This window comes from Pseudophryne corroboree, chromosome 1, assembly GCF_028390025.1.
Source record: "Pseudophryne corroboree isolate aPseCor3 chromosome 1, aPseCor3.hap2, whole genome shotgun sequence".
Lineage (NCBI taxonomy): Eukaryota > Metazoa > Chordata > Amphibia > Anura > Myobatrachidae > Pseudophryne > Pseudophryne corroboree.
This window is the reverse complement of record NC_086444.1, coordinates 1,111,779,593-1,112,933,025: the sequence shown is the minus strand read 5'-3', so window position 1 is coordinate 1,112,933,025 and position 1,153,433 is coordinate 1,111,779,593. Positions and strand designations below refer to the sequence as shown.

The following is a 1,153,433-nucleotide window of genomic DNA, read 5'->3' as shown; positions in this document are numbered from 1 at the left end:
GAATGATACTACACTTGCACATGATATCACCCAACACGCATGTACCAAAGGGGTGTTACATATACTTTATCAAGTATAGTTACTATATTGTATTTATTGAGTTCATAAATGTTTTTTTAATTATTTGTATTAATTACTGCACCAAGTTGAAACAAACCTTTTTTAGTATAGTTATGTTGCTCTGATTGACCAAATATGATATAATTTAAGAATAGCTTCATAGACCTTTGGAGTACAGAAAATGCCCGCTATAGGACATACTGGTAAAATGCTGATGATTAAGAGCGTAATATGAAGCAGAGACGTTTGATGATTGAAAGTTGGATTTACCAAAGGGAGGTCATACTAGTTCATTCATACAAATTAAAAAAGGTGTTTTGGAAAGGAGATTCAATTTACATGTTAAATGAGGATAAGGTGATTGGTTGGTTGATTGATTATCTAGTAAATTAAACAGAATGTTTTCAAGAAGAAAATTAGATGTAGGTAAATTACTTTCACATTTATGTTCAGACATAATAGAAATATTTACAAATGTCTATGGTTTCAAGGTTTGAATGTAAATTATAGTTAGATGGCTAATACATAGCTAGGGCATAGGAAATAGCAAGATTCATACTGAACTATTTTTCATGAATTATGTATAGTTATACTTGTCTACTCTCCTGGAATGGCCAGGAGTCTCCCGAAAATCAGGTGGTGCTCTTGGCTGCCCGCAAGATTGGGCAAGTCTTCCTTATCTGGCCTCCTGTGAGGATATGTGCTGATTGGCATCATCGTAGCCAAGCACCCATCTTTACAATGCCGGTAATCGCTGTATTGTATAGGGGGTGTGTGGCCACAAGTATGCAATTGCACAGCCACGTTCCCTCTATAGCCTCCTTAGCCACGTCATGCCCCTGCACCGCCTCCTATACCAAGACTGGTGCCAGAACACTTACAGCTGACTTCCCAAAGGTATCAGGGTTCAGGCTTAGGGCCCAGGAGGGAGGGTTAGGGTTAGGCACTAGGGAGTTAGCTCTAGCCACCACCCCCTGAAGGTTAGCTGTAGCCGCCACCCCCAGAGGGTTAGCACTAGCTGCCACCCACAGAGGGTTAGGGTAGGGGATGGGGGGGGGTAAAAATATATTATATTTAGCCCCTCTGATGTCGGCATCTTCTGTGTTGTGATGCCACGGTCGGTCATGTGACTGCCGCTATCCCGACCGCCGGCAAATAATATGTATCCACCAATTGTTTGGCTCTGTTCAACAATGTTTTCAATTGAAACTGCTGCTAAATAGAACACAACATGGCAGGTTGTCATTTAGAAACTGCCAGTGATCAACAGTGGTTTCAGTTTAGACACAAAAACCACTACTTAGTAAATGCTACTAATTTGAATGCAATCTACCATCAATTGCTGGCAGGTTCTGGCATGGTCTAAATGAAAGCAAACATACAGTACTGTTCAGTTCATTTAGCCCTTGGAGTAAAACACCTATTGTATTTATGGTGGGAGGAACAATTAAATAAAACTGGTCTAATTTTGATGATTATAGGCATATAAAAAGCTTCATGTAGAATTAGACCAATCATTGGCAAGAAAAAAAAAATAGCCAATCAGAGTACAGAATTTACTATCACATGACCCTAGCCTTATAGGAGGATGGCGCAGCCAGTTCATTCATTCCTACTGGTTGTCTGAGCAGAGAAACATTGTGGTGTTAATCTTGTGTTTCCTGTGTGAATCTTGAGCTACCTGCACAGTTCCTTTTATTAAACATATTCACTGGTGCACCCACATTCATTCTACTGTATCTAGGGGTTGCAGTTAAACTACCGGCTGTCAGGATCCCGGCATTCAGGATTCTGGTGTTGAAATCCCGAAAGCCGACAATGCCAACAGCCGGAATCCCGGCCCACCAGGACTTTTTCCACTCGTAGAGTGGGAATAGATCCTGTCTCAAGCGCAGCGAGCCACCTAGCCGCATCATGGCGAGCGCAGCAGAACCTGCAAGGGGACTCTTAGTGCTCGTCCCGCTGCCGGCATTCTGGCGGATGGGATGCTGCTGTCAGGATATTGACAGCCTGCATCCCGTCCACTGGTAAATCGTATGTAATCTGAGACTAGACTTCTCAGATTTGTGAGGTTTCACAGATCGTCACTGAAAGGGCGGCTACATTAGTTGCAGCATCAGCTAAAACATTTCTTCTTGTAGCCTCATTATAGGGTTTTAGATGTGAGATTAATTTAATAACAACAAGAAAAGAATGTAACACTAAGCATAAATTAGTTGTGCAATGCGCAAACCATAGATCTGATGTGCCTACAGAGGTGAGAGATTCTCAGCGATTCTATAAATGTAATTATACATCATCCTAAAGGTGTAGTGATAATTAATCAGCAAAAATATTGATGCAATTTCTTTCTGTCTAGGTGCTTGCACAAAAAGAGAAAATAGGGTCATTGACATGACTTAATAACCTCATGACAGTCACTTTTAACAACTGAAACCTGCTTCTAATTTCTGAGGTGAAACCATAGTTGCCTACCTTACTGCCCCCTCCTCTGGGAGGTGGCAGCGTGGTAAGCACATGGAAGCGTGGCCGGCGGCAAAAGGTGGGCTGTCTGGGAGCATGGCCAGAGACGAGGTGGACTGTCTGGGGGTGTGGCCAGCAGAAAGATGGCCAGTCTGGGGACGTGGTGTCATCGCGTCATCGTGGCTCCGCCCTTGCTATACAGTGCCAAGAAAACAGGCACTGTATGGCGGAGGCAGAGCTACTAGGAAGCGATTCAGCACGAATCGCGTCAGCAGATCCCCACAGACTGCCCACTTGTTCTCTGCAGTGGCAAAGGAGCCCTTAAGGGATTTTCAGTCTCAAAGCAATAATTAGTAAGGTACTGTAACTGGCTAAGGGCTCTGTCTGTCTGTCAGTACCCTCCAATGTTAAAGGCAGCAGGGAGATTAGTTTGTGACTGGGGCCAGGTGTAATACAAATTCCTCCGGGTTGGATGCAGCTAGTGGTGACCCACAAAAGTTGACAAAGTAAAGCAGCTGATTGACCCGTAACACAGTTCTCTATGCCGTGTATACTTTCTCCACATTAGCAATCTCCCTTTACTTTTACACATTGCTGGGAGAGGCTCCCATTGTAGTTTTTCTCCCTACGTGTGTTTTTTAATACATCTTGACGAAACATAATTTATTATTGCTGTGATAAGCGGTGATAAGAAATGAAAATGATTAGGTCTAAAGCTTCATTAAATGTATCATGATCTTCATATTTGGGATTAACAGATGTGTGCTGCACCCAAATCCCTCTTTTCCTGTAGAATTTGATCATGCCTTCTTGGTTAGCTCGCTATGCTCAGGGCCAGATGAAGGGCCACATGGTCCTGGGTCTGAAAATTTTGTATGGGCCTATACTAAGAAAGGGAGGAGTTATGACCAGTGCTGTGGGTGTGGTTAGTGCCATGTTGGTGTGTACACCCCCTTACACTATCAGCCTCACTGGCTCACAAAATACTTAAAAATAGGAAAATTGCAGAAATTTGTGAGAAAATTAGTTAAACAATTTTAATAATAGTGTAAGGTAATGCACTGTAGTAACAAGAACAAAAATAACACCTACATACTAAATGGGGTAATATTAGGGGATTCTGTACTGGAAACAGACTTAAGTGTTCACATAGATAGCAAACTAAGCAGCAATACCCAAAGTAGGATTGCAGCAAAAAAGGCTAATAAGATATTAGCATGCATGAAACGGGGAATTGATGCAAGGGACGAGAGTGTTATACTCCCATTATATAAATCACTAGTGAGGCCACATCTTGAATACTGTGTACAAGTTTGGGCACCATATTACAAAAAGGATATCCTTGAGCTAGAAATGGTTCAGAGGTGGGCGAGCAAACTAATTAAGGACATGGAGACTCTGGAATACGAGGAAAGGCTTGCAAGGCTAGGCATGTTTTCACTGGAAAAGAAGAGACTAAGAGGGGACATGATCAACATCTACAAATATATAAGGGGACCATACACAGAGCTTGTGCGGGACATGTTTTTGATAAGATCAGCACAGAGGACACGTGGACACTCACTTAGGTTAGAGGAGAGGAGATTCCGCACAATGCGGCAAAAAGGGTTTTTCACGGTAAGGGCAATACGTGTTTGGAATTCCCTGCCTGTGAAAGTAGTAACGGCGGACTCAGTCAACACCTTTAAGAATGGGTTAGATAAAATCCTTTTGGATAAGGGTATCCAGGGTTATGGTGCGTAGTCACACACTATAGTTATTAAAACACAACGGCTGACATTAGCATCAGGAAAAATTAGTCCTAAATTCAAACTGCATAGGAGACCACAAATAGGTTGAACTCGATGGACAAATTGTCCTTTTTCAACCTTAGATACTATGTTACTATGTAATACCTATTTATGGTCGACCGTGTGGCCAGCAGTTAGGCAACTTGTTATCATCATACTTTCATAATGATGGTTCTATTTTTATGTGAAGGCCTGGAGCTGTAGATCCATCTGCCCCATTCTTAATCTGGCCCTGACAGTTATGATGTCGATATTTTTGAAACGTTGACATTGAACGTGACAGCATTTGTTGAATGTTGACATGTTCACACAATGTTGACATTTGGAATTCTGCAGGGACAAGAGACTAGTATTAGGCCGTGGCAGTGGAGGTTTAGTGGTAGGAAATGGGATGGGAGGGTTAGACACTAGGGAAGGGTTAGACAATGGGAAGGGAGGGGAGGGCTAGATACTAGAGGTAGGGTTAGGCTGTGGGAGGATAGAGTTAGAGTTAGACACTAGGGGGATGGTTAGGCGTAGGGAATGGGATGGGAGGCTTAGACACAAGGGGGAGGGATAGGGATAGGCAATGGGAGGAGAGAGAGGGTTAGATACTAGAGGTAGGGTTAGGGATAGGCAATGGGATGGGAGGGTTAGACACTAGGTGAAGGGGTCAGGGTAGGCAATGGGAGGAGAGGGGAGGGTTAGACACTAGGGGGGTTAAGGTTAGGCAATGTGAAGGGATGGTTAGACACTAGGGGAAGGGTTAGGGGTATGTAATTGGAGGGGAGGGTTAGATACTATAGGCAGGGTTAGGCAATGGGAGGATAGAGTTAGGGTTAGACACTAGGGAGAGGGTTAGGGGTAGGCAATGGGATGGGTTGGTTAGACACTAGGGGGAGGGTTAGGAGTAGGCAATGGGAGGGGAGGGTTAGACACTAGAGGTGGGTTTAGGGTTAGGCTATGGGAGGATAGAGTTAGGGTTAGACACTTGGGAAGGTTAGGGTTAGGCAATTGGATGGGAGGGTTAGACGCTAGGGGGAGGGTTAGACACTAGAGGTAAGGTTAGGCTATGGGAGGTTAGGGTTAGGCACTATGGGAGGATTAGGGGTAAGGAATATACTTGCCTTCAAAAGCACTGCAGGAATTGCTGGACGTTATCAGGACATCCCTATCAGACCCAGAAAACACCACCACTAGACCACAAGGGACATATTTTCAACATTGTAATCATGTCATTATTTAGTTAGTGTTGACAAAATGAACGTCATTGTGGTCGATTTTGACTTGCCAAGCATGTTGTCATGCTGCATGTTGACATTACAACCATGTCGACATTCTCATGTTGACTAAATATACCACACCTCGTCAGGTCTATAGTCAATATATCAGGATGCTGGTGACCCTATTTTGCCAGTCACTTCCTCCATAACTGTAAGGACATCAATTTTCTAGACAGATGGACTTAGCAAACAAGTCTCCAACTCACTTGGTGGAACACTTAAATTACTGTGGCAAATGACAGTCTTAAGGTGCGTACACAGTAGGCGATATACTCCATGAGCGATGTCGATATTGGTTATTCAGATCATCCTGCCACCACCCCATACATGCAGGTTCTGACGATATCATCAGATTGACCTGCATGTATGGCAACCGAACACCTTGTTAATGACCGGCGATAAAATATCGCCTAGTGTGTATGCACCTTTGTCAGGGATATACTAGCCGGGACTGGTGATTCCGAACTGGGTTCAGGATGGGAGGCGGACTCTCCAGGACGGAAGTGTCCGGGTTGGATGAAGTTCTGTGTTACCACCGAGGTGTCGGCTGGTACTGGTGCTTTCAAACTAAGTTCAGACTGGGAGTCGATCTCTCCGGGATGGAAGCGGGCTGGCTGAATAAATTTCCTTCTCATTAAGTGTATTATTGAAGAAGTTGATGTTAAAGATGAAGAAGAAGAATACGCTGAAGGTACTGAAGATCCAGATAGACTTCGCTGGGATAGGCATAGGAACTGGTTCCCGGTGATCAGAGGTTGAGTCGCTCCTACGCAGACTGAGGTGGTAACGGAGATGGCTGAAGCGGGATGACGTTAGCAGTAGACCGTTCGGATCTAGTGGTGTGGGAGTTTAGGTAGGTAGGAACCGGGATTCAGGTCTGCAGTAACAACAGTAACCAGAAGCAAGGGCTCACACACTGGAAACTGGGAGCACAAAGCTCTAGCATGCAGACTAGCTGCAGAAGACGTTGCACTGGCGTCAGAATGCCCCAGAATGCTACACTCCCCAAGGATTGGCTGCAGCAGGACTTTGCTGAACATGTGAACAGTGCAAGATGGCGGCGCCCTGAGCCCAGCTCCGCCCGCACTGCAGCCGCACAGAGCACCCATGTGACATCACCCGGCCTCCTGCAGCTCCCGGACCTCCGTCCGATCACCTGCCGCCCGCTCCCGCCAACCGCCGCCCGCTGCAGTGCCGCAGGGGAAGCAGCCACAACACCTGGATGGGTAAGCCGTGGCTCCCCGGCACTAGTCTCCCACTGGCCATGACAACCTTAACAAAGACTCATTCAATTTTGAGTTTTGGGTGATTTTGCATTTGATATACATTCGATTTTGCATATGGAGACTTAGTAAAGGCAAAATTTAATGTATAATCGAATATAAAACCAAATCTCACTCAAAGCCCACTCAAAATTGAATATCAGGAAAACAGATGTTTTTCATAGATGAATATAGGATCCCCTGATTTACCAACATTCAACTTGAAAATCGAACACAAAATCGAACTTCAAATCCCCAAAATAATAGACTAATAACAAACAGGCGATTTGAGCTTCTAAACGACATTCTTTTAATTAAACTTTCATTATGATGCAGAGATGTGGGCTTTGATGGGAGAGCGGTAGCACAAACGCAGGCATGTTGTGGTCATTTTTGGGGCTTGTTCCTGGGTGCGCCTGTGAATCCGTACTCAAGCACCATGCCTCTGACATCTCTGTTCAGGATGCTCTGCTGCATGTCCGTTGATTCAATCGAGCTGCCGATTATGGAAGGATGTGCTGGGAATGTGTACGCAGTTGCTGTGCCTTTGCGATTGTTCTGCTGGGCATCTCTGTACTTTTTCAGTGCTGCTGGGTTTTTCTAAATAATTTCTCACATCTTTAACATGCACAATCACAGGTGAAGTCGCCATAGTGTCTGACAATATGTGATATGCCCCCTAGTGGTGGGGTGTTGGTGGTGTCGCACTTGTGGGGGTATCACAAATGAATCAGGCCAGATGTTAATAATACTGCAAAGGCTTCTGGGCATAATTCAGTTTATGCATTAGCAAGTGCGATTTTCTAGGCTACGGAGCTGCTAATGTTAGCAACTACTGCTGCCATCCAGAAATTAAGAGATGCCCACTGGAGCCATCATATACTGATTTGCAACTGCGTACACATTCGCAGACTACACGCAAAAAGGAGGAACTTTGGAGCCACAAGTTGGTCTATGGCAACACAGATTGAGCTCAGCAGTAGCAACTCAGACGCCATGTTTTTGGCATATTCGAGTTCGCAGCCATCAGCAGATACACGCTCCGAAAATGGCCATGACACGCCTAAGTTTTCTCAACCACTCCCCACTAACTCCTCGTTAACACCTCCAAATGGTCACTTCCTATCACTCACTTTGCAATTCAATTCTCATTGCGAGGGGGAGCACATGCAGAGTCTGCTGGTAATCGCTCTGTTGCGTGATAAACGACCATTGAGTACAAACATGTCAGGTCCAAATGACATGATTTTAGATGTTTTATCAGTTTTAAAATAAATCAAGAAACACTTGAGGTTCTGCGCACATCTCTAATAAAAAGGGACCCAAACATGTGGTTCACTATGTGTGTAGGAATTATGGGCTTCATCCAGACATGGACGCAGTGCAGCTCCTGTGTCTTTGGATTCACCTTCCCCATATGGAGACAGACTGTGGCTTAGGGGGCACTGAGTTAGTGCAGTGCAGGTGCCCCACCATCGGAGAAGTACACAAATCCAGTGCAGGTGCCCCACCATCGGAGAAGTACACAATCCAGCGCAGTTGCCCCACCATCAGAGTACACAATCCAGCACAGGTGCCCCACCATCGGAGAAGTACACAATCCAGCACAGGTGCCCCACCATCAGAGAAGTACAAAATCCAGTGCAGGTGCCCCACCATCGGAGAAGTACACAATCCAGTTCAGGTGCCCCACCATCGGAGAAGTACACAATCCAGTGCAGATGACCCACCATCGGAGAAGTACACAATCCAGTGCAGATGACCCACCATTGGAGAAGTACACAATCCAGCACAGGGGCCCCACCTTCAGAAAAGTACACAATCCAGTGCAGGTGCCCCACCATCAGAGAAGTACACAATCCAGGGCAGATGACCCACCATTGGAGAAGTACGCCAATCAGAATTAGAGTAACCACAGCAGCTTCTTGCATGTAATATGTTTGGACCAAAAGAAATAAATGAGAAAGTTATTTTTTCGATTTTGCTTTCGATTTTATTGGTGATTTTATAGGTAATTTTGAAATGAATTTCCTAAACCGAACACAAAATCACTTTTTAAAAAAGGACAACATCGAATTTGATTTTAATATCGAATGCAAAATCGGATCTTAGTAAATGAGGGATTTGATGATTGATTTAGAAGTTTGATTTCATTCTATGTCAGTTGATTTAAACTGACCATAAAATCAAACCTAAAATCAAACATTAGTAAATACACCCCTTAATCTTACCGCTCACTGACTAAAGCTGGCCATATACATATGCAACTTCTCGGAGGGAAGAAGTTGCATACGATCACCCTTGAACTGTATCGTATGCGACCCCAGCCAAGGCTGACGGTACGATATATCTATAGTGCAGTACTTCCAATCTAGGGGCTCCGATCTGATGCTCACGGGACCACACATCGGATCAAATTGGGGGTAAAACACATGCAATTTGCCAGTTTACATCTGATTTATCAGCCCAAAACATCAGTATCGGATGAAATCAGGCAAAATCGCACCTGTGTATGGGCACCTTCACTGACAGTGAGTGATGACTACCAGGAGCGGTTCTAGGCACGGGCAAGCAGGGCGGGTGCCCGGGTTTGTCACCTTGCAGGCGCCTGCTGCACACCTGCACCCCACATCCTACTCCCCGACTGCAGCAGGCGCCGTGGGCTGTGTGGGCACCTGCTGCAACCGGCGCCATTGTCAGACGTTAGAGGTCATGATTGACCTCTAGTATCTGTGCAGTGCTATGGGAGAGACATCATGACGTTTCTCCCATAGAGGGGAGCGGGCGGCCAGAGATGGAGCAGCAGCGGTCGGGAAGTAGGAGCGGGGCTGGTAAGTATTGTTTTGTTTTTCTTGTGTTTGTAAGCGGTGCTACTAGGGGGCACAACTACTGGAGGCACAGCTACAGGGGGCACAGCTATAGGGGGCACAACTACTGGGGGCACAGCTGTTGGGGCAAATCTACTGGGGGCACAGCTACAGGGGGCACAACTACTGGTGGCATAACTACTGGGGCATAACTGTGGCTACGCCCCTTCCCTATGAAGCCATGCCCCTATTTTTGTCCGCACGCCTTCGGCACACACTAACTCTGTTTTACCTGTCTGGGGGGGGACAAAGGAAACTTTCGCCCTGGGCGCCACAAGGTCCAGAACCTGCCGTGATGATTACCCATATACACCCAGTACATAAGGCTGAGAGACTAGACCATACTGAGCTTGTGCGGGCACAGAGTTCCCTCTGGGCATGCTATTACTCAGGGGGTAATATTAATTACGCATAGTATTGATTCCAGGAATAGCCATAACAAATCTAGGAACAAAACATATACAGCACATAGCCAGGGTCGCATCAGGAGAGGAGGAAGCACGTGTCCAGACTCCGTCTGAGCCCCCGCGTCTATAGCTGGCAGTGCCGTTGACTCTGGTCACTAGGGGACCTTAGCGCTGTCTCAGAATCTAGTGTCTATGCACAGATCTCCAGGAAAATGGCGCTGTTGCCATTTTCCCCGTTATATTTCTACTGTGCATGCGCGTAATGCTAGGAAAATGGCTGCAGCGCCATTTTCCCATTGATTTCTGCCAACGCAGGACTCCAGAGGGTAAGTATTGAAAAAAATGGGTGCTGGGTGTGCGGTGTGGGCCCCCCTGGATCCCAGGGGCCCAAGTACACCACACATATTGCACTCATTATAAATACAGTATGCCAGTGCACACAGCTCTTTTAGAGAAATAATGGTGCTATCATTATGTATAGGTGGGTTCAATTTATTAGGTATCAGTAACTAGTTTTGATAGGGGTTAAATAAAATAAAATGGTGCAACTGTGTTTTTATCTCTAGGGTATAAACTACAGATACATCATATGATATTTGAGTTTTAGATAATGATAGTTTAATAATAGTTATAATATAATAAACCAACAAAAATGAAGCCACTGACCAAAACTTAAAAAAAAATCAGATTCAGCAGAAAAACCTTACTAAGCAATAATTTTATGTTCCTTTAAAAATTAGTCAAAGTGCTGTCTCAGCTGCTTTTAATCAATAGGACATCTAATTAAATGGAATGTCATACAGCCGTCCCATTAAGTGGAGTGCATTGGATGGAACATACCATGTGATGGAGGTGACACAGTCTTGCTGATGCTATGGCCATTGATAAATTGGTGATTTCTATTTGGAGGTTCATATTTTAACAATTGTTCTTTAGAAATTAGATAAACTGCTTATTAGATATTCAAAGCATAGAAAATTATATATTTTGGCTTGCCAACATTATTTCTTACGTAAGCTACAACATAAACATCTTGAAGAGGAGCCAGTGTAATAGGATTTACCAAAGTAATAATGATAATGGAATCTAGGAGCTCAAATGTAGCAGAAAAAAACATCTGAGGCTTTACTTACATTAATGTAATCTTCATCCAGCAGAATACTGTCTTGTAATTATTTCTTATCATGCCGAAGTGGACATCAAATGTATATTGCTATCTATCTATCTATCTATCTATCTATCTATCTATCTATCTATCTATCTATCTATCTATCTATCTATCTATCATTTAAAAAATGTGTTTTCAAACTAATGACAGTGACTCAAAATTAATATCTTAGTTAAAGGCATGTAATTAAAGCAGATGTAATTATAACAGACTGTTGGACTAGCTGAGAAAGTCTATATAATTCACCCACAGTATGTGGGTTTATTTTGTACCATTTAACCTACTGTACAGAGCAGTAACAATTACTAATTAGTTCATTATATTCAATGTATAAAATGAAACGGCAACCTATGAATGTATAAAAGAGGTGCTTGACAATACAGCATACTGTAGGTTGCATTTATATGTCAATGCATCAGAAACATTTGATAGTTTTGTACATTTCCATGTTTATTTGTGTGTTGAGCCGTACTGACATTCAGCTGAATGAATGAATGAATTAATTAATTAATGAATGAATGAATGAATGGAAAGATTCAGGCTACAGCATAAAGAATAAAGTATGTTGTATATCACGCAGTTGAATGTAAAATGTATTTTCAACTCTTGGATCCCTTTTGCTATAACTATTTCGACCGGATAAGCAGATAATCACAGTCACAAGATGATTGGACAAGAGTTGGAATTTTTCCGTGGTGAGCACAACGGGATGCGGTTAAAATAACGGCTGTCGGGATCCTGGAAGTCGGAATACCAATGCCAAAATCCCGACACCCGTCAGAATGCCGACATCGGAATTCCAACAGGGTGAGGAGACCGTCAGCTGATATCCCGTCATCCGACATCCCGACTTTAAGTATAGTGGGTGGGTTAGGGATGGAGGTAGAGGGGGGGTTTAGTTTTAGGCTCCACCTGGGGGTCGTTAGGGCTAGGCTTCAGGGGGGAAGGGATTTAGGATGCAGGGAGGGGTGGATAGGGTTAGGCTGCTGAGAGGGGTGGATGGGGTTAGGCACCACTGGGGGCGGGAGAATGTTTAGGTTTAGGCAGTAAGAGGGGATGGGTAGGGTTAGACTGCGGGGAGGGGGGTTTTAGATTTAGGCACCACGGGGTGGGGGTTAGGGTTAGGCACTGAGTGGAGAGGTTAGGGTTAGGCTGCGGGAAGGGAGGGATACGGGGTAGGGAAGAGGGGATAGCATACTTACCTTGCCCCTGTCAGGACTTTAAAGATCGGGATGCTGGCGACAGTGTTGTGACCACCGGCATACCATCTGCAGGTCACACATACCGAACCCAGCACAACAGCTTCTTGAGTCTCTAATATCAAGTATATCAAATTAAATTAATCATGTTGATTTCCTCCCTTCTATCACTCCATTGGCTCACTGCTTCACTCATTATTTCACTGGCTCACTGCTTCACTCACCACTCCACTGGCTCATTGTTTCAATCACCATTTCTCCCATTTCTATGCCTCTGTCTAATTCCCCCACCCACGTCCCCCCACCCACGTCACCTTAAAATGACTAATCTCTTCCTCCTTTAATATCAGATTTACTACCTTATATTAATGTGAGTTTCCACAGGGCTAATGTGAGGGAAGCCACTTTGTCCACTGGTTTTCTGTAGTCATTAGTATGGCCACTTGAACCAGTCCCACACTATGTGCAAGAGATCATCTGAAACAAGATTCCCTTCTCCATATGAATGAACTCTAGCTACACCGCCTTGGTCAGTTTAAGTTGGGATAGTTAGGTTAATAAAGAAACCATTAAGGGGCTGACCTGAAAAAGGCTTTACTTATCTGTAAGCATGACATGAATAGAACAGAACTCAATTTAAACAACCACCTCAGTCCCATGACACTCCAACAAGACAGAACAGCTCTGTGTGATCAGATTATAACCAGTTCCTGTCCCAAAATGCTAATTTCACATAAAAACAGAACTGGCAAAGATCGGTCCATAGGACAGATGTAGGCAATAGTGTATAAATTAGCATCTGTGCATGCATTGTATGCTAAAACTTGCTACTGTATTTGCATCTGTGTAAATAGACCCAGTGTCGGACTGGAGCATGAAGGGCCCACCAGGCGTATGCAGTGGTAGGGGTCCATGATTAGAGGTGTGGCCAGCCTCCAAAGGAGGTGTAACCAGCCACCACAGAGGTTTGGCTAACCATTATAGAGTACCTGGTCTGGACTCCTTGATAATTTATATAGTAATTAATGCTAGTGCATGCATGATAATGTGCCAGATTAATGACAGCAATGTACTGTAGAGAATACATCATAATCCTGTGCAGTATAAGGTAACATATGTATAATATATAATTCAAGTGCACAGTCTAGAACCTGATCCCTAGAGGAGGAGGGTCCCCCAGGCAGTGGGGCCTACCGGTGGTTTCCCCTGTACCCCTGTGGGCCAGTCCGAGCCTGAATAGACCCCTCTGACTTAGATTCAGCCCATATGTGTCATGGCATCCACTTTGTCTTTATATCATGGAGTACTTTAAAAATGAGAAATCTGATGCAAATATGAGGTATTTTTTTTATAATTTTATAACCACAGATGTTCATCAAGATTAAAGCCAGGAAATACTACCAATGCAGCTAGCAAGCAGTACTCTCAAGGTAATTTGTACTGTTGATCATGAACCATTTTTTGTCTAGCAATAGATATGTAGTTCAAACATGAAACAGTATTACTTTTGCCTTTTAGACTCTGATTTATTCCAACTCCCTTACTATGTCTTCTTCCCTGCCCTCCCTTGTTTCGTACACTGCACCTCGGCGGATAATACAGATGTTGTTGGGCTCAGCTGTTTTGTTCTACTAGTATAGGTGTACATAGTCATCCACCACAAATCCCAGGCTTATTATTAAGTCTTCCTAGATGTCTGCTGGTCCACCATCATGCCTAATGCTGTGTGTCATAGGTATGCTGCTGTTGGTGAAAGTGTGTCAGCATGTTTGCATTGACAATAAAAAAAAAATGTATAAAGTTCTGTTTCTTATTTATACATAATACGCACCTCATAAGGTGGTATGATCTTTTACCAGAGGTGGCCCACTGCTTATTGCTACATCAGGATGGCATTCTTACCCCAGCTTCTCTTCTTGATGTGATAGAAATGCTTCCAGCAGTGTGCCAAGTTTCTTCTCATTAGTCTCATTGCATTTACTGGGCCATAGACCTGTGCCCATAGCTTACACTTGTGGGGATTTGAGGTTCTGCCTGCATGCCTCTCCAAAATTTGCTCATAGTAGGGAATGATATTGGAGATGAAGACACTTTTTTTTATCATGCAGGAACTAGAGATGAGCGCCTGAAATTTTTCGGGTTTTGTGTTTTGGTTTTGGGTTCGGTTCCGCGGCCGTGTTTTGGGTTCGAACGCGTTTTGGCAAAACCTCACCGAATTTTTTTTGTCGGATTCGGGTGTGTTTTGGATTCGGGTGTTTTTTTCCAAAAACACTAAAAAACAGCTTAAATCATAGAATTTGGGGGTCATTTTGATCCCAAAGTATTATTAACCTCAAAAACCATAATTTACACTCATTTTCAGTCTATTCTGAATACCTCACACCTCACAATATTATTTTTAGTCCTAAAATTTGCACCGAGGTCGCTGTGTGAGTAAGATAAGCGACCCTAGTGGCCGACACAAACACCGGGCCCATCTAGGAGTGGCACTGCAGTGTCACGCAGGATGTCCCTTCCAAAAAACCCTCCCCAAACAGCACATGACGCAAAGAAAAAAAGAGGCGCAATGAGGTAGCTGTGTGAGTAAGATTAGCGACCCTAGTGGCCGACACAAACACCGGGCCCATCTAGGAGTGGCACTGCAGTGTCACGCAGGATGTCCCTTCCAAAAAACCCTCCCCAAACAGCACATGACGCAAAGAAAAAAAAAGGCGCAATGAGGTAGCTGTGTGAGTAAGATTAGCGACCCTAGTGGCCGACACAAACACCGGGCCCATCTAGGAGTGGCACTGCAGTGTCACGCAGGATGTCCCTTCCAAAAAACCCTCCCCAAACAGCACATGACGCAAAGAAAAAAAGAGGCGCAATGAGGTAGCTGACTGTGTGAGTAAGATTAGCGACCCTAGTGGCCGTCACAAACACCGGGCCCATCTAGGAGTGGCACTGCAGTGTCACGCAGGATGTCCCTTCCAAAAAAACCCTCCCCAATCAGCACATGATGCAAAGAAAAAGAAAAGAAAAAAGAGGTGCAAGATGGAATTGTCCTTGGGCCCTCCCACCCACCCTTATGTTGTATAAACAAAACAGGACATGCACACTTTAACCAACCCATCATTTCAGTGACAGGGTCTGCCACACGACTGTGACTGATATGACGGGTTGGTTTGGACCCCCCCCAAAAAAGAAGCAATTAATCTCTCCTTGCACAAACTGGCTCTACAGAGGCAAGATGTCCACCTCATCTTCACCCTCCGATATATCACCGTGTACATCCCCCTCCTCACAGATTATCAATTCGTCCCCACTGGAATCCACCATCTCAGCTCCCTGTGTACTTTGTGGAGGCAATTGCTGCTGGTCAATGTCTCCGCGGAGGAATTGATTATAATTCATTTTAATGAACATCATCTTCTCCACATTTTCTGGATGTAACCTCGTACGCCGATTGCTGACAAGGTGAGCGGCGGCACTAAACACTCTTTCGGAGTACACACTTGTGGGAGGGCAACTTAGGTAGAATAAAGCCAGTTTGTGCAAGGGCCTCCAAATTGCCTCTTTTTCCTGCCAGTATAAGTACGGACTGTGTGACGTGCCTACTTGGATGCGGTCACTCATATAATCCTCCACCATTCTATCAATGTTGAGAGAATCATATGCAGTGACAGTAGACGACATGTCCGTAATCGTTGTCAGGTCCTTCAGTCCGGACCAGATGTCAGCATCAGCAGTCGCTCCAGACTGCCCTGCATCACCGCCAGCGGGTGGGCTCGGAATTCTGAGCCTTTTCCTCGCACCCCCAGTTGCGGGAGAATGTGAAGGAGGAGATGTTGACAGGTCGCGTTCCGCTTGACTTGACAATTTTGTCACCAGCAGGTCTTTCAACCCCAGCAGACCTGTGTCTGCCGGAAAGAGAGATCCAAGGTAGGCTTTAAATCTAGGATCGAGCACGGTGGCCAAAATGTAGTGCTCTGATTTCAACAGATTGACCACCCGTGAATCCTTGTTAAGCGAATTAAGGGCTGCATCCACAAGTCCCACATGCCTAGCGGAATCGCTCCCTTTTAGCTCCTTCTTCAATGCCTCCAGCTTCTTCTGCAAAAGCCTGATGAGGGGAATGACCTGACTCAGGCTGGCAGTGTCTGAACTGACTTCACGTGTGGCAAGTTCAAAGGGCATCAGAACCTTGCACAACGTTGAAATCATTCTCCACTGCACTTGAGACAGGTGCATTCCATCTCCTATATCGTGCTCAATTGTATAGGCTTGAATGGCCTTTTGCTGCTCCTCCAACCTCTGAAGCATATAGAGGGTTGAATTCCACCTCGTTACCACTTCTTGCTTCAGATGATGGCAGGGCAGGTTCAGTAGTTTTTGGTGGTGCTCCAGTCTTCTGTACGTGGTGCCTGTACGCCGAAAGTGTCCCGCAATTTTTCTGGCCACCGACAGCATCTCTTGCACGCCCCTGTCGTTTTTAAAAAAATTCTGCACCACCAAATTCAAGGTATGTGCAAAACATGGGACGTGCTGGAATTTGCCCATATTTAATGCACACACAATATTGCTGGCATTGTCCGATGCCACAAATCCACAGGAGAGTCCAATTGGGGTAAGCCATTCCGCGATGATCTTCCTCAGTTGCCGTAAGAGGTTTTCAGCTGTGTGCGTATTCTGGAAAGCGGTGATACAAAGCGTAGCCTGCCTAGGAAAGAGTTGGCGTTTGCGAGATGCTGCTACTGGTGCCGCCGCTGCTGTTCTTGCGGCGGGAGTCCATACATCTACCCAGTGGGCTGTCACAGTCATATAGTCCTGACCCTGCCCTGCTCCACTTGTCCACATGTCCGTGGTTAAGTGGACATTGGGTACAACTGCATTTTTTAGGAGACTGGTGAGTCTTTTTCTGACGTCCGTGTACATTCTCGGTATCGCCTGCCTAGAGAAGTGGAACCTAGATGGTATTTGGTAACGGGGGCACACTGCCTCAATAAATTGTCTAGTTCCCTGTGAACTAACGGCGGATACCGGACGCACGTCTAACACCAACATAGTTGTCAAGGACTCAGTTATCCGCTTTGCAGTAGGATGACTGCTGTGATATTTCATCTTCCTCGCAAAGGACTGTTGAACAGTCAATTGCTTACTGGAAGTAGTACAAGTGGGCTTACGACTTCCCCTCTGGGATGACCATCGACTCCCAGCGGCAACAACAGCAGCGCCAGCAGCAGTAGGCGTTACACGCAAGGATGCATCGGAGGAATCCCAGGCAGGAGAGGACTCGTCAGACTTGCCAGTGACATGGCCTGCAGGACTATTGGCATTCCTGGGGAAGGAGGAAATTGACACTGAGGGAGTTGGTGGGGTGGTTTGCGTGAGCTTGGTTACAAGAGGAAGGGATTTACTGGTCAGTGGACTGCTTCCGCTGTCACCCAAAGTTTTTGAACTTGTCACTGACTTATTATGAATGCGCTGCAGGTGACGTATAAGGGAGGATGTTCCGAGGTGGTTAACGTCCTTACCCCTACTTATTACAGCTTGACAAAGGGAACACACGGCTTGACACCTGTTGTCCGCATTTCTGGTGAAATACCTCCACACCGAAGAGCTGATTTTTTTGGTATTTTCACCTGGCATGTCAACGGCCATATTCCTCCCACGGACAACAGGTGTCTCCCCGGGTGCCTGACTTAAACAAACCACCTCACCATCAGAATCCTCCTGGTCAATTTCCTCCCCAGCGCCAGCAACACCCATATCCTCCTCATCCTGGTGTACTTCAACACTGACATCTTCAATCTGACTATCAGGAACTGGACTGCGGGTGCTCCTTCCAGCACTTGCAGGGGGCGTGCAAATGGTGGAAGGCGCATGCTCTTCACGTCCAGTGTTGGGAAGGTCAGGCATCGCAACCGACACAATTGGACTCTCCTTGTGGATTTGGGATTTCAAAGAACGCACAGTTCTTTGCGGTGCTTTTCACAGCTTGAGTCTTTTCAGTTTTCTAGCGAGAGGCTGAGTGCTTCCATCCTCATGTGAAGCTGAACCACTAGCCATGAACATAGGCCAGGGCCTCAGCCGTTCCTTGCCACTCCGTGTGGTAAATGGCATATTGGCAAGTTTACGCTTCTCCTCCGACAATTTTATTTTAGGTTTTGGAGTCCTTTTTTTACTGATATTTGGTGTTTTGGTTTTGACATGCTCTGTACTATGCCATTGGGCATCGGCCTTGGCAGACGACGTTGCTGGCATTTCATCGTCTCGGCCATGACTAGTGGCAGCAGCTTCAGCACGAGGTGGAAGTGGATCTTGATCTTTCCCTAATTTTGGAACCTCAACATTTTTGTTCTCCATATTTTAATAGGCACAACTAAAAGGCACCTCAGGTAAACAATGGAGATGGATGGATTGGATACTAGTATACAATTATGGACGGGCTGCCGAGTGCCGACACAGAGGTAGCCACAGCCGTGAACTACCGCACTGTACTGTGTCTGCTGCTAATATATAGACTGGTTGATAAAGAGATAGTATACTCGTAACTAGTATGTATGTATAAAGAAAGAAAAAAAAACCACGGTTAGGTGGTATATACAATTATGGACGGGCTGCCGAGTGCCGACACAGAGGTAGCCACAGCCGTGAACTACCGCACTGTACTGTGTCTGCTGCTAATATATAGACTGGTTGATAAAGAGATAGTATACTCGTAACTAGTATGTATGTATAAAGAAAGAAAAAAAAACCACGGTTAGGTGGTATATACAATTATGGACGGGCTGCCGAGTGCCGACACAGAGGTAGCCACAGCCGTGAACTACCGCACTGTACTGTGTCTGCTGCTAATATATAGACTGGTTGATAAAGAGATAGTATACTCGTAACTAGTATGTATGTATAAAGAAAGAAAAAAAAACCACGGTTAGGTGGTATATACAATTATGGACGGGCTGCCGAGTGCCGACACAGAGGTAGCCACAGCCGTGAACTACCGCACTGTACTGTGTCTGCTGCTAATATATAGACTGGTTGATAAAGAGATAGTATACTCGTAACTAGTATGTATGTATAAAGAAAGAAAAAAAAACCACGGTTAGGTGGTATATACAATTATGGACGGGCTGCCGAGTGCCGACACAGAGGTAGCCACAGCCGTGAACTACCGCACTGTACTGTGTCTGCTGCTAATATATAGACTGGTTGATAAAGAGATAGTATACTCGTAACTAGTATGTATGTATAAAGAAAGAAAAAAAAACCACGGTTAGGTCACTGGTATATACAATTATGGACGGGCTGCCGAGTGCCGACACAGAGGTAGCCACAGCCGTGAACTACCGCACTGTACTGTGTCTGCTGCTAATATATAGACTGGTTGATAAAGAGATAGTATACTCGTAACTAGTATGTATGTATAAAGAAAGAAAAAAAAACCACGGTTAGGTGGTATATACAATTATGGACGGGCTGCCGAGTGCCGACACAGAGGTAGCCACAGCCGTGAACTACCGCACTGTACTGTGTCTGCTGCTAATATATAGACTGGTTGATAAAGAGATAGTATACTCGTAACTAGTATGTATGTATAAAGAAAGAAAAAAAAACCACGGTTAGGTCACTGGTATATACAATTATGGACGGGCTGCCGAGTGCCGACACAGAGGTAGCCACAGCCGTGAACTACCGCACTGTACTGTGTCTGCTGCTAATATATAGACTGGTTGATAAAGAGATAGTATACTCGTAACTAGTATGTATGTATAAAGAAAGAAAAAAAAACCACGGTTAGGTGGTATATACAATTATGGACGGGCTGCCGAGTGCCGACACAGAGGTAGCCACAGCCGTGAACTACCGCACTGTACTGTGTCTGCTGCTAATATATAGACTGGTTGATAAAGAGATAGTATACTCGTAACTAGTATGTATGTATAAAGAAAGAAAAAAAAACCACGGTTAGGTGGTATATACAATTATGGACGGGCTGCCGAGTGCCGACACAGAGGTAGCCACAGCCGTGAACTACCGCACTGTACTGTGTCTGCTGCTAATATATAGACTGGTTGATAAAGAGATAGTATACTCGTAACTAGTATGTATGTATAAAGAAAGAAAAAAAAACCACGGTTAGGTCACTGGTATATACAATTATGGACGGGCTGCCGAGTGCCGACACAGAGGTAGCCACAGCCGTGAACTACCGCACTGTACTGTGTCTGCTGCTAATATATAGACTGGTTGATAAAGAGATAGTATACTCGTAACTAGTATGTATGTATAAAGAAAGAAAAAAAAACCACGGTTAGGTGGTATATACAATTATGGACGGGCTGCCGAGTGCCGACACAGAGGTAGCCACAGCCGTGAACTACCGCACTGTACTGTGTCTGCTGCTAATATAGACTGGTTGATAAAGAGATAGTATACTACTAATATTATATACTGGTGGTCAGGTCACTGGTCACTAGTCACACTGGCAGTGGCACTCCTGCAGCAAAAGTGTGCACTGTTTAATTTTAATATAATATTATGTACTCCTGGCTCCTGCTATAACCTATAACTGGCACTGCAGTAGTGCTCCCCAGTCTCCCCCACAATTATAAGCTGTGTGAGCTGAGCAGTCAGACAGATATATAATATATATAGATGATGCAGCACACTGGCCTGAGCCTGAGCAGTGCACACAGATATGGTATGTGACTGAGTCACTGTGTGCTGTGTATCGCTTTTTTCAGGCAGAGAACGGATTATAAATAAAAGTGGTGGTCACTGGTCACTATCAGCAAAACTCTGCACTGTACACTACTGAGTACTCCTAATGCTCCCCAAAATTAGTAAATCAAGTGTCTCTCTAATCTATTCTAATTCTAAACGGAGAGGACGCCAGCCACGTCCTCTCCCTATCAATCTCAATGCACGTGTGAAAATGGCGGCGACGCGCGGCTCCTTATATAGAATCCGAGTCTCGCGATAGAATCCGAGCCTCGCGAGAATCCGACAGCGTCATGATGACGTTCGGGCGCGCTCGGGTTAACCGAGCAAGGCGGGAAGATCCGAGTCGCTCGGACCCGTGAAAAAAAACATGAAGTTCTGGCGGGTTCGGATTCAGAGAAACCGAACCCGCTCATCTCTAGCAGGAACCTCTCATTCCTCCCTTGTCTTGCCTACTTTCCTTCTTACCACTGCCCTGTCTCTTCTCCACCCTCCCGTGCCTCCTTTAGTATTTCCTGCTCTACCCTTCACCACAATCCATACGCTCAACCTCCAACTTTCTCATGTCATAGCCTCCAAAGAATGCACAGAAACACAGAGATATATAATATACAAACAAAACATGTACACTAAACAAACTAATCAGGAGAATTGTTAATTGGAAAAATGGTGAGTTTGGTGCGAACCACATGTGGGTTTTTATGGTTTATAAACTGACGTACATCACTGAATATTGGGGGTAATTCCAAGTTGATCGCAGCAGGAAATTTTTTAGCAGTTGGGCAAAACCATGTGCACTGCAGGTGTGGCAGATATAACATTTGCAGAGAGAGTTAGATTTGGGTGGGTTATTTTATTTCTGTGCAGGGTAAATACTGGCTGCTTTATTTTTACACTGCAAATTAGATTGCAGATTGAACACACCACACCCAAATCTAACTCTCTCTGCACATGTTATATCTGCCTCCCCTGCAGTGCACATGGTTTTGCCCAATTGCTAACAGAATTCCTGCTGCGATCAACTTGGAATTACCCCCATTGCCGGAAGTTTCAGTTTTTGAAAGACAAAATCCATGTGGTCTCAAATAGACAATTTAATGTTTCATAAATTCCCCCGAGAGCCAAAATATGTTCACTCTTAAGAACCATGGGGGTATTTCAGAGTTGATTGCAGCAGCAAATTTGTTAGCAGTTGGGCAAAACCATGTGAACTGCAGGAGGGGCAGATATAACATGTGCAGAGAGAATTATATTTGTGTGGGTTATTTTGTTTCTGTGCAGGGTAAATACTGGCTGCTTTATCTTTACACTGAAATTTAAATTTCAGTTTGAACACACCCCACCCAAATCTAACTCTCTCTGCACATGTTAAATCTGCTCCCTCCCCCCCCCCCTGCAGTGCACATGGTTTTGCCCAACTGCTAACAAATTTGCTGCTGTGATCAACTCTGAATCAAGCCCCATGCCTCTCACTGGGCCTGATTTAGCAGTGGACACAGTTTTTATTCGCAATTAGTTTTTCACATTCAGTAGATATGCAAAAATATGCCAATGATACTACAGTAAGGATTATTACAGAGACGCCAACTGTTGGCTCCTCCGCTTGTGAACACAGATGCCACATCAATCACACATTGATCCCTCCGTTACCTCCCATTAATGGTCTCAACTTGTCACTCTCTATGTAAATACATTTTATCTAAGTCCACCATTGCTAATGAATCGCCACGAATGAGCAGTTCAGAAAAAATCGCTCAACTACGCAAACATCAGCATTGTGTTCACCTCTAAATAAGATTCTGGCCCACTGTCCTCAAAACTAATCACAATATATAATCATGTATACAGCACACCTAACGTTACGGATGTGTCCAGACTAACTTATACTTAAATTGCGCAAAATAGCCCCACAGATTATGCGGCTAAGCCCCGCCACACAGTTTTGTTCCAAATATATATCCTAGGGGCAGATGTATTAAGCCTGGAGAAGTGATAAAGCAGTGATAAGCACAAGGTGATAATGCATCAGCCAATCAGCTCCAATATGTAAATTGACAGTTAGGAGCTAACTAGATGGTGGGTTATCACCTTGCACTTATCCCTGCTTTTTCACTTCTCAAGGCTTAATACATCTGCCCGCTGGTCACATCACTAATGAGAAGCTAACCTTGGAAAAAGACAGAGAACTAATAAAAGTGATCCTTGCCATGCTTTCCATCACGCAGCAATTCACTTAATATGTGACTTCCATTGCAAAAAAATAGTAATCCTTAGAACAGGTGTTGTTCATAGGGTCGACCACACTTAGGTCGACGGTGTCTAGGTCGACCACTATTGGTCAACAGTGACTAAGTCGACACCCAAAATATGTTGACACAAGCATTAGGTCGACATGGGTAAGGTCGACATGACAAAAGGTCGACATGAGTTTTAAAAAAACGGTGTCGTTTTTGTCATAGAGTGACCGGGAACCCCAATTAGTGCTCCATGTCCCCTTGCATAGCTCGCTTCACTCGTTATGCTTCGGGCAAGGTTACCATTCCCAATCGTAGTCCACGTGGCTCGTAGTCGTTAAGTATGAAAAAGTTAAAAAAAATTATAAAAAAAAAAATCTTGTCAACCTTTTGTCAATTCAACTTAGTACATGTCGACCTAGTGACCATGTCAACCTAGAAACCATGTCGGCCTAATGCATGTCGACCAATAGTGGTTGACCTAATGACTGTCAACCTAAGTGTGGTCGACCTAGAGACTGGATACCCCTTAGAACTCGTTACACTATAGGTGACTTTGGATGCAGCTACAATGCAACACAGATGTTACATTATTATATAGGTACAAAACCAAGAAACACCATCTGTGGCCGAGTGCCTAAGTTGTGCCATGCATCTTGAGCCATATCACATAAAGAGGATGAATGTATGAGAGCACGGCTGCAGGGCTGCCATCAGAAATTGTGGGGCCCGGGACTGACAAAATAGACAGGGCGCCTCCCACCAGAAAAAAAGATTCTGCCACTCCGCCCGATGTGATGTCACACATCATGACATTACATATAGGTGGAGCACTGCAGACCTGCTGGAACGATTAACAGAGCTAATGCGTAGGGAAGACTTGTTTTAAGTCCTCCCTGCGCATCAGCCTGCTGTTGTTGCGCTGCCTGTGCAGCTCTCCAGGAATTGGCGGTAGGAGCCAGGGGGCGGCCCCCCTCTCTGTAAGGTCCCGGGAAACTAGTCCCTGCAGTCCCCCCCCTGATGGCTGCCCTGCACAGCTGTATTTGATAATGATGTGAATCCCCTATTTGGTAAAACACATGAAATATTTTTCAGTTATTAGAGTTTTTCCCCCTCACGCTTTATACAGTGTAACCTGTAATCTAAAAATAACGGTCATTTTGTAATGGTCTTTTCCTTACAGCAACCTCCATAACCCTGTGCAATGCAGAAGAGAAAGCCTCTGATTAGCTATTGTCCTGGCATGGCTGTTGCAGTACACTTGAAAGCTAAATGCTTTGCGGTCTGTTCTGTAACTCACAATTATTTTGAAAAACACAATAATTGGGATTCCGAATTGAATCAAGTCCTCTGCTATTTCCACATAGTAAGTTGTATGTAGAAATAAAGCCTTGTATATGATGAAAATAAAGCAATTACATCAGGAAATTGCTGGTAATTGGAGAATAATCATTTTCTGTTTCTTGATATTTATCCAACAGAGTTGGTACTTTCTCCTTAATTATTCATACAGTCTCATGGGTTTAGAGTCCTCATCTTCCATTTGTTTATCGTTATCTGAGAGAACAAACATGATATAAGGCAGGCTGACTTTTTGTCAATAACAGATGTCTGTCTGTCCGACCAAATTATACCCTGGCGTTTTATCTGTTTTGGCTTTTTTTGCCAGTCTTGTTATTTTTCTTTAGAACAGCTGACAAGATAGCGAAACGTGAAGTAAACAGAATAAAATAAAGAAATGCATGATGTGTACATCAACAACATGTGAATATACAGCATGGGTATATGTGCAACAAGCTTGTCCACAACATGTACACATGTATGATGTATATAACACACTGATATGAAAATAAAAAAATTGCAAAAAAATAATAATATATTTTTTCACAAGAAAATCAATCCTAGGAAGCTGCACCCTCTATAACATGTGTGGATAGACAGATAACAAATAAATGACCTCCAGTTATATTCAATACTGTGTTAGGACATGTAAATGTGCTTACATTAGGGACACTGAGGATTAAATGCTCATAAATAGATTAATGAATTCCATGAGGTCACATACTTAGGGGTCAATCCAAGTTTTTACACCCATGACTTAGTTGCAGCAACAGGCACACTTTACGGCAGCTTAGAGTCAAACAATTTTGTTTACAGACCCATAGGTCATGGGGAGATCGGGCCACAAGGGGTGCGAGATGAGATGACATTGCTGGCATTTCTACTCTATTGCAATGGCAACTTGCACCCTTCACCCGGATCTGACTGTCTTCTCCTCTCTCTGCTGGATCTGTCTGTCTTTCCCTCTCTTTGCCGTATATGTCTGACTTCCCCGCTTTCTGATGGATCTCTCTGTCTTCCCCTCACTGTGGCGGATCTGTCTGTCTTCCCCTCTTTCTGCCAGATCTGTCGGTCTTCCCCTCTTTCTGCCAGATCTGTCTGTATTCCCCTCTCTCTGCTGGGTCTGTCTGTCTTTCCCTCTTTCTGCCAGATCTGTCTGTCTTCCCATCTCTCTGCCAGATCTGACTGTCTTCCCCTCTCCCTGCCAGATCTGTCTGTCTTCCCCTCTTTCTGCCAGATATGTCTGTCTTCCCCTCTTTCTGCCAGATCTGTCTGTCTTCCCCTCTCTCTGCCGGGTCTGTCTGTCTTTCCCTCTTTCTGCCAGATCTGTCTGTCCTCCCATCTCTCTGCCAGATCTGTCTGTCTTCCCCTGTCTCTGCTGAATCTGTCTTCCCCTCTCTCTGCTGGATCTGTCTGTCTTCCCCTCTCTCTGCCGGATCTGTCGGTCTTCCCATCTCTCTGCCGAATCTGTCTGTCTTCCCCTCTCTCTGCCGGATCTGTCTGTCTTGCCCTCTCTCTGCCAAATCTGTCTGTCTTCCCCTCTCTCTGCCGGATCTGTCTGTCTTCCCATCTCTCTGCCCGATCTGTCTGTTTTCTCCTCTTTTTCTGCCAGATCTGACGGTCTTCCCATCCCTCTGCCGAATATGTCTGTCTTGCCCTCTCTCTGCCAAATCTGTCTGTCTTCCCCTCTCTTTGCCGGATCTGTCTGTCTTTCCATCTCTCTGCCAGATCTGTCTGTTTTCTCCTCTTTTTCTGCCAGATCTGACGGTCTTCCCATCTCTCTGCCGAATATGTCTGTCTTCTCCTCTTTCTGCTGGATCTGTCTGTCTTCCCCTCTCTCTGGCGGATCTGTCTGTCTTGCCCTCTCTCTGCCAAATCTGTCTGTCTTCCCCTCTTTCTGCTGGATCTATATGCTAGTTGTCATGCTTTATTTTGTCTGTGAACTTGGAGTCTGGATCGTGGCCATACACTTATGATGTATCTCACACTGTATGGACTTGATATCTATGTTCCTCCACTGAGGAGAAATCATTTCCCCATTCATCCTCTGTGAAGGAACAGGGGAAATATTGCACATTCGGCTGCAGGAGTGCATTCACTGCCAGATGTGACCAACCCATTATCGCATCTAAAGAACATTCTGACGATTTCAGTATGCCCGACAACTGGACAGTGTATGCCCAGCATTTCTCTCTACCAGATCTCTCTGTCTTCATCCCTCTCTGCTGGATCTGTCTGTCTTACTTTTTCTTGGTCAGATCTGACTTTTTCTTCCCCTCATTCATTGGACCACCACCTGGAAGGTGATAGTCACCAGTGGGCATGTCACCAGTGAGCATGTCACCAGTGGGCATGTGCATGCCATCTCCTCCTTTGTACATGAACTAGATGGAAGTGATAGCCTATTGTATAATAGAGGTTTCATATAAATGTGTACAAGTCTCTAATATCCTGTTCATTATCATTTTATCTTTAATCTATTTTATTTGTTAATTAAAACAAGCCTACAGTATTATAAGGTAATAAATTACTGTATTTCTGAAAACTGGACAAGTTATTTGATTTATAGAAAGATTTGGGTCCTAGCTCGAGGAAAAAAGGAAAAAAAAAATCCTAATAGAAATGACAAGTCAATGACATAAGCGTAATAATAATAATAATAATAATAATAATAATAATAATAATAATTATTATTATTATTAAAATTAATAATATGACAGTAAAAGTAAGAAAAAATATAATTTATTGTATACTTGAATTACATTTTACTTGTAGTCTTGTAAATTAATCAAGAAAAGAAAGTGGTCCTACAATATATATAAGAATCAGGCAGAATACGGTATATTCTGCAGTAAAAGTAAAAAAAAATACCACAAATGAACAGTAACCCCAAACTTTTTTGTTTCTGGCACGATGCTTCCTTTCAAAGTAATTTGATTACCATCAAGTCTGCAAGGTCCAATTATTCATGGCTGCAATGAAATTAGACACAGTCTTTTATCAGCAACACAGTGTACAGAATCAGCATCAAAACAACAACAAACAAGAGACTTTGATTCTGGACTGCATGAAAACCCCTCACAGATAGATAGTTAGTAAACAAGCACAGTTGCGCCTATATTGCAATTACTATTTCAAAACAACTCCACTAGGTGGGCACCTGCCTGCCCAGTGGCAGTTTACTCTGGAAGTCTGAGTCGAACTGTTTCTAATTTGCAGGATGCTCTAAGAGGGCTTATCTAGATGAACCGTTTTGCTACTTGCTTTCTAAACTAACACAATTTGAGAAAACTGCAGGTCAACTCACACAGGCTCGGGATGATTTGATCTTCAGTGTAGTGGCTCAGGGGCAGTAATGAAATACTGCTTACGTGGATACAGCCCTATTTGGGTGATCTTGTGCTATTCTACTGTATGTTCATTCCTTACAGCTGGACACAATTTTAACTGGCAGAATATTAGTAATTGCTGTCATTACTTTATGGACGAATTAACAATTAGCATGAAGATCACTTGTAGTGATTATGTAACACACACTTACCATCCTGGAAAGCTTGTGGATGCTCCTGAATTTGGGTGATCCCCACAGACACCGGAGAAAGAACTGTTGGTCACTTTTTTTGATTCCTGCCTGCTTTAGAGAATTATGTAATCTTGGCCCCACCCCCTCTTAACCATATCATTATTCAACGCATTGTACTATGGGGCTAATTCAGTAAGGATAGCAAATTCTGCTAATCAGCATAATTTGCTATCCTTTGGACCGCATGCTGAGGGCCGCCCATCACTGGGCAAGGCCGCCCAGCATGCTGACTGGCGCCTCCCCCAACCCTTGATGAAGCAGAAATTGCGATCGCCTCGCAATTTTGGTTTCATCGTAAAAATGATTAATGCCTCCTGCTGGCGCAGGAGATCCGGCGCCATCTATCCTATCATGGCAGCTGTGTGCGATGTCACGCAGCCGCTGCGATCACACCCCCGACATGCACCAATTCGTGTTGCTCCTCCCCTCCGCAACGCTCCATCTCCTCCCTGGAAATGGAGCGTTGCCCGCCCCCCTACCCCGCCCCGTGACCGCCTCTGCCTGATTGACAGTCAGAGGCGATCGCATTTTCTGCGGCCCCCCACAGAAAGTGCAGGCGCATGCGCAGTAAGAGCGTTGCGCATACACCCGTGGGCTGACCGCAAAAATTCCATAAACCCTGTCCCTCACAGTGATCCCTACTAAAAGGCAATAATAAAAAGTTGTCCAGTATGAGGCAATATATATATACATTTAATGAGACGGGTTATTCACTCACAGTACATGAACTCTGTGTTATTTGTAAGTTTTACCAGATTTTTTTAACATCTGAGACTTGTAGTACCTGATTCTGAGTTGGACCCAATGTCATTGTCGCATGTAATCCTTTGCCACTTTTGTTCTTATGTCAATCAATAAATATGTCTAAAACTCAGTATTACTGTATGTTAAAATATGGAAATACAGTTTATTGGTGCATATTAGTGATGTTAACAAAACACAGCATGCAATTCCAGAAAAATTATAAGCAAACAAGAATCAATACTCAACTTACAGTATACGTGAAAGTTCCTGAAAATGTCCTTCACATCTTCAATCATCTGAGGAGGATCCATCGTCACACATGTGTTATGCACACCAGTGCCTGCAGGAAAGTACTGGTGTCAGAACTGTTATGCACTCCAGTGCCTGCAGGAATGTACTGGTGTTTGAACTGTTATGCAAAACAAATGGACTCACAGACAGACTGGGGAATATGACATAACGTACACAGAAGGTGATAGGGTAACAAAATACACACAAAGTGAACAGAGAAGCCCAGAGGCTAAGGAACTGGGTATCTCCCTTGTATTAGAAATGCTCAGATGGGAAAAGCAAGATGTTGTGTTTTAATACGTAGAGAACCCGAAATGCTGTTGCTAAGGGCAACAGCAAAACCCTAAAGGGTTACCAACGGGTGTGGCAGTAAACTCCTTGGTCAGAGATGGAATGATAGACACAAGGAGAGTCTCCACAATCCTAATTCTCACTTGCAGTGCACAGGTTCAGCTTACTGCCACTAAACTGACCCCTGACACCTAGCACAGTGAGACAGGATTAGACAGGCAAGTCTTAGAATACAGCCGCAAACTTGCTAAGTTCACAGAGTAGTAACAGAACCCCAGCAAGCTAAACGACTGACTCCAGTCTTACTGCTAGGTCTGGATTGGCAGAGTGTAGTACCAAATCCCCAGGCCTATTTGCAGTAAGCAACAAACAAATACAAAGTTACACAGTACTGGCTAACTTTCAGGAACTGACTAACCAACAAAGATTCAGCAGCATCTGCTTACCCTGAGAAGAGGCCTTATAAAGCAGGTGCTGTCCACGCCCCACTCAGACCTCACAGACTGTGAGCACAAAAGCCAGCACCGGATCCCCTGCCGTGCACAGCGCCTATAACCACTGCACAGCAAAAGACCCGAACCGGAGTATCAGCTGCGCTCAGGTTATTCCGCTAGTACTTGTCTCCCGGTTGCCATGATGACGTGGCAGCACAGGGCAGGAGACCCTAACAGTACCCCCCCTCTGACGAGGGGTCAAAGAACCCCTACCACCGGGTTTATCGGGGAACTGCGAGAAGAAAGAGCGTATCAGTCTGGGGGCATGAAGATCACAACTGCGCACCCACGACCACTCCTCCGGGCCATACCCCTTCCAGTGCACCAAAAATGACAGCCGACCCCGAACCACCTTGGAGTCAAGAATCCTTTCAACAACAAACTCCCTCTGGCCACGTATCAGAAGAGGGGAAGGTCTTCCACTGGAAGAAGGATTACTAATCGCCCGTTTTAAAAGGGAACAATGAAATGTTTTATTGATACCCAAAGAACGGGGCAGATCTAACTGAAATGCCACCGGATTGATAACCCTGGTGATCTTATAAGGGCCGATGAACCGGGGGCCTAACTTATGAGATGGCTGTCTCAACTTCAAATTCTTGGTAGACAACCAGACGAAGTCTCCTAATTTGAAGCTGCAGGGTCTTTTCCGCTTATCAAAAACCCTTTTGGTCACTAATGACACAGACACAAGGGCTTTCTTCACTTTCCGCCAAATACCTCTAAGGACCGAAACCACAGAGGAACCACCAGGCGTGGAGTCCAGGGGGTCAAAAGAATTGGCCTTAGGATGATGCCCATACACACAAAGGAAGGGAGAGATCCCTGTAGCAGAGTGAGCCGCGTTGTTATAGGCAAACTCCGCCATGGACAGATGAGCAACCCAGTCAGTCTGACACTTGGAGACATAACACCTGAGGAACTGCTCCAAGGACTGGTTCACCCTTTCAGTCTGCCCATTAGACTGCGGATGGTAGCCTGACGACAAGCTGACAGAAATCTGGAGATCGGAACAAAATGCCCTCCAGAATTTGGCCACAAACTGGGATCCGCGGTCAGAGACCACATCAAGTGGCAACCCGTGGAGACGCACAACATGCAGCATAAATAATTCAGACAGGCGTCTGGCCGATGGCAGCCCAACCAGTGGAACGAAGTGCGCCATCTTCGAAAACCTGTCAACGACAACCCAGATGGCTGTCATCCCCGAGGATTTGGGTAAGTCCACCACAAAATCCATTGAAATGTGGGTCCATGGCTTAGATGGGATAGAGAGTGGATGTAATGGGCCAACAGGAACCCCTCTAGGAGTCTTATTTCGGGCACAGATGTCACATGCCCGAACCCACTGATCCACATCCTTAGCCACCGAGGGCCACCACACCGCCCTAGATAGCAACTCCCGAGTTCTGGCAATACCCGGGTGACCTGCCGACTTCTTGGCATGGAATTCCAGGAACACTCGCTGTCTTAACCTAGGAGGCACAAACAAAAGACCTACCGGAAGGTCTGGAGGAGCCTGCTCCTGTGCTCTAAGGACTAATGATAAGAGGTCCTGGGTAATGCCCACTTTAATACATGATGGGGAAACAATGGGTAACGGCTCCTCGTGGTCTCCTGGATTGGAGCAAAACTCAGCGAGAGCGCATCAGCCTTGATGTTTTTTGACCCAGGGCGATATGTTATCAAAAAATTAAAGCGAGCAAAAAACAAAGCCCATCGTGCCTGCCTGGCATTGAGACGCTTCGCTGACTCTAAATATGCCAGATTCTTATGGTCAGTGAGAATTGAGACCACAAACTTAGCCCCCTCAAGCCAGTGTCTCCACTCCTCGAGTGCATCCTTAATAGCCAACAATTCCCGGTTACCCACGTCATAATTCATCTCGGCAGGCGAAAATTTACGGGAAAAGTAAGCACAGGGATGAAGGCGATTATCAGACACTCCCATCTGAGAAAGCACTGCCCCAATACCCATCTCAGAGGCATCCACCTCCACCACAAAAGGACGCTCTGGATCTGGGTGTCGCAGCACCTTGGCCGAAACAAATGCCCTTTTGAGACGGGCAAAAGCCGCTTTAGCCTCACAAGACCAGTGAGCAACATCCGCCCCTTTCTTAGTGAGTGCCACCAAGGGCGCCACTATAGACGAAAATCCAGCGATAAATCGTCTATAAAAATTCGCAAAGCCCAGGAAACGCTGAAGCGCCTTCAAACTAGCGGGCTGCACCCAATCCAGGACTGCCTGTACCTTGGAACCCTCCATTTGGAAACCTTCTGGGGAGATAATATATCCTAGAAATGCGATTTGCTGAACTTCAAATTCGCACTTCTCCAGCTTCGCCCCAAGCCGGTGGTCTCTGAGTTTCTGGAGGACTAAGCGTACATGCTTCCGATGTTCCTCCAGGGAATGGGAGAAGATTAGGATGTCATCTAAGTATACAACTAAGAATCTATCCAAATATTCCCTGAGCACATCATTCATGAAATCCTGGAAGACTGCCGGGGCATTACAGAGCCCAAAAGGCATCACCAAATATTCATAATGCCCTGAGTGGGTATTAAAGGCAGTCTTCCATTCATCCCCCTCTCTTATTCGGATTAGATTGTACGCACCGCGTAGGTCAATCTTAGAAAAAATGGTGGCAGTACGAAGCTGGTCAAACAAGACCGAAATGAGAGGCAGTGGGTATGAGTTTTTAATCGTGATACGGTTCAATTCCCTGAAGTCGATGCAGGGTCGCAACGAACCGTCCTTTTTACCCACGAAGAAGAACCCCGACCCAACTGGAGACTGTGAAGGTCTGATAAATCCCTTAGCCAAGTTCTCCTGAATGTACTCTGCCATAGCCTAAGTCTCAGGACGTGACAGGGAGTACAACCTGCTCTTGGGAAGCTTAGCATTTGGCAACAAATCAATGGCACAGTCATAGGGGCAATGGGGAGGTAGTACCTCTGCAACTTTTTTGGAGAACACGTCCGCAAAATCTGCATAACACCCTGGCAATCCTGGCAAACTTAGCTGCGAGAGCCTGACTGGAAGGCTCAAGCAACTCCTGAAACAATCAGTACCCCAACTAAGAATCTCCCCAGAGACCCAGTCAAATTGAGGATTGTGGGCCCTTAACCAGGGTAACCCCAACACCAATGGGGCAAAAGTACAGACAGTCACATAAAAGGACAATTTTTTAGAGTGTGTGGCTCCAATAAACAAAGAAATCTGGCTAGTGCAAGAGGTAATTTTACCTTGGGATAATGGTTCCCCGTTTAACCCACAAATCTCAATTTCCGATGCCAAGGGTACTAAGGGAACAGAGTGTTTCAGGGCGAATTGGCGGTCCATAAAAACCCCGTCGGCCCCACTGTCCACAAAGGCCTCTGTCTTGACAGTTTGACCGAGGATCTTTAAGGTCACCGGAATGATAAAAGTCTTCTTGGGAAATTCTGACTTCTGGCCTGACAGGATATTTCCCATCACCCTCAGGCCCTGAAGTTTTCCGGCTTTTCTGGGCATGATACTACCACATGACCTTTATTCCCACAGTACAAACACAACCCCTGCTGTCTCCTCCGCGTCTTCTCACGCGAGGAGAGGCGGGTAGCCCCAATCTGCATAGGCTCCTCGGAAAATTCCTCAGAGTCTGAGGTTCCCTTGGGAAGGAAGGAAATCTCAGTCTCCCTTTCAAGCCTACGCTCTCTCAGCCGTCTATCCACCCGGATGGATACTTGCATGAGCTGATCCAAGCTATCAGGCAAGGGATATTGTACCAGTTGGTCCTTTATCTGGTTAGAAAGACCTCTTCGGTACTGGTGTCTCAGGGCTGGGTCATTCCACTGGGTATCATGGGCCAACCTCCGAAACTCCGTACAGTAAACCTCAACTGGCCTTTGCCCTTGCTTAAGGATCGAAATCTGAGCCTCGGCTGAGGCCGTCTTGTCAGGGTCATCATACAACATGCCCAGTGCCGTAAAAAAAGCATCAACACTTTTAAGCGACGGACAGTCAGGCTGCAACCCATATGCCCAGACCTGTGGGTCTCCTTGTAGCAAGGAAATCACTATGCCCACCCGCTGAATCTCCGACCCAGAAGACTGAGGCCTAAGCCGGAAGTATAGCTTGCAGCTCTCCTTGAAACAAAAGAACTGCGAGCGATCTCCAGAAAAACGATCCGGGAGATTTACTTTTGGCTCCTTAACCCCTGCAGGTGCTGCTGCTGCGGGAGCTCCGCCAGCAGCCTGGGAGGTGTGCATTTTAATGGACAAATCATTAAATTGTCGAGTCAGGACCTGCACCTGATCGACCACCTGTTGCAACGTATTTTGAGGGGTATGCTCCATATTCCCACAAAATTTCAACAGGAGTATTAGGCTGCTGAATATGTTATGCACACCAGTGCCTGCAGGAAAGTACTGGTGTCAGAACTGTTATGCACTCCAGTGCCTGCAGGAATGTACTGGTGTTTGAACTGTTATGCAAAACAAATGGACTCACAGACAGACTGGGGAATATGACATAACGTACACAGAAGGTGATAGGGTAACAAAATACACACAAAGTGAACAGAGAAGCCCAGAGGCTAAGGAACTGGGTATCTCCCTTGTATTAGAAATGCTCAGATGGGAAAAGCAAGATGTTGTGTTTTAATACGTAGAGAACCCGAAATGCTGTTGCTAAGGGCAACAGCAAAACCCTAAAGGGTTACCAACGGGTGTGGCAGTAAACTCCTTGGTCAGAGATGGAATGATAGACACAAGGAGAGTCTCCACAATCCTAATTCTCACTTGCAGTGCACAGGTTCAGCTTACTGCCACTAAACTGACCCCTGACACCTAGCACAGTGAGACAGGATTAGACAGGCAAGTCTTAGAATACAGCCGCAAACTTGCTAAGTTCACAGAGTAGTAACAGAACCCCAGCAAGCTAAACGACTGACTTCAGTCTTACTGCTAGGTCTGGATTGGCAGAGTGTAGTACCAAATCCCCAGGCCTATTTGCAGTAAGCAACAAACAAATACAAAGCTACACAGTACTGGCTAACTTTCAGGAACTGACTAACCAACAAAGATTCAGCAGCATCTGCTTACCCTGAGTAGAGGCCTTATAAAGCAGGTGCTGTCCACGCCCCACTCAGACCTCACAGACTGTGAGCACAAAAACCAGCACCGGATCCCCTGCCGTGCACAGAGCCTATAACCACTGCACAGCAAAAGACCCGAACCGGAGTATCAGCTGCGCTCAGGTTACTCCGCTAACACTTGTCTCCCGGTTGCCATGACGACGTGGCAGCACAGGGCAGGAGACCCTAACAACATGACTCTCAGAATTAATGGTCAGTCATCGCAGAAATACCATCCTAAGCACAAATATGCGCGTTGCTCTGTGTACATCCCAATTAAACGCAACAAAGACTTCCTTCATATACTATAACTTCTGCTTAAAAAGCTACATTTTGAACTTATGGACTATTCTGCCTTGTTTTAACTGGTATGTCTACCTAATGCTCAGTGTACCCACTATGTAACAACACAATAACTTATTCTCTTATCTTCAAAGTCTAATATCCTCTGTCTCTAGTATATGTACAAACTCCTTCTCAAGGCCTCATTGGGCCCACAAAGTAAACTGCAAGGCATACAGAAATCATTTTAACCCACTGGTAATGCGTACGTCCAGTCTTTGCACACAGTCATAGTTGTGATTGAGATTCATGGTGTCAGAAATGTTTTGAAAATGTGACTGGGGGGTGGCTGTGCACAGAGAAGGTCCATCTCTTGGGTGTGTTATGGAAGTGTCGCAGTTGTGTCACTGAAGTGGTAGCGATCTTAGATACACTATTGCTCACACAGGAGGCCATGCTCTGATGAAGAATCTGCACCTATCATGTTTTGATGGTGCGACTGATGGTGGAGTCTAAAGGTGCACCTAGTACAGTATTTGGTATTTGAGTGTCTAAAGAAGTTCAAAGTGGGCGCCTCCGTCCTTGCACATTGTCACATGCTTGTACAACAGGGAAAGGCTTGTAGCAGTATTTGCACAAATGGATACTGCAGACCCATAGGCTGTTATTTCCAGAACAAAAAATAAATCCTAGATATTTGAGTAATCATTTAAACTAAAGTGAAGATGAGTAAAATGTCCCACTGTGCTAGGGAATACTATATGTGCCTTGTTCTATATTTAGGTGAAGACTTTTGCAAACTTCTCAGCTGAAATTTGGTATTCATTGTTCCAAATAGAATTCACAAGTCCACGGTTTTTTCCTTTTAGAATCCCTCATTTCATTTCTGGACACAGCACAGAGCACAATGGCCTGCCACTGCTGTTGTCCCAGCTTTTGGTATAGTCTACAAATTCAACAGAATGTGGAAATCTTAAATTGTATTGCTAGAAACTTCACAACCCTGCAAAATGATCTGTTACTTTGTACATTCCATTGCAACTTTGCTTATCGCTACTCTGATACATACTTTTTTGTATTATTACTTTCTGTGCAAGTTGGCCTTGAAGCCATCCATTCTGTTGGTATGATGAGAACATCAGTTCTTGAATCTATAGAAAATGCTGAAAATATTTAAGGGATTATTCTTAATCAGATATCTTGTTTTATGTATAGAGGACAGAGAAAAGGCCTTTTATTTTCAAGATGGTGAAGTTAAGTTCAACTCTTATTATATAGACTTATATAACCACCTAAAAGAAGAAAGTAATTCGTACATTTTCCCATTTTTGTAAGCTGTAAAAGTACAATACAGTATGTGTAATCTAATTGTGTAGTGTCCTGTGGCCTACGTGATGAATCTATGCTAGTTTCAATAGCCTCTGGATACATATCTTTATTAGGAAGAAAAAGAAACCTGGCTGATCATTTTCCCTTTATAGAATTCTGGAAATTGATTACTTTCATATCGTTTTTGAAGTGTGTATTATACTAGTGTATCTTTGTAATTGCAGCCTATTATATTACTTTAAACTTTTTCTACAACTCTCCTCACATTTCTCTATCATACTGTACCCAGAATAGGCTTCATCCTGAGAGAAATTTGCTAACAACTTTACTTATTAAGCATAGGGGGAGTCAGTTAGCTGCTGTAATTTACTCTTGGTCCTCTGGGGCTATTCAATGAGCCCCAAAGTGCTGCTGTCGGCAGCTGTATTGGGCATTTTTATTCGGGACTCAAAAAAAGGCTCAAAAAGCAAGGCTCAAATAGAATATGCTCGATAGAAAGCCCGTTTTCGCCAATCCGGAAGTGAAAACATGTAGGTCTGTGAACTTATCACAGATTCTTAGGGCGGGATTCAAATCTTCTGTCCCCCCCTCCCGCCCCCATCGCGCCCGCCGGCAGTATTCAAATGTTACTGCCGATGGGTGTGATATCAGCATTTCAGCTCACCACCCCCAGGGGTGGTGAGCTGAAATGCGCGAAAAGTGACCCGTTTGGACGTCAAAATGGGACTTTTCATGATTACGCCCATGTGTTTAGTCGGGTTTAACTGCTTTACACGGCTAAACCCGTCTCTTATGGGCGCGATCAGTGTGATAACGGGGGGCCATAGAATATTGTCCCGCGATCTCCCGTCACTTTAGACGGGAGATTGGGGGTAATAAAAGATTTGAATCCCGCCCTAAGTGTTTTCACATGAAAACTGATATTTTTCTAGCTAGAAAAAAATGTGGGCTAATTGAATAGTAAACATATTGAGGCTAATTGCATTCCCCCTTAGTCTAATAGTACTTAGTTTTTAAATAATCTTAAACTAGCTGATGTGCCCAGTTTCAACCTGGAAAGGGTTTGCTGGGTGGAAAATATTACGGCTTTTCACCCCCTCAGGAGTTGATACCCCGTTGTATCCCTGATTAGTTGGTGGCTGCAAATAACTGTGACAGTTTCTAGACCGCCCAGCAGGTCACATGTTTCAGGTCACCCGGCAGGTGCACAGGCAGAGTTCACCAACTGTCACATTTTCAAAGAGCACAATGGTGATGCATTGTAATTGTCTGGCTGATGTTTTGCCACCTAACTCTAAAGCGAAGCAACCAATTACAATGCCAATATAAAGCCCTGCTCAGGCAATGGCATCATAGATATAAGTCACTCATAAAAATCGCCCTTATGCTACTAATACATAGTTATACTGATTAGATTTTTTTTTGTGTGTTGAGCAATAATATACAAGGGTGGATCCAAAAGTCGGTGTCCTGACCATTAATAACAGAAAATCTAAGTTAAACTGGCATCGACCACAGACTTCAAAGGTGCTTTCCCAACATTGAAGTCTATGGGGGGAAGTTTGAGTGACAGCGGGGCCGCTCACAGCTGATCACCAGGCAGCACCTACAGAGGTGCATGCTGATTGGCTTGTGGCTCCTCTAATGACAGGAGTCACCCAGGTGCTGCTCAGTTGCATAAAGGAAGTGTATATCATTCTTAACACATACACCTCCTCAGTCCGTAGTGGTGCTGGTCTTGCATTTTTTTTTTAACTCCCAAAATGCCTACTTGGGGTGAAGAAGACCTGATCTTTGCTAGGAATAGGTGAGTATGAATTTTTTTTCTACTGGTTACATGGATGCTACTTGGAGAAGTGAACATTAATGGCTACCGGGATTGTAGGTAAGTATGTGTGAGTTTTAAAGACTGCTTATTAAAGTTGTACTATTACGATGTGTATGTACTGTGATCTTTTAAATATTTCTTTTATAGGTACCAGCAGGCCCTTAATGCCCCACATTCTGGTACTCATGGAACATGTAGACCCTCCTTTAAAGACAATATTTTTTTGAAAACTCAAACAACTTATTAGACTATCAACTCAGGTTTCAACAATTATATATTGGATGGGCACACCTCCCATCATAGAACTATTTAATCACAACAGGGGCCATTTTATAGGATACTTCACTTCCCAGAGCCTAGTAAATTTGGCAAGAAACAGTACCTATAGGTTTTTATGGGGCTGCTATTGCAGTCAGAAACAAGGGGACTGCAGTAGATACAGTATCACCAATATCTGCTTTCAGTGACATAACTAGACATTTTAGTGCTGTGTGCAAGAAACAGCATTGGGGACCCCCCACCAATATTTAAAATAGGGCCAGTGTGCGCTGTAGGTGCGTGTAAAATATATAGGGGCGTGCCTTGACGGAGAAGGGGCATGGCTACAAAATAATACCAATTCATATTATGCTACACAGTAGTCTCCATTATTCAAATTACGTTGCACAGTAGCTCCACTTATACACATTACGCCAGGTAGAGCCCCATTTCAAACATTACGGCAGGAAGAGCTCCGTTTCACACATTACGGCAGGTAGAGTCATCCTTTTTACACATTACGGCATCAGAGTCCCCCTTTTTTACACATTATGGCAGCAGAGTCCCCCTTTTACACATTAGGCAGGTAGAGCCCCCTTTTTACACATTACAGCAGCAGAATCCCCTTTTTACACATTATGGCAGCAGAGTCCAACTTTTTACACATCACGGCAGCAGAGTCCCCCTTTTTACACATTGGGGGGTCATTCCGAGTTGATTGCTCATTGCCGAATCTGTACGCGCGTCAGGACGCTCTCTCTCTTCCCTTCCCCGCCGCGCTGCACCGCTCTCCACCCCGTTCCCAACACCGCAGCGGGACCCGGCCTCCATCCCGACTCCTCATGCTGCTGCGGACAAAATATGAGTTGGTGTCAGTGTATGCCATGTCTCCTCCCCTCCAAGCTAAAGTGTGTGTGTGTGTGTGTGTGTGTGTGTGTGTGTGTCATATCTTCCACCCCCCCTTCTCCTCCTAGCTTGCTAGCTAAAGTGTGTGTGTGTGTGTGTGTGTGTGTGTGTGTGTGTGTGTCATATCTTCCACCCCCCCTTCTCCTCCTAGCTTGCTAGCTAAAGTGTGTGTGCCATGTCTCCCCTCCTAACTAAAGCGTCTGTGTTCCATGTCTCCCCCCTCCCCTCCTAGCTAAAGTGTCTGTGTGCCATTTCTCCCCCCTCTTCTCCTAACTAAAGTGTATGATATGTCCCCCTCCTAGCTAAAGTGTGTGTGTGCCACGTCTCCCCCCCTGTGTTTTTTTCCCTCGCTGCCCCAGTGTAAGTTAATATGGGGGTAGGATTCCCCTTGCCCCCAGTGCCTGCATTATTTTGGCTCATTCAGTGTGCTATAATGTGAATTTCGGCTCATTCAGTGTGCTATAATGTGAATTTCGGCTCATTCAGTGTGCTACAATGTGAATGTCGGCTCATTTGATGTGCTATAATGTGAATTTCGGCTCATTCAGTGTGCTACAATGTGAATGTCGGCTCATTCAGTGTGCTATAATGTGAATTTCGGCTCATTCAGTGTGCTATAATGTGAATTTCGGCTCATTCAGTGTGCTACAATGTGAATGTCGGCTCATTCGGTGTGCTATAATGTGAATTTCGGCTCATTCAGTGTGCTACAATGTGAATTTCAGCTCATACAGTGTGCTACAATGTGAATTTCGGCTCATACAGTGTAATATAATGTGAATTTCAGCTCATACAGTGTGCTACAATGTGAATTTTTGGCTCATTCAGTGTGCTACAATGTGAATTCCGGCTCATTCAGTGTGCTACAATGTGAATTTCAGCTCATTCAGTGTGCTGTAATGTGAATTTCGGCTCATTCAGTGTGCTGTAATCTGAATTTCGTCTCATTCAGTGTGCTGTAATCTGAATTTCGGCTCATTCAGTGTGCTACAATGTGAATTTCAGCTCATTCAGTGTGCTACAATGTGAATTTCAGCTCGTACAGTGTGCTATAATGTGAATTTTGGCTCATTCAGTGTGCTATAATGTGAATTTCGGCTCATTCAGTGTGCTATAATGTGAATTTCGGCTCATTCAGTGTGCTACAATGTAAATTTCAGCTCATTCAGTGTGCTATAATGTGAATTTCGGCTCATACAGTGTACTATAATGTGAATTTCGGCTCATACAGTGTGCTATAATGTGAATTTCGGCTCATTCAGTGTGCTATAATGTGAATTTCGGCTCATTCAGTGTGCTACAATGTGAATTTCAGCTCATTCAGTGTGCTATAATGTGAATTTCGGCTCATACAGTGTGCTATAATGTGAATTTCGGCTCATTCAGTGTGCTATAATGTGAATTTCGGCTCATTCTGTGTGCTATAGAAACATAGAATTTGTCGGCAGATAAGAACCACTTGGCCCATCTAGTCTGCCCCTTTTTTTTTTACTTTATTTTTATCTCTAACCTTATTTGATCATTATTTCTTTGTAAGGAGATCCTTATGTCTATCCCATGCATGTTTAAATTGCCCTACTGTCTTAGCCTCTACCACCCCTGATGGAAGGAATGGCGATTCGCCAGTCTGTATCACCAGTGCGCAGGGTTCTCTCCACTAACTGGCAACATTTTATTAGTAATGGCAACAATAGGAACTTTTAGAAGCGAATGGGAAGGGCATTACTAAGTGGGAGGGGCTATGATTAGGGGGAGGAGTCATCATTCTTAAACCGCCCCCCCCCTAAAAGTTAAGTCTAGATCCGCCACTGCCTCTATGTGCTTCTTTCTCTAGTTAAGCATTTGATTGGATAGCATTTTGTCAGCCAGCCCTAAAACGCAGCTGACTCATCTGCATATGGAGTTACCTTGTGACATACTGTATTACTTGTTTACTTGGAGTCTGAAATTTGCAACATTATAGTTAGTGTTTAAATTGCAACATGGGCTGATAGAGATTTTCAAGTCAGATATTCTTCTTACTGATTAGCGATACAGTACCTTTATTAAAAGGTAACAGTAATTCAATTCAATTAAACTGAATTTAAGAAAACCAGCTTCATCACTACCAAGGCTGTCAGGTACTGTATCCAACCATTCAAGACTGAATGTGATAAACACAAGAACACCCTGTGCACCAATGAGGATAACCCACACTTAGGGCTAAATGCAGATCCGTAACTAGCTGTGTGCCAGTGGTGCCTTGCCCACAGCGCACGCCAGCTTCCGCCCGCACTGCCGCCCGTCCTCATTAGCTGCAGCGCTGCGCATTGTCCCTCATGTAGTGTTGCGCTCAGCTCCTTCTCTGCCAAGTGCACCATTACATACAAAGTAGCGCTGCAGCTTCTCGCTGAATGCTCCGCCCCTTGCCGAGTGTCCAGAGTCCAGGGAGAGAATTGATGATGTCTCTCCCAGCCAGCGCACCTCCATAGTGCCAATTGCCGTGAAGAGCCTCGGCATTTGAGCGGGGGCAGTGGCGTAACTCCTCCTGGCATAACCATTTGCAGCCGGGCACCAGCTGTCACGGGAGCACCACAGTGCGGGCGCTGCCACTGGGACAAATCCGGCCGGTGAAGTTCTATACTGTTTTATCTGCATTTATCTGTATTTTTATCCAATTTTTATTTTTATGTTTATATATATTTTCTGTGTTTAAATTTACACTGGTAATGGTGTAGAAGTGCATTATATGTCTTGGGCTTGATATTAAGGTCTTAGAATATATATTCTGTTTCTTGTTATTTATTATTGCAATTTAATATGCCTTAAATCACAACTGGTTTGGATGATCGTGCCCTTTTTTTTCCCAATCCACCAGAAGCCTATTAAATTTGTAACCCCTCATTTGACTTCAGACGCAGCCCCCGCCTTGACTCTGCCTGCCATAATGTGTATGAGGGGGCTCTACCTGCTGTAATGTGTAATAGGGGGCTCTACCTGCCATAATGTGTAAATAGGGGCTCTACCTGGTGTAATGTGTAATAGGGGGCTCTACCTGGCGTAATGTGTGATAGGGACTCTACCTGGAATAATGTGTGACAGGGGCTCTACCTGGAGTAATATGTGTAAGTGACGTGTAATTTGAAGAATGGAGACTAATGTACAGTGTAATATGAATTGGTATTATTTTGTGGTCACACCCCTTCCCCATTAAGCCATGCCCCTATATTTTTGTAGTGTGTCCTTGCCCTAATTTCAGTATGGTGGGTGGGGCGCCGATGCTGTTTATTGCAAACAGCGCTAAAATGTCTAGTTACGGCACTGGCTAAATGTATTATAGCGGCACGATTATAACACTTCCTGCTTTGCCTCATTATCGAGGTGAAGCAGGAAGGGACATTGACAAGATGAACTAACATCTTGTCTGCCGAAGCCACCTCCGGCGATGTCCCCCGAGCACATCGCTTCAGCTCAGTGCTGAAACGCTGTCTCCCTGTCCAGGGCGGCTCAAGGGCACCTGCGCGGGATCTTGCTACTCACGCGAGATCTCCTGCGCTCTCTGGAGCTGGCACCCGCCACAACCAGGGACAGCTCTGTCCCTGTAGTGGTGAATGGGCACCGCCACCTGCAGCTGTTGAAATTGACAGCTACGGGTTTCGGAACATTGCCCATGCTTATCAGCCTGCTATCTTTTAGATAGCAGCGGCAATAAGGACAGGAGCGCAATATTATGATAGTGTAAGTAGTATTTATTGTTCTGGGGATGTTCCTGCCTTATGCAATAAGTGCTTCAATAGAGAAATTAAGGGAAATTTAAATATACAGAGACGTGACCCATGTTCCATGCCAATGAACTATGTAAGCTGTGAATTCTGATATACACGTAAATTGTTTGTTGAAATGTATTTATTGCTTTGCTGGTGCGTTCCAAAGAGTTCTACCATGGAAATCATGTGCGTTCATGATAAAAAAAGTTATTACTGTAATGCTAATTGTATTTATGGAGTGTGTAAAGTGTTTGGGATTATGGGGGTCATTCCGAGTTGTTCGCTCTTTGCCGATTTTCGCTATGCTGCAATTTGCTGCTAAATGCGCATGCGCATGGTGCGCATCGCGCATGCGCTAAGTTATTTAACTAAAAACGTAGCAGTTTTGCTGGTGTTCGTACGACGCTTTTCAGTCGCACTGCTGATCGGTAAATGATTGACAGGAAAGGGGCGTTTCTGGGTGGTAACAGCGTTTTCCGGGAGTGTGCTAAAATACGCAGGCGTGTCAGGGAGAAAAACGCGGGAGTGTCTGGAGAAACGGGGGAGAGGCTGGCCGAACGCAGGGCGTGTTTGTGACGTCAAACCAGGAACGAAACGGACTGAGCTGATCGCAATCTGTGAGTAGGTCTGGAGCTACTCAGAAACTGCAAAGAATTATTTAGTAGCAGTTCTGCTAATCTTTCGTTCGCTATTCTGCTAAGCTAAGATACACTCCCAGAGGACGGCCTAGCGTGTGCAATGCTGCTAAAAGCAGCTAGCGAGCGAACAACGCGGATTGAGGGCCTATGTGTGTTGCAAATCAGATGCATGCGCTGACAAAAGACATCAGTCCACTGCATATGAATCAGGCTCCCAATGTTGTATAGTAAGCTACAGTGGTACTTGTATGTAAAATGACTAAAAAATGGGCATGTGAAAAATGTCACTAACCTTCTATCTACTTATCTCACTCATTATCAAAATGTGCAGAGGTGCAATAAATACAAAATAACAGCAAAAAATTAAAACTTAAAAAAATAGAAAAAAATAAACTGTTATAATGAATACACCTTCTGCATGGCATTGGGATGTTAGTAGTTAACAGCTGGTGTGACTTTATGGTGAATATCATACCAGACATGCTGCAGTATGCTATGTCATGCACAGCAAATATATCTATCATTTTCTTATATAGATTTAAATAGAATCAGATTCATTTTCTTAGTATGTCACTTAAAAATAAAAAAAGTTTCTGCTTTAGAAAGATAGCTATATAGACAAATAAATGATGAATAGATAAAGTAGACAAACTTCAGTGGAAAACTGCTTGCAGTGTGAATATTATCCCTGCAATAGGATGATCATGTGACAGACTATAAACTGCCACTGTGATGTCACCGCTTGATTGTGTAAGCCATTGTTTGGTAGGCTGAGCATGTGAAAGGCTTACATCACAAACAGTCATCTTTGCTATAACTGTTGTTACTTGGTGAAAAAATAAGAATTTACTTACCGATAATTCTATTTCTCATAGTCCGTAGTGGATGCTGGGACTTCCGTAAGGACCATGGGGAATAGCGGCTCCGCAGGAGACTGGGCACAAAAGTAAAAGCTTTAGACTAGCTGGTGTGCACTGGCTCCTCCCCCTATGACCCTCCTCCAAGCCTCAGTTAGGATACTGTGCCCGGATGAGCGTACATAATAAGGAAGGATTTTGAATCCCGGGTAAGACTCATACCAGCCACACCAATCACACTGTACAACCTGTGATCTGAACCCAGTTAACAGTATGATAAACGTAGGAGCCTCTGAAAAGATGGCTCACAACAATAAACAACCCGATTTTTTTTTGTAACAATAACTATATACAAGTATTGCAGACAATCCGCACTTGGGATGGGCGCCCAGCATCCACTACGGACTATGAGAAATAGAATTATCGGTAAGTAAATTCTTATGTTCTCTGACGTCCTAGTGGATGCTGGGACTTCCGTAAGGACCATGGGGATTATACCAAAGCTCCCAAACGGGCGGGAGAGTGCGGATGACTATGCAGCACCGAATGAGAGAACTCCAGGTCCTCCTCAGCCAGGGTATCGAATTTGTAAAATTTTGCAAACGTGTTTGCCCCTGACCAAGTAGCTGCTCGGCAAAGTTGTAAAGCCGAGACCCCTCGGGCAGCCGCCCAAGATGAGCCCACTTTCCTTGTGGAATGGGCTTTAACAGATTTTGGCTGTGGCAGTCCTGCCACAGAATGTGCAAGCTGAATTGTACTACAAATCCAACGAGCAATCGTCTGCTTAGAAGCAGGAGCACCCAGCTTGTTGGGTGCATACAGGATAAACAGCGAGTCAGATTTTCTGACTCCAGCCGTCCTGGAAACATATATTTTCAGGGCCCTGACTACGTCCAACAACTTGGAGTCCTCCAAGTCCCTAGTAGCCGCAGGCACCACAATAGGTTGGTTCATGTGAAACGCTGAAACCACCTTAGGGAGAAATTGAGGACGAGTCCTCAATTCTGCCCTGTCTGAATGAAAAATTAGGTAAGGGCTTTTATATGACAAAGCCGCCAATTCTGAGACACGCCTGGCTGACGCCAGAGCTAACAGCATGACCACCTTCCATGTGAGATATTTTAATTCCACAGTGGTGAGTGGTTCAAACCAATGTGATTTTAGGAACCCTAAAACTACATTGAGATCCCAAGGTGCCACTGGTGGCACAAAAGTAGGCTGTATATGCAGTACCCCCTTGACAAACGTCTGAACTTCAGGCACTGAAGCCAGTTCTTTCTGGAAGAAGATCGACAGGGCCGAAATTTGAACCTTAATGGATCCTAATTTTAGGCCCATAGACAGTCCTGCTTGCAGGAAATGCAGGAAACGACCCAGTTGAAATTCCTCTGTGGGGGCCTTCTTGGCCTCACACCACGCAACATATTTTCGCCAAATGCGGTGATAATGTTTCGCGGTTACATCCTTCCTGGCTTTGATCAGGGTAGGGATGACTTCATCTGGAATGCCTTTTTCCATCAGGATCCGGCGTTCAACCGCCATGCCGTCAAACGCAGCCGCGGTAAGTCTTGGAACAGACAAGGTCCCTGCTGGAGCAGGTCCTTTCTTAGAGGTAGAGGCCACGGGTCCTCCGTGAGCATCTCTTGCAGTTCCGGGTACCAAGTTCTTCTTGGCCAATCCGGAGCCACGAGTATAGTTCTTACTCCTCTCCTTCTTATGATTCTCAGTACTTTGGGTATGAGAGGCAGAGGAGGGAACACATACACCGACTGGTACACCCACGGTGTTACCAGAGCGTCCACCACTATTGCCTGAGGGTCCCTTGACCTGGCGCAATATCTGTCCAGTTTTTTGTTGAGACGGGACGCCATCATGTCCACCTTTGGTTTTTCCCAACGGTTTACAATCACTTGAAAGACTTCTGGGTGAAGTCCCCACTCCCCCGGGTGGAGGTCGTGTCTGCTGAGGAAGTCTGCTTCCCAGTTGTCCACTCCCGGAATGAACACTGCTGACAGTGCCACCACATGATTTTCCGCCCAGCGAAGAATCCTTGCAGCTTCTGCCATTGCCCTCCTGCTTCTTGTGCCGCCCTGTCTGTTGACGTGGGCGACTGCCGTGATGTTGTCCGATTGGATCAATACCGACTGACCCTGAAGCAGAGGCCTTGCTTGACTTAGGGCATTGTAAATGGCCCTTAGTTCCAGGATATTTATGTAAAGTGACGTTTCCATGCTTGACCACAAGCCCTGGAAATTTCTTCCCTGTGTGACTGCTCCCCAGCCTCTCAGGCTGGCATCGGTGGTCACCAGCATCCAATCCTGAATGCCGAATCTGCGGCCCTGTAGAAGATGAGCACTCTGTAACCACCACAGGAGAGACACCCTTGTCCTCGGAGATAGGGTTATCCGCTGATGCATCTGAAGATGCGATCCGGACCATTTGTCCAGCAGATCCCACTGAAAAGTTCTTGCATGGAATCTTCCGAATGGAATCGCTTCGTAAGAAGCCACCATTTTTCCCAGGACTCTCGTGCATTGATGCACAGACACTTGGCCTGGTTTTAGGAGTTTCCTGACTAGCTCGGATAACTCCCTGGCCTTCTCCTCCGGGAGAAACACCTTTTTCTGGACTGTGTCCAGAATCATCCCCAGGAACAGTAGACGTGTTGTTGGAATCAGCTGTGATTTTGGGATATTTAGGATCCACCCGTGCTGACGTAGCACTACCTGAGATAGTGCTACTCCGACCTCTAACTGTTCCCTGGACCTTGCCCTTATCAGGAGATCGTCCAAGTAAGGGATAATTAAGACGCCTTTTCTTCGAAGAAGAATCATCATTTCGGCCATTACCTTGGTAAAGACCCGTGGTGCCGTGGACAATCCAAACGGCAGCGTCTGAAACTGATAATGACAGTTTTGTACCACAAACCTGAGGTACCCTTGGTGAGAAGGGTAGATTGGGACATGGAGATAAGCATCTTTGATGTCTAGAGATACCATATAGTCCCCTTCTTCCAGGTTCGCTATCACTGCTCTGAGTGACTCCATCTTGAATTTGAACCTTTTTATGTAAGTGTTCAAGGATTTTAGATTTAAAATTGGTCTCACCGAGCCGTCCGGCTTCGGTACCACAAACAGCGTGGAATAATACCCCTTTCCCTGTTGTAGGAGGGGTACCTTGATTATCACCTGCTGGGAATACAGCTTGTGAATAGCGTCCACTACCGCCTCCCTGTCGGAGGGAGACGTTGGTAGAGCAGACTTCAGGAACCGGCGAGGGGGAGACGTCTCGAATTCCAATTTGTACCCCTGTGATACTACTTGCAGGATCCAGGGGTCCACTTGCGAGTGAGCCCACTGCGCGCTGAAATTCTTGAGACGGCCCCCCACCGTGCCTGAGTCCGCTTGTAGAGCCCCAGCGTCATGCTGAAGACTTGGCAGAAGCGGGGGAGGGCTTCTGTTCCTGGGAAGAGGCTGCCTGGTGCAGTCTTTTTCCCCTTCCTCTGCCCCGGGGCAGAAATGAGTGGCCTTTTGCCAGCTTGCCCTTATGGGGACGAAAGGACTGAGTTTGAAAAGACGGTGTCTTTTTCTGCTGAGAGGTGACCTGGGGTAAAAAGGTGGATTTTCCAGCCGTTGCCGTGGCCACCAGGTCCGATAAACCGACCCCAAATAACTCCTCCCCTTTATACGGCAATACTTCCATATGTCGTTTGGAATCCGCATCACCTGACCACTGTCGCGTCCATAACGCTCTTCTGGCAGAAATGGACATCGCACTCACTCTAGATGCCAGGGTGCAAATATCCCTCTGTGCATCTCGCATATATAGTAATGCATCCTTTAAATGCTCTATAGTTAATAATATACTGTCCCTATCCAGGGTATCAATATTTTCAGTCAGGGAATCCGACCAAGCCACTCCAGCGCTGCACATCCAGGCTGAGGCGATTGCTGGTCGCAGTATAACACCAGTATGTGTGTATATACCTTTTAGGATATTTTCCAGCCTCCTATCAGCTGGTTCCTTGAGGGCGGCCGTATCGGGAGACGGTAACGCCACTTGTTTTGATAAGCGTGTGAGCGCCTTATCTACCCTAGGAGGTGTTTCCCAACGTGCCCTAACCTCTGGCGGGAAAGGGTATAGTGCCAATAATTTATTAGAAATCAGCAGTTTTTTATCGGGGGAAAGCTACGCTTTATCACACACCTCATTTAATTCATCTGATTCAGGAAAAACTACTGGTAGTTTTTTCACACCCCACATAATACCCTTTTTTGTGGTACTTGTAGTGTCAGAAATATTCAATGCCTCCTTCATTGCCGTGATCATGTAACGTGTGGCCCTACTGGACATTACGTTTGTCTCCTCACCGTCGACACTGGATTCAGTATCCGTGTCTGGGTCTGTGTCGACCATCTGAGGTAACGGGCGTTTTAGCGCCCCTGACGGTGTCTGAGACGCCTGAACAGGCACTAATTGATTTGCCGGCTGTCTCATGTCGTCAACAGTTTTTTGCAAAGTGCTGACATTGTCACGTAATTCTTTAAATACGACCATCCAGTCAGGTGTCGACTCCCTAGGGGGTGACATCACTAACACAGGCAATTGCTCTGCTTCCACATCATTTTCCTCCTCATACATGTCGACACAATCGTACCGACACCCAGCACACACACAGGGAATGCTCTGAAAGAGGACAGGACCCCACGAGCCCTTTGGGGAGACAGAGGGAGAGTTTGCCAGCACACACCAGAGCGCTATATATATACATACAGGGATAACCTTATGTAAGTGTTTCTCCCTTTATAGCTGCTGTTTTATATTAGCTGCCAATAGTGCCCCCCCTCTCTTGTTTTACCCTGATTCTTGTAGCAGGACTGCAGGGGAGAGTCAGGGAGCCGTCCTTCCAGCGGAGCTGTGAAAGAAAATGGCGCTTGTGTGCTGAGGAGAAAGGCTCCGCCCCCTTCACGGCGGCCTTTTCTCCCGCTTTTTTTTTTAGGAAAACTGGCAGGGGTTAAATGCATCCATATAGCCCAGGAGCTATATGTGATGCATTTCTTTAGCCATATAAGGTTTTTATAGTGTTTTATTGCGTCTCAGGGCGCTCCCCCCCAGCGCCCTGCACCCTCAGTGACCGGAGTGTGAAGTGTGCTGAGAGCAATGGCGCACAGCTGCAGTGCTGTGCGCTACCTTATCTGAAGACAGGAATGTCTTCTGCCGCCGATTTCTCCGGACCTCTTCGCTCTTCTGGCTCTGTAAGGGGGCCGGCGGCGCGGCTCCGGGACCCATCCAGGCTGAACCTGTGATCGTCCCTCTGGAGCTAATGTCCAGTAGCCAAGAAGCCCAATCCACTCTGCATGCAGGTGAGTTCGCTTCTTCTCCCCTTAGTCCCACGATGCAGTGAGCCTGTTGCCAGCAGGTCTCACTGAAAATAAAAAACCTATTTAAACTTTTACTCTAAGCAGCTCAGGAGAGCTACCTAGCATGCACCCTTCTCGGCCGGGCACAAAAATCTAACTGAGGCTTGGAGGAGGGTCATAGGGGGAGGAGCCAGTGCACACCAGCTAGTCTAAAGCTTTTACTTTTGTGCCCAGTCTCCTGCGGAGCCGCTATTCCCCATGGTCCTTACGGAAGTCCCAGCATCCACTAGGACGTCAGAGAAACTGTCAGTTGGGAGAGAGGTAGGAAAGGGGGAGGATGGGAGGGAAGGGATGGATGGAATTAGGGGTGGGTGGGAATGAGGGAGAGGTGTCAGGGGAAGGATGGAAGGGTAGGAGTGGGAGGGAGGGGAGTGTGGGATAGCAGTGTGAGTTGTGAGTCAGAGGTAATTTGAGAGGTAGGGTGAGAGGGTGTATGGGATGGGAGTCTGCGGGATTTAGGTAGGGAGTGTGGGAGGGAAGGGAAGTGGGAAGAAGGTTGGAGTTGTGGTTGGGAGGGAGTGTAATCGGTAGGGTAAGAGGGATTTAGGGACAGAGAAGTACGTTTGTGAGGGAGGTTAGGAGGTACTGTATTTAGAGAGAGCAAGTATGGAAGGGAGGCAAAATAGGCAGGAGCGAGGGAGTGTAGGTGGGAAGTATTTAGGGGTGCCGTTAAAATACCAGCTTTCGGGATCCCGTCATTCAGGAGACTAATGCCGGAATCCCGACAATTGGTGAAATGCCACCAGATGGAATCCCGATCTCTGCAGGGTATTCTTTCTTGGTGGGGCCACGCCATCAACCAAGAGTTAATAAAACCTGTGGCAAGCAAAGCGAGCCACCGGTGCAAAAGCATGGCGAGCACAACGAGCCTGGACGGGTATTTGAAGCCTCGCTGAAGGGATTCTGCCAGACAGAGTGCCACTGGTGGTATACTGACAGCCGTCATCCCATCTGTCAGTAAAACATACCAATTCCGACAGTAAGAGTGTAGTAGGGAAGGAAAGTGGGCAGAAGGAATTTGAAGGGCTGCTGGGAGCTGTACTTTATTTTCAGTTTGAACCATGTAGTGCAGTGGCCCCTCACGAATTCAGCCCTGTTGGTAGGCCCCCTTGGACACGCTCGGCCCGCAGCAACCACTCTATTTGCATATCGGTCAATCCACTACTGTCACTCATATCTCCTGGTTACAATTCTCCCCCGATAATTTCCACAGTCCCCATACTTTAGTATTCATCAAGTTCTGAAAATGCTTTTTTTTTTGGAGAGGTAAAAGGTCTGTGACCTCCATCTGGCAGTCAGCTTGACCTCCAACACTCCTTCCCACACCACTGCACCCTCTGCCACATGCCTAGTCAGTCTGGGCTAATCTGCTGGATATGTTTTCAGTCTGGAAGGAGAGAGAATCCACCATCTAGAACCTGGGGAGAAGCGGCATCAGGGGGTAATTATTATGTCGGTCAGTCCAGATGAGGCTGTGAGGGAGAGGGCAGTGTGGAGAGACTGTGAAGGATCGGGCACTGGGCAGAGGACACTGACAGGGAGCGGGCACTGTGGAGAGGCTGCAGACAGGAGCGAGAACTGGGCAGTGAATACTGCCAGGGAGAGGGTACCAGTGGTGAATCTACATTGAAATTAATTAAGCTTAAGCTTCAGGGCCACTAATCCCGAATGGGCCTTGAATCAACTTTTTTTTAAAGAGATCATTTATCAACAAAATCAATAACACTATAACATCCAGGCTTCTAGTACAACATAGCTGCTATTACAGCTTCTATGCACCTCGCTTACAGGCAAATGTATTATAGCGGCGCGCATTACTGAGGCGAAGCAGGAAGGGACATCGACAAGATGTATCAACATCTTGTCTGCCGAAGTGGGGGAGCAAAATCTCAGCGCTCTGGCGATGTTCCCCTTATCTCACAGCGCATCAGCTCAGAGCTGACGCGCTGTGTCTCCCTACTGGCTGGCTTCCTCTGCGCATGCATTCTACTCCCTTGAGATCCCAAGCGCTGTGAGGAGCTCTGTCCCTGCTGTGGTCTATGGGCATCACAACCAACAGCTGTCGAAATCGACAGCTGCAGGTGTCGGAACAGTCAGCGATGCTGACTGTTCATACACTAGCCGCGCAAAGCGCCGATATGGACAGGGGCACCCTTAGTACTGCAGGAGTTGCTGGGAGTTATATCTAGCTCCATGATTTGAATCAGAATTCTCTTTATTGCCAAGTACATTTACACATATAAGGAAATTAACTTGGTGAGACTGGGCTGTGGGCTTGTTGATGAGCCCTACTGAGATAAGAAACTGTTCATGTGGCATGAGGCTTTGATTTTGATAGACCAAAACCTTTTTCCGATGACAATCTCTGAAAGTGGTGGTGACTGGCGCGGGAATGTTCAGTGATTTTTCTGCATTTTCCTGGCCCTGGAGTGGTATAGGTCTATAAGAGTTGGAAGGTCGCAGCCGATAACCTTCTCAGCTGACCGTATGATCCGCTGCTGTCTGCCTTTGTCCTAGGCATTGGAAGCATACCAGATAGTGATCGATGAGTTGAGGATGGACTCAACAATGGCTGTGTAGAACTGGACCATCATTTTCTGCAGCAGGTTGAATTTCTTTAACCACCTCAGGTAATCATCCTCTGCTGTGCTTTCTTAATGATGGAGGTGATGTTCTCCTCCCACCTAAGTTCCTTAGAGATACAGGAGTCTATGTACTAAGCCTTGGATGGAGATAAAGTGGACTGAGATAAATGACCAGCCAATCAACTCCTAACTGCCATGTCACAGGCTGGGTTTGAAAAATGACAGTTAGGAGCTGATTGGCTGGTCCTTTATCTCCAGCCACTTTATCTCCCTCCAAGGCTTAGAATTAGAAATAGACCCCATAGTCCCCAGGAATCTGAATGACTCCATAGAGTTAACTGGGGAGTCACACATGATGAGAGGGGAGTCAGCGCTGGACTCCTCCTGAAATCTGTTACCGTCTCCACAGTTTTTTGAGCATTCAGCTCCAGGTAGTTCTGTCTGCACCAACAAGCCAAGTAATCAACTTCCCTTCTGTCGGCAGACTCATCCCCTTTGGAGATCAATTTAATTAAGGTTGTGTTGTGTGCAAACTTTAAGAGCTGACTAATGGGTGGCTAGAGGTGCAGCTGTTAATGTAAAGATAGAAGAACAGGGGAGAGAGCACACATCCTTGTGGGGCTCCAGTGCTGATGGTGTGGGGCACTGAGACTAACTTATCCAGCCTCATGTACTGCTTCCTGTCTGCCAGGAAATCCACCTGCACATTCAGGAGTTCCAACAGAATTCCTCTACTGTCTCTTTACTAGTATCATTATTTCTCTTACGTCCTAGAGGATGCTGGGGACTCCGTAAGGACCATGGGGGTATAGACAGGCTCCGCAGGAGACATGGGCACTATAAAGAACTTTAGAATGGGTGTGCACTGGCTCCTCCCTATATGCCCCTCCTCCAGACCTCAGTTAGATCCTGTGCCCAGAGGAGATTGGGTGCATTACAGGGGAGCTCTCCTGAGTTTCTCTGATAAAGAATTTTGTTAGGTTTTTTATTTTCAGGGAGCACTGCTGGCAACAGGCTCCCTGCATCGTGGGACTGAGGAGAGAGAAGCAGACCTACTTAAGTGATAGGCTCTGCTTCTTAGGCTACTGGACACCATTAGCTCCAGAGGGAGTCGGAACGCAGGTCTCCCCTCGCTGTTCATCCCGGAGCCGCGCCGCCGTCCTCCTGGAAGATAGAAGCCAAGTGAGTATAAGAAGAAAAGAAGACTTCAAGGCGGCAGATGACTTCGGATCTTCACTGAGGTAAGCATGCAGCGGTAAACGCGCCATTTCTCCCACACACTACACACACTAGCGGGCACTGATGGGTGCATGACGCAGGGGGGGCGCCCTGGGCAGCAATAAAACCTCTATATCTTTGAGCGGGACCGAAGCCCGCCGCTGGAGGGGGCGGAGCTCGGTCCCTCAGCACTAACCAGCGCCATTTTCTCCACAGAGATCTGCAGAGAAGCTGGCTCCCCGGTCTCTCCCCTGCTGAACATGGTGACACAGGGCTGAAAAGAGGAGGGGGGGCACTTGTAAGGCGCAGTGAGTGTATTAACACAGTAATTAATATAAAAGCGCTATTATCTGGGAGTTTAATTTCCAGTGTCAGTTGGTGCTGGGTGTGTGCTGGCATACTCTCTCTCTCCAAAGGGCATTATTGGGTTTACTGTCTCCTTATAACTAAGGCTCAGCTAAGGAGAAAGTGGAGTAGATGATTTTGGTGTCTCCGTCGGCAACACCGACTCATGATTGGATGGACATGTGGAATGTTTTAAATGCAAATGTGACCTTATTACATACAGTAGCAGATCTTGCCACGGGCAAGCAGGACTTTTGCCCGGGGCTCCGCCTTCCGGAGGGCGCAGGGCGCCATCCGGAGGGCGTCGCACCAGGGCAAGATCCGCTGCTGCTGTGTGCCCCCCGCTGCCCCTGGCCGCTGCCCCCCCCCCGCTGATGACGTCATCGCGCACCGCACGTCATTTCAGTCTGTACAGGGGGCGTAAATTGCCACACCCCCTGTACAAAGCCACGCCCCCTATTGCCGCCCGGGGCGCACAGAGCGCTAGAACCGGCCCTGATTACATTGATTACATAAGAGACTGGACAAAGCAGAGTCCAGGGAAAAAGCAGAGAGTCAATCACAGGGCCCTTCTGGGTCTCAAAAACGTCCCCTATCACAAATTGCAGACACTGATACCGACACGGATTCTGACTCCAGTGTCGACTACGATGATGCAAGGTTACACCCAAGGGTGGCCAAAAGTATTAATTATATGATTATTGCAATAAAAGATGTTTTGCATATCACAGATGACCCCTCTGTCTCTGACACGAGGGTGCGCATGTATAAGGAAAAGAAACCTGAGGTAACCTTTCCCCCATCTCATGAGCTTAACGAGTTATTTGAAAAAGCTTGGTAAACTCCAGATAAAAAACTGCTGATTTCCAAATGGATTCTTATGGCGTATCCTTTCCCTGCACAGGACAGGGTACGTTGGGAATCCTCACCCAGGGTGGACAAGGCTTTAACGCGCCTGTCCAAGAAGGTGGCGCTACCGTCTCCGGACACGGCAGCCCTCAAGGATCCTGCTGATCGCAGGCAGGAGGCTACTTTAAAATCTATTTATGCACATACGGGTGCTTTACTCAGACCGGCAATAGCATCGGCATGGGTGTGTAGTGCAGTTGTAGCTTGGACAGATACCTTGTCAGCTGACCTGGATACCCTAGATAGGGATACCATTTTATTGACCTTAGGCCACATTAAAGATGCAGTCTGATATATGAGGGACGCTCAAAGAGACGTTGGGCTGCTGGGTTCGAGAGCCAACGCCATGGCGATTGCTGCTAGGCGAGCCCTGTGGACCCGCCAATGGACGGGGGATGCCGACTCAGAGAAGCATATGTAGGTTTTGCCATACATAGGTGAAGTTTTATTTGGGGAAGGTCTCGCGGACCTGGTTGCCACAGCTACCGCGGGTAAATCTACTTTTTTGCAGTTTGTTCCCCCACAGCAAAAGAAAACTCCACAATATCAGATGCAGTCCTTCCGGTCGCATAAGTCCAGAAGAGGTCGGGGCTCATCCTTCCTTGCCAGAGGTAAGGGTAGAGGGAAGAGAACACCTGCTTCGGCTAGTTACCAGGAGCAGAAGTCCTCCCCGGCTTCTACTAAATCCACCGCTTGACGCTGGGACTCCGCTAAGGGAGTCCGCACCGGTGGGGGCACGTCTTCGACTCTTCAGCCAGGTCTGGGTTCTGTCCGATGTGGATCCTTGGGCGATGGATATTGTATCCCAAGGCTACAAACTGTAATTCGAAGAGGTGCCCCCTCGCCGATTTTTCAAGTCGGCCTTGCCAGCATCTTCCCCAGAGAGGGAAGTAGTGTTAGCTGCAATTCAGAAGCTGTGTCAACAGCAAGTGATTGTCAAGGTTCCCCTGGTCCAACAGGGAAAAGGGTACTATTCGACCCTGTTCGTGGTCCCGAAGCCGGATGGCTCGGTCAGACCCATTTTAAATCTAAAATCCCTAAACCTGTACTTGAAAAAGTTCAAATTCAAGATGGAATCGCTCCGGGCTGTGATCTCCAGTCTGGAAGGGGGGGATTTTATGGTGTCACTCGACATAAAGGATGCATACCTTCATGTCCCCATATATCCTCCTCATCAGGCGTACCTGAGATTCGCTGTACAGGACTGTCATTACCAGTTTCAGACGTTGCCGTTTGGGCTTTCCATTGTCCCGAGGATTTTCACCAAGGTGATGGCGGAGATGATGGTCCTCCTGTGTAGGCAGGGAGTCACAATTATCCCATACTTGGACGATCTCCTGATAAAAGCAAGATCTAAAGATAAATTGCAGAAGAGCGTGTCGCTCTCCCTGAGAGTGCTACAACAACACGGTTGGATTCTCAATCTGACAAAGTCACAATTGATTCCAATGACTCGACTATCATTCCTAGGCATGATTCTTGACACGGAACAGAAGAGGGTTTTTCTCCGATGGAAAAAGCCCAGGACCTCCAAAACATAGTCAGAGACTTGCTAAAACCAAAAAGAGTGTCTGTTCATCAATGCACTCCAGTTCTGGGGGAAATGGTGGCAGCCTACGAGGCCATCCCCTTCGGCAGGTTTCATGCAAGGACTTTTCAGTGGGACCTCCTGGACAAGTGGCCTGAGTCCCATCTACTAATACATCAGAAGATAAGCCTGTCCCCAAGGGTTAGGGTGTCTCTCCTGTGGTGGCTGCAAAGTGCTCACCTTCTAGAGGGTCGCAGGTTCAGCATTCAAGACTGGGTTCTGGTGACCACGGACGCGAGCCTCCGAGGATGGAGAGCAGTCACACAAGGAAGACATTTTCAGGGGCTATGGACAAGCCAGGAGGCTTGTCTACACATCAACGTACTGGAATTGAGGGCCATATACAACAGCCTTCGACAAGCGGAGAATCTTCTTCGCGACTTACCGGTTCTGATTCAATCGGACAACGTCACAGCCGTGGCTCATGTAAACCGGCAAGGCGGAACGAGGAGCAGAGTGGCAATGGCGGAAGCCACCAGGATTCTTTGCTGGGTGGAAATTCACGTAAGCGCTCTGTCAGCGGTCTTTATTCCGGGAGTGGACAACTGGGAAGCAGACTTCCTCAGCAGACACGATCTCCATCCAGGAGAGTGGGGACTTCATCAAGAAGTTTTTACAGAGATAACAAGTCTTTGGGGAATTCCTCACATAGATATGATGGCGTCACGCCTCAACAAGAAGCTTCGGAGGTATTGTGCCAGGTCAAGAGACCCTCAGGCAGTAGCGGTGGACACCCTGGTGACACCTTGGGTGTTTCAGTCGGTATATGTGTTCCCCCCTCTTCCTCTCATCTCAAAAATATTGAGACTCATAAGACAAAAAAGAGTGAAAACAATACTCATTGTTCCAGATTGGCCTCGAAGGGCCTGGTATTCAGATCTTCAGGAGATGCTCACAGAAGATCCGTGGCCTCTTCCTCTCAGGGAGGACCTGTTACAACAGGGGCCCTGCGTGTTCCGTTTGACGGCATGGCGGTTGAACACCAAATCCTAGCTGAGAAAGGTATTCCGGAGGAAGTCATCCCTACTCTGATAAAGGATAGGAAGGAGGTGACGGCAAAACATTATCACCGTATCTGGAGGAAGTATGTTTCTTGGTGTGAAGCCAAGAATGCTCCTACAGAAGATTTCCATCTGGGCCGTTTTCTCCACTTTCTACAGACAGGAGTGGATATGGGCCTAAAATTAGGCTCCATTAAGGTACAGATTTCGGCCCTGTCTATTTTCTTTCAAAAAGAATTGGCTTCTCTCCCAGAAGTCCAGACTTTTGTAAAGGGAGTGCTGCACATCCAGCCTCCTTTTGTGCCCCCAGTGGCACCTTGGGACCTTAACGTGGTGTTACGGTTCCTGATGTCTCACTGGTTTGAACCTCTTCAATCAGTTGAATTGATATTTCTCACTTGGAAGGTGGTCATGTTGTTGGCCTTGGCATCTGCAAGGCGGGTGTCCGAATTGGCGGCCTTGTCTCACAAGAGCCCCTATTTGACTTTCCATGAGGATAGAGCAGAGTTGAGGACTCGTCCTCAATTTTTGCCTAAGGTGGTTTCTTCATTTCATATGAACCTACCTATTGTGGTGCCTGTGGCTACGGGTGACTTGGAGGATTCCAAGTCCCTGGATGTAGTCAGGGCCTTAAAAATCTATGTAGCCAGAACGGCTCGGGTTAGGAAAACAGAAGCACTGTTTGTCCTGTATGCAGCCAACAAAGTTGGCGCTCCTGCTTCGAAGCAGACTATTGCTCGCTGGATCTGTAACACGATTCAGCAGGCTCATTCTACGGCAGGATTGCCGTTAGCAAATTCGGTAAAGGCCCATTCCACTAGGAAGGTGGCCTCTTCTTGGGCGGCTGCCCGAGGCGTCTCGGCTTTACAGCTTTGCCGAGCAGCTACCTGGTCAGGATCAAACACTTTTGCAAAGTTCTATAAGTTTGATACCCTGGCTGATGACGACCTTGCATTTGCTCAGTCGGTGCTGCAGAGTCGTCCGCACTCTCCCGCCCGGTCTGGAGCTTTGGTATAAACCCCATGGTCCTTACGGAGTCCCCAGCATCCTCTAGGACGTAAGAGAAAATAAGATTTTAAACCTACCGGTAAATCTTTTTCTCCTAGTCCGTAGAGGATGCTGGGCGCCCGTCCCAGTGCGGACAAAATCTGCAAGGCTTGTATATAGTTGTTGCTTACATAAGGGTTATGTTACAGTTGCGATCAGTCTTTCGCTGATACTGTTTTGTTCATGCTGTTAACTGGTTGCACATAGTCCAGGTTATACGGTGTGGATGGTGTGTGCTGGTATGAATCTTGCCCTTAGATTAACAAAATCCTTTCCTCGTGTTGTCCATCTCCTCTGGGCACAGTTTCTCTAACTGAGGTCTGGAGGAGGGGCATAGAGGGAGGAGCCAGTGCACACCCATTCTAAAGTTCTTTATAGTGCCCATGTCTCCTGCGGAGCCCGTCTATACCTCCATGGTCCTTATGGAGTCCCCAGCATCCTCTACGGACTAGGAGAAAAAGATTTACCGGTAGGTTTAAAATCTTATTATCCCCTATTCTGTATTTGGATCAATAATTGTTCACAATTGTCAGCTACAATTTGGTCTTAATTGTTCTGAATTCCCAAGTTAATGCCTCTAGGAATCTCTCATCCATCCCTTCCACACCACAGATCAGAATGACCTGACATTGACAAGCGCTCACCTCTGATTCAGTCACATTATGTCTAAAACTGTGTTCCCTCAAACCGGGTTCCAAAGATACCACCATTTGGGTGCACGTGGTTCTGCAACATGAAACTGCACATTAGCAGGAATAACATCTATATGTGTTGCTACATTTCTATAAACCAATGAAATGAGAATCAGAATCAGCTTTAGTGTGGTAACATATGTCACGTGGAAAGTTCTCTGATTCGCTTTGATTTCTCCCCCTTTCCACAGAAGCAGGTAGCAATGTCTCTTGGCAACATGTTCGGTAAATGCCGGCAGCACCACACTGCACCAGTCAGTTAGGAAATTCTGCCATAGAGGGATTGAGGAGTCAATATGAGGTGAAGTGGGTTTTTTTTAGCACTCTGAATGATAAAAGTAATTTACAACGACTGATCTAAAACATGTACGCTTCCAGTACAGGGCAACTTGGCAATCTTCTTTCTGCATTTATAGTACAGTAATGGCAATCACTCTAGCGTGTTCAGCCAATTACACTAATAATGATACAGAGCTTCCTCTTAGTTCTGTTATACACATCACAGAGTGTACATTAGCATTGCTCCCATCTTGCAGCAATACATTTGCATATGAATGTATGTGAGTGCGCCAAGCTTTTGTCATCTGGCACATTACATTAAAGTGCTAGAATGTGCTTCTTGTCTAAAGGAAAGTTGCCAAATGTTCAGCTGCTATCAAGATGCTTAGAAACACTACACTTTATCTTATTAATTGTGGAAGGTTTTTACTGTGTTTCTTGCATGAAAGGTAATTTTAGAAGTCATGTAGAATGAGAAACATCTGTTGCTCAATAAGCTGTATAAATAGCGCTTGTTTATTTTATGCTGGATACCATGTATATGACGTTAACTATGTGACAATAATACCCCTTTCACATTGAGTGAAAACCCTGAGATATTGCTGCGGCAAGCCAATACAACCTGATTCCTGGTTCAGTCTGAGAGGATGTTATGATTACACTCAGTTCCATAGGTTTATAGGCAGTGTCTTGTAACGCTCATGTAATTACCCACTTCCCAGCAGTCTTCTAGCCTCCTGTAATGCTAGGCTTCTCCTATAGTAGTTGCCTTTCCAGGGTGAATTAGGTCCACCCCGTACTCAGATGCCCCTGGTTCTTACATATGGACAAGGCAGCTATCAGAGGCTGGGCAGGGATAAATGCAGTACGGTGAGACATTCACCTAACACAACCTTACTACTATGCTAAGGCACAGACTGAGGAATAAATAAGGAGTGCATGTGAGTGCAACAATGCTCTAGGTTGGAATATAATATTAACACAATCACAATGTACATGCAACAATGCACAGGGTGTTATGAACAATGAGACTGTAAATACAAATGATTTGTAAATGCAACAATGCACAGGATGAATACAATAAAGAAATGTTGGCAAGACAGTGCCTGTGTGGAAACTCCACACCAAAACCTGAGTACACGGCTAGCTGGATCAGATCAGGAAATCAATCAGGCAGGGTCTCAGAATCACGGGTGTTACACAGGCTGACAGGTTCTTACAAGAGCTGACAGGTTCTCACAAGAGTAGGAACTTTCACCAATGATTTGGGAGAGGCCAGGAAGGGAATATAAATGGTGCTGCACCAATCACTGCTGAGAACAATAATTAATAACTTAGTGCAGCTTCCCTGCTGCACGTACTATAGAACTTAAGCAACGGGAATGCCTTCTGCTTCCGGTGTCACCATTGCCAAGGAGTGCGGTGTCCCCCAGCACCAGCCTGTTTCTAGGAGCTGGGCAGAGACCAGGAGACCTAGCGTGCAGGGTCCATCTGTTGCTAGGTACCAGGTGGGGGTCAGTGGGAGGTTCGGCATCCCAGCTCCTAGGCAACAGGTGGGACACGTGCCTCCCGGCACTAACAGTGCCCCCCCCTTGAAGAAGGGTTAAGAAAACCCTAGATCCAGGTTTCTGGGGATCTTTCTTGAAGAAATCTTTCTTTAATTCAGTAGCATGGAGGAACTTCCCAAGCACCCAGGCTCTCTCTTCAGGACCGTAACTTTTCCAATTAACTAAATAATGTACTTGACCCCGCACAAACTTGGAGTCCAGGATTCTCTCAACAACAAACTCTTGATGTCCCCGAATCATGACTGGAGAAGGTCATCTGAAACCTCTTACTTTACATTTTTAGAAACAAATGCTGGTTTAAACAGAGAACAATGCATGGTATTATTGATTCTCAAAGATCTGGATAATTGAAGACTGAAGCAACAGGATTGATTTTCTGGATGATTTGAAATGGTCCAATGTAACGGGGACCCAGTTTCTGAGATGTCTGGTGGAGCTTGATGTTTCGGGCAGATAACCACATCATGGCCAGTATTTACTAAAAATCCGAGTTTTGCCGATTTGTGTTTTTTTTCTAAGTCCCAATCCGGGAATTCACTAAGCTGAAAACTCGGCAGTGTCTGGTCTATTTGTAATGGTTAGATTAGCAAAGTTCTGAAATACGAATGAATAGACCATCAGTCAAACGCGGCTGTTATTTCATACAATACGGGTATTCAATATTCATTCGTATTTGGGTGTTAGTCTCTGAGTGCTCAAGTGCGGGTCTATTTTTTTTCCGATTCGTTAAAAAAAGCTGGGAAAAAATAGACCTGCTTTTTCCAGTCGAGTTTGGATAACCATGCACGGATCAGTGAGATCTGTGCATGGTTATCTATGGAAAAGGGTGTGTTTAATGTCAAAAGTGAAAAAAAAATTGCGTGGGGTCCCCCCTCCTAAGCACAACCAGCCTCGGGCTCTTTGAGCCGGTCCTGGTTGACAAAATATGGGGAAAAAATTGACAGGGGTTCCCCCATATTTCATCAACCAGCACCGGGCTCTGCGCCTGGTCCTGGTTCCAAAAATACAGGGGACAAAAAGCGTAGGGGTACCCCGTATTTTTAAAACCAGCACTGGGCTCCACTAGCCAGGTACATAATGCCACAGCCGGGGGACACTTTTATAGTGGTCCCTGCGGCCCTGGCATTACATACCCAAATAGTCACCCCTGGCCGGGGTACCCTGGAGGAGTGGGAATCCCTTAAATCAAGGGGTCCCCCCCTCCAGCCACCCAAGGGCCAGGGGTGAAGCCCGAGGCTGTCCCCCCATCCAAGGGCGGCGGATGGGGGGCTGATAGCTAAGTGTAAAAAATGTGAATATTGTTTTTAGTAGCAGTACTACAAGTCCCAGCAAGCCTCCCCCGCAAGCTGGTACTTGGAGAACCACAAGTACCAGCATGCGGTGGAAAACCTCGGCCGCTGGTACCTGTAGTACTACTACTAAAAAAATACCCCCAAAAAAACAGGACACACACACCATGAAAGTATAAGTTTATTACATACATGCACACCTCCATAAATACATACTTACCTATGTTCCCACGAGGCTCGGTCCTCTTCTCCATGTGGAATCCTTGGGGGACCTGTGAAAAAAATTATACTCACATAATCCAGTGTAGATTCTGTCCTTTGTATAATCCACGTACTTGGCAAAACAAAAAAACGGAAACCCGACCACGCACTGAAAGGGGTCCCATGTTTACACATGGGACCCCTTTCCCCGACTGCCAGTACCCCCCTGACTCCTGTCAAAGAGGGTCCCTTCAGCCAATCAGGAAGCGCCACGTCATGGCATTCTCCTGATTGGCTGTGTGCTCCTGTAGTGTCTGTGAGGCAGCACACGGCAGAGATACAATGTAGCGTCTATGCGCTCCATTGTATCCAATGGTGGGAACTTTGCGGTCAGCGGTTGACTGAAAGTAACCTCACCGCTGACCGCAAAGTTCCCACCATTGGATACAATGGAGCGCATAGGCGCTACATTGTATCTCTGCCGTGTGCTGCCTCACAGACACTACAGGAGCACACAGCCAATCAGGAGAGTGCCACGACGTGGCGCTCCCTGATTGGCTGAAGGGACCCCTCTTTGACAGGAGTCAGGGGGGTTCCTGGCAGTTGGGGGAAGGGGTCCTATGTGTAAACATGGGACCCCTTTCAGTGCGTGGTCGGGTTTCTGTTTTTTTGTTTTGCCAAGTACGTGGATTATACAAAGGACAGAATCTACACTGGATTAAGTGAGTATAATTTTTTTCACAGGTCCCCCAAGGATTCTACATGGAGAAGAGGACCGAGCCTCGTGGGAACATAGGTAAGTATGTATGTATGTATGGAGGTGTGCATGTATGTAATAAACTTATACTTTCACGGTGTGTGTGTCCTGTTTTTTTTGGGGTTATTTTTTTAGTAGTAGTACTACAGGTACCAGCGGCCCAGGTTTTCCACCGCATGCTGGTACTTGTGGTTCTCCAAGTACCAGCTTGCGGGGGAGGCTTGCTGGGACTTGTAGTACTGCTACTAAAAACAATATTCACATTTTTTTACACTTGGCTATAAGCCCTTCGATGGGGGAACAGCCTCGGGCTTCACCCCTGGCCCTTGGGTGGCTGGAGGGGCGGGACCCCTTGATTTAAGGGGTTCCCACTCCTCCAGGGTACCCCGGCCAGGGGTGACTATTTCGGTATGTAATGCCAGGGCCGCAGGGACCACTATAAAAATGTCCCCCGGCTGTGGCATTATGTACCTGGCTAGTGGAGCCCGGTGCTGGTTTTAAAAATATGGGGTACCCCTACGCTTTTTGTCCCCCATATTTTTGGAACCAGGACCAGGCGCAGAGCCCGGTGCTGGTTGATGAAATATGGGGGAACCCCTGTCAATTTTTTCCCATATTTTGTCAACCAGGACCTGCTCAAAGAGCCCGAGGCTGGTTGTGCTTAGGAGGGGGGACCCCACGCAATGTTTTACAGAATTTTAAAGACTTTAAACACCTTTTTAAGGTACACAATGAAGCCCTGCACGGATCTCACAGATCCGGCCGGCATTCCTTGTGTTTTGTCAGGCAGTGTTTTACTCATCACTCCCGTAAAACACTGCCTGACATTACGAATCACATCGACATCGGAAAATACGAATTGTGAAAAGTCGGCAGCTTAGTGAATGACTGTATCAGGATTCAAACAGTTGCAGTAAAATGCACCCGATACCATTCGAGATCAAACACCCTTCAAAACGACAAAAACACGAATCTTTGTAAATATACCCCCATGTCTCCTACTTTGAAAGAACAAGGTTTCCGAAATCTGTCAGCAAATCTCTTAGACTGGGCTGCTGCATCCTCCAAGGCTTGATGTACTTCCCTCCAAATCCTCTTGAGGCGATACATGAGAGAAAAAGAAGAACTAGACTGTTGTGATGGAGTGAAAGTATTACATTTAGGATCAATGCTGGAAACAAAAAAAAACAGACATGGAAGTAGAATATTCAGAATTGTTATATGCAAATTCTTCAAAGGGTAGGTAGTCAACCCAATCATCCTGGTATTTAGAGATATAACGTCGTAGATATTGCTACAACGATTGATTAACCCGTTCTGTCTGGCCATTGGACTGTGGATGATACCCTGACGAGAGACTGATATTGATCCCCAGTTCCGTACAAAAAGACCTCCAGAAACGGGCTACAAATTGAGAGACTCTATCCGAGACAATGTCTTGTGGTAGGCCATGAATAAAATATGGAATATGTGTTGAATGAACAATGAAGCAAGAACAGGCAGTTTAGACAGGGGAATGAAATGAGCCATTTTACTGAAATGGTCAACTACTACCCATATGACTGAGCATTTGGAAGATCTTGGCAGGTCCACAATAAAATCCATTGACAAATGGGTCCATGGCTTGGATGGTACAGACAGTGGAAGTAATTGTCCAGAAGGAAGAACACAAGGAGACTTGTTTTTGGCACAGAAATGACAGGCCCTAACAAACTCTGTCTTGATAGTTGGCCACCATACTGAGTGAGAGAGAAGGTGTAAAGTCTTATTAACCCCTGGATGTCCTGAGATCTTGTTGAAATGGAACTCAGATAACACGGCTGCTCTGAGTTTCTCTAGAATGAACAGGAGTCCTGAAGGAGTCTCAGATGGGGTCTGCGTCTGTGCTGACTGAACTTGAGAGGCAAGGTTCATGGTTAGACCAGCAAAAATACATCCTGGGGTAAAATCAGCTCTGGAAGCTTAGAGACTTCATGGCTAGACAGAAAACTCAGAGATAAAGCATCAGCTTTAAAGTTTTTGGAGCCGGGCCTATAGGCAATTACGAAATTGAACTTAGCAAAGAACAACACCCACCTGGCATACTGAGAGTTCAATCTTTTAGCAGATTCAAGATAGACTAGATTTTTGTGGTCTGTGAATACAGTTACTGTATGCCTTGCTCCCTCCAGCCAGTGCCTCAATTCCTCCAAAGAACATTTGACTGCTAAGAGCTCTTGATTTCCTACGTCATAGTAAACTTCGAAAGGAGGGGGGCCCTAGTTTGCACATCATAAATAAGTAATGAGGTGCTACTCTGCTTGAGACTTGATACAGTATACAAGGGGAAAAAAGTTGCAGGTGCACTGTCTCACACCAGCTCAACATGTAATAACCAAAGGCATTTAGCATAATCCTGGCCAGGGCTATGAGCTTACCCTCATTGGATAAGTCCCTAACATTAACTATAGGGGTTCAGGTCCGTGGGGCAGGACACCCCAGAGCCACCCAGCCAGACAACCCCAGGGCACTGCAAGAGTGATACAAATAAAGAGTTAAAGAGGTAGGAGCAGCTGCTGCTGCATGTGTGAGTGATGTGAGGAGTGAAATATTATGTGAAAGTGTTACATATATATAAAACAAACTATAAAGTGTGATGCCCTGGGGACGTCGAGCCACGGCAGGTACAGAGAGCCCTGCACCCCAGAGAATACCCCCAATATTGACTATCATAGTAAACAAATGTAGAAGTCTTACCTCAGTGTGCTCACTCCACATATGTAAGTCAGAGTGCTGGGCTATCTATTTAAAATCAGTGAGGGGTGTGTGGGGCATGGTGCTAAACTAGGCTGAAGATGTCTCATGCCTTCAGATATATGTATAAATACATAGAATCAGTTATGAAAGGATGGGGGTCCTAGTTTGCACACCAAGAAAAAACTGGCTCCAACCAGTGACTTAGAAGGCCTGATAAAGCCTTTTTCTAAACTCTCCCGGATGTATTCCTCCATAGCTTTTGTCTCGGGCAAAGAGAGAGAGTAGAGAGTCTAGCTCCAGGAATAAGATTGATTGCACAATCATAAGGACGGCGAGGAGGCAAAGATTCAACATGCTGTTTGGAAAAAACATCCATAAAAGACATGTACTGGGTTGGTAACCCTTTAGGGAAAGGAAGTGCTGAGTGGACCGGCATGGTCAGGCATTTGGCTGCACAATCCGTGCCCCAGGAAACAAGATCTCCTGTACTTCAGTTGATTACTGAGTTATGAGTTTTTAGCCAGGGCAGACCCAGAACAACTGGAACTAAGGGACAATGAGGCTAATTCAGACCTGATGGCTAGGCCGCATTTTCGTACAGTGGGCGATCAGGTCTAAACTGCGCATGCATGTGCACCACAATGCACAGGCACGTCAGACGGGTACAAAGCGGATCGCTGCTCAGCGATGGGTTTGTGCAAAGGATCCATTTGCATGGACGTTCACAAGGATGTTGACAGGGGGAATGCATTTGTGGGTGGCAACTGACCATTTTCTGGGAGTGTTTGGAAAAATGCAGGCGCGTCCAAGCGTTTGTAGGGTGGGTGTCTGACGTCAATTCCGGTGCTGGACAGGATGAAGCAATCACAGCGGCTAAGTAAGTCTTGGGCTGTGCAGAGGCTGTTTGTACAGTTCTGATACACATGCGTTCGCACACTTGCACAGCTAAAATACATTCCCCCTGTATGCAGCGACTATCTGTTCGCAGCAGTGCAAAAATCGCCTGCTAACAATCAGGTCTGAATTAGGCCCAATATACGAGGGTAAAAGACAACTCTTCACAATGGAATATTCCGACAAAAAACTGGAGGGCTGCAGTCCGGGTGCACACCCGACCAATTTGAAGAGTACTGCCATCTAATTCACAGACGGAAATTGGTGGGCAAAGAGTCTCCATAAGAATTCCTCGGGCACAAGCAAATTCAAAATCCATAAATTTTCTGGCAGCCCCGAAGTCAACAAAAGCAGTTACTTCACTTGGACAAGAAGGGGAAGTTAACCTAACAGGTAATAAAAAAGAATTACTTGGGGAGATGGAAGAGAGACATGAAAAAACTCCCTGAATTTTTCGGGTCTACTAGTTTTCAACTTTCTGTGGACAAGTATTCGCCAGATGACTCTTGGTCCCACAATAAAGACACAGCCCTAGACTGCAACGTCTCACTTTCTCTTGAGGCGTCAAGCGAAAAGCCCCAATTTGCATGGGTTCCTCAGTATTCCCTGCAACCTCTGGCACCATTCAACGAGATGTAGGTATGGGAATCTCTTTCTCCATTCTCTGTTCTCTGATCCGCCTATCTACTTAGATGGCTAACTCCATAAGTGCATCCAGAGTGGCCATGGAAGGATATTGGACAAGAAAATCCTTAATTTGCTCTGTTAGTCCAAAACGTCTCTGACTCTGAAGTGCCAGGTCATTCCAACCACAGTCATTGGCCCATCGTCGAAATTTGGTACAATATACCTCAGCAGAATTTCTCACTTACTTAAGGGAACGAAGATGGGCCTCTGCAGATGCTTCCCAATCTGGGTCATCATACAGGACTCCCAAGGCTTTAAAGAAGGAATCCACAGAATGCAGACTGGGCTGATCTGCTGAAAGGCCAAAGGCCCAAGATTGTGGGTCACATTGCAACAGGGAAATTACGATTCCCACTCGCTGGGTCTCAGAACCTGAAGAGTAAGGCCTGAGTTTGAAATACAGCTTACAACTCTCCTGGAAGTTCACAAACCGTTTACGATCCCCAGAGAACCTATCTGGGAGGTTTAGTTTAGGTTCCCTCGGAGCAGGTGACGAGACGGTCTGGGTCCTACGATTTTTCTCCTGAGTGTCCACATGAAGAGTAAGGTCCCATAGCTGCTGGGTCAAACCCTGGATCTGGTCTGCTAGAATATGTTCCGGATTTTGTGCTGGATCCATCCGGAGACAAACGACCCACGGAGCGACGGTTTGGGGATGGTGATACTGTTATGATTATACTCAGTTCCGTAGGTTTATAGGTGGTGTCTTGTGATGCTCACACAATTACCCACTGCCCAGCAGTCTTCTAGCCTCCTTCAATCCTAGCAGAAGCCTAGCATTGCAGGAGGCTAGAAGCCTAGCATTGCAGGAGTCTTCTAGCCTCCTGCAACGCTAGGCTTCTCCTATAGCAACCGCCTTTCCAGGGTGAATTAGGTCCACCCCATACTCAGATGCCCCCAGGTCTTATGTATGGACAAGGTGACTATTGGAGGCTGGGCAGGGGTAAATGCAGTCCGGTGAGAGTTCACCTAACACAACTTTACTACTATGCTAAGGCACAGACTGAGTAATAAATAAGGAGTACACGTGAGTGCAACAATGCACAGGTTGGAATATAATAGTAACACAATCACAATGTACATGCAACAATGCACAGGGTGTTATGAACAACGAGGCTGTAAATACAAATGATTTGTAAATGCAACAATGCACAAGATGAATACAATAAAGAAATGCTGGCAATACAGTGCCTGTGTGGAAACTCCACACCAAAACCTGAGTACACGGCTAGCTGGATCAGATCAGGAAATCAATCAGGCAGGGTCTCAGAATCATGGGTGTTACACAGGCTGACAGGTTCTCACACGAGCTGACAGGTTCTCATAAGAGCAGGAACTATCACGAATGATTTGGGAGAGGCCAGGAAGGGAATATAAATGGTGCTGCACCAATCACTGCTGAGAACCCTAATTAATAACTAAGTGCAGCTGCCCTGCTGCACGTACTATAGAACTTAAGCAACGGGGAGTGCCTTCTGCTTCCTGCGTCCCCATGGCCAAGGTGTGCGGTGGCCCCCAGCACCCGGCGTCAGCCTGTTTCTAGGTGCTGGGCGGGGACCAGGAGACCTTGTTGCTAGGCACCGAGCGGCGGTCAGCCGGAGGTGCGACGTCCGGCTCCTAGGCAACAGCCAGGACAAGCACCTCCTGATGCTAACAAAGGGTCTTCCCAGGTCAACATTGCCGGGGCATCAACCCTTTTTGCTATCAGGTTTATTCCTTGGTTGCCTCCGGTGTGAAAGTAATGAGCCGTGTCATACCTGAGAGAAGCTGATTGGTGGCCTCAGTAGCTCTTGGAGATGACATCATCTCCAAGCATCCACTGTTAGACTAAATATATGGGTCACTGGAAGACCCAGGTCCCAGTGTGAATGATGACGATTACCGGGAATAACCCGTGTCCATCCGCTAATGTGGAAGGGGTAAGTAACCTAAAACAAGGCTTTAACCTTGCATTTGGTGTCCTGGGTTGGAGCCTTATACTCAGAGTAGCCTTTGCTTTTCAGTTAGATGTCAAAAAACATTGCAAATACTGTATGTGCATTGGTTACTAGTAGAGATGAGCAGGTTCGGTTCTCAGAGAACTGAACCCTACCGAACTTCACTTCTCGAGCCCGGATCCGAGTCAGGCTCGGGTTTTCCCGCCTGGCTCAGAAACCAGAACGAGGCAAAACGTCATCATCCCGCTGTCGGGTTCGTGTCTTGTGCTGAATCTGTCCAGTCACAGTGCTTGTGTCCTCTGCTGCCATATGTCCAGTGCTGCTGTATAGGGTGCTGTGTTGTGCTGCATCAATTCAGGATAGTGTATTGTGCTGCATCAGTCCAGTCACAGTGGTGGTGTCCTCTGCTGCCATATGTCCAGTGCTGCTGTATAATAAGTCCCTTACAGTGTTGCTGTGTTGTCCTGCATCAGACCAGTGATAGTGTCCTGGACATCAGTCAGTCCAGTGACCAGTCACAGTGGTGGTGTCATCTGCTACCATATGCCCAGTGCTGCTGTATAATTTTCTGTGTTGTCCTGCATCAGACCAGTGCTAGTGTCCTGTGCATCAGTCAGTCCAGTAACCATTCACAGTGGTGGTGGCATCTGCTGCCATATGCCCAGTGCTGCTGTATAATTATCTGTGTTGTCCTGCATCAGACCATTGCTAGTGTCCTGTGCATCAGCCATCAGTCATTCCAGTGACCCGGCAGTCACAGTGGTATACGCTGCTGCTATATGTCCACTGCTACAGTATTTTAATAATAATAATAATAACAACAACAACAAGTCCCTTACAGTGTTGCTGTGTTGTCCTGCATCAGACCAGTGGTAGTGTGCTGTGCATCAGCCATCAGTCATTCCTGTGCTGCATATTGTGTTATATAACTCCAGAAAAATAATGGAGAACAAAAATTTGGAGGATAAAATAGGGAAAGATCAAGAACCACTTCCTCCTAGTGCTGAAGCTGCTGCCACTAGCCATGACATAGACGATGAAATGCCATCAACGTCGTCTGCCAAGGCTGATGCCCAATGCGATAGTACAGGGCATGTAAAATCCAAAAAGCCACAGTTCAGTAAAAAGAACCAAAAAAAAGAAATTTAAATCGTCTGAGGAAAAACGTAAAATTGCCAATATGCTATTTACGACACGGAGTGGCAAGGAACGGCTGAGGCCCTGGCCTATGTTCATGACTAGTGGTTCAGCTTCAAATTACAATGGAAGCGCTCATCCTCCCGCTAGAAAAATTTAAAGAGTTAAACTAAAAAATAAATTAAAAAAAGCACAGAAAAGAACTGTGCATTCTGAGATGGTATCACAAATCCCCAAGGAGAGTCCAAGTGTGTCAGCGGTTCCGATGCCTGACCTACCCAAAACTGGATGGGAAGAGGTTGCTCCTACCACCATTTGCACGCCCTCTGTAAGTGCTGGAAGGAGCACCCACAGTCCAGTTCCTGATATTGAAATTGAAGATGTCACTGTTGAAGTACACCAGGATGAGGATATGGGTGTTGCTGGCGCTGAGGAGGAAATTGACTATGAGGATTCTGATGGTGATGTGGTTTGTTTAAGTCAGGCACCGGGGGGGAGAGACCTGTTATCCATGGGATGAAGAAGCCCATTGTGATGCCTGGGCAAACTACCAAAAAAGCAACCTCTTCGGTGTTAAATTATTTCTCAAAAAATCCGGATAACAGGTGTATAGCCGTGTGTTGCCTCTGTCAAACTGTAATAAGTAGGGGTAAGGATGTTAACCACCTAGGAACATCCTCCCTTATATGTCACCTGCAGCGCATTCATCAGAAGTCAGTGTCAAGTTGGGAAACTTTGGGTTTGGGCATAAGCAAAATCCCTTCTTCCACTTGTACCCAAGCTACTGCAAGCCACACCACCAACTCCCTCAACGTCAACTTCCTCCTCAGCCATGAACGTCAGTAGTCCTGCAGGTCATGTCACTGTCAAGACTGAGGAGTCCTCTCCTAACCGGGAATCATCGTGAGGATCCTTGAGTGGTACGCCTACTGCTGCTGTTGCTGCCGCTGCTGCTGTTGTTGCTGCTGGGAGTCGATCATCATCCCAGAGGGGAAGTCGGAAGACCACTTGTACTACTTCATATAAGCAATTGACTGTCCAACAGTCCTTTGTGAGGAAGATGAAATATGACAGCAGTCATCCTGTTGCAAAGCGGATAACTGAGGCCTTGACACTTATGTTGGTGTTAGACGTGCATCCGGTATCCACCATTAGTGCAGTGGGATTTAGACAATTGATGGAAGTATTGTGTCCCTGGTACCAAATCCCATCTAGGTTCCGCTTCACAAGGAAGACGATACCGAGAATGTACAAAGACGTCAGAAAAAGAGTCACCAGTGTCCTACAAAATGCAGTTGTATCCAGTATCCATTTAACCACGGACATGTGGACAAGTGGAACAGGGCAGAGTAGGACTATATGACTGTGACAGCCCACTGGGTAGATGTATGGCCTCCCGCAGCAACAACAGCAGCGGCAACAGTAGCAGCATCTCGCAAACGCCAACTCGTTCCTAGGCAGGCTATGCTATGTATCACAGCTTTCCGTAAGAGTCACACAGCTGACAACCCCTTACGGAAACTGAGGGACATCATCGCAGAATGGCTTACCACAATTAGACTTTCCTGGGGATTTCTGATATCGGACAACGCTACCAATATTGTGCGTGCATTACATCTGGGCAAATTCCAGCACGTCCCATGTTTTGCACATACAATTAATTTAGTGGTGCAGAATTTTTTGAAAAATGACAGGGGTGTACAGGAGATGCTGTTGGTAGCCTGAAAAATTGCAGGCCACTTTCGGCATTCAGCCACCACGTGCCGAAGACTGGAGTGTCAGCAAACACTCCTGAACCTGGAATTCAACACTCTATATGCTTCAGAGGATGGAGGAGCAGCAAAAGGCCATTCAAGTCTATACATCCACCTACGATATAGGCAAAGGAGGGGTAATGCACCTGACTCAAGTGCAGTGGAGAATGATTTCCGTCTTGTGCAATGTTCTCCAACCCTTCGAACTTGTCACACGTGAAGTCAGTTCAGACACTGCCAGCTTGAGTCAGGTCATTCCCCTCATCAGGCTTTTGCAGAAGCAGCTGGATAAATTGAAGGAGGAGCTAAGACGGAGCAATTCCCAAGTATGTGGGACTTGTGGATGGAGCCCTTCATTCGCTTTGCCAGGATTCAAGGGTGGTCAATCTGTTGAAATCAGAGCACTACATTTTGGCCACCGTGCTCGATCCTTGGTTTAAAGCCTACGTTGTATCTCTCTTTCCAGCAGACACAAGTGTGCAGAGGTGCAAAGACCTGCTGGTTAGTAAATTGTCAACTCAAGCGGAACGTGACCTGTCAACAGCTCCTCCTTCAGTTTCTCCCGCCACTGGGGGTGCAAGGAAAATGATAAGATTCCCTAGCCCACCCGCTGGCAGTGATGCAGGGCAGTCAGGAGCGAAAGCTGACATCTGGTCCGGACTGAAGGACTTGCCAACGATTACTGACATGTCTACTGTCACTGCATATGATTCTGTCACCATTGAAAGAATGGTGGAGGATTATATGAGTGACAGCATCCCAGTGGGCATGTCAGACAGTCCGTATGTATACTGGCAGGAAAAGGAGGCAATTTGGAGGCCCTTGCACAAACTGGCTTTATTTTACCTAAATACCCCCCCCCCCCTCCAGTGTGTACTCCAAAAGAGTGTTTAGTGCAGCCAGTAACCTTGTCAGCGATCGGCGTAGGAGGTTACTTCCACAAAATATGGAGAAGGTGATGTTCATCAAAATGAATTATAAATTTCTCCGGGGAGACCTTTACCAGCATTTGCCTCCAGAAAGTACAGAGGGACCTGTGATGGTGGATTCCAGTGGGGACGAATTAATTCTCTGTGAGGAGGAGGATGTACACAGTGAAAGGTGTGAGGTATTGGAGGAGGAGGTGGACATCTTGCCTCTGTAGAGCCAGTTTGTGCAAGGAGAGATTGATTGCTTCTTTTTTTGGTGGGGGCCCAAACAAACTAGTCATTTCAGCCACAGTCGTGTGGCAGACCCTGTCGCTGAAATGATTGGTTTGTTAAAGTGTGCATGTCCTGTTTATACAACATAAGGGTGGGTGTGAGGGCCCAGGGCCCAAGGACAATTCCATCTTGTACCTTTTTTTCTTCTTATCATCATGTGCTGTTTGTGGAATATTTTTTTAAAGTGCCATCCTGTCTGACACTTCCATATATGTACAGTGGTACTGCTATTTAATTCCAGTGATTTGGAGGTATAATTCCAGTGATTTTGCCATTTAATTCCAGTGATTTAGCCATTTAATTTCAGTGATTTGGACGTATAATTCCAGTGATTTGGAAGTATAATTCCAGTGATTTTGCAGTATAATTCCAGTCATTTGGATGTATAATTCCAGTGATTTTGCCATTTAATTCCAGTGATTTGGACGTATAATTCCAGTGATTTTGCCATTTAATTCCAGTGATTTGGACGTATATTTCCAGTGGGAATTGTTTGTGTCGATTGGCTTAGTCATACAGCTACCTCATTGCACCTCTTCAACATCTTTGCATGAGGTGCTGTTTGGGGCCTAGTTTTTAAAAAGTGCCATCCTGTCTGACACTGCCGTATGAGTCCAGGGGTACTGCTGTATTAGTCCTGGGGTACTGCTGTATAACTCCACCAATTGTAGAATTTTAAAAAATGACAGGGGCTTGCTGGAGATGCTGTCAGTGGACCGAACAATTGCAGCCTACTCTCAACATTCAGCCACTGTGTGACACTACTAGATGGACCAGGTGGTTGTGTTGCTTCGCTTAGTCATGCAGCAACCTCGGTGCACCTTTTTTCTTCTATGCATCATGTGCTGTTTGGGGACTATTTTTTTAAAGTGCCATCTTGTCTGACACTTCCGTATATGTCCAGTGGTACTGCAATTTAATTCAAGTGATTTGGACGTATAATTCCAGTGATTTTGCCATTTAATTCCAGTGATTTTGCCATTTAATTTCAGTGATTTGGACATATAATTCCAGTGATTTGGACGTATAATTACAGTGATTTTGCAGTATATTTCTAGTTATTTTGCAGCATAATTCCAGTGATTTGGACGTATAATTCGCTTGGCTTAGTCATACAGCTACCTCATTGCACCTCTTCTACATATTTGCATGAGGTGCTGTTTGGGGCCTAGCTTTTGAAAAGTGCCATCCTGTCTGACACTGCAGTGCCACTCCTAGATGGGCCAGGTGTATGTGCTGCACACTTGTGTCACTTGGCTTAGTCATACAGCAATCTCGGTGCACCTCTTTTTCTTCTTATCATCATGTGCTGTTTGTGGAATATTTTTTTAAAGTGCCATCCTGTCTGACACTTCCATATATGTACAGTGGTACTGCTATTTAATTCCAGTGATTTGGAGGTATAATTCCAGTGATTTTGCCATTTAATTCCAGTGATTTAGCCATTTAATTTCAGTGGTTTTGACATATAATTCCAGTGATTTGGAAGTATAATTCCAGTGATTTTGCAGTATAATTCCAGTCATTTGGATGTATAATTCCAGTGATTTTGCCATTTAATTCCAGTGATTTGGACGTATAATTCCAGTGATTTTGCCATTTAATTCAAGTGATTTGGACGTATATTTCCAGTGGGAATTGTTTGTGTCGATTGGCTTAGTCATACAGCTACCTCATTGCACCTCTTCAACATCTTTGCATGAGGTGCTGTTTGGGGCCTAGTTTTTGAAAAGTGCCATCCTGTCTGACACTGCCGTATGAGTCCAGGGGTACTGCTGTATTAGTCCTGGGGTACTGCTGTATAACTCCACCAATTGTAGAATTTTAAAAAATGACAGGGGCGTGCTGGAGATGCTGTCAGTGGACCGAACAATTGCAGCCTACTCTCAACATTCAGCCACTGTGTGACACTACTAGATGGGCCAGGTGGTTGTGTTGTTTCGCTTAGTCATGCAGCAACCTCTGTGCACCTTTTTTCTTCTATGCATCATGTGCTGTTTGGGGACTATTTTTTTAAAGTGCCATCTTGTCTGACACTTCCGTATATGTCCAGTGGTACTGCAATTTAATTCCAGCGATTTGGACGTATAATTCCAGTGATTTTGCCATTTAATTCCAGTGATTTTGCCATTTAATTTCAGTGATTTGGACATATAATTCCAGTGATTTGGACGTATAATTACAGTGATTTTGCAGTATATTTCTAGTGATTTTGCAGCATAATTCCAGTGATTTGGACGTATAATTCGCTTGGCTTAGTCATACAGCTACCTCATTGCACCTCTTCTACATATTTGCATGAGGTGCTGTTTGGGGCCTAGCTTTTGAAAAGTGCCATCCTGTCTGACACTGCAGTGCCACTCCTAGTTGGGCCAGGTGTATGTGCTGCACACTTGTGTCGCTTGGCTTAGTCAAACAGCAATCTCGGTGCACCTCTTTTTCTTCTTTGCATCATGTGCTGTTTGGGGCCCTTTTTTATATCTGCCCTCCTGTCTGACACTGCAGTGCCACTCCTAGATGGGCCAGGTGTTTGTGCCGCATACTTGTGTCGCTTAGCTTAGTCATCCAGCAACCTCGGTGCAACCTTTTGGCCTAAAAACAATATTGTGAGGTGTGAGGTGTTCAGAATAGACTGGAAATTAGTGGAAATTAATATTATTGAGATTAATAATACCGTAGAATCAAAATTACCCCCAAATTCTGTGATTTTAGCCGTTTTTATGTTTTTTTCAAAAATCATCCAGATCCAAAACCAAAACACGAAAGGGTGGTTTTGGCAAAACCATGCCAAAACCAAAACACGAAAGTGGAATTAGAACCAAAACTAAAACACAAAACACGAAAATTGCCAGCCGCACATCTCTAGCTAGTATTTTTAGACGTTACTAACCAAGCTGCTATATTCGGCATTAACATTTTCTAACTCGTTAACCCAGGTGTCAGTAATGCAATTAAACTCCTTTGATTATTTCAAACAACATGACAGGTCAATACATCTTTTGAACTTGCCAATGGAATGAGATGGAAAATATAATTAATTGGAGGCAGCTGTTTAATTAATGATTTATATTAAGCCATTAAAGGAGACTGTGTTGCTTATTGATTGATACCGTTTATTTAATTTATGTTGTAGGAAGTTAACAAAAGATAAATAAAACAGCATGATATTGATGGGATTCAAAATGTCTCAATATCAATGAATAACCCCTCAGTTTGGAATCACCTCATGCAGTGCCTGATAGAACTATGCAGATCAATGATAATTGTGTGGACACAAACCATTTCGGGACTTGTTTTGTATATATATAAATATATATATATGTCATACAGAAGTGACAGGTATAATGGTGCTTTGAAATATAGTACTCCACAGTTACTGGGATGATTCTCTTTTCTGGGAGATTTCAATGGTAACATGAAAGGAAAGAAAAACCCCCACAACTAATAGTGTAATCCTGTTACATAACACATAATATACAAATAATGTTCAGATTTAAAACTGTCCAATCTTTGTTTTTAATGTATATTCCTAATCACCTACATGTGGATAAAATAGTAAAGTGTTATTGGGGTAGCCCTCACACATTTAACTCACAGCTTAGCGCTAATATGTAGGCATAGCAGATATAGCTTTTGCATCAGAATGTAGACATCAAAATAAGGTATAAATCGAGCTCTGGGTTTCCCCCCACCACACACACACACACACACACACACACACACACACACACACACACACACACACACACATATCACTCACACATATCACTCACAGATTACTGCTGCATACACACTGCCATAAAATTAAAATCACCTGCTTAATATTGAGTAGGTCCCCTCATGTTGCCAAAACAGCTCTGAACCATCGAGGCATGGACTTCACAAGAACTCTGAAGGTGTCCTGTGGTATCTGGCACCAAGACATTAGCAGCAGATCCTTTAAGTCCTGTAAGTTGCAAGGTGGGGCCTCCATGTCTCAGACTTGTTTTTCTAACACATTCCATAGATATTCAAACAGATTTATAGCTGGGGAATTTGGAGGCCAAGTCAACACCTCGAACACCATGTTCCTCAAACCATACCATACACATGATGTAAAACTAAATGTCATTCATAACACCAAGCCAGCAGCGGGACTGTGTCTGATCTGCAGCTACAGAGAGCTATGATGCACTGTGTGTTCTGACACCTTTCTATCATAGCCAGCATTAACTTTTTCAGCAATTTGTGCTACAGTAGCTCCTCTGTGGGATCGGACAGATGGAACAGCATTCATACCCCATGCGCATCAATGAGCCTTTGGCTACTTTGACCCTGTTACTGGTACACCAGTTGTCCTTCCTCAGAACACTGCATACTGGGAACAGCCCACAAGACCTGCCTTATTGTTTCATCATCCCAATTTGGTCCTGGTCAAAGTCACTCAGATCTATACACTTGACCCTTTTATCGGTTTCTAACACATCAATTTCAGGAACTGAGTGTTCACATGCTGCCTAATATATCCACCACTTGTACCGAAATAATCTGTGTTGATCTCTTTAATGTAAGATGGGTTATTGGATTACTTTAAAATGTGGTGTTATTTTATCTGTGCCAATAGACATGATTCAATATTAAATGATTGATCTGCGGTTTCATGTCAGGCCCTATTTTATTTTTTTACCTTACTCCTGTATTTGCTGATGGGTCATTAAGTTAGGGGGTTCATAGGAAACATGACTACAAAATCAGATTAATTTTGAGATTTTTAAGCTTCCTGTCTTCAGCAACATATTCATAGAAAGCTAACCTTGTGTATTTGGTCAGACCCGCAAAAGACCAGTTGAGGTCGAATTGTGTAATCTCTGACACCATTTAGGTCTCCATGCATGGCCTCCCACTCCAGAGTTTCAGATGTAAAACTTGTCATTATCAGTTTGTAAAGATTGCTGTACCAGTCTAACCATATCTCCTCTCTGTTTGTTGCTGTCTTTGTTGTTGGGCTCTTCGTAAGAGCAACCACCTTGGCCTGCAGTGCTGTGTAATTAAAGCACTAATTAAACAAGACAAAGTGGTAAAAGCTACTGTACATATGTAAAATCTGTAGTTTCTGTACTGACTGTTCCATCAGAAAAGGATACAAGTTACTACATATTTTCTGATTAGCCATTGCTGAGTTCTGCTAGTGTCTGACCGTTGCGATGTGATTGCGGGCTGCTCAGTTCTAATGCCTGCTCTTGACAGCACCTCAACCTCCAGTGTTTCAGTGGCAAGTGCAGGATTTCTAGAGGGGGGTTTCCAAATGCAATCCATGTCTCCCACTCTGCGGAACATTGGAGCAAGTGCGGGAGTCTGGGAGAGTGGAAGAAGAACCTAGTAACGGTCCTGGACATTTAGGTAAACATTTTTATACACCGTATACTGTATGGAATACAATATTAATATTTAACACTATAGCTGGTCTATCGTATAGGCTGTATCAAACATATTTAACTAATATAAATAAGATAAGTGGTCAGGAAAAGGTTAAACATCCCATAATAAAGACACAAACATAATAGAACCAGTACTGGACTTTCTAAGCACACATTATCCCATCTCATGGTAAGGCTCCTGTCTCTTCTTCCTGGTAGTTACTCTCTGGTCCATTGCACGGATTAAGGACTCAGATCCACACACGGCAAAGTAGGTAGAATAAGCTGCTACCACTGGCCATATGCAGCAGCTCTGCTCTGTCCCTTAATCTGCATGATGTGTCAGCAGCTCTAGTAATCATATTATATACTATTGCTATTGTGGTCATAATTTGAGTGACTGGCCAAGAGGAGGGGGGTTTCTGGACCACTGGAAACCCCCCTCCCCCCGCATTTGCCTATGTGTTGGTAGTGAGTTACTGATCTGATATGACAAACATGTCTGATTATCCATTTTTTGTTCTCTCAGCACTCTGAATTTAACTGCTCACACCTTCAGTATTGCTATGGAAGACCTAATCGCTGCCTATATCCAAGAAGACTGATAGATTAGGTTCAGGAAGTTATATGTCTGTTATTTTTCACATTGTACACAATGATCTGCAACAGTAGCTGATATGGAATGAATGTGAGTCTGAGGTCCTTTTGTGTGCCAAAGTACTGTGACACTTGACGCGTTTCAATGAGTGACAGTCAGCTTCCTCAGAAGCAAGTCACTGGATGAATGGATGGATACCTGTCAGAGACACATCATCTGCAAAGATCTCTTGCTAAGTACTGTATGGACTAACCACTCGACTATTAGCTAGTAACATACTAATCTTATAATTCTGGAGTTTCCTGACGTTAATTTCATACAGTATTTCCTACATGCTAATGGCATTTATTATATATTACTCCATATGGATCAAAGACTTCGTCCATCAAAGACTTTGAGAGAGGTCAAGCCCATATATTTTATGGTGGCCTCTGCAAGATGAGTTTTAAAACTTTGAAAACTGTTAGTGGCTGTACTTTTATTTGCAAGGAGTACAGAAAGATGTTTAAAAGGTTCATCCTTGGAGTCCTCAAACTGATGAGAAAGAGCAACAGCTTGTGTATCATGTTATCCTGTAGGTCACCACAAAATAAAATTGCAAAAAGAACAATTCCCTACGTGCTTGTCTTAAATTAAGTCTCTTGGCTGTCTTTAAGCTTACAAGGTTTTTGTGAACTGTGAAGATGGTAATGGGTGTGCAAGCCTGTTTTATTCCTTAAGGGCCATTTAGATAGCAAGTATCTCTCAAAATTGATTAAAATTAATATTTTGGAGATAGTTTTTCTAAAAGAAAGCACACGGATGAAGAATACCTTATGCCCCTTGTGCAGAGATAGAATTGGCATTTGCAAAAACATCAACTGCATTATTAAATGTATGTGTGGAAACTGGATGAGATAGCACAAAAAGCTTCTTTTAGAAATGAAATGGCCTGTGAAGCCCGTTGGACAAGACAAAGGTAATTTTCTTCCGAGTTATGTCTGTGAGTCATCACACAACCTTTGAAAGACTTTTAATAAAACATCTATAATAATTTGCACATTTCCTACTGGGCCTCTAGCATGTCTCCTCTGAGGTGGTGGCCACTTTGGGAGGGACATTTTCAGTAGTATTCCATGTGGATGGACAGACTAGGTGGAATTCTGCTGGAGACAGTCACTGCAGGTGCCCCGTGCAGTTATGTAGGTCGCCATGGCTTAGAAATGGCACTGTTACCCACCCCCATGCCTGTTTAAGGGATGCGGAGGGGGCCAAGGCCATCTGTTGAGGGAATCAAATTATCTCCTTTCCAGTGCGCTCCACCAATTCGCTCCGCCGTGCATAATATTTTTTATTTATTATTTTGGAGGAGACATGGCCACACCTCCCACATTTGCCCACACCCCCTCAGTATCACGCTGGCCACATGCCTTGATGGCCCTGGATGTGGCTGGGATGCTAATGATGACTTTTAATTGCTTGCAGTTGGTCAAAGTTGCATATGCTTGGTGGCACGCGCAGAGAAAAATATCACAAGATGTGTCTGCAAAACGGACTTGTGTGCGAGTCTGAGTCAGCTACTACAAGTGTTAAATTCAAGATGGTGAAAGCTAACAAAAAAATGCATTATCATTTTCAGGTGCAGTTTTTATTATGAAAACCTATATGTATATTCCGGCTCTGCTTTTGTAAAAGGTGGATTTATGCCGAAGCAAGAACCGCCAAACATTTCTTGGTGGTGGTTATAAAAAAAAAAATACATACTGTACTTACATACATATACATACATATGCTTTCAATAGAAAAAAACAAAACTTTTTTTTCTGATTTTGGGCTGATTTTAATTGCTCTGTTAGAGGGAATATTTAGACTAAAAATTCAAAGCTTTCTAATTTAATTGATGTTGTAGGAAGACAAGTCCTAAAAGTAATATACAGTAGGGCCTTATTCAGGTTTGTTAGGAAACCAAAAAAGCACACTAATGGGAAAAACCATGTTGCAGTGCAGGTGGGGCAGATGTAACATGTGCAGAGAGATTTAGATTTGGGTGGGGTGTGTTCAAATTGAAATCTAAATTGCAGTGTAAAAATAAAGCAGACAGTATTTACCATGCACAGAAACAATATAAGCCACTAGTGTCCCTTTTTGGTTTGCTAACAAACCTGAATAAGGCCCTTAGGCTCGGCTCCTGTGAGAGAAAAGCATGGCGGCCATGGGGTTAATGATATGCACATTGCAGAAAGTGCCAGGCTAATATTTAAAAAAAAATCCATAAAAAAGCCAGTTTTAATTAATTACTGCAGTTCAATGGGAATGTGATAATAGAATATGGGCCCTCATTCCGAGTTGTTCGCTCGGTATTTTTCATCGCATCGCAGTGAAAATCCGCTTAGTACGCATGCGCAATGTTCGCACTGCGACTGCGCCAAGTAACTTTACTATGAAGAAAGTATTTTTACTCACGGCTTTTTCTTCGCTCCGGCGATCGTAATGTGATTGACAGGAAATGGGTGTTACTGGGCGGAAACACGGCGTTTCAGGGGCGTGTGGCTGAAAACGCTACCGTTTCCGGAAAAAACGCAGGAGTGTCCGGAGAAACGGTGGGAGTGCCTGGGCGAACGCTGGGTGTGTTTGTGACGTCAACCAGGAACGACAAGCACTGAACTGATCGCACAGGCAGAGTAAGTCTGGAGCTACTCTGAAACTGCTAAGTAGTTAGTAATCGCAATATTGCGAATACATCGGTCGCAATTTTAAGAAGCTAAGATTCACTCCCAGTAGGCGGCGGCTTAGCGTGTGTAACTCTGCTAAATTCGCCTTGCGACCGATCAACTCGGAATGAGGGCCATACTGTATATGAAGGAAGATATATTGTTTGGCAATTCTCAATTTGTTAATTCCAACTTCATCCTAGTATGATTTATTACTTGTATTAGTTCTTCATACTACTGCATGTTTATATTATCTAGCCAGGGTGGGGGTGGCCTGTAAGTCCTCTAGGATAATGTAAAATAACCACTACAGTACAGTATATTATCTGCAGAAAATGTATTTCAATTTAAAAAATAATAAAAATGTAAATTAATTGACTCACTTCTGTTAAAATCTCAATAAGAGGGGGCTTAATTAATAATATGGTTCCAAAATGTTAAATACAAGCTTTTGTAAAAATGTATCATAAATTTATTATGCAACTTGATGTGTGAATTGTCCAGCATAAATGGAGTTAAATCTGATTTATCTTTAGTTGCTATGCTTGCCTGCATGGCAGACTATTTTCAAAAATACTTTAATTACATGGTAAATATGCCCAAATAAGTATAGCATGTCCATATACTGTATCTATAACTATCTTAATTATGTACATCTGAATGTCTATGCCAGGCATTCCCAACCACGGTCCTCAAGGCACACTAACAGTGCAGGTTTTAGTGATATCCAGGCTTCAGCACGGGTGACTTAATTAGTAGCTCAGTTATTTTGATTTAACCATCTGTGCTGCAGCCTGGATATCACTAAAACCTGCACTGTTGGTGTGCCTTGAGGACCGCGGTTGGGAATGCCTGGTCTACGGTATGAAGTGTTCCCTTTGATCCTCTATTGCAGATTTTCCCAAACTCTGCCATTTTAGTCAGGGCCATCTTAACAGCATTGTAGACCGTTGGCAAAGGGGCACATAACAACCCATTCACAGGAACAAATACAGTATAAAAAAATTATAACATGCCCCTCCTGTGGTCCTGTGGTGTCTCTCCACGTGCTTCCATACAGTGAATGGCTGTCAGCACTCTGATTTGTGGATAGCTCCAGCCATTCAACAATCAGCATGCTGAGAGCCATTCACTTCTGTCTGCAGGCTGGGAAGCAGAAAGCTGCCTCACTGCTCTGATTATGTGACCACCATCCGCCCCTGTTCAAAGTCCCCTAGAATTGTGGGGTGCTGGGCAGCTGCCCAGTGTGTCTATAAGTTAAGATGACTCTGATTACAGTCCAGTGTGTATATTTACTATTGTTCGATTTTCAGTTTTAAGTCATTTGGAATTCGATTTCCATTCGATTTTCCTTTACATTTTTACTTTCGTGATGTGAAATTGAACATAAAACCAAATTCAACTCAAGTCCCATTCAAAAATATTGATGTTTTCCCACAGTCAAATAAATGATCCTCTCATTTATTAACATGCGATTTGCAAATCAAGCTTATTAATAGAATAATAAGACACAGGATATTTGAGCATCTACGCCATTATATTGGTAGGCAGGCAGATGTTTTGTTACCAACAGCTGACAATGTGAGAACAGAAAAGTGGAAGGCAGATGCTAACTATTTCAGCTATAAGTATTTTTATTTTTACAATTAAATAACACAAAATTATATTCTACAGTTAGGTGTTCATGTATAAAACAGTAAAGACAGATTTTTGGTAATGTTCTTTTTTTTGTATAGGCTAAAAATAATCACTTTACACTTACATTCTTATCTAAAATGAAACAACATTAGTTTTGATGGTTAGGAAAACAAAATAACTCCCATTCACATTTACTTTCAGTTTTCTAGAGTGTGCACAAGTGTTTCCAATTTTTTTCCCTGTTAATTATTGTGCATGTAATACATTTGGCCAATAGGAAGGAATGAAGAAGTTGAGTTCGATTTGGCATTTGATTTAGCAGGTGATTTCATGTTAATTTTTGGAAAAGAATTCCAAAACCGAACACAAAATCCTTTATTAATTTCAACCAAATTTGAATTTGATTTGAAAATCGAATGTAAAGTCGAATATTAGTGAACATCAATGTTTTCCCATAGTCAAATATAGGATTCCTATATGTAATGGATGTGGATCAGGTAAGTGTGCTTTTGCAATACAGGGGAGAGACCAATGTAAAAAATTATATGAATTGTTAATAATATAACTTTCCTTCTCTTAGAGACAAAGAACCACACAGAGATGCCATATCGTGAAGGAAAGTAATTATACTTATTTCTTTATTTTATTTATGCATCTATTAATTTATTATTAACAATTCATATTTTTACATTGGACTCTCCCCTGTATTGCATAAGCGTACCCACCTGATCCACATCCATTACATATAGTCTACATGGGTTATTAGGGTATAACCAGGATCAGGAGGGAACTGCTACTGTGCCCTTATTCTATACATCAGCGCCAAGGAATCTTCCCAACCACTGTTTTACAATTCTAGGATCCCCTCATTTACTAACATTCGATTTTCAAATCGAATGCAAATCTAACTGAAAATCAAACTCCAAATCCTCAAATGAATAGAATTAGAGATGTGCGCTGGAAAATTTTTGGGTTTTGGTTTTGGATTCGGTTCCGCGGCCGTGTTTTGGATTCGGACGCGTTTTGGCAAAACCTCCCTGAAATTTTTTTGACGGATTTGGTTGTGTTTTGGATTCGGGTGTTTTTTGTCAAAAACCCCTCAAAAACAGCTTAAATCATAGAATTTTGGGGTAATTTTGATCCTATAGTATTATTAACCTCAATAACCATAATTTCCACTAATTTCCAGTCTATTCTGAACACCTCACACCTCACAATACTATTTTTAGTCCTAAAATTTGCACCGAGGTTGCTGGATGACTAATCTAAGCGACCCAAGAGGGCGGCACAAACACCTGGCCCATCTAGGAGTGGCACTCCAGTGTCAGACAGTATGGCACTTAAAAAAATTGGCCCCCAAACAGCACATGATGCAAAGAATAGAGAAAAAGAGGTGCACTGTGGTCGCTGGACGGCTAAGCTCAGCGACACGAACACCTCAATATCACAGGAATTATTTGTTCTAATCAATGGTATTATTGGTCCAAATCACTGGAAGAAAATGACAAAATCACAGGAATTATTCATTCTAATCAATGGTATTATTGGTCCAAATCACTGGAAGAAAATGACAAAATCACTGGAATTAAATGGCAGTAATGTTGGGAATTATATCAAATGGCAGTACCACTGGACATATACGGAAGTGTCAGACAGGATGGCACTTAAAAAAATAGTCCCCAAAGAGCACATGATGCAAAGAAAAGAGACAAAGAGGTGCACTGTGGTCGCTGGATGGCTAAGCTAAGCGACACAAACATCTCAATATCACAGGAATTATTAATTCAATCAATGGTATTATTGGTCCAAATCACTGGAAGAAAATGACAAAATCACTGGAATTATAAGTTCTAATCAATGGTATTATTGGACCAAATCACTGGAAGAAAATGACAAAATCACAGGAATTATTCGTTCTAATCAATGGTATTATTGGTCCAAATCACTGGTAGATAATGACAAAATCACTGGAATCATTTGGCAAGATCACTGTAATTAATAATTAATTATAAATCACTGATATTAATTGGTAAAATCTCGCTATCGCCTGCCTAGTGAAGTGGAATTTAGATGGGATTTTCTACCGGGGACACAATAACTTCATCAATTGTCTAAATCCCAGTGCACTAATGGAGGAAAACGGGTGCACGTCTAACAGCGCACTGATTATACTGAGAACTGATTATACTGATCAATCACTGATTATACTGAGCACTGATTTTACTGAGCACTGATGATACTACGGAGAACTGACACTGAGCAGTGAGAACAGCACTGGACTATTGTACTGTAGTATACTGGTCACCACAATGCTGCACTGTACTACTATATACTGCTCACAACAATGCAGCACAGATATGGATACTTGAAGTGACACGGAGCTGCAAGATACAGCAATGGCCTACTGTACTGTACAACTATATACTGTTTGTCATCAAAATGCTGCACTGTACTACTATATATACTGCTCACAAAAATGCAGCACCCATATGGAATGGATACTTGCAGTGACACGGAGCTGCAAGATACAGCAATGGCCTACTGTACTGTACAACTATATACTGTTGGTCACCAAAATGCTGCACTGTACTACTATATATACTGCTCACAAAAATGCAGCACAGATATGGAATGGATACTTGCAGTGACACAGAGCTGCAAGATACAGCAATGGCCTACTGTACTGTACAACTATATACTGTTGGTCACTAAAATGCAGCACACTGAGCACAGATATTTGCAGCACACTGAGCACAGATATGGAGCTTTTCAGGCAGAGATCGTAGCCACGTCCTCTCCGTTCAATCTCCAATGCACAAGTGAAAATGGCGGCGACGCGCGGCTCTTTATATAGAATACGAATCTCGCGAGAATCCGACAGCGGGATGATGACGTTCGGGCTCGTTCGGGTTAACCGAGCAAGGCGGGAAGATCCGAGGCTGCCTCGGACCCGTGTAAAATAGGTGAAGTTCGGGGGGATTCGGATCTCGACGAACCGAACCCGCTCATCTCTAAGTAGAATAATGAGAGACATTAAATTTCAGCTTTTAAACACCATTCTGTCAAGTAGAGGTGTAGCCAGAACTTTGTGGGTCCCATAGCAACATTTTGAGGGGGCCTCTGACCCAATGCTTCTAGAGAGACACCTCTCCACAGCAGTTGTTAATTTTTGTGCCCAATAGTAGTGCCCTAGTTCACATTATGTCACATTGTAGGTCTGCCAGTACACATTATGGAACACAGTACCCTCAATTCACATTATGTCATATAGTGCCCAGTTCATATTATACCACATTACAGTGCCTCCACTTCATATTGTGTCACATTACAGTACCACAGTTCATATTATGTAAGATTTTAATGTCCTCCAGTTAATTTTATACCACATTACAATGAGCAGGTCTAGGGGCGTAACTAGATTTTTGTAGGACCCAAAGCAAAAGTTTGTAAGGCTGTAAGGGCCCCTATACTGTAAATCACTCAATGATGTAAAATGTATATAACACATACTGTATAACGCCTCTCAGCTATGTGCCCCATAACAGCTGCACTCCCTGCACCTATACTAGCTATGCCCTGTATAGAAAACATGTAACTATTACAGGGAAGGTGGGCCCATCTCAGCTCTGGGCCCCATAGCAGCTGCACTCCCTGCTATGTCCTTGCTGTAAAGTGGAAATTGATTATGATGACTTTAAAAGTTCCTTAAAGCTTGTGGCTGTAGGAATAGTGGCAGTCCAAGGCTATGCTATGCTGTGCACTTACCTGTGGTATGCAAATCACCACTTAACTGAGAGAACCTAGGAGCATCAATCAGAGCAACATCAAAAGGTACCCTGCTATCTACGCAGGCCTAGGTTCTTTTATTGTTGGATAATCCTCAAAGCATTGTCTGCTGGTGAGGTCATATAGATGTTCCGCTTATAATATTCCAAAATAATGATGCTGTATGACCTCATCTAGACTCATAATAAGCCAGACACTGTATGGTCACATGCCGTATCAGGCCTGCACAAGCTGCTGTGTGCTTTGCATTTCTTTGCTACTTGCTCCTTTCAGTCAGTTTCAGGTAGAGTGCTAGGTATTTCCCAGCCTACCTTTAGCAGACACCTGATCCAAGTAATGCGGGAACTGATCCCCCTGTGCAACACCTACATCTGCTTTCCCAGCAAGGAGTCACAGTGGCATGAGCTTAAGGTAGCTTTCTATAGTGTCTCAGGCATGCCTAATGTTCTGGAAGATATAGATTACACACACATTTGGCTGAGACCACCCAGGAATACTGCACATCTATACAAATAGGCATCATACCTATTCAATGAATGTGCAGGTGGCCTGTGAAACAAAACTAAAAACATGAGTGTTGTAACTAGCTATCCTGGTTTGTGCCATAATTCCTAAATCCTTAGCAATTCATCCCTGTCTGCAAAATTTGAGGCAGGTCAAATGCCAGAGGGATGGTTGTTGCGTAAATTAACTGTATGTGTTAATGAATCATCTACTAGTACTTGTTAATACTGTATATTGTTTTAATTTGTCCCCCTCCCCCATAGGTGATTTAGGCTGTTGCTCTTGGCTTTTGACTCCATTGTCGGATCCGCAAACTTCTGCTGAGCATATGTATAACGAGGCATATAGCCACCCGTTCCATGACAGAATGCGCCTTTGGGCTATTAAAACCAAGGATGATAAATCGGAAAGCAAATTATTATATCAACCAGCAAAAGTGTCAGATATTGAGTTCTTCTGCTGTCTATTGCATAATCTCGCATTAAATCAACCATTCTCCCCAAATTATTCAATAAACAGCAAGCAGGCAGAAGTTGTTTTTTCCCCCAACAATTGACTATGTGAGCACTGAAAGTGTAAGGCAGGCAGGAAGGCAGATTAGGGCTAAACTTATTGCCAACTATTTCAGCTGTAAGTATTTTTTTTTTTATTAAATACCACAAAGTGTTATTCTTCAGTCAGGTGTTCATGTATAAAACAATGTAAAGAGATTTTCCACTTTAATTAGTTTGCATGTGATACATTTGGCCCTATAGAAATTAATGAGGAAGTTGAGTTCAATTTTGCATTCAATTTTAATGGGGATTTGAGAATCTATTTTGGAAGGGATTTCATAATGAACACAAAATCCCTATTTAAAATTGACCAAAATGTAATTTGATTTGAAAATAGAATCGATTAAAGTTGATTTTATCATTTCATAAAATTGAATCCCAAATCGAACTTTAGTAAATTTACCCTCAGGTTTTAAGGATATCCAGGCATGCACCCAGTAACTTAATTAGTTCCTCAATCCATTGGATTAAACCATCTGGACTCAAGCATGGATATCCTTAAAATCTGAACTGTAATCGCAGCGTTTGGCAAACTTTGCTCTACAGCAGAGGCTTCCAAATGCTGTCCTCAAAGCACTCAAACAGTTTTAGGGCTAAACATGCTTAGACACAGGTAAGTTAATTAGTACCCCGGACATTTGGATTATACCATCTGTGCACAAGCAGGGATATCCCTAAAACCTGGACTGTTGGTGTGCCTTGAGGACTACATTTTGGAACCACTGCTCTACAGTATAAAATGTATTATAAATTATTTTATATGCTCCTTCTTTAGAAGAAAAACACTATATAACAATGGGAGGGCACCTGTTGTTTTTTTTCATTTGTAAATATCATGCAAAGGACTATTTTCCTGCTAAACATAATTGTTTTAAAATATTCTCATCACCAGTCAATTGTGTTACTTTATTTGTAGTCATGAGCACATTAATATAACACCTCGGTTGATGTAGAATATTCATTAATGTGGAGCAGAAGTGCCAATCACAGCAGCCGGCTGCAGTGACCTGCATTCTCTTACCCTGACAGTAACTGACATATTACATAACAGTAGCTATTAGGATTTCAACACAGTCTCTATCTCTCTCACAGGAAGTGGATAGAAAAAACAGAACAGAACAGTACAGGGATGTGCTATGGAATAAATAAATATCTGAGTACTTAATATATGAGTCTGTAATATTGGGACATGGACACTTTCAAGATGACACAAATAAATTAAATTGGGCTTAATCCACTGCTTTATTTGTTAGGATGGCAGAAAACTGTTATTTAAATACTAAGCTAACATAGTTTAATTGGGATGTAGTTATGTGACCGGCGGACAGGAGACCACCGGTCACAATACTGACCACTACATCCCGCCTGCTCAAAATTCCACCGGTCGGCATGCCGACCAACAGGGACTACTCCCACTCGTGGGTGACCACGACACCCATAGAGTGGGGATAGTACCTGTGGGCTTTGTTGCATTCGCTCCCCCCTCCCCCGCCGTCGGTATTGTAACTGGTGGTCTCCTGACTGCTGGTCACACATACCTAACCCGATTAGCTATTAGACCAGCCAGCTGGTCTGGCAACAACCTACATGAACCAGCATTTTTGTAAGGGCTAAGCTAACTATATCTTTTACCCCTTTTAGTCCTACAGCAAAAATTCAGGTTTTTGCCAGTGAACTTGCATCAAGGGTTTTTGCTATGTGTGAACAGAAACGAGCCAGGTCGAAGTCCCATGTCGACGATCCTGCTCTCTACCAGGGTTTTTTTTCAAGGTAATACCTGGGTCTCTTCTAGTGGGAATGTATCCATCTTGGGTTTTCAGACCCGGGTTAGAAGAAAAGTGTCTGATTGACTGTTTGGCTAAGGGCTATAACATAACATGACATAACATAACCCAGCTAAATGTAAATTATTATACTCCTTTCACACTGCAAGCAAGGGTCACACCCAGGAATTGTACACGGGTCCTTCCCAGGTACAACCCACCCTGAGACCTCTTTCAGACTTGCAGCGCAACCTGGGAATATACGGGTTGCCATTGTGGGTGGGGATGGAGGTGACATCGGGGTGCGGGTGCAGAGGCGGCGCTAGGAGATGTAATCAGCTCCACGCCACCTCCACCATAATATGAACAGGTCCTGGATCGCATTGACCCGGGTAACCCATTCACACCACACATGGCCCAGAATTAACCAGGGAATAACCCTGCTTTATTCCTGGGTTGAAATACCAGGTCAGGAGACTAACTGGTTTTTAACTAGGGATCTGTGCCAGCCCAAATCTCGGGTTTTGGGTACTTGTTTTAAATTTGTATCTCCTTCATGTTTTGGATCTGAATTTGTTTTGCCAAAACCTCCATTGCGAGCTTTGGATCTGTATTTGTTTTTAAGTAATAAAACCAGCTGAAATCAGAAAATGTGGGCCTGTTTTTATCCTAAAGTATTATTAACCTCAATGACATTAATTTCCACTAATTTCCAGTCAATTTCGACCACCTCACAGCTCACAATATTGTTTTCATCCAGTTTAGGCCAAAAGGTTGCACCCAGGTAGCTGGATGACTAAGCAAAGCAACAGCAGTGGGCGGAACAAAAGTGTGGTACGTAAACTTCAAACATGGCACATCTAGGAAACAGAATGGCACTGCAGTGGCAGACAGGGTGGCAGTCTAATAAACTATTCAAATGTTTGTCATCTACACAAGAAAACAGCAATGCTCCAAATAGCATATAACGCAAAGAAAAAAGGTGCAAGGTGGAATTGTCCTTAGGCCATCCCACCCACTAGGAATAGTAATTAAACACTGCAGTTTAAATTTCACCAACAGTGTCGCACAATACATGTATGAGTAGGAAATAAAATATATTACTGTGGGACCACCTTCACCCACAGCGCCACACAATACGTGTGTGCATTAGAAATCGTGATTAAGTACTGCGGTTAACCTTCACCAACAGTGTCACACAATACGTGTAGGAATAGGAAATAATATATTGCAGTCTGACTGGCAGTGTGACAGTGCTAAAAGTAAGATATGGGAGCGCTAATGTATATTATGTGTGTGTACCTGCAAAGTCATGATAAAAATTGTTAAAAACAATAGTACTGGTTCTACGTTGCCCGGCGTTCAGAGGAAGACCGCGAGGATGAGTGACCAGCGCCGCAGGGAAGAACGGTAGATAGGGACAGGTAGATAGGGACACCACCTCCCACCTGCAAGAACACGGAAACTCGGACAGCAGCCAACCTCAATACCGGCAACCTGGTCCCCAAAACAACCACTCTGGAAAGAGCTTAAACATTACTGTAGAACCAGTACTATTGTTTTTAACAATTTTTATCTTGACTTTGCAAGTACACACACATAACATACATTAGCGCTCCCATATCTTACTTTTAATTTCACCTATTCTGGAGCAGCTTTCCCCCTTAGTAGTGCGGTATGAACACATATACTTTTATAGTTTGATAGTACTGATGAAAATAAAATAAAAATTGTTTAGTACACTGGCGTACAGTACAAATTAAAAAAATATATCTAATTATATTTTTAGGCTTTTTGTTTTTAGCTTTTATTATTTTAATTTTACACTGGGGCGGAGCCCCTGGATGGACGCACAGATCACCCCTTTCAGATACAGCAGACAGAGCTCCCCAATTTCAGATACAGCAGATAGAGCTCCCCAATTTCAGATACAGCAGACAGAGCACCCCTTTCAGATACAGCAGACAAAGCACCCGCCTGGACTGATACAGCAGAGCACCCCTTTCAGATACAGCAGCCAGAGCACCCCAATTTCAGATACAGCAGACAGAGCACCACTTTCGGATACAGCAGAGAGAGAGAGAGAGCACCCCTTTTCAGATACAGTAGACAAAAGCATCCCGTCTGGACTGATACAGCAGAGAACCTCTTTCAGATATAGCAGACAGTGCACACTTTTTTCAGATACAGCAGACAGAACACCCCTTTTTCAGATACAGTAGACAGAGCACCCACCCCACGCCAGACTACACAGTACTGAGACGGACACATTGTCCTGTACACTCTACACAAGCGGAGTAAAGGTGGCACCAATCACCGGGGACTTTTATAGAATCCAAAGCCCATAAGAATTTGACAGCAGGATGATGTTTTGCCTCGTTTAGGGATCCCAGTAAGGTCGGAAGTCCCGAGCTGGACTTGGATCCAGACTTGGATTGCAAAGTTCGGGTGGGTCCGGTTCGCGGAGAACCAGACCAGCTCATCCCTAGTTTTAACCCCATGTCCAGGGGCGTTTTAAGAGAGGAGGGAACAGCGTGAAGCCTCCATTGTGGGACCCCTACTTTCTGGCAGGTAGTAGACTCTGGCATAATGCCAGAGCCTACTGCTCATGTGCAGATCTCCGGGAACATGGTGCTCATGCCTTGTTCCCTGCGACATCTCCACGGTGGCCATTTTCCAAGTGATTTCTGCCCGCCGCGGAACTCTGGAGGGGTAAGTATACTATATGGGTGCCCGCCGCGGAACTCTGGAGGGGTAAGTATACTATATGGGTGCAGTATGGGACCCCCTCAGACCTAGGGGCCCGTGTGCACCGCACACACTGCACCCATTATAGAAATGCCTATGCCTATGTATTTTCCTTTCCCTAAGACAGAGGTTCTCAAATGTGGTCCTTAATTCACCACAATGGTCTAGGCTTTAAGTTTATCCATGCTTGAACACAGGTGACTTAATTAGCCCCTCAGTCAGTTTTATTTAACCATCTGTCCATCTGTGCTGAGCCATGGATATACCCAAAAACCTGGACTGTTGGGATGCCTTGAGCACCGCATTTGATAACCTCTGCCCTAAGGCTACTAGTTTCCTGCTTTCATATATGAAGCTAATTAGCCCAGGTGCTCTGATTGCATACCTACCACCATGACCAATTCCAGAATGGACAAATTACTCTGTTCCTGGACTCCCCTCTTAATTTAGGATTGTTTTCACGTGTTTTGAACAGGTTACTTGATATCAAAAGTGTTTCAACACAGGTGAGGTAAATCTTAAATTAAGAGGGAAGTCAAAGAACAGAGCATTTTGTCCCTCCTGGAAAGGGTCATGTTGGGAGGGGTTGGGTATGGAATCCCAGCGGCCGGGATCCCGGAGGTCAGAATACCGACGCCAGGATCCCGGCCTCCAGAATGCCGGCAGTCGGGCGAGTGCTAGAAAGCCCCTTGTGGGCTCGCAGCGGGCACGGTGGCTTGCCTCTCTCTCCACAGTTTCTATTCCACTCTATGGGTGTCGTGGACACCCATGAGTGGGAATATCCTTGGTGCAGCTGTCTACATTCTCGGCGGTCGGAATCCTGGCATCGGTATTCTGACCACTGGTATATCAACTACATCCCATTGGGGGGTATGTTATTGACTTGTGTGTAGCTCCACCATGCAGCCAGCCAGCAGTGAGGGATAAACATAAACACACAACAAAAACCGCTTTGGATTACCAAGGATCTCAATTCTCTCCATTTGAAACTGCTACGAAGAACACTGATTTCAGATAAGCAGTTTCACATTTGTTGTGATGCATGGGCAATATGTTTTATTTTTGTATGTCTTTGTGTATAAACAGTTTTTTCTTATCCTCACGTTGAAGTTCCATATTTTATCTGAACAATGGGTTAACACTTAAGGCAACAGATGAGCCCTCAAAAATATTGCATTTGCTATGCACATACTGTATGTAAAGTTGCCTTGCAGCAGTACAGCCCATGGTGGAGAAAGGAAGGTATCATTTAGAGAAATACTGCCCTCTTATTGGCTGACACAGCTGTTACACACACAGAATTGGTGTCGTGTCTCCCTTCCCTCACAACTTTCACCAGCCCCTACTGTAAATCTGTCCAGTTGTGTCTGCTCCTCCCCCCTTTCTCCTGAACTGCCTGCTACCAGGGCCAGACTGCCTATCTGGCACTTCTGGAAAATACCACAAGGGCTGATGGTCTGGTGGGCTGGTCCAGTCCCACAGAGAGCCAGTGAGGCCGCGTGCAGTGCAGTTTCCGGCTCTCTGGTTTGTCTGCCCCCCCGCCCGAAGTGTGTGTCTGTAGAAAAATGGGGGGGGGGGGGGGGGGGGTGTTTCCGCAAGTCCACGTTCCTCTGAATCATGGCACGCCATCGTTTGCCGTATCCGAGTGCTCCCGTCCGTAGTGTGTGTATTAACAAAAAATGGGGGCGTGATGAGAGTCCATGCCCCTCTGACTCGCGGCACACCCCCATGCGCCATGTCCGTGTGGCCCTGTGCCATGCACGCACCCCCTGTGTCATGTTGGAGGAAGAGACGCTGTGAGGAGGAGGAGATGCTGTGTGTGACGCATTCCCAGGACTGGAAGTGCTTGAGCGGGGTGCAGGATGAGCACGTGAGAGAGGAGCCAGGAGCCGGGATCCATAACTGGCGGTAAGGGGGTAAGGTGGAAGGCTGACTACCGGGGCACGGGAATGGAGACTTTGAGAGTTTGACACGGGGTGTGTGCTGCGGTAAGGAGGTGCTGGGAGCCTGACGGGGGTGAGAAGGAGGCAGTAATTATCATAAGTCGCCGACCGGGACTGAGAGCGGGAAGGAGCACTGCTGAGTAGTTCAGGCAGCTGCTCCGTGTTAGGGACCAGAGTGTGTATGTGAGTGAGGGAGGCAGCTACTGGAAGGAGTGGGCTGCAGGTGAAAGAGCCGCTCTGTGTGTGTGTGTGTGTGTGTGTGTGTGTGTGTGTGTGTGTGTGTGTGTGTGTGTGTAGTGCATATGAGGAGGAGCATCGGAGGGAAAGTTCTGTTTTGTTTTTTGTTTGGTTTTGTTCTTCTTTTTTTGTCTATTATTTTGGCACGAGGTGAAGCTGTGAACTTTAAGAATAGGGGACAAGGTGCCATGGGAAGCTGGACAGAGCCAACACAGGGGAAGCAGGGACCTCTGAACAGGTGCTGCGGCAGGAGGTCCTGACACCCCTCAGACAAGTGCTGCTGGGTGACACTGCTGCGACCAGGCCAAGTGCTGCTGCCGCCACAGCCTGACTGCAGACATTGCTGCTGCTAGGGGTGCCTGCTGTACGGGGCCTGGGACTGCTGCTGCATAAGTGAAAAGGATCAGCGCGCGCACAAGGGAAGATAAGTATAAGCTTAACTATATTACTGTTTAGGTGACTATATTGTATTGTCCCCTTTATATATATTGTCTTTTATTTTATTTTTTTCTCCCCACTTCTCATTTTTCACTTTTCCAAAGGTAACAGGGAGTTAGCACTTAGCAAAAATGGTGGTGGCCGTGATTGAGAATCTCACTCAGTGCATATCGTGCATGATGTATGCATACCTGGAACAACAGTCAGAGTGCGGGTACATCTGTGCGAGATGTGAGCGAACGACTGCCCTGGTAGCCTAGGTGACTGATCTAGAGCGGACCGTTTCGCGACTGAGGAGTATTCACAATCTCGAGCAAAGTTTAGATAGAACGGTGGAGGAGTTGCAGGGGGGAACACTGGTAGACGAGGATGACCAGGTAGACAGCTGGGTCACGGTTAGAAGAAAGAAGAAGAGGGGGAGGGGAGACAGTACATCTCAGATCTACCAAACCCAAATAAATTCACCCGACTGGATGAGGATTCTGGGGATGGCAGTGAGAAAAAGCCGGAGGAGACTGTTACCTCTAGCAACCAGAGTAGCGGTCCCTCCGGTACAGAAGGGAAAAAAGATAGTGAAGTACCTACTCAGGTTGTGGTGGTAGGAGATTCTATTATCAGGAATACAGACAGGGAAATCTGCTACCGGGACCGTGATCGTCGTACGGTCTGCTGTCTCCCGGGTGCTTGGGTACGGCACATCGCAGACCGGGTAGACGACAGAGTCTTGGGTAGGGCTGTTAAAGACCCAGCCATCTTGGTGCATGTCGGCACCAATGAGAAAGTTAGTGGTAGGTGGGATGTCCTTAAGAAAGACTATAGGGAATTAGGCAAGAAACTTAAGGCAAGGACATCAAGGGTAATATTCTCCGAAATATTACCAGTACCACGCACTAGTCCAGGGAAACAGAGGGAGATTAGGGAGGTAAATGTGTGGCTTAGAGACTGGTGTAGGAAGGAGGGGTTTGTGTTCTTGCAACACTGGGCGGACTTCTCAGTCAGGCGCCATCTTTTTTGTCGTGCACCTAAATGAGGACGGGGTTGCGGTGCTGGGGGGGCAGGATGGTTAGAAGGTTGGAGGAGCTTTTAAACTAGGAGCCTGGGGGGAGGCTTTAGCTAGAAGCTACGGGTCAAACATTGAGAACAGTATGGGAGCATCCCTAGAAGAAGACCCCCAGAGGGTTAAAACGCATTGGGCATGGACATTTCAACACCAGAACCACCAACCAGCTGATGATAACAAAGCTAGTACCGGTACGAGCCGAATTGGGTCACGTGACGCCCGATAACCGGAAGTAGAGAGCCGAGACTGAAGAGAGGACACGGACGGAGAAGAGAAGGTAAGCCGGTGGGGTACATAGCAAACAGCGGAGGAGGGGGGAGGAGAGGTATACCCAGAGTCTCCATTCCCGGCATACGGTCCATGGTGACAGCCCTGAACAGGCTTACACCAGCGGATCTTTGCCTTAGACCCAGATTGCCTTCAGCTGCATTCCAGCTCCCGGCGCGTTGTCTGTGAACTGACGGGTGCTAGGGGACGGGCACTGCACCCGGCCATCGGCGGTCCGGAGCTCCCAAATCCTCCTTACCCTCCACACGCACGCCTGATACCCTCAACCCCGGGGCAACACCGCAATCACTGTTAGCCGGCACAGCACCAAGCACCATAGACAGTCAGCGGGACGCCGCAAACTGCCTATTCATAGACCTCTCTATGAACTACTGACTTTGTTGTACTTAGCTGGATCACAGCAATACAGGACTTATTTTTCTCTTTCCTTTTGAAACGGACAAATAGAGACTTCACTCCCTGGTCGGGAGTTTGCTGTTATAGACACTGGAATCTAGTTGCCACTTGTCTCAATTAGTTGAGGACCCAACCAGAGGTAATAATATTCTGAACCTAGTTATTACCAATAAAGTGGACATTATATCAAACATTACAGTAGGGGAGACCATGGGAAACAGTGACCACTATATGATCTCATTCGACATTAGTTTCAAGAAACATAGCTATAAGGGATCAACCAAAACATTAAACTTTTGAAAAGCTAACTTCAATATGCTGAGGCAGGCACTAAACGACATTGACTGGGAAGTTGTGTTTCAGGGTAAAGACACTTCGGAAATGTGGGATAATTTAAAAGGGTTGCTTGATAGCAATATTCACAAATTCATTCCCATGGGCAATAAACACGAGTACTAAACACAAACCAATGTGGCTTAACAAGGAGGTCAAAAAAGAAATGGCTAATAAGAGGCATGCTTTCAAAGTATTTAAATCAATTGGAGGGGAGGAGGCATTCCAGTATTACAAGGAATGCAATAGAAGATGCAAAAAGGTAATTAGAGCAGCTAAAATTGTAAACAAAAAGCAAATAGCTGTAGAGAGTAAAGCCAATCCTAAAAAGTTTTATAAATACATAAACAGTAAAAGGTTAAAAAAGGAGAATGTAGGTCCATTAAAAGAAGAACTGTGAGCCTTGATAAACGATGACAAAATAAAACCGGATATGCTGAACAATTTTTTTTCATCCGTACTCACCAAGGAGAATCAGACGGTGACAGTAGTGCATAACGACAGTGACGATAATGATTTATGGCTAGCTACTTGTTTAAGTGAGGAATTAGTCCTGGAGAGACTAAGCAACAAAAAAAGGGAAAGAACTATGATAAGGAATGGGAGGGGGAGGGGAAAGGTAAAGTCAGTTGCACAGGATAAGAACTATAGAAGGAACCCCTAATTCATATATCTCATTAGTTGTTCATATTTTGAAGGGGGTGCTACCACAGATCATATTGTAAATATGCAGCAAGGGGAAAGGAAAGGATCTGTCTTAGGTGCACAAAATTTAAAATATAACTTTTAATTATTGCCGTTAAGAAATTTGTATTATAGCGTATTCTACTGAGTAGCTAATATGCGAAATATTAAAACCACAAATAACAAATATGTGAAAGTATAACAACACTGTGAATTACAGAGAAAGAAAATAAACATAGATTTAAAAAACTGAGCGTCTGTTTGGTGTCTGTTCTGTTATATCCCTGTTTTTGTTAAGTTAAGTCCTTGCGGTAATAAAACGGGGTATTGAGTCTAGGGACGAGGATGTACTCCTGCCTCTGTATAAATCATTGGTACGTCCGCATCTGGAATATTGTGTTCAAATTTAGGCACCATATTATAAAAAAGATATAGGGGAGCTTGAAAGAGTTCAATGGCGAGCTACTAAACTGATTAAAGGGTTAGAGACACTGGAGTATGAGGAAAGGCTTACTAGGTTAAATTTGTATTCCCTTGAAAAGAGGAGACTAAGAGGAGACATTATTAATATCTTCAAATATGTAAAGGGTCAATACAAAGAGTTAGCAGGGGATTTGTTTATTAATAAAACTCTGTATAGGACACGTGGGCACTCACTGAGGCTAGAGGAGAGAAAATTCCGTACACAACATAGGAAAGGGTTCTTCACCATAAGGGTAATAAAGATTTGGAACTCCCTGCCAGAGAAGATAATAATGGCAGACTCTTTAAATGCATTTAAAAATGGATTGGACAGTTTTCTAGCTGAAAAATATCCAAGGCTATATAATTTAATATATTGACATTATTTATATGGGTGTGATACGAAATATAGTTGTCAATAGGTATGAAACCATTATTTTGGCTGGTGCATTATAATATGCACTGCTTAATATGGATACAGGTTGAACCCGATGGGCATTTTGCCTCTTTTCAACCTCACTAACTATGTGTGGTAATTCTGATACAGCACTAGTCCAATAAATCATCCAGATTGATATATCATAAAAGAAATCAGGACAAAGGACCCTGTTCAGGTTGGATTGCAGGTTCTGCTAATAATCTGCAAATGTTTCTATTGCATGCTGGCGGCCACCCAGCACAGGGCAAGGCCACTCAGCGGTCGCAGCAATTGTGGATGACCCCCTGCCTTTGCAGCCTGGCTGCGAAGCCGATGCACTGGGGCCATGTTTTTAGTTGGAGCGGCTGCACGTGACACCACGCAGGCCCCCCCCCCCCCCCCCCCCCCGAAAACAGTACGGCCATGCCGGCGTTGGCTGGGCCACTCTGTGCAATGGCGAAATGCAGGTCCCCGTGATGGCTGCCACTGTCACTCACAGTGTGATTGCAACCTTCGGGGATGCATTAACCCTATGAATGCAAACACGTGTGCTGTGCTGCCTTAGCGCATGCACAGTGCACCAAAAATCGCTCAACTGCGATTTTCGGTATACTGTGATCCAACCTGAATAAGGTCCAAAGACAGCAGGAGAAAGAGAAAACAGTGGGAGAAGAAAATGGTGGTGGTCAATGCCATTGAGATATCCATGCAGAAACAGTATTAAAAAAGGAGAGCAGTAGGATTATGCGGAGACTGGAGAGTGGAAATACAGGAGGTATAGGGGGAAGAAAGGGGGGAGGGGGGAGGAATAGATTTAGGAATATAAGGCATCTGGACGAATTGGGGAGATTAGAGAAATAGGGGATATTTAAGCAATAGGTAGAATAAAATGTAGAGGCAGGTGGAATAGGGTGACATGTGAAGAAATGGGGGAGATAAGAAGAGTAGGGGAAATAATACAGGTTGAGTATCCCATATCCAAATATTCCAAAATACGTAATATTCCGAAACATGGAATTTTTTGAGTGAGACTGAGATAGTGAAACCTTTGTTTTCTGATGGCTCAGTGTACACAAGCTTTGTTTAATACACAAAGTTATAAAAATATTGTATTAAACGACTTTCAGGCTGTGTGTATAAGGTGTATATGAAACATAAATGTACTCTGTGCTTAGACTTGGGTCCCATCGCCATGATATCTCATTATGGTATGCAATTATTCCAAAATACGGAAAAATCCGATATCCAAAATACTTCAGGTCCCAAGCACTTTGGATAAGGGATACTCAACCTGTATGGGGAAATGGGAGGAGATGGGGCAAGTTAAAGGCACGATGAGACTAATACGGGAAAAAATGTGTAATTAAAGTCCACATAATTTTTATCTTGTATTTATAAAGCTCTGACATATTACATAGCTCTTTAACTTGCAAGGACATGAAACAGCAAGTAAAGTGGGCATGCTCAAATACAATTTCTGTTATTAGTTTAAATTTCTAGTTGTCTTTAGTTTCAAATTTATTTAAAAATATATTTACCAAATATATAAATCAGGAGAATCTATGCAACTGTGTACTTACAGCCACACCAAATGAAAATTTTAATTTAAATAATAATAATTTCATTTTACATTGCAAAGACTTGATAAATCTAATAAGTGATGGTTAAAAATAAGAATATTTAAGAATGAGTCAAGCCTAATTTGTCATTCTTTTACATAATTCTTTTGTCATTTAAGTCATGCGTTTCATTACTTGGATGTTAGATCAATCATCTTCTGCAGTAGAATTCAAATTGCCCATTAATAGTAAAACACAAGTTTAGATGATCTGGCTTGACAGATCTCCATATGAGTCATTCAGTGTGGAATCTAACTACACTGGGCCACCTTGAAAGACTAGGTATCTTTCAAGTGTATCCTGTGTACCCCTATAACAGTGACCCTGAGCTTATTAAACATTGAAGTATTAGTGTTTGTGTCATTATCCTAGGCTTCTAGGTTTCAACACTCATAACGTTAATGTCACATCATAATTTCTCTTGGTATGTTTGGAACTTTAAAACTCCATCTTTTTCCAATCTTATTTCTTGAAACTGGTGGAAAGCATATAAATGAGATAGATATTAGTAAAATGATGTGTTCATCATGTTGCTAGAATTAAACATCTTTGATTTGTGATCTCATTAAGGTACAGAAAGTAAAATACTTTCAGATGGATCTATGATGTATTTCTAGTAAAAGTAATTTTCTCACATTTCTCTGTGCCATTCTGTTGCACAGGAACAAGGCAGAATCGCAAATGCATGTCAGTCTGCCTAATAATTAATGAACAGGTTAACTTCCAAGGTCAGCTTTATGATCAATTTGAAATAAAATGTTCTAGTACAGTATGTGTGTTACAGCGTATCTTGCAATTTTGTATGAAGCTTTTTGATATTAATCCTTGTCTGTTGCTTTGTTCCTTTTCAATGCATTTTTATAAATGAGCATATATATGATCATGTTTACAGAATAAATAAAACACTAGAAAGACATAGTTCATGTTTACTCTGAAGGTTGTTTTAAAGTTTTCTACTTTAATGGTGTAGTTTTCCATAATACATAAAAAAGTGTTTCCAGTTTGTGGGCTGAATATGGCAGCTGTTTAAGCTCTGATCTCTGCAACCTTGACACTCCTGCCTCACTCTGAACTGGGCTGTTAGCAGAGGAGCTTCCCTTCATATCCTAACCCCAGAGACCCTGCAGTGCACATGGGGGGTAATTCCAAGTTGATCGCAGCAGGAAATTTTTTAGCAGTTGGGCAAAACCATGTGCACTGCAGGGGAGGCAGATATAACGTGTAGAGAGAGATAGATTTGGGTGTGGTGAGTTCAATCAGCAATCTAAATTGCAGTGTAAAAATAAAGCAGCCGGGGGTATGCAGTGATAGGGGCCCATGTTAGGGGTGTGGCCAGTCTGCAGAGGGGGTGTGGCTTGCCACCTCATTGGTTTGACTAACCATTAGAGAGTTCAATGTCTGGGCCCTTCATAAATATATACAGTAAATTAAGCTGCTGCATGCATGATAATGTGCCAGTGCTACGACGCTGCCATCTATGATGTTCTGGAGTGCAGTACCTTTGGGCTGCCAGGGGTGCTGCTGTTATGGCTCTCACCTGCAGTACCTCTGAGCAGCCAGAGGTGCTGCTATTGGAAGAGCAGTCCCAGCTGGGATAATCAGGTGGAACATGCTCTCTCCTGATTACCTTTTCCTGCTGCAGCACATTGTGTGTATTTGTGTGTGCTCTAGTGATTGGCCCTGACCTATGTTAAGTATGAGCTAGTACTGAGAGTCAGGGCCAGCTATAGTTTTGTTACAGCTCATGTTAACTTATGTTGTGCCTAGTCTGTTCCCAGCCAGTTTATTTGTCACAGTTTTGGAGTCCTTGTTTGCTTGGTCCTGTGCCGGAATCCCTGCTGTAGCCGAAGTCTTGAACCTTGCCTGCACTTAATTTCAGTGACTGTTTTCCTTGCCATTTATGTGTTCAGGTGAAGTTATCCTGATCCTGTATGCCTATGTCATGTTTCTTCAGTTATCCTGTATGCCCTATTTGGAATTATGCTTCAATACAGTTTTATTTTAAACCATCATCACCTGTCATATGTGCAACTCCTGTATTTATCCGTGTAACCATCATCCTATCATCTGTAGTCTGCAACTCCAGCATTAACCCATTAAACACCGTAACATTATAGCTGGCCATAAACAGACTTGCTGGAGTTTAAAAGAACATGGATTCTGTTTCTGTCCTGCTAAGGATCTGATAAGGGAGATTCTGATCTTGACTAAAAGACTCGTTAAAATATCCCTGCGAGGTGAAACTCAGAAGCTAGTCCTAGCCCCAGACGCGGTATCCGATGTTCAAAGTCCAGGAGTGGCATCCGATGTTCTGAATCCAGGAGCCGCAGCCGATGTTCTGAATGCAGGAGCCATGTCCGATGTTCTGAATCCAGGAGCCGCGTCCGATGTTCTGATTCCAGGAGCGATGTCCGATGTTCAAAGTCCAGGAGTGGCATCTGATGTTCTGAATCCAGGAGCGGCGTACGATGTTCTGGCCGCAGGAGCGGCGTCCGATGTTCTGGCCACAGGAGCGGCGTCCGATGTTCTGGCCGCAGGAGCCATGTCCGATGTCCTGACCGTAGGAGCTGTGTCCGATGTTCTGATTCCAGGAACGGCCTCCGATGTTCTGACCGCAGGAGCCATGTCTGATGTTCTGATTGCAGCAGCTGCATCCAATTTTCTGATTCCAGGAGCCGCATCCGATGTTCTGACCGCAGGAGCCGTGTCTGATGTTCTGATTGCAGGAGCTGCATCCGATGTTCTGATTGCAGGAGCTGCATCCGATGTTCAGACTCCAGGAACTATGTCCGGTGCACAGATTGAAGGAGGGGAGTCTGAGGTGTCGACCCCGGGAGGGGTCTCTAAAGTTGCAGCCGCAGGAGGAGTCCCGAGAGCTATAGACCCAGGAGAGGTCTTGAGAGTCTGAGCTCCAGGGGTGGAGGTTCTGCTTGCCCTTGCCTCGCGGTTTGAGGTTCCATTTGCACTTGCCTCGCGGCTTGAGGTTCAGTTCGCCCTTGCCTCGCGGCTTGAAGTTCCATTCGCCCTTGCCTCGCGGCTTGAGGTTCCATTCGCCCTTGCCTCGTGGCATGAGGTTCCATTCGCCCTTGCCTCGTGGCATGAGGTTCCATTTGCCCTTGCCTCGCGGCATGAGGTTCCCTTCGCCCTTGCCTGGTGGCATGAGATTCCCTTCGCCCTTGCCTCGCGGCATGAGGTTCCCTTTGCCCTTGCCTCGCGGCATGAGGTTCCCTTTGTCCTTGCCTCGCGGCATGAGGTTCCCTTTGCCCTTGCCTTGTGGCATGAGGTTCCCTTTGCCCTTGCCTCGTGGCATGAGGTTCCCTTTGCCCTTGCCTCGCGGCATGAGGTTCCCTTTGCCCTTGCCTCTGGGCATAGGGAGGTCGCCGCAGTGTCGGCAACAATTTTGTGTGTGTTTTCTTCCAGGATGGTCCAGTCACCCGGTGTGCCTAGAGATCCAGCCGAGGTCTGCCGAGCCCGAGGGGTTCACCGAGGTCTGCCGGGCCCGAGGGGTTCACCAAGGTCTGCCGGTCCTGAGGGGTTCACCGAGGTCTGCCCGGCCCGAGGGGTTCACTGAGGTCTGCCGGGCCCGAGGGGTTCACTGAGGTCTGCCGGGCCCGAGGGGTTCACTGAGGTCTGCTGAGCCCGAGGGGTTCACCGAGATCTGCCGAGCCCGAGGGGTTCACCGAGGTCCACTGTGCTTGGGAGATCAAAGATTTCTGTTCTACCCGAGGTTTTTTTTTTTTCTTTCTCTGAATTGACTGTTGTCCCAACGGAGCGAAATGTGAACTGTTGCCTTGGAGGAGCATCTGGAATCCACTCCTTAAAGGGGGGGCTATGCTAAGACGCTGCCATCTATGATGTTCTGGAGTGCAGTACCTGTGGGCGGCCAGGGGTGCTGCTGTTATGTTTCTCACCTGCAGTACCTCTGAGCAGCCAGAGGTGCTGCTATTGGAAGAGCAGTCCCAGCTGGGGTAATCAGGTGGAACATGCTCTCTCCTGATTACCTTTTTCAGCTGCAGCACATTGTGTGTATTTGTGTGTGCTCTAGTGATTGGCCCTGACCTATGTTAAGTATGAGCTAGTACTGAGAGTCAGAGCCAGCTATAGTTTTGTTACAGCTCATGTTAACTTATGTTGTGCCTAGTCTGTTCTCAGACAGTTTATTTGTCACAGTTTTGGGAGTCCTTGTTTGCTTGGTCCTGTGCCGGAATCCCTGCTGTAGCCGAAGTCTTGAACCTTGCCTGCACTTAATTTCAGTGACTGTTTTCCTTGCCATTTATGTGTTCAGGTGAAGTTATCCTGATCCTGTATGCCTATGTCATGTTTCTTCAGTTATCCTGTATGCCTTATTTGAAATTATGCTTAATACAGTTTTATTTTAAACCATCATCACCTGTCATCTGTGCAACTCCTGTATTTATCCGTGTAACCATCATCCTATCATCTGTAGTCTGCAACTCCAGCATTAACCCATTAAACACCGTAACAGCCAGATTAATAACAGCAATGCACTGTAGAAAATACACCATAGTCCAGTATAAGGTAACATGTGTATAATGTACAATTCAAATGCACAGACTGGAACCTGATCTTTAGAGCAGGAGGTGGGCCCCCAGGCATTGGGGCCCACCGGTGGTTTCCCCTGTACCCCTGTGGGCCAGTCCAAACCTTGCCACCACCATTTTGGGCTCAAGCCACCACCATCCCACGGACCCTGCAAGGGCTCATTGACCCTGTTACCTGCCCTCTGCATGGCTCTTGACTTCTGCAACTGGCTGGAGACAGACCTCCAAGGGCTTCCACTACCAATTTGGGCCAGTCCTTTGGCTCCTGCATCACCCATCCAGTCTAATATCTGTCCTCCGGGTGGCTCCTGACCCACCATGTTTGCAGCGACTGTGTGTCTGGCACCAGTCGCTGCCTTCTGGGACCTGAGACACAACTAGCCTCCCAGATACTGTAACAGCTTGACTAGCATGTCCTCATCTCACTGGGTTACCCTTGACTCACACAGCTGCCGCAAGTATTCTGAAGCAGGCATTGCTATTTTGGTTTGCACAGCATCACTTCACTAGTGGAGCATGCCAGGACATTTCTCAGTATCTGGCACCTGGCCACTTATCCCTTCCCAAGGGCCCTTATCTGTGGCTACCAATGGCTTCCTGGTTTAATGCACAGGGCCCCTATACCCTACTCTACTTCCTCATCCTTTCTATTCTGGTTCCTTACTCCCTGGGCCAGGTAGTTAGTAATTTTTGCCCTCTTGGAACAACAACCAAGTGCCGTCATCTGCTCAGTGGGACACTTAAGTACAGACAGTGATGCTGTCTACCTGATGCTGAACATACCTCTAGTGCAGGCCTGGCCAATCTGTTGCTCTCCAGCTGTTGTGAAACTACACATCCCAGCATTCCCTAACAGAGTTTTAGTATCTCCTAATAGCAAAACTGTGGCAGGGCATATTAGGATTTGTAGTTTCACAACAGCTGGAGAGCCACAGGTTGGCCAGGCCTGCTCTAGTGAGTTAGTGTAGGTCCCTGCCTCCTCTATCTCTACTCTGCCTGAACTTTCTGTCTAAAAGTTTTGACTCCCTACTGCTGCTGCATCCTTCCCGCACACAGTTACTCCATTTTTTCTCAACCAACAGCTTGTGTTCTAAAATGAGGTATATGTGAGATAACCCTTCCATATACCCTAGGTGTACTTTACTGGACCAGTCTCCCAGTTACTCCCTTGATAACTTGTTTCTTCCTCAGTGGTATATAATGTACGACCTGGCCTATATCCTCTGTTGCACAGTGCTGATCACTTTCATTTCAACCAATCATAGATCAAACTCTAAAGTTAAGAAGAAGGTTGTAAGTGAAATCTCTCACTACTTCTAGAAGAAAAAAAACAACTATACCTGGCTCTCCTCCAAACACCCCTCTCTGCTTACCAATCTGACTAGACCTGTTGTCTCCTCTAACCCAACCTTTTCCACCCAGGATGATATCCAAGCTGTAAAATTGCTTATTATGGCCTTAAGAGTCCCTTAAATTTAAACTTGATAAAGCTATGGCCTCCATTAAATCTGAGGTTTCCTACTTCACTGCCTATAGTTCTAAATTGGAATCTCGTCAAGAGGCCAATAGGAATTTAGACCATATTATGCATGAATTAGAGGAACCAAGATCTGAAAATGAGGATGTTGAAAACTTTGTCAGTAGCAATAACACTCGCATTAGCAACCTTACAGAGTTGATTACTACCAGCCACCTCAAATCTTATTTTCAGAGCCTATTTACGTCCCTCTTTCCTGACATTGGGGGTCATTCCGAGTTGTTCACTCGCAAGCTGCTTTTAGCAGCTTTGCACACGCTAAGCTGCCGCCTACTGGGAGTGAATCTTAGCTTATCAAAATTGCGAACGAAAGATTAGCAGAATTGCGAATAGACACTTCTTAGCAGTTTCTGAGTAGCTCCAGACTTACTCGGCATCTGCGATCAGTTCAGTCAGTTTCGTTCCTGATTTGACGTCACAAACACACCCAGCGTTCGCCCAGATACTCCTCCATTTCTCCAGCCACTCCCGCGTTTTTCCCAGAAACGGTAGCGTTTTTTCGCACACACCCATAAAACGGCCAGTTTCCGCCCAGAAACACCCACTTCCTGTCAATCACATTACAATCACCAGAACGAAGAAAAAACCTCGTAATGCCGTGAGTAAAATACCTAACTGCATAGCAAATTTACTTGGCGCAGTCGCACTGCGAACATTGCACATGCGCATTAGCGACTAATCGCTCCGTTGCGAGAAAAAAATAACGAGCGAACAACTCGGAATGACCCCCATTGGCTCTTGGTCCACCCCACTTGAAAGAGCCCATCAAGTTCTCCACCCAAAGCCCTACAACAACCGTTCTCTCTGAAATATTATTATATGTTTCGTGAGTTTCAAGGATAAACACCAAATCATGTCACTCACACAAAGCAAGTCTCACAAGCTTTGAAAACAGTAAACTGCAGTTCTTCCAGGACTTATTCCCACTGAGCATTGCCAAATTGAGGAAGCTCTGTGATTTCACCCATGACCTTTGTGACCATGGCATTCACTACAGTTGGGGAGTTCCCTTTAATTTAAGTAGGCAACAACCTGCTTTCCAATCTTGAGAAATCTGGCCTTGATATCAGGGAGTGATTTGGTCTGTGTTTTGTACTAAACACTCAAGTAATGTTCAAATTATTCCTGGTTGTGTACCCACCCAGTGTTGTTTTGTTCCCACAATTTATTCTTGTGTCACTAAGGCCCCTTTATCCACCCCCCCACCCTTGTGTTCACTGTTATAAAATATGTACTACATCCACAATGTTGATACTTGATGTTTGACATTTACCCTCTTGTTGTTTCTCTCCTCCCTGTTTTAGTAATCTTTTTTTATGTTCATGACTACTGTTTTAACTTTGGCCTTTCCTATTTTCCTATGTAAACTGGGGTGGGGTCTGACAGATTTACATCATATATATTTTGCTCTGCTTCTACACATTCCATTCGCCATGCAACTCATTCGCCATTAACTGTCATGTTAAATACTAAAGGGCTCAATTCCCCAATAAAATATTACCTTCTGCATCGTACTCTGAGAGCTCTTCATTCAGGAGACCCACTTTCGAGCTGCATACCACCCATTTATTTGCTTCCATTCCAACATATACTGTTCTTGCAGCCCTCCCAAGCACAATAGAGTTGATATCCTTTTGCACAATCCTCTCCCATTCATGCTTTTCTCCATTATATCTTAGGCATTGCATTATCTTGGTGGGCAAACTGGGTCATTAGATATCTCATTTGCTACCCTTTATGTCTAAAATGTTAGTCAAATTGATTTCTTTGTGACGTTCTTATCCTTCCTGCAAAAACTCACCTCAGAGCCTCCTCCTAATGGGCAGTGATTTTAACACTTTACTTGACCCAATTTTAGATAGGACCCTCCCCACTTGTGTGTCAATCTCTTGTAACACCTCCAGGCATCTCTCCAGACATCTTCGAGCAGCTGGTCTTTTTGACTCCTGGAGAGCTGTATAACTGTCCTTAAGTGATTTTACATTTTACTCTTGTCCACACAAGTTATAATCTCAAATAAACATGATTATTGATTGAAGATCTCTTTCAAAACAGCTACTGGACTCTACTATTTCCCTGAATCCATGGTGGGACCACTCTGTACTAGTTTTTCTTTTTGACCTTTTAAGATTTACCTCCAGCTTAGCCTTCTTGGAGATTAAATGAAACTCTTAAAAATCCCTAAATTTCAGTCCAAGATAGTAGACTGTATCAGAGACTACTGCCGACAGGGGATGGGGTAATTCATTTACCCCTCCACTGCCCCCTACCCTAACCCACCTGCGGTGGTGGCTAGGGCTAAGATATTGGGGCGGAGGCTAGGGCTAAGGCACAGGGGGTGGTGGTTAGGGCTAAGATTTGGGAAGGTGGCGGCTACAGCTAACCCTCCCCCTAGTGTCTAAACCTAACCGTTCCCCCGATACTTACCTATAGTATGTCAGCAGTCGGTGTTCCAGCGCAGGGAGTCTGAGTGGTGTCAGGATTCCGATGTTGATCACATGACCATCGGCATCTCAACTACTGGGATCCTGACTGCATCTTGCTGAGACACATCTATAGCCACCTCTCTGTAGGGCCATGTCAGCCTTCTTACTACTTAATGCTGAGGCAATCATCCACCCATCTATGCTGCATATCCATCCATTGCATTTGTTTTCCAATATGCAACCACAGCCTCCATCATTAGTATTAGTACTTAAACCCACCCCATGCTGGATGCATGGGGTGGGTGTAAGATCTGACTGAAACATGTTTTCAATTTCCATCCACACGCCACAAACAAGCTCAGAAATCTGACCACAACAATTTTACTAAACGCCGGTGGCCTTTTCCTGGTGGGATTGCAAACTGCTATATTAATCTCTAAACTGCTTTAAAAATGCAGATAAACCTCACTATGGGGCTGACATCTATTCCATGCTCTGAATCAGGCTCTTTGGAACCACAATTTTACATCCACAGTTTTCCCCATTGACAGGTTAGAAACCCCAAGATTTACTACTCATGCAGAGTTGCTAAACCCACTGCAGAAAACACCCCACAAAATGAGTTGTTTCTGATTGACATATAAAGTTACTTGCAGGGTTTTCCAGGTGACAGCATTACCTAGCAGCCATTTAAATTTAATAAGACATGCTAGCTGGGATATGCCATGTGCCAGTAAAGAGCAATACTATTTCTATTTTCTATTAATCCACACTCACTGCCCAACGTGGTATGCAGAATCTCTAGTGCTATCAGCACAGGATGGTTTTTCCTTGTAATATAGGAAGAGGGCCATTCCACTATGCTGACCACCCTATACGACACCATTACTGTTGCAGTATTGTGTCAGGATTGGGGGTTCAGAAACCGATGGACATTGATACAGATGAATTTAGAAGGTCAAAATGATCTTTGGTAAATTCAAGGATTTTGAGTATCAACCCGCAGTTGATCCTCCAAGACGTCCATTGCTTAAATAAAACATAATAAAAGCCTGAACTTGCTGCTTAGTAAATATTGCCTTTAGGTGGAAATCCATGCCCAAGCATGAAAGAAACAATTTTCAAATCACTTTTAATTCATTTAAATAAGTCATTTTCACTTTGTTCTATGTTGTACACTTGATTGCACTATGCTATTACAGTCTAAATTGAGCAATGGTTTTAGATTAAAAACTGAATGTATTATCATTTATATCTGTAACCTTAATATTATATGACAAGTGTATTTTAAACCAGATGTCTCCATGAGATAATTGCATTAATAATATTCAAATGTTTATTGAAACATATTTAACCTGGAAATTGGCTCAAATATTTAACTGCTTGTCTTGTTGAGTGTAAAGCAATGACAGACATTCTCACAAGCTTGTCTCCTTCACTTTACTAACCAGAGGATTCTGGGAGTTGCGGGAATGTTTCTTTTTCTCTTGCTCATCTACAGTTATGCACATCTTCCATAAAGAAACAATATGATGAATTCCCACCTTCAGCACTAAGTGAAGCTTCAACAGCCCATCACTTTACTCTGAAGGAAGTGATGACAGCCTTGGCACAATGTATGCCCAATATAATGCTCTATGGTGACCTCCCACATGGTCTTTATCTACTTACGATATTTCTAAGTCTGCACCAATTACACATAATTGCGCAATTTAAAATACATATAGTTAATGATAATTAGGTTTGCACATGACTCACCAACACATTTGCTAGTAAACATGCACTATGAGAAGCCATTGTACTTTGTGATTTATGCCTTGCACATATGGTAGTAGGAGTACTAAAACTCATCCAGCCTTAAAAACCACCTTTTGTATTGAAAACAGCATTATGTGTTTAAATTGTAATCTCTGGAGTTGCTGTACAAATATATGTAATATTATTGATAATATACTTTATGAATCATAAGTTTTCAACTGTATAGTCAATCACTCTGGCAATTAGATTGAGGAGATGAAAATAATGAGCATCCCTTTAAACATTGACAAGCACAATAAGAGTATAGCCCTGGAATTTGGCTACTGCAGCATCTCTCTCTGCTGCCTTAACATTTTCATTGGTTGTGAAGCAGTGGTTATCCTAAGTTTTCCCATGCCATTGCACCTCTACTGAATGCTTGATGTATGCTTATAAATAACTGGTAATATATATGTCAAAACTTTACTTTAGTATTTCAGGTCTGACTAAGGGGCCCTACACATTTTACGATGCGCCGCCGAGGTGCCCGACGGCCGATACGGCTGACGAGCGACCCGGCGGCGGGGAGGGCAGTGACGGGGGGAGTGAAGTTTCTTCACTCCCCCCGTCACGCGGCTGCATTGAAGTGCAGGCAAATATGGACGAGATCGTCCATATTGGCCTGCATGCACAGCCGACGGGAGACCAGCGATGAACGAGCGCGGGGCCGCGCATCGTTCATCGCTGGAGTCTCCACACTGAAAGATATGAACGAGTTCTCGTTTATTTATGAACGAGATCGTTCATATCTTTCAGAAAATCGGCCAGTGTGTAGGGCCTATAAGTTATGAAAAAAAAGATTACCGGTAAATCCTTTTCTCGTACTCCATAAGGGATATTGGGGGAGACTTAGTACGATAGGGTATAGACGGGGTCCAAAGGTGCCAGTGCACTTTAAACTTTCTTCACTGGGTGTGCTGGCTCCTCCCCTCTATGCCCCATCCCACAGGCAGTTATAGGTAAAAACGTGCCTGAAGGAGAAAGGACATATAAGAGAGAAGGTGGTGAGATTTATAAACCAGCACACCATGAACATACAACTACCAACAATGGCTGGAAACAACAACAGCAACAGCTGAACAGGTAACCGCATAAAAGAGAACCTGCAGAAAAGTCACCGCACAGAGGCGGGCGCCCAATATCCCTTATGGACTACGAGAAAAGGATTTACTGGTAGGTAATTAAAATCCTATTTTCTCTAGCATCCATAAGGGATATTGGGGGAGACTTAGTATGATTGAGATATCCCAAAGCTTCCAGAACGGGCGGGAACGTGCAGAGACTTCTGCAGCACCGCCTGCCCAAACTGGGTATCCTCTTTGGCCAGTGTATCAAACTTGTGGAACTTGAAAAAAGTGTTCTGCCCCGACCAGGTAGCAACTCGGCATAGTTGCAAAGCCTAGACTCCATGAGCAGCCGCCCAGGAAGACACCACCAATCTTGTAGAGTGGGCCTTCAGAGTCTTAGGAACAGGTAAGGCTGCTGACACATAGGCCTGTTGGATAGTAAGCCTAATCCAATACGCAATGGACTGCTTCGAAACAAGACAACCTTTTTTCTGCGCATCATAAAGCATGAACAAGGAATCCGTCTTTTTGATCCGAGCTGTTCGCCTGACATAGATTTTCAAGGCACGCACAGCATCCAATATCTCTGGAGGAGCAGAAGAACCAGAACCCGATGGAACCACAATAGGTGGATTCAGGTGAAATGAGGAGACAACTTTCGGCAGGAACTGCTGTCTAGTCTGGAGCTCCGCTCTGTCCTCGTAAAAGACCAAGTAGGGACTTTTAAATGATAAGGCCCCCAATTCTGAGACACGTCTAGCAGAAGCCAGTCTTCCACGTGAGATACTTAACTTCTACCGTCATCAGAGGTTCAAACCAGGAGGACTGTAGAAATGTCAACACCACAGTCAAATCGCAGGGTGCCGTAGGCGGCACAAAGTGAGGCTGTATGTGGAGTACCCCTTGCAAAAAGGTCTGAACTTCTGGCAACACTGACAATTTCTTCTGGAAGAAAATGGAGAGAGCTGAAATCTGGACCTTAAGGGAACCCAGACGTAAGCCCTTATCCACACCAGCCTGCAGGAAATGCAAGAAGCGTCCCAAATGGAACTCTGCAGCTGGATACATGTGTTCCTCACACCAAGAGACATATATCCATCAGATATGATGATAGTGTTTTGATGTCACAGGTTTCCCCGCCTGATCCATGATAGCAATAACCTTTTTGGAAAGGCCCTCGTGAGCTAGGATGTTCCACTTAACCTCCATGCCATCAAGCAAAGTCATCGTAAGTCCAGGTAGATGAACGGACCTTGTTGAAGAAGATCTCTTCTTAGTGGTAGAGGCCAAGGGTCTTCGATGGACATGTCCAGAAGATCCGCATACCACGCCCTCCAAGGCCAATCCGGGGAAATCAGAATTGCCTGGACTCCGTGATGTCTGATTCACTTGAGCACCCTTGGAAGCAATGGAATCGGAGGAAAAAGGTAGACCAGCCGGTAAGGCCAAGGCAATGTCAGTGCATCTACTGCCCTCGTCTGAGGGTCTCTGGTGCATGAGCAATACCAGGGAAGCTTCTTGTTGAGACGGGAAGCCATCATGTCTATCTGTGGACAGCCACACCAGTGGATGATCTGCTGGAACACCTGCTGGTGGAGACCCCACTCCCCCGAGTGGAGATCGTGATGATTCAGGAAGTACACTTCCCAGTTGTCTACTCCCGGAATGAAGATTGCGGACATTGTCCTTGCATTTCTTTTTGCCAAGAGGAGTATTCTTGAAACCTCTCACATTCATGCTCTGCTTTTTGTTCCTCCTTTTCGATTGATGTACGCCACTGCTATGGCATTATCCAACTGTACCAGGATCGCGTGATCCTTGAGAAGAGGAGAGGCCTGAAGCAGAGCATTGTAGATCGCCCGAAGTTCCAGAATGTTGATTGGAAGGAGGGCTTCGTTGGCTGACCACCTGCCCCCATCCTCTCAGACTCGTATCCATTGTGAGGAGGTTCCAATCCTGAATACCAAAACTCCAGCCTTACAATTGATTGGAGGATTGCTGCCACCACAGGAGCCGTATCAACCGATGCATCTGAAGATGTGATCCGGACCATTTGCTCAGGAGATCCAGCTGAAAAGTCCTGTCATGGAACCTCCCATACTGGATCGCCTCGTATGAGGTGACCATCTTTCCCAACAATCTTATTCAAAGATGAATGGACACTCGTGTAGGTCGGAGCACCATGCGGACCATCTCCTGAAGTGTTCTCGCCTAGTCCTCTGGAAGGAACACCTTCTGGGCCACAGTATCCAGCAACATCCCCAGGAACAGGTGGGACTTCTGTAAGTTAAGGATCCACCCATGGTGTGACAGACGTTGGATAGTGAGGTAGATATGGAGTAGCATAAGCTCCCTGGATCTTGCTTTGATCAGAAAATCGTCCAGGTAAGGAACAATATTGATTCCCTGGACCCTGAGCAGGAACATCATCTCCGCCAACACCTTTGTGAACACCCTCGGATCTGTGGACAGGCCAAAGGGTAGGGCCTGGAATTGGTAGTGATTTTCCAGCAGCACAAACCTCAGGTACGCCTGATGAGGCGGCTAAATCAGAATACGGAGATGGACGTCTTGATATCCAAGGAAACCATGAATTCCTGGTCTTCCAGTCCCGCAATCACTGCTCGCAAGGATTCCATTTTGAACTTGAACACCTTCAGGTAAGGGTTCAAGGACTTTAAAATGGGCCTTACTGAACCATCCAGTTTCGGAACCACAAACAGGTTGGAGTAATAACCCTTGCCTCATTGTGGAACTAGTACTGGAACAATGAGGTGGGACTGGACCAACTTTTGGATGGCCTGTTGCAATGTAATCCACATATCCTCCAAAGCTGGTAAGCTTGATTTGAAAAATCGTTGGGGAGGAGCACTGTCGAACTCCAGCTTGTAGCCTTGAGAAATGAGATCCCTGACCCAGGTATCCTGGCAGGAGGACTACCAGATGCGGCTGAAGTGACGCAGTCAAGCTCCCACCTCGATATCCCCTCAAGGGTGGGTGGGCACCGTCATGCTGAGGCCTTAGTGAAAGCAGAACTGGTGGTCTGTTCCTGAGAGCTGGTGCTGGCAGGTTTTCTTGACTTACCTCTAGTGCCTCTAGCTGCATTGGAGGCACCTCTGGCCTTAGATCAAAATCTATTAGACCGAAAGGACTGAACAGATGGCCCTGGGTAGGATCGTCTCGCAGGTGGGACCCCAGAGGGGAGAGACGTGGATTTCCCATCCGTAACTTTGGAAATCCATGTATCCAACGCAACCCCAAACAGCCATTCCCCTGAAAAGGGGAGGTTTTCCGCACTGCGTTTGGATTCCGCGTCTGCTATCCACTGACGCAATCACAAGGCCCTGAGTGCCGACACTGCCATGGCAGAAGTGCTAGCATTTAATATTACCCATCTCCTTAAGCAAATCACACAGGACGCATGTAGTGTCCTGAATGTGCTTAAGGAGGGTTACCATAGTTACCAGAGGCATAGCCCCGGAGAGGCCCTCCTGAATTTGAGTGGCCCGGAAATGAATGGCATGGGTCATCCAGCAATCTGCAATGACCGGTCTTTGCGAGCCACCCGCTGCCATATAAATAGATTTGAGCGTGGCTTCTATTTTCCTATCCCCAGGATCCTTTATGGTAAAGTAGCCCGAGGCAGGCAGGTTCCTCCCACAATTTCCTACCTTCAGGAGCCAATGGGAAAGTGCAAACTTTTTTGACATTTGAAATTTTTTGTCTGGATTTTTCCGGGCCAGCTTGAATAGGTCATCTAACTCTGCAGAATCAGGGAAAGTGGCATTAGGCTTGTTTTGTGTAAAGAAAAACAACTGCTGTGATGCAGTGTCCTCTAGAGGGAGCTTAAACATGTCCCGAATAGCTAGAATTAGGGGTTCAATACCCTGAGCCCAATCAGGATCCCCACTAATGGGGTCCAAGTCCTCCCCATCCTCCGGTACATCGTCATCTGTCAGATAGTAGAGCAGGCAAACCACACTTTTGTGGCCCTGCATGAGAGGAGGGGGGCTGTGTAACATCTGCCCTAGCAGCCAAAGCTGCAACAGCTTGTTGTAGTAGCTGAGTTTTCTGCACATTAGCAGTGAGTTGGGATGACATATCAAACATCATACTTTTAAGAGACTCTAGCTATGTGGGCTCTGAACACTCTCCCCCAGCCTCTTCACTGAGTTGTCAAGATTGGCTGCATTTGTCACATGAAACAGAATCCGATGATAATGAAGAGAATCACACACTGCACAGTTTTTGTTTACCCATGTTTCACAGGAAACACAATAACATACACATATACATAGACAGTAATATTAGTAAGCCTGCCCTACTGTATGTGAGAGCAGACAGAGATACGGACACCAGCACACCCTTGAGCTGCACAGCCCCAGTGAGGTTGTCAGCTTACTATATCACAGTAAACACTAATAAATTCTGTCCTGCAGAGGACCCAGATAGTGTACAATAGTGGCTCTCCCCCTTTGCTACACCCTGTACCAGTTTCCCAGTGTGTCTTGTGAGGCAGGAAGCGCTGTGTGTGCTGTCTGTGGCTGCGTTAAGCAGAGGAAGGTGCCAAAATGCCACTGGTCCCGCTCTGAGGTAGCTTCGTTCCCCCAATGGTGCCAGAGCTACAGTGAATATTTATACTGGCAAGGTCTCCATTTTGCTTAAAAACATCACACAAGTGCTAGTTCAAGCAATTTATAGCCAGTCTACATAGGGGACTCGAGCGGGAATCCCCCAGCAGGGTGCCATATGCCATGCCTGCGTTCAGCTGCACTTTCAAATGGGGGACCACCCTAGCGGGGCCCCCCAGGTTGTACTCACAACAGACGTCACCTTCAGGCAGTATTAGGGGTGTGCGGTGTGCTACGGCTGTGACAGCCAAGGCGCAGTGCAACAACCCCTCAGGACGGTGGTCATGCAGCAGGGAAAGCAGCTCTGCACCTTGCAAGGTTGGTGACTGCCCTTCCCCCCCAACTCCCACGGTGCAGGTATGCTGTTGCCCAAACTGCATACCGAAAATAACAAACAAGAAAAAAAAAACTGAAGAAAACTCTCTGGAGCTGTAGAGATGTGCATTCTTGAAGGCATTTTTTTCTAAATTGCCTATGTTAGGACCCGGCAGTGACGTGCTGTGGGGTGAGGCAGGTGAGGCAGAGCCTTTCCTGTCATACTAACGTTTGTGCCAGAGTTTTGACTGCGTAAAGTATATGAAAAATACAAAAAATATGTTTGAAATATCTTCTTTGCATTATTCTATTAATATTTATAGCCAAAACTCAGGAGTAAAAAGTCTATGGCTGGCTAACTTTTCTGCACATCTCTGATCAAAACTCTTCAAATTTCCAGGAGTTTATACTGCTGCACCTGTGTATAATGCCCAGATGTACGTTTTGGCTCATATATTGCATGTAAATCTGGCTCTGGTGCTAGTCAGTGCCTCCTGAGCTATTTAGCTCACCGCACATCCCGGTGTTAGGGGGCATAGAGGGGAGGAGCCAGCACACCCAGTGAAGAAAATTTAAAGTGCACTGGATCCTTTGGACCCCGTCTATACCCTATCGTAGTATTCTTGTACATTGGTGCCATTAAACTCTTATGAAGAGTGTTCTTTGCAATGGGTCTATTGCTCAAAAATGTAACTTCCCTTGTTAGGAATACATGAGTTCATGAAATTTATATTATAAAATGATAATAATTTGTAAAATAATAATAAGCTGTCCAGTATCAGCTGCCAGCAGTTTGGACCAACTCATGCATTTTCCACTACCAACATCCTCATCATCAACCTCCTCATTAATAATCAAAGATAGTCCTTCTAAAAAATTGGTTTGTGGGAGCCCAAACAAACCAAGCACTTCAGCCACAAAAGTGGCAGTCCCTGTCGCTGAAGTGCTTGGTTTGCTAAACTGCATGTCCTTTTTGATATTCAAAATAAGGGTGGATGGGAGGGACCAAAAACAATTCCATCCTGCACCACCTTCAACTTCTGCCACTGCTGTGTAGCAATGTTTCATAGATATGCAATAAACTGCCCTGTGTTTGTGGTGCTGCTTTGTCACTTAGTAACCACCCAGCTCGCTGCAGCCTTTGGCCAATATTTATTTAAACAATATTATGAGTTGTGAGGTGGTCAAAATTAACTGGAAATAACTGGTGTCACAGACCTGGAAGGGGAGAGTTGGGTACTCAGAGATTCTTCTGATGGTTGGGAAGAGGAACCAGAGCTGGGTTGAAATAGAGACGGCCGGATGTAGGTCTTCTTCATGCAGACTTATAGGTAACTAATGCTTTGTGAACGATGCTGAAGAACACTGAATGAAGAGATAAATGTTGACTTGTGAGCGATGCTGAAGGACACTGTATGAAGAAATGAGCGATGACTTGAGAACGATGCTGAAGAGCACTGAGTGAAGAAATGAGCGATGACTTGTGAATGATGCTGAAGAACACAGGGTGAAGAAATGAATGATGATTCGTGAGCAATGCTGAAGAACACCGAATGAAGAAATGAGTGATGACTTGTGGACGATGCTGCAGAACACTGAATGAAGGAAAGAGCGATGACTTGTGGATAATGCTGAAGAACACTGAATGAAGAAATGAGCGATGACTTGTGGACGATGCTGAAGAACACTGAATGAAGAAATGAGCGATGACTTGTGTACAATGCTGAAGAGCACTGAAATGCACTGGTGATGCTGGGAAACACACTGGTAATGCTGGAAATGCTGGAATTCAGTGAGAGCTGGGAAACACACTGGAAATGCTGGAACTCAGTGAGAACTGGGAAACAGGACTACACGGAAATTAGCCTGGGAGTAGCTTGTACAGCGATGATGTTCAGGCACCGGAGCTTTGCCCGACACCTCCTTTTGAACTGCCCACTCTATTCTCGATGGTGGTGGGAGCTCCGGATTGCGGTTTTGTCCATTAGCTAACAAATTTGCTGCTGCGATCAGATCTGAATTAGGCCCATTGTCCTTTTAAATATCGGGCATAGACATAGGGGGTGATTCCGTCATTCCGACCCGTTCGCTCACTGCGTTTTCATGCAGCAGTACGAACGGGTCCCTGCTGCACACGCGCCGGCGCCTTTGTGCGCATGCGGGACGGCCGACGGCCATAGCTGGACAGTGATCGCCTCTGCCTGATTGACAGGCAGAGGCGATCGATGGGCGGGAGGAGCGAAACGGTGGCGTTTGGCCGCCGTTTCGTAGGCGTGGTCCGGCCAACGCAGGCGTGGCCAGACCGAACGGGGGGAGGGCCGCAGCAGTTGTGTGACGTCATACGCAGCTGCTGCCGGCCAGGGAGCGAGGAGTAGCTCCCGGCCAGTGCAAAAAAGTACAAAGGCATCGCTGCTGTGCGATGCCTTTGTACTTCTGCGAGGTGGACTGACATGCGGGGCGGACTAGCCCCGTGCTGGGCATCCCCCCGCATGTCAGGAAAGTTGATCGTAGCTGTGCAAAATTTTGCACAGCTACGATTAACTCGGAATGACCCCCATAGTCAGAAGCACAGGGTTTCACAAAATATTCATATGAAGAAAAACAAAAATATAAAAATAATATTGGTGAAAATAACATTTATTTATGTTAATTTTTTAATATTTTTATTATTCTTGACTTTCATAGTGACAACATTTCATGGTAGATTGTACAGACAAACGGGCGAGTCATGCAATCGCACAGGGCACCCCCAACCCCTGCTGGCTGTTGGCTGCATCTCCCAAAGTGCCCAGTGCTTCGCTCACTGACATGACACCATGATGTGGCCGGGCATGAAAAACACGGCGAGAATCTGAGTAGCTGCCTTTTTTAGACATCTGAAGCCAATAAATGGGTGTGGCCACATGCCACATGTGGTGTGGCCAATGAAAATAGTGGCGTGATACATTTATTGGGGGCCAGATACAGATATGTCCCCACTGTACCATATACACATATGCCCCCCCAGTGCAAGGTACACACATGTCCCCCGTGCCACATATGCCCCCATAGTGCCAGATATGTCCCCACAGTGCCAGATACACATATGCCCCCCCAATGCAAGGTACACATATGCCTCCAGTGCCACATATGCCCCCATAGTGCCAGATATGTCCCCACAGTGCCAGATACACATATGCCCCTCAGTGCAAGGAACACATATGCCCCCATTTCCACATATGCCCCCACAGTGCCAGATATGCTCCCACAGTGCCAGATACACATTTGTTCCCAGTGCAAGGTACACATATGCCCCCAGTGCCACATATGCCCCCATAGTGCCAGATATGTCCCCACAGTGCCAGATACACATATGCCCCTCAGTGCAAGGTACACATATGCCTCCAGTTCCACATATGCCCCCACAGTGCCAGATATGCTCCCACAGTGCCAGATACACATATGTTCCCAGTGCAAGGTACACATATGACCCCTTAGTGCCAGATATGTCCCACAGTGCCAGATCCCCCCCCCCCCGCCACTCAACGCTACTGTGTGAGTGGAGGAGAGAGCAGCCTGCGCCTCTCCTGCCCCTCAGTGCTCATACGGTCTCCGGGAGCTGCATTTCTCTCAAATGAGGCACCGGTTCGTGAGCCAATCAGAGGTCACAGACTTGCAGCCAATCAGGAGACGCAGCTGCTGATCCATGAGCTCTGATTGGTTTATGAACCGGTGCGTCATTTGAGAGACATGCCGATACCGCCAGAGACCAAATGAGCACTCGGGGACACAGGAGAGGTGCGCGCTTGCCGCTCTCCTTCCCTCACACACAGCACAGACAGCAGTGGCTGTAAGCATTACCGTCTGGCAATTTCTTCCCGGTACGCAGTACCGCCCCGCACCGCCATACTTGCAGCACTAGGCATATTGTGGTTTAATGGGCATTACTGCATGGGGCATAATGTGGTGCAACTGACATTACTGTGTGGGGCATAATGTGGTGCAATGGGCATTACTGTGTTGGACATAATGTAGTGCAATGGGCATTACTGTGTGGGCCATAATGTGGTTTTGTGTGCCTTACTTCGTGGGGCATAATGTGGTGCAATGGGCATTACTGCATGGGGCCCTATGTGGTGCAATAAGCATTATTGCATAGGACATAGGGGCTCATTCCGAGTTGATCGCCCGCTACAGATTTTCGCAGTGCAGGGATCATGTCAGAATGGGGTTAATCTGCGCATGCGTATGCACCGTAATGCGCAGGCACATCGTACGAGTACACAGTGGTTCATTACCCAGCGATGGCTTCTATGACGATTCCGTTCGCACAGCCGGTCGCAAGGAAATTGACAGAAAGAGGGCATTTGTGGGTGTCAACTGATCGTTTTCTGGGAGTGTTTGGCAAAATGCAGGCGTGCCCAGGCGTTGCAGGGCGGGTGTCTGACGTCAATTCCAGGAACAAAAACACTGAAGTGATCGCAAGGACTAAGTCCAGAGCTACTCTGAAACAGCACAAAATGTTTTTGCAGAGCTCCGCTGCAAAGATGTTCGCACACTTGCAAAGTGAAAATACACTCCCCCGTGGGCGGTGACTATGCGTTTGCACGGCTGCTAAAAGTAGCTAGCGAGCGATCAACTCGGAATGAGGGCCATAATGTAGTGCAGTGGACAGTATTGTGTGGGGCATAATGTGGGGCAGTGGGCATTACTACTGTTTGGTAGTGAATAAGGGGCACTATTGTGTAGTCATGCTCCTTTCTAGTTACTTACAATACACACCTGTTTTGAGGCGATGCATCTTTTTTGAGACACTTGCAAATGTTTCTCGCTGTACTACATTTTTTAAATATCCAGGGGTATGGGCGCATCATTGGCGTTTTCTATAATGGGTGAAATGTTTGCGGTGCATATTGGCCCCTGGGCCCTAGTGGAACCACACCGCACACATTGCACCCATGTTCATACTTACGTTTCCAGAGCCCCACATCGGCAAAAATCACAGCCAAAATAGCCACCGCGCATATGCAGTAATGAAAATATTCTCTGGAACATGGCGGGCGCCATTTTTCTGGAGACCTGTGCATGCGTAGTAAACTTCGGCATAATGCCAGAGCCTACTGCATCAGGGAGAGGAGGGGGCCCACCTAGAATCTGTACAGGTGCCATCTCCTCTGTTAAAACAACCCTGGGGTGCATTTTTACTGTTTGCACTGGGATCCATAGTGTCTGGAAATGGCTTTGTCCCTACATCCATGGATATATAAAAACACTTGAACCAATTTAGGTGTAAGCCACTTGAGCTACAGTATGTTTTTTATCTTGTATAAGGAATACAGAGCACTCATAGAAAATTTACACAGATATGAAAAGACCATTCAAACACCCAGAGGACAGGACTCTGGTATGAGTTAAACCAAATGACCAGTGCTACAAGACAGCAATGCTAACCACTCTGCCATACTGGAGATGTGCTCAAAGCCTTATTCTGTGGTTTCGGTTTAATGAAATCATCATGTTTTGGTTTTGGCAATACCACTCTCAAGTGTTTTGGTTCGGATTCGGTTTTTGGTTCGGTTTGGATTCCTTTAAAAATCTATAAAAATCAATAAAACAGCTACTGTAAAATCATATAATTTGGACCTGTTTACATGCAATCCTAAACCCAACTTCGGTTGTAAAATAAGAGTTCCGAACTGACAACAGACCCATGCTGGGACTCTGTACCACTCAGAATCCCAAAGTTATTCCGAGCTGGGACTCAATTCAACATGGGGCCCCTAAGTTCTGGTGTTTCAGGAAAACTGGACCACACATCTCTAAGTTGCTGGGTCCGTACAAAGGGTGAAGCATGCAATTTTTTTCTCAAGAAGAACAATGGGCCTAATTCAGACCTGATCGTAGCAGCAACTTTGTTAGCAGATGGGCAAAACTATAGGGGTCATTCTGACCTGATCGCTCGCTGCAGTTCACCGCAGCGCAGCGATCAGCTCAAATCTGCGCATGCGCCGCAGTGTGCCGGTGAATGGCGGAGCTTTGATTGGCTCACGGATCGGCGCTGAATATTGAACTCACCCGCCGGAGACTGAGGGGAAGGATAGGTGCAGGCTGCGCTCTCCTCCCCTCACACAAGACAGCAGCAGCGGTGAGCAGGGTAAGGGAAGGGAGGGGGGGAGATTCTGCTGCTGCTTCACGAATACCTGGCACTGTGGGGGGCAATGTATACCTGGCACTGTGGGGGGCAATGTATACCTGGCACTGTGGGGGGCAATGTATACCTGGCACTGTAAGGGGCAATGTATACCTGGCACTGTGGGGGGCAATGTATATCTGGCACTGTAGGGGGCAATGTATATCTGGCACTGTGGGGGGCAATGTATACCTGGCACTGTGGGGGGCAATGTATACCTGGCACTGTGGGGGGCAATGTATATCTGGCACTGTGGCGGGCAATGTATATCTGGCACTGTGGGGGACAATGTATACCTGGCACTGTGGGGGGCAATGTATACATGGCACTGTGGGGGGCAATGTATATCTGGCACTGTTGTGGGCAATGTATATCTGGCACTGTTGTGGGCAATGTATATCTGGCACTGTGGGGGGCAATGTATATCTGGCACTGTTGTGGGCAATGTATATCTGGCACTGTGGGGGGCAATGTATATCTGGCACTGTGGGGGGCAATGTATATCTGGCACTGTGGGGCATTCGTGAATCTGGCACTGTGGGGCATTCGTGTATCTGGCACTGTGGGGCAACGTGTATCTGGCACTGTGGGGCATTCGTGTATCTGGCACTGTGGGGCAACGTGTATCTGACACTGTGGGGCAATGTGTATCTGTCACTGTGGGGGTCATATGTGTATCTGCCCCTCCCCCATATGTGTATCACACCCACATTTTCATTGGCCACGCCCCATATGGCATTTGGCCACACCCATTTTTTCTACTTGCACCACTGCCCCCATGGTTTGCCCATCTGCTAACAAAGTTGCTGTTACGATCAGGTCTGAATTAGGCCCAATGTACATTACTGATGGGTGTACTAGTTTTGTGCAGTGAGCTCCTTTCTCTGAGTGAAAATATTCATTAATTCCAATCACTGTCAGGACGTCTCACATCTGTGACACATTGCATTTGTTTACTGTCAAATATTGATTCTTTTTTTACTTTTATCTTGACTATAAAAGATAGTCCATGCAACATTTTTGCCCAAGATTATTAAATTTATTACAATTTGTCAGGCATGATATACCTCAAGGGCCAGAGAAACATTTAAATTCAATTTCAGATGGCACTTTTCCTTTGTAAGATTAATTCTGAAAGGTCTTTCACTTCACATTAGATTATTTGTGGCTTCAATCATCTATACATCTCATAAAGGTGCAGCGGACTATTTCATGGTAGACCATATGTACATATATTCACGGTCTCTTTAGTCACGTCCTTTGGCTTATTCTAACATCACATCTTCCCATTCTCTTTCTTTTCTTTCTGATTATTATTAAATCAGACATGCCAGTTTCTGCAGTATGTGTTGTGGTTCTTTATAACTTAATTGTAATTTAAAGGAAGAACCATTTTGATATCTTCAGAGGTGTAGATGGGTATGTAGTTACCAGTGGCGGTTGCAGATGTGGAGCTGCAGTCAAGTCCAAAATTGAAATAAGGGAGGCACACCAACTGCCCTGGGACAATTTGCCCACCCCCAGACTCATTTGTCATAGATAGGGCTGGCAGATAGCTAGCAAATAGAAGTTTTTGGGCTGTGGCGGCTGGGGCGAGGGTTGATGATACAAAGCTGATGTTGCCCTGTGTGCTGCTGCTGCATCTGGTTCCTGGTGGCCTCACGCTGACAGTGAGTCCCAACCGGCAATGTTTGGCAGTGTTTGGGGTGGCAGTTGGTGTGGCTCTCGTATTTGAATTTTGGACTGCGCTCCAGCCCTCCATCAGCAGCTGCCACTGGTAGTTACTATGTTGACGTCAGAATGTCATTACTATAATGTCGAAAGATTCAGAATGACATTATTCTGAATGTAGACATACTGTATTCATTGTGTCATCATTCAACATATCAACATTGACAAATGTTGACATTATGTTTGTCTATATTATGAACATAAGAGCGTTAGAGTTAGACTGCAGTTACAATAGGCTTAAGGATAGTGTTAGGGTTAGGTCAAGGTAATATAGTATTTGCGACATCCTCGCTATTGACATACATAATGACAACATGGTGAACATGTTGCAATTGTGAGTGTCAACAGTGTAAATGTACAACACAAAAAAATGTTTATTAAACTATACAAAGAAAATGTTTAGCTTTCAGTGGCATATGTAATCACTAAGTGTTGAAGAGTCTCAGAAGAGAGATATAAGGGTCTATTCAATGCCTGTCGGAATTGCCGTCAAGTCGGAAAGATGGCACTTTCCGACTTTTTTTGATCGAATCAGGATTCGTCCTATTTAGTGGAGTTGCCGATTTTCCGACTTGTTGGAAAACACAAGGATCGGCGGATTAACCGTGGATCCACGTATATTGTCGGATTTACGAGCATTTCCGACAGGTTTTTGGCCCATTTTCGACAATGCTGATCCGACTTCAAAAAAGGGGCCGAATTCAGACCTGATCACAGCAGCAAATTTGTTAGCTAATGCGCAAAACCATGTGCACTGCAGGTGTGGCAGATATAACATGTGCAGAAAGAGTTAGATTTAGGTGGGTTATTTTGTTTCTGTGCAGGGTAAATACTGGCTGCTTTATTTTTACACTGCAATTTAGATTTCAGTTTGAACACATCCAACCCAAATCTAACTCTCTCTGAACATGTTATATCTGCCCCACCTGCAGTGCACATGGTTTTGCCCATTAGAGAAAAATGTTGCTTCTGCGATCAGGTCTGAATTAGGCCCTTTGAGTGGTGATTCGCTGCATCTGTGATGCTAATAATATGCAAAATTGATAGAAAATTGATAGAAAAAGACAAGAGCTCTTGCTCTGTCATACCCCCGCGCATTTACCTGAGTTTTAAAAAGCTAGTGGAAAAGGGGTATAAATGTGTGAGAACACATCTGAACCTCTGAATTTGGTTGTTAGCAGGATATGGTTGCATCTACTTATTTATTTTTTCATTTTGTTTCTTTTACTGTGATTACCTTAATGTATGTGTGTGTGGGTATATATATATATATATATGTGGGTTGTTTTTTTTAGATGCCCAGTACATCTGGCAAGCACTCGTCCACTACTGTACCTTCACATAATAGAAAACCATAAATTCTATTCTCCAACTTGAGAGAACTTTCCCTTGAACTCTTTCCTGTATGAACATTTTGACAGCAACTGTAAATCAGATTTTTTTAAACCGTTAATCATTAACTGATTTCCGTCACACAAAAAATCAAAAACAAAGAACAATTCAATCAAAGAATTGCAGATGCACCACCCAGACCTATCCTTGCTAAACTGAACACACAATCACCATCAAGCGAGAATCAACTTTAAAAGAGCATTTTCATTCATTTCGTTGCACTGAAAAAAACTCCGACCAATCCTGCTGCACATCATTATGGTAATTCCTGCATATAACATCTGTTGTACAGTACATTCCTTGTTTAATCCAATTCAGGTCAATGCTGGCAACATCTCGAAGGGGGAAAACATTCTGTGTTTTTATTCTGTGAGAGGAAAAATCTGAGATGCTAATGAAAAAAAAACCAATATGTGGAATAAATTTATAAATGTCAAATATATTTTACCAAAGAGGAGTAGCAACCCTCAATTTACCATCTAAAGGGAGTGTTTAAACCAACTTAAAATCACAATGATTTCCCTAGTGATTAATTAGTTTATGATACAGAACGATGCAGGGTATATTGTAACATAGGACATCACAGCATAGTAAATTGCTACAAAGTATGAAAGAATATAATATATTGTTAAAAGCAGCGCACATGAGTTGGGTACAAAATGTCGACAGATAATGTTGACATTCATCATGTAGACAGTGAGGACATGTCAAAATGTCAACATGATGGCCAGTGTTGACTTACCTTCTGTTGGCGGCTGGAGTGGCTTCAGCACCTATCACTACTTTGTCGGCAATGGTACTGAATGTGAGGGCGGGTACTAATTATCTGGGCCAGGGCTTGTTGGAGGCGCTCTGGTATGCGCCCCCCACTTTCCTACCTGTCAGTCTGCAGCTCTGCAGCCCCTCTTCCCAACCCAGCACACACAACAACAAGGCTATGGTTGTGCTGCAGGGGGAGGGTAGAGTTAGGCGTTGCCGGAGGATTAGGTTTATGGCTAGGAATAGTGGTCAAATATCTACCGGAATGCTGGAGGACTGGAGGTCTGACACACAGGGCCATAATTAGCCAGTCAGGGGCCCAGTAATGCAGGGGGAGTTATCTAATCATGGAAATGTGGCCGCATCCTCTTTTTAAAAAAACACAAAAAAGACACATGAAAAAAATCTGTGTACACATTGTTATTGTTGACCATTTTACTATATCCCGTTCTCTTATCTCCTACTATGTCTCTGTGATTGCAATGCTCTTATAACAGCATAATATATGGTACCGCTTTTCTATCAGTTTTTTTTCTCAGATACGTACAATGTGTAGTAATTATGATATGACATGGCCTATGGTGTATGACATATGCAACTTGTGGGACTCAACTCGCTCATATGCTTTGCCAGTTCTGAAGCAATACTTATGGAGCTCAGACAGTCTTGGTGGACCATGTTTCTGAGTAGGTTATTTTAAGAAATATTAAGGTTTATGCCAAATTATAGTATATACTGTACCGTACATGTCAAACGTTATTCTCCCATTTTATATTTTCTTATATATTAAACTCACATTTTCTTAATTCAAAACTAATTTGTTTTTCAGTTAGACATACTGTAGTTTTGGTTGTGGGAGTCTGAAGGCTGGGAGGCTATGTGGGTGGTTGTGGAGTTTGAGAAGCTTGCCTGAAGTGGTGATTGCTTGAAGTCTTGTGTGAAGGAAGGCATTCCACAGTGTGGGCGCAGCTTGAAGAAACTCCACTGGGAATGGGATTAGGTATTGAGTGTGGAGATGTTGGTAGTGGTAAAATACAGGCAACTAATATATAGAATTGACGGAGCGGAGCAACAGTAGAAGAACATCTTGTGTGGAAGATCATACTAGTTGTAGCATTCAAAATAGATTGCATTGGTGAAAGTCTATTTAGGGGAAGTCCAGTAAGGAGACTATTGCAATAACAAATACAGGAAATAATGAGTGGAAGAAAACAGGTTGAAATGAAACCTAAATTTGAATGTGCATATTAGTTTTCCAGGAGAGGTGGGACAGTGAAAAGTTGATACTCAAAATGATAAATGAAGCAGACAGTACAGTAGGTGGATACAAAAAAACAAGCTCTGAAAGAGTGACCTGATGAGTAGGATGAGAACTAGTATAGGATTGTGTCCTGAAACCTAGGGATTGGAGTATTTGTATAAGAAAAGAGTGGTCAGTAGTGCCAATGCAATATTATTATTTATAGCCAATTATTTATATAGCACACACATATTCCGAAGGCGCTTTTACAGAGAATATTTGACCATTCCATGCCTCAGTGGAGCTTACAATCCATATTCCCTACCACATGCACATGCACACACATTCACAACAGGGTTCATTTTGTTGGTAGCCAATTAACCTACCAGTATATTTTTGGAGTGTGGTTGGAACCCGCAAGCATGGGGAGAATATACAAACACACAGATAGGGCCATGATGGGAATCGAACCCATGACCTCAGTGCTGTGGGACAGTAATGCTAACCATTACACCATCCATACTGCCCTAATAGAGAGTTCCAGGGGAATTACAAGTGAGTAATGGTCTTTAGATTTAGCAGTGGTTAAAGCATTCACCACTTTAGTCAGTGCAGTCTCTGTGGAGTGTTAGGAATGATTGCCAGACTGAAATGGATCCAATAGTTTGTGTGAGGGAATAAAGTGTTTGAGGTGATTCTAGGCAAGTCTCTAAAGAAGCTTGGAGGTGCAAGGGAGCTGAGACTTGGACAGTAGTTTAAGAGAGTGTTTGGATGAGAATTATGGTTTTCAGAATAAACATAATCAGTGCATGCTTGAATAATGATGGAATGATAGTAGAGATAGATAGGTTTTAGTTAAGGTTGGAAGGAGTATAGAAGACAAGGATTGGCTGATTTTTGAGTGTATAAGATTAAGAGTAGAGTTATTAGTGTAGAATATAACAAGAGAGTAAATATTCATCTTAATTTGTGTGATCAAATGAATAGACGATTCCAAAGCATTCGGGGAAGGAATTGGGAAGGTTGCTACCTGAAGAAGAGCATACCATTTCATGTTGGGTTTTAGCAATCTTGTCCTTGAAGTAGAAAGCAAGATAACGTGATAGATGAAGGCTGGGAGAGGCCATGTGTCACAAAGTCATGGATGGATCTTGGATGCAAACCCATACCTTGGGATTGTTACAGAGCGTGCATTCAATAAGTAGTGATGTGCACCGGACATTTTTCGGGTTTTGTGTTTTGGTTTTGGATTCGTTTCCGTGGCCGTGTTTTGGATTCGGACGCGTTTTGGCAAAACCTCCCTGAAAATTTTTTATCGGATTCGGGTGTGTTTTGGATTCGGTTTTTTTTTTACAAAAAACCCTCAAAAACAGCTTAAATCATAAAATTTGGGGGTCATTTTGATCCCATAGTATTATTAACCTCAATAACCATAATTTCCACTCATTTTCAGTCTATTCTGAACACCTCACACCTCACAATATTATTTTTAGTCCTAAAATTTGCACCGAGGTCGCTGGATGGCTAAGCTAAGCGACCCAAGTGGCCGACACAAACACCTGGCCCATCTAGGAGTGGCACTGCAGTGTCAGGCAGGATGGCATTTCAAAAAAATAGTCCCCAAACAGCACATGATGCAAAGAAAAAAAGAGGCGCACCAAGGTCGCTGTGTGACTAAGCTAAGCAACACAAGTGGCCGACACAAACACCTGGCCCATCTAGGAGTGGAAAAAAAACAAAGAACGACCGGGCACTGGTCCAAGGTAGATTATGGTTTATGTGTGTAAAAAACCAAAAGTGGACAATTGTGGAAAGAAAATTTATATCTTTTCAATTATAGTCCTAGTTGGTGCACGGTGCGCCCAGAGCCAGAAAGTACAAGTACTAACAACAGGAGAGAAAGAAAGCTCTTGTGTGGGCGCACTCTTATACAAAGAAGAAAGTTCTTCAAATGTGTGTCAGGAAGATATTTAAAACATCCATTTATTATTCAAAATTAAAACCGTTACCCATCTATGATCCAAATGTGAAGTAAGAAAGAGAATGAAGAATATATCAAAAAAAGTGTCAAAAAATGTTAAAAATGTTCTGGTCTTTTTTTGGAGAGGTTGTAGACACTGGATTGTCTAACAGCCGTCTCCCCTGACCAGTACAGAAATTCTGTATTGATGGGACCAAGGAAGGAACAAAGTGTGTGATAGGTGTATCTTCAAAGAACCAATATGGTTGGATCTATGTTGTACACTTGGCTGGCGACCAGTTGCTCGGATTACACACGTATATTAGATATCTGTTACTGTAGTTAGAGTCTGACACTGAACTGTTATGTAACAGAGCAGAGGGAGGAAAAAAGGATATTAGTGGTGATACTGCTGTTGGTGTTCGCCTTTTAAATAAAAGGAGTAGTTCCTACTCTACAACACCGGGTGTTCCCAGGAAGTCTCCTCTCCAGGTACTGACCCAGCCCAACGCTGTTTAGCTTCCAAGATCGGACGAGATCGGGCATTAGCAGCGTGGTATGATAGTAGAGGAACTATATACCAATGAGAGTGCACCTATATAAGCACAGTAAAGATTGTGGTTTGAAAGAAGATAGAGTATAAGGTGTGGATCTGCTTTCCCGTTAGGCAAGGCGCAACGACTACCACCGCCGTGGCGTCGTGCGTCATGGATCGCGGATGAGAGTCCACAGAAAGATAGTAAGTAGGAAAATTTATAAAGAATAGTAATCTTATTTATTTTTTTATTATTTTTAATATTATTTTACATTTAAATAAGAAGTTTGGTAGGAGTAAAGAGCTCCAAGGAAAACTCAAGCGTCAGACAGATTTATAGGTCATATATGAGTTTGGACATATATTCTCCTAGGTGGAGACATCAAGTATTGCTATAACCAGAAATCATACATGAATTGGACACCGTTCTATTGCCAGGACTTATGGCAGAGTTAAGTAACTATAGTATCCCTTATCGAATAAACTGTTAATCTGGACACTATATTAATAATTGTGATCCTTGTGCATTATACACTGTGACACTTATAAGCTACTTGCTGCACACAAAGATAAATGGAACAAAAAATACCTGATAGACCTGGCTACATTGATCTCATATAAATAAATATGTGTATAATGATCACATTTAAGCAATTGTACAACAGATGTGGGTATACCCACATTGTATATGAGGCTATATCCAAGTATACTGATCACACATAAATGAAAAGTGTGTCAGTTATAGGTATATGAGTGTGATTGTGCAGGTTGCATTCACCCAGCGGGTGCAGGCTTACGAGACTCCAAATTTGACAGTCAGAAAGAATGATAGAAATGTCATGTCCTGGGAGCAGTAGATGCCAGCGGATCCTTCCTTGCGTGGAAAACGCGTTTCGCCCGTACGGGCTTGTTCACTTCCGGGATCTGAAATCTAGATCACGGTAAGAGGTTTAAAAATGGTGAAAATTAGATGGCAGCCAATCAGGGCTTAGTGATGTAAGACGGGACGCGGGGGGCGGGAGTGGAGAGACTCCCGTCTTGGTTTGTTTGTCTGCCAGCGCGTCTTGTCCGCTAGCGGCGGCTGCTATTGGATAGATAGACGTGACAGGGGCGGGGGCAAAATCGCTCCTGATCAGAGGCGTCGCACGTCATGCGTGGGTCCTTTCAGGGATGAGGACAGAGACCTTGTGAGAAGGGGATACTGGTCCTTGTTATAAGAGTTTTAAAAACGCCATCTTGAAGAAGGGATATGTTGCCAGTCCTAAGTGTTATCTTATTGGACAGGGCAAGCGGTAATCTTAAAGGGTTTTTCATTACAGATATTCGTTTGGAGTCTCGTAAGCCTGCACCCGCTGGGTGAATGCAACCTGCACAATCACACTCATATACCTATATCTGACACACTTTTCATTTATGTGTGATCAGTATACTTGGATATAGCCTCATATACAATGTGGGTATACCCACATCTGTTGTACAATTGCTTAAATGTGATCATTATACACATATTTATTTATATGAGATCAATGTAGCCAGGTCTATCAGGTATTTTTTGTTCAATTTATCTTTGTGTGCAGCAAGTAGCTTATAAGTGTCACAGTGTATAATGCACAAGGATCACAATTATTAATATAGTGTCCAGATTAACAGTTTATTCGATAAAAGATACTATAGTTACTTAACTCTGCCATAAGTCCTGGCAATAGAACGGTGTCCAATTCATGTATGATTTCTGGTTATAGCAATACTTGATGTCTCCACCTAGGAGAATATATGTCCAAACTCATATATGACCTATAAATCTGTCTGACGCTTGAGTTTTCCTTGGAGCTCTTTACTCCTACCAAACTTCTTATTTAAATGTAAAATAATATTAAAAATAATAAAAAAATAAATAAGATTACTATTCTTTATAAATTTTCCTACTTACTATCTTTCTGTGGACTCTCATCCACGATCCAGGACGCACAACGCCACGGCGGTGGTAGTCGTTGCGCCTTGCCTAACGGGAAAGCAGTGTCAGACTTGGTTTTGTCTGTGTCCCCGGAGGGGGCGCTAGTGGGTCAGTGGAGGTGGATGGGAGAAAACGAGGAGGCTGGATTATGTTTCTGCGCATGAGCGCAATGATATTTATTAAACAGATGGTTCACAAAACGGCAGCAGAAAATAACAGTAGGAAATGCAAATGTCAATTGTACAGCGTGGCAGCTGAAAGTCTATGGTAACAGAATGAATGGTGACTGATGAAATGATAACCGGTAGTGATGATAACAGATGAGTGATAACTTGGCAGAGAATATTCTGGTATGGGAACCAGAGCAGATTAAAACATGGAACCAGCAGAGATGGTGTTGTATGGCAAACCTGGTAGCAGAGGCAGGAGTCTGACTCACAGTGCAGGTGATGAGGCACTGGCAGCAAGCAAGCTGTATCACAGGTGGAGAGATGGAACACACCTGGAGTCAGTCTCTACTGCTAGGATGAAGCACACAGAGATGGTGGTGAGTGTGAAGCCTGTAGATGGAAGCAGGTATTGCTGGGGCTTGTAGTTCCACGGAGCTGTGAGAAGTAACCAGGAGTACAGAGTCTCAGGTAGAAAGCCAGGAACACGGAACAGCAGGTAGGTATCCAGGTACACGGAGGAAACAGGAACCAGATCCTTACACATGAGTCGCAGGAGTGACACAAAGTTCAGGATGCCTGCAGACTGATCCTGCAGCTTCATATATACCCCTTGTTAAACAGTCATTGGTGGAGTGAGGAAAAGTGGGTGCGGCCAAGCACCGGATTGGCCGCCGTATGCTGACTGCTGGAGGCTGTCATGGCGGCGCCCATGCCGCGGCCTAGCGGGGACGCGGCGTGCTACACGCCCGCTATCACAGGAGCGCTCCCAGGCCCGGGATGGCGTCTGATGGCAGAGACGCGGATGACAGATGAACGCAGGGACCCAGGACGGAGTCCGCAGCGGCGGACAGATGTCAGCTTGGTGAGTCGATTCCTGACAGTACCCCCCCTTTAAGGGTGGGCACCGAACACCCACGTGGCTTGGAAGGATGAGTGTTATGGAAGACACGGACCAACCTTGGAGCATGGACATCCAACGAATTTACCCAACTTCTCTCCTCTGGGCCATAACCGGACCAATCGACAAGGTATTGAAGACGTCCATACCGGCAACGGGAATCCAGAATCTTGCCAATCTCGAACTCCACGCCCCGCTGAGTTCGAACTTTGGGGCCAACTGGAAGAGCTCTTTGGAAATGATTCAGGACTAAAGGTCTGAGGAGAGAAACATGAAAAGCATTAGGTATTCGCAGAGAAGGTGGTAACTTCAGCTTGTAGGCCACAGGGTTGATGACTCTTTCGACAGGAAAGGGGCCAATGAAACGTGGTGCAAATTTCATAGACGGGACCCTAAGACGGAGGTTCCGGGTAGACAGCCAAACCTTGTCCCCAGGTTTCAGGCTAGGAACTGCGCGTCTTTTGCGATCAGCAAAGTATTTATACCGGCTGGAGGCCTTTTTGAGAGAAATGTGAATCTTCCTCCAGATTGAAGAAAACTGACTCAGGGCAGTAGTGGCAGCAGGAACATCCATGTGAGGGAGTTCTTGGAAGTCTGGAACACGAGGATGTTGCCCATATACTGCAAAGAATGGAGTTGTCTCAGTAGCAGTGTGGTAGCGGAAGTTGTGGGCAAACTCGGCCCATGGGAGCAGATCAAACCAGTCATCCTGAGAAGATGAAATATACAATCTTAAAAATGTCTCTAGTTCTTGATTTACCCTCTCTGTCTGCCCATTCGTCTGAGGGTGGTAAGATGACGAGAACTTCAGTTTAACCTGCATGGCAGAACAGAGAGCCCTCCAAAACCTCATTACAAATTGTACACCTCGGTCGGATATTATTTCTGAGGGTAGACCATGTAAGCGGAAAATCTCCCGTAGGAAGATTTGGGCGAGTTTTGGGGCAGAAGGGAGACCCTGGAGAGGAACAAAATGGGCCATCTTGGTAAATCTGTCCACTACAACCCAGATGGTATTGTATCCTTGAGAAGGAGGAAGGTCGGAGATAAAGTCCATGGACAGGTGTGACCAAGGGCGACTAGGAATAGACAATGGTTGTAACTGACCTGCTGGAGACTGACGAGGAGTCTTGTGCTGCACACACTTAGGACAGGATGCTACGAAATCCTTGATGTCAGCTTTCATCTTTGGCCACCAGTATGTCTCAGAGAGGAACTTGAAGGTTTTCAGGACACCGGGATGACCAGTGAACTTGGATTGATGGGCCCAAGACAGCAACTTGGGACGGAGTTTTGGGGAAACAAAAGTCTTACCAGGAGGAGGAGCTGGGGAGACTTGAGATGCAGCAAATACCACTGGACTCAGGATGGAATGTGGAACTGAGTCAGGCGTTTCCTCTTCGGATTCCATAGATCGGGATAAGGCGTCAGCTTTAACATTCTGCGAACCTGGGCGGAAATGAAGCTTAAAGTTAAAACGTGAGAAAAACATAGCCCACCTGGACTGGCGAGGATTAAGGCACTGGGCTGCCTTTAAATATAGCAGATTTTTATGATCCGTGTAGATGTTGAACGGATGTTTGGCCCCTTCCAGGAGATACCTCCATTCCTCGAGGGCCAGCTTAATCGCCAGTAGTTCTTGATCTCCAACGGAGTAGTTAGCTTCTGCAGGGAGGAATTTACGAGAGTAAAATCCACAGGGGTGGATTTTCCCATCGGTTCCCTTCTGGGAGAGAACAGCTCCAACTCCAACTGTAGAGGCATCCACCTCCAACTCGAACGGTCTGTTTACATCTGGCTGGGACAGAACTGGAGCAGACATAAAGGCCAGCTTGATCTTCTGGAAGGCCGCTAAAGCCTCTTCTGACCAGTTGGAATGGTCTGCCCCTTTCCGAGTTAAGTTGGTAATAGGAGCGATGAGAGTGGAGAATCCCCGAATAAATTTCCTATAGTAGTTGGCAAATCCCAGGAACCGCTGAATAGACTTGAGAGAATTTGGAATGGACCAATTGGCAATGGCTTCCAACTTTGTCGGGTCCATCTGGAGATCCGATCCGGAAATTATATAACCCAGGAAGGGTATAGAGGAAACTTCAAAGGTACACTTGGATAGTTTACCGTAGAGCCGGTTCTCACGAAGACGTCGGAGGACTTCACGGACTTGTAGACGATGAGAGGGAAGATCTTGAGAGAAGATGAGGATATCATCCAGATAAACAACGAGGTATTTATACAGAACGTCACGGAAGATTTCGTTCACAAAGTGTTGGAACACTGCTGGGGCATTACTCAACCCGAATGGCATTACCAGGTACTCGTAATGACCATCTCGAGTGTTAAAAGCTGTCTTCCATTCGTCACCACTCCGGATTCTGATGAGGTTGTAGGCGCCGCGGAGATCTAGCTTGGTGAAGATGCGGGCTCCTTTAACTCTGTCAAATAATTCGGTAATGAGTGGTAATGGATAACTATTTTTAATGGTAATGTCATTGAGACCCCGGTAGTCAATGCATGGACGCAGTCCTCCATCCTTCTTTTTAACAAAGAAGAAGCCTGCACCAGCGGGTGATGATGAAGGACGGATGAATCCCTTCTGTAAATTCTCCCGGATGTAGTCGCTCATCGCTTCAGTTTCGGGAACAGATAACGGGTAGGTACGCCCCCTAGGTGGCTTCTTACCAGGAAGGAGATCGATGGGACAATCCCATTCTCTATGGGGCGGCAGGACATCCGCGGCCTTTTCACTGAAGACATCAGAGAAATCTTGATAAGCCGCAGGAAGACTTGACTGGGTTTTTACTTCAGTAGACTTAATTGGACAAACTTGGGCTAAACAGGACTGATGGCAATGTGAACCCCATGAAGTAAGTTGTAACGTTGACCAGTCAAACTGTGGATTGTGTAGCTGGAGCCAGGGCATGCCCAAAACGATCTCCTGGGTGGCTTGAGGAATGACTAAGAACTTTATTAATTCTGAGTGTAGGAACCCAACTCCCAAAACCACTGGTGCAGTTTGGTGAGAAATATTCCCCTTGGAGATTCGGCTACCATCCACGGCGGTAATGTAGACTGGGTAAGAAAGTTCACATACAGGCAAGCAAAATTTATTTACCGCAGCTTGGGTGATGAAATTTCCTGCGGCTCCACAGTCCACTAATGCTGATGCAGACTGAAGCCCAACTGAAGTCTCTAAAGTCACAGGAAGGATAAGGTCTTGATTAGAAGGAGCTTGTCTAGAAGATCCCAACTTGACTCCTCCTTTACAAGTCAGGATCTGGCGTTTCCCGAACGCACTGTGCAGGAATTAATCTGGTGACCTGCAGCCGCACAATAAAGACAAAGTCTCTCACGAAGTCTTCTTGACCGCTCCTCAGGAGTTAGGCGGGACCTATTTATTTGCATAGGCTCATCAGAAGGTGGAGACTGGAACTGTACGGAAGGTATCATCCTTGATCTGCATGGCTCACTCCGAGCACGTTCATTGTTGCGTTCGCGGATGCGAGAGTCCAACTTGATGCACAGGGAAATTAAATCAGACAATTGTACAGGAAGATCGCGGGTTGCCAGTTCGTCCTTGATCCGATCAGAGAGTCCATGCCAGAAAGCTGCTACCAGGGCTTGATTGTTCCACTGAATCTCTGCGGCCAACGTCTGGAACTGGATGACATATTGTCCCATACTACGGGTACCTTGACGAAGTTGGATTAGGTCTGCAGAAGCTGATGTTGCACGACCAGGCTCGTCAAAGATCCGTCTGAAGGTTGACACGAATTCTGTATAGTTGTTAATCAGAGGGTCGGCACGTTCCCACAGAGGAGACACCCAACTCAAAGCAGATCCAGAAAGTAGAGAGATGATGTAGGCAACCTTGGATCTTGACGTGGGGAAATTATGTGACAACAATTCAAACTGGATTTCACATTGGTTGAGAAACCCGCGACATAACTTTGGGCTGCCATCATACTTGCTTGGCACGGGCAGGTGCAGACGTGACACTGGAGCTGATGCAGCCGGCATAGAGGAACTCAGAGTACTGGCAGGTGCTGGAGTAACAGGAACTGTAGAAGTGTGTACACTAGGCAGGGATTGCTGTAGTGTATCTATCCGGGAGGACATCCCTTGCAGGAACTGGAACATCTGCTGCTGCGCAGCCTCTTGACCATCCAGACGGGAGACCAGATTTTGCAAGGCCTCTGACCCCACACTCCGTCCACCATCCGAGTCCATCGATCCTGAACTTACTGTCAGACTTGGTTTTGTCTGTGTCCCCGGAGGGGGCGCTAGTGGGTCAGTGGAGGTGGATGGGAGAAAACGAGGAGGCTGGATTATGTTTCTGCGCATGAGCGCAATGATATTTATTAAACAGATGGTTCACAAAACGGCAGCAGAAAATAACAGTAGGAAATGCAAATGTCAATTGTACAGCGTGGCAGCTGAAAGTCTATGGTAACAGAATGAATGGTGACTGATGAAATGATAACCGGTAGTGATGATAACAGATGAGTGATAACTTGGCAGAGAATATTCTGGTATGGGAACCAGAGCAGATTAAAACATGGAACCAGCAGAGATGGTGTTGTATGGCAAACCTGGTAGCAGAGGCAGGAGTCTGACTCACAGTGCAGGTGATGAGGCACTGGCAGCAAGCAAGCTGTATCACAGGTGGAGAGATGGAACACACCTGGAGTCAGTCTCTACTGCTAGGCTGAAGCACACAGAGATGGTGGTGAGTGTGAAGCCTGTAGATGGAAGCAGGTATTGCTGGGGCTTGTAGTTCCACGGAGCTGTGAGAAGTAACCAGGAGTACAGAGTCTCAGGTAGAAAGCCAGGAACACGGAACAGCAGGTAGGTATCCAGGTACACGGAGGAAACAGGAACCAGATCCTTACACATGAGTCGCAGGAGTGACACAAAGTTCAGGATGCCTGCAGACTGATCCTGCAGCTTCATATATTCCCCTTGTTAAACAGTCATTGGTGGAGTGAGGAAAAGTGGGTGCGGCCAAGCACCGGATTGGCCGCCGTATGCTGACTGCTGGAGGCTGTCATGGCGGCGCCCATGCCGCGGCCTAGCGGGGACGCGGCGTGCTACACGCCCGCTATCACAGGAGCGCTCCCAGGCCCGGGATGGCGTCTGATGGCAGAGACGCGGATGACAGATGAACGAAGGGACCCAGGACGGAGTCCGCAGCGGCGGACAGATGTCAGCTTGGTGAGTCGATTCCTGACAAGCAGATCCACACCTTATACTCTATCTTTTTTCAAACCACAATCTTTACTGTGCTTATATAGGTGCACTCTCATTGGTATATAGTTCCTCTACTATCATACCACGCTGCTAATGCCCGATCTCGTCCGATCTTGGAAGCTAAACAGCGTTGGTCTGGGTCAGTACCTGGAGAGGAGACTTCCTGGGAATACCCGGTGTTGTAGAGTAGGAACTACTCCTTTTATTTAAAAGGCGAACACCAACAGCAGTATCACCACTAATATCCTTTTTTCCTCCCTTTGCTCTGTTATATAACAGTTCAGTGTCAGACTCTAACTACAGCAACAGATATCTAATATACGTGTGTAATCCGAGCAACTGGTCGCCAGCCAAGTGTACAACATAGATCCAACCATATTGGTTCTTTGAAGATACACCTATCACACACTTTGTTCCTTCCTTGGTCCCATCAATACAGAATTTCTGTACTGGTCAGGGGAGACGGCTGTTAGACAATCCAGTGTCTACAACCTCTCCAAAAAAAGACCAGAACATTTTTAACATTTTTTGACACTTTTTTTGATATATTCTTCATTCTCTTTCTTACTTCACATTTGGATCATAGATGGGTAACGGTTTTAATTTTGAATAATAAATGGATGTTTTAAATATCTTCCATCTAGGAGTGGCACTGCAGTGTCAGGCAGGATGGCACCTCAAAAAAATTGTCCCCAAACAGCACATGATGCAAAGAAAAATGAAAGAGGCGCACCAAGGTCGCTGTGTGACTAAGCTAAGCGACACAAGTGGCCGACACAAACACCTGACCCATCTAGGAGTGGCACTGCAGTGTCAGGCAGGATGGCACTTCAAAAAAATTGTCCCCAAACAGCACATGATGCAAAGAAAAAGAAAAGAAAAAAGAGGTGCAAGATGGAATTGTCCTTGGGCCCTTCCACCCACCCTTATGTTGTATAAACAGGACATGCACACTTTAACGAACCCATCATTTCAGCGACAGGGTGTTAGGCGCCGGGGTCCGCTCGTCGGTGCGGCCCGGCGCCTAGCAACCAGGGACGCCGTGCGCGTACAGCCGCCGGCTCCCTGGCAACGCTAGACGCCGGGCGCACGGAGCCGCTCTGACCCTAGCAACGGGGACGCCACGTTCGGGCCGCGTTCCCCGTTGCTGGGTCTGTTCTAATTGTATCATGATGTGCTGATTGTATCATGGTGTGCTGGCCGTGCAGCATGCAAGCTGCACGGCATTAATTGTGATGACCCAGTCTGGCTCCTGATTGGGGAGCTCACACTTATAAGCACCCTTTGGACTTCTCACAGACGCCGGTGATAGCTTCCTGTTTGCCTTTGTCAGTTGCAGAGAGTTTCCAGTCCTGCTCAATCCGGTTGTTCCTGTCCTCAGTGGTCCTGTACTCGGATATTTGTCATCTATTCCTGGAGTCTGACCGAGCACCTTTAACATCCTGTGGTGTTCGTGAGTCGCGGCGCAGCCGTGTGTTGCGGCTTGTCCGCTTACTGTTTATTATTTAGTTTATTTGTGTTCTGGAGCTTTTGCGGAGGATTCCGCTCCCACAGATCCACTCTGGTATCCAGCGGTGCTGGATAGGAGTAACGGATCAGTGGATCTTTGGTTGTCCTTTTCCCTGGCGGCTAGTCTGCACATACCTTGGTTTAAGTTAGTTAGCTTGTAACCCCTGGCCTGGTTGCTTAGTCAGAGGGCCCCTTGTTATCACCCTGTCTCGGATTTCCCTTTGTCTCCCATTAAGACCTGAGGGGGCATCGGGGTTGGGCAGACATAATCCGCCCTTCGAACGCGGCTGCCATGGGCTCAAGCAACCATAGTCTCGCAGGGGATTTCTGATAACACGGGCGAGACAACGGAGTTAGGGCGCCAGGGGTTACTAGGCTCTCCTGCTCCCACAACCAGCAAATCTTCCCAGTACTCAGACCTCTGCCATTAGATCTCCTCTGGTCTGGAGTACGGGAATCATAACATTATCACCGGCCAGACAAAAAAAAAAAAAAATTAAAATTAACAGGAGTTGATTTTTTTTTACTTATTCAGTTGGGATATTTTTGTCGGCCTCATGAATCCCACCGGTGTTGGGCCAAATCCTGGCCAGCTTCTAGTTAGTCAGATTCAAGAACTTACTCAGATGGTTCAGGATCTGTCCCTCCGGGTGAGGTCACAGGAAGATCTGTTACGGACTTCCCCGAGGGTCATTCCTGAACCAAAGATGCATCTGCCTGACCGTTTTTCTGGGGATAGAAAACAGTTTTTTAATTTTAAAGAGTCTTGTAAACTTTATTTTCGTTTAAGACCAGTCTCCTCAGGTACGGAGGCTCAGCGGGTTGGAATTATTATTTCTCTGCTTCAGGGGGATCCTCAGACCTGGGCTTTTGGTTTAAAGACAGACGATCCAGCCTTATTGTCTGTAGATGCCTTTTTAAAATCGTTAGGGCTACTGTATGACGACCCTGATAGAGAGGCGTCCGCTGAGAGTCAGTTGCGTGCTCTCAGACAGGGTAGGAATCCCGCAGAGATTTATTGTACGGAGTTTCGCCGTTGGTCGAACGACTGTGGATGGAATGACCCAGCCCTGCGCAGTCAGTTTCGCCTCGGCTTATCTGAATCTATTAAAGACAGTCTCCTTCAGTATCCCGCTCCTGAGACTCTCGATAAACTCATGGAGCTCTCTATTAAGATAGATCGTCGGCTCAGAGAGCGGAGGGCTGAAAAAGGAGCGTCTGTCGGGTCTACTCCTTGTGTTTTTTCCATCCCTGTGGACATGGAGGAGCCTATGCAGATAGGTCTCTCCAAATTGTCTCCTGAAGAAAGAACCAGGAGGCAAAATTCTGGTCTTTGTTTATACTGTGGAGGTAAGGGACATTTTGCCCGTAGTTGTCCGAACAAGTCGGGAAACTTCCCGACCAAGTGAGTTGTGAGGGGGTTCACTTTGGTCTGCAGCTTATCTCCTCAAATAATTCACTGTTAGTTCCTGCTAAAGTTTCCTTTGGCAGCCTCTGTTCCTCGGTCTCTGCTTTTGTGGACAGTGGAGCTGCAGGGAACTTTATGGATTTAACATGGGCCAAGGCCTTAGGTATTCCTCAGTTAACCTTGGGTAGGTGTGTCACCATGCATGGTTTAGATGGGAGTCCCTTGTCCAATGGGGTTATTTCTCTCTGTACACCTCCTGTTTTACTTTCGGTAGGAGCTCTGCATTCTGAAAAGATTGAGTTTTTCCTTACCCATTGTCCAGCAGTTCCTGTGGTTCTGGGTCACCCTTGGCTGGCCTTTCATAATCCCATCATTGATTGGCAGTCGGGGGAGATCTTACAATGGGGTACCATCTGTAATAAAGAATGTATTACGCTTCCTATCCGAGTAGCTGCCGCCGTTCCCGCACCCATTCCTGTGGAATACCAGGATTTTGTTGATGTATTTTCCAAGGGCAATGCGGATATTCTGCCTCCCCATAGGCCTTATGATTGTGCCATTGAGCTAATTCCTGGTGCCACGTTGCCTAAAGGAAGGTTATATGCATTGTCTGGTCCTGAAACTGTGGCCATGAATGAGTATGTGAAAGAAAGCCTTGGGAAAGGATTTATCAGGCCATCCAAATCCCCTTTAAGTGCAGGTTTCTTCTTCGTAGAGAAGAAGGATGGTTCTCTCAGACCCTGCATTGATTTTAGAGCTTTGAATAAAATCTCAGTAAAGAATACTTACCCTCTGCCGCTGATCTCTGTCCTCTTTGATCAGCTACGTTCGGCTGTGATTTTTTCTAAGATTGACCTGAGAGGAGCATATAACCTCATCAGAATCAAGTCAGGGGATGAGTGGAAAACAGCATTCAGTACTCAGTCAGGCCACTATGAGTATCTGGTCATGCCATTTGGCCTGTCTAACGCTCCGGCAGTCTTCCAGGATCTCATTAACGATGTGCTCCGTGAATTTCTTGGAAGGTTCGTTGTAGTCTACTTAGACGATATTTTGATATATTCTGATTCTGTAGAACAACATGTTACCCAGGTGCGTCAAGTTCTAAAAAAATTACGTGAAAATCACCTGTATGCCAAGCTGGAGAAGTGTGAATTTCATGTTACGGAGGTATCCTTTTTAGGGTACATTATTTCCCCTCGGGGATTCTGTATGGAACCAAAGAAGCTCCAAGCCATCCTTAGTTGGGCGCAACCCACCAACTTAAAAGCAATTCAGCGCTTTTTAGGGTTTGCGAACTACTATAGAAGATTTATTCACTCTTTCTCTGACCTAGTTGCTCCCATTGTGGCACTAACTAAGAAGGGAGCAGATCCTACCAATTGGTCACGTGAAGCTGAGTTATCTTTTCAGGCCTTGAAACAAGCCTTTGTCTCAGCCCCTGTCCTCAGACATCCCAACCCAGAATTGCCTTTCATTGTTGAGGTTGATGCCTCGGAGGTTGGAGTGGGGGCTATCCTATCTCAGAAGGATCCGGATTCCCTTGAATTACATCCTTGTGCCTTTATGTCCAGGAAATTCTCATCTGCAGAATCCAACTACGATGTTGGTAACCGGGAATTGCTGGCTATTAAATGGGCTTTCGAGGAGTGGAGACATTGGCTTGAAGGAGCGACTCATACTATTTCAGTTTTGACTGATCACAAAAATCTTCAATACATTGAATCAGCTAAGCGACTGAATGCCCGGCAGGCTCGTTGGGCTTTATTTTTTACTCGTTTCAAATTCATTATCACCTTCAGGCCAGGTTCCAAGAATACTAAGGCAGATGCCCTGTCACGCAGTTTTCTTCCAGTTCAAGACAACAGTCCTGTTACTCCCATACTGCCGTCTTCAACCATTCGGGCAGGCCTCACACAGGATGTATTTACCCAGTTAAAGCTGCTTCAACATCAAGCTCCTGGAAATACTCCTGCTGGTCGTCTTTTTGTCCCTGAGTTTTTGAGAGCAACTGTTTTGACGGAGTTTCATGATAGCAAAGTTGCCGGGCATCCGGGAATCGCTAAGACTTTGGAATTAGTCTCCCGCTCAGTATGGTGGCCTGGTCTTTCCAAAGACATTAAAGAGTTTGTTTTTTCGTGTCAGGTCTGTGCACAGCATAAAGTTCCCCGTTCTTTACCCATCGGTCAACTTATGCCCTTGAATGTTCCTCTTAGGCCATGGTCGCATATCTCCATGGATTTTGTGGTGGACCTCCCTCTGTCAGCCGGAGGCCGAGTCATATGGGTGGTAGTGGACCGTTTTAGCAAAATGGCCCATTTCATTGCTCTTCCCAGATTGCCATCTGCCCAGGGATTGGCAGTCTTGTTCCTCCGCCATGTTTTCAGACTCCATGGCTTACCCACTGATATTGTTTCTGATCGGGGTCCACAATTCATTGCACAATTTTGGAAGTCTTTTTGTGCTTCATTAAAGATGAAGTTATCTTTAATGTCCGGCTATCATCCCCAATCCAATGGGCAGACTGAGCGAGTTAATCAATCTCTAAAACAATATTTGCGTTTGTACTCGGCCAAACTCCAAAATGACTGGTCGGAGTTTCTTCCATTGGCGGAGTTTGCTTATAATAATGCCTGTCATTCTTCCACCAATGTGTCTCCATTTTTTGCAGTTTTTGGTTTTCACCCCAGAGCTAATTCATTTTTTCAACATTCCTCTGTCTCCTCACTGGCCCTGACTTCTCATCTTAAACTTATTTGGAGAAAAGTGCACCTGGCTCTCAGAAAAGCGGCATTCCGGGAAAAAAAAATTTCTGACAGGCTCCGGCGGCCGTGCACTTTTAAAGTAGGAGATAAGGTGTGGTTGTCGACTCGCAACATTAAACTTCGACAAACCTCAGCCAGATTGGGTCCTAAATTTATTGGACCATTTCTCATTATCAAAAAAGTCAATCCAGTTGCTTTCCGGTTACGTTTACCAAAAACTTTACGGATCGGAAATACCTTCCATTGCTCATTGCTGAAACCATATGTTTCGTCCAGTAGATTTCCTCGTAAAATTTCTCAGGGGAGATCACCTATAAATGTACAGGGTCAGCAGGAGTTCTTGGTGGAGAAGGTTCTCGATTCCAAGTTGTCCCGGGGTCGGTTTTATTTTTTGGTACATTGGAGAGGTTATGGGCCAGAGGAAAGGTCTTGGGTCCTGGATGAGGATCTTCATGCCCCGAGGCTCAAAAGGGCATTTTTTCGAGAATTTCCTCAGAAACCTGGCTTTAGGGGTTCTTTGACCCCTTCTCAAGGGGGGGGTACTGTTAGGCGTCGGGGTCCGCTCGTTGGTGCGGCCCGGCGCCTAGCAACCAGGGACGCCGTGCGCGTACAGCCGCCGGCTCCCTGGCAACGCTAGACGCCGGGCGCACGGAGCCGCTCTGACCCTAGCAACGGGGACGCCACGTTCGGGCCGCGTTCCCCGTTGCTGGGTCTGTTCTAATTGTATCATGATGTGCTGATTGTATCATGGTGTGCTGGCCGTGCAGCATGCAAGCGGCACGGCATTAATTGTGATGACCCAGTCTGGCTCCTGATTGGGGAGCTCACACTTATAAGCACCCTTTGGACTTCTCACAGACGCCGGTGATAGCTTCCTGTTTGCCTTTGTCAGTTGCAGAGAGTTTCCAGTCCTGCTCAATCCGGTTGTTCCTGTCCTCAGTGGTCCTGTACTCGGATATTTGTCATCTATTCCTGGAGTCTGACCGAGCACCTTTAACATCCTGTGGTGTTCGTGAGTCGCGGCGCAGCCGTGTGTTGCGGCTTGTCCGCTTACTGTTTATTATTTAGTTTATTTGTGTTCTGGAGCTTTTGCGGAGGATTCCGCTCCCACAGATCCACTCTGGTATCCAGCGGTGCTGGATAGGAGTAACGGATCAGTGGATCTTTGGTTGTCCTTTTCCCTGGCGGCTAGTCCGCACATACCTTGGTTTAAGTTAGTTAGCTTGTAACCCCTGGCCTGGTTGCTTAGTCAGAGGGCCCCTTGTTATCACCCTGTCTCGGATTTCCCTTTGTCTCCCATTAAGACCTGAGGGGGCATCGGGGTTGGGCAGACATAATCCGCCCTTCGAACGCGGCTGCCATGGGCTCAAGCAACCATAGTCTCGCAGGGGATTTCTGATAACACGGGCGAGACAACGGAGTTAGGGCGCCAGGGGTTACTAGGCTCTCCTGCTCCCACAACCAGCAAATCTTCCCAGTACTCAGACCTCTGCCATTTGATCTCCTCTGGTCTGGAGTACGGGAATCATAACACAGGGTCTGCCACACGACTGTGACTGAAATGACTGGTTGGTTTGGGCCCCCACCAAAAAAAGAAGCAATCAATCTCTCCTTGCACAAACTTGCTCTACAGAGGCAAGATGTCCACCTCATCATCATCCTCCGATTCCTCACCCCTTTCACTGTGTACATCCCCCTCCTTACAGATTATTAATTCGTCCCCACTGGAATCCACCATCTCAGGTCCCTGTGTACTTTGTGGAGGCAATTGCTGCTGGTGAATGTCTCCACGGAGGAATTGATTATAATTTATTTTGATGAACATCATCTTCTCCACATTTTCTGGAAGTAACCTTGTACGCCGATTGCTGACAAGGTGAGCGTCTGCACTAAACACTCTTTCGGAGTACACACTGGAGGGAGGGCAACTTAGGTAGAAAAAGATAAAAAATATTGCAGCGCACATAAGTTGGGCAAAAGATTTTTATTCTTATTTATTATTATTTGCCAGTATTATTATTATATTCTAAAATTTACATTCAAAAATCCAAAACCACCGGCCGGTGTAATTAAGCTTCTTTTATATATATTAAAAAAGGAAACAAAACACATAACACAGCCTATAAAAATCTCACATGTAGATAAATACACTGAAATTTGATTAATACAACCACAGTGAATCACTTTCACCTGAAATAATTGTCTAAATAGACACAGGAATGTATAGAGGCTCAGTCAGAAATTGATATCACTAAATTGCTACAATATGTATCAATGTGGCACTCTGAATACTTTCTTTTGTAGCTAGTAATCACACTTCTCTTGAATAGCTTCACACCCTGCTTAGACACATTAAATTAATCAGTCCATTATATCACTGGAAGTCCATTCAGTGTTTAATGATATTATGTCATTATATCAACGTGACATAGAACACTTTGATTCTGCGGCTGATTAGTTTCCCTGATATCCGTGATTGGATGTTTCTAAAACACAGAGTATTATAATGATCCGTTTAACATTCAGATGACCGTAAGAATAAGTCTGACAGGATAGACTTATTTAAATCGTCTGGCCAGACAACGTGATTATTCTCACCGCACTCTCCCGTTTATTATGTCCACAGGACTCCTCCCGGCTGCTGGTGCTGGTAACCTTAGAATGCAGTCATCTCTGGAGAATACAGTCCATATAAAGATGTGGAACGGCTTGGGGCTGCAGTTAGCGGTGAGCGTATCCACTAGCGGTGGTATGGATAAAAGTACCGTGAGTCTTTTTACGCGTTTCTCCGCCTCCCTCCGGGTTCAGCGGCTTCATCAGAAATGAACTCACTGCTCCTTTTTGCTCTATTTAAACCTCGCGGCTAAATACCGCGATGACGTCATCCCGTCATTCTAGTTTCCTTTTAGCGCGTCAAGTCTCTCTCCGGCTGTGAGCCGCATAGCGGTTCTGAGTACGTGGCAACAGTTTCCATTATCTGTCACACCTGTGATCATTATACTCGTGTCTGCAGATCATTGTCCTATGAAGGACTTATACATGATGTTTCCTTATTGATAAAATAGTGTATAAAAACAGTCTGTGCGGGGGCGTGGCCTGGCTGGCATCGAGGGAGGTCAGGATAGTGAAGAGCTCCTGCCAGCAGCTTTTTAAAAGGGACCCCCTGGCCCAAATCTGAGGGCTTCTGTGTAATCACACAGCCCCTAAGCCCTGCTGAACCACCCTGCATCCAGAGGTCGAGGCTGCGGAATCGGGGGGGCCCTGCGCTGCCCCCTGCGGATTGCGGCCTACCTCTGTCCCTGAAGCCGGGGCCTCGATTTTGGGGTGAGGACGGGGGACCGCCGGGCCCGGAGCGGCGGTTGCACGGACTTTCCCCTCCACCTAAGCAGCTCTCCGGAGGTCAGACACCCTGCCCAGCAAACCCCCAAAGACCCAGAGAGGACCAGGGACCGGGCGGCCTGCGGGAGACAGTGGCCGGGACACACGGAACGGACGGACAGCGGCCATCTTGTGGTTGGCGCCGACTAAAACCTCATCACCTGCGCTGCCTCGCCGATCCCCCGGCCACCACGGACGCCTGACACCCGCCCCCCGCCTCACATACCCCCGTTTGACAGCTCCCCCACCCCGCTGACGTTGGATGGCGACCGGGAGAGCTCCGGAGGAACTTGGTCTCATCGACTGGCGGCGGCCATCTTGAGGTTGGCAAAGCACCCATCCTGCTTCATAGCTGGAGATAGGCTGCAATAGGAGCTCCCTCTGGTGGTTGCTTCTGGTACTACAGCTGCTACACATTTATCCCTATAATCCTGCCTGCCCACAGGTCTCCTCTCTGACAACCGGAGGGGAATCATCATCATCATTGTATATCATCTTGAAATGACCGATATGGAGGGGCATGGCTTGACAGCAGACCTGCCTTGGGATCAAATTTTATATTAATCACACTGCTCCCTGGCGACCTGGGGTATAGTCTCCTGTATAACAGAGACCTGCAACAGCTGGTGAGGTCTGTGGAACCGACAGGTGTACCCTACAGATATAAGAAGTGAGGCCTGGGGGGCGTGGCCTGGCACAGGAGAAGAGCAGTCGCAGACTGGAGGTGCTCCTGCTTTAAAACATCAAAAATCCCCTCCAGGACAGTCAAGACCCACTCCTATTCATTACCCCCACCCACTAACCCTCCCCTCAACACCCCGCTCTCATCAGACCCGGACCGCGGAATCGGGGAGCAACGTGGACGCTCCCGCAGATTGCGGCCCAGTCACAGAGCAAAAACCGGGGCCTCAATTTCGGCGGCTATCGCGCCGGAAGCCTGAGGACTCAGCCGACGCCTGCCTCCCTGTCAGATCTTCCTCAACACCCCGCTCTCACCAGACCCGGACTGCGGAATCGGAGCGACGGCTGCTGATAGCGAAAATCAAGCCTATTGCAACTCTTATCCATACTTCTGACAACCTCCTCAACATCAGTCAAGAGATACCCATACCCCCTCACCCTGATCTCTGCTTTAGTGAGCTAGATGCCATATTTGATGAGCACCTGCAACGCACTAAATGAAGACCAGCAATAAATAACCACCTAGCACATGAGACCCACTACATCATTTACTACCTAAGCACCTAGTGTTTCTAGCCTTAACCTCTCCCTCTGGGCGACCCTGCATGGAAAAATTCTTGATACCTCTATCCGTAATGCCCGCAGGGACTGATCAACAAACCCGAGAGGACACCCCGGAAATAGACTCATCGGACTCTGATCACTCTACTACACGCTCACTTTCCAGAAGCTCCCGCAAATCTAAACCGCCTGCCAAACAACCCAAGATGAAGCACAAAGACCTACTGGCGGTACTAGGCCCTCTTCTCGACGAAAAACTAGCGGGCATAAAGGAAGCTATCGAATCATCATCAACTCTATTAACCCAACACTCCACTCGCCTGGATGAGGCAGAGCAAAGGATCTCGGCCCTAGAGGATGACCTGACTGAAGCTCAAAGATCCTTACAGGCGAAACAACTCGAAGTCGCGGATCTCTCGGATAAGCTCGATGACTTGGAAAATCGTAGCAGAAGAAATAACCTACGAGTCATCGGTATCCCCGAATCCGTAAAAGGCCACGAGCTCTTAGATCTCCTCTCGCTAGCCATCCCAGAACAACTGTCCATGAACCTCAAGGGATCCCCCCTGATCATTGAAAGAGCACACAGATTAGGCCCGGAACGGAAAAACACATAAGGCCGCCCACGTCCGGTCATCATGAGGATCTTAAACTACGCAGATAAAACGAGACTCCTAGACCAATACCGAAAAACAGCCAATCTGACGATCAACGGAGAACGCCTTCTCATCTTTCAGGACTTCTCAGCTGCAGTGGCGGCGAAACGCAAAGAGTTTGCCCCCATATGCAGACACCTCTTTGAGGCAAAGATCAAATTCGCACTACTATACCCAGCGCGCCTCAGAGTCTTTGAAGACGGACGTCCGAAGTTCTTTGAAGATCCAGACGAAGCTAGGCTACACTTCGCCCTTCCTTCCACTTGATCACCATGTGACTCTTTTTGATTATGGCTAAACACTATCCGAACCTTCTTTTCGGGTCTCAAATGCAGAATATAAGGAGTGCGAATATCCCGCACTCATGTATATTTTCTGTTGTTTAGGTTTCCATAGTTGGAAACTACTTATGTTATTATTTTTATGTTTTGTCAGTTGTGCCTGCCTAAGTCGGAGCCCCCTCCCCCCACTGGGAAACTCCCCCCCCGTTCGCTGGGTCGGGGTGGGACCCCATCTTATCCTTCCAACCTTTCTAATGATATTTTTCCCGATGGGAGTGGGATAATATGCCCTCCGACTCCCACTCACAAACTCCCATAGACGTAGATCCAGTGGCCACACTACTCCACATGGTATCTTGGAACGTAGAGGGCCTTAATCACCCGGTCAAACGGAAAAAAGTGCTGGCTCATTTGAAACGTTTGTCTCCCCAGATTGTATTTTTACAAGAGACACACTGGTTGGATGATCCTAGACACACCCTCCGTGCCCCGTGGATAGGGAGTTGCATATCTTCTCCCTATCACACGAAATCTAGGGGTGTGGCGATTTTAATCCATGCCAACCTACAACACTCAATCCTCAGAAAACAGCTTGACCCAGAGGGCAGATTTTTATTATTAGATATAAACATACAAAACACGACATACACTCTCCTTAACGTATATGCACCAAATACCTCACCAGATTCTTTTTTTGCAGATCTGCTATCGACCCTTATAACCTGGGGAGGCCAAAACTTGATAGTTGGCGGAGATTTTAACACGGTCGTCGACCCATCCATGGACAGATCCAGGGTAAGTGCTACTACCTCCACTCCCCACACCCACTTGCTCTCCTCCTTCTGTACCCAACTAAACCTCCTAGACCCGTGGAGAATACTCCACCCCACCCAAAAAAACTATTCCTTTTATTCCCACCCCCATTCATCCCACTCCAGAATCGACTACATCTTTACCGGCACCAATCTCCTACCCAAAATCACCTATACATCTATCGAGAATATTATCATCTCGGACCATGCCCCTATATCTCTCCATCTCCAACTAGGATTACCACAACGCACCGCCTTGAGATGGCGATTTCCAGCCTACCTCCGCCAGTCTACTGATTTTATGCTTCACCTCAAACAGTCCTGGCATAACTACACCTCAGACAATAGCGATCAACAATTAGATTCACCAATCTTTTGGGGGGCGGCAAAGGCCGTCCTTAGGGGACACATTATGTCCTATACACACGCCAAACGGAAAAAATTTTCCTCCCAACTGCACGCCCTGAGCTCCACTCTCACCTCAACATACCGCAGCTACACACAACACGACACCCCCGCCCACAAAGAGGCGTACCTCTCAGCCAAGCTTGTATATGATACATTTCTCACGGAACGGGCTCAGCTTTCCTATGACTATCAGCGGAATAGACTCCACAGATGGGGTAACAAATCAGGCAAATTATTAGCAAATTTAATCAAAGGACCCAAATCTCGTAACTGGGTCAACGCGATCATGCATGCGGACAAACTGACCACCACTCCTGACCTCATTTGTTCAGAATTTAGAAATTTCTACCAATCTTTATATACCAAAGGCCCTGATGATCCTGCTGCCAACCAATCATTTTTGAAGGAAGCAGACCTCCCCATTTTGACCCAAGAGGAGAGGGACTCCCTAGATAAACCGATAACAGTGGAGGAGGTGGTGGAGGTCATCAAGACCCTACCAAACAACAAAAGCCCCGGCCCAGATGGATACGGAGCGGAATTTTACAAAATATTAAGAGACGAACTCGCCCCTACCCTCACATCACTCTATAACCATATTCTCACCTCTAAACAGATCCCCATTAGGTTTAACGAAGCCACAATTATTGTCATACCAAAACCAGGCAAAGACCCCTCCCTGCCTGGGTCCTACAGACCGATCTCACTCCTTAATCAAGACTTTAAAGTCCTCACCAAACTGATGGCCAATCGACTACAGCTATGCCTTTCCCGTATTATATCGCCAGCGCAGATGGGATTTCTTAAACATAGACAATCAGTGCGAGGCATCAGAGTGGCGCTGGCAGCCATTACTCACTCCCACACCAATAATATCACAGACAACATCCTAATCAACCTGGACGCTGAAAAAGCTTTCGACAAGATCGCCTGGCCTCACTTAACAAGAGTTCTACTCTACCAGCGATTTGGCGAGACGTTTCGGGGACTGGTTGACTCTCTCTACATTAATCCATCTGCGCAGGTGATAGTTAACAATACCCCCTCCCCACCCTTTCTCCTAGAGAGAGGAACTAGACAGGGTTGCCCCCTTTCCCCCCTCCTCTTCAACATCGCCCTAGAACCCCTTATACGATATATCACCAACTTACCCACCTTTCGTGGTATAAAAATTGGCAACAGGGAAATTAAACTTATGGCGTTTGCAGACGACATCCTTATACTTACCTCCAACCCACGACAGTCGATAACAGCACTACAAGAAGCTATTGACCGCTTCTCCTCTTTTGCAGGCTTCACCGTCAATTTCGACAAGTCGGAAGCATTGGCCATATTTCCCCAGATTACTAAAGGCTGGGATACCCCCTTCCCATTCCGATGGGCTAGCACCCACATTACATATCTAGGCATCATACTACCCGCTGACCCCACCCGTCTATACACCGACAACATCCACCCAATTCTCATTAAGATCCAGACAGAACTCACGCTATGGCAAACACTACCCTTAAATCTCTTGGGGCGCTGTAATCTAGTCAAGATGGTTAGTTTCCCCAGACTGCTCTACGTTCTGCAGATGTTGCCCATCATACTCTCAAAAGTTGATGTATCTCATCTCAATTCCTCGATCTCAAAATTTATCTGGGCCAATAAACGACCCAGGATAAGTCTTTTTAAGTTAACCCAAACAATACAAAATGGAGGGGTGAATCTGCCGAGCGTGGAGCAATACAACCATGCTTGTCTCCTCCGATTCGCTGTGGACTGGATCCACGGAACGTCTACTTTTACCGACTCACTAGTCGACTCCCAATTCTGTGCCCCCCTATCCCTCAGCTACATCCTCCATGCAAACAAATCGGAAATATCTAACCTTCATTTGGATAACCCTCTATTAACCTCTACTATTGTAGCGTGGAGACTCTCCCGCAGATCTCTTAAGCTACACCACACCTACTCACTCTTTCTCCCTTTGGTCGGAAATACACAATTCCAAAATGGTCAGGCCCACATCCCCTTTACCAATTGGCACGCCTCAGGTATCACATGTATAGGAAACCTCCTCGACTCCAACAAAAGAATACTCACCTTCACGGAGGTGTCAACCAAATATGGAGTTAGCCCCCGCCATCGCTTTTATTTCTACCAAATATCACACTACATACGATCGACCCTCTCACATCTTACTGCCACAGACCTGGTTAACTCTCTGGACGCACTTCTGCGCTCAGGGACTTGCTCCATCTCAGCAATATATACCCGCATACGCACGGAACACATACCTACTACAGACCTCACACAAATACAAACATGGTCCACCCAAATCCCGTCAATGTCCCCGGAGAACATAATGGATAGCTTTGCGAGCTCCCTCAAACTTATCCCTGCCAGCCTCTATCAAGAAATGGCATACAAAATACTACACAGAGCCTACATATCACCAAGGAGGAGCCATTTGATGGGCTTGTCCGACTCGGCTAAATGCTTAAAATGCTCTTCATTAATAGCAGATCTTATGCACTGCTTCTGGCACTGCAGCCACATCCAAAAATTTTGGACAGAACTACACACCTACGGAACTGCCGAGTTGGGCTTGCGCTTCCGATGTACTGCCTCTTGGGCGCTATTCGGGTATGTCCGTGACCAAAACGATATTCCCTCTCGAGACACGAAACTAATTATGATCCTCTCAGCGGTAGGCAGGAAGGCCATATTACAACAATGGATATCCAATACCCCCCCCACACTACCTCTAGCTACCGCTAGACTACTATTCCTATTCACAATGGACTGGCTGGAGACTTCCCTTAACAAAGAAATATTAACCCCCACTTTGTTTCACTGCTGGCGACGATTTATCAACACACTACCTATTCCGACAAAAACAGCCATTAAACAAAGCTTTCACTGCACCACCTGATACGGACTCCAAATTCTAGCAGATGACCCCCCCATCGCTCTTCCATAACTACACCCTAGCCCCCTCTCCGCTTCCCTACCTTCTACTCTTCTCTTGTTTTCTTGCTTTCTATTCCCTCTCATCGTCTCAACTCTGATTGCCCGCACCTGACCCTTAAGTTCTTACATCTACCTCCTCCTACTCCCTAACACTGGATATCTATCGTCTATCTCTTCTTACCACACTGTTGATGTCTCCGTGGATGGGTCGGCGGCCCCCGGGTTCTGGCAGGTACGATTAATAATGTTAATAATGTTGTTAATACTGTTAGTGTTTATATTGTTTTAGGATTTAGCGATCCCCAAAGGGGGAGACGCATTAATATGCTTTACTGCTAGGCAAAGAATCTGCTAATTAGCAGGAACACATTAACTGTTCCATCATATTTTATGTTTACTAACTTTGCTATTTGGTTACACAATACTATGATATAACATATATCTAAACGTATCGATGTAAAAAGTGAAAATGTGAGGTTATCTGTTCTAGGCTTCGGATTCTATTTTCTTTTTCTTTTCACACACAACGGTCCCGGGTGGCTAATGTGGCCCCAGGTACAGTTGAATTATATGTCATTATATGTCATCATCTGTTATGATTCAACATGCCTTTTTGACCTCAATAAAAATATTTTGGAAAAAAAAAAAAAACAGTCTGTGCCATCAAAGAACCATCTAATACGAGCGCATAGGAGCCTCAATTATACATATAATGAATAATAAAGTTTTCACTTAAAATCATTACTAAAAAATATATATAGATATAAAAATCAATCAATATCTTAGCCTCATTTTCTCTTATCCGGAAGACATGTCATCTTATCTTAAGGGACATATAAATAAATGCCCTTTAATGTGTACTATACCACTAATTGAACATATAAGCCCAACCAGTAAATATAATCTGAAAATTTTAGATGGCATTAGTATAAGGAGCAGCTATATACATCTATATTATAACATAGCAGCTAATGTATATATATATGTACATCACACATACATACAGACAGTTCTATTTCAAGGGGAGGTGTACTATCCAAAAGGATCTCAAATATAGCAAACTACAGCTTTCATATGCCTATATATATAGCTAGCACATATACACCATGGGAGAGCATAGTAAATTAGATGTTGTTTAATCTGCAATATCGGGAAATAACAAAAGAAAAAATATATATAAAGAAAAAATATATATATGAAGAAAAAATATATATATATAACTAGACAGAGGAGAAAGAGCTCCGCTTCATATAACCTAAGAAGAAAAAGACTTAAGGAACATAACTATATAGCTGGCACATTATCATATGTTATTTAACTCAATGGTATCATTGAGTCCATTAGGCACCATTGAATCCAACTTAAATATCCAGAACGCTTCTCGTCTGCATAAACGTCCAAACCTATCGCCCCCTCTATGTGTAGTCTTAATGTGTTCAATTGCCAGAACTGAGACGTTCTTCATATCATGATTCTGGCAAGATGCAATATGTTTAGACAGAGGGTGTGTCATGATACCATTCTGTATATTTCTCTTATGTTCCATATACCTATATTATAACATAGCAGCTAATGTATATATATGTACATCACACATACATACAGACAGTTCTATTTCAAGGGGAGGTGTACTATCCAAAAGGATCTCAAATATAGCAAACTACAGCTTTCATATGCCTATATATCATGTGTACAGGGGATGACGTCATGTGTGCGGGGGATGACGTCATGTGTGCGGAGGATGACATCATGTGTGCGGAGGATGACGTCATGTGTGCGGGGGATGATGTCACTGAACTATATCGTTCAGTGTGTATGAGCTATACCACTGAACGATATACAGTTCAGCGATACAGCGCTAGTCGTGTACAAGGCTTTACAGTTACATACAGTACTTGCTTTGAAGATCATTGGCTGATAAGAGATGAAAAGAAACTCAGATATGGGAGAGATTGCAATTGTAGTTCGGGTTATTGCATGCCCAGGGATGAAAGATAAGAAAGATGGTTAGGTCTAAATAAGTGATGATGACCTCTTTTCCACTGAGCTGAAAATCCCAGGTTTTTCTGCAGCAACCCAGGATTTAGGTCAGTGGAAAAGGGTTCCTGGGTGGGGATGCAGTTAATTTACCTCCAATCAAAATCCCGACGGTCGAAATCCCGACAGCAATTGACCGACGGTCAAAATCCCGACAAGGTCAAAATCCCGACATGGACAAAATACCGACATTTAAAATACTGACAAGGTCAAAATACCGACATGTAAAATGTCGACAGGTCAAAATGTCGACATGAGTTTTTCATAATTTTTTTCATTGAATTCATACTTTACCATCCCAGTGGACCTGGAGGCGGAATATAATAGTGTGCCGAGCACAGCGAGCACAGCGAGCCATGCGAGGGGACGCGGTACACTTATATGGTGTCCATGTTGACCTATGTCAACATACACACAAAAAACAATGAAAAACGCATGTTTTTCATAAATAGCAACTTGTGGACTGAATGCTACACCTGCTGTAATTAGATTTGTCAATTTTCTCCTGCTCCTGGCAGATATATATTTTTTCAGTGTTTTTGAACGTGCACTAATTTGCTGCAAAAGCCTCTTCTTTTACTTTAATTAGATTCTAAAAAGAAATGCTCTTTAATATATGTGAGCATTTTTGTTGGAACATGACAAGCACAGACTCGCCTCACTTCCATCGCACTAGGACGAGGTGTTAGGGAAAGAAAAAATACCTGTGGGGTTATAAAGAGAAAATAATTGTGTTTTACTGGATGTAAACTGTATTTTCTTTGCTAATAATAAAATAGGTACAAATGTAAAATATAAGGTTCTGGCTTTGATGTGAAGCTAGGGGACAGTTAGGGACAGATACTGACTCAGCTGTGAAGTGATAGAATCTATGTCAGGAATATTTGTTTATATCTGATATTCTTCCTGACATAAGATACCTAGCATTACATCCAGCACCCAATCACGTGGCTGCAATCACATAAAACGTTGGAACGCACTGTCGCAGCATTAGGGAACATTGCCAGCACTCACTGATTAAACAGCTCTGAGCTGAGGGTCCCCTACCTTTCCCAATACAGCATATGTCAACCCATATGCATCCCTGGAGAGAACAGCGCAACTCAGACCGAGAATCCTCTGAACCAGATCTGTCATGATGCTTGAATGATTATTCATCTTAACAAAATGCGTAAACAGACTTTCACAAAAAGTGAAGATCTAATGAACAGTATTTTAAAGTTAATATTAAATTACAAGGTAATGTATTTACTATACATGTGTATGATTAATTGTATAAACTATAGCTTTTTGAGACCTAATATATCAGCACAAACACAAGCTTATGGTACCGGTACTCTTATAGTACAAAAACTGCAGTAACTACAGTAAAGTACAAAATCAGTGCTTATTGTGGCTGGTTACTGCTGAAAATGGCTTTGTGATACTTGTCAGTGCTACATAACACAAAGAAAGCTGTATTATTGTATTGCTATTCAGTGGGATGAGGTTTGTTTCTGCTTAATATGAACGATTCAAGAAAGTGTAATGTATAATCAGTGGTTAAAGTAGGCCGGAACAGGGCAAAACTGCGTTCCGTCACCTCTAATTGCAGGCGGAACTAGTTCCACTTCCACCCAGCCACAGCATCAGGTCCCGGCTGCATTGTAAAATTGGCAGCTGCCCTCAGCCAATCCCGGCTGCAGTACCAATCAAAAGAAGGGCGGCTATTTTAACATCTGGCGTGAGCCAATTACGGCTCGCAGCCCGCTAACTGGAAGTCCGAGATCCGTGAATGGCGCACAATCGGTGCAAGATTCAAAGTGCGGCCTCACTTCTTTTGAATAGCAGCCGGTCCATGAGCCAGGACTGTCTGGTGGCTGCTGCCAGCTTTACACCGCAGCCAGGACCTGATGCTCCAGGTAACAGCCATTGATGCAGGAGACCCGATGCTCCAGAGTCCAGGCTCTCAGGATGCAGGGGGGGAGAGAGAAGCAGGGGGTGAGATGGGGAGGGGGTGAAAGAAGCTGGGGTGAGATGGGGAGAGGGTGAGAAAGAAGCAGGAGGTGAGATGGGGGAGTGAGAGAAGCAGGGGGAGAGATGGAGGAGTGAGAAGAGCAGGGGGAGAGATGGGAGAGTGAGAAGAGCAGGGGAGAGATGGGGGAGTGAGAAGAGCAGGGGGAAGATGGGGGAGTGAGAGGAGCAGGGGGAAGATGGGGAGTGAGAGGAGCAGGGGGTGAGATGGGGGAGAGAGAGGAGCAGGGGGTGAGATGGGGAGTGAGAGGAGCAGGGGGTGAGATGGGGGAGTGAGAGGAGCAGGGGGTGAGTTAGGGGAGTGAGAGGAGCAGGGGGTGAAATAAGGGTGTGAGAGGAGTAGGGGGAAGATGAGGGAGTAAGAGGAGCAGGGGGTGAGATGGGGGAGAGATGGGGGAGTGAGAGGAACAGGGGGTGACATGGGGGAGTGAGAGGAGCAGGGGGTGAGATGGGGGAGTGAGAGAAGCAGGGGGTGAGTTAGGGGAGTGAGAGGAGCAGGGGGTGAGATGGGGGAGTGAGAGGAGTAGGAGGAAGATGGGGGAGTAAGAGGAGCAGGGGGTGAGATGGGGGAGAGATGTGGGAGTGAGAGGAACAGGGGGTGACATGGGGGAGAGATGGGGGAGTGAGAGGAGCAGGGGGTGAGATGGGGAAGTGAGAGGAGCAGGGGGAGAGATGGGGAGTGAGAGGAGCAGGTGGTGAGATGGGGGAGTGAGAGGAGCAGGTGGTGAGATGGGGGAGTGAGGAGCAGAGGGTGAGATGGGGGAGTGATGAGGAGCAGGGGTGAGATGGGGGAGTGAGAGGAGCAGAGGGTGAGATGGGGGAGTGAGAGGAACAGGGGGTGAGATGGTGGAGTGAGAGGAGCAGGGGTGAGATGGGGGAGTGAGAGGAGCAGAGGATGAGATGGGGGAGTGAGAGGAGCAGGGGGTGAGATGGGGAGTGAGAGGAGCAGGGGGTGAGATGGGGGAGTGAGAGGAGCAGGGGGTGAGATGGGGGAGTGAGAGGATCAGGGGGTTAGATGGGGAAGTGAGGGGAGCAGGGGGAAGATGGGGAAGTGAGAGGAGCAGGGGGTGAGATGGAGGAGTGAGAGAAGCAGGGGGTGAGAAGGGGAAGTGAGAGGAACAGGAGGTGACATGGGGGAGAGATGGGGGAGTGAGAGGAGCAGGGGGTGAGATGGGGGAGTGAGAGGAGCAGGGGGTGAGATGGGGGAGTGAGAGGAGCAGGGGGAAAGATGGGGAGTGAGAGGAGCAGGTGGTGAGATGGGGGAGTGAGAGGAGCAGGTGGTGAGATGGGGGAGTGAGAGGAGCAGGGGGTGAGATGGGGGAGTGAGAGGAGCAGGGGGAAAGATGGGGAGTGAGAGGAGCAGGTGGTGAGATGGGGGAGTGAGAGGAGCAGGGGGTGAGATGGGGAGTGAGAGGAGCAGGTGGTGAGATGGGGGAGTGAGAGGAGCAGGGGGTGAGATGGGGGAGTGAGAGGAGCAGGGGGAAAGATGGGGAGTGAGAGGAGCAGGTGGTGAAATGGGGGAGTGAGAGGAGCAGGGGGAGAGATGGGGGAATGAGAGGAGCTGGTGGTGAGATGGGGGAGTGAGAGGAGCAGAGGGTGAGATGGGGGAGTGAGAGGAACAGGGGGTGAGATGGTGGAGTGAGAGGAGCAGGGGTGAGATTGGGGAGTGAGAGGAGCAGGGGGTGAGATGGGGGAGTGAGAGGAGCAGGGGGTGAGATGGGGAGTAAGAGGAGCAGGGGGTGAGATGGGGGAGTGTGAGGAGCAGGTGTGAGATGGGGGAGTGAGAGGATCAGGGGGTTAGATGGGGAAGTGAGGGGAGCAGGGGGAAGATGGGGGAGTAAGAGGAGCGGGGGTGAGATGGGGGAGTGAGAGAAGCAGGGGGTGAGACGGGGGAGTGAGAGGAGCAGGGGGTGAGATGGGGGAGTGAGAGGAGCAGGGGGTGAGATGGGGGAGTGAGAGGAGCAGGTGTGAGATGGGGGAGTGCAGAGCCGGCCATAGGCATAGGCAAACTAGGCAAATGCCTAGGGCATTTGGTATGCCTATGGGCACAAGCAGCTTCTGCTGATTAAAATGATATGCGGCATGCCTATATTCTGTGTGTGACTGCGGCTGTATCTGCATACAAAATGCTACTTTACAGTGTATTCCAGGAAATAACTGTAACATAGTATTTCGTATGCAGATAAAGCCACAGTTGCACAAAGAATATAGATATGCCACATATAATTTTAATCAGCAGAAGCTGCTTGTACATCCTAGCCACATAGTAATGTAAATAAGATGCATTTCCGTAAAAAAAAAGTCGCCAGACATTAGCAGAGCTGCCAGATGACTCACACCAGACATCTCCTGCTGCAGAGCGTATTGAGGAAAGATATATGAGGACTCATCTGTATCCAAGCAGAGGCAGAGGTCACATTGTTAGCAGTCATGTGACTGCTGTGTGCGGTGGGTTAGTTGTGCAGTAGTGTTCGACATATGTGTAAGATGCATTACTGTGTGGTAATATGTGTATAAATGCATTACTAATGTGTGGCATTATGTGTATAAGGTGCTCTACTGTGTGGCATAACATATAGATAGGGCACTACTGTGTGGTCTAATGTGAATAAAGAGCAATCTGGTCTGGTATAATGTGAATAAGGGGCACTACTGTGAGGAGTAACATATATAAGGTAAAGTGGTACTACTGTGTGATGTAACGTGAATTAGGGACACTTGCATGATATAATGTGAATAAAGTTGCACAACTGTGTGGCGTAATTTGCATTGGGGTTACTATTGTGTGGCCATGCCCCTTTCCCAGCAAAAATATGCCCCTTTTTGGGCTGTGCGCCGAATGTGCGCACTATTCCTATTTAAAATATAGGGGTAGGAGCACCAAAATAAGGACTGCTATGGGTTAGAGATGAGCGGGTTCGGTTTCTCTGAATCCGAACCCGCCCGAACTTCATGTTTTTTTTCACGGGTCCGAGCGACTCGGATCTTCCCGCCTTGCTCGGTTAACCCGAGCGCGCCCGAACGTCATCATGACGCTGTCGGATTCTCGCGAGGCTCGGATTCTATCGCGAGACTCGGATTCTATATAAGGAGCCGCGCGTCGCCGCCATTTTCACACGTGCATTGAGATTGATAGGGAGAGGACGTGGCTGGCGTCCTCTCCATTTAGATTAGGGTTGAGAGAGAGAGATTGACCTGAGGCTGTGATACTGTAGAAGAGAGTGCAGAGTTTAGTGACTGACGACCACAGTGACCACCAGACAGTGCAGTTGTTTGTTTTATTTAATATATCCGTTCTCTGCCTGAAAAAAACGATACACACAGTGACTCAGTCACATACCATATCTGTGTGCACTGCTCAGCCCAGTGTGCTGCATCAATGTATATATATATCTGACTGTGCTCAGCTCACACAGCTTATAATTGTGGGGGAGACTGGGGAGCACTGCAGTGCCAGTTATAGGTTATAGCAGGAGCCAGGAGTACATAATATTATATTAAAATTAAACAGTGCACACTTTTGCTGCAGGAGTGCCACTGCCAGTGTGACTAGTGACCAGTGACCTGACCACCAGTATATATAATATTAGTAGTATACTATCTCTTTATCAACCAGTCTATATTAGCAGCAGACACAGTACAGTGCGGTAGTTCACGGCTGTGGCTACCTCTGTGTCGGCACTCGGCAGCCCGTCCATAATTGTATATACCACCTAACCGTGGTTTTTTTTTCTTTCTTTATAGTCATACTAGTTACGAGTATACTATCTCTTTATCAACCAGTCTATATTAGCAGCAGACACAGTACAGTGCGGTAGTTCACGGCTGTGGCTACCTCTGTGTCGGCACTCGGCAGCCCGTCCATAATTGTATATACCACCTAACCGTGGTTTTTTTTTCTTTCTTTATACATACATACTAGTTACGAGTATACTATCTCTTTATCAACCAGTCTATATTAGCAGCAGACACAGTACAGTGCGGTAGTTCACGGCTGTGGCTACCTCTGTGTCGGCACTCGGCAGCCCGTCCATAATTGTATATACCACCTAACCGTGGTTTTTTTTTCTTTCTTTATACATACATACTAGTTACGAGTATACTATCTCTTTATCAACCAGTCTATATTAGCAGCAGACACAGTACAGTGCGGTAGTTCACGGCTGTGGCTACCTCTGTGTCGGCACTCGGCAGCCCGTCCATAATTGTATATACTACCTAACCGTGGTTTTTCTTTCTTTCTTTATACATACATACTAGTTACGAGTATACTATCTCTTTATCAACCAGTCTATATATTAGCAGCAGACACAGTACAGTGCGGTAGTTCACGGCTGTGGCTACCTCTGTGTCGGCACTCGGCAGCCCGTCCATAATTGTATATACCACCTAACCGTGGTTTTTTTTTCTTTCTTTATACATACATACTAGTTACGAGTATACTATCTCTTTATCAACCAGTCTATATATTAGCAGCAGACACAGTACAGTGCGGTAGTTCACGGCTGTGGCTACCTCTGTGTCGGCACTCGGCAGCCCGTCCATAATTGTATATACCACCTAACCGTGGTTTTTTTTTCTTTCTTTATACATATATACTAGTTACGAGTATACTATCTCTTTATCAACCAGTCTATATTAGCAGCAGACACAGTACAGTGCGGTAGTTCACGGCTGTGGCTACCTCTGTGTCGGCACTCGGCAGCCCGTCCATAATTGTATATACCACCTAACCGTGTTTTTTTTTTCTTTCTTTATACATACATACTAGTTACGAGTATACTATCTCTTTATCAACCAGTCTATATATTAGCAGCAGACACAGTACAGTGCGGTAGTTCACGGCTGTGGCTACCTCTGTGTCGGCACTCGGCAGCCCGTCCATAATTGTATATACCACCTAACCGTGGTTTTTTTTTCTTTCTTTATAGTCATACTAGTTACGAGTATACTATCTCTTTATCAACCAGTCTATATTAGCAGCAGACACAGTACAGTGCGGTAGTTCACGGCTGTGGCTACCTCTGTGTCGGCACTCGGCAGCCCGTCCATAATTGTATATACCACCTAACCGTGGTTTTTTTTTCTTTCTTTATACATACATACTAGTTACGAGTATACTATCTCTTTATCAACCAGTCTATATTAGCAGCAGACACAGTACAGTGCGGTAGTTCACGGCTGTGGCTACCTCTGTGTCGGCACTCGGCAGCCCGTCCATAATTGTATATACCACCTAACCGTTGTTTTTTTTTCTTTCTTTATACATACATACTAGTTACGAGTATACTATCTCTTTATCAACCAGTCTATATATTAGCAGCAGACACAGTACAGTGCGGTAGTTCACGGCTGTGGCTACCTCTGTGTCGGCACTCGGCAGCCCGTCCATAATTGTATATACCACCTAACCGTGGTTTTTTTTTCTTTCTTTATACATACATACTAGTTACGAGTATACTATCTCTTTATCAACCAGTCTATATATTAGCAGCAGACACAGTACAGTGCGGTAGTTCACGGCTGTGGCTACCTCTGTGTCGGCACTCGGCAGCCCATCCATAATTGTATATACCACCTAACCGTGGTTTTTCTTTCTTTCTTTATACATACATACTAGTTACGAGTATACTATCTCTTTATCAACCAGTCTATATTAGCAGCAGACACAGTACAGTACGGTAGTTCACGGCTGTGGCTACCTCTGTGTCTGCACTCGGCAGGCAGTCCATAATTGTATACTAGTATCCATCTCCATTGTTTACCTGAGGTGCCTTTTAGTTGTGCCAATTAAAATATGGAGAACAAAAATGTTGAGGTTCCAAAATTAGGGAAAGATCAAGATCCACTTCCACCTCGTGCTGAAGCTGCTGCCACTAGTCATGGCCGAGACGATGAAATGCCAGCAACGTCGTCTGCCAAGGCCGATGCCCAATGTCATAGTACAGAGCATGTCAAATCCAAAACACCAAATATCAGAAAAAAAAGGACTCCAAAACCTAAAATAAAATTGTCGGAGGAGAAGCGTAAACTTGCCAATATGCCATTTACGACACGGAGTGGCAAGGAACGGCTGAGGCCCTGGCCTATGTTCATGGCTAGTGGTTCAGCTTCACATGAGGATGGAAGCACTCAGCCTCTCGCTAGAATAATGAAAAGACTCAAGCTGGCAAAAGCAGCACAGCAAAGAACTGTGCATTCTTCGAAATCCCAAATCCACAAGGAGAGTCCAATTGTGTCGGTTGCGATGCCTGACCTTCCCAACACTGGACGTGAAGAGCATGCGCCTTCCACCATTTGCACGCCCCCTGCAAGTGCTGGAAGGAGCACCCGCAGTCCAGTTCCTGATAGTCAGATTGAAGATGTCAGTGTTGAAGTACACCAGGATGAGGAGGATATGGGTGTTGCTGGCGCTGGGGAGGAAATTGACCAGGAGGATTCTGATGGTGAGGTGGTTTGTTTAAGTCAGGCACCCGGGGAGACACCTGTTGTCCGTGGGAGGAATATGGCCGTTGACATGCCAAGTGAAAATACCAAAAAAATCAGCTCTTCGGTGTGGAGGTATTTCACCAGAAATGCGGACAACAGGTGTCAAGCCGTGTGTTCCCTTTGTCAAGCTGTAATAAGTAGGGGTAAGGACGTTAACCACCTCGGAACATCCTCCCTTATACGTCACCTGCAGCGCATTCATAATAAGTCAGTGACAAGTTCAAAAACTTTGGGTGACAGCGGAAGCAGTCCACTGACCAGTAAATCCCTTCCTCTTGTAACCAAGCTCACGCAAACCACCCCACCAACTCCCTCAGTGTCAATTTCCTCCTTCCCCAGGAATGCCAATAGTCCTGCAGGCCATGTCACTGGCAATTCTGACGAGTCCTCTCCTGCCTGGGATTCCTCCGATGCATCCTTGCGTGTAACGCCTACTGCTGCTGGCGCTGCTGTTGTTGCCGCTGGGAGTCGATGGTCATCCCAGAGGGGAAGTCGTAAGCCCACTTGTACTACTTCCAGTAAGCAATTGACTGTTCAACAGTCCTTTGCGAGGAAGATGAAATATCACAGCAGTCATCCTACTGCAAAGCGGATAACTGAGGCCTTGACAACTATGTTGGTGTTAGACGTGCGTCCGGTATCCGCCGTTAGTTCACAGGGAACTAGACAATTTATTGAGGCAGTGTGCCCCCGTTACCAAATACCATCTAGGTTCCACTTCTCTAGGCAGGCGATACCGAGAATGTACACGGACGTCAGAAAAAGACTCACCAGTGTCCTAAAAAATGCAGTTGTACCCAATGTCCACTTAACCACGGACATGTGGACAAGTGGAGCAGGGCAGGGTCAGGACTATATGACTGTGACAGCCCACTGGGTAGATGTATGGACTCCCGCCGCAAGAACAGCAGCGGCGGCACCAGTAGCAGCATCTCGCAAACGCCAACTCTTTCCTAGGCAGGCTACGCTTTGTATCACCGCTTTCCAGAATACGCACACAGCTGAAAACCTCTTACGGCAACTGAGGAAGATCATCGCGGAATGGCTTACCCCAATTGGACTCTCCTGTGGATTTGTGGCATCGGACAACGCCAGCAATATTGTGTGTGCATTAAATATGGGCAAATTCCAGCACGTCCCATGTTTTGCACATACCTTGAATTTGGTGGTGCAGAATTTTTTTAAAAACGACAGGGGCGTGCAAGAGATGCTGTCGGTGGCCAGAAGAATTGCGGGACACTTTCGGCATACAGGCACCACGTACAGAAGACTGGAGCACCACCAAAAACTACTGAACCTGCCCTGCCATCATCTGAAGCAAGAAGTGGTAACGAGGTGGAATTCAACCCTCTATATGCTTCAGAGGTTGGAGGAGCAGCAAAAGGCCATTCAAGCCTATACAATTGAGCACGATATAGTAGGTGGAATGCACCTGTCTCAAGCGCAGTGGAGAATGATTTCAACGTTGTGCAAGGTTCTGATGCCCTTTGAACTTGCCACACGTGAAGTCAGTTCAGACACTGCCAGCCTGAGTCAGGTCATTCCCCTCATCAGGCTTTTGCAGAAGAAGCTGGAGACATTGAAGGAGGAGCTAACACGGTGCGATTCCGCTAGGCATGTGGGACTTGTGGATGGAGCCCTTAATTCGCTTAACATGGATTCACGGGTGGTCAATCTGTTGAAATCAGAGCACTACATTTTGGCCACCGTGCTCGATCCTAGATTTAAAGCCTACCTTGGATCTCTCTTTCCGGCAGACACAAGTCTGCTGGGGTTGAAAGACCTGCTGGTGACAAAATTGTCAAGTCAAGCGGAACGCGACCTGTCAACATCTCCTCCTTCACATTCTCCCGCAACTGGGGGTGCGAGGAAAAGGCTCAGAATTCCGAGCCCACCCGCTGGCAGTGATGCAGGGCAGTCTGGAGCGACTGCTGATGCTGACATCTGGTCCGGACTGAAGGACCTGACAACGATTACGGACATGTCGTCTACTGTCACTGCATATGATTCTCTCAACATTGATAGAATGTTGGAGGATTATATGAGTGACCGCATCCAAGTAGGCACGTCACACAGTCCGTACTTATACTGGCAGGAAAAAGAGGCAATTTGGAGGCCCTTGCACAAACTGGCTTTATTCTACCTAAGTTGCCCTCCCACAAGTGTGTACTCCGAAAGAGTGTTTAGTGCCGCCGCTCACCTTGTCAGCAATCGGCGTACGAGGTTACATCCAGAAAATGTGGAGAAGATGATGTTCATTAAAATGAATTATAATCAATTCCTCCGCGGAGACATTGACCAGCAGCAATTGCCTCCACAAAGTACACAGGGAGCTGAGATGGTGGATTCCAGTGGGGACGAATTGATAATCTGTGAGGAGGGGGATGTACACGGTGATATATCGGAGGGTGATGATGAGGTGGACATCTTGCCTCTGTAGAGCCAGTTTGTGCAAGGAGAGATTAATTGCTTCTTTTTTGGGGGGGTCCAAACCAACCCGTCATATCAGTCACAGTCGTGTGGCAGACCCTGTCACTGAAATGATGGGTTGGTTAAAGTGTGCATGTCCTGTTTTGTTTATACAACATAAGGGTGGGTGGGAGGGCCCAAGGACAATTCCATCTTGCACCTCATTTTTCTTTTCTTTTTCTTTGCATCATGTGCTGATTGGGGAGGGTTTTTTGGAAGGGACATCCTGCGTGACACTGCAGTGCCACTCCTAAATGGGCCCGGTGTTTGTGTCGGCCACTAGGGTCGCTAATCTTACTCACACAGTCAGCTACCTCATTGCGCCTCTTTTTTTCTTTGCGTCATGTGCTGTTTGGGGAGGGTTTTTTGGAAGGGACATCCTGCGTGACACTGCAGTGCCACTCCTAGATGGGCCCGGTGTTTGTGTCGGCCACTAGGGTCGCTAATCTTACTCACACAGCTACCTCATTGCGCCTCTTTTTTTCTTTGCGTCATGTGCTGTTTGGGGAGGGTTTTTTGGAAGGGACATCCTGCGTGACACTGCAGTGCCACTCCTAGATGGGCCCGGTGTTTGTGTCGGCCACTAGGGTCGCTAATCTTACTCACACAGCTACCTCATTGCGCCTCTTTTTTTCTTTGCGTCATGTGCTGTTTGGGGAGGGTTTTTTGGAAGGGACATCCTGCGTGACACTGCAGTGCCACTCCTAGATGGGCCCGGTGTTTGTGTCGGCCACTAGGGTCGCTTATCTTACTCACACAGCGACCTCGGTGCAAATTTTAGGACTAAAAATAATATTGTGAGGTGTGAGGTATTCAGAATAGACTGAAAATGAGTGTAAATTATGGTTTTTGAGGTTAATAATACTTTGGGATCAAAATGACCCCCAAATTCTATGATTTAAGCTGTTTTTTAGTGTTTTTTGAAAAAAACACCCGAATCCAAAACACACCCGAATCCGACAAAAAAAATTCGGTGAGGTTTTGCCAAAACGCGTTCGAACCCAAAACACGGCCGCGGAACCGAACCCAAAACCAAAACACAAAACCCGAAAAATTTCAGGCGCTCATCTCTACTATGGGTGAGGGGTGCTGGTCCTGGGAAAGGGGTGGAAGGTCAGAGGCGGAACAAGTGGTGATGCTAGGGGGCACCAGCCAAAAACTTGCCTAGGGCATCATATTGGTTAAGGCCGGCTCTGGGGGAGTGAGAGGAGCAAGGGGTTAGATGGGGAAGTGAGGGGAGCAGGGGGAAGATGGGGGAGTAAGAGGAGCAGGGGGTGAGATGGGGGAGTGAGAGAAGCAGGGGGTGAGAAGGGGAAGTGAGAGGAGCAGGGGGAGAGATGGGGGAATGAGAGGAGCAGGTGGTGAGATGGGGGAGTGAGAGGAGCAGGAGGTGAGATGGGGGAGTGAGAGGAGGAGAATGTGAGATGGGGAAGTGAGAGGAGGAGAAGCGAGATGGGGGAGTGAGAGGAGGAGGAGGTGAGATAGGGGAGTGAGAGGCGTCGGGGTGAGATAGAAGCAGAGGCTGAAAGGGTCGCAGGGAGTGAGAGGTACAGGGGATGAGATGGGGGAGTGAGGCACAAGGAGGGAGAGGTGTAGGGGGTAAGTAAAGGAGAGAAAGATTCAGATGATCAGACACAAATGAGAACATATAAGGAGTAAGGGATACCTAGGATGAAGATATGGACACACGAGGAGAGTGACAGACAAAGGAAACAAGAAAGCAGAAGGGACACATGGAAGACATAAGAGAGGCGGACAAACGTTGTTTAACATATACTTCTATATTGTGAATCAAATCTAAAATTAGGAGGGGGGCACTGCTGTGGGCATTGTGTGTGTAAGTAGCTTTGCTATTGTGGGCATTGTGTGTGTAAAGGGCACTAGTATGTGGGGCGGGCAATGTGAATAAGATTGTGCTACTGTGAGGTATTATTTTGAAATGGGGGTACTTTTGTGTGGCCATGCCCTTCCTTGTGAGGCCACACCCCTTTTTGCAATGTGCTTGCTATAGGCGTGCTAAGGGGGAGGGGTCATGGGGGAGATGAGTTCCCCCACCTCTCCAGGACCACTTTAAGCCCGGTGTATAATCTATAATTACCTGCATGACTTTTAAACTATTCTTTTATTAAGTCAAATAGTGTAGATATCGCAGTGGTATAGATACAATCAATCTTAAGTGGAGCTCTCTTGTTCAGTACTCTATATATGAAATTGGGTAAAGCTTTTAAGGCCTGTACACACTGGTCGATATATCGGCCGTTCTCTTGAACGGCCGATATATCGCGGGACCGTATCGCGTCGGCTGCGCGGCACAGCCGACGGCCAATATATCTATCGATATATTGGCACGTCGCTGTGTGTGTACGGGGCGGTCGGCTGACCGCCCGTACACATGCTGCGGCGGCCGACGGTGATTGACAGCTGACGGATCGGGCAGTGTGTATGCTCAACACACTGCCCGATCCATCCATAGATATACTGTATCTGCAGATCAATTGATCTGCAGATATATCTACTATATCTACCCACCTTTAAACACTGAGTCCAAACAGAAGTGTGTCACCACCGTTGCAGGAGAAGGAAGAGACCAGGCTATCCGTCAGAGGACAGAGATTTCCTGGCCACTACTGCATGTACGCAGGGACGTGCAGTCAGGGGAGGCAGTGCCTCCCCTGTCATCATTAATGATTAAATAATACAAAGAAGATACTTATGACACATATTATGTGTCATAAGTATCTTCTTTAGCCTTTACTGTATTTTTATCATTTTTACCTTATTTAAAAATGCTTTTAAGGTATGTCAGAGGCACCGCTCTCGGTGCCTCCCGCTATCTGTGAGAAAGGACCAAAAGCGGGGGGCGGGGCCAAGCATTGGGCGGTGAAAGCCCATTAAAAAAAGATGCAAAAGCGGCACTTACTAGAAGTGCCGCTTTGACAGGGGCGTGCTTTCAGCCCATATGAGAGCACGCCCCTGTCACTAATACACTGCTCCCGAGTCCCTGCCTACAAGCTCCAGCAGCCAGCTCACCCCCTCCCCTCTACTTCTCTACCGGTGTCAGCTCCACCCCTCTCCCCACGCAGGTGCGCACCTCCCCGGCTGATGCCGCTGACCTCACCGGCCCTGCTGCCGGCTCACCTCTCCGCCGGTCCCCGCAAGTACTGACGGTAAGGACCCGCTGACCTCACCAGCCCTGCTGCCGGCTCACCTCTCCGCTGCCGCCGGCCCCCGCAAGTTGTGACAGTAAGGACCCGAGAGGCTGAGCTGAGGCGGGGGCATGGTGCGTGGCGCAGGGCAGAGCCAGGTGTGCTGAGAGGAGGGAGAGCTGCTGCCGGGATCCTATCTTCTAGGGATGCCTGGGGAGTCACACGCACACGCAGGAGGGGGCAAGTAGGAGGCGCTGTCACTCTCTGTATATGTCGGGGAATGGGACAGGCTGTGAGTGCCGTGGTGGAACTGTGCAGTCTGCCTATGAGGGGTGGGGTGGGTATGATCTTGGTGCTTGGTGCCTACACTGTGTGGGGGAAGGGGGTATGATCTTGGTGCCTGCACTGTGTGTGTGTGTGTGTGGGGGATGATCTTGGTGCCTGCACTGTGGGGGGGGGTTATGATCTTGGTGCCTGCACTGTGGGGGGGTGGGGTATGATCCCGATGCCTGCACTGTCTGGAAGGGGGGGGGGGGTGCTGCTGGTGACAGTGATCTTAGTGCCTAAACTGTCTGGAGGGGGTGGGTGGGGGTGATCTTGATATCTTTGCTTTCTATGGAGGGTGGGGGTGCTGCTGGTGGGTGGGTGGGTGTGTGTGTACTTGGTGCCTGACCTGTCTGGAAGGGGGTGGGACTCACGGCAATGTGTTTGGGGCAGACTATAGCTTGTTACATGCCAATTATGCATCTTTCTTGGCCTGGCAACAACAGCACTAAAATCAAATATTTGGAAACCCCCCTACAGAAATCCTGCATTTGCCCCTGTAATCTGCCCGTGTGACTGCGTGTGGTGACCAGGAGACAGCCGACGTCATGTCCCGGGACCCTGAAGCCATGGCCACGATCACCGAGAACACCTACAAGGTGAGGCGGGCACCGTGCAGCCAGGAAGTTGCATTATTGTTTATATAGATAGGCACACGATAAGCCCCTGTAGCTGGCCTGGCCAACCTGTAGCTCTCCACAGGTTGATAGAACTACAATTCCCAGCATGTCTTGCCACGTCACGCTGGGGTTTGTAGTTCCATAACATCACATGTTGGGTAACTTTTTGCCAAGCCACTGTAATCTCCAAATCTCCAATACCTTCAGCGCATGCAGGGACAGCGGCGGTAGTGGGCATCGGCGGGACACGGCGGACATTATGGCTGCAGTGCCTTACCAGCCACTGACCTCACCGCACGCCACTGGCATGTAGCAGCTGCAGCGGATGGCTTGCGCGACCCCATGGGTCACGCAGCCGGCCATGATGTCACAGATGGTCAGACGCAGTTCGGATCATTAATGCAGCAGGAAGCTCTACCATATTGGAGCTATCGCTGCTGCTTCCACATGATTCTAAACACACCTGAATGAGGGCCTCTGTGAATAGATCATACACACTGACTGTTGTTAACATGCAGGTGGTGCAGGGACTAGAGATGAGCGGGTTCGGTTCCTCGGAATCCGAACCTGCCCGAACTTCATTTTTTTTTACACGGGTCCGAGCGACTCGGATCTTCCCGCCTTGCTCGGTTAACCCGAGCGCGCCCGAACGTCATCATCCCGCTGTCGGATTCTCGCGAGGCTCGGATTCTATCGCGAGACTCGGATTCTATATAAGGAGCCGCGCGTCGCCGCCATTTTCACACGTGCATTGAGATTCATAGGGAGAGGACGTGGCTGGCGTCCTCTCCGTTTATAGAGAAGAGAGTGAGACTAGAGTAGAGAGAGACACAGTAGTAATTTTGGGGAGCATTAGGAGGAGTACTACTACTTGCTGAAGTGATAGATAGATAGTGTGACTGTATAATGTATATCTGACTTGTGGGGGAGACACTGACAGTGGGGAGCAGTTAGAGTCTGAGAGCAGGACTCAGGAGTACATATAACGTACAGTGCACACTTTTGCTGCCAGAGTGCCACACTGCCATTGTGACCATACTGACCACCAGTATAATATATATTGTGATTGTCTGCTTAGGAGTACTACTTGCAAGTTGCTGATAGTGTGACCAGTGACCTGACCACCAGTTTAATAATCACCACCAGTTTAATATATATATATATATATATAATTGTATATAATATATATATAATATTGTATACCACCTACCCGTTTTTGTTTTTTTCTTTCTTCTTCTTTACACATACTACTATAGTAGCTTACTGTAGCAGTCTGCGGTGCTGCTGAGCTGACAGTGTCCAGCAGGTCCGTCATCAGTCATTACATAATAAATATATATACCTGTCCGTCTGCAGTACTAGTGATATTATATATATATATTGATTTCATCTCATTATCATCCAGTCTATATTAGCAGCAGACACAGTACGGTAGTCCACGGCTGTAGCTACCTCTGTGTCGGCAGTCGCTCGTCCATCCATAATTGTATACCACCTACCCGTGTTTTTTTTTTTTCCCTTTCTTCTTTATACATACTACTATAGTAGCTTACTGTAGCAGTCTGCGGTGCTGCTGAGCTGACAGTGTCCAGCAGGTCCGTCATCAGTCATTACATAATAAATATATCTACCTGTCCGGCTGCAGTACTAGTGTGATATTATATATATATATATATTGATTTCATCTCATTATCATCCAGTCTATATTAGCAGCAGACACAGTACGGTAGTCCACGGCTGTAGCTACCTCTGTGTCGGCAGTCGCTCGTCCATCCATAATTGTATACCACCTACCCGTGGTTTTTTTTTTTCTTTCCTCTTTATACATACTACTATAGTAGCTTACTGTAGCAGTCTGCGGTGCTGCTGAGCTGACAGTGTCCAGCAGGTCCGTCATCAGTCATTACATAATAAATATATATACCTGTCCGGCTGCAGTACTAGTGATATTATATATATATATATATATTGATTTCATCTCATTATCATCCAGTCTATATTAGCAGCAGACACAGTACGGTAGTCCACGGCTGTAGCTACCTCTGTGTCGGCAGTCGCTCGTCCATCCATAAGTATACTAGTATCCATCCATCTCCATTGTTTACCTGAGGTGCCTTTTAGTTGTGCCTATTAAAATATGGAGAACAAAAATGTTGAGGTTCCAAAATTAGGGAAAGATCAAGATCCACTTCCACCTCGTGCTGAAGCTGCTGCCACTAGTCATAGCCGAGACGATGAAATGCCAGCAACGTCGTCTGCCAAGGCCGATGCCCAATGTCATAGTAAAGAGCATGTAAAATCCAAAACACCAAATATCAGTAAAAAAAGGACTCCAAAATCTAAAATAAAATTGTCGGAGGAGAAGCGTAAACTTGCCAATATGCCATTTACCACACGGCGTGGCAAGGAACGGCTGAGGCCCTGGCCTATGTTCATGGCTAGTGGTTCAGCTTCACATGAGGATGGAAGCACTCAGCCTCTCGCTAGAAAAATGAAAAGACTCAAGCTGGCAAAAGCACCGCAAAGAACTGTGCGTTCTTCGAAATCCCAAATCCACAAGGAGAGTCCAATTGTGTCGGTTGCGATGCCTGACCTTCCCAACACTGGACGTGAAGAGCATGCGCCTTCCACCATTTGAAGGAGCACCCGCAGTCCAGTTCCTGATAGTCAGATTGAAGATGTCAGTGTTGAAGTACACCAGGATGAGGAGGATATGGGTGTTGCTGGCGCTGGGGAGGAAATTGACAAGGAGGATTCTGATGGTGAGGTGGTTTGTTTAAGTCAGGCACCCGGGGAGACACCTGTTGTCCGTGGGAGGAATATGGCCGTTGACATGCCTGGTGAAAATACCAAAAAAATCAGCTCTTCGGTGTGGAAGTATTTCAACAGAAATGCGGACAACATTTGTCAAGCCGTGTGTTGCCTTTGTCAAGCTGTAATAAGTAGGGGTAAGGACGTTAACCACCTCGGAACATCCTCCGGTGATATATCGGAGGATGATGATGAGGTGGACATCTTGCCTCTGTAGAGCCAGTTTGTGCAAGGAGAGATTAATTGCTTCTTTTTTGGTGGGGGTCCAAACCAACCCGTCATTTCAGTCACAGTCGTGTGGCAGACCCTGTCACTGAAATGATGGGTTGGTTAAAGTGTGCATGTCCTGTTTATACAACATAAGGGTGGGTGGGAGGGCCCAAGGACAATTCCATCTTGCACCTCTTTTTTCTTTAATTTTTCTTTGCGTCATGTGCTGTTTGGGGAGTGTTTTTTGGAAGGGCCATCCTGCGTGACACTGCAGTGCCACTCCTAGATGGGCCAGGTGTTTGTGTCGGCCACTAGGGTCGCTTATCTTACTCACACAGCTACCTCATTGCGCCTCTTTTTTTCTTTGCGTCATGTGCTGTTTGGGGAGTGTTTTTTGGAAGGGCCATCCTGCGTGACACTGCAGTGCCACTCCTAGATGGGCCCGGTGTTTGTGTCGGCCACTAGGGTCGCTTATCTTACTCACACAGCTACCTCATTGCGCCTCTTTTTTTCTTTGCGTCATGTGCTGTTTGAGGAGTGTTTTTTGGAAGGGCCATCCTGCGTGACACTGCAGTGCCACTCCTAGATGGGCCAGGTGTTTGTGTCGGCCACTAGGGTCGCTTAGCTTACTCACACAGCTACCTCATTGCGCCTCTTTTTTTCTTTGCGTCATGTGCTGTTTGGGGAGTGTTTTTTGGAAGGGCCATCCTGCGTGACACTGCAGTGCCACTCCTAGATGGGCCCGGTGTTTGTGTCGGCCACTAGGGTCGCTTATCTTACTCACACAGCTACCTCATTGCGCCTCTTTTTTTCTTTGCGTCATGTGCTGTTTGGGGAGTGTTTTTTGGAAGGGCCATCCTGCGTGACACTGCAGTGCCACTCCTAGATGGGCCCGGTGTTTGTGTCGGCCACTAGGGTCGCTTAGCTTAGTCATCCAGCGACCTCGGTGCAAATTTTAGGACTAAAAATAATATTGTGAGGTGTGAGGTATTCAGAATAGACTGAAAATGAGTGGAAATTATGGTTTTTGAGGTTAATAATACTTTGGGATCAAAATGACCCCCAAATTCTATGATTTAAGCTGTTTTTTAGTGTTTTTTGAAAAAAACACCCGAATCCAAAACACACCCGAATCCGACAAAAAAAATTCGGTGAGGTTTTGCCAAAACGCGGTCGAACCCAAAACACGGCCGCGGAACCGAACACAAAACCAAAACACAAAACCCGAAAAATTTCAAGTGCACATCTCTAGCAGGGACCTTGTTTTTGTGTCACATAGCACATAGAGGACAAAATCTCATAGAATGAACCAATCAATAGATTCTAGCAGCAGCAAGAAGTAGGGATGCCAGGAGGGGGTTGGCAGCAGGGCCGGTGCTAGGGTGTTCGGCGCCCCCCTGCAAACTATAAATTTGCGCCCTCCCATATTCCTTTGGCGCGCGCCAGGAAAAGGGGTGTGGTCTCACAAGTAAGGGGCATGGCCACACAGTAGTACCCCCATTTAAAATTACGCCACAATGTAGCACAATCTTATTAATCTTATTCGTAATGCCCCACCCGTAGTAGTAGCGTCCTTATACATAATGCACCCCAGTAGTAGTAGCATCCTTATACATAATGCTCCCCAAGTAGTAGTAGCATTCTTATACATAATGCACCCACAGTAGTAGTAGTAGCGTCCTTATACGTAGTGCACCCCCAGTAGTAGACGCGTCCTTATACGTAATACCCCCCAGTAGTAGTAGCGTCCTTATACGTAATGCCCTCCCGGTAATAGTAGCCTCCTTGTACATAATGCCCCCCCAGTAGTAGTAGCGTTCTTATATGTAATGCCCCCAGCCCCAGTAGTAGTAGCGTCCTTACACGTAATGGCCCCCCCAGTAGTAGCGTTGTTACACGTAATGCCCCCCTGTAGTAATAGCGTCCTTATACGTAATGCCCCCCCAGTAGTGGCGTCCATAGAGCGCGTGCACAGACATACCTCACACACACACACACACACACACATATACACACACAAACACACCCACCATACACACACACACACACACACTTCTCTCTCACCCTCCACTTACCTAATTCAGTCTCCCTCTGTACAGCAGCCAGGTCCGTGTAGCTCCGCCCCTTATGGCCGTTTAGCCACGCCCCTACATGGCCGTGTAGCTCCGCCCCCTTCTGTCCCGTACTCGGCGCTCTCACACAGTTGAGATGAGGTGAGGGGCGGGAGGAGGCGTATCATGCTGCAGGAGCCCGCTGACAGTGCCTGTCATACAGTGACAGACACAGCACTGGCAGCAGCAGCAGGGGGGACAGGACGGCGCAGCAGGGAAGGGATGCAGAGTAGGGGAAGCGCCTATCCCTCCCAGCGCCTCTCTGCACTGCATCCCTTCGCTGAGCGGGTAGCGCCGGGCCTGGTTGGCAGGTACTAATTACCCAAGCCAGGGGCTGTGGAAGGGAACTAAATAAAAGGGAACTAAATAAAACCCCTTCCTCTGAGTGTAAAATGTTGCTCCTGCTTTTAAGCAGTAATGGGCCCAGGGTCTGCTTTGTCGGACACAAACTTCCTGGACTCGGGTGTTTGGACCCTACAGACAGCCTGAGTAAGCTTCAAGTATTGTTACAGGTATTAGTCAGTGTGCTGGGGGGATACCAGGGGGGAGGAAGCACCCCCCTCCCTTTCTGTTTGCTGTGGCCCATCCCCTTTTCTAGAACCTGATAAGTTTCTCCAGAATGATTGAGTTGTTACCACTGTTTGCATGTGTGAGAAGGCATTGAATAAGGGCATTATTTGGAAGGCATGCTGGTCCTTGTAGTGCTAATGGGAGATCTTAGGGATGGCTCTCAGGTAAGCTAGCCCTCATTCTGGATGTATTTTTGTATGATCCTTTATCATGAGGCCTTACTGTAGACAAATCACATGGCCCTATGTGGGCACTGCTGTTATGTAGTGTAGGACTGCTGATATCAGAGAAGCGGTGAAGTTGGGCAGCAGCTTCCCATGTATTTGCAAATTCACGTAACAAATATCTCTGAAATTCTATTACCAGAAAGGTTCAAATATTTTTACAGGTATTAGTCAGTGTGCTGGAGTAGTGGAAAAGTACCCCCACCCCCCCATTTTTTTTCTATTTGCTGTGACCCCTTCATTCTCTAGTACCTGATTAGTACCTCCAGAGTGATTTAGCAGCTGCCATTGTTTGTTTGCAAAAGCTTCAGCTTACACATCCTGGCCGGTGCCTGAATCCAATGTGAGTCTCAACTGATGGTCACGATGGTGATGCAAGGTTGTGTCATCAGGCGCAGCACTTAGATCATCGTTAATGCTTTCAAGAGGTGTCTTCTACAGATGCCTCCTGCTACATTAGAATTTGAATTAGATGGAATTGCACAGTTGCTTCCTTGCGGCTGTATGATTCCATACAAACATGTACCGGGCCCAGAGTGCACTATGCCAAGTTAACAAGTGCACTATGCCACACAAGTATAATCTGTCTTGTTTTTCCCTTCAAAGCAAAATTGCCTAAGGCAGTGCAAACAGTATAGATGGTACTGAGCGATTTATAATAAAGATTATATGCAATAAATATGGTATCTACAATATGTTTCTCTGCATCTGTTTTGTTTTCCTGTGTATTTAAAATTAAATTAAATTAAAATGAATTGGATATTACACTTAATTTTATTTCCGTTTACCCCACAAAACAAGTTTATCAAATGTATTATAAAGTGAAAGCCAATTTGTAGGGTTTGGCGTATTTATCTGCATGAAGCGCTATCACTTAAACCATCTGTTGGGCTGAATATATTGCTGCTATAGAATAAACAAGATTGACATTTTCCTGACTCCCTGCCTTAATTGCAAAATACACTCTGGCAATGTGTCAAAGCAATTCTAAAACGGCATTGATGCAAAAAGCCCTATTTTAATTAGCATCAATATTTAAAGATACACTTCTAATTTTGCCCTGTGAGTCACGGCGCAGTGTTTGCTTGTCATCAGGAGAGGATTGTAAGAGTTTTCTTGACAGGATATTTTAATAAGATATGTAAGTTTCAGCCGTAGTCTGGTTTATTTTACCTCTTACAGGGAATCTGTCAGTTGGATGATAGAAGAGAATCGTGTCTGTCACATTGATGGATTTAGGATTTAGGGGTCTATTTATTAAGTCTTGGATGGAGATATAGTACCAGCCAATCAGCTCCTAACTGCCATGTCATAGGCTGTGTTTGAAAAATGACAGGAGCTGGTTGGTTGGGCTTTTATCTCCTTTCACTTTATCTCCATCCATGGCTTAGTACATAGACCCCTTAATGGTTAATGTTTTGTTTTTATATTAACAATTTACAAACAACGCCATAGTCACTGTTAAAAATATTTATTCATTAAAATGTTACTTTTATCTTTAAGTCTATGTTCATTAATAGATTCATCTTATGCATTCTCTATATGTACTTTAACTCCCAAATGTTAAGCTATGCACAAACTTGCGCCTCACGCCTCTTTGTCTGATCTCTGTCATAATATTGGCACTGCAGTGGCAAGGCCGAAACTAGAATTTCTGTCACCCGGCAAGGCAGTAATTCGGCGCCAACTCCCCCCCCCCCCCCCCCCAAAAAAAAATATATATTTTTTTTTAAATAAAATAAAAAATAACAAAAAAGCATCACCACAACTATAGTCTCTGCCCTGTCAGACATTTTTTTAACCATAAAAGCAACAGTTTTAGCAATGGCTCCGGAGCGCCTTTGTCACACCTTTCACATCTTGACAAAAGGGTCTATAGGCCCTGGAACATTGGCTTATTTAATGCGACACCTGACTAATAAATATATATATATATATATATATATATTAGTGCAAATTTATTTATAGGTATGTATTAAAAATAGCAAATTTTATAGGTTTTTTTTTTTTTAGTATACAGATGGAGCCACGCTCATTTAGAGTGGCTGCATTGCAGGCGGGGGCGAGCGGCATGCCTAGGCGTGCCTGGACCTCGGCACGCCGCCGAACGTACAGAGACGGTCCCATTCACTTTGAATGGGGCACGTGTGCATCTACGACGCATGTGCGCCCTGTTCTTTACCGACTGTCCGCCTCGCCGGGCACGCCCAGGCACAGACTGAGCCACGATTAGCATGGTTCCATCTGTAGTAATGTACTTATCTTTATAAATAAATTTGCACTTTCAATTTTGGAAACCAGTGTCCACCAGCCATTTTCTTTAACATCACAAGGTTCCCCGTTCATATGCCACTTAGTAAAATGTAGGAGCCAGTGCAAATGAGGAAGCAGGCGTCCACTGTAGTAAATCATTTACAGTGCAGGGTAGGTGGACGTCTGGATCCTCATTTGCATTGGCAGCTACTGTGCTCAGAGAAAATGGCAAAACACAGCTCAGTATGACAGTATTCACTTCCCCCACCTTCCTTTTCTTTAAGTGAACCACTGCCAGCACGCACCTTCTTTTATTTTGGGTGCACGTGGGTTCACTCCCGGCTTCGTACTCCCGCCTCCGACTTCTCTCCGTCCCCCGCTAGTTGCGGCTGTGGCATTGGTATATTCTAGCTAGAAGCTTACTTCCAGCGCTATAGTTCATAGAGCAACAGTCATTTATTCATTTATTTCTGTTTTACCTGGCGGTAGTCCTAGCTTAGGATAAGGAAATGGTTAAATGAAAAAAATGGTATCAAGGACCGATTGCTTCTGTGGATGGCTTCTCAGCAGAGGCCTCAAGTGTAAAGCAATTGAGGTAAATCCTACCTACTATGGTGGTGTCTTGACCTAGTTCCAAGTGAGACCTTTACCACTCTGGCACTTATGATCTTGGTTTGGCTACTACTTTTGGAGCAGGTCGTGCTTGCCACACTCCCCTCCCTCCCTCCCTTTCTATTGAGCTTTATTTTGTGGAAAGACCAAATCTATATACCATACCTATACTGCTTGAAGATCTGCTCTCTAAACGGAAGGCCTTCTCTCTAGAAAAGATAGTCAAGGCTTACAGTGAGATTATATAGAAATATAAAGTTTCTGGTTTAATATATTTCATTTACCATAGTTTTTTTTGCCTATACTATAGTCCATATGAAGTTTAAGCAGCACAATAATAGTACAGTAAAGAGACAATGGATAAAATATTAGTTTGGCAGCCTCGTCATTAGAGATTATATTGCCTTTCTTATGTTCTGAACACTGGTGTATTTACAATGGGTGCAGTGTGTGCGATGCACACGGACCCCCAGAATCTGGGGGGAGCCCACACTGCACACCCTGCACCTATTTATTAAATACTCACCTCTGTGGAGTCCCCCGCTGGAGGCAGCATCTCTAAGTAAATCTCCAGTAAATGGTGAGGCGGTCATTTTTCCTGAGATTTGCGCAGGCGCAGTAATGAAATCTCTGGGGAAAATGGCTACCACGCCATTTTCCCGGAGATCAGTGCATGCGCACTAGGCTCTTGGACAGCGCTAGGGTCCCAGTAGTTACCCTAGTGCCCAGAGTCTACAGTGCTGCCGGCTAGAGAGGAGGGGGCACAGACAGAGTCTGCACACGGTCCTTTTCCTCTCTAGAAGCGCCCCTGGTTCTAAAACTGTACCTTTTCCCCTAAGAATGTTTAACCAGGCTTTTTGTTAGTACATTTGTGTCCTCTGTATGAAAGTGTTATGACAGATGAAATACATTTTGTCACTGGTTCCTAAGGCTTTAATACAGGTCATAACAGCGAAAGGCATTGACAAACAAGAAGCACAAAACAAACTTCCATTTATCCTTTTTTTAATTTTAATTTTTACTTTAACACCTGTTTTATACTTATGTGCTTATTTTTGTATGCACTTGTTTTTCAATTCAACCAACATTCTTTAGCATCTTAAATTTGATATACAGAAAGCAGAATGCGTTTGATGTATTGTGGGCTTCCGATGGTTAAAGAAGAAGTCTTTGAGTGCCATCTTGTGGAATATGGTTTCATTGCACTTACAGTAGCAAGTTCGAAATCAAATCTTCATACAGTAGTTGGTGAATAATCTACACACTGCTACGTGTGTTCTCGTTTTATGACCCAGGTTTATCAAGCCTTGGAGAGTGATAAATTGCATGGTGATAAAGTAACAACCAATCAGATCATATCTGTCATTTTTAAACACAGCCTGTAACATGACAGCTGGGAGCTGATTGGTTGGCACTTTATCACCATGCTATTTCTCATTCACCGAGTCGTAATAAATCTGGGCCTACAATATGTATTTAACAGAGGTCCTATAATGATAGCAGGTTCAGCCATATGCCATATAATATTGTAGGGAGCTCATTTTAGTAATACAGATGCTGACATCTGAAATACAGTAGCTGTTTTCCCTCTTGACTGAGGAACTAATTGTGAGAAAACTGATAATATTTGTCTATTATACTGTCTATTAAACAGCACCTTGTCCAGCCCTAACTCAAAGAAAGTAATAAAATATTAGTTTCAGGTATCTTGCCACACATGGTATAAGGGATCATCAATTTCAAGTGACCTATCAAATCAATCAAAATCGTACAGTGTGTAGGCAAATTAATAGTGCAATCACTGTTTTTAGTTGCTTCTTTAGGTTTTAAGAATATATGGTTTAAAAGTATGGTATACTCATATATTTATCATAAAGCTGCAAAATAATAACCCTTGACTTGGCAAGTACCTGTATACTGTGTCTCTGTATTTCCTAAACTAAACTAATGTAATTTGTTCAGGGGGGATGTACCAGCAGTCCGGATGCTGGCGGTCATGTGACCAACTCCAGAATCCCGACACCACTCGGAATCCCAGCGCCAGAACACCAACTGCCAACATCCCGAAGTAAGTATCGTTGTCACTATTAGGGTCTGGATGGGGGGTGGGGGTTGGGTGGTTAAGCACTATAGAGGAGGGTTAGCTATAGCCGCCACCTTCGATGGCTTAGCTCATCCACTCCCGCTGTCTTAGACCTAGCCGTCACCCCAGGTGGGTTAGGGTAGGGGACATGGGGGGGGGGGGTATAATAATTACCCTGTCTCTTGTCGGCATTATCAGTGTCAGTTATGTAACCACCAGCATCCCGACAACCGGGATCTTATTCCCAACTCCTTCAGGGAATGTAAATCTATATTCAAGGGTTCTGTATTTGTACATTTTCTAATTCCTCTCTGTAGGATGTAACAGTAATCAAATACAGTGTTACAAATACTGTATACTCAGAAAAAATTAGAAAGGTAAAAGAAATCAAGCACACAGATGTTTATTGCAGTAAAGTAAAATCAATAACAAACAACTTATTGCTAAATATTATACATACCGTATAATACAGAAAAATATTGCTGTAAGATGGGCTAGCTATAAAACCTAAATAGGTATATAAAGGTTTTTGGACAGATTAGCCTCAGTTTGTACTTTGTACACACATTTGTACATGTTTAAATAAAAGTGTGAGTCAATTGATATCCCCACAAAGGGCCTAATTCAGAGTTGATCACAGCAGCAAATTTGTAAGCTAATGGGCAAAACCATGTGCACTGCAGGGGAGGCAGATATAACTAACATATGCAGAGAGAGTTAGATTTGGGTGGGGTGTGTTCAAACTGAAATCTAAATTGCAGTGTAAAAATAAAGCAGCCAGTATTTACCCTACACAGAAACGAAATAACCCACCCAAATCTAACTCTCTCTGCACATGTTACATCTGCCCCCCGTGCACTGCACATGGGGGGTAATTCAGACCTGATCGCTAGGATGCATTTTCTCACAGCCTGCGATCAGTTCTGAACTGCGCATGCGTATGCACCGCAATGCGCAGGCATGTCAGACGTCTGCATCGGGCATCGGTGCATAGCATCGGAATGGTGCAAAAAAATGCGATTGCACAGGCGAACGCAAGGAGATTGACAGGTAGAGGGCATTTGTGGGTGACAATTGACCGTTTTCTGGGAGTGTCTGGAAAAACTAAGGCGTGTCCGAGCGTTTTCAGGGAGGGTGCCTGACGTCAATTCTGTTCCCGGACAGGCTGAAGTGATCACAGCGGCTGAGTAAGTCTTGGGCTGCGCAGAGACTGCACAAAATCAGTTTGTGCAGCTCTGCTACACATGCATTCTCACACTTGAACAGCTGAAATACACTCCCCCTGTAGGCGACGGCAATCTGATCGCAGCACAGTAAAAATTGCTGCCCAGCGATCGGGTCTGCATTAGGCCCATGGTTTTGCCCATTAGCTAACAAATTTGCTGCCGCGATCAGATCTGAATTAAGACCAAAATCCACTGCCTCTAAACTCCTTAACCTTACATCTTCACTTGGTCTCTCCCTGTGGACCTTCTCCCCCTCCTATATGAATGGGAGCTCACTGGATCTGGTCTTCACTCACCGTTGTGATATTTCTGATTTCTCCAACTCCGCATTTCCCCTCTCAGATCACCACATGCTCTCCTTTAACTTATCTCTCTCTGCTACTCCATCTCTACCTCCTAAGGCTATCATCAGTAAATGCAACATTGAGGCTATCGACACCACTTCCCTATCCTCCGTACTCGACTCGCTTCTCTCTCCTATACTGTCTCTCTCACGCCCTGAACAAGCCACATCCCTATACAATGCTTCCCTTACTTCTGTTCTTGACTCTGGCGCTTCACCAACCACTATTCACCCTTGCAGATTAACACCTTAACCCTGGCACTCCAAGATATTTACAAAAATGCTCACCTACTGCTGAGCGACTGTGGAGGAAATCACGCTCTAAGGCAGACTTCTCCATTTCAACTTATGCTCTCTTCAATCAGTGCTGCCCTTTCCCTCGCTAAACACTCATACTTCAAGAACCTCATATCCACCCAGTCTTCCAACCCCTGGCACCTCTTTGCGACTCTCAACTCCTTCCTATGCCCACCCCTATCTCTTCTCCCCTCCTCACTCTCTGCTCTTGATTTTGCCACTTACTTCACATCCAAAATTGACTCCATTCATCAGGACATCACATCCCACCAAAAAATCAGCAACCAGCCACCTCCTATCTCCTGCCACCCCTCCCCTTCCCTCTTACCAACTCTGACATCTTTCTCCCATGTATCTGGTGAGGAAGTCATGGCTCTCATCTGTTCCTCACCCTCCTCCACCTCCCCACTTAACCCTATCTTCTCCCGCCTCCTCCGCTGCCTCTCTCTCTCTGCCTGTTACCATCTTGCCCACCTCCTAAATCTCTCCCTCTCACCAGGCACTGTCCCCTCTGCTTTCAAACATGCACTCATCTCCACTATTCTTAAAAACCCTACCCTTTATCCACACACTCTCTCCAACTATCGACCCATCTCTCTCCTTCATTATGCCTCCAAACTCCTTGAGCGTATTGTCTATAACCGCCTTCCTGCCTTTCTTTCCTCTCACTCACTGCTTGACCCATTCCAGTCTGGCTTCTGTCCTCTTCATTCCACTGAAACTGCCCTCACAAAAGTGTGGAATGACCTCTTTTCTGCTAAATCCAAGGGTCACTACTCTTTGCTTATTCTACTTGACCTCTCTACTGCTTTTGACTCTGTCGACCACCCTCTCCTTCTGCAAATCCTTCATTTTCTTGGTCTACATAATACTGCCCTCTCTTGGCTAACCTACCTTTCCGACTGTTCCTTCTCTGTCTCCTCTCATGGCTCCAGCTCCCCCCCACTTCTACTAACTGTAGATGTCCCACAAGGTTCTGTCCTTGGTCGTCTCCTTTTCTCTCTCTATACATCCTCTTTAGATGAACGCATTAGCTCTTTTGACTTACAATATCATCTCTATGCTGATGATACTCAAATCTACCTTTCCTCCCCTGACCTCTCTCCTGCTCTCCTCACTCGTGTATACAAATGTCTCTCTGCTATCTCTTCTTGGCTGTTCCAGCACTTTCTTAAACTTAACATGTCTAAGACTGATCATCTTCCCTCCCTCCCGCAAAACCTCACCTCCCACAATTTCATTATCTATAGATGGCACTACTAGTAATCCTTGACTCCTCCCTCTCCTTCAAAAAACACATTCAGCACCTATCACAAACCTGTCATTTTCATCTCAAAAATATTTCCAGGATCAGACCCTTTCTCACCCAGGATCCACTAAGACCTTTATCCACTCACTGGTCATCTCCAGACTGAGCTACTGTAATCTCCTCCTGACTGGCATCCCTAACACATACATCTCTCCACTTCAAATCTATCCTTAGTGTTGCTGCCTGGATCATCTTCCTCACCAAACGCACTACATCCACCTCTCCTCTCTTACTGGCCCAAGCTCACTTTCTACCCCATCTGTGTCACCCCTGTCTGTGTGCCCCTCCCCTTTAGAATGTAAGCTCTCACGAGCAGGGTCCTCTTCCCTCACGTGCTTTTACATCTCTTACTTACTTAACCTATCTTCTTTTCAATACTCCCTTTGATGGCACCAAATCCCTCGGTTTTCTGCAGCCCTGATACCTATTTCAGTGCTGCTTACTGACTCAGCTATGTTTGTATACCCTGTACTTGTCCTATATTGTATTGAATTGTAAGTCACTGTCTTCATGTTATGCATATTTGTGATTGGGCGCTGTGAATCACATGTGGCGCCATATAAATAAGGGATAATAATAATAGTGTTATTCTATGACTTTTCTAGAAAGATGTCTCATGATTTCCATTTATATAGTGTATACCCTGTATATAGTTTTTGGTATAATACTGTAGATATAATTGCACAAAGAATATTTTTTTATATAATTGTGGAGGTGGACAAGTATTTTCAGTTATTTTAACATGTGTACGCAGTTAATATCACTTACTGGCCGTTAAAAGAATCCCCTAGCAAGCTGCCTCAGTAGTTATTTCATTGCATACAAAATTTAAACCTTTGCTGAACCAGACATGTGGGACTCCCATTTTATTTTCATTTGCTCCACAAGATCGCTCCTCCCACTTTTGAGCAAGTGGCGAGCTAAAAGATGGAACTTGTCTGTCGATGTGGGGAGTCTCTTCTTCCAGAGACTCAGCAGTTCATAGATCTGGGCGGACAGGTTATTTGGACTCTTCAGTCTGACCAACTGAATGGTGCTGCGGCGAATGGGGAGAGAAAGTAGCATCTCCGCGGCATCTTCTTCTGATAGCTCATGAGACACCCATTTCAACACGCTGTCCCATAGCAAATCTGGTATACAATAACAGAGAAGGTCACTGTATGTATTTCCCTTTTCTACGTAATGAAGCATTGTACAGTTGGTTGAGCAGGTAGAACGATTTACAAGTCCTAGCTATACAGATATTCCAGTGTTTGCAAACCCCGTCCTCAGTCTAGGTTTTAGTGATATCCATGCTTAAACACAGATGGTAAAAGCAAAATAACTGAGGTACTAATTGAGTCACCTGTGCTCAAGCATGGCTATCATTAAAACCTGGACTGGTAGTGTGCCTTGAGGACCGTGGTTGTGAACCTCTGAGCTGTGCTAAGAAAATAATTTGTTAGACCACCCAAACCCCCTGGGATCCTACTGAAAATCCAGAGTAGAAACTGCTCCTTGCTGATGTAGAAGAGGAGGATACAAGCAGGGTCATTTTAATACAGGAAGTGGCCCTTGTGTAATTTCTGCGGCCACTTGGAAAAAACATTGTACTAACGAAGGCGCAGAAGTTAATGACACTGCACTAGAGTCTTCTGTGCATGCGCAATATCTTTGGAAATATCCCTGGCTCCATGTTTCCAATCATTTCAGAAATACGGTGAAGGTGTCATACTGTATATTCCAAAGGTATCACTGGGAAAATGAAGCGGGTGTCCACAAGGTAAGTAAATGTAATGGGTGCAAGGTGTGCAGTGCAGCCGTGGGCCCGCTTTGAGTCGGGGACCCGAGTGCACTGAACACCTGCACCTTCTATTGATAAAGCACTGAAATATGACATAGACTGGGAAAGTCCAACACACTTATTAAGCTGGGAGCTATAGTAACTCGATCTTAAGAACAATCCTACTGTACATACATTACCTGTAGGTTCACAAGTTATTAATTTTGTACTTGATGGGCGGCTGATGTTTTTCTCCACCTTGGAATGTAAAATAGTGAAAAGAAATTTACTAATGTATATATTGCCAATGATTCATACAAATACTGAAATAAGCCAACAACTGAAATATTAATAACATACAGTTTGTCCGCTCCTTAACATGTACAGATGAATCTCAAAGGTCACCAGTTCAGCCCAGAGCCAGCAGCTTCCACAGCCATGGAGTAATATATGGGTGAGAAGAACCGGTGACCAGATTAACAATGGAGCTGCAGCTCCAGGCCGCCCCATCAAAATAGGCCCAGAGGATCAGATGCGCTGCTGTACACAGGAATCGTTTTCTTTCCTGTTACAGCGGAGGCAGCAAACCCCCCTCCCCCGCTTTCCTGCCCGGGGTTGAAAACCCCTGCTTAATAATTTTGCTGATGGCGGCACAGTGGAATGCTTCAAAAAGACTCCTTGCACCACACACCACACTCTCCAGCGCAACCGCTTCATGACGGAACATTGCATCCCGCCACGTGACATGACAAAAGCGCTGCGCAGCCGCTCCACCACTGTGTAGAACTGCTGTCCAAGTGTGCCCTGTGCAGCAGCCGGCTCAGCTCCATGAAGGTAGCTCTGATGGCTGTGACTGAGCTACCCGGCAGCTGCTGATCAGAGAAGGGGTGTCAGTGTCCTGCAGGGCCTCTGTAAAAGGTATGCACTGTCACTGACTGAAGATGTTACTAATTATATTTTTATACATTACTAATTTACTACACAGAGCTGTGTTGTGTCGTTTCTATGCCGTGAGTGCCGCTGAACATCGTTTGTATGCTGAGGAGCTGCAGCTTCTTGCGGAAGGCACCGGTTTTTATACATCACTGTTCACGCTGGGAAGGAGTGCCGTTGGACTGTTTGTGTGTGTGTGTGTATATATATATATATATATATATATATATATAGTAACGTATTGCTGCCTAGCTTATCCTTTTTGACAAATCTATGCATATTGGGGGTCATTCCGAGTTGTTTGCTCGTTGCCGATTTTCGCTATACTGCGATTAGTCGCTTACTGCGCATGCGCAAGGTTGGCAGAGCGCATGCGCTTAGTTATTTTACACAAAAGTTAGGTATTTTACTCACGGCATAACAAGGGCCCTCATTCCGAGTTGTTCGCTCGGTAAATTTCATCGCATCGCAGCGTTTTTCTGCTTAGTACGCATGCGCAATGTTCGCACTGCGACTGCGCCAAGTAATTTTGCTATGAAGATAGTTTTTTTACTCACGGCTTTTTCTTCGCTCCGGCGAACGTAATGTGATTGACAGGAAATGGGTGTTACTGGGCGGAAACACGGCGTTTTATGGGCGTGTGGATGAAAACGCTACCGTTTCCGGAAAAAACGCAGGAGTGGCCGGAGAAACGGAGGAGTGTCTGGGCGAACGCTGGGTGTGTTTATGACGTCAAACCAGGAACGACAAGCACTGAACTGATCGCAGATGCCGAGTAAGTCTGAAGCTACTCTGAAACTGCTAAGTAGTTTGTAATCGCAATATTGCGAATACATCGGTCGCAATTTTAAGAAGCTAAGATACACTCCCAGTAGGCGTAGGCTTAGCGTGAGCAACTCTGCTAAATTCGCCTTGCGAGCGATCAACTCGGAATGAGGGCCAAAGCTTTTTCATCGCTGTGCTGATCGTAGTGTGATTGACAGGAAGTGGGTGTTTCTGGGTGGAAACTGGGCGTTTTTTTGGGGAGTGTGCGTAAAAACGCAGGCGTTCGAGTTGCAAAATTCAGGAGTGGCTGGAGAAATGGGGGAGTGGTTGGGCAAACGCTGGGTGTGTTTGTGACGTCAAACCAGGAACGAAAAGGACTGAGCTGGTCGCAATGGCTGAGTAAGTCTGGAGCTACTCAGAAACTGCTAAGAAATTTCTATTCGCAGTTCTGCTAATCTTTTGTTCGCAACTCTGCTAAGCTAAGATACACTCCCAGAGGGCAGTGGCCTAGCGTGTGCAATGCTGCTAAAAGCAGCTAGCGAGCGAACAACCCAGAATCACCCCCATTGTGTATATACATATATTTTTTTTATATATATATATATATATATATATATATACAAATAGAAAGCCACAGCACTCGCCACCCCAGAAGCGGGGTACAGCAATGCACTAACCACTCAAAGGGTGGGGTGCACATAACACAGCATTCACCATCCCAGAAGAGGGGTACACAGCTGCACTTACCACTCACAGGGTGGGGTGCATGTAGTTCCCTTTATTTTTTTGAGCAGTGTATATATTGTTTCACACTCCTCAACTCTGTTATATGAGTGGCTGCTAGGAGCAGGTGTTTATATGTGGTTATTAGCCACATACAGGCCCGGCCCTACACATACGCTGACTACACGGCTGCATAGAGCGCTGGATGGGTGAGGGTGCTGCTGAAGTCATCGGTACTCTCTCTGCCGCTGCCGCTTCACCTGGCCGACCTGGACAGTAACAGCCAGGCTCCTCTGGTAAGAGCACAGAGGAAACCTGGAACTGCCTGCTCCGCCTCCCGGGAGACTGCTCTGTCTCCACAGCCCTTCCCCGATGCCAGGTAACAGGGGGAGGGAGACAATGCAGCGTCTTCTAACGAGGAGGAGCTGGAGCTATGACCTATATATGGAACATGGCAGAGGCAACTCCCACTGTACAGTGTGTGTGTGTGTGTGTGTGTGTGTGTGTGTGTGTGTGTGTCAGTGTGACCGTGTGCTTCTGGTTGCTGTACCATATGTGTGTGCCAGTGTGCCCCTATACAGTCTATGTAACATGTATAAGCGCTCTACAGTGGTGTAATGTGTATAAGTGGGTCCTCTGTACTGTAACGTGTATAAGCGGCTCCTCTGTGGTGTAACATGTATAAGCAACTCCTCTGCAGTGTTATGTGTATAAGCGGCTCCTCTGTGGTGTAACGTGTATAAGCGGCTCCTCTGTGGTGTAATGTGTATAAGTGGATCCACTGAGGTGTAACATGTATAAGCAGCTCCTCTGTGCTGTAACGTGTATAAGTGGCTCCTCTGTGGTGTAACGTGTATAAGTGGATCTACTAAGGTGTAACGTGTATAAGCGGGTCCTCTGTGGTGTAACGTGTATAAGTGGATCTACTGAGGTGTAACGTGTATAAGCAGCTCCTCTGTGGTGTAATGTGTATAAGTGGATCCACTGAGGTGTAACGTGTATAAGCAGCTCCTCTGTGGTGTAACGTGTATAAGTGGCTCCTCTGTGGTGTAATGTGTATAAGTGGATCTACTGAGGTGTAACGTGTATAAATGGCTCTACTGTGGTGTAACGTGTATAAACAGCTCTACTGGGGTGTGACGTGTATAAGTGGTTCTACTGTGGTTTAACTGGGGTGTGACGTGTATAAGCGGCTCTACTGGGGTGTGACATGTATAAGCGGCTCTACTGTGCGGGTAATGTGAATTTATACTATTCTGTGGCCACGCCCCTTCCCCACTAAGACAGGTCCTATATTTTCCACACAATAGGCCCTTCATAAATTTCAGCTCCAGGTCAATGGGGACCTTAATCTGGCACTGATGCTGTCAAAGGGGAACTACTGAGGTGAAAAAATATTTTATTAGCTTGAAGCTTCAGCCTGTTGATTGCAATGACTGATGATCCTGTCCAATGGCAGTGACGGTAAAAAAACACTGAAATATTATTGCACACGATCATCTGCCCATCCATCATATAAACTATATTACAGTCTGCAGTAAGCAGCTGGGGCAGAGGGGGGATTTGAGGTCATGGCTGCTGGAGCTCATATGCATCATCCCGGCTCTGGGGCCACACACACTCTCACAATGACCTGGACCCTTACACACTGTCACACTGACCAAGACCCACACCCACTGTCACACTGGCCAGGCCACTCACCAGGGGCCATACACACTATCACACTGACCAGGAGCCACACACAGTGTCACACTGACCAGGCCACTCACACAGTGTCACACTGACCAGGCCACTCACACAGTGTCACACTGACCAGGCCACTCACACAGTGTCACACTGACCAGGCCACTCACACAGTGTCACACTGACCAGACCGCTCACATTGTCACTCTACTCATGCCTTTCCCAATCTGGTGGAGACCTGGGTTGGGGGGCCCTTAAATTTTGTTATAGGGACAACAAAGTTCTAGTTACTTCCCTGCTCACTACATAAGAAAACCTTCATGTTTACATTCTTTTAAGCCGCCTCAGAGCCCTAAAACTGTATTCATTATATATATATATATATATATATATATATATATACTCCCGGAGATGCGGCACTCTGGTTCACTTTAGAAAATACAAAGCGGGTGTAGATCTACAATTGGGAGTCCACACCCGCTTTGTATTTTCTAAAGTGAACCAGAGTGCCGCATCTCCGGGAGTGTATTTAGACTTACATGAAGGCACCGGTGCAGGTGATATGATTAGTTAAGGGGAGTGCCAGACCGACAGGAGTCTTTTATATATATATATATATATATATATATATATATAATACAGCAGCTAATAGCATTAATATTTTACACTTAATATTAGTGAAACCTCTGTACACCTGCCACCAATATTTGTTTATTTGGCCGTGTAAAGGTGTCCATACACCATGGAGAGGTATCACATTCATTTTGGCGCACGCAATACTCCTTAAACTCCCCGCCAGCCGCCGGCAGATCTTGGACTCAGGATATCATTAGTCCAGGTCACCTCACTCACGAGCTAAAGTTAGATTGCATGCGATCTAACATTAAAGCACATCATCGCAAGCGACAGGGCCAGGTCTTACCTGCTGCAGGTAAGATCTGAAAACCCTGGTTACGACCCCCGGGAGCGCGCCTCTGATCGTATGTAGACACGATGTGGTCCACTACGTCGGCCTGATGCCTCATATCATATCGTCCTAGTGTGTGGGCAACGTAACTCCTCTGCTGCTGATAAAGTTTAATATAGTCTGCTCAATCTTATCAAACTCATGTTTATATAAATCTTTAAAATACAAATAAAGCATGCATCAATAACTAGGTTCTCTGCATCCTTCTCAATTTATACAGCAGCTATACTAGCCTACAGACTCCAGGCAGTCAGTCAGGGATAGCTCCCTGGCACAGCTATAGTTAATGTCTGTAAGGTGATTGTGATGCGTTAGTGACATCACATGTGTTTGTGATGCGTTAGTGACATCACAGGCACTGGGACAGCAATACAATCTTGTCACTGCTCCACTGCCAGTCATTGCTCACAGCACCTTACGGTCAGTGCAGCAGCTTTTATTTCTCTGCGAGTTTATACTCAAAGACTTAATCTCTGCGACTTATTGTTCACTAGAACGTGAGTCTGCCAAGGAACATGAGTTCCTGCTTTATTTTATTTATGTGCCTCCTGATTCCTGGGGAGCTTAACGCCGGGCCTTTCCCAGCAGGGTGGAGACAAGCCTCCATGAACGATGCCACCAACAAAAAGCTAATGGAAAGGCGTCATGTACATCCCCAGGATGGGCACCGCCAACAACAACATTATGTGCGGTACCAGGAGCATCATCACGGGGGCTATAAGGAACATCATCATAGGCGCCCCCAGGAGTAGAATGAGGTACACCCCCAGGAGCAGAATGAGGTACACCACCAGGAGCAGAATGACGGACAACCCCAGGAGCAGCCACAGACAAAGTGGATTCGTCCAGAAATTTGTGTCTGGATTGGTGAAGTGGCTCCTGATTGCCGGGGCAGCATTTGTAATATATGCCTGAGCTTGTACTCAGGGGCGTAGGGAGGGTGGTTCCAGTGGAGCACCAGCCCCTTCCCCTCGCATTTCCTCCCCTTTCTCTCTCCCTGTCTCCCCCTTTCTATCTCTCCCACTTTTTCTCTCTCTCTCTCCCTCCCCTCCCCCGCTCCCTCTTACCCCCCTCATTCACTCTCACTATTCTCCTCCCTCCCTCTACTCTCTCGTCCTGGGCTTCACCCCCCACCCCCTTTTCCCTCGCTGCCTCCTCTTTCTCTTTCTCTCTGTCTGTCTCCCCCTTCTCTCTCACCTTTCTCTCTCTCTCTCTCCCCCCTTTCTATCTCATCTCTCCTCTCACCCCTACCACTCTCATACTGTCTCCCGCTTCTCTCCCGTTTCTCTCTCCCCCTACTCCCCCTTTCTCTCTACCCCCTCTCTGTCGCCCCCTTCTCTCTCTCTCTCTCTCTCTCCCTCCCTCCCCCTTCTCTCTCTCTATCTCCCCCTTCACTTTCTCTCTGTCTCAACCCTTCTTCTCTCTCTCTCTCTCTCTCTCTCTCTCTCTCTCTCTGTATCTCCTCTCTTCTCTCTCTCTCTACCCCCCAACCCCCCTTGGTGTCTTCCCTTCTGTCTGTCTCTCCCCTCTCTGTTTCTTCCCCCTTCTCTCTCTCTCTCTCTCTCTCTCTGTTTCTTCCACCTTCTATTTCTCTCCTCTTGACCCCCCATCTCTCTCCCTTTCTCTTCCCCTTTCACATTCTCCCACTCTCTTCTTCCTTCTTTCTCTGTTTCCCCTTCTCTCTCCCTGGGCGCGATGTACTAAAGGGAAAATGCAGTAAAACTCACGTTTTAATGAGGTTTTACCACATTTTCATGTGTACTAAGACCTGGCCTTCGAGTTTTCGCTGCTGAGGGTATCACCAACTTTTTATGGTGATATTCTATAGAAGCATGTGGGCTTCTTTTGCAGCCACCACTCAGATCCGCACCCACTGCTCAGCACCGCACCCGCCGACACCCCCTCAGCTGTGTCCAGGCAGCTGTGCTCCACGATCCCCAACCCAGGGACTCCCAGCACACGTCCCCTCCCGGGGCTGGGAGGTGATGGACCCTGACAGGCATCGTAGGGGACCTCTGTCTCCGCATTGCGATGTTAAGTGCTTATGTTGCATCGATGCAAGGGGCAGTGATTTATTTTAATACATCCCGCCCTCTGTGTCTACCCCATATCTCTCCCTTCTCTTTTTCTGTCTTCCCCTTCTCTGTTTCCATTCTCTCCCTCTTCTCTTTCTCTACCTCTCCTTTCTCTCTATCTCTTATTCTCTCCTTTCTTACTATCTCCCCCCTTTGTCTCACCTCCTCTCTCTCTCTCGTCCCTTTATCTCTTTCTCTCTTACCCTTTCTCTCTTTCCCTCTCTCTCACACCCCCTTTATCTTTATCTTTCCCCCCTTTCTCTCTCTCTCCCTCTCCTTTCTCTCCCCCCTTTCACCCACTTTATCTTCTCTCTCACCCCCTTTTATCTTTCTCTCTCCCCTTTTTCTCTCTTCCTCTCTCTCTCTCCCTCTCGCCTCCCTTTATCTCTTTCTCTACCCCCCTTTCTCTCCCCCCCTTCTCTCTCGCTCTCCTACCCCCTTCTCTCTCTCTCTCTCTCTCCCTTTCCTGAATGCAAGTATGCCAGGGAGGGTTAGGGTTATGCTGCGGGAGGAGTGGATAGGGTTAGGTACCCGGGTGATGGTTAGGGTTAGGCTCTGGGAAGGGGAGGTTAGAACTAAACTGCGGTGTTTTGTTCATATGTTTGGAAATCCAGTCATAAGGACACAGAGACATGCGAGTTCACTGCTGTGCTGTTTTATTCCATCACCAACTCCAGACACACTGCACACTGGACCACCCACTTCCCAGCATCCCCCTGGTCCTAGGGACCATCACTGAAGATTCAGGCTTACACATATTAGTAAGGGAGTGTCTACAAATATTAAGCATTCTAATACACTAACATCACATCCTCTTTTCTTTAAAGATAAGCCCTGTACGCTTCAATGCAACAATTAACAACGTCATATTAAGAACATCATCTAACACGTTTCAATGAGTCTCTCAGGTCTGCGTATTTCCCTTTTGGGTCTTTCATACACAGTCTGTGTTTCATCAACCATGTTGGACCTTTCTAGAATCGTGGTTGGTTCACCATTATCAGGATCATCATACATGTCAGATGAAGGGTATTCTACAGTCATGTTGTCTTCATTATGGTTAGGTTGAGATCTTAAATCCACCCAATTTCTTCTTACTTCCGTTCCACGCTCTGTATGTATAGTCTAAGCTCTTGGTGCTACTTGTGCTTGCACAATACCTTTCTGCACCCAAATACCTTTCCGTGATCTCTGAGACAGACTTGGTCACCCGATTTTAGATCAGATAAGCTTTTTGTTCGCCTGTCATGGAACAGTTTCTGTTTCGCCTGTTGACGTTCCTTACTCAGTGTGACCAACGCTGAGTTATGTGTATTAAGCAGTTCATCATGTATCGAGAGATTTGCTCTAATCCTCCTTCCCATCAGCATTTGTGCAGGAGAAAGTCCATTCTGTAAAGGTGTACTGCGGTAGATTAAAATACTTTTGTAGAAATCTTCTTTACCTTCTTGAGCTTTTTTTCATGAGACTCTTTACAGTTTTTACTGAACTTTCCACCAACCCATTTGAGCGTGGATAGTGGGGACTTGACGTAGTATGGACAAAATCCCACTCACCAGCAAATTGTCTAAATTCAGCACTGGAAAACTGAGGACCATTGTCAGTGAACACTTCCATAGGAACACCATGCCTTGCAAAGATTGACTTCATGCAATTGATTACGGCTTTACTAGTAGTTGTATGTAGTGTTTTCACCTCAGGGTAGTTAGAGTAATAATCAGTCAGGACAATGTACGTTTTCCCATTACAATCAAACAAATCTGCGACAACTTTCTGGTACGGTCTCTCTGACACTGCATGAGGACTCAGTGGCTCGACTTGTTGTTTCGGTCTATACGTAAGACATAATTCACATGTAGCTGTAGTCTGTGCTATGTCTTGGTTCATTCTTGTCCAATACATAACTTCACGCGCTCTCCGCTTACATTTTTCTTCTCCTAAGTGGCCTTCATGTATCTTGCACAGCATAGTTTTTCTTAGTCGTGCAGGTATGACAAACCTATTGCCTTTGTAAATAATACCATCAACAACTGTAAGGTCACTGCGGTACATCCAATAATCATGAATAGACAGCGGGCACACATTTTTTTCTGCTGGCCAACCTTTCAGAATGATATCTTTCAACACTTTAATTGTGTCATCTGTCTCAGTTTCGTTCCTAATCTGTTCTTGTCTTGCAAGAGACACTGGTAGAGAAGCAACAATCAAATTAACATAGGCTTCTATCTCTTCATCCATCAGACTTTTGAAACCGGGACAGTACAGCAAGTGTACATCATATTTCTGTAGTCTGATAAGCATTCGTTGAATTCTCATGGGACATTCATGTAATGATTTAGTCATGATAACTACCAATGGCTTGTGGTCAGTTTCCACTGTAAATGTTTGACCATACACAAACTGATGAAATCGCTCACATGCATATGTGATCGCTAGAAGTTTTTTTTCTATCTGAGCATACCTTGTTTCAGCACTTGTCAGTGCTCTTGATGCATAGATTACTGATTGCCATGTATCCTCATGTTCTTGTAACAACACTGAGCTTAAGCCAAATTGCGAAGCATCTGCTGAAATTCTTATTCTGTTCGCAGGATCAAAGAATTTTAGCACTGGTTGCTCTGTAATGATCTGTTTCAAGTTTTGCCAACTTTCTTCTTGTTCATGTGACCACATCCACTCGTTATCTTTGTCCAACAATCATCTAAGAGAGGCTGTTCATTCAGAGAGTTGAGAAATAAACTTTCCTAAATAAGTAATCATTCCTAGGAATCTTCTGACGTTGTCTTTATTGTTAGGACGTTCCATGTTCACTATGGCTGATATTTTCTTTGGGTCTGGTTTTACACCTTGATCCGAGACCACATCACCCATAAAGGTAAGTGTATTCATGCCAAATTCACATTTGTCCTTGTTTAGCTTTAGATTCACTTTCTTGACAAGTTCCATTACTTGTCTCAATCTAGAATCATGTTCTTCCTTTGTAGATCCCCAGACAATAATGTCATCCATCATTGTTTCAACACCTGGAATATGTTCAAAAATCATGTGTGTCTTTTTGTGATATACTTCTGGAGCAGACAATATTCCATATGGTAGTCGAAGAAATCTGTATCGACCTTCTGGTGTAATAAATTTACAAAGCTTTGAGCTGGCCTCACCTAGCTTCATTTGCCAGAATCCTGAAGATGCATACAATTTACTAACCATTTAGCTCCCGCAAATTGCGACATGATTTCAGCTCTAGTTGGTAGTTTGAAATGTTCCCGTTTAATAGCTTTGTTTAAATCTCTGGGGTCTAGACATATTCTGAGTTGTCCATTTTTCTATTCAACAATTACTAAGGAGCTTACCCATTCAGTAGGCTCATCAACTTTCTGTATCACACCCAAGGCTTCCATGCGATTTAACTCTTGTTTCAGTTTTTCTCTCAGCGCAAATGGCACTTTTCTACAGGGGTGTATCACTGAAGAAACGTGCGTGTCTATACTTATTTTATGCTCTCCAGGCAAGCAACCTAGATCTTCAAACAAGTCTCTGTATTCTGTAAACATCGATTTGCAGTCATCTTCTACTTGTGATGTCACCATAAAAACTTTCATTAGCAAGCTTAGTTTCTCACAGGAACTTAATCCTAGAATCGGTTGCACATTTTTATCCACAATCAGTAGAGATGTTTTAAACTGTTGTCCCTTATATTTCAGTATCACTAAGCATGTACCTTTCACAGGAATTTCCTCCCCAGTGTACCCTGTAACTTTCACTTTGGCTGGATGAATTTTAGGTTTTACTCTAAAAGTCTTATAGTTTTGAAATTATATTAAATTCACCTGCGCGCCAGTATCGAGCTTAAAGGGAATGACAATCTCGTTCACAGTTAAAGGGACAATCCATTTTTTCTTATCTGCACTGCAAAGTTCAATGCAATCCACAAAGAATTCCTCTGTTTAACAGCATGCACTTTGGTTGTTTCACTTTTCATTTTACAGCATTTGGCAAAGTGATTTAGTCTACCACATTTCATGCAGGTTTTACCATAAGCATGGCACATTTTAGGATTGTGAGCATTTCCACATCTACTACAAATTTCCTTATTAGACTGTGGCTTAGACGGCTTCATTCTTGAGAATGGAGGTTTTCTTGGCTCTGTTTAGCACCATCAACTTCCTTGTGTAACGTTTTGGCTTGAATTCTAGTTATTTCTGCAGATCTGCACATAGTCACTGCCTTATCTAGTGTTTGGTCTTTCTCTCTCAGCAGTCTCTCTCTGAGTCCATTATCAGGTATTCCACAGACAATACAATCTCTAATCAGTGAATTCTTTAAATCACCAAACTCACAGGTGTTACTGAGTGATTGCAGCTCTGTAACATACTGATCAAATCCATCTCCAGACTTCTGATCACATGTGAAAAACTTATATCTTTCACATGTCACATTTTTCCTCGGCACAAAGTAATCTTCAAACTTTTGCATTATAGAAGATAGCACAATATTCTGCCCCTCATCAAACTGAAAACTATTATAAATGTCCAGCACATCCTCTCCTATCACATGGAGGAAAATGGATGCCTTAGTTTTGTCAGCCTCTGTATCAGCTCCACATGCTGCAAGATATATATTAAACCTTTGCTTAAATCTTTTCCAGTTTTCAGACAAGTTACCAGACATCAGCATGCCGGTTGGAGGAGCCAGTTTATCCATGGTTACTCACTGTTTGAAGAGAGGAGCACACGGCAGGCTTTGCAGACACTGAGTATCACAGCCTTACAGACTGCTGCAAGATTTTTTCACACTCTGAGAGCACTAGCAGTCTAAGTTAAACTTCTTCTGACACCATGTTTTGTTCATATGTTTGGAAATCCAGTCATAAGGACACAGAGACATGTGCGTTCACTGCTGTGCTGTTTTATTCCATCACCAACTCCAGACACACTGCACACTGGACCACCCACTTCCCAGCCTCCCCCTGGTCCTAGGGACCATCACTGAAGATTCAGGCTTACACATATTAGTAAGGGAGTGTCTACAAATATTAAGCATTCTAATACACTAACATCACATGCGGGAGGTTAGGGGAGGGGTAGGGTTAAGCAGCATGAGGGTAGAGTTAGGGGTAGGCTGAGGGACGGTTAGGGAGAGGGTAAGGGGTAGGTTTAATTTACTTACCAAGAAGTGTCGGGATTCTGACCATGGGGATCCTCACTATTGGGATCTCGTACCCAACCCATAGACGAGCACATACAGATATAGGCAAATAACGACGTAGAGGGGCACATAAAGGCATATTGTAGGCACATATGGACATAGGGGAGTACATACAGGCATACTGTAGGCCCACATGAACATAGAAGACCACCTGAGCTCCAAATTCTAACTTGCCACTGGAATGACTTTACACCACTGGATGCCGCACCACAACACGGGAGACCCGCTCCTCCCACACCACTAGTCACACCGCAACAGCACTGGTCACACTCTCTGTGGTGGCACACAATAGGCCCTTCATCAATTTCAGCTCCAGGCCCATGTGGACCTTAATCTGGCACCGCCTATCGCCACATAATACATCTACCCCCATGTGTCTGAGCTCAGTGTGGTCTTACGACATCCACATACAGAGCTTGATTCTAATCCGGTTCTTGCATCTTTTGCTGCAGTTGCATCTGCGACTTTATGCTAATGCTGCTACAGAGCCCTTCCTTGGTGTACATTTGAGCATGTTAGCAATGTACTAAGGCTTGGAGTAAGATAAAGTGGACGGACATAAAGTACCAACCAATCAGCTCCTAACTTCCATGTTATAGCCTTTGTTTGAAAAAATGACAGGAGATGGTTGGCTGGTACTTACCTCCGTCCACTTTATCTCTCTCCAAGGCTTAGTCGACCTCATAGACCCCTATGTGTTGGAATCAGCACTGCAACTCTGTGTGTAGACAACTGAGACTTATGTGCCATGCGACTCAAATGCATGTGCAGTGAAGAAAAATTGCTCCACTGCGCCCCACATTGGTACTGCGTGGGAACCAGGCCCACAAATTTTTAGTTTGGCCAAAGGGAGGCCATAGTCCAAAGACTACTTTCTAGTGCAGCAAATTTGTTAGCAGATGGGCAAAACCATGTGCACTGCAGGGGGAAAATATAATATGTGCAGAGAGAGTTAGATTTGGGTGGTTTAGTTTGTTTCTGTGCAGAGTAAATACTGGCTGCTTTATTTTTACACTGCAATTTACATTTCAGTTTGAACACACCCCACCCAAATCTCCCTGCACGTTATATTTGCCCCCTCCCCCCCCTCCTGCAGTGCACATGGTTTTGCCCAGCTGCTAATAAATTTGCTGCTACGATCAGGTCTGGATTAGGCCCATAGTTGTAACCACGGCCATAGAGAGCTTGCTCAGACCCAGTATTTTAGGGGGCTTGACCTAATCATGGAGCTGCACTGACCTACACAGGGGGCCCCATGTGCCCCTCAGCCAGGGTCAGATCTGGGACGGGGGGGGGGGTCAATCAGTGCAATCAGTTCCACCCCCACAGCAGACAGAGGAGACTTCCTGGACCAACCACAGCCCAGGACAGAGCAGCGTGTGCTGGGCTGGGGTGAGAGGCGGCTTCTGGGGTAGGGACACATTGTCCTGGCCAAGAAGTACCAGGCCTGGGCAATTAATACCCTCCCCCCTCTTGGCACCACTGTCTATTTGATATACCATACAGTACATGGAATTGTTTGTGCTGTGGTTTGTGTTGTGAGTTTTAAATGGTTGCATTAAGGACGTATTACTGGAGTAAGTTAAAATTATGTAGTGTAGTTTTAAATGGTTGCATTTGTGGAATGCTATACGGGCACATGGCTGCATTGGTAATGTAAGAGCAGAGATGTACTTAGAATGGGTGTGTCCTGTACTGCATACCCTGCACCCAGAGTGTACTTACCTTGTGATGGAATCTTTGGGAAGATGACGCCGTACAGTGATAGCAAAGACACTGGGGGAGATGTGCTAAGCCTTGGTAGCTGACTGGCTGGTAATTTATCTCTCTCCACTTTATCATTCACAAAGGCTAAGTACATCTGCTCCTCTGGCATATTTCCAGAGCCTTTGTTCTTTTGTTCGCATGTATCATCTTCCCTAATATCACTGGGAAGATGGCACCGTAAAGGTACAAGGTAAAATGCAGGGTCCAGAGGGGCTACTAGACACTGGACCTCTCGGGTGTTCATACACCCATGTGAAAGGGTCACAGTGAAGTGAGCACAGTCAGTAGCAATGAGAGCTCATCATGATACAGTACAATGCTGTCTGTGTTTACAGTAATTGGTTACATTTGTGGGTATCCGGACTATAGATCTACACTAAAAAGGTCTACAGGCAATAGGTCTACCACTAATGGTAGACATGCATTAGGTTGACAGGGTCAAAAGGTCAACATGTAAAAGGTAGACATTTCAACAGGACGACAGGGTCAAAAGGCCGACAGGGTCAACAGGTCGACATGACAATGGTCAACACACATATGGTAGGCACACATTTTTATTTAATTTTTTCCATTTTGTTCAACTTTTTCATACTTTACCATCCATATGGACTACGATTGGGAATAGTAACCTGTGCTGAGCGCAGTGATAACAGAGCGAGACTCCTTGCCCGAAGTTCGCTCGCCATGCGAGGGGACGCAGTACACTAATAGGACTTGGTCAGGGAGCGGAAGGACACAAGCACCCCGGTCACCTAGCAACAGCAGGGCACTGCCTATGACATACAGTATATTTAATTATCAAACTACATTTCTAATAGATAAATTCCCATTATATGTACATCTCACCTCGCTGTTTCCAATACAAAGGAAAAGTATGGTTTTACTAGCTACAGTATCTATCTGCAGCCGGAGCCCTTGTGTCTTGGTACTAGTTCTGGCCTGTGGATACCTCGCCTGGTTACCTTCCCTTGTCTACTACAGAGTTACTGTGTTCAGCTCCGTGTCAGCTGCATAGTCTGTCATGTTTATCATCTATCATTTCAGCCAGCATATTCATCATCTGTTTTCAGTGTACTTATGTGTTTCCTCTGCATTTCTTCCGTATCCATACTACCTCTAGCTCCACCTGTTGGTTCAGAGTCCTTAGTGTTCTATGCTCTCTCTTTCTCCCTAAACTCACTAGCTCACATTCCATCGGCCTTGTCTCTCTCCCATCTTTATATCCTTGGCTCTCCCGATGTTCCCTGGCACTGCAGTGTCATTCTATTTCTCTTTTCTCTGATGTCCTAGTGGATGCTGGGAACTCCGTAAGGACCATGGGGAATAGACGGGCTCCGCAGGAGACTGGGCACTCTAAGAAAGAATTAGGACTACTGGTGTGCACTGGCTCCTCCCTCTATGCCCCTCCTCCAGACCTCAGTTAGAATCTGTGCCTGGCTCGAGCTGGTTGCACACTAGGGGCTCTCCTGAGCTCCTAGAAAAGAAAGTATAATTTTAGGTTTTTTTATTTTCAGTGAGATCTGCTGGCAACAGACTCACTGCTACGAGGGACTTAGGGGAGAGAAGCGAACCTACCTGCTTGCAGCTAGCTTGGGCTTCTAGGCTACTGGACACCATTAGCTCCAGAGGGATCGAACACAGGCCCAGCCTCGGTCGTCCGGTCCCGGAGCCGCGCCGCCGTCCCCCTTGCAGAGCCAGAAGCAAGAAGAACGTCCTGGAAATCGGCGGCTGAAGACTCCGGTCTTCATTAAGGTAGTGCACAGCACTGCAGCTGTGCGCCATTGCTCCCTATGCACACCACATACTCCGGTCACTGATGGGTGCAGGGCGCTGGGGGGGGCGCCCCGGGCTGCAATTAGAGTACCTTACATGGCGAACAGCACATAATATAGTCTAATAAACTATATATGTGCAAAAATCCCCCGCCATAATATAAATATAAAGTGCGCCGAGAAGGGGGCGGGGCTATCTCCCTCAGCACACTGGCGCCATTTCCTCTTCACAGCTCCACTGGAAGACAGCTCCCCAGGCTCTCCCCTGCAGTTTCCAGGCTCAAAGGGTAAAAAAGAGAGGGGGAGCACTAAATTTAGGCGCAAAACTGTATTGTATTGCTGCTATAGGGAAAATCACTTTCTGTAATAGTGTAAATCCCTGTTTATATAGCGCTGTGGTGTGTGCTGGCATACTCTCTCTCTGTCTCCCCAAAGGACTTTGTGGGGTCCTGTCCTCAGTCAGAGCATTCCCTGTGTGTGTGCGGTGTGTCGGTACGGCTGTGTCGACATGTTTGATGAGGAGGCTTATGTGGAGGCGGAGCAGGTGCCGATAAATGTGATGTCACCCCCTGCGGGGTCGACACCAGAGTGGATGGATATGTGGAAGGTTTTACACGACAGTGTCAACTCCTTACATAAAAGGTTCGATGACATAACAGTTGTGGGACAGCCGGCTTCTCAGCCAGTGCCTGCCCAGGCGTCTCAAAGGCCATCAGGGGCTCAAAAACGCCCGCTACCTCAGATGGCAGACACAGATGTCGACACGGAGTCTGACTCCAGTGTCGACGAGGACGAGACTAATGTACATTCCACTAGGGCCATCCGTTACATGATTACGGCAATGAAAAATGTGTTGCACATTTATGACATTAACCCAAGTACCACTAAAAAGTAGAGATGAGCGCCTGAAATTTTTCGGGTTTTGTGTTTTGGTTTTGGGTTCGGTTCCGCGGCCGTGTTTTGGGTTCGAACGCGTTTTGGCAAAACCTCACCGAATTTTTTTTGTCGGATTCGGGTGTGTTTTGGATTCGGGTGTTTTTTTCCAAAAACACTAAAAAACAGCTTAAATCATAGAATTTGGGGGTCATTTTGATCCCAAAGTATTATTAACCTCAAAAACCATAATTTACACTCATTTTCAGTCTATTCTGAATACCTCACACCTCACAATATTATTTTTAGTCCTAAAATTTGCACCGAGGTCGCTGTGTGAGTAAGATAAGCGACCCTAGTGGCCGACACAAACACCGGGCCCATCTAGGAGTGGCACTGCAGTGTCACGCAGGATGTCCCTTCCAAAAAACCCTCCCCAAACAGCACATGACGCAAAGAAAAAAAGAGGCGCAATGAGGTAGCTGTGTGAGTAAGATTAGCGACCCTAGTGGCCGACACAAACACCGGGCCCATCTAGGAGTGGCACTGCAGTGTCACGCAGGATGGCCCTTCCAAAAAACCCTCCCCAAACAGCACATGACGCAAAGAAAAAAAGAGGCGCAATGAGGTAGCTGACTGTGTGAGTAAGATTAGCGACCCTAGTGGCCGACACAAACACCGGGCACATCTAGGAGTGGCACTGCAGTGTCACGCAGGATGTCCCTTCCAAAAAACCCTCCCCAAACAGCACATGACGCAAAGAAAAAAAGAGGCGCAATGAGGTAGCTGTGTGAGTAAGATTAGCGACCCTAGTGGCCGACACAAACACCGGGCCCATCTAGGAGTGGCACTGCAGTGTCACGCAGGATGTCCCTTCCAAAAAACCCTCCCCAATCAGCACATGATGCAAAGAAAAAGAAAAGAAAAAAGAGGTGCAAGATGGAATTATCCTTGGGCCCTCCCACCCACCCTTATGTTGTATAAACAAAACAGGACATGCACACTTTAACCAACCCATCATTTCAGTGACAGGGTCTGCCACACGACTGTGACTGATATGACGGGTTGGTTTGGACCCCCCCCAAAAAAGAAGCAATTAATCTCTCCTTGCACAAACTGGCTCTACAGAGGCAAGATGTCCACCTCATCTTCACCCTCCGATATATCACCGTGTACATCCCCCTCCTCACAGATTATCAATTCGTCCCCACTGGAATCCACCATCTCAGCTCCCTGTGTACTTTGTGGAGGCAATTGCTGCTGGTCAATGTCTCCGCGGAGGAATTGATTATAATTCATTTTAATGAACATCATCTTCTCCACATTTTCTGGATGTAACCTCGTACGCCGATTGCTGACAAGGTGAGCGGCGGCACTAAACACTCTTTCGGAGTACACACTTGTGGGAGGGCAACTTAGGTAGAATAAAGCCAGTTTGTGCAAGGGCCTCCAAATTGCCTCTTTTTCCTGCCAGTATAAGTACGGACTGTGTGACGTGCCTACTTGGATGCGGTCACTCATATAATCCTCCACCATTCTATCAATGTTGAGAGAATCATATGCAGTGACAGTAGACGACATGTCCGTAATCGTTGTCAGGTCCTTCAGTCCGGACCAGATGTCAGCATCAGCAGTCGCTCCAGACTGCCCTGCATCACCGCCAGCGGGTGGGCTCGGAATTCTGAGCCTTTTCCTCGCACCCCCAGTTGCGGGAGAATGTGAAGGAGGAGATGTTGACAGGTCGCGTTCCGCTTGACTTGACAATTTTGTCACCAGCAGGTCTTTCAACCCCAGCAGACCTGTGTCTGCCGGAAAGAGAGATCCAAGGTAGGCTTTAAATCTAGGATCGAGCACGGTGGCCAAAATGTAGTGCTCTGATTTCAACAGATTGACCACCCGTGAATCCTTGTTAAGCGAATTAAGGGCTGCATCCACAAGTCCCACATGCCTAGCGGAATCGCTCCGTGTTAGCTCCTTCTTCAATGCCTCCAGCTTCTTCTGCAAAAGCCTGATGAGGGGAATGACCTGACTCAGGCTGGCAGTGTCTGAACTGACTTCACGTGTGGCAAGTTCAAAGGGCATCAGAACCTTGCACAACGTTGAAATCATTCTCCACTGCACTTGAGACAGGTGCATTCCATCTCCTATATCGTGCTCAATTGTATAGGCTTGAATGGCCTTTTGCTGCTCCTCCAACCTCTGAAGCATATAGAGGGTTGAATTCCACCTCGTTACCACTTCTTGCTTCAGATGATGGCAGGGCAGGTTCAGTAGTTTTTGGTGGTGCTCCAGTCTTCTGTACGTGGTGCCTGTACGCCGAAAGTGTCCCGCAATTCTTCTGGCCACCGACAGCATCTCTTGCACACCCCTGTCGTTTTTTAAAAAATTCTGCACCACCAAATTCAAGGTATGTGCAAAACATGGGACGTGCTGGAATTTGCCCATATTTAATGCACACACAATATTGCTGGCGTTGTCCGATGCCACAAATCCACAGGAGAGTCCAATTGGGGTAAGCCATTCCGCGATGATCTTCCTCAGTTGCCGTAAGAGGTTTTCAGCTGTGAGCGTATTCTGGAAAGCGGTGATACAAAGCGTAGCCTGCCTAGGAAAGAGTTGGCGTTTGCGAGATGCTGCTACTGGTGCCGCCGCTGCTGTTCTTGCGGCGGGAGTCCATACATCTACCCAGTGGGCTGTCACAGTCATATAGTCCTGACCCTGCCCTGCTCCACTTGTCCACATGTCCGTGGTTAAGTGGACATTGGGTACAACTGCATTTTTTAGGACACTGGTGAGTCTTTTTCTGACGTCCGTGTACATTCTCGGTATCGCCTGCCTAGAGAAGTGGAACCTAGATGGTATTTGGTAACGGGGGCACACTGCCTCAATAAATTGTCTAGTTCCCTGTGAACTAACGGCGGATACCGGACGCACGTCTAACACCAACATAGTTGTCAAGGACTCAGTTATCCGCTTTGCAGTAGGATGACTGCTGTGATATTTCATCTTCCTCGCAAAGGACTGTTGAACAGTCAATTGCTTACTGGAAGTAGTACAAGTGGGCTTACGACTTCCCCTCTGGGATGACCATCGACTCCCAGCGGCAACAACAGCAGCGCCAGCAGCAGTAGGCGTTACACGCAAGGATGCATCGGAGGAATCCCAGGCAGGAGAGGACTCGTCAGACTTGCCAGTGACATGGCCTGCAGGACTATTGGCATTCCTGGGGAAGGAGGAAATTGACACTGAGGGAGTTGGTGGGGTGGTTTGCGTGAGCTTGGTTACAAGAGGAAGGGATTTACTGGTCAGTGGACTGCTTCCGCTGTCACCCAAAGTTTTTGAACTTGTCACTGACTTATTATGAATGCGCTGCAGGTGACGTATAAGGGAGGATGTTCCGAGGTGGTTAACGTCCTTACCCCTACTTATTACAGCTTGACAAAGGGAACACACGGCTTGACACCTGTTGTCCGCATTTCTGGTGAAATACCTCCACACCGAAGAGCTGATTTTTTTGGTATTTTCACCTGGCATGTCAACGGCCATATTCCTCCCACGGACAACAGGTGTCTCCCCGGGTGCCTGACTTAAACAAACCACCTCACCATCAGAATCCTTCTGGTCAATTTCCTCCCCAGCGCCAGCAACACCCATATCCTCCTCATCCTGGTGTACTTCAACACTGACATCTTCAATCTGACTATCAGGAACTGGACTGCGGGTGCTCCTTCCAGCACTTGCAGGGGGCATGCAAATAGTGGAAGGCGCATGCTCTTCACGTCCAGTGTTGGGAAGGTCAGGCATCGCAAACGACACAATTGGACTCTCCTTGTGGATTTGGGATTTCAAAGAACGCACAGTTCTTTGCGGTGCTTTTGCCAGCTTGAGTCTTTTCAGTTTTCTAGCGAGAGGCTGAGTGCTTCCATCCTCATGTGAAGCTGAACCACTAGCCATGAACATAGGCCAGGGCCTCAGCCGTTCCTTGCCACTCCGTGTGGTAAATGGCATATTGGCAAGTTTACGCTTCTCCTCCGACAATTTTATTTTAGGTTTTGGAGTCCTTTTTTTTCTGATATTTGGTGTTTTGGATTTGACATGCTCTGTACTATGACATTGGGCATCGGCCTTGGCAGACGACGTTGCTGGCATTTCATCGTCTCGGCCATGACTAGTGGCAGCAGCTTCAGCACGAGGTGGAAGTGGATCTTGATCTTTCCCTAATTTTGGAACCTCAACTTTTTTGTTCTCCATATTTTATAGGCAGAACTAAAAGGCACCTCAGGTAAACAATGGAGATGGATGGATTGGATACTAGTATACAATTATGGACGGACTGCCACGGTTAGGTGGTATAAAAAAACCACGGTTAGGTGGTATATATTGTAATACAATTATGGATGGACGGACTGCCTGCCGAGTGCCGACACAGAGGTAGCCACAGCCGTGAACTACCGCACTGTACACTGGTTGATAAAGAGATAGTAGTATACTCGTAACAACTAGTATGACACTATGACGGTATAAAGAATGAAAAAAAAACCACGGTTAGGTGGTATATATTATAATAATACAATTATGGATGGACGGACTGCCTGCCGAGTTCCGACACAGAGGTAGCCACAGCCGTGAACTACCGCACTGTACACTGGTTGATAAAGAGATAGTAGTATACTCGTAACAACTAGTATGACTGACTATGACGGTATAAAGAATGAAAAAAAAACCACGGTTAGGTGGTATATATTGTAATACAATTATGGATGGACGGACTGCCTGCCGAGTTCCGACACAGAGGTAGCCACAGCCGTGAACTACCGCACTGTACACTGGTTGATAAAGAGATAGTAGTATACTCGTAACAACTAGTATGACTGACTATGACGGTATAAAGAATGAAAAAAAAACCACGGTTAGGTGGTATATATTGTAATACAATTATGGATGGACGGACTGCCTGCCGAGTTCCGACACAGAGGTAGCCACAGCCGTGAACTACCGCACTGTACACTGGTTGATAAAGAGATAGTAGTATACTCGTAACAACTAGTATGACTGACTATGACGGTATAAAGAATGAAAAAAAAACCACGGTTAGGTGGTATATATTATAATACAATTATGGATGGACGGACTGCCTGCCGACTGCCGACACAGAGGTAGCCACAGCCGTGAACTACCGCACTGTACACTGGTTGATAAAGAGATAGTAGTATACTCGTAACAACTAGTATGACACTATGACGGTATAAAGAATGAAAAAAAAACCACGGTTAGGTGGTATATATTATAATACAATTATGGATGGACGGACTGCCTGCCGACTGCCGACACAGAGGTAGCCACAGCCGTGAACTACCGCACTGTGCACTGGTTGATAAAGAGATAGTAGTATACTCGTAACAACTAGTATGACACTATGACGGTATAAAGAATGAAAAAAAAACCACGGTTAGGTGGTATATATTATAATACAATTATGGATGGACGGACTGCCTGCCGAGTGCCGACACAGAGGTAGCCACAGCCGTGAACTACCGCACTGTACACTGGTTGATAAAGAGATAGTAGTATACTCGTAACAACTAGTATGACTGACTATGACGGTATAAAGAATGAAAAAAAAACCACGGTTAGGTGGTATATATTATAATACAATTATGGATGGACGGACTGCCTGCCGACTGCCGACACAGAGGTAGCCACAGCCGTGAACTACCGCACTGTACACTGGTTGATAAAGAGATAGTAGTATACTCGTAACAACTAGTATGACACTATGACGGTATAAAGAATGGAAAAAAAACCACGGTTAGGTGGTATATATTATAATACAATTATGGATGGACGGACTGCCTGCCGACTGCCGACACAGAGGTAGCCACAGCCGTGAACTACCGCACTGTACACTGGTTGATAAAGAGATAGTAGTATACTCGTAACAACTAGTATGACACTATGACGGTATAAAGAATGAAAAAAAAACCACGGTTAGGTGGTATATATTATAATAATACAATTATGGATGGACGGACTGCCTGCCGACTGCCGACACAGAGGTAGCCACAGCCGTGAACTACCGCACTGTACACTGGTTGATAAAGAGATAGTAGTATACTCGTAACAACTAGTATGACTATGACGACGGTATAAAGAAAGAAAAAAAAAATACCACGGTTAGGTGGTATATAATTATACAATTATGGATGGACGGACTGCCTGCCGAGTGCCGACTGCCGACACAGAGGTAGCCACAGCCGTGAACTACCGCACTGTACTGTGTCTGCTGCTAATATAGACTGGTTGATAAAGAGATAGTATACAACAATATACTACTATACTGGTGGTCAGGCACTGGTCACCACTAGTCACACTGGCAGTGGCACTCCTGCAGCAAAAGTGTGCACTGTTTAATTTTAAATTAATATAATATTATGTACTCCTGGCTCCTGCTATAACAACCTGCAGTGCTCCCCAGTCTCCCCCACAATTATTATAAGCTTTTATACATTGATGTGCAGCACACTGGGCTGAGCTGAGTGCACACAGACTGAGTCACACTGTGTGACTGCTGTGTATCGTTTTTTTCAGGCAGAGAACGGATATAGCAGAGAACGGATATATTAAATAAAAGTTAACTTAACAACAACTGCACTGGTCACTGTGGTAAACTCTGTCTGCACAATCTCTCTCTCTCTCTCTCTCTTCTAATCTATTCTAATGGAGAGGACGCCAGCCACGTCCTCTCCCTATCAATCTCAATGCACGTGTGAAAATGGCGGCGACGCGCGGCTCCTTATATAGAATCCGAGTCTCGCGAGAATCCGACAGCGTCATGATGACGTTCAGGCGCGCTCGGGTTAACCGAGCAAGGCGGGAAGATCCGAGTCGCTCGGACCCGTGAAAAAAAAAGTGAAGTTCGTGCGGGTTCGGATTCAAAGAAACCGAACCCGCTCATCTCTACTAAAAAGGGTATTATGTTTGGGGAGAAAAAGCAACCAGTGGTTTTTCCCCCATCAGATGAGTTGAATGAAGTGTGTGAAGAAGCGTGGGCTTCCCCTGATAAGAAACTAGTGATTTCTAAAAAGTTACTGATGGCGTACCCTTTCCCGCCAGAGGACAGGTTACGTTGGGAGACATCCCCGAGGGTGGATAAAGCGCTCACACGCTTGTCAAAAAAGGTGGCACTGCCGTCTCAGGATACGGCCGCCTTAAAGGAGCCTGCGGATAGAAAGCAGGAGGCTATCCTGAAGTCTGTATATACACACTCAGGTACTATACTGAGACCTGCTATTGCTTCAGCATGGATGTGCAGTGCAGCAGCAGCGTGGTCTGATTCCCTGTCTGATAACATTGATTCCCTTGACAGGGACACTATATTGCTAACCATAGAGCATATTAAAGACGTAGTCTTATATATGAGAGATGCACAGAGGGATATTTGCCGGCCGGCATCTAGAATTAATGCAATGTCCATTTCTGCCAGGAGAGTATTATGGACTCGGCAGTGAACAGGTGATGCGGATTCTAAAAGGCACATGGAGGTTTTGCCTTACAAGGGTGAGGAATTGTTTGGGGATGGTCTCTCGGACCTCGTTTCCACAGCAACAGCTGGGAAGTCGACATTTTTACTTCAGGTTCCCTCACAGCCTAAGAAAGCACCGTATTATCGGGTACAGTCCTTTCGGCCCCAGAAAGGCAAGCGGGTTAAGGGCGCATCCTTTCTGCCCAGAGGCAGGGGTAGAGGGAAAAAGCTGCACCATACAGCCAGTTCCCAAGAACAAAAGTCCTCCCCTGCTTCCACTAAATCCACCGCATGACGCTGGGGCTCCATTGGTGGAGCCAGGTGCGGTGGGGGCCCGTCTCCGGAACTTCAGTGACCGGTGGGTTCGCTCACAGGTGGATCCCTGGGTTCTACAAGTGGTATCTCAGCGATACAAGCTGGAATTCGAGACGTCTCCCCCTCGCCGTTACCTCAAATCAGCCTTGCCAGCTACTCCCCAGGACAGGGAGGTAGTGCTGGCGGCAATTCACAAGCTGTACCTCCAGCAGGTGATAATAAAAGTTCCCCTCCTTCAACAGGGACGGGTTACTATTCCACAATGTTTGTGGTACCGAAACCAGACGGTTCGGTGAGACCCATTCTAAATTTGAAATCCTTGAACACTTATATAAGGAAGTTCAAGTTCAAAATGGAATCGCTCAGGGCGGTTATTGCAAGCCTGGAAGAGGGGGATTACATGGTATCACTGGACATCAAGGATGCTTACATACATATCCCCATTTACCCACCTCACCAGGTGTACCTCCGTTTTGTGGTACAGGACTGCCATTACCAATTCCAGACGTTGCCGTTTGGTCTGTCCACGGCACCGAGAGTATTTACCAAAGTAATGGCCGAAATGATGATACTCCTTCGAAGAAGGGAGTTATAATTATCCCGTACTTGGACGATCTCCTTATAAAGGCGAGGTCCAGGGAGCAGTTGTTGGTCGGAGTAGCACTATCTCAGGAAGTGCTACAACAGCACGGCTGGATTCTGAATATTCCAAAGTCGCAGCTGGTTCCTACGACGCGTCTGCTGTTCCTGGGTATGATTCTGGACACAGAACAGAAGAAGGTGTTTCTCCCGGAGGAGAAGGCCAAAGAGTTGTCATCTCTGGTCAGAGACCTCCTGAAACCAAAACAGGTGTCGGTGCATCACTGCACGCGAGTCCCGGGAAAGATGGTAGCTTCTTACGAGGCAATTCCATTCGGCAGGTTCCATGCAAGGATCTTTCAGTGGGATCTGTTAGACAAGTGGTCCGGATCGCATCTTCAGATGCATCGCCTGATCACCCTGTCCCCGAGGGCCAGGGTGTCTCTGCTGTGGTGGCTGCAGAGTGCTCATCTTCTCGAGGGCCGCAGATTCGGCATACAGGACTGGGTCCTGGTGACCACGGATGCAAGCCTCCGAGGTTGGGGGGCAGTCACTCAGGGAAGAAACTTCCAAGGACAATGGTCGAGTCAGGAGGCTTCCCTACACATAAATATTCTGGAACTAAGGGCCATTTACAATGCCCTAAGTCAGGCAAAACCCCTGCTTCAAAACCAGCCGGTGCTGATTCAGTCAGACAACATCACGGCGGTCGCCCATGTAAACCGACAGGGCGGCACAAGAAGCAGGATGGCGATGGCAGAAGCCACAAGGATTCTCCGATGGGCGGAAAATCACGTGATAGCACTGTCAGCAGTGTTCATTCCGGGAGTGGACAACTGGGAAGCAGACTTCCTCAGCAGGCACGAACTCCACCCGGGAGAGTTGGGACTTCATCCAGAAGTCTTCCAGCTGATTGTAAATCGTTGGGAAAGGCCACAGGTGGACATCATGGCGTCCCGCCTCAACAAAAAGCTAAAAAGATATTGCGCCAGGTCAAGGGACCCTCAGGCGATAGCTGTGGACGCTCTAGTGACACCGTGGGTGTACCAGTCGGTTTATGTGTTCCCTCCTCTTCCTCTCATACCAAAGGTGCTGAGGATAATAAGAAAGAGAGGAGTAAGAACTATACTAATCGTTCCGGATTGGCCAAGAAGGTCTTGGTACCCGGAACTACAAGAAATGATCTCAGAGGACCCTTGGCCTCTGCCTCTCAGACAGGACCTGCTACAGCAGGGGCCCTGTCTGTTCCAAGACTTATCGCGGCTGCGTTTGACGGCATGGCGGTTGAACGCCGGATCTTGATGGAAAAGGGCATTCCGGTTGAAGTCATTCCTACGCTGATAAAAGCTAGGAAGGATGTGACAGCAAAACATTATCACCGCATATGGCGAAAATATGTTGCTTGGTGTGAGACTATGAAGGCCCCCACAGAAGAATTTCAGCTGGGTCGATTTCTGCACTTCCTACAGTCAGGAGTGACTATGGGCCTAAATTTGGGATCCATTAAAGTCCAGATTTCGGCCCTGTCTATTTTCTTTAAAAAAGAACTGGCTTCACTGCCTACAGTTCAGACGTTTGTTAAGGGAGTGCTGCACATTCAGCCCCCTTTTGTGCCCCCAGTGGCACCTTGGGATCTCAACGTTGTGTTGGATTTCCTAAAATCACATTGGTTTGAGCCACTTCAGACCGTGGAATTAAAATATCTCACGTGGAAAGTGGTCATGCTTTTGGCCTTGGCTTCGGCTAGGCGGGTGTCAGAATTGGCGGCTTTGTCCTGTGAAAGCTCCTATCTGATCTTCCATATGGACAGAGCAGAATTGAGGACTCGTCCCCAATTTCTCCCTAAGGTGGTATCAGCGTTTCATTTGAACCAACCTATTGTGGTGCCTGCGGCTACTCGGGACTTGGAGGCTTCCAAGTTGCTAGACGTAGTCCGAGCCCTGAAAATCTATGTTTCCAGGATGGCTAGAGTCAGAAAGACTGACTCGCTGTTTATCCTGCATGCACCCAACAAGCTGGGTGCTCCTGCTTCTAAGCAGACTATTGCTCGCTGGATCTGCTCCACGATTCAACTTGCACATTCTGCGGCTGGACTGCCGCATCCTAAATCAGTAAAAGCCCATTCTACGAGGAAGGTGGGCTCTTCTTGGGCGGCTGCCCGAGGGGTCTCGGCTTTACAACTTTGCTGAGCTGCTACCTGGGCGGGATCAAACACGTTTGCAAAATTCTACAAGTTTGATACCCTGGCTGAGGAGGACCTTGAGTTTGCTCATTCGGTGCTGCAGAGTCATCCGCACTCTCCCGCCCGTTTGGGAGCTTTGGTATAATCCCCATGGTCCTTACGGAGTTCCCAGCATCCACTAGGACGTCAGAGAAAATAAGAATTTACTCACCGGTAATTCTATTTCTCGTAGTCCGTAGTGGATGCTGGGCGCCTGTCCCAAGTGCGGATTGTCTGCAATACTTGTATATAGTTATTGCTTAACTAAAGGGTTATTGTTATGAGCCATCTGTTCAGTGAGGCTCAGTTGTTATTCATACTGTTAACTGGGTATAGTTATCACGAGTTGTACGGTGTGATTGGTGTGGCTGGTATGAGTCTTACCCGGGATTCCAAATCCTTTCCTTGTAGTGTCAGCTCTTCCGGGCACAGTTTCCCTAACTGAGGTCTGGAGGAGGGGCATAGAGGGAGGAGCCAGTGCACACCAGTAGTCCTAATTCTTTCTTAGAGTGCCCAGTCTCCTGCGGAGCCCGTCTATTCCCCATGGTCCTTACGGAGTTCCCAGCATCCACTACGGACTACGAGAAATAGAATTACCGGTGAGTAAATTCTTATTTTCTTTGTCTTTGTGCTACTTCCTTCCTCTTTTGGGTTCATCTTCCTGTCGGCATTGATTCAGTTCACTCAGGGTTCAGCTCGTACTACCACCAGTGGCGTAAGTCCTGGTGGTATCCCAGTATCGGTAGGCACATCACGCCTTATGGTAAAAGCGGCTATTATAGGCTAGAAGACCTGCTGGTGTGTTCTACGAGTCTTAATCTGGGGTGTACAGGGGTCACTGCCAAGAAGATCTCTGAAGCCTCCTTGGAAAGAAGATTCCACAGTTGTAACAATATGTAGGGGTTTATGCAGAGTTCAACACAAGTTGGCCATAATTTACTTGCTAAAAAGCGTTTGATGCGATCAAATAGTTGCCGGCCAGAAATAAAGGAAAAACACACATTGCAGAAATTGCGATCGTACCGCAATACACGATGTGATCGGATAACCATACGCAAATACAGGAACATCGAAAAGTTTTTCCATCTGCACCAGGCAAAGTCATCCACAATTTTGCATACACAACAGGCTGGAAGTGGTCATTGCTGAGACCCACCCGAAAAACGCCTTGCCACGCCTGCGTTTTTACAAACACACCCACAAAATGCCATATTTCCTCCCCTAAACGCTGGCTTCCTATCAATCAAAATGCAATTGCATCGAAGCACAATGTGTTCGCAGAAATAATAGCAAATCGTGGGTGTGAATGCACAATGCGATTTGCACAATGCGGTTTGGACATTTGATAATCAGACAAATTGCGTTTTCTCAATTTTGAGATCCATGCTGAATAGGGTCTTGAATGTGTACATTCACCAGTATGCCAAGTGTTATGCAACTTTGTGAGAGGATTCTTGGCTTGATAGTTGTCATCATTATCAATGCGCAGGTCTGTGCAAAAAGATTCATGCATATTTATATTTTTGGCCAACTCAGCATAGCCAACGATTCCATTGATATGCCCTCACTGAGCATTGCTTACATGATCTTATTACACTTTATGGAAACAAGATGGTGCTGCGCTTGTAATGGAGTCCTCAGAGTTTCTATCACACTCTGAGACACTCACACATATACTGTACACACAACTGATTGTAATCTGGGGCAGACCTACACACCACACACCTACTACTGTATAGTATGTAAGAATTTGCTATAGAAGATGAATGTTAATGAAAATACAAGATACAGTATCATAAATGAAGCCAAATCTTGCAAGAACTCCATGTTGCTATGCGCAGCATTGTTACTGTCTATTCAGAGCAGAAAAAAGAAATGTATTTTTTTTAAATGTAGCATATTTGTCTCACTATAAGTGCCCCAGCAGTGCACCTTACTTGTCAACTTTGCTGCCCCCTACACAGGGAGGAGGCAGCCAGGTCAGTGCATAGGGTGCATGACGGCTGTGCAGAGGGCATGGTGGCACGATCATCATCGCTCCGCCCCCCCCCCCCCCCCCCCGCTATAAAGTGGAGAGAAAATAGGCTTTGTATAGCGGGGATATGATGACGAGAATCATCACAAATCACTTAATTGGTCCTCCTGGACCACCCAATTGTGCTCTGCAAGTGGGCGGCTAAGGGGAGGGGGGTGCGGCCAGCTCTGGATGGGGTTGTGGGAGACTTGCACATCTTTCCCCGGGTCTGGGAGCACAACCTGATTTCCAGGAACTCCCCGGTCACTCTGTGAGAGTAGGCTATATATTTATTTAGTATAAAGTACTATAATAATACCCTGCAAAAGTTCCAGAAGTAATACTAGGAGATAATTAACCAAACTCACAAGTTTAAACTACACAAAATACAGTACACAGAGTGTTCAACTAAAACTAACAGGACAACTGTTACCTTTGGTAGAGATAACGGAAGTTTGCATACTGGAGTCCTTTGCTGTAAATCAATGGCCAGCCCGGTTTTGTAACTTTCTGTGATGTCCTCTTTGGATAATTTGTAGAACGCGACTGTCCCCTTATAATGTGGAGAGCTATAATTTCCAAACTCATCAACAACTCTGAGATCTAGAGATAGATTCTGCATTCTTTGGGAATGAAATGTGAGTTTGCCATCTGGAAGTTAGTAAACAACAAAAATACTGATAGCATTATAACATACCTGTAGGACACATTTTTGTAGAGTGTGGGTCTGTGTGCTTTGGATAACAGATAACAATAAATGTTCTGCATCATACATGGCTAGGCTGGACATTGACTATATACACTACTCTACTCTAATTACAGTATAAGTACAAATAGAGCTCCTTACCTTTATTAAACCCACTTGAATAGGTAGGGATGGCCATCGACCAATGATAGTTGCCAAACACCTACTGATGGTCAATGGTTTTGAGTGGAATTGAATAGTTTATTTTTCCCCCGGGCATGAAGGTTAGCCCCTCCCCACTGGCAGTCCATTAAGCCCCGTTCCCATTTTTTTTTTTTGCCCTTTGCCCTACCAGCACCTGCTAATGGTGGCCATTGAGTTGTGAAAACCATCGATGGTTCACCATAAATGGTTTATGTGGCAGGAAAACAGACCACTAGTGATGCTAACAAGGTTAATTTTTCTTCAACTCAAAGTAAGTGTGTGTGATATACTTTTGAAAAAATATGCAGTTGTGCTCAACCTTCAATGAGTGAAACAAAGCAGTTCTAATATTTATTTATTTTTGGTTTATATTGTTATAATTAAATGTATACATTTCAGCAATTTCTGGTGCAGAGATGAACAGAACTTGGGTGTGTGTTGTTTCCAAACTGTATGCCATATTCATCCATAATCATCCACGTAAAGGACTGTAGATATCTAGTGGTTTGCCCCAAACTCCCCCAACTCACACACACAATATGTGAGCTCCAGGTTTGCTAATGGTCATCATATCAGTAAGAACCTGCGCCTACACTAGGTGCCGGAGGCACAGCTCCAAAGAGTCCAAACACATATTTACTCTTATGTCCAACAGTGCAGAGTCCACGTATCAGTTGACATGCCCACCCTGAACTAGATAAAGTACCAATCAATCAGCTTATAACTGACATTTTACAGACTGTGGGGTCTATTTACTAAGCTTTAGAAGAGAGGAAGTGGAGTGAAAAACTGTACCAACCAACTACAGTAGCTCCTGTCATTTTTAAAACACAGCCTGTAACATGGTAGTTAGGAGCTGATTGGTTGGTACTTTATGTCTCTCAAACTTTATCTCTCCCCAATGCTTAGTACATAGACCCCTATCTTTGAAAAATGATACTTAAAAGCTAATTTGTTGGTACTTTATCTTTCTCCACTTTATTTCTCTCATAGGTTTGATACACCTCCCTCCCAATGTGTTGAGTGCAATGAGATGTATTTTGTTGTATTGCTACATACTGTAATAGAAAATGTAAAAATCTGGTTCACCTGACGCTGCTATGTTTCCATAGAAATGACAATGAATTTGGTCCCCTTCTTGAAGAACAATTGGTTCAGAAGGCTCAGTATATCCTGACTCCACCAGGGCAGAGATCTCCCAGTTTAGTTCTTTGGAAGGAACCAGTTTAATAATAACTTTCTCTAAGTTCTCTTTCTTCCTGTGCAGCACCACATTGACCATTGAACTACGTAAAGCATTTTCCAAACTCTGAATAAAGCTAATCAAATATACATTGTCCATGGTGGAAGACAGACGAACGATGATAAAGCTGTTAAATGAAAAGAGTTGGAAATAATGACATTATAATAATACTCTTATTCTTGTAAATCTAAAAAAAATCTCATGTATAGTATTATAAAGTTTTATTTATAATCAAAAGGTTTTTGATTGCATTTATTCATAGTTTTTGCTCCTGGTGACATGAGAGTCACATGTTAGAAGCTGGTCATCGCTTACTACTGAGGAGATTAACATTGAATACAAATGCAAATGTGTTTATTTCATATGTCTAACAATAGGACGTTTTAATCTACAGCTTAAAAATGATATCTGCGCTTATGAGAATGCATTGTTGTTAATAAAGTCATCATAGACTATATATATATATATATATATATATATATACATACATACATACATACATACATACATACATACATACATACATCTCCTATATATTAGCCCTGTGACTCTGTGTCTGGGTGGAGTCACAGACCCTGCCCTGTACCAGTGTCAGCACACCTCGGTGGAGTCACAGACCCTGCCCTGTCCCAGTGTCAGCACACTAGCAGAACAGACCACTAGCCAGACACACCACACTGCCAGGTAAGCAAGGAGACCCACACAGCCCTCCCCTGCAAACACCCACCACCACCTACTACACCCACCTTACCCTCCACGGCGCCACACACAGCCGCTACCCAGTCCGCCGCTAGGCCGCCCCCCCCTCCATCTCTTACAGTGCAGCCGCGCCGCGGACCGCGGACATACACTCACGGCTACACGGCCTCCACACATCGCTCCCCACTACCGCTGCACACACACTCACTCACGGAGCCAGACCAAACCGCACAGCCTGGCTCCCTCACTACCACGCCAGCTCCGATTTACGCTGTCACAAGACAGCCGACAGGAGCCTACCACACCAGCTCCCTCCGGCCTTCCCCAGCCCCGTTACCCGCAGCTGTCTTCCGCCGGACCATAGCATTGCACATAACTCTCCTCCCCTCCCCACTACCGCTGCACACCCTGTCTCACGGAGCCGCGACACACCAGCCTCCCTCACTACCACGGTACCTGCGCTTCCCTTACCTCCGTAACCCGCACCATTCTGCCTGCGCCCGCCAGCCCTGTCCCAACTCCAGCATCACCCCGCACAAATCCACCCCCCGCACCCACCACCATCAGTATAGCAGCCAGCAGTAGCGAACGCACCCCGCACCCCAGTTTGGGAGTAAAGCTGATATTGGTGGTGGTGGTGGTGGTGGTGGTGGTGTGTGTGTGTGTGGGGGGGGGAGGGTTCTATTACTTAATGGCTGCTATTGTGCTGGAAGGGGGGGGGAATTGGAAGTAAAGCTGATATTGGTCATCGTGGTAGTGCTGGTGGAGGGGGGGGTTCGATTACTTAATGGCTGCTATTGTGCTGGAAGGGGGGGGGGAGTGGAATGGCTTAGAGAGGGGGGGAAGACACAACACACTCTAAAAAACACCAACACCTATGCCACCTTACAACAAGTCTCACAAACACACACATACAACTGTAACACCTCATAACCCCTCACCACTACACCAAGTTATACAGTCCCCACACCACATCCACCCTCCAAACTCACTGTACTCACCACTCCAATCACACATTTTTCTATACACCATGCACAATCTACATAGCCCTTTCCCATAGACCTTTCCCAGCACACAAACAAAACACACATTGATCCTTCACCCCCTCCACCATGCAGCATCCACTAAATACAACACATACCACGTCCACACTCACCCTCAACACACATTATCTTTAGCCATCACAAGCACACAAACTCCACAACACTACACCTTTACCCTACACACTAACACATTGACAACATACACATTTTCACCCCCCCTCCACAACATCAACTTCACACGCCCTACCACCACTCCAAAATCACCACCACTTTCTTCACCCTGCACACACCCTAGCACAACCCACCAACCACCTACACGCATCACAACGATGACCCTACCCCTAATACACCTACCTACGTTAGACAGGCAGCCACATCATCACAACCCTCATATATATGTCCCGCTACACACAGGAGTACCAACACTCCTGTTGACCAAACCCAGCAAACTGCGGATGGCTGTGCTGTGTACATGCACTAACTACCGCCTTTGCCCTCACGGGGGATACCGGTACCAAACCTTGCACACGGCAACACACATTCACTCACTCACTCACTCACTCACTCACTCACTCTACTACCATTTCCTCTCTAACATTATCATCCTCCACACAGGACACCCACCACCACTGACAACAGCTACATAAGGCATTTTACACTCCAACTCTACCATAACATCCACATATCCCCTTCTTAAACCAGACACACAACACAGGCACAACCCTCCCCTCCATCTAAACACACTACGTGTCACAACCAACATTTACATCCCACATCCAACCCTTAAGACAACTCATCCACCCAAAACCACACCCCCAACAACCATGCATATGCCTCTCCAACAACACCTCACAAGTACAACCCTCAAACACACTAACACCTTATTTCAAAACCAACCTTCACACATACACCACCACTCCAACATCCCATTTACAATAACACAACTTTCAATATCTCTACACAACACTCACCCACAAACACCACCAGTGACCATAGCACACCTTACAATACCCAACACATAACACACTCACAACACACGTACACCTCAACCACACATAACCACTCACCCCTACGAAAAAAACATCTACACACACCAGTACACATACACACCCCTGACCACACCCGCACATCCACAACCCATACCAGCTTTCCCTCCCCTACCACTACCCCCCACCCCTGTATATCAACTGGACACCATCCACAACACGTTCTACACCCTGCCCACTCCATTACATCACCAACCAACCACAAAGACATACACACCATGCCCCTACTCAAACCTAACCATCCCCCAACTACCTCCACCGATATACTACCTCTGCCACACAATGTACCCTCTGCAAACCTACCTTCCACAAAACATTTCCCAATTATCACACACCACTTCCATTACCCAGTACCATTTCCTAAAGGCCCTTTAACAACCCACACATATTACATACAGGACACCCACCACCACTCACAACAGCTACATAAGCCATTTTAGACCCCAACTCTACAATCACATCCACATATCCCCTTCTCAAACCACACACACAACACATGCACAATCCTTCCCCACCAACTTTCAACACTACGTGTCACAACCAACATTTACATCCCACATACACACCTTAGCACAAGCCCTCCAACCAACACCACACCCCCAACAACCATGCACATGCCTCTCCAACAACACCTCACAAGCCCACCCCTCAAACACAGTAACACCTTATTTCCAAACCAACCTTCACAAATACACCACCACTCAAACAACCCATTTACAACAAAACAACTTTCACTATCTCCACACAACACTCACCCACACACACCACCATTCACCATAGCACACCTTACAATACCCTTCTAATACATCACACAAAACACATGTAAACCTCAACCACCCATAACCACTCACCCCTACTACACAACATCTACACACAACAGAACACAGACACACCCCTGCCCACCCCTGCACATCCACACCCCACACCAAATTTCCCTCACCACCCCTATCCCCCTACCCCTGCAAATCACCAGGACACCATCCACAACACTTTCAACACCCTACCCACCCCATTACATCACCAACCAAGCAGATCAACATACACACCATGCCCCTAATCAAACCGCACCTACTCATCCCCCACCTACCTCCACCTATCTACCACCTGTGACACACAATGCACCCTCTTCAAACCTAACTTCCACAAAACCTTTGACAATCATCACACACCACTTCCATTACCCTACACCATTTATTAATGCCCCTTTAACAATCCACCTACAGTACACACCATCTTTAACACAAAAATTTTACACCACACCTACACACAACCAGCCTAGCCACAACACAGCTTTCACACCAAACCCACTCCACTTACGGGTGACAGGCCTCTCGCCACTCCCGCATCACCCAGCGCAACCTTCAACCAACACCCTCCCCAACCACCCGCAGCCCTCACCACCATCAACCAGACAATAATATATGTGGCTTATATACGAGCCAGCAGCAGCGCCCCCCCCTCCCCTTCCCCACCTTGGCACACAGCTTATGCTAATACACCACCCCTGCAGCTCACATGAAACCTCAACAAAACCATCAACCTCCCCCTACCGTACTCTCCACCCCTCCCATGAACACTACAAAGCCCCCCCTACCCTTCACCATCCACCCACACACCCCATGTGGAACTCCATCACCTATGGCAGCCTCGGACATACCCTCCCCAATCCCCCTGCCACACACACCCACAACTCCAACAAGCCCAACACCTCCTGCCCCCTCCACCATCCCTCAGCCCACAGAGGCGTAGCCCCTTACGACGGTGTGAAGAGCGCCCGTAGGGCGCGATGAATCACCTAGTGTGTATATGTATATGTGTATATATATATATATATATATATATATATATATATATATGGATATATATATATGGATATATATATATATATATATATATATATATATATTCAAATATTTAGGCAATAAAATAATGAAAAAAACAATAACTATTAAAAACTTGGTATCTTAAAATGGACATTTTTGGGCGACCATGCAGACACACAGAACTGGTCCATCTAGTGGACGTGTTATGGGTATGCAAGCCAACTTCAGTAGTATGTAGATACACTTGTTTCAGATGGATCTTTTTCACCTAGCATGGAGTAGGTGCAAGTCCAGACACATGATGATGATGATGGTTGCGACCGCAGATGGAAAAAAGTACGTGGGGTGTCACTCCACATGGAGACACATAGATGATTGACATACAGTTCACAAGCGGAATCACACTTTAGCACAAGCTAATAAACTGCGGATGCATAAGACATAGAACGAGCCTCATTAACCATAAAGGATGTTAAAAAAGGTTATACAGTAGCATTACTGAACAACAGTTGCACATCACATTGACCAAGCCTGGCACTTAAAACCACTTGGCTGACTTGTAATATAGGCCCTCATTCCGAGTTGATCACTAGCTGCTTTTGTTCGCAGCACACCCATCAGGCAAAAAACAGCACTTCTGCGCATGCGTATGGGGCGCAATGCGCACGCGCGACGTACTTTCACAACAGCCGATGCAGTTTCACACAAGGACTAGCGACGCTTTTCAGTTGCACTGCTGGCCGCAGAGTGATTTACAGGAAGTGGGTGTTTCTGGGTGGTAACTGACCGTTTTCGGGAAGTGTGTGGAAAAACGCAGGCGTATCAGATACAAATGCATGCATGCCTGGGGTAATGTAGGTGTGGCTGGCCAAACGCAGGGTGTGTTCGTGACGTCAGAACAGGAACTAAATAGTCTGTAGTGATCGCAAGCTAGGAGTAGGTCTGTAGCTACTCAGAAGCTGCACAAAATTATTTTGTAGCCGCTCTGCGATCCTTACGTTTGCACTTCTGCTAAGCTAAGATACACTCCCAGAGGGCGGCGGCTTAACATTTGCACGGCTGCTAAAAGCAGCTAGCGAGCGAACAACTCGGAATGAGGGCCAAAGTGCAATAAGGCTTACATAGTGCAATCTCTAATATACTGAATAATAAAACGTAAAACTGTTAACTTAACTTAAATATGCTCAGATCCTTACCTTTGTATATGTTCATTTATTTCAAATGAGACAATTCCGGTCTGTGTGTTTTTCACCACAATGTCATCTAATATAATCCAGTGATCTTCCTTTAATGCCAGCAATTTCAGTAATTCACTAGGATTAGTCCCATGCTTCCTGACTGAGGCACTCACAGCTCTGTCATATAAACATAAGGTATTGATGGATCTTACTAAGTCCTCTACAAATAAACAATATCTTGCATATGCAGCTCATATTAAAATGATGGTATTTAAAATAATTTGAATAGCATTTTTAAGCCAAAAATAATCTTTATGAACATTAGATCTTCTAGGCATGTAGTTTGTATACCCATCTCAGCATATACAACGAAACAAAAGTAATTGGGGGGAAAGTGGGTATCTTATAAGAATTTTCTAAATATATATACAATGGGTTTGAAATGTCTATTAGTGTTCTAATCTAATGTGCTAATTTGGTGAGTCGTGAATGGTGTGTGGCGCAACAATCATTATCATCTGATCTCTTTACATATCATGAAATTTTGAACCACAGTAGAGTAGAGCCCCTTATACACATTACGCCAGGTAGATCCCCTTATACACATTATGCCAGGTAGAGCCCCTTATACACATTACACCAGGTAGAGCCCCTTATACATATTGTGTGAGGTAGAGCTCCTTATACACATTGTGCCAGATGGAGTTATATACACATTGCACCAGGTAGAGCCTCTTATACACATGTCAGGTAGAGCCCTTGAGAGAGAGTGAGTGTATGTGTCTCTGACTGTGTCACCATCACTCACCAGCTCTCCAGATGCAGCAGTAGGTCCCCCAGCTTCCTACGAAGCACTAGGTCCCATATCAAGCCGCCTCCTCTCCTTTGCTGTCCCTGGAGTCCCGCAGCTGCATCATACTTAGGGGTCTATTTACTAAGCCTTGGATGGAGATAAAGTGGATGGAGATAAATTACCAGCCAATTAGCTTCTGTTATGTCACAGGCTGTGTTTAAAAAATGACAGTTAGGTACTGGTTGACTGGTACTTTATCTCCATCCACGGCTTAGTAAATAGACCCCTTAGTCCTCTCAAAGCTCCTAGAAGTCAGTAATGGCAAGTGAGAAGCGGTCAGCAGGGGCCAGGAGGTGGGAGGCAGCCAGTGTAGTGTGGGCAGCGGGGAGCCACGCGTAAATCAGATAGAGCTGCCTGGGTGACGGCCGTGCCCTCAGGCCATAGCGTCCCAGGTGGCCACCTTGCTAGCCCGCACCTAAAACCACCACTGATTATTATAATATGCTATTTTAGTGTTGTTTTTGTGTTTTTTTTCCCCCAACATATGTTTATTGATTTTTGGCATACAGAAGTAAAAGCAGACAATAATTGATAATACAGAACAAGGACCACAATCAGAAGACAATGAACAGAGGTATATAAAGCAAACATATGCAATTGGTTCATTATCTTGCATACTTTGGTCACCATATATAACCAATTGGTTAGTTCTGCCTAGACAGTAATATACTTCAATATATATGTAAGAAAAGCAAAAGAGAGCAAAAAGAAAGAAGAGATAGATAAACAAGAGAGGAAGGGTAATAGGGTAGGGTTGTGTAGCACTCCAGTTTTCATCTCAAGAAATCAAGAGGAGAAACCTCCTAGCCTTATATTCAAACAGTAAAGATCTGGTTATAGAGCATGTTACCCAAGTTCTAGTCTTTGACCATGTTCAATGAGTATGATTGTGAGGACTTGAAAACAAGCCAAGGATATCATGTAGCTATAAACTCCTGACACCTTTCTGGTGACACCCTAAGCTCTTCCATAGACATGTACATATCAATTCTATTGGAGGTCATTCCGAGTTGTTCGCTCGCAAGGCGATTTTAGCAGAGTTGCTCACGCTAAGCCGCCGCCTACTGGGAGTGAATCTTAGCATCTTAAAATTGCGAACGAAGTAATCGCAATATTGCGATTACACACCTCGTAGCAGTTTCTGAGTAGCTTCAGACTTACTCGGCATCTGCGATCAGTTCAGTGCTTGTCGTTCCTGGTTTGACGTCACAAACACACCCAGCGTTCGCCCAGACACTCCTCCGTTTCTCCGGCCACTCCTGCGTTTTTTCCGGAAACGGTAGCGTTTTTTCCCACACGCCCATAAAACGGCCTGTTTCCGCCCAGTAACACCCATTTCCTGTCAATCACATTACGATCGCCAGACCGATGAAAAAGCCGTGAGTAAAATTACTAAGTGCATAGCAAATTTACTTGGCGCAGTCGCAGTGCGGACATTGCGCATGCGCATTAAGCGAAAAATCGCTGCGATGCGAAGATTTTTACCGAGCGAACAACTCGGAATGAGGGCCTTTAAACCAATACTTCATAGTAGGTGGAGTAATAGACCGCCAGCGGACTGGGATAACCGGTTTTGCGGCGCTATTAAGGAACTTTAATAAGGATCTTCTGTATGTTGCCAGAGAGCCAGGATAAAATTTAAAAAGCCAAAACATGGGCGTGGAAGGTACCTCTGCACCCACTATCGACCTAGAGATGGATAGAACTATTTTCCAAAAAGACGAAGTGATCAACAATTCCACCAGATATCAAGTAGGGAGCCCATTTTACTGTTACGTCGCCAGCATGTATTTGGTACACCAGAGAACATTTTTGCCAGTGTAAGGGGACACCTGTACCAACGTGACAGAACTTTAAATTGGGTCTCAATCACTGAGTAGCTGATACAGCTGACAAATGTAGCCTGAAATTTTTTTCTACAATCTTCGTCTGCTTAGTCAATCTGGAGATCGTGTCTCCAGTCTCTTGCGTATTTAAAAAGGTCAGAGAACCTATGTTTAATCGAAAGCCTGTAGCACTTTGAGAGAAAATGCTCTGGAGTGAAAAATCCAGGCACATATTCTCAAAAAGAGTCAGGGGTCTAGAGGCAGCCCATCAAAGCTCCCTTCCCTGCACAAAATGCTTCACTTGTAAGTACCTCCAGATCTCCGATGGTGGGAGATTCCATTTAGTCATCAGGAAAAGGGGACACTCTCCCCCCATCAACCAGCTGGCTGACACGTTAGCTGGCGCACATTGAGCTTCCATACATCGAACCCCGGACCTGCAACCCAGGAGGGAAGTCAGGATTATTAACTAGAGGTGTCAGAGGGGAATGTTTAGAGGACACATATTGAAGATTCCTCAGTCTATTCCAACACACCAGTGTAGGGCCGATGGTGAGGTGGGAAATAGCAGAGGCCTTAGAGCGCCATGGGTAATGGGTAATTTCTGTCGACAAAGCTTTGTTCTCAGTAAGCAGCTATTGTTTGATATTACTCATCCTAGACCATTCCATTATTCTACTAAGGATAACAGCTTCATAGTACATTGAAAGGTGGGGTTGCTGAAGACCTCCAATATGTCTTTGACAGAAAAGAATGGCATGTCGGAAGCATGGTCTTTTACTCCCCCATACAAATTCTCTGACTGCATTATGCAGATCTCTGAACCAGATTTTGGGGATATGGACCAGTAGAGTCTTGAAAAAATATAAAACCCTAGGAAGAACATTCATTTTGATAACACTGAGTCAACACTGTTTAGAGAGTCTCTTGTTACCCCAGTCCCTGAGTTCAGAGGGAATAGTTCCAAGTAATCTTTTAAAGTTATCATCATAGAGATGCGAGAGTTTAGTATCTAATGTGACACCGTACCTTGGTGACTAGACTAGAAGAGTGCCAAGTAAATGGAAAAGCCCTTTTAAGGAACGAGAAGGAGCCAACACATTCACTGCCACTGACTTTGAAAAGTTAATTTTAAAATTAGATAAAGAACCACATTTTTGGAATTCAATCATCAGGTTGGGGATTGAGACAGTCGGGTTTGCCAGGATGGGCAATAAGTCATCCACAAACAGAGCGAGCTTATATTCTGTTCCACCCACTTTGAGGCCAGAGATGTTTGGATTGAGTCTTATGGAGCTAGCCAGGGCCTCCATGCAAAAAAATTAAAACAAAAGGGGAGAAAGGGCATCCCTGTCTAGTGCCATTTTTAATCAAAACCAGTTTAGAGAGGGCTCTATTTATTTTTATCCAAGCCGTGGGGGAGCAAGAATGTGGTAAAGGCTGACAGGGCCAAGCTCCAGATGTCTCAGGACCCCTTCCATGAAAACCCAGCTAATCCTATCAGTTTTCAGCATCACCACTCTACCCGAGCCTACTGAGGTTAAATATATCAAGTCAATAGTTTTGTTTGTGTTATCTCGTGCCTACGTCCCAGGCACAAAACCCACCTGATCTGAGTGAATCTCTTCAGGAAGCAGCTGCTTCAGTCTGTTTGCAATTAGTTTTGCAAACAACTTAACATCAGTATTAGGAATTGAAATTGGATGGTAGCTGGCACAATGTTCCGGGTCTTAGCCTTCCTTAGGTGTTACTGTGATAAAATCTTCCGAAGACTGAGGTGAGAATCCACCTTCATTGGAAACAGCATTAAAGGCTGCTAGCATTTTGGGTAGGAGAGCATCTTTAAAAAATTTATAATATGAGATTGTGAAATCGCTCAGACACAGACTTTTCCCAGAGGGTGTTTCTTTAAGCGTTAACTCTCTAACTCTAGGAGGGAGAAAGGAGAATCCAACCAAGCACTGTCTTCCTCCGATAGTTTTGGAAACCCAGCATCCTTGAGATATTGAGTTGCCAGTTTCTGGGAGGAAGCTAGGTTTCATTGGGCCCTGAAGGTGACATTGGGCCCTGAAGATTATAAAGTTTGGTGTAATTCTCCAATTGAGAAAATACGGATTCTCAGATCACTCAGGTAAACAGTTTAGTAAAGTGGCAAATGCCCTTTATTGTAAATATACACACACAGTACACTAAAACAGTAACTATTACATGCCAGGATGGTATCTCACTTACTAGGTCCCCACAATAGTATAGAATTACAGATATATGAGCGAGTATCTATATAGCAGAGCCACCAAGTCTGCACTCCCAGGAAAAGCTTGTCATCCAGTGTCCACAATGCGTCCATAGATGATCCTCACTCAGCACACTGGCAGCCTCATCCTCCGTGCACGTCCAGTAGCCTTTTTGGAATGAGAGGATAACAACAATGCTTCTAGGCCTCAGCACACTGGAAGCGCTATGGAATGTGTCAGCTATGTCTCTCGTGAGAGTGTGGCAGACTCCATCTGAATCTTTCATCAGTTGAATATATAGAGTAGCTCTTTGAGAACGCACCGCTCTAGCCAGCAACTTCCCTGGTTTGTTCCCCTACTGGAAGAAGCAATTTCTACAAAGTTTGTAATCTCTCTTAATGTCCTTGAATAACAAGGCATTAAGAGCTAATCTAGTGTCATTCAGTTCGGATAGGACTTGAGATTTATGCATTGTCTCCAATTCTTTCAGCCGCTGAAGCAAGGCGATTTTTTTTGCCTGATTTTTCTCATTTCAGTATTGATCCCAACTGAATGAGCTCTCCATGTAAAACACATTTGTGTGTTTCCCACACCATGACTCTAGCTGAAAAATAATCATCTATTGCCTCAACCAGTTCAGATTTATACTGTGGGTCAGAGAGAATTTGCTCATTTACAATAAATACCATGTGCATTGTTTAAAGAAAGGGCAGGAGGTCTCCAGGGTCAGGGAAATGGGAGCGTGATCTGACCAAGTGATCAAACCTATATCAGTGTTCTAGATTAAATGTCAAAATCTATGAGGAAATAAAAAATAATCTAACCTGGAGTATGTGTTGTAGGGTCGAGAGTAAAACGTATAATCCCTATGCCCCGGGTGTGTTGGAGTCTCCATATGTTGACCAACTGGTGTTCATGGAGAGCACAGTATACCCTATGGTGCAAGGCTAGTGATGGTCTAGCTGGGGTCACTCTATATATATATCTCTGGCTGGAGAGGCCAGTTCAAATCACCCCCCATTATCGGAACACCCTCGACCAATGGAGCAATCCAAATTTAGGGCTGTGATGAGGAAATTAGGTTGTGACTGATTGGGAATGTAAAGGTTAATAAATGTATAGGACTGACCAAACATTTTACATTTAACTAAGAATGTTCTGCCCTCCTCCAGAGTAATTGAGGTCACCTCCTGAAATGGGAGCCGTTTGGATAATAAGATAGCAACCACCAGGGACTTATTTTTACTGTTATTATTATAAAATTAAATTGGATAGTTACAGTCCATAAGAGTCGGGGCAGCGCAGGATTTGAAATGTATTTCTTGGAGGAATGCTATGTCTGCCTTGGCAACAAATAGATCTCTGAGCACTCTGGATCTTTTCTCAGGAACATTCAAGCCCTTCACATTAAGGGAGAAAAATGTAATGGTCATGGCTTAAGTATCAACTGCCATCATCAGTTGAATAGGGCACAATATGGAGGCTAGGGAGGAGGGCAATGACTCTTCCAGAGCCAAGAAGCACATGGGGTAAGAGAAAGGGAAAGGAAGAAAGAAGAAAAACCAAAAACATACAGTGCATGGTGAAAATTCCAATCAGAAAAAATAGCAAACTAAGAGATATGGATGAGAAACAATCTATAAGATAAGTAAACAGCACCCTGCCACCACTTGAGAGCACGGGCCCACAAAACACATCGGAGACCAATAAAACACAGGGCGGCATGGGGGTCACTAGGGATCAGTGACAAAATCAGCCCTAATAACTAAGCGAAAGTGGTAAACAATAATTAGAATAGTTTCTTCCAATCACATAACATTGGAAACAATAAAGAACAAATGTTCTATAGCATTACACATCCCCTGCTATAAATCAATTGAAAAAGTCAATCTGCATGTAACATTATGCAAGATACCCAGTATCATGAGGCACCTTTTTTTTTAATCCAACGCAGTACAGTTTATCAGAAATAGGCCAACTAGAAAAGGCAAAACACGTCTATGAATAATGGCGTCTGATCTGGAACTACTGTAAGGCATTAAAGGCTCCTTGAAAAAGTAAGTGCAAACATCTTGGAGTACGTAAGCCTATCCTCGTGGGGTCGTCATTCTTGGTGCCCGCTGTTTCATGGGTTCTTTTGAACAAGTTGCCAGTCATTATTGGGGTGAGAGAGTTCTAGTGGAACAAAGGCTCTTGCCATTCCGAAAGAGAGATCAGAGGGATCCCAAAGACTTGACAAAAAGGGGGCAAGTCAGCCGAATATTTTAGCATATGTATCTACCCATTGTGCAAAATTTGTAATCTGAAGGGGAAGCCCCATCTGTACTTAAGCCCCAGTTTGCGGAGTTCTGCAGTAAGAGGCTGTAATACTCTGAGCTTTTGGAGGATAACCCAAAATAGATCCTGATAGATCTGGATGTGTTGGTCATCTATATCTATCGTGTCTAAATGACAAACTTTGCAGAGGATACCTTCTTCTGCGAGTAGTAATGCAAGCGACATATAATGTCTCTTGGCCAGTCTTGGCCAGTCAGAGGGGGTTCTTCTGGGTCTCAAAGCCTATGAGCTCTGTCAAACTCAATTGTAGAATTGGGGTCCTATCCTAGTAGTTTGTTGAAAACCCTTGGGAGAAAATCGACAAGGCCTTGGGGCAGGACATCTTCCGAGACCCATATGATTCTTAGATTATTCCTCCTTCCATGATTATCTAAATCGTCTAGGCGATCTTGAAGTTGTTGAAGATCAGTCGCTTGCACAAGGACCGCCATTTAAAAGGCATTAAGAGCCATAGCAGAATCCAATGTAAAACACTCCTAGGTGGTTAACCGGGTTCCAATATGCGACACCTGTTTGAACAGCGGCAATTTCATTTCGGACCTTTTCTCTAATTCTATGTTCCAGTTGAAAACCTGCTTTGTTGGCATGGAGCGTAGTAGGTGTAAGATCTGTGAAACACCAACTGACTCCAGTGTAGTGTCTGGGTCTGCTATATGTTCTCTGGCTTGGGAGGGTGAGTCTGAGGAGGGAGAGAGTCGAGGGTTAGATGGTGTAGAAGTATCATCAGGCTCAGAGCCCTGTGGTAGGAGAAATTGTCTCATGTTGAAGGAGGATGTGGTCCCCATTGGTTGGGTAGGGTTCCCCTTTTGGGATTTTCTTCCTTTGCCTTGAAAGCTGTTCTTGCCTCTCACCATGGGGCAGTAGAATATCAAAAGAAGGCACCAGTGGAATGTTATGTGAATAGAATATTATTCTGTCAGGGTCAGTGTTTACACACTCCCCCAGGAGGTGAAGTGGCTAGCTGAGCATTATCCCGCTGACAGGTATCCACTCACTGTAAACAGAGTGTTTTTCGTGGAGCACATCTTGTTGTATAAAAGAGCATGTGCAGCATGCGGCATAAAACCTCAAGGGCTTCACATACAATTCTGGGGACAAATAAGCCCGGTCACTAAATATTACAGCGGGGAGCTCACCCATCACCTCCCAGTAGTGTCCCATGTGCTGTGGGGGGGATTTTTGTCCAGATTCTGTGGTTCAGAGGGAGCTGCAGAACAATCACTACTGCACAGACTGATACACAGCTAGAGCAAACACTACTTAATCAGCTAGCCGAAGCATTTGGATTAGCTGTCACGGCTCCAGGAGACCAGCAGGAAGTCGTCCATCACGCACCTGTCAAAGGGACTCCGGCGGAGGGTAGCTCGGGAGGCAGTCAGGAGACAGAGTGGTGCCTGCAGGTAATGACAAAGCCACGGTCAGTATATGCACCTCGCTGCATTCTCTCCGTGCTCCCACGGCGGTTGCTGATAACACTATAGACCACAGCTTCTGTAAGGAGAGAAGGCTGCATCCTGCAGGGACAATTATAAGTGTCCATCGGCTCAGCAACACACATCTCTCCACTTGGGATGGCCTGATGTGGCTTTGTAGGCAATCTAGAGGTGCAAGGGGGTTGTCAAAAAGGCATATAAGCCGACATTAGCCTGCATCCAGCAGGAGCTCCGCGGAGACACGTTAGTCCTCCTTGCCAGATGGGCCACGCCCCATTTTTGTGTTTTTTGGGTGTTGTATAAATTTTGTGATCTGAGCTTCAATGGTTTCTGCAATCATATTATACTCTCCGATAGCACAGATCTACTTGTTTCTTTTTCTGTGCAGTGAAAATGGCCATAACTTCATACAAAATTACACTTACAGTACTACCCCTCATAGATGTGTACTTTGTGTATTGGTGTTAAGTTTTCAATCAGTGTTATTTGCTCTATATGTTTGTTGCTTCAGCTTCTCATCATTAAATAAAAGAATCATACTACTATAGAGCTGAAGTATTAAACAGTGAAAAGAGTGGAAACTGGACCAGTGGAGAAGGTGTTCATAGCAACCAATAAGCTGCTGCCTATCATTTTATAGAATGCACTTGATAAGTGCTACCTCAAATCTGATTGGTTGCCATTGGCAACTTTTCCACTGGTAATGATGTTGATATGGCTGACATGTTAACAATTAAAATGCCGATATGGTATGCAGTTATATTCCCGACTGTCGGGATCCCGGTGGTTGAAATCCCAATGCTGAAATCCCAACAGCCATTGAAATGCCGATGGTCGGAATCCTGAACTCCGGCCAGAAACCCCAATGGGTGGGGGTCAGGGAGAATAGGGCGAGTACAGCGAGCCCGCAAGGAGACACGCTGAGCTTGATGTCGGGATTCCGGCTGTCTGGAAATCTTACTGATCCCACCGATATTTGCAAAATATCTCTGATATCTTCTGAGCATACATACATGAGGCCCTAAAATGATGCAGAAGACCTCTGAAAACAAATTAGTTTCATAAATCTCGCCAAAAGTGTTTTCACTACAGAACATTTAGATAAAATAATGTTTTACTGGTAACGTGAATATGATAATGATGACAAGAATGAGAGAAGCCATACACCTTACCGAATCTGATGCGTGACTGCGGAATTTGAAGCTGCAGCACTTGACGCCCTCTTATTTTCCGTGTCATTTACTGACTTTTTTTTCTCTGGGTTTGGAGGGCATGGCAGGAACACAGTGACAGGTTTGTGTAACACATGGACTGCGGGCTGTTTCACATGGATGAGTGGGCTGGTAGATACTACAGGGTGGTATACATCGTGTTTTACTTTCAGTGCGGAGATCAGTGAGGTATCAATTGGTTGGACCTGAAATAATATTATCAAAGAATAAACGATTGGTCAAACAAAAGGAACAAATACTTAGGGCCTGATTCAGAGCCACAGACAATATCAGTGTTCATATAGTTCAGCGACTGTAAATGCACAAAAATTCCTAAAATCTGTGTTACCCATAGTCTACACACAAAGCTGCTGTTGTAATCGTGGCGCACAGTGTCAGAAATGTACAGTAGTGATGGGTCCGTTTAACCACTTAACTGAGCATTCCCCACACAAAAAAACGCTCAGAAATTGTTTTTTTTTTAATGAGTGAATTAGGTGAAGAACATGAATTTAACCTTATCCAAAATGATTTTAGTTAAAAAAAGAAAGAAAATAATTTTAATTTTTTTTTAAAAACATTTTTCTCAAACATCGAAACATCGGTAGGGAAGATCAGTAACATTGGTAACATTACGACCATCATAACGTTACTTTTTACACCCCAGATAGCTGCCAGGTACACAGCAGCAGCGGAGGGAAGTTTCTCTCCCCTGCCGCTGCTAACACTGTTTATCTGACTGGTGGCATCCTGTGCGACCAGGTCAGATAAAACACTTGCTGGTATGGTCGCATCTGATGCCACCATGCCAGGCAAGTGGTTAATGGGTGTGTTATGCATGGTTGCCTTCTCTCCTGGATCCTGTGGGAATTTTTCAGATAGGCCCCTGCAACCCCAGAAAAGTGGGCACCCCGCCACTTCTTAGTAAATCCGTGGTCCAGTCAAAGGGGGAGGGGCCTAATAATGTGATTTTATGGTAATCACCTCAATTAGCTCTGCCCCCTATTGAAATAAGCACTTATCACAGTATTTAACAGTGAAGAACAGGGCCTAATGACACAAATTGTCTAGACCCTTCCCCATCACCACCTATCTGCTTCTCTCCGGCCTTCTCCCGGAGAGGCAACTTCCAAAGTCAGTAAGTATGGTGTTTTGAGTGTCCCAGAAGAGTCAATGAAAATGGCTTCATATGTGTAGACACGCAGCCACAGACATAGGAGGCCATAGTCAGACAGAGAAACTGCACCTGCCATAGGCTAGTGTAAGTTTTGATGAAGGAGTCTAAGAACACACCAATCGGTATTATGCGTGTACAGTAGGCACTGATAGTGGGCACCTGCACATTTGTCCATATGGATATACACAAGGGAAGTTTGTATCAGCATTTGCATAAATTTGCAGATGGGCGACTGCCAAGAGACGCTGCTGCGTGTGCTTCTACAGCCACCTCTGAATCAGGCTCATAACCTGTAGTACTTCTCTATTCAACATCAGAAAGTGTTTCTATATATGAACTTGTGTGTACCATGTCCTAGGATGAAATACATAGATTTTTTTTTTTTTAATGAAACATGTCGAGAGCTGTGGTAAATACTAGAGTTCATTTTGCTATTAGATTTTACATAACAATACATTTTCATATTTTTAGCCTGTAGATTGCCAACGTTTCAATGCAGTTTTTACATTTTTGGTGCAGATGGTCTGGGAGCAGAGGACATATAAGGTACCTATCAGCAATACTGTATATTAGGTGCAAACAGGTGTCTGATTAAAGATCTTATCTAAAAGTGGTAGTAAGTAGCCCTGGAATTATCAGGTGTTACTGTTTGCTGCATAGTGCACTTATGAGTGACAACAAGCTGTTATTACAGAAACAAACTAGAAAGAGAAAGTGTGCTTTCAGTATTTAATACTCAAATATAAATCAGATAAAAGAGGACAATAAAACATCGGCCGTTATTATTACATATTCAAAACATATACACAACGTAAGAAAATATTTCACCAGTAATATCCACTAAAATCAATGTCCATGCACAGGAAAAAATAGTCTTCTTTAGTGAAACAACATTCAGTCTGTTAGTCACAGTGGTTAGTTGTTGGGTATCCGGTTCATAGGTCAACAGTCAATAGGTCAATACCAAATGGTCGATATGCATTTGGTGAACATGGTCAAAAGGTCGACAGTTTCAAATGGTTGACATGAAAAGGTCAACATGATTTTTTTCATGATTCATTTATTCATTTTCTTAACTCTTTGATACTTTACCATCAGTGTGGTCTACGATTGGGAATAGTAACCTGTGCCGAGCACTGCGGTGGGGGAGTGAGGCACCTTGACCAAAGCATGGCAAGCGATGCAAGCCATGTGAGGGGTCATGGTACACTACTTGGGGTTCTATGTGCTGAAAGGTAAAATTTGACAATAAAAAAACATCAAAAACTCATTTCGACATTTTCACGCATCGACCATTCCCATACAGACATTTTGACCCTGTAGACCTTTTCACCATGTCAACATTGTGCATGGCAACCATATGGTGTTGACCTTTTGGCTGTCAACTGATTGATCCATAACCAATTATTGTTAGTAAGGAAGAAGTGTATTAATTTACTTGCTCCGTCCCATCCTTGCCAGGGAAATAACAATTATTCAATAGTATAATTAGTAACTAGTAGCAGTTCTTCTTTACCTCGTCCATTTAGAGTAAAGCAATCTCAGAATAACAATGAAGTACCTCCCAGGTGTTGGTGCAGTCCTAAAATGCCGCCATTTCTAGAGGATCATGTTTCCAATTACTACAGGCTCTCACAGGACCGTGTTTAAAGTATTCAGCTGGTGCTTACTTGAGGTATTGATGCATTTCCCCCAATCCACAACCTGTCGGCGGCTTCATCTCATTTCCGAAGCGTGGCGAGCAAAGCGAGTCCATGGTGGTCAACGTTTGTACTGATGGTGGTTACATATTACCAAACATGCAAAATTTGACCACCAAAAAACTGTTAGAACTTGTGTCGACCATTTGTGTGTCAACCATTGTCATGTCGACCTTTTGACCCTGTCGACCTTTGAACTGTACCTGATTACCTAAACCTCTGCCGACCTTTTGTACATGTCAGCCTATTGTACCTGTTGACCTAATGCATGTTGACCATTTGGTGTCGACCTAACTCGACCAAGATCTTCTATAGCACACCGAGAAGGAGAAAGTTAGGGGAACAGGGGTGACATGTGAGGGATTAAGGCAAGGGGAAATAAAACAGATATGGGGAAGTGATGGATGACCACAGGAGGTAGGGTACACAAGTTGTATAACTTTATATCATATAATATGGTTTCTTTATATTATATACAGTAGTGTTAAAAGGTGTCTAAAATTTATTTCACATTATCAAAACCCATGTGCCCACTTCTAAATTCATACTTCGACCACTATATAGACAATATTATGAATTACCAAAACTTTGGTCTATCATTCAAACTGGGTACTATTCAGTCTGCCTCTTTTTGTGGTTCTTACGTTGTATATTTACTGCACTTAAGGGTCCTACACATTTGCCGATGTGTGCGGCCGATATGAACAGTACTGAACGAAAAATAGTTCATATCGCTCAGTGTGTATTCACCAATGATGAACGATGCACGGCCCCGCGGTCGTTCATCGTTGGTTCTCCGTCGCTTTGCAGTGCAAGTCAATTTGGATGATGAACGATCATCATTCAGATCGATCATCATCAAAATTTAATGCATCGGCAAGTGTGTAGGGGGCTTTATACATAAGTTCCTCTACACAGTAAACATTCAACACAAGGATATTCAACCTGTACATTATTGTAAGTTATTATGCAGTGTGATATGTCTGTTACACTTTTATAATACACATGTATTGTTTAAAGTAAATATTATTAGAGATGAGCGCCGGAAATTTTTCGGGTTTTGTGTTTTGGTTTTGGGTTCGGTTCCGCGGCCGTGTTTTGGGTTCGACCGCGTTTTGGCAAAACCTCACCAAATTTTTTTTTGTCGGATTCGGGTGTGTTTTGGATTCGGGTGTTTTTTTCCAAAAAACCTAAAAAACAGCTTAAATCATAGAATTTGGCGGTCATTTTGATCCCAAAGTATTATTAACCTCAAAAACCATAATTTCCACTAATTTTCAGTCTATTCTGAATACCTCACACCTCACAATATTATTTTTAGTCCTAAAATTTGCACCGAGGTCGCTGTGTGAGTAAGATAAGCGACCCTAGTGGCCGACACAAACACCGGGCCCATCTAGGAGTGGCACTGCAGTGTCACGCAGGATGGCCCTTCCAAAAAACCCTCCCCAAACAGCACATGACGCAAAGAAAAAAAGAGGCGCAATGAGGTAGCTGTGTGAGTAAGATTAGCGACCCTAGTGGCCGACACAAACACCGGGCCCATCTAGGAGTGGCACTGCAGTGTCACGCAGGATGTCCCTTCCAAAAAACCCTCCCCAAACAGCACATGACGCAAAGAAAAAAAGAGGCGCAATGAGGTAGCTGTGTGAGTAAGATAAGCGACCCTAGTGGCCGACACAAACACCGGGCCCATCTAGGAGTGTCACTGCAGTGTCACGCAGGATGTCCCTTCCAAAAAACCCTCCCCAAACAGCACATGACGCAAAGAAAAAAAGAGGCGCAATGAGGTAGCTGTGTGAGTAAGATAAGCGACCCTAGTGGCCGACACAAACACCGGGCCCATCTAGGAGTGGCACTGCAGTGTCACGCAGGATGTCCCTTCCAAAAAACCCTCCCCAAACAGCACATGACGCAAAGAAAAAAAGAGGCGCAATGAGGTAGCTGTGTGAGTAAGATAAGCGACCCTAGTGGCCGACACAAACACCGGGCCCATCTAGGAGTGGCACTGCAGTGTCACGCAGGATGTCCCTTCCAAAAAACCCTCCCCAAACAGCACATGACGCAAAGAAAAAAAGAGGCGCAATGAGGTAGCTGTGTGAGTAAGATAAGCGACCCTAGTGGCCGACACAAACACCGGGCCCATCTAGGAGTGGCACTGCAGTGTCACGCAGGATGTCCCTTCCAAAAAACCCTCCCCAAACAGCACATGACGCAAAGAAAAAGAAAAGAAAAAAGAGGTGCAAGATGGAATTGTCCTTGGGCCCTCCCACCCACCCTTATGTTGTATAAACAGGACATGCACACTTTAACCAACCCATCATTTCAGTGACAGGGTCTGCCACACGACTGTGACTGATATGACGGGTTGGTTTGGACCCCCACCAAAAAAGAAGCAATTAATCTCTCCTTGCACAAACTGGCTCTACAGAGGCAAGATGTCCACCTCATCATCATCCTCCGATATATCACCGTGTACATCCCCCTCCTCACAGATTATCAAATCGTCCCCACTGGAATCCACCATCTCAGCTCCCTGTGTACTTTGTGGAGGCAATTGCTGCTGGTCAATGTCTCCACGGAGGAATTGATTATAATTCATTTTAATGAACATCATCTTCTCCACATTTTCTGGATGTAACCTCGTACGCCGATTGCTGACAAGGTGAGCGGCGGCACTAAACACTCTTTCGGAGTACACACTTGTGGGAGGGCAACTTAGGTAGAATAAAGCCAGTTTGTGCAAGGGCCTCCAAATTGCCTCTTTTTCCTGCCAGTATAAGTACGGACTGTGTGACGTGCCTACTTGGATGCGGTCACTCATATAATCCTCCACCATTCTTTCAATGGGGAGAGAATCATATGCAGTGACAGTAGACGACATGTCCGTAATCGTTGTCAGGTCCTTCAGTCCGGACCAGATGTCAGCATCAGCAGTCGCTCCAGACTGCCCTGCATCACCGCCAGCGGGTGGGCTCGGAATTCTGAGCCTTTTCCTCGCACCCCCAGTTGCGGGAGAATGTGAAGGAGGAGATGTTGTTGACAGGTCGCGTTCCGCTTGACTTGACAATTTACTCACCAGCAGGTGTTTGAACCCCAGCAGACTTGTGTCTGCCGGAAAGAGAGATCCAAGGTAGGCTTTAAATCTAGGATCGAGCACGGTGGCCAAAATGTAGTGCTCTGATTTCAACAGATTGACCACCCGTGAATCCTTGCTAAGCGAATTAAGGGCTCCATCCACAAGTCCCACATGCCTAGCGGAATCGCTCCGTGTTAGCTCCTCCTTCAATGTCTCCAGCTTCTTCTGCAAAAGCCTGATGAGGGGAATGACCTGACTCAGGCTGGCAGTGTCTGAACTGACTTCACGTGTGGCAAGTTCAAAGGGCATCAGAACCTTGCACAACGTTGAAATCATTCTCCACTGCGCTTGAGACAGGTGCATCCCACCTCCTATATCGTGCTCAATTGTATAGGCTTGAATGGCCTTTTGCTGCTCCTCCAACCTCTGAAGCATATACAGGGTTGAATTCCACCTCGTTACCACTTCTTGCTTCAGATGATGGCAGGGCAGGTTCAGTAGTTTTTGGTGGTGCTCCAGTTTTCTGTACGTGGTGCCTGTACGCCGAAAGTGTCCCGCAATTCTTCTGGCCACCGACAGCATCTCTTGCACGCCCCTGTCGTTTTTTAAAAAATTCTGCACCACCAAATTCAAGGTATGTGCAAAACATGGGACGTGCTGGAATTGGCCCAGATTTAATGCACACACAATATTGCTGGCGTTGTCCGATGCCACAAATCCACAGGAGAGTCCAATTGGGGTAAGCCATTCCGCGATGATCTTCCTCAGTTGCCGTAAGAGGTTTTCAGCTGTGTGCGTATTCTGGAAACCGGTGATACAAAGCGTAGCCTGCCTAGGAAAGAGTTGGCGTTTGCGAGATGCTGCTACTGGTGCCGCCGCTGCTGTTCTTGCGGCGGGAGTCCATACATCTACCCAGTGGGCTGTCACAGTCATATAGTCCTGACCCTGCCCTGCTCCACTTGTCCACATGTCCGTGGTTAAGTGGACATTGGGTACAGCTGCATTTTTTAGGACACTGGTAACTCTTTTTCTGAGGTCTGTGTACATTTTCGGTATCGCCTGCCTAGAGAAATGGAACCTAGATGGTATTTGGTACCGGGGACACAGTACCTCCAACAAGTCTCTAGTTGGCTCTGCAGTAATGATGGATACCGGAACCACGTTTCTCACCACCCAGGATGTCAAGGCCTCAGTTATCCGCTTTGCAGTAGGATGACTGCTGTGATATTTCATCTTCCTCGCAAAGGACTGTTGGACAGTCAATTGCTTGGTGGAAGTAGTAAAAGTGGTCTTACGACTTCCCCTCTGGGATGACCATCGACTCCCAGCAGCAACAACAGCAGCGCCAGCAGCAGTAGGCGTTACACGCAAGGATGCATCGGAGGAATCCCAGGCAGGAGAGGAATCGTCAGAATTGCCAGTGACATGGCCTGCAGGACTATTGGCATTCCTGGGGAAGGAGGAAATTGACACTGAGGGAGTTGGTGGGGTGGTTTGCGTGAGCTTGGTTACAAGAGGAAGGGATTTACTGGTCAGTGGACTGCTTCCGCTGTCGGCCCAAGTTTTTGAACTTGTCACTGACTTATTATGAATGCGCTGCAGGTGACGTATAAGGGAGGATGTTCCGAGGTGGTTAACGTCCTTACCCCTACTTATTACAGCTTGACAAAGGGAACACACGGCTTGACACCTGTTGTCCGCATTTCTGGTGAAATACTTCCACACCGAAGAGCTGATTTTTTTGGTATTTTCACCAGGCATGTCAACGGCCATATTCCTACCACGGACAACAGGTGTCTCCCCGGGTGCCTGACTTAAACAAACCACCTCACCATCAGAATCCTCCTGGTCAATTTCCTCCCCAGCGCCAGCAACACCCATATCCTCCTCATCCTGGTGTACTTCAACACTGACATCTTCAATCTGACTATCAGGAACTGGACTGCGGGTGCTCCTTCCATCACTTGCAGGGGGCGTGCAAATGGTGGAAGGCGCATGCTCTTCACGTCCAGTGTTGGGAAGGTCAGGCATCGCAACCGACACAATTGGAGTCGGACTCTCCTTGTGGATTTGGGATTTCGAAGAACGCACAGTTCTTTGCGGTGCTACTGCTTTTGCCAGCTTTAGTCTTTTCATTTTTCTAGCGAGAGGCTGAGTGCTTCCATCCTCATGTGAAGCTGAACCACTAGCCATGAACATAGGCCAGGGCCTCAGCCGTTCCTTGCCACTCCGTGTGGTAAATGGCATATTGGCAAGTTTACGCTTCTCCTCCGACAATTTTATTTTAGGTTTTGGAGTCCTTTTTTTACTGATATTTGGTGTTTTGGATTTGACATGCTCTGTACTATGACATTGGGCATCGGCCTTGGCAGACGACGTTGCTGGCATTTCATCGTCTCGGCCATGACTAGTGGCAGCAGCTTCAGCACGAGGTGGAAGTGGATCTTGATCTTTCCCTAATTTTGGAACCTCAACATTTTTGTTCTCCATATTTTAATAGGCACAACTAAAAGGCACCTCAGGTAAACAATGGAGATGGATGGATTGGATACTAGTATACAATTATGGACGGGCTGCCGAGTGCCGACACAGAGGTAGCCACAGCCGTGAACTACCGCACTGTACTGTGTCTGCTGCTAATATATAGACTGGTTGATAAAGAGATAGTATACTCGTAACTAGTATGTATGTATAAAGAAAGAAAAAAAACCACGGTTAGGTGGTATATACAATTATGGACGGGATGCCGAGTGCCGACACAGAGGTAGCCACAGCCGTGAACTACCGCACTGTACTGTGTCTGCTGCTAATATATAGACTGGTTGATAAAGAGATAGTATACTCGTAACTAGTATGTATGTATAAAGAAAGAAAAAAAACCACGGTTAGGTGGTATATACAATTATGGACGGGCTGCCGAGTGCCGACACAGAGGTAGCCACAGCCGTGAACTACCGCACTGTACTGTGTCTGCTGCTAATATATAGACTGGTTGATAAAGAGATAGTATACTCGTAACTAGTATGTATGTATAAAGAAAGAAAAAAAACCACGGTTAGGTGGTATATACAATTATGGACGGGCTGCCGAGTGCCGACACAGAGGTAGCCACAGCCGTGAACTACCGCACTGTACTGTGTCTGCTGCTAATATAGACTGGTTGATAAAGAGATAGTATACTCGTAACTAGTATGTATGTATAAAGAAAGAAAAAAAAACCACGGTTAGGTGGTATATACAATTATGGACGGGCTGCCGAGTGCCGACACAGAGGTAGCCACAGCCGTGAACTACCGCACTGTACTGTGTCTGCTGCTAATATATAGACTGGTTGATAAAGAGATAGTATACTCGTAACTAGTATGTATGTATAAAGAAAGAAAAAAAAACCACGGTTAGGTGGTATATACAATTATGGACGGGCTGCCGAGTGCCGACACAGAGGTAGCCACAGCCGTGAACTACCGCACTGTACTGTGTCTGCTGCTAATATAGACTGGTTGATAAAGAGATAGTATACTCGTAACTAGTATGTATGTATAAAGAAAGAAAAAAAAACCACGGTTAGGTGGTATATACAATTATGGACGGGCTGCCGAGTGCCGACACAGAGGTAGCCACAGCCGTGAACTACCGCACTGTACTGTGTCTGCTGCTAATATAGACTGGTTGATAAAGAGATAGTATACTCGTAACTAGTATGACTATAAAGAAAGAAAAAAAAACCACGGTTAGGTGGTATATACAATTATGGACGGGCTGCCGAGTGCCGACACAGAGGTAGCCACAGCCGTGAACTACCGCACTGTACTGTGTCTGCTGCTAATATATAGACTGGTTGATAAAGAGATAGTATACTCGTAACTAGTATGTATGTATAAAGAAATAAAAAAAACCCACGGTTAGGTGGTATATACAATTATGGACGGGCTGCCGAGTGCCGACACAGAGGTAGCCACAGCCGTGAACTACCGCACTGTACTGTGTCTGCTGCTAATATAGACTGGTTGATAAAGAGATAGTATACTCGTAACTAGTATGACTATAAAGAAAGAAAAAAAAACCACGGTTAGGTGGTATATACAATTATGGACGGGCTGCCGAGTGCCGACACAGAGGTAGCCACAGCCGTGAACTACCGCACTGTACTGTGTCTGCTGCTAATATATAGACTGGTTGATAAAGAGATAGTATACTCGTAACTAGTATGTATGTATAAAGAAAGAAAAAAAAACCACGGTTAGGTGGTATATACAATTATGGACGGGCTGCCGAGTGCCGACACAGAGGTAGCCACAGCCGTGAACTACCGCACTGTACTGTGTCTGCTGCTAATATATAGACTGGTTGATAAAGAGATAGTATACTCGTAACTAGTATGTATGTATAAAGAAAGAAAAAAAAACCACGGTTAGGTGGTATATACAATTATGGACGGGCTGCCGAGTGCCGACACAGAGGTAGCCACAGCCGTGAACTACCGCACTGTACTGTGTCTGCTGCTAATATAGACTGGTTGATAAAGAGATAGTATACTCGTAACTAGTATGACTATAAAGAAAGAAAAAAAAACCACGGTTAGGTGGTATATACAATTATGGACGGGCTGCCGAGTGCCGACACAGAGGTAGCCACAGCCGTGAACTACCGCACTGTACTGTGTCTGCTGCTAATATATAGACTGGTTGATAAAGAGATAGTATACTCGTAACTAGTATGTATGTATAAAGAAAGAAAAAAAAACCACGGTTAGGTGGTATATACAATTATGGACGGGCTGCCGAGTGCCGACACAGAGGTAGCCACAGCCGTGAACTACCGCACTGTACTGTGTCTGCTGCTAATATATAGACTGGTTGATAAAGAGATAGTATACTCGTAACTAGTATGTATGTATAAAGAAAGAAAAAAAAACCACGGTTAGGTGGTATATACAATTATGGACGGGCTGCCGAGTGCCGACACAGAGGTAGCCACAGCCGTGAACTACCGCACTGTACTGTGTCTGCTGCTAATATAGACTGGTTGATAAAGAGATAGTATACTCGTAACTAGTATGACTATAAAGAAAGAAAAAAAAACCACGGTTAGGTGGTATATACAATTATGGACGGGCTGCCGAGTGCCGACACAGAGGTAGCCACAGCCGTGAACTACCGCACTGTACTGTGTCTGCTGCTAATATAGACTGGTTGATAAAGAGATAGTATACTACTAATATTATATATACTGGTGGTCAGGTCACTGGTCACTAGTCACACTGGCAGTGGCACTCCTGCAGCAAAAGTGTGCACTGTTTAATTTTAATATAATATTATGTACTCCTGGCTCCTGCTATAACCTATAACTGGCACTGCAGTGCTCCCCAGTCTCCCCCACAATTATAAGCTGTGTGAGCTGAGCACAGTCAGATATATATATACATTGATGCAGCACACTGGGCTGAGCAGTGCACACAGATATGGTATGTGACTGAGTCACTGTGTGTATCGTTTTTTTCAGGCAGAGAACGGATATATTAAATAAAACAAACAACTGCACTGTCTGGTGGTCACTGTGGTCGTCAGTCACTAAACTCTGCACTCTCTTCTACAGTATCACAGCCTCAGGTCAATCTCTCTCTCTCTCTCTCAACCCTAATCTAAATGGAGAGGACGCCAGCCACGTCCTCTCCCTATCAATCTCAATGCACGTGTGAAAATGGCGGCGACGCGCGGCTCCTTATATAGAATCCGAGTCTCGCGAGAATCCGACAGCGTCATGATGACGTTCGGGCGCGCTCGGGTTAACCGAGCAAGGCGGGAGGATCCGAGTCTGCTCGGACCCATGAAAAAAACATGAAGTTCGTGCGGGTTCGGATTCAGAGAAACCGAACCCGCTCATCTCTAAATATTATACACATCATGCTAAGACTTGCACATGGGTTCTGTTCAGTAGCGGATCTTGCTACAGGCACACAGGATTCTTGCCCGGGGCGCCGCTTTCTGGAGGGTGCCGGCACCATCCGGAGGGCGCTGCACCATGGCAAGATCCTCTACTGTTGGTCAGTGCCCCCCAGTGCTGTGCAGGAAACTAGACGCTACCCGTCTAGTTTCCCTTCATGGAGAGGCCTTTTGCTGTGTCGTGCGCGATGATGTCATAACGCACCGCACAGCATTGTGGGACTGACACATAGATGCTAGGGGTCATAATTGACCTCTAGTGTCTATGCTGTGCTATGGTAGAGACGTCATGACGTCTCTCCCATAGATCCGAGGAGCGGAGCGGTGCCAGCGGAGGTCAGCAGCGGTCGGGAATCAGGAGCGGGGATAGTAAGTATTAATTTTTCATTTTTTTTTGTAAGCGGCGCTACTCTACAGGGGGCACAAATGGGGGCACAACTCTACAGGGGGCACAAAGTTCTGTTCATGGGTGTGAGATATGTTCTTCCAGAGTTGCATGCACCATTTTGTTAGGGATTAATGATCAATCTCAATGCAAGACTGGTAGTGGATGCAGAATGTCCCATTGTCTTTATATCTGCCTTGGATTTCTCAGTTCCAATAACAGACAATGTCTAATTTAATGAAACAAAAATAAAATACTTTTAAAACTAGGCTGTTGTCACAAAAAGATTCAGATAATAAATACAGTAAAAAATGTTTCACGTTGCACGGCTCAGCCACTTCCTCAGGCACTCAAGTGACTGAGCCGCGAAACTTGTTGCAAGACTCCAAATAAGTGAGACTGTTTTCATTATTTCATGTTTTTTTTAATTTTAATTAATCCACATTGTATTTATTATATGAATTATATTACTTGTAATTGATTTCAGCATGTGAAGAACACATATGTAATTAAAAACTCTCAGCTCTCCAAGATATAGCCCATTTATGATAATGTAGGGGTATTTTGTTAAACACTAGGAAACTCTGACGTCAAGAGAATATATAGGTTGTCAAACTTGAATAAGGGAATGTTGAGTCATTGTTGACCATGGGGGTAATTCAGAGTTGATCGCAGCAGCAAATTTGTTAGCAGTTGGGCAAAACCATGTGAACTGCAGGGGGGTAGATATAACATGTGCAGGGAGAGTTAGATTTGGGTGGGTTATTTTGTTTCTGTGCAGGGTAAATACTGGCTGCTTTATTCTTACACTGCAATTTAGATTTCAGTTTGAACACACCCCACCCAAATCTAACTCTCTCTGCACATGTTATATCTGCCCCCCCCCTGCAGTGCACATGGTTTTGCCCAACTGCTAACACATTTGCTGCTGCGATCAACTCTGAATTAGGCCCAATGTTTGTTTATTGTCTGCGTATACAGTAGCTTGCCCCAAGTGAAGGTTATGAGTGATGTTCCTTCCATTTGTTTGAGTTTTGTGGTTATAATATGAACTGATTATGAACTTTTTAAAGGGGATGAACAATGATGGAGACACTTTCAAGTACCTAAGAGGAAAATTTCCACTTCTGAATGATGCTAAAGATAAGGAAGGAATAATTTTTGGTCTACAAATGTGTCAATTTGTTAAGGATGAAAACTTCACCCAAGACCTCCAGGTAAATGAGAAAGCAGCTCCCTGCCTAACAGAAGAGCTGGAAACTATGTTGAGATTGTGAACAACCTTCTAGGAAAGTATCATCAGTTAGACTGCAAAATGTCACTGTCATCTGACCATCTTCTCTGACAACTGCGGTGCAGTGAGTGACAAACATGGTGAGTGATTCCACCTAGGCATTTCAGCAATTGGAAGGCTTCTATGCTTGCTAACTACTGTTGGGCAGTGACAAGAGGTGCCCCAGAAGAAGAGTAGGTGAAACGATTTGAGAGTTCTTACGGTTGCTGTATGTTGTTCATTTTGTGTTTTCTTACTTGCAATTGATTGAATTGAAAAAAAACTGTTATTATGTTAAATCAAGAAAACATCAGATTATTTAAAATTTGGTTTTCCCTATGACATGAGTAATATGAGAGGATGCCCATGATATTGATGGGAGGTTGCTGAAAATAGCAACAGAAGACAGGGTTCCATTTGCAATAAAATAATAAGATTTTACTTACCGATAAATCTATTTCTCGTAGTCCGTAGTGGATGCTGGGACTCCGTCAGGACCATGGGGAATAGCGGCTCCGCAGGAGACAGGGCACAAAATTTAAAAGTTTGACCACTAGGTGGTGTGTACTGGCTCCTCCCCCTATGACCCTCCTCCAAGCCTCAGTTAGGATACTGTGCCCGGACGAGCGTACACAATAAGGAAGGATTTTGAATCCCGGGTAAGACTCATACCAGCCACACCAATCACACCGTACAACTTGTGATCTGAACCCAGTTAACAGTATGACAAACGTAGGAGCCTCTGAACAGACGGCTCACAACAATAACAACCCGATTTTTTTGTAACAATAACTATGTACAAGTATTGCAGACAATCCGCACTTGGGATGGGCGCCCAGCATCCACTACGGACTACGAGAAATAGATTTATCGGTAAGTAAAATCTTATTTTCTCTGACGTCCTAGTGGATGCTGGGACTCCGTCAGGACCATGGGGATTATACCAAAGCTCCCAAACGGGCGGGAGAGTGCGGATGACTCTGCAGCACCGAATGAGAGAACTCCAGGTCCTCCTTAGCCAGGGTATCAAATTTGTAGAATTTTACAAACGTGTTCTCCCCTGACCACGTAGCTGCTCGGCAGAGTTGTAATGCCGAGACCCCTCGGGCAGCCGCCCAAGATGAGCCCACCTTCCTTGTGGAATGGGCCTTGACAGATTTAGGCTGTGGCAGGCCTGCCACAGAATGTGCAAGTTGAATTGTGCTACAAATCCAACGAGCAATCGTCTGCTTAGAAGCAGGAGCACCCAGCTTGTTGGGTGCATACAGTATAAACAGCGAGTCAGATTTTCTGACTCCAGCCGTCCTTGAAATATATATTTTCAATGCTCTGACAACGTCCAGCAACTTGGAATCCTCCAAATCGCTAGTAGCCGCAGGCACCACAATAGGCTGGTTAAGGTGAAACGCTGAAACCACCTTAGGCAGAAAGTGAGGACGCGTCCGCAGTTCTGCCCTGTCCGAATGGAAAATCAGATATGGGCTTTTATACGATAAAGCCGCCAATTCTGACACTCTCCTGGCTGAAGCCAGGGCCAGTAGCATGGTTACTTTCCATGTAAGATATTTCAAATCCACCGATTTGAGTGGCTCAAACCAATGGGATTTGAGAAAATCCAAAACTACATTAAGATCCCACGGTGCCACTGGGGGCACAACCGGGGGCTGTATATGTAGTACTCCTTTTACAAAAGTCTGGACTTCAGGAACTGAAGCCAATTCTTTCTGGAAGAAAATCGACAGGGCCGAAATTTGAACCTTAATGGACCCTAATTTGAGGCCCATAGACAATCCTGTTTGCAGGAAATGTAGGAATCGACCCAGTTGAAATTCCTCCGTCGGGGCCTTCCTGGCCTCACACCACGCAACATATTTTCTCCAAATGCGGTGATAATGTTGTGCAGTCACCTCCTTCCTGGCTTTTACCAAGGTAGGGATGACCTCTTCCGGAATGCCTTTTTCCCTTAGGATTCGGCGTTCAACCGCCATGCCGTCAAACGCAGCCGCGGTAAGTCTTGGAATAGACACGGTCCCTGCTGAAGCAGGTCCCGTCTTAGAGGTAGAGGCCACGGATCTTCCGTGAGCATCTCCTGAAGTTCCGGGTACCAAGTTCTTCTTGGCCAATCCGGAGCCACGAGTATCGTTCTTACTCCCCTTTGCCGTATAATTCTCAGTACTTTTGGTATGAGAGGCAGAGGAGGAAACACATACACTGACTGGTACACCCATGGTGTTACCAGAGCGTCTACAGCTATTGCCTGAGGGTCTCTTGACCTGGCGCAATACCTGTCCAGTTTTTTGTTGAGGCGGGACGCCATCATGTCCACCATTGGTCTTTCCCAATGGACCACAATCATGTGGAAGACTTCTGGATGAAGTCCCCACTCTCCCGGGTGCAGATCGTGTCTGCTGAGGAAGTCTGCTTCCCAGTTGTCCACTCCCGGGATGAACACAGCTGACAGTGCTAACACATGATTTTCTGCCCAGCGGAGAATCCTTGCAGCTTCTGCCATTGCCCTCCTGCTTCTTGTGCCGCCCTGTCTGTTTACGTGGGCGACTGCCGTGATGTTGTCCGACTGAATCAACACCGGCTGACCCTGAAGCAGAGGTTTTGCCAGGCTTAGAGCATTGTAGATTGCTCTTAGCTCCAGTATATTTATGTGAAGAGACGTCTCCAGGCTTGACCACACGCCCTGGAAGTTTCTTCCCTGTGTGACCGCTCCCCAGCCTCTCAGGCTGGCATCCGTGGTCACTAGGACCCAGTTCTGTATGCCGAATCTGCGGCCCTCTAACAGATGAGCACTCTGCAACCACCATAGCAGAGACACTCTTGTCCTTGTGGACAATTTTATCCGCTGATGCATCTGCAGATGCGATCCGGACCATTTGTCCAGCATATCCCACTGAAAAGTTCGTGCATGGAATCTGCCGAATGGAATCGCTTCGTAAGAAGCTACCATTTTTCCCAGGACTCTTGTGCATTGATGCACAGATACTTTTCCTGGTTTTAGGAGGTTCCTGACTAGATCGGATAACTCCCTGGCTTTCTCCTCCGGAAGAAATACCTTTTTCTGAACAGTGTCCAGAATCATCCCTAGGAACAACAGACGTGTCGTCGGGATCAGTTGGGATTTTGGAAAATTCAGAATCCACCCGTGTTGTTGGAGCACTACTTGGGTTAGTGCTACTCCGACCTCCAGCTGTTCTCTGGATCTTGCCCTTATCAGGAGATCGTCCAAGTAAGGGATAATTAAGACGCCTTCTCTTCGAAGAAGGATCATCATTTCGGCCATTACCTTGGTAAAGACCCGGGGTGCCGTGGACAATCCAAACGGCAGCGTCTGAAACTGATAATGACAGTTTTAGACCACGAACCTGAGGTACCCTTGGTGTGAAGGACAAATTGGAACATGAAGGTAAGCATCCTTGATGTCCAAGGACACCATAAAATCCCCTTCTTCCAGATTCGCTATCACTGCTCTGAGTGACTCCATCTTGAACTTGAATTTTTGTATGTACAGGTTCAGAGATTTCAGATTTAGAATCGGTCTTACCGAGCCGTCCGGCTTCGGTACCACAAATAGCGTGGAGTAATACCCCTGTCCCTGTTGTAGGAGGGGTACCTTGACTATCACCTGCTGAGAATACAGCTTGTGAATGGCCTCCAATACCGTCGCCCTGTCGGAGGGAGACGTTGGCAAAGCAGACTTTAGGAAACGGCGAGGAGGGGACTTCTCGAATTCCAACCTGTAACCCTGAGATACTACCTGCAGGATCCAGGGGTCCACCTGCGAGTGAGCCCACTGTGCGCTGAAATGTTTGAGGCGACCCCCCACCGCCCCTGAGTCTCTTCTGGCAGATATGGACATCGCACTTACTATAAATAAATGCATCCTTTAACTGCTCTATAGTCAGTAAAATACTGTCCCTATCCAGGGTATCAATATTTTCAGACAGTGACTCCGACCAAGCCACGCCAGCACTGCACATCCAGGCTGAGGCGATTGCTGGTCTCAGTATAACACCCGTATGTGTGTATATACTTTTTAATGTATTCTCCAGCCTCCTATCAGCTGGATCCTTGAGGGCGGCCGTATCAGGAGACGGTAACGCCACTTGCTTTGATAAGCGTGTGAGCACCTTATCCACCCTAGGAGGTGTTTCCCAGCGCGACCTAACCTCTGGCGGGAAAGGGTATAATGCCAATAACTTCTTTGAAATTAGCAGTTTTCTATCTGGGGTAACCCACGCTTCATCACACACTTCATTCAGTTCCTCTGATTCAGGAAAAACTATTGGTAGTTTTTTCACACCCCACATAATACCCCTTTTTGTGGTACTTGCAGTATCAGAGATATGCAAAGCCTCCTTCATTGCCGTGATCATATAACGTGTGGCCCTACTGGAAAATACGTTTGTTTCTTCACCGTCGACACTGGATTCAGTGTCAGTGTCTGGGTCTGTGTCGACCGACTGAGGTAAAGGGCGTTTTACAGCCCCTGACGGTGTCTGAGACGCCTGGACAGGTACTAACTGGTTTGCCGGCTGTCTCATGTCGTCAACCGACTTTTGTAGCGTGCTGACACTATCCCGTAATTCCATAAACAAAGCCATCCATTCTGGTGTCGACTCCCTAGGGGGTGACATCACCATTACAGGCAATTGCTCCGCCTCCACGCCAACATCGTCCTCATACATGTCGACACACACGTACCGACACACAGCAGACACACAGGGAATGCTCTGATAGAAGACAGGACCCCACTAGCCCTTTGGGGAGACAGAGGGAGAGTTTGCCAGCACACACCCAAGCGCTATAAATATATATAGGGACAACCTTAATAAGTGTGTTCCCTTTATAGCAGCTCAAATATTATAAATATCGCCAATAAGTGCCCCCCCTCTCTGTTTTTACCCTGTTTCTGTAGTGCAGTGCAGGGGAGAGTCCTGGGAGCCTTCCTCGCAGCGGAGCTGGGCAGGAAAATGGCGCTGTGTGCTGAGGAGAATAGGCCCCGCCCCATTTTCGGCTGGCTTCTTCTTCTCCCGGTTTTTTTGGAACCTGGCAGGGGTTAAATACATCCATATAGCCCCAGGGGCTATATGTGATATATTTTAGCCAGAATAGGTATATTACATTTCTGCCCAGGGCGCCCCCCCCAGCGCCCTGCACCCTCAGTGACCGCTGGTGTGAAGTGTGCGGAGAGCAATGGCGCACAGCTGCAGTGCTGTGCGCTACCTCATGAAGACAGACGTCTTCTGCCGCCGGTTTCTGGACCTCTTCTCTATTCGGCATCTGCAAGGGGGTCGGCGGCGCGGCTCCGGTGACCCATCCAGGCTGTACCTGTGATCGTCCCTCTGGAGCTAATGTCCAGTAGCCTAAGAAGCAAATCCATCCTGCACGCAGGTGAGTTCACTTCTTCTCCCCTAAGTCCCTCGTTGCAGTGAGCCTGTTGCCAGCAGGACTCACTGTAAAATAAAAAACCTAAGCTAAACTTTTCTAAGCAGCTCTTTAGGAGAGCCACCTAGATTGCACCCTTCTCGGCCGGGCACAAAAATCTAACTGAGGCTTGGAGGAGGGTCATAGGGGGAGGAGCCAGTACACACCACCTAGTGGTCAAACTTTTAAATTTTGTGCCCTGTTTCCTGCGGAGCCGCTATTCCCCATGGTCCTGACGGAGTCCCAGCATCCACTAGGACGTCAGAGAAATAGGATTGCATTATACCATTCTGACTTTACCAATATATTCTATAGGAATATACAGGATAGCTGTCATGTCCCTGACATGCACAGTAGGAGTCGGCGTGCTCCCACCCTGAAACATCTTCCATCGCCAGCAAGGAAGACATGACAGAGCAGAAGAGAACACAGCACAGAGCACGTATATTCCATGCCGTAACAGGGCAGCACTGCACCATGTGTCAACCCCACTCCCTGAGCGTGTGACGTCATGACACCCTGCCAAGGGTACGGGGTCACCAGCACTGGGAAGCACTGCACTGTCTGGAGGAATCCGGTACTATATACTGGCAGTCAGGATGCTGGATGTCAGTATAGCTACAGCTGAATCCCGTCTGCCAGAATCCCAGCAGCGGGGCTACGAGTCCCCTCATGGGCTCGCTGTGCTTGACACACTTTGGGTCCGGTGGCGAGCTTGGCTTAGCTCGCCCCAGGTTCTATTCCCATTCAGTTGGTGGAATGGACCCACCAACCGAGTAAGAATTCCGGGCGGGTTTCGGGAATCCTACCACCAGTGTAATGTCGGCTGTCGAGATTCCAGCGTTGGTATCCTGAACGCTGGGATTCCAACAGCCGGCATTTTAACTGCATCCCATCTGAAGCATCCTCAGGGTGGCTTTATATGCTGCAGGGTGCATGCATGGAGCATCCTTTGGACACTGCAGCAGCATTACTGGCTGCAGAGCGCTGTTCCAGCTAACCAGCTGCAGGAGCAGCGATGGTGCCACCCATAGGGTTCTGTTCCCTGGGTGACGGCACAGCTTGCATACCCCTTTGTACTGTCATGAGTATAGTGGGACAGGGAAGAGAACAGGGAAGGGATCAGGGAGGGAGGACAGACGCGGGTAGGTCCAAAACCAATAGTATAATACTTAGAATATAATTCACCAGTATCAATTTAGAAGAGCATTGTGAAAAGTTCATTCCACCTAAGTTTTAATTATAATATTCAATCAATAGTTAAGTTTCAGTGTTTTTTTTTTTTTTTTTTTAATACACAATTTCCTAATAGGATATTATTCGTAAGTAACTATCCCCCTGATGTTGTGTTTTCCACCCAAAAGTATTATGTACTGAAGGTCAAATTGACAAGAACATTAGCTATGATTTTTAGAACTGAAAATGGCATAGTTCACCTGGCAGATCAGTTATCTAGAGGCATCGTAAAATATATATAGATGTTAAGATCCAGGTGCTTACATAAAATTCAGTGTCTTGAAATACTTACACCCTGAAGAGCACTTATCATTGCCAGCACATTATAGAGATTCTAGTTGGCAATAATGTCTTTCCCACTTTTGTCTCAAGGACTGCTGTTTTGGGAAATAACTCAAGATGTATGTTCCAGATGTAACACCTTTTACAGAATAGACACATATTCAGATTTACCTTAAATTGCACAATTACCGAGGAGCTGAAGCAGCCTGGGGGGTAATTTAAGGAGATCCGAGAATCCACGTTCAACTTTAAAGATAATCCTTTTTTAAGAATAGTAAAATTCTCTTTCTTCAGACAGGAAACTACACAAAATGTACCGAGCTTGTACACCTTGACCTCTGCAAAACTTCCCTGCATTAAATAAATAAATAAATATAAAATATACTGAAATGAACTTTGCAGAAAGGTTAATTTCAAACAACTGACTGTACTTAACTTAAAAATCAGACAAAAATGATTTAAAGGAAAAATTAATTACAGTTTGTGTGCTGCACAAGGAAGGGGGGGGGGATTAATGAGAGATATTTATTCATACTTGCCTACCCTCCCCCGAACGGCCGAGAGTCAGATTTACCAATCTCAGGAATTTGATGCATTCTGCAGATGGCGTTAGCTTATAGTAGCCTATGGATAATGTATGGCCTGTCTGCCCCAGATAAAGCATGCACCAGCTGACAACTGACCGTGTGCATTGGCTGCCGGGGACCAGAACCAGGAAGCTGTTTGATAGTGTAAGTAGCCATTAGTGATAGGGTAAGCTTTTTTTTTATTTTTTTTTATCGGAGCCTGTCTCCTGGCAAGAGACACAGAGTAAATTTGCTTGAAAATATAAATTTTCACAATGCAAACTTAGGCAAAAAATATTTAGCACATCCGCATTGATAATGTGGATTGTAATAAATATGCCCAAGAAAGGGGCGAGAGAGGAACAGCATGGCAAGGCTGAACTCATCTAAGGGGTTTAGCAACCTCAACAGTGAATTTTCAATTTTCCAAGTGTCTCTCAAAATAAATTCCTCCATCTGGACACCATTCTAAAGGACAATCATGGATAGAAATTGCATAAGCACACATCACATCACATCACTGCATGTGTTTTTCCTACATTGCCCCAATACATACTGTAAATTTCTTCTAACCATGAGAGATGGCTATATTTGTTTACTGTATGCAAATAGGATTAGTGTCAGCATTATCAGTAAGTGGAAATTGAGGTCTTGAGCTGTCATTTTGCACCAAGAGTTTGACACATGTGCTCACTAAATGAGCACAGAAAAAGACGTACAGTACAGGGCTGGTTCTAGACTTTGTAGCTCCCTGGGCAGAAGTTTACTGTGGCGATCCCCCTCCCCCCAAAAAAATTCAAAATCGAGACAGTGCACAAAAATATAGAGGTGTTGCTTCATGGGAAAGGGGTGTGGCCACAGAATAGTACCAACTCACATTGCACCCCACAGTAGTGTCCATCAGTCACGTTACACCACACAGTAGTACCCCTACACATTATGCCATGGTAGAGCCTCTTACACACATTACACCACAGTGCAGCAGAGTCCCTTAGACACATTAAACCAGGTAAAGCCCCTTTTATAAACATTCCACCAGGTAGAGCCTCTTATACATGTTACGCCAGGTGGAGCCTCTTATAGTGTACACGTTACGCCAGGTAGATCCCCTTTTATACATTATGCTACACAGTAATACCCCCTATACATTATGCTACACAGTAATGTTCCCAATACATTATGCTACACAGTAATGTTCCTTACATGATATTACGGCCACACACAGATGGCCAGTCCGGCGCAATGTCGGACCTGTGTTTGCATTGCCCTTGCCAGAGAAGGAGCCAGGAGCATGAGCTCCAGTGGCGCTGCCCTGGCTTTGCCCTTGCTGACGTGGTGACTGCACCTTGGGCAGCCGCCCTGCTAGCCCACCCCTAAAACCGCCACTGATAATTGGCTATGCTTATTGAGTCAGAAATACCTCAAGATGTGTAGAACTCAGAGCCTGTAATATTTGTGCCTAGAAATTCCACTTGTTGTAAATGCTAAAGTCACATTACTATATTTGTGCATTTATTATTATTATTATTATTATTATTATTATTATTATTATTATAATGAATTGTCATATGACCAAGAGTGAATTGTTAGATTTCTGTGCAAAATGTAATTCAATCCGAAAAACACTTCTAGAACTGTTCAACTCTCAATGAGGCCCAGGTTTTTCACAATACAGTTGGTCTACCAAAAATGGAAAATTTCTAATTAATTTAGTAAAATGCTGCTCAATGGGCCGCCGCCATCTTGTCAATACATTAATGACACACACTAGTACAATACCAACATTACAGCAGCAAAAACATTAATCGAAATAGTGGGGGAGCGATAATTACATTTCACCAATCACTTTAGATGGGGTGATATGCAATTGTTTTGGCGCCCATTATTTCCGCGCACTGATTGTGCCCAGAAGTACTGGGTATAGCCCTGCAAAATGGGTAAACCCGACTAAAGTACCGGGTGCAACATAAAAAGCACTGTTTGAGCACATTTCTGCTCGCCACCTCAGGAGGCTGTGAGCTGATATGATGGTAGCATGCCCGTCGGCATAAATAATTGAATAGCTGTGGGAAGAGGGGGTGATAACAATTGAATCCCCGCCAGTGAGTAAAATAATAAAATAAAAAAAATAAAAATTCACTAACCTTGTGTTGTCCATGATGTCCATCTAAAGAATGAGGTGTTAGGTAACTCGCCTGAAACTTTTTTTCAATTGCTTTAATCATTATATCCTTATAGCTTCCTCTATAATGGCTACTGAATGGGATTGAAATGTTGATGGGAAATGGGATTTTGAGATCAGTGTCAACACTTGAAACACGCAAAACACTGCTGACCAATTCTTCCGAATCTGATACCACCAAGGAGCTGATGTCATCCCTAAACCTACATTGTAGCTTCTGCAAGACTGAAGGAGGGGCTTTGATGAAGCAGGCTAACCTATCATCACTGTCACCCTTTTCCTGCAGGGTATATCTACGAGAAGAAATACATAATTAGGATACAAAGACTGTGACCTCCACTGGGTCAGGTACTGATGTTAATGACTAAATATTCCATGTAAAGCAGTGAATAATTTGTATGTGCCAGAGATGTCTCCTCATACACCTATCATCACATTATGCCAAACACACCCGTTTTTCATGCCAAGTCATGCGTCCCACCACACACAAATTTCAGTTTACGTCTAGCCTGGGTCCTGGCGCTGGTATTGCATGGAGCTTCAGTGGGCGAATCAAACACTAACCGGGGTTTAAAGATGGAAGAACAAGACAAGTGAGTCATGCCACACTTTACACCACACTTTGTTGTGCATAATCAGAGACTTTTTGAGAATTCCTTTGCAACAAAAATACTAATCCTAAATGCCTAGCAGGGGCAAACAAAGGATTTCTGAGGGGGTTTCCAAATGTTAGAGTTTAGAGCGATAATCGCCAGCCCATGAAGGATGCATAATTACCATATAACAAACTATGGTCTGTCCCAAACAAAGTGCAGTACGTAAGACATATGCAGGCCCAATGATCATGGTAAGCCACTTACCAGATTCTCTCCCTGGTGCAATGATTGAGCACACAGGTCCAAAGACACACGCGCGCGCGCGCGCGCGCGCGCGCACGCACGCACGCACACACACACATATGGGGTAATTCAGACTTGATCGCAGAAGCAAATTTGTTAGCAGTTGGGCAAAACCATGTACACTGCAGGGGGGCTAGATTTAACATGTGCAGAGAGAGTTAAATTTGGGTGGGGTGTGTTCAATATGAAATCTAAATTGCAGTGTAAAAATAAAGCAGGCAGTATTTATTTACCCTGCACAGAAACTAAATAACCCACCCAAATCTAACTCTCTCTGCACATGTTATATCTGCCACACCTGCAGTGCACATGGTTTTGCCCAACTGCTAACAAATTTGCTTCTACGATCAAGTCTGAATTATCCCCATAGGGGGGTATGCAATTAGTGCCGTTTTTTTCAGCTAACAAAAAAAAATTTAACTATTTCGACCCACCCTAGTCAATTGCGGACATTTTCGCCCATTGTTTAATGCATTTCACCATGCCGTTTCACCTTTTGTTTTAGGCGAACTGGCATGGGCGAAAACGGGCCTCAAAAACCGTCGAAAATCCCCTGTCAATTCGACAAAACATGTGGATCAGCGGGGATTTCTCTGATCCAAGTATTTTTTGCCAGTGCCGGCAGTTTCGACAAGTTGAAAAAGTGGCACTGAAATTGAATAGTGAGAATATAAATTCACCCTAAAAACAGTGAAAAGTGTAGTTTTTTCGGCTTGTTAAAAAAATCGGCACTACTTGCATACCCCCTTAGTAGGAAAATCTGCTGCTGGCCAGACTGTGGGGAAGGGGGGTTTCTGGGCAACTGGCAACCTCCATGCATTTGAGTATGCCTAGGACACTATGAGAAATTATGTATGTGGCTATGATGCAAATAAGACACTAAATTCATGAAAACTTGTAAGTGGTGCCAGGCGTCTTGGGCTGTATAGAGCATAAAACATAGGTGTATGAGGGCACATCTGTACATAATTATCTGCTAATAATAAAGACATGTCCAGAGTCCCTCTCTCCTGTGAATAGATGAAGGGGGTGATTCAGACCTGATCGCTGGGCTGCTAACTTTGCTGTCTTGCGTTCAGATAGTCGCTGCGCCCAGGGGGAGTGTCATAGGCGTGCGCAGCACATTTTATTAGGGGGTGCACCATCGGAGGGGTGTGTCTACCACCGCCTTTTGGGCGTGTCTAGCACCATCTATTGACGGTCAACGCAATATAAAATATCCACCCTTGTACCAATCCTAATAAAGCAGATACATTGTCAGATGTTATGGGGTGCACCAAACAAACACCCCTGATGGCACTCACTGCAATTACACTGCTCCTCCTCAGCCTGCTCCTCCTCAGCCTGGTCCTCAGTGTAATTGCACTCACTGCAATTACACTGCTCCTCCTCAGCACCAGGCACCCCCCCTGCGCACACCTATGGGGAGTGTATAATATTATATTCGCTGTGCAAATGTGCGATAGCATGTGTACGCCGAGCTTCAAAAATCCACTGTGTGCAGTCTGTGCGCAGACCAGGGCTTACTCCTTCAGTGCAATGAGGCTGATCAGGGCCAGAGCTGACGTCACTCACCCTCCCTGAAAACGCTTGGGAACGTATACATTTTACTGGACACTCCCAGTAAATGGTCAGTTACCACCCACAAGCGGCCTCCTCCTGTCAATCACCTTGCGAACGCCCGTGCGATTGGAATTTTTGCGCGTTGTTGTTGGCCAGTGAACGTGCGCATTGTGGTGCATACGCATGTGCAGTCTACTGGTGATCGCCCGCTGTGCGAAAACACACAGCAGCAATCAGGTCTGAATCACTCCCAAAGTGTGCGTCGCACACAGCATCTATCCACCTCTACTCTCCTAAGAAGAGGGATAAGTGAGAGGGGGCATCCCCCCCCCCCACACCTTCATCATGAACACTGCAGCCCATGGTTGAGACAGTGCTCTAAAAATGGAACTGCCCCCCAAAATCAAGACAGTTAGGAGGTAAGTATATATAGAGAAATATGTGGCACTTGTAAACATAGAATAATTTCAAACTAATATCCCAAACATGCAAATGTACCGTAATATATAATATGTTATTGTTTATTTCTATTCTCAGTGCTCTATTGGAGTATACTAAATGTTATATAACATACACTGCCATTCACACCAATACTAACTCTCCAATAATATCTGTTTGCTTTTTTATATTTTGCTTTTGATTAAAATTACTTTCTGTGCACTGATATTTCTTTCTCTAGGCGATAAATTACACTTGAAATGGAATATTTGTTACATGGCAGGTTATTTGACTTACTCTTTATATGTCCGGTTTTCCATTAAACTTTCTACTAAAAGGTTCACAGTTGTTCCATTAACTGTGACATCGGTACTAGACAGTTCCATGAAGTTCTGTTTATCACTTTTATCACACTCAGAATCCTTATACTCCTCCTTGTGGTAAGAGGTGGTATTTAATTCCTGCTTGTCTCTTTGCTTGGTTTCCTCCGCATATACTGACTTACTATTCTCTTTCCTTTTCTCTATTGTTTCCTGGGCTTCATCTTCATTGTCGCTTTTATGGGAAAGATCATTTGTATCACTTATTGTTAAGTTGTCAGTTTCCTCGCTTTGTGTATTTCTTGTTAATTCCTTTTCCTGATCTGCAATTCTTCTGGGTTCAGGGGATTCGGTGATATCTGTGATTTCTCTGTTGTTAATGAATCCCTCAGTATCTCCATTTGCAACGCTGCCTGCCACATTCTTTTTGTTTTCTTCATCCACAGTGTTTTTATAATGAGCGGTGATATTATCCAATTGTTCCTCAGCTAGTTTAAGGTCTCTTGCTGTATTTCCAAGTATTTGCTTGACTGCGATAAGGTAATTGATGTGTTCTGCATTTACAAAACATAATCTTCATTTTAATAAGATAAAATACAATACGCAGTACATATTGATAATACAGATGTGTCCTCATCCACTGAGACTTCAGTTGTGCCAAATAGTCCCTCTCAACGCACTAGGTCCCGGGAGACCTGGCCATACCGAGCATCTTATTCGCTGCAAATGGGTGTCTTTTTGGCACAAAGGAAACCACCAGGAGAGACAAAAGTAATCTGCTAGACTGTCCTGATCAATGTGATGTGCTGGAAAAATAAAAAGGCAAAGTGTCTGATTCTGGCGCACAGGGTAGAGAATTTTTTTAAAAATGTACCTTTCTCTAACGTCCTAGAGGATGCTGGGGACTTCGTAAGGACCATGGGGAAATACGGGCTCCGCAGAAGACAGACGGGCTCCGCAGGAGACATGGGCACTTTAAGAAAGACTTTGGATCTGGGTGTGCACTGGCTCCTCCCTCTATGCCCCTCCTCCAGACCTCAGTTTGATACTGTGCCCAGTGGAGACTGGGTGCTTTTCAGAGAGCTCTCCTGAGCTTTCTGACAGAAAGTATATTTGTTAGGTTTTTTATTTTCAGGGAGCCTGCTGGCAACAGACTCCCTGCATCGAGGGACTGAGGTGAGAGAAGCAGACCTACTTCTGTGAGTTTCAAGGCTCTGCTTTTTAGGCTACTGGACACCATTAGCGCCAGAGAGAGTCAGAACACAGGTCTCACCCTGGAGTTCGTCCCGGAGCCGCGCTGCCGTCCTCCTCACAGAGCCGGAAGATAGAAGCCGGGTGAGTATGAGAAGAAAAGAAGACTTCAGAGGCGGCAGAAGACTTCATGATCTTCACTGAGGTAACGCTCAGCAGAGCAGCTGTGCGCCATTGCTCCCATTCACCCCACACACAGCAGTCACTGTAAGGGTGCAGGGCGCAGGGGGGGGGGGGCGCCCTGGGCAGCAATATAAACCTCATTTTTGGCAAAAGAGATATATATACAGCTAGGCACTGTATATATAAAGAGCCCCCACCAGTTTTTATTATATTTAAGCGGGACAGAAGCCCGCCGCCGAGGGGGCGGGGCTTCTCCCTCAGCACTCACCAGCGCCATTTTCTCCACAGCACAGCTGAGAGGAAGCTCCCCGGACTCTCCCCTGCTTATCCACGGTGAAAGGGGGTTTCAGAGAAGAGGGGGGGGGGGGGCACATAATTGGCAGCAAATAATAGTATTACAGCGCTACTGGGTAAACACATTGTGTGTTCTTTTCTGGGGTATTAGCGCTGGGTGTGTGCTGGCATACTCTCTGTCTGTCTCTCCAAAGGGCCTTGTGGGGGAACTGTCTTCAGATAAGAGGATTCCCTGAGTGTGTGGTGTGTCGGTACATGTGTGTCGACATGTCTGAGGTAAAAGGCTCTTCTAAGGAGGAGATGGAGCAAATGTGTGTGTGTGTGGTGTCTCCGTCGACAACACCGACACCTGACTGGATATGTGGATTTAAGTGCTGAGGTAAATTTATTGCACAAAAGATTAGAGAACAGACAGGGAATCTACCCATGTCTGTCCCTATGTCGCAGGGACCTTCAGAGTCTCAAAATGCCCACTATCCAAAATAATAGACACTGATACCGACATGGAGTCTGACTCCAGTGTCGACTACGATGACGCAAAGTTATAGCCAAAACTGGCAGAAAAGTATTCAATATATGATTATTGTAATAAAAGATGTTTTGCATATCACTGATGACCCATCTGTCCCTGACACGAGGGTACACATGTTTAAGGGGAAGAAAGCTGAGATAACATTTCCCCCCTCTCATGAACCAAATGAATTGTGTGAAAAAAAGAGGGAATCTCCAGACAAGAAACTGCAGTTTCCCAAAAGAATTCTCATGGCGTATCCTTTCCCTGCTAGGGCCAGGATACGATGGGAATCCTCCCCTAGGGTGGACAGGGCGTTGACACGTTTACCCAAAAGGTAGCGCTGACATACCAAGATACAGCTACCATCAGGGATCCTGCAGATAGCATGCAGAAAAGTACTTCGAAGTCCATTTACACACATTCTGATACACTACTCAGCCCGGCGATTGTGTCGGCATGGGTTTATAGCGCTGTAGCAGCGTGGACAGATACCTTATCAGCGGAGATTGAAACCCTAGATAAGGATACCATGTTATTGACCCTAGGATATATAAAAGATGCTGTCTTATATATAAGACATGCTCAAAGAGACATTGGTCTACTGGGTTCTAGAGTCAACGCTATGTCGATTTCTGCTAGACGTGTCCTGTGGAACATGCAATGGACAGGTGATGCCGACTAAAAGAGGCATATGGAGGTTTTACCTTACAAGGGTGAGGAATTGTGTGGAGAAGGGCTCTCGGACCTGGTCTCCACAACTATAGCTGGTAAATCTGATCTTTTGCCTTATATTCCCTCACAGCCTAAGAAAGCACGACATTATCAAATGCAGTCCTTTCGGTCGCAGAAAAACAAGAAAGTACGAGGAGCTTCCTTTCTTGCCAGAGGTAAGGGCGCAGGGCACAGCTAGTTCCCAGGAACAGAAGTTCTCCCCGGCCTCTACTAAATCCACCGCATGACGCTGGGGCTCCGCTAAGGGAGTCCTCCCCAGTGGGAGCACGTATTCGACTCTTCAGCCACATCTGAGTTCACTCACAGGTGGATCCCTGGGCAATAGAAATTGTTTCTCAGGGTTACAAGCTGGAATTCGAAGAGGTGCCTCCTCGCCAGTTTTCCTTATCGGCCCTACCGGCTTCTCCCCCAGAAAGGGAGATAATATTAAATACAATTCACACAATGTATCTCCAACAGGTGGTGCTCAAGGTTCCCCTCCTTCAACAACATTACTACTTACTAAATAAAAAGGGTGAGGGGTGTGTCTTTACGTAAAGCCGTTTTTAAAACCTGATATACGGGAAGATATTCAGGAGGGGGACTGTAGACACTGTCGAAACATTATGGGTAGAAATTGCATGTGGGGAAAAAGGAATAAAAAAGTTAGTATTGGGTGTATGCTATAGGCCGCCTGGTATCAACGCATCTGATGAGGAATTGTTACTAAAGCAAATTGAAAGAGCAGCAGGAGTAGGAGACATAGTAGTGATGGGAGATTTTAACTATCCAGAGATAAACTGGAAAAACGATTCATGTGATACTGCTAGGGGAAATATGTTTTTAAACACACTTAATTATAACTACTTAGTCCAACTAATTGAGGAACCAACTAGGTACAATGCAATCTTAGACCTGGTATTAACAAACAATGGGGATTTGGTATCAGGTATTATAGTAGGGGAACCCATAGGAAACAGCGACCACAATATGGTCACATTCAATATCAGTTTCCATAAACAGCACTATACTGGCTCAACTAGGACTCTAAACTTTAGCAAAGCAAATTTTGAAAAGATGAGGGTATTTTTCAGGGATATTGAATGGGAAGGTTTGTTTTTAGGAAAAAATACTACGGAGAAATGGGAGGTACTAAAATTCCTGCTAGCTAAAAATACACTCAAATTTATTCCTATGAGTAGCAAAAAAAGGAATAAAAATCATAAACCGATGTGGCTTAACAAAAAGATTAAGGAACTTATGGGCAAGAAAAGGCGTGCATTTAAAAAATACAAATCTGACGGGGAAGCAGAGTCATTTCAGCACTATAAGGAATGTAACAAAATTTGCAAAAAGGAAATAAGAGCGGCTAAAGTAGAAACTGAAAAACTAGTAGCAAAGGAAAGCAAAGCGAATCCCAAAAAATTATTTAAATACATTAATAGCAAGAGATTAAAGAAGGAGAGTATAGGCCCTTTAAAAGACAAGTTGGGAGTCTTAAGCAAAAATGATAATGACATAGCGGACACACTAAATGAGTTTTTTTCAACAGTATTCACTAGAGAGGACCCAATTCAGGGACTGACACACAATCTCAATAATGAGAATATCCCACTGATAGGTACTTATTTAAGCGAGGAAGTAGTCTGTGACCGATTAAAACATTTAAAGATTAATAAATCACCAGGGCCCAATGGTATTCACCCAAGGGTTCTAATGGAGCTTCACTCTGAACTGGCAAAACCGCTATTTTTGATCTTTAAGGATTCAGTTATATCAGGTATGGTTCCCAAAGACTGGCGTATAGCGGAAGTAGTGCCTATATTCAAAAAGGGAAGTAAAGCTGAACCAGGTAATTATAGACCAGTTAGTCTTACATCTATAGTGGGGAAAGTATTGGAAGGTATTCTAAGAGATAGTATTCAGAAGCTCCTTGAAGTCAATAAGGTTATTAAAAGGAATCAACATGGGTTTATGAAGGACAGATCCTGTCAAACTAACTTACTTGGCTTTTATGAAACAGTAAGCGCAAACCTAGATCAGGGTAAAGACGTGGATGTAATCTTTTTAGACTTTGCCAAAGCGTTCGATACTGTACCACACATGAGACTTCTCTACAAGCTACAAGAATCAGGGCTAGGAAGCACAATATGCACTTGGGTCAAAAACTGGTTAGATAATAGGGAGCAGTGCGTTGTGGTTAATAGATCTTTTTCAACTTGGACTGAAGTGCTAAGTGGTGTGCCGCAAGGCTCAGTATTAGGACCGCTATTGTTCAATATTTTCATTAACGACCTAACAGAAGGTCTAGAGAGCATGGTGTCAATTTTTGCAGATGATACCAAATTGTGTAAGGCTATAAATACAGAGGAGGATGCAGAGTCTCTTCAGAACGACTTAGTTAAATTAGAAGCATGGGCAGCCAAATGGAGAATGCGCTTCAACACAGACAAGTGTAAGGTAATGCACTGTGGTAACAAGAACAAAAATTACACCTACCTACTAAATGGGGTAAAATTAGGGGATTCTGTACTGGAAAAGGACTTGGGTGTCCTCATAGATAGCAAGCTAAACAGTAGTACCCAAAGTAGGACTGCAGCAAAGAAGGCTAATAAGATATTAGCATGCATAAAACGGGGTATTGATGCTAGGGACGAGAGTATTATACTCCCGTTATATAAATCACTAGTGAGGCCACACCTTGAATACTGTGTACAATTCTGGGCACCGTACTACAAAAAGGATATCCTGGAGCTTGAAAAGGTACAGAGGAGGGCGACCAAACTAATTAAGGGCATGGAGACGATGGAATACAAGGAAAGGCTTGAAAGACTAGGCATGTTTACATTGGAAAAGCGGAGACTAAGAGGGGATATGATCAACATCTACAAATATATAAGGGGACAATACACAGAGCTTGCGCGGGACCTGTTTTTGGTTAGATCAACACAGAGGACTCGTGGACACTCGCTCAGGTTAGAGGAGTGGAGATTCCGCACAATACGGTGTAAAGGCTTTTTCACGGTAAGGACAATACGTGTTTGGAATTCCCTGCCCGAGGGAGTTGTAATGGCGGAATCTGTCAACACCTTTAAGAATGGGTTAGATAAATTCCTAATGGATAAGGATATCCAGGGGTATGGTGCATAGTCATGCATTATAGTTACTATAAATAGGGATAAAATGCAACGGCTGACAGCAGCATCAGTCAGAAATTTTAGTCAAATCATCATGCATAGGAGACCACAAATAGGTTGAACTCGATGGACAATTGTCTTTTTTCAACCTCAGATACTATGTTACTATGTTACTCAACCTTGGCTGTAGTCCCGAAACCGGACGGTTCGGTCAGACCTATTTTAAAATTAAAATCTCTGAACCTATACTTGAAAAGGTTCAAATTCAAGGTGGAATCGCTCAGAGCGATCATCGCCAGCCTGTAAGGGGGGGATTTTATGGTGTATCTAGACATAAAGGCTGCATACCTTCATGTTCCCATTTATCCACCCCATCAGGCGTACCTGAGAATTACGGTACAGTATTGTCATTACCAATTTCAGGGTAATTGGCGGAAATGATGGTGCTCCTACGCAAGCAAGGAGTCACAATTATCCCATACTTGGACGATCTCCTAATAAGGGCGAGATCAAAAGAGCAGTTGTTGAACAGCATGTCACTTTCGCTGAAGGTTTCACAGCAACTCGTCTGGATTCTCAATATCCCGAAGTCACAGTTGGTTCCTATGACTCGTCTGCCCTTCTTGGGTATGATTCTGAATACGGACCAGAAATGGGTTTATCTTCCGATAGAGAAGGCCCAGGAACTAATGACTCTGGTAAAAAACCTATTAAAGCCAAAACAGGTGTCAGTGCATCACTGCACTCGGGTCCTGGGAAAGATGGTGGCATCTTAAGGGGCCATTCCCTTCGGCAGGTTCCATGCAAGGACTTTCCAATGGGATCTACGGGACAAGTGGTCCGGATCACATCTACAGATGCATCAGTTAATCACCCTGTCCCCTAGGGCCAGGGTGTCTCCCCTATGGTGGCTGCAGAGTGCTCACCTTCTGCAGGGTCGCAGGTTCGCCATCCAGGACTGTATTCTGGTAGCCACGGACGCGAGCCTCCGAGGTGGGGGAGCAGTCACACAGGGAAGAAACTTACAAGGTCTTTGGGTCAAGTCAAAAAAACTTGTATTCAAATCAACATCCTGGAGCTGAGGGCCATATACAACGCCCTTCGGCAAGCAGAAACATTGCTTCGCGACCTACCGGTTCTGATCCAGGCAGACAACATCACCGCAGTGAAAGAAAGTGTATACCCGCGCTGGCTGACAAATTAATAAGAGATGGTTTGCTTTGTGTATAAAATTATATGTTGGTTGCGCACTTACACATTCTCTCCTTTCTTGTTAACATCACCGCAGTGGCTCATGTAAACCGCCAAGGCGGCACAAAGAGCAGAGTGGAATTGGCAGAAGCCACCAGGATTCATTGCTGGGCGGAAAATCATGTAAGCGCACTGTTAGCAGTGTTCATTCCGGGAGTGGACAACTGGGAAGCAGACTTCCTCAGCAGACACGACCTGCATCCAGGAGAGTGGGGACTTCATCAGGAAGTCTTCGTGCAGATTGCAAGTCAGTGGGGACTGCCCCAGATAGACATGATGGCGTCCCGCCTCAACAAAAAGCTACAGAGGTATTGCACCAGGTCAAGAGACCCTCAGGCGGTAGCTGTGGACGCCCTAGTGACACCGGGGGTGTTCCAGTTGGTCTATGTATTTCCTCCTCTTCCTCTCATCCCCAAGCTGTTGAGAATAATAAGAAAAAGAGGAGTACAGACAATTCTCATTGTTCCAGATTGGCCGCGAAGGGCCTGGTATCCGGATCTGCAGGAAATGCAGAAACATTGCTTCGCGACCTACCGGTTCTGATCCAGGCAGACAACATCACCGCAGTGGCTCATGTAAACCGCCAAGGCGGCACAAAGAGCAGAGTGGAATTGGCAGAAGCCACCAGGATTCTCCGCTGGGCGGAAAATCATGTAAGCGCATTTTCAGCAGTTCATTCCGGGAGTGGACAACTGAGAAGCAGACTTCCTCAGAAAACATGACCTGCATCCAAGAGAGGACTTCTTTAGGAAACCTTTGCACAGATTGCAAGTCAGTGGGAACTGCCACAGATAGACATGATGGCGTCCCGCCTCAACAAGAAGCTACAGAGATATTGCACCAGGTCAAGAGACCCTCAGGCAGTAGCTGTAGATGCCCTAGTGACACCGTGGGTGTTCCAGTCGGTCTATGTATTTCCCCGTCTTCCTCTCATACCCAAGGTGTTGAGAATAGTAAGAAAAAGAGGAGTAAGAACAATCTTCATTGTTCCAGATTGGCCACGAAGGACCTGGTATCCGGATCTGCAGGAAATGCTCACGGAAGATCCATGGCCTCTTCCTCTAAGACAGGACCTGTTGCAACAGGGACCCTGTCTATTCCAAGACTTACCGCGGCTGCGTTGGACGGCATGGCGGTTGAACGCCGGATCCTAGCGGATAAGGGTATTCCGGATGAGGTAATTCCTACGCTAATAAAGGCTAGGAAGGACATGACATCTAAACATTGTCACCGTATATGGCGAAAATATGTTTCTTGGTGTGAGGCCAGGAATGCTCCTACGGAAGAATTCCATCTGGGCCGTTTCCTTCACTTCCTACAAACTGGAGTGAATTTGGGCCTAAAATTAGGATCTATTAAGGTTCAGATTTCGGCCTTATCCATTTTCTTTCAAAAGGAATTGGCCTCTCTCCCAGAAGTACAGACTTTTGTGAAGGGAGTACTGCATATTCAGCCTCCTTTTGTACCTCTGGTGGCGCCTTGGGACCTTAACGTGGTGTTAAGTTTCCTTAAGTCACATTGGTTTTTTGAACCACTTAAAACGGTGGAGTTGAAATATCTCACCTGGAAGGTGGTTATGTTGTTAGCCTTGGCTTCAGCTAGGCGAGTTTCAGAATTAGCGGCTTTATCACATAATAGCCCCTATCTGGTTTTCCATATGGATAGAGCGGAATTGCGGATCCGTCCTCAATTCTTACCTAAAGTGGTCTCATCCTTTCGTATGAACCAACCTATTGTCGTGCCTGTGGCTACGCGTGACTTGGAGGATTCCGAGTCCCTTGATGTGGTCAGGGCTTTGAAAATCTACGTGGCAAGAACGGCTAGTCAGGAAAACAGAAGCGCTGTTTGTCCTGTATGCTGCCAACAAGGTTGGCGCTCCTGCTTCAAAGCAGACTATTGCTCGCTAGATTTGTAACACGATTCAGCAGGTGCATTCTACGGCAGGTTTGCCGTTACCAAAATTGGTTAAGGCCCATTCCACTAGGAAGGTAGGCTCTTCTTGAGGGGCTGCCCGAGGGGTCTCGGCACTGCAGCTGTGCCGAGCTGCTACTTGGTCGGGGTCAAACACCTTTGCAAAGTTCTATAAGTTTGATACCCTGGCTGAGGAGGACCTCCTGTTTGCTCAATCGGTGCTGCAGAGTCATCCGCACTCTCCCGCCAGTTTGGGAGCTTTGGTATAATCCCCATGGTCCTTACGGAGTCCCCAGCATCCTCTAGGACGTTAGAGAAAATAACCTACCGGTAAATCATTTTCTCGTAGTCCGTAGAGGATGCTGGGTGGCCATCCCAAGTGCGGACTACTTCTGCAAGACTTGTATATAGTTATTGCTTACATAAGGGTTATAGTTTCATCGGTTTTGGACCGATGCTATGTTGTTTTTTCATACTGTTAACTAGATAGTATATCACAAGTTATACGGTGTGATTGGTGTGGCTGGTATGAATCTTGCCCTTGGATTAACAAAAATCCTTTCCTCGTACTGTCCGTCTACTCTGGGCACAGTTTCTCTAACTGAGGTCTGGAGGAGGGGCATAGAGGGAGGAGCCAGTGCACACCCAGATCCAAAGTCTTTCTTAAAGTGCCCATGTCTCCTGCGGAGCCCGTCTGTCTCCTGCGGAGCCCGTCTATCCCCATGGTCCTTACGGAGTCCCCAGCATCCTCTACGGACTACGAGAAAAAGATTTACCGGTAGGTTTCAAATCTTATTTTTATTTATTCAATGTTAAAATAGTTCAATTGTATTCATGTACCAGAACAGTGAAATACTGCATAAAAGATAATAAAGTGAAGAAAAAAACTGTATTAAAAACTAAATTGTGACGTGACTTCACCGTACTGTTGCTTTTGTCTGAATACCGTATTGGGAATGATTTATTAGGGATTATTAAATATAATTTTTTTCCCTATAACTCCAGGGGAATTATAGTAATTGACTATATAGGCTATATAAATGTCATAAGGTGCTCAATATAGTCAAGTATAACTCATGCTACCAGGGATAAAATCATAATTGAACAATTACCTGGCCTACTAATGTAAATAATGTACACAATTTATTGATCTTAGGCCCACATTCCGAGTTGATCGCTCGCTAGCTGCTTTTAGCAGCCGTGCAAACACTAAGCCGCCGCCCTCTGGGGGTGTATCTTAGCTTAGCAAAAGTGCGAACTAAAGGATCGCAGCGCTACTACAAAAAAAGATTGTGCAGTTTCTGAGTAGCTCGAGACCTACTCCTAGCTTGCGATCACTTCAGACTATTTAGTTCCTGTTTTGACGTCACGAACACGCCCTGCATTCGCTCAGCCATGCCTACGTTTCCCCATCCACTCCTGCGTTTTTCTCTGACACGCCTGCATTTTTACACACACTCCCCGAAAACGGTCAGTTACCACCCAGAAACACCCACTTTCTGTCGATCACTCTGCAGCCAGCAGTACGACTGAAAAGCGTCGCTAGAGCTTGTGTAAAACTGCATCGGCTTTTGTGAAAGTACGTCGTGCGTACGCATTGAGCCGCATACGCATGCGCAGAAGTGCAGATTTTTAGCCTGATCGCTGCGAACGAATGCAGCTAGCGATCAACGCGGAATGAAGGCCTTAATACGTAGACACTGGGAGTAAAGTTCACCATAGTGCATCCGTTGTTATTGCCACTAAGTTTTGTTTTGATGGATTTCGAATGATAAAATTACCACCTGTCCAATGAGTTAACTCTGTATGATGGCCAGTGTTGCTTTTAATGGGTGACTTAGTAACCATTTGTTCTCATTTCTATTTAGATAGTTTTTAGGAGTATTATACTCCGTAATCCAATATCATATTGAACATACACAGAGATATTATATTCCGTGTTTTATTATTCCATTTGTCAACTACTGGAGGAGTATTTCACAATTCCAATATCACATTAAACATACACAGAGATATTATATTCCATATTTTATTATTCCATGTCAGGTAATAGAGAGAGATCTCACTATTCAAATGCCTGTTGGTATTTTCCAAATCATCAGAGTCTGTGTAATATTATCCATCCAACTGTTCTAATAAAATTCAATTGACACCTGTAGATTCATTTGTTAGATTACCCTTCTACGTGTCTGCAGATATCCAGACATATATATTAATTCCTTGTTCAGGCACTGGAGCAATTGTTCACTATGAAATTCCCCGGTATTCATATATTTGTATTTAATCACTGCACTTGGACACTGGAGAACATGCTCACTATGTAATGTCAAGTGTAAAGGGCCCCATACACTAGAGCGATAATGTCCGATTTCATCTAATTTCGGGCATTCGGGCCTATATATCGGGTGAAATCAGGCATTTTGGAGGTGTTTCCGATACGATGCGCATTCCCGTGAGTGTCGTGTCGGGTCCCCTAGGTCGCTAGTGCTGGACTCATGATATATCGTAATTGCCTGGAATCGTAGGGAAAAAGGTGTGTTTTTTTTGTGCCTGCGATATATCGTAGGAAGTTTGACTGGCATTCTCAGGACACTCCCATCAGTGGCAGCAGCAGCAGCATCAGCCGCAGCAGGAGAGCTCATCAGATAAATCCAATCAAATCAGATATTTTATTGGCCTAAGTATGTATTTCTACACTGACCACCAATCACTGTCCACCTAGCACACTGACCACCAATGTAATCACACTGACCATCAATGTAATCACACTGTCCACCAATGTAATCACACTGACCATCAATGTAATCACACTGTCCACCAATGTAATCACACTGACCACCAATGTAATCACACTGACCACCAATGTATTATAAATTATTGTTCACATTTTATTTCTGTGTGCCCAAAGTGATTTTTACCCCCTAAAGCCATGTGTTTTCACCGCCACTGTACTCCCATGCTGCACCATGTGTTTCTGTGCCCCCAAAGTAATTTTAACCCCCAAATGGCAATGTGTTTTAACCGCCACTGTACCCCCATGCTGCACCATGTGTTTCTGTGCCCCCAAAGTCATTTTAACCCCAAAATGACCATGTGTTTTCACCGCCACTGTACCCCTATGCTGCACCATGTGTTTCTGTGCCCCCAAAGTCATTTTAACCCCAAAATTACCATATGTTTTCACCGCCACTGTACCCCCATGCTGCACCATGTGTTTCTGTGTGCCCAAAGTGATTTTTACCCCCTGAAGCCATGTGTTTTCAATGCCACTGCACCCCCATGCTGCACCTTGTGTTTCTGTGTCCAAAAACTAATTTTAACCCCCAAATGGCCATGTGTTTTTACCGTCACTGTACCCCCATGCTGTACCATTGATGTTTGTGTAATGAGGAAAGTATTTACAATTTTTTTTATGTAAAAAACATATTATACAAATGTAAACACCATTTAACCAAAAACACATTTAACCATATAACCATATACTGTAACCATATAACCATTTAACCATATAACCATATAACCATTTAACCATATACCTTAAGTAAAACACAAAATATAACAGTTTGTGCACCACTTTTTTTCATTATAGATATGTCTCTAGATTCAGGCATAGACTTCATCACCAGCCTACTAGAAATGCACCGTGGATTGGAGTGTGTATGGAAGATCAAAGCCAAGGGCTATTCTGATAAAGTGCAACGGAATGCAGTCTTGGAGGAGCTAGTGGAGTACTGCAGGCCCTTTGTGCCCGGTGCTGACACAAATGGGTCAAGAAAAAGATACAGAACCTGCGTACTGTGTTACTGAAAGAACACAAAAAAATGGAACAGTCCAAAAAGTCTGGAGCAGGTTCTTCCCAGATTTACAAGACCTCGCTCTGGTACTACTACCCCATGCTGGAGTTTGTCCTGGACCAGGAGGCAACCCAGACAGGTTTCACCTCCCTTCCTCGGACTGCAACACCAGAGCCTGAAGACGGTGACCTATCGTCTGCATCTGTAAGTATATTTTTTTGAATACGTTTTTATGTTTTTGCAAGTTCCATCATCAGTCCAATCGACTGCACCCACCCCATTAAAATAGGGCAGGTACTCGTCCCTGACCTGTTTTGCCCGTAGACCCGACCTAAAATGGAGTGGAGGTGGTTCCACATAGGGAAATGGTGAAGTCCTGTCTGGGTGTTCAGGGTCTGGGTCTCCTGGTGCTTCTCTGGGCAGTGTCCTATGCTGGCAGGAGCTGGCTGGGCTGGTGGGCAGGGTGCCATCTGCCCCTCAGGCCAGTGCAATTTAAGTGCTCCAGGGCCACCTGACTGCAGATTCCCTGTGAAAAGCTGGGTCACTTGCTTGAGTCTGCCCCCCAGGCTGAAAGTTGCCAGCCAGCCCCTGTATGCTGGGTGGTTTTTCTGTGCAAATAGTTATGCAGGACACAGCACGCAGCCACCACCCAATCTATCTTCTCCACCTACAAACTGATAGCCGTAAGGAATATGCAGAAGCGGCTAGACAAAATGTCAAAAGTGTTCTCTACAATTCGTCGTGCCCGGGATAGCCTATAATTGTAGATGTGCTTCTCCCATGTCAGGTGCCTTTGAGGGTACGGCTTCATAATGTTCTTGTGGAGTGCGAATGCCTCATCAGCCACAAAAACACAATTGAGGCCATGCTGGGTTTGCTCCCTAGATGGCAAGTTCAGGATCTTTGTTGTGAGCCGCTCGTAGAAAGGTGGTATTATTCAGCTACCCACCATCTGATGCACGTCCGTTTTTGCAAACATCAATGAAGATGAATTCATAGTTGGCATTCACCACTGCCATCAGCACGATGCTGAAATACCCTTTATAATTATAATAAAGGGATCTGCTGTTTGCAGGAAGGTTGATGCGGACGTGCTTGCCATCTATCGCTCCCCCACAGTTAGGGAAATGCCAGGTGGTGGCAAACTCCTCTGCCACAGCTTGCCATTCTGATGTACTTGCAGGGAGCTATAAAAAAATAGAAATACAAAATTAAAATATGTATTTAAACAGTGTATTTTTTTTGTTTACTACAGAGTGGAAGTGTGGAGATTCCCACCATCCCAGACCTCAGCATCCTCCAGGATATGGAGGAATCCCAGCCTCAAGTTCCTACCCCTGAAACACCAGCTACCCCTGATACCTCTGCATCACCAGCTCCTCCGCCGTGCCCCCGGAAGAGAACCTCCCCAAAAGAAAACACCGCCCAGGAGGGCGAAGACCTCATTTTTGAGGAAATCAAGTCAAGAATTGCCCAGCCTCCTGACCACTACTCAAAATTTGGGGAATTTATGGCCTCAGCAATGCATAACCTACCCCCGGGTCAAGCGGAGCAGATTCAGCGTCTCAATTTAAAGATGCTGAACAAAGCACGAAAATCAAAACTACATGATGATGTCGTATTATTCGACCGCTATCCTCTCACTCTTCCTCCCATCCAATCCCATCTTATTCTGCCCACCCAACCTCATCTCATTCTGCCCACCCAACCACAGCCTACTCCCCCACCTACCTGCTCCTCAGCCATATACTCTGTTATGCTGGAGGCAGAGGAGGCTTCTTATAATTCCCAATAAATATGTTGCGGTATAGGCTATATGGTGTTTTGGGTGCAGATTTTTTGGGGAGGATACACGCATGCTGTAGGTGCATAATAGTGGGGCCGGGCCCATTCATTCTGCACTTTACAGCATGTGTGTATTCTACTAATCAAATCTGTGCCCAAAACACCATATAGCCCTCCATCTTAGGAGTGAAAGTACCGCCCCATATTTATTGAGAATTAAAAGTAAAATAAACTGTTATTTATTCCTTTTAATTATTTTATTATACTGTATATATATATATATATATATATAGCATACATTTGCACAGTTGTTTTAAAGAAAGAAAAACAAAAAACTTTTTTTCTATAAAGTTTAAAAGTAACTAAACAGGTGTGGTGTATATTTTATTTACCTTTAAATACTGGTCCTGCAGCACCTTCACAATGGCCTTGCAGGTGTCAGGGATTATCCGACCCAAAGCCTGGGGGGAGATGAGGGTCCCGAACTTCAGGTCCTCCAGTGACCGCCCTGTAGCCAGGAACCTCAGCGTAGCAGTCAGCCTCTCCTCAGCAGTGATGGCCCTCCGCATCTTGGTGTCCTGTCTCTCGATGTAGGGAGGACACCAAGGCCCAGTAACTCCTGGAAGGTAGCGTCATCCATTCGCAGGTAGTTCCTTTAGGGGTTGTTCTCCATAATCTCGATCAGGAGCGACATGTGAGAGAGAGTCCCCCTCTTCATCAGCCACTCCTTGCTCCAAACAGATCTCTGCCTCTTCTGTTACAGATCCCTGTCACGTTTCAGCTTCAGATAGCTATTTGCTAACAGAAGTTGATACCTGTAGGAATCGGGTTCACTACGGCTGGCCGGCGGTCGGGCTCCCGGCGACCAGCATCCCGGCGCCGGGAGCCCGACCGCCGGCTTACCGACAGCTTGGCGAGCGCAAATGAGCCCCTTGCGGGCTCGCTGCGCTCGCCACGCTACGGGCACGGTGGCGCGCTACGCGCGCCACACTATTTTATTCTCCCTCTATGGGGGTCGTGGACCCCCACGAGGGAAAATAATTGTCGGTATTCCTGCTGTCGGGCTCCCGGCGCCGGTATACTGAGCGCCGGGAGCCCGACCGCCGGCAAACAGAAGACCACCCGTAGGAATCCATCACAGAACAGGATAAAGAGCACTTTGTTCAGAAAAACCAAACAAAGCAAAGCACACTAGCAATCTGGAACGCTCGGAAGGTATAAACCAGCCTCACTATTCACAGAGCAGCAGTGTGCACATGGTTAAAATGGCTGCTGCTATTTATATGGCTAATTGGCCCACCCACCTAGCACCAGTCCAGCCAATCACATATTCTTTAGCAGCAGTGTGCACAGGGCTAATGGCTGCTGCTATTTATATGCCTATTTGGGCCAGCCCCCCTAGGACCCTAATCCAGCCCATCAAATATATTTTATGGTACATGTGAATGCATTGCGATACATGTACCAAATAATTTGGAATCGTATGGAACCCCTCCCGGGAAGCTCCCGGGAGAGTTCAAGCGAAATTGCCTCCGACTTCAGACTCAGACATATCTCTGTTGTGTATGGGGCCCTTAGAGATTCAGCCTGTGGATTTATATTGTTTCCACTGACTCAGTATTATTGTTGCAACTATAGATATAAATGTATCAACACGTAATTGCTCATATATTGTACTCAGACAGTGGAAGCTCTATTCACTGTAAGGCAGTGGTTCCCAAACTTTTTTAAATCACGGAGCCCTAGAGTCTCAGAAAAATTTTCATGGCACCCCTAGGCCAAAAGTTTCTTATTGAGAAATTTAGAAAAAATATATTAAATAAAGTAAATAAGGTTTACATGTCATCCTTAGGTTCAATTATGTGGTGAGCAACAAGGTTTGCTTCTGTTTTTCCACATATTTTATGATTGACAGCCACCAGCACTGGTTTTGCCTTTCACGTTGACAATAAATAGTTTGCATTAGCCCTGGAACACCAACCCAGGGCACCCCTGCAAGTGTCCTGCGGCACCCCAGGGAGACACGGCACACAGTTTTAGAAACACTGCTACAGTATAAGGTGTCTGTTTGCAGATGTCAACTTAAGAAACAGTAGTAGCTTTTCAGGTCAGTCTGGGATTGCATTTTGGATATATAGTAGACAGATGCTAAAAAAGGTATTTCTATAGTGTGTCCAGTGTTCTTTGGTTACTGTTCAAATATGTCATAGCTCTCATCTGTATCTAGTGTACAATCAACAATCAACAACAAATATATATTTCTGGGTATTTAAATAAGGAACATCAATAAGTCCTGGTGCAACAGAAACCTCCAACTCCTCTTCATATCAATGTATGTGCGTCATTTGTATATCTGTGAGTATATTGTACAATCTGTATACAATGCCACGATGCAGCGCCTGCGACTTTTTCTCACACCAAGGGGGTCATTCCGAGTTGTTCGCTCGCTAGCAGATTTTAGCAGCATTGCACACGCTAGGCCGCCGCCCTCTGGGAGTGTATCTTAGCTTAGCAGAATAGCGAACGAAAGATTTGCAGAATTGCGATTAGAAATTTCTTAGCAGTTTCTGAGTAGCTCCAGACCTACTCAGAGATTGCGATCAGCTCAGGCCGTTTCGTTCCTGGTTTGACGTCACACACACGCCCAGCGTTCGGCCAGCCACTCCCCCGTTTCTCCAGACACTCCCGCGTTTTTCCCTGACACGCCTGCGTTTTTCCGCTCACTCCCAGAAAATGGCCAGTTTCCGCCCAGAAACACCCACTTCCTGTCAATCACACTCCGATCACTTCAACTATGAAAATTCTTCGTTTGGACGTGAGTAAATCTACTAAGTTTTGTGCTAAAATACTTAGGGCATGCGCACTGTGTACCATGCGCATGCGCATTTTTGCATTAATCGCTCCATTTGAACAACTCGGAATGACCCCCCAAGTTCTGTTGTTCCTCATTTGCGACTTTGCACGTGTACTGATTCCTGTTCTGTTGAAGTAGCATGCCCAGGGCCTCTAATACACTGTGAGGGGTGTTTTACTGCATATGTGATGCAAGTAAGATGCACAGTTAAAAGCTACGCTTTCTGGAGCTTGGCACATGCAAACCTATGCCGATAGCTGTGCCGCAGCAGATATCGGATAATAATAATGCATATGGGGATCCTATAGAGATATGGTGAAACCTTAGGAAACTGCATTTATCAGAGGTTTTACCCCAAAAATCATTTAATTGATCTTATCCTAATTGGTATATTTAGCATTATTCGTATATTCAAGGTGCACTGGGTGTGATATTAGCAAGCAGGATCATATTGCTATATGTGATTGTACCGGGCCAATGTATTATAGAGCACCCCCAGGTATTGGGGCTCCAAATGTAGCTCGTCCCTGCGATGTGCATAGTGTTAAAGCGGGACTGCTGTGATGCTCAGTCCCGCTCACCACACATGCGCAGCGACTGGCTTTGCGATGTGTAGCCCATAGGCTACAACGGGCTACTGCTGTGGGGGCCAATACTATGCATTCTGAAAATTGGAAAATCTGGCAGCATTGCATGCCCTATAGAAACCTATAGGGAATGCGGCTGCTGGCAGAATGGAAGGATTGCTGTGGGTATCAGAGATATCTGCTGTGGTCCCTCCTACATATATTTAGGTGATACTAAATATGTTTTTGGGGGAAAAGCTGCAAATATATTTTGATAAATGGGCTCCTTTGTCTAGTAAGTAGCTACTTCCTCCTTTAGGTACTGTACACTACACGAATGCACAAATACAAGCACATAATGTACTATCATTAAAATAAACAGACAATCCACTAACATTTAAAACCAATCACATGACATTAATTATGCACTCTAGATTATACCCTCTGTCACTGAATGCTCACTTTCTATCTCCGCCATAGTACTGTATGTCTTACCATTCAATGCCACACAAAGCCCTGCACTACGTGGGCAATATATTAATCCTATTTTTGGATTGTGCCATAATTAACATTATAACCCTGGCACCCAACAACTAGGGTACAAGGAGCAGCCAATATCGATTCAGTATTGGGCTAGGCACTTTAAGAACCTGACTGCTTGTTTAGACTCCAAGGGCATCGTTGAAAAGGAACATGGTCTCGTAGGTAGGGGCGTGGCCTCATAACCTGATCCCCCGTCTTCGTCACTCCGGGGGTCTGGAGCTGCTGGGCTGTTTCCAGAGACCAGCCTGGGTGCAGTGCTGGCTCCTACACTGTTACAGGAGCCGGGTGCTGTCTATACAGTAATGTTCCATTTTGGTGTCACCCTTTGGCGGGTGACACCTGGGTGCGGCCCGCATCCACCGCACCCCCATAGTGATGCAACTGTCTTCAGCAGTCATGTGTCTTTGCTTGGAAGAATGAGAACACTGTAGGCTTCAGCACTGAAGACCCTATCTGGGGTGTCATATGGTAGACCTATTGATAAACAAAAAGGAATCTACTATCAGAGAATTGGGCTTTGCAGATAGAGACCAAAAAGCGCAATCTTGGCGATGCTTTTGCATTAAGGATGTACAGTGTTTCTAAGTCGGACACAAGTCCAAAGGCAGGTGTATCTAATGGATATCCACAAACTGGGCATGCAAAAATAAATCTCAGGCCTTACAGGTGCCATACCATGCACACACATATGGGTGCAGTTTGAAAATGTATGCATATTTATCAAATCATTTTTACTAACATAATGTGAAAAAGGGTGTTTTCACACCATTTTCACATTATTTTAGTATCACCTAAATGTACTAATGGGCGATTGGTGAATAATTAGCAAAATTCTGAGTACAAGGAGCGAATCATAGGAGAAGACCTAAACTCACTAGTTGTAGAGCACTCCCAAACCAGGGACCGAGTCGAGGAGAGAATCCAACAATTCAGAAATGCCAAGTTAACCTGCAAAAATATGTGGACACTATTCCCAACTCCGTGGACCAGGGAAAGTCAACTTGTGGCATAATAAGAGAAAGCATTAAGGGTAAATGTCGGGAAAAAAGCCTAAGTGGATAATAAAGCCTTAAACTCATCTCCTGATAGGGGGAGCCACGGAATAAATAAATCATGGACCTCACATTTTTTCAAATTTCTCAAGGGTATCATGTATAGCGTGGGTAATTCTTTCCATGGAGACAATAAACAATATTTTGACATCACCATATGCATGGGAGAAGGGGAGGATTGCTTTAATGGGAGGCAATCACGAGTCCGCCTGTCGGGATCCCAGCGGTTGCAATGCCGACGCCGGAATCCCAACAGGCGTGAAATGCCACTGCTGGAATACCGGCGCCACAGGCTTTTCTCCCTTACCTGTGGCAAGCGCAGTGAGTCACTGTGCCCACAGCGTGGCGGGTGCAGTGAGCACACAAAGGACTTTCTTGTGCTTGCCCCAATGTCGGCACACTGGCAGCCGGGATGCCGCTGTAGTTATTTTGACAATTGGCATCCCGGCCGCCGGTAAATAGTATGTTTTCCCTTCCAACATAAGGCCAGGTCACCTCTAGCAGCATGTAAGATATGAAGAGCCAGTTTATTCAAGGGGGCACTTAGGCCAGTCATCAGAAGCCCTAATAGGGAAATTGTAATAGGACATACGATCTGCAGGAATTTACTAAAAATAAAATGTAAAAGATACCAGAGGGAGCCTTGTGATAATAACACTATCGTTAGATAGCGTTATCCAGGCTTCCCACCAGTTCCCTGACTCCTGCACAGTCTGCCTGCTGCCAGAGACAGTTGAGCTTGGATCTGACTCCTGAGATCAGCCCTGTATGTCTAATAGACACACAGGCTGATCACTATGTGAAAAAAGTAATATTTACCTGTAGAGATGAGCGGGTTCGGTTCTCCGAGATCCAAACCCTCCCCGAACTTCACCTATTTTACACGGTTCCGAGGCAGTCTCGGATCTTCCCGCCTTGCTCGGTTAACCCGAACGCGCCCGAACGTCATCATCCCTCTGTCGGATTCTCGCGAGATTCGTATTCTATATAAAGAGCCGCGCATCGCCGCCATTTTCACTCGTGCATTGGAGAGTGAACGGAGAGGACGTGGCTGCGTTCTCTCCCTGAAAAGCTCCGTAATCTGTGCTCAGTGTGCTGCAAATATCTGTGCTCAGTGTGCTGCAAATATCTGTGATCAGTGTGCTGAAAATATCTACATTCTCTGCCTGAAAACGCTCCATATCTGTGCTCAGTTTGCTGCAAATATCTGTGCTCAGTGTGCTTTATTGTGGGGACTGGGGACCACCAGTATAATAGTAGTACAGTACAGTAGGCCATTGCTGTATCTTGCAGCTCTGTGTCACTGCAAGTATCCATTCCATATCTGTGCTGCATTATTGTGAGCAGTATATAGTAGGACAGTGCAGCATTTTGGTGACCAACAGTATACATATATAGTACAGTAGGCCATTGCTGTATCTTGCAGCTCTGTGTCACTTCTAGTATCTTGATCAGTGCTCAATATATGCTGCATTGTTGTGACCAGTATGTATACTGTACTGTGCGACGTGTGTTATACACTTTGTGATTACTGATTATACATCCTGTAATCTGTACTGAGCGATGCGTGAGATACACCTGGTGATTATACACCCTATATTATTATTATTATTATTATCCTTTATTTATATGGTGCCACAAGGGTTCTGCAGCGCCCAATTACAGAGTACATAAATAATCAAACAGGAAAACAGCAACTTACAGTTGATGACAGTACAGGACAAGTACATGGTAAATAAACATAGTTACATCAGCAGATGACACTGGAATAAGTATCAGGTGGCAGAAGTGGTACAGATGTGATGCAGTTGAAGATTATTAAAGTAAGACAAAGGATAAGCACATGAGGGAAGAGGGCCCTGCTCGTGAGAGTTTACAATCTAAAGGTGAGGGGTAGACAGACATGGGTGACACAGATGGGGTACATAGAGAACGTGGAACAGAGGGTTAGGATGAGATTTGGCTGGGTTTGGTGAAGAAGTGGACCCCCAGAAGGCACAAGTCAATACTTAACATTGCAACATTTTAATGGGCTAAGCAGGAGAAAATTAAAAATAGGGGAAAATAAAATTAAATAAAAAATCGATAACTTCTACAGCTTTCAAAAAGGTCAATGGAAGCTGAAATAATGGACAACTACCTCATGGAAGCCAGATACAGTATACCAAACAGTACTTAGCAGAGTTAGAAATGAGTGATTATGAAATACAGTAACATTTTGTCATAATATTTCAGAAACTGCATGGCTGGTCTCTTGCACTCTTTTGCTATAATACACCACCTGCTTTAGGATTTATATTCAAAAACATTATGTCTCCATAATCCCAAAAACGTCAGTCTTCTTGGAAAGTGGTTTATTCTTTTGTAAGGGAAAAAGAACAAACATTCTCAAACAACAGTTTCTCAATTTCTTTTTCCTCTGGGAAGGGATTGTGGATTCGCAGGAATATCTGAGCATTTCTGTAATCAGAAAGCAGCGACTTTCTACAAATATTTACGAATAATTCCAGTGATTTTGTCATTTTCTTCCAGTGATTTGGACCAATAATACCATTGATTAGAACGAATAATTCCTGTGATTTTGTCATTTTCTTCCAGTGATTTGGACCAATAATACCATTGATTAGAATGGATAATACCTGTGATATTGAGGTGTTTGTGTCGCTTAGCTTAGCTGTCCAGCAAGCACAGTGCACCACTTTTTCTCTTTTCTTTGCATCAAGTGCTGTTTGGGGACTATTTTTTAAGTGCCATCCTGTCTGACACTGCAGTGCCACTCCTAGATGGGCCAGGTGTTTGTGCCTGCCACTTGGGTCACTTAGCTTAGCCATCCAGTGACCTTGGTGCACCTTTTTTTTCTTTGCATCATGTGCTGTTTGGGGACTATTTTTTTAAGTGCCGTCCTGTCTGACACTTCAGTGCCACTCCTAGATGGGCCAGGTGTTTGTGCCGCCCACTTGGGTCGCTTAGCTTAGTCATCCAGCGACCTCGGTGCAAATTTTAGGACTAAAAATAATATTGTGAGGTGTGAGGTGTTCAGAATAGACTTGAAATGAGTGGAAATTATGGTTATTGAAGTTAATAATACTATGGGATCAAAAATTCCCCCAAACTCTATGATTTAAGCTGTTTTTGAGGTTTTTTTGAAAAAAAAAACACCTGAATCCAAAACACACCCGAATCCCACAAAAAATTTTCAGGGAGGTTTTGCCAAAACGCGTCCAAATCCAAAACACGGCCGCGGAACCGAATCCAAAACCAAAACCCGAAAAATTTCCGGTGCACATCTCTACTTACCTGCATCCAGGAGCTGGTGATCGGTGATGTGGTGAGGGCAGCCAGTCATCTCATCGCTGTCTTCCTGATGTGACTCCCAATGCAGTAATGTGATGCTGTTAAGCTGGTATTTCATTTTACAGCAACCGGGACACAGTAGAGCACAGGATCAGATGAACGGCTGCCCACTTGGTTTACTGATCACCGGCCCTGGCTACAGGTAAGTGTAAGTGCAGTGTGTATATGTGAGGTTCATGTGGGGTGCTCAGTGGTGGCGGTTCATGTGTGGTACAATCTAACAGTATTTTTCGTGAAGAATACCCCGAAAATTGCGATAGGTGGTTTGGAAGGGCCAGAGCTTTCTCACAAGCAGAAGTCAAACCAAATGTGGTCAGGAGGAGCCACATAAGGAATGGCAGCACAAAATCTGCAAGTGCATGCAAGATCAGGAACAGAGCATAGGTCAGGGCAGGTAAAGTTTAATCCCAAATCAATGGTTCATGGTCAGGCAGTACGAAGACAAATAGCAGACTATTATATAAGAGCAGCTTAACCTACAGCAAGCAGTGTGTACAAGTGAAATCTAAGGATTTATAAGCAGCATTTTTCTATCAGCGTTCATGTACTAGCCGGCTTCTTTAATGATCAGCAAATTTTCTGAAGTGGAGTTACTTTTGCCTAATCCTGATTTATTCCCATCCTATTCTACTGAGTATTTGCTTGCTTCACAGCCACCAGCAGTTTGCTTCCTCTTAATCACAAAGCATCTCTGTTTGATCAATCACATTGCAGCAGAAATGTTGTAGAAACAAATCATGTGTTTAGAGCTCTAGTGCGGAGATGTTATAATTCAGTTGTGCGCTCTCTGAAGACAAAGCCTGATTTAGTGATAGTATTCAGTAGGAAGCAGCATTTCATTTTAGGCTCCCATAAGACAGGGGGGAGGAAATTTGATCTCAACATTTCTGAGTGTTTGAACGATAATAATTTAAGCTTTACTAGAGTTATAGCTAATATACAGATATCATTATGTACTCTCACAGTACGAGTCCCTCATCCGTGACAACTAGAGTTGTGTAAAGATCCATAAACTCTAGTTGCTGCAATTCGGGAGTATTTCAGCACAAAATGTTCAAATCATGGCCAAATGAGTTTTATCTGCTTTGATACATGGGTGTCAGGTCCCATTCACTCTCCCCATTTCCTATCAACCTTCTACTATTTCTGTGGGGGCAGGAGGCAGCACAGCATAGAAACTGAAGCCTAAATGGGCTGTTAAAAGCTGAGATGTACTATAGGTGTTATCACTGAACATTGACATCTCAGTGCTGAAACAGTTATTGATGAAAAAAATGGGAGAGACTTAGCAAAGATGAATGGCATAGTACTCTTTATTGAGTATAGGGGTTTGCTTAGAAGGTGTCCTGCTATACATATACGTAACTGCATCCGTAAGTCTAAACAGCGGCCACCTCTGAATCAGGACATGATCACGGATGCTGTAAACATAAGCAGAGTTTCCGCTGTGGTTGAGGTGTGTGGTGACGGCTCATCTACTGCCAAGGCTTCCACTGTATGGGGAAACACGCTGTGCATGCACCCTAAAAGACTTAGGGGTTAATTCAGACTGGATCGCTGCAGCAACAGCGATCGCAGTCTGAATGACTTTGTGGAGTGCGTCCATGCAGTGGGTGGAGTGCGTCCATGCAGTGGGTGGAGTGCGTCCATGCAGTGGGTGCACTGCGCGTGCACACCCTGGGAGCCCAGTGAGATGCTATCAGAATCTCTGGGCTGCGATCGCCTCTGCCTGATTGACAGGCAGAGGCAGTCGCGGGGTAGGAGGGGGTGTGCCAACGACGTTAGAATGCTGTTGGCGGGGCACGTGGCGGCTGCATGATGTCACACGTAGCCGCAGCGACCCAGGATGCGACCAGTAGCTCCCTGCCAGTGCGCAGGAGCTGCACTGGCAGGGAGCTACTTGTCAGGTACAAAAGCATCGCCGCCGTGCAATGCTTTTGTACCTGTGCGGGAGGGGGGGGGGGGGGGGTCTTAGGGCCTGACATGTGGGACGGACTAGCCCTGTGCTGGGCGTCCCCCTGCATGTCAGAGTAAATGATGTCACCCTACAGGGGCATCTGGAATTACCCACCACACCTCATACCTGATGATCTATATATATATGGTTCCAGAAGAGGGGCCAGCACAACAGTAGCTAGCCACACAATGTAGGGGCTGGATCTGGGTGCAGGGGGTGGAGTGCCCTGGAGGCAGGTGGGGTGGGAGGAGGTGGAAGAGCCAGAAAGGGGATTGTCTCCATCCTGACACCAAGGTAACCCTAGGAGGCAGCTGTACTACACCCCAAGACCCAGTGCATTGTCTGGCACCTCTCAATGTTTTTTTTTTTTTTGGGGGGGGAGGGGGTGAATCACCCTCTTGCCCCCTTTCCCTCTCATTCTGACCCTAAGGCGCTAATGGTGCCCTAATGAGTCTCCTCCTGCCCCGCCCTAAACCAGTCCTGCAGTCTATGTAACATTCACTTATATAGCACAGCTATCCTCTTCCAGTGTCTTATTGGTATCTGCCATGCCGTACAGCAGCTGTACTGACTGCCTCCTGTTCAGCAGCACCTCCAGAGCTGACAAAGCCTAGAGCACTGTCACTAGAATAGAGCACTGTCACTAGAATAGAGCACTGTCACTAGAATAGAGCACTGTCACTAGAATGCGAAGTGCAATGTCACATGCAGCAGTGGAAAGGGAAATCTTGACACAGGTATGAGGGAGTGTGGTAGAAGCTGAAGGTCCACTGAAGATTAGGGGTCAATAAGAGAGCACCCAGGGTGCTATAATACTTAGGCCCTCCATGTACTTTCCTCTGACAGTGCTCAGAAGAGCACACTTGGTGTTTCTCCAGGTTTGATTGGCATTGCAAGGCCATCTACATTTTGCTATGGAGGCCAACAAGGAATGTTACATCCCTTCCATATTATAAGCAACACTCTTGCGCATTATCCAGCTGTGCCACACACAGTAGAAGCTGTAACTTTGTCAACCATGTTTTGTGTCATGCAAGATATACAGTGTCTGTTAAGTAAAGGCCACTTTACAGTGACTTTCTATTCCATTTGGATACCTCCACTATAATTAAAAGAAATGTAATTTTATTTATAAAAGTTGGCATTCCTATTACAGAAAAATTATCCTTACATACAGTAATACTTGTGTATCTGGGTATGGGAACTATGCTGACAATTGTTGTAATGCAGTTAGAGAGGCAGGGGTCTATTTACTAAGCCTTGAAGAGAGAAAGTGGACAGAGATAGTCTTCGCCAATCAGCTCTTAACTGCCATGTTACAGGCTGTGGGGTAGATGTACTAAGCCTTGGAGAGTGATAACGTGGAGAGAGATAAAGTACCAACCAATCAGCTTATAACTGCCAAGTTAACGGCTGTGTTTGGAAAATGACAGTTAGGAGCTGGTTGGTTGGTACTTTATCTCAATCCACTTTATCTCTCTCCAAGGATTAGTAAATATAGACCCCTGTGTTTAAAAAATAACATGAGCTGGTTGATTGGTGCTTTGGGGCAAATTATCTAAGCCGTGGATGGATATAAAGTACCAATTAATCAGCCCCTAACTGTAATTTTTCAAACACAGCCTGTAATATGTCACTTAGGAGCTGATTGGCTGGCACTTTATCTCTGATCACTTTATCTCTCTATAAGGCTTATTACATAGACCCCTTTATCTTTCTACACTTTATCTCTCTCCAAGACTTAGTAAATAAACCCCTGTACAGTTTGTTAGTTTACACAAAAAAGCCCAGTAATCACAGCTGTCTAGTATAGATTGAAGATAAGTACAGTATATACTGTACAGTATATGTTAGGGAGGTCATGTCCGTAACTTCCTTGTTTTTTTTATACTGCCTGTAGCAGAAGTTTAATCCCATGACCATTATATCCATATAATGTGATGGATATAATGGCGGGTGGGTGAGGGTCAGGGTCAGAATCACGAGATTCAACCATCTGCAGCATGCAGAATTAGCAATCACTGGTGAGTCCCATCTCGCAGTCCAGCAACAGGAGTTTAAAGCACTGGCTATCTGCAGACACACCTTAGTATTGGCTATAAGTAAGTCTACATGAGCAAAAATTTACTAAAGTTCGATTTTGGTGATTTCAGGGATTTGGCATTCTGTTTCAATTCAATTTCCATTTGATTTGGTTGGAACAGATTTACTAAAACCCAAATTGAATGTCAAATCGATTCTAAAGGCAGATTCAAGTCATAGCCCAATAGAAATCGAATTTCTGAAAAACATCAATGTTTTCCCATAGAACAACATGAAAGCCCCAAATTTACTAAAGTTTGATTTGAAATCGACCTCAAAATTGAACCTCAAATCGAACCTCAAATCTCCAAATGTTTAGAATCATCTTAGACAATTGAAATTGATAGTGATGACTTTTTAGTATCCAAAAACACATAGGGCAGTGTGGAAATAGCAAAAATGGATGCCCAAGGCTATGGTGTGTTGTGCACCTACCTACACAATGCAAAACACCACCAGACTGAGAAAACTCTGGAGGATCAGTCTGAGCACCATCAACAGCTCCATGAGTTGAATAAAGCACATATTTATACTTATAGACATAGGGGGTCATTCCGAGTTGTTCGCTTGTTATTTTTTTCTCGCAACGGAGCGATTAGTCGCTAATGCGCATGCGCAATGTCCGCAGTGCGACTGCGCCAAGTAAATTTGCTATGCAGTTAGGTATTTTACTCACGGCATTATGAGGTTCTTTCTTCGTTCTGGTGATCGTAATGTGATTGACAGGAAGTGGGTGTTTGTGGGCGGAAACTGGCCGTTTTATGGGAGTGTGTGAAAAAACGCTACCGTTTCTGGGAAAAACGCGGGAGTGGCTGGAGAAACGGAGGAGTGTCTGGGCGAACGCTGGGTGTGTTTGTGACGTCAAACCAGGAACGACAAGCACTGAACTGATCGCACTGGCAGAGTAAGTCTCGAGCTACTCAAACTGCACAGAGAAGTCTTTTCGCAATATTGCGAATCTTTCGTTCGCAATTTTGATAAGCTAAGATTCACTCCCAGTAGGCGGCGGCTTAGCGTGTGCAAAGCTGCTAAAAGCAGCTTGCGAGCGAACAACTCAGAATGACCCCCATAGTTTATTATTATGCAATAGATTGCACCAGAGCACAATATTGGCCAATTTTGCTGAAAAATACATTGACATTTACCAAAAACATGAGTGAAGTAACTGCCTATCCTGATTCAGGCCATGATGCCTACATCCTCAGCAATTCATCTTTGTCTGTCAAAAATCTTGTTGGACAAATGCCAGAAGAATGGTTGTTGTGTAAGTTACCAGTATGTGTTATTAAAGCATTTTATAAAGAGGCACATATTGCCACGCAATCCATGACAGAATGCAGGGTTTTTTTTAAATAAAAAATGTATTCAAAATGCATATGTAACCCTAATTAGGGTTTAAACATATATATGTGAACAGAAAAAGGTAAAAGTGAAGTAACTTTATACGTATCATTTATATATTTACACTTTATATTGTTCTCCAGGTTGTAATGCATGATAGATAATGTAAAAAAGGAAAAATAATTCATGTATGTACCCCAGTCATATGTATTTTATTAATATGTATTCATACACATGCTAAAATGTTTTATATGTGTAAACCTATTAATGCACACATTGGTGGCCAGTGACTGAGGGAACATTCTAGCAAATCCTTGTATTCCTAGCTGTCAATCATCCAGTGGGGTGATTGCCAGTGGGTGGGGCATCACCTCAGAAGGGGTCATGTGACCTCTTTGAGGGGGAGATAGAAGAGCTGTCAGTCGCAGCTGTTAGCAGTCTCCTGATCCCTCCCTTGAGTGCTCATCCCCTGTGCCTGAGCTACTGCCTGTGCTGTAGACTTCAGAGCTGTGATCTGGTGGCCAGGCACAGGGGGGTAAAGCCAGAGAGGGAGCCGGGAACACAGCGGGAGCTGTGAGGTTCCCATCGCAGAGTGTGTCCAGTGCAGGGTCCCCCGGTTTGAGGCGGCAGAGTGTGACCAAGCGCTGATAGCCAGATGGCTGCTGCCACCTGGATGATGAGCTAGAGGAAGCAAGGCAGACATTCACTGGAGCCAAAGCCAGTGAGCCGGGTCTCCATTCCCTACCAGTGATGGTGTGAAGCAGCCAGCAAGGGAAATGGCCAAGGCAGCAGGCATGAACATAGCCTGTCACTGCAAGAGACAGGAGGAGTTGGGGTAGTGGCTGCAGAAGTGACAGACAGGCACCCACTGTCAGGAGCTACAGTACGCTGGTGTGGTGAGAAAGCTTTCCCTGCACACACATACACCACTGCTGAGGCAGGAATAGGGGGAGAGAGCATCCAGCAGTGGCGGATTGGGATGGAAAACCAGCCTGGGAAATTTATGGAAGCAGCCCTAATGAGGGGGTGGGGTCTGTTGAGGGGGCGGGATCCCTCCTCATAGGGCCTGATTGTACACAAATGCGGCCTTCCTTGTGTCTTTTCTTGCAGACTAGCGGCAGATTGGGAACTAAAAGTGACCCCGTAAAAGTTTGTAGAAGTGTCCCGACATGAGCGGCACAAGAGGTATAACATACAACACAAAAAAAAGGCTCCGCAGACACGTAGGCCTACCAGGACTCTATCTGGTGATCCCTATGGACAATACGCCCCTGGCATCCAGTGACTACCAATAGGAGCTTAAGAGGTCGGAGTCAGGGGAGCTGCCATCCTTTTATTTCTAAAGCTGGGCAATGTTTGATTGCTCAATGTACACAAACTTTGTTTAATATTAGAGATGTGCACTTGAAATTTTTCGGGTTTTGTGTTTTGGTTTTGGGTTCGGTTCCGCGGCCGTGTTTTGGGTTCGACCGCGTTTTGGCAAAACCTCACCGAATTTTTTTTGTCGGATTCGGGTGTGTTTTGGATTCGGGTGTTTTTTTAAAAAAACACTAAAAAACAGCTTAAATCATAGAATTTGGGGGTCATTTTGATCCCAAAGTATTATTAACCTCAAAAACCATAATTTCCACTCATTTTCAGTCTATTCTGAATACCTCACACCTCACAATATTATTTTTAGTCCTAAAATTTGCACCTAGGTCGCTGGATGACTAAGCTAAGCGACCCTAGTGGCCGACACAAACACCGTGCCCATCTAGGAGTGGCACTGCAGTGTCACGCAGGATGGCCCTTCCAAAAAACACTCCCCAAACAGCACATGACGCAAAGAAAAAAAGAGGCGCAATGAGGTAGCTGTGTGAGTAAGATAAGCGACCCTAGTGGCCGACACAAACACCGGGCCCATCTAGGAGTGGCACTGCAGTGTCACGCAGGATGGCCCTTCCAAAAAACCCTCCCCAAACAGCACATGACGCAAAGAAAAAAAGAGGCGCAATGAGGTAGCTGTGTGAGTAAGATAAGCGACCCTAGTGGCCGACACAAACACCGTGCCCATCTAGGAGTGGCACTGCAGTGTCACGCAGGATGGCCCTTCCAAAAAACCCTCCCCAAACAGCACATGACGCAAAGAAAAAAAGAGGCGCAATGAGGTAGCTGTGTGAGTAAGATAAGCGACCCTAGTGGCCGACACAAACACCGTGCCCACCTAGGAGTGGCACTGCAGTGTCACGCAGGATGGCCCTTCCAAAAAACCCTCCCCAAACAGCACATGACGCAAAGAAAAAAAGAGGCGCAATGAGGTAGCTGTGTGAGTAAGATAAGCGACCCTAGTGGCCGACACAAACACCGGGCCCATCTAGGAGTGGCACTGCAGTGTCACGCAGGATGGCCCTTCCAAAAAACCCTCCCCAAACAGCACATGACGCAAAGAAAAATTAAAGAAAAAAGAGGTGCAAGATGGAATTGTCCTTGGGCCCTCCCACCCACCCTTATGTTGTATAAACAGGACATGCACACTTTAACCAACCCATCATTTCAGTGACAGGGTCTGCCACACGACTGTGACTGAAATGACGGGTTGGTTTGGACCCCCACCAAAAAAGAAGCAATTAATCTCTCCTTGCACAAACTGGCTCTACAGAGGCAAGATGTCCACCTCATCATCATCCTCCGATATATCACCGTGTACATCCCCCTCCTCACAGATTATCAATTCGTCCCCACTGGAATCCACCATCTCAGCTCCCTGTGTACTTTGTGGAGGCAATTGCTGCTGGTCAATGTCTCCACGGAGGAATTGATTATAATTCATTTTAATGAACATCATCTTCTCCACATTTTCTGGATGTAACCTCGTACGCCGATTGCTGACAAGGTGAGCGGCGGCACTAAACACTCTTTCGGAGTACACACTTGTGGGAGGGCAACTTAGGTAGAATAAAGCCAGTTTGTGCAAGGGCCTCCAAATTGCCTCTTTTTCCTGCCAGTATAAGTACGGACTGTGTGACGTGCCTACTTGGATGCGGTCACTCATATAATCCTCCACCATTCTTTCAATGGTGAGAGAATCATATGCAGTGACAGTAGACGACATGTCCGTAATCGTTGTCAGGTCCTTCAGTCCGGACCAGATGTCAGCATCAGCAGTCGCTCCAGACTGCCCTGCATCACCGCCAGCGGGTGGGCTCGGAATTCTGAGCCTTTTCCTCGCACCCCCAGTTGCGGGAGAATGTGAAGGAGGAGATGTTGACAGGTCGCGTTCCGCTTGACTTGACAATTTTCTCACCAGCAGGTCTTTCAACCCCAGCAGACTTGTGTCTGCCGGAAAGAGAGATCCATGGTAGGCTTTAAATCTAGGATCGAGCACGGTGGCCAAAATGTAGTGCTCTGATTTCAACAGATTGACCACCCGTGAATCCTTGTTAAGCGAATTAAGGGCTCCATCCACAAGTCCCACATGCCTAGCGGAATCGCTCCGTGTTAGCTCCTCCTTCAATGTCTCCAGCTTCTTCTGCAAAAGCCTGATGAGGGGAATGACCTGACTCAGGCTGGCAGTGTCTGAACTGACTTCACGTGTGGCAAGTTCAAAGGGCATCAGAACCTTGCACAACGTTGAAATCATTCTCCACTGCGCTTGAGACAGGTGCATTCCACCTCCTATATCGTGCTCAATTGTATAGGCTTGAATGGCCTTTTGCTGCTCTTCCAACCTCTGAAGCATATAGAGGGTTGAATTCCACCTCGTTACCACTTCTTGCTTCAGATGATGGCAGGGCAGGTTCAGTAGTTTTTGGTGGTGCTCCAGTCTTCTGTACGTGGTGCCTCTACGCCGAAAGTGTCCCGCAATTCTTCTGGCCACCGACAGCATCTCTTGCACGCCCCTGTCATTTTTAAAAAAATTCTGCACCACCAAATTCAAGGTATGTGCAAAACATGGGACGTGCTGGAATTTGCCCATATTTAATGCACACACAATATTGCTGGCGTTGTCCGATGCCACAAATCCACAGGAGAGTCCAATTGGGGTAAGCCATTCCGCGATGATCTTCCTCAGTTGCCGTAAGAGGTTTTCAGCTGTGTGCGTATTCTGGAAAGCGGTGATACAAAGCGTAGCCTGCCTAGGAAAGAGTTGGCGTTTGCGAGATGCTGCTACTGGTGCCGCCGCTGCTGTTCTTGCGGCGGGAGTCCATACATCTACCCAGTGGGCTGTCACAGTCATATAGTCCTGACCCTGCCCTGCTCCACTTGTCCACATGTCCGTGGTTAAGTGGACATTGGGTACAGCTGCATTTTTTAGGACACTGGTGAGTCTTTTTCTGAGGTCTGTGTACATTTTCGGTATCGCCTGCCTAGAGAAGTGGAACCTAGATGGTATTTGGTAACGGGGGCACACTACCTCAAGAAATTGTGTAGTTCCCTGTGAACTAACGGCGGATACCGGACGCACGTCTAACACCAACATAGTTGTCAAGGCCTCAGTTATCCGCTTTGCAGCAGGATGACTGCTGTGATATTTCATCTTCCTCGCAAAGGACTGTTGGACAGTCAATTGCTTACTGGAAGTAGTACAAGTGGTCTTCCGACTTCCCCTATGGGATGACCATCGACTCCCAGCAGCAACAACAGCAGCGCCAGCAGCAGTAGGCGTTACACGCAAGGATGCATCGGAGGAATCCCAGGCAGGAGAGGAATCGTCAGAATTGCCAGTGACATGGCCTGCAGTACTATTGGCATTCCTGGGGAAGGAGGAAATTGACACTGAGGGAGTTGGTGGGGTGGTTTGCGTGAGCTTGGTTACAAGAGGAAGGGATTTACTGGTCAGTGGACTGCTTCCGCTGTCACCCAAAGTTTTTGAACTTGTCACTGACTTATTATGAATGCGCTGCAGGTGACGTATAAGGGAGGATGTTCCGAGGTGGTTAACGTCCTTACCCCTACTTATTACAGCTTGACAAAGGCAACACACGGCTTGACACCTGTTGTCCGCTTTTCTGTTGAAATACCTCCACACTGAAGAGCTGATTTTTTTGGTATTTTCACCAGGCATGTCAACGGCCATATTCCTCCCACGGACAACAGGTGTCTCCCCGGGTGCCTGACTTAAACAAACCACCTCACCATCAGAATCCTCCTGGTCAATTTCCTCCCCAGCGCCAGCAACACCCATATCCTCCTCATCCTGGTGTACTTCAACACTGACATCTTCAATCTGACTATCAGGAACTGGACTGCGGGTGCTCCTTCCAGCACTTGCAGGGGGCGTGCAAATGGTGGAAGGCGCATGCTCTTCACGTCCAGTGTTGGGAAGGTCAGGCATCGCAACCGACACAATTGGACTCTCCTTGTGGATTTGGGATTTCGAAGAACGCACAGTTCTTTGCGGTGCTTTTGCCAGCTTGAGTCTTTTCAGTTTTCTAGCGAGAGGCTGAGTGCTTCCATCCTCATGTGAAGCTGAACCACTAGCCATGAACATAGGCCAGGGCCTCAGCCGTTCCTTGCCACTCCGTGTGGTAAATGGCATAATGGCAAGTTTACGCTTCTCCTCCGACAATTTTATTTTAGGTTTTGGAGTCCTTTTTTTACTGATATTTGGTGTTTTGGATTTGACATGCTCTGTACTATGACATTGGGCATCGGCCTTGGCAGACGACGTTGCTGGCATTTCATCGTCTCGGCCATGACTAGTGGCAGCAGCTTCAGCACGAGGTGGAAGTGGATCTTGATCTTTCCCTAATTTTGGAACCTCAACATTTTTGTTCTCCATATTTTAATAGGCACAACTAAAAGGCACCTCAGGTAAACAATGGAGATGGATGGATACTAGTATACTTATGGATGGACTGCCGAGTGCCGACACAGAGGTAGCTACAGCCGTGGACTACCGTACTGTGTCTGCTGCTAATATAGACTGGATGATAATGAGATGAAATCAATATATATATATATGTATGTGTCTATAATATCACTAGTACTGCAGCCGGACAGGTAGATAATATATTTATTAGGTAATGATGACTGATGACGGACCTGCTGGACACTGTCAGCTCAGCAGCACCGCAGACTGCTACAGTAAGCTACTATACTATAGTAGTATGTACAAAGAAGAAAGAAAAAAAAAAACCACGGGTAGGTGGTATACAATTATGGATGGACTGCCGAGTGCCGACACAGAGGTAGCTACAGCCGTGGACTAACGTACTGTGTCTGCTGCTAATATAGACTGGATGATTGATAATGAGATGAAATCAATATATATATATGTATGTATATATAATATCACTAGTACTGCAGCCGGACAGGTAGATAATATATTTATTAGGTAATGATGACTGATGACGGACCTGCTGGACACTGTCAGCTCAGCAGCACCGCAGACTGCTACAGTAAGCTACTATACTATAGTAGTATGTACAAAGAAGAAAGAAAAAAAAAAAAAACCACGGGTAGGTGGTATACAATTATGGATGGACTGCCGAGTGCCGACACAGAGGTAGCTACAGCCGTGGACTAACGTACTGTGTCTGCTGCTAATATAGAGTCTAGACTGGATGATAAATTATTGATAATGAGATGAAATCAATATAATATCACTAGTACTGCAGCCGGACAGGTACTATATATATTTATTATGTAATGACTGATGACGGACCTGCTGGACACTGTCAGGTCAGCACAGCACCGCAGACTGCTACAGTAAGCTACTATAGTAGTATGTATAAAGAAGAATGAAAAAAAAAAAACCCACGGGTAGGTGGTATACAATATTATATATATATATATATATTATATACAATTATATATATATATATATATTAAACTGGTGGTGATTGATTATTAAACTGGTGGTCACTTCAGGTCACGTTGCAACTTGCAACTAGTACTCCGAGGCCTAAGCAGACAATCACAAAATATATTATTATACTGGTGGTCAGTGTGGTCACAACAATGGCAGTGTGGCACTGACTCTGGCAGCAAAAGTGTGCACTGTATGTTATATGTACTCCTGAGTCCTGCTCTCAGACTCTAACTGCTCCCCACTGTCAGTGTCTTCCCCACAAGTCAGATAATACACTTACAGTCACACTATCTAATCTATAAATATCACTTCAGCAAGTAGTATAGTAGTATACAGTATAGTAGTACTCCTCCTAATAATGCTCCCCAAAATACTGTGTCTCTCTCTTCTCTAAACGGAGAGGACGCCAGCCACGTCCTCTCCCTATGACTCTCAATGCACGTGTGAAAATGGCGGCGACGCGCGGCTCCTTATATAGAATCCGAGTCTCGCGATAGAATCCGAGCCTCGCGAGAATCCGACAGCGTGATGATGACGTTCGGGCGCGCTCGGGTTAGCCGAGCAAGGCGGGAAGATCCGAGCCTGCTCGGACCCGTGTAAAAAAACCTGAAGTTCGGGCGGGTTCGGATTCAGAGGAACCGAACCCGCTCATCTCTATTTAATATACAAAATTATTCCAAATATTGTATTAAATGACCTTCAGGCTGTGTGTATAAGGTGTATATGAAAATAGGATTTTGGTTACCTACCGGTAAATCTTTTTCTCATAGTCCGTAGAGGATGCTGGGGTCCAAATTAGTACCATGGGGTATAGATGGGTCCACCAGGAGCCATTGGCACTTTAAGAGTTTAATAGTGTGGGCTGGCTCCTCCCTCTATACCCCTCCTACCAGACTCAGTCTAGAAACTGCGCCCGAGGAGACGGCATATTCGAGAGAAGGAGTTACACAGATAGTGGCGAGATTCATACCAGCTCACACAACATGCAAATCCGTCCAACATGCCAGAAAAACTCAGCAACAGCTGAAACAGTAAATAATGCAGAACTTACCTAGGAACCCAGCAGTACTGAATTATAAAACCAAAACAGGAAAACGCAGCGCTGGGTGGGCGCCCAGCATCCTCTACGGACTACGAGAAAAGGGTTTACGGGTAGGTAACCAAAATCCTATTTTCTCTTACGTCCTAGAGGATGCTGGGGTCCAAATTAGTACCATGGGGATGTACCAAAGCTCCCAGGATAGGAGGGAGAGCGCGGAGGCTCCTGCAACACTGCTTGACTAAACTTGAGGTCATCAGAGGCCAAAGTATCGAACTTGTAAAACTTGGCAAACGTGTTCGACCCAGACCAAGTAGCTGCTTGGCAGAGTTGTACCGCCGAGACACCCCGGGCAGCCACCCAGGAAGAGCCCACTTTACGAGTAGAGTGGGACTTTACAGATTTCGGACACAGCAAACCTGCCGTGAAATAAGCATGCTGGATAGTGAACCTGATCCAGCGTGAAATCGACTGCTTAGAAGCAGGACATCCAATTTTCTTGGGATCATAGGGGACAAACAGAGAGTCACTTTTCCTATGACGAGCCATCCTCTTCACGTAAACCTTCAAAGTCCTCACTACACCCAAGGCCTTTGAAGTAATTGAGGAGTCAGTAGCCACTGGCACCACAATAGGTTGGTTGATATGGAAAGCCGATACAACCTTAGGCAGGAACTGTGGACGAGTCCTAAGTTCCGCCCTGTCTTCATGGAAGATCAGATATGGGCTTTTACAAGATAAAGCCCCCAGTTCCGACACGCATCGTGCAGAAGCCAAGGCCAACAAGGTGACCGCCTTCCACGTGAGAAACTTGAGATCAGCCTCCTGTAGAGGCTCAAACCAAGCAGATTGCAGGAACTGCAATACCATGTCAAGATCCCATGGTGCCGTAGACACTACAAAGGGAGGCTGGATGTGCAGAACCCCTTTCAAAAAGGTCTAAACCTCAGGAAGCAATTGTTTTTGGAAGAAAATGGATAAAGCAGAGATCTGGACCTTGATGGAGCCCAATCTCAGTCCCATATCCACCCCTGCTTGCAGAAATAGGAGAAAACGTCCAAGTTGAAACTCCACTGCCGGAAACTTCTTTGCCTCACACCAAGAAACATATTTCTTCCAAATGCGATGGTAATGTTTAGACGTTAGCCCTTTCCTAGCCTGTATCAGGTTAGGAATGACCTCACTCGGGATACTTTTCTGAGCTAAGATCTGGCATTCAACCGCCATGCCATCAAACGTAGCCACGGTAAGTCTTGATAAGCGAATGGCTCCTGCAGGAGCAGATCCTCCCGAAGAGGTAAAGGCCGTGGATCTTCTAGCAGAAGATCCGCGTACCAAGCCCTCCTTGGCCAGTCCGGAGCAATGAGAATTGCCAGAACCTTTGTTCTTCTCACGAGTTGAAGAACCTTTGGTATCAGAGGAAGTGGAGGGAACACATACACTGACTTGAACACCCACGGAGTTACCAGTGCATCCACCGCCACTGCCTGTGGGTCGCTTGACCTGGAACAGTACCTCTGTAGCTTCTTGTTAAGGAGGGAGGCCATCATGTCTATGTGAGGAACCCCCCACCAACCGGTTACCTCCTCGAACACCTCCGAATGGAGGCCCCACTCTCCTGGATGGAGATCGTGTCTGCTGAGGAAGTCTGCTTCCCAGTTGTCTACACCTGGAATGAAGATTGCCGACATCGCCACCGCGTGCCTCTCTGCCCAGATGAGGATTTTTGACACTTCTGACATGGCAGCCCTGCTCTTCGTTCTGCCTTGTCGGTTTATGTAGGCCACTGTGGTCACGTTGTCCGACTGCACCTGAACAGCCCGAACCTATAGAAGGTGTGCTGCTTGCAGAAGGGCGAGTTCCAGGATGTTAATTGGGAGAAGTGATTCTTGATTCGACCATCGTCCCTGAAAGGTTTCCCCCAGAGCGACAGCTCCCCAACCTCTTAGACTTGCATCTGTGGTTAAAAGGATCCAGTCTTGAATTCCAAACCTTCGCCCTTCCAGAAGGTGCGGAAGTTGTAGCCACCGGAGGAGTGAAATCCTGGCTTTCGGAGACAGGCGTATCCTCTTCTGCATGTGTAGGTGAGAGCCCAACATCTGGTCCAAGAGGTCCAGCTGAAAAGGTCGAGCATGAAACCTGCCGTACTGCAGAATGTACCGCAGGGGACCCTGAGGAGGCAGTATCAGACCATACAACCATAGAGGATTGGAGGACCTGAGTGGCATGCTCAGTCCTAGCAACTCTATCAGAAATCTGAGAAATAGTCAGAGAGACTAACCATTCTGGCTCTCTAGCTGGGATCTGTGCTAAAACAGTGCAATCCTGATTACATGGAATGGAGTCTTCCTGGGAAGATAAATCCTCTGCAGCATATGAAACACTGTCCCTAGACATGTTGTACATATACACCAAACACCCCACAAACACACAGGGTACTGGGTAGACAGAGTTTCCCCCCCAAGAATGGCAGAGAGACACAGAGATTGGAGCCAACCCACACACAGCGCTATTAGAGTATAGGGAGACCCTAAACCCGTGCTGACTGTGTCCCTTAATAGGTGACACAGTCTTTACACAGCCTCCCCTCCCTTCTACAACTCCCTGGTACCATACAGATAGCTGGAGTCGCTCTGGAGGGACCTGTGCATCCACTGGCAGTGAGCTGCAGGCAGGAAAATGGCGCTGAACACTGCTGGGTCCGCTCTGAGGAGAAGCTCCACCCCCTCAATGGCGCTGTCTTCCCGCTCTTTGACGATTATACTGGCTGGAGGATTTTTTGCTGGCTTGGATACACAGACCCCGACAGGCTTGTTTTGGTCAGTGTAGGGCCCGGAGCTGGCCCAGGGCACCCCTCACAGCGCCGCACTGCAGTACCGCTGATCCTTCCAGGAGCGCGGTTAATACCGCGCTTCTACCCTTTAGCCGCCCTCTTCACACTGACCCCCCGCTTGTAAGGGGGGACAGTGACTCACTCGCCACACTTCAGCTTCCTGAGGGGGTGGCGTCTGGCTGCCGGGGTGAGCGTTCCCCTGTGGCAGGGCGTGATCTGACCCCTCTGGAGCTAAATGTCCAGTCAGCGGAGGCAGTTGCTCAAGACCCTGCAGGGCGGACACTGCTCCCCCCCTCAGTCCCTCGATGCAGGGAGGCTGTCGCCAGCAGCCTCCCTGTAAAATAACAAACTGTAAAAAAAACTTTTTCTAAGAGAACTCTGTAGAGCTCCTCTAGCTGTGACCGGCTCCACCGGGCACAGTTTCTAGACTGAGTCTGGTAGGAGGGGCATAGAGGGAGGAGCCAGCCCACACTATTAAACTCTTAAAGTGCCAATGGCTCCTGGTGGACCCGTCTATACCCCATGGTACTAATTTGGACCCCAGCATCCTCTAGGACGTAAGAGAAACATTATATAAACAAAGGTGTATATGAAATATTTAAATCTGTAAGGCTATGTCATGTGAACCAATTGTTATGAAATTTTGGCCCTCATTCCGAGTCGTTCGCTCGGTATATTTCATCGCATCGCAGTGAAATTCCGCTTAGTACGCATGCGCAATATTCGCACTGCGACTGCGCCAAGTAATTTTACAATGAAGAAAGTATTTTTACTCACGGCTTTTACTTCGCTCCGGCGATCGTAATGTGATTGACAGGAAATGGGTGTTACTGGGCGGAAACACGGCGTTTCAGGGGCGTGTGGTTAAAAACGCTACCGTTTCCGGAAAAAACGCAGGAGTGGCTGGAGAAACGGAGGAGTGTCTGGGCGAACGCTGGGTGTGTTTATGACGTCAAACCAGGAACGACAAGCACTGAACTGATCGCAGATGCCGAGTAAGTCTGAAGCTACTCTGAAACTGCTAAGTAGTTTGTAATCGCAATATTGCGAATACATCGGTCGCAATTTTAAGATGCTAAGATTCACTCCCAGTAGGCGGCGGCTTAGCGTGTGTAACTCTGCTAAAATCGCCTTGCGAGCGATCAACTCGGAATGAGGGCCTTTATGTGTATTGGTTACCTGTTATGTACTATACTTTTATGTATCCACCTAACCTTGACATTTATGCTATTAAATGGCTACCGGTTTAAGGTGAAGTAATAAACATTACTATCTGATGATGGGGAATCTGGAGCGGTGTAAGTGATTGGCTGTACAGTATTCTGTGACCCATACCATATCCTGCCTTAGGATAGGGGGTATATACAAAACTGGAAAGGGTTTTTCCCAGGTAGGCCCATAGTACTTACCAATACTTGGGTGGAGGCACTGTTAAATGCACCACCTTAATGGGGGGCTAAGGGTGGGTACTCTTTAGACTACAAGGTAATCGGTAACCTAGAGTCTCTTTATAGGTCAAAGGGGGGTTACACATATTTTTTTAATAATTTAGCAAAAAAAATTTGACATTGTGCTCTGCTGCAGTCAATTGCATAATCACACAAAAAAAATGTTTAAAACAGTGAAAAGAGAGAGCTTCCCCTTTAATTTGTGTGCATGTGACCAATAGGAAGCAATGATGGTGTTCTATTCGACTTTACGTTTGATTTAGCTGTGGATTCCAATGGGGATTTCAGGTTCGATTTAGGAAGCAGGTGTACACTTTAAACACTAATAGGGAGATGTACTAAGCAGTCAAAAGAGTGGAGAAGTGATCCAGTGGAGAAGCACCAGATACACAAATGTCCCCACAGTGCCAGATGCACAAATGCCCCCACAGTGCCAGATACACAAATGCCCCACAGTGACAGATACACATTGCCCCACAGTGCCAGATACACAAATGCCCCCACAGTGCCAGATAAACAAATGCCCCCACAGTGCCAGATATACGTTGCCCCACAGTGCCAGATACACAAATGCCCCCACAGTGCCAGATATACCTTGCCCCACAGTGCCAGATATACATTGCCCCAGAGTGCCCCCCCCCCGCTCACCGCTGCCTCTGTTTGTGCTGTGTGAGGGGAGGAGAGCGCAGTGCAGTGCCTCTCCTGCCCCTCAATGCTCGTGAAGTCCGATCTACGCAGCTCCAGAGGCGGGTATCTCAAATGAGGCGCCAGTTGTTAGCCAATTAGAGATCGCGGACCGACAGCCAATCAGGAGCCACGGCTGCAAGCCCGTGAGCTCTGATTGGCTAGCAAACTGGTGCCTTATTGAGATCATCCCCCGCCGCCGCAGCCACCAGAGCGGAAACTGGACATAACCGAGAATTGAGGGGTAGGAGAGGCGCTGCGCTCTCATCCCTCACACAGCAGCCAGCGGGATGCAGGTATGGTGTACGGCCCAGCGGTACAGCGTACTGGCTGGAAATTTCTTACTGGTACGCCGTACCGCCCCATACTGCCATACTTGCAGCACTGCCCCTAAGGGATATATTTACTAAGCTGCGGGTTTTCAGAAGTGGAGATGTTGCCCATAGCAACCAATCAGATTCTACTTATAATTTATTTAGCACCTTCTAGAAGATTATAATTATAATCTGAGTGGTTGCTATGGGCACATTCCCACTTTTAAACCCCGCACTTGATTAATTATATATATGCAAGGACACTGGCAATCAGAACAATTATAATACACTCTGTATTTTAACATAGAGTAAAACTGAGGTTTTTTAGCATACGTTTTGGCCAAAAAATATGGGCCCACCTTACACAGCCAGGTGAAGTCATCCAGTGGGTCCATAACATTCCTAAGGTTCATGTCCTGAGCACAGGACCACCCGGGCCAGCATAATCCAACCATCCCAAGGCATCACACTAGTGAGAAGTAGCAGTTTAAGTGTTAAAAGGTGTTACATGAATAAGAACTGACCCCTTGGTGTTTGTGTGCCACTCTAGTTATGCTAGTGTACTGTATGTTGTGTAGCTGGCCGTGAGCCATATTGGCTAAATAATTGATTTTTATTTTATTTCTCCAGTGGATGTGTTTACCATTCCTACCCACAGTGAACCTAGCTCCCTTTTCCATAGTTCTGCATATGGATCTACACAGTCTAGACCAACGTGATATGCTGCTGAATTGTATGCCTTTAGGTACAGTATTTTTTTTCCATTTTGTTTCACAAACCTTTTTTTAATAGAACTAATCAGCGGGAACATATAAAGTTTCAAGTAGCAACAGTACATAGGAATTAAGATTATTGTAAAGTTTAATTATACATGCTAATGTTGGACAAGTGCCCCCAAGCATTTTACATGCAAGAAAATTGTATTGTTTAATATGAATTGATGATTACAAATATAATATTAAGCATCTGTGAAAATGGGTTTAATGATGAAAAGAAAACAATTTAAAGTAATATATTTTGTTGTCTGTAAAATCATACTTTCGTTGTTTTCTATCTTAGTGTCGATTTAACATAGAAAGAAAAGTTCATGATTAAACATCTATCAGCAAACCATAGCATAGCCTCAGGCAGAAGGCTGTCTAAAGTGAGATGCAAACAATGTGTACTGGTACACAAAGCAGCATCTAATGGTTCATTAATAGACACATACAGCTGTCTAGACATACATATACAATGTCTTCATAGTTTTAAAATCAATTACTGTGTTTGAACTTTATACATTTCCAAAATAAAGAAGTTCTAACCTGGAACTAAGGGGTCTATTCATGAAGCAGTGAAAAGTGTGGAGAAGTGAGCCTGTGGAGAAGTTGCCCATGGCAACCAATCAGCAGTATGCAAATTATAAATGTTACTTCAATGCTGATTGGTTACCAACTTCTCCACTGGCTCACTTCTCCACACTTTTCAGTGCTTCGTGAATAGACCCCTAAAGCACTTACTCTATTTGCACTAATGCACCCTAATGTCTAGATTAATTGGTGCAGCACAAAATTAGTAATGACGCTGTAAAAACTACATTTATTCTTGTGGGATAACTTCAAGCATACCCCACCACTATTAGCTTCACTGAAATGTGTTTCGCCAATGGCGGATTCAGCATAGGAGTTTGGTAGTCCGCTTGCTTTACAGTAGCGTTTCACACTTTTATAAGCTTATATGGACTTATATATTGGGCACGGCCATATTTGCCTTCTGTTTAATGTAATTGTGTGGGTTTTTTTGGGTATTATGATCCGATTGTACAGTGGTACTGTACATAATGTGTTGCCACTATGCATTTGTAAATAAAGCACATTAAAAATTGCATTTGCAACAGGAAATGCCAACAGCGGGAAGAGTGACTCTCCTAATATACTGCTCATTTCTCATTAAGTTAAGTTTTAAATGAGTGATACTCAGAGGTGGCTCGTTACCTGCCTGGCTGGGGGGTCTGCAGCCTTTACTCTGTGCTCTCACGGTGATTGATGGCTGATGTCACTGGGAGGCGGGGCTTAGGGCCAACGGCAATTGGGGCGTGCCTTAAGTCCGGGGTTAAGACATAACTCCTGCAGTGCTAGACAGGCTGGCTTCTAGGGACTGCATCGGCTGCAGCCAATAGAAGCCAGGGAGGGCTGACGCTATAGCAGGGGAGTTGCTTCCCATGGGAAGCACTCTCTCTGCTTTCACGGGTGGACTGGCAGTCTGAGGGGAAGAAAACACATCCCCCTGGGACAGGCTGCGATTTGCAGGAAGCGATTTCTATGGGAAGTCACTGCCATTGCTGCGCAATCCTTGCGGGTGGCAGATTTTACTAGCCCCTAGGTAAAATCCGACACTGGTTATACTGTATCAATTTAGTGACATCTGGACAGGTTCTCACATCCATGCCTTTGTACAGTACAGATGTGTCTTCATACATTGTGGCTCCAGTCACGCCAAACAGCCCCTCTCGACACACCTGGTCCTGTGCAACTTCACCACACTGAGCGGGCAATTCAGACCTGATCGTAGCAGCAAATTTGTTAGCAGTTGGGCAAAACCATGTGCACTGCAGGGTGGGCAGATATAACATGTGCAGAGAGAGTTAGATTTGGGTAGGGTGTGTTCAAACTGAAATCTAAATTGCAGTGTAAAAATAAAGCAGCCAGTATTTACTCTGCACAGAAACAAAATAAGCCACTCAAATCTAACGCTCTCTGCAAATGTTATATCTGCCACACCTGCAGTGCACATGGGGGGTCATTCTGACCCATTCGCTCGCTGCTTTTTAACGCAGCAGAGCGAACAGGTCCCTACTGCGCATGCGCCGGCGCCGTAGTGCGCCGGCGCATGGCAGACGGCCGAAGGCCATAGCAGGGATGCGATCGCCTCTGCCTGATTGACAGGCAGAGGCGATCGCTGGACGGGAGTAGGCGGAATGGCGGTGTTTGACCGCCGTTTCGTGGGTGCGGTCCAGCCAACGCAGGTGTGGCCGGACCGAATGGGGGGCGGGCCGCAGTGGCTGCATGACGTCACATGCAGCCGTTGCGGGCCGGGGAGCGATGAGTAGCTCCCGGCCAGCACGCTAAAGCTGCGCTGGCCGGGAGCTACTATTGAAGTGCAAAGGCATCGCCAAGTTCTGCTGAGCTTCATCTGCGACTTTATATGTGTTTAAAACAAATTCCTGTGCGGTTAAAGTGGCAGCCCAGTATCTCTGGTAAACACTGGGTGGTGTTTTGCTGTGTCTGTGAGGCAAATAAGGTGCAAAATGTAAAGAAAAAGATGCTACACCACTTGGTGTGGCACCGTTGCGCTGTGTCTCGTGCTGTAAGGGGTAACGAGGCTAGGTGCATGAGGGCACATTTTGTATGTTTCAGGGCTTTTAATGTGCACTGAGATGTATTTTACAGTTAAACATCCTAGTGATATTTGGTGGACCCCCTTTATTAAAGTAAACCTTCGTTACCTTCTAATACCAGTAAATAAAGACACGGAGACATGATTTTGGCAGAAAAATTGCTAGCTATTTATTTGACCCTAACCATAGCAAACCTGTAAATGGAAAAATTTGTTAAGCTGCCGAATCACCCGGCAAAATGGTGGCAGAAAAAAGAACGGCTCTATTAAACTATTGGTAAACTTAAATTGGTAAACTGACCGAAACCGTCCAACACCTTATCAAAACCGGTAATAGGTGTCAACACAACCCCCACAGTGACTTCCCACCGCTCCTGGGTGCCCTGCCGCTGCCTCCCGGATGGGTGGTCGAGCGGCCATTAAGTCGATGGAGGTGAGTGCACCTAAACCAAATAAACTGAAACTTACTACCTATATAAGCGATACAACTACAAACTGCCGTTCTTTTCCGCCTATAAATAGCCAACGAATGAAAACCAGCCAGCAATTAAAAACGCCAATGCACTCCGCATCAAACAAAACAACCTCTATCCCATAGGGCGGGAGGGCGGGAAGGAAATTCAAACAGCAAAGAGGCCCAAAATGGCCACTGCAGCCTATATATACCCTAACCCTCCCCCTTTTCCTAAGGCTGTACTACCTCACAGCTAGTTCCACCCCTCACAGGATGTTTAACCCATTCCTCTCCTATGCAGTCAATTCTTTCTCCTAAACATCCTAGTGATATTTGGTGGACCCCCTTTATTAAAGTAAACCTTAGTTACCTTCTAATACCAGTAAATAAAGACACGGAGACATGATTTTGGCAGAAAAATTGCTAGCTATTTATTTGACCCTAACCATAGCAAACCTGTAAATGGAAAAATTTGTTAAGCTGCCGAATCACCCGGCAAAATGGTGGCAGAAAAAAGAACGGCTCTATTAAACTATTGGTAAACTTAAATTGGTAAACTGACCGAAACCGTCCAACACCTTATCAAAACCGGTAATAGGTGTCAACACAACCCCCACAGTGACTTCCCACCGCTCCTGGGTGCCCTGCCGCTGCCTCCCGGATGGGTGGTCGAGCGGCCATTAAGTCGATGGAGGTGAGTGCACCTAAACCAAATAAACTGAAACTTACTACCTATATAAGCGATACAACTACAAACTGCCGTTCTTTTCCGCCAAAAGCGAAGGACTCCCTCCCAGAGTCCTCGCACCGCCACCATAACCTAACCTAACTCCTGCAACACTAGGAACAGATCCTCCAGGAAAAACATCATCCCCTCATTGGATAGATGTACACCATCAGGCCGAAAAAGGTGTTTGTCTCGGAACCGAATCCTAGGGTGGCGAACCACTTTGCCTCCGTGGGCCAAGACCAACTTCGCCACCGCCCCATTCACCTTTATCCTGGCCTCATCTATTACGCGTCCGTCCTCCACACCGCGCCAACTCAACCTTGGCACCATCAGGGAAAAAACCAATACGCAATTGGTCCATGCTGCGGCCACCTTTGCCAGATCTTGTATCATGGCCCACCTTAGCTCCAAGGAAGTCCTCTTCCCCAGGTCGTTGCCACCTAAGTGGACAACCAACACCTTGGGAACACCATGCTTCCTAGCTTGACTGACTAATCTACTCAATAGATCTGTCCACATCATTCCTCGCCAACCAAGCCATCTGATTCCCTGACCTCCAGGGAACCTCTGAGCCGTATCAGAGGCCAAGAACCTAGCTGCCCAAAAGACATAAGAGTGGCCAACCACCCAAACGGACAAGCCATCAGCGAAACAACCTGAATGGAGGAAAAGGGGTAAAATGTGTTACTAAAATCTATACCAGAAATAGAAATTGCGTTAACCTGAAGGATCTGCCAAAAAAGAAAAATTTTGTTGATAGCTTCCTAAGTCGCAGCAGTCACGGCCTAGCCGATCTCCCGATATTCTAATAAATTTGAAGCAAAGCATTAAGACTTTAAGGGAAAGGTAAAAAAAAAAAAATCAAAACGAAATCAAACGGGGGGGGGGGGGGTATAAAAAAGAGGGTAAAACATGAAATAACTCAGCTGGAGGTGAAAGCATAAAAACCTGCTGAGGGACTTTGATAGCAAAGATTAGCCTAATTAATGATTAGAATTCAGTCCGTCAAGTCAGGCAAAAATAGCAAAATAACTCCAGACCCCCGCTGCCGGCTCACGCCCGCAGCGGCAAGTGGCTAATCCCTGAGTAGGATCACACACGGGTAAACGAACCAACATATAGTGAACATAACAAATGCATAAACCAAGCAAACCTTATCTTACTCTAACTTATTGATGCCAGCTACGCTTACGCAAAGTATCTCAGGCGACGGGGCGAATGTACCGCTTATAACAGGACGACTTCCATCGCCCCACCGCCTGGATCTGGGCTCCCGAAAAACCCGCGGCCGCTGCCGCCGTAGCAGCCCCAATGCGGAAGGAGTGTGTACCGCAGTGAGAGGGGGAAAGGCCCAAGCTCGTCAGACAGCGACCCATCATCCACCGAAATTGGAACTTTTTTACTGGCAGCCCATCATAGTGCAGCAACCACGACCCCCGACAGTCGGGCCTTACTGCCTCATACTGCACTGCCAGCCGTACTGGGCATATGCTCTCCTCAAGTGCCGGAACCAGGGTGACCCATCGGCCCTTCCCCACCTGGTCCGTCTTAGAGCGTCGCAATCTGCACAGCAAGGACCTCCCACTCACCACCACGTCCCCCACCAGCATGCGCGAATCCGTTTGCTTAGAAGGCGCTACCAACTCCGAAATCCTAAAGGCACCGTGGTATGCCATAGAGAAAGCCAATCTAAAAAGCAGCGATTCAAACATAGACGATGCGATGGCTCCCACCGACCCAATGATGTCAGGCAGCAAAGCTGCATCAATGGGCCGCCTCCTGTCAGGCGGCGTAGGTGCAACGCGCGCCCATCCTTTCATAGCCTTCAGCAGAATCCCGCTTTTCGTCAGATCGGGAACACCCTTAATTCTGCAGAAGAACGCAATGCCAGCCAAGTACCGGGACACCACCGCTCTCGACCTACCCGAAACATAAAGCTGCCAAATGAAAGAAAGCATCATCCGATGCCCACTCTTACCTCGTTGCTTCCGTCCTCTAGCAAATTCTTCCCATTCGCTCCAGGCCTGTTCGTAAGCCTTAAGCGTGGATGGCGCGACCGAGCGCAGTGCTAAACCTTCCAGTCCGGCTCGATGACCTGCCAGACATAACCGGGACAATGAAAACCCCGTTGGTCGGCCTCGGGAGCCAACAAGTAAAACCTATCCCAATGCCCTCGCGATAGCGCATCAGCGACCCCGTTCTCCAGACCCGGCACATGCTGCGCGCGGAACCACACGTTCCTGCGCAGACAAGTAAGCAGCAACTGCCCTAGGACCCGCAGCACCACCAGCGATTTAGCCCTCTGGTTGTTAATCGCGTGCACCACGCCCAGATTGTCGCATCTGAACAGGATGCTGCGATGCGCTAGCCGCTCGCCCCAAATCTCCAGCGCAACCATGATGGGAAAAAGCTCCAGGAGCAGAAGGTCCCTAGTGAGACCCGCCTGATGCCACTCCGCTGGCCACGATGCCGCGCACCAAGATCCCTCAAGATAGCACCCAAAACCGGATGCCCCTGCCGCGTCGGTGAAAAGCTGCAATCTGGCGCTATCTACCGTCGGTGCCTGCCATATTCGAACCCCGTTAAAATCTTCCAGGAACGAGGCCCACACTGCCAGATCTCTTTTTATCTCGGCTGGCAACCGTACAAAGTGGTGCGGCCTGGCACACCCCGCGGTTGCTCTTTCCAGCTTCCGGCAGAAAACCCTGCCCATCGGGATGACCCGACAAGCAAAGTTAAACATGCCCAGCAAGGATTGCGCCTGCCGCAGCTTAACCTTACGCGAGCCCATGAACTGGCCAATGGCCTCGCGAAGCTTAGCCACTTTGTCCAAAGGCAGACGACACTCGCCTGCCACTGTGTCGATCTCGATACCTAGAAATGACAGGCAAGAGATCGGCCCCTCCGTTTTGTCTTCGGCAACTGGCACTCCGAAGTGACAAAACAATGCTCGTATACTGAAAAGCAGGTTGCCGCACCGCGGCGAACCCGCCGGACCCGTACAAAGGAAATCATCGAGGTAATGGGCAACGCCGTGCCCACCCGACGAAGACTCCACGCACCAATGCAGGAAGGTGCTAAAACGTTCAAAATACGAGCATGAAACGGAACATCCCATCGGCAAACATTTGTCGATGAAATATTCCGATCCAATCCGGAAACCCATAAAACGAAATGAGTCCGGATGGAGGGGTAGCAACCTGAACGCGGATTCGACGTCAATCTTTGCCATGAGGGCCCCAGCTCCGTAGCTGCGGACCAAATTGAGCGCCTCGTCAAACGATTGATATACCACCGAGCAATGACCCGGAGGTATAGCGTCGTTGACCGAGGCCCCCGGTGGGTAGGAGAGGTGCTGGATCAGACGGAAGGCCCCAGGTGTCTTTTTGGGCACCACCCCCACCGGGGAGATGACGAGATCAGCCACGGGGGGTGAAGCAAAAGGCCCCACCATCCTGCCCAGCCTGATCTCCTTATCGACTTTTTCCCGCAATACTAAAGGCAAAGCTCGAGCCGACTGCAGGTTCCTCTGCGCCCTAACTGTAACCTCGCTTGCAACAGGCAAGCGGAACCCAAAACTAAAACCTTCGTATAAAAACCCGGCATCCTCCTTATTCGGATACCAACTCAACCATTTACGCATAGCCTCTAACCTAATTGGCGTTGGCGCCCTGAGGAGCACTCCCGCCGGGTGCTCCTCTAGAGTAGGGTTGTTTAGCGCGGGGACCCTGCCGAGTATTCTTGAAGCAGGAGGAGGCCGGGTGGGAACCCCCGCAATGGAGGCAAGCGTGACGGAACCGACACTGCTTGCCGTAGGTACATGCCGCGTTGTTAAACGCGAAGCATAACCCTTTCGTTCCTGTCTGTTTCCCAGTCCGGACGGCCGACCTAACTGGCTTGGCCGACCCGCCGTCCCCGCCGGGCGCATGGGCGGACGGCCCGACCCGGTGTCCGTCCGCCCCTGTGCCCCGGGGCTCCTTGGCCTGTTGTGAGGCCCTGGTGACCCTAAGCCATACCTCCACGTCCTTGAACCCGAAGTCCATCACATACAACCCGTCCTGTTTCTCTCTGAATTCCTCATCATATCTACGCCATTCGTCACCCGCCGACGTGCGTTGCATATCATGCACGAGGTGCAGGTACCGGATGACATTCATATGCTCGTCTGGCCTGTCCTCAAGGTAACAAGCCGCGAAAACCCAGAAACCTGCCAGCCAGTTATCGAACGTGCGAAATGCCTCGGCCCCTATGCCCTTCTTAGCGGTAGCTGCCTTGAACTCCCTCTTCGCGCCTTTCGTCAAGACGAAGACATCCACGTAGTCCCCCCTACGAATGCTTTTGCTGCAGCTATCCCTAAGCCCTCGCATGACAGCGGTATATTCGCAGCGAACCATGCCTGGCAAGTCGCGCCGCTTCCTAGCCTTGCGAGATTCTTTGCTAACCCGCCTTCGCCTCTTATGCCTCTCCTGCCTCCCAGCCGCCTTTTTGGCGTATTTAATCGCCCTTTTCTTCGCCTTCGCCGTGCTACTTATGTCGGACACCGCCGAGGAAAGGGAGGAGGAGGAAGAAGAGGAAGAAGAGGATGAAGGGGACGAGCTGCGCGAACTTGAGGGAGTACTCGCAACCGACCCAGACTGCTCCGCCTCACCTGAAACCGTAGAATGGTCGGATCCAGATTCATCAGGGGCGATGTACGAAACGTCCTCCACTTCCGATTCCGCTTCCTCCGTATCCGTCTGATCAACTGCGGGCAAAAAGGGGGAAGAGGACCCAGAGACACACAGTGGCGAGCGCCTAGCCCTTCCAGGCGATGGCGTGCCGGATGAACGCACATTCTCATCCCGCCGTGGCTGCTGCTGCAGCTGAGCCGCGGCCGCACCAAGCTCACGGCACGCACGCGCTACCCTCTGCGCGGCAGAGCCCGCACCCGCGCCCGATCCGCTAGGAAACCCCCCGGACCCAACCTCGCGCTCGGGGGCCGCTGAGAGCGGGCCCAAAGCTGCCACCACCGTGGCGAGGGCCGTAGCGAAAGCGTCTTGTGTTATATTCGCATCCCGTGGCGCAGGCGCGTCGCCTGCTGGTTGCCGAGCGGGCGGAACGCGCCGTGTGGACCCGCCGCTGGGCACGGGAAGCCATGACCCATCCGGACCACAAATCGGTCGGCCCTGCGGGGAAAGGTCCGTAATGACCGGGCACCTCACCCTGGACATAAACCCCCCCCTACTTCCTGTGCCCGCCCGCCCAGGTCCCCCGGAAGTGCTGGATGAGCTGCCACGTCCAGCCCGGGAGGCCCTGCTCTGTGCATCATGTGACGCCCGCGGTGCCGTGCTGCCCATCCTTTGCGCACCGCTGGGCGAAAAACCCCGAAAACCTGGTTGATCACCACCAGGCCTGCTTTCCCTCCTCGCCCCGCCGGAACTAATCCGCAGCGAGGAGGGCTGAGGGGACACGGAACGATGCGGCGTCGCTGCGCGCACCCGTGCGCGAGAGACGCCGCCGGAGCCGCGCGTTGGTGCGCGCGCCCGTCGTGCGCGCGCCCCACCGCCTCCTGTCCTGGTGTCCCCCGCTGCCGATGCAGCCTCTTGCTGTGCACTCCTGTCCGACGATCCGGCGCTGGGCACACCGACGGGCCCAGGCCGGATCGCCGTCACGTCTGTCGCCCGCCCAGTTCTCCCCCGCCGCGTGGAGCTTCCAAGCGGCCCTGGCAGGGAGGACCGGCTGGGTGTCACCGCAGCGGGTGCCGAGCGGCGTCCAGCGAGGCGCGCTAGCGCGCGCCCGCGGGCTCTCACCGTCCCGACTCCCCCGACTGCCCCCGGAGGCGAGGTCCCCTCTCTCCAGGATGTCAGACCTCCGGACCGCCACGTGCCGCCCACCGCGGCCGCCAGCAGCTACACTCGTGACCGCAGGGTCGCCGGAGGAGCGCGTCCTGCGCCCTGCGCCCAACGACCCTGGAGCAGCCCCATGCGTATTAACGGCCTCCCCGGCGCCGGACATCCCGGCCCCGGGCTCAGCCTCGCTGGCCTGGTAACGGGCTGGCGCGCCTACTGATCGGCGTGGGCGGCTGGAGGCCATATTATAATTTGTTTCCTAAAACAAGTGCACGAAATATAGAAGGGTGAACAATCTGCCAGGCAGAACTCACCCCAAGGAAATTCAAACAGCAAAGAGGCCCAAAATGGCCACTGCAGCCTATATATACCCTAACCCTCCCCCTTTTCCTAAGGCTGTACTACCTCACAGCTAGTTCCACCCCTCACAGGATGTTTAACCCATTCCTCTCCTATGCAGTCAATTCTTTCTCCATATAATGTACAGTACCTGGAATGTAACATATACTGTACAAAAGGCATGCAACTGAAAATACAGAGCAACTCATATCTCAAATCCTCATGGGTATCCAGTTCTTTTGCATGGAGAAAGTGCTTTCTGGTGCTAAGCTGAGATTGCCGTCCTTAATTTTACTTTATCTGCTATTTGAAACTAATTGAAATAATATTGATTTTGTATCTGTATCAGAAATTTATACATTTTGGACCTCTTGGGGCACATGCAATAAATAGGGTCCCAGTTTGCCTGAGGTGCGGGATCCCTGCTGATATTGAATGTTTTTTTTTTAAAGCAGCAATCATTTACAAGGCATGAATTTGCTTTGTAAATGATTGCCGCTTTAAAAAAACTAGAGAGATTAGCCGGCATCCCGCACCTACGGCAAACTCAGCCCTATTACATATGCCGCATTATCTTTTCACCAATCTGTGTGTTTCCCTGTAAAAATTTGGGCATTTCCATTAATGAAGAGCAGCATAGTACTGTAGGGTATGGGTCATTAGGTCGACCACACTTAGGTCGACAGTCATTAAGTTGACCACTATTGGTTGATATGCATTAGGTCGACATGGTCACTAGGTTGACATGGCCAGTAGGTCGACATGAACAAGGTCGACATGGAAAAAGGTCGAAATTAGCTTTTTTTACTTTTTTTGGTGTTGTTTTCTTCGTAAAGTGATGGGGAACCCCAATTCGTGCACCGTGTCCCCTCGCATGGTGAGCGAGCTTCGGGCAAGGTGCCTCGCTCCACTACCGCTGCGCTCGGCACAGGTTATTATTCCCAATCGTAGTCCACGTGGATCGTAAAATATGAAAAAGTAACATAAAAAATGTGAAAAACTCATGTTGACCTTTTCCATGTCGATCTTGTTCATGTCGGCCCAATGACCATGTCAACCTAATGCATATTGACCAATAGTGGCCGACCTAATGACTGTTGACCTAAGTGTAGTTGACCTAATGACTGTATCCTGTACTGTATGTCACAGGCTCATGTTTTCAGAAATTGTGTGCTTATAGACTGCATGCACAGTATCACTTCTTGGTGCACAGTATCACTTCTTTATTATCTGCTCTTATTCAGGAAGAAATTAAGACTTATTACTTACTAAAGTGAAGTATTGCAAGTACAGTACCTTAGTGCTCTTTCATTAGCTACATGATATTTAGGAATATAGGGGTAGGGTACATGTGGCAATCATGATAACCCCTTTTCTGGGTGTTTCCACAAAAAAGGGTTTATTACCACTTCTGTGTTAAAAAGCTGACCATAGAGAAATCAGCGTTATCCTCAACTTGTGTAATTATTTAACACTGTCGCCATAGATAGCTATGACAGTGAAATGTTATGGAGCACTTACTAATCTAGGGATGGTGCTGTATGGCGGAGATGTACTAAGCCTTGGAGAAAGATAAAGTGGATGGAGATAAAGTACCAGCCAATCAGCTTCTAACTGCTACAGTATGCTACAGGCAGTATTTGATAAAATGACAGTTAGGAGCTAGTTGGTTGGTACTGTAATTCTGTCCAATTTCTATCTCTCCAAGGGGTGTATTCAATTGATGTCGGATCCTTTCCGACGGAAAGGATCCGACATTTCAGTATTCAATTTTTTTAAAGTCGGATTGACGTTGTCAGAAACGGGGCTAAAACCTGTCAGATTTGACCTAGAATCTGACAAAACATGCGGCTAATCCGTCGGTCCACGTGTTTTCCAACAAGTCGGAATTGCCGACCTGTTGGAAAAAAAACAGCCCCATTGAATAGGTCGAAACACTATCTGACCTAAAAAAAAGTCGGAAACTGCCATCTACACTATCTGACCTAAAAAAAAGTCGGAAACTGCCATCTTTCCGACAAAATGGCAGTTCTGACTTGAATTGAATACCCCCCAAGGCTTAGTACATAGACCCCAAAATATGTTACCAGTCCTGGAGTCCCTTACCGATATCCTTGCACATACGCTGTTGGTCCAGAATGAGATCTCGCAGTCTCAGTAGATCTTGTGCATGTGCAGCATATCTGCCAAGAGGAATATTGTATTGCTAATGCAATACAGCCGGGATAGGGGTCACTGGAGGGGGGAGTTATGTAACAAATTTTTCTTGACTCTGTTTTAACACATTTCAGCGCTAAGACATCCAGAAATGCAGGATGCCACTTGGTGCTGATAAAAGTGACAGGTTAACAACAGTATCTCCCCTGTAGTGCACTTGCCCATCAGCAAAGTAAAATTAAATGTTAAAAAATACACATTTATAATCATCTATATACAATAAATCAGTACACCACGAAATAAAATGACACTATGATAAATTTTTTTCTAAACAAAAGTAAAAAATAAGCACAAAGCTACTAAGGTTTAATCTGGTTTCCACGTTCTTACCATTACTTGCACTCAGCTCCTTAAATGTATCCTGAAGTCCTTTTAAGAGATGAAATGTCTTCTGCAAACTTTCCGTTGCTGTACTCAGATTGGCACAGACGGTTCTGCTGAGGTTGTGAATTAAGAGCGTTAATGAAAATATTTGCTCTGTTAGATCTTCATTATTTTTGGGATGAGAATCTTCCAGTACATCTTTTATGTTTTCATTGTACTGTTTAATCTGTGCCAGAATCAGAATGAGAGGATCCTCAGCACTTGTTACATTACTTGATGATATGTCCATTCTGACTGTGAAATGATATTACTCTGTTACCAGCTGGGCTTAATGAGGTTCCAGTGAAAACTAAACTTTATGTCCACCGTTCTGCCTGTTGCAATGATCCAAATAAGCTTACCGCAAGTGCCAGTCAATGGGTTACTATTGACAGCATGTTGTCAAGCAACAGGAAGGAGTGGCAGAGGCTGCACACTACACACAGTGACTTGTCTGCTATCGCTGTAAATCACTTTACTGAATGACATGTGGTTTGTTTGAAGTATTTATTTGCACATTGCAACACTGCAAATAAGCAGTCACCATTTCTGTGCAAATAATACGCTTCTAGGGCAACTCTGCAGTATAAACATTATGGGGGGAATTCAAATGTTTGAAAAGTTGGTCGGGTGTCTTTTTTCCTGTCTATTAGATAGGAAAAAACAGACTCCCAACTGACTTTTCAAAAAATTGATTCTCCCCCTATGGGTCTGGAAGCAGAAAAAAAGCACAAAAAGTAACTTTGTATCTGGAACAAATCATGTAGCAATGAGCAAATGTATTTATTATTTTTTGCTTGGAGGGTAATTACTGGCTGCTTTTGCATGTAGCCCAGTGGCGGGCTGGCATGGGGCCAGGGTGACAGATGCCCCCCAGGCCAGTCCCATTTTTAGCAACTGGTGCCGGCTGCTCGTGCCAGCAGCGTTGCAGCATGGACACAGCAATGATATTTCCAGAGGCAGTGCCTTGCCCAGTCAGTATAGTGCAGATGCATGGCCCAGCCCCCTGTCTCTATCTTTCTCTCCTAGAGCAGCCATGCTCGTTCAGCGTTAGCGGCAGCCAGTTAATGAATGGTGCCTGCCATTGAATAAGGATATGCAAGTACCATGGCACACGCAGCCCAAGCTATCCCAGCTCTAATGCTCACGGTTCCACTATCTAAAACCCACGCCTCCATCCCCCTATCCCCGCTACTCTTCTTTGCCAGGCTCCCCTCAACCCAGCCTCCTTCTGTGTCATATAGATAGATATACTCTATATATAGCTAGACATATTGTGTGTATATATATATATATATATATATATATATACATACTGTAGCAAAATTTCTGTTATGTAGCAACAGAGCCCGTGTACAAAGAAGCAGACGGCACTCCTCAGATTTTCACAGAAAATGTGCATTACAGTAGAAATTATAATAATTACAGGTGCATGGTTACTGGTACATTTTGGGCTGACAGTACCAACACATGCATCCAAATACCACCCCCAAACAAGTACCGCCCCTGGGCACGTGCCTCATGGCCTAATGGGAAATTCCCCATTGCCGCTATGTAAGAAAAGACAATTCACGGAGATTTCACAGACATCCCCAGAAAAGGCTAACTCCCACATCACACCGTAGTCCCCTTTACTGTCAATGGGGACTGCATTCTTATCCCTGTGTTCCAAACCCCGAAAAGCAAAGTTTACACTAATAATACAAAAATATTAGAAATTATAAATTCTTACACACAGATATCACAGAGGACATTAACATTTGTTACTAAATGTGAGACTGGCAATGGTATGGAGAACTTTTAGCACATTCTGTACAAACATACAGGGGTAGATTGACCATTTCTTTTCTTTTTTTTTTTCTCACCTGGCTGGGTAAGATGCTCTCTGTACAGTGTGGTTGCCACAAAGATGCTCTCTGTACAGAGCTGGTTGTAGACTTTGCGGGCCGGAGCTCAAGGCAAAATCCAAGCTGTGTCCTGGGGGCGCAGCCACTTTCACCCTGCAGGTGCCCACCTCCACCCCTCTTGGGCACCTGGCTGCAGGCAACACCAAAGATACAGACGCTAGAGGTCCTACTTGACAGCTAGCGTCCTATAGTGAACGTCATGCATAGCATTACCCAGAAGCACTGGGAATGCTGGTGCCACAGGGAGAATATGCAGAAATGCATCTTCCCCAATGCAAACCCATGAAAATAAGCATGATCCCGCTGGCAATGAGCAGGAAACCCCTGGCAATGAGCATGAGAACCCTGGCAACAAGCAGGAAACCCCTGGCAATGAGCATGGCACTGAGACCATGAAACCACTGACAAAGAGCATGAAACCTTTGGCAATGAGCATGAGACCACTGGCAATGAGCAGGAAACTCCTGACAGCGAGCATGAGACCACTGGCAACAAGCATAGAACCCAGAGCATGAAACCCCTGGTAATGACTATGGAACCCAGAGCCACACACCCTTCCAGAAAATATTTCGGCATGCCTGCGTTTTTCCTGATACTGCCAGAAAATGGCCAGTTACCGCCCCCATACGCCCACTTCCTGAGTTCACATAGCAATAAAATTGCAGGATTTCTCTATCGTCCTAGTGGATGCTGGGGTTCCTGAAAGGACCATGGGGAATAGCGGCTCCGCAGGAGACAGGGCACAAAAGTAAAGCTTTCCGATCAGGTGGTGTGCACTGGCTCCTCCCCCCATGACCCTCCTCCAAGCCAGTTAGATTTTTGTGCCCGGCCGAGAAGGGTGCAATCTAGGTGGCTCTCCTAAAGAGCTGCTTAGAAAAGTTTAGCTTAGGTTTTTTATTTTACAGTGAGTCCTGCTGGCAACAGGATCACTGCAACGAGGGACTTAGGGGAGAAGAAGTGAACTCACCTGCGTGCAGGATGGATTGGCTTCTTGGCTACTGGACATCAGCTCCAGAGGGACGATCACAGGTACAGCCTGGATGGTCACCGGAGCCTTGCCGCCGGCCCCCTTGCAGATGCTGAAATAAGAAGAGGTCCAGAATCGGCGGCAGAAGACTCCTCAGTCTTCTAAAGGTAGCGCACAGCACTGCAGCTGTGCGCCATTTTCCTCTCAGCACACTTCACACGGCAGTCACTGAGGGTGCAGGGCGCTGGGAGGGGGGCGCCCTGGGAGGCAAATGAAAACCTATTTTGGCTAAAAATACCTCACATATAGCCTCCGGAGGCTATATGGAGATATTTAACCCCTGCCAGAATCCGTTAAGAGCGGGAGACGAGGCCGCCGGAAAAGGGGCGGGGCCTATCCCCTCAGCACACAGCGCCATTTTCCCTCACAGAAAGGCTGGAGGGAAGGCTCCCAGGCTCTCCCCTGCACTGCACTACAGAAACAGGGTTAAAACAGAGAGGGGGGGCACTAATTTGGCGTTAGAAATATATAAAAAAGATGCTATAAGGGAAAACACTTATATAAGGTTGTCCCTATATAATTATAGCGTTTTTGGTGTGTGCTGGCAAACTCTCCCTCTGTCTCTCCAAAGGGCTAGTGGGTCCTGTCCTCTATCAGAGCATTCCCTGTGTGTGTGCTGTGTGTCGGTACGTGTGTGTCGACATGTAGGAGGACGATGTTGGTGAGGAGGCGGAGCAATTTCCTGTAATGGTGATGTCACTCTCTAGGGAGTCGACACCGGAATGGATGGCTTATTTAGGGAATTACGTGATAATGTCAACACGCTGCAAGGTCGGTTGACGACATGAGACGGCCGACAAACAATTAGTACCGGTCCAGACGTCTCAAAAACACCGTCAGGGGTTTTTAAAACGCCCGTTTACTTTAGTCGGTCGACACAGACACAGACAGGGACACTGAATCCAGTGTCGACGGTGAATAAACAAACGTATTCCTTATTAGGGCCACACGTTAAAGGCAATGAAGGAGGTGTTACATATTTCTGATACTACAAGTACCACAAAAGAGGGTATTATGTGGGATGTGAAAAAACTACCATAGTTTTTCCTGAATCAGATAAATTAAATAAAGTGTGTGATGATGCGTGGGTTCCCCCCGATAGAAAATTATGGGCGGTATACCCTTTCCCGCCAGAAGTTAGGGCGCGTTGGGAAACACCCCTTAGGGTGGAGAAGGCGCTCACACGCTTATCAAAACAAGTGGCGGTACCGTCTATAGATAGGGCCGCCCTCAAGGACCAGCTGACAGGAGGCTGGAAAATATCATAAAAAGTATATACACACATACTGGTGTTATACTGCGACCAGCGATCGCCTCAGCCTGGATGTGCAGAGCTGGGGTGGCTTGGTCGGATTCCCTGACTAAAAATATTGATACCCTTGACAGGGACAGTATTTTATTGACTATAGAGCATTTAAAGGATGCATTTCTATATATGCGAGATGCACAGAGGGATATTTGCACTCTGGCATCAAGAGTAAATGCGATGTCCATAACTGCCAGAAGATGTTATGGACACGACAGGGGTCAGGTGATGCAGATTCCAAACGGCACAAAGGTGTATTGCCGTATAAAGGAAGAGGAGTTATTTGGGGTCGGTCCATCGGACCTGGTGGCCACGGCAACTGCTGGAAAATCCACCGTTTTTACCCTAAGTCACATCTCTGCAGAAAAAGACACCGTCTTTTCAGCCTCAGTCCTTTCGTCCCTATAAGATCATATCTGCCCAGGGATAGAGGAAAGGGAAGAAGACTGCAGCAGGCAGCCCATTCCCAGGAACAGAAGCGTTCCACCGCTTCTGACAAGTTCTCAGCATGGCGCTGAGACCGTACAGGACCCCTGGATCCTACAAGTAGTATCCCAGGGGTACAGATTGGAATGTCGAGACGTTTCCCCTTCGCAGGCTCCTGAAGTCTGCTTTACCAAGGTCTCCCTCCGACAAGGAGGCAGTATGGGAAAAAATTCACAAGCTGTATTCCCAGCAGGTGATAATTAAATTACCCCTCCTACTACAAGAAAAGGGGTATTATTCCACACTATATTGTGGTACTGAAGCCAGAAGGCTAGGTGAGACTTATTCTAAATCTAAAAAATTTTTGAACACTTACAAAGGTTCAAATCAAGATGGAGTCACTCAGAGCAGTGATAACGAACAGGAAGAAGGGGACTATATAGTGTCCCGGGACATCAGGGATGCTTACCTCTATGTCCCAAATTTGCCCTTCTCACTAAGGGTACCTCAGGTTCGTGGTGCAGAACTGTCACTATCAGTTTCAGACGCTGCCGTTTGGATTGTCCACGGCACCCCGGGTCTTTACTAAGGTAATGGCCGAAATGATGATTCTTCTTCGAAGAAAAGGCGTCTTAATTATCCCTTACTTGGACGATCTCCTGATAAGGGCATAGTCCAGGGAACAGTTGGAGGTAGGAGTAGCACTATCTCGGATACTGCTACAACAGCACGGGTGGATTCTAAATTTTCCAAAATCGCAGCTGATCCCGACGACACGTCTGCTGTGCCTAGGGATGATTCTGGACACAGTCCAGAAAAAGGTGTTTCTCCCGAAAGAGAAAGCCAGGGAGTTATCCGAGCTAGTCAGGAACCTCCTAAAAACAGTGCATCATTGCACAAGGGTCCTGGTAGAAAATGGTGGCTTCCTACGAAGCAATTCCATTCGGCAGATTTCACGCAAGAACTTTTCAGTGGGATCTGCTGGACAAATGGTCCGGATCGCATCTTCAGATGCATCAGCGGATAACCCTATATCCAAGGACAAGGGTGTCTCTCCTGTGGTGGTTATAGAGTGCTCATCTTCTAGAGGGCCGCAGATTCGGCATTCAGGATTGGATGCTGGTGACCACGGAGCCCAGCCCGAGAGGCTGGGGAGCAGTCACACAAGGAAAAAATTTCCAGGGAGTGTGATCAAGTCTGGAGACTTTTCTCCACATAAATATACTGGAGCTAAGGGTAAATTTATAATGCTCTAAGCTTAGCAAGACCTCTGCTTCAAGGTCAGCCGGTATTGATCCAGTGGGAAAAACATCACGGCAGTCGCCCACGTAAACAGACAGGGCGACACAAGAAGCAGGAGGGCAATGGCAAAAACTGCAAGGACTTTTCGCTGGGCGGAAAATCATGTGATAGCACTGTCAGCAGTGTTTCATCCCGGGAATGGAAACTGGGAAGCAGACTTCCTCAACAGGCACGACCTCCACCCGGGAGAGTGGAAACTTCATCTGGAAGTTTTTTCCACATGATTGTAAACCGTTGGGAAATACCAAAGGTGGACATGATGGCGTCCCGTCTGAACAAAAAACGGGACAGGTATTGCGCCAGGTCAAGAGACCCTCAGGCAATAGCTGTGGACGTTCTGGTAACACCGTGGGTGTACCAGTCGGTGTATGTGTTCCCTCCTCTGCTTCTCATACCTAAGGTGCTGAGAATTATAAGACGTAGAGGAGTAAGAACTATACTCATGGCTCCGGATTGGCCAAGAAGGACTTGGTACCCGGAACTTCAAGAGATGTTTACAGAGGTCTTATGGCCTCTGCCGTTAAGAAGGGACTTGCTTCAGCAAGTACCATGTCTGTTCCAAGACTTACCGCAGCTGCGTTTGTTGGCATGGCGGTGGAACGCCGGATCCTAAGGGAAAAAGGCATTCCGGAAGAGGTCATTCCTACCCTGGTCAAAGCCAGAAAGGAGGTGACCGCACAACATTATCACCACATGTGGCGAAAATATGTTGCGTGGTGTGAGGCCAGGAAGGCCCCACAAAGAAATTTCAACTCGGTCGATTCCTGCATTTCCTGCAAACAGGAGTGTCTATGGGCCTCAAATTGGGGTCCATTAAGGTTCAAATTTCGGCCCTGTCAATTTTCTTCCAGAAAGAATTGGCTTCAGTTCCTGAAGTCCAGAACTTTGTCAAGGGAGTATTGCATATACAACCCTCTTTTGTGCCTCCAGTGGCACTGTGGGATCTCAACGTAGTTCTGGGATTCTTCAAATCACATTGGTTTAAAACCAGTCAAATCTGTGGATTGAAGCATCTCACATGAAAAGTGACCATGTTCTTGGCCCTGGCCTGGACCAGGCGAGTGTCAAATTGGTGGGTTTTTTTTTTTTCTCCAAAAAAAAAAAAAAAAAGCCCATATTTGTTTGTCCATTCGGACAGGGCAGAGCTGCGGACTCGTCCCCAGTTCTCTCCCTAAGGTGGTGTCAGTGTTTCACCTGAACCAGCTTATTGTGGTGCCTTGCACCTACTAGGGACTTGGCGGACTCCAAGTTGCTAGATGTTGTCAGGGCCCTGAAAATATAGGTTCCAGGACGGCTGGAGTCAGGAAAACTGACTTGCTGTTATCCTGTATGCACCCAACAAACTGGGTGCTCTTGCTTTTAAGCAGACTATTGCTAGTTGGATGTGTAATACAACTCAGCTTGCACATTCTGTGGCAGGCCTGCCACAGCCAAAATATGTAAATGCCCATTCCACAAGGAAGGTGGGCTCATCTTGGGCGGCTGCCCGAGGGGTCTCGGCTTTACAACTTTGCCGAGCGGTTATTTAGTCAGGGGCAAACACGTTTGTAAAATCCTACAAATTTGATACCCTGGCTAAGGAGGACCTGGAGTTCTCTCATTCGGTGCTGCAGAGTCATCCGCACTCTCCCGCCCGTTTGGGAGCTTTGGTATAATCCCCATGGTCCTTTCAGGAACCGCAGCATCCACTAGGACGATAGAGAAAATAAGAATTTACTTACCGATAATTCTATTTCTCGGAGTCCGTAGTGGATGCTGGGCGCCCATCCCAAGTGCGGATTATCTGCAATACTTGTACATAGTTACAAAAATCGGGTTATTATTGTTGTGAGCCATCTTTTCAGAGGCTCCGCTGTTATCATACTGTTAACTGGGTTTAGATCACAAGTTGTACGGTGTGATTGGTGTGGCTGGTATGAGTCTTACCCGGGATTCAAAATTCCTCCCTTATTGTGTACGCTCGTCCGGGCACAGTACCTAACTGGCTTGGAGGAGGGTCATGGGGGGAGGAGCCAGTGCACACCACCTGATCGGAAAGCTTTACTTTTGTGCCCTGTCTCCTGCGGAGCCGCTATTCCCCATGGTCCTTTCAGGAACCCCAGCATCCACTACGGACTCCGAGAAATAGAATTATCGGTAAGTAAATTCTTATTTTTTTCACTGTTTGGCGTCACGCCTGCGCATTATGATCCTTATGCATGTGCAGTCAATCAATAATCGGTCGCTATGCGAATTCGCCCAACAGCAACCAGGTCTTATTGCCCATTAGGCCCTATTTTTCACAAATGCAATTATTATTTTTCCTGTTGTGGTTTGCTTACATGTATCAAATGTTGTTAAGCCTGCCTTATTTAGAATGTAGGGGCCCATTTATCAATACGTTTTAGCTATTGTTTAAAAACTCATTACATATAATAAATGGTGCCCCATCCAATCAGCTCTTAACTGTCATTTTTTTCAAACACATGACAGAGCAGATTAGCTGGAGCACAATTTATCATACACAATGAGTTTTAAACAGCTGAAACTCATTGATAAATGGACCCCTAATTGTTTAGCTCTTACTGTATGTATTTGTGCTCACAAAGACCCCTACTAAGCAGAGTTTGGGTAATTTTTATATGTTAGGGCTAAAGCGCCTTATTCAGGTTTGTTAGCAAACCAAAAAAGTAAGCAACTGGGCAAGACCATGTTGCACTGCAGGTGGGGTAGATGTAACATGTGCAACAAGAGTTAGATTTGGGTGGGATGAGTTCTAACTGAAATCTAAATTGCATTGTAGAAATGAAGCAGCCAGTATTTACCCTGCACAGAAACAATATATCCCACCCAAATCTAAATCTCTCTGCACATGTTACATCTGCCCAACCTGCAGTGCAACATGGTTTTGCCCATTTGCTTACTTTTTTGATTTGCTAACAAACCTGAATAATCCCCAAAATGCATTATTTTTACAGTTAAAACTTGCTTGGGTTGAGCTGTGACTTGTGCAAAATTTATGACGTACGATAGTAAATCACATGTGGGAAATGTAAATATATTTTATACAAATACAGCTACCAGCTACTAACACATTTTTGTACTTGTCCTGAATTCATTATACAGAAACTTTACTTTTGTTTCTCCTAAAAAACTCAAGTCAAGTAATGACACTGAATGATGTGGCAATGGACATGCAATGCCAGCATTCTGAGGATTTCTCCCATACTGTACCTCGCAATTGCCAACATTGCAGATTTCTCATTGCACCACGAGAGGGGTGAACAGGAAAATCTGCAATGCTGGGTTACCATAAGTCAAAGAGGCATTGATGCTGTCTTCATGAACTGTATCATATTTGTACTTTTTTATATTTTAACTAATATGTGAAGCTGCACTTTGTTGTGTTGTCACAGCCAAGCACAACACTTGCCTGTGTGAGAATCCAAGAATGATGCCTTCACCTCCCATGTACCAAGGTAAGAAGGAGGTGTGATAGCCTGGCTTCAGAGTTGGAGGAGGGGTGCCTAGGTGGGTTTAGTATGTTTGACTGCTGGACGGGATGACGGCAGTCACAATACTGACGCCAGGATCCCGATGTTTGAATTCCCAACAGTGTTACCCCTCTCCCCTACCCCTCCCACAGCTCTAACCTCCCCCCTTAGTTCCTAAATCTACCCCCCCCCCTCCACACAGCATAACCCTCCCCTTAGTGCCTAAACCTACCCCCCCCCCCCCCCTGGGGGTGCCTAAACCTAACCCCACCCTTCCAGTAGACTAACCCTAACCTCCCCACCTGCCCCACAACCTAGCCCTAAACCCCCCAGGTGGTACCTTAACCTAACCTACCTGTCCCCCTATCTGCCCTAAAACATAACCCACCTGCTTCACTTACAGTTGGAATTCTGGCATCGGTCTTGAGATGGGATTCCAGTCGTTGACATTCAGACGGGGGTTGGGAATCCACCATTGGTATTCTGACTGCTGTAATCCCAACAGCCAACATATTAAATGCATACCGCCTAAAGTACCTGCATGGCTTAAGCTGGGTACAAACCTATACAAACGTAGGGCCGAACAGCCAGGTAGGCTTGATCGCCCGGTGATTGTATAGTGTGTATGCAGGACCATTGTCCGATAAAATCGCTTAAGACGCTCTTGCAACAGTAGGGACCGAGAGGTTATATCTCATGTTCTGCTTAATATTTTACATGCTGACCTCCCGATCTAATAGAAGCCCATACATACCGAGCTATTGCTATCTCAGCGTGTACACGGTCACAAGAGGTCAATCTGGATACAAACTACATAGCTCATCAGGAGCTTTTAACCCGATCATCTGAGTAATCACTAAGGTGTGTATCCAGCTATATACCAGCCCTGATAGCTCTTAATAAAAAGTTATGGTCAGAGAACCAGATAAAATAAGTAATTGAACAACCTGTGTATAACAAAATGACTGCTTTTTACTTTATATTAATGTGTTTATTACATCAATATATATATATATATATATATATATATATATATATATATGGATTTTGAGGCATTTTAAAGGTTTGAAGAAGTACAAGCATTTTACATACAAATATATCAACCAATTAGTAATAGGATTACATTTAATTTACTTTCCATATGCACTGTACTGTAGCTTGGCAGCCAGCCAGGGGTTTAGAATAGTTTTTAATTTGTTGCAACAATGTTTCATAATTCTATGTTATAGTTTACACGTGTTGCTGCAGAAAACCTATTAAGATTACATATTTTTAGGATATTGTCTGTTTTGGAATATAAAGTACAAGGCCTGAGGGAAGATCTAATTGTGGCTTTGTAACCACAGCATAAGGCAGCTAATATTATGTAATAAAAAACCTGACACAGTTGGCAGTACGTATGGTGTAATGGTTAGCATTACTGCCTCACAGTGCTGAGGTCATGGGTTCCATTCCCACCATGGCCCTAACTGCGGAATTTGTATGTTCTCCCTGTACTTGCGTGGGTTTCTTCCGGGTACTCTAGTTTCCTCCCACAATCCAAAAATATACTGTCATGTTAATTGTCTCCCACCAAAATTAACCCTAGCGTCAATGTGTCTGTGTGTACATGTGATAGGGAATTTAGATTGTAAGCTCAACTGGGGCAGGGACTGATGTGAATGGGCAAATATTCTCTGTAAAGCGCTGCAGAATATGTGTGCGCTATATAAATAAATGTTAATAATAAAAACATAACCGGAAATAGCAACTTTTACAGTTTAGCAATTCCTTTAGAAATGTTTAGGGACTACTTTTGCAATAAAAAATGGATGGACATAAGCAGATCTATCTGATATCTGCGCGTTTCACCGAAAGTATCCTGGGGATACTTAGTGGTCAATTCAATTAGGAGTGGATTGGATCCTGCAAGCCATTCTCATGACAAACTCACACTGCAAATCACAAGCTGATCAAATTCCAGGACCACCCACATAAACTCCATAGGCTTTTCTACCCAACGACTTCTACACATAGCTTTATATATTTGAGCTTTCTTCACTTTCACATCCCACTAACCCCAGGCTGACATTGTTATGTGACTAGGTCACACAGCCCACTAAGAACCCCTGTGATCTGGCTGGACCTGGATATGGTCATTAGATCGACACCACTTAGGTCGACAGTCATTAGGTCAACAGGGTCACTATGTCGACATAATCATTAGGTTGACATGTACTAGGTCGACAGGTCAAAAGGTCGACATGAGTGTTTCACTTTTTTTTTATAAATTTTTGGACTTTTTCATAGTTTACGAACCACGTGGACTACAATTGGGAATGGTAGTGAAGCAAGCCATGAGAGGGGATACGGTGCACTTTTTGGGGTTCCCCGTCACTTTACAAAGAAAATGACACCCACAAAAAAAAAAAAAACTCATGTCGACCTTTTGACCTGTCGACTTAGTACATGTCGACCTAATGACTATGTCAACCTAGTGGCCCTGTCGACCTAATGCATGTCGACCAACAGTGGTCGACCTAATGACTGTTGACCTAAGTTGTGTCGACCCAACGACCCATACCCAGCTGGACCATTATGCAATAAATAGCACCTATCCTTGTGTATCAACATTTATTTCCCTATAGATTGTAAGCGATCAGGGCCCTCTTACCCCTTTGTTTGTCTGTTATCCAGGCCCGGTGACAGGAGGATCAAAGGCGACACCCGTACTGGGCACCAAGGATCAAAGGGGCCCCTGAATATCAGGGACACAAAACAATGGAGCTGCAGCACCTTTTATTGGCTTTTAAACTGCCCTTTCTGCCTGCCAATTAACTTAAAAATTAATTAACAGGCTGACCACAACAATGTTCCATCCCCTCCTCCCCATTAACCTGTCATTTGGTCATGACTGGTTGACGTTGGGCATCATGACTCGGCTCTGCCTCGGCCTAGGTCTGATTGGCTGGAGCACCATTTATCATACGCAACAAGTTTTACCATTCACAACGAGTTGATAGACGAGCCCCTACAGATTGTAAGCAGTGACAGATGTGAAAGAAAATATATTCTTTGTTAACCACTGTGTAATATATAGGCGCCATATAAATAATAATAATAAATAAATAAATAAATACATTTCACCTGGTGATTTCTGTGTACTGAAGTGAGCAATAATAGACAGTGGGTCTTATTCAGATAGATATATACAATATTTGTTATGGTCTGTTCCATCTCCAAAATGTGTGCACCCCAACAGTTCCCACTGATAGGAAGATGGGACAGACCTCCTCTGAGCAGGAGATGAGGGAGGAACGTGCCACCAGGAACACAGTAAATATGAAGGCGGAGCGTAGTGCATGGAGATGTGGGGAGAACGGAGCAGAACTGAGGGGCAGAGGGTAGACACTGAGGTGACATATGTGCTGGGTCCCTTTACTAGTATTATTAAACAATGCAATACCTGTCAGAAACAAGCCCAGCTGCCTCTATGAGTGTTATGAATTACTGACAAAATCATCTGGCTACCTTCTTCCACCATAGGAGTGCCCACCATTCTTCTACCTGTAGCAACAATGGAAATAGTGCCCTCTCATCCTGTATAGAACCTGCTTCAGTCATTTCCATTTGAGATATGCACACTTTAAACAGTAAACATTATCATGTTTAGTGATCATTATATCTTCAGGACCTTCAGGCATATATTCAGACGTTTGCATAAAGACAATGAATTGCATTCATACTGCTGCCCCAGCCTAGCCCTCCATCCAAAATCAAAAACTTGGGGGTATAGTAACTAAAGTGGGGGTTTAAAAAAGTGGAGATGTTGCCCATACAGTAGCAGCCGATCAGATTTTACTTATCATTTATCTAGTACATTCTAATTAGAATCTGATTGATTGCTATGGGCAACATCTCCTTTTTTGTAAACCCGAACGTTAGTAAATATACATCTTGCTGTCCAAACTAGCAGCCATAGGTTGCTTTATATACATTTATTACTAGTTCTTTTATAGCACACACATGGCGTCCCGTATTCCTAGCAGTCGCTATCCCAAAGGTAAGAATGCCGACAGCGGCATCCTCCTGACAGTCAGAATTCTGATGGATCCCGGTATTTTAACTCTTATCCTAACCCTAATTGTAACACTAACCCTAACCCAATCCTGCTGCAGCCTAACACTCCCCCCACAGCCTAACCATAACTGCCCAGCCCCCCCCCCCCCGCAGCCTAACTCTTCCCCTAATGCCTAGCCATAAGTCAGGTACTTATCATCTGTATCCGTAAGTGTTCTGACTGGGTGCTGTCCCTGACCCAATGGAGCGTACAATCAGTTGTGTAACAAGGGGTGTGTGTGTGGGGCACTTTGCCCTGGGCACCATGGCAGAGGGGGGTGTTGCCAGTCCTACCCAGTTGCAGTGTGTGCGGTGCCCACAAGAAACCCAGTTTTGTGATACTTACCCTCCAAAGTCCCTCGTCGGTGGGAGCCGTGATGCAGAAACCACTGGGAAAATGGTGCAACCGTCATTTTCCCAGTGTTTCGCGCATGCGCACTAGAATCTGGGATAGCACTGGGGTCCTCTAGTGACCCTAGTGACAAGAGTTTATCTGGTGAAGTATATATATATATATATATATATATATATGTATCTTTTTTTTTTTTTGTCAAGAGGCGGGGTGTGTGCCATTTTAATATTGCCCTGGGCGCCAAAACCATTTGTTACGCCTCTACTTACAATCTACAGTCTCACATGTACACACATACACACTAGGGTTCATTTTATCTCCCAGTATGTTTTTGTATAGTGGCAGAAAACATACACAAACACGGGGAGAACATACAAACTCCAAATAGCCTCATATAGCCCTGGGTCTCACCTATGCTAGTAATGCAATCGGGCCATATCATCTCCTGTTACATTACATTTTCGGATCCTTACCTTCTCAATAAACATATTTTTAGGCTACTGCTTTTCTTGTATCTTCCATATGGAACAGGCCCTTAAAAATGATAAGTAGTTATTGTTTGACATATTTAAGTATAAAATCCCAATCCTCAAGACTCTGTCAAGTAATTTTCTTTTTTCTAATTACATATTGACTCCTGAGGGAGATGTTGATGTGCATCTCCTCCTGTAGAACACTCAAAGCCATCTGTTTATAATTATCTTTATCCCCAAACAGGACACAGACCTTTTATCTGTTTACTTAGCATTAACCTTTAATTCACTAACTGCTTGTTTTACATTGCTACATATCTCATGTTTTAGTTTCTGTTCTTAGCCATCAGTTAATCTTAATAACTAGTCTCTGCATGCCTCCGGATGATCTGCAGCTATGTATTTATGTACAGGTACATTCCGTTCGAAATGGCTTTTGCATTCATGTCATGTAAACCCCTGCTTGACTGGTGGCTGGTTGTGGTGTATACAGTATCTCTGCTACTGTACATCTGCCACTGAAATACAGTACTGATTGGACAGCCACCCATCTGTAGCTCAGTCTCCCACATCTGAGGCTTCGGTAGAGGGACAGCACATGGGTGACCCAGCACATGTGTTTAATAACAGCACGGTACATGTAGTTCAGACACAAAGTGCCTGATTCAGAGGTGGGAAGCGTGTCAGTATTGCATGCAGCTGGACGTTGTTTTACGTCTGCCCCTAATAGTGGGTGGAGGTAGACGGCCGCATCTACCTTCACCTCTGAATCAGCCCCATAGTTTGTAGTAGTGTTTGGCTATTGGTGTTGAAATTAATTTGCATGGGGTAAATAGCCAAGAATCAACCCACCAATGTGATAGATTAGCACTAGATCCCACAATATGATCAAAGCCTGAGGATCCTATGCTTTATTTTCACCGCCAGCCACTTATAAGCAGTCAATCTGGAAAAGATATTTGTGACTGGCTGTCAGTGTAGGGTTGGTCCAGAGACATTGCTTTCATCATTTAGGGTGATTTGTTTTTACAGTTTTCTTTTGCGATTTTGTATGTTTTTATTTGTTTCCCAATTACTCGAGAAGGAAGAACGTATTCTGTTTCCCCACTGGACTACAGTAAATCAAATAAAATTGAATAAAAAAATAAGAATTTACTCACCGGTAATTCTATTTCTCGTAGTCCGTAGTGGATGCTGGGAACTCCGTAAGGACCATGGGGAATAGTGGGCTCCGAAGGAGGCTGGGCACTCTAGAAAGATTTATGACTACCTGGTGTGCACTGGCCCCTCCCACCATGACCCTCCTCCAAGCCTCAGTTAGGAAACTGTGCCCGGACAAGCTGACATAATAAGGAAGGATTTTGAATCCCGGGTAAGACTCATACCAGCCACACCAATCACACCGTACAACTCGTGATACTATATCCAGTTTGACAGTATGAAAACAACTGAGCCTCTCAACAGATGGCTCAACAATAACCCTTTAGTTAGCAATAACTATTTACAAGTATTGCAGACAATCCGCACTTGGGATGGGCGCCCAGCATCCACTACGGACTACGAGAAATAGAATTACCGGTGAGTAAATTCTTATTTTCTCTGACGTCCTAGTGGATGCTGGGAACTCCGTAAGGACCATGGGGATTATACCAAAGCTCCCAAACGGGCGGGAGAGTGCGGATGACTCTGCAGCACCGAATGAGAGAACTCCAGGTCCTCCTCAGCCAGGGTATCAAATTTGTAGAATTTTGCAAACGTGTTTGCCCCTGACCAAGTAGCTGCTCGGCAAAGTTGTAAAGCCGAGACCCCTCGGGCAGCCGCCCAAGATGAGCCCGCCTTCCTTGAGTAATGGGCATTTACAGATTTTGGCTGTGGCAGGCCTGCCACAGAATGTGCAAGCTGAATTGTACTACAAATCCAGCGAGCAATAGTCAGCTTAGAAGCAGGAGCACCCAGCTTGTTGGGTGCATACAGGATAAACAGCGAGTCAGATTTTCTGACTCCAGCCGTCCTGGAAACATATATTTTCAGGGCCCTGACAACGTCTAGCAACTTGGAGTCCTCCAAATCCCTAGTAGCCGCAGGCACCACAATAGGCTAGTTCAGGTGAAACGCTGACACCACCTTAGGGAGAAACTGGGGACGAGTCCTCAATTCTGCCCTATCCATATGGAAAATCAGATAAGGGCTTTTACATGATAAAGCCGACAATTCTGACACTTGCCTGGCTGAAGCCAAGGCCAATAACATGACCACTTTCCACGTGAGATATTTTAGATCCACGGATTTTAGTGGCTCAAACCAATGTGATTTTAAGAAACTCAACACCACGTTGAGATCCCAAGGTGTCACAGGAGGCACAAACGGGGGCTGAATATGCAGCACTCCTTTTACAAATGTCTGAACTTCAGGTACTGAAGCTAGTTCTTTTTGAAAGAAAATCGACAGAGCCGAGATCTGTACTTTAATGGAGCCTAGTTTTAGGCCCATATTCACTCCTGCTTGCAGGAAATGCAGAAATCGACCTAGTTGAAATTCCTCTGTTGGGGCCTTTTTGGCCTCGCACCATGCAACATATTTCCGCCATATGCGGTGATAATGCTTTGCCGTAACATCTTTCCTGGCTTTAATAAGCGTAGGAATGACTTCCTCCGGAATACCCTTTTCCTTCAGGATCCGGCGTTCAACCGCCATGCCGTCAAACGCAGCCGCGGTAAGTCTTGGAATAGACAGGGCCCCTGCTGTAGCAGGTCCTGTCTGAGCGGCAGAGGCCACGGGTCCTCTGAGATCATCTCTTGAAGTTCCGGGTACCACGCTCGTCTTGGCCAATCCGGAACCACGAGAATTGTGTTTACCCCTCGCTTTCTTATTATTCTCAATACCTTTGGTATGAGAGGCAGAGGAGGGAACACATAAACCGACTGGTACACCCACGGTGTCACTAGAGCGTCCACAGCTATCGCCTGAGGGTCCCTTGACCTGGCGCAATATCTTTTTAACTTTTTGTTGAGGCGGGACGCCATCATGTCCACCTGTGGTTTTTCCCAACGGTTTGCCAGCATCTGGAAAACTTCTGGATGAAGTCCCCACTCTCCCGGGTGGAGGTCGTGTCTGCTGAGGAAGTCTGCTTCCCAGTTGTCCACTCCCGGAATGAACACTGCTGACAGTGCTAGTACATGATTCTCCGCCCATCGGAGAATTCTTGTGGCTTCGGCCATTGCCATCCTGCTTCTTGTGCCTCCCTGTCGATTTACATGGGCGACTGCCGTGATGTTGTCTGACTGGATCAGCACCGGCTGGTGTAGGAGCAGGGATTTTGCTCGACTTAGGGCATTGTAAATGGCCCTTAGTTCCAGAATATTTATGTGAAGGGAAGTCTCCTGACTTGACCATAGTCCTTGGAAGTTTCTTCCCCGTGTGACTGCCCCCCAGCCTCGAAGGCTGGCATCCGTGGTCACCAGGACCCAGTCCTGTATGCCGAACCTGCGGCCCTCCAGAAGATGGGCACTCTGCAGCCACCACAGTAGAGACACCCTGGTTCTTGGAGACAGGGTTATTAAGCGATGCATCTGAAGATGCGATCCGGACCATTTGTCCAATAGGTCCCACTGAAAGATTCTGGCATGGAACCTGCCGAAGGGAATTGCTTCGTAAGAAGCTACCATCTTTCCCAGGACCCGCGTGCAGTGATGCACCGATACCTGTTTTGGTTTCAGGAGGTCTCTGACTAGAGATGACAACTCCCTGGCTTTCTCCTCCGGGAGAAACACTTTTTTCTGGACTGTATCCAGGATCATACCCAGGAACAGTAGCCGTGTCGTCGGAACCAGCTGTGACTTTGGGATATTCAGAATCCAGCCGTGCTGGTGCAGCACTTCCTGAGATAGTGCTACTCCCACCAACAACTGTTCCTTGGATCTCGCCTTTATTAGGAGATCGTCCAAGTACGGGATAATTAAAACTCCCTTTTTTCGAAGGAGTATCATAATTTCCGCCATAACCTTGGTAAATACCCTCGGTGCCGTGGACAGTCCAAACGGCAGCGTCTGGAATTGGTAATGGCAATCCCGTACCACAAATCTGAGGTACTCCTGGTGAGGATGGTAAATGGGGACATGCAAGTAAGCATCCTTGATGTCCAGGGATACCATGTAATCCCCCTCGTCCAGGCTTGCAATAACCGCCCTGAGCGATTCCATCTTGAACTTGAATTTTTTTATGTATGTGTTCAAGGATTTCAAATTTAAAATGGGTCTCACCGAACCGTCCGGTTTCGGCACCACAAATAGTGTGGAATAGTAACCCCGGCCTTGTTGAAGTAGGGGTACCTTGATTATCACCTGCTGGGAATACAGCTTGTGAATTGCCGCTAGCACCGCCTCCCTGTCTGAGGGAGCAATCGGCAAGGCAGATTTTAGGTACCGGTGGGGTGGAGACGCCTCGAATTCCAGTTTGTACCCCTGAGATACTATTTGAAGGATCCAGGGATCCACCAGTGAGCGAGCCCACTGATCGCTGAAATTCTTGATGCGGCCCCCCACCGTACCTGGCTCCCTCTGTGGAGCCCCACCGTCATGCGGCGGACTTGGAAGAAGAAGCGGGGGAGGACTTTTGCTCCTGGGAACCTGCTGTTTGTTGCAGCCTTTTTCCCCTACCTCTGCCTCTGGACAGAAAAGACCCGCCTTTTCCACGCTTGTTTTTCTGGGTCCGAAAGGACTGAACCTGATAAAACGGCGCCTTCTTAGGCTGTGAGGGGACATGGGGTAAAAATGCTGACTTCCCAGACGTTGCTGTGGAAACTAGGTCCGAGAGACCATCCCCAAATAATTCCTCACCCTTATAAGGCAAAACTTCCATGTGCCTTTTAGAATCTGCATCTCCTGTCCACTGGCGAGTCCATAAGCCTCTCCTAGCAGAAATGGACAATGCACTTACTTTAGATGCCAGCCGGCAGATTTCCCTCTGTGCATCTCTCATATATAAGACTGAGTCTTTGATATGGTCTATGGTTAGCAGGATCGTGTCTCTGTCTAGTGTGTCAATATTTTCTGACAGTTTATCTGACCACGCGGCGGCAGCACTGCACATCCATGCTGACGCAATAGCTGGTCTAAGTATAATGCCTGAGTGTGTATATACAGACTTCAGGATCGCCTCCTGCTTTCTATCAGCAGGTTCCTTGAGGGCGGCCGTATCCGGAGACGGTAGTGCCACCTTTTTAGACAAACGTGTGAGCGCTTTATCCACCCTAGGAGGTGTTTCCCAACGTGACCTATCCTCTGGCGGGAAAGGGAACGCCATTAGTACCTTCTTAGGAATTACCAATTTTTTATCAGGGAAAGCCCACACTTCTTCACACACTTCATTTAATTCATCTGATGGGGGAAAAACTACGGGTAGTTTTTTCTCCCCAAACATAATACCCTTTTTAGTGGTACCTGTAGTTATATCAGAAATGTGTAACACCTCTTTCATTGCCTCAATCATGCAGTGAATGGCCTTAGTGGGCATCAGGTTAGACTCATCGTCGTCGACACTGGTGTCAGTATCAGTGTCGACATCTGGGTCTGCGGTCTGATCTGCTCCGTCTCCACATCATTATCCTCATCAAACATGTCGACACAGCCGTACCGACACACCGCACACACACAGGGAATGCTCCAACAGAGGACAGGACCCACAAAAGCCCTTTGGGGGGACAGAGTGAGAGTATGCCAGCACACACCAGAGCGCCACATAATGCAGGGACTAACTGAGTTATGTCCCCTATAGCTGCTTTTTCTATATAAATGTATACTGCGCCTAAATTTAGTGCCCCCCCCTCTCTTTTTTACCCTTTTCTGTAGTGTAGACTGCAGGGGAGAGCCAGGGAGCTTCCTTCCAGCGGAGCTGTGAGGGAAAAATGGCGCCAGTGTGCTGCAGGAGATAGCTCCGCCCCTTTTCCGCAGACTATTCTCCCGCTTTTTCCTATATTCTGGCAGGGGTATTTTCCACATATATAGCCTCTGGGGCTATATATTGTGGTATTTTTGCCAGCCAAGGTGTTATTATTATTGCTTCTCAGGGTGCCCCCCCCCCAGCGCCCTCAGTGACCGGAGTGTGAAGTGTGTGTGAGGAGCAATGGCGCACAGCTGCAGTGCTGTGCGCTACCTTGGTGAAGACTGATGTCTTCTGCCGCCGATTTTCCGGACCTCTTCTTGCTTCTGGCTCTGTAAGGGGGACGGCGGCGCGGCTCCGGGACCGAACACCAAGGCTGGGCCTGCGGTCGATCCCTCTGGAGCTAATGGTGTCCAGTAGCCTAAGAAGCCCAAGCTGGCTGCAAGCAGGCAGGTTCGCTTCTTCTCCCCTTAGTCCCTCGCTGCAGTGAGCCTGTTGCCAGCAGGTCTCACTGAAAATAAAAAACCTAATTTCTATACTTTCTTTCTAAAGGCTCAGGAGAGCCCCTAGTGTGCATCCAACCTCGGCCGGGCACAAAATCTAACTGGGGCTTGGAGGAGGGTCATGGTGGGAGGGGCCAGTGCACACCAGGTAGTCATAAATCTTTCTAGAGTGCCCAGCCTCCTTCGGAGCCCACTATTCCCCATGGTCCTTACGGAGTTCCCAGCATCCACTAGGACGTCAGAGAAAATAAGATGTAATTAATTTTATTGAGAAAGTAGGGAATTTGGGTGTTAGGTAGCCTTTTATTTAATTTAAGTTTATTTTTAAATTGTGTCTGTTTACTTATAACTGCTCTTTTGGCATAATGGGAGGGAGTCTTATTCAGCTGTGTCCATTATACTGTACTGTGAAATGATCACTGGGGTGGAAAAGCTCATAATCAGTTGGGTTGCTGGGTCCCAATATTATTAGTTACCCTTGCCCCTTCTACCTGAAGGCTATCATTATGCTATTTAAAATGCATTAGATCAAGAAATTTCACAGCTTTTAAATATGTATTAATTTGGCAAAAGCAGCAGCTCGATATTTTAGGTGGTAGCTGGTGGGATTGTCAAGGGATTGATGTGTTAATTTTACCAGCCGGAATCACTTTGAAAAGGTAACACCTATACAGATGGTGATTTTCATTTAGCTTTTTGTGAATGCTACAGTATACTGCATGTACTGAAGTCATTTTATTTTAACCACTTAACCGTCAATTCCCCCCCCCAAAAAAAACGCAATGTCAAGACCATCTATTTAAAACTTTGTAAAAGTATTGATTTTTTCAAACATTGGCAACCAAAATATTAGAACACCGATCATCAGAACATTGCAACCATCGCAACATCTATTTCTCCAATGGCTGCTCATCTGAGTGAAAAAAAAGATAAAGAACTAGACTTAATGTACTATCTCACTGATTATAAAAATCACTGCTGTAATAATAATAATAATAATAATAATAATAATAATACTGTTATTTATATATCATTTTTCTCCCTATATAACTTAAAGTGCTTTACATTTGCATTTACAGCACAAAATACAAAATAAGCTTAACAGGAGAGAGAACTAAGCATTTGGGTTGTGTATTTTTAGGAACTATAGGAAAACAGTAAACAGATAAGTCTTGAAGGATTCTATAGTGGAGACATCTCGCACTGTGCGGGGCAGCAAGTTCTATAGAGTCAGAGCTGTTCACCTGATGGTTCCACCCTCAGATGAATTCAGGATATTCTAGGTACTGCCAATATCCTTCATCACAGATCGAGGGGGCAGTAGGGAACCAGTAGCTGCTCAGGTTCCTTAGGTCCTGGTCATGTAGGGCTTTGAAGGTCTATAAGCCAATCTTGAGATAGATTTGCCATCTTACAGGCAGCCAGTGAAGGGAGTAGAGAATGGGTGTTATGTTCACAGTTTAGACTGATGGATCAGTGGTAGCTTTGACAAACTGCGGAACAGTAAATCTATAGATGTGCCCACTTACACCTATCCTCATATCAGGGCTATTTGTTGCACCACAGACTTTGCTACTAAGGTCCACCGGTCCATGCATTTCACCACAGACTTTTTCACAAAGTGTTCAATTGATTACTTTTCAGTTACTTTTTACAAGTATGTCAATGTCAAATGATGACACAGTAACGGTGCCAGCCAAAGGGACTCGCCACAGCCAGTTTGTTTGTAGGGAGCAGTCAGTGGGGTGGCTTCGGGCGACTGCTGTATGGAGCCTAGGTCTGACTCAGGCTGTCAGTGTGCCCGGCAGGGGGTGGTTTTCTTGTGGGGATGCCCGGCTCTGCAGCGGTGGAAGGGACAGACATGGCAAAATCGTCACAGCATGTTATGATGGCAACGCAGGGAGGACCACCAGGACTGGACCAAGTGACAGGTTAACCGAGGGGGGATGTGGGGAGAAGTTGGTGCAGCCTGTCAATTGTGTTGTTTTAATTTGCAGGCAGCTGGAACATAAGTTAAAAAACATTTCTAGGTGCTGCGACCCGGTTTTTGTCCCCAGATCACCGGGGCCCCCCTGAACCTCGGGGGCCCCATACAGTAGTCCCTTTTGACCCCCCCTGTTGCCGGGCCTGAGGTTGGGTTGCACCCTCTCACCTGCTGTTCTGCTCTTCAAGCTACCCAAACCGTGCAAAAACTTCGGTCGTGGTTCACAGGAACAGCATTTTATGTGAGGACAAGCCCCTTCCAGGCCAATCTGCTGTTACAGAAGGTTAGGAGGTATGTGCATTATTGCATTATGTGTGGGTTCTTAAATGATGCAATCCATTAATGTAATATACAGTATGATCTAATCACACTCGGGTCGTTTATACAGGTGTTTGCAGGTCTTTGGTTGAGAAAATGTTAAATAGCATTTTTCATGCCAAAAATAAAAGCTGGGAATGTTTGGGCAACTTCTTTTTATATTTACTAAAAGTGATAAATGCAGTGTCCTTCTGAGTAAACTATTTGGGAACATGTTCTGACTTATATTCATTTAGTTTATAGCATGAAATAAATAAAAACTGCTTCAAAATTGCAGTGGTGGTGCACTGTAGCTTCAAGGGGCAAGTAACCACAAAACATCTGTAAAGAACATTACACAGGGCCTGATTTAACTCTACGCACAAATTCAGCTATAGCACAGCAAAATGTGCACCTGAAAAAATAATTTTATGCTGTAGGGAAAAGAAATATAAGATGGCCTGATTTAGTGAGGATGCAGTTAAAATGCCGGCTGTTGGGATCCCAGTGTTCAGGATACCGATATCGGAATCTCGATACGCGCCTGGAATTCCCACGTGGCAAACGCAGTGTCAAACGCAGTGAGCCCGCGAGGGGACTTATGGCCTCGGTGCTGGGATTCCGGCAGATGGGATGCCGCTGAGGCTATACTGACAGCCGGCATCCCGTCTACCGGTTTTTCATACTGGATCTGATTTAGGGTTGTGAGGGAGGCACAGTATAGTCCCGCTTGTAAAACAACAAGTTTGCATCTAAGCTCCTTGCAGTACAACATGATTTGCGTGACTGCTAATTCTGCACCCAGGCAAAATGCTGACCCAACTTTAATCAGTTGCATAATTAGCAGCATTGCCAGCTGGTATAGCCACCATACATCACTTAAAGACAGCAAAGGGATCCATTAGCATGAACAGTTTTTAGAACAGGAAGTATGTAAAATATATATATTGCTTCTCCATAATATTCATTGAACAGCTGACTCGCCATAATCTGTGCACCGAGGACAGAATTGGCTGTGACTCAGTCTACGATTGAAAATAATCTCGGAAATGGCATGTTTCATTGCTGCCATTTCAGAGCATTATCAGAGTACAACCAATTAACACTAGGCGGGCACACTGTCTGTTCCGCTGTCAAAACTAAAAACAACAAAATAGAGATACTTTGATGCTCGTTTAGGCGGTGGATAATAAACATGTACTGTTGGAATCAACTCAACCCTAGAAAGAAAAAGAAAACAATGGCCCTCATTCCGAGTTGATCGCTAAGTTTTTCGGTCGCACAACATATTCGCAAAGTTGCGTTAATGTAGTAAATATGCGAACCTCCGCCCCCAACGTATTTTTGCACATTCGTACGCAGTATTACACAAAGTGGGCGTACGCCAAATGACATCGCAGTAATGCGAAACCATCGCAGCATTGCGAATCCATCGCAATAACACATACTTAATCGTAAAAATACTAAGTTTTAGTAGATTTACACATTTTACCGTAAAAGTGCACACTTTTAAGGTAAAACGCACAAAAATGTTTTTTTTGGCTATTAAGTGAAATTACACCATTCCTTTTAAAGTCAACAAGCCCTTTTCAATTACGAATCCAATTAGTGTAATGATTGATAATGTTCCTAAACAATTAAGTCTGCAAAAAAAACCAGATTAACACTTTGTTGCCATAATTGCCCATCAACATGTAAAAGTGTATAAATTTTTTTTTTTTCCCTTTGTTTTTAAAGGTGTTGTTTGTGAATGAAGGTGTTTACATGTTTCTTAACACAATAATCTCCTGTTTTTTTTGTTAATAATCTAACGTTAGATGTGTGTAATGTTTTTTGCAAACAATTTCTGCCTGCCAATCAGCTGATCCTTTTTTGCATTAATAAACACAACACCCGGTTAACTTTAATCAACTGTTTTTATTTTTATTTTTTAAATAAATCAGTTTTTTTTTTCATAAAATAAACAAAATCATGCAAATTTTTGCAAATGATCAACACAATGCATTAATCCTTGCAGGTGTTGGCGCATGGTGTAAAGAATGCCTCCAAAACTTGTAGGATCTCCAACTGCAACATCTGAAATTAAGATGCAACACAAACATTAATAACTTAATTACATTACTTATTATCCAAGCAAGGCGCAAAGCACACTTAAATGCAGGCATGTCCAAACTGCTGGACTCCAGCTGTTGTGAAACTACATATACCAGCATGCCTTGACACAGTTTTGTGGTCAGGGAATGCCAAAGCTGTGTCAGGGCATGCTGGGATGTGTAGTTTCTCAACAGTTGGAGGGCCGCAGTTTGGACAGGCCTGCTTTAATGGCAAAGTTACTACATCCTGGCTGTTTTATGGTACAATCATTAGCAGAACAACACACAAGCCTGCTCAGCCTTTTTTTAAGATTTGAAAGTGTTCCAGACCATGGGTTACATTTACTACTATGTGAGTTATATTTAAGATGGAACGTTGCCCATAGCAAACAAGCAAAAATATGAATATTATATTGTAGAAGTGGTTCCCAATTTTTAAAGTATAATCTTATTGGTTGCTATGGCCGACATCCCATGTTAAAGATAACTACCATCTTCGTCAATGTTACACCATGTTGGCATTCATTCCCATTTGGTTATTTTTTTGTTTATTTTTTTTAGGGGGTTGGTCCTGCATCATCACACTGCATATCAACATCTTCAGAAGGACAACATATCCTAGCATGCCCACACTCCATGAAAGCTGCCCTTACTAAATAAGGTCAAACAGGTTTGACTTTATCCAATAATCATTTTGTGAGTGTAACTTTCACACCACAAATCATTGTGTCGTTAGGCTGCCTAACAAAGTGAAGCATGTGATTTGTAAGTGTAAATATTAAGAATACACAGGCACAAGTGTAAAAGAACAACAACATACTAAACTCCACTCAGGTCTAACTGTTTCCCAGAAAACCTAACACATATAAACCCTGTTGTCCTGCCAACCCTGTTGACCTAATGAGTGTCGACCTAGAGTGGACACACAAAACATGGCACACATAAACACTGGACATATAATGACACTCAAATAAATGTAAATGCAACATGTACACCATGAAGAAAAACACAAATAATTTTCCTTGGTACAAGAATTCCAACAGTACAACACTGCATGTTTTGTCATTGTAAGTGTAAGTAGGTAATCATTTTTAACAAAATGTTAAAACACTTACTTTCCTCGGCAACATGAAGACTCCCTGAACTGTCTTCAGGGGCTTCCTCTGCCCATTCACTGGGTGGGGATGGCGGCTGACTGGGGGAAGGCGGCTGGATGGGGGAAGGAGGAGGGATTGGGGAAGGAGGCTGGATGGGGGAAGGAGGCTGGATGGGGGAAGGAGGCTTGATGGGGGAAGGAGGCTGGATGGGGGAAGGAGGTTGGATTGGGGATGTAATTTCAGAGGGTGGGTCTGATTGAGAGGGCGAGGGGGGCGGTGTAAATGTTAGGCCAATAGAGGGTGAGGGGGGCTGAGAAGGTGAGTTGGAAGTAGAAGGAGAAGGGGTATGGGAAGGAGGAGAAGGGGTCACAGAAAGAGAAGGAGAGGTTGGCTGAGAAGGGGAGTGGAAAGTGGAGTGGGCCTGGGAAGCTGAGGGGGCCTGGGAAGCTGAGGGGGCCTGGGAAGCTGAGGGTGACTGGGAAGCTGAGGTGGATTGTGAAGCTGAGGGTGATTGGGAAGCTGAGGTGGATTGGGAAGCTGAGGGGGATTGGGAAGCTGAGGGGGAGTGAGAAGGGGAGGGGGAGTGAGAAGGGGAGGGGGAGTGAGAAGGGGAGGGGGACTGGGAAGTGGAGGGGGAGTGAGAAGGGGAAGGGTGCTGAGCTGGTGCATCATGTGGTGCTTGCCGTTGTGGTCGTCCTAGAATGATTGTTAAAATATAATTAAATTTGCATGTTAAATTACATACTAATCAATTGCAATTTTCACTGTTCGGTTCCATGTAAAAGAAAGTTTTTTTTAGAATTTTAAATAAAAAATTATTCAAACCTCTTCATGTTGCCCACTGCAAACAAAATTATGAAAAAAAATTTTTTTGTCGGTCATTCCTGTATCTATTCCATTGAGACATATTGATTTGTCTAGCCAACATCACCAGATCACTATTCAAGCTACCTTATTATATAGACAGCACTGATCAAGTTTTTTGGTACAGTTTCCTGCCTGGTTACTAATTATGTAAAACATGCACTTGTTTAGGGACACTTTGCTACAGTCAGTAATGTTTGCCCTAACCACACACACACTGTCCTATTTTTTCAAAATGTTCACTCAGTGTTGCAATTAGCCTACCACTTAGTGAAAATTTGCACTATTTATGCTAATAATCTTATGTAATGTTACTTACTGCGTGCATGCATAGTGCGGATTTGCTGGCGGATCTCCGCCAACAGCTCTGGAGTCCTCCTTCGGAGATCACTCCATCTCCGCTCTAACTGGATGATGGTCCGCCTGCTGCGGACGCGAGACCGCAGCAGGCGACGGACCTCCGCGTAGGCCTCGCGCTTAACACGATTGGGGATGAATCGCCCAACGCGGCCTATGCGGCGGTCCATCACCGCAACCAGGACGCGGAGCTCCCGCCTGGTGAAAGGTGCCGCACGCATCATGGCAATGGCGTTTTCCTTATTTGGGCATATATTTATAGTGTCTGTTAGCATGTGATTGGTCCACAATCTATGCTGCCATATGTAATTTATAATAACTTTATTGATCTTTGCAATGCTGTGAAGAGCAGAGTGTTATTTCGCACGAGCGGAACTACGCATTCGCATAAGCAAATTTAAAGCAAAACACAACCAAAAAATTGAAAAAAAAAAAAAACACAGACACACACACAGTTTTAGATCAATTTATAAACATATCTGAGTACTCACCTCAGTTTGTGTGGTCTTTCAGCTGGACATTCACAAAGTGGGCAACATTCAGTTTCATTTGTTTGTGTTTTTGTTTAAATAATCATGATGTTAGAATAGTAAAAAAATAAGGACACTATTTAGCAACATCACAGTATTGTTTTACACAAAATTAAATTGTCAGCTTAACGTGTTATTGTTTTTTGAAGATTAAAAAAAAAACAGATTCAAACACACAAAAAGCATTACACAATGACCTTACAATAGCAAACACAATTTCTACATTTAAATAAAAAATGATGCATACTGTGCTTTTATTTTGGTAACAATAGAGTAAAAAAAAACACTATACCTGAAAAATTCAGCAACAATGCTTGCCCTGACTTGGCTCCCCCTCCTTGTAACACTCCCCCCACCGAAGTGTCGGACAACCCCTGGCTCCTCATCAGGCAATTCCTCTGTCTGAGGAAGCTCTACGCTACTCCTTACCGTGATTTTGTGGAGTATAGCGCACAGGACCACTAGTTTACTTGCCATCTCCGGCGAATACATGATGTCGCCACCAGTGCGGTGGAGCACACGAAACCGCCCTTTAAGGACCCCAATTGTGCGCTCCACCAGCTGCCTAGTGGCAGTAAGCGCGGAGTTAAATGCCGTCTGTGGTCCTGGCCTGGGATTACGGTAAGGAGTCATGAGCCAGGGGGTGCAAGGATATCCACGGTCTCCTGTTTGAGGAAAAAAAAAATTAGAAATAGTCAATTTGGAAAAATATACAAAATTTTGATCAAAATATGTGCAACAACTCACCCAATAACCACATGTCTGCTCGTTGACTTGATCTTAATCTGTGCCATATCCCTGATTGTCTAATGACATACGCATCATGGGAACTTCCAGTAAACTTTGCGTTCAGGGAAAGGATCTGGAGGGATGGCCCACAAACAACCATTACATTCAGAGAATGAAACAGTTTCCTGTTTCTATAAATTTCTTCATTATGTTTTGGTGGCTGAATAGCTACATGTGTGCCATCCACAACCCCAATAACATGTGGGAAGCGACTACCACCTTCCGCAAATTGCCGCTTCACCACATCTAGGGCACCAACATCCAAAGGCATAGCAATAAATTGCTTCACACGCTTGAGGAAAGCCTGGCAGACACGCCGCAGGACCTTACTGAACTGGCCCTGCGACATGCCAACCAGGTCTCCAACCACATGCTGCTAAGACCCTGTTGCCAAAAAATGTAACACAGCAAGGAATTGTGTCAATGGTGGTATTGCTGTAGGATACCGAATTTCAGACTCCAGATCACTCTCTATTATGGAGAGAGTGTCTAGGATTAGATGTGGTGGCAGCCTGTATCTACGTACAACCACATCATCTGGCATCCCAAAAAGTAGGACACGGGGTCGGAAAATTGGTGGCCTAGCACGCCTCCGTTGCCTTGGTTGATGAGGAGCCGGTTGTGGTTGTGGGGCTGGCGGTTGGGGTGGGAGTGCTGGCGTGGGTTGGGGAGGTAGGGCTTCTGCTGCGATAAATATAGACATCACACACTTTTATAAAAACAAAAAAAAAATGTTGAATAAGACAAAAACAAAGTCCAAAAAATATGCAAACAAAAAATTTTTAAAAAAAGGGGGTGTCAACTTACTGCAGGAGCGTAAGACATTTTTTCTGGGTTCAATTCAGGACCAAAAAGAATATTATAAAAAAAAAAAAAAAAAACATTATTTTTATAATGAAAGCTACATATGTTAAATTGTAATTGTTAAAAATACTATTATTTAAAAAAACAGAACATCAAACACATCACAAACAACTACTACAAAATTAAGAATAATTGGTTAAAAACATTTAAATAAAAAAAAAAAAAAGTTAGCCCTTTAGTAGCTAGCCCAGCCAAGAACAACACTACTTTGCTGATCAATCCCGGTAAAAAACATAACATTTATTATCAAGATGGAAAACAAACATAATCAAAACACTTTGAACAAACACAAACAGGCACCAACACAGGCCCAGGGAACTTACCTGATCCAAAATAAAGAAAGGAACTCTTTGTGTTATATAGCACACAAAATAAACAAAATAGACTAGGGTTACGTCACCCAAAACAAATCTCCTACAAGAGAGCAAATATGACAGTCAAAAACAACATACAGACCAATAAACCAAACAGGCACCAACACAGGCCCAGGGAACTTACCTGATCCAAAATAAAGAAAGGAACTCTTTGTGTTATATAGCACACAAAATAAACAAAATAGACTAGGGTTACGTCACCCAAAACAAATCTCCTACAAGAGAGCAAATATGACAGTCAAAAACAACATACAGACCAATAAACCAAACAGGCACCAACACAGGCCCAGGGAACTTACCTGATCCAAAATAAAGAAAGGAACTCTTTGTGTTATATAGCACACAAAATAAACAAAATAGACTAGGGTTACGTCACCCAAAACAAATCTCCTACAAGAGAGCAAATATGACAGTCAAAAACAACATACAGACCAATAAACCAAACAGGCACCAACACAGGCCCAGGGAACTTACCTGATCTAAAATAAAGAAAGGAACTCTTTGTGTTATATAGCACACAAAATAAACAAAATAGACTAGGGTTACGTCACCCAAAACAAATCTCCTACAAGAGAGCAAATATGACAGTCAAAAACAACATACAGACCAATAAACCAAACAGGCACCAACACAGGCCCAGGGAACTTACCTGATCTAAAATAAAGAAAGGAACTCTTTGTGTTATATAGCACACAAAATAAACAAAATAGACTAGGGTTACGTCACCCAAAACAAATCTCCTACAAGAGAGCAAATATGACAGTCAAAAACAACATACAGACCAATAAACCAAACAGGCACCAACACAGGCCCAGGGAACTTACCTGATCCAAAATAAAGAAAGGAACTCTTTGTGTTATATAGCACACAAAATAAACAAAATAGACTAGGGTTACGTCACCCAAAACAATTCTCCTACAAGAGAACAAAAATGTCAGTAAAAGCAATGAAGCACAGGTTTATTTGCAAAAATAGACTAGCTAAATATATATGTGTAAAAAAGAATAACAAACAATCAACATAAAATAAACACTTTTAAATCAAAAAATGAACAACAAGACGAATTCCAGAATACTCACAAACGAAAATTCGCAGACAAAATGCTACACTGACTATATTCTAAACGCAAACGAAAGGACAAATGTATGCTTGACAATTACTCACTCTGAAAATTCCTATAGCACCTTCACGCACAAGCCAACAAACTCAAGTGAAAGAAACTCCAAACTACCTACACCCACAGCGTGCAAAGTAGGCCCTTAAATAAGCAGTGCAATCATTAACCAGATTAACAGTGTACACCTGTGTGAATTAACGCTACGCACGTAGGTATATAAGCACACACCTCGGCGTACACACGTCATCACAAACATGGCTTCTCGTGAGCAAATCGCAGCAGAGATGGACCGCATTGCAGAGCAGGAGATGGCATTGCGGAAAAGACGCCTAGATTGCCAAAGGCGCATGTTGGAATACGCCTCTGCGGATGTTGAAGAGCCAGGACCTAGTACTCTGCAAATGTCTGCTTCTGAACCACAACAATTGACTGGGGATACCCTGCCACACACACAAAGTGACCAAACTGAGGGAGAATTGGCTTTAGCCACACAAACACAACAGACAGAAGCTGCTAGTGAGGAGGAAGATGGTGATGACCAACAAGAAGAAACCTCACAGGCTACCTCCAGACGGAAGAAAAGACAGCCTGCATTCACTAAGAGGGAGTTGCGTGTCTTGGTCACGCAGGCCATGTCCAAAATCCATAGAGGGCCAAAAAACATGGGGGCTGCTTCAAAAGAACGCATCTGGAGAGACATCACAAAATCTGTGAATGAAGTTGGCTCTGTCGTCAGAACATCACAGGAAGTGAGACGACGGTAAGTGCATATTGACAGTCCTTTTTCTGTGCTAAGTTGACTAAAAAATGTAGTTACATGTGATGTTATGTCTAGCAAACACAAGCAGAACACGTGTCCTATATATTAGCTTAGACAAATAATAAGACTCTACTTTGTCCCTCTTTCACAATACATATGTAGGTGGGCCGACTTCAAATCCCGCCTGAAGGCAAAGAGGGCTGCGGAGTGGAATGCCTCAAAGGCTACAGGTGGAGGAGCACCTGTCGCTGTGGAGTATACTGACTTGGAGGAGATGGCGATGCCCTGTGTCAGTTATGAGGAGGGCCAAGGGGTGTCTCATATGGACACGGACCTGCCTGAGATCCTGACGGGACATGACTTGGAAGGTAAGTTTACACATTTAGTTGTCTGTAATTTTGACAGTATTTATAATAATAAACTAATTTTGTATCCTACTTTTTTCCCACACATTCTTCTATTTGCTTGCCACAAAACACAGCACAGGGGGGGTGATCCGTTTGAGTCACAGGACGGTTATGTGGTTGAGGCTGAGGTGGAGGGACCTAGTGAGTCTGGCAGTGTGGGCCAACAAATCCCACCTCTGCAGGTTCCTACTGGCCCCCCCACCCAACCCTCTGCTATCCCGGAGATCCTGCTTGAAATCGCTAGGTATGGTGAGAGCCTAAATCGGTTTCAAGACGGGGTCATCCGGGAGGTAAGCCAGATAGCTGTCCGGCTCACTGAGCACCGAACCTGTGTTGAGCAAGGTGTTGCTCAACTCTGCCAAGGTCTGGCAGAGATCAGGCAGGGCCAAGAACAACTTGCCTCCTCATTCCAAACCCTTGCAAATAACATCTTGCAAGGGCTCCAGGCCATCGCTGTCTCCCTTGCCCACAGTGGCAGAGAGCCACCCACATCGGCTCCCTCCCCTGCCCCTGCCCAGGAAGAACAGCCCACTGGGCAGGCCCAACAAAGGTCGCTCCGCAGACCTTCCAAAGAAGAACAGCCTCAGGCGGGGAGAAAAAGAAGAAAATGATGTCTCTCCAGATGGGCAGCACCCATGTTTTTGATGTTGCCTCTATGTATTTTTGGAGTTGGCTTGTGTGACCAGAATGGATAACTCCCTCTTAGTGAAATGTATTCTTTCTGTTTGGATGTATTGTAGCCTGTGAGTTTATGTGTATAAACACCAGAGCCATCTTCCTCTTACTAGTGTGCTATGTATTGTTGTGTTTGTGTGGTGGATCCTAATTCTTTCTCATTTGGTTTAAAATTTGTGTGTGGCAGGGTGTGTCATGTTTTATTTATGCTTTAAAAATATACTTTTGTCAGAAGCAGAATTTTGCAGAGTACTGAGTTCTGCTATCTAATGATTGTCAGTGCCATCTGCTTGCTGCTTGGTCCATCTCTGCCTGTGCGACTCACGTGGAGCCATGTTGTTTAAATGTTGTGAAATATTATTATAGTAATAAAAAATATATTTAAAAAATTTGAGCAGTTTCTTCAAGGTAATGCAGTTCCAGAAAGATTAGGTCAGCATATAGACACTTGTAGACCAATCTGCTAATTCTCCTTAAAAATTGAAAAAAAAAAAAAAAAAAGGTATGCTTTGCACCACACTTTAATGTCCATATTAAGTAAACAGACACGACGCTTTTTATAAATATCTATGGTCAACAGGACATCATTTCAAACATTGTCAGATATTATAATCAAATATTATTGTGACTTTTAAGACTAAATTAAAGTGTATGCTGCATTATGTTGGTGTTGGTTTATTTGTAAAAAATGTTGCAGATTTCAAACACTTTCACAAATATTTTCACTTGCTTGTATTTGGGAGTCTTACACACATTAAAACAAGTTTTAAAAATGCTTACACAACAAATTCAACAAAAATCACACCCTTATTTGGCAGTGTGTGAGATTTATATGTGAGTAGAATAAACATGTAATGTGTGTTCAGACAATTGCTGGTTGGTAACTTTCATCTGCTCATTAATTAACAAGTAATTGGACATCAGATGAATGTGATATCCAATTAACTGCTAATTACTGCATACACGCTTGTACCAGTACTTCGCAAATGTAGAGTAACTGCAGACCTACTCGGCTGCTGCGTGAATGTTGCTACAGTTTCCTATGTTAGTTTTAACAGCGACAATGTTTATTTGCGAAAAACACGCCCATTGCGAGTTGCATACTCCCACACTGTACGCCCACTTTCACGCCCATGTCGGAGCATTGCGAAGTGTCGCCTCCGCCACGCCCACGCCACTCCTCGTTTTCGTTTGCCAGTTACGGCTTTTTTTTTTCTGAGTAATTTTGCCCAGTTGTCGTACGTATGTACTCGCGCATGCGTAATCACGCATTTGCGCATGCGCAGATACTTACATTTCGTACATTTGCGTTGCGAAGACTCTTAGCGATCAACTCGGAATGAGGGCCAATAAAATGAATATGCTGCTATATAAACAGCAATGTTATACAAAAATACTAAGGGAAGAAAGTGAACATGTAGTTCCCAAATGCAAATACACATTGCCAGACGTGAGGAGCAGTGTATGCACAGCAACCCAGCTAAGATATCCTGCTCTGTGCAGAACTCTGCTGCTTGCATCACATCACAATATAACTTTACAGTTCATTTATTGCAGTTACTCCGCTGTACAAAGACCCAGCCATAGAGTGCTCCATGGCTACAGACAGCTACAGTAAGTACCTCTTTTCTTTTTAGATTTACTAGTTGGAGAACGCTGTGTGTTTGTAGCTTATTCACAAATCCTCTACCACAAAAGCTAAGCGCATCAGTGAACTGGTAGCTATGGGGTCTATTTACTAAGCTTTGTATAGAGATACAGTGTGAGCAGGTAGAGTACCAGCCAATCAGCTCCTAACTGCCATATTACAGGCTGTGTTTGAAAAATGACAGTGAGGAGCTGGTTGGCTGGTACTTTATGTCCATCCAAGGCTTAGTAACTAGACCCCTGAGTGAGGTTGCTTACCTGGTTCATCTTTCAGGGATAACACAATCTGACAAACTGACATCACCTTAAATATTGTCGCTAAGGAAACATTTGTGATGACTGAATCTTCTGTCGAACATGCCCCAATAATCACTTCTCTAACAGGGTCACTGAGGCATCCTAGCCATGCTAGCTGTCATTTTAAAGTCAGACCAGCATTAATATACATTTTTCTGACCACACTTGGGATACTATTTGCTAAATTACTCTATGAACCACTTCTGTGTGGAAGCCCTTGCTTTCAATATGCCTGGTGTTTCCGAGTTTGGCAAATGATAGGGGTTTTCATAATTGGCTGGTACTTTATCTCCTTCTACTTTATCTCCATCCAAGGCTTAGTAAATAGACCCCTAAATCAACAGTGACCATGTTGACATGTCGACATGAGAATGCTGACCTGGTCAAATGTTCAGTACTGTATGTGGACATTCAGTATGTCAACACTGATGAAATGGCAACATGATCACAATGTTAATAAGGGTCATAACTAGGGTGTGCAGCCAGTGCCCCAGTACAGAGCACAAGGGCTCTGTGGGGCGACACCATCGCTGACCCACAGCCTTTGCTTTTGGCTAGCAGCACTGCCAAAGCATCCTGTGGACTCTACAGACGAGCACCCTGTAGTCTGTGCAGCCAAACAGAGCATCTTCAGGACGCCCCATTCAGCGCTGCACTTACTGAAGCTGGTGGCCCCACCCTCTATGTGTGACATCATGATGTTAAACGTGAGTTGCACGCTGAGTGGGTGGAGCCAAATATTTGATCCCTATTATGGCTCTTACGTTAACAGCCCATTTTGAAGTTATTCTTAGCCGTAACACTAACACTAACCTCTGACCCCTAACCCATTTTCACTACTGTATGTTGACATTTTGTCCACATCAACATTTTCCAGATGTTGGCATGTTAGAAGTCAACATTTTTACCATGTTGATAACTGTCGACTTTCTGGTATCGACATTATGCATAATGAGATTGTAGAACTAGTGACTACAGACTGGTGTTCCTCATTAACCCAGTTGTTTTATGGAAACAATTACAAATAATCACATAAATATTATGTAAAAAGTGCTCATGCAAACATATCTGTCTAATAGACGTGGTCATTCCGAGTTGATTGCTCGCTTGCAGATTTTAGCAGCCGTGCAAACGCATTGTTGCCGCCCACCGGGGAGTGTATTTTCGCTTTGCAGAAGTGCAAACGCCTGTGCAGCATAGCGCCTGCAAAAACATTTTGTGCAGAAAAAGAACAGCCCTGTAGTTACTCTTCGTGTGCGTTGATTCTAATGTTGGTGGGATGGCTTTTAACGTCACACACCTGCCCAGCGTTCGGCCAGCCACGCCTGCGGTTCCCTGGTACGCCTGCGTTTTTCTAAGCACTCCCTGAAAACGGTCAGTTGACACCCAGAAACGCCCCTTTCCTGTCAATCTTCTTGCGTCCGCCAGTGCAAATGAAAATGTCGCTAGAACCTGTGCAAAACCACAAAGGCCTTTGTACCCGTACGTCATGCGTGCGCATTGCGGTCCATACACATGCGCAGAAATGCCGATTTTTAGCCTGATCGTTGCGCTGCGAACAACGGCAGCTAACGATCAACTCGGAATGACCCCCAGAGTGTAACCTGGCGAGCAGGACCCTCTTACCTCTTTATCTCACTGTTATCACCCAGATGCATTTTATTACTGTCCTGTTTCCCAAAGGCATATACTGGCGATACGTAACATGTGTTTATATAGTAAATAAATAATAATACACAACAATTCATGTTTTTAGGGAGAGGTCACAGTGGTTATGTTTAACCACCAATAACGGATCTTGCTATGGGCACACGGGATTTTTGCCCGGGACGCCACCTTCTTGAGGGCACTGCCGCCATCCGGAGGGCGCCGCCGCAAGATCTGCTACTGATGGTGCCTCCCGGTGCTGGCTGTCACTGCTGTGCGTTGCGCGATGATGTCATCGCGCATCGCACGGCATTGTTGAACGGCACATAGACACTAGGGGTCATGATTGGCCTCTAGTGTCTATGCGGTGCTATGGGAGAGACGTCATGACGTCTCTCCCATAGATCAGAGGAGACGGAAACAGATCGGGGATGGTGAGTATTAATTAAATTTTATTTATTTATGTTTTTGTAAGTGGCGCAACTAGGGGGCACAAACTGGGGCACAACTGTACTGGGGGCAATACCACTGTGGGCAATACCACTGGGGGCACAGACAGGGCACAACTCTACAGGGGGCATAACTGACCACGCCCCTTTACGAAGCCACACCCCTATTTCCGGGGTGCCACAAGGGCTAGAATCGGCACTGTTAACCACTGGTCCTTTCCTACCTTATGCTGTTTGCATAATTGTAGCTCTTTCTACACACTTTACAAAGAGGTTGCAGCAGATGTAGGAAAGACATTCCTTTCCCTTGACTCAGGTTGTGCGTTTGCATAACTGGGTGTGACTTCTGTACTTGCTTAGGTGAGGGAGAAAAAAAACCCAGGAAAACCTGCGCCCTCCCTCTAGAAAAATGTATTATGTGCGGACAAAGTCTGAAAAGGGAACAGGAAAAAAAGAAAGAAATCTAGTGTAGATGTAACAGGCATGAGGTGCGAGGCATTTCCACAACATGCCTCTGCTATAGGTGATAAGGAGCGTTAGAGGAGGTTCAGGAAGATGCAATCTCTCCTGACAGCTTTCAGCAGGTAAGAAGACTGAGAAATGAAAGGTATAGTATAGGAATCTCTGTGAATGCTGACACCCAAGCTCAGTGATATAACTAGGCACAGATTAAATGTCTCCATGGCCAAGGGTGATGTTTGTATAGGTTCTATTGTGTTATATTTACCCTGCAGTTATGTTTTTATATGACTTCCTGAGTAGCTTCGTTTTATACTGTGGCAGCTTAAAACTAACTGATAGTAATAAATATATTATATGCCAATTACAGTCCTGACTTGTTTGGCTCATGTTGTGCCTAACAATTAGCCGCATTTGTTTTGCAACAACAGGATTAAAAACCTGGAAAGATAAAATATAACATGAGATTAAGTGAAAACAGTAATAATATATTTTTTTCCCTTTTCTTGCTACATACAGTATATTAACTAGATATGTGTATCAGATTTTAGGTGGTCATAGAACTCTTATATTCTGTCCGAATACATATATTATGTTGTAAAACCAGAAAAAGGAGCTCTGCTATTACTAGGACCCAAGTCTTCTGCAAGTTTTCAGAGCTCACTGGACTTCACCTTAGTTGGTTGTGGACAGAGGCGGATTGGCCATAGGGCTTACAGAAGATTCCCGGTGGGCCGACGCTCCCGTGGGGCCTGTTTTGTTTGAGGACATGTGGTCCTTTTTATAGACATAATAAATAAGATGCTAAATAATTTGCATATATGAAAATGACTTTGCCACTTAGCCTGTGATTGCAGATGATCTAGTGTATGCTCTGTCTGCCTGCTTGGCTGACATATAAGATTGAGTGAATAGTGATTGGGATACGGTTGGTGTAATAAGCAAGAAAATATATCTTTCTAAAGAATGATATAGTTTCCTAAATTCTGAAGGTGTATCATATAATCTGCTCATAATATTTAATTTTATTTCTTTTTAACTTCCCCCTTGATGTTGGACATGCCCACTATCTGGAAAGTCTTGGGGGGAGGGTGCTGCTACCATGGCCCATGGCTAGACCTTACACCTCTGGTGCTGCCCATGTGGGGCCACTAGTACAAATTTTTCCAGGGCCGCTTTTTGTTCCCAATCCGCCCCTGATGTTGTGGAGATAAAAATGTTTACATTTCCCATGTATATCACATCTATGAGCAAAGTTATGAGCATATTTAGTTCTGCAAACAACAGTCAGATTCACCAGTTTGACAAAAAAAATAAAAAAAGTTTTGTTCATTAGTGTTTAAGGGGTCTATTTACTAAGCCTTGGATGGAGATAAAGTGCATGGAGATAAAGTACCAACCAATCCGCTCCTAAATGTCATGTCACAGGCTGTGTTTGAAAAATGACAGGAGCTGATTGGCTGGTACTTTATCTCCATGCACTTTATCTCCAGCCAAGGCTTAGTAAATAGACCCCTTATCAGTGGCAAACGCAGGATTTCTAGATGGGGGTTTCCAAATGCAATCCATAATCTCCCACTCTGCGGAGCAAGTGCAGGAGTCTGGGGGAGCGGTAGAAGAACCTAATAATGACCCTGAACATTGGTACTTTTTATACATTTGATACGGTATGGAATACAGTATTAATATTTAACGCTATAGATTGTCTATAGTATATAGGCTGTATTAAACATATTTAAACAATATAAATAAGATAAATGGTCAGGAAAGGTTAAACATGCCATACTAAATAAATAAACAAACATAATAGAACCAGTAGTAGACAGAAGTGCACTTTCTAAGCACACATTCTCCCACCTCATGGAAAGCCTCCTGTCTCTTCTTCCTGGCAGCTACCTTCATATTATATACCATTGCTATTGTTCTAAATTGAGCCATTTTCCAAGAGGAGGGGGGTTTCCAGGCAACCAGAACACCCCCCCCCCCAGCGTTTGCCTATGCTTATTAATCACAAAGGAAACGTTGTACAGTACAGTAGTTGTCACAAGGATTTATTATTTTTGATTTAGGAGTTTTGTACATGGATTTCAGTTGTTCCCGGATGAAAATGTATCACTTTTGCAATAGAAAGTCCTTAGAGAACTCATAAATTATCAAGTGGTAATTTTGTTCTGAGAAAGTTCTGCATTGTTCCAGTTCTTCATTTGTCTGTTATCACACTCCGTATCTACAGATTTCAATTTATTATCGAGTTACAGGAACTGTTTGTTAGCATACTATCCTGTAATAAATTCAAGTAACATAGCAATGGACAAGTGAACAATTACCTTTCAATGGTACAATCAATCTTTAGGGGCCTATGGGGTATATGCAATTGCGGTCGAATTCCCGAAATTGTCGAATTTCGGGTCATTTTCGACCAAAAAAAAAAATCGCCTATGCAATTCAGTGCTTTCCGACCAAAAAACGGACTTTCAAAATTCGACTTTTTGAAATTCGACTTTTTGCAAATTCGACTTTTCTGCAATGATACAAGTGCTGCAATTCGACCAAAGCATATTCAATTCAAGTTTGGAAATTCGACAGCAGTGCTTTTAGACAGCAAATTCGTCATTTTCAATCCGCCACACTTTGGAGGGTGAAAACAAATAAAAAAATTTTAAACATGTTTTTTTTTGTGTTTTTTTTGGGGGGAATAGCAGATCTATTTATATTAGAAGGGATTAGGTACTTTTTTTTTTTTTTTTGGAGGCACAAATATTATTTATATATTTTTTAAAATATTATTTTTTTATTTTATTTTTTTTTATGCTGGAACGGTGAAATCATAAAAAAAAATGGCGTGGGGTCCCCCCTCCAAAGCATAACCAGCCTCGGGCTCTTCGAGCTGGTCCTGGTTCTAAAAATGCGGGGAAAAAATTGACAGGGGATCCCCCGTATTTTTAAAACCAGCACCGGGCTCTGCGCCTGGTGCTGGTGCCAAAAATACGGGGGACAAAAAGAGTAGGGGTCCCCCGTATTTTTAACACCAGCATCGGGCTCCACTAGCTGGACAGATAATGCCACAGCCGGGGGTCACTTTTATGCCGTGCCCTGCGGCCGTGGCATTAAATATCCAACTAGTCACCCCTGGCCGGGGTACCCTGGGGGAGTGGGGACCCCTTCAATCAAGGGGTCCCCCCCCCCCAGCCACCCAAGGGCCAGGGGTGAAGCCCGAGGCTGTCCCCCCCATCCAATGGGCTGCGGATGGGGGGGCTGATAGCCTTTTGTGATAATAAAAAGATATTGTTTTTTCCAGTAGTACTACAAGTCCCAGCAAGCCTCCCCCGCAAGCTGGTACTTGGAGAACCACAAGTACCAGCATGCGGGAGAAAAACGGGCCCGCTGGTACCTGTAGTACTACTGGGAAAAAAATACCCAAATAAAAACAGGACACACACACCGTCGACAGTAAAACTTTATTTCATACGTCGACACACACATACTTACCTATGTTCACACGCCGACATCGGTCCTCTTCTCCATGTAGAATCCACGGATACCTGAAAAGAAAAGATCAATATACTCACCTCAGCCATGGTCCAGAGATAAATCCACGTACTTGGCAAAAAAACAAACCGAACACCCGCTCCATGCCGGACTGAAAGGGGTCCCATGCTGACACATGGGACACCTTTCCACGAATGAGACCTGTCAGTGACAGCTGTCACAGAAAGGTGTCTAAGCCAATCAGGAAGCGCAACTTCGTTGCGCTCACCTGATTGGCTGTGCGCTGTCTGTACTGTGACAGCACATCGCAAAGCCGCTCCATTACTTTCAATGGTGGGAACTTAGCGGCTAGCGGTAAGGTCACCCGCCGGTCAGCGGCTGACCGGCGGGTGACCCCACCGCTACCCGCAAAGTTCCCACCATTGAAAGTAATGGAGCGGCTTTGCGATGTGCTGTCACAGTACAGACAGCGCACAGCCAATCAGGTGAGCGCCACGGAAGTAGCGCTTCCTGATTGGCTGAAGGGACGTCAGTGACAGGAGTCACGTGATGTCCCGGCATTCGGGAGAAAGGGGTCTGATGTGAAAACATTGGACCCCTTTCTAGTCCGGTATGGAGCGGGTTTTTGCGGGTTTTTTTTTTTAAACAAGTACGTGGATTTTACTCTCTGGACGTGGATTTATCTCTGGACGCTGGAAGGTGAGTATAATTTTTTCACAGGTACCCTCGGATCGTCGGAGACCGTGGCAGTCGGCGTGTCAACATAGGTAAGTATGTGTGTGTCGGTAGTGTGTAATAAAGTTTTACTATCAAGGTGTGTGTGTCCTGTTTTTATTTGGGTATTTTTTCCCCAGTAGTACTACAGGTACCAGCGGACCCGTTTTTCTCCCGCATGCTGGTACTTGTGGTTCTCCAAGTACCAGCTTGCGAGGGAGGCTTGCTGGGACTTGTAGTACTGCTGGAAAAAACAATATCTTTTTATTATCACAAAAGGCTATCAGCCCCCCCATCCGCAGCCCATTGGATGGGGGGGGGACAGCCTCGGGCTTCACCCCTGGCCCTTGGGTGGCTGAGGGGGGGGACCCCTTGATTGAAGGGGTCCCCACTCCCCCAGGGTACCCCGGCCAGGGGTGACTAGTTGGATATTTAATGCCACGGCCGCAGGGCACGGCATAAAAGTGACCCCCGGCTGTGGCATTATCTGTCCAGCTAGTGGAGCCCGATGCTGGTGTTAAAAATACGGGGGACCCCTACTCTTTTTGTCCCCCGTATTTTTGGCACCAGCACCAGGCGCAGAGCCCGGTGCTGGTTTTAAAAATACGGGGGATCCCTGGCCAATTTTTCCCCTGCATTTTTAGAACCAGGACCAGCTCGATGAGCCCGAGGCTGGTTATGCTTTGGAGGGGGGACCCCACGCCATTTTTTTTTCGGGTTTTTCACGTTTTTTTACCGTTTTTTAAAATCGCGGCAAAATCCGCCAAATCGGCCGATTTTCGCCCGCGACTCTGGCGAATCCGTTTTTCATTGAATATGGTGAATTCCGGAAGCCACCTTCCGGGATTCACCTGTCGAATTGAGTCGAATTAAAAAACGGCGAAAATTGCCGCGAATTCGACCGCAATTGCATATACCCCTATATATTAATAATCTTGTAATATATACAGCAACTAGCTGAATACCTGTGCTTTGCTACGGGATGAGGATGGTAAATTAGAATTATAGTTGTTCGTTAATTTACGTTGGTTGGAGATCTAGTATATTGACATATCTTGCATCCCTGACCCACTCTGCATAGTGGCCGGACTCCTTTTTGCCCCCCCAAGGAACCCTACTCTTCCCACTATACAACTCTCAGTCTGTGGCTTCCTGCTGCCTCCATTCCCCTCCTCACATCATGTCAGTGCTCCTGTGAAATTATTTATTTATTTACAGTTTCTTATATAGCGCATCACATTATGCATCTCCTGATATACTCTGTGCTGCTGGGGGACCCTGCTACTTCCACTATATAACTCTCAGTGTGTTGGTTCGTGCTATCTCCATTCCCTTCTTCACATCATGTCACTGCCCCTGTTACATGCAGCCCTGTCGTCATTGACATATCATGCATGTCCTGATATAGTCTGTGCTGCTGGCCCACCCCTAGGGGTGCTAATAGTGTGTTACCCCCACAGTGTTTGTTCCCAGATTGTAAGTCATATGTGTACCAAGGTTGGTGTAAATTGCTCCAGGTATTCCAGAGTTATGCTGTTTGCTGACATACTCTGTGCTGCTGGGGAGGGGTCCTGGGGTGCACACCGGTAATGAGAGGTGCGACCCTGCGGAGACCTTTCAGTAGAACTGCATACAAAGAAAAAGGTTGCATGTGCACAATTCAAACATTACCAATTTATTAATAATAATCATTGCAATAAAATTTAGCATTTTGAGCGAGGTTCTTCGCATAGTTATGGCCATAAGTAATAGCTTGCCCACCGCGTCCGGGTGACCTCATTAGTCGGGCAAGTCCCTAACATTTTCGGGGTACAAATCCTGGGCGCAGGACCCCCCAAAATGAAGCAGCTGAGTGAACCCAGGGCAACACAAAAGTGAAAAAATATATAGTGAAAAAGTGAAAATAGGTTAGTGAGAGAGGCTGCTGAAAAGAGCAGGAGTAAATTAGTGAGAGGTAATGAAGTGAGAGATAAAGTAGTGAGAGGTAAAGTAGTGAAAAGTGAAGGTAGGAAATGAATTACATTGAAACAAAACACACGATAGGGATGAAAGTAAATATGAAAATAAGTGTTAATATGTGTTGCTCCTGAGGCAAAACAGCCACAACAGTCCAGGGGGACCCACACCCCGGAAATGCACCCCCATCTGATAATCCAATATACATTTGTGCAGGACTCACCTTACTCTGCATGCAGTCTAAGAAATGTCAGAACAATCCTGTAATAAATTCAAGTAACATAGCAATGGACAAGTGAACAATTACCTTTCAATGGTACAATCAATCTTTAGGGGCCTATATATTAATAATCTTGTAATATATACAGCAACTAGCTGAATACCCGTGCTTTGCTACGGGGGGAGGATGGTAAATTAGAATTATAGTTGTTCGTTAATTTACTTTGGTTGGAGATCTAGTATATAGACATATCTTGCATCCCTGACCCACTTTGCATAGTGGCCAGACCCCTCCCCCCCCCCTTCCCTCAAGGGACCCTACTCTTCCCACTATACAACTCTCAGTCTGTAGCTTTCTGCTGCCTCCATTCCCCTCCTCACATCATGTCAGTGCTCCTGTGAAATTATTTATTTATTTACAGTTTCTTATATAGCGCATCACATTATGCATCTCCTGATATACTCTGTGCTGCTGGGGGACCCTGCTACTTCCACTATATAACTCTCAGTGTGTTGGTTCGTGCTATCTCCATTCCCTTCTTCACATCATGTCACTGCCCCTGTTACATGCAGCCCTGTCGTCATTGACATATCATGTATGTCCTGATATAGTCTGTGCTGCTGGCCCACCCCTAGGGGTGCTAATAGTGTGTCATATGTGTACCAAGTTTGGTGTAAATTGCGCCAGGCATTCCAGAGTTATGCTGTTTGCTGACATACACTGTGCTGCTGCCTCACCCATAGCTAGGGGTGTCTTACCCCCCACAGTGTTTGTTCCCAGATTGTAAGTCATATGTGTACCAAGTTTGGTGTAAATTGGTCCAGCCATTCCGGAGTCAAGCTGTCTCCTGATATACTCTGTGCTGCTGTCCCTCCATAGGGGTGCTAGGGGTGTGTTACCCCCACAGTGTTTGTTCTCAGATTGTAAGTCATATGTGTACCAAGTTTGGTGTAAATTGCTGCAGGCATTCCAGAGTTATGCTGGAACATACTGTACATACACACATATATATATATATATATATATAGGTACAGAAATGAACCGTCACTCGTTGCCGTTTCCAATGGTATGCGGTGCCTTCAGTGGGAAATATGTAGCAGACTTGGAAAACTGCGGCACTCGTAATTGATGAAGAAAAGTACGCTTTAATGAGTCAAGCCCATGGTAAAAATGCCATACACGGCCAACGTTTCGGTGCCATGCACCGTTGTCAAGGCAGGCATGCAGAAAGAAACAAACATAACACATAGATTGCACTCACCTAAATAGATGATAAATCACTGCCCTGCGGGAGAGCCGGGTCCGGCGTTCGCATCCGCCCGCCTCGGCCGCCGGTGCGTCACGTCCGGTGACGTCAGATGGCATCCGCTTTGGTTACCATGGCAGCGCGTCCCGTTTCCCTGGCAACGCGTCTGTTAGCCGGGCCAAATGCAGGATGTCTCTAACTCATCTCCCCGGCCCTCACCGCGGGCGTCAACAGTAAAACAGAAATGCATGATCACAGAATGGGGAAAAAAACGTTCAAATGCTAATGTTAAAATATGTGTATAACAAATTACTCATTACTGTGAATAATGCATATAGGGGATAGCAAGTGGTCACACGGACCATAGCAACAACGATCTGTGACTGAACCAAAATTTCAGTGGTTGACTTAGCTAAGGTGCGTGTCAATTTGCAGGAACCTGGGTGTTACACATATCCAAGTGCCCGCTGACCAGATCACGTAGAGCTATATAAATATTAATGGAAGATAGATAATGAAACAACCTCACAACGAGGCTGTCATCTAAACACATTCCAATTAAGGCGTTCGTTGAGACTGCGAGGGGCCACAGTATTCAAAACATGGATCCACCTACTCTCGCACTTGAGCAGTTTACCGTCCCTGTCGCCACCTCTAAGGGACACTGGTATATGGTCAATCAGGATGTGTTTCAGTTGCGCCAGGGAATGTCCTGCAGAAAGAAAGTGACGGGCCACGGGTTGGTCCGCCTCCTTAGTCTTCAGGGCTTTGTTGATAGATGAACGATGTAGGGCCATGCGTTCTCGGACCGTCCGTGTTGTCTTGCCCACGTAATATTTATTACATGGGCAGATAATGATGTATACAACATGTGTTGATAAACATGATAACGCAAAGTTGATCTTGAATCTGCGGTCGGTGTGTGGACTTTTGAAGTTACTGCCTGTAATCATATGGTTACACGTGGTGCACCTTGGACATTTATAACAGCCAGGAGGTCTTGTCATAAAGTGCGGTTCCGCCGGTGTCTGGCTGAACCCAGTAATATCTGTGTGAACCACCATGTCACGTATATATTCCGTCCCCTGGTGAAGCAGGCCATCGGTTTCTTATGTCTGAAGCACTGTAGATCTTTGTCCGTAGCGACAATAGGCCAAAGTGCCCGACTGGCTCTTTGCACGACCTGGCTTGAGGTGTTAAACGCCATTTTCCATGGTATAGAGGTATTATTAGCACGTTCTCGCGGGCGCAGCAGTTGGTCTCTACCCATAGATAAAACCTCCTGTTTTTGTTGTTTCAAGGAGTTGAGACTATAGCCCCTTGCTATAAATTTGTCAATGACGACATCAATGTCCCTAGCGGCTGTGTCAAGATTATCGGCAATTCTAGCCTCCCTCATCATCTGTGACTTCGGCAGACCCTTTTTAAGGGGTTTAGGGTGGTGGCTTGATGCCAGTAAGAGTGTGTTTCTGTCCGTTGGCTTAGAGTATACCTTCGTATGCAGGCCGTCCGGTTGAAGTGTAACAAGTACATCAAGATAATGTATGGAGGACATGCTCTGTTGAGAAGTAACCTTGATGGTGGACTCTCTGTTGTTTATTTCTTGTATCATCTGATGGAGCAATTCCTCGCCTCCAGTCCACAGGATGAACAAGTCATCAATATAACGCATATAGATTTTGATGTGCCGTTGATACTCTTCTCTATGAAAGAACATGTGGTCCTCTTCCTGAAACATGTAGATGTTTGCATAGCTGGGTGCCACATGGCTACCAATGGCACAGCCTGACAGTTGGCGATAGAAGCGGCCATTGTATATGAAATAATTTCTGATCAGGGTGAGTTCTAAAAGCTGCATGAATAAATCTATATCCATGTCTTTGATGCCTTGAGATTCATAGAACCGCCTGGTTGCCGCCAATCCCTGTTGGTGGGGAATGGATGTATACAGACTATTGATGTCTAGAGTGCATAAGATGCTGTTTTGGTGGCACTTCCCTTATGGCTGATAGCCGTGAAAGGAAGTCCGTGGTATCCTTAATAAGGGTAGGTTGGCGCATCACATGTGGTTGTATTATACAATCGAGAAACATGGAAATGGGATGATATAAAGAGTTACGTGCAGAAATGATTGGGCGTCCGGGGGGCCGGGTCTGATGTTTGTGAATCTTTGGAACGGTGTATAATACCGGACATACTGGGAACGACTGTTGTAAAGCTTTTAAGAGTGACGGTTCATTTCTGTACCTACATCATTGGGAGCTGCCGGCCCCCTCATGGAACCGAGCACCGCCAGCCATTCAGCATTTCATAGCTGTTGATACACAGCATATATAAGTCACTTTGCTTCTACACAAGCAGATGATGGACGGCATCAGTGACACATCGGCTCATTCCAGCAACATGACTGGTACCAACTTCCCTGCTGGTTGCAAAGGGATGCCTGTCACCAAAGGATATACACATTGTTTTACTGACGAGGAAGTGGAGGACATCCTATTCAAAGACGAATGGCCCACACAGGGCACTGCGCTGCCAGTGGAGGAAGTCTGTGAACAACTCGTTAAACTTAAAAAAAGAGAGATTGACTATCTCATGCACGGGATTTCTCTCACTAAATATTACCGTCACCATATGATCCCACGCGGATTTCGGGTTCGTAACGCGCCCACTATAGGGCGCTATAATCCTGACTTTTGTCAAAAATGGATAGGGATAGTTAACAAGTGTAGTCTAGATCTTATGCTCTTGGTTATACAAGAATCTGAACGAGAATTGAAGTTGGCACGTGACAAAATCTCCAGGTTGGAACAGTGCAACCATGAGGTTTTGATTAGTGACGCCAACACTGACCTCTATTTGTCCATTAAAACTAAAATTGAGGCATATCAAACCGAGCTAGTGAAATTTAAAACCAAGAAGTTTGAAACAGTGCAAAACGACTACGACTCCAATCGTGTGTATCATTGGCTTATGGGGGGGGAGAACCGTGCGGCAAAGTCTACAGGGCCGTCCTCAAGACAAAGTTGGAGGAGACGGCGAGAACTTAGAGGACGAGAGGCCCCCACCTCAAACAGTGACAGTGAATTTGTGACCCGTGAGTCTGACGACCTTTTAGAAGGACCCTCAATCCCTTTAGCCACCGATACATCACATACGAAAGAGTCAAACTTAAGCACCAAGCCACCCGTCGCGGGGGTCAAAACGAGAGGCAAAAAAGACGTCAACTCTCTCAAAAACAAGAAAAAATAATATACAACTTATCATCCAGACGCCTCACTGAAGTCGAAGAAAGAGTTCTAAACAAAGGATTGTCCTTCGTCCCCACCAACCCATACAATGATCTTAATTGGAACATTGAACTGCACCAGTTCTCCAGGTCACTCAGACTACAGGAATTTTTTCAACATTCAGATCCTCTTAGACAGGACACACCTACACAGACGTTCCTGTCCAAAAGAAGTGCATCCACGTTTGATCCAGTTTCTACCAATAGTTCAATCAAGACTTTCACCCGACTCATGGATGACTCAGTACAGAAATTTGTACAAGCTCAACCTAGAGTTCATCATAACCTGAGCCGTCAGGAGTCCCAGGCCTTGCGTGATTTATCCGGATACCGTGATATCACAGTGCGCCCTGCCGATAAGGGGGGCGCTATTGTGATACAGGATCTGTCTGACTACATGGCTGAGATTGAGAGGCAACTTGCTGATGGACAAGTATATCAACTATTACCTGGAGATCCAACTATCCAGTATCAAAAAGAATTACAAGACATACTACAATCAGCACACCTGCGGGGTGATGTGGATTCAAAACTCTTAAAAGCTTTACAACAGTCGTTCCCAGTATGTCCGTATTATACACCGTTCCAAAGATTCACAAACATCAGACCCGGCCCCCCGGACGCCCAATCATTTCTGCACGTAACTCTTTATATCATCCCATTTCCATGTTTCTCGATTGTATACTACAACCACATGTGATGCGCCAACCTACCCTTATTAAGGATACCACGGACTTCCTTTCACGGCTATCAGCCATAAGGGAAGTGCCACCAAACAGCATCTTATGCACTCTAGACATCAATAGTCTGTATACATCCATTCCCCACCAACAGGGATTGGCGGCAACCAGGCGGTTCTATGAATCTCAAGGCATCAAAGACATGGATATAGATTTATTCATGCAGCTTTTAGAACTCACCCTGATCAGAAATTATTTCATATACAATGGCCGCTTCTATCGCCAACTGTCAGGCTGTGCCATGGGTAGCCATGTGGCACCCAGCTATGCAAACATCTACATGTTTCAGGAAGAGGACCACATGTTCTTTCATAGAGAAGAGTATCAACGGCACATCAAAATCTATATGCGTTATATTGACGACTTGTTCATCCTGTGGACTGGAGGCGAGGAATTGCTCCATCAGATGATACAAGAAATAAACAACAGAGTCCACCATCAAGGTTACTTCTCAACAGAGCATGTCCTCCATACATTATCTTGATGTACTTGTTACACTTCAACCGGACGGCCTGCATACGAAGGTATACTCTAAGCCAACGGACAGAAACACACTCTTACTGGCATCAAGCCACCACCCTAAACCCCTTAAAAAGGGTCTGCCGAAGTCACAGATGATGAGGGTGGCTAGAATTGCCGATAATCTTGACACAGCCGCTAGGGACATTGATGTCGTCATTGACAAATTTATAGCAAGGGGCTATAGTCTCAACTCCTTGAAACAACAAAAACAGGAGGTTTTATCTATGGTTAGAGACCAACTGCTGCGCCCGCGAGAACGTGCTAATAATACTGCTATACCATGGAAAATGGCGTTTAACACCTCAAGCCAGGTCGTGCAAAGAGCCAGTCGGGCACTTTGGCCTATTGTCGCTACGGACAAAGACCTACAGTGCTTCAGACATAAGAAACCGATGGCCTGCTTCACCAGGGGACGGAATATACGTGACATGGTGGTTCACACAGATATTACCGGGTTCAGCCAGACACCGGCGGAACCGCACTTTATGACAAGACCTCCTGGCTGTTATAAATGTCCAAGGTGCACCACGTGTAACCATATGATTACAGGCAGTAACTTCAAAAGTCCACACACCGACCGCAGATTCAAGATCAACTTTGCGTTATCATGTTTATCAACACATGTTGTATACATCATTATCTGCCCATGTAATAAATATTACGTGGGCAAGACAACACGGACGGTCCGAGAACGCATGGCCCTACATCGTTCATCTATCAACAAAGCCCTGAAGACTAAGGAGGTGGACCAACCCGTGGCCCGTCACTTTCTTTCTGCAGGACATTCCCTGGCGCAACTGAAACACATCCTGATTGACCATATACCAGTGTCCCTTAGAGGTGGCGACAGGGACGGTAAACTGCTCAAGTGCGAGAGTAGGTGGATCCATGTTTTGAATACTGTGGCCCCTCATGGTCTCAACGAACGCCTTAATTGGAATGTGTTTAGGTGACAGCCTCGTTGTGAGGTTGTTTCATTATCTGTCTTCCATTAATATTTATATAGCTCTACGTGATCTGGTCAGCGGGCACTTGGATATGTGTAACACCCAGGTTCCTGCAAATTGACACGCACCTTAGCTAAGTCAACCACTGAAATTTTGGTCCAGTCACAGATCGTTGTTGCTATGGTCCGTGTGACCACTTGCTATCCCCTATATGCATTATTCACAGTAATGAGTAATTTGTTATACACATATTTTAACATTAGCATTTGAACGTTTTTTTCCCCATTCTGTGATCATGCATTTCTGTTTTACTGTAGACGCCCGCGGTGAGGGCCGGGGAGATGAGTTAGAGACATCCTGCATTTGGCTCGGCTAACAGATGCGTCGCCAGGGAAACGGGACGCGCTGCCATGGTAACCAAAGCGGATGCCGTCTGACATCACCGGACGTGACGCACCAGCGGCCGAGGCGGGCGGATGCGAACGCCGGACCCGGCTCTCCCGCAGGGCAGTGATTTATCATCTATTTAGGTGAGTGCAATCTATGTGTTATGTTTGTTTCTTTCTGCATGCCTGCCTTGACAACGGTGCATGGCACCGAAACGTTGGCCGTGTATGGCATTTTTACCATGGGCTTGACTCATTAAAGCGTACTTTTCTTCATCAATTACGAGTGCCGCAGTTTTCCAAGTCTGCTATATATATATACATACACACACACACACACACACACACACACACACATACATTTTGGGCAATTTCCATGGATGGACAGTGACATTTGTAAAACCGGTTCTTAGCAAGCACCTGGGACCTAAGGAGAAGCTACCTGCCAAGTTTCAAGATTGTAGGCCTTGTGGTTTAAGAGATTTCGTGATGAGACAATCAGTGAGTCAATCACCTTTTTTGCCTTTTATATATACAGTATATGTTATTTAAAATACATTTTGCAACAAATAATTTCATATTTAATGAAGATATCCTGGCTATGTACTAAATGTAACTCACAAGGACAGTGGAAACGATAACAGTTGTCATTGCTAGTTACCTCATCTGCATTTTGGAGAAGTCTTTTGTTTGTGATAGGTTCCTCAGGAGGAATCTGGCACTGGGCTTGTGCACAGGACAGAGGCTGCAGGAGAGGGATCAGAAGATTTCTCTTCTGCGAGTAAAGCCTCCATAGGCATAAAGCAGTTTACACTACCAGGGCCAAACTCAGAGAGCATTCACATTTCTGAGTTTTGTACATAGGGTGACACCATGGACCCCATTGATAATGATGGGGACTGCAGTCTGCAGTGCTAACTAGCCTTCTACAGCAGATTTCTGTGAAATATCGTGTAGCAACAATTCACCAAATTATGCAGAACCTGCAGTTTCTACATAATTCTATGGGAAAAAACGCTTGATAAATAGGATCCTTAATGCTTTATTATACACATGCTGTATACATATTGTGGAGTCAACCATTTTATGAGGTATACCAGTATTCATTAGAATGCAACCAATGAATTCACTGGAATCCATTGACATAGCTGAGTAGTGCCACTAGTACCTAATAAACTGACAACAGATTAGTAATGTTATGGAGGAATTTCACACAAATAAATGTCACAGCCCAACAGGCCAATTCACAAAGCAGTGGAATTCCAGGGATACAATGGCATTCTGTGTTATATTTGTAAACTACAGATTCCATGGATCTTATACTCTATAGCAAAGCATTCTACCCTGTGGTGTGGAGTGGTGGGTTGGGAGATTCCACCCAGAGAAACTCACAGTAAAATTCTGTGATATTCCATGGCCAGATGTGGAATGAGATGAATATTATGCAGAATAGTTTGGAAAATGTCACTTATATCTTTTGCTATTGGTTCAGCTCAAGTAATGACTATGTCCCCGTGTGTAGGCATTACTTATATATGAATCACAGAGCAAGGTCTTAATTCTGTTGGATTTTCAACTAGGTACCAACAGAACTTCATTTTAGAGGAGCCATCTCTCTGACTGGTAGAACGAATTCAATATGATATCCCGGCTATCAGGAGACCGACTCTGGGGTCCCGACAGCCGGAATAGCAGCGGTGAACACAGCGTGTCCCCTCATGAGCTCGCTGCACTTGCCACGCTTTGGGTCCAGTTATATTCCCTCTCGGGTGGTGGCGTGAACCACCACCCGAGTGAGGATTCCAACCGGCGGTCGTAATTCTGACCGCCGGAATTTCACTGGGTGTCATGATTCCGGCATCAGTATCCTGGCAGCCAGCCAAATTAATGCTTCCGGGTAGAACTGCGGTTTCCTCCCCTACTGCTGTCTCACTTCCTGCATCACAGGAAGTCTCCACTTTATAATGTGCTGGGCAAAACCATTTAAGAGTTGTAGGTGATGATACACATCAATCATTCTTTAGAGAACTTTAATATAATGGAGTGTGCATCATGCAACTAATCAAATACATGTTTTATTATTTTTAGCTCCCAACTGTCACGTGTTTGAAAAACAAATAGCTAAGACTCATTGATAAATGGGCCCCTTTGTGTTTTAACAAATGTTTAATATTATCCAGTTGCTTTCTTTCTTTGCCCTTGTATTGAACATAGGGGGTAATTCAGACCTGATCATAACTAGTGATGAGCGGATTCGGTTTTACTCGGTTTTACTCGGTTTTACTCGGTTCTCAAAACGGCATCTTATTGGCTCACGGATGTCACGTGTTTTGGATAGCCAATAAGATGCCGTTTTGAGAACCGAGTAAAACCGAGTAAAACCGAGTAAAACCGAACCTCGCTCATCACTAATCATAACATCAAATTTGTTAGCAGTTGGGCAAAACCATGTCCACTGCAGGTGTGGCAGATATAACATTTGCAGAGAAAGTTAGATTTGGGTGGGTTATTTTTAGAGATGAGCGGGATCAGTTCTCTGAGAACCGAACACTACCGAACATCACGCCCCGAGGCCGGATCCCAGTCCAGCTTGGATTTTCCCGCCTTCCTCGGAAACCAGAACGAGGCAAAATGTGATCATCCCGCTGTCGGATTCTCGCAAATGTTGGATTCCATATAGAAGAGCCATGTGTCGCCGCCATTTTCACTCCAGTCCCGGAGAGTGTAGTGAGAGGACATGTCGGTCTGTGCGGGAAAGTGGTGTAGCAACCTGCTCTGTCTTATGTGTGTCATTCCAGTGCTGTGTTGTGCTGCATCAGTCCAGTGGTGGTGTCTTGTGCTGCATCAGTCCAGTCACAGTGGTGGTGTCCTCTGCTGCCATATGTTCAGTGCTGCTGTATAAGTCCAGTCCAGTGGTGCTGCGTTGTGCTGCATCAGTTCAGTGGTGGTGTCTTGTGCTGCATCAGTCCAGTCACAGAGGTGATGTCCTCTGCTGCCATATGTTTAGTACTGCTGTATAAGTTCAGTTCATTGCAGTGGTGCTGTGTTGTCCAGCATCAGTCCAGTGGTGGTGTCCCTGTGCTGCTGAATACGTCCAAAGGTACTGCCGTGTAAGTCCAGTGATACTGCCGTATATGTCCAGTGATCCGCCGGGTGTGGTTCATCAAATCGACAGTGTCTAGGTCGACAATGTTTAGGTCGACCACTATAGGTCGACAGTCACTAGGTCGACATGGATGGAAGGTCGACAGGGTTTCTAGGTCGACATGTGCTAGGTCGACAGGTCTAAAGGTCTACATGAGGATTTTTTTTTTTGGGTGTCGTTTTCTTCGTAGAGTGACCGGGATCCCAAATTAGTGCACCGCGTCCCCTCGCATGGCTCGCTTCGCTTGCCATGCTTCGGGCATGGTGCCTTCGCTCCGCTACCGCTTCGCTCGGCACACTTTACCGTTCCAATCGTAGTCCACGTGGATCGTTAAGTATGAAAAAATTCAAAAAAAAGAAAAAAAATTGAAAAACTCATGTCGACCTTTAGACCTGTCGACCTAGCACATGTCGACCTAGAAACCCTGTCGACCTAGTGACTGTCGACCTATAGTGGTCGACCTAAACATTGTCGACCTAGACACTGTCGATCTTCAGACCGGATCCCGATCCGCCGTATATGTCCAGTGATACTGCCATATAAGTCCAGTGATACTGCCATATAAATCCAGTCCAGTGGTACTGTCGTATAAGTCCAGTGATACTGCTGTATGTGTCCAGAGGTACTGCCATATGAATCCAGTGGTACTGCCATATAAATTCATTCCAGTGGTACTGCTGTATATGTCCAGTGATACTGCCGTATTTGTCCAGTGGTACTGCCGTATAAATCCGTTATAGTGCCGCATATGTCCAGTGGCCCTGCCATATAATTCCAGACATAATGCCGTATATGTCCAGTGGTACTGCCGTATATGTCCAGTGGTACTGCCATATAATTCCAGTGATACTGCCGTATATGTCCAGAGGTACTGCCATATAAATCCAGTGGTACTGCCATATAAATCCAGTCCAGTGATACTGCCGTATAAATCCAGTGATACTGCCGTATATGTCCAGTGGTGCTGCCGTATAAGTCCAGTAATACTGCCGTATAAATCCAGTCCAGTGGTACTGCCGTATAAGTCCAGTGGTACTGCCCTATAAATCCAGTCCAGTGGTACTGCCGTATAAGTCTAGTGGTACTTTCATATAATTCCAGTGATACTGCCGTATATGTCCAGTGATACTGCCCTATATGTCCAGTGATATTGCCATATAATACCAGTGTACTGCTGTATATGTCCCGTGGTACTGCCGTATAAATCCAGTGGTACTGCCGTATAAATCCAGTCCAGTGATACTGCCGTATAAATCCAGTGATCCTGCCATATATAAATAATGTAAAGTGTACCAGCGCTGGCTGTTAGATGAAAAATTAATTGAAGACGGCTTGTTTAAAAAATTGTAACACATTTATTTAAACAACTTAAACATATTAAAATCCTATTGGACAAAATTCATAATTAAAATATGTCACATATTAGGTTATAATCAGCCCTTAATCAGAGTCTCCGGAAGATTATTTACCCAATAGTCCACAATATTTGCTAGTACTCGCTTGTAAATAAATGGTCACTGGGATATTATTGGTAAAGCACACCGGATAATAAATCACCAAGTATTACCGGTATACGTCCAGTGGTCAGTGGCGTAAGTTCGTCCCAGTTGCCCGGAGGCAAGATAAATATTGGTGCCCCCCCCCACATATTTATATATATGCGTTTGTGTGTGTGTGTGTATTTGTGTCTATGGAGTGTTCTGAAAAAAATGTATATACTGTATATATACATTTCATTGTCTCTTATTTTAAATCACACATTTCTTAGCAGTCATTCGCAGGATTAGAACCCATGACCTGTTACACTTTACTGGTGGAGCTATTTGCTCCTGTATAGGAAGCATGAGAATTCTTACTATATGAAGTTATGTCTAATTGTCAGAGAAGTAACTTCATATACAGTAGTTAGAATACTATTATTTCCTATACAGGAGCAAGCAGCTTCATCAGTACGGTGTCTGCTTACAGTGTAATAGGTTGTGGTTTCTAATCCTGGCTATGACACTTGTAAAACGTGTATCTACAGTGTAATAAAAAGAGTGTGATTTGTAAGGGGCAGGGACCAGTGAGGAAGTTGGCCACTGAAGAGATAGCAGCAGCTATCAATTAACTTAATTCAATGGTGTCACAGAATGGGAGGAGAGGTGCCCCCTTCAGAGCAGGAGCCCGGAGGCAGATGACTCCGTTGCCTCCCAGAGTTACGCCTCTGCCAGTGGTACTGCCGTATAAGTCCAGTGATACTGCCGTATAAATTCAGTCCAGTGGTACTGGCGTATAAGTCCAGTGGTACTGCCGTATAAATTCAGTCCAGTGATACTGCCTTATAAGTCCAGTGGTACTGCCGTATAAGTCCAGCGATACTGCCGTATAAATCCAGTCCAGTGGTACTGCCGTATAAGTCTAGTGGTACTGCCGTATAAATCCAGTCCAGTTGTACTGCCGTATAAGTGCAGTGGTACTGCCATATAAATCCAGTGGTACTGCCATATAAATCCAGTCCAGTGGTACTGCAGTATACGTCCAGTGATATTGCCATATATGTCCAGTAGTTCTGTCGTATAATTCCAGGATACTGCAGTATATTTCCAGTGGTACTGCTGTATAAATCCAGTGGTACTGCCGAATGAATCCAGTCCAGTGATACTGCTGTATATGTCCAGTGGTACTGCCATATAATTCCAGTGATTCTGCTGTATATGTCTAGTGGTACTGCCATATAAATCCAGTGGTACTGCCGTATAAATCCAGTCCAGTGATACTGCCATATAAATCCATTGATACTGCCATATATGTCCAGTGGTACTGCCGTATAAGTCCAGTGATACTGCCGTATAAATACAGTCCAGTGGTACTGCCGAATAAGTCCAGTGGTACTGCTGTATAAATCCAGTCCAGTGGTACTGCCATATAAGTCCAGTGGTACTGCCGTATAAATCCAGTGGTACTGCTGAATAAAACCAGTACAGTGGTACTGCTGTATATGTCCAGTGATACTGCCGTATATGTCCAGTAGTACTGCCATATAATTCCAGTGAAACGGCAGTATATGTCTAGTGGTACTGCCGTATAAATCCATTAGTACTGCCGTATAAATCCAGTCCAGTGATACTGCCATATAAGTCCAGTGATACTGCCGTATAAGTCCAGTGTTACTGCCGTATAAATCCAGTCCAGTGGTACTGCCGTATAAGTCCAGTGATACTGCCGTGTATGTCCAGTGGTACTACTGTATAAGTCCAGCGATACTGCCGTATATGTCCAGTGGTACTGCCATATAAGTCCAGTAGTAATGCTGTATAAATCCAGTCCAGTGGTATTCCCGTATAAATCCAGTCCAGTGGTACTGCCGTATGTGTCCAGTGGTACTGCTGTATAAGTCCAGTGATACTGCCGTATAAATCAAGTCCTGTGGTACTGCTGTAAAAGTCCAGTGATATTGCCATGTATGTCCAGTGGTACTGCCGTATAAATCCAGTCCAGTGGTACTGCCATATAAATCCAGTCCAGTGGTACTGCCATATAAGTCCAGTGGTACTGCCATATAAATCCAGTCCAGTGGTACTACCGTATAAATCCAGTCCAGTGGACTGCCGTATAAGTCCAGTGGTACCGCCGTATAAATACAGTCCAGTGGTACTGCCATATAAGTCCAGTGATACGGCCGTATATGTCCAGTGGTACTGCTGTATAAGTCCAGTGATACTGCCGTATATGTCCAGTGATACTGCTGTATATGTCCAGTGGTACTGCCGTATAAGTCTAGTGATACTGCTGTATAAATCCAGTCCAGTGGTATTGCCATATAAATCCAGTCCAGTGGTACTGCCTTATGTGTCCAGTGGTACTGCCGTATAAGTCCAGTGATATTGCCATATAAATCCAGTCCAGTGGTACTGACATAAAAGTCCAGTGATACTGCCATGTATGTCCAGTGGTACTGCCATATAAATCCAGTCCAGTGGTACTGCCATATAAAACCAGTCCAGTGGTATTCCCGTATAAATCCAGTCCAGTGGTACTGCTGTAAAAGTCCAGTGATACTGCCATTTAAATCCAGTCCAGTGGTACTGCTGTAAAAGTCCAGTGATACTGCCATGTATGTCCAGTGGTACTGCCGTATAGTTCCAGTCCAGTGGTACTGCCATATAAATCCAGTCCAGTGGTACTGCCATATAAGTCCAATGGTACTGCCATATAAATCCAGTCCAGTGGTACTACCGTATAAATCCAGTCCAGTGGACTGCCGTATAAATCCAGTGGTACCGCCGTATAAATACAGTCCAGTGGTACTGCCATATAAGTCCAGTGATACTGCTGTATATGTCCAGTGGTACTGCTGTATAAGTCCAGTGATACTGCCGTATATGTCCAGTGGTACTGCCGTATAAGTCCAGTGATACTGCTGTATAAATCCAGTCCAGTGGTATTGCCATATAAATCCAGTCCAGTGGTACTGCCGTATGTGTCCAGTGGTACTGCCGTATAAGTCCAGTGATACTGCCATATAAATCCAGTCCAGTGGTACTGCCATAAAAGTCCAGTGATACTCAGGGCTGTCTTAACAGCAGTGTAGGCCCCTAGGCACAACAATGCACTGGGCCCCCTACCCATCCTCCAGCGGTAGGGGTGGGGGGTGCTATCAGAGTAGTTTTGATGTCCCGCGGGCGGTAAAGGGTGTACTGTCTTCCGCTCAGCGTGTAGAACCTGGAACAGTAATTTCTGCTAATTACTCTTTTACTGCACAGATGGAGATAAACTGTAGAAGGGGGCATTGGGCTGAATGAAGAAGCCATGGTACATGATTCCAGGGTGGTAGGGGGTATTTAATACGTTGGGGAGGGGTGCATAGTGGAGTGGGCTTAATATTTATAATTTTCCGGTGGGAGGGCAGCTTGCTTGACTGCAGATATCTCAGGTTCCTGAAAATATATTTCTTAGCTTTGAATGGGATAAAAAACTAGAGAGTCCCACCTTTCAGGTGGTTCTGGGGACTTGGGGATCAGAGTTCAGGAGCCAAAGCAATTCACCAATGAAAATCTAAAACTACATATTAGGCGTGTGAAGCTGGAGCAGGGACCAGCTGCTTGAAGGCTGATATCTCTGGTTCTGGGCATAGTAGAGACAAACTGCCAGTGTCCACTAAAAGGGGAGAGTCACAGATTTTGGCTTATACCCTCAGAAATACTCTAAGTCAGACAAAATCCGAGATATCAGGCTGGGAAGAACAATTAACAGGCTTGGTTGGGGACCACTGCTTTCAAGTCGGATATCTCCGGTTCCCCTGGGCCGATTTTCAAAAATCAGATACCCATGGAAAGAGGGGACCCTCAGCTATCAGCCTAGGGCCCTTATACTCCTGGGGCCCTTGGGCAAGAGCCCATTGAGCCCATACGAAAAGACGGCCCTGGTGATACTGCAATGTATGTCCAGTGGTACTGCCATATAAATCCAGTCCAGTGGTATTGCCATATAAATCCAGTCCAGTGGTACTGCTGTATAAGTCCAGTCCAGTGGTACTGCCATATAAGTTCAGTGGTGCTATCCTGTAATGTATATTATTTACTCCAAATAAAGGGGTTATTAATATTTAATCCAAATCATTTTTACAGGGTTTGCGCTGTGTGGTGTAGAGGTACGCTCTCCTGTGCTGCATTTTGTTATAGAATTCCAGAAAAATAATGGAGAACAAAAATTTGGAGGAGAAAATAGGGAAGGATCAAGAACCACTTTCTCCTACTGCTGCTGCCGCTGCTGTTGTTGCTGCTGGGAGTCAATCGTCATCCCAGAGGGGAAGTCGAAAGACCACTTGTACTACTTCAACTAAGCAAATGATTGTCCAATAGTCCTTTGCGAGGAAGATTAAATATGACAGCAGTCATCCTGTTGCAAAGCGGATAACTGAGACCCTGACAGCTATGTTGGTGTTGGACGTGCGTCCGTTATCCACCATTAGTGCTATGTGGGACTGCAGTGCCACTCCTAGATGGGCCAGGTGTTTGTGCCGCACACTTGTGTCGCTTAGCTTAGTCATACAGCTACCTCAATGCACCTCTTTAACTTCTTTATATGATGTGCTGTTTGGGGACTAGTTTTTTTAAGTGCCATCCTGTCTACCACTGCAGTGCTACTCCTAGATGGGCCAGGTGTTTGTGCCACACACTTGTGTCGCTTAGCTTAGTCATACAGCTACCTCATTGCACCTCTTTTACTTCTTTGCATGATGTGCTGTTTGGGGACTAGTTTTTTTAAGTGCCATTCTGTCTGTCTCTGCAGTGCCACTCCTAGATGGGCCAGGTGTTTGTGCTGCACACTTGTGTCGCTTAGCTTAGTCATACAGCTACCTCATTGCACCTCTTTTACTTCTTTGCATGATGTGCTCTTTGGGGCTAAGTTTTTTTTAAGTGACATCCTATCTGCCACTGCAGTGCCACTCCTAGATGGGCCAGGTGTTTGTGCCACACACTTGTGTCGCTTAGCTTAGTCATACAGCTACCTCATTGCACCTCTTTTACTTCTTTGCATGATGTGCTGTTTGGGGACTAGTTTTTTTAAGTGCCATTCTGTCTGTCTCTGCAGTGCCACTCCTAGATGGGCCAGGTGTTTGTGCCGCACACTTGTGTCACTTAGCTTAGTCATCCAGCTACCTCGGGTAACTTTTAGGCCTAAAAACAATATTGTGAGGTGTGAGGTGTTCAGAATAGACTGGAAATGAGTGGAAATGAATGTTATTGAGGTTAATAATACCATAGGATCAAAATTACCCCCAAGTTCTGTGATTTTAGCTATTTTTATGTTTTTTTTAAAAATCATTCAGATCCTAAACCAAAACCCGAAAGGGTGGTTTTGGCAAAACCTATCCAGATCCAAAACATGAGCGAGGATCCAGATCCAAAAGCAGAACACAAAACACGAAAAGTGCCAGCCGCACATCTCTAGTTATTTTGTTTCTGTGCAGAGTAAATACTGGCTGCTTTATTTTTACACTGCAATTTAGATTTAGTTTGAACACACCCCACCCAAATCTACTTTCTCTGCACATGGTATTTCTGCCCCCCCCCCCCCCCCCCTGCAATGCACATGGTTTTGCCAAACTGCTAACAAATTTGCTACTACGATCAAGTCTGAATTTCCCCATAGTTCACCAATTTTCTAGGGGTGAGCGGGTTCGGTTCTCAGAGAACCGAACCATACCGGACTTCACCATTCGAGCCCATATCTGAGACATGCTCGGGTTTTCCCGCCTGACTCGGGAACCAGAACGAGGCAAAACGTCATCATCCCGCTGTCGGATTCTCGCAGGGTTTGGATTCCTTATAAGGAGCCATGCATCCCCGCCATTTTCACTCCGGCATTGGAGAGTGTAGAGAGAGGACGTGTCTCCATTCTCTCAGTGTCCGTGTCTTGTGCTGCATTTGTCCAGTCACAGTGGTTGTGTCCTCTTGCTGCCATATGTCCATTGCTGCTGTGTTGTGCTGCATCAGTTCAGTGGTGGTGTATTGTGCTGCATCAGTCCAGTGGTAGTGTCCTGTGCATCAGCCATCAGTCATTCCAGTGACCAGGCAGTCACAGTGGTTGTGTCCTCTTGCTGCCATATGTCCACTGCTGCTGTGTTGTGCTACATCAGTTCAGTGGGGGTGTATTGTGCTGCATAAGTCCAGTGGTAGTGTCCTGTGCATCAGCCATCAGTCATTCCAGTGACCAGGCAGTCATAGTGGTTGTGACCTCTTGCTGTCATTTGTCCATTGCTGCTGTGTTGTGCTGCATCAGTTCAGTGGTGGTATATTGTGCTGCATCAGTCCAGTGGTAGTGTCCTGTGCATCAGCCATCAGTCATTCCAGTGACCAGGCAGTCACAGTGGTTGTGTCCTCTTGCTGCCATATGTCCACTGCTGCTGTGTTGTGCTACATCAGTTCAGTGGGGGTGTATTGTGCTGCATAAGTCTAGTGGTGGTGTATTGTGCTGCATCAGTCCAGTGGTAGTGTCCTGAGCATCAGCCATCAGTAATTCCAGTGACCAGGCAGTCATAGTGGTTGTGACCTCTTGCTGCCATATGTCCATTGCTGCTGTGTTGTGCTGCATCAGTTCAGTGGTGGTGTATTGTGCTGCATCAGTCCAGTGGTAGTGTCCTGTGCATCAGCCATCAGTCATTCCAGTGACCAGGCAGTCACAGTGGTTGTGTCCTCTTGCTGCCATATGTCCACTGCTGCTGTGTTGTGCTGCATCAGTTCAGTGGGGTGTATTGTGCTGCATCAGTCCAGTGGTAGTGTCCTGTGCATCAGCCATCAGTCATTCCAATGACCCGGCAGTCACAGTGATATACTCTGCTGCCATATGACCAGTGCTGCAGTATAATAATAATAAAAAGTCCCTTACAGTGTTGCTGTTTTTTCCTGCATCAGACCAGTGGTAGTGTCCTGTGCATCAGCCATCAGTCATTCCAGTGACCAGGCAGTCACAGTGGTGTCCTCTACTGCCATATGTCCAGTGCTCCTGTGCCGGAAAAAAAATGGAGAACAAAAATTTGGAGGATAAAATAGGGAAATATCAAGAACCACTTCCTTCTAGTGCTGAAGCTGCTGCCACTAGCCATGGCATAGACGATGAAATGCCATCAACGTCGTCTGCCAAGGCCGATGCCCAATGTGATAGTAGAGGGCATGTAAAATCCAAAAAGCCAAAGTTCAGTAAAAAGTCCCAAAAAAAGAATTTGAAATGGTCTGAGGAGAAACATAAACTTGCCAATATGCCATTTAAGACACGGAGTGGCAAGGAACGGCTAAGGCCCTGGCCTATGTTCATGACTAGTGGTTCAGCTTCACATGACGATGGAAGCCCTCAACCTCCATTTAGCCATTTAATTCCAGCAATTTGGACATATAATTCCAGTGATTTTGCATTATAATTCTAGTGTTTTTGCCATTTAATATCAGTGATTTGGACGTATAATTCCAGTGATTTTGCCATTTAATTCCAGAGATTTGGATGTATAATTCCAGTGATTTTGCCATTTAAATCCAGTGATTTGGACGTATAATTCCAGTGATTTTGCCATTTAATTCCAGTGATTTGGACGTATAATTCCTGTGATTTTGCAGTATAATTCCAGTGATTTTGCAGTATAATTCCACTAATTTGGATTTATAATTCCAGTGATTTTGACGTATAATTCCAGTGATTTTGCAGTATAATTCCAGTGATTTGGACGTATAATTCCAGTGATTTTGCCATTTAATACCAGTGAGTTGGACGTATAATTCCAGTGATTTGGACGTATAATTCCAGTGGGAATTGTTTGTGTCGCATGGCTTAGTGATACAGCTACCTCATTGCACCTCTTCGACATCTTTGCATGAGGTGCTGTTTGGGGCCTAGTTTTTGAAAAGTGCCATCCTGTCTGACACTGCCGTATGAGTCCAGGGGTACTGCTGTATTAGTCCTGGGGTAATGCCGTATAAATCCACCAATTGCAGATTTTTTTCAAAATGACAGAGGTGTGCAGAAGATGCTGTCAGTGGACCGAACAATTGCGGCCCACTTTCGACATTCAGCCACTGCGTGACACTACTAGATGGGCCAGGTGGTTGTGTCGCCTAGCTTAGTCATACAGCAACCTCGGTGCACCTATTTTTCTTCTTTGCATCATGTGCTGTTTGGTACCTTTTTTTGGGATATCTGCCCTCCTGTCTGCAACTGCAGTGCCACTCCTAGATGGGCCAATTGTTTGTGTCGCTTGGCTTAGTCATACAGCTACCTCATTGCACTTCTTCTACATCTTTGCATGAGATGCTGTTTTGGGCCTTTTTTTTGGATATCTGCCCTCCTGTCTGCCACTGCAGTGCCACTCCTAGATGGGCCAATTGTTTGTGTCACTTAGCTTAGTCATACAGCAGCCTTGGTGCACCTCTTTTTCTTCTTTGCATGATGTGCTGTTTGGGGCCTTTTTTTTATATCTGCCCTCCTGTCTGACACTGCAATGCCACTCCTAGATGGGCCAGGTGTTTGTGCCGCACACTTGTGTCGTTTAGCTTAGTCATACAGCCATCTCGGTGCAACCATTTGGCCTAAAAACAATATTGTGAGGTGTGAGGTGTTCAGAATAGACTGGAAATGAGTGAAAATGAATGTTATTGAAGTTAATAATACCGTAGGATCAAAATCACCCCCAAATTCTTTCAAAAATCATCCAGATCCAAAACCAAAACCAAAATTTGAAATGGTGGTTTTGGCAAAACCAAGCCAAAACCAAAACATGAAAGTAGAATTAAAAGCAAAACCAAAACACGAAAAGTGCCAGCCGCACATCTCTACTATTTTCTATGCACTATATGAATACTGGGCCTATTTCAGACCCAATCGCTGCAACGGCAGCGATCGCAGCCTTAAGCCCTTTGAGCGCTCACATAGAGGGGAAACTGCACGTGCGCATCCAGTGAGATGCTTTCGCAAGCAGAGGCGGTCACTGGGCGGGAGGGTGCGTGCCAATGGCATTAGAACGCCATTGGGGGCGCGGTCCGAACAATGCAGGCGTGTCCGGACCATTGCTGGGGCGGGCCGCAGTGACTGCGTGACGTCACTTGCAGCTGCTGTGACCCAGAACGTGACGGGTAGCTGTCTGCCAGTGCAGTTAGGCTGCACAGGCAGGAGGGGTCATGCCAATGGCGTTAGAACACTCTTGAGAAGGCACGGTCCAGACAATGCAAGCGTGCCCGGACCGTTGCTGGGGTGGGCTGCATAACGTCACACAGAGCTGCAGCAACCCAGAATGTGGCGGTTAGCTGTCTGCCAGCGTAGCTAGGCTGCACAGGCAGGGATCTACTTGGCGGGTGCGAAAGCATTGTCGCCGTGCAGAGCTTTTCGCACTTGTGCGGGTGGGGGTAGGGCCTCACATGCTGAGCAGACTAGCCCTGTGCTGGGTGTCCCCCGCATGTCAGAAAATATGATGCTAGATGTGCTAAATTTAGCACATCTACGATTAGGTCTGAATTTTCCCCACAGAATGTATAAAAAAATAAAAGATTTAATTAGTGTAAACAAAAAACTAATGTCATCCATACGTATATGCTTCAGGAGGGTATATGAAGGTGGAACAAAGTTTATTGTAACAAATTACTTATTAAAACAAATAATGAGCTTATTAACAGCTAAACCAATCAGACATTTGGCAGAACATACTGTATTACAAATTCATGTAATTCTTAGACATGGTGCACCATGGTGAATTGTAAAATCAATGTATGCAATACTGTATTGCCATGTCACCCGCTGTCACTTTTAGAACATACTTTCAGCATACCTGCCTCCAGGCAATAAGTTGACATTACAACTGATGTATCTTTTACAATATATATATATATATATATATATATATATATACATACATATTTTATTCTGCATTTGTCTGTATTATTAGTTAATCTATCCATTTTCTAAAATTGAAATGTGTTGATTATCAGTTATTCTATAAATAATGACCTTATGTGGTAAAGGGAAAATTAAATAAATAAACCAGCTCTGGCTGTAAAGAATTATATTCGTAGGACTGTTTGCTTAGCAGAATAAAATGAAAACACTGTTTATTCCATAAATATAAGTGAGACACCAATATATGTTATAAAATGAAACTGCATTAAAATAGTTGGACACCCACAAATGTCTAGACTGTATGTCCACATCTGTAGCTTGGTGTGCAAATGCAAGAGTTATTGGCTAGGACAACCTCCAATAAATGCATTCACTGTAGAACAATAAATTGTTACCGGACGTCACTGGAAGGTGTTTCCTCGATATTGCATCATCCTTAGGATTAGTCCATCAAGGCAGCCATACTCCCACCCAGCATATTCCTCAGTAATAAAAAAGGATTCCCTTAGGGCTGTAACCTTCCCTCCGGTTTTTCCCGGATGGCAAAAAGCCGGACAAATATATATCAAACACAAGAACTGGTGTAATAGCAGGCTCATGCTGGCAGGTGAGGTGGTAATGTGAACCTCTAACATTCTAATTGCATTCATCACCTTCAGAAAAGACATGTTTATCAATTAATAATGACATTTTTGCAGACTCTAAAGTCTATGGGCCAAATGTAATAGAGTGAGAGTTTCAAAAAGTGAGAGATTTGGTAAGGTTTGGCAGTTTTTTTTTAAAGTGGCAATCATTTACACAGCAAGATCAACCTAGTTTTTCAGTGTAAATGGTTGCCACTTTGGTGGTCAGGAGATGCTGGGCTTCAAAAAAAAGGGGGGAAGCTGCAAATGAAAGTAATTAGATAATTCATAATTGACAAGTGCTGCCAACAGCGCCCCCTACCCTGCAATGCTATGTGCAGAGCACACTCCCCACACACCTAGTTACAGCCCTGTATGAATGTCTTAACAGCATTGTAGGTCCTGTGCATTCATGGGAATCAATAAATTAATAAAAATGTATATCTTTCCCCTCCTGCAGTCCCACACCGTCTCTCAACATGCTGGATGGCTATCAGCACTCTGATTGGTGGATAGCTTAATCCATGCACCAGTCAGCATGCTGACAGCCATTCAGTGTCTGACTGCAGGCTGGGCGGCAGATAGAGAGGCCTAGCCCGCCCCTTCATGAAGGCTCCAAGAATAGTGGGGCCCTGGGCAGCTGCCTAGTGTGCCTATATGTTAAGATGGCCCTGGAAACTTGTCCACTTGCCCTCTTTAGAAGGGTTACGCAATCTACTACTTAGTGACTTTTTTCTCCCATTACCACTACAAGGACCAGCATGACTTCCAAATGCTGCTCCCATTCAATGTCTTCACACACATGCAAACAAACAGTGGTAGAAGCTCATTCACTCTGGAGATACTTATCAGGTGCTAAAAAAGGGGAGGGGTCACAGCAAACAGAAAGGGGGGTGATCCCCCCAGCACATTGTCTAATACCTGTAAAAATACTTGAACCTATCTGGTAATAGAATTTCAGAGATATTTGTTACATTAATTATGCCCCACATTAAGCTTCAAATGACTTTTAAATTACCTGCTCGTTGGTAGAGGATTCATGCTCTAGGTTCCATGGTCAATGCTAGGGCTTTCATACTCTGGGTTCCATGCTCATTGCCTGGGATTTCATACTCATTGCCAGGGGTTTCATATGCTCTGGGTGTCATGCTCATTGCCAGGAAGAAATTCTCATTGCCAGCTGTTTCATGCGCTGGGTTCCATGCTTGTTGCCAGGGGTGAATGCTCTGTGTGTCATGTTTGTTGCCAGGGGATCCATGCTCATTGCTAGGAGTTTCATATGCTCTGGGTTTCATGCTTGTTGCCAGGGGTGTTTCATGTTCTGGGTGTCATGCTTGTTGCCAGGGGTGTTTCAAGTTCTGGGTGTCCTGCTCGTTTGCAGGGGTGTCATGTTTGTTGCCAGAGGTGAATGCTCATTGTCAGGGGTTCCATGCTCTGGGTGTCATGCTCATTGCCAGGGTTGTCATGCTTATTGACAGGGGTAAATGCTCATTGGCAGGGGTTGCATGCTCATTGCCAGGGGTTTCATATGCTCTGGGTGTCATGCTCATTGCCAGGGGTGAATGTTCATTGCCAGGGATTCCATGCACATTGCCAGGGGTTTCATATGCTCTGGGTGTCATGCTCGTTGCAAGGGGTGAATGCTTGTTGCCAGGGGTGTAACACATTGGTACCGAGTAGTGGCTGGCACTGCCGCCAGCCACTACTGAACACTCCTTGCATTTCCAGGTAACGCTGTAGCGCTGTGCAGGAACAGAGGAGTCAGACACTAGAGATCATTTTTTTTGTAGATACATTAGCAGATTTACATGCAGCCACCCCCCCCCCCCCTCTCCTCCAAGCCTGGCTGTAGTTAAGTGTTTTCCCCATTGCAATCTGACTGGCCTGCACCTATGCATTGGGCAGACATTTTTACTAATGCATTACAAGTCTATTCTCTTATAGGAGTAGATTTACTTAAGCTTCTAAAACAAATAGAGGTGTTGCCAATAGCAACCAATAAGATTCTATATATAATTTTCTAGAATGCAATAAAGAACTGATAGCTAAAATCTGATTGGTTGCTGTGGGAAACACCTCCACTTATCATTTTCAGAAGCTGTAGTACACATACCCCATACATTGTAGGTTTGTAAGCAGGACCAGTGGCGTAACTACTGCCCCCGCAGCCCTCGCGGTGGCTTGGGGGCGAGGGGCTGCGGGGGCGCCACTGATTTACAGCAGACTGACATGCGGATGAGCGTCCGCATGTCAGTCTGCAGTCTCCTTCCCTCCGCCGCTTTTTGGAGGGACACAGAGGGCACAGCGCGCCTCCCTGTGTCCCTCCTGCTGCATCATCTCCGGCGGCCGCGGGTCTAATAGGGGAAAGTGCCGTCCGTGAGCACTAATTGGCTCACGAACCGGCACTTCCCCCTATTAGACCCGCGGCCGCCGGAGATGATGCAGCAGGAGGGACACAGGAGAGGTGAGCTGTGCCCTCCGTGTCCCTCCAAAAAGCGGGGGGGGGGGATATCTGGGACTGGGGCATATATGGCACTGGGGGGGGAATATCTGGCACTGGGGGGAATATCTGGCACTGGGGCATATATGGCACTGGGGGGGAATATCTGGCACTGGGGGCATATATGGCACTGGGGGGGAATATCTGGCACTGGGGGCATATATGGCACGGGGGGGATATCTGGCACTGGGGGCATATATGGCACTGGGGGGGAATATCTGGCACTGGGGCATATGTGGCACTGGGGGCATATTTGGCACTGGGGGGGAATATATGGCACTATGGGCATATGTGGCACTGGGGGGCATATGTGGCACTGGGGGGGAATATCTGGCACTGGGGGCATATATGGCACTGGGGGGGAATATCTGGCACTGGGGGCATATATGGCACGGGGGGAATATCTGGCACTGGGGGCATATATGGCACTGGGGGGGAATATCTGGCACTGGGGGCATATATGGCACTGGGGGGGCATATATGGCACTGGGGGCATATCTGGCACTGGGGGCATATGTGGCACTGGGGGGGAATATCTGGCACTGGGGGCATATGTGGCACTGGGGGGGTATATGTGTACCTGGCACATGGGGGGGGGCTATATTTGGCACTGGGGCATGTGAGTACCTGGCACCGTGGGGGAATATCTGGCACTGGGGACATATGTGGCACTGGGAGCACAGCCCTAGCAACAAGGACTACCTCCTAGCAACGAGCATGACACCCAGTGCATGAAACACCTGGCAACGAGCATGACACCCAGTGCATGAAACCCCTGGCAACGAGCATGACACCCAGTGCATGAAACCCCTGGCAACGAGCATGACACCCTGAGCATGAAAACCCTTGGCACCGTGCATGGAACCAAGAGCATGAAACCCCTGGCAACGAGCATGACACCCAGTGCATGAAACCCCTGACAACGAGCAGGTAATTGAAAAGTAATTAGAAGCCTTACTGTAGGACTTAATGTGTAATGGGCATTACGGTGTGTGGCATAACGTATCACGGACATTGCGGTGTGTGTCATAATGTGTCACAGGCATTACGGTGTATGGTATACTATATCGCGGGCATTGTGATATGTGGTATAATGCCTCGGGGTCATTGCAGTGTGTGGCATAATGTATCACGGACATTGCGGTGTGTGTCATAATGTGTCACAGACATTGTATGTGCTATAATGTATCAGGGGCATTGCAGTGTGTAGCATAATGTATAACGGGCATTGCGATTCCTGTCATAATGTGTCACAGGCATTACGGTGTGTGGCATAATGTGTCACAGGCATTACGTTGTGTGGCATAATGTGTCGGGGGCATTACAGTGTGTGCATATTGTGTCATGTGCATTATTGTGTGCGGCATAATGTCTAAGGGCCATTGCAGTATGTGGCATAATGTATACTGGGCATTACTATAAGGAGGAAAAATGACAAATAATGTAAGGGGCATGAATCAGGATTATTATTTTTTTCCTGTGGTGGCCAACGTCTGGGCGTGCAGGTTGCAAAACTGGGGTATAAGGTAGTCTTTTCCTGCAATGCCACGCCCCTTTATGCGAAACCACGCCCATTCCAACGAAACCACGCCCCTTTTTTGTCGCGCACGCATATTTATCCCTTTCTTGCTCCCAATTATGGAGCATGAAGGGGGGGGGGGGGGGGGAAGAATTTTTTGGCTTGGGGGAGAAAAATTTCTAGTTACGCCACTGAGCAGGACCCTCTTACCTGATAGTGCACTGACACAATCTAAAAAGTATTGATGATAACGTTCATAATAGCCCAGTGGCAGCGCTTAACCAGGGCTCTACTTGTGGATGGAGCTACTGTAAACTTGTATGGATATAAAGCAAATGTTAATCTCTGTAAACAAGACAGTATTCAGAAATTGCTATTTGCAGACATGTTTAAACTATACTTTATTGTTTAAATTGTAGATTTGTTTTTACCCTTAATTCTATTTGATGATAATAAGCTACCTGATTTTTTCTGATGTTTAACTTGCTGTTGTTTTAGATTACGTAATGAAGTTGATGTAGAAGAGGTCATTGCTTGCGGAAAGTTCAAACCAGGTGGTAAGCAGTACATTTAGCATTGTAAAAGCTTTTGTAGTGATGTTAGAGACTTTAATTGGACACCTTAATAAGGAAAAGCTCCAAGCTGTTCATTAGTTTTCCACATTGCTGCCATGAATATTTATAGGCCACCATTACTAGATCTATGTTATCAACCACAAAAAAAATTCTTATGTTCTCTGTCAACAATTTGACAAACAAACACTTCATGCATCAAGTGAGGATCTTGGTCCCTTAACCCCTTGGTCAGTATCTTTTACAGGCTTACATTTTAATTACTGTACATTGGTGGCTTTTAGGGTTGGAAGCTAAGCTTATTTATTTGACATAGTAAATGTTGTGCTCTCAAATAGAGCATGAAACTGAAAAAGATAACAATGATAAAACAAAATCATATACCACAGTACATAATACAATGTCCTATAATGTACTGAGATTCTAGCCTACCCACTTGGGAGTTGGAAATTTCAGGTAACATATTTTAATTTATATTTAAAAATACTGAAATTGAAAGCTCTCAGATCCCATTTCATTCCCTATTTCATAGCCAGAGGCATAACTAGGGTCTTTAGCGCCCAGGGCACACTCCTGAAAAATGGGTGTGGTCGAGTTGGGAGGGACATAATATCTCTTTTTGAGTAACTGTGAAAGAGAGACCAGGGACAGAGAGATATAGAGAGACCAATGGCAGAGAGAGAGGGTTACATGTGGGGAGGAAAGAGAGAGAGAGAGAGAGAGAGAGAGAGAGAGAGAGAGGGACCAGTGGCAGAGAGGGAGGGAGACATGGGAGAGTGAGTAAGAAAGAGAGAGAGAGAGAGAGAGAGAGAGAGAGAGAGAGAGACCAGTGGCAGAGAGGGAGACAGACATGGGAGAGAGAGTAAGAAAGAGAGAGAGAGAGAGAGAGAGAGAGAGAGAGAGAGAGAGAGAGAGACAGAGACAAAGACCAGGACAGAGAGAGTGGGACATGGGAAAGAGAGAGGGAGGGAGTCATGGTAGAGAGAGAACCAGGGACAGAGAGAGAGGAATACATGGGAGTGCGAGAGAGAGAAACAGAGAGACCAAAGGCAGAGAGAGAGGGAGACATGTGAGAGAGGGAGACACACAGAAAGAGGGAGTCATGAGAGAGAGAGAGAAGGTGACATGGGGAGAGAGACACACAGAGATCAGGGGAAGAGTGATAGGGAAACAAAGAGAGAAAGACTAGGGGCAGAGAGAAGGAGACATGAGGGAGAGAGAGAGGCAGACATGGGTTAGAGAGTCCAGGGGCAGGGAGGGAGGGAGACATAGGAGGGAGAGAGAGAGAGACCAGGGACAGAGAGAGAGGGAAAAATAATAGTCAGTTAAATGGTTAATAAAACTTACATTATACATTAATTATATTAGAACATGATTTATACTTTCCAGTCACAATGGTGTAGTTCTACTATTTCCTCCTACTCTTCTTTTCTGTAATCACAGTGCTACTGTTTCCCACTGCTCTTCTGTAGTCACAGTGCTACTGTTTCCAACTGCTCTTCTGTAGTCACAGTGCTACTGTTTCCCACTGCTCTTCTGTAGTCACAGTGCTACTGTTTCCCACTGCTCTTCTGTAGTCACAGTGCTACTGTTTCTCTCTGCTCTTCTGTAGTCACAGTGCTACTGTTTCCTACTGCTCTTCTGTAATCACAGTGCTACTGTTTCCCACTACTCTTCTGTAATCACAGTGCTACTGTTTCCCACTGCTCTTCTGTAGTCACAGTGCTACTGTTTCCCTCTGCTCTTCTGTAATCACAGTGCTACTGTTTCCCTCTGCTCTTCTGTAATCACAGTGCTACTGTTTCTCTCTGCTCTTCTGTAGTCACAGTGCTACTGTTTCCCACTGCTTTTCTGTAATCACAGTTCTACTGTTTCCCACTGCTCTTCTGTAGTCACAGTGCTACTGTTTCCCACTGCTCTTCTGTAATCACAGTGCTACTGTTTCCCACTACTCTTCTGTAATCACAGTGCTACTGTTTCCCACTGCTCTTCTGTAGTCACAGTGCTACTGTTTCCCTCTGCTCTTCTGTAATCACAGTGCTACTGTTTCCCTCTGCTCTTCTGTAATCACAGTGCTACTGTTTCTCTCTGCTCTTCTGTAGTCACAGTGCTACTGTTTCCCACTGCTTTTCTGTAATCACAGTTCTACTGTTTCCCACTGCTCTTCTGTAGTCACAGTGCTACTGTTTCCCACTGCTCTTCTGTAATCACAGTGCTACTGTTTCTCTCTGCTCTTCTGTAGTCACAGTGTTACTGTTTCCCTCTGCTCTTCTGTAATCACAGTGCTACTGTTTCCCTCTGCTCTTCTGTAATCACAGTGCTACTGTTTCCTACTGCTCTTCTGTAATCACAGTGCTACTGTTTCTCTCTGCTCTTCTGTAGTCACAGTGCTACTGTTTCCCACTGCTCTTCTGTAGTCACAGTGCTACTGTTTCCTACTGCTCTTCTGTAATCACAGTGCTACTGTTTCTCTCTGCTCTTCTGTAATCACAGTGCTACTGTTTCCCACTGCTCTTCTGTAGTCACAGTGCTACTGTTTCCCACTGCTCTTCTGTAATCACAGTGCTACTGTTTCTCTCTGCTCTTCTGTAGTCACAGTGCTACTGTTTCCCTTTGCTCTTCTGTAATCACAGTGCTACTGTTTCCCTTTGCTCTTCTGTAATCACAGTGCTACTGTTTCCTACTGCTCTTCTGTAATCACAGTGCTACTGTTTCCCACTGCTCTTCTGTAGTCACAGTGCTACTGTTTCCCTCTGCTCTTCTGTAATCACAGTGCTACTGTTTCTCTCTGCTCTTCTGTAGTCACAGTGCTACTGTTTCTCTCTGCTCTTCTGTAGTCACAGTGCTACTGTTTCCTACTGCTCTTCTGTAATCACAGTGCTACTGTTTCCCACTGCTCTTCTGTAATCACAGTGCTACTGTTTCTCTCTGCTCTTCTGTAGTCACAGTGCTACTGTTTCCCACTGCTTTTCTGTAATCACAGTGCTACTGTTTCCCACTGCTTTTCTGTAATCACAGTGCTACTGTTTCCCACTGCTCTTCTGTAGTCACAGTGCTACTGTTTCCCACTGCTCTTCTGTAATCACAGTGCTACTGTTTCTCTCTGCTCTTCTGTAGTCACAGTGCTACTGTTTCCCTCTGCTCTTCTGTAATCACAGTGCTACTGTTTCCCACTACTCTTCTGTAATCACAGTGCTACTGTTTCCCTCTGCTCTTCTGTAATCACAGTGCTACTGTTTCCCTCTGCTCTTCTGTAATCACAGTGCTACTGTTTCCCTCTGCTCTTCTGCAATTACAGTGCTACTGTTTCCCACTGCTCTTCTGTAGTCACAGTGCTACTGTTTCCCACTGCTCTTCTGTAATCACAGTGCTACTGTTTCCCTCTGCTCTTCTGTAATCACAGTGCTACTGTTTCCCACTGCTCTTCTGTAGTCACAGTGCAATTGTTTCCCACTACTCTTCTGTAATCACAGTGCTACTGTTTCCCACTGCACTTCCGTTATCACAGTGCTACTATTTCCCACTACTCCTCTGTAATCACAGTGCTACTGTTTCCTACTGCTCTTCTGTAATCACAGTGCTACTGTTTCCCACTGCTCTTCTGTAGTCACAGTGCTACTGTTTCCCACTGCTCTTCTGTAATCACAATGCTACTATTTCCCACTGCTCTTCTGTAATCACAGTGCTACTGTTTCCCACTGCTTCTCTGTAATCACAATGCTACTATTTCCCACTGCTTTTCTGTAATCACAGTGCTACTGTTTCCCACTGCTCTTCTGTAGTCACAGTGCTACTGTTTCCCACTGCTCTTCTGTAATCACAGTGCTACTGTTTCTCTCTGCTCTTCTGTAGTCACAGTGCTACTGTTTCCCTCTGCTCTTCTGTAATCACAGTGCTACTGTTTCCCTCTGCTCTTCTGTAATCACAGTGCTACTGTTTCCCACTACTCTTCTGTAATCACAGTGCTACTGTTTCCCTCTGCTCTTCTGTAATCACAGTGCTACTGTTTCCCTCTGCTCTTCTGTAATCACAGTGCTACTGTTTCCCTCTGCTCTTCTGCAATTACAGTGCTACTGTTTCCCACTGCTCTTCTGTAGTCACAGTGCTACTGTTTCCCACTGCTCTTCTGTAATCACAGTGCTACTGTTTCCCTCTGCTCTTCTGTAATCACAGTGCTACTGTTTCCCACTGCTCTTCTGTAGTCACAGTGCAATTGTTTCCCACTACTCTTCTGTAATCACAGTGCTACTGTTTCCCACTGCACTTCCGTTATCACAGTGCTACTATTTCCCACTGCACTTCCGTTATCACAGTGCTACTATTTCCCACTACTCCTCTGTAATCACAGTGCTACTGTTTCCTACTGCTCTTCTGTAATCACAGTGCTACTGTTTCCCACTGCTCTTCTGTAGTCACAGTGCTACTGTTTCCCACTGCTCTTCTGTAATCACAATGCTACTATTTCCCACTGCTCTTCTGTAATCACAGTGCTACTGTTTCCCATTGCTTTTCTGTAATCACAGTGCTACAGTTTCCCACTGCTCTTCTGTAATCACAGTGCTACTGTTTCCCACTACTCTTCTGTAATCACAGTGCTACTTTTTCCCACTGCTCTTCTGTAATCACAGTGCTACTGTTTCCCACTGCTCTTCTGTAATCACAATGCTACTATTTCCCACTGCTCTTCTGTAATCACAGTGCTACTGTTTCCCATTGCTTTTCTGTAATCACAGTGCTACAGTTTCCCACTGCTCTTCTGTAATCACAGTGCTACTGTTTCCCACTGCTCTTCTGCAATCACAGTGCAACTGTTTCCCATTACTCTTCTGTAATCACAGTTCTGCTGTTTCCCACTACACTTCTGTAATCACAGTGCAATTGTTTCCCACTGCTCTTCTGTAATCACAGTGCAATTGTTTCCCACTACACTTCCGTAATAACAGTGCTACTATTTCCAACTACTCCTCTATAATAATACTGCTACTGTTTCCCACTGCTATTCTGTAATCATACTGCTACTGTTTCCCACTATTCTTCTGTAATCATACTGATACTGTTTCCCACTGCTATTCTGTAATCATACTGCTACTATTTCCCACTATTCTTCTGTAATCATACTGCTACTGTTTCCCACTATTCTTCTGTAATCATACTGCTACTGTTTCCCACTATTCTTCTGTAATCACAGTGCTACTGTTTCCCTCTACACTTCCATTATCACAGTGCTACTATTTCCCACTACTCCTCTGTAATCACAGTGCTACTATTTCCCACTACTCCTCTGTAATCACAGTGCTACTATTTCCCACTACTCCTCTGTAATCACAGTGCTACTGTTTCCCACTGCTCTTCTGTAATCACAGTGCTACTGTTTCCCACTGCTCTTTCGTAATCACAGCGCTACGGTTTCCCTCTACACTTCCGTTATCACAGTGCTACTATTTCCCACTACTCCTCTGTAATCACAGTGCTACTATTTCCCACTACTCCTCTGTAATCACAGTGCTACTATTTCCCACTACTCCTCTGTAATCACAGTGCTACTGTTTCCCACTGCTCTTTCGTAATCACAGCGCTACGGTTTCCCTCTACACTTCCGTTATCACAGTGCTACTATTTCCCACTACTCCTCTGTAATCACAGTGCTACTATTTCCCACTGCTCTTCTGTAATCACAGTGCTACTGTTTCCCACTGCTCTTCTGTAATCACAGTGCAGTTGTTTCCCATTACTCTTCTGTATTCACAGTTCTGCTGTTTCCCACTACACTTCTGTAATCACAGTGCAATTGTTTCCCACTGCTCTTCTGTAATCACAGTGCAATTGTTTCCCACTACACTTCCGTAATAACAGTGCTACTATTTCCAACTACTCCTCTATAATAATACTGCTACTGTTTCCAACTGCTCTTCTGTAATCACAGTGCTACTGTTTCCCACTATCCTTCTGTAATCATACTGATACTGTTTCCCACTGCTATTCTGTAATCATACTGCTACTGTTTCCCACTATTCTTCTGTAATCATACTGCTACTGTTTCCCACTATTCTTCTGTAATCATACTGCTACTGTTTCCCACTATTCTTCTGTAATCACAGTGCTACTGTTTCCCTCTTCGCTTCCATTATCACAGTGCTACTATTTCCCACTACTCCTCTGTAATCACAGTGCTACTATTTCCCACTACTCCTCTGTAATCACCGTGCTACTGTTTCCCACTACTCCTCTGTAATCACAGTGCTACTGTTTCCCTCTGCTCTTCTGTAATCACAGTGCTACTGTTTCCCACTGCTCTTCTGTAATCACAGTGCTACTATTTCCCACTACTCTTCTGTAGTCATAGTGCTACTGTTTCCCTCTGCTCTTCTGTAATCACAGTGCTACTGTTTCCCACTGCTCTTCTGTAATCACAGTGCTACTGCTTCCCACTGCTCTTCTGTAGTCATAGTGCTACTGTTTCTCACTGCTCTTCTGTAATCACAGTGCTACTGTTTCCCACTGCTCTTCTGTAGTCATAGTCCTACTGTTTCCCACTGCTCTTCTGTCATCACAGCGCTACTGTTTCCCTCTGCTCTTCTGTAGTCACAGTGTTACTGTTTCCCTCTGCTCTTCTGTAGTCATAGTCCTACTGTTTCCCACTGCTCTTCTGTAGTCATAGTGCTACTGTTTCTCACTGCTCTTCTGTAATCACACTGCTACTGTTTCCCACTGCTCTTCTGTAGTCATAGTCCTACTGTTTCCCACTGCTCTTCTGTAATCAGAGTTCTACTGTTTCCCTCTGCTCTTCTGTAATCACAGTGCTACTGTTTTCCACTATGCTTTTTTCATTTTTAGTAAAAATGTTTCACTTATCAGAACTTTACCTACAGTGACTGACCAACGTCTTCTGTTTTTGCAGGTCCAATAATGGTGACTCATATGAAACATCTCTGGATTGGTCTGTTTTCGCAATGATGCTTTATACAAGTTTCAGGATGTCATAATGACCTCTTACAGCCAAACAGAACATCCCATCGGACAGATGCTTGCTGATATTAATTTAGAAACTTATCGCTCACTCTTTCAAACATTAGGCTACAAAACTGTTTCAGATTGTGCCCAATTAAATCATGAGAGGCTGCAAGAAATGGGAATATCACTTACTGGGCATAGGAAGCGTATTCTCAGGAAGATACAGGAATTTCTGGAGATGGAACGCTTGCCTCCTGAGCATTCTTCTGCAGAAGTAACAGGTGCAAGCATGTTATTAAAAAATGAGGACAATATTACAATGGTTGCAAAAACATCTCACAGCCTTTCACAGGAATCCAACACCACGCTCATCAGCCCATCAGTGAATTGCTGGCCATCAGGACAAACGGGTGACGCTGTTTCCATGCAACTCAAACAGGTTGACCCGGAGAGACCAAGTGGAAACTCTGGAGATTACAATGATATATTACTGGGTAACAGAGAACACAGGGACTCAGGGAATTCTGATTTTTTTGAATTTCAAGGACCCATGGTTGAAAATGATTTATATGGAGAAATGAATAATGATCATATGAAGAAAACAAAAAATAAGAAATTTCCAACAAGATCGTTCATATTAAGAAATAGACCAGTTCCTGACCTGCCCGTATCTGTCACTGAGACGTCCTTCAAAAGGTGACATTTATTGTGATAGTATCAATAGTATCTGTATGAACAATAAGTCCTGGTAACATTACTTAAAGTACACGTGGTGGTTTCTGATGTTGGTAATTCAGTGTTCATTAGGAAAACTTGTGTACTATAAGATATAACCTACCCACTTAGCAGCCACTTTAGATTCCCATGACATGTAGAAAAGCACACAACCTTTACAGGGTCTTCAAAATGTTGAACTCTTACTAGTCTTATAATTTTCAGTAGAGGGTCCATTGTAATATACAGCACATAAATGAACCCAGAGGTCTTACATCTAAAGTGAGGATCAATGCAAAGGACCGTCATGATGTGCCTGCTGCTCAGTGGAAACCGCAGCCTCACCTGCCCCCCCCCCCCCCCCCCCCCAGCAACAGTCTCTGCTCTGTCCCTGCCTGATGTACCACACATGCTTCTATATAGCGGCCAATGGCCCTCATTCCGAGTTGTTCGCTCGCTAGCTACTTTTAGCAGCATTGCACACGCTAGGCCGCTGCCCTCTGGGAGTGTATCTTAGCTTAGCAGAATAGCGAACGAAAGATTAGCAGAACTGCTAATAAATAATTCCCTGCAGTTTCTGAGTAGCTCCAGACCTACTCCTAGATTGCGATCACCTCAGTCCGTTTAGTTCCTGGTTTGACGTCACAAACACGCCCTGCGTTCGGCCAGCCACTCCCCCATTTCTCCAGACACTCCTGTGTTTTTACCTGGCACGCCTGCGTTTTTTAGCACACTCCCTGAAAACGGCCAGTTTCCGCCCAGAAACACCCATTTCCTGTCAATCACACTATGATCACTCGAGCGATGAAAAAACGTTGCTCGAGCTTGTGTAAATCTACAAAGTTTCGTGTGAAAGTACTTAGCGCATGTGCGCTGTGTACCATGCGCATGCGCATTTTTGCCATTTTTTCACTTGATCGCTGCACTGCGAAAATCGGCAGCGAGCGAACAACTCGGAATGACCACCAATGTACTGCCTGGATTATTATTGATTTGTGGATGCATTTGTGAGATTACTCATTTGTCAGATGTGCCAGGAATATGACTGAAAGTATGGCAAAGTGCTAAAAGTACCCAAGTGCCTTACAGTATCTGAAATAAGGAGACCTATGCAGAAAACCAAAAGCAGGTGCACTTTTATATGTATGCTGTCTAGTGATATCACCCCGCAGCTGACAACCTGGGAGCCCTGCTAACTGCCAAAATGTGGACAAAAAAATGGAACAGGTGTCTGTGCTTATATATCACTGAACCAATAGATCTAAACTCCCAGAAGCTATAAATATACAGTACAATGGGGGTCATTCCGAGTTGTTCGCTCGTTGCCGATTTTCGCATCGGAGCGATTAAGGCAAAAATGCGCATGCGCATGGTACGCAGTGCGCATGCGGTTAGTAATTTAGTTCAAAACTTAGTAGATTTACTCACGTCTGCACAAAGATTTTTCATCGTTGAAGTGATCGGAGTGTGATTGACAGGAAGTGGGTGTTTCTGGGCGGAAACTGGCCGTTTTATGGGAGTGTGCGGAAAAATGCAGGCGTGCCAGGATAAAACGCGGGAGTGTCTGTAGAAACGGGGGAGTGGCTGGCCGAACACAGGGCGTGTTTGTGACGTCAAACCAGGAACGAATTGGCCTGAGCTGATCGCAATCTGTGATTGGAGCTACTCAGAAACTGCTAAGAAATTTCTATTCGCAATTCTGCTAATCTTTCGTTCGCAATTCTGCTATGCTAAGATACACTCCCAGAGGGCGGCGGCCTAGCGTGTGCAATGCTGCTAAAAGCAGCTAGCGAGCGAACAACTCGGAATGACTCCCAATATGTTTAATATATTAATTTAACAATAAAATATAATGACTGCAAGCAACAAATAAAAATAGGGCACATAACTATTAAAAATACAGGAAAATACAGTATCTGACATAATTGAATCCACCTGTAATAGTCTCCATACGAGGGGACTATTTCCTCCTATCTGGATATAAATAGGACTTTAACCGGATTGGTAGAGTGGTAAGATGGATATATTGTATTTCCCACAATAGAGATCCAAATCCAAGGTATATGTCATTGGCAAGATATCCTGTGTATTAGTTACCCTGGAGGTGTGCAGGGACTGTGGTGAGATCATAGCTTCATCCTGTACAAGGGTGACGCCTGACGTCAGCGGCAGATGTCTGTAGCCGGCAGCCCCATAACAGCGCTTTCACTGCTCGCACACTCCTAGTTATGGCCACGGTAGCTGGACTGAGGTAAAACATCCACAATATCCTGCAAAGGCGAGGTTCCTGAGCTCCTAATATTAGGGCAACAAGGTGTATAGTAAGTCCCCTCATGGTAAGCAGTGATAATCGGCTATTGGCCGGATGATGGGCGTTCCATATACAGTACACCAATGTGCAGAGAAACTAATCTGTATCTAAAATATAAGTTTTTGAAAAGTAAATAAGGGGCCCATTTATCAACGAGTGATAAAACTTATTGTGTATGATAAAATGTGCTCCAGCCAATCAGCTCTTAAGTGTCTTTTTTCCAACACATGATAGTTAGGTGCTGAACACATGACAGCCTGATTGGCTGGTGCACTATTTATCATTCACAATTGTTTTTTTTTTCATTTACAATGAGTTTTATCACTCGTTGGGGAATAAGCCCCTTATAGTGTCTTTTAAAATACAGTTGCTGCAGTTTCATTCTGTTGCATTATAAAATGTGTTTTAGCCATTTTCATCCATTCAGTAGCAGCCCTGCATCATCATCAATTTGCGTTTCCGCACCTACAAGTAAAGTCCATAAGGGCAGATTAGATTGAATATTTTTGGTGTCCATTTTGGCTGCAGTTAGCATCAAGTTCACACCCATACAGTAACACATTCTGTAAACACCCCCTTGCCATGTCTACATGCTCTCTCCATTCCCCGTCCCGTCACACTTGTCAGACACAGCTGTGTGTGGAAAACGATGCACGACATGAAATGATGTACATTTTAAAAAAAGTGCTAGTAAAAAGCTGCAACTTGCATTTATGTGCAAACCTGAATAAGGCATATTTGGGGAGATGTATCAAAGATGACGCAGTTATGTGGCCCTGACCGCCGGTCACAACACCGACGCCAGGATCCCCGAAGCCTGTACAGCCCGCTGGTAGGCATGCCGACCAACATGGACTATTCCCATTCGTGGGTGTTCACGACACCCATAGAGTGGGAATATAGCCTATAACGAGCGCAGCGAGCCCGCAAGGGGCATCGTTGCGCTCGCGCCCTCGCCTGCCATATAACAGCCACGATCCCGGCGTCGGTATGAGGATTGCCGGTGTCCTAGCCGCCGATCACCCGAACCCAACCCGTATCAAACCTTCAAGAGATAACGACTAGCTATCATTTATCTAGCGCAGTCTTACAAAATGACAGAAGCTGTTTAGTTACTATGGGCAACTTCCCAACTTTATCTTTCTTCCGAAGGTTTGATATACAGTATCCCCCTATACAGTATATGTGTTGGGGGAGATTGAGCAAAACTTGGAGAGAGGTAGTGTAGTGTAGAGAGATAAAGTACCAGACAGTTAGCTTCTGTCATTTTGTAGGATGTGTTTAAAAAATAACATGAGCTGATTGGTTGGTATCCACTTTATCTCTCTCCACGTTTTTTTAAATATCCCCTTTAGATAGCATACTGAATTCCCCAAATTGTTTTGCAAATAGAGATACCTGGAATAATTATTGACAGCAAAATATTAGTATGAAGACTGACTATTAGATTTTATATTACACTATCACATCATATGTGAAGGTGACACTTGTTTACTCTGTTTTAGCTATGCCAAAGAAGTAAGCACAATGGATAATTGCCCTGAAGGAAATTTTACCTGCAACTTACAAAACCGTGAGTCATTCACCCACTACATAACTGACCTACTACAGTGTATATATATTTTCTGTTCTCTATTGATTGTTTTAGGCATGTTATAGGCGTAGACATATAGTATAAGGAAATAGAGTGTGATATCTGTTATTGTTTAAGCTCTTCTTAGGAGTACAGTAAATAAGCCTTTGTTTACAGTACTCATGTACTTTGTACCTTAAGAGCGACAAGACAAACACGGTGAAGGGTGATAAACTTGTTAAACAAATCAATATGTAGCAAGTACCCATAATTGTTTTCCAGAATGAGCAATAGAGAAGTGTTTGAGGAACTAACTACTGCTTTTCAAAAAATGAAATCTTATTGCAGTACATCATAGAGTCCACAAGAGGTCACAAGAGATCACATTCAGCACACAGCAGTAACACAATATAATGGCAGCTACACAATGTGATGCAATAGAACTAAGCAATATGAGATGCAGTCAGTTTACCTACAATCAAAATCCAGACGGTCAAAATACCTGCAAGGTCAAAATACCGACATGGTCAAAATACCTGCAAGGTCAAAATACCGACATGGTCAAACTACCGACATGAAAAATATTGACGCCGTCAAAATACCAACATGTAAAATGTCAACGGGTCAAAAAATCAACATGAGTTTTTCAGGATTTTTTTAATTGAAACCGACTTGTTCATACTTTACCATACCATTGGACCTGGGGAGCGGGAATATAATAGTGTGCCGAGTGCAGCGAGGCACTGTGCCTGAAGCAACGCGAGCACAGCAAGCCATGCGAGGGGACGCGTTACACTTATACGGTGTCCATGTCGACCTATGTTGACATACACACCATTTAAAAAGTAATAATAATAATAAATTGTGTCGACTTTTTGACCTGTCAACATTTTAAATGTCTGTAGTTGTACCATGTCGACATTTTAAATGTCTGTATTTTGCCCATGTCAGTATTTTGACCTTGTTGGTATTTTGACCATCGGTCAATTGTTGTCAGTATTTTGACCGTCGGGATTTTGATTGTAGGTAAATCATACCGATCCCGTATTTCTTCACCCTGTGCTACTAAAGGTAAATGCTTTTTCTTTGTACACTGGACAACACAGATATCGCTTAATATAATGACTTAGCGCCTTTCATATAAGTATAACAAATATTTATTGGCTTTTTGCCATCACTGCAGTATTTAAACTGTTATTTATGGATATTATACATGTATTGCTGTATCTGTACACAAATTGAATTAGGGACCTCCATACATTTAAACAATGCCCTGCAGTCTCCACTTATGAATCAATTTTTAACTAAAGATGGGGGAATTAAAAAATTAAAAAACAGACACAGACAACTGTTGTAATGACATGTACCATACTCGTAATGATGTTCATTTTTATGTCTGTACCACAGAGGTATTTTAACAGGAGAGAGGCCTGTGTAAAATGTGTATGGCCCACTTTCCATGCAGGGCCATGCTCCTCCCCATGCAGAGCCACCCTCTGCCCCATGCAGAGCCACCGTCTGCCCCATGCAGCATCTCCCTAATGGGATGCAGTTAATAATCCGAATGCAGACATAGCAACGTCGGAAATCTGGAAGGACGCCATAAGCCCTGGGATCCCGGCATCAAAATACCAACAGTTTGAATTCCGATCATTCTTCCAGCGGGATGCGCTTGCATCCTGCCGCGGTGGGAGTTAGGTTAGAAGGGGGGTTAGGTTTAGGGTGCAGGGACAGGAAAGGTATGGTTAGGTACCTGGGAGGAACGGTTAACTTTATGCACTTAGAAGGGGAGGTTAGGGTTAGGCACCAAGCGGGGAGGGTTAGGTTTAGGCAGCGGGGAAGGGAGGGTTAGGGTTAGGGAGCTGGGAAGGGAGGGTTAGGTTTAGGCACTCACAAGGGAGGGTTAGGGTTAGGGTAGGGGAGGGTTAGAGTACTTTCCAGTGAACTGCCGGGATTCTGATGGTTGAGATACCGCTGTCGGTTTTCTGTCTGCCGGCGTCCCCTCCATCAGGATATCATACTCAACCCTCCCTAACTATACCTTCTGCTGACTTTGCTATAGTTCCAATGATGTCTTTGAAAGAATGGCACTTGCACAGAAGATAGCAAAGACACTGTGCCTGAGGCTCTGCTCTCTGCTATACTGGTGCCATCTTTCCAAAGACAAAGCACAAAAGATGGTGCCACTGGCAGGAGGATTAGAGAGGGGGGGGGGGGGGGGGGGCACTGCTTGGCATGGTGTGTCCATTTGGCATTCCAGCGTCGGTCTCCCGAGTGGTGTCAGGATTACGCCGTCGGTCGCATGATTGCCGACATTCTGTCCATCGGGATACTAAATGTACCCCTGCTCTGAGTGCTGTACACATTGGCGTTTCTATCATGGGTGCATTGTGTGCGGTGCACACGGGCCTCTTGGTCCAGGGGGAACCCCACACCGCACACATATTTTAATACTCACCTCTCCAGAGTCCAGCGTTGGATGCTGCAGCCACAGCCATCGCCGAAGAAAATCCCTTCCAAAATGGCCGCCGCACATGCGCAGTAGACTCCAGCTCAATGCCGGAGCCTGCAGCACCATGGAGAGGAGGGGGCCCACCTGGAGTCTGCACATGGGCCCTCTCCTCTCCTAAGACGCCCCTGGCTGTACACCCTATACCCACTATAAATGTGCCACTGCCTTCCTGTGTTCACAAAACATTCTTCAATATGCCAGTCACTCCATCACACTGATCTTTAGTAACTCGCACCTGTATATATTCACCAGGATCAGACAGACTGATGTACAGGATGCACACTACAAATAGATTGGATTTTGCAATAGTGAGTCACGCACATAGGGGCTGATTCAGAGGCAGGCGCAGTTTCGATGTTCTATGCAGTGTTGCAGTTTCTTGCCACTGCTTATGTGTCTTAGTGGCACTGCACATGTGCTGCGATGATCTTCTGACGACGGTCACAGTGAGGATTTATTAGCGAATTGCTTTTGTGGGTGGTTATGGGCAGGTGGCCACACAAATGCAGGCGTGTCGCAACCATTTTAGTGGGCATGTCACAGCTTGCGACCTCTTTCATGCTGGGGGGCTGCTCAGGCCAGCGTCAACGCCGACCACAGAATCCATAATCGTGCAGACAATCTAACGTTTGATTTAACCAACACAAATGAGAAATATTGGTCCAGAGTTTCTTTAGCTGCAACAGCTTGATGATAGAACAAGAGTGAGGGACTGTAAAGGATCTGATTGCACTGCTTGTGCACTGGGAACATACTGTAATGTATACTATGTATTGGCCAGTAACATAAAATGTCCTCTAATTTCATATGTAATCTCACAGGTACATCGACTTCAGTATTAACCCTCCCATGCAGCATCTGCTGTATTGAGCAGAGACATAGTAGGAAGAATGCTCGGGATTATTGATCCCTATAGAAGCAAAGAGATGCCTGTACATACTCTATCACATTCTTCATGTAATTTGTGCATGATATGACCACAAAAAAGGACCTACTGCATACCTCCCAACTTTATAATTTAAGGAGTCGTGACCCCTGTGCGGTCTGATAAAGTGGCGTGCCCTCATGTGCTTAGTGGGCGTGGACCACTTTTCTGTCATTTTGGGAGCGTGCTCAGTGCTCCCCAAGCAGCTGGGCAGCCCCCTGCTCTGAATAGATGCCATGCGGCATTTATTCAGAGATCACTAGCTGCTTTGCAGAGCAGAGGCTGATCAAAGGCTCCCCCAACTGCCCCCCCCCCCACCCACGGGAAACTGCTGCCCACGGGAAGAACAGGGGGACAGTGTCCAAATAGCGGGACTGTCCCACTGTAATCGGAACAGTTGGGAGATATGCCATTGCTACTGTATTTTCCTTTCATGTCCACATCTGTCCTGTGCTGTGTGAATATGCCTGACTGCATGGGCTGAATCCTTCTTAAAAGGAACATTGGGTGAAATGTATTAAGCCTTGGAGAGAGAGAAAGTGAATAGAGATAAAGTACCAACCAATTAGCTTTTGTAATTTTTTCAAACACAGCCTGTAACATGGCAGTTAGGAGCTGATTGGCTGGTACAGTACTTTATCTCCTTCCACTTTATCTCTCTCCAAGGGGGTGTGGATCATCAAATTGACAGTGTCTAAGTCGACAATGTTTAGGTCGACCACTATAGGTCGACAGGGTTGGAAGGTCGACAGGGTTTCTAGGTCGACAGGTCAAAAGGTCGACATGAGGTTGTTGTTTTTTTGTGTGTCATTTTCTGCGTACAGTGACCGGGAAGCCGAATTAGTGCACTGTGTCCCCTCGCATGGCTCGCTTTGCTTTCCATGCTTCGGGAAAGATTACCATTCCAACCGTAGTCCATGTTAATCGTTAAGCATGAAAAAGTTCAAAAAAAGAAAAAAAATGTGAAAAACTCATGTCGACCTTTTAACCTGTCGACCTAGCACATGTCGACCTAAAAACCCTGTCGACCTTCCAACTCTGCCGACCTAGTGACTGTCGACCTATAGTGGTCGACCTAAACATTGTCGACCTAGACAGCATCGATTTTCAGACCGGATCCCTCTTCTAGGCATAGTAGTACATAGACCTCACAGTCTGTGACATGGCAGTTAGGAGCTGATTGGTCAGTACTTTATCTCTATCCAGGGCTTTATACATCTGCCGAATGTTCCCTTGTGTCCAAGCGACTATTTCATATTCTGGAAGAAAAATTTAATGCATTGTGGGTGATATAAATTCAGCCACTGGTGTTGCAAAGCACAACAGACAAATCACTCATCAAAGTCATTAAGCAATTTACAGTCTTGTACTATTCCCTTGGACACTCATGCCTGTTATTGATCAAAGATACTTAGAAAATGACATGAAAAGTCCCCTATACATTCACTTGATTTCTTGGAAATTTTTACAGCCAATTTTTTTGATAATTTTATCTATGAGTGGACAAAATATTATGATCACTGCAACCCTCCCATCATCTTGTTATTGGGATTTGGAACCTTTTGCACAGTGTAGGTGTGCCCGTCTGAAAGGGGCGTGACTTCACAGGAAAAGCTGTGCCAGCGAGCCACGCTTCCCTTTTTCACCGCTATGGGGGCATGGCCAGCATTTCAGGAGCTGCTGCCCATGCCCCCAGTCCCTCTTGCTCGTGAATAGATGCTATGCACATGCGCCCAGCATCTATTCACTGCTGATCAGATCAGTAAGTGAGAGGGGTCATCCCAACTCCTCCTCCCCATAGCCGGACACTATGACCCGTGGGTGGGACAGCAGGACAGTGCCCAAAAAAACAGGACTGTCCCGTGAATATCAAGACAGTTGGGAGATACAGTATGTCTATAGGGGCCCGATTTAGACCTGTTCGCTGTTGTGCGAATTCGCACAGTGGCCAATTATCGAAAGACTGCGCATGTGTATGTACCGCAATGCGCTGGCGCATTGCCAAACAGCGACAGGATGGTGCGAAAATTTCAATCACAAGGCTTTCACAAGGTGATTGAGAGGAAGGAAGAGACGTTTGTGGTCGGTACATGGATGTTTTCAGGGAGTGTCAGGAAAAACGCTGGTGTACCCATGCGTTTTCATGCTGGGTGTGTGACATCAGCTCCGGCCCCGAACAGCCTGTTTGTATCGCACTGCAGGAGTAAGTCCTGGGCTAAGCACAGACTGCACAGGAAAAACCATTTGATGGTGAGTGCGTTACGAATGGATTTGTAGCTGCCCGCTGTCTGTCGGAGTTTTCACCCGGCGTACAAATGCATTTGCATACTTGCACGGGGCGGGTTTTTCACTCTCCATGGGCAGCGACTATCTGATCGCAGACCTTTGCAAATTTGCAGCAAAGCAATCAGGTCTGAATTAGGCCCTAGGGTACTACTTTGTTGGGCCACAATATGCACTTAATGCGGCTTAAATTCTTCTAGGCATGGATTCTCCTGTCAGTATGTTTTGTCAGGAATAGTCAGTGGCGGATCTTGCCACGGGCAAGCAGGACTTTTGCCCGGGGCGCCGCCTTCCGGAGGGCGCCGCACCGTGGCAAGATCCGCCACTGCTGCCCGCTGTGTCCCTGTCCGCCTCCGCTGCCGTCCCCGTCCCGATCCCCGTCCCCGTCCGCCTCCTGAAGGGAACTAGACGCTATGCGTCTAGTTTCCCTTCCTGGAGAGTAACTTTGCTGAGCGGTGCGCGATGACGTCATCGCGCACCGCACAGCAAAGGTCCTCTCTACGAAGGGAACTAGACTCATAGCGTCTAGTTTCCCTTCGTGGAGAGGACCTTTTGCTGTGCGGTGCGCGATGACGTCATCGCGCACCGCTCAGCATTCAAGCGGCGCTTTTAATGTACAGGGGGCGTAATTGACCACGCCCCCTGTATTAGGCCACGCCCCATTTCCTGCCCGGGGCGCTCTGCGCCCTTGAACCGGCCCTGGGAATAGTAACCTAAATGCGATGATGTGCATCTCCATAATGTTACATCCACCATCCTGAAGAGCTGTGACAATGCAAGAAGGAGTCATACTTTCCTGCTGTTTTCTATATATCCTCACCCTACCATCTACATGGTGACATGTGATTCATCAGACCACATGACCCAACGGCTGTGTGACTAGCGTTCATCCCTCGATCAGGCCCTACGGCAGCACCTCTACCCTGTTCTGTATTGAGATCATCACCACTTCTCAATGCAGTGTGTTAAATAGAAGACAATATTAGAATTCCGTGGCTGTTTTCTTACAGTCCTACCTAGACTTATTGTCTATCTTTTAAATATATGTTTATGCGTAGTTCAAGTTTTGTAAATTCATGCATGTGAAGTGCATTATAAGTGTGACTGTTCATTTTATTTAATTAATGCAGAGCAATCTGGAGATGAGAACATTCATCCGATCTCGCCATATGAGGAGACATTCTTTTTCAGAGCTTCAGAGTGCACAGAGGTATGCTATGTCTTATGTGTCAATGCAAATGAGGTATTGGAACAGAAATAGCATTGAAAAACAATACGTTGTCTGCAGCTAAAATTTTATTGAAAGTCACAGTCTATATAATTAAGATTAGCTTAAAACTACGTAAAGAGAAAACAGTATTAAAGTATCTAAAAGTATAGCTTATTTTAGCTTTATTAGCCAAATGTATGGGCATATTTATTAGCATTTATTAAAATAAGTTTAATTTCACATACTCCTATACTTAAGCAAGTGCAATGAGAGGGCCTGATTCAATGTCGACAGTGGACACAGTGGAGCAATCTCTTGTTTCTGCGCATGTGCTAAAGCTATACTGAGCATGTACGGCAATAGTCTTGCAAATCTGCATGCACAGAGGAGAGAGCGACAGGTAGTCTGCCTTTTGTGAAAGTTAACAGGAGTGTAGAGAGATATGGCGGACCCAGGTGCGGGCTTGGAGGCATGGTCTAATTGTTGTGGCATGGTCAAGTCCCTTTATACAGGAAAGATTTGTGGGGCCCTATGGCGCCTCTCAGCCAGGGGTAAATCCAGAGGGGGGCAGGATCAGTGTGATCGCTGTCACCCCCCTACCCCAGAGGCGTAGCCAGAACTCTGTGGGCCCCATAGCAACACTTTGAAGGGGCCCCTGTCCCAATGCTTTTAGAGAGACATCTCTGCAGCAGTTGTTCATTTTATGCTCCATTATACTGCCCTACAGTAGATCATTTTCTGAACCACAGTAGAGCTTTAAGCCCCATACACACTAGATGAGAAAGTACAAGATCTCGCTCAGAAGGGCAATCTGAGCGAGATCTTTTACAATCTTGTCCAGTGTGTACACTCTAGTCATTAACGATGCGCACTCCTCGTCTGAACATGTACAAACGGGGGAGGTCCTCGTTAAGGACAGCCATGCCGCCCCCCAGCCGTCACTCCCTTCCCTGCCAGCATCGGCAAGTGTGTATGCCTCATGGATTTACCACACGCTGAGGTAATCAGTAAAGGTATCACGGGGCAGCGTTCTCAGATTGGAGTTTCTGGAGAATCGCTGCGCTAGGATCCCCACATTCAATCTTTCTCAAAATCATGTTACATGCATCTAAAAAACATATCCAAAATACGATCATACCTTACATAACACACTGCTAAAACTCTAATCCATGCTCTCATTATCTCCCGCATTGATTATTGCAATAGTCTTCTTACTGGTCTTACTAAGAAGAGACTCTCACCATTACAACCGATTCTGAATGCAGCTGCGAGGCTAATATTCCTCGCTAGACATATATCGTCTGCAAACCCACTCTGTCAGTCCCTCCATTGGCTACCTTTATTCTACCATATTCAATATACTGTCAAATACTGTTACTTACACACAAGGCTATTAACCATTGTTAAGTTCAAAAATATTAATAACAAAGCAAAGTATATTGTTGTGGACGCGGTTAGCATACAAATATTAAGCATACCTTAAGTGCGTTTATGCGCACACAAATACCTTAAGGAATCCTAATATGAAACCCTATACATTTGTAATGTGGTCCAACGCATATATAGATTTAATAAAAAGACAGAAAAAAGGTAAAATAACATAAGTACAGAAATGCAGGTAAACAGCAAGTATTATACACACCATAAGTTACAGCCGATATACATACACAAGCACCACCCTGGATCCAGGCAACAGTCATCAGCAGATAACCGTGATATTTCTGAGATAGGAGATCTCTGGAATGGATCCAAGCAACTGTATTTATACAGTAGCTTCTAACACACACAATACAATAATAAATGTGCTGTTCTTATTGGTCCGTGATGTGAACATTTTCATAACTTGTTGGTCCATTGGTCCATTCAGAGGTATTGTTTTTAGGAAAGTGACAGTTGATGCCCTTAGGATCCCGCCGTGAAGGTAATTCAAACAGGCTAGTTACACGCCCCTCACAATGCACAATATTTCACCTATAATACATTTCTCCCAATAGCGTGTGCCCGCAATATGCGATATTCTGTCCGCACATACCGGAGTGCAGCAAATGGAGAGCTGAACACAATGATATGAAATAAGATGTGCTATTATGCTTCTAAACCTGTGCTATGTGAAATGCTTTCTCCTGATCTAACCTTAATGTTGCTAGGTACTAAAGTCTGTTATTAAATCATCTTATAACTATGTGTAAATTATGTGTAAGTTTGGAGTATGAATATGTGTAACAATATGGCTTTTATTAGCAACTGCATGTTCTACCGTAATAAGAGTAAGATGCGGTAATCTGCAAAGTACCGTAGTATGCAAAAATGCGTATGTACCCATGCTAATAAATGTAATATTGCTTTCTGAGAGTAAAATGCAATTTCGACTTTCACAGTCCACCCTCTGTTGGTAATCAAAACTTTCACATCTTTATAAAATTAATACATACAAATATAATTGGTAACGCAGATAAATTATTCACTAGGAAGAAGCCAAAAAATAAAAAATAAACAGGTTATGACATGATACATGGTATCACTATCTGATTATTGTTTCAATCATTGGAATATACACCAGGTCTGCTTCATTTTCATCACTGCTCCTCCTCAGACTCATTAATTATTGTATTTGTTTGGTTTCTTTTGTTGGGTCATAATTTGAACACATTTGAATATCATACCAATAGTTATGATGACACCACAGATACAGAGAAGTTTCCCTATGTTTGTAAACATTTCTTGTGCCCATTCTCCCAACCCAGAGAACCACTTAAGTGAGTTCAACCAGCAGGCCCATTCAACTATGCACCCATGCTAATAAATGCATTATTGCATTCTGAGAGTAAAATGCTATTTCGACTTTCACACCATACTACACCAACATACATCTTTTCGGTTATTTCAAAATATCTCGCAACCCGGCCCCTTCAATCTTCTCAAGATCTACATCTCTTATCCACACTCATTACTTGCTCCCATGCACGGCTACAGGACATTCTTCGGGCTGCACCTACTCTGTGGAATGCCCTACCATGCACAATAAGACTCTCCTCTAGTCTCCAAACCTCTAAGCGTTCCCTGAAAACTCACCTATTCAGACAAGCTTATCAAATTCCAGAACCGCTCATATTACCTTCATAGCTTTCCTGTTCAATTATATCCCCACAGTATGAAAGTCCACACATATCCCCCACATATTTCATTCTTCACCCTCACGTCCTCCTGACCCTGGTTCATTACTGCTGTGATGAAACTCCCCATAGATTGTTAGCTTGCGAGCAGGGCCCTCCTACCTTTATGACAGCTTGTTTTTACCCAGTTTTGTCTTCTAGGTCAGTTGTAAAGCGCAATGGATTTTGCTGTGCTATATAAGAAACTTTTAATAAATAATAAATAAATAATACAAATAATATCGCTCTGTAGGTCCTTGTCGCTCCAGGCTCTCCATGTCTATATATTTACAACAGCTACTATATATAGCAAAGTTATTTATTCAGAAAGTAAAACAATTTCCAGCATACTTCTATTCACACGTATATTGTTTAACATTCGGTTTATTACTCTGATATTGATTGCATCACTATGAAGGATAAAAACATGTGCCGTATGCAACGCTCACAGGAAAATAAAATGAAAGCATATATCCAACATATGATGTGACAAACAGCATCAGCGTTAAACTCGTAGCATTGCTTCTGGCATTCTCTTAATTTTATATGATATTTGCAGTCAGTCCAAGACACTTCATGCATTCTAATAAATAAAACATGTTGACTGCCGCTTCTTTCATATATCAAGGGGACAGGAGAGAATAGAGATGAAAAGATGGGTCAAAACCTTTCATGTTAAAATCGACTAAGACATTATTTAAAAATATCTGAGCCAACTGCAACAATTTTCAAATTAAACTGAATCTGCTTAACTGCTCTCTGTAGCAGGTACTATCACGCTGTACCATTTCCAGAATGCTTGTTTATACAACTGTCTATACAGTATAAAAATACCAACAGATCCCATTATTGTGAGCCAGTTCTGTTTTTCTGGGTCACACTAAAATATGTCAGAAACACTGTAAATGTGAATCAGGCGCATACTGGGCCTGATTTAAAGTCCCGGCGCAACAGGAGAAATCATGCGTTGTACCAATGGCTGGTGTTTTACTGGTGTTGGACCAGTACTGCGCATGAGGAATAGGGGTCCTGCGTTGCTGAAAACAGAACGGCTGCAGACGTCAAGTGATTGACAATTTGCAAACTTTTGAAGGTAGGGCAGGGGGTGGCAGAGGCAGCTGTTTAACTAAATGGAGGTTTGTTGCCTCAGTTTTGTGGGAGTGCCAAGTCCAGGATCTCCGTCTTCCAATGGCTTCTTGGAAGGAGCTGGGCGGCTCGCTTGTGTGACCTTAGGGTTCACTCAGCCGTCCATTGGTGTCACAAGTGATCCGATGCTGCATCATATGATACAGCACTGGATCACACATGCATGCAAGTTAGGGTTAGCAACAAACAGATAGTATTCCTGTTGCTGTCATAACCTCTAATTTGTGGATGTGGGAGCTCCTTTAGCAGTCAATACTGTATGTTCAGCAGTGTTATATTTACCACAATGATGTAGTGTCAAAAGGATCCTTTAATTAGCGGAAATAGTTCAAGCAAAGATACCTGGATCCCTTGAAGCTGGTGCAGCAGATGGCTGGATAGTCCATGGTGCCACAAAACAAAGTTCAAAGTTGACTATCCTTGCAGAGGAGAAAATTAGGAGGTCTGGTCAGGCCGATGTTGATGCAGTATGGTGCTGCAAGTCACAATAGGTCAGAGGAGTTGGGGTGTGAGTGCAACTGACGCATTTTGTTATGTCCCTCAAAGCTTTATCAAAGGTATTGCTAAAGCTGTGGGAGACACAACGAAATGCTTAATCAATGGCAGTTCAAAGAGATTCATCCGTTTACTTCCGCTGAGCAAGACACAAATCTCTTCATTTTTATTTTTATTTTATATCTTGTTAGTACTTTGGTAGGATTCGGTATATTATTCTGTCAGTGTGAGCATGTTGATGATATTGACAGATAAAAAAGTTGACTCTGCTGTAATGTTGACATGGTCACAATCTGGATAATGCATTTCTAAGATATTCCTTTATTCCTAACCCCTAACCACTAACATTATCCCTTAACCACTAAACCTAAGTCTAATAATAAACCTAATGTCGACATTTTCACTACTTTGACATGTCGACACTATAACTGTTAACATTCTGACTGCATATGCTGTGGTAAGATTTAAATGTTTTACATTTTTAAGTCACATTTATTGTCTATTTCCGTTGTGCTGCTCTCTTTCACAACACCGGTTACTTTAAGGCAGGCATGTCCAAACTGCGGCCCTCCAGCTGTTGAGAAACTACACATCCCAGCATGCCCTGACACAGCTTTAGCATTCCCTGATAGCAAAACTGTGTCAGGGCATGCTGGGATATGTAGTTTCACAACAGCTGGAGGGCCGCAGTTTGGACATGCCTGGTTTAAGGCATACAACTAATACCCTAAAACAGTGATATTCAAGAAGCAAGCCCCCAGCTGTTATTAAACTACACATCCCAGCATACTTTGCCGCAGTTTTGATATTAGGACATGCTAACACTGTGTCAGGGCAAGCTGGGATGTGTAGTTTCACAACAGCTGTGGGGCCACATGTTGAATTCTCCAGCACTAGAATCATTTTAAAACTCAGAATGTTATCTTTTTGCTATAATTGTGAAATGGTCATAATTGCCCCATCATAAGGTTTAATGGTTTTTACCAATTTAAATACTAATTATGGGGGTAATTCAGATCTGATTGCAGCAGCAAATTTGTTAGCTAATAGGCAAAACTATGGGGGTAATTCCAAGTTGATCGCAGCAGGATTTTTGTTAGCAATTGGGCAAAACCATGTGCACTGCAGGGGAGGCAGATATAACATGAGCAGAGAGAGTTAGATTTGGGTGGGGTGTGTTCAAACTGAAATCTAAATTGCAGTGTAAAAATAAAGCAGCCAGTATTTACCCTGCACAAAAACAATACAGGTTGAGTATCCCATATCCAAATATTCCGAAATACGGAATATTCCGAAATACGGACTTTTTTGAGTGAGACTGAGATAGTGAAACCTTTGTTTTTTGATGGCTCAGTGTACACAAACTTTGTTTAATACTCAAAGTTATTAAAAATATTGTATTAAATGAACTTCAGACTGTGTGTATAAGGTGTATATGAAACATAAATGAATTGTGTGAATGTACACACACTTTGTTTAATGCACAAAGTTATAAAAAATATTGGCTAAAATGACCTTCAGGCTGTGTGTATAAGGTGTATATGAAACATAAATGCATTCTGTGCTTAGATTTAGGTCCCATCACCATAATATCTCGTTATGGTATGCAATTATTCCAAAATACAGAAAGATCCGATATCCAAAATTCCTCTGGTCCCAAGCATTTTGGATAAGGGATACTCAACCTGTATAACCCACCCAAATCTAACTCTCTCTGCAAATAGTATATCTGCCCCACCTGCAGTGCACATAGGGCCTAATTCAGACCTGTGCACTTGCTAGGTTTTTTTTGCAGTCCCACGTTCGCATAGTCGCCGCACATAGGGGAGTGTATTTTCACTTTGCAAGTGTGTGAACGCATGTGTAGCAGTGCTGTACAAACAGAATTTGTGCAGTCTCTGAGTAGCCCAGGACTTACTCAGCCGCTGCGATCACTTCAGCCTGTTCAGGACCGGAATTGACGTCAGACACCCGCCTTGCAAACGCTTGGACACGCCTGCGTTTTTCCAACGACTCCCAGAAAACAGTCAGTTGACACCCACAAACGGCTTCTTCCTGTTAATCTCCTTGCGAAGGCCCGTGTGAATGGATTCTTCGCACAAACCCATTGCTGAGCGGCGATCTGCTTTGTACCTGTGCGACGCGCCTGCGCATTGCGATGCATACGCATGCGCAGTTTAGACCTGATCGCAAGCTGTACGAAAATGCAGTCTAGCGATCAGGTCTGAATTAGGCTCATAGTTTTGCCCATTAGGCCCTATATTACTGTACATCCCTTTTAAGTAGTTTCATAATTTATTTCTTTTTTTAACAGTTTTTATACAGTGCAGCAAATTCCGTTGCGCTTTACAAGCGGAAACAACAGTGATAAAACATAACTGGGTAATAACAGACAGAAATAGAGGTAGGAAGGCCCTGATCGCAAGCTTACAATCTATAGGGAAATATGCATTGACAAGGATTGGTGATCCACCAGATTGCAAAGAGTCTTTGGTGAGCTGCATGATATGGTCATTCAGCTATGTTGACCTGGGGTCAGGAGGATGGGAAAGTGAAGAAAGAGAAAATATGTGAGGATATGTGTGGACTGTACAGAGGGGACTGTAATTGGATAGTAAAGTTCATGAAGGTCATGTGAGCGGTTCCGGAATTGATAAGCTTGAATCTACATTCTGAAATTTATCTAGCAAAGATTATGCAATTAAATGTCTTGATGGCAACTACTGTACGAGTTTACTTGTGAACCTGATTTAATTTAAGTACCCACCTGTGTCTTGGGGCTTAATTCATACCTGATCGCTGTTGTGCGAAATCGTATGTACCGCAATGCGCAGGTGCGAGCCCAAACAGCGCCAGAATGGTGCGAAATTTCGATCGCTAGGCGTACGCAATGTGATTGACAGGAAGCGGACATTTGGGGGTGGTAACTGGCCATTTTCTGGGAGTGTCAGGAAAAACGCAGGCGTTCCCAAGCATTTTCTGGCAGGGTGTGTGACGTCAGCTCTGTCCCCGATCAGCCTAATTCTATCGCACTGTAGGACTAAGCCCTGGGCTACGCACAGACTGCACAGACTGGAAAAATCATTTGATGGTGAGTGAGTTGCGAATGGATTTGCAGATGTCCGCTGTCTGGCAAAGTTTTCGAATGGCGTACGCATGCATTCACACACTTGCACAGAGCGGGTTTTCACTGTTCCTGGGCGGTGACTATCTGATCGCAGCCCTCTGCAAATTTGCAGAGGAGCAATCAGGTCTGAATTAGGCCCTTGGTACTGAATTCTTAAGCGGATGAACTCTTGAACATTTGACAAAGGTTTTGTCTTGACTTACTATTAATCTACTAAATAACTAACTGAACTAACTTGCTCTCTAATTAACTGACTAACCAACCAAACATTAGCTTTAGTTTACTTTGTTTTGTTACCACTAACGTCCTCCAGTTTGAATATATTTTAACGTATTACAGGTGCCTACTGGACATTGGTAGGGAAAATAGATACAGGAAGAGTAGGATTCATTCAGATGAACTATGTGTTTGCTCATCTGTCGCTTTGACCATACTGTTTATATCACAAAGTTAGTGTGGCTTACCTCAGCACCTCATTCCAGGGACGTGCGGTGAGCTAAATAGCTCAGGAGACACTGGCTAGCACCAGAGCCAGATTTACATGCAATATATCAGCCAAAGGGTACATCTGGGCATTACACACAGGTGCAGCAGTAAAAACTCCTGGAAATTTGGTGAGTTTTGATCAGAGATGTGCGGATAAGGTAGGTATGGGCGGCACTGCCTCACCTGCCATAGACTATTTACTCCAGAGTTTTGGCTATAAAAAATTATTATAATAATGCAAAGAAGATATTTCAAACATATTCTTTGTATTTTTCATATACTTTATACAGTCAAAACTCTGGCACAAATGTTAGTATGACAGGAAAGGCTCTGCCTCACCTGCCTCACCCCACCGCACGTCACTGCCTCATTCACATCTATAGATGGTCTGGGTCACAGTAAATATCCCCCATTAGAATGTGCTTCTCCTGTAGGTATGCATGTGCTTCTCCTGTAGGTATGAAGGTTCATTAACAAGAATTGGCAGTTAGGTTACTGGCATAGTTTCATCACTAGGCCCTCTGGGAGAATTTAGTAAGGTGATGTTAATCCATCTTTTCAAGGCTCTACTTTGTTCCTCTAAACATGTGAGCCAGTTAACATCCAAAATTGGTGTTCCGTGCACATGCACCTTCTCATGATCAGAGTCTAGGAGGCAGATATTCTGGCACTGCTGGACTACCCACACATCCAGGCCCCATTGTGGTCACACTGCCTGTGCACTTGTTCTGCCACTGGTTAGGGTGAATACTATAGGAAAAGTTTGCAAGCATTATGACTACCCTTTAAATTTCCAATCTGAATTATAACATATTAAAATAACCATGTTGTTATGGTATCATAGTGCCTAGCAGCAGAAATGTTACAATGCATATTTTTTAAACTGTCTTCCAGGAAGCTTCCGGAGATAAGTTTTCAGTTTCTAGTAATAGTGATCTGAACGAAGGCACCGGAATCAACGCAAGGTAAAAATAATCTGACTTTATTTATGCTTCTGTCACTCAGATTGTTGCCAACTGTCCCTAATTTCTTTGTTTTGATGATTTGTATAGCTGATAATTAAACTATCGTTCGAAATGAACCAAATGATCAAATAATGTATCTTTCTCTTTATATAACATCCAGTACTGCCCACTATGCAAGTTAATATTTATTAAAGGAGAGTATACAGTATATACTAAAAAAACTAAATTATAATTATCTTCACCTATCAAGTTAGGGCTGAGGTTGCAGTGACCAAAGATTTGCTTGTACTGCAGGTAAACAAAGTAATTATATGCAAATGATATGCAACTCCCCACCAGCAAAGTGTCCATGAAAATGATTATCAAATGTTTGTGTATTGTAAATGATGTTGCTTAGAAGCACAGGGTTTTTGCTCATGTGCCTTTAGTTAGTAATATATTTATTTTCCTTTTGTGCAAATATTAAGGGATAAATGTATGAAAATATTTTTGCTTTAGATCTTTGCCTAGTTGTCTTTAACTGTTAACCGGCTTTCAGAGGCCTCCCTTCACTAATGTTCACCAGCCACAGAATTTGCGCTATTACTCTGCCTAATGACGCATTTATCTCTAGCAGAGCGCTCCCTTCAACCTAGTAAAAATGATAATTCAGTCAGCATACAAAATATTAGGGGGCCTTAACCACAGGCAAGACATAACTTTCATGTCATATGGGGTGAAGAATGACATAGAATGACATTAGTGATGAAAGGACATGTCCAGGTCTGGTATGAAAATATGACAGTTTGCAAGCAAGTGGCAGACGTAGCTGCCTAAAGGGCCATACTGACGGGGAGATTGCCCCAGAGATGTGTGCTGAGCAGTCTAGCACAGACCGCTCAGCACACATCTATCCCCCCGCTAAGCACTGCGCGATGTGCCGAGTGAGGGGGGGGGGGGTTTGGACACAGGGGGCCGCTCATTTCACCCAGCAGTGAAATTTAGGCCAATTTAGCACCGGCGATAGCGACGCACGGGACCGTGCCTTGCTGTCGCCGGCTCCCCTACACACGGAGCGATGTTCTAAGCAATCTAGTCAGATTGCTTATAAATTAGCTAAACATCGCTCCATGTGTACCCCCCTTTAGGGGTCCATTTATCAATGAGTGATAAAACTTGTGAGTGATAAAACTCATTGCATATGATAACTGATTCTCCAAGCAATCAGCTCTCAACTGTCATTTTTCAAACACATGACAATTAGGAGATGAACACATGACAGGAGTTGACTAGAGCACATTTATCATATGCAATGAGTTTTATCATTCACAACGAGTTTTATCACTCGTTGATAAATGAGTACCTTAAATTTGCACAGAGTTAAATAAAAGAGATTAAGAGACAAAAATAAAAGAATGTGTTCACTAGATCTTGTGGATTCCCTATTGCTGAAGGCTTACATCTAAATAGGGCCAAACCTCGGTGGTTGCTTAAGGCACCAATGGTTGTTGGCACCTAAAACAATGAGTTTGTGACACATTCAGTGTTTCTAGTGTGCACACATATGTGTCTATTCATGAAGAAGTGAAAAATGTGGTGAAGTGAGCCTGTGGAGAAGTTGCCCATGGCAACCAATCAGCTTCTCTGTACAACTGTACAGTATGCAAATTATAAATGTTACTTCGATGCTGATTGGTTGCCATAGGCAACTTCTCCACTGGCTCACTTCTCCACACTTTTCACTGCTTCATGAATAGACCCAATAGAGCCCTGTCTGCTGATGTTAAAGAGAAACAAGCAGAAGCTTTATATAAGCAGCGGAGGCAGTGGCAAAACACAAGTGGGGTTCCTGCTTCTGGCGGAAGGTGTGCCACCTGTCTCGCATCCAAATTTTGATGGAAACCAAGAATACAGTATGATTCATGGAAAACTGGAGTGAATTGATTAGTAATTTGTTTTCTCATTAATTTGTTTTCTCATTAAATATTCTATTTAATAGCCCAGAACATAATTCTCCATGTAAAACATCCTCAATGCAAGGACACACAGAGGAGTCAGTGTATTCATCACTGGAGGAATGCACACTTCGGTTGGGAGGAACAGCCACTGTGGACAAGAGAAGACAATCACTCCCCGATGCCAGACTACTGAAAGATAACATTAGTCACCATGAAGTAGAAACATTGGTTCAAGAAATTGATCCATTGTCCCAAGAAGATTACTCAATCACACCGTATGCATGCTTCTATGGACCGTATACCATGCTGAATAAAGCTGGCTGGTTAGACAAACTTTCCCCTCACAGGTGAGGTTCATCATTTAGGTCTTTGCTGTTATCATTGTGTGATTGTGTACATTTTCAGTTACCATTGAGGTCAGTGATCCCAGTCATACTAGTTGTTCAGCAGGCAATCACACAATGCAGTAAGGACAGGTCCTGTAAAGTTGAATAATATAAATGTGTATAAACGTGCATACAAGTGCCAATTTTGACTATGCGATTTTCCTTGAACTTCCAGGAGCCAATAACCACCAATTTTGACTATATTTAATTGCGATTTTGACCATACTAGAAACTAGATTGTACACAATATAGTCAAAATTGCCTTGCCTGCACAGTCTCTTTTTTCTTGCGATACGACCCCACGGCAGAGTGCATTGGTATTGCAAGCTGTGTACACGGTGCAATATGTGCTAACTTTTCTTACGATTTTGACCTTATAGTTTAAAGCATAAGCACACATCGCACCGTGTGTTTGCACCTTTAAAAAACACATGACAATTATCTAGCTTACAACAAGTTAAGAATGTGCTTTATATCCGGTAATAGTATTTCGAGGTTTTCTGTTTGAGAATGTTAGTGACATTTCTTTATACACAGTACTGATTATAATAATAACACGCAATACAAAATTTGAGAATTAACATGTCTGGAACACCTCTTTACATACTGCTAATTCTGTTACTTAATTTTCGTTATATGTGATATGATTAACACTTATACGTAGCACATCTCCTGGAATCTTTCATCTACTGCAACCTCAAAGGAAAAAAGAAGAAAGTCAACACAAAACAACAAATAAATATGTCAGAGGTTCAGGCATTTAACAGTCTCAGCCCCAAAAACTTTTATATACTGTACATTAGAAATACAAAACATATTTCTTCCTTTCATTTACTGGGCCAAAAACATAAGCCAGATATTTCAAAATGGAATTTTGGAGCAGTTAGTTGGGATCACTTCTAATGTGTCCCATTTTCTAAAACCAATTATACATGCATTTAGTATTGTACAGTATTTTATTTTTAAAGACTGTTATTGAAACTTTGTGTCTGTTTTTTTCTACAGTAGTTGCATGTTTCAGAAGAGATGGGTTAAAATTGATGGCCATCATGTTTCTTACTATCAGAGTGACAGGGTAAGATGTTAATTATCATTCAGATTAAATCTCTTTAAACTATAGCTTGTGTGTTACTTTTTGCCTGTTAAATAAACATGTAAATTTACATACCGCTTAAAGCCGTAATCCAAGTATGTAACATAGCTATTTGTGACCTAGAATATTTTATAGTAAACTAAAAGGTAAGAGTGTGGCAATAAGGTTTAACCTGCAAGTGGCTTTGATTAAATGTTCAAAGCCTATAACATTAAGTATGTAAAGAGCTTTGAGTCCTTTTGGAGAAAGAATGCTATATAAATAAAATAATAATAATAATAATAATAATAATAATAATAATAATAATTAATTATTATTTTATTCATTTATTTATTTTTAAATAACCCCTATTTGACATCATGGTATAAGTCATTTCATGTACATTATTTATATATAAAAAAGTTGCTTCTGCCACATTTGTTCATTGATCACATTATGAAATGTTGGTGCACAAATATGTACATGTACATTATATTAAAAAAAAAAGTTACTTTGCCACATTTATTCATTGACCATACTATGAAATGTCGGTGCACAATTAGAAAGGCAAAAATAGAATAAAACATATCTGTACATATTAAGGTTAAAATAGACACCAGTATTTCCACATTATCTATAGTCTAATTGTGCAAATCCATAAGAAGGCAAAAACATCTAGTGAATGGCCAGTTGATGATTTAGCCTGGAAATGTCTACAAGGGGTAAATGTACTAAGCTTTTTGAAACAACTGCACATGGCTAGTTACCATATTTTTTTTTAGATCCAAACTGCCAGATTTATGAATCAGCAGTTTGGAGGGTGCTTTGAAACTGTCCAGAGATGTACATTAGAGTTTAAATGGACAACCTAATGGCGTTTTAGTTGACTCCACTTGTGGCTTAGAATAAAAAGCCCCCTCCCCTCTCCATGCTGTTAAAACATAAAATAAAAATAAACTACAGTACAACATAAACTGTATAGCTGGAATTAAATTAATAAGAAATATAGTGGGGCTGTTAAATAATTTAGTGCCTCTGTAATGTTTAGAGTTATTATTGCTCCCATGATATTACTATAGATAAAATAGTGGCTCAATTAATTATTTTCTAACATAATAATGTGCATCTTAAATATAATATATCGATACTATCCTCTTCGTTTTCTGTAATGTATTATAGTTCCTCCAAAAATTTCTGTAGTGCAGTGAGACCCCTATTTTACTTAACTTTTCTTCTAACTAGGGCAGCGGGGGGTCATGGGTTTGATTCCCACCATGGCACTAACTGTGTGGAGTTTGTATATTCTCCCCATGCTTACATGGGTTTCCTCTAAGTACTCTTGTTTCCTCTCACAATCGAAAAAAAATATGCTGGTATGTTAATTGGCTCCCAACAAAAATGAACCCGAGCATTAATGTGTGTGCGTGTACATGTGGTAGGGAATATAGATTGTAAGCCCATTTGGGGGCAGGGACTGATGTGAATGTCCAAATATTCTCTGTAAAGCGCTGTGGAATATGTGTGTGCTATTTAAATAACTGGTAATAAATAAATAAAAATAATAACTTGAACCAACATACTACCTCCACCAGAACAGACAATGCCCTTAGCCCCCTCCACTCCCCGCTGCAGAATAAGTTGATAATAAAGATAATTTGTTCATCATTCCATTGGATCCAGATGCCACAGTACATTATTCCAGTTTAGAATTCCAACTGCCAAAAGGGGGATGTCACGAATGTTTGAAAGTGATAAAGTGGAGAGGTTGGCCATAGCAATCAGCTTCTGTTATTTTATAGACTGGTCAAGATACATGATAGCTAGAGGCTAATTGATTGCTATGGGTGACCTTTTCTTTTATCTCACTTAGAGGTTTGATACATCTCCCCTAAAAAAATTTTTTTTAAAACTGGAGCACAGCAAAAAATACTTTAATGTATGAAGTATTGGAGGTCAATATAACATGAACGACACTGAATGATCTCATGTACCATCAGTGGAATTATTATTTGCAGCAGTGTGTGACTGGTAATCGTTGAACTCCACCTAAAACATTATCTTGCATTTATCCCCACTTTGTATTAATATGGGCCTGTAGGTTGACCAAAGAAACCACTGACACATTTCCTTTCATTTTATGAACTGCAGAAATGAAGTAGCAGAATGCCCGTGGTTGCTATGGACAACTCCATACTTTTCCTAATCAATAGTTTTAATTTTACCCAATGATGATGACTTTTTGTAATGTTAACAAATCACATCTTTGCACACCAGTAGTTATAGACTTTTGTTTGTAATGAATGTCGATCTTTGCTATAAATTACAGTTAATTCAAGATCCTAAAAGTTATGGCTTCCAACTTAAAAGCATCTTGCAAAAATTAAAAATTGAGCTGTTGTCTGATTACTTGCATTGATTGAACTGAGTGTTTGGTCATTTCATTTAATTTAGTGCAGGATACATTCAAGGTTTGAAAAGAATCAAGATTGCAAATTAGATAAAGTGAGTGCCATATGTTGTGTAAAGGATAGATTGGACATATACTGTAGTAGCCATTAATGAAAAATGGTCGTTGGCAGATAACGGCATCAGAAAGGGATAAGGCAAGTGAAGACTATAGGCAGATTGGTTATAAATCAATGGGTGGAGATTGAATTACTCTAATGGGATTAGGTTGAAATGTAAAACTGAATAAGGGTTTATTTTTAAACCATAAAAGCTTCAGATAAACGATTTCTTTCTCTGCGTTCTCCACAAGCCAAGCCTCTGAACACACGCAAGGTATCAGAATGAGAAAAATTTGGGAAAAATCTTGTATTTATTTAATTTGTATTGCTTTAGGAAATTGCAATAAAGGCGACAAGTATGCTAAACATATAGGCATGATTTCTGTAATGTGAACACTATTCCAAATGTCTGCTGTGAACATAGGGCCTAATTCAGAGTTGATCGCAGCAGCAAATTTGTTAGCAGTTGGGCAAAACCATGGGGGTAATTCAGAGTTGGGCAAAACCATGTGCACTGCAGGGGAGGCAGATATAACATGTGCAGAGAGAGTTAGATTTGGGTGTGGTGTGTTCAAACTGAAATCTAAATTGCAGTGTAAAAATAAAGCAGCCAGTATTTACCCTGCACAGAAACAAAATAACCCACCCAAATCTAACTCTCTCTGCAAACGTTATATCTGCCACACCTGCAGTGTACGTGGTTCTGCCCAACTGCTAATAAATTTGCTGCTGCGATCAACTCTGAATTACCCTCATAATGGGAATGGAATGCTAATGCCACTATTGTTAGTTCAGCGCATCTACAGTATGTGACCGCCAGGGCTTAAAGTGGTCTTGGAGAGGTGGGGGAACTCACCTCACCTGCAATGCCACAGAAAGGGTGTGGCCTCACAAGGAAGGGGCGTGGCCACACAAAAGTACCACCAATTCAAAATAATGCTTCACAGTAGCACAATCTTATTCACATTGCCCGCCCCACATACTAGTGCCCTTTACACACAATGCCCACAATTTTCAGAGTCCCCCCTTTTACACAGTACGGCAGACAGCGTCCCCTTTTACACAGTACGACAGGTAGAGCCCCTTCCAGGGGCAAACGCAGGATTTTATGAGGGGGTTTTATATATATATATATATATATATATATATATATACACACACACACACACACTCAGAGTCTTGAAAGTGCAAAAACAGACAAAAAGAGTGACATGGCAAGAGAGGGTGAGAGAGACATGGAGATAGAGACATTGCAAGAGAGAGAGAGAGACATGGCAAAAGAGAGAGAGATGAAGAGGAGACATGGCAAAATAGAGTGACATGGAGAGAGAGAGAGGGACATGGAGAGAGAGAGAATATCAGCAGCAGAAAGACTGGGCACCCAGAGCTGTGAATTGTGGCAGCAGTTACCTGGAGGTCTTCATGAGGAGGGAGAGTTGACTCTCCTACCAGACGCCCAGGCAGGGGCAAACGCAGGATTTTCTTGGGGGGGGGGGTTCCGTTCACGTATGCATGTACATATGTTGTGATAGATAGATAGATAGATATATATATATATATATATATTATATATATATATATATATATATATATATACACATACATACACTTCTGTACATATACATACATACTTACACACAGCATACATACATTCATGGCGTACTTTCAAAAACATATATACAATACATAACTACTCGGATCAAACATACACACTGCAGACACACACACGGAGCATACATGCATGCATACACACAGAGCATGCATACACATACACACAGAGCATACATACACACAGCATATACACATACACACATAGCATGCATACACACACACACACACACACACACACACACACACACACACACAGCACATACACACACATAGGATACATACACACGGCACATGATACACACATAGGATACATACACAGCACATGATACACACACAGACACATGATACACACACAGGATACATGAACACAGCACATGATACACACATAGGATACATGCACACAGCACATGATACACACACAGGATACATACACACAGACACATGATACACACACAGGATACATGAACACAGCACATGATACACACATAGGATACATGCACACAGCACATGATACACACATAGGATACATGAACACAGCACATGATACACACATAGGATACATGAACACAGCACATGATACACACATAGGATACATGCACACAGCACATGATACACACATAGGATACATGCACACAGCACATGATACACACATAGGATACATGCACACAGCACATGATACACACGTAGCTTATAAACACATAGCACCCCCCCCCCCCCCTCTTCCTTCCAAACACCAGGGCAGTGGGTTCCTCACCCGGCCAACTAAGCCCCCCCCCCCTACACTTAAAACAAATACCTGTGCTCAACTGCAGTACAGTTCACTGCAAACATTTCCGTCCTGCCTCACCCGGCCGGCCAGCTCTGTCACATGGGAGGTCTGCCTGGGAGGAGCTGCAACTTTCTCTGCAGCTACTGTTGCTCCCCGTACATTCAGCCAGCCTGCCTCCGTCCTCTCCTCAGTTAGTGGAGGCAGCTGCACAGTCTATTTGCGGGGGGGGGGGGATCGGGCGTTACAGCCCGCGGCTCAGTCACACTCCGGCGGCTGTGGCTGCGGCAGAGGGGGGGAGTGAGGGCACTTTGAACCTGGCGCCGGCTGAGCGCCATTCACGGCTCCTGGACCGTCAGCTAATGAGAAGCTGCCACTTGGCAGCTTTTCATTGGCTGGCGGTCTGCGAGCCGTGATTGGCTCACGCCAGATTTTGAAAAAGCCTCATCTACTTCTAATTGGTGCTGCAGCCAGTCCGCGAGCCGTGATTGGCTGGTGGCCGCTGCCACCTTTATAATGGAACAGGGACATGATGCTGTGGCCGGGCGGAGGCGGAACTGGTTCCGCCTGCAATTAGAGGTGACGGAACGCAGTTCCGTCCCGTTCCGGCCCACTTTAACCACTGGTGACCGCACTGCCTTCCCTACTCCATCTGTGAGACCAGTCACTCCAACCCAGAGCTGGAGCAAAGCTTGATGCAGCCCTATACAGGCCTCTCACCCTAAACCTGTAATGTCACCTAGGGGGCTGGGCTATCGGCTTGGGAAGTAGACCACTGCCTGGAGCATTTTTAGGAAGGTGCAGTCCTTAAAGGGCCCTACACTCCTAGCGACCCACCCAACGGCAGACGGGCTGCCGATACGGCAGACGGGGCCGCGCATCGCTCATCACTGGTGCCTACACACTTAAAGATATGAACGGTATCTCATTCATTAATAAACAAGATCGTTCATATCTTTCACTGGTATCGACCAGTGTGTACGGCCCAATACTGCTGTAATCTGTCCATTTACTTCTGAGCTAATCCAGTGTGACAACAATCGGTGTCACTTGCTGAGGCGGAACTAGCATTGGTGCAGCAGGTGCATTGCACCTGGGCTCCTGGAGACTAAAGGGCCCACTGCTGCCCAGACCAGCAATGAGTTTTCACCTGGGCCACTGCACAATCATTTTAAGCAACGTCAGATGAATGGCTCAGCAAAGGAAGAGGTTGGGCCCCACTGCCTGAGGAACATGTCCCTTACTTAAGGGAGGCGGGTTTTGACCTTGTGTGATTGCCATCTGAGCCAGACTGATAGGAGAGTCCTGCTGCCTGTTAGCGCTGATGCACGCAGATGCGTACTGCCTCTAATTCACAGAGCTGTGAATTGTTCCTGAATCACAACTGTCTGTGAATTAAAGTCAGCTTGTGGTCAGTGTAATTGGTGCTGTCAGAGCCTTCTTGATGGAGTTCCGAACTGAGGAAAGCACAGGGGGTGAGGCCCTATGAACAGCCCAGGTACTTAACCATTTGTGTTGGCTTAGCAAAGTTGGAAAGGATTGGGCTTTCATACAGCTTATTAGATAGTGAGGGGTAAATTTACTAAGATGGGAGTTCTATTTAAGATGGGATGTTGCCCTTAGCAACCAATCAGATTCCAGGTATTATCTTCTAGAAGGTGCTAGATAAATGAGACGTAGAATCTGATTGGTTGCTATGGGCAACGTCCCATCTTTAAAATAACTCACATCTTAGTAAATTTACCCCTGAGTGTGTACTGCAAACGGGTAGCTGCGCAGGGATGCAGGAACAGCTTTATGGCTGGTGTTAACCAGGTCTCTCATAGGAGCTAAGTAGGAGACATCTGTCTCCTACCATGTCACAGCATAGTCTTTTTTTTAAACAACTTTTTTATTGAGACATCATGGGTTGTTCAGGGAGGTACATTTTGGGTACAATGACACGTACAATTAAAGAATATATACATTAAGGTTGTACATTAAATTCTCATATTATCACATTAAAACAGAAATTCAAGATGAGGTAACACACAGTATATAGTCATATATCAAGTTCACACGTATGGTTAGAACAATATAACGAGCCCTGGGGGAAACCACCGTAACCGCCCAACCTCAAGCTAAGGAGATAGGTGGGTCCTGAGTTGCCAATCTGGTCAGGTACCATGTAGTGTTTTTTAAGCTATTGTGGATCTGCAATCGCGTGGTAAGGGGCAAATTGGAAATATAGGAATCCCATAGAGTGAAAAAACGACCAACTTGAATACCCTTATCCACAATAGCTCCCACCTAGTCCATCCGGAATAGTTGGTGCAATTTAGTCAGTGGTATTTGTGGAGGTGTACTATCTATCCACCCTTGAAGTATCGTCTTTTTCCCTGCAGCACTAAGGGCCAACAATAGGTTTTTACATTCCGATGGCATCCGAAGATCATGGTCAATGATACCCAGTATCGCCCATTCAGGAGTAAATGTATTTTCTAATGAGATGCCAGAAGTACTGCACAATAGGACATGCCCATAGACAATGATAGGTGTCCGCCTCACTCTGGTGGCATTTTGGGCACGAGTGTGTTTCTGATGTTCCTATATGAAAACGTTGCAATGGGGATAAATAGGTGTTATGGTAAACATTTAAAAATAATTCGGTATATATACTCGCAGGCAAGACCTTTCGGGAGTACAGTAGGGTCTTTTCCAGTATGGGCATAGTCAGTTTAGGGAAATGTGTCAACCACCTGGACATACCGCCTGTTATAGTGGCATGATCCAATATAGTTCGTAAAAATGTATAGTGTATAGATATGGCTTTATGACTTGGTACGGGGTGTAATAAAAGACTGTCCAACGAGTTTTTCCAATCCCCTTCCGAGAAGTGTGTGAGAACATGTCTGACATAGAATTGTGTTTGCAGGAATGGCAGAGGAGACTGGGCAGCCACAGTATGCTTTGTGGATACCTCAGAAAAGGTCAGCATGCGGCGTTCATCAATGGAGACCAATGATCGAATCGACGTTACTCCAGCCTCCCCCACATAGTGAAGGGGTGAGCAGCCATGCCGTCCAAGAACTCAGGGTTTTGGGTTAAGGGTAGATGTAGAGAATGATATTGACACAACCCTGCGTTGTGACGCAAGATATGCCACATTCTCCTCGTAGACCATAAAAGAGGATTCGATTTGGTATGGTCTGAGATTTCCTGATCATGTCGATGAAGAAAACACGTCAAGTCAATGTTTGTCAAAAAGTTCTGTTCCAAAGACATATATGTGTAAACAGAGCTTTTTTGCAGCAAATCCCTCAAATCCCTCAAATGTCTCAAAAGCGCAGCCTGATTGTAAACTACCACGCCGGGGAAGTTATTCCCTCCATTGGATTTAGGCTGGGCGAGTTTGCGTAATGCTATACGGGCACGGCCTCCTTCCATATAAAAGTTCTGATGAGCATATTGATCATTTGTGCGTCCACAGGGAGTGTTTGTAGGGGGTATAATAGGCGCGGGATAGCCACCATTTTAAGTAAGTTGTCCCTACCTAAGTATGACAAAGGCAAACGTTCCCATCCCTTAATATCGTCAGTCAAAGTACGTATGGCTTTGCCCACATTGAGTTTATATAATTCTGAAATGTGCTGTGACACTATGATGCTTAGGTATGAGATATACATTGATACCCAGCCTAACGGGAAATGTGTAGTCCAGTGTGGACATGTAGTATTCCCATATAGCAATAGTGCTTTAGATTTGTCCATGTTAATACTAAAACCCGAAATTAGGCCAAATAGTTTAATTTTTTCTAGAATAAGAGGAAGAGAGTGCTCAGGGTCAGATATATAAAGAAGAATATCATCGGCAAAGGCCGATAGCTTAATCTCCTGCCTACCCACTCTTATTCCCCGAAAGGCCGACAAGTCCTGCAATGTCCGAAGTAGTGGATCAAGAGCTAGATTAAACAATAATGGTGATAGAGGGCATCCCTGACGGGTACCCCTTTCCAAAAAGAATCGTTGACCCCTGATCCCATTTATCAAAAGAGAGGCAGATGGTTTGTTATAAATAAAATTAATATATTTAATAAATCCGGGATCAAAACCTCTTTTTTCTAGCACTGTAAACAAATATGGCCACAGGACCATGTCAAAAGCCTTATTGGCGTCGAGACTAAGAAACATGTTTGGATCTGTACATGGAGATTGGGACGCTGCCACTGCAGCTAGTGCCGTGCGAATTGCCTTGACTGCATGTCTGCCAGTCACAAAGCCCATTTGTGTCATGGTAAGAATATATGGGAGAATAAGCTGAAGTCATGTCGCCATTATCTTAGCTAATAATTTATAGTCGACATTCAATAAACTAATCGGCCTATAAGAGGAAAGGAGGTTCGTGTCCCTATCAGGTTTAGGTATGAGGGTGATAAATGCTTCATTGAATAAAGGAGAGGGACAGCTTCTTTCTTGAATTGCCTGAATCAGCTCTAATAAAGCCGGTACAATGTGAGACTGTAATAAGCGATAGTATTCTCCTGACATACCATCAGGACCAGGAGATTTACCATGGGGCAGGTTTGAGATGGCAGAGTTGATTTCTTCCTCTGTTACTCTACCTGTTAGGACCTCTCTTTGATCCGTAGTCAAAGGGGGTAGCACATTGTCAGTAAGCAATTGTGCTTGTACCTCGGCGTCCACCGGTGCAGAGCTAAACAGGGATTGAAAATAAGTTTTGAACTGCTCTACTATTTCCTGAGATTTGGTGATAGTGTGACCTGATGTGGGATGACGGAGAGTGGTTATAGTATGTCTCTTTTTAGCAGGTCGAGAGATAACCGCCAGTAGCCTACCCGCCTTATTACCCCATCTATAAAATTTATTTTTGGTGTAATCTAAGGAGTGTTTCGCCTGGGTCGCTAAGTAGGTTTCAAGCAGACGTCTTGCCTGTTTGTATTCAGTAAGAGCGGCATCAGTGGGGGTAGAAGTGTAGGTTTGGAAAGCAGTAGACATTGCTTCCTTTAATACAGAGTATTCCATCTTGGCTTCTTTTTTCTTCCGGGAGACATAACTAATTATATGACCCCTCATTACTGCCTTAGAGGCATTCCAAAAAATTTCGGGTCTATCCCAGTATTCTATGTTGTCATCAACATAATTAGTCCAGTGGTAAGTAAGGTATAATTTAAAATCCTCTGAACTAGCCAAATATTGCTGGAATCGCCATATACGATCCAATGGGTACATGTGAGGATGAGCTAAGGCCAGAGTTACAGGGGCGTGGTCAGAAATTAGTATGTCAAGTATGTCCACCCCACTGATATCAAAGATTAATTCATCAGCCATAAGGAATTTATCTGTACGAGACAGAGTTCCATGGGCCAACGATAGATGGGTGTGTGTTTTATCGCCTGGGTGTAGCAGTCTGCATGGATCAGAAAGATCCAAAGAGTCTTGAAAAGCCATTAAGTGTTTACTATGGGGGTCAGTGGTTCTAGGTAGGGCCGGTGACCTATTGACTGTGGGATCAATCACCATATTATAATCTCCTCCCACTATCAAGGGGAAATTCATCCTACTTTGGAGAATATGACCAAGGTCCTGAATAAATATATGTGTATTAATATTCGGGGCATACAGATTGACTAGAGTAAATTTATTGTGGAAGAGCTCGATATCCAATATTATATATCTGCCTTAAGGATCAATGATTTCTTCCAAAACAATTACAGGAAGGTTTTTTTCGGAAAAGTATGGCTACTCCTCTAGCTTTCGTAAGAAAAGGAGCAGATATACAGGGGCCAAGCCAAGGAGCCTTCAATATATTTTCTTCGCCCGTCTGCCAGTGGGTCTCCTGTAAAAAAATCACATCAGGGTGAAAACGTTTGAGGTGTGTGGCCACACGGCGTCATTTGACTGGGGAGTTCAAACCATCGACATTCCAGGAAATAAATTGTATGGGCTTTGGAGGCATAATCTCAGATGAGGAAGTATCAGTGGACGGCATGGCTACCCAACCCCAAAGGGGCAAATAAATACCTGACAGAAAATCAACGTTATTAGGTAGCCAAAGGTGGCATCCCCTTCAACCCAAGGCTTGCACTTCAAAGAAAATATTTTAAACATGAACAATACGGCGTCAAATGATACATAACATAACATCACTGTGTGAAACATTGACGATAATCCACGATGACTCATAACTTCTTTTTCTAAACTTTTCCTATCAACCATAACTATGGTGGGCACCAACTAGGTCTAGCGGTGCGCACACTGAACACTGTTACAAATATCTGTAACACTAATACTAATAAGGAGGGAGGCTATACTTGCAGAAAGTAGTAATAAAAACAAATAACAAATAGGAAATCAGCACATCTCCGCCCAAGGTGAGAGTACACAAATTTCCGTGACCCTGACGGAGTCATGACCGGTAAACTAGCTATTTGACGATCTTGGGGGCGACCTGTGTGTCAAGAAATGCGTCTTCGCCACCTCTGGGTCTGTATAGAAAACCTGATTCCCATTCTCTAAGACCCGTAGTTTAGCGGGGTACAATAAGCCAAAGCGAATATTCTTATCATGTAAGTAGGAGCAGACCTCAGAGAATTCTTTTCTCTTCTGAGCCACAGCAACTGAAAAATCAAGATTTTATGGCCCTTGACAAGCAATTCTCTGTTTTTACGGTACGCTGCCAGAATTTGATCCTTGGCCCTATAGTCTAGGTATCGGGCAATAACTGGACGAGAGCAATTCCGTGTCCCATCTCGTGGTGCTCCCAACCTATGAGCTCTATCAATATAGGGGACCTCAATGTCATCTATGATCCCCAGCGAAGTGGGGAGGTCAACGCTGAGATAAGAGGTAAGGGCCGGGCCTGCCAAGGATTCTGGTATACCAGGGGTGGCCAGACTTTTGGAGTCGGCAATCTACTTTGAAAGCTGAAAAGCTTTTGTGATCTACCCAGGTGGAATAGTAGCGCGCGCCGCAGGCGCTCGCCCAAAAAAGGGGCGTGGCATAACAAAAAGTGGGCGTGGTATAACAAAAAAAGGGACGTAGCCTTGCTGCACAGAGTGTAATGACGTTCTTGCACGAAATAACACATTGGCCCCCACAGGTAAAAACCTCAAACACATATGCCCCCACAGTGCTAGATACACATATGCCCCCACAGTGCCAGATATGCCCCCACAGTGCCAGATACAGATATGCCCCCACAGTGCCAGATATGCCCCCACAGTGCCAGATATGCCCCCACAGTGCCATGTGCCCACAGTGCTAGATTTGCCCCCACAGTGCCAGATATGCCCCCACAATGCCAGATACAGATATGCCCCCACAGTGCCATGTGCCCACAGTGCCATATATGCCCCTACAGTGCCAGATATGCCCCCACAGTGTCAGATACAGATATGCCCCCACAGTGCCATGTGCCCACAGTGCTAGATATGCCCCCACAGTGCCAGATTACAGATATGGTCATTCTCTGCATCACATGCTGAGCACAGGAACTGAGTGGGGAGCTATTAGCAAATTCATTGCAGGCAGGCTAAAAAATGATATGTCAAATTAGACAAAACAGTAATAACACATATATAAAAATATTACAGGTTATGGCAAAATTCCAGGAGGAATAGCAATGGCTCCACTTGCCCTTCAATGCAAACTGCCATGAGTGATGCCCTGCTCAAGTAGCAACACTTAAAATAAGACCTCCTTTAATTATTCCTTTAGTGCTGAGCCTTCCCCTCCAAGACAATGTACCTGAACTGCTTGGTCTGCTGGATCCCCAGTGGCTTGATCACTGGCTGGCTCCCCACTGGGCTGGCACTGTCAGTGTGCCTGTTCCCGCCTGAGCTGACTGGATCAAACAAGATCCAACAGGCGCAGAGGCTCCTCAGTTCGCGTTCCCAATGATGCATAGCACGGGTGCGCGGCTGACATCATGACGTCACCCGCGCAATGCATCATTGGGAACGGGACTCACAGAGGTGGCAAGTTAAACTGGAATGCAGAAGTTGGTCGTGATCTACCGGCGGGAGCTCCGCGAGCTACCGGTAGATCACGATCGACCTTTTGGCCACCTCTGTGGTATACCTATAAATCGAAGGTTATTCCTACGAGACCTATTTTTCAGGTCCTCCAGTTTATCCTGTAATTGTGTGATTTTACCCTGGGTAGACATCTCCTCCTGGCATGAGTTGGTAAGGTCCTCGATATCACTCACTCTCGACTCTATTGATGTAATACGTGTCGTATGTGAGTCTATGCGAGCCAGCCCCGCATCTAAGCGGGCTTGGAGGTCATCAAATCATTTGTCTAGGAGGGGCATAAGGAAATCCGAGATTTCTCTAGCAGTCAAGGGAGGAGCTTTATCACTAGTTAAGTTAGATGCATCTGCTCCAGGGCCAGCGGGAGAGGGTGGGCCTGATTTAGGGACAGGAGGTGTTCAATTGTTTTGGAGGCATGGTTTTGTCAAGGTATTTGTCCATACCCCAAGGGATATGACAAAGAGAAATCGGTGCCTCCCAAAATCAACAATGTAGCAGTAACTGATAGCAATGACAAAATGCAATAGAAAAAATGCGGGGCCTGGGCAGTGGTGTGGGACAAATCAAATTTCTAGGACATAAGCCAGTTGGGCAGCATCCCTACCAAAAATTACGTTTACATAAACAGTAAAGCTACATCTAAAAATATGAAAGTTGCCGTTCGGCGACGCACAGCAGCCGCAACACAGCTTGTAATAACTGAAATACCATAAGCAACACCGTGAGACTGCACCGGCATCAGGGCGCAGCCAGCACAAATATATGTGGAAACAGGCTTCGTAAAACAATCTGAAGAGTCAAGCAATATAGAATAAAAATATCGGAAATGAAAAATAATAAACGTCACATACAGATTACAGAGGAAGAAGGAAAATAACAAACGTCACAATTAGCCAGCATGAAGTGGAAAATGATAAACAGCACAATTGGGCCAGCAGTCCAGGTACAGAAATTCCAGGCCACTAGATGGTGGTGATGCGCAAGCTGGAAGTCTCGGCAAAGAACGTGCACCTGATCTCTGTTCCAGAGTGACGTATAACAGTGGACAAAATAAGGGGCAACAGCCCTCCTTGATAAAGTGAGCAGGGGTTTAGCAGCCTATGTCGTGAGCAGAGTGTGGCAAGTAGCTCCTGCAGGGTCTCAAAGTCCACCACACTCAGCAATAGAGGCCAGGTATAGGGAGGGTAGAGAAGGGAAGTTGTGACATAGGATGGTAAGGAGGAGGAGGGGGGGGAATGGCAACACAAAAGGCAGGGAGGTTCAAAGAATCTGGATATGTGGGGTGTGAAATACAGAGAGGGGGATGTTAGTAAAGATGCTGTTGGGGCATACAGACAATGTTAGTACCTGGGGAAGATCTGTAGAGCCCAGCGTCTCCTCAATAACCGTGCCGTCAGGAGAGGGAGATCAGCAGCGTAGAAGTTGTCACCAGCGCAGCATGCACGTCAAGCGCTGTTCCTCCAGCCAGATATTAATATCGGAGTGGTCTTGGCAGGTCTGCCGTCAGGTGCATCCAGCACGTCCACTCCAGGCCGTCCCAGAAGATCTGAGCCGGCTACAGCTGTACCGGACCTCCCACTGTAACCCATCTTCAGCACCCAGACTCGCAGCGCCGGAGATACAAACAAGCAAATGGGGGCCGGCGGGGCAAGCTCCCGGTGCTTACCCCTTCAGGAGGGCATGTAGTTGTATATACGCGGCTTCCGAGGTCCAGCCGCACCACAGGCATGGTGGGGCTCCCAGGGGCTCAGGATGTCAGGGCACCACGTCCGTCTCTGCAGTCTCCCGCAGCACCGCACAGCAAACCAGCGGCGGGGAGCGCGCCGTCAATCGCCGAAGCGCAGGCCTCCGTGCGGGTCCTGTCTCCACTGTCCCGTGAGCTCTCTCCTCCGTCTCTCCTGCCAGACAGTAACCAGAGCCAGGTACAGGCGTCAGGGGGGTCCAACGAGGGTATTGTCAGCCCGTCAGGAGACAGGTCAGGGAGCCGGTATAGAAGTATATAGCGGGTGAGGGAGGGGGCGCGTTACTCCCGGCGTCTTAAGCTGCCACGAGGGCCATCAGTGTCGGTGGCTGGACTCCGGTGGCAGAAAATCGCTCCCCAATGAAAAGAACCTTAAAATGATCCCCACAGTGTGCACTCTGCTGGTAGTCAAGAGTTTTATCCAAATTTGCAGGATTTAAGCAGGATTTGCAAGGATTCTGCAGCTAGGAATAGGGAGCTCAGTAAAATGCGGCCATACTGGATGCCCCGCCCACCGGAAGTCTTCGTCACAGCATAGTCTTATACAGTAAAGAAATAAGAAATTAGATTGCCCATGCACATTCGCAATAGTGATCTTGGTAATTATCTTGGGATAGGGACAGGAAAACTAGAGTCTTTGCAGTAGCACACTCTTCATTTAACATCCTCCATCACCAAAGTACATTTTCCCTGATCTCCACACAGCCCAGAACTGTGTGCAGGACTGTGATTGTACTCTTGTCACCCCCTCTCACTGTCACCGGCTGCCACTCCCTGTTACTGTACCTCTCAATGTCACTGTGTGCCTCTCTCTGCCACCCACTGCTTCTCCCTGTCATCCGCTGCCTTTCTCTGTCAGCCACTGCCGTGTGGCATATTAGCTTGGGGTGGGTCAGAGGAGGAGGGCCCAAAGTACATTTTTGCACCTAGGCCCACCACTCACAAGTTCCGCCACTGGCCAGTTGCTGTATGTACAACTAGTGTGCGGATATTCACTGTGGTGGAGATATTCTAAGCCTTGGAAAGTAATAAGTGTAGAGATAAAGTACCAGCCAGTCAGCTCCTAAGTGCCATTTTGCAGCCTGTGTTTGAAAAACTACAGTTAGGAGCTGATTGGCTGGCGGTTTATCTCTCTCTACTTTATCACTCTCCAAGGCTTAGTACATTAACCCCTAATAGTGGAGATGGTATGAATGTTATATGACTGACAAACATTTCTATTAAATATGCACTTGGACTCCTAATGTTTAAGGGGTCTATTTACTAAGCTTTGGATGGAGAAAAAGTGGATGGAGATAAAGTACCAACCAGTCAGCTCCTAACTTCCATATCACAGGCTGTGTTTGAAAAATGTAGGTTAGGAGCTGGTTGGTTGGTGCTTTATCTCCGTACACTTTATCTCCTTCCAAGGCTTAGTAAATAGACCCCTAAGTCATAAATAAAAATGTTTAATCCCCATAAGTCAATTTGTGCTATTCACCTGAATTCGGTTTCCAAATAAGTATAATACTGAGTTTATTTCTATGAGTGTATCACCAAATTGCTGCAATTTTGCAAATCCCAAATACTGACTCATCCCTCCCGCTTCCTGTCCGCAATCTTACATTCACTCTTGGAGAAGCAGGAAACTGCAGACTGTATAGTTAAACCAATGGGTTGGGGTGCTTCATATTTGTTATTTAGATTTTATTATTTAGATTTTGGGGTGTATATTTTTTAATTCTGTTTGAGTTTTGAATTTAGAGAAGTGCCTTTGAATGGCAGTTTAAAGTGATTTTTTTTGCCTGCATTTGGTTATTTTTATCTGCTAATGCTTTCCCAACTTCATCTAGTAACATACTTACCTACCGTCCCTGAAGTTGCATAAGAACCCTGATTTTTCAGGTAGTCCCCCACAACCTCAGATCTCCCACATCCCACCTGCTTCTTAGAATGGGGAGATAATCACAGCGCCGTTGTGGAGGGGCTGGTGCAAAATGACGTAAATCGCTGCATTTAGCCCTACACCCTCCCTGCGGACCCGAGAATCACGCCCATTTTCCTGTGTTGTGGCAGGGCCAAGTGACATGACAGTCTGGCCCCGCCCCCTGAAGTGTCCTGCAGCATCTCCTCTCTGTGCTTCTTCCAGAGAGGAGACAAAACAAGTAGGTAAGTATTTTTAGTAATGACCACAGAAGATTAAATGGATCTGCCCTATATCACGTATTATATTATTATGGTTCAATAGGGCAGAAAAAAATTGCACCAAGCATTAAGTCTAATAGTGTCTAAAATATAACGTACAGTACTGTAAAATAAATAAATAAAAAAAACACACAGTAATACAGACCATAAATGCAGTAGTTGAGACTCATCCATATCGCAAGTTAAAACCTCCTAATCAGTGAATGCCAATAAAGGGTCCAAATTTTATGTTTTTCCAGACCGCTAATATTGGTATTATGTAGCCAAAACCTGCACCGGATGGAGATAAAGTACTATCCAATCAGCTCCTACTGTAACTGCCATGTTACTGGCTGTGTTTGAAAAATGACAGGATCTGGCTGGTTGGTACTTTGACCCAAATGTATAAGGCAGCCTTAAAAAGTGATAAAGTGGGTATGGATAAAGGGCGGGATGTACTAAAGGGAAAATGCCATAAAACCCCCATTTTCGGGGAATTTTTCACATTTTCGTATGTACTAACCCCCGTCTGCTGCGTTTTCGCGTTTTTGGATGGCGATACCCTATAGAATCCTATGGGCTTCTTAAAGACTGCTGCCGCAACCTGTCGCCTCCGCCGCCCCCCGCCACAGATGCAGACCCACCTCCTGCATACCTTCCTCCAGGAAGAAATGGTCCAGGAAGCTAAACTCCTCCTCCCCCTAGCAACACAGCCGCAGGTCCTTCTGGCTGAAGGGAGGAGGAGGAGGCGCTCGGGACAGCCTGTTGCCTGCTTCCCAGCAGGTGAGCAGGTGGAGACCCCAGGGAGGTGACGTAGACCCCCTGCACACCACCTCACAGTGATAAATGACAAGCCAACCAGCTTCTGTCATTTTTCAAACACAGCCTGTAACATGACAGTTAGGAAGCTGATTGGCTGGTCATTTATCACTCTTTATCTGCCTCCACTGTATCACTTTTTAAGGTTTAATACATTTGGACCTTTATCTCTCTCCACTTTATCACTCTCCAAGGCTTAGTACAGCTGCCCCTATAGAGATGAACCAGCACGGGCATCTTCACCCCTCTCGCTGTTGATGATAATCCAACACATATCTGAAAATCCTCATTTTTTATTTTTATTTACATCATTTGTTTTAATTCTAGGATGTTTTTGCAAAAGGGAAGATTTTACTGTCCGCAATAACAAAAACTAAAAAACTCGGTGAGAACAAATTTGAAGTTGTGACATCGCAGAGGACATTTGTTTTCCGAGCAGAAAAAGAAGGTATGGAGCAGATTCTGTTTAAAATGATGTTAATGGTTTACGTTATTTCATGACACCGGTGAATGTTGTAGTGGAGGTAAATAAGATTCTGTTGCCAGATTAGAGGGGAGATGTATCAAACTTTGGAGAGGGATAAAGTGGAGAAGTTGGACATATTAACCAATCAGCTTCTAGTTATCATTTGCGTAGCACAGTATGTAAATGACAGTTAGTATCTTAGTAGTTGTCTGCTTTACTTCTCTAAAGGATTTGATACATCTCCCCCATAGCAACAGCCTCTGAGACCATAAGTATCGTACGTGTGCCATAATTTGTGACCATGTATCACAATGATTTTATTGCGATACTCAAAAGTACCATAAAGTGATTTTAATTTTCATTATTTCCAGCCTTAAAAAAAATACAGAAAAATAGAAAAAATCTCTCTGGAAATAGTATTGGCCATTGACAACACATTAGATGCATGACATACAATACAAACTCTGTTTTTCATCTAATTTATCTTTCTTGGCTTATGTAATAGCCTGCGAGCTGCACACTCTGCAGAAATGCCGGCGAGTCATTTAAAAGGCAAAAACAACCTAAAGCGGAAATCATTTAAAAGGCAAAAACCACCTGTTTTTGCCTTTTAAATGATTGCTGCTTTAAAAATAAGACAGACTCGCCAGAATTTCTGCAGAGCGTGATGCTCGCAGGCTGTTCCATATGCCCCCTCACTGATACATAAATGAAATATATAGTGCTGACTCACAGGAACATTTTACATTACATCATGAATTATAATATAACATAGATTGATTGTGGTACAAGAAGTTAAGTCTCCCATTTCCAATGTTCCGAAATATGGAATATTTCAAAATTCTGAATTTTTTGAGCGCGACTGAGATAGTGACATCTTTGCTTTCTGATGGTTTAATGTACACAAACTTTGATGCTCAAAATTATTAAAATATATTGTATAAGATTATCTTCAGGCTATGGGCCAAATTCAGACCTGATTGCTGCAGCAACATTTTTCTGTAACGGGCAAAAAACCATGTGCAGTGCAGGTGGGGCAGATATAACATGTGCAGAGAGAGTTAAATTTGGGTGGGGTGTGTACAAACTGAAATCAAAATGGCAGTGAAAAATAAAGCAGCCAGTATTTACCCTGCACAGAAACAAAATAACCCACCCAAATTTAACTCTCTCTGCACATGTTATACTGTGCTAATCCAAAATATCATCACCCAAAGATACATTACAACTACTATCAAGAATTTATATGATGCTCCCCTCATTTGACTACCAGAGTAGTTGAGAGTGTGAAGAGAAATAGTGTGTTCCTTCCTGGGCCCATGCCTCTATGTGGGCTTATTGGCACGCAATGCGCAGCTCCATCAGAGGTCCCCATTTTTTCAATGTGGGGGCTGCCAATCTCTAATACCTCTAATACCAGGAAATAACTGATCTCTTGGTCAAGAACCAGGCTAGCAGAAATCTAACTAGTCAGATGTGTAACAAAATATATGTCAAACATATACTAATACATAACTGAATAAGAGTGCCCACTGTTGCAGCATAACAACTTCTAGAAAAGGAGTCTCGCTTCACTTTGTAAAGATACTGTACATACAGTAAGAGCTAAAACGGAACGTTAGGTGGATTTCTTCTTTCATTATAATGCTAATAATATAAAAATATTCTTGTATTATTGTTTAGGTCTGATTTTGTTTATTAATGATATCTCTTAGGACATAGACATGAATGGATAAGCACTTTGGAACGTGTATTAGAGACACAGGCAAAGAACTGTCCGGTGCTCTGTGTTGGTGATAAAAGTGGATACCTTGAGATAAGAGGATACAAAAATAAAATCTATACCGTTATAAATGGAAGTAAATTGTGGCTCAGTAAAAGCAAACAGGTATGTGTGGCATGAAAGATAATACATAAAATATGAGATTGTACAAGCTAAATGTTGATAATAGTTGATAGGACAGGTTTTCTATTTCCATGTGTACTATATGTATGATGAATATTATTTATTTAGTTTATAATGTTACGGACCATGGGTGTAGCTATACTGGATGCAGGGGGTGCCATTGCTATGGGGTCTTAGGGGGCCCACCTCTGGTGCCTGACTCAACTGCACCCAGGCCATAAAGTTGTCTACTAGGTTCCCGATATTGCCAGCTAAGCACTGTATGGCATAATGTGAATTGGGGGCTATGTGTGGCATGTGTACTGGTGGCAGTTCAATATGTTGTATCATTAACTTGGGCCACTATAATATGGCATAATATGAACTGGGTGTACTGTATGGTATAATGTGAACTTGTGCACTACTATGGGGCATAAAATGAACAACTGCTGTGGAGAGAAACATCTCTGTAGAAGGGGGTAGGGCAGGGACGTGTGGTGAGCTAAATGGCTCAGGAGGCACTGGCTAGCACCAGAGCCAGATTTACAGGCAATGTATGAGCCAAAGGGTACATCTGGGCATTACACACATGTGCAGCAGTATAAACTCTTGTAAATTTGCTGAGTTTTGATCAGAGATGTGCAGAAAAGAAAGACAGGAGAGGCACTGCCTCACCTGTCAAAAACTTTTTACTCCAGAGTTTTGGCTATAAAAATGATTAGAATAATACAAAGTAGATATTTCAAACATATTCTTTGTATTTTTCATATACTTTATACAGTCAAAACTCTGGCTCGAACGATAGTATGAGAAGAAAGGCTCTGCCTCACCTGCCTCACCCCACCACACGTCACTGGGGTAGGGGCACCTCCAAAATGTTGCTATGGGGCCACAATGTTCTTAATACATCCATGTAATGGGCAAATGCTACAGTAAGCCACAATTAGAACTATATAAAGATAAGGGAGCCACTAATCTTGGAAATTATGCCTCTCTACCTTATTGCTAAAGCTTCAGTTTTCATACCGGAGACCAGAGAATTTAGTGGGGATTAGCCTCTTTTTGTAATATTGAGCAGTCTTTTGGTCTGTAACTATTCAACATGCCATACATCTAAAACTGGAACAAAACAAAAACACTCATCACTTATTATTCCCACATGCTGTACTTAAAGGTCTCTATACCTTGTTAGTGAGTGTCCAGCAGCAACTTATCTCTTGCTACTGTAGGTTGTTAGTATGCTGGCTTAGGTAGCTGTTTGCTTACAGATGTTGATGAGTGTCACCATTAATCCCTGTCACATCTAGGGGTATATGTACCAAACCTTGGAGAAAGATAAAGCTGAGAGAAAGTACCAGCCAATCAGCATCTAACTGTCATGTTATTGACCATTTTTTAAAAAATGGCCATTACGAGCTGATTGGTTGGCACTTTATCTCCGTCCACTTTATCTCTCTCCAAGGTTTGAAATATCTCCCACACAGGGGTCTATGTACTAAGCATTGGAGAGAGATAAAGTGGAAAGAGATAAAGTACCAGCCAATCAGCTTCTAACTGCCATGCAGGGCCGAAACTAGGGGGGGGCTAGGGGGGCAGGCGACCTGGGCGCCAGATTGGAGGGGGCGCCGAGACCCCCTAAAACCCGCCGCGGCACATACTTTTAAACCCCCTTCTCCCGAGTGCCCAGCTCGGGGGGCGGGGTTTCGCGGAATGACGCGATTGCGTCGTGATGTCACGGCGCAAACGCGTCATTCCACGAAACCCCGCCGGAGGAGGGAGAAGGGGGAGCCTGGAGCCGCGCAGACGAGGAGGGAGAGGCGGCTGAAGAGCGGCGAGAACCGCTTCAAATGTAAGTCAGCCCCTCTCCCTTCCTCTCTCTCTCTCTCCCTCCACCACCTGCCGCAATGTGTAAAATGGGGACCTGTGCCTGCCGCTATGTGTAAAATGGGGACCTGTGCCTGCCGCTATGTGTAAAATGGGGACCTGTGCCTGCCGCTATGTGTAAAATGGGGACACTTGCCAGCGTACTGTGTAAAATGGGGACCTGTGCCTGCCGCTATGTGTAAAATGGGGACACTTGCCAGCGTACTGTGTAAAATGGGGACCTGTGCCTGCCGCAATGTGTAAAATGGGGACACTTGCCAGCGTACTGTGTAAAATGGGGACCTGTGCCTGCCGCTATGTGTAAAATGGGGACACTTGCCAGCGTACTGTGTAAAATGGGGACCTGTGCCTGCCGCAATGTGTAAAATGGGGACACTTGCCAGCGTACTGTGTAAAATGGGGACCTGTGCCTGCCGCAATGTGTAAAATGGGGACCTGTGCCTGCCGCAATGTGTAAAATGGGGACACTTGCCAGCGTACTGTGTAAAATGGGGACCTGTGCCTGCCGCTATGTGTAAAATGGGGACACTTGCCAGCGTACTGTGTAAAATGGGGACCTGTGCCTGCCGCAATGTGTAAAATGGGGACACTTGCCAGCGTACTGTGTAAAATGGGGACCTGTGCCTGCCGCTATGTGTAAAATGGGGACACTTGCCAGCGTACTGTGTAAAATGGGGACCTGTGCCTGCCGCAATGTGTAAAATGGGGACCTGTGCCTGCCGCAATGTGTAAAATGGGGACACTTGCCAGCGTACTGTGTAAAATGGGGACCTGTGCCTGCCGCTATGTGTAAAATGGGGACACTTGCCAGCGTACTGTGTAAAATGGGGACCTGTGCCTGCCGCAATGTGTAAAATGGGGACACTTTTTCCTGCCGCAATGTGTAAAATGGGGACACTTTTTCCTGCCGCAATGTGTAAAATGGGGACACCTGTCTGCCGCAATGTGTAAAATGGGGAATGGGGACACTTGCCTGTCGTACTGTGTAAAATGGGGACACTTTTTCCTGGATATGAAATTTATGTTAGAAAAGGCAGTTTCTCAGGTAAAAAAGTTCTGAAAGAGATATATATATATATATATATATATATATATAATATTTTTATTCATTTATTTTTTTTATTTTATTTTATTATTTTTATTTATTTATTGTAAAATATTTTTTTTTTTTTGCGGGGGGGGGGGGGGGGGGGGTGTCAAATGACTACCTTGCCCCGGGTGACAAAAATCCTAGTTTCGGCCCTGCTGCCATGTTACAATCAACAGTTAGGGGCTTGTTGATTAATGCTTTATCTCTGTCCACTTTTTCGCTCACCAAGTCTTAGTACAGACCCCTCATTGAGTTTAACATTCCTGTGTGATTAAATAGACCCACTAGTAGTATAAGAGTAATGGCCAAGTTGTGTCACTGGATGAGAATGACAGAATGTAGAGGGCACATAAACAGGTTTTACTGTATGGGTGGTCTGGGTGTCCACTTGCGTGATGGATGCTTTGTGTATAATCATACGTGCCTACTCTCCCGGAAAGGCCGGGAGGCTCCTTAAAATTGGGTGTCACTCCCGGCCCCCTAGGGAAGTGGGCAAATCTCCCACATTCCACTGCACCCCTGCCGCACCCCCACGTGCACCGACACCCGCTCCTTGCGCATCCCGTCACAGAGGAGAAGCGGGCGGGGGGATGATGCAATTCGCGCTAAATTGTGTCATCGTAGCCCCGCCCACCACTTCACAATGCCGGTAGTGGGGCAATGAAAAGTGGTGGGTGGGGCTACGATGACACAATTGCATCACCACGCCCCCGTACCACCTCTTCCACGCTCCCCTCCTATGTCACTTGGCTGCTCCCTCCCAGAGGGAGCAGCAGAAAAGTAGGCAGGTATGTGGATAATCAGTGTGGTGGGTTGTCTTGTACGTTTTTCAAATGCTTTGCCACGAAGATTGTGTTTTGCCAATGTGGTCCATAGCAACCAGTTTCTTCATGGAAATTTGTAAGGCTATGTATAAAAGAAAAGAATCTGTGTTAGTATTGTTTTACAACATGTCTGCAGGATTGTACAATTTTATTAGTTAAGCACTATTGAATTTTAAAATAAAAGCAAAGTTTTTTTGTTTTTTTTTAACCAAAAGACACATTCTTGGGTAAAGAGACCTCTATAAAGTTGGCTATTAAAATGCTCTGTCTCCAGATCTGTAAAAGTTTGAGAATAGCTGTAGTGATGACAAACGGACATCGGTCTACAGATTAAACATGAGAGTGCTTGGGGAAATGATGTCCTGTCACAAAATCAATTCATATATAATGTAATATCTCCATGTGCAATTTTTATTTACTATAGTCAATGCTCTGAACTGGGTGAGCTATAATTAATGTGACATGGCATTGATGTCGATACATCAGGCAGGGTACCTGGAACATCGTGCACTATAACTGACAACGCAAAATAAAAACAAGACAGATGTTCCGGGATGTTTTCTTTTTTTTTTTTAATTAAGAAGCAAAAAATGAAAAATGCCACGTAAACAACAGTGTGTTTCAGTACAGATATGGCCTCTGTGTAACTTAAGGAATACATGTAGCCCTCCATCTGATGCCGAACTACAAGTCACAGCATACCATGCCAGCTTCTGCTTTCCCAGCAGTGTGAGAGTCATAGCAGGAGAATAATATAGTTCTCTTGGTTTAGAGTATGAAGCTGGCAATTAGTAGCAAGACCAGCAGAGGGCAATGTTGTCTTAAGAAAACAAGTACAGAGAAATCCAGTTGTATGAAATAAGACTGAAAATCCACAAAGGGATGAGCTAATAGGCTTCTCATATTGGCACTCACATCCATGCTAGAACTACTCCCATTGTGATTTATAGAGCTTTTTTATGACTGCAGTGCTAAAACTTACCTAGTGTTAAAATAAGAACACATCACACTGAATTCTATTAACTATAGTTCAGAAGAAAAAAAACGTGACTCTCTATATAGACTGTGCTTTGTTAAGATTATCTCATCCTGATCTTATGCAATTGAATTCACTGTGTGATATCTGTGCATATGTTTTGTGTACAGCAGCTTAGATGCTCATTTCTATAACTATACGAATGACATACTGCATTGGTTGCTTGACTGTATTATATAGTCAGACATAACACCATTAATTTAACAAATGAGCAAACTGATGGAAAAAATCAAGTTGCAATTGTTCTTTTTCATATTAATAGCCTACTTAGCGAATTTAGAAAAGTGTCATTAGGCAGATGTATTAAGCCTGGAGAAGTGATAAGTGCAAGGTGAAAACGCACCAGCCAATCAGCTCCATTATGTAAATTGACAGTTAGTAGCTGATTGGCTGGTACGTTATCACCTTGTACTTGCTTTAGCACTTTTCCAGGCTTAGTACATCAGCCCCATTATACCAGATTCAACTTTTCCTTTACTTATCAAAGGATAACCACCAAACATAGAACACTAAGGGGGACATTTACTAAGCAGTAATTAGAGCAGAGAAGTGAGCCAGTGGAGAAGTTGCCCATGGCAACCAATCAGCACTGAAGTAACATCTAAAATTTGCATACTATAGAATTATACAGAGCTGCTGGGGCAACTTCTCCGCTCTCATCACTGCTTAGTAAATGTCCCCCTTAACCTTCAGCCATTGGTAAATAGAATCACCAGATTTCTCTGGCAAAATCTTACCCATTCAAAGCATGGGAAAGCCTATTAAACAAGGTCTCAGAATGGTGATATGAGAAGATAATTGGGCAGATGTACTAAGCATTGGAGAGTAATAAAGTGGAGAGAGATAAACCACCAACCAGTCAGCTCCTGTCATTTAATTCAAACACAGCCTGTGACATGGCACTTAGGAACTGATTGTCGGGTACTTTATCTCTCTCCACTTTATCACTCTCCAAGACTTAGTACATCTCCCCCAATGAGTGATAAATGCTTTATTATTTAAATAAATCATATATTCCTATGTGCATAGTGTTATAAAAAAAAAATTATTTTAGTTTTTTCAATTATTTCTATTTTTACATATTTGTGGGGGTTTTTTTTTGTGTTATCTCTGACAGTCGCCAGTATCTCCAAGGAAGCTGCTCCTAGATATTTAATTACAAAATAAATAAAAGTGATAGTATTTTTTTTTATTGCTAGAGTTTATTCAGGGGTGAAAGAAAACCAGCTTTATCACCGGCTATTATTAATAAATAGTTCCCGTGAGACTGAATAAAATGTATACTGGAGAATACCTTTGAAAATATGTTATGATCAACAATAAAACATGTAGTGGAACTATTAAAAAAAAAAAATCCAAAAATAATATTTGTACCACATTACCCTAATAATATGTCCTATTAAATATGGTTGTTTTTAGATAATAGACTGACAACCTGTTGGGTATAAACCAGAGCAGGGTCATAACGAGGGATATACGTCTGGTACTGCCGACGGGGGGCCCTGGTCATTCATTGCCCTGATAGCTCCTTTTTACCGCTTCCCAGGCACCATGTGATGTAGAACGGCAGAGGCCATGTCCTTAGGATGTTCCTGGCATCCAGCTCCTGGGGCTTGTTCTGTGATCATGACATCCTATGTGCCAGGGTAGGGGAGAGATTGTGTGGACTATATTTTGTATTACATAATTCTAGCTGCACCTGCACTATGCAGTATATGGAGAGCTCCATTGTGAAAACTGTGTGTGGAAGCGTAATATATACAGCTTGTATTAAAGATCAGTGACAGTGAATCATGGATGCATCAAGCTAAGGTGTAAGTCTGAGAGAAAACCTTGCACCTTGTCTTCACTTCACAACAGTGTTGATTAACCCATCCTAATGATTCCCTGCAGCATAGTGTACAATGTACTTAATTAGTGTTTCCTTACAGCTCCACTGTATTGTATTGAGCGCTATTGCTGTGGGCAATGCCAAAATTGATACAGATAATGTTTGAGTGCAGAACTCCATTTGCTTACATTATATCTGGACTGCCAGTGTAAGAACATTTAAATAGGCTTTAAGAATGCACAGTAATAACACCTCTGAGTATGAGGCCACATAGTGCCACAATCTGGAGAAATTACAACTGAGAACAAAAGAACCATTGCAGACACAATGGGTGGAATTCAATTGTTTAAAAAGTCGGTTGGGTGTCTTTTTTTCCCTGTCTATTAGATAAGAAAAAACAGACTCCCAACTGACTTTTCAAACATTTGAATTCCCCCTTTGGATTTCCTGTAATGATTACTGGGTTACACAAGCCTCAAGCATTTTACCCAGTGAAGAGCAGCTCAGCGTCAAGTGCAGATGTTTTAAACACATTAGAATGTTTAGCAATCACATGGTTACATTCTATCTTGTCTATAATTTTCACTTTGTCCTTTTTCCTGCAAAACCTTTGTCTTTTCTTTCCGGCCAGTCCTCTGTCAGTCTTACTCCCATCTGCTTACAAGCTCCATTATTTGTCTACTTAGTAATTGTCACTCTTCCTAACTGCTTACAAACCTCATCATTTGTCCTATTACACCTTTGTCACTCTTCCTATTAGCTCATAAAGTCCATCCTATCTGCTCCCAAATTCCATCATTTGTCCTAATATACGCCTGTCAGGTCTCTTCCCTACATTAGTTATATCAAACTTTAGTCAATCTTCCTCTGTGTCACATGAGATACTTCCATGAGTTTGTTCAAAAAGCTTTCGGTTCTCCATGAGTCTTTTCTCTATGAGCCCTTCTGTGCAAAAAATCCAACAGTAAAATATAAAAACAACTAATACCCCTTTCACATCGCACTAAAAACCCGGTATCGACACGGCATATTGCTGTGTCGAAACGGGTCCGTGTGCAATGTGAAAGGTCCTTTGGTGAATTAGCGGGTCGCCTGACCCGGTAATTCAACCCGGTAAAAAAGAAGGGTTATTACCGGGTTGATTACCGGGTCAGGTGCAGTGTGAATGGGAGCCGTTCCGATGCGACACGGCTCCCATTCACAGCATAGGCAGAGGCGGCGCAGGAGATGAGCTCATCTCCCGGCGCCGCCTCCACCCCCGCCCCTGCTGCTGCTGCGCCCTCCGCTGCTATGGCAATCGACCCGGTATATTGCCGGGTCGGAAAGCCAGCAACGGAGCGCAAATGCCGGATCCCACCCGGTAAGTACACGTTTCTCTTACCGGGTAGGATCCGGCATTTGCGATCTGAATGCAGCATAAGTGACAGTTATTAACAATAGCAATCCAAGACCCAGTACCTTGGTAGGGCAGACAAAAAGAATCAGAGCAGGGGTGGGCTGGACTGGGGGGCAGGATGCCATCTGTCGCCGCTAGCTGCTAGATGGGCCCTGGGCATAGGTGACCTTTTGAAAGGGTAGACTGAGCACTGGAATTGGGGCAGAGCTGCTGCCTAATGGCTCTTCAGATCTCTGAGCCAGTTTTTTGAGGAGTCTGAAGTAAGTTAAACTGTCTGTTACTTCATACTCCTCGGATCACTGTCATCAGATAGAAGACCTTCCCCAACCCCAGTGCTCAGCCTCTCTGGTCCTGCCCAGCAGCATGCTTAGCAGCAACTTTTACCCTATGTCCTGCGTTCTGTGGAAGTAAGTGAAGTACACCTGTAAGAGGCACGGGGGTGGGGCCCTGGGGAACAAAGTTCGGCGCGCTCACTTACCAGGCCAACGTACCTCACGCCTCCCGTCATCCACCTTCAGTCCGTCGAGGTAGCTCAGACGATACTGGCACACGTCCAGACACAGAAGAACTTCCTGGGGTGACCTGAAACGAATGGGGGACACACTACGCAGGGGTGGCCTACACTGGGCTCAGTGAAGGGTCATCATTGGCGCTTGTGGCCTCAGACTGGGTGCCCCCGTAGTGGTGAGAAGCACCAGGGGCGACCCTGAACGAAAACGCCCAAAGGGGAGGTGGGGGCAGGGGCAACATACACCACGAACACACACGAAACACCTTTATGCTCACCAGCTATATACTCGGCTTCCGCCAGACGACTGGCCCTTCTTCTTTGCTCCTGTAAGAGAACACACAACACAGCCCACGGGACGTGGCGCTGCTTACGCTTTATGATGGAGAGACACTTATACAGAGGTTATAGCACAACACCGTAATACTGTTTCAACCTTGTGGTACTCACCAACGCGTACTTCCGACAGCCTACCTTTCATGGGGGCCTGGCTGTGGGGAAAACTGAGAACTCATCACACACGCGGCGTAGCGCCAACTTATTCGAACCTGCGGCGTAGCGCCGACTTCAGCTACCTGCGGTGTAACGCCGACTTCAGCAACCTGCGGCCTAACGCCGACTTCAGCAACCTGCGGCCTAACGCCGACTTCAGCAACCTGCGGCCTAACGACGACTTCAGCAACCTGCGGCCTAACGACGACTTCAGCAACCTGCGGCCTAACGCCGACTTCAGCAACCTGCGGCCTAACGCCGACTTCAGCAACCTGCGGCCTAGCGCCGACTTCAGCAACCTGCGGCCTAGCGCCGACTTCAGCAACCTGCGGCCTAGCGCCGACTTATGCAACCTGCGGACGAGTGCCGACTTATGCAACCTGCGACGTAGCACCGACTTACTGTACACACCATAGCGTTGGGCTTCCTTGCCCTGGATGCCCCCTGCCTATGTCTGTCTATCTGGGGGGCCTGACGCCCTTTGCTGCTCTGGCCGTGGGCCTGCCTAACTGTGGGGAGATAATGGGGGCCTAACGCCCTTTGCTGCTCAGGCCTGCCTTTTTTTGCCCCACGGGCCTAGTGCCCGCCTTCGGTGCCTCAGGCTGGTGGGCCTAATGCCCCCTTTGGTCCCCCCGGGCCTAGCGCCCGCCTAACGCACCTCAGGCCTAGTGCCTGCCATGCCCCACGGGCCTAGTGCCCGAATCCCTGGTGGTCTAGGGGTGAAGGGGGGGCCCTACCTGAACTTACCCATCCAAAGGGCAATGGCTGGACCAAGCCTGGTCCGGCCACGCCCACCGCGTTGTCTTTGCCGGAGGCGGGATGGCTCCCACCACCTCCGGGCTTCCTGGAGACTTCACCTGGGCAGCGGTGGCCTATGCAAGCTCTTTTGCGTTGCACACCGCTGTCCCAGGGCTTCCCACGTCTTCACCGACAGGCGTCGGCTCTTTGTACTTCACCCGGCGGGCGGCGGCGTGTCTCAGCTCTTTTGCAACTACCGCCGCCCTCCGGGACTTCCTGCGCCGTCTTCGTTCTTCTATCTACAGGAGCTCTTCTCTGCTCCTTCTCCGTCGCCGAACTGACTTCCCGCGCCCGGCGCTGGCTAAAACAAACCAGTGCCGGGGGTGGGGCTATGATGCGGCGAGCCGGGATTGGCTCGCCGCCGCCACTCCCGATTGGCTGCCAGTTCACGAGCCGTGATTGGCTCGCGGCTGGCGCCCAATTAAAAAAGCGCCGCTGTGATTGGCGGGGCCTGAGTCCCAGAGGATGCAGGCCCGCCGCCATCACCCGCGTGGAGCGGCGGTGGATATTCACCGCCGCCCCCACGCCCGCTGCCGAACTCTGCAACGGGCCGGGCAGGGGAAGACCGGACCAGGCCCGGCCCCCAGTGCTGCCCGGAGCCAGTGCGACCTCCGGCCCCATGGGATGGCGCCGAGCCATCCCAGGTAAGGAGGGAGGTACAGGCTAGTAGCAGGGCCAGTGACCGCACGAGTACACTGGCCCTTGCTACATTCCTCCACGCTTTTTCCTTTGTGGTTCCCACAAAGCTGAAGATCGCCCTTGTCCTGGCGTCAGGACCTTCATCGCTAGTTCTGGCGGTTGGCCCCCGTTCAGGTGTCCCATCCGGCGTATCTGCGCCTGCATCTGTGGAGGGAAAACTCACCTTCCTACTTTGGCCTGAGGGTGCTATCCCCTTGGGGACCACCGTGGGGGGTAGACCCTCCATGGCGGTGGCCTCCTGGAGCTGGTTCCGGCGCTCTAGGATACTGGATTCCCCATCTGATGACATATCCTTCCACCCGTCGTCGTCATCCGGGTCGTCTGCAGGTTGGTCAGCAACACCGGGTTCCTCATCGGATGACATGGTCTCCCACTCGTCGTTGTTGGATTCTTCAAGGATATCCGTAATCTGGTCGGAGACACTGGATTCCTCATCAGATGACACAGTCTCCCACCCATCGGCGTCGGGGTCTTCCAGGTCGGTCCAGCTGGGGGATAGGTCATCCCTAGGCCAGGGGCACTCGGGCCGTTCGTGGTCGGGATCGCCGCAGCCCGTACATCTCTCTACCTCCCCTTCGCTCCGGTCATCGTCCCAGGTGCAGCCCTTGTGGTCGCCGCCGTAGTCGTCACAGGCAGACCAGTTGACCTCCCGCATCCGACGCTCCTCCTGGCGCCTGTCCGACGCTCCCTTCCTCTCGGCTTGCCCTTGGCGCCAATTCCTAATTGCCCGGGCTGAGGCGTGTGGGCAATCCGGCGATTCATGGTCCACTTCTCCACAGAGCGCGCACCAGGGCTCGTCCAAGCTCTGCTGGGTCCAGTGTGGCCCCTCCGATTGGACGGCTTTGTCGCTGCACTCTTGGGGCCAATCCCTATGTTCCACGGGGATCGTTGATCTTGGGGGCTCGGTTGTGAAGTAACGCCCGCCGCTATGGATCCCTGCGACCAACGGCTGCGTCTCGACATCCACTCTAGCAGCAGGTGGCCGGGGGTACTCCTCCGTCTGCTGGCCCTGTCTGGTAGGGGTCGGTGGTGGCTGGATGACGCTTCTTCTGGCGGCGATCCTCTCGGTTACGCTTTACGGCTTGCTGCACTGCCCGTAGTAGGTCAGCGGACGTGAGGACGGGCCAGTTACTTCTATCCTCACATGCCAGGGGGTGGATCCGTTCTGGTGGCGTTCACCACATCGTGTCTGTCGTCCGCAGATCCTGCCAGCTACGCCAAATGTAAGAGGCATGGGGGTGGGGCCCTGGGGAACAAAGTTCGGCGCGCTCACTTACCAGGGCTACGTACCTCACGCCTCCCGTCCTCCACCTTCAGTGCGTCGAGGTAGCTCAGACGGTACTGGCACGCGTCCAGACACAGAAGAACTTCCTGGGGTGACCTGAAACGAATGGAGGACACACTACGCAGGGGTGGCCTACACTGGGCTCAGTGAAGGGTCATCATTGGCGCTTGTGGCCTCAGACTGGGTGCCCCCGTAGTGGTGCGAAGCACCAGGGGCGACCCTGAACGAAAACGCCCAAAGGGGAGGTGGAAGGAGGGGCAATATACACCACGAACACACACAAAACACCTTTATGCTCACCAGCTATATACTCGGCTTCCGCCAGACGACTGGCCCTTCTTCTTTGCTCCTGTAAGAGAACACACAACACAGCCCACGGGACGTGGCGCTGCTTACGCTTTATGACGGAGAGACACTTATACAGAGGTTATAGCACAACACCGTAATACTGTTTCAACCTTGTGGTACTCGCCAACGCGTACTTCCGACATCCTACCTTTCATGGGGGCCTGGCTGTGGGGAAAACTGAGAACTCATCACACACGCGGCGTAGCGCCAATTATGCAAACCTGCGGCGTAGCGCCGACTTCAGCAACCTGCGGCGTAACGCCGACTTCAGCAACCTGCGGCCTAACGCCGACTTCAGCAACCTGCGGCCTAACGCCGACTTCAGCAACCTGCAGCCTAACGCCGACTTCAGCAACCTGCGGCCTATCGCCGACTTCAGCAACCTCCGGTCTAGCGCCGACTTCAGCAACCTGCGGCCTAGCGCCGACTTCAGCAACCTGCGGCCTAGCGCCGACTTATGCAACCTGCGGCCGAGTGCCGACTTATGCAACCTGTGACGTAGCGCCGACTTACTGTACACACCATAGCGTTGGGCCTCCTTGCCCTGGATGCCCCCTGCCTATGTCTGTCTATCTGGGGGGCCTAATGCCCTTTGCTGCTCAGGCCGTGGGCCTGCCTAACTGTGGGGGGATAATGGGGGCCTAACGCCCTTTGCTGCTCAGGCCTAGTGCCTGTTTTTGCCCCACGGGCCTAGTGCCTGCCTTCGGTGCCTCAGGCTGGTGGGCCTAATGCCCCCTTTGGTCCCCCCGGGCCTAGCGCCCGCCTAACGCGCCTCAGGCCTAGTGCCTGCCATGCCCCACGGGCCTAGTGCCCGAATCCCTGGTGGTCTAGGGGTGGGGGGCACTACCTGAACTTACCCGTCCAAAGGGCAATGGCTGGACCAAGCCTGGTCCGGCCACGCCCACCGCGTTGTCTTCGCCGGAGGCGGGATGGCTCCCACCACCTCCGGGCTTCCTGGAGACTTCACCTGGGCAGCGGTGGCCTGTGCAAGCTCTTTTGCGTTGCACACCGCTGTCCCAGGGCTTCCCACGTCTTCACCGACAGGCGTCGGCTCTTCGTACTTCACCCGGCGGGCGGCGGCGTGTCTCAGCTCTTTTGCAACTACCGCCGCCCTCCGGGACTACCGGCGCCGTCTTCGTTCTTCTATCTTCAGGAGCTCTTCTCCGCTCCTTCTCCATCGCCGAACTGACTTCCTGCGCCCGGCGCTGGCAAAAACAAACCAGTGCCGGGGGGCGGGGCTATGACGCGGCGAGCCGGGATTGGCTCGCCGTCGCCACTCCCGATTGGCTGCCAGTTCACGAGCCGTGATTGGCTCGCGGCTGGCGCCAAATTCAAAAAGCGGCGCTGTGATTGGCGGGGCCTGTGTCCTGGAGGATGCAGGCCCGCCGCCATCACCCGCGTGGAGCGGCGGCGGATATTCACCGCCGCCCCCCCGCCCGCTGCCGAACTCTGCAACCGGCCGGGCAGGGGAAGACCGGACCAGGCCCGGCCCCCAGTGCTGCCCGGAGCCAGTGCGACCTCCGGCCCCATGGGATGGCGCCGAGCCATCCCAGGTAAGGAGGGAGGTGCAGGCTAGCAGCAGGGCCAGTGACTGCACGAGTACACTGGCCCTTGCTACACACCCATCGTTAGCTGTGTGATTATGAGCTGTGCAAAAATAATGAGGAGCTAGGAGGATAGGCAGGGCAAAGGAGTACAAGCGGGAAGAAAGTATTACTTACCCCAATGATACTTGGTGTAGATCTGATCTAGGCGCATATCTCAAAAAAAGGGCATGGCTTAACAGGAGGGGCGTGGCTGGACAGGAATGGGCGTGGCTTTGCACCCCAAACCCCTGTTTTAGTCACTTTGGGAGTCCGGGAGGTGCTGGGCTGTCCCCGGAGACTTGCTGTGGCTGCAGTGTAGGCTCCTACAAAGTGGCAGGAGCTGGATTCTGCATATAATGCAGCACTGAGCAGGAGCCAGCATTTTGGTGTCACCCCTCACAGGGGACACCCGAGTGCAGCCTGCACCCACATAGTGACGCCACTGTTCTACACGTTAGCCTCTTACAGTCTTGGCCAGTGATCCCCAACCACGGTCCTCAAGGCACACTAACCGTTTATGTTTTAGTGATGTCCAGGCTTGAGCACAGATATTTAAATCAAAGTAACTGAGGTACTAATTAAATCAAATGTGCTCAAGTATGGCAATCCTTAAAACCTGAACTGTTGGTGTGCCTTGAGGACCATGGTTGGGAACCCCTGGTCTACAGTAGGGAAATGTGTTAGTCTGTCTACCTATGCTTGTCATTTCTAAGCTTTGTCTGTATGTGATATATTGAGATACAGTATGGACAAACTCACTAGAACTTTTGTTGTCTTCTCCTAATCATTGCGATTCTGTTCTCCGCTCATAGCAATGAGATGCATGCCATCTTTGCTTTAGCAAAATGATAATATGTAAATGTTTACGGTGTGCCAAAAATCTGGAAAATATGAGGGAAAAAATGTATAATTAACCAAGAAAAACTATCACAAACTAACAGACTTAGGGGTCTATTTATCAATTAATATTTGAGATATCCCCCAAAACACCCATTTTCAGGAGGGTACCTGTAAATGCTTAGTATCCCCTACAGGGGATTACAGCAGATATTGGCAATACAGATATGTCCTCATACATATATCCTCAATATGCCATGCAGCGCAATATACCTGACGCAAGTGAGCCCCCAGGTTCTCTGTTACTCTGCTAGCATTGAGTGTCTTTTTGACTATGCTCATTAAATACAACTGAGTCTGTATATAAAACTAAACTGAACTGTGCGGGAAAAATGCAGTGGTATCATAGCACTTCATATACAGAGTCGCACACAGATATACAAGTGTCACATATCAAATGAATCAGCCCAGTCTCCTGGTGCCTCCTAGCTACATTGCGCAATTAAGACACATACTGGGGTATATTTATTAAGATTCGTAATTGTCGGGATTTGAAGGGAGATTAAATACGAATGACACCGAATGTGTGAATTTGCAACTTTTTCAATTTTTTACGCCTCATTTACTATGCTCATTTACTATTCTGCATTTTCGTGTTTTCCGATGTCGATGTCATTCGTAATTTCGGGCAGTGTTTTACGGGAGTGATTAGTAAAACACTGTCGGACTTAACACTTGTGGTTGGCCCCACTTAACCTCGCGGTCAACCGCAGACCGCAGAGTTCCCACCATTGGATATAATGTAGCGCCGCTGCGCTACATTGTAACCACAGTGCGCCACCTTACTGACAGTGCAGGAGCGCACAGCCAATCAGGAGAGTGCCATGACGTGGTGCTCCCTGATTGGCTGAAGGGACCCTCTTTTACAGGAGTCACGGGGGGTCCCGACAGTTGGGGAAAGGGGTCCCATGTTTACACAGTGCGTCGTTCGGGTCTTTCGTTTTTTTTTTTACCAAGTACGTGGATTATAACTTTGAAGAAGAGGACCGATCTACCCCGGATTTTTTGTAAGTATAATTTTATTTACAGGTACCCCTGGATTCTACTGGAGAGGAGGACCGACTGCTTCATGTCAACATAGGTAAGTATGTATGTATGTAAGTGTGCATGTATGTTTAATAAAACTTACTTTCACGGTGTGTGTGTTTTGTTTTTATTTGGGTATTTTTTTGTAGTAGAACTACAGGTACCAACGGGCCTGTTTCCCCCCCTTATGCTGGTACTTGTGGTTCTCCAAGTACCAGCTTGCGGGGGAGGCTTGCTGGGACTTGTGGATCTGCTACAATAAACAATATTCTTTTTTTTGGCACAAAAGGCTATCAGCCTTCCATCCACCACCCACGGATGGGGGGGACAGCCTCGGGCTTCACCCTGGCCCTTGGGTGGCTGGAGGGGGGGACACCTTGATTTAAGGGGTCCCCACTCCTCCAGGGTACCCCAGCCAGGGGTGACTAGTTGGTGATTTAATGCCAGGTCCGCAGGGACCAATATAAATGTGTCCGCCAGCTGTGGCATTATCTCTCTAACTAGTGGAGCCCTGGGGGTTTATTTACTAATATTCGTGTTTTGTCCATTCTGAAGGGTGTTTGAACTCGAATGGTATCAGGTGCATTTTACTGCAACTTTTTGAATCCTGATACGGTCATTCACTAAGCTGCCGAGTTTTGCACAATCGTTTTTTCCGATGTCGATGTGATTCGTAATATCAGGCAGTGTTTTACGGGAGTGATGAGTAAAACACTGCCTGAAAAAACACAAGGAAACCCGGACTGATCTGTGAGATCCATGCAGAGCTTCATTGTGTACCTTAGAAAGTTCATTAAAGTCTTTAAAATCCTGGAAAAAATTGCGTGGGGTCCCCCCTCCTAATCATAACCAGCCTCAGGCTCTTTGAGCCGATCCTGGTTGAAAAAATATGGGGGAAAAAATGACAAGGGTTCCCCCATATTTAATCAACCAGCACCGGACTCTGCGCCTGGTCCTGGTTCCAAAAATACCGGGGACAAAAAGCGTAGGGGTCCCCCGTATTTCTGAAACCAGCACCGGGCTCCACTAGCTGGGGAGATAATGCCACAGCCGGGGGACACTTTGATATCGGTCCCTGCGGCCGTGCCATTAAAACCCCAACTAGTCACCCCTGGCCGGGGTACCCTGGAGGAGTGGGGACCCCTTCAATCAAGGGGTCCTCCCCCTCCAGCCACCCAAGGGCCAGGGGTGAAGCCCGAGGCTGTCCCCCCCATCCAAGGGCGGCGACTGGGGGGCTGATAGCCTTTTTGAAAAAATGTGAATATTGTTTTTAGTAGCAGTACTACAAGTCCCAGCAAGCCTCCCCCGCAAGCTGGTACTTGGAGAACCACAAGTACCAGCATGCGGTGGAAAACCAGGCCCGCTGGCACCTGTAGTACTACTACTAAAAAAATACCCCAATAAAAACAGGAGACACACACCTTGAAAGTATAAGTTTATTACATACATGCACACCTCCAAACATACATACTTACCTATGTTCACACGAGGGTCGGTCCTCTTATCCATGTAGAATCCATGGGGTACCTGTGAAAAAAATTATACTCACATAATCCAGTGTAGATCGGTCCTCTTCTGTTCTCTGTATAATTCACGTACTTGTCAAAAAAATAAAACGCAAACCCGACCACGCACTGAAAGGGGCCCCACGTTTTCACATGGGACCCCTTTCCCCGACTGCCAGGACCCTCCCCCTGACTCCTGTCTAAGAGGGTTCCTTCAGCCAATCAGGGAGCGCCACGTTGTGGCACCCTCCTGATTGGCTGTGTGCTCCTGTAGTGTCTGTCAGGCAGCACACGGCAGTGATACAATGTAGCGCCTATGCGCTCCATTGTAACCAATGGTGGGAACTTTGTGGTCAGCGGTTGACCGAAAGTAACCTCACCGCTGACACACTTGTTTTGTGTGAAAATTTTATTGCTTATCAGGGCTGCACAAGCGATCACAGCCCTGCTAAGCTAAAATACACTCCCCCATAAGCGTGGACCATTGATCGCAGCTGCAGCAAAAAGTTGCTGGCTGCGATCAACTCGGAATGACCACCATTGTGTGTAGAATTTTGAGGGAAAAAATGAATTTATTCCATTCTGGAATAAAGCTGTAACATAACAAAATGTGGAAAAAGTGAAGTGCTGTGAATACTTTCTGGATGCACTGTAGTCAAAATCGCAAGTAAGGATAGTCAATATCGGTGGTTCTGGGCTCCAAGGAGTTCAAGGGAAGTCGCAAAGTCAAAATCGGCACATAGTCAATATCTCACTGTGTGTTGCACCTTTAGACACAAGGACTTATGACTAAAATTAGTTTATAATTTTCACATATAAGAACCTATTACATAGAGATTGCTAATCTTAATAAGGTATCCTATTAGCCGCGGCAATTTTTTGCATAAATTTTGGTCATGATCAGGCTATGAAAAGTTATTCCTTATTGATGACTTGGTTTCGCTGCCAAAATCTCAGATACAGTAAGTGCCGGCATCGGGCCTAATAGGATAGCTCAGAACGGGTCAATTAGCCGTGTTAAATTACTGTGGTTTATTGGATAGCGCCCTAAGTGTTGTTATTGATTGTCTTTAATTGCTCTTTTGCTTGAAATCATAAGATAAAAACTATTTGAAATAACAAAGACCACTTTGTTTTTATCTGCATTTAAAGATAGGGACCTATTATAATTGGTCATCAAAGCTGGTTACACATGCACATGCACAGAGCCGTCTTAACAGCAGTGTAGGCCCCTGGGCACAGCAATGCACTGGGGCCCCTACCATCCTCCAGCGGTAGGGGTAGGGGGTGCTGTCAGCGGCAGCTTTGATGTCCCGCGGGGCAGTAGGGGGTGTTCTATCTTCCGCTCAGCATGTAGGACCTGGAGAAATAATTTCTGCTAATTACTCCTTTACTGCACAGATGGGGCAGGAAGGAGAACACTAAACTGTAGAAGGGGGCATTGGGCTGAATGAAGAGGCCCTGGTACATGTTTTTCAGGGTGGTAGGGAATGTTTAATACGTAGGGGAGAGGTCGATAGTGGAGTGGGCTTAATATTCATTATTTTCTGGTGGGAGAGCAGCTTGCTTTACTGCAGATATCTCCAGTTCCTGGAAATAGATTTCTTAGCTTTAACAAATTAGAGAGTCCCACCTTTCAGGAGGTACTGGGGACTTGGAGATCAGAGTGCAGAAGCCACAGCAATTCACCAACAAAAATATAAAACTGCATACCAGGCGTGTGGAGCTGGAGAAGAGACCAGCTGCTGGAAGGCTGATATCTCTGGTTCTGGGCGTAGCAGAGACAAGCTGCCAGTGTTCACCAAAAAGGGATAGTCCCAGCTTTTGGAGTATATACTCAGAAAAACTCTAAGTCAGACAGAACCCAAGATATCTGGGGGGTTATTTACTAATATTCATGTTTTTGCCATTTTTAAGGGTGTTTGATCTTGAATGGTATCGGGTGCATTTTACTGCAACTTTTTGAATCCTGATACGGTCATTTACTAAGCTGCCGAGTCTTCCTCATTCGTTTTTTCCGATGTCGATGTGATTCGTAATGTCAGGCAGTGTTTTACGGGAGTGATGAGTAAAACACTGCCTGACAAAACACAAGGAATCCCGGCCGGATCTGTGAGATCCGTGCAGGGCTTCATTGTGTACCTTAAAAAAGTTTTTAAAGTGTTAAAAATTCAGAAAAAAATTGTGTGGGGTCCCCCCCTCCTAAGCAAAACCAGCCTCGGGCTCTTTGAGCCGGTTCTGGTTGTAAAAAAACGGGGGGGAAATTGACAGGGGATCCCCCATATTTTAACAACCAGCACCGGGCTCTGCGCCTGGTCGTGGTGTAAAAAATACGGGGGACAAAAGACGTAGGGGTCCCCCGTAATTTTCACACCAGCACCGGGCTCCACTAGTCAGTGAGATAATGCCACAGCCGGGGGACACTTTTATATAGGTCCCTGCGGCCCTGGCATTAAATCCCCAACTAGTCACCCCTGGCCGTGGTACCCTGGAGGAGTGGGGACCCCTTAAATCAAGGGGTCCCCCCCCTCCAGGCACCCAAGGGCCAGGGGTGAAGCCCGAGGCTGTCCCCCCCCCATCCAAGGGCTGCGGATGGGGGGCTGATAGCCATAGTGTAAAAAAATATATATATATATTGTTTTTTGTAGCAGTACTACAAGTCCCAGCAAGCCTCCCCGCAAGCTGGTACTTGGAGAACCACAAGTACCAGCATGCGTGGTGAAAACGGGCCCACTGGTACCTGTACAGGCTGGGATGGGGTCCACTGCTTTGAAGTCGGATATCTTCGGTTCCCCTGGGCCGATTTTCACCCCTGGAAAGAGGGGACCCTCAGCTATAAGCCTAGGGCCATTTTACTCCTGGGGCCCTTGGGCAAGAGCCCATTGAGCTCAGACGAAAAGACGGCCCTGCATATGCAAGAGATGAAGGGCCCATCCAAATGCCACTACAAAGTCCTTCCCTGGTGTACAGCCCTGCTTCCGAATATACAAGGACTGAGATGCCCACATTCAGCATGCATAGATGCTGAAATACTGCTTGGTGCATTGTTGGACATACCTTTGGTCACCTTATTAAAACTTACATCGGTCCTTTGTCAGGTGCAGGTTTGAAACAGACACAGCCCGTGCCTCCGAATAGCCACTACCCAGTCACCACCCAGGAATGGCCAGTGTATTTTAAATATACTCTAATTCTCCATGCATGCACCTGAAATCAGCGCCGCAACTCTGTACGAACACAATTGGGACGCATACGAAGTGCGTCTCAGATGCATGCGCAGTAAGACGATATTGCACGACTACGTCCAAGATCGACTCATAAACAGGCCTGAAATGGGCAGGCCAAATCAACCTGAAATCAGCACGTTAGACTGTTAAAAGCAGCACAGAATATTTTAGGTCCGCTTACTCATGCAAGTTCATACATAGATAGATAAAGCTGGGTACACATGCCAGCTGATCGGTGTAAACACTCCCGATCATCTGTCGTGTGTCTTCAGCGTGACCACCTTCCTGCTCCTGCAAGCACCCTACACACGGTGCACACTATAGGGCTTCCATGGGATCGGATGAGTGAAGCTTCGCATTGTCACTGCGTACAGTTTGCCGATCTTTCGATATCAGATATACAGTAGGGCCCGATTCAGGTTGGACCGCAATATGCGATCCAACCACAAAAAATGCTAAAAGGATGCGGTCGCGGGGCAGAAAGGGGGGCGTCAACGCTCCATTTCCAATGTGGAGACAGAGCATTGCGGGGGTTTGGCTTAGAAATGGGGGCATGCTGGTGTGAACGGGGGGCATGACGAGTACATAATCTGGGTCAAGGGGGTGAGTGGCTGTTAGCATGCTAGGCGGTCTTGCCCTGCGATGGGCGGCACCCAGCATGCAATCCAAAAGATTGTGAATTCTGCTACTTAGCAGAATTTACAATCCTTACTGAATCAGGCCCATAGGCCCTTATTCAGATTATTAGCAAAGGAAAAAGTTAACAATTGGGCAAAACCATGTTGCACTGCAGGTGATGCAGATATAACATGTGCAGAGAGAGATAGATTTGGGTGGGGTGTGTTCAACTGAAATCTAAATTGCAGTGTAAAAATAAACACCCTGCACAGAAACAATATAACCAGAGCTGGCCCTAACCAATATGGTGCCCTAGGCAAGATTTTGTCTGGTGCCCCCTAGCACCACCACTAGTTCTACCTCTGACCCTGCACCCCTTTCTCAGCACCATCACCCCTCACCCATAGCAGTCCTCATTTTGATGCTCATACCATCTATATTTTAAATAGGAACAGTGCGCGCATTTGGCGCACAGCCCAAAAAGGGGTGTGTTCTTGCTGGAAAGGGGCATGGCCACACAATAGTACCCCCTAATTCAAATTACGCCACACAGTAGTGCAACTTTATTCACATGTTATCATGTGATAGTGTCCCTTATTCATGTTACATCACACAGTAGTACCACTTTACCTTATATACGTTACTCCTCTCAGTAGTGCCCTTCTTCACATTACACCACACCATATTGCTCGTTGTTCACATTATACCACTCACTAGTATCCTTTCTATACATTATGCCACACAGTAGAGTACCTTATACACACAATGCCACACATTATTAATGCCCTTATACACATAATACCACACAGTAATGCGCCTTACACATATGACACGCATTATTAATGTTCTTATAATGTGCCTTACACATCATACCAACCTTTAATAATGCAGTTATACACATAATGTCCCTTACACATATGCCGCACATTATTAGTGCCCTTATACACATAATAAAACACATATTGGGAGTCATTCAGATCTGATCGTAGATGTGCTAAGTTTAGCACATCTACAATCAGTTTCTCTGACATGCGGGGGGGGGGGGGGGGGACGCCCAGCACAGGACTAACCCGCCCCGCATGTCAAGCCCTCTCCCCCCGCTCAGGTGCAAAAGCATTGCACGCCGGCAATGCTTTTGCCCCTAGCGAGTAGCTCCCTGCCTGCGCAGCTGGCTACCCACCACATCCCGGGTCGCAGCAGCTGCGTGTAATGTCATGCAGGTGCCGTGGCCCACCCCTGCAACAGTTCAGATACGCCTGCATTGTCCGGACTGCGCCCCACCAATGCCGTTCTAATGCCATTGGCATGCCCCCTCCCACCCCACGACTGCCTCTGCCTGTCAGGTGATCGCAGCCCTGAGATGCTTATGCATCTCACTGGGCTCCGGGGTGTGCGTGCGCACTCCTCAAAGGGCTTTAGACTGCAATTGCTGCCACTGCAGCGATCCAGTCTGAATGACCCCTAATGTCCCTTTCACATATGCCTCACATTATTAGTGCACTTATACACATAATGACAAACATAGTGCCCCTTACACATTTTCCGCACAGTATTAATGCGTTTATACACATGACACACATAATGTCCCTTACACATATGCCGAACACTACTGCACAACCAACCCACGCACACACAGCACTCACACGGCCACTAACACTGTGATCTCTGCCTCTGCTTGGATACAGATGTACCCTCATACATCTTGCCTCAGTACGCCATGCAGCAGAAGATGCCTGGTGTAAGTCAGCTGGCAGCTCTGCTAACATCGGGCCTCTTTTTTGATAAAATGCATTTTATTTGCATTACTGTGTGGCTAGGATGCACAAGCAGCTTCTGCTGATTAAAATGATAAGTAGCATTTCGTATGCAGATACAGCCACAGTCATAAAAACAGAATATAGGCATGTTGCATATCATTTTAATCAGCAGAAGCTGCTGGTGCCCCTAGGCATACCAAATTCCCTAGGCATTTGCCTAGTGTGCCTATGCCTAGGGCTGGCTCTGAATATAACCCACCCAAATCTAAAGGTGCCCACACACTGAGCTATCCCTTGAACTCCCCCGGGAGCTCCCTGGCAGTCCCTGACGATTTTGTAAAAAAGTATTTTTTTAACAAACGATTTATCATACAATCTCTAAAGACATTGACAGACATTGGCAGATCTTGACTGCAGCAGGTAAGATCAGAGGATACATAATATGAGCTGCGGGGATGCGCATCGGATCGTTATCGTTTGAGCAGAACATACGAGTTGCACTTTTGTGATCGATATATTGTTATGACATATTGTTTTCATCCAAATTGACTGATCAGTGTGTGGGCACCTTAAATCTCTCTGCACATGTTACATCTGCCCCACCTGCAGTGCAACATGGTTTTTCCCCAAGTTTTTCGGTTTTCTAACAAACCTGAATAACCCCCATAAATCGAAGGATTGGCATAATGATTGTATCTGTATGTACCCACCTTAAGTGTGGTGAAGCTACTTTCAAACTAATGCAAGAAATTGTGATGCTAATCACACTTTTATTTCAGAACAATAATACCATCTTAGATAGTGCAGGTTTATTTAAGAAAAACACATACTGTATAAAAAAAACAAAGATGTTCATGGTATTAATTTCCCAATTAAGAAACCTAAGCGAAGAGCTGTTCATTACATATTTCAGGCATAATAATCCAATATATTATTTGAAAGGAAAACAAATTGATTATGTGTTAGGCAGATAACTAAAACATTGTTTGCAGCAGTGTTAGATTAAATATTGAAATGCATTGCAGAAAACAACGTAATGAAGCGGGTGTAAAAACATCTGCTGCAACTGTACCAAGTGATGTAATCATTCTTTATTTAATTAGTTTGACAGAACAGTCCTAATTTTACAAACCATTATAGTAATTTAATTAATTTGTCATAGCGCAGAGTGGAAAATACATTCTACTCATAAATAGAAGCCGGAATTAATAAAGTGCTCTACAATATAGAAACCGCAATTTATAAAATATTTATTTTTTATTGTTGAATAATTTACTCTCCAATATTGATTTTTTTTCTATTTTCCTTTTTACAACATATGACAAGTTTGATTTTGCTGCGTTTCTGTTAATGATAAGCGATGTTGGGAGGATAATTTGTTGGCACGTTGCAAAGAGTTACAGTTTTATGCTGTTTTAATATGTGTTGCTAGATTTCATACACTTACTTACGTTGATGTGTGTTGCCAAATGAAACAGATCCCCGCTTGTTTTTGTTTTGTTTTATAATAAAATCATTTGAATTATTTTTTTTTAATACTATAAATTACTGACGGGATAGGGAGCAGTAAAATGAGACATTGTAAATTCAGCTGCCATTCGGAATGACGAATTGAATAAGCATCAGTTGAATATATTCTGGGAATCAGATTACAATGGAAAGAATTGATGCAGCAAAGGTCTTCTGAGGTATAAAAAATAATAACAGGAGGAGGAAATTGGTACAAAAATATATTGATAAACGGAGCTAAGGAAGGGACGTTTGGGAAATCATTGGAATAGAGGAATTGGGGCCAAATATATCTGGTTATTACATGTGATAAATGTTCCCAGTTGTGTTACCCCTGGCACTGGATGTGAAATGAAATCTATGCACTGTGTTAATGATCACAATATCTACTGGATATATACTCGGCAGGTGCAACCTTTCATTTGTAGATTTATTTAAAAAGCTTTTGCCCTTGAGTCAGTGAATGGATACGTTTTAGATTCAAATTACTTCATAGTGCGATGCTGAGTTATTATAACATTGTACTTATATGTCATTCTTTGGATACTGTATATGTATGCACCAGCAGTCACTGCCTGCTGTAAGTTCATATTAGTCTACAAAAAATATGTACAAGGATGGAACACTACTGGCATTCTCCAATATCGTAACCTTTTAGTGATAAATGATATCCAGAGGACAGATGTAATCTTAGGCCAATTATACAAAGGCTTATTTCATTTTCCAAAATTGATTATACAGCGCTAGGGCACAAAAATGACTATGAAGAATGTTACATTGGGGTGTGAGAAACTGAAAGATGAGTGTTATGGGCGAGGAATGTTCATCTATGTTTGTTATATTATATCTTTAAAAAGACTATGGATTTCAGTTAGCGTAGATGGGTGCGAAGAGCTGAAACGCCAGCACTTTGTAGTCACCATCATCGTATATACTCCCTCACACCCCATAAGGGTGCAAGAGATTCAGTGCAATACTGAGGGTATCTGAATTTTAGGTGATATACATACTGTAACACAGCCGCACATCACTGGGAATGGAATAGCCCCCTAAAGTTAGTAACTGATACATATTTTGAATGCATCATGAGTAAAGAAATGATGTTTGAGACAGGCATAAATACTTGTATATTTATCTTAACATGGTTCATGAACTGTGAGCACTTGCTGACCAATACAGGTCTGAAATTCCAATTGCAGTCTGAGCAAATCTATACTGCCAGTTGTGACATAAACAGTAAATATATAAATAAAGAAAAGGAAATTCTTCTACTCAGAAGACACGCATTGGCAGTGATACATGTGAGAGTCTTCTCCAGAGAGGGCAAGATTAGCTGAAATAGAATATATGCAGCACACTGTAACACACATTCTGTACATTCTCACCAATCCCATACCTGTACAAAGTTCTCTGTTGCTGTCCATCAGGATACGGTCATTAGGTCAACCACACTTGGGTTGAAAGTCATTAGGTTGACCACTATTGGTCGACATGCATTAGGTTGACATAGTCAGCAGGTCGACATGATCAGTAGGTCAACATGGAAAAAGGTTGACATGCGTTTTTCACATTTTGTTTTCATTTTTTGAACTTTTTCTTACTTTATGATCCACATGGACTAGGATTGGGAATAGCAACCTGTGCCGAGCGCAGCGGTAGCGGAGCGAGGCACCTTGCCAGAAGCATGGCTAGGGAACATGGTGCACTAATTGGGGTTCCCCGTCACTTTACGATGAAGACGACACAAAAAAAGTAAACAATAATGGGTTTGATTATGAGTTGGGAGCTGTAGCTGGAGTTCTAGCCCACAAGGCCGAGATGGCAGCAATGGTGGCTATGGTCCCTGGGTAAGAGGGTGCAATTGGCCGCGGTGGTGTCTTTGGGTGGGTGCTGTTGGTGGTGATGTCCGGGGGGAAGGTGGTGGGTGCTATCGGCGGTAATGTCCAGGGGTGTGTGTCTGCTATTGACGGCAATGGCGTTCGGGGAGAAGGCGCTGTCGGTGAAGGTGATGTTCGGAGGGAATTTGTTATCAGCGGAGGCTGCTGGTGGTAGTTAGGATTTCCAGTCATGGCAGGCCCCTAAAATCCCGGGGCCCTTTGGCATCTACCCATTGAGCCCAATGTAAGAGAGGAATCTGAGCTGCGGCAATGAAAGGGTTAGCACCATTTCTAAGAGCGTCAGGCCCAGTGAGTGTACATAGAAGCAAGATATTTAATAAAAACTTCTGTGCCCGAGTATAACAATGTACGAATATATTATGTTTGCAAATGCAAATATATTGTACACTTCGTTTAATGTATTTGAACATGTTATATTTATTGTGCTATGTGCTGTTGTAGAATTGCATGTTTAACTGTATGTACTGTGCATTTTTGTTATTTATTTAGTATTTTATTTTATAAGCAATTGACATTTTCTGTGACATAGAGGTGATATAGTAATTATCAGGGATGTGTGGTGAGCTAAATAGCTCAGGAGGCACTGGATAGCACCAGAGCCAGATTTACATGCAATATATGAGCCAAAGGGTACATCTGGGCATTATACACAGGTGCAGCAGTATAAACTCCTGGAAATTTGGTGAGTTTTGATCAGAGATGTGTGGATAAGGTAGGTATGGGCGGCACTGCCTCACCTGCCATAGACTATTTACTCCAGAGTTTTGGCTATAAAAATTATTATAATAATGCAAAGAAGATATTTCAAATACATTCATTGTATTTTCCATATACTTTATACAGTCAAAACTCTGGCACAAACATTAGTATGACAGGAAAAGCTCTTCCTCACCTGCCTCACCCCACCGCATGTCACTGGTAATTATTCTGGCCTTAGCAAAGTAGTGTTAACTGACCAAGCCTTTGTTTGATGCAGTACACTCCAGTGGGTACTCCTCATACGGTGGCGTTTTCTAAGAACGTGTCGAAAAAGAGACAGTTACAGTTATGTAGTAAATCGAATCCTGTTTAAGACAAACTGGTTTGGGTCATAGATATATTTTATCAAAGAAAGAATGCAATTATCCAATTTCAGTGAAATGTAAGTTGTATTTCTATGCTGGAAATTAGATACAGTTCTTTGGTTTGTGTACTTGAATTACCACCTGTGTTATTGTGTGTTAGACTGATAAAAAGGTGGTCTGCCAGCCCTGTAGTGTGTATCCTCTGACTATCGGAGTTGATTGTATTTCTGAAGAATATCTCTGTGCTGTTATTGTCCCAAGTACATTCAGCAAGGGACCTGTCAAGAGTTACTGTATGAGCACTAAACATCTGCTTGTTTTAAGTAGTGATGAGCGGCAGTGCCGTAACTAGACATTTTAGCGCTGTGTGCAAGATAGGGCATCGGCGCCCCCCCCTCTATGTAAGAAAGGGGCTGTGTGTGCCATAGGGGCGTGGCTTCACGGGGAAGGGGTGTGGTAACAAAATAATACCAATTCACATTACATATTATAGTAGTCTCCATTATTCAAATTATGCCGCACAGTACCACCACTACACCAGGTACAGCCCCTCTTACACATTACGGCAGACAGAGTCCCTTTTTTACACATTACGGCAGACAGCGTCCCCTTTTTACACATTACGGCAGACAGCGTCCCCTTTTTACACATTACGGCAGACAGCGTCCCCTTTTTACACATTACGGCAGACAGCGTCCCCCTTTTTACACATTACGGCAGACAGCGTCTCCCTTTTTACACATTACGGCAGACAGCGTTCCCCTTTTTACACATTACGGCAGACAGCGTCCCCCGTTTTACACATTACGGCAGACAGCGTCCCCCTTTTTATACATTATGGCAGACAGTGTTCCCCTTTTTACACATTACAGCAGACAGCGTCCCCCTTTTTTACACGATAGATAGATATTCATGGGGCATGGTCACATAATAGTACCAATTCACATTACACCACACAGTAGTGTTATTCGCATTACATCACACAGCAGTGCCACTTATACACATTGTGCCAGGTAGAGCACATTATACACACTGTGCCAGGTAGAGCACGTTATACACACTGCGCCCGGTAGAGCACGTTATACACACTGCGCCAGGTAGAGCAAGTTATACACATTGCGCCAGGTAGAGCACGTTATACACATTGCGCTAGGTAGAGCACGTTATACAGATTGCGCCAGGTAGAGCACGTTATACACATTGCGCCAGGTAGAGCACGTTATACACACTGCACCAGGTAGAGCACGTTATACACAGTGCGCCCGGTAGAGCACGTTATACACACTGCGCCAGGTAGAGCACTTATTAGTTATGTATAAATTGCCTACTTCATGACTTCACTACACAGCGAAGCACTATTATCTACATGTAACATACAGCAATGCAAACAGAAGGGTATTTATATATTGTTTGGGATACATGGCAGGATCATTCACATTAACTCGACTGACAAAGGAATATCGCTTGCAGGTCGCATTACGCCTCAGTATCAGGGAGAGCGGCATTGGAGGGGTTAGCAGGAAAATCCAGGGGGTAGGGGTCACAGCTCCCACTGGATGGTTGCAGGGTTCCCATAGTAACGGTGGATTCTCAGGAGCAACTGGTGAGTGGGTTATTTGGGCAAACAATGAGGTCTGTGCTCTTATCAGGATACCAGCAGGCAGGTGCACAATCCACAGCAAGGTGCACAGCATGAAATGACCCAGACCCCTCACTGGCATTCAGCAAACCCCCCAGCAAGTCCAACCACACCATCCCCACACCACCCCTGCGGGAACTCCCAGCCACATTTACAGCAGGCCCAGCCACCTTCCCAGACCCCCAGATGCCGCAGGAACCCCCACCCGCTTGTGACACACTGCCACAGCATTAGGACTCACCCGCGGGTATACGGCAATCACCACCGCTACATGACTCATTCACCGGGGACTCCTGGCAGTTCCGTACGCTGTAGAGACCGTGTGCGCTGCTTGAGGTGGGCGGGGGGAGGAGGGTGCCCAGGCCGCTCTGATCCCTCCGGCGTCTCCCCGGTCTGTGGAAACCATGGTGCAAGGAAGAAGTCTCCCCCATGCGGGAGGTGTCACGGCCGAGGCTGGCATAGAGCACACTGGGCTGCTTGGGGACCACATGCAGCTCACTGTAACACTGCTCCCGGCACTCTTCCAGCAGCCGACGGCCTGATCGGCGGCAGCAGCAGCGACAGTGGCATCCACGTCCACGGGACTCAGTCTGTGCCCGGCATTGGCCTATCCGTGAGGGGGCGGGGCCTAATGGGAGCGCGGGAACAATTTGGATGGGATGCAGCACTGATTGGGTGGGAGACGAGTCTGAGGATTCCTATTGGGCGCAGTGAGATGTGGAAGGAGAGGGGACTGCTGCAGCAGCGCAGCTACCAGTTACATAGCGCTGCTGCGGCTCCCTGATCCCTCTCCTCCGGCATAGGCGGCTTGTAATGAGTCAAATTGACTCATTGCAAGCCGCTGGCCGTTGCGCCCCCATTACAACTGCGCTGTGTGCCAGGCACACCTGGCACACACGTAGTTACGGCACTGATGAGCGGATTCGGTTCCTCAGAGACCGAACCCCCCCGAACTTCACCCATTTTACACGGGTCCGAGGCATACTCGGATTCTCCCGTATGGCTCGGTTAACCCGAGCGCGCCCGAACGTCATCATCCCGCTGTCGGATTCTCGCGAGATGCGGATTCTATATAGGCAGCCGCGCATCGCCGCCATTTTCACTCATGCATTGGAAATGTTAGGGAGAGGACGTGGCTGGCGTCCTCTCCGTTTATTAATGTTGATGCAAATATTTGTGCTTATTGCTTAATTGTGGGGACTGGGGAGCAGCTGTATTATATAGGAGGAGTACAGTGCAGAGTTTTGCTGACAGTGACCACCAGTATACGTTGTCTGTCTGAAAAACACTCCATATCTGTGCTCAGTGTGCTGCATATATCTGTGCTCACACTGCTTAATTGTGGGTACTGGGGACCACCAGTATTATATAGGAGGAGTACAGTGCAGAGTTTTGCTGACAGTGACCACCAGTATACGTTGTCTGCCTGAAATACACTCCTTATCTGTGCTCAGTGTGCTGCATATATCTGTGCTCACACTGCTTAATTGTGGGGACTGGGGAGCAGCTGTATTATATAGGAGGAGTACAGTGCAGAGTTTTGCTGACAGTGACCACCAGTATACGTTGTCTGCCTGAAAAACACTGCATATCTGTGCTCAGTGTGCTGCATATATCTGTGCTCACACTGCTTTATTGTGGGGACTGGGAACCACCAGTATATTATATAGGAGGAGTACAGTGCAGAGTTTTGCTGACAGTGACCACAAGTATACGTTGTCTGCCTGAAAAACACTCCATATCTGTGCTCAGTGTGCTGCATATATCTGTGCTCACACTGCTTAATTGTGGGTACTGGGGACCACCAGTATTATATAGGAGGAGTACAGTGCAGAGTTTTGCTGACAGTGACCACCAGTATACGTTGTCTGCCTGAAATACACTCCTTATCTGTGCTCAGTGTGCTGCATATATCTGTGCTCACACTGCTTAATTGTGGGGACTGGGGAGCAGCTGCATTATATAGGAGGAGTACAGTGCAGAGTTTTGCTGACAGTGACCACCAGTATACGTTGTCTGCCTGAAAAACACTGCATATCTGTGCTCAGTGTGCTGCATATATCTGTGCTCACACTGCTTTATTGTGGGGACTGGGGACCACCAGTATATTATATAGGAGGAGTACAGTGCAGAGTTTTGCTGACAGTGACCACCAGTATACGTTGTCTGCCTGAAAAACACTCCATATCTGTGCTCAGTGTGCTGCATATATCTGTGCTCACACTGCTTAATTGTGGGTACTGGGGACCACCAGTATTATATAGGAGGAGTACAGTGCAGAGTTTTGCTGACAGTGACCACCAGTATACGTTGTCTGCCTGAAATACACTCCTTATCTGTGCTCATTGTGCTGCATATATCTGTGCTCACACTGCTTAATTGTGGGGACTGGGGAGCAGCTGTATTATATAGGAGGAGTACAGTGCAGAGTTTTGCTGACAGTGACCACCAGTATACGTTGTCTGCCTGAAAAACACTCCATATCTGTGCTCAGTGTGCTGCATATATCTGTGCTCACACTGCTTTATTGTGGGGACTGGGGACCACCAGTATATTATATAGGAGGAGTACAGTGCAGAGTTTTGCTGACAGTGACCACCAGTATACGTTGTCTGCCTGAAAAACACTCCATATCTGTGCTCAGTGTGCTGCATATATCTGTGCTCACACTGCTTTATTGTGGGGACTGGGGACCACCAGTATATTATATAGGAGGAGTACAGTGCAGAGTTTTGCTGACAGTGACCACCAGTATACGTTGTCTGCCTGAAAAACACTCCATATCTGTGCTCAGTGTGCTGCATATATCTGTGCTCACACTGCTTTATTGTGGGGACTGGGGACCACCAGTATATTATATAGGAGGAGTACAGTGCAGAGTTTTGCTGACAGTGACCACCAGTATACGTTGTCTGCCTGAAAAACACTCCATATCTGTGCTCAGTGTACTGCATATATCTGTGCTCACACTGCTTTATTGTGGGGACCAGCAGTATTATATAGGAGGAGTACAGTGCAGAGTTTTGCTGACAGTGACGACCAGTATACGTTGTCTGCCTGAAAAACACTCCATATCTGTGCTCAGTGTGCTGCATATATCTGTGCTCACACTGCTTTATTGTGGGGACTGGGGACCAGCAGTATTATATAGCAGGAGTACAGTGCAGAGTTTTGCTGACAGTGACCACCAGTATATATAGCAGTACGGTACGGAAGGCTACTGCTCTACCTACCTCTGTGTCGTCAAGTATACTATCCATCTAGATTCTATACCTGTGGTGCATTTTAGTTTTGCAGTTTGCTGACAGTGACCACCAGTATATATAGCAGTACGGTACGGAAGGCCACTGCTCTGCCTACCTCTGTGTCGTCAAGTATACTATCCATCTAGATTCTATACCTGTGGTGCATTTTAGTTTTGCAGTTTGCTGACAGTGACCACCAGTATATATAGCAGTACGGTACGGAAGGCCACTGCTCTACCTACCTCTGTGTAGTCAAGTATACTATCCATCTAGATTTTATACCTGTGGTGCATTTTAGTTTTGCAGTTTGCTGACAGTGACCACCAGTATATATAGCAGTACGGTACGGAAGGCCACTGCTCTACCTACCTCTGTGCCGTCAAGTATACTATCCATCTAGATTCTATACCTGTGGTGCATTTTAGTTTTGCAGTTTGCTGACAGTGACCACCAGTATATATAGCAGTACGGTACGGAAGGCCACTGCTCTACCTACCTCTGTGTCGTCAAGTATACTATCCATCCATACCTGTGGTGCATTTCAGTTGTGCGCAGTATATATAGTAGTAGGCCATTGCTATTGATACTGGCATATAATTCCACACATTAAAAAATGGAGAACAAAATTGAAAGCGTCTGATGAGAAGCGTAAACTTGCCAATATGCCATTTACGACACGGAGTGGCAAGGAACGGCTGAGGCCCTGGCCTATGTTCATGGCTAGTGGTTCAGATTCACATGAGGATGGAAGCACTCATCCTTTCGCTAGAAAAATGAAAAGACTTAAGCTGGCAAAAGCACAGCAAATAACTGTGCGTTCTTCTAAATCACAAATCCCCAATGAGAGTCCAATTGTGTCGGTTGCGATGCCTGACCTTCCCAACACTGGACGGGAAGAGCTTGCGCCTTCCACCATTTGCACTCCCCCTGCAAGTGCTGGAAGGAGCACCCGCAGTCCAGTTCCTGGTAGTCAAATTGAAGATGTCACTGTTGAAGTACACCAGGATGAGGATATGGGTGTTGTTGGCGCTGGCGAGGAAATTGACAAGGAGGATTCTGATGGTGAGGTGGTTTGTTTAAGTAAGGCACCCGGGGAGACCACCTGATGTCCGTGGGACGAATATGGCCATTGACATGCCTGTTCAAAATACAAAAAAAATCACCTCTTCGGTGTGGAATTATTTCAACACAAATGCAGACAACAGGTGTCAAGCCGTGTGTTGCCTTTGTCAAGCTGTAATAAGTAGGGGTAAGGACGTTAACCACCTAGGAACATCCTCCCTTATACGTCACCTGGTCCGCATTCATCAGAAGTCAGTGACAAGTTCAAAAACTTTGGATGACAGCGGAAGCAGTTCACTGACCACTAAATCCCTTCCTCTTGTAACCAAGCTCCTGCAAATCACACCACCAACTCCCTCAGTGTCAATTTCCACCTTACACAGGAAAGCCAATAGTCCTGCAGGCCATGTCACTGGCAAGTCTGACGAGTCCTCTCCTGCCTGGGATTCCTCCGATGCATCCTTGAGTGTAACGCCTACTGCTGCTGGCGCTGCTGTTGTTGCTGCTGGGAGTCGATAGTCATCCCAGAGGGGAAGTCGGAAGACCACTTGTACTACTTCCAGTAAGCAATTGACTGTCCAACAGTCCTTTGCGAGGAAGATGAAATATCACAGCAGTCATCCTGCTGCAAAGCGGATAACTCAGGTCTTGTCAGCCTGGGTGGTGAGAAATGTGGTCCCGGTATCCACCGATAATTCACAGGCAACTAAAGACTTGTTTGAGGTACTGTGTCCCTGGTACCAAATACCATCTAGGTTCCATTTCTCTAGGCAGGCGATACCGAAAATGTACACAGACTTTAGAAAAAGAGTCACCGGTGTCCTAAAAAATGCAGTTGTACCCAATGTCCACTTAACCACGGACATGTGGACAAGTGGAGCAGGGCAGACTCAGGACTATATGACTGTGACAGCCCACTGGGTAGATGTATTGCCTCCCGCAGCAAGAACAGCAGCGGCGGCACCAGTAGCAGCATCTCGCAAACGCCAACTTGTTCCTAGGCAGGCTATGCTTTGTATCACCGCTTTCCAGAAGAGGCACACAGCTGACAACCTCTTACGGAAACTGAGGAACATCATCGCAGAATGGCTTACCCCAATTGGACTCTCCTGGGGATTTGTGACATCGGACAACGCCACCAATATTGTGCGTGCATTACATCTGGGCAAATTCCAGCACGTCCCATGTTTTGCACATACCTTGAATTTGGTGGTGCAGAATTATTTAAAAAATGACAGGGGCATGCAAGAGATGCTGTCGGTGGCCCGAAGAATTGCGGGCCACTTTCGGCATTCAGCCACCGCGTGCCGAAGACTGGAGCACCATCAAACAGTCCTGAACCTGCCCTGCCATCATCTGAAGCAAGAGGTGGTAACGAGGTGGAATTCAACCCTCTATATGCTTCAGAGGATGGAGGAGCAGCAAAAGGCCATTCAAGCCTATACAATTGAGCACGATATAGGCAAAGGAGGGGGAATGCACCTGACTCAAGTGCAGTGGAGAATGATTTCAACGTTGTGCAAGGTTCTGCAACCCTTTGAACTTGCCACACGTGAAGTCAGTTCAGACACTGCCAGCCTGAGTCAGGTCATTCCCCTCATCAGGCTTTTGCAGAAGAAGCTGGAGACATTGAAGGAGGAGCTAAAACAGAGCGATTCCGCTATAAAGTAGAAATGTCAGTGGTTTTCAATAGAATAATTTATGCTTTTTCACAGTTTAAAAAGCACAAATACATTACAACAAATTATAAAAGGAATTGATTTTATTTGAATATATTCATCACTTCAATATATCCAATTCATAGTTTTAGCACAAACTTGTTGCCAAATTGTAACTATGTTGCAGAGTGTCAGTCACTTATGTAACAACTGTGTGGATGTCCAGACACTTGTATCTTATTACAATGGCTCTCCAGCTGGGTGGGATGAGCTGTAAATCAGTGAATATGGGCTATAAATATACTTTGTATTACCAGCTGATCAACATACTCACAGCACCAGTTAGCAGTCCCGTTATCACATATATGAATGAGTCGCCGCTCTGCCCGTGTGGAGCCCGAGTTGGAATTGCCGCTTGTTCCGATTGTGTGTTCGGTCACCACTTGGCCTTCACACGGAATGGGCTACCTTAATTAGGTCAGAGACTCCCCTGCAGTAAGCGGTGTCTTGATGTTATGCACAGTTTTGAGAGCCAGGGCGTCCCCGGCTGTCTCAACTACCGCTATCCTTACTGCTCAGGCCACGGGAATTGTCGTCAGTCTCTCTCTGTCACCCACTATCTCCCTGTCACCATCAGTATATCTCTGTCACCCTCAGTCTCTCTCTGTCACCCACTATCTCCCTGTCACCATCAGTATCTCGCTCTGTCACCCTCAGTCTCTGTCACTCACTATCGCCCTGTCAGCCTCAGTCTCTCTGTCACCCACTATCTCCCTGTAACCCTCAGTCTCTCTCGCTTCTCTCTTTGTCACCCACTATCTCCCTGTCATCCACTCCCTCCACGTCACCCGTTACCTCCCCAGTCACCCACTATCTCCCTGTCACCCTCTGCCTCTCTGTCACCCTTGCTTCTCTATCACCCACTGCCTCCATGTTACCCACTATCTCCCTGTCACCCTCTTCCTTTCACTATCACCTCTGCCACCCACGTCACCTGCTGCCTCCCCAGTCATCCACTATCTGCCTGTCACCCCTGCCTCTCCCTGTCACCCACTATCTCCCTGTCACTCTCTGCCTTTCTCTGTCACCCTATGCTATCACTCACTGTCACCACAACAGCCTCCATGTCACCCTCTCCCTTCCTTTCACTATCTTCCTCTCTCTGCCACCCATGTCACCTGCTTCTTCCCCAGTCACCCACTATCTGCCTGTCATCCACTGTCTCCCTGTTACCCACTGCTTCCATGTCACCTCTGCCTCTCTCTGTCACCCACTACCTACCCAGTCACCCACAATCTCCCTGTCACTCCCTACCGTCACCCACTGCCTCTCACTGTCACCCTCTGCCTCTCTCTGTCTTCTACTCCCTTTCCCCATCCCCTGACACTCACTGCCTTTCCCCCTCACCTACTACTTCTCCATTTCCCACTATCTTTCCCTGTCACCCACTGCCTCTCACCATCATCCTCTACATCACCCACTGATTCCCTCTGGCATCACCCACTTCATCCCCTTGTCACCCATTCCCTTGCTTTACCCACTGCCTCTTACTATCACGACTGCCTTTCCATCTCCCACTATCTATCCCCATCATCCACTGCCTCTCCCCTGCATCACTATCTCCCAATCACTCTCTCTGTCCTATCATCCTCTGCCTCTTCAAGGCACCACACTCTTCCCCATTATATGGATACTGCATTCCCTTTGAGGCCACACCCTTTGTTGAGAGGTTATACCCTTGTTGCAAGGCCAGGACCACTTTCCCAGGGGCGTTCTTACTTTCTGTGCGGAAAAAATAATACCCACACTTTTTTGACTGTCATGGTGCCCCCCCTGTCATTTTATCCTGGATCCGCCCCTGTTTGCGCCTCTTTTTTTCTTTGCATCATGTGCTGTTTGGGGACTATTTTTTTGAAGTGCCATCCTGTCTGACACTGCAGTGCCACTCCTAGATGGGCCAGGTGTTTGTGTCGGCCACTTGTGTCGCTTAGCTTAGCCATCCAGCGACCTCGGTGCAAATTTTAGGACTAAAAATAATATTGTGAGGTGTGAGGTGTTCAGAATAGACTGAAAATGAGTGGAAATTATGGTTATTGAGGTTAATAATACTATGGGATCAAAATGACCCCCAAATTCTATGATTTAAGCTGTTTTTCAGGGTTTTTTGTAAAAAAAACACCCGAATCCAAAACACACCCGAATCCGACAAAAAAATTTCAGGGAGGTTTAGCCAAAACGCGTCCGAATCCAAAACACGGCCGCGGAACCGAATCCAAAACCAAAACACAAAACCCGAAAAATCACTAGTTTTAAGACACCTACATCTGCTTGCATCCTGCGTCTGCATCTAATTCAGAGCCAGGCTCCCAATGATTAGAATAAAAAACCATAGGACTATAACATAACAGATATTGATATTAATGTTCATATAAAATATAGAGAAATATAAGAGGAAAACAGCTCCTAGTGAGTTCAAGTTCATATATAATTAATACAAAGTATATTTACAATGTATCTTTTTTATTTTTTATTGTTGCAAGAGATACAGTTTTATTGCTCATTAGTGGTTAGCATTACCGTCTCACAGTGCTGACGTCATGAGTTTGATTTCTGACCAGGGATCTATATGTGGGGAGTTTGTATGTTCTCTCTATGTTTTTATGCATTTCCGCTAAGTGCTTAACATTCTTCCACATATAGTAAATTGGCTACTGACTAAAATGGATCCTAGTTAGTGTGTTAGGGAATTTACACTGTAAGTTCTTATGGGACAGGGACTGATGTGAATAACAGACATTCTCTATACAGTGCTGCACTTCTGCAAACAGTGTAAAAATAAGATTTTAAACCTACCGGTAAATCTTTTTCTTGTAGTCCGTAAAGGATGCTGGGGACTCCGTAAGGACCATGGGGATAGACGGGCTCCGCAGGAGACATGGGCACTTTAAGAAAGACTTTAGGTCTGGGTGTGCACTGGCTCCTCTCTATATGCCCCTCCTCCAGACCTCAGTTAGAGAAACTGTGCCCAGAGGAGATGGACAGTACGAGGAAAGGATTTTTGTTAACCCAAGGGCAAGAGTCATACCAGCCACACCAATCACACCGTATAACTTGTGTATAAAGTAAACAGTCAACAGCATGAAAAAATAACGTAGCATCAGTCCAACCCGATGGAACTATAACATAACCCTTATGTAAGCAAAACTATATACAAGTCTCGCAGAAGTAGTCCGCACTTGGGACGGGCGCCCAGCATCCTCTACAGACCACGAGAAAAAGATTTACCGGTAGGTTTAAAATCTTATTTTCTCTAACGTCCTAGAGGATGCTGGGGACTCCGTAAGGACCATGGGGATTATACCAAAGCTCCCAAACGGGCGGGAGAGTGCGGATGACTCTGCAGCACCGATTGAGCAAATCTTAGGTCCTCCTCAGCCAGGGTATCAAACTTATAAAATTTTGCAAATGTGTTTGAACCCGACCAAATAGCAGCTCGGCACAGTTGCAGTGCCGAGACCCCTCGGGCAGCTGCCCAAGACGAGCCCACCTTCCTAGTGGAATGGGCCTTGACTGATTTTGGTAATGGCAATCCAGCCGTAGAATGCGCCTGCTGGATGATATTACAGATCCAGCGAGCAATAGTCTGCTTCGAAGCAGGGACGCCAACCTTGCTGGCCGCATACAGGACAAACAGTGCTTCCGTTTTCCTGACTCCAGCCGTTCTGGCCACATAAATTTTCAAAGCCCTGACTACATCAAGGGATTCAGAATACTCCAAATCTCGTGTAGCCACAGGCACCACAATAGGTTGGTTCATATGAAAAGATGACACCACCTTAGACAAGAATTGAGGACGGGTCCGCAATTCCGCCCTATCCATATGGAAAACCAGATAGGGACTTTTATGAGACAAAGCCGCCAATTCCGACACTCGCCTAGCCGAAGCCAAGGCTAATAACATGACCACCTTCCAAGTGAGATACTTTAACTCCACCGTTTGAAGTGGTTCAAACCAGTGCAACTTAAGGAAACTCAACACCACGTTAAGGTCCCAAGGCGCCACCGGAGGTATAAAAGGAGGCTGAATATGCAGCACTCCCTTTACAAAAGTCTGTACTTTTTGAAAGAAAAGGGATAAGGCCGAAATCTGAACCTTAATGGATCCTAATTTTAGGCCCAAATTCACTCCAGTCTGTAGGAAGTGTAGGAAACGGCCCAGATGGAATTCTTCCGTAGGAGCATTCCTGGCCTCACACCAAGAAACATATTTTCGCCATATACGGTGATAATGTTTAGCTGTCACGTCCTTCCTAGCCTTTATCAGCGTAGGAATGACCTCATCCAGAATTCCCTTTTCCGCTAGGATCCGGCGTTCAACCACCATGCCGTCAAACGCAGCCGCGGTAAGTCTTGGAACAGACATGGCCCCTGTTGTAACAGGTCCTGTCGTAGAGGAAGAGGCCACGGATCTTCTGTGAGCATTTCCAGCAGATCCGGATACCAGGTCCTTCTTGGCCAATCAAGAACAATGAGAATTGTTCTCACTCCTCTTTTTCTTATTATTCTCAATACCTTGGGTATGAGAGGAAGAGGAGGAAACACATAAACCGACTGGAACACCCACGGTGTCACTAGGGCATCTACTGCTACCGCCTGAGGATCTTTTGATCTGGCGCAATACCTCTGTAGCTTTTTGTTGAGACGGGATGCCATCATGTCTATCTGGGGCAGTCCCCACCGACTTGCAATCTGTGCGAAGACTTCCCGATGAAGTCCCCACTCCCCTGGATGCAGGTCGTGTCTGCTGAGGAAGTCTGCTTCCCAGTTGTCCACTCCTGGAATGAACACCGCTGACAGTGCGCTTACATGATTCTCCGCCCAGCGAAGAATCTTGGTGACTTCCGCCATTGCCACTCTGCTCCTTGTGCCGCCTTGGCAGTTAACATGAGCCACTGCGGTGATGTTGTCTGGATCAGAACTGGTTGGTCGCGAAGTAAGTTATCCGCCTGACGTAGGGCGTTGTATATGGCCCTCAGTTCCAGGATGTTGATGTGAAGACAAGTCTCTTGACTTGTCCAGAGTCCTTGGAAGTTTCTTCCCCTTGTGACTGCTCCCCACCCTCTGAGGCTCGCGTCCGTGGTCACCAGGATCCAATCCTGAATGCCGAACCTGCGTCCTTCCAAAAGGTGAGCACTCTGCAGCCACCACAGGAGAGATACCCTGGCCCTGGGGGACAGGGTGATCCGCTGATGGATTTGTAGATGTGATCCGGACCACTTGTCCAATAGGTCCCATTGGAAAGTCCTTGCATGGAACCTGCCGAAGGGAATGGCCTCGTATGATGCCACCATTTTTCCCAGGACTTGAGTGCAATGATGCACAGACACTTGTTTTGGCTTCAATAGGTCCTTGACTAGAGTCATGAGTTCCTAAGCCTTTTCTATCGGGAGAAAAACCTTTTTCTGGTCGGTGTCCAGACCCATGCCCAAGAAGCTCAGACGAGTCGTAGGAACCAGCTGCAACTTCGGGATGTTGAGAATCCAGCCGTGTTGTCATAACACCTTCACTGAAAGTGACACACTGTTCAGTAACTTCTCTAGTGATCTCACTTTTATGAGGAGATTGTCCAAGTACGGGATACTTGTGACACCCTGCTTGCGCAGTAGCACCATCATTTCCGCCATTACCTTTGTGAAAATCCTCTGGGCCATGGAAAGCCCAAACGGTAACGTCTGAAATTGGTAATGACCATCCTGTACCGCAAATCTCAGGTACGCCTGATGAGGTGGATATATGGGAACATGAAGGTTTGCATCCTTTATGTCCAGGGATACCATAAAATCTCTCCCTTCCAGGCTAGCGATGACCGCTCTGAGCGATTCCATTTTGAACTTGAACCGTTTTAAGTACAGGTTCAGTGATTTTAAATTCAATATGGGTCTGACCGAACCGTCCGGTTTCGGAACTACAAACTACAAACAGGGTGGAGTAGTATCCCTTCCCTCTCTGAAGCAGGGGAACTTCGACCACCACCTGTTGAAGACACCATTTGTGAATAGCATTTAACACTATCTCCATCTCTGGGGGAGAAGCTGGCAGGGCCGATTTGAAAAACCGGCGAGGAGGCACCTCTTCGAATTCCAGCTTGTATCCCTGAGAAATAATTTCTGTTGCCCAGGGATCCACCTGTGAGTGAACCCAGATGTGGCTGAAAAGTCGAAGACGTGCCCCCACTGGGGCGGACTCCCCCAGCGGAGCCCCAGCGTCATGCGGTGGATTTTGCAGAAGCCGGGGAGGATTTCTGTTCCTGGGAACTAGCTGTGCTATGCAGCTTTTTACCTCTGCCCTTACCTCTGGGGAGAAAGGACAATCCACGCACTCTTCTGCTTTTAACGAAAGGACTGCATTTGATAATGTGGCATTTTCTTAGGTTGTGAGGGAACATAAGGCAAAAAAATTCGATTTACCTGCCGTAGCTGTGGAGACCAGGTCCGAGAGACCTTTCCAAAACAATTCCTCCCCCTTGTAAGGTAAAACCTCCATATGTCTTTTTGAGTCGGCATCACCGGTCCACTGCCGGGTCCAGAGGACTCGTCTAGCAGAGATTGACATAGTGTTTATTCAGGAACCCAGTAAACTAATGTCTCCTTGAGCATCCCTCATATATAAGATAGTGATGTGCACCGGAAATTTTTTGGGTTTTGTATTTTGGTTTTGGATTCGGGTCTGCGGCCGTGTTTTGGATTCGGACGCGTTTTGGCAAAACCTCCCTGAAATTTTTTTGTCGGATTCGGGTGTGTTTTGGATTCGGGTGGGTTTTTTTTTACAAAAAACCCTGAAAAACAGCTTAAATCATAGAATTTGGGGGTCATTTTGATCCCATAGTATTATTAACCTCAATAACCATAATTTCCACTCATTTTCAGTCTATTCTGAACACCTCACACCTCACAATATTATTTTTTGTCCTAAAATTTGCACCGAGGTCGCTGGATGGCTAAGCTAAGCGACACAAGTGGCCGACACAAACACCTGGCCCATCTAGGAGTGGCACTGCAGTGTCAGACAGGATGACACTTCAAAAAAATAGTCCCCAAATAGCACATGATGCAAAGAAAAAAAGAGGTGCACCAAGGTCGCTGGATGGCTAAGCTAAGCGACACAAGTGGCCGACACAAACACCTTGTCCCATCTAGGAGTGGCACTGCAGTGTCAGGCAGGGTGGCATTTCAAAAAAATAGTCCCCAAACAGCACATGATGCAAAGAAAAAAAGAGGCGCACCAAGGTCGCTGTGTGACTAAGCTAAGCGACACAAGTGGCCGACACAAACACCTGGCCCATCTAGGAGTGGCACTGCAGTGTCAGGCAGGATGGCACTTCAAAAAAATTGTCCCCAAACAGCACATGATGCAAAGAAAAAAAGAGGCGCAATGAGGTAGCTTTGTGACTAAGCTAAGCGACCCAAGTGGCCGACACAAACACCTGGCCCATCTAGGACTGGCACTGCAGTTTTCTAGCGAGAGGATGAGTGCTTCCATCCTCATGTGAATCTGAACCACTAGCCATGAACATAGGCCAGGGCCTCAGCCGTTCCTTGCCACTCCGTGCCGTAAATGGCATATTGGCAAGTTTACGCTTCTCATCAGACGCTTTCAATTTAGATTTTTGGGTCATTTTACTGAACTTTTGTTTTTTGGATTTAACATGCTCTCTACTATGACATTGGGCATCGGCCTTGGCAGACGACGTTGATGGCATTTCATCGTCTCGGCCATGACTAGTGGCAGCAGCTTCAGCACGAGGTGGAAGTGGATCTTGATCTTTCCCTATTTTAACCTCCACATTTTTGTTCTCCATTTTTTAATGTGTGGAATTATATGCCAGTATCAATAGCAATGGCCTACTACTATATATACTGCGCACAACTGAAATGCACCACAGGTATGGATGGATAGTATACTTGACGACACAGAGGTAGGTAGAGCAGTGACCTTCCGTACCGTACTGCTATATATACTGGTGGTCACTGTCAGCAAAACTCTGCACTGTACTCCTCCTATATAATACAGCTGCTCCCCAGTCCCCTTAATGAAGCAGTGTGAGCACAGAATTATGCACCACATTCAGCACAGATATGGAGTGTTTTTTCAGGCAGACAACGTATACTGGTGGTCACTGGTCAGCAAAACTCTGCACTGTACTCCTCCTATATAATATACTGGTGGTCCCCAGTGCCCACAATAAAGCAGTGTGAGCACAGATTTATGCAGCACACTGAGCACAGATATGGAGTGTTTTTCAGGCAGACAACGCATACTGGTGGTCACTGGTCAGCAAAACTCTGCACTGTACTCCTCCTATATAATATACTGGTGGTCCCCAGTGCCCACAATAAAGCAGTGTGAGCACAGATATATGCAGCACACTGAGCACAGATATGGAGTGTTTTTCAGGCAGACAACGTATACTGGTGGTCACTGTCAGCAAAACGCTGCACTGTACTCCTCCTATATAATACAGCTGCTCCCCAGTCCCCACAATTAAGCAGTGTGAGCACAGATATATGCAGCACACTGAGCACAGATATGGAGTGTTTTTCAGACAGACAACGTATACTTGTGGTCACTGTCAGCAAAACTCTGCACTGTACTCCTCCTATATAATACAGCTGCTCCCCAGTCCCCACAATTAAGGAATAAGCACAAATATTTTTGCATCAAGATTAATAAACGGAGAGGACGCCAGCCACGTCCTCTCCCTAACATTTCCAATGCACGAGTGAAAATGGCGGCGACACGCGGCTGCTTATATAGAATCCGAATCTCGCGAGAATCCGACAGCGGGATGATGACGTTCGGGCTCGCCCGGGTTAACCGAGCCATACGGGAGAATCCGAGTATGCCTCGGACCCGTGTAAAATGGGTGAAGTTCGGGGGGGTTCGGTTTCCGAGGAACCGAACCCGCTCATCACTAATATAAGACCGCATCCTTTATATGGCCTAGGGTCAATAAAATGGTATCCTTATCTAGGGTCTCAATCTCCGCCGATAAGGAATCTGTCCATGCTGCTACCGTGCTACAAACCCAGGCCGACGCAATTGCCGGTCTGAGTAATGTACCAGAATGTGTGTAAATGGATTTCAAGGTAATCTCCTGCTTGCGGTCTGCAGGATCCTTGAGGGTAGCCGTATCTTGTGACGGCAGCGCTATCTTTTTTGACAAGCGTGTCAACGCTTTGTCCATCTTAGGGGAGGATTCCCACCGTACCCTGTCCGTTGGCGGGAAAGGATACGCCATAAGAATCCTTTTGGGAATCTGCAGTTTTTTGTCTGGAGATTCCCAAGCTTTTTCACATAATTCGTTCAACTCATGCGAGGAGGGAAAAGTTACCTCGGGCTTTTTTCCCTTATACATGTGTATTCTCGTGTCAGGGACAGGGGGTTCCTCTGTGATATGCAACACTTCTTTTATTGCAATAATCATATATCGAATACATTTTGCCACTTTCGGCTGTAACTTTACATCATCGTAGTCGACACAGGAGTCCGAATCCGTGTCGGTATCAGTGTCTGCTATTTGGGATAATGGGCGCATCTGAGACCTTGTAGGTCCCGGCGACATAGGGACAGACACGGGTTCACTCCCTGACTGTTCCTTAGCCTCAGCTTTGTCTAATCTCTTGTGCAATAAGGCCCTCATTCCGAGTTGATCGGTCGCAAGGCGAATTTAGCAGAGTTACACACGCTAAGCCGCCGCCTACTGGGAGTGAATCTTAGCTTCTTAAAATTGCGACCGATGTATTCGCAATATTGCGATTACTAACTACTTAGCAGTTTCTGAGTAGCTCCAGACTTACTCTGCCTGTGCGATCATTTCAGTGCTTGTCGTTCCTGGTTGACGTCACAAACACACCCAGCGTTCGCCCAGGCACTCCCACCGTTTCTCCGGCCACTCCTGCGTTTTTTCCGGAAACGGTAGCGTTTTCAGCCACACGCCCCTGAAACGCCGTGTTTCCGCCCAGTAACACCCATTTCCTGTCAATCACATTACGATCGCCGGAGCGAAGAAAAAGCCGTGAGTAAAAATACTTTCTTCATAGTAAAGTTACTTGGCGCAGTCGCAGTGCGAACTTTGCGCATGCGTACTAAGCGGATTTTCACTGCGATGCGATGAAAAAGAACGAGCGAACAACTCGGAATGAGGGCCTAAGTTCACACTAGCACTTAAAACATTCCACATATCCACCCAGTCAGGTGTCGGCACCGCCGACGGAGACCTCACATTCATACGCTCCCCCTCCTCTCTAGGTGAGCCTTCTACCTCAGACATGTCGACTCGACACACGCGTACCGACACAACACACACACAGGGAACCTCTTATCTGAAGACAGTTTCCCCACCAGGCCCTTTGGAGAGACAGAGAGAGAGTATGCCAGCACACACCCCAGCGCTGTATGACCCAGGACAAAAACACAAATAATATTATGTTTACCCAGATAGCACTGTTTACATATACAATATGCGCCAACTTTGTGCCCCCCCCTCCTCTTTAAAACCTTCTGTCTACCATGGTATAAGCAGGGGAGAGTCTGGGGAGCTTCCTCTCAGCGGTGCTGTGGAGAAAAAATGGCGCTGGTGAGTGCTGAGGGAGAAGCCCCGTCCCCTCGGCGGCGGGCTTCTGTCCCGCTGAAAATTTCAAAACTTGGTGGGGGCTCTTATATATGTACAGTGCCCAGCTGTACATATACTTATTTTTGCCAAAAGAGGTCTATATGCTGCCCAGGGCGCCCCCCCCCCCGCGCCCTGCACCCTTACAGTGACTGCCGCGTGTGAGGTGTATGGGAGCAATGGCGCACAGCTGCAGTGCTGTGCGTTATCTCAGTGAAGATCATGAAGTCTTCTGCCGCCTCTGAAGTCTTCTTTTCTTCTCCTACTCACCCGGCTTCTATCTTCCGGCTCTGCGAGGGGGACGGCGGCGCGGCTCTGGGACGGACGGCGAGGGTGAGACCTGCGTACCAATCCCTCTGGAGCTAATGGTGTCCAGTAGCCTAAGAAGCAGAGCCTTCAAACTCACAGAAGTAGGTCTGCTTCTCTCCCCTCAGTCCCTCGATGCAGGGAGTCTGTTGCCAGCAGGCTCCCTGAAAATAAAAAACCTAACAAATATACTTTCTGTCAGGAAGCTCAGGAGAGCTCCCTGAAGTGCACCCATCTCCTCTGGGCATAGTATCAAACTGAGGTCTGGAGGAGGGGCATAGAGGGAGGAGCCAGTGCACACCCAGACCTAAAGTCTTTCTTAAAGTGCCCATGTCTCCTGCGGAGCCCGTCTATCCCCATGGTCCTTACGGAGTCCCCAGCATCCTCTAGGACGTTAGAGAAAGGAGCTTATTCTGGGCCCATTGCAGACCTGAATGCAAGCTGGACATAATGGCTTCTCGTATTGCATGCTCAGAATTATTGTGTATTGTATATTCCCCTCTAAGCAGAGTGGTGTGCATCTCTGCAGCCTGACCACTCCTATCCATATGCTTGATTTCATAGCCAACATTATAATCAGGGTGAACTGGTACCTGCTCTACCTTGCTGCAAAAGATCCATCTGAAAATAGACGTACAGTAAGTACTCCTACACATATACCTGTATAGTCTGTAATTCTGCTGTAAACTGCCCAATTAGACCCTTTCAGCAACAAGTGGAGTGCATACCGCTCAGCTATGACATATTTGTGTACACTTGACTCCTTTGACTCCAGAGCATGTCCAGTGTGAAACAAATGCAAAATACATCCGTAGACACAACTTGTATTAACCTCTGCAACAGCCCCTCTGTTTTATATGTCTGTCTCTGTCAGGCATTCTTTTATACATAAAGATTTATTGGAAAATATATTCACAATGTGAGGTTAATAAGTATGACTGGCACTGAAACACAAATATGACACCTTCCCTGGCCTTGCTTCTGTGTCTTTGCATGCCCGGCCACCCGGTGCTGGCAGCAGGACCAGGCACATTTCTTGAAGCTGGTAGAAAGTAACAACTTGATAATCTTACAAGAAAGAGATTGTTTTGCAAAGAAAGCATGCAGAAATGTAACTGTATGCTATATAATTAGCTATAAATGCTCCTTTTAAATGGTATTTTAAACATTTTTGTTCTTTAAAGCCGAGTTGACAGTTCTGCCCAACACAGTGAAACTCACTTATGCACTTTTATGCCAAAGTCTTGCTTGTGCATTAAGGTTCAGCTACTTGACTGACAATATTGCAATTATTAATAGAGCAGGCGGCATGCAGTCAGATAGAGCTTTGCATGATAAGTCGCTGCCCTAGAAGATGCCATCTTTGACACAGAATATGGTCAGAAGGTTGAGTGTCAGAATTTCTGGCTTCACTCACTATATGGACATCACAATGCTGATGCCAGCATGCTACTTGCATTTCACCAGGTTGTCACATCATGTTAAAAGTTCTAATACTGACCTAGATAATTCAAGCATCATAACAACCCGCCCTCTCCGCTCTGCACAAGATCTGCATCTCTCATCCACACGTAATACTTGTTCACACTCAAAATTACAGGACTTTATCCGGGCTTCACCCACTCTGTGGAATGCCCTCCCACGCACAATAAGACTCTCCTCTTGGGGGTCATTCCGAGTTGTTCGCTCGTTGCCGATTTTCGCTATGCTGCGATTTGTTGCAAATTGCGCATGCGCAAGGCACGCAGGGCGCATATGCTTAGTTATTTAACACAAAACTTAGCAGTTTTGCTGTGGCTTCGGCGGCGCTTTTCAGTCGCACTGCTGTTCGGTAAATGATTGACAGGAAAGGGGCGTTTCTGGGCGGCAACTCAGCGTTTTCCCGGCGTTTGCAAAAAAACGCAGATGTGTCAGGGAAAAACACGGGAGTGTCTGGAGAAACGGGGGAGTGGCTGGCCGAACGCAGGGTGTGTTTGTGACGTCAAACCAGGAACTAAACGGACTGAGCTTATCGCAATCTGTGAGTAGGTCTGGAGCTACTCAGAAACTGCTAAGAATTATTTAGTAGCAGTTTTGCTAATTTTTCGTTCGCTATTCTGCTAAGCTAAGATACACTCCCAGAGGGAGGCGGCCTAGCGTGTGCAATGCTGCTAAAAGCAGCTAGCGAGCGAACAACTCGGAATGAGGGCCCTAGTCTCCAAACCTTTAAAAGTTCCCTGAAACTCACCTCTTCAGACAAGCCTATCATATTCCAGACCTACCCACATAATTATTTATTTATTTATTTATTAGCAGTTTCTTATATAGCGCAGCATATTCCGTTGCGCTTTACAATTAGAACAACAGTTATAGAACAAAACTGGGCAAAGACAGACAGACAGACAGAGGTAGGAAGGCCCTGCTCGCAAGCTTACAATCTATAGGGAAATAGGCATTGATATACAAGGATAGATGCTACCTGTTACATAATGGTTCCCCAGATTGCTAGGTTCTTAATGGGTTGTATGATATGATCACCCAGCAATGTTGGAAGATAAAATGTGAGGTTATGTGGACTGTACAGAGGGGATGTAACTTGATAGGGAAGCAATGAAGGTTATGTGTGTGGGTCTGGTATTTGGTAGGCTTGTCTGAAGAGATGAGTTTTCAGGGAACGTTTAAAAGTTTGGAGACTAAAGGAGAGTCTTATTGTGCGTGGGAGTGCATTCCACACAGTGGGTGAAACCCGGGTAAAGTCCTGTAATTTTGAGTGGGAACAGGTAATACATGTGGATAAGAGACGCAGATCTTGTGCAGAGCGGAGAGGTCTGATAGGGAGATATTTTGAGATGAGTGAGGAGATGTATGATGGTGCAGTTTGGTTAATAGCCTTGTATGTAAGTAAAAGTATTTTATATTTGACACGGTAGAATACCGGTAACCAGTGGAGAGACTGACAGAGCGGATCAGCAGATGAAGAACGTCTAGCGAGGAAGATTAGCCTCGCAGCTGCATTTAAAATGGATTGAAGTGGTAAAAGCCTATGTTTGGGAAGACCAGTAAGGAGACCATTACAATAATCAATGCGGGAGATGATGAGTGCATGGATTAGAGTTTTTGCAGTGTCTTGTGTAAGATAAGGGCGTATTTTGGATATGTTTTTACGGTGCATGTAACATGATTTAGAGACAGATTGAATGTGTGGAACAAAGGACAGTTCAGAGACAAGGGTGACACCTAGGCAACAAGCTTGTGGGGTAGGGTGGATAGTTGCACTGTCAACAGTTATGGAGATATCAAGTTGGTAACTACTCTTAGCTGGTGGGAAAATAATTAATTCTGTTTTGGAAATGTTAAGTTTGAGGTGGCGAGATGACATCCAAGATGAAATGGCAGACAGGCATCCAGTGACACGAGCCAATACAGATGGTGACAAATCTGGGGAGGATAGGTAGATTTGAGTATCATCAGCGTATAAATGATACTGAAATCCGAAGGAGCTGATTAGTTTACCAAGAGAGGAGGTATAGATTGAGAAAAGCAGAGGACCTAAGACTGAGCCTTGCAGTACTCCAACTGATAGAGGTAGAGAAGAGGAGGTAGAATCAGAGAAGTGAACAATGAAAGAGCGATTAGATAGGTAGGATGAGAACCAAGAAAGGGCTGTGTCCTGAAGACCTAGGGATTGTAGTGTTTGTATGAGAAGAGAGTGGTCAACAGTGTCGAAAGCAGCAGAGAGTTCTAGAAGAATAAGTAGTGTGTAATGGCCTTTTGATCTAGCAGTGACTAGATCATTCACTACTTTGGTCAGTGCCGTCTCTGTGGAGTGTTGGGCACGAAAGCCTGACTGAAGTGGGTCCAATAAGTTGTGGGAGTTAAGAAAGTGTGTAAGGTAAGTGTAGGCAAGTCTCTCAAGTAGCTTGGAGGGACTGGGTAGCTGAGAAATGGGACGGTAGTTAGAGAGTGTGTTTGGGTCAGAGTTGTGTTTTTTTTAGAATGGGAGTAATGACTGCATGTTTAAACAGAGAGGGAAAGATACCAGTAGAGAGAGAGAGAGATTACAGATTTTAGTTAAGGTTGGGATAACCTTCAATGCTTCCCTATCTAATTACATCCTCTCTGTACAGTCCACATAACATCACATATTTTGTCTTCCAACATTGCTGGGTGATCATATCAAACAACCCATTAAGAACCTAGCAATCTGGTGGACCATTATGCAATAGGTAGCATCTATTCTTGTGCACCAATGCCTATTTCCCTATAGATTGTAAGCTTGCAAACAGGGCCTTCCTGCCTCTATGTCTATCTGTTTTTACCATTTACAGTTTTGTTCTATTACTGTTGTTCTAATTGTAAAGCACAACGGAATATGCTGCGCTATATAAGAAACTGTTGATAAATAAATAATAAATAAATAAACTGTGTCAGCATACCAGCACTGGCGCTGAGGTGTCCATGCAGTAAGTGTCAGCATACTGACTATCCACTTGCCATACAGGTAGGTATTATATGGTTCAGGACCTCATGCAAGGACACTTCTAATTGCATGTCACCTTGCTTGTTAGTAGACATGTGCGGCAGGCACTTTTCGTGTTTTGTGTTTTGGTTCTGATTCCATGCTCGTGTTTTGGATCTGGATTGGTTTTGCCAAAACCACCCTCTCGTGTTTTGGTTTTGGATATGAATGATTTTTGAAAAAAACATAAAAACAGCTAAAATCACAGAATTTGGGGGTCATTTTGATCCTGCGGTATTATTAACCTCAATAATATTAATTTCCACTAATTTCCAGTCTGTTCTGAACACCTCACACCTCACAATATTGTTTTTAGGCCAAAAGGTTGCACTGAGGTGGCTGTATGACTAAGCTAAGTGACAAAAGTGTGCGGCACAAACACATGGCCCATCTAGGGGTGGCACTGCAGTGGCAGACAGGATGACAGATTTAAAAAATAGGCCCAAAAGAGCACATCATGCAAAGAAGTAGAAGAGGTGCACTAAGGTAGCTGTATGACTAAGCTAAGCAACACAAGTGTGCGGCACAAACACCTGGCCCATCTAGGAGTAGCTCTGCAGTGTCAGACAGGATGGCACTTAAAAAAACTAGTCCCCAAACAGCACATAATGCAAAGAAGAAAAAGAGGTGCAATGAGGTAGCTGGATGACTAAGCTAAGCGATACAAGTGTGCGGCAAAAAACATGGGATGTGCTGGAGTTTGCCCAGATGTAATACACGCACAATATTGGTGGCACAGGAGAGCGTACCCCTAAACCACACACACACATGGCAAAGCTTGTAAAATTAATTTGGATAATAATAATCCTTTTATTTGGAGCTATTATAATAATATGCAGCACAGGCGAGCGTACCCATACACCACACAGGGCTAACCCTGTAAACCTTATTTGGATAATAATATAAGTAATGTATATAACCCTTTTTTTGGAGTAAATAACATACAGCACAGGACACCACCACTGGACTTATGGCAGCACAAGACACCACCACTGGACTGGACTTATACGGCAGTGCCCCTGGACTTATACGGCAGTACCCTGGAGTTGTACGGAATTGTCCTTGGGCCCTCCCACCCACCCTTACATTGTATAAACAGGAAATGCACACTTTTAACAAACCAATCATTTCAGCGACAGGGTCTGTGGCTGAAATGACTGGTTGTTTGGGCCCCCACCAAAAAAGAAGCAATCAATCTTTCCTTGCACAAACTTGCTCTACAGAGGCAAGATGTCGACCTCATCCTCAGATTCCTCACCCCTTTCAGTGTGTAAATCCTCCTCCTCACAGAGTATTAATTCGTCCCCACTGGAATCCACCATCACAGGTCCCTGTGTACTTTCTGGAGGAAATTGCTGGTCAAGGTCTTCCTGGAGGAATTTATAATTAATTTTGATGAACATCATCTTCTCACATTTTGTGGAAGTAACCTCCTTCGCCGATCGCTGACAAGGTTACTGGCTGCACCGAACACTCTTTCGGAGTACACACTAGTGAGGGCAACTTAGGTAAAATAAAGCCAGTTTGTGCAAGGGCATCCAAATTGCCTCTTTTTCCTGCCAGTATACATACGGACTGTCTGACATGCCTACTTGGATGCTGTCACTCATATAGTCGTCCACCATTCTTTCAATGGTGACAGAATCATAGGCAGTGACAGTAGACATGTCAGTAATCGTTGGCAGGTCCTTCAGTCTGGACCAGATGTCAACACTCGCTCCTGACTGGCCTGCGGGGGATGGGCTAGGAAATCTTATCGTTTTCCTTGCAGCCCCAGTTGTTGGAGAAAATGGAAGAGGAGCTGTTGACGGCTCACGTTCCACTTGAGTTGACAATTGTCTCAATAGCAGGTCTTTGAACCTCTGCAGACTTGTGTCTGCCAGAAAGAGAGATACAACATAGGCTTTAAACCTAGGATCGAGCATGGTCGCCAAAATGTAGTGCTCTGATTTCAAGAGATTGACCACCCTTGAATCCTGGCAAAGCGAATGAAGGGCTCCATCCACAAGTCCCACATACTTTGTGGAATCACTCTGTCTTAGCTCCTCCTTCAATTTCTCCAGCTGCATCTGCAAAAACCTGATGATGGCAGTTACCTGACTCAAGCTGGCAGTGTCTGAACTGACATCACATGTGGCAAGTTCGAAGGGTTGGAGAACCTTGCACAAGATGGAAATCATTCTCCACTGCGCTTGAGTCAGCTGCATTCCCCCTACTTTGCCTATATCATAGGTGGATGTATAGGGTTGAATGGCTTTTTGCTGCTCCTCCATCCTCTGAAGCATATAGAGTGTTGAATTCCACCTCGTTACCACCTCTTGCTTCAGGTGATGGCAGGGCAGGTTCAGGAGTGTTTGCTGGTGCTCCAGTGTTCGGCACATTGTGGCTAAATGTCGAAAGTGGGCCACAATTTTTCAGACCTCTGATAGCATCTCCTGCACGACCCTGTCATTTAAAAAAAATATTCTGCACCACAAATTAATTGTATGTGCAAAACATGGGACGTGCTGGAATTTGCCCAGATGTAACACGCGCACAATATTTATGGCGTTGTACGATATCACAAACCCCCAGGAGAGTCTTATTGGGGTAAGCCATTGTGCGATGATATCCCTCAGTTTCCGTAAGAAGTTGTCAGTGGTGTGCCTCTTATGGAAAGCGGTGATACATAGCGTAGCCTTCTTAGGAAGGAGTTGGCATTTGCGAGATGCGGCTACTGGTGCCGCTGCTGTTGTTTCTGCGGGAGGCAAAACATCTACCCAGTGGGCTGTCACAGTCATATAGTCCTTAGTCTGCCCTGATCCACTTGTCCACGTGTCCGTGGTTAAGTGGACAGTGGTTACTTACAACTGCATTTTTTAGGACACTGAGGACACTTTTTCTGACGTCTCTGTACATTCCCTGTATCGCCTGCCTAGTGAAGTGGAATCTAGATGGGATTTGTTACCAGGGACACACTACCTCCATCATTTCTCTAAGTCCCACTGAACTAATGGCGGATACTGGATGCACATCTAACATCAAGATAGCTGTCAAGGCCTCAGTTATCTGCTTTGCAACAGAATGACTGCTGTCATATTTCATCTTCCTCGCAAAGGACTGTTGGACAGTCAATTGCTTAGTTGACGTACCACTCAAGGATCCTCCTGAGGAATATCGGTTAGGAGAGGACTCCTCAGTCTTGCCAGTGACATGACCTGCAGGATTACTGATGTTCCTGACTGAAGAGGAAGTTGACATTGAGGGAGTTGGTGGTGTGGCTTGCAAGAGCTTGGGTACAAGAGGAAGAAGAGATTTAGGTGTCAGTGGACTGCTTACGCTCTTACTCAAAGTGTCAGAACTTAACACAGACTTCTGATGAATGTGCTGCAGGTAATATATAATGGAGGATGTTCCTAGGTGGATAACGTCCTTACCCCTACTTATTACGGATTGACAGAGGCAACACATGGCTTGACACCTGTTGTCCGGATTTGTGGAGAAATAATTCCACACCAAAGAGGTGGCTTTTTTGGTATTTTTTCCAGGCATCACAATGGGCTTTATCATCCCACGGACAACAACTGTCTGCCCCGGTGCATGATTTAAACAAACCACATCACCATCAGAATCCTCATCATCAACTTCCTCCTCAGCGCCAGCAACACCCATATCCTCATCCTAGTGTACTTCAACAGTGACATCTTCAATTTGAATATCAGAAACTGGACTGTGGGTGCTCCTTCCAGCACTTGCAGAGGGCATACAAATGGTGGAAGGAGCCACCTCTTCCCATCCAGTGTTGGGAAGGTCAGTCATTGCAACCGCCGACACACTTGGACTCTCCTTGGGGATTTGTGATACCATCTTAAAACGCACAGTCCTTTGCTGTGCTTTTGCCAGCTTAACTTTTATAATTTTTCTAGTGGGAGGATGAGGGCTTCCATCATCATGTGAAGCTGAACCACTAGTCATGAACATAGGCCAGGGCCTCAGCCGTTCCTTGCCACTCCGTGTCATAAATGGCATATTGGCAAGTTTACGTTTCTCCTCAGATCATTGACTTTTTTTTCCGGGTCTTTTTACTGCACTTTGGCTTTTTGGATTTTACATGCCCTCTACTATCACATAGGGCATCAACCTTGGCAGATGACATTGATGGCATTTCATCATCTATGTCATGACAAGTGGCAGCAGCTTAAGCACTAGGAGGAAGTGGTTCTTGATCTTTCCCTATTTTATCCTCCATATTTTTGTTCTCAATATGCGGCACAGGACAGCGTATCCCTACACCACACAAGACAAACTCTGTAAAAAATATTTGGATTAAATATTAATAACCCCTTTAAATTGAGTAAATAATATACAGCACAGGACAGTACCACTGGACTTATACGGCAGTATCACTGGAATTATATGGCAGTATCACTGGAATTATACGGCAGTACCACTGGACTTATATGGCAGTACCACTGGACTGGATTTATACAGCAGTATCACTGGAATTATACGGCAGTATCACTGGAATTATAAAGCAGTACCACTGGACTTAACTGGCAGTACCACTGGACTGGATTTATATGGCAGTATCACTGGATTGATACACCAGTACCACTGGCATTATATGGCAGTATCACTGGACTTATACACTAGTACCACTGGACTTATACGGCAGTACCACTGGACTGGATTTATACGGCAGTACCACTGGATTTATACCCCAGTACCACTGGAATTATACGGCAATATCACTGAAATTATACGGCAGTATCACTGGAATTATAGGGCAGTACCATTGGACTTATACGGCACTACCACTGGACTGGATTTATACGGCAGTATCACTGGACTTATACGCCAGTACCACTGGAATTATACAGCAGTACCAATGGACTGGATTTATATGGCAGTTTCACTGTACTTATATGGCAGTATTACTGGAATTGTGCAGCAGTACCACTGGATTTATATGCCAGTACCACTGGAATTATACGGCAGTATCACTGGAATTATACAGCAGTACCACTGTACTTATGCTCCAGTACCACTTGAATTATACGGCAGTATCACTGGAATTATACGACAGTACCACTGGATTTATACGACAGTAGCACTAGAATTCTACGGCAGTATCACTGGAATTATACGGCAGAACCACTGGACTTATACGCCAGTACCACTGGAATTATAAGCCAGTACCACTGGACTTATACGACAGTACCACTGGAATTATATTGCAGTACCACTGGACATATACGGTAGTATCACTGGAATTATATGGCAGTAACACTGGACATATACGGCAGTATCACTGGATTTATACGCTAGCACCACTGGACATATACAACATTATCACTGAAATTATATGGCAGTACCACTGGACATATACAGCAGTATCACTGGATTTTTATACGGTAGTACCGCTGGACATATACGGCAGTATCACTGGATATATACGGTAGTATCACTGGACTTATACGGCAGTACCAATGGACTTATATGGCAGTACCACTGGACTTATACAGCAGCACAGGGACACTACCACTGGACTGATGCAGGACAACACAGCACCACTTCAATGGCCTGGACTTATACAGCAGCACTGGACATATGGCAGCAGAAGACACGACCACTGTGACTGGACTGATGCAGCACAAGATACCACCACTGGACTGATGCAGCACAACATAGCACCACTGGACTGGACTTATACAGCAGCACTGGACATATGGCAGCAGAGGACACAACCACTGTGACTGGACTGATGCAGCACAAGATACCACCACTGGACTGATGCAGAACAACACAGCACCACTGCACTGGACTTATACAGCTACACTGGACATATGGCAGCAGAAGACACGACCACTGTGACTGGACTGATGCAGCACAAGATACCACCACTGGACTGATGCAGCACAACATAGCACCACTGGACTGGACTTATACAGCAGCACTGGACATATGGCAGCAGAGGACACCACCACTGTGACTGGACTGATGCAGCACAAAACACTACCACTGTACTGATGCAGGACAACACAGCACCACTGCACTGGACTTATACAGCTACACTGGACATATGGCAGCAGAGGACACCACCACTGTGACTGGACTGATGCAGCACAAAACACTACCACTGTACTGAGGCAGGACAACACAGCACCACTGGACTGGACTTATACAGCAGCACTGGACATATGGCAGCAGAGGACACCACCACTGTAACTGGACTGATGCAGCACAAGACACTACCACTGTACTGATGCAGGACAACACAGCACCACTGGACTGGACTTATACAGCAGCACTGGACATATGGCAGCAGAGGACACCACCACTGTGAATGGACTGATGCAGCACAAAACACTACCACTGTACTGATGCAGGACAACACAGCACCACTGCACTGGACTTATACAGCAGCACTGGACATATGGCAGCAGAGGACACCACCACTGTGACTGGCCTGATGCAGCATAAGAAACTACACTGGACTGAGCAGCACAAGACAGCACTGGAATCACCACCCCACTTTCCATCCCGCACAGACACTGAGGATGGAGACACGTCCTCTCGCTACACTCTCCAATGCTGGAGTGAATATGGTGGTGACGCGCGGCTCCTTATATGGAATCCAAGCCACGCGAGAATCCGACGGCGGGATGATGATGTTTTGCCTTGTTCTGGTTTCCGAGCCGGGCTTGGAACCGGGCTCGGATAGTGAAGTTGGGGGTGGTTTGGTTCTCAGGGAACCGAACCCGCTCATCTCTACTTGTTACTAATGTTTTAAGACTGAGGGTGGGTTGCAGCAAAGGTAACAATGTGGTCAAACCTCTGGAAATGCTGTTTTTGGGGGTTTGGTGCATTTCTCATATGCCCCAAGCTCTGGAATGCGATACATTCCAGAACTTGGATAGAGTAGGTAACCCCTTACGTACAGTAATAGAAACCTATGTGCTTCTTATCACACTGTGCACTGAGAGGGATCCAACCGGATCCTTTGTGATTCATTTTTCAAGTGTGTGGCTTTTCTAAACTCTGCTGTGCTTAGGGTAAGTGGTGGGATGCATCGTATGCAAAATGTCATGCTTGGTGCATCCCACTAATAAACAAAACAGAAAGGATTTATTTTCCTTTTTTGACCTAAAAACTTCTTGAAGATATAAGTTACATACAATTTTAGTGACAATTTCAGTTCAAAACTGTATGTTGCCTGTTTATACCTCATTTCCAAAAGTTATTATCTTTTCTATAATATATAATAAATAAACAAGGCCATTAACATTGCACCATTCATATCAATTAAATTGAATGGTGAGTAATAGAGTGTCACTAAATTAAAAGATTGTATGTTAAGACCACCAGGTATTCACATGTGAACTGCTGTACGTGGGGGGTAATTCAGAGTTGATTGTAGATGTGCTAAATTTAGCACATCTACGATAAGTTACTCTGACATGCGGGGGGACGCCCAGCACAGGGTTAGTCCGCCCCGCATGTCAGGCCCTACCCCCCACACACAGGTACAAAAGCATTGCACGGTGGTGATGCTTTTGTACCTGATGAGTAGCTCCCTGCCAGTGCAGCTCCTGCTCCAGCTCCGCCAACGGTCTGGACACGTCTCCGTTGTCCAGATTGTGCCCCGTTAATGGTGTTCTAACGCCGTTGGCACACCCCCTCCAGCCACACGACCGTCTCTCTGCCTGTCATTCAGACAGAGGCGATTGCAGCCAGGGAGATGCTGATAGCATCTCATTTGGCTCCCGGGTGCGGCTCCCGGGGTGCACACGCGCAGTGCGGCCGCTGCGCGTGCGCACTCCACACAGTAATTCAGACTGCGATCGCTGCCACTGCAGTGATCCAGTATGAATTACCCCCCCGTAATCTATATTCCATGCATTCACATGATGTTCCTAGTGAGATACATGAACAAAAAAAGTTTTTTTTGCCTTAAGGCCAACATGCTGTACATGTGATTTTTCTGACCCCTCCAGGCAAGCGTGTATGGTTAAGGAATAAGATCGGCACCCCTTATGTGACTAATTTGCTGCAAAGTGTTTCCTAACAACCCCGTCCATTTTGAAATGTTAAACCTTACTGGAATTAAAGACACCTTTCTTCTTATATGCTTTTAAACCTTGATTTAATTGAAACATATATAAATATTGTTTACTTATTATTATTTTTAAATTACTAGTGAGTGAGGGTTTAGTGGCTCTGGAGTCTTCCAATCAAATAAAGTTTATTTTAAACTTGTATCATTTGTTTTGTGTGTTGCTTTCCATTACACTGGGATCACTGGTTAGCAAAGTCTCTTCCTGGCTCATTATCCTGGCTCCCACAGCAAACAGTACTCCCAGGTGCTTCTCATCATTAGAATGGAAGACAGGACAGAAGGTATGGAGTCTTGTAAATCCTGTTGGTAACACCAGACCTTAAATGACCAACCTGAGACTGGTGTTTAGCATGACAGATGGACCTAATGGGGCAGATGTATTAACCTAGAGAAGGCATAAGGAAGTGATAAACCAGTGATATGTGCAAGGTGATACACGCACCAGCCAATCAGCTCCAATATGTAAATTAACAGTTAGGATCTGATTGGCTGGTGCGTGTATCACCTTGCACATATCACTGGTTTATCACTTCCTTATGCCTTCTCCAGCTTAATACATCTGCCCCAGTGTTCTCCATGTCATATCACAAACATATATATTTTAAATTGGACAGCAATGTATAACAACATAGCAAATTTTAAAGGAAAATTGGGGGTATGACCCTTTTATGCGTTGAACAGGACTCCATGGTAAACACACCATTCCTGCACATGTTCCAATTGAAGTATGATCACACAAGGACAACAGACATCAATAGTACAATAGATGCTTACACTCCACTGTTACATAGCTACAGTACAAACAACTCAAATATTGAGTAACAAAAACAAACAAAACAGTGAGTCCCAAGTAGCTGCATTCCAAATTGCTGCATCAAAAAATAAAGTTATTTAATGTATATGTAAGCATCAAAATATAAGGAAATACCTGGGAGTTCCAACTACTTACTACTTCATCTATAAAAAAGCATGACTAAACTTTAATGTCTTTTACAATGTTTTAACCTAAACTTGTGCTAATGAACATCAATTAAATACAATTTCATTTTAACATTTGAATTAAATATTAGATTTTTTTTGTTTGCATCATGATACAGTGTTAGAATGATCAAATGATAAATTGTACAATGCTTTCACTTTTACTCTTCTTTATTGTACTGTATTCTCTGTATATTCTGTATATCGCTGCTACATATTTACAGTGATGCTCCCTTTGCAATGATAAACTTGGTATAATTACCGTTGGTCATTTTAAATTTCTCTGTGTGCTTTAATGAAAGCTAAGATCAAAGTAATATAATCAAACCAATAAGTCTACTTGTACGCATAGGAACAATGCTTATTTTTTTTAACTGTTTTGGCTTTATTATTAGATTTAGCAGTAACTAACTAATAGCATAATAGTATTCTGTAGTGTACTTTATATGGGGCTGTTGATTTTGTTATGCTTAACTGATAGAGGCAGTACCCTAGGGACTTGGTAGAATATAGACAAAGAATCGCACGTTGATTTCTCTACAAAAACACTTTTTTTTACTGCTACCTCATATGAAGACAGGAGTCTTCTGCCGCCGATTTTGACGTCTTCTTTCTTCAACCCGCCGGCTTCTGACTTCTGGCTCTGCGAGGGGGACGGCGGCGCGGCTCCGGGAACGGACGTAAAATGCACCCAGCTCTGTCCGGGCACAGATTCTAACTGAGGTCTGGAGGAGGGGCATAGAGGGAGGAGCCAGTGCACACCAGTAGTACTAAATCTTTCTTAGAGTGCCCAGTCTCCTGCGGAGCCCGTCTATTCCCCATGGTCCTTACGGAGTCCCCAGCATCCACTAGGAAGTTAGAGAAATATACTTGCAAAAACCACAAGTACATAATAGTAAAACACTATTTTGTGCTTGAAATTAATTCATTTGTTACTTACTGTAGACAATTAATATGGTCTTAGGGACAAGGGAACATTAACATCTAACAACTATAAAATAATTCATTCTTGATCACTGGGGATTGTGTTTTGGCCTATAACTATAATCTGTATTAGTTTTAACATGAGCATCCACAGTATTTGTCCATGTAAAGCTTTTTGTCAGACATATGCCAGAAGGGTAATGTGAGCACCCCAAATTATTTTATAAAGCTTGAATGCTATAGTTCTAAGGGGGTCATTCCGACCCGATTGCACTCTGCACTTCTTTGCAGCCGTGTGACCGGGTCGTAAATGCGCATGCGCGGTGGCCGCATTGCTCAGGCGCGTTGTTGCCCCGCGACGATGCCGCGAACGAACAAAGCCGCAAGAAGATTGACAGGAGTAAGGCGTTCCGGGCATCAACTGACCATTTCCTGGGAATGGTGCAGCAAACGCAGGGCGGATGTCTGACGTCAATTCCGGGACCTGCATCGCTGGATCGATCGCACAGGGTAAGTAACTCTTACCCTGGTCTACTTCTACACAAAGTTTTTCTTGCATAGCAGGGCTGCACAAGCAATCGCAGCCTTGCTATGCAAAAAAGCCCTCACCCATAGGCGGCATCTAGTTGATAGCACGGGCAGCAAAAAGTTGCTTTGTGCGATCAACTCTGAATGACCCCCTAAGCCCTCAATTAAATTTATAATTACCTGTATAAAAATTTAATTTAGATCATCCAAGATAGAAACCTAAAAATGAACGGTAACATATGCATCTCAGTATTTAGAGGTGCCCTGCATAGTTAGGGTCAACTAAGATCTTGTAACGTGTGGCACTCTGAGCTCAATAGGTGAGGGACCTCAGCTCTCTTTTATGACCAGCTTCCAGAACTCAGACACCCCACCCTAACTGCTGTTACACAGTCTCCAGCATCATTGTAGTTTTTCTCTTATTGACAATGACTCTGTATTTGCAGAATCTAACTATAATATTAGGTAATTTGAAGGCTGTGAGGTCAGATTATTAATGAGGGGTAATCGGGGAGTTGCTGTTACAATGGCATATACTATAAGTGGTGGCAACAGCACCTGTAATCACCTCACCTCACTGACCGATCTTGTGCTGATTTTTGTACGCAGTCCTATGAGGTTGTGGAGAAAATCGGCGAGTCCCGCGGTACCATAAGTGCAGCATGCAGCCACACTAACTTTCTAATTGAATTGACCCATCTGAATTTATTGACTGACATTATTAAAAAAGGAATTTGTAACCTTAAATACCTGTTGTACTTTAGATGATGACGAGATCAGCAATAAAAAAGAAATTAATAAATGCCAGCTGTCTGAAAACAAAATGTTCCCATGGTATAAAAATCTCTGCATAGAACCATAGTTTCCAGGAAGCAGCAGTGATGCTAGAATTAGTTTTTCTCTTTTCAAAACAGAGACGAGGGAAATGGGAATCATTTTCTACCATAGTAAATAACTAAATGAATAATAAATAAAAATAATCAATTGCAAATCTTTATTGCTAGCTGTGAGACTCAACTTTGTAAGAGTAACAACAATTAATTTTTATATAAAATACTGTATTGTTCTCTAATGTTAAATTGGTGTAATCACAGTTTAGATTAAAATCAGTAGCTGCTTGTTAAAACTTGTATTATCCCTCTGCTGGAACAATAGCATGAAGCTTCGGTATTCAATCTCTTTCACAGACAAGACTGTCAGGTCACTTTCTTCTGCTTAAAGATGCTGTTAAGAATTTCCAGCCAGTTTTTCAGGTCATTCTGTTTAATCTTCCCGAGCAGGAAATAATGGGGCAATATAATCTAATCAACAAGGCCATTCTTAAACCATTGAAGTATCTCTGACCAGTCCCTAGATGCACACTGTGCTCATCAGTGTGAGACCTGTTTGTGCCTCACATTTCATGGGGTAGTGATGCCTGCTGGAGTCACTGTATGTCTTCTTTCACTCCTGTGTTGGATTTGAGCTTTTGAAGCAAAAAATTATTTCTAATAACAATGCTCCAAAAAATATTTAATGCAATACAGTAGCACAGTTTGCCTGGTGGCTGCTGTGAATGGATTCACAATGGCTGATTGAAAAGAATATTATTGAAGATACATGGGGATGCTTCATGTATCTGTGTAGACAATACCCATGACACCTTTTTTTCACACAATCCATTGCAGATTAAAATACAACAGATAATATATAAAAGTAAAAAGAAAGATTTGTAAGGCATAATGAAGTGGCACAAAATAAAATCTAGCCATGCCAGAGATACTGTATAAATGTAAATCTAAACGTTGATAACTTTGCACTTATAGCCAATAGAAACCTCCCTTGTCTAATTAGACCTATGAAATAAGTACAGTATATAACAAACAAGTTCCTAATAGATTAACCATGTACCCAACAGCTGTACCACCTGTATGGCAATGGTTGATCCTTACCCTGTTGGGCATTGCCATAAATTGTAATATAGGAGGAAACTGCAAATCACATAAAATACAAATGCACTCAAAAAGAGAACAAATACAAAAGAGGATTATGAAGGAGATGTAGACATGAGCCAAAGAGCGGAGAGGGCCCTGCTCATGACAGGTTACAGTCTAAAGAAAGCCTAATGGGAGACAGCAGTTCTGAGACGATATGGACTAATAGCAGAGGAGTGGGCAGGGGACAGGAGTTATGGAACATGAATAGGGACAAGTACTGTACCACTGGCTATGGTGTAGTGGTGGGTTTTAAGAGAATGCTTCAAAGATTGAAGTTGGGGAGATCCTGTCTGGCACTAAAGGGTAGATTGCAGTGGGAAAGTGCAGCGTACCTTGTGGTGAAGTCAGAGCTGTATCGAGGAGGAGTTTGCGAGGGCTATCAAGACGAGAAGCTTGACTTCTGGATGCAATATGGAATGGCATGACTAGGGGTGGATGGATTTCCCTGGGCTTCTACATTATATATCGAATTTCACTCTCGAAACATGAAATAAAAAACACTATATGGCTCAGACTGTGAGAGGGCAGTACATTTAGACAGAGAGACAGAGAAAGGACCTGAGAGCATTGTAAAGGTGAGAAAAGGAGACAGAAAAGGAGAGAAAGAGGAAGAAAGAGTGAAAAGGAAAGGTAAAGAAACAGAAATTTAAAATGAAAAATGAAGTGAAAAAGAAAACATGATAAAGAGACTCACCCAAATAATAAAACAAACAAAACTTTTGAAAATAAAATAAAGATTGGAAAATAGTCTTGACACTGAAATTTCTAGTGTGTTACAAGGGACTTGGGCATCTGCAGAAATGTCCTTAGTAGATGTACAGCAGGTAACAGTGTTTGTGGTAGCCCAAACAATTGATTTCCCTGGGGAACTTGATTTACAGTAGGTCAACAAGCAGTGCTAGTGTGCAGTTTGGAAAGATGTTTGGCCTCAAATACTTCACTCACAATGGTTGGTTCTTCTGATATGGCTGTTGTGCTGTTTTGGATAACGCAGAACTTCCATGTGATGAGCTAACAAAACTTATTTGTAGCTTGAAGCACCCCTCATCTCTAGACACCATTATTTTTCACTGCACTCAACATCACCAGGGCTGTTGAGACATTGGGCGGGTTTAGGCAATGGCCTCCTCAACGTTGGAGTGTAATTTGTATGATAAGGGTTCCATAGTGAAGCATCATGGTTGAGCTGCGTTATACCTATCCTGCTCCCTCAGTACTCCTGGCCATCACTATTAGCATTATGAACTCTGAGCTTGAGATTGAATTTTAACATTTGAGTCAATGGCAGCCAAAGCAACTTGTCATGATTCCCCATTCCATGATGCTGTATAGCCACCAGAAGTGTGGTACCAAGGTGATCAGTGTCCAGACTAGAGATGTGCGGCGGGCACTTTTCGTGTTTTGTGTTTTGGTTTTGGATCTGGATCCTCGTTCGTGTTTTGGATCTGGATTGGTTTTGCAAAACAACCCTTTTTGGGTTTTGGTTTTGGATCTGGATGATTATTGAAAAAAACACAAAAACAGCTAAAATCACAGAATATGGGGGTAATTTTGATCCTACAGTATTACTAACCTAAATAACATTAATTTCCATTCATTTCCAGTCTATTCTGAACACCTCACAATATTGTTTTTAGGCCAAAAGGTTACACCGAGGTAGCTGGATGACTTTGCCAAGCGACCCAAGTGGGCGGCACAAACACCTGGCCCATCAAGCAGTGGCACTGCAGTGTCAGACAGGATGGCACTTTTTAAAAACTAGGCCACAAAGAGCACATAATGCAAAGCAGAAAAAGAGGTGCAACGAGGTCACTGTATGACTAAGCTAAGCGATACAAGTGTGCGGCACAAACACATGGTCCATCTAGGAGTGGCACTGCAGTAGCAGACAGGATGGCACTTTTAAAATCTAGTTCCCAAACAGCACATAATGCAAAGAAAAAAAAGAGGTGCAAGATGGAATTGTCCTTGGGCCCTTCCACCCACCCTTATGTTGTATAAACAGGACATGCACACTTTAACAAACCAATAATTTCAGCGACAGGGTCTGCCACACCACTGTGGCTGAAATGACTGGTTTGTTTGGGGCCCCACAAAAAAGAAGTACTTAATTCCCCCACCAAAAAAGAAGCAATTCATCTCTCCTAGCACAAACTGGCTCTACAGAGGCAATATGTCATCCTCATCCTCATCCTCCGATTCCTCATCCCTTTTAGCGTGTGCAGCCTCCTCCTCACAGAGTATTAATTCTACACTACTGGAATCCACCATCACCGGTCCCTGTGTACTTTCTGGAGGCAATTGCTGGTAAAGGTCTTCCTGGAGGAATTTATAATTCATTTTGATGAACATCATCTCCACATTTTCTGTAAGTAACCTCCTATGTCGATCGCTGACAAGGTTACCGGCTGCAGTGAACACTCTTTCGGAGTACACACTGGAGGGGGGCAACTTAGGTAAAATAAAGCCAGTTTGAGCAAGGGCCTCCACATTGTCTCTTTTTCCTGCCTGTATACATACGGACTGTCTGACATGCCTACTTGGATGCTGTTACCCATATAATCCTCCACCATTCTTTCAATGGTGACATAATCATATTCAGTGACAGTAGACATGTGAGTAATCGTTGGCAGGTCCTTCAGTCCGAACCAGATGTCAGCACTTGCTCCTGATTGCCCTACATCACCACCAGTGGGTGGGCTCGGAAATGTAATCCTTTTCCTCGCAGCCCCATTAGTGGGAGAAAATGAAGGAGGAGCTGTTGACGGATCACGTTCCACTTGAGTTGACAATTGTCTCACCAGCAGGTATTTGAACCTCTGCAGACTTGTGTCTGCCGGAAAGAGAGATACAATGTAGGCTTTAAACCTAGGATCGAGCACGGTTGCCAAAATGTAGTACTCTGATTTCAACAGATTGACCTCCCTTGAATCCTGGCAAAGCGAATGAAGGGCTCCATCCACAAGTCCCACATACCTTGCGGAATCTCTCCATCTTAGCTCCTCCTTCAATTTCTCCAGCTGCGTCTCCAAAAACCTGATGAGGTGAATGACCTAACTCAAGCTGGCAGTATCTGAACTGACTTCACGTGTGGCAAGTTCGAAGGGTTGGATAACCTTGCACAAGACGGAAATCATTCTCCACTGCGCTTGAGTCAGGTGCATTCCCCCGCCTTTGCCAATATCGTAGGTGGATGTATAGGGTTGAATGGCTTTTTGCTGCTCCTCCATCCTCTGAAGCATATAGAGTGTTGAATTCCACCTCGTTACCACCTCTTACTTCAGATGATGGCAGGGCAGGTTCAGGAGTGTTTGCTGGCGCTCCAGTCTTCGGCACACGGTGGCTGAATGTCAAAAGTGTGCCGCAATTTTTCGGGCCATAGACAGCATCTCCTGGATGCCCATGAAATTTAAAAAAAAAATTCTGCACCACCAAATTAATTGTATGAGCGAAACATGGGACATGCTGGAATTTGGCCAGATGTAATGCACACACAATATTGGTTGCGTTGTCCGATATCACAAATCCCCAGGAGAGTATACGTGGGTAAGCCATTGTGCAATGATGTCCCTCAGTTTCCGTAAGAGATTGTCAGTGGTGTGCCTCTTACAGAAACCAGTAATACACAGCATAGCCTGCCTAGGAACGAGCTGGAGTTTGTGAGATGCTGCTACTAGTGTTGCTGCTGCTGTTGTTGCTGCAGAAGGCAATACATCTACCCAGTGGGCTGTCACAGTCATGTAGTACTTAGTTTGCCCTGTTCCACTTGTCCACATGTCTGTGGTTAAGTGGACACTGGGTACAGCTGCATTTTTCAGGACACTGAGGACACTTTTAATGTCCCTGTATAGTCCGAGAATCGCTTTCCTAGTGAAATGGAATCTAGATGGGGTTTGGTACCAGGGACACACTACCTCCATCAATTGTCTAAATCCCACTGCACCAATGACAGATACCGTATGCACGTCTAGCACCAACATGGCTGTCAAGGCCTCAGTTATCCGCTTAGTAACAGGATGACTGCTGTCATATTTCATCTTCCTCGCAAAGGACTGATGGACAGTCAATTGCTTAGTTGAAGTCGTACAATTGGTCTTCCGACTTCCCCTCTGGGATGGCGATCGACTCCCAGGAGCAACAACAGCAGCGGCAACAGTGGCAGCAACAGCAGAAGGCGTACCACTCAAGAATCCTCCAGAGGAATCCCAGTTAGGAGAGAACTCTTCAGTCATGCCAATGACATGGCCTGCAGGACTACTGACATTACTGACTGAGGTGGAAATTGATGTTGAGCGAGTTGATAGTGTGGCTTGCAGGAGCTTGTGTACAAGAGAAAGAAGGGATTTAGGTGTCAGAGGACTGCTTACGCTCTTTCCCAAAGTTTCTAAACTTGACAATGACTTCTGATGAATGTGCTGCAGGTGACATATTAGGGAGGATGTTCCCAGGTGGTTAACATCCTTACGCCTACTTATTATGGATTGACAAAGGCAACACACGCCTTGACAACTGTTGTCCGGATTTGTGGTAAAATAATTCCACACTGAAAAGGTGTCTTTTTGTTTTTTTGCCCAGGCGTGACAATGGGCTTATTCATCCCACGGACAATACCTGTCTCCCTCGGTGCCTGATTTAAACAAACCACATCACCATCAGAATCCTCATCGTCAACTTCCTCCTCAGTGCCAGCAACACCCATATCCTCATACTGGTGTACTTCAACAGTGACATCTTCAATTTGAATATCAGAAACAGGACTATGGGTGCTCCTTCCAGCACTTGCAGAGGGCGTGCAAATGGTGGAAGGAGCCACCTCTTCCCGTCAAGTGTTGGGAAGGTCAGGCATCGCAACAGTCGACACACTTAGACTCTTCATGGGGATTTGTGATACCATATTAGAACACACAGGACTTTGCTGTGCTTTTGCCAGCTTAACTCTTATCATTTTTCTATCAGGAGGATGAGGACTTCCATCATCATGTGAAGCTGAACCACTAGTCATAAACATAGGCCAGGGCCTTAGCCATTACTTGCCACTCCGTGTCGTAAATGGCATATTGGCAAGTTTACATTTCTCCTCAGACCATTTAAATAAAAATTTTTATGACATTGGGTATCGGCCTTGGCAGACGATGTTTATGGCATTTCATCATCTATGTCATGACTAGTGAGAGCAACTTCTGTTCTCCGTTATTTTTCTGGAGTTACAGTATATAACAATACGCGGCACAGGAGAGCATATCCCTACACCACACAGGGCAAACCCTGTGAAAATTATTTGGATTAAATAGTAATAACTGTATAGAAAAGTATATGTTTAACTGCGCACTGAGTCCCTTTTGGCTCGAATAAGCTGCTGCACTTTAAGGTGACCAACCTTACAGAATACACAAAATACATAAAATTGTGCTGCGCTCGATCCTGATGGTGATTGTAATGGACTAAAAACTTAATTTATTATATAAACACTCATTGTTTGAATTGTCGTAAGTATAATATAGCTTTCCAAATAAGCAAATATGAAATTAAACTGTATCCCTTGCAGATATTCTGTATAGAATATACAATATAGTGTAATATTGGTGAACCGGATAGGTATTGAAATAATGAAAATAGTGGCAAATGTGGTTACTTTAAGCACTAAGCTTTTTTATTTTCCAAATACTAATGTCCTTTAATAAATGTCCATAAAACGTGCCTCAAAGTCACTCTTTCATAATGCGGCGTCCCGCATAAAAGTTGTACCACAAGTCTATTTTTAAAGTCTTTTTAACACACAGTATATCCTGCAGTGGCGCTGGGATAGATGCTTGGGTCTTCACGGTGTGGAGGGTTCAGTTTCACAGCATAAGGTGCATAGACAGAAGGGGTTTTTCCGGACTGGCCTCTCCTATCTCACCCCGGCTGCCCGTGGTGCGTCCTGCTTCAGACGCCCCTTGTGCGCCGGTCGGTTTGAGAGTGAAGCCTGTCTGAGGTAAGGGGAACCAGGGGGGCGCTCTGCAGAGCTGCTCACCAGGCGACCCCTGCTCGTACGGACACTCACCTGCTGTCCTTTCCCGCTGATCGCCGAGCTCCGTCACCGGCTTCCTCCCTCGTCCTTCGTCCGGCGGTTGCTAGGTTACGAGCGCGCTCTCCGGATGTCCTGGTCACGTGACCGGGTCTTTCACAGGTGTTCTAGTATTGAATGCTCTGTGCAGCGATGATCAGTGGTAATCAGATAAATAAAATCAGTAGTGCCTCCAACGCGTTTCAGCCTCTGCTAGGCCTTCCTCTGGGAGAATTGGGTGCTTGATTGATAAATGGCTTTGGTTTTTAAAGGGTGATTGAAATGCCTAATCCGGTCATGTGATCCTAATGTATTGCTCCTATTGGTCTAAACTCCTTTCTATCTGGTGTGTATGATCACCTAATTCTTTCTAAAGAGGCCTAATTGTTTATCTGATCCCTACCTTAATACCTATTATCTATTCAAAATTAATGCATTACGACCGTTAACATTATTTAAATATATAGGGGTCAGTTTGAGGTATCTTGTGTGAACATCTGGGACATTAAGACATGTCTCCCTATATCTATCTACATCACCTATGTTGGGCAGGTACCATTTCTGGATATGGGTCAAGTATTAAGGGATCCTACCTTAGCGGTGATAAATAACTCATTTTTTATTTTTTACATATTGCTGATTTGACTTCGTAATCTTTGTTTAGTCCAAAAGGGGCCAGTGTCTTCATTTCGTACATCCACCTCAATTCTACTCTATTGATCTTTTCAATAAAGTCACCTCCCCTCCAATTTGTGTGTACCTCTTGTATCCCTATAAATTTTAATGACCGGGAATCGCAACCGTGGTGATCTTTAAAGTGTTTTGATAGATTGTGTTCCTCCAATCCCCTTTTGATGTTGCGAATATGTTCACTTATTCTGGTTTTTTAGTGGGCGTATAGTTCGTCCTATATATTGTTTTTTGCACCAACATTCTAGTATATAAATGACACCTTTACTGTTACATGTTAATCTATCCTTAATATTGTAAACTTTATGTGTGTTGGTGGAGCTGAAACTATTTACTGATTTGGTGCTTTGAGGTCCCCCGTTTCTACATCCTAGGTATGTTCCACAGTAGTAAAAACCTGTTTTGGGTTTGGATTGATTGATGTATGTTTGTTTGTGTCATCTTGGTTGGTTGTAGGTGGCTATGCACCAATTTTTGCTTCAAATCTGGTGCTTTTCTGAAAATGACTCTTGGTTTTGTATCTAGAATATCATTTAAAGTTTCGTCTTCCATGAGAAGTGGCCAATGTTTCTTAAGTATGTGTTGTATGGATTTGGCTTGTTGTGTATAACGGCAGTATCACTGAACCTATACAGCAGTACTACTAGACTGGACTTATACGGCAGTACCCCTGGACTTATACGGCAACAGCACTGAACGTATGGTAGCACAGGACACCACCACTGCACTTGACTTATACACAGAGCTGGCCCTAACCAATATGATGCCCTAGGCAAGATTTTGGCTGGTGCCCCCTAGCATTACCACTAGTTCTGCCTCTGACCCTGCACCCCTTTCCCAGCACCATCACCCCTCACCCATAGCAGTCTTTATTTTGATGTTACTACCCCCTACTTTTAAATAGAAAAACTGCGCACATTTGGCGCACAGCCCAAAAAGGGTTGTGTTTTTGCTGGGAAGAGGCATGGCCACACAATAGTACCCCCAATTCAAATTACACAGTAGTGCAACTTTATTCACATTTTATCATGCAATAGTGTCCCTTATTCACATTACATTAAACAGTAGTACCACTTTACCTCATATACATTACTCCTCACAGTGCTGCCCCTTATTCACATTACATCACACTGAGTTGACCCTTATTCACATTACCATACCATATTGCTCTTTATTCACATTAGACCACACAGTAGTGCCCTTTCTATACATAACACCACACAGTAGAGCACCTTATACACATAATGCCACACATTAGTAATGCATTTATACACATACTACCACACAGTAATGCCCCCTACACAATGACACACATTATGATGTCCTTATAAACATAATGCACCTTGCACATTATACCAACCTTTATTAATGTCCCTTACACATATGCCACACATATGCCACACATTATTAATGCCTTTATACACATAATGACACACGTAGTGCCCTTTACACATATGCCGCACAATATTAATGCCCTTATACACATAGGGGGTCATTCCGAGTTGTTCGCTCGCTAGCTGTGGAATGCACTCCCACACACAATAAGACTCTCCTCTAGTCTCCAAACCTTTAAACATTCCCTGAAAACTCATCTCTTCAGACAAGCCTACCAAATTTCAGACCCATACACACAACCTTCAATGCTTCCCTATCAAGTTACATCCCCTCTGTACAGTCCACATAACCTCACATTTTGTCTTCCAACATTGCTGGGTGATCATATCATACAACCCATTAAGAAACTAGCAATCTGGGGAACCATTATGTAACAGGTAGCATCTATCCTTGTGTATCAATGCCTATTTCCCTATAGATTGTAAGCTTGCGAGCAGGGCCTTCCTACCTCTGTCTGTCTGTCTGTCTTTGCCCAGTTTTGTTCTATAACTGTTGTTCTAATTGTAAACCGCAACGGAATATGCTGCGCTATATAAGAAACTGCTAATAAATAAATACATAATTATGTGGGTGGGTCTGGAATATGATAGGCTTGTCTGAAGAGGTGAGTTTTCAGGGAACTTTTAAAGGTTTGGAGACTAGGGCCCTCATTCCGAGTTGTTCGCTCGCTAGCTGCTTTTAGCAGCATTGCACACGCTAGGCCGCCGCCCTCTGGGAGTGTATCTTAGCATAGCAGAATTGCGAACGAACGATTAGCAGAATAGCGAATACATTTTTCTTAGCAGTTTCTGAGTAGCTCGAGACTTACTCCTACACTGCGATCAGCTCAGGCCGTTTTGTTCCTGGTTTGACGTCACAAACACGCCCTGCGTTCGGCCAGCCACTCCCCAGTTTCTCCAGACACTCCCGCATTTTTCCCTGACACGCCTGCGTTTTTTAGCCAACTCCGGAAAAACACTGAGTTACCACCCAGAAACGCCCCTTTCCTGTCAATCATTTACCGAACACCAGTGCGACTGAAAAGCACCGCAGACGCTACAGCAAAACAGCTAAGTTTTTAGTAAAATAACTAAGCGCATGCGCTCTGCGTACCATGCGCATGCGCAGTTAGCGGCTAATCGCAGTATAGCGAAAATCAGTAACGAGCGAACAACTCGGAATGACCCCCATAATGACACACTTAATGCCCCTTTCACATACTGTATGCTGCACATTATTAATGCCCTTATACACATGACACATATAGTAACATAGTAACATAGTAACATAGTATCTGAGGTTGAAAAAAGACAATTGTCCATCGAGTTCAACCTATTTGTGGTCTCCTATGCATGATGATTTGACTAAAATTTCTGACTGATGCTGCTGTCAGCCGTTGCATTTTATCCCTATTTATAGTAACTATAATGCATGACTATGCACCATACCCCTGGATATCCTTATCCATTAGGAATTTATCTAACCCATTCTTAAAGGTGTTGACAGATTCCGCCATTATTACAACTCCCTCGGGCAGGGAATTCCAAACACGTATTGTCCTTACCGTGAAAAAGCCTTTACGCCGTATTGTGCGGAATCTCCTCTCCTCTAACCTGAGCGAGTGTCCACGAGTCCTCTGTGTTGATCTAAGCAAAAACAGGTCCCGCGCAAGCTCTGTGTATTGTCCCCTTATATATTTGTAGATGTTGATCATATCCCCTCTTAAGGTCCATACACACTTAACGATAAAATGAGCGACGTCGCTCATTTTCCCCCTCCTTGAGCGACGTCGCTCATTTTATCGTTAAGTGTGTATGCCGCCAGCGACGACCGATGCGTGGCACCGCGGGTCGGCAACGATCGTCGCTGTCGGTAGGGCATGCATGAAGGATGTGGACTGTCGTCCACGACCTTCATGCAGGGCTGGCGGGGGCGTGACGTCACTGAGCGATATGAGCGGTCATATCGCTCAGTGCGTACAGGCGGCCGCCGACCGGCCGGCCTGGGAGGGGGAAACGTTAGACGATGTCGCTCACAGAGCGACATCGTCTAACGTGTATGGGCCTTTAGTCTCCGCTTTTCCAATGTAAACATGCCTAGTCTTTCAAGCCTTTCCTTGTATTCCATCGTCTCCATGCCCTTAATTAGTTTGGTCGCCCTCCTCTGTACCTTTTCTAGCTCCAGGATATCCTTTTTGTAGTACGGTGCCCAGAATTGTACACAGTATTCAAGGTGTGGCCTCACTAGTGATTTATATAACGGGAGTATAATACTCTCGTCCCTAGCATCAATACCCCGTTTTATGCATGCTAATATCTTATTAGCCTTCTTTGCTGCAGTCCTACTTTGGGTACTACTGCTTAGCTTGCTATCTATGAGGACACCTAAGTCCTTTTCCAGTACAGAATACCCTAATTTTACCCCATTTAGTAGGTAGGTGTAATTTATGTTCTTGTTACCACAGTGCATTACCTTACACTTGTCTGTGTTGAAGCGCATTCTCCATTTGGCTGCCCATGCTTCTAATTTAACTAAGTTATTCTGAAGAGACTCGGCATCCTCCTCTGTATTTATAGCCTTACACAATTTGGTATCATCTGCAAAAATTGACACCATGCTCTCTAGACCTTCTGTTAGGTCGTTAATGAAAATATTGACAATAGCGGTCCTAATACTGAGCCTTGCGGCACACCACTTAGCACTTCAGTCCAAGTTGAAAAAGATCCATTAACCACAACGCGCTGCTTCCTATTATCTAACCAGTTTTTGACCCAAGTGCATATTGTGCTTCCTAGCCCTGATTCTTGTAGCTTGTAGATAAGTCTCATGTGTGGTACAGTATCGAACGCTTTGGCAAAGTCTAAAAAGATTACATCCACGTCTTTACCCTGATCTAGGTTTGCGCTTACTGTTTCATAAAAGCCAAATAAGTTGGTTTGACAGGATCTGTCCTTCATAAACCCATGTTGATTCCTTTTTTAATGACCTTATTGACTTCAAGGAACTTCTGAATACTATCTCTTAGAATACCTTCCAATACTTTCCCCACTATAGATGTAAGACTAACTGGTCTATAATTACCTGGTTCAGCTTTACTTCCCTTTTTGAATATAGGCACCACTTCCGCTATACGCCAGTCTTTGGGAACCATACCTGATATAACTGAATCCTTAAAGATCAAAGATAGCGGTTTTGCCAGTTAAGAGTGAAGCTCCATTAGCACCCTTGGGTGAATACCATCGGGCCCTGGTGATTTATTAATCTTTAAATGTTTTAATCGGTCACAGACTACTTCCTCACTTAAATAAGTACCTATCGGTGGGATATTCTCATTATTGAGATTGTGTGTCAGTCCCTGAATTGGGTCCTCTCTAGTGAATACTGTTGAAAAAAACTCATTTAGTGTGTCCGCTATGTCATTATCATTTTTGCTTAAGACTCCCAACTTGTCTTTTAAAGGGCCTATACTCTCCTTCTTTAATCTCTTGCTATTAATGTATTTAAATAATTTTTTGGGATTAGCTTTGCTTTCCTTTGCTACTAGTTTTTCAGTGCCCCCCACACATTTGCTGCACATTATTAATGCATTTAAACACATGACACACTTAATGCCCCTTACACATATGTCAAACACTACTGCACAGCCAACCCACCCGCACACAGCACTCACACGGCCGCTAACACTGTTACCTCTGCCTCTGCTTGGGTACAGATGTGTCCTCATACATCTTGCCTCAATACGCCATGCAGCAGGAGTTGCCTGGCATGAGTCAGCTGGCAGCTCTGCTTATGTCGGGTGCCTTTTTTTTATGAAAATGCATTTTATTTGTTTTACTGTGTGGCTAGGATGCACAAGCAGCTTCTGCTAATTAAAATGTTATGCTGCATGTCTATATTCTGTGTGCGACTGTGGCTGTATCTGCATACAAAATGCTACACACAGAATATAGGCATGCCGCATATCATTTTAATCAGCAGAAGCTGCTGGTGTCCATAGGAATACCAAATGCCCTAGGCAATTGACTAGTTTGCCTATGTCGGCTCTGCTTATACAGCAGCAGCACTGGACTAATGGCAGCACAGGACACCACCACTGGACTTATGGCAGCACAGGACACCACCACTGGACTGATGCAGCACAAGATACCACCACTGGACTGATGCAGCACAAGACAGCACTGGAATGACACATAAGAGCAGGTCACCACACCACTTTCCCACACAGACAGACACTAAGGAGAGAGACACGTCCTCTTGCTACACTCTCCAGGACTGGAGTGAAAATGCGCGGCTCCTTATACGGAATCCAAAACCTGTGAGAATCCAACAGCGGGATGATGACGTTTTGCCTCATTCTGGTTTCTGAGCAGAGCCGGCCCTATCCAATATGATGCCCTAGGCAAGATTTTGGCTGGTGCCCCCTAGCACCATCGCTAGTTCCGCCTCTGACCCTGCACCCCTTTCTCAGCACCATCACCCCCCACCCATAGCAGTCCTTTTTTTTCTCCCCTACCCCCTGTAATTTAAATGATAACAGAGTGCACATTCGGCGCACAGACCAAAAAGGGGTGTGTTTTTGCTGGCAAGGGGCATGGCCACACAATAGTACCCCCAATTCAACGTATGCCTCACAGTAGTGCAACTTTATTCACAATTTATCATGCGATAGTGTCCCTTATTCACATTACATCACACAGTAGTACCACTTTACCTTATATACGTTACTCCTCACAGTAGTCCTCCTCATTCACATAACATCATACTGAATTGCTCCTTATTCACATTACACCACACCATATTGCTCTTTATTCTCATTACACCACACCATATTGCTCCTTATTCACATCACACCACACCATATTGCTCTTTATTCACATTAGACCACACAGTAGTGCCCTTTCTATACGTTACGCCCACAGTAGAGCACCTTATACACATAATGCCACACATTGGTAATGCATTTATACACATAATACCAAACAGTAATGCCCCTCACACATATGACACACATTAATAATGTCCTTATAAACATAATGCACCTTACACATTATGCCAACCCTTATTAATGCCCTTAAACACATAATTTCCCTTACACATATGCTGCACGTTATTAGTGCCCTTATACACATAAAGACACACATAGTGCCCTTACACGTATGTTACACATTATTAATGTCCTTATACACATAATGACACATATAGTTCCAGATGTGAGTCAACTGGCATCTCTGCTAATGTCGGGTGCCTATCTTTTATGAAAATGCATCTTATTTGTATTTCTATGTGGCTAGGATGCACAAGCAGCTTCTGCTGATTAAAATGATATGCGGCATGCCTATATACTGTGTGCGACTGTGGCTGTATCTCCATACGAAATGCTACACACAGAATATAGGCGTGCCGCATATCATTTTAATCAGCAGAAGCTGCTTGTGCCCCCTAGGCATACCAAATGCCCTAGGCAATTGCCTAGTTTGCCTATGCCTGGGGCCGGCTCTGTTTCTGAGCCTGGTTGGAAGTCCCGAGCCAGGCTCGGGACGTGACGTTAGGGGGGATTCGGTTCTCAGAGAACCGAACCTGCTCATCTCTAATCCAGACTAGCTTTATTCGTGTTTTACAGCACATGTCAAGTTGGAGTAAAAGTTGGTTACCCAAAAACCTGTACAAGTACCTGAGTGGCTTTTCTCTGTACTTCCTTTTCCTGAATATAAAGATTCCACCTTTTTCAGGTTCACCATGAATGACATTACACACTGCCTCCATTAATATTATTTGTTCTACTTTCATTCTATTCTCTCATATTAATCTTGTTGTTACGGGCAATCTGGCAATCACTCAGAACCAGTCTGATAATACCAGGCTTGGACTGGCCCACAGGGGTACAGGGGAAACCACAAGTGGGCCCCACTGCGTGGGGGCCCAACTCCTGCTCTAAGGATCAGGTTCCAGACTGTGCACTTGAATTATACATCATACATATGTTACCTTATTTTATTTTCTACAGTGCATTGCTGTTATTAATCTGTTATTAATCTGGTACATTATCATTAGAGATGAGCACAGGAAATTTTCGGGTTTTGGATTCGGTTCCGCGGCCGTGTTTTGGATTCGGACGCGTTTTGCCAAAACCTCCCTGAAAATTTTTTGTCGGATTCGGGTGTGTTTTGGATTCGGGTGTTTTTTTACAAAAAACCCTCAAAAACAGCTTAAATCATAGAATTTGGGGGTCATTTTGATCCCATAGTATTATTAACCTCAATAACCATAATTTACACTCATTTTCAGTCTATTCTGAACACCTCACACCTCACAATATTATTTTTAGTCCTAAAATTTGCACCGAGGTCGCTGGATGGCTAAGCTAAGCAACACAAGTGGCCGACACAAACACCTGGCCCATCTAGGAGTGGCACTGCAGTGTCAGACAGGATGGCACTTCAAAAAAATTGTCCCCAAACAGCACATGATGCAAAGAAAAAAGAGGCGCACCAAGGTTGCTGTGTGACTAAGCTAAGCGACACAAGTGGCCGACACAAACACCTGGCCCATATAGGAGTGGCACTGCAGTGTCAGACAGGATGGCACTTCAAAAAAATTGTCCCCAAACAGCACATGATGCAAAGAAAAAAAGAGGCGCACCAAGGTCGCTGTGTGACTAAGCTAAGCGACACAAGTGGCCGACACTAACACCTGGCCCATCTAGGAGTGGCACTGCAGTGTCAGACAGGATGGCACTTAAAAAATAGTCCCCAAACAGCACATGATGCAAAGAAAAATGAAAGAAAAAAGAGATGCAAGATGGAATTGTCCTTGGGCCCTCCCACCCACCCTTATGTTGTATAAACAGGACATGCACACTTTAGCGAACCCATCATTTCAGCGACAAGGTCTGCCACACGACTGTGACTGAAATGACTGGTTGGTTTGGGCCCCCACCAAAAAAGAAGCAATCAATCTCTCCTTGCACAAACTGGCTCTACAGAGGCAAGATGTCCACCTCATCATCATCCTCCGATTCCTCACCCCTTTCACTGTGTACATCCCCCTCCTCACAGATTATTAATTCGTCCCCACTGGAATCCATCATCTCAGATCCCTGTTTACTTTCTGGAGGCAATTGCTGGTGAATGTCTCCACGGAGGAATTGATTATAATTCATTTTGATGAACATCATCTTCTCCACATTTTCTGGAAGTAACCTCGTACGCCGATTGCTGACAAGGTGAGCGGCTGCACTAAACACTCTTTCGGAGTACACACTGGAGGGAGGGCAACTTAGGTAGAATAAAGCCAGTTTGTGCAAGGGCCTCCAAATTGCCTCTTTTTCCTGCCAGTATACGTACAGACTGTCTGACGTGCCTACTTGGATGCAGTCACTCATATAATCCTCCACCATTCTTTCAATGGTGACAGAATCATATGCAGTGACAGTAGACGACATGTCAGTAATCGTTGGCAGGTCCTTCAGTCCGGACCAGATGTCAGCACTCGCTCCAGACTGCTCTGCATCACCCCCAGCGGGTGGGCTCGGAATTCTTAGCCTTTTCCTCGCACCCCCAGTTGCGGGAGAATGTGAAGGAGGAGCTGTTGACGGGTCACGTTCCGCTTGACTTGACAATTTTCTCACCAGCAGGTCTTTGAACCTCTGCAGACTTGTGTCTGCTGGAAAGAGAGATACAACGTAGGTTTTAAATCTAGGATCGAGCACGGTGGCCAAAATGTAGTGCTATGATTTCAACAGATTGACCACCCGTGAATCCTGGTTAAGCGAATGAAGGGCTCCATCCACAAGTCCCACATGCCTAGCGGAATCGCTCTGTTTTAGCTCCTCCTTCAATGTCTCCAGCTTCTTCTGCAAAAGCCTGATGAGGGGAATGACCTGACTCAGGCTGGCAGTGTCTGAACTGACTTCACGTGTGGCAAGTTCAAAGGGTTGCAGAACCTTGCACAACGTTGAAATCATTCTCCACTGCGCTTGAGTCAGGTGCATTCCCCCTCCTTTGCCTATATCGTGGGCAGATGTATAGGCTTGAATTGCCTTTTGCTGCTCCTCCATCCTCTGAAGCATATAGAGGGTTGAATTCCACCTCGTTACCACCCCTTGCTTCAGATGATGGCAGGGCAGGTTCAGGAGTGTTTGCTGGTGCTCCAGTCTTCGGCACGCGGTGGCTGAATGCCGAAAGTGGCCCGCAATTCTTCGGGCCACCGACAGCATCTCTTACACGCCCCTGTCATTTTTTAAATAATTCTGTACCACCAAATTCAATGTATGTGCAAAACATGGGACGTGTTGAAATTTGCCCAGATGTAATGCACGCACAATATTGGTGGCGTTGTCCGATGTCACAAATCCCCAGGAGAGTCCAATTGGGGTAAGCCATTCTGCGATGATGTTCCTCAGTTTCCGTAAGAGGTTGTCAGCAGTGTGCCTCTTATGGAAAGCGGTGATACAAAGCGTAGCCTGCCTAGGAACGAGTTGGCTTTTGCGAGATGCTGCTACTGGTGCCGCCGCTGCTGTTCTTGCTGCGGGAGGCAATACATCTACCCAGTGGACTGTCACAGTCATATAGTCCTGAGTCTGCCCAGCTCCACTTGTCCACATGTCCGTGGTTAAGTGGACATTGGGTACAACTGCATTTTTTAGGACACTGGTGACTCTTTTTCTGACGTCTGTGTACATTTTCGGTATCGCCTGCCTAGAGAAATGGAACCTAGATGGTATTTGGTACCGGGGACACAGTACCTCAATCAAGTCTCTAGTTGCCTGTGAATTAACAGTGGATACCGGACACACGTTTCTCACCACCCAGGCTGACAAGACCTGAGTTATCCGCTTTGCAGCAGGATGACTGCTGTGATATTTCATCTTCCTCGCAAAGGACTGTTGGACAGTCAATTGCTTACTGGAAGTAGTACAAGTGGTCTTCCGACTTCCCCTCTGGGATGACGATCGACTCCCAGCAGCAACAACAGCAGCGCCAGCAGCAGTAGGCGTTACACTCAAGGATGCATCGGAGGAATCCCAGGCAGGAGAGGACTCGTCAGACTTGCCAGTGACATGGCCTGCAGGACTACTGGCTTTCCTGTGTAAGGTGGAAATTGAGTGGTGTGGTTTGCAGGAGCTTGGTTACAAGAGGAAGGGATTTAGGGGTCAGTGGACTGCTTCCGCTGTCATCCAAAGTTTTTGAACTTGTAACTGACTTCTGATGAATGCGGTCCAGGTGACGTATAAGGGAGGATGTTCCTAGGTGGTTAACGTCCTTACCCCTACTTATTACAGCTTGACAAAGGCAACACACGGCTTGACACCTGTTGTCCGCATTTGTGTTGAAATAATTCCACACCGAAGAGCTGATTTTTTTTGTATTTTGACCAGGCATGTCAATGGCCATATTCGTCCCACGGACAACAGGTGTCTCCCCGGGTGCCTGACTTAAACAAACCACCTCACCATCAGAATTCTCCTTGTCAATTTTTTCCCCAGCAACACCCATATCCTCATCCTGGTGTACTTCAACAGTGACATCTTCAATTTGACTATCAGGAACTGGACTGCGGGTGCTCCTTCCAGCACTTGCAGGGGGCGTGCAAATGGTGGAAGGCGCAAACTCTTCCCGTCCAGTTTTGGGAAGGTCAGGCATCGCAACCGACACAATTGGACTCTCCTTGGGGATTTGTGATTTAGAAGAACACACAGTTCTTTGCTGTGTGTTATGAGCCACGGCTGTGGCTCATTCCTGTTTTGCATGTCAGTTAGGTATTTTATGTTTATAAGTAGTCTTGCAGGCCAGGATTTCCCGTTGCTCTGTTTAAGAATACTCTTGGTTGCTGCCGCTGGTTAGTCTGTGTAATTGCAGCTTGTTCCCATGTGTTCAGCCTCACCTGGCTGCTAATTGCATCTTGTCAGTTTGGAGTCATGCAAAAAAATGGTGAACTGCTCAATCAGATAGTGATGTCACTCAGGTGCTAAAAGGGAGGGGTAATTCTGTGAAGGAAAAAACAATGGTTCCCTAATGCACACTGAGTGAATAATATTCCTACATAGTAGTCAGATAATACGGAGATCTTGGTTGCGTATATCTGCAGATATAGGGTTAAGCCCCCAGGCCGATCGACAAGGCCTCTCCGTCACTGGGGGTCCCTAATATTAGGTATGGGTCCGGGGTGCAGGACCCCATAATGTCGGCACAGGTCGGCTACCCCAGGTCAGCACACAGGTGAGAGTTAATAGGGTTAATAAGAAGCACAGAAGTGCTATGTGAGTGGTGTGATTAAAATAATACAAAAATATACAAAGTGATAGGGAAACTCATAAGTGTTAATAAAGTGTTAGGGTGTGCCGACCTGAAGCAGCCCAGCGATACCGACACAGGGGCCACCACACCCCACACCCACCCCATAAATAATTCCAAATATGTCTGGGTTGAATTCCCAGTGTAACGGGTCAGCATTAGGAGGGATTGCTGACTCTAGACTGCCATAGGGGGAAGTCAGGGGTATCCCCAGGTAAGCTGGCTCTCAGATGCTGTAGGAGCCATTACCATGTGGCCTTACACTGGGAATTCAACCCAGACATATTTGGAATTATTTATGGGGTGGGTGTGGGGTGTGGTGGCCCCTGTGTCGGTATCGCTGGGCTGCTTCAGGTCGGCACACCCTAACACTTTATTAACACTTATGAGTTTCCCTATCACTTTGTATATATTTTTGTATTATTTTAATCACACCACTCACATAGCACTTCTGTGCTTCTTATTAACCCTATTAACTCTCACCTGTGTGCTGACCTGGGGTAGCCGACCTGTGCCGACATTATGGGGTCCTGCACCCCGGACCCATACCTAATATTAGGGACCCCCAGTGACGGAGAGGCCTTGTCGATCGGCCTGGGGGCTTAACCCTATATCTGCAGATATACGCAACCAAGATCTCCGTATTATCTGACTACTATGTAGGAATATTATTCACTCAGTGTGCATTAGGGAACCATTGTTTTTTCCTTCACAGAATTACCCCTCCCTTTTAGCACCTGAGTGACATCACTATCTGATTGAGCAGTTCACCATTTTTTTGCATTGTATTGAGAGGCATGAACGGGTCAGCATTAGGAGGGATTGCTGACTCTAGACTGCCATAGGGGGAAGTCAGGGGTATCCCCAGGTAAGCTGGCTCTCAGATGCTGTAGGAGCCATTACCATGTGGCCTTACACTGGGAATTCAACCCAGACATATTTGGAATTATTTATGGGGTGGGTGTGGGGTGTGGTGGCCCCTGTGTCGGTATCGCTGGGCTGCTTCAGGTCGGCACACCCTAACACTTTATTAACACTTATGAGTTTCCCTATCACTTTGTATATATTTTTGTATTATTTTAATCACACCACTCACATAGCACTTCTGTGCTTCTTATTAACCCTATTAACTCTCACCTGTGTGCTGACCTGGGGTAGCCGACCTGTGCCGACATTATGGGGTCCTGCACCCCGGACCCATACCTAATATTAGGGACCCCCAGTGACGTAGAGGCCTTGTCGATCGGCCTGGGGGCTTAACCCTATATCTGCAGATATACGCAACCAAGATCTCCGTATTATCTGACTACTATGTAGGAATATTATTCACTCAGTGTGCATTAGGGAACCATTGTTTTTTCCTTCACAGAATTACCCCTCCCTTTTAGCACCTGAGTGACATCACTATCTGATTGAGCAGTTCACCATTTTTTTGCATTGTATTGAGAGGCATGAACGGGTCAGCATTAGGAGGGATTGCTGACTCTAGACTGCCATAGGGGGAAGTCAGGGGTATCCCCAGGTAAGCTGGCTCTCAGATGCTGTAGGAGCCATTACCATGTGGCCTTACACTGGGAATTCAACCCAGACATATTTGGAATTATTTATGGGGTGGGTGTGGGGTGTGGTGGCCCCTGTGTCGGTATCGCTGGGCTGCTTCAGGTCGGCACACCCTAACACTTTATTAACACTTATGAGTTTCCCTATCACTTTGTATATATTTTTGTATTATTTTAATCACACCACTCACATAGCACTTCTGTGCTTCTTATTAACCCTATTAACTCTCACCTGTGTGCTGACCTGGGGTAGCCGACCTGTGCCGACATTATGGGGTCCTGCACCCCGGACCCATACCTAATATTAGGGACCCCCAGTGACGGAGAGGCCTTGTCGATCGGCCTGGGGGCTTAACCCTATATCTGCAGATATACGCAACCAAGATCTCCGTATTATCTGACTACTATGTAGGAATATTATTCACTCAGTGTGCATTAGGGAACCATTGTTTTTTCCTTCACAGTTTGGAGTCATGCAACAGGGCAGCTGCATGATATTATTAATTAGGCCTCTCTGTTATATGCTAGCTCAGTGCAATTCACAGACGCTGGTGATATTTCTCGGTTTCCAGTCTGCTTGAGTTCTGAGCTTGTTCTTGGCACTTCCTGAGCTCCTGTGTAGCAGTGTCTGTCGAGCTGCTTCCTGTGTCGATTCCTGTGTCACTCCCTGTGTCGACTCCTGTGTCTGATCCTGTGTCCTGCCGTGAAGCGTTCCTGTCCAGAAGTCTATGCCTATGCCTGGTCGAGTTTCTGGCTTCTTGGTGTCCACCGGTCTGTCGTTTGGGATTCTGCCTGTCCTCCAGTTCTGAGAGTCTGTGTCGGCAGCATTGGGGGTTCCTGTCCGTTTGCCAGTATTCGTACCGGTTCCGTGAGTAGCGGCTCTGCCGCGTCCGTCGGCCTAGGCCGCTGTATTCCGTTATTATTTCTGTCACTGGTGTTTTTCAGAGGGTTCTGCTTATGCTGTCACCGCCGGTACACAAAAGTATTGTGTCGGCGTGTGGTCAGCATTTCCTTTGTTGTTCTTTTCCTTTGGCGGCAAGCCGCACATACTTTGGTTTTAGGTTTGTTAGTAGCCCCTGGCCTTGTTGTTTAGTTAGAGGGCCTCTTGTTATCACCCTGTCTCGGTTCACTATTTGTCTCTCATTAAGACCTGAGGGGGCATCGAAGTTGGGCAGACGTAATCCGCCCTTCAAACGCTGCTGCCATGGGCTCAAGCAACCATAGTCTCGCAAGAGTGTACTGACAGCACGGGCGAGACAACGGAGATAGGGCGCCAGGGGCTATTCCCTTTCCATTCCCCTTTCCCAGCATTACGTCCTGGTGCTCTGGACTCACTTCATGACATCTCCCTTGTTCTGAGCACCAGGAACCTAACATTGTGCTTTTGCCAGCTTAAGTCTTTTCATTTTTCTAGCGAGAGGATGAGTGCTTCCATCCTCATGTGAATCTGAACCACTAGCCATGAACATAGGCCAGGGCCTCAGCCGTTCCTTGCCACTCTGTGTCGTAAATGGCATATTGGCAAGTTTACGCTTCTCATCAGACGCTTTCAATTTTGATTTTTGGGTCATTTTACTGAACTTTTGTTTTTTGGATTTTACATGCTCTCTACTATGACATTGGGCATCGGCCTTGGCAGACGACGTTGATGGCATTTCATCGTCTCGGCCATGACTAGTTGCAGCAGCTTCAGCACGAGGTGGAAGTGGATCTTGATCTTTCCCTATTTTAACCTCCACATTTTTGTTCTCCATTTTTTAATGTGTGGAATTATATGCCAGTATCAATAGCAATGGCCTACTACTATATATACTGCGCACAACTGAAATGCACCACAGGTATGGATGGATAGTATACTTGACGACACAGAGGTAGGTAGAGCAGTGGCCTTCCGTACCGTACTGCTATATATACTGGTGGTCACTGTCAGCAAACTGCAAAACTAAAATGCACCACAGGTATAGAATCTAGATGGATAGTATACTTGACAACACAGAGGTAGGTAGAGCAATGGCCTTCCGTACCGTACTGCTATATATACTGGTGGTCACTGTCAGCAAACTGCAAAACTAAAATGCACCACAGGTATAGAATCTAGATGGATAGTATACTTGACGACACAGAGGTAGGTAGAGCAGTGGCCTTCCGTACCGTACTTCTATATATACTGGTGGTCACTGTCAGCAAACTGCAAAACTAAATTGCACCACAGGTATAGAATCTAGATGGACAGTATACTTGACGACACAGAGGTAGGTAGAGCAGTGGCCTTCCGTACCGTACTGCTATATATACTGGTGGTCACTGTCAGCAAACTGCAAAACTAAAATGCACCACAGGTATAGAATCTAGATGGATAGTTTACTTGACGACACAGAGGTAGGTAGAGCAGTGGCCTTCCGTACCATACTGCTATATATACTGGTGGTCACTGTCAGCAAACTGCAAAACTAAAATGCACCACAGGTATAGAATCTAGATGGATAGTATACTTGACAACACAGAGGTAGGTAGAGCAGTGGCCTTCCGTACCGTACTGCTGTATATACTGATGGTCACTGTCAGCAAACTGCAAAACTAAAATGCACCACAGGTATAGAATCTGGATGGATAGTATATTTGACGACACAGAGTTAGGTAGAGCAGTGGCCTTCCGTACCGTACTGCTATATATACTGGTGGTCACTGTCCGCAAACTGCAAAACTAAAATGCACCACAGGTATAGAATCTAGATGGATAGTATACTTGACGACACAGAGGTAGGTAGAGCAGTGGCCTTCTGTACCGTACTGCTATATATACTGGTAGTCACTGTCAGCAAAACTCTGCACTGTACTCCTCCTATATAATACTGCTGGTCCCCAGTCCCCACAATAAAGCAGTGTGAGCACAGATATATGCAGCACACTGAGCACAGATATGGAGCGTTTTTCAGGCAGAGAACTGATAAAACTGGTGGTCACAGATCAGCAAAACTCTGCACTGTACTCCTCCTATATAATACAGCTGCTCCCCAGTCCCCACAATTAAGCAATCGGCACAAATATTTGCAGCAACATTAATAAATGGAGAGGACGCCAGCCACGTCCTCTCCCTAACATTTCCAATGCACAAGTGAAAATGGCGGCGACGGGCGGCTCCTTATATAGAATACGAATCTCGCGAGAATCCGACAGCGGGATGATGACGTTCGGGCGCGCTCGGGTTAACCCGAGCCATACGGGAGAATCCGAGTATGCCTCGGACCCGTGTAAAATGGGTGAAGTTCGGGGGGGTTCGGTTTCCGAGGAACCGAACCCGCTCATCACTAATTATCATGCATGCAGCAGATGAATTTACTGTATATATTCTCTAATGGTTAGTCAAACCAATGAGGTGGCAGGCCACACCCCCTCTGCGCACTGGCCAAACCCCTAAACATGCATTCCCCCAGTGGGCCCTACATGCCCCAGTCCGACACTGGAAATGCTAATATGCTGCTGATAACTTGGCATGTGCCATTACAAATTTAGATTTTCGGATTAAAGTGTAAAGCACATAATTATATTACAATGTACAGGATTTCGATACAATCTTTTATTTCATCTATCACCATTTCATTATTGTGCCAGTTTTTCCTATTTCACAATAGATTTTCTTGAACTACTGTAGTTTTAACTAGAGATGAGCGCCTGAAATTTTTCGGGTTTTGTGTTTTGGTTTTGGGTTCGGTTCCGCGGCCGTGTTTTGGGTTCGACCGCGTTTTGGCAAAACCTCACCGGATTTTTTTGTCGGATTCTGGTGTGTTTTGGATTCGGGTGTTTTTTTCAAAAAACCCTAAAAAACAGCTTAAATCATAGAATTTGGGGGTCATTTTGATCCCATATTATTATTAACCTCAAAAACCATAATTTCCACTCATTTTCAGTCTATTCTGAATACCTCACACCTCACAATATTATTTTTAGTCCTAAAATTTGCACCGAGGTCGCTGGATGACTAAGCTAAGCGACCCTAGTGGCCGACACAAACACCTGGCCCATCTAGGAGTGGCACTGCAGTGTCACGCAGGATGTCCCTTCCAAAAAACCCTCCCCAAACAGCACATGACGCAAAGAAAAAAAGAGGCGCAATGAGGTAGCTGTGTGAGTAAGATTAGCGACCCTAGTGGCCGACACAAACACCGGGCCCATTTAGGAGTGGCACTGCAGTGTCACGCAGGATGTCCCTTCCAAAAAACCCTCCCCAAACAGCACATGACGCAAAGAAAAAAAGAGGCGCAATGAGGTAGCTGTGTGAGTAAGATTAGCGACCCTAGTGGCCGACACAAACACCGGGCCCATCTAGGAGTGGCACTGCAGTGTCACGCAGGATGGCCCTTCCAAAAAACACTCCCCAAACAGCACATGACGCAAAGAAAAAAAGAGGCGCAATGAGGTAGCTGACTGTGTGAGTAAGATAAGCGACCCTAGTGGCCGACACAAACACCTGGCCCATCTAGGAGTGGCACTGCAGTGTCACGCAGGATGTCCCTTCCAAAAAACCCTCCCCAAACAGCACATGACGCAAAGAAAAAAAGAGGCGCAATGAGGTAGCTGTGTGAGTAAGATTAGCGACCCTAGTGGCCGACACAAACACCGGGCCCATTTAGGAGTGGCACTGCAGTGTCACGCAGGATGTCCCTTCCAAAAAACCCTCCCCAAACAGCACATGACGCAAAGAAAAAAAGAGGCGCAATGAGGTAGCTGTGTGAGTAAGATTAGCGACCCTAGTGGCCGACACAAACACCGGGCCCATCTAGGAGTGGCACTGCAGTGTCACGCAGGATGGCCCTTCCAAAAAACACTCCCCAAACAGCACATGACGCAAAGAAAAAAAGAGGCGCAATGAGGTAGCTGACTGTGTGAGTAAGATAAGCGACCCTAGTGGCCGACACAAACACCGGGCCCATTTAGGAGTGGCACTGCAGTGTCACGCAGGATGTCCCTTCCAAAAAACCCTCCCCAAACAGCATATGACGCAAAGAAAAAAAGAGGCGCAATGAGGTAGCTGTGTGAGTAAGATTAGCGACCCTAGTGGCCGACACAAACACCGGGCCCATTTAGGAGTGGCACTGCAGTGTCACGCAGGATGTCCCTTCCAAAAAACCCTCCCCAAACAGCACATGACGCAAAGAAAAAAAGAGGCGCAATGAGGTAGCTGTGTGAGTAAGATTAGCGACCCTAGTGGCCGACACAAACACCGGGCCCATCTAGGAGTGGCACTGCAGTGTCACGCAGGATGGCCCTTCCAAAAAACACTCCCCAAACAGCACATGACGCAAAGAAAAAAAGAGGCGCAATGAGGTAGCTGACTGTGTGAGTAAGATAAGCGACCCTAGTGGCCGACACAAACACCGGGCCCATTTAGGAGTGGCACTGCAGTGTCATGCAGGATGTCCCTTCCAAAAAACCCTCCCCAAACAGCACATGACGCAAAGAAAAAAAGAGGCGCAATGAGGTAGCTGACTGTGTGAGTAAGATAAGCGACCCTAGTGGCCGACACAAACACCGGGCCCATTTAGGAGTGGCACTGCAGTGTCACGCAGGATGTCCCTTCCAAAAAACCCTCCCCAAACAGCACATGACGCAAAGAAAAATAAAAGAAAAAAGAGGTGCAAGATGGAATTGTCCTTGGGCCCTCCCACCCACCCTTATGTTGTATAAACAAAACAGGACATGCACACTTTAACCAACCCATCATTTCAGTGACAGGGTCTGCCACACGACTGTGACTGATATGACGGGTTGGTTTGGACCCCCCCCAAAAAAGAAGCAATTAATCTCTCCTTGCACAAACTGGCTCTACAGAGGCAAGATGTCCACCTCATCATCATCCTCCGATATATCACCGTGTACATCCCCCTCCTCACAGATTATCAATTCGTCCCCACTGGAATCCACCATCTCAGCTCCCTGTGTACTTTGTGGAGGCAATTGCTGCTGGTCAATGTCTCCGCGGAGGAATTGATTATAATTCATTTTAATGAACATCATCTTCTCCACATTTTCTGGATGTAACCTCGTACGCCGATTGCTGACAAGGTGAGCGGCGGCACTAAACACTCTTTCGGAGTACACACTTGTGGGAGGGCAACTTAGGTAGAATAAAGCCAGTTTGTGCAAGGGCCTCCAAATTGCCTCTTTTTAATGCCAGTATAAGTACGGACTGTGTGACGTGCCTACTTGGATGCGGTCACTCATATAATCCTCCACCATTCTTTCAATGTTGAGAGAATCATATGCAGTGACAGTAGACGACATGTCCGTAATCGTTGTCAGGTCCTTCAGTCCGGACCAGATGTCAGCATCAGCAGTCGCTCCAGACTGCCCTGCATCACCGCCAGCGGGTGGGCTCGGAATTCTGAGCCTTTGCCTCGCACCCCCAGTTGCGGGAGAATGTGAAGGAGGAGATGTTGACAGGTCGCGTTCCGCTTGACTTGACAATTTTCTCACCAGCAGGTCTTTCAACCCCAGCAGACTTGTGTCTGCCGGAAAGAGAGATCCAAGGTAGGTTTTAAATCTAGGATCGAGCACGGTGGCCAAAATGTAGTGCTCTGATTTCAACAGATTGACCACCCGTGAATCCTTGTTAAGCGAATTAAGGGCTCCATCCACAAGTCCCACATGCCTAGCGGAATCGCTCCGTGTTAGCTCCTCCTTCAATGTCTCCAGCTTCTTCTGCAAAAGCCTGATGAGGGGAATGACCTGACTCAGGCTGGCAGTGTCTGAACTGACTTCACGTGTGGCAAGTTCAAAGGGCATCAGAACCTTGCACAACGTTGAAATCATTCTCCACTGCACTTGAGACAGGTGCATTCCACCTCCTATATCGTGCTCAATTGTATAGGCTTGAATGGCCTTTTGCTGCTCCTCCAACCTCTGAAGCATATAGAGGGTTGAATTCCACCTCGTTACCACTTCTTGCTTCAGATGATGGCAGGGCAGGTTCAGTAGTTTTTGGTGGTGCTCCAGTCTTCTGTACGTGGTGCCTGTACGCCGAAAGTGTCCCGCAATTCTTCTGGCCACCGACAGCATCTCTTGCACGCCCCTGTCGTTTTTTAAAAAATTCTGCACCACCAAATTCAAGGTATGTGCAAAACATGGGACGTGCTGGAATTTGCCCATATTTAATGCACACACAATATTGCTGGCGTTGTCCGATGCCACAAATCCACAGGAGAGTCCAATTGGGGTAAGCCATTCTGCGATGATCTTCCTCAGTTGCCGTAAGAGGTTTTCAGCTGTGTGCGTATTCTGGAAAGCGGTGATACAAAGCGTAGCCTGCCTAGGAAAGAGTTGGCGTTTGCGAGATGCTGCTACTGGTGCCGCCGCTGCTGTTCTTGCGGCGGGAGTCCATACATCTACCCAGTGGGCTGTCACAGTCATATAGTCCTGACCCTGCCCTGCTCCACTTGTCCACATGTCCGTGGTTAAGTGGACATTGGGTACAACTGCATTTTTTAGGACACTGGTGAGTCTTTTTCTGACGTCCGTGTACATTCTCGGTATCGCCTGCCTACAGAAGTGGAACCTAGATGGTATTTGGTAACGGGGGCACACTGCCTCAATAAATTGTCTAGTTCCCTGTGAACTAACGGCGGATACCGGACGCACGTCTAACACCAACATAGTTGTCAAGGACTCAGTTATCCGCTTTGCAACAGGATGACTGCTGTGATATTTCATCTTCCTCGCAAAGGACTGTTGGACAGTCAATTGCTTACTGGAAGTAGTACAAGTGGGCTTACGACTTCCCCTCTGGGATGACCATCGACTCCCAGCAGCAACAACAGCAGCGCCAGCAGCAGTAGGCGTTACACGCAAGGATGCATCGGAGGAATCCCAGGCAGGAGAGGACTCGTCAGAATTGCCAGTGACATGGCCTGCAGGACTATTGGCATTCCTGGGGAAGGAGGAAATTGACACTGAGGGAGTTGGTGGGGTGGTTTGCGTGAGCTTGGTTACAAGAGGAAGGGATTTACTGGTCAGTGGACTGCTTCCGCTGTCGGCCCAAGTTTTTGAACTTGTCACTGACTTATTATGAATGCGCTGCAGGTGACGTATAAGGGAGGATGTTCCGAGGTGGTTAACGTCCTTACCCGTACTTATTACAGCTTGACAAAGGGAACACACGGCTTGACACCTGTTGTCCGCATTTCTGGTGAAATACTTCCACACCGAAGAGCTGATTTTTTTGGTATTTTCACCAGGCATGTCAACGGCCCTATTCCTCCCACGGACAACAGGTGTCTCCCCGGGTGCCTGACTTAAACAAACCACCTCACCATCAGAATCCTCCTGGTCAATTTCCTCCCCAGCGCCAGCAACACCCATATCCTCCTCATCCTGGTGTACTTCAACACTGACATCTTCAATCTGACTATCAGGAACTGGACTGCGGGTGCTCCTTCCAGCACTTGCAGGGGGCGTGCAAATGGTGGAAGGCGCATGCTCTTCACGTCCAGTGTTGGGAAGGTCAGGCATCGCAACCGACACAATTGGACTCTCCTTGTGGATTTGGGATTTCGAAGAACGCACAGTTCTTTGCGGTGCTACTGCTTTTGCCAGCTTGAGTCTTTTCATTTTTCTAGCGAGAGGCTGAGTGCCTCCATCCTCATGTGAAGCTGAACCACTAGCCATGAACATAGGCCAGGGCCTCAGCCGTTCCTTGCCACTCCGTGTGGTAAATGGCATATTGGCAAGTTTACGCTTCTCCTCCGACAATTTTATTTTAGGTTTTGGAGTCCTTTTTTTACTGATATTTGGTGTTTTGGATTTGACATGCTCTGTACTATGACATTGGGCATCGGCCTTGGCAGACGACGTTGCTGGCATTTCATCGTCTCGGCCATGACTAGTGGCAGCAGCTTCAGCACGAGGTGGAAGTGGATCTTGATCTTTCCCTAATTTTGGAACCTCAACATTTTTGTTCTCCATATTTTAATAGGCACAACTAAAAGGCACCTCAGGTAAACAATGGAGATGGATGGATACTCGTATACAATTATGGATGGACTGCTGAGTGCCGACACAGAGGTAGCTACAGCCGTGGACTACCGTACTGTACTGTGTCTGCTGCTAATATAGACTGGTTGATAAAGAGATGTAGTAGTAGTAGTATGTATGTATAAAGAAGAAAGAAAAAAAAACCACGGGTAGGTGGTATACAATTATGGACGGACTGCCCAGTGCCGACACAGAGGTAGCTACAGCCGTGGACTACCGTACTGTACTGTGTCTGCTGCTAATATAGACTGGTTGATAAAGAGATGTAGTAGTATGTATGTATAAAGAAGAAAGAAAAAAAAACCACGGGTAGGTGGTATACAATTATGGACGGACTGCCCAGTGCCGACACAGAGGTAGCTACAGCCGTGGACTACCGTACTGTACTGTGTCTGCTGCTAATATAGACTGGTTGATAAAGAGATGTAGTAGTAGTATGTATGTATAAAGAAGAAAGAAAAAAAAACCACGGGTAGGTGGTATACAATTATGGACGGACTGCCCAGTGCCGACACAGAGGTAGCTACAGCCGTGGACTACCGTACTGTACTGTGTCTGCTGCTAATATAGACTGGTTGATAAAGAGATGTAGTAGTAGTAGTATGTATGTATAAAGAAGAAAGAAAAAAAAAACCACGGGTAGGTGGTATACAATTATGGACGGACTGCCGAGTGCCGACACAGAGGTAGCTACAGCCGTGGACTACCGTACTGTACTGTGTCTGCTGCTAATATAGACTGGTTGATAAAGAGATGTAGTAGTAGTATGTATGTATAAAGAAGAAAGAAAAAAAAACCACGGGTAGGTGGTATACAATTATGGACGGACTGCCGAGTGCCGACACAGAGGTAGCTACAGCCGTGAACTACCGTACTGTGTCTGCTGCGACTGGATGATAAATAATGATATAAAAAATATATATATATCACTACTGCAGCCGGACAGGTATATATTATATAATGACGGACCTGCTGGACACTGTCTGTCAGCAGAATGAGTTTTTTATAGAATAAAAAAAAAAAACACCACACAAGTGAAGTCACACGACGAGTGTTTAACTTTTTCAGGCAATCACAATATAGTATACTATACTACTAACTATACTGGTGGTCAGTGTGGTCAGGTCACTGGTCAGTCACACTGGCAGTGGCACTCCTGCAGCAAAAGTGTGCACTGTTTAATTTTAATAATAATATGTACTCCTGGCTCCTGCTATAACCTATAACTGGCACTGCAGTGCTCCCCAGTCTCCCCCACAATTATAAGATGTGTGAGCTGAGCACAGTCAGATACGAGTGTTTAACTTTTTCAGGCAATCACAATATAGTATACTATACTACTAACTATACTGGTGGTCAGTGTGGTCAGGTCACTGGTCAGTCACACTGGCAGTGGCACTCCTGCAGCAAAAGTGTGCACTGTTTAATTTTAATAATAATATGTACTCCTGGCTCCTGCTATAACCTATAACTGGCACTGCAGTGCTCCCCAGTCTCCCCCACAATTATAAGATGTGTGAGCTGAGCACAGTCAGATATATACATAGATGATGCAGCACACTGGGCTGAGCAGTGCACACAGATATGGTATGTGTGTGACTGAGTCACTGTGTATCGTTTTTTTCAGGCAGAGAACGGATATATTAAATAAAACTGCACTGTCTGGTGGTCACTGTGGTCAGTCACTAGTAAACTCTGCACTCAGTCTCTACACAGTTCTACAGTACTCCTAATCTCCAGTAAATCAGGTCAATCTCTCTCTCTCTCTCTTCTAATCTAAATGGAGAGGATGCCAGCCACGTCCTCTCCCTATCAATCTCAATGCACGTGTGAAAATGGCGGCGACGCGCGGCTCCTTATATAGAATCCGAGTCTCGCGATAGAATCCGAGCCTCGCGAGAATCCGACAGCGTCATGATGACGTTCGGGCGCGCTCGGGTTAACCGAGCAAGGCGGGAAGATCCGAGTCGCTCGGACCCGTGAAAAAAAACATGAAGTTCGTGCGGGTTCGGATTCAGAGAAACCGAACCCGCTCATCTCTAGTTTTAACATCCGGCTCTAAACATTTCCCTCTGCTATGTGGCATGCCCAGGAGTCCTTTATCAATGTAATCCTTTTTTTGCCATGTTCTTGTCATTTTAGTTTATTTTAACTTCACAATATTTCCAAATACATCTTACATTTAAAAATGTTGATCTGCAGTGATTCTGAAAATGACCAGTCATCATGCTGTATTTATTTGATTACATAAGTCAAAGGGAAATGAGGTTTCTCTGACAGCCTTAGGTTTGCTAGCAAAGCAAATGAAAGATTTGCAGGAACATTGGGGGTAATTCAAACCTGATCGCTCGCTAGCGTTTTTTGCAGTGCTGTGATCAGTTCATAACTGCGCATGCGTATGCACTGCAATGCGCATGCGCGTCGCACAGGTACAAAGCGGTTCGTTGCTCTGCGATGAGTTTGTGCAAAGAATCCATTCAGCGGGTATGGAATCCATTCCATACCTGCTGGGTGAAATGAGTGGCCCCCCCACGTCTCCCCCAGCACGCTCAGCACACATCGCACTGTGCTGAGCGGGGGGAGAGATGAGTGGTTCGCTCAGCACACATCTCTCCCACATCGGCCGGTGAGTACTGGCCTTAAGTCTATATTAATTTAGCAGATTGCATAAGATTCTATTTATTTTGTCATGCTTATAGCCCTGAAGGTTACAGCACATTCTTCATTCATTATACACAAGACTGAGATCAGCATATCCTTAAAGGACACCAGGGGGTAAATTTACTAAGATGGGAGTTCTATTTAACATGGGATGTTGCCCATAGCAACCAATCAGAATCTACTTCTCATTTATCTAGCACCTTCTAGAAGATAATACCTGTAATCTGATTGGTTGCTATAGGCAACATCCCATCTTAAATACAACTCCCATCTTAGTAAATTTACCCCCAGGAGTCAACATAAGTCAGTGGCGCACCCAGGGTTTTTTTTTTTTTTTTGCTGCATTGGTATTATTAATGGCTGTCTAGCGTCCTCTGCAGCGTGCTGTCTTCCTGGTGGCACTTGTAAGTGCTTAATAAAAGTTTACTTTATTTTAATTATAGTACATATATATCCATGTGCATACATATATACACACACACATATGATATATATATACATGTTTATATACGTGTACTGTATGTATGTATGTATGTATGTATATATATATATATATATATGCATGTTTAATATGCTATGTGTATATATACAGTATATATATATATGTGTGTGTGTAGATATATATATATATATATATATACATACACACACACTAGTTTTACGGACCCAGCAAATACTGGGCCACCTCAGTCCCCACCCCCGTGCTTGGCTCCACCCAGTTCTGGAACCCCCCCCATGCAAATCCTGCGTTTGCCACTGTAAGTCCCCCATGATTTGTCATACTTAAGATGCCAATAGATCGCACCTAGCAGCCTGTGTAATGCTCCAATAAATACATGTCTTTATGTTGCACATGAAAAGGCACAACCGAGTATATTGCAAGTGTTATATTGCCTAATGCAGACCTCCGTTTTTAACTTGAGCAACTGCAATTTATTTCTTAGCTGAAGTATATGCATGTATCGTCTTGGACTGTGTGGGAAAGGTTAAAGGATCATATGTGAAGACCAATGGGGGTCATTCCGAGTTGTTCGCTCTTTATTTTTTTCTCGCAACGGAGCGATAAGTCGCTAATGCGCATGCGCAATGTCCGCAGTGCGACTGCGCCAAGTAAATTTGCTATGCAGTTAGGTATTTTACTCACGGCATTACGAGGTTTTTTCTTCGTTCTGGTGATCGTAATGTGATTGACAGGAAGTGGGTGTTTCTGGGCGGAAACTGGCCGTTTTATGGGTGTGTGTGAAAAAACGCTACCGTTTCTGGGAAAAACGCGGGAGTGGCTGGAGAAACGGAGGAGTGTCTGGGCGAACGCTGGGTGTGTTTGTGACGTCAAACCAGGAACGACAAGCAGTGAACTGATCGCACTGGCAGAGTAAGTCTCGAGCTACTCAGAAACTGCACAGATAAATCTTTTCGCAATATTGCAAATCTTTCGCTCACAATTTTGATAAGCTAAGATTCACTCCCAGTAGGCGGCGGCTTAGCGTGTGCAAAGCTGCTAAAAGCAGCTTGCGAGCGAACAACTCGGAATGACCACCAATGTGAGACAATTTGATCTCTGTGCAAGTTCAAGAACCTAGCATATGTAATTATACGCAAAGCAGAGTTATGCGAAAACCAACCACATCTCCACTTGTGATTTAAAGGGAGTCACTGGGCTGTAACAGGGCTTCACACATAGTCTGTTAGGAGAAGGTATATTGATAGAATTGAGAGCTATGCCGAATTGTGCATAGCTCTCAATGCACAATCTAGCCTCAATAGTCCTGCTAGATATCCGGCCGTAGTCAGACGGCCGGTCCTGTGCAACTCTGCTAGTGCCAGGTGTGTTTTATTGGCGAGAATATGTCTTAGTTGCAATGCAACTATTAGGCACTAGGACTGTGCTGATTAATTTGATATGTGACACTTGTATATCTGAGTGCGACTGTGTCTGTATATGAAGAACAATGGAATGTGGCATGGAAAAAAGTTGTGACCACTGCACTTGGTAAACAGATTCAGAGACTCAGTCGCACACAGATATATAAGTGTTACATATCACATGAACCAGAGCAGTCTCCTGGTGTATAATAGTTGCATTGAATTGTGATTAAGCTGTGTTTTTGAAAAAAAAACATCCTACTCTAGCCAAGTCTCATGGGACCTGGTGCGCCGAGAGGGGCTGTTTGAAGGACTGCAGCCAATGATGTATGAGGACTCATCCTGCATAATTATTCCTGTTTTTAGGTTGATATTTGCACCACAGACAGTACTGGTAGAAGTTTGCACTGATAATGATGAAGGTTTTCAAACCAAGCATATAAATAGGGGCAGTCCGTCTGCATGGAGCAATTATGGCCAACTTGCGTTCTGTTCTTTTTTGGCAGGCTTTGTGCATTATCAGCACTGTATGCTGGGGTTACAGGGGGAAGATGTCGTTACACATGGAGATAATGGCTGGGGAAGAAATTGGAAGCTAACCCTATTCTCCATTATCATCCTCACCACCCCCACCGTGTAATTCATTGTTGTCTTATTTTACACCATAGCATTTCGTGTTTCTCTGTGGTATTTCCAAATAAATCCAATTTTATTTCATGATTTAACAAATTAAAATGGAATCATTCCAAAGAGATTAAACAGTTTTATAGCTGCTATATATAAAAGATAAAGTGAAAATGTACCTTAATTATAAATAAGCCTACAAGACAGCTTTACTAATGAATTTTGGGAACGCGTATGGCAGCAAAACTTAAAAGGTTAATTCAAAGACCTGCTTACTCTCAATTTTGATTCACCTTCTTAATTATTTTTGACCTTTTCATTTATTTTTCTATAATCCTGCTCATTTATTCCCTAAATAATAAGTCAAAAGAATAAGGATATGCCAGGGTTGTCTTTATTTATTACTTTACTATTTGTGTTCATAAAATGTGTGGTTGGTCCCAAAAGTGTTAGGTTAGGATGAAAGATGCCTACCAGCTAGGGAGTAAAATGTGATGCCCTCAACAATCTCCGGGGAAAGAGGTACTTCTTAAGCATGTAGAGCAGTGATTTTCAACCTTTTTTTACTCGCGGCACACCGAACAATATTTTAAAATTGCCAATGTACACCATCAGTTCACCCAGAGGAAAATTGGCCCTCACAGTTAAAAAAAAAAAAAAATCCACACATATATTGGCCTACACAGAAAATACAATCACATTGCTCCCCACATAAATCATGTTGCTCCCTACATAAATCCTATTGCTTCCCACAGGAGAAAGAACAAATATTAGCCCCTACCGGTCAGCTGTCCTCCTCCCTGTCCCTCAGTGACGGGGGTTATTCATAGTGGAGTGCTGCAAATACTGAGCAGCGGGAGGTCGGGCAGGTGTGGATGTGGGTGGGCAAGGAAAGCTGTGGATGCAGGCGGGAACTGGAAGTTATGTATGCAGGTGGGTGGGCTGGCTGAGTGATGAGACGCGGTGGCCATGACCTATGATATCACACTGCCGCGTCACCAAGGCATAGGTCATGGCGGGAGCATGACTGATCCTCTAAGAAGAGTCCGGGCCAACAGTTCATTCTGAAGGTGCAGGAAGCTGCTCTGGCTCCGCGGCACACCTTGCAACTGGTCACGGCACACTAGTGTGCCATGGCACACTGGTTGAAAAAGACTGATGTAGAGGAAGAATTATAAAAAAAATTACTTTCAATCATAATGTCCTGCTCATCCATTCTACATGCACCACTGCTACAAAGTGATTGAGCACAGAACAACAGGAACACAATCATCACTTTCTCACAGGTTCTTAAAGGGAGATGTATCAAAGCTTGAAGAGAGATAAAGTGGAGAGCGATAGTACCAGCCAGTTAGCTCCTAACTGCCACTTCACAGGCTGTGTTTGAAAAATGACAGTTGAAGAGCTGATTGGTTGGTATATTAGCTTTCTCCACAACGGGGTGAATTCAATAACTGTCGGAAGCTGCCGTCTTGTCGGAAAGACGGCAGCTTCCGACAGAAATAGGTCAGAAGGGGCTGATTTTTTCCGACAAGTCAGGAATTCCCGACTTGTCGGAAAACACGTGGATCGGCGGAATAGCTGCAGATCCGCGTGCTTCTGTCGAAAATGGGGCCAAATATGACAGGTTTTGGCCCCATTTCCGACAAACTCAATTCGACTTGAAAACAAGTCGGATTGAGGTGAGGAGACAAGCGGTGCTGCGGGTGGCTGGGGGAGCTGAGATCGGCGGCCGGCGGGGGGAGTTGGCTGCGGGGGGACATGTCTGCGGCGGCGGGGCGAGGCGCTGCAGGGAGAGATCTCTCTCACTGTAGCGCCTGCCGCCGCTGACATGTCCCCCCACAGCCAGCTCCCCCCGCCGGCCGCCGATCTCAGCTCCCCCACGGCAGGCACCCCTGCTCCCCCCCGCAGGCACCTCCACCCGCCGCCCCAAACATGTCCCCCCGCAGCCAGCCCCTGCCGCCGATCTCTGCTTCCCCCACTGCCCAGATTACCCCCGCCACCATCTGCACTCCTGGCCGCTGCTGTCAGCGCATCCACAGCCGCCAACAGCAGCGGCAGGACAGGACCCTGTGGACGACCACATCCGACAGTCGGATTTGGCCGTCCACTGAATAGGGGTTGTCGGATCCATTCCGACAGCTGCATGTCAGAATGGATCTGACTCTTATTGAATATACCCCTTTATCTGTATCCAACCTTTGATACATTTCCCCTTAGGCTGCAACACCACCTGAATCCTAACAGTAGCTATCCGCACAATGGAGGAGGGGGTGTATTCTAGTGGCAAGGATCGTGCCGCTATAACACTTCCTGCCTCACCTCATAACCGATGCAAAGCAGGAAGTAACATGTAAGTGAAAACTCCCCCTCTGGTGATTCCTGCCTGAGACCACAGCGCATCAGCTTAGTGCTGATGTGTTGTGCCTCCCTACCCAGCCAGCTCCAGTGCAAATATGTGAGGTATTATACTCAAGTGAGATCTGCCTGGGCCGCTGTCCCTGCTCTGGAGATAGCGCATCAACACCTGCAGATGTCAAAATCGATAGCTGCAGATTTAGAAACTGTCAGTGTCACTGACTGTTCTTACATTGACATGCTGTTTAATAGATAGCAGTGGAGATAGTGACAGGGGCGCACAGCACCCCTGTCACTGGACACAAATTGCCACTGTCAAACATGGACATGGGGGGAAGCAGTATGTGCACTAATACCATCCCCCCACCCCCCAGTAAGACGATTATTACATCTACACCTATTTTATTTATTTAATTTTTCCAGTTACTTATACTCAGTTGTGCTTTTTAGAAAATATTTGGCTATTCACATCAGTCCCTGTACATGTACATGCCCACACATTCGCGCTAGGGTTAATTTTTTTTTGTTGGAAGTCAATTAACATACCAATATATTTTTGGATTGTGGGAGGAAACCGGAGCACCTGGAGGAAAGCCACTCAAGCATGGGGAAAATATACAAACTCCACACAGTAAGAGCTGTGGTGGGAATGCTAATCATTACATCATCCTTGCTGCCCTAATACCCATACCAGGAACCAGGGCTGCCATCAGAAATTGTGGGGCCTGGGACTGATATACAGTGCATCCGGAAAGTATTCACAGCGCTTCACTTTTTCCATATTTTGATATGTTACAGCTTTATTCCAAAATGGAATAAATTTATTTTTCCCCTGAAAATTCTACACACAATACCCCATAATGACATAGTTAAAAAAGTGTTTTTGAGATTTTTGCAAATTTATTAAAAATAAAAAAATGAAGAAATTGCATGTACATAAGTATTCACAGCCTTTGCTCAATACTTTGTTGCTGCACCTTTGGCAGCAATTACAGCCTCAAGTCTTTCTGAGTATGATGTCACAAGCTTGGCACACCTATCTTTTGGGCAGTTTCACCCATTTATCTTTTCAGCACCTCTCAAGCTCCATCAGGTTGGATGGGAAGCGTCGGTGCACAGCCATTTTCAGATCTGTCCAGAGATGTTCAATCAGGTTCAATTCTGGGTTCTGGCTGGACCACTCAAGGACGTTCACAGAGTTGTCCTGAAGCCACTCCTTTGATATCTTGGCTGTGTGCTTAGGGTCGTTGTCCTGCTGAAAGATGAACCGTCGCGCCAGTCTGAGGTCAAGAGCGCTCTGGAGCAGGTTTTCATCCAGGATGTCTCTGTACATTGCTGCATTCATCTTTCCCTCTATCCTGACTAATCTCCCAGTTCCTGCCACTGAAAAACATCCACACAGCATGATGCTGCCACCATCATGCTGCACTGTAGTGATGGTATTGGCCCGATGATGAGCAGTGCCTGGTTTCCTCCAAACATGATGCCTGGCATTCACGCCAAAGCGTTCAAACTTTGTCTCATCAGACCAGAGCATTTTGTTTCTCATTGTCTGAGAGTCCTTTAGGTGCATTTTGTCAAACTCCAGGAGGGCTGCCATGTTCTTTTTACTAAGGAGTGGCTTCCGTCTGGCCACTCTACCATACAGGCCTGATTGATGGATTGCTGCAGAGTTGGTTGTCCTTCTGGAAGGTTCTCCTCTCTCAACAGAGGAATGCTGTAGCTCTGACAGAGTGACCATTGGGTTCTTGGTCACCTCCCTGACTAGGGCCCTTCTCCACCGATCGCTCAGTTTAGACGGCTGGCCAGCTCTAGGAAGAGTCCTGGTGGTTTTGAATTTATTCCATTTTGGATTAAGGCTGTAACATAACAAAATGTGGAAAAAGTGAAGCACTGTGAATAATTTCCGGATGCACTGTAATAGGTAGACCACTACCCCCCACCCCCAAATTGTTTTTTTTAATAATATATATATATATATATATAAAAATATAATTCCTGCCTGTGCACATACCCCTGTCACCATATAATGCAGCGGTCACCATATTATGCCCCTACAGTAATAATGGCCTATGCCACAGTATCTGCTCATTGTCAGGGTTCTGCTTGTCAGGGGATCTCCCCTTCGCGGCCGCCGCCGTAAGCCGCTGTTCGTGGCTGCCGCCTCTTCAAAGTAATGACTGCTATGGGCCACGCTTTCACACCCCTGATCGCAGTTCATGATGCCTGATGTCCACTGCGTCAGTGCAGCAATCAGTATTCCATATGGAATACTATTGAAAATGTATCTTCCAAAATGGCCGCTGCCTCCTCTAGCCTATTTACTACCAGTCTCCTCTGAGGTCGTGGCCATTTTAAGAGGGACATTTTCAATAGTATTCCACATGTAATACTGAGTGCCTGCTGCACTGACGCGGCGGGCAACAGCATCATGAGCAGCTGGAGGGGGGGGGGGGCGAATGGGTGCCCATAGCAGGGCAGTGGAAATATCAGCAGTGTAAGCGGCCTGGGCCCTCCCATCTTTGTCAGCGGGTCTGGGCCCAGGACAGCTGTACCCACAGCACCCCCTTGATGGCGGCCCTGCCAGGAACCAGTGTCTAAAAGGTACATTACCAGTGCATTGAAAAATACCACTGGAACTGACAACCTTGATGACCTCAGCGACCCGACTAAATGCAATGAAAAAATTATTTCAACAAAAAGTGGTGTGGTGGCTGGTGGTTGAAAAACTCTCTGCCCCACTATATTTTTAGATGCATTCCTTGCTGCACAGAGGGCTTAAAGCTATTTCAATATTTTTGTTATAAAATGACTTTAAGTTTGGAACTTTTCTTTGTAATAAAAAATATTTATCTAAAGGTTTGCACTAAAATTGGTCATAGCAAAATTTTGTTATGGGGTGTAACTATAGTGGGTGCATGGCTATCCAGATGCTTATCGGGGCCGGGCCCAGGTTATAAAGTTGCATACCAATTTCCCAGATTTAAGCAATTAGGTCTGATCAATTTCACAGCCTGAACTGTGAGACATTACATTTTAAGTGAGAGGAGTGTGCAGTATATGTCATAATGGAAAGGGGGCACTATAATGTGGCACAATATGAACTGGAGGTCACTGGAATGTGTCATAATCTGATCTGCTCATTGTAATGTGGAGTGCACTATAATGTTACTGAATAAGAACTGGGGCACTTTAATGTGGCACATTATGAATGGAGGCACTATAGTGTGGTATAATATGAGCTGAGTCACTTTAATGTGGCATAATTTGAACTGGATGGAACTCTAATATGGCATAATATGAACCAGAGGCACTGTAATTTGGCATAATATGAAGTGGGGACACTGTATGTCATAATGTGAATTGGGGATACTGTGTGGCGTAATGTCTACTGGCAGCCCTACAATGTGACATCATGTAAACTAGAGCACTACTATGGAGCATAATATTGACTAGGGCACTACTATGGTTCAGAAAATGAACTAGGGCACTATTATGGGGCACACAATTAATAACTGCTGCAGAGAGATGTCCCTCAAGAAATATTGGGACAGGGGCCCCTTCAATATGCTGCTATGGGGCCCACAAAGTCCTGGTTATGCCCATGATCAAAGTAAGTGAAGAAGAACTAAGTTTTTCTTAAGCTAATATTAACAGCTTTTATTACTACATAACATCTAATACTCTATCTTTTAGCATCATCTTCCCACAATACACATTGTTTAGTTTTGTTTTATAGTCTCTTTTCATACATTTTCTTGGTCTGCTGTATATAATAAAGAGATAGTCAACCATTCCTCTCTCTCAAGGCAAATGTGTAGAACAGCAGCAAGTATGACCCATCATAAATAATTTGTGCCTTTTATATTGTTTTAGTGATACAAATGCTAAAACAATATTGTTTTGGTTCACTAATTCTAAACATAATAACTATTTGATTCAACTGTGAGAACAAGTGCAAATTGGCTTACACTACTGGGAATTGTCTCAAATGCTATAGTACATGTTTGTACCATTTGAACTTAACTTTATTTTTCAGCTGTTCTAAAATCTAAAAATTCTGACAATTTTTTTTTAATTTTGGAACCGAGGTTCGAGCAACTCCAAACTGAAATAAAGTACTCACATTTACCTATAACTAACTACACTTTTGCCACACTGGTAGCCTTTATTAATTTGCCAATAATTCCTTTAGATGCAATCTAGGGTCAGCTGTGCTGATCAATTTTCCTTCACATACGTAAATTATTCATAATACTAAGTGTTTGTAAATGAACAGCTGAACACCAGTAAACAGGTATTTGAACGTTTACATGTAAATATTGCAACATTTTATACTCCAAGCCTAAAGAACTGTACTTTTATCTGAAACGAACCATGTACCACAAATTAATTTTCTTCATTGTACTCCATAGTTTTTTCTCTAAAACAATAACATCTATAACTTAAATCTGTGTTAGAAACGCTGCAAGACCTTTCCACTTCATCTGCAACTACTCAAATCTATGTCTATAAGTTACCAAAAACATCTGAATTCTCACCTGTACCAATGTTATCTATCGTTTTAAATTATGAAAATACATCCCCAATCTGCTCACTACAGTTCTCTCTTATGCAAACTCATGTATGTTTTTTGATGTAATGATTTGCTTGTAATTGGCATTGCATGTGTGGGTAAGTTGCTCAGTGAAACATAGTTTATTATTGCATGCTTTCTGGTGTTTACCTCCTTTGATCGTTTGGCCATTTGTGGTCAGATGTACTATATCTTTACATCTAGTGAGGTGTAGTCATGGTGTATAAGACAGTGTGTTATTCCTGATTAGTAAAAAAAACAAATACCAAACACTGAGCAACATCACCAAAAGGTAATTTCAACTTTAAACTTGTCATTTATTTTGTACTGTCTGGACATGGCTACTAATAACTAGAGATGAGCGGATTCGGTTTTACTCGGTTTTACTCGGTTCTCAAAACCGAATCTTATTGGCTATCCAAAACACGTGACACCCATGAGCCAATAAGATTCGGTATTGAGAACCGAGTAAAACCGAGTAAAACCGAATCCACTCATCTCTACTAATAACAGATGCACAGACAAAATTCTTAGAGCTATGTGTGCAAATGCTAGGAGCTTAGGAGACAAAATTCCAGAACTACAGTAATTGTGATAATGACAACGGATAATCTGGATATTGTGGCAATTACAGTGTCATGATGCAATGAGAATCATGACTGGAACATAGGTATACCAGGATACAATTTATTTAGGAAGGATAGAATGGGAAAAATAGGAGTAGGGGTAGCAATGTATGTGGAAAAAAAGCATAAATGCTACTTTAATAGAAAATATTGAAGACAAAACTGAGGCCCTGTGGGTCACCATAGAAACTGGGGAGAAGGACATTATTCGCATTGGGGTGAGCTATAGACCACCAGGCCAGGGGCAGGATTTGGACAGGTACCTATTGTTGGACATTACTAAAATGGCTTTAAGGGGAAAAGTCATAATCATGGGAGACTTTAATTTACCTGATGTAATTTGGGAGGGGTCTTTTGCAAGTTTAGCTACAAGTGGCAAATTTCTAAATTTCTTACAGGGAGTATCTCTCAAGCAATTGGTGAGGGAGCCCACTCGCAAAAACTCAATATTAGATTTAATTCTTACAAATGATTACAGGATATCAGACATATATGTGGGTGAGCACCTGGGATCCAGTGATCATCAAGCAGTATGGTTTAGCATAAAGATAGGATCCAACTCCTATCACACAAAAATAAAGGTGTTGGATTTTAGAAATGCTGACTTTGCAAAAATGGGGAGATGTTTAAGTGATTCATTGGTGGACTGGAGAAACTTGGAAGGGGTGCCTGAGAGGTGGGAGAAACTAAAAAGTGCAATACTAAGGGCAACAGACCTTTGTATCAAAAGGGTTAGGAAAAGTACCAGGAAAAGGAAGCCAATGTGGTTCACAAAAGAAGTATCAACTAGTGTGAAAGCAAAAAAAGATGGATTTTAGGAAATAGAAACAGACTCAAAATAATAATGACAAAGAGGTGTATCTTGACAGAAGGAAGGATGCTAAGAAAGTGATCATATATGCAAAGGAAGAAGCTGAGAAGAAAATGGCCCATAAAGGGGGCAAAACTTTTTTTAAGTATATAAATGAAAGGAGAAAATCAAATGGAGGAATAATAAGACTTAAGATAGAAAGTGAGCATTTGGTGGAGGGAGACAAGGGAATAGCAGATCACCTAAATAATTATTTTGCTCAGTATTTACTACAGAAGGAGAAGGGAAATGGCCACAGTTAAGTTGCAAGGACATTAATAAAAATAAGGTAGATGAAAGTACATTTACAGAGGAGAAGGTCCTAACAGAACTTTAAAAACTAAAAGTGGATAAATCAATGGGGCCAGATGGGATACACCTAAGGAAAGATCTAAAAGATGTGCTGGTGACACCTTTAACAGAATTATTTAACCAGTGACTAAATCCAGGTGCCATTCCAGAAGAATGAAGAAAAAAACAACAAATGTAGTTCCACTGCACAAAAGTGGAAGCAAGGAAGAAGCAAGTAACTACAGACCAGTAAGCCTTACATCAGTAGTAGTAGAAAGTAATGGAAAAACTATTAAAAGAAAGAGTTGTGGAATATCTTAAATCAAACAATTTACAGGATCCAAAACAGCATGGATTTACTGGTGGGAGATCATGCCAAACAAATCTTATTGACTTTTTTTTTACTCTGTGACGAAAATAATAGAACAAGAGGGAGCTGTAGATGTAGCATATCTAGACTTTAGTAAGGCATTTGACCCTGTCCCACATTGCAGACTGCTAAATAAATTTGAAAGCGTAGGGGTGGATTAAAAAACAGTTAAATGGATAAGAACCTGGTTGCAGGATAGGAAACAGACAGTTGTAGTAAATGGAGGGCAATTTATGGAGGGAAATGTTACCAGTGGAGTACCCCATGGATCTGTACTTGGACAAGTTCTCTTTAATATCTTTGTTGGTGACATTGCAAATGGTATTGAAGGGAAAGTATGCCTTTTTGCAGATGATACAAAGATATTCAACAGGGTAGACACACCAGGAGGGGTAAAACAAATGATTGATGATCTAGGTAAGCTTGAGAAATGGTGAAGAACATGGCAACTACAGTTTAATGCTAAAAATGCTAAATCATGCACTTGGGTCTCAAAAACCCAAAGGCTAAATATAGTATCAAGGATACTATAATGAAAACTACTGAGGAGGAAAGGGATTTAGGAGTCAATTTTTCAAGTGACTTAAAGGCAGGAAAGCAATGCAACAAAGCAATGAGAAAGGCAAGTCAGATGCTTGGTTGCTTAGGAAGAGGAATCAGTAGCAGGAAAAAAAGAAGTAATAATGCCACTGTATAGGTACAGCCCCATCTGAAATACTGTGTCCAGTTCTGGAGAACATATCTCCAGAAGGACATAAATAAATTAGAAAGTGTACAAAGAAGGGCAACTAAAATGGTGCATGGCCTACATCACAAAACTTACTTGGAAAGGCTAAAAGATCTTAACATGTATAGTTTGGAGGAGAGAAGGAAAAGGGGGGATATGATAGAAACTTTCAAATATACCAAGGGTCTTAACAAAGTTCAGGAGGGAAACATTCAAAAGGAAAAGAAGTATTAGAACTCAAGATCATACACCGAAACTGGAGGGAGGCAAGTTCAGGGAAAATTTAAGGACAAATTACTTCACAGAAAGGGTAGTGGATAAATGGAATAGCCTCCCATCAGAGGTGGTAGAGGCTAAGACTGTAGAGCAATTTAAACATGCTTGGGATAGGCATATGAATATCCTTGCAAAGAATTAAAGTTCAAAAAGGGTGGAGATTACCTAAAGTATAAAAAAAAGAGGCAGACTAGATGGGCCAAGTGGTTCTTATCTGCCATCAAATTCTATGTTTCTATGTTAAATGATTATTTTATTACATTACAAAGTTGATTATTAAACATACTGTACTGGTGAGTACCTGCTGCTATCTAATTGTGCTGTAGACTCATATTATACCATTTCAATGCAAATTTTACCTTGTGTTGTTGTTTATTAATTCACTTTAAAATACTTCTTGTGTAGAAACCTTTGTTTCTATGCTAAAATAGCCTTTTGTATTTGTAAGATATATTTCATGACTTCTAATTAACTTGACATATTCTGTACTTTTTATAAACTCTTTTAGTAATAAAATAACATTTTTAAGTATTGTTTTGTATATTGTCTTTTATCTTTAGAGTACAATAAATACAGTTTTAGATTCTTTACTGCTAAGAGGTTTTTTAAGTGGACAATTTTTATATTATTATCCTATCACTTAACAATTGATTTATTATCTCCAATGTTTTTCAATAGCTCATCAATAATGTAATAAGATAAACTATATTACAGTTGTTTATAAAATAATTAATTGTTCCTTGTTCTATTTTCTAGGACTACAATGCTGGGATCACCATCACTGACATTACGATGACTATGATCACTTTAAAAAACATTGATCGAAGGTGTTTTGAGATCACGACACCTTTTAGAAATTTCTGGTAAAGACACAAATCTGTTTTCACTCTATTTTCAGATGGGTACAGTGTATAAAAATTTTAAGCATATATTTTAGGTTCACTATAAATTTGCGATATCAATTAGTTATGGTACATAACAGCTAGACATTGTCAATATAGACACTTTTTGTTATGTATATATAATATATGGCTATCTATCTATCTATCTATCTATCTATCTATCTATCTTCTATCTGTCTGTCTGTCTGTCTACATATATAATTTATTAGGAGTTTATTGGAATTAAAGATATTTTAGATAAAATTGTCAACATAAATTAGAAATGTGTTCTTACTGTACTGTACCCATACCCAGGGTCGGATTAACAATGGGGCGGATGGAGCTGCAGTTCCAGGCCCCCCACTGAAAATAGGCCCACAGGTGTCCTGACAGTGCAGATAGTGTTGACAGAAAAAAAACACTTTTTTTCCGATCATCACTGATACTCTTTCCCCATTAGAGTTCACTAGTCCCGGGCCGCCTATTCCCTCCCGGACGCCAACATCCTTTCACAGTTGCTCCAATCCCCTCCCTCTCTGACCCCACATCACCAGAAGCTCCTACCCGAGACGGCATAAGCCCAACCCCCGATCGTGATAAGCTCCGCCCCTGGTTAGTCTGCTGCAGCTGCGCTCCACTGATTGCCGTAGGTTCCGCATCCAGACCGTGTGTCTGGCAGCCTGACAGGAACTGTGCTATGACAGAGGCTCAGGCTGGCTTCCATAGGGTTAGGCTACCTAGGTCTCCTGTCTGGCTGCTCCACTATGCACCGCCCACTGAGGCCGTAGGCACAATGATTGACTTGGCAGCCCGCCTCCTGCAGTCCTTCTCCCCATGGCTGGCCGTGGGAATGAATTAGATAGTCCACTGACGCAATTGCGGGTCTGGCACTCCAGCTGCACCAAGAGGACCCATGTGGACACTGAGCACAAAGATTCCTGAGAGCTGGTTACTGTGCTCATATCTCCCGCTGGTAAGAACTACCTCTTCAGCAGTGCATCTACACTCTGGGGTTACTTTTAAGTGGGCATTATGTGTGTGAGCGGCGTTACTACTGCGGGCAGTAAGTATGTGAGCGGCGTTACTACTGTGGGCATTATGTGTGTGAGCGGCGTTACTACTGCGGGCAGTATGTGTGTGAGTGGCGTTACTACTGCGGGCAGTAAGTATGTAAGTGGCGTTGATTCTGCGGGCATTATGTGTGTGAGCGGCGTTACTACTGCGGGCAGTATGTGTGTAAGCGGTGTTACTAATGCGGGCATTATGTGCGTGAGCGGCGTTACTACTGCGGGCAGTATGTGTGTGAGTGGCGTTACTTCTGCGGGCATTATGTGTGTGAGCGGCGTTACTACTGCGGGCAGTATGTGTGTGAGTGGCGTTACTACTGCAGGCTTTATGTGTGTGAGCGGCGTTACTTCTGCGGGCATTATGTGTGTAAGCGGCGTTACTACTGCAGGCTTTATGTGTGTGAGCGGCGTTACTTCTGCAGGCATTATGTGTGTGAGCGGCGTTACTACTGCGGGCAGTATGTGTGTGAGCGGCGTTACTACTGCGGGTAGTATGTATGTGAGCGGCGTTACTACTGCGGGCATTATGTGTGTGAGCGGCGTTACTACTGCGGGCAGTATGTGTGTGAGTGGCGTTACTACTGCGGGCTTTATGTGTGTGAGCGGCGTTACTACTGCGGGTAGTATGTGTGTGAGCAGCGTTACTACTGCGGGCTTTGTGTGTGAGCGGCGTTACTACTGCGGGCATTATGTGTGTGAGCGGCGTTACTACTGCAGGCTTTATGTGTGTGAGCGGCGTTACTACTGCGGGCAGTATGTGTGTGAGCGGCGTTACTACTGCAGGCTTTATGTGTATGAGCGGCGTTACTACTGCGGGCAGTATGTGTGTGAGCGGCGTTACTACTGTGGGCATTATGTGTGTGAGTGGCGTTACTTCTGCGGGCAGTATGTGTGTGAGCGGCGTTACTACTGCGGGCAGTATGTGTGTGAGCGGCGTTACTACCGTGGGCAGTATGTGTGTGAGCGGCGTTACTACTGCGGGCATTATGTGTGTGAGCGGCGTTACTACTGCAGGCTTCATGTGTGTGAGCGGCGTTACTACTGCGGGCAGTATGTGTGTGAGCGGCGTTACTACCGTGGGCAGTATGTGTGTGAGCGGCGTTACTACTGCGGGCATTATGTGTGTGAGCGGCGTTACTACTGCAGGCTTTATGTGTGTGAGCGGCGTTACTACTGCGGGCAGTATGTGTGTGAGCGGCGTTACTACTGCGGGCAGTATGTGTGTGAGCGGCGTTACTACTGCGGGCAGTATGTGTGTGAGCGGCGTTACTACTGCGGGCAGTATGTGTGTGAGCGGCATTACTACTGTGGGCAGTATGTGTGTGAGCGGCGTTACTACTGCGGGCAGTATGTGTGTGAGCGGCGTTACTACTGCGGGCAGTATGTGTGTGAGCGGCGTTACTACTGCTGGCATTATGTGTGTGAGCGGCGTTACTACTGCGGGCAGTATGTGTGTGAGCGGCGTTACTACCGTGGGCAGTATGTGTGTGAGCGGCGTTACTACTGCGGGCAGTATGTGTGTGAGCGGCGTTACTACTGCGGGCATTATGTGTGTGAGTGGCGTTACTTCTGCGGGCAGTATGTGTGTGAGCGGCGTTACTACTGCAGGCAGTATGTGTGTGAGCGGCGTTACTTCTGCGGGCAGTATGTGTGTGAGTGGCGTTACTACTGCAGGCTTTATGTGTGTGAGCGGCGTTACTTCTGCGGGCAGTATGTGTGTGAGCGGCGTTACTACTGCGGGCAGTAAGTATGTGAGCGGCATTACTACTGCGGGCATTATGTGTGTGAGCAGCGTTACTACTGCGGGCAGTATGTGTGTGAGTGGCGTTACTACTGCAGGCATTATGTGTGTGAGCGGCGTTACTTCTGCGGGCAGTATGTGTGTGAGCGGCGTTACTACTGCGGGCAGTAAGTATGTGAGCGGCGTTACTACTGCGGGCATTTTGTGTGTGAGCGGCGTTACTACTGCGGGCAGTATGTGTGTGAGCGGCATTACTACTGCGGGCATTATGTGTGTGAGCGGCGTTACTACTGCGGGCAGTATGTGTGTGAGCGGCGTTACTAATGCGGGCAGTATGTGTGTGAGCGGCATTACTACTGCGGGCAGTATGTGTGTGAGCGGCGTTACTACTGCGGGCAGTATGTCTGTGAGCTGCGTTACTACTGCGGGCAGTATGTGTGTGAGCGGCGTTACTACTGCGGGCAGTATGTGTGTGAGCGGCGTTACTACCGCGGGGCGTTACTACCGCGGGCAGTATGTGTACGAGCGGCGTTACTACTGCGGGTAGTATGTGTGTGAGCGGCGTTACTACTGCGGGCAGTATGTGTGTGAGCGGCGTTACTACTGCGGGCAGTATGTATGTGAGCGGCGTTACTACTGCGGGCACTATGTGTTTAAGCGGCGTTACTACTGCGGGCAGTATGTGTGTGAGTGGCGTTACTACTGCGGGCTTTATGTGTGTGAGCGGCGTTACTACTGCGGGTAGTATGTGTGTGAGCGGCGTTACTACTGCGGGCTTTATGTGTGTGAGCGGCGTTACTACTGCGGGCATTATGTGTGTGAGCGGCGTTACTACTGCAGGCTTTATGTGTGTGAGCGGCGTTACTACTGCGGGCAGTATGTGTGTGAGCGGCGTTACTTCTTCTGTCTTTATGTGTATGAGCGGCGTTACTACTGCAGGTAGTATGTGTGTGAGCGGCGTTACTACTGCGGGCTTTATGTGTGTGAGCGGCGTTACTACTGCGGGCATTATGTGTGTGAGCGGCGTTACTACTGCAGGCTTTATGTGTGTGAGCGGCGTTACTACTGCGGGCAGTATGTGTGTGAGCGGCGTTACTAGTGCGGGCAGTATGTGTGTGAGCGGCGTTACTACTGCGGGCAGTATGTGTGTGAGCGGCGTTACTACTGCGGGCAGTATGTGTGTGAGCGGCATTACTACCGTGGGCAGTATGTGTGTGAGCGGCGTTACTACTGTGGGCAGTATGTGTGTGAGCGGCGTTACTACTGCTGGCATTATGTGTGTGAGCGGCGTTACTACTGCGGGCAGTATGTGTGTGAGCGGCGTTACTTCTGCGGGCAGTATGTGTGTGAGCGGCGTTACTACTGCGGGCAGTAAGTATGTGAGCGGCGTTACTACTGCGGGCATTATGTGTGTGAGCGGCGTTACTACTGCGGGCAGTATGTGTGTGAGCGGCGTTACTACCGTGGGCAGTATGTGTGTGAGCGGCGTTACTACTGCGGGCAGTATGTGTGTGAGCGGCGTTACTACTACTGCGGGCATTATGTGTGTGAGTGGCGTTACTTCTGCGGGCAGTATGTGTGTGAGCGGCGTTACTACTGCGGGCAGAATGTGTGTGAGCGGCGTTACTTCTGCGGGCAGTATGTGTGTGAGTGGCGTTACTACTGCAGGCTTTATGTGTGTGAGCGGCGTTACTTCTGCGGGCATTATGTGTGTGAGCGGCGTTACTACTGCGGGCAGTAAGTATGTGAGTGGCGTTACTACTGCGGGCATTACGTGTGTGAGCGGCATTACTACTGCGGGCAGTATGTGTGTGAGTGGCGTTACTACTGCAGGCATTATGTGTGTGAGCGGCTTTACTTCTGCGGGCAGTATGTGTGTGAGCGGCGTTACTACTGCGGGCAGTAAGTATGTGAGCGGCGTTACTACTGCTGACAGTATGTGTGTGAGCGGCGTTACTTTTGCGGGCAGTATGTGTGTGAGCGGCGTTACTACTGCGGGCATTATGTGTGTGAGCGGCGTTACTACTGCGGGCAGTATGTGTGTGAGCGGCATTACTACTGCGGGCATTATGTGTGTGAGCGGCGTTACTACTGCGGGCAGTATGTGTGTGAGCGGCGTTACTAATGCGGGCAGTATGTGTGTGAGCGGCATTACTACTGCGGGCAGTATGTGTGTGAGCGGCGTTACTACTGCGGGCAGTATGTCTGTGAGCGGCGTTACTACTGCGGGCAGTATGTGTGTGAGCGGCGTTACTACTGCGGGCAGTATGTGTGTGAGCGGCGTTACTACCGCGGGGCGTTACTACCGCGGGCAGTATGTGTATGAGCGGCGTTACTACTGCGGGTAGTATGTGTGTGAGCGGCGTTACTACTGCGGGCAGTATGTGTGTGAGCGGCGTTACTACTGCGGGCAGTATGTGTGTGAGCGGCGTTACTACTGCGGGCAGTATGTGTGTGAGCGGCGTTACTACTGCGGGCAGTATGTGTGTGAGCGGCGTTACTACCGTGGGCAGTATGTGTGTGAGCGGCGTTACTACCGCGGGGCGTTACTACCGCGGGCAGTATGTGTGTGAGTGGCGTTACTACTGCAGGCTTTATGTGTGTGAGCGGCGTTACTTCTGCGGGCAGTATGTGTGTGAGCGGCGTTACTACTGCGGGCAGTATGTGTGTGAGCGGCGTTACTACTGCGGGCAGTATGTGTGTGAGCGGCGTTACTACTGCGGGCAGTATGTGTGTGAGCGGTGTTACTACTGCGGGCAGTATGTGTGTGAGCGGCATTACTACCGTGGGCAGTATGTGTGTGAGCGGCGTTACTACTGCGGGCAGTATGTGTGTGAGCGGCGTTACTACTGCGGCTAGTATGTGTGTGAGCGGCGTTACTACTGCGGGCTTTATGTGTGTGAGCGGCGTTACTACTGCGGGCATTATGTGTGTGAGCGGCGTTACTACTGCGGGCAGTATGTGTGTGAGCGGCGTTACTGCTGCGGGCAGTATGTGTGTGAGCGGCGTTACTACTGCGGGCAGTATGTGTGTGAGCGGCGTTACTACTGCGGGCAGTATGTGTGTGAGCGGCGTTACTACTGCGGGCAGTAAGTATGTGAGCGGCGTTACTACTGCGGGCATTATGTGTGTGAGCGGCGTTACTACTGCGGGCAGTATGTGTGTGAGTGGCGTTACTACTGCAGGCATTATGTGTGTGAGCGGCGTTACTTCTGCGGGCAGTATGTGTGTGAGCGGCGTTACTACTGCGGGCAGTAAGTATGTGAGCGGCGTTACTACTGCGGGCATTATGTGTGTGAGCGGCGTTACTACTGCGGGCAGTATGTGTGTGAGCGGCATTACTACTGCGGGCATTATGTGTGTGAGCGGCGTTACTACTGCGGCCAGTATGTGTGTGAGCGGCGTTACTAATGCGGGCAGTATGTGTGTGAGCGGCGTTACTAATGCGGGCAGTATGTGTGTGAGCGGCATTACTACTGCGGGCAGTATGTGTGTGAGCGGCGTTACTACTGCGAGCAGTATGTCTGTGAGCTGCGTTACTACTGCGGGCAGTATGTGTGTGAGCGGCGTTACTACTGCGGGCAGTATGTGTGTGAGCGGCGTTACTACCGTGGGGCGTTACTACCGCGGGCAGTATGTGTGTGAGCGGCGTTACTACTGCGGGTAGTATGTGTGTGAGCGGCGTTACTACTGCGGGCAGTATGTGTGTGAGCGGCGTTACTACTGCGGGCAGTATGTGTGTGAGCGGCGTTACTACTGCGGGCAGTATGTGTGTGAGCGGCGTTACTACTGCGGGCAGTATGTGTGTGAGCGGCGTTACTACCGTGGGCAGTATGTGTGTGAGCGGCGTTACTACCGCGGGGCGTTACTACCGCGGGCAGTATGTGTGTGAGTGGCGTTACTACTGCAGGCTTTATGTGTGTGAGCGGCGTTACTTCTGCGGGCAGTATGTGTGTGAGCGGCGTTACTACTGCGGGCAGTAAGTATGTGAGCGGCGTTACTACTGCGGTCATTATGTGTGTGAGCGGCGTTACTACTGCGGGCAGTATGTGTGTGAGCGGCGTTACTACTGCTGGCATTATGTGTGTGAGCGGCGTTACTACTGCGGGCAGTATGTGTGTGAGCGGCGTTACTAATGCGGGCAGTATGTGTGTGAGCGGCATTACTACTGCGGGCAGTATGTGTGTGAGCGGCGTTACTACTGCGGGCAGTATGTCTGTGAGCTGCGTTACTACTGCGGGCAGTATGTGTGTGAGCGGCGTTACTACTGCGGGCAGTATGTGTGTGAGCGGCGTTACTACCGTGGGGCGTTACTACCGCGGGCAGTATGTGTGTGAGCGGCGTTACTACTGCGGGCAGTATGTGTGTGAGCGGCGTTACTACTGCGGGCAGTATGTGTGTGAGCGGCGTTACTACTGCGGGCAGTATGTGTGTGAGCGGCGTTACTACTGCGGGCAGTATGTGTGTGAGCGGCGTTACTACCGTGGGCAGTATGTGTGTGAGCGGCTTTACTACCGCGGGCAGTATGTGTGTGAGCGGCGTTACTACTGCGGGTAGTTTACATTTTTGGATCAAATTATTGATATTAGATTGAGGAAATAACCTCCCCAAAAACACTACCTGCCACCACCACCATCATCGTCGGCCAAATATAATAGCCCAGTTTTGCCTTTAAACTACAGTATTTGCCACTTTAAATCTAGTGACATTCACTCGAGAATCGCCCCAGCTTCCGCAAATCACTGACTATTACATTTTGCCCCATGTTTTTCTGTAGTCACTAGTATACTAGATTCATTACTTATTTTTTCAGCCTCTCAATGTCAGCAGATCCCAGTTGTGACCTGCGCTTCTCACCCGGCACATGTCCTGCCCCTGTCGTCCCTGCAGCTTTCTGTGTTCACTGGCATTCCTCTGGTACAGCTAGCCTGACTCCGGTACAGCTGGCCTGCCCCTGTCACTGATGCTCTCTGTAATATACGGTGGTCCTTGATGCTCTCTGTATTACATGGTGGTCACTGATGTTCTCTGTAATATATGGTGGTCACTGATGCTCACTGTAATATATGGCAGTCACTATGATGCTGTCTGTATTATATAGCAGCTATGCTCTCTGTATTATATGTCCATCACTGTGATGCGGTATGTATTATATGTACAGTATTATACTAAACATTTAATCATAAAGAGGTTGAAAATGGTTTTGCTTTGCCATAAACATAATGATTTAGCTATCTCCAACAACAACAACAACGTTACTTTTTCTGTAAATATAAAATTTACCATTGGGGAGTGATATCTGCTATCTGATGAAGGCTTCCCACATCCTTTGCATGGAGAAGCCTATTTAACTAGTATTGTAGTGGTAATTGCACTGCCGCATTGCCTGCTCTATTACCACTACTGTATCTCAGGATGGCACTGACAGTTTAAAATGTATATATATATATATATATATATATATATATATATATATAAATACTTTTTGAGATTTTTTTTTTAATTGAAAAATGTATTTGGAATTTTTAGTTAAAAAGTAAAACTGAGAGCCAAAACTGGCTTATGCATGCACATCTGCAAAGCAGTAAGTTAATCCTTACCACCCTGGTGCATTATTGCCATTGCAGCTAATTATTTTACTAAAAAGGCAACAGCTAAGAAGATAGTTGATTTTATAATTTACTGCAGTGGCTAGAAATGTGGGATGAACACTTAAATAAATATGGCAATAACAGTGAACAACTTTATTTTTTTTAATTTTTTTTTATAATTTCAGCTATTCTAGCACTCAAGGAGAGGTAGGCAATACATATCTCACCCTTTCACACACAAAAAAACCCACAAAACATTTTCTTGTTAAAGTGAGCTGGAACGGGGCGGAACTGCGTTCCGTCAGTTTCACTTGGAGACGGAACGCAGTTCCGCCTCCTCCAGCTCAACTCACCCGATGGCCGCAGGGAGATGCCGGGCGCCCGCTGTTACCAGCGGCGCCCGGCTCTCCTTGCACAGTGGAAGCCCGGTGGCAGGAGCTCACCACTGAGCTCCTGCTTCCGGCTCCCGGCTCAGTGCACGCTATGAGAGAGACGTCATGTCGTCTCTCTCATAGTGCAGGGAGCCAGATGCCAGGAGATTACAGCGGTCGGACGCGGGAGCGGTGCTTGGTAAGTACGGTGGCTTTTGTTTTTTTTTAAGGCACATCTACCGGGGGCAAACTACGGGGGCGCATTACTACTGGGGGCATAACTACTTGGGGCACACTACTGGGGGCATAACTACAGGGGCTAAGCTACTGGGGGCATTACTATTTGGGGACTAAACTACGGGGGGCTAAACTACAAGGGGCATTACTACAGGGGGCTAAACTACAAGGGGGCAAAATACAGAGGGCATTACTACTGGGGGCATTACTACAGGGGGGGCTAAACTACAAGGGGGCAAACTACAGAGGGCATTACTACTTGGGGCAAGCTACATGGGGCTAACTACTGGGGGCATTACCACTGGGAGGTAAAACTAAAGTGGGGGTAAGCTACTGTGGTCATAACTGCAGGGGCATTACTACTGGGGGCTAAACTACTGGGGACATAGCTACTGGAGCTAAACTACAGTGGGCTAAACGACTGGGGGCATTACTACAGGCGACATTTCTACTGGAGCAATACTACACAGGGGCATTACCATTAAGGGCATTACTAATGGGGGCACTACTAATGAGGGCATTGTAAAGGGGGCACTTCATAAGGGGCATCACTCCTGGGGACATAAGGGGCACTACTATTGTGGGCATTGCATAAGATGCACCACTACTATGGGCTCTATATAAAGGGCACTACCACTGTGGGCACTACCAGTACAATGGACATTGCACAAAGAGCACTACTACTGTGGTCATTGTATAAGGGGAACTACTGCTGTGGGCATTGTGTATTACGGGGTGCTATTACTGTGGGCATTATGTGTATTAGGGGTGCTACAACTGTGGGCATTATTACTATTGTGTGACCATGCCCCTTTCATTTAGAGACCACGCCCCTTTTTGGGGGGCGCGCAATACTTTTATTGCATGGGCGCTGCGGGGAGGGGGGGTGAGTTCCACCACGTCTCTAGGACCACTTTAAGCACTGGTTATAGCTACACTATAAAGTGGTTCAAGGTAGCCACACCCACAGCATAGGCCACACCCTCTGTGTAGAGCACACACCCACAGCACTGGTGACACCCCCACATTAGTCATTCTGCTACAACATTTGTCACACCCCCTGCAGCGGCACACAATAGGCCTTTTGTAAATTTCAGCTCCAGGCCCATATGGACTTTAATCTGGCACTGCCCATACCCAAATTCCTGCTAGTAGATCCACGTATGGGCATTGCAGTCACCCATCTCTGAGCAATAAGTTTCATTACGATAGACAAACTAAAGTTAAACTGGGTACACACTGGGCGATAAAGGGAATGCCGACGATGAGCGACTATATCGTTGAACGATACAGTGTTCAACGATATAGCGTGTACACACTGAACGTTATCGTTCAACGATAACGATCAGTGACGTCACCGCTGACATTCTCGGACATGCAACTCAGCCTGGCATTGACAGGTTGAGCTGCATGTTAGCTCAATACTGGTGATCGCAGAAAGACATGCAGGAGCACGCATCGTTTATCATTCACAAATAATACCCCATACACACTGGACGATATAAGCCTAAAATAAACGACATGACACTTATGTCGTTTTCGTTTATTTTCTAGGCTGAAATTGCCCAGTGTGTACCCAGCTTTACATACAACATCCAATATTCTAATTATCTTCTAGTGAGTTCATTAACTGGATTGAAACCTTTACCACATAAATTGATTCATGTTTGTGGAATCCTTCTGTGTTTTTATAAACTGTAATTACAGAATTAGACAAAGCTATTTTGCTACTAGAATGTTTTTGAACCCGTTTAGAATTTTTTAATTTATGTATAAATGTCACCTTTAATATGTTCAGATCTTCATTTAAGTCATAAAAGAAGTATGTGAAACTCTAGGATTATTAAATTCAAGGGAATAATTGTAGTCAGGAGTGTCAACCAGTGGTATGACAATCTGGTGTGAATTTACTGTCTATTTAAAAACATAAACCTGAGTATTCACTACAAAAATTTGACCTGCACCACACAGGTTTGTGAGTACACATGCCATGCATCTATCAATGGGGTGTAGCCCATTGGTTCCCCTGGCACGTAATGTCCATGGGGTGCTGAAGAAGCTATATGTGAATAGTCTTATCCCAAATGGCACCTTCTAAAGTGGGCTTTGCAACATTGATTCCTCATAAGCACTAGTGGACATGGAGCACCCATAGAGTTGAGTTGCACGACTCTTCACATCTCCCTGCCGGAGATGTGAAGAGGGGTGGAGATTGCGCCTCAGAGTGAATAAAGGGAGCTGATTTGTTTCCAAAGACAGTTCTTGCAGTAGGAAGCAAAGCCAGGAGGCTGACAACACAGATAAGGTACGTGTGGCTGCCTGAGGGCAGATGCTAAGGAGCTCAATAGTGAAGGAGACAAACCCTGTGTTGGCCAGGCTGCATGTTGTAGTAAGGATCAGCACACATCTCTACAGTTGCAGTACTTACATACAGTATCTTGGCTGAGTATATTCAGTATCTTGGCTGTGAGCTATGTGGGGACAGTATTGCAGGAGTGATTAATGTAAGCCAAGCATTTTAAAATACGCAGTAGTGATTGCTAGATCGCCATTCCAGGTGGATTCAAAGTATAAAAGGTGCATTCAGAATATATGAGTAACATTTTTTCTTTAAGAGACATTGGGGTACGTTTACTAAGGTGGGAGTTTTTTTTAGAACTAGTGATGTTTCCCATAGCAACCAATCAGATTATCTCTATTATCTGATAGAAGCAGCTATATAAAAGTTAAGTAGAATCTGATTGGTTGTTATGAGCAGATCACCAGTTCTAAAAAAACTCCCACCTCAGTAAATTTACTCCATTGTTTGCCAAACTCTACTTCTATACTGTATTGTATGAGTGCAAACGCTTATGGTACCCACTGACAGATCAAACTTTCAACACTATTATATTGTACTGTTTATTTATATGCTGCAATTTTGAGTGTGTAAGAGCATGTGTGGCTATAATTATTAAGCAGAATGTCTGTTGGAGCTTAAGGAGGTTTAAGTGGAAAGTGTGGGGTCCTATAAGTGGAACAATTACTTTATTGGTAGTAGTTTGGTCCTAGAGAGATTGTATTGTGGATACTGAGCCAAGAGATTGACTGAAGTGAATTGTGTATGCTGTGGAGATTCTTTTCGATTATCAGTGCTATTTCTTTTATTTCATCCTTTTTGTCATTGTCTTATATATTTTACCTTCTGCAGTGTACATTGGGCCTAATTCAGTAAGGATTACAAATTCTGCTAATTAGCAGAATTTGCAATCCTTTGGATCGCATGCTGGGGGCCGCCCATCACAGGACAAGTCCGCCCAGCATGCTGACCGCCGTTCTCTTCCTTCAACAAGCAAATATTGCAAACGCATCGCAATTTGTGCTTGTAAGCAGAAATTGAGGATGCATCCTGCAGGCGCAGCTTAGCTTCGTACGCTGGAGGCCTGATGCCATGTTCTGGATTGCGGTGGCTGCTTGTGACGTCACGCAGCTGCTGCAGTTATGCCCCCAACACCCCCCCATTCGCACCGCACCACCCTCCTTTTGGATACCTCTGCCCCCGCTACGCTCCGTCTCTGCCCTGGAAATGGAGCGTTGCCGCCCCCCTATCCCACGAACACCTCTGCCTGATTGACAGGCAGAGGTGATTGCATTTTCTGCGGGGCACCCACAGAAAGTACATGCGCAGGATGGGTGCTGCACATGCCCCTGTGGGGCGAACGCAATAATTCCGATTGGATCGCGATTTGTGATCCAACCTGAATTAGCCCCATTATCATTAGTTCCATGCTAGACGTCGATGTTATATTGTGAATATCTATGCCAAAAACTTGTCTTATTCTTTCTTTATCAATTTTTTTTCTCATTCGATATTGATTTCTGATATTATAATACATTGATTTCTACCGTTCGTTACATGGCCTGTCAGTTGTCTACTCTTCTATGTTCTATCTATTGCTGATAATATTCTATCTTGAATTCTACTGTTTAATAGCAATTTCAGGTGATTGTGTATTGTTCAAAGTCTATATTTCTATTTTTTTGCTGTTAATCTCTATCTTTTTGATAGTGTAAATGTTGCCACCAATTTTCCTATATTTAAGATAAATAAATATACTTTTGCGGTTTTGGCAGCAAACTTTGTGTGGTTTATAGTTACTAGTTGAGTATAAAAAGGTTAATGGTGTTGAGGCAGAGGTTTCCTCAATACATTTCTGGTGGATGTTACACCCAGGGCCGGTTCTTGGGCGCTGTGCGCCCCGGGTTACAATAGGGGGCGTGGCTTCGTACAGGGGGCATGGTCATTTACGCACCCTGTACAGACTGAAATGATGTGCAGTGCGCGATGACGTCATCGCGCACCGCACAGCAAAGGTCCTCTCCATGAAGGGAAACTAGACGCGTAGCCCTGCGCCCTCCGGAAGGCGGCGCCTCGGGCAAAAGTCCTGCTTGCCCGTGGCAAGATCCGCTACTGGTTACACCCATTCATTATCTGTGCAGCCTGTAGAGATTCAGATGGAGGCACTGCCAATATTTTAAACAGAGAAACAGCAAGTAGAAGGCATCACTTGTACACAACCCCACCCAACAGGCGTGTACCAAAAGGGTGTTACATAAGATCCTGAGGAGTTGTTAAAGGTCATCAAGCTGATAAATTGTTACTAGAAGTTTCTAAAGATCTTTGCTTTAGGAATCCACTGTCAGGCAGATAGCACACTAATACCCCTTTCAGACAGAGAAACCCCGGTAATTTCCCGACTCATGCAGGGTCGACATGAGATTTTTTTCTGTCTCAAAGGGTCAACCCGGGACTGAATTCCCAGGGCTTTGACCTGGGTTTACCTGGGTTTTTCCTGGATCTTACATGGGTTGCCGGTTGTCTGAAAGGGTCCGATCCATTTCGAAACAGGTTGCGGTTAACAGTGCTTATTGGCTGAGCTGGCGGGGCACTGGCTGATTGGCTGAGTGGCAGGGTCCATCTGATTGGCTGAGCGGGTGAGGCACTGGCGCTGGCGTCTGATATCACAATTGTGCTGCAGGGGAGAGAGACAGCAGAAATTTGAACACCATTGTTACTTTCACAAGGAGTTGTCATCCAAGAAACTTCACTTTAAAATCAAGACATATAGGACCTCATTCAGTAAAGATTGCAAAATTTGCTCTTCGCAATCCAGCCGATTATCTAACGATTGTACATGCGCAACGGTCGCATTGTGCACGCACAAGTAAAATTAGCGACAGAAATTGTGCACACATCGTGACTGCAATGCAGCCGCTGTTTGCCTGACAGGATGTTGACGTTTCTGGTTGGTAATCTGCCGTTTTCTGGGTGTGTCTGAAAAAACGCAGGCATGCCCAGGCGTTTTTAAGGAGGGCCTCTGATGTCAGCGATGACCACTTCCAGCCTCTTGTGTCTTAAAAATTGTGGATGGCCTTGCCTGGCGCAGTAGGAAAAATCTTCGATATTCTGGTAATTGCGTATGATTTTGCGATCAGCCCGCATATTGTAATGCATTCGCAATTTCTGCAATGGGTGTTTTTTTCTCTATTTCTGTGCAGCAACTATTTGATTGCAGCAACTGCTTTTTTAACAGAAATTGCAATTCTTACTGAATAAGTTCTTTAATACAGATCACAAGGCAGTCTAACTCTCTTGCACTGGATAATATCAGTGTTTCAGGAGTTCACCATCACACACACATTGAACAAGGATGCTGTGCATGGAAGAGTAGCCAGAAGAAAGTCACTACTCACTACCAAGAAGAACATCTCCATTCCAGTTTGCTAAAGACTACTGGAAGCAAGTTATATAGACGGGAAGCGGTTACAATACCGCTAGTTGGGATCCCAGACTTCATAATACTTATGCTGGAATCCCGACTAGCGGTGAAATACCAGCACCGGAATGCCGGCTCCACAGGCTTTTCTCCCTCTTTTGGTGTCCACGACACCCATAGAGGGAGAACATAACCTGTGGCGAGCGCAGCGAGCCACCATGCCCGCAGCGTGGCGAGCGCAGTGAGCCCGCAAGGAGATTTCTAGCGCTCGCCCTGCTGCTGGCATACTGGTGGCCAGAATCCCGCTGTCAGTATACTGACGGCCGGAATCCAGGGCGCAGGTTTTTCATACTGATCCTTCTACAGACAGATGCGTCTACATGAGGATTTTTTTTACTTGCTTAGGTGAGAAACTTTAGGTTTGGAGAAAATTAACTCAGCATTCCCACAATAAAAACCTCATCCCAAACACAGTATGGTTAGTATTAGGTGTTGGTGCTGTTCTGCTGCACAGGACAAGGATGGCTTGCCATCAGTAATAGTACTATGAGATATACGATTATACAGGTGAATATTAGTGTATCCATATACAAGAGATTAGTGATTAGTTTTCATATTTGTGATTGCCTTCCTTTAGAACCCTGAATTTTTGAGTTTTAATCCATACATACAGTATACTGAAGTTCAAGAGAAGGTGTGTATTTCAGTAATACCCCTTTTAGACTGACAGAGTCGGGTCACACTCGGGAATGTGTTCCGGGACGAATCCCGGGATTGACCCCTTTCAGACTGCACTTAGACCTGGGATCCACCCTGGACAGCCCCATTCACACTGATCCCGGGAAATCCCTGCAAATGCATATTTATGTATGTCATTAGAAATGGACATTTTTCTGGCCTGGCTCACATAGATGAGGTCATAATAGGAAAGCAAAGGGAGGGGTGGGGCATGCTCACAGCATTGCTGCAGTCATGGCCAATGGAGTACCAGTGTGTGTGATCTGTTTTTTAATCTCCTCCTCACCCCTTATGCTGAGCAGCTCTTTCACCTCCTGATCTGTCCAGGTCGCCATGACTGTCTCTTCCGCTTCCTGGACGCTTCCCTGGGCTCTGGATGATGACGGGGAAGCTCCAATGAGAGGTCTTTTAACAATCCCGGGTACTGAATACCGGGTAGAGCCCATTCACACTACATTGCATCCCGGGACGATCCCGGATTCAACCCTGGTTGAGACCTGGGATATTGTCCCTGTACCCTTTCACACTGAGCAATTTCCCGGGTTGATGCGCGTTCATGTGCAATAACCCAGGAAATTTTTGTCAGTCTGAAAGGGGTATAAGACGACATTAAATATACAAGCATGGTTGCTGATGAAGAAGTTTTGCGTTTTAAGATTACCGAGTCAAAGTACAAACTTTAATATAATGGGAATGTTATAGCAGGACCTGAAGTGCAGTGTTTCTGTAAGAAAGCCTATCTACAGTACATCCATGAGTTGTAGCAGTTCTGCAGGGAGGAATGGGCAGATTTCTTCCAAGCGAGACTGATTGATAATTACTGCACATGGGTGATTGTAGTCGCTGCTACTTAAGGAAGTCACATCAGTTGCTGATAACAGGTTCATATATAATGTTGGATACATTTGATTTACTGATTGAAAAATTATTACTTGTTTTATTGGAGTTCTCTTTATTTTATGCCTTAGATGAAGATCTGAAAATGTTTAAGGTTATACTGTATTTATGCAGAAATTGTGAACATTTTAAAAGGGTCAACTTTTTATTTTAGCTTTACTGAATTTGGTTTCAACTTCATGTGCCACTGTGCTGCCTGCACCAGAGCCGGATTAAGGGGGGGGGGCCAGGGGGTATGTACCCCGGGCCCCCCTTTCTAAAAGGGCCCCCCCCGCCGCCAGCCACAGATCGGATCTCTGTTAGTGATCAGACCTGCAGCACTGGCCTCCCGGACCCCGCACGTCTCCCCGTCGGTTGCCCTGGCAACCTAACAGCACTGGCGCCGGCGTTTCATGAAGTAAGGGACAGCTGAGCGACGGCTCAGCTGTCCAATGGGTGAAAAGTAGTAGCAGCCTGCTGCTCAGTCACTGGCTGGGCGCGCTGGCTGCACGGAAGATGTGTGGAGCCAGAGGGGTTGCGTGGGGGAGCGAGCTGAAGCTGCTCTCCTTTCTCACCAGCAGCCTGCCGGCAGCAGATCAAAAAGTAAGCTGCATGTATTGTTTCTTGTTGTTTTTTTTTACCTGCTGCTGTGTTAAATTGTAATTTTTTGCTTTGTGTTATGTGTGTGTGTAATTGTGTGTGTGTGTGTGTGTGTGTGTGTGTGTGTGTGTGTGTGTATATATAGGTGTATATGTGTGTATATATATATATATATATATATATATGTGTGTGTGCGTGTGTATATATATATATATATATATATATATATGTGCATGTGTAAACATATACTGTATATGCAGGTGTATGTATGTACATAGTGTCCCAATGGTGCAGCACTCCTGGCGTCTAAGTAATACCACTATTGTTGAAAGTGCCACACTAATAAAGGTCACTGAAACATTGCCAAACTTATGCCTAAAACAGTGGTATTACTTAGACGCCAGGAGTGCTGCACCATTGGGACAATTGTGGATTTATTTGTGCGGCCACCCAGCGCAACACCCTGTGGGCTACCGCTGCAGCATTGTTCATGCAGGGGGAAAGCCAGACATCATGCCTTTGATATTATATATATATATATATATATATATATATATTTTATATGTATATATATATATGTTGGTATTGTGTGATCAGCGGTTTGGAGACCGCCGGTCACCATACCGAAGGTGGGATCTCAGCATTTAGATGCCCGGTGGGCTAAGTAGCAAGCTGCTCTGCGCTTGCCACAGGTTCTATTCCCACTCTATGGGTGTCGTGGACACCCACGAATGGAAATAGTCCCTTCTAGTCGACATACCGACTCTAGGAATTGTGAAGGGAGTGAAATGTAGCCATCGGTTTTGTAACCGGCGGTCTCCTGATCGCCGGTCACATAACTACGTCCCATATATATATATATATATATATATATATATATATTGTGACAAGAACACTGGGATAGTGTTTGAGGGCAGGTATATTTGTCCCAGGTTCTTGTCTTACATGTTTTAGAAAATGTTAACTTCTAGGAAAAATGCTTTTTGTTTTGTCTGAACCTTTTCAGTTTGCTGTAAAAGCTGGGTAAAGGCTCTGAGAGAGAGATAAGGCGAGTTCTAGACATTGGACCCAGTTCGGGTCTTTGGCCTCACAGAGGGCTAATCAGGGTTTCAGCTGTGTAAGAGTGATATAGTGCTTCTAACCTGATTAGTATGGGCAGACTGCCTGGGAAGGCTGCAGGATCTGTGTGTGAGAGACACGCTTTCTGATGCAAGTAAGCTATACAGTATGTACTGAAGAACTCTGTGTTTTGTTTAGTGACAGTTAGGAACATCTTATGTTTAGTTAGTGCCGGACAGGCAAGGTATTTTTATTTTGGGGTTTGTTTTATTTTCTGTTTCAATAAAACTGGCCGGGGTCAGTTGTACCAGAAACTGGACTTGTGTTGTTCCTCAGCTGCTGCGTGCCGCCATATTCCCCAGGAAAAGGCACCTTGCACCCCTACAGTGTTACAACTTGGTGGAGAATGCGAGCAGGCCGTTCTACGCATAAGTGAAAGCAGCAGCTTTGTGAGGCCTGCAGAAAACGGTGGTTTATGCAGATACAGCCCAGTGTGAAGTTACTGAGACTCACCCCTGAGGGTTTGATATATGTCCTGGGTGAAAGCAGCTGCAAAGCCGCCTGAAAAATCTGTTGACATGGAGGATCTGCTTAAAGCCTTGCTGCAAGCTACAGCGGCTCAGCAGGAGGCCAACCGACAGCAGCAGGTGGCAATGGAGGAAAATTGGAGACTACAGCGTCAGGATAGAGAGGCCTTAGCAGAAGTGGTGCAGAGACTTGCAGCTCGGGTTGGAGATGTGGCCGTCAGTGCTCCAACCAGCTCTAGTTCTATACGAGCCAGTCACTTCCTGCAGAAAATGACAGAGGCTGATGATGTGGAGGCCTATCTGACCACGTTTGAAAGGACTGCCGAGCGTGAGAACTGGCCGAAAGCACAGTGGGCCAGTCTGCTGGCACCTTTCCTGTCAGGTGAGCCCCAAAAAGCTTACTTTGATTTAAGCCCTGCTGAGGCTCGGGACTATGATAAACTAAAGACTGAGATCCTGACCCACCTGGGAGTCACGCTGTCAGTACGAGCACAACGGGTGCACCGTTGGCTGTACGCCATGGAGAAGCCTCCGCGCTCCCAGATGCACGACCTTATTCAGCTAACAAAAAAATGGCTGCAGCCAGAGACATTAACTGGTCCCCAGATGGTGGAAAGAGTCGTCATGGACCGCTACTTGAGATCTTTGCCCATGGTCCTGCGCAAGTGGGTGAGCCATGGAAACCCGGGTACTGCTGACCAATTAGTGGACATGGTAGAGAGGTATTTGGCAGCAGAGGAACTACTGATGACCACCCAGCAACCCATAGATCCTCGACAGCGCCCTTCAGTAAAGACTGGTAAGACTGTTCCGTGGGAAAACGTTGCTGGGCGGTTAAGAGAACGCAAGGCTGGAGAGACTGTAAACACTGGCCCTGGAAACAGGCCAATGGGGCTAGAACGGTCTATGCTGCCCAAATGGGTTGATAATCGTGTGGTTAAATGTTTTAGGTGTGGTATGCCAGGTCATGTTATTGCCAATTGCCCAGTCACGCAAGAACCCATGCAATGTGATGCTGCCTTTGAATGTCGCAGAATGTCTTTCTTTGCTAGGTTAGCCTGTACTGTGGTACCTTCACCTGAGCTGGAAAAACAAATGTGTGATGTGTTCTTAGAAGGTAACCGGGTAGAGGCCTTGCTAGATTCAGGAAGGTTAGTTACCCTCGTGAAAGCTGGGTTAGTGAACCCCTTAAAGGTCCAGCAAATACCTATTGGGGTAACTTGCATACATGGGGATACCCAATATTATGCCACTGCTGAGGTGAATATAGAAACTTGTTGTGGGTCAGCAATGGTTAAAGTGGGACTGGTCCCTACCTTGGTGCATGAGGCCATAATAGGGAGGGATTTTCCTCATTTTTGGAAACTGTGGGAATCACGGTTATCAACAGATGTGAGAAGTAAAAAGCCAGTTGATAATACCGGTGATTTTTTGGATGTACGTGGGTCTTCGGAACTTTCTGGCCCTTTGCCTTTTGCTAGTTTGGCTGGGGAAGTGACAGATGGGGAGTCCAGTGAGGACCCTCTTGCCGGGAACAGAGACATAGTAGTTAGAACTGAAAGCGTGCCTGACCTGGAGGTAAAGAAGGATCTGTTTGCGTCTGAACAGTTAAAGGATCCTACCTTAATAAAGGCTAGAGAGAATGTTAAGATTGTTAATGGGGAACCTGTGGTACCAGGTGACAGGGTTACGTATCCCCACATGGCCATCTGTAATGAGCTCTTGTACCACATTGTCAAAAGGGGTGAGGATGTGGTGGAACAGCTGGTAGTTCCCCAGCCTTATCGGAGAACGGTACTAGATTTAGCTCATAGTCACGTTACCGCAGGACATTTAGGGGCAGAAAAAACCACTGAAAGAGTTTTACAAAGGTTCTTTTGGCCAGGGGTTTATAAAGAAGTGTCTGAATATTGTTCTTCCTGTCCTGAATGCCAGTATCATGCCCCTAGACCCCATTTCAGGAGCCCACTAGTTCCCATGCCTATTATAGAGGTCCCGTTTGACAGAATAGCCATGGATCTCGTGGGGCCCTTGTTAAAGTCTGCTCGGGGCCATCAGTATATCCTGGTAATTATGGACTATGCCACTCGATATCCTGAGGCTGTCCCTTTACGCACTATCACAACCAAGGCGATAGCTAGGGAGCTGGTGCAGGTATTTAGTAGAGTGGGAATACCAAAAGAAATTTTGACTGACCAAGGTACTCCATTTATGTCAAGGATCATGAAAGAATTATGCAAGTTATTTAAGGTCACTCACCTCAGGACGTCCATCTACCATCCCCAAACTGACGGGTTGGTGGAAAGGTTTAATAAAACATTAAAAAGTATGTTAAAAAAGGTTGTTGAGAGAGATGGGAAAAACTGGGATTGTTTGTTGCCCTACTTGTTAATGGCCATCAGAGAAGTTCCTCAGTCCTCTACGGGGTTTTCTCCATTTGATTTGTTGTATGGTAGACACCCCAGAGGGCTGTTGGATGTTGCCAAAGAGACGTGGGAAGGACAGCCCACTCCTTATAGAAGCGTTATTGAGCATGTAACACAAATGCAGGATAGGATTGCAGCCGTGGTACCTGTTGTCAGAGAGCACATGGAACAGGCCCAAAGTGCTCAACAGAGGGTCTATAACCGGAGTGCCAAGATACGGGAATTTGCTCCTGGAGATAGAGTTCTTGTTTTGGTACCCACTGTGGAAAACAAATTCCTAGCTAAATGGCAGGGTCCATTTGAGATTAGGGAAAAAGTGAATGAGGTTAATTACAAAGTATACCAGCCGGGAAAGAGAAAACCCGAACAGATCTACCATGTTAACTTAATCAAACCCTGGAAAGATAGGTTGTCTCTGTCAGCGGAGCCTTGCCCTTCGGTGTCTTCACCCCGGTTGCTTCCCGCAGTGAAGGTGTCAGAGACATTATCAGCTGATCAGAACAATCAGGTTAAAGAATTTCTCATCCAAAATAGGGAGGTATTTTCAGAGCTGCCTGGCCGAACGACCATAATAAAACATGACATTGTCACAGAACCAGGGGTCAGGGTTCATTTAAAGCCATATAGGATTCCTGAAGCTCAGCGAGAAGCTATTTCTAAGGAAGTTAAAACCATGTTAGAACTTGGAGTCATAGAGGAGTCTAACAGTGAGTGGTCCAGTCCCATAGTGCTCATCCCGAAGCCCGACGGTAGCATACGCTTCTGTAATGACTTTCGTAAGTTAAATGAGGTGTCCAAGTTTGACGCATACCCCATGCCCCGTGTGGATGAGCTTGTAGAAAGGCTGGGAACAGCCAGGTTTCTCACCACATTGGACCTGACCAAAGGTTACTGGCAAATACCTTTATCTGATAGCGCCAAAGAAAAAACAGCCTTTTCGGTTCCGGAGGGGCTGTACCAGTATAAGATGTTACCCTTTGGGTTGCATGGGGCTCCAGCAACCTTTCAACGGGCGATGGATAAAATTTTGAGGCCCCATAGAAAATATGCAGCTGCCTATTTGGATGATGTGGTAATTCACAGTACAGACTGGGGGTCACATTTGGTTAAAGTACAAGCAGTACTGGACTCAATCAGAGAGGCAGGGTTAACTGCTAACCCAAAGAAGTGCTGCCTCGCAATGGAGGAGGTTAAATACTTGGGCTTCACCATAGGCAGAGGTCTGATTAGGCCCCAATTGAATAAAGTTGATGCTATTCAAAACTGGCCTCGTCCAGTGAATAAAAAACAGGTAAGGGCTTTTTTGGGAATTACTGGGTACTATAGACGGTTTATTCCTAATTTTGCGACCACAGCGGTGCCGTTGTCAGACCTTACCAAAGGGAAGCAGTCAAATGTGGTGAAATGGAACCCTGATGCAGAAAAGGCGTTCCAAGCGTTAAAAGTGGCTTTGTGTTCACAACCGGTGTTGATAACACCAGATTTTTCAAAAGAATTTGTGGTACAGACAGATGCCTCAGAGGTAGGGATAGGTGCTGTGCTGTCCCAAACCAGAGATGGGGACGAACACCCTATCATTTATTTGAGTAGGAAACTCAATGAGCATGAAAAAAGGTATGCCATTGTGGAAAAGGAGGCTTTGGCCATTAAGTGGGCACTAGATACCTTGAGATATTACCTCTTGGGTAGACAATTCAGACTAGTGACAGACCATGCCCCTTTAAAATGGATGTATGTAAATAGAGGCAAGAATGCTCATGTAACTAGATGGTTTCTAGCGTTGCAGGACTTTAAGTTTACTGTCGAACATAGACCGGGAACACAATTGGCCAACGCAGATGCATTGTCTCGCATCTTCTGTTTGGGGGCTACAAGTGTTCCGGCCCCTAGGTCGAAACAGGGGAGGGGGATATGTGACAAGAACACTGGGATAGTGTTTGAGGGCAGGTATATTTGTCCCAGGTTCTTGTCTTACATGTTTTAGAAAATGTTAACTTCTAGGAAAAATGCTTTTTGTTTTGTCTGAACCTTTTCAGTTTGCTGTAAAAGCTGGGTAAAGGCTCTGAGAGAGAGATAAGGCGAGTTCTAGACATTGGGCCCAGTTCGGGTCTTTGGCCTCACAGAGGGCTAATCAGGGTTTCAGCTGTGTAAGAGTGATATAGTGCTTCTAACCTGATTAGTATGGGCAGACTGCCTGGGAAGGCTGCAGGATCTGTGTGTGAGAGACACGCTTTCTGATGCAAGTAAGCTATACAGTATGTACTGAAGAACTCTGTGTTTTGTTTAGTGACAGTTAGGAACATCTTATGTTTAGTTAGTGCCGGACAGGCAAGGTATTTTTATTTTGGGGTTTGTTTTATTTTCTGTTTCAATAAAACTGGCCGGGGTCAGTTGTACCAGAAACTGGACTTGTGTTGTTCCTCAGCTGCTGCGTGCCGCCATATTCCCCAGGAAAAGGCACCTTGCACCCCTACAGTGTTACAATATATATATATATATATATATATTTGATCTCCCTGCCTCTATGTTAGGGGCCCCCTTGTTTGAAGCGCCCCGGGCCTCCCATAGCCTTAATCCGGCTCTGGCCTGCACTGGAAGCATTTGTATCATTACTTCTGATTATATATGTACTGTATGCAAGCGCAGAGGGAAAATGCACAATACAGAAAAATAATATGTTTACTTAAAGCTCAAACAGAATGCCTAGAACTAGTAAATGAAAGTCATCTGACATTGGAATACATATACTGTCAGGCTTGGAACAGGGGAAACCATCGGTGGGCCCCACGGCCTGGGGGCCCACCTCCTGCTCTAAGGATCAGGTTCCAGACTGTGCACTTGAATTATACATCATACATATGTTAGCTTATACTGGGCTATGATGTATTTTCTACAGTGTATTGCTGTTACTAATCTGGTACATTATCATGCTTGCAGTAGCCGAATTTACTGTATATATTTATGAAGAGGCTTAGACGTTGCACTCTCTAATGGTTAGTCAAACCAATGAGGTGGCAGGCCACACCTCTCTGCAGCCTGACCACACCCCTAACATTGGCCCCTACCACTGCAATCTCCTGGTGGGCCCTACAAGCCCCAGTCCGACACTGTATACTGTATTGCAGTAACACAAAATGTCCTATTGGCTCAGCATTATCTTGTGTTTTAAGTTTAGTATCCCTTTATTTATAATTATTACCTGTTATTTATATTGCGCATACATATTCTGTAGCGCTTTTCATATAGTATTTAGCCATTCACACCAGTCCCTGCCATATTGGAGCTTACAGCCTATGGGAGTAATTCAGAGTTGATCACAGCAGCAAATTTGTTAGCTAATGGGCAAAACCATGTGTACTGCAGGGGGGGCAGATATAACATGTGCAGAGAGAGTTAGATTTGGGTGGGGTGTGTTCAAACTGAAATCTAAATTGCAGTTTAAAAATAAAGCAGACAGTATTTACCCTGCACAGAAACAATATAACCCACCCAAATCTAACTCTTTCTGCACATGTTATATCTGCCCCCCCTGCAGTGCACATGGTTTTGCCCATTAGCTAACACATTTGCTGCTGCGATCAGATCTGAATTACCCCCTATGTTCTCTGCCACATGCACATACACATACAAACTAGGATTCATTTTTTGTCAGGAGCCAAATAACCTACCAGTATATTTTTGGATTGTAGGAAGAAATCCCTGCAAACATGGGGATAATATTCAAACCCACACAGGTAGGGCCATGGTGGCAATTAAACCCAAAACCCCAGTGTTGTGAGGCACTAATGTTAACCATTAGTTTAGCATTGCTAATCACTCATAGTCATAAATAGGGCTGTGTGGCCCGTCACTGCCCCATGGACTCTGCATCTGACTAGCAGGTTTAATAGAATGACACCCTGCAGCTAGGATATCTGCTGCAGCACTGGCCAAAGCATCCATTATGCGCTCCAGACAGACACCCTGCTGCAATCATTGCTGCACTTATGGGCACTGGTGGCCACTACCCTCTGTGATGGCATCAGCTTTGTTATGGCACTGTTACCCATGAGCACATGTAGGATATCTCGAGGGGCATTTCCAAATGTTTGGTTTTAGAGCAATTCTTGCCAGCCCATGAAGGATGCATAATTAGCATATAACTAGCTATAGTCTGCCCCAAACAAAGTGCAGTTTATGTAATGCAGTACATCAGACATATGCAGACCCAATGATCATGGTAAGCCACTTACCAGGTTCTCTCTGGAGCGATGATTGAGCACTCAGATCCACAGACACACAGCAGACTCGGTAGGAAAATCTGCCACTGAACATGTGCGGCAGCTCCATTCCACCCTTTATGCTGCATGTTGTGGCTGCTGGCCAGGCTATGGAGAAAGGGGGTTCCAGGCAACTGGAACCCCCACGTGCGTGTTTGCCTATGTAACCATTACACCATCCATGCTGCCACCTTTAAATGCCATTATTGGGGATAAGCTTAGGGGTAAATAAATATCTCTCCATGCCTATTTGGGATTTAAAAAGTAAATCAATACTATAATAAGTCTAATTACTTTAGCTTTACAGCAGAGTCTGAAAGAGAGAAGCAGGAGTGGATTGAAGAATTACAGCAATCAATAGCAGAGACTGTTGCTGATTATGAAGTAGCTGAAAAGATTTGGTTCAATGAATCGAACAAGAGTTGTGCAGATTGTCGTGCTCCAAATCCTGACTGGGCATCGATCAACCTGGGTGTTGTCATTTGCAGAAACTGTGCAGGTAAATGACTATTATAAGGCAACTTCATGTTACTACATGCCATTTTATATGTTCTAGCATATCTCCGCTGAAGCTATCTGGTTAAGTATATATCTTCTTTGGGAAATTGTTAAGATTAAAGCCTTCTAGCAGAACATTGAGAAAATGTGATAAAATATACTGTAAGTAACATACAGGGTTTATTTTATAAGACATATGATAAAGGTACCTTCTTAAACACAACAGACATACACATCGATGAAACATACACATTTCTAAACTATTTCCAATGCGGCTTTGTTGCGAAAAAACACTTTGATACTAATGGGTGGTTCTGTCTGTTCAGACACTGGTTACAATGACCATTTTTGCTGGTATTGTTTCTAATTTGTCATCTTGTTTTGGTTTTGTAAAAATGCTGTGAGTGGTTTTGGTTTTGTATTTTTCTTAAATGGACAAAAAATGCTAAAATCCAATAATTTGAGCCTTTTTTTCCCTACAGTATCATTAACCCAAATAATATTAATTTCCAGTCATTTCCAGTCAATTTTGACCACCTCACAGCTCACAATATTGTTTTCATACAGTTTAGGCTAAAGGCTGCAGTGAGCTGGCTGATTACTAAGCAACAGAGCAGCTGCACAAACACATGGCAATTTATAGCACATCTATGAAACATTACCATACAGCAGTGGCAGAAATGAAAATTGGTGCAAGATGGAATTGTCCTTGGGCCCTCCCTCCCACCATTATGTTCGATATTAAAAAGGACATTCACAGTTTAACAAACCAAGCACTTCAGCAAAAGGGACTGCCACTTTTGTGGCTGAAGTGTTTGATTTGTTTGGGTCTCTGCAAAACAAGTTTTCAATGCACTTAAGACAGCTAAGCTACCAGTTTTGAAGTAGCAATTTCTCATTGTCACTACCATCCTCATCCTCACCATCATCAGTTTGTATATAATCCTCAGACAATATCAATACATCCCCAATGGAATCCACCATTATAGAAGTTTCTGTATTTTAATGTAATTGCCAGTAAAGGTCTACCTCCTGGAATTTGTAGTCCATTCTGATGAACATCATCTTTTCCACATTTTGAGGAAGTAGCCTCCTATGTCGATCACTGGCAAGGTTCCTGGCTGTGCTTAAAACACAATGGAGGGTGGGCAAGTAATGTAAAGCCAGTTTGTACAAGGGCCCATCCAGTAGTCAAAGGATCTCTTTGACATGCCTGTTTGTATGCTGTCATTAAAATAACTCTCCACCATTCTTTGGATGGTGACTGTATTAGATGGGGTACAGAACAGTATAAGCAATAGAACAATATATTTATTTTTCAATTCACAGCTCAACTCAAACTGCGTCAATTCAAAGGGCTATTATTATATGTATGTGAATAATAAATGCACAGTAGTACAGTGCGCCAAGACTGTGCAAACAGAACAATATATTTATTTTTCACTTCGCAGCTCATCTCAAACTTCAGCAATTCAAAGGGCTTCCTTTTAAATGTACGTGAATTATAAACACACAGATGTAAAGTCCACCATAACAGTACAAACAATATAACAATACATTTATTTTCACTTTGCAGCTCCACTCAAACTGCAGCAATTTTTTTTCACTTTTGTAACTTTTTTATTTTTTTCACTTTTTTTGTAACAATACACACTGTAGTTCTGCTTATACAGTATGGGAACACACATTCACTTAGATGGACACAACACAGCCACTTGTATGGAGTCTGGAGTCTTGTATACACAGCACAGACACTACAATTCTGGACAAAGCACAGCCATTTGTTCACACAGCACAGCCACTTGTATACACAGCACAGCCACTATGAGTCTGGCCAAAGCACAATAACTTGTATACTATTGCTTAGCCACCTTTACGAGTCTAAAGGCTACAGTACAACTACCCGTATACACCGCAAAGCCACTATGAGTCTGGACAAAGCACAGCCACTTGTGTACACAGCGCATCCAATTTAAACATTTAACCAGCAGTGTACAAAGAAGCACACAGCAGCATGCCTTGAGTAAAATGGTGCCGAGTCCTGGCCATGGCGTCCTTATATAGAATCCATAACCCACAAGAATCTGATACAAGGAGGATAACGTTTTGCCTCGATTTGGAATCTGAGCCTGGCGGGAAACCCAGATCTCAGAAGTTCGGGCACGTTAGGATTTAAGGTAATCTCTAGTTACAATTCATCCTGGCATGCTTGCTGGACTTGGTTGTAGAGTATTTTTTTTTCAATAAACATCATCAATAAATATTAACTTGTAATGTCCAGAGAGTAACCATATATAGTGATACAGTGTATGCATCTTCGACACAGAATAAGAAGATGAATAATAAAGTCCAGTATTTCAGTATTAGCAGGGCTGGTGCAAAGTTTCAAGATGTCCTAGGCAAAATATCAGCTTATCACCCCATCTCGTCCCCTGTGTACTGGATCCCATGTACCGCCTCCCCTCCATCCCGTCACCTGTCTCTCAGCTGTACTGTGCCGCTTCCCCTCATCCCATCACCTGTATCCTGGCTCCCGCTTCCCCTGTTCCGTCACCTGTATCCCAGCTTTGCTGTGCTGCTCCCCCTCCCGTCACCTGTATTTCAGCTCCTCTATGCTGCTTCTTCCCATTCCATTCACCTGTTTCCCATCCCCTCTATGCTACTACTTTCCATCCTGTCACCTGTATCCCAGCTCCACCGTGCCGCTTCCCCCTCCCATCACCTGTATATTGGTTTCTCTATGCTGCTTCTTTCCATCCCGTCACCTGTATCCCAGCTCTGCTGTGCTGCTTCCCCTGTCCTGTCACCTGTATCCCGGCTCTTTTGTGCTGCTTTTTCCCATATTGCCACAACAACTTCCAAGTGCTCTATATCTACAGTGTATGTTAAACATCAATACATGCCCTTAGTGAGCTTCCTCAAAACATTACTACAGTCATCCCCCTTTACACACAAATAACATTAATATACTAAAATACAGCATTAATACACAACACCATAATGGTACTATACCTCCACCCTACATAATAGTACTACAATACTTAGCTCCCTTTATTAATTAATACACACCCAGATAATATTAATATGCACCCTAAACCTCAAATGACACAAATAACACACCCCTATACTTACCTCTGCTTAAAGAAGGTACTGTAGTCTCCTCACATTTGTTGTCCAAAGAGATGCAGGTGAGAATATGCATGCAGATAATCAGGACTAGAGCCTTGGTGAGAAGAAGGGGGGGTGCCTCAAGAGGGGCAGAAGGGACTTAAGGCAGGTGCACACTACCCGATGTTTAAATGCCGGCGGTGAACAACTATAACTTTGAATGATATAGTGTTCAACGATATAGTGCGTACACACTAAGCATTATCGTTCAGGGATAACATTCAGTGACATCACCGCCGGTATTCCCAAACATGCAGCTCTGCCCGCTGTTGACAGGTTGAGCTGCATGTCACTTCAGGATTGGTGAACGCTGAATGACGTGTGGGAGCGCGCATCATTCATCGTTCACCAATACCACCCCCATACACACTGGACGATTTCAGGCTAAAAATAAATGATCACGACACAAATGTCATTATCATTTATTTTTTAGCCAGAAATCACCTAGTGTGAATTCGCCTTTATAGACATCAGCACATCAGTAACTTGTCCTGGTGAGGTTGCAGCCATCATGCAGAAAGGGCAGGGGGTGAGGCGTTTGGCTCAGCTGCTGTTGGCTGCACTACACCAGACATCCTTAGAACTGTGCTGCCCTCTCAGATTCTGGCACCCTAAGGCTAAAGCAGCATAATGGTAGCGCCAACCCTGAGTATTAGGGATAAAATTTCACAATAGGTACAAACCCTGGGAAATAGTTGACACTTGACAAGAGAAATCCTTAACATCTGGGACTGTATTCTATTTTCGAGATTTATTTGTTCTGTGGCAGTGATGTTGTTTATAGTCTTGGGTAGTCTGTGAAGTGCATACACAGCTAATAATGCTGGAGGTCAGAATATATATAAATATTTATATATAATCATTAGAGATGTGCACCAGAAATTTTTCGGGTTTTGTGTTTTGGTTTTGGATTCGGTTCCGCGGCCGTGTTTTGGATTCGGACGCGTTTTGGCAAAACCTCCCTGAAATTTTTTTGTCGGATTCGGTTGTGTTTTGGATTCGGGTGTTTTTTTTCAAAAACCCCTCAAAAACAGCTTAAATCATAGAATTTGGGGGTCATTTTGATCCCATAGTATTATTAACCCCAATAACCATAATTTCCACTCATTTCCAGTCTATTCTGAATACCTCACACCTCACAATATTATTTTTAGTCCTAAAATTTGCACCAAGGTCGCTGGATAACTAAGCTAAGCGACCCAAGTAGCCGGCACAAACACCTGGCCCAACCAGGAGTGGCACTGCAGTGTCAGACAGGATGGCACTTAAAAAAATTGTCCCCAAACAGCACATGATGCAAAGAAAAAAAGAGGTGCACCAAGGTCGCTGGATGGCTAAGCTAAGCGACCCAAGTGGCCGGCACAAACACCTGGCCCATCTAGGAGTGGCACTGCAGTGTCAGACAGGATGGCACTTAAAAAAATTGTCCCCAAACAGCACATGATGCAAAGAAAAAAAGAGGTGCACCAAGGTCGCTGGATGGCTAAGCTAAGCGACCCAAGTGGCTGACACAAACACCTGTCCCATCTAGGAGTGGCACTGCAGTGTCAGACAGGATGGTACTTAAAAAAATTGTCCCCAAACAGCACATGATGCAAAGAAAAAAAGAGGTGCACGAAGGTCGCTGGATGGCTAAGCTAAGCGACCCAAGTGGCCGGCACAAACACCTGGCCCATCTAGGAGTGGCACTGCATTGTCAGACAGGATGGCACTTAAAAAAATTGTCCCCAAACAGCACATGATGCAAAGAAAAAAAGAGGTGCACCAAGGTCGCTGGATGGCTAAGCTAAGCGACCCAAGTGGCTGGCCTCCCTCCAGATTTTTGTTCTCCATCTTTTAATGTGTGGAATTATATGCCAGTAATATATCAATAGCAATGGCCTACGGTTCCGTACTGCTAGCTATATATATATATATATATATATATATATATACTGGTGGTCAGCAAAATTCTGCACTGTCCTCCTACTATATGTTGTGCACAACTGCAATGCAGCACAGATATGGATAGTATACTTGACGACTCAGAGGTAGAGCAATGGACTACTGTACCGTACTGATATATAGATAGATATATATATATATATATACTGGTGGTCAGCAAAATTGTGCACTATCCTCCTACTATATACTGCGCACGACTACAATGCAGCACAGATATGGATAGTATTCTTGACGACACAGAGGTAGAGCAATGGACTACTGTACCGTACTGCTATATATATATATATACTGGTGGTCAGCAAAATTCTGCACTGTCCTCCTACTATATACTGCGCACAACTACATTGCAGCACAGATATGGATAGTATACTTGATGACACAGAGGTAGAGCAATGGACTACTGTAACGTACTGCTATATATATATATATATATATATATATATATACTGGTGGTCAGCAAAATTGTGCACTGTCCTCCTACTATATACTGTGCACAACTACAATGCAGCACAGGTATGGATAGTATACTTGACGACACAGAGGTAGAGCAATGGACTACTGTACCGTACTGCTATATATATATATATACTGGTGGTCAGCAAAATTCTGCACTGTCCTCCTACTATATACTGCGCACAACTACAATGCAGCACAGATATGGATAATATACTTGACGACACAGAGGTAGAGCAATGGCCTACTCTACCGTACTGCTATATATATATATATATATACTGGTGGTCGGCAAAATTCTGCACTGTCCTCCTACAATGCAGCACAGATATGGAGCGTTTTCAGGCAGAGAGCGTAGATATTTCCAGCACACTGAGCACAGATATTTGCAGCACACTGAGCACAGATATTTGTAGCACACTGAGAGGTGAACACAGAAACTGAGAGAACGCAGCCACGTCCTCTCGCTATCATCTCCAAAGCACGAGTGAAAATGGCAGCGACGCGCGTCTCCTTATATAGAATACGAATCTCACGAGAATACGACAGCGGGATGATGACGTTCGGGTGCGCTTGGGTTAACTGAGCAAGGCGGGAAGATCCGAGGCTGCCTCGGAACCCTGTAAAATAGGTGAAGTTCGGGGGGGGGTTCGTATCTTGACGAACCGAACACGCTCATCTCTAATAATCATACAAATTCAGCACTCACCTAATATTAGCAATTCAAACTGTAATTCATCTAATGTTCAGATTTTTGAAAGTCAGCGTAGGGACTAACCAAATGGGAATGGCCGTGAAGTGGCTGATCAGCTTAACAAACTATTGCAATATTTTGGAACTAACATTCCCTGAATTCAGATGAATTACAGTTTGAAGTGTTAATATTAGGTGAGTGCTGAATTTGTATGATTTTTTATATTTAAATGGTGTGGTCACAAATACCACTGGCACCGTGGATGTATGAGTGCTGTGGGTTCTAGCCTATTGTTAATATATATATATATATATATATATATATATATATTGTGACAAGAACACTGGAATAGTGTTTGAGGGCAGGTATATTTGTACCAGGTTCTTGTCTTACATTTATTAGAAAAATGAAAACTTCTAGGAAAATGTTTTGTTTTGTCAGAACCTTTTCAGTTTGTTGGAAAAGCTGGATAAGGGCCCTGAAAGAGAGATGGGGCAAGTTCCAGACATTGGGCCCAGTTCGGGTCTTTGGCCTCACAGAAGGCTAATCAGGCTTTCAGTTGTGTAAGAGTGTTATAGAGCTGCTGGCCTGATTAGTGTGTGGAGATTGCCTGGGGAGAGACTGCAGAATCTCTGTGAGAGAAGCTTCCTTATACAAGTGAGCTATACAGTGTTTACTGGAGAACTCTGTATTTTTTTTTAGTGATAGTTATGTTTAGTTAGTGCCGGACAGGCAAGGTATTTTCTTTTGGTGTTTGTTTTATTTTCTGTTTAATAAAACTGGCTGTGGCCAATTGCACCACAAACTGGACTTGTGTGATTCCTTAGCTGCTGCGTGCTGCCATTTACCCCAGGAAATGGCACCTTGTACCCTTACAGTGTTACAACTTGGTGGAGAATGCGAGCATGCCGTTCTGCGCATAAGTGAAAGCAGCAGCTTTATGAGGCCTGCAGAAAACGGCGGTTTCTGCAGATACAGTCCAGTGTGAAGTTACTGAGACTCGCCTTGAGGATTTGATATATGTCCTGGGTGACAGCAGCTACAAAACCGCCTGAAAAGTCTGTCGACATGGAGGAACTGCTCAAAGCCTTCATGCAAGCTACAGCAGCTCAGCAGGAGGCTAACAGACAGCAGCAGGTGGCAATGGAGGAAAATAGGAGACAGCAGCAGGTGGCAATGGAGGAAAATAGGAGACAGTAGCAGGTGGCTATTGATGAACTTTACAGGCAACAGCGTCAGGATAGAGAGGCCTTAACAGAAGTGGTGCAGAGCCTTGCAGCCTGGATTGGAGATATGGCCATCAGTGCTCCGACCAGCTCTAGTTCTATACGGGCCAGTCACTTCCTGCAGAAAATGACAGAGGCTGATGATGTGGAGGCCTACCTGACCACATTTGAAAGGACTGCCGAGCGTGAGAACTGGCCAAAAGCACAGTGGGCCAGTCTGCTGGCACCTTTTCTGTCAGGTGAGCCCCAAAAAGCGTACTTTGATTTAAGCCCTGCTGAGGCTCGGGACTATGATAAACTAAAGACTGAGATCCTGACCCGCCTGGGAGTCACGCTGTCAGTACGAGCACAACGGGTGCACCATTGGGTGTACGCCTTGGAGAAGCCTCCTCGCTCCCAGATGCATGACCTTATTCAGCTAACAAAAAAATGGTTACAGCAAGAGACATTAACTGGTCCCCAGATGGTTGAAAGAGTCATCATGGACCGCTATTTGAGATCTTTGCCCATAGTCCTGCGCAAGTGGGTGAGCCATGGAAACCCGGATACTGCTGACCAATTAGTGGACATGGTAGAGAGGTATTTGGAGGCAGAGGAACTACTGATGACCACCCAGCAACCCATAGATCCTCAACAGCGCCCTTCAGTAAAGACTGGTAAGACTGTTCCATGGGAAAACGTTGCTGGGCGGTTAAGAGAACGCAAGGCTGGAGAGACTGTAAACACTGGCCCTGGAGACAGGCCAATGGGGCTAGAACTGTCTATGCTGCCCAAACGAGTTGATAATCGTGTGGTTAAATGTTTTAGGTGTGGTATGCCAGGTCATGTTATTGCCAATTGCAAAGTCATGCAAGAACCCATGCAATGTGATGCTGCCTTTGAATGTCGCAGAATGTCTTTCTTTGCTAGGTTAGCCTGTACTGTGGTACCTTCACCTGAGCTGAAAAAACAAATGTGTGATGTGTTATTAGAGGGTAACCAGGTATAGGCCTTGCTAGATTCAGGAAGTTTAGTTACCCTCGTGAAAGCTGGGTTAGTGAACCCCTTAAAGGTCCATCAAATACCTATTGGGGTAACTTGCATACATGGGGATACCCAACATTATATCACTGCTGAAGTGAATATAGAAACTTGTTGTGGGTCAGCAATTGTTAAAGTAGGACTGGTCCCCACCTTGGTGCATGAGGCCATAATAGGGAGGGATTTTCCTCATTTTTGGAAACTGTGGGAATCACGTTTATCAACAGATGTGAGAAGTCAAGAGCCAGTTGATAATACCGGTGATTCTATGGATGTACATGTGTCTTCAGAACTTTCTGACCCTTTGCCTTTTGCTAGTTTGGCTGGGTAAGTGACGGATGGGGAGTCCAGTGAGGACCCTCTTGCTGGGAACAGAGACATAGTAGTTAGAACTGAAAACATGCCTGACCTGGAGGTAAAGAAGGATCTGTTTGCGTCTGAACAGTTAAAGGATCCTACCTTAATAAAGGCTAGAGAGAATGTAAAGGTTGTTAATGGGGAACCTGTGGTACCAGGTGACAGGGTTACATATCCCCACATGGCCATCTGTAATGAGCTCTTGTACCACATTGTCAAAAGGAGTGAGGATGTGGTGGAACAGCTGGTAGTTTCCCAGCCTTATCGGAGAACGGTACTAGATTTAGCTCATAGTCACGTTACAGCAGGACATTTAGGGGCAGAAAAAAAACACTGAAAGAGTTTTACAAAGGTTCTTTTGGCCAGGGGTTTATAAAGAAGTGTCTGAATATTGTTCTTCCTGTCCTGAATGCCAGTATCATGCCCCTAGACCCCATTTCAGGAGCCCATTAGTTCCCATGCCTATTATAGAGGTCCCGTTTGACAGAATAGCCATGGATTTTTTGGGGCCCTTGTGAAAGTCCGCTCGGGGCCATCAGTATATCCTGGTAATTATGGACTATGCCACTCGATATCCTGAGGCTGTCCCTTTACGCACTATCACAACCAAGGCGATAGCTAGAGAGCTAGTGCAGGTTTTTAGTAGAGTGGGAATACCAAAATAAATTTTGACTGACCAGGGTACTCCATTTATGTCAAGGATCATGAAAGAATTGTGCAAATTATTTAAGGTCACTCACCTCAGGACATCCATCTACCATCCCCAAACTGACGGGTTGGTGGAAAGGTTTAATAAAACATTAAAAAGTATGTTAAAAAAGGTTGTTGATAGAGATGGGAAAAACTGGGATTGTTTGTTGCCCTACTTGTTAATGGCCATCAGAGAAGTTCCTCAGTCCTCTACGGAGTTTTCTCCATTTGATTTGTTGTATGATAGACACCCCAGGGGGCTGTTGGACATTGCCAAAGAGACGTTGGAAGGACAGCCCACTCCTTATAGAAGCGTTGTTGAACATGTAACACAAATGCAGGATAGGATTGCAGCCGTGGTACCTATTGTCAGAGAGCACATGAAACAGGCCCAAAGTGCTCAACAGAGGGTATATAACCAGAGTGCCAAGATATGGGAATTTGCTCCCGGAGTAAGAGTTCCTGTTTTGGTACCCACTGTGGAAAGCAAATTCCTAGCTAAATGGCAGGGTCCATTTGAGATTAGGGAAAAAGTGAATGAGGTTAATTACAAAGTATACCAGCCGGGAAAGAGAAAACCCGAACAACTCTACCATGTTAACTTAATCAAACCCTGGAAAGATAGGTTGTCACTGTCAGCGGAGCCTTGCCCTTCGGTGTCTTCACCTTGGTTGCTTACCGCAGTAAAGGTGTCAGAGACATTATCAGCTGATCAGAACAATCAGGTTAAAGAATTTCTCATCCAAAATAGGGAGATATTTTCAGAGCTGCCTGGCCGAACGACCATAATAAAACATGACATTGTCACAGAACCAGGGGTCAGGGTCCATTTAAAGCCATATAGGATTCCTGAAGCTCAGCGAGAAGCTGTTTCTAAAGAAGTTAAAACCATGTTAGAACTTGGAGTCATAGAGGAATCTAACAGTGAGTGCTCCAGTCCCATAGTTCTCATCCTGAAGCCAGACGGTAGCATACGCTTCTGTAATGACTTTCGTAAGTTAAATGAGGTGTCCAAATTTGACGCATACCCCATGCTCCGTGTGGATGAGCTTATAGAAAGGCTGGGAACAGCCAGGTTTCTCACCATGTTGGACCTGACCAAAGGTTACTGGCAAATACCTTTAACTGATAGCGCAAAAAAAAAATCAGCCTTTTCTGTTCCGGAGGAGCTATACCAGTATAAGATGTTACCCTTTGGGTTGCATGGGGATCCAGCAACCTTTCAACGGGTGATGGATAAAATTTTGAGGCCCCATAGAAAATATGCAGCTGCCTATTTGGATGATGTGGTAATTCACAGTACAGACTGGGAGTCCCATTTGGTTAAAGTACAAGCAATACTGGACTCAATCAGAGAGGCAGGGTTAACTGCTAACCCAAAAAAGTGCTGCCTCACAATGGAGGAGGTCAAATACTTGGGCTTCACCATAGGCAGAGGTCTGATTAGTCCCCAATTGAATAAAGTTGATGCTATTCAAAACTGACCTCGTCCAGTGAATAAAAAACAGGTAAGGGCTTTTTTGGGAATAACTGGGTACTATAGACGGGTTATTCCCAATTTTGCGACCACAGCAGTGCCGTTGTCAGACCTTACCAAAGGGAAGCAGTCAAATATGGTGAAATGGAACCCTGATGCAGAAAAAGCGTTCCAAACATTAAAAGTGGCTTTGTGTTCACAACCGGTATTGATAACACCAGATTTTTCAAAAGAATTTGTTGTACAGACAGATGCCTCAGAGGTAGGGATAGGGGCTGTGTTGTCCCAAACCAGAGATGGGGACGAACACCCTATCATTTATTTGAGTAGGAAACTCAATGAGCATGAAAAAAAGGTATGCCATTGTGGAAAAGGAGGCTTTGGCCATTAAGTGGGCACTAGATGCCTTGAGATATTACCTCTTGGGTAGACAATTCAGACTAGTGACAGATCATGCCCCTTTAAAATGGATGTATGTAAATAGAGGTAAGAATGCTCGTGTAACTAGATGGTTTCTAGCGCTGCAAGATTTTAAGTTTACTGTTGAACATAGAACGGGTACACAATTGGCCAACGCAGATGCATTGTCCTGCATCTTCTGTTTGGGGGCTACAAGTGTTCCGGCCCCTAGGTCGAAACAGGGGAGGGGGATATGTGACAAGAACACTGGGATAGTGTTTGAGGGCAGGTATGTTTGTCCCAGGTTCTTGTCTTACATTTATTAGAAAAATGAAAACTTCTAGGAAAATGTTTTGTTTTGTCAGAACCTTTTCAGTTTGTTGGAAAAGCTGGATAAGGTTCCTGAAAGAGAGATGGGGCAAGTTCCAGACATTGGGCCCAGTTCGGGTCTTTGGCCTCACAGAAGGCTAATCAGGCTTTCAGCTGTGTAAGAGTGTTATAGAGCTGCTGGCCTGATTAGTGTGTGGAGATTGCCTGGGGAGAGACTGCAGAATCTCTGTGAGATTATACAAGTGAGCTATACAGTGTTTACTGGAGAACTCTGTGTTTATGTTTAGTGATAGTTAGGAACGTCTTGTGTTTAGTTAGTGCCGGACAGGCAAGGTATTTTCTTTTGGTGTTTGTTTTATTCTCTGTTTAATAAAACTGGCTGTGGCCAGTTGCACCACATACTGGACTTGTGTGATTCCTCAGCTGCTGCGTGCTGCCATTTACCCCAGGAAACGGCACCTTGTACCCTTACAGTGTTACTATCTATCTATATATATATATATATATATATATATATATACATACAGTATATATATATATATATACATATGGTTCAGGACTATTCATTAACAGTGTAACAGTTTTCTAATAATTTCCACAGTCCCCATACTTTGGTATGGGGATGTAAAAATTCCAACATTTATCAAGTTCTGAAAAAAGCAATTTTTGGGAACTTGTATATATATCTTGAGTACAACCTCTGACAGTCTTCACAAGCTACCATTTACATGGCAGCCTGTGCAGCAGAAGGTATCATTCTGTACTCTGTACTCACTGCTACTTTTGCCTCCGACTGTGTTGGATCTCTCCATGTGCTGTTTGCTGAGCTGCAGTGTCCCTTGTGCCGGTCCTCAGTGCAGCCTGCTCTGGTCCCTGGCAGTCAGCGGGCTCCCCATTTTCCGGATATCTATTTGTAATTGCCACAGGATCTGGGGGCAGGACCTGTGTGAGTGACATCTTACCCACTGGTGCCCGTACAGCAGACTTTGCATGCATGTGTCAACTGTGAATGTATGGCTGTGAAGACTATCAGAGGAGGAGGGCAGAAGGTGAAAACTACCTAACTTCCAAAATGCTGACTCTGCAGTTTTTCAGAAATTGATACTTATGTGCAGGAGGGATGATGAATGTGTTATTTAGGTAGAACTCGATGCGAGTTCTAAACTTAATTAACACCTAATACAGTATGTATAGTTTGGTCGAATAGACCCCTGAGCGTCACAATTACACAAACATATAATTACCATACACAACTTACTCCTACCCAGTGGCGTCACAAGGGGGGTGCGGCCCTCACCCGGGTGTCACCCACTGATGGGTGACACCAAAATTCCAGCTCCTGATCAGTGACAGGAGCCGGGTGCTGCACTGCAACATTATGTGCAGCAGTCGGCTCCTGTCACTGTGTAGGATACGGCACTGCAACCACAGCACTCCCCCGTGGCAGCCCGCATCTCCCGAACCCCCAGAGTGACAAAAACGGGGGTCAGATCACAAAGCCATGCCCACTCCCACAAAGTCCCATCCCTTTTTCCGTGAATCCACGCCCCTTGTTTGCAGCGCCGCACCGGGTGTCACTAAGTTAAGTGACGACTCTGCTCCTGCCAAAACCTGCTGCTAAGCAGTACTGAATATGAGTTCACTAGATATCTAGATATCAACATATTTATGCACATGTATTGCGCATAAATAGACTATGGAAACATGACACCAAAAATTCAGTCCTGTATGTCCAAATTTAAATGATACTGTATTAATTTAAAACATACACATAATTGTCCTCCCCCCCCCCATCCCACCTGTCCCCTTGACCCCCTCCCTTCTCCGCTCCCTCTCCGCCACTGCCTGCTCACATCTTCAACTTATCTCTCCCCATTGGCACCTTTCCCTTACCATTCAGGTCATTGGTAACTTTGGCCAGGGCACTTGCAGTTGAGTGAAGTGGGCGAAAGCCAGATTGGAGAACCATAGCTAGCTACAAACATACAACCTCCTTCTTTGATGACTTTTCACATTATTAGAAGAGGGAAGAGGACAGTGTCAAGAAGGTGATTAAAAATTAGAGGCACATGCAATCAGGAACAACACACAAGCTTTCACCTCCACTCCTATATTGGTGTGGAACAGAAAGGACTTCAACCAAGCAAATATATAATTATTAATTACCACATTACTGGACAAACTGGATAACTGGGATGCAAATAAACTGGTATATACCACAGGATCAAGATTGGATATTTTCCCCTCCATGGAGTCTGGAAACTTATTTAGTGAAAATCTCGTGGGTTTCTTTTTTTCCATTATTTTTTCTGCTGCGGGGTACACTGGGCTCCACAAGGAATGGACAATGGGGTGTAGAGTAGGATCTTGATCCGAGGCACCAACAGGCTCAAAGCTTTGACTGTTCCCAGAATGCATAGCGCCACATCCTATATCACCCCGCCTCCCTGCACAGGATCTCAGTTTTGTAGTTGGTGCTGCAGTAGCAGGCACTTAACAGAGGGGCTGCTCCAGGCAGCCCTAAGAAGAGCTTTTTTTCTGAGGAAAAAAGTGAAGACTTCAAGGGCAGCAGCAGTGTTACATGTCAGTGGACATTCACGGCTGCAGCTTCGGCTCTCCCCAGCGGCGCTGTACACTCCCGAGCCCTGGTTGCCGGGTAACTACAGCAGGAGGCTCCGGTTTTCTTCTTGTCAGGCACACACGACGGGGGCTCTCCAGGATCGCATGGCCGTGCTTCGGGAGGTGGTAAGTGGGTCCCGCTTGCGGGACCCGGTCTTTATCACGATCCGGCGCGGTTAGTGGGAGGCGGGCCGCGCGCGCTGGCGGTGGACACTGTGGCAGTACAGGCGATTCCACTAGATCACCAGGGCATGGGACAGGTCAGTTTTTCTCTATAAACCGTTTTATTAGAACCCACAGTACCCGGTGGTTTTGCCAGCAGGGGGTTAGAGCTTGGACCTGAAGCCCCAGCCCCAGGGCGCCATTTTCTGCAAATGTTCCCACCCTGGAGCTGCATATCTGTCTCTCCTTCACTCCCTGGCAGTTTCTGCGGCGCCATTATCCCTCAGCTCACTGTTCCTGGGAATGCTTGGGCAAATCCTCCTATGTAAAGCCGCCTGGTTGTCAGTGCTGTGACTTTACAAGACACTTAAGTATTCTACCTGCCTTTTTTAGTCAGTGTTAGTTAAGAAAGAGTGCATTTAGTCAAGGTTTCCTAGTACAATTACCCTGGGATATACATCCAGTTCTTACTGTGTACTGTTATATCTATTGTTATATAGCTGTGTAAGCTAGTCCAGTGCAGTATTATTGTTAGTAATAACCTCTGCATTGTACAAACTGTGATTATTTGTGTGTGCATTTGATAGCTGAGTGGTGTCCATTTCGTGTCTTTCACTCAACCTGCTATCCCTATATTCTATAACCTGAGGGGGCTTGGTGCGTCAGGTTTTATCTAATATAGGATTTTCACAAAGATATACTGTATTACGTATTTTTCTCTGTGATTTAGTCACCATATCTCTCCTTTTTCTCTGCTGGTGCTGACTACACTGCGCAGGGGTTTGGGCTAGAGGTATTGTGCTGCTGACAAATTGTAGTGTGTTACCTGATACTGCAAGTTATATCATGTCTGCTTCTGAGGGTAATGGTTCTGGGGCTGAACATACTGCCGGTGTTGCTGAAGCCGCAGATACCTATGAGGAGAATATAGCAGCTTTGGGCTCTGGTTCTGGGGGCTCCTTGCCCCCCGGTGGGACGGTGGAAACGGGGGCAAATAATGACCCGCCGTGGGTCCCTTTTCCACGCTTCTGCATACGCTAGTTCATAAACTAACACCCCCTATGGGACCCCCAATGCCGGTACAACCGTTTGTGGTCCCTGCAGCTAACCCGCCGTGGGCGGACGATTTAACTGCTCAAATAAAGAAGTTGAACCAGTCCCTGACTACTAAAAAGTCTGACCGTCGCTCGCCTACATCCAAGGGGTCCTCTAAGCGAGCGCTTGTCTCCTCACAATCCACTGCTGTCACTGACACCTCGTCGGATGAAGACGGCACTTACACTGACCCCACAGGTTCTGACTCAGATACGGCTGATGGGGAGGGTGGTTCACATGTGGATGTTCCTGATCTTTTGGAGGCTATTAAGTTAATTCTGCAGATTACGGATGATCCCGAGCCATCCGTTCCTCCTAAGAAACCAGATAGGTTCAAGCGTCAGGAGGTGATTAAACAAGTTTTACCTCACTCTGACCACCTAATTGATATACGTCAGGAACCCTGGGAAAACCCGGGTACGAAGTTTGTGCCTCAAAAGAAGATGCTGGCTCGCTATCCCCTCGCGCCGGAGCTGTCTAAGAATTGGGAAACGCCTCTTCCAGTGGACTCACATGTGGCTAGGAAGGTGGTTTCCTCAGCTCTACCGGTCAGGTTTGTGAAGGTTTCCAAGTTCCGGATGGAAACCCTTCGCTCTATAGTTCTGGCCTTGGAACCTGGGGACTTCATGGTCTCCCTGGATATACATGATGCTTACCTGCATATTCCTATAGCAGTGTCTCATCAGCAATATCTGAGATTTGCGATTGGCAACTGCCATTACCAGTTTCGGGCATTACGTTTTGGTTTAACAACAGCACCGCAAATCTTTACAAAAGTCATGGCGGTGATGACGTTGGTACTCCGCCGTCAAGGAGTCAGGATACTGCCGTATTTGGATGACTTGTTAATCCTGGCAAATTCCCCAGAACTTCTCCTGCGTCATCTAGATGTGACGGTCCGGTTTCTGCAAGCCCACGGGTGGCTCATCAACTGGAAGAAGTCATCCCTGATCCCTGCTCAGAGCATGGTGCATCTGGGAGCACTATTGGACACTCACAACCAGCGGTTGTTACTGTCTCAGGAGGAAGTCCTGAAACTTCAGGACAGGATTCGTTGCTTCCTATCTCGTCCGCAAGTGTCGATACATTTGGCGATGCAGGTGCTGGGCCTCATGGTGTCAGCATTCGACATGGTGGAGTACGCTCAATTTCACTCTCGCCCTCTCCAGAGGCTGATTCTAGCCAAATGGAACAGCCTGCCTCACCGCATCAGGTCTCAAATGATCTCATTGACTCCGGAGGTCTGTCTGTCGCTGCTCTGGTGGCTCCGGTACCAACAACTGTGCAGGGGCCGTCCGTTCTGAATATTCGACTGGGTCCTGTTGACGACAGATGCCAGTCTAAGAGGTTGGTGGGCGGTGCTGGAGCAACACTTCCTTCAGGGGAGGTGGACCAAGGAGGAATCCCTCCTCTCGATCAATATTCTGGAGTTGCGGGCGGTCTTCAATGCCTTGAACCTAGCCCAGCATTAAATTCAGAACCGTCCTGTTCAAGTACAGTCGGACAACGCCACCACAGTGGTTTACATAAATCATCAAGGCGGCACTCGAAGCCGCCTAGCAATGAAGGAAGTCTCATGGATTCTACAGTGGGCAGAATGCCATCTACCAGCCATATCAGCAATATTCATTCCGGGAGTCCTGAATTGGGAAGCAGACTTTCTCAGTCGTCAGGACGTGCATCTGTTGGCGTCTTGACACAATCACAAGGTTCCCGTATTCGGAGCACGGACAGGGGATCCTCAAGCAGCATTCGTGGATGCGCTGGCGGTACCGTGGAGGTTTCGGCTGCCGTACGTGTTCCCTCCGGTGTCACTCCTGCCCAGGGTAATTCGGAAGTTCAAGCAAGAAAAAGGAATTCTGCTTCTCATAGCTCCAGTGTGGCCCAGACGGCACTGGTTCTCAGACCTGCAAGGCCTATCGTCAGAGCGTCCAATTCTACTTCCACAACGCCCAGACCTCCTCGTTCAGGGCCCCTGTGTCTACCAGGACCTAGCCCGGCTGTCTTTGATGGCGTGGCTCTTGAAGCTTCCGTCTTAAGGGCTAAAGGGTTTTCTGAGGCGGTCATTCAAACTATGTTGCGGGCCCGGAAACCGGCTTCGGCTCGGATTTACTATAGAGTCTGGCATTCTTACTTTGTTTGGTGCGCATCTAACGAATATGATGCTTCCAAGTTTAGTATAGCCAAGTTGTTGGCTTATCTTCAGCAGGGCCTGGACTTAGGCCTGCGTCTGGCCTCCCTCAAGGTTCAAATATCTGCCTCGTCGGTGTGGTTTCAGAGAAAAATTGCGACCTTACCTGATGTACATACCTTTACTCAGGGCGTGTTGCGTATCCAACCTCCCTATGTCCCGCCTGTGGCTCCTTGGACTTGTCGGTGGTTTTGGAGGCTTTACAAGAGTCTCCGTTTGAACCTCTTGGTTCAGCTGACCTTAAGTGGCTTTCCCTTAAGGTGGTGTTTCTGCTGGCTATTGCTTCAGCTAGAAGAGTGTCGGATTTGGGTGCCTTGTCCTGAAATTCCCCATATCTTATATTTCACCGAGACCGGGCGGTTATTAGGACTCGTCCCGGCTATCTACCTAAGGTGGTTTCTTCGTTCCACCTTAATCAGGAGATTGCAGTTCCGGCACTTGTTTCTCCTGATCTGTCTTCCAAAGAGAGGTCTTTGGATGTGGTACGGGATCTCCGTATCTATGTGAAGAGAACTGCTCCTATTAGGAAATCTGATTCTCTTTTTGTTGTGTTTGGGTTTCACAAACGTGGCTGGCCTGCTCACAAGCAAACTCTGGCCAGATGGATTAGAATGGTGATTGCACATGCTTATGTGAAGGCTGGTCTCTCTGCTCCTGATCACATTAAGGCCCATTCTACTTGGTCTGTTGGACCTTCTTGGGCGGCCCAACGTGGTGCGACCCTTGAACAATTGTGCAAGGCGGCTACGTGGTCCTCTGTGAACACGTTCATAAGGTTCTATGCCTTCGATACTGCCGCTTCCCAGGATGCTTCCTTTGGATGAAGGGTTCTTGTGCCCGCTACAGTGCGTCCCCTCCCATAAGGAACTGCTTTAGGACATCCCCATTGTCCATTCCTTGTGGAGCCCAGTGTAACCCGCAGCAGAAAACGAGTTTTATGGTAAGAACTTACCTTTGTTAAAACTCTTTCTGCGAGGTACACTGGGCTCCACAAGGCGCCCACCCTGACGCACTTAGCTTCTTTGGGTTGGTATGGCATTAGCCGCTGACACGTCTCCTCTCATGACAATGCGGTGTTGTGGCTACTAACCGTTGTCGTCTCTATTCCTGCTACTGCATTGGACTGGTTAACTAAAAACTGAGATCCTGTGCAGGGAGGCAGGGTGATATAGGAGGCGGCACTATGCATTCTGGGAACAGTCAAAGCTTTGAGCCTGTTGGTGCCTCGGATCAAGATCCTACTGTACACCCCATTGTCCATTCCTTGTGGAGCCCAGTGTACCTCGCAGAAAGAGTTTTAACAAAGGTAAGTTCTTACCATAAAACTCGTTATTGCATTGTTATCTACATATTTTGTGTCAGATGCCTTATTTTGTTTTTTCACAGCTCCCAGTTACACGCATGTGAGCATACCTGTGTGTCCCAGTTACACGCATTTGAGCATACCTGTGTGTCTTGTTTATTTTATTCATTTTAAGTACTTAGCACGACTGTGCAGTACATTTTTTTTGTTATTGAGCCCCTGCCCTAGTGGAGCTTACCACTCTACAGTCCGAACTCATTTCATTCTATAAGTAGGACTGTGGGAGGAAGCAGTTCTAACCTCCGTGCCCACAGCATGCCTCAGCCTGGCAAGCCAGAAATCTTTCTGGCTGTAAGTCACGATGAGACTCCATACTGGGCCTTATTCAGTAACTGTGTGTGCCTCACAAAAGCTCCTGGCCCATCTAGTGTTGCAATGCAAAGGAAAGGTGATGCAATGCAAGATCACTGAAACTCTGTTCTTCTAACACCGTAAGGTCTTGCAATAACCCTATGCAGTCTTAGGAAAAGAAGATCCCTGTACAACAAATGTGCATCTTCTAAATAAATAGTCCCAAAATGTGGAACATCAATAATAAATCAAAATTAAGGTTAGTTAATTGGAGCCATTCATTTGAGTGAGTCCCTAACATGAAATAATTGAGAAGAACCTCTCTCTAATGCTCCGGCAGAAAACATCATGTTTACCTCTCCGGCAGTTGCACTTGATTATGATTCAGACTCCCAAATCTGTTTGTGATGTTGAAGCTTGTTTCATATCTGCTCTAGGCTTTCGTTTAGACCTAGGATTCCATTAAACTTACACAGCATAGGCAGCACCCGTGAAGAATTACAAAGCACAGCAGACAGGCAACAGCACCCCTGGACTTAAACGGCAGTGGGGCAACACCCCTGGACTGATAGGGCAGAGGGGCAGCACCCCATATAGGCAGCACCCTTGGAATGATGTGGCAAAGAAAAGACGTGCAAGATGGAATTGTCTTTGGGACCTCTCACCCACCCTTATGTTGTATAAACATGCACACTTTAACAAACCAATCATTTCAGTGACAGAGTCTGCCACACGACTGTGGCTGAAATGATTGCTTTGTTTGGCCACTAAAAAAGAAGCAATTAATCTCTCCTTGCACAAACTGGCTCTACTGTGGCAAGATGTCGTCCTCATCCTCAGATTCCCACCCCCCCCTTCAGTGTTTACATCCTAATCCTCACAGAGAAATAATATTCAAACAAACAAACCACATCATTTAGGTGTCAGTGGACTGCTTATGCTATTACTCAAAGTTTCTGAACTTGACAATGACTTATGATGAATGCGCTGCAGGTGACGTATAAGGGAGGATGATCCTAGGTGGTTTAAAATCCTTACCCCTACTTATTATGGATTGACAAAGGCAACAGTTGGCTTGATACCTGTTGTCCGGATTTGTGGAGAAATAATTCCACACCAAAGAGGTGGCTTTTTTGGTATTTTGCCCAGGCATGACAATGGGCTTTTTCATCCCATGGCCAACAACTGTCTCCACTGGTGCCTTATTCAAACAAACCACATTACCATCAGAATCCTCATCGTCAACTTCCTCTGCAGCGCCAGCTACACCCATATTGTCATCCTGGTGTACTTCTACAGTGACATTCTCAATCTCAATATCAGCAACTGGACTGGTGGTGCTCCTTCCAGCACTTTCAGGGGGCGTGCATATGGTCATAGGAGCCTCCTCTTCCCATACAGTGTTGTGAAGGTCATGCCTAGACATCGCAACCGCAGACAGTGCCAGCACATGAAACACCAGTGACAGCCAGGACAGTCAGGACAGCACCCCTAGCACAGCACAGGTACACCACAGTGACTGCAGCAGCACCCATACAGAGCACACACTAACCCCACCCGACACCACTACCCACAGAGAGACAGAGGTCTGTCTTCCTCACTCTCCAAGTCCAGAGTGAAAATGGCGTTGATGCGCGGCTGTTTATATGGGAACCAAAACCCACGATAATCCGACAACGGGATGATGATGTTTTGCCTTGTTCTGGTTTCCGAGCCTGGCGGGAAGTCCCGAACTGGGCTCGGATACCGTCTCGGAGCGTGAAGATCAGGGGAACCGAACCCGCTTTTTGCACAAACAGAAATTAGTACTGTGCTACAACATATTGTGCTGCTGTTACTACACAGGCCTGATTCATAGACGCATTGAACATAAATGCATTCAAAGCTGGCAGCTTTGCAAATCCCAAGGGCTGTGTAGAGATATGCAGCATTGGCCATAGAACAGTTGATTAGGTTTTGCTGAGCTCTGAAAAAATTGGATTTGTGTACATCTCAGAATCAGACCCACACTCATTGTTAGGTGTATTGAATATATTAAGCTCCCTTAAATGGGCTTACTAGAGGAAAAATGGTGAAAAAGGGAATGACGTCTGAATATATCCAGAAATAGAAAATTGGGTGGTTTCTAAGTAGATAATTATTCCATGCATTATTAACTAAGTAAAATGAAATCTAATAGTGACATGAAATTAATATTTTTTGAACTTCAGGTATTGAACAAGAATAAACCTTGGTGGGAAATTTGTCACTAAACACACAGACTCTTGTGAGTTCTTGAGATGCTGAGTCACAGATCACGTTGTATACAGTATTCACTGCACCATTTAAGTTTAGTTAGAGATTCCAAATTTAACATAAAACTGCAATTTTACAGCTGTGTGAGCTGAAGTTGCACATGAATTGTAAGCAGAGAACAGATGCTTGTGCTGATAATAGGCTTGGTGGATGATAAATGAATTACATAGCAGACCTTCATGAGACGGGTGGTCTTCTGTTTGCCGGCGGTCGGGCTCCCGGCGCTCAGTATACCGGCGCCGGGAGCCCGACCGCCGGCTTACCGACACTTATTTTCCCTCGTGGGGGTCCACGACCCCCATAGAGGGAGAATAAAATAGTGTGGCGCGCGTAGCGCGCCACCGTGCCCGTAGCGTGGCGAGCGCAGCGAGCCCGCAAGGGGCTCATTTGCGCTCGCCAAGCTGTCGGTAAGCCGGCGGTCGGGCTCCCGGCGCCGGGATGCTGGTCGCCGGGAGCCCGACCGCCGGCCACCCGTAGTGAACCCCATGAGACAATGTGAAATGTTGCTCTGTTAAATGTCACTGAATATTTAATACTCAACAAAACACTTTCTTTTACATGTTTTCAATGCTATGAGTTTATGTGACCAGTGAGTATGGAACACTATTTTATTTCTTTGTTTGCTGAAAGTGGTTTAATTTTTATCATACCACAAAAGAAATGTTATTATTACTGTGCATGAGAGACCTGGAGTCATTCAAAGGAATGGGTACTAGTAGATACTCAAAGGAGGCTTATTGTGTTACCTGTCTATGATCAGCCCATAATATTGTGTTCTTATTGTCGCTGAGTGGGAGCTAATCTAATTTAAATGTTCATGCACCTGGTTCTAAACTCAAAGACGTTTGAAAGAATATACTGTAATAGAATGTCCTTACTTGCACTCTGTATAAAACTACTGAATATTGGCGGTCATTCCGAGTTGATCGTTAGCTGAAAATGTTCGCTACGCAGCGATGATGCAACAAAAGGCACTTCTGCGCATGCGGCGCAATGCGCACACTCGACGTACTTTCACAACGGCCGATGTAGTTTCACACAAGGTCTAGCGAAGCTTTTCAGTCGCACTGCTGGCCGCAGAGTGAATGACATGAGGTGGGTGTTTCTGGGTGTCAACTGACCGTTTTCAGGGAGTGTTCGGAAAAATGCAGGCGTGCCAGGAAAAACGCAGGCGTGTCTGGAAAAACGCAGGCGTGGCTGGGTGAATGCATGGCGTGTTCGTGACGTCAAAACAGGAACTGAACAGTCTGAAGTGATCGCAAGCGCTGAGTAGGTCTGAAACTACTCTAAAACTGCACAAAATTATTTTGCAGCTGCTCTGCGATCCTTTCATTCGCACTTCTGCCAACATAAAATACACTCCCAGTGGGAGGCGGCATAGCATTTGCACTGCTGCTAAAAACTGCTAGCGAGTGAACAACTCGGAATGACCCCCATAGCCTTGTGCATATCTCAAATGGTCAACATGGGAAAAAGGTCGACATGCTGAAAATGTTGATATGGAAAAGGTTGACACAGGAAAAGGTCGACTGAGTTTTTTTTTTTTTCTTCATTTTTTTGTGTCATTTTCACTGTCACATCACAGGGAATCCCAAGTAGTGCACCGCGTACCCAAGCATGGCTGACTTCATTCAACCATGCTTCGGGCAAGGTGCCTCTCTCCACTACCACTGTGCTTGGCACAGGTTACTGTTCCAAATCATAGTCCACATGGATGGTAAAGTATAAAAAAAGTTGAGAAATGAAAAGAAACTAAGGGGGACATGTACTAAGCAGTGAGAAAAGTGGAGAAGTGATCCAGGGGAGAAGCTGCCCATGGCAACCAATCAGCTGCTCTGTATACTTTTAAAGTATGCAAATTCTAAATATTACGTCAATGCTGATTGGTTGCCATGGGCAACTTCTCCACTGGCTCACTTCTCCACTTTTATCACTGCTTAGTACATGTCCCCCTAATTGTCATGTCTACCACCATGTTGACCTTTTGACCATGTTGACCTAATGCATGTTGACCATTAGTGGTCGACCCATTGACTGTCGACCTAATTATTGTCAACCTAAAATCTGGATACCATCTATATCGGTTGCAGGTTTCCATTCCCTGTCCAGGTTTTCATTCCTTGTCCTGTGATGAAATTAATATTGTAAGAAAATAATATTTAGTAAAGTGCCGGTTTTCAGAAGTGGAGATGTTGTCCTTAGCAACCAGTCAGATTCTAGCTATTATCTTCTAGAAGATGCTAGATAAATGATAAGTAGAATCTGATTGGTTGCTATGGGCAACATCCCCACTTCTAAAAATCCGCACTTTAGTAAATATACCTGCTGTGTCTCTGAATATTGATAGCCTTATATGCAGGAAAGTACAGCATACAATGCACACAAGCATATTGTTCACAGGGTATCATTATGTATAATTATGTAAGGTTCCATGTTTGTGTACTGTAAAAAATGTGACAACTTGGGAAGTACCATGTCCACAGCCGAACCTAACCAAGATTTTGGCTCGTGACCCCTAGCACTGGCGCTAGTTCTACCTCTGACCCAGCACCCATCACCCAGCAGCACTGATCACAGCAGCTGTCTGCAACACCCATCACCCCTCACCCATAGCAATGCTCATCCACAAAGCTATTAGACATTTGTGTGCACTGTGCCAGCAAGAGCATTGCCTCCCCCCCCCCCCCACGCTCTTATTTTAAATAGAGACAGCGCTCCCCAAAAAGGGCATAGTGTTGCTGGGAAGGGGCGTGGCCACACAATAGTACCCGCAATTCAAATTACGTCACACAGTGGTGCAACTTTATTCACATTACATCACACGATAGTGCCTCTTATTCACGTTACGTCACACAGTAGTGCTCATTATCCTTATACTTGTTAAGCCTCACTGTAGTGCCCCTTATTCATGTTATGTCACACAGTAGTGCTCCTAATCCTTATACTTGTTACGCCTCACTGTAGTGCCCCCTATTCATGTTATGTCACACAGTAGTGCTCCTTATCCTTATACTTGTTACGCCTCACTGTAGTGCCCCCTATTCATGTTATGTCACACAGTAGTGCTCCTTATCCTTATACTTGTTACGCCTCACTGTAGTGCTCCTTATTCATGTTATGTCACACAGTAGTATCCTTTATTCACATTACACCACACCATATTGTTCCTAATTGGCATTACACCACACAATATTGCTCCTTATCAAACTTATCAGAGGCGGATTTAGATCTCATAGAGCCCTGAACAAGAAACCTATTTGGGGCCCCTCCTTCCTCAAATAATCATATGTGTTGCGCCCCCTCCTCCCCCTGATCCCCCTTCCTGATTTTAGCAGGCAGTCCCTCACTGTGAAAAAATATACAAACACATCTGCATGTCTTCTTTTGTATTTTAAAGTGGTTGGAATAATACAGTCAGCAGCAGATCAAAAAAAGGTCTTGGAAATATAGTTAAAAATCAGTCAACTGACAACCACTAAGCTTGTGTCAAGGGATCTAAATTGCAGAAATACTCAAACAGCGTGTATACAGCATCTTCCCCTACCTCTATACAATGACATCATCGCCTATACATACTATGCAGCTCCTCAGACTGCAGGTTACTACCCTAGTCATGGCTGGTGTACTAGGTTGTTTAGCACCCCCTGCAAGCAATAAATGTGTGCCTCCTCTCCCATACTGTATATAATAAAGGGACAGTGCGCATCACAAGAAATGGGTGTGGTCTCAAAGGAAGGGGTATAGACACACAATAGTACCCCTATTTCATATTGCACCACAAGTAGCACAATCTTATTCACATCACATAACATCTAGTGCCCCTGATTCATATTACACCACATAGCAGTGTCCATTATTCATGTTATTCACATTATGTCACACAGTAGTGCTCCTTAGTCACATTATGCTACACATTAGTACCCCTTATACATGTTATGCTACTTAGAGGTGTCCCTACATGTTACGCTACAAAGTAGTGCCCCTTATTCACAATGTCCACAGTAGTGTCCCTTATACACATAATGTCCACAGTAGTAGTGCCCCTTACACATAGTGCCCACAGTTTTGGTGCAACACATTATGTCCACAGTAGTAGTGACCCTTACACATAAAGTCCACAGTAGTAGTGTTCCTTACACATACAAAGCCACAGGAGTAGTGTCACATATAATGCCCACAATAGTAGTGCCCCTTACACATAATACTCACAGTAGTAGTGCAACACATAATACTCACAGTAGTAGTGCCTCTTACACATAATACCAACAGTAGTAGTGCAACACATAATGCCCACAGTAGTGGTGCAACACATAACACCCACAATAGTAGTGCCCATTACACATAATGCCCACAGTAGTAGTGCCCCTTACACATAATGCCCACAGTAGTAGTGGCCCTTACACATAATGCCCACAGTAGTAGTGGCCCTTACACATAATGCCCACAGTAGTAGTGCCCCTTACACATAATGCCCACAGTAGTAGTGGCCCTTACACATATGAGGCAACATAACCAGCTGTTATCACACTTCACTTAAGAAAGATGGTAGTCCTTGGGAAGTTGTGAGGAAATAAACCTGTGACTGCATGCTGGGACTTTTCATCCTCCACCAGACAGTCTCAACCTAGTAACAAGTGGCCAAGCTCACAGTGAGTATAAGTACACATAGTCCACACCATGTTATGCTGAGCTCCCCGCCAGCATGTGCCGTGTGACAAAAGATAACTACACAATTTGCCCAGCACAGCAGCCCTCACTCAGGCTGGTCAGAGTCCCAGTACCTCAGTGCAGACACTATAAAGTAATATGGGCTTGTACTACACAAATAGGCCACTGCTACAAACCCCCCTACACATCATTAACAGCAGCCACCGCTAGCGCATGCCACTTTCCTCCCAGAATTTTGTAACACCTACCCTGGAGCCTGGGCCATTGCTAGCACTACCCCTCCCGACTACCTGCCACTAGCAAATCATTGGGATGTATTCCCTTCAGTTGATGTATACCCCCAGACCATTAGCCACTGCTACACCAACCCCTTCCCCAAGTCGTACCTCACCTGCTTTTCTTGAGTCCACTGGGCATACAGTACCTCATTCTTCTTTCTTGTCGGCTCCTCTCACAGACATGTCCCATACAGAGAGAGAGAAAGAGCAGCATGTGGCACCTGTACAAGTTAAAATGCACTCCATTAAATAGCCCTGATGACAGGCCCCCTGGGATTCGCTGGGCTCTAAGCATACATTTGGGTTGCTTTGCGGTAAATCCACTAATGAAGCAAACATGCCCCCAATTTTTGGGAGTGCTGGCCGATGCCCCCCCTCTTCCCTACTTGCTGCGGCTGTAGTCACAGAAACAGACCTACACATGCACAGTGCAGATCCTGCTCTTGCCAGATCTCCAATACCAGAGATGTATGTAAACCATTGTATTTGTGTATCTCTGAGTCAGATCCTATGTGCACGATGTGTATGTATATTTTATGTGTGTGTGTTCACCCTGTCTCAAGTGAAACTCCAATGGTGCCCACACATGTTGAGATCTGTGTTAGGTGCGATTTGAGCCTATACAATGTGTGCTATGCGATTTGGACTAAGTGGTATGCGATGTGAACTACATGTGATTTGAACTACAACTTATTTTGACTACACTACAATTTGTAATGTATGCGATGTAGTACAATAATACCTGCCTGCACATACTATTTTGCCTTGCGATATTGACTATGCGGGAGCACGCATCGCATCGCAAGGGAAAATAAACAAGGTGCGATTTGAACTAAAATGATTAAATTGCACGCGATAATCGCACCGTGTGGGCACCAGGGGGTAAATTTACTAAGATGGGAGTTCTATTTAAGATGGGATGTTGCCCATAGCAACCAATCATATTCCAGGTATTATCTTCTAGAGGGTGCTATATAAATGAGAAGTAGAATCTGATTGGTTGCCATGGGCAACATCCCATCTTAAATAGAACTTCCATCTTAGTAAATTTACCCACATGAGTCTTTATACTAACAATGCAATGTATCTGTGGTTGTCCTCTTGTTTCACTTTGGTCTACATGTTATTTCCCAAACAACCACAAGCTAAATGTTCTTTGTCCCATGGTAACATTATCATACACATCAATTAACCAAAGATTGCGATTTTTCAAGGTGTTCAAGCAATTGTAGGAACACAGATATATCATGTAGCAAAGTGGTTCATGCTTTCTGTGTAGAAATACATATTTTGGTGAAACGCGGAAAGACAATTTTAATACTTGCGAATAAGGTTATTGATTCCCCGCAATCATAGTCATCATTTAATTAATGTTAGTAGTAGTAGTAGTAGTAGTAGTAATAGTAGTAATAGTGGTAGTAGTAGTGGTATTTGGATATTTTGAGAAATGTGTGTATTGCTTTTGCATAAATCAGCTTAATTTGTTTATTTTATTTTATTTTGTTCTTGGTCAACTTTGTTTCTTTGGTCATGTTGATGCAAAATACAATCAGCTTTTCATAGGTAGCAAATTCAAATCTCTCACTATGAATGTAACAGAAGCACATGTGCCAGAAATATATCACAAGGTGTGACTTGACTGTGAGTACAAAAATACTACAAGACATAGAGGGTTATTCAGAGATGGATGCAGATCTTGCTTTCCACAGCAAGATGGGTGTAGTATGGGTGACTGGCGGTCTCCTGACCGCCGGTCACCTTACCGACGCCGGGATCCCGGCAGCATACCGACGCCGGGATCCCGGCGGGGAGGGGCGAGTGCAGCAAGCCCCTTGCGGGCTCGCTGCGCTCGCCACGCTGCGGGCTCGGTGGCGACCTGCGGTCGCCACGGGTTCTATTCCCACTCTATGGGTGTCATGGACACCTACGAGTGGAAATAGTCCCTGTTGGTCGGCATGCCGACCATCGGGATAGTGAGCCGTCGGGCTCACGGAGGAGGTCATGTGACTGTCGGTCAGCCGACCGGCGGTCACATGAGTACCACCCCAGCAAGATCTGCATCCATCTGCTCACATGATGGGGGTTGCCCAGCACAGGGCAAGGCCTTCCAGCATGTGTGTGGTTCCAGCAAGGGTTGTGCACACGCACTTCGGCCAGTGCGCATGTGTAGACCTCCTGAATGCAGCCGCTGCATATATTACAATACAGAAAACAATAGTATGTTTTATTCATAACACAATAACGTTATGAGCCTATTGGGAAAAAAACATGGACCTCTGAACCCCTCAACTGAAAATTGTTGTAATGCCTACTGGACGGCAAGTGGTTACAATACCGATATCGGGATCCAGGACGTCACAATGCCGATGCCGGAATCCCGACCAGTGGTGAAACTGCCGACGGAATCTGCTCCACAGGCTTTTCTACCTCTATGGGTGTCCACGGCACCCATAGAAGGAGAATATAATCTGTGTCGAGCGCTGTACTCGATGCTAGCCACCGTGCTCACAGCATGGCGAGTGCAGTGAGCCCGCAAGTGGCTTGCTAGCGCTAACCCCGCTTCCGGCACACCAGTGGCCGGGATCCCACTGTCAGTATACTGATGGCTGGGATCCCGGCTAATGGTTTTTCATACCGATCCCCCTGGATACCTCAATGCATCTACAGTATATTACAGTATGTCATAATTAGTGATGTGCACCGGACATTTTTCGGGTTTTGTGTTTTGGTTTTGGATTCGGTTCCGCGGCCGTGTTTTGGATTCGGACGCGTTTTGGCAAAACCTCCCTGAAAATTTTTTGTTGGATTCGTGTGTGTTTTGGATTCGGGTGTTTTTTTACAAAAAACTCTCAAAAACAGCTTAAATCATAGAATTTGGGGGTCATTTTGATCCCATAGTATTATTAACCTCAATAACCATAATTTCCACTCATTTCCAGTCTATTCTGAACACCTCACAATATTATTTTTAGTCCTAAAATTTGCACCGAGGTCGCTGGATGACTAAGCTAAGCGACCCAAGTGGCCGACACAAACACCTGGCCCATCTAGGAGTGGCACTGCAGTGTCAGACAGGATGGCACTTCAAAAAAATAGTCCCCAAACAGCACATGATGCAAAGAAAAAAAGAGGCGCAATGAGGTAGCTGTGTGACTAAGCTAAGCGACCCAAGTGGCCGACACAAACACCTGGCCCATCTAGGAGTGGCACTGCAGTGTCAGACAGGATGGCACTTCAAAAAAATAGTCCCCAAACTGCACATGATGCAAAGAAAAAAAGAGGCGCAATGAGGTAGCTGTGTGACTAAGCTAAGCGACCCAAGTGGCCGACACAAACACCTGGCCCATCTAGGAGTGGCACTGCAGTTTTCTAGCGAGAGTATGAGTGCTTCCATCCTCATGTGAAGCTGAACCACTAGCCATGAACATAGGCCAGGGCCTCAGCCATTCCTTGCCACTCCGTGTCATAAATGGCATATTGGCAAGTTTACGCTTCTCCTCAGACGCTTTTAATTTTGATTTTTGGGTAATTTTACTGAACTTTTGTTTTTTGGATTTTACATGCTCTCTACTATGACATTGGGCATCGGCCTTGGCAGACGACGTTTATGGCATTTCATCGTCTCGGCCATGACTAGTGGCAGCAGCTTTAGCACGAGGTGGAAGTGGATCTTGATCTTTCCCTATTTTACCCTCTACATTTTTGTTCTCCATTTTTTAATGTGTGGAATTATATGCCAGTATCAATAGCAATGGCCTACTACTATATTTACTGCGCACAACTGAAATGCACCACAGGTATGGATGGGTAGTATACTTGACGACACAGAGGTAGGTAGAGCAGTGGCCTACTGTACCGTACTGCTATATATTATATACTGGTGGTCAGCAAACTGTGCAAAACTGAAATGCACCACAGGTATGGATGGATAGTATACTTGACGACACAGAGGTAGGTAGAGCATTGGCCTTCTGTACTGTACTGCTATATATTATATACTAGTGGCCAGCAAACTGTGCAAAACTGAAATGCACCACAGGTGTGGATGGATAGTATACTTGACGACACAGAGGTAGGTAGAGCAGTGGCCTACTGTACCGTACTGCTATATATTATATACTGGTGGTCAGCAAAATTATGCACTGTACTCCTACTATATACTACAATGCAGCACAGATATGGAGAGTTTTTCAGGCAGAGAACGTATAATACTGGTGGTCACTGGTCACTGGTCAGCAAAACTCTGCACTGTACTCCTTCTATATAATACTGGTGGTCCCCAGTCCCCACAATAAAGCAGTGTGAGCACAGATATATGCAGCACACTGAGCACAGATGTGGAGCGTTTTTCAGGCAGAGAACGTATAATACTGGTGGTCACTGGTCAGCAAAACTCTGCACTGTACTCCTCCTATATAATACTGGTGGTCCCCAGTCCCCACAATAAAGCAGTGTGAGCACAGATATATGCAGCACACTGAGCACAGATATGGAGCGTTTTTCAGGCAGAGAACGTATAATACTGGTGGTCCCTGGTCAGCAAAACTCTGCACTGTACTCCTCCTATATAATACCTGTGGTCCCCAGTCCCCACAATAAAGCAGTGTGAGCACAGATATATGCAGCACACTGAGCACAGATATGGAGCGTTTTTCAGGTAGAGAACGTATAATACTGGTGGTCACTGGTAGGCAAAACTCTGCACTGTACTCCTCCTATATAATATACTGGTGGTCCCCAGTACCCACAATAAAGCAGTGTGAGCACAGATATATGAAGCAGATATATATGTGGGACGAATATGGCCACTGACATGCTTGGTCAAATTACAAAAAAAATCACCTCTTCGGTGTGGAATTATTTTAACACAAATGCGGACAACAGGTGTCAAGCCGTGTGTCACCTTTGTCAAGCTGTAATAAGTAGGGGTAAGGACGTTAACCACCTCGGAACATCCTCCCTTATACGTCACCTGGAGCGCATTCATCAGAAGTCATTGACAAGTTCAAAAACTTTAGGTGACAGCGGAAGCAGTCCACTGACAACTAAATCCCTTCCTCTTGTAACCAAGCTCCTGCAAACCACACCACCAACTTCCTCAGTGTCAATTTTCTCCTTACACAGGAAAGCCAATAGTCCTGCAGGCCATGTCACTGTCAAGTCTGACGAGTCCTCTCCTGCCTGGGATTCTTCCGATGCATCCTTGAGTGTAATGCCTACTGCTGCTGACGCTTCTGTTGTTGCTGCTGGGAGTCGATCTTCATCCCAGAGGGGAAGTCGGAAGACCACTTGTACTACTTCCAGTAAGCAATTGACTGTCCAACAGTCCTTTGCTAGGAAGATGAAATATCACAGCAGTCATCCTGCTGCAAAGCGGATAACTCAGGCCTTGGCAGCCTGGGCGGTGAGAATCGTGTTTCCGGTATCCACCGTTAATTCACAGGCAACTACAGACTTGATTGAGGTACTGTGTCCCCGGTACCAAATACCATCTAGGTTCCATTTCTCTAGGCAGGCGATACCGAAAATGTACACAGACGTCAGAAAAAGAGTCACCAGTGTCCTAAAAAATGCAGTTGTACCCAATGTCCACTTAACCACGGACATGTGGACAAGTGGAGCAGGGCAGACTCAGGACTATATGACTGTGACAGTCCACTGGGTAGAGGTATTGCCTCCCGCAGCAAGAACAGCAGCGGAGGCACAGTAGCAGCATCTCGCAAACGCCAACTCGTTCCTAGGCAGGCTACGCTTTGTATCACCGCTTTCCATAAGAGGCACACAGCTGACAACCTCTTACGGAAACTGAGGAACATCATCGCAGAGTGGCTTACCCCAATTGGACTCTCCTGGGGATTTGTGACATCGGACAACGCCAGCAATATTGTGTGTGCATTACATCTGGGCAAATTCCAGCGTGTCCCATGTTTTGCACATACATTGAATTTGGTAGTGCAGAATTATTTAAAAAACGACAGGGGCTTGCAAGAGATGCTGTCGGTGGCCCGAAGAATTGCAGGCCACTTTTGGCATTCAGCCATCGCGTGCCGAAGACTGGAGCACCAGCAAACAGTCCTGAACCTGCCTTGCCATCATCTGAAGCAAGAGGTGGTAACGAGGTGGAATTCAACCCTCTATATGCTTCAGAGGATGGAGGAGCAGCAAAAGTCCTTTCAAGCCTATACATCTGCCTACGATATAGGCAAAGGAGGGGGAATGCACCTGACTCAAGCGCAGTAGAGAATGATTTCAACGTTGTGCAGGGTTCTGCAACCCTTTGAACTTGCCACACGTGAAGTCAGTTCAGACACTGCCAGCCTGAGTCAGGTCATTCCCCTCATCAGGCTTTTGCAGAAGAAGCTGGAGACATTGAAGGAGGAGCTAAAACAGAGCGATTCTGCTAGGCATGTGGGACTTGTGGATGGAGCCCTTCATTCGCTTAACCAGGATTCACGGGTGGTCAATCTGTTGAAATCAGAGCACTACATTTTGGCCACCGTGCTCGATCCTAGATTTAAAACCTACGTTGTATCTCTCTTTCCGGCAGACACAAGTCCGCAGAGGTTCAAAAACCTGCTGGTGAGAAAATTGTCAAGTCAAGCGGAACGTGACCCGTCAACAGCTCCTCCTTCACATTCTCCCGCAACTGGGGGTGCGAGGAAAAGGCTAAGAATTCCGAGCCCACCCGCTGGCGGTGATGCAGGGCAGTCTGGAGCGAGTGCTGACATCTGGTCCGGACTGAAGGACCTGCCAACGATTACTGACATGTCGTCTACTGTCACTGCATATGATTCTGTCACCATTGAAAGAATGGTGGAGGATTATATGAGTGACCGCATCCAAGTAGGCACGTCAGACAGTCCGTACGTATACTGGCAGGAAAAATAGGCAATTTGGAGGCCCTTGCAGAAACTGGCTTTATTTTACCTAAGTTGCCCCCCCTCCAGTGTGTACTCCAAAAGAGTGTTTAGTGCAGCCGCTCACCTTGTCAGCAATCGGCGTATGACAAATTAATAATCTGTGAGGAGGGGGATGTAAACAGTGAAAGGGGTGAGGAATCGGACGATGAGGAGGAGGTGGACATCTTACCTCTGTAGAGCCAGTTTGTGCAAGGAGAGATGCCACAGTGCGAGATTGATTGCTTCTTTTTTGGTGGGGGCCCAAACCAACCAGTCATTTCAGTCACAGTTGTGTGGCAGACCCTGTCGCTGAAATGGTGGGTTTGTGTGCATGTCCTGTTTATACAACATTAGGGTGGGTGGAAGGACAATTCCATCTTGCACCTCTTTTTTCTTTCATTTTTCTTTGCATCATGTGCTGTTTGGGGACTGTTTTTTTGAAGTGCCATCCTGCCTGACACTGCAGTGCCACTCCTAGATGGGCCAGGTGTTTGTGTCGGCCACTTGGGTCGCTTAGCTTAGTCACACAGCTACCTCATTGCGCCTCTTTTTTTCTTTGCATCATGTGCTGTTTGGGGACAATTTTTTTAATCTTCCATCCTGTCTGACACTGCAGTGCCACTCCTAGATGGGCCAGGTGTTTGTGTCGGCCACTTGGGTCGCTTAGCTTAGTCACACAGCTACCTCATTGCACCTCTTTTTTTCTTTGCATCATGAGCTGTTTGAGGACTATTTTTTTGAAGTGCCATCCTATCTGACACTGCAGTGACACTCCTAGATGGGCCAGCTGTTTGTGTCGACCACTTGTGTCGCTTAGCTTAGTCACACAGCGACCTTGGTGCGCCTCTTTTTTTCTTTGCATCATGTGCTGTTTGGGGACAATTTTTTTGAAGTGCCATCCTGCCTGACACTGCAGTGCCACTCCTAGATGGGCCAGGTGTTTGTGTCGGCCACTTGGGTCGCTTAGCTTAGTCACACAGCTACCTCATTGCGCCTCTTTTTTTCTTTTCATCATGTGCTGTTTGGGGACTATTTTTTTGAAGTGCCATCCTGTCTGACACTGCAGTGCCACTCCTAGATGGGCCAGGTGTTTGTGTCGGCCACTTGTGTCGCTTAGCTTAGCCATCCAGCGACCTCGGTGCAAATTTTAGGACTAAAAATAATATTGTGAGGTGTGAGGTGTTCAGAACAGACTGAAAATGAGTGTAAATTATGGTTATTGAGGTTAATAATACTGTGGGATCAAAATGACCCCCAAATTCTATGATTTAAGCTGTTTTTGAGGGGTTTTTGTAAAAAACACCCGAATCCAAAACACACCCGAATCCGACAAAAAATTTTCAGGGAGGTTTTGCCAAAACGCGTCCGAATCCAAAACACGGCCGCAGAACCGAATCCAAAACCAAAACACAAAACCCGAAAAATGTCCGGTGCACATCACTACTATATAATACTGCTGGTCCCCAGTCCCCACAATAAAGCAGTGAGCACAGATATTTGCAGCCACCTGAATAAAACTGAGAGGACGCCAGCCACGTCCTCTCACTATCATTTCCAATGTACGAGTGAAAAATATAGAATCCGTATCTCGTGAGAATCCGACAGCGGGATGATGACGTTCGGGCGCGCTCGGGTTAACCGAGCAAGGCGGGAAGATTTGAATCTGCCTCGGATCCGTATAAAATGGGTGAAGTTCGGGGGGGTTCGGATTCCGAGGAACCGAACCCGCTCATCACTAGTCATAATATAACATGACAACAAGTCCAGTGCAAGGTATTGAGGATTGCTATAGTCTTAGATTTTATACTGTTTTGTTATTCTCAGAGCTGGAATAGCTTTTCGTATACTGTACTTCTACTTTTGCGCATTATCTTTTGTAATGAATTTAAAGCGTTATTGTTAACTGCAATGTTTGTAGCCACTGCAGATACAGGGCCTTATTCAGGTTTGTTTGCAAACCAAAAAAACACACTAATGGGTAAATCCATGTTGCACTGCAGGTGGGGCAGTTGTAACGTGCAGAGAGAACCACATTTTGGTGGGGTGTTTTCAAACTTAAATCTAAATTACAGTGTAAAAATAAAGCAACCAGTATTTACCATGCACAGAAACAATGTAACCCACCCAAATCTAGCTCTCTCTGCACATGTTACATATGCCCCACCTGCAGTGCAACATGGTTTTTCCCATGTGTGCTTTTTTGGTTTGCTAAACCTGAATAACCCCAATAATACTTTGCATTTGTTCACACATGTGTATATTTATAGTCTTTCCCTTAAACTTGTTTGTATACAGTTAGCACCTTTTTGCAGAAGTCTGGAAGAGATAAGACGTGCACATATCAAACGTGATACTACTTTTGGTATGAAGGTTTTTGTTACATTGCTTAAACAAAAATAAATCACAGACATTAATTGGATGGGTGTGGTATGGGAGGTCGACAGTAACTAGGTCGACAGTATCTATATAGACCACTATTGGTCGACAGTAACTATGTCGACATGGTCTCTAGGTCGACATGGTCTAGGTCGACATGTCAAAAGGCTGACTTGAGTTTTTTTATGTTTTCTTGGTATCATTTTCTCTGTACAGTGACCAGGAACCCCAATTAGTGCACCGTGGGCCCTCACATGGCTCGCTTCGCTCGCCATGTTTCGGTCAAGGTGCCTCGCTCCACTACCACTGCACCCGGCACAGGTTACTATTCCCAATCGTAGTCCGCATGGATCGTTAAGTATGAAAAAGTTCAAAAAAAGAAAAAAAATTGTGAAAAACGCATGTCGACCTTTTGACCTGTCGACCTAGAACATGTTGACCTAGAGACCCTGTTGACCTAGTTACTGTCGACCAATAGTAGTCGATCTAGTTACTGTCGACCTAGTTACTGTCGACCAATAGTAGTCGACCTAGTTACTGTCGACCTAGTTACTGTCGACCTAGAGACCGGATCCCAGTTGGATACATTCTATCAGTAGAGAAAGTTACAAGTCCAATATAACCTCAGTCTGTTTGTGATAAAAACTGCAATAAGAGGATTTTTTTATCCTGTTGAATGTAGGGAATAATACAGTAATAGAGTAGAAAATACATATTTTTTATTTCAGCTGCATAGTTAAGATAACTGACACCAAACCTCTGCGTAATAATAAAGCCAATTAGCTGATTTCATGTGTTATAAAACTTGTCATTGTCCTGCTTTAAATTACTATTCCAAAGGAGGGACACAAAGAATACGTTCTTACATTAAATACAAATTTAACATGAGTCTTCCTGATGGGTTTTCCATATCCCACATAATTTATGATACAGTGAGATCAACCTGAGTTTTGCTACTATCACCATTTTCTTTTTTCGTCAAGTTACTGTACAGTATCAGAACCTAGAATTTCTAGAGGGGGTAGGGTTCAAAATGCAGTCCACAATCTCCCGCTCTGCAGAACATTGGAGGAAGTGCGGGAGTCTGAGGAAAGCTAGTATGACTCTGGAACATACAGTATATGTACATACTGGTCTTTTTAAACACTGGACAGTGAATGTAATATAGTATATTAATAATTAACACTATAGATGTTCTATATTATAGACAGTATGTAGTTAGCATATCGACAGTCAGGATCCCGGCGGGCACAATACAGGCGTCGGGATACCGACAGGGTCACCATACCACTGCTGGTATACCGGCAAGGTAGGTGATTTCCCCTCTATGGGCTCAACCCCCCCCCCGGCATTCCACCGCTCGGGTTGCTGATGTAGGTGTAATGACATTCAGCATCCCGATCGGCGGTAAATCATATTGATCCCTTATAGACTGTATCACGCATATATAACTAATATAAATTTCATAAATGGTCAGTGAAAGGTTAAACTTCCCATAATAAATAGATAAATAAATAAAAGCACAATCATAATATAACTGGTATAAACAGAACTGCATTTTCTAAGCACAATTTCTCCCACTTCATGGGAAGGTTCCTGTCTCTTCTTCCTGGCAGCTACTCATGGTCCAGAGCATGGATGGAGGACTCAGATCCACACACAGCAAACTTGGGCATGTGCAGAAGCTACACTCTGTCCCCTACACTGTGGCAGCTTTAGTAATCATGTTATATGCTATTGCTGTTATCATCTGAGCCAGAGATACTGTCAGAGAGAGTGTGTCAGAGAGGGAGAGAGAGAGGGTGAGAAAGACAGTGCCAGGGGGAGAGAGAAAGTGTCAGGGAGTGAGAGCAAAATAGTGACAGGGAGAGAGAAAGAGTGTCAGGGAGAGAGGGAGAGAAACACTGTCAGGGAAAGAGAGAGGGAGAGAGATTGGAAGATCTTAATCACATAGCAAGTTGATGAGCCTGTTCTGTAGCGCAGACATGGGTCCAGTGTGAGAGGTGACAACCTGGTATTTACCCAGGACCAAAGTGTGGGGTGAAAAGATGCAACTTGGTTTGATCCCGTGTTCAGTATACATCTCTGACCCGTGATTTGTGTGTGAAAGGGTCATTAGAGATCTGTCTAAAATCAGATTGATATCTGCATGCACACAATGCATAGCCCACAATTCTGCCTATGTGCTTACAGCATGCCCTCAGCCATCTAAGCCTACTTACTACCCAGTTATGCCCACTCAGCAGATGGAGATTCAACTGAGATACACCCATCTCTGAATTGGTTCCAGAGTGTTCATTGGTTCTTTCGCCATGTTTGTATATTTATGTACTAAAGAAATGGATCGACAAAACCTTGATTGATTCCCTGATGCCTGCCTAAATGAGTTTTAATAGAAGAAGGACCACTGCTGCTACTACTACTACTACTACTACTACTACTACTACTTCTAATGCTACAAATACTATTACTACCTAAATCACCTCAAAGGTGTTCATGATAATCCTACTACTTACAGTAACTTATTTTTGCAGCACTAATGTATGCAAATGCGTCTGTATTCAACCTTACTAATTATTGTAACATTGGTGTCCAATGAGTGTTATGAATGGCTATTAGAGTTTGCGACGCAAGAGGATGGAGCCTATTTATTGGGTTCAAATGGAGAGGTAGGCACATTGGTGTAGTACAAATGGCAGTTGAAACTCAGACAACACTTGTCTTGTACCTTGACTTTCTTAAAGTAAAATCATATTATCATGATATACTCTAATAAATGTACAAATCTTAAATTAATAATAGACTTACAGTATCATCATTATTATTTTGGAAGGTCAACATAGAACACTGGGAAGTAAAGTTTCAAAGGTGCACAGCTTAAAGCTAGATACAGAAATCTGGAGCGATAAACTTATTGAGGTACAGTATCATAATACTTTATTTACTGTAAGAAATTGGTTTCAAACCTTACTCAGTTTAACAGATCCTTTATGATTATATGTGTGTTAGCAATTTTGTGTGACATTTTATGTAAACACTTTGGGGGGTATCCAATTACCCACAGTTAATGACCGCGGGTAATTGTATTGCCGGGGGGTGATCCAATTATCCCCAATGCGCCATGCTCATCCCCCTGATGGCAGCACTTATTGGGGATTATGCTTCGAGTGCCTCAGTTGCCACCCGAAGCGTAATTCGTTATAGGTGGCCTGCTGGAGCCACGATTACACATGGGATCAGGGATTTATCCCCAATCCCACGTGTTTTCACACAATCACGGTTGCAATTTGGCTGATCAAAATGTCCTCTAATTGGATATAGTTTTAATGACAATCAGTCATTACTCACGATAGCCATCCGTTTTGTTCTGCCAGAATGGCATCAGGTCTAATTGCATACCCCCCTTTGTATGGTACTGTATTTCTCCATAAAGCAACCTCTGTAGAGATAACATCTTTATAAGTTGTTTAGTAATTTTCTTTTAATCTTGGGATCATTATAGTGAAGTTTTGATGCTGCTTTCATCATACACAAATGCAGTAAACACATGTAATCTAGTCATTTAAATTCCTATGGTATCACAATTAGGTGTCTGATTCCCTCTTTTCCAATGTAGAATGAATCACTCAGCAAACAGCAATTGTTCTGTTGTCTGGTTCACTCTTAGAAATGTTGTGTTGGTGTAGACATCTCTTCTCCAGGTGACATGTACATCCTGAGCATAATACCCAGCAGAAGACTATCAAATACTTTCTGAAGCACCTTCACTTAAAATCACTATAAATGTAAGCCTACAATTGCTAAAATAATAACTAAAAAAATTCCAAAGTCCAAGATTGTTAAAATGCTGAACATATAGGAAACATACAGTATATAGATACTGTCTGTCTAGAACTTGGCAAATTTAGGCCCAGATTTATCAAGCCTTGGAGAGTGATAAATTGCAAGTGCCAGCCAATCAGCTCCTAACTGTCATTTTTCAAACACAGCCTGTAACATAGCAGTTAAGAGCGGATTGGTTGGCACTTTATCACTGTGCAATTTTTCACTCTCCAAGGTTTGATAAATCTGGGCCTTAATATGTTGATCATATGTTATGTAACACTGAAAAAATGCATAAAACTTTGGTTTGGTGATGAATGGTGATCGTTCTAATTAATGTATGGACATGTAAGGTTTAATAAGCATTGCAGATTGGGTTAAGTTTCCCTTTTATATAAGAATAACAATAGAAACAAAAATAACTTTGAACAATTTGTCCACAAGTCAGTAATACAAGATACAGTATTAATAATAACTATATGAGACATGAGGATAAACATGGTCAGATTTGATACATAATAATAATAATAATATATAAGAGCAGACGAGCACATCAGTTGGGAATAGGTCATAGTGCTTTGCCTGACTGTGGCAGGTTAGGATTAGAATTTTAATTTAAATCCATTATTCACCTGCAGCAGAACGTACATGAGACAGACAAGTTCTAAGGTATGTAACATAATGCTAGTTAATTTAGCAGATTCACAGGCAGTGTTTATGAATCATCTCCTGTTTGGCCATTGATGCAGTCTACCTTTCATCACTATAGTAATGCAGAGATACTAAGCTGTGAAACCAACAACATATATAATAGATGATTTCATTATCTTTAGGTTTATTCTTGTTTTCTTTTGGTAGGTTTTCATTGTTCTGGGAAATGAAAAAGTTAATAGCTTCTGGGAAGCAAATCTTTTGCCTGAAAACATGCTTCCTGTGACCTCCACTATTAATCAGAGGAGATTATTTGTCACACAAAAATACAAAGAAGGAAGATTTAAAAAGATACTTTCTCCTGACCCGACTCCTCAGCAGCTGAATGAGGTAAGCATCCAAATGTAAACATGTTATCTATCACTAGTCATTTAACAAAACAACTGCACAGCTATCTGTTAGTTTGCTTTTCTATGAGGAATAGAGGGAGGCTTATTTATTAAAGTGCTGCTAAACATTATATACAAGTTGTGTCTTGTGTCTGTCTGTCTCTCTGTCTGTCTATCTATAATCCATCTTTCTCTTTCTTCTATCTATCTATCTATCTATCTATCTATCTATCTATCTATCTATCTATCTATCTATCTATCTATCTATCTATCTATCTTTTATCCATCCATCTTTCTTTCTTTCTTTCTTTCTTTCTTTCTTTCTTTCTTTCTTTCTTTCTTTCTTTCTTTCTTTCTTTCTTTCTTTCTTTCTTTCTTTCTTTCTTTCTTTCTTTCTTTCTTTCCATCCATCCATCCATCTATCCATCGAAAGGTTAATGCAGTGTCATTAAATTCTTTATACTCTGCATTTCTGAATATTGATCCAGTATACAATGTGGCTAATTCTATTGTCACAGGTGCACTGAAATACATCACAACATAAACCATTTAAATGTTATATCCTTTAAAATATAAAATGTCATATGAGTAACTCCCAATTCTATTGAAGCTTTCTTTATCATTGTAGAGTCCATAGTAAATTTAAGATATTGCTTGCCCCAATCACTCCATTATTCTACTGTAACTCAGACAATTTAAAAAATATTTTAGTATTGTGTTGAGGAAAGTGTTTGCGTCTGCAACATCTGTCACTGTCTTTTTAACATAGTACAATTCTTTGAAATGTAATTTTATTATGTACTGCCCCTTGTATTACTTTTTTATATGTGCACATCAGATTACTTAAACGATTATAAACATTATTAATTAATTATTGATGATTGTAGAGGTATGGGTGTAGTATGACATATTGCATGTTACTGTATGTTCTTTTGAGGTTGTGTTTATAATGCTCTCTACACAAGACATTTCAATTACCCTCAGAAAGCCATATAAATTAAATTATGTACATTCAATTATGGGATCCTGTGATCAAGTTAAGCAATTAATTGAACAATGATGGGTAAACAGAGCTTTATGTCCATGTTTGCATATTGATTACTTGGACATTTGAAGCTGCCACCAAACCCTGCAGGGACAAGCTCTCAGCAGTCTAACCACCAGGCACGACTGCACATAAAGCAGAGATGAAAAGCCTCCTCATATTTTATCAGGTTTTGATATAAAATTTATATTTATATAATAGCTAGGAGTTCCCAAAATTCTAGAAATAGATCGAAAGTCTGTTCAAAGGTTAGGTATGATTTGGAAATCACTAGAAGTTTTGGTTTGAGAGAATTTAGGTATATTACCAATCCCACATAACATCATAGTTGTGTTTGCACTCTTATTATATCTTAAATATTGTAAATAAATATTATGTACAAATATTTGAACTTACAGATGTGTCATACATCATTGCTGCAGTAACACTAAACAGCCCCTCCCAGCGCATTTGGACCCCTGTGCTCCTGCTAGTGTCTGGTGTCTTTTTGCATCTTTTTTTGCAAGGAATGCATTCTAGTCACAACATGATATGGCTGGGATGCACCTGGATTCTGTGCTGATTAATTTGATATGCAAGACATATATCTGTGTGTGACTGAGTCTCTGAATCTGTATACAAAGTGCTATAATGCAGCAGGTGAGGCTATTTTACAATACAAGTTCCATTGAGCTCCATATACAGACTTGGTCACACACAACATACAAATTTTGCATATCATATTAATCAGCACAATCTTCTGCTGCATCCTAGTTGACTAACAGTGCCGTAACTAGGCATTTTAGCGCTGTGTGCAAGAAACGGCATTGGCGCCCCACTATGTAAGATAGGGGCAGTGCGCGCCGCCGGTGCGCAAAAAATATAGAGTGGCGTGGTTTCATGGGGAAGGGGCGTGGCCACAAAATAATACCAATCCGTACTACGGTGCACAGTAGTCTCCATTATTCAAATTACGCTGCATAGTAGTGCCACTACACCAGGTAGAGCCCCTTTTTACACATTACGGCAGACAGTGTCCCCCTTTTTACACATTACGGCAGACAGCGTCCCCCTTTTTACACATTACAGCAGACAGCCTCCCCCTTTTTACACATTACGGCAGACAGTCCTCCTTTTTTCACATTACAGCAGGCAGCGTCCCCTTTTTACACATTATGGCAGACAGTCCCCCTTTTTACACATTACAGCAGGCAGCGTCTCCCTTTTTACACATTACGGCAGACAGTCCCCCTTTTTACACATTACAGCAGGCAGCGTCCCCTTTTTACAGATTACGGCAGACAGTCCCCCATTTTACACATTACAGCAGGCAGCGTCCCCATTTTTACACATTACGGCAGGCAGCGTCCCCCTTTTTACACATTACGGCAGACAGTCCCCCTTTTATTACAGCAGGCAGCGTCCCCTTTTTACACATTATGGCAGACAGCGTCCCCCTTTTTACACATTATGGCAGGCAGCGTCCCCCTTTTTACACATTACGGCAGACAGCGTCCCCCTTATTACACATTATGGCAGACAGCATCCCCCTTTTTACACATTACGGCAGACAGTCCCCCTTTTTACACATTACAGCAGGCAGCATCCACTTTTTACACATTACGGCAGACAGTCCACCTTTTTACACATTACAGCAGGCAGCGTCACCCTTTTTACACATTACAGCAGGCAGCGTCCCCTTTTTACACATTACGGCAGACAGCTTCCCCTTTTTACACATTATGGCAGGCAGCGTCCCCCTTTTTACACATTATGGCAGACAGCATCCCCCTTTTTACACATTATGGCAGACAGTCCCCTTTTTACACATTACGGCAGCCAGCGTCCCCCTTTTTACACTGGAGGCACACAGCAAAATGTAGAGTAGGCAATCTTGTCTCTTGCTGACCATGTTGCCCTATAAAATGTGCTGCAGTTTATAAATTACAATTTTCCTACCTTTGCTTATCCTGTTCTTAGGAATATGATTTAACTGGTTGCTCTATAATGCCATGGTAGCAATATACTGTACGTTTCAGACTGTAATGCTCTTTAAAAATCTTTGCAGGCTTTGTGTACTGCAGTGACTAAACCTGATGTATTGGAAACAATGATATTAGTATTCAGTGGAGCCAATATCATGTGTGCAACTGGAGACCCCATCCACAGCACCCCGTACCTTTTAGCGAAAATGGCTGGACAGTCTTTGCAGATGGAGTTCTTACATAATAATAGATTGTCAGGTAAAAATGTTCTCCAATGAAAACAAGCAACATTGTTACTGCTGTGTATTATTTCACATCCTCTAAGAGGCTATTAGAAGATATTGTAGGGTTTTGTCCAAGAGTTAGTTGAATAAGTAGGGTGCAGCATTTAGTCGCGGGGTAAACCCTGTGGCTAATTGAATTCCCCTATATGTTTTGTGCTACTTGCCTCATGACTTTATGGTAGAAAATATGCTAATAATTTCTTTAACATCATTTTCTTTATTATTAATGGGAGAGATTTATCAAAGCTTAGAGAGAGATGCAGTGGAGATAGATATTGTACCAACCAATCAGCTCCTGACACTATTTTTAAACACAGCCTGTAATATGACAGTTAGAAGCTCATTGGCTAGTACTTTATCATCTCTCCCCACTTTATCTCTCTCCGAGTTTTGATAAATCTTCCACAACATGGTTTGTTTTTTATGGAGAATGTAATTGGTTGAGTCCATTAAAAAAAAAAAAAAATACTTAGAGGCTCAATTTCCTTGTACATATATGGAAGGAAAGGAAATACAAAAGAAATCCTTTTTGGGAGCACTCTTTTTGAAATTTTAGTCAATATTAAATCATATTGTACAATGAAATGATGTAAAGATGAATAATTTAAAACTTAACATTTATTCTGTTCCTTAAAAAAAAATGACCTATGCGGTCTTCTGTTCCTAACATTAGAGACCAGTTATGGTCCGAGTATTTAATATATCTATCTAAATTTCTTATATAAGAAGATAGAAGGGTGAAATTATAAGTTATAATAGTGAGAGTGAGCAGTATAGAATTACTCCACCAGTGTTGTTCAGTTGAAAATATACGTGATCATCTTAGTGATATCCACAGTGCCTGGTATTCCTGAGTGGTCCCCCTTCACAGTACTAGCCAGGTCTATCCTATCAGCTTCCGAGATTGAAGATCGGGCTACTTTCAGGATAGTACGACCTTGAATAGTGAAGATGATATGTGAAGGAAGAAAGAACCCACTTCTGCTGTCTGTACTCTTTTTTTAAGGAACAGAATAAATGTTAAGTTTTAAATTATTCATCTTTACATCATTTCATTGTACAATATGATTTAATATTGACTAAAATTTCAAAAAGAGTGCTCCCAAAAAGGATTTATTTTGTCTTTCCTTTCCTTCCATATATGTAGTTAACCTACAAAAGTATTTTGGGAGCACCACCAATAAGTAAAGTGCTGTTAATAGGTTAAACTAAAAAGCACTGTGTATATTGGTATTTTCAGATTCATTAGATTTATTAGATTTATTGATATTTAGGTGTGGCCATACATCACACTACTAGTGCGGAACTGACAAACCCTCTCTACTAGTCAATTTCCTTGTAACCAGGTGAAATTTACAAATGTAACTTCTGAATATAAGAAAATAGCATAACTTATTAGTTTTTTGTCTAATAGCTATAGTACAAAATACAATGATGTTATTGTTTGCTTTGTCTCTGTTTAAAATAAGGAACAGACCACAGCCTTGAATGTAATACATTTTGACCTATTTTCAATGAAATTATAGACAACAACAATTATTGGTGAATATATTTGAACACATAGAAAATATTATTTTAAATCTTTTTAGATTACAAAACATCAGACTATCTCGCAAAGACTGGAAGTAATCAAAGTATGTTTTATTGTGGCTATTTATATAAAGCTTTGTCCAGCTCTTCTAAGATGTCAGCCTACCAAAAAATAAAAGAAGGTAATTATTTTCATTTAATTATGTTACCTCACATCATATAACATATGTCCTGATTAGATTATTCTTGACTACATTGATGATTTCCTCTCTGGGAGATTCCTCGAGAGGAGAAGCAGGTGGGCGGCGATGGGAGCTGGGCTAATTGCATCATTAGTCCCCACCCCTCGCAGGGAAACTGCAACCATTACTGCATATTTGCACAAGGGGTGCCATGGCACATAGTTTGAGAATGACTGTTCTAGGGTTTCATGTTTCTAGCATTTTCCTAAACTCACAGAGTACAGCTAGAAGTTGGTGATTTAGGCAGTTTCTATGTTTTTTCCATATTATGTATTTCATTGTGTCTTTGTGGTGGCAGTGTTTTTTTATAATGGCCGTGTAATAGCCTTTTAGAGACTTACACTAAATTTTAGACAGTTATGTGGTTTAGGTTAGATGATTCTTTTCACATCTACATGCACTGTATGTCAAGGTTGGTCTTGATGTGACATGCAAGTATGGTATATACTGTACCATCAGTATATAAACAATCTAGTTAAATGTCTCAAGCTGGCAGTTCTGGCAGTGTGATTCTGACTTTGGGCCTGACTCAGAACTTGCTGCTGCTGTGTTTGCCCATGCATTTGTCGATGAAGTCGCAAGAGTGATATTATGAAAATGCTAGTTTCAGAGTTCCCCTTGTGACATGCCTGGGTTTGAATATGCATGCAATTCTTGTAATGGGAAATCTGATCTGCCCAAATTTACTAAGAGGAAATGGGAAAAAATAAAATGGGGGGAGCTCTGTGGTAACAACACTATCTGGAGATGGCGTTAAGCAACTCCTGCTCTGCTCTGACCGGTATTGCCGGCACTGTGATCAGTTTGTGGTCTAAATACACCACAATATGATTAATGTAAAAAAATAATACACTCTCTGTTGATCATTGAGCTCTCTCCTTTGATCAGCTGGTCATCGGTCTCTTACTCTATGACCCTGGCCAGCTGTGCTGTAAACAAGCATCTCACTTTACAGCATACGAGATGCCGGTTTACAGCACAGCTGATTAGGGTCATAAAGCAGGAGCCCAGCAACCAGCTTACAGGATGAGAGAGCTCACCAATCACTGATCATCGGGCAGGTAAGTGTAAGCAGAGTTGGGTGTTTGAGGGGGGCAGTTAGCAGCGGCGGCGCATGCACTATTACAATCTTATGGTATTTTTCATGAAAAATACCCTGAGAATTGCAGTATTCAATTATCGCAATGTGATTTTGGATGAATTTATCACAACCCATCTGCATCTCGGATGCAGAGTGTGATAAATATGCCGCTTAATGTTTCGCAGCTGTCACTTTATAATGAGTCAATCTTGTATTTTGTCACTGTTTTTCTAATAGAAATGAAGAAATGGTGGTGTACCATAGACAGCAGTCTTCTGAGCTATTATGAAGATGAAAGTGATTCCGTGCCAGAGGGCTGTATTGATTTAAGTGAATCTCTGTGTTTGGTTGTTCATCCATCAGATTTCAATCTGAATTCACGGTATGTGTGAGCAGATTTTACTCTTAAAGGGGAACATGTACTAAGCAGTGATAAAAGTGGAGAAGTGAGCCAGTGTGGAACTTGCCCATGGCAACCAATCAGCTGCTCTGTATACTTTAGAAGTATGCAAATTATAAATGTTACGTCAATGCTGATTGGTTGCCGTGGGCAACTTCTCCACTGGCTCATTTCTCCACTTTTATCACTGCTTAGTACATCTCCCCCATAGTTCCTTCATTAAATTTCACTACAGTACTTCATTCTCTAGTTCAAGTTTTACATCAATCAAATAATGTGAGTGAACTTTTTTTACACCATTATTTTCATAGTATTTAATATAATTATAGGGGCGCCAAATGTATAAAATGACTCAGAGGTTGTATCGGTTATGTAGATCATAATAAGGGAAGTACAGTATATTGCATGTTCTTTGTGGGTATGTGCAGGTACAGTAAATGCAGTACTAATGAGGACATCCATGACATCCCCAGTGTTTTATGCTGGTAAGTTTGGCATTTTAGCAGCCCCGACAGAAACCTATGGGGGTTGCATTTGTGATTGGAAATAGGGGGCCACAGCCAGTAGTGGAGAGACAAGGCAATGCCCAGAGCACTGTACCCTGAAAAGGCAAAGCTGCAGTTAGCATGTCACCTCAGACTTTGCATTGTTCTGCCTCCCTTCCTGCTCTGTGCAGCTGCTGCCTTTCCTAGGCTCCACCCCACCTCCTGGTCTGCGCAGGGTTGCAGGCTGCAGCATAGTTTTCTTGGGCTCAAGCTGCTGCTTGGAAAAAGACTAAGGTAAGAAGTTGACAAACATGTGAGGAACACTCTGTGGGTTAAGGGAGGGGGGTTGTCAAAGAGATGCTGGCGCATTTGTAGCACTGGGGGACATGCAAGAAACACACTGCTCGGAGGGGGCAGATGCTGTGGACATTTTGGGCCTTGTGTCTTACTTTTTTCAGTGTTTCTCTCTGTGTCTTATGTACTGTAGTACAGAGAGGGAATATAGTGATATTTTAGAGCAGTGGTAGCCAACCCTGGTCCTCGAGAGCTACCAACAGTTCACGTTTTCCAGCGCACCTAACAGGTGCACAGGTGTAGTCATTACTCACTGACACATTTTAAAAGATCCACAGATGGAGCTAATTGCTTCACTTGCGATTCTGTGAGGAGACCTGGAAAACGTTAACTGTTGGTAGCTCTCGAGGACCAGGGTTGGCTACTCCTGTTTTAGAGTGCAGTGTAGCTTATAGATGAGTCGGTAATGTAGTGTTGCGTATAGAGAGGTCATTGATGTAGTGTAGGGTTTAGAGGGGTCAGTGATGTAGTGTAGGGTATAGAGGTGTCAGCAGGGCCTGATGGGCTGGTGGGCCAGTCCAGGACCTACAGATATCCGGGAAGGCCGCGCGCAGCGCAGCCTCCGGCTCTCTGGTTTAGTCACCCCCATCGATCTCCATGGAAATGGGAGCGTGCCGCGAGTCCACACCCCCTGACTTGCAGCACACCCCATGCGGTGTGTGTGCACCCCCCCCATGACATGCATGCACCCCCCCCCATGAGGTGCGCACGCCCCGTGCACAAATGCCCGAGCCGATTCGTAGTGTCTGTGATGTAGTGTAGGGTATAGAGGGGTCACTGATATAGTCTAGGGCAGGGGTGGGCAATTATTTCAGCTGAGGGGCCATTTGACATTCCCTGTCAGTATCCGAGGGCCACATACAAAATAGCAGCTCCCCCCACTTGCCAAAAATATAGGGACATGCTTCATGTGGAAGGGGTGTGGGCAAAAAATAATACAGATTCATATTAGGCTGCACAATAGTCTCCATTATTCAAATTGCGCCACACAGCGCCACTTACACACATTACACCAGATAGAGCCCCTTTTACACAGTATGGAAGGTAGAGCCCCTTTTACACATTACAGCAGGTAGAGCCCCCTTTTACACATTAACATTTTATTTAGGATAATTATTGTGCAGCAAGCAAATTATCCAGTGTCTTATGGCCCCTGGGGAAAGGTGTGACACAGTGACAGAACACGGGGAGGGGTGGTGACAGTGACAGAACACGGGGTGTGTGACACGGTGACAGAACACGGTGGTGGTGACACGGTGACAGAACACAGGGTTTGTGACACGGTGACAGAACACGGTGGGGGTGACACGGCGACAGAACACGGGGGTGTGACACGGTGACAGAACACGGGGGGTGTGACACAGTGACAGAACACGGTGGGTGTGACACGGTGACAGAACACAGTGGGGGTGTCACGGTGACAGAACACGGGGGTGTGACACAGTGACAGAACACGGGGGGGGTGACAGTGACAGACCATGGGGGGTGTGACACGGTGACAGAACACGGTGGGGGTGACACGGCGACAGAACACGGGGTGTGTGACACGGTGACAGAACACGGTGGGGGTGACATGGTGACAGAACACGGGGGGGGTGACACGGTGACAGAACATGGGGGGCGTGACACGGTGACAGAACATGGGGGTGTGACACGGTGACAGAACACGGGGGGTGTGACACAGTGACAGAACACGGGGAGGTGACACGGTGACAGAACACGGTGGGGGTGACACGGTGACAGAACACGGGGGGGTGACACAGTGACAGAACACGGGGGGGTGACAGTGACAGAACATGGGGGGTGTGACACGGTGACAGAACACGGGGGGGGGATGGTGACACAACACGGGAGGGGTTGGTACAGCAAGAGCTAAAGATCTCTCCCCCAAACCTAAAAACAGACTGACGCCACTGCCCGCACACACAAATATACGCACACTATCACACACACGCATACACACACACACACACACACACACACACACACACACACACACACACCTTTCTTTCTCTCACTCACTTTTCCCATTAACTTTACTGATCTGGCTGGCTTGCAGTGGCAGGAAGGATGGATCTGTTCTGTACAAGTCTGGCTCTTGTCCCGTGTAGCTCCGCCCCCTGAGGTCCCGTGTAGCCCTCCCCCTCCTCGGCACGTAGCTCCGCCCCTTTTCGGCTGAACCCAGCTGTTGCACTGGGGACTCTGGAGGAGGAGGAGGCTGCTTCAACGCAGCAGCAGGGGAGAGAGGCGCCGCCGGCAGCTTGGAGGTACTGCAGCTCAGAGCAATGACAAGCAGCTCAGCCGTTCGGGCCGTTTGTCATTGCTCACTGGTGGGAGGCAGTGGGCCGGACAGGATCGGTTTGCGGGTCGCATCCGGCCCGCGGGACGTATTTTGCCCACCCCTAGTCTAGGGTATAGAGGGGTCACTGATGTAGTTTAGGGTATAGAAAATATTAATGTAATTGCTCCTCTTGCATTGCAACATGGTTTGTTCCAGAGACAAAGGTACTTTGTTTTTTGCTTTACTTCCAAATCAGAATCATTCCCATTGTTCCACTATATTCCTTGAAAGATGCTTAGGTGGGGATGCCATGTATGTCCTTATAAATCTTACAGTGTGACTGACTGAGTTGTACAACTGGCAGACATTTGTTGGGAAATCAAAAATGCACTGAGAACTATGTAAATAACTCACCCACTATTTCTTAGAGGTGCACTTTTCCTCACACCTTTAGGAGCTGCAAGGAAAAGTCAGAGATAAAAGGCACCCTCTGGGTTTAACGCTTGGGGAACCCATTGAATCTGCATTTTAAACAGAATCAATGGGTTAATGCACAGGAAAAGGGCTGTTTAATTGGACAGCTTTAGGCGTAAACAAAACACAGCTTTTGCCTGCATGGCAAACCCCATGGTTAATTGGATTCCCTCAATGGATATAAGTGAGTTCATTTCCGATATAACAGAGGGTTTAGTATAGATTTTTGAATTTGAAATAAATAAAAATAATGCAAAATTATTATTTGGGTCTTGTATGAATAAATGTTACATTTTTGGGGGGTTCTTCCTATGGAGGCCACTATATTAATATCATGTTTATGCTGACTGAGAACATCAAAGAAATAATATAAATATAGTAATACTTTAATAGGGGATGGATGTAATTAAGTCCGAGTTGGCCGGAGGCGCGGGTTCCCCGCCGAACTTGGATGTTTTTTTAAAGCGGCAATCATTTACAAGGCATGGTTTTGCATCCAAATTCGGTCAGAAACCCAGCACTTCTGGTCAACTCGGACTTCATTACATCCAGCCTTAATGCTCTACAGTAACTCACTGGGACCCTGCAGCACCACTTACTGTGCAGACGTCATTACATTGTATTATATAATTAATGTATTCAATTAGTGGAATCTTGAAACATTACAGTTGCACTCCCAACTGCAGAAGAGATCTCTGTATTATGAGTGCATGATAACTGTCCTTGCCCTTGTTAAGGCCTGCCCACAGGGTTGGTGAGGGGGCAGGTGCGGGTAAGTCATGTTAAGAAATTTTATATAAAATTATTTATTTTTCTTGAATTAAAGCTTTTTTGTGATTATTGAAAATTTTTGAAAATATTGTATATAATTTCCTTCAGGCTGTGCGTTTAAGGTATATCTGAAACATAAATGCATTCTATTTTTACATCCCCATGAAATCTCATTATGGTAGGCAAATATTCCAAAATACAGAAAAATCTGATATTCAAAATACTTCTGGTCCCAAACATTTTGGATATGGAACACTCAACCTGTACTTCCTTTTGTTAAGATTGCACTTCTGTTTGAGTTTGACAGGTAACTTTTGTTACTAGTAACACATGGCTTTGCTACTATAAAGTTGAACTTATTATTTGCTGTTAGTTAAGTGCTGTACAATATGGTTTTATGAACACAGCAGGTATAATTTTAAGTCTTTTAGTTAATACTAGCGCAGCTAAAGCTTGCTATTACTTAGGTAAGTGTGTTAAAAAGTTTATAATTTTTAGGTTGTCAACCGAACACTTGTAAGTACATTAATGGTGGATGAAATGAAGGTGACATTTACTGTATGAAAGACAGAAATTGTCAGTCATTTACTGTTTGAAATAGTTTATTAAAATTATTCTGAAATTTTCTTTTCACATATATAAACCTTCAGTTGGATCAAATGTACCTTGAGAAGTATAAATCCATCTCTGTCCGACCTTTTAACCTTTTATGTACAGTGCATTAGTTTAACAGACCCAAAGGGTCTTTTTTTTGTAAATACAACACTCACCTTAGTTTGAATCACTGGTTAAATACACTCTTCTTTAGTGTGTCAAACTGATTCATTTTGGATCCATTAGTGTGTCATTAGTGTGTCAAACATGATTCTTCATGGATCCAGGCAGATGCTATCCTCTACATACACTAAACCCACACATTTGTTATCTGCCTAACATTATCATTTACATCTACTGTATTAACATATATATCAATCGTGTTGTATGTAGACTACAGTATATGCAGTATGCCATGTACACAGGGTACATGGAATCTGCTACCATAACTAATCGATGACAAAAAACGCAATGTGGGTTATACTGTATTTATAAAATAATAAGATTTTAAACCTACCGGTAAATCTATTTCTCCTAGTCCGTAGAGGATGCTGGGGACTCCGTAAGGACCATGGGGTATAGACGGTATCCGCAGGAGATAGGGCACCTAAAAAGAACTTTGACTATGGGTGTGCACTGGCTCCTCCCTCTATGCCCCTCCTCCAGACCTCAGTTAGAGAACTGTTCCCAGAGGAGATGGACAATACAAGGCAGGATTTAGCAATCCAAGGGCAAGATTCATACCAGCCCACACCAATCATACCATGTAACCTAGAACATACATAACCAGTTAACAGTATAAACAAAAAACAAACTACAGTAACGGTCCAAGACCGATGTCAACTGTAACATAACCCTTATGTAAGCAACAACTATATACAAGTCTTGCAGAGTTTCCGCACTGGGACGGGCGCCCAGCATCCTCTACGGACTAGGAGAAATAGATTTACCGGTAGGTTTAAAATCTTATTTTCTCTTACGTCCTAGAGGATGCTGGGGACTCCGTAAGGACCATGGGGTTTATACCAAAGCATCCAATCGGGCGGGAGAGTGCGGACGACTTTGCAGCACCGACTGAGCAAACGCTAGGTCCTCATCAGCCAGGGTATCAAACTTGTAGAATTTATCAAAAGTGTTTGACCTTGACCACGTCGCCGCTCGGCAAAGTTGTAAAGCCGAGACGCCTCGGGCAGCCGCCCAAGAAGAGCCCACCTTCCTAGTGGAATGGGCCTTAACCGAATTTGGTACCGGCAATCCAGCCGTAGAGTGAGCCTGCTGAATCGTATTACAGATCCAGCGAGCAATAGTCTGCTTTGAAGCAGGAGCGCCAATCTTATTGGCCGCATACAGAACAAACAGAGCCTCTGTTTTCCTAATTCTAGCCGTCCTGGCTACATAAATTTTTAAGGCCCTGATTACGTCCAGGGATCTAGAATCCTCCAGGTCACCTGTAGCCACAGGCACGACTATAGGTTGATTCATATGGAACGACGAAACCACTTTAGGCAAAAATTGCGGACGTGTCCTCAATTCAGCTCGATCCACATGAAAAATCAAGTAGGGGCTCTTGTGTGATAGAGCCGCCAACTCTGACACTCGCCTTGCTGATGCTAAGGCCAACAACATTACCAACTTCCAGGTAAGAGATTTCAACTCAACCTTGTTAAGCGGTTCAAACCAGTGTGATTTTAGGAACTGCAACACCACGTTCAGGTCCCATGGTGCCACTGGAGGCACAAAAGGGGGCTGGATGTGCAGCACTCCCTTTACAAACGTCTGGACTTCTGGAAGAGAAGCCAATTCCTTCTAAAAGAAAATCGAGAGGGCCGAAATCTGTACCTTAACCGAGCCTAATTTCAGGCCCATATCCACTCCTGTCTGTAGGAAGTGGAGAAGACGACCCAAATGAAAATCTTCGGTAGGTGCATTCTTGGTCTCACACCAAGACACATACTTTCGCCAGATACGGTGATAATGTTTGATCGTCACCTCCTTCCTAGCCTTTATTAAATTAGGGATGACCTCTACCGGAATCCCCTTTTTCGCTAGGATTCGGCGTTCAACCGCCATGCCGTCAAACGTAACCGCGGTAAGTCTTGAAATACACAGGGCCCCTGCTGCAACAGGTCTTCCCTCAGAGGAAGAGGCCAGGGGTCTCCTGTGAGCATCTCTTGTAGTTCCGAGTACCAAGCCCTTCGAGGCCAGTCTGGGACAACGAGTATCATCTGTACTCTTCTTCGTCTTATGATCCTCAACACTTTCGTGATGAGAGGAAGAGGAGGGAACACGTAGACCGATTCAAACACCCACGGTGTTACCAGTGCATCTACTGCTACTGCCTGAGGGTCCCGAGACCTGGCGCAATACCTCCGAAGTTTTTTGTTGAGGCGTGACGCCATCATGTCTATTTGAGGAGTTCCCCAAAGACGTGTTACGTCTGCAAAGACTTCTTGATGAAGTCCCCACTCTCCTGGATGGAGATCGTGTCTGCTGAGGAAGTCTGCTTCCCAGTTGTCCACTCCCGGAATGAAGACAGCCGACAGAGTGCTTACATGATTTTCCGCCCAGCGAAGGATCCTTGTGGCTTCCGCCATCGCGACTCTGCTTCTTGTCCCGCCTTGGCGGTTCACATGAGCCACTGCTGTGACATTGTCTGATTGAATCAGAACCGGAAGGTTTCGAAGAAAACTCTCCGCTTGTCGAAGGCCGTAGTAAATGGCCCTGAGTTCCAACACATTGATGTGTAGTCAGGACTCCTGGTCTGACCAAAGACCCTGAAAAGTCTTTCCCTGTGTGACTGCTCCCCATCCTCGGAGGCTCGCGTCCGTGGTAACAAAGGATCCAGTCCTGAATCCCGAACCTGCGACACTCCAGCAGGTGAGCACTTTGCAACCACCACAGGAGGGACACTCTGGTTCCTGGGGACAGAGTTATTTTCCGATGTAAATGCAGATGGGACCCGGACCACTAGTCCAGAAGGTCCCATTGAAAAGTCCTTGCATGGAACCTTCCGAAGGGAATGGCCTCGTATGCCGCCACCATTTTCCCCAGAACTCGAGTGCATTGGTGAACTGACACCCTTTTCGGTTTTAGCAGTTCTCTGACCATGTTCTGGATGTCTTGGGCTTTCTCTATTGGAAGGAACACCTTCATTTGTTCCGTATCCAGTATCGTACCTAGGAACGGTAGTCGAGTTGTCGGAATCAACTGTGACTTCGGTAGATTTAGAATCCAACCGTGTTGCTGGAGCACTCTCAGAGAAAGGGCCACACTGCTCAGAAATTTCTCTCTTGATCTCGCTTTCATCAGGAGATCGTCCAAGTATGGGATAATTGTGACTCCATGCTTGCGCAGGACCACCATCATTTCCGCCATTATCTTGGTGAAAATCCTCGGGGCCGTGGAAAGTCCAAACGGCAACGTCTGAAATTGGTAATGACAATCCTGTACAGCGAATCTCAAGTATTCCTGATGGGGGGCATATATGGGGACATGAAGGTACGCATCCTTTATGTCCAGAGACACCATAAACTCCCCCTCCTCCATGTTGGCTATTATTGCTCTGAGAGATAACATTTTGAATTTGAATCTTTTTATGTACAGGTTTAGGGATTTCAGATTCAAAATCGGTCTGACCGTACCGTCCGGTTTCGAGACCACAAATAGGGTTGAATAGTAACCTCTTCCCTGCTGGTGCAGGGGAACCTTGATTATCACTTGCTGTATACACAGCGTTTGAATTGCAGCTCAGTGGTGCAAATAGAAAAAAATGTCTTATGGGTACTGTGTGTGCGCGCCGAAGGCGCGCACGTCAAAAAATGGGTGTGGCCAAATGCCACATGGGGCGTGGCCAATGAAAATGGGGGCGTGATACACGTATGGGGGGAGAGGCAGATACACATATGACCCCAATAGTGCCAGATGCACGTTGCCCCACAGTGCCAGATATACATTGCCCCACAGTGCCAGATACACATTGCCTCACTGTGCCAGATACACAAATGCCCCCACAGTGCCAGATACACATTACCCCACAGTGCCAGATACACATTGCCCCACAGTGCCAGATACACATTGCCCCACAGTGCCAGATACACATTGCCCCACAGTGCCAGATACACAAATGCCCCCAGAGTGCCAGATATACATTGCCTCACAGTGCCAGATACACATTGCCCCACAGTGCCAGATACACAAATGCCCCCAGAGTGCCAGATATACATTGCCTCACAGTGCCAGATACACAAATGCCCCCAGAGTGCCAGATATACATTGCCCCCCAGTGCCAGATACAGAAATGCACCCACAGTGCCAGATATGCCCCCAGTGCCAGATACAGAAATGCTGGGGGCAGATACACATGTCTCCCCAATGCCAGATATGCCCGCAGTGCCAGATATGGCCACAGTGCCAGATACACATGTCCCCGCAGTGCCAGTTATGGCCACAGTGCCAGATACACATGTCCCCGCAGTGCCAGATTTGCCCCCAGTGCCAGATACACATGTCCCCCCATTGCCAGATATGCCCCCAGTGCCAGATATGCCCCCAGTGCCAGATATACATGCCCCCCCAGTGCCAGATACACATGTCCCCACATTGCCAGATATGCCCCCATTGGCAGATATCCCCCAGTACCAGATATGCCCCCAGTGCCAGGTGTACATGAAGCCCCCCCTTCCCACCGCTCCCCTGCTGCTCACTGTTGCTGCTGGCGCTGCTTTCCTGTGTGTGTGAGGGGAGGAGAGCGCAGCCTGCGCCTCTCCTTCCCCTCAGTGTCCGGCGGGTGCGGGCGGCTCAGTTCAATTCAGCGCCGATCCGTGAGCCAATCAAAGCTCGCGGTCCGGCAGCCTTGGCTGCCGATCCGCGAGCTCTGATTGGCTCACGGGCGGCGCTGAATTAAACAAAGACACTGAGGGGCAGGAGAGGCACAGGCTGCGCTCTGCTCCCCTCACATCAGCGGCGGTGCGGCGGGAGCAGCAGAGGGAGGGAGGGACGGGGAGCGGCGAGGAGTGGCGGCCCGTCGGTGTGGGTATGGCGTACCCACGGCTAAATTCTTAAGGGTACGCCGTACCCACCTGTACCCGCACATTTGCACCACTGGTGCTGAACTACATCACTATACGCTACACTAAATCACTACAGTACACTGCACATTAACATTAGGATCATCCCTCCAGATAACTTCCCAGCTCCTCTGTCCTATGCAGCTCTAAAAAAGGGTAGAATGAGGGCGCAGGCAGGGTGGAGTGGAAGGAGGGGAGCAAATTAGAATTGCCGGTGACAGGGTGGAGGGGAAGGAACAGAAGGAATCAGGTTAGGGGATGAAAGGGCAGGCCTGGTCCTGCAGATGCTGTCACCAGCTTTTCTCCAGCCGGACTGTACTGTTCCTGCCCATGTCAGCCTTACACTGTACCTCCCCCAGCTGTCCTGCCACCTACCACTGGCATCTAAAACGGCATGATCCCCGCAAACAGCTTCCTCCACACTCACAGTCCTCTGGTTCCCGGCTTTCCCCAGTAATCCCATCTTTGAAACTTAGCCGTTTCTGTATGTGCGTCTGCACAGTCCCAGTTTTGTGCAGTCTGTGCTGGCCTAAAACTACATGTACCCTAATGCATTGCTATCAACAGTATCTAGTACTCGCTGGTGACAGAATAATCAAGCTGGCTGGACCGGGATATAGTCGGCATGCCGGCATTCATTATTCCGGCAGTCAGAAAGCCGACCGCCAGGATCCCGAGCGTAAATATGCCGGGGAGGGTTAGGCTGCGGGAGGGGAGGGTTAGGGTTAGGCTGCAGGAGGGGAGGGTTAGGGTTAGTCTGCGGGAGGGGAGGGGAGGGTTAGGATTAGGCTTTGGGGAGGGTTAGGCTGCGGGAGGGGAGGGTTAGGGTTATGCTGCGGGAGGGGAGGGTTAGGGTTAGGCTGTGGGAAGGGAGGGTTAGGGTTAGGCTGCGGGAAGGGAGGGTTAGGCTAGGGGAGGGTTAGGGTTAGGCTGCGGGAGGGGAGGTTTAGGGTTAGGCTGCGGGAGGGGAGGGTTAGGATTAGGCTTTGGGGACGGTTAGGGTTAGGCTGCGGGAGGGGAGGGTTAGGCTGCAAGGGGGGAGGTTAGGGTTATCCGCGGGAGGAGAGGGTTAGGGTTATCTGCGGGAGGGGAGGGTTAGGCTGTGGGAGGGGAGGGTTAGGATTAGGCTTTGGGGAGGGTTAGGCTGCGGGAGGGGAGGTTTAGGATTAGGCTTTGGGGAGGGTTAGGGTTAGGCTGCGGGAGGGGAGGTTTAGGATTAGGCTTTGGGGAGGGTTAGGGTTAGGCTGCGGGAGGGGAGGTTTAGGGTTATCTGCGGGAGGGGAGGTTAGGGTTATCTGCGGGAGGGGAGGTTAGAGTTATCTGCGGGAGGGGAGAATTAGGGAATTAGGGTTCCATACCTGTTGAGCATCTGTCAGGATTAAAAAATATCGTGATTCCGGGGTCAGTATTTAGACTTCCGGCATCTTCAGTGACTCCCGACCCCAACCCAGCTGGACCAGATGTAGTCCTATCTGCATGCTACATATTATTACTCTCTGCCACTGCTAGCTCGTAATATGGTAATACAGTAATATGGCATACAGTGTCAAGTGGGGGGTGACAGATAACCACAGGGCTACACAGCCATCAATCTATTAGTACTGTATATGCACGCAAAACAGGAGGTTTGAATTAAAGGACTGTGGTGAATACAGTACCATTACATTTGCCAGAGCAGCATCTTCTCTCCCATTCTGTGCCTCCGGGTCCGCTCCGTCACCTCCTGAGTCCGCACGCCAGTATGTGGAGCTCTCCCCTGCTGTCTCTTTCCGATTACAATGTGGTGTAGGCTAGTGAGGGATGCGGGCGCCAGTGACACTGAGCGGGAATACCTTGCTCTTGATTCAGTGGTCACTGGTGTGCGGCCCGCCTCCTGGAGGCTGGGTTGTGACCGGCCACCTCAGTCCTTCACTGAGCTTGCTCCCGTCCCTGCTGTGTGAGCCTGTCAGCTAGCTCCGGAACGCTACCGTCTCATCCCGTGCCCGGAGGTGACTTCCGCCAGCCACACACAGCAGGCTGGATGATCCGGGTACTGCGTGGAGCAGAGCGTGAGGGGAGGGAGATCTCATTCTCCATGGTCTCCTCCCCTTCCTCTGCAGTTTACTGAATGAATCTGGCTTACAGCCAGGACAGCGCTGCACTGATTGCAGCGCAGTGAGCGGCAGGCCCGGCGGCGTGGGTACGGCGTACCCACGGCTAAATTCTTAAGGGTACGCCGTACCCACGCGTACCCGCCCACTTGCACCACTGTTGCAGCTAACACTACATCCCTTTCCGATGTGGAAGCTGGTAGGGCCGATTTGAAAAATCGGCGCGGGGGCACCTCCTCGAATTCCAATTTGTAACCCTGGGAAACTATTTCCAACACCCAGGGATTCAGGTCCGAACTGACCCAGACCTGACTGAAAAGTCGAAGACGTGCCCCCACCAGTGCGGACTCCCTCAGGGGAGTCCCAGCGTCATGCTGTTGGTTTTGGAACAGCCGGGGAGGACTTTTGTTCCTGGGCACCTGCCGAAGCAGGTGCTCTCTTGCCTCTGCCCTTACCTCTGGCGAGGAAAGAGGATCCCCGACCTCTTTTGGACTTGTGCGACCGACAGGACTGCATCTGATATGGTGTTGCTTTCTTTTGCTGTTGGGGAATATATGGTAAAAAATTTGATTTACCTGCTGTTTCTGTGGAAACCAGGTCCGTCAGCCCATCCCCAAACAATACATCACCCTTATAGGGTAGTACTTCCATATGCTTTTTGGAATCCGCATCACCCGTCCATTGGCGAGTCCATAAGGATCTTCTCGCTGAGATAGACATGGCATTGGCCCTAGAAGCTAGCAATCCAATGTCCCTTTGAGCATCCCTCATAAATAGGACTGCGTCTTTTATATGGGCTAGAGTTAAGAATATAGTATCCTTATCCATAGTATCAAATTGATCTGTCAGCTCCTCTGTCCAAGCTGCAATTGCGCTACACACCCATGCCGACGCAATTGTCGGTCTTAGCACAGCACCCGTATGAGAATAAATACACTTTAAGGTAGTTTCTTGCCTGCGACCTGCAGGGTCCTTAAGGGCCGCTGTGTCAGGAGATGGTAGCGCCACTTTCTTGCGCGTCAGGGCCTTGTCCACAGTGGGGGGTGATTCCCAAATCTCCCTGTCCTGCTTAGGGAAAGGGTATGCCATAAAAATTCTTTTGAGGATCTGCGGTCTCTTATCCGGAGTCTCCCAAGCTTTTCCAAAGAACTCATTTAATTCATGAGATGTGGGAAAATTAATAATCTGTTTCTTTTCCTTAAACATGTGTACCCTTGTGTCGGGGACCGAGGGTTCATCCACAATATGCAACACATCCCTTATTGCCACAATCATACACTGAATGGTTTTAGTCACCCTAGGGTGCAACTTTACTTTGTCATAGTCGACACTGGAATCAGAATCCGCGTCGGTAGTAGAGTCTTGTGTTAAGGGACGCTTTTGAGACCCCGACGGGCCCTGTGAGTCGGTCCAATCTGAGGATTGACCGCCTGCTGTCCCCCCTAAACCAGCCTTATCAAGCCTTTTATGTAAAGATGCCACACTTGCATGCAACGTATGCCACATGTCCATCCAATCTGGAGTCGGCACAACCGACGGGGACACACCACTCATTTGCTCCACCTCCTCCTTGGAGAAGCCTTCCGCCTCAGACATGTCGACACACATGTACCGACACCCCACACACACAAGGAGTTACCTATAAGGGGACAAAACCCAAACCAGGCCCTTAGGAGAGACAGAGAGATAGAGTATGCCAGCACACACCCAGCGCTTAAAAACACTGGAATATATGACCAGATAGCGCTGTTATATGTATATAATTGTAATCTCCATTCACTGCGTCGCCAAAGTGCCCCCTCCTCTTTTTTCCAGCCTGTGAAGCTCAGCAGGGGAGAAAACAGGGAGCCAGCGTTTCATCATGTAGTCTCTATGGAGAAAATGGCGCTGGTTAGTGCTGAGGATCAAGCCCCGCCCACCCGACGGTGGGCTTCGGTCCCATCAATTTTCTATAGAAAAATGGCGGGGGTTACCGGATTTACTGTGCCACAGCCTAATCCATGCTTATCAATGCCAAATATGAGGAATATTGCTGCCCAGGGCGCCCCCTAGAGATGAGCGCCTGAAATTTTTCGGGTTTTGTGTTTTGGTTTTGGGTTCGGTTCCGCGGCCGTGTTTTGGGTTCGAACGCGTTTTGGCAAAACCTCACCGAATTATTTTTGTCGGATTCGGGTGTGTTTTGGATTCGGGTGTTTTTTTCCAAAAACACTAAAAAACAGCTTAAATCATAGAATTTGGGGGTCATTTTGATCCCAAAGTATTATTAACCTCAAAAACCATAATTTACACTCATTTTCAGTCTATTCTGAATACCTCACACCTCACAATATTATTTTTAGTCCTAAAATTTGCACCGAGGTCGCTGTGTGAGTAAGATAAGCGACCCTAGTGGCCGACACAAACACCGGGCCCATCTAGGAGTGGCACTGCAGTGTCACGCAGGATGTCCCTTCCAAAAAACCCTCCCCAAACAGCACATGACGCAAAGAAAAAAAGAGGCGCAATGAGGTAGCTGTGTGAGTAAGATTAGCGACCCTAGTGGCCGACACAAACACCGGGCCCATCTAGGAGAGGCACTGCAGTGTCACGCAGGATGTCCCTTCCAAAAAACCCTCCCCAAACAGCACATGACGCAAAGAAAAAAAGAGGCTTTTTACTGATATTTGGTGTTTTGGATTTGACATGCTCTGTACTATGACATTGGGCATCGGCCTTGGCAGACGACGTTGCTGGCATTTCATCGTCTCGGCCATGACTAGTGGCAGCAGCTTCAGCACGAGGTGGAAGTGGATCTTGATCTTTCCCTAATTTTGGAACCTCAACTTTTTTGTTCTCCATATTTTATAGGCAGAACTAAAAGGCACCTCAGGTAAACAATGGAGATGGATGGATTGGATACTAGTATACAATTATGGACGGACTGCCACGGTTAGGTGGTATAAAAAAACCACGGTTAGGTGGTATATATTGTAATACAATTATGGATGGACGGACTGCCTGCCGAGTGCCGACACAGAGGTAGCCACAGCCGTGAACTACCGCACTGTACACTGGTTGATAAAGAGATAGTAGTATACTCGTAACAACTAGTATGACTGACTATGACGGTATAAAGAATGAAAAAAAAACCACGGTTAGGTGGTATATATTGTAATACAATTATGGATGGACGGACTGCCTGCCGAGTTCCGACACAGAGGTAGCCACAGCCGTGAACTACCGCACTGTACACTGGTTGATAAAGAGATAGTAGTATACTCGTAACAACTAGTATGACTGACTATGACGGTATAAAGAATGAAAAAAAAACCACGGTTAGGTGGTATATATTATAATACAATTATGGATGGACGGACTGCCTGCCGACTGCCGACACAGAGGTAGCCACAGCCGTGAACTACCGCACTGTACACTGGTTGATAAAGAGATAGTAGTATACTCGTAACAACTAGTATGACACTATGACGGTATAAAGAATGAAAAAAAAACCACGGTTAGGTGGTATATATTATAATACAATTATGGATGGACGGACTGCCTGCCGAGTGCCGACACAGAGGTAGCCACAGCCGTGAACTACCGCACTGTACACTGGTTGATAAAGAGATAGTAGTATACTCGTAACAACTAGTATGACTGACTATGACGGTATAAAGAATGAAAAAAAAACCACGGTTAGGTGGTATATATTATAATACAATTATGGATGGACGGACTGCCTGCCGACTGCCGACACAGAGGTAGCCACAGCCGTGAACTACCGCACTGTACACTGGTTGATAAAGAGATAGTAGTATACTCGTAACAACTAGTATGACACTATGACGGTATAAAGAATGAAAAAAAAACCACGGTTAGGTGGTATATATTATAATACAATTATGGATGGACGGACTGCCTGCCGACTGCCGACACAGAGGTAGCCACAGCCGTGAACTACCGCACTGTACACTGGTTGATAAAGAGATAGTAGTATACTCGTAACAACTAGTATGACACTATGACGGTATAAAGAATGAAAAAAAAACCACGGTTAGGTGGTATATATTATAATAATACAATTATGGATGGACGGACTGCCTGCCGACTGCCGACACAGAGGTAGCCACAGCCGTGAACTACCGCACTGTACACTGGTTGATAAAGAGATAGTAGTATACTCGTAACAACTAGTATGACACTATGACGGTATAAAGAATGAAAAAAAAACCACGGTTAGGTGGTATATATTATAATAATACAATTATGGATGGACGGACTGCCTGCCGACTGCCGACACAGAGGTAGCCACAGCCGTGAACTACCGCACTGTACACTGGTTGATAAAGAGATAGTAGTATACTCGTAACAACTAGTATGACTATGACGACGGTATAAAGAAAGAAAAAAAAATACCACGGTTAGGTGGTATATAATTATACAATTATGGATGGACGGACTGCCTGCCGAGTGCCGACTGCCGACACAGAGGTAGCCACAGCCGTGAACTACCGCACTGTACTGTGTCTGCTGCTAATATAGACTGGTTGATAAAGAGATAGTATACAACAATATACTACTATACTGGTGGTCAGGCACTGGTCACCACTAGTCACACTGGCAGTGGCACTCCTGCAGCAAAAGTGTGCACTGTTTAATTTTAAATTAATATAATATTATGTACTCCTGGCTCCTGCTATAACAACCTGCAGTGCTCCCCAGTCTCCCCCACAATTATTATAAGCTTTTATACATTGATGTGCAGCACACTGGGCTGAGCTGAGTGCACACAGACTGAGTCACACTGTGTGACTGCTGTGTATCGTTTTTTTCAGGCAGAGAACGGATATAGCAGAGAACGGATATATTAAATAAAAGTTAACTTAACAACAACTGCACTGGTCACTGTGGTAAACTCTGTCTGCACAATCTCTCTCTCTCTCTCTCTCTTCTAATCTATTCTAATGGAGAGGACGCCAGCCACGTCCTCTCCCTATCAATCTCAATGCACGTGTGAAAATGGCGGCGACGCGCGGCTCCTTATATAGAATCCGAGTCTCGCGAGAATCCGACAGCGTCATGATGACGTTCGGGCGCGCTCGGGTTAACCGAGCAAGGCGGGAAGATCCGAGTCGCTCGGACCCGTGAAAAAAAAAGTGAAGTTCGTGCGGGTTCGGATTCAAAGAAACCGAACCCGCTCATCTCTAGCGCCCCCCCCTGCGCCCTGCACCCTTCAGTGTGTGTGACTGGGAGCACACCACGCTTACCTCATGAAGATCTGATGTCTTCTGCCGCCTGAAGTCTTCTTTGCCTTCTCATACTCACCCGGCTTCTATCTTCGGCATCTGTGAGGAGGACGGCGGCACGGCTCCGGGACGAACCCCAGGTGAGACCTGTGTTCCGACTCCCTCTGGAGCTAATGGTGTCCAGTAGCCTTAGAAGCAGTGCCCAACTTAACAAGCCAGCTCTGCTTCTCTCTCCTCGGTGCCACGATGCAGGAAGCCTGTTGCCAACAGGACTCCCTGAAAATAAAAAATTTAACAAAATTATTTTTCCAAAGAAAACTCTGGAGAGCTCTCTGCAGTGCACCCATTCTCCTCTGGGTACAAGATCTAACTGAGGTCTGGAGGAGGGGCATAGAGGGAAGAGCCAGTGCACACCCATAGTCAAAGTTCTTTTTAGGTGCCCTATCTCCTGCGGAGCCCGTCTATACCCCATGGTCCTTACGGAGTCCCCAGCATCCTCTAGGACGTAAGAGAAAACCCTTTTGGATCTATTATACACTTACATTTATAGAAAACTATCAACCCCGCACTAGGTGGTATCCGCCCTGTGCAGCTCCTGCCTCTCCCTCCTTGAGTGCATACCCTTATAACTCTGCGCTGTTAGGGGATGGTGGGTGGGACCACCTGACCGGTTCACTGCTTCACCGCTTCAAGTGCCATAAGGACACTCAGAGTGGCTGTACAGCCTGCAGGGTGCATGACCAGAATGTCCAAAGGAAACTGGCCGCACCCTGCTGGCCAGATGCAGGGTCAGCAAGGGTGCTGCTCCAGGGCTGGAGGGTTAGGGTTAGGCTGTGGGTGGGAGGCTAGTGTTAGGCTGTGGGTGGGAGGCTCACAAGACTGCTGGGTCCAGTAAAATGCAGCTGGAGCTGCTGTAGCAGCCATCAGGAGCAGCTAAGTCACCTCTTGGCTACCAGGGACTATATGTCGACATGCTAACATGTCGGCATTTAATCCCTATCTACATGATGATTGTAGACAAGGTCAAAGATGAAATTATGACCATGTCAATGTGATCAATGTCAACATTATGTTTGTCGACATATCATACCCAAACCCGGATTAACCAATTTCCGATAGTACATACCTTTGATACCCAGGGCTGCCAAGAGAAATCCTGGGCCCTGGTACAATAACTTCCCAGACCCCCATGGAATGGGTGTGGCTACTGTATGTATATTTATCTATTACTATATATAGGTAAATATATATATCTATATATAGATCTATATATAGATCTATATATATATATAATAATAAAAAATAATCAGATGCGCTCAGTCAGAATAAAAAGTCTTAAGCCAGTACAGCTTAAGGTCACTTCTCTAATCAGAGGAGAGTGGGTGCACCAGTGTCCTTCTTTTAATAGAACCGCAGCTCCCCCGCCGTCACAAATAACCCGGAATTCCACGGGAAAACAGATATCTAAAAAGAAAGACAGGGGGGGCGCTCCATAGTGCAGAGTCAATTTTTAATTTTAAAAGCACACAAAACACTGCGGTTTAAAACACAACGATAATTGCCCGTACCAGAACAAAATCCGCTGTGGGCTTAATACCACATGATTTAAAACACATATGCCCCCGGCAATTCTCCAAACCTCCGGCAGATCTCCTGAGACAGGACCTCAGCCCCGTGCCGCTGGACCGCTGAAGACAGCCGCCGCACGTCGGGACACCGTCACCCGTCGATAGCCACCGAGGCAGGAGGGGGCACGACCACACACGTCAGCAAGCCACGCCCCTGACGTGGGGCGTGGCTTGCTGACGTGTGTGGTCGTGCCCCCTCCTGCCTCGGTGGCTATCGACGGGTGACGGTGTCCCGACGTGCGGCGGCTGTCTTCAGCGGTCCAGCGGCACGGGGCTGAGGTCCTGTCTCAGGAGATCTGCCGGAGGTTTGGAGAATTGCCGGGGGCATATGTGTTTTAAATCATGTGGTATTAAGCCCACAGCGGATTTTGTTCTGGTACGGGCAATTATCGTTGTGTTTTAAACCGCAGTGTTTTGTGTGCTTTTAAAATTAAAAATTGACTCTGCACTATGGAGCGCCCCCCCTGTCTTTCTTTTTAGCTATATATATATATATATATATATATATATATAAAACTAATGTTAATGTATTTATGCACGTATTATAGAATATATATATAGAATTTATAACACACAGTGCCATGTCTGTCACTCACAGTCACAGCTCTCAGATCACATTGTTGCAGCCTAACAGACTAGCTTCCGACGAGATGACCAGCCCTGCTGCTTATTCTTACAACTGAGATGAGCTGCGCCACTTCTTAAACTCACAGGCCACGCCCACCCAGCTGCATGCTTGCCCCTCCTAGTACCTGCCCACCCCCCGGAGCTTGCTGATTCTGAAGAGGCCATCCAGAGCGGGCTGCAGAGATTGACTCGCAAGTTGATGATATCATCTTGCGAGATCCTAGCAGCGGTGCGGCAGGTGAAAGTAGCTGTGAGGGTCGTCCATGACAAGGAACAAACAGCTAGGTGACACACACATCCATCCCCCCTCCTGGCGGCCCAACCCGCTTCTTGCACGCCTGCCCACTGATTTATAATAAAGAAAAAAAAATGTCCCACCAAAAAAATGGCTACTGATGTGCTCTGGCCTGGGCCTGAGTAATCTGTACTCCCTGCCCTCCTCTCTCAACACCACTGTTGATACCTACTGTATAACCTTTTTTTGTTTTATTTGCAATAGTACAGTGATGGCTAACCTTGACACTCCAGCTGTTGTTGAACTACACATCCCAGCATGCCCTGCATCAGTTTTAGCATGGCCAAATAACAAAACTGTAGCAGGGCATGCTGGGATGTGTAGTTCAACAACAGCTGGAGTGTCAAGGTTAGCCATCACTGCAATAGTATAAAGTCTTTTTATTAATATATTTATAAAAAAAGAGAAAGTTTAGACACTACTGTAACATTAATACAGTGTGAGTTACTGAGGCTAGTGAAGTACGTTGCTGTAAATGGTCTGACATTAGCTTAGAAGAAATGTATGACTTTTTAATATGTCAGAGTGGCAGCTATAATGATGCAAACAAACAACTTATTTTGCAAAGAGATTAACATAAGTTCTTAACACCCTATTCCGATCATTACCATATCATCTTGCTTTAGTATTGACAAACTGCTTCATTTATATGTAGTGAAACTGTACTTGGGAACCCAGTGTCGAAGATGAAGTGACTGCCGGTACATATGATGACACTTAGCCATAATGTGCTACGTTTTTGAGACTAATACCTCCCTTTATACCATAAACTAATTCAACCTTTATTCATGTGTGTTTTTTAACTCATTTTCTTCAACAACATAAACCATTACAGAACTTTATTTTGTTGTTTAATAGGACTTTTATATTGTATTAATAAATTGAGACATTAATAATACCAATATAGTTTTATTGCATTCCCGTAAAATCAAATGTTTCCAAACTGAAATTTGAAGCAATTGCATTAAACATATGCGTAAGTACATTTCAAATTAGTAACATCTATTATTTCAGTACCAATCATTGGGTGAATGTATCAAACTTTCTAAAAAGGAAAAAAACACAAAATTGGGCGCTGATGTTTAAATCAAATGTTAGCCGCACGTTCCAAGTTTTTTTTTGTTTTTTCTTGTTGTTTCTAAAAAGGACATGTGGGTAAATGGCCTACTGCAACCAATCAGATTCTAGCTATCATTTCATAGACTGTGCTTCATAAATGATAGCTAGAATCAGATTGGTTGCTAGGGCAACCTTTTCTACATATCCTCTATTGAAGATTTGATACATCTCCTCCTTGGCTCCACACTGACATTAAGATAACAATAACGTAAATACCGTATATACTCGAGTATAAGTCGACCCGAATATAAGCCGAGGCACCTAATTTTACCACAAAAACCTGGGAAAACTTATTGACTCGAGCATAAGCCTAGGGTGGGAAATGCAGCTCTACCCGTACACAGACCTCATAGTGCCAGATATGCCCCACAGTGCCAGATATGCCCCACAGTGCCAGATGTGCCAGATATGCCCCACAGTGCCAGATGTGCCAGATATGCCCCACAGTGCCAGATATGCCCCACAGTGCCAGATGTGCCCCACAGTGCCAGATGTGCCAGATATGTCCCACAGTGCCAGATGTGCCAGATATGTCCCACAGTGCCAGATGTGCCCCACAGTGCCAGATATGCCCCACAGTGCCAGGTGTGCCAGATATGCCCCACAGTGCCAGGTGTGCCAGATATGCCCCACAGTGCCAGGTGTGCCAGATGTGCCCCACAGTGCCAGATATGCCCCACAGTGCCAGGTGTGCCAGATATGCCCCACAGTGCCAGGTGTGCCAGATATGACCCACAGTGCCAGGTGTGCCAGATATGCCCCACAGTGCCAGGTGTGCCAGATATGCTCCACAGTGCCAGGTGTGCCAGATATGCCCCACAGTGCTAGATATTTACCCTCCGTCGCTCCCGCGCTGTCTTCTGAAGGAGGGACACAGAGAGCGCAGCGCGCGGCTCTCCTGTGTCCCTCCTGCATCTCCGGCGGCAGCGGCGTGTGTTAAAGGAAGTGCCGGTTCGTGCACTTCCTTTACCACTCAGACGCCGCTGCCGCCAGAGATGCAGGAGGGACACAGGAGAGCTGCGCGCTGCTCTCCTGTGTCCCTCCTTCAGAAGACAGCGCGGGAGCGACGGAGGGTAAGTATCTAGCACTGTGGGGCATATCTGGCACACCTGGCACTGTGGGGCATATCTGGCACTAAAGCTGACTCGAGTATAAGCCGAGGTGGCTTTTTCAGCACAAAAAAAAGTGCTTAAAAAGTCGGCTAATACCCGAGTATATACGGTACATACTTTTACATGAAATAAAACTTTGTATCATCTTTTAGGTAAAGTTGTAACATAGTCGGTATATGGTCAGAGGGTCGACAGTAATGTTGGTGGGTGGGGAGAGGGATAAGGATAGTGAGAAAAATACTCACTGGAATGCCACGAGACATTTCAGAAGAAACTTATACTTACATGACCAATGGGACCCCGAAGAAGATACTGGAGCTGCTAAAAGTCACTGGGACAAGGTAATGCACCACTAGATCACCAGGGACTGTTTGTCAACAGTATATCATGTTGACATATCATCCATATAGATATGTCAACATGATAACTGACGACCAGTCATACCTAACCCACATAGTCACCGACACATTGCAACATGATTGTAGGAGGGTGTGTTTCATTTAGTAAATTTATTGTTACACAAACATCCAGATTAAGGGCCACATGTATTTGGTGCTGAAATAGTATGAGGCATATTATGAGAAGGGAAGGAGCTGTGACACACCCTGTGCCAGGGGCGGATCCAGAAGAAAATGATAGGGGGGGCACCATAGAAGGGGCAAGTACATTTGCGTGCGGCTTCGGTGCATGTGAGGTGGCGCTTCTTATACAATGCCCACAGTTGTAGCGCTCATTATGCAATGTCCACTGTACTGGTAGTGCCCCTTATATAGACCCCATAGTAGTGGTGCCCCTTATGCAATGCCCGTATTGCCCCCAGTAGTAATGTTGCCTGTAGTAATGCCCCCAGTGGTAATGCCCCTGCAGTTATGACCCCAGTAGTTTACCCCCCCTTTAGTTTAGCCTCCCAGTGGTAATGCCCCCAGTAGTTTAGCCACCAGTAGTAATGCCCCCCTGTAGTTTGCCCCATTGTAGTTTAGCCCCTGTAGTTATGCCCCCCTTGTAGTTTAGCCTCCAGTAGTAATGCCCCCAGTAGTTTGGCCCCTGTAGTTATCCCCCAGTAGTTTGGCCCCTGTAGTTATGCCCCCAGTAGTTTGGCCCCCCTGTAGTTTAGCCCCCAAGTAGTAATGCCCCTGTAGTTAAGCCGCCAGTAGTAATGCCCCTGTAGTTACGCCGCCAGTAGTTAGCACCTTTGTAGTTGGCCCCCAGTAATAATGTCCCCCAGTAGTTTGCCCCCAGTAGATGCCACCCAGTAATAATGTCCCCCAGCAGTTTGCCCCCAGTAGATGACCCCCAGTAATAATGTCCCCCAGTAGTTTGCCCTCAGTAGATGCCCCCCCAGTAATAATGTCCCCCAGCAGTTTGCCCCCAGTAGATGCCCCCCAGTAATAATGTCCTCCAGTAGTTTGCCCCCAGTAGTAATGCCCCCTAGGAGTTTGCCCCCAATAGATGACCCCCCAGTAGTAATGCCCCCAGTAGATGCCCCCCAGTAATAATGCCCCCAGTAGATGGCCCCCAGTAATAATGCCCCCAGTAGATGGCCCCCAGTAGCTGCCCACAATAGATGACCCCCCAGTAATAATGCCCCCTATGAGTTTGCCCCAATAGATGACCCCCCAGTAGTAATGCCCCCAGTAGATGCCCCCCAGTAATAATGCCCCCAGTAGATGGCCCCCAGTAAAAATGGCCCCCAGTAGCTGCCCCCAATAGATGACCCCTCAGTAGTGATGCCCCCCAGTTATAATGCCCCCAGTAGTAATGCCCCCCCAGTAGTAATGCCCCTTGTTGATGCCCCCCCAGTAGTAATGTCCCCCCGTAGTTTACCCCCAGTAGATGCCCCCACTGCATTTAGGAAGAAAAATACATCATACTTACCGAGCCCCGTTCCCGCTTCCAGGCCGCTTCAGTCTTCCACCTCCCTGGGCGTCCGCTCCTCAGTCAGCACTATGAGAGAGACGTCATGACTGATGTCTCTCCCATAGCGCACGCTGCACAGTGACAGCGCCGGAAGCTGGAGCTCAGTACTGAGCTCCTGCCTCTGGCTGCCGCTGTGCAGGGAGACGGGCGCCCGCTGGTAACACAATCTCAGCGGGCGCCCGTCATCTCCCTGTGCGGCGCCGGGGGGGACGGGGGACAGAAGGCCACAAATGACAGGGGGGGCACGGGCCCGAGTGCCCCCCCCTGGATCCGCCACTGCCCTGTGCCATGGCAGTTACTGTAAGAAGCTGATTGGCTGGTCATTTACCACACTTTATCCGTCTTCACTTTATCTCTTGTTAAGGCCTAATACATTTGGGCATATCTATGAGCCTCATTGATAGTGCCCCATTGCATGATTTTATGAGGACAATAGAAATACAGTTTATATACTTATACATAGTTGTTTAGGTTAAAAAAAGACATTGTCCATCGTGTTCAACCTATCTTTAATCTAATTATTAGAGGTTGTATCCTTGTCAGCCATGACATGACAACCTTCTCCGATAGAGAATTCCATATCTTTACCGCCCTCACTGTGAAGAATCCCTTCCTTTGCTAGGTGAGAAAAGTCCTCTCCTCTAACCTTAGGGGGCCATGCGTTCTGTGTACAGATCTCTCGATAAACAACTCTCCTGATAATTCCTTATATTGCCCCCAATGTATTTATAAATAATAATCATATCTCCTCTTAGTTGTCTCTTCTGTAAAGTAAACATATCTAACCTGGTAAGCCTTTCATTATGGTCCGACTCAATGCCACTAATAAATTTGGTATTTCTTTTTTTTTACTTTTTTTTTAGCTCCAATATGTCTTTTCTCTTATGTCCTAGAGAATGCTGGGGTCCACATTAGTACCATGGGGTATAGACGGGTCCACCAGGAGCCATTGGCACTTTAAGGGTTTGAGAGTGTGGGCTGGCTCCTCCCTCTATGCCCCTCCAACCAGACTCAGTTTAGAAAATGTGCCCAGAGGAGCTGGTCACAGCTAGGGGAGCTCTCCAGAGCTTTTCTAGAAAAAAGTTATTTTAGAGTTTTTTTATGTTGCAGGGAGGCTGCTGGCAACAGCATCCCTGCAGCATGGATCCCTGGGTGATAGATATTGTGTCCCAGGGATACAGGTTGGAATTTCAAAATCTCCCTCCTCACCGATTTTTCAAATCAGGCTTGCCAGCTCTGCTGGCGGACAGGACTGTCCTACAAGCAGCGGTTCAGAAGTTGGTGGAGGCACAGGTCATTGTGCCAGTGCCTCCTCATTCGCAAGCCACGGGTTACTATTCGAACCTTTTCGTGGCACCGAAACCGGATGGTTCGGTCAGACCCATTCTGAACCTAAAATCACTGAACCCTTTTCTGAAGGAATTCAAGTTCAAAATAGAGTCTCTCAGGGCGGAGATATCAGGTCTGGAAGAGGGGGAATTCCTAGTATCCCTGGATATCAAGGATGCGTACCTCCACATTCCGATCTGGCTACCGCATCAGGCTTATCTCCGTTTTGTATTACTGGACTGTCATTTCCAGTTCCAGGCCCTGCCATTCAGCCTCTCTACAGCACCAAGGGTGGTCACCAAGGTGATGGTGGAGATGATGGTTCTACTCTGAAAACAGGGGGTGAACATCATTCCGTATCTAGATGATCTACTGATAAAAGCATCATCCAAGGAGGAGCTGTTGCAGTCCTTTGTACTCACGACCCACCTACTCAGAATCCACGGTTGGATTCTGAATCTCCCAAAATTTAATTTGGAACCAACCCGGAGGTTATCTTTTCTGGGGATGATCCTCGACACGGAAGTGCAGAGGGTGTTTCTTCCACAGGAAAAGGCATTGGTGATACAAACAATGGTCTGGGATGTCCTGAAGCCAGCCCGGGTGTCGGTTCATCAATGCATTCACCTTTTGGGGAAGATGGTGGCCTCTTACGAGGCTCTCCAGTACGGGAGGTTCCATGCTCTGGCCTTACAACTGGTTCGCCTGGATAAGTGGTCAGGATCTCATCTTCACATGCACCAGAGAATTCGTTTGTCACCAAAGGCCAGGATTTCACTCCTCTGGTGGCTCCAATTCCCTCACCTTCTGGAGAGCTGTAGGTTCGGCATTCAGGACTGGGTCCTTCTAACCAAGGATGCGAGCCTCCGGGGCTGGGGCGCAGTCACGCAAGGGGAAACTTTCCAAGGAAGGTGGTCAAGTCTGGAAGCCGGCCTGCCGATCAACATCCTGGAACTAAGAGCCGTCTACAACGGTCTTCTTCAGGCGTCCCATCTTCTAAGAAATCGGGCCATTCATGTACAGTCGGACAATGTAACGATGGTGGCTTACATAAACCGACAGGGCGGAACGAAAAGCATTGCTGCAATGTCAGAGGTGACAAGAATCATCCTCTTGGCAGAAAAACATGCGTTGGCGCTCTCTGCAATCTTCATTATGGGATTGGACAACTGGGAAGCAGACTTCCTCAGCAGACATGATCTCCATCCGGGGGAGTGGTGTCTCCATCCGGAGGTGTCCAAGGAAATAACAGATCTTTGGGGGTTACCCCAAATAGACATGATGGCGTCTCAGCTCAACAAGAAGCTTCAACGCTATTGTTCCAGGTCGTGGGACCCACAAGCAGTGGCAGTGGTGTCTCTGTGGGTGTTCCAGTCAGTGTACGTGTTTCCACCACTCCCACTCATTCCAATAGTTCTAAAGCTCATAAGGATAACAAGAGTTCAAGCAATCCTCATTGCTCCAGAGTGGCCAAGGCGGGCTTGGTACATGGACCTTCTGAATCTCTTGCAGGAAGAGCCGAGGCCTCTTCCTCTTTGGAAGGACCTGCTGCAGCAGGGGCCGTTTGCCTATCAATACTTACCATGGCTACGTTTGACGGCATGGAGGTTGAACGCTTGATACTAGCTCGGAAGGGCATTCCGAAGAAGGTCATTCCTACCCTGATACAGGCTAGGAAAGTGGTAATGTCTAAACATTACCATCGTATTTGGAAGAAATATGTCTCTTGGTGTGAGTCCAAGAAGTTTCCTGCGGTGGAGTTTCAACTGGGACGTTTTCTACTCTTCCTGCAAGCAGGTGTGGATATGGGCCAGAGGTTGGGTTCTGTGAACGTCCAGATTTCGGCCCTGTCCATTTTCTTCCAGAAACAATTTGCTGCCCTCCCTGAGGTTCAGACCTTTTTGAAGGGAATTCTGCACATCCAACCTCCCTTTGTACCACCTATGGTGCCTTGGGACCTTAACATGGTGTTGCAGTTTCTCCAGTCGGACTGGTTTGAGCCTCTACAGGAGGTTGAGGTAGAATTACTTACATGGAAGGCTGTCACGTTGTTAGCCTTAGCTTCTGCTAGATGTGTGTCAGAATTGGGGGCTTTGTCCTGTAAAAGCCCTTACTTGATCTTCCACGAAGATAGAGTAGAGCTCCTGACACGTCAGCAGTTTCTTCCAAAGGTTGTGTCGGCATTTCATATCAAGCAACCTATTGTGGTGCCAGTGGCTACTGACTCCTCAATTTCGTCAAAGTCCTTGGATGTTGTGAGGGCTTTGAAAATCTATGTGAAGAGGACTGTTCGTCACAGGAAATCAGACTCTTTGATTGTCCTGTATGATCCCAAGAAAATTGGGTGTCCTGCTTCAAAGCAGACTATACCTTGCTGGATCAGGTTCACTATCCAGCATGCTTATTCTATGGCAGGATTGCCGTGTCCTAAATCTGTTAAGGCCCATTCTACTTGTAAGGTGGGTCTTCCCGGGCAACTGCCCGGGGTGTCTCGGTGTTACAACTTTGCCGAGTAGCAACTTGGTCTAGGTCGAACACGTTTGCTAAGTTCTACAAGTTGAATACTTTGGCCTCTGATGATCTGAAGTTCAGTCAATCAGTTCTGCAGGATCCTCCGCGCTCTCCCTCCCGTTCTGGGAGCTTTTGTACATCCCCATGGTACTAATGTGGACCCCAGCATCCTCTAGGACGTAAGAGAAAATAGGATTTTGGTTACCTACCGGTAAATCCTTTTCTCGTAGTCCATAGAGGATGCTGGGCACCCGCCCAGTGCTTCGTTTTCCTGCGATCGTTATCTGGTTCAGTACAACTTCGTTTTAGTTGAGTACTGCATTGTTACTTGGTAAGTAATGTTTCAGCAGTTGCTGAGTTTTTCAAGCTAGTTAGCCTGATGTGCCTTGTATGTGTGAGCTGGTATGAATCTCGCCACTATCTGTGTTAAATCCTTCTCTCGAAGATGTCCGTCTCCTCGGGCACAGTTTCTAGACTGAGTCTGGTAGGAGGGCATAGAGGGAGGAGCTAGCCCACATTCTCGAACTCTTGAAGTGGACCCGTCTATACCCCATGGTACTAATGTGGACCCCAGCATCCTCTACGGACTACGAGAAAAGGATTTACTGGTAGGTAACCAAAATCCTATTTTATATAGTGTGGTGCCCAGAACTGTACACAGTATTCCAAATGCGCCCGTACTAACGATATATATAGTGGCAGGATTACAGTTTCTTACCTTGTCTCCATCCCCCATTTTATGCATGCTATTACCTTATTTGCCTTTGCTATTGCACACCCACACTGAGCTTCTATTACTATGTTTATTGTCAATGAGTACACACAAATCTTTCTCCATAACAAATATGCCTATCATTTCCCCATTTAATTTGTAAATTGCATGTTTGATCTCTGGCCCTCATTCCGAGTTGATTGCTCGCTTGCTGCTTTTAGCAGCAGTGCACACGCTAGGCCGCCACCCTCTGGGAGTGTATCTTAGCTTAGCAGAATTGCTAACGAAAGGTTAGCAGTTCTGCTATTAAATATTTCCCTGCAGTTTCTGAGTAGCTCCAGACCTACTCCTAGATTGCGATCACTGCAGACTCTTTGGTTCCTGGTTTGATGTCACAAACACGCCCTGCATTCGGCCAGCCACTCCCCCATTTCCCCAGCCACTCCTGCGTTTTTGCCACGCACGCCTGCGTTTTTTAGCACACTCCCGTAAAATGCTCAGTTACCACCCAGAAACACCCACTTCCTGTCAATCACTCACCGATCAGCAGAGCAACTGAAAAGCGTCGCTCGCCCCTGTGTAAAATCGCATAGTCTTGTGTGAAAGCACTTAGCACATGCGCCCTGCGGCCCATACGCATGCGCAGAACTGCCGGTTTTTAGCCTGATCGCAATTCTGCTAAAAACGGCAGCGAGCGATCAACTCAGAATGAGGGCCTCTGTCCCAAAGTGCATAACTTTACATTTCCCTATATTAAACCTCATACTCCACTTTGTTGCTCAAACTTCCAATTTGATTTAATAATTCTGTAGACAGTCAAAATCTCTATCTGATTTAATTATTTTACAAAGTTTAGTGTCATCAGCGAAAATGGACACTTTGCTCTCAAGACTGTTAGCCAGGTCATTTATAAATATATTACACAGAAGTGGCCCTAGTAGAGAGCCTTAAGGTACACCACTTAATACTTTAGCCCAGTTGGAATACTTACCATTGACCACAACTCTCTGTTCTCTATTTTCTGGAAATTTTTTGACCCAAGTACTTATTGTGATTCCAAGACCAAGCTATTTAAGTTTATGTATCAACCTCGTGTGCGGCACTGTCTCAAAGGCTTTAGCAAAATATAAAAATAACACATCAACTGTGATTCCCTGGTCTAAGTTTGCACTTACTTCCTCATAGAAGCTAATTCATGTTTTTTTGACATGACCTATCTCTCACAAATCCATGCTGGTTCTTAGTAATAATTTTGCGGGACCCTAAGTACGCCTGAATGCAATCCCTTAATATACTTTCTAATATTTTCCCCACTATAGATGTCAGACTTACCGGTTCTTTGTTGTAAATTATCACAACGCCCAACACACTTTCTAACAGTCCTATATTGTCCTTTTTCAGCCCTTTTCCATTGATATACTTAATGAATTTTTGGGGTTCGTATTGCTTTCCTTTGTGACTTGCTTTTTGTTATGTATTTTAGCAGTTCTGATTTCCTTTTTACATTTTTTATTACATTCTTTATAGTAGAGGAATGACTCCACATTCCCATCTGATTTGAATGCTTTAAAAGCACGCCTTTTTTTCCATTTCTACACTTACCTTCTTGTTAAGCCACATAGGGTTATACTTTTTACACTTAAAAAGGGGGTTTGGCACTGCGCTAACAGAAAGGTACACTCACTTCACTACAGATGCAGCTCAGGAAGAGGGTGCGGAATCGCTACCTAATTCCGCTATTAAAGTTAGAGATACAGGTGGCTTTTTTTCCCAGCGCAAAGTAAATAAAGATGAGTGACGCACGTATAATAAAAAGTAATTACTTTATTTTAAGAAAAAAAATTTCCATAAATATGTGTGTCTTGTAATGTTTAACATAAGTGCAACAATCCTCTGTAATTACCTATGACTGATGTACAATAAAAGGTGCCGTATGGCAGGAACTGTGTGTGCAATTATGACTATTATTTAAAACACCTATTTCCGGAAAACACACAAACAAACTACATAAAAACACATAAAACACAAAACCAAATGGCTAGACGTTCACAGTCTGTTGACATGAGCTGTGCATATATATGGCTCAGTGTAACGTATGGTTCAATAGAACGTATCGGTACAGAGAAAGTGCACTTTTTAGCGGCTTACCCTCTCTGTAATGGTTTGGGATTTTTCTTTGGAGGAGCAACTTCCAATAGATGCAGGGTGCGTCACTCATCTTTATTTACTTTGCGCTGGGAAAAAAGCCACCTGTATCTCTATACTTTTTACACTTGCCTTTGTTGCCCATGGGTATGAACTCTTGCGTATACTTTTCTAGCAACATTTTAAAAGTGTCCCGCATTTCAACAGTGTTCTTACCTTTAAGCAATCTGTCCCAAGTTATGTCCTTTTGAGCAGTGGTTCCCAACCACAGTCCTCAAGTACCCCCAATAGTTCATATTTTTCACATCTCCTCGTAGGATTGCAAATGAAATAATTAGCTCCCCATGTGGGTCTTTTAAAATGTGTCAGTGAGTAATGAATACACCTGTTCAACTGCTAGGTGACCTGGAAAACATGAACTGTTGCGGGTACTTGAGGACGGAGGTTGGGAACCACTGCTTTAGAGCATTCTTATGCATATTAAAGTTTGCCTTTCTAAAATTAAAGGTCTTAGGGGGTAATTCAGTTCTGATCGCAAGGCTGCATTTTTTTGCTGTCCTGCGATCAGATAGTCGCCACCTACAGTGGGAGTGTATTTTTGCCGTGCAAGTGTGCAATCCCATGTGTACGCCGAGCTGCTAAAATTCTGTGTATGCAGTCTCTGTGCAGCTCAGGACTTACTCCTCCAGTGCTATTGAATCAGGCTGATCGGGGACGGAATTGACGTCAGACACCCTCCCTAAAAACGCTTGGGCACACCTGCATTTTCCTGAACATTCCCAGTAAAGAGTCAGTTACCACCCACACACGGCCTCCTCCTGTCAATCACCTTGCAAATGCCCATGCAAACGGATTTTTCGCACCATCCCCTCTCAATCCCTGTTGTTGTAGTCCGATGTGCGTGCGCATTGCAGTGCATATGCATGCACTATTATGACCTGATTGCCCGCTGTGCGAAAACGCACAGCAGCGATCAGATCTGAATCACCCCCTTAGTTGAGCTCTTACATTGCTGCTTTTGGAAACTTGTTTTGAATGAGACCATATTATGATCGCTGTTACCCAATGTTGCCCTTACTTTGATATTTGACATTACCTCCACATTATTTGTTATTACCAGGTCTAGTATATTCCTATTTCTAGTTGGTTCCTCAATTAGTGGTGATCTTTTATTATGGTTAAAAACCTATTACCTTTTGATGTATAACATGACTCGTTTATCCAGTTTATGTCTGGATAATTGAAATCCCCCATAATTAACACTTCTCCCATTCCTGCAGCCTTTTCTATTTGCAGTAAGAGTTGTGCTTCCTTAGTTACACCAATATCAGATGATTTATAGCATGTCCATATTAAATTAGTTTTTTTAAACATTTACCTTCATTTGATATTTCCACCTATAATGATTCTATGTTATCCCCTGTACCCTCATACATAATTTCCTTTAAATAAGGTTTTATCAATGGCTTGACGTAGAGACATACTCCTCCACCTGTTTTATTTGCCCTGTCACTCCTGAAGAGGGTATAGCCATCAGAAGAGGGGTACACACGTAGCACACATTGCTACGTGTGTATACCGCATAGTGATAGCGATGCACAGCCCTGCACGTCCCTATCGCCAGTTCTAGATTGGCCTGCATGCAGGCAAAATCAAGTCAGATTGCTTAGCACAAAACTTGAAATCACTCATGTGTACAGGAATGAGCGATAGTGATTGACATTACCCACCACACCCCTGCCTCTGCCTGATCCCTCCTCTTCAAGTTTCACACTGCACCACACTGAGCTGCACAAAGAAGCAAGGAGCCGGTTAGTATCAGTACAGATCGCTACATGTGTATGAGTGATCTAGACACCAGGTTATAGAACAGACATCGCCTATGCTAAATCGCTCAGCTCACATCTCTTGCAGAAATCTCTACGAGAATCATCCCACCACGTTTCAGTAATAATAATAATAATATAATGTCATATTGCTCGTTCATTGCTACCACTTCAAGTTCCCCCATTTTGTCTGATAGGCTTCTTGCATTTGCCAACATACATTTTAGGTTAGCAAAACCTTTTTCAGTATATTCTTGTTTTGATAGGATATTTTTTTCTTGTTTATTGATTTCTTGGTTTACCAATCTTGACTGCCCTTCCCCTACCCTCCTCTCTACCCCCATTATTCTTTATACACCCGTTTTTACTGCTCTCACTGAACATCCCATCATTTCTTGCTATTCCCTCCACCCTGACTAGTATAAAATCTCCACCATCCTTCTTATCATCCTTCCCCAAGTACTGCTGCCCCCTCCTCATTCAGGTGCAATCCATCGCGACAAAAAAGATGGTGCCTGACCGAGATATCAGCCTGATGTTCCAAAAAGTCAAAAAACCCTCCTTCCTACACCAATCTCTTAGCCACACATTAACCTCCCTAATCTCTTAGCCACACATTAACCTCCCTTATCTCCTTCTGCCTCCCTTGGCTAGCAGGTAATATTTCTAAGTTTATGGCCTAGGTCCCTGTAATAATTTTTAAGGACATCACATCTACCTTTAACTAGTGATGAGCGAGGTTCGGTTTTACTCGGTTTTACTCGGTTTTACTCGGTTCTCAAAACGGCATCTTATTGGCTATCCAAAACACGTGACATCCGTGAGCCAATAAGATGCCGTTTTGAGAACCGAGTAAAACCGAGTAAAACCGAGTAAAACCGAATCCGCTCATCACTACCTTTAACTTGATTATTTGTGCCAATGTGCACCAAGACTGTCGGGTCATTTCCAGCCCCTCCCAACAACCTGTGTACCCGGTACGTGACATGCCGTACCCGAGCATTCGGAAGACAACACACTGTATGATTATCACAGTCCTGGTGGCAGATTACCCTGTCTACCTTTCTGATGATTGAATCCCCTACCACCACAATCTGGCTAGGTGCATTAGTTACAACTGTTCCTCTAGTTGCTAGAGGAAACAATCTCACCAAGCTCCACCATTTCTGCACTGCCATCCACAGTATCTTCCTCCAATCGGGCAAATCTGCTGGAATTGGTCTGCTCAGGGCTTGTCTGATGTAAGTGTAGTCCCCTTTAGTATAGAGACTTGCCAAGCTCTACAATCCACTTAAAGTATTTCAATTCAATCTACCTAGAGTTAATTCTGTGTTGTTAGCTGGTTTCTTGTCATCATCATGCTGTCATGATATTAGTCAAGGAGGGTTCATGCCACTCAACCTGCACCCATTGACTATACACAGAGCCGGCCTTAGGCATAGGCAAACTAGGCAATTGCCTAGGGCATCTGGTATGCCTAGGGGCACAAGCAGCTTCTGCTGATTAAAATGATATGTGGCATGCCTATATTCTGTGTGTAGCATTTCGTATGCAGATACAGCCACAGTTGCACACGATATATAGGCATGCCACATATCATTTTAATCAGCAGAAGCTGCTTGTGCATCCTAGTCACATAGCAATGCAAATAAGATGCATTTTCATAAAAAACAGGCACCCGACGTTAGCAGAGCTGCCAGTTGACTCACGCCAGGAACTATATGTGTCAATATGTGTATAAGGGCATTAATAATATGTAACGTATGTGTAAGGGGCACTATGTGTGTCATTAAGTGTAAAAGGGCACTAATAATGTGTGGAATATGTGTAAGGGACATTATGTGCGTCGTTATGGCCATTAACAATGTGCGGCATATGTGTAAGGGAAATTATGTGCATAAGGGAATTAATAAGGGATGGCATAACGTGTAAGGCGCATTATGTTTATAAGGACATTAATAATGTGTGTCATATGTGTAAGGGGCATTACTGTGTGGTATTATGTGTATAAATGCATTACCAATGTGTGGCATTATGTGTATAAGGTGCTCTACTGTGTGGCGTAACGTATAGAAAGGTCACTACTGTGTAGTCTAATGTGAATAAAGAGCAATATGGTGTCGTGTAATGTGAATAAGGAGCAATATGGTGTGGGGTAATGAGAATAAAGAGCAATATGGTGTGGTGTAATGTGAATAAGGAGCAATTCAGTATGATGTTATATGAATGAGGGGCACTACTGTGAGGAGTAACGGATATAAGGTAAAGTGGTACTACTGTGTGATGTAATGTGAATAAGGGACACTATCGCATGATAAATTGTGAATAAAGTTGCACTACTGTGAGGCATCATTTGAATTGGGGGTACTATTGTGTGGCCATGCCCCTTGCCAGCAAAAACACATACCTTTTTGGGTTGTGCGCCGAATGTGCACACTGTTCTTATTTAAATTACAGGGAGTAGGAAAACAAAAAAAAGGACTGCTATGGGTGGGGGGTGATGGTGCTGGAAAAGGGGTGCAGGGTCAGAGGCGGAACTAGCGGTGGTGCTAGGGGGCACCAGCCAAAATCTTGCCTAGGGCATCATATTGGTTAGGGCCGGCTCTGACTATACACTGTATACCAGGGGTCTTCAACCCATTGCCCACGGGCCATGAGTGGCCCGCTGAGCTGCTCTCCATGGCCCGCATGCCCAGCACTGGTTTCTATTTTTACTTTCTTTTTAACGATTCTCCGGAGCGACCTGGAGCATGTCGGAGCTCAGCGCCGCATCACGTGACTCCCTGCACTGCAGCAGCTGCACTGGCTGCTGGGAAGTAGCGGGAGTAGCTGCCAGTGCAGCTGCTGAATCACAGGGAGTCACGTGACGCAGCGCTGAGCTCTAGGTAGCTTTCTCCTCTCAGGCTGAGCCTGATCATGTGTGGTGAGACGCGCCACTCATTTCTGTGGCGACGTGGTATGTATATACTGTATATGCTGGGAGAGTCACTTTGTCCTACACTACATGATTGCGATTACCCGGCGTGGTGGTCGGGCGCATGTGTTGTTTATTGGGGGAATGATTATAAGTCTGCCTGTGCTGTCTGTATATAAGTGTGTGTCTGTGTGAGATGGGGAATACTCATGGTGTCTGTGCTGCCTGTGTGTGTGTGTGAGGTGGATTACTCATGATGCATGTGCTGTCTGTACATGTTGAGGGAAAACATTCATGAGGCCTGTGCTGTCTGTACATGTGGGGTGATTAAATGTGGTGCCTGTGCTGTCTGTACATGTTGGGGGGATTAAATATGGTGCTTGTGCTGTCTATATATGTTTGTGTGTGTGTGTGTGTGTGTGTGTGTGTTGTGGGGGAGGATTTATCATGGTGACTGTGCTGTCTCTCGATGTGGGGAAGGTGGATTAATCATGACGCCTGTGCTGTCTGTCTATGTTGGGGGGGGGGGAAATCATGGTGTCTGTACTGTCTGTATATGTGAGTGGGAGATGATTATGGTTCCTGTGCTGTCTGTATATGTGGGTGGTGGGTGATTATGGTGCCTGTGCTGTCTAATTGGGGGGAGGGGAATGATCATGGTGTCTGTGCTGTCTGTATTTGGGGGGGGGGGGGTGATTATGGTGCCTGTGCTGTCTATTGGGTGCATATGTGTATCTGGCACGGCACTACTGGGCCATATGTGTATCTGGCACTGCACTACTGGGGCATATGTGAATCTGGCACTATTGGAGGCATATGTTTATATGGCACTATTGGGAGCATATGTGTATCTGGCACTGCACTATTGGGGGCGTAGGTGTATCTGGCACTATTATTATTATTATTATCCTTTATTTATATGGCACCACAAGGGTTCCGCTGCACCCAATTACAGAGTACATATGTACATAATCAAAACAGGAAAATAGTGACTTACAGTTGAAGACGATATAGGACAAGTACAAGGTAACTAAGCATAACTACACCAGTAAACGACATAGAGATAAGTTTGAAGGTGGACTAAAACTGCAGGATTTGGGCAGTTGAGGATTATTAAAGTAAGAAAAGGATAAGCACATGAGTGAAGAGGGCCCTACTCGTGAGAGCTTACATTCTAAGGGGAGGGTTAGACAGATAGGGGTGACACAGATGGGGTACATAGAGAGCATGGAACAGAGGTTTAGGATGAGATTTGGCTGGGTTAGGTAAAGAAGTGGGATTTAAGAGCCCGTTTGAAGTTTTGTAGAGAGGCGGAGAGTCTGAGGGGGAGAGGTAAAGAATTCCAGAGAAAGGGAGCAGCACGTGAAAAATCTTGGAGAAAGTAATCAGAAGACAGGAGAGTCAGCATGCATTAGCAGAGCGAAGAGGACGGGTGAGAGAGTAAAGGGAGATAAGGTCAGAGATGTAAATGGGAGAGGAGTGGGTGAGTGCTTTGTAAGTGAGTCTGAGAAGTTTGAATTGGATTCTGAAAGGGAAGGGAAGCCAGTGAAGGGCTTGTAGGAGAGGGGAGGTGGATGTAGTGCGTTTGGTGAGGAAGATGAGCCGGGCTGCAGCATTGAGGATAGATTGGAGTGGAGGGAGGTAATTGTCAGGGAGGCCAGTTAGGAGGAGATTACAGTAGTCCAGTCTGGAAATATTCAGTGAGTGAATAATTATCTTAGTGGCATCCTGGGTGAGAAAAGGTCTGATCCTGGAAATGTTTTTGAGATGAAAATGACAGGTTTGTGAGAGGTGCTGAATGTGTGGTTTGATGGAGATGGAAGAGTCAAGGATTACGACAAGACAGCATACTTGGGGGCTAAAGGAGATAGTCATGCCATCAATGGATAATGAGATTGTGGGAGGTGAGGTTGTGCAGGAGGGTGAGAAGATGATCAGCTCTGTCTTAGACATGTTGAGTTTAAGAAAGCGCTGGGACATCCAGGAAGAGATAGCAGAGAGACAGTTGTTGGAGGTACGAGTAAGGAGAGCCATGGAGAGATCAGGGGAGGGAAAATAGATTTGAGCGTCATCAGCATAAAGGTGGTATTGGAAGTTAAAAGAACTAATGAGTTCACCTAAAGAGGACGTATAGAGAGAGAAAAGGAGAGGATCAATAACAGAGCATTGGGGGACACCAACAGTTAGTGGAAGTGGGGGGGGAAGTAGCCTCAAGAGAGGAGACAGAGATGGAATGATCAGAGAGGTAGGAGGACAGCCAGGAGAGGGCAGTATCACACAGACCAAGAGAGTGAAGGATTTGCAGAAGGAGAGGGTGGTCCACATTGTCAAAAGCAGCAGAGAGGTCAAGAAGAATAAGCAGAGAGTAGAGGCCCTTAGATTTGGATGCATGAAGGTCATTTTGTGAGGGCAGTTTCAGTGGAGTGGAGAGAATGGAAACCAGATTGGAATTGGTCAAGCAGTGAGTGAGAGGAAAGAAAGGCAGTGAGGCGATTATAGACAATATGCTCAAGAAGTTTGGAGGCAAAAGGGAGGAGAGAGATGGGTCAATAGTTGAAGAGAGTGTTTGGATCAAGTATAGGTTTTTTTAAGAATAGGGGAAACAAGAGCATGCTTAAAGGCAGAGGGGACAGTGCCTGATGAGAGGGAGAGATTGAGAAGGTGGGCAAGATGGGAACAGGCAGAAGGAGAGAGGTAGCGGAGGAGGTGGGAGGGGATAGGGTCAAGTGGGGAGGTTGTGGGGAGGGAAGAACGGATGAGGGCAAGGACTTCCTCACCAGATACATGGGAGAAAGATGTCAGAGATGGTAAGCGGGAAGGGGAGGGGTGGCAAGGGATGGGTGGTGGCTGGTTGCTGGTCTGGTGGAATGTGATGTCCTGACGTATGGAGTCAATCTTGTATGTGAAATAAGTGGCAAAGTCAAGAGCAGACAATGAGGAAGGGAGAGGAGGTGGTGGTGGGCAGAGGACGGAGTTAATGTTAGGCGCCGAGGGTCCGCCCGTCAGTGCGGCCCGGCGCCTAGCAACTAGGGACGCCGCATGCGGACAGCCGCCGGCTCCCTAGCAACGCTAGACGCCGGGCGCACGGAGCCGCTCAGACCCTAGCAACGGGGACGCCACTGTCGGACCGCGTTCCCCGTTGCTGGGTCTAGATTAATCACCTCATTGGTATCCTGGCCGTGCAGCATGCAGCTGCACGGCATGATTGTTAATTACCCTGTCTGGCTCCTGATTGGAGAGCTCCCAGTTAAAAGCACTCTCTGGACTTCTCACAGACGCCGGTAATAGCTTCCTGTTTGCTGTGTCTGTTGCAGAGAGTTTTCCAGTCCTGCCTATCCGGTCGTTCCTGTCCTCAGTGGTCCAATACTCGGAAGTTGTCATCTTTTCCTGGAGTCCTGACCGAGCACCTTTAACATCCTGTGGTGTTCGTGAGTCGCGGCGTAGCCGTGTGTTGCGGCTAGACCGCTTACTATTTATTATTTGGTTACATTGTGTTTCGGAGCTTTTGCGGAGGATTCCGCTCCCACAAATCCACTCTGGTATCCAGCGGTGCTGGATAGGAGTAACGGATTCGTGGATTTTTGGTTGTCCTTTTCCCTGGCGGTTTGTCCGCACATACTTCTGGTTTAAGTTAGTTAGCTTGTAGCCCCTGGCCTGGTTGCTTAGTCAGAGGGCCCCTTGTTATCACCCTGTCTCGGATTTCCCTTTGTCTCCCATTAAGACCTGAGGGGGCATCGGAGTTGGGCAGACATAATCCGCCCTTCAAACGCGGCTGCCATGGGCTCAAGCAACCATAGTCTCGCAGGGGATTTCTGATAACACGGGCGAGACAACGGAGTTAGGGCGCCAGGGGTTACTAGGCTTTCCTGCTCCCGTAACCAGCATTCCATTCCAGTACTCTGACCTCCGTCATAAGATCACCTCTGGTCAGACGTACTGGTATCATAACATTATTACCGGCCTGACTAAAATTTAAAATTAAACAGGGTTTGATTTTTTCCCTTATTTCAGTTTGGAAGATTTGTCGGCCTCATGAATCCCACTGGTGTAGGGCCAAATCCTGGCCAGCTTCTAGTTAGTCAGATTCAAGAACTTACTCAGATGGTTCAGGATCTGTCCCTTCGGGTGAGGTCACAGGAAGATCTGTTACGGACTTCCCCGAGGGTCGTTCCTGAACCAAAAATGCATTTGCCTGACCGTTTTTCTGGGGATAGAAAGCAGTTTTTTAATTTTAAAGAGTCTTGTAAACTTTATTTTCGTTTAAGACCAGTCTCCTCAGGTACGGAATCTCAGCGGGTCGGAATTATTATTTCTTTACTTCAGGGGGATCCCCAGACCTGGGCTTTTGGTTTAAGAACTGACGATCCGGCATTGTTGTCTGTAGACACCTTTCTGGGGTCTTTAGGGCTATTGTATGATGACCCTGATAGAGAGGCATCCGCCGAGAGTCATTTGCGTGCTCTCAGACAGGGTAAGAATCCCGCAGAGATTTATTGTACGGAGTTTCACCGTTGGTCGAACGACTGTGGATGGAATGACCCAGCCCTGCGCAGTCAGTTTCGCCTCGGCTTATCTGAGTCTATAAAAGACAGTCTCCTTCAGTATCCTGCTCCTGAGACTCTTGATAAACTCATGGAGCTTTCTATTAAGATTGATCGTCGTCTCAGAGAGCGGAGGGCTGAAAAAGGAGCATCTGTCGGGTCTACTCCTGGTGTTTTTTCCATTCCTGTGGACATAGAGGAGCCCATGCAGATAGGTCTCTCCAAGCTGTCTCCTGAAGAAAGAACCAGAAGGCAAAATTCTGGTCTTTGTTTGTACTGTGGGAGTAAGGGACATTTTGCCCGTAATTGTCCGAACAAGTCGGGAAACGCCTCGACCAAGTGAATTGTGAGGGGGTTCACTTTGGTCTGCAGCTTATCTCCTCAAATAATTCACTGTTAGTCCCAGCTAAAGTTTCCTTTGGCAGCCTCTGTTCCTCGGTGTCGGCTTTTGTTGACAGTGGAGCTGCAGGGAACTTTATGGACTTAACGTGGGCCAAGGCCTTAGGTATTCCTCAGTTAGCCTTGGGTAGGTGTATCACCATGCATGGTTTAGATGGGAGTCCCTTGTCCAATGGGGTTATTTCTCTCTGTACACCTCCTGTACTATTTTCGGTAGGAGCTCTTCATTCCGAAAAAATTGAATTTTTCCTTACCCATTGCCCAGCAGTTCCAGTGGTTCTGGGTCACCCTTGGCTGGCCTTTCATAATCCCATCATTGATTGGCAGTCGGGGGAGATCTCACAGTGGGGTACCATCTGTAATAAGGAATGTATTACGCTTCCCATCAGAATAGCTGCTGTCATTCCCGCACCCATTCCTGTGGAATACCAGGATTTTGTTGATGTATTTTCCAAGGGCAATGCGGACATTCTGCCTCCCCATCGGCCTTATGATTGTGCTATTGAGCTAATTCCTGGTGCCACTTTGCCTAAGGGAAGGTTATATGCATTGTCCGGACCAGAAACTGTGGCCATGAATGAATATGTTAAAGAAAGCCTAGGGAAAGGATTTATCAGGCCGTCTAAATCCCCTTTAAGTGCAGGCTTCTTCTTTGTGGAGAAGAAGGATGGATCACTCAGACCTTGCATTGACTTTAGAGCCTTGAATAAAATCTCAGTAAAAAATACTTACCCTTTGCCGCTGATTTCTGTCCTCTTTGATCAGCTACGTTCGGCTGTGATTTTTTCTAAGATTGACCTGAGAGGAGCATATAACCTCATCCGAATCAAGTCAGGGGATGAGTGGAAAACGGCATTCAGTACTCAGTCGGGTCACTATGAGTATCTGGTTATGCCATTCGGCCTGTCTAACGCTCCGGCAGTTTTCCAGGATCTCATTAACGATGTGCTCCGTGATTTTCTTGGAAGATTCGTAGTAGTCTATTTAGACGATATCTTGATATATTCTGACTCTATTGAACAACACGTTACCCAGGTGCGTCAGGTTCTAAAAAAATTACGTGAAAATCACCTATATGCCAAGCTGGAGAAGTGTGAATTTCATGTCACGGAGGTATCCTTTTTAGGGTACATTATTTCCCCTCGGGGATTCTGTATGGAACTGAAGAAGCTCCAAGCCATCCTTAGTTGGGCGCAACCCACCAACTTAAAAGCAATTCAGCGCTTTTTAGGGTTTGCGAATTATTATAGAAGATTTATTCACTCTTTCTCCGACCTAGTTGCTCCCATTGTGGCACTGACTAAGAAGGGAGCGGATCCAACCAACTGGTCACGTGAAGCTGAGTTATCTTTTCAGGCCTTGAAACAAGCCTTTGTCTCAGCCCCGGTCCTCAGACATCCCAACCCAGAATTGCCTTTCATTGTTGAGGTTGATGCCTCGGAGGTTGGAGTAGGGGCTATCCTATCTCAGAAGGATCCGGATTCTCTGGAATTACATCCTTGTGCCTTTATGTCCAGGAAATTCTCATCTGCTGAATCCAACTACGATGTTGGTAACCGGGAATTACTGGCTATTAAATGGGCTTTCGAGGAGTGGAGGCATTGGCTTGAGGGAGCAACACATACCATTTCAGTTTTGACTGATCACAAAAATCTTCAGTACATTGAATCAGCTAAACGGCTGAATGCCCGGCAAGCTCGTTGGGCTTTATTTTTTACTCGTTTCAAGTTTATTATCACCTTCAGGCCAGGTTCCAAGAATGCCAAGGCGGATGCCCTGTCACGCAGTTTTCTTCCAGTTCATGATAACAGTCCTGTTACTCCCATACTTCCGTCTTCAGTCATTCGGGCAGGCCTCACACAGGATTTATTTACCCAGTTAAAGCAGCTTCAACATCAAGCTCCTGGAAATACTCCTGCTGGTCGTCTTTATGTCCCTGAGTTTTTGAGAGCAACCGTTTTGACGGAGTTTCATGATAGCAAAGTTGCCGGGCATCCGGGGATCGCTAAGACTTTGGAATTAGTCTCCCGCTCAGTATGGTGGCCTGGTCTTTCCAAAGACATTAAGGAGTTTGTTTTTTCGTGTCAGGTCTGTGCACAGCATAAAGTTTCCCGTTCCTTGCCTATCGGTCAACTTATGCCCTTGAATGTTCCTCTCAGGCCATGGTCTCATATTTCCATGGATTTTGTGGTGGACCTCCCTCTGTCAGCCGGATGCCGAGTCATATGGGTGGTAGTTGACCGTTTTAGCAAGATGGCCCATTTCATTGCTCTTCCCCGATTGCCATCTGCCCAGGGATTGGCAGTTTTGTTCCTCCGCCATGTTTTCAGACTCCATGGGTTACCCACTGATATTGTTTCTGATCGGGGTCCACAATTCATTGCACAATTTTGGAAGTCTTTTTGTGCCTCTTTAAAGATGAAATTGTCTTTAACGTCTGGCTACCATCCCCAATCCAACGGGCAGACTGAGCGAGTTAATCAATCATTAAAACAATATTTGCGTTTGTACTCGGCCAAACTCCAAAATGACTGGTCCGAGTTTCTTCCATTGGCGGAGTTTGCTTACAACAATGCCTGTCATTCCTCCACCAATGTGTCTCCATTTGTTACAGTTTTTGGTTTTCACCCCAGAGCTAATTCCTTTTTTCAACATTCCTCTGTCTCCTCACTGACCTTGACCGCTCATCTCAGACTCATTTGGAGAAAAGTGCACCTTGCTCTCAGAAAAGCAGCATTTCGGGAGAAAAATTTTTCTGACAGGCTCCGGCGGCCGTGCACTTTTAAAGTTGGAGATAGGGTGTGGTTGTCGACTCGCAACATTAGACTTCGACAAACCTCAGCCAGATTGGGCCCTAAATTTATTGGACCATTTCATATTATAAAAAAAATCAATCCAGTTGCTTTCCGGTTACGTTTACCAAGAACTCTCCGGATCGGAAATACTTTCCATTGCTCCCTGTTGAAACCATACGTTTCTTCCAGTAGATTTCCTCGGAAGATCTCTCAGGGGAAATCACCAATAGATGTACAGGGTCAGCAGGAGTTCTTGGTGGAGAAGGTTCTCGATTCCAAGTTGTCCCGGGGTCGGCTTTATTTTTTGGTACATTGGAGGGATTATGGTCCAGAAGAAAGGTCTTGGGTCCTGGATGAGGATCTCCATGCCCCGAGGCTCAAAAAGGCATTTTTTCGAGAATTTCCTCGGAAACCTGGCCTTAGGGGTTCCTTGACCCCTCCTCAAGGGGGGGGGTACTGTTAGGCGCCGAGGGTCCGCCCGTCAGTGCGGCCCGGCGCCTAGCAACTAGGGACGCCGCATGCGGACAGCCGCCGGCTCCCTAGCAACGCTAGACGCCGGGCGCACGGAGCCGCTCAGACCCTAGCAACGGGGACGCCACTGTCGGACCGCGTTCCCCGTTGCTGGGTCTAGATTAATCACCTCATTGGTATCCTGGCCGTGCAGCATGCAGCTGCACGGCATGATTGTTAATTACCCTGTCTGGCTCCTGATTGGAGAGCTCCCAGTTAAAAGCACTCTCTGGACTTCTCACAGACGCCGGTAATAGCTTCCTGTTTGCTGTGTCTGTTGCAGAGAGTTTTCCAGTCCTGTCTATCCGGTCGTTCCTGTCCTCAGTGGTCCAATACTCGGAAGTTGTCATCTTTTCCTGGAGTCCTGACCGAGCTCCTTTAACATCCTGTGGTGTTCGTGAGTCGCGGCGTAGCCGTGTGTTGCGGCTAGACCGCTTACTATTTATTATTTGGTTACATTGTGTTTCGGAGCTTTTGCGGAGGATTCCGCTCCCACAAATCCACTCTGGTATCCAGCGGTGCTGGATAGGAGTAACGGATTCGTGGATTTTTGGTTGTCCTTTTCCCTGGCGGTTTGTCCGCACATACTTCTGGTTTAAGTTAGTTAGCTTGTAGCCCCTGGCCTGGTTGCTTAGTCAGAGGGCCCCTTGTTATCACCCTGTCTCGGATTTCCCTTTGTCTCCCATTAAGACCTGAGGGGGCATCGGAGTTGGGCAGACATAATCCGCCCTTCAAACGCGGCTGCCATGGGCTCAAGCAACCATAGTCTCGCAGGGGATTTCTGATAACACGGGCGAGACAACGGAGTTAGGGCGCCAGGGGTTACTAGGCTTTCCTGCTCCCGTAACCAGCATTCCATTCCAGTACTCTGACCTCCGTCATAAGATCACCTCTGGTCAGACGTACTGGTATCATAACAGTTAACAGTGGCAAAGAGGCACAGGGAGTTGGAAGGCTGGGTAGAGATGAGGATTTTGAAGTATGATTGTTTAGTGAGGGAAGGGGCATATGTGCATCTGGCACCATTGGAGGCATACGTGTATCTGGCACTATTAGGGGCATATGTGCATCTGGCACTGCACTCCTGTGGGCATATGTGAATCTGGCACTATTGGAGATATGTTTATCTGGCATTATTAGGGACATATGTGTATCTGGCACTGCACTATTGGGGGTGTATGTGTATCTGGCCCCTCCCATATGTGTATCACACCCCCATTTTCATTGGCGACACCCATTTTTTTTTGCTCACGCGCCTTTGGTGTGTGCACACAGTACCATTAACACATTTTTTCTACTTGCACCACTGTAAATATGTATATATAATATGTAGAAGGTCTCCTGAGTGTGGGATAACTATTGGGGAGGGAACAGGGAACACGCTGAGCTGCGGAGACCTGGAGCACAGGCATCAAAATGTGTTTAGTGACCCTCGGACTTCAGTGAATTTTTTAATGTGGCCCACACTGTCTTAAAGGTTGAAGACCCCTGCTGTATACCTTTCCACCATCAGAGACCTCCAGGAAAATAGAGCCAGAACCATTTTCACCGATACATGTGCAGCAGAGAAAACACCAAGAAAATGCACAATTTTACCAGAGATATGCACAGTAGATACTGTCAATGTGCTGGCACACTGGTGAGGCAGTTCCTATGATATATCTCTTTGGCCAAAATTTTATATATCTTTAAGGAGAGAGTAATCAAAGGAGAAGAGGATAGTGAAACCTTTTGAAATAAGATCTAAATCCTAAAGGTGAGCATGTGTTTACCGGTCACCTACCCACACAAGGGGGAACATTTATTAAAGTTTGATTTTGGTGATTCAAGGGATTTGGCATTCTGTTTCCATTTGATTTCCAATCGATTTGGGTTGAACAGATTTTCTAAATACCACATTGAATGTCAAATCAATTCTATTGCCAATATCAACTCACATCCCAACAGAAATCGAATTTCTGAAAAACATTGATGTTTTTCCATAGCCCAACATAGAATCACCGCATTTACTAAATGCCAAATCGAACCTCAAATCCCAAAATGTTTAGAATGATGTTAGACATTCGATTTTGGCTTCTAAACCCATTCTATTGGTATGAAATTGATAGTGAAGTACCCAAAAGCATGTAGGGCAGTGTGGAAGTAGTAGTAATGGAGGTGATGGTATGTTGTGCATGTACCTGCACAACGCAAATCCCCATCTGAATGAGATAACTCTGTAGGATCAATCAGAACATCATCAGCAGCTTCATGAGTTGAATAGTGCACATATTTATACTTATAGACATATTTATTCCATGAATGTGCAATAGATAGCACCAGAGCACAATATTAGGCAATTTGGCTGGATGATATAATTAATTTTAAAGTCATGAGTGTTGTACCTTGCTATCCTGGTTCATCCCATGATGCCTACATACTCAGCAATTTATCCCTGTGTGCAAAAATTCTTGTTGGACAAATGCCAGAGGGATGGTTATTGAGTAAGATACCAGTATGTGTAAATAAAGCAGCTAATAATAATTGTTACTATATTGTTCCCCTTCCACCAAAAAAGGTTATTTAGGTTACAGCCATTGCTCTTGGTTTCTGACTCCATTGTCAAATCCACAAACTCCTGCTGAGCATAAGTATAAAGAGGTACATATAGCCACCAAATCCATGACAGAATACATCTTTGGTTTTTAAAAAAAAATAATTATACAGAAGGCATATTATTATATTATTTGGCATAAATGTTCGATATTGTGGTATGCTGCTGTCTATTGTATAATTGTACATAAAAAACACTCCACAAGATTATGTAATAAACAGGGAGCAGGCAGTTTTTTTTTTTAGCAACAACTGACTATGTGAACACAAAGTTTAAGGCAGGCAGGAAGGCAGATTCGGTCTAAACTTATTGTCAACTATTTCATCTGTATTTTTAAAAAAAAATCAAAAAAACACAATTTTTTTATCATCATTTCTTGTATAAAACAGTGTTAAGAGAGAGCTTCCCCTTTAATTAGTGTGCATGTGATGCATTTGGAAGCAATGAGGAAGTTCTATTCAATGTTACATTCGATTTTGCTGGGGTTTTCAATGGGGATTTGAGGTTTGATTCGGTAAGGGATTTCATAAATTCAACTCAAAATCCCTTCCAAACATCAAATTCGATTTGAAACTCCAATGCAAAATCAATTTTTCTGAAACAAGGGATTTTTTGAAAAGTTTGGAAACTCAAACGGAATCGATATCAATCGATTTTGAAGTTTCATAAAGTGGTTTCCAAAATCGAATTTTAGTAAATATACCCAAAGGTCAGCAAAAGCATATCCTGAAATAATCTGTGACACTATGAGCATATTGATTGGCTGCTGGTTGTTCTGTCCCCAACCACTTACGTATGACATAGCAGAAGATGAAGATCACTATATATAACAATCTTACACTAATCATGTGCAAATAATACTTCTCTGTTTAATTTTTAAGGATTGTATTATTCTAACAGCTTTTTTATTAAAAAAAAATAGAAAACAAGAAAAAAAATTAGAAGGAAATGTGCACTGATCTGAAAACCCCTACGGAGATGCCATGGCACTCAGTGGTCAAAGAGGTTCTTTGGGAGCCATGCCCACTCAATGTTATTAAAACATAAATTGCATTTAAACATAAAAGTACATTCCAACATACCAGGTTGAGACATCCATCAGAGGAGCCCAAAATATATCAGCTGATGAAAATTTAAATCCAAGACTTATACATTGGAGCATCACATTGTATGGCAGTAATGTTTTTGCTGGTCATCACTTGTCAATTCAAGAGTTTGAATGACCAGGTGATTTATGCCTTTGCTAATGTAACTTGGCAGTCTTCTTCAACCTAGACCTTGATTATTGGCAAGTTTTTCACCAACACTCTTAGTAAGTCACCTTATGTACCATAGTGCACTGACAGCTAAGGGTTCCTTAAGAGAGTTTTCTTCAAAGGTCTATACTGTATATTATAGAATAAATATCTTGAAAGTTCATTATTTTGCAGAAAAAAAATAAAAAAAATATTGCCAACTCTATTAATACAACTAGTGCATCCATTACATTAAAACGTAAAGTTTCTTGGAAAAATGCATCATGTCAACCCTAAACCTTAGCTTAAAAGGGCAGCAATCAGAATAATGTTCTGTTAATGGACACAATAAAATGCTTCTGTTTTCAACCGAACAAATAATTAGTTTTAACTAAAATGGATTGCTTTTAGCATGATCAATGGAACACAGCAAGGGCTATGTATTTAGCTCCTGTAATTTGCTTGAGAGGCCCTTTTAAAACATAACTAAGTGTATTTTTATTTTAAAGGTAATTACTAATATAGCACATGTCAAACTGCCAATTTACTTGAAGGTACTTGCTGAAAAGGACACATAACGCTTATTACAACCAGTCTGCAGTTTGTTTTTTTCACAGAATCAAATCATTTTTATTCAGAGTGCTTTTGTAACAAACACAAGTGGAACTCTTGCCTTTTAAATGTTTTATGCTATGCAGTGTTAGTAATATTTTGCTCTTCAGAAGTGATGTAGATGCTATCTCACTAATTCTGTTACATTAATTCTCCCAATCAAACCCTCCCTTCCCCCCTTCCTCACCCCACCACCACCCCTTCTTACTGCTGGAGTGCAAAGAATGTCTACAAAATTGATCACATTAATCTCTATTACATTTTTATTCTACCAGTGCACTATACACAGGAGTCTAACTGATTGAGCACATATTTCTTTGCATAGAGCTCGACAAAAAATAATATATAAACTGCAATTATCATTATATTGAAGATAACACTTTATATTAATTTAAATAATTAAAAAAAAAAAGAAAGGCGTCTCTATTTCAAAGTTTGCCAGAACAATAATCTAACAGTATTTTATTTCAATAGTATTTTTAAATAGCTTTAGGAGATGAGCTGTAAATCTATAAAATAATTGTATCAAATAAATTGCGAGTACAAATAGGCATTCAGTAAAAAAACAAAACCTCTTAGTGGTTATTGACTATTTGTGAGAAGTCTATGCTGGGAATTAAATATAATTGTTTTTATAGGCTTCAAGAAGGCAATAAGACAGGAAATTTGTGAGGTGTCACAAGTGCGAAATAAAACAACTAGAAGTTTCTCTAAATACATATATTTTTCAAAGTTTCAATATATCAGATATTATAAGCAATTTTCTCTTCATTCACAGTATTCTACAAGGGCATGAAATAGCAAATGCTATTAAAGGGATTTAAGCCTCTGGGTACATTAGATTATACAATCTAAATACAACTGGGTTTTTTTCTGTTTGCTCTAGGGCCATCTCTACTTTTGAGATCTTCTTATTGTCAGAACGTATGTTTCTTTTTGGAGCTGAAAATGCAGAGTCTCAGAGAGAATGGGCCAAGGCAATATCTAAGGTACTGCTGATAATTATCTGATAAAGTTAAGCCTAAGGCATTAGCATTAAATAAATTGGCGTTGTGAACTGTAAGCTCTCAAAGGAACCAGCTTTAATGTTTTTAATGTATTTATTTTTAAAGTAATCTACATAATATGCAATTTCTTTTAATTTTTTTAATTTTTTTTAATAATATGCGAAAGAGAAAATACACACAACTTGCATAGAAAATTGCTAATGTAATAACCATTTGGGATAAAAACTGGGAGAGTATTAGCCTGGCTATAATGAGTTCAAAGGAGCATGGCAATATGGCAATGAGTTTGGATAGTCAAATGCATCAATAGGAGTTTTCCAAAAAGTCTATTTTCCAGTTTTCTTTTTTCTTTTATTGGTATGAAAATTAATAAAAAAGAAGAGGAAAAAAATGAAAGAAAATCTAATTTCAGTGGCAATGCTAAAAATTTGGTTTTGTGATTTTAATAATTTGCTCATGTCACAGACATGTTGGTGATGTAATCGACTTTGTGTGAAAAATGGCGTACCTGAGGCATGGAAGTCTCATAAGTGACCTGTCTTCACTTCTTACCCCTGCAAGACATAATTGGTTTTCTGTGAGTCATTTACAGGTCACAGCCTCCAACCAAAATCCACTAGATGGCAACAGACAATACATAACCAAGGTGACAATGTAATAAAACACAGACATAGTGGAGAACAGTATACACTATTCAGTTTGTATCCCGCACTAGACATGCATAAATAAAATAATTCTTAATACTGTAGATATCTATTCCTAACCAGCTATTAGCCTTTAGCCTTGAAATTTGGCTTGCTACAATAGTAATGCTGGAGGTTCTCCAACAATCATGAGCTCTACTCATACAAATAGTTAAAAAAAATGTATAGTGGAGAACAGGTCAAAGGTCAGCACATAATGAACCGGTTCAAGGTTAGAACTGAAGCAAAGAAGAGATACTGGTAAAATGCGTAAGCACAGAAATAGAGCCAAGAGGAAGGTAGTCATAGCGACCAGGACAACCAGGCATTTTCTACAACCAATCTCACAATCAATCTTTCAACCAAATAAAATTATTTCTTTGAGAAATATTGTAGTACAAATTTGTCTTTCTGTAAATTCCACTTGAGAACACCAGTATATCTCTTGTAGCAAACACAATGAAGTACTTTTGGTTTGGGAATGGAGACATGGAAAACAATTATGTTTATGCAGGAAGGTAACTTTAATCAGAAAGAGACTAAATTGACAAACTGTACAATCTTAGGCTTGATTTCACACTTCAATGATGGATACGCCCAGTGTCGGACTGGGGTATGAAGGGCCCACCGGGGGAATGCAGTGATAGGGGCCCATACTTAGGGGTTTGAGAAACCTACAAAGGGGGTGTGGCTAGCCTCCACAGAGGCTTGAAATACATAATAGTCTTGTGCAGTGTAATGCAACATATCTACCATGTATAATACAAGTGTACAGTCTGGAACCTGATCCCTAGAGGAAGGAGTGGACCCTCAGGCAGTGGGACCCACCGGTGGTTTCCCCTGTACCCCTGTGGGCCAGTCCGACCCTGGATACGCCGGCCTAGCGACTGACTCTGGTAAGCATATACACTTGCCAATCGGCCACTGTCTGGCCATACATCACAACTGGGTGGGTATTTACATTTTTCCTACCCATTTGTACTTTCATTGTTAGTGAATACTACAGCTGGCATATGGGTTGGTCGGTGGGTCGGCCATACACACATGCAGATATACTGACATCGATGTCGTTCACAGACATATCTTCTGTACACATGGACAGATGCACTATGTGATATGTCATTCGTCTGATTGAACTACCTATTGCATAGTGTGCACCCAGCCTTATACAGTTCAACAAATTATAGATTAAGTAAAAGAAGCAACCTTGAGTATTGATATTTTTAGTGGAGACATATACTTTACTTCCTGAACATAAAGGACATGTTTATTCATGATGCATACCATTTATTAGCTTGGAATGAGCAGAAGCTTTAATCAGACCATTCTGAGTCTCTCTTCAGATATTTTAGAGAGCAATAACAATTACAGGTGGTATCAACACCAGGAACCCTTGAAACATATTAGGATGGGAACCTAAAACAATCCAACATTTAATCAGTAGGTTTATTGGCATCATTATTGTATGTAAATTCCGTTTGGTCATCTCAATGCGCAAATACATAAATTTGAAGTAATTTGATTAACTCTCTCCATCTATCAGTTAATTTGTAGATGCTGCACAGAAAAGAAGTGCTTGCATAAGGAGACAAATTGTACCACCTATCGGTGATATTAAAACATGGAGGTGAAAGTTTTTTTTGACTAATGACTTAATAGATGAGCTGTACCCAGTAGACATTTGAGATGAACAAAATAGCACATTTTCAAAAGAAAAGGGACTTGATCCATGCTTTTGTTGACTCAAGACCAATAGCTCTGCCAGATGTGCTATAGCAGCTAGTTTTTGTCACAACTGTGGGCCTGAGCTGACAGGACGAAGCCTCAGTTGTAGGGGCTGGGGTGAAGCTAAACTTCGGAGGTTTTATCAGACCCCTGGACATACGAGTAAGATGTAGAAAGGTTGCCCGAAGGCGTGACCATGACAACCAGGATTAAAAGTCAATAAGTATTTATTAACAGAACTCCATGTAATCACAGCAGTAATAAGTCAACGAAGATATACAGCAGATTTGGTAAAAACAGTTCCTAAAGAACTACGGGTTGGCAACGGCCACATGGTACTGATAGCAGTAGGTACAGTTCTTAATGTCCCAGAGATGGAATGTCCTTACCAGACCCGTCCGTAGTATAAGGTATAGCCAAGGAACACACCAGCAGATGTTTCACTGGTAGCACTGTAGTTGAGGTAGCTGCTGAGGACGCTGGATGGAACCAGCCAGGTGTTAAGACATGGAGTAGATGCTGGATGGAACCAGCCAGATAGTAGAATGAAGCTAGGGAGCGAAGATGTAGAAACCGATGGTTTGCAGATACCGATGGTATGCAGGTAACCGATGGTATGCAGGTAACCGCTGGAAAAGCACCGGCTCTTTAAGAAAGCTGATCACTGCTGGAAGCAGATGAGACTGTAGCTGGAGACTGAAGCAAACACAGGAGACTATAGAGTCAGGCTGCACCGCAAGGTGGTAGGCTGGTGCGGGTCTCTTAGTGAAATCTGGAAACAGGGTTTGACAACCAAAGCACTGACGATTTCCTGGTTCAGGCTCAATCCCTTTATACCCTTAGGTATGCAGGGATTGGATGAGCAATTAGGCAGACTTCAGCGGAGCTATGGATTGGAGGACAGGATCATGTGACTAGAACTAAGATGGCTGCGCCCATACCGGCCAGTGGAGGGAAGCCTTGTTTGTAACACCACATGAAGATTCCTCTGTAATGGCGGCGGTGAGCACAGAGAACGCCGACTTGCGTCTCAGACCTCCAGCGCGGACGGCCGCGGCTGCAGTAGATGAGGAGTGCCACATAACCTGTAATGCATTGAGAATACAAAGACGATGCCCGAGGCCCCGCCGGCAGGTGACGCCATGCCAGTCGCCCGGGCACTGGAAGGACAATATCCACGGACCAGCAGAGATGAGACGTGACATATGAATGCTAGCAACACAGCTGGGAACCGGGCCTAGGACGCTGAGCCAGCCTCAGGAGACACCTGAAAGGTAAATAATGGCATCCAGATACCCGGATCGTGACAGTTTTCAGTTAGGTTGTTGGTCGTAAAACCTGAGCTCACGACCTTGAGCTCACTTTTCTCTCTGCTCACTTCCTGGCCACAGAAATCCCCTGAAGTCTGTGGTTATATAAGGCTGGAGAACCACTACTCTAATCTATCTGATCCTGGTTCCTGGTTCTGCTGATTTAACTTCCCGGACTGGCTTGTCTGACCTCCATTTCTGAGTCAATTTTCCCTTGCTGTGTTCCTGTCGCTTTGGTTACCAGCTTTGGACTCTATCTACCTGTTTACAGAACCGATGGCTTTGAAAGTGACTTTGACTCCATTTAACTCAGCAGCAGGAAACAAAACTCACACTCATTTACAGCACTGCAGCATTCCAGCTGTAGTGCCTCTATCAAAACCATTCTTCAGAATGAATTCATTTGAAGTTGATGCTCTATTCACTGAGACTAATTTGCAGCTTGGTCAAATGCAAGAAGTGTAAGCAGAATTGGCTCATTTACAGTACATCTCAGATCATTACTGATACAAGACCACCTAAACAATTTGTCCATCCCTATATATGGAAACCAAAGTGATTTTTCCAAAACACTTTGTGGGAGATCATACATGCTTCTGGACAATTCTGTGTAATCTTGTTTTCCTGATGAAACATTAGACTCATGCCACAGGTCCTCAGAAAGTGGGTTTGAGCCTGACTATACAGTACTCAAGGATAAAGCCTTGACCTAGGCTATGCCCTATTTGGAGAAAAATTGCCCAATTTCCTGACAGCCTTCACATCTGCCTTTAGTAATCCACACCAAAGTTCCATGGCTGACATCAAGATAACTCATCTTTGCCATGGTAACAGGTCTGGTCAAAAAACAAGCTGAGTGTTAGGTAGGTAGGAAGGGAATATGCAAAAAAAAAAAAAAAAAAAGGATTGGCTATTATCAGCAAACAAAAGCATCATAAGGATGGCCAGGGACAAGTCAGCCCAGTAACAGGTGATCAGATAAACACATAAGTGGCTGATACTAAATTTAACATACAGTATGCCTGTTAGACGAGCATTGCCCCTAGGGCCAGTAACACTTACAGTATATGAGAGTGTATGAAGCTTGAGAGCCTCATAATGCTTCCCCTCATGCAGGTCGCTGTAACAAGTATTATATATGATATGCAGCATACTGAGTAGAGATAGGTTGCTGTGTAACCTGGAGTAGCAGTAGACCTTCACTGAAGATAGTGCCTGAATGCATGATAAAGTCAAAAGTACAGCTTCAGATTACTCAGCTGACTGATGGAAGTGGGGGCTGCAAGGCTAGAAATTCTGTGTGATGTTCCCGGACACATCTCCAGTGCACATGCGCAAATCACTCGGTGGCCAATTTCCAAGTGATTTGTGACAGCACTGCAGGGCCGCCACCCCGGGACTCTGGAGGGGTAAGTGACTATATGGAAGCAGTGTGTGCAGTGTGGGCCACCTCACCCTCAGAACTATGGGCCCTTGTGCACCAGATACACTGTACCCAGTATAAAAACGTCTATGCTACAATGGTGATATGCACAGAGGGACACATGACATGACTTTCAGAGAAAGGAAAGGAAAAAAAAAAACCTTTTAAAGGCATCAGTTGGAATAACATGTGTTATACAGTATAGTGCATACCTCCCAACTTGACCCATTCCAGGAGAGACAAAATGCTCTGTTTTCTCTTACTGAATGATTGTCCTCACCAGTGTTGAACTAGTTAACTGATAAGAGTGGTCTTTCACCACAGGTGATAGGCAACGCTTAGCAAGGGCATGTCAGTGAATTGCAACCTATGCAGAATTATTGGGCAATTGTAATAAGCCTTGAAGAGTGATAAAGTGGAGAGAGATAAAGTACCATCCAATCAGCTCCCTGTTACAGGCTGTCTTTGAAAATTGACAGCAGCTGATTGGTTTGTAGTTTATCCTGCTACATTTTATTACTCTCCAAGGCTTAGTACTTCTGCCCCTTTATCTTTTGCACCCAAAAATAGGGCTTATTAAAGTGCTTTTTATTATTGAAGACAGCTTTAAACCAAGTATAAGGTCATTACTGAGATGCGTACAACTCTGTATACTGGGCATTGTACAGATGTGTCCTTATTTACCTAGTATTTTTGCTTCATATGGCATTAGATGCTTGTTGTGACTTTCATGCCGCGTCACAGATATCCAGTTTCGTGCTTTCACACTTTTGAGTCTATTTTCGCACCACATACTGTAGCACCTTTCTCATACCACAGCTACCTACCAACAGAGTTTTAGTAGATGGCGGACGTACGATTTGCACTTTTCTGTGCACTCTTAGGGGGTCATTCCGAGATGATCGCTAGCTGCCGTTGTTCGCAGTGCAGCGATCAGGCTAAAAATCAGCATTTCTGCGCATGGTATGCACCGCAATGCGCATGTGCGACGGACAGGTACAAAGTCCTTTGTGGTTTGCATAGGTTCTAGCGAAGCTTTCAGTCACATGGCACAACGCAGGAAGATTGACATGAAGTGGGCATTTCTGGGTGGCAACCGACCGTTTTTAGGGAGTGCTTAAAAAAACGCAGGCGTGTCGGGGAAAACGCAGGCGTGGCGGGGCGAATGCTGGGCGGGTGTGTGATGTCAAAAGCCATCGTTAGAATCAACGCACCGTCGTTAGAATCAACGCACACGAAGAGTAACTACAGGGCTGGTCTTGTTTTGCACAAGCGTTCGCACTTCTGCAAAGCGAAAATACACTCTCCAGTGGGCACCTGCAAAGCATTTGCACGGCTGCTAAAAACTGCTAGCGAGCGATCAACTCGGAGGATGCAGGGAGCAGCTCAGACATATTATTCCTTGGTCTTTTGTCTTTTTTTCCCAAGATTAGCCTTTTTTTGCACTGCTATATCAAGCCAATCCACTAGTGGGGCACAGGGAATGTTTGCATGGTGCTTATGTCGCATTAGCAAATGCACATTAAACATACAGTATTATTAAGTGAAAAAGATGCATGGTGCGGCTTAGTCTAATTTTTCATGGCATCAGACTGGGCTATATGACATGATTTGAGTATAGGTGTACAAAGGGTGTGTAATAAGTTTCTGGATGCACAAAAACTATTATACTGTATTTACAAAGAAAGTGAACATTACATTTTTTTGAAGTATTTGCCAGAGGAGTCTATGCAAAGTTGCATGCATTAAAACCACTTGGGGAAACAGTCCGAAGCAGATATGTCTTCTACATGCTGGATGGTGGTCTGCAGCGTAACTTCCAGTGACTCAAAATTAATCCCATGTATCTTGCACTTGATTTGAGAGAACATGAAGAAGTTTCATGGGGGCCAGGTCTGGACTGTATGGTGGATTACCAAGCTCCTGGATGCATCCATGGGCCAAAAAATCCACCACTTTCCTGGACTTGTGGCAGGTGTTTTGACATGGTGGAGAAGGGCACTATGAGTTTAAGTTCTTGGACGATGCCGGGAAATGGCTTCCAGCACTTGCGTCAGGCATTGGTTGGTGTACTGGTCCCCAGTGATGATGCGCTGCTGCATGAGTGGTTCAGTAGCTACATAAACAGTCTTGGCCACTAAAACAGCCACCAGCTGCTTGGCACACAGTAATCCTGTCGTATCATGGTGCACCTCCAACTAGGGTCCACTAGGCCAAATGTGTTTTGGTCTCTGAGTCGAAACTGTAGATCCAGGATTCATTACCACTGATGATCTCCCAGACAGAGATTGAGTGACCACTATCAAACCTGGCCAGCATGTTGCGGCACCGAGTCACCTGAGCCTTTTTCTGCTCTTAAGTCAGCTGATGGGGCACCCAGCACTCAGAAACCTTGCTCAGGCCAAGCTTTTTGTGGAGTGTCAAGTGGATGGATCCCGATGACATGCCTACAGTATCTCCTTCTCTTATTGGGCCCTAGTCACCCTGGTGTCCAACTGAACTATGGCCCATGTGGCAATAACAATATCATTGGTGTTGGCGGACACAGCTCGACCGCAGTGCATCTCATCTTCCAGAGAGTATATCCCATGCCAAAAGTCTGCAAAACACTCAAGCACAGTGGTTTAGGATTTTGCTTCCTTCCCAAAAGCAGCTTGAATTCACTCAAAACTCTCCTGCTGTCAGATACCACTCTTGTAGTTTTAGAAGATCATGGCTTTTAAGTGGCCTCTGTCGAGCTCCATAATGAGTTTGTAAAGAAAGTGAACATGCTGATTTGTTTGGTGTGCTGCGCTGCTTATATACGCTTCTGTGTCTTGAAATTTCACAAAAACTTTAGTCAGAGATTTTAATTCACAACCAGGCAGTGAGATTGTGTCTACTTTACCTATACACTGCACATCCGCAAAATGTTTGCACACTCCTCGTATATGAACACATCTGAATGTATTAAGGGCCGAATTCAGAATTGATCGCAGCAGCAAATTTGTTAGTAGTTGGGCAAATCCATGTGCACTGCAGGGGGGGCGGGGGCAGATATAACATGTGCAGACAGAGTTAGATTTGGGTGGGCTGGGTTCAAACTGAAATCTAAATTGCAGTGTAAAAATAAAGCAGCCAGTATTTACCCTGCACAGAAACAAAATAACCCACCCAAATCTAACTATCTCTGCAAATGTTATATTTGCCCCCCACCCCTGCAGTGCACATGGTTTTGCCCAAATGCTAACTCAACTCTGAATTACTCTCTAAGTTCCATGCATGAAATGTGTGGGATATTACTGTACATCCAGCTTACATTCAACTCATCAATCGTAAGATCTGCCTATCCTGTATCGTCATGCCGAATCATCTATGATAATGATATTGAACAGCAGCACTGAAGGTGGGATATTTTGGAATCAATTTCACTTTTTACGTTGAGTGCATTTAGTTCAGGCATGTTTGTTCTATTTGTTGATTTTATTTTTTTGTTTTTGTCTCTTCTTGGTGTCAGTAACATTAATATAGAAAATAATATTATTTCACTATTTATATTTTTTTTGTAGAATTTTGTTCCTAATGTAGAGGAAAAGTTAACAGAGTTAGAGTTTGATGTAATTGGATATTTACATTACAAAGATTCATATAGTCTTATGGACTGGAAAGAAGGTTGGTTCGCCTTAGAGAAATCCCGCCTGCACTACAGCAACGCTCAAGAAAATATTCTAGGAGACGTTATTGAACTGAAGAAACTGCAGGAACTTAGTAAGATACTATTCATCATAAATGTATATTTATACATTTTCTTTTTTTATCAATTGTTGTTGTTACATAGTAGAGATGGGCAAAGAAGCAGTTTTCTGGTGAGTTCCACTTTTGCTCGCCATTTCACTTTTGCATCACAGTTTAACACTAGTGAAGAAGTATATCTGCTTCTGGCAGTCCTTGTGATGAAGTCATAGGTTAGGGCATGTTCCCAAAAAAGAGCTCTATAGAAACACTACTATAGTGTTTGTAGATGTCAGGGAACGTACAGTTTTGGCCAGCACCTCCATGGAAAATGTAAGCATGCAGCATATTAATTACATGTGCTGTATGGTTCCACGTGTTACAATGTAATTTGGAAATAATTGGATATAATAATATAATAGTATAAACACAATCTTTGCCAACATTATTTTGTTCTCTTTAGTGAGTGTGTTATTTTAAGATTTTAACTATTGAAATTACATGATTTTAGTTTATCCTATTGAATTGATTCAATAAGGGGTCTATTCATAAAGCAGTGAAAATAGTGGAGAAGTGAGCCTGTGGAGAAGTTGTCCATGGCAACCAATCAGCCGCTCCGTAAAATTGTATAGTATGCAAATTATAGCTGTTATTTGAATGCTGATTGGTTGCCATGGGCAACTTCTCCACTTGCCCACGTCTCCACATTTTTGACTGCTTCATGAATAGACCCCTAAATTTTCCCAAGTTAAACTATAATCTGCTGCAGATATGCCAATTAAAGTCAAGCCTCTCAATAGAAAGGGTTTGAATACAGTATACCACAGACAACATTTGCTGTATAGTATGTTGCACACTCTTCCGGTGATGCTATATTCTTGCAAGAAATCCACTCCCACTCAGTGGTATATAATGTTGTAGGTATACTTCATGATTCTATACATTTTCTGTTCAACAAGTCTAAATCAGAGATTCTAATGCTCATATGATCTAAGACCCTAGTTATATCCATGTCACCTGTCAATGATGTTATGATTACCTTTACAATATGCACAAAACTGACCATCTAGAGACTTCCAATGTTACTGCTTTCCAGCGTACTTTAGATACAGTGCATTGTCCAAATTGGTCCCTGTCCATGGCCAAAAACTTAATAGGCAAATTATTGAAGAGCAGGTGGCAGCTGCTTTTGTCTTTGATGATTTCATAATGTCCTGTTACAAGACATTTGCCTATGAGCTGACCCAAGGTGTCACATGTGTCAATTATGTCCCACAGCAGGTAAAGTTCATCCTGACATTACTCAATCCCACATAATTTGGATCTCCAAGCCCCTTAAAGGTACCAGCTAACTGTTTCAGTTATAGTCCAATCTTGCTCTTGAATACAGAAATTAAGCTCTTTACGAAGGTGCTGGTGGTGAACAGGTTGAATGAATATACAGTATGGCATACCTTATAGATCTTGACAAGTTAAGTTTGTGCTATGTGTCAAGCAATTGGACAATTCCAGACATACTGTAGTATGCATCATACCTCTCACCTCAATAAGTATGAAACCCGTTTTTATCACTACTAGATGTTGTGAAGGCCTTAGGTAGGCTCTCGTGTTCAGGAGTAGGTCTAGGGACGGGTAAGCAGGGCGATGCAGCCCATGGGTGCGGCTGCAGTCACCCCGCAGGCACCCGACACCCACCCACACCCGACATCCGCATTCCGCTCCCTGGCTGCAGCAGGTTCTGTGGGCTGTGTGGTTGCCTGCTGCAACCAGCACCATTGACAGACGCTAGATTAATGATGGACATCGATTACCGATGTTTCAGAACTATCAATGTTTTTCTTTCGATGGTAGTGTTTTTGGCATTCAATAGTGACCTTCTGATGTTTGACCTTACCGAGTTAGGTCTATCTATTACATACTTTACCTGTGTTGCTTCTGGCATCATTTCTCACAATATTGCAGAAGCTTTGTAATAAATTTATCTGGATTGATACCAAACTTTAAATTAATTGTGACTGTCTTGCAAAATCCTCACCCTCAAGGGGTTTGGAACTTCTAGTTACTCAATATTGCCATGGGATCCATGAAGCCACATTCTTTCTGCCTCAGGTTTCAATAAATTGGTGGATATTGAAAACTCCTTTGTTCATGGTGAGACTTTGGACAGGACATCTGATGTACCACAGGCCAGCCTCAGTGTAAGGGATATGATACAATTCTCACTTAATTTATGGGACAAAATGGTTAGGATATTTGATAATTTCTCTCACCCCTTCCCTTTGTCGTTATAGAGACACCTACTTTTCCCTACAGGGATTTATTATAGTTTTGCCTTATTGTGGATATTGAAAACTCCTTTGTTCATGGTGAGACTTTGGACAGGACATCTGATGTACCACAGGCCAGCCTCAGTGTAAGGGATATGATACAATTCTCACTTAATTTATGGGACAAAATGGTTAGGATATTTGATAATTTCTCTCACCCCTTCCCTTTGTCGTTATAGAGACACCTACTTTTCCCTACAGGGATTTATTATAGTTTTGCCTTATTGTGGGTACTAGTTGGTGTAATGCAGTATTGACACATCACTGATGATTTTGCTCTGAGTGATTTGTGTAGCAAGTATAAATAATCTTTCCCCATATCTCCAGTTTCAATTCCTGTAATTGTAGGGGTTCATATCAAATTAATTCCAGGTCCTCAAAGCCCCAATTACTTTTTAGAGAACATGTGTCTTTTCAGCTGCTTACAGGGGAGCTAAAGGCTTCCTGTACCTTCTACAGATCAGCACTTTGAATTGTTTGAGCTGGCCTCAGAAAGATCTTAAACAATCCCCTTTATCTGTAGGAGTGTTCGCTCATCGATTGCATGTAACCAAACTAGAGATGTACGGCTGGCACTTTTCGTGTTCTGTGTTTTGGTTTTGGTTCTAATTCCACTTTCGTGTTTTGGTTTTTGCTTGGTTTTGGCAAAACCACCCTTTTCGTGTTTTGGTTTGGGATCTGTATGATTTTTGAAAAAAACATAAAAAACAGCTAAAATCACAGAATTTGGGGGTAATTTTTCTCCTATGGTATTATTAACCTCAATAACAATCATTTCCACTCATTTCCAGTCTATTCTGAACACCTCACACCTCACAATATTGTTTTTAGGCCAAAAGGTTGCACCGAGGTCACTGTATGACTAAGCTAAGCGACACAAGTTGACAACACAAACACCTGGCCCATCTAGGAGTGGCACTGCAGTGGCAGACAGGAGGGTAGATACAAAAAAAAGGCCCCAAACAGCACATCATGCAAAGAAGAAAAAGAATTGCAATGAGGTAGTTGTATGACTAAGCCAAGCGACACAAACAATTGGTCCATCTAGGCGTGGCACTGCAGTGGCAGACAGGAGGACAGATATAAAAAAGGCCCCAAACAGCACATCATGCAAAGAAGAAAAAGAATTGCAATGAGATAGTTGTATGACTAAGCCAAGCGACACAAACAATTGGCCCATCTAGGCGTGGCACTGCAGTGGCAGACAGGAGGGTAGATATTAAAAAAGGCCCCAAACAGCACATCATGCATAGAAGAAAAGAATTGCAATGAGGTGGTTGTATGACTATGGCAAACGACACAAACAATTGGCCCATCTAGGCGTGGCACTGCAGTGGCAGACAGGAGGGCAGATATAAAAAAAAAGGCCCCTAACAGTACATGATGCAAAGAAGAAAAAAAGGTGCACCGAGTTTGCTGTATGACTAAGTTAAGCGACACAACCACCTGGCCCATCTAGTAGTCTCACGCAGTAGCTGAATGTCGAGAGTGGGCGGCAATTGTTTGGTCCACTGACAGCATCTCCAGCACGCTCCAGTCACTTTTAAAAAAATCTGCAATTGGTGGACTTATACGGCAGTACCCCAGGACTAATACAGCAGTACCCCTGGACTCATACGGCAGTGTCACACAGGATGGCACTTTTCAAAAACTAGGCCCCAAACAGCACCTTATGAAAAGATGTCGAAGAGGTGCAATGAGGTAGCTGTATGACAAGCGACACAAACAATTCCAACTGGAATTATACGTCAAAATCACTGGAATTAATTTGCAAAATCACTGGAATTATACGTCCAAATCATTGGAATTAATTGGCAAGATCACTGTAATTATACGTCCAAATCACTTGAATTAATTGGCAAAATCACTGTAATTAATAATTATACATCCAAATCACGGGAATGAATTGTCAAGATCACTGTAATTAATAATTATACGTCCAAATCACTGGAATTGACAATACCTCCATCAATTGTCTAAATCCCACTGCACTAATGGCGGATAACGGACGCATGTCTAACACCAACATAAGTGTTAAGGCCTCAGTTATGAGGGCTTTCATCGTCATGTGAAGCTGAACCACTAGTCATGAGCATAGGCCAGGGCCTCAGCTGTTCCCTGCCACTCCGTGTCGTAAATGGCATATTGGCAAGTTTACGTTTCTCCTCAGACCATTTAAATGTCTTTTTTGGGGTCTTTTAACTGAACTTTGGCTTTTTGGATTTTACATACCCTCTACTATCACAATGGGCATCGGCCTTGGCAGACGACGTTAATGGCATTTCATTGTCTATGTCATGGCTAGTGGCAGCAGCAGCAATAGGAGGAAATGGTTCTTGATCTTTCCCTATTTTATCCTCCAAATTTTTGTTCTCCATTATGTTTCTGGAGTTATATAACACAATATGCGGCACAGGAATGACTGATGGCTGATGGCCAGGACACTACCACTGTTCTGATGGAGGACAACACAGCAACACTGTGAGGGACTTGTGGTTGTTATTATTATTATTATTATTATTATTATAATACTGTAGCATAGGACATTTAGCAGCAGCGTATACCACTGTGACTGCCTGGTCACTGGAATGACTGATGGCCAGGACACTACCACTGGTCTGATGCAGCACAACACAGCAACACTGTAAGGGACTTGTTGTTGTTGTTGTTGTTATTATTATTATACGTCAGCAGTGGACATATAGCAGCAGCGTCTACCACTGTGACTGCCTGGTCACTGGAATGACTGATGGCCAGGACACTGCCACTGGTCTGATGCAGGAGAACACAGCAACTCTGTAAGGGACTTATTATACAGCAGCAGTGGACATATGGCAGCAGAGGACACCACCACTGAGAATGGGCACTGGACTGACTGATGCACAGGACACTAGCACTGGTCTGATGCAGGACAACACAGATAATTATTAGTGATGAGTGGGTTCGGATCCTCGGGATCCGAACCCCCCCGAACTTCACACATTTTACACGGGTCCGAGGCAGACTCGGATCCTCCCGCCTTGCTAGGTTAACCCGAGCGCGCCCAAACGTCATCATCCCGCGGTCGGATTCTCACGAGATTCGTATTCTATATAAGGAGCCGCGCGTCGCCGCCATTTTTCACTCGTGCATTGGAGATGATCGTGAGAGGACGTGGCTGGCGTCCTCTCAGTTTCTATGTTCAGTGTGCTGCAAATATCTGTGCTCAGTGTGCTGCAAATATCTGTGCTCAGTGTGCTGCAAGTGCAAATATCTACGTTCTCTGCCTGAAAAACGCTCCATATCTGACTGTGCTCAGTGTGCTGCAAATATCTGTGCTCAGTGCAGTGGCATAAGTTCGTCACAGGCGCCCGGAGGCAAGATAAATATTGGTGCCCCCCTATTTCCTATATTAAGATAAATATATGTGTGTGTGTGTGTGTGTGTGTGTGTGTGTGTGTGTGTGTGTGTGTGTGTGTGTGGAGTGTTCTGAAATAAAATTATATACTGTATTTATACATTTAATTGTCTTTTATTTTAAATCACACATTTCTTAGCAGTCATACCCAGGATTAGAGCCCATGACCTGTTACACTGACAGCAGACACTTTACTGATGGAGCTATTTACTCCTGTAGAGGAAGCATCAGAATTCTAACTATATGAAGTTACGTGTAATTGTCAGAGTAGTATCTTCATATAGGTAAAATTCTCATATTTCCTATACAGGAGCAAACAGCTTAATCAGTAAGGTGTCTGCTTCCAGTGTAATAGGTTGTGGTTTCTAATCCTGGGTATGACACTTGTAAAATGAGTATATTCCGTATAATAAAGAGGGTGTGAATTGTAAACTGCAAGGAAGTCGGCCACTGAAAAGACAGCAACAGCTATCAATTAACTTAATTCAATGGTGTCACAGAATGGGAGGAGAGGTGCCCCCCTTCAGAGCAGGAGCCCGGCGGCAGATGACTCCGTTGCCTCCCAGAGTTCTGCCTCTGACTCAGTGTGCTAATTGCTTTACTGTGGGGACTGGGGACCAGCAGTATTATATAGTAGGAGGACAGTGCAGAGTTTTAGTGACCAGTGACCACCAGTATTATACGTTCTCTTCCTGAAAAACGCTCCATCTCTGTGCTGCATTGTAGTATATAGTAGGAGGACAGTGCAGAATTTTGCTGACCACCAGTATAACTATATATATATAGCAGTACGGTACAGTAGTCCACTGCTCCACCTACCTCTGTGTCGTCAAGTATACTATCCATCCATACCTGTGGTACATTTCAGTTTTGCACAGTTTGCTGACCATCAGTATATACTATATAGCAGTACGGTACAGAAGGCCACTGCTCTACTTACCTCTGTGTCGTCAAGTATACTATCCATCCATACCCGTGGTGTATTTCAGTTTTGCACAGTTTGCTGACCACCAATATATACTATATAGCACTACGGTACAGTAGGCCACTGCTCTACCTACCTCTGTGTCATCAAGTATACTAGTATCCATCCATACCTGTGGTGCATTTCAGTTTTGCACAGTTTGCTGTCCACCAGTATATAATATATAGCAGTACGGTACAGTAGGCCACTGCTCTTCCTACCTCTGTGTCGTCAAGTATACCATCCATCCTTACCTGTGGTGGATTTCAGTTTTGCACAGTTTGCTGACCACCAGTATATACTATATAGCAGTACGGTACAGTAGGCCACTGCTCTACCTACCTCTGTGTCGTCAAGTATACTATCCATCCATACTTGTGGTGCATTTCAGTTTTGCACAGTTTGCTGTCCACCAGTATATAGAGCCAGTTTGTGCAAGGAGAGATTGATTGCTTCTTTTTTGGTGGGGGCCCAAACCAACCAGTCATTTCAGTCACAGTCGTGTGGCAGACCCTGTCGCTGAAATGATGGGTTCGTTAAAGTGTGCATGTCCTGTTTATACAACATAAGGGTGGGTGGGAGGGCCCAAGGAAAATTCCATCTTGCACCTCTTTTTTCTTTCATTTTTCTTTGCATCATGTGCTGTATGGGGACTATTTTTTGAAGTGCCATCCTGCCTGACACTGCAGTGCCACTCCTAGATGGGCCAGGTGTTTGTGTCGGCCACTTGGGTCGCTTAGCTTAGTCACACAGCTACCTCATTGCGCCTCTTTTTTTCTTTGCATCATGTGCTGTTTGGGGACTATTTTTAAATCTGCCATCCTGTCTGACACTGCAGTGCCACTCCTAGATGGGCCAGGTGTTTGTGTCGGCCACTTGTGTCGCTTAGCTTAGCCATCTAGCGACCTTGGTGCACCTTTTTTTTTCTTTGCATCATGTGCTGTTTGGGGACTATTTTTTAAATCTGCCATCCTGTCTGACACAGCAGTGCCACTCCTAGATGGGCCAGGTGTTTGTGTCGGCCACTTGGGTCGCTTAGCTTAGCCATCCGGCGACCTTGGTGCACCTCTTCTTTTCTTTGCATCATGTGCTGTTTGGGGACTATTTTTTAAATCTGCCATCCTGTCTGACACTGCAGTTCCACTCCTAGATGGGCCAGGTGTTTGTGTCGGCCACTTGGGTCGCTTAGCTTAGTCACACAGCTACCTCATTGCGCCCCTTTTTTTTTCTTTGCATCATGTGCTGTTTGGGGACTATTTTTTTGAAGTGCCATCCTGTCTGACACTGCAGTGCCACTCCTAGATGGGCCAGGTGTTTGTGTCAGCCACTTGTGTCGCTTAGCTTAGCCATCCAGCGACCTTAGTGCACCTCTTTTTTTCTTTGCATCATGTGCTGTTTGGGGACTATTTTTTAAATCTGCCATCCTGTCTGACACTGCTGTGCCACTCCTAGATGGGCAAGGAGTTTGTGTCGGTCACTTGTGTCGCTTAGCTTAGCCATCCAGTGACCTTGGTGCACCTCTTTTTTTCTTTGCATCATGTGCTGTTTGGGGACTATTTTTTAAATCTGCCATCCTGTCTGACACTGCAGTGCCACTCCTAGATGGGCCAGGTGTTTGTGTCGGCCACTTGGGTCGCTTAGCTTAGCCATCCAGCGACCATGGTGCACCTCTTTTTTCTTTGCATCATGTGCTGTTTGGGGACTATTTTTTAAATCTGCCATCCTGTCTGACACTGCAGTGCCACTCCTAGATGGGCCAGGTGTTTGTGTCGGCCACTTGGGTCGCTTAGCTTAGTCACACAGCTACCTCATTGCGCCTCTTTTTTTCTTTGCATCATGTGCTGTTTGGGGACTATTTTTTAAATCTGCCATCCTGTCTGACACTGCAGTGCCACTCCTAGATGGGCCAGGTGTTTGTGTCGGCCACTTGGGTCGCTTAGCTTAGTCACACAGCTACCTCATTGCGCCTTTTTTTTTCTTTGCATCATGTGCTGTTAGGGGACTAGTTTTTTTGAAGTGCCATCCTGTCTGACACTGCAGTGCCACTCCTAGATGGGCCAGGTGTTTGTGCCGCCCACTTGGGTCGCTTAGTCATCCAGCGACCTTGGTGCAAATTTTAGGACTAAAAATAATATTGTGAGGTGTTCAGAATAGACTGAAAATTAGTGGAAACTATGGTTATTGAGGTTAATAATACTATGGGATCAAAATGACCCCCAAATTCTATTATTGAAGCTGTTTTTAAAGGTTTTTTTTTTAAAAAAACACCCGAATCCAAAGCACACCCGAATCCGACAAAAAATTTTCAGGGAGGTTTTGCCAAAACGCGTCCGAATCCAAAACACGGCCTCGGAACCGAATCCAAAACCAAAACACAAAACCCGATAAATTTCCAGTGCACATCACTAATAATTATACAGCAGCACTGGGCATATGGCAGCAGATTACACCACCACTGTGACTGGTCACTGGACTGACTGATGTCCAGGACACTACCACTGATCTGATGCAGGACAACACAGCAACACTGTAAGGGACTTATTAAACAGCAGCACTGGATATATGGCAGCAGAGGACACCACCTCTGTGACTGGACTGATGCAGCACAATACACCACCCTGAACTGATACAGCACAACAGAGCACCCTATACAGCAGCACTGGACATATGGCAGCAGAGGACACAAGCACTGTGACTGGACAGATTCAGCACAAGCCACGGATACTGAGGGCACTGAGAGAACAGAGACACATCCTCTCTCTACACTCTATAATGCCAGAGTGAAAATGGCGGGGACGCGCGGCTCGTTATATAGAATCCAAATTCCGCGAGAATCCGACAGTGGGATGATGACGTTTTGCCTCATTCGGGTTTCCGAATCAGCCGGGAAAACACGAGCCGGGCTCGGAATCGGGTTCAGAGCATGAAGTTCGGTACGGTTTGGTTCTCTGAAAACCGAACCCGCTCATCTCTAAACCAAATCTTCTATAAGTACAGTACTTCCCTTAAGGGAAACTAACTTCAAGATTTACACTACATGGCTATTTGGTTCCTTCAAAACTAGTGCACCAGATGTACTCTACTACAGATCCTCCAATCTATGCTGAATTCTAGTAGACAGGAAAAAACAGACACCCAACCGACTTTTCAAACATTTGAATTCCGCCCATTGGGTCTTACTTTTACATTTGGTATGACTTCCCCAAGGTGTCCATCCTCTGACATAAGGTTTTGGCCCTTTTGGCACAACTCTTCCTGACCAAAATACCTGTTTCTGTGCAACCCACATAAGACTTAGGACCTAATTCAGTAAGGATTGCAAATTCATGCTGACCGCCACCTCCCCCCTTTCATCAAGCAGAAATTGCGATCGCATCGCAGTTTCTGCTTGATAGCAGAAATTAAGGTCGCCTCCTGCCAGCGCAGCTTAGCTGTGCCTGCAGGAGGCCCGCAGCCTAGTTTATGATGCTGCCGTGATCACGTCCACGCCATGCCCCCCGTTTCACTGACGCCGCCCCCGATTGGCCACCTCCGCCCCCGCAGCGCTCTGTCTCTGCCTAGAAAATACCGTTGCCACCCCCCGCCCAGCGACCGCATCTGCCTGATTGACAGGCAGAGGTGATCGCATTTTCTGCGGCCCCCCCACAGAAAATGTGGGCGCATGCGCAGGACGGGCTTGCGCCTGCATCTTTTTAGCAATTTTTGCGGTTTGAACACATATTGCGATCCAACCTGTATTAGGCCCTTAGAAAACTGTGATAAGCTGGTCCAACCTTTTTGCACTATTGCTCATTTCTATATACTGTATCTGTATACCCATGTTTTTTAGTATTATTATTGCATATGTTCTCTATTGTTGCTACAGATGGGTCCACGTTTATCTTGGCCTTTAATAGGATTAATTGAGGCTGGGCAGTCGGACTTAATCCCCTGCTGTAATGACTTAATCCCCTGCTGTATTGTTCTCTGTATTGAATTGCAGCTGAGAACAATAGATGAAGGGCTTATGTAAATAAACCATGATGCACCTAGGCGCAGCAGAGAAGCCAAGATAACCGTAGATCTATTTGTATAATAAAAAGAATTAAAAACTAAAACCTGGACTCTAGATAATACTAACACATTGTGTGTCCACTGTCCAGTACAGTATGTGCTTTATTTAATGAAAAGGCAAAAAACACACATGGGCACCACAATGCAGTCATGTCCCCATGCAGAGTGCAGGAATGTAAAAGCCTGTTGTCTGCATTAGTGACTGTGCTCTGTCCAACATATGAAAAGTTTAAGGAAAGAACGTCAATACCACAAAAAGGAATCTGTACTTTGTAAACTGCTTTTTGAGTCATTATGTTGTGCTGAGCAGGAGTCTATTCATTTAATTGAACACTATAGGCACATTTTTGGCAGACAGTGCAGCACACAGTTGCCAAAGCAAAATAAGCTGAATCTTTATGCACGGTAATTTAATTAAACCAAGTTCACCTCAACACATGAAAAACACGCATCCCACGCATGCAGTTGACAAATGATGATGCACAGACACTTTTCACCTATAAAGGAGTGCTATAGGTGCTGACATTTTATTGCCATGCACATAACATTGTCTAGTAGAGAGAAAATATTGTGTTGTGAAAATCACATATGGGAGACAGTAGTACATAGTAAGTGTTTGTGCTACCAAAATTACTGCGGAAGAGCTATAGCGGTAATTCCCTACTAACTTGCAACTTGTTTGTTTTCTAGCAAGAAGCTCATCTGTGATAAATGGAGAAAAGAAAAATGTTGTGCTACTAGTTGAAAATGGAAGGTAATGATTCTATTACATTAATTCAGCAATAGCCTAACATAGAGAAAATAAAATACAGATAAGAATAATGTTTTACAGTAAATCAGAGATTCAGAACCATTGTGACTGTGGGGGTAATTCAGATCTGATTGTAGATGTGCTAAATTCAGCACATCTACGATCAGTTTCTCAGACATGCGGGGGGACGCCCAGCACAGGGCTAGTCCGCCCTCCATGTCTTGCTCTGCCCCCCCCTCCCCAGCACGGATGCGATAGTTTTGCTTGGCTGCGGTGCCTTAGCTCCCAGCAAGTAGCTTCCTGTCTGCGCAGCTAGTGCACATCCTAAAGTGCAGCCGGGCGGCTACCCGCCGTGTCCTGGGTCGCAGCAGCTGCGTGTGACGTCACATAGCCACAGTGGCCCGCCCGCACAATGGTCTGGACACATCTGCGTTGTCCAGATACACCCCGCCAATGGCGTTCTAATGCCATTGGCACACCCCCTCTCGCCCCACGACAGCCTCTGCGTGCGCACTCCCCAAGGGACTTCATACTGCGAACACTACCGCTGCAGCGATCCAGTCTGAGTTAGCCCCTGTGATGTCAGAGGAGCTGGCTTTCTAAACCTTGGTTCAGTTTGAATTTTAATGCTCCTTCAACCAGTAAAATCTCCCTTATGTAAGTAGCTTCTAATAAGATTCCAACAATATAAGTAAAAGTTCACATACACTAACAGGTTTTACATTACAATTATACATGATAATTAGCTGAGTACAAAATATTGGTAAGAAAAAAAGAGAGACATTGTTTCCCCCAGCACCCTGAATGATAACAGTAACCAGATATAAATCCCACATAATATTAGAATTCAGAGATCTTGGTTACACATATTTGCGCAAATGTGTGAATAAGCCCAAAAGCCGTATCAAGGCGTCTCTGTTTATTTGGGGTCCCTAGCGCTATATCTAGGTGCAGGGTGTGGCACCCTAAAATACAAGCATAAGCCAGAAAGCCCAGGGCAGCATACCAGTGAAAAAACTATAGTGTTAATAAATTAGTATTTAGGAAGCCAAAGCTATAAAGAAGGTCATACAAAAATGAAATGTAATAAAAATAGAGAAATAGTGTTACAAAATTAATAAGTGAAAAGTGTTAATAGAATGTAAAGGCATGCCACACTAAAGCCATCCAGCTCAGCCAGTCCAGAGGCACCACACCTCACACCTCCATTACCCCAATCTGGGTCTATGATTAACCAGCAAGGAGCCACATGATAATGGCTCCTTACTACAATATGTCTAAGCTAAGAGCTACCTACCTTGGAGCAACCCCATAATGCTCCATGTGGCATGTCAGGGCCTGCACCTCCTCCTAATGCAGGAACCTCTCTGCCTCTCACAACAGACATATATAATGGTAGATGCTCAATCAGCTGAATGATATCATTCAGGTGCTCGAAAGGGAGGGGTATTTCTAAGCAAGAAAAAAAGAGAGACATTGTTTCCCCCAGCACCCTGAATGATAACAGTAACCAGATATAAATCCCTATAAATCCAACATAATATTAGAATTCAGAGATCTTGGTTACACATATTTGCGCAAATGTGTGAATAAGCCCCAAAGCCGCATCAAAGCGTCTCTGTATATTAGGGGTCCCTTGCGCTATATCTAGGTGCAGGGTGTGGCACCCTAAAACACCAGCATAAGCCAGAATGCCCAATGCAGCATACTATCAGTGAAATACCCCTCCCTTTCAAGCACCTGAATGATATAATTAAGCTGATTGAGCATCTACCATTATATATGTCTACAAAATATTGGTCTCTTTATTTAACCATTTGCAAACTAAGGCTAATATATAACAACTTGCTGATGTGCCGGTTTCAACTGGACAAAGGTTTGCTGGGGGGAATTTTACCCCTTTTTACCGCCTTAGGAGTAAAAAAATCCCTGCTTAGTGGGTGGCCGCACATAACTGTCATAGTTTCCAAACCACCCAGCACTTCACATGTTCTAGGTCACCTGGCAGATGCACAGGGAGAGTTCATCAACAGTCACATTTTCCAGAGCACAATGGTGATGCATAGTAAATGACATATGGACGTTTTGCCACATAACTCGAAGGAACCAATTACAACGCCAATATTTTTCTGCAAATCTATGTAATAAGGCCTTTAATTTGGTATATGATACTCAGGCAACAGCATCATAGAAATACACCACTCATAAAATCCATCCTTCTGCTATTAATATATCAATGTCTTTCATCAGGATTATTGACAAATCTGCTGTGTACTGTACATACAGGTATTAACAGCTCAAATATCTTGTGCTCGGAGAAATAAAAATGTATTTTTTTTTTATAAGAAACGTATCATCTTCAGGGTCACGAGTGGTTTGTGTATGTCTAGGGGGTAGCTATGGATTACCCAGGGCTTTGTATGGACTATCTGTACCAGCAGCACACAGTTTAAAAAATGATACAAGAGCAAAAAATTATAGGCCCAGATTTATCAACCCTTGGAGAGTGATAAATTGCATGTTGATAAAGTACCAGCCAATCAGCTTCTGTCATTTGTCAAACACAACCTGTAATATGACAGTTAGGAGCTGATTGGTTGGTGCTTTTTTACTGTGCAATTTATCACTCTCCAAGGCTTGATAAATCTGGGCCTATGTATATATTTTTTTCACTGCCCTGACTCATTTTATACCACTTAGAGATCTATTTACTAAGCCTTTGATGGAGATATAGGGGGTCTTTCCGAATTGATTGCTCGCTAGCTACTTTTAGCAGACGTGCCACCGGGGAGTGTATTTTCGCTTTGCAGAAGTGAGAACGCCTGTGCAGCAGAGCGCCTGCAAAATCATTTTGTACAAAACAAGACCAGCCCGTAGTTACTCCTCTTGTGCGTTGAGTCTGACGGTGGGACGGCTTTTGACGTCACACACCCGCCCAGCGTTCGCCCAGCCATGCCTGCGTTTTCCCCGACACGCCTGCATTTTTCTAAGCACTCCCTGAAAACGGTCGGTTGACACCCAGAGACGCCCCCTTCCTGTCAATCTTCCTGCGTTCAGCCGTGCGACTGAAAGCTTCAGTTGAACCTGTGCAAAACCACGATGCTCTTTGTACCCGTACGTCGCGCGTGCACATTGCGGTGCATACGCATGCGCAGATTAGCCATTTTTTTCACTGATCGATGTGCTGCGAACAACGGCAGCTAGCGATCAACTCGGAATGACCCCCCATAGTCGCTGGAGATAAAGTACCAGCCAATCAGCTCCTAACTGTCATTTTTCAAACACAGCCTGTGACATAGCAATTAGAAGCTGATTGGCTGGTAGTTTATCTCCATCGACTTTATCTCCATCCAAGGCTTAGTAAATAGACCCCTTAATTACCTAACATTCTGCCTCAGCAGGCAAAACTGCCCCTCCTGTTCAAATAGAGAGCTGAAGTGTTACCATAAATCACTGTCACTTTGGGTATATTTTTATTCCCTTCTACAAAAATTGGCAAACATATTCTTAGTAGACAACATGATTAATTGGAAACTCATTAAAGACACCAGATCTGTATTTTGTGATTGAACAGGTAAACTGTTAATACGTCAATTTACATATTTATAACATTTTATGCACAGTTGTAACATACAGTAGTATCTTTTATTTTTAGTGTTTTGGTCATTTTTATATTTAGTATAATTCTTCTTCACTTCATTTTTCAACGTGCAGGACATTATATATCCATGGACATACGATTCAGGATTTCATGGTCTGGCATTGTGCAATTGAAAAAGCAGCAAGTACAGATGGCAATGCGCTACAGGATCAGCAGCTCTGCAAAAACAACATTCCAATTATTGTGCATAGCTGTATGGCATTTGTTACACAGTATGGTAGGTAATACAGAGTTTATGTTCAGCAGATTGTTTTTGAATGATATTAGGTAATTGTGAGCCTGTTGAAATATGTATATTTTTAATATATGAATAGCAAGCAGCTGCAACAATGTAAGACATAGAAACTTGTTTTTTTCTGAGAAATTATAATTAACCTTTTAGAAATGTTGATATTTGTTGGAATGCAGCCCTGTATTTTGTTATTCAGAGATGTTTATGCCTAAAGACAAATACTATCACAAGCTGAGTAAGCCATTGCATGGCGCAGGTAGATATCATCACATAGATTTTTCAGTAAGCCTCATTAATTACTCTGAATGTACGGATGTGATTCATGAAAGAAAATACATTTTACTGTTTTAGCCTTATTTTGAACATATAAATTATTACTCCCACATTTTATTATAGGCTCTACATATTTTTTTTCAAATACCATTTTCCCAATGGTGCAGTACATTGGGGGTAATTCCAAGTTGTTCGCAGCATGATTTTTGATAGCAATTGGGCAAAACCATGTGCACTGCAGGGGAGGCAGATATAACATGTGCAGAGAGAGTTAGATTTGGGTGGGGTGTGTTCAATCTGCAATCTAATTTGCAGTGTAAAAATAAAGCAGCCAGTATTTACCCTGCACAGAAATAAAATAACCCACCCAAATCTAACTCTTTCAGCACATGTTATATCTGCCTCCCCTGCAGTGCACATGGTTTTGCCCAATTGCTATAAAAAATTCTGCTGCGATCAACTTGGAATTACCCCCATTATTTCAGGAAAATAGAAAAGTGGAGACTGCAGTCAAATTGTAGCATCCCACTAGATCACAACCAAGTCAGAGCAGATTTTAGCGAAACCAACCACGAGCAAAGCTTGTGGTATTCACCTGGGCCCTCATTCCGAGTTGTTCGCTCGCAAGGCGAATGTAGCAGAGTTACACACGCTAAGCCGCCGCCTACTGGGAGTGAATCTTAGCTTCTTAAAATTGCGACCGACGTATGCGCAATATTGCGATTACAAACGAGTTAGCAGTTTCAGAGTAGCTCCAGACTTACTCTGCCTGTGCGATCATTTCAGTGCTTGTCGTTCCTGGTTGTCGTCACAAACACACCCAGCGTTCGCCCAGGCACTCCCACCGTTTCCCCGGCCACTCCTGCGTTTTTTCCGGAAACGGTAGCGTTTTCAGCCACACGCCCCTGAAACGCCGTGTATCCGCCCAGTAACACCCATTTCCTGTCAATCACATTACGATCGCCGGAGCGAAGAAAAAGCCGTGAGTAAAAATACTTTCTTCATAGTAAAGTTACTTGGCGCAGTCGCAGTGCGAACATTGCGCATGCGTACTAAGCGGATTTTCACTGCGATGCGATGAAAAATACCGAGCGAACAACTCGGAATGAGGGCCCTGGATCACAGCCAAGTCAGGTTTTACGGCCCACTGGTGTACCACTGATGTTTCATTGACATACCTCTGATGCCTCCTCTCCTCCAGTCACTTGATCTAGCAATCTAGTTATCCTTGTTCCCACACAGGGAGTCACAGGGGTCAAAGTCCAAACCCTCCTTTTCTTCTTTCCTCCCCTGCCTTCATAAGCTCCTTCCCTTGCACCTACTCAAACATGTACTAGCCTCCCTCATTCTTAAGAAACACTTTCTCTTGACAGACCTTCAATCTCTAATTAGTGCTCAATTTCTCTCCTTGCCTTTGCCTCTAAGCTATTTGAATATGTTGTTTATGATCACCTCATCTCCATCCATTCTTTCCATACCTTCTTTCCATTCCCTCCTTGACCCACTCCAGCCTGGTCACTGATGCTTTCACTCCCAGGAAACTTCCCTCACCAAGGTCATCAATGACCTCCTCACTGCTAATCTCATGGGCCTCTACTGTATACTCATTTTTCTTTATCTCATGGCTGTTTTTAACATGGTCTATCACCGCTCCTGCAAGTTCTCCACTCTATAAACCTCTTGGACAATTTAATTACCCTGGTCACCTCATACTGTGTTTGTTCAATTGCACACTCCCCATGTCTTCTCTAGAGTGCTAATCAGCTCCCTAGACCTTCAATACCACCAGGGGCACACTGAGATAGAAAACAAGCCAGGGAAATTTATGGAATCAGCCCTAATGGTGGCCGGGTCTATTGAGGGGGTGAAGTCTGTCAAGGGAATTGGAAAGCCCAGCTGGGCTTTCCCTGACATGGTCGCATCTGGGACCTAATTCATATGTGATTGGAGTTGCTATCACTGCTGTTTACATAGAAGCAGCAGGGATAGCACGTATATGGTAATGCCTAATATTGTTATACCTCCTGCTTGCATTAGTGATCTGAGCTGCATCCTAGGATGCAACATCACCATCGGCTGGCTGTGTGACCCATGGGGTCATGCAAGGTAACTGTCTCAGATCCAACAAACAGGTCATGAATCACCAACAGAGATCCTAGCCTCATCACTCCCATATAAAGGTGGTGACACTGGGCAGCTGCTGGAAGCATTGTCATAACTATAGTGGGTGCCATTGCTATCAGGCCCAGAGGTTTAGAGGGCCCTGCGCTCAGGTCATACAGTTAGTTGTGTACAAAGGGGGTAAAACATACATGATCGCTATGGTGCATTTTTTGCATCCCTGCAATCAGGTAGTCACTGCCTACAGGGGGAGGGGGAATTCGCTGTGCAGGTGTGTGATCGCATGTGCAAGAGAGCTGCATAAACAGCAGTTTGTGCAGTCTTTGAACAGCCCAGGACTTACTCAGCTGCTGCAATGATCGGGGCCGTAGCTGACGTCACAAATCCTCCCACATAACACTGGGTTCCTCCTGCGTTTTTCCGGACACCCACAAACGCCCTCCTCCTGTCAATCTTTTTGCATTTGCCGGTGCGATCCGATTTGTTGCACCATCCCGTCACTGCCCGATGCTCCCCATCTCTGCGGACCATCGCGCCTGCGCATTGCGGTGCATACATATGCGCAGTTCAGACCTGATTGCACAACAGTGATCAGGTCTGAATTAACTCCCAAGTTCCTAAGCTTGAAAAGGGGGAGTCTTCAGTGGCAATCTCTGTCTCTCAGTAAAGCTCCACACTGATATGAGGCATCTCCCACAATCCTATTTCACACTTACAGACCATCAGAGCTAATCAGTAATCCCAGTACTGTTAGAGAGTAGGCTACACGATATGTTATACCTCTTATGCTGCCCATGTCGGGCCACTTCTACAAAATCTTACAGGGCCACTTTTAGTTCTCCATCTGCCCCTGCTCTCAGACACAACTGCAGAAAAAGACAAGGAAGTCCGCAATTGCATACAATCAGGCCCTATAAGGAGGTATCCCGCCCCTTCAACAGATCCCACCACTCATCAGACCACGCCCCCATTGGGGCTGCTTCAATAAATTTCCCGGGCTTGTTTTTAATCCCAGTCTGCCTAAAAAGCAGAATCTGCTGAAGGTCTCATGCGGGGGCCGCCCAGCTCAGGGCAAGGCTACCCAGCATGCAAAGTCCTGCCCCGCATCGCTGAACTGGAATTTGAGGATAACTCCTGCATATGCAGCATGGCTGCGTATGTTGTTGCACTGCTGGCCTTTTTTCCCTCAGAGCGGTTGCGTGTGATGTCATGCAAAAATGGTCTGGACAAGCCTCCGTTGTCCAGACCATGCCCTCTCAATACTGCTTCCATGCCCCCCTCCCCCGATAGCCACAGCTGTCAATCACATCATGATAGCATCCCTGTGAGGGTTTGAAAATGTGCTATGCGGCCGCAGCACATGCGCAGATTGCCGAATATTGCTTGTTTGTGATTTTTGGTAATCTCCGGGTGTTACTGAATAAGGGCCTAGGTCACTAATATGGGGCATAAAATGAACTAGGGCACTATTACTGCATATTGCATAAAATGAACTAAGGCTGGGTACACACGAATCCCCGTCATCCCAGTGGGGACCCAGCTTAAGGCAATATTATGTGGTATAAAATGAACAACCACTGTGGAGAGAGGTGTCTCTCTAGAGGCATTTTGCTGTGAGGCCTACAAAGGTAACCTTCCCGCAACTGAATCTCACTGTCCCTCTGCCAGTGCCTGCTGTGCTTCTTACCACTAGTGATAGGGCAGTCCGGAAGCACCCCCCACCCCACGGCTGCAGAGATTAGCAGTCACTGGGGGTATGTCAAACAAGAAACCCTTACCTTCCCTGTGTACACCAGGCTGTTGGAACATGTGGAGACACAATGGGTGCAATGTTTTGATGATCGGTGTACTGATATATTGGCCATCAATATTTGAACCAGGGTGTTTTTTTTTTTTTACAAAAATAAACTTGTGTTGGATACTGCATGTTTTAAATAAATGTTTTTAACCTAATTTAATAACAAAAATCTGGCCATTTCTGAGTGGATTTTGAAAAAAGTATTAGGCAATTACAGTTAAGTGGTTGACAGATTATAAATAGATCCACATTGATCTAAATAGGTGTTGTGCTTCAGGGCTGAAATGCATATTTACTAATAGGCATTTTTTTATATAGATTTATAAATGTTAGTACTGTAAAGGTGCAATTTAGCCCCTGAAACACAACATCGATTTAAAATCGATCTATTATTATTATTATTATTACATTTTATTTAAAAGGCGCCACATGTGTTTTGCAGCGCCGTACAAAGGACAGTACAGGGGACAAAACATTGCATTACAGTACATAAATAACAGAAATAGAGTACAGGTAACAGAGCACCACACATTCTCAAGACATAATACAGCTAAGATGTAAGTATTGAGGGAGTGATCATCGTCCTACTAGAGGCTAGTGGCCATAGATGGAGATGAGCCTTTACTAGCAGGATAAAGATGGTCGTTGAGTAGGGGAGAGCTGTGAGTGAAATGTGTTGAGACGAGGGCTTAGATAACAAGAGGAAAGAGGGCCCTGCTCTGAAGAGCTAACAATCTAATGGGGAGGGGCGACAGACAGATGACAAGAGGTGCAGGCAAGTGGGAGGTATCCTGATGGCAGTATGCAAGCAAAGCTGAGATGTTCACGGCATGAGGCAGGGGGGTGGAGGCGCGGCTTCAGCACTGGGTTATGCATCGGGAGGGTATGCTTTGATGAATAGGTGGGTTTTTAGTGCCCGTTTGAAGCTTTGCAAGGTTGGGGAGAGTCTAATGGAGCGGGGGAGTGCGTTCCACTGAAGGGGTGCAGCACGGGCAAAATCCTGAACTCGTGCATGGGAAGCAGTGACCAGGGCGGTGGAGAGGCGACGGTCATTAGTCGACCGTAGGGGGCGGGAGGGAGTATGAAGGGAAAGGAGGTTGGAGATGTAGGGAGTAGTGGAATTAGAGATAGCCTTGTATGTGAGGGTGAGGAGTTTGAAGAGGATTCTGTAGGGGAATGGGAGCCAGTGTAGATTTTGTTGAAGGGGAGTGGCAGATGTGGTGCGGCGGGAGAGGAAGATAAGCCTAGCTGCGGAGTTCAGGACAGATTGGAGGGGAGCAAGATGGGAGCAAGCGAGGCCAGTGAGGAGGACATTGCAGTAGTCAAGTCGTGAGATGACCAGTGAGTGGATGATGAGTTTAGTTGCACTCTGGGAGAGATATGGCCTGATACGAGCAATGTTGCGTAGCTGGAAACAACAGGATTGTGCCAGAGCTTGGATGTGGGGTGCAAAGGAGAGGGAGGAGTCAAGAGTGATGCCCAGACAGCGGAGTTGGGGAACGGGGGAGATGGTGGTGTTGTCAACAATGATGGAGATATTGGTCGGGGGTGTTGCTCTGGATGGGGGGAAGATGATGAGTTCCGTTTTGTCCATGTTGAGCTTTAGAGAGCGTTCAGACATCCAGGAGGAGATTGCAGAGAGGCAGCTGGAAACCTGAGAGAGGACAGAGGGGGACAGACCCTTTAGTAAATTTACCCCCTATGGTGAAAAGCTCGTGTAAAAAAAAATAGTAAAGGAGTGAATGGGACAGGTTTAGTAATAAAATAAGAGGTATGTGGCAAAGGATATCTTGTACAAACAATATAAAGGGGCCACTGTAAAAATAATAATAACTAGAGCCCTTTGAAAGCTGTTCCCTAAGCAGTAATACTGTATCGGACTTGGTTAGCAATGCACTTTGCTTTGTATTCTCGCTACAGTAATAATTCATGAATTTAAACTGTTACTTTTTGTAAAACACAGTTCCGTGTTATTTGTGCTGAGTATAGCTTACAAGACAGATTTTACATTTTTCAGTAAATGTCAGTTTACCATACATTATTATAATTCACTTAGACATGTTTATTTTGATGTCTCCTTATATTAAGGCTTGGGAAGCAAATCTCTGTATCTTAAGAACGGGGACCCGCTGAAAGTAAGGGAGTTGTTGGAAGACTTTAAAAAGGATGCACGGAGCATTAAACTAAAAGTCGGAAAACATCATCTGGAAGACGTGACTGATGTGCTGAAATGTTTTTTATATGAAATAGATGATGCACTTCTGACAAAAGAACTATATCCATATTGGATCTCTGCCCTAGGTAATGACACTGTGTTCCAGAAATAGTTGTTTCATTATTCATTTGAACGAATGCATCTACTAAGTAAAAGATGTTTATTTAAGTGAAAGATTTTTGCTTAAAATCCCCTGAGATAGAAGACATAATGTTATTAGAGTAAGCTTCCTTTGCTGTAAAATTAGAATAAAGCATCTTGCTGTCACAGAAGACAGAGCATTGAACCTACCACTTTACAGAGAATGGATAATATAAGCAACATATGTTATCACACACAATATAATACATTAAGAGACTCTTTTTTGTCTCTTGTTATTTTTATAAAAGTTTTTGTTTTTTTCATCTGCACAACTGTTCAGTGTCTCAATCTGTCCGCATGAGATAGTTCTCACAGGCTCTTTATATTTCATTGCAATATTAAAGTACTACATATGACCCTGGGGGCCTATAGATGCTGTTAGAATGTAATGTGCAGCACCTGTCTGCAGGAGTGCTATCTTAGCCTCTGGCTTACTGTAACTCTGCATTTGTTTTGCTTGCAAAACCGCCTGATGCAGTAGCTAAGTAACTATTTCATTATTGTATTTAGTAACATTCTATTATTTTATTTCACCTTCAATGTTAAGAAGTGGTTAATACTTTGAATCCCCCCCCCTATTCCTGATTATTTATGTTATTGTTATCTAGTCAGTGATTCCTCTGTGTAACCAGTTCAGTTCCCAATATGTATAAAAATGAATTGAAGGGTTTGCAAGCTGTTCTCAGTACTTCTACATAATAGTGGGGTACATTATATTTTGTTGATGGTTAGAATGTCAACATTCATCATGTTGACAGTTGAATGTTAACATGGTCATAATGTTGACATGCTTTATCTATCAACGTGGTCAGCATGTTTAAATTGGCCTTGTCAACATATTGACACTGAGGAAATGTTGACATGATAAAAATGTAGACATTCGGCTGTGCGGCAATGCAGCTGTTTTGGCAGTAAGTAGCATCGGCCAGGGTTGGACTGGCCCACAGGTATACAGGGGAAATCCCTAGTGGGGCTAGTAGTGGATAAAGTAGCCCAAGAGAACACATGGGGCCAGGCGCGTCCCAGGGAGCTTGCCGTCAGGTCTATTGAATGGAGTGCATTTTCACTTGAGCTGGCTCTGCACGCCACTCTGTCTCCTTTCCCTTTTTGACAGTGCACTGTCACAGTACGCTGCGTGGAGAGGAGCCGACAAGACAGAAGAAGGTATGTGGGGGGGGGAAGGGTGCTAACGGCGTAGGGAGAGGTAGAAGCGGCAGACGGTCGGGGGGGGGGGCAGTGGCGGACAGTCAAAGAGGGGGGTTTGCAGCAGCAGATGGTTGAGGAGGGGGGTGGTAGTAGCAATGTATTGCTGGAGGGGATAGGTTGACAGGAAATTAAGCACTTTGCTAAATAATAAGTGCTAAGTACCTTGTATAAATGCGTATAGTGTTTATTCCGTGTCAGGTACTGTGAATATTTTTTTGGAGGGGATTCGCTACTGGCAGCAAAAGCCCAGGGATGGGATTTTTGCTAGCAGTGGCTGATGGTCAGGGGTAGCGGTGGTGGCGAATGGTTGAATGGTGGGTTTGTAGCCGTGTCAGATGGTTTAGGGGGGGAGATGGGGTAGCCGCAGAGGATGGTTGGGAGGTGGGGTAGCCGAGAAGGATGGTCTGAGACTGGGGGATAGGCTGTCAGGAGATTAAGCATTTTGCAAAATCATAAGTGTCTTGTATAAATGCATGTAGTATTTATTCACCTTCAGGTACAATGCAGAAAGCTTAGGGGGTGGCCCTTGTTTATTGTGTAAAAGGAGAGTACTTCAGCCAGCAGGTGCTGCAGGCAAACATAAGTGTGTTAATGGGAGGTTAGACTGAGGCACTAACATATGCATCAAGCCTTTTGATGTTAATTTGAGGCCAGTTAAGCTTAACTGAAAGTCTTATATCTTTGAAGAAGCTCTCTTAATTGGGAAGGAATTAAAAAGAAAGAAAACGCTAACAAACTGGAACATTCAGTGCAATGCTGACATCTCATTGTAACGTGCACAGGTGTATGAATAAATGGGTGATCCAGGTCTGCCGCATTTGATGGTGGGGCAAGGTGGGTGGGGGTGCGATCACCAAGCTCCCACTACTCTTATGGGGGAATAATAGCCAAACTCAGGGGTACATTTAATAAAGCTTCTAAAACAGAGAATTGGTGATGATGCCTATATCAACCAATCAGATGCTGTCTATCATTTTCTAAAAGGCAATAGAGAAATGATAGACTGCATCTGATTGATTGCTATGGCAACATCACTAATTCTCTGTTTAAAAAGCTTTAGTACTGTAAATTTACCCCTTGGACTCTAATGAAAATATAGTGTTATGGATTATTTGGGTAGGGGGGTCCCCAGATCTCTGTCTTGCCTAGGGCTCCATGAGGTTTAAACCCACCTCTGTGTGGGCACCACTGCTAGACTGTGCACTTATATTATACATTGTTGCTCTATTATTGTGTTAATTGTATGGCCAAGCCTCTGTGGTTACTGGCCACACTCCTTAAGCACGGGTCTCTATCACTGTATTCTCCTGGTGAGCCCTTCATGCCCGACACTACTCTCAGGCTAATTCTAAATTGTGGCTAATATTGCTGCAGTAATTATGTCCATATCCCTAATCCTCATGATGGGGCTAATTCAGACTGGATCGCTGCAGCGGCAGCGATCGCAGTCTGAATATTTTTGTGGAGTGCACACACGCAGCGGTTGCACTGCGTGTGCACCCCAGAAGCCCAGTGAGATGCTATCAGCATCTCTGGGCTGCGATTGTCTTTGCCTGATTGACAGACAGAGGCGGTCGCAGGGCAGGAGGGGGCGTGCCAGCGGCGATAGAAAGCTGTTGGCGGGGCGCGGTCCGGACAACGGAGGCGTGTCTGGATCGTTGAGGGGGTGGGCCACGGCGGCGTCTTTGTGACGTCACACACAGCCAATGCGACCCGGGACGCGGCCAGTAGCTCCCTGCCAGCGCTCAGGGAGTGCTTAGAAAAACGCAGGCATGTCTGGGAAAACGCAGGCGTGGCTGGGCGAACGCTGGGCGGGTGTGTGACGTCAAAAGACGTCCCTCCGTCGTTAGAATCAACGCACATGAAGAGTAACTACAGGGCTGGTCTTGTTTTGCACAAAAAGATTTTGCAGGTGTTCGCACCTCTGCAAAACAAAAATACACTCCCCAGTGGACAGCGGCAATGCGTTTGCACGGCTGCTAAAAACTGCTAGCGAGCGATCAACTCGGAAAGACCACCTAAATGTAATAAGGTGCTAGAAGCAGGAGGTTCGAGAGTTTGTATGAGAATGGCCATATTTTTAAAGTGGCAATCATTTACAAGGCAAAACCATGCTGCCTGTTTGCCGCTTTAAAAATACAGGCAAACCTGCACAAACTCCTGCACCTCTGTCTTCTCACACCCTATTACATTTAGCCCCAGGAAATCTATTTGTGTGGAGTTTGTATATTCTCCACAGGGGCGTTTCTACAGAGGAGGGGGCCCGTGTGCACCTCCGGGTGGGCCCCCTCCTCTGCACGGCACTGTCATTGTGCCGTAGTCTACTGCGCATGCGCAGGTCTCCGGAAACATGGCGCCCGCCATGAACCGGAGACCAATTTGGCTACCACGCATGCGTGGCGGCCATTTTGGTGGCGATTTCTGGCGCGATCACAGCTCCCGACGCTGGACTCCGGAAAGGTAAGTATTAAAATGGGTGCAATGGGTGTGGTGTGGGCATCCTGTACCCAGGGGCCCGTGTGCACTGCACTCATTGCACCAATTATAGAAACACCAATGATTCTCGATGGGTTGGCAAGGGTTTCCTCCCACATGCCAAAAAATACAGTACATAGGCAGGTTAAATGGCTTTTGCCAAAACTGGACCTGAGTTAGACGCAAGTCGCCGCAAAGCATCTAGTTCTCACAGATTTCAGCATATACCAAAGAAATAATTTGGCAACTGCGCATGCTCCTGATCAGGTATCTGTACACAGACGTACATCTCTGGAGCATAGAGATTGATCTGTCCATCAATGGACACTTTCTGAAATAAGCGGTAACTAGTGACACAGAACTGTTCCATCTCTTGGGAGTTTCATGGGTGTGACCTCAGTGCTGATTCGCAGTGTGCGGAGGAGATGAGGCATCTATATCAGACAGGTATTTTGCTCCTGGCATGGGTCTGGTGGAAGTCCCAATACTAATAATGACCGTCGTGGCTGTGGACGTAAGAACAATGGGTGAGATAGGCATTCACAGGCAGTTAAACAGTTTTTTCATTTATAGAAGCAGGATCTCGCCATCTGTCTGTAGCATCCAATGGGCACTTACCATTAAGCCTACAATCAGATGACAATCCTAGGGGTTGATTTACTAAATCAACCAAATTCTAGCTAACATCTCTCTGTTGCATCCTAGAAAATGATAGACAGAATCTGTCTGGTTGCTATGGACAGCACCACTACTTTTCATTTTTAGAGTCTTCAGTAAATCTACCCCCAGGAGTAAATTCAAACAAGTAGTGTTGCTTTTTTGTATTTTTAGATTTGTGTTTATTACTAGTACCATGTGTTCTGCAATCACACTAACAATGGGCGTCTTTGTCCAGAATGCGTGCAATGTGATTAGCTTGTTTTTTTAGTTAGGCATTAAAATGCACTTTTGTATTATATAACATGGAAATTATGTTTTACAGCAAGATCTTTTACTAAAGGTACATTTTCATAAATAAAAATAAAATAATACATAGTGACAAAAGTAGCAAATTGTCACATATTCCTTATTTATGAAAATCCCAATCTAGACCTTGCCCTGTACTTGTTAAGGTCGGGATCTAACAATCAACACTTTTTTGATGATATGGAAATTTGTGAAAGGTTCATGGTGTTAATGTAGTGTAACATCACAACTGTTATTGTGTGATATTAGTATTAGTACGTAATAGTGGTAAAATCATTTGCGTCATATGTGTTTAAGGAAAATAGGTTCTAAGTAGGAATTATTTTCTTTGTGTTTAACTCTTTATGTTTCAGTCTCATGTCTCATTAAAGTGTAGCCACCATGCAGCCTGGGGGCAAATTAGGGCTCAGAAAGGGAGTGAGGGGAAATTCTACTGACCAATGGTGAGAGAAGAGTTAGTGCCATTTAAGGTGAGGGACATGAGATATAATAGTTACAGGCACACATTTTAGTGATTGTTCCAATATTTATGAAAATGTTGCATGGTACTAGATTTGTAAGAAATTAATCATCTGAATTTACAGGATTATTGGCTTGGGGACACAAGCAGAGTTGACCATATTTACACCCGTACTGGATGAATGGAAATAATTGTGAATATTTAGCAGTATACTGAGTTGTACACATCTATTCGACTGCACCATTCCTACCTGTATGCTTGGTTTCACAGCACTCATCAGTATCAGAGCCACTAGTGCACCTGGGGGGGGAGGGGTGGGTCTGTGTACCCATAAACACACACGCCCCTGACAGACCAAATATGTTTTTTAATGTAAAGAAGCCAGTGCAGCAGCTCGCTATTTAAACCCTCTCCTAAATTTGACTCCACCCTTTTCAAATACCATTGAATCACAGGCGGTGCACTTGTCCTAACTGTGTGTCTTGGCAGCTGCTGTAATCTTCGACTGCCTCAGTCCTTCCAATGACTGCTGACTTCTATTACTACAGCCCGCTATCTGGTCATCTGGTCATCTCCTTGGAGGCACTTGTAAGTGATACTATTCCAAAAATACTTATCCCTGTATATCTAGTCCCCCCTGCAGTATCAGTTCAATTATATATATATATATATATATATATATATATATGTCCATATTAGTTGGCACTCCTAAGTATTGCTGGGGTGCCCTCCTTAAATGCATAAATGGTATAGACTTGCTTGTGTGAAGAGGTCTCTCACCAATCAACAAGCTCACAAATACAGGCGGCACTCCATGGACTTCAATGTTAAAGTAATGAATTTATGTGAAAAAAACAATGTGGTCCGACGTTTCAAAAAAAAAATTTGCTTCACCATTTGTCCTTGAAAATATACCCTACGTGGTATTGAAACGTCGGACCAGAATGATTTTTTTCACCATAAATTCATTATTTTAACATTGAAGTCCGTGGAGTGCCGCTTGTATTTGTGAGCATGTTGATTGGTGAGAGACCTCTTCACACAAGCGAGTCTATACCATTTATATAAATATATATATATATATATATATATAAACAATCCATAGCAGCCGGCACTCCTCAACAAATAGTACAACTTCTCTCCGTGCCAGATGAAAAACAACATAGATTCCGTGAATAACGGCACTGGAGACTGTCAGCAAATACAAATCTTGTATTAAAAGGTAGACGTTTTGGAGCTTACACTCCGTCCTCAGTACCAAATACAATCAACTAACATGACACATACAAACATTTAAATACCTGTACATTGCCGCGCTGTCCTCACCGCCGCACACCGTGTCCTCTCTTCCGGTCATCACCTCACACTTCCCCCATTTCCGCTGACGTCACCGTTGCCATGGTCACGCACAGCGTGCGTGTCACCGGCCCCGCCGCCCGGAGCTGCAGGGGATTGGATGTGGAACCGGCTACAGGAAGCCCTCTGTGCCAGTTAACCGAGGCAGATTGCAGCTGAAAATATCAAAACATACAAACAGCATATATTACAAACACAAAAATATTAATGAAAAAATAATAATAAAAATCGAAAGCAGCATCAGGAAACATACTGGCCGAAGGTGCCTATATGGGGGATATCAACATAACACTCCGGTGTATCCGCCCATAATAACACAATAATAGCCTCAAAAGTAGTTTAATTACATATATTATGAATACTATAGTGCCCTCAGGTACCCAAACTTATACTTTATTAAATATAGTTGACCTGGCTATAACGCATTACAATTGATTTTGTCATTTAGCCCACCTGGGGCAAATGTGTTAAGCCGCATAATCCATCTGGACACATAGATCTGTCATCAAGTTAACCCTGGAGGGCAAAGTCATTGACCAACCAGTTGCTCGCCATTTTAAGTTGGCTAGACATACCCTCGATGATCTTAGGTATTTTGGAATTGATCATATACCTTTGACACTTAGAGTAGGGGATAGAGCTAGGGCGCTATTGGAAAGGGAGTCCAGATGGATTATGCGGCTTAACACATTTGCCCCAGGTGGGCTAAATGACAAAATCAATTGGAATGCGTTATAGCCAGGTCAGCTATATTTAATAAAGTATAAGTTTGGGTACCTGAGGGCACTAAAGTATTCATAATATATGTATTTAAACTACTTTTGAGGCTATTATTGTGTTATTATGGGCGGATACACCGGAGTGTTATGTTGATATCCCCCATATAGGCACCTTCGGCCAGTATGTTTCCTGATGCTGCTTTCGATTTTTATTATTATTTTTTCATTAATATTTTTGTGTTTGTAATATATGCTGTTTGTATGTTTTGATATTTTCAGCTGCAATCTGCCTCGGTTAACTGGCACAGAGGGCTTCCTGTAGCCGGTTCCACATCCAATCCCCTGCAGCTCCGGGCGGCAGGGCCGGTGACACGCACGCTGTGCGTGACCATGGCAACGGTGACGTCAGCGGAAATGGGGGAAGTGTGAGGTGATGACCGGAAGAGAGGACCCGGTGTGCGGTGGCGAGGACAGCGCGGCAATGTACAGGTATTTAAATGTTTGTATGTGTCATGTTAGTTGATTGTATTTGGTACTGAGGACGGAGTGTAAGCTCCGAAACGTCTACCTTTTAATACAAGATTTTTTATCTGCTGACAGTCTCCAGTGCCGTTATTCACGGAATCTCTCTCTCTCTCTCTCTCTCTCTCTCTCTCTCTCTATATATATATACACATACACTGTATATAAATATATAAATATATATATCACCTCCAAAATGAATCAGGGGGCGCTAAAAATCACTTCTCAATTATACCAGTAATATAATTGACCAAATATATCAGTTTTAACAATTTATTAAAAGCACATTTTATTCCCAATACAGAGATAACCCTTTCAAATACACAGATCATATATTGTGTCAAAAGATTTTAGTGAAGGGTATTTTTCTCTCTCGCTTCAACACTGATGCGTTTCGTCCTATACGGACTTCTTCTGAGGGATGGTCAGTGCAGCTGGTAAAAAAATATACATTTCAATGAATTAATTAAAAAATAAACGATATAAAATATGGAAAATAAATAAATAAATAAAATGTACAGAAATTCATGACTAGAAGATTCATGATAATTATAATAAAAGAGATGAGGACATATAATCAAATAATCATGACATTATGTTAAGAGGAGATGGGGATATATAATCAAAAATACCACAATTAATGAAAATACTAAATGATTTCAGACATTGTGAATGGACCACGTTATCAGTATGGCAAATGATACAATCCAATGCCTTATAGCAGTACATACCTATAGAATCAATTCAAATGGCAATCATAGGGATATTCAAGTTTGTTGAACAATTCTACAAGACAATTTTCATGTCTTCAATTTACATTCCATATAGGTAGAAAAAGTACCATTATGTACTCTTTAAGTAACTTACTTATGGACTAATGAGACCTCTATCCATAGTATGTGGCGGTCCAAACAGTAACTCTAGAAGTAAGTATCCTGAATGGAAAATGTACCAATTAGACTTTAATAATGATGAATTACATCCCTATTTTAAGTACGTGTATACATACCCACTTTAGGTGAGCTTCAATATTAATGATAATATCAACAGATGAACTAGACCTACAGCAAATTAAATTAATATTAGTTATATTTTAATTTTAAACTATTTTACTACTAGTGATCAACGCCCAGTACTTACAAGTTCATGTGTGCTCTCCCAAAGTGCAACTGACTGAATGGGTGAGCTAAGGGGCAATATATACCAAACACCCTTCCTACCTCATATCCTGGATCTCACAACCAATCACAACTAATGTACATGTACATGAATATAAATCCTACCATATAAACTAATATGTGAGTGACATTGGTGCCTATAAACCCTAAATATATAAATAAATAGATAACTCTCGTTATTCCGGAAGTTACGTCACTTCCACCCTGCGTTCCATCCTTGCAAACAATGGAGCGCACAATGGGGGTCATTCCGAGTTGATCGCTAGATAAAAATGTTCGCTGCGCAGCGATGATACAAAAAAACCCAGCACTTCTGCGCATGTGTATGCGGTGCAGTGCGCATGCGTGACGTACTTTCACAATGGGCAAAATATTTTTACACAAGGTCTAGCAAAGCTTTTCAGTCGCAATGGCAGCCACAGAGTGATTGACAGGAAAGGGGCGTTTCTGGGTGTCAACTGACCGTTTTCAGGGAGTGCTCGAAAAAACGCAGGCATGCCAGGAAAAACGCAGGTGTGGCTGGGCAAACGCAGGGCATGTTTGTGACATCAAATCCGGAACTGAACAGTCTGAAGTGTTCGCAAGCTAGGAGTAGGTCTGGAGCTAGGGTTCACTACGGCTGGCCGGCGGTCGGGCTCCCGGCGACCAGCATCCCGGCGCCGGGAGCCCGACCGCCGGCTTACCGACAGCTTGGTGAGCGCAAATGAGCCCCTTGCGGGCTCGCTGCGCTCGCCACGCTACGGGCACGGTGGCGCGCTACGCGCGCCACACTATTTTATTCTCCCTCTATGGGGGTCGTGGACCCCCACGAGGGAAAATAATTGTCGGTATTCCGGCTGTCGGGCTCCCGGCGCCGGTATACTGAGCGCCGGGAGCCCGACCGCCGGCAAACAGAAGACCACCCCTGGAGCTACTCTGAAACTGCACAATTTTTTTTTTGTAGTCGCTCTGCAATCCTTTCGTTTGCACTTCTGCTAAGCTAAAATACACTCCCAGAGGGCGGCGGCTTAGCGTTTGCATGACTGCTAAAAACTGCTAGCGAGCGATCAACTCAGAATGACCCCCAGTGGGTATTGTTATAAACCAGGGCTTAATGCCCATATGCGTATTTACAAAGGCATGCATCATCCCCACCAATAAATAGCCCGAATGGGCCCGCAAATCGTGGACACCGACGGGCACGGAGCCCCAGGTTATTTCCTTGCGTTCCAACTGTAGTAATAGTGGAACGCACTTCCTGGTCTGCTAAGCGGAAGTGACATTTGCGCTGCACCTATACCGGCGGTGGAACACAAGAATAGACGTCGCCTCCGTTCTACATGATGCCTCATGCGCGCAACCTATTGGTGGTACGCATGAGGAATGACAGCGCTACTTCTGTAAGATAATTAATGGGGAAATATATCGATGATACCCTGCTGGAATATTATTATTAACCTATGCCTAATACAAGCAAATGCTTATAGTGATTATATTACTTGTAAGTTATCCATAAAAAACACATTTCTATGCTGAACACACTCTTTTAAATATTGATTTAAACCCCCTGTGTTACTATTTATATTCTTAAGGGTCCTGAATAGATTAATTATTATACTGAATGCCATGTGTACATTATTTAATTTTAGTGACCTAATAAAATAAATTTGACTAGTAATTTGGACATAATCAAGTGACCAAGCTAGGTGAAATAATGTACTGCATGTGTCTACATATAATTTACATATGTCCTAATTAAATATATAAATAAAAATAAAATGGACTAAAAATATAGCCATAATAAAGTGTCCAACACTTAGTAAATAAGTTACCGTTATTTAATAATATTATATAGATCCTTACATTAAACTATACCTGATTAATAAGGGTCCTAATTAAATACTATAACTTCCTGTGTATCTATGTTTAGTTTCTGTAGGTCCTAATAATGTGAAATACTACTATAGCCATAATTAAGAGTCCATAAAGGTACTTTTCCTTTACAAATACCGTATAGTCTCTATTCCTTATAATACAAATACCCTATGAAAAAAAATCTTCTTCCCATATTACTGAATTAAGAAACACCCCAAAAACCCAACATAGAGCTATAGGAAAGCTATAAGAAGGACACAATATCTAGTCCCTCATTGACTTCCCTAGGGGACAAGGTGTTGAGGGTATATATCCAGAAAGTTTCTAGGCGAGATAATGCCAAATCTCTGTTAACACCTCTACTATGTGGCTTAATTAGTTCTAAAATGGTGAAACTTAAACCCTTAACTTCAGAGTCATGGACATCTTTAAAATGCCTGGGAAGGTTATGTGAAATTACCCTATTCTTTATGCTTCGCAAATGTTCTTGAATCCTAATTTTGACCTGTCTTTTCGTTTTCCCTACATAAGACAGGCAACTACAATCAATTTGATAGATTACATACTCCGTCGTACAAGTTGCTCTATCTCTTAGTTTGTACAAGTTGCCACTATCCAATTTAAATTGGAATTGAGAGCTAGACATGTGTTTGCAATGTTGACATGGGAAACAACCCCCTTGGTTCCCTAATTGTATTCTAGTGGAGAAACCGGATTCCTTTATAGGCTTCAGCTGACTTGGTACCAATAAGTTCTTCAAATTATTGGCCTTTCTATAAACCATGTTTGGTCTTTTGGGGAGACTGGGTCCCAATATGGGATCTCTCAAAAGGAGACCCCAATGTCTTTCCATAGTTTTTCTTATTGCTCCCATATCAAGGCAATATTGCGTAATGAATGGTCTACTAGAACAATATTACCGACTTCTGTTTTCTCCTGCATAAGATCATCTCTATTTCGGAGAGACGCTCTAACCCTGGCTTCTTCAATAGATCCTAGGTTATAGCCTCGTTCAATAAATCTATTTTTTAAAACATCAGTTTGCGACCAATAATCAGCTGTTCTGCTGCAGTTTCTCCTGATTCTCAAAAATTGAGAATATGGTACTCCTTCTTTCCATGCTGGATGATGACAGCTGGATATAAGAATGTAACTGTTGGCATCTACTTCCTTGAAAAAAGTTCTTGTGGTAACCTTCCCAGACTGTGATCCTTCTAGTTCTAGATCCACATAGTCAATTATGGACCTATTGAATTTATGTGTGAATTTTAAGTTCACATCATTAGTATTCAAATACATAATGAATTCCATAATACTAAGGTTATCCCCTTGCCAAATAAATAGGAGGCCATCAGTATATCTACGATATCATTTTATATGTTCTCTTTCATATTTAGTACCATAAATATATTTCTCTTCCCATTCACTCATAAAAATATTGGCGTAAGAAGGTTCAAACTTGGTGCCCATGGCCGTACCTTGTTTTTGAAGAAAATATGAACCCTCAAATTCAAAAAAGTTGTGTTCCAAGATAAACTTGATACACTCTAAAGTGAAAAAAATCTCTTCTGGAGACTTTGTAAGATCTCTTCCCAATACATCATTAACAGCTTCAATTCCCTTCTTATGAGGAATGGAGGAGTACAGTGCCTGAACGTCCACTGTAATCCAACAATCTCCCTCAGACCACACATAGTCGTTCAACAGTCTTGCAGAGTCCTTAAGGTACGACTTAGATCTATTCACATATGGTTGTAGTTTAATGTCCACATAATGGGAAACATTGGCCGTTAGGGAATCTACTCCCCGAATAATTGGACGTCCAGGAGGATGGTCCCTATTTTTGTGGACTTTGGGTAGCTGATAAAAAGCTGGTATGATGGGCTGTTTAGTGTTTAAATATTCCAGTTCCTCTTTACAGATTAAACTAGAACTATTGGCCTTGTATAATAACTTTTGCAGAGATTCCTGAAAAGCTACCAGGGGGCTATGATCCAATTTCTCATATGTTTCAACATCATTCAAAATTCTATAAGCCTCATTCGTGTAGGATTGTTGATCCTGTAAGACGACAGATCCCCCTTTATCTGCTGCTTTGATGATAAGGTTCTGATCTTTTTTAATTTCTTTGATAGCTTTGATTTCCTGAGTGCTAAGGTAATGATTGTACTTCTTATCATGAACCTTCATGCCTCTGAAATCACCCCTTACGGATTCATAAAAGATTTCTAGGTAATTACCTTTTGATTCCACAGGGTAAAATTTAGAAGGAAGGGATACTGCAGGTTTTTCTTTGGGTACGTACGACAATTTGGGGACTGGATTCTTAAGGAAATGCCGCTGGATGGTCAACTTACTTACAAATTTGTTTAGGTCAATAAACAAATTAAATTTGTTTACATTTTCATCGGGTGCGAATTTGAGGCCTTTGTCTAGAACCGAGGCCTCGGCTGCAGAAAGTTCTTTCTTTGAAAGGTTAATGACCCTTGTCATGTTTTGTCCTGATTTGGAAGAGCTTTCCTTTTTTGGGGGGCTTGATCTTCCACCTATTTTTCCTCGTCTTCCACTTGATATCCTCTTTTGGTACCTTGGGGGGGTGTTCATCCTTCCATACTGTTCTTCCATATTGGGCCTGAAAAAATGTCATCTCTCTTTCCGTTCCTCTAAAAAATACCCCTGTCTGGGAGGCGGAGAAGGTGATCTCAGGGGTGCATATTGGTTGGACATGTACGAAATACGTTCATCTAGTCCTTCACCATATGAGGGGAATCTATCCCTACTACCAGATGTTTGGAATATATATCTCTTTCTATGAGTTCTGATAGGATGACTTTCCCACCTTCCTTCATAAGGGGATTCCACAAATGACCTTCTCGTCTGTCTGCTGTTGGATGTTTACCAATCAGATTTAAAGTTAACTCTGCCATCTCTAAGATCATTGCCTCTATAAGCAGTATCAGGTTTTCTCTCAAAATTCGACCAATTATGTACTTTCCCATTCACATAATCGCTCTTAACTCTAAGAAATTTCTTGTGCTTACTGTTAATGATATCATGTTCAAGTCTATGTTGTAAATTGTTAGCATCTCGTTTGAATTCTTCACTGGTTTCAAACCTCTCCATAACTAATTCTAATTTAGAGATTTCCTCATCTGTTTTAAGTAATTCCTTTTTTCTTTCAGTAATAATTAAGCCCATTAGTTTTGCAGAACATTCATCTAAGATTGCATTCCACTCAGCCATTAAAAATCCAGATTATTCCCAAATACGGGCATTTTGATAATTCTAAGTCCCCTAGGGATCCTTCCCACCTCCAGATATTTCTCCCGGGTGGTAATATCATACCACCATTTAAGTTCTTTAGTAGACAATCTATCCATGGAATTTAAATATCCAAAATAGTCCTCATCATTCTCCACAAAGATAATCTCTTGCTCATCAATAAATATTTGTCTAACATTTTGTAACCTTTTAGTTCTATCCTTAAAAACAGGCATCCTAAAATCTGAAGTGATCAGCAGCAGTTACAGGTATCTAACAGAAAGGAACAATACAAATACCAAATAATACCCTTATCCTGCGCTGTAGTATTGCTGCCCTCTAATACGATCCTTCTGTTAGCAAGGACCAAACAAAACACCACCTCCAAAATGAACCAGAGGGCGCCAAAAATCACTTCCCAATTATACCAGCAATATAATTGACCGAATATATCAGTTTTAACAATTTATTAAATGCACATTTTATGCCCAATACAGAGATAACCCTTTCAAATACACAGATCATATATTGTGTCAAAAGATTTTAGTGAAGGGTATTTTTCTCTCTCTCTCTCTCTTCAACCCTGACGCATTTCGTCCTATACGGACTTCTTCAGAGGGCTGGTCAGTGCAGCTGGTAAAAATATATACATTTCAATGAATGAATTAAAAAATAAATGATATAAAATATGAAAAATAAATAAATAAAATGTACAAAAATTCATGACAATTATAATAGAACATTCATGACAATTATAATAAAAGAGATGAGGACATATAATCAAATAATCATGACATCATGTTAAGAGGAGATGGGGATATATAATAAAAATTACCACAATTAATGAAAATACTAAATGATTTCAGATATTGTGAATGCAATTTTATGTATGTATGTATTTATGTATGTATGTATGTATGTATGTATGTACTGCTATGAGGCATTGGATTGTATCATTTGCCATACTGATTACGTGGTGCATTCACAATGTCTGAAATCATTTAGTATTTTCATTAATTGTGGCATTTTTGATTATATATCCCCATCTCCTCTTAACATGATGTCATGATTATTTGATTATATGTCCTCATCTCTTTTATTATAATTGTCATGAATCTTCTATATAATTGTCATGAATTTTTGTACATTTTATTTATTTATTTTTCATATTTTATATCATTTATTTTTGTAATTCATTCATTGAAATGTATATATTTTTACCAGCTGCACTGACCATCCCTATAGGATGAAACGCGTCAGGGTTGAAGAGAGAGAGAAAAATACCCTTCACTAAAATCTTTTGACACAATATATGATCTGTGTATTTGAAAGGGTTATCTCTGTTTGTATTGGGCATAAAATGTGCATTTAATAGATTGTTAAAACTGATATATTTGGTCAATTATATTGCTGGTATAAGTGATTTTTAGCACCATCTGATTGATTTTGGAGGTGGTGTTTTGTTTGGTCCTTGCTAACAGAAGGATCGTATTAGAGGGCAGCAATACTACAGCTCAGGATAAGGCTATTATTTGGTATTTATATATATATATATATATATATACATACATACACACAGACATATTATACATATATGTATATATGTATACATACACACACACACAAGCCAGCTCCAAGTTCACCATTTTGGTGTTGCCACCTTTATCAAGAACAACTGGCTCGGTAGTCCTTTATTTATTCTGTGTGAAGACCCGTGTGTGCCGCCTGATCTATACAGCTATATATATATATATATATATAAGGAAAAAGGAAGGTACCCAATTGCGCTAAGAGAATGAAAGAGCAGCACCTCTAGAAGAACCTCCTATTAGCAAGGTTCAGGAGAAAACAGCAAACAAACAGATTTGAGGGCGCTTACATGTATTTTCATCAGGTGTTGCAGGTGCTCACAGACAGAAGACAAAGACCTTTGTCTTCTGTCTGTGAGCACCTGCAAAACCTTATGAAGGGACCGTTGTGTCCCGAAATGCTGCATAGTTTATATGCACGTGCTTAGACTCACATTTATATTGCATGGCCTGTATCTCTGGATGTTTCACCATGGATATGTATGTATGTATGCATACTTTAACTTTGTGGACATTAAATACATCTCTATATTAAGTCCTGGAGTGCCGTGTCCATTCTGAACTCTAACCTGTTCTGAAGCAACCATGTGTTTTATACGAGACAAGGGCACGCAGGCTGTTGTATAATGTTATTTCAGTGCCGGATTTCCAGTGACTGTCTATATATATATATATATATATATATATATATATACATACAAATATATCGGCGGCACTCACGGGCTTTTCAAAGCCAAAAGACCAGACCAGTCAGTTAGCGCTAACTGACTGGTCTGGTCTTTTGGCTTTGAAAAGCCAGTGAGTGCCGCCGATATCTTTGTGTATAAGTCACGCTGTTTGCTGCGAATATATGGCCCAGTGATCAGTCCTTGCGCAAAAGATCCTTAGGATATCAGAGTTTTTTTCAAATCATCCAAGTGCCGCTTCAATCCATTCCGTGCCACCAGAGTATTATAAAAACTGGAGAACAAACTGTGAGCGCACTCCTGGGAAGTGGCCTGAGACGTGAACGCTGGGACGTCACCTGCTTTAATCAGAGCCGTCTGAGAAGCAAGCCACAATATCGCTGTAGAACGGCTAAGTGACTGTGCTATTCATGCTGATCTTTTTTAACCTTGATTTACGTGAGCATATGTTTCAAGTAAAAATGGTGTATTTTTTATTATTCATGAGTGCACTCTCCGTTTGTTCTCCATATATATATATATATATATATATATATATGTACACAAGGCATTCGGCACTCACTGCTATTCCAAAGATACAACCTGCTGGGTGCCCTCCTCAGCAAACAGCGTGACTTATACAGAAAGATATCGGCGGCACTTACGGGCTTTTCAAAGCCAAAAGACCAGACCAGTCTGTTAGCGCTAACTGACTGGTCTGGTCTTTTGGCTTTGAAAAGCCAGTGAGTGCCGCCGATATCTTTGTATGTATATATATATATATATATATATATATATATATATATACATATATATAAAATTATATATATATTTTTATATATATATATATATATATATATTTATTTATTTAGTAAACAGGATAATCTGTGCACAGGTAATAACTTGCAATCTGACAAATTTATATAGATAAATATATTTTCAAGCAAATGGTAGCACTCCTCTACAATTTTGAGTGGTAGCTAGTAACCAGTAACAGCGTGTGATTATTAGTCACACATACATTGATCTAAGTAAATAAAAGTAACCAGCTCCTACTAGTGCATTTTTAAAACTTTACATAAAAATAATTCCAGAGGTTCAAAACTTAATTCATAGTTATGGTCTTTGGTCATCTGACATGCAGTAGCCCATAGCAACATGAAACAAAAGAAAGGAAGGCAAAATACATAGTGTGTACCGTTTTTCAACACTGCATATCAAATCAAGAAACTGTGCTAGTAAGAGTGTTACGGAGCTATGGCAAGTCTCCAAATATAACACACCCTACAATGGTTTAGCATAAAAAATACACAGTTTTATTATAACAATCCTTGGTATTTGAGCAGGTAGTAAACGTACAAGAATAAAAACACATAAAAGCTTATCTGTCCATCATAAGAGGGTCCAGGGTAGTTCCCAACGCTTTTCATCTTTAATGTCAGACTTGAAGAAGTTTATGCTAAACCATTCCTTAGTCTAGCTTCTGGTTAACTCTTTAAGGTATAGCACCTGGCATTGTCAAATTTCTATACAGTGGTGATTTTCTAATACAGTTTTAGAATGGAGATTGCTCTGTGACTATGATAAAATACATTTGGTCTATCTGTCTGTCTATAATAGTTTAACGGACCCGGCATATACTAGGTCACTTAAGTGCCCACCCCCATGCTTGGCTTCACCCCTCTCTGGAAACCCCCTCCTGCAAATACTGCATTTGCCCCTGAGTGCACACTAGCACTGTCTGATTACATGTGTATTTATGCATGCATGCATCTCTGCATAGCATGCAGTTCTGTCAACACACCCTCACTAAACTTAGTCTATGCAGCATAGCTGCATATGACTCAGCATCACCTGTAGTTGTGTGCATCCCGAAATGTGGGATGTTCTTAAAATGATGCTTGTCAAATATAAGTGCATCCCCTTGGGCAGTCAAAATAAGAGTACTAAATTCAAACCAATGTGGTTAAACAAAAAAGTTAAGGAAGAAATGGATAAAAAAAGGTGATCATTCAAAGCTTTCAAATCAGATGGGAAGGCGGAGTCATTCCAGTACTACAAGGAATGTAACAAAAAATGCAAAAAGGATAAAATAGAAAACAAAAAGCAAATCGCTAAGGAGAGTAAAACTAACCCTAAAAAATTCTATAAGTACATAAATGGGAAGAGGCTAAAAAAAAAGAGAAAATAGGACCATTAAAAAGTGAAATGTGATTCCTGATAAATAATGACAAAGAAAAAGCTGAGATATTGAACAAATTTTTCTCATCAGTGTTTACTTGAGAGGACCAGAGTAGTGAGTAACAATAACAAAAGTATTGATAAAGACCCATTATTTAATACTTATCTTTCTGAGGAAGGAGTTCGTGAACGACTAAAAAAAATTAAGACTAATAAATCTCCTGGTCCAGATAGCCTAGATCCTAGGGTTCTGATGGAGCTAAATGCTGAAATAGCAAGGCCTCTGTATCTGATTTTCACTGAGTCACTTAGATCAGGCATGGTACCAAAGGACTGTCGTATAGCGGCTGTAGTCCCAATATTTAAAAAGGATATTAAACTTCATCCTGGTAACTATAGACCGGTTAGTCTGACATCAATAGTGGGGAAATTATTGGAGAGTATACTAAGGAACAGCATGCAGGACTACTTGGCTAACTACCATGCTATTAATAAGAACCAGCATGGTTTTGTGAGGAATCAGTCATGCCAAACTAATTTGATTAGCTTTTATGAGATAGTAAGTGACAATCTCGACCAGGGTAATGCAATAGATGTGGTTTATCTGGATTTTGCAAAAGCTTTCCTCACAGGAGGCTGATTTTTAAATTAAGGGAGCTCGGTATAGGATACACTATTTGTACATGGGTGTGTAATTGGCTTGATAACAGGGAACAGCGAGTGGTGATTAATGGGATGTTTTCCACCTGGGCTAAAGTAATTAGTGGAATACCGCAGTCAATGCTCAATACTCAGTCAATGCGTTTAAAAATGAGTTAGACAAATTTCTAATGGAAAAAGATATACCAGGATATAGCTTTTAACCTAAATAGAATAGGGAATGCAATATAATTCCGGTTGAACTCAATGGACTACTAGTCTTTTTTCAACCTCACCGACTATGTTACTAAGTTACAATTCATCTGCAAAACTGACCTGTATTCATCTCTCCATCAGAGCAAAATAATTGTCTCCGTTGTCTCATTACCCTCAAACATAGAAAGGCCAGAAATAGCCTTTGCCAAAAAACAAATTACAAATCCAGACCAGTTCTGGAACTGCAATCTTTGGACAAAAGAAACTAAGATCAATCTGTACCAGAATGATGGGAAGAAAAAAGTTCAGAGAAGGCTTGGGATGGGTCATGATCTGAAGCATACCACATCTTCTGTAAAAAACGATGGAGGCAGTGTGATGGCATGGGAATGCATAGCTTACAATGGTACTGGGTCACTAGTGTTTATTGATAATGTGAAAGAAGACAGAAGCAGCCAAATGAATTCTGATTGTACAAGGGATATACTATCTGCTCAGATTTAGTCAAATTCAGCAAAGTTGATTGGACCAAAACATACTGTGAAAGCAACCCAGTGGAATATTCTGCAATAGCCAAGTCAATCCTGATCTCAAGCCTAGCAGGCATTTCCCTTGCGGAAGACAAAACTAAAGGCAGAAAGACCCACGAACAAACAACAACTGAAGACAGCTGTAGTGAAGACTGTAATAAACATAGAGTAATACTGCTGTAATGAATAAAAAGTGCAAAGCAGTATTACACTATGGGGCTAATTCAGACCTGATCGTTGCTGTGCATTTCCGCACAGCAGCGATCAGGTCTTAATTGTGCCAGCGCCGCAGTGTGCCTGCGCATGCCAAGCAGCCGACAGCTGTCTTAGCCCTGCGATCGCCTCTGCGTGATTGACAGGCAGAGGCGGGAGGGGGCGGGCCGGCGATGTTTGGCCTTCATTTAGGGGGTGCGGTCTGGGCAACGCAAGCGTGCCTGGACCATTGGGGGGGTGGTGGTCCACGGTGGCTGCGTGACGTCACATGCAGCCGATGCAACCCGGGCAGCAATGAGTTGCTCCCTGCCAGTGCGCAGGAGCTGCGCTCATAGGGAGCTACTCTTCCAGTACAAAAGCATAGCTGCTGTGCAATGCTATTGTACTTGTGTGGGGGGGGGGGGCGAGGGGGTCGGGCCTGACATGCGGGGCGGTCTAGCCCTGTGCTGGGCGTCCCCCCGCATGTCTGAAGACTGATTGAAGAAGTGCTAAATTTAGCACATCTAAGATCAGGTCTGAATTAGGCCCAATGTTTACTACTGCAATGTTTTCCTTTTCTCTTCTCCTGAATGTGTTTCTGTGAGGATCACGATTTAAAGGCAAAGAGGTTTATATAGAAACAAACCAGTTGATATGAATATTGCTACAGGAGGTATCTGGCATAAAAGGAATACAGATGCAACTTTTCGTCTTCATGAGGACTATAGAATTCAGTATTCAACTACTTTTTAGATATTCTTTGACAGAACCTGTTGAACTCTCTCACTGAGTGATAAAATGAACATTTATTATTTTAAGAAGTACTTATATGAGATCCTCATCTACTCATAGTTGCATACGTCTGTCATTTGTGTTCACCTAACAGTTTCAACAACTAGAGAACAAAGGTGAGAAAAAGATATTGGAAACATGTATCAAAATTTTATATAACGAGTTAGAGCTGTCCCCCTCTGTCCTTCCACTGCCTCTCCTCTGCCCTAGTGAAAAGCCACAATCAGCACCATGCAGCCGCCTGCCTGCTCCCATTCACTCATCCACGCAGCCAACAAACCAAGTAACTAAAATCACAGCTGGGTCGCGGATCATCGAGGCATGTGGGTGATTGGGGTTGTGCTCCCTCCGGTTGGTAACACAAGGGGAGCAGATTGACACAGCAATCCTGGGAGTGAGGGTTAGGTTAAGGCTGCGGGGGTAGGGTTAGGCTGCAAATAGTAAGGATTAAGGTTAGGGGGTGGGGGAGGGGGGTTAGCACACATACCTTAAAATTAATGCATCGTAATCCTGACCATCGGGATGCCGCTGTCGGTTTTCTGACCACTTGCATCCCAAGCGCCGGGATCCCATTCCCATCCCATATGGACATCTAGGCCCTTATGTAATATCCTTTGTTTTGCAGGAACTGGTGTAGATTTAAGGAATGTATTTTAAAACACAAATCCAGGATGGTTTTGCCATTTAAAGGATTCAACTTTAATTCTCTGGGCTAAATTGCCAAAATCCCACCAGCTTCTGAAACTTGCAGTCTATTACGTAAAGACCATAAAGCCGATGTTCCCAAACTCCGCCATTACAGTCAAGGTTTTAAGGATATCCATGCTTGAACCCAGATGGTTAAATCAAATGATCAGAGGTGGTTAAATCAAATGATCAGAGGTACTAGTCAAGTCATCTGCTCAAGCACGGATATCCCTAAAACGTGGACTGTATTGTCAGAGTTTGGGATCCTCTGCCTTAAAGTGAAATGGGACAAAACGAGCAAGCAGGACTTGTAGATATAGTAACTTAAATCACAATGAAAGCTTCCTTGACTTAAAACAGATGTTAGATAAAAGGGTTAAAAATAAACACTCTTTATTCTCTTGTCTCCCAATTTGGTGGTGTTCTGTAATGACGTAGTACAGTTATTTTGTTCTTAATGGTTTCACTGTTTTTTAATGTAAAAGGTTTAGCTTTAGTAAACGTTATGCATTACTGAACCTTATTCAGCTACAGTTGCAGTTTTGCTAATTTAGCAAAACTGCAACTGGCTGCGATCGCATGCTGGGGGCCACCCAGCACAGGGCAAGGCCGCCCAGCGTGCAAAGTGATGCCAGCGATGCGATTGCAATGTAATTGCGATCACATCTCTGATTAGTGGAAGCCTCCCTGCCTCCGCAGCCAGGCTGCAAAGGCAGGTGCAGAGTCGTCATTTCTCGGGTCGCAGCAGCCGCATGTGACATTACGTGGCCACCTCAAACCCGCCCCATTTCCAATACCACGGCCGCCGAACGCTGCATGGCCATGTCTTCACCACTTCCTGTCAATCAGGCAGAGGTGTTCGTATAGTGAGATGCGATCACATCTCCCTGGCTTGTGCCTGCGCAGTGCAGGTCTTGCACGTGTGCACTAAGGCGGGATGGGGAGAATAGGATCGCATCGCAGCTGAATAAGGTCCATAGTATATTCTGAACTAATGTCAATTAAAATATATTTTGTCATCATAGCAATGTTCTTCAGTCATTAAGTTTGTACGCTTTTGTTTTTGTAACAGATATTCAGGATGAGCAGGAGCGAGTGGTAAAGTACAAAACCTTAATTGATACGCTCCCAACGCTGCAGAAAGCTACACTGGCAGCTCTAATTGAACACCTCTACAGGTCAGTGTGCCTGTCTGTGCTATGTAATTAGATGGATTTAAACAAAACATAAATAGCTCACTTGTTTTGTTTTTAACAGTTGCTATAACAATAACTTTCTTTCTGAATGCTGAAAAAATGTCACGGCGTGAATGTTTCAGGCAATATCATTGTAGGCAAAAATACAAAAAAAAACAAAAAACAAATATGAATTAAAAAAAATAATAAATAGGTGCCACACAGCTTCAGAGTAAGTGTCAAACATGTCAAAATGCTTGTGATAGATTAGCATGATGAGCAATTCCATCTGAACTAAATTTTAGAGATGAGCGGGTTCGGTTTCTCTGAATCCGAACCCGCACGAACTTCATGTTTTTTTCACGGGTCCGAGCAGACTCGGATCCTCCCGCCTTGCTCGGTTAACCCGAGCGCGCCCGAACGTCATCATGACGCTGTCGGATTCTCGCGAAACTCGGATTCTATATAAGGAGCCGCGCGTCGCCGCCATTTTCACACGTGCATTGAGATTGATAGGGAGAGGACGTGGCTGGCGTCCTCTCCATTTAGATTAGGGTTGAGAGAGAGAGAGAGAGATTGACCTGAGGCTGTGATACTGTAGAAGAGAGTGCAGAGTTTAGTGACTGACGACCACAGTGACCACCAGACAGTGCAGTTGTTTGTTTTATTTAATATATCCGTTCTCTGCCTGAAAAAAACGATACACACAGTGACTCAGTCACATACCATATCTGTGTGCACTGCTCAGCCCAGTGTGCTGCATCAATGTATATATATATCTGACTGTGCTCAGCTCACACAGCTTATAATTGTGGGGGAGACTGGGGAGCACTGCAGTGCCAGTTATAGGTTATAGCAGGAGCCAGGAGTACATAATATTATATTAAAATTAAACAGTGCACACTTTTGCTGCAGGAGTGCCACTGCCAGTGTGACTAGTGACCAGTGACCTGACCACCAGTATATATAATATTAGTAGTATACTATCTCTTTATCAACCAGTCTATATTAGCAGCAGACACAGTACAGTGCGGTAGTTCACGGCTGTGGCTACCTCTGTGTCGGCACTCGGCAGCCCGTCCATAATTGTATATACCACCTAACCGTGGTTTTTTTTTTCTTTCTTTATAGTCATACTAGTTACGAGTATACTATCTCTTTATCAACCAGTCTATATTAGCAGCAGACACAGTACAGTGCGGTAGTTCACGGCTGTGGCTACCTCTGTGTCGGCACTCGGCAGCCCGTCCATAATTGTATATACCACCTAACCGTGGTTTTTTTTTCTTTCTTTATACATACATACTAGTTACGAGTATACTATCTCTTTATCAACCAGTCTATATATTAGCAGCAGACACAGTACAGTGCGGTAGTTCACGGCTGTGGCTACCTCTGTGTCGGCACTCGGCAGCCCGTCCATAATTGTATATACCACCTAACCGTGGTTTTTTTTTCTTTCTTTATACATACATACTAGTTACGAGTATACTATCTCTTTATCAACCAGTCTATATATTAGCAGCAGACACAGTACAGTGCGGTAGTTCACGGCTGTGGCTACCTCTGTGTCGGCACTCGGCAGCCCGTCCATAATTGTATATACCACCTAACCGTGTTTTTTTTTCTTTCTTTATACATACATACTAGTTACGAGTATACTATCTCTTTATCAACCAGTCTATATTAGCAGCAGACACAGTACAGTGCGGTAGTTCACGGCTGTGGCTACCTCTGTGTCGGCACTCGGCAGCCCGTCCATAATTGTATATACCACCTAACCGTGGTTTTTTTTTTCTTTCTTTATACATACATACTAGTTACGAGTATACTATCTCTTTATCAACCAGTCTATATATTAGCAGCAGACACAGTACAGTGCGGTAGTTCACGGCTGTGGCTACCTCTGTGTCGGCACTCGGCAGCCCGTCCATAATTGTATATACCACCTAACCGTGGTTTTTTTTTTCTTTCTTTATACATACATACTAGTTACGAGTATACTATCTCTTTATCAACCAGTCTATATATTAGCAGCAGACACAGTACAGTGCGGTAGTTCACGGCTGTGGCTACCTCTGTGTCGGCACTCGGCAGCCCGTCCATAATTGTATATACCACCTAACCGTGTTTTTTTTTTCTTTCTTTATACATACATACTAGTTACGAGTATACTATCTCTTTATCAACCAGTCTATATATTAGCAGCAGACACAGTACAGTGCGGTAGTTCACGGCTGTGGCTACCTCTGTGTCGGCACTCGGCAGCCCGTCCATAATTGTATATACCACCTAACCGTGGTTTTTTTTTCTTTCTTTATACATACATACTAGTTACGAGTATACTATCTCTTTATCAACCAGTCTATATATTAGCAGCAGACACAGTACAGTGCGATAGTTCACGGCTGTGGCTACCTCTGTGTCGGCACTCGGCAGCCCGTCCATAATTGTATATACCACCTAACCGTGGTTTTTTTTTCTTTCTTTATACATACATACTAGTTACGAGTATACTATCTCTTTATCAACCAGTCTATATTAGCAGCAGACACAGTACAGTGCGGTAGTTCACGGCTGTGGCTACCTCTGTGTCGGCACTCGGCAGCCCGTCCATAATTGTATATACCACCTAACCGTGGTTTTTTTTTCTTTCTTTATACATACATACTAGTTACGAGTATACTATCTCTTTATCAACCAGTCTATATATTAGCAGCAGACACAGTACAGTGCGGTAGTTCACGGCTGTGGCTACCTCTGTGTCGGCACTCGGCAGCCCGTCCATAATTGTATATACCACCTAACCGTGGTTTTTTTTTCTTTCTTTATAGTCATACTAGTTACGAGTATACTATCTCTTTATCAACCAGTCTATATTAGCAGCAGACACAGTACAGTGCGGTAGTTCACGGCTGTGGCTACCTCTGTGTCGGCACTCGGCAGCCCGTCCATAATTGTATATACCACCTAACCGTGGTTTTTTTTTCTTTCTTTATACATACATACTAGTTACGAGTATACTATCTCTTTATCAACCAGTCTATATATTAGCAGCAGACACAGTACAGTGCGGTAGTTCACGGCTGTGGCTACCTCTGTGTCGGCACTCGGCAGCCCGTCCATAATTGTATATACCACCTAACCGTGGTTTTTTTTTCTTTCTTTATACATACATACTAGTTACGAGTATACTATCTCTTTATCAACCAGTCTATATTAGCAGCAGACACAGTACAGTGCGGTAGTTCACGGCTGTGGCTACCTCTGTGTCGGCACTCGGCAGCCTGTCCATAATTGTATATACCACCTAACCGTGGTTTTTTTTTCTTTCTTTATACATACATACTAGTTACGAGTATACTATCTCTTTATCAACCAGTCTATATATTAGCAGCAGACACAGTACAGTGCGGTAGTTCACGGCTGTGGCTACCTCTGTGTCGGCACTCGGCAGCCCGTCCATAATTGTATATACCACCTAACCGTGGTTTTTTTTTCTTCTTTATACATACATACTACTACGACATCTCTTTATCAACCAGTCTATATTAGCAGCAGACACAGTACAGTACGGTAGTTCACGGCTGTGGCTACCTCTGTGTCTGCACTCGGCAGGCAGTCCGTCCATAATTGTATACCACCTAACCGTGGTTTTTTTTTCTTTCTTCTTTATACATACATAGTTACATAGACATCTCTTTATCAACCAGTCTATATTAGCAGCAGACACAGTACAGTACGGTAGTTCACGGCTGTGGCTACCTCTGTGTCTGCACTCGGCAGGCAGTCCATAATTGTATACTAGTATCCATCTCCATTGTTTACCTGAGGTGCCTTTTAGTTGTGCCTATTAAAATATGGAGAACAAAAATGTTGAGGTTCCAAAATTAGGGAAAGATCAAGATCCACTTCCACCTCGTGCTGAAGCTGCTGCCACTAGTCATGGCCGAGACGATGAAATGCCAGCAACGTCGTCTGCCAAGGCCGATGCCCAATGTCATAGTACAGAGCATGTCAAATCCAAAACACCAAATATCAGAAAAAAAAGGACTCCAAAACCTAAAATAAAATTGTCGGAGGAGAAGCGTAAACTTGCCAATATGCCATTTACGACACGGAGTGGCAAGGAACGGCTGAGGCCCTGGCCTATGATTATGGCTAGTGGTTCAGCTTCACATGAGGATGGAAGCACTCAGCCTCTCGCTAGAAAAATGAAAAGACTCAAGCTGGCAAAAGCAGCACAGCAAAGAACTGTGCATTCTTCGAAATCCCAAATCCACAAGGAGAGTCCAATTGTGTCGGTTGCGATGCCTGACCTTCCCAACACTGGACGTGAAGAGCATGCGCCTTCCACCATTTGCACGCCCCCTGCAAGTGCTGGAAGGAGCACCCGCAGTCCAGTTCCTGATAGTCAGATTGAAGATGTCAGTGTTGAAGTACACCAGGATGAGGAGGATATGGGTTTTGCTGGCGCTGGGGAGGAAATTGACCAGGAGGATTCTGATGGTGAGGTGGTTTGTTTAAGTCAGGCACCCGGGGAGACACCTGTTGTCCGTGGGAGGAATATGGCCGTTGACATGCCAGGTGAAAATACCAAAAAAATCAGCTCTTCGGTGTGGAGGTATTTCACCAGAAATGCGGACAACAGGTGTCAAGCCGTGTGTTCCCTTTGTCAAGCTGTAATAAGTAGGGGTAAGGACGTTAACCACCTCGGAACATCCTCCCTTATACTATACAAAAAAATGGAAAGTGCACACTGCGCCCACAGGAAACAGCAGTGAAAGTGTACAAGGAGAATTCACTCTTTCTCCACACCAACTCTTAGAACAAAAAACAAAAGTACACCGTCTGCTGCGCTCCCCTTAAAGTCCCAAAATAACAATTATGAAGAAAATAATGAGTCCCGAATTCAATAGTTCATAGCAAAAATTCTCCACATTCCAAATGTCTAATAATCACAGGGACGTTTCATTAAATGGCATTTCACAGTGATCCTGGTCTATAATTATTGATAAGAAGTTCTATGCGGGTACGCACCGTACTCACATATACGTTGTGCGCGATGTGTTCATAAAGGTATCTTTTTCCTTTTTCCTTTTTCTTTCATGCACTTAGGATCTTCTTTCTCATGAAATCTCCTCAATCACGTAGAGACGAAAAAGGAAAAAAGAAGGGGTATATAGCCCCAATAGTGTAATACGTTCAGTACAATAATTATACCAAAAAATTGCTACAGATATTTTTATATCCTATTTGGGGTTGCAGATGCGTACCCCACTCACATAGGCAAAGATGTATTGTTCTTATCAAGGTATCTTTTGTAAATTCAAAAAAAAAAAAAAAAAACCTGCAGAACGTGAGTTCGGGGTACGCATCCTCCCTTATACGTCACCTGCAGCGCATTCATAATAAGTCAGTGACAAGTTCAAAAACTTTGGGTGACAGCGGAAGCAGTCCACTGACCAGTAAATCCCTTCCTCTTGTAACCAAGCTCACGCAAACCACCCCACCAACTCCCTCAGTGTCAATTTCCTCCTTCCCCAGGAATGCCAATAGTCCTGCAGGCCATGTCACTGGCAATTCTGACGATTCCTCTCCTGCCTGGGATTCCTCCGATGCATCCTTGCGTGTAACGCCTACTGCTGCTGGCGCTGCTGTTGTTGCTGCTGGGAGTCGATGGTCATCCCAGAGGGGAAGTCGTAAGCCCACTTGTACTACTTCCAGTAAGCAATTGACTGTTCAACAGTCCTTTGCGAGGAAGATGAAATATCACAGCAGTCATCCTGCTGCAAAGCGGATAACTGAGGCCTTGACAACTATGTTGGTGTAAGACGTGCGTCCGGTATCCGCCGTTAGTTCACAGGGAACTAGACAATTTATTGAGGCAGTGTGCCCCCGTTACCAAATACCATCTAGGTTCCACTTCTCTAGGCAGGCGATACCGAGAATGTACACGGACGTCAGAAAAAGACTCACCAGTGTCCTAAAAAATGCAGTTGTACCCAATGTCCACTTAACCACGGACATGTGGACAAGTGGAGCAGGGCAGGGTCAGGACTATATGACTGTAACAGCCCACTGGGTAGATGTATGGACTCCCGCCGCAAGAACAGCAGCGGCGGCACCAGTAGCAGCATCTCGCAAACGCCAACTCTTTCCTAGGCAGGCTACGCTTTGTATCACCGCTTTCCAGAATACGCACACAGCTGAAAACCTCTTACGGCAACTGAGGAAGATCATCGCGGAATGGCTTACCCCAATTGGACTCTCCTGTGGATTTGTGGCATCGGACAACGCCAGCAATATTGTGTGTGCATTAAATATGGGCAAATTCCAGCACGTCCCATGTTTTGCACATACCTTGAATTTGGTGGTGCAGAATTTTTAAAAAAACGACAGGGGCGTGCAAGAGATGCTGTCGGTGGCCAGAAGAATTGCGGGACACTTTCGGCGTACAGGCACCACGTACAGAAGACTGGAGCACCACCAAAAACTACTGAACCTGCCCTGCCATCATCTGAAGCAAGAAGTGGTAACGAGGTGGAATTCAACCCTCTATATGCTTCAGAGGTTGGAGGAGCAGCAAAAGGCCATTCAAGCCTATACAATTGAGCACGATATAGTAGGTGGAATGCACCTGTCTCAGGCGCAGTGGAGAATGATTTCAACGTTGTGCAAGGTTCTGATGCCCTTTGAACTTGCCACACGTGAAGTCAGTTCAGACACTGCCAGCCTGAGTCAGGTCATTCCCCTCATCAGGCTTTTGCAGAAGAAGCTGGAGACATTGAAGGAGGAGCTAACACGGAGCGATTCCGCTAGGCATGTGGGACTTGTGGATGGAGCCCTTAATTCGCTTAACAAGGATTCACGGGTGGTCAATCTGTTGAAATCAGAGCACTACATTTTGGCCACCGTGCTCGATCCTAGATTTAAAGCCTACCTTGGATCTCTCTTTCCGGCAGACACAAGTCTGCTGGGGTTGAAAGACCTGCTGGTGACAAAATTGTCAAGTCAAGCGGAACGCGACCTGTCAACATCTCCTCCTTCACATTCTCCCGCAACTGGGGGTGCGAGGAAAAGGCTCAGAATTCCGAGCCCACCCGCTGGCGGTGATGCAGGGCAGTCTGGAGCGACTGCTGATGCTGACATCTGGTCCGGACTGAAGGACCTGACAACGATTACGGACATGTCGTCTACTGTCACTGCATATGATTCTCTCAACATTGATAGAATGGTGGAGGATTATATGAGTGACCGCATCCAAGTAGGCACGTCACACAGTCCGTACTTATACTGGCAGGAAAAAGAGGCAATTTGGAGGCCCTTGCACAAACTGGCTTTATTCTACCTAAGTTGCCCTCCCACAAGTGTGTACTCCGAAAGAGTGTTTAGTGCCGCCGCTCACCTTGTCAGCAATCGGCGTACGAGGTTACATCCTGAAAATGTGGAGAAGATGATGTTCATTAAAATGAATTATAATCAATTCCTCCGCGGAGACATTGACCAGCAGCAATTGCCTCCACAAAGTACACAGGGAGCTGAGATGGTGGATTCCAGTGGGGACGAATTGATAATCTGTGAGGAGGGGGATGTACACGGTGATATATCGGAGGGTGATGATGAGGTGGACATCTTGCCTCTGTAGAGCCAGTTTGTGCAAGGAGAGATTAATTGCTTCTTTTTTGGGGGGGTCCAAACCAACCCGTCATATCAGTCACAGTCGTGTGGCAGACCCTGTCACTGAAATGATGGGTTGGTTAAAGTGTGCATGTCCTGTTTTGTTTATACAACATAAGGGTGGGTGGGAGGGCCCAAGGACAATTCCATCTTGCACCTCTTTTTTCTTTTCTTTTTCTTTGCGTCATGTGCTGTTTGGGGAGGGTTTTTTGGAAGGGACATCCTGCGTGACACTGCAGTGCCACTCCTAGATGGGCCCGGTGTTTGTGTCGGCCACTAGGGTCGCTAATCTTACTCACACAGCTACCTCATTGCGCCTCTTTTTTTCTTTGCGTCATGTGCTGTTTGGGGAGGATTTTTTGGAAGGGACATCCTGCGTGACACTGCAGTGCCACTCCTAGATGGGCCCGGTGTTTGTGTCGGCCACTAGGGTCGCTAATCTTACTCACACAGCTACCTCATTGCGCCTCTTTTTTTCTTTGCGTCATGTGCTGTTTGGGGAGGGTTTTTTGGAAGGGCCATCCTGCGTGACACTGCAGTGCCACTCCTAGATGGGCCCGGTGTTTGTGTCGGCCACTAGGGTCGCTAATCTTACTCACACAGCTACCTCATTGCGCCTCTTTTTTTCTTTGCGTCATGTGCTGTTTGGGGAGGGTTTTTTGGAAGGGACATCCTGCGTGACACTGCAGTGCCACTCCTAGATGGGCCCGGTGTTTGTGTCGGCCACTAGGGTCGCTTATCTTACTCACACAGCGACCTCGGTGCAAATTTTAGGACTAAAAATAATATTGTGAGGTGTGAGGTATTCAGAATAGACTGAAAATGAGTGTAAATTATGGTTTTTGAGGTTAATAATACTTTGGGATCAAAATGACCCCCAAATTCTATGATTTAAGCTGTTTTTTAGTGTTTTTTGAAAAAAACACCCGAATCCAAAACACACCCGAATCCGACAAAAAAAATTCGGTGAGGTTTTGCCAAAACGCGTTCGAACCCAAAACACGGCCGCGGAACCGAACCCAAAACCAAAACACAAAACCCGAAAAATTTCAGGCGCTCATCTCTACTAAATTTAGTTATAAGTGAGAATGTTTACACTTGTGAAGTCACACTTCTAAAAAGACTGCTAAGGCCCTTCACCCTTTCATATGCCTATTCCATATGTCGCTGTACTGGTTTGCTGGAAAACATCTGTTAGTTTACAATAAAATTAAAAATCAAAAATATATGTAGCATGGTTAATACATACTTGCCTACTTTGAATGTCTCCTCTCTGGGAGAAATCCGGAGAGGAGATGCTGCAGGAGACTTCGGAGGGGGGAAGGGGGGCTGTGACATCATCACGCCCCGCCCCCACATCGGAAAATGCCGCAATTTGCGGGTGTGCGGGAAGGAAGCGGTGCTAAAATGACACAATTTGTGTCATTTTAACCCCTTCTCCACCCCACGGACCCGCGAATACGGGAGATTATGTCTCCATCCTGCCCACATCACAAAGGTGCGAGCAGGATGCAGGAGACCTGCCTACTCTTCCGGGGGTGCGGGGGGCTACCCAAAAAAATAGGAGCCTCCCACCACTTCTGGGAGAGTAGGCAAGTATGGGTTAATATTAGAGCTGTGCAGCGCGCATTTTTTGTGTTTTGGTTTTGGATTCGGTTCCGCGGTCGTGTTTTGGTAAAACCACCCTTTTGGATTTTTGTCGGATTCAGATGCGTTTTGGATTCGGATGTTTTTTTTTTCAAAAAACCCTCAAAAACAGCTTCAATCATAGAATTTCGGGGTAATTTTGATCCTATAGTATTATTAACCTCAATAACTATAATTTCCACTCATTTCCAGTCTATTCTGAACACCTCACAATATTATTTTTAGTACTAAAATTTGCACCGAGGTCGCTGGATGACTAAGCTAAGCGACCCAAGTGGGCGGCACAAACACCTGGCCCATCTAGGAGTGGCACTGCAGTGTCAGACAGGATGGCACTTAAAAAAGTAGCCCCCAAACAGCACATAATGCAGAGATAAATAAAAAAGAGGTGCAAGATGGAATTGTCCTTGGACCCTCCCACCCACCCACCCTTATGTTGTATAAACAGGACATGCACACTTTAACAAACCAAACATTTCAGCAACAGGGTCTGCCACACGACTGTGGCTGAAATGACTTGTTGGTTTGGGCCCCCACCAAAAAAGAAGCAATCAATCTCTCGTTGCACAAACTGGCTCTACAGAGGAAAGATGTCCACCTCATCCTCATCATCCGATTCCTCACCCCTTTCACTGTGTACATCCTCCTCCTCACAGAGTATTAATTCGTCCCCACTGGAATCCACCATCACAGGTCCCTGTGTACTTTTGGGAGGCAATTGCTGGTAAATGTCTCCACAGATGAATTTATAATTCATTTTGATGAACATCATTTTCTCCACATTTTCTGGAAGTAACCTCCAATGCCGATCGCTGACAAGGTTACCGGCTGCACTAAACACTCTTTCGGAGTACACACTGGAGGGGGGGGGGGGCAACTTAGATAAAATAAAGCCAGTTTGTGCAAGGGCCTCCAAATTGCCTCATTTTCCTGCCAGTATACGTACGGACTGTCTGACATGCCTACAGTGATGCTGTCACTAATATAATCCTCCACCATTCTTTCAATGGTGACAGAATCATATGCAGTGACAGTAGATGACATGTCAGTAATCGTTGGCAGGTCCTTCAGTCCGGACCAGATGTCAGTTTTCACTCCTGACTGCACTGCATCACCGCCAGCTGGTGGTTTTGGAAATCTGATCCTTTTCCTGGCAGCTCCAGTGGCGGTAGAAAATGAAGGAGGAGCTGTTGGAAGGTCACGTTCCGCTTGACTTGACAATTGTCTCACCAGCAGGTCTTTGAACATCTGCAGACTTGTGTCTGCCAGAAAGAGAGATACAACGTATGCTTTAAACCTAGGATTGAGCACAGTGGCCAAAATGTAGTGCTCTGATTTCAACAGATTGACCACCCATGAATCCTGGTTAAGAGAATGAAGGGCTACACCCACAAGTCCCACATGCCTAGCAGAATCGCTCTATTTTAGCTCCTCCTTCAATCTCTCCAGCTGCTTCTGCAAAAGCCTGATGAGGGGAATGACCTGACTTAGGCTGGCAGTGTCTGAACAGACTTCCCGTGTGGCAAGTTCAAAGGGTTGGAGAACCTTGCACAACATGGAAATCATTTTCCACTGTGCTTGAGTCAGGTACATTCCCCCTCCTTTGCCTATATCGTAGGCAGATGTATAGGCTTGAATGGCCTTTTGCTGCTCCCTCATCCTCCATCCTCTGAAGCATATAGAGTGTTGAATTGCACCTCATTACCACCTCTTGCTTCAGCTGATGGCAGTGCATGTTCATGAGTGTTTGCTGGCGCTCCAGTATTCGGCATGCAGTGGCTGAATGCCGAAAGTGGCCCACAATTTTACGGGCCACCGACAGCATCTCCTGCACGCCCCTGTCGTTTTTCAAAAAATTCTGCACCACCAAATGAATTGTATGTGCAAAACATGGGACATGCTGGAATTTGCCCACATGTAATGCACGCACAATATTAATGGCGTTGTCTGATATCACAAATCCCCAGGAGAGTCCGATTAGGGTAAGCCATTCTCGATAAGGTTCCTCAGTTTCCGTAAGAGGTTGTCAGCTGTGTGCCTCTTATGGAAAGCGGTGATACAAAGCGTAGCCTGCCTAGGAACGAGTTGGTGTTTGCGAGATGCTGCTACTGGTGCCGCCGCTGTTGTTGCTGCGGGAAGCAATACATCTACCCAGTGTGCTGTCACAGTCATATAGTCCTTAGTCTGCCCTGCTCCACTTGTCCACATGTCCGTGGTTAAGTGGACAGTGGGTACAACTGCATTTTTTAGGACCCTGAGGACTCTTTTTCTGACGTCTGTGTACATTCTCGGTATTGCCTGCCTAGAGAAGTGGAACCTAGATGGGATTTGGTACCATGGGTACACTACCTCAAGCAATTCTCTAAGTCCCTGTGAACTAACGGTGGATACCGGATGCACGTCTATGGTGGCCAATCCCGGGATCGGTGGGATCCCGGGATTTAGGGCCAAAAATGGCCGGGATTCAATCCCAGGATTGGAAGCTCCAATCCCGGGGATTGAGGGATCAGCGTTGAGCGTCCACAGGATGCTCAGATGCTGCCCGGCTTCCTTGTTCCGGCTCCCCAGCGCAGCGTGAGTGGTCACGCTGCGCCGTCAGCCACTGCACGGAGCCGCCAGCAGCGTTCAGTAGATGTTCCCCGGGTGGGTGGGGCGAGGGGGCGGCCACACAGCAAAAAAAACAATCCCGGGATTGGCCAGTTTTCAATCCCGATACCCGGGATTGAAAAAATGGCCCGGGATTGGCTTCCCTATGCACGTCTAACACCAACATAGTTGTCAAGGCCTGAGTTATTCGCTTTGCAACAGGATGACTGCTGTGATATTTCATCTTCCTCGCATAGGACTGTTGGACAGTCAATTGCTTACTGGAAGTAGTACAGGTGGTCTTCCGACTTCCCCTCTGTGATGACGATTGACTCCCAGCAACAACAACAGCAGCGCCAGCAGCAACAGCAGCAGTAGGTGTTCCACTCAAGGATCCATCGGAGGAATCCCAGTTAGAAGAGGACTCGTCAGACTTGCCAGTGACATGGCCTGCAGGACTTTTGGCATTCCTGTCTAAGGAGGAAATTGACATTGAGGGAGTTGGTGGTGTGGTTTGCAGGAGCTTGGGTACAAGAGGAAGGAGGGATTTAGTGGTCAGTGGACTGCTTCCGCTGTCACCCAAAGTTTTTGAACTTGTCAGTGACTTCTGATGAATGCGCTTCAGGTGACGTATAAGGGAGGATGTTCCTAGGTGGTACAGCTTGACAAAGGCAACACACAGCTTGACAACAGTTGTCCGCATTTCTGTTGAAATAATTCCACACCAAAGAGGTGATTTTTTTTATATTTGGCCAGGCATGTCAATGGCCTTATTCATTCCACGGACAACAGGTGTCTCCCCGGGTGCCTGACTTAAACAAAACACCTCCTCGTCAATTTCCTCCTCAGCGCCAGCAACACCCATATCCTCACCCTGGTGTACTTCAACCGTGACATCTTCAATTTAAAAATCAGGAACTGGACTGTGGGTGCTCCTTCCAGCACTTGCAGGGGGTGTGCAAATGGTGGAAGGAGCCACCTCTTCCCGTCCAGTATTGGGAAGGTCAGGCATCGCAACCGACACAATTGGACTCTCCTTGGGGATTTGTGATTTAGAACGCACAGTTCTTTGCTTTGCTTTAGCCAGCTTAACTCTTTTCATTTTTCTAGCGGGAGGATGAGTGCTTCCATCGTCATGTGAAGCTGAACTACTAGTCAGGAGGAACATAGGAGAGGGTCTTAGCCGTTCCTTGCCACTCCGTGACGTAAATGGCATATTGGCAAGTATATGCTTCTCCTCAGACGATTTTAATTTAGATTTTTGGGTCATTTTACTGAACTTTTGCTTTTTTGGATTTTACATGCTCTCTACTATGACATTGGGCATCGGCCTTGGCAAACGACGTTGATGGCATTTCATTGTCTCTGCCATGACTAGTGGCAGCAGCTTCAGCACTAAGTGGAAGTGGATCTTGATCTTTCCCTATTTTACCCTCCAAATTTTTGTTCTCCATTATTTAATGTGTGGAATTATATGCCAGTAATATATCTGGAATTAGATGGCAGTGATGTCTGGAATTAGATACCACTAGATAGATACCAGATGCCACTGTGACTGGAATGATGATGACCTATGCACAGTGACAGGACACTACCACAGCACCCTACAGCAGCAAGATGCAGCACAAGACACTGTACTAGTATTAGTAATGTAGTATTACTGAGCACCACAAGACACTGAGCACTGATACTGAGCACTAATCATAATGAGCACTGATACTGAGCACTGATGATACTGAGCACTGATGATACTCAGCACTGATACTGAGCACTGATACTGAGCACTGATGATACTGAGCACTGATGATACTGAGCACTGATTATACTGAGCACTGATGATACTGAGCACTGATACTGAGCACTGATTATACTGAGCACTGATGATACTGAGCACTGATGATACTGTGCACTGATACTGAGCACTGATGATACTGAGCACTGATGATACTGAGCACTGATTATACTGAGCATTGATACTACTGAACTGAGCACTGATGATACTGAGCACTGATACTGAGCACTGATGATACCGAGCACTGATTATACTGAGTACTGATGATACTGAGCACTGATGATACTGAGCACTGATACTGAGCACTGATGATACTGAGCTCTGATACTGAGCACTGATGATATTGATCACTGATGATACTGAGCACTGATAATACTGAGCACTGATAATGAGCACTGATGATACTGAGCACTGATACTGAGCACTGATGATACTGAGCACTGATGATACTGATGACTGATGATACTACGGAGAACTGACACTGAGCAGCACGATGCAGCACAAGACACTGTACTAGTATTATTGAGCAGCACAAAAGCACTCTGGAATTGTCACCCCCCAGATACCACTGTGACGATACACAGTCACAGAACACTACTACCACAGCACCCTACAGCAGCAAGATGCAGCACAAGAGAGACACTGTACTAGTAACTATTACTGAGCAGCACAAAAGCACTCTGGAATTGTCACCCCCCAGATACCACTGTGTCTGGAATAATGATGAATGGTACACAGTCACAGGACACTACTACCACAGCACCCTACAGCAGCAAGATGCAGCACAAGAGAGACATACTACTAGTATTACTGAGCAGCAATAAGCACTGATACTGAGCACTGATATTGAGATTTGCCACTGAGAGAACGTAGCCACGTCCTCTCTGTACCCTCTACAATGCACGAGTGAAAATGGCGGCGACGCGCGGCTCTTCATATGGAATCCGAATCTCGCGAGAATCCAACATTGGTATGATGACGTTTTGCCTCGTTCAGGTTTTCCGAGTCGGAACAACCAAGCCTGCCTCGGACCCGTGTAAAACACGTGTAGTTCGGGGGGGGGGGGGGGGTTCGGTTCTCTGAGAACCGAATCCGCTCATCTCTAGTTAATATACAGTGGTGTAACTATAGAGGGTGCAGGGGTATGCAACTGCTATGGGTCGAGGACGATTGGGGGGACGCGGGACCAGCAAGCAACCAAACTGCACTGCTTAGCTTCTTTTTATTCTTTATTAGTAGTGCGCACGGTTCCAGGCTCGGCAGATTACTTTCTGGTAGGAGGAGAGGAATGTCAACAAGACTGTACAGAGCCGCCCACAATGTGAGCCCGGAGCCACCTATTGCACAGAAAGACTCACGAGACCACTCCCCTGCTGATTCATAGACACACTTTAGTCTCAGTTATCCCCTTCCTATCCCTGTGCATAACAGTGGGCGGGTGTACTGGAAGGACGTCAGCTAACTGTGTACTACGGGGGGGGGGCAGCAGGAACACGACGGATGGCTGTTTGTATATCATGGGAGGGGGCTTTGCGGCCAGTATTCTGTACTGCGGAGGGGGTACTGGAGGGGGGGGGGATTTGTGGCATCACAGCACAGCTCTGTATGGCAGTATCAGCAAGATGATGCTGATGAGCAGCTAATTTAGTGTTGGGCTAGGGGGATCCACCCACACAGAGAAAAAAAAGAGTGCATGATCACGCCTAGAGGCTGCCCTGAGGAAACAGAGTCCAGCTGGGGCTGTAGCAGTCAGATAGTCCAGGAAGGACTATGCAGTCAAAGCAAAGTGTGCCTGGAAGCCAGTGATCCAGGAGGCCAGTGAGAGCTAGTAAGCATTCTCACCTTCAGGAGGCAGGAGAACTAGATCATTCTAAGACTGTATTTGAGTAGTTGTGGCAGCCAAGCCAGGCTAGACCCTATGGACATACCTGCAAGAATCAGAAAATACTTTGAGACAGACTACAGTAGCTGTACAGTATATTATTGGGTCAATGAGTGAGTTAGCGGGACATTTACTAAGCAGTGATAAGAGCGGAGAAGTGATCCAGTGGAAACGTTGCCCCATCAACCAATCAGCAGCTCTGTATAATTTTATAGTATGCAAATTATAGATGTTACTTCAGTGCTGATTGGTCGCCATGGGCAACTTCTCCACTGGCTCACTTCTCCACTCCTATCACTGCTTAGTAAATGTCTCCCTTATTTCTCCGTATGGATGCTAGGCTGATTTTATTTTGTTTCACTTCTGCTCACACAACAGCAAAGCATTGTTTTCATATATTTAATCCTGAAACTGTGTGTGTGAACTCTTATTAAGTATTTAGGCACTGTACCAGTGACCAATATACTGAGCTAATTACGTACAGTAATTAGGATTTTATTAAATCTCCCCTAAGGGGATGAAAAGGGGGTTGACATAATGACGTCATTATCGATGCGTGGCTTACATTGTGTGAAGGATAACTCTAAAGAACAAGTTTGTGTTCACCAGGACTCCTGTCTTGATTAGAAAGTCCTCATTAGTAACATTCATTTTTTGAATAAGATGCTTCTAAAGGCGTATGGCTGTGCTGATTATAAAGTGCTCATTAGTAACATTCACTTTTTGAATCTGGTGCTTCTAAAAGCGTGTGGCTGTGCTAATCACTGGTGATATTATCATTACTCTTTGTGCAGCCAGGAGTCCAAGTAAAAGTCACCACAGATATACCGAAGGTAAGTATCAGGTGTTAGGAAACTCCAGGCCTATTGGTGTGAGACCCCTAGAGCCCTCAAGAGGGTCTTTGCCAATAGCAACCCCCAGCTGTTCCCTTGGTGCTTGATACATACACTGCTACTAAGGGGGCCCCTTGGACTTAAGTAATAATAATTGTAGCTAAGCACTCTGAGTATATTGAAAAGCACACCCTGGCAATCATATGAAAAGAGTGAGCACCCAACAAGGGCGGCGTTAAAGTAGACCACAAAGGGGGACCTGGTTTACCTCAATATACAGTAGAACATACCGATCAGGTATGTGTACGGAAATCCAAGACTGAGTAATCTGATTAATGAACTGACTTACTTTCTTAACAGTCACATCTGCATCAATCATACTGTATTCAACTGTTGTGTGTTCATTACCAATTGCACTCTGCATATTGTTTTTCATAAATTTTGATATACATTTATAGCCTGAGCATTGTGTCTCAACTGTAAAGGAAATAAACTCATTGTAATTATCACAGTGTGTAGCACGTAAATACACTGCTCAAAAAAATAAAGGGAACACTAAAATAACACATCCTAGATCTGAATGAATGAAATATTCTTATTAAATACTTTGTTCTTTACATAGTTGAATGTGCTGACAACAAAATCACACAAATATTATCAATGGAAATCAAATTTATTAACCCATGGAGGTCTGGATTTGGAGTCACACTCAAAATTAAAGTGGAAAAACACACTACAGGCTGATCCAACTAATGTAATTAAAACAAGTCAAAAAGAGGCTCAGTAGTGTGTGTGGCCTCCACGTGCCTGTATGACCTCCCTACAACGCCTGGGCATGCTCCTGATGAGGTGGTGGATGGTCTCCTGAGGGATCTCATCCCAGACCTGGACTAAAGCATCCGCCAACTCCTGGACAGTCTGTGGTGGATGGAGCGAGAAATGATGTCCCAGATGTGCTCAATTGGATTCAGGTCTGGGGAACAGGCGGGCCAGTCCATAGCATCAATGCCTTCGTCTTGCAGGAACTGCTGACACACTCCAGCCACATGAGGTCTAGCATTGTCTTACATTAGGAGAAACCCAGGGCCAACTGCACCAGCATATGGTCTCACAGGGGTCTGAGGATCTCATCTCGGTACCTAATGGCAGTCAGGCTACCTCTGGCGAGCACATGGAGGGCTGTGCGGCCCCCCAAAGAAATGCCACCCCACACCATTACTGACCCACTGCCAAACCGGTCATGCTGGAGGATGTTGCAGGCAGCAGAACGTTCTCCTTGGCGTCTCCAGACTCTGTCACATGTGCTCAGTGAGAACCTGCTTTCATCTGTGCAGAACACAGGGCGCCAGTGGCGAATTTGCCAATCTTGGTGTTCTCTGGCAAATGCCAAACGTCCTGCATGGTGTTGGGCTGTAAGAACAACCCCCACCTGTGGACGTCGGGCCCCCATACCACCCTCATGGAGTCTGTTTCTGATCGTTTGAGTAGACACATGCACATTTGTGGCTTGCTGGAGGTCATTTTGCAGGGCTCTGGCAGTGCTCCTCCTGTTCCTCCTTGCACAAAGGCAGAGGTAGCGGTCCTGCTGCTGGGTTGTTGTCCTCCTACGGCCTCCTCCACGTCTCCTGATGTACTGGCCTGTCTCCTGGTAGCGCCTCCATGCTTTGGACACTACGCTAACAGACACAGCAAACCACCTTGCCACAGCTCGCATTGATGTGCCATCCTGAATGAGCTGCACTACCTGAGCCACTTGTGTGGGTTGTAGACTCCGTCTCATGCTACCACTAGAGTGAAAGCACCGCCAGCTTTCAAAGTGACCAAAACATCAGCCAGAAAGCAGAGGAGCTGAGAAGTGGTCTGTGGTCATCACCTGCAGAACAACTCCTTTATTGGGGGTGTCTTGCTAATTGCATATAATTTCCACCTGTTGTCTATTCCATTTGCACAACAGCATGTGAAATTGATTGTCAATCAGTGTTGCTTCCTAAGTGGACAGTTTGATTTCACAGAAGTGTGATTGACTTGGAGTTACATTGTGTTGTTTAAGTGTTCCCTTTATTTTTTTGAGCGGTGTACATACAGATCACTAACACAATATAAGGTGAGCACAGGTAGTTAGTGTTACAACTAGATATGTGCGGCCGGCACTTTTCGTGTTTTGTTTTTGGATCTGGATCCTTGCTCATGTTTTGGATCTGGATAGGTTTTGCCAATACCACCCTCTCGGGTTTTGGTTTTGGTTTTGGATCTGGATGATTTTATGAAAAAAACATAAAAATAGCTAAAATCACAGAATTTGGGGGTAATTTTGATCCTATGGTATTAACCTCAATATCATTCATTTCCACTCATTTCCAGTCTATTCTGAACACCTCACACCTCACAATATTGTTTGTAGGCCTAACATTTGCACCGAGGTAGCTGTATGATTAAGCTAAGTGACACAAGTGTGCGGCACAAACACCTGGCCCATCTAGGAGTGGCACTGCAGTGGAAGACAGGATGGCACTTAAAAAAACTAGTTCCCAAACAGCACATTATGCACAGAAGTAAAAGAGGTGCAATGAGGTAGCTGTATGACTAAGCTAAGCGAGACAAGTGTGCGGCACAAACAGCTGGCCCATCTAGGAGTGGCACTGCAGTGGCAGACAGGATGGCACTAAAAAAAAAACTAGTCCCCAAGCAGCATATCATGCAAAGAAGTAAAGGAGGTGCAATGAGGTAGCTGTATGACTAAGCTAAGCGACACAAGTGTGCAGCACAAACACCTGGCCCATCTATGAGTGGCACTGCAGTCCCACTGCACTAATGGCAGTTACCGGATGCACGTCTAACACCAACATAGCTGTCGAGGCCTCAGTTATCTGCTTTGCAACAGGATGACTGCTGTCATATTTCTTCTTCCTTGCAAAGGACTGTTGGACAGTCATTTGCTTAGTTGAATTAGTACAAGTGGTCTTCCAACTTCCCCTCTGGGATGACGATAGACTTCCAGCAACAACAACAGCAGCGGCGGTAGGAGCAAGTGGTTCTTGATCTTTCCCTATTTTATCCTCCAAATTTTTGTTCACTGTTATTTTTCTGAAGTTATACTGTATAACAAAATGCAGAACACGAGATTGTACCTCTACACCACACAGGGCAAACCCTGTAAAAATTATTTGGATTATATATTAACAACCCCTTTATTTGGAGTAAATAATATACAGCACAGGACAGCACCACTGAACTTATATGGCAGCACCACTGGACTAGACTTATACGGCAGTACCACTGGACTTATACAGCAGTACCATTGGACTAGATTTATATGGCAGTACCACTGGACTTATACGGCAGTACCACTGTACTGGACGCATATGGCAGTTCCACTGGACCTATACGGCAGTACCTCTGGTCTTATACAGCAGTATCACTGGACTTATAGGTCAGTACCACTGGACTTATACAGCAGTACTAATGGACTTATATGGCAGTACCACTGGACTTATATGGCAGTACCACTGGACTTATACGGCAGTATCACTGGAATTTTATGGCAGTAACACTGGACTGGATTTATACAACAGTATCACTGGACTTATACGGCAGTATCACTGGACTGGACTTATACGGCAGTAACACTGGACTTATACGGCAGTACCACTGGACTTATATGGCAGTACCACTGGACTTATATGGCAGTATCACTAGACTTTTATGGCAGTGTCACTGAACTGGATTTATATGGCTGTACCACTGGATTTATATGGCAGTACCACTGGACATATACGGAAGTATCACTGGAATTTTATGGCAGTACCACTGGACACATAAGGCAGTATCACTGAAATTATATGGCAGTACCACTGAACATATACGGCAGTATCACTGGAATTTTATGGCAATACCGCTGGACATATACGGCAGCATCACTGGAATTATACGGCAGTACCACTGGACATATTCGGCAGTATCACTGAAATTATATGGCAGTACCACTTGACATATACGGCAGTATCACTGGAATTATATGACAGTACCACTGGACATATACGGCAGTATCACTGGAATTATATGGCAGTACCACTGGACTTATATGGCAGTATCACTGGATTTATATGGCAGTACCACTGGACATATACAGCAGTACCACTGGACTTATATGGCAGTATCACTGGACTGGACTTATACGGCAGTACCACTGGATTTATACGGCAATACCACTGGACATATGCGGCAGTATCACTGGAATTATATGGCAGTACCACTGGACCTATACGGCAGTATCACTGGAAGTATACGGCAGTACCACTGGACATATACGGAAGTATCACTGGACTTATATGGCAGTATCACTGGACTGGATTTATACGGCAGTACAACTGGATTTATATGGCAGTACCACTGGACATATACCGCAGTATCACTGGAATTATATGGCAGTACCACAGGGCATATACGGCAGTATCACTGGATTTATACGTCGGTACCACTGGACATATAGGGCAGTATCACTGGACATATATACGGCAGTACCACTGGACTGGATTTATACGGCAGTACAACTGGATTTATATGGCAGTACCACTGGACATATACCGCAGTATCACTGGAATTATATGGCAATACCACAGGGCATATACGGCAGTATCACTGGATTTATACGTCGGTACCACTGGACATATAGGGCAGTATCACTGGACATATATACGGCAGTACCACTGGACTGGATTTGTACTGCAGTATCACTGGACTGATAAGGCAGTATCACTGGACATATACGGCAGTATCACTGGACATATACGGCAGTATCACTGGACATATACGGCAGTATCACTGGACTTATACAGCAGCACAGGGACACCACCACTGGACTGATGCAGGTCAACATTGTACCACTGCAATGGACTGGACTTATACTGCAGCACTGGACATATGGCAGCAGGGGACATCACCACTGTGACTGGACTGATGCAGCACAAGACACCACCACTGGACTGATGCAGCACAACACAGCACCACTGGACTGGACTTATACAGCAGCACTGGACATATGGCAGTAGAGGACACCACCACTGTGACTGGACTGATGCAGCATAAGACTCTACACTGGACTGAGCAGCACAAGACAGCACTGGAATCGCCACCCCACTTTCTTGCACAGACACTGTGGACGGAGACACGTCCTCTCGATACACTCTCCAATTCCGGAGTGAAAATGGCGGCGACGCATGACTCCTTATTTGGAATCCAAACCCCGCAAGAATCCGACAGCGAGATGATGACATTTTGCCTCGTTCTGGTTTCCAATTCTGGCCAGCAGTCCCGAGCCAGGCTTGGATCCCGGCTTGGGACGTGAAGTTTGGTAGGGTGCGGTTCTCAGAGAACGGAACCCGCTCATCCCTTGTTACAACCCCTCTCTATATATCCTGACCCTGGACAACTCTCACTACCAGCAGCTCTCAATACAGAAGTCGTGGATAAATTGTTGCGCAGATAACCCCACCCCTGCACAAAGGAAGAATGCTTCTGAAAGTGACCGGCATCTAGAAGCGGGTGTGGGGATATTAGGGCCACTGGACTTTTACTAAGGTGAACTTGTATCGCTATGAACTTCTACTGATGTGATCCTGTACTGATGTAAACCTGCACTGCTATGCTAAAAGAACCCTGCGCTGTCCTGCTTAACAAAGACATAAAGAAACTAGTGAAGTTTATTGGGTCTGTGTAATTCTTGACACAATAGATTAGTGATGTGCACCGGAAATTTTTCAGGTTTTGTGTTTGGTTTTGGATTCGGTTCCGCGGCCATGTTTTGGATTCTGATGCGTTTTGGCAAGACCTCCCTGAAAATTTTTTGTCGGATTCGGGTGTGTTTTGGATTCGGGTGTTTTTTTTACAAAAAACTCTCAAAAACAGCTTAAATCATAGAATTTGGGGGTCATTTTGATCCCATAGTATTATTAACCTCAATAACCATAATTTCCACTCATTTCCAGTCTATTCTGAACACCTCACACCTCACAATATTATTTTTAGTCCCAAATTTGCACCGAGGTCGCTGGATGACTAAGCTAAGCGACCCAAGTGGCCGACACAAACACCTGGCCCATCTAGGAGTGGCACTGCAGTGTCAGACAGGATGGCACTTCAAAAAAATAGTCCCCAAACAGCACATGATGCAAAAAAAAAGAGGCGCAATGAGGTAGCTGTGTGACTAAGCTAAGCGACCCAAGTGGCCGACACAAACACCTGGCCCATCTAGGAGTGGCACTGCAGTGTCAGACAGGATGGCAGATTTAAAAAATAGTCCCCAAACAGCACATGATGCAAAGAAATAAAGAGGTGCACCAAGGTCGCTGTATGGCTAAGCTAAGCAACACAAGTGGCCGACACAAACACCTGGCCCATCTAGGAGTGGCACTGCAGTGTCAAACAGGATGGCAGATTTAAAATATAGTCCCCAAACAGCACATGATGCAAAGAAAAAAAGAGGTGCACCAAGGTCGCTGTATGGCTAAGCTAAGCGACCCAAGTGGCTGACACAAACACCTGGCCCATCTAGGAGTGGCACTGCAGTGTCAGACAGGATGGCACTTCAAAAAAATAGTCCCCAGACAGCACATGATGCAAAGAAAAAAAGAGACGCAATGAGGTAGCTGTGTGACTAAGCTACCCAAGTGGCCGACACAAACACCTGGCCCATCTAGGAGTGGCACTGCAGTGTCAGACAGGATGGCAGATTTAAAAAATAGTCCCCAAACAGCACATGATGCAAAGAAAACAAGAGGTGCACCAAGGTCGCTGTATGGCTAAGCTAAGCGACCCAAGTGGCTGACACAAACACCTGGCCCATCTAGGAGTGGCACTGCAGTGTCAGACAGGATGGAAGATTTAAAAAATAGTCCCCAAAGAGCACATGATGCAAAGAAAAAAAGAGGCGCAATGAGGTAGCCCTGTGACTAAGCTAAGCGACCCAAGTGGCTGACATAAACAGCTGGCCCATCTAGGAGTGGCACTGCAGTGTCAGACAGGATGGCACTTCAAAAAAATAGTCCCCAAACAGCACATGATGCAAAGAAAAAAAGAGGCGCAATGAGGTAGCTGTGTGACTAAGCTAAGCGACCCAAGTGGCTGACACAAACACCTGGCCCATCTAGGAGTGGCACTGCAGTGTCAGACAGGATGGCACTTCCAAAAATAGTCCCCAAACAGCACATGATGCAAAGAAAAATGAAAGAAAAAAGAGGTGCAAGATGGACTTGTCCTTGGGCCCTCCCACCCACCCTTATGTTTTATAAACAGGACATGCACACTTTAACAAACCCATCATTTCAGCGACAGGGTCTGCCACACGACTGTGACTGAAATTACTGGTTTGTTTGGGCCCCCACCAAAAAAGAAGCACTCAATCTCTCCTTGCAAAAACTGGCTCTATAGAGGCAAGATGTCCACCTCCTCCACTTCCTCCGATTCCTCACCCCTTTCACTGTGTACATCCCCCTCCTCACAGATTATTAATTCGTCCCCACTGGAATCCACCATCTCAGGTCCCTGTGTACTTTCTGGAGGCAATTGCTGCTGGTGAATGTCTCCACGGAGGAATTGATTATAATTCATTTTGATGAACATCATCTTCTCCACATTTTCTGGAAGTAACCTTGTATGCCGATTGCTGACAAGGTGAGCGGCTGCACTAAACACTCTTTCGGAGTACACACTGGAGGGGGTGCAACTTAGGTAAAATAAAGCCAGTTTGTGCAAGGGCCTCCAAATTGCCTCTTTTTCCTGCCAGTATACGTACGGACTGTCTGACGTGCCTACTTGGATGCGGTCACTCATATAATCCTCCACCATTCTTTCAATGGTGACAGAATCATATGCAGTGACAGTAGACGACATGTCAGTAATCGTTGACAGGTCCTTCAGTCCGGACCAGATGTCAGCACTCGCTCCAGACTGCCCTGCATCACCGCCAGCGGGTGGGCTCAGAATTCTTAGCCTATTCCTCGCACCCCCAGTTTCGGGAGAATGTGAAGGAGGAGCTGTTGACGGGTCACGTTCCGCTTGACTTGACAATTTTCTCACCAGCAGGTCTTTGAACCTCTGCAGACTTGTGTCTGCCGGAAAGAGAGATACAACGTAGGTTTTAAATCTAGGATCGAGCACGGTGGACAAAATGTAGTGCTCTGATTTCAATAGATTGACCACCCGTGAATCCTGGTTAAGCAAATTAAGGGCTCCATCCACAAGTCCCACATGATTAGCGGAATCGCTCTGTTTTAGCTCCTTCTTCAATGTCTCCAGCTACTTCTGCAAAAGCCTTATGAGGGGAATGACCTGACTCAGGCTGGCAGTGTCTGAACTGACTTCACGTGTGGCAAGTTCAAAGGGTTGCAGAACCTTGCACAACGTTGAAATCATTCTCCACTGTGCTTGAGTCAGGTGCATTCCCCCTCCTTTGCCTATATCGTAGGCAGATGTATAGGTTTGAATGGCTTTTTTCTGCTCCTCCATCCTATGAAGCATATAGAGGGTTGAATTCCACCTCGTTACCACCTCTTGCTTCAGATGATGGCAGGGCAGGTTCAGGAGTGTTTGCTGGTGCTCCAGTCTTAGGCACGCGGTGGCTGAATGCCGAAAGTGGCCCACAATTCTTCGGGCCACTGACAGCACCTCTTGCACGCCCCTGTCGTTTTTAAAATAATTCTGCACCACCAAATTCAATGTATGTGCAAAACATGGGACACGCTGGAATTTGCCCACATGCAATGCACGCACAATATTGGTGGCGTTGTCCGATGTCACAAATCCCCATGAGAGTCCAATTGGGGTAAGCCATTCTGCGATGATGTTCCTCAGTTTCCGTAAGAGGTTGTCAGCTGTGTGCCTCTTATGGAAAGCGGTAATACAAAGCATAGCCTGCCTAGGAACGAGTTGGCGTTTGCGAGATGCTGCTACTGGTGCCGTCGCTGCTGTTCTTGCTGCGGGAGGCAATACATCTACCCAGTGGGCTGTCACAGTCATATAGTCCTGAGTCTGCCCTGCTCCACTTGTCCACATGTCCGTGGTTAAGTGGACATTGGGTACAAATGCATTTTTTAGGACACTGGTGACTCTTTTTCTGACGTCTGTGTACATTTTCGGTATTGCCTGCCTAGAGAAATGGAACCTAGATGGTATTTGGTACCGGGGACACAGTACCTCAATCAATTCTCTAGTTCCCTGTGAATTAACGGTGGATACCGGAAACACGTTTCTCACCACCCAGGCTGCCAGGGCCTGAGTTATCCGCTTTGCAGCAGGATGACTGCTGTGATATTTCATCTTCCTCGCAAAGGACTGTTGGACAGTCAATTGCTTACTGGAAGTAGTACAAGTGGTCTTCCGACTTCCCCTCTGAGATGACAATTGACTCCCAGCAGCAACAACAGCAGCGCCAGCAGCAGTAGGCGTTACACTCAAGGATGCATCGGAGGAATCCCAGGCAGGAGAGGACTCGTCAGACATGACTGTGACATGGCCTGCAGGACTATTGGCTTTTCTGTCTAAGGAGGAAATTGACACTGAGGGAGTTGGTGGTGTGGTTTGCAGGAGCTTGGTTACAAGAGGAAGGGATTTAGTGGTCAGTGGACTGCTTCCGCTGTCACCCAAAGTTTTTGAACTTGTCACTGACTTCTGATGAATGCGCTCCAGGTGACGTATAAGGGAGGATGTTCCTAGGTGGTAACGTCCTTACCCCTACTTATTACAGCTTGACAAAGGCAACACACGGCTTGACACCAGTTGTCCGCATTTCTGTTGAAATAATTCCACACCGAAGAGGTGATTTTTTTTGTATTTTGACCAGGCATGTCAATGTCCATATTCTTCCCACGGACAACAGGTGTCTCCCCGGGTGCCTGACTTAAACAAACCACCTCACCATCAGAATCCTCCTTGTCAATTCCTCCCCAGCGCCAGCAACACCCATATCCTCATCCTGGTGTACTTCAACAGTTACATCTTCAATTTGACTATCAGGAACTGGACTGCAGGTGCTCCTTCCAGCACTTGCAGGGGGCGTGCAAATGGTGGAAGGCGCCACCTCTTCCCGTCCAGTGTTGGGAAGGTCAGGCATCGCAACCGACACAATTGGACTCTACTTGGGGATTTGTGATTTAGAAGAACGCACAGTTCTTTGCTGTGCTTTTGCCATCTTAACTCTTTTAAGTTTTCTATAAGGAGGATGAGTGCTTCCATCCTCATGTGAAGCTGAACCACTAGCCATGAACATAGGCCAGGCCATCAGCCGTTCCTTGCTACTCCGTGTCGTAAATGGCACATTGGCAAGTTTACGCTTCTCCTCAGACGATTTTGATTTAGATTTTTGGGTCATTTTACTGAGCTTTATTTTTTTGGATTTTACATGCTCTCTACTATGACATTGGGCATCGGCCTTGGCAGACGACGTTGATGGCATTTCATCGTCTCGGCCATGACTAGTGGCAGCAGCTTCAGCACGAGGTGGAAGTGGATCTTGATCTTTCCCTATTTTACCCTCCACATTTTTTTCTCCATTTTTTAATGTGTGGAATTATATGCCAGTAATATATCAATAGCAATGGCCTACTACTATATATACTGAGCACAAATGAAATGCACCACAGGTATGGATGGGATAGTATACTTGACGACACAGAGGTAGGTAGAGCAGTGGCCTACTGTACCGTACTGCTATATATTATATACTGGTGGTAAGCAAACTGTGCAAAACTGAATTGCACCACAGGTATGGATGGATAGTATACTTGACGACACAAAGGTAGGTAGAGCAGTGGCCTACTGTACCGTACTGCTATATATTATATACTGGTGGTCAGCAAACTGTGCAAAACTGAAATGCACCACAGGTATGGATGGGATAGTATACTTGACGACACAGATGTAGGTAGAGCAGTGGCCTACTGTACCGTACTGCTATATATTATATACTGGTGGTCAGCAAACTGTGCAAAACTGAAATGCACCACAGGTATGGATGGTTAGTATACTTGACGACACAGAGGTAAGTAGAGCAGTGGCCTACTGTACCGTACTGCTATATATTATATACTGGTGGTCAGCAAACTGTGCAAAACTGAAATGCACCACAGGTATGGATGGGATAGTATACTTGACGACACAGAGGTAGGTAGAGCAGTGGCCTACTGTACCGTACTGCTATATATTATATACTGGTGGTCAGCAAACTGTGCAAAACTGAAATGCACCACAGGTATGGATGGATAGTATACTTGACGACACAGAGGTAGGTAGAGCAGTGGCCTACTGTACCGTACTGCTATATATTATATACTGGTGGTCAGCAAACTGTGCAAAACTGATATGCACCACAGGTATGGATGGATAGTATACTTGACGACACAGAGGTAGGTAGAGCAGTGGCCTACTGTACCGTACTGCTATATATTATATACTGGTGGTCAGCAAACTGTGCAAAACTGAAATGCACCACAGGTATGGATGGATAGTATACTTGACGACACAGAGGTAGGTAGAGCAGTGGCCTACTGTACCGTACTGCTATATAATATATACTGGTGGTCAGCAAACTGTGCAAAACTGAAATGCACCACAGGTATGGATGGATAATATACTTGACGACACCGAGGTAGGTAGAGCATTTGCCTACTGTACCGTACTGCTATATATTATATACTGGTGGTCAGCAAACTGTGCAAAACTTAAATGCACCACAGGTATGGATGGATAGTATACTTGACGACACAGAGGTAGGTAGAGCAGTGGCCTACTGTACCGTACTGCTATATATTATATACTGGTGGTCAGCAAACTGTGCAAAACTGAAATGCACCACAGGTATGGATGGATAGTATACTTGATGACACAGAGGTAGGTAGAGCAGTGGCCTACTGTACCGTACTGCTATATATTATATACTGGTGGTCAGCAAATTGTGCAAAACTGATATGCACCACAGGTATGGATGGATAGTATACTTGACGACACAGAGGTAGGTAGAGCAGTGGCCTACTGTACCGTACTGCTATATATTATATACTGGTGGTCAGCAAACTGTGCAAAACTGAAATGCACCACAGGTATGGATGGATAGTATACTTGACGACACAGAGGTAGGTAGAGCAGTGGCCTACTGTACCGTACTGCTATATATTATATACTGGTGGTCAGCAAACTGTGCAAAACTTAAATGCACCACAGGTATGGATGAATAGTATACTTGACAACACAGAGGTAGGTAGAGCAGTGGCCTACTTTACCGTACTGCTATATATTATATACTGGTGGTCAGCAAACTGTGCAAAACTGAAATGCACCACAGGTATGGATGGATAGTATACTTGACGACACAGAGGTAGGTAGAGCAGTGGCCTACTGTACCGTACTGCTATATATTATATACTGGTGGTCAGCAAACTGTGCAAAACTGAAATGCACCACAGGTATGGATGGATAGTATACTTGACGACACAGAGGTAGGTAGAGCAGTGGCCTACTGTACCGTACTGCTATATATTATATACTGGTGGTCAGCAAACTGTGCAAAACTGAAATGCACCACGCGTATGGATGGGATAGTATACCTGACGACACAGAGGTAGGTAGAGCAGTGGCCTACTGTACCGTACTGCTTTATATTATATACTGGTGGTCAGCAAACTGTGCAAAACTGAAATGCACCACAGGTATGGATGGATAGTATACTTGACGACACAGAGGTAAGTAGAGCAGTGTCCTACTGTACCGTACTGCTATATATTATATACTGGTGGTCAGCAAACTGTGCAAAACTGAAATGCACCACAGGTATGGATGGATAGTATACTTGACGACACAGAGGTAGGTAGAGCAGTGGCCTACTATACCGTACTGCTATATATTATATACTGGTGGTCAGCAAACTGTGCAAAACTGAAATGAACCACAGATATGGATGGATAGTAAACTTGACGACACAGAGGTAGGTAGAGCAGTGGCCTACTGTACCGTACTGCTATATATTATATACTGGTGGTCAGCAAACTGTGCAAAACTGAAATGCACCACAGATATGGATGAATAGTATACTTGACGACACAGAGGTAGGTAGAGCAGTGGCCTACTGTACCGTACTGCTATATATTATATACTGGTGGTCAGCAAACTGTGCAAAACTTAAATGCACCACAGATATGGATGAATAGTATACTTGACAACACAGAGGTAGGTAGAGCAGTGGCCTACTGTACCGTACTGCTATATATTATATACTGGTGGTCAGCAAACTGTGCAAAATTGAAATGCACCACAGGTATGGATGGGATAGTATACTTGATGACACAGAGGTAGAGCAGTGGACTACTGTACTGTACTGCTATATTTATAGTTATACTGGTGGTCAGCAAAATTCTGCACTGTCCTACTACTATATACTACAATGCAGCACAGATATGGAGCGTTTTTCAGGCAGAGAACGTATAATACTGGTGATCACTGGTCAGCAAAACTCTGCACTGTCCTCCTACTATATAATACTGCTGGTCCCCAGTCCCCACAATAAAGCAATTAGCACACTGAGCACAGATATTTTCAGCACACTGAGCACAGATATTTGCAGCACACTGAGCACAGATATTTGCAGCACACTGAGCACAGATATTTGCAGCACACTGACCATAGAAACTGAGAGGACGCCAGCCACGTCCTCTCACGATCATCTCCAATGCACGAGTGAAAAATGGCGGTGACGCGCGGCTCCTTATATAGAATACGAATCTCGCAAGAATCCGACCGCAGGATGATGACGTTCGGGCGCGCTCGGGTTAACCGAGCAAGGCGGGAGGATCCAAGTCTGCTCGGAACCGTGTAAAAAAAGGTGAAGTTCGGGGGGGTTCGGATCACGACGAACCGAACCCGCTCATCACTACAATAGATACAGTATATATATATATATATATATATATATATATATATATATATCTACACATTATGCAGTGCTGTATATTCAGGAGATTAATAAAATAAAACATTTGTTATTTTCTTTTGCATTTCAAATGAGTTTTAGAGATTAGTAAAGGGAATATTATGCACAGTAACAAAATGTACTGTAAATCACAATGCAATGTGAATGTTAGTTATCTTACAGTATGTTTGCTCTGCAATGTTTTATCTAGTGGATTGGTAAAAGTGCTATGCCCACAGAATAACAATGTGGATAATCTAACCTCTACATATTTAGACTGAAAATAAATAGTGTCGTGTAGTCAACTGTACATTACCCCTTGCAAAATGATATCTCTGCTGCTTCCAGGGCAACCTAATGTTTCTCTGGATACCAATGTTCTGTTAAACGTTGAGGTAATGTAGATCAGCAAAATCCGATAGCAACCATCTGCACTAGGGATTTCCATTCTAGGCTCTTTCCTGACATTTTCACAGTAAATGGTTCTTCTAGACAATTAGTGACCTTATAGCTGAAAAATAATTACAGACATTAAGTAAAATAATACTAATGTGTGATAATATTCCAGCAGATGTTCACCAGGGAAATAGGGCATAAATAGTGCAATGCCAAATGGAAAAATTCTGACATTATACTGTATTGCTGTGTGTGCGCTCTCTCTCTCTCTCTCTCTCTCTCTCTCTCTCTCTCTCTCTAGGGGCCTAATTCAGACATGTTCGCTTGCTAAGTTTTTTTTGCAGTCCTGCATTCACATAGTCGCCGCCCATAGGGGAGTGTATTTTTGCTTTGCAAGTGTGCGAACGCACGTGTAGCAGAGCTGTACAAACAGATCTTGCGCAGTCTCTGAGTAGCCAAGTAACTCATCCGCTGTGAACACTTCAGCCTGTCCGGGACCGGAATTGACGTCAGGAACCCTCCCTGCAAACGCATGGACTCACCTGCGTTTTTCCAACCACTCTCAGAAAACGGTCAGTTGAAACCCACAAATGGCTTCTTCCTGTCAATCTCCTTGCGAACGCATGTGTGAATGGAATCTTTGCACAAACCCATCGCTGAGCGGCGATCCGCTTTGTACCCGTGCGACGCACCTGTACATTGCGGTGCATACGCATGCACAGTTTTTACCTGATCACCCGCTGTACGAAAATACAGCCTATCGATCAGGTCTGAATTAGGTACTATATATATATATATATATATACATATATATATATATATATATACAGTATATATTATCATTAATCCACGGCACTCACCGTTCCTAAATTTGGGATGCAACATGGTACGGTATGTGTCCACATTGTCTAAACAGAAATCACAGGCACCACTGGCTCTGCACTCACTATATTAACTACCAATAAGAAACAGTGTGGTTTTAGTTCATGTCCTGATCAATGCATTTAAGCCTGCAGCCCCCGGCAAGGGATCCCACTATACTGCAGATCCTACTCTATTGATCAAAATAATTACTGCAAAAATAGCTACTGTATCACATTAGTGTTATACTTTAGGTACTGTATGCTACCTGTTCGAAAGCTCACAGCAACTTTGCTTTTAAAGATGAGGCAGTTACCAATACGGGTGGTCTTCGGGTTGCCGACTGTCGGGATCACGGCGCACAGTATACCGGCGCTGGAATCCTGACAGCCAGCATACCGACAGATTTTCTCCCCCGTGGGGGTCCACGACCCCCTGGAGGGAGAATAAATAGCGTGGCTCATTTGCACTCGCCACACTGTCGGTATGCTGGCGGTCGGGCTCCCGGCGCCTGTATGCTGGTCGCCGGGAGCCCGGCCGCCGACATACCATACTACACCCACCAATACACCTGTTGTAAAGCACATAGGGAAACAGCTGATGCAAGCAATAAAAAGTTAAACAGGGTACATGACATATGGGCTTATTTATTAACATTGTTTTTACAAAAAAATGTGAAAAAGTGTGTTTTCACACCCTTTTCACACTATTTTAGTATCATTTAAATGTTTTAAAGGGCTTTTGGAGTAGTTTTCATAAAAAAACTGCTCCAAACCCTTTAACTTTTTTTTAGTAACCCACATTGCATTTCCCATACTTATAATGGGAAATGCGATCTGGGCCGAATTTACAAAAAAAAAAAAATGTGAAAAAAAATCACAGTGAGTCCTGTGCTAATTTCCCCAGCTCAGGCTGGCGAAATCACTGCAGGAACCCAGCAGTGTGATCAGCTCTGTGTGTCTGATAGACACACAGGCTAATCACTTGAAAAAAAAAAAAAAGTAAAAAAAAAAAAAAGAACATACTTACTCGTCCAGGAACCGGTGATCGGTGCTCCTGAGCAAGCTGCCGGGTCCTCCATATGTTACGATGAGACCCCCGGTGCAGTAATGTGACTTTGCAAAATGGCAGGTCACTTTACAGCACCGGGAGTCACAGCAGTACACAGGATTCGGCGCCCGGCAGCTCTACAGGAGTAGTGATGACCTGCTCCCTAGACTGGTGAGTATATTTACCGTGTGGGGGGTTGACAGCCTTTTAGTCACGATGGGGGAAGTCGACCCTGCAGCAGCAGTAGTGGCGATGTCGGCCGTGGCAGCGCATGTGCAGCAGGAATTTGGGTTTTTTCCCCCAAAAAACAACCCAATGATGCTGCGGACAGGCATCACAGGGACAGAGCTTGCTCGCAAGCTTTGTCCCTGCATGCGATAATTGATACATTCGTGCGATGTAATCAATTATCGCAGTGCGGATTTGGGCGATTTTATGACCTCACATTTGCATCCTTGGATGCGGATGGTAATAAATAGGCCCCAAAATGTGATACACATACTGTAAATATCATGTGTATGTATGTATGTAATAGATATACCACTCTTTACCGTGTGTATATCAGAGTGCGACCTCACACCAAATAGTGGTGTACTGTATATATTTTATAAGTTGTCCCTATAGTGACAAAATAGGGTTAAACAGATGCAAAATAGGAGGAAACTTTTTTTCAGAATAGGCTGTTTTAATTTGAATAATTTTAATGCGTAAACACTTAACTAGATAATAGTTTATGTAAATTTAAAACATTTAATGTTTCTCTGACGTCCTAGTGGATGCTGGGACTCCGTCAGGACCATGGGGATTAGCGGCTCCGCAGGAGACAGGGCACAAAAATAAAAGCTTTAGGACTAGGTGGTGTGCACTGGCTCCTCCCCCTATGACCCTCCTCCAAGCCTCAGTTAGGTTTTTGTGCCCGTCCGAGCAGGGTGCAATCTAGGTGGCTCTCCTAAAGAGCTGCTTAGAAAAAGTTATTAGGTTTTTTATTTTCAGTGAGTCCTGCTGGCAACAGGCTCACTGCAACGAGGGACTTAGGGGAGAAGAAGTGAACTCACCTGCGTGCAGGATGGATTGGCTTCTTAGGCTACTGGACACCATTAGCTCCAGATGGATCGAACACAGGCCCAGCCATGGAGTCCGGTCCCGGAGCCGCGCCGCCGACCCCCTTGCAGATGCCGAAAAGTGAAGAGGTCCAGAAACCGGCTGCAGAAGACTTTTCAGTCTTCATGAGGTAGCGCACAGCACTGCAGCTGTGCGCCATTGTTGTCAGCACACTTCACACCAGCGGTCACTGAGGGTGCAGGGCGCTGGGGGGGGGGGGGCGCCCTGGGCAGCAATGATAATACCTTGTTCTGGCTAAAAATACATCACATATAGCCCCTGGGGCTATATGGATGTATTTAACCCCTGCCAGGTCTCACAAACACCGGGAGAAGAGCCCGCCGAAATAGGGGGCGGGGCCTATCTCCTCAGCACACAGCACCATTTTCCTGCACAGCTCCGCTGCGAGGAAGGCTCCCAGGACTCTCCCCTGCACTGCACTACAGAAACAGGGTAAAAAAACAGAGAGGGGGGGCACTTTTTTGGCGATATTGATATATTAAGCTGCTATAAAGGAAACAACACTTCTGTAGGGTTGTTCCTATATATTTATAGCGCCTGGGTGTGTGCTGGCAAACTCTCCCTCTGTCTCCCCAAAGGGCTAGTGGGGTCCTGTCTTCGATAAGAGCATTCCCTGTGTGTCTGCTGTGTGTCGGTACGTGTGTGTCGACATGTATGAGGACGATGTTGGTGTGGAGGCGGAGCAATTGCCAGTAATGGTGATGTCACCCCCTAGGGAGTCGACACCGGAATGGATGGCTTTGTTTATGGAATTACGTGATAATGTCAGCACGTTACAAAAATCAGTTGACGACATGAGACGGCCGGCAAACCAGTTAGTACCTGTCCAGGCGTCTCAGACACCATCAGGGGCTGTAAAACGCCCTTTACCTCAGTCGGTCGACAGAGACCCAGACACGGACACCGAATCTAGTGTCGACGGTGAAGAAACAAACGTATTTTCCAGTAGGGCCACACGTTATATGATCACGGCAATGAAGGAGGCTTTGCATATCTCTGATACTGCAAGTACCACAAAAAGGGGTATTATGTGGGGTCTGAAAAAACTACCTGTAGTTTTTCCTGAATCGGAGGAATTGAATGAAGTGTGTGATGAAGCGTGGGTTAACCCCGATAGAAAACTGCTAATTTCAAAGAAGTTATTGGCATTATATCCTTTCCCGCCAGAGGTTAGGGCGCGCTGGGAAACACCCCCTAGGGTGGATAAGGCACTCACACGCTTATCAAAACAAGTGGCGTTACCGTCTCCTGAAACGGCCGCCCTCAAGGATCCAGCTGATAGGAGGCTGGAAACTACCCTGAAAAGTATATACACTCATACTGGTGTTATACTGCGACCAGCCATCGCCTCTGCATGGATGTGCAGTGCTGGGGTGGTTTGGTCGGATTCCATGACTGAAAATATTGATACCCTGGATAGGGACAGTATTTTATTGACTATAGAGCAATTAAAGGATGCTTTTCTTTATATGCGAGATGCTCAGAGGGATATTTGCACTCTGGCATCGAGAGTAAGTGCGATGTCCATATCTGCCAGAAGAAGTTTATGGACGCGACAGTGGTCAGGTGATGCGGATTCCAAACGGCATATGGAAGTATTGCCGTATAAAGGGGAGGAATTATTTGGGGTCGGTCTATCGGATTTGGTGGCCACGGCAACAGCCGGGAAATCCACCTTTTTACCTCAGGTCCCCTCCCAACAGAAAAAGACACCGTCTTTTCAGCCGCAGTCCTTTCGTTCCTATAAGAACAAGCGGGCAAAAGGACAGTCATATCTGCCCCGAGGCAAAGGAAAGGGTAAGAGAGTGCACCAAGCAGCTCCCTCCCAGGAGCAGAAGCCCTCCCCGGCTTCTGCAAAGCCCTCAGCATGACGTTGGGGCTTTACAAGCGGACTCAGGGGCGGTGGGGGGTCGACTCAAGAATTTCAGCGCACAGTGGGCTCACTCACAGGTGGACCCCTGGATCCTGCAGGTAGTATCTCAGGGTTACAGGTTGGAATTCGAGAAGTCTCCCCCTCGCCGGTTCCTAAAGTCTGCTCTGCCAACGTCTCCCTCAGACAGGGCGACGGTATTGGAAGCCATTCACAAGCTGTATTCTCAGCAGGTGATAGTCAAGGTACCCCTCCTACAACAGGGAAAGGGGTATTATTCCACACTATTTGTGGTACCGAAGCCGGACGGCTCGGTATGACCTATTCTAAATCTGAAATCTTTTAACCTGTACATACAAAAATTCAAGTTCAAGATGGAGTCACTCAGAGCAGTGATAGCGAATCTGGAAGAAGGGGACTTTATGGTGTCCCTGGACATCAAGGATGCTTACCTGCATGTCCCAATTTGCCCTTCACATCAAGGGTACCTCAGGTTCGTGGTGCAAAACTGTCATTATCAGTTTCAGACGCTGCCGTTTGGATTGTCCACGGCACCTCGGGTCTTTACCAAGGTAATGGCCGAAATTATGTTTCTTCTGCGAAGAAAAGGCGTATTAATTATCCCTTACTTGGACGATCTCCTGATAAGGGCAAGGTCCAGAGAACAGCTGGGGGACGTAGTAGCACTAACCCAAGTAGTGCTGCAACAGCACGGGTGGATTCTGAATTTTCCAAAATCTCAATTGACCCCGACGACACGTCTGCTGTTCCTGGAAATGATTCTGGACACGGTTCAGAAAAAGGTGTTTCTTCCGGAGGAGAAAGCCAGGGAGTTATCCGAACTTATCAGGAACCTCCTAAAACCAGGAAAAGTGTCTGTGCATCAATGCACAAGAGTCCTGGGAAAAATGGTGGCTTCTTACGAAGCGATTCCATTCGGCAGATTCCACGCACGAACTTTTCAGTGGGATCTGCTGGACAAATGGTCCGGATCGCATCTGCAGATGCATCAGCGGATAACTTTGTCTCCACGGACAAGGGTGTCTCTTCTGTGGTGGTTGCAGAGTGCTCATCTGTTAGAGGGCCGCAGATTCGGCATACAGGACTGGGTCCTGGTGACCACGGATGCCAGTCTGAGAGGCTGGGGAGCGGTCACACAGGGAAGAAACTTCCAGGGAGTGTGGTCAAGCCTGGAGATGTCTCTTCACATAAATATACTGGAGCTAAGAGCGATTTACAATGCTCTAAGCCTGGCAAAACCCCTGCTTCAGGGTCAGCCGGTGTTGATCCAGTCGGACAACATCACGGCAGTCGCCCACGTAAACAGACAGGGCGGCACAAGAAGCAGGAGGGCAATGGCAGAAGCTGCAAGGATTCTTCGCTGGGCGGAAGATCATGTGATAGCACTGTCAGCAGTGTTCATTCCGGGAGTGGACAACTGGGAAGCGGACTTCCTCAGCAGACACGATCTACACCCGGGAGAGTGGGGACTTCATCCAGAAGTTTTCCACATGATTGTGAACCGTTGGGAAAAACCAAAGGTGGATATGATGGCGTCCCGCCTCAACAAAAAACTGGACAGGTATTGCGCCAGGTCAAGAGACCCTCAGGCAATAGCTGTGGACGCTCTGGTAACACCGTGGGTGTTCCAGTCAGTGTATGTGTTTCCTCCTCTGCCTCTCATACCAAAAGTACTGAGAATTATACGGCAAAGGGGAGTAAGAACGATACTCGTGGCTCCGGATTGGCCAAGAAGAACTTGGTACCCGGAACTTCAGGAGATGCTCACGGAAGATCCGTGGCCTCTACCTCTAAGACGGGACCTGCTTCAGCAGGGACCGTGTCTATTCCAAGACTTACCGCGGCTGCGTTTGACGGCATGGCGGTTGAACACCGAATTCTAAGGGAAAAAGGCATTCCGGAAGAGGTCATCCCTACCCTGGTAAAAGCCAGGAAGGAGGTGACTGCACAACATTATCACCGCATTTGGAGAAAATATGTTGCGTGGTGTGAGGCCAGGAAGGCCCCGACGGAGGAATTTCAACTGGGTCGATTCCTACATTTCCTGCAAACAGGATTGTCTATGGGCCTCAAATTAGGGTCCATTAAGGTTCAAATTTCGGCCCTGTCGATTTTCTTCCAGAAAGAATTGGCTTCAGTTCCTGAAGTCCAGACTTTTGTAAAAGGAGTACTACATATACAGCCCCCGGTTGTGCCCCCAGTGGCTCCGTGGGATCTTAATGTAGTTTTGGATTTTCTCAAATCCCATTGGTTTGAGCCACTCAAATCGGTGGATTTGAAATATCTTACATGGAAAGTAACCATGCTACTGGCCCTGGCTTCAGCCAGGAGAGTGTCAGAATTGGCGGCTTTATCGTATAAAAGCCCATATCTGATTTTCCATTGAGGACGCGTCCTCAGTTTCTGCCTAAGGTGGTTTCAGCGTTTCACCTGAACCAGCCTATTGTGGTGCCTGCGGCTACTAGCGATTTGGAGGATTCCAAATTGCTGGACGTTGTCAGGGCATTGAAAATATATATTTCAAGGACGGCTGGAGTCAGAAAATCTGACTCGCTGTTTATACTGTATGCACCCAACAAGCTGGGTGCTCCTGCTTCTAAGCAGACGATTGCTCGTTGGATTTGTAGCACAATTCAACTTGCACATTCTGTGGCAGGCCTGCCACAGCCTAAATCTATCAAGGCCCATTCCACAAGGAAGGTGGGCTCATCTTGGGCGGCTGCCCGAGGGGTCTCGGCATTACAACTCTGCCGAGCAGCTACGTGGTCGGGGGAGAACACGTTTGTAAAATTCTACAAATTTGATACCCTGGCTAAAGAGGACCTGGAGTTCTCTCATTCGGTGCTGCAGAGTCATCCGCACTCTCCCGCCCGTTTGGGAGCTTTGGTATAATCCCCATGGTCCTGACGGAGTCCCAGCATCCACTAGGACGTCAGAGAAAATAAGATTTTACTTACCGATAAATCTATTTCTCGTAGTCCGTAGTGGATGCTGGGCGCCCATCCCAAGTGCGGATTGTCTGCAATACTTGTACATAGTTATTGTTACAAAAAAATCGGGTTGTTATTGTTGTGAGCCGTCTGTTCAGAGGCTCCTACGTTTGTCATACTGTTGACTGGGTTCAGATCACAAGTTGTACGGTGTGATTGGTGTGGCTGGTATGAGTCTTACCCGGGATTCAAAATCCTTCCTTATTGTGTACGCTCGTCCGGGCACAGTATCCTAACTGAGGCTTGGAGGAGGGTCATAGGGGGAGGAGCCAGTGCACACCACCTAGTCCTAAAGCTTTTATTTTTGTGCCCTGTCTCCTGCGGAGCCGCTAATCCCCATGGTCCTGACGGAGTCCCAGCATCCACTACGGACTACGAGAAATAGATTTATCGGTAAGTAAAATCTTATTTTCTGTCACAAATGAGTATGTCTGTCAGTGAGGTGGGGATGTGCCGCAGTGAGGCAGTGATGTGCTGTTGTCAGTGAGGCAGCGATGTGATACTGTCAGTGAGGCAGGGATGTGTTGCTGTCAGTGAGGCAGAGATGTGCAGTTGTCAGTGAGGCAGGGATGTGCTGTTGTCAGTGAGGCAGGTATGTGCTGCTGTCAGTGAGGCAGGGATGTGATGCTGTCAGTGAGGCAGGGATGTGATGCTGTCAGTGAGGCAGGGATGTGCTGCTGTCAGTGAGGCAGTTATGTGCTTCTGTCAGTGTGGCAGAGATGTGCAGTTGTCAGTGAGGCAGGGATGTGCTGCTGTCAGTGAGGCAGGGATGTGATGCTGTCAGTGATGCACTGCTGTCAGTGAGGCAGTGATGTGCATTTGTCAGTGAGGCAGGGACAGTGGCGTAACTAGAAATTTTTCTCCCCCAAGCCAAAAAATCCTTCGGCGCCCCCCCCCCCCCCTTTCCCCCATAACCCCCGTAATTGGCACTAGCAAAGGTAGAAAAATGCGCGCGCCGCAGGCGCGCGTCGGCAAAAAGGGGGTGTGGCTTTGTCAAAATGGGCGTGGCTTTGCGTGGAGGGCGTGGCATTGCAGGAAAAGACTACCTTATACCCCAGTTTTGCAACCTGCACGCCCAGACGTTGGCCACCACAGGAAAGAAAAATAATCCTGATTCATGCCCCTTACATTATTTGTCATTTTTCCTCCTTATAGTAATGCCCAGTATACATTATTCCACATACTGCAATGGCCCTTAGACATTATTCCACACACAATAATGCACATGACACAATATGCACACACTGTAATGCCCCAGACACATTATGCCACACACCGTAATGCCTGTGACACATTATGACAGGAATCGCAATGCCCGTTATACATTATGCTACACACTGCAATGCCCCTGATACATTATAGCACATACAATGTCTGTGACACAGTATGACACACACCACAATGATCCTGAGACATTATACCACATACCACAATGCCCGTGATATAGTATACAACACACCGTAATGCCTGATACATTATGACACACACCGCAATGTCCGTGATACATTATGCCACACACCATAATTCCCATTACACATTAAGTTCTACAGTAAGGCTTCTAATTACTTTTAAATTACCTGCTCGTTGCCAGGGGTTTCATGCTCTTGGTTCCATGCACGGTGCCAGGGGTTTTCATGCTCAGGGTGTCATGCTCGTTGCCAGGGGTTTCATGCACTGGGTGTCATGCTCGTTGCTAGGGGGTAGTGCTCGTTGCTAGGGCCATGCTCCCAGTGCCACATATGCCCCCAGTGCCAGATATTCCCCCACAGTGCCAGGTATATGCCCCTAGTGCCAGATATTCCCCCACAGTGCCAGGTACATGCCCCCAGTGCCACATATACCCCCTCCCCCAGTGCCACATATGTCCCCTCAGTGCCTGCTCCCCCCAGTGCCAAATATTCCCCCACAGTGCCACATATGCCCCCTCAGTGCCTGCTCCCCCCAGTGCCAAATATTCCCCCACAGTGCCAGGTATATGCCCCCAGTGCCAGATATTCCCCCACAGTGCCAGGTATATGCCTCCAGTGCCAGATCTTCCCCCCACAGTGCCAGGTATATGCCCCCAGTGCCAGATCTGCCCCCACAGTGCCAGGTATATGCCCCCAGTGCCAGATCTGCCCCCACAGTGGCAGGTATATGCCCCCAGTGCCAGATCTTCCCCCCACAGTGCCAGGTATATGCCCCCAGTGCCAGATCTGCCCCCACAGTGCCAGGTATATTCCCCCAGTGCCAGATCTTCCCCCCCCCCCCCACAGTGCCAGGTATATGCCCCCAGTGCCAGATCTTCCCCCCACAGTGCCAGGTATATGCCCCCAGTGCCAGATCTGCCCCCACAGTGCCAGGTATATGCCCCCAGTGCCAGATCTGCCCCCACAGTGCCAGGTATATGCCCCCAGTGCCAGATCTTTCCCCCCCACAGTGCCAGGTATATGCCCCCAGTGCCAGATCTGCCCCCACAGTGCCAGGTATATGCCCCCAGTGCCAGATCTGCCCCCACAGTGCCAGGTATATGCCCCCAGTGCCAGATCTTCCCCCCAAAGTGCCAGATATATGCCCCCAGTGCCAGATCTGCCCCCACAGTGCCAGGTATATGCCCCCAGTGCCAGATCTCCCCCCCCCACAGTGCCAGGTATATGCCCCCAGTGCCAGATCTCCCCCCCCCCACAGTGCCAGGTATATGCCCCCCAGTGCCAGATCTTCCCCCACAGTGCCAGGTATATGCCCCCAGTGCCAGATCTGCCCCCACAGTGCCAGGTATATGCCCCCAGTGCCAGATCCCCCCCCACAGTGCCAGGTATATGCCCCCAGTGCCAGATCTTCCCCCCCCCCACAGTGCCAGGTATATGCCCCCAGTGCCAGATCTTCCCCCACAGTGCCAGGTATATGCCCTCAGTGCCAGATCTGCCCCCACAGTGCCAGGTATATGCCCCCAGTGCCAGATCTGCCCCCACAGTGCCAGGTATATGCCCCTAGTGCCAGATCTGCCCCCCACAGTGCCAGGTATATGCCCCAAGTGCCTACTCCCCCCCCCCAATGTGTTGGAGGGACACGGAGCGCATCGCGCGTCTCTCCTGCGTCCCTCCTGACTCTCCCCCGCTGGTCTAATAAAGGAAGTGCCGGTTCATGAGCCAATCAGAGCTCACGAACGGCACTTCCTTAGACCGGCCGGGGGAGAGCCAGGGATGGACACAGGAGAGACGCGCGATGTGCGTTCCGTGTCCCTCCAACACAGCAGGGAGGGAGAGGAGACCGCAGATTGACATGCGGACGCTCGTCCGCATGTCAATCTGTTCAAGGTCAGTGGCGCCCCCGCAGCCCCTCGCCCCCAAGCCACCGCGAGGACTGCGGGGGCAGTAGTTACGCCACTGGGCAGGGATGTGCTGCTGTCAGTGATGCACTGCTGTCAGTGAGGCAGTGATGTGCTGTTGTCAGTGAGGAACGGATGTGCTGCTGTCAGTGAGGCAGGGATGTGCTGCTGTCAGTGAGGCAGGGATGTGCTGCTGTCAGTGAGACAAATATTGCTGCTGTCAGTGAGGCACTGATGTGCCACTGTCAGTGAGGCAGGGATGTGCTGCTGTCAGTGAGGCAGGGATGTGCTGCTGTCAGTAAGGTAGTGATATGCTACTGGCAATGAGGCGGCGATGTGCTACATTTCTCTCAGTAATGTCTCTGTGATTAATGCTGTTATTTACTAGAGATGAGCGCCTGAAATTTTTCGGGTTTTGTGTTTTGGTTTTGGGTTCGGTTCCGCGGCCGTGTTTTGGGTTCGACCGCGTTTTGGCAAAACCTCACCGAATTTTTTTTGTCGGATTCGGGTGTGTTTTGGATTCGGGTGTTTTTTTCAAAAAACCCTAAAAAACAGCTTAAATCATAGAATTTGGGGGTCATTTTGATCCCATATTATTATTAACCTCAAAAACCATAATTTCCACTCATTTTCAGTCTATTCTGAATACCTCACACCTCACAATATTATTTTTAGTCCTAAAATTTGCACCGAGGTCGCTGGATGACTAAGCTAAGCGACCCTAGTGGCCGACACAAACACCTGGCCCATCTAGGAGTGGCACTGCAGTGTCACGCACGATGGCCCTTCCAAAAAACACTCCCCAAACAGCACATGACGCAAAGAAAAAAAGAGGTGCAATGAGGTAGCTGTGTGACTAAGCTCAGCGACCCAAGTGCCCGACACAAACACCTGACCCATCTAGGAGTGGCACTGCAGTGTCACGCAGGATGTCCCTTCCAAAAAACCCTCCCCAAACAGCACATGACGCAAAGAAAAAAAGAGGCGCAATGAGGTAGCTGTGTGAGTAAGATTAGCGACCCTAGTGGCCGACACAAACACCGGGCCCATCTAGGAGTGGCACTGCAGTGTCACGCAGGATGTCCCTTCCAAAAAACCCTCCCCAAACAGCACATGACGCAAAGAAAAATAAAAGAAAAAAGAGGTGCAAGATGGAATTGTCCTTGGGCCCTCCCACCCACCCTCCCTTATGTTGTATAAACAGGACATGCACACTTTAACCAACCCATCATTTCAGTGACAGGGTCTGCCACACGACTGTGACTGATATGACGGGTTGGTTTGGACCCCCACCAAAAAAGAAGCAATTAATCTCTCCTTGCACAAACTGGCTCTACATAGGCAAGATGTCCACCTCATCATCATCCTCCGATATATCACCGTGTACATCCCCCTCCTCACAGATTATCAATTCGTCCCCACTGGAATCCACGATCTCAGCTCCCTGTGTACTTTGTGGAGGCAATTGCTGCTGGTCAATGTCTCCGCGGAGGAATTGATTATAATTCATTTTAATGAACATCATCTTCTCCACATTTTCTGGATGTAACCTCGTACGCCGATTGCTGACAAGGTGAGCGGCGGCACTAAACACTCTTTTTCGGAGTACACACTTGTGGGAGGGCAACTTAGGTAGAATAAAGCCAGTTTGTGCAAGGGCCTCCAAATTGCCTCTTTTTCCTGCCATTATAAGTACGGACTGTGTGACGTGCCTACTTGGATGCGGTCACTCATATAATCCTCCACCATTCTTTCAATGTTGAGAGAATCATATGCAGTGACAGTAGACGACATGTCCGTAATCGTTGTCAGGTCCTTCAGTCCGGACCAGATGTCAGCATCAGCAGTCGCTCCAGACTGCCCTGCATCACCGCCAGCGGGTGGGCTCGGAATTCTGAGCCTTTTCCTCGCACCCCCAGTTGCGGGAGAATGTGAAAGAGGAGATGTTGACAGGTCGCGTTCCGCTTGACTTGACAATTTTGTCACCAGCAGGTCTTTGCACCCCAGCAGACTTGTGTCTGCCGGAAAGAGAGATCCAAGGTAGGTTTTAAATCTAGGATCGAGCACGGTGGCCAAAATGTAGTGCTCTGATTTCAACAGATTGACCACCCGTGAATCCTTGTTAAGCGAATTAAGGGCTGCATCCACAAGTCCCACATGCCTAGCGGAATCGCTCCCTTTTAGCTCCTTCTTCAATGCCTCCAGCTTCTTCTGCAAAAGCCTGATGAGGGGAATGACCTGACTCAGGCTGGCAGTGTCTGAACTGACTTCACGTGTGGCAAGTTCAAAGGGCATCAGAACCTTGCACAACGTTGAAATCATTCTCCACTGCACTTGAGACAGGTGCATTCCACCTCCTATATCGTGCTCAATTGTATAGGCTTGAATGGCCTTTTGCTGCTCCTCCAACCTCTGAAGCATATAGAGGGTTGAATTCCACCTTGTTGCTTCAGATGATGGCAGGGCAGGTTCAGTAGTTTTTGGTGGTGCTCCAGTCTTCTGTACGTGGTGCCTGTACGCCGAAAGTGTCCCGCAATTCTTCTGGCCACCGACAGCATCTCTTGCACGCCCCTGTCGTTTTTTAAAAAATTCTGCACCACCAAATTCAAGGTATGTGCAAAACATGGGACGTGCTGGAATTTGCCCATATTTAATGCACACACAATATTGCTGGCGTTGTCCGATGCCACAAATCCACAGGAGAGTCCAATTGGGGTAAGCCATTCTGCGATGATCTTCCTCAGTTGCCGTAAGAGGTTTTCAGCTGTGTGCGTATTCTGGAAAGCGGTGATACAAAGCGTAGCCTGCCTAGGAAAGAGTTGGCGTTTGCGAGATGCTGCTACTGGTGCCGCCGCTGCTGTTCTTGCGGCGGGAGTCCATACATCTACCCAGTGGGCTGTCACAGTCATATAGTCCTGACCCTGCCCTGCTCCACTTGTCCACATGTCCGTGGTTAAGTGGACATTGGGTACAGCTGCATTTTTTAGGACACTGGTGAGTCTTTTTCTGACGTCCGTGTACATTCTCGGTATCGCCTGCCTACAGAAGTGGAACCTAGATGGTATTTGGTAACGGGGGCACACTGCCTCAATAAATTGTCTAGTTCCCTGTGAACTAACGGCGGATACCGGACGCACGTCTAACACCAACATAGTTGTCAAGGACTCAGTTATCCGCTTTGCAACAGGATGACTGCTGTGATATTTCATCTTCCTCGCAAAGGACTGTTGGACAGTCAATTGCTTACTGGAAGTAGTACAAGTGGGCTTACGACTTCCCCTCTGGGATGACCATCGACTCCCAGCAGCAACAACAGCAGCGCCAGCAGCAGTAGGCGTTACACGCAAGGATGCATCGGAGGAATCCCAGGCAGGAGAGGACTCGTCAGAATTGCCAGTGACATGGCCTGCAGGACTATTGGCATTCCTGGGGAAGGAGGAAATTGACACTGAGGGAGTTGGTGGGGTGGTTTGCGTGAGCTTGGTTACAAGAGGAAGGGATTTACTGGTCAGTGGACTGCTTCCGCTGTCGGCCCAAGTTTTTGAACTTGTCACTGACTTATTATGAATGCGCTGCAGGTGACGTATAAGGGAGGATGTTCCGAGGTGGTTAACGTCCTTACCCCTACTTATTACAGCTTGACAAAGGGAACACACGGCTTGACACCTGTTGTCCGCATTTCTGGTGAAATACTTCCACACCGAAGAGCTGATTTTTTTGGTATTTTCACCAGGCATGTCAACGGCCCTATTCCTCCCACGGACAACAGGTGTCTCCCCGGGTGCCTGACTTAAACAAACCACCTCACCATCAGAATCCTCCTGGTCAATTTCCTCCCCAGCGCCAGCAACACCCATATCCTCCTCATCCTGGTGTACTTCAACACTGACATCTTCAATCTGACTATCAGGAACTGGACTGCGGGTGCTCCTTCCAGCACTTGCAGGGGGCGTGCAAATGGTGGAAGGCGCATGCTCTTCACGTCCAGTGTTAGGAAGGTCAGGCATCGCAACCGACACAATTGGACTCTCCTTGTGGATTTGGGATTTAGAAGAACGCACAGTTCTTTGCGGTGCTACTGCTTTTGCCAGCTTGAGTCTTTTCATTTTTCTAGCGAGAGGCTGAGTGCCTCCATCCTCATGTGAAGCTGAACCACTAGCCATGAACATAGGCCAGGGCCTCAGCCGTTCCTTGCCACTCCGTGTGGTAAATGGCATATTGGCAAGTTTACGCTTCTCCTCCGACAATTTTATTTTAGGTTTTGGAGTCCTTTTTTTACTGATATTTGGTGTTTTGGATTTGACATGCTCTGTACTATGACATTGGGCATCGGCCTTGGCAGACGACGTTGCTGGCATTTCATCGTCTCGGCCATGACTAGTGGCAGCAGCTTCAGCACGAGGTGGAAGTGGATCTTGATCTTTCCCTAATTTTGGAACCTCAACATTTTTGTTCTCCATATTTTAATAGGCACAACTAAAAGGCACCTCAGGTAAACAATGGAGATGGATGGATACTAGTATACAATTATGGATGGACTGCCGAGTGCCGACACAGAGGTAGCTACAGCCGTGGACTACCGTACTGTACTGTGTCTGCTGCTAATATAGACTGGTTGATAAAGAGATGTAGTAGTAGTATGTATGTATAAAGAAGAAAGAAAAAAAAACCACGGGTAGGTGGTATACAATTATGGACGGACTGCCCAGTGCCGACACAGAGGTAGCTACAGCCGTGGACTACCGTACTGTACTGTGTCTGCTGCTAATATAGACTGGTTGATAAAGAGATGTAGTAGTAGTAGTATGTATGTATAAAGAAGAAAGAAAAAAAAACCACGGGTAGGTGGTATACAATTATGGACGGACTGCCGAGTGCCGACACAGAGGTAGCTACAGCCGTGGACTACCGTACTGTACTGTGTCTGCTGCTAATATAGACTGGTTGATAAAGAGATGTAGTAGTAGTATGTATGTATAAAGAAGAAAGAAAAAAAAAACACGGGTAGGTGGTATACAATTATGGACGGACTGCCCAGTGCCGACACAGAGGTAGCTACAGCCGTGGACTACCGTACTGTACTGTGTCTGCTGCTAATATAGACTGGTTGATAAAGAGATGTAGTAGTAGTATGTATGTATAAAGAAGAAAGAAAAAAAAACCACGGGTAGGTGGTATACAATTATGGACGGACTGCCCAGTGCCGACACAGAGGTAGCTACAGCCGTGGACTACCGTACTGTACTGTGTCTGCTGCTAATATAGACTGGTTGATAAAGAGATGTAGTAGTAGTAGTATGTATGTATAAAGAAGAAAGAAAAAAAAACCATGGGTAGGTGGTATACAATTATGGACGGACTGCCCAGTGCCGACACAGAGGTAGCTACAGCCGTGGACTACCGTACTGTACTGTGTCTGCTGCTAATATAGACTGGTTGATAAAGAGATGTAGTAGTAGTAGTATGTATGTATAAAGAAGAAAGAAAAAAAAACCACGGGTAGGTGGTATACAATTATGGACGGACTGCCCAGTGCCGACACAGAGTGTCAAAGTCAGAAAAATGTCTCAATGCACGTTGCCATATTTGCACCGCACACTGGTCCGCGCTGCGCGTGCGTGCGCTCTCCCGTGGATGCGCATACCCGCAATAACGTGCACTCGCAGGCGCGGTATGCGTATTTACGGTAGAGTTTATGTAGTCGTAGCGTGCGACTCATTCGTTACAAATGTTCACAATTAATGTAGTTTATAGATCATGGTCCCTTTGATAGATTCTGAAAGTTTGGTTAAAATACAATGTCCCAGAGCTGAGGAATCCCTCCTTATATCGTACGAAGGGTCTAACAGGAATCATACAGCAGTGTTTGGTACCCATCGGAAGAGTATTTAATTAGCAATATTCCGGTGTTGGTTTGGAGCGTATTAATCGCTCGTGCGAATAGTTATGGACATAAGAAGTTTATGTCCATTTCTATTAATTACACATACTCAGGTATGCGGCGGGAAACCCAGTTTCCCACCCACCTGAGCTGTTGGAAATCGTCACAGCCCACCTGTATGAATCACCCTATGACCTTTTGTTATGATACAGGGCCGAATTCCTTCGGCCAATGGACAATGGGATTGTAGGACCAGGAGATTGCATTGTGTGTGGGGCATAAATAGGCAGGCCGACCACATCCAGCTCTCACTCTCTCATCAACGGTTATCTGCTGATAGCCGGGAGCTGGATATCGAGGCGCAGGCGATCATACCCTTTGTGCGTAAGTTTCTCTCCGTTATCATTGTCTTTCTGTGAGCCAATTTCTCTCATCTCATCTCTCTCTCTCTCTCTCTGTTCTGTTCTCTCATATCTCCCCTAGACTAGGCTAGTATTGTATTGTATTAGATAGTATTGTATTGTATTGCATTTAGGTCAGTGTAGTATTATCTTTTTGTATTTATTGTTTAGTTCTGTGGTTAGGAAGTCTCTGTTATATTGTAGTGTATCATTTGTACTGTTATCCCCTTTTACAAGTATATTAGATATAATACAGTTAATAGGCCTTGGAACCTAAACCAGTATCTGTGCATTTTCTATAGTGTTAAGTGTTCACTTGAGCGTCGGTGACGCTCAAGCAGCTTTGTAGTTAGTCAGGTTACACAAGGTTGCACTTACACCCTGTACTCACATTAAGGTATTCCGTGTATTTCATTGGTATAAGGTTTTAACATAAAGGTATAGTGTTGTGAGCGTCTGCATCGCTGGTGACCTCCTCGTGGTCTCGAGCGTATGCTACGCCATAGCGATTCATTCCCCTAGACATAACCAATAACGTGTTCTGTGATCACTGGGCCGTGAGCGAACGTGACGCTTGAGCGTCTCGCCTACGGCTGAGCGATCGCTACGCCAATAGCGTACCATTACGGTACTTCTTAAGTAAACAGCGTACAGTGTTCTCAGCTTCATAAAGGGTTGTTTATACGACAAGGAATTTAGCATTGTCAATTGCGGGCTCGTCCTATACTTCTCACATCTGCACTAGGTAGATCAGCAGACATTATCCCCCAGCAAAGGGTGGGAGATTGTCTCATAGTGCTGGCGGGATAAGCGTCTGCTTCGCTTAGACAAAGAGTGCTGAAGGAACCCGGTAACCGGAAGTAAGAACAAAACGCTTGTGTCTTTTTAAAACTGTTTATTTTTCTTTTGTCTTGCGTACGCACGCACATATCTGCATTTCTGTTTCATTTTCGTATATCACTATTCCTGTTTGCCAATTTTATAGTTGATAGAAAGTGCTAAAAAGAGATTTGCTGTTATTTCATAGTAAAGGTAATAGTTAAAGTATAGAACAAACACACGGTTTGTCTGAGATACAAGGCAGTCAGTGTGGATTGCGGTAGATGATCAGGGATCATTTACATTGATAAAAATATATTGTGTTACGGTGGATCTTTGCATTGCGTACACGTGTCGCTAACAAAGACTAGCGTACGCAATCTAAAAGGCAGACGCACGCAGCGTTCATTACGCAACGTAGCGTCCGGTTACGCCCACGTAGCTCAAGTTGTGATAAAGTGAAGTAACGCAAAGGCGATAATTAACGCACAGCGGTAGATAACGCGACGCGGTAAATAACGCAAATCTATTTTTGGAAAAATCTGAAATTTAGTTTAACAGATCCTGCTCCTAATTGGTAACACTTTTGGCCTAAAGACAATTTCTGCGCAGAAATAGATATAGAAACAAAGTGTACATGTGTTGAGTGAGTGTGTTTTGTATACAAAAGTTTATATAACTTTAAGGTGGAACCAAAAGGAAAGCCGGGTACTCGTCAAGGGACATACGTGTAAGTGACATATACGGTGGCTAGGGAGGCATCCCTGGTTAAATAATATTTGAGCATTAGAGTATAGCGGACCATAAGGGAACAAGACCAGGAGGTCATAAGGAACAAGACCAGGAGGTCGTAAGGTAAAAGGTCCGCTATAAAAGTCCAGTGGCACAACGCCTGGGGTGTTGGTGCAGAACCCATATAGGCCATAAGCTCTTGCTGAAGGAATCGCGGCCGGAAACATCGATTCCATTGGTCTTTCAGTACATGACAAGTAGTGCTCGTGTACTGAACGATTGGACCGCACCTAATTGTGTGCAGTAGTTAGTAATCTGACCTAATACCATTAGAGTAAAGTGGTCACAAACGCTATTTGTACATTCTGACGTGATTTGTGTAATTTTTTATTTTTGGAAGGGAAGTTCGCTGGTCACTCAGGAACTATCTAACAACCCCACCTTTACTGGAAAGAGTAAGTGTCCTGCGGGTAACCCTCATATGTTCCAGTAAACTGAAGGTTCCATAGGGGCCCTGTATCGAGTACGCCAGCACCACGTCGGTGTGATCAGGTCGTATTGGTCGAGGTGGGCGAGTGAGTGGGGTACTCGGTAAACCGCCACCGCCGGCCTACTGTGGAGTAATTTGGTTGTCTGAAAAGGCTTGCTGAAAACCTTGATACAGAGATCCAAGGAGGACTAAGCAACACCTGCAGACTATGGGGGCCAGTTGCTCAGGTAGGGGGCGATCAACCCTGGTTCAGGTTGATTCTGTGAACCGACCAGTTGGGTCGGCACGATATGTAATGTGTGAAAAATATGGAATTCACACCGAATCTTTATGTGATGAATGGGAGAGAATGACTGTACAAGACAGGGACAAATTCCCAAGAATAGGTAGCTTTAGTCCAGAAGTGTTACAAAATTTAAGGAGGAGGATATGTCTCGTAAAATCAACAAAGAGACGAATTCAACATCATGATTGTTTACAGTTATGGCACCAGGAAGGTGAGATACAGAGAGGTTTGGCTCTGGCGGCGGGATCTGGGGCAGTCAGGAAGTTGATTGCCACAGCTCCTCCTCCACCATACATTGCAGGAGAGAAGTTGATTGCGGAGAGAAACGCACTGGGTTGTAAAACACAAACTCTTAGTAACACTGTAAATGTTAATGATGTTAACCAAATAACTCATGCAAGTATTAACCCGTGCAAGATGTACCCTGTTTTGAACCTTCCTCAGGAGTGTGATCAAGAAGACAATTCAGCAACAATTTCAGCTCTCTCTCTTGCAGCCACCATAGCAGAGACCACAGTAGGCACAGCGACACCCACGAGATTAGTGAAAGCCCCTAGCGGAGGGATAGGTGAGGTCGTGTCAACGGGTAAGTACGGCACCATGCACTACACTGAAACAATTGTACCACAACAAGCTGTAGAATCTACACAGGAAGAGGCTGTTAGAATTGCTCCTGTAAGGGTAATAGCAGTTCCCAATGGAAAAACAGATGTGTCTGGAGCCACTCCCATAAGGAACATTGCCATGTACACTCCATTTTCCAGAATGGAATTAAGAACAATAGTGTCCGAATTTCCTGACCCCAGGAAGGATTTAGTTGCTAGCCAAAAATACATCAGGGATTTAGGTAACACGGTAGAACCCAACAACAAGGATTGGCAGATACTGCTAAGAGCTTGTTTACCTTCCAATGTTGATGCAACTCAGTTTTTAGCTGATTGTGCATTGGATAAAGATGTACCGCTTACAGACGTGTACAACAAGGATAATGTAAAAAGGATAAATTTACAGCTAAAAGAGTATTTCCCAGCCGTTGTTAAATGGAATAAAATATTTTCCATTAAGCAAAAGGAGTCCGAAACGGCAACAGAATATTTTCACCGGGCACTATTAGAAATGGCAAAGTACACTGGTATAGAAGACATTAAGACCAACCCAAACCATCGAGAAGTAGCAGTATCTGTACTGATGGATGGTTTGAAAGAAACATTAAAAGCTAGGGTTCAGACCACGCAACCGTGCTGGCGAGGTCTGTCAGTGTCCACCTTGAGAGAGGCTGCTATTGATCACGACAGAAATATCACTAGGCACAGGGAGTCGCAAAGTGATAAGTTGATGTCCGTAAGTATACAGGCGCTGACCACAAGGCAGCCTGCGTATGTACCACCAAATCCTGTGGGTAAGGCAAGTGTAATAACATGTTTTTCTTGTAACAGACCGGGACACTTTGCACGAGAATGTAGAACAAAGAATGTACAAAGGTCTTTTCAACCCCCTAGACAACAACACAACACACGACATTGGGAGCAGGGTCCACAGAGGCGGAGTTTTGAGCCACATACAGGGGAAACAAAAAGATATCCCCCGAACAGAGATTGGCATGCCTCTGGTAGTTCCCAGCTAACTCCCTCACAAGTAGTTGCTGCCAGCGGGATTCAGGGAGGTCAGCATACCCAATAGGGGTGTGGCCATACCTGTAATCTGCAGCCAGTTAAGTTGATTGCCAGTCTTGGAAGCGAACCAGAGATTGCAATCAATGTGGCTGGTAAAACTTTAAACGTTCTTGTAGACACAGGGGCGGCCAAGTCAGTGATAAATTCGACAGTGGGCATGAGAACCACTGGTAGGACAATTCCAGCCATGGGAGTAACAGGAGTAGTCCAGCACTACCCTGTTAGCAAACCAGCCGAGATTACAATAGGGCCTTTGCATACCAAGCATTCCTTTTTGCTGGCTGCATCTGCACCAACTAATCTCCTGGGAAGAGACTTACTATGTAAAATGGGTTGCGTCATTTATTGTACTCCTGAAGGTGTATTCTTGGACATCCCTGAGAATCACGCTCAGGAAGTACGAGACATGTTAGACTCCCCATCAAAATTAATGTCACATTCCATTATGACAAATAGGAATCCATCCCAAGTAGAAGAGATGACATCTCAGATACCAGAGTCGCTTTGGACAAAAGATGGACAGGACACTGGATTAATGGCAAACGTAGCTCCAGTAGTTGTACAAGTAAAAGATGGTAGGATAGCTCCAAAAATCCCACAATATCCTCTGAAGCCAGAGGTGGAGTTAGGAGTTTTTCCCGTAATAGAGCGCTTGCTACAACAGGGCATTCTAGTAAGAACGTCCAGCACCGCAAATAGTCCCATCTTCCCTGTTAAAAAGAGTGGGGGGAGGGGTTACAGGCTAGTGCAGGATCTAAGGGGGATTAACAAAATAGTTGAGAGTCAGTTCCCCGTAGTGCCTAATCCAGCTGTCATCCTAATGCAAATTCCTCCCACTGCCAAATTTTTCACTGTTATTGACCTCTGCTCCGCTTTCTTTTCGGTACCTCTGCACCCTGACAGCCAATATTTGTTTGCATTCACATACAGAGGAGTCCAATACACGTGGACTCGGTTACCCCAAGGTTAGATAGATAGTCCAAGTATATTTTCTCAGGCTTTGCATGATTGTTTACAGTCTTTCCAACCGGAAAGTGGATCAGTGTTGATACAGTACGTGGATGATCTACTACTGTGTTCTGATTCATTGGAGGCATCCCTGAAGGATACGAAACAGCTCCTGTTTCATCTTTCAGACACAGGTCACAAGGTCTCCAAAGACAAGTTGCAATTATGCCAAGCTGAGGTAAAATACTTGGGACACTGTCTAACACAAGGACTGAGACACCTGACCGCTGATAGAATCCAAGCCATTAGAGACATGACACTGCCACAAACCCAGCAACAGATCAGGACGTTTTTAGGAATGTGTGGGTATTGCCGTAATTGGATCCCAGGGTTTTCCATATTGGCGCTACCTTTGCAGGAAATGGTCTCTTCAAACAAACCTGATCGGATTTCGCATACAGACGAATCTGAAACAGCATTTGAGAGACTCAAACAGTGCCTAACGCAGGCACCAGCACTAGGTATGCCAGACTATGGGAAACCCTTTGAACTATACGGAACAGAAAGTGCTGGGTGCGCAGCAGGTGTACTAACACAAAAACACGGTGATGCCAGCAGGCCAATTGCATACTACAGCGCTCAGCTAGACACGGTAGCGCGATCCCTCCCCACATGCTTGCGTAGCGTTGCGGCGATAGCATTGCTAGTGACAAAAAGCGAAGATGTCGTGCTAGGCCACAACCTCACAATCCATACACCGCATGCGGTATCTGCCTTATTGAATTCTGCCCAAACCAGACACGTCTCATCAGCAAGGTTTACAAGATGGGAATTGGCATTAATGGCCCCCGTAAACATCACCATAAGGAGATGCAGTGCATTAAACCCTGCAACATTTCTCCCAGGTGTGCCTGGTCAGACACAAAGGGTGGAAGGTGAGAGTGATGGGGAAGGAGGATTTAATGCAAAGGAAGATACACATGATTGTATGGAATATTTGACCCAAAATTTTACCGCAAGGCCTGACATCAGTGACAATCCACTAGAAGATGCAGAACTCACGTTCTACACGGACGGTAGTTGTCACAGACAGTCAGACTCGGGAGACTTGTGTACTGGATACGCAGTCGTAGATGACCAAGACACCATAGAAGCGGAACCGCTAGGCCCACCTCACTCAGCCCAGGTTGCTGAACTGGTCGCCCTAACCAGAGCATGTGAATTGGCTAAGGGTAAGTCTGCCAATATCTACACCGATTCTAGATACGCGTTCGGGGTAGTACATGATTTCGGAGCGCTATGGCGTCTCAGAAATTTCATGACGGCAGCTGGTACACCGATAGCGCATGCAGCTCACATAAAAAGGCTTCTAACAGCGATACAGGAACCCGACAGAGTGGCTGTTATCAAATGTAAAGCACATACATATAGCCAAGACCCAGTATCCCTTGGTAACAGCCGAGCAGACGAAGCCGCAAAGCTTGCAGCTGCTACCCCCACACGGACAGACACCACACAGTTGATGGTATTTAATACCATCAACACACAGAAGTTGTGTGAGATGCAGAACCTGTGTTCCACACAGGAAAGAGCAGTCTGGAAGGCAAAGGGATATGGCCAGGAGTCCTCAGGGCTCTGGACGGATGGACATGGTAAACCAGTGGCCCCCAGGGCATACCTTCCATGTCTGGCTGAAGCAGCTCACGGGCTGACTCATCTAGGCAAGGAGGGGATGTGCAAATTGGTAAGAGCATACTGGTGCGCCCCAGGATTCTCCTCTCATGCGAGTAAGAGAGCAATGTCATGCCTCACCTGTCTGAGAAAGAATATTGGAAAGGCAATACCTACAGAACCATCCCATATCCCACCTGCCGGCGGCCCTTTCCAAGTAATACAAATTGACTTCATTCAATTACCCCCATGTAGAAATTTGAAATATGTACTTGTTTGTATAGATGTTTTCTCGAATTGGGTCGAAGCTTTTCCAGCAGCTACAAATACCGCTATGTTTACAGCTAAGAAAATTGTGCAGGAATTTGTATGTAGATATGGTATCCCTAGAATCATTGAAAGTGATAGGGGTACCCATTTTACAGGTGATGTCTTTCAAGGAATGTGTAAATTGATGGGAATTGATAGCAAGCTGCACACTCCGTACCGTCCACAGGCGAGTGCGAAGGTCGAAAGAGTGAACAGCACTATTAAAAATAAATTGAGTAAAGTAATGGCAGAGACAGGATTGACGTGGCCAGAAGCTTTACCCATTGTTCTGTATAGCATCAGAACCACTCCCAGGTCCCCTCTTAATCTGTCTCCTTTTGAAATCTTGTTTGGTCGACAACCGCATGTCATGATTAACCCTCAGGATGATTTGAAATGTAACAATGAAGTAACTGTAAAGTACTTGATTAACATGAGTAAACAGTTGAGGAATCAAAATGATAATCTGAAGTTGGTGATTCCTGATTTACCAGATAGTAATTGTCATGACATTGAACCTGGGGATTATGTAATGATACGAAATTTTCTACGCTCAGGTTGTCTTATTGATAGATGGGAAGGACCATACCAGGTCTTATTGACTAGCACCACAGCATTGAAGGTTGCTGAGAGAGAGACTTGGGTCCATTCATCCCACTGCAAAAAGGTTGCTGATCCAGAGAAGTCCCGTGATAAGGAACAGACGGTAGAGGTTGTATCGCTGGAGTGTCTGTTCCAGGAGGACTGAGGCGGCACCTGAGCCTTGAAGACCGAAAGCAGTTGTCGACTCCCTTCTCCCTTTTATTGTTTTTCTCCACTTCCCATCCCCTCTCCCTTAAAATTTCTTTTTCCCCCTTCTCATTCTTCTCTATTTCCTCCTCAAAGATGGACTTGCCCCAAGAGACTGTGATCCGGATTTTGATGTTAACCATGATGTTGACCAGAGCAGTCTGTTCCGGCGAGAGTACCATAGAGGTCGAGAGAGGTTCTGGAATGGGTTCCGATTATGATGATGGAGGCGTAGTTTTCCAAGATCAACCAAACCAACAAGCAAAGGCGAGTATCAGAAAACGATCCGATAGAAGAAATTGTGATGGATTGTTAGCTGAAGAAAATTGTATCTGTAGGCTCTGTGATAATCTGGTTGAAGATGGATGCATAAAGAAATGCCAATCTAGTTTTAATATCCATATAGACCGGCATCCATTGAGTGACTATCACTCTCTAGTGGGTAACGTGTTAAACCAAACAGATTGTTGGGTATGCTCTCAAGTACCTCAGGGTCACAGTAAATCAGGGCTAGTACCATTTCCTTTAACGTTAGGGGAGGTACTTGAGCTAAGTGGTGGGAGACCGGTGGATCGGAGGTTTAACATCTCCAGCCCTCCTAGTTTGAAGCTCCACCAATACCATGTGGATAGGTCCCTCATATGTTTTAACATCTCCAATCCCAGAAAACCGGGAAATTGGGAAGTGTCATGGAGCAACCTTACCATGACCTTTTCACACAGAGCAGATAGAATGCCTACAGATACAGAGCTCGTACGCCACATAGCCAGTAGAGGAAAATCTTTCCGGTATCGATATACCTTAGGAAATAGGATTACTAGAGTTGGAGAGGTATCACCAGGATACTGTGCACATATCGTACAAACCGATACGTGCATTAGGCAGATGGAAGAATTAGGGTCAGGAGATTTCACCTGGAAGGTTTGTAACATGGTCATGTCCTTCTCCGTCCCATATGTTCTCCCCGATGATGCATATTTCATATGCGGGAGAAAGGCGTACAAGTGGCTTGCCCCAAACTCTGAAGGATTGTGTTACATTGGAAAAGTATTGCCTGAAGTGATGACTGTTACACATGACAAAATGAAGGACATACACCGTGGTGCCCAAGCTCCTTATACTCACACTCATTACGAGCACCGAGTTAAAAGACAACTGTCAGAAAGGTTAGAGCATCCGGCCTCTGATCTTATCCATGAATCCACCGGGATTCAGGTTCTGGTAGCGTTAGATTTCACTCGCACCGCTCGAGGTGTGATGAATTATAGATACATTTCCGCACTCGCCAATTTGTTAGATAATATCACTGAAATGTATGATGACACGTTTAGATACACTGGAAGAGAACTTCAAGCTTACAAAACAGAACTAGTTCAGCATAGGATGGTTCTTAATTATCTTACAGCAGTAACAGGCGGATATTGTGTTACATTGGCAACACAGTACGGCATAAAGTGTTGCACGTATATCACAAATAGCACCGAGGATCCGGTAGAGGTCATAGACCAAAAGATGGACGATATTCTCCAACTAAAGTGGGAATTTCGTCAAAAACACAATCTCACCCTTGCTGCTGTAGGTAATGAGCTGACTGGTTGGGTGTCATGGTTGAACCCGCGAAATTGGTTCTCCGGTTTAGGAGACTGGGCTCAAGGAGTCATAATGGATGTTGGAAAGTTTCTACTATGTATCTTGGGTGTCATTATATCGATTGGATTGATATTTAGATGCGGGCAGGCTTTAATGAGGTGCAAGCAAAGTACAAAAGTGATGAGCTTGAGGAGCGAGGAAACTGTAATTAACCTGGATTTGATTTATGACCCAATGATAGAAACCAGAATGTGATGAAAATGCGATTATACGGTCCGTTTCTTTCACCTGTTTTTCTGCTTTTCTCCAAGATACAAAGACCCCCTTGGACGAGGAAGCTGACGAGACGAGATGTATACAGACAACGGATTGACCAAAGAAGAAGATTTGACAACTTTAAATATGGACACTTGATGAACTTTGCCATGGATCCCCAGTTTCCCTAGTATTTTTAAACTCACGCTAGCCCAACATTTTTTTGTAAATCTGATGGCTCAGACAAAGCTATTTGCTCATGCCTAAGGAGCAATACAGCGCAAAGAAGACGACTCTCAACAGATACCGAAAACAACTTCGACGACAGATGTACATTTCCCTGACATAGAATATCATTGCATTTTTCGTAAGTGTTCTGTATCTTCATCTCTACAACCCTCAGGTAACGACACACATAGACGATAGGGAATACAGGCACAGATATCAGCAACCACATACCTCCCCCATTCATGTATCATCAACTAAAATGTGCATCCCCATTTTGTTACAACCACAGCCGAAATGAGCTCGGTAGAGTTTGACAGCCCATCCACAGACCTGTACCACAGGATAAGAAGGAATTCAAATGTATACTTCGCAATACCTCGAAGCTTGATTTACAACACGTACGGCACGATGATACATGACCCCCCAAACATGGATTCATACACACATGCTTCTGCTATCTCACTAGGTCATACCCTCTTCACACCTTCTCCTCTCTCCTCCCCTCCCCAACCATGGAAATCAATTAACCCCTGACTTACATTTTTCTCCTTAAATGTTTTGTGGCAGTTATTATTGACTGCCAAAGGGTGGACTGTCAAAGTCAGAAAAATGTCTCAATGCACGTTGCCATATTTGCACCGCACACTGGTCCGCGCTGCGCGTGCGTGCGCTCTCCCGTGGATGCGCATACCCGCAATAACGTGCACTCGCAGGCGCGGTATGCGTATTTACGGTAGAGTTTATGTAGTCGTAGCGTGCGACTCATTCGTTACAAATGTTCACAATTAATGTAGTTTATAGTAGAGATGAGCGCCGGAAATTTTTCGGGTTTTGTGTTTTGGTTTTGGGTTCGGTTCCGCGGCCGTGTTTTGGGTTCGACCGCGTTTTGGCAAAACCTCACCGAATTTTTTTTGTCGGATTCGGGTGTGTTTTGGATTCGGGTGTTTTTTTCAAAAAACCCTAAAAAACAGCTTAAATCATAGAATTTGGGGGTAATTTTGATCCCAAAGTATTATTAACCTCAAAAACCATAATTTACACTCATTTTCAGCCTATTCTGAACACATCACACCTCACAATATTATTTTTAGTCCTAAAATTTGCACCGAGGTCGCTGTGTGAGTAAGATAAGCGACCCTAGTGGCCGACACAAACACCGGGCCCATCTAGGAGTGGCACTGCAGTGTCACGCAGGATGGCCCTTCCAAAAAACCCTCCCCAAACAGCACATGACGCAAAGAAAAAAAGAGGCGCAATGAGGTAGCTGACTGTGTGAGTAAGATTAGCGACCCTAGTGGCCGACACAAACACCGGGCACATCTAGGAGTGGCACTGCAGTGTCACGCAGGATGTCCCTTCCAAAAAACCCTCCCCAAACAGCACATGACGCAAAGAAAAAAAGAGGCGCAATGAGGTAGCTGACTGTGTGAGTAAGATTAGCGACCCTAGTGGCCGACACAAACACCGGGCCCATCTAGGAGTGGCACTGCAGTGTCACGCAGGATGTCCCTTCCAAAAAACCCTCCCCAATCAGCACATGATGCAAAGAAAAAGAAAAGAAAAAAGAGGTGCAAGATGGAATTATCCTTGGGCCCTCCCACCCACCCTTATGTTGTATAAACAAAACAGGACATGCACACTTTAACCAACCCATCATTTCAGTGACAGGGTCTGCCACACGACTGTGACTGATATGACGGGTTGGTTTGGACCCCCCCCAAAAAAGAAGCAATTAATCTCTCCTTGCACAAACTGGCTCTACAGAGGCAAGATGTCCACCTCATCTTCACCCTCCGATATATCACCGTGTACATCCCCCTCCTCACAGATTATCAATTCGTCCCCACTGGAATCCACCATCTCAGCTCCCTGTGTACTTTGTGGAGGCAATTGCTGCTGGTCAATGTCTCCGCGGAGGAATTGATTATAATTCATTTTAATGAACATCATCTTCTCCACATTTTCTGGATGTAACCTCGTACGCCGATTGCTGACAAGGTGAGCGGCGGCACTAAACACTCTTTCGGAGTACACACTTGTGGGAGGGCAACTTAGGTAGAATAAAGCCAGTTTGTGCAAGGGCCTCCAAATTGCCTCTTTTTCCTGCCAGTATAAGTACGGACTGTGTGACGTGCCTACTTGGATGCGGTCACTCATATAATCCTCCACCATTCTATCAATGTTGAGAGAATCATATGCAGTGACAGTAGACGACATGTCCGTAATCGTTGTCAGGTCCTTCAGTCCGGACCAGATGTCAGCATCAGCAGTCGCTCCAGACTGCCCTGCATCACCGCCAGCGGGTGGGCTCGGAATTCTGAGCCTTTTCCTCGCACCCCCAGTTGCGGGAGAATGTGAAGGAGGAGATGTTGACAGGTCGCGTTCCGCTTGACTTGACAATTTTGTCACCAGCAGGTCTTTCAACCCCAGCAGACCTGTGTCTGCCGGAAAGAGAGATCCAAGGTAGGCTTTAAATCTAGGATCGAGCACGGTGGCCAAAATGTAGTGCTCTGATTTCAACAGATTGACCACCCGTGAATCCTTGTTAAGCGAATTAAGGGCTGCATCCACAAGTCCCACATGCCTAGCGGAATCGCTCCGTGTTAGCTCCTTCTTCAATGCCTCCAGCTTCTTCTGCAAAAGCCTGATGAGGGGAATGACCTGACTCAGGCTGGCAGTGTCTGAACTGACTTCACGTGTGGCAAGTTCAAAGGGCATCAGAACCTTGCACAACGTTGAAATCATTCTCCACTGCACTTGAGACAGGTGCATTCCATCTCCTATATCGTGCTCAATTGTATAGGCTTGAATGGCCTTTTGCTGCTCCTCCAACCTCTGAAGCATATAGAGGGTTGAATTCCACCTCGTTACCACTTCTTGCTTCAGATGATGGCAGGGCAGGTTCAGTAGTTTTTGGTGGTGCTCCAGTCTTCTGTACGTGGTGCCTGTACGCCGAAAGTGTCCCGCAATTTTTCTGGCCACCGACAGCATCTCTTGCACGCCCCTGTCGTTTTTTAAAAAATTCTGCACCACCAAATTCAAGGTATGTGCAAAACATGGGACGTGCTGGAATTTGCCCAGATTTAATGCACACACAATATTGCTGGCGTTGTCCGATGCCACAAATCCACAGGAGAGTCCAATTGGGGTAAGCCATTCCGCGATGATCTTCCTCAGTTGCCGTAAGAGGTTTTCAGCTGTGTGCGTATTCTGGAAAGCGGTGATACAAAGCGTAGCCTGCCTAGGAAAGAGTTGGCGTTTGCGAGATGCTGCTACTGGTGCCGCCGCTGCTGTTCTTGCGGCGGGAGTCCATACATCTACCCAGTGGGCTGTCACAGTCATATAGTCCTGACCCTGCCCTGCTCCACTTGTCCACATGTCCGTGGTTAAGTGGACATTGGGTACAACTGCATTTTTTAGGACACTGGTGAGTCTTTTTCTGACGTCCGTGTACATTCTCGGTATCGCCTGCCTAGAGAAGTGGAACCTAGATGGTATTTGGTAACGGGGGCACACTGCCTCAATAAATTGTCTAGTTCCCTGTGAACTAACGGCGGATACCGGACGCACGTCTAACACCAACATAGTTGTCAAGGACTCAGTTATCCGCTTTGCAGTAGGATGACTGCTGTGATATTTCATCTTCCTCGCAAAGGACTGTTGAACAGTCAATTGCTTACTGGAAGTAGTACAAGTGGGCTTACGACTTCCCCTCTGGGATGACCATCGACTCCCAGCGGCAACAACAGCAGCGCCAGCAGCAGTAGGCGTTACACGCAAGGATGCATCGGAGGAATCCCAGGCAGGAAAGGACTCGTCAGACTTGCCAGTGACATGGCCTGCAGGACTATTGGCATTCCTGGGGAAGGAGGAAATTGACACTGAGGGAGTTGGTGGGGTGGTTTGCGTGAGCTTGGTTACAAGAGGAAGGGATTTACTGGTCAGTGGACTGCTTCCGCTGTCACCCAAAGTTTTTGAACTTGTCACTGACTTATTATGAATGCGCTGCAGGTGACGTATAAGGGAGGATGTTCCGAGGTGGTTAACGTCCTTACCCCTACTTATTACAGCTTGACAAAGGGAACACACGGCTTGACACCTGTTGTCCGCATTTCTGGTGAAATACCTCCACACCGAAGAGCTGATTTTTTTGGTATTTTCACCTGGCATGTCAACGGCCATATTCCTCCCACGGACAACAGGTGTCTCCCCGGGTGCCTGACTTAAACAAACCACCTCACCATCAGAATCCTCCTGGTCAATTTCCTCCCCAGCGCCAGCAACACCCATATCCTCCTCATCCTGGTGTACTTCAACACTGACATCTTCAATCTGACTATCAGGAACTGGACTGCGGGTGCTCCTTCCAGCACTTGCAGGGGGCATGCAAATAGTGGAAGGCGCATGCTCTTCACGTCCAGTGTTGGGAAGGTCAGGCATCGCAAACGACACAATTGGACTCTCCTTGTGGATTTGGGATTTCAAAGAACGCACAGTTCTTTGCGGTGCTTTTGCCAGCTTGAGTCTTTTCAGTTTTCTAGCGAGAGGCTGAGTGCTTCCATCCTCATGTGAAGCTGAACCACTAGCCATGAACATAGGCCAGGGCCTCAGCCGTTCCTTGCCACTCCGTGTGGTAAATGGCATATTGGCAAGTTTACGCTTCTCCTCCGACAATTTTATTTTAGGTTTTGGAGTCCTTTTTTTTCTGATATTTGGTGTTTTGGATTTGACATGCTCTGTACTATGACATTGGGCATCGGCCTTGGCAGACGACGTTGCTGGCATTTCATCGTCTCGGCCATGACTAGTGGCAGCAGCTTCAGCACGAGGTGGAAGTGGATCTTGATCTTTCCCTAATTTTGGAACCTCAACTTTTTTGTTCTCCATATTTTATAGGCAGAACTAAAAGGCACCTCAGGTAAACAATGGAGATGGATGGATTGGATACTAGTATACAATTATGGACGGACTGCCACGGTTAGGTGGTATAAAAAAACCACGGTTAGGTGGTATATATTATAATAATAATACAATTATGGATGGACGGACTGCCTGCCGACTGCCGACACAGAGGTAGCCACAGCCGTGAACTACCGCACTGTACACTGGTTGATAAAGAGATAGTAGTATACTCGTAACAACTAGTATGACACTATGACGACGGTATAAAGAATGGAAAAAAAACCACGGTTAGGTGGTATATATTATAATAATAATACAATTATGGATGGACGGACTGCCTGCCGACTGCCGACACAGAGGTAGCCACAGCCGTGAACTACCGCACTGTACACTGGTTGATAAAGAGATAGTAGTATACTCGTAACAACTAGTATGACACTATGACGACGGTATAAAGAATGAAAAAAAAACCACGGTTAGGTGGTATATATTATAATAATAATACAATTATGGATGGACGGACTGCCTGCCGACTGCCGACACAGAGGTAGCCACAGCCGTGAACTACCGCACTGTACACTGGTTGATAAAGAGATAGTAGTATACTCGTAACAACTAGTATGACACTATGACGACGGTATAAAGAATGAAAAAAAAACCACGGTTAGGTGGTATATATTATAATAATAATACAATTATGGATGGACGGACTGCCTGCCGACTGCCGACACAGAGGTAGCCACAGCCGTGAACTACCGCACTGTACACTGGTTGATAAAGAGATAGTAGTATACTCGTAACAATTAGGATGACACTATGACGGTATAAAGAATGAAAAAAAAACCACGGTTAGGTGGTAGGTATATAATAATAAATAATACAATTCTGGTCGGACGGACTGCCTGCCGTGTGCCGACACAGAGGTAGCCACAGCCGTGAACTACCGCACTGTACACTGGTTGATAAAGAGATAGTAGTATACTCGTAACAATTAGGATGACACTATGACGGTATAAAGAATGAAAAAAAAAACCACGGTTAGGTGGTAGGTATATAATAATAAATAATACAATTCTGGTCGGACGGACTGCCTGCCGTGTGCCGACACAGAGGTAGCCACAGCCGTGAACTACCGCACTGTACACTGGTTGATAAAGAGATAGTAGTATACTCGTAACAATTAGGATGACACTATGACGGTATAAAGAATGAAAAAAAAAACCACGGTTAGGTGGTAGGTATATAATAATAAATAATACAATTCTGGTCGGACGGACTGCCTGCCGTGTGCCGACACAGAGGTAGCCACAGCCGTGAACTACCGCACTGTACACTGGTTGATAAAGAGATAGTAGTATACTCGTAACAATTAGGATGACACTATGACGGTATAAAGAATGAAAAAAAAAACCACGGTTAGGTGGTAGGTATATAATAATAAATAATACAATTCTGGTCAGACGGACTGCCTGCCGTGTGCCGACACAGAGGTAGCCACAGCCGTGAACTACCGCACTGTACACTGGTTGATAAAGAGATAGTAGTATACTCGTAACAATTAGGATGACACTATGACGGTATAAAGAATGAAAAAAAAACCACGGTTAGGTGGTAGGTATATAATAATAAATAATACAATTCTGGTCGGACGGACTGCCTGCCGTGTGCCGACACAGAGGTAGCCACAGCCGTGAACTACCGCACTGTACACTGGTTGATAAAGAGATAGTAGTATACTCGTAACAATTAGGATGACACTATGACGGTATAAAGAATGAAAAAAAAACCACGGTTAGGTGGTAGGTATATAATAATAAATAATACAATTCTGGTCGGACGGACTGCCTGCCGTGTGCCGACACAGAGGTAGCCACAGCCGTGAACTACCGCACTGTACACTGGTTGATAAAGAGATAGTAGTATACTCGTAACAATTAGGATGACACTATGACGGTATAAAGAATGGAAAAAAAAACCACGGTTAGGTGGTAGGTATATAATAATAAATAATACAATTCTGGTCGGACGGACTGCCTGCCGTGTGCCGACACAGAGGTAGCCACAGCCGTGAACTACCGCACTGTACACTGGTTGATAAAGAGATAGTAGTATACTCGTAACAATTAGGATGACACTATGACGGTATAAAGAATGAAAAAAAAAACCACGGTTAGGTGGTAGGTATATAATAATAAATAATACAATTCTGGTCGGACGGACTGCCTGCCGTGTGCCGACACAGAGGTAGCCACAGCCGTGAACTACCGCACTGTACACTGGTTGATAAAGAGATAGTAGTATACTCGTAACAATTAGGATGACACTATGACGGTATAAAGAATGAAAAAAAAACCACGGTTAGGTGGTAGGTATATAATAATAAATAATACAATTCTGGTCGGACGGACTGCCTGCCGTGTGCCGACACAGAGGTAGCCACAGCCGTGAACTACCGCACTGTACACTGGTTGATAAAGAGATAGTAGTATACTCGTAACAATTAGGATGACACTATGACGGTATAAAGAATGAAAAAAAAAACCACGGTTAGGTGGTAGGTATATAATAATAAATAATACAATTCTGGTCGGACGGACTGCCTGCCGTGTGCCGACACAGAGGTAGCCACAGCCGTGAACTACCGCACTGTACACTGGTTGATAAAGAGATAGTAGTATACTCGTAACAATTAGGATGACACTATGACGGTATAAAGAATGAAAAAAAAACCACGGTTAGGTGGTAGGTATATAATAATAAATAATACAATTCTGGTCGGACGGACTGCCTGCCGTGTGCCGACACAGAGGTAGCCACAGCCGTGAACTACCGCACTGTACACTGGTTGATAAAGAGATAGTAGTATACTCGTAACAATTAGGATGACACTATGACGGTATAAAGAATGAAAAAAAAACCACGGTTAGGTGGTAGGTATATAATAATAAATAATACAATTCTGGTCGGACGGACTGCCTGCCGTGTGCCGACACAGAGGTAGCCACAGCCGTGAACTACCGCACTGTACACTGGTTGATAAAGAGATAGTAGTATACTCGTAACAATTAGGATGACACTATGACGGTATAAAGAATGAAAAAAAAAACCACGGTTAGGTGGTAGGTATATAATAATAAATAATACAATTCTGGTCGGACGGACTGCCTGCCGTGTGCCGACACAGAGGTAGCCACAGCCGTGAACTACCGCACTGTACACTGGTTGATAAAGAGATAGTAGTATACTCGTAACAATTAGGATGACACTATGACGGTATAAAGAATGAAAAAAAAACCACGGTTAGGTGGTAGGTATATAATAATAAATAATACAATTCTGGTCGGACGGACTGCCTGCCGTGTGCCGACACAGAGGTAGCCACAGCCGTGAACTACCGCACTGTACTGTGTCTGCTGCTAATATAGACTGGTTGATATTTAAAGAGATATTAGTAGTATACAACAATACTATACTGGTGGTCAGGCACTGGTCACCACTCCTGCAGCAAAAGTGTGCACTGTTAATTAATATAATTGTACTCCTGGCTCCTGCTAACAACCTGCAGTGCTCCCCAGTCTCCCCCACAATTAATTATAAGCTTTTAATTTATACATTGATGACTGTGCAGCACACTGGGCTGAGCTGAGTGCACACAGACTGAGTCACACTGTGTGACTGACTGTGCTGTGTATCGTTTTTTTTTTCAGGCAGAGAACGGATATAGCAGAGAGAAGTGAACGGATATATTATATTAAATAAAAGTTAACTAGCAACTGCACTGGTCACTGACTGTGGTAAACTAACTCTGTCTGCGACTCTGCACAATCTCTCTCTCTCTATCTAATCTATCTCTATTCTAATGGAGAGGACGCCAGACACGTCCTCTCCCTATCAATCTCAATGCACGAGTGAAAATGGCGGCGACGCGCGGCTCCTTATATAGAATCCGAGTCTCGCGATAGAATCCGAGCCTCGCGAGAATCCGACAGCGTCATGATGACGTTCGGGCGCGCTCGGGTTAACCGAGCAAGGCGGGAAGATCCGAGTCGCTCGGACCCGTGAAAAAAAACATGAAGTTCGGGCGGGTTCGGATTCCGAGGAACCGAACCCGCTCATCTCTAGTTTATAGATCATGGTCCCTTTGATAGATTCTGAAAGTTTGGTTAAAATACAATGTCCCAGAGCTGAGGAATCCCTCCTTATATCGTACGAAGGGTCTAACAGGAATCATACAGCAGTGTTTGGTACCCATCGGAAGAGTATTTAATTAGCAATATTCCGGTGTTGGTTTGGAGCGTATTAATCGCTCGTGCGAATAGTTATGGACATAAGAAGTTTATGTCCATTTCTATTAATTACACATACTCAGGTATGCGGCGGGAAACCCAGTTTCCCACCCACCTGAGCTGTTGGAAATCGTCACAGCCCACCTGTATGAATCACCCTATGACCTTTTGTTATGATACAGGGCCGAATTCCTTCGGCCAATGGACAATGGGATTGTAGGACCAGGAGATTGCATTGTGTGTGGGGCATAAATAGGCAGGCCGACCACATCCAGCTCTCACTCTCTCATCAACGGTTATCTGCTGATAGCCGGGAGCTGGATATCGAGGCGCAGGCGATCATACCCTTTGTGCGTAAGTTTCTCTCCGTTATCATTGTCTTTCTGTGAGCCAATTTCTCTCATCTCATCTCTCTCTCTCTCTCTCTGTTCTGTTCTCTCATATCTCCCCTAGACTAGGCTAGTATTGTATTGTATTAGATAGTATTGTATTGTATTGCATTTAGGTCAGTGTAGTATTATCTTTTTGTATTTATTGTTTAGTTCTGTGGTTAGGAAGTCTCTGTTATATTGTAGTGTATCATTTGTACTGTTATCCCCTTTTACAAGTATATTAGATATAATACAGTTAATAGGCCTTGGAACCTAAACCAGTATCTGTGCATTTTCTATAGTGTTAAGTGTTCACTTGAGCGTCGGTGACGCTCAAGCAGCTTTGTAGTTAGTCAGGTTACACAAGGTTGCACTTACACCCTGTACTCACATTAAGGTATTCCGTGTATTTCATTGGTATAAGGTTTTAACATAAAGGTATAGTGTTGTGAGCATCTGCATCGCTGGTGACCTCCTCGTGGTCTCGAGCGTATGCTACGCCATAGCGATTCATTCCCCTAGACATAACCAATAACGTGTTCTGTGATCACTGGGCCGTGAGTGAACGTGACGCTTGAGCGTCTCGCCTACGGCTGAGCGATCGCTACGCCAATAGCGTACCATTACGGTACTTCTTAAGTAAACAGCGTACAGTGTTCTTAGCTTCATAAAGGGTTGTTTATACGACAAGGAATTTAGCATTGTCAAGAGGTAGCTACAGCCGTGGACTACCGTACTGTACTGTGTCTGCTGCTAATATAGACTGGTTGATAAAGAGATGTAGTAGTAGTAGTATGTATGTATAAAGAAGAAAGAAAAAAAAACCACGGGTAGGTGGTATACAATTATGGACGGACTGCCGAGTGCCGACACAGAGGTAGCTACAGCCGTGGACTACCGTACTGTACTGTGTCTGCTGCTAATATAGACTGGTTGATAAAGAGATGTAGTAGTAGTATGTATGTATAAAGAAGAAAGAAAAAAAAACCACGGGTAGGTGGTATACAATTATGGACGGACTGCCGAGTGCCGACACAGAGGTAGCTACAGCCGTGAACTACCGTACTGTGTCTGCTGCGACTGGATGATAAATAATGATATAAAAATATATATATATCACTACTGCAGCCGGACAGGTATATATTATATAATGACGGACCTGCTGGACACTGTCTGTCAGCAGAATGAGTTTTTTATAGAATAAAAAAAAAAACACCACACAAGTGAAGTCACACGACGAGTGTTTAACTTTTTCAGGCAATCACAATATAGTATACTATACTACTAACTATACTGGTGGTCAGTGTGGTCAGGTCACTGGTCAGTCACACTGGCAGTGGCACTCCTGCAGCAAAAGTGTGCACTGTTTAATTTTAATAATAATATGTACTCCTGGCTCCTGCTATAACCTATAACTGGCACTGCAGTGCTCCCCAGTCTCCCCCACAATTATAAGATGTGTGAGCTGAGCATAGTCAGATACGAGTGTTTAACTTTTTCAGGCAATCACAATATAGTATACTATACTACTAACTATACTGGTGGTCAGTGTGGTCAGGTCACTGGTCAGTCACACTGGCAGTGGCACTCCTGCAGCAAAAGTGTGCACTGTTTAATTTTAATAATAATATGTACTCCTGGCTCCTGCTATAACCTATAACTGGCACTGCAGTGCTCCCCAGTCTCCCCCACAATTATAAGATGTGTGAGCTGAGCACAGTCAGATATATACATAGATGATGCAGCACACTGGGCTGAGCAGTGCACACAGATATGGTATGTGACTGAGTCACTGTGTATCGTTTTTTTCAGGCAGAGAACGGATATATTAAATAAAACTGCACTGTCTGGTGGTCACTGTGGTCAGTCACTAGTAAACTCTGCACTCTCTACAGTTCTACAGTACTCCTAAGCTCCAGTAAATCAGGTCAATCTTTCTCTCTCTCTCTTCTAATCTAAATGGAGAGGACGCCAGCCACGTCCTCTCCCTATCAATCTCAATGCACGTGTGAAAATGGCGGCGACGCGCGGCTCCTTATATAGAATCCGAGTCTCGCGAGAATCCGACAGCGTCATGATGACGTTCGGGCGCGCTCGGGTTAACCGAGCAAGGCGGGAAGATCCGAGTCGCTCGGACCCGTGAAAAAAAACATGAAGTTCGTGCGGGTTCGGATTCAGAGAAACCGAACCCGCTCATCTCTATTATTTACAGTTGGTTTTGCTTACAGAAAGTAATTGTGACAGCTGGAAGTAGTTCAGGCATGCGACTATACTGGGATGTGAGCAGTTATTGGAAAATAATGCATGGCCATGTGATTTAATGTATCCAGTCATGGTATTGAGTTTTCGTTCATTATACCCATTTTATAAGTATATTTCTAAAATGGTGTGGTATATTGAGACCGAATTTAGCAGCATGATTGGACACATTAGATCACATGACCGTGCATTATTTTCCAATGACCGCACACCTCAGGCCTGAGCAACTTCCAACTGTAATTTGAACCTAATCACAAAGTGACAGCTGTATCACTCCACGAGTGTAAAGAGTACCAGCTCTCACACAGACACTGATCACAGGAAAGCAGCACATCACTGCCTCACTATGATGCACATTTCTAACTGAAAAATGTCACAAAATGTCAAATTTAAAACATACTTCAAATGACCACACATCAGACCTCATCAAACATGACTAGTACAATGATGATCTATTCAAATAATCTGAACAGGACTTCAATGAGCAGCCACTTTACAATCAGCAAACAGTGAGTAAGTAGACGTACCAGCCTTCACCCTGAAGTAATAGATAAGTACACAACTATTTTATTTACTTACGCTGTTAATTTTAATGAACAAATACTTAATTGCATAAGTCAAACTAAAAAGCCTATTCTGAACTATATTTTCCTCCTATTCTGTATCATCTCCACATAGAACTATTTTGTCACAACAAAGGCCATTTTATAAGATAAATATACCACACTTGGGTGTGCAGTTGTGCTCTGAGATACTGTATGTGCACCTTGGGTGGTTGAACGGACTCGGCCTTTGGTCTCGTTCATGCGTATCTCAGAGCGTGACAGCACACCCAATAGTGGTATATATATATATATATATATATATATATATATATATATATATAACAACAGGTACAGCAGCACTCAGAATGAAGAATGACAGAAAGCAGTGTCTAAACGTGACCAATGTTTCAATGTAAATAATAAATTTTCCTTAAGGAGCAGGTTATTGTTCTACACAGAGCACACATGTTGTTTAGCCAATGATATACTGTCAATAGAATGCAAGTATATGAGAGATCTGCAGTTTATTTGTTTTTTAACCTCATGTTGAATCTTTCCACATTGAATCAAAAATAGACTGCCATTGATCTGCAAACCAATTCCTCAGTGGCATTTTTAGCAATTTAGTCATCCTTTGCAATTTAGTATTGCATTATTGCATGATACAGAAGGTCTAAAGGAAACAGTGCTTAAATATTTTATACATTAAAAAAACAACAACAGCCTTTCCGAGTCATTTCTAGCAGCTGGTCACCTTTGTGGCCAATTTCTTTATATGTTTCTGTAAAGAAGGTAAATGGATAATTCATCTTTCATCAGGAATATATAAACAAGAGGGTGGATGGAAATGCATCTCCAGGCCTCCACACAAAATAGGGCCATATCATGACAGAATAACGATGAGCATCTGCCTAGCTAGCAACACAGTTGGCCATAAATAATGTCTAGTTATTAATGGCCATCCAAAATCTAGTTTTCTCATAAATGTATGCAATGTATCTATTTTTTCTGTGTATCTAGACAGACAGTGTGACAGATAGTGTATGAGGTGGAAACGCCCATATGGCAATGGCCACACCCACACACCGCTGGTCACAGCTCCTCCCTTTTCTCTTTATACACCCTTGTACATGTTTAATCCCAGGCCAACGTGGTCCTTAATCTGGAACTGGTTTGTAGCTATCATTTATCAGGTACATTCTATAAAATGATTGGTTGCTGTGGGAAACTTCTCCACCTGACCTCTTTAGAAGATATTTAAGCATTCTGAATGTAACTCCTATGACACTAGAACAATTCAACTCATACAATGCAGGGAAAGGGCAGCTGACAGACCAGTCTTCTCCATAATCATCCAGACTTCGAAAATTATTTTGCTCAATCCAGGTAATGCTAGATGAACTTTAGGAAAACGGCAGGGAATTCAATTTGCAAAAGCAAAAAATATGTCTTGCACAAGACAATGCGTATGACTGTATCACACATTTCTGCTTATGCTCACCTACGGATCATGTGAAGTAAAAAAGTGCAAGATCCATAAGACTAACGCAAAGCTCTGCATGAGTCTCTAAATGAACAATAGAACCCTTGGTCAAATTCATTCCTTTTTAATTGGTGTTGTTAGTTGAACTATTAGCAAACCATATTAGCAGATCTATCACTCACATCAATAAGCATATACTATATAGAGCAGATTTAACAAGTGATATTTTGCTATCACTCGTTACAAATTATATTCTTATCACTCGTTACAAATGATAAATAGTGTTCCAGCCAATCTGCTCCTACATTAGCTGTCATTTTTCAAATGCATGACACTTAAGAGCGGATTGGCTGGAGTACCGTTTATCATTCATAGCGAATTACAACAAGAATATCACTTGTTGTTAAATCTGCCCCATAATCGGTTAGTGAGATATGGTATAAACACTTTATTTAATCCAGAGGTTTTCAGTTATATTTCTCTGCATTTAAAACCACTAAGCCACCCACAAATTGCATATAATATGTGACTGTTGTGTGAAAAATTATATATTAATAAGTATATCAGAGAGTGTACAAAGAAGGGCAACTAAAATGGTGCATGGCCTACATCACAAAACTAACCCAGAAAGGCTAAAAGATTTTAACATGTATAGTTTGGAGGAGAGAATGGAAAGGGGAGACATGATAGAAACTTTCAAATATATCAAGGGTCTTAACAAAGTTCAGGAGGGAAACATTCTTCAAAGGAAGAGAAGTATTAGAACTCGAGGACATACACTGAGACTGGAGGGAGGCAGGTTCAGGGGAAATTTAAGGAAAAATTACTTCACAGAAAGGGTAGTGGATAAGTGGAATAGCCTCCCATCAGAGGTGGTAGAGGCTAAGACTGTAGAGCAATTTAAACATGCTTTGGATAGGCATATGAATATCCTTACAAAGAATTAAGGTTCAAAAAGGGTTGAGATTGCCTAAAGGATAAAAAAAAAAAGGGCAGACTAGATTGGCCAAGTGGTTCTTATCTGCCGTCAAATTCTATGTTTCTAAGTAATTCAACCCGGTATGCAGTCACTTTGTTGACTTTCAGAATGTCAAAACGGTAATGATGAATGGTTCAGAATGTCAGCAGTTTAGTTCATAATGATGATATGGTCGTAATGTCAACATGTTCAAAATGTCAACATTATGCTTGTCATTATGCCTGCTATTATGAACAGATTAGGGTTAGCAGGATCCAGAACTCCGCCAAACCCAGAGTAAAGAGTACCCGCTCCCCCCTTCTCTGCGCCACTGCACATGCACTGAGAGCCTAAAAATGTAATCTCTGCTAAATGTTCCTAATTTTCATGAACAGTCTAGGTTTACATAATACAGCGAGCACTGCGTGTGTGACAAGGATAAATAATGTCTTTTTGTGCCTATGTAATGTATAACGCCACCCAAAAGTCCAATGTGACTATCGGCTTTTTTTTTCACTACTGTAATAGGATTCAAAAATGCTCTGATGTCAATTACCTGGACACGCACATTTTAGCAAAAGCATTTGCTTCTCACCTCTTTCAAACCAAAGGACAGCGTGACACGGAGGTCCATGTTGTAGAGGAGCTGATCAGACACTATGCCGAGATCTTTGATGTGAGTCAGGTCAGAAGGGCACATTGCCAGTTGACGATGACATGACACTACAGAGCTGACTTGTTTATTTTTATGTAGGTAAGTGAGGAACAACTACAACAAATGGATATTGAAAACCGTTTCATTACCAAATGGAATGATGTCCAGGTAATATATGCAAATATTTCTAATAGTGCATTGAAAAATAAAATTGTAATTAAATAACCCTGCATTCTATTTTTTTTAGATATGTTTTAGTCATTTAAAAAAATAGCTTTTTCGGTTTATGTAAAAACATTTTTTTTTTAAATATATAATTTCCTGGGTAGCTTATAATAGCAATGGTCTGTGTCATACAATTGGCAGTAGGAGTAGTCATTTCTAAGGCATATCTATATTGGGACAATATATGTATGTATGTAATAACTGCTCAGGGGTGGTCATTCCGAGTTGTTCGCTCGTTGCCTATTTTCGCTATGCTGCGATTTGTTGCTAAATGCGCATGGTACGCAGAGCGCATGCACTAAGTTATTTTACACAAAACTTAGTAGATTTGCTGGTGCTTTTCAGTCGCACTGCTGATCGGTGAGTGATTGACAGGAAGTGGGTGTTTCTGGGTGGTAACTGAGCATTTTCCGGGAGTGTGCTAAAAAAGGCAGGCGTGTCAGGAAAAAACGCGGGAGTGTCTGGAGAAACAGGGGAGTGGCTGGCCGAACGCAGGACATGTTTGTGAGTTTAAACCAGGAACTAAACGGACCGAGCTGATCGCAATCTAGGAGTATGTCTGGAGCTACTCAGAAACTGCAAGAAAATATTTAGTAGCAATTCTGCTAATCTTTCGTTCGCAATTCTGCTAAGCTAAGATACACTACCAGGGGGCGGCGGCCTAGCGTTTGCAATGCTGCTAAAAGCAGCTAGCGAGCGAACAACTCGGAATGAGGGCCAGTGTGTATACTTTGGTGTAACTGTCTTCCCTTGGAAGGAGAGCTTTCAGTCTTGATTCTGCTGTGAAGGTGGTTTACATCTACACCAGGAGAGCTGTATTAGATGCTGTAACTGCTTGTACAGATGTCACTTCCATCTGGATGTTCTCTTACCAAAGTGCTACCAAAATGGGCAACATCTCTTACATAACAATAATGGGTATTAAGATTCTTTATACAGGATATCCAAGTGGTTTCCCTTCTATAGCCACAACTTAGTGCTTATACTTACTAATCCGACCTCTGTTTCAGATTCAAAGTCCACAGTCTGGTGACTTGTTGCTTGAGGTGTTCATGGAAAGAAAAGACCCTGACACTTCTGTTATTATTAGGGTAAGGATAAGGGTTATTTATTATTGTCTGCTGCATATAGATATAGAGGAAACTCTACATTCTCCTAAAAGGAGTGTTGTATGGAAGCACATTTATCTGTCCCAACTCCAGTCTGCCTGCATTGCAGGACTGAATAACATGGAACTGTTTATTCAATTGTGCATGTTTGAAAATGAAAATATATTGAACTTGTTATCAGGGTTTGGGTATGATATTCCGGTGCTTATGACGCTAACAGTCATAATCTTGGCAGCAGAATCCTGACATTCAAAATCCAAACGGATTTTGGTTAGTATTGTAACCCTTACCTAATCCTTTCCCCAACCGATCTCTCCCACAGCCTAACCCTAACCCACCCCTCCTGCAGCCGAATCGTCCCCTCCTGCAACCTAACCCTAACTGTCCCCTCCCACAGTTTAACCCTAACCCTCCCCCTAGTTCCTAATCCTAACCCCAATACTTACCGACAGGATTCTGCTGCCAGGATTCTGGCCATCAGCAAACTGTATGCTAGGATATTGACTAACAGTGGGAGATGTATAATCAATGAATATTTGATTGGAAGTGCGGGAACTAGAGCAACATGGATGCATAGATTTTAACTATGGTACCATGTAAAAAAACTGCATCAGTTTAAGTATTTAATTATCCAATACACTAAAAAAAGATCAAGTAAGTTAATATTAATATGAAAGGGAAGGATATAGGCTCTTCCACCAATAATTCAATCATAACCAATACTGTACATATTATATCTCCAGCATAGTGCTGTTAAATAGCCATACATTTTATTTACCTCATCAGGACCTAGATACTAACCAAAACATTTTTAGGACATTCTAAATAATTTTATTTGTTACATTTCAGGAGAGTTGAGAGGATTGTAAAATGAAACAAGTAGACTTTGTTCAGATTGTAGAGAGCTAGAGCCACTGGAACAGTAGTTAAGAATGAAGTAAATTAAAACTTCTATTTTCACATTTTGCTCATTTTGGCTTCAATGGGTAGCAAACGTGGATTTATCTATAGTTTGGAACTCTTTAGTGGGTCACAAAAGTTAATTTAGTGAGCATGAAATGTTTCTATGTCTACCTATTTTTTTAATGTGCATTTTATAATTTAAGTAGCAACACTTTATAATTTAAGTGGGCTCCTGGAATTTCCAGTATACTTTCAAATTTGTGAAGAGACTCCTGGCTCCTAAAAAAGTTTTCAACGTCCCTGCAACCTGTCGGACCAATTCTTAGGTGAGGTGGGCAGGGCAAGCGGCATCATGGCCCCACCCACAGTTGTACAAAGCCCAGCTTCACAGCAAATACTCACTTAGTGTGGGGTCATATGGAATCAATTTACAGAGTCTTGCACGCATCTCGACAACTCAACCCCCCGACTCCATGGGCCTCCCAAAGTGGTACTTGGTAAATTTGGCAAATATGAGCTTGGTCTAATAGACTGGAATGTTACAAAGCAAGTCTATCTTATGGATGTTTTTGTTACAGAGGGGCTGTTTTCAGTTTACAGCCTGATACATGAAAAATGTTTTGAAATGCTTATACCCTGAATTTGAGGATAGGTATAAGTAAATTATATACAGTAAACAAGAAAGTATTTTTGAAAAACAAAAACAAAACATAATTTCCAAGATACTGTGCACAGTAGGCTCCACCCAGTGCTTTTTTCTATATTTCTATTTAAAAAGTGCTGTCACTCACATAGACGAACGAGTTGACACAAGATCTATGGCAACTTCCAGACTGGTTAAATGCGCAGACACATATTTTATTTATTTTGGTAATGATTTCAGAATCAGAATCCGTATCAACCTTATTGGCAAGGTTTACTTGCGTATACTGGGAACTTTTCTTCGATTTGCTATACAATAGCCAAGCTGATAACAGATAAGCAGGTGGTGGTGGTGGTGGTGGTGGTGGTGGGGCGGGGGGGGGGAAGTAAAGTCATACAGATAGGACACTGATTTCTTCCTGTTTCATTCAACTAGTTATAAAAATTATAAAAATACACCAAAGTGTTGGTACTGGGTACTGATGAGTACCATCACAGAAAATAACGCATATTTCACCTTTGGAAGTCTTCTTTGATGCAATTAACTGTTTTTCAGAAATGAATGTGGTCCCCCTCACAATAGGTGATTCTAACTACCCATATATAAATGTAGACAGTGAAACTAGTGGTTCTGGCAATGGTAGCTAATTTATATGTATATAGAAAGACAACTACCATTTGAATATGTCATATAAGAAGTTGTCACTGGCGTATATATAATGGGTGCAGGGTCCAGGGAGGACCACACCGCACACACTGCAGCCATGTTTTCTATACTTACCCTCCGGAGTCCTGCTTCAACAGCAGCACTGCTACAGAAATGATCAGGATAATGATGCGGCAGCCATTTTCCCAGTGTTTCGTGCAGGCACAGTAAGAAAATCATTATAAACCTGTCTATTATGCCATTTTCCCAGAGACCTGCACATGCGCAGTAGACTCTGGGACAGTGCTAGGGTCCCCTAGTGACCCTAGTGCCCAGAGTCTACATTGCTACCGGCAAGAGAGGAGGGGGCCCAGACGGAGTCTGCACATGGGCCTCCTCCTGGAAGAAGTGTGGATAGTTGTTATCTAATACCCCTTTTCCACCTACTAAGCACGGGTCGCAGCTGGGAGCCTGACACGGGTGCTACCCGGCTGCGGCCTGTGCTCAGCCCCCTCTCCCACTGCGCTCACCAACCCGGCATATTGCCGGGTTAATGACGCTGCTAGTGACGTGGCAGGGGCGGCGCTGGGCGGCGCTGCAAGATCATATGATCTCCCAGCGCCGCCCTTCCATACAGTGTAAACGGGAGCCGTATCGCATCGACACGGATTCCGTTTTCACAACAACCCTACCCGGATCATTCTCGTGTCCTACCCAGGTAGTTACCCGGGTAGGATTCACGGGTCACTTGATCCGGTTTTTGCGGGGGAACCTTTTTCCACTAGCAAAAAACACGGGGTAAATGTGCACCCCCGTGCATTTACCTGTGTTTTTGGAGCTACTGGAAAACGGTCCCCCCACAAAAACCCAGATCAAGTGACCCGTGAATAGACAAGCTACTATACTGCTCAGTGAAACCATTAATCATTTGTTTTGCTTGCAATATACACAATAATTATTAGGCCTCTATAGAACTTAACAGACTTCCCTAATATATCATATCCAACTCTCCATCAAAAACACAATATACGAATAATGAAGAATGCACCTATCACTGTTACTGGTGCATTCTCAGACAGCCAATTAGAAATGGTTTGCTAGTGCTGTCAACTGTCAAAATCATTGCTGTGCTAGTGCTATCAACAACCTACAAATAATTTGGCTTGCACAAGCATATAGGCGTCTCTGTGCTGGCCATCATCAGTTTGCAATTACGCGAACATGCCCTTGTTTCACTCTGCCTACATTAGAACCCAATTTCCATTCCCCGATTAAGTGGCCATTCAGTGACAGATTCATGCAAATGTCATGTGTATATGTGTGCGCCTTGTTTTCTGGAATTGCGGAGAACAATTATACATATTTTATGCTATGCAAGCTGCTGCATGCCCCTCTTCAGTAACTGCCAAATGTATCCATGTGGCAATAACATTCCTAGGGATAAAGGACACCCAGTGCAGTTGAATAAGAAATGACTGGAAGTAATCGTGGAAGAATACAGCATCATTTGTTAACATGGGCATACACTATACAATTATCTGGCAGATAATTTGTGGATGGAATGAAAACCTGTTAATGGATGAGAGCAACTAACAATCAACCATTTGCTACTGAACACTGGAAAATGGACAAAACCTGTCCGTGATTTAACCAATTTGTATAAACGACAGGTTTGTCCATTTTCCAGTGTTCGGTAGCAAATGGTTGATTGTCAGTTGCTCTCATCCATTACCAGGTTTTCATTCCATCCACAAATTATCTGCCAGATAATTGTATAGTGTATGCCCAGCTATAGACATTATATCCAAGTATGGAACTAAGGGGTCTATTTACTAAGCCTTGGATAGAGATAAATCTGATGGATATAAAGTCCCAGCCAATCGGCTCCTGTCATTTTTCAAACTCAGTCTGTGACATGGCAGTTAGGAGCAGATTGTCTGGAATTTTATCTCCGTCAGATTTATCTCCATCCAAGGCTTAGTAAATAGACCCACAAGACTTCACTGAGGTCACTTACAATTAATTGTACAATTGTTTAGATACAGTAGGGAAGTGATTACAGTAATCATCAGACAGTGCTCTCCTATATTACAGAATTCAGCGATAAGTCCATGAATAGGGGAAAACCCTTCCACATCTTGTCTTCAAGAAACTCAGGGTCACCCAAAATGACGAGGTTTGTTAGTAAACCAAAAGAGCACACTAATAGGCAAAACCATGTGCACTGCAGGTGGGGCATATGTAACATGTGTAGAGAGAGTTAGATTTGGGTGGGTTATATTGTTTCTGTGCAGGCCATACTGGCTGCTTTATTTTTATACTGCAATTTAGATTTCAGTTTGAACACACCCCACCCAAATCTAACTCTCTCTGCACATGTTACATCTGCCCCACCTGCAGTGCAGCATGGTTTTGCCCATTAGTGGGCTTTTTTGGTTTGCTAACAAACCTGAATAAGGCCCAAAGTCTTTCTGTACAGTACAGGCATATACGTGGTAGTAGCCTTGCCCAGGTTTCATGTCCAGGGGCTGAATATTTAAAAATGTGGGTAACATGAAAATTTTTTAATTAGCAATGCTACTGTATTATATATTTGCACTAACTTTTATTTGTATAAGACTGTCATCTTTAGACTCTCTTCTTTTTACTTTCCTACATTGATGTCTGAGATTTTAAATGGAGTCTGGACAAGTGAAAGCTCAGAACAGCCTTTCTCTACATTATGTTTTCCCAGAACTTCAGAAAACCACTTCTGCCTGTGTTCTGGGGAAACACTTTTCTAATTAATGAGTAAAAAAGTGTAGAAGAAGTGTAGAGCTTCATTTTCACACATGAATAAATGCAGTGGTTTACGGTGTGTTCTGTAGGTCTCTCCAAGAATGGTAGCTGCAGAACTGACCATTTGTGTAGCCGGCATTAGAAATATCACCTTGCCTAAGGACATGTTCTGGACTACGTTTGAAGTCCTTGAGAATGGAGAGATTGGTATGTACAGTATATTTTTATTTATTGACTTGTTTCTTGTATTTTCATGATAGTAATAAACATACTGAAAATTTCATTTTATGCCAGCAATTGAATTAATATGGTGAAAAGATATTTGAACATGTTATTAAATTAGTGTGAAATTAAAGTCCTGTACACATGTCCAAAGCCAGATCACCCACCAGGAAGAGTAGGCATTACTCAAAGGGGCATACAGTACTAGCTATTGTTAGTGAGGGGGTGGCGTGCCTTAATTCATGGGATGATTTATCAAACAGTGAAAATAATGAAGAAGTGGGACCATTAGAAAAGTTGCCCATAGCAACCAATCAGCTTGAGGAAGTATTTATCAAGTACATTCTATAAAATGATAGGTATATCCTATCTGATTGCCTCTCTGCCGTTTCATCTTGGATGTCATCTTGCCACCTCAAACTTAATGTTTCCAAAAGAGTTAATTATATTTCCACCTGCCAATAGCAGTTACCAATCTGAAATTTCTATCACTGTTGAGAACTGGACAATCAACCCTACACCACAAGTTCGCTGCCTAGGTGTCATCCTGGACTCTGAACTGTGCTTTGTTCCCCACATTCAATCTGTCTCAAAATCATGTGCATCTAAAAAACATATCCAAAATATGATCATGCCTTACACAAGACACTGCTAAACTCTAATCCATGCTCTCATTATCTCCCACATTGATTATTGCAATAGTCTTCTTACTGGTCTCACCAATAAGAGACTCTCACCATTACAATCCATTCTGAATGCAGCTGCGAGAGTAATTTTCCTGCTAGACATTCATCATCTGCATACCCACTATATCAGTCCATCCATTGGTTACCTGTATTCTACCATATTCACTATAAAATACTTTTACTCACACACAAGGCTATTAACCAACATACTGTACATATGTTCGCTTATCTCAAAATATCTCCCAACCCGGCCACTTCACTCTTCACAAGATCTACGTCTCTCATCCACACTCATTACTTGCTTCCATGCACGATTACATGACTTTCTTCGGGCTGCACCTAGTCTGTGGAATGCCCTAGCACGTACAATAAGACTCTCCTCTAGTCTCCAAACCTTCAAGCGTTCCCTGAAAACTCACCTCTTCAGACAAGCTTATCAAATTCCAGAACCGCTCACATTACCTTCATAAGCTTTCCTATCCAATTATATCCCCACTGTACAGTCCACACATATCCGCCACATATTTTCTCTATCTCCACTTTCCCTTCCTACTGACCCTGGTTCATCACTGCTGTGATGTGATATCACGCAGCCCACCAAGAACCTTTGAAATCTGGTGGACAACTATTCAATAGATAGCACCTATCTTTGTTTTGACTATTTCCCCATAGATTGTAAGCTTGCGAGCAGAGCCCTCCTATCTCTATAACTGTTATTACCCAGTTTTGTCTAATCATTGTGTCCAGTTGTAAAGTGCAACGGAACTTGCTGCGCTATATAAGAAACTGTTAATTAATAAACCAATAAATAAATAATTGCTATCGGTTGTTATGGGCAACTTCTCCACTAGTCCACTTTGCCACTCTTTTCATTGCTTGACACATCAACCCCTTAGGGGGTCTATGTACTAAGCTTTTGAGAGAAATAAATTGTAGAGAGATATAGTACCAGCCAATCAGCCCCTAGCGTTCATTTTACAGGCTATGGGGCAGCCTGGAGAAGTGATAAATGGAAGGTTATAACGTACCAGCCAATCAGCTTCTAACTCGCATTTTTCAATTTAATTAGATTTTCAATTTGTCATCTGTATTTCCAGACATGATCTTCACTCTAAGGGGCATGTCCATCATGAAAAAATTATGAAATTAGAAATTTTAGTTTTTAATTCTCATTGTCCAGTGCTCTCTCCCCATAGCTTCTGTGGAGTGATCACTCCCCCCGCAGCCTGTCCTCAGTGTCCTCGCATCCTCCTCTCATTGCCCAGCACTCCATCCCCGCAGCTTCTGTACAGTGATCGCTCACCCTGCAGCATATCTTCAGTGTTCCTGCATCCTCCCCCCATTGTCAAGTGCTCCCTCCCCATAGCTTCTCTACATTGATCACTCGGTGGGGCAGCCTATCCTCAGTGTCTTTGCATCCTCCCCCATTGTCCAGTGCTCCCTCCCTGCAGCCTCTGTACAGATGTAACATGTGCAGAGACTGTTCGATTTGGTTGGGTTAAATTGTTTCTGTGCAGGGTAAATACTGGCTGCTTTATTTTTTACACTGCAATTTAGATTTCAGTTTGAACACACACCACCAAATATAAATCTCTCTGCATATGTTACATCTGCCCTGCCTGCAGTGCAACATGGTTTTGCCCATTAGTGGGCTTTTTTGGTTTGCTAACAAACCTGAAAAGGGCTAATCATCCATTTTTGGAGTTTGATGAATTTCACAATTTTTACTTTTGTTTGGGGAGTGTGGAAACTATCGTATCAGGCGGTATCAAGGAGATATGAGACATAACTCCTTCATTACTGACTTTCATTAATTATACTGCAACCTAAAACATAAGTGTAATGTAAATAAAAGCAAGTTAAGTGATCATGAATATGCCTCTAAGAGAACTATTCTACTACAAAGCTTTTCCTTAAACCTTGAGCATGCTTCAGCAAAATACATATTTCCCCTTTCTTAGCTATTTTATCTTTTCAGTTCAACAATTGTTTTAAAATTCTCAAAACATTTTTACTATTTTCTGTTTAAAATAGTTGTATTATTGTTACCAGTTATTTATATAGCACACACAAATTCCGCATCACTTTACAGAGAATATTCTGCCCATTCACATCAGTCCCTGCCCCAGTGGAGCTTACAATCTATATACCCTATCACATGTACACACAGACACATTCATGCAAGGGTTAATTTTTTTTGTTGGAAGCCAATTACCCTACCAGTATATTTTTGGATTGTGGGAGGAAACCGGAGTACCCGGAGGAAAAACACCCATGTACAGTTAGGGCCATGGGGGGAATTGAACCCATGACCTCAGTGCTGTGAGGCAGTAATGCTAACCATTTCACCATCCATACTGCCACATTTACCTTTTCCAAAAGTAATGCAATTATAAATAACTGTAACAAACAGTACATCTTGGCCAATTATTTACATTTAAAGGGAAAACAACACAAAATAATAATAATATATCATATTAGACAATGTCGAGATGTTATTTAAATATTGTAAACAACTATCTGGTAAAAGTAAAAATATAAAATTGAAGCAATTGAATGTTTTTTTGAACACGGAGCTATCCTGACCAATTAGACAATCACATCATACAACACCCAGGTGAAGAAAGAAATTACTGTTAGCCATATGACCGTAAATGTATCTATTAACTGAGGAAAATGGAGGTTGGGGAAAGCCAGGGAACATACTGTAGAAGGTTAAATTACTATGCATATAAAAGTGTTATTATATAATACATACTGTATGTTGAATAGAATATGCAGTAGGCATGTCGAAACCTACAATGTCGACAGTCAGAAGGTCAATACCAGCGTGTTGAATGTTAGGATGCTGACAAGGTTAAAATGCTAAAATCTGCAAAAAGTCAACACACTTAAATGTTGACATGACATGTCTATAAATTGTAGTCAGAATGTCAACAATAGAAATGTTAGGGGTAGCATTATTATTAGGGTTAGTGTTAGGGTTAAAATTGGGTATTGACTTTTTGAATATGTCAACCTTTGTCAGTCTCAACATGTTAAAGTCAACATTGTGCTTGTTGACATTATAAACATGTTGACACGTACTCTGTTGCTATAGTGTACCTGTGAACATAATGTAGCCATACATAATCACTTTCGACATTAACATATCATCCTTTGAATAGAGCTTTGCAAACTTAACTGTGGCCCTCATTCTGAGTTGATCGCTCTCTAGCTGCTTTTAGTAGCAGGGCAAACGCTAAGCCGCCGCCTTCTAGGAGTGTATCTTAGCTTAGCAGAAGTGCGAACCAAAGGTTAGCAGAACTGCTCGAAAAAATTTTCATGCAGTTTCTGAGTAGCTCCAGACCTACTCCTACCTAGCGATCACTTCAGAGTGTTTCGTTCCTGGTTTGACGTCACAAACACGCCCTGCGTTCGGCCAGCCACTCCCCCGTTTCCCCAGCCACTCTTGCGGTTTAACCTGACACGCCTGCGTTTTTTAGCACACTCCTGGAAAACGGGCAGTTACCACCCAGAAACACCCACTTCCTGTCAATCACTCACCGATCAGCAGAGCGACTGAAAAGAGTCGCTCGCCCTTGTGTAAAACTGCATAGTTTTGTGTGAAAGTACTTGGCGCGTGCGCACTGCTGCCCGTGCGCATGCGCAGAAATTCTGATTTTTAGCCTGATCGCTGTGCTGCGAACAACGGCAGCTAGCGATCAACTCGGAATGACCCCCAATATACCAACAGTACACCCAGGCTCACAAGTGTTTTCTTTAGCCATCATAAGCTTTAGACAAGCTGGTTTCAATTCTCATCCCCATAGAGGATCTTAAAATTTACTGTAAAAGGGTCTACATTTTGTAATGACAAGCAGAAGGATAAGATCGACATTTGGTTTAATTACCAACAAAACTTCTAATTTCACACTTTAATGATACAAACTATACAGAACCTACTTATTAGAGGCTTGGTTACAAAAGGCATATATATATATATATAATTTTATTAAAAACACAGCTCCTTACAAAGACTGGAAGAGTGCTGCTTCCTACTCCATTTGGGGGACACCTGCATCTGTATATGACTCTGTAGGGAAGGCACCCTGGCAGCTCTTTTCTATATCCCAGAGTGCCCTTCTACATGCGTATGTACTGTAAAAAAAAATAAAAAAAAAATATATATATATATATATATATATATATATATATCTTTTGTACCCAATCCTCTAATAAGTGTATATATATATATATATGTGTATATATATATATATATATATATTATACTGAAAAGAGGGTCAGAATGAAAAGGACAAGCAAAAAAATAACACTTCTGGTGCTGTCCCCACTGCTGTAATATATAATTGTTTAATAGCACATAAAGCTATGCAATGAATATTTTCATTACATTACATATTTTCCATATTACAGAGCGCCCCATGCACTACAATGAAAGAGTTTTAGCAACAGTTCTGGAATGGAGCATGCTTCGTGACCCGGGAAATGCCTACTTACTTGTAAAACCCTTTCCTGCAAGCAATCACCTGCTGAGTTTAGGTATGTTGATATGTAGGTTCATAGGGGGTTGATAAGCACATACTTTATGTCATACTACTGAGGGAAATTAATAATAACTGCCTGTGAGGATACAAATATGATAACATGTGGTTCAGAATATGCTATTTTTGTTCTTGTTATATGATATTTCTTTGTTGCTGGGTAACACATTAATCATTTTGCAGAGTATGTGTAATTGACAGGCGACAAGCAATGAAAGGCTCTGTGTATATGTTTATGGTTAAAGTGTCTGCAATGCATAAGCATAATCCATATTAAATATTCTCTTGTGAAAGTGTAACAGGAGAAGAGGATTTGAGAACTGCTCAAGTATTGAGACATTTATTTAAAGTGTATCTAAAAAGTCTTTATTAAATGCTGTTCTTAATTTCCTTGTACTCTTATGGGATACAATTCCCTATGCTCATTTCACTTGTGCCTTTAGCTCATTCTTATGTACAGATCAATGGCATCCAAGAGACTTTGCCAATTACACAAGAACAATAATCTATCAAAGACTGACAAAGACCAAACAGGCCCATAGGACAAGTAAAGTCCACAGTTTAATTAGTGAAAACATGCTGCCGCATAGATATTATTTAAAAGCCCTTTCGCACAATATAAATACAGCATTAAATATGTCCAGAGTTTATATAAACTGTGCTCCACTCGCTAAAAATGTCCAGTCAGGTAAGAAATGAAATATGGATCCTCCATATAATTTTGCCCCAAAATGTTCTTCTGTCCGTGATGCTTCTTCCTGAAAGGAGCCTGTCTGTGTCCTACCAACACGGAAATCTTAATTCTCTAAATAAAGACACCAGCATGGTATGTATGCAAGTGCTGAATGATTTATCGGTATCACAAATCACCATTGGCCTCATTCAGAGATGGACGTAGCCGCTGCGGTCATATGTAGCAGCCGCATCCATAGGTTTTGCGCATGTGCTATGTATGCATGCACAACCCTTCTCCATGTGATCGCACCCCGGAAGGATGAAATAGCATGATAATTGACAGGTGACGGGCGTCCAGGGGTGGCGACATGGCGTTGGAGGGGAGAAAATCGGGAAATGCAGGTGTGTCATGACCATTTTTGGGGCCGACCGATGACATTGCCTGCTATAGGAAACATGGCGGCGGGACCACAGCCTACACAGCCTGGCTGCGTAAGGTAGGAGTCAACCTCTATTCAATGTGATTGCAATTGAATTGTGATCACATCGCAGGGCAGCACCACACATGCTGGATGGCCTTGCTCTATGCAGGCCAGCCCTCAGCAAGTGATCATATGGTTGCAGATTTTGCTGCGAGAGCAAAATCTGCGCCCAACTCTGAATAGCCCCTAGTGCTGCAAGTATGGCAGTACGGGCAGTACTGCGGACTGGTAAGAAATTGACAGCTGGTACGCAGTATTGCCGGCCCAACCATCTTGCTTGTAGTCACTGCTGTGTGTGAGGGGAGGAGAGCACTGCGCGCGCCTCTCCTGCCCCTCAGTGCTCAGTCTGGGGGTGGCATGTATCTCAAACCAGGTGCCGGTTCATGAGCCAATCAGAGCTCGCAGACCTGCAGTGGTGGCTCCCAATTGGCTTCTGGACTGCGAGCTTTGATTGCCTCATGAACCGCTGCCTGATTTGAGATACACATTGCTGCCACCAGACTAAGCTCTGAGGGCAGGAGAGGTGGGCACTATGCTCTCCTCCCCTGATACACCATATGTGTACCTGGCACTGTGGGGGCATATGTGTATCTAGCACTGTGGGGGCATATTTGTATCTGGCACTGTGGGGGCACATCTGGCACTGTGGGGGCATGTCTGGCACTGTGGGGGCATATCTGGCACTCTGTGGACATATGTATATCTGGCACTGTGGGGGCATATGTGTATCTGACACTGTGGGGGCATATTTGTATCTGGCACTGTGGGGGCATATCTGGCACTGTGGGGGGCATATCTGGCACTGTGGTGGCATATGTGTATCTGGCACTGCACTACTGGGGGCATATGTGTATATGGCACTATTGGGGGCATATGTGTATATGGCATTGTGGAGGCATATCTGGCACTGTGGTGGCATATGTGTATCTGGCACTGCACTACTAGGGGCTTATGTGTATCTGGCACTATTGGGGGCATATGTGTATCTGGCACTGCAATATTGGAGTCATATGTGTACCTCTCCCCCCATATGTGTATCACTCCCCCATTTTCATTGGCCATGCCCCATGTGGCCACATCCATTTGTTGGCATGCGCACCTTAGGCACGCACACACAGTACCACTAACACATTTTTTTTTACTTGCACCACTGATAGCCCCCCATATGTACTATAGGCTTGCCATAGTATCCCTTTAATCTGGAACACCTATGATTTGCACAGGTTCTGCGGCTGATTAAAATCAGGTGAAATGCAAGCTTGAATTTAGCCAGCCACAGAACCTGCAGAATTCAAATGTGTCCTGGATTAAAGGGATATTATGGCCCCTAAAATAGAATAGAATTTAAGTGCTTATCTCAATGGACTTGAAAGCCAAAAACATTATTCCCTTCTCCCCTCTCAGTGATCTTATCTGGAGCTGTTGCTGGTTAACCGGACAATTGTGGTTTTCCGGCATGGAGATTAGGACTTATGATAGATGCTCTGCACTTTCCCTCTAGTGCCCTCATTTATATTGTAATCGAAGGAATAAAACAACACCCTGCTGGTTTCATTATATCAGATAGCTTCATTAGGGCCAGTTTGAATATGGTATAGTGAGCTATCGCAGGAATACACAAAGCATTAATACAAACATAGCAATAAAACCCCTAAACAGGCAGTGACAAGTACAGAGGAAGGGTAAAGCAACTCCAAGTCACCCACAGGTGTTCCTGCATTGTGTGCATAGAACAATATATAAATGCATATACACACCAATATGCAGAGTTGTATGCATTTTCTGTATGCAGTCGGATAACTGCTATTCCAACTCTTACTGTCATCACTATCACTATCCGTGTGCACTAGCCCGATCACTGCTGCTTTTCTTCCTGCTTGCCCTGCAAGGGAAAAATAATGCAAACACATATTCAGCAACCTCTTGAAACAATTGAAACATTTGCTTGCAATACTGTAATACAGTATGACACACTGCTTACAGGTAGTAACAACTTTCTATTATCTACGCACACACAACACATTTGCAGCACTAGTTTGTTAAGTATATACTTGCTGCCCTTTTGAAACTGAGCAGCTTTTTTAAACTTACATTAGTGCGATTCACATATACTGTACATAAAGATGCCAGTAGCCCTATTCTGAATATTTGAGCACCTGCGTATGTGACCCTTTCAGTGGTTATCCAGGCAAGATCCCGTTGGTCTAAAACCCGGCAGTTTATATACTGATGCCGGACTCCCGCCACTGCTCGGAATGCCGGAGCCGGCAACCCGACAAGAATCACAATCCCGGCGGTCTGGATTCCAAAATCCAGACTACCGGGATTGTGAACGAGGGTTTACACTAGTATCCCCAGCACATGGATGACATCAGCAACAGGATTTGATAACTACATGGTGTTAGACATTTCAGAGATCTCAGTTGCATACATTTGCAAAGGTATGGGAAGCCCCCAGGCCAGCTTCAAGGCATCTCTGAAAACTGGAGGCTGCGGACAGGTAAACTGCGCGGGGAAGGGGGTGTAGGTTTAGGCTGTGGGGGGAGGGTTAGGCTCCAGGAAAGGGAGGGTTAGGATTAGGCTCCGGGGAGGGGGTGTTATGTTTTAGGCAACCCCAGGGAGAGTTAGGGTTAGGCTGTGGGGGGGGGGGGGGGGGGCGGTCAGGTTTAGGCAACGAAAAAAGAGGATTGGGGGGAGGGGCATTGAGAGAAGGTAAGTATAATTACCTAGCTCCTGTCAGGATTCGCACCATCTGGAAGCTATGGTTGGTCATCTGACCGCTAGCATCCTGACCACAGGCAAATCATTCCCAACCCCTTCAGTGACATGCCCGCAACACTCCCATATTCTACCGTATTCAATATAAAATACTTTTTCTTACATACAAGGCTGTTAAAAAACTGCACCAACCTACAGTACATCTCTTCAGTCATCTCAATATATCTCCCTACCCTACCTCTCTGCTCTGCACAAGATCCTCATCTCTCATCCATGCACATTACTTGTCCCCACTCAAAATTACAGGACTTTATCTGGACTGTGCCCACTCTGCACAATGCCCTCCCACACACAATACGACTTACCTCTAGTCTCCAAGTCTTCAAACATTCCCTGAAAACTCACCTCTTCAGACAAGCTTATCAAATTCCCACCCATATAACCTTCACTGCTTATCTAATTACGTCCCTTTTGTACAGTACACAGCACATATAGGGGTATATTCAATTGAAGTCAAAAGCTGCCGTCTGTCGAAAAGACATCAGTTTTCGACTTTATTAGGTCGCAAGGGGTTCCGACCTATTCAATCTAACCCCAATTTTTTTGACAAGTCGAGGAATTCGACTTGTCGAAAAGCACGTGGATCGGCAGAATAGCTGCCGATCCACGTGCTTGTGTCGAAAACTGGGCCAAAACGACAGGTTTTGGCCCCCTTTTCGACCATCTCAATTCGACTGTAAAAAAAGTCGAAGTGAGATGGGGAGAGCAGCGCCGGAGATGGGGAGAGCCACGCCAGGGACGGGGAGAGCAGTGCCAGAGGATGTCACAGCCGCTGCTCACAGCAGCGTCCACCTTTCCAGCAAGCAAGACCTCGCTTGCTGGAGCCGGGTGGGCGCTGCCGTGAGCGGCGACTCTGATGCGGGGCCATGGAGAGGAGGGACGGGGAGAGGCAGAGAGATGTGGGGGGAGACTGGGGAGAGACGCGGGCAGATGGGGGAGAGCAGCGCTACAGCAGCGGCTATATAGCCGCTGCTGTAGCGCTGCTCTCCCCCGTCTCCCCTCCTGCATCTCAATTTGACTTTTTTAAAAGTCAAATTGAGATGTCATTGAATAGCCCAGGTCGGATCCATTCTGACAAATGAATGTCGGAATGAATCCGACTTCAATTGAATATACCCCATAACCTCACATATTTTGTCTTTCTTCACTTTCACACTTCCTTGACCGTTGGCCAACATTGCTGAGTGAATATATCATACAGCTCATTAAGAACCTTCGCAATCTGGTGGACCATTATGCAATAGGTAGCATCTAGTCTTGTGTATCAATGCCTATAGATTGTAAACTTGCGAACAGGGCCTTCCTACCTCTATGTCTTTATTGCTGTTGTTCAAATTGTAAAGCGCAATGGAATTTGCTGTGCTATATAAGAAACTGGTAATAAATAAATAAATAAATAAATAATAATACACCTACAGTAGAAGAGGAGCCATCTCTGTGTGTCGGAATAGTCACCTCCCAGTCACTGCCCAATGCATTTTCAGTATACTCTTGCATGCATGCATCTGAAATTATTACTACTCTGTATAAGCACAATTGGGATTGATGCGTGTTGCGATTTAGATGAGTGCAAAGTAAAAAAAAAATTGCTCAACTGCATCTGACATCGATATACAGTACATAGCTTATGGCTCAGACTCAGACCCTAGGGAGTAAATTTACTAAAGGTCGATGTTGGTTGTTTTCAGATCGATCTTAATCAATGTTTGACTTGCAGGGTTAAAACACATTTACTAACATTTAAAAAAATGAATGTAAAAAATCACCTGCTAGTAAATATGTGTGTTTAACACTGGAAGCCAAACATCGATTAAGATCGATCTCAAATTGTCCTTTAGTAAATATACCTCTAAGTGTCCTCTAAGAGTATTAAGAGTGACAAATGCAGTTCCCAAAGGAGACTATGGAGACTGTGATCTGGGAAAATGTGTCATGTTCAGAGCTTGTTTCTTGATAGCTAATACAGGTTGAGTATTCCTTATCCAAAATGCTTGGGACCAGAGGTATTTTGGATATCAGATTTTTCAGTATTTTGGAATAATTGCATACCATAATGAGATATCATGGCAATGGGACCTAAGTCTAAGCACAGAATACATTTATGTTTTATATACACCTTATACACATAGCCTGAAGGTCATTTTAGCCAATATTTTTAATAATTTGTGCATTAAACAAAGTGTGTGTACATTCACACAATTCATGTATGTTTCATATACACCTTATACACACAGCCTAAAGGTCATTTAATACAATATTTTTAATAACTTTGTGTATTTTAACCAAAGTTTGTGTACATTGAGCCATCAGAACACAAAGGTTTCACTAGCTCTGTCTCACACAAAAAAAAAATCTGTATTTCAGAATATTCCGTATTTCGGAATATTTGGATATGGGATACTCAACCTGTACCATCTTTTGATGGCATTAGCCATTATATACAGTATGCTAGTAGTATGCTACTATTTTGCAGGAAAGACACAGAGCCTGTGTCACTGCATGCTTTTTATTAATCCACCGATAATTAATTTTTAATTGCTGCAATATATTACTTATCAAAGCTTGCGTTAATGCATTGATAAATATATCCCTTATTAAAAGTAAGATATCATACTATAGGGCTGCAAAAATGCACCCTGTGTTATTGCATATGCATATCAGGGTTGGACTGGCCTTAAGGGGAATGGGGGAAACCCCCAATGAGCCCTATTGCCTTGGGGGCCCACCTCCTCCTCTAGGGATCATGTTCCAGACTGTGCATTTGAATTATACATTATACATATGATATCTTATAATGCACAGGTTTATGGTAAATTCTCTATAGTCTATTGCTGTTATCAATCTGGTACATTAGCATGCATGGACTAGCAGTATTTACTATATATGTGTATATATGTATATATATATATATATATATATAGTTCCCAAATGACCGGCACTCCAAACAACTTGTTAATTACCTGGGTGCCCTCCCACGGTCCAGACAGAGCAGAAACAAAGAGCAAGTTCAGGCGGCACTCCACGGATTTACAAAACCAAATAAGACAGCTACACCAGCTTGATTGTCAACGTTTCAGGTGCTATTTAATTACACCTTTCGTCAGGATACAAATAAAGAAAGTACAACATACCTTATATAGATCACCAGTGTTCAGACCCCAATCACCTTTGCCACCCTTTTCCGGTCACGGGTGCCGTCATTAAGCACGGCCATCCACAGCTGACAGGAAAACGGGTTGCCATAGCAACCCCCAACCAACCAACACGTAACCTACGTGCTCCAGACCACCCACACCCCCGGAGCCCGCCCAGCGGCATCGCGTAAAGCCGCGTCTACCAATGAGCGGACGGGGGAGGCGGGGGCCCGTCGCCTAGGCAACGAAATGCTTACCAATGTGACAACAAACAGTGTGCGGAATCATGCTGGAACATAACACAGGCAATCAAAGCATATAACAATATCACATTGTGGTGCTTCGTCATGAGTACAACAACTAGGGTTAAATAAAAGGTCTGGATGCTGCAATAATCACGATATTAATGAGTCGGTTATCTAAGGAATTACGGCAGTATTGCGGTATATATTAATGATCAGAAAGCTATTACTTTAAAGCTGGTAACATCCATGGAAAGAATTCCTAAAGGCATTGATTAACCACCCTTACAACACTAAATGTGTCAAAGATCATAGCAACAACATAGCCAAATATAATATTAGTTTATGAATCCATTCAGCAATAAGCCGCCTCTCCTAGAAACCGAATTAATTAACAGTTAAATGTGTCATTAAATAGAAAGACTCATTATCGCTGCTAGCAGACCTATTAGGTATACAAAAAAACATATTTGTTGATGCTATTACCAGGCCCATTATACCCAAGCAGAGACAATACTTTATAAAAAGCATAGAAGAGATAAGTTTTCATTGAGGCCCATTGGTGAGACAGTGTTAAAGTTATTTATCCAACGTGCCTCCAACTGCAGCAGCTTCTTATTTCGGTCGCCCCCACGCGGTAATGGTGGAACATGGTCCACCAATTTGTACCGCAAAGTGGCCATACTGTGGCCCATTTCCTTATAGTGACGCGCTACTGGCTGTTCGGTGGCTTTACCCTCCAAGGCCATTCTGATGGCGGATCTATGTTGTGCAGCCCGTTCCCGAAAGGTGCATACCGTTTTGCCTATGTATGCTAGACCGCACGGACATTTAATGATGTAGATAACAAATCTTGAAGTGCACGTCAGCACATGCTTAATGGCAATTTTTTTACCAGAGTGGGGATGCAGTACCACTGGTCCTGTTTCCAGGAATCTGCAAGTTGTACATCCCGTACACTTGTAGGACCCCGGGGGCTTACTCAAAAAATGAGACCTGAGCTCCCTTTGTGGTGATACTATATCAGAATGTACCAACCAGTCTTTTAAATTTCTTCCTCGACGATGACACTTGAGTAAGGAGCTGTTATGGAGCGCTGGAATCGAGTTGTCTGTACTGACAATGGGCCAGAGTATGTTGGCATTTTTCTGATGATTGTACTGGCCGTCGTGTAAGTAGTTACCAAAAGAACTATCTTCCGTTCAGATTTACTTTTTCTACGTAGGCATTCTTCACGTGATAGTGCCATTGCTTTTTCTTTGGCCTTAATCAACTCATGCCTTCTATAGCCTCGTTGAAGGAATTTTTCCATCAAGTCGTTGATTTCTCTCTCTGCATCCATCTCATTGCTTGAAATCCGCTTTACTCTTAGAAATTGCGAGTACGGAAGACCTTTTTTCATGGCTTCTGGATGGAAGCTCCTTGCATGGAGTAGTGTGTTCCTATCCGTGGGTTTGTGATACATTGATGTAAATAGTGCTGTACCTGTTTTTGTGATTTGGACGTCCAGGTAATGGATTGTGTCAGTACTTACATCATAGGTGAACTTGATGTTAGCGTCCATTTGATTGATAAGTGTCATATGACACAAAAAATCATTGAGTTTGCCGGACCATATTATAAGCAGATCATCTATATAACGCAAAAATAAGATGATACCGTTAGCAAAAGGTAAATTTTCTAAAAACAGCGTTTTTTCAACGGACAACATAAACGCATTTGCAAACGCTGGGGCCACGTTACTCCCCATCGCGCACCCCAAGCGTTGCAGAAAGAAGGTACCGTCAAACATAAAAAAGTTTCGGGTGAGAGTCTTTTCTAACAAAAGTAAGAAAAAGTCAATATCCGGGCCTTTGTAATGTGAGTTACCAATCAGCAACCGCCTCATTGAGGAAATTCCCTCTCGATGTGGGATGTTTGTGTACAGACTTACTACATCAATGCTCGCTAATACACATTCCTCAGGTAGATCTGTACAGCTTTGAAGGTGGAGCAAAAGTTGTGTGGTATCCATGAGTACCGTCTGCTCTGCTTGGATTACCGGCTGTAGATAATGGTCTAGATATCTGGAGATGGCATTGTATAGCGACCCACGTGCCGAGATTATTGGGCGTCCCGGGGGGGCAGACAGGCTCTTGTGCACTTTTGGCAATGTGTAAAGAATTGGAGTAATAGGATGGTCCACCGTCAGTGCTTTCAGGGTAATTTTATCAATATAATTCTTCTGATATGCATCCTGTAGAATTATATCAATCTCTTTTTTGAATGAGATTGAGGGATCCCCCCCCAATTTCTCATAGACCGACTGGTCATTAAGCTGGCGGTGGATTTCGTCCATGTATTGGGCACGATCCTGCAGCACAATGGCCCCTCCCTTGTCGGCCGCTCGTATCACCAGCTCCTTGTTCTCGCTTAAAGATCTCATTGCTACAAATTCTCCTTGTGTTAAGTTCGGCAGGGGTTTATCCATCTTTTTGATCTCCTTGATGACAGTGGATTCAAGCATCCTTGAATAGCTTCTAATCGAAGCATTATGCGTCTGCGGATCAAAATGAGAAATAGGTCTTAAAGGATGATCCGGACCCTCCAAAACCTCAGTGATTGGATTCTTCCCAAAATGCTCTTTTAACTTTAGGTTACGTTGGTGTTTCCATGCATCCACTTTCCAATCAAAAGCATTAAATTTTGTTGTGGGTACATATGAGAGCCCTTTATTCAGTAAACTGGTTTCTTCATCGGATAGTGTATACGAGGACAGATTAATTATGAGATTATTGCAAGGAATTAGCGTTTTCCTCTTCCTTTCTCCTTGGCCACCCCTCCTCGTTTGGGAGCGTGTTCTTTTCTTCGCGCACCGCCGGTGCTTGTCGAGGTCCCTAAAGGGGGTTTACTGCTTTGGGCGCTGGATAGGGGTTCTTGTTCCTCTGCTGAGCTTCCCCCAGTGGATACCTCAGTATCTGTTAGAAATCGTCTTGAATTTCGTTTATTAAAGAATTGCTTCCTTCTTAGGGGATAACGCCCTGTGGCCCAGGGGTAGACTGTTTGTTCTTCATAGTCCTTATTCACTGTTACCAGTTTTGATTTTTTATATTTGATCAGTTCACTTTTATAGGACTCAACCTTTTGATTCAGTTTGGTCATCCAATCTGTATTGGGGTCGCTTGTCAAGAGGGTATTGGAGGATTTTACCAGGTCTGCTATTTTAGCTTTGGTTTCATTCATTATTCTGGTGGATTCTTCCACCACTAATAACATCAGGTCACATGAGCATTTGTTCAACACTGCCACCCAGCGGCGACAAAACTCCGAATTCATCCTCCCTATAGTGGGGATATTTTTGATTCTAAATCCCCTGGGGATCTTCCGTTCCCTATAATAATCAGAGATTGTCACGCTATGCAGGTGATAGTCAATCTCCTTTTTCTTTAATTTGAGTAATGAGAAATAAATGTCCTCTGCGGCATCTACACCAGCAGTACTTTTAAAGGTGTCTTTGTTTAGTAATATCTCTGCCTCAGAATCAGTGAAGCTCAGAAACTCCCCTGTAGGTAGGGTGATAGTCTGAAAACCTGGAATATTTTTCAATCTGCCTTGACTTGATCCCTCCATAATTGTGAATCAATCAAAGCAGCAGCAAGCCCTTATGCATAAACAAACACCGTGTTCACAAATAAGCGTGCAGAAAAGAATAATTTAGTGAGCAAAAAAGACGGTACTGACACAAATCCATATCATTTTTGAAGAATGGTTGCCATGTCCAATAAATATCTGACAAGCAGAAATTTAATGCATAAAGTTCCCAAATGACCGGCACTCCAAACAACTTGTTAATTACCTGGGTGCCCTCCCACGGTCCAGACAGAGCAGAAACAAAGAGCAAGTTCAGGCGGCACTCCACGGATTTACAAAACCAAATAAGACAGCTACACCAGCTTGATTGTCAACGTTTCAGGTGCTATTTAATTACACCTTTCGTCAGGATACAAATAAAGAAAGTACAACATACCTTATATAGATCACCAGTGTTCAGACCCCAATCACCTTTGCCACCCTTTTCCGGTCACGGGTGCCGTCATTAAGCACGGCCATCCACAGCTGACAGGAAAACGGGTTGCCATAGCAACCCCCAACCAACCAACACGTAACCTACGTGCTCCAGACCACCCACACCCCCGGAGCCCGCCCAGCGGCATCGCGTAAAGCCGCGTCTACCAATGAGCGGACGGGGGAGGCGGGGGCCCGTCGCCTAGGCAACGAAATGCTTACCAATGTGACAACAAACAGTGTGCGGAATCATGCTGGAACATAACACAGGCAATCAAAGCATATAACAATATCACATTGTGGTGCTTCGTCATGAGTACAACAACTAGGGTTAAATAAAAGGTCTGGATGCTGCAATAATCACGATATTAATGAGTCGGTTATCTAAGGAATTTGGCTATGTTGTTGCTATGATCTTTGACACATTTAGTGTTGTAAGGGTGGTTAATCAATGCCTTTAGGAATTCTTTCCATGGATGTTACCAGCTTTAAAGTAATAGCTTTCTGATCATTAATATATACCGCAATACTGCCGTAATTCCTTAGATAACCGACTCATTAATATCGTGATTATTGCAGCATCCAGACCTTTTATTTAACCCTAGTTGTTGTACTCATGACGAAGCACCACAATGTGATATTGTTATATGCTTTGATTGCCTGTGTTATGTTCCAGCATGATTCCGCACACTGTTTGTTGTCACATTGGTTAGCATTTCGTTGCCTAGGCAACGGGCCCCCGCCTCCCCCGTCCGCTCATTGGTAGACGCGGCTTTACGCGATGCCGCTGGGCGGGCTCCGGGGGTGTGGGTGGTCTGGAGCACGTAGGTTACGTGTTGGTTGGTTGGGGGTTGCTATGGCAACCCGTTTTCCTGTCAGCTGTGGATGGCCGTGCTTAATGACGGCACCCGTGACCGGAAAAGGGTGGCAAAGGTGATTGGGGTCTGAACACTGGTGATCTATATAAGGTATGTTGTACTTTCTTTATTTGTATCCTGACGAAAGGTGTAATTAAATAGCACCTGAAACGTTGACAATCAAGCTGGTGTAGCTGTCTTATTTGGTTTTGTAAATCCGTGGAGTGCCGCCTGAACTTGCTCTTTGTTTCTGCTCTGTCTGGACCGTGGGAGGGCACCCAGGTAATTAACAAGTTGTTTGGAGTGCCGGTCATTTGGGAACTTTATGCATTAAATTTCTGCTTGTCAGATATTTATTGGACATGGCAACCATTCTTCAAAAATGATATGGATTTGTGTCAGTACCGTCTTTTTTGCTCACTAAATTATTCTTTTCTGCACGCTTATTTGTGAACACGGTGTTTGTTTATGCATAAGGGCTTGCTGCTGCTTTGATTGATTCACAATTATGGAGGGATCAAGTCAAGGCAGATTGAAAAATATTCCAGGTTTTCAGACTATCACCCTACCTACAGGGGAGTTTCTGAGCTTCACTGATTCTGAGGCAGAGATATTACTAAACAAAGACACCTTTAAAAGTACTGCTGGTGTAGATGCCGCAGAGGACATTTATTTCTCATTACTCAAATTAAAGAAAAAGGAGATTGACTATCACCTGCATAGCGTGACAATCTCTGATTATTATAGGGAACGGAAGATCCCCAGGGGATTTAGAATCAAAAATATCCCCACTATAGGGAGGATGAATTCGGAGTTTTGTCGCCGCTGGGTGGCAGTGTTGAACAAATGCTCATGTGACCTGATGTTATTAGTGGTGGAAGAATCCACCAGAATAATGAATGAAACCAAAGCTAAAATAGCAGACCTGGTAAAATCCTCCAATACCCTCTTGACAAGCGACCCCAATACAGATTGGATGACCAAACTGAATCAAAAGGTTGAGTCCTATAAAAGTGAACTGATCAAATATAAAAAATCAAAACTGGTAACAGTGAATAAGGACTATGAAGAACAAACAGTCTACCCCTGGGCCACAGGGCGTTATCCCCTAAGAAGGAAGCAATTCTTTAATAAACGAAATTCAAGACGATTTCTAACAGATACTGAGGTATCCACTGGGGGAAGCTCAGCAGAGGAACAAGAACCCCTATCCAGCGCCCAAAGCAGTAAACCCCCTTTAGGGACCTCGACACGCACCGGCGGTGCGCGAAGAAAAGAACACGCTCCCAAACGAGGAGGGGTGGCCAAGGAGAAAGGAAGAGGAAAACGCTAATTCCTTGCAATAATCTCATAATTAATCTGTCCTCGTATACACTATCCGATGAAGAAACCAGTTTACTGAATAAAGGGCTCTCATATGTACCCACAACAAAATTTAATGCTTTTGATTGGAAAGTGGATGCATGGAAACACCAACGTAACCTAAAGTTAAAAGAGCATTTTGGGAAGAATCCAATCACTGAGGTTTTGGAGGGTCCGGATCATCCTTTAAGACCTATTTCTCATTTTGATCCGCAGACGCATAATGCTTCGATTAGAAGCTATTCAAGGATGCTTGAATCCACTGTCATCAAGGAGATCAAAAAGATGGATAAACCCCTGCCGAACTTAACACAAGGAGAATTTGTAGCAATGAGATCTTTAAGCGAGAACAAGGAGCTGGTGATACGAGCGGCCGACAAGGGAGGGGCCATTGTGCTGCAGGATCGTGCCCAATACATGGACGAAATCCACCGCCAGCTTAATGACCAGTCGGTCTATGAGAAATTGGGGGGGGATCCCTCAATCTCATTCAAAAAAGAGATTGATATAATTCTACAGGATGCATATCAGAAGAATTATATTGATAAAATTACCCTGAAAGCACTGACGGTGGACCATCCTATTACTCCAATTCTTTACACATTGCCAAAAGTGCACAAGAGCCTGTCTGCCCCCCCGGGACGCCCAATAATCTCGGCACGTGGGTCGCTATACAATGCCATCTCCAGATATCTAGACCATTATCTACAGCCGGTAATCCAAGCAGAGCAGACGGTACTCATGGATACCACACAACTTTTGCTCCACCTTCAAAGCTGTACAGATCTACCTGAGGAATGTGTATTAGCGAGCATTGATGTAGTAAGTCTGTACACAAACATCCCACATTGAGAGGGAATTTCCTCAATGAGGCGGTTGCTGATTGGTAACTCACATTACAAAGGCCCGGATATTGACTTTTTCTTACTTTTGTTAGAAAAGACTCTCACCCGAAACTTTTTTATGTTTGACGGTACCTTCTTTCTGCAACGCTTGGGGTGCGCGATGGGGAGTAACGTGGCCCCAGCGTTTGCAAATGCGTTTATGTTGTCCGTTGAAAAAACGCTGTTTTTAGAAAATTTACCTTTTGCTAACGGTATCATCTTATTTTTGCGTTATATAGATGATCTGCTTATAATATGGTCCGGCAAACTCAATGATTTTTTGTGTCATATGACACTTATCAATCAAATGGACGCTAACATCAAGTTCACCTATGATGTAAGTACTGACACAATCCATTACCTGGACGTCCAAATCACAAAAACAGGTACAGCACTATTTACATCAATGTATCACAAACCCACGGATAGGAACACACTACTCCATGCAAGGAGCTTCCATCCAGAAGCCATGAAAAAAGGTCTTCCGTACTCGCAATTTCTAAGAGTAAAGCGGATTTCAAGCAATGAGATGGATGCAGAGAGAGAAATCAACGACTTGATGGAAAAATTCCTTCAACGAGGCTATAGAAGGCATGAGTTGATTAAGGCCAAAGAAAAAGCAATGGCACTATCACGTGAAGAATGCCTACGTAGAAAAAGTAAATCTGAACGGAAGATAGTTCCTTTGGTAACTACTTACACGACGGCCAGTACAATCATCAGGAAAAATGCCAACATACTCTGGCCCATTGTCAGTACAGACAACTCGATTCCAGCGCTCCATAACAGCTCCTTACTCAAGTGTCATCGTCGAGGAAGAAATTTAAAAGACTGGTTGGTACATTCTGATATAGTATCACCACAAAGGGAGCTCAGGTCTCATTTTTTGAGTAAGCCCCCGGGGTCCTACAAGTGTACGGGATGTACAACTTGCAGATTCCTGGAAACAGGACCAGTGGTACTGCATCCCCACTCTGGTAAAAAAATTGCCATTAAGCATGTGCTGACGTGCACTTCAAGATTTGTTATCTACATCATTAAATGTCCGTGCGGTCTAGCATACATAGGCAAAACGGTATGCACCTTTCGGGAACGGGCTGCACAACATAGATCCGCCATCAGAATGGCCTTGGAGGGTAAAGCCACCGAACAGCCAGTAGCGCGTCACTATAAGGAAATGGGCCACAGTATGGCCACTTTGCGGTACAAATTGGTGGACCATGTTCCACCATTACCGCGTGGGGGCGACCGAAATAAGAAGCTGCTGCAGTTGGAGGCACGTTGGATAAATAACTTTAACACTGTCTCACCAATGGGCCTCAATGAAAACTTATCTCTTCTATGCTTTTTATAAAGTATTGTCTCTGCTTGGGTATAATGGGCCTGGTAATAGCATCAACAAATATGTTTTTTTGTATACCTAATAGGTCTGCTAGCAGCGATAATGAGTCTTTCTATTTAATGACACATTTAACTGTTAATTAATTCGGTTTCTAGGAGAGGCGGCTTATTGCTGAATGGATACATAAACTAATATTATATTTGGCTATGTTGTTGCTATGATCTTTGACACATTTAGTGTTGTAAGGGTGGTTAATCAATGCCTTTAGGAATTCTTTCCATGGATGTTACCAGCTTTAAAGTAATAGCTTTCTGATCATTAATATATACCGCAATACTGCCGTAATTCCTTAGATAACCGACTCATTAATATCGTGATTATTGCAGCATCCAGACCTTTTATTTAACCCTAGTTGTTGTACTCATGATGAAGCACCACAATGTGATATTGTTATATGCTTTGATTGCCTGTGTTATGTTCCAGCATGATTCCGCACACTGTTTGTTGTCACATTGGTAAGCATTTCGTTGCCTAGGCGACGGGCCCCCGCCTCCCCCGTCCGCTCATTGGTAGACGCGGCTTTACGCGATGCCGCTGGGCGGGCTCCGGGGGTGTGGGTGGTCTGGAGCACGTAGGTTACGTGTTGGTTGGTTGGGGGTTGCTATGGCAACCCGTTTTCCTGTCAGCTGTGGATGGCCGTGCTTAATGACGGCACCCGTGACCGGAAAAGGGTGGCAAAGGTGATTGGGGTCTGAACACTGGTGATCTATATAAGGTATGTTGTACTTTCTTTATTTGTATCCTGACGAAAGGTGTAATTAAATAGCACCTGAAACGTTGACAATCAAGCTGGTGTAGCTGTCTTATTTGGTTTTGTAAATCCGTGGAGTGCCGCCTGAACTTGCTCTTTATATATATATATACAGAGGGGACGGCACTCAGAGGATTTTTCAATGTTGTATTCAAATATCCAGCTTAAAAATCTCCATCAACGTTTCGGTGCCGAATAGCGTCCTTAGTAACCCGTGCGGCTGTGTTTGACAGTTTCCCAGGCAACGGGTACACGTCACGGGAGGTGGAGCGCACGCTGGGTCTCAACGCACGGGACACCAGGTGACGTCACCCCTGTGTGTCCCGGCACCTGTGTGCGCGCCACGAGCCCGCCGGGTTTGATTGGTATTCACAGTAGTTGGTGTGTATATAAGCAGGGTAAGTAGGTATATGTGTGTATTGTCATTTTTTGCACTTTTCACCTGTTTGTACATCCTGAAGACGGTGCCGTTGTGGCACCGAAACGTTGATGGAGATTTTTAAGCTGGATATTTGAATACAACATTGAAAAATCCTCTGAGTGCCGTCCCCTCTGTATTTCTATATTGGTGGATACCTACCTAGGACTGGACACCGGGGTAAGACTTTTCTCTACTAATTGAGTGCCGGATCAAAACTGCATGTATATATATATATATATATATATATATATATACATAGAAAATGACAGCACTCAGTCCAAAAAAAACATTTAAGCATTAGTGTGGTGCCAGGTCAAAAAGTATTATAATATCACTCACTTTCCCATAGAGAAAAAGTGCAAAAACCAGCACTCACGATTCAGTCGAAAGCAGAAGAGGATTTATACTTCAATACAAATCCATTAGTGATACATCCAACAACTGTGGCCCGACAGCTGTTTCAACGCATACAGCCCCTGAAGAAAACCTGTATGCGTTGAAACAGCTGTCGGGCCACAGTTGTTGGATGTATCACTAATGGATTTGTATGGAAGAATAAATCCTCTTCTGCTTTCAACTAAATCGTGAGTGCTGGTTTTTGCATTTTTTCTCTATGGGAAAGTGAGCTATATTATATATGTATATATATATGTGTGTGTGTGTGTGTGTGTGTGTGTGTGTGTGTGTGTGTGTGTGTGTGTGTATCATTTATCAAGGGGCCCAAACCATGCATTCACTAATGGTTATCCAAGCCTCTGGGGCAGCTGGCCACACCCCCTTAGCGAGTAGCCACCCCCCTAAACATGGGCTTCTAGCACTGCATCCCCCCGGCAGGCCCTTCATGCCATAGTCCAACACTGTACATAGTAAAATAAAGTGTAATAGTGATTGTGGATCGGGACATGGAAGTACAAGCTGTTTGTAATAATTGCGTAGATGTGTGAGTGTGGGATGTAGTGTAAGTGCAGCATGCTCCCCAGAAATCTGGCCCATTTAGAATGTCCAGATACTGTACACCTCTCAGGAGGATTAAAGCTTAAAGCTCTTTATTTTGCAAAACTGCAAACTACACTAAATCAGACCTAAAGTTTTTACTGAACAGGTTGAGTATCCCTTATCCAAAATTCAAAATCCCACATTTTTGGGTCCCCTACCGAGATAATGACATATCTATATTATTTATTTATTTATTTATTAGCAGTTTCTTATATAGCGCAGCATATTCTGTTGCGCTTTTCAATTAGAACAACAGCTATAGAACAAAACTGGGCAAAGACAGACAGACAGACAGAGGTTGGAAGGCCCTGCTCGCAAGCTTACAATCTATAGGGAAATATGCAGTGATACACAAGGATAGATGCTACCTGTTGCATAATGGTCCACCAGATTGCTAGGTTCTTAATGGGTTGTATGATATGATCACCCAGCAATGTTGGAAGACAAAATATGTGAAGTTATGTGGACTGTACAGAGAGGATGTAACTGAATAGGGAAGCATTGAAGGGTATGTGGGTGGGTCTGGAATTTGGTAGCCTTGTCTGAAGAGATGAGTTTTCAGGGAACGTTTAAAGGTTTGGAGACCAGAGGAGAGTCTTATTGTGCATGGTAGGGCATTCCACAGAGTGGGCGAAGCCTGGGTAAAGTCCTGTAATTTTGAGGATATTATGTGTATATATAGCTATATTATATAGATATTTAATATACATATATTTATATATGTGTCATTATCTCAGTAGGGGAACCAAAAATGTGGAATTTTGAATTTTGGATAAGGGATACTTAACCTGTACAAACTCTTTTGATCGTTAATGTCACAGCTAGATGGACATTATAAGAAAAACAGAGAAACATATTTTCCAGATCGCTAAAGTTATTTTATAATTTCAGAAACATTATTTAAACTGCTTCTCTCTGATTAAACTATGTCTATTTAACATAACTCATGTAAATACCATACTTCTTTATTGACTTTCTTTAGTATTTATTTAGTTTAAAATGTACAATGCCTTTAAAAAAAAACTATTTTACATGTTTTCTTTTTAATGATCAAATGCAGAATATAATGACCAGAGTTCAGTGCTTTATTAAAATGTCACACATTGGTTAACTCATTATAACAACCTTTTTAGAAATAATTGAGCTGGTAAATCAAACCATGTACAGTATCAGTTCTACGTAGAGATGTGCGGCCGCACTTTTTGTGCTTTGTGTTTTGGTTCTAATTCCCCGCTCATGTTTTGGTTTTGGGTTGGTTTTGCCAAAACCACCCTTTCGTGTTTTGGTTTTGGATCTGGATGATTTTTGAAAAAAACATAAAAACAGCTAAAATTACAGAATTTGGGGGTAATTTTGATCCTACAGTATTATTCACCTCAATAACATTAATCTCCACTCATTTCCAGTCAATTTTGACCACCTCACACCTCACAATATTGTTCACCAACATAGGCCAAAGCCTGGCTGGCTAAACTAAGCAACAGAGCAGCGGCACAAACACACGGCAGTTATTTCTGTTTAAAAATGTTTTACAAATTAGAACTGTATTAGCAATAACCAATCAAACCAATAGAATACAATCCAACACAGAAATTTCGTCAAAATCGTGTGTACAATATCATTGCTCTGAAGTAGTTACCAAACAACAAATTAAAAAAAACCCTAAACCATGTGTAAAATAGCAACAGTGGACATTGATGCCCCCTACACAAGTGCACATGCCCCCAGCATATGCCTATTCTCAGTGCCCCATCTGTACCTCCCTCCTGAATGCCCTGGGTCACTGATGACTGTCACCCTGTGCCCATGTAAAGCCCCAATCAGCCACAAAAAACAGCATTCTGTACCTGCGTAGGACAGTGCGGAATACTTTGGGACACACAGTTAAATATTGACCAGGTTACAGTGCTGGTCGGATACAGTGCGGGTCAGACACAGTGCAGGTTACAGTGCAGGTTGGATACAAAGCAGGTCGGGTACAGTGCAGGTTACAGTGTGGGTCAGGTACAGTGCAGGTGGATACAAGGCAGGTCGGATACAGTGTAGATGGAATTCATTGCGGGTTGTATATAGTGCAGATCGCACACAATGCAAGTCGGATACAGTGCAGGTCAGAGTTCGGGTTGGATATAGTGCGCGTTGGCTACAGCGCATTGTCAGATACAGTGCAAGATACAGTACAGGTCAGATACAGTGCAGGTCAGAGTGTGGGTTGGATACAGTGTGTGGGTTGGATACAGTGTAGGCTACAGTGCAGTTTGGATACAGTGTGTGTTGCATACAGTGAGGGTTGGCTACAGTGCAAGGTCAGATACAGTGCGTGTCGGATACAGTGCGGGATAAAGTGCAGGTCAGATACAGCATGGGTCGCATACATTGTGAGTTGTATATATTGTGGGTCAGATACAGCGTGGGCCGGATAAAGTGCAGGTTACAGTGCGGATCAAATACAGTGTGGGTTGGATACAGCTCAGGTCAAATACAGTGTTGGTTGGATACAGTGCGGGTCGAATACAATGCGAGTCGGGTTCAGTGTAGGTCGGATACAGCACGGGTTTCAGTGCAGGTCAAATACAATGTGGGTCGGATACAGTGTTGTTCAGATACAGCATGGGTTACAGTGCAGGTCGCATACAGCATGGGTTTCAGTGCAGGTCAAATACAATGTGGGTCGGATACAGTGTTGGTCAGAGACAGCATTGGTTACAGTGCAGGTCAGATAAAGTGCAGGTCAGATACAGCATGGGTCGCATACATTGTGAGTTGTATATATTGTGGGTCAGATACAGTGTGGGCCGGATAATTGCAGGTTACAGTGCGGATCAAATACAGTGTGGGTTGGATACAGCGCAGGTCATACTCAGTGTGGGTTGGATACAGCGCAGGTTGAATACAGTGTGGGTTGGATACAGCACAGGTCAAATACAGTGTTAGTTGGATACAGTGCGGGTCCAATACAATGCGGGTCGGGTGCAGTGTAGGTCGGATACAGCACAGGTTTCAGTGCAGGTAAAATACAATGTGGGTCGGATACAGTGTTGTTCAGATACAGCATGGTTACAGTGCAGGTCGCATACAGCATTGGTTTCAGTGCAGGTCAAATACAATGTGGGTCGGATACAGTGTTGTTCAGATACAGCATGGGTTACAGTGCAGGTCGCATACAGCATTGGTTTCAGTGCAGGTCAAATACAATGTGGGTCGGATACAGTGTTGTTCAGATACAGCATGGGTTACAGTGCAGGTCGCATACAGCATTGGTTTCAGTGCAGGTCAAATACAATGTGGGTCGGATACAGTGTTGGTCAGATACAGCATGGGTTACAGTGCAGGTCAGATACAGTGCAGGTTAGATACACCAATAGTGCACTTACTGTGACAGGGTCCTCAGTGCGGGGTTGTCAGCGATGTTTTCTGTGTGGTGGTGCCAGCAGTGTCGGCACTGCAGGAATGCCTGCAGTGTCGGCAATTGTGGGAGTACTGGAGGTGTCCTCAGTACAGGGGTGCCGGCAGTATCGGCAATGTGGGAGTGCCGGAGTTGTCCTCAGTGCAGGAGTGCTGGCAGAGTCCTCAGTGCAGGTGTGCCAGCAGTGTTGGCAATGCGGGAGTGCTGGAGGTGTCAGTTCAGGAATTCAGGGGTGTCGGCAGTGTGGGAGTGCCAGAAGTGTCTTCGGTGCAGGGGTGCATGCAGTGTCGACAATTTGGGAGGTGTCCTCAGTGAAGGAGTGCTTGCAGTGTCCCCAGTGCAGGGTTCTGGCAGTGTCAGCAGTGTGGGAGTGCTGGCAGTGTCCTCAGTGCAGGGGTGCCAGCAGTGTTGGCAATGCAGGAGTACCGGAGGTGTCTTCAGTGCAGGAGTGCTGGCAGAGTCCTCAGTGCAGGGGTGCCGGCAGTGTCAGCAATGCGGGAGTGCTGGAGGTGTCCTCAGTGCAGGAGTTCAGGGGTGTGGCAGTGTCGGCAGTATGGGAGTGCCGGAAGTGTCCTCAGTGCAGGGGTGCTGGCAGTGTCAGCAATGCAGGAGTGCTCGAGGTATCCTCAGTGCAGGAGTTCAGGGATGCGGCAGTGTGGGAGTGCCGGAAGTGTCCTCAGTGCAGGGGTGCCGGCAGTGCCGGCAATGCGGGAGTGCTGGAAGTTTCCTCAGTGCAGGAGTTCAGGAGTGCCAGCAGTTTCAGCAGTATGGGAGTGATGGAAGTGTCCACAGTGCAGGGGTGCCGGCAGTATCAGCAGTGCGGGAGTGTCGGCAGTGCGGGTGGCGGTGTCAGCAGTGCAGGCGGTGGTGTTGGCAGTGTGGGTGGTGGTGTCGGCAGTGTGGGCAGTGGTGTCAGCAGTGCGGGCGGCGGCGCTATTAGCGCTGTGGGGGCACCCATCTTGGGGCCATTGTAGCCTATGGGGAAACGCTGATTAGCTGAGAGCCGTGACAAACAGCTCTCTCAGCCAATCAATGGCCTTCCATAGGTTACTATGGAGACCAGCGTCCGAGGCAAAACCTCAGTATCCGACAGTGGAATCCTGAGGTTTTGCCTCGATTGGGGATCCGGGGCAGTCAGGGACATCCGAGCTGTGGCTCGGATGGCCCCGGATCCCCTAGGTTCGGGGGGGGGGGGGGTCGGTTCTCTGAGAACCGAACCCGCTCATCTCTAGTTCTACATATTAGCATCTCCAACCTTTCTAAAGAAACTAATTTAAAGTTCATTAACATGGACTGTCCCAGTCATTTGAGATGTGTTTCATTCAAAGAGCAATGAAAGAGCACAGAAAGATCTTTAAAAAAAGATCACTGATCCCTATGTAAACACAATAATAATTTCCTGTCTTTATTTGGATTTGATGCAGAGAGATAGCTGAATGAAGTATGTACACCATCCATCCTAAAATCTTCCTGCATTCCCCAAAATTTTCTTCTCTATGGCTCCATGCACTACTTGTAGAATCCTTCCCGAAGCAATTTGTGTATTGATTTATTTTCCATTCGTAGCTACAGTAGCTAAAAAGAATGATTCTTTGATAAAGCTCCTGTGGGAGGAGCGAAACGCATCAGCAGCATTGTTTTTTGGACCCCTGGATTAATTGGACCCATACTTTGCATCAGCTATTGATACCATAATTTGCTGGAACAATTGCTGGGAGGAGAGAAACCGCCCACCAGTGCCTGCATACGGCACAAAGAGGTGTGGACTCACAGAGCCTTGAAGTCGGGCAGGATCATATACAGCAGGCGCCAGCACAGATGTCGTTTCCCTCAGCCAGAGACCACCTCGGTAGACACTGGGACTCCCTCTTGCTGACATCATTGGCTTAAGCCTCACGTAAGACTCTGGTTCGGAGCTTATTGCTTTGTGCTGGATGGTTACTTTTAAAGGAACTGTGATACAAAATAACTATCTATGGAAATGTAATCAGTGTACAGGTTCTAACTAGCAGCTGATATTGGTTACATATTGACTAGTATTCACAGACTGAGCTATTTCCTTACATAATAGTATATACACTTCTGTGCACAGATTATGCTTAAGTCCACCTCCGTATAGTATAATATATACTTGTTATTCTTATTCAAAGATTTTTATGGTGTTAATGAGACCGGTCTTGCTCTAAAATTTGTGATTCATTATGTATGAATAAATTTTACTATACTTATAAAATATAAGATCTGATGTATTGAATTTTTCAGCCATATCATATATCTAGTATAGCGCAAGAGGGTATTAGTTAGAGTTCAGTAGCTAAAAAGTAGACAGGTCAGACAGCGGGTAATGCAAAGGTAAGCAGCAGTGTAAACTAACACTGGATCAAATAAATACACACTATCTGTCCACAATTGTTACTTTGCTTGTATACTGTCAGTGTTTATGTCCTTTAATACAGAACCATTTCAGTACATTAGTTAAGTGGCTCTACTAAGTGTCTACATCTCTACAATGTAATCTTGTTTGTAACATAGTAGATAGAAGTGTTTCCAACACAGGAGGACCCTTTTATCTTCCACGTATCTTGTGGCATCAGTTCTGATTTGCGATACAACTGCAGTTACTCATATGCGCCTGCTTTCCACAACAGTGCATGAATTGCAGGTCTACTGTAGATATCACAGTCTGAAAGTTGTAATGGACTCAGGTGAGAAGATGTGTCCTTTGCTGAGAATTAATTAGGAACTTGAATATTTCTGCAGAGCTTTTTCATCCACATGCAACCAGGACATTTATGTTAACTGGATGAGACAGAGGTGGATAAGGTGCATTTAAGGGAGGGGGGGGATCAAGCTTTGCTTGAGGTCACAAAACCTCAATGCAAAGGAACTTATATTTACCACTTGCTCTCTTGTGGCGGGACTATTCACTGTCCTGAAGTATTTTGCCACTTACAACTGATTTTAAAGTGACATTTGGAATAGGGATGGCCACTAAAGGGTATACCTTTGATGGTCATAATCAATAGGGCCATCAGTATCTTTCATTGATGCTAGGAAACCATTGACAGTGAACCATTGATGGTTAGCACCATCAAAGACCATCACCCATACAGTGCACGAGGCATCTGTAACACAGTAGGAGACAGGAAACACAGACAGCAAGAAATCAGGTCATGTGGCAGGGCTATGCAGGATATGTTCAGTCAGAACTAAATTTCATCCCTTCCCATCCTGCCCTGTACTGGGGAAAGAACAAATCACTGCACACTATCTGCCGTTAATGGCGGAGAGTCATCGGTACTTCGTCATTGATGTCAAAACCATCAACCATCAGTTGATAACCCTTGATGGTCAATGACCTTCACTCATTACTACTGTTTCTACTATGTACATTGTTGGAGTATGCCCTTTAACAATGGCAGTTTCGATGACCAGGAAGAGGGTATTCATCTTAACTTGTTCTTGGTGGACAAATTGTCTCACTTGATAGAGACAATGTAATTCAACTGATTGCATTGCTGATAATTGTTGCTATTATTATTATTATTATTATTATTATTATTATTATATTTTACTTAAAAGCGATAATTTCTTATAATTAACATAAACATTTCTCTGACGTCCTAGTGGATGCTGGGGACTCCGTAAAGACCATGGGGAATAGACGGGCTCCGCAGGAGACTGGGCACATCTAAAGAAAGATTTAGGTCTATCTGGTGTGCACTGGCTCCTCCCTCTATGACCCTCCTCCAAGCCTCAGTTAGATTTCTGTTCCCGGCCGAGCTGGATGCACACTAGGGGCTCTCCTGAGCTCCTAGAAAGAAAGTATAGTTTAGGTTTTTTATTTTACAGTGAGACCTGCTGGCAACAGGCTCACTGCAGCGAGGGACTAAGGGGAGAAGAAGCGAACCTACCTAAGTGGTAGTAGCTTGGGCTTCTTAGGCTACTGGACACCATTAGCTCAAGAGGGATCGCACACAGGACCCGACCTCGTCGTCCGTTCCCGGAGCCGCGCCGCCGTCCCCCTTACAGAGCCAGAAGCAAGAAGGTCCGGAAAATCGGCGGCTGAAGACTTCTGTCTTCTCCAAGGTAGCGCACAGCACTGCAGCTGTGCGCCATTGCTCCTCATGCACACCACACACTTCGGTCACTGATGGGTGCAGGGCGCTGGGGGGGGGGCGCCCTGAGCAGCAATATTAATACCTTGGCTGGCAAAACTGACACCATATATAGCCCCAGAGGCTATATAAGTGTAAATTACCCCTGCCAGAATAACACAAAAAGCAGGAGAAAGCCCGCCGAAAAAGGGGCGGAGCCATCTCCCTCAGCACACTGGCGCCATTTTCCCTCACAGCTCCGCTGGAAGGATCGCTCCCTGGCTCTCCCCTGCAGTCCTGCACTACAGAAAGGGTAAAAAAGAGAGGGGGGGCACAAATTTAGGCGCAGTATAATATATATATTAACAAAGCAGAATTCCTTTATGTATTTACAACCCTTTATGAAGTCTAAGAACACTGTACGCTGTTTACTTAAGAAGTACCGTAAGGGTACGCTGGTTGCGTAACGATCGCTCAGCCGTAGGCGAGACGCTCAAGCGTCACGTTCGCTCACGGCCCAGAGATCACAGGACAGAATGATTCGCTATGGCGTAGCGGTTCGCTCGAGACCACGAGGAGATCACCAGCGGCGCAGATGCTCACAACGCTATACCTTTATGTCTAAACCTTATACCAATGAAATACACAGAATACCTTAATGTGAATACAGGGTGTAAGTGCAACCTTGTGTAACCTGACTAACTACAAAGCTGCTTGAGCGTTACCGACGCTCAAGTGAACACTTAACACTATAGGAAATACACAGATGCTGGTTTAGGGTCCAAAGCCTATTAACTGTATTATGTCTAATATACTTGTAAAAAGAGAATAACAGTACAAATGATACACTACAATATAACAGAGACTTCCTAACCAAAATACAATACTATCTAATACAATACAATACTAGTCTAGGGGAGATGTGAGAGAAAAGAGAAAGGAGAGAGAGAGAGAGAGAGAAATTGGCTCACAGTAAGACAATGATTACGGAGAGAAACTTACGCACAAGGGGAAACGATCGCAAGCGCCTCTGGACATCCAGCTTCCTGATTATCAGCAATGAGAACCATTTGAAGAGAAGTGAAAGCTGGATGTCACAGACCCGTCTTTTATGCTACTCACACAATGCAATCTAATGGTCCCTACAGTCTCACTGTCCATTGGACGCAGGAACTCGGCTTCGCATTATAACAAAGGTCATAGGTTGATTCATACAGGTAAACTGTATCAGTGGTCTTGGTTATGCAAAACAATGGGTGATAACTAACACATTCCTGTCTTCTGGAGAGCTATTGTTTGGCGAATACAAAACAGAATCCTGTCTGGGTTCTGTTCTATATTCATGATGTCCACTTTCAGTTGAGACAATGACGTCTCAGCCCTTATTTTCCTGTATACAAATCCAGCCCCATTTGTAAACACAGGTGTTGGCCTTCTTCATTGAGTCTCAAAGCTCAGTGTAATTAAAGGCTATTGCACTCCGTCTGCGGGAAAGATACTGATTTGGAGTACAATTGATCTTCAATTACTATTCCTGTGTTTACCTTATGCATGTGTAGATATGAGGCCCTCTTAACATGCAAACTATTGTTTGGGGGATCTCTGAGGTCAAAGAGCCATTTGAGACCCACTGATGCCTGTCTCCAACTGTTCAGATGCATGACTAAGTAAGAACAAATAAAATGGACATAACTTCTTATGTCCATAACTATTCGCACGAGCGATTAATACGCTCCAAACCAACACCGGAATATCGCTAATTAAATACTCTTCCGATGGGTACCAAACACTGCTGTATGATTCCTGTTAGACCCTTCGTACAATACAAAGAGGGATTCCTCTGCTCAGGGACATTCTATATTAACCAAACTTTCAGAATCTATCAAAGGGACCATGATCTACAAACTACATTAATTGTGAAAATATGTAACGAATGAGTCGCACGCTACGACTACATAAACTCTACCGTAAATACGCATACCGTGCGCCCGCGGGTGCACGCTATTGCGGGTATGCGTCTTCACGGGAGAGCGTACGCATGCGCAGCGCGGACCAGTGTGCGGTGCAAATATGGCAACGTGCATAGAGACATTTTTCTGACTTTGACAGTCCACCCTTTGGCAGTCAATAATAACTGCCACCTTCTAAAACATTTCAAAAGGAGAAAAATGTAAGTCAGGGGTTAATTGATTTCCATGGTGGGGAAAGGAAGAAGAGTGGAGTAGGTGTGAAGAGGGTATGACCTAGTGAGAAAGCAGAAGCATGTGTGTATGAGTCCATGTTTGGAGGGTCATGTATCATCGTGCCGTACGTGTGGTAAATCAAGCTTCGAGGTATTGCGAAGTATACATTTGAATTCCTTCTTATCCCGTACTAAGGGTCTGTGGATGGGCTGTCAAACTCTACCGAGCTCATTTCGGCTGTGGTTGTAACAAAATGGGGATGCACATTTTAGTTGATGATACATGAATGGGGGAGGTATGTGGTTGCTGATATCTGTGCCTGTATTCCCTATCGTCTATGTGTGTCGTTACCTGAGGGTTGTAGAGATGAAGATAAAGAACACTTACGAAAAATGCAATGATATCCTATGTCAGGTAAATGTACATCTGTCGTCGAAGTTTTGTTCGGTATCTGTTGAAAGTCGTCTTCTTTGCGCTGTTTTGCTCATTAGGTGTGAGCAATAAGCTTTGTCAATGCCATCAGATGTACAGAAAATGTTGGGCTAGCGTGAGTTTAAAAATACTAGGGAAACTGGGGATCCATGGCAAAGTTCATCAAGTGTCCATATTTAAAGTTGTCAAATCTTCTTCTTTGGTCAATCCGTTGTCTGTATACATCTCGTCTCGTCAGCTTCCTCGTCCAAGGGGGTCTTTGTATCTTGGAGAAAAGCAGAAAAACAGGTGAAAGAAACGGACCGTATAATCGCATTTTCATCACATTCTGGTTTCTATCATTGGGTCATAAATCAAATCCAGGTTAATTACGGTTTCCTCACTCCTCAAGCTCATCACTTTTGTACTTTGTTTGCACCTCATTAAAGCCTGCCCGCATCTAAATATCAATCCAATCGATATAACGACACCCAAGATACATAGTAGAAACTTTCCAACATCCATTATGACTCCTTGAGCCCAGTCTCCTAAACCGGAGAACCAATTTCGCGGGTTCAACCATGACACCCAACCAGTCAGCTCATTACCTACAGCAGCAAGGGTGAGATTGTGTTTTCGGCGAAATTCCCACTTCAATTGGAGAATATCGTCCATCTTTTGATCTATGACCTCGACCGGATCCTCGGTGCTATTCGTGATATACGTGCAACACTTTATACCGTACTGTGTTGCCAATGTAACACAATATCCGCCTGTCACTGCTGTGAGATAATTAAGAACCATTCTATGCTGTACCAGTTCTGTTTTGTAAGCTTGAAGTTCTCTTCCAGTGTATCTAAACGTGTCATCATACATTTCAGTGATATTATCTAACAAATTTGCAAGCGCAGAAATGTATCTATAATTCATCACTCCTCGAGCGGTGCGAGTGAAATCTAACGCCACCAGAACCTGAATCCCGGTGGATTCATGGATCAGATCAGAGGCCGGATGCTCTAACCTTTCTGACAGTTGTCTTTTAACTCGGTGCTCGTAATGAGTGTGAGTATAAGGAGCTTGGACACCACGGTGTATGTCTTTCATTTTGTCATGTGTAACAGTCATCACTTCAGGCAATACTTTTCCAATATAACACAATCCTTCAGAGTTTGGGGCAAGCCACTTGTACGCCTTTCTCCCGCATATGAAATATGCGTCATCGGGGAGGACATATGGGACGGAGAAGGACATGACCATGTTACAAACCTTCCAGGTGAAATCTCCTGACCCTAATTCTTCCATCTGCTTAAGGCACGTATCAGTTTGTACGATATGTGCACAGTATCCTGGTGATACTTCTCCAACTCTAGTAATCCTATTTCCTAAGGTATATCGATACCGGAAAGATTTTCCTCTACTGGCTATGTGGCGTACAAGCTCTGTATCTGTAGGCATTCTATCTGCTCTGTGTGAAAAGGTCATGGTAAGGTTGCTCCATGACACTTCCCAATTTCCCGGCTTACGGGGATTGGAGATATTAAAACATAAGAGGGACCTATCCACATGGTATTGGTGGAGCTTCAAACTAGGAGGGCTGGAGATGTTAAACCTCCGGTCCACCGGTCTCCCACCCCTTAGCTCAAGTACCTCCCCTAACGTTAAAGGAAATGGTACTAGCCCTGATTTGCTATGACCCTGAGGTACTTGAGAGCATACCCAACAATCTGTTTTATTTAACACGTTACCCACTAAGGAGTGATGGTCACTCAATGGATGCTGGTCCATATGGATATTAAGACCGGATTGGCATTTCTTTATGCATCCATCTTCAACCATTGTCACAGAGCCTACAGATACAGTTTTTCTTTTTTTTTTTTTTAACTAACAATCCTTCAAAGAAAATGTTTACAGATAACATGGTTGTTAGATCGTGCCCGGTACTCGCCTTTGCTTGGTGATTGGGTTGCTATTGGAAATTTACACCTCCGTCTCAGTCATCAGGACCTTTCTGGATCCTTTCTCGACCTCACTGGTACTCTCACCGAAACAGACTGCTCTGGTCAACATCATGGTTAACGGGAAAATCCATATCACAGTCTCTTGGGGCAAGTCCATCTTACAGGAGGAGAAAAGAAGAAATTTGTAAAGGGGGTATAAGAAAACAGTTTGAGGGGGAGAGAACTTGTTACGATAATAAGTTCTCTCGTCTTGTTGTTCTTCTTGTTCTGCTGTCCTCTCAAAGGTGCTGTCTCTCAGTCTTCCAAACGAACATTCTGGTGATGCAATATTCCTTCCTAACCGGCGATCTTTCTGTAAGGAGAAAAAAATCTGGCATTACCATTGGTCCAACTGAGGGGTGACATACCATCTTTAAACCATGAAAACATGAGTGAGAAGAGAGAGAAAACACAAAAAAAAAACAAAAGAGATAGAGAACAATTCATGTGCATATATACATTACATAACTCGACAATAACCATCAATAAGAGAAGAGAAACAAAGCATTTTTAAACATTGTCAACATTAAGAAAACATTGTCAGACTATTAGGCTGTCGTATCTACGTGTCTAATGGTTTCCTTGAGCAGTCCCTCCCCACCAGCACTTGCATTATTCCACTGTCTGTATCTGGCCAGAATACATTGTGGTGGATAGGTCATGCTGGGGTTTGGTAGACTTCTGCAAGGACCAAGCGAATATGCAATGTTCGAATTCTTACCAATAATCGTCAGAGATGGGGATAGAGAGAGAGAGAAAAAACATTTTTCACAAATACATTTACAACGTTTAACCTGGTCATTCCTGTGTCTTCAGTGAATGACCTCCCAATTTACTAACCATTACCTCAGGCTTACCATCCGTCGTATGATCACCTTTCTTGACTACCTATCATGGGTGTGGCTCAAAATTCCTCCTATCTGATCTCTGATTATAATGGTGTGTGTTGTAATTTTGCTCATTTCTTGGTCTAGGGGGTCTAACTTTATGTGGGTTATTACAGTTGTTGGCATAATGCCCTTCTCTTCTACAATTGTAACAAATCCTTGGCTTTCTCCATGTGCTAGGGGCCTGGGGTTCCGGTCGACTTGATGCATTCTCTAGTGCTTGGATGTTCAGTGTCATCAACCGCTCTCCCTGCGCTTCCCTGGTTCTTTTGATATTTCGGTCATGCTCGATAGCGGACTCTCTTAATGCCGCAACCGAGATACCTCTCCAATGAGGTATTGAGGTTTGTACCCTAATTTTTAGTGTGTCTTTCAAGTTGCTCGCTAATACGGACACAGCTACCTCTCTGTGGTGTACATTAGTTTCAATGTCATCTATACCAGTGTACCTAGCCATATCCTGCAGAGCCCGGTGAAAATACTCTTCTGCGGATTCACCTTCTTTTTGTCTTATTGTATAGATTTTATTCCACTTTGCTACTGTAGGAAAATATTCTTTCAACTGTAGATTGATTCTTTTTACATTATCTTGGTTATACTTGTTTGTTAGTGGCACTTCCTCATCTAGCTTACAATCAGTGATAAATTTCAATGAATCAACATCGGGGGGTAAACATGCCCTCAAAACTGTCCTCCAATCTTTGTTACTTGGCTCTGCAGTATGTCCTAGCACTCTAATGTATCTTTGACAAGCAACTAAGTCTTTCCTGGGATCAGGAAATTCAGACAGAATTGCTCTTAATTCTGTTCGGGAAAAAGGGCAGTACATGGCGATGTTCCTGACAGGAGTGATTCCTGAAGAGTCAGTTTCCCCATTTGGTACTGCAATTACCCTAACAGGATTAAGTCCAGTAATGTCATTCTGAATTGATTCTATGATATAAGGTACATTTGTTTGTGCGTGATGTATAATACCATACATACCTGTGGACACGACCTCACCTGACCCTCCATTAGGGGGTTTGATTACAGTTTTTACCGATTGGGTCGCGTCCACCTGGATGTCTTGTGCGATGGCTTCTGGAGGAGGTGCCGACATCGTTCTGGGTTCACTTTCTTGTTGGTGTCCCTGAGGAAAGTTTAACATGGGGTGCGACTTGCATGGGTTAATAGTTGTACATTCAACAGCATTACAATTAGCATTGTTACATTTATCACACTTATTCTTATTATCTGTACTACTGTTGCTAAGAGCATTTTTATTGTTCACCCCTGTGCTTCTCTCCGCAACCACAATCCCCTCCATTGCCACCTCTCCCCTCTCAAGATGAAAGTTAGGTAAGTAAGTTACATTTCTTTGCATTTCACTCTCCTGTTGCCATATCTGTAAACAATCATAATGCTTGATTCGTCTCTTTGCTGATTTGATGAGACATATCCTTCGCCTTAAATTATGCAACACCTCTAAGTCAAAACTACCTATCCCGGGAAATGGTACCTTATCCCCCGCAGTCATTCGTGTCCATTCATCACAAAAGGTCTCAGAGTGGGGACCATATTTCCCCCACATTACTAACCGAGCAGACCCTCGGGGTCTGCAAGCCTCTGGAGTCTGAATCCTGACCTCCGACCGTCTCTGTATTGTGCACTTGGCTGCCATTGTGGACCTTTTTAACACAGAAAAAACTTCCTAAAATGCACCAAACACAGAACTTCGTTGGAAATCCTTAAAGCTCTTCCACTGAACTTCTTCTGCTCCGGGTATCTCCGTTCCGCCTTCTAGCAGACACGTGTAGCCGTTGCAGGCCCTATTTTTAGAGATTTTCCTGAGAAAATTCCCTTCCTTTTTCTTTACACAAATCACGCTTGCATGTGCTCCCTACAACACGTATGAGGGCAAGATTTACGCATGGATATACGACCTCATATCACGTTGCGTTATTGGTCACACATACAACCGTGCGGTCCAATCGTACCACTTATAGACACTTGTTGCCCATAAATGGTAGGATCATTGGAGTCTCCCTACTGTGCTCCAAAACAGCCAGAGCGTAATACAATGAAAACTTTATCACACTCTGTTGCACGTTTTCACTCAGATCGTGCTCATCACGTTCCACATAGATCACAAAGTTCACAAAGCGGGATTATCACATAGATCACAAAGTCCACAAAGCGGGATTCAATACACTCATACCGTTTTCAACCCACTATCATTCTTATAGTTTTCTGATCAGAAAAATCATTTCCCGTAGTCTGATAGCTCTCCCCAGAGGTATTACAGTAAAGTAAGGTATTTAAACTAAGTTTTGGAAAGCTGAAATCAATTTGTGCTATTTATCGCTTTGCGTTATTTACCGCGTTGCGCTACTTATTGCTTTGCGCTATTTATCGCCTTTTAATTATAACATTTGTGATTTGTTACATGAGCGTACACGGACGCTCCGTTGCGCTGCGTGCGTCGGCCTTTGGGTTGCGTACGCAAGTCTCAGTCTTTTGTTAGAGACACGTGTACGCACAGCAAAGATCCACCGTAACACGATTTATACGTTTATCAATGTAGATGATCCTTGATCATTTACCGCGCACCACACTGACCTTGTCTCTTGGCAAAGCTGTGTGTTTGTCTATATTTTAACTATGTTGCTTCTACTTAAATTATTGAAATAGCGACAAATCTCTCTCAGCACATTTATCAACTATAAAACTGGCAAACAGGATAGTGATATACGAAAAAAATGAAATACACGGATGGAAAAGAAATGCAGATATATATGTATACGTGCGTATATACGCAAGACAGAAGAAAAATACAGTTTTAAAAGACACAAGCGTTTTGTTCTTACCTCCTGGTCTCCGGATTCCTTCAGCACTCTTTATCTAAGCGAAGCAGACGCTTATCCCATCAGCACTGCGAGACAACCTCCCGCCCTTTTGCTGGGGGATAATGTCTGCTGATCTACCTAGTGCAGATATGTGAAGGACTGGACGGCCCCCAATTAACAAAGCAGAATTCCTTTATGTATTTACAACCCTTTATGAAGTCTAAGAACACTGTACGCTGTTTACTTAAGAAGTACCGTAAGGGTACGCTGGTTGCGTAACGATCGCTCAGCCGTAGGCGAGACGCTCAAGCGTCACGTTCGCTCACGGCCCAGAGATCACAGGACAGAATGATTCGCTATGGCGTAGCGGTTCGCTCGAGACCACGAGGAGATCACCAGCGGCGCAGACGCTCACAACGCTATACCTTTATGTCTAAACCTTATACCAATGAAATACACAGAATACCTTAATGTGAATACAGGGTGTAAGTGCAACCTTGTGTAACCTGACTAACTACAAAGCTGCTTGAGCGTTACCGACGCTCAAGTGAACACTTAACACTATAGGAAATACACAGATGCTGGTTTAGGGTCCAAAGCCTATTAACTGTATTATGTCTAATATACTTGTAAAAAGAGAATAACAGTACAAATGATACACTACAATATAACAGAGACTTCCTAACCAAAATACAATACTATCTAATACAATACAATACTAGTCTAGGGGAGATGTGAGAGAAAAGAGAAAGGAGAGAGAGAGAGAGAGAGAGAGAAATTGGCTCACAGTAAGACAATGATTACGGAGAGAAACTTACGCACAAGGGGAAACGATCGCAAGCGCCTCTGGACATCCAGCTTCCTGATTATCAGCAATGAGAACCATTTGAAGAGAAGTGAAAGCTGGATGTCACAGACCCGTCTTTTATGCTACTCACACAATGCAATCTAATGGTCCCTACAGTCTCACTGTCCATTGGACGCAGGAACTCGGCTTCGCATTATAACAAAGGTCATAGGTTGATTCATACAGGTAAACTGTATCAGTGGTCTTGGTTATGCAAAACAATGGGTGATAACTAACACATTCCTGTCTTCTGGAGAGCTATTGTTTGGCGAATACAAAACAGAATCCTGTCTGGGTTCTGTTCTATATTCATGATGTCCACTTTCAGTTGAGACAATGACGTCTCAGCCCTTATTTTCCTGTATACAAATCCAGCCCCATTTGTAAACACAGGTGTTGGCCTTCTTCATTGAGTCTCAAAGCTCAGTGTAATTAAAGGCTATTGCACTCCGTCTGCGGGAAAGATACTGATTTGGAGTACAATTGATCTTCAATTACTATTCCTGTGTTTACCTTATGCATGTGTAGATATGAGGCCCTCTTAACATGCAAACTATTGTTTGGGGGATCTCTGAGGTCAAAGAGCCATTTGAGACCCACTGATGCCTGTCTCCAACTGTTCAGATGCATGACTAAGTAAGAACAAATAAAATGGACATAACTTCTTATGTCCATAACTATTCGCACGAGCGATTAATACGCTCCAAACCAACACCGGAATATCGCTAATTAAATACTCTTCCGATGGGTACCAAACACTGCTGTATGATTCCTGTTAGACCCTTCGTACAATACAAAGAGGGATTCCTCTGCTCAGGGACATTCTATATTAACCAAACTTTCAGAATCTATCAAAGGGACCATGATCTACAAACTACATTAATTGTGAAAATATGTAACGAATGAGTCGCACGCTACGACTACATAAACTCTACCGTAAATACGCATACCGTGCGCCCGCGGGTGCACGCTATTGCGGGTATGCGTCTTCACGGGAGAGCGTACGCATGCGCAGCGCGGACCAGTGTGCGGTGCAAATATGGCAACGTGCATAGAGACATTTTTCTGACTTTGACAATATGCAGCTATAAGGGAAAACACTCTTTATAGATGATATCCCTGTGGTATATAGCGCTCTGGTGTGTGCTGGCATACTCTCCCTCTGTCTCCCCAAAGGGCTTTGTGGGGTCCTGTCCTCTGTCAGAGCATTCCCTGTGTGTGTGCTGTGTGTCGGTACCGCTGTGTCGACATGTATGATGAGGAAAATGATGTGGAGGCAGAGCAAATGCCTGTAAATGTGTTGTCACCCCCTGAGGGGTCGACACCTGTGTGTATGGACTTATGGAAGGAATTACGTGACAGTGTCAGCTCCTTACATAAAAGGTTTGACGACATAGGACAGCCGGCTACTCAGCTTGTGACTGTTCCAGCGTCTCAAATGTCATCAGGGGCTTTAAAACGCCCACTACCTCTGATGACAGACACAGATGTCGACACGGATACCGACTCCAGTGTCGACGACGATGAGACTAGTGTACCCTCCAATAGGTCCACCCGTTACATGATTGAGGCAATGAAAAATGTATTACACATTTCTGATAGTACCCCAGGTACCACAAAAAAGGGTATTATGTTCGGTGAGAAAAAACTACCAGTAGTTTTTCCTGCATCTGAGGAATTAAATGAGGTGTGTGAGGAAGCCTGGACTTCCCCCGATAAGAAATTGATAATTTCTAAACGGTTATTGGCAGCGTACCCTTTCCCGCCAGAGGATAGGTCACGTTGGGAAACGTCCCCTAGGGTAGAAAAAGCGCTTACACGTTTATCAAAACAGGTGGCACTACCGTCTCCGGATACGGCCGCCCTAAAGGATCCTGCTGATAGAAAGCAGGAGGCTACCCTAAAAGCTATATATACACACACGGGCATTATATTGCGACCAGCGATTGCATCAGCATGGATGTGCAGTGCTGCTGCTGCGTGGTCAGATTCCCTGTCGGATAATATTGATACCCTGGATAGGGACACTATTTTGCTGACAGTAGAGCATATAAAGGACGCTGTCTTATACATGCGTGATGCACAGAGGGATATTTGCCGGCTGGCATCAAAAATAAGCGCAATGTCCATTGCCGCCAGAAGGGGGTTATGGACTCGGCAGTGGTCAGGTGATACCGATTCAAAAAGGCACATGGAAGTTTTGCCTTATAAGGGGGTGGAACTCTTTGGGGATGGTCTTTCAGACCTCGTTTCCACAGCTACGGCTGGGAAATCGACATTTTTGCCACAGGCTACCCCACAGCAAAAGAAGGCACCGTATTATCAAGTACAGTCCTTTCGGCCCCATAAACACAAGAGGGCTCGAGGCGCATCCTTTCTGCTGAGAGGCAAAGGTAGAGGGAAAAAGCTGCAGCATACAGCCAGTTCCCAAGAGCAAAAGTCCTCCCCCGCGTCCGGTAAGTCCACAGCATGACGCTGGGGCTTCACAGGCGGATCCGGGTACGGTGGGGGCCCGTCTCAGAAATTTCAGCACACAGTGGGCTCTCTCACAGGTGGATCCCTGGGCCCTTCAAGTAGTATCTCAGGGGTACAGGCTGGAATTCGAGACGTCCCCGTCCCCCCCCCCGCCTTTTTCTAAAATCTGCCTTACCAGCAACCCCCTCTGCCAGGGAGGCAGTGTTGGTGGCTATCCAAAAACTGTATTCACAGCAAGTGATTGTCAAGGTGCCCCTCCTTCAGCAAGGGAAGGGTTACTATTCCACAATGTTTGTGGTACCGAAACCGGACGGTTCGGTGAGACCCATCTTAAATTTAAAATCCTTGAACACTTATATCAAAAGGTTCAAGTTCAAGATGGAATCGCTCAGGGCGGTTATTGCGAGCCTGGACGAGGGGGATTACATGGTCTCCCTGGACATCAAGGATGCGTACCTGCATGTCCCCATTTACCCTCCTCACCAGGAGTACCTCAGATTTGTGGTACAGGACTGTCACTATCAGTTCCAGACGCTGCCGTTTGGGTTATCCACGGCACCGAGGGTCTTTACCAAGGTAATGGCCGAAATGATGATACTCCTTCGCAAGAAGGGAGTTTTCCTTATCCCGTACTTGGACGATCTCCTGATAAAGGCGAGGTCCAAGGAACAGTTGGTAGTGGGGGTAGCACTTTCTCGGGAAGTGCTACAACAGAACGGCTGGATTCTCAATATTCCAAAGTCACAGCTGGTCCCGACGACACGTCTTCTGTTCCTGGGAATGATTCTGGACACAGACCAGAAAAAAGTGTTTCTTCCAGTGGAAAAAGCCGAGGAGTTGTCATCTCTAGTCAGAGACCTCCTAAAACCGGGACAGGTGTCGCTACATCAATGCACACGAGTCCTGGGAAAAATGGTAGCTTCGTACGAAGCGATTCCATTCGGAAGGTTCCACGCAAGGACTTTCCAGTGGGACCTGTTGGACAAATGGTCCGGGTCCCATCTCCAGATGCAACAGCGGATAACCCTGTCGGCAAGGACCAGGGTGTCGCTACTGTGGTGGCTGCAGAGGGCTCATCTACTAGAGGGCCGCAGATTCGGAATACAGGACTGGGTCCTGGTGACCAAGGATGCCAGCCTTCGGGGCTGGGGCGCAGTCACACAGGGAAGAAATTTCCAAGGCCTGTGGTCAAATCAGGAGATTTCGCTTCACATAAATATTCTAGAGCTAAGGGCCATTTACAATGCCCTAAGCCAAGCAAGGCCCCTGCTTCAGAACCAGCCGGTACTGATCCAATCAGACAACATCACGGCGGTCGCCCATGTAAACAGACAGGGCGGCACAAGAAGCAGGAGGGCAATGGCAGAAGCCACAAGGATTCTCCGATGGGCGGAAAATCATGTGTTAGCACTGACAGCAGTGTTCATTCCGGGAGTGGACAACTGGGAAGCAGACTTCCTCAGCAGGCACGACCTCCACCCGGGAGAATGGGGACTTCATCCAGAAGTCTTCCAAATGCTGGTAAACCGGTGGGAAAGACCACAGGTGGACATGATGGCGTCCCGCCTCAACAAAAAGCTAAAAAGATATTGCGCCAGGTCAAGGGACCCTCAGGCGATCGCTGTGGACGCTCTAGTAACACCGTGGGTGTACCAGTCGGTTTATGTGTTTCCTCCTCTGCCTCTCATTCCCAAGGTACTGAGATAAGGGCATTCCGGAGGAAGTCATCCCTACCCTGATCAAAGCCAGGAAGGATGTCACTGCAAAACATTATCACCGCATTTGGCGGAAATATGTTGCTTGGTGTGAGGCCAGGAAGGCCCCAACGGAGGAATTTCAACTGGGTCGATTCCTGCATTTCCTGCAAGCAGGGGTGACGTTGGGCCTCAAATTGGGGTCCATTAAGGTCCAGATTTCGGCCTTGTCGATTTTCTTCCAGAAAGAACTGGCTTCACTGCCTGAAGTTCAGACTTTTGTCAAAGGAGTTCTGCGTATTCAGCCTCCTTTTGTGCCCCCAGTGGCACCTTGGGATCTCAATGTGGTTTTGGAATTCCTGAAATCACATTGGTTTGAACCACTTAAGACTGTGGATTTGAAATATCTCACGTGGAAAGTGGTCATGCTGTTGGCTCTGGCTTCGGCCAGGCGTGTGTCAGAATTGGCGGCTTTGTCCTATAAAAGCCCTAATCTGATTTTCCATATGGATAGGGCAGAGTTGAGGACTCGTCCCCAGTTTCTCCCGAAGGTGGTATCAGCGTTTTCACTTGAACCAGCCTATTGTGGTGCCTGCGGCTACTAGGAACTTGGAGGATTCCAAGTTACTGGACATAGTCAGGGCCCTGAAAAATTATGTTTCCAGGACGGCTGGAGTCAGGAAAACTGACTCGCTGTTTATCCTGTATGCACCCAACAAACTGGGTGCTCCTGCTTCTAAGCAGACTATCGCGCGCTGGATTTGTAGCACAATTCAGCTGGCGCATTCTGCGGTGGGACTACCGCAGCCTAAATCTGTAAAAGCCCATTCCACAAGGAAGGTGGGCTCATCTTGGGCGGCTGCCCGAGGGGTCTCGGCTTTACAACTTTGCCGAGCTGCTACTTGGTCAGGGGCAAACACGTTTGCAAAATTCTACAAATTTGATACCCTGGCTGAGGAGGATCTGGAGTTCTCTCATTCGGTGTTGCAGAGTCGTCCGCACTCTCCCGCCCGTTTGGGAGCTTTGGTATAATCCCCATGGTCCTTACGGAGTCCCCAGCATCCACTAGGACGTCAGAGAAAATAAGAATTTACTCACCGGTAATTCTATTTCTCGTAGTCCGTAGTGGATGCTGGGCGCCCATTCCAAGTGCGGATTGTCTGCAATACTTGTAAATAGTTATTGTTACACAAATCGGGTTGTTATTGCGAGCCATCTGTTCAGAGGCTCCGTTGTTATCATACTGTTAACCGGGGTTCCTATCACGAGTTATACGGTGTGATTGGTGTGGCTGGTATGAGTCTTACCCGGGATTCAAAATCCTTCCTTATTGTGTCAGCTCTTCCGGGCACAGTGTCCTAACTGAGGCTTGGAGGAGGGTCATAGGGGGAGGAGCCAGTGCACACCAGATAGACCTAAATCTTTCTTTAGATGTGCCCAGTCTCCTGCGGAGCCCGTCTATTCCCCATGGTCCTTACGGAGTCCCCAGCATCCACTACAGACTACGAGAAATAGAATTACCGGTGAGTAAATTCTTATTTTCTCCTTGCTAATTTCAAATGCTGAGTGTTATAAAATGCTAATGCACTTTTTATAAAATGATGTCCAATCCACTAGTCTCTATATTTCTAACGCACACATAATGTGCCTAATATTACTCTTAAATGTCTCACAATTCTTGCGTGCTGTATTCTCTTGCCAGCAGATTACTACTGATAAAATAAAGACTCATGTAATTGTAACAACTGTTCTTGCATTTAGCAGGGTAATGGCAATTAAAGAAAAATGCTAGTTAAGTGGAAATTAATCCCTATAGTCTCAAGATCATCTCTAATTATGTTTTCCTGCTATGCCAAGTTTATAATACATTATCTGTAGTAGTAACTTTTATTTCAATATTTTTAATCAATTACAAAGGGCATTAAGAGCAATATTAGAAAGTTTTTATTTTGTACAATAAAAAAGTTAATAAAATGAGAAATACAGGTTGAGTATCCCATATCCAAATATCCGAAATACGGAATATTCCGAAATACGGACTTTTTGAGTGAGAGTGAGATAGTGAAACTTTTGTTTTTTGATGGCTCAATGTACACAAACTTTGTTTAATACACAAAGTTATTAAAAATATTGTATTAAATGACCTTCAGGCTGTGTGTATAAGGTGTATAAGAAACATACATGAATTGTGTGAATGTACACACACTTTGTTTAATGCACAAAGTTATAAAAAATATTGGCTAAAATTACCTTCAGGCTGTGTGTATAAGGTGTATATGTAACATAAATGCATTCTGTGCTTAGACTTAGGTCCCATTGCCATGATATCTCATTATGGTATGCAATTATTCCAAAATACGGAAAAATCCGATATCCAAAATACCTCTGGTCCCAAGCATTTTGGATAAGGGATACTCAACCTGTAATTGGCATGTGTTTTTTCTTTTTTTATTAGAATATTTCCTAATGAGTTACACGTCTAGATATGTGCTCATAACTCAGAAAGGTAGACGTGTGAGTTGCTAATAATAATAATAATAATAATAATAATAATATAAGCAAGTCAATCTCTTAAGGTACATTCCATGAGCCGAATCTCAATATTTGATTAATGTTTCTATTTTTAGTTAATTGATTCAATAATCTATTGATATGAATTCAAACAAAGAGTTTAAAAAATGCATTTTATTTCTATGAAAGGTCACTTATGAGACACATTTGTCAAATTTGCTATTAATGCAATTGAAAAAAAATAATGACAGTTTTATACAAATTTCATAAGCTGACCGCAAAATAGAACTGGGATACAATTCTGTAGTTTTAATGGTTTTTTAAAGAAGCTTTGAGTAGAGATTTAAAAGTGTGATGGCCTCCAAGAGGGTCCTATTTATATACTGTAGCTCCATACATGCAGAAGACTTGTGTTTTCACCTTAGTCAGTATTGTCCTACCTCTCTGCCAATGGATACTGATTCACAAAGGTAAAATAAAATATAGGCAACCATTACCACTATTATGTTGTTGTTTTTTTATCTGGGTAGGGGGACAAAAATTACTAAATTATGAGGACAAAGGACAATTAATTCTTGAGAAAGTTATGTAATATATTATTGGAAAATGGTCATAGAAAGATGTTCCTGATGCAGTCCTTTAATATAGTAAATTTAACAAATATACATAGATCTAAACAAGCACCCACATTATATTACCATATAGTGGTTAAAACAACAGAATAACTTGTCAGCAGGCTTGACTTTTAATAACAGGCCTGGTCCCCTGCTTGTGCCACATGATATTGGATAAAAAATTTTATAAACAAGTCTTTTGCTTAACAGGACTCAGAATATTGTTTAAATATACAAATACATATTGGTAAAAAGGGATGTATCCTGGGATTTTATCAGGATCCCAGCACTTGGGATGGTTGCAGTCAGAATACCGACAGCAGCATCCTGACACTCAGGATCCCTACACCTACTTGGTAAGTACACTACCCCTAATCCATAACCTCTCTAACCCTTACCTTCCCCACAGCCTAACCCTCCCTCCACCACAGCCTAACCATAGCCCTCCCAGTGGTGAATAACCCCCCCTACCCACAGCCTAAACCTAACCCTCCCTCCACCGCCGCCTACCCCTAACCTTCCCTGGTGTTGCCTAACCCTTATCATCCCTCCTTGCAGCCTAACCCTAACCCTTCTTGGTATTGCCTAACCCTCCCTCCTCACAGCCTAACCCTAGCCCCCCCTTCCCACCTCCCACACAGCTTACCAGTCTGGAGTACCAACAGTCCTTAATTCGGGATACTGGCATCACCATTTTGATCCATGTTGGGATCCTGGCATCAGTATTCAGAGCAGTAACGAGATTCCAGCGCTGGTTACTCGACAGCCAGAATCCCGAATGCTGAGATCCTAACCGGATCCCTGTATCCTAATGTCCCATAATGTACAGTTGAATGATGGCCATTTCCATCTGGTTTACAAGAAATTATTTATGCTTACAGAGAAAAAAAACCTAAGTGTTTTAAAAGTGCAGAATCCCACATACTATTATTTTCTCAAATGTACAATTTCATTACCATCATTTAGATATGTAATCACATAAGTTAATTTAACATATACTATATGGACCATACTAGGTAAATATATATGCTACTTATAGCCAGCCATAAGGATTTCTGCACTTACAGTATAGTCCTGAAATGCACAGTATTTCGGTAATATGTATCTTGTTTATATTTACTACAATAGTGGTACTCAGATTTTTTAATTTGTTAGCTACAGTAGGACATTAAGCTTCAGTGTGGCTTTTTCCTGTGACACTAATATTAAGTATGTACAACAGAATATTTGGCACGTAGACAACCAGGGGACTCCATATACAGATTTCTGGCTACACCAAAAAACAGAAATATTAATAATTTAAATCAGCCTTTATTACATTTCAAACAGCAATTAAAGGTCTATTATTTACTAGGCAATGTTATGTTTAGAGCAGCTTTTTCTAAAAAAATGTTACAACTCTGTATGTTTTTATGGATTTGGTACATACTGTATTAATACAGTACAGTATTAACAAGTAACTGTAAACTAATTTATTGTATATGTATGTAGACCAAACCCCAAAATTGATCTTTAGGAAAAGATTTTAATTGAGCATTTGAATGGATAAAAAGATAGATGATACATTATACTTGATAAAAATTGTGAGCCTGTAAACTACTTCAAACTTGATACAGTATCTCAGTTGCTGCATATTTTTATATTAAAATGCATAACAATTTTTACATTTACTTAACAAAAAATGTAAAAAATCTAAACTGAGTTCCTTAGAATTCAATTTTCATTTATAGTTATATAATTCAGGCAAGTAATGTATATTTTATTTTAGGCAGGTACACTTCCCTTCAAATGCAATCAGGCAATATGAAATACAAAGAGGATTCATCAAAACTTCTTTCTGGAAATAAGTTTCAAGAGAGATATTTTGTTTTGAGAGAAAGGAAGCTCCTTATCTACAAAGACATAAAGGTAAAGATATTTAAACAATTTGACTTATATCGACAATATATTTTTACCACTACAATATGTTTGTTTGTAATAGTTCTAGGCAGGTATTCTATGTAAGCATATAAAGTTGTTCACATTAAATAAAGTATAGATTGAATACAAAAAAAATTCAAATTTTGACTTGGGTTATAGAGATTACAGGATCAAGCCATATCTTCATGGGCAGCATACTGTATGTGACTAATCATCATCACCATCATCTGCACCAGGGTCAATCTCCCACAATTTACCAGTCTCTTGAAAGCCCACATTCCTCTATGTCCCAGACTACCCAGGGTGCATTTGTGCCAGCACTCCCATATTTTACTTTGGCCATGCAAACATGCCACCTCCTTCCCCTGATCTACGTCTTCAATCATAAAGAGCTGCAAGATGTGATTAATTGTTCATATGTCTGCAAACAAGTAGTGCCTTGTGTGTATGCACAAAAGTAAAATGCATATTTTCCATGGCAAAATGCACCTAACAGTCAACTCCACAAGATCCTATAACTGTGCACTCTTAACATACAGTAGGTTTTTTTTTTTACATTATATTGAATTTTCTTTGAACATATTAGACTAGATTAAAATAATCACAGAATACTTTCATTTTATCTATTACAGTAAAGCGAAAAATACAATCTCAAGTGTAGATTTACAATTGCAGTAACAATTCTGTATTGGGACAATTGCAGTAATTCTGTAACTGAGAAATAATAGATAAGTACTGTAGATACATTTTTGCACTTCTGTGCCTATTTTGCATGAATGCTTATTTGTGTACAAACCAGTCACGGGACCGCCAGCATGTGCACATGAGTGAAAAATAAAAAAGGAGGTATAGGGAGCGCATAGGTATAGGTAATAATAATAATAATAATAATAATAATAATTTTATTTATATAGCGCTCTTTCTCTAACAGGACTCAAGGCGCTTTATATCAGAATTTAATAACAACATGTTCATATATGTTAAAAGAATACAAAAAAATGTACATAAAAACCTCAAGTCACTGTAAAAACTGACACATATTGATAATTTAAGTTAGATGGCATCTTAACTCCCGCAATTGCATAAATAGTAAAATGTTATTATGCTTCTCACCACATCAAGTTGTAAGTGTTTAGAGCTTTGACACAAGTCTAAAATTTATAACAAAATACCAAAACTTATATACTGGTATTCTCTTTGTAACTTTTTGCAGTACAGCATAACCAGACCTATCCAAAGAGTACTTCAATGTTTGGTATTTATAAATCCTTCTTTAGTTAAGTGTATTGTATCATTTTCCAACACTACTTCTCACCAGTATATAGTGATGGAATGGGAGCAAATTTGTTTACTCCAGATAGTGGGAAAAAATAGAAACAAAATATATCTCAATGATTGGGTTCTTATGTGTGCTGTGACCACATATATACTGTAAGTGTTCATTTCTCTACATAGAGTTTAAAGTCACCTGTTAGCTTGCCAACTTTATTATGTCAAGACTGCTCCTTCTCTGGGCTGTTCATAAGGAGCCCAGTGGTATTCGGGGTCCTGGTGCAGCAGAGCAGTAGTGCTGTGGTGTCCTGTTGCTTCCCTGACAGGTGCACTGTCTGGTTCAGGGATCCTGAAGCTGCTTTACAATGATACTAGTGCGTCCAGCTTGTCACCTATGGATTCTTTTCCCGCTTAGGAGAAGTCCTCAATGGTCATGATGTGGAAGTCAGTTTCCAAAAGTGCATTATCCGGGTTACTTCCTAACACGTTTCTCGACCTTTAGCTCTGGTCATTTCATCAGAGGAAAAGCAGTGTAGTGAAGTCCTTCCCTGCCCATATTTCTAAAGATCAGGTGTCATTAGTTAATACGAATCTGCTGAAATGTGCAGTACCTAGCTGGTTCCAATATATATCAAAAATATCCAAAGATGGTCACACTAAGATTCAAGGCATACTAAATTGTATTCAAAATAAATAACAAAATCTAGATATACTGTATGTTAAACGTTTACATAATAAAACGTTACCAGATAAAGTAGATGTTCTATGAAAATAGACATCATTTAGAATATATGTAATTCATATAGTGATTCACATAGCGATGTGTATAAGATGCATTTATGGTAAAAAAAGACACCCGATGTTAGCAGAGTTGCCTGGCAACTGATGGCTTACTTACTCCAGGCATCTCTCGATGTCTCTGTGCATGCACAATGCTTACCCGATGCCAATCTGCTCCACTGATCACCAATCAAAAAATGCTGATTGTGGACATTGTGGCTCAGCAATACATCGGGGAATTGGGGAAAAAACTGCATTTTAAAGACTCAACGATCGAGGTCATGTTTTGATTAAAATTAGTGAATTGGGGTTTTCCAAGATTTTGGATTTCTCTGATTCCGTTGACCAAGGCATCGTAAAAATGGGGAAATGCCCTGATTTACCCCTGATACATGGGCCCTTTAAGATGTAACTTAATGGCCAGCATAAGCAGAGACTCAAAAATCATTACACTTCCTAAACAACTAGAAGTTTTGTAATTTTCAACATAGCAGCAAGAACATGAGAGATTATGTTGTTTTAAAAAAAATATGTTTTTACCTTTAGGTGAAATACTATAACATACTGGATTAGAATTTATTGCAAGCTTGCTTTGTTCCCTTCATATACTGTAACAAATGCAATTTCATTGTTTAGTTTTCAGTTTCTTTAGTTTTGTGATATATATAAAAAAAAAACGTATATTTGTTTGTAGAACTAAGGTCTGTGTACTAGCAATCACATCAGTTTTCACACCTAATTACGTGCTATCATGACATGAGAAATGAATATCTTATTTAGAGGCATGTTGATAGATAAAAGTAAAAAAATGAGATACAATAAACTCCAAACATTTTACGTTTTATAATTACAACATGGCCACCTCCTCAGAAAATTAGGCATGACTGTGTAATTGAGGGCCACATATGGGAACCACTGGGTATGACCATATATGGATGGTGGCTTAGTCATCATGTTGTGGGTATGAGAGCCCCAGGCACTTTCCTGTCCAAAACTCTCGTCCCTAAATGCATCCCATACACTGGAACACATTGTGGATATCTCAGAAGTCAGGACAAAAGTCTTCACTGATTGGACCAGAACTGTCCCTTTAATCAAATATTTATAACTGTATATGTAGCCATTATCTGGAGTGAACATTGTTTTAGCTTCAGTAAAAGTTCTATTAATACCTATAGTATGATAGCTACCTGACAAATTACAAATATTTGACTATCTAACAACTAAATCTCTTTGCCCAAAATTTTGGAACTTACGCTCTTTTAACAAAGTTTGACTAAGTGCAAAGAGTTTAGTCCTAAGCAAAAAGTTTTGCCCTACGCAAATAACAAGCTACAATGTGTCAGAATAGAGTAGTTAAAAAAAAAAAAATCCTGATAAAAGTAGTAGGAGAATTAGCCACGAGACAGTGTGTGTACCTTTCAAAAGTCAAGGGTTTCTGATATTGACACCCCTCCTATTGTTTTATCTTGGAGGAGGGAGTTTTACAAACAGGCCTACTGTGAAGTAGCTTCTCATGAGTGGACAGCAATTTTCCCGATTACCAGTATAAAGCTTCACAGTGGGGCTCCATGAAGCTTTGGGTCCATTGATGATGTCTAGAAGTGTACAGCTGCACTACCACCTATGTGAACTGTTGTATGTTACTTAACTGCCATGAGAAGTAGCCCAGAAAATCCTTCATGCAGCTGTTTTTTTTCCCAGAGTCCTTCTGGTTCTGTAATAGGGATCCATCAAATACATTTAGTTCACCACTATTTGAATGGAGGTAGTAGTAATGAGTGTGTGGACTAAGCGGTCACCACCACTATCTTTGGCTTAAATGTTAGGATGATGAAGAAGCCTCAAGAATAATAGCTGAATGCATCAGCCTCACATTCATGGTGGTGAGAGAGTCATCTTATTAAAATCTGTTCCATTGGTTGTAGTCCTAGAATATCCAGACAATGATAAATGTGTGAAAATAATGACTTGGTGTGCACTATGCAGGGTTGAACTTCTGACCCCAAGGGATTTAAATACTTCCAAATACAAAATGCAGCATGGCAGGAGATCATCTCTAGTTGAGGGAGGGCAGTGTGGTGTGCCCCTGCTCCTGTGCACTGCTTCTCTCTCAGCACTGCCCCCCTCCAACTTGCTTAGTACATCCTGATCTGCTCAGCCTCCATTTAAAAAAGTGCCCTATACCTCCTGCTTTGTGCAAATTGTGACTTTCTGTTTTTTGGTCCACCTCTGGGCTGCTTACACCTCTGTCACATCTGGACTGTCCGACTGATAGCCAGTAAGTCTGCAGCACCTCCACCCATGACCTAATCCTCTCAAACTTTCTCAAAATCCTCCCCATCATGGAGACCTAGATAAAACCCCAATACTCCACCTTACCATCTGCCCTCTCCTTATCCAACCCCCCCCCACACACACACACACTCGCACACACACACACACACACACACACACACACACAAACACAAACACACACACACACACACACACACTCACACTGTATTTTTGAGTCATTTCTTTCAAACCCTCCCTGTCTTTCTCTTCCTTTAAAGTCCATCCTCCTAACCTCTGTGTAAAGTTGTTACCATCTATCCTCCCTCTGGTCCTTGTCTCATAATTCCTCAATAACTTTTTTGCCCTCATTTTCTCTCCTCTGACCTTCCCTCCATCATCCTTGGTGATTTACCATCTCAATTGAAGACCCCACTAGTCATTCTGCTGCCACACTTCTCTCCTCCTTATTATTTTGCCTCTCACAATGAACTGACCTCCCCCCCATCCTCAACTCTCACCTTTCTACTGTCTCTAACAAACCTCCCCCCCTCTCTGAATATCAGCTTATTTTCAAAATTTCTCATCCTCTGCCACTCTCCTCTCACCTAAGATCTGATTACATCACTCTCTCATTCCCTCCTTTTTCTCTCTTCTTTCCCCTATCCATTCCCTCTCGTGCCCTAACCAGACTTTCCCCTTCCTGGCAGTGAGGCAGGTGAGGCAGAGCCTATTGCTGTCATACTAATGTTTGCACCAGAGTTTTTACTGTATAAAGTATATGAAAAATACAAAGAATATGTTTGAAATATCTTCTTTGTATTATTCTAATAATTTTTATAGTCAAAACTCTGGAGTAAAATGTCTATAGAAGGTGAAGCAGTGCCTCCCCTGCTTATCTTTTCCACACATCTCTGATCAAAACTCACCAAATTTCCAGAAATTTATACTGCTGCACCTGTGTATAATGCCCACATGCACCCTTTGGCTCATATATTGGGGGTCATTCCGAGTTGTTCGCTCATTATTTTTTTGTCGCAACGGAGCGAATAGTCGCTAATGCGCATGCGCAATGTCCGCAGTGCGACTGCGCCAAGTAAATTTGCTATGCAGTTAGGAATTTTACTCACGGCATTACGAGGTTTTTTCTTCGTTCTGGTGATCGTAATGTGATTGACAGGAAGTGGGTGTTTCTGGGCGGAAACAGGCCGTTTTATGGGTGTGTGCGAAAAAACGCTACCGTTTCTGGGAAAAACGCAGGAGTGGCTGGAGAAACGGAGGAGTGTCTGGGCGAACGCTGGGTGTGTTTGTGACGTCAAACCAGGAACGACAAGCACTGAACTGATCGCAGATGCCGAGTAAGTCTGGAGCTACTCAGAAACTGCTAAGAAGTGTCTATTCGCAATTCTGCTAATCTTTCGTTCGCAATTTTAATATGCTAAGATTCACTCCCAGTAGGCGGCGGCTTAGCGTGTGCAAAGCTGCTAAAAGCAGCTTGCGAGCGAACAACTCGGAATTACCCCCCTTGTGTGCAAATCTGGCTCTGGTACTAGCCAGTGCCTCCTCCTCCTCCTGAGTCATTTACCTGACCGCACATCCCTGCTTCCTGGGTCGTATAGCCGTCTAACACTAGTAAAATATATCACCTATGCCACTTGACCTTTGCTATAAGGAAAGGAGAACAACTGAGGTGATGTGACCAGGGCAGTTGTTCTTTCTTTCATTCTTTCTTTCTTTCTTTCTTTCTTTCTTTCTTTCTTTCTTTCTTTCTTTCTTTCTTTCTTTCTTTCTTTTCTTCCTGGTGGCTGGCATCTACCACTTTTCAGTGGGCACCTACCATTGCATCTGACACTGATCCTATGTAACACTCACTGTGCATATTGCACTCTAACACACCAAAATAGAATATTTATAGATATATAGATTATGGCTGCATACCCATTACTATATGATATGCATAGCAGCCATGATGGATGGCTGATTAACAGCCACTACAAAATATATAAGACAGCAATTGCCTTATGCCATTGGCTTTTTTTTTTTTTGATGCAGTAAGGGTTGATATTCCTATATGTAATTTAATACCAGTATAATTATTCTTATATGTAATTTAATACCAGTATAATGAACATAGGGAAACATAAAGACAAACCGTATATTCAAAGGTGTTATTTATTTATTTATTATTATTATTATTATTATTATTATTATTATTTATTAACAGTTTCTTATATAGCGCAGCATATTCTGTTGCGCTTTACAATTAGAACAACAGTAATAGAACAAAACTGGGTAAAAACAGACAGACATAGAGGTAGGAAGGCCCTGCTTGCAAACTTACAATCTATAGGGAACTAGGCATTGATATACAAGGATAGATTCTACCTATTGCATAATGGTCCACCAGATTGCTAGGTTCTTAATGGGTTGTATGATATGATCTCCCAGCAATGTTGGCCAAGGGTCAGGAGGGTGTGAGAGTAAAGAAAGACAAGATATGTGATGTTATGTGTACTGTACAGAGAGGATGTAATTAGATAGGGAAGCATTGAAGGTTATGTGGGTGGGTCTGAAATTTAATAGGCTTGTCTGAAGAGGTGAGTTTTCAGGGAATGTTTAAAGGTTTGGAGACTAGAGGTGAGTCTTATTGTGCGTGGGAGGGCATTCAACAGAGTGGGTGCAGCCCGGATAAAGTCCTGTAATTTTGAGTGTGAACAAGTAATGCATGTGGATAAAAGACGCAGATCTTGTGCAGAGCGGAGAGGTCGGGTAGGAAGATATTTTGAGATGAGTGAAGAGATGTATGTTGGTGCAGTTTGGTTAATAGCCTTGTATGTAAGTAAAAGTATGTTATATTTAATACGGTAGAATACCGGTAACCAATGGAGGGTCTGACAGAGCGGATCTGCAGGTGATGAACGTCTAGCGAGGAAGATTAGCCTCGCAGCTGCATTCAAAATGGATTGTAGTGGTGAGAGCCTATGTTTGGTAAGACCAGTTAGGAGACTATTACAATAATCAATGCGGGAGATAATGAGAGCATGGATTACAGTTTTTGCTGTGTCTTGTGTAAGATATGGTCATACTTTGGATATGTTTCTTAGATGCATGTAACACAGGGGTGTCAAACTCAAATTCATCGGGGGCCGCATCAGCAGTTTGGTCCCCATCAAAGGGCCGGTTGTATCTGTAGGTCTATCCAAAATTTACCGCTCCACCTGCCTTATATGTGCCCAGCCATCTGCCCCCTTTTAAAGTGCCCAGCCATGTGCCCCCTTTTATAGTGCCCAGCCATGTGCCCCCTTTTATAGTGCACAGGTCCCCATTTTACACATTGCGGCAGGCACAGGTCCCCATTTTACACATTGCGGCAGGCACAGGTCCCCATTTTACACATAGCGGCAGGTACAGGTCCCCATTTTACACATTGTGGCAGGCACAGGTCCCCATTTTACACATTGTGGCAGGCACAGGTCCCCATTTTACACATAGCGGCAGGTACAGGTCCCCGTTTTACACATTGTGGCAGGCACAGGTCCCCATTTTACACATTGTGGCAGGCACAGGTCCCCATTTTACACATAGCGGCAGGTACAGGTCCCCATTTTACACATTGTGGCAGGCACAGGTCCCCATTTTACACATTGTGGCAGGCACAGGTCCCCATTTTACACATAGCGGCAGGTACAGGTCCCCATTTTACACATTGTGGCAGGCACAGGTCCCCATTTTACACATTGTGGCAGGCACAGGTCCCCATTTTACACATAGCGGCAGGTACAGGTCCCCATTTTACACATTGTGGCAGGCACAGGTCCCCATTTTACACATTGTGGCAGGCACAGGTCCCCATTTTACACATAGCGGCAGGTACAGGTCCCCATTTTACACATTGTGGCAGGCACAGGTCCCCATTTTACACATTGTGGCAGGCACAGGTCCCCATTTTACACATAGCGGCAGGTACAGGTCCCCATTTTACACATTGTGGCAGGCACAGGTCCCCATTTTACACATTGTGGCAGGCACAGGTCCCCATTTTACACATTGTGGCAGGCACAGGTCCCCATTTTACACATTGCGGCAGGTGGTGGAAGGAGGGAGAGAGAGAGAAAGAGAGGAAGGGAGAGGGGCTGACTTACATTTGAAGCGGTTCTCGCCGCTCTTCAGCCGCCTCTCCCTCCTCGTCTGCGCGGCTCCCTTCTCCCTCCTCCGACGGGGTTTCGTTGAATGACGCGTTTGCGCCGTGACGTCACGACGCAATCGCGTCATTCCGCGAAACCCCGCCCCCCCCTCCCGAGCTGGGCACTCGGGAGAAGGGGGTTTCATGGCGGCGGCACCGCGGGCCATCAGACGAGGTCTGGCGGGCCGGATTTGGCCCGCGGGCCTTGTCTTTGACACCCCTGATGTAACATGATCTTGAGACAGATTGAATGTGGAGAACAAAGGACAGTTCAGAGTCAAGAATGACACCTAGGCAGTGAGCTTGTGGGGTGGAGATGATTGCTGAATTATCAACAGTGATAGAGATATCAGGTTGGTAACTACTATTGGCCTGAGGAAATATAATTAATTCTGTTTTGGAAATATTAAGTTTGAGGTGGCAAGATGTCATCCATAAGAGTGGTAGACGGTCTTATATGTGAGAAGGTCACTTGAACTACTATATTTATGCCACTGGCATTCTACTTTACGTGAGAGTTTTTGTAGGTGTCTTTTGTATTTATAGTGCCACAGTTGACATCTAAGTCTACGTGGAGTGTGATGGGTAGCAGGGCCGGTTCGAGGGACCTCGGCGCCCCGGGCAGGGAATGGGGGCGTGGCTTAATACAGGGGGCGTGACCAGTTACACCCCCTGTACAGTAGAAGTGCCACTTAAATGCTGAGCGGTGCGCAATGACGTCATCGCGCACCGCTCAGCAAAGGTCCTATCCGCGAAGGGAAACTTGACGCTACGCGTCTAGTTCCCTTCACAGGGGACCACAGCCGGGACCACAGCCGCAGAGCCGGGGGACACAGCGGGCAGCGGAGGGCACAGCAGTGGCGGATCTTGCCATGGTGCGGCGCCCTCCGGATGGCGCCCCGGGCAAAAGTCCTGCTTGCCCGTGGCAAGATCCGCTACTGATGGGTAGCCGGAGCCACTTCATTGAGTGCTGTTTCTAGAGTTTGGTTAAGGTGTGATACAGCAGTATACGGCCATGTCACATTATTATGTCCACCATCTGAACTGTCATTTTAGAAACACATCTGGTAGCCCCCAGGCCCATTTTGATTGTGAGCTGCTCCACTGTAGCATGTCGGTCGGCCCTCATACACCTCTTGAGCCGATGTTCATCTCTCACATCAATGACATGTACCGCTTCATAGTTTCCACATCGGTTATTCGCAGTGGTGCCATTTATCCAGTCATGATACATCTTCACCAGTGCACAACTCGTAATGTACTTCATGCGCTATGCACTCCTAACGTCAAATGTAGGAGGTGGTAATAATCCATTAGTCCCGTAATCCAGTAATAGTTTTTATCCAGCCTCAAGTTTACATGATATAGGCAATGGGAGATGGATTATTGCTGCATTTGGTCTTTTCTCACCAAATAGATATTTTAAGATCACACCTCTTCTATTCAAATGAGTGGTTGAGTGGTTGCAGCCATAACATGTTTTTACACATTTTGCATTTTTCATTCTGTCTAGGGCTGCATCTGTTATCTAATTTCAGTTGATTAAAGATGCAGGTTGGCAGTACAGATCATATGTGAGTAGTACCCTTAAGGTCATAAAGATTTAATTTATTAGACGCCCCAGGAAGAAAATGTGGGATGAGCAAGTGCATAGACACAAATAATCTAAACAACTGTTGTGATACAAAGAGGATTTAATGTATCCTGAATCCTTTTTTATAACAACATGCATTTATATGTGGAAATAAAGCAATTTATCTAAAAATTAATATAGTAGAAGATCTGATGTGCTATTACAGTATTGTCCTGAGTGAAACAGCACTGTGGGTAAAACCATCTGTACAAAGAATTATGGGCCCTACACATTCGGCAATATGCCGCCGTGGTGCCCGACGGCCGATACGGGTGACCCGGTGGCTGAGAAGGAGTGACATGGGGAGTGAAGTTTCTCACTCCACCCGTCACCCGACCCCTTAGCAATGCATGCTTATATGGATGAGATTATCCATATTGGCCTGCATGTATAAGCGACCCGGCACCAACGATGAATGAGTGCGGGGCCGCCCATCGTTCATCATTGGTGCCTACACACTGAAAGATATGTTCGATATCTTGTTCATTAATGAACGAGATCGTCATATCTTTTAGTGAAATCGTCTAATGTGTAGGGCCTATAAGACAGATGAAATTGTTGTGTTTGAAAGGCGCCAACCTAACAGTAGACATCTTTTTCTGTAACTTTTTAACTGTTTACTTTAGATACCACAAAAAAAGGGTGTATAATAAAAAAAGCACTATACTGTTTTACATTTTAAGTGGAGTAGTAAATTATCCCATGTGAGCAGAGCCAGATTAAAGGGGGGGCCCTGGGGGTAAGTACCCCCGGCCCCCTTTTCTAAGTGGGCCCCCCGCCAGCCACCCACCACAGATCAGAGCTCTCTTACCGATCTGCGGCGCCGTGCTGTGCAGCTCCTGGCTCCCCCTAACAGCTGCGACGCCGGTGCCGCACACAGTACAGGACAGCTGAGCGACGGCTCAGCTGTCCAATAGTTTGTGAAGTAGAAACCTGCGGCTCAGTCATTGGCTGGGCGCGCAGGCTGCAGTGCTGCGGGGAGGAGAGCTCATGGGATGTGGCAGCTTGTGGAACTTTGCGGTCAGCAGTGAGGTTACTTTCGGTCAACCGCTGACCGCAAAGTTCTCACCATTGGCTACAATGGAGCGCATAGGTCCTACATTGTATCTGTGCCGTGTGCTGCCTGACAGACACTACAGGAGCACACAGCCAATCAGGAGAGTGCCACGACGTGGCGCTCCCTGATTGGCTGAAGGGACCCTCTTTGACAGGAGTCAGGGGGGGTCCTGGCAGTCGGGGAAAGGGGTCCCATGTGTAAACATGTGGCTCCTTTCAGTGCGTGGTCGGGTTTCCGTTTTATTATTTTGCCAAGTACGTGGATTATACAAAGAACAGAAGGTACACTGGATTATGTGAGTATAATTTTTTTCACAGGTACCCCTAGGATTCTACATGGAGAAGAGGACCGAGCCTCGTGGGAACATAGGTAAGTATGTGTGTATGTTGGTGTGCATGTATGTAATAAAGTTGTACTGTCACGGTGTATGTGTCCTGTTTTTATTGCGGTATTTTTTTAGTAGTAGTACTACAGGAACCAGCGGCCCGGTTTCCACTGCATGCTGGTACTTGTGGTTCTCCAAGTACCGGCTTGCAGGGAGGCTTGCTGGGACTTGTAGTACTGCTACTAAAAACAATATTCACAATTTCTCACAAGGCTATCAGCCCCCCATCCGCCGCCCTTGGATGGGGGGGACAGCCTCGGGCTTCACCCCTGGCCCTTGGGTGGCTGGAGGGGGGGGTACTCCTCCAGGGTACCCCGGCCAGGGGTGACTAGTTGGGGTTTTAATGGCACGGTAACAGGGACCGATATCAAAGTGTCCCCCGGCTGTGGCATTATCTCCCCAGCTAGTGGAGCCCTGTGCTGGTTTCAAAAATACGGGGGACCCCTACACTTTTTGTCCCCCGTATTTTTGGAACCAGGACCAGGCGCAGAGCCCGGTGCTGGTTGATTAAATATGGGGGAACCCCTGTCATTTTTTCCCCATATTTTTTCAACCAGGACCGGCTCAAAGAGCCTGAGACTGGTTGTGCTTAGGAGGGGGGACCCCACGCAATTTTTTTCAGATTTTTTAAGACTTTAATCAACTTTTTAAGGTACACAATGAAGCCCTGCACGGATCTCACAGATCCGGCCGGGATTCCTTGTGTTTTGTCAGGCAGTGTTTTACTCATCACTCCCGTAAAACACTGCCTGATATTACGAATATATTACTTTCGACATCGGAAAAAACGATTGTGCAAAACTCGGCAGCTTAGTGAATAACCGTATCAGGATTCAAAAAGTTGCAGTAAAATGCACCCGATACCATTTGAGTTCAAACACCCTTAAAAACGGCAAAAACACGAATATTAGTAAATAAACCCCCAGGTATTTGTTTTGATGGTAACATGATTGTATTAATTTGTATTAATAGTAACACGTGTTTGTTACTACTGGTATTATCTGGATCAGGAAGGGCGTGGAGTGCTGCTGACAGTATATATATATATATATATATATATATATGTATATATATATATATATATATATAAAATGTGTCTATGTCCTCCACTGGAGCAGCATGTTTGTCAACGTTTCAGATTAAAAAAAAGTTTTAAAGTTTTGTAAACTGAAAGGTTGACAAACATGTTGTGTTGAACTTCTTGAATTCCAGAGTGCTGCACCAGTGGAGGACTTGTATGCTACTGTATATCCGTGAGGGCACCGGGTCAGGCAGTACTTAATAACTGGAGTGCCAGACCTTTGAATATAAATAAATATATATATATATATATATATATATATATATATAAAATGGTGTAAAAAGCGCTCAACCTTAAAATTCAATAACCAATGTAAAACCAAGCATCACTTAAATAGTGTACAACATATAATAATAGCACTCCAAAATACAGTGGCAGCAGAGATTCTCGATTGACCTATATTTCAATAAGTCCTTTAGAAATGTTCATAGATAGTAAAATTCCTGCACCTTCAGTGCTTATAAAGTGATCTGTGCATCATAAATCCTCATAGTGAATAGCATATGCGTACCAGATACATGTGAATAGCAAGCCCTTGTCAGGTCCTTTCAAAAGGGATGGTCCTTCCTCTAACCTCTGTCCCAGTCTGATATACTCATTCAGGGATGATTTTTTTCTGGGCAAAAAGAGGGTGAGATGAATGAATAAAGTGCACTTTATCTTAAAGTGACTAGGTGCTTTGGTGCAATAATAAAAAGAAGGTGCTGGGTGCAACTCATTTAGAATCACCTACTGTCCCCTGTGATTCAAAGAGCATTACAAAAATACAACACCCATGGGATAATATGGGTAAGAGAACCCTCAAGGGGAAAAAAAGGCAAGAGGTACACTCACTTTCCAGTATTCAAAATGTAGGCTTCAAACTGGATTCGTGGCTGAACCTTAAAACCAAAGAAACTCCCAATTAGGAAGGAGACTTTGATAGTGTGATATTGTTTCAACAATGTTTTTAATTACAAATACACACACAATAAAAATATACATAAAAAATGGACCCGTACAATTTATAAAAACATAACAAGCTTATCTGATTGCAAGCATCAATGGGGAGGTAGCGGTAAGTAGCCCAACGCGTTTCGTCCCTTTGTGTTGTCTCTGGAACTTCCTCAGGGGTAGATGTGTGCTGCCATGAGCCTAAACAAGCTTTATATAGGGTAAGGTATTAACAAATAATTACCAGTAAACTGTGCCCAGCCGCCAGCATCTGGAAACGTGTACCACGCATGCGCGGTATTGCCGCAATCTCGTGATGTTTCCAGCGGCTCAGTCTAAGGGGTATATGAATCTCGCACATGTATAGTGATCTTTAATATGATCCACACATGCATGAGCGGCCGCAATCTTGCGTTAGTTCCGAGACTATAGACTCTATATAACTGTGCTCGTGTTTGCGCTTGTGCAGAGATTATGGGAGTCTCATTGGCTTCTTTTTAATGGTAACCACGGCAGCCGGAATCTAGGACTGGAAAACTAATAAAACTCGTGCCATGGCGGCCATTTTTGTGTAGTCTCTGCAGGGTGTTTAGTTATTATCACCTTAGAAGAAAAACTGTATATTATCCTCAAGGCTCATAGCAGCAAACATAAAAATGATCACAAACAGGTACCAGTGGATAAGACATAAAAAAACATGAATAAACATGAATGTAAATAATAATAAATATAAATCCAAATGAAGATCCGTTGTTAGCTGACTATGTACATAAAATTATATTTATGAATATATTTAAGGATCCCCAAATACATTGAACAGTTTAGTATTTTTAAATATTTAAATATTTAAATAGCAAGGATGAAATTAGGGATAATACCGTAAATCTAACTGTATATATTTCATTAATTTATAATATTCTCGATATATTAAGATGCTATAAACTATTTTTAGTATACAGACAGAAGAATGATTTATAAAAAATGTGAAAAAAATTATTATAAAAAAGGTGCAATTTCATAGTAGTCATTAAGACCCAGAGGTGTTACAGTATTCAGTTGATGGATCCAATACATCTCTCTTCTTGCTAACTTGTTATCGCGATCCCCACCTCTATCACCCAGGATGACATGTTCTATCGCCTTGAACGTTAAATGTTCTACGTTCCCATTATGTTGTTTATTGAAATGGCGTGAAACTGAATGCTTCTCCATCCTGTTTTTAATTGCTCTAACATGTTCCTGTATTCTTAGATGTATTGGTCTCTTAGTCCTACTGACGTACTTACTTGTATCCACATGTGCACTCCAGTATATAAACGACAAAAGTAGTAGAGCAGTTCATTATGTCCTTGATCTGATATGATTTAGATGAATCAAAATAAAAAAAAAATTGTATCCTTATGTGCAAATTTACAAATGCAACAATGGTTGCATTTATAAAAACCTTTTGTTTTTATCCAAAAATCTTGACTATTGGTTTTAAGAGGTCTTAGGATGCTGGGAGCCAGGATTTCTTTTAAACTTCTGGCTTTTCTATAAACAATTTTCAGATGTTGGAACAATACCGTACTCAGAACCGTATCCATCATTAGGATGCCCCAATGTTTGTTTAAGGCCTTTTTTTATAATTCCTTCCCCAGCATTATAGGTGGTTACAAAATTAAGATTTTTATTCATCTTAGATTCTTTTTGCTTTATGTACAAGAATATATATATATGAAGCAGTTAGGATCCTGGTGGTCGATATACCGGCGTCGGGATGCCCCACTGCGTGGAATACCGGCATCACAATACCGACAGCTGGAATCCCGGACATCCATTCAGCAGGAGGACGTGATGGCATCTTGCCGCGGGGGGGTTAGGTTTAGGCAGGCGAAAGGGGACTGGAAAGGTTAGGGACTAGGGAAGGAGGATTATGGTTAGGCACATAGAAGGGAAGGGTTAGGGACTAGGGAATGAGGGTTAGGCAAATAGAAGGGGAGGGTTAGGATTAGGGACTAGGGAAGGAGGGTTAGGTACATAGAAGGGTAGGGTTAGGGTTAGGGACTGGGGAAGGAGGGTTAGGGTTAGGCACATAGAAGGGGAGGGTTAGGATTAGGGACTAGGGAAGGAGGGTTAGGGTTAGGTACATAGAAGGGTAGGGTTAGGGACTGGGGAAGGAGGGTTAGGCACATAGAAGGGGAGGGTTAGGATTAGGGACTAGGGAAGGAGGGTTAGGGTTAGGTACATAGAAGGGTAGGGTTAGGGTTAGGGACTGGGGAAGGAGGGTTAGGGTTAGGCACATAGAAGGGGAGGGTTAGGATTAGGGACTAGGGAAGGAGGGTTAGGGTTAGGTACATAGAAGGGTAGGGTTAGGGTTAGGGACTGGGGAAGGAGGGTTAGGGTTAGGCACATAGAAGGGGAGGGTTAGGATTAGGGACTAGGGAAGGAGGGTTAGGGTTAGGTACATAGAAGGTTAGGGTTAGGGACTAGGGAAGGAGGGTTAGGGTTAGGTACATAGAAGGGTAGGGTTAGGGTTAGGGACTAGGGAAGGAGGGTTAGGTACATAGAAGTATAGGGTTAGGGTTAGGGACTGGGGAAGGAGGGTTAGGGTTAGGCACATAGAAGGGGAGGGTTAGGGTTAGGCACCAAGTGAAGAGGGTTAGGTTTAGGCAGCGGGGAATGGAGGGTTAGGCACCCAACAAGGGAGGGTTAGGGTAGGGGGCAGAAGAGGTTTAGGGTACTTTAGAGGGGGCTGTCAGGATTCTGATGGACAGTATGCCGCTGTTGGTATACCATCCATCGGTAAATCATACTGAACATTTTTTATATATATATATATATATATATATATATATATATAATGCCAGGGTGTCCTCCTAGCTCAATATAAGAAATTGACGGCACTCCACAGGCTTTTAAATTAGTGTAAATCTCTACCCTGAATGAAAAACTCATGTTAGTAGCTATTAATACAGATTTACACTAATACAAAAGTCCACCGAGCGCTGCCTCTTCCTTTCTGCGAGATACCTATATGTGTGTATATGCCTCTGTGTTAGGGCCCCGCTGTCTGAAATGCCACGGGCCCCCCATAGCTTTAATCCATCTCTGCATGTGAGATTTAATAAATGCAGCAAACTATGACTGTATACCTAATTTTCCTGCCTAGAACTGAGCATTTCTGTGCATGCTCATGGCTACATACTACTTAATCAAAATTCTAGCTCCAGATGATTGATTACACACAATGGGCTGGTAATGTCTGTTTATATATAAAATGTATTGATGACAGAAATGTGAGGTTCTCTGAACAAGACTGTAATTATGTAGTGTACAAATTCCTTTTTAAGAGTACCTTAGTGAAAGAACCTATCTAAGCTCCATAAACAAACTTAGTACATAATATTGGACTTTTTCTTAAGAGTGAATAATGTGTAATTTGCAAATGTAAAATGTTTGTAAATATAGAACAGTATGCCGTGAATAAGTACACTGAAAAATAGATATGAGAGAATCTTCCACAGTTTGGTTCACCAAATTATTTGAAATATTTTGTCTCTATTTATATCCAAGCTATTTAGATTTTTTTGGTTTGTTTAAACGAAAAAAATAATTAAAATTCTGTAGTGCAACTACTGTATACATACTACTACTACTACTACTACTACTATTACACAAGTGTCAGTTTTCCCATATATGCACTGGGCCCTTGTATGGCTCACCTCCCACAGTGTAACCTTCATAAAGCGCCCAACATGGCTGTCTCATCTGGTGCACTTGTGGATGGGATAAAAACGACATGGACCTGACTGTTTCGTTGGGACCCTACTCTTAGCATTAGGGTCAGCATTTATGTCATCTCTTCTAGCATTAGATTATTCCACCCAGAGTAATCCAACACAGCGCGCCCAAGATTTCTGCCTCACCTGGTACCTGCGAAGGTGAAATACACAACCCTTGGAAGTTGTCACCCAAAATGCCTACACCAATACTGTATTATGCTTACTGTGTGCTCAAGGTTTTCTTTTTATGTCTGTGTGTCTTGTCAATTGCTGTCTTAATGAAATCTTCTGTATTATGTGCATTATTTTTGATGTCTATAAAGCGCCTTGAGTCCCACTGGAGAAAGAGCACTATATAAATAAAATTATTATTATTTATATATATATATATATATATATATATATACTGTATCTAAAATTATTATTTAATAGGCACTGCCTCAACTGCCGTAGACTTTGTACTCCAGAAAAATTATTAGAATAATACAAAGAAGATACTGTTTTTTAAATATATTCTTTGTATTTTTCCTTTACTTTATATAGTCAAAACTGTAGCATGTACAGTACGTTAGTATGACGGCAAAGGCTCTGCCTCACCCCACTGTACGCCACTGGTTAAGTCTCCCCTGCAATCCCAAGTCCAAAGATACTGTGGGCCCAAGCTGGGTACTTTGAACCCGCTACCTATATGTGCCCCTGCACTATGATAATTAAACAAAAGACTGTTTTGTAAAGCAGATCTTAGAATATTCCCTATGTGATTGATATACAGTATTGTAGTTCAAATTAAATATTTTGATTTCGTGCATTTGGACACTATGCTTAAAAAGTGGGTTTATAATTCCAATGTGACACTACTCTAAAAGAATCTAGGCTTACTCTGAACATGTTTAAGCAACAGACAAATTATTCAGGGTGAAAATATATTTTTCATGCTACAATAAAACTATAGTTTACTGGAATAAGTGAGAAAACATGTGTTTCTGTTTTGAATAATGTGCTGTAATATTTGGGATGTCATTTTGAAGGTCTGTTATAAGAGCCATGTATTCACACTAATCAACACAAAACAGAACATTGCAAATTCTAGGTTTAAGCTGTAAAGCAGAGAACATAATACCTATTTAGTTTTCAGTGACAGTGAAAACTCTAAACTATAACTTTTGTAAAACTGGTTATTAATGTGTTTTTGTAATGTGAAATAGAGTGAAATGTTCAATATCATACTTAATTTTTCTACGCTCTAGGGTACACCTTGAAACACAAACTGTCAAGACTTTTTTTTTTTGGGAGTAGAGTAAATGCAGCTGTAATTAAATCATATACAGTATTATGTATAAATTAGGACTTGGACATATGACGCTAAATATATTTTACATTCACTATTGGCTTTTGGAAGTTGTAGCTACAGTAAGTCACGGATGTGGAAACTAAATTAAGTACATGTGGATAAGGAACAGTATTCTTTGATCTCTCCAATTACTTTCAACTTAATACAAATACTGCACAAAATGGATTTTCTATTGCACAATGGTGCAGCTCAAAAACCTTTAGAATGGAAGCTCTCACAAGCAGGGCCCTCTAGCCTCATGTGATTTTCCTTCTCTAACTTAAACAATCTTCTACTCCATACTCCCTTCAACGGCACCAAATCCCTCAGTTTTCTGCCACTCTAATACTTATTTTATAGTCGTCTGCTGATGTAGCTACAGTATGTTTATATACCCTGTACTTGTCCTATATTGTCTTGAAGTGTAAGGTGGGTATCCAATTACCCATGATAGTGGGTAATTGGACCAATTAGGTCCCACAAAAACCACCCATTTTTCCTGCGAAAAGCTGCGGACCTATGTATTTTTATGGCACTTATCATGGAATATCATGGAAGGGCACTTATCACGGATTATGTTACGTGTGCCTGATAAGTCTCAGAATTGGGAGAAGGAGCGCGCTGTATCGGGGCTAACTGGATAGCCCCCAGCAAACCAAATAACCAAGATAAATTACAGCTGCTAATTGGATAACCGCCTAAGTCACTGTTTTCTAGTTTTGCTAATTTGTTTATGTACTCTGTAATTGGATGCTGTGGATCCTGTGTGGCATCATATAAATAAAGGATAATCATATTAATAATAATAATAATAACAACACTCCAACCACTGAGTAATACAAATAACAGGAAAGTCTTTCTTCAAGCGCATGCCTGTTATGTAACCATCAAATGTACAAAATAAAATTCCCAGTGAAGTATGAAATTCAGTAGATGCTTTATTAGTTTTTTATTATGCCTCAAAGAGAATACAAATAGTTACATTTGTAGATAGTCACAACACAGAGGATTCTTCAGTGACTTCAGATGTACCCACTATTTTTTCTTCAGATAATATAGTGTTTTATCAACAATAACTTTTATGTCTTATGGTTCCATTCCCTAGTGGAAAGCCAACCAAACATCAACCCTAAATAAAGAAATGCTTCTCATAGTGTATCAACATCAAAGGTAAAAGTAACTGCGTACAAGGCAGTTCATAATGTAACACCTACTGTAAATTACCAGGGGTGGGCTAAGAAATTGAGGTGGAGATTAAAGTGGAGAGAGATAAAGTACCACCCTAAAAGCTACTATTTGCCATGTTGCAGGCTGAGTTTGAAAAATGACATTTAGGGGCTGGTTGGTTGGTACTTTATCTCTCTACACTTTATTATTCTCCAAGGCTTAATACATCTTACCCTGAGGTTGTTAGACGTGGAGATCCCCTACATCCCTGGACTTGGTGCTCCACTTATAAGGTGCTTTGAAAACCTGTCCGGTATGCAGACAAACTTACCTTGGTGTCACTAGCTAAACATATGTGGCTATTTTTTCTCTTTGAGACATAATGAAGAAACAGTAAAGGATTCCATACCTGACTGGGAATTTTGTTGTGGACATTTGATGAATTCCCAACAGGGATGTGCTTTCTATTTTTCTAGTTTCAACTTAATGATACGGAAGTTGTTCTTCTATCAACAATATTGGAAACTCAATTGTATATATATTAAGGTTTCTAGAGATTATTTCACTTCTTGTCTTCAAGGACAGTAAACCCTTAAAAGGCTAAACAACATTACATGAGGTACCTGACAGAAGTGAAATATATAAATATAAGTGATGATACTCAAAGTAAAAATTGCAAACACAAACTTTATTTTGGAGAAATAACTACGGGTGATCTCTAGAAAGTACCCTTAATCAATGACACTTCAGGTGTTTAACATATTCAGGATGTTGCATATTGGGCCTGATTCTGATTTGGAAGTAAAGCAAAAAAAAAAAAAAACAAGTAACTTTGTATCTGTAAAAAACCATGGGAGTCATTCCGAGTTGATCGCTAGCTGCATTCGTTCGCTGCGCAGCGATGAGGCAAAAAAACGGCACTTCTGCACATGCGTATGCGGCACAATGCGCACGCACAATGTACTATTACAACGATTGTTGTAGTTTCACACATGGTCTAGCGATGCTTTTCAGTCGTACTGGTTGCCGCAGAGTGATTGACATGAAGTGGACGTTTCTGGGTGTCAACTGACCGTTTTCAGGGAGTGTTCGGAAAAACGCAGGCGTGCCAGAAAAAATGCAGGCATGCCAGAAAAAACGCAGGCGTGGCTGGGCGAACGCAGGGCGTGTTTGTGATGTCAAAACAGGAACTGAATGGTCTGAAATGATCGCAAGCGCTGAGTAGGTTTTGAGCTACTCTGAAACTGCACAAAAAAAGTTTGTGGCCGCTCTGCATTCCTTTCGTTCGCACTTCTGCTAAGCTAAAGTACACTCCCAGTGGGCGGCAGCATAACGTTTGCACGGCTGCTAAAAACTGCTAGCGAGCGAACGACTCGGAATTACCACCCATGTTTCCATGCAAGGGGAGCAAATACATTTATATTTTTTGTGTGCAGGGTAAATACTGACTGCTTTTGCATGTAGCCCACAAATGTTAGACCGCTTTTTTTTATTTCATTTTGGACACACCCCACCTAAATCTAAATTTCTTTGCACATGTTACATCTGCCATATCTGTAGTGCAACAGTTACTTGTTTATTTTTTGCTTTGCTTCCAAAACAAAATCGGGCCCATTATTTGTGCCAAAATATAGCAAAATATGTGAGCATATTTTATCATCTTTTATCATAACCCTGATTGACAGTTCCTTCAGAAATTGGGTAATTGTATATTTTCTGTAGAGATATTTGCCTGATTCTGAGTTGCACGAATACGTGGCTCCGTCTGCACCTGTACAAATCCATCTCGGAGCATCTTTAGATGCACCATTGTATGCATAAATAAAACTTGCACCAGTCCTATGGCTGAACATGGACTCCTGTGTGAGTGGCTTTGCATCTTTGGACGCAGCCACTGCATGCGACATACCCACAACACACCCGCATCTTGCCTAATAAAGAAAGCTGTTTGGATCGTGATTACAGGCCACAGGAAGAATATACATTTTTCCCCCCCTTTTCTTACAGAGTGCACAAGATACAAGAAAAAAAAAAAACTAAGAAAAAAAAATAACTAAGAATTACAGTAATAAGTTCTGTTTTAGCCCTCCAGTTAATGACTAGTAGTCATAGTAACAAAGATATACAACAGTAATAAAAATATTACATTTTTGGTTCCAAAGCTTCAAGTGTTTGCTCTTTTAACAAAATTTGATTTATTTTAACTTAGAGCATCAAGCCAGAAAAAGTGTTACCTGTGGTACCATGTAAGCTTTACATTGGAGTCAAGAAGAAAATGAAGCCACCAACAAGGTACATTTAATATCAGTTGAGATCATTTCTCAATGTGTGCAGATGTTGAAGCTAATTGCACAGTTTGGTGTGAATTTTATGTTTGCACTATGGCTGTTTTCTTAACTAAAGCAAATACCTTCTACATGTATGTTGTCAACATTGCTAAAATGGTAGGTAATAATATAATACATAAACACAGAGACATGCTGACCTCATAAGTGGGGTTTTCAGCACTATTCCCATTGTGTTTTGTTTTTTAATACTGTATTATTGAAGGCATCTGGAGCAACACAAATACAGTAATAGGTTACAGTAAACTTGCAGCAGACACATACAATAGCAATAATAAAGAATGGTACCAGACTGTAGCAAAGATCAAAATATGCAACACATGATGTGAGAAGGATTGTGATTAGGAAGCAGGTGGTGGTTATCATGTGGGTAACTGCTCATGAAAGGGTGCTGATGGGGCATGGGAGCTGAGATTTGGGATGGAAGTTTAAGAGAGAGTTTGTGTCAGGATCGTGGTTTTTTTCAGAATGGAAGTAATCATTGCATGATTGACTAGTGAAGGAATGATACTAGTAGAGAGAAAGAGATTACAGGTTTTAGTTAAAGTTGGGATGATCACAGGAGACCTTAATTATTTGTGAGGGCATAGGATCAAGAGCAGAGGTAGTAGAGTAGGAGGATGTAGTAGAGTAGGAGGATGAGAAGAATGTTGATAATTCATCTTAATTTTTGGGATCACATGAAGAAAAAGTGCCAGAGAGTTGAGATAGGAAATTGAGCAGGTCACTGACAGCAGCTGGTGGGATGGGTGAGGGAGGGTTGAGAAGTGATTTAGAATGTATTAAAAAAGTTGTTTGGTATTAGAGGCTTGAGCAGAGATGAGAGTTAAGAAATATATTTTTTTGGCAGTGTCCAGTGCCTTATGATAGGAGTGGTAGATAGTCTCATACGTAAGGGTGTCGCTTGGTGTAGGGGATTTACGTCACTGATGTTCAACTTTATGTGAGAGTTTTTGTAAGTGTCTTGTTAAGTTAAAGTGCCATGGCTGACATCTAGGCCTTTGTAGAGTAGATGGAGCCTATCACAGGTAGTTGGAGCCACTTCATCAATGTCTAGTTCTAGATTCTGGTTCAGGTGTGATACAGCTGTCTCAGGAGAAGTGAATGCAGAAATAGGGGAGAGCTGTTCATGCAGAGAAGAGCAAAGTTCTTCAAAATTAATTGTGTTTATATTTCTGGGTTTGAGGAGGATTGGAGGACTTCAATAACATTAAGTTTGAAGTAATAAAGGAGAGCATGCAGGTGATAAGGTTGTGATTTGAAACAGGGAAAGGAGTGTTAGGGAATTCAGAAACTGAGCATAGTCTGGTGAATAAAAGATTAAGGCAGTGGCCTCCTGATGAGTAGAGGAGTCAGTCTGTTGGGAGAGGCCAAGAGAGGAGGGTAGTGAGTGTACTTTGGAGGCATAAGTAGCAAATTTTGTACTATCAATAGAAAAATGTAATCACCCATAATGATTGTGGTTATGTCAAAGGTAGGAAGTGAGCGAGACAGGCAGAAAGAGCTTCCAGAATTTTTTTTTATTGCCCAGGTGTGTGAAATATACAGTAGCTGCAACATGTAGAGTGAAATTAGTGTAAATACTGATAGCCTGTACTTCAAATGATGTGAATATAAGTGATGGAACCTTTGGTAGAAGTTTGTATGTGAAAGATTGTGATAGTAATAATCCAATCCCACCTCCTTTAATGTTACCAGGAGGTGTGTGTGAATTGGTGACCACTATGTGACAGTGGTGCAGGGGAGGCTGTGTCTGATTGTGTGAGCTATGTTTTTATTATAGCCAGCAAGTTGAAGTTGTTAGATATGAAGAGGTCATGGATGGATATTAATTTGTTACAAACAGAGCGTGCATTCCATAAGGCACATTTTAGTGATTTTAAGGATGATGGGAGACAGGTGATGTTTATGAGGTTAGCTATATTTCTATATTTCTGCAAATCAGGTAAATGTGAGTGGGGCAAGTGGTTGGTGCCCAGATTGGTGATATGTCACCAGCTAACAGAAACAAGAGAGATAAATATAAATTTAGGAGGTTTGTGATTGTTTTTTATGGTGACAGGTTGTGGCTGTTATTGTCAAAGTATGAAGATATGTAAAAGCTCATGAGTGTTAATAAGAGGGGAGGGGGTAATTGAGGTGGCAATGTGTGCCAAGGAGTTGGTTGCAGGTAGAAGGAAGGATGTAATTGCTTTGGGGAGAATATCATGGGGAGCAATAATGAAAAACTGTTTGTGGTACATGGTGTGTTTGGGAAAAAATAAAGGTATTTAGGCTTATAATGTATTGAAGTTACAATTTTTAAAGTTAAACTTTTGATTACTTGTTTACTGGTTATGTAAAGGAATACTTTATTTACATAAAGGATATAAACAAAATGGGTTACAGATTACGTAGACAAACATGCTGCAATTTTATATCAAAGGAAAAAGTCACATACTATAATACACAGACTGTTCTGGCTGAGGGCACAGCTGGAAAATTTAGGTACAGTCTCTCAATTAGATTGATCCCCAAAGTCTGACACAGAACATATTTCTTATCACTTGTCTTCCACCCCACCCCCAGTGAGGTCATAACCAAGTCTCTGATAGCTAGCTGACCAGTTATTCAGGGTCCATACCAAGTTAAATCAGGGTCCATACCAAGACTGCCCACATAATTTTTTGCACTTAACTACAAATAACTGCACATATTTTCCCCTTTTTAATATCTATATGAAATGTAGTACGATCACATTAACCTCTCTTTTTTTTAAGCTATCAAATGAATATAAGGTGAAGTATAGTTGGTTTAATACCTAAATTCTCCCAAGCCATAACTTCCAGGTATTCTAAAATCACACCTGACCTGCGTACAGACCTCATGTATAGTACTTTGATTTTAGCAATGCCTAGCTGTCAAGGAAATCTAAATTTTACATTAAAATAGGTAACATGGCTTTGGACTTTAAGCTTGCTTGAAGTCTTAATACCCTGTTAGTCTGTTGGCTGTTAGTTCACCCCCTTCTGCTACATTGTTTTAGGAGGCAGGTAGGCATCCTCATGTCATTTATATGCAGCTCTAGATGAAAAACTATGTTTACCAATATCCTGTCCAGGTAATTGCAGTTTTCTACTGAAAGGATATCATAATTGATAGTACAGTACATTTTAATGAAACTACACTAGAACTCTTCTGGTTTCCTGAGTATACTATTTCCTACTCTGCCCTTGTCTACTATTATATCCACCCTTATTCCCTCTAGATTGCAAATGCATGCAAGGCTAGCAAGAAGTAAGTATAATCAACATACTGTAGATACAAATTATTTTAGAAAATTAACAACTTTGCCTTAAGTATTTGTAGTACTCCTAAACTGTTGTGTATTTATTTGTGAATTTAGTTTGTAAGACAGTTTTAAATTTCTGGTTTAGCAATAATTTAAAAACAACAAAAAGCCACTATTAAAATATATACGAATTACAAGAAAAGAAAAACATAAAGCTACCAACTACTCTAGAACAAGTTTAATGAAAACCATTGTTGCCAAGAAACGGGAAACATATTGAAAAATCAAATGAAGAATATTAAAGTATTTTTTTATACTGAATGCATTTAATTTACCTATACAGTTTAATTTGTTAGAGGCACTATGTAACAGAGTGTAAATGACAATACTGGTAATTCCTTTAAAGACAATTCCTTTTGGTTCTTGTGCAATGATAGCCATTACAACACAAACGAAAAAGTATTTCATGGAATGTATTATTGTAGTGATTCAACTAATGCACTATTTAGAGTGATTTTTTTTGTTGCCTTTGTTTATCAGAGTCCTACTTTGCTTGTCTACAGATTATGATGGAGAAAAAAACAAATTTAATGAGTAGTTAACATTTAATTCTGAATCTTGCTTTGTTAATGTAATTTAATATATTGACAACTTTATAAATAACCTGCTGGTTTATTGAACCTCAGCCCATGTTTAGTGGATTGTTGTTTTTCAAGAAAAAAATGTTGCCAGATTGCTTATTTAATTAATTTATTTTTTCATTTACACAACATTGTTATTTTCAATGTTAGGAAATATAAAGGGGATCAGTTACTAAATGAGAAAGTAGCATACAGACAGCGGTGCAAGTGTGCAAGAATTTAGCTGTGGGTACGCCCTACCCACCGCTGCAGGGCCGCCGCTCCCTCCCTCCACTGCTGCTCACCGTTCCGCTGCTGCATGAGGGGAGGAGAGTGCAGCATGAGCCTCTCCTGCCCCTCAGTGTCTACCTTCAATTTGGTGACGGCCCGTGAGCCAATCAGAGCTCGCAGACTGCCAGCCAAGGCTCCTGATTGGCTGCCGGTCTGCGAGCTCTGATTGGCTCACGGGCCATCACCTAATTGAAGGTAGAGTGACACCCGCACTGCCGCTGGAGACTGAGGGGCAGGAGAGGTGCACGCTGCGCTCTCCTCCCCTCACACACAGGAACAGGATGACAGCAGCGCGGCAAGCAGCATGAGAAGGGGGGTGCATGTGTACCTGGTGCTGGGGGCATATCTGGCACTGCAGGAGCATCTCTGGCACTGGGGGCATATCTATCTGGCACTGGAGGCATATCTGGCACTGTGGGGGCATTTTTCTGTATCTGGCACTGGGGGGACATGTGTATCTGGCACTGGGGCATTTCTGTAGCTGGCCCTGGGGGCATATCTGGCACTGTGGAAGCATTTCTGTATCTGGTACTGGGGGCATATCTGGTACTGTGGGGACATGTGTATTTGGCACTGGGGGCATTTCTGTATCTGGCACTGTGGGGCATATCTGGCACTGGGGGCATATATGTATCTGTCACTGGGGGCATATCTGGCACTGTGGGCGCATTTATGTATCTTGCACGGGGGCAATGTATATCTGACACAGTGGGGGCATTTGTGTCTCTGGTACTGTGGGGCAATGTATATCTGACACTGTGGGGCAATGTATATCTGGCACTGTGGGGAAACGTGTATCTGGCACTATTGGGGCATATGTTTATCTGAACCCCATATGTGTATCATGCCCCCATTTTCCTTGGCCATGCCCCATGTGGCATTTGGCCATACCCATTTTTTTGGCGCGCATACAGTACCTGGAAGACATTTTTTTCTACTTGCACCACTGCATACAGTACATGTTAATTACAGATATTATGGTTTCTTGCAGCTATAATATCAATGTGAATCACTTTGCTGACTCTGCAAACATAACCAATAAAACTAATTCTATTGTGAATATTGCATTATGATATGATTATGGCTCACATATTTTAAGCTGTGGTTAAGAAGTTTAGCATGAGGTAAAAAAAATGTATAAAAATGTTTACATACATGAAGTACTGTATTCAATCAATCAACCTGATGGGCCCCCATAAATCAGACGGCCTGTGACACCAATTCCCCAATCCGCTGGCATTGCTGATCTACTGACCGGCGTCCAGCAATAAACAGCATTACATTTAAACATGTCAAAAATGCACGATTTGGGAATTGGGATTTTTAAAATATTTAATATTCTCAATTCTCCGACACAGCCGTCAAGGGATAGGGACACTGCCCCAACATATCTTTTTTTTTTAAAGTAAATTTATATTAGGAGATTCACATTACAGTATAAGATCCAGAGAACATGAAACAGGATGCAAACCAAAACATCAGTAGCACACAGTATACATGACCTGGTATATCTTTAATGTATAGAGGCTATTACATGTAAAATTTATATAGATATAGAAAACTTACTGGCTATTGAGTATGAAATACATTGGGGATAAACCCCTGGTGTCCCCCAGCACACCGAGACATGAAAGACTATATATATATATATATATATATATATATATATACATATAATTGAAAGCCAGAGGTCTTAGTTACATACAGTTTGCAAACGTATGATAAGCCACCAGGCCCTGGCAAGGCTCCTCTAATGCTGGTGGTCCCTAACTCTTTTTATATAGTTCTAGAAAACTTATTGGCTATTGAGTATCTAAGCTAATGATTCTTTGGGTATGGATGAAGTTTAATCAGAATGTAATCAGTTTTCTACGTTTTTCGTTGTGTGTATTAACATTTCTTTTCAACTGTAATTTAATTCTCTATTTGTTACAGCTTTGGCTTAACAGTTTGTTTTGAGAAACATCAATGGTAAGACAAAACTTTTAAAAATCTTTATTATAAACATATTTCTCTATCGTCCTAGTGGATGCTGGGGTTCCTGAAAGGACCATGGGGAATAGCGGCTCCGCAGGAGACAGGGCACAAAAGTAAAGCTTTCCGATCAGGTGGTGTGCACTGGCTCCTCCCCCTATGACCCTCCTCCAAGCCAGTTAGATTTTTGTGCCCGGCCGAGAAGGGTGCAATCTAGGTGGCTCTCCTAAAGAGCTGCTTAGAAAAGTTTAGCTTAGGTTTTTTATTTTACAGTGAGTCCTGCTGGCAACAGGATCACTGCAACGAGGGACTTAGGGGAGAAGAAGTGAACTCACCTGCGTGCAGGATGGATTGGCTTCTTGGCTACTGGACATCAGCTCCAGAGGGACGATCACAGGTACAGCCTGGATGGTTACCGGAGCCTTGCCGCCGGCCTCCTTGCAGATGCTGAAGTAAGAAGAGGTCCAGAATCGGCGGCAGAAGACTCCTCAGTCTTCTAAAGGTAGCGCACAGCACTGCAGCTGTGCGCCATTTTCCTCTCAGCACACTTCACACGGCAGTCACTGAGGGTGCAGGGCGCTGGGAGGGGGGCGCCCTGGGAGGCAAATGAATACCTATTTTGGCTAAAAATACCTCACATATAGCCTCCGGAGGCTATATGGAGATATTTAACCCCTGCCAGAATCCGTTAAGAGCGGGAGACGAGGCCGCCGAAAAAGGGGCGGGGCCTATCTCCTCAGCACACAGCGCCATTTTCCCTCACAGAAAGGCTGGAGGGAAGGCTCCCAGGCTCTCCCCTGCACTGCACTACAGAAACAGGGTTAAAACAGAGAGGGGGGGCACTAATTTGGCGTTAGAAATATATAAAAAAGATGCTATATGGGAAAACACTTATATAAGGTTGTCCCTATATAATTATAGCGTTTTTGGTGTGTGCTGGCAAACTCTCCCTCTGTCTCTCCAAAGGGCTAGTGGGTCCTGTCCTCTATCAGAGCATTCCCTGTGTGTGTGCTGTGTGTCGGTACGTGTGTGTCGACATGTAGGAGGACGATGTTGGTGAGGAGGCGGAGCAATTGCCTGTAATGGTGATGTCACTCTCTAGGGAGTCGACACCGGAATGGATGGCTTATTTAGGGAATTACGTGATAATGTCAACACGCTGCAAGGTCGGTTGACGACATGAGACGGCCGACAAACAATTAGTACCGGTCCAGACGTCTCAAAAACACTGTCAGGGGTTTTAAAACGCCCGTTTACTTTAGTCGGTCGACACAGACACAGACAGGGACACTGAATCCAGTGTCGACGGTGAATAAACAAACGTATTCCTTATTAGGGCCACACGTTAAAGGCAATGAAGGAGGTGTTACATATTTCTGATACTACAAGTACCACAAAAGAGGGTATTATGTGGGATGTGAAAAAACTACCATAGTTTTTCCTGAATCAGATAAATTAAATAAAGTGTGTGATGATGCGTGGGTTCCCCCCGATAGAAAATTATGGGCGGTATACCCTTTCCCGCCAGAAGTTAGGGCGCGTTGGGAAACACCCCTTAGGGTGGATAAGGCGCTCACACGCTTATCAAAACAAGTGGCGGTACCGTCTATAGATAGGGCCGTCCTCAAGGACCAGCTGACAGGAGGCTGGAAAATATCATAAAAAGTATATACACACATACTGGTGTTATACTGCGACCAGCGATCGCCTCAGCCTGGATGTGCAGAGCTTGGGTGGCTTGGTCGGATTCCCTGACTAAAAATATTGATACCCTTGACAGGGACAGTATTTTATTGACTATAGAGCATTTAAAGGATGCATTTCTATATATGCGAGATGCACAGAGGGATATTTGCACTCTGGCATCAAGAGTAAATGCGATGTCCATAACTGCCAGAAGATGTTATGGACACGACAGTGGTCAGGTGATGCAGATTCCAAACGGCACAAAGGTGTATTGCCGTATAAAGGAAGAGGAGTTATTTGGGGTTGGTCCATCGGACCTGGTGGCCACGGCAACTGCTGGAAGATCCACCGTTTTTACCCTAAGTCACATCTCTGCAGAAAAAGACACCGTCTTTTCAGCCTCAGTCCTTCGTCCCTATAAGATCATATCTGCCCAGGGATAGAGGAAAGGAAAGAAGACTGCAGCAGGCAGCCCATTCCCAGGAACAGAAGCGTTCCACCGCTTCTGACAAGTTCTCAGCATGGCGCTGAGACCGTACAGGACCCCTGGATCCTACAAGTAGTATCCCAGGGGTACAGATTGGAATGTCGAGACGTTTCCCCTTCGCAGGCTCCTGAAGTCTGCTTTACCAAGGTCTCCCTCCGACAAGGAGGCAGTATGGAAAAAAATTCACAAGCTGTATTCCCAGCAGGTGATAATTAAATTACCCCTCCTACTACAAGAAAAGGGGTATTATTCCACACTATATTGTGGTACTGAAGCCAGAAGGCTAGGTGAGACTTATTCTAAAAAAAAAAAAAAAAAAAGTTTTTGAACACTTACAAAGGTTCAAATCAAGATGGAGTCACTCAGAGCAGTGATAACGAACCAGGAAGAAGGGGACTATATAGTGTCCCGGGACATCAGGGATGCTTACCTCTATGTCCCAAATTTGCCCTTCTCACTAAGGGTACCTCAGGTTCGTGGTGCAGAACTGTCACTATCAGTTTCAGACGCTGCCGTTTGGATTGTCCACGGCACCCCGGGTCTTTACCAAGGTAATGGCCGAAATGATGATTCTTCTTCGAAGAAAAGGCGTCTTAATTATCCCTTACTTGGACGATCTCCTGATAAGGGCATAGTCCAGGGAACAGTTGGAGGTCGGAGTAGCACTATCTAGGATACTGCTACAACAGCACGGGTGGATTCTAAATATTCCAAAATCGCAGCTGATCCCGACGACACGTCTGCTGTGCCTAGGGATGATTCTGGACACAGTCCAGAAAAAGGTGTTTCTCCCGGAAGAGAAAGCCAGGGAGTTATCCGAGCTAGTCAGGAACCTCCTAAAAACAGTGCATCATTGCACAAGGGTCCTGGTAAAAATGGTGGCTTCCTACGAAGCAATTCCATTCGGCAGATTTCACGCAAGAACTTTTCAGTGGGATCTGCTGGACAAATGGTCCGGATCGCATCTTCAGATGCATCAGCGGATAACCCTATATCCAAGGACAAGGGTGTCTCTCCTGTGGTGGTTATAGAGTGCTCATCTTCTAGAGGGCCGCAGATTCGGCATTCAGGATTGGATGCTGGTGACCACGGAGCCCAGCCCGAGAGGCTGGGGAGCAGTCACACAAGGAAAAAATTTCCAGGGAGTGTGATCAAGTCTGGAGACTTTTCTCCACATAAATGGAGCTAAGGGTAAATTTATAATGCTCTAAGCTTAGCAAGACCTCTGCTTCAAGGTCAGCCGGTATTGATCCAGTGGGAAAAACATCACGGCAGTCGCCCACGTAAACAGACAGGGCGACACAAGAAGCAGGAGGGCAATGGCAAAAACTGCAAGGACTTTTCGCTGGGCGGAAAATCATGTGATAGCACTGTCAACAGTGTTTCATCCCGGGAATGGAAACTGGGAAGCAGACTTCCTCAGTAGGCACGACCTCCACCCGGGAGAGTGGAAACTTCATCGGGAAGTTTTTTCCACATGATTGTAAACCGTTGGGAAATACCAAAGGTGGACATGATGGCGTCCCGTCTGAACAAAAAACGGGACAGGTATTGCGCCAGGTCAAGAGACCCTCAGGCAATAGCTGTGGACGTTCTGGTAACACCGTGGGTGTACCAGTCGGTGTATGTGTTCCCTCCTCTGCTTCTCATACCTAAGGTGCTGAGAATTATAAGACGTAGAGGAGTAAGAACTATACTCATGGCTCCGGATTGGCCAAGAAGGACTTGGTACCCGGAACTTCAAGAGATGCTTACAGAGGTCTTATGGCCTCTGCCGCTAAGAAGGGACTTGCTTCAGCAAGTACCATGTCTGTTCCAAGACTTACCGCAGCTGCGTTTGTCGGCATGGCGGTGGAAAGCCGGATCCTAAGGGAAAAGGCATTCCGGAAGAGGTCATTCCTACCCTGGTCAAAGCCAGAAAGGAGGTGACCGCACAACATTATCACCACATGTGGCGAAAATATGTTGCGTGGTGTGAGGCCAGGAAGGCCCCACAAAGAAATTTCAACTCTGTCGTTTCCTGCATTTCCTGCAAACAGGAGTGTCTATGGGCCTCAAATTGGGGTCCATTAAGGTTCAAATTTCGGCCCTGTCGATTTTCTTCCAGAAAGAATTGGCTTCAGTTCCTGAAGTCCAGAAGTTTGTCAAGGGAGTATTGCATATACAACCCCCTTTTGTGCCTCCAGTGGCACTGTGGGATCTCAACGTAGTTCTGAGATTCCTCTAATCACATTGGTTTAAAACCAGTCAAATCTGTGGATTTGAAACATCTCACATGAAAAGTGACCATGCTCTTGGCCCTGGCCTGGACCAGGCGAGTGTCAAATTGGTGGTTTTTTTCTCAAAAAAGCCCATATCTGTTTGTCCATTCGGACAGGGCAGAGCTGCGGACTCGTCCCCAGTTCTCTCCCTAAGGTGGTGTCAGTGTTTCACCTGAACCAGCTTATTGTGGTGCCTTGCACCTACTAGGGACTTGGAGGACTCCAAGTTGCTAGATGTTGTCAGGGCCCTGAAAATATGTTCCAGGACGGCTGGAGTCAGGAAAACTGACTTGCTGTTATCCTGTATGCACCCAACAAACTGGGTGCTCTTGCTTCTAAGCAGACTATTGCTAGTTGGATGTGTAATACAATTCAGCTTGCACATTCTGTGGCAGGCCTGCCACAGCCAAAATATGTAAATGCCCATTCCACAAGGAAGGTTGGCTCATCTTGGGCGGCTGCCCGAGGGGTCTCGGCTTTACAACTTTGCCGAGCAGCTACTTGGTCAGGGGCAAACACGTTTGCTAAATTCTACAAATTTGATACCCTGGCTAAGGAGGACCTGGAGTTCTCTCATTCGGTGCTGCAGAGTCATCCGCACTCTCCCGCCCGTTTGGGAGCTTTGGTATAATCCCCATGGTCCTTTCAGGAACCCCAGCATCCACTAGGACGATAGAGAAAATAAGAATTTACTTACCGATAATTCTATTTCTCGGAGTCCGTAGTGGATGCTGGGCGCCCATCCCAAGTGCGGATTATCTGCAATACTTGTACATAGTTACAAAAATCGGGTTATTATTGTTGTGAGCCATCTTTTCAGAGGCTCCGCTGTTATCATACTGTTAACTGGGTTTAGATCACAAGTTGTACGGTGTGATTGGTGTGGCTGGTATGAGTCTTACCCGGGATTCAAAATTCCTCCCTTATTGTGTACGCTCGTCCGGGCACAGTACCTAACTGGCTTGGAGGAGGGTCATAGGGGGAGGAGCCAGTGCACACCACCTGATCGGAAAGCTTTACTTTTGTGCCCTGTCTCCTGCGGAGCCGCTATTCCCCATGGTCCTTTCAGGAACCCCAGCATCCACTACGGACTCCGAGAAATAGAATTATCGGTAAGTAAATTCTTATTATTACTTGAACAGAATTATTATATTATGAAAGCAATTCTGTAAAAAAAGTTTTAATGGAAATACACACTGCACATAAATTAATCATCAGATATAGCAATGCAATTTATTCTGCATTACGGAATGGAAACCCCTGCCCGCGTTACAATATTCATTGCGATTGGTTCGGCTACAGTGGGATTACCTGTCTGCAGAGGGCACCCCAGGTAGCATATGAGCCTGCAGCATAGGCTTCCAGTCAATCATTATTAAATTGTAATGCCGCCAGGGTGTTCAATCTCCTTCATTCTCCTTTCATTACTAAAACAAATTTCACTACTTATATTCATGATTTTTTTTATTTTAGAGCAACGTAGCAGTTTCAGAATTGAATACACTATAGCTTACTGTAATACAGAATCTTAAACGCAATGCTTTACATGTGCATATGAGAATTGTGATTTTTTTTTTTAATAACCTTGATTTCGTATAACATCACAACATTATGAAGGGCTAAATCAGTAACAAAGATTTTGCTTATTAACCATATTTATTAAGCTATGTTTCATTTATCAAATAGTAAAGAGGTTCCCAATCTCAGTCCTCAGGGCATCTTAACAGTCCAAGTTTTAAAGCTATCCATGCATGAGAACAGGTGGCTTAATTAGTACCGCAGTAAAATTGCTTTTACTGTCTGTGCTCAAGCATGGATATCCTTAAAACCTGAGGGTAAATTTACTAAGATGGGAGTTCTATTTAAGATGGGATGTTGCCCATAGCAACCAATCAGATTTTACTACTCATTTATCTAGCACCTTCTAGAAGATAATACCTGGAATCTGATTTGTTGCTATGGGCAACATCCCAACCTAAATATAACTCCCATCTTAGTAAATGTACCACCTGGTCTTTTAGGGTGCCTTGAGGGCCAAGTTTTGGGACCACTGAAATAGTTTAGTTTTATGTGAAATAAAATTACCGAAAATGTAAGGTTTACAGTACCTGACACTATCATCACGTTCTAAAATGACGTGTCACCTAGAGAAAATTTACTACAGTAAATTGTAGCTCATTGTATTTGTAGGTTATGTGTCAATGGGTTGACAGTCAAAAGGTCAACACCAAATTGTCAACATGCACAAGGTCAACATGATGAAAAGGTCAACATGGAAATAGTCGACACTAGAAAAGTTCGACATGAGTTTATTTTTGGTGTAAAATTATACCTTTCAGCATGTGGAACCCTAATAAGTGTACCACACCCCCTCGCATGGCAAGCAAACTACGGGCAAGGTAACTATTCTCAATCGTAGTCCACGTGGATGATAAAGTATAAAAAAGTTGAAAAAAGGAAAAAAAAAACTCAGATCGACCTTTTCATGTGTCGACCAATGTCATGATGACCACTTGAGTCTGTTAACATTTTAACCATGTTGACCAAATCCATTTAGACCATTTGGTGTTGACTGTTATCCTTCTGACGGTTGTCCTATGAACCAGATACCATATTTAGGGTGTTATTCAGGTGAGTGCCACGAAGTAGCCCTTCCTGATTGGCTGAAGGGACCTTCTGTGACAGCAGTCACGTGGGGTCCCGGCATTCGTGGAAAGGGGTCCCATGTGTAAACATGGGACCCCTTTCAGTCCGTTTGGTCCGGGTGTTCGTTTTGTTGTTTTGCCAAGTACGAGGATTATTTTAAAAGATCCGGACACTGGATTGAGGTGAGTATAATTTTTTTCACAGGTACCCCGGATTCTTCAGTGACGAGGGGGGCGTGGCAGTCGGCGGGTCAACATAGGTAAGTATGTGTGTGTCGGCAGGTGTGAAATAAAGTTTTACTTTCACGGTGTGTCTCCTGTTTTTATTTGGGTATTTTTTTACCAGTAGAACTACAGGTACCAGCGGGCCCGTTTTTCTCCCGCATGCTGGTACTTGTGGTTCTCCAAGTACCAGCTTGCGGGGGGAGGCTTGCTGGGACTTGTAGTACTACTGGAAAAAACAATATTCTTTCAAACTTCTCAAGGCTATCAGCCCCCCATCCACAGCCCTTGGATGGGGGGGACAGCCTCGGGCTTCACCCCTGGCCCTTGGGTGGCTGGGGGGGGACCCCTTGATTGAAGGGGTCCCCACTCCTCCAGGGTACCCCGGCCAGGGGTGACTAGTTGGGTATTTAATGCCACGGCTGCAGGGCGCTGTATAAAAGTGACCCCCGGCTGTGGCATTATCTGTCCAGCTAGTGGAGCCCGATGCTGGTGTAAAAAATACTGGGGACCCCTATGCTTTTTGTCCCCCATATTTTTTGCACCAGCACCAGGCGCAGAGCCCGGTGCTGGTTTTAAAAATACGGGGGATCCCCTGTAATTTTTACCCCCGGATTTTTAGAACCAGGACCGGCTTGAAGAGCCCGAGGCTGGTTATGCTTTGGAGGGGGGACCCCACGCAATTTTTTTCCGGGTTTTTTTCCCGTTTTTTCCCGTTTTTAAAAAATCGGATCAAAATCCGTCAAATCGGCCGTTTTTCGACAGCGGGACTGTCTAATCCGTTTTTTTATTGATTATGGTAAATTTCGGCACCCACTTGCTGGAATTTGATGGTCGAATTGTGTCGAATTAAAAAACGGGCGAAAAATTGCCGCGATTCGCCGCTAATTGCATATACCCAATAACATGTGCAGAGAGAGTTAGATTTGGGTGGGGTGTGTTCAATCTGCAATCTAATTTGCAGTGTAAAAATAAAGCAGCCAGTATTTCCCCTTGCACAGAAACAAAATAACCCACCCAAATCTAACTCTTTCTGCACATGTTATATCTGCCTCCCCTGCAGTGCACATGGTTTTTCCCAATTGCTAACAAAAATCCTGCTGCGATCAACTTGGAATTACCCCCTAAGGATGGGATGTACTAATCTGAGAAAAGTGATAATTTCACTGTGATAAAGTACCAGCCAATCAGCTCCTAACTGCCATATCACAGGCTGGGTTGAAAAATTACAGTTAGGGGGTGATTGGCTGGTACTTTATCACAGTGAAATTATCACTTTTATAAGTTTAGTACATCCCGTCCTATGGAACAGAATAAATAGATATTAGATTGGGGTCAGCTGTGCTTCATCCAAGTAATGGCGATCAGACAATGTTTGTATACTTATTAGCTATCTGCTGAATACCAGAAGCAACTAATTGTGTAAATGCTTCCTTACTTTCCAAGCAGAATGGTAATGGTAATATAAGACCTCATTTATTTATAATGGGTACACTGTGTGTGGTGTACATGGGCCCCGTGGTCCAGAGGGGCCCACAACACACACCCTGCACCCATTTTTTCAATACTTACCATCCGGAGTCCCACATCGCAGCAGCAGCGCTGCAGAAATCACTGGGAAAATGGCTTGGTGCCCATTTTTCCTTTATTTCATGCATGTGCTATAGGAAAATCACTAGGAAAATGGCCACCGTGCCATTTTCCCGGAGACCTGCACATGCGCACTAGACTCTGGTACAGATCCCCTTGTGACCCTAGCGAGCAGAGTCAAGAACTCTGCTGGCTAGAGAGGAGGGGGCCCAGAAGGAGACTGACCATGGGCCTCCTCACCTCTGTAAGAACTACATATTGTGAGATTCATTTAAGAACTGCATACAAAGATCCCGATCCTGAGTCACACTGAGCTTTGTATGCAGCAACATTTGGAATGCAGATGCTATGTTAAAGGACTGCTAATGCAACTATATGCATGTCTTCATGCACACAGATTACGCCTCCCCAATGGTGACACCATGGTCGGCCTCATTGCAGTTCCCCGCAGACATCTTCTGCCCCCAGAGACAAGTGCCTGCACTATTGAACACAGGTGGTCATTCTGAGTTGTTCGCTCACTGCCGATTTTCGCAGTGCAGCAATCAAGTGAAAAAACTGCAAAAATGCGCATGCGCATGGTACGCAGCGTGCATGCGCTAAGTACTTTCACACAAAACTTTGTAGATTTACACAAGCTCAAGCGACGTTTTTTCAATGCTCGAGTGATCGTAGTGTGATTGACAGGAAGTGGGTGTTTCTACGTGGAAACTGGCCGTTTTCAGGGAGTGTGCTAAAAAACGCAGGCGTGCCAGGCAAAAACACAGGAGTGGCTGGCCGAACGCAGGGCGTGTTTGTGACGTCAAACCAGGAACTAAACGACTGAGGTGATCGCAGTCTAGGAGTAGGTCTGGAGCTACTCAGAAACTGCAGGGAATTATTTAGTAGCAGTTCTGCTAATCTTTCGTTCGCTATTCTGCTAAGCTAAGATACACTCCCAGAGGGCGGCAGCCTAGCATTTGCAATGCTGCTAAAAGCAGCTAGCGAGCGAACAACTCGGAATGAGGGCCACAATTAGAGAAGAAGCAAGACTCTTTTTGGGTGCACTCTTGAGAAACATTACAATGCTAGGAATATGGTAGAAATTTATAAAACATATTTTTAATAGATTCAGTAAAAAATCCTGGGCATCCAAAATATGGGACAAACAAACATGTAAATCTAAAAAAGCTTTGGTATACAGATAACATCCTATTTGTATGTAAAGGGCAAGAAGCTCCAAAAATATATAGAGACCAAATCCACTACACCTATAAATGTCAAAAAATTAGACCAAACTGGTCAATAATATGGACTCACATGAAAAACATAATTTAAATGAACACAGTAAACTTGTGCCAGATGTAATAACTGAGACCAAATGGCAAACAGTGAAAATCAGTACAGAAGAAAGTGAAACATAATGATTCTGCTGTCGGTGTTAGGCATGGAGTTTTCGGGATGGGGAAGTAATTCTACTACACTTGGTATTCCCAAATGGTCTCCCATAAGGTACTGACCAAGCCCAACACTGTTTAGCTTCCAAGATCAGACGGTATTGGGGGTATACAGTGTGGTATGATAGTAGAAAGTTGGAAATGCAACTGCTCCTTGGATCACTGATGAGAGATCATTCAGAAAAAGAATATAATAGGAAAAAGTAAGAAGAAACAAACTATGGATCTGCAGCCAATGTTAGGCAGAAGTAACAACACCTCCGGATCACTGGTGAGAGTCCAAGAATAGGAGAAAAAGAGATTATATGTGACAATAAAGATAATTCCAGAGAAGGAGTGTAACAAAGAAATATCTTATAAGATAACAGACTGTGTGCCAATGCATGGGCTGCTTAATCAGTTCAGACAATATAGGTAGTAAACACCTGCATGTACTAATGCACACATGAATATCTTGGCTAAAGAATAATTATCAAAATCTTACTGAGTGTGTGAGTGCGGTGATCCGACACAAAATTGAGAACAAATAGCAAGTAAAAAATAGAACAGTGCCAGCCAGATATTAAAAAGATAAAGCTTAACCTTGTGGAAAAGTGATGAAAACTAAATGGATCCTAAATATAGATAATATAAGTGCATTCCTGTACCATATATCCAGTGGCGGAACTAGCGAGCAGTGGGCCCAGGTGCGACAAAATGCTTTGCCCCCCCTCATCCCGTCCAAGTCCACCCCCTCACCCCTGGAGAGGATCTGGTGAGGGGGACCTGCTCATGGCCAGGGAAATGGATACCTAGCAACAGTGCCGTAACTAGACATTTTAGCGCTGTGAGCAGGAAACGGCATTGGAGCCCCACCCCTCCATGTAAAACAGGGGCAGTGCGCACCGTAGGCACGCGCAAAAAATATAGGGCCGTGGCTTCATATAACAGTGCACAGTAGACTCCATTATTCAAATTATGCCGCACAGTAGCACCACTACACCAGGTAGAGCCCCTTTTACACATTACGGCGGACAGATTCCCCTTTTTACACATTACAGCAGACTGTCCCCCTTTTTACACATTACGGCAGTTAGAGTCCCCTTTTTTACACATTACGGCAGACAGTCCCCCTTTTTACACATTACGGCAGACAGCGTCCCCATTTTACACATTAAGACAGACAGACAGAATAGATTGATAGATAGATAGATAGATAGATAGATAGATAGATAGATAGAAAGAATAGATTATACTTACTGTATCCGCTGGCAGTCAGGCTCCTCGGTGCAGGCAGTCACTGTCAGGCAGCCGCAGATCCCGGGCAGGGGAGAAGAAGGAGGAGGGAGGTGGAGGAGGGAGCCACAGCAGCGCAGTGTAATTGGTGGAGGCGCTACTGCTGCTGTCCCTCTCCTTTCACATAGGCTGCCCGCTGCCGCTGTGATGGGGCAAGCACATCCCAGCATTCACAGTGGCGGAGGACAGCCTATACCTCTTCCACCTCCCTGCTCCTTCTTCTCCCCTGCCCCCCCGTGGCCGCTGCATGCATGCTGCTCCTCTCCTCGGTGGGCGGCGGTGGCCTGCAGCACACAGCGGCATGTCAGTTTGACTCATTACATGCCGCGCTGGCTTTGGTCCCCTTGACAGTGGCGGGCCCCAGTGCAAGGCACCGCTTGCACTGGCAGTAGTTCCGCCACTGCATATATCCTAATTAGCAAGGATCTCAGAAATATAGAATTAACAGTTCCCCTAATGATAGGGATGTAAAAATACTGTGTATATAATCCCGCCGATACCCTGTCAGTTGAATCACTGGCCAATGGAACGATCTCACCAAGAGGTCTTTGCTAGCAGTAAACCTTCCTGTGGGGGATCAAACGTCGTGACTCCGGAGTCAGGTGCAGTAAGTGAACGGAAGACCGGTTTCGCTCACGCCGGGGCTTGATCATGACCCAGAAGTGATCCAGAAGGAGATTGCGGAGAGGCAGCTGATAACCTGAGAGATGACAGAGGGGGACAGATCAGGAGAGGAGAGGTAGAGTTGTGTGTCATCAGCATAGAGGTGGTATTGAAGGTCAAAGGAGTTAATGAGCTCACCCAGGGAAGAGGTGTACAGGGAGAACAGGAGGGGGCCTGGGAGAGAACCCTGAGGGACACCAACAGGAAGGATGGAAGGGTGTGTGGTGGTGCCAGAGGCAGACACAGCGAAGGAACAGTTTGTGAGGTAAGAAGAAAACCAGTCAAGGACAGTGCTAGAGATGCCAGCATTTTGGACTGTGCAGAGGAGGAGAGGATGATCCATGGTGTCAATACCTCCAAGGGTGACACCTGGGTGCAGCCCACACCCCCATCCGCCCTTGTGATGCCTGTGTACCTCCCCACAGTTTTTTAATTTGCTTACACAGCCGTCATCCCAAATGACTCAGAACAGGAAGCAACTCTGGCTACATGTCCACATTAGTCCTAGTAAATGGTCCTCTTCTGTACAAATGCCCACTTGACACCCTAAAATGCCCATTCCATGCATGAGGAGAAACTGCCAACATCCATCCAAATCATAGTGGCCTGAGATGTGTATGTCTGCTACAGAGTATATGCAGCATGCTGACATGCACTATCTGCCGACGTATACAGAGCTGTGTGTGACTGAAAATCAGGCACAAACTGTACAGTTTTATATCTCTAGAATGTTGATATAGTATATATTTTGTAAATGATAAATTACCATGTGTCCGTTAGTGTAATAATAACTGTTGACTGTGAGGTCTATTTACTAAGCCAAGGAGAGATATAAAATGGAGTGTTATAAAGGAGCCAATCAGCTCCTAACTGCCATGTTACAGGCTGTGCTTGAAACATGACAGTTAGGATCTGTTTGGCCGGTACTTTATCTCTCTCCACGTTCTCTCTCTGCAAGGAGTGGTAAATAAACCTCTCAATATTTTTTGCTTTGTCTGACATCCACTTAGAAATAATGTAAGTCTCCACATCTGTATCATGGGATCTCAGATAACACCCGCAAAGGGGTATGAATTATTAGGCATTCTGTAAAGTGAGAAAGCACTCATTTATGGACCATTTTGTACTGGGGCGAGTGGTATAACTCCCATTTTTATTTGTTGTTGGTTAGCTGACATCATGATGAGCCTCGTGCTTTAGTCTCCACTATAATTTACTTACCTTTTCAGTTTAATTTGATTTCTCCAAATTTTAGTTATGAACCTGTTTTAAGAAACAATTCTCCCCAGGTCTTCTTGTCTTTATTCTACTATTGTTATATCAACAAAGCATTGTGGCTATTTAGCAACAGTCAAACAGAGAAGACTTGGAGATATTTTCTGCATTCAGCAAAGTAACGCTGAATTCCGCAGTCCTTATTTGCAGAATGCACTGCAATCTGGAGCAATTTAGTAGGCTTAAAAAGCTTTGCTGGGGTAGCCACTTATCAGATGTGCTGTCCCGACAGTACAGTACTGTAGTTGACTGATAAATTGCTCTATTCATTAATCTGTTACTGTTGTAAACAGCACCGGTAACACAAGATATTTATTGGGCACAAAATGTGATTGATGATACTGTTAATAGGCCTCTCAATTTAATAGGGACCCTAATAATTTCAGCTCAAAGGTTAAATAAAATCTGCGACAGCAATATTAAAAGTACATTCAGTTGGTTCCTTAAAGAGTGTATAATCCTATATAATAAAAGACTAACATTGCTCATCACCTCTAAGGGGGGAATTCAAGTGTTTTGCATGCCAGCGGCCACTAGATGGCGCTCAACTGAGCAATCCAGGAGTTGTTCCATTCGAGTGCACACAGCCGCCGGCGCTGACATTGCTGTTCTGTAATTTTGACAGGCTGCAAACTAATAACTTTGTAATTACAGTATGATCTATATGATTCTGCATATTTTGTGGCACCGTATACATAAACGATAATAATAATCTACCATCAGAACTCACTGATTATAAACTGTGATTGTAGAAATGTTTAGTAAATAGTTATCAAAGCAAAAAAAGTACAAGTAATCTTGCACCTGGACAAACCATGTTGCACTACAAATACTGTTCATTTCTTTTTTTGTTTTTCTTTTGGCAAACAGGGAAAATATTGGCTGATTTTGCATGTGCTAGGCATAAATACTGGACAACTTTATCTGTGCACTACACTTTATATTTGCATTTGGACAGGCCCTCTCAGATCTAAATCCCCTTTCACATTTGAAATCTGCCCTACCAGCATTGCAACATGGTTTTACCAAGCTGCAAAGTTAATCTGGGTACACACGGGTCGATATATCATTCATTGGGCGGTATTCAATTCTTTTCACTCCCTTCCACACCTGTTCTGTTTCTGCTGACGGGCATGGTATAATAATTTCAGCTCGCTACCTCTGCGGTAGTGGGGTCACCCAACCCATTATGCAGCTAAACCTGATTAATATGGGCGCGATATGCACAGTAACGAGGATCACTTTAGAAAGGAAATTGGGCGTGATAAATCATTTGAATACCGCCCATTATATCAACATTTGATATATCGCAAGCGGATCGGTGGGTGTGTACATTCAATATGTCAGTGAACGACGTTGCTATATCTGCATGTCCAGCCGCATGTATGGGTTATCCAACGACCACCTGAATACTGGCTGTATGGGCCACCGACACTAATGGTCAATTGGCGAGTGTGTATAGCTTACCTAATCGGCCTCTCAGTTGGCATGTCAGCGGGTCATCAGATACATCTTTGCAGTGTGTACCCAGCCTAACTAGCTTTTTTCTGTTCCCAACTCAAAATCAGCTCCTATATTGTATAGTGATAATAATAAGCAATTGCAATTTTCTATGTCTATTTCTATGTTTTAAAAAATTTAATTGTAAATGTATCTATCTTTTTAAAGGTATCTCTGTTGCAAAACAGAAGAAGCACAAATGGAGTGGTTAATTAGTATTCTCAATGCACAGGTAAAGTAATGCTAGATGGATCAGTGCATAAACATATTTCAGTCATTTTAAAGACACACATTTTTCTTTCTAGATATATTATACCAGCCATAAACCTGATATTGAAGAGACACAAATCAAACTGTTAGGAATGATTTTATGATTTGGGCATTAAAGCATCATGCATAAAATTTGGGTAGAATTCAATCATGACCAATAAAATTTATATCCAGGCATAGGAATACTAATTAGGTATTCGTGCAAAGTTACAGTAATTTAAATTCTGATGTCTGGGGGAATAAAATATAAAACATTATAGATACACAGTACTTAGGAAGAAATATAAATTGTTTGATTTGTTTTGTATGTTTTTCTTCAAGTTTTCATATTAGACCATTCTGTTCTTGGAATATTATTTCTCTATCTTATTATCAATTTGTGTATTTCCAGGTATATCAATGAAAATGTCTTATGGTAATCATGTGTACAGTTAATGACACAAAACATTTTACAATCACTAGCACTTTGAAAATATTTCAGCAAGTTGTTTTTTTTATTTCGAGTATTTATTTATTTTTGTTACAAAAAAATGGAAATTTGAAGTACTGTATATTATACAAGTAATCTGGGCCCCAAAGAAAGGTAGAAGTCCAGTTTAAGAAGAATGTTTACAGAGTACTATTTATTTATTTTTTTTGGGGGGGGGGGGGTTATAAAATGATTTTACATTCCTATATCACGATTATTGCATTGGTACGATGAGGCCATGATTTTGCCACAAACATATTTTTATTATCCCTTGTTTTCTTAAATTGCAGAAATCTTTTTCTGCTTTTCTTCTTTTACATTTTGTTTTATTTTCTTCCATGCAGACACTAAACAATTATTTATCAATACTTTTACAATTTTATATGATTTCCTTTATGATCATTATTTAAAACCGACTTCTTGTAAGTTACTTATGGAACAGGTTTGAGGTACTGTATGTTCTGCATTAACAAACTGAGGTAGTGTAAAAAAAAATAACAGTGCAAAAATGTTCTTGGGGTGTCAGGATATCAGGCCCTTTCTGAGGGAAAGTCTCCTTTCTTCCTGACCCTCAGATCCATAAGATCTCTGAGACAACAAGGATCCTCAAGCTCCCCCTTCACTGCAAGGCTACAATGTTCCCTGTTCTCCTCCACCACCACCCAGAAATTTAGCCCTTTCAGAATAGAGGTCTGTAGGCTCTCATTTTCTGGAAGATTAGGTAGGATCTTTATTATTATGATATTATCTGAAGCCATCCCCAGGGTTAGGATTAGGGCAGTGGAAGCTAGATGATGCGCTAAAAGTCATTAAGTATATCTAAAGAAAAAAAGTGCCATGAGGGTAACAGATTTTGGCTGGAATTATTAAAATTTTTAGTTTTAGGACAAAAAGGCAATGGAAAAGAATAAACGTGTGGTCACAAAAATGTAGTGTACTTGGGCAAAGTGTTTTGTTGTGCATGATTATATTAGGACATCCTTGGCAGGGCAGAAACTAGAATTTTTGTCAACCGGGGCAAGGCAGTAATTTGTCCCTCTCCTCTTGTCTCTAAATCAGTCTGTGTTCCAATCTTCCCGTACCACTGCAGCAGCCTGTGTCTCCCCCTACATCTCTGCAGCAGCATCATGTGTTTGTATTACCCCTCCCCCTACCAGCATTTTCCTTGATCTTCTCCTTGCTGCTCCTTAAGGTAGCGGCAGGCGGCCCCTCACACTGTTCTTCAACACAGAGCCCGGTCACAGTCACCACACATCAGCTAAAGATGGTTTAGGGGAGCTCTGACTGGGGTACCCCTGGGAGATGGGTGCCTGGGGTACTTGCCCCCTGTGTCCCCCTTAATCTGGCCCTGGCCTACCTTCTGAAGCCTACCCCCCCATGGCATGCTTCCAACTCATCATAGGTTTCCTGCTTTTTGTCTCTGACCATCTCAACACCCCCTCAGTTGTAGCCCTGTTCTTGGCATTACACTCTTGTGAGTGGCCTTTATGTCTTGAATCTAAGAATATTTCCTGCCCAGCTAGAAGACTATGGCAACATTCTCAACTTATCAACTATGCAATTATCACTCCTAAGTGATTTACATAAACCCCCATTTTGCTAATACTGTATATAGTCACGCAGTATCTCAAAGTTTTACACTTCTGGCCCTCCATCCATGCAAGTAAGATAGCCTGTCCATGATAAAGATTGGTTCCCAAACCCTTCTAGGACAAAAACCCCATAATCTTACCCAAGCAGCCAAAAGGTTGATAAAAGAAGTATTGTATAATCATTCAGTATGAGGGTCAAAAACACAATACATACCAGGAATATACCAGGAATATGTTCCCTGACTCCCCATAAGGACCCTTAAAAACTCAATATTTTCCAAGTCCATATCTGCTACAATGCTATGGGTGATACATTACCCTATGTGTTAAGATACCTATGATTCAGCAGTATAGGGTGGCATCTAACTCTGTGGACCTTCCAAATATCAGCTTCAAACCAGAGCACTAAGTGAAGATATATCACATGCATTGTAAACCCTACTATAAAGATGCACATCTACACTTGATCTAAGCCTAAATGCAGATAAATAATCAGTATGAATGTTGCACTTCAACTTACAGCTACAGTAGCTCACTATTAGGTAAAAATCAAGCTACAGTATCAACATCAAGCTATCAATAACACAGCTGACACCAATGGAATGTTCTGACCTTCCAATGTTTAACTGATCAGTTAGTTATATGGGAATATTTTTGTAAAATGTATTTAAATTATAGGGTTTAGTTTTATGGGGGAGTGGGAAAATGAAATTTTTTGACAATAGTGATATTTTGTCCCATGAACTCTTAAAATAGTTTACAGTAAGAGGATTTGTTTCCCACAAACTGTATATCCATATTCTTGACTTATACAGCATTTGAAGGGTGTATACGTTCTTGTGTACTGTTCCAGGAGCTAGGCACTTGCATTTCCTGCTATAGGCAGGCAAAAACCCTAATTATTCTAAGGGACATGCACTCATTGTGTTGTCCTAGTATGACACTTACAGCATATAGTTTATTTTTACAAAGGATTTTGGCCACAATTCATTTAGTGTTAGATTCAGCTACAAATGGATGCTCTTGGGCACTAAATGTAACTCTATAATATAGGGCCTGATGCTGATTGGGTGCACCCACCCCCTATCTATATGCTTAGTTTAATCATCATCATCATCATCATCATCATCATCATCATCATCATCATCATCAGGATGCACCTGCACTAACCTATACTTAACTTAAATCATAGCATTGACACAGGCTTATTAATAGAGTTTGGGATGAAATCCCGGCGCCTTGGATCCCAGATGTTAAAATACTGACACCGGGATCCCAGCGGCTAGAATGCCCGGCAGCGGGGCAAGTGCTAGAAAGCCCCTTGCGGGGCTATCCCTGGCGCGCAGCTGTCAGTATTCACAGCGCTCGAGATCCTGGCGTCGGTATTCTGACCACCGGGATCCCGACTGGCCGAATATTTTAATGCTTTTAATGCTTTTAATCCTCAAAGTACACCAACAGCGCAGAGTTCAGTGGTAAACAGGCATCAGCACACACCGTTAAATAAAAATAAGAGAGGTACTAATAAATCACCTGTACTCAAGCATAGATATTACTAAAAGCTGGACTGTTAGTGTGCCTCGAGGACAGAGGTTGATAATGCCTGCTATAAAGCTTGTAATTCATATCTCTTATTGTGATGTGATTGAAATGAATATGATTGCCACACTTGTACTGGCGTCCAGAGTACATTCAAGTCACAGTATGATCCAGAAACTTGCATACGTACAAATCGGCATCAGGACTATACTATTTACTGTAATCCCCTCCACTTTTCTATTTCTTGTAGAATACTATAGGAAAACCTGTACTGTACATTTACTTTGATATGATGCAGAAATGAACTTGTCATTTCGTGTTCATTTTATCAAAGTTACAGTATCCTGCAAAATATTTTGAGAGGAATGTCAGTATTGTTTGGCCAATGAACATTCAGTGGAGACATAAAATTCCAGGCTCCAAAAAAGCTCAGTAATAGTTTAAAGAGGTTATGTAATAGATTCCAAGTTTACAGGTTTTCAGTAAGTTCACCACTGAATTTAAAGCACAAGTCAGTTACTGCATAAGGCCGGTTTTGCCTTATAACAGATTGCCACTTTAAATCTAGCAGGGAATTCACTCAATTCCTGCATATATTCCTTCAATTTTGGAACCTATACATATATAACCCCATAAGTGTTTGACTACAGATGCACAAAGGTAGATGCTGTAATGTTAAAATATGAATCATCACATCTATTAGCTTACAATATATTTTGAAAACGAATAAATGTATATAACCAATAGCTCCTTTCTTTCAAGGAGCATGAAAATTAAACCCATTATTTGAACAATTGTCTCACCTCCATCTTTTGACTATTTAATGATTTTTTTTATTTGTTTGATAAAATTTACAGTTGTGGAAAATGTTGACGCTTTATACTGTATCTCAACACCAGTGCTGGATTAAACCCTGTGAAAGGGCCCTAGGCAGTTGAAATCTCGGGGCCCGCTCGCAAATTATCTGCTATTACATATTTCATTTAACCAACCAACAATTATAATAAACACATTTTATTACACAAAACAAACATTAACAATTATTTATATTATTAAACAAATTAAGATATGTTATTAAGCAAAAATTATTATTAGTTAAAGTTTTCATTTCTTTGAGTTGATAAATTTTTTTCTATCTTTTGAAAACAATTTTAGATAGCTTGGTGGTTATTTTCTTTCAAGAACAAATACAGGTTGAGTATCCCATATCCATATATTCCGAAATACGGAATATTCCGAAATACGGACTTTTTTGAGTGAGAGTGAGATAGTGAAACCTTTGTTTTCTGATGCCTCAATGTACACAAACTTTGCTTAATAATACACAAAGTTATTAAAAATATTGTATTAAATGACCTTCAGGCTGTGTGTATAAGGTGTATATGAAACATAAATGAATTGTGTGAATGTAAACACACTTTGTTTAATGCACAAAGTTATAAAAAATATTGGCTAAAATGACCTTCAGGCTGTGTGTATAAGATGTATATGTAACATAAATGCTTTCTGTGCTTAGATTTAGGTCCCATCACCATGATATCTCACTATGGTATGCAATTATTCCAAAATACGGAAAAATCCCATATCCAAAGTACCTCTGGTCCCAAGCATTTTGGATAAGGGAGACTCAACCTGTAAATGTTTTTTTGATCCATTGTTGCAGGGCACCTAAAAGGCGTGGGGCCCATAGTGCTTATTTGGTAATCTGGAACTGCTCAACATAATAATGTGAAATTACTACATTGCTAATTGCTAAACCAAAGAAATTAATGAACCATCTGAATTTTTTAAATTCATTTCTATGTTTCTCGGACTATAGAGTGCTCCACAACTCCACCACTCCTAATCCCCCAAGGGGTACCTTGCTCTGGTGCCCTCCACTGGGGACAGCACATCAATATGTATAGAAAATAAAAAGAGGCGGTACTCAGAGACTTGCATATTGGGGATAAAAAAAAGTGTATTCTAAAATCAATGTTTCAGAGACGTGTTACCCTTAATCAAACAAATATATGTATACTCACCCATAAGACCTCCCGTGGGAGCTCGCCATGGCCACACCGTCTGCTCCCTTTGGACCGTCCAGCTCTGGTTTTCGGCACTCACTTCCAGCAGATGTGATGTCATCGGAACAAGGAAAACACGGGCATTGGGATACTGTAAACAAAAAAATAATCTCTGTAAAGTGCTGTGGAATATGTGTCTGCTATATAAATAACTGGTAATAAATAATAAATAAATAAAAATATAACCATGGTAACAAAGGTGCAGAGTGCTAATACAACAATACAATAATATTATTATCTATAAACATCATTGCCCAAAGAATAAAAGTATGCACAATAAGAGTGGCAAAATGATACTAATTAAATGAGTGCTGCACAAACATGAGAAAATAAATGTAAAAAATCTAAATATTAACACAGCAATTCCCAACAGGAATAGGAGGGACAACTACTAATGTACAACTAACACAACTAATGTATTAGAAGGACAAGAAATAAACCCTGTCCCATACATACTACATAAAGTGGGACTAGCCCTATTACCCTATAATAGGGTGTTTTATTAACCCATAAAAGGATGTCAAAACATCCTATTATGGGTTAATAACAGACAAACACCCAAGGTTAATAAAAAACAATGTAGCAAATGATAACATGTTCTGAAAAACTATACAAAATGTAATAGACCCAGTGATTCATTTATGATTTGGGGGCACAAGGTTTCAAGCTTAGGAAATCCATCTGATTCAAGCTGTAGCAGCTTCTTACCCCTATTGTCCCCTCATGGAGATATCGCACATGATCAGTGATCTTGTATTTTAACATGGCCATAATGTGGCCAGACTCAATAAAATGCCGGGCCACCGGCCGATCACTGTTGCCCGTTTGGAGAGCTGTGCAGATGGCCAGACCGTGTTGCTTATATAATATCACCCGCATGGCTATTTGATTACATAAATAGCAAATTTGGAACCATACATGTGGAGCCAATTGATTTTGAACTTTTCCCAGAATATGGGTGCACAATTACATCCCCTGTAGATAAATATATCTACTAATTTGCTATTTGCAGATGGAGCCATGCTAATTGCTAGAATGGAAGTGACCCGGTGTGACTAGGTGGATGGATCGCCTCGTCAAGCTGGGTGTGCTTATGTGCGATGGAGCCACACTAGATGAGTGCAGCTCCATCTGTTTGTCATCAAGTGGCCATGCGGGTTATATTATGTTGGCAGTACGGATGGTGTAATGGCAGTACAGATGGTGTAATAGTTAGAATTACTGTCTCACAGCACTACGGTCATGGGTTCCATTTCCACCATGGCACTAACTGTGTGGAGTTTGTATAGTCTCCCCGTACTTTCGTGGGTTTCTTCTGGGCACTCCGGTTTCCTCCCACAATCCAAAAATATACTGGTAAGTTAATTGGCTCCCAAAAAACGTAACCCTAGCATGAATGTGTGATACATGTGGTAGGGAATATAGATTGTAAGCTCCACTGGGGCAGGGACTGATGTGAATGGCCAGATATTCTCTGAAAAGGGCTGCGGAATATTTATGCACTATATAAATAACTGGTAATCCTCCTAATAATAATAATAATAATAAATAACCGCATGTCATGGACCCTAGGCACCTGAAGCATCCATTCTTGCGAGATAAAACATGTCTCTGTGTCTATTCAGGAACCCTGTTACTGTATATCTGTTGTTATCACAATGTCTCTGACGTTCCTCCCCTAGTGCGGCTGCGCATGATACTGAAATCATTAAGGGCACTTAAATCTGGGTCAGTGGTAATAATGGGCCAGAGTTCCTTGGCCTTCTTACTAGTGATAACACTAGTAGTATTAAACTCATTGGCCCAGGGTAACACTGCACCCTGTGCCTTTTTCTTGGTCATTTCAAGTATATCACATCTATTTCTAGCCAGTCTTTTGCGATCTTAAGCTCACCTAGCTCACCTAGTGATCTTTAGCGCACCTGAGGGTAGCCTTAAAGCTAGAAACTTCTGTAACATGAGGTCTGACTGTTCCTAAGTCTCATCACAGTCGCTGGTGACCCTGTACACCCGGAGAGACTGAGAGTAGGGCAGACCTTTGATGGTAGAAACAGGGTGAAAGCTGTTATTGAGGAGTAACATGTTCCGATCCATAGTTTTGTTATCTAAACACATATTCAGCTTACCCTGATCAACACTGATGAGAATACTGAATCTAAAAAACAGATTTCAGTAGCAGTGCTAGTAAGAGACAATTTCATAGGACTCTGGGGCAGATTTATTAACCTGGGGAAGGTATTAGGAAGTGATAAAGCAGTGATAGGTGCAAGGTGATAACGCACCAGCCAATCAGCTCCTAATTGTCAATTTACATATCAGAGCTGATTGGCTGGTGCATTTATCACCTTGCGCTTATCACTGGTTTATCACTTCCTTATGCCTTCTCCAGGTTTATACATCTGCTCCTCAGTGAGTGATTCTGAGTGGCCACTAATTCATCAAGTTGTTGTTTTTGATCCTGTCAAAAGATAAGCAGGTTATCTATGTACCGTTAGTACAAGAAAATACAATGTGCCACCTTTTCATTTTAAAAAACAGAGAATGTTCAACAACCCACATGTAACTTTTGGCAAAGGATGAGTCCACAGCTGAGCCCATGGTACAACCCATCCTCTGTCTGTAATATCTGACATTGAAATGAAGTAATTGTGGCTGAAAGTGACCTCCAACAGCTTCAATGTAAACTTAATATCAGGTCCCCGATACTGCACGTTGCCCATAATCAATTGTTTAACAGATTGTAAACCTGCTTTATTGGGGCTACAAGTGTATAATCTTTCTTCATCCAATGTGGCAAGCAAAGTGTCACTAGGTATCTGATCAATGGTAGACATCCTCTTTAGTAACATATTGGATTCCTTTAAGTGGTAAAAGTTCTCTGTACTGCAAGAATGTGTCTAAATATATAGCCAATAGTTCACATAAATGATGAGTCTGTCTGGGAGTCTCTGTGCATCCTTGTGAATTTTAGCTATAATGTAAAAAAGGGGCACAATGGGGTGTTCAGTGAATAAAAAATGTATGTGAACTTGTCACAGATGACACTGCTTGTTGTAATAACCCATAAGGTTCTTTCTTATAGCTTTCAGTGGGATCACCATCAAAGGGGCTGTAAGTGTCAGAATCATTTAATAGGTGATAGCATTCAGTAATATGGTCAGAGGTGTTCTGTATCACTATCGCCCCACCCTTATCAGCCCCATGTTGATGTCTTGTCTTTTCCCAAAGGCAGAAAGGGCCAGACTTTCTTCTCTGGATAGATTGTCATCAATTGGACTGTTTTGTTTAAAGTCATAGGTCTCAAGAAGTCTGTGATAGCATTGGAGGACATGGGGTCAAACTGTGAACCGGGCCACAATTTTTGTATCCTGGGAGGGGTTGTTTCACAGGTGGTCAATGATGGATTTTTGTCATCTATTACAGAATCTTAAGCAGTTTATTATCATCAGCAAGTAGTAATCTAGGCAGGGATTTAATGTTAATTATCTCATCCCTCATACTGTACAAATGAACACAAATTACAGTACAGTATCATGAAAAGTTGAATATAAGTTGTGTGCACTTTAACATATGAATTTTTTTTTTATCAGACCAAAGTAACTACGGCTCATTAAACTTTTGCATTAAAAAAAAATGAATTTGCTACCCTCAAAATTGTTGCTCTCTGAGACAGCTCCCCATGTTATCCCAGTTTGCCCTCACTTATGGCAGTGTTTTCACCTTGTGGACAAATGCATGCATGACTCTCTAAAGGATGTTACTGGATTTCTTTGAATAATTATGCACTTTTTTTATTAGAGATAGGCCATTTGTGTCACGATCCGGGTATCTGGACGCCATTTCTTACCCATCAGATGCCTCCTTAGGCTGGCTCAGCGCTCCAGGACCGGATCCCATCTGTTATCCTGATGTGTACATTCCTGTATCCTCTCCTGTCACTCTGGGACGCTGTCACAGTAAACGCCATATTACACCTGGCATGGCGTCTCCCGCGGCCTCCGCCGCCGTCCCTGAACTTCTGCATGCAGAGTGTCTGAGTGGCGATTACGTCAGCCGCGGCCTCCGCTGTGTCCGCGTGGTTGGATGTGCATCTGTCAGCCTGGCGCCTCCTGTCTCCGGTGGCCGGCGCCGCCATTACTGTTTTCATTACCACATGGATTACAAACCAAACTTCCCTCCAAGTGTCTGCATGGGCGCAGCCATCTTGGATTCTGTCAGCTGATCATTTCCACCAATCTGTTCTCAGTATTGATAATCTGCATAATTGCCTAGCCAATCCCTTCCTTGCTGCAGGTATAAATACACTGTGCCTGAGCAAGGAAGGCGTCAGTGCTTTGGTTGTCAAACCTAGTTCCTGTTTGTCTCTCTCCTGTGATTGTCTTCCAGGTTCCAGCTCCTGTCTCAAGACTTCCACCATAGAGACCCGCACCAGCATTCCACCTGCGGTGTAGCCTGACTCTCCAATCCATTGTGGATTCATCTGTTTCCAGCTACAACTTTACCTGCTTCCAGCTCAGCTTCCAGCAGAGTACAGCTTCCCTTAAAGGGCCGGTGTCCTTTCTACACTTTACCACTCTCCACCGGTATTATTATTTCTCCGCTCTCAAGTTCTACATTTCAGTTCATATTTCATCGCTCCCAAGTTCATTTATTATTTAACTGGTTCCAGCCAGTATCCACTCCGTGCTAACAACAGTCTGGTTCCAGCCAGTATCCACAGCAGCTGTTTTATCTTCAGCAACCCAGCTTTTCCTGGAACACCAGCTGGCACAATCCTGGGTTATCTCCATTGCTACAGTCGGGCCTGGTAAGGACTTTCCATCTAGAAGATCATAAGAACTATCTCACACTACCAGTGCCCTGTGGCTCCTGCCATCCTGTAGTACCCAGGAACTGTATTTATTCTTTGCTGACTTTTACGTTTTCTTTTACTGCTGCTGTGTTGCGGAGTTGTCATAATAAACATCATTGACTTTTATCCAAGTTGTCGTGGTCACGCCTTCGGGCAGTTATTATTCATGTTACTTACATGTCCAGGGGTCTGATACAACCTCCCAGGTTCCGGTACATCTCAGCCCCTACAACTGAGGCTGCCTCCCGTCAGCTCAGGCCCTCAGTTGTGACAGTAAGCACTGACCTAATGAATCCAGCCGGAGACCAGGATCAAGCGGCCAGGCCGATGCAAGAACTGGCAGCCCGACTAGAACATCAGGAGGCTGCACAGGGCCACATCATCCGCTGTCTCCAGGATCTCTCTACTCGGCTGGATGGGATTCAGACAACTCTCCGTGGATCAGGCGCGTCTGGTCCGTCAACCACAGTGACTCCAGCTATAACCCCACCCACCTTACCCATTTCTGCTCCACGTCTTCATCTTCCAACGCCAGCAAAATTTGACGGATCTCCAAGATTCTGCAGGGGATTTCTCAACCAGTGTGAGATTCAGTTTGAGCTACAACCTGGCAATTTTCCCAGTGACCGTACAAAAATTGCCTACATTATTTCTCTTCTCAGTGGCTCAGCCCTTGATTGGGCATCACCGTTATGGGAGAGGTCCGACACCCTGCTATCTTCCTACACTGCCTTCGTGTCAACATTCAGGCGCATCTTCGACGAGCCAGGCCGGGTAACCTCAGCTTCATCCGAGATTCTCCGTTTACGCCAGGGGTCATGTACTGTAGGACAATATCTGATACAGTTCCAGATCCTGGCATCCGAACTGGCATGGAACGACGAGGCCCTGTATGCTGCATTCTGGCATGGCTTATCTGAGCGTATTAAAGATGAGTTAGCTACCAGAGACTTACCTTCTAAGTTAGATGAGCTAATCTCACTCTGCACGAAAGTTGATTTACGTTTCAGAGAGAGAGCAACTGAGCGTGGAAGATCATCTGCTCCAAAATCTTCTGCTCCTCCTCCTCGTCAACTGTCACCATCTAAAGATGAGCCCATGCAACTTGGCCGTTCCCGTTTAACTCCTGCTGAGCGCCGAAGACGTCTCTCCGAGTTTCTCTGTCTCTATTGTGCAGCTCCGTCTCACACCATTAATGCCTGTCCCAAACGTCCGGGAAACTCCAAATCCTAGCTCGCCAAGGAGAGGGCCGGCTAGGAGTAATGATCTCCTCTCCATCTCCTCAAGATTGTAATCTCCCAGTCTCGCTTCAAGTTGCTCAACGTTATCGGAACGTCATTGCCCTCCTTGATTCCGGAGCAGCTGGGAACTTTATTACCGAAGCCTATGTTAAACGGTGGTCCCTACCCACCGAGAGACTTCCTTCGTCCATTTCTTTAACTGCCGTGGATGGCAGCAAAATTTTTGATGCAGTTATTTCTTTAAGGACTCTACCAGTTCGTCTGAGAGTGGGAGTTCTTCATTCCGAACTTATTTCTTTTTTAGTGATTCCAAGAGCCACACATCCTGTGGTCCTGGGCCTTCCATGGCTCCGTCTTCACAATCCTACAATTGATTGGACGACTACGCAAATCCTGGCATGGGGTTCCTCCTGTGCTGAGACATGTTTGTTTAAAGTATTGCCTGTCTGTTCTTCCTCCCCCAGGTCGTCTGATGTTCCACCTCCTCCATATCAAGATTTCACGGATGTGTTCAGTAAAGCTTCTGCTGATATCCTTCCTCCTCATAGAGAATGGGACTGTCCGATTGATCTCGTTCCAGGGAAGGTTCCACCTCGAGGCCGAACTTATCCGTTGTCTCTGCCTGAGACGCATTCTATGGAGGAATATATTAAAGAGAACCTAGCAAAGGGGTTCATTCGACCTTCTTCTTCTCCAGCCGGCGCAGGCTTCTTTTTTGTAAAAAAGAAAGATGGTGGTCTGCGGCCGTGTATCGACTACAGAGGTTTGAACGACATTACCATCAAGAACGTTTATCCTTTACCCCTAATTACTGAGCTCTTTGACAGAGTTAGCGGAGCTACCATCTTTACAAAGCTGGACTTGCGAGGTGCATACAATCTCATCCTGATCCGTGAGGGTGACGAGTGGAAGACCGCCTTTAACACCCGTGACGGACATTATGAGTACCTCGTCATGCCCTTCGGATTGAGCAATGCTCCAGCTGTCTTCCAGCATTTTGTCAATGAGATCTTCAGAGACATTCTATACCGTCATGTCGTGGTCTATCTAGACGATATCCTCATTTTTGCCAACGATTTAGAGGAACATCGTTTTTGGGTTAAAGAGGTTCTGTCCCGTCTCCGTGTCAATCATCTCTATTGCAAATTAGAAAAATGCGTCTTTGAAGTCAAGTCCATTCCGTTTCTAGGGTACATTGTGTCCGGTTCCGGACTAGAGATGGATCCTGAGAAACTACAAGCAATCCAAAATTGGCCGGTACCCTTAACCCTCAAAGGGGTCCAGAGGTTCTTAGGGTTCGCCAACTATTACCGAAAGTTTATACGAGACTTTTCCACCATTGTGGCGCCTATTACTGCTTTCACTAAGAAGGGTGCTAACCCGTCCAAGTGGTCTGAAGAAGCCATGCAAGCATTTCATCTTTTAAAACAAAGGTTCATCTCTGCGCCTGTTCTGAAACAGCCTGACATCGACTCTCCTTTCATCTTAGAGGTGGATGCCTCCTCTGTTGGAGTAGGAGCGGTGTTATCTCAGAGGGCTAAAGATGGCCATTTACACCCTTGCAGTTTCTTCTCCCGGAAGTTCTCCCCAGCTGAGCGCAACTATGCCATTGGCGACCAGGAGTTGCTAGCCATCAAGCTCGCTCTAGAAGAGTGGAGGTATCTGTTGGAGGGAGCTTCTCATTCAATCACCATACTTACAGACCACAAGAACCTTTTATACCTGAAGGGCGCACAATGTCTCAAACCTCGTCAGGCCAGATGGGCACTTTTCTTTTCCAGGTTCGACTTTAAACTCCAGTTCTGTCCGGGCTCTCAGAATCGCAAGGCCGATGCCCTTTCCCGCTCATGGGAGCAAGAAAATGAGTCAGAGTCTTCAGATAAGCATCCTATTATAAATCCGTTGGCATTCTCCACGGTAGGGATGGACTCTACGCCCCCATCAGGGAAAAGTTTTGTGAAGCCGATACTAAGGAAGAAGCTCATGCATTGGGCCCATGCTTCCCGTTTTGCCGGACATACAGGTATCCAAAAAACCCTGGAGTTTATCTCTAGGTCCTATTGGTGGCCAACTCTGAAAAAGGACGTCTTGGAGTTTATTGCATCTTGCCCAAAGTGTGCCCAACATAAAGTATCCCGCCAGTCGCCTGCGGGGCAACTGGTTCCACTATCCGTTCCCCGTCGACCATGGACCCACTTGTCGATGGATTTCATTACAGACTTACCCATGTGCAACAAGTTCAATACCATCTGGGTGGTAGTTGACCGGTTCACCAAGATGGCACACTTCATTCCTCTCACCGGTCTTCCGTCAGCTTCCAAGTTGGCTCAAGTATTCATACAAGAGATCTTCCGACTCCACGGTCTTCCAGAAGAAATTATCTCAGATCGAGGAGTTCAATTCACAGCCAAATTCTGGCGAAGTTTATGTCAAGTCCTCCAAGTCAAGCTAAAGTTTTCCACGGCTTACCATCCTCAGACCAATGGTCAAACCGAGAGGGTGAATCAGGACTTGGAGGCCTTCCTCCGCATCTATGTGTCCTCCTCTCAAGATGACTGGGTTCAATTACTTCCCTGGGCCGAGTTCTGTCATAACAACCAGTATCATTCTTCATCTGCTTCAACACCATTCTTCACTAACTTTGGATTCCACCCTAAAGTCCCTGAGTTCCAACCGCTTCCAGCAACTTCTGTTCCCGCAGTGGATATCACCTTGCATCAGTTTGCCAATATCTGGAAGAGCGTACGATCAGCTCTGCTCAAGGCATCGTTCAGGTACAAGAAGTTTGCGGATAAGAAGCGTCGAGCAGTTCCTGCTCTCAAGATGGGTGATCGGGTATGGTTATCCACGAAGAATTTGAGGTTAAGAGTTCCCAGTATGAAGTTTGCACCTCGCTATATCGGTCCTTTCAAGATTGAACAAGTCATCAATCCTGTTGCTTACAGACTCCAGTTGCCTCCCTTCTTAAAAATACCCAGGACATTCCATGTTTCCCTGTTGAAACCGCTGATCTTGAATCGGTTTCATTCCTCACTTCCTCCAACTCCGAAAGTCCAAACTCAACGAGGCGTTGAGTATGAAGTGGCCAAGATCCTGGACTCACGTCACCGTTACGGTCAACTACAATATCTTATTGACTGGAAGGGTTATGGTCCTGAGGAACGTTCATGGACCAATGCTTCTGATGTCCATGCTCCTGCCTTGGTCCGGAGATTCCATTCCAAGTTTCCTCAAAAGCCAAAGAAGTGTCCTGGGGCCACTCCTAAAGGGGGGGTGCTGTCACGATCCGGGTATCTGGACGCCATTTCTTACCCATCAGATGCCTCCTAAGGCTGGCTCAGCGCTCCAGGACCGGATCCCATCTGTTATCCTGATGTGTACATTCCTGTATCCTCTCCTGTCACTCTGGGACGCTGTCACAGTAAACGCCATATTACACCTGGCATGGCGTCTCCCGCGGCCTCCGCCGCCGTCCCTGAACTTCTGCATGCAGAGTGTCTGAGTGGCGATTACGTCAGCCGCGGCCTCCGCTGTGTCCGCGTGGTTGGATGTGCATCTGTCAGCCTGGCGCCTCCTGTCTCCGGTGGCCGGCGCCGCCATTACTGTTTTCATTACCACATGGATTACAAACCAAACTTCCCTCCAAGTGTCTGCATGGGCGCAGCCATCTTGGATTCTGTCAGCTGATCATTTCCACCAATCTGTTCTCAGTATTGATAATCTGCATAATTGCCTAGCCAATCCCTTCCTTGCTGCAGGTATAAATACACTGTGCCTGAGCAAGGAAGGCGTCAGTGCTTTGGTTGTCAAACCTAGTTCCTGTTTGTCTCTCTCCTGTGATTGTCTTCCAGGTTCCAGCTCCTGTCTCAAGACTTCCACCATAGAGACCCGCACCAGCATACCACCTGCGGTGTAGCCTGACTCTCCAATCCATTGTGGATTCATCTGTTTCCAGCTACAACTTTACCTGCTTCCAGCTCAGCTTCCAGCAGAGTACAGCTTCCCTTAAAGGGCCGGTGTCCTTTCTACACTTTACCACTCTCCACCGGTATTATTATTTCTCCGCTCTCAAGTTCTACATTTCAGTTCATATTTCATCGCTCCCAAGTTCATTTATTATTTAACTGATTCCAGCCAGTATCCACTCCGTGCTAACAACAGTCTGGTTCCAGCCAGTATCCACAGCAGCTGTTTTATCTTCAGCAACCCAGCTTTTCCTGGAACACCAGCTGGCACAATCCTGGGTTATCTCCATTGCTACAGTCGGGCCTGGTAAGGACTTTCCATCTAGAAGATCATAAGAACTATCTCACACTACCAGTGCCCTGTGGCTCCTGCCATCCTGTAGTACCCAGGAACTGTATTTATTCTTTGCTGACTTTTACGTTTTCTTTTACTGCTGCTGTGTTGCAGAGTTGTCATAATAAACATCATTGACTTTTATCCAAGTTGTCGTGGTCACGCCTTCGGGCAGTTATTATTCATGTTACTTACATGTCCAGGGGTCTGATACAACCTCCCAGGTTCCGGTACATCTCAGCCCCTACAACTGAGGCTGCCTCCCGTCAGCTCAGGCCCTCAGTTGTGACAATTTGGTTCTGATGAGTACCGAACACACCTGAATTGAGTCACGGTTTTGGTCATTTTGAGGTACTGAGTCAAACCAAGACATGACTTGGGTCATCTCACCAAGTTCAGAACTCAGATATAAAAACCGAATCTCATGTTTTGTATGGCATGTACTACAAATCCTCCCTCCCGATTTCAGGAGCCATTTCATGCTGGAAAGGACAGGAAATTAATGTTATTGCTGTTAATATAACTGTAGGAAACAAAACAGATTCAAACCACATGAATTTAGCTGTTATTATTAATTTTGAAAGAAATCTAGATCCAAAAACAAAACATTTGAAAGCAGTTTTGCCAGAACCAAACCACAACGATGATATAAAATCAAAACCAAAAAGCTGGGTCTGTGCATATCTCTTTTAAAATGTAATATAAATCCCTTTAGTACAGATTTTTTTTTAAATTCAAGCACATTGCAGTTTTGTTTAAATATATGTAATAATATTCCAACACATTATATCCTACAGTATGCGGGTGATTTATTTCCAAGAAAAAGGAATGAAAAAATTCTTACAGCTTCAAATCTACAGATAACAGAATTTTGTGGGAAAGCAAAGATGAACCCCGCTGAAGCTAAGCACATGCCTGCGGTGAGTCTGCAGTTTAGCATATACAAGCCTTTATTCTAGTGCTTTGGCTGAATAATTACGGACTCTGTAAGAGAAATACACTAAATGATATTGCATATATTTTAGTGGTGGATAATAATATTAATTAAGTGCTTAAAGATTAAACAGTAGTCTGGCTCACAGAGTGTGATGAGTAGCTCTTGTGGGGAAAAAATGATTAACATAATTCTGACTTTGTCCAGGTCAACAACAGTAACTGTAATAATTATATGTTGGTTCCAACAAATACTCATGAATGTATTATATTTTATAAATATTAGAGATGAGCGGGTTCGGTTCCTCGGAATCCGAACCCGCCCGAACTTCATGTTTTTTTTCACGGGTCCGAGCGACTCGGATCTTCCCGCCTTGCTCGGTTAACCCGAGCGCGCCCGAACGTCATCATGACGCTGTCGGATTCTCGCGAGGCTCGGATTCTATCGCGAGACTCGGATTCTATATAAGGAGCCGCGCGTCGCCGCCATTTTCACTCGTGCATTGAGATTGATAGGGAGAGGACGTGTCTGGCGTCCTCTCCATTAGAATAGAGATAGATTAGATAGAGAGAGAGAGAGATTGTGCAGAGTCGCAGACAGAGTTAGTTTACCACAGTCAGTGACCAGTGCAGTTGCTAGTTAACTTTTATTTAATATAATATATCCGTTCACTTCTCTCTGCTATATCCGTTCTCTGCCTGAAAAAAAAAACGATACACAGCACAGTCAGTCACACAGTGTGACTCAGTCTGTGTGCACTCAGCTCAGCCCAGTGTGCTGCACAGTCATCAATGTATAAATTAAAAGCTTATAATTAATTGTGGGGGAGACTGGGGAGCACTGCAGGTTGTTAGCAGGAGCCAGGAGTACAATTATATTAATTAACAGTGCACACTTTTGCTGCAGGAGTGGTGACCAGTGCCTGACCACCAGTATAGTATTGTTGTATACTACTAATATCTCTTTAAATATCAACCAGTCTATATTAGCAGCAGACACAGTACAGTGCGGTAGTTCACGGCTGTGGCTACCTCTGTGTCGGCACACGGCAGGCAGTCCGTCCGACCAGAATTGTATTATTTATTATTATATACCTACCACCTAACCGTGGTTTTTTTTTCATTCTTTATACCGTCATAGTGTCATCCTAATTGTTACGAGTATACTACTATCTCTTTATCAACCAGTGTACAGTGCGGTAGTTCACGGCTGTGGCTACCTCTGTGTCGGCACACGGCAGGCAGTCCGTCCGACCAGAATTGTATTATTTATTATTATATACCTACCACCTAACCGTGGTTTTTTTTTTCATTCTTTATACCGTCATAGTGTCATCCTAATTGTTACGAGTATACTACTATCTCTTTATCAACCAGTGTACAGTGCGGTAGTTCACGGCTGTGGCTACCTCTGTGTCGGCACACGGCAGGCAGTCCGTCCGACCAGAATTGTATTATTTATTATTATATACCTACCACCTAACCGTGGTTTTTTTTTTCATTCTTTATACCGTCATAGTGTCATCCTAATTGTTACGAGTATACTACTATCTCTTTATCAACCAGTGTACAGTGCGGTAGTTCACGGCTGTGGCTACCTCTGTGTCGGCACACGGCAGGCAGTCCGTCCGACCAGAATTGTATTATTTATTATTATATACCTACCACCTAACCGTGGTTTTTTTTTCATTCTTTATACCGTCATAGTGTCATCCTAATTGTTACGAGTATACTACTATCTCTTTATCAACCAGTGTACAGTGCGGTAGTTCACGGCTGTGGCTACCTCTGTGTCGGCACACGGCAGGCAGTCCGTCCGACCAGAATTGTATTATTTATTATTATATACCTACCACCTAACCGTGGTTTTTTTTTCATTCTTTATACCGTCATAGTGTCATCCTAATTGTTACGAGTATACTACTATCTCTTTATCAACCAGTGTACAGTGCGGTAGTTCACGGCTGTGGCTACCTCTGTGTCGGCACACGGCAGGCAGTCCGTCCGACCAGAATTGTATTATTTATTATTATATACCTACCACCTAACCGTGGTTTTTTTTTTCATTCTTTATACCGTCATAGTGTCATCCTAATTGTTACGAGTATACTACTATCTCTTTATCAACCAGTGTACAGTGCGGTAGTTCACGGCTGTGGCTACCTCTGTGTCGGCACACGGCAGGCAGTCCGTCCGACCAGAATTGTATTATTTATTATTATATACCTACCACCTAACCGTGGTTTTTTTTTTCATTCTTTATACCGTCATAGTGTCATCCTAATTGTTACGAGTATACTACTATCTCTTTATCAACCAGTGTACAGTGCGGTAGTTCACGGCTGTGGCTACCTCTGTGTCGGCACACGGCAGGCAGTCCGTCCGACCAGAATTGTATTATTTATTATTATATACCTACCACCTAACCGTGGTTTTTTTTTTCATTCTTTATACCGTCATAGTGTCATCCTAATTGTTACGAGTATACTACTATCTCTTTATCAACCAGTGTACAGTGCGGTAGTTCACGGCTGTGGCTACCTCTGTGTCGGCACACGGCAGGCAGTCCGTCCGACCAGAATTGTATTATTTATTATTATATACCTACCACCTAACCGTGGTTTTTTTTTCATTCTTTATACCGTCATAGTGTCATCCTAATTGTTACGAGTATACTACTATCTCTTTATCAACCAGTGTACAGTGCGGTAGTTCACGGCTGTGGCTACCTCTGTGTCGGCAGTCGGCAGGCAGTCCGTCCATCCATAATTGTATTATTATTATAATATATACCACCTAACCGTGGTTTTTTTTTCATTCTTTATACCGTCGTCATAGTGTCATACTAGTTGTTACGAGTATACTACTATCTCTTTATCAACCAGTGTACAGTGCGGTAGTTCACGGCTGTGGCTACCTCTGTGTCGGCAGTCGGCAGGCAGTCCGTCCATCCATAATTGTATTATTATTATAATATATACCACCTAACCGTGTTTTTTTTTTCATTCTTTATACCGTCGTCATAGTGTCATACTAGTTGTTACGAGTATACTACTATCTCTTTATCAACCAGTGTACAGTGCGGTAGTTCACGGCTGTGGCTACCTCTGTGTCGGCAGTCGGCAGGCAGTCCGTCCATCCATAATTGTATTATTATTATAATATATACCACCTAACCGTGGTTTTTTTTCCATTCTTTATACCGTCGTCATAGTGTCATACTAGTTGTTACGAGTATACTACTATCTCTTTATCAACCAGTGTACAGTGCGGTAGTTCACGGCTGTGGCTACCTCTGTGTCGGCAGTCGGCAGGCAGTCCGTCCATCCATAATTGTATTATTATTATAATATATACCACCTAACCGTGGTTTTTTTATACCACCTAACCGTGGCAGTCCGTCCATAATTGTATACTAGTATCCAATCCATCCATCTCCATTGTTTACCTGAGGTGCCTTTTAGTTCTGCCTATAAAATATGGAGAACAAAAAAGTTGAGGTTCCAAAATTAGGGAAAGATCAAGATCCACTTCCACCTCGTGCTGAAGCTGCTGCCACTAGTCATGGCCGAGACGATGAAATGCCAGCAACGTCGTCTGCCAAGGCCGATGCCCAATGTCATAGTACAGAGCATGTCAAATCCAAAACACCAAATATCAGAAAAAAAAGGACTCCAAAACCTAAAATAAAATTGTCGGAGGAGAAGCGTAAACTTGCCAATATGCCATTTACCACACGGAGTGGCAAGGAACGGCTGAGGCCCTGGCCTATGTTCATGGCTAGTGGTTCAGCTTCACATGAGGATGGAAGCACTCAGCCTCTCGCTAGAAAACTGAAAAGACTCAAGCTGGCAAAAGCACCGCAAAGAACTGTGCGTTCTTTGAAATCCCAAATCCACAAGGAGAGTCCAATTGTGTCGTTTGCGATGCCTGACCTTCCCAACACTGGACGTGAAGAGCATGCGCCTTCCACTATTTGCATGCCCCCTGCAAGTGCTGGAAGGAGCACCCGCAGTCCAGTTCCTGATAGTCAGATTGAAGATGTCAGTGTTGAAGTACACCAGGATGAGGAGGATATGGGTGTTGCTGGCGCTGGGGAGGAAATTGACCAGGAGGATTCTGATGGTGAGGTGGTTTGTTTAAGTCAGGCACCCGGGGAGACACCTGTTGTCCGTGGGAGGAATATGGCCGTTGACATGCCAGGTGAAAATACCAAAAAAATCAGCTCTTCGGTGTGGAGGTATTTCACCAGAAATGCGGACAACAGGTGTCAAGCCGTGTGTTCCCTTTGTCAAGCTGTAATAAGTAGGGGTAAGGACGTTAACCACCTCGGAACATCCTCCCTTATACGTCACCTGCAGCGCATTCATAATAAGTCAGTGACAAGTTCAAAAACTTTGGGTGACAGCGGAAGCAGTCCACTGACCAGTAAATCCCTTCCTCTTGTAACCAAGCTCACGCAAACCACCCCACCAACTCCCTCAGTGTCAATTTCCTCCTTCCCCAGGAATGCCAATAGTCCTGCAGGCCATGTCACTGGCAAGTCTGACGAGTCCTTTCCTGCCTGGGATTCCTCCGATGCATCCTTGCGTGTAACGCCTACTGCTGCTGGCGCTGCTGTTGTTGCCGCTGGGAGTCGATGGTCATCCCAGAGGGGAAGTCGTAAGCCCACTTGTACTACTTCCAGTAAGCAATTGACTGTTCAACAGTCCTTTGCGAGGAAGATGAAATATCACAGCAGTCATCCTACTGCAAAGCGGATAACTGAGTCCTTGACAACTATGTTGGTGTTAGACGTGCGTCCGGTATCCGCCGTTAGTTCACAGGGAACTAGACAATTTATTGAGGCAGTGTGCCCCCGTTACCAAATACCATCTAGGTTCCACTTCTCTAGGCAGGCGATACCGAGAATGTACACGGACGTCAGAAAAAGACTCACCAGTGTCCTAAAAAATGCAGTTGTACCCAATGTCCACTTAACCACGGACATGTGGACAAGTGGAGCAGGGCAGGGTCAGGACTATATGACTGTGACAGCCCACTGGGTAGATGTATGGACTCCCGCCGCAAGAACAGCAGCGGCGGCACCAGTAGCAGCATCTCGCAAACGCCAACTCTTTCCTAGGCAGGCTACGCTTTGTATCACCGCTTTCCAGAATACGCACACAGCTGAAAACCTCTTACGGCAACTGAGGAAGATCATCGCGGAATGGCTTACCCCAATTGGACTCTCCTGTGGATTTGTGGCATCGGACAACGCCAGCAATATTGTGTGTGCATTAAATCTGGGCAAATTCCAGCACGTCCCATGTTTTGCACATACCTTGAATTTGGTGGTGCAGAATTTTTTAAAAAACGACAGGGGCGTGCAAGAGATGCTGTCGGTGGCCAGAAAAATTGCGGGACACTTTCGGCGTACAGGCACCACGTACAGAAGACTGGAGCACCACCAAAAACTACTGAACCTGCCCTGCCATCATCTGAAGCAAGAAGTGGTAACGAGGTGGAATTCAACCCTCTATATGCTTCAGAGGTTGGAGGAGCAGCAAAAGGCCATTCAAGCCTATACAATTGAGCACGATATAGGAGATGGAATGCACCTGTCTCAAGTGCAGTGGAGAATGATTTCAACGTTGTGCAAGGTTCTGATGCCCTTTGAACTTGCCACACGTGAAGTCAGTTCAGACACTGCCAGCCTGAGTCAGGTCATTCCCCTCATCAGGCTTTTGCAGAAGAAGCTGGAGGCATTGAAGAAGGAGCTAACACGGAGCGATTCCGCTAGGCATGTGGGACTTGTGGATGCAGCCCTTAATTCGCTTAACAAGGATTCACGGGTGGTCAATCTGTTGAAATCAGAGCACTACATTTTGGCCACCGTGCTCGATCCTAGATTTAAAGCCTACCTTGGATCTCTCTTTCCGGCAGACACAGGTCTGCTGGGGTTGAAAGACCTGCTGGTGACAAAATTGTCAAGTCAAGCGGAACGCGACCTGTCAACATCTCCTCCTTCACATTCTCCCGCAACTGGGGGTGCGAGGAAAAGGCTCAGAATTCCGAGCCCACCCGCTGGCGGTGATGCAGGGCAGTCTGGAGCGACTGCTGATGCTGACATCTGGTCCGGACTGAAGGACCTGACAACGATTACGGACATGTCGTCTACTGTCACTGCATATGATTCTCTCAACATTGATAGAATGGTGGAGGATTATATGAGTGACCGCATCCAAGTAGGCACGTCACACAGTCCGTACTTATACTGGCAGGAAAAAGAGGCAATTTGGAGGCCCTTGCACAAACTGGCTTTATTCTACCTAAGTTGCCCTCCCACAAGTGTGTACTCCGAAAGAGTGTTTAGTGCCGCCGCTCACCTTGTCAGCAATCGGCGTACGAGGTTACATCCAGAAAATGTGGAGAAGATGATGTTCATTAAAATGAATTATAATCAATTCCTCCGCGGAGACATTGACCAGCAGCAATTGCCTCCACAAAGTACACAGGGAGCTGAGATGGTGGATTCCAGTGGGGACGAATTGATAATCTGTGAGGAGGGGGATGTACACGGTGATATATCGGAGGGTGAAGATGAGGTGGACATCTTGCCTCTGTAGAGCCAGTTTGTGCAAGGAGAGATTAATTGCTTCTTTTTTGGGGGGGGTCCAAACCAACCCGTCATATCAGTCACAGTCGTGTGGCAGACCCTGTCACTGAAATGATGGGTTGGTTAAAGTGTGCATGTCCTGTTTTGTTTATACAACATAAGGGTGGGTGGGAGGGCCCAAGGATAATTCCATCTTGCACCTCTTTTTTCTTTTCTTTTTCTTTGCATCATGTGCTGATTGGGGAGGGTTTTTTGGAAGGGACATCCTGCGTGACACTGCAGTGCCACTCCTAGATGGGCCCGGTGTTTGTGTCGGCCACTAGGGTCGCTAATCTTACTCACACAGTCAGCTACCTCATTGCGCCTCTTTTTTTCTTTGCGTCATGTGCTGTTTGGGGAGGGTTTTTTGGAAGGGACATCCTGCGTGACACTGCAGTGCCACTCCTAGATGTGCCCGGTGTTTGTGTCGGCCACTAGGGTCGCTAATCTTACTCACACAGTCAGCTACCTCATTGCGCCTCTTTTTTTCTTTGCGTCATGTGCTGTTTGGGGAGGGTTTTTTGGAAGGGCCATCCTGCGTGACACTGCAGTGCCACTCCTAGATGGGCCCGGTGTTTGTGTCGGCCACTAGGGTCGCTTATCTTACTCACACAGCGACCTCGGTGCAAATTTTAGGACTAAAAATAATATTGTGAGGTGTGATGTGTTCAGAATAGGCTGAAAATGAGTGTAAATTATGGTTTTTGAGGTTAATAATACTTTGGGATCAAAATTACCCCCAAATTCTATGATTTAAGCTGTTTTTTAGGGTTTTTTGAAAAAAACACCCGAATCCAAAACACACCCGAATCCGACAAAAAAAATTCGGTGAGGTTTTGCCAAAACGCGGTCGAACCCAAAACACGGCCGCGGAACCGAACCCAAAACCAAAACACAAAACCCGAAAAATTTCCGGCGCTCATCTCTAATAAATATGGTATTCAGGCAACATGTTTTTTTTTATGTTCATTGTAGTGGTGCTCCATTAAGATCACATAAATAACACAATTCTGTACTTATGAACTGATGCAAGGTGAAGTGGTTCTTTAGGACCATTTATAATAAAGAATTTACAGAAAAAAAGATACTCCAAAAATGTTTAAGTGGTATAAAGCATTCTGTGATTTAAACTTCACGCATACAGTGCACGATCAATACAATTATAACCTTTCATCCTATTTTGCATTTGAGTCAGCTAGTGCAGTATTGTTGTGCAATAGGCACTAGGCCACACAGAAAAAAGGAAAAATGTAGGTGCACACTCTAAGCACTAAGAACACTGGTAATCAGAACAAATATAATAAACTCTTCAATTTAACATGGAGTAAAATAGAGGTTCTTAGCATAATGTTTGGCCAAAAATATGGGTCCACCTACCACGGCCAGATGACCACATCAAGTGGGTCCCTAACATTCCTATGGTTCAAGTTCAGAACACAGGACACCCCGGGCCAGCACAAACCAACCACCCAAGGCATCACACTAGTAAGAAGCAGCAGTTTAAGTTTTAAAAAGTGTTATATTAATAAGAAGTAGCAGCTTTTGTGCTAAAAGTGTTACATAGGTAAGAACTAAGAAGTAGCAATTAAAGTTTTAAAAAGTGTTACAATAATGATGCCCCAGAGCATACCAGCCATGCCAACCCAAGGGACCCACTGCCCCAGACCCATTCCTAATACTGAAATATTATATTAATTTATGAAGGACTTTCTTCTCATAGTGCCTATTCTAATATGTAGACTGCAAATGCAACGATGCACACTAATTTAAAAATACCCAAGGACAGGTGGGAGGGTTGCTTGTCCAAGGTGAAGGAATCTCCACCTTCAAGTGTACACACATGTACACAATACAGACTATATAGGGGGTATAAACTGCACACCTCAATTCTAAACATAATAAGAAATGCTACAATGCTGAGATTTATAGTGCAACACAGAATAAAAATAAAAAATGCAGGTGCATTTTAAAACACTAAGACACTGGTAATCAGAACAAATATAATAAACTCTGCAATTTAAGGAGTTAAATGGAGGTTCTTAGCATAATTTTGAGTCAAAAATATGGGCCCATCTACCACGACCAGGTGACCTTATCAGGTAATTTCCTAACAATCCTAAGGTTCAAGTTCAGAACACGGGACTCTCCACACCAGCACAACCCAACCACCCCAAGGTATCATACTAGTAAAAAGTAGCAGGTTAAGTTTTTAGCACTTTAACTGCTTTTTACTAATGTAACACTTTTTAAAACCTTATTACTACTTCTCACCACTGTAACACTTTTAGCATTTACTGTAGTTGCTTCTTATTAATGTGACATTTTCTAATACTCAACCTACGACTTCTTACTAGTGTGATGCCTTGGGGTGATAGGTTGTGCTGGCCTGGGGGCGTCTTGTGCTCTGGACTTGAACCTTGGGAATCTTAAGGACCCACCTGATAAGGTCATCTGGCTGTAGGAAGTGGGCTAATATTTTTGTCAAAAATTATGAACCTCAATTTTCCTCCATGTTAGATTAAAGAGTTTATTATATTTGCTCTGATTACTAGTGTTCTTAATGATTAGAGTGTGCACCTGCATTTTCTTTTTTTGTATGTGTGGCATCACAAGTCTAACCATGGTAGCGCCTCTTATTATGTTTAGAATTAGGATGTACAGTCCAGCTGCACCCCTACCCCCCAAAAAAAATTAAAGGTAACCAGGGGCAGGTTAAGAAAGGAGGGGGCCTGTCTACGGTCTCTGTTCTTGCCCCATCTCTTTCACAATGCAGTAGGCTCTAGCACTTTTCCAAAGCCTAGAGCATATGTGCAGGTCTCCAGGAAAATGTACCCATGTCTTCTCTACTATGCATATGCAAATCTACACTGCTGCATCATTTTCCAGAGCTTTCAGCAGCACTGAGAACGAACTTCAGAGAAATGAGAATAATATATGAGAGCAGGTATGTATTATGGTGTGCAGTGTGTGCCCATGTGCACCCACACATTTATAGGAACACTACTGAATATAACCTGGTTTTGAGTAACGTGATTAATGTATAGCCTTGATTAATGGGTGTTCCATGAGGCAGATATCCATGAAAGAATACAAGTCAGGTCAGACTTGTTGCCATGGGTTTTATAAATATAAGGAGAAGGGAAAACTGCTACCTTTGCATGTGACATTCACAGTAAGGGTCTTTCTGACTACTTTATGTGGTTGAATAGTTGTATTAAATAACAAGTTTATATTTTTTATTTGAGAAGAAAATCAGGAAATGATTTGAAAATATTTCTGATACTTTATACAAAGCTAAAACAAAGACAGCAAATTGTGGTGTGTATAATGTACAATTACATTACAAATTACATAATTAATGACATCACTAATGACAACCATTATTATATCACTCATCACAAAACATCCCTCATGACATCAGCACTCACAAAGGCGATGACCAGACATGAATGACTATATATAGAAGTATATAATATTGAAAAGTCTAAAAGTATTACAATTATATTTCTCTGACGTCCTAAGTGGATGCTGGGGACTCCGTAAGGACCATGGGGAATAGCGGCTCCGCAGGAGACAGGGCACAAAAATAAAAGCTTTAGGATCAGGTGGTGTGCACTGGCTCCTCCCCCTATGACCCTCCTCCAAGCCTCAGTTAGGTTTTTGTGCCCGGCCGAGAAGGGTGCAATCTAGGTGGCTCTCCTAAAGAGCTGCTTAGAGTAAAAGTTTTATTAGGTTTTTTATTTTCAGTGAGTCCTGCTGGCAACAGGCTCACTGCAACGAGGGACTTAGGGGAGAAGAAGTGAACTCACCTGCGTGCAGGATGGCTTGGCTTCTTAGGCTACTGGACACTAGCTCCAGAGGGACGATCACAGGTACAGCCTGGATGGGTCACCGGAGCCGCGCCGCCGACCCCATTGCAGATGCTGAAGAGAGAAGAGGTCCAGAAATCGGCGGCTGAAGACTTCCCAGTCTTCTTAAGGTAGCGCACAGCACTGCAGCTGTGCGCCATTGCTCTCAGCACACTTCACACCAACGGTCACTGAGGGTGCAGGGCGCTGGGGGGGGCGCCCTGGGCAGCAATGAAAGTACCTATGCTGGCTAAATATACATCACATATAGCCTCTGGGGCTATATGGATGTATTTAACCCCTGCCAGGTTGTCAGAAAAACGGGAGAAGAAGCCCACCGAAAATGGGGCGGGGCCTATTCTCCTCAGCACACAGCGCCATTTTCCCTCACAGAACTGCTGGTGGGAAGGCTCCCAGGCTCTCCCCTGCACTGCACTACAGAAACAGGGTTAAAACAGAGAGGGGGGGCATTTTTGTGGCGATATTATTACATATTAAGATGCTATAAGGGAAAACACTTATATAAGGTTGTCCCTGTAAAATTATAGCGTTTTGGTGTGTGCTGGCAAACTCTCCCTCTGTCTCCCCAAAGGGCTAGTGGGGTCCTGTCCTCTATCAGAGCATTCCCTGTGTGTGTGCTGTGTGTCGGTACGTGTGTGTCGACATGTATGAGGACGATGTTGGTGAGGAGGCGGAGCAATTGCCTGTAATGGTGATGTCACTCTCTAGGGAGGCGACACCGGAATGGATGGCTTATTTAGGGAATTACGTGATAATGTCAACACGCTGCAAGGTCGGTTGACGACATGAGACGGCCGGCAAACCAATTAGTACCTGTCCAGGCGTCTCAAACACCGTCAGGGGCTTTAAAATGCCCATTACCTCAGTCGGTCGACACAGACACAGACACGGACACTGACTCCAGTGTCGACGGTGAAGAAACAAACGTATTTTCCATTAGGGCCACACGTTACATGTTAAGGGCAATGAAGGAGGTGTTACATATTTCTGATACTACAAGTACCACAAAAAAGGGTATTATGTGGGGTGTGAAAAAACTACCTGTAGTTTTTCCTGAATCAGATAAATTAAATGAAGTGTGTGATGATGCGTGGGTTTCCCCCGATAGAAAATTATTGGCGTTATACCCTTTTCCGCCAGAAGTTAGGGCGCGTTGGGAAACACCCCCTAGGGTGGATAAGGCGCTCACACGCTTATCAAAACAAGTGGCGTTACCGTCTCCAGATACGGCCGCCCTCAAGGAGCCAGCTAATAGGAGGCTGGAAAATATCCTAAAAAGTATATACACACATACTGGTGTTATACTGCGACCAGCGATCGCCTCAGCCTGGATGTGCAGCGCTGGGGTGGCTTGGTCGGATTCCCTGACTGAAAATATTGATACCCTTGACAGGGACAGTATTTTATTGACTATAGAGCATTTAAAGGATGCATTACTATATATGAGAGATGCACAGAGGGATATTTGCACTCTGGCATCAAGAGTAAATGCGATGTCCATGTCTGCCAGAAGATGTTTATGGACACGACAGTGGTCAGGTGATGCAGATTCCAAACGGCACATGGAAGTATTGCCGTATAAAGAAAAAGACACCGTCCTTCAGCCTCAGTCCTTTCGTCCCCATAAGGGCAAGCGGGCAAAAGGCCAGTCATATCTGCCCAGGGGTAGAGGAAAGGGAAGAAGACTGCAGCAGGCAGCCCCTTCCCAGGAACAGAAGCCCTCCACCGCTTCTGCCAAGTCCTCAGCATGACGCTGGGGCCGTACAAGCGGACTCAAAGGCGATGGGGGGTCGTCTCAAGAGTTTCAGCGCGCAGTGGGCTCACTCGCAAGTGGACCCCTGGATCCTACAAGTAGTATCCCAGGGGTACAGATTGGAAATTCGAGATGTCTCCCCCTCGCAGGTTCCTGAAGTCTGCTTTACCAACGTCTCCCTCCGACAGGGAGGCAGTATTGGAAACAATTCACAAGCTGTATTCCCAGCAGGTGATAATCAAAGTACCCCTCCTACAACAAGGAAAGGGGTATTATTCCACACTATTTGTGGTACTGAAGCCAGAAGGCTCGGTGAGATCTATTCTAAATCTGAAATCTTTGAACACTTACATACAAAGGTTCAAATCAAGATGGAGTCACTCAGAGCAGTGATAGCGAACCAGGAAGAAGGGGACTATATGGTGTCCCGGGACATCAAGGATGCTTACCTCCATGTCCCAAATTGCCCTTCTCACCAAGGGTACCTCAGGTTCGTGGTACAGAACTGTCACTATCAGTATCAGACGCTGCCGTTTGGATTGTCCACGGCACCCCGGGTCTTTACCAAGGTAATGGCCGAAATGATGATTCTTCTTCAAAGAAAAGGCGTCTTAATTATCCCTTACTTGGATGATCTCCTGATAAGGGCAAGGTCCAGAGAACAGTTGGAGGTCGGAGTAGCACTATCTCAAGTAGTTCTACGACAGCACGGATTGATTCTAAATATTCCAAAATCGCAGCTGATTCCGACGACACGTCTGCTGTTCCTATGGATGATTCTGGACACAGTCCAGAAAAAGGTGTTTCTCCCGGAGGAGAAAGCCAGGGAGTTATCCGAGCTAGTTAGGAACCTCCTAGAACCAGGCCAAGTGTCAGTGCATCAATGCACAAGAGTCCTGGGAAAAATGGTGGCTTCTTACGAAGCGATTCCATTCGGCAGATTTCACGCAAGAATTTTTCAGTGGGATCTGCTGGACGAATGGTCCGGATCGCATCTTCAGATGCATCAGCGGATAATCCTGTCTCCAAGGACAAGGGTGTCTCTTCTGTGGTGGCTGCAGAGTGCTCATCTACTAGAGGGCAGCAGATTCGGCATTCAGGACTGGGTCCTGGGTGACCACGGATGCCAGCCTGAGAGGCTGGGGAGCAGTCACACAGGGAAGAAATTTCCAAGGAGTGTGGTCAAGTCTGGAGACTTCTCTCCACATAAATATACTGGAGCTAAGGGCAAGTTACAATGCTCTGAGCCTAGGAAGACCTCTGCTTCAAAGTCAACTGGTGCTGATCCAGTCGGACAACATCACGGCAGTCGCCCACGTAAACAGACAGGGCGGCACAAGAAGCCGGAGGGCAATGGCAGCAAGGATTCTTCGCTGGGCGAAAAATCATGTGATAACACTGTCAGCGGTGTTCATTCCGGGAGTGGACAACTGGGAAGCAGACTTCCTCAGCAGGCACGACCTCCACCCGGGAGAGTGGGGACTTCATCTGGAAGTCTTCCACATGATTGTGAACCGTTGGGAAAGACCAAAGGTGGACATGATGGCGTCCCGTCTGAACAAAAAACTGGACAGGTATTGCGCCAGGTCAAGAGACCCTCAGGCAATAGCTGGGACGCTCTGGTAACACCGTGGGTGTACCAGTCGGTGTATGTGTTCCCTCCTCTGCCTCTCATACCCAAGGTACTGAGAATTATAAGACGTAGAGGAGTAAGAACTATACTCGTGGCTCCGGATTGGCCAAGAAGGACTTGGTACCCGGAACTTCAAGAGATACTAAGAAGGGACTTGCTTCAGCAAGGATCATGTCTGTTCCAAGACTTACCGCGGCTGCGTTTGACGGCATGGCGGTTGAACGCCGGATCCTAAGGGAAAAAGGCATTCCGGAAGAGGTCATCCCTACCCTGGTCAGAGCCAGGAAGGAGGTGACCGCACAATATTATCACCGCATTTGGCGAAAATATGTTGCATGGTGTGAGGCCAGGAAGGCCCCCACGGAGGAATTTCAACTCGGTCGATTCCTGCATTTCCTGCAAACAGGACTGTCTATGGGCCTCAAATTGGGGTCCATTAAGGTTCAAATTTCGGCCCTGTCGATTTTCTTCCAGAAAGAATTGGCTTCAGTTCCTGAAGTCCAGAAGTTTGTCAAGGGAGTACTGCATATACAACCCCCTTTTGTGCCTCCAGTGGCACTGTGGGATCTCAACGTAGTTCTGGGATTCCTCAAATCACATTGGTTTAAACCGCTCAAATCTGTGGATTTGAAATATCTCACATGGAAAGTGACCATGCTGTTGGCCCTGGCCTCGGCCAGGCGAGTGTCAGAATGGGCGGCTTTGTCTCACAAAAGCCCATATCTGATTGTCCATTCGGACAGGGCAGAGCTGCGGACTCGTCCCCAGTTTCTCCCTAAGGTGGTGTCAGCGTTTCACCTGAACCAGCTTATTGTGGTGCTTGCGGCTACTAGGGACTTGGAGGACTCCAAGTTACTAGATGTTGTCAGGGCCCTGAAAATATATGTTTCCAGGACGGCTGGAGTCAGGAAAACTGACTTGCTGTTATCCTGTATGCACCCAACAAACGGGGTGCTCTTGCTTATAAGCAGACGATTGCTAGTTGGATGTGTAGTACAATTCAGCTTGCACATTCTGTGGCAGGCCTGCCACAGCCAAAATATGTAAATGCCCATTCCACAAGGAAGGTGGGCTCATCTTGGGCGGCTGCCCGAGGGGTCTCGGCTTTACAACTTTGCCGAGCTGCTACTTGGTCAGGGGCAAACACGTTTGCAAAATTCTACAAATTTGATACCCTGGCTGAGGAGGACCTGGAGTTCTCTCATTCGGTGCTGCAGAGTCATCCGCACTCTCCCGCCCGTTTGGGAGCTTTGGTATAATCCCCATGGTCCTTACGGAGTCCCCAGCATCCACTTAGGACGTCAGAGAAAATAAGAATTTACTTACCGATAATTCTATTTCTCGTAGTCCGTAGTGGATGCTGGGCGCCCATCCCAAGTGCGGATTGTCTGCAATACTTGTACATAGTTATTGTTACAAAAATCGGGTTATTATTGTTGTGAGACATCTTTTCAGAGGCTCCGCTGTTATCATGCTGTTAACTGGGTTCAGATCACAGGTTGTACAGTGTGATTGGTGTGGCTGGTATGAGTCTTACCCGGGATTCAAAATCCTTCCTTATTGTGTACGCTCGTCCGGGCACAGTATCCTAACTGAGGCTTGGAGGAGGGTCATAGGGGGAGGAGCCAGTGCACACCACCTGATCCTAAAGCTTTTATTTTTGTGCCCTGTCTCCTGCGGAGCCGCTATTCCCCATGGTCCTTACGGAGTCCCCAGCATCCACTACGGACTACGAGAAATAGAATTATCGGTAAGTAAATTCTTATTTTGACTACTGTATTTATATCACCCCTCTGTTGTTTGAAACTAAAAGGCCAATATACTATTATTGATAAAGGGTTATAAAGGTTACATTATTTCTGTGCAGGGTTAATACTGGCTGCTTTATTTTTACACTGCAATTTAGATTTTAGTTTGAACACACCCCACCCAAATCTAACTCTCTCTGCACATGTTACATCTGCCCCCCCCTGCAGAGCACATGGTTTTGCCCACTAGCTAACAAATTTGCTGCTGTGATCAGATCTGAATTAGGCCCAAAGTCTTTTAGTTTCTGTTCAGAGACAATAATCTTAAGTGGGTGGAGGGGTGCTACATTGTATAGAGGCCCGGGCCAGTCTGGACTTGCCACATATGCAGCCATGCACCCAACATTGTGTGAGCACATCCTCTTTGGTGGTACAGCATCAACTCATGGGGTGTGTGATTCACAACACGCATTACTACCCCCTTCACCCATACATCAGGACTCACACATCTTAGTAAAAGAGCCGAATGCTTTGCATTCATTAAATGAACTGTGCATGTGTAATGCATATCTACCGTACTGGTATTATCCAAATCTATGAGTAAAACACAACTTTTACCCTTCTTTGTATGAGAACTGCCTCACCCCTACACCTTCCAAATGGGAAATAAAGGGCATGAAATTAATGTATCTTAAACTTTATTTATATGTACTGCTGACAGCATAGTTCTTTGGCCTATTCTGAAAAGGTGTAAATCTTACTAAACCTCCAATCAGACATTTGTTTGTTGGAGAGGAGTGCGCTCCTGCAGTCTCCTATCTCCTGTAGTAAAGCCGTCCATGCACCCTTTGCCAAGATGGTCACTGATGAGTCACTGCGCAAATTTGTCCCAGCGCATGTCACTGTTTTAAGTGTCACAGTGGTGAACGCAATAAAGGACCTAGCTCCTCGGTATGACCTGTCACCCACTGTTAAATTGTCCTAGCACCGTTATACGTATTACCACTGTTACTGCTGTTACCGCTGTTCCACAATAAACCTGCAAACTTGTTTAAGGATCACTGTGTGGCCAGAACTCCATTATACAATTCCGCTGGTGCCTATTGTTAAGCTCCTAGGTTTTACACTAGTAGGACATATCAACATGTTTTTATTGGCTTAACACAATTGCTAATGTTTGTATATGACACAAATAGTATGCTACAGTATTCTACATTAAGAAATTCAGTATTGTACCAGCTACTAGTATACTGTACATTAATGAATAATACATTTAGTTTGACCTTTGATTAAAGTGAGCTGATTTGTTTTATAGTACTAGTGTACTGTATAGACTTCATTTTTTATTTATGTCTGTTTTTTATTTATTCAAAGTCTGAGAAAACAAGAAGAAAAATGAAACACACAGCTTCGAGAGAAGAACTCAGCAATGCAGTGCAACAGAGGATGTCAATGATGGTGGATGTTTTCAGTTATAAAGAAGAAGAAAGGCTTAGCAACCAAAAGAAACACTACAGTTTGGTTGACCTTGACAGTCCTGAGAATTATAGCCGTGACACTAGCGAAATACACACAATGGATGTCAACAGGCTACACAATCCTACAGATCAGATGAACAAAGAGCTGTCATCAAATACACAACTGCCCCAGAATGTTATCAAGGAACTAAACCTGGTTATTCTCAAGAGCAGAAAAGACAGGATTCAATGAGCATTATACAGATGTATTTCAAGTATATCTCCAAATGTTTGTAGGAATAGAAGAAGTTCTATAATTTCAAGAGTAATTCATTATTAATGTTAATCCTATATGTGTCTCTATTAATATTCAAAATAACTCATTTGCAGCTTAATGACTAGAACAGTTTAAGCGTTTTTTGGATTAACTTTTATTTTTTTTATCCTTAAGTCTAAACAAATTGATTTACATTTTTTGATGTTGGAAGAAATGTGAATTTACTGTAGAAATTTGGAATAAATATGTTTATTACATTATGGGCATTAGGTTGAGAAAAACATTATTTCTAAATTATTCCAGTAGTTACTTTCATACAATGAATGCAACCCCAGAAAAGGGCAGCTTTATCCCCAGTATGAGTATACCAGCTATATGTACTGTACTTCACACTTGCTGACATACAGTATTAGGACTCCTGTCTGGGAGAAGCCAAGATAGGGGATGCTGTAGGCAACTTTGGGAGGAATGCTAACATGGCATTTGGCCCCGCCAAAAATAGAGCCATGAGTTCCAATGTTATCTCTCTATCCTGCCCAGTAGGAAGCGGGTGGGATGCTGGAGATCTGGCCAGGGAGCGGAGGCTACATGAAAAATCAGGAGCCACTCGAAACTTCCGGGAGACTAGGCAAGTATGAAGTACAGGTTAGGTCTTGGGGTAGTATGGGGCAAGAGTAAAGAGTCTCTTGTGACTCCAGTAGTTCTGCCTTATTTTCAGCACTAATATCTCCAATACAAATAAGAACTAATCTAAATAATAATCTGATAAGGTCTGTCCTGTCTCCAACATGCATGTATAGTGGGTGATGAGGTACACTCCTCCCATCTAACAATTCCCACTGCAGCGAGAGATGGAAAGACATGGACAAGGGACCACACATGGAAGGGGTAAGTATATGTACAGCAGGGATGGAGCAAGGAGGGCACATGGAAGAGTAAAGGGGGAGTAGCAGCGGCAGACCGAGGTGACCCTGAATATGCCACTTCCGATATACTAGTAGCAATTATTGCAGTACTATGCTATTTGTCACATGTCTGTGGGGGAAGGGGGTAGGGCTTGTCATGTGGAGAGAAATAGCCCTGTACTGGGCATTCCCCCACAAGGCAGAGATATTGATCGTAGATGTGCATTTTATTCGCACATCTACGATCAGCTCTGAATCACCCCCATAATCATATGTTAAATAAGTATAATACTCCTTTCAGACATCAGATCCGGGAAATTGCTGGGTCTAGCATGTCGGCAAATTCCCAGGTCTCATCTTCGTACCCTAGTTGGGTGCAGGTTTGCGAATCTGGGACCTGGGTTGTTTGCATTCAGACCTTCTTAAATCCCGGGTTGATGCAAGTTCATGCACAAAAACCTAGGATTTTGAAGTACTGTAGGTCTGAAAGGGGTATTAGTTGTTTCTATATACTGTTTTGTTTCTTTTCCCTTCTATATTACAGTTGATGCTTCCAGGCTAATTGCGTTACTTTTTTGCAATAAACCAGTTGGTACGGAAACTGCAGATACAGTATGAACATCCCATGATTTGGTCATATCACATTACTACTACTCTTTTTGTGCCAGTCATGTCCTTCAGAATCTTGATAAATAATCTGGTCCACTGGGAGTATCCACACAGGAATTGAATTATCTTCTTATTTAGATGTGTTAAGCATGACTGAGATTAGTATTTTAAATATAATTTTATTTTCATTTATTCAATAGATGCTTCATTTTGTACCTGTTATTATATTTACATTCTTTTAATGTTGCATTTTTCCTGCCAATATAGAAAACTAATATTGTGTAATGTAACCTTTAGGTACAGTCATACTGTATATTAGACATCAGAGTTATTTATTAACTGTGAAAATATCCTATGATTTATGACCTATCACACATATACAGTAGGTGCAGGTAATTTGCTTTGTGCAATGACCTGTATATTTTTAGTCCGTCACGGATATTTACATCCACAAGAGTAAAACCCACACTTGAAAGACCTTCTTACTGTTAATATACTTATTTTTTGCTCTACAAAAATACCACACAAAGACTCTCAGTTATCTGTTACATAACGCATGGCAATTAATGGTATGTGACTTTACCTAATTATTAACAACTATACATTTTAACAGCTTATTTCATTAATTTACTGTATATCGATTTCTTTATGTGTTTTAATGTCAAAACATGACTACTCTATGCAGAACATGTCATTTTGAATGTAGCCGATCACCCCCTCCAAGGTGGTATGAAAATTATCGGGTGGAATTCAAATGTATGAAGTCGGTTGGGTGTCTGTTTTGTCCTGTCTATTAAATAGGAAAAAGCAGACCCCAAACTGACTTTTCAAACATTTGAATCTCCTTCATCATGTCAAAAAAGACAACAAATATGAAAAAAGATATTAAACAAAATCTTCTCACATTGTTGTCCTCTGGAGCTCTTAAAAAGACAGTAGTATTTTCAGCGCACATTGGGAAAGTTGGATGACTTGCCACCGCTCTTTCTCTCTCCCATATCTCTCTCTCTCATCTCTCCCTCATCCCTCTCTCTCCAATCTCTCCCTCACCCCTCTCTCTCTCCCTCACCACTGTCTCTATGCCATCTCTACCTCACCCCTCTCTCTCTCCCTTACCCCTCTCTCTTTCCCATCTCTCACTCACCCCTCTCTCCAATCTCTTCATCACCCCTCTCTCCTATGTCTCCACTCACCCTCACCCCTCTCTCTCCTATCTCTCCCTCACCCCTCTCTCTTTCCATCTCTCACTCACCCCTCCCTCTCTCCCATCTCTTCCTCACCCCTCTCTCCTATGTCTCCTCTCTCCCTCACCCCTCTCTCTCTCTCTTCTATGTCTCCCTCACCCCTCTCTCTCTCCCATATCTACCTCACCTCTCTCTCCCATCTTTTCCTCACCCCTCTCTCCTATGTCTCCTCTCTCCCTCATCCCTCTTTCTCTCCTATCTCTGCTGCACCCCTCTCTCTCCCATCTTTATCTCACCCCTGTCTCCTATGTCTCCTCTCTCCCTCTCTCTCTCTCTCTCTCTCTCTCTCTCTCTCTCTCTCTCTCTCTCTCTCCCATCTCTTCCTCACCTCTCTCTTATTTTAAGTTAGTGGAATTATTATAACATTAAATAGAAAGCTTGGATGATTCTTACAGTACTTTGTTTTCACTACTTTATCCCTTCATGAAGACTAATTCCTACTGCCTACAGAGGGTAAGTACATATGACTGAAAAGATAATTATTTTCATCACACAGTGTATTAACTTATGCGCTGTTCTTTACTTTGTCATAAAAATAAGCTAGAAAATAATATCTACAATAGTTTTGAAAGGGAAAATAATTCAGAGATCAAAGTCTGTAATTACTGACAATTGTAAGCAGGGACAGAGTTTGAATCATGGACACTGTGGAATTAATGTGTTCAAGTTAGCTGTCATGCTCGATTTAATGTGATAAGTTTTATGATTTTAATACTTTATCACTTACTGTACCTGTGCAGTATATTCTGCTTGTATCTTCAAACCAACATAAAAGCTGACAGGAGTTGTAAGTGCCAACTACAATTGAGCAGTGATTAAAATAAGTGATTCTTTAACAACTGCAAATTGACAAATGACATGACAGAATTTTTATCCCTGTTATCAGTGATGTTTATCTGGAAATCAGAGATTTTCTGTAGTTTATACCAGGAAATGTGAAAATATACATAATTTGTGTTAGAAATAGTAATTCATCCATGGTATAAAAGGAAACAGAAATACAGTTTTTTTTTAATGACAGTAACAAAATAATATAATGTGGTACTGTATACCAATCTGTCATGGAACTCCATGTGGCACAAGCTAATTCTGGTACAGTATTGTAATAATACATATTCTACAGCAGTCCAGGGATTGGTTATTCTGGAACTAAGGTGGATGACATACAGTATTATTAGATAATAAATGCGTTATAACATACTAAATAAAAGGTGTAGGTGGTGTTGAAGGATGGCTCTACCTTTAATGTCACCAATCTAAGATCTACATCATGGAAATGTGAATATTTTCCCCCAATAAAACTTTCCTAATGGGAAGACAACAAACTGCAGGCCTACTGGTATACTTAGACTCCTTTTGGGATGTACAGAGGTTCATCCAGATAGTCCTCTTTCTCATTTTATATTAGAAAATCACCAAAAAATGTCATCATCAAATTGAGAAGACAAGAAGAAAGATAGGAGGGCACACAATGGGCCAGATGTAATGCTGCTTGAGTTCAGCGGCCATGCGGGATGCTGGTCAAACTCGGACGTTTTTTAAAGGGGCAATCACTTACAAGGCATTGTTTTGCCTTGTAAATTATTGCCCCATTAAAAAAACGTTCACGTTCGGCCAGCATCCCACATGGTTGCCGAGCTCGGGCAGCATTACTTCCTGCCCAATGTGTAGTAAATTCCTAAAAAACTTTTTTTACCAGTTATGTATTGGAAAGATACAATTGAAGTGAAATGGGGACCATCAATGGGTAGGATTCATGAATAATTATATAGAAAGATGCATACCAAAATCACTTAAAATAAAAGAGTATGGGGTATATTTACTAAGCCTTGAACGGAGATAAAGTAGACAGAGGTAAAGTCCCAGCCAATTAGCTCCTAACTGCCATGTTACAGGCTGTGTTTGAAAAATGGCAGTTAGGAGCTGATTGGCTGGTACTTTATCTCCAGCCACTTTATCTCTATCCAAGGATTAGTAAATAGACCCTTATATTTCTTATCAAGGTAACTAAACACTTATTAAGACAGTCAATGATACAGCGAACCCCACTCACTCAAATAAGAAGGAGTGCAGGTATGTAATGGTATTTTTGGGGCACTGGAAGGGTCTTGGGTGAATCCTTACTCACATTAGGAACTGTTTTCACATCAAGGTTCCTTTAGAGTGCCAATGCCAACATATGGTAAAATATTTATTAATGGCATACAAAAAAAATGTGCAAACAAAACAAAATAAACATTGCAATATAGGGCCTAATTCAGTAAGGATTGCAAATACTGCTAATTGGCAGAATTGGCATTCCTTTTCCTAGCATGTTGGGGGTGCCCATCGAAGGGCAAAGACACTCAGCATGCTGACCGCCGCCTCCCCCCCTTGATGAAGCAGAAATTTCGATTGCCCCACAATTTCTGCTTCATCGTAGAAATTAGTTAAGTCTTCTGCCGGCGTAGCTTAGCTGGAGGCCCGCTGTGTTCTTCTTAATTGCACTTCCCCCGCAACGCTCTATCTCCTCCCTGAAAACAGAGCGTTGCCCTCCCTTCCAGGCCCCACGACCACCTTTGCCTGATTGACAGGCAGAGGCGATTGCATTTTCTGCGCCCCCCCCCCCCCGCATCTTTTTCTCAGAAATTGCGGTTGGATCACTTACTGCGATCCAACCTGAATTAGGTCCATAATGCAAAAGGTACTAAACATAGGTGATGCTAAAGCAACCGAAAGGAGGTGACCCCAGGCCTGGTGATTTATGCCAATGAAAACAATTTCGAGCCCGGTTTCAAGAATTGTTTAAGGTTCATAAAGTTCGTACCTCCTCCCAGGATGCTGACAAGAACCACCACAGGTTAGTACTACCTCTGTCTGACATGCTTCAAAACACACACGGGGGTGGGGGGGGGGGAATGTAATAAGGTGTGAGAATTAGGACGTGAGAGATTTTGTGAGCATTCTCCTGCTTTTTCTAAAGTAGCAATCATTTACATGGCAAAATCAACCTGGAGTTGCTATATAAATGATTAATTACCAGGATAACTTTCACAAAATATCTCTCGTACTGATTCTCACTTCTTATTACATTCCACCCACTATCTCTTTTTCAAGGCATCGCCATGCATTAATATGAAGATGTGATCAAAGTGCTTCAAGATACTTTTTAAGCACATCATGACATAGCCGCTTTTTAAGCGCATCATGACATGGCCGCACTTGATGATGGAGACTGGCATTATACTCTAGAATTTTTAAACAATTCAGGAAAATAAACTGTATGCACTTCCCATCCCACAAGGGAACTATAAACAAGTGCTCATAGCCTGGGTTTGTAGGTGCTAAAGTACACACAGACTCATGGGCTAAATTTGCTAAATGGTAGTTTTGCTGTAGCCTGGGAAATGATGGATTGACAAGTTCTAAACAAAAACACTGACTACAGGTTATTTTCGCTTTTCAAATTGAACCATCCCCATTGGGTTCTATAACCTGCCACAATCCCTTTGTGAAAATATTGCTTCAATACAGTATATCATTTAAAAATGGCATGGAGTCCCTAGGCACATTCATCATAACCAGCACTAGGCCTCTAAGTCAAGGATGGTAGTGGAAAAGTGTGGATTCTCCTGAAAGTTGCAATATCCAAAACTTGGCTTTACCCAGTGGCCATATAGTAGGAAGGGGAGGGGCTTATGGTGTGATGTCTTATCACCAGAGTGCCAACTAGTCCTAGGTCTGTGAGCATGAGGCTGAAATTCCTAGGGAAGTGTGTCCAGCAAATATAACTAACCTCCCTGAAAAAACAGCCTTGGGCAATTCCCAACAACCATAGAGTAGTGGGTGTGGGGTTGATAGATACTGTATAAAGAGTATAAAGAAAATAACAAATACTGCATAGAGTCCTTATAAAACTAGATGTTTCACAGTCTGGCCTAAACACCATGAAATTGGACTTAACCAAAAGTGATTGAATGGTTTGCAAAGCACCACACATCGGGCCTTATTCAAGGTTGATTGCAAAACAACAGTTTCCTCTAATGGGCAAAACCATGTGCTCTGATATAACTTGTGCAGAGAGAGTTAGATTTGGGTGGGGGTGTTCATATTGAAATCTAAATTGCAGTGTAAAAATAAAGCAGACAGTATGTACCCTGCACAGAAACAAAATAACTGATCCAAATCTAACTCTCTGTGCACATGTTATATCTGCCCCAACTGCATGGCACATGGTTTTGCCCATTAGAGGAAAATATTGTTTTGCAATCAACCTTGAATTAGGCCGATCATCTTCAGTTTAGACTTCCAAACCCTAAGATGATAAATAATGAAGTCTAAACCTGTATCTGATGTGCAGCAGTTTGCAAATTGCATACTTATCCTCCCATGGAAGATTTGTTTCCCATTTTCCAAAAAATAAAAACAAAACTACAATATTGTAATTCTCAACTCTTATCTATATTATTGTTCTAAATGAAGGAAATAGAAAATAAAACATATCTGTGCTGTTATAGCTGCAAAGCCGTCAGAAGAAGAGGTGTGAATTATGTAATTGTTAAACGACAAGTTATGCTTTAAAAATAAGCTGTGAATACTAAGATATTGGACACATTGCTAAAATGGAAAATAGGCTCAATGCTCAATTACCATATCTGCTGCGAACATATACAGTGTGCAATATGACAGCAAGTAATTATAAAGCAAAGCTAACAATCACTCTTCCTATAAGTGACAGAAGGTGGTTCCCTTAGCTAGCTGGCAGCAAAGGTTGTTTACCTGGTTTCACATTTTTAATTGACTGTCTGGCTTTCTTAGTAACAGCTGGTCTTTAATTAGTTGGAAAATTATTGTCACTTTAAAAAATAAAAATAAAAAATGGGAACAAAGCAATTAAACATAGGAATCCATATGGTGATACATTGTCATCAACTTCACTTTTTTTACTTTTTTATTCCGACTTTGCATTGTTTATCAATGTGACAGGAGGACAGTCAGTCACCATATTCTCTTCTTTATTATGTTTTCTTCTTTAATACATTAATCATTGGCGTTTCTATTATTGGTGCAATGTGAGCTGTGCCCACGGGCCCTTGGGTACAGAGGGGGGGCCCACACCGCAAACACTGCACCCATGTTATTCTTACCTTTCTGGAGTCAAAATGGGTGCCACGCATGCACAGTAATGAAATTAGTCTCTAGAACATGGCTGATGTTATGTTTTCAGAGACCTGCGCATGCGACGTAGACTCCGACAGGATGCCGGAGCCTACAGCACCGTGGAGAGGAGGGGGCACACAGGCACCCTCCTCTGTTAAAATGCCCCTGACACTAATATGCTCTTATTAATTCTACATCACAGGATATTTTCATACATAAATACTGTATATACATTTATTTATTTAAACTGTGGAACTCTTCAGTCGTAAACACAGGAACCAGCCACAGTGAAAAGGTGAGTGTGATGTTTATTTGAGACAGTCACACAGAATGAACAGTTTTCAGATGTTACAGCCAGTCAAATGCACAGAACCAGACACTCAGGCCCTAACACTAACTAAATGCACATGGCAATGACTATGGCCTGGCCAGCTATCCAGCATCAGGAATCCAGAAACAAAGAGTAATCCCTCTAAATAGGGAAGTTACTTCCTAGAACAGCTGAGGCATCCATAATGTGCTCCTTGAAAAACCTGGATTCTGGACTATACCCAGGTTGTACGCCTGAAACTATGGCTTCCCCAAGGACATATTCTGTTCTATTCTATTCCCCTAACCTTATTTTTAGAAAAATACTTATTCCAGTATTCTTTTCCCCCTCCAGCTTCATAATAAATTTTCTCATTTGTGTCACCCCAACACCTCATCTGGAGAGAGCATCGACATTCGCATGCATTTTGCCTGGTCAATGCTGAACTGAAAAATTATAAGGCTGCAAAGCCAGAAACCACCGGGTGACCCTGGCATTTGTTTCTTTATTTTTTTATTTTGATGCATCTACTGCAATGGGGTATGATCAGTTACCAGCAGAAAATCTCTACCCGGAAGGTAATATTGCAAGGTTTCCACTGACCATTTTATCACCAGACACTCCCGCTCAACTGTAGTATATCTCCTCTCCCTAGGTAAGAGCTTTCGGCTAAGATATAGAACTGTTTTTTTCCTCTCCATCCACTTCTTGCACCAGAACAGCTCCCAGGCCCATTTCTAAAGCATCTGTCTCTAAAATAATTTTTTGGGGAATTCCGGCGCTTGTAAAACTGGTTTTGAGCATAAGTCTTCTCTTAAGTCTTAAGTCTTTCCATGCCGCTTTTAGCTTTTGTGTCCTGATAATTTTGTCTGGGCAATATTTCTTCACGCATTCCGTTAAAGCCACCGCTTTGATTGCAAAATTGGGAATAAATCTCATATAATAGCCTACTAAATCTAAAAAGGTCCATAGGTGGGTTTTATGATAGGTTTAGGCCAAGTAAGTACGTCCTCCACTTTGTTGGTTTGAAGTTTTACCTGTCCCCTACCAACTATGTATCCCAGATATTTGGCCTCGCTCATACCAATAGCGTATTTTTCTGGGTTGGCTGTAAACCATGAAGACGGAGAGACACCAGGACTGCCTGTACTTTGGGTTAATGGTACTCCCAATTTTGAGTAAATATGTCAATATCATCGAGGTAGGCAACAACATAACCTCGTGAGGCTTTAATGCTCGATCCATTGCCCTCTCAAAAGTGACTGGAGCCCCAAGTAGACCAAAAGGCAGTACCCACTATTGGAATAGCCCATCAGGGGTTGAGAATGGCTGTTCTTTTGCCTGTTCTGTTAGCGGGATTTGCCAATACCCTTTTGTCAGAACCAATGTTGTCAGATGATAACTTTTAGTGAGATGTTCCACTAACTCATCGATTAGAGGCATGGGATAGGAATCAAACTTTGAGACCTTATTTAACTAACGAAAGTCATTGCAGAATCTTAGAGCTCCTGATGGTTTGTGCACCAGCACTATTGGTTATTCCAGTCACTACTGGATTCCTCGATAACATAAAGCCGTAACATCTCTTAGATTTCTTGTCTCACGGCTGCTCTTTTGGCTTCCGAAAATTCAATAAGGTCACAGCTTCACCCGGCGGAGTTTCAATATCATGCTTTATGATCTGTGTCCTTTCTGGGAGAAGGGGATAAGACATCCTGGTTATTCCTTACGAGCTCCTCAGCCTGGTGCCCTTGAGTCAGAGACAAAGTCTCTTCTATAACTTTTATAATTGACAGGCCCTACTGCCTCTATCACTTCATATTATCCTTGCCAGTGAGCATACAACTTGCTTTCCTGCATTGGTACTAGTACCAGTACTTGGTCACTTGGCTTAAATGACCGATTAACTGCTGTTTTGTCATAACATTTATTTTGCTTACTTTGAGCAAGGTGCATATTCTATTGAAGAGGCTCCATCTGGTGAATGTGTTGGTACAGCTGGGACACAAACTGCACCACATTAGGTTCTGAGACTGACTGCCTCTCCCAACCCTCCTTTATCAGATCAAGAATGCCTTGAGGCTGTCTACCAAACAAAAGTTCAAAGGGACTAAACCCTGTGCATGTTTGCAGCATTTCCCTAATGGCAAACATTAAACAGGGAAGTAGCAGATCCCAGTCTCGTCCACCCTGGGCTATAGCCTGCCGTATCATTTGTTTTAAGGTATGGTTAAATCGCTCTACTAGTCCATCCATCTGCGGATGATACACTGAAGTTGTTAGCTTTCTCACCCCCAACAATCTGCACATATCTTTCATAAGCTTTAATACAAAGGGAGTGCCTTGATCAGTAAGGATTTCCTTTGGTATACCCAGCCGGGAATAAACCATTAACAGCTCTCAGGCTATGGTACTAGATTTAATGTTCCTTAATCGTATGGCTTCAGGATACCTTGTGGCATTGTCTAGTATGACCAGAATGTATTGGGGCCCCCAAGCAGATTTGTCAATGGGTCCCACTATATCCATACCAATCCATTCAAAGGGTACAAAAATGATTGGCAGGGGTATCAGAGTGGCTCGGTAATGTGGGTGAGGGCTTGTTCTTTGGCATACAGGGCACTCATGGCAGTACTTTTAAACTGCAGAAAACACTCCTGGCCAAAAGAATCGCTGTTGAACTCTTTGTAAGGTTTTCTCTCCCCCAGATGACCTCCCCACAACTGCGCATGGGCTGCCTGAAGTACTAGGCTTACATGAACTCGGGGCACTAACAACTGATATACTTTGCAGGTATGCTACCTGATATAACAAATTCTCTTTCAACGCAAAGTAAGGGGTACCTTCTGGGGGTAAAGTAAGCTTTATTTTTCCATCTATTTCAGCCATTTTGTCGAAAGCAACCAACAAGTTGGGTTTATTTAACTAGTCACGGCCAAAGTCTGTCAAGGACACCCTGATACAGTCCAGCTCCCAGTTCCCTTAATTTTCAACAGCCTCCCTTGTTTCGGAAGGAGACGCCTGTTGGTCCAGCGGTCACTCCTCATTATCCCAGTTAAAGCTCATAGTAGGGAAGAGTTTGCTTCTCTGGTTGTTCCTGTGACCATGAGTTTGGACTCCTCTCAGAAGGAAATAATATCCCTCGGTAATGGAAAGCCTTGTCCAAATATTAAGGGTTATGGCAAACAAGGAGCCAATGCAGCTACAAGTTGTACCTCCTTAACTTGCCAAGCCAGTGGGAATTTCACACAGGGGTACACCTCCACAGCTCTATATATACACACAACCTTTACATGTGGCAGTATTCGGTTGGCCCCTGAGGGTACCAAGTTGACCAAGATCAGGGATCGCTCAATCCCGGTATCCACCAGTTCCCAGAACTCTTGGCCTCCAATCTGGACTGCTACTCGGAATAGGGTAGACTCTCCTGGGAAGGTTAGGCCCACATACAAGCTGCAGGTAGGCCTGCTTATTTTTCCTATTCCACACTTCATAGGCTCAGCATGGTTAGGACAGTCCCGCTGGATGTCCCAATTCTCCGCACTCATAATAGGGAATGGCCCCTGCGCCACCCAGGACCTCTGCGGTGTCCTTACGTGCGAAAATTATCTAAATATCTCCATAGTTCTTCTCAGGAATGGAACTGATAAAGACAATGGAGTTGGTTGCAGTTGGGCTTCAGTCCTGAAGTGGGCACTTTCTCCATTGTCCTCCGGCAGTTCCGTGCCCTTCCTGCTGTAATAGATAGGAGCTGCTCAGTGGAGAACAGCATCAGTGTGTACAGTTCAGGGCCTAGTTATGGTCTATGCAGCACTATCAAGACCCAGCCCGGCTTCCCCCTGCCGCCACTGCCGCTAGCTGCAGCACTACCAGCGGTGGAGTACACCGGCTCCTTCTCTCACCGCAACATGCAATGCTGCATAGATCAAAGTAAATACCCTAAAACAAACGGAGAATTGATAAAATATTAACTGCTTTAAGGGCAGAAGTTCTTTTCTGCCCTCTCATGCTATCACATCCTGGTCCTTTCCACAAAGGGGGGGGGGGGGGGGTAAGCATCTAGTTTCCCTTCATGTAGAGGACCTTTCCCAAAATGCACTGGGTCCATGTCAACAACTATTTGGAATAGTTACCTGTGGCAAGAGAAGCAAGATACCAAGCCTGAAGCTTCACAAGTGAAGCGAGCCCGCAAGAATACAATGCTGCATAGATAAAAGTGAATACTCTAAAACAAATGGAGAATGGTTAAAACATTAACTGCTTTAAGGGCAGAAGTTCTTTTCTGTCCTCTCATGCTATCACATCCTGGTTCTTTCCATAAAGGAAAAATAGACACAATCCCGCTCACAGGGTCTATTTACTAAGCCTGGCCCTGTCTCCCCTGACCTCTCCTGTCCCTGTCATCTCTGTGCTGGCCCTGCCTCCCCTTTCTCATGTACCTGTCAGCCCTTTCTCATGTCCCATCCCTGTCACCTCTCCCCTGTCTCCCCTCTCTCCTGTCCCATTCACCTCTCTGCTGGCCATGTCACCTCTCTGCTGGCCCTTCTATTCTGTCCCTATGCCTGCTGTTCAGTCCCTGCCACCCCTGTCCTGTCCCTGTCACCTCTGTCCTTTTCCATCTCTTTCACCTCTGTGCTGGCCCTGTTTCTCCTCTCCCCTGTCCCTGTCACCTTTGTGCTGGCCCTGTCTCCCCTCTTTCCAGTCACCCCTGTCCTGTCCCCTCTGTGCTGCTGGCCCTGTCATCTCTCTCTGCTGACCCTTCCATTCTGTCCCTGTCGCCTCTGTCCAGTCCCTGCCACCCCTGTCCTGTCCCTGTCACCTGTGTCCTGGCCATGTTAACCCTATCTCTTATCCTTTCGGTTCTGTCCTGGTACCTCTATTCTGGTTCTGCCCCTGTCACTACTGGCCTGTTCCTGGCCCTATCACCTATGTCCTGGTCCTGTCCCTGTCACCTCTCTCTTGTCCATGTCACCTCTATCTTAGTTCTCTATCTTGGCCCTGTAATTTTTGTTGTTCCCCACTGTACTGTTGCTGTCATCTCTGTATTGGCCTTGTCACCTCCGTCCTATCCCTGACACCCTTCCCTCCTGTCCCCTCTGTTCTGGCCATGTCACCCCTGTCCTTTCCGTCCTGGTCTTGTCACTCATCTCTCCTGCCCCCTCTGCACCTGTTCCCTCTGTTCTATACTGGCCACACTGTACTGGCCCCACTGGACTTTCCCTTTCATCTCAATCCTGGCACTGTCCCTCCTGGTCCTGTCGCCTTTGTCCGAGCCTCAAATTATATGTAATTTTCCTTTTTTTTTTCGAGGGGTGGAGGCACCAAACTCTAACTTGCCTTCGGGCGACAGAGATGAACTTACGCCACTGGTTCTGCTAATCATTTAGCATTGCAAAAGGTCATAGAGAAAAACCTGTAGCAAGGCATTTTGCCCAAGCTCCACATAAATTATCAGCGTTATATTACAGGATTATTGATTGTGTACCTACCCTAAGATGTGGAGGTGAATAAGCCAAAAGGCTTTTACTGCTACAGTCAAAATGGATCAATGGGTTAGATTATATGGGCCTGTTTCTGAGTCACACAAAGATGTGACCATGGCTTCTTTTTTTACTGCCGCTGCTTCTGTGTCTTGTATTAATGTCATGGCCGATTTCTTTAAAACTGAGATGCCCACTTGCAGCACCTTATGTCTGTGGAAATTCATCTTAGTGAGCCTTCAGACACTCTATCATATGAACCACTGACACTTGCTCCAGCCCTATGGCAGGTACAGGTTGTCTGTATGAACATGGACTCACTGTGTGAGCGGCTTTGGGTCTGTGGACGCAGTTGCTGTCATGCATGCTCCATGTCTGTGATTGCCTAACCACTTCCCTGTGACTTCCTAAGTACACCCACTAAAATCCACACTCCCTGCACCCAAATTAATTCTGGGTCACAACGTGGAAACATTTGGGATGCATGTGAGGTGCAACAAAAATTATGATTAACCTTAACATTTTCAGTTTATATATATAGTATGTCATACAAATTTATATTATTCTGTATTTATACTGTGGATACATTCTGTACACTTATATAACCACCCTAATGGCTGATATTGGAAGTTCAATGTTAAGACTAAACTCTAAATACTAGAGATGTGCGTCGGGCACTTTTCGTGTTTTGTGTTTTGGTTCTAATTCCACTTTCGTGTTTAAGTTTTGGCTAGGTTTTGCCAAAACCACCCTTTCGTGTTTTGGTTTTGGATCTGGATGATTTTTTAAAACAACATAAAACCAGCTAAAATCACAGAATTTGGGGGTAATTTTGCTCCTATGGTATAATTAACCTCAATAACATTCATTTCCATTCATTTCCAGTCTATTCTGAACACCTCACACCTCACAATATTGTTTTTAGGCCTAAAAGTTGCACCGAGGTAGCTGTATGACCAAGCTAAGCTATACAAGTGTGCGGCACGAACACCTTGCCCATCTAGGAGTGTCACTGCAGTTGCAGACAAGATGGTACTATTCAAAAACTAGTCCCCAAACAGCACATGATGCAAAGAAGAAAAAGAGGTGCACCGAGGCTGCTGTATGACTAAGCCAAGCGACACAAGTGTGCGGCACAAACACCAGGCCCATCTAGGAGTGGCACTGCAGTGTCAGACAGGATATCACTTTTCAAAAACTAGGCCCCAAAGAGCACCTCATGCAAAGATGACGAAGAGGTACAATGAGGTAACTATATGACTAAGCCAAACGACACAAACAATTCCCACTGGAATTGTACGTCCAAATCACTGGAATTATACTGCAAAATCACTGTAATTATACGTCCATATCACTGGAATTATACGTCCAAATCACTGGAATTAAATGTCAAAATCATTGGAATTATACTGCAAAATTACTGTAATTATACGTCCAAATCACTGTAATTATATTGCAAAATTACTGTAATTATACGTCCAAATCACTGTAATTATATGTCCAAATCACTGTAATTATACTGCAAAATCACTGTAATTATACGTCCAAATCACTGGAATTATACGTCCAAATCACTGGAATTATACATCCAAATCGCTGGAATTAAATGGCAAAATCACTGGAATTATACGGCAAAATCACTGGAATTGTACTGCAAAATCACTGTACTTATACGTCCAAATCACTGGAATTAAATGGCAGTACCACTGGACATATACAGAAGTGTCAGACAGGATGGCACTTTAAAAAAAAAAGTCCCCAAACAGCACATCATGCCAAGAAGTAAAAGAGGGCAATGAGGTAGCTGTATGACTAAGCAAAGCGACACAAGTGTGCGGCACAAACACCTGGCCCATCTAGGGTTGGCAAAGCAGTCCCACTGCACTATTGGTGGATACCGGACGCATGTCTAATACCAGCATAGTTGTTATGGCCTCAGTAATCGGCTTTGCAACAGGGTATATATATATATATATATATATATATATATATGGCAGTATCACTTGACTTGACATATATGCCAGTACCACTGTAATTATACGGCAGAATTACTGGAATTATACTGCAGGATCACTGGAATTAAATGGCAAAATCACTGAAATTATACGTTCAAATCACTGGAATTAAATGGCAAATCACTTTAATTATACTGCAAAATCACTGTAATAATACTGCAAAATCACTGGAATTATACGTCCAAATCACTGGAATTATATGGCAAAATCACTGTTATTATATGTCAAATCACTGGAATTATACGTCCAAATCACTGGAATTATACTGCAAAATCACTGGAATTAAATGGCAAAATCACTGGTATTATACGTCCAAATCACTGGAATTAATAGGCAAAATGGAGGTTGTGGGCTTCCATCGTCATGTAAAGCTGAACCACTAGTCATGAACATAGGCCAGGGCCTTAGCCGTTCCTTGCCACTCCATGTCGTAAATGGCATATTGGCAAGTTTACATTTCTCCTCAGACCATTTCAATTAATTTTTTGGGGTCTTTTTACTGAACTTTGGCTTTTTGGATTTTACATGCCCTCTACTATCACATTGGGCATCGGCCTTGGCACACGACGTTGATGGCATTTCATCATCTATGTCATGACTAGTGGCAGCAGCTTCAGCACTAGGAGGAAGTGGTTCTTGATCTTTCCCTATTTTATCCTCCAAATTTTTGTTTTCCGATATTTTTCTAGAGTTATGTAACACAATATGCGGGACAGGAGAGCGTACCCCTACACCTCACAGGGCAAACCCTGTAAAAATTATTTGGATTACATATTAATAACCCCTTTATTTGAAGTAAATAATATACAGCATAGGACAGCACCACTGAACTTATATGGCAGCACCTCTCGACTGTATTTATACGGAATTATATGGATTTATATGGAATTATATGGCAGGATAACTGGAATTATACGGCAGTATCATGGGAATTATATGACAATATCACTGGAATTCTACGGCAATGTCACAGGAATTCTACGCCAGTATCACGGGAATTATATGGCAATATCACTGAAATTATACAGCAAAATCACAGGATTTATACGGCAATAATTATACGCCAGTATCCCGAGAATTATACAGCAATATCACTGTAATTATACGCCAGTATCACAGGAATTATACGGCAATATCACGGGAATTATGCAGAAATATCACTAGTATTATACGCCAGTAACACTGGATATATGGCAGCCAAGGACGTAGCTACAATAGGTGCAGGGAGTGCAGCGGCTACGGGGCCCACAGCTGAGAGGGGCCGACCTTCCCTGTCAAAGTTTCATGTGTTATATAAATATTTCACTATTGGGTGGTACATTGGGGCCCTTAAAATCGTTTGCCTTGGGGCCTACATTATAACTAGGTATGCCCCTGGACTTGCTTATTGTAATATGTAAATGAACTTGAGGGAATTATAATGTTACATAATATGAACTGGGGCACTGTAATATGGTACAGTATAAAATGGAGGCACTGTAGTGTGGCATAATATGAACTGGGGAATGTGAATTAGGGTTACTGTGTTACATAATGTGTACTGGCAGACCTACAATGTGACCTACAAACAGACACTACTATCGTTCATAAAATAAACTAGGAGACTACTAACGGGAATAACATTAACTAAGGCACTACTATGGTTCAGAAAATGAAGGGCACTGTTAAGGGACATAATAATTAACACCTACTTCGGAGAGGTATTTCTCTAGATTTGGGACAGGGGCCCCTTCAAAATTTGCTATGGGGCCCACATAATTCTCGCTACGCCCCTGATGGCAGCAGAGGACACCACCACTGTGACTAGTCACTGGACTGATGCTGCACAAGAGAGACCGTACCCTGGTCTGATGCAAGACAACACCGCAAAACTGCAAAGGACTTATACAGCAGCACTGGGGACATATAGCAGCAGAGGACACCACCACTGTGACTGGTCACTGGACTGATGCTGCACAAGTGAGACACTACCCCTGGTCTGATGCAAGACAACACAGCAAAACTGCAAGGGACTTATACAGCAGCCAGCAGCACTGGGGACATATAGCAGCAGAGGACACCAACACTGTGACTGGTCACTGGACTGATGCAGCACAAGAGAGACACTACCCCTGGTCTGATGCAAGACAACACAGCAAAACTGCAAAGGACTTATACAGCAGCCAGCAGCACTGGGGACATATAGCAGCAGAGGACACCAAGACTGTGACTGGTCACTGGACTGATGCTGCACAAGTGAGACACTACCCCTGGTCTGATGCAAGACAACACAGCAAAACTGCAAGGGACTTATACAGCAGCCAGCAGCACTGGGGACATATAGCAGCAGAGGACACCAACACTGTGACTGGTCACTGGACTGATGCAGCACAAGAGAGACACTACCCCTGGTCTGATGCAAGACAACACAGCAAAACTGCAAAGGACTTATACAGCAGCCAGCAGCACTGGGGACATATAGCAGCAGAGGACACCAACACTGTGACTGGCTGGTCTGATGCAGCATAAGACACTGACTACACTGGACTGAGCAGCACAAGACCGCACTAGAATCGCCACTCCACTTTCCCACCCCCACACAGACACTGAGGATGGAGACACGTCCTCTCACTACACTCTCCGAGACTGGAGTGAAAATGGGCGCGACGCGTGGCTCCTTATATGGAATCCAAATCCCGCGAGAATCCGACTGCAGGATGATTACGTTTTGCCTCGTTCTGGTTTCCAAGTCAGGTGGGAAAACCCGAGCCTGACTTGGAAAAATTCGAGCCCGGGCTCGAATGGTAAAGTCCGGTAGGGTTCGGTTCTCAGAGAACCGAACCCGCTCATCCCTACTAAATACTTATCTAAACATAAAGATACCAGACAACAGGAATAGGTATAAATTGTGGTAACATTTTATTTGATATAATCTAATTACATTTTTCTTGAATCAATTGATAATTAGTTAGTTTGGTGGCAGACAAAAAAAACCAGATAACATAGCAAACAAAAACGTGCATGCAAATAAATCGTTGGTGTTCAGCTTTTCTCAAACAAATGTGAAGATGTGCTGTGGCATTTCCTGGAAGGGACCATTGGCCTATGATCAAATATAGAAGATCACACCCAGCTTAACCCATAACTAATAAACTACAGTAAACTTCCATTCTTTCCACCAAGGTAAGGCAACTAAGCCACAGCATCACCACCAAAACCTCATTTTGGACCAACTCCAAAATGCCTGTGACCAGAGCCTCCACAGGGAAATAAACTCTTGACTGTCAAATGCACACCAACAGGCCTACATCAAATACACATTCTTGAATTACTGTATATGATACTGTTCATGGCTCCCACCCCCTGGTGGTGATTTTTGTAACTAATTTTTATTCCAGTGAAATCTCTTAATTTGGCCTCATTAGGACGTACTGAAAATATGGCGACATTCCGCTAAGTTGTTTTTGCTGTAGACTGCTTGGAATAGGTGGACTTTAATTATAGACACCCTTTACAAAGTGTTGGTTATAGGTTTCCTATTTGAGGACTGAAGGATCTAACACCCCGTTTGCCAGCATAGGTGTCTTCATGACAAGTATTCTTTCAAACAACTACTGTATATACAAGTTTCCATGCTTTTACGGTATGACCACATTTCTCAAAACCATCTAAGGTCTGATGTTGTGAACACTGCTGTATGTAATATGCAGTATCTACTGTAAAGATGGGCATACACTGGGAACGCCCATCAACCCATACACTGGGAACGCCCGTACACACTACAGCGATGTTAATGAAGGTCGGAACGATCATGTTCCTTCCTTCATTAGCATAAGCAAGCATGCTAGTGATATCGGTAGGTTTGATGTGCAGCACATCAATCCCAGCGACCATCACTAGTGACTGCGAGAGCACACAATCACTCATACACACTGAGTGATGTAGATGATTTGTTGTTACGAAATGGCAAATTGGCACAACATGGCTCCAGTGTGTACCCAGCTTTAGCTATAACTGCATGCAGTGTGACTCATTACCTATGTACCTATATGAGTGGAAATCACTAGACCGCCTGTCGGAATCCCGGCTGTCACAATGCTGATGCCGGATTTCCGACAGATAATGAAATGCCGCCGTCGGTATACTGGCGCCACTGGCTTTTCTCCCCCTGTGGGTGTCCTGTGGTGAGCGCAACGAGCCACTGAGCATGCAGCATGGCAAGCACAGCGAGCCCGCAAGTGGCTTCCTAGTGCTCGCCCCGCTGTCGGCATACTGGTGTCTGGGATCTCCCTGTTGGGATCACCGCCACCGGTAAAAGGTATTTCCATATATATATTAATCTGAGGCAGCTTCTACTTCCCATTCTGGCCTAATATTCAAAAAAGATTACTTTGCACCAAAGATTACAGGTTTTTTTTTACAGTATGTCACTAGGGTACAAGAAACTTGTATTTTATTATTATTTATTATTATTATCCTTTATTTATATGGTGCCAAAAGAATTCCGCAGCGCCAAATTACAGAGTACGTAAACAAATAATCAAAACAGGAAAACAGCAACTTACAGTTGACGACAATATAGGACAAGTACAGGGTAAATAAGTATCAGGTGGCAGAAGACTGCTGGATTTGGTGCAGTTGAAGATTATTAAAGTAAGAAAAAGGATACGCACATGAGGGAAGAGGGCCCTGCTCGTGAGAGCTTACATTCTAAAGGGGAGGGATAGACAGACAGTGGTGACACAGATGGGGTACATAGAGAACGTGGAACAGAGGGTTAGGAAGAGCCTTGGCTGGGTTTGGTGAAGAAGTGGGTTTTGAGAGCCCGTTTGAAGTTTTGTAGAGAGGTGGAGAGTCTGAGGGGGAGAGGTAGGGAATTCCAGAGAAGTGGTGCAGCACATGAAAAATGGAGGTAGGAGTGGGAGGAAGTAATCCATAGACAGGAGAGTCAGCGTGCATTAGCCGAGCGAAGAGGACAGGTGGGAATGTTAGTGGAGATAAGGTCAGAGATGCAGATGGGAGAGGAGTAGGTGAGTGCTTTGTAAGCGAGTGTGAGAAGCTTGAAATGGATTCTGAAAGGGAAGGGAAGCCAGTGAAGGTCTTGTAGGAGAGGAGAGGTGGACGTAGTTCGTTTGGTGAGGAAAATGAGCCAGGCAGCAGCATTGAGGATAGACTGGAGTGGAGAGAGGTATTTGTCAGGAATGCCAGTCAGGAGGAGATTATAGTAGTCCAGTCTGGAGATGACCAGTGAGTGGATAAGGGTCTTAGTAGCGTCCTGGGTCAGAAAGGGTCTGATCCTGGAAATATTTTTTAGATGAAAATGGCAGGATTGTGAGAGGTGCTGAATGTGTGGTTTGAAGGAGAGGGAGGAGTCAAGGATTACTCCAAGACAGCGCATTTTAGGCATCATGAAAAATAAAAAGAACGATCCAGTTTAAGTAATAAACTATATAATACTGAAATACATTTTGCAATAACATGTTCTTTTTTAAACCTCTATCACATTATGGACTTTGGTCCCTATTCAGGTTGGATCGCAAAATTTGAGAATCACAATCCGGCCTATTTTCAAACAACCATGCATGTGCAGCATTCGCATTATGCTTGCGCACCCACAATAAGCGATTATTTCTGCAAACGCATTGTGCTTTAACGCAATTGCATTTTGATTGACAGGAAGCCAGCGTTAAGGGGAGGAAACATGGCGTTTTGTGGGTGTGTTTGTAAAAATGCAGGCGTGGCAAGGCATTTTTCAGGTGGGTCTCTGACATCAGCGATGACCACTTCAAGCCTCTTGCAAATGCCGAATTATGGACAACCTTGTCTGGCGCAGATGGAAAAACTCTTTGATGTTCTGGTATTTGCGTATGGTTATTCGATCACATTCTCTATTTCTGGGTGGCAACTATTTGATTGCAGCATCTGCTTTTTAGCAAAATTAGCGATCCAACCTGAATAAGGTCCTTTATCTTGATATACATATTGCAAATAATTTAGCAACGTTAAACAATAACAAAAATATGGTGTTAGAGTTATTAATGCGATACATTTGTTATTTTCCATTAAGCAAAATATGACATTCCTGCTAACTGTTGTTATTCATGTATCATTTTATATTAATGTACTCTGATTTCTTGTATCTGTCTATGACATACCAGATGTGTTAAATCATATAGTTAATTCAATTGTCCCCCTTCGGCATTCAAGAAAAAACTGTCACCTGACACTGAAAAGAACAAGCCAGTTGCTAGATCTGTTGCTTTATGCCTCAGGCACAGAAACAATAGTCCTTCATGACAACATACACTACTTTGAATTTCCATTATTCCTGTATCTATCAAAAGTTCCTTTGGAACAAAGCTATATGGAAATGACACATCTTGAGGTCATTATTGCTACTTCATTTCTTGATGAACAAAATGCATTTACAATTTACCCTATAATCTTTAGATTTTTCTGGATACTTAATGTCATCAACCACAGTGTTGACAGTTAGGATGTTGACATTGTTAACAAGTCGACAAGCAAAATGTATAATGTCAACACTGTCGACATTAATGTTAGGCTTCTGGGGGAGGTTAAAGGGTAGGCACTATAGGGAAGGTTATGGTTGAGATTAGGGTTACAGATAATACATAGCAAAAAAGGTGGAGGATTGGAGGTCATGACGTCACACGTTGCCGCTGGGACTGGTAAGATGGCCACCCTGCGCCTGCCTACGCAGCCAGTTTGCGCAAACAAGGGGGCATCCCTTATTTTGGGGGGCAGCAATGCGAGCGTAATTGAATTGCGATCGCATCGCTGGTGGCAATTTGCATGCTGGGCGGCATTGTCCTGTGCTGGGTGGCCCGTAGCATGCAAATGATAGCAGTTGCAATTTTGCTAAAATAGCAAAACTGCAACTAAAGCTGACTTAGGTTCAAAGCTTTTAAATGTGGAAGGTAAATAGCCCATCCCCTGTATTAAACCAAGGCTGTATTCATATATTACTAAAAAAAAAACAATATGGGTGACACTGGGGAGATTCTACAAACAGTACAATGTATGGGTTTTGATGCCTGTCATTAAACAACTCCTACTGTACAGTAAAAATATGAGAGCCTAAAGTTTTGGCAGCGATCCTAAATAAATAATATGGCCCCAGGAGATAAAAATTGTGCACTAGGTGGCGCTAATGAGAATGAGTGAATAGAAAAAACTTCCCTTGATAATGTTGATTTCTTCACAGGTAGGTTCACCTTCTCATGGATAACATGTAAGGAAAGAAGATGTAATACAGTGAAATACTGTCAGTCATATTGGTGGTAGATACAAATAGATACACCCAGGTACTCAAATAAACACAGGAAACCCCCTACTAATGGGGCTTTCAAGATATAAAGGTTCTATTCAGATTCTAATGCAGCTGCACGTCTGTATGCAGCAGCTGCATCCAGAGAGTCTGCACACGTGCAGCAGCTGCAGTGCGTGTGAGTGACCCTTCACTATATGACAGCATCCTGGAAAGATGTAGACGCAAGGTGACTGAAAGTGGAGGCCGTCGAGGGGACGTTGACCCGGCATTTCGCGGGCATGGCAGGCAAAACGGGGGGCGTGACAGGAGCATTTCGGGGCTGCTGCATGATGTCACATGCAGCCTCTCTGAGAAAAATAAATTGTGCCAGAACGCCTGCGCAGGTAGGCGTCAACCTCTAATTGTTGCATTCACAATTAAAGTCCATAATACTAAAAGGGCCCAAGGCTCCGACAACAGAACTTTATCTGCAGTGAGTAACATACAGAGTAACAAACAAGTAGAGGTTGAGTCTCCCATATCCAAAATGCTTGGAACCAGAAATATTTTGGATAACGGATTCTTCTGTACAGTATGTTGGAATATTTGCATAACATACAGTAATGAGATATCTTGGGGATGGGACACAAGTCTAAACATGAAATGTATTTGTTTCATATACAGTATACTATATTTACATATAGTCTGAAGGTGATTTTAGACATTATTTTTAATAATTTTGTGCATGAAGCAAAGTTTGTGTACATTTAATGATCAGGAAGCAATGGCGTCACTATCTCAGTCACTCTCATTGTGCCAGAGTCTACTGCACACGTGCAGGTCCCCGAGAACATGGTGCCCATGCTGTATTCCTGGAGACATCTTTATTGTGCATGCATGAATCACCGAAAAATATCCACGGTGGCCATTTTCTGAGTGATTTTTACCGCTCTGCAGAAAGCGGCCCAGTGATTATCTGATAATACTTTCAAATCTTCCAAATCCAGGTACAGGATCCAAAAACACTAGTTACTGGCAGTGTAATTTAGGGTGAAACTATAAATGCACTATGGTACAATACCATAAAACAATATTATTTTTTTATTGTAAAGGGGAGGGACCACCAATCAAGAGAAAAAACAGTGGAGGCTTCCCTGAATCTACATCCACGTCTGGAATCTCCAAAATTGTTCTTTTATACAGTATAACAAATTAGCAATAAGTTTGTACCACATCATAGAATGGATTTAATGTCCCAGAAACCCCTGAACATTAGAAACACAGTGGGTCGCCCAACATGTTTAATTTAACCAAACTTCACCAGGGAGATCTCCTCTTCATCATTAATTTAAAAAAAATGGTTAGATGTCAAATAAAATATAACCAATTTAGAAATTGTAACTCCTGTTTTCGTGTATTTTATTTCTTAAATAAATGATTGTTGTTGTTATTGGGTTACTGTTATATTAATGGGGCTTACTGTCAGATTTCAAAAGTTAAGGAGTGTCTTAAACCCACTCACTGTAATATCTATAGACCAGTTTATATAAATATGCTGCTACAACATTGACTAAGGGCATAATTCAGAACTAATCACAGCAGCAAATTTGTTCTCTAATGGGCAAAACCATGTGCACTGCAGGGGGCAGATATAACATGTGCAAAGAGAGTTAGATTTGGGTGGGTTATATTGTTTCTGTGCAGGGTAAATACTGGCTGCTTTATTTTTACACTGCAATTTAGATTTCAGTTTTAACACACCCCACCCAAATCTCACTCTCTCCGCAAATGTTACATCTGCACCCCCACCCCTGCAGTACACATACTTTTGCCCATTAGAGAACAAATTTGCTGCTACAATCAGGTCTGAATTAGTCCCTAAGTTATGCTTGAGGTTGCAGTAATTTGATCAATACACTACTGATATCAAGATACTTAGAGTTAAGCTTTGTCATCTATTACAGAGTAGAAACATTGTAAATAACCAGTTTTAAAGTAGATATACAAGGTCCCAACTGTTCCCATCCATGTTGTTGATATTTGTGTGTGTTTGAACTTGATGTCTATTGGCCTGATTCAGGGAACACTGCTGCATCCACTCTAGTGTCCATTGGCGGAGTCACGGCAGCAATAATATGCGAATACTAGTTTTAGCCTTCCCCTGAATGTGCAGGCACTGGGAAGCCCACATTCTGCATCTCTGGCGCTTTATCAGCGCTGGTTAGTCTTGGCTTGCCACCATTGGTGCACAATTGCCAGCACCATTGACACACTGGCCTTATGACAGTTGCAGTTTCACCACCTAAACATGGCCTCTGCGGAGGCGGCTGCGCCTCTAAAGGACGCAGCCACTTTCACCGACACGCACAAAAAGATGGACTTTGTTTAATTTCAGGCTGCCCAGGAATGCCCATCGGTTTGCCGCACCATTTCTGATACAATCTGTCCCATAGACAAAAGCGCCTTTATGCGTACACTCAGGGTAATTCATTCGCAATATGAGTTTGCATATGGTTTGCGTTGCCTCATCATCAGGCTCTACCGTATGTGTTGATATATACAATTCATTAAAGATTTATTAATGTACCGTAAGATATTTGTTATTCTGTTATATATCCTCTAACAATGTTAAGTGCATGGTGTCAATGCTTTTGTCATTTGAGGATTTACTACAGTTATCCTTTTTCTTTTAGCGGCATTGTCCAATAAAACTTAGTATGTTGATTTTATGCCTTGTCTTGTATAGTCATTATGGAAATCAATGGGCATCCCTGTTAAAGAGATCTTCCCTTTTGCATACTGGCCCTCATTCAGATATGTGGCCGGATGTAATGCAGCCCGTGTCCAGCGACCGTGCGAGATGGTGGTTGAACGCAGATTTTTTTTTAAAAAGGACAAGCACTTACAAGGCATGGATTTGCCTTGTAAGTCATTGCCCATTCAAAAAAAGTCAGAGTCAGGCGGCAATACATCCCACCGATGGTTGGAGTTGCGATTCATGCAGCAAAGTACCAATTTTTGGTACTTTGTGCATGTGCCAGACCTGTTCTGCACATGTGCAGTACAGGTCTGCGATGTCGGTTGCACTAAGGCATCAGAGTGTCAGTGACTGACAGTCTACTGCCACATGGGAGCGGGGAGGATGCTGTAACAGTCTCTATTTCTCCAAATGGAGGCGTGTCGCTGCTGTTGCAGGGGAGGGAAAAGGGCAGGATCTCCGTCAGAAACAGAGATTTCCTGGCCTCTAGGAAAGACTTGCGGCAGCTGACTTGATCGACCCAATGGGTCACGCAACCAGCTGATGGTGTTGTAGTTGATCTGATACTCAGTCCTTGGATGCAGTTCTGATCAGTAATGCAGCAGGAGGCCTCTTGCTGTTTTACCATATTTGGTGCCATCGCTGTTGCTTCTTGTAAGCAGCAATGATAACTCCTCCAACCACATATGGATGAGGGCCACTAAGCCCACAGCATCCTACAACAAGTATTACTTAGTCTTCTAAAAATGTGGATGATGGCCTCAATTGAACATGAATATAGGTTGGTACAAGATATACATCTAGGCTTTTTAATGTTTACATGTTTTTATTGTTTTCTTGTTATAGTTTTTAGTAGAGATGAGCGGGTTGTGTTCTCAAAGAACCGAACCGTACCAGACTTCACCATTCGAGCACGGATCCGAGTCACGCTCGGGTTGTCCCACCTGACTCAGAAACCAGAACAAGGTAAAACGTCATCATCCCGCTGTCGGATTCTCACCGGGTTTGGATTCCATATAAGGAGCCGCGCGTCCCCACCATTTTCACTCCGGCATTGGAGAGTGTAGAGAGAGGACGTGTCTCCGTTCTCTCAGTGTCCGTGTCTTGTTCTGTATTTGTCCAGTCACATTGGTTGTGTCCTCTTGCTGCCATATGTCCGTTTCTGCTGTGTTGTGCTGCATCAGTTCAGTAGTAGAGTATTGTGCTGCATCAGTCCAGTGGTAGTGTCCTGTGCATCAGCCATCAGTTATTCCAGTGACCAGGCAGTCACAGTGGATGTGTCCTCTTGCTGCCATATGTCCATTGCTGCTGTCTTGTGCTGCATCAGTCCAGTGGTAGTGTCCTGTGCATCAGCCTTCAGTCATTCCAGTGACCAGGCAGTCACAGTGGTATACTCTGCAGCCATATGTCCACTACTGCTGTATAATAATAATAATAATAATAATAATAACAACAAGTTTCTTACAGTGTTACTGTGTTGTCCTGCATCAGACCAGTGGTAGTGTCCTGTGCATCAGCCATCAGTCATTCCAGTGATCAGGCAGTCACAGTGGTATACTCTGCTGCCATATGTTCTCTGCTGCCATATAATAATAACAACAACAACAACAACAACAACAACAACAACAACAACAACACATCCCTTACAGTGTTGCTGTGTTGTCCTGCATCAGACCAGTGGTAGTGTCCTGTGCATCAGCCATCAGTCATTCCAGTGACCAGGCAGTCACAGTGGTATAATCTGCTGCCATATGTCCAGTGCTGCTGTATAATAATAAGTCCCTTACAGTGTTGCTGACTGTGTTGTCCTGCATCAGACCAGTGGTAGTGTCCTGTGCATCAGCCATCAGTCAGTCATTCCAGTGACCAGGCAGTCACAGTGGTATACTCAGCTGCCATATGTCCAGTGCTGATGTATAATACTAACAAGTCCCTTACAGTGTTGCTGTGTTGTCCTGCATCAGACCAGAGGTAGTGTCCTGTGCATCAACCATCAGTCATTCCAGTGACCAGGCAGTCACAGTGATATACTCAGCTGCCATATATCCAGTGCTGCTGTATAATAATAACAAGTCCCTTACAGTGTTGCTGTGTTGTTCTGCATCAGACCAGTGGTAGTGTCCTGTGCATCAGTCAGTCCAGTGACCATTCACAGTGGTGGTGTCCTCTGCTGCCATATGCCCAGTGCTGGTATATAATTAGCTGTGTTGTCCTGCATCAGACCAGTCGTAGTGTCTTGTGCATCAGTCAGTCCAGTGAGCATTCACAGTGGTGGTGTCCTCTGCTGTCATATGTCCAGTGCTACTGTATAAATCCAGTCCATTGCAGTGGTGCTGTGTTGTCCTGCATCAGTCCAGTGGTGATGCCATATAAGTTCAGTGGTGCTGTCTTGAGCTATATATTATTTACTCCAAATAAATGGGTTATTAATATTTAATCCAAATAATTTTTACAGGGTTTGCCCTGTGAGATGTAGGGGTATGCTCTCCTGTGCCGCATATTGGCCCTCATTCTGAGTTGTTCGCTCGCTAGCTGCTTTTAGCAGCCGTGCAAACGCTAAGCCACCACCCTCTGGGAGTGTATCTTAGCTTAGCAGAAGTGCGAACGAAAGGATCGCAGCGCTGCTGCAAAAAGAGTTTGTGTAGTTTCTGAGCAGCTCCAGACCTACTCCTAGCTTGCGATCACTTCAGTCTATTTAGTTCCTGTTTTGACGTCACGAACACGCCCTTCGTTCGGCCAGCCACGCCTGCGTTTCCCCAGGCATGCCTGCGTTTGTATCTGACACACCTGCATTTTTACACACACTCCCCGAAAACGGTCAGTTACCTCCCAGAAACACCCACTTCCTGTCAATCACTCTGCGGCCAGCAGTGCGATTGAAAAGCGTCGCTAGACCTTGTGTGAAACTGCATCGGCTGCTGTGAAAGTACGTTGCACGTGCGCATTGTGTCCCATACACATGCACAGAAGTGCCGCTTTTTTACCTAATTGCTGCACTGCGAACGAAAACAGCTAGCGAACAACTCGGAATGACCCCCATTGTGTTATATAACTCCAGAAAAATAATGGAGAACAAAAATTTGGAGGATAAAATAGGGAAAGATCAAGAACCACTTCGTCCTAGTGCTGAAACTACTGCCACTAGTCATGACATAGACAATGAAATGCCATCAACGGCGTCTGCCAAGGCCGATGCCCAATGTGATAGTAGAGGGCATGTAAAATCCAAAAAGCCAAAATTCAGTAAAAAAAGAAATTTAAACGGTCTGAGGAGAAATGTTAACTTGCCAATATGCCATTTACGACATGGAGTGGCAAGGAACGCCTAAGGCCCTGGCCTATGTTCATGACTAGTGGTTCAGCTTCTCGTGATGATGTAATCCCTCAACTTCCATTTTACCATTTAATTCCAGTGATTTGGACATATAATTCAAGTGATTTTGCCATTTAATTCCAGTGATTTGGACATACAATTCCAGTGGTTTGGACGTATAATTCCAGTGATTTTGACGTATAATTCCAGTGATTTTGCCATTTAATCCCAGTGATTTGGAAGTATAATTCCAGTGATTTGGAAGTATAATTCCAGTGATTTGGTCGTATAATTCCGGTGGGAATTGTTTGTGTCGCTTGGCTTAGTCATACAGCTACCTCATTGCACCTCTTCGACATCTTTGCATGAGGTGCTGTTTAGGTCTTAGTTTTTGAAAATTGCCATCCTGTCTGACACTGAGTTCAGGGGTTCTGCTGTATTAGTCCTGGGGTACTGCCGTATATTTCCACCAATTGCAGAATTTTTTAAAAATGACCGGGGCATGCAGGAGATGCTGTCAGTGGACCGAACAATTGCGGCTCACTTTCGACATTTAGCCACTGCGTGACACTACTAGATGGGCCAGGTGGTTGTGTCACTTAGCTTAGTCATACAGCAACCTCGGTGCACCTCTTTTTATTCTTTGCATCGTGTGCTGTTTGGGGTCTTTTTTTGGATATCTGTCCTCCTGTCTGCCACTGCAGTGCCACTCCTAGATGGGCCAATTGTTTGTGTCACTTGGCTTAGTCATACAGTTACCTCATTGCACCTCTTCTACATCTTTGCATGAGGTGCTGTTTGGGGCCTAGTTTTTGAAAAGTGCCATCCTGTCTGACACTGCAGTACCACTCCTAGATGGGCCAGGTGTTTGTGCCGCACATTGTGTCATTTTGCTTTAGTCATACAGCCACCTCGGTGCAACCTATAAACAATATTGTGAGGTGTGAGGTGTTCAGAATAGACTGGAAATGAGTGGAAATGAATGTTATTGAGGTTAATAATACGGTAGGATCAAAATTACCCCCAAATTCTGTGATTTTAGCCATTTTTATGTTTTCTTCAAAAATCATCCAGATCCAAAACCAAAAAAAAACCCCCCCACAAAAGGGTGGTTTTGGCAAAACCAAGCCAAAACCAAAACACGAAAGTGGAATTAGAACCAAAACCAAAACATCTCTAGTTTTTAGTCTAGACCTGTAGATTGTATATGAGTGTTGGGGCCACTATTGAAGCAGTCCTAAAACTTCTATTTAAAACTATGAACTTTACAGTATTTACTAGGTGGATTTTCATCAATTTTAATTTGGTGGTAATTGGTGGTAATTGATCTAATGTTGTACTTCCAGGACTATGTAATTCAGTAAGGATTGCAATTGTAAAGCTGCTTACCACCTGAATACCTCCCTCTGAACGCCTGTGCCTGTCAATCAATCAGAGGAGTGCACATCCCTGCTGTGCGATCGCAGGACCCATTCTGCACATCCGCATAATGGGTCCTGCACGTGCACAGTTTCCCGACCATTAGGATACTGCAGTAAGGATTGCATAAGCAATCCTTACTGAATTAGGTCCTAAAACACACATTTGCCAACTTTTAAAAATTAACATAAAAAAATAATCTGATAGTAAATGTGTATTGGAACGCAACAACAATTGAGATTGATTTTAATCAATTTGAAATACTGTAGATGAAATTCAACCTTTAGTAAATAACCCCCTACAGCTTAATTCACTGATATTGGACTGCATTTTGCCAGTGACAGTTACATCATACTGTATGTCATATGTAGGTCATATGTCGAAAGATTGCATCATTTTCCTGTTTATGAAGTAGGTTATTGCAGAGGCGTCACCAGGTGTGGTGACACTCCATGCGCACTCTGTATTATAACACCCCAACCCCGTCAAAGTTGCGTCCGTCCGAAAACGGGGCTTGGCCTAATTTTAAAAGGCATGTGGCCTCACAGATCTCCTCTTCTTCCATCTGGGGTTGTATCCAGCTTCCCCAGAGATGCTGGCTGCCCCCGGAGACTCAGCAGCATGTAGTGTCGACTGTTCTGCAGTGACAGGAGCCAAGTGCTGCAGGAGATTATCACACTGCAGCACCCAGCTGCAGAACAGCTGGTACTTTGGTGTCACCCCTTCCGAAGGGTGACACCCAGGTGCGGGCCGCACTCTCCACACCCGGCTTGTGATGCCACTGGCTGACTGCACATGTTGGTAAATTTTCATCTTTTTTATTTGGATTTTTTTCCTTTAAAAGACCAGCATACAATTCTAAGGAAAACCTTTTTAGAAGTTTTAAGATAAAAAATGCCTAGAGGTTGGAGTAGGGAATTTGCTTGAAATGTTTTACATAATTTGCATTACACCTAATTGGTTAGCAAAGGGTAATCGGCTTATTTGTATCAACAAATTTAATTTACACTGAAAATCTCTGACATTGAGTAGTGGAAGCATACTGTATATACTCAAAAGCTTTATGCAGAGCACATGCAGCTTTTAAATGCAAATAGAGGAATTCTTTTAATCTTAGGAAGCTTCAGATGCCTTCTTTTTGGGAACATATTATAACAACTAGGGATAACCTCAACTCAAATATTTACTTAGCTAACATTAATAAAGTCCACACAAAAGGAAGACTAACATTTGCTTAATATTGCATTCTAAACAAAATAATTAGTATTGGACTTGGATTAACGTTATAAAATAAGTATCAGAAAATATGTGACTTTGTTAAAATTCAAATAGGGGAGCCACACCAACTGCCAGCGTGTCCCGGCTGCTTGCATCCGTCATCACCACTTCATCCACGTCAGCATCAGACACTATGTGGGTAAAATCATGTTCCTGAGTTGGTTGAAAATGTTAGCATTTTATACAGCACCAGGGAGAATTTGTTAGATTAAAACTATGCTGTATGTTACAGGGGGATGGGATGCCGGCGGTACAGTTGGACGGGATGCCGGAGGTGCAGCACAGTGGGACAGAATGACGGTGGTCAGAAGACCGGTGCCAGAATCCCATCACCTGTCAGAATGCTGACACCAGATTCCCAACAACCGGAATCCCGAATGTATGTATGCTGGGAAGGGTTAGGCTGTGGGGGGAGGGTCAGGGTTAGGCTGCGGGGGGTGGGGGGGTGGGAGGGGTAGGGTTTGGTTGTGGGAGGGGAGGGTTGGGGTTAGTTTAGTTGCTCACACCTGTTGGGATAATGGCAGTGGATAATGGCAGTTGGGATGCGAGTGTCGGTATTCTGACTGCCGGCATCCTCACTGTCGCTATCCCGTATCCAATCCGTTATAGTACTATTTCTTTGTCTTTGCTGAAATCCATATATGGCCACTCCATAGGGCCTCTTACTGAATTTGCGGGTGAGCCTGCATTCATATGCAGATCTGACATGCACCTACATTCTTCAGACGCAGCAGAAGGCAGCATATTTTCGCCAGCTGCTGCATACAAAAACGCAGCTGCTCTGTGATCTGCATCCATCTCTAAGTCAGTCTCCCAGTTCATCAAATATCCCACTGTTCTCAAAGCTGCTCCTCTAAAATTCTACCCATAATTCCTGGATTTTTGCAATGCATTAAGTAATAAACCAAACTAGAACTGTAGCATGGAGCTTGGCTGTTGTGCATCTTGTATGAATTTTGTTTTATCCAGGGTTTTTACCTATGGGCTTTAGGACTGCAGCCCCCTCATGTAAAATCCACCACCCATTTCACTGACAGTGACAGGGGCGGATTGGGATGGAAAACCAGCCCGGGAAATTGATGGAAGAAGCCCTAATGGGGTCGGGGTCTGTTGATGGGGTGTGATCTGTCAAGGGGGGTGGGATACCTCCTTATAGAGTCTGAGGGGTGTATAGTACATGTCACTGGGTTGGGGGGGTGTTACTGCGTTTAGGGGGCTAATACACTGACACACAGATGCTGACACACAAACAGACACTGACACACTGATGCTGACACATAAAATGGATGCTGACACACTGACACACAGGCAGATGTTAGCACAGTGATGCTGACACACAGATGCAAGCACACAGATTCTGACACACAAGGGGGAGGGGGGGGGGGCTGACATGCAGGGTGGACTTGGACTAGGGTAGATGCTAGAATCAAGTGGGCTAAGGGACCTTTTCCGTAAGGGGGAGGAGTTACGACGCAAGGAGGAGGAGCTAGGCCAGCGGGATAGTTCCTCTACTATACACGCCACCAACTATTACCTTTAGTAATTAGGTGGTGAGCGAAGCGGAGCGGAGCGAGCCACCGTGCCCGAAGCGTGGCGAGCGTACTTTTCGGGTACCCTGTTCGCACATAGCTCCTCCCCCTGGTGACGTAGCTCCTCCCCTCAATACGTCACAAGGTCCCTTCAGCCACTCCGATATAGAACCAACCCTTGGACTAGCCCTGTGCTGGACATCCCCCTGCATGTCAGTGTGCCTGATCATAGCCCTGCAAAATTTTGCAGGGCTACGATCAGGTCTGAATTAGGCCCTAGGAGGGGGAGACCCGGCAGCAGGTGGCAGCCCTCCTCCTCTTACAAAGTAGGAGCTGCATCTGCAGAGCAGCCTGTTCAGCAGTCTGTATATTGAGTGAAAAGGTTGGAACACAACACAGTGTTTTCATTTGCAAATTAGCCTCAGTCTGCAAGTACAAGATTTTCTTTTATTATAAAACAAAAGGCTGTTTTCAAAGCCTGAAATTATTTTTTACCTGTATCAGCAGGATGTCTTCTGATAATATAAAGAAAGGAAGTATTAAATTCTAAAACTTTGAAGTTCCCTCTGTCACAGTAATAACATTCTGTTACCTTGAAATGGCTTAGCGGAAATCGTTTTTATGAAAGTTTATCCCCAAGGAATTGTAGTATTAAGTGGGGGAAAAAAAAAAACAAACAGATTTCACTTCATTTGGTATTTTCCTGCCCAGCTACTCCACATATTCCCCTTTGTATTAATTTGACAACACAACCTGTCATACAGTAGCGTGATATCTATAAAGGTTTTAATAAAAGGCTTGCATCTTGCTCTAAAAAGTGTTTCTTTATTATTGCAAGTGGCAAGGGTCATTTTAATTTCGCTATGCAGAAATTAGTTTTCGTATCAGCAGCATCATTTTGCATCAGATGTTGTCACATCGTTAAAGTTTCCATTTCCCACTATACAGAGTTACAGAAACTGAATTATTTAACATTAAACAGTGAACATTATTGTGGATTACTCAAAATAGTTTTCAGTGGTGTACTGCTATGTACATACAGAGGCTCAGATTAAAGCAATACAGTACTGTGGGCCTGAGTCAGGTTGGATCGGATAAGTGATTCAACCCGCAGGTTCGGAAAACTGCGCATATGGAGGACCTGTTCTGTGCATGGAATGCGATCGCCTTTGCCTTATTGACAGGCAGAGGCATTCGTGGGGAGGAACGGGGGCATGGGTGGGGGGATGTCATCTCCTTATTCCAGGAGTGGTGAGGCCAAGGACCGCACCCCAGACAATTTCCTTGGCCACGCAAGCCGCACTGCGACTGATAGTCTGAGTAAGCTCAGGCTTACTCAAGCTGAAGCCGAAGATGAACATTCATCGAGAACTGCAATCGCATTTTATAAACCGCAAATAAAGGAAGGAGGTGGTATGCACTAGAGATGAGCGCCTGAAATTTTTCGGGTTTTGTGTTTTGGTTTTGGGTTCGGTTCCGCGGCCGTGTTTTGGGTTCGAACGCGTTTTGGCAAAACCTCACCGAATTTTTTTTGTCGGATTCGGGTGTGTTTTGGATTCGGGTGTTTTTTTCAAAAAACACTAAAAAACAGCTTAAATCATAGAATTTGGGGGTCATTTTGATCCCAAAGTATTATTAACCTCAAAAACCATAATTTACACTCATTTTCAGTCTATTCTGAATACCTCACACCTCACAATATTATTTTTAGTCCTAAAATTTGCACCGAGGTCGCTGTGTGAGTAAGATAAGCGACCCTAGTGGCCGACACAAACACCGGGCCCATCTAGGAGTGGCACTGCAGTGTCACGCAGGATGTCCCTTCCAAAAAACCCTCCCCAAACAGCACATGACGCAAAGAAAAAAAGAGGCGCAATGAGGTAGCTGTGTGAGTAAGATTAGCGACCCTAGTGGCCGACACAAACACCGGGCCCATCTAGGAGTGGCACTGCAGTGTCACGCAGGATGGCCCTTCCAAAAAACCCTCCCCAAACAGCACATGACGCAAAGAAAAAAAGAGGCGCAATGAGGTAGCTGTGTGAGTAAGATTAGCGACCCTAGTGGCCGATACAAACACCGGGCCCATCTAGGAGTGGCACTGCAGTGTCACGCAGGATGTCCCTTCCAAAAAACCCTCCCCAAACAGCACATGACGCAAAGAAAAAAAGAGGCGCAATGAGGTAGCTGACTGTGTGAGTAAGATTAGCGACCCTAGTGGCCGACACAAACACCGGGCCCATCTGGGAGTGGCACTGCAGTGTCACGCAGGATGTCCCTTCCAAAAAACCCTCCCCAATCAGCACATGATGCAAAGAAAAAGAAAAGAAAAAAGAGGTGCAAGATGGAATTGTCCTTGGGCCCTCCCACCCACCCTTATGTTGTATAAACAAAACAGGACATGCACACTTTAACCAACCCATCATTTCAGTGACAGGGTCTGCCACACGACTGTGACTGATATGACGGGTTGGTTTGGACCCCCCCCAAAAAAGAAGCAATTAATCTCTCCTTGCACAAACTGGCTCTACAGAGGCAAGATGTCCACCTCATCTTCACCCTCCGATATATCACCGTGTACATCCCCGTCCTCACAGTTTATCAATTCGTCCCCACTGGAATCCACCATCTCAGCTCCCTGTGTACTTTGTGGAGGCAATTGCTGCTGGTCAATGTCTCCGCGGAGGAATTGATTATAATTCATTTTAATGAACATCATCTTCTCCACATTTTCTGGATGTAACCTCGTACGCCGATTGCTGACAAGGTGAGCGGCGGCACTAAACACTCTTTCGGAGTACACACTTGTGGGAGGGCAACTTAGGTAGAATAAAGCCAGTTTGTGCAAGGGCCTCCAAATTGCCTCTTTTTCCTGCCAGTATAAGTACGGACTGTGTGACGTGCCTACTTGGATGCGGTCACTCATATAATCCTCCACCATTCTATCAATGTTGAGAGAATCATATGCAGTGACAGTAGACGACATGTCCGTAATCGTTGTCAGGTCCTTCAGTCCGGACCAGATGTCAGCATCAGCAGTCGCTCCAGACTGCCCTGCATCACCGCCAGCGGGTGGGCTCGGAATTCTGAGCCTTTTCCTCGCACCCCCAGTTGCGGGAGAATGTGAAGGAGGAGATGTTGACAGGTCGCGTTCCGCTTGACTTGACAATTTTGTCACCAGCAGGTCTTTCAACCCCAGCAGACTTGTGTCTGCCGGAAAGAGAGATCCAAGGTAGGCTTTAAATCTAGGATCGAGCACGGTGGCCAAAATGTAGTGCTCTGATTTCAACAGATTGACCACCCGTGAATCCTTGTTAAGCGAATTAAGGGCTGCATCCACAAGTCCCACATGCCTAGCGGAATCGCTCCCTTTTAGCTCCTTCTTCAATGCCTCCAGCTTCTTCTGCAAAAGCCTGATGAGGGGAATGACCTGACTCAGGCTGGCAGTGTCTGAACTGACTTCACGTGTGGCAAGTTCAAAGGGCATCAGAACCTTGCACAACGTTGAAATCATTCTCCACTGCACTTGAGACAGGTGCATTCCACCTCCTATATCGTGCTCAATTGTATAGGCTTGAATGGCCTTTTGCTGCTCCTCCAACCTCTGAAGCATATAGAGGGTTGAATTCCACCTCGTTACCACTTCTTGCTTCAGATGATGGCAGGGCAGGTTCAGTAGTTTTTGGTGGTGCTCCAGTCTTCTGTACGTGGTGCCTGTACGCCGAAAGTGTCCCGCAATTCTTCTGGCCACCGACAGCATCTCTTGCACGCCCCTGTCGTTTTTTAAAAAATTCTGCACCACCAAATTCAAGGTATGTGCAAAACATGGGACGTGCTGGAATTTGCCCATATTTAATGCACACACAATATTGCTGGCGTTGTCCGATGCCACAAATCCACAGGAGAGTCCAATTGGGGTAAGCCATTCCGCGATGATCTTCCTCAGTTGCCGTAAGAGGTTTTCAGCTGTGTGCGTATTCTGGAAACCGGTGATACAAAGCGTAGCCTGCCTAGGAAAGAGTTGGCGTTTGCGAGATGCTGCTACTGGTGCCGCCGCTGCTGTTCTTGCGGCGGGAGTCCATACATCTACCCAGTGGGCTGTCACAGTCATATAGTCCTGACCCTGCCCTGCTCCACTTGTCCACATGTCCGTGGTTAAGTGGACATTGGGTACAGCTGCATTTTTTAGGACACTGGTGACTCTTTTTCTGAGGTCTGTGTACATTTTCGGTATCGCCTGCCTAGAGAAATGGAACCTAGATGGTATTTGGTACCGGGGACACAGTACCTCCAACAAGTCTCTAGTTGGCTCTGCAGTAATGATGGATACCGGAACCACGTTTCTCACCACCCAGGATGCCAAGGCCTCAGTTATCCGCTTTGCAGTAGGATGACTGCTGTGATATTTCATCTTCCTCGCAAAGGACTGTTGAACAGTCAATTGCTTACTGGAAGTAGTACAAGTGGGCTTACGACTTCCCCTCTGGGATGACCATCGACTCCCAGCGGCAACAACAGCAGCGCCAGCAGCAGTAGGCGTTACACGCAAGGATGCATCGGAGGAATCCCAGGCAGGAGAGGACTCGTCAGAATTGCCAGTGACATGGCCTGCAGGACTATTGGCATTCCAGGGGAAGGAGGAAATTGACACTGAGGGAGTTGGTGGGGTGGTTTGCGTGAGCTTGGTTACAAGAGGAAGGGATTTACTGGTCAGTGGACTGCTTCCGCTGTCACCCAAAGTTTTTGAACTTGTCACTGACTTATTATGAATGCGCTGCAGGTGACGTATAAGGGAGGATGTTCCGAGGTGGTTAACGTCCTTACCCCTACTTATTACAGCTTGACAAAGGGAACACACGGCTTGACACCTGTTGTCCGCATTTCTGGTGAAATACCTCCACACCGAAGAGCTGATTTTTTTGGTATTTTCACCTGGCATGTCAACGGCCATATTCCTCCCACGGACAACAGGTGTCTCCCCGGGTGCCTGACTTAAACAAACCACCTCACCATCAGAATCCTCCTTGTCAATTTCCTCCCCAGCGCCAGCAACACCCATATCCTCCTCATCCTGGTGTACTTCAACACTGACATCTTCAATCTGACTATCAGGAACTGGACTGCGGGTGCTCCTTCCAGCACTTGCAGGGGGCGTGCAAATGGTGGAAGGCGCATGCTCTTCACGTCCAGTGTTGGGAAGGTCAGGCATCGCAACCGACACAATTGGACTCTCCTTGTGGATTTGGGATTTCGAAGAATGCACAGTTCTTTGCTGTGCTGCTTTTGCCAGCTTGAGTCTTTTCATTTTTCTAGCGAGAGGCTGAGTGCTTCCATCCTCATGTGAAGCTGAACCACTAGCCATGAACATAGGCCAGGGCCTCAGCCGTTCCTTGCCACTCCGTGTGGTAAATGGCATATTGGCAAGTTTACGCTTCTCCTCCGACAATTTTATTTTAGGTTTTGGAGTCCTTTTTTTTCTGATATTTGGTGTTTTGGATTTGACATGCTCTGTACTATGACATTGGGCATCGGCCTTGGCAGACGACGTTGCTGGCATTTCATCGTCTCGGCCATGACTAGTGGCAGCAGCTTCAGCACGAGGTGGAAGTGGATCTTGATCTTTCCCTAATTTTGGAACCTCAACATTTTTGTTCTCCATATTTTAATAGGCACAACTAAAAGGCACCTCAGGTAAACAATGGAGATGGATACTAGTATACAATTATGGACTGCCTGCCGACTGCAGACACAGAGGTAGCCACAGCCGTGAACTACCGTACTGTACTGTGTCTGCAGCTAATATAGACAGGTTGATAAAGAGAAGATGTCTATGTAACTATGTATGTATAAAGAAGACTGAAAAAAATCCACGGTTAGGTGGTATACAATTATGGACGGACTGCCTGCCGAGTGCAGACACAGAGGTAGCCACAGCCGTGAACTACCGTATTGTACTGTGTCTGCAGCTAATATAGACTGGTTGATAAAGAGAAGATGTCTATGTAACTATGTATGTATAAAGAAGAATGAAAAAAAACCACGGTTAGGTGGTATACAATTATGGACGGACTGCCTGCCGAGTGCAGACACAGAGGTAGCCACAGCCGTGAACTACCGTACTGTACTGTGTCTGCAGCTAATATAGACTGGTTGATAAAGAGAAGATGTCTATGTAACTATGTATGTATAAAGAAGAATGAAAAAAATCCACGGTTAGGTGGTATTACAATTATGGACGGACTGCCTGCCGAGTGCAGAGACACAGAGGTAGCCACAGCCGTGAACTACCGTACTGTGTCTGCTGCGACTGGATGATAAATGATATAAAAAATATATATATATCACTACTGCAGCCGGACAGGTATATATTATATATTATATAATGACGGACCTGCTGGACACTGTCTGTCAGCAGAATGAGTTTTATTTTTATAGAATAAAAAAAAAAAAAAACACACAAGTGAAGTCACACGACGAGTGTTTAACTTTTTCAGGCAATCACAATATAAGTATACTACTAACTATACTGGTGGTCAGTGTGGTCAGGTCACTGGTCAGTCACACTGGCAGTGGCACTCCTGCAGCAAAAGTGTGCACTGTTTAATTTTAATATAATATGTACTCCTGGCTCCTGCTATAACCTATAACTGGCACTGCAGTAGTGCTCCCCAGTCTCCCCCACAATTATAAGCTGTGTGAGCTGAGCAGTCAGACAGATATATAATATATATAGATGATGCAGCACACTGGCCTGAGCCTGAGCAGTGCACACAGATATGGTATGTGACTGACTGAGTCACTGTGTGTATCGCTTTTTTCAGGCAGAGAACGGATATATTAAATAAACTGCACTGTGTGTCTGGTGGTCACTCACTATATAATATATTATGTACTCCTGGCTCCTGCTATAACCTATAACTGGCACTGCAGTAGTGCTCCCCAGTCTCCCCCACAATTATAAGCTGTGTGAGCTGAGCAGTCAGACAGATATATATAATATTATATATAGATAATAGATGATGCAGCACACTGGCCTGAGCCTGAGCAGTGCACACAGATATGGTATGTGACTGACTGAGTCACTGTGTGTATCGCTTTTTTCAGGCAGAGAACGGATATATTAAATAAACTGCACTGTGTGTCTGGTGGTCACTCACTATATAATATATTATGTACTCCTGGCTCCTGCTATAACCTATAACTGGCACTGCAGTAGTGCTCCCCAGTCTCCCCCACAATTATAAGCTGTGTGAGCTGAGCAGTCAGACAGATATATATAATATTATATATAGATAATAGATGATGCAGCACACTGGCCTGAGCCTGAGCAGTGCACACAGATATGGTATGTGACTGAGTCACTGTGTGCTGTGTATCGCTTTTTTCAGGCAGAGAACGGATTATAAAGTAAACTGCACTGTCCTCACTAGTAAACTCTCTCCACTCAGTCTCTACACTTCTACAGTAACAGTACTCCTCCTAGTCAGCTCCAGTAAATCTCTCTCAGTCTCTTATAATCTAAATGGAGAGGACGCCAGCCACGTCCTCTCCCTATCAATCTCAATGCACGTGTGAAAATGGCGGCGACGCGCGGCTCCTTATATAGAATCCGAGTCTCGCGATAGAATCCGAGCCTCGCGAGAATCCGACAGCGTCATGATGACGTTCGGGCGCGCTCGGGTTAACCGAGCAAGGCGGGAAGATCCGAGTCGCTCGGACCCGTGAAAAAAAACATGAAGTTCTGGCGGGTTCGGATTCAGAGAAACCGAACCCGCTCATCTCTAGTATGCACCTCCTCTTACATTTACATTCCTAAGAATTGCAATTGCAAAGCTGCTTTGATTACAGGTACTGTAGCTTTGCAAATGCAATCCATACTGAATTAGGCCCTATATGTGTCATTATGCATATATAGATTATTTACTTAGCCATTCTGCTGTATGAGACGGCAACTGAAATTGTGACATTCTATTAGTTCTACCAAAAAGGTGAAATCAGACTTTTCGATATAGGTTTAATTAATAGTCATCTTCATATTACTGACCTTCCCCCTTCACAGACTTGTGATGTGTGCTGTTCCATGCAGGGCCAAATTTTATGTTTGTATATAGAGTTTGTGCCACACCACATACACCAGAGCTAGTTTGAGGGCTCTGTTAGTGAAGCTAGTGTAGCAGATGCACACTAGGTGATGTCTAGGCCCTGCACGGTTATTGTGTTTTGTTTCCTTACAGGGACCTGTAAGTGGAGAAGCAGGTGAAGTGCAAGATTGTCGACGGTGCAAAACATCTCTGTTTGTGTGTTCCTATTGGTGCGTTTGTCCTTACGTATTCTGCTTTCTTTGGGCGGACAGTGGACCTTGCACCCCGGTGCAAGGTTGAATTTTCACCAATAGGTGATAATTCGGGCTCTGAGGCCAAGAGTGCTGAGGATGACCTACACTTAAGACCCAAGTCCATATTTATGGACAACTCTAAGGTGGTCATTCCAAGTTGTTCGCTCGCTGCCGTTTTTAGCAGAATAGCGATCAGGCTAAAAATGGGTGAATCTGCGCATGCGTATGGGCCACAGGGCGCTCGCACTAAGTATTTTCACTCAAAACTATGCAATTTTACACAGGTCCGAGCGACGCTTTTCAGTCGCTCTGCTGATCGGTGAGTGATTGACAGGAAGTGGGTGTTTCTGGGCGGAAACTGAGCGTTTTCCGGGAGGGTGCTAAAAAACGCAGGCGTGTCAGGCTAAAACGCAGGAGTGGCTGGAGAAACAGGGGAGTGGCTGGCCGAACGCAGGGCGTGTTTGTGACGTCAAACCAGGAACTAAACAGACTGAGGTGATCGCAATCTAGGAGTAGGTCTGGAGCTACTCAGAAACTGCAGGGAAATATTTAATAGCATAACTGCTAATCTTTCGTTCGCTATTCTGCTAAGCTAAGATACACTCCGAGAGGGCGGCGGCCTAGCGTGTGCAATGCTGCTAAAAGCAGCTAGCGAGCGATCAACTCGGAATGAGGGCCTAAGTTCGGTGGGCGCTTTGGTCTTCTTTAGGAAGGAATGGTTCTCAACCTATCTCCTTCCTTGCAGAACATCGTGTCTGGGTCCAGTTGGTGTACCAGGACCATTGATTTGTCTCACAGCCTGAAGGTGAGAGGGTGTGACACCAGGTAAGCAGTCAGTCTACAACTGCATGGCAGCAGGCATCTCACCACCCATTTCACAAGCGCACATTGCATTTTATTGATATCAGTTCTAGCACTGTGCTACACTTTATTTTATATTGGTTCTGTTTAAATTGTGGAACTATGGAATAGAGGAGGCCTCATAGACAGATTAAGGGGGGATGCAGGGCATACTGTACCCTGGCCCCCTCCTTTGTCAGGGGTCCCCCCCGTCCTGAGCACGCTGCCATCACTAGCTTTCCCTCTCAAGCAGCAGCAGAACCAGCAGCCAGAATGTGAGCAGGACAGTATGCAGTGCAAGCAGAGACATCAATATCATGTTTCGTGAGCTATCTATGGAGCTTCCTGACCAGAGGAGAGATAGAAGGGTGGAGAGAGCTGTAAGTGACACAGAGATACCAGATTATCCTCCTTCCCATTTGGTTCTAGAGATAGAGACACACACAGGGAGTCCTCCTGAATCCTTTCCCAGTGTGTAAGTAGTACATACTGTAGGTTGCTGCTATTCTTGCATGTGACAAGATAAAATATTTTATTTTTCTATGTGTATTTTAAGGTTAAGTTGTCTTTCTTCCACTACAAGAAAAGTTTATAATAGTTGTCTTTCAATTAGGTGGAGCTATAAACAGTACCCAAGAATTATTAAACTATTAGTTAAACCTAATATATACCATTGGTTTAAATTTAATATACACAATCTATACCTCCCACTATGACCCATTCCAGAAGGGACAAAATGCTCTCTACCTGGACTTCCTTCTTAATTTATGATTGTATTCACCTGTAAATCATATATTAAGTGGGAAGTCCATGTAGAGAGCATTTTGTCCCTCCTGGAATGTGACATGTTGGGAGGTATGCACAATTTAATCTACATCCCCCACCTTCTATCAGGATCCCTCTGTTTTAAGTGCCCCGGGCACCCCCAAGGCTTAATTTGGCCCTGGGAGTCCTGGCCAACGTGTTCTCTAGCTGCTGTGAAACTACAAGTTGCATCATGCCATGCCACAGTTTTGCTAGTAGGGAATGCTAGGACCATGGCAGAGCATGCTGGGATGTGTAGTTTCATAACATTTCTGGATCCACAGTTTGGGCAGGACTGCAATAGAGGAACTGGTGCAGACATGCAGTATATTTGACCTCTTACAGTGGGTCTTGCAGGGTAGCTAGTATATTGCTAATAGGATGTTGACTCACCACATGACAGCCATTAGATGAATTGAAATGTTTGCAATACAGTTTATTACCTGGAATAGTATCATACGCATTTTTAATTGTTGTCCAGCACCTGCTAATATTTGGCATCATAAGAACCATGTGTGATTTTTGCAGCTGCCAGAATGTCCAGGTATTGCAGTAGGGCATAAATAAGTGATGTTTTAATAAAAAAAAATAGCCTGTAGTGTTATTCCAATGGAACTTCACTGCTAGTTGAATTTACCCCTCAGTGTATATAGTGAAGTTTTATGGATATAAATTTACAACTGAAGAGAGAACAAACATTTTTAAAATAAACCCTCATATTGAAAAGATTAAAGGAAACCCTCATATTGAAAAGATTAAAGGATTCCAATATGTGGTAATTGTAACACAGGAAATGGAAGTTTATAAAATAATAATAATAATAATAATTATTATTATTATTATTATTATTATTATTATTATTATTATTATTATTCTAATAATAATTGTTATTACCATCCTTTATTTATATATTGCCACAAGGGTTCAGACACTCCTTACAAGTATGCATGAACAGAAAGATTATAAACAAAACAAGAAAAAAGTGACTTACCATACAGACTAGAGATGTGCACTTGAAATTTTTCGGGTTTTGTGTTTTGGTTTTGGGTTCGGTTCCGCGGCCGTGTTTTGGGTTCGACCGCGTTTTGGCAAAACCTCACCGAATTTTTTTTGTCGGATTCGGGTGTGTTTTGGATTCGGGTGTTTTTTTCAAAAAACCCTAAAAAACAGCTTAAATCATAGAATTTGGGGGTCATTTTGATCCCAAAGTATTATTAACCTCAAAAACCATAATTTCCACTCATTTTCAGTCTATTCTGAACACCTCACACCTCACAATATTATTTTTAGTCCTAAAATTTGCACCGAGGTCGCTGGATGACTAAGCTAAGCGACCCAAGTGGCCGACACAAACACCTGGCCCATCTAGGAGTGGCACTGCAGTGTCACGCAGGATGGCCCTTCCAAAAAACACTCCCCAAACAGCACATGACGCAAAGAAAAAAAGAGGCGCAATGAGGTAGCTGTGTGAGTAAGCTAAGCGACCCTAGTGGCCGACACAAACACCTGGCCCATCTAGGAGTGGCACTGCAGTGTCACGCAGGATGGCCCTTCCAAAAAACACTCCCCAAACAGCACATGACGCAAAGAAAAAAAGAGGCGCAATGAGGTAGCTGTGTGAGTAAGATAAGCGACCCTAGTGGCCGACACAAACACCTGGCCCATCTAGGAGTGGCACTGCAGTGTCACGCAGGATGGCCCTTCCAAAAAACACTCCCCAAACAGCACATGACGCAAAGAAAAAAAGAGGCGCAATGAGGTAGCTGTGTGAATAAGATAAGCGACCCTAGTGGCCGACACAAACACCTGGCCCATCTAGGAGTGGCACTGCAGTGTCACGCAGGATGGCCCTTCCAAAAAACACTCCCCAAACAGCACATGACGCAAAGAAAAAAAGAGGCGCAATGAGGTAGCTGTGTGAGTAAGCTAAGCGACCCTAGAGGCCGACACAAACACCTGGCCCATCTAGGAGTGGCACTGCAGTGTCACGCAGGATGGCCCTTCCAAAAAACACTCCCCAAACAGCACATGATGCAAAGAAAAAAAGAGGCGCAATGAGGTAGCTGTGTGAGTAAGCTGAGCGACCCTAGTGGCCGACACAAACACCTGGCCCATCTAGGAGTGGCACTGCAGTGTCACGCAGGATGGCCCTTCCAAAAAACACTCCCCAAACAGCATATGATGCAAAGAAAAAAAGAGGCGCAATGAGGTAGCTGTGTGAGTAAGCTAAGCGACCCTAGTGGCCGACACAAACACCTGGCCCATCTAGGAGTGGCACTGCAGTGTCACGCAGGATGGCCCTTCCAAAAAACACTCCCCAAACAGCACATGATGCAAAGAAAAAAAGAGGCGCAATGAGGTAGCTGTGTGAGTAAGCTAAGCGACCCTAGTGGCCGACACAAACACCTGGCCCATCTAGGAGTGGCACTGCAGTGTCACGCAGGATGGCCCTTCCAAAAAACACTCCCCAAACAGCACATGACGCAAAGAAAAAAAGAGGCGCAATGAGGTAGCTGTGTGAGTAAGCTAAGCGACCCTAGTGGCCGACACAAACACCTGGCCCATCTAGGAGTGGCACTGCAGTGTCACGCAGGATGGCCCTTCCAAAAAACACTCCCCAAACAGCACATGACGCAAAGAAAAATGAAAGAAAAAAGAGGTGCAAGATGGAATTGTCCTTGGGCCCTCCCACCCACCTTTATGTTGTATAAACAGGACATGCACACTTTAACCAACCCATCATTTCAGTGACAGGGTCTGCCACACGACTGTGACTGATATGACGGGTTGGTTTGGACCCCCACCAAAAAAGAAGCAATTAATCTCTCCTTGCACAAACTGGCTCTACAGAGGCAAGATGTCCACCTCATCATCATCCTCCGATATATCACCGTGTACATCCCCCTCCTCACAGATTATCAATTCGTCCCCACTGGAATCCACCATCTCAGCTCCCTGTGTACTTTGTGGAGGCAATTGCTGCTGGTCAATGTCTCCACGGAGGAATTGATTATAATTCATTTTAATGAACATCATCTTCTCCACATTTTCTGGAAGTAACCTCGTACGCCGATTGCTGACAAGGTGAGCGGCGGCACTAAACACTCTTTCGGAGTACACACTTGTGGGAGGGCAACTTAGGTAGAATAAAGCCAGTTTGTGCAAGGGCCTCCAAATTGCCTCTTTTTCCTGCCAGTATCAGTACGGACTGTCTGACGTGCCTACTTGGATGCGGTCACTCATATAATCCTCCACCATTCTTTCAATGGGGAGAGAATCATATGCAGTGCCAGTAGACGACATGTCCGTAATCGTTGGCAGGTCCTTCAGTCCGGACCAGATGTCAGCATCAGCAGTCGCTCCAGACTGCCCTGCATCACCGCCAGCGGGTGGGCTCGGAATTCTGAGCCTTTTCCTCGCACCCCCAGTTGCGGGAGAATGTGAAGGAGGAGATGTTGACAGGTCGCGTTCCGCTTGACTTGACAATTTTCTCACCAGCAGGTCTTTGAACCCCAGCAGACTTGTGTCTGCCGGAAAGAGAGATCCAAGGTAGGTTTTAAATCTAGGATCGAGCACGGTGGCCAAAATGTAGTGCTCTGATTTCAACAGATTGACCACCCGTGAATCCTTGTTAAGCGAATTAAGGGCTCCATCCACAAGTCCCACATGCCTAGCGGAATCGCTCTGTGTTAGCTCCTCCTTCAATGTCTCCAGCTTCTTCTGCAAAAGCCTGATGAGGGGAATGACCTGACTCAGGCTGGCAATGTCTGAACTGACTTCACGTGTGGCAAGTTCAAAGGGCAGCAGAACCTTGCACAACGTTGAAATCATTCTCCACTGCGCTTGAGACAGGTGCATTCCACCTCCTATATCGTGCTCAATTGTATAGGCTTGAATGGCCTTTTGCTGCTCCTCCAACCTCTGAAGCATATATAGGGTTGAATTCCACCTCGTTACCACTTCTTGCTTCAGATGATGGCAGGGCAGGTTCAGGCGTTTTTGGTGGTGCTCCAGTCTTCTGTACGTGGTGCCTGTACGCCGAAAGTGTCCCGCAATTCTTCTGGCCACCGACAGCATCTCTTGCACGCCCCTCTCGTTTTTAAATAATTCTGCACCACCAAATTCAAGGTATGTGCAAAACATGGGACGTGCTGGAATTTGCCCATATTTAATGCACACACAATATTGCTGGCGTTGTCCGATGCCACAAATCCACAGGAGAGTCCAATTGGGGTAAGCCATTCCGCGATGATCTTCCTCAGTTGCCGTAAGAGGTTTTCAGCTGTGTGCGTATTCTGGAAACCGGTGATACAAAGCGTAGCCTGCCTAGGAAAGAGTTGGCGTTTGCGAGATGCTGCTACTGGTGCCGCCGCTGCTGTTCTTGCGGCGGGAGTCCATACATCTACCCAGTGGGCTGTCACAGTCATATAGTCCTGACCCTGCCCTGCTCCACTTGTCCACATGTCCGTGGTTAAGTGGACATTGGGTACAGCTGCATTTTTTAGGACACTGGTGACTCTTTTTCTGAGGTCTGTGTACATTTTCGGTATCGCCTGCCTAGAGAAATGGAACCTAGATGGTATTTGGTACCGGGGACACAGTACCTCCAACAAGTCTCTAGTTGGCTCTGCAGTAATGATGGATACCGGAACCACGTTTCTCACCACCCAGGATGCCAAGGCCTCAGTTATCTGCTTTGCAGCAGGATGACTGCTGTGATATTTCATCTTCCTCGCAAAGGACTGTTGGACAGTCAATTGCTTGGTGGAAGTAGTAAAAGTGGTCTTACGACTTCCCCTCTGGGATGACCATCGACTCCCAGCAGCAACAACAGCAGCGCCAGCAGCAGTAGGCGTTACACGCAAGGATGCATCGGAGGAATCCCAGGCAGGAGAGGACTCGTCAGAATTGCCAGTGACATGGCCTGCAGGACTATTGGCATTCCTGGGGAAGGAGGAAATTGACACTGAGGGAGTTGGTGGGGTGGTTTGCGTGAGCTTGGTTACAAGAGGAAGGGATTTACTGGTCAGTGGACAGCTTCCGCTGTCGCCCAAAGTTTTTGAACTTGTCACTGACTTATTATGAATGCGCTGCAGGTGACGTATAAGGGAGGATGTTCCGAGGTGGTTAACGTCCTTACCCCTACTTATTACAGCTTGACAAAGGCAACACACGGCTTGACAAATGTTGTCCGCATTTCTGTTGAAATACTTCCACACCGAAGAGCTGATTTTTTGGGTATTTTCATCAGGCATGTCAATGGCCCTATTCCTCCCACGGACAACAGGTGTCTCCCCGGGTGCCTGACTTAAACAAACCACCTCACCATCAGAATCCTCCTTGTCAATTTCCTCCCCAGCGCCAGCAACACCCATATCCTCCTCATCCTGGTGTACTTCAACACTGACATCTTCAATCTGACTATCAGGAACTGGACTGCGGGTGCTCCTTCCAGCACTTGCAGGGGGCGTGCAAATGGTGGAAGGCGCATGCTCTTCACGTCCAGTGTTGGGAAGGTCAGGCATCGCAACCGACACAATTGGACTCTCCTTGTGGATTTGGGATTTCGAAGAACGCACAGTTCTTTGCTGTGCTTTTGCCAGCTTGAGTCTTTTCATTTTTCTAGCGAGAGGCTGAGTGCTTCCATCCTCATGTGAAGCTGAACCACTAGCCATGAACATAGGCCAGGGCCTCAGCCGTTCCTTGCCACTCCGTGTGGTAAATGGCATATTGGCAAGTTTACGCTTCTCCTCCGACAATTTTATTTTAGATTTTTGAGTCCTTTTTTTACTGATATTTGGTGTTTTGGATTTTACATGCTCTGTACTATGACATTGGGCATCGGCCTTGGCAGACGACGTTGATGGAATTTCATCGTCTCGGCCATGACTAGTGGCAGCAGCTTCAGCACGAGGTGGAAGTCGATCTTGATCTTTCCCTATTTTTGGAACCTCAACATTTTTGTTCTCCATATTTTAATAGGCACAACTAAAAGGCACCTCAGGTAAACAATGGAGATGGATGGATACTAGTATACTTATGGATGGACGAGCGACTGCCGACACAGAGGTAACTACAGCCGTGGACTACCGTACTGTGTCTGCTGCTAATATAGACTGGATGATAATGAGATAAAAATAAAATATATATATATATCACACTAGTACTGCAGCCGGACAGGTATATATATTATGTAATGACGGACCTGCTGGACACTGTCTGTCAGCACTGCAGACTCCTAAAGTAAGCTACTAGTATCAAGAAGATAGAAAAAAAAACCACGGGTAGGTGGTATACAATTATGGATGGACAAGCGACTGCCGACACAGAGGTAGCTACAGCCGTGGACTACCGTACTGTGTCTGCTGCTAATATAGACTGGATGATAATGAGATAAAATTAAAATATATATATATATCACACTAGTACTGCAGCCGGACAGGTATATATTATGTAATGACGGACCTGCTGGACACAGTCTGTCAGCACTGCAGACTCCTAAAGTAAGCTACTAGTATCAAGAAGACAGAAAAAAAACCACGAGTAGGTGGTATACAATTATGGATGGACGAGCGACTGCCGACACAGAGGTAGCTACAGCCGTGGACTACCGTACTGTGTCTGCTGCTAATATAGACTGGATGATAATGAGATAAAATTAAAATATATATATATATCACACTAGTACTGCAGCCGGACAGGTATATATTATGTAATGACGGACCTGCTGGACACTGTCTGCAGAATGCGTTTATAAAAACACCACACGACGAGTGTTTAACTTTTTCAGGCAGACAATCACAATATACTGGTGGTCAGCAGACAATCACAATATACTGGTGGTCAGTGGTCACTGGTCAGTCACACTGGCAGTGGCACTCTGGCAGCAAAAGTGTGCACTGTACTTAAAATATGTACTCCTGCTATAACTGCTCCCCAGTCTCCCCCACAATTAAGCTGTGTGAGCAGTGAGCACTCAGCACAGTCAGATAATGATATACAGTATTACATATGATGCAGCACACTGGGCTGAGCACAGATATGGTATGTGACTGTGTCACACTGTGTATCGTTTTTTTTCAGGCAGAGAACGGATTAATTAAACTGGTGGTGGTCACTGGTCACTGGTCACACTATCAGCAAGTAGTACTCCGTCCTAAGCAGACAATCACAATATACTGGTGGTCAGTGTGGTCACTGGTCAGTCACACTGGCAGTGTGGCACTCTGGCAGCAAAATTGTGCACTGTACTTAAAAAATATTATTTATGTACTCCTGCTCTAACTGCTCCCCAGTCTCCCCCACAATTAAGCTGTGTGAGCAGTGAGCACTCAGCACAGTCAGATATACAGTATTACATATGATGATGCAGCACACTGAGGCTGAGCACAGATATGGTATGTGACTGTGTCACACTGTGTATCGTTTTTTTTCAGGCAGAGAACGGATTAATTAAACTGGTGGTCAATGGTCACACTATCAGCAAGTAGTAGTACTCCAGTCCTAATATGCTCCCCAAAATTAGTAAATACTAAATAGTGTCTCTAACTCTCTACTCTCTTCTCTATAAACGGAGAGGACGCCAGCCACGTCCTCTCCCTATCAATCTCAATGCACGTGTGAAAATGGCAGCGACGCGCGGCTCCTTATATAGAATCCAAATCTCGCGATAGAATTCGAGCCTCGCGAAAATCCGACAGCGGGATGATGACGTTCGGGCGCGCTCGGGTTAGCCGAGCAAGGCGGGAAGGTTCGAACCTGCCTCGGACCCGTGTGAAAAGGCTGAAGTTCGGGGGGGTTCGGATTCCGAGGAACCGATCCCGCTCATCACTAATACAGACATTACAGGACATACACATTGCTAGATCAGCACACAATGCTAAAATAGCTGCACAGTGTCCAAACCCAAGGGTAGGTGCTGTTGTTAGCAGTAGGGAGGGAGTAGATAAGCAAAGTGGAGGAGGAAAAGCACATGAGGAGAGAGGCAGACAGACAGGGGTGACACCCAAAGGAGAGACAGGGAGAAGTGGGTTAGAATGACAGCTGGAAGGTTTTGATAAAGAAGTCTGTCTTGAGAGCCTGTTTGAAGTTTTGTAGAGAGGTGGAAAGTCTGATTTGGAGAGTTCCAGAGGTAGGGAGCATCAATGGCAAAATCAGGAGTGTGAAGGTAATACTTTTAATAGGTCAACCAAAATTTATGTAAAAAATAATCCAAGCTAGTTATTTTTTTGACACCCAGGATGGGTTTCCTAAACATATGTTTTTATTTGTCATGCTTATTGATGTATTCGTGCATTATTACATACTAGCTGCTTCTGATGGCTCAGCAACCATTTATATTCCCAGTCACTATACAGCTAGGTCACAATTGGTGCTACTATCAAACAGTTTGTGTTTTCTTTAAATCTTTTACATGTCTTCCAATTGGATTACAAATACGGAAGACTCCCTATTGGATTATGGTAGAACAAGGTGGTGAATACGTTTTTAATTCAATTAAATTTTATTTTTAAATTATTGCTTGTATATAATTATTACATCTCCATTACAATCCCATCTCTCTCTATTTTTCTCCTCTTTCCCTTCTCTACCGCTGTCATCCGATACTTCATTTCCACCTACTGTATCTCTCTCTTTACTCTCCTCCTACAGCTCCGTCCTTATGCATGCTAAGCAATCAAACTTCAGGTCTCTAATCTCACAATCCTCCAATCCTCACTGACTCTTTGCAACCTTCAACTCCCTTCTTAATTTTCTCATTGCTATTCTCCCCTCTGCATTCTTGATTTATCTACTTACTTCATATTCAAGATTGACACAATCTGCATTGACATCTTAACTTTCCATAGTCCTCCTATCCTTACCCTTCTCTCACTACCTCACCATCCACCTTATCTTTAGTCTTCCCCACCGATGGGGATAGTCTATGCCATCCTCTCATTATCTTACACCAACACTTGCCCCCCTCGATCCCTTTAAGCTCTCACTTGATTCACTACCTTTAACCTTAAACCTGCTCTCAACTTGTCCATCTCTTCAACTTATCTGTCTCATCTTGCACAGTTGCCTCCTCCATCAAACTACTGTCCCATATCTCTCCTCCCTTTTACTTCCAATCTTCTTTTACAGGATTGTCAATATCCAACTCACCTAATTTCTCTTTTCGACTCCCTTCTTTTCCCTCTCCAATCTAGTTTCCGTCCACACCACTCAACAGAAATCATTCTTACTAAAGTAACCATTGACCTTCTCACTGTCAAAGCCAACAGTTAATTCTCTATTTTCATCCTTCTCAATCTATCTGCTGCCTTTGACACTGCCTAACACCCTCTTTTCCTTCAAACACTCCACTCCATATGTCTCCATGAAGCAGTCCTCTCTTGGTTCATCTCTTACCTCATCAGTCATTTTTTTTCATCTTTACCATTAACTCCAGTTTGCCCTTTGTTTCTTCTAAGAGTAGAAGTTCTGCAATGATCCATCCTTGGGCTCCTCGTTTTCTCCCTTTATACTCCTCCCATGGTAAACACATCAACTCCTTTGGTCTTCACTAAACTGGTATACTCATGACAATCAAATGTATCTTTCCTCCCTGACCTCTCTCACTCAGCCCTGAACTGGTTATTTTCCTGCCTCTTCACCATCACTTTCTGGATGTTCCAGCATTGTCTCAAATGAAATGTGTGCATATCTTAACTCCCCATGCTCCTCACGCCTCTCTCTCTCTCTGTATTGACATTATGTTCCTCCTTGTTCTACATACATTGCTTTGGGGTCAATATATATTTCATTCCTGCTATTTCCATTGATGAAACATATCTCTTATCAGTAACTTTATCACCACTGATGCCACTAAAACCCTTATATATGCACTAATTATCTCTTGCCTTGAAAATTGTAACATTCTTCATACTGGCCTCAGTTTTACTCACCTTTTCCACGTCAATCCATCATGAACTCTGCTACTAATCTCTTTATTCTGTCTAACCATTCTGTGATGGGTACTCCATCTGCAACCTGCTTCATTGGCTCCTCACCCCACTTAGAATACAGTTCAACTTCCTTACCCTCACTTAAAAAACATTCAAGCCATCAGTCCCCTCTTACATTTCCAACATTTTTGTTCACACACCCTTACAATTGCTCTGCTCTTCCTGTGATTTACACCTTCAATCTACCCTCACTACCTCCACACATGCTTGCCTCCAATATTTTTCCTGTTCTACCACCCTCCGTTGTAAAGTCAGACTTTCTTCCAATCTAAACCAGCTTCAAATGTTCATAAAAAACTCATTGTTTCATCAAAGCCTACATTCTTTCTTCCTAAGTTGTTTTTCTTGTCTCTTGGCTATTCTTCACTTCTACCCAGTTCACCTTCCAACTGTTCTCCCCTCTATTAGAATGTAAGCTTTATGGGCAGGGTCCTCCTTCCTCATGTACCTTCCCAACACAAAGATATATATTGAACTTTGTGTTCTAATAATGCATTTAATTTATGGCAGTTTGAACACTGCACTTAAATTGCAGCTTAGTTAATTAAACCACTGTTTTGAACGAAAGTTTTATATAATATGTACATTGTGGTACCTGTATTTTTAAAAATATACCTAATGGGATTGAAATGCATTGGTGGTGATTTCTGGCTCTGAATTAGGACCTACCTGGAAGGAAAGAGGGACAATATTAACATACACTACTAATATACCTCCTAACTTCATGTAGGATTCCATTTTGCCTGCTAGACATGTTTTATGTATTTTAAATAAAAGTTTTTATGATATGACCTTTTTCTTCTGTTTGAATACACCAATAAAACTGTTCTGAGTTGGTGTCGATTCTGCATTAATAATTTATTACATACCTGCTATCCAGCTGGAAGCTATGAGTCTTCTATGTGGGGTGGCCACCCCGTAATTTTTCAGTCCATTTGCTGGTGGTTATAAGGAGGAGTTCACCTATGTGATATATGTGGAAATAATGGGGGTCATTCCGAGTTGATCTCTTGCTAGCAGTTTTTAGCAGCCGTGCAAACGCTATACCGCCGCCCACTGGGGAGTGTATTTTAGCTTAGCAGAAGTGCGAACCCTTGTACAGCTGAGCTCTGCAAAAAAGTTTGTGCAGTTTCAGAGTAGCTCTGAACCTACTCAGCACTTGTGATCACTTCAGCCTATTCGTGTCCGGATTTGACGTCATACACCCGCCCAGCGAATGCCCAGCCACGCCTGCTTATTTTCAGACACGCCTGCATTTTTATAAACACTCCCTGAAAACAGTCAGTTGACACACAGAAACGCCCCCTTCCTGTCAATCTTCTTGCGGCCATCAGTGCGTAGGAAAACTTTGCTAGAACCTGAGCACAGCCACCAAGAGCTTTGTACCCGTACGTCGTACGTGCGCATTGCGGGCCATACGCATGCGCATAAATGCGTTTTTTTCACCTGATCGCTGCGCTGCGAAAATCGTCAGCAAGCGATCAACTCGGAATGACCCCCAATGTTTTAGAACCATTACTCATTTATCAAGGAACTTTCAGAGCTTATATGAAACAGGATTTTACTGTATTTAGTGTTTTTCTCTCTCTTTTATGATTTGAATGTGAATCATTTGAGAAAAGGGCAAATCCTATTTGAAGGAGAATATATTCCATTTTTATTTCCTTAAAGTGCCACTGTACCCAATTTTCCTTCTGTCTGATTCTGTGCACAACACAGTAAGAAACAAGCAAAGTATTTAGTGCAACAGAGTTACTATATTTCCACCGTGATATTACCACCATCTGGGGCTGTGGCGCACCTTCCTGGTAACATAAACAGACATATGGAAGAATAAAACAATATTGGTTTGCTGTAGGTGCAGGTGCATGTTAATGTGACAATCTAATGTTACATTCCTAATGAAGGAAACATATGCATACGCAGAATTTCTGAGGTGGTTTTCCAAGTGTTTGATTTTAGAGTGAACCATAACTGACTTAATGAGCCATTCGTAGTTACACTGTACCGGCCGTGTGTACTTACACGTGCATGGCTTAATCTTTGAGACAAGCATATGCTACTGATACGATCAACCAGGTAGCTCTTGGTATCGGCCAAAGGATGCATAATAAGCAGGTAACAAGCTACAGTCTACCCCAAACAAAGTGAACCAGTGCTCTCCATATATAAGTGATCGCACCCTGTCAGTTAACAGTTGAGTGGTTCCCGTTGTCTATTGAGTTTTCTATTGAGTTTTCCGGTTTCTCATCTGTGTTTGAATCTAGCGTGAACACCTAAGTCATATTCTGGACCAGCACCACAAAGTTACCCAAAAATCTAACTAATTTAATTGCCAATTCAATTTGTGTTTATCAGTTTAATATGTAAAATATATGAACAGAAGAATATTGAAGTAAATAGCAAAAAAAACAAAAACAACAACACTGCGCTGTGATGCACTGTCCTTTGCATTAAACTTTACCAGTATCTTCTACAACATTTCCAAATTATCTTCCAATAACATACTCAGATACTCTACTAATAACTTTTATGTTACTAATATTGATAAAGTCAACGTATATTACTTATGGCATAGGGAGCAGTTCTGTCAAATACTGTACTTTTACGTTGCTTCAAGAAATGTATTCCTGTAAAATAGCTACAGCATTGTAGAACAAAGTGGTGTTCAGGTAAAGGAAATTTATTTTCCTCAAATAAATTGACTCTAGACTTTCATACCTTATGCCTTATTAAAGTCATTTTATTTTTTTCACAGACTTCTTTTGGTTTCTATAGCAACAGTGAAGTTGTGGCTCAATGCATAAATGAAATTAGGTAGGTGAACACAAAAGGCCAGACCTGAAAGAAAGTAATGAGATAAGTAAAAAGATAATTGACCCAATATTTTATTAATGGCAAAAGTAATAATTACCTTTAGTTTATTTTTAATTTCAGATTTTTTTTTTACTTTTAACCCCATTGTGATGTAAAGTCTAAATGTATGCTTGATGTGCTGGGCCTTCATGTGCTAGCGCACACATTTATATCATTGTGTAATAAATAACCCTCCTTTGGAGGAGGGCTATCATTGGCTTTTCTGTAGGAGAGTTTAAGCTCCTGTCTAGTTCATACGCTATCAAGAACATATTATATCATGTGAATACATGTTATTGCAGAGGTTCCCAAACAGTCCAGGATTTAAGGCTAGCCATGACTGGGCACAGACGACAAATGAACTGATGTCCTAAGTATAAGTAATGTTTATTGTAACACTTACTAATCAACAGGTTTCCCAATTAAAATTTAAAGTGGCAATATAAACTTAGCAATATATTCACTGGATTCCATGATCTCCGTAAAAAAATAAGTCAAGTTTGTTCACTTTTTTGCATATCTTTCTCTATAATATTCAAATTAATCTGTACAATATTTATCAAAATATGCTTAGAAAATAACAGTAAAATGTAGGTAAAATAATACTAATAAAATTCACTTGGTTCAAAATGAAATAAAAAAGTGAAATTGACATGAGCTGATAATTATAAAATTGGTCAAGTTATAAGGGGCGAAACACATGTTGGGGGAGATTTACTAATGTATGTTTTTTGTAAGATTAAAACCGCAGGTGGTGGTTTGGTTCAGTACCTGTCTTAAATAATCTCTTTTTCCTGTTCCTGTATGATCCTATCTATCATTCTCTCTCCTGCTTGTGAGTCTGTATGTTTTTTTATTATTTGTATTATACAGTATATATTATACTGGGAATGGAACTAGCAGTCAGTAGTAGGAGATCGCCAATGCAATTTATTAGTGCTACTGCACACTAACTCCCCCTATAGATCTTCTGTGTATTGGCCTTGGCTTTAATTACTGACCTATCCTTTGGCTGCTCCATGTTCTGGCAATCATTGATTACTGAACCTGCTGCAAATACCTGATATTGCCATCTGAAAATGTACCAGACCACAGACCAGAATTAGGGGGGCATTTACTAAGCAGTGATAAGAGCGGAGAAGAGAGCCAGTGGAGAAGTTGCCCATGGCAACCAATCAGCACTGAAGTAACATCTATAATTTGCATACTATAAAATGTTACAGAGCTGCTGATTGGTTGATGGGGCAATTTCTCCACTGGCTCACTTCTCTGCTCTTATCACTGCTTAGTAAATGTCCCCTAAGGCTTGATGTTCATGGAAATGGTATGCTGTACAGTCCTTGCTCAAACCTCATTCCATATATTCTGAAGTTTACTTAAATTGCATATCTTTGAATAGTCTAAGTATACAGTGGATGTGGAATTTAAACATAAAGGGGGAGAGAAAAGATAATTCTTATTGCCTAGAGTTACTTTGTATTACAAATTTGTGACATGTTCTTGCGTACCAGCTATGGATGTTTTTGATTGTCACTGTCATACTGAAAAACAGTAATATCCAAGGAGATATTTAATTGTTAATATTTTGGTTATGCTTACACACCAATCTCTTTTTTTTGCATATTATGCCATTCTCTTCTTATAAAAAAAGGTGCATTATTTATCAATCATGGCTCCAAATTAGTTATATAAAGGGGACTATATGTACAGAACAAAATAAATATTGGCTGAGTTGATTGAGTTTTAAGCCGAGTTGGAAGCAATACGTGTAAGCTCTGAAAGGTACTGTAAATAAGCATTATGGGATCATGGCATTGCCTCTCTTACACTTATCTATAATGAAAGATTTGTTCTAGATCGTGAAGGATTAGTACAGGTAGTGTCAAGGTGCAGAGACTAATGGAATCCCAGATATCACCTTGGAACACAACAAGATGTTATGGAATTTGCTGCCAAGAGCACACAGGTCACTGCCCTCTAACTACCCCCTTTACATAGATAGCTGGGATTAGTAGTAGAGACTGAGAGATATGGTACAGAATCACAATCCAGAGAATGGTCAGACCAGCTGATGGTTGGAGTCACTAGCAAGGGTTCGGGCAAACAGGTCAGGGTCAGAGGCAGTGCTACAGTGATCAGGACTGAGCAGGATCTGGAACACAGGAAGTCCGGAATAACAACAGGAATGCTGGAGGAAGGCAAGAGGCCCTAATACTCTGGCAGCATTCTTCAGCCAAACTGTGGCTTTAATAGGCAGCTCTGGCTCAAGCTTCACGACCCTGGAATGTCAGAGGTCAGCTGACCGATATTTTAATTTAAAGCTGATGTGCACCTGCCCCTGGAGGAGCACTGAACAGGGAATAACAGCTGGGCACACTGGTTAATGTTGGACAGGTATCAGTTTGCTGGCAGAAGTAAGATAACTGATACCTGGGAACATATAGTGGGAGGTAAAACATCCCTGCTAGACTGAGTACAAAGGTGTTTCATGTTTTCTTTACAGCCTCTTTAACAGCCCTGGGCCTTCGGACACTATTCATAGAACCCATGTAAGTGATTTACAAATAAAGAATACAACCATCACTGGTTATTGTTTTGTTGGGAGACTGTAAGTGTTATAGTTAAATCACACCACTTTAAAGGGGTATATAGACACAATTACAAGTACTACACTATATAATACTATGTTGTTGTTTCTTGGAACATAAACAAGTTTTGGAGTGAGTTTTCCCCATGCTGCATGACTGAAAAATGAAATACAGGTTGGAATACATTGTACATGGTGATCAAGATAATATTTAATTTTACAGTTGAGTATTCACTTTATTGATATATTTATGATATATTGTTGTGTCAGGAACAAGAGCCGTCCTTGTTTTGATCTTTATAAGGGCATTTTATAGATACTGTACGTCATAGTGCGTCATCTTCATACCAATTTATTTTTATTGTGTATAACTTTGCTATATATCTCTAACTTCTGTCGTAATTCTCCTTTTGAATATAGTTTTACAATGATATTAATAATTGTTTGTATAAATGAACTTGCGACTTCCGGTTCCGGCGGCCGCATGAGCAGCAGCTGAATTCAGAGCTCCGCTGCCACCCGCTAATTAGAGCCCTCGTAACGGCTCTTGAGCCTCCCGCAGCTGGTCCGCTGGTTCCCCACACACCCGTAACGGCTCCCCCCGGTATATGGAACGCTATTTCCGGTCTCTGATGTCGCGCAGCAAAGCCCGCAAGGACAAGGAGCAGAGCCGCACAGCACCTAAAATGGCGGCGGCGGCCGGGTCGGGAGGTGAGTCGTCTCCTACCTTGCAGCCCCAGCAATCACTCCTGGCTCCCCCAAGCTCTCCCCCGCAGGCTGCCTGGAGCAAGTCTCCCTCTTCCCCTCCTTCTCAAGGTCCCTCAGAGGGTGTCAGTCCTCCACACGCGATGGCGGGAATACAGACCCCGGTGGCCCCAGTCACATACTCTGATATTGTCCAAGCAATTAAAGAAACTGTCGGTGCTCTTTCAACAGACATTAACAAGCAGCTGGCTCAACTCTCTCAAAGGGGTATATTTACTAACATTCGTAATTTTCGGAAAAAGGTCAAAGTTCAATCACGAATGACATCGACAGTGTAAAATTGCAACTTTTTGAATTTATTACGACTAATTTACTAAGCTGCCGTATTTTGCCTTTTCGGGTTTTCCGATGTCAATGTCATTCGTTTTTTTTTTTTTTTTTTTTACGGCAGTGATTAGCAAAACACTGCCAACTTTTTCAAAATGAATCTCTGCCGGATCTGTGTGATCCGTGCTGGGGTTCATTTTTTTTTTTTTTTAAATAAACACTGTAAAACTTTTAAAAAAATTGCGTGGGGTCCCCCCTCCTAAGCATAACCAGCCTCGGGCTCTTTGAGCCGATCCTGGTTGCAGAAATATGGGGAAAAAATTGACAGGGGTTCCCCCATATTTAAGCAACCAGCATCGGGCTCTGCGCCTGGTCCTGGTTCCAAAAATACGGTGGACAAAAAGAGTAGGGGTCCCCCGTATTTCTAAAACCAGCACCGGGCTCCACTAGCTGGACAGATAATTCCACAGCCGGGGGTCACTTTTATATAGTGCCCTGCGGCCGTGGCATCAAATATCCAACTAGTCCCCCCTGGCTGGGGTACCCTGGGGGAGTGGGGACCCCTTCAATCAAGGGGGTCCCCCCCCAGCCACCCAAGGGCCAGGGGTGAAGCCCGAGGCTGTCCCCCCCATCCAATTGGCTGCGGATGGGGGGCTGATAGCCTTTTGTGAAAATGAAAAGATATTGTTTTTAGTAGCAGTACTACAAGGCCCAGCAAGCCTCCCCCGCATGCTGGTACTTGGAGAACCACAAGTACCAGCATGCGGCGGAAAAACGGGCCCGCTGGTACCTGTAGTACTACTACTAAAAAAATACCCAAAAAAAGACAAGACACACACACCTTGAAAGTAAAGATTTATTACATACATCCACACAAACATATACACATACTTACCTTATGTTCACACGCAGGTCGGTCCTCTTGTCCAGTAGAATCCATGGGGTACCTGTTGAAAAAATTATACTCACAAAATCCAGTGTAGATCGGTCCTCTTCAAATCCATTTGTAATCCACGTACTTGAGAAAATAAAAAAACGGAGTCCCGACCACGAACTGAAAGGGGCCATATGTTTTCACATGGGACCCCTTTCCCCGAATGCCAGAAACCCACTCTGACTTCTGTCTAAGTGGGTTTCTTCAGCCAATCAGGGAGCGCCACGTTGTAGCACCCTCCTGATCGGCTGCGTGCTCCTGTACTGACTGACAGGCGGCACGCGGCAGTGTTACAATGTAGCGCCTATGCGCTCCATTGTAACCAATGGTGGGAACTTTCTGCCCTGCGGTTGACCGAAAGTGACCTCACCGCTGAGCAGAAAGTTCCCACCATTGGTTACAATGGAGCGCATAGGCGCTACATTGTAACACTGCCGCGTGCCGCCTGTCAGTCAGTACAGGAGCACACAGCCGATCAGGAGGGTGCTACAACGTGGCGCTCCCTGATTGGCTGAAGAAACCCACTTAGACAGAAGTCAGAGTGGGTTTCTGGCATTCGGGGAAAGGGGTCCCATGTGAAAACATGGGGCCCCTTTCAGTTCGTGGTCGGGACTCCGTTTTTTTATTTTCTCAAGTACGTGGATTACAAATGGATTTGAAGAGGACCGATCTACACTGGATTTTGTGAGTATCATTTTTTCAACAGGTACCCCATGGATTCTACTGGACAAGAGGACCGACCTGCATGTGAACATAAGGTAAGTATGTGTATATGTTTGTGTGGATGTATGTAATAAATCTTTACTTTCAAGGTGTGTGTGTCTTGTCTTTTTTTGGGTATTTTTTTAGTAGTAGTACTACAGGTACCAGCGGGCCCGTTTTTCCGCCACATGCTGGTACTTGTGGTTCTCCAAGTACCAGCATGCGGGGGAGGCTTGCTGGGCCTTGTAGTACTGCTACTAAAAACAATATCTTTTCATTTTCACAAAAGGCTATCAGCCCCCCATCCGCAGCCAATTGGATGGGGGTGACAGCCTCGGGCTTCACCCCTGGCCCTTGGGTGGCTGGGGGGGGGACCCCTTGATTGAAGGGGTCCCCACTCCCCCAGGGTACCCCGGCCAGGGGGGACTAGTTGGATATTTGATGCCACGGCCGCAGGGCACTATATAAAAGTGACCCCCGGCTGTGGCATTATCTGTCCAGCTAGTGGAGCCCGGTGCTGGTTTTAGAAATACGGGGGACCCCTACTCTTTTTGTCCCCCGTATTTTTGGAACCAGGACCAGGTGCAGAGCCCGATGCTGGTTGCTTAAATATGGGGGAACCCCTGTCAATTTTTTCCCCATATTTCTGCAACCAGGATCGGCTCAAAGAGCCCGAGGCTGGTTATGCTTAGGAGGGGGGACCCCACGCAATTTTTTTAAAGAAAATAACCACTTTCCCACACCTTCCTACTGATATACATGCACGGATCTCATGGATCCCTGCATGCCTATACAATCACGGATTAAAAAAGCAGGTCTGTTTTTTTTTAGCACTTTTTTACGAGTTGTAATTTTTCACGGCAGTGTTTTATTTATTTTTTGCTTTGCACTTCTTAGTAAATGACCGAGATTCATACTTAAACAGCCGCGTTTTGACCGATGGTGTATTCATTCGTAATTATTTTCATGGACTACCCAAAAAATACGAATGCCCTCATCACTGCCGTGATTTGAGTTTAGTAAATTACCGAGATGACACTTTGATGAAAAAACGGCATCTCGGTCAAAATCGGGACCTTAGTAAATATACCCCAAAGACTCTCAGTAACTGAGCATCGATTAGGGGAATGCTTTGCAGATACAGGTTGAGTATCCCATATCCAAATATTCCGAAATACGGAATATTCCGAAATACGGACTTTTTTGAGTGAGAGTGAGATAGTGAAACCTTTGTTTTCTGATGGCTCAATGTACACAAACTTTGTTTAATACACAAAGTTATTAAAAATATTGTATTAAATGACCTTCAGGCTGTGTGTATAAGGTGTATATGAAACATAAATGAATCGTGTGAATGTAGACACACTTTGTTTAATGCACAAACTTATAAAAAATATTGGCTAAAATTACCTTCAGGCTGTCTGTATAAGGTGTATATGTAACATAAACGCATTCTGTGCTTAGATTTAGGTCCCATCACCATGATATCTCATTATGGTATGCAGTTATTCCAAAATACGGAAAAATCCCATTTCCAAAATACCTCTGGTCCCAAGCATTTTGGATAAGGGAGACTCAACCTGTATAGCCAATCTGAAAAAAGCAGTTAGTCTGAATACGAAGGCTTGCTACAACCTTCATAATAAAACAGATGAACTGGAGAACAGTGCCAGAAGGCAGAATCTAAGAATTATAGGCCTGCCGGAGACAGTGAAAGGGTCCGATCTATTGATGTTTGTACGGGACACTTTACCTGCACTTTTACAAGTTAAATTTGAATGTGCAGACATAGTTATTGAGAGGGCTCACCGCCTTGGCCCGTTTCGACCACAAGATGGCGGCAGACCCCGAGCTGTGATTTTCAAAGTATTAAACTTTTTACACAAGGAAATATTATGGCATGCATCCCGCAAATATCGCAACTTATCCTGGGAAGGACATTCCTTGCTGATTTTTCAAGACTATTCTGCAGAACTCACTAGAGCCAGGAAAGAGTTTTCTCCTTTATGCTCTAAACTGATTCAGATCAATCAGAAATTTGCACTGCTATACCCGGCGCGGCTGCGCATCTACAAAGATGACTCCTTTAAAGACTTTCTGTCTGTACGCGACGCCGAAGCCTATCTCCAACTACAGTCTGAAGACTCAGATCGATGTGACTGATCCTACCTAGATACGAAAGATTGCTTTCTTGTCCTAGGGCGTATGGCTGTGGCCTGCTCTGCAGACATCTACTTCATTAATCCCTGCAGCTAAGTTTTGCTGTATCTCTGTGGAGCGGACCACTGTCTCATGTTATTGATGCCTTAATTCTAAAATTGTTTCCTTTTAGGTTTTTTTTTTTATTACGCTACCTCAGATATAGGGTCACAATTTTCTAACAAGTTCTACCTTGCTGCCATATATACAACATATTAGTGCAATATACATATATGCCTGCACGAGCTGTTGAGGGCCTCAGTGCTCTCCTTTTCTTCCCTACACATCTCTTCCTCATTATTCCTCTCTGGACCTCTGTATACTGACACCAGAGATATGGCTCTTCTGGTGTCCTACCACTGAGCCAAGTGAATGGGGAATGTTCCAGACTTCCATCTACTATCTTCCGCTGTCCATTCCCCTAATATATTTTCCTGTCCCTACTTTTATGCTGCACTATATACCCCTCCATTCAAACTTACGTGCCTCTGTTTACTTAACGCTCTTTCTTGAGAGATATTAAACTATAGTTATTCCCGGGGGTGGGATCCAGCGGCGGTCATGCTGCTATGTCCTGTCTCTATTGGGTGGTTGCCGGTTGCTCTCCCTGTTAATAATGTACTTAGACTTTAGTGGGATTCCCTATCCGGAATGTCAGTTTGCGAAATATGCTTGTTTTTTGTTATATGTGGTTTTTTGTGTTTGTCCTACTGTTCTGTCTTCGTTCTTTCTTCTTCCCCTCCTCCTGATGGGTGTCGGGGCCATGCCTACACAATGGCCATTATATTTGCTTCTCCATCTTTGGGCTAATGTCATCCCTTAAAGTGGGAAGCTGGAATGTGGGAGGCATGAACTCCCCACAAAAACGGAAAAAAGTTCTGTTATATCTGCAAAAGTTGCACATAGATATTGTGTTTTTACAAGAATCTCATCTTCTCCCCCCAGATGTCCAGAGAATGAATATTTTGGGATGGAGGGTACTAGCAGCCGCTTCATACTCCAAAAAATCTAGAGGGGTTGTGATTCTAGCCAAAAGAAACAATTCTGCCGAAGTTGTTTCCCTCTCCGCGGATGTGGAGGGCAGAGGGGTGTTATGTCACATTAAGTATAATGACCAACCTTATACCCTCTGTAATGTCTACGCCCCTAATGTATACAACAAACATTTCTTTCGATTAATAATGACTAAACTGACACCTTTTGCGGACTCCCCTATTATTCTTTGTGGAGACTGGAATGTTATTTCCTCAAAATTTTTAGATAAACAATTTCCGAAAGAGCATGGCGGCAACCCACCTAAGTTTGGTGTCCCTTCCCTAGCCTAGAAACTCCAACTGCTTGATATTTGGAGGGTTCTGCACCCAACTGACCGTGACTTCACCTGCCTGTCAGCTGCGAGAGGCACTTTATCGCATATAGATTATATTTTAATGTCAGAATTTCTACTATCTAAAGTAGTCCGATCTGAAATTGAGCCTATATCCCTTTCAGACCATGCTGTGATTTGGGTGGAGCTACAACTGAAGCCCTTTCAGAGAAACTTTATCTCTTGGCGTTGCCCCTGCTCTTGCTACTTCATCTGATTTTAGACAAAAAGTCAGGGATAGTTGGAATGAATATGCAGTACACAATGCTGAAATGCAATCCACTAATCCGCCTTTGTTTTGGCAAGCCTCAAAAGCAGTGGTGAGGGGTACTATGATTGCTCTTTCATCCTCATCGAGGAAAGCTTTGCTAAGGGACTATGTCTCTGCACAACTTGCCTTAACAAACGCCTTCAATAGCTTTAAATCCCTCCCCTCCCCGGTTACAAAATTAAATTATTCATCAGCAAAAACTATATTTGATGCCTTTCTCACTAAATTAGAAACAAATTATTCTTTTCGGTCGGGTTATCGGTTTTACAAGTTTGGGAATAAACCTAGTAAGACACTGTCAAACCTTCTTAAGGGTCAACGCCCCTCGTCTTCTATACACCCTCTGAAGACGTTAGATGTATCCTTGTCTACCAATAATGACCAGACCACTCAAGTACTGCAAGACTTTTATACATCCCTGTACTCATCCCCACCCCCTCTCCAGGTTGATGCTTCCTCCTTTTGGGAGGCGCTCCCCGTCCCACAAATTGAGGTGTCCCAAGGGGCTTCCTTGATAGCCCCAATATCTGAGATCGAGGTGGTTGAAGCTATAGCGGGACTGACATCAGGTAAAGCACCGGGTCCAGATGGCCTTACTCCTGACTATTACAAACTCCTTAGCCCGCTAGTAGCCCCGATTCTAGCCTCTGTCTTCATCACTATCATTGAGTCGGGCTCGCTTCCGACGTACTTTAATTCAGCTGTTCTGAGACTTCTCCCAAAACCTGGGCGTGACCTTTCTAACCCCGGCTCTTACAGGCCAATCTCTCTTCTTAATATTAACTACAAGATACTGACTAAAATCTTGGCCAAAAGACTTAAAGTGATTTTACCCAGGGTGATACACTCTGACCAGACGGAATTTGTATGTGCTCGAAGCCCGGTAGTGAATATTCGACGGGTCCTGGCGGTGGTGAGTGACTCCCAGTGCCCCAGGTCTGAGATATCAAAAGCCATTCTATCGCTTGATGCCGAAAAGGCTTTTGACATGGTGCACTGGGACCATCTCTATGACTCCCTAATTCGCTTTGGCTTCCCGCGTCGGTTTATAACAATACTGCAAACTTTATACTCTGGTTCTTCCTCCCAGTTGATCTGTAATGGCAATTTATCATCTCATTTTCCGATCAAGAGAGGCACCAGACAGGGATGCCCCCTATCCCCTCTATTATTTGTTTTGGCGCTGGAGCCACTGGCAATAGCCTTGAGACAATCTCCTTTGTTCTCCGGTATTTCTATTGGCTCCCTTGACTTACGTTTATCTCTTTTTGCAGACGACATGCTTCTTTTTCTTTTCGACCCCGAAACCTCTATTCCCCAAGTTTTTAAAATCATTCAGAAATTCAGCTCTTTCTCGGGGTACAAAATTAACATAGACAAATCTGAACTTCTTATGCTTAAAGCCCCCCCCCCCTCTTTCTCTAATAGCACTTCTTTATCCTCTATTAAAATTATGCAATCCCACATCAAATATTTAGGCGTCTTAATCCCAAGGGATCTAGCGCTCCTCTATAAACTCAATTACTCCCCTACCATCACATATTTCGCTAAGACTCTGGAGAATTGGTGCAATCTCCCTTTATCACTACTCGGCAGACTGGAAGTAGTGAAGACAATTTTGCTGCCAAACCTCACATACTCTATGCAAATGTTGCCTATTAGACTTACTCTACATGACATTGGGGAGTTATATTCGATTTTCCAGTCTTTTATTTGGAGACATAAAAAAACACGCATTTCTAGACAAAAACTCCAATTATCTAAATCGGATGGGGGCTGGGGCTTCCCTGACATTCTTCAATACTCCCGGGCCCTAATGTTCCGCTATATCTATGATTGGTTACTTGAAACAAGCAAATATACTTCTTATGACCTAGATTGTGCTTTGTTCTTCCCTTATGCCCCAGGGGCACTCTTACACACTAATAAAGCAAACTTGCCCGCAGCGATTTATACGAATATACTTTTCAGAGACACTTACAATGCTTGGTGGGCTGTTAACAAAAAATTAGGAAAATCCCCTCAAAATTCAAAATGGATACCTCTGTGGGGCAACCCTTTGCTTTTACCGGGGATGCAAGAAACACTTTTTTACAGACTCAAACTGAAGGGATTACGTAGCACCTCTCAAGTCTTTGATCCAGGTGGGAAACTTATTTCTTTCTCTTACATGAAAGAAACGTATGGGGTTTCGGATATTTACTATTTTCCTTATCTCCAACTCCAACACTACATCGGGTCTCTTCCCCCTATCATGTTGCGGCCGGATACCCCAGACCTTATTGCCCAGGTGGCAACTTTGTTCTTGAAAGACAAATATAAAACGAGATTAATATATCAAAAATTGATATCCCCTGCTAAACAAGCGGTGTGGGAGTCGGTGGCTCGGGTGTGGGGAAGAGATCTGTCTACTTGTTTACCAGAATCCTTATTATTCAAATACTACCACAAAACATTGAAAATTCTACATACAGCATCCCTACAAGAAATACACTTGAAATCACTATACAGGGCATATATATCTCAGCAGCAGCGAAGCCACTTTGTTCGGGAGGAGGATGGGTCTTGTCCTAAGTGCCACTCTTCATCAGCCTCCTTGTTCCACAACTTCTGGGATTGCGGCCATGTAAAACGATTTTGGCACAAACTGAGGAATTTTATAAATTCCTCCTTTGCTTTAAATATACCCTTTGACCCAATCCCAATGTTGTTTGCCAATTTTAACTCATGGACCCTGGCGGTTTGGGACAGACACCTTATCCCCTTCTTCACAGTTTTGGTAACTGTTGCTAAAAAAGTGATTTTAAACTCCTGGATCTCTAGATCAGCCCCCTCAATGGCAGAAGTATATTCCTTACTAAATAAATTGATGTATTACGATAGATACTCTTTATACCCCAATGTCCAGTTGAGGGCTAAATGCTTTACTAAGAAATGGAACCCATATATTAATACCCGTACAATGGAGGAACGCTCCCAAATATTGAAGATATTTGATCAGCGCACTCTTTGATTGATAGTTATCCAATTTGGCCCCACTACATTATATTTGTAGATCGTTTTAGGCGTTGTCTGGCCTGGCTCCGATACCCATCCCTGCTCACCCCTACATCCTCCACCTGTTTCTACCTTCCTTTCCCTGATCTATCTCTCTCTCCTCCCCCCTTTCCTTACTCTCACTGTTTTGTCTCTTGTCTCTTGACCTCCTCTGGATAGACCTCACCTAAGAAATTGGTTTGAAAAGACAAGGCGATGTAAATTTTTGTTCAACATAGCACTTCACATAAGGCCTTGCAAACTTTAGATAGTCCTTTATCTCGGTGGGTCTCAGGCGAAATTGTTCAAACTTCTAATGTCAGGGTTGTAGCTTGCCTCCCTTGACTACGCCTAGATTGACCCATTTTTGACACTTCTGATATGGAATGTCCAAGTATATGTTCTATACAACCATATAATGTTGATGATCATCTTTATTGTTCCGAAGTACAAGGACCTATTCTACCAATGGTCGACATTAACGCATAGATGATTATCAGATTTTCCTTGGTCTACAATGTCTTTTCGTATGTCTTTTGTTTTGACTGATGTTATATGTTTGAAAACGCTGAAAAACCCAAATAAACATATGTTTAAAAAAAAAAAATGAACTTGCATATTAAATGTATTGCATCTTGCTTTAAGAAATGAAGACAGAATATAAACAGTTGTCATGTTTGTTGCATTATATTATCCAGTATATAATATAAACTTTTTTTTAAGACTGATATTCGCAATGTCCAGTGCATCTTTATTGATTCTTTGCAATGTTTCTGAATGCAAATACAAACATACTGTAGTTCATGTCTGAAATAACTGCTGTTCAAGTTTGAATTCCTTCCAGCAACGTAGATGTACAGCACAGCTATTGCAAGATACATTTTCTACAGTTACAGTAGTTTTGCATGATAAATGTAAGACGTAGCTTTTGAGACATGCTGTTATGGTCAAATATTCTTCTGCAATTGCTTTGTAACTCTTCTATTAATGTATTTTGCTATCAAGTACTTTTAATTCTTGGTAAAATATCATATTCAGTTTAATATTAACACAGTATATGTTAGGTAAAATAATTTGTATGATAGAAATAGCTATTTAACTTTTTATGTTAAGATGTAAGATTATTTAGTTTTTTATTATTATTATTATTATTATTATTATCCTTTATATGGTGCCACAAGGGTTCTGCAGCGACTAGCAAAGTACATAGCATAAAAGCAAATGTACATATAACTGAAGTAGTGTATATGCCACTGGAGAAAAGGTGATGTAGTCATAATGTCAATATCACAAGTCGATATCTATGATGTTAACAATGATGAAATTGAACATGTCGGCATATGCAGAATGTTGACATGTTGACAAAGTCAACATCTGAAATATCTACATGTGAAATGTTGACATCTTCCATGGACAGGAGTGGAAGGGTTAGGGTTATGCTACAGGATGGGTGGGTTAGGGAAGGGCACTAGCTGGAGAGTTAGGGTTTAGGATTAGCAATATATTCACAAGCAGAAGCACCGCAGGAACCACCGACATCACTGGCGGAGACAGAGACTACTGCTGCACCCACTCTACCATGCACAGTAAGTCACTAAAACACCAGGGACCTATTGTCAATATTTTAATCACATCCAACATTTCAGTAGTGTCGTCATGATGAATATCAATGTGGTCAATGTCAACATGCCTAGTATGTCAACATGTTGAATGTCGACACTACAGTCATGTCGACAGTCTCATGTCAGCAAAATATACCACAACTGAGGAAGGTTGTCCAAACAGTTCCATATTATGAGCATGATGGATTTTATCTAGGGACTGCAAGACTGCAGCCCCCCCCCCCCACACACACACACACACACAATAAAATCCTCCAACCCCAGTGAACCCCCCAGCACATGCACTGGCAGGTTTTAGGCTTCACATTGGAAACACTTGCCGATCTATCAGCCCCAATCCAGTCACACCACATGCCAGGCAGCAGTATCAGGTGGGGTATTCTCTCCCTGAGGCTGACAGTCTGAACTGGGATTGGCATAGACCGCCTCCAGTAGAAGGTAAGCCATATAAGGGTAATGTGATAATCTACTTGCTGACAATTTTTTTTTTATTGACATTTATTTCTTGCAAATTTGTAAAAAGCAATCACAATAATAATAAAAAAAAAAAAAGAATCACACAGTGACAACCAACATAATACAGTATAACCATGAGCTTATAAAAAGTATAATATTGCTAGTCTGACGCTAATTTTTTTTTCGTTTTATTCTGAGAAGAATCACCAGTCTATGTTCAGGGCAGTCGAGAGCCAGGCTGGGCCCAGGTACTTTTCAAGGGGCGTTGCCTAATCACATGAGGTGTGTTCATGTACCCTTAGAAATAAAAAACTGAAAAAATAGTATTTTAAGCACCTCTATTGCCACACTGCAGCCCAGTACACAGCAGCGTGTGCTGGGCTGAGGAGGAAAGCTGCAGCTGCTGCTGCCAGGTAAGGGGGAGGGGGCCTGGGCCCCTATTGGACCCTCACTGGGCCCCTCCATCAGACCTTGGCCTGGGTAATTTGTACCCTCTGCCCCCTCTCTCTCGCCACCACTGTCTATGTTGTTTGTTAGTAGTTCATTCTCTTCTACACCCCACTGCACACTGCACTCTTTGCAGATCTCCACACAGCACTGATTTATCTTTTTACAGTGCATTTTAGAACCCTTTGAAGTTTACTGCTTTCATAGATATTTGATAGGCATATGATAATGTTATGGATTTGTTGGCTGGAAATGCTTTAATTTACTTAGTTACATACTGTACATACAGTATAATATACCACAATGTAAGTATCAATCTTACTTGTAATTAACATCCAGTTTAAGCACAAACATGTATAACAATTGTGACATAAATATGAATGTAGATTAAGTATAATAGATATCACAGAGGTGGGTTTTACTAGTTGCATATTCAAGTATTCTTATAACAGCCAGCTGCAGGAACTTGTGCTAGGCATTTATAAATAATAATAATAATAATAATAATAATAATAATTAATAATAATAATAATAATAATAAGCTATGTAAACATTAACAATATAAGCAAACACTTTCCCTACCTCAGTAGATACATACCAAGACAGTGTGATGAGGTTGGAGTAACCTAGTATACTTCCTTTAGAGAACAATGTTTTAACTAGTTAGTTGCCTTTTGGGTATGATGCGACTGAATTGCAGAAGTGTTTACAAACAAATATACCTCTCAACTTCTGCTTCTCTCAACCCCAGGACATGGCCTCGAATGTGAGCAGACATGGCCTTGGGTGGGAGGGTGTGACCTCATGTCTTGACCCTGTTTTCCTCATTTTGGAAGCATGCCCAGTGCTCCCCGAGCAACTGCCCAGCCCCTAGGCTCACCTTTCTGCACTTCAGAGATAACCTGCTGCTTTACAGAGTAGAGCAGTGGTAATCAAAGCCTCCGCAACCACTCACCGTTTCCACAAAATACTGCAGCTCATGGGGGAGGGGGGGGGGGCAGTGGGAAACTGTCTGAATAGTGAGACTGTTCCGCTGGAGTTGGAACAGTTGGGGAAGAAGGAGATATTCTACAGATTTGCTAAACTTTACTCATCAGTGATCTTGAAACACAAAGCTCAGGAGCTATAGAGTATGTGAAATAGGGATCATATAGTGTATGGAGAAATATTTATTACCATTTTTTACAAACAGAAGGCCATTTTATTTTTTAATTTCTTAAAAGAGTTAGGGAGTGAATCAGATGTGGCTTTTCCACTGCACCTATATGCTAACGCTATAACCAATGGGCCTTCTATTGTGGACAGAGTGAATCCACTATTGGGCACACAAAGATGGCATTGGACATTGGACCTACCTATGGCAGGCACAGATTGTCCATGGGCCCATGGACACCACAGTCAGCAGAACTCAATTTTTAAATGCAGCTGCTTACACACTGACACTCCCACCACACACCCACCACATTAGTCAACACAGAGAAATGTCCATCAAAATTGTATGGATCTACATAGAATTCCGATTTGTTCCCCCTGAGCAGTAATTCATGCATAGCAAGAAACTGCCCCATGGTTTCTCTGCATCCACTCCTGAATCACCCCCTTAATCTATGGCAGTAAATATATATAATTAATCGTTAGAAATAATTTTATTTATAATTTTTTGTCGTTATTATAAATAATAAGCAAAAGGCAAATATTGAGGCCCATTTATCAACAAACTTTAGCTATTTAAAATGCATTATATATGACAAATGGTGCTTCAGCCAATCAGCTCCCAACTGTGAGTTTGGAAACACATGACAGGAGCTGATTGGCAGGAGAACCATTTATCATATGCAACAAATTTTAAATAGCTAAAACTCGTTGATAAATGGGCCCCATTGTTCTAAAACTATTAACTTTCTAGATAATCGCATCCAATTTATTTTGCACTTTTTTTGTTTTCATTATATCTATTCAAGTATAAAGATACATGGGGCTGGATGTAAAAAAGTCTGAGATGGCCGGAGGTGCGGGTTCCTGGCTGAACTCAGACTTTTTTTTTAAAGCAGCAATCATTTACAAGGCATTGTTTTGCCTTGTACATGATTGCCACTTTAAATAAAAATGACAGAGTTCGGGCCGGTATCCGCACCTCCAGCCAAATTGGACTCCGTTACATCGGGCCCATTGTGTAATTTTGTTACTAATATTGCAATGGTCTAATATTTGAGAGTGTGGATTTATAAAATATACTACAATAACAGAATTGAGAAAAATGTATCGAGTTAAAACACTAGGCAAGTAATATAAAGAATTGGTAGTTCCATTTTCAACAAAATAAAAATTTTTATTTTACTCAAATGTCTTATTTTTCAGTTATTATGTTCAGACTACAAACATTTTCATTAGTTTAACAGTGTGTCTCATGGAAAAATGAATCATACTAAATTGTGTATCTTCACACAAACATCAATACATTCAGCATATTTCCTGTATTGCTCCCAGTTTACAACAAATTAAATGTATTTTTACTGTGTTTTAGAGTATGTACCAAATCATAAAATAAATTAAATTTAAAAAAAAACAACACATTTATGTGGGGCATAAATAAAGATATTGCTTTTTCATTTTAAACTGCAGCATAACCATGCATTTAACTTAAAATTAATATTTTTATATGATATAAATGATTGTAAATGACAATAATTAAAATTATGCATAGCAGACATTTAAAAGTCCTTCCAGTCATATTTTAAGTTTCAAAATGAAAGGCAAGTTTTATAAAAAAAAAAAGGTGGTGGGAAAGTGGTTTATACAAAGCTTAACAAAAACCACAGGAGTTGCCACAAACATACGGTAATTGGAGAAACTTCAAAAGAAAAAAAAATACTTAGCAAATTACTGTAAATCATTAATGATGTCAGTCATCATAATATGGAATAATTAAAACATGACATCACTGCTTACAGACATTGCACATCTCCTCTGAAAACAACAATTACATCAATAATCACGGAGATATAACAAAACATGTAAAGTCATAAATAATATAATATTCTGCAAAATTCAAATATATGTTTCATTACCTCAGCAGGTTAGTTTCCTGTATTTGTAAGCTTTGAAAAAAAAAACAGAAATCTGATAGTAAAGTTAAAAAAAATAATAATAATTTCCTTCTTAATAAAAATGAAAAATAAATAAAACATTTATCTAGTCAGTACCTTGAGCTTTTGAACATTGCATAATTTGACCGATTCCCTGATCCCTTATTCTCAAAGGCGCCTTTATAAGACACACAAGCCATTTTAATACTCAAGTACAGTAGTTCTCACTACTAACATTGGGGGTCATTCCAACCCGTTTGCACGCAGCAGCTCTTCACTGCGGTCGAATGGGTCGGAAATGTGCATGTGCGGTGGATGCAGCGGTTCTTCACTGCTGTGTGAATGGGTCGGAAATGCGCATGCGCGGTGGACGCTTTGCGCACGTGCGTAATTGCCTGGCGACAATAGTCACCGGGCAATGACGCCGCCAGTGAAAAATGTGATTGCAGCAGCGATCGCAAGAAGATGGACAGGCAGGAGGCGTTCCATGGCGGATACTCACCGTTTCCAGACATTTTTAGGGAGTGGTAAGAAAAACGCAGGCGTGTCCAGGCGAACGGAGGGCATCGCTGGATCCGTCGCACAGGGTAAGTAGGTCTAGCGCTTGTCTTGTTTTGTGTGAAACTTTTTTAGCATAGCAGGGCTGCACAAGCATTCGCAGCCCTGCTATGCCAATATACACTCCCCCATAGGCGGAGAGTACTTGATCGCACAAGCAGCAAAAAGTTGCTTGGTGCGATCAACTCGGAATGAGGGCCAATATTCCTAGCAAGCATTTTGCATCTCTGAAATCTATCAATTGTGACCTGGACCTTTTGTAGGAGACCCATTTTTTACTAATCACTAATTCCTACTGCAAAACATTTAATCCATGCAATGCCTTACAAAAGAAATGGGGTTGCGATTCAGCATTTTATGTACTCTTGTGAATACATTATATTTGACCCTTAGCAGGATCAACATACTTTTTTGTCTAATTAATATCTTAAACTTTCACAAATGAAAAAAGGGGATTTTATTATTGTAAGAAATTTAACTACTGTTTTGAATTCAGATTTACATAGATCCTACTTGAGGGCTCAATAGATCTGATCTTAAGAAGAACACTTGATTCTTCACCTTCACATCCAGTTTTAATCAACTTAATGACAAAATGCTAGCTTGCAGTGACTTTTGTTTCTCTAGGTATGTACAATTGCTTAGGTAGACATAAAAACCATATCTCTAGTACTCACCTTTCTATTGTCCCTCTGTGATCTTCCAGAACATGTACAGACACATCATCTAAACCTGTTGCTTACCTTCAGATTTGCATTAAATCATGACACTCATTTTTATCTAAGTTTAATCTTTTAACTGTTATTTTTCCTATTTCTTCCATGAGATCATTCTAGTAGATGCTCATCTGCACTTATTGAGCTTGGACTTGTGTAGGCATTCGATGCATTGCTCACCTTAATGATGGAGAACATTTAGTTTGATTGATGCTATCAGAAAAAATATTCCCTGTTGAGTCAGAGGTTCTTTGAATATATTGAGAACAGGTATTTTCCCTCTTTGCTTAAACTTTAGGATGCTTTTTCCTCACTTTTACAGTTTGGAACAACATGGCAGCAAATTGCTTTGCGTGGAGGCATATATTTCCCCAGTTCATACTATATTACTAACAATGTCATAGATATAAGAATAAGTAAGAGACTGACCTTGGACATCCATCTGTAGAGGACTGTTGGGAAAAAAATCAGGGAAAGAACATACCTTGTTATCAACTTTGTAAAGGAATATAATTGTATTATATAGCTTGATAGTAACTTTGATTAAAGTATAGTAAAATCATGTGTGCTGCAAAGTGTCTCACCCGTGGAGGTGAGTATATAGCTACCTCATTGCTGTTTATTCCTAGCCAAGTGAAGCTCCTTACTGCTAAATTCAAATCTCCTGTGCCTATACATTTCAACTCTATTCACAAGTCTTTCAGAATATTAGGTCAGTATCTCCAATGTTTGAAACTTTTGTAATCTGCCTATATACCAGTCCCCTAATTCCTCCTGTTGCTGAAACGGTGCTCATGCCATAACCTCAGGCTTGTCATTCTGAACATGTCCTTTTGACCCTGACCTATTGTCGGTATTCCATTTCCAAACCTACTGTACAGTATATGTGTCCCTGATCTATGCTATAATTAACTATTCCTCAAATAATGATTCTGTACTTCAAATTTGTACTTTCCAACTGGTTTAAGAGACCTTTATAGAACTGCACACAGTGGGCTCCCTGCAGGAAAGCCAATGCCAGCTTCAGCAGTTCCTGGCTTAGACCGGGTATCTGATGGATTCCAATCCTACTCACTGCCAGTGTAAACTCGTAATTGACTGAAGAATTCATTCATCTTGCCTAAAAATATTGAATGAGGCGCAAATCTGTGTAATGATAAAAAATCAGTATAGACTATTGCCCAGTATGTCAAACACAAAGGCAGCTGCTTGCCTTCTCACTCATATGTTAGAAACTAACAAATGGATATACTCAAAAAAATTGTATCCAATTAAAATGTTTCCAGTTTGATCTCTTGGAACATGTTCATCATTCAACCATCAGTAGACCAGATTCGAACCAATGGTTAAAATTTTGCTGCATGCTTTCGTCATCTGCAGTTAACAATTTGTATTTTCAATGTGTGATCAAGGCTAGACTTTTGCATTTAACTGCTTATATTCTTGGACCAATTGCAATGGCCATGTGCACTGACTAATTTTCTTTCTATACCTTATAGTGATACCATCCAGCTAAGGTAATAGACATCTCTTGTTATACAAATGAAAATGTTACTGCATACATTAACTAGATACATGACACCTACTGGTTTTAGGGTGTTGGGTATGGTATACCGGTGGCCAGGATCCCAGCGATCAGCATACCAATGCCGGGATACTGGCCGCCAGAATGCCGCCAGGGGGAAAGCACAACAAAGCCCCTTGCGGGCTCACTGCGCTCACCATGCTGCATGCTCGGTGGCTCGATGCACTCGCCACAGATTCTAATCCCACTCTATGGATGTCGTGGACACTTGCGAGTGGGAATAGCCCCTGTTAACTAGGATTCTGGCTGTCGGCATTGTCAGTGGTCAGTATTCCGGTGTCAGTATCCTGACCGCCGGGACTCTGACTGCCGGCAATGTAACCGCATCCTGTCTTAAGGTCCACTTTGACTGTCTTTAGTGTGGCAATTGTGCTTGGTGCATCTTTAAACACACCATTGGACACACCATCAAAACTTGCAGCAGCCCTATAGCAAGTTTATATTATCCATTTGATAATGACCTTGTGTGTGAATTGTACTGCATATATGACTGCAATCACATAAGCATGTGCTTTATAATGTTTTTAATTGGATTGATTAATAAAAGTAATATAAGAGTTGGGCAATCTGTGCATTTATCCTGTAGATGCATCCACATGGTTACCAAACTGAGGGCCTAATTCAGACCTGATCGCAAAAACAAAATCTTTCTCTAATGGGCAAAACCATGTGCACTCCAGGTGGGGCAGATGTAACATGTACACAGAGAGGTAGATTTGGGTGTGTGGATTTGTTTCTGTGCAGGGTAACTAAATAAATACTAGATGCTTTATTTTTACACTGCAATTTAGATTTCAGTTTGAACACACCTCATCCAAATCTAAGTCTCTCATGTTATATCTGCCCCACCTGCAGTGCACATGGTTTTGCCCATTAGAGAACAAGTTTTCTGTTGCGATCAGGTCTGGATTAGACCCTTAGACGTGTTACTGGGAGATAATAGGGAGTGGATAGCCAGACACGGGCATGACGCACGTGTTTTGTTGTCAGTGATTGCATCTAAAGATGCAGTTTCGCTGATATAGGGCTGATGTAATCTTGATTTGTGGCTGATGGTGCTAAAATGGTGCTTCTTATGCTGCAATGGAATAGTGCCACTGCCAGTCAATATCTCAGTAGGCTGAGAATGAGTGATGACATTTGCATCAAGCACCTATGAGCATGGCGATAAAGTGGATGCGCTTTGCTCCACCTGCGTATTGCTGCATTGTTACTCAGTAAGATCTACTTGACAAAAACACACTGAAACTTTTCATGCCTTGCTCATACAGTATATTGTGTTTTACTCATTTGTGGTTCCATATAAGAGGCCACAAAAAACCAGGAGCGGCATGTAATGGAGTCCGAGATCGCTGGAGATGTGGGATGCTGGTTGATCTCAGTCATTTTTTAAAGGGGCAATCACTTTCAAGTAGAGATGTGCACCGGACACTTTTCAGGTTGTGTGTTTTGGTTTTGGATATGGATCTCCTTTCGTGTTTTGGATCTGGATTGATTTTGCCAAAACCAGCCTTTCAGGTTTGGGTTTTGGATCTGCATTTTTTTTAAACATAAAAAAAGCTAAAATCACAAAATGTGGGTTCATTTTTGTTCCTACAGTATTATTAACCTTAATAACATTCATTTCCACTCATTTCCAGTCAATTTTGACCACCTCACCACTCACAATATTGTTCACCAACATAGGCCAAAGCCTGGCTGGCTAAACTAAGCAACAGAGCAGCGGCACAAACACACGCCAGTAATTTACAAATTAGTACTGTATTAGCAATAACCAATCAAACCAACTCACAAGTACTACCAATAGAAAACAATCCAACACAGAAATTTTCTGAGAATCGTGGGTACAATATCATTGCTCTAAAGTAGTTACCAAACAGCAAAGAAAAAAACCCAAAACCATGTGTAAATAAGCAACAGCAGACATTGATTGTGCACATGCTCCCAGCTCATGCCTATTTTCAGTGCCCAGTCTGTACCTCCCTCTTGGGGGCTCTGGGTCACTAATAAAAGGCACTCTGTGCCCATTTAAAGCCCTGACCAATCAGCCTTTTTGTTGAGCAGCTCCCCAAAATCTCCCCAATCACAAAAAACAGCATTCCGTACCTGCGTAGTACAGTGCAGAATACTTTGGGACACACAGTTAAATATTGACCAGGTTACAGTGCTGGTTAGATACAGCAGTGGTCGGATACAGTGCAGGTCAGACACAGTACTGGTTACAGTGCAGGTTGGACACAAAGTGGGTCAGATACAATGCAGGTTATGGTGTGGGTCAGATACTGTTGTAGGTGGCAACAGAGCAGGTTAAATACAGTGTAGGTGGAATTCATTGTGGGTTGTATATTGTGCAGATCGCATACAGTGCATGACAAATACAGTGTGGGTTGGATACAGTGTAGGTCAGATACAATGCAGGTTACAGTGCAGGTTGGATACAGTGCGGGTTGGATACAGTGCAGGTAATAGTGCAGGTTGGATATATTGTGCGTTGGCTACAGTGCAATGTCGGATACAGTGCGAGATACAGTGCAATACAGAGTGCGGGTTAGATATAGTGCGCGTTGGCTACAGTGCAAGGTCAGATACAATGCGAGATACAGTGCAGGTCAGATACAGTGCGGGATACAGTTCGGGTCGGATACAGTGCAAGTCAGAGTGCAGGTTGGATACAATGTGGGTTGGATACAGTGTAGGCTACAGTGTAGGCTACAGTGCATGTTGGATACAGTGCGTGTCGTATCCAGTGAGGGTTAGCTAAAGTGCTAGGTCAGATACAGTGCGCGTCGGATACAATGCGAGATACAGTGCAGGTCAGATACAGTAGGGGTCGCATAAACTGTGACTTTCTGTATATATTGTGGGTCAGACACAGTGTGGGCCAGATTAAGTGCAGGTTACAGTGTGGGTCAAATACAGTGTGGGTTGGATGCAGCGCAGGTCGGATACAGTGTGGGTTGGATACAGCGCAGGTCAACTTCAGTGTGGGTTGGATACAGTGCGGGTCAAATACAATGCGGGTCGGATACAGTGTTGGTGGGATACAGCATTGGTTTCAGTGCAGGTAAAATACAGTGTGGTTCAAATACAGTGTGGGTCAGATACAGCACAGGTTACAGTGCAGGTCAGATATAGTGCAGGTTAGCTACACCAATAGTGCACTTACTGTGACAGAGGGTCCTCAGTGCGGGGTTGTCAGCAGTGTCTTCAGTGTGGTGGTGCCAGCAGTGTCGGCAGTGCAGGGGTGCCAGTGGTGTCCTTAGAGTGGTATTGTCAGCAGTGCAGAGGTGTCAGCGGTGTCCTCAGTGCGTTAGTGTCGACAGTGCAGGGGTGCCAGTGGTGTCCTCAGTGTGGTGGTTTTGGCAGTACAGGGGTGCCAGCAGTGTCCTTAGTGCGGTGGTTCTGGCAGTGTTGGCAGTGCACGGGTGCCAGCAATGTTGTCAGTGTGGTGGTGCTGGCAGTGTCGGCAGTGCAGGGGTGTCAGTGGTGTCCTCAGTGCAGTGGTGCCGACAGTGTCGGCAGTGCAAGGGTGACAGTGTATCCTCAGTGTGGTGGTGCTGGCAGTGTCAGCAGTGCAGGGGTGCCAGCGGTGTCCTCAGAACAGTGGTGCCAGCAGTGTCCTCAGTGTGGTGGTGCCGGCAGTGTCAGCCGTGCTGGGGTGTCAGCGGTGTCCTCAGTGCAGTGGTGCTGGCAGTGTTGGCAGTGCAGGGGTGTCAGCGGTGTCCTCATTGCTGTGGTGCCACATTGTCGGCTGTGTAGCGGTGCCCATGGTGTCCTCAGTGCGGTGGTGCAAATCAAGGCAGATTATTACTTTCTTAGAAATGTTGCTTTTAAATCTCACAGTTGAATCGCTGTAACCACCGGCATTTGCCCCAGAATTAAAATATACAATAGCTGTACACCAAATAGAAATAAAAATCTGATCTTGGGGTCCTAGATGTTTTTGAGACTCTTACTAAGACAGGCTGTAGCTCTAAAGGAATATAGTATAAAAATATGTATATAGGGGTGTATTCAGAGATGGATGCTATCTTAATAAATTTGCAAATGGCTGTGTTTTGGCTGTTTGCGCATACGCAGCACTCACATTGTGTGTCCGAAGTTTTTCACTATGCTATCACATCTCAAAAGGATGAATTGCGATCGCATCACTGGGCAGCACTACACATGCTGGACGGCCTTGCCCTGCGCTTCGGCAGACCCCAGCATGCGATTTATTTTGTGCTACGGACTCTGAATAACCCCCACAGTGTAATATGTTACTGTAATATGCTACTGCTTAGACATTAATATCTCAATGCATGCAACTTGAATAATTTCAAAGAATTTAATCAGGAGGATGCCGATGGCATAATGTTGACATGGCTTTTGCCATGTTGGAATTATACTGTAACTTTAAACATGTTGCTTTACGCCATATTGACTGTCACAAAAATGTAGTTATTCCCATTGAAAACTTCTCTGAATGCTGTGGTACAAATTTGGCATATGGCACCAATATTAAATATAAAAAAATATTCCAAAAATGTCAGTTTTCAAAAGGTTGACTGAATTTTTGAGTATGATATTAATAATAATAATAATAATAATAATAATGAAAAGATATCTTGCCACCTTTGTCTTTAACCAATCCAGTAAGACTATAAGATTCATGATAGTATTGATTAGTCTCACTTACTGTTATTACTGTTATAAGATTTTGTTCATATTCTCTCAGCATTACATTTTCTAAAACTCACACTCCATACATTAGTCTCTTTTGCAAGGATTGACGTAATTGGATGAATTCAATTAGGTTCGAGTTTGCAAAAGGCATTAAACTCGTACACTTCACCTATACACTTGCATACTTTACCTTTATGAATGCACAATTCAATTAGAAATTAAAATTCACACTACAAATTTTGTCCAAAAAGTGAACTGGGGAAATAGAATGAAAAAGTTGAGACACCTTCCTAGACACTTAAAAAGTGACAGCTTCATTAACAAATTCATATAGAAGACTGTTAGAAGGCATAAGGAAAGTACTTTACCTATTAAAAGGTGTTAAATAGCTGACTTATACATTGGTAAAAAAAATATTTAAAAAGCTTATGACTTTCATTTAATTGCAAAGGAATTTACTGAAGAATGCAAAAAAAATTGAAAAAGCTAATTTTTGTGGCAATTTCAGGCCACTAAATTATTTCAAAATATAAAAAAAAATTATAAAAAGCAATTATCTTTCATTGGAATAAATACTTTAATTAGATTTGGGGTGTCTAAACGAACAAGAAAATTGGTTTTGGGGTACTTTGTTGTAATTTATTTTTTTCACCCACAAAATGACATGGAACTATTGGCCCAGTTAAGCAAACTGAAAACTTCTAAATGCCTAATTAGTCATAAGGGGGCGGGGGTGTCCAAGGGTGTCTTACAAACAAGAAGACAATTGTCCCTACCTTTTCACCTGCTATGGGGTGTGTAAACAAAATGAAACAAATTTACTCTAAAAAAGGAATGTGAGTTTTGAATTGAATTGCAAATGTCATTCGAATGCAAATTTGCATTGAATTTACCTTGTGGGACCACACTCATACCTATTTCAATTCCACACCAAAGTATCTCTATTTTTAATTACAAAGTTTGATTTACAGTAGGCAGAGCTTTTCATGCACTTTCTATTTCAGTTATTTTATTCTCTCTTAGATAAGTTTTTGGTTCAAATATCAACTTCATGCTCCCTCTTCTGCACTACTTTTGTGTGCTTTCAATACATTTTCTTTTCAGTACATGACATTATTGAAAATGCTTATTGTGTGCATTGCTTCTTACAAGCATTGACAGTTGTCTATTTCTCTTGGTTCTGCAAAACCATCTCTTGTTGGCTCTGCAAAACTATCTCTTTAAGACCATTGATCTCACACTGTCTTTTTTGTAGATCCATACAGAGATGTTCTTTCCAGGATAAAGTGGTTTCTCCCAACCTCCAAGTACTCTTTCAAGATCGGATTTTTTAAAATGTCTTACAGGTTTTTTTCTTGTGCATATGATATTTCTTTAAGAAGACAGTTTATTTTTAAACTTTTCAATTGTTTGTTCTTATACTTTTAACTAAAGAATATAGTCCTCCTTGAAATCATACATTTCAGTTTTTTATGCATTAGTTTTTCTGCTCCAAAAACCACAAAAATCTGTACGACCGAACTTGTTCCATATTTATAAACTCTTTAAACACATAACTGACTAATATTTTATCCAAAAAACGTTCAGAAATATATTTTTTTTTAAGACTGAATTAGGTAAAGAACATGTATTAAAAACTTGATTTTATGAAATAAAATTATTTTTTGAAACACATAACATTAATATTGATTTTCAAAAATATTGAACACTGATATATCAGACAATCGATGTATGGAACATCATGACATCGCTGCTTTACTTTCCCTTTATGCTGCACCTCTCTGCAGCTGCTGAGTATCTACAGCCTAGTTTTGTGTGGTCACATTAGATGTGACCACACCAGGCAAGTGGTTAATAGTGACATGAATATTCCACTCTGGGCAAATCCTTTGGGATTTTTTTTTCTCTGAACCACCATTATGTAACTCAGCATATAGGGCCTAATTCAGGTTGCATCGTAAACATGATGCAACTTTTTTTTTAGAAGGCCCCGCTGGGCACACACGCAGGACCCATCCTGTGCATGCGCGAGCAGTTAATGTGTTTGGGCTGCATAAACTGCGAACGCCTCTGCCTGAGTGACAGGCAGAGGCGTTCGTGGGGTGGCGACAGAGCATTTTCGGGGTGGGGCCGGGTAAATGGGGGAATGTTGGCTGCGTTTTCAGGACAGCTGCGTGTCATCACTTGCAGCTGTCTGATAGAAAAAATGGCGGCAGGCTCCTGCACCGGCAGGAGACTTTCATAGTTTCGGCGACCACGCTCTAATTGTGGCACGATCGCAATTAGAGCATGATCACAGTAGCATGCTGGGTGGCCTTGCATTGCGATGGGCAGCCCCCAGCATGTGATTGTAAGAGTTGCAGATTCTGCTAAAAAGCAGAATCTGCTACTCTTACTGAATAAGGTCCATTGTACAAGATCATTTTCCATAATAGCACCAAGGTAATATATAATCTTGTTATATAGCAGTGTAACTACAACTTTGTGGTCCACATAGCAACATTTTTAAAGATCCCTTGTCCCAAGCCCTTGTTCCGCATATTAGTGCCCTAGTTTACCTTGTGCCACATAGTGCCACAGTTCACATTATGTCACACAAAACTCCAGTTCACATTGTATACCCCCAGTTCATATTGTGCCACATACTGCCCCCAGTTGATATTATGTCACTTTATAATGCCATCAGCTCACAATATACCAGTGTATCCAGTTTCCCTGTATGCCATTGTAGTGCACCCTGTTCCCATTTTGCCACGCAGTGCCCCAGTTCAAGTTATGCCACTTTGTACCTATTGTAGTTCACATTATGTCTGTCTTTGTGCCTACCTTCAAATTAGGGGTGTGCACAGGCCATTTTTCATGTTTTTTGTTTATGTTTTGGATTTGGATCTCCTTCGTGTTTTGGATCTGGATTGTTTTTGCTAAAACCACCCTTGCAGGTTTGGATTTTGGTATTGGTTTTGGATGTTTTTTTTTTTTTAAATCATCAAAACAGTTAAAATAAAAGAAATTGGGGGTGTTTTTGTTCCTACAGTATTATTAACCTCAATAACATTAATTTCCAGTCTATTCTGAACATCTCACAGCTCACAATATTGTTTTTATCCAGTTTAGGTTGCACCGAGGTAGCTGGATGGAGCAACAGCAGCCCTTGGATGTACAGTATATACTGGGAGGACAAAATATAAAAAAAACATAAAAAAAAAAACACCTTAGGCAAGGCTCAAGATTTCAGTTCACAAAAATATGATTAGGGCAAAGAGAATAAAAAAGACAATATTTAAGATTTTATTAACTTATTTTATTTTAATTTCAGTTTAATTTAATTTAATTTATTTAGAATTAAATTGTTCATTTCCTCAAATATATCTTTGATATGCAGAAAGTTCACTATATGAGTGTGGAGAGTTTATTTCTATTCATTTAATTTAAATGTATCTAATTTATAATTATTATTAATAATATTAATTTGGTGATAAGAAGAGTTATGAAAATAGGCCAATAAGTTATAATAAAATATGAGCTACAGACACCACGTCCTGAAATGGACAAAGCATGCCTGGATGTATTCTGGGAGGATAAAGCACAAAATATAAAAAATATATGTATTTTATTTTGGGTGGACTGACAGAACACCCCTAGATGGACAGAGCAGCTGCCGTTGATGTATATTGGAATGACACAGCACAAAATATTAATTTAAACAAAAAAAAAATATATATATACCGTATTTTTCGGACCATAAGACGCACCTGACCATAAGACGCACCTAGTTTTTAGAGTAGGAAAACTGGAAAAAAAATATTCTGAACCAAATAGTGTAATAAAATATTTAATATTTAATAAACTATAACAGAATAGCCCTGCCTCCCTAGTTTTCACCGACCTCTAAGAGATATTTCCAGTTCTGTGTTATTTGTCAGACTCCTACAAGGATTCTGTACAGTGCAGCCTTCTGTCAGAGCGCAGCCTTCTGTCAGAGCCAGCATACACAGACACACACACACACACACATCAGAGCCAGCATACACATAGACACACACACACACACAGACAGTACCAGTGGTTCCCCGCGTCCAGGCTCTCAGCTAACGCTGCCCGCGGTGCACTCCTGTGGAGGGAGGAGGTGAGGGGGGGGAGCGGGGGAGTCACATGATGCCCGCTCTGCTGCTGGGCTCTGAGATGCGGGCGCTCTGCTGATGACGGCGCAGCAGCAGCATCCAGAACCCGCCGCTACCCGCCAGCGCTACCCGCTACCTGCAACCTCCATCTGTGCTGGCTCTTATTCGCTCCATAAGACGCACCTACTTTTCCCCCCACATTTTTGGGGAGAAAAAGTGCGTCTTATGGTCCGAAAAATACGGTATATATATATATATATATATATATATATATATATATTATTGTTTATATCACACACTGCGGTTACAGTATTGCACAAATAAGTGAAAAATATGTAGAAGTACTTTTTATATCACACACCAGCAATGAAAGTGTCGCACAAATTAATCAGAAATATATATATAACAATTACACACTGCAGTTGACTACACTGACAGCGTTGCACAATGCAAAAAAAATATATATATATTTTCATAATTATAATTTTAGGCTTTTTTTTCAGCTTCTTTTATTTTAATTTAACACTTGGGTGGAGCCCCTGAATGAATGGACAGATCACCCCTTTCAGATACAGCAGACAGAGCACCCCTCTCAAATACTTAATAGAAATATATTTTTGGCTTTGGATTACACACAGATATAGAGCAGTAATGTATGGCAGCTGCAGTACTAGTAATAAGAGTGATGCATCAAATAAATATATTTTTGGCTTTGTATCACACACACACAGATATATAGCAGTAATGTATGGCAGCTGCAGTACTAGTAATAAGAGTGACACACTAATTAAATATATTTTTGGCTTTGGATCACACATAGCAGTAATGTATGGCTGCCGCAGTACTAGTAATCAGAGTGACGCACCAATTAAATATATTTTTGGCTTTGGATCACAGGCATCTCATGTTGCATGGCGTATTCAGGCAAGATGTATGAGGATACATCTGTATCAAAGAAGAGGCAAAGGTCACAGTGTTTGCGTCCATGTGAGTGCTGTGTGCGGGTGGGTTGGTTGTACAATAGTGTTCAGCATATGTGTAAGGGGCATTATGTGTCATGAATAAATGCATTAATAATGTACAGCATATGTGAAGGAGCACTATGTGTGCCATTATGTGTAAGGGCATTAATAATGTGCAACATATATGTAAAAGACATTTTGTTTGTCATGTGTATAAGGGCATTAATAATGTTTGGCATATGTGTAAGGACATCAAGTGTATAAGGGCATTAATAAAGGTTGGCATAATGTATGAGGCATATTATGTTTATAAGGACATTAATAATATGTGTCATATGTGTATACTGTGTGGTATTATGTGTATAAAGGCTTTACTGGCCTTCAATACCACCTTCAATACCACCTCTATGCTGATGAAACACAACTTTTCCTCTCCTCTCCTGATCTGTTCCCCTCTGTCCTCTCTCAGGTTTCCAGCTGCCTCTCCGCCATCTCCTCCTGGATGGCTGATCGCTCTCTGAAGCTCAACATGGACAAAACTGAACTCATTATCTTTCCCCCAGCCAGAGCAACACTCCCCACCAATAACTCCATCACTGTTGACAACACTATCATCTCCCCTGTTCCCCAACTCCACTGCTTGAGTGTCACTATTGACTCCTCCCTCTACTTTGCACCCCACATTCAAGCTCTGGAACAATCCTGTTGGTTCCAGCTACAGAACATTGCTCGCATCAGGCCATTTCTCTTCCAGAGTGCAACTAAACGTATCATCCACTCACTGGTCATATCACGACTCGACTCCACATCTGCCACTTCCCTTCGACAAAATCTGCACTGGCTCTAATTCCCCTACAGAATCCTCTTCAAACTCCTCACCCTCACATACAAGGCCATCTCTAATTCCACTGCTCCCTACAACTCCAAACTCCTCTCCCTTCATACTCCCTCCTGTCCCCTACGGTCGGTCAATGACAGTCTCCTCTCCTCTGCCCTGGTCACTGCTTCCCATGCTAGAGTTCAAGTTTTTGCCTGTGCTGCACCCCTTTAATGGAAAGCACTCCCCCGCTCCATTAGACTCTCCCCGACCTTGCAAAGCTTCAAACGGGCAATAAAAACCCACCTATTCATCAAAGTATACCCTTCCGTTGCATAACCTACTCCTTAAGCTGCTCCTCCATCACCCTGCCTCATGCCCTGAACATCTCTGCTTTGCTTACATACTGCCATCAGGCTACCTCCCACTTGCTTGCTTGCACCTCATGTCATTCGTCTGTCACCCCTTCCCACTAGATTCTTAGCTCCTCAGAGCAGGGCCCTCTTTCCTCTTGTTGTCAAAGCCCTCTTCTCGACACATTTCAGTCACAGCTCTCTCCTACTCAGAGACCATCTTTACCTGATTTTTCTCCTGCTAGCAAAGGCTCATCTCTATCTATGGCCGCCAGCCCAAAGTAGTCTGATGATTACTCCCTCGCTGCTTATATCTTAGCTGTATTATGTTTTTAGAATTGTGGTGCTCTTTGTTTCCTGTACTCTATTTTTGTTATTTATTTACTGTAATGATAAGTTTTGTCTCCCTGTACTGTCATTTGTATGATACTGCAAAACACTTGTGGCACTTTTATAAATAAAATGTAATAATAATAATAATAATAATAATAATAATAATTTTAATAATATAACCAATGTGTGACATTATTAGAGATGTGCGGCTGGCACTTTTCGTGTTTTGTGTTTTGGTTTTGGTTCTAATTCCACGTTCGAGTTTTGGTTTTGGCTTGGTTTTGCCAAAACCACTCTTTTGTGTTTTGGTTTTGGATCTGGACGATTTTAAAAAAAAACATAAAAACAGCTAAAATCACAGAATTTGGGGGTAATTTTGCTCCTACGGTATTATTAACCTCAATAACATTAATTTCCACTCATTTCCAGTCTATTCTGAACACCTCACACCTCAAAATATTGTTTTTTGGCCTAAAAGTTGCACCGAGGTGGCTGTATGACTAAGCTAAGTGACACAAGTGTGCGGCACAAACACCTGGCCCATCTAGGAGTGGCACTGCAGTTGCAGACAAGATGGCACTATTCAAAAACTAGTCCCCAAATAGCACATGGTGCAAAGAAAAAAAAGAGGTGCAATGAGGAAGCTGGATGGCCAAGCTAAGCAACACAAGTGTGCGGCACAAACACCTGGCCCATCTAGGAGTGGCACTGCAGTGGCAGACAGGATGGCAGATTTAAAAAAATAGGTCCCAAACAGCACATGATGCAAAGAAGAAAAAGAGGTGCAATGAGGTAGCTGTATGACTAAGTTAAGCGACACAAGTGTGCGGCACAAATACCTGGCCCATCTAGGATGGCACTGCAGTGCCAGAAAGGATGGCAGATTTAAAAAATAGGCCCCAAATAGCACATGATGCAAAGAAAAAAAAGAGGTGCAAGAAGGAATTGTTCTTGGGACCTCCCACCCACCCTTATGTTGTATAAACAGGACATGCACACTTTAACAAACCAATCATTTCAGCGACAGGGTCTGCCACACGACTGTGGCTGAAATGACTGGTTTGTCATTTGCGGCACAAACACCTGGCCCATCTAGGAGTGGCACTGCAGTGGCAGACAGGATGGCAGATTTAAAAAATAGGCCCCAAACAGCACATGATGCAAAGAAGAAAAAGAGGTGATATGAGGTAGCTGGATGGCTAAGCTAAGCGACATGAGTGTGTGGCACAAACACCTGTCCCATCTAGGGGTGGCACTGCAGTTACAGACAGGGTGGCACAAAAAAAAGCTAGTCCCCTAACAGCACGTGATGCAAAGAAGAAAAAGAGGTGCAATGAGGTAGCTGAATGGCCAAGCTAAGTGACACAAGTGTGCGGCACAAACACCTGGCCCATCTAGGAGTGGCACTGCAGTTACAGACAGGATGGCACTTAAAAAAACTAGTCCCCAAACAGCACATGATGCAAAGAAGAAAAAGAGGTGCAATATGGAATTGTCCTTTGGCCCTCCCACCCACCCTTATGTTGTATAAACAGGACATGCGCACTTTAACAAACCAATCATTTCAGCTACAGGGTCTGCCACACGACTGTGGCTGAAATGACTAGTTTGTTTGGGCCCCCACCAAAACAGAAGCACTCAATCTCTCCTTGCACAAACTGGCTCTAAAGAGGCAAGTTGTCCACCTCATCCTCATCCTCTGATTCCTCACCCCTTTCACTGTGTACATCCTCCTCACAGAGTATTAATTCGTCCCCACTAGAATCCACCCTCACAGGTCCCTGCGTACTTTCTGGAGGCAATTGCTGGTAAAGGTCTTCCCGGAGGAATTTATAATTAATTTTGATGAACATCATCTTCTCCACATTTAGTGGAAGTAACCTCCTATGCCGATTGCTGACAAGGTTACCGGCTGCACTAAACACTCTTTCGGAGTACACAATGGAGGGGGGGCAACTTAGGTAAAATAAAGCCAGTTTGTGCAAGGGCCTCCAAATTGCCTCTTTTTCCTGCCAGTATACATATGGACTGTCTGACATGCCTACTTGGACGCGGTCACTCATATAATCCTCCACCATTCTTTCAATGGTGACAGAATCATATGCAGTGACAGTAGACATATCAGTAATCATTGGCAGGTCCTTCAGTCCGGACCAGATGTCAGCTTTTCGCTCCTGATTGCCCTGCATCACCGCCAGTGGGTGGGCTAGGAAATCTTATCCTTTTCCTTGCAGCCCCAGTGGCGGGAAAAATTGAAGGACGAGCTGTTGATGGTTCACGTTCCGCTTGAGTTGACAATTTACTAACAAGCAGGTCTTTGCACCTCTGCACACTTGTGTCTGCTGGAAAGAGAGATACAATGTAGGCTTTAAACCTAGGATCGAGCACAGTGGCCAAAATGTAGTGCTCTGATTTCAACAGATTGACCACCCTTGAATCCTATCAAAGCGAATGAAGGGCTCCATCCACAAGTCCTACATACTTTGCGGAATCGCTCTGTCCTAGCTCCTCCTTCAATTTATCCAGCTGCTTCTGCAAAAGCCTGATGAGGGGAATGACCTGACTCAAGCTGGCATTGTCTGAACTGACTTCACGTATGGCAAGTTCAAAGGGTTGGAGAACCTTGCACAAGACTGTCTAATCTTAATTTGACCATCTTGTTGCTGTTGTTGTTGCTTTTAAGTAATAGACTGAATTGAAGTCAAACTTAGAAAAGCAATTGATTATTTATTAAAAAGACCATGCTGGTATACAGGTTGGTAGAACCTATCCTCTCAGCCCGGGTCAAATACATCAACAGAGAAAAACATGGCGATACACTGTTTTTTATAATATTCAGTTATGCCCAATTCTTATCACACTCCCTTATGATTTCCTTCATCTGGAGTACAATGTTATGCTCATATTAGGACAAGGAACCAGCTAGAAGCTAATTAGCCTCTTTTGGTGCTAATTCCAATTGTATTACACACAATGAGTTTGCTGATTTCCAAACTCTTTTTAAAGGTACATGTATCTGATAAGTGAACCAATGTCTGTATAAAGGTCACTTTATAAAACAAAATGGATTAAGAGTTAAGGTATGTTATATGATAAGGTATATTACCGTATATGATAGGTACAGCTGTATGCTGTACCTATGAAATATTGAAAAGTGACTATATTGTATTAAGATAATAAATTATATTCCTTATGCATTCAGATATTTAACAATTCCCCACTTTTGATCATACACCTTCTACATGTGCTAAATCACTTAATAGACTGCACAAAGTATATAAAGTTCATTCAGCATCATCTCTGGTATATTCTCTCTCTTTCTCTTGTGGTAACCTTCTGAATATGCATAGGCCATATCTATTACAGTATTGGCTACATCTATAAAAACAAACACAAGAATAAATTTCATCAAGAAATACAACATCAAATACAATATACTTAAAAAACATTTTCCTAATCCTGAAAATTGAATACTAGGATTTAAACATTTATAATTTTCAGTCCATATCATAATGTCTTTGTTAAAGTTCTTCTTTTATATCTTGGGCTTCCTTTATATACTTGGTAATAATCGTATCCGGATCTGTAATGTCATTGGTCAAATAAGCACAGCAGTGAACTCAAGTGCTGTTTCGGAAATCAAACAATATCCTCCAATTTGTGGTATTAAAGAGTGTAGAACATTATGGTATCGTAATAGTTCATGTCCAATATCCTGGAATGTCTTATCATAAATTTCAGTCATGTTATCAATAACTTTAGATGAAATAAAACGCCAGCTCCCAGTTGATTAATCATAAAACTCCTTTAGTCGTAGGAGAATTATTAGCCACACCTCCACCAATTCAAGGTTTTATTGATACACTGGTGACAGGAACATGTTTCTTGATTACTGAGTCAATCACTCTATTAGGAATAGTTAATCCTGTAAGAAAACTTCTCAATTTATTATGTGTTTTTGTATAAAATTGCTAAATTAATCTTCATAAATAACAAATATCTTCAGAATTAATAGGTAACCAACTGTATATCATATCCTAAGGATATAGTGGAAACTAACATTCCCAGTTATGTATGATATCTCCTTCAGTCTCTGAATCTACTCCTGGTAAAGTATAGTATAATCAAATACTAAATCATAAACTTTAATGAACTTGCTATGTAACCATTACTTTTTATACACCGAACTCATTATATCTAGCACATCTAGAAACATTAGGTTTGTATATGGTAACAAACCTTTCACATTTCCTTAAATCAATCTTTCCTATCCGCATAAGGTAATCTTTCCTGTATTATTGACCTATTTTATTTCCCCTAAATGAAATACACCCCATATATGTGTAGCTAATATTATCACTAGTGGTTCTATCTTCAGATGCTGTAATTTTCTATACACATGTACCTGTTTCACTGTTATCACAACTCTGTAAAGTGTTGGTAATCACATCAAATGTAACTTACATAGAGAATTTTGTCCTTTTACTATACACTACTGGTGTCTTTGTATACATACCCAACAATTATAATAACAATTCACAATAATATTTATATAGCAGCAGTACCCAAAAGCGTTCCAACAATTAATGGTATTGCTGGACTGGATATTCCTCAGAATAATATCCCAAATTATCCATACATCCAGGGCTTAAAGTGGTCCTGGTGAGGTGGTGGAACTCTTGGAGGAGGACCATGGAGGCACCAGGGCCTAAGGAAGGAGTAGGTGGCTGCAGCTCATCAGCAACACTAGTGCCGCCTGTATCATCGATTGACGCAGATGATGGGGTGGGCTTTTCTGTTGGAATTACTGTGCAGTGCAATGCAGGAGGTGGAACTAGTTCCCCCTACCATTACAGGTGGTGGAACTCAGTTCCACCTCGTTCCCCCCCACTTTAACCCTTGCATACATCAATCTATACATCTCTCCAAGTGGAGTAAAATACTCACAACCATGTTTTTCAAAGGGAAATCTCTGGATTTCCTGCTTAGAAAAGAGGAAGGAAGGGTCTTATTGAAATAGTTCCCATCCACATTAATGGATGAGTACTCATACCTACACCACACTTCTGCTCACTCTCTCTTTAAAGAAAAAGAAAACAAGTCCTAATGCTGTTATAAATAACATCGCTCCCATATACTTTCAAAAATGTTAAAAGTTCTGTAGGATATTAGCTTATAACCACATAGTCTATTATCAACGATCATAATCATCTCCATCTCGATTGAAGGGTTCAATATAATACTCCTTTTCCACTACAGTAGCACGGGTCGGACACGGCTGCGACCCGTGCTACAGCCCCCTACAGACAGCGCTCACCAACCCGGCAATTGCCGGGTTGGTGACGCGGCTAGTGACGCGGCAGGGGCGGCGCTGGGAGATCACATGATCTCCCAGTGCCGCCCTCCATTCACACTAGACAGCTAGCTGGGTTGAACACGTGTTCAACCTGGCTAGCTGCCCGGGTAGGATTCCCGGATCACTTAATCCAGGAATTTGCCGGGGGACCCTTTTCCACTAGGGAAAAACATGGGTAAATGCGCTCCCCCGCACATTTACCCGTGTTTTAAAACGCTAGTGGAAAAGGGGTATAACTCTGTGGTAGTAAGAGTAGTAATATTGTCTAAAAATCCTTCGCTCTTCACAAGATCTACATCTCTCATCCACACTCATTACTTGCTCTCTTGCATGATTACAAACTTTCCTCGGACTGCATCCATGCCCTATCACATACAAGCATTCCCTGAAAACTCACTTATTCAGACAAACTTATCAAATCCCAGAACCTCTCACATTATCTGTATAGCTTTTCTATACAATCATGGCCCTCATTCCGAGTTGATCGCTCGCTGCCGTTTTTCGCAGCGTAGCGATCAGGATAAAAATCGGCTGTTCTGCGCATGCGTATGGTACGCAGCGCGCACGCGCAAAGTACTTTCACACAAAACTATGCAGTTTTACACAAGCTCGAGCGACGCTTTTCAGTCGCTCGAGTGTTCGTAGTGTGATTGACAGGAAGTGGGTGTTTCTGGGCGGCAACTCAGCGTTTTCAGGGAGTGTGCTGAAAAACGCAGGCGTGCCTGATAAAAACGCAGGAGTAGGTGGGGAAATGGGGGAGTGGCTGGTCGAACGCAGGGCGTGTTTGTGACGTCAAACCAAGAACTAAACATTCTGCAGTCATGGCAAGGTAGGAGTAAGTTTCGAGCCACTCTGAAACTGCATGACATTTTTTAGTAGCAGAACTGCAAACCTTTCGTTCGCAGTTCGCACTTCTGCTATGCTAAGATACACTTCCAGAGGGCGGCGGCCTAGTGTTTGCACTGCTGCTAAAAGCAGCTAGCGAGCGATCAACTCAGAATGAGGGCCCATATCCCCGCACTACTGACCCTGGTTCATTACTGCACATCGTGCAGCCCACTAAGAACCTTTGCAATCTGGAGGACAACTATGCACTAGTTAGCATCTATCCTTGTGTATCAATGCCTATACTTTCTTATGGATTTCAGCAATCATATCCTTTACCTGCATTCATAGAATCACAGGGTAAGTGATATATATATATATTATATATTATATATATATATATATATACACACAGTATATACATATATATATATATATATATATATAGTATAAGGAATATAATGTGGATGAGTAAGACAGTTATAATTATTACATTGCATTTAAAAAAAAACTGACAGTAACAGGAGCATACTTTCTCTAGCATCCATAGGGGATACTAGGATGGTGAATTACAGTGGGTTAACTGAAATTAGTATGTGAATTAGTGATTTAGTATTAGTAATAGTAAAATGTTGCTGCCAACTTTTGCTATGGGAAATGTCATGAGTTATGCACATCTAAGGGTAACTAGCATGAAATAGATTGCACAAGCTTACTACAGTAGTATGAAGTTTACTGGAGAAACATACATTGTTTACTGCATTTGAAACAGTAGACCACACATCTGGCCTTATTATTCATCTCTCAAATAGCGCAGCAAACTTTGTTGCGCTTTGCTTTACCCCTAAACGCTTGTTACACATACTATAGTTCCTTTTTAGCATTAAACTATGTTATATTTAAAACAATGTTGTTTTTAATCATCCCAAAAACATCCTAGTAAACATTCACATGCATAATTTGTACTCCTTGTAAAGAAATTATATTGCTTTAAGTTCTATTATTTTGGTCAAATGCTAGAACACAATGTACAGTATATGCATTCAGATATTTAAAAAGATGGAAATCTTTCTCCACTGCGCTTGAGTCAGGTGCATTACCCCTCATTTGCCTATATCGTAGGTGGATGTATAGGCTTGAATGGCCTTTTGCTGCTCCTCCATCCTCTGAAGCATATAGAGTGTTGAATTCCACCTCATTACCACCTTTTGCTTCAGTTGATGGCGGGGCAGGTTCAGGAGTGTTTGCTGGCACTCCAGTCTTTGGCACACAGTGGCAGAATGCCGAAAGTGGCCCCTGCAATTTTTCAGGCCACCGACAGCATCTTCTGCACACCCGTGTCATTTTTCAAAAATATTCTGCATCACCAAATTAATTGTATGTGCAAAACATGGGACATGCTGGAATTTGCCCAGATGTAATGCACGCACAATATTGGTGGTGTTGTCTGATATCACAAATCCCCAGGAAAGTCCAATTGGGGTAAGCCATTCTGCGATGATGTTCCTATGTTTCCATAAGAGGTTGTTAGCTGTGTGCCTCTTATGGAAAGGGGTGATACAAAGCGTAGCCTGCCTAGGAACAAGTTGGCGTTTGCGAGATGCTGCTACTGGTGCCGCTGCTGTTGTTGCTGCAGGAGGCCATACATCTACCCAGTGGGCTGTTACAGTCATATAGACCTTAGTCTGCCCTGTTCCACTTGTCCACATGTCCGTGGTTAAGTGGACACTGGATACAACCGCATTTTGTAGGACACTGATGACTCTTTTTCTGACATCTGTGTACATTCTCGGTATCGCCTGCCTAGAGAAGTGGAACCTATATGGGATTTGATATCGGGAACACACTACCTCAAGAAATTCTTTAAGTCCAACTGAACGAATGGTGGATACCGGACGCACCTCTAACACCAACATAGCTGTCAAGGCCTCAGTTATCCGCTTTGTAAAAGGATGACTGCTTTCATATTTCATCTTCCTCACAAAGGACTGTTGGACAGTCAATTGCTTACTGGAAGTAGTACAAGTGGATGATCAACTCCCAGCAGCAACAGCAGCAGCGGCAGCAACAGCAGGCATACCACTCAAGGATCCTACACAGGAATCCCAGTTAGGAAAGGACTCCTCAGTCTTGCCAGTGACATGGCCTGAAGGACTACTGACGTTCCTGACTGAGGAGGAAGTTGACGTTGAGGGAGTTGGTGGTGTGGCTTGCAGGAGCTTGGGTACAGGAGGAAGAAGGGATTTAGGTGTCAGTGGACTGCTTATGCTCTTACCCAAAGTTTCCCAACTTGACACTGACTTCTGATGAATGCGCAACAGGTGACGTATAAGGGAGGATGTTCCTAGGTGGTTAACATCCTTACCCCCATTTATTACAGATTGACAGAAGCAACAGTTGGCTTGACACCTTTTGTCCGGATTTGTGGAGAAATAATTCCACACCGAAGAGGTGGCTTTTTTGGTAGGTTTCCCAGGCATCACAATGGGCTTCTTCATCCCACGGACAACAGGTGTCTCCCCCGGTGCCTGACTTAAACAAACCACATCACCATCAGAATCCTCATCATCAACTTCCTCTTCAGCGCCAGCAACACCCATATCCTCATCCTGGTGTACTTCAACAGTGACATCTTCAATTTGAATATCAGGACCTGGACTGTGGGTGCTCCTTCCAGCACTTGCAGGGGGAGTGCAAATGGTGGAAGAAGCCACCTCTTCCCATCCAGTGTTGGGAAGGTCAGGCATCGCAACCGCCAACACACTTGGGGATTTGTGATACCATCTCAGAACGCACAGTTCTTTTCTGTGCTCTTTCCAGCTTAACTCTTTAATTTTTCTAGCGGGAGGATGAGGGCTTCCATCATCATGTGAAGCTGAACCACTAGCCATGAACATAGGCCAGGGCCTCAGCTGATCCATGCCACTCTGTGTCGTAAACGGCATATTGGCAAGTTTACGTTTCTCCTCAAAGGATTTAAATTTATTTTTTTTGTTCTTTTTACTGAACTTTGGCTTTTTGGATTTTACATGCCCTCTACTATCACATTGGGCATTGGCCTTGGCAGACGACGTTGATGGCATTTCATTGTCTATGTCATGACTAGTGGCAACAGCTTCAGCACTAGGAGGAAGTGGTTCTTCTTGATCTTTCCCTATTTTATCCTCAACATTTTTGTTCTCCATTATTTTTTGGGAGTTATATAAGACAATAGGTGGCACAGGAATGACTGGAATGACTGATGGACAGGACACTACCACTGGTCGGAACACAACAACACTGTAAGGGACTTGTGGTTGTTGTTATAATTATTATACGTTAGCAGTGGACATATAGCAGCAGCGTATATCATCACTGGAATGACTGCTGGACAGGACACTACCACTGGTCTGATGCAGCACAACACAACAACACTGTAAGGTACTTGTGGTTGTTGTTATTATTATATGGCAGCAGTGGACATACAGCAGCAGCGTATATTGTCACTGGAATGACTGATGGACAGGACACTACCACTGGTCTGATGCAGCACCACACAGCAACACTGTAAGGGACTTGTGGTTGTTGTTGTTATTATTCTACAGCAGCAGTGGAGATATAGCAGCAGCGTATATCGTCCATGGAATGACTGACGGACAGGACACTACCACTGGTCTGATGCTGCACAACATAACAACACTGTAAGGGACTTGTGGTTGTTGTTATAATTATTATACGACAGCAGTGGACATATAACAGCAGCATATATTGTCACTGGAATGACTGATGGACAGGACACTACCACTGGTCTGATGCAGCACAACACAACACCACTTTATAAAGCTACACTGGATATATGGCAACAGAGGACACAAACACTGTGACTGGCTGGACTGATGCAGCACAATACACTGACTACACTGGACTGGACAACACAACACAGCACCACTTTATACAGCTACACTGGATATATGGCAGCAGAGGACACCAACACTGTGACTGGTTGGACTGATGCAGCACAATACACTGACTACACTGGACTGGACAGCACAACACAGCACCACTTTATACAGCTACACTGGATATATGGCAGCAGAGAACACCAACACTGTGACTGGCTGGACTGATGCAGCACAATGCACTGACTACACTTGTCTGGACTGAGCAGCACAACACAACACAAGACTCGCCACCCCACTTTCCCACCCCCACACAGACACTGAACACTGAGGACACACGTCCTCTCAATACACTCTCCGAGACTGGACTGAAAATGGCCGCGACGCGCGGCTCCTTATATGGAATTCAAATCCTGCGAGAATCCGAAAAGCGGGATGATGACGTTTTGCCGCATTCGGGTTTCTGAGCCTAGCTCGGAACCGAACTCGGAAAGCAAAGTCCGGTAGTGTTCGGTTCTCTGAGAACGAAACCCGCTCATCTCTATTTATAATTTGCATACTATAAAATTTTACAGAGCAGCTGATTGGTTGCAATGGGCACATTCTCCACTGGCTCATTTCCCCACTCATATAACTGCTTACTACATCTCCCCCTAAGTACTGTGTCCACTGCTGCAACTCACATTGAGTTGGATACTTACTTTTCCAACACTTTTCCATTTCACTTCTTGTTTTCCCAATGCACTGAATATTTGTAAACAGGTTCCATATGCAAAGGAGAGGGAAAAGATTCAGTGGCGATTTAGAATTATACTTTTAAATGGAAGACTATATAATGTTAAATAAGATATAGCATTAGCTCGCTCTTGGTAGAAAAAAAAGGAAATGTGTCAGTTCAAGTATAAAAAATCTCATGTCTTCTCCTAATTAGTGGCGGCTCCAGAGTTGGGGCTGTAGCACAGTCCAAAGCTCAAATAGGGGATCCACACCAACTGGCAGTGAATAATGGTGCATACACTTGGGGGTAATTCCAAGTTGATTGCAGCAGGAATTTTGTTAGCAGTTGGGCAAAACCATGTGAACTGCAGGGGAGGCAGATATAACATGTGCAGAAATAGTTAGAATTGGGTGGGTTATTTTATTTCTGTGCAGGGTAAATACTGACTGCTTTATTTTTACACTGCACATTAGATTGCAGATTAAACACACCACACCCAAATCTAACTCTCTCTGCACATGTTATATCTGCCTCCCCTGCAGTGCACATGGTTTTGCCCAACTGCTAACAAAATTCCTGCTGCGATCAACTTGGAATTACCCCTATGGTGCGATACACTCAATGCCCGACATTGACTATGCGATGTGGCCGGAGCCCGGCACCACCAACATAGTCAATGTTGAGCTGCATGCACAGTCTATTTTTTTCTTGCAATGCTGATCCCATGGGACCACGCATCGGTATCGCAAGCTATGTACACACGGTGTGATCAGCTCTAACTTTCCTTAGGATTATGACATGTGCGCATGCATAAAAATCAAAAAAGTATTCCTATGGTGCATGCATTGCAGAGGGTATGCATAAAGGTGCTGCTGTGATTGAGATGCACAATGGGGGTCATTCCGACCTGATCGCTCGCTGCAGTTTCTCGCAGTGCAGCAATCGGGTCAGAACTGCGCATGTGCCGGTGCCATGGTGCGTCGGCACATGCCAGCCGTCGTTGCCTAGCACAGAGGCAGTCGTTGGGTGGGAGGGGGCTGGACGGCGGCGTTAAGCCATTTAGGGGGCACGGTCCGGCCAACGCAGGCATGGCCGGACCGTTGGGGGGGGCGGGCCTCGGCGACTGCGTGATGTCACACGCAGCTGCTGCGGGCCGGGGAGCGACAAGTAGCCCCCAGCCAGCACGCTAAAGCTGCGCTGGTCGGGAGCTACTCTTGAAGTGCAAAGGCATCACCGCTGTGCGTTGCCTTTGCACTTCTGCAGGGGGGGGGCGGCACTGACATGCGGGGCGGACTAGCCCTGTGCTGGGCGTCCCCCTGCATGTCAGTGTGAATGATCGTAGCTGTGCTAAATTTAGCACAGCTACGATAAACTCGGAATGACCCCCCCATATCAACGATGTCTTGGAAAAGTGCTATGCAACTAAACAGATGCACAGAGATAGTCCGTCATATTACCGTGTTATGAGAGTGTTCCGGGCATGTCGTTAAAGTGTTTGCATATTTATTATTCCAGGTATATAGTGTACTGTATATATCATTTTGTTCTGGTGGAAAAACTGCTCCTTCAACCTCTATTTTCTTTGTTGTTATATACTTAGTAGACTACAGTTTTTACTAAAGGAGCAGCTGTTTCCTACAGTATTGACTGGCTAGCGCAAACATTTATATTACTGACTAGAATAAACCTACCTTTCTCTTCACAGATGCTCACTCGTTCACTTTGGTGGTACAACAGACAATGGTGTCTAAAGATGCACATCTCCCCAAGCCATCTCAGTACTGTCCCCTCCCCAGCTCCCATGCTAGCTCAGCTATAACAAAAAATAGCTTGAGGGCGCTGTACTGATGGTGGCTCTAATAAATGTATATCAGCAGCCAATTGGGAAAAAGAGGTATGCCGGCCTCTTAGATATAGAAAACAAGAATGGGTATTCCCAATGGGCGCTTAATAATACATATGCACAACAAAAAATAAAATATATAAACACAACTTATTCACATGAATTAGTATAAGTGAACCTCCCGGGGGTATGCAATTACAATTTATGCATGCAAAGTAGCTGATACAAATAGCAAAATGCAAAATAACGTTATTGTTCTAAAAATTTTCCAGCACATATTAATCAGTGGTGCTACCCTATAAGAAACCTGCAATGTTAATCAACTCCAATAAGAATATAATGTAATTGGATGGTATATTACCATATAGAGTTTATCCGAACGGCGGAGACTCTCAGTCCTAGACAGCCAGACTCAACGCCTACGAATGGTCTGCGTATGCAAAAGCTCCATATAGATCAGTGGCAGTGAATACTAGAGATGAGCGCCTGAAATTTTTCGGGTTTTGTGTTTTGGTTTTGGGTTCGGTTCCGCGGCCGTGTTTTGGGTTCGAACGCGTTTTGGCAAAACCTCACCGAATTATTTTTGTCGGATTCGGGTGTGTTTTGGATTCGGGTGTTTTTTTCAAAAAACCCTAAAAAACAGCTTAAATCATAGAATTTGGGGGTAATTTTGATCCCAAAGTATTATTAACCTCAAAAAACATAATTTACACTCATTTTCAGCCTATTCTGAACACATCACACCTCACAATATTATTTTTAGTCCTAAAATTTGCACCGAGGTCGCTGTGTGAGTAAGATAAGCGACCCTAGTGGCCGACACAAACACCGGGCCCATCTAGGAGTGGCACTGCAGTGTCACGCAGGATGTCCCTTCCAAAAAACCCTCCCCAAACAGCACATGACGCAAAGAAAAAAAGAGGCGCAATGAGGTAGCTGTGTGAGTAAGATTAGCGACCCTAGTGGCCGACACAAACACCGGGCCCATCTAGGAGTGGCACTGCAGTGTCACGCAGGATGGCCCTTCCAAAAAACCCTCCCCAAACAGCACATGACGCAAAGAAAAAAAGAGGCGCAATGAGGTAGCTGACTGTGTGAGTAAGATTAGCGACCCTAGTGGCCGACACAAACACCGGGCCCATCTAGGAGTGGCACTGCAGTGTCACGCAGGATGGCCCTTCCAAAAAACCCTCCCCAAACAGCACATGACGCAAAGAAAAAAAGAGGCGCAATGAGGTGCAATAAAAAAACCACGGTTAGGTGGTATATATTATAATAATAATACAATTATGGATGGACGGACTGCCTGCCGAGTTCCGACACAGAGGTAGCCACAGCCGTGAACTACCGCACTGTACACTGGTTGATAAAGAGATAGTAGTATACTCGTAACAACTAGTATGACACTATGACGACGGTATAAAGAATGAAAAAAAAACCACGGTTAGGTGGTATATATTATAATAATAATACAATTATGGATGGACGGACTGCCTGCCGACTGCCGACACAGAGGTAGCCACAGCCGTGAACTACCGCACTGTACACTGGTTGATAAAGAGATAGTAGTATACTCGTAACAACTAGTATGACACTATGACGACGGTATAAAGAATGGAAAAAAAACCACGGTTAGGTGGTATATATTATAATAATAATACAATTATGGATGGACGGACTGCCTGCCGACTGCCGACACAGAGGTAGCCACAGCCGTGAACTACCGCACTGTACACTGGTTGATAAAGAGATAGTAGTATACTCGTAACAACTAGTATGACACTATGACGGTATAAAGAAAGAAAAAAAAATACCACGGTTAGGTGGTATATATTGTAATACAATTATGGATGGACGGACTGCCTGCCGAGTTCCGACTGCCGACACAGAGGTAGCCACAGCCGTGAACTACCGCACTGTACTGTGTCTGCTGCTAATATAGACTGGTTGATAAAGAGATAGTATACAATACATACAACAATATACTACTATACTGGTGGTCAGGCACTGGTCACCACTAGTCACACTGGCAGTGGCACTCCTGCAGCAAAAGTGTGCACTGTTTAATTTTAAATTAATATAATATTATGTACTCCTGGGGGCTCCTGCTATAACAACCTGCAGTGCTCCCCAGTCTCCCCCACAATTATTATAAGCTTTGCCTTTTATACATTGATGTGCAGCACACTGGGCTGAGCTGAGTGCACACAGACTGAGTCACACTGTGTGACTGGCTGCTGCTGTGTATCGTTTTTTTTCAGGCAGAGAACGGATATAGCAGAGAACGGATATATATTAAAATAAATAAAAGTTAACTAACAACAACTGCACTGGTCACTGTGGTAAACTCTGTCTGACTCTGCACAATCTCTCTCTCTCTTCTAATCTAATTTCTAATGGAGAGGACGCCAGCCACGTCCTCTCCCTATCAATCTCAATGCACGTGTGAAAATGGCGGCGACGCGCGGCTCCTTATATAGAATCCGAGTCTCGCGAGAATCCGACAGCGTCATGATGACGTTCGGGCGCGCTCGGGTTAACCGAGCAAGGCGGGAGGATCCGAGTCTGCTCGGACCCGTGAAAAAAACATGAAGTTCGTGCGGGTTCGGTTTCAGAGAAACCGAACCCGCTCATCTCTAGTGAATACTGAATGTTGGTAAGCTGATCACGAATCTCAGCACGGCAATGTGAATTTGTGGCCAATTCGTCTCTGCACCACCGGGGCCCTCACACAGCGGTGGTATGTAGCAGCGGCTGACCGGACTGAGATCCACTGGTCCATATACCTGGAGACCGCCCACAGTGCTGATGTGGCTGGAGTGGCACACGATGGTGAATGGTAAGGGAGATTCTCTTACAGTAGCAGCGGTGACCGAATCTGCATCCTGCTCACTATCGCCGCTGGGGTCCACATGGAGCGGCAGCAACCTGAAGCGGCACATGGTGGTGGGCGGTAGCAGTCAATGTCCCACACTGCCAGCGGTGAACAGAACTCTGACCCGCTGATTGCCAGTGTGGCTGCAATGGAGTTTATGAGAGATTTTCCACAGCAAAATACCTTAGTGTCCGTTCCTGTTGGCAATGCAATCTGTTGATAATTGCAGGATATCTTTAGTAATAGAAAGGTACTAACAATCTTGTGTCTTCAATGCGTTTCCTCACATTCCAAGGTGGCTTTTTAAAGAAGCAAGGTGTCCATTGTGCACAAGCTCAGAGGTTAGATACCTAGATACCAGGTATAATCAGCATGAAATTACGGAATTTGCACACCTCAGCTGCGTGTGTTAAATTGGAGGCAGAGAACTCTTGCTACATTCTCTGCCAAAAGGAAACACACACAGGGGGTCATTCTGACCTGATCGCTCGCTGCCATCATCGCAGCGCAGCGATCAGGTCAGAAGTGCGCATGCGCTGACGCCGCAGTGCACCGGTGCAAGCGAGAAAGCCGACAGCTGTTGTTGCCTAGCGATTGCCTCTTCCTGATTGACAGGCAGAGGCGGTCGCTGGGCGGGAGGGGGTGGCACAGCAGCGTTTGGCCGCCGTTTTGTGGGCGCAGTCCAGCCAACGCAGGTGTGGCTGGACCATGCAGGGGGTGGGCTGCTGTGACTGCGTGATGTCACAAGCAGCCGCTGTGACCCGGGCAGCGATGAGTAACTCCCGGCAAGCCGTAGAAGCTGCGCTGGCCAGGAGTTACTCTTCAAGTACAAAAGCATCGCCGCTTTTGTAATTGTGCATGGGGGGGGGCAGACTAATATGCGGGGCGGATTAGCTCTGTGCTGGGTGTCCCCTCACATGTCAGTGTAAGTGATCGTAGATGTGCTAAAATTAGCACAGCTACGATCAGGTCAGAATGACCCCCACAATCAGGTGTGATACATTCATCACACAATTTGTCAAACAGCATACCTCTGAGTGATTTAGTTACTGCGCTCATACAGGAAAGTATAACAAAATCAAAATACATTAATACCATGACATACAAAACAAAATGATTTATGAAAATGTGAGATGCTACACGGATAGGTTTTATAGTTGTACCAGACAGAATAGAAGCAATAGTGACAGACAATCCATCTAAAATTCATTATAATATAATTCTCAAGGCATAAATAGCTTTGAAGGGATTACCCATGCTAGCTCAGCACTGTCCCAATCCCAGTGGTCACCTATCTCAACAATGTCCCCTCTCCAGCTGTCACCCAATCCCTGTCCCAGGGTCAAACACTACCCCTTGCGCACATAGTGGGTGCTGCCTTTCCTATATACATAATGCATCTCTGCCTCATATGCTGGCTACATCCAGTCCCTAGATGCATTTCTGTATGGAATGGGGTGCCATAGCATGTGCCTGCAGCTCTTCACTATACCTCTGTCTAGGAGATGGACCTGGGAGACTTGCAATTGCCTCTATTACACTGGCCCATGTGGCCCGCAAAGCAATTGGGTCCACAGTGATCACAATAAACTACAGATCTCTACAGCTCTTGTGCCATATAAACATCCCTCTAAGGGGGCGGAGTCAAGCACGTCAGCAAGTGCTGCAGACAAGTTAGTCTTTTGTAGGAGATTGGGGCAATTAAGTATGTTTTATTTTTTTTCTGTGAAGACCTGTGTGTTTTATTTTTTTCCTGTGATGTCAATTTGTTTAAATTTATTCCTGTGGAGGCCAATGTGTTTATTTTTTCACGTGAGTGATCATATGTTTTTAGACTGTGGGGGCCAATGTGTTTTTTTCATGTGGGGGAACAATGTGTTTTATTGTTTTCTATAGGGTCAATGTGTTTGATTGTTCTATGTGAGGGCCAATGTGTGTGTTTTTTTCCTGTGGGGGCCAAAGTATTTTATTGTTTTCTTATGCAATGATTTTCATTTGTGCATTAACCTGAGTTGCACCACGCATGCTTCACAATGGTGTTCATACAGAGTTGCAGTACAGAATCAGACACACGCACCAAGAAGTGTATTAGAAATTTGTTGACCATTTCTAGACAGTTACAGTTGTTTGGTGAACCAGATGCAGATGTAACATAGTTTGGGAGTGTTACAGGAGTATCATGGGTGTGTTGATGAAAATAGTTGTGTACAGAAACACTGAATTTCTCACATTCGAGATCTGCACCTAGCATAGGGCCGGTGAAAGTATCAATGGTGCGACTGCGACTGACGGTGGCATTTAAAGATGCACAAAACATAGTTGCAGCATCGGTAGACACTGAGAGTGGGCGTCTTAATCTTTGCATATTCGGAAATATGGCTGTACACCAAAGAATGGCTTTCTAGCGCCATTATCATATAGTCGCAAATGCAGCAAAAGACACAAGGAATATCGCAACTCAGAATCATGCATTATGTGGAGGAATTCTGCCCAGCTCACAGACCCCACCCCCTCAACAGACCATACCATCATTACTGCTGCTTATATATATTTCATAATGCTGATTTTCTATCCCAATCTGCCCATGGAGGGACACTGAAAATCTATCTGTTGGATGTAAATATTGGCAAAGAAATATGGAGTTTTTAAGTTTCTGTATATTGAGAATTTTATAACAGTAATATTTTATCCCAGTTATATACTATGTGTATTCTTGTGTGTATTCTATAATTATATGATACTACATGGCTTATGTAAGTACTGTATTAAAGAAGCTGCTGTTGTAAAATTAAACATTTTCAACAGGGCACAGTGATAATTAATATTTCAAAATTAAAATACATTTTAACATAAGGTAATTTGATACTATAGCTCTATAAATTTTTACTTTCAGTGACCTTTCGGAAATGTATGAAAGCCTAGTGCAGCCTGGAGCTTGCATGCAATATTAATGTGCTGGTGTTTTATTTTTGTAATATCATTTTGATGAAATATTAATTTAGTAGGAACCGAAAGGTGCCATGTAGCATAAATGATTACTTTAAGGAAGGGGGGCATCAACAGTGGCTACACAAAGCAAGGCAGACTGCCAGAAATAATTTAATAAAATGCTGTGGTCAGAAAAATTTGGTAATTAATAATTGATGTTTTGTTTAGAGAACTTACTGGCAGTGCCAGAAGAATGCTTATAATTCATTTTTTTTTCTGTTCCCTACAAACTGCTGTAGTTCCTCGATGATGAAGGGCAGAAAGAACTAATGTCATCAAAACTAAAATAATTGACTTAATACATCAGAATTAATTGACTCATCTATTCACTAAATTCTGAACATTCTCAGATAGGTGTAATCAGTGCGTTGACATTGCACCCCAGATATTGGACTTAGGGCCTAATTCAGCATGGGAGTTCACATGCTGAAGCCCTTCTGGAGTGTGCGCACATGCAGAAGCCACACTGTGCATGCACACATAGTGTGATGTAATGGCATCTCATATATGCGAGCACCTCTGCCTGACTGACAGGCAGAGGCATTCGCGGGGCGGGAGGGGGCGTCAACGCAATGGTTTTGGAGTGGCGTTGCGGTGTCGGGCCTAATTCAGCATGGATCATTATTCAAAGGAATTGCAAATTGAACATTTATCAAATGACTGCATGTGCATAGCGTTTGCATAGAGCACGCTTGAGGGGTAACAGTGACAGAAATTGCGTACAGATCATAAACGCAATGCAGCCACTGTTTGACTGACAGGAATCTGGCATTTCTGGGCGGAAACCTGCCATTTTTTGGGTGTGTTAGAAAAAACGCAGGTGTGTCCAGGAGATTTTGGGGAGGGTCTCTGACGTCAGTGCAGACCACTTCCAGGCCATCTCGGTTACAGATTACTGGCAGCCTCAAACCTACTCACATTTGCTCAGATGGCAAAAATTCTTCGATGTTCCGGGAATTGCGTATGCATCTGCGACTGGATAACGATCTGCGATACATTCGCAATTTTGCATGGGGCGTTATTCTTCCTATCGGGGCGGCTCTTTCTACTCGCAGACAACTTCAATTTCTCTGAATAATGATGCATGCTGAAATAGGCCCTTAATTCTGGGAAGCAGTGATCTAAGAAGCAGTGGAGCATTTTGCCTTTTATGCATGCATTTAAGTCACACTGCACATATGTCCAGAAATATTTTGAAATGTATTTTGCATTCTTGGGTGATGACAGGGAGGTGGCAGCACCTTAACAGGGCTCAATTGTGCCCTGTGCCACCCCCTGAGTGCCTGATGTCATGATGTTGCACGCATGACGTTATTCCATTGTGCAGAGCAGGTGGGGACGGCAGCACCGGAGCATTCTGGGAACCTGGGCAGAGCTAAGGTTAGATAGCTGTACTTTGCTGCACTGCACTGCTCCCTTTCTCTTACATGTTTGAGGAAATAAAGTGCAGAGTAGTAGAGACACCCGCTGATGCATACTGTACACATGACTTGTAGTTTGACCAAAAAAACACTACGGGGGAGATATATCAAACTTTCTCAAGAGCATATTTGGAAAAGATGGCCTATGCAACCACTCACTTATAGCATCTTATAGAATGCACTTGATACATTATATCTGATTGGTTGCTATGGGAAACCTCTCCACCTGTCATCAGGACCGTAGCAGGGTTTTAATTCACTCTGTGCCACTTCTGACTCCCAAAAATGTGCCATGATGTTAAATTTAGGGGGCAGGGAAGATAGGACCAGGAAGAAGTTGAGTGCCTAGAGCAGGCATTCCCATCCTCGGTCCAATGTTTAGTGATAGCCATGCTTGATCAGAGGTGACTTAATTAGTACCTCAGTTATTTTGATTTAACAATCTGTGCTGAAGCCTGGATATCACTAAACCTGCACTATAAGTGTGCCTTGAGGACCGAGGTTGGAAATGCCTGGCCTAGAATGTCCGAAGAATGCCCCAGGCCTCTCTACAGTCTAGAAATTAAAATTTGCACACATTCTGTAAATTGGAAAACATCTGATCAGTTTACAATTCTAGTCTGATTTGGATGAGATCGGATGAAAAATAAAATGCCACCTGTAGAAGGACCAGTACAGGTTACAATAAAGGATGGTGGCTGCAGAATAATAAGTTATAACCATCACATGATCCACAGCCTGTACTGTGAAACTAACTTGCCATTAAGGTTTTCTTTTCTGAAAGAAAATAAGTTTGTCAGTGCCTATAAAGTGACTCTTGACTGTTCTGCATCCCTGCACTATTTGATTAATGTCAAATTAACAGTAAAAATGATACATTTTTGAATTTCCCTTGTTCCCTACAACAAACAATTGACACAAAAGATGAAGGAAATGTAATATACTGCATTGTACTAGCGACAGATAATTGTGTGTTGCAAATGTCTATATTTGCTGAAAGAAACCAGTAGGCGACTTACAAAATATTCAGTAATTATACATTATTACAAGCCTGCCAGCAAAGTGGGTATTTGAGAATTACCATTGTTCTTTGTCAAACAATGACCTCAATGGGATGGATTTAAGGTAATATGTAATTACTGTATTGTCTTTGCAAAAAAGAATTGTGTGTGCTGCAAACTTCTTTACTGCAATAAAACATGAGTTGCAAGATTTTTAGATATTATTTCTTACTGGAAGAGTGACAGCAAAAAGAGCAATTTTGATATCTCCATGTTTGAGGCAATGCCTAATAAGATGTACTGTATGTTCCACAATTGGGCCTTCCTACCTCTATGACTGTTATCACCCAGTTTGTTATATCATTGATATTTCCAATTGTAAAGTGCAACGGAATTTGCTGCGCTATATAAGAAACTGTTAATAAATAAATAATAATCAATGTTTACAAAGTATATGTAAGCACACTGATGCAGGTATAACTAAAGAAAACATCATTACAGACAATGGCTGAGATGCATCACAATATCCTTGTCCCCTGTGCAGAGTCTATTTTGGAACCTTTTTGGTTGGTGAGATTCCAACATTAATATCAGTAGTTTGTTTAAGCAATAGCCACACTCCTGACCAAAACAAATACATTTTATCAAACATGGTTAGAAAAGTGTCTGATTTTTTTTTTTTTAAAGCATATGTATTTTTATCATTTGCTTTGGTATTAATCCACCTTTCCAAAACAGCAAGAAGCAGGGTTGTACACCAAGCTTTTCCTAATAAAATGTGTACGTTTTCCAAGTTTACCTGGTTTGAATGAAATACATAAAATACAGTATGTAGGAATTATATGAGCAGCCCAATAAGGTATATTATTTTAAAGCGTGGACACTATCACATCAATGGATGGGGATCTTAAGTTTACTGAAGCTAGGATAGGAGAGTTCTGGACATTATTTCCCCCATTTATGGATCTCTGGACATTTTAATGTATTCATAGTGTAGGTTCCCAAACTCTGTCCTCAAGGCACCCTAATGGTCCAGGTTTTAAGGCTATTCATGCTTGAGCACAAGTGATTAAATTATTACCTTGCTTATTTTGATTAAACCATCTGTTTTCAACTATAGATTCCTGAAAAAAAACTATACTCTTAAGAAGGTGGAAGGACCGAATTTGGGAACCACTTGTTTAGGGTGTTATTTGTTTGTAGTCAACAGTCAATAACTATTAAGGGGTCAGGTCATTTTAAAGAGGTGGCTATCCTCTTTCAAAAGAAGGTTCTATTTGATTTCTAGGATCAGCAGGGGGGAAATTGGACCCTTTCCTCCTCTCCTGACTATTCTGTGTAATCACATGGGGTTACCAAATAATGACTTACTAAGAGGACACTTCATGGGAAAGTGGGGCCTTCCATCTTTTATATTAAGGTGCCCATGAGTTTATTGAAGTCAGGATACAGGAGTTCACACTTGATAACCAGAAAGTAATTTCTAAGGGTCTGTACTGTTTGAAGGGTGCAAGTTCTATAGATGCAAGTATAGGAGAGACTGAGAACTTTTAGTGCTCTCAATACAGATTTGTTTTTCTGTAAATTAGTGCTGAGTCCTACTCCTGGCACAGTCACTGACATCATCACACTCTAAAACTATGATGTCATCATTCCACTTCCTCATGTTTCACTCCCTGCCAATGGAAATCAATGGTGAGGGACATTTAAGTAGGATTTGTTGTTCGTTAAGCACAGTGACTGCTAAGGATAGTGTGTACTTGTCCTTAACACTTATAGTATAGTTGGTAATTTCATGTTCACCACACAAAAGGGTCTCTCCTTACTGTTTAAATGAGATGCATTTTGTACCTTTCAGATGCATTTTAGTAGAGTTGCAATAAATGTTAACTTTGCCCAAAGTAAGATAGAGTTTAAAATTCACAAAAGTGACATGTGCAATACAGACAGTTCAAGAGTCCAGTTTCAGGGTTAATTTGAACCATACATGATCAATAAGACAAAACACAACCAGTGCTTTTTACAGAAAACAATTGAAATGTTTGATTTAAAGAATTGGGTGGTTCTAGAGTGGTGTGAAGGCAGATTTTTGATGTGGTGATTATACTTTTGCACAATGAGTCTCTTCAGATTTGTCTGCCTTCATAAATTAATGGTTTTCTATCAATAACTTCTTACAAAATGACATGAATGCCTCCAATACATAGATGCCAACAGACACAAAGTAGTAATGAAAAAATTGCCAGCTTGGAAAACTGCATCCTAGACAATACTGCAATACAATTACAAAGGACATAGGACCTAACTCAGGTTCAGTAGCAGATTCTGCTAAAAAGCAGACTCTGCTCCTGTCTCTGTCGCATGCTGGGGGCCACCCAGCACAGGGCAAGGCTGTTTAGAATGCAAATGGATGCTCAGTAATGCAATCACAATTCAATTGCATCGCTGTCCCAGCATTGCTCCTCTGCCTACAAAGCCTGGCTGAGAAGGCAGGCGCAGCACAAGCATCTTCTCCTTCACAGTGGCGGTGTGTGATGTCACATGGCTGCCCCCAAAACATCCCGGCCCTGCACCCATTTTTGTCCCCTGCAATACCGCATTGCAGCCCCACAAATGCCTCTACCTGACAATGAGGCAGAGGCATTCACATCAATGCAATGCGATCACATTGCCCGGCATGTGTACGCACAGAGCGTGTCCTGTGCGTGTGCACTTGCCCAAGAAGCCAGAAGAATGCTATTGCTTCGCTGATGCAAGCAGTTTTGAATAATGCCCATAGGGCCTTATTCAAGGTTGATTGCAAAAGAAAGACCATGTGCACTGCAGTGCAGCGAGAGTTAGATTTGGGTGGGTTACAGTATATTGTTTCTGTGCAGGGTAAATACTGGCTGCTTTAATTTTACACTGCAATTTAGATTTCAGTTTGAACACACCCCACCCAAATCGAACTCTCTCTGCACATGTTATATCTGCCCCGCCTGCAGTGCACATGGTTTTGCCCAGAGGAAAATTTTACTTTTGCAATCAACCTTGGTTTAGGACCATAGGGGCAGATGTATTAAGCCTGGAGGAGGCATAAGGAAGTGATAAACCAGTAATATGTGCAAGGTGATAAACGCACCAGCCAATCAACTCCTAACTATTAATTTACATATTAGAGCTGATTAGTTGGTGTGTTTATCACCTTGCACATATCACTGGTTTATCACTTCCTTATGCCTTGTCCAGGTTAATACATCTGCCCCATAGTGTGCATACAAGCAGTCAGTTAAGTTCATCAGGCAGAGGCATCACCGGGTGTGGTGACACCCGGTGCGTACCCCTGATCTCCTGCCGCGATCGTGGCAAAAGGGGTGTGGACTTAGACTTAGGGGGCGTGGCTTCGTGGGATCCCAGAATTGTCACTCCAGGGGCGTTCCCAGTATCTCCAGAGATGCTGGGCTTCCCCCAGAGACAGTCCCCATGCACTGTCGGCTCCTCTTCTGTGACAGGAGCCGGGTGCTGTAGGAGACTTTCTCACTGTAGCACCTGGCTCCTGTCACTGCGGAGGAGCTGACATTTGGTGTCACCCCCCCCTCCAGGTGTCACACCCGGGTGCGTTCCGCACCCTCCGCACCCGCCTTGTGATGCCGCTGTCATCAGGAAGCAAACTTTGAAATATCAGCGCTGTACTGTCAGAGCATATTTTCTGCATGTATAATTGTAATTGCAAAAGGAAAACAGGCATTGTACTATAAAGTTGAAAATTAATATTTGTAAGACTGAACAATCAAATTATGACTTCACAGTTTATGTTATCCAATAAAGATTCACAATGCCAGTAACTTTATCCATATGATGATAATAATAATAATAATAATAATAATAATAATAATAATAAATAAATTGCAAATGGTGGTTCAAATTATTAAAAAAATTCTATTTTGGTTGAATTACATACTACACTGGGTGTGGTTCAAATTCTTTAAATATACCCTATAGTGGTTGGGACATTAAATTGTCTGACAAATGTATCTTCTCATTTTAGATAATCATCAAATATTTTGTAATACTTTATTTTAATTGCAGCATAAATTTTTATAATGGTATGATTCTTTTTTCATGCTAATTAATTACTGCAGTATGAATGATTTAAAAAGAATGATTGCCCTTTTTATCTTTTTTATTCACTCAAATAAATAGCTCAATACAACTTAAATTTCTACACATTATACAAAACGGCAAATATGTGTGTGACTAACATTTTATTTCGATTTTAGTAATTAAAATTCAACTTACAAACTAGCTATTTTTCTTACAAAACCAATTAATAAAATAAAAAACACAGAAAATGCACAAATGTAAACACTCCATTTGGAAATAAAATACATAGAAGCAGTCCCCCCCTCTCCTTTCACATTGACGTTATCTAAAACACAAGTAGAGAATGATAGACGTGGGGTGAAAAAAAATAGACGAACAAACACTGGAGAGGGTTGCAACAATTCAATTCACATATCAGAATTTCATGATCAAATGAACTGAACTTGACATAAATCGACGATTTACTCAGCTTTACTAAGTAAGCTATTCAACAAAAGCAGGTTCTTCAGTAGCAAATCTGAAATTGCAAATTAAACTATTATATTTTCTATTTAAGAAGGCATATATTTATTTCAATTACATGGCATTCCAAATGGGTTGCAAATTTAAGTGTGAATGCAGTTGCTTATTATATAGGTAATGTAATAATCAAATGATCATAGCTTACTTTCACCAAGATGGTTTTGAGAATGCATGCACATTTATCATGGTCGAGTTAATCCAATCCTACTGTAGGTAACCTTAGGGTAGTGTCACGCAGTACTACACAATGCTAGCACTATGTTCAAAGTCTGCCGATTCCTTTACAGCATCATCTGCAAACATGTCCATGTGAGAGGAATATACTGTACACAGATTACAATGCAAAGGAAATGCAGCCATTAAATATTACATATCTTAAGCTACAAAATGCTAATGTTGTGTAACCCTGTGTGACACTACCTTAAGGCTGCCTAGGCTTGATTTAAATAGAACCTTAGGCTAGTGGCTAGGGTGTATTTATAGAGTGATGTGCCATGGGCCATTATAGAAAATGCTCCAGTACTGTTTCTCTCACTCTGTTTCCCTACACGTAGTGGGTGGTGGTGCTGCTATAGAAAGAATCCAGTCCAGAACAAATCACTATGCATGGCCATAGAATGGCACCAAGGTTATAAACATGTAATACTGTACAATGGCAAATTTATCAATTACAGTAGTTTTATCATTTTTCTAGCTGTTCTACCCATTCTTTGCACAGGGGTTTCTGATTTTTTACAGTTGTAAATATATATAAGTGTTAAAAATGGCATAAATCTATAGAGATGTAAATTTGAGATGTCTTAATGTAAGTAAATATTAATTAATGGTTCTTGCCGTTATCCGAGGAGCACCTGTAGCAGATTCGGTAAAAAGTGACATGACCATTTGTGTAGTTTATTAAATTCTACACACTGGAGGTGCAATCCAAATTTTGATCCGCTGGTCCATTTGGGCATTATCGTTTATGCAATGCAAGCCACACATCGGTAATGCCATAATTATGTCAACCTTCTTTTCATCCCCTTAGGGGAGGTTTATTAAAAGTCTAATTATGTAGTTTTCTTATTTCCCACATGAAGAATACCTATGTTAATTTTCAGCTTCCTAACATATTGGGAAGTTAAGAGTATTAGTGATGAGTCAGTCAGTCAGTGAATGAGGGCTTTCACACACATATATATATATACTTTTATTTTTTAGCTAGATAGATATTGATAGAGATAGATAGATAGATAGATAGATAGATAGATAGATAGATAGATAGATAGATAGATAGATAGAGCATACATACTGTATTCTGGAGCACTTACAGAGAAAATGTGCCCATATTTGGCTCCAGTGGAGCTTACAATCTATGTTCGCTACCAGATAAATACACACATTTACATTAGGATTAATTTAACCGGAAAGCATGGGGAGAATATACAAACTCTGCACAGTTAGGGTCATGGTGGGGATCAAACCCACGACCTTAGTGCTGTGAAGCAGCAATGCTAGCCATTACACCATCTGTGCTGCCCTACACCATCACTTTATTATCCAGATGCAAAGTGACTGGTTTTGCATAAAGCCACAGTAGTCTAATTTTCTATTTTATGTAAATGGGATATTCTGTTCACCCAATGTGAGAATCTTTGCATTAACATGCAAAAAGCTGTGTCATCATTAGTGCCAGCACTTGCAATAGCCCCAAACTAGGTACAAGAGGCATGTCAGAAACAAGCTTCCCCTGTGCCCCTCCACCCCCCCCCCCCCACCCTTTCCCCGTGACATTCCATATCTCTGGCATGTTGCCATTCAGTTTCAGCCCATTTCATGAAAAGTAAGGTCTGTAAGAGATCCCTTAGGATTGACTGTAGGCAGGGAGAAGTGCACTTTTTGTGTCCATAACAGAAGATACCACTGACTCAAAATCAGGCCCCGGGTATTCAATTTATTGCAGCCTGTACAGTATAATTACATATACAAGCCACTTCTACAAAACATAGGTGTAGAACTAACTAATTCTAGAGCGTAATGGTAAGACTGTAACAAACACAACAAAGAACACATCTGTATAAATAATCACTATACCATATATTGTAGCAATAGGGGAAAATCATTTTAAGTCAGGACACAAATTACCATATTTCTGGTTTGTTGAAAACACAGTGAAATACTTTATCTATCTGTCATCAATCTATCTATCTATCTATCTATCTATCTATCTATCTATCTATCTATCTATCTATCTATCTCTCTATCTATCTATCTATAGATGCTCTTGATGAAGTCATACTGGATTCTAAAGAGTAATGCAGTTAATGTACTGGCTGTCAGGATCCCGGGGTTCAGGAGACTAATGCCAGAATCCCAACATCCGGTGAAATACATTAGCGTCTATCACCTCTGATGGGAGGCTTTTACTCTTGTCTAATGCCCTTTCTGTGAAATTATTTTTCCTCAAGTTTCCGTTGAACCTACTTCCTTCCTGTTTCAGCACATGTCCTTGTGTTCTATTACTTCTCTTCCTTTGAAGAATGTCTCTCTTCTGCACCTTGTTAAAACCATTGATATATTTGAAAATTTCTATCATGTCCCCCTTTCTCTTCTCTGCTCCAAACTATACATATTAAGATCTTTTAGTCTTTCCGTGTAAGTTCTGTGATGTAGGCAGTGAACAATTTTAGTTACCCTTCTTTGTACAGTCTCTAATTTATTAATATCCTTCTGGGCATATGGCCTCCAGAACTGGACACAGTATTCTAGGTGAGGCCGTACCACTGACTTATATATTGGCATTATTACTTATTTCTCTCTGCTGCTGATTCCTCTCCCTATGCAACAAAGCAGCTGATTTGCCTTATTCAATGCTTTGTTGCATTCCTTCCTTTCCTCCTCAGTAGTTTCCACTGTAGTGCCGATAACACTATATTTAGCCTTTGAATTTTTGACACCCAAGTGCATGATTTTGCATTTTTTCCCCACACTCTACTCCATTTCTCTAGTCTACCTAGTTTCACAATCATTAGTTTCACCCCTGCAGTTGTGTCCACCCTGTTGCATACTTTCATGTCATCAGCAAAAATACATACTTTTCCTTTTAATACCATTTGCAATGTTCCTAAAAAAGATATTAAAAAGCACTGGTCCAAGTACAGATCCCCGGGGTACTCCACTGGTAACATTTCCCTCCTGAGACTGTACTGTCACTTAGTCGAAAAAGTACTTCTTTCGCTACTGGGACAATGTATTCACTTCCTTTATGTATGTTTTTTCTCACAGTGGTGGTATTTTTATATATTGCACTAAAAGTTGCACTTATTATTTTTTGTTCAAAGATCTATGTGTATGTGTGTACAGGGGGGTATCTAGGAGACTGAGCGCCCCTGGCAAAGTAAGGAACTGGCGCCCCCCACCTCCCCCACCCAGGGACACAGAGGGGGGAGTTACAGAGAGGCTGAGGTCATGGACACTGAGGTGGAATTACAGGAGTGTGTGGGCAGGGACACTGAGCAGGGAGTCACAGGAAGACGGAGGTCAGGGACACTAAGGGGGAATTACAGGGTGGGTTTGGGTAGGGAAAATGAGAGGGAGGGGCTACAGGGTGGCTGAGGTCAGGGACACTGAGGGGCAATTACAGAGAGGGTGCGGGAAGGGACACTGAGGAGGAATTACGAGGAGGGTGCGGGCAGGGACACTGAGATGGAATTATGGGGAAGGTGCAGGCAGGGACACTGAGGAGCAGTGCCGTAACTAGACATTTTAGCACTGTGTGCAAGAAACAGCATCAGCCCCCCCCCCACCATATTTAAAATAGCGCCAGTGCGCGCTGTAGGTGTGCGCCAAAACTATAGGGGTGTGGCTTTATGTGTAAGGGGCGTGGCAACAAAATAATACCAATTCATATTACGCTGCACAGTGTCCTCCATTAATCAAATGATGCCACTTACACACATTACACCAGGTAGAGCCCCATTTTACACATTACTCCAGGTAGAGCCCCTATTACACATTACGGCAGGCAGAGCTCCCTTTTACACGTTACGGCAGGCAGAGCTCCCTTTTACACGTTACGGCAGGCAGAGCTCCCTTTTGCACATTACGGCAGACAGAGCTCCCTTTTACACGTTACAGCAGGCAGAGCTCCCTTTTACACATTATTTGCGGTTCTCTGTCCTCAGTGCCTATGTACTGTGGGCCGAGAACACTCGGCACACACCTAGCTACGGCCCTGTACAACAAAAATCATGAGAACTCAGAGGTAGGCAATGTCTGCTCTCCAGCTATGGTGGAACCACAAGTCCAAGCATGCTCTATCATGTAATGTCTGTCAGGGCATGATGGGACTTGTGGTTCCACAGCATCAGGACCCAGACACTCCTCTCACCTTTCTAAGGGCCGGCATGAAGAGTCCCCACCACTTGCTGCTGTTCTGCTCACCCAGTTGTAGTTGTGTGGCTGCTGCATGATCCTGATCTCCTTGTCAATCCGTTGCCCGGAGACCAGGCCGCTCACTGACAAGCACAGGCTGGGGCAGAGGTGCTGCTTAGGTGCAGTCCTGGAGCTCGCTGGCCACTCACTGCCGCTGTGTGTGGTTGTAGATCTAGAGATTTTCAGCTGGCATGTCCCCTGGGAGTACAGGTGTACAGGAGTGCAGAAGATCGTCACTGTAGCCTCCAGGCAGGAGGGGGGAGGACAAGACTGCCGGGTTGCCGTTGTATACACTGCATTGTAACTCTGGCAGGAGCAGGTGCGAGGTGAGGGGAGGATCGGGCACTACAGCAACCCGCAGCTCACTTTAACCTTCGGTGGTGGCGGCGGCGGAGGGGATCGGGCAGTATTGCCGCGGCTCATTATAACCTCTGGTGGAGGGGGGGGCGAGTGGTCTGGCTGTACTGTAAGCTCATGTTTCCGAGGGTGGGGGCAGGGCTTTAACTACCGCAGGCTCACATTGCATTGCGGAACTACGGGTGTTACCAGCGGTACTGCGCCCATAGTGCATGTGCGCTGTGTGCCAGGCACCGCTGGCACACACTTAGTTACATCCCTGCTGAGGAGGAATTACGAGGAGGGTGCCGGCAGGGACACTGAGATGGAATTATGGGGAGGGTGCCAGCAGGGACACTGAGGAGGAATTACGAGGAGGGTGTGGGCAGGGAGACTGAGGGGGAATTACGGGGATGGTGCGGGCAGGGAGACTGAGGAGCAATTACGAGGAGGGTGCGGGCAGGGAGACTGAGGAGGAATTACGGGGAGGGTGCCAGCAGGGACACTGAGGGGGAATTACGGGGAGGGTGCGGGCAGGGAGACTGAGGAGGAATTACAGGGAGGGTGCAGGCAGGGAGACTGAGGGGGAATTACGGGGAGGGTGCAGGCAGGGAGACTGAGGGGGAATTACGAGGAGTGTGCAGGCAGGGATACTGAGGGGGAATTACGGTTAGGGTGCAGGAAGGGACACTGAGAGGGAATTACGGGGAGGGTGTGAGCAGGGATACTGAGATGGAATTACGGGGAGGGTGCCAGCAGGGACACTGAGGAGGAATTATGAGGAGGGTGCAGGCAGGGAGACTGAGGGGGAATTACCAGGAGGGTGTGAGCAGGGATACTGAGGGGGAATTATGGGAAGGGTGCAGGCAGGGACACTGAGAGGGAATTGCAGGAGTGTATGAGCAGGGTCACTGAGGCGGCAGTTACAGGGATGGTGCGGGCAGTGACACTAAGGGGGAATAACAAGGAGGGTGTGGACAGGGGCACCGAGGGGATATATGCACACATACATACAGTTAAAAACCCCTCTCTAGGTGTGATTGCAATACGTGTCCCAGCAAATCCAACTGAAAAGGTGTGCTGGGACTTGTAGTCTCAACACAGCTGGACAGGCAGTCACTGGTCTAGATACCTCTCCATACAGAGCTCTTTGTAAGCTGTGATCCAGACTGCCAGGATAGACCATGCAGTGCAGCTGTGGTACCGCAGAAAATGTACAGGTACTGTATGCTCATACTGTACTGCTGACTGGTGCTCATTGTATAGGCTGGTGTTTAGTGACAGACCGCGTGGGACCAATGAGAAGGGGAGTGGATGAGGAAGAGGAGGTGCCTCGCCCCTCCCCATACCTGGAAGTGCCCCGCTCCCCGGCTATATTCACCATCATTGTGACTGTAGTCACAGAGAGTGTCAGAGTGCAATACGCTTTAGAGAGTCCGGCAGGGAATGAGCACTGCTAAGGGATGTACTCAGTGAGAACTACTATGTCACTCAACCCCCTGGCGCGGGTGGCACTGCCGGGCGGCGCCCCCCTTTTGGCCGGCGCCCCTGGCAAGTGCCATCCTGGCCAAGAGGAAGATACACCCCTGTGTGTGTGTGTGTGTATATATATATATATATATATATATATATAATTTGTTCTTCATTTTTGCAATGCATTGTACTCTAGCTTGAAAAGGCATCTCAAACAATAGCAATAGTGTCACTTTAGGCTAATCATGCAAGTCAATCCCCAATATTAGTTAAATGCATTGTCTGTTTTCTTTGAATGAAGATTAAGTTGACTATAATTCAGAAGAATATACAAATCTTATTTATTTTTTAATATACATTCCCTAATGTAGTACACTGTATGGTAATAGAAAACCTCTATCACCTTATAAAATAATATAAATATTCCCTGAGATGACATAGTAGACATCATGGATGACTCATATATCATATGTCAGAATATATATATATATTGCAATGCTTCAGCCAAAGTAAAGATTAAAAAGTGATTTTAATACTATTTTCTAAATTTCTTCTTGAGAAGTCATCTATCAAGTATGGCATTTTCTTATTGTATTGACTGGCGAGTAGAAAAAGCTAGTCTTGAAGTTAGATTTTACGAAACTCCATGAGTCGATGCTGTATGTTCAAACTGCTTTATGGGTGTCATTCCGAGTTGATTGTAGCTGTGCTAAATTTAGCACAGCTATGATTCTGAACTCAGACATGCGGGGAGACACCCAGCACAGGGATAGCCCGCCCCGCATGTCAGTCCCCCCCCCCCCCTCGCAGAAGTGCAAAGGCATCACACAGCGGCGATGCCTTTGCACTTCAAGAGTAGCTCCCGGCCAGTGCAGCATTAGCATGCTGGCCGGGAGCTACTCTTCGCTCCCGGGCCCACAGTGGCTGCATGTGACGTCACGCAGCCGATGTGGGCCACTCCCCACACGGTCCGGTCATGCCTGCATTGGCCGGACCACGCCGCTGTTTCACCCCCTCCCGCCCATCGACCGCCTCTGCCTGTCAATCAGCGACAGGCAGCCATGCGCCGGCGCATGCGCGGTTCTGACCCGATCGCTACGCTGCGAAGAAATGCAGCGTGCGATTGGGTCAGAATGACCCCCTATGTCCTCTAGATGTAACATTGGGCCTGATGTAGAGGATTGTTTTTGCCAATAGCCGTGCGCATACATCGTACTGTGCATGTGCAGCAATGGTGGTCTAAGAGAGGATTTATTGACAAAGTGATTGACGGCTAGTCAGCAATTGAAGTAGGTGACGTGGGAATGGCACGGCAAAAACGCAACTAATTTTCCCAGTTAATTGGCAACAATTAAAGGTGGTGCACTGCTGTGACTGCAAATTCAACATGCAATCAAAAATGCATGTGCAGACTTTTGACACCAAGACAATAATAAAATATTTATTGAACTCTGCATATATATAGATTTTATAAATTAACTTTTAGAATGATCATAAGGTTTTTAATGCATATTTTGCTCAAATTGTAGATGTCCATTTACCAGGGCAAGGTGACCTGTTTATCTACACCCAGAACATGCTTTTCCTTGAAGCAAATGTTCTCCAATCATTTAAAAGACCTTGACGCCTGAGATTGTTAATGGCTTGTTCAAGTTGATACCAGAAAACTATGTTCCAGTCCCTCTACTTGCGAGCCCACAAATTTGCTGAAAGCACAAATAAAAAAATCAGGTTCACATAAGACCTTTGGTATGCTAAGATATAAGCCAAGGGGTTGCACTAAATTCCCCATCATGATAGGTGGCAAACCTGCAGAACCAACTATATCTTTAAAATAGTTGTAAGAAAAGCTAGCAACCAAAATAGTAGTCCTTCCCCACTGACATTTTGCAAAAAAAAGAGGCCCCAGCTTGAAAACCATCCTGGACCTTCTTGGCCAATACACCGAATGATACAGTTTGGTGACTCTCACCATGGCTCGCTCCACAAATTGACCAAAATGCCCACCCAGTATAAAAATAAAATGTCCCATCAGGGACTGAGCCTGCCACATAGAAAACCCTCTCTGAGCCTAAACATGCATTCACTTGTGCCAACAGCCCTTGAACTTTATCAGTGGGAGAACAGCAACACCCTGCTAATGTGACAATTTAAATACTTGAGTATTACAGACATTACAAAAATATAATGAGCCTCTAGAACCATCTTCTCCAATGGATGAAACCAGACCATCCTTAAAAAAACCTGCATGATCATCTACTACGGGCTGTTGGGCCTCATTCTCATGCAATGTCAATGTTCACAGAGTTGAGCAATTATTTGCTTTTGTGAGTGTGCAAATATTCCTATAGTCTAATACTCGTATGGCGCACACATTACTCTGTGTGTATACAAAACATTAGTTGCACGGTATCAGAAATGTATTGAAAATGTGCTGGGTATTCCTGGGCAGTATTACAGTCTCTGTAGACACTGAAAGTGTCCCAGTCCTTGGACAGTCAGATGCATGCATGTACACCAGGAAATGGGCTGATACTAGGACTAGCATATAGTCTCTGACACGAATATTGCAAAAGATGCTAAAGCAGTCGCAGCAATGGGCATCTCAGAAACAGGCCCTCTGTGCCCAACTAGAGGTGACACAGGAGCAGTGGCAGTGTGTTGTCAGTAACAGCATGATTTCATTCAGAAATACCTGCATTAAATATTCAAAAGTAGATGATGGAGCAGTGAATAATAAGGGCAATGCTTAAACTATCAGCGCTGCCTGCAAATACAGTATGTGTGCAGAACTGCTACAATTACTAAGTGCATGTCACAGTAAAGTACTCACATACCCTCCAACATGATCTATTCCATTAGGTACAAAATGCTCTGTTCCTGGATTTTCTTCCTGTGGCAGTTACAGAGGCGGAGCTGTAGCACAATCCAAAACTCAAATAGGGGAGCCACACCAACTGCCACCCCAAACACTGCCAAACATCACCGGCCTGGACTCACTGGCAATTGGTGTGTCTCCCCTATTTGAATTTTGGACTGTGCTGCAGCTCTGCTTCTGTAACTGCCACTGGGAAGGAAGTACAGGGACAGAGCATGTTTTACCTAATGGAATGGGTCATGTTGAAGGGTATGTACTCATTCACAAAACAATGAAGGCCCATCGTCAGGGATTCATCTGGTACTGGTAAGCCTGAGAAAAGGTAAGCAAAAGTGATATCAACTTCACAACAGCTCACTCATCTGTAGTCAGGTGTACCAGGATAAGTTTGGTACAAAAATGAAAGAAAATGCCATTAACACCGGTAATCCTGCCATTTTGTTCTTGTTTGGTTCAATGTTAGTAAAATGTAGAATGATTTGGTCACTGCTAAATCTAAAGGCCATTACTCACTACTTATTCTCCTTGATCTCTCTGTGGCTTTTGACACTGTTGACCACTCTCTTCTCATACAAACACTACAATCCCTAGGTTTTCAGGACACAGCCCTTTCTTGGCTCTCCTCCTACTTATCTAATTGCTCCTTCAGTGTCCATTTCTCTGATTCCACCTCCTCTTCGCTACCTCTCTCAGTTGGAGTACCGTAAGGCTCAGTCTTAGGTCCTCTGCTTTTCTCTATCTATACCACATCTCTTGGCAAACTAATCAACTCTTTTGGATTTCAGTACCATTTGTATGCAGATGATACTCAAATCTACCTATCCTCCCCAGATTTGTCACCATCCGTATTGGGTCGTGTCACTGAATGCCTTTCTGCCATTTCATCTTGGATGACATCTCGCCACCTCAAACTTAATATTTCCAAAACAGAATTAATTATATTTCCACCGGCCAATAGTATTTACAAACCTGATACCTCTATCACTGTTGATAACTCAGCAATCATCCCTACCCCACAAGCTCGCTGCCTAGGTGTCATTCTTGATTCTGAACTGTTCTTTGTTCCCCACATTCAATCTGTCTCAAGCTCATGCTACATACATCTAAGAAACATATCCAAAATACTACCATATCTTACACAAGACACAGCAAAAACTCAAATCCATGCTCTCATTATCTCCCGCATTGATTATTGTAATCCTGACTGGTCTTCCCAAACATGCTCTCACCACTACAATCCATTTTGAATGCAGCTGCGAGGCTAATCTTCCTCGCTAGACATTCATTGTCTGCAGATCCGCTCTGTCAGTCCCTCCATTGGTTACCGGTATTCTACCGTATTAAATATAAAATACTTTTACTTACATACAAGGCAATTAACCAAACTGCACCAACATACATCTCTTCACTCATTTCAAAATATCTCCCTACCCGACCTCTCTGCTCTGCTTAAGATCTGCATCTATCATCCATACGCATTACTTATTCACACTCAAAATTTTAGGACTTTATCCGGGCTTCACCCACTTTGTGGAATGCCCTCCCACGCACAATAAGACTCACCTCTAGTCTCCAAACCTTTAAACGTTCCCTGAAAACTCGCCCCTTCAGACAAGCCTATCAAATTCCAGACCCACCCACATAACCTTCAGTGCTTCCCTATCTAATTACATCCTCTCTGTACCGTACACATAACATCACATATATTGTCTTTCTTTACTCTCACACCCTCCTGACCCTTGGCCAACATTGCTGGGTGATCATAACCTACAACCCATTAAGAACCTAGCAATCTGGTAGACCTTTATGCAATAGATAGCATCTATACTTGTGTATCAATGCCTATTTCCCTATAGATTGTAAGTTTGCGAGCAGGGCCCTCCTACCTCTACAGTATGTCTGTCTGCTTTTACCCAGTTTTGTTCTATTAATGTTGTTGTAATTGTAAAGCGCAATTGAATATGCTGCACTATATAAGAAACTGTTAATAAATAAAAAAAATGTACAAATTAATTATTTAAAATGTCCAGATATGTACTATATGGTGTATGAATTGTGTATGGTGATTCTAACAGTTAATAATATTACTGTGCAAGCACACATCCTGCTGTAAACCATGCATATAACTTATATATTACTGTTGTGAGAATGGAATTAGCATCACATTTACTATCCTTACCAGATGCTTGCATCCTGTGATACAGCCAGTTCTGCAAGCTACACAAAGTACAGTACACCTTTTTTTAGGGCTCGTTTTTCACATGCAAATTAGGAGCAATTTCTATCCAACTCAGCCTGAGCCACATAAGGCATAATGTACATTTAAAACACTAAATAGTTATTTAAATATATGTTTTGCCACAGGAAATGCAATGTGTGTTCTCATTTGAATTTATGGAGAGGACTCCTACTGTAGGCAGTAAATTAATTAAAAAGCAGAGTTGACCAATTCATGTATGCAAAATCCATTATGGACCTGATTAATGTTTGTACAGTAAGTAAAGCAAAAAAGCAAGCATCTGGGCAAAGCCATGTTGTACTGCGGGGGTATGTGTGTGTGTGCGTGTGTGTGTGCGTGTGTGTGTGTGTGTGTGTGTGTGTGTGTGTGTGTGTGTGTAATGTAACATCTGCACAGAGATTTAGATTTGTTTGGGGTGTGTTCAAAATGAATCTAAATTGCAGTTACTGTTATGTATTTGTGGGTTACATGCAAAAGCAGCCATTATTTACCCTTTGCAGATAAAATATAACCCACCCAAATCCAAATCTCTCTATCCCCAACATGGTTTTGCCCAGTCTCTTCCTTTTTTGCTTTTCTTACAGTACAAACATGAAACAGACCCTATATACAGTATGATGTGTTTTCCCACATTGTTATCCTTTAAAATTTATCATAGTGCACGTTTTTTCACATTTTAAAGCCATAATATTTCCTACATAGTGCTATGCCCCAGCCCTTCCACTTGAGCATTTTACAAAAAAAACTATTAATTCCATTACTATTAAATCGAATGACACCAGTTCCCAACCCCATAAATATGGAAGGCTGTGCATTTTACTAGACAGAGTATGATGATACAGATGGGTCCTCCGTTATCGTGGCTGTTTCTGCAATGGAGGTTTAGTCACGCCTAGGCGATAGCTTAGGTTGCTCAATTTAATCACGGACAGGCGCATTGAGGCATGATTACATACTCAGCATGCAATACACATCTCCACCACTGGGTGGCTAATGCTCCACTAATCCAGTATTTAGTTTGAATAGCGGCAGATTGATCTACAGTACAAGCTCTGGCAAATGGTTAGTGACAACTGTAATGTTAATATACTGTCCTGTACTGCATATTGTACAGACAGATGGTGACCAATGGTCAGACGGAGAGAATAAAAAATAAAATAAAATAGTTGATATAGACACAAATGAACATGTTAAAACACTTGTGTATGCAGATGCAACTAATGTGTGAAAGGAAAGTAGCTCATTGACTTTAAAGTATGTAGAGTGCACTAAATACCGTGTTTTGCAATATGAGCATCCGAGTCCCATAACGGCATAAACGAACACCAATGGGAAAGAATCGCTGCTTGCATTACTTTTACACATGAACTTGTGTATCTTCCATGCAGCAATGTTGGCATGTGGTGAAGGCTTCTGCCTCCATGCTGAGAGTCCCAGGTTCAATTCCAAAAGAGCCAATCTATTATTTTTTTCCCCTGACATTCACTTTATTATTATTTTTTCTTTCTTTGTAATCCATTGTAATACATTCAATGGAAGGGTGCATACAGGTTTCACATAAATCAGGGTACATCTGCTGGAGCATCTGATTCCGCTATCTAAAATACACAGCGGTAATGAGCACCCATAGATATACCAATAAATATAAATGAGTGTATCCTAATGCAATCAACTGTTTGCGCAACACAGTACTGTAGATCATCAGCGATAGAGAATCTGTGTTGTACTTTATGAGAAGGGATCACTGCTACTGTACCATTTACCCACCTACTGTATCTATCAAATTGACTGCAGTTCTCTATGTTATTTTCAAATACAGTATACTGTAGTATTGAGTTGTACATTTATTGTAACCTGACCTCCCACCCTGTCTACTGCATGAACTGTGCAGGCTCCCAGGGGGGAAGGGGGAAGTTGGATGGGGGTAGGACGAGGCAGTGGAAAATACTCTGTTTTGAAAATGAGCGTCCGAGTCCCCTAACGCCATAAACGAACAGCAATGGGAAGGAATAGACATACCAATAAACCTATGCCATTGCTCGCTCCATAGCTGAGGGCTGAAACACGGCAGGGGTAGTCAGGCAGTGGTCATTTTGTCAACTTGCTACGCGATTGAGTCCAGTGTATCCGTAATGTGCTTAGAGCTCGCCATAGCCCTATCGCCCCTGTGTATTTTACCTAGAGGATTGTGACGCTCCTTCAGCATTGCCCCATAGCCTGCAAAACCTATTGCTCACTCCATAGCTGAGGGCTCCACGAGGCGGGGAGAGTTGGGCAGCGGCCATTTTGTCAACTTGCTAGGCAATCGAGTCCGGTGTATCATAATGTGCATAGAGCTATGCCCTATCACCCCTGTGTATTTTAGCTAGGGGATTGTGACACGTCTTCAGCATTGCCCTGTAACTTGCAAAACCTATGCCATCGCTCGCTCCATAGCTGAAGGCTGCCATGAAGCAAGGAGTCGCAGGTGGTAGCCATTTCAATCGAGTCTGCCCTGCTACAGAATTGTATGTGTACCGTACGGTGCATAGAACCTTATCCTTGTAGCCACTGTGTATTTTACAGTAGAAATGCTCCTGCAGCTTTGCCCTGCTTTATGTAAAACTTGTGTGCACACTTCTATTGAATGGGAAAGTATAGTACAGTACGATAGATACAAAAAATAATAATAATAAAGTGTCTGGAAAAAACTAGCATGCATTCGTACTTTGGGAATTGAACCCGGGACTCGAAGCATGGGAAGTGGAACACTTCACTCGGTAACGTCGCCGCCGACAGATGAACAAACCCATTGGTTTTGATTGTGCGGTAATGGCTACGGGATTAGGATGCTAACATACAATATCCCTACCATCAATTGACCACAATGTACCTGTAACACATATGTTCACTAATGGTTTTATTTGTTGATTTGTTTGCGGGACTTGGACTCTCATATATTCCTAACGTCAAAGGACTATACTGTGGCTTTATCTCATTCGTTTTCATCTGTATATACTGTACTACTGTATTTACGTCTGTATACTGTAATATACTGTATGACATACTGTAGCATATTGTAGCGTAATGAGACGCACCAGTAAAGTAGTATTTCGGTATTGTATTTTAATGGAGACCACACGCATGCGCAGTGTTGATTTTAAAAAGCGACATCTGGTGGATGATCGCAAGTATTACACTTAAAGGAAACGCCAAATGCTCTGTGACCTCCCTACAACTAGGCGCGTCTCCTTGCGCCCAGACACGCTGCGTATGACCGATCGCAACTAACACCCCAGCCAGCCAAGATAACGTAGGACCCATCTGTATGTAGGAAAAGATCATTTTTTAAGCATCTTTTTTGCTCGAATGTGCATCTTAATTGAAATGCGATGTGACAAATCTGCTTCACAAGGCTACACTGACTTATACCCCTTTCAGATCGCTAACCTATGAACACGGGTTATTGGCACATAAACGTGCATAACCTGCATTCAGTAGCTGTCTGAAAGGTGCTAGGGTTGAAATACCGGGCCGAGTGACCCGGTATTTCAACCCTGGTCGTGAACTGGTTGGACTGTCCGGTATGGACAGGAGCCAGGTCGATGCGACCCATTTCCCGTTCACTCTCTCCAACCGCTGCCCCCGCCACGTCATCGCTGACATCACCAACTCGGCAATATGCCAAGTTGCAGTCAGCGGCGGCGGGTAGCCTGAGGCGGGTCGCATGCTGTGAGCTCTTATGTCAGGCTCCCATGTGTGACCTGCCTCAGGCAATCTGAGAGAGGTATAACACATTAGTGTATCTGTGTATTACTTGAAAATTGAGCAAAACATACCGATAAATGTTTTCAGATTTTTAACATCATAAATAAATGATATCACAGGTAATTTACAATATAGTTACAGGTATCATATTTCCAATAGAAAGCATCACATTATTTTACATCTGTTATTGTGTCCCTGATTTTCAGAAATGATTAAAATGCATTTTGAAGGCTATTTGAATGGTTCTGTAGCAGTGTAATATTTTGTCAGCCACTGGATGTCGCTCTTGAACTGAATATAATTAAATATGTAACATTAAATGAGATTTGTTAAAAGGAGACTTTTTATTCTTTTACAATTATTCTACACTCTGTCACTTAGAAATGATGGGAACTATTGGCAACATTAAAAAACAACAACCCTCATTTGCTTTTGCTCTGCGGAAAATGAAGCCTTTTTGTTTAGCCAGTGTATAATGATAGACATTATGATCTGACAGCATAGAAAATCCGGTAAACAGAACGGCATTGTTGGTACAGCAGTAAGGAAATAAAAATCATTTAAAATCTGTAATACTGTATTATCATGATAAAGGAACACCTAGGAAATAATCGGTGCATTTTGTGTTATGGTTTCCTACTCCTATCCATCTTTTATTTTGACTCTTGCTACTATCTGCAAAGGCAGCTTAATGTCATTCCAGCATTTAGTTGGTGTATAAGTATTAATAAACACAGTACAGTAGTAAGTACATTGCACTGAATTCCAACATAACATGAAATTACAGTTGGACAATAACGGGATGCGGGCGACCATCTGACCGACACCAAAATCCTGACATCACTTGGAATTCCAGCACCGGAACCCCGACAGCCGAAAACCCGAAGGTAAGTAGGGCGGGGTATGTGAATGTATTAGGGTTAGGCACTTAAGGGGCGGGTCAACCCTAACTGCCATCCCCGAGTCTTAGCCGCCACTGATCCAAACCTTAGCCCTAGCTGCCACCCCAGGTGTGTTAGGGTTAGGGTAGGGGACAGGGGAGGGGCAAAATAATTACCCTATCCCCTGTCTGCATATTTATCGGGAAGCTGGTGTCGGTCATGTGACTGCCGGCCTCTCAACCACCGGTAAAATGTCACAACCCTTAACAACAGTTGTTTTATTTTATTTTCCCTATGATGCAAAAACAAATGTTATATTTATATAACCCTTTTATACAGTGCCATAATAGCTCTATCCGGCAGTCTGTGTAGACCTCGGCCCCCAACAGCTTGTTCTCACTCTGAGGATGAGGCCATCAACCCCGGGAAGAACAGCAGTACTGCGGGAGTATCCTCCAAATGCTCCGGGGTGCTGTGCAGGCTCGTCTGCAGTGTCTAAAGGACACTCCGGCAGAGCTGCTGCAGTGACACTGATGCAGGGTGCTGTTCCAGGCACACTGCTGGCCTGATACATGGACCATGAGGCAGTGACTGTGTTCTGTGGGATGGCCTCTCTTACCCCTAGTTATAGCCCTGCCTTTAGGTATACTTAACAGCAATTAGGTCATCCATAGTCCACTTGAGGTCATATTATCATTCTCCAAAGTAAAACATCAGAATTAGAATGGATATCCTGATTTGTTAGAAACAAAAAGTCTGCATAAAAATGAATGTGTGATCTCCATTGGTAGCTAAATTCAAAGGTACATAAATATGATAAGAAAACACACACACACACACACACACACACACACACACACACACTAAATAGAATAAGATTTATTGGACTTCTGGTCCTTTTCTGCAAATCAAAGTCTATGGGGAATTCAAATCTGCAGCATGTAGTGGCTGCTAAATACCTCCAGGACTGTCAGATGAAGTACAGTACATTGCGGCCAGTGACAACACTCATTTTCCCTCACACCCTATAGGGACCACAGGAAAATGAGTGAAGTTACTGTATTGAATTGCTTCCTATATTTCTTTGAGTTATGTAATGTTTGACTAGTACTGCAGAATGAGTGATAAGAGAGACACGTAAGTGAGTAGGGAGAATGTTGATGAATAAGCTATATGTGATTAGTAATGAGCAATTAGTGATGAAGTTTCGAGCAATGAATGATGTCTTATAAGGAACAAAGTTTCAAGGGATGAGTGATGAGGGACATGTTTCAAGGGATGAATAAAGAAATACAGTATGATAGCTGATAAGTGTTGAGGGACAGCACAACCCATGAAAGTCTCCCAAGAAGTTAGAATGACTTTTAAATAGAGATGAGTGGGTTCGGTTTCTCTGAAACCGAACCCGCACGAACTTCATGTTTTTTTCACGGGTCCGAGCAGACTCGGATCCTCCCGCCTTGCTCGGTTAACCCGAGCGCGCCCGAACGTCATCATGACGCTGTCGGATTCTCGCGAGACTCGGATTCTATATAAGGAGCCGCGCGTCGCCGCCATTTTCACACGTGCATTGAGATTGATAGGGAGAGGACGTGGCTGGCGTCCTCTCCATTAGAAATTAGATTAGAAGAGAGAGAGAGATTGTGCAGAGTCAGACAGAGTTTACCACAGTGACCAGTGCAGTTGTTGTTAGTTAACTTTTATTTATTTTAATATATATCCGTTCTCTGCTATATCCGTTCTCTGCCTGAAAAAAAACGATACACAGCAGCAGCCAGTCACACAGTGTGACTCAGTCTGTGTGCACTCAGCTCAGCCCAGTGTGCTGCACATCAATGTATAAAAGGCAAAGCTTATAATAATTGTGGGGGAGACTGGGGAGCACTGCAGGTTGTTATAGCAGGAGCCCCCAGGAGTACATAATATTATATTAATTTAAAATTAAACAGTGCACACTTTTGCTGCAGGAGTGCCACTGCCAGTGTGACTAGTGGTGACCAGTGCCTGACCACCAGTATAGTAGCATATTGTTGTATGTATTGTATACTATCTCTTTATCAACCAGTCTATATTAGCAGCAGACACAGTACAGTGCGGTAGTTCACGGCTGTGGCTACCTCTGTGTCGGCAGTCGGAACTCGGCAGGCAGTCCGTCCATCCATAATTGTATTACAATATATACCACCTAACCGTGGTATTTTTTTTTCTTTCTTTATACCGTCGTCATAGTGTCATACTAGTTGTTACGAGTATACTACTATCTCTTTATCAACCAGTGTACAGTGCGGTAGTTCACGGCTGTGGCTACCTCTGTGTCGGCAGTCGGCAGGCAGTCCGTCCATCCATAATTGTATTATTATTATAATATATACCACCTAACCGTGGTTTTTTTTTCATTCTTTATACCGTCGTCATAGTGTCATACTAGTTGTTACGAGTATACTACTATCTCTTTATCAACCAGTGTACAGTGCGGTAGTTCACGGCTGTGGCTACCTCTGTGTCGGCAGTCGGCAGGCAGTCCGTCCATCCATAATTGTATTATTATTATAATATATACCACCTAACCGTGGTTTTTTTTTCATTCTTTATACCGTCGTCATAGTGTCATACTAGTTGTTACGAGTATACTACTATCTCTTTATCAACCAGTGTACAGTGCGGTAGTTCACGGCTGTGGCTACCTCTGTGTCGGCAGTCGGCAGGCAGTCCGTCCATCCATAATTGTATTATTATTATAATATATACCACCTAACCGTGGTTTTTTTTTCATTCTTTATACCGTCGTCATAGTGTCATACTAGTTGTTACGAGTATACTACTATCTCTTTATCAACCAGTGTACAGTGCGGTAGTTCACGGCTGTGGCTACCTCTGTGTCGGCAGTCGGCAGGCAGTCCGTCCATCCATAATTGTATTATTATTATAATATATACCACCTAACCGTGGTTTTTTTTTCATTCTTTATACCGTCGTCATAGTGTCATACTAGTTGTTACGAGTATACTACTATCTTTTTATCAACCAGTGTACAGTGCGGTAGTTCACGGCTGTGGCTACCTCTGTGTCGGCAGTCGGCAGGCAGTCCGCCCATCCATAATTGTATTATTATTATAATATATACCACCTAACCGTGGTTTTTTTTTCATTCTTTATACCGTCGTCATAGTGTCATACTAGTTGTTACGAGTATACTACTATCTCTTTATCAACCAGTGTACAGTGCGGTAGTTCACGGCTGTGGCTACCTCTGTGTCGGCAGTCGGCAGGCAGTCCGTCCATCCATAATTGTATTATTATTATAATATATACCACCTAACCGTGGTATTTTTTTCATTCTTTATACCGTCGTCATAGTGTCATACTAGTTGTTACGAGTATACTACTATCTCTTTATCAACCAGTGTACAGTGCGGTAGTTCACGGCTGTGGCTACCTCTGTGTCGGCAGTCGGCAGGCAGTCCGTCCATCCATAATTGTATTATTATTATAATATATACCACCTAACCGTGGTTTTTTTTTCATTCTTTATACCGTCGTCATAGTGTCATACTAGTTGTTACGAGTATACTACTATCTCTTTATCAACCAGTGTACAGTGCGGTAGTTCACGGCTGTGGCTACCTCTGTGTCGGCAGTCGGCAGGCAGTCCGTCCATCCATAATTGTATTATTATTATAATATATACCACCTAACCGTGGTTTTTTTTTCATTCTTTATACCGTCGTCATAGTGTCATACTAGTTGTTACGAGTATACTACTATCTCTTTATCAACCAGTGTACAGTGCGGTAGTTCACGGCTGTGGCTACCTCTGTGTCGGCAGTCGGCAGGCAGTCCGTCCATCCATAATTGTATTATTATTATAATATATACCACCTAACCGTGGTTTTTTTTTCATTCTTTATACCGTCGTCATAGTGTCATACTAGTTGTTACGAGTATACTACTATCTCTTTATCAACCAGTGTACAGTGCGGTAGTTCACGGCTGTGGCTACCTCTGTGTCGGCAGTCGGCAGGCAGTCCGTCCATCCATAATTGTATTATTATTATAATATATACCACCTAACCGTGGTTTTTTTTTCATTCTTTATACCGTCGTCATAGTGTCATACTAGTTGTTACGAGTATACTACTATCTCTTTATCAACCAGTGTACAGTGCGGTAGTTCACGGCTGTGGCTACCTCTGTGTCGGCAGTCGGCAGGCAGTCCGTCCATCCATAATTGTATTATTATTATAATATATACCACCTAACCGTGGTTTTTTTTTCATTCTTTATACCGTCGTCATAGTGTCATACTAGTTGTTACGAGTATACTACTATCTCTTTATCAACCAGTGTACAGTGCGGTAGTTCACGGCTGTGGCTACCTCTGTGTCGGCAGTCGGCAGGCAGTCCGTCCATCCATAATTGTATTATTATTATAATATATACCACCTAACCGTGGTTTTTTTATACCACCTAACCGTGGCAGTCCGTCCATAATTGTATACTAGTATCCAATCCATCCATCTCCATTGTTTACCTGAGGTGCCTTTTAGTTCTGCCTATAAAATATGGAGAACAAAAAAGTTGAGGTTCCAAAATTAGGGAAAGATCAAGATCCACTTCCACCTCGTGCTGAAGCTGCTGCCACTAGTCATGGCCGAGACGATGAAATGCCAGCAACGTCGTCTGCCAAGGCCGATGCCCAATGTCATAGTACAGAGCATGTCAAATCCAAAACACCAAATATCAGAAAAAAAAGGACTCCAAAACCTAAAATAAAATTGTCGGAGGAGAAGCGTAAACTTGCCAATATGCCATTTACCACACGGAGTGGCAAGGAACGGCTGAGGCCCTGGCCTATGTTCATGGCTAGTGGTTCAGCTTCACATGAGGATGGAAGCACTCAGCCTCTCGCTAGAAAACTGAAAAGACTCAAGCTGGCAAAAGCACCGCAAAGAACTGTGCGTTCTTTGAAATCCCAAATCCACAAGGAGAGTCCAATTGTGTCGGTTGCGATGCCTGACCTTCCCAACACTGGACGTGAAGAGCATGCGCCTTCCACCATTTGCACGCCCCCTGCAAGTGCTGGAAGGAGCACCCGCAGTCCAGTTCCTGATAGTCAGATTGAAGATGTCAGTGTTGAAGTACACCAGGATGAGGAGGATATGGGTGTTGCTGGCGCTGGGGAGGAAATTGACCAGGAGGATTCTGATGGTGAGGTGGTTTGTTTAAGTCAGGCACCCGGGGAGACACCTGTTGTCCGTGGGAGGAATATGGCCGTTGACATGCCAGGTGAAAATACCAAAAAAATCAGCTCTTCGGTGTGGAGGTATTTCACCAGAAATGCGGACAACAGGTGTCAAGCCGTGTGTTCCCTTTGTCAAGCTGTAATAAGTAGGGGTAAGGACGTTAACCACCTCGGAACATCCTCCCTTATACGTCACCTGCAGCGCATTCATAATAAGTCAGTGACAAGTTCAAAAACTTTGGGTGACAGCGGAAGCAGTCCACTGACCAGTAAATCCCTTCCTCTTGTAACCAAGCTCACGCAAACCACCCCACCAACTCCCTCAGTGTCAATTTCCTCCTTCCCCAGGAATGCCAATAGTCCTGCAGGCCATGTCACTGGCAAGTCTGACGAGTCCTTTCCTGCCTGGGATTCCTCCGATGCATCCTTGCGTGTAACGCCTACTGCTGCTGGCGCTGCTGTTGTTGCCGCTGGGAGTCGATGGTCATCCCAGAGGGGAAGTCGTAAGCCCACTTGTACTACTTCCAGTAAGCAATTGACTGTTCAACAGTCCTTTGCGAGGAAGATGAAATATCACAGCAGTCATCCTACTGCAAAGCGGATAACTGAGTCCTTGACAACTATGTTGGTGTTAGACGTGCGTCCGGTATCCGCCGTTAGTTCACAGGGAACTAGACAATTTATTGAGGCAGTGTGCCCCCGTTACCAAATACCATCTAGGTTCCACTTCTCTAGGCAGGCGATACCGAGAATGTACACGGACGTCAGAAAAAGACTCACCAGTGTCCTAAAAAATGCAGTTGTACCCAATGTCCACTTAACCACGGACATGTGGACAAGTGGAGCAGGGCAGGGTCAGGACTATATGACTGTGACAGCCCACTGGGTAGATGTATGGACTCCCGCCGCAAGAACAGCAGCGGCGGCACCAGTAGCAGCATCTCGCAAACGCCAACTCTTTCCTAGGCAGGCTACGCTTTGTATCACCGCTTTCCAGAATACGCACACAGCTGAAAACCTCTTACGGCAACTGAGGAAGATCATCGCGGAATGGCTTACCCCAATTGGACTCTCCTGTGGATTTGTGGCATCGGACAACGCCAGCAATATTGTGTGTGCATTAAATATGGGCAAATTCCAGCACGTCCCATGTTTTGCACATACCTTGAATTTGGTGGTGCAGAATTTTTTAAAAAACGACAGGGGCGTGCAAGAGATGCTGTCGGTGGCCAGAAAAATTGCGGGACACTTTCGGCGTACAGGCACCACGTACAGAAGACTGGAGCACCACCAAAAACTACTGAACCTGCCCTGCCATCATCTGAAGCAAGAAGTGGTAACGAGGTGGAATTCAACCCTCTATATGCTTCAGAGGTTGGAGGAGCAGCAAAAGGCCATTCAAGCCTATACAATTGAGCACGATATAGGAGATGGAATGCACCTGTCTCAAGTGCAGTGGAGAATGATTTCAACGTTGTGCAAGGTTCTGATGCCCTTTGAACTTGCCACACGTGAAGTCAGTTCAGACACTGCCAGCCTGAGTCAGGTCATTCCCCTCATCAGGCTTTTGCAGAAGAAGCTGGAGGCATTGAAGAAGGAGCTAACACGGAGCGATTCCGCTAGGCATGTGGGACTTGTGGATGCAGCCCTTAATTCGCTTAACAAGGATTCACGGGTGGTCAATCTGTTGAAATCAGAGCACTACATTTTGGCCACCGTGCTCGATCCTAGATTTAAAGCCTACCTTGGATCTCTCTTTCCGGCAGACACAGGTCTGCTGGGGTTGAAAGACCTGCTGGTGACAAAATTGTCAAGTCAAGCGGAACGCGACCTGTCAACATCTCCTCCTTCACATTCTCCCGCAACTGGGGGTGCGAGGAAAAGGCTCAGAATTCCGAGCCCACTCGCTGGCGGTGATGCAGGGCAGTCTGGAGCGACTGCTGATGCTGACATCTGGTCCGGACTGAAGGACCTGACAACGATTACGGACATGTCGTCTACTGTCACTGCATATGATTCTCTCAACATTGATAGAATGGTGGAGGATTATATGAGTGACCGCATCCAAGTAGGCACGTCACACAGTCCGTACTTATACTGGCAGGAAAAAGAGGCAATTTGGAGGCCCTTGCACAAACTGGCTTTATTCTACCTAAGTTGCCCTCCCACAAGTGTGTACTCCGAAAGAGTGTTTAGTGCCGCCGCTCACCTTGTCAGCAATCGGCGTACGAGGTTACATCCAGAAAATGTGGAGAAGATGATGTTCATTAAAATGAATTATAATCAATTCCTCCGCGGAGACATTGACCAGCAGCAATTGCCTCCACAAAGTACACAGGGAGCTGAGATGGTGGATTCCAGTGGGGACGAATTGATAATCTGTGAGGAGGGGGATGTACACGGTGATATATCGGAGGGTGAAGATGAGGTGGACATCTTGCCTCTGTAGAGCCAGTTTGTGCAAGGAGAGATTAATTGCTTCTTTTTTGGGGGGGGTCCAAACCAACCCGTCATATCAGTCACAGTCGTGTGGCAGACCCTGTCACTGAAATGATGGGTTGGTTAAAGTGTGCATGTCCTGTTTTGTTTATACAACATAAGGGTGGGTGGGAGGGCCCAAGGATAATTCCATCTTGCACCTCTTTTTTCTTTTCTTTTTCTTTGCATCATGTGCTGATTGGGGAGGGTTTTTTGGAAGGGACATCCTGCGTGACACTGCAGTGCCACTCCTAGATGGGCCCGGTGTTTGTGTCGGCCACTAGGGTCGCTAATCTTACTCACACAGCTACCTCATTGCGCCTCTTTTTTTCTTTGCGTCATGTGCTGTTTGGGGAGGGTTTTTTGGAAGGGACATCCTGCGTGACACTGCAGTGCCACTCCTAGATGTGCCCGGTGTTTGTGTCGGCCACTAGGGTCGCTAATCTTACTCACACAGTCAGCTACCTCATTGCGCCTCTTTTTTTCTTTGCGTCATGTGCTGTTTGGGGAGGGTTTTTTGGAAGGGCCATCCTGCGTGACACTGCAGTGCCACTCCTAGATGGGCCCGGTGTTTGTGTCGGCCATTAGGGTCGCTAATCTTACTCACACAGCTACCTCATTGCGCCTCTTTTTTTCTTTGCGTCATGTGCTGTTTGGGGAGGGTTTTTTGGAAGGGACATCCTGCGTGACACTGCAGTGCCACTCCTAGATGGGCCCGGTGTTTGTGTCGGCCACTAGGGTCGCTTATCTTTCTCACACAGCTACCTCATTGCGCCTCTTTTTTTCTTTGCGTCATGTGCTGTTTGGGGAGGGTTTTTTGGAAGGGACATCCTGCGTGACACTGCAGTGCCACTCCTAGATGGGCCCGGTGTTTGTGTCGGCCACTAGGGTCGCTTATCTTTCTCACACAGTCAGCTACCTCATTGCGCCTCTTTTTTTCTTTGCGTCATGTGCTGTTTGGGGAGGGTTTTTTGGAAGGGACATCCTGCGTGACACTGCAGTGCCACTCCTAGATGGGCCCGGTGTTTGTGTCGGCCACTAGGGTCGCTTATCTTACTCACACAGCGACCTCGGTGCAAATTTTAGGACTAAAAATAATATTGTGAGGTGTGATGTGTTCAGAATAGGCTGAAAATGAGTGTAAATTATGTTTTTTGAGGTTAATAATACTTTGGGATCAAAATTACCCCCAAATTCTATGATTTAAGCTGTTTTTTAGGGTTTTTTGAAAAAAACACCCGAATCCAAAACACACCCGAATCCGACAAAAATAATTCGGTGAGGTTTTGCCAAAACGCGTTCGAACCCAAAACACGGCCGCGGAACCGAACCCAAAACCAAAACACAAAACCCGAAAAATTTCAGGCGCTCATCTCTACTTTTAAACAGGGTTGCCACTTTGTTTTATAGGTTGGGGGGGGTTACGGTATAATTTTATTTTGGCGCTAATAAATATCTGAATGTCTACCCCTCAGGGGCAGCTGGATTTAACCACCAATAGTGTATAGGACCACAATAAGGGGCACATTTATTATTTATTGAGTTTTAGAAATGTCTTATTGCTGCTATTTGGGGATGCCATGAGGAATTGGTGCCACAGTAATTAGCCACGCACTGTAGTGCTGGGGCCAGTGGTGCAAGTAGAAATTTTTTCTTAGTGGTACTGATAGTAAAAATGGGCGTGGTCACGTGTCATGAGGGGTCGTGGTCACACAAAACTAGGGGAGTGGCTACACGACAATAGGGGCATGGCAACATTATGCCACATACTGTAATGCTCCTTACAAATTATGCCAAACACCATAATGCCCATTACACATTATGCCACACACCGTAATGCTTATTACACATTATGCCACACACCATAATGCTTATTACACATTATGCCACACACCGTAATGCCCATTACACATTATGCCAGACACCATAACACCCATTACACATTATGACACACAGTAATGCCCATTACACATTATGCCACACACCATAATGCCTATTACATATTATGGAAAAAGGGGGGGGGGCTGGATTGCACATCCTATTACTAAAGATATCAAGATGTGCTATCATGCTGAGGCTTCTAATACTATGCTGGAGGAAGAGAGACGCAGATGCACACTCTTAGCACTAAGAACACTGATAGTAAAAATTATTTAAATAAACCCTCACAATTAACATGGAGTATAATTGAAGTTCTTAGCACACATTTGCGCAAATATGCGGGCCCATGTACCGCAGCAAGGTGACTTCATAAAGATAAAGAACACAGCATCATAAAGATTTGTTTAGGAAAAGAAAGAACTCTCTATACCTTTTGGGTTTGAACTTTTACTGTAGTTTGTATATGAGTGATGTGCTGAAGGCACCAAAGGTTCACTTTCTTTGATAATTTTATTATCCATCGTGACACTGGTCTAGTGCATTGGTGCCTCTCAAATGTTTGTCCCCCTCCCCTCCCCCTGTGCCCCCCCTTGTTTTGACACTTATGCTTTTAAATACAAGGAAAGTACTTTATATGTTCCATTAGATGCAGCTAGCATTTCTGATTTATTTAGAATCCAATCAGAAAACAGCTAACTCTTCTACCGGTATCTTTTTCATAAGATACTGTATAGGAGTAATGCAGTTTTGTCTGGTAAAGATAGAAATGGGATTTGTTTGATAAGGAATATTCCTAATGGCTTCTAATTTCAGAGTTGTCATTAACCCATTCATTTTTACCTAATCAAAGTTGCAAATAGCTTTTTCACCCTTTGTAGTGTATCTGGATAGATTTCTCTCCTGTCCATGGTAGAACAGATCACTGTTCCTACCTATATTCTCAAGAAGAATGATGAGTGATGTACAGTACTGTATGATGCTGTGCATTTTACCATTTCCTATATATAATATTTTTCTTTAAATCATTTTTATTTTGTCTTTTTCAAATACTTACATATGCAACAGCATTATATTTCCAGGCAATGAGTTACGTTGCCATTCATCTAATGCGCTATGGCACTTTTTACGAAAATCATATATATATATATATATATATATATCTGTAGCCTCCATTAGATTTTCATTGTTTTATATTTAATATTGTTTTCTAGCACCAATCTCTTTGTACTGCCTTTACCATCATATATTATTGCCCACCAATACAAATAAACATAGTAAGTAAATTAGCAAAATGTATTAAAGCCTTTTTTGTAGTCAGCTCTATAGTCAGTCTGGGATGGAAATTCTATGCAATAACATAGAGCTATACTGTTTGAGGTCTTCATGACTAACTGTGACACCTGTTCCATCCTAGTCTGCATGTGGCTGAATGCCTCAGTGGAACTAAAATTTCTCCCCAGGAATAACCATCTACATTCAACACTGCACTGACATTACTGTTCTAGAAGCTAAACAGTTGTTGATGATGATGAGGATGATGATGATGATGATGAGCTTCACTTGTTCACTTCACAATACACTATACAGTATAGAAGATGCATGTCAATTAAGATTTGCAGCTCAAATATACATGTAAGGCCACAATTCTGTGGTCATACTGTATGTTTGATCCTGATAGAAAATAGGGAGATCTGATTCAACAAAATAATTAGGAAGTCAGTGTAAATCATTTATCACAAAATTACCACATATTTAAAAAACAGGGATGCAGTAAGGATCCCTGCTGTCGGTATCCTGGCAGTCAGAGTACCGACGTCGGAACACCAACCCTATTCTGAATGCCGACACTGGCATCCAGAGTGGGTGCACCATCCTGGCACTGGAATACCAACAGACGGGATCCTGAATAAGGACAGACCACGGGTAAGCCACGGGGAGTGGGGGGGGGGTTAGGTTTAGGCTGTGGGGGAGGGTTAGGTTTAGGCTGGGTCCCGGGGGTTTAGGGTTAGGCAGCAGGGAGGCAGAGTTAGTGTTAGGCAGTCCCCTCGGGAGGGTTAGATTTAGGCTGCAGCGGGGAGGGATAGTTTTAGGCCACGGGGACACAGTGTTAGGTTTATGCACCTCCGTTCGAAGCTTAGGATTAGGCACCAAGGGGGAGGTTAGGGTTAGGCGGGTTGAGGAGAGGGGAGAACACCCCTTAGTCATCCCTGTCAGCTTCTTCAAAATCGGGATCCCGGCATTGGTATTTCGAGTGCTGGTATCCCATGACCTGGGATTCATACTGATCCCTTAATAACACATTAACATCTGCAGTAAATTGAACATTCAAATCAAGTGAATCAAGAAGCATGCAGCACCGCAATAATAGGTATCAATTACCAAATTCTAAGAATAAATTCCAAAGTATAATTACGGGACTCAGTCCCTCCAAGATGTAATTAATGTTATATCCTAAGTGCTGGTAGCCTGCGGCAAAGTTAAATATCAATGATTAATCGCGAAAGTGTAAGATCCCAAATGTAGCAATGCAAGGAGTCCTCCAAGGTAAGCGGATGAATGGATCTATTAACTGCACCAATAGAAATAGTCAACATTGCTGTGTGACAATATCATATAGCCCAGTAAGGAGTTTTGCAATCTGGCAAAACCATATGGCCTTCCTACATCTATGTCTGACTGCCATTACCCAGTTTTATTCTATTACTATTGTTCCAATTGTAAAGCATAATATGCTGTGCTATATAAGAAACTGTATTTTATAATAAGTATACAGTGTATCTATATTGGATGATACTCGTAACAAAAGTGACAAAGTCTCAATATGATATGTATGCTTACTATCCATAAATGTTACATTTTGCCTGTGAAATTGTGGTCTAATATAAATCAGGCCCATTATCTTCAGATGTTTAATATACAGGTCGAGTCTCCCTTATCCAAAATGCTTGGGACCAGAGGTATTTTGGATATGGGATTTTTCCGTATTTTGGAATAATTGCATACCATAATGATATATCATGGTGATGGGACCTAAATCTAAGCACAGAATGCATTTATGTTACATATACACCTTATACACACAGCCTGAAGGTAATTTTAGCCAATATTTTTTATAACTTTGTGCATTAAACAAAGTGTGTGTACATTCACACAATTCATTTATGTTTCATATACACCTTATACACACAGCCTGAAGGTCATTTAATACAATATTTTTAATAACTTTGTGTATTAAACATTGAGCCATCAGAAAACAAAGGTTTCACTATCTCAGTCTCACTCAAAAAAGTCCGTATTTCGGAATATTTCGTATTTCGGAATATTTGGATATGGGATACTCAACCTGTATTAAGATTAGCCCATATTCTGATAACGCTTTCCTACCCTCAAGCACTCTAAACACCTGTTATTGCTCAGCAAAGCTTGTTAATCAACATATATTTTTGCAGATTTCAAATTTATTCCTAAAAATTTGGACAATTCCATGAAAATATGGACATAGCACCTAAAATATAAAAGTCAATACAGGTACAAGATTTTGGCATTATTAATCAGTTGAAGTACCCTATTTTGCAATGCTAATAGAAGAAAATTATTTGGATTTGTGATCTAGTACTTCACAACAGGTTTCTTTAATCTATTAGTGTTCACTGAATGAAAACAATACAATGGCAGGCTTTCATTTATTTGCATGTACAGCAATGAACATACAGTATATGTGTTTGATTAAATTATCACATAATATTTATTTATTAACAGTTTCTTACAGAGTGCAACATATTCCATTGCGCTTTACAATTGGAACAACAGTGATAACACAAAACTGGGTAATATAACAGACAGTCATAGAGGTAGGAAGGCCCTGCTCACAAGATTGCAATCTATAGGGAAATAGGCATTGATACACAAGGATAGGTGCTATCTATTGTATAATGGTTCAGCCAGAATGCAGAGTATCTTGGTGGGCTGTATGCTATAGTCACACAGCAATGCTGACCAGAGGTCAGGAGGATGTCAAAGTAAAGAAAAAGAAAACACTGCATGTTGGGATGTATGGACTGTACAGGGGGGATGTAATTAGATATGAATATTTATGAAGGTTATATGGGCAGTTCTGGAATTTGAAAAGCTTGCCCGAAGAGGTGAGTTTTCAGGGAACACTTAAAGGTTTGAAGACTAGAGGAAAGTCTTATTGTATGTGGGAGGACATTCCACAGAGTAGGTGCAGCCCAGAGGAAGACCTGCAATCAAACAATGGAAATAAGGCAATTTAACAGCCATGAATCTCTCTGCATTATATGGTTAAATTAAAACGTAAAACACTAAGGATGTTTCAGTTAACAATAAAATAGTTTGATTATTGATTCAGATTTTGAGATATTATCTCAAAATTACCTCAAAAGTTTTATAGAAAAAGTTTCTAAATACAGTACAAGCTCATTTTAAAGGAAGATGGTTTTAACATTTCCCCAGGCTGTAATTTCTGGTAATGGAAATCACCATATTTTTTGTTACAGAACCAAATTACATTTGTCTTCATACAACTAGCATCAATACGCCAAGTGACATGAGACACCCATTGTTAGTGAGTCCCGTGGAACTCTGCTAATGTTATGCATCTTTTTCTCATCGTTTTACCCCAAAATGTGTCTTAGGGCCTAATTCAGACCTGATAGCAGCAGCAAATTTGTTAGCATTTGGACAAAACCATGTGCACTACAGGAGGTGGGCAGATATAACATGTGCAGAGAGAGTTAGATTTGGGTGGGTTATATTGTTTCTGTGCAGGGTAAATACTGGCTGCTTTATTTTTACACTGCAATTTAGATTTCAGTTTGAACACACCGCACCCAAATCTAACCATCTTTGCACATATTATATCTGCCGGCTCCCTGCAGTGCACATGGTTTTCAAAGCATTTTTGGTACAAATTGTTGTGTGTGCTGTACCCCACTGCATTTGTACCCATCCATATAAGTGGTTATTTGTGAAAACCAAAAAATATATATATTGTTCTATTGTATGAACTACTTATGTGTTTGTTGATATGGAAAACATTCAGTTGAAAGAAGAGCAGGAGCAGCAGCCAAATATTAGCGCTGCAGCTGCTGCCACCAGTCATGATGATACTAGTCCTTGAACATCATCCACTGATGCTGATGCCTAAGGGCTCACAGGGTTAAAGTCAGAGCATGTAAAATAATAAAAATATGTTATTGTGATAAAGAAAACATAAATACAGTACCTCAAATAAAGGGAAAGTTTAGTGCAGATAAACATAAAGTTGACATGATATTCACCACACGAAGTGGCAAGGAAAGACTCAGGCCTTGCCCTTTATTTATCAGTGGTGGTACTGCAACTGTTAGTAAGACATCTTCTTCTGCATCTCATGATGATGTAAGCCCTTCTCACTCAGGGTGTAGAAGAGTTATAAATAAATGAAAATCACTAAGGCAGTAGAAAACCAGTGTGTTCAGAAACATCACAAAGCCATAAGGAGAGTTTGTGTCTATGAGTACTATGTGTGAGCCTGACCTTTCTGATCTTGCACTCGTAAAGATGCCTCCTTCCACCATTTCTTCAACCTCTGCAAATGTGGAGATGAACAGTACAAGTCAACATGCTGTAATTGAGGATGCTACCATGGAAGTGCAACAGGAAAAGGGGGATATTTGTGTAGCTGATTCCAGCGCTATTGAGGCTGTTGATGATGAGATGTTGTTTATGTAAGTCAGGCACCAGTGGAAGCTGCTATTGCCCAAGGTAAGAAGAAGGACATTGTCATGCCTGGGCTTAGGACCAAAAAATCAAGCTCTTATGTGTGGAACTGTTTTTCCCAAATCTTGACAACAATTGTTAAGACATCTGTAGCATTTGTAAACCATAGTAAGTAGAGGTAGGGGTGTTAACCATGTAGGAACCTCCTCCCTGTTATTTGCAGCGAGTGCATAAAAAGTTTTTGTCAACATCAGAAACTTTTGCTAAAAAATAACAACAAGCAGTCCAGCATCAGTTAGCTCCATTCTCTCAACTAGATCCAAATAATGTAGGAGGACACATCTGTAGGTTGGTCCTTTGATTATGAAGTAGATATAAAGAGGAAGTGCCACCATTTGCAGCAGATCTCATTCAATGATTACACAGGCTATAATGAACCATGTGCTGAGCAGTTCCGGATTTCCTACTAGGCACGTGAGGCAAATGCCTAGGGGCGGGACCTGCTGGGGGTAGCACGGCAATCCTCCCCCCATCAGAGAAGCGGCTGATTGGGTCACGGGTGGGGGAGTTGCGGCAGGTGGTGGCTGGAATTTCTGTAGTGGTGCAAGGCACTTGGGCACAGAAGGGCAGCTGGCTGGAGGTGCAGGAGCACTGGTATAAAGTTTCTGAAACTTCCAAGTTAATTTAGGTCACCCTGTTGCTGAGCGGTTAGGAGGATGCCCGCAACTGCTGGTGTGATTTGAGCCCTTGGGATAAAGACATAGGATGCTCATGGCTGCTTCTTTTGAATACACATGTAAACAGAGCAGCTGTTCAGCATCTTCTGGCAGTCTCCCAGCACCGGCAGTTTGCAGCCCCCACAGCCAATACCCCTGATACCCCCTGGCCTGTAATTGTGAGTACCAGACTCCGAATAACTCTGCCTATGTCTGGAATGCCATGCTCCCATCAAACAGCCCCACCTCCCAATGTGAAGCTCAGCCTACTGCAAAGAAGCTCTTTTTCCCATACAGAGGCACTGTGAAGAGGAGCTGGCACTGCCCCATGATTTTCACAGAGGGGAGAAGTGAACAGAGCAGTGTGGACTCAAGCAGAACCAACAGTAAATCCTGTAAGTGCTGCATCAAACAGAGAATGAGAGTAGTGGAGATCCCCAGAACAACTTACACTGTCCCATGCCCAGTTTATAAATCCTGTCCCCTTATACTGTAGCTATGTAATGCCCTCACTGTCCCATGCCCACTCTATAAGTCCTGTCCCCTCATAGCGAATACCCTCACTGTCCCAGGTCCAATCCATATGTCCAGCACTCTTATAGCTATCTAATGCCCTCACTGCTCCATGCCCACTCTGTACATCCTGCCCACTCATAGCTATCTAATGCCCTCACTGTTCCATGCCCACTACATACATCCTGCCCCCTCATAGTTATCTAAAGCCCTCATTGTGCCATGTCCACTCTTTACATCCTACCCATTCATAGCTTTCTAATGCCCTCACTGTTCCATGCCCACTCCATACACCCTGGGCCATCATAGCTATCTAATATCATTACTGCCCCATGCCCACTACATATATCCTGTGCCCACTATCAGGTGCCTGGGGTTCAGTATGAATTCCCGGCAGACAGGATACTGGCGATCAGAATACTGATGCCAGCATCTCGATAGTTGAAATCCTAACAGGTAAGACTGCTCCCTCCTCTCCCCTACCCCCTAACTCTAACCCACTGCCCTTAGTGTCTGACCCTAACTTCCCCCCAGTGATGCCTAAACCTAACCCCTCCTGACCCAAAGACTAACCCTAACCCTGCCCCCTTAGTGCCTAAACATAACCTCCCCCCAGTGGTGCCAAACCCCCCCTCACCGTGACCATGGAGACTGACTGTAGTTATGAATAATGGAGAGGTGTGGGCGGCCAATATTATTGTGCCTAGGGCGGCCTGACCCATAAATACGCCTTTGGTGCTGAGTAATATTTAAATAATCCTGGACAAGAGTGTTTTATATTATTGTCAATAATTTCAAAATATTTCTGGTTCCAGAGGCTCAGTGATGGATACAATTCATGAATGTACTACTTTTTTAGACTGTAGTTATTATTTTTGATTTGCACTTCTATGTATCTTAATCTATAAAAAGGTGATTTTGTTTACCGGTGGAATTGCTCATTTATTAAATATAGAATTGGTTTAAGCGCACTTAAATAAAGTGGTCTCACACAAAGCCCTTTGATAATTCAACTGTATGAAAAATGTATTGAAATTGAAAACCTGTGCTCCTAGCCGAAAAACTTTAATTTGAAAAATCAGAAATATCACAAATACAAATATATGTAATCTTAATTAATTGGCACAACAAATATCAAAAATATATACAGTATAAGGCATATACAGTAGAATCAGATAACAATAAAAATAAAATAATAAAAATATATTAACCACTAATGTGGAAACAATGTATTATACTACTTGTATTATTATTCTCATAAATATATACTCTTTCTTTGGGGTAAATTTACTAACATTCGTGATAGAGCCAGTTCAATCCAAGATTAATTTTGTCTGAACTCGGCCGTTTGAGATTGCCACTTTTTGAAAAACAAAATGGTAATTAACTAAAGTACTGTGCTTTTTCAATTTGAGTTTACCAATGTCGATGTCAGGCAGTGTTTTTACAGGAGAGATTAGCAAAACACTGTCGGATATGACACAATGAAGCCCGACCCGATCCGTGAGATCTGTGCAGAGCTTAAATGTGGACAGTATTTAACTAGTTATAATAAATGTAAAAAATGACGTGGGGTCTCCAATCCTGAATATAACCAGCCCAGGGCTCTTTGAGTCCTGGTTGTTAAAATACCATGGGAAAACTGAGTAGGGGTCCCCCATATTTTTGAAACCAGCACCAGGCTCTACTAGTCAAGAAGATAATGCCATAACCGAGGGACACATTTATATAGGTCCTTGCAGCTGTGACAGTACCCCCCATCTAGTCACCCCTGGCTGGGGTTCCCTGGGGGAGTGGGGACCCCCCCCCCCAAACCCTACTGGGGCAGGGACTGGTGTGAATGGCTGAAGTATTCTCTGCAAAGCACTGCAGACTATGTATGTGCTATATAAATAACTGTTAATAAATAATAAATAACCAGTGGTCTTGTGGTTCAATCCTTAATATGTTGTAGCTGAGAAGCCAAGAATTACATTTGATTAGACAGTGTTTTATGCCTTTTATTTTGTTTCTATGCTATTGATAAACAGAGAGCTTTTTTTATTTCATATTAGTTTAAAAAAAATCTTATAGATATCATACCATCCCATGCTTAAATAAAGTGAGCACTTTAATCAGTTGGTTTCAGAAATACTGCCAGGACAGTGGTTTCACAGGAACAAAGCAGAATCTTAGTATACCAGTGACGTGCGGTGGGGTGAGGTAGGTGAGGCAGAGCCTTTCCTGTCATACTAACATTTGTGCCAGAGTTTTGACTGTATAAAGTATATGAAAAATACAAAGAATTTGTTTGAAATATCTTCTTTGAATTATTCAAATCATTTTTATTAGAGATTAGCGGTTTGGTTCTCAGAGAACCACACCCTACCGAACTTCACCATTCGAGTCCGGTTCCGAGCCAGGCTTGGGTTTTCCTGCCCGACTCAGAAACCAGAACGAGGCAAAACATCATCATCCCGCTGTCAGATTCTTGCAAGGTTTGGATTCCATATAAGGAGCCGCGCGTCGCCGCCATTTTCACTCCGGCATTGGAGAGTGTACAGAGAAGACATGTCTCCGTTCTCTCAGTGTCCGTGTCTTGTGCTGTATTTGTCCAGTCACAGTGGTTGTGTCCTCTTGCTGCCATATGTCCATTGCTGCTGTGTTGTGCTGCATCAGTTCAGTGGCGGTGTATTGTGCTGCATCAGTCCAGTGGTAGTATCCTGTGCATCAGCCATCAGTCATTCCAGTGACCAGGCAGTCACTGTGGTTGTGTCATCTTGCTGCCATATGTCCATTGCTGCTGTGTTGTGCTGCATCAGTTCAGTGGTGGTGGATTGTGCTGCATCAGTCCAGTGGTAGTGTCCTATACATTAGCCATCAGTTATTCCAGTGACCAGGCAGTCACTGTGGATGTGTCCTCTTGCTGCCATATGTCCATTGCTGCTGTGTTGTGCTGCATCAGTTCAGTGGCGGTGTATTGTGCTGCATCAGTCCAGTGGTAGTGTCCTGTGCATCAGCCATCAGTCATTCCAGTGACCAGGCAGTCACTGTGGTTGTGTCATCTTGCTGCCATATGTCCATTGCTGCTGTGTTGTGCTGCATCAGTTCAGTGGTGGTGTATTGTGCTGCATCAGACCAGTGGTAGTGTCCTGTGTATCAGCCATCAGTCATTCCAGTGATCAGGCATATGTCCACTACTGCCGTGCAATAAAAATAATAACAACAACAACAACACGTCCCTTAAAGTGTTGCTGTGTTGTCCTGCATCTGACCAGTGGTAGTGTCCTGTGGGCATCAGCCATCAGTCATTCCAGTGACCAGGCAGTCACAGTGGTATACTCTGCAGTCATATGTCCACTGCTGCCATATAATAATAAATGATAATGATAACAACAAGTCACTTACAGTATTGCTATGTTGCCCTGCCTCAGACCAGTGGTAGTGTCCTGTGCATCAGACGTCAGTCATTCCTGTGCCGCGTATTGTGTTATATAACTCCAGAAAAATAATGGTGAACAAAAATGTGGAGGATAAAATAGGGAAGGATCAAGAACCCCTTCCTCCTAGTGCTGAAGCCGCTGCCACTAGCCATGACATAGATGATGAAATGCCATCATCGTCTGCCAAGGACAATGCCCAATATGATAGTAGAGGGCATGTAAAATCCAAAAAGCCAAAGTTCAGTAAAAATACCCCAAAAAAGAAATTTCTCTTATGTCCTAGAGGATGCATTAGTACCATGGGTAATAGACGGGTCAGCTAGGAGCCACTGGCACTTTAAGAGTTTGAGAGTGTGGGCTGGCTCCTCCCTCTATGCCCCTCTTACCAGACTCAGTTTAGAAAATGTGCCCGGAGGAGCTGGTCACAGCTAGGGAAGCTCCTAGAGCTTCTTTAGTTTTATTTTTTTCCTAAGAGTTATTTAAGCACAGGGAGGCTGCCTCCCTGCTTCGTGGAACTAAGGGGGGGGGGGGGGAGTAGTGTCCACCCTGCGGGGTCTGAGCCACTATCTCTGCTGACAGGACACTGAGCCCCTGAGGGTGATGATCGTTAGCCGCCCCAGGCGACCGCTCACTCCTGCAGCATGCCGCCTCCCCCTTACAGAGCCAAAAGACTTCAGTGGTGAGTGAGTCACTGGCCCCCAGGCAAGCGGGGAGCCGGTGTGAAGATGGCAGCAACAGGGTAGGGAGCTCCGAGGCTCATCGGTACATAGTGTGGCACTGTGAGGGGTGCCCTGAGCCAGCGCCTACACCCTACACTTGCCAGCAAGCCTGTCAGGGTCCCCGGATCACTGCCAGCAGACATCCTCAGGCCAGTATAATAAAATGAAGAGCGGGAAGCAGCGCCATATTTGGGGGGCGGAGCTTCTCCTTAAAGCGGACCCAGCAGCGTTCAGTGTCATTTTCCTGCCTGCAGTTCCTGTACACAGATGCTGACAGGGAGAGCTGTCCCCACAAGCAACTCCAGCTATCCTGTGCGGTACCAGGGGGTTGTAGAAGGGGGGGGGGGGCTGTGTAAAGTCTGTGTAGTCTATGGGGATGGGGATGTGTTAAGTGGAGCGGCATCCCTTGCTAAGGGGGTGCAGCTCATGATTGAGGCCATTAGAGATGTGTTATACATTAATGACACACCACCTGAGCAGGTTGATAAGGTTTACTTCACTGACAATAAGAAAGCCTCGCTAACCTTCCCTGCATCAAAAGAATTAAACGCTATATTTGAAAAATCCTGGAAAAACCTGGATAAAAAATTCCAGATCCCAAAAAAGGGTTCTGTTTGGTTTTCCCTTTCGTGAGGTGGATAGGAAAAAATGGGAAAACCCACCCATAGTTGACGCATCTGTCTCCAGACTGTCTAAAAAGGTGGTTTTACCTGTCCCTGGATCTACAGCTTTAAAAGAACCGGCTGATCGTAAAATTGACATTACGCTCAAAACCATATACACTGCATCAGGAGTGGCGTTAAGACCCAGTATTGCCTATGAATGGATTTCTAAAGCCATAGTAAAGTGGTCAGGCACCTTACTATAGGATTTGGATACAATGGATAGAAGTGACACTGAATTGTGTCTACGTAACATACAGGATTCTGCGGGGTTCATGGTGGAATACATGAAGGACCTGGGTATGCTGACTGCACGGATATCTTCCATGTTGGTCTCAGCTTGCTGGGGACTCTGGCTATGCCAATGGTCTGCAGATGTAGAATCCAGGTGATGTGTGGAGAACCTACCCTACAAAGGTCAGGCTCTTTTTGTGGAAGCATTGGATGCGTGTATTTCCACGGCAACCGCGGGTAAGTCACCTTTCCTTCCCTCTGCTACACCTTCTACGAAGAAACCATTTTCTTCAGCTGTGTCGCAGTCCTTTCAGACCACTAGAGCAAAAAAGTCCAAGCCTCCTACCACTTTCTTTAGAGATGGTCGTGCAAAATCCAAAAAGTCTGCACCTGCAGGCTCCCAGGGCCAGAAACCTGCTTCTGGCTCTTCAAAATCCTCAGCATGATGGTGGACTGCACCGCCTGGAGGACGGGCTGGTGGGTGCGAGACTCAGACATTTCAGATACATCTGGGTGTCGTCCGGCCTGGACCCCTGGGTACAGGATATTGTGTCCCAGGGTTACAGACTGGAGTTTCAAAAACTCCAGCCTCACGGATTCTTCAAATCAGGCTAGCCAGCTTTGCTGACAGGGCTATCCTACGGAAGCCATCCTAAAATTGGAAAAGTCACAGGTCATTGTCCCAGTTCCACTTCATATGCAAAACAAGGGTTATTATTCAAACCTTTTCGTGGTACCAAAACCGGATGGTTCGGTCAGACCAATTTTGAACTTGAAACCGTTGAACCCTTTCCTGAGGGTGTTCAAATTCTAAATGGAGTCTCTCAGAGCAGTGATTTCAGTTCTAGAGTAGGGAGAATTCCTGGTATCCCTGGATATCAAGGCTGCGTACCTCCACATTCCGATTTGGCTGCCAAACTTGGCTTATCTCAGATTTGCACTGTTAGACAGTCACTATCAATTTCAGGCACTGCCCTTCAGCCTCTTCACAGCACCGAGGGTGTTCACCAAAGTGATGGCCAAGATGTTGGTTCTGCTCCGCAGACAGGGGGTGAACATAATCCCATATCTGGACGATCTGCTGATAAAGGCATAATCCCGGGAGACGTTGTTGCAGTCAATTGTTCTCATGACTCATCTGCTCAGGGAACACAGTTGAATCCTTAACCTTCCAAAGTCACATTTGGAGCCGACAAGGAGATTGTCTTTTCTGGGGATGATCCTCGACATGGAAGTACAGAGGGTGTTTCTGCCAGAGGAGAAAGTGTTGGTGATTCGAACAATGGTCCGGGATGTCCTAAATCCAACCCGGGTATCGTTTCATCAGTGGATCCGCCTTCTGTGAAAGATGGTTGCCTCTTATGAGGCTCAATAGTACGAAGGTTTCTTGCTCAGTCCTTCCAACTGGATCTCCTAGACAAATGGTCGGGTTCTCACCTACACATGCACCAGAGGATACTTCTGTCACCGAAAGCCATGATTTCACTCCTCTGTTGACTGCAAATGCCTCACCTTCTGGAGGGCCGCAGGTTCGGGATTCAGGACTGGGTCCTTCTTACCACGGATGCAAGTCTCCGGGGCTGGGGCGCAATCACTCAGGGGGAAACCTTCCAAGGAAGGTAGTCAAGCCTGGAATCCAGTCTTCAAATAAACATCCTAGTCTTCTCCAAGCGGCTCATCTTCTGCGAGGTCGTGCCATTCAAGTGCAGTCGGACAATGTAATGACGGTGGCCTACATAAACCGACAGGGAGGAACGAAGAGCAGAGCTGCAATATCAGAGGTAACAAGAATCATCCTCTGGGTAGAAAAACACGCGGTGGCGCTGTCTGCAATCTTCATTCCAGGAGTAGACAACTTCGAAGCAGACTTCCTTAGCAGACACGATCTCCATCCAAGAGAGTGGGGACTCCATCCGGAGGTGTTTAAGGAGGTAACAGATCATTGGGGTGTGCCTCAAATAGACATGAAGGCCTCTTGTCTCAACAAGAAGCTTCAGAGGTATTGTTCCAGGTCAAGGGACCTGCAAGCCGTGGCAGTGGACACCCTAGTGACTCCGTGGGTGTTCCAGTCAGTGTATGTGTTTCCTCCGCTTCCACTCATTCTAAGAGTTCTAAAACTCATAAGGAGAACAAGAGTTCAGGCAATCCTCATTGCTCCCGACTGGTCAAAAAGGGCTTAGAACGCGGATCTTCTGGATCTACTGCTGGAAGAGCCGAGGCCTCTTCCTCTTCAGGAGGACCTGCTGCAGCAGGGGCTGTTCGCTTATCAAGACTTACCGCAGCTACGTTTGACGGCATGGAGGTTGAACGCCAGATATTAGCTCAGAAGGGCATTCCGAACAAAGTTATTCCTACCCTGATACAGGCTAGGAAAGGATTAACTTCTAAACATTACCATCGTATTTGGAAAAAATATGTATCTTGGTGTGAGTCCAAGAAGTTTCCTATGGTGGAGTTTCAACTGGGACGGTTTCTCCTCTTCCTACAAGCAGGTGTTTATATGGGCCTGAGGTTGGGATACATTAAGGTCCAGATTTTGGCCATATCCATTTTCTTCCAGAAACAATTGACTTCCCTCCCTGAGGTTCAGACTTTCTTGAAAGGGGTTCTGCATATCCAGCCTCCCTTTGTGCCACCTACGGCGCCCTGGGATCTTAACATGGTGTTACAGTTCCTCCAATCGGATTGGTTCGAACCTTTACCGGAGGTTGAGGTCAAGTTTCTCACGTGAAAGGATGTCACTTTGTTGGCCTTAGCTTCTGCTAGACATGTGTCAGAGTTGGGGGCTTTGTCTGGTTAGAGCCCCTACCTGATCTTCCATGAAGATAGAGCTGTGCTCTGGACATGTCAGCAGTTTCTTACGAAGGTTGTGTCGGCATTTCATATCCACCAACCTATTGTGGTGCCAGTGGCTACTGACTCCTCAATTTCATCAAAGTACTTGGATGTTGTAAGGGCTCTGAAAATCTATGTGAAGAGGACTGCTTGTCACAGAAAATTGGACTCTGTTTATCCTGTATGATCCCAAGAAACTTGGGTGTCCTGCTTCTAAGCAGACAATCTCACACTGGATCAGGTTCACTATCCAGCATGCGTATTCTACGGCAGGATTGCCGTGTCCTACATATGTTAAGGCCCACTCTACTCGTAAGGTGGGTTCTTCCTGGGCGGCTGCTTGGGGGGGTCTCTGCTTTACAGCTTTGCCGAGCGGCTACTTGGTCTAGGTCGTACACGTTTGCAAAGTTCTACAAGTTTGATACTTTGGCCTCTGAGGACCTGAAGTTTGGTCAATCAGTTCTGCAGGTGCCTCCGCGCTCTCCCTCCCATTCTGGGAGCTTTGGTACATCCCCATGGTACTAATGTGGACCCCAGCATCCTCTAGGACGTAAGAGAAAATAGGATTTTAATTACCTAATGGTAAATCCTTTTCTTGTAGTCCGTAGAGGCTCCTGGGCACCCACCCAGTACTTTGTGATCCTGCAGTGGTTACTTAGTTAAGTACTGCTTATTTCTTGGTTAAGTACTGTTTTGTTACTTGGTTAAGTAATATTGTTCAGCCGTTGCTGAGTTTTCAAGCTGGTTAGCTTGGTTTGCCTTGTATGTGTGAGCTGGTGTGAATCTCGACACTATCTAATATCCTTCTCTCAAAGTTGTCCGTCTCCTCGGGCACAGTTTCTAGACTGAGTCTGGTAGGAAGGGCATAGAGGGAGGAGACAGCCCACATTCTCAAACTTTTAAAGTGCCAGTGGCTCCTAGTGGATCCGTCTATACCCCATGGTACTAATGTGGACCCCAGCATCCTCTACGGACTACGAGAAAATGATTTACCGGAAGGTAATTAAAATCCTATTTTAAATCATCTGAGGAGAAAAGTAAACTTGCCAATATGCCGTTTATGACACGGAGTGGCAAGGAATGGCTTAGGCCCTGGCCTATGTTCATGACTAGTGGTTCAGCTTCACATGATGATGGAAGCCCTCAACCTCCATTTTGCCATTTAATTTCAGTGATTTTAACGTATAATTCCAGTGATTTTGCAGTATAACTCCAGTGATTTGGACGTATAATTCCAGTGATTTTGCCATTTAATTCCAGTGATTTTGCCATTTAATTCCAGTGATTTCACGGTATAATTCCAGTGATTTGGATGTATAATTCCAGTGATTTGGACGTATAATTCCAGTGATTTGGACGTATAATTCCAGTGATTTGGACATATAATTCCAGTGATATGGACGTATAATTCCAGTGATATGGACGTATAATTCCAGTGATTTGGACATATAATTCCAGTGATTTTGCAGCACAATTCCAGTGATTTGGACATATAATTCCAATGATTTGGACGTAAAATTCCAGTGATTTGGACGTATAATTCCAGTGGTAATTGTTTTTGTCACTCGGCTTAGTCATACAGCTACCTCACTGCACTTCTTCAACATCTTTGCATGAGGTACTGTTTGGGGCCTAGTTTTTGAAAAGTACCATCCTGTCTGACACTGCCGTATGAGTCCAGGGGCACTGCTGTATTAGTCCTGGGGTACTGTTGTAAAAGTCTACCAATTGCAGAATTTTTTTAAAATGACAGGGTCGTGCTGGACATGCTGTTAGTGGACCGAACAATTGCGGCCCACTCTCGACATTCAGTCACTGCATGACACTACTAGATGGGCCAGGTGGTTGTGTCGCATAGCTTAGTCATACAGCAACCTCGGTGCACCTTTTTTTCTTCTTTGCTTTATATGCTTTTTGGGGCCTTTTTTATATCTGCCCTCCTGTCTGCCACTGCAGTGCCACTCCTAGATAGGTCAATTGTTTGTGTCGCTTGGCTTAGTCATACAGCTACTTCATTGCACCTCTTCTACATCTTTGCATCATGTGCTGTTTGGGGCCTAGTTTTTGAAAAGTGCCATCCTGTCTGACACTGCAGTGCCACTCCTAGATGGGCCAGGTGTTTGTGCCGCACACTTGTGTCGTTTAGCTTAGTTATACAGCCACCTCGGTGCAATCTTTTGGCATAAAAACAATATTGTGAGGTGTGAGGTGTTTAGAATGCATGTGTAGGACCTATTCTGTGCACCACGGGAACGTCAGACCGCTGTCATGGCAACAGTAGCAGTTGCCTTGATAACCCGGAACGCAGTCGCATCACCTGGCTCCTGGCCCCGTCCTCACTGTCCCCCCAGCTGGACCACTCACAGACATCTATAAAAAAAAGCACACCAACATGTAAACTAAAAAGAGGTTAAAAACACAAATGCAAACCAGTGTGTAAATGCTAGGCAGTCAAAACCCAAACACCAGGCAGGATGCAGAGGACATATATTACACATGCATAATCACAAATACTGTAGAATGACTATAACATTTAACCTATTCATGTCATTATGACATCCAAGGAATAATAATGCAACTGGTGTGTATGCATAGTGTTAATAGCACACAAGTACTAATTAAAGAAGACGTAATTCATGCCAAACTGTTACAACATATTTTTTCATTCAGGCTCCTGGGGGTCACAGTGTACAACCAGATAATCCATCTTGCTTCCATGATTAACAGTCTTTCATTCCTGTCACCACCGTGCTACAATTCTGGCAAATGATCAATGATCATATATTTGAGACTTGCTAGACTATGGTTTCTATTGGCAAAGTGCTGTGCCACTGGTTGTTCACTTTTTCCCGAAATCAACGCCGCACCAATAGCTGATCGATGTTTATTGGCACGTTCCTTGAATTAACATACGTGTTCATGCATGATACAGAGTGCTTTATGGGGATGTATTATCCACTATGTGTATGTCTAAATGAAATCCCAATGTCCAGATAATTGCATGTTGCACAATTTATGCATCTATAGGAACCAGCTTTGCATACGGAGAGCATCGTAGGAGCCACCCATTTATACTGTATTTAGAAATGTCTGTTTGTACCACGGTGCTAACATGCCATGGGGGTTTGTGATCTTAGCCCTCATAACTTTTTATCCATACTGAAGATGGGCCAAAGTGCATTTGTGGCTTGTTGTGTAATATTTCTGCTGGTGGTATATATTCTATGCAATACCCCTTTACCATGTAACTGAGAAAGTGTTTTCACAGAGGATAAGTGGTAAGTTAAGTCACTCCTCTCTGATTTTATCTTCAATCTCCTGGGAGATAGCAGCTGTGAAGATGATGTCTTCACCAAGTTGACTAGGGAGACTTTGTGAAGCCATTCAAAACAGTTAAATCACTCAACAAATACCATAAGCTGTAGAAGCAACTTGGTGCATTTATTCATAGTGGCATATATTTTATAGAAGCTGAGCAATAACATATCTTCCTTTAATGCACACTTGGCATCTGCTCTTGGTGGTTTACTGAGAGTGTCTTCAAATTCTCAACAATTCTCCTTTACTATGTTCTTGAGGTAGGATTGTCATGAAGGATAAGTAGTAAGTTCATTTTTAATTTTGGCATCTGATTTTTGTTAAACAGTGCCTCCACCTCAAGACCAAAACACATGATGCAAAGAAGAAAAAGAGGTGCAAGATGGAATTGTCCTTGGGCCCTCCCACCCACTCTTATGTTGTATAAACAGGACATGCACACTTTAACAAACCAATCATTTCAGCGACAGGGTCTGCCACACGACTGTGGCTGAAATGACTGGTTTGTTTGGACCCCCGCCAAAAAAGAAGCAATCAATCTCTCCTTGTACAAACTGGCTCTATAGAGGCAAGATGTCCACCTCATCATCATTCTCCAATTCCTCACCCCTTTCACTGTGTACATCCCCCTCCTCACTGAGTATTAGTTAGTACCCACTGGAATCCACCATCATAGGTCCCTGCGTACTTTCTGGAGGCAATTGTTGGTAAAGGTCTTCCCAGAGGACTTTATAATTCCTTTTGATGAACATCATCTTCTCCACATTTAGTGCAAGTAACCTCCTACGCTTATCGCTGACAAGGTTACCGGCTGCACTAAACACTCTTTTGGAGTACACACTGGAGGGGGGACAACTTAGGTAATATAAAGTCAGTTTGTGCAAGGTCCTCCAAATTGCCTCTCTTTCCTGCCAGTATACGTACAGACTATCTGACATGTCTACTTGGATGCTGTCACTCATATAATCCTCCACCATTCTTTCAATTGTGACAGAGTCAAATGCAGTTACAGTAGACATGTCAGTAATCGTTGGCAGGTCCTTCAGTCCGGACCAGATGTAAGTTTTTGCTCCTGACTGCCCTGCGTCACCTCCAGCGGGTGGGCTAGAAAATGTTATCCCTTTCCTTGCAGCCCCAGTGGTGGGAGAAATTGAAAGAGGAGCTGTTGATGGGTCACGTTCCGCTTGAGTTGACAATTTACTAACCAGCAGGTCTTTGCACCTCTGTACACTTGTGTCTGCTGGAAAGAGAGATACAACGTAGGCTTTAAACCTAGGATCGAGCACGGTGGCCAAAATGCAGTGCTCTGATTTCAACAGATTGACCACCCGGGAATCCTGGCAAAGCAAATGAAGGGCTCCATCCACAAGTCCCATATACTTTGCGGAATCACTCCGTTTTAGCTCCTCCTTCAATTTATCCAGCTGCTTCTGCAAAAGCCTGATGAGGGGAATGACCTGATTCAAGCTGTCAGTGTCTGAACTGACTTCACCTGTGGCAAGTTCGAAGGGTTGCAGAACCTTGCACAAGATGGAAATCATTCTCCACTGTGCTTGAGTCAGGTGAATTACCCCTCCTTTGCCTATATCATAGGTGGATGTATAGGCTTGAATGGCCTTTTGCTGCTTCTCCATCCTCTGAAGCATATAGAGTGTTGAATTCCACCTCGTTACCACCTCTTGCTTCAGTTGATAGCGGGGCAGGTTCAGGAGTGTTTGCTGGCACTCCAGTCTTCGGCATGCAGTGGCAGAATGCCGAAAGAGGCCCACAATTTTTCGGCCCACCGACAGCATCTCCTGCACACCCATCTCATTTAAAAAAAAATTCTGCACCACCAAATTCATTGTATGTGCAAAACATGGGACATGCTGGAATTTGCCCAGATGTAATGCATGCACAATATTGGTGGCATTGTCCGATATCACAAATCCCCAGGAGAGTCTACTTGTGGTAAGCCATTCTGCGATGATGTTCCTCAGTTTCCGTAAGAGGTTGTCAGCTGTGTGCCTCTTATGGAAAATGATGATACATAGCGTAGCCTGCCTAGGAACGAGTTGGCGTTTGCAAGATGCTGCTACTGGTGATGCTGCGGGAGGCCATACATCTACCCAGTAAGCTGTTACAGTCATAAAGTCCTTAGTCTGCCCTGTTCCACTTGTCCACATGTCCATGGTTAAGTGGACACTGGATACATCTGCATTTTGTAGGACACTAGTGACTCTTTTTCTGACGTCTGTGTACATTCTCGGTATCACCTGCCTAGAGAAGTGGAACCTAGAAGGGATTTGATACCGGGGACACACTATCTCCATCAAATCTTTAAGTGACACTGAACTAATGGTGGATACCGTACGCACCTCAAACACCAACATAGCTGTCAAGGCCTCAGTTATCCGCTTTGCAAAAGGATGACTGCTGTCATATTTCATCTTCCTCACAAAGTACTGTTGGACAGTCAATTGCTTACAGGATGTAGTACAAGTGGTTTTCCGACTTCCCCTCTGGGATGATGATTGACTCCCAGCAGCAACAACAACAGCAGCGGCAGCAACAGCAGGCGTATCACTCAAGGATCCTACAGAGGAATCCCGGTTAGGAGAGGACTCATCAGTCTTGACAGTGACATGGCCCGCAGGACTACGGACGTTACAGACTGAGGAGGAAGTTGACGTCGAGGGAGTTAGTGGTGTGGCTTGCAGGAGCTTGGGTACAGGAGGAAGAAGGGATTTAGGTGTCAGTGGACTGCTTATGCTCTTGCCCAAAGTTTCTGAACTTGATAGTGACTTCTGATGAATGCGCAGCAGGTGACTTATAAGGGAGGATGTTCCTAGGTGGTTAACATCCTTACCCCTACTTATTACAGATTGACAGAGGCAACAGATGACTTGACACCTGTTGTCTGGATTTGTGGAGAAATAATTGCACACCGAAGAGGTGGCTTTTTTGGTAGTTTGCCCAGGCATCACAATGGGCTTCTTCATCCCAAGGACAACAGGTGTCTCCCCCGGTGCTTGACTTAAACAAACCACATCACCATCAGAATCCTCATCATCAACTTCCTCCTCAGCACCAGCAACACCCATATCCTCATCCTGGTATACTTCAACTGTGATATCTTTAATTTGAATATCAGGAACTGGACTGTGGGTGCTCCTTCCAGCACTTGCAGGGGGCGTGCAAATGGTGGAAGAAGCCTCCTCTTCCCATCCAGTGTTGTGAAGGTCAGGCATCGCAATCGCCGACACACTTGGACTCTCCTTGGGGATTTGTGATACCATCTCAGAGCACACAGTTCTTTTCTGTGCTTTTTCCAGCTTAACTCTTAATTTTTCTAGCGACGCACAACTACAAAGACGGGGCGCAATGTGACGTTCAGCTATGCAGAGAATGTAGCATTGGTGCGGGAGCTGATGAGACATCATCGTCAGCTGTTTGGGCATGATGCCACCAAGGTTCCTTCACACAGGAAGAGTGTTCTATGGGGGAAGGTAGTAGCGGCAGTTAACAGTGAGGGTGTGGTGAGGAGGACCGAGGACACTGTCGTAAGTGATTCTACGACATCAAGCGCCGTGTCAAGGGTAAGATGGCCAAGGAGGCAAAGTCAGCCAGACAAACAGGCGGTGGGTATCCCTTCAGAGTGTCGTATCGAGAGTGGGAGGAGCCTGTGTGGTCCCTTATTCCGCCAGAAGTGGTTGGTGCGACTAATGTCCGGGATTCGGATCGTCCAAGGCAGGATGGTGAGTTTGTTGTACAATATTTATATTGTTTTAACATATGTGCTTTGTCCTTAGTTGTCTGAAATGCATTGTAGCTAATTGTGATTGTAAGTTGGTTCATTGTTCGAATGTGTTGGTGATGTAGTTTTGTACATAAATAGTTATGTATTTTTCCTTTGTATTGTGAAGTTAGCAGTTGTCCTGGCCCTTTAGCTGCATCAATTTATTCTGTTCTGGGTTGTTGTTTTTTTATTTATTTTTTTGGCATTTTTGGGTGGGACTTTAAATGAAGTGTGACTCATGTGTTTTCATGAATGTTTATTCCATTTTGGTTAATGTATTTTTGGTTAATGTATGTTGTTGTGGATAGGCCTTTGGCCCTCATTCCGAGTTGTTCGCTCGCAAGCTGCTTTTAGCAGCATTGCACACGCTAAGCCGCCTCCTACTGGGAGTGAATCTTAGCTTAGCAAAATTGCGAACGAAAGATTCTCAAAATTGCGAATAGAAATTTCTTTGCAGTTTCTGAGTAGCTCGGGACTTACTCTGCCACTGCGATCAGTTCAGTCAGTTTCGTTCCTGGTTTGACGTCACAAACACACCCAGCGTTCGCCCAGACACTCCCCCGTTTCTCCAGCCACTCCCGCGTTTTTCCCAGAAACGGCAGCGTTTTTTCACACACTCCCATAAAACGGCCAGTTTCCGCCCAGAAACACCCACTTCCTGTCAATCACATTACGATCACCAGAACGAAGAAAAAACCTCGTAATGCCGTAAGTAAAATACCAAACTTCTTAGCAAATTTACTTGGCGCAGTCGCAGTGCGAACATTGCGCATGCGCAATTAGCGGAAAATCGCTGCGATGCGAAGAAAATTACCGAGCAAACGGAATGACCACCTTTGTGTGCAAGATGTGATTATTGCCACTGAATCATTGGTTTTTTTTTTAAATAATATATTTGGTTGTTGAGTTATTTTTGACAGAAATAAATTATTTTGTTACAGACTAATATTCTTGTTGTGTTAAACATCCACGGTTGGTTTTGTAGTTGTATAATATTGTTAATTCTGCACCTTAGGGTATGGACTGGTTGGTGTAATTGGTTCATAATTAAAGTATACACACCCAATGAAGTCAGCCAGAAAAGCATAACCAAAGATTTGTTTAATTCTCATAAAGTTCTTCATATGTCCACATCACAATAAGGTTTTTGATTAAATATCTAATCACAATATAATGATCATAAGATCAAACTTCATATTTCTACAGTACGAAAGAGAACCAGCACAGCCAGGACACAAACCACATTGCCAAGAGATGCGGATGCTGGTGATGCAGGTAATATTTTTGTGGATACACATATTCTGAAAACACATAGAAAGACAGAATTATAATGTCTATTTTATCCCATAGGAACTTCATCATCGCACCGCACTCCACTAAGACGACATTCACAGGGGTCTGCCAGTCTCCAGAAGATGGGTAGCAAGAGACGCCGTCTTGAGGCGGTAACTGCACCCGCATCCTCACCATCACAACGGTGCATCTCCACTGTGTTGGCTCAGCCACCAGAAGCCATTTTGGCCAGTCCACAAAGCGAGGAACCACAATCCCCTCAGCTGTCTGGTGAGTAAACATTAAACAAAATAATGCATTTTACACAGTGTTTTTGCACACACAAAAAACATGACAAAAAGCACACACTCATCCTTGTACTAATCCACACCAGCAAACACATGGGGGTAACGTTACTAAAATGGGAGTTCTATTTAAGATGTGATGTTGCCCATAGCAACCAATCCTATTCTACGTTACATTAATACAGCACCTTCTCAAATATAATCCCTGCAATGTGATTGGTTGCTATGGACAACATCCCATCTTAAATCCAACTTCCATTTTAGTAATTTGACCCCATGGTAAGCATTATTTCGTGGTTCACATCTCAACTTAACAATATGTGCAAAATAGGTGTACCCACTTCTGCCAACCATATTTTTTAACATATGTTTTTTCACTATAATTTAAAAAGTTTACTGGGCAAGACTGACAGCCTTTAAAAATGTATGAGTGTATTGTTGAACACATTTAATGTATTGTGTTTGTTTGGCAAAAGGAATCTTTAAACATAATATGTCAATGGTGGAATTTTGAATTTTTACAGTTCTACGTGTTTGGCCATTAAGTAAAGCTCATAGTCCAACATTTACCTTAAAGATTGTTGTAATGAGTAGGGTACCTAAGAAGCCACATGTTTCTAAAATAATGTACAATCATATTTTAAGTTTAGCCCACACTCTATTTATAATTAACAACATGCATATTAAGAAGTAATGCATGTTGACGTAAAGCTGAAACCAACCAGAAGCCCAACAGTAACTAAATTGTGGCTGTCTTCAACCCCATACAGATCCAGACATCATGCCCCAGGATACCCAGCAGGAAACTGACTTACAGCAAACGTTTACACTCCACCGGCAAGCAATTGATAATAACCAGCCAACCACGCCGGCTGAAATAACTCCACCACCCCAAACAACCCCCACCCACCAATTGAGCCCAACACCACCCCAGCCACAAATGGGACCAGAGTTTTGGTCCAGTTGGGCCACACAACAGGCACAAAACTATGCCTGTCTCAACACACACAGCCAATATCTTGCCAGTCTGCCCCATCATCTACCTAGACTCAGTAGAAACTCAGGCAGACTGATTGTGCAACTTGGCAGAGTGGCCAATACCATGGAGCAGATGAGAGCAGACAACAGCCAACTGATAGCAAGTTTTCAGCGCATAATGGACGAACAACACCGCCATCAACAAGCCCTCATTCAAATCATTCAGAACAATCAGTTAATCACCGAAAGCCTGTCCAGAATCATCTCAAACAACACAGCCGCACCACACAACTCACAGCAAGCCTCAACAACCTGAGCCAAAACATAAATGTGTTGGCATCCCAGCAACAAAGCTCAAGCTCAGGGACAACCACACCTAGCCAGACCCCAGTTACCTCCTCAGTTAGATGATCCAGCAGAACACGGCCCAATGTGCCATCACAATCTTCTGCAGCCAGCAAAAAAAAAAAAAACAAGGAAATGAGCAAGCCTGCAACAAAATATACAGTATTTACAAAAATATTTAAAGATTATAGAATTGTGGCCAACCAAATTCAAGTGTTTAAGGTAATAAATTACTCAAACGCTATATGTGTAATGTTTAATTTGCTATTGACTGACAGTGTAAGACGAAAATTATATTTACTAACTGTAAACAACATGCCTAATATCAAACAATAACGCCTTACAAACAGAATTCACTTACAAACAGAATTCATAGCTACATATATTTTAGGATTGGGGTTAGCCAATGTTGATTAAGAAAAATTAAGACTCACCGATTAAATGACGCAGATTCAGTTCTTGCCTTACTTGCCACCCTACATCTGTACTCACACTGTCGCCAGATGTTTCTATCTCCTCTACTTGCTGACTGTTTTCTTCATCACCAACATCATACTCCTCCTCCTCAACATGTGGCAGATGTTGACACAAACACGTTATAAAGAAAACAGCAGCAGAACACAATCCTAGTCACCTTTGAGCGACTATACAACAAAAGCCCTGCAGACTTATCCAGACACCGAAACCTAGATTTCAGCACACCAAAACATCTTTCTATCACATTCCGCGTGGACTTATGTGCATTATTGTAATTGTGTTCAGCAGGGGAATCAGGTTGGGACAATGGAGTAAGAAGTCAAGAGAAGCAGCCATATCCCCCATCACCTGAAAGACAGATATAGCCAACATTAGGACATGTGGTTTAGGTAAATAATTAAAAACATAATGACGATGTTGAGGTTAACACACATACACACAACAAATTTGGAACATACCCAGCAGACATCCATCAGGCATTTGTCTGGCCTCAAATTTCTCAAAGAGGGATGACTGACTGAGGATGAAGGAGTCATGGCAGCCGCCAGGGTAACCAGCAACAACACTCATAATTTTTAGATTTGCAACACAAACCACCTGGACATTAGTGGAGTGGGCCAGATGTCTACTGGTATAAATGTGTTGCCTGCCCCTAGGTGGTCTCAGCTCAACGTGTGTGCAATCTATGGCACCCAGCACATTGGGCATGCCAGCAAGCTCATAGAAAGATACCCTGACTGCATGCCACTGCGACTCCTGGGTAGGGAAGCAGATAGAGGCATCTATGTGTGGATACAAAGCATCCAAAACCTGAGTGGACATTACAAATATAAGGTGAGTGTCATGACCTGTAAAAAATATAATACTGTGTTATATTACATAACAGAAGCACAACTTAGACATAGAGGAGTATGTATGTGTTAACTCACCTGATTTAAATATTTAGAAAATGTGGGCTGTGAGATACCAATTACATCGCCAGTCACAGCCTGAAAGCTGCTAGTAGCCATAAAGTGCAACACAGCCAGGAGTTTGTCCAGGCCTGAGACAGAGCGAGAGCGTGTTGTCTCAGGGTCTAGGTCCAGTTTGACAAGGTCATACAGATGGAAAATGATGTTTGAATTTAGCCTGAACATCTGTATGACCTGGTCATCGGCCAATGCTTTTAAGTTTAAACGCCCCCTAAAAAAACGAGGCCTGCGCAGCCTCCGCGGAACCTGGACAACCTGCTGACCATGTTCAGTTTCCTGGCCCTGGTTTATTGTAGCCTGATGGAGCACTCTCAGGTATCCCACAGCAAACAAGAAATCAGTACTACACACGGCAGCAGCCATTTCAGAGTTAGAATTGTGAAAAATGTGCTTGGGTCCCTTTTAAAGGACCAAAAATGCAGGTGTGATTAATGTAGACTTTGAAACACATGTAATCACGCTTCTCAAAAGCAGGTCTATTTATTTCCTGCCTTTTTTTTTACTATTCGCTTTTTTTCACGGCCGCTAATGCACTTTCACGGTAGAGATTTCAAATACGAATGCATAGTAAATTACTGAGTTGTATTCCTAAACAGCCGCGTTTGACCGATGGTGTATTCATTCGTATTTTTATTCTTTGACTTCCAAAAAAATACGAATGCCCTCATCACTGCCGAGATTTGAGTTTTGTAAATTCCCGAGATGACACTTTGAAAAAACACCAAATTGGTCAAAATCGGGAGCTTAGTAAATATATCCCATAGTGAGAATTTAGGCCAGGCCCCCCTCAATGTAGAGAACGGGGGGTGTAATGAGTGTCAATGCATCCAATAGAGCTAATATGGAATTCAAGGCTCTATGCTCGCAAAAGTTGTGATGATATTATTAAGTAGCTGATGGTAAGGTGCTGGATAGTGCTGTAGTATAAGGAAAACTGTAGAAAAATAATTGTATTAAGATACGAGGTTTTGAGGTAGGGTTGCAGTAGGGTCCAAATATGTGACGATTGAGCAAGTCTGTCTTGCTAAACAAAATAGTCATTATTAAACAGTATTTCCAGTACGCACCATATGTGTGAGATTCTCTTCAAGGAAGAAATGTGATCTTGCTCAAGTTTAAATGGTCACCCTAAAGTTTCTGTAGTAGCCTAGGGGATCCTTCTGCATGGATAAGCGCTCTCAGTAAGTTAGGAGACCACAGTGGATTACTGGGCTTCCGCAGCTGAGACTCACTCTGCAGAAGCAGATGCAGGATATTGCAAGGCAGAATTAGCAGTCACTCTGTGTGGGTGGTTCAGGCAGGTATCCCGGATCCCAATTCACTAGATAGAAGCTGCAGAGGGTGCACCGCTGCTTGCTGCAATGAGGATTGAGGCGCTGTCACTGGTGGGAGCTATCTTGTGTCTTGTCTCCTGGTTTAGGATTTCTAGGACAGAGATGATCACTCCTCCTACAGTAGCAGTGGGTACACCACCACTGTGCTGCAGTGTAGGATCACCAGTCACACTAGGAGTTCTCTGTAGCCATGTAGGTGTTTGATCAGATGCAGGGTATTCAACAGTTTATCCCAAGGTGGCAATTCTTATAATTAGAGAGTTGGCTGCCTGCTTTAAAATTATTGCCCACCGTTTTCACTCTGTCCACTAATAATAAGGAAGAGGGATTGTCAGTATGATCTGCAGCAGATGCTCAGTGCAGAAATAAAAGCACTGAGCGGAGCTGCACAGATGTGAGCCAGATTCACAGCTAAGCAGGGAAACTGCACTCCCATAGCTAAAAATTCAGTGTATCCCGTAGAGACTGGATGACCTTAGCTGAATACTGTACTACAATTAGAAAAATATGTATTGGATGCTGAAACCTGAATTTCATTAATTGACATACAGTACAATAATACCAAACACAGGTTTCCAATGAGGTTTCCAATGTTGCATCCTTTGCAGAAAAACATTGATGGATCAATGACTGTCTGAATTAGACAGTCATTAGACAGTCATTAGACTGACTGAATTAGATCATACTGTCATTGTGATCAATTTTATAAGTACAGTAGAAACATGAATGATCGCATACTGTGCTGTGATGATTATTTATTCATGAACGTACTGTATAAGACAGAGTATTAGAAAATTTTTGGGAGTTCCTTCTCTCCCACAGGGACACATGGTAATTATAACATGGCTGAAATTGTAATTCTCTGGAATTCTGCCTGTGACAGTTTTATTATAGTCATTGCACGTTTTCATAACAATATTCAATTCTACCAAAATGCTATAGTACCATTTATTTTTATTTTCCTTTTTTGCAGATCAGTTGCGCTGAAATCTCCATGGTCACATCTGAGTAATTAGATGACTTATTTATTTTGTATTAAGTTACAGATCTAGCCATGTTCAGCTTTGCTGTGATGCAGAATGCTGCATCGTGCTCCAGGCTGTGACTATTTGCAGCCAGTGATTGCACCATTAATTTCTATGGACCTGTGCATGCATATACACTGGTACTTGCTAGTCACGCGCACACGAGATGCGCCAGCTATGCCACGTTGTGTACACATCACTAGAAGATGAGCATGGTTACATCTGTATTAACAGTTTCTTCTAGAGCGCAGCATATTCTGTTGTGCTTTATAATTGGAAACAAAAGTGATAGAACAAACCGGGTAATAACAGACAGACATATACAGATAGGAAGACCCTGCTGACAAGCTTACACTCTATAGCATACCCAGCAACATCGGGAGATGGTATGTCGGGACTCCCGGCTGAAAAGGGGGCATGATCTATAGAAAAGTGGGTGGGGCTTCACAGGAGTGCCACTATCACGAGCTTCACCCCTGTTTTCCATCACTGTGAGGGTGGGACCAGTTCCATGTAAGCTGCTGTCATGCCCCCAGCCCAGTACCTCTGACTCCGGTGAATAGATACTGTGCGCATGCCAACCGACACACTACAGTGAGCAACTCACCATCAAAATTAACCTAGGGGCTACCAGACGAGTGTCTAAAATAGTTCACCATGTCTTGCTTCTGTCTCTGCAAACAGAGGTTGCTCCTTCAACCATTATTATTACATCAACCAACTTTCTTGAAAGACACTACTACGTTTCTGAAGAAATTACAACAATTTGATAAGATTCCAGATGGGACTCTTCTTTGCTGTTTAGATATCTGTATTCTTTATACCGTGATTCCCCATCAGGGAGGTATACAAGCTATGAAGCAATTTCTGGAGACTGAATTGTCTCCCCTGGAATTTGATCATGATTTGTTTCTCAATTTATTGGATCTTATTTTGAATAGAAATTACTTTTTATTTGATAGCCAGTTTTATGTGCAATTAAGGGGGTGTGCGATGGAGTCTCCAGTGGCCCCATCGTAAGCTAATATTTATATGTTTGAGCAGGAAAGGAAATTGTTTTTCACTGATCCTAATATTTGTGAACATATAATGATGTACTGTCGTTACATTGATGATGTTTTCCTGCTGTGGTCAGGTGGGCAGGAAGCCTTTTTAGGCCTAATGAATAAAATTAACAACTTAGAATCAACTATCAAATTTGCATTCTCTTATAGCATGACTCAAGCTCATTTCCTTGATGTTGACATACGTATAGTTGATGGGAAGATTGTGACTGGGGTTTTTCATAAACCAACTGATCATAATACCATTCTTATGGCCTCTAGTCACCACCCCGAAGCCCTAAAGAAGGGGCTTCCATACTTTCAAATGATGCAGGTGGCTCGCATCACTAGTGATCATACAACACTGTCTGGCGAGCTTGACAATATGATTGTTAAATTCCCCAATCGAGGGTATGATGTTGACACCTTGAGGAAACAAAAAGTTGAGGTTCTAGCGATGTCTAGACAATCTTTATTAGATCCAGTTAGCAACAAACGAGAGAATAAGATACCGTTGCCCCTTGATTATACCACAGCAAGCCCCATCATCAGGAGAGCAACTAAAGCATTATGGCCGATAGTATCATCTGACCCAGATTTTAATTCATTTAGACATGCTACACCTATGGTAGCCTTTAAGCGGGGTAAAAACATTAGGGATAGAACTGTGAGAACAGATATCTCGGGGATGGGTATTCCTAGGACCCCTAATGTGTATGTTAAACCACCTGGTGCTATCGATGTAGTGGATGCACGACTTGTCACTATGTGTTCAATTGTAAGGCATTTAAACATCCGCATAATCCAAAAAAATATGATATTAGGTTTGTTCTGTCTTGCTCTACCTCATATGTTGTTTACATCATAGTCTGTCTATGTGGACTCTATTATGTAGGGCAGACTATCAGGAAATTCTCTGAAAGAATAGCAGCACATAGTTCAGCTATTAAGTAAATTCTGGAAGGCAAAAGCGTAGACCAACCGGTCGCTAAACATTTTAAAAAAGCCAACCATGCTTTGGAAATGCTACGCTATTTCATAATTGACCATGTGCCTATTTATCAACGTGGAGGTGACAGAGCTAAAACGTTATTAATTAAGGAAGCACGATTGATTACTAGGTTAGGTACCACAAGCCCGGCAGGTTTAAATGAGAAAATCAATTGGAACTCTGTGGTTTAGATAATGAAGTTCTATTTCCTGCTTAGAATGCAGTGTACTAGGATATATTCTCTTTATTCTACTTATTGCACTTTGAGCTTATCATAGACATACAGGTATGAACACTATTTACATCTATGAGTATGTTTAGCTGTTTGTTTATGTTTATGTGTTCATATGTTTTTATATTTGCTAATGTGTTTTTAATTGATCTCATGCCAGTATCCCCGTTATTCTTTCAGCTACCCTATGCCTGCGGCACCCGCCCCTTGGTGACCATGGACCGCACGCCATTAGCTGGGTGGAACACATGCTGTGGTCTCCCAGACAATGGGCCTAGCGACCACCGGAACCCGAGGTGCAGAAGTGACGTGGCGGAGGGGACGCTGCACGGAGCGGGAGATGCGGCGGTGACCAGTCTCGGTGGGGTATTTAGCGGGGTAAGCATTATTGTTTGTTATGTATGCTGTTTGCTGTCCTGATGACAGGGGAAACCCCGAAACGTTGACTTGTGGATGAAATTTCTCTTTTTCACTACTTGTTGCCTCCGAGTGCCAAATACTTATGGACTTTATTATATATATTCCATCAGCAGCATTCGGTATAGGATGATTGATCACATCCCCAAAAACATCAGGGGGGGTGACCGTGCTTTGAGATTATTGCAAATGGAAGCAAGGTGGATAGTGAGACTTGATGTAATTCACCCTAAGGGCTTAAACGAGCAGTTTTCCTATGCATGCTTTTTGTAATTATGATTATTTTTTTTTTTAATCATTACTTAAGCTGCCCACTATATATAGAGATTAGTCCTGGTGTGGCTGTATGATATTAACACTGAGTAGTGTTTGTTTTTTGCCAGAAGGTTGTAAGATATATATTTACATGAAGCAGTAAGAATCTTAGAGATATATTGTTGCCACTATGTATCGTTTGATGTTTTGACATTGATCACTGTTTGTTAACAATGTATTGCTGCTGTTCTAAAAGGAAAAGTTTACTTTGTAATTGTGCTGTAGCATTATGGTTTCCATGGTGACGGGTTCTTCTCTGTCTTAGTGCGCTGACGGCACTATCACATCACTTCTGTTTCTGTGACCGGAAGTTCGGGTCCAGACTGTCTGTGAGAACACACGTGGGGGTTCTATAAAGGTATGCTTTTTTACTTCATTATTAATAAAAGCCTGATGACAGTGGGGTGTCCACTGAAACGTTACTTCAATTACTGATGAGTCTGTGAGTTCCTCAGTTTGCCGTGAGTGCCACGTCCCCTCTCTGTGTAATTACCTTGGTTTTACGGAGGCACCAGCATCATTTGTATTTAGCTTTAGGAGTGCATTACCTGCCTATATATATATATATATATATATATATATAGAAAGAAAGAAAGAAAGAAAGAAAGAAAGAAAGAAAGAATGAAAGAAAGAAAGAAAGAAAGAAAGAAAGAAAGAAAGAAAGAAAGAAAGAAAGAAAGAAAGAAAGAAAGAAAGAAAGAAAGATGACTATTATTTTTCTGCAGTCAACTGTTATCAACTTTGAACAGAAAAAAATAAAATAAAAGTTGACATTTAAATATAATTTTCCTGAATGTTGTGACACTAAATACTCTAACTATGTAGGGTAGCTTTTATATAAACCTATTATAGGTGTCTCAACTGGCAACTTCCATATTAAGAGAATTTAATTATTTAGACTTACTTTTTCAATCTCAATTTAGGTATCCAAATTACCAGTGCCTCTTTAAATGCATATATTATTAAAAGTCAATGGCTTGAGTGAGAAAGTTATTCACTTGTGTTAAAATGTTAAGAGCTTCAAATGAATGCAGTGTGTTTGTAAAATATCAATAAAGCTTGGTTACCAAGGTTAAAGAATGCAAGCTAACACCTCTTCTGTAAAGTTATTAGCATGGCTATTCCCTTTCATTTCAAAGTCATTACTGCTTCATCTTGCCATTGACAAGCTGCCTTATTTGAACAAAGCAGACCTGTGTGATATAAATCAATACAAAACAAAAGCAGTTTTTGCTGGGTTAAAAGCTGCAAACCCATCTAGGTTTTGAAGTCTGTGTATTTCACACATGCATATGTGATTTATCTGAAATTCTAATTTCTCAATCAGAGAACTTCACAGGGTGAGATTTGTTTAAGACCAAATTTAATTGTGGGGTGGAATGTACTGTAATAGCGTGTGAGAACCATAGAGTGAGAGATTTTGTGAGAGTTCCCCTGTGTTTTTTATAGTGGCAATTATTTACATGGCAAAATCGACCTGCTTTTGCCATGCAAATGATTGCCACTTTAAAAAAGACAGGAGAACTCTGCCAAAATCTGTTAGTTTCTGATTCTCACACCCTATTACATTCCCTCCGTTTTCTAAAAAGGTACTTAGTTGTAAATGACATTTCTTTTTGATCAAATTAAGATATTTCACATTTAGGGGGATATGTACTAAGCCTTGAAAAGTGATAAATTTCATGATGATAAAGTACCAGCCAATCAGCTCCTAACTCATTTTTCAAACACAGCCTGTGAAATGGCAGTTGCAAGCTGATTGGCTAGTACTTTATCACCGTGAAATGTATCACTTTTAAAGGATTAGTACATCTCCCCCTTAAAATCTATGCAGCAAGAGCTGTATAAATGCAAAATAATGCACAACATATTTTTTTTGCCATTAATTAAAAGATACAATAACCTCAAAATAGTATATAAGTATGTGATCGCATAAACTGTATCATGATGCAGATGAAACAAAGATATGACCTGGAGCAATCAACTTAATGATGATGACTGTTGTTTTAAACATAGCATACTTATCTGAATAGGGGGAAAAAACTATGCTTCATCATCTAAATTAAATAACCAGCCAGTGCTATAGTCTGAGCTGGTCATTGCTAAATCAGGGATCCATGATTGTTGTATTATTTTATTTGAAGGAAATATTCTTCCTAATCCCTCATTTACTCTTTTTCTTTTTAATTCTAAAACACATATAGAATAGGGTGAATGAGTTCAGAAAATCATCCCTCAGTCTTAATCTTCTTCCGCGATATCAGTATTATTACAAAGTATGAATTTCTGCTCTGGCGCTCTTCTAGAAAACACGTAGTCCTCGATCCACACAAAAATTCCCTCTTGATAGTAAGTACGTACTTCAAAACAATTTCAAGCATTGTTACTATATTGCACCACAATTACAAGTATTATTCTATGTAGTGCCACATCGCGAGGAGGCTCTCATAAACATGTTACAAGAAAATGTACTTTCAATAGTGCTAAACTGTATAATAAAAAAATGTTTATTAAACAATAACAGTCTTACATAAAAAAAATGACACATACAGTATACATAAGCCATCCAAAATACAATCAACACCCCCTTTTGGTATTATGCCTACCAGATTTAATGATGGTGCAAAACTGCAATGATCCTAATGCCCCAGATACATCAGAATATTGTCAGTAGGCACAAGTTCCCGCCAATTCACAAAGGTAATACCCAGCGGTTTAAAATACAACAGGGGAGTCCCAGGTCAGGTGGTCACACTTAACAACTTGGACTAGGGAGCACAATATGCACTTGGGTTAGTAAATGGTTGGATAAAAGGGAGCAGTGAGTGGTGCTAAATGGAACTTTTTCAAAATGGACTGAAGTAGTCAGTGGTGTGCCACAGAGGTCTGTACTTGGACCACTATTGTTCAATATTTTCATAAATGATCTAGAAGTAGGTCTAGAGAGCACAGTGTCAATTTTTGCAGATGATACCAAACTTTGTTATCTGTAAAGGTTATAAATTCGGTGGAGGATGCCGAGTTTCTTCAGAATTACTTATTTAATTTGGAAACATGGGCAGCAAAATGGAGAATGAAGTTCAATATAGACAAATGAAAATTAGTGCACTTAATTTGGTATAAAGAACAAGAATACTACCTACATACTAAATGGAAAAAAAACTAGGGGATTCTGTACTGGGAAAATATTTAGGTGTTCACATACAGATGTAGCCACCTTTATCTTGAGTGGCCGCGGCGGTTGTCCCGTTCGACCATACGCAGCGTACTGTGGCGTAGCGAGGCGCGCCTAGCCACAGAGAGGCTATCTAATCGCACGGAGACAGACATTTGACGTTTGGCGTTACCTTTACGTGTAATACCTGCGATCAGCCACCAGATGTCGCTTTTTACAATCACCACTGCGCATGCGTGTGGTCTCCCGTAAAATACAATACTGACATACATAATAAGGACTACTTTACTAAGGCGTCTCATTACGCTGCATACAGCAAATACTGTACTCATTACGCTGCATTATTTAATACAGTACTGTATATACAGTACGACACCGACGCAAATACAGTAGTACAGCATACAGTATATGATCCATCTACAATACTTTATGAATACTGTATGTGAGCGTCCAAGTCCCGCAGACAAAACACAGTACTGTAAAACCAGTAGTGTACACTGTCGCAAATGGATGTGTGTTACAAGTTCACTATTGCCTCTCAAGATTAGGAATTTTCTACAGTATGTTGTCGTCCTAATCCCGTAGCCATTACAGCATAATCAAAACCAACGGATTTATACATTTGTCTGCGGCGAAGTGGTGAAGTGTTTCGCTTCCTATACTCAGAGTCCAGGGTTCGATTCCTTAAGTACGAATGCATGTTACTGTAGTTTTTTTCAGACACTTTATTATTTTTTTTATTCACATACTGTAAACCAGGGCATACAGTAGCTGCATGAGCGGTTCTATGCGATCGAGTCCGGTGTACCATAATGTGCAGGTTCTATGCAGGTTAAGGTACTATGCTCCGTACACAGTACACATACAATTCTGTAGCTGGGCAGACTGAATAGAAATGGCTACCACCTATGACTCCTTGCCCCACAGAGGCCCTAGGCTACGGAGCAAGTAATAGTCCAGATTGTACAGACTATGGGGCAATGCTGAAGGAGCGTCACAATCCCCTAGCTAAAATACACAGTATGCATATTATGGTACACCGGACTCGATGACATACTGTAGCACACTGGCAAAATGGCCGCCGCCCCTGAACCCTTGTGCAGGTTATGGGGCAATGCTGAAGGAGCGTCACAATCCCCTAGCCAAAATACACAGGGGAGGGATAAGCTACTGTAGGATTGCATACAGTATTACGGTACACCGGACTCAATCGCATAGCACACTGTCAAAACGACCACTACCCATGAACCCCCACCTCCTGAACCCCCACCTCGTGGCAGGCAGCAGTTGGGTATGGAATGAGAAATGGCATAAGCTGTGCAGGCTACGGGGCGATGCTGAAGGAGCGTCACAATCCCCTAGCCAAAATACACAGAGATACTGTAAGCGAGGTCTATGCACATTACAGTACTGTACGTTACACCGGGCTCGGTCGCATAGCAAACTGACAAAACACAAGTTTTACAGTACATACAGTAAAGCAGGCCAAAGCTGCAGGAGAGTTTCTACTGTAAAGGTTCTATGCACCGTACGGTAATGTACACATACCTGTACAATTCTATAGCAGGGCAGACTCAATTGAAATGGCTACCGCCTGTGACTCCTACAGTAGCTCCTAGGAGGCACTCAGCTATGGAGCAAATAACAGCACAGATTTTGCAGGCTACGGGGCAATGCTGAAGGAGCGTCACAATCCCCTAGCTACAATACACAGGGGTGATAGAGATAATCGAGTGGCTGGAGGGGGGTCCCCTTGATTTAAGGGGCCCCCACTCCTCCAGGGTACTCCGGCCAGGTGTGACTAGTTGGGTATTTAATTCCATGGCCGCAGGGACCGGTATAAAAGTCTCCCCCGGCTGTGCATTATCTGTCCAGCTAGTGGAGCCCAGTGCTGATTCAAAAAATATGGGGAACCCCTACGCTTTTTTTGTCCCCCTTATTTTTTGCACCAGGACCAGGCGCAGAGCCCGGTGCTGGTTCTAAAAAGATGGGGGATCCCGTGTCCATTTTTTCCGTATTCCTTCCGGAATTCGACTGCAATTGCATATACAGTACTGTACCCCTTAATGTCACTGCTTACAGTATACAGTATTTAGACATGAGCTTGTGTACAGTATCTGTCATGAGGTGCTTTTTTCACTGACACTATAACTTTTTTCTATTGTGATATACTGTACAGAGGCGGCAAACTAGCCAAACGGGAATAATCAGCTTCTGCAGAATAAAATGAGATGCTACAGTACATGCCTATATTCTGTGAGTGACTGCGGCTCTATGAAATTAAATCAGAAAATTTAAATATGAAATGCATTACTAATGTGTGGCATTACTGTACTGTATGTGTATAAGGTGTACTACAATATTTTCTGGTGTAACATAAGGAAAGGGCACTACTGCATGGTCTAATGCAGTGGTTCTCAAACTTGGTCCTCAGGACCCCACACAGTGCATGTTTTGCAGGTAAACCAGCAAGTGCACAGATGTATTCATTACTAACTGACACATTTTAGAAGGTCCATACAGTAGGTGGAGCTAATTTTTTCACTTGTGATTCTGTGAGACCTGCAAAACCTGCACTGTGTGGGGTCCTGAGGACTGAGTTTGAGAACCTGTGGTCTAATGTAAATAAAGATGAATGTGGTGGGGTGTAATGTGAATAAGGGGCATTACTGTTAGGAGTAATGTGGTACTATGATATGATGTCATGAGAATAAGAGACACCACTGCATGATATAATGTGAATAAAGTTGCAGTACTGTGTTGTGTCATTTCATCTTCGGGTATTATTGTGTTACCATGCCCCTTCCCAGCAAGAACATACTGTACACTGTTTTGGGCTGGCACTAAATGTGCACATTGTTCTTATTTAGATTATAGGGGGTAGGAGCGCCAAAATGGGTGATGGTGCTGGGAAAGGGGTGCAGGGTTAGAGGCGGAACTACGTAGCATCTGTGCAAGAGGGCATCAGCCAAAATCTAGCCTAGGGCATCATGTTGGTCAGGTTTGGCTCTGATAATACTGTATACTGTACTCTTACTGTACTTTGCATTCAATACAGATACTGTTTGCACACAGGTTTTACATGAATCATTGGCAATGCTGCAGGAGTGTCTCATTAGGCAATCTAAAATATACCACGACTATGGGTGGGGATACAGTAGGGAAGTTCTGTCACCATAAGCTGTCTGCTGTGTATAGCATATTTCCATCTGAGATGCATTTGTGTGTTTGTAATAAGAAAAAAACATTTTACTGTACATTTAGTGGATACAGTATTTCTCCCCCATAATGACGTATCATACTGTACAGGTACCCTCATGTACTGTACCGTACCATACTGTAAAATTGAATATTTATTGGAAAAACATCAATATTAATGTAAAAATAAAGTATTACAACATCCGATTCCATGTACTGCACTGATCAAAATGTACAGTACTCTTATTCAGGACTTATAAAACTGAAAATAACTGTTCATACAGTACACATCAATAACATTACTACTGTATAATATTCTACATTAGTTTATGCAATAATCAGACAAAGGCAATTTTATCATTTTTTTTAATAATGCACCAATTTAAAATTTTAAACAGAAAATACAGAACTACATATTTGTGGCTTGACCATTTCTTTCAACTACAACAGGTAATACTTTATACAGGTGATTTATATAATTATTACAATGTTCAGGTGTGAGTACTTCTAGCCAAAATTTCTTTATCCCATCCACCAGTTGCTGTTTTGTTGTTGGCTTTGCAACACTCCTAACGTACCTCTTCAATTGAGCCCACACTAATTCGATTGGGTTCATGTCTGGTGATCTATATAAAAATAAAAAAAAAGCGTATAGAAAAAATTAATTACATTACAGTAAATAGAGAAAATTAAACATACAATATTGTACTGTTTATTAAACAAAATTTTTTTTTACAGTACTAGAGTGCTATCCAAAATTTTACTTGTACACTGTTGAAAGAATACTCACTCTGGTGGTGTGCGTTCCCAATTCATACCTTTCTCTTCCATAAATTTGGCTGAGGCGGAGTGTTTAGAATCATTGTCTTGGAATATCCTATGGTGAGTTGGGTAATATTTATTCACAAATGGCACCATACATTTCTCTACTATTGTTTCTTGGAAATATTTCTTATCCATGATTCCTACAGAAATCAAAAAATGTTGTTCATTAATAAGCAACTCCTTTTATTGTGCAGTTACACGTACTCTACAGTACAACATGTATTTTTACAGAACACAGGCACAGAATAAAGTATAGTACTGTACCTTCGAAAAATAATAGGGGACCAGCTCCTAATCGTGATATGCCTCCCCATACATGGATTTTCAATGGATGCTTTGGGCGTGGTTTTAAAGAGATATGGTTACGTTTCCTGAATGACATTCTGGAGAACCGCTCAAGGGCAACAGACGATTCATCTGTGAAAATGACATCATCAAATGTTTCACCACTCTCAATCCATCGCCGTGCCTGTTCCACTCTCTTTTCTTTATTCACATCTCTTATCATTGGAGATATCCTGTGAAGAGCCAAAAATAATGAAATCAGATACAGTTATGAAATTACAGATTTACAGATTACTGTATATACAGTAGACTGTATGTGCAGTATACTGTATTATATACCTACTGTATACATTAAACTGTACATACAGTACATTAAGTTACATACAGAGTAATATATATATATACATACTGTACATACACACAAACACACACACACACACACAGTATACAGTATGTAATCATCACAATAAGCCGGCAATGCTTCATTGCTGTCTCTGAGTGCCTATACAGTAGGTATCTCTTTTGGGATAGAATATATACAGTATATACACACACACATACTGTATATAGTATAAAGTACACACTCTGTATAATGATTTATGGCATTATTATATCACGTATCAAGGGATTATTAACAGTGCATTTACTGTATGGTTTATACTGCTTTCAGTATTTTACCTTGTTGCGCCAAAGGTCCATCCCATTTTCCGTCGCATCCTTCTGATGCTGGTGGCCGATATGTCCAGGTCATACTTGGAATGGAGAATTCGTTTTATTTGCAGAGCAGTACGCTCATCATCCTCACGAGTTAGTTCCTCCACAATTTGTTGCACTCTCCTACAGTACAATACAGTATGAAAAATATGAATTCATGAACAGCACAATCACAGTTACAATTGATGAAGTTTTTATTTTATTTCAAAAAAATTGTTTATGGTATAAAGCAAGTCATTTAAACATTACAGTAGTGTACAGTACGTACCATGTGCATTTTGTAGGAAATACAAATCTGGGCGTTGTTCTCTCGAATGCATGATAGCGCACCGTTTCTAAAGTGACTATAATGCCACTTTCCTTGAGCCATGCATGGATCTCTTTGATGGTTTTATTTTCTTTTTTCATGTTGGCGATTATCTTGCTCATCGTTTTGTTGATAGTTACTGGCATGTTGTCCAACTATAATTCCTGTATGGAGAGAAAACATTTGTGAATACTGTAGTCTAAAATTTACACATCTGAAAATGCATAAGAGTTTTATGATAGAAGTTAATACTGTACATGTTTACTATCCAGTACCTGATGTTCAAATTTAAGTATTGTATACTGTACAGTACTGAAAATACAACTTCAGTGTTATGGACTGTATGAAACAGATACAGTACAGTAAATAACCCTCCTTGGAAGTGCATGGGCCCTGTGAGACTTACAGTAGTGTACAGCATAAGGGTCGACTGACATGATGTACAAGCATTACATACAGTACATGTCAGTACTGTATGTAAATTCTTCAATTATTGCCTAACAACAATGCTGCTTACTGTATATTAAATACTGTAGGCCTAGAAATGTGCATCTCAATATAGTAGTTAAAAACACAGGGGCCTATGTGGATAAGCGAGTTCTATGCACACTAAAAATGGCCACCGACCGTGAACCCCCAGCACGTGGCAGCGCTCGGATATGTAGTGAGATACAGTATGGCATACATTTCACAGTTCAGGGGGCAATGCTGAAGGAGCGTCACAATCCCCTAGCTCAATTACATTGGGATAAGCGAGGTCTATGCACACTACGGTATACCGAGCTGGATCGCTTAGCAACCTGACAAAATGGCCGCCGACCGTGAACTCCCAGCACGTGGCAGCGCTCGGATATGTAGTGAGATACAATATGGCATACATTTCACAGTTCAGGGGGCAATGCTGAAGGAGCGTCACAATCCCCTAGCTCAATTACATTGGGATAAGCGAGGTCTATGCACATTACGGTATACCGAGCTGGATCGCTTAGCAACCTGACAAAATGGCCGCCGACCGTGAACTCCCAGCACGTGGCAGCGCTCGGATATGGAGTGAGATACAATATGGCATACATTTCACAGTTCAGGGGGCAATGCTGAAGGAGCGTCACAATCCCCTAGCTCAATTACATTGGGATAAGCGAGGTCTATGCACATTACGGTATACCGAGCTGGATCGCTTAGCAACCTGACAAAATGGCCACCGACCGTGAACTCCCAGCACGTGGCAGCGCTCGGATATGTAGTGAGATACAATATGGCATACATTTCACAGTTCAGGGGGCAATGCTGAAGGAGCGTCACAATCCCCTAGCTCAATTACACTGGGATAAGCGAGGTCTACTGTATGCACATTACGGTATACCGAGCTGGATCGCTTAGCAACCTGACAAAATGGCCGCCGACCGTGAACTCCCAGCACGTGGCAGCGCTCGGATATGGAGTGAGATACAATATGGCATACATTTCACAGTTCAGGGGGCAATGCTGAAGGAGCGTCACAATCCCCTAGCTCAATTACACTGGGATAAGCGAGGTCTACTGTATGCACATTACGGTATACCGAGCTGGATCGCTTAGCAACCTGACAAAATGGCCGCCGACCGTGAACTCCCAGCACGTGGCAGCGCTCGGATATGTAGTGAGATACAATATGGCATACATTTCACAGTTCAGGGGGCAATGCTGAAGGAGCGTCACAATCCCCTAGCTCAATTACATTGGGATAAGCGAGGTCTATGCACATTACGGTATACCGAGCTGGATCGCTTAGCAACCTGACAAAATGGCCACCGACCGTGAACTCCCAGCACGTGGCAGCGCTCGGATATGTAGTGAGATACAGTATGGCATACATTTTAAAATACACCGGGATAAGTTGTACAGGCCATGGAGCAATGCACAGGGACATTCATCATTTACGTACAGTATATAAATAATTGTAAACCGTAAATGAAAGAATTACCGGTCAAATACTGTATGACGAAACTGTGTCAATGAGCTGGAACAGTATGGCCTGTGAAGAAGTTTTCGAAGGCAGAAACGGAGAGCAAATTATCAGGAGATTTCTGAAAGGTCGGAGAAGATCCACACAGCAAGTCTGCTTACGAGGAAACAGCTTTGCAAAGTGGGTAGCGGGGCGGTGACTGAGACGCTCTTTTATTCACATTCACACAAAAGGAATTCTTACCGCTGTGATTGGTGCCAATATAGGCGCATTCATCCTTACACCAATCACAGAGCATACTGTACTTTTGAATGTGAATAAAAGAGCGTCTCAGTCACCGCCCGCTACCCACTTTGCACATCTGTTTCCTCGTAGGCAGACTTGCTGTGTGGATCTTCTCCGACCTTCATGATCCAGATCATGCAGTAGACAGGGAGGGAATGCAGGTCATGTGCAATACACAAACGCCCACTGTAGTACTATTTTGCTCACTTACAGTACCGTACTGTAGGTTGCATTTAGCGTAAAGAATCGCTCCTGCAGATGTACTTTGATTTATGTGAAACCTGTGTGCATCCTTCCATTGGATGTACTGTATTGGAGAGAAAAAAAAAAATGTTAAAGTGAATGTCACGGGAACACATTAAAAATAAGGTTGGCACTTCCTTCCCATTGGTGTTGGTTTACAGTATGCCGTAGTGTACTCGGACGCTCATGTAATTGCATTTCAAAGGCACAGTATTTTCCATCGTCTCCCCCCTACCCCCATCGCCCTTCCCCCCTGGGGGCCTGCACAGGGAGGAAATTCAGGTCCTGTGCAATGCACAAACGCTGAAGATCTACAGTACTGTTTTGCTTAGTTGGTAGCGCCAGAATACACTCATTTCATTCACGCTGTTTGGGTGCATTTAGCGTAAAGAATCGCTCCTGCAGATGTACTTTGATTTATGTGAAACCTGTGTGCATCCTTCCATTGACTGTCTTACAATGTAAATAAAATAATACAGTGCATTATTACAGAAAAAAAAAAAAAAAAGAAAGAAAGCACATCATGTCTCGAACCCTGGACCCCCAGTGAGGGAGGTGGGAGCCTTCACCCCTAACCCACGACGCCTCATGAGAGATTTCCAATTTCATGTGTGAAAGTACTGCAAACAGCGCCCGGCCCTCGCCCCATTGCTGTTGGTTTATGCCTTAGAGGACTCGGACGCTCGCATTTGTAAAGCACGGTGTTTTCCTCCGCCTCCTGCAAGCCTGTTGCCCTTCCCCCATGGGAGCCTGCACAGATCATGCAGTAGACAGGGAGGGAATGCAGGTCATGTGCAATACACAAACGCCCACTGTAGTACTATTTTGCTCACTTACAGTACCGTACTGTAGGTTGCATTTAGCGTAAAGAATCGCTCCTGCAGATGTACTTTGATTTATGTGAAACCTGTGTGCATCCTTCCATTGGATGTACTGTATTGGAGAGAAAAAAAAAAATGTTAAAGTGAATGTCACGGGAACACATTAAAAATAAGGTTGGCACTTCCTTCCCATTGGTGTTGGTTTACAGTATGCCGTAGTGTACTCGGACGCTCATGTAATTGCATTTCAAAGGCACAGTATTTTCCATCGTCTCCCCCCTACCCCCATCGCCCTTCCCCCCTGGGGGCCTGCACAGGGAGGAAATTCAGGTCCTGTGCAATGCACAAACGCTGAAGATCTACAGTACTGTTTTGCTTAGTTGGTAGCGCCAGAATACACTCATTTCATTCACGCTGTTTGGGTGCATTTAGCGTAAAGAATCGCTCCTGCAGATGTACTTTGATTTATGTGAAACCTGTGTGCATCCTTCCATTGACTGTCTTACAATGTAAATAAAATAATACAGTGCATTATTACAGAAAAAAAAAAAAAAAAGAAAGAAAGCACATCATGTCTCGAACCCTGGACCCCCAGTGAGGGAGGTGGGAGCCTTCACCCCTAGCCCACGACGCCTCATGAGAGATTTCCAATTTCATGTGTGAAAGTACTGCAAACAGCGCCCGGCCCTCGCCCCATTGCTGTTGGTTTATGCCTTAGAGGACTCGGACGCTCGCATTTGTAAAGCACGGTGTTTTCCTCCGCCTCCTGCTAGCCTGTTGCCCTTCCCCCATGGGAGCCTGCACAGATCATGCAGTAGACAGGGAGGGAATGCAGGTCATGTGCAATACACAAACGCCCACTGTAGTACTATTTTGCTCACTTACAGTACCGTACTGTAGGTTGCATTTAGCGTAAAGAATCGCTCCTGCAGATGTACTTTGATTTATGTGAAACCTGTGTGCATCCTTCCATTGGATGTACTGTATTGGAGAGAAAAAAAAAATGTTAAAGTGAATGTCACGGGAACACATTAAAAATAAGGTTGGCACTTCCTTCCCATTGGTGTTGGTTTACAGTATGCCGTAGTGTACTCGGACGCTCATGTAATTGCATTTCAAAGGCACAGTATTTTCCATCGTCTCCCCCCTACCCCCATCGCCCTTCCCCCCTGGGGGCCTGCACAGGGAGGAAATTCAGGTCCTGTGCAATGCACAAACGCTGAAGATCTACAGTACTGTTTTGCTTAGTTGGTAGCGCCAGAATACACTCATTTCATTCACGCTGTTTGGGTGCATTTAGCGTAAAGAATCGCTCCTGCAGATGTACTTTGATTTATGTGAAACCTGTGTGCATCCTTCCATTGACTGTCTTACAATGTAAATAAAATAATACAGTGCATTATTACAGAAAAAAAAAAAAAAAAGAAAGAAAGCACATCATGTCTCGAACCCTGGACCCCCAGTGAGGGAGGTGGGAGCCTTCACCCCTAACCCACGACGCCTCATGAGAGATTTCTAATTTCATGTGTGAAAGTACTGCAAACAGCGCCCGGCCCTCGCCCCATTGCTGTTGGTTTATGCCTTAGAGGACTCGGACGCTCGCATTTGTAAAGCACGGTGTTTTCCTCCGCCTCCTGCTAGCCTGTTGCCCTTCCCCCATGGGAGCCTGCACAGATCATGCAGTAGACAGGGAGGGAATGCAGGTCATGTGCAATACACAAACGCCCACTGTAGTACTATTTTGCTCACTTACAGTACCGTACTGTAGGTTGCATTTAGCGTAAAGAATCGCTCCTGCAGATGTACTTTGATTTATGTGAAACCTGTGTGCATCCTTCCATTGACTGTCTTACAATGTAAATAAAATAATACAGTGCATTATTACAGAAAAAAAAAAAAAAAAGAAAGAAAGCACATCATGTCTCGAACCCTGGACCCCCAGTGAGGGAGGTGGGAGCCTTCACCCCTAGCCCACGACGCCTCATGAGAGATTTCCAATTTCATGTGTGAAAGTACTGCAAACAGCGCCCGGCCCCCGCCCCATTGCTGTTGGTTTATGCCTTAGAGGACTCGGACGCTCGCATTTGTAAAGCACGGTGTTTTCCTCCGCCTTCTGCTAGTCCTCCATTCCCATTATGCATTAGCGAACTCAGACGCTCATATATTTTAAAAGCACGGTGTTTATACATTGTACTGTACATTCTTCCTTTTACACAATTACTGTAGTTGCGTCTCCATACACATACAGTACTGTACTCGATACTTTTTCCACCGCCTCCCGTTACGCCTACAGTATTGCCAGAGCTGTAGATCAATCCGCCGCTATACTGTACGATCGAAAGTACTGGATTAGTGGAGCATTAGCCACACAGTGGTGGAGATGTGTAATGCATGATGAGTATCTAGATCGTCTCAACGCGCCTGCCTGTGATTAAACTCAGCTATCGCCTTAGCGTGGCTAAACGCCCGTCTCGGCGGAGAAACAGTCAAGATAAAGTTGGCTACATCTGTAGATAACAAACATAACAGTAATAAAAGTAGGAATGCAAAGTATGAATGCAGCAAAAAGGCAAACAAGGTATTAGCATGCAATAAGCAGGGAATTGATGCAAGGGATGAGAGTGTTATAGTCCCATTATATAAATCACTAGTGAGGACACATCTTGAATACTGTGCACAATTTTTGGCACCATACTAAAAAAAAATATTTCCTGGAACTAGAAAAGGTTCAGAAACAGGCGACCAAATTGATTAAGGGGATGGAGATGCTAGAATATGAAAAAAGGCTTGCTAGGTTAGGCATGTTAACACGGTACAAAAGGAGATTAAGAGGGGACATGATTAACATTTACAAATATATAAGTCGTCAATACACAGAGCTAGTGGGGGATTTGTTTTTGGAAAGATCATCACAAAGGACATGTGGACACCCTCTTAGGTTAAATGAGAGGAGATTTCACACACGGAGATGGAAAGGTAAGGACACAGTAAGGACAATATGTATTTGGAACTCCCTGCCTGAGAGAGTAGTAATGGTGGAGTTGGTCATTACTTTTAAGAATGGGTTAGATACATTCCCAATCGATAAGGATATACAGGGTTATGGTGGGTAAATCATGTACTATAGTAATAAAAACAAACAAAAAAACAAACAATAAACAAACAAAAAATAAGATTTTAAACCTACCGGTAAATATTTTTCTCCTAGTCCGTAGAGGATGCTGGGGACTCCGTAAGGACCATGGGGAATAGACGGGCTCTGCAGGAGACATGGGCACTAAAAATAACTTTAGATATGGGTGTGCACTGGCTCCTCCCTCTATGCCCCTCCTCCAGACCTCAGTTAGAGAAACTGTGCCCAGAGGAGACGGACAGTACAAGGAAAGGATTTTTGTTAATCTAAGGGCAAGATTCATACCAGCCCACACCATATAACCTGGATATACGAACCAGTCAACAGTATGAAACAAAACAGCATCAGCCCGAGACTGATCAAAACTGTAACATAACCCTTATGTAAGCAATAACTATATACAAGTCTTGCAGAATGTAGTCCGCACTGGGACGGGCGCCCAGCATCCTCTACGGACTAGGAGAAAAAGATTTACCGGTAAGTTTAAAATCTTATTTTCTCTTACGTCCTAGAGGATGCTGGGGACTCCATAAGGACCATGGGGATTATACCAAAGCCCCAAAATGGGCGGGAGAGTGCGGATGACTCTGCAGCACCGATTGAGCAAACATGAGGTCCTCATCAGCCAGGGTATCAAACTTGTAGAACTTTGCATAGGTGTTTGAACCCGACCAAATCGCTGCTCGGCAAAGCTGTAATGCCGAGACCCCTCGGGCAGCCGCCCAAGAAAAGCCCACCTTCCCAGTGGAATGGGCCTTTACCGAATTTGGTACCGGCAATCCAGCCGTAGAATGAGCCTGCTGAATCGTGTTACAGATCCAGTGAGCAATAGTCTGCTTAGAAGCAGGAGCGCCAACCTTGTTGGCTGCATACAGGACAAACAGAGACTCTGTTTTCCTCACCCTAGCCGTTCTGGCTACATACGTTTTCAATGCCCTGACCACATCAAGGGACTCGGAATCCTCCAAGTCCCGCGTAGCCACAGGCACTACAATAGGTTGGTTCATATGAAAAGACGAAACCACCTTGGGCAAAAATTGAGGACGAGTCCACAACTCTGCTCTATGCACATGGAAAACCAGATAGGGGCTTTTGTGAGATAAAGCCACCAATTCCGACACTCGCCTTGCTGATGCCAAGGCCAACAACATGACCACTTTCCAAGTGAGATACTTAAATTCCACCGTTTTAAGAGGCTCAAACCAGTGAGACTTAAGGAAATGTAACACCACGTTAAGGTCCCAGGGTGCCACTGGAGGCACAAAAGGAGGCTGGGTATGCAGCACTCCCTTCACAAAAGTCTGTACTTCTGGAAGAGAAGCCAATTCCTTCTGAAAGAAAATGGATAGGGCCGAAATCTGAACCTTAATGGAGCCTAATTTGAGGCCCAAATTCACTCCAGTCTGTAGGAAGTGAAGGAAACGGCCCAGATAGAATTCTTCCGGAGGAGCATTCCTGGACTCACACCAAGAGACATACTTCCTCCAAATACGGTGATAATGTTTCGCTGTCACGTCCTTCCTAGCCTTTATCAGAGTAGGAATGACCTCATCCGGAATGCCCTTTTCCGCTAGGATCTGGTGTTCAACCGCCATGCCGTCAAACACAGCCGCGGCAAGTCTTGGAACAGACAGGGCCCCTGTTGTAACAGGTCCTCTCTGAGAGGAAGAGGCCACGGATCTTCTGTGAGCATTTCCTGCAGATCCGTATACCAGGCCCTTCGAGGCCAATCTGGAACAATGAGAATTGTCTGTACTCCTCTTCGTCTTATGATTCTCAATATCTTGGAGATGAGGGGAAGAGGAGGAACCACATAGACCGACTGGAACACCCACGGTGTCACCAGGGCGTCCACTGCTACTGCCTGAGGGTCCCTCGACCTGGCGTATTACCTCGATAGCTTTTTGTTGAGGCGTGACGCCATCATGTCTATCTGAGGCAGTCCCCAAAGACTTGCAATCTCTTCGAAGACTTCCTGATGAAGTCCCCACTCTCCTGGATGTAGATCGTGTCTGCTGAGGAAGTCTGCTTCCCAGTTGTCCACTCCCGGGATGAAGACTGCTGCCAGAGCGCTTACATGATTTTCCGCCCAGCGAAGAATCCTGGTGGCTTCTGCCATTGCCACTCTGCTCTTTGTTCCGCCTTGGCAGTTTACATGAGCCACTGCGGTAATGTTGTCTGACTGAATCAGAACCGGTAGGTCGCGAAGGAAAGTCTCCGTTTGACGAAGGCCGTTGTATATGGCCCTCAACTCCAGTACGTTGATGTGAAGACAAGTCTCCTGGCTTGACCAGAGACCCTGGAAGTTTCTCCCCTGTGTGACTGCTATCCAACCTCGGAGGCTCGCGTCCGTGGTTACCAGAACCCAGTCCTGAATGCGGAACCTGCAACCCTCCAGAAGGTGAGCACTCTGCAGCCACCACAGGAGAGACACCCTGGCCTTGGGGGACAGGTTGATCATCTGATGAATCTGTAGATGAGACCCGGACCACTTGTCCAGAAGGTCCCATTGAAAAGTTCTCGCATGGAACCTGCCGAATGGAATGGCCTCGTAAGTTGCCACCATCTTTCCCAGAACTCGAGTGCAGTGATGCACCAGCACCCTTTTTGGCTTCAATAGGTCCTTGAACAAAGACACGAGTTCTTGGGCCTTTTCCGTTGGAAGATAAACCCTTTTCTGGTCTGTATCCAGAACCATGCCTAAGAAAGGCAAACGAGTCGTTGGAACCAACTGTGACTTCGGGATATTGAGAATCCAGCCGTGCTGTTGCAACACCCTCAGGGAGAGTGATACGCTGTTCAGTAACTGTTCTCTCGATCTCGCTTTTATTAGGAGATCGTCCAAGTACGGGATAATTGTGACACCCTGCTTGCGCAGGAGCACCATCATTTCCTCCATCACCTTTGTGAAAATTCTCGGGGCTGTGGAAAGCCCAAACGGCAACGTCTGAAATTTGTAATAACAATCCTGTACAGCAAACCTCAGGAACGCCTGATGAGGCGGATATATGGGTACATGAATGTATGCATCCTTTATGTCCAGGGACACCATATAATCCCCCCCTTCCAGGCTGGCGATGACCGCTCTGAGCGTCTCCATCTTGAACTTGAACCTTTTTAAGTATAGGTTTAAGGATTTTAAATTCAAAATGGGCCTGACCGAACCGTCCGGTTTCGGGACTACAAACAGGGTTGAGTAATACCCCATCCCCTGCTGCAGCAGGGGGATTTTGACCACCACTTGCTGAAGACACAATTTTTGAGTTGCATTTAACACTATCTCCCTCTCTGGGGGAGAAGCCGGTAGGGCTGATTGGAAAAACCGGCGAGGAGACACCTCTTCGAATTCCAGCTTGTAACCCTGGGAAACAATTTCTATTGCCCAGGGATCCACCTGTGAGTGAACCCAGACATGGCTGAAAAGTAGAAGACGTGCCCCCACTGGGGCGGACTCCCTCAGCGGAGCCCCAGCGTCATGCGGTGGACTTGTAGAGGCTGGGGAGTACTTCTGCTCCTGGGAACTTGCTGTGGTTGGCAGCTTTTTCCCCCTGCCCTTACCTCTGGCAAGAAAGGAAGATCCCCGCACTCTCTTGGGTTTATGCGACCGAAAGGACTGCATCTGATAATGTGGTGTTTTCTTAGGCTGTGAGGATACATAAGGCAAAAAAGTTGATTTACCTGCCGTAGCCGTGGAAACAAGGTATGTGAGACCTTCCCCAAACAATTCCTCACCCTTGTAAGGTAAAACCTCCATATGCCTCTTCGAGTCGGCATCGCCCGTCCATTGTCGGGTCCATAGGGCTTGTCTAGCCGAAATCTCCATAGCATTGGCCCTGGAACTCAGTGGGACAATGTCTCTCTGAGCATCTCTCATATACAGGACTGCATCTTTAATATGACCCAGGGTAAATAAAATGGTTTCCTTATCCAGCATATCTATATCAGCAGATAAGATAAGATAAGGTATCTGCGCACGCTGCTACAGCGCTACAAACCCAAGCCGACGCTATCGCCGGTCTGAGTAAGGTACCAGTATGTGTGTAAATAGACTTCAAGGTAGTCTCCTGCCTGCGATCAGCAGGATCCTTGAGGGTTGCCGTATCTTGAGATGGCAGCGCTACCTTTTTGGATAAGCGAGTCAACACTTTATCCACCCTCGGGGAGGATTCCCACCGTAACCTGTCCTTAGTAGGGAACGGATACGCCATAAGAATCCTTTTGGGAATCTGCAGCTTTTTGTCTGGAGATTCCCAAGCCTTTTTAAATTATTCGTTCAGCTCGTGAGATGGGGGAAAGGTTACCTCAGGTTTCTTTTCCTTATACATGCGCACCCTCGTGTCAGGGACAGAGGGGTCATCTGTGATATGCAACACCTCTTTTATTGCAATGATCATATAATGAATACTTTTAGCCAATTTTGGCTGCAACTTTGCATCATCATAGTCGACACTGGAGTCAGAATCCGTGTCGGTATCAGTGTCTACTATTTGGGATAGTGGGCGCTTTTGAGACCCAGAAGGTCCCTGCGACATAGTGAAAGGCAGGGTTTGACTCCCTGTACACTCCCTGGACTCAGCTTTGTCCAAACTTTTGTGCAATAAATTAACATTTGCATTTAAAGCATTCCACATATCCAACCAGTCAGGTGTCGGCGTTGCCGACGGAGACACCACACTCGTTTGCTCCACCTCCTTAGAAGAGCCTTCCGCTTCAGACATGCCGACACACGCGTACCGACACACCACACACTCAGGGAATTCTCTATCTGGAGACAGTTCCCCCACAAGGCCCTTTGGAGAGACAGAGAGAGAGTATGCCAGCACACACCCAGCGCCAAGACCCAGGGAAAAAATAACCCAGATAGCGCTTTTAATATATATATATATATATATATATATATATATATATATATATATATATATAAAATAACACTGCGCCAAATTATGGTTCCCCCCCCCCCTTCTTTCAAACCCCCTGTCACTGTGTTCAGCAGGGGAGAGTCCAGGGCGCCAGCTTCTCAGCGGTGTGCTGTGGAGAAAATGGCGCTGGTGAGTGCTGAGGATCAAGCTCCGCCCCCTCAGCGGCGGGCTTCGGTTCCGCTCGATTACTTTCAAAAACTGGCTGGGGATCTCTTATATATAATGCCCATATATGCCCAGATTTTGCCAGATCAGAGGTTTAATTGCTGCCCAGGGTGCCCCCCCTGCGCCCTGCACCCTTACAGTGCCTGCCGTGTGTGTGTTGTGCGGGAGCAATGGCGTGCAGCGTTACCGCTGCGTGTTACATCAGTGAAGATCCAAAGTCTTCTGCCGCCTCTGAAGTCTTCTTTCTTCTCATACTCACCTGGCTTCTATCTTCCGGCTCTGTGAGGAGGACGGCGGCGCGGCTCCGGGACGAACAGCTAGAAGAGACCTGTGTTCCGACTCCCTCTGGAGCTAATGGTGTCCAGTAGCCTAAGAAGCAGAGCCTAGCAGTTAAGTAGGTCTGCTTCTCTCTCCTCAGTCCCTCGATGCAGGGAGTCTGTTGCCAGCAGGCTCCCTGAAAATAAAAAACCTAACAAAATTACTTTTTTTCAGGAAACTCAGGAGAGCTCCCTGTAATGCACCCAGTCTCCTCTGGGCACAGTATCAAACTGAGGTCTGGAGGAGGGGCATAGAGGGAGGAGCCAATGCACACCCATAACTAAAGTTCTTTTTAGTGCCCATGTCTCCTGCGGAGCCTGTCTATTCCCCATGGTCCTTACGGAGTCCCCAGCATCCTCTAGGACGTAAGAGAAACAAACATGTATTTTAGTTTACAGCTAACCATTCACTACAGTTAAAATTAGTCTTAAAAATATTACAGTGTAGGAGATCTCTAACAGGTTGAACTCGATGGACAAATGTCCTTTTTCAACCTCAGAAACTATGTTACTAGAAACTGTTACTATGTTTCAGATTTTCATTCAAAAATGTGTATGGCTACTCTAACGGGAAGTTAGAGTAGCCATACACACTTATAATACCCATACTTTTTTTTTATCTTCTAATTAATAAAAAGCTGGTTAAAATAAATAGAAAGTGAGTTCAATATGGCCACCATTGTTTATACTGTATATATTGAAGTAATCAAAAAGGAAAAAAAGAAAAAACATCGGTAAAAATGAAAAACCATCATGATGTGACAAATTGATGCTCCTGGTGGAGTGATCAGACCCAGGACTTGAGGGATAGACCATGAGCTTGGGATAATCCAGTAATAATGGTAGGTGTATAAGGACACATCTGTATGTAATATTGCTAATAAAAGATGAATATAGATGTGCTGAAGAGGGGCATTATACAAAAGTGTGATGTTCCAGTGAAACAAAAGTCAATTTTGCATTATTTCTACTCTGTATTTGTATACTATGATTCTTCTTCCACTTTCTCTTCTTCTCCTCATACACTGCTGTCCATGTGCATTTTGGTACTACTAGTTACAAGCACCAACATGGAAATACAATCATGGGTTGCCAGTGCATGTTGGTAATTGTAACACCACAAATATTTATCCTAAACTTTCAATTTTTCTCCATGCTATTCAACTGCAAGGGCAACTCAGTCCAATTCACCAGTTTCCTCATCATCTGTAGGTTTTCCTCATAGAAGACTGAGCCTGATGCAGAGTAACAGTGGACTTTTGTACAATGGTTGGGATGATTTCATTCATTTCTTTCTTTCTTTCTTTCTTTCTTTCTTTCTTTCTTTCTTTCTTTCTTTCTTTCTTTCTTTCTTTCTTTCTTTCTTTTTTCTCATACTGACAGGCAAGACAGCTCCAACAATGCAATATATAATCAACATTGACTTTGAAATCCATGTCTGTTTTTTTAGAACTACAGATGGATTGTTGAACAACTAATAACACACATTTGTTTAAACATAAGCAAACCATTATTACGAGTGTACCATCATCCTACCACATAGACACATGGTGATAAAAGAGACCACTAGCTGTCAACTGAGAAGCAATCTGGCTGCACTCATCATGCACTATTCATGCTCATCTAACATCATAACACCCCTCCCCCTCACACCCTCCACACCCTTCTCTTTCATTGCAAGATGACACACATGAGCATCATAAGACTAAACCATTTATTACATTAATACTTACACACCCATTACCTGAATACCACTATGACAGCACAGTAATTTGCCTGACACACCTCAGAATAATACCAGCTCTATCAGACATATGTTAGAAGGACCGGACCTTTCAGCTTCTGAACCGATGAGCAACCACCAAAATCTACTTACCACACCTCCATTAACAGCAAATCATCCTTGACAAAGGCACTAATATGCAGAACACATTGGAAAACTACCAACACCAACTACACTACCCCTGCTAATCAGCAAAGCCAACTAGCAGATACAGCAGCTTCTCCTATCTGGCCAGACAGCTCACACAACCTGGCCTCAGAAGCTGCAGCATCAAACCAAACAGTCATTACCACCTAGTCCGGTAGCCCTCTCATTTAAATACCACTCACATGGGTGGTGACAGTTTAGGTAGGAAAGAGCTATAGTTATATGGTTGTTCCTACAGAATTACCGTAGTCCCTCTCCCAGGTTGGGTACCCCTTCAGTGAGAGCATCTGACTGGTATACCACAAAGGCTGACAGTGAGCACTGTAAGGCAATTATATTGTGTCAATGTATGTCAAATGTCAATTTTTATTTCTCCACATAAGGCTGCACTTACACACATCCACCTCCATCATGCTGACACACAAACAATACAAATATACCACACACTGACCTCCACCACACCCCTTCTTTTTTGAAGCACTCTATGACAAACATACTTAATAATATACTAAGGGATGCAATTGTGGTACGCTGGTAAGTACGGTTCATGGTATAGGGGTTACTCACTGACCTTTCTTGATCTTCTCAGCACTTCTGCTGAGTCACCTGGAAGATGGCTCCTGCTTCAGGTTTGCTAGATAATAACGGGGGTGTTAATACATGGACCAAAACTGTGCGATGACACTTCCGGCCTCACTGGAGCCAGTTTATTTGAATATGGGAGAGGTAAGTTAGGTGAGGGAAACACTACCCATATGGCGGGTTCACAACAATCAAATGTAACACGTTTATGCAGAAGATCTGAGGGCAGCAATAATCCTTCTAAACAGTTCTGCCAATAATGTCTGTAACTCTGTAATACTGATAATTATGGCACATATACCACTTTGAAATACTGGTGGTCAATAACACATGTCACTCTGGAAACACCACATACAATAGCATATATCACAATGCAAATATTCCACACTATGGTCATGGGTAGCTTCCAAACCTAATAGTACTTTAACTATGCAGTTTATTAGTGTCTTTTAGCATAACACTGAAGTAGTTCTCTGTATCAATGTTCCTGGGGCAGAGTTCCAGTATACCTGAGCTTCAAGGTAGGATAACAGTTTCCCAATATATATGTCAACATGGCTGAAAAAGGGATATATATGCATATATATAAAACCCCACAGTTTAAAGTTAATTATGAAAATGAACACAGTGACAGGCGTGATCCTGGTCAATAATAACACACTTTTCTTTCCCAAACTCATAAGCGCTTCTCCATAAATTAGTGCAGGTATCCTTTTAATTTGGAAACAAACTGATTGTCCCACAACTGTCCCAAACACTCCCTGTGAATGGCTTGACCAGGGCCCGAGGCTTATACTATATGGTGTAGGCAAGTACTCACTCAATCTCATTGTATGTACTGGTTGCTCAAGTCTCCCACACACTGCAGCATCTAGCTGCGGGATCTTTCTCTGTGTCTAGGCCTCCCACTCTGCACTATCTGCACGCTGATACAGGGGTTTCCCCTGTTTCTGCTCCATACCTCTCCTTGGGTATTGTTTCTGCGCACATAGGACACGGGACATTGCTCTGTAATCACACTCTGTCTGAGGCTGCCTCTGTTCTCACTCCACATGCATTGCCAGTACTGGCTTCTGTGATCCTGTCAGCAGTGCACGTGTGTCCTAGCTCTCTCTCTGCAAACAGAGGAGGTTCATATATCACCTCACTGACTGGGCCAACCTTCCACATCCAGGTTTCCCACTCTTGGAGGAGCCAATCAGGTGCAAGTGAAGAGACCTGTGCCTGTTCAGCAGTATAACACTCTTAGCTGCATTAACCCATGCTTTCCCTGCAGTTCCTCCTAGGGGAAAGGCTGTGCTGGGTTATATACAGTCTGTCCCAGCAATTTTCAAGCAGACATGCTGTGACCTGTAGTTCCACAACTGTGGGGTGCCATACAAGACTCTTCCATATACAGCTGTGCACCACACTTATCCATAATGAGCGGATGTACACACCACCCACACTATATGATTAATTGTAAATAAATTCATGTCCCAAGATTACTACAGTTAGAGTATTGCCCTTGCAAGTAAAACATTTAAAGATTCATCCTGCTTAGGCTTCATCACATCGTAAATACATTAGTTTCTGAATTTGAAGGTGCAGTGTGTTACAGAGGGATACGGTCATTAGGTCAACACAGCTTAAGTCGACAGTCATTAGGTTGACCACTGAAGGTCGACCTGCATTAGGTTGACATGGTAAATATGTTGAAATGGTCATTAGGTCGACAGGTCAAAAGGTCGACATGAGTTTTTCACTTTTTTTCCATTTTTGGGATTTTTTCATACTTACGATCCACGTGGACTATGATTGGAATGGTAACCTGCCCGAATTACAGCAAGCAAAGCAAGCCATGTAAGGGGACATGGTGCACTAAGTGGGGTTCCCCGTCACTTTACGAAGAAAACGACGCCAAAAACAGTAAAAAAAAACAAAAAAAACATGTCGACATTTTGACATGTCGACCTAGTACATGTTGACCTAATGACCATGTCGACCTATTGACCCTGTCGACCTAATGCATGTCGACCTTCCATGGTCGACCTAATGACTGTCGACCTAAGTTGTGTCTGTCCAACGACCCATACCTGTTACAGATGATGTTAGCTTGTGTAAATCATAGGAAGCATCTATTAATCTATTAAGCCCTTAACAGGAATACTGGAACTGACTAAATTGTTAACAAGGTTACATTTCATGGAATCTGAATCACACCAGAAAAAAAGTATTTGAGGTGGTAGGGATATCAGATCGCCATTTTCATATTGTATGAGCAGTGGATGCTGCACGTATAGTCCTTCAACCAACTGCGAGGGTACACAGGATAACTTTCATAATAAATGAAAAAAAACTTTATTTAATCAATACCCAGGCAATACAATGTGATGGGCCACATTTAGCACAATATCCATGACTCTATAACATAGAATTCAGCCAAATGGAGAAAAAAAATATCTACTGTAAGCATCAAGGTGCACAGAAGAAGCTATTATTTCAGGTTATAATTATATAACAGCAAATCATATATTGGTCCTCAGGTGGAAATCAATGTGCAGTTGTACAGTAAATAAAAATAAACTGTTATACTGCTGCCAATTCAGAGAAAATTGCTATATCTCTGTGCACCTCTGTTATACTCATTGCCGTTCACTGTCATCTTTAGTATTTAATGAAATAACTCTACTTAGTGTTCCTCAATGAGGGTATTTTTAAAAACCATAAAAGTACTGCTCCAATTTAAGATCACCTTGACCCAATGTCTGCTTCTAGATTAGTGCAGTTACAGTTTTAAGTAGTATTGAGAGCATTTTTTCAAGTAATTGAATGCATACAGTATTACCATTTCTCATGTGAAGAGGCATAGTAGGTCCTGCAGGAAGCCAGGACCGCCACTAGGGCAGGGCGACGTGTCCCCGCCTATGGTATCAGACAAAAGGGAGCCCATTCCAGCAACCGCCTGTCAATTTTATCTTGCAGTCATTGTGGTGGTGCCTTAGTCCTCCAGGGGACCTGTCACCTTACTCTACTTTATATGCTGCATAACAGATCAGAGAGCAGTTTCTAGCCTTGCCCTCCCTATCACCTGCCTGATCATTCTTTCATCTCTCCTCTCTGAATGTCTAATTTCTCCTTCCCTCTGATTGGCTGCCTTGCCTTCCCCTGTTCTCTCTGCTTTGATGCTGCATTTATCCTCTCCACTCCTCTCTGATGTCATGAAACTAAGGCAGGAAATAGTTTATCTATGTAAACTGCTTACAATATACACAAAAGATATCCCCCAAAAAATTCTGCTAAAAAAACCCAACAACTTTTCAATAACCTTTAAAATGCATTGTGGTAGATTAATGGTGGCCCCTATAAATAATTTTTTTAAATTGCTTAGTTTTTATTGAAAGTTGAAAAAAAAATATACAACTCACAAAATAATAAAACAAACAATAAAGTCAGATATAATAAAGCATGCAATATGCAAGCAAGAATACGGTCAGGCAGTGTATACAAGGTAAAGTTACAGTACGTGCCAAATAAATCTGAATATACAAAATGCCCCACAGTGTAACAATAAGCAGTAATAACCCACAGGCGCCAGGTGAGCACACATATTAAGGATACAGTAAAATTACTAATACATGGGGCGTATAAAGATAAAGAAGTATCGACATTGCGGACCATAAATAAAATAGTCGCATATCACTGTAGAATAAATTTGCTGCCAGAAGATTCACACAACAGCAAAATGGCAGGGGTTCACAGTTACTGTAGCATGCTGCAGATGCCACATCAAATGAATGGGAGCCGGAACACAGCGGACAGAAAGAACCCGCTACAAAGCTCCAGAGAACAAAGCCAGGCAAAAGGAGGGATCCTTCAGGTAAGTAGTGAACCGCAATGTAGTTGAGAGAGCCGCAAACTAAGACACCAGGCCACACTAAGGGAAGACCCGGCCGCTGAGGATATCTGGGAATACTCAGGGAGGCACCATACCACAATTCCACTTCAAAGCTCCTGGCAACCAGAAACCAGTTCCCCTATGTAATAGCTCGTCCAGTGCCAAAACGACTGCAAGAATTAGGATAAATGAAATATATTGTAAATACATTCTAATGGCTTTAAATGAGCTACATAAAATTATATTCACTTACTGTTCATTCCAAAACTAATTGATTAAAAAAGTGTGGCAGATTGCTGAAAATATTCCCTCCCCACTGTACAGTAAAAACCATACAACCACCCCACTTTACTGGAAAAACCATATACCTGTAATTAGTGTTTGCAAGCACTTCTTGAATTAACTGATAGATAATGACATCTACTACACTGTAGTTGAGCAGACAAATTAGCTGCATCTTTGCTCCAAAGCCATCTATAGATAGTAACTGCAGTGACTTATGTTTAGCATGCAGTTATTCAACAATTTACCCAAGTGAATGATAAGAGCCAAGAAAGAAAATGTTTACTAAACTCGACTTATTAATCTGGATAAGACTGCAGTCACATACAGTACACTAAAGACAGACTTTTTAAAATAGCAAACATGTGTATTAGTCTCAGTAGTGTTAATATACAGTATACTATAATTACTATACAGTATACTATAATTACTATACAGTATACTATAAATTAACATCTGAAATAAATGTGAGGTTTTCAATGTACATTCTGAAAACATTGCTAACATCAATTGTTACAAGTTGATCTCTATCTACCTGGTAACTTTATTAACAATTCATTTCATAACAGAGTACTTGTTAGCAGTGGCATGAGAGAGGGGGGAATGGATACAAATTACCTGGGCCCGGGATGCTGGAGAAGTCCTGCAGGGTCCCGGGTCCACTACCCCCGCCCGCCGCAGTATACCTGTGCTTTGGCCGGTGGCAATGCCATCTTCCCGGTGAACTCTTCAGGAAGATGGCGCCGCACATAGAAAGCATAGACTCTGGCTCTGTGCCAAAGTTTTTGCTCTCTAGTGGCCAGCGTTATCTTCCCAACTATCACTGACCACCCCCCCCCCCCCCCGAGTTAAAATTGTGCCCCCTTCCTTTAAGCCCTCCCCCCCTTACCAGTGCCTAGTATGGCTCTCCATGCTCCTGTTTGTTAACACATATAGGCTTAAGTAATAGCTTGTGAGATGCAGGCAAGGAGAGGATTCAGATGAGACCACAGTTTTTTTTAAAGCGAAAATCAATTAAAAGGAAAAGCCATGTTGGTTTTGCCTTTTAGCAGATTGCTACTTTAACCATTTGGGCAGACTAGCAGGAAGGGCTCCTGTGTCTACATCTCACAGGCTATAATATAAGCCACATGCTGTTGTCATAAAAGTAAAAATAGATAAATATTTTTTCTCATAGGAAAAATAAATGCAAAAGGAGGTACATCTTAGACATCATTTTAATGAGAGTTACAGACAGCCTCTTCTTATTTTTCCTAATCTAAATAACTACGTACTACTGTATCAATGAAGTAGCTGTATGCTTATACAGTACTAGCATTCTATATACTGTATAGCGTTCCTGTTAATTGCATAATTTAATAATATTCATTTTATTTATAATATACTTTATTATTTCCAAAACTATAACACACCTTTACAGTGATTGCCATTCTGGAACACTAACTCGTTTCCCACTCACTATAATTCTGCCAACCGAAAACTGTTAAAAGAAAGGCAATTTTGACATGCTTTTCTATTCCAAATGCAGAATTTATGTCAAAGGAAACTTTTACATCACTGACAAGTAAGCTAAAATCCATCAGTTTGGAGGAGGGTTTGCATGGTAAGACATAGTACATTTCCATTAAGTTAATCTAAAAGTCAGCCTTTTGTAATCCTAAGTATAATACATTAAAGCCTTTCAAGTGCAACTCAGCAAAATGTAGACTTTCATATCCCTACTTACTGCAGGCGTTCATTGCTAACTATTAAACATTTATATATTGTACAGGTTAAAGATGGGAAACACTCACAATGATTAATTATGCATGATATTGGGAATATCTCTCCCTTTATCCTCTCATGCAGCCAGTAATGTTCGTTTTCAGAAATATTTTAGGAGCAGCTTGAGCATTTTGACATATATTCTTGATTTATTATAAGGATAACCATTTTTATAAGCATTTACATCACTTTTAAGTTAAAAGTTCACATTTTCACAGCAACAACAATCTCCTTTTTCTTTTTTATACATTTTTTTTAACTTTTTGTGGCCTTTGTGAAATATATATGTACTCATTTTGTACTCTTCAGTTGTATGCTACGGGGGGATATATTTAAATATATATAGTTATTTGCAAACCAAAAACATCAGTCCCTGTAAAGATTTTTTATTTAATCTGTTTTTTATTATAAATAGTGAGCGATAATATTGACAACAATTTAATAGAGCTGAGACACTAATGGGAGGAGAGGAGCAGGAGGAAGCTGTGACCCGGAACCGGAAGTGGTTGGTGGGTCACACGTGTGTGCCTGTGTGTGAGTGGTGTGGGTGAGGGGGGCGGAGCTGGGGCTGGTGCCGAAGCCGGAGAGGGGACTGAGCAAGCGCCGGTGCCGGAGAGGTGACAGCGGTGCAGGAGCTAGCAAAGGTGCCGAAGAGGGGACTGCACAGGCGCCGCCGCCAGAGAGGAGACAGAGTGGTGCAGGAGCAGGTACAAGTACAGGTGCCGGAGAGGGGACATAGTGGGAGCCGACGCAGGGGATTAGACGAGGGTCCCAGCAGCTGGAGGAGACACAGCAGGAGATGGAGGTACTGACTGAGCAGGACACAGGACGAGGTACAGGGGTGACCCAGGAGAGGGCTCCCACAGATAAGGATCAGACTACCAACTTTATAGTTCTGTTTTGAATTTATTGTGTATTGTATAGTACATAAGTGTTTTTCTTCTTTTCTCTCTCCCCCTGTCCTTGATTTGAATTATCAATTACTGTTCTGTAATTGTTATTGTACTGTGGCGATTATTGTTTTTCTTCACAGCTAGGCAAGAGTACTGTATTATGTAGTATAGGTTGTATTATTTAGTTAAAGGTAACAGGGAGTTAGCGTTTAATAAAAAAATGGGAGTGACCGTGACTGAAGATCTTACTCAGTGCATGTCGTGCAAGACGTATGCGCACCTGGAGCAACTGTCCCAGTGTGGATACATCTGCGCTGGGTGTGTGCGAACGGTTGCCCTGGAAGCCCGGGTAACTGATCCAGAGCAAACCGTTATGCATCTGAGGGAGATTCACAGTCTCGAGCAAGGCTTAGATAGAACAATGGAGTAGTTGCAGGAGGGGTCACCGGTAGATGAAGATGATCAGGTAGCCAGCTGGGTCAGTTAGGAGGAAGAAAAAGAGGGGGAGGCACGACATCTCTGAACTACCAAACCCCAACAAGTTAACCCGATTGGACATAGACTCGGTGGATGGTAGTGAGGAAATGACGGTGCCGGAGGAGACTGTTCCCTCTAGCAACCAGAGGAGCGGTCCCTCTGGCGCAGTTGTGATAAAAGATAGTAAGGTACCTAGTCAGATTGGGGTGGTAGGGAGTTCTATTGTCAGAAAGACAGAAAGGGCAATCTGCTACCGGGACCATGATCACCGTACAGTCTGTTGTCTCCCAGGTGCTCGGGTGTGGCACATCGTGGACTGGGTAGATAGATTGTTGGAAGGGGCTAGGAACGATTCCGGTGGTCTTGGTGCATGTTGGCACCAACAACAAAGTTAGTGGTAGGTGGGATGTCCTTAAGAAAGATTATAGGGACTTAGGCAAGAAACTTAAGGCAAGGACACCTAAGGTAATATTCTCCAAAATATGACCCATGCCATGCGCTAGCCCAGGGAGGCAGAGGGAGATTAGAGAGGTAAATGTGTGACTTAAGGACTGGTGTAAGAAAGAGGGGTTTGTGTTCCTGGAACACTGGGTGGACTTCTCAGTCAGGCACCATCTTTTTTGTCATTATATATTGCACCTGAATGAGGAGGGTGCAGCAGTGCTGGGGGGAAGGATGGTTAGTAGGTTGGAGGAGATTTTAAACTAGGTGCCTGAGGGGAGGGTTTAATTAGAAACTACTGGTCATGCAGTGAGAATAGTGAAGATGGTGGTAATGAACCAAATGGGGGTGGAGAATGGGGGAGGGAAAGAGCAGACTGCACGGCCATTAATATGGGTACTAATAAGGGTATTACCAAGGGTATTGCCAAATCACTGACTAGTGACATTTATGGGTCACCGTTACTGCATATAGAAAATGATGTCCCTAGTGCAAGGAGAAATACTTATCTTAATTGTATGTTTGTAAATGCTAGCAGCCTAACAGGTAAAAAGGAGGAACTAGAAATCCTTGCCACAAGCAATCAGTACGATATTATAGGCATTACTGAAACCTGGTGGAATGAATCTCATGACTGGTCAGTTAATATGGAGGTTTATACGCTGTTCAGGAGAGACAGATCAAACAAATGGGGTGGAGGGGTTTGTCTTTATGTAAAGCCACTTTTAAAACCTGATGTATGGGAGGAAATTCATGAGGAAACTGTAAACACTGTTGAGACGTTATGGGTTGAAATTACATGCGGGGGAAAGGGAAAGAAATAGATAGTAGTGGAGTTAAGCTACAAGCCCCCTGGCATTAATATATCTGATGAGGAAATATTGCTGAAGCAAATAGATAAAGCGGCAGGAGCAGGCGACGTAATAGTGATGGGAAATTTTAGCTATCCGGAGATAAATTGGACAAACAATTCATGCGATACTGCTAGGGGTAATATGTTTTTAAACACACTAAAGGATAACTACTTACTTTTTTTTTTAAATAAAGTAATTTTTATTCAGTAGTCTGGAGAATAAGGTACAGACATTGCAGAGCATCATCATATCACAAACAATACATCAAATTGTCTTGAATCAGAGCCACATTTTGAGCGAAGCTTACAGCAATGAAATATCAGGTCAATTTCAAGAGGTAATATACAAGGATTTCCTATTGTTCGGACCATTAGGGTCTGCAAAATCCGTAGCCAACTATATTAGTCTCCATTAACTTTTATATTTACACCCGTAAACTAAACAGCAAGAAAAATAACAGAAAAGAAAAGAAAACAAACAAACACAGAAGCAGAGTGAGAAGGAGTCATCCGATTCAGGACCACATTAGTCATACATATAAATAGGCGAACACGCGAACACGCAGGGCCCAACCGCCAAACATCTCAGTATACATCAGTAACAGTAAGTTTTTGATATGTTAGCACTTCAGTGCCCACTATATTTGGGGAACCAGGTGAGAATGGGGGGAGTCTATCCATGGAGACCAAACCTTTTCAAACTTGGCTGATGCGTTTTGTTTCATAAAGACGTATCTTTCCTTAATTATTGTGTCGTTAATTAAGGTCTTAAGTGCAGATATTAACGGGCCTTTAGGGGCCATCCACATCCTTGCAATGCAAACCTTAGCCAAGGCACATACACTGAGAGCATAGAGACCCACTGAAACAGACACAGAAGTAGAGCATCCCATCCCCAAAATACAGAATTGTGGGGTAAGCAGTCCGCCAGTCACTCCCGTACTCTCCAGAATTGACCTGACCCCCAACCAGAACACCCTCAACCTCGGGCAATCCCACACTAGATGCCAGAATGTTCCCACCGCCCCCCCGCACTTAGGACAAAGGCCAGATCCGCCCGTCCCAAAAGTAGCCAGCCTAGCTGGAGTCATATATGTTCTGTGTAAAATGAAGAATTGAATCTGTTGATATCTGAGTGATTTGGTAACCCTGGCAGGGTATTCCAGAGCAAGGACCCAGTCCTCCTCAGTTATCAGACCCAAATCCTCCTCCCATTTTCCACGGAGACGTGTCAAAGGGTCCGTATGGAGCTTGGTAAGAAGATATCCATACGCAAGGGAGACCATCTTAGCCCGACCCAAAGTAGCCACAAAGGTCTTGATGGGGAATGAGAGGATTCGTGGGGGGGATTCAGCAAATTGGGACTGGAGGGCGTGACGAAGCTGGAGATATCTGAAGAAGTAAGAATTGGGTAGGTCAAACTCATCTCTCAGTTGTTGAAAGGATTTAAGTACATTATCTAGGTAGAGTTGAGAGATAGAAATCACCGATCTAGGGGCCCATACCTCCCGCCCCTCAAGTGCATGCAATTCAGGGAGCCAGTCAGAGTACCATAAGGGGGTATCTGGGTCCAGGCCATCGTACCTCAAGAGGTCTCTCAGGGCCCGCCATATCTTTAAGGCCTGGAAAATGATAGGGGGAAGAAACCTAGCTATGCTCCCACTCAGTAGCACCTGCATAGGAGAGAGGTGGGGAAAGTAACAACGAATAAACTCACAATGCAAAGAGTCAGCCCCAGAGTTTTGTGCCCATACAGTGATATGAGTCAGCTGAGCAGCGAAGTAATACATCTGACAGTTAGGCAGAGCCAGGCCGCCGTCAGATCGCTGTCTGGTAAGGGTATTTAGCTGTATCCTAGGTTGTTTATTAGCCCATATCAGTGAGGACAGAACGCTATTCAATTTCCTAAAGAATATTGGATAAATATATACCGGGGACTGGAGAATAATGTATAAGAGTTTGGGCAGTATAATCATTTTAATGAGATTAACCCTGCCAGACACCGTCAGTGGAAGCTTACACCAAGTCTTGGATTTGCCCATGACCCACTGCATGGTCGGGTCCAGATTCAGAGGGACAAAATCTGAGGGGTCGTTAGTTATTTGGATTCCGAGGTACTTAAATTGTACCGTCCAACATAATGGCAGGGGGATTTTGGAAACAGTAGGAGGGGGGCCTATGACTGGCATAATGTATGATTTAGGCCAGTTAATTCTAAGACCCGAATGATCTCCAAAGTTCTCTATCACACGCAGCAGAATGGGCATTGACTTGGTGTAATCCTGCAAAAACAACAACATGTCATCGGCATAAAGAGCTATTCTATCCTCACGTGAACCTGTACAAATTCCCACAATATCTGGGTGTGATCTTATCAAGCAGGCCAGGGGCTCGATGGCCAAGGCAAACAGCGTGCAGTGGCGCACCCAGGGGGGGTTTCCGAGTACCCAGAAACCCCCCTCCACTAAAAAAAAAAAAAAAAAAAAATTTTTTTTTTTTTTTAGCTGCATGAGTATTATTAATGACTGTCTAGCGTCCTCTGCAGCCTGCTGTCTTCCTGGTGGCACTTGCAAGTGCAATAAAAGTTTACTTTATTTTAATTATAGTACATATATATCCATGTGCCTACATATATACACATGTATATACATACATACATATAAACACACACACACATATGATATATATATATATATATATATACATGTGTATATATATAAGTACTGTATGTGTGTGTATATATATATATATATGTATGCATGTTTAATATGCTATGTATATGTGTATATGGGTTCACTACGATCTCCCGGCGGCCGGCCTCCCGGCGACCAGCATACCGGCGCCGGGAGGCCGGCCGCCGGCTTACCAACAGTGTGGCGAGCGCAAATGAGCCCCTTGCGGGCTCGCTGCGCTCGCCACGCTACGCGCGCCACACTATTCTATTCTCCCTCCAGGGGGGTCGTGGACCCCCACGAGGGAGAATAAGTGTTGGTATGCCGGCGGTCAGGCTCCCGGCGCTGGTATGCTGGTCGCCGGGAGCCCGACCGCCGGCATACTGAAGACCACCCGTGTATATGTATGTGTGTGTGTATGTATATATATATATATATATATGTGTGTGTAGATATATATATATATATATATATGTAGAAGAGTCAGAACAAACAAATGTCCAAGACAGGACATGGCACTCCAGGACTTTAGTATAAATGATTTTAATGCATCCACTTAATCAACGACCTGCATCACTCCAACAGCCAGTGGTGCAGTGTAAACTGTGGCATAATGGCACAAGCATATATATGTGTAGATATATATATATATATACACACACACACACACACACACACACACACACAGACACACTAGTTTTACGGACCCAGCATATACTGGGTCACCTCAGTCCCCACCCCCGTGATTGGCTCCGCCCAGTTCTGGAAACCCCCCCATGCAAATCCTGCATTTGCCACTGGCGTGGGGGACAGGGGGCAGCCCTGTCTAGTACCACGGGTCAATTGAAAAGAGGGGGATACATAGCCGTTCACCAAGATCCTGGCACTCGGATGTTGATACAGTAATTTAATCCATCTTATAAAATTGGGTCCAAAGCCCATACAAGCCATCACCTCCCATAAATAAGTCCATTCAATGCTGTCAAAGGCCTTGGCCGCGTCTAACGAGACCACAGCCGAGACAGAAGGGGAGTCGTGTGGGAGTTGTAAAATGGTATACAGTCTACGTAGATTGATAGACGTGGACTTTCCTGGCATGAAGCCAGTCTGGTCCGGGTGAATGAGGGAGGTGATCACTGTGTTAAGCCGTACTACCAATATCTTTGCCAGGATCTTAGCATCGGTGGGAATCAGGGATATCGGCCTATAGGAGTCTGGAGACCTAGGGTCCTTACCGGGTTTTGGGATCACTATTATAACTGCCTCTGACATGGAGGGGGGGAGTTCGTTACTGGCAAATATATCTAAGTATAGGGCATGAAGCCTGGGCCCAAAAAAATCAACATGATTTTTGTATACCTCGGAGGGAATTCCGCCACAACCCGGAGCCTTGCCATTAGGGGACATACCAATGGCCGCATTCACCTCTTCGAGCGTCAAAGGCGCCTCCAGCAGCTCACAGGCTTCAGAGGAGAGTGCGGGCAGTGGAACACCCCTCAGGTAATATGAAAGATCTGAAGTAGAGCATGTCAATTGTGAGTTATAAACCTCAGAGAAATAAGATCGGAACAACAGTGCAATGTCCAGTGTGGTGTCAACAAAAGAGCCATCCGCACCGGACATTTGGGTGATCGTAGTCCCAGGACGATCATAATGTATAAGACGGGCCAGGAGGCCCCCCGTCTTATCAGCCTGCATATAAATATTAGTAGCCTTAAAAAGGAGGGATCGACAGTTTTTATCAGACAGGTGGGCCAACCAAGCCGACTGAGCCACTAACCAGTGTGTCTTTGTCGCGGGGGCGCCGTCGGACAAATATTGGGACTCTAGTTCCCTAGCGTCCCTTTCAAGGGCCTGTTCTCTCTCCCTAGAGGACATTTTATGAGCCGCTATACGTCCAATATATGAACCTCTCAAGAACGCCTTGAATGAATCCCAAACTACTGTACCCGGGGCAGACCCTACATTGTCGCTAAAGTAACCCTCCCACTGAGTCTCCAGATCACCGCAGTCCCCCAGCTGGGTCAGCCAAGAGGGGTGCAGTTTCCAATAAGAGTGCCCCCTCTGACTTTCCACAGCAAGAGTCATCAACAGAGGGGAGTGGTCAGAGACCCCTCGAGCCTCGTAGTGGACGTCAATAATCCCAGGGACGAGGGCGGGGGACACCAACATCAGGTCAATCCTGGAGAAGGAGCCATGAGTGCTGGAAAAACAGGAGAACTGACGGACCGCAGGGTGACGAAGCCTCCACACATCTACCCACTGCAAACTATTCAAAAAATCAGCAAACTTGGTAGGACCACCACCCGCCAGTGCAGCCTGTGGGGAGTGCCATCGGTCCAAAGACAAATCCAGGACGTTATTAAAATCGCCCAAGCAAATCACTGGGGTGGTAGGGGAAGGAGCTATGAAAGAAGCAGCTTGCTGCAGCACAGCATATGAGAAAGGAGGGGGGACATACACCGCTAAAATGTAGTAGGGCTGAGAGCTCAGCTTACACTCCATAAATACAAATCTTCCATATGGGTCAGTTTTAATCGATAACAACTCAAATTGCACTGACTTTTTATTCAGAACGGAGACACCCCTAGAAAAGGAGGAGTGAGAGGCATGGTAAGCCCAACCCACCCAGGCCCGTCGTAAGGACAGTAACCTATGTCCCTCCAAGTGGGTCTCACTGAGGCATGCAATATCCGGGTCATATTTCTTAATCTTATTCAGAATCAAAGATCGTTTGATTTTGTTATTCAGACCTCGGACATTCCATGCCAGAAATTTTAGATTAATCATGACTCCATGTAAGCTCTATGTACCACCCGGATGGACCTCTCCCAAAATACATCTTGAGAATCAGCATTATTAACACCAGCAACACATGACATATATGAGCCCTGCGTTGTAAGCCATTGCATCTGAAATATGAAACATCCTTGCCTCAGAAAATACTTAAATAAGAAAAATAACAAACTAAAGAAAGAAAACCGAAAACAGCAAAAGGAGGCGCAACTAGCAGCTTCCCAGCTAACCATTCCCTCCCCGTATACCACCCCAAACTCCGGCATACTTATATCCCGAACAATCAACCCAAACTACCAAGCGCTAGGAAGGCCTAGATTCTCAACTGAACCTCTAACCCTCTCTAACCAACACCACTTGGACGTAAAAGTCTTGAGCCACCAATGCAAAGGAGGGGGGCTCCCCGAACTGTGATCGTTACCTCCGGTAGACCAGGCCCCAGGCTCTTCAACGCAGGAGATCAGTCCGGAGCCAGTTGCAGAGCACCCGGCGCAAATCTGTCCAACCATTGGGCCGCCTCTCTAGGGGAATTAAAAAACTTGGTCTCCCCATCCGCCACAACCCGGAGCCTTGAAGGAAACAGCATGGAGTACGAAATGTTGAGGTCTCGCAGACGCCGTTTAGATAACTACTTACTTTAACTAATCGAGGAACCAACTAGGTACAATGCCATCTTAGACCTGTTATTGACAAACAATGGGGATTTGATATCAAATATTAAAGTAGGGGATCCCATAGGAAACAGCCACCACAATATGGTCACATTCAATATCAATTTTCATAAGCAGTCCTATATAGGTTCAGCAAGAACTCTGAACTTTAGCAAAGCCAAGTTTGACATGATGAGAGAAGCTTTAAGGAACACTAAATGGGAAATTTTGTTTCAAGGAAAAAACACTACGAAGAAATGGGAGGCGTTAAAATCCCTGCTCGATGAAATTACTCGTAAATTTATACCCATGGGCAGCAAACAAAGGACTAAAAACTCCAAACCAGTGTGACTTAATAAAAATATTAAGGAATTGATGGGCAGAAAAAGGCGAGCATTCAGAAAATACAAATCAGACGGGAAGGCGGAGTAATTCCAGTACTATAAGGTTTGCAATAAAATATGCAAAAAAGAAATAAGAACGGCTAATGTAGAAACTGAAAAGCTGGTAGCAAAGGAAAGTAAATCAAACCCCAATTTGTTTTAACATATAGCAACAGCAAAAGATTAAAGAAGGAGAGTATAGGCCCTTAAAACCACTTAACTGGCATGGTCAGATTTCATGCAACTGCGCCATCCCACCCTGTCCCCCCGTTTTTGACGAGGAGATCCGTTTTGCAGATGTGCATAATATAATGTTTAAATATTTTAAAAAATACTTTTTCAACTTTATTAACGCTTTTGAAGGGAAAAATCGTCAGTTAAGTGGTTTTAAAGGACAAACTGGGAGGCTTAATAAAAAATTATTACGACATAGCGGATACATTAAACAAGTTTTTCTCATTGGTATTTACAATAGAGGACCACATGCATGAACTAAAACCCAACCCCAATCAGGATAATGTCCCACTGCTTAGTGCTTATTTAAGTGAGCAGGAAGTCTGTGACCGATTGAAAAAAATTAAGATTAATAAGTCACCTGGTCCAGGCGGTATTCATGCAAGGGTTCTCATGTAGCTACACTCTGAATTAGCAAGACCTCTATTTTTAATCTTCAATGATTCCCTTACATCAGGCATGGTTCCCAAAGACTGGCATATAGCGGAAGTAGTGCCTATCTTCAAAAAGGGAAGTAAAGCTGAACCAGGCAATTATAGACCAGTTAGTCTTACAACTGTAGTGGAGAAAGTCCTAGAAAGCATTCTGAGGGATAGTGTACAGAAGATCCTTGAAGCCAAAAAGATTATTATTAGGAACCAACACGGATTTGTGAAGGATAGATCATTTCAAATAAAATTACTAGGCTTTTATGAAACAATTAGTGCGAACCTTGATCAGGGTAAGGTGGTGGATGTAATATTTTTAGACTTTGCTAAAGCTTTTGACACAGTGCCACACATGAGACTTATCTATAATTTACATGAACTAGTTCTAGGGAGCACAATACAAACTTGTGTTAGTAACTGGTTAGATAATAGGGAGCAGAGCGTTGTGGTAAATGGACGTTTTTCAAATTGGACTTAAGTTCTAAGTGGTGTGCCACAAGGATCTGTACTCAGACTGCTATTGTTCAACATTTTCATTAACAATCTAGCAGAAGATCTAGAGAGCATGGTGTCAATTTTTGCAGATGATACGAAACTATGTAAATTTATAAATTCAGAGGGAGACGCTGAGTCTCTCCAGAACAATTTATTTAAACTGGAATCATGGGCAGCAAAATGGAGAATGAGGTTCAATACAGACAAGTGTAAGATAATGCACTTTGGTAACAAGAACAAAAATATCACCTATATACTTAATGGGGTGATTTTAGGGGAATCCGAACTGGAAGAAGATTTAGGTGTTCATATAGATAACAAACTTAGCAGCAGCTCTCAATGTAAGATAGCGGCAAAAAAGGCAAACAAGGTACTAGCATGCATACAGAGGGTATTGATGCAAGGGATGAGAGTGTTATACTCCCACTATATAAAGCCCCAGAGAGGCCCCATCTGCACACAATTTTGGGCACCCTACTACAAAAAGGATATCCTGGAACTAGAAAAGGTTCATAGGCGGGCGACCAAACTTATTAAGTTGATGGAGATGCTTGAATACCAGGAAACACTTGCAAGGCTTGACATGTTCACACTAGAAAAGAGGAGATTAATAGGGGACATGATCAACATTATAAATATTTAAGGGGGCAATACACAGAGCATTTGGGGGATCTGTTTTTGTTAAGACCAGCACAGAAAACACGTGGACACCCACTTAAGTTAGAGGACAGGAGATTCCGCACACAGAGGTGGAAAAGATTTTTTCACAGTAAGGACAATACGAGTTTGGAATTCCCTGCCTGAGAAAGTGGCAGGCTAAGACAATACTTTTAAGAATGGCCTAGATAAATTCCTAATGGATAAGGATATACGGGGTTATGGTGGATAGATCACGTACCATAGTTATAATAAAATGAGGAAATACAACATAACGTCCACCTTTATCAACAGATAAAATTACTACTGAAAATAATACAGAGTAGGAGAACACAAATAGTTTGAACTTGACGGATGGATTGTGTTTTTTCAACCTCACAAACTATGTAACTATGTAAGTATCCACTTGAACAACACATAAAGCATATTTTGATTATATGTAATTTTAAATAATATTTGTGTTATCACCACTAGACCCTACAGGAATCAATTCCAATCATAAGTACCAACTGTAATTGGAATTAAAATAACAGGGCTTTATAACATGACTCACTTAAAGGGGGTCATTCCGAGTTGTTCGCTCGCAAGTGAATTTTAGCAGATTTGCTCATGCTAAGCCGCCGCCTACTGGGAGTGAATCTTAGCATCTTAAAATTGCGAATGATGTATTCGCAATATTGCGATTACACACCTCGTAGCAGTTTCTGAGTAGCTTCAGACTTACTCGGCATCTGCGATCATTTCACTGCTTGTCGTTCCTGGTTTGACGTCACAAACACACCCAGCGTTCGCCCAGACACTCCCCCGTTTCTCCAGCCACTCCTGCGTTTTTTCCGGAAACGGTAGCGTTTTTTCCCACACGCCCATAAAACAGCCTGTTTCCGCCTAGTAACACCCATTTCCTGTCAATCACATTACGATCGCCAGAACGATGAAAATGCCGTGAGTAAAATTCCTAAGTGCATAGCAAATTTACTTGGCGCAGTCGCAGTGCGGACATTGCGCATGCGCATTAAGTGGAAAATCGCTGCGATGCGAAGATTTTTACCGAGCGAACAACTCGGAATGACCCCCAAAGAGCATAACAATGTCTGTAACTCATTCTAACATGTATTTGTTTTATAATCCTTTTATTAGGTCCAAGTCATACACTGTCTGAAATGTATTGGTTTCATTTCAAATCAAGCTGTTTCCAACATTCCCCTTTAGTTTTAATACTGATATGTTCTAAACTATATTTAATCCATATTTATTGATGTTGAATAAATTATTTTTTCCATTTGCATGCTTTTTATAAAATAATCAATATTACTATAATTTAGATTAACATTGATTAATATAATTTAATTAATTCCCTTTGTATGATTCAAATGTAGATAGTGGTTATCATCTAGCATTGTTAAATAATATATAGTGTTCATGTAGCTTAAATCTAGGAGAACAACAGTATATTTAATTTATCTCTGTTTTATACTAATACTTAGATTGATGCACTGTATAGATTATTTCTGTCTGTGTGTTGCATGCTGGTGTGTGAATATCCTACAATTGGTTCACAGAGGAACAGTAATGATCAGTAATCTGTAAAGGTGCCCATTTATTATAGTATACACATTCACCCTTCATACAGTATAAACTAAAACATCCTGTTTACATAGTTCTTTGTTTTGTTATAATTTCTTATGTTCCCTTGTATTGTTTAACACAACTGATCTGTATTCTATATACATGCATGATTAGATGACTATCCCTCATGGTTTAAATGAACACCTTCAGGTCCGGCTTAAGCTGAAAATGATTAAGGGACCACTCTTAGCCTCAATGTCTCCCTATACATATGTAAAGGTAGAAAAATTGTGGATGAGAAAAGAAAACACAATTTTTATATTTATGATTTATGTCCAACCTTGTGGCCAACTGGGTGATTGGTCACCATCATACTGATGGTGGATAGCCTATGTATACATGGAGGCCTGGAGCTGTAGACCCATCTGCCCATTATTAATATGACCTAGGACAATCTGATGAACAAATTTGCATCAATTTAGTATTTTTATTAGAGATGAGCGCCTGAAATTTTTCGGGTTTTGTGTTTTGGTTTTGGGTTCGGTTCCGCGGCCGTGTTTTGGGTTCGAACGCGTTTTGGCAAAACCTCACCGAATTTTTTTTGTCGGATTCGGGTGTGTTTTGGATTCGGGTGTTTTTTTCAAAAAACCCTAAAAAACAGCTTAAATCATAGAATTTGGGGGTAATTTTGATCCCAAAGTATTATTAACCTCAAAAAACATAATTTACACTCATTTTCAGCCTATTCTGAACACATCACACCTCACAATATTATTTTTAGTCCTAAAATTTGCACCGAGGTCGCTGTGTGAGTAAGATAAGCGACCCTAGTGGCCGACACAAACACCGGGCCCATCTAGGAGTGGCACTGCAGTGTCACGCAGGATGTCCCTTCCAAAAAACCCTCCCCAAACAGCACATGACGCAAAGAAAAAAAGAGGCGCAATGAGGTAGCTGACTGTGTGAGAAAGATAAGCGACCCTAGTGGCCGACACAAACACCGGGCCCATCTAGGAGTGGCACTGCAGTGTCACGCAGGATGTCCCTTCCAAAAAACCCTCCCCAAACAGCACATGACGCAAAGAAAAAAAGAGGCGCAATGAGGTAGCTGTGTGAGAAAGATAAGCGACCCTAGTGGCCGACACAAACACCGGGCCCATCTAGGAGTGGCACTGCAGTGTCACGCAGGATGTCCCTTCCAAAAAACCCTCCCCAAACAGCACATGACGCAAAGAAAAAAAGAGGCGCAATGAGGTAGCTGTGTGAGTAAGATTAGCGACCCTAGTGGCCGACACAAACACCGGGCCCATCTAGGAGTGGCACTGCAGTGTCACGCAGGATGGCCCTTCCAAAAAACCCTCCCCAAACAGCACATGACGCAAAGAAAAAAAGAGGCGCAATGAGGTAGCTGACTGTGTGAGTAAGATTAGCGACCCTAGTGGCCGACACAAACACCGGGCACATCTAGGAGTGGCACTGCAGTGTCACGCAGGATGTCCCTTCCAAAAAACCCTCCCCAAACAGCACATGACGCAAAGAAAAAAAGAGGCGCAATGAGGTAGCTGACTGTGTGAGAAAGATAAGCGACCCTAGTGGCCGACACAAACACCGGGCCCATCTAGGAGTGGCACTGCAGTGTCACGCAGGATGTCCCTTCCAAAAAACCCTCCCCAATCAGCACATGATGCAAAGAAAAAGAAAAGAAAAAAGAGGTGCAAGATGGAATTATCCTTGGGCCCTCCCACCCACCCTTATGTTGTATAAACAAAACAGGACATGCACACTTTAACCAACCCATCATTTCAGTGACAGGGTCTGCCACACGACTGTGACTGATATGACGGGTTGGTTTGGACCCCCCCAAAAAAGAAGCAATTAATCTCTCCTTGCACAAACTGGCTCTACAGAGGCAAGATGTCCACCTCATCTTCACCCTCCGATATATCACCGTGTACATCCCCCTCCTCACAGATTATCAATTCGTCCCCACTGGAATCCACCATCTCAGCTCCCTGTGTACTTTGTGGAGGCAATTGCTGCTGGTCAATGTCTCCGCGGAGGAATTGATTATAATTCATTTTAATGAACATCATCTTCTCCACATTTTCTGGATGTAACCTCGTACGCCGATTGCTGACAAGGTGAGCGGCGGCACTAAACACTCTTTCGGAGTACACACTTGTGGGAGGGCAACTTAGGTAGAATAAAGCCAGTTTGTGCAAGGGCCTCCAAATTGCCTCTTTTTCCTGCCAGTATAAGTACGGACTGTGTGACGTGCCTACTTGGATGCGGTCACTCATATAATCCTCCACCATTCTATCAATGTTGAGAGAATCATATGCAGTGACAGTAGACGACATGTCCGTAATCGTTGTCAGGTCCTTCAGTCCGGACCAGATGTCAGCATCAGCAGTCGCTCCAGACTGCCCTGCATCACCGCCAGCGGGTGGGCTCGGAATTCTGAGCCTTTTCCTCGCACCCCCAGTTGCGGGAGAATGTGAAGGAGGAGATGTTGACAGGTCGCGTTCCGCTTGACTTGACAATTTTGTCACCAGCAGGTCTTTCAACCCCAGCAGACCTGTGTCTGCCGGAAAGAGAGATCCAAGGTAGGCTTTAAATCTAGGATCGAGCACGGTGGCCAAAATGTAGTGCTCTGATTTCAACAGATTGACCACCCGTGAATCCTTGTTAAGCGAATTAAGGGCTGCATCCACAAGTCCCACATGCCTAGCGGAATCGCTCCGTGTTAGCTCCTTCTTCAATGCCTCCAGCTTCTTCTGCAAAAGCCTGATGAGGGGAATGACCTGACTCAGGCTGGCAGTGTCTGAACTGACTTCACGTGTGGCAAGTTCAAAGGGCATCAGAACCTTGCACAACGTTGAAATCATTCTCCACTGCACTTGAGACAGGTGCATTCCATCTCCTATATCGTGCTCAATTGTATAGGCTTGAATGGCCTTTTGCTGCTTCTCCAACCTCTGAAGCATATAGAGGGTTGAATTCCACCTCGTTACCACTTCTTGCTTCAGATGATGGCAGGGCAGGTTCAGTAGTTTTTGGTGGTGCTCCAGTCTTCTGTACGTGGTGCCTGTACGCCGAAAGTGTCCCGCAATTTTTCTGGCCACCGACAGCATCTCTTGCACGCCCCTGTCGTTTTTTTAAAAATTCTGCACCACCAAATTCAAGGTATGTGCAAAACATGGGACGTGCTGGAATTTGCCCATATTTAATGCACACACAATATTGCTGGCGTTGTCCGATGCCACAAATCCACAGGAGAGTCCAATTGGGGTAAGCCATTCCGCGATGATCTTCCTCAGTTGCCGTAAGAGGTTTTCAGCTGTGTGCGTATTCTGGAAAGCGGTGATACAAAGCGTAGCCTGCCTAGGAAAGAGTTGGCGTTTGCGAGATGCTGCTACTGGTGCCGCCGCTGCTGTTCTTGCGGCGGGAGTCCATACATCTACCCAGTGGGCTGTCACAGTCATATAGTCCTGACCCTGCCCTGCTCCACTTGTCCACATGTCCGTGGTTAAGTGGACATTGGGTACAACTGCATTTTTTAGGACACTGGTGAGTCTTTTTCTGACGTCCGTGTACATTCTCGGTATCGCCTGCCTAGAGAAGTGGAACCTAGATGGTATTTGGTAACGGGGGCACACTGCCTCAATAAATTGTCTAGTTCCCTGTGAACTAACGGCGGATACCGGACGCACGTCTAACACCAACATAGTTGTCAAGGACTCAGTTATCCGCTTTGCAGTAGGATGACTGCTGTGATATTTCATCTTCCTCGCAAAGGACTGTTGAACAGTCAATTGCTTACTGGAAGTAGTACAAGTGGGCTTACGACTTCCCCTCTGGGATGACCATCGACTCCCAGCGGCAACAACAGCAGCGCCAGCAGCAGTAGGCGTTACACGCAAGGATGCATCGGAGGAATCCCAGGCAGGAGAGGACTCGTCAGACTTGCCAGTGACATGGCCTGCAGGACTATTGGCATTCCTGGGGAAGGAGGAAATTGACACTGAGGGAGTTGGTGGGGTGGTTTGCGTGAGCTTGGTTACAAGAGGAAGGGATTTACTGGTCAGTGGACTGCTTCCGCTGTCACCCAAAGTTTTTGAACTTGTCACTGACTTATTATGAATGCGCTGCAGGTGACGTATAAGGGAGGATGTTCCGAGGTGGTTAACGTCCTTACCCCTACTTATTACAGCTTGACAAAGGGAACACACGGCTTGACACCTGTTGTCCGCATTTCTGGTGAAATACCTCCACACCGAAGAGCTGATTTTTTTGGTATTTTCACCTGGCATGTCAACGGCCATATTCCTCCCACGGACAACAGGTGTCTCCCCGGGTGCCTGACTTAAACAAACCACCTCACCATCAGAATCCTCCTGGTCAATTTCCTCCCCAGCGCCAGCAACACCCATATCCTCCTCATCCTGGTGTACTTCAACACTGACATCTTCAATCTGACTATCAGGAACTGGACTGCGGGTGCTCCTTCCAGCACTTGCAGGGGGCATGCAAATAGTGGAAGGCGCATGCTCTTCACGTCCAGTGTTGGGAAGGTCAGGCATCGCAAACGACACAATTGGACTCTCCTTGTGGATTTGGGATTTCAAAGAACGCACAGTTCTTTGCGGTGCTTTTGCCAGCTTGAGTCTTTTCAGTTTTCTAGCGAGAGGCTGAGTGCTTCCATCCTCATGTGAAGCTGAACCACTAGCCATGAACATAGGCCAGGGCCTCAGCCGTTCCTTGCCACTCCGTGTGGTAAATGGCATATTGGCAAGTTTACGCTTCTCCTCCGACAATTTTATTTTAGGTTTTGGAGTCCTTTTTTTTCTGATATTTGGTGTTTTGGATTTGACATGCTCTGTACTATGACATTGGGCATCGGCCTTGGCAGACGACGTTGCTGGCATTTCATCGTCTCGGCCATGACTAGTGGCAGCAGCTTCAGCACGAGGTGGAAGTGGATCTTGATCTTTCCCTAATTTTGGAACCTCAACTTTTTTGTTCTCCATATTTTATAGGCAGAACTAAAAGGCACCTCAGGTAAACAATGGAGATGGATGGATTGGATACTAGTATACAATTATGGACGGACTGCCACGGTTAGGTGGTATAAAAAAACCACGGTTAGGTGGTATATATTATAATAATAATACAATTATGGATGGACGGACTGCCTGCCGACTGCCGACACAGAGGTAGCCACAGCCGTGAACTACCGCACTGTACACTGGTTGATAAAGAGATAGTAGTATACTCGTAACAACTAGTATGACACTATGACGACGGTATAAAGAAAGAAAAAAAAATACCACAGTTAGGTGGTATATATTATAATAATAATACAATTATGGATGGACGGACTGCCTGCCGACTGCCGACACAGAGGTAGCCACAGCCGTGAACTACCGCACTGTACACTGGTTGATAAAGAGATAGTAGTATACTCGTAACAACTAGTATGACACTATGACGACGGTATAAAGAAAGAAAAAAAAATACCACAGTTAGGTGGTATATATTATAATAATAATACAATTATGGATGGACGGACTGCCTGCCGACTGCCGACACAGAGGTAGCCACAGCCGTGAACTACCGCACTGTACACTGGTTGATAAAGAGATAGTAGTATACTCGTAACAACTAGTATGACACTATGACGACGGTATAAAGAAAGAAAAAAAAACCACGGTTAGGTGGTATATATTATAATAATAATACAATTATGGATGGACGGACTGCCTGCCGACTGCCGACACAGAGGTAGCCACAGCCGTGAACTACCGCACTGTACACTGGTTGATAAAGAGATAGTAGTATACTCGTAACAACTAGTATGACACTATGACGGTATAAAGAATGAAAAAAAAACCACGGTTAGGTGGTATATATTATAATAATAATACAATTATGGATGGACGGACTGCCTGCCGACTGCCGACACAGAGGTAGCCACAGCCGTGAACTACCGCACTGTACACTGGTTGATAAAGAGATAGTAGTATACTCGTAACAACTAGTATGACACTATGACGACGGTATAAAGAAAGAAAAAAAAATACCACGGTTAGGTGGTATATATTGTAATACAATTATGGATGGACGGACTGCCTGCCGAGTTCCGACTGCCGACACAGAGGTAGCCACAGCCGTGAACTACCGCACTGTACTGTGTCTGCTGCTAATATAGACTGGTTGATAAAGAGATAGTATACAATACATACAACAATATACTACTATACTGGTGGTCAGGCACTGGTCACCACTAGTCACACTGGCAGTGGCACTCCTGCAGCAAAAGTGTGCACTGTTTAATTTTAAATTAATATAATATTATGTACTCCTGGGGGCTCCTGCTATAACAACCTGCAGTGCTCCCCAGTCTCCCCCACAATTATTATAAGCTTTGCCTTTTATACATTGATGTGCAGCACACTGGGCTGAGCTGAGTGCACACAGACTGAGTCACACTGTGTGACTGGCTGCTGCTGTGTATCGTTTTTTTTCAGGCAGAGAACGGATATAGCAGAGAACGGATATATTATATTAAAATAAATAAAAGTTAACTAACAACAACTGCACTGGTCACTGTGGTAAACTCTGTCTGACTCTGCACAATCTCTCTCTCTCTTCTAATCTAATTTCTAATGGAGAGGACGCCAGCCACGTCCTCTCCCTATCAATCTCAATGCACGTGTGAAAATGGCGGCGACGCGCGGCTCCTTATATAGAATCCGAGTCTCGCGAGAATCCGACAGCGTCATGATGACGTTCGGGCGCGCTCGGGTTAACCGAGCAAGGCGGGAGGATCCGAGTCTGCTCGGACCCGTAAAAAAAACATGAAGTTCGTGCGGGTTCGGTTTCAGAGAAACCGAACCCGCTCATCTCTAATTTTTATACAAAGTCCTCCATATGCATACCCTATCACATTAATAATATATTATTAATCAGGAGTTAAATTAACATACAATTATCAAATTTTCATCACTTCATAGTGGTTTCATAATTTATTTTAAAAATATACAATGTATGGGCTAGTGCAGTGGTTCCCAAACTTTTTGAATCATGGCTCCCTAGAGTATCAGAATAATTTTCAAGGCACCCCAAGGCCAAAAGTTTCTTATTGAGAAATTTAGAACAAAAATATGAAATTAAGTAAACTGTGTTTATATGTTATCGTTAGGTTCAGTTATGTGGTGTGGGATAATATTTGCTTCTGTTTGTCCACATATTTTATGATTGGAAGCCACAAGCACTAGTTTAGCCCATTACATTGCCAATAAATAATAAATAGTTTGAAATGGTCCTGGACTACCAATCTGAGGCATCCCTGCAAGTGCCCCGTGATACCACGATGCACAGTTTGAGAACCACTGGGCTAGTGTTATTATTTCATGTACTGGTACTGTAGTTACAAAATTACATTAGTAACTTTACTGTGGGTAAATTGCTTGCGTTCCTTCAAGAGTTATTGTGATACTCAAGTGAATAATGTAACGTTAAACTATTGCCTAATTTCTGTATCAATCATTGCTAAGAGTGATTCTATTTCTATAAAACAGGGTTAAATTTTATTCATATATTCATATCATTCTGCAATACATTACTATATATTTGACTAATTATTACCCTTTATGAGTACACTGTATTTGATTCCTAGGAGCTCCTCCAGCCAAAATAGTAGAGGCAAATTTTCTTGCAATCCCATCTTTATTGATAGTTTTCACTTACGTATTCTTACATGTCCAGTCCTGTGTGGGATATTACACAATGTATTTTCTGTATATTGGACTTGTATATACAGTACAGATGTAGCCATTCTCATCCTTGCTGTAGTTTCACCATACATGCGTCTTACTTGTACATAAATAAGGCACAGGTTGGCATGGTAAGGCGTACTAAGACAGAAGAAGATCCGCAGATTCACCGATGGGGGGGCGATTGCTCCACTAATGAAAACTGCACAATGGCAGTTTTCAAAAGTGAAACCTGGTGGACGAGCACCAGTATTCCAGTCACCAGAGACTCAATTCATTACAATACGACTGCATATGTAATGAGACTATGTTTTTCAGCTACACACCATAGGATTGATAGATGAGCATGGCTACATCTGTAGTTGTCCTATGCCCACATACTGTATTTTCTCAATCCACATTTTAGGCAAGCACAAGTAATCATTTCTTGATGCCAGGGATTGACAACCTCTTTAAAGTTTGTATTAAGTTCCCCCTTGATAATGAGCAACAAATACTAATACTCTATGTCTATGATACATTAATCTATGATGGGTCAGGTAAAGTGTTACTTATAAACCTAATACCATTAGTCAATTAATTTTTAAATTTACTCTAAGTTTCCTAATCTATCACTCCAGCTGTGAGTGCATCCTAACGCCCTATTATTACAATATGTTACCACCTACAGATGTGTCCTCAAACATCTTGACTCAATACGCCACACAGTGGGAGATGCCTGGCGTGAGTGAGCTGACAGGTCCCATGTAACTGTGTTATTGTTGGGCATATTTTTTGCCAAAAAATGCATCTTATTCACATTGCTATGTAATTAGAATGCACAAGCAGATTCTGCTGTTTAAAATGATATGCAGCATACCTTCATTCTATGTGCAACCATGCCTATACCTGCAAACAAAATGCTACATTACAGTGTTTTATTGGAAAACAGTTTAGCATAGCATTTCGTATGCAGATAAAGCCATAGTCGCACAGTGAATATACACTGCTCAAAAAAATAAAGGGAACACTAAAATAACACATCATAGATCTGAATGAATGAAATATTCTTATTAAATACTTTGTTCTTTACATAGTTGAATGTGCTGACAACAAAATCACACAAAAATTATCAATGGAAATCAAATTTATTATCCCATGGAGGTCTGGATTTGGAGTCACACTCAAAATGAAAGTGGAAAAACACACTACAGGCTGATCCAACTTTGATGTAATGTCCTTTAAACAAGTCAAAATGAGGCTCAGTAGTGTGTGTGGCCTCCACGTGCCTGTATGACCTCCCTACAATGCCTGGGCATGCTCCTGATGAGGTGGCGGATGGTCTCCTGAGGGATCTCCTCCCAGACCTGGACTAAAGCATCCGCCAACTCCTGGACAGTCTGTGGTGCAACGTGGCGTTGGTGGATGGAGCGAGACATGATGTCCCAGATGTGCTCAATTGGACTCAGGTCTGGGGAACTGGCGGGCCAGTCCATAGCATCAATGCCTTCATCTTGCAGGAACTGCTGAAACACTCCAGCCACATAAGGTCCAGCATTGTCTTGCATTAGGAGGAACCCAGGGCCAACCGCACCAGCATATGGTCTCACAAGGGGTCTGAGGATCTCATCTCGGTACCTAATGGCAGTCAGGCTACCTCTGGCGAGCACATGGAGGGCTGTGCGTTCCCCCAAAGAAATGCCACCCCACACCATTACTGACCCACTGCCAAACCGGTCATGCTGGAGGATGTTGCAGGCAGCAGAACATTCTCCTTGGCGTCTCCAGACTCTGTCACGTCTGTCACATGTGCTCATTGAGAACCTGCTTTCATCTGTGAAGAGCACAGGGCGCCAGTGGCGAATTTGCCAATCTTGGTGTTCTCTGGCATATGCCAAACGTCCTGCACGGTGTTGGGCTGTAAGCACAACCCCCACCTGTGGACGTCGGGCCCTCATAGCACCCTCATGGAGTCTGTTTCTGATCGTTTGAGTAGACACATGCACATTTTTGGCTTGCTGGAGGTAATTTTGCAGGGCTCTGGCAGTGCTCCTCCTGTTCCTCATTGCACAAAAGCGGAGGTAGCGGTCCTGCTGCTGGGTTGTTGCCCTCCTATGGTCTCCTCCACGTCTCCTGATGTACTGGCCTGTCTCCTGGTAGCGCCTCCATGCTCTGGACACTACACTGACAGACACAGCAAACCTTCTTGCCACAGTTCGCATTGATGTGCCATGCTGGATGAGCTGCACTACCTGAGCCACTTGTGTGGGTTGTAGACTCCGTCTCATGCTACCACTAGAGTGAAAGCACCGCCAGCTTTCAAAAGTGACCAAAACATCAGCCAGAAAGCATAGGAGCTGAGAAGTGGTCTGTGGTCACCACCTGCAGAACAACTTCTTTATTGGGGGTGTCTTGCTAATTGCCCATAATTTCCACCTGTTGTCTATTCCATTTGCACAACAGCATGTGAAATTGATTGTCAATCAGTGTTGCTTCCTAAGTGGACAGTTTGATTTTACAGAAGTGTGATTGACTTGGAGTTACATTGTGTTGTTTAAGTGTTCCGTTTATTTTTTTGAGCAGTGTATATATGCCACATATAATTTTAATTAGCAAAAGCTGCTTGTGCATCCTATTCGCATCGTTTTGCAAATTAGAAGCATTTTCATGGAAAAAGTCACATGAAAAGACACTAACGCTACTAAGTCCTGACACAGCATGGTGTGACTAGAAGAACTGTTTACAAGCAGAAATGCTAGATGTAAATGGACACATCTGGAACCTACATTTTGCTTAATGCTTTATCACAGATGATACCCTTTTGAGCATTGGGATCTCGTGTTTAAAGTTGAAGTTTCCAATCAGATTCTTAATAGTGTAATTCACCAACCAGAATGATTATTAACCACATTACAGCACAACACTAAACTCCTTGTAAAAGAGGAAGAAGATGTCTTAATCTTTGATTATGATGGCTACACCTCAAACATTTTAATACTGTAATATCTGTTTATATTATATTACAGAAAAGTCAATATACTTAACAAATAATTTAAATACAATATTCTATGATTTTGTAACAACAATAATAACTCACTTTATATTTTCATTTTCATACATACATAAAACATTACTATGTTTATTAAAATGCATAATAACTGGTCTCAATGGTAGTAAAGTGTGAAATTCATGAAATGTTAAATAATATGTGTGTGATATATGTGTTATTTGTGTTTTTTATATGGGAACAATAAATATTAATTTCATTAATACTAAACTATAGTTTCACTTTCACAAATATCTCTTGATCAGAACTTACCCTATTACTATTCTATAATAAGGATGTTTATTTGATATTTTTCATCAGTACCAACCGGGACAAAATAAAGGAACATTCTGTATATTAATTTACTGTATTTCCCAGGACATCTTTTCTATTCCAAAGGTTTTCAGATCATTTGAATTCCCTTCATGTTGATTAAAATATGTTATGTCAAGTAATGTTAAGTTATGTTTGTTTATTTGCTGCCTTTCTAATAGTCAAATGCTCTAAAACCCTTATCTAAAATAACCTACTTCACATTCCAATATGACTTTAGTTACTCTACATACTGTAGGTAAGTA

The 1,153,433-nt window shown here is 44.5% G+C and overlaps 2 protein-coding genes, 2 long non-coding RNA genes and 3 pseudogenes across 7 annotated transcripts; 3 read left to right on the top strand and 4 right to left on the bottom strand.

Moving 5' to 3' along the window:
- Positions 1-131,957: 131,957 nt before the first annotated feature.
- Positions 131,958-132,076, bottom strand: LOC134955491 (5S ribosomal RNA; annotated as a pseudogene).
- An 8,303-nt stretch (positions 132,077-140,379) lies between these two features.
- Positions 140,380-140,498, top strand: LOC134933883 (5S ribosomal RNA; annotated as a pseudogene).
- Positions 140,499-178,584: 38,086 nt separating this feature from the next.
- LOC134927613 (uncharacterized) lies at positions 178,585-249,359 on the top strand. Of its 2 annotated transcripts, none has more exons than XR_010177687.1 (3): positions 178,585-178,691; positions 183,579-183,684; positions 249,222-249,359. It is a non-coding gene; the product is annotated as an uncharacterized LOC134927613 (long non-coding RNA). The 2 variants fall into 2 exon arrangements; XR_010177686.1 differs by lacking the exon at positions 249,222-249,359 and adding an exon at positions 220,207-220,295.
- DTHD1 (death domain containing 1) lies at positions 184,164-317,663 on the bottom strand. The gene is made up of 10 exons (XM_063922333.1): positions 317,251-317,663; positions 262,321-262,897; positions 259,086-259,416; positions 256,547-256,726; positions 235,827-236,071; positions 225,990-226,148; positions 220,029-220,309; positions 218,484-218,701; positions 188,837-188,894; positions 184,164-188,004 (listed from the first exon to the last, which is right to left on the bottom strand). The coding sequence occupies exons 1-10, from the start codon at positions 317,531-317,533 to the stop codon at positions 187,703-187,705; spliced, it is 2,634 nt and encodes an 877-aa protein (XP_063778403.1). The 5' UTR covers positions 317,534-317,663; the 3' UTR covers positions 184,164-187,702.
- A 24,625-nt stretch (positions 317,664-342,288) lies between these two features.
- LOC134995106 (uncharacterized) lies at positions 342,289-345,670 on the bottom strand. The gene is made up of 4 exons (XR_010198014.1): positions 345,542-345,670; positions 345,211-345,232; positions 343,517-344,194; positions 342,289-342,384 (listed from the first exon to the last, which is right to left on the bottom strand). It is a non-coding gene; the product is annotated as an uncharacterized LOC134995106 (long non-coding RNA).
- Positions 345,671-354,669: 8,999 nt separating this feature from the next.
- Positions 354,670-930,292, top strand: ARAP2 (ArfGAP with RhoGAP domain, ankyrin repeat and PH domain 2). Of its 3 annotated transcripts, XM_063922304.1 has the most exons (34): positions 354,670-354,859; positions 387,890-387,948; positions 394,862-395,610; positions 399,445-399,512; positions 406,363-406,442; positions 415,743-415,813; positions 417,792-418,097; positions 419,142-419,211; positions 437,175-437,295; positions 439,029-439,201; positions 547,024-547,130; positions 572,696-572,895; positions 611,723-611,808; positions 613,570-613,752; positions 616,844-617,018; positions 618,634-618,756; positions 620,135-620,279; positions 669,344-669,446; positions 678,154-678,352; positions 689,748-689,811; positions 693,523-693,686; positions 699,982-700,194; positions 722,810-722,915; positions 796,305-796,452; positions 796,531-796,599; positions 797,667-797,747; positions 802,824-802,941; positions 808,059-808,184; positions 851,930-852,069; positions 874,150-874,232; positions 880,403-880,438; positions 895,650-895,713; positions 912,607-912,729; positions 929,757-930,292. In XM_063922304.1, exons 3-34 carry the CDS (start codon positions 394,946-394,948, stop codon positions 930,090-930,092), a joined length of 4,746 nt encoding a protein of 1,581 aa, XP_063778374.1. In that variant the 5' UTR covers positions 354,670-354,859; positions 387,890-387,948; positions 394,862-394,945; the 3' UTR covers positions 930,093-930,292. The 3 variants fall into 3 exon arrangements, with proteins under 3 accessions (XP_063778374.1, XP_063778383.1, XP_063778392.1); XM_063922313.1 differs by lacking the exon at positions 912,607-912,729; XM_063922322.1 differs by lacking the exons at positions 912,607-912,729; positions 929,757-930,292 and adding an exon at positions 877,533-877,561.
- Positions 890,784-890,901, bottom strand: LOC134932965 (5S ribosomal RNA; annotated as a pseudogene).
- Positions 930,293-1,153,433: the final 223,141 nt, after the last annotated feature.

What these genes read in the sequence shown, in the direction of transcription:
- ARAP2 (XM_063922304.1), top strand. Translation starts at nt 394,946, where the DNA reads ATGACCTCTTACAGCCAAACAGAACATCCCATCGGACAGATGCTTGCT. An exon ending in GGCACCGGAATCAACGCAAG is followed by an intron (nt 415,814 to 417,791) that starts GTAAAAATAATC and finishes TCTATTTAATAG; the next exon opens with CCCAGAACATAATTCTCCAT. An exon ending in CTACTAGTTGAAAATGGAAG is followed by an intron (nt 689,812 to 693,522) that starts GTAATGATTCTA and finishes TTCAACGTGCAG; the next exon opens with GACATTATATATCCATGGAC.
- DTHD1 (XM_063922333.1), bottom strand. Translation starts at nt 317,533, where the DNA reads ATGGACATATCATCAAGTAATGTAACAAGTGCTGAGGATCCTCTCATT. An exon ending in GCAGTCACGCATCAGATTCG is followed by an intron (nt 226,149 to 235,826) that starts GTAAGGTGTATG and finishes TTTATATGACAG; the next exon opens with AGCTGTGAGTGCCTCAGTCA. An exon ending in AATAACTTGTGAACCTACAG is followed by an intron (nt 188,005 to 188,836) that starts GTAATGTATGTA and finishes ATTGTATACCAG; the next exon opens with ATTTGCTATGGGACAGCGTG.